At 36.5% G+C, this 1,153,433-nt stretch overlaps 3 protein-coding genes, 6 long non-coding RNA genes and 1 pseudogene across 61 annotated transcripts; 4 read left to right on the top strand and 6 right to left on the bottom strand.

Moving 5' to 3' along the window:
• The first annotated feature begins 254,516 nt into the window (after positions 1-254,516).
• Positions 254,517-709,132, top strand: PPFIA2 (PTPRF interacting protein alpha 2). Of its 50 annotated transcripts, none has more exons than XM_070599410.1 (33): positions 254,517-254,906; positions 255,610-255,715; positions 260,044-260,294; positions 331,527-331,580; positions 520,714-520,815; positions 534,362-534,526; positions 540,923-540,997; positions 570,741-570,857; positions 592,339-592,560; positions 601,743-601,889; positions 602,894-603,028; positions 608,445-608,528; positions 608,799-608,930; positions 610,040-610,102; positions 613,955-614,046; positions 618,522-618,657; positions 620,414-620,634; positions 625,218-625,455; positions 628,797-628,826; positions 632,029-632,159; positions 633,948-634,102; positions 645,210-645,303; positions 669,339-669,420; positions 673,734-673,934; positions 682,135-682,197; positions 683,705-683,734; positions 685,296-685,489; positions 688,995-689,092; positions 699,841-700,016; positions 700,892-700,960; positions 704,281-704,440; positions 705,634-705,725; positions 707,740-709,132. In XM_070599410.1, exons 3-32 carry the CDS (start codon positions 260,046-260,048, stop codon positions 705,690-705,692), a joined length of 3,774 nt encoding a protein of 1,257 aa, XP_070455511.1. In that variant the 5' UTR covers positions 254,517-254,906; positions 255,610-255,715; positions 260,044-260,045; the 3' UTR covers positions 705,693-705,725; positions 707,740-709,132. The 50 variants fall into 50 exon arrangements, with proteins under 50 accessions (XP_070455511.1, XP_070455516.1, XP_070455517.1 ...); XM_070599415.1 differs by having other exon boundaries at positions 254,638-254,906; positions 685,314-685,489; XM_070599416.1 differs by having other exon boundaries at positions 254,638-254,906; positions 685,314-685,489; positions 707,639-709,132.
• Positions 687,393-698,096, bottom strand: LOC139080212 (uncharacterized). Its single transcript, XR_011534522.1, has 2 exons — positions 697,957-698,096; positions 687,393-688,717 (listed from the first exon to the last, which is right to left on the bottom strand). It is a non-coding gene; the product is annotated as an uncharacterized lncRNA (long non-coding RNA).
• Positions 709,133-710,660: 1,528 nt separating the features above from the next.
• Positions 710,661-879,409, bottom strand: ACSS3 (acyl-CoA synthetase short chain family member 3). Its single transcript, XM_008520549.2, has 16 exons — positions 878,528-879,409; positions 839,697-839,841; positions 817,814-818,002; positions 814,084-814,218; positions 810,163-810,303; positions 801,372-801,452; positions 801,197-801,292; positions 779,010-779,161; positions 766,933-767,036; positions 747,452-747,547; positions 744,007-744,070; positions 734,182-734,263; positions 731,927-732,049; positions 713,231-713,330; positions 712,966-713,141; positions 710,661-712,110 (listed from the first exon to the last, which is right to left on the bottom strand). Exons 1-16 carry the CDS (start codon positions 878,833-878,835, stop codon positions 712,042-712,044), a joined length of 2,061 nt encoding a protein of 686 aa, XP_008518771.1. The 5' UTR covers positions 878,836-879,409; the 3' UTR covers positions 710,661-712,041.
• LOC139080210 (V-type proton ATPase subunit G 1 pseudogene) lies at positions 789,545-789,887 on the top strand (annotated as a pseudogene).
• Positions 879,410-880,382: 973 nt separating the features above from the next.
• On the top strand, positions 880,383-906,920 carry LOC139080211 (uncharacterized). The gene is made up of 4 exons (XR_011534521.1): positions 880,383-880,712; positions 895,884-896,035; positions 900,802-901,058; positions 905,824-906,920. It is a non-coding gene; the product is annotated as an uncharacterized lncRNA (long non-coding RNA).
• A 245-nt stretch (positions 906,921-907,165) lies between these two features.
• LOC139080208 (uncharacterized) lies at positions 907,166-914,926 on the bottom strand. The gene is made up of 3 exons (XR_011534519.1): positions 914,813-914,926; positions 908,883-909,038; positions 907,166-908,148 (listed from the first exon to the last, which is right to left on the bottom strand). It is a non-coding gene; the product is annotated as an uncharacterized lncRNA (long non-coding RNA).
• Positions 914,927-921,659: 6,733 nt separating this feature from the next.
• LOC139080367 (uncharacterized) lies at positions 921,660-925,055 on the bottom strand. Its single transcript, XR_011534830.1, has 2 exons — positions 924,926-925,055; positions 921,660-924,616 (listed from the first exon to the last, which is right to left on the bottom strand). It is a non-coding gene; the product is annotated as an uncharacterized lncRNA (long non-coding RNA).
• Positions 925,056-975,238: 50,183 nt separating this feature from the next.
• On the bottom strand, positions 975,239-980,923 carry LOC139080366 (uncharacterized). Its single transcript, XR_011534829.1, has 2 exons — positions 980,778-980,923; positions 975,239-979,772 (listed from the first exon to the last, which is right to left on the bottom strand). It is a non-coding gene; the product is annotated as an uncharacterized lncRNA (long non-coding RNA).
• LIN7A (lin-7 homolog A, crumbs cell polarity complex component) lies at positions 980,442-1,121,433 on the top strand. 4 transcript variants are annotated; one of them, XR_011534827.1, is made up of 8 exons: positions 980,445-981,058; positions 1,019,841-1,019,959; positions 1,041,950-1,042,133; positions 1,066,992-1,067,063; positions 1,069,366-1,069,575; positions 1,109,098-1,109,316; positions 1,116,182-1,116,733; positions 1,119,515-1,121,433. XR_011534827.1 is itself a non-coding variant. In XM_070600617.1 (7 exons), the coding sequence occupies exons 4-6, from the start codon at positions 1,067,004-1,067,006 to the stop codon at positions 1,109,314-1,109,316; spliced, it is 489 nt and encodes a 162-aa protein (XP_070456718.1). In that variant the 5' UTR covers positions 980,445-981,058; positions 1,019,841-1,019,959; positions 1,041,950-1,042,133; positions 1,066,992-1,067,003; the 3' UTR covers positions 1,116,182-1,121,433. The 4 variants fall into 4 exon arrangements, 2 of the variants coding, with proteins under 2 accessions (XP_070456717.1, XP_070456718.1); XR_011534826.1 differs by lacking the exon at positions 1,041,950-1,042,133 and having other exon boundaries at positions 980,442-981,058; XM_070600617.1 differs by having other exon boundaries at positions 1,116,182-1,121,433.
• LOC139080368 (uncharacterized) lies at positions 991,352-1,015,038 on the bottom strand. Its single transcript, XR_011534831.1, has 5 exons — positions 1,014,866-1,015,038; positions 1,008,200-1,008,262; positions 1,001,572-1,001,626; positions 1,000,834-1,001,062; positions 991,352-991,698 (listed from the first exon to the last, which is right to left on the bottom strand). It is a non-coding gene; the product is annotated as an uncharacterized lncRNA (long non-coding RNA).
• Positions 1,121,434-1,153,433: the final 32,000 nt, after the last annotated feature.

Genomic DNA, 1,153,433 nt, shown 5'->3' with positions numbered 1-1,153,433 from the left:
TCATCAAAATTTCCAGCTAGTCAGTGACAGGTCTGTACATAGACCTTGGGAACCATTTAGTCTAAATATCCACCTTTAAAGGTGGGAAAATGGAGACCCTGATGAAAGAAGTGATTCCATTAGGTTCAGCATACATTTTCAGAGACAGGGGCAGCCTAATGTTGTGTCAAATAAGTGACGAGGCCTCCTCAAGTAACTGCATGGAGCTGTCAACCATATATAATTTAAATGAAAGATGTGACAATTTCTATGATTTTAACTATTACAGTGAGAAGAATATGAAAACATTTCAAAGCACTAGTTTCAATGCTTAAGAGATCTAAGAGAAAAGTTTTTAATATTTACATTTTACCAGACAGCACTGATCAATTTCAGATATACACAAAGTTCATAGACAAACAACTGTCATTTTATAGGAAAGCAGAATTTATCTTGGAATAGTGACTTTTAAAATGTTGATAATTTTATTATTTTGATTATTTATTTCTGCTTAAGTCACTGCACGTGCTAAATGAGGTATTCATATTATGGTTCTTATGTTCCCTCCCTAAATTTAAGGGCACTGAGATTAAAAAGTATTAATATTATTCTTATTGAAGCACCTTAATTCTCCCCTCAATTCTTTTCTATTCCATTAAGAGATAAAAATATAATGTTGCATTTAGTTTTTTGAGGTATTGTATTTGTAGTGAACATATACAATGGATAAAATCAATATTGATAGATAATTATATAAATATTCCGATGAGTATTATTTTTATTCTTTTACTGTTAAGATCCCTTAGTGAAATGTGTGTGTATGCTTTATGGTGAGAGAGGCTTTTGTCTTTGGATGTGGTAAGGGCTAAGCAGGAGTTATTCAGAAGATGAATATCCCCAGAGAAGATCATTGCAGCTGTTGCAATTTGCTCACATACATATGTGCATGTGTCCACACAAACGCATTTCAAACTAATTGTAGTCTTTTTGGTCAGTGATGCTTATCAATCACAATTATCACTATTGGTACTTAAGTGTCCAACATTCAGTCATTCATACATTCACTCATTTAACAAATACATACTGAATGTACACTATGCACTTGAGGTGATTAGTGGAGCTTTTGACAGCCATACAGAGATAGGGAGAAAGATGTTAGAGTCCTGGACCCACCTACGTATGTATTAGAACTTGTGAGGGCTGCACTGTAGATGTAAGGATAAAGTAGAAGTAGAGAGGTCCTTGCAGGGAACTGCAGCTTAGCTTTGAATGATCTTAATCTCTGAAATTGGGTTTAGGTGATCCCAGTGTGCCTGTGCCTCTAGGAGACTAGAAGTAGTACACTTTAACCCTCTCTGGAGGAAGATAACATAATTTTAGGATTCAAATTATTTCTACCAACAATTTTTCAAGTATGATGTCTGACACTCAAAACCTGAACAGGAGAAACCAATGTAGAAAAAAATAAAACAGTAAAAATACTTGTAACGGTTAGGCTCTATGGTATTACGGGAATGGTGTTGGGAAAAGGTGTTCTGTTGAGTCTATTGGAACCACAGTTAGGGAATAAAAGAAGGTTTGAGAGTTCTGGAAGAAGCTTATGCCATATGCAATGGTAGTTACATGCATTTGAAAGATAGTTTCTGAAATGCCCTTGAGCCCTTATAAAGACAGAGTGTCTGGCCATGAGACATCAAGTGACCATTCATCCAGAACTGTCCATCATGAGACATATGAAATCTACCAAGTCTCAAGGTCAGGCAAGACCAGCACCAATCTCTCAGAAGCTGGAAGTGCTACATTCAGATTGAACATAAGTAGGACCTGATGGCACAAGCTAGTTGTGTGAGCAGGCAGCCCAAACCCCCACATCATCTACCACTCTTGTCTGATCCCCTTCTTCAGCTCACACCTACAGCCATTTGGTTTCTGAGAAGAAAAATTCCTTAGCTTTACATATGCGTTGGCTTGGTATTTGGAGGAAAGTAAAACATGGATAGCTGCAGAATAGTTCCATTCAGGGGTTGCCTTGAAAGGTGATGGCAAGAGAAAATTCTCTCACTAGGTAGAGCTTTGCACAGTGCACGTGTGTGGCCCAAGATAACATGTGTAGACTCATGGGCAGTGACAAATGGCTTGGCTTGTTGGTCAGGGCCTGAGAGGAGACAGATAGGAAGATCAGGGAAAAAAAGGGCTAGATAGAGGCATATTCATGGATATATGGGAATGAGAAAAAAGTGTGAAGATTTTTGTAGCACATGTTATGCCTGCAAGAGAACATCTACCATGGATGAGGCACTAAACAAGTAGACCAAGTAGACAAAACCTAGCAGACAAAATGACTTGGCCAGTAGGTATGAACCAACCTCTGCTATTGGTTAATTCCAGTGCTATACCATGGGCACATGAATGAAAAGGCCAGTTTGGCAATATTGGAGGCTATTTTTGAGTCCAACAACATGAGTTCTGACTTACCAAAGCTAACTTAGCTAATGGAGTTGCTGAATGTCCAAATTTACAGCATCAGAGACCAAACTTGAGCCTCCAATATGGCACCATTCTACATTAGACCTCTTCTTCCTGGGAAGGCCAGCAATTTATTCTGGTAGGCATTAACACCTTTTTTTGAGTATGATTTGCCTTTCCTACCTGCAGAGCCTCAACAGATACCATTATCTGAGAGTTTATGGAGTATTTGATTTCTTGTATACGATCTTACATAAAATTGCATCAGACCAGGGGACCCACTTTATTGCAAAAGAAGACCATGACCATGGGATCCACTAGTTGTATCACATCCTGCACCATGCAGCACCTTTCAGAGCATTAGAATGGCCTGTTGGAGGCATACCTGAAACACCAGCTTGGACTCGATATCTTATAAGGATAGGACACCATCCTCCAGGGTACAGTGAAAACCATGAATCAAAGTTCTTTATATGGCACTAACCATGCTACTCGAACTCTCAATGGCCCATTTGGGAAATTTGTGAGGCCTGTACCAACAACTATGAGCTCTGCACGTTACGAGTCCTGGTCTCCATGTAGGGAACATTTTCACCAGGAGACATAGGAAGGGAAGCATTGAACTCTAAGCTATGACCGCTACTTGATACTTCAGCATTTTTATGTTTAGGGACCAGTAGTAAAGAAGGGGAGTTACCATCTTGCAGGGATTACTGGCTCTGATTATCAGGAAGAGTTAGGGCTGCTGTCACTCAGCAGAGGTGGGGAGAACGTGTTTGGCACGCAGGTGATCTCATTAGGTGCTTCTTCTTGTTACTCTCTTGTCTATTGTGATGGTAAATGGCCAAGTTCAGATCCCCTACCTGAAAAGAGTTTGGTGACTAGGGGCTCAGCCCTCTCAGCTGAGGTCAGGTCTGGGCTGTGCCACCATGTAAACCAATCAGACCAGCAGAGGTGGTGGAAGAGGATGAGCGGAATCTAGAATGGATGGTGATGGGAAGTAAATATCAGTTGCTGTGTGAAACCAGCTGAAGTACAAGCTGTAGTTCTTCCCTCTAGCATCCTTCTCTATGATCCCCTCAGGAAGAGAGCCCACCTAGAATCCCGGAGGAGGTGCTCCGAAACAGATATAAGTTTATATGAGAAGCACAAGAGTTGCCTGTGATTCAGGTTGCCAGATAAATAATGGAATGCTCAGTTAAATTTGAATTTCAGATAGACAACAAACATTTTTTTAGTGTAAGTACATGTTCTATGCAATATTTATACCAAAAATTATAAGATGTCCTGTTTTTTATTTGCTGAAAATGGCAACGCTGCCTGTGGTGGACGTGGGGTATGCCTAGCTGTGTCTCCCAGATCTCTCTTCAAGGAAGGCCTGGTTGTCTCGGCCGCTGGGAATGCTGTCAGCAGACGCCTTCAGCTGTTGGTCCTTTCAGAGACTGCCTCAGCTGCAGAGCTTCAGTTCATCCAAGGTCACACCCCTCCAGGGATGTCCCATGACTGATTAGAACTGATATAGAAAAGTCTGGTCACTTTGATCCAACAGAGACAACTCTGATAGGCTACTTCAGCATGAGAGCTCCCTATGAGGTCTTCTGATGCTCTTGGGCCTGCATTACATTCAAATGCTTCTGCTGCTCAATCCTGCTTCCTCTTTGACCTTTCCACAGGTGCAGATCCCAAAGGGACTCTCCAATACATTCTGCACACACCAAACTGTCTCAGCATCTGCTTTTGGGAGGAGGCAAGCTGCTATAGTGTGTTTCCTTCGGATCCACTTCTACAAGAGAGAGAGGGAAAAAAATCTGTATTTCCTTAAATAATTTTTTCTTGAGATATGACTTATATGCAGTAAAATTCAGAGATCATAGGTGTACAGTTTGACCAGTTTTGACAAATTCATACACTCATGTAACCCACATCACCATCAAGACACAGAACATTTCCATTGAGCAAGAGAGTTTCCTCTTGCCCCTTCCCAATCATTTCCCTCACCTCTGCCAGAAGCAACCACTGATTTGATTTCAATCACTGTAGGTAATTTTACTGATTCTAAAACTTAATAGTCATGCATTATGTATTCTTTTGTATCCAGCTTCTTTCACTCAGATTAATGCTCTAGAGATACATGTATGCTGTTAGGAGTATCGATATTAGACTTCTTGTTATTGCTGAGTTATTATTCCATTGAACCATAGCTGGTTGACTGCTCTCCTATTATTGGACATTGTTTCCAATTTGGGGCTCTCATGAGTACAATTACTATGGATACTTCTATCTAAAGATATATGTAGACATGTGTTTTCATTCTCATTGGACAAAATGTAGGCATGGAAAGTGCTAGCCCATAGGGTAAATATATTTTTTATTTTTAAAGACATTGTTAGTTTTCCAAAGTGGTTTTATCATTTTGTATTCCCACGAGCAATCTTGGAGGTTCTCGCGGCTGTACATCCTCTCCAACAGTTGGTACTGTCAATGTTTTTATTTTCATTATATTAGTGGAAGTATACTGATATCTTGTTGTGGTTTTGATTTGCATATCTCTGATATCTAATAATGTTAAAACTTTTCATGTACTTATTGGCCATTTATATATGTTCTTTTGTAAAGTGTATGCTGAAATTTTTGCCCATTTTAGAAATGGGTAAGAGATATGTATTCTGTATATATAATAATATTAATAAATAAAAATAGTAATAAATAAATATATACATTTATTATTTATATATATTTACTTATTCTGAATGTAAATCATATTTATTGTGAATATTTTCCCCTAGTCTGTGGTCCACCTGTTTATTTTCTTAATATTGATTTATGATGAGCATAAGTCCTTAAATTTGTTGGTGTCCAATTTATCAGTTTTTTTTGTTTTATGGCTAGTGCTTTCTGGGTCTTTTTAAAAGCCACTTTTATTTTGAGATTTCTTCATAAGCAGCTAAATTTAATCCTAGCAGATATGCTCTTTCATAGTAACAAAATAAAAGACAAAATGTCAATTTTCAGTTTAAAATGAATATATCTATTCCTTAAATGTGAATGTCGTTGGTTTTATTAACCTCTTTTGATCTCAACTGATAACTGGTAGATGCAAATTCAAATTTTAAGCTTATTTCTTAACAACAAAAAACCCCACAGATTTTAAACCTCATAACATTTGTCCAGCATATTTAATTAACTAAACAATGTATTTGCTAGTAATGTAAATATTTGAGAGCTGACTATATAGTCAATGTTTTGGAAATTTTTATGTGTGATCTAGTCTATTATTAGTGTTTATCTATAATATAAATGCTAAATAGATTTTGAACATTATAAATTCTCTGATAATGGTAAGTATGTGTGTGTGTGTATTTGAAGTGGAAACATCCACTGAAGAGGAGCTTTTAAAATAATGAATATAATATTTTTATAAAATGGAAAAAAGAACTCACAGTCTAAAAGTATGCTCTTGAAATAAGAAAAGCAAATGATAAGAAAATTGTGTTTAGTTTCACATTATGCAGAAGAAATCTGTTTACATGCCAAAAATAGAAGCCATGATATTTAGCAGGATAATATTTTCCATTGGTTTAGCATTCAACACTTGTATTTGCACTGAAATGGGAGACACTTACTTATAAAAGCACTAACATGCCTCTAAGTAAAGCCCTGGAGTAGGTTGGTAAAAAGTTAGTAAATTAGATTTCAAAAAGAACACTTAAAATTCTACCCTTTAAAAATTTATCTAACCACCAAGTTTACAGTTTTCTATTAATTTGGAAGGTGACATCTATGGCTGATTTAAAAAATATAAATATCTTTTCTATGTCTCAATTTCTGCAATGTATTTCTTTCAGAGTTATGATATTGATATAATACTCACAAAATTTGTTGTGAAAAATAAATGGAATTATACCTGTAACTATCTTAAAACAGCATCTGGGGCATTTGGTAAGCATTAAATAGATGTTGACCATTGTTACTAGCGTTGCATGTGCATACATGCATGTCTTAGTCTACTCCAGCTGCCATAACAAAATATTACCAACTGGGTGATTTAAAAAATAGAAACTTATTTCTCACAGTTCTGGAGGCTGGAATGTCCAAGATCAAGGTGGCTGCTGATCTGGCTTCTGGTGAGAACTCTCCTTTTGGCTTTTAGATGGCTGCTTCCTCCCTGTGTCCTCACAGGGTAGAGAGAGAAAGTGAGCGCTCCCCACCTCTTCTCTTAAGGCCGCAGTCATATCTAATCAGGACCCCACTCTTATGACTTCATTTAACCTTAATTACCTCCTTACGATCAGGCCTCTAGGTTCAGTCACATTAGGGTTTAGGGCTACAACGTGTAAAATTTAGGGGAACACAATTCAGTTCAACATATTTACAAAATATCTATCAATTATATTTATTTTATGGAAGAATTCACATGAATATAATATATAAACATGTATATATGGATATAAAATGTATAAACATGTCTTATAGGAATAAGTACATATAATATACATTTATATATAGTTTTATGTTTACATTTAATATATAATGTAATATACATAAATATTTCTACAAGGAAAACTAGATTTTTTGCTTCTATCTATCTACAGTGACTGTGATTTTTAGTTAAAGAATGGCACAAGAGATGCTATTGGAATGCCCATAATGTTTATACAGGAGGAGATGACTCACATAGACACAAAATAAAGGTTTCTTCCTCTTATTTTATTTCTCCTTTTTTCCCCACTTTTTAAATCAACATAGATTGCTATAAGAGAGAATACGTTAGTGAAGAATTGCTATTCTATACGCTGGTAATTTTTCCACAAGGAAACACATGCTCATATACTTCTGGCTTCAAGTGTAATCTCAAAGATAGGTGATCATTCTCTTCCTGATGCAAAAGAATGAAGAAGATACCTATGTCTCGGAATAAACATAGGTGACAATAATAGGAGCTCTAAGGTCTAGCGTTTTAGATTTTGCAGCAATCTTATTATTTTTGGACAAAGCAGTTTGTAGGAGGCTGTGAAAAATATATATTTTTATCTGTCTGCCATGTTTATTAAATGGTAGTATTACGGCATGACCTTATAAGGTCAGATTATCTGAACTGTGTCTTGGCTTTGCTCCTCCTTACTCTGTCACTTTCTCAGTCCTTCTGTCCTTTGGTTTCCTCACCTGTAAGAGAGAAATAATAATAGTACTGAGGTATTAGTCTTATTGCATTGTTTAATCCTTGAGACTATATCAAGAAATGTGTACGACACTAAGTAAACAGTAATGTTACATATTATTTTTAGCGTGTTAGCCATGTTTTCTCTGTTCCCACTTCTCTGTTAAATCTGGTAACAAAGGTGGGTCTGTGATGCGGACACTGGACAATCAGAGTATTCTCTCCCTCTTGTTGCAGTAATGGCTTTGTTTGGTTAAAATGGATCAATCAGAGTTTCCTGTGGAATTACTTTATTTCTGGACTTGACTTTACTTAAACTGAGATTCAGGCTTTAAATATAAAGTAGGCATTGCACCACCACTGTCCATCTTCCAAGGAGAGAGAGAGACATAGATAAATACATAGATAAATACACAGATAGCTATGTAGATAGAAATAACAATGGAGGAGAGAAAAAAAGAGAGATACAGAGAGAGAGAAAAAAACATCTGATAATATTTGAACGTCTGAATCCATTTGTGCCTGAAGGGAGCAAGGTCTAATCCTAGACCACTTAGTGGGTCATTAATTTTCTTGTCTCCCATCCTCCGTCCTCCCTCCCTCCCTCCATCTTTTTCTTCTTCCTTTCCTTCCCTCTTTCCTTCTTTCCTTTTTCTTTTTCCTCTTTTCCTTTCTTTTATTTATGCTGTTTAAATTGGCTTTTTGTTACTCGCCATTTGACTAATACATAGATTCTCTCTAATGAAGAAGTTAGAATAATAATAATTTTTATATAGATTTAAAAGATTTGAATGGGGATTAATGCAGAGCAGGCACAGTGCTGGGATCTAAGGTAATTTTTGTTATGTAATACTGAGTTGGTCCTGTGAAACATAGCACATATTGTATATATTTAGTCTTAATGCAAATTATTTATAGGACAAAAATCACTCTAAACATTGCCTGCTTATATAACAAAATTTATCTTGCTTCTGGAAGTTATATCTGCTTATTGTGAAGGAAATCATTATGTGATAAACATTTAGTCAAGGAACTCATTCTTGTGTATAATACACATATTGAAGTTTAATATCGTTAATTGAATTTCAGTAAATTATGGCTTCATGTTTAGATGAGAATCAATCACTGAAGAAAAAAGTCATTGATTTTCCCCCATAAATATCAGATTAATGTTTACAAGGATAAAGAATACCAAGTTTGGGATCTAGTAGGCTTAGACTTAGTGGTTAAAAATACTTGGAATACTTATAGACTCACAACAGCCAAGTGGAGTGAGGTGAGTAACTGATAATAGTTTTCAGAGAAGAAATCTTGGCATTTACCAAGTTTCATGGAAAATCTACTAGGGTGATTATTGCTACCATGGCAGTGAATGCAGAACATGACATTCAAAGAAACTGACAAAGTTCAGTTTCCCTTGTGCACTAGCAAGAAAAAACACTTAGAGGAAGAAGCTTTACAATGGATCAGATTGAGTATCTTCAAAGGTTGTTAGCAAATAATGACATATTGGACTTTATTCAAGGCCTCTTCACTGCCACATTGTCCAATGGAATGTGTTTGTATTTCCATGGATCTGGCACATATTCAACATGCCGTTGTTTAACCATTAAGAAAAATAGCTGTTTGTATCATAGAGACGCAAGGAACTTTACATTTCAAGACTATCACAACCTACAGCCTCTGGATTAATTCATTGACTTTTCTGTATATCTTTTGTCCTTTTTTCATTAAGATGATAGAGTTTCAGAAAATTTTTGCTGATTATACTTAGGGGAATAGAGAGATACTAAAAACGTTTATAACTATTTAAAACTCTAAATCTCATTTATCTTTCAAATCCAAGGTTAAGGCCTACCTATATCCCAAATCTTTGTCTGATTTACAGTAATCTTTCTTTGTTCTGAATTCATGTATTATCTCTACTAATCATTTAGTCTCATTGTTGAGGCCAGTGGGGGTGGCAATAAAAATCATACTTCTACCTTATCCAAATTCTGAAGAAATTAAAAAATAAGACAAATGGGGCAGACGGGGGATAAAAAAAAATCACCTTCACTACTAACAAACTTGATGTAGGTAAACGTGCTACATCTCATGGGCAACTAAGTTTACTAACGATGTTCCCCAGGATATTATAAATCTACTGTGGCAGAGATACACTCTCTTACTGAATCTCTACATGCTCTTCAATATTCCCTAGCCCTCTGTAGTTAAACTGAATATTGTGACTACTTTTAGACAATGGACTATGACATATATTGTATTTCACTTCCAGATTAAAGCATTTAAAATCTGCTGTGCAATCAGTTTTTTCTTCACCTTAGCAACATTACCAGAAATTCACATGCTCAGATGGTACAATGGCAAGATGTAAGCTGACTGGATCTCTGAGTCATTGCTTGGAGGTAAGTAGCCCTGGAAAAATGCTGATCCAAGCCAACTTTGATACAGGAAGTCACTGAGATTTTCTTACCTCAACATTGCCTAGCTCAGCTTAACTAAAACACATTCCCAACTAGTCCTTTGGCAGAGGCAGAATCTCCTCCTGTATACAACTTGTAGAATGGGGCAGCAGAATGGAACACATTCCCTCTGTAGGGAGCTCACATCCAAGGGAGGAAGGACAGCAAATGGCTGGGCTAACCATGCCCAATTTCTTTTCACCAACTCATAGATCATCTGTAGGGGTGGAATGAGTGAAGAGATGCAACAATAGTGGAGCTCCTGCTACATATAAATAAATATCAGAAGTGTGAAGAAGAATTCAACTCCCCTAAATTTGAGCTGTTCTTGTTCTCTTTGTCCACTGCGTTTAACTAATAAACCTGTGGATTACCAGTGTTGTGGCTATTCTCTTTTGGGAAGATGTCATCAGCCTACCAAGACAGTCCTGCTTCAACCTTCATAAGGCCACTTCCTCTGTACAAACCACTGCTCCTTTGAGTATTTTTCTGGTACCACAGATGGGCAGCATAATCTTGTGGCCACAAGTCTCTGAAATTGCACAAAAAAATCCAATATTAAATTAATATTTAGGTCATACTGGTATAAACACTGAAAATTCATTTCCATGCCTATTTCCCTTGCCATATAGTTCTAACATAGCCTATCAATAGTTCATGACAACATCAAATGAAAACATTAAGATACGCAAATAATGAAGTGTTAACATAGAGCTGCCCAAATTTCAACAAGAACCCCTCATATTATCAATCATTGGGGAGAAATTGACATTCAAGGAAATTACATCCTCTCACAGGTTAAACTACCAAACATAAAAATGCAAAGAAATTGAAGTCTAATATCAAATGCTCTTGTTCCTGGCTGTTAAATTTCAAAGAAATTAAAAGCCAAAGTTTATCCTTCTCTCTTTCTCTTTTGCTTCTCAGCTAGAGGGATTTTCTGTGTTTGGGGTGATTTAGGACTTTTTCAATAGCTGCACCCTGGGGGAACTCAGAAGTTAATTAATTGAATGCCAAGCCTCTAAGTGGCTCACTATTTAAAAGTCCAGATACTTTGTAGAACACACATAATAAGTACAGCTCTCCTCCCAAGCCTATTGAATCTAGAAAACTAACCATTCCCCATTCAACAGAAGTGATTCCAGGCAAAATTAGATTGCCAGAAGCCATTAGGAAAGACTCAGTTACATGAGTGAAGAAGAGTAGAATAGGAAAGTTTCTACCACCAAGGTTTAGTCTCACTAGGATGCTAGTTAGTTTATACCAGAGGTATGGAATTCCTGACTGTGAATCTAAGCACAGTAAGTAGAATTCCCACATTAGAAGGTGGATTTTGACATCATATCATTATCATAGCTGGGGGGAATCTGCTCATGTTTCCCATCTATGCATGATGAGTGACATGTCGGGGACAGAATCTGGATAAGTCTGCTGGTATAACAAACTATCCCACAATGTCAGTGGTTTAAAAAGAATTTTTTAATATGTTAGCTACTGGTCACTTTAGAGCACCTGTGGGTCTGTTTAACATTTCTTTTTTATTCCAAGATTCAGGCTGAAGAATCTTTGCTTGTTTGGCACACACTGTTCTCATAGCAGAGGGCAAAGAATAAGAGAGATGGCAAAAAAAGTAATGGCTATTAAATGGTTACGGTGAATGTCACATTTGCTCACATACTATTTGCCAGAGCAAGTGATGTGGCCAAGCTCAACATCAATGTAGCAGATATATACACCCCTCCATTGGAGGCACTGCAGGTCTAATGGCAATGAGGGGATGTATGATTCACTTACAGGAATAGGAAGTGAGAGTAAATATTTGGGCACAATACAAGTGATTATTACTTCCTCCTTGCAAAGTTTAGAATTTTTGTCATCTAATCACCAGGTCTTTCTCATATATTATACTAAATATATCTTCATTTCCATTTCTTCTTTGAGCCCCATACTTCAGTCTCCCCAGTATCCAATGAAATGTGAGATTGGTCTAGTGTAATAGCATCAAAAATCTCTTATGACAAGGTATTTTCACACATTTTCAATCTCTCCTGTATGGACTTCTTTAGGTCCCAAATAAAAAAGTCTGCTAGGAATTTTTGTTATAAATTCTTTAACTCACATAGTTTCGAAAGACTTGTTTTCAATGTTCTAATTGTATCTTTTTGATATTAACTTCTAATTTAATAGCATTGCAGTCAAAAAATGTATGATTATGATAATGATTTTTAAATTTGTTGAAAGTGCTTTTAGAGCTTGGTGTATGGTGGGTTGTGTAAATAAACCATGTGTGCTTGAGAAGAATGTATACCTCTAATAGGTGAGTGCAGAGCTCTGTATGTATCCATTAAGTAAAGACTGTTAGTTGAGCTTTTCAAAATCACTCTATACTTATTAACTTTTTTCCACATGATCTATCAATCATTGAGAAAGGCATGTTGAAATATTTTACTGTAATAGTCAATTTCTCAGATTCATCCTATAATTCTATATTTACAGAGTTATATATATGTTACAGCTATTTTATTATGGTCTTCCAGTTTTATAATTGTTGAATTGAATTAAATGGCACTTGGCCTCCTAGCTAGAAACTTCCTTTCCTAGTCTTTTTTGCAACCAGTTGTAATGAGGTGTTCTAACTAAGTTCTAACTAATGAAGTCGGAGCAAAGTGAAATAACTTCACATCATGTACTTTAGAAGGAAGATAATTGCCCTCTCTCTGATTTTCCCCTTTCTGTTAGCTGAGATATGGACAAGTTGGTGATGTAGTCTTATGCATTTTTTCTTTTTGTAAAAAGAGCAATGCTCCAGGTGGTGGTGGACCAACAAGATTGAAGGACTATGAGTTTCTAAATGACCTTGCAGTCTATTGCTGCTACCTTCCCTGGACTGCCTGATCTCTTTCCTCTGGGCTGTCATGTGATAGAGCAGGAGTGTTTGGAGTCTCACTTGTTACTGCAGCTCAGGCTGTACCCTAAATAAGTTCACTGGCTTAAAGTCAACTTGGTCTGATAGTAAGAGAATCATTCCAGGTTTCTTTTCATTAGTATTTTCCTGATATATCTTTTTCCAGCCTCTTATATCAAACTTTGCATTTTATTATATTTTAGGTATGTCTCTTATAAAGAGCATAGAGGTAGATTTTTATGCCCTTTCAATCTGAGAGTCTCTGACAAGTTTAGTCCATTTAATTCCATTGTGATTGTTGATAATTTTGGAGTTGTTTTCATCATTTTAGTTATTATTTTCTATTTTGCCACATTTTTGTGCTTCTTTTTCTCATCTCCAGTCTTTTCTAGAAGCTTTGTTTTTTCTAATTTTTTTCTCCCTTACTTTTTTCATTAATATTGTAATATAGTTTTGGAGGCTGGCCCTGTGGTGTAGAGGTTAAGTTCGCACATTCCTCTTCAGTGGCCCAGAGTTCGCTGGTTTGGATCCCGGGTGCAGACCCATGCATGCTTTTCAAGCCATGCTGTGACTGGCATCCCACATAGAAAGTAGAGGAAGATGGGCATGGATGTTAGCTTAGGGCCAGTCTTCCTCAGCAAAAAGAGGAGGATTGGTGGCAGATGTTAGCTCAGGGCTAATCTTTCTCAAAATAAAATAAAATAAAATGATATCTTGACCCAGTTTTTGAGTTTTGTGGAAGCTAAATAACACATCTCTGAACAACTAGTAGGTCAAAGAAGAAATCAAACGATTTCTTGAAACAAACAAAAATGAAAATACAACATACCAAAACTTACAGGATGCAATAAAATAGTTCTAAAATGGAAGTTTACTGTGATAAATTAAGGAAAAAGAAATATCTCCAGGAAACAACCTAATTTTACACCTCAAGGAATTAGAAAAACAAGAACAAACTAAGCCCAAAGTTGGAGAAGGGAAGTTACAAAGATCAGATCAAAAACAAATGAAGGAAAGAATAGAAAAAAGTAGAAAGGATCAGTGAAACTAAGAGTTGGTTATTAGAATAGATAAACAAAATTAGCTAAACTAGGAAAAAAAGAGGGAAGATTCAAATAGATAAAATCAGAAGTGGAGAAGTTACAACTGGTAACATGGAAATACAAAGAATCATGAGACTAGTATGAACAATTATTGCCATCAAATTGGATAACCTAGAAGAAATGGACAAATTCCTAGAAACATACAACCTACTATGATGGAATCAGGAAGAAACGGAAAATCTAAACAGACTGATAATGAGTAAGGAAATTCAATCAGTAACCAAATCCCTCCCAACAAAGAAAAGTCTGGGACCAGATGGCTTCACTAGTGAAGCAAACACTTAAAGAATTAACACAATCCCTCTGAAACTCTATCAAAACTTTGAAGAGCAGGGAGCATTTCCAAAACTCATTTTACAAGGCTAACATTACCATATTTCATTTTCTTACCTTTTCTTGCATATTTACTTTTGTTCTTTCGGCAGACTGTATTTTACAAAGATATAAGCCACCACAATATACCCCATCCCACGATGTGATCTTGCCACTTCCTCATCAAGAAGTGAGTCTATCTCTCCACCCCTTAAATTTGAGTGGACACTGTGACTGCTTTGACCAATATTCTATGGTGGAAATGATACTGTTTCAATTCTGAGCAAGACCCTTAAATGTCTTGGAAGACTTCCACTTGCTACTTCTAGGTATTAAGGTTGCCGATCAGTTTTTAGTGTAAGTGTGTCCCAGGCAATATTTAGAATATTTTATAAGGAAGAAAAATTGTTTGTTTACCTGAAATTCAGATTTCAGTGGGTGTCCTGTATTTGTGTTACTGAATGTGACAACCCTACTTGGAAGCCAAGTTTACCAGGAGTGTGATTAACCTAAAACTACAATACTTGAGAAGCCCAAGCTGAGTGGCCAGGCCTTGGAGGATGAGACCCCTATGGAGTGACAGAGAAGCCAAGGAGCATTGAGGCACCAGACAAACGAGGAAAGTATACACTTTGGAAGTAGTCCCTCCAGCCCCAGCAATTTCCATTGATCCCAAGTGAATCAGAGATGAGCCAACCAGCTGACTTTCCCAAATTCCTGATGCACAAAAGTTGTGAACAAAATAAAATGTTTCTTTAAGCCAAAAAATTTTGGGGTGATTTGTTTTTAAAAAATTGATAATCAAAATAAACCGGTATTAAAAAAATAACGATATCACTGTAGGTCTAAATTTGTTGTTATTTCTGCTGAATTCTTCTTCTTGTAGTCACCGTGGTGATGAACTCATATCTGATTGCTTTTGATAGGTGGGAATCTTAAGTACCACAATTAAAGATATTCTCCTTGAGGGAAAGGGAAATTGCATTTTGTTCTGTAGGAACCAAGTCCTAGATTAAATGCAGGTGTCTCAATTTCAACTCCCACATCTCACCAGAGACTCAGAGTTTAGTATTCTGTCTGGGCCACTACATGGGTGAGCCCACCTTTGACCTTCATTTACCTTTAACACTTCCTTTTCAAGTTTTAGCTCATGAGTTGTTGTTTATTCTTATTTTGGACAAAGAGGTGTTGACTTGGAGATTTCTTTCAGTTCCTATAAATTTAGCAATGTATTAAAAAGTATGTTTTATCTAGAAATTCTTGTTTTTTAGTAGAGAGCTTCGCAGATATCCATCTGCCATATTGCATAATTTTCTTCTGTTTTTCTTTGGAGATTTAAAAGCTGTTCTTATAAGAGACAAATTGATGTTCTGGGGTCCTAAAGGAGCTACAAACACTTCCTTGGAAGACCCTCAATCTGTGGCTGTGAAGGAGCCCCAATTTCATGGGAATTTCAAGAACCCTCTCTAAGACCCAGCATGATAAGAAATTTGCAAAGAATTTTATTTCTTTAGGCTTTTTATTCAAAAAAGAACAAGATGGTTCAATTTGAGACTTTAATTCACTTGGATTTTGGTGTCTTCAATTTATACCAGGATTAATCTTTGTATTTTAATTTCTCCCTTGGAATATAAAAATGAGAGAAAACATCTCAGATTTGGGAATCTATGCTGGCTGCTATTATTGGACTATCCTGATTTGACATTTGATCCTTTTTGCGGAATCTTAGATAATTTATGTTGGACAACACGTGTGGATGTAATTTGCGATGGGAAATCGAAGGGATTGCACTGTTTGCTTTAAGTACAAAATGGCCTTGGCATTAACTCCTAGTCTAACAGGAAATGATCAATCCTCCGTGGTCATTAGTTTATACACAAGGAGAAAATCATCGGGTTCAACTTGTGATGGTCCTGTGCCATTGGTTTGGACAGTGCACGGTTTTATACAGTTATATAAACAATTCCAGGTTTTACAATGTTACTCATCACGTGAATTATTGGACTGTTAAATGTATTTTGTACCATACATCATTTCTCTGATTAAATAAAGAAAGAGAGAAATTGCCTGGCTAAGTAGGTCATCAGCTGAAATTCTGCAAGTAGATTCTGTAAGCTTGATTTGCAAGTTTAGCTGGGAAACTTTTAGATAAATCCTCTGAGTTAAGTTTTAAAAGATTTCTGGAGCTAAGAATGAAGATTTTCCTTCCTTGTCATGGAAAGCAGTCTGTAAATAGCCCTGTGCACTTCATAATGATTGCCATTAGCCCTAAATTTTTCATTTTAGAAGGGTTAACCATAGTCTAAAATTTTCCTCAACCAATTTAATTAATTAGTATTTTAAATTATTTCAGAAACTTTGAGAAACAAAATCTACACTGTCCACCAGTTGTCCCAGGAAGGATCTCAAAGAAGCAGAGGGCAGTCAGGGAAGAAGAGGCCTCATGAAAGAAGAAACGAAGCTGTCATGATTCTCTTGTAATCCCCATCAAAGGGCAGATTAACCCATAAACTTAATGTTTAAACTCAATGGGTTAAGAGAACCAAAAGCCAACGAAGATCGTTGGGGGATGCTTCTTCCCTACTCTTGATATTTCCCTCTATCTAGAGGGAGTTCCAATGGTGCAACCCTGCTAGCCTCTCTCCTACTCGCCCTCACTCACTTCTCCCCGCAAATGTGGGGTGAGTTATTTTACTGGAAAGTATGGAAGGGGAAAATGTGCAAACATAGTTGAGCTCCCTTCTCTCTCGCTTTCTTTTTCTCTCTAATGCAAGTGATTTTTAATCCTTACTGTGAGACCAAATTGCCTAAGGATGCCTTTAAAAAATTTCTGGGCCTCCTCTCCAGAGATTTGATTCAGTAGGTGTAGGGTGGGCCCATGACTTCGCATTTTTTAACAAATTCCCAGGTGATGCTGATGCTGCTGGTCCAAGATCCATACTTTGAGAACCACTGCTGTAGTACGGCTCCACCCAAAGAGAGCACACCTTCCACTCTGCTCCTCCACGCTAGTGGTTAGGCAGTGGCAGCTCTGCCTCTGTGCTAGGGCCATCATTAGGGTCATCTTTAACACGGTTGGTAAGTCTGTCCAATTCCGGGTCAATAGGAGGAAGCCTAGTTTGTCAGAAACAGAAATGTTTTCCCTGATTTTCGTCTTCTGTCTTCCTCAGCATCTTGTGAACATTTTAACTTGATCAGAATTTGGGTAGGGAAATGAATGTATATGCTCTCATGTAGTTAATGAACATAAACGTCAATCTAATTGCCTAGATTTTAGGGAATTTAGAGAGAAGGACCATATGTTCTGTATCCTTGTAAAGCCAGTATGCAAGCCAGTGCTGCTCTTTGTGCACTTGAACCTAATTCTGATTAAATAAAGAATCTCTTATATATAAATATTATTGTAACCTCCTAGACAATGAGATATTTCATTGTTAGCTAGAATTTTAAAAGTTATCTCAAACATATGAAATTACATATGAAATTTCAAACATGTGAAGTTCATGGATCTGTTTTAAAGGCCTGATGCTGCTGAAATCATTAGAATGAGACTGTCAAGAATGATGTTCAGTGCTCAGTGAGTAAGCCATCTTGATATATGCTATCCTGGGAAGTTAATTTTTCAAGTTTGATTAATCATCGACTTTATTCCTTCAAGGTTTTCTATCTCATGCTGGGTGGATCACAGTCCAGTGACTACTCCTAGCAGCTAGCCAGCTGGTGATAATTGCTGTTAATTTCCTGGTATTGGGCAACCAGTTGTTCCTTGACAACTGGAAGGAGATAACATAAATTTCAGAAAGGAACTGCAAAAATAATATTTATTGTTTTTGCCAGATTATAAAAAGTGATATATGCTTATTGTTGAAAGTTTAAAAAATATAGAAATATAAAGAAAAAAGTAAAAATTTAAACATAATCCTTTTATTCAGAGAAAATCACTTGCATGATTTTAGTGAAATTTCAAATCGCTCCATTAGCTATGTATCCTTACATATCCTGATATATACATAGATGCCACCACCACCACCACCACCACCACCACCGCCGTCACCATTGCCACCACTTCTACTAACAAAAGTTTGGCATCATTATATTTATCAAGCTCTAAATTCCACTTTTTTATGTTAAAAAATCTATCCTTAGCATTTCCCATCTTCAGTTTTCAGAAGGATTATTTTTCATGGCACTACAGTGTTCTATGATGTGGTTCTCGAGTATATTGGTTTAAAAAATAACCAGGGGCAAAAAAGTCCATCAAATTAGCATTTATCCTGAAATTCATTGTAGAATGCAGGAGAAGTGATTGTCAAAACAGCAAGACAGTGTAATTACACTTGGTAACCCTAGCCTAGTGAGGGTCCAGGAAGCCAAAGAAACAAGTCTAGTGCTGTAGGACGTATGCCATATTTTTACTGTATGTGTTAATCAGTCAAAAACCTAGACATGAGGGGGCCAACTGGGTGGTGCATTAGTTAAGTTCACACGTTCCACTTCAGCAGCCTGGGGTTCGCCAGTTCAGATCCTGGTTGTAGACCTACACACTGCTTATCAAGTCATGCTGTGGCAGGCATCTCACATAAAATAGAGGAAGATGGGCATGGATGTTAGCTCAGGGCCAGTCTTCCTCAGCAAAAAGTGGAGGATTGGTGGCAGATGTTAGCTCAGGGCTAATCTTCCTCAAAAAAAACCTAGACACGAGGAAGTGAACATTTATTTATTTATTTTTTGGTGAGGAAGATTGGCCCTGAGCTAACATCTGTGACAATCTTCCACTATTTTGTATGTGGGACTCCACCACAGCATGGCTTGATAAGCAGTGTGTAGGTCCATGCCTGGGATCCAGACCTGAGAACCCCAGGCCACCCAAGCAGAGTTCGTGAACTTAACCACTATGCAACCAGGCTGGCCCCCATTTCTTTATATTTTAGTAACTAAATCTGAGTATAACCTAGATTTATCTTTCTGGGTTATGGGTAAATTCAGTCATTACTAGAATTCCCCTTTATCCCAGGTGTGCAATGTTTCCATAGTCCAATGCAGCATCAAGATATTTTCTACCTGCAAGTGCTGATAAAGGTATGATGCTTACTGACCTAGCCTATAGGGGCTCTCCTGATGCTTAAAAATTGCTCTTAAAGATTGACACTTGTATTAGTCAGGGTTCTCCAGTGAAGCAGCACAAATAACATCTATAGAGATACATATCTAAGAGAAGATTTATTAGAGGAGTTGGCTCACTTGGTTATGGAAGTTGAGAAGTCCCACAACCTGCCATCTGCAAGCTGATGAACCAGGAAGGCTGGTGGTATAATTCAGCCCAAGTCCAAATGTCTGAGAACTGGGAGTTTCAACGTCCAAAGGCAGGAGATATGGAAAGATGGATGTCCAGCTCAAAAAGAGAGAGAATTTGCCCTTCCTTCACCCTTTTTTTCCATTTAGGCCCTAATGGACTGGATGATGCCACTCACATTGGTGAGGGTGGATCTTCTTTACTCAGTTTATTGAATCAAACGCTAATCTCTTCCAGAAACACTCTCACAGATACACCAAGGAATGTTCTACCAGGTATCTGGGTATCCCTTAGGTCAGTCAAGTTGCCACATAAAATTAACCATCACAGTATCCTTGGTGAGTATTCACTAGGTGCTGATTATTTAGGTGTACAACACAAGCATTTCTTCAGAGTTTTACCAACCTTCCCAGCTACTGTCCTAAAGTACATAGGGACAGAATTCACCCTCTGTCCTACAAATTTGTTTTAATCCATGGGAAATATCTCCTTTTATTTTCATGAGCTTTGAAAACATAATATTTTTAATGAAATACATTATTAACTAAAATAGAAAAGAGCACTATCTTCCAATGGTTTCTGTTTTGGTGAATAAAAATCTCTAACACAAGGAAATATCAAGGACCTGAATATCTACTTGGATTAGAGTGAAAAGGAAACTATATGGAGTTTAACATGCATTTTTGAATACATGAATTGACAAATGAATAAATGAATGAATGAAGCGTTACTAAATTATGAATGCCAAGGATTTCTATATGTGCTATGGTTCAAAAATAAGACATATATTGTCTTATTTTACCTCGCAACAACTTTGAGGTATAGAAATCACTATTCTCATTTTTTAGAGGAGGAATAGATGCTGGAATAGTTTTGACTTGCCCAGGGGCACATTTGTAGAAAATGTCAGGGTGTGTAGTTTTGATCCATGTTCATTTTGCCAAACATGACACCTTTAATATGATGGAGTAACGACTAGAGAAAGAAGAAATAGTACGAGAGTCTAGGGGAATTGAATATATAAAAATCTATATCAAGCATTTGGAAAGTGAAGGCTGGTGACTCAGGAATGAAGAGAACTCTGTTGCTTTCAACTAATACATATGAGACGTTGCATAAGAGTAACACAAGAGAAAACATGCTCTGTGAAACAAGGATGAGTAAATGTTTGGAAATCAAAACAAAGTCATACAGATAGAGAGTTTATAAAAGCAATGTCGGTAGGAGAGTAGAGGAATAAGCTGCTCTACTGGAACTCTAAAATCAATCAGCATGTTCTGTTAAAGGAAATCTAGATTTCTTGGAAAAACAATGTAACACTGTAATAAATCCCCTGAGTTCCAATGATTCCAAGAATCCAATATTGCTCCTGGAAAGCACCAATGATTGGTTGTTGACTTCCTGCTGAGGGTTGTAGACCTCATGTGATCTGGGAGAAGTGCTCGTTGAGTATGGGATGTTAATAGACAGTCTGCCCATAATCAATCTAATCTGTTGATGTTAATTTATAAGGAGGTAAATGCTATTTCCAGAAGATGGCTCCCCCAAACCTTAGAGAACTGTGTAATGTGGTTTTGAACAGAAAACTGAAGTAATTCAAGGAACAGAGCTGTTTTCCGGTGAGTTCAGATATTACAAGTGGTGCTGAAAAGGACATTTGAAGTCTGAATCATCATCAGAAGCCTGAATCCTTGACTAAGAAATTAGCTCACCTCACAGGAACCAAGAAAAATGTGCTTGCTTTTTGCCTGAAGACGACATGACATGTGCAAGAATACACTAAACTGAATATAGAGGAGAGATTCAAATTCTCAGATAAAAGAACAAAATTAAATACTTCATGAATTCTATGGAGAACAGAAATAATGACTATTAATAAACATAATTTATTTAGGACAGGCTAAGAAATAAACTTTATGATGTAAGATGTCTGTCATATACCAATTTTCAGCATATGGGTAATAAATAATCTAAATGTGAGATTATCGCATACGGTGTTAAAGTATGACCTCACTGATGTCATAAAGAGTTGTTGGAATGGATTCACAAAGGAAATAAGCCATTGGAACTAGTAAAAAATCACACACAAGTTAGGAGAGGATGAGTAGTAGTAACCAAAGTCAGGAAGACGTGCTAATATCCACTGGATTCCTGAGTGCATTAGAGCTGGAACCGATAACACAGATGTGAATACACTCTCCTAATGCCAGTATACTTTTTAATATCCATTCATCTTCATGGAGTTAGGAGCCTCTTGGAGTAAACATCAACAAAACAAAAATGAAACAAATCAAAACAAAATAAACCTTGACTTTTTCAGTACTTGGGTGTAGATCTAAGCTAGATAGACATTACTGGTGAATTGAGGCAGCGGGCACAAAGAGCAGCCAAATTGTAGTGGGGTGGGGGAGGGAGTGGACTGCTTGGTATCTGAGAAATAATTCTTTTACAGGAAAGAAAAATTCTGAGCATCAAAGGAGAACAGCGGGTCTGACTATAATCATGGGCTGCAAGAAAAGTGTGTTTGTAACTCAGTTCCTCCCATTTCCCTCAGGCAGGCAATTTTGACTGGACTAGATCTTGTGAATATTCTGGTGGAATTTACTAGCTAGAAGACAAATGAAAGTCTTCCAGGAGCTGCTGTATACAGACCAGGTATCCTTTTAGCAGAGAATTTCTGGTTTGTTAAGACTGTTTGTTATAAATAAACCCGTAATTTATGGATTTATGAGACACAGCTGTACTGGAGAACAGATGTTAGTCACGTAATCTTTGTAGCTACATGACCAGGAAGGTATAAAATCTGAGAAAATCCTGAACCAAGTAGCTCCCTGTAAAGTTTGTAACAAATGTTGTTAGTGCTGGTCACTCTAATCCAAAACACACTCTGGAGTGGAAGTGATTTTAGGAAGGTGAGTCTGGTGGAGTTAGGGCAGCCCAGAGATGTGGCATTGATTGTGGCTCCTTTCTTGCATCCTGTGTGAATTAGTGGTAATGCTTGGTGCTGGGTAAGACTTGTTTTGTGTAACTCTGGTTGAGAATCAAGCCCTTGGGAGAAGGGCTGTACCTATTACTCGAACTAAAGATGGACTGTATTCCTCCATCCAGGCATGGGATTAATGAGCTAGCAAAATCTAAGTCTCTACGACTAAATGTTAAAGTGACTTCAAACTAGGGAGGATTTGTGAGAAGGTAAAAGGAGAGAAGTGCTAAAGTAATATCATTATCATCTCAGAGCCAAGTGCATAAATGCTGCTGCTTTATAATTCTTGCATCTGAAGGTGACAGACTAACAGATGGAGGGAATGGATGACGCGTTTCTGACACAAAGTACAGAACTGGCACAGAGGCAAAATGAGGGACTTTCTGGACATCTGCTGGAAGTCTCAGTCAGCTAAAATCAGAGTATCTGACAAGTTCATGACTTGCCTTACTGATAACTTCATTTCCCAAAAGACAGAGAGAACTAGAACAGAAACTGCTGTTCTAATTTTGACCCTCTCCTCAAAAGAATTGGTGGAATAGAAGATGTAGGAAGCCTTGAGGAAAAGAATCAATGTTACTTTGGAAGTTGGTGTAGCCATGAAGGGAAGACTGGCCTATGCTGACCTATAATCTAGGTATTGTGAAGGCTGACTTCACAAAGGTAAGGGGAAAGATAGACTCACTTCCATGAGATAGGGCTCTATGAGGGAAGAGAGTTGTGAGTGTATTAGTTATGTGTCACTGCTATAAGAAATTACTACTTAATTCATGACTTAAACAACACCAGTTCATTATCTCACAAGTTTGCACCTCAGAAGTATGGGTACAGTGTGGCTAAGCCGGATTCTCTGCTCAAGGCATCACAAGGCCAAAATTAATGTGTTGTCTGGGCTGGTGTCTTATCTGGAGGCTCTGGGGAAAATTCCACTTCTAAGCTCATTCAGGTTGTTGACCAAATTCATTTCCTCGAGGTTATGGGACTAAGATCCCTATTTCTTGGCTGCTGTCAGCTGGGGCTAGTCTTTGCTCTTAGAGGTGACCTGTGTTTCTTTTCATGCTTTTCACGTGGTGCCTTTCAGTAATAGCAGATTGAGTCCCTCTCATATTTTAAATCTCTCTGACTTTTTCTGCTGCATCTCTCTGACTCCATCTGGAGAATATTCCCTACTTTTAAGGGTTCATGTGTTTAGATTGGGTACACATGGATCATCCAGGTACTTGTCCTCTCTTAAGGTCTGTAACTTAATTATATCTCCAAAGTTTCTTTTTTCATATAAAAGGGCAGGGATTGGTGCATGGACTTTGTTGGAGGGCCATTCTGCATACCACAGTGAGCATTTTCTTAATAAGATTTTGAACTATACCGAGGATCAAAGGAAGGTATGAAAAAGGTAGATGAAATTTCCCTTGAGCTCCAATTTTTAAGAATATGTATAAAAAGTTTTTAGATACTTAAATATTAAGAATAGTGTCAGGCAGACTAACACCCTAAATGAGCTAATGCATCCAAAAATGTTTTAAAAAGTACCAAAAGGACCATTACATTTATACTTTCATTAAGAAGATAAAGAGAGTTTTAGGCCTGGGGCTGCCTAAAAGAGTATTATTGAATATCTAAGAGATAGGGAAACTTTTCCCTCAAGATAAATGATCTTCAGGCTAGAACAAAAGTTCTTTGAAGAAATGTAAGAAATATCACTTTAGGTGCTCAAATGAGTTACATTTTGGGCTAATCTAACTGGATTATATGCTAGGGCACTGAGAGGATTTCAGGAGGAAAGCACCAAATATGATCTTTGAAGAATCATGTTGAATGAGAGAGATTCAAGAAATACAAAGTATAAAGGCATGGACTCTGCCTGCTGTTTTATAGTTTAGACAATGACTTACACAGGGATATACAAAGGGTTGCTCAGAAGTATCTTGTTCCTTAATTAGGAAGGACAGTTAATATGCATTAAAACTTCCCAGAGTTCTGATTTGGATGTTTAGTAATGACTACTAACTAGGAATACTCATTCTGATGTTATAAATTGAAATTGATACGAATGGTGGCCAGATAATATTCTTGAAAGGATAAGGGAGAGTTGATAGTACCTGAAGACTCTTTTCTTGTGTGTAGCAAAAATACAAAGAAGATGTATAACAAGTACTGAAATCAATCTCTAGTTTCTCTACATTGAGGAATTGAAAATCTTTAATAGAATGGAAAAATAAATTTTCTCTGGTCTGACTGGTAGTCTTTTTATTCAGAATTTGGTAATTCTTTTTAAATTGTGCCATGTTCCTATTGTTTGGAAGAATTTGTACTTTGATCACTGTTTTTTGTTTCAAATTATAAATGAAAATAATGTATTCATTTTTCTATCAGGTGATTTCTAAATACCTGTTATAGGTCAGAGTTGACTTTGGGCAGAGTTGACTCTTTCTTGCATCCCTACCTGTTTGAGGGATCAATTTTCTTCTTCCTGAAATGGATTCCTAAAGATAGTTTCCTCCAGTGAGGGTCTGTCGAAGATAAATTTCCTTAATTCTTGTCTGAAATGTCTCCATTTTACACTCACTCTTAGGTGATAGTTTAGCTAGGTATAAAATTCTAGGTTAACTGTTATTTTATTCAGATATTGAAAGGTATAATTCTTTTGGCATGCATTTTGTTGCTGTTGCGAGTTCTGTCATCTGCTAATTGTTATTATTTTGTTGGTATTCTGATTTTTCTCTTTGGTTGCTTCTTCTGTCTTTAGCATCCTGCAGTTTCTTTTGATGTGTCAAAGTGTGGATTTGTTTTGGATCCACTTTGTGGATTGTTTTTTTAAAACTTTCCCTGAATTGTTTTTATACTTCTTGATTGCTGATATTTGATACCCTTTATCAACTCTATTAATTTGTTAGCCATTTTTTTCCTTGAAAATTTGCCTCTCTCTCTACTTTTTACAATTTATATCTTTACATTCTGTCTTTTAAAGTCTTAATCTCTTTTTACAAAACTTTTCTCTCTTTATCTCTGCCTGCTACATTCTAGATCATTTTTTCAGTTCTAACTTTCATTTTACTAATTATTTCTTAAGCAATGTCTGGTCTACTGTTTGACCATGCCATTGAGGTTTATTTTTATTTCAGTGACTACATTTTCAATTTGTATAAATTCTTTGTCTTCTTTTCTAAAGTTGCCTATTTTCTGTATATTTCTTTCTCATATTATCAATTTTATCTGTGCAATTATTTTAAATATCAATTTGATAATTTTTAATTAATAATTACATCCTCTGAAATTCTCAGGAGTCTACCATATGTATTGCTTCCACTGAATCTCACTCGCGATGTTTTGTTTTCTCCTATATTATGAAAATTTGTATATTGTTATGCTTATATTCATGAGAGATTTATCTATGGGGTCTCAGTTGAATATATTTGTGTCTGTCAGGCAGCTGTGGGATTCAATATATATTAATTAATTTATTCATTTTATATGTATATTTATATTTTAAAAATATATAGATATAGATCTTTATAATATCTATCTCTATATAGTGGAATTTCACACCATAAACTTATATGATGACAGGACTTTATTTTGGAATTTTTAGGGAGAGAGACTTTTTGTTTTTATTTCTATCAAGATTCTAGACTGGATAACTTTGTAATTTTTAGAAATTTAGTAATGTTTATTTTTAATTTTTATTTTTTTCGGATGTACATCATATTTCAAATTCTGTATATGTTGCATCATGTTCACCACCCGAACACTAATTATAGTGCATCCCCTCACATGTGACCCTAATCACCCCTTTTGCCCTCCCCCCTTCCCCCTTCCCCAATGGTAACCACCTGTCCAATCTTCAATGCTGTGTGTTTTTTTGTTGTTGTTGTTTTTATCTTCTACTTATGAGTGAGATCATATGGTATTTTTCTTTCTCCCTCTGACTTATTTCACTCAGCATAATACCCTCAAGGTCCATCCATGTTGTCACAAATGGCCGGATTTCATCATTTCTTATGGCTGAGTAGTAGTCCATCATGTATATACCACATCTTCTTTATCCATTCGTCCCTTGATGGGCACCTAGGTTGCTTCCAAGTCTTGGTTATTGAGTATAATGCCGCAATGAACATAGGGGTGCAAGTATATTTATGCCTTTGTGTTTTCAAGTTCTTTGGATAAATACCCAGCAGTGTTATAGCTGGATCATATGGTAGATCTATCCTTAACTTTCTGAGGATACTCCAAACTGTTTTCCATAGTGGCTGCACCAGTTTGCACTGCCACCAGCAGTGAGCAAGGGTTCCCTTCTCTCCACATCCTCTCCAACATTTGTTGTTTCCTGTCTTGTTAATTATAGCCATTCTGACTGGAGTGAGGTGATACCTCATTGTAGTTTTGATTTGCATTTCCCTGATAGCTAATGATGTTGAACATCTTTTTATATGCCTGTTGGCCATCCGTATATCTTCTTTGGAGAAATCTCTGTTCAGATCTTTTGCCCATTTTCTAATTGGATTGTTGCTTTTTCTGTTGTTGAGCTGTATTAGTTTTTTGTATATTTTGGATATTAACCCCTTATCTCATATGTCAACAAATGAAACATGTTTGCTTTAAATAACTTATTTCTGCTATTAAATCAGAATCTCCTAATGTTTGTTTCAATCCTTCATCTACTGGGATGAACTTTTGTCCACTATTTGTAGCCTCTTCTCCTGAATTTGTATTCAAGTAAAACTTTAGTTTCTTATGTCCCTCTCTGCCCTGCCACAGCTAAACTTACCTCATGTTCCTAGAATTGTATAAACTCTCAATCAAGAGTGCAGGCTCTAGAGTCAAACTTCCTGATGTGAATCCTGGCTCCACCACTTAATGGCTGTGTCATCTAAGGCAAGTTGTATAATCTCTCTGCATCTGAGTTTTCTCAGCCAAAAAACAGAAGGCAGAATAATAACAGTAAGTACCTCCACATGGCACCTGGTAAGCACCCCAAAGATGTTAACTTCAGCGATATTCTTGATTGGGGGAGGGAGAGTACACATATGCAGGGTGATATACAAAATATTTATATGTTTGGCTTGCATGTAAACCAATTATGACAGATACTAGCCTTAGCACTGGAGCAGAATCCTGGAGGCATTTAGCTTTATATTGCTGTATAGTGGAGAGGTCCCAGGGGTCCTGGAAAGGGACAAAATTAGCTGGGCCATGAGAAGGAACTCAGAGAAATCAGTGCTGGGGCTATTTGTCAGTTAATGCATGAGTATTCTTATACATTAACAAATGGCACAGCCACGGTAGTATGTACTAGTTTGATATAGCCATGGGCATATGCGAAAAAACAAACAAAAAACCCCAAAACTAGCCAGGTTCAAGATTCTACATTGGAACATTGTTCTTCTGATGGGGTGATTGCCTTTAAAATCTGTTCCATTGGGGTAGTTTATGAGAAAAATAATAACCAGTATGAGTAAACATTTCTTAAGTATAAGGCATTGTGTGAAGTGATTTGCATGTAATAATTTAGCTGAACTTCACACAAAAAATTTTGAGATAGACACTATTAAAATCTGCAATTTACAGATAAAATGAGGGGAAGAGAGTGTTAGAATCCATTGAGGAAACCAGAAAACTGGTAGGTATTTTAAGTAGAGTACATTTAATCTGGAGGATAGGATAAAATAATCATGAAAGGTAAATAAAATATTGATAGAAGAGAGAAAGAAAAGGGATGCTGAGTAGATCCAAAGATGAATAATCTTTGGGTGGCAGCTACCATCCTCAGAGCTGGGAAACAAAAGAGAAGAGATGGTATTATCAGATCATGGGAGATTGGAGGAGGCATCCTACAGGGCTGGAGCTTGGACTTCTTTGGGGAAAATCTGCTCGACTGGTGTTAGATCTCTGTGGAGGTGCCATAACCCAGCAGGTACTCAAAGCAGCAAGGATACTTTTGGATACTTGGACAGCCTAAGGAGCATACAGCCAAAGGATAAATAAGGGTGTCATAACTGTTATTCCCAATGCATCAAAGGAGTAGGTCCAGGTTTATATCCAAACCTGAGTGGGTGTGATGAGGCCAATGCTGGAAGTGAAAGAAGGCATAGGCTAGAGCCAACAATTTGCTGCTGTGGGAGCAGAGCTGATGGAAACTGAATACAATGAGATGCAAGGCCCTTCTCCCCTCCACACACTTTCCAATTTCTTTTTATTCCTCCCAATGGCAGAATCTAATAGTAATTCAGCTGATAAAGGAATCTGGGAAATGTAATTTTCATAACCTCTGTGCTAGCATCACAGAAAATTGTATAGAATGGCAAGCGTGAGGTGAGAGCTGTGTAGTTTGCATAGGACAGTGTAAAGTGTAGGTGTGTATAGTTTACAATGCAGAGCTCGGAGCTGTGTAGGTTATTTACCTTCAGAGAGATTAAGTAAAAAGCATCATCTCTGGGAGCCAGGTTTCTCACTATCAGAGTGCGAGTTTACTCTGACATAAGCATGGGGAAGTGGCCAGAATTTTCCAGGTGGCAATGGATTCTGGTTGGCAATATCAATATGAATTCATGTTTAGCTTAACATAGATACATATGGTCACATATAAAAGTATATATATGCACGTGCGTATTCAATATGTATGTATACACACACATGGTTCAGTATACACACACATATTTCCTTGCTTTGTCAGCTAGAGGGTCTAGAAGCAATGGTACCCAGTAGCAAAGAGAGCACATAGCACCCAGATCTTGTTTTCTAATGGCATTTACCAGTGAAGGAAACCAGAGATCCTTGGAAAAATGGCTGATTCTAGGACTGGAGCAAGAATGTATAAGACAAGCCTGTAGCATTTTACTGTTCCAGAGAGTAAGAAAGTGAAAACCCTGTTGAAGGAAGTATATAAAGAGGTTCGAGAACCAACTGAAAATTCTCCCCTTGGGCAAAGCTGGAAAAATTTAAGCAACAAAATAAAGTAGCAATAGTTATACACAAAATATAAAGTAAATATACAAGTCAATACTGATAAAAATAAATGATTGAATAAATAAGTAAATGAGAGAGAAGAGACAAACATCCTATGCAGAAGAATTCAAAATAGTTTATGTCAATATTTATGCTCTTAGGAAATGGAGCATAACTCCCTTCTCCTTAAGTGTGGACTGTATGTAGTGACCTTATTCCCAGGAGTACCGTATGGAAAGGGGTGTGGGAAGAATAACTTTACAGTGGAGAAATCTGACAAATACTACCTTAGCAAGATGATGAAGGTCAATATCAATAGTGATAAGTCATGTTGATAGTATGTACCCTTGGTCTGATGTGACAAAAATGGCGCTTTACTCCTGTGATCTTCTTCCCATAACACCATAACCACAGTCTACTGATGAGAAAAAGATACAGACAAATCCCAGTGGAGGGCCATTCTTAAAAACACCTGACCAGCAATCTTCAGACCTATCAAGGTCATCAAAAATAAGGAAAGTCTGAGAAACTGTCAGGGTCAAGAGGAGCCTAAGGTGACATGATGACTAAAGGGAATGTGGGCAGAAAAAGGGCATTCAGTAATGACTAAAGAAATATAAAGTTTAGACTTCAGTTAATAACAATGATTCAATATTGGTTCATTAATTGTGACAGATGAACCCAGCATACTAAAGTTCACAGTAGGAGAAACTGGGTTTGGGGTATATGGGAACTCTCTGTACTAATTTTTGCAATTTTTCTGTAATATAAAACTGTTGTAAACGTTACCATCTCCTTTGAAAATGTAGATTACAGAATTCATTTTTGTACATATATATGCACATAACCTGGGTTATACTATATTCTATAGATTATACTATATATAAGCCTTGATTGGAGAGAGTTTGTTGATGGAAGGGTACTATTCTATTACCCTGGATTCAAATTCTTAGGAAAAGAAACTGCAATCTATCTTATTATTATACTAGGGTGGATCTTGGAAGCCTGAAAAAAATGGTGGTACATATGAAATGAGGTGGAAATGCCAGATATGCCTTATTGTAGGATTGAGGAAAGCCCAGATGACATGTTTCCTAGGGTGACTCAAAGGACATCTTCTTAATAAAAGATTAAGCAATATGCTAGAGAGGGGGACATTAGTGACACTAAGAAGCTCAGTGGTGGCTGGCCTATGTTGGACAGGGTTCATGATGGGAAATACTATTGAAAAGCAGGTTTTCTAGTGTCCATAAGATGGTAGGCTACCAGAAGAGCAGGAGCCAGGGGCAACACTTAAACATTAGAGATAAGATGGATGATAGCAACATAACGGGCAGTAGACCAAATTGCCCCAAGGAGACATCAACATGCCAGGATCAACCTGGGTGTTCCTAGGGACTAGGTAGAGCAAAAGTGGATAAGCAAGTGGCTAATGTCACCCACTGAAATTGGAGATTATCATTGTTCATTCGATTTCCAGATGTGAGCCATTTCTCAGACCTACAGCCCATCAATTGAAGAATAGGCCGTGTTCTCTTGAAGAAGGATCCCACAACAACCCAAAGGTATACAGTAGTGATTCCCTCAGTCATTCCCCCACACCAAATTCTACTGTCATTTACCAGAGTAAGTGCACACTGGAGAAAGGAAATTTCCAAACCTGTTGAAAGCTTTTGGATACAGGGTTGAAACTTATACTGATATCAGGAGTTCAAAAATGCCATCAAGGAGCCCTGTTAGATTGGGGGCTTATGGAGGCCAGTTGATAGCTCAAGTATCTCCCACTACAACTTTAAGGGGTCCATGGCTTACCTTAGTGATTATTTGCAAATTTCCTGAGTATCTGATAAGGACATACTTAGCATCTAGAAGAACCATTTACAATGTTTCCATGTGAGGAAAAGCCAGATACCCCTAAAACTACTCTACCTTGGCCAAGATAGTAAATCAGAAACTATATTGCAGCTGAGATGCAATAATGGCAGTTTGTCAAAGACCAATGAATATAGAAGTAGTGATCCTCATTATATATCCATATAATTTACTAAGCTGGTCCCTTCAAAGTAAATAGATTGTAGTGAATCACAGTGGAATACTATGAACTTTCCCAAATGGGTGGAATGAGAAGAGAAATCCTATTTGAGCAAAGAATGGCTGTCAGTTGTCCTTGTCCAGCATGGTTAAGACTGATATGGGAAAGTACTACCCCTGTCACCATATCTATGGGAAGCAAAAGAGGGCATTGATCAGAAGGGCCCTTTGGTTTTGTGGAACAACAGCCTCAAAAGCCTTTGGATGAATTAGGTGCAACTACCCCAGAGAACTCCCTCACACATGGCATAGAGCCTCTGGGAGGTTAGTGATGCCCTGGGAACCAGCAGTGGGGGCACACAGAGGGAAATATGCCTGTCACCATCCTCAGATGCTGCAGACATGAGGCAGCAGGGTGGTCAGAAAACGGATGTATGAGATCTGACACCTGATTCTGACATAATATCCAACAGATGAGCTCAAGCCAAAGGGTCAGCAGTGCACTGAACTCACCCTGTGCCCAATGTCAGTGAGCATCCCACGCAATCAGCTTGTCAGGGACATTCTGGAAGTCCAACCTTATGTAATCCTGTGAAAGAAATAATACACAGGCTTGCAGGGAGCAATTCTCTCTCCAGGAAATAAAACCCAGCCCTGGGCCCCTGGGATGACCTCGTAGGCATAGGTCCTGGAGCTTCCTTGGGGCCTCTGGTTGACCCCATGCATAGGATTCAAATTTGGAAAGTGCCTGAAGGGGAGACACGGGAACCAGGGTCCACATGGGTCCTAGTCTGAGCCTGAGACTCTCCACCTGGACATCACTGCTGCCCTTGGCTGGCCCCAGGCACAGGAGGTGAACATTAACAATTTTGAGGAAGACTCTTCAATGTCTAGGGCTCCTTGAAGAGCAGAACTTGGGGCAGGGGCCCCACCTGCCTGGATCCAAGGGAGCTATTGGTCTCCACGTTGAGCTCCAAGAGAGCAGAAATGAGTCTGTTTTCTTCATGGTTTCCCCAGTACCAAACATTGAATAAATTTTTGAAAAATGAATAGGTTGGAACTTGATTGCCACAAACATGAAAGATTTGTTAATCATGACAAAATTTTAACTTAAGGTCCCAGTTCTTTAAACGTAAAGTATATATCATCATACCCTTCTCATAAGATTTTTAAATGATCATTGTGCTAAGTTATGTAAAGTGTTTGGAAGAGTATCTGGCATAGAAAGGTACTTCATACATATTTGTTGGAAAAATGAATGAATAAATTGATTAAAGAACCCATGAATGAAAAGAAAGTTTTTTAGTTTTTCCACTTGTAGAGCTTTAATGGATTATTTAATTCATGATTTCTGACTCTATTATGATTTTAAAAATTAATTTTAGAAATGGTAGTTCTGACCCTGATTTACCCTGGCTAGTCAGCAGGAGAACGTATAGATTTTGTCTCCTTTCCTTTTATCTTTTTCTTTTTCAAAGAATAGAACTTCTGGGATTCCAGGCACCAGTATTTACCTTAGTGTCTATACACATTAGGTGCTTAATAAATATTTGTAGAATTGACTTGATTTTACAGAAATGAAACTAATTGATTATATCCGTGGTGCTCTGGCCTTGGAGTTTGCCCGGATCTGTATAGAAGCGCTTAGGTTTTTCTTATCTACCCCAAGTGTGTAGAGGCCTTGAAGTTTCTGAGAAAAATCTGAGTGAATGTTTAGTTTTAGAGATTTCCTATCAGAAAAGCTAAGAAGTAAATTTAGAAAGGTTAATTTCCTTCTAGTTGTTTTCATTTTTTTATCTACTTAAAAATAGCATTCCCAAAGGCTCAAGGATTTCAGAAAGCATATTTTAAATATTCTGAAGCATAGAAAAAAACTGCTGGTTTTCTTTTTATTTTTAAGTTATGTACATTGTACAACAAGCAGAAAAATGTTGGATATTTAATTCATCACTCTAATTCATATTAATAAAAAATATGCTGAGACATTTACTTCATAGCTTTCCTTGGAAAATCTTTGAAGGCTAAGATTATTCTTTTATACATGCATAAAACCCTCAGTCTCTGGCATATTTGATCTTAGAATAAGAACCACTTTTTGAGAAACATGTATAATTCCTCAGTAGCTAAAAGCTAGAACTATCTCTGCAGGGGTTTGACATATTCTGGAGGAGAATAAAAGAGAGTCTATGCAATCTTATTTGAACTTTGGGTTAAAATAATAAAAAGGTGCGTTCTTTTAAATTTTGTTTTTTTTGTTTTTTGTATTTAAAATGTCACTGGTAGGTAAAGGCACACAATGGGTATCTTCAAACATCAGCCACGTGTTTGTCACCCACATATGACTGCATTAGGATGGCAGCTGTCAGTGTGATCTTCTGACATAGATTCAGGAGTCTGATCATTTCCACTGTAGCCCCAGCTACCCAAGAAGACGGTGTCAGCTTCAATAATAAGTGCAAAACTGTCCCCAGAGATTGTCATGATTCAACCTGAACGTTAACATCAGGCTAATTGACACTGTATGGTTGACATCAGAGAGTTTACCTTATTTCCTACTCTAAGGGAAAAAGGGAAGTAAATGGATGATTTGTACCATGAAGAAGGCATAGCTGGATAACAGCTATAGCTCGCTTAATTGCTGATGACTTATAGGTCCAACAACTCCCCATCTACTAATTGAAAACCAACATTTGAACAACAAAGCTTAAAAAAAATCCCCGAATGCTTTCCTTACTTAAAAATGGCAATAGCCTCTATGATTTTGATTGTTATAATACTTATAATTTTTAGGTTTTCATTAATTAATCCAGAATGGAGAGTACTTTTTAGGAAATGGGATTTGTTTCTGTTGAGTCTCACAACCAGATCTGTGAAAATATCGGTATACCATGACTGAACCTTCTGTAAAGGTGGAATATACTCGAAGGGTGGGAAGGTGTGCTTTAGCTCTTTCTGCCTGCTTTTCTTGTTGGAATTGAATTCTGATAACTGAAAGCCTGCATATTCAAAATCTTCCAACTGCCAGTTGCTCCACACTGCACGCTTTTTATTATTTCTTGTAGTTGTAACTGGTTATAATGCCACTAATTGAATTTAGTTCACTTGTGCTCATTTGAGCTTTGTTGATGTGGTGTGCATGGAATATACATTATGAATGAAGAATGAAAAGCAATGATCTCTCTAACAGATCTTGCTTTCTGAGTTCGGTTGCTATTAATGCGGTAGGTGTATGTGGGGGTCAAGTGGGAAAGAAAATTATTATTGTTAAGGCCATTCTTCTTGAATAATTCCATCAATTCAACCAGATGCATATTGCCCACATCTAGACATATTTAACATTAAAGTTATATAGATATTTATAAAAAATTAATAAAATCTAAGTGGGTAGCAGAAAAACTGGTGTCTATTTAAAGCAGATTAGTAGATGACAAGGAAGTTCTAAGCAGGTATTGGTACCCTACGTGACTTACAGATTTCTGGATCATGTTGTATTTGGGAAAATTTCACCATTATTTTGGGCCATTCATATTCATAGCTGAAACAAACAAGATTATAGACATAATGCAGCCATAATGACTTAGTTTAGGCCTAACATATATTGAGGTTTAATTTGGAAGAATTTTAACATTAAGATTGCTTTTACGCATCTGATATTGGTGTGTGGATCAGAATTAGGTGGCTTTCTACCTTCCTAACTCTTCAGTTATACCTGCACACACCTAGCACTCCCCTCATGACATCCCTGCACCATCTCCAAACTCCAGTCCCCTCCTTCACAGAGGACATTGAAGAAGCTTTAGAGCAGCAGCTTGACATCTAATTTCTTTTGCTCTTAGTCATGTTCCAATCTTTGTCCCAGACCCAGTATCTGAGCTCTTGCCTGGAATCCATCTATTGTGGGGTTCGTGCTGCAGTCTTTGCCCCAATCTCTTTCGTATTGAGTTTAACACAGATCTTATACTATATTTTCTGATCATGTTGTGTTTCCCACCTCTGGGTCTCTGTGTTAGTTTTCTAGTACTGCCATAACAAAGCACCGCAGACTGAGGGGCTAAAGCAACAGAAATTTATTTTCTCATAGTTCCTGAGGCTGGAAATCTAAGATCAAAGTGTCGGCAGGGTTGGTTTCTTCTGAAGCATCTCTCCTTGACTTGCAGGTGGCCTCCTTCTCTCTGTGTCTTCACATGGTCTTCCCTCTGTACATGTCTGTGTTCTGATCATCTCTTCTTAAAAGGACACCAGTCATGTTGGATTAGAGCTCACCCAATCATCCCATTTTAACTCAATTACCTCTTTAAAGACCCTATCTCCAAATACAGTCACATTCTGAGGTGCTGGTAGTGAGGACTTCAAGATATGAACTTGAGGGAGACACAATTCAGCCTATAGAAGTCCCCATCTTTTCTTCTCTCTGTTACAAGAATAACAACAATTATTATTATTTTCATAGCTAACATTCATTGAGTTCTTCTTATATGGCAGACACTATTCTAGCTGCTTCACGTCTACTGTGCCGTAAAGACTCAAGCTCTGAGCCCACACCCTAGATCTCCAATCTTGTGATGTGAGTCCCACTACCTACTGCCAGACTCTCTGCCAGTTAGCTGGTTGATACCTGCCTTTGCAGAGGCAGAGCTGGCTACTGGTTATGAGTATGGGCTCTAACCTGGGTAGCACAGATTTTTATTTAGTTCTGCCATTTATTGGCTGTTTGACTTTGGGAGAGTTACTAACCTCGTTGTACTTCAGTTTCCTCATCTGTGCAAAGGGAGAAATAACACTAGCTAGAGAGTCATTGTTGATAATTAAACGAGTTACCACAAGTAAAGAATTTATTGTCTTGCTGGGTGCACAATCAGCACAGTGAAACACTGAGATAACATACCCTGCAATAATGCAACTCTGTATAAAATGTGATTGACAATCAGCTCTCATCCTTTGCAGCAGCCTTATCCCAGTCATTTCATTAACTTCACATTGTACACGTTATATTTTTTGGATCTCACATATGGTATTATGGTGGAGTTTCACTTTACTTGCTATATTTTAACTCTTGTTACTATTTTGTTTTTCCTGCACCAGGATTCCTGCTTCTGTTTCTATAGTTGCCTTTGATGACATCTCTTATTACCTTTTATGTCGGTATCACCTGCCTGAACTGCCACCTGTTACTATTTGAATACTATGCCAGCCTGACTCTGCTTCCAACTTCTGCATGTAATAGGTTTGTCCTGCTTCATCAAATATTCTAATTCTTCACCTGGTTTGGTCATCCCAGTGCCTACATCTCATACCTGGAATAAGGCATGAGTCCTTAAGATTCATCATCTTCTCAAAGAATTTTGCTATCTGTGAATAGGCCCATAACCAATAGATGGCTATGTTCATTGGAGTGGTCAAATTAGTTTACTCTAGTTACTCAGCAATGTGTGTTTTCAAAGGCTGTACTGCCTCTCACTGTCTCCTCCATTAGTTAATTGTCAATAAAACTCTTCGTTGCCACATGCAAGAAGTTGTGGGTATGGTAGTAGTATATCTGGAAGGTGTTATAGTGCATGAGTTAAGTCTACTGCCTCCGGAGTCATATTGATGGGTTTGAATATCAGCTCCACTGTTTACTAGCCTGATGATTCTGGCCTCAGTTTCCTCATTATAAAATTGGTATGTTTGGACCTGTGGGAAGGATGCAGTGAAATAATTCACTAAACAATCAAATGTGCCAAGTGCTCTATAAATATTAGTTTATTTGATGCCCACAACAACCCTCTATGTTAGGTATTATTATTATTATTTTTATTTTACAGAAATGTTATGGTTCTACTAGAGTAGACCCTGCCATTCTTTCTATATTCTCATGACATTTTCTTGTAAAATATCTTCTATTATTTGGATGTTCAGATCTTATTTACGAGCTTCTTGGACAGGGAGAGCGTGCTATGTTTTGTATCATGCTAAAACCAGCTCTTACTCCTGATAATTACATAATACATACTTTTGAATAAGTAAATTAATAAATTTCCTGAAAGTGATTTTATAATGAACTTTATCACATTGGGACCTGTGATAGCATTTAGAAGTAATTTTATTTTTTTCACTTTTCTAACAGAACAGTCATATTTGAGAAGGTGTAGAAATCCCATGAATAAGAAGGATGATAGCAAAAGACACTGACTGCAGAAGATCATTGTTTTTAATAGGTCATATTTGGATCATCATTCTTTTCTGGAAAAAAGTTGCATAACTTTAAAAAAAGGTCCTTCATGGGTTGGCACATCTAATATTCAATTTTGTCTTCTTTTCAAAAACAACTTAGTAGAAATCCTTTAAGAAAACCAACCATAGTAGAAATGCCACTCATTAGGAAAGGTAGTACTATAATCGGCATCAGAACCACATGATATTTGGGCTAGGAAAGAACTTGAGCAATCTTCCAGCCGAAGTCCCCAAGTTACAGGGGAGGGGACTGAGCTCTGACAAAGTCATGTGCCTTGCTCAAAATTACTCCTATAGGCTGAGGGCATACAATGGGGAAAAGAAAGTCTCTCCAACAAATGGTGCTGGGAAAACTGGACAGCCACATGTAAAAGAATGAAAATTGACCATTCTTTTTCACCATTCACAAAAATAAACTCAAAATGGATCAAAGACATAAAGACAAGACCTGAAACCATAAGGCTTCTAGAAGAAAATATAGGCAGTACACTCTTTGACATCAGTATCAAAAGGATCTTTTCGGACACCATGTCTTCTCAGACAAGGGAAACAATAGAAAGAATAAACAAATGGGACTTCATCAGACTAAAGAGCTTCTACAAGGCAAGGGAAAACAGGATTGAAACAAAAAAACAACCCACCAACTGGGAAAAAATATTTGCAAGTCATATATCTGAGAAAGGGTTAATCTCTATACTACATAAAGAACTCACACAACTCAACAACAAAAAATCAAACAACCCAATCAAAAAATGGGCAGGGGATGTGAACAGACATTTCTCCAAAGAAGATATATGGATGGCCAATAGACACATGAAAAGATGCTCATCATCACTAATCATCAGGGAAATGCAAATCAAAACTACACTAAGATATCACCTCACACCTGCTAGAATGGCAAAAATAACCAAAAAAAAAAGTGACAAATATTGGAGAGGTTGTGGAGAAAAAGGAACCCTCATACACTGCTGGTGGGAATGCAAACTGGTGCAGTCACTGTGGAAAACAGTATGGAGATTTCTCAAGAACTTGAAAATAGAAATACTCTATGACCCAGCCATCCCACTACTGGGCATCTATCCAAAAAACTTGAAATCAGCAATTTCAAAAGTCCCATGCACCCCAATGTTCATTGCAGCATTATTTAAAATAGCCAAGATGTGGAAGCAACTTCAGCCCATCAACTGATGATTGGGTAAAGAAGATATGGTATATATATACAATGGAATATTACTCAGCCATAAAAAATGATAAAATTGTCCCATTCACAACAACATGGATGGACCTTGAGGGTATTATGTTAAGTGAAATAAGTCAGATAGAGAAAGACAATCTCTGTATGACTCCACTCATAAGTGGAAGTTAAACATGTAGACAAAGAGAACAGATTAGTGGTTACCAAGGGAAAGAGGGGGTGAGGGGTGGGCACAAAGGGTGAAGGGGTGCACCTACAACACGACTGACAAACAAAAAATTACACCTATAGTATCCGAGCTAGTATTAGAACCTCTATCCTATGTCCTTAAAAAATATAATATTTATGGATGTTGAGAAAATGGTTGTTAAAACTTTGTATATTTGGTGCAGATTTATTCCAGTGTAACAAAGATGTCAAGCTTGCCTCATGCAAGTCCACTTGTCATTAATGTCATTAAGCTCACCTGCTATTTGTATGTTTGTATCACAGTCACTCTTAGGTCAGGTCTACCCTGGAGCTGCTTCATTGAAACACTCTCATTTGTGCCATGTGCAGCCACTCAGTTTCCTGTGGCTGTATTTCTTGAATACATGAATAAATAATGTTATGTAAACGTAATTTTACTTTGAATTCATTTCAAATAAAATCTAATTCCAAGGGAACTTGCTATGACACATGGAACCTGGAACTCCTGTCTATCTTTCATCTTGAGAAGATGGTGGTACTCTAGCCAAGAATTGGTAGGTGGGACAACTGTAGGGATGAGTATATTTCCTGCTATTGCTCCATTTCTTATTCTCATTAATACCACCATGCAAGGACATTTCAGTGAATCAGACTTTCCTGAAAATGTGGGGTTTAATATTATATCAATGAAAATAGCCTAGAATTGAATATTAAGTACTCTCTCTTCTAAAACATTCCCTTTAGCCACAAGCAAGTTCTCTTGTTGCTATGTTATGTTCTCTTTCTTTCTCTTCTTCCTTCCTGAATCTGCACCACTCCTCTCACTTCGCCATGCCCCCACATTCTCCTCCTCGTCCACTTTCTCCCCCTTCTCTCCCTGTTCCTCCCTTCTCTCCTTTCTTCTCTTCAATCTTTCACCTTGAAATTCTCATCGATTTGTCATGAAATACAGTTTAGCTATGCCTCTTGTCTACTTCACTATTGTATAACCTAGATTCAGCTTCCTCCCTAATAAGGTTACACCCCTCTAGAAAATTTGGAAACAAGGAGTTTTGCCTCACATCTGCTGCCGAATCCGTTCCATACTGCAGCTGCAGTCTTACGGCCTAGCCCTCTTTCTCCAAGCAATATTTCAGGCAGACATTGTTCCACACAAAGATGCTACCCTTTTTACAAGTATCTAGGGTGTACATGTCACAGTATTTTTTAATCTTGATAGACTTTTTAAAAAAGATCTTGCTCTCCTTTTCCTTTGCATGTATCACTACTTACCTTGATGTTTTCTAATCCAGTGTTTGCTCCTTTGTTGACTGAATCAGGATATTTCCAATTCTCATTCTATTTCCATACCATCATAGCAGTTGGTATTTAATATGCATTTATGTTTCTTGTTAGAGGAAAACACAGATGACTTATTATATGCTTCTAGTATCTTCATTTTTCCTCCCAACCTTTGACTTTGGCAAATAGCATCAGGATTTAACAATTATGGAACAAAAACTTATCACAAAAAGCACAAAAAATGGTCCTTTGCTAGTAATTAGTAAATTTTATACCTAGTTTTATGTTTCTACTTCTATTATAGAATTATATATCATCTTTAACATCTTATGAAATGGCAAGACCCTGAGAACTGGAACTGCTTCAAGGTTATGACTTGTAGATGTGTCAAACTCATATCCAGCAACCAACTCATCATTTCCCACCACAAGTTGTTTTTCCTCCTTGGTTCCTATGGTACCCACATACACGTCCCCTTGACCAGTCACAATACATGGGGATCATCCTTGACTTTGTTCTCTTCACTTCTTAAATCCGTATCTTCTCTAATGTCTCTCTATTCTAACTGTTGACTATCTCTTGAATCTTTTGTTGTCAGTTTATCCATACTGATAGCACTTTGCAACAACCTCCTAACTAGTTTCCCTGTTTCTAATCTTGATTCTGTTCACTCTGTTCTTCACATTGCAGAAAGAGTGGTATTTCTAACATGAAAATCTGAGTGGATTCTTCCTTTGCTTAGTTCAGTGGCTCTTAGTTGCTTTTATGATACAATCTAAAGCTACACGGCAAATACAAGCCAGCTGCCCATGCATTCAATTTCTTTTTCCCTTTACCAAGAGCCCTGGTTTCTATTGGATCCCTACGGTTTCAGAGATATTGACTTCATCTAGGCTTCAAGGATTGATCAAGATACCTGGACGAGGCCAGTCAGTCTGTTCCAACACCTAGCTTTCATGTGACCTAAACTGACCCAATCAAAGTGAATCTTAGGACTTCTCTGTAAATAGGACTCACTCTCCCTCTTTTTCTGTGCCAAGTGTGAAGGGGAGGCAAGTAGGTCTAGGAACTGCTTATAGTTACTTTGAGACTATGAAAGCAGGAATGCAGGTGTTGAAGTGCTAAGAATGAAATCAGTGGCAAGGAAGTGGACCTGAGAAAAGGAAAGAATAAACTGGTCCTAGTCTAAATGTTTGCACAGCCAGCTCAGGATTTAGAGGTGATTTTTCTGCTACCTGGTGCTGAGAGCATCTGCTGAAAACTTCTTAACTGATACCTCTCTGCCTTCAATTTAAACTCTACAATAGAATTGTATAGAATTTCTTTTAGGTCATTCTTTCTCTTATCTCTGGGCCATTGCACATGCAGTTCCCTCACATTGAACAGTTTTCTCTGTTTTATGCCCACCTCTCAAAAACTTGGCTAATCTCCAAACTTCTTTTAGGTCTGAGTTTCAATTTCAGAAAGCCTTCCTCCAATCTCAGGGTTGGTAGCACTGCTCTGTTCTCCTCTCTCACAGTATTTCCTGTACTTGTCTACTTACCTGTACCTCAGGAAACTATAAGCTCTGTCACGACAGGGACCATGTCTATATTTGTTACGGCATTTTTGACACCTAGTTCAGCCCATGGGATATGCTAACCATTCGTTCATTCATCCTTTCGTTCATTCACTTAGTAAATATTTACGAAGCACCAAGTATGAACCTGGGACGCTTCTAAGATCTGAGTATAAAATAGTGTGTCCTACACAGAGAATCCTCCTCTCATGGAGTTCATAGTCTAGTTGTTGGATATGGGCAAGCAATACACCAATAAAACAGTAGACATGTCATAGGTCAGGTGGTGATAACTGCTATGAAGATGAATAAATGGGGAAAGCAGAGCAAATGAGTTAATAAACTTCCAGAAACTGACCTTTGGTTTTATGTTTATAATGTTATAAAATTTGAGAAACTTAATTGAGCTGGTCATTTAAACTGTTTCTAACAACTATTTTCTAAAGAAAATGCTTTACTTTTTGAAATAAATGCCCAGCGTTTGGAAGACTGTTGTTTAGCCACCATCTACTAACATTTCTCTGAAACCTCCTTCCACTCTACACTTTTAATGCAATAATATTGCAAAGTAATATTTTTAAGAATCTGTTAACCACATTCTTAGCCTTTTATTCATTATGTTTGAGTAGTTCATATTATTATTAACTTAAATATTATAGCTTAAAATAATAAAGTGTAGAGGAAATTTATGAATATCTAAATTTTTCAATCATATCTTTGAACAAGTTGTCAGTTTAAAATTGCCTTTAAAATGATTTTTCTAAGTCACTTTCTCATTTTCTTTCCAGAATCATGAATTATAAATTATAGTATAGAAGTACCTATAAGACAAAACTGTAAAAAAGATAGTTCATAACATCTTTGAAGTGCTATTAAATTACCCTAATTTCAGCCTTTGAGTCCTGATATAATTTTCATTGAAACTAGATACATCTACTACAATAAAGGAAAAAGTTTTTGTTATTATTTTTATGAATACTAGTCGACCTTTTAAAGAGACACAAAAAACTTTCATTTCTTCAAATTATAGTTATTTGGGAATATGTGTTTCTAGTCTGGCAGCAATATTTTGCTTCTCATGTATGTGCTTCTTGTAGAATTTTGTAGATATTTATGGATTTTTAATTTTCTCTAGAAGGTCTACTTTCCTTTGCAATATTAATAAAAATATCTAACATGTCACAGTATTTTCTTTTGTCATTTTACATAAAGAGTGGTAGAAAAAACTGCATTTATTTAATCAATGAACACTTAGAATGCTTATTATTCTTATTGCCAGTCACTGTGTGCCTATTACTCTCAATTATTTTAACCAGAATATAAGCATAATATTCTTAAAAAGTATCAGAGTTCTATCAAGTTACATGATTGAGATGAAAATTCCATGGGTTGTTTGGAAATCTTTCTGCACAGCTGAGATGAATTCTGTAGCTTAGAGATTTACAGGGCAGGGAGGGAAAAGATGTTTCTTCTAGAGGATAAATATGACTAAACTGGAGAACCCTCAAGAGTATCCAGACTTCAATGGACATGAGACACTATAAGAAGTTTGCTTATATATTTACTTAATTTATAACATGTGAGGGGCATAGTTCTAAACTGACATTTTGTGCTGTTCTGCTCTTTCAATTTTGCAACAGTGATTTCAGATCTCTTTGCTGGTTTTGCATTATAATCTTGGGTTAAAATAAAATCTATGCCTCTAAAATTTCTTGCTTGCTCATCACACCTTGTCTGGGCTGCTGGGACAAGTAGGGCTCATCTCACAAGGTGGATAATGGCAGTACTGTAACCAGGGAACCAAGCAAAGAATGGGTTACTGAGGATCTGATCAGCAACTAACATGGTCTGTCAACTGTTTTTCAAACAAGAGGAGACTATATATTCTGTTTTGCAGAAATTAATGCCCCTGTTTTGCAGATGTTGCTACCTTGCAGAGAAACTGACACGTTTGCGGCAAGACCCTTGTAAAATGTTCCAGCACCAAGCACCCTAAAGTTACCTTAAACTCATTAGCATATTAAATTCTCCTCCTCTGGGAGGATCCAAGCAGCCATTTTCAGATCATGCAATGTATGTAGTGTTCACCTGCTATGCTTGCACACTGAATGAACACAGTTGTTACAAATAAACTTGTTATCCTCTGCTCTCTTGTGTATAAAGTCTCTTCCAGCACTGAGCTCTGGGAGATGCTGCTCTGGAAGCTATCCTTGGTGTTCTCCATCGCTTGTGCAAACGATAAAACTTTTCTTCACATAATTCTGCCTTGGTTGTGCTTTTCGGCTCCACACTCACCAAGAGACAAACCCATTGAGTTCAGTTAAGGTACTTGTTTGAGTCAGCCTCCAAGATGACACCTATTGATTCCCACCTCTTTGTATTCACACCTTTGTGTAGTCCCCTGTCATATTGTACCAGGATTGATTGTGTGATCAACAGCAATTAGCAGAAGTGATGGTAAATCACTTCCAAGATTAGGTGTAAAAGACTGAAGCTTCTCTCTTGGGACCTCTCTCTTTCTTGAGCTGCTTGCTTTACGGAGAATCATGATGTTGTGTGAGTGACTCTATGGAGAGGCCTGTATGGCAAAGAATTGAAGCCTCCATCAGAAGTCACATGACTGAACTTGGAAATGGATTCTCAGACCCTTCAGAGGTCTGCAGCCCTGGCCAACTGGATGCATCCTCACGAGAGACTCTGAGCCAGAACCACCAGCAAGCCCGGCCTGAATTCCTGACCCTCATAAAATGTGTTAAGATAATACACGTTTGTAAACTTAAGCTGCTATTTTGTTACATAGTAATAGATAGCAAAACACCTGTAAATTATTCAATTTTGTCTTTTGATTTTGTAAACTGAGCCAGGGATTCAGCACAATGAATTTTCAAGAATTGAACTCTATTCTTGGAGTGAACTCAGGAAAAGTTATTTAGACTTGTCATTTTTCCATGAATTAGAAAATACTTCTCATCTTATTTTTTCAGCCTTATTTTCTCTTAAGCCCATGGACATGTCTTTGAGGGAGAAAGAGAAGGAGAATGAAAATGAGAGAGGGATTGTGGGGGGTGCACCTTATTGAGTGCTTGCTATTTTTTGAGGCCTTGTGCTGGACAACTCATTTAATCTTGTCAACAATGTCAGCAAACCTTGGCAAACCCCTTTTTACTTAGAGAAGTTGGCTGACATCATGCAGCTAAAATATTTTACAGTCAGAATTCAAACATGGATCTGCTTGACTCCAATGACCCATTTTACATTATACCAAGCTGCTAAATAAAAACATCAAAGGCTTAAGTCCATAATGTGTGGATGCTATTTTTTTCCAGTTCAGTTGGAACTCTGTTAAATGTTGGGGAATCCGTTCTAAAGAGAGAAAAATATCTGTACTGACAGGTTTGTTGTAAGGATAAAATGAGAAAGCAAGTGCAAATAAAGCTTTCACAACTGGAAAGCACCATGCAGTAGGAGACCTGGGATGATTCTTATAGGTCTTGTGGTGGATGCTCAGAACATATTTGTTCATGGATAAAGCTGCTGAAAAGAAGTAGATTTGATCCTTTTGTATGCAAAATGAGTTTTAATACACATTAGCTTAATAATCTGCATGTTTCTACAAGATAGCATGAATTTAAAAAATGTTCTATACATATGTCTGATATACAGTACACTTATTTCTCACATTGAGAATCTATTTTTGAAAGATTTCTATATATATAAAATTTGTGAGAGAAAAATAATCTTCAAGTTATAGTGTGTATAGTATTACCATTGCACATTATCTGAAGTGCAAGAATGTGGATGAAGCAGTTATTTTAAATTGCTGAAAACATACATGTTAATGTCAGTTTCGGTTACTCTATTTCATCTTCTACGCCAATTTGTTTGAGATGTGTGTATCATTTTGTGACTGCTTAATGTTAGCTGAGGCATTACCAATGCGCATTTCTGTGAAAGATTTCTTCAATTAATACCAAAATGGATTTGCAATTGTTCCTTTCAACTGAATGTGTTGTTGGTGGCGTATTGGTACTTTTGTCCTCCTGCTTTACTAATGTCAGCTCTAAAAGCAGCCATATTACTGGCAAAGTTTAGTAACTTATGTTTATAGCTAGTCAAGTAAGTGAACAACCGAATAATTCTACTTGCAATCTATTGCTTTCTCACAGGGAAATGACGAATCAGGTAGAAAACCTGAGAATGGAGGTTTGGCTGGCTCCCTAATGGTCACTTGTGTCATTTTGATGAGCCACACGTTAGATTTCAGTATCCTTATATGTTATAGAAATATTTGCAAAAAAAGAATAAAGAGTTCTTCCTATTATTATTTAAATTATTTTGAGTCCCAGGATATAGAGGACCAGGAGTTACTTTTGCATTACTTTCTACACATAATGACTTAAAACTGGAGCCAAGAGCTCGTTGGTTAAAGCTTCCAACATGGGATCCAGGGCAAGGTTCAGGCTTGTGGCCATTCAAAGAAAGGAAAATTGTGACAAAAAGGAAACTACCCAGATGTAGGATTGTGTCAGCCCCATATTTATTCGATCCTAGATAAATATATAGTGAGTTAACAAATAATCTTTAAATTAATAAATGAATTAATGAAGCTAGAGAGGCAACTATGTTCCAGTCATTCGGGTTATGAACTTTATCCTAAGAGAATTGGGGAAATGCTGAGGGGTTTTAAAGAGGAGAGGAATTGATGAGTTTTGGATTATAATCACAAAATCAGAAAGATCATTGGATGGCAAATGGATTAAACTGGAGGCAATACGACTGATCAGATGACTGATCCAGGTAGGAGATGCTGGTTTGTTAACAATAAGGGTTAGAAGGGGATGCAATTCTGAACAGTTGGCATATTAATCTTGAAGGAGTTTGGCTGAAAGTAGTGAAAGATGACTAGAGTTTATTTTTTTCACAGAGTCCTAGAAGTAGATGGTAGCTGAAGTTATTCAGTAACTCAGTGATGTAAGAACCAGTGTTTTTGTAGTTCTGTGGAAAATTTCATGCTTGTTTCCTCTTGAACACAAAAATGATGTAGGATAATGGATTGTGTTAGGTACATATGTCCCTTTTTATCATAAAGGGAAAAGCTTTCCCAGACTTCTCTTTAAGTCTTTTTTTTCTTTCTTTTCTTTTGAGGAAGATTAGCCCTGAGATAACTGCAGCCAATCCTCCTCTTTTTGCTGAGGAAAATTGGCCCTGAGCTAACATCTACGCCCATCTTCCTCTACTTTATATATGGGATGCCTGCCACAGCATGGCTTGAGAAGTGGTGCATAGGTCCACACCTGGGTCGCAGAAGCGGAACATGTGAACTTAGCCTCTGGGCCACTGGACCGGACCCTGTTTAAGTCGTTTTTGCTGGAGCCAGGTGTCATAGCCATCCCAACTTCAAGGGAGGATGGGAAATAAGGGAAAAATATGGTCATGATTAATTATCATGATCCATCACTAGGGTATCATATTATTTCCCTAAATAAAATCATGATTCTGTTAGCAAAGGAGGGCAGAATGGATAGTGGGGAGAGAATTAGCAGTCTTCCACAGTTAGCCATTTTGATCCAAGTGGCATTTTGTCAGAGGATGCTCTGACTCTCTGTGCTTAGGTATAAATATGCTGCTTAATCAGCTGATTCATTCCATGATTGTTTCTGATAGCCCTCATCAGTGAATGTGTAACCTGAAGGGATATGAAATTAAATTCAGAAATAAAGTTTCTCAAGCAATTTAATTTTCCTTATCTTTTATTTTTGTTTAATGACATCCACAAACACAACCTGCACCAGCCAAAGCATCTCTCCCTTTAGCCAGGCTGCTGTAGAGCTTTTTTGGTCCATGGTAATAAAATGTATGATTTTCACTTCAGTGAGACGGAACTGAAATATAGGCTCCAGAAGCAGAATGTCAAAGGATACCATACCACCAACCTGCATTTAAAATTTGTCCCTATCCAGATATTTTATGACTTTAAACTTTTTTCATGAAGGCAGTTGATTTTTCTTGTAGTGGTAGTTCCTCAATTGGAGTGAAATCGTATGATTATGCAGCCTTGCACAATCTGATTCAGTTCTTTGTCAACAGCTGCCAAAAGGACATTAACTCCAGGGAGCCTTCAGCAGGCTTGAAGAGCTGTGACATCTGGCGTGTTAATCAGGGATTTTTGTAACGTCAGTGAAAACAAAATATCTTCTATTTATTTTTAATTTGTTTATGGAAATTTGAATACCATGGACCTTTAAATGTTACCAATTTAGTAACTGAATAACAATAATCAAGCTCTTTGTCTATTGAGGTGAAGGTGTGTTATTCCCTAAGATGTATAGAAAAGACCTTACTTCCTGCTACTGTGCTGCAAAGAGTGCTTAATTCATCTTTAAGTGGAAATTAAATGTCCTAAGCAGTTTTGTAATGGAGCAATGTTTTTTGGATGGAAACTACAAAGTATACATCTAAAATGTATAATCAAAACAAGAGAAAAGGTAATTATGTTAGTCAATGGAATAAATTTATACCATATTTTCTACTATTATGTTTTCTACTTTCATATTTTATATTTACATATAGCATATTTTACTGTTACAAAATATAAATAAAAACTAAGATGTAAGTAGGTGTGCCCAATCCATAAAGTGCTTATATTTTAAATTATAGGCAAAATATAAATGTCCCACTCATCTGAAAAACAAACAAAACAATCAACAATGTTATTCTTTGAGTCATTAAATTTTAGATTACAGGGGAGGTCTAAGATATCAGCTTCTTAAACCTACTTATATTGCAGACAAGGAAATACAAAGCCCTGGTCATTGAGTTACCTGCTCAAGATCTCACAGCTTGCTAGGCGGAGTCAGTACTGGGATCATAGGCTCTTAATATTCAGTGTTTTTCAACAATCCCAAACTCATTTTCTTAAATATCCAGATATAGTCATTACTCAAACCAGGAAGCCCTTCAAACATAACCTAACATCAGATAGATGAGATTGTTCTATTACACACCAAAAAGCCACTTAGGTAGTTAGTCTTGGAACCACAATGCATAGAAGGATGGAAGATTTTTGCCTGGAAATCATTAGAGTTTTGCTTCATTCTTCATGCAATGTGAATATATATATATATGGAGTATTTGACAAGTGCCATGTGCTGTTTGAGGAGCTTGGCCATAATAGTATACAAGACAGATAAAATTCTCGTTCTCATGACACTTACATTTAGAGAACACAAGGAGAGACTAAGCAGGTAAAGGAATAAACAAGAAATGCATTTACCTGAAAGTGTTCATTCTTAACACCCTGCTACAATGAAATTTTCCAACTCTGAGAGGTCCTACACACTCTTTGAAGTGGATGCAAAATCTGTTATACTTTAGTATTTTTAAAATATTTGTATTGGACGAATGGATAAAGAAGATGTGGTATTTATACAAGATAGACTACTACTCAGCCATAAGAAATGATGAAATCTGGCCATTTGTGACAACATGGATGGAACTTGAGGGTATTATACTGAGTGAAATAAGTCAGAGAAAAAGTCAAATACTATATGATCTCACTCATAAGTAGAAGATAAAAACAACGACAAACAAACACATAGCAACAGAGATTGGATTGGTGGTTACCAGAGAGAGAGGGAGGAGGGCAAAGGGGTGATTAGGCACATGCGTGGTGATGGATGGTAATTAGTCTTTGGGTGATGAACATGATGTAATCTACACAGAATTCGAAATATATTATGATGTACATCCAAAAATAAACAAATAAGTGAAAAAAATAAAAATGTTTGTAGAAATTTCTTCAGTAGGGAAATTATTTAGCTTTATTCCAACAATGCACAGTAGAAAATCATGGGCTTTGAAATAAAACACACCTGGGTTTCAATCTTCATTCAAGCATATATCATATTCGTAACTTAACTTCCATAAACCTGTTTCCACACGTGTAAAATAGACCAAATATTATGCCTAGACATTTTAGATACTCAATAAATGCTATTTTCCTTTACTCCCATCGTTCTTAGGGTTAGAACTACACTGAAGAATATAGATTCAATGTCTGAGATGAGCCTGAATAAATCTCCAATCCAAGAAATCTCTATCCAAAATCTAGTTCTGTTAGAAGTGAGCAGTGAGTAGTTACAAAGAGTTGGTGAGATTGCGGTATCTTGAAATTTTGTCTTCTAGCTGGGCATGTAACTGAGTTTTCACTAGGACTTTCCACCATTTTATGGGGATAAAAAAATCCCATGTCTGATGATTAGAAGTAGTGTTGTGTGGGACAAAACGTTGATGCATTAAGCATTTGGTGAGTCCACAGATGGTGGATCTGATAGAAGCATGATAAATAAGGAAAGAAAATTCAAAATCAGAATGTCTATTTCCATGAAGATGTTTTACTGCATTCTCCATGTTGGAAGAGATCCAATGAGTCAATCTGCCATCTTCTAGCTGGCATATTTCATTGACTCATGATAGTACGCTGAGGAACTAGTGTTAGTCACCACTTCTGAAAAGCTGGGTGACAGATCAGTCTTCATAAAGGCAATTTCATGGGGTTATGCCCAGGCATATTCTATATGAATGCCACCATGGCTGCCCACCTTGTTTATGATCCCACTGAGCAAGCACTAGGTTGCTCGGAAGGAAGCTAACCTCCATCCAGAATGGGTGAACATGTGCATCAGATTGTTAATGGTCTACTTTTCTGTGGAGGTGTTTTGTTGAGTATTTCTTTCCTAATGTTCTTAGTCACAAGTCTTTAATCTTGTTTCTTATAAGTCCCTGATCATTAGCCAAGTATTCATTAGCCACAGCCCAATAATTGGTTCAGCTCCATACCTCAGGCCATCTATCTTTGCAGGCAAAGAGGACAATGAGATATATGGTTAATATTCTGCCTGCTGAAAGGCCTTGACCTTCACAGTCTTTGAGAACGTGGCTAAAATAGTCCACTTTTGGATCTGTATGTGGGCTTTAGACTATTCCATCTATTTGTCCATGTCATATGGTTTTCATTATATTTGCTTTATGGCAAATTTTAATAACTAATAATTTATACTTCCTCTCAGCATTTTTCTTCAAAAATATTATTGCTAATTTTTGCATATTTCTTTTTCTATGTGATATTTTATTTGGGTTTTGAAGGTTCTCCATAATAGTACCTCACTCAAACAACTCGACTTTGCCTCAGTGACCAGTCAGACTCTTCCTTAGAGTTACCCATAGAGCTTTTAAATGAATAGCAGCAATAAAATATTGTAGACTTACTATGTGTTAGTTGCCAAGTAATTAGCAGAGTTAGTTAAAATATGCTCCCTCTCTTCTAGAAATTTGCAACGTACTGGAGGAAATTTGTTATTCACAAATAGCAGTGGAACAAGCTAGTCTGTAATGAATGCTCCATAATAAAGCTGTGAATGAAGCGTAAATTCAGCCTACCCATCCTCCATCTCTATCACTTTCCCAGTGTTTACCCATCTTCAAAGCCCAGATCAAAACCACTTTCCACCTGAAGTCTGCTTTCATGATCACAGTTCTTAGTGGTTTCATCCATTTCACTATCCCATAAAATAAACTACATTAGCAATATTGAATGAATTTCCTCTTTGTAGTATATATTGTATTAATAGCTTTAAAAAATTTATTTCCAAGTCTTGGCCACTGTGTACAATGCTGCAATGAACATAGGGGTGCAAGTATCTTTATGCCTTTGTGTTTTCAAGTTCTTTGGATAAATGCCCAGCAGTGGGATAGCTGGATCGTATGGTAGATCTATCCTTAATTTTCTGAGGATACTCCATACTGCTTTCCATAGTGGTTGCACCAGTTTGCACCGAAGAAACCTAGGTGCCTATCAAGGGACGAATGGATAAAGAAGATGTGGTATTTATACACGATGGACTACTACTCAGCCATAAGAAATGATGAAATCCAGCCATTTGTGACAACATGGATGGACCTTGAGGGTATTATGCTGAGTGAAATAAGTCGGAGGGAGAAAGTCAAATACCATATGATCTCACTCATAAGTAGAAGATAAAAACAATGACAGACAGACACATAGCATTGGAGATTGGATTGGTGGTTACCATAGGGGAAGGGTGGGGGGAGGGCAAAAGGGGTGATTAGGCTCACATGTGAGGGGATGGACTATGATTAGTTTTCAGGTGGTGAACATGATGTAATCCACACAGAATTCGAAATATATTATGGTGTACATCCGAAAATAAACAAATAAAAAAATATATACTTCAAAAAAATTTATTCCTCAAATTTTCCATAGGAGGATGTATTACTCTCATTCTCATTTTATTGATGAGGAAACAGAGGCTCAAAGAATTTTCTTTCTCCAAAGTCATGCACTTAATTACTGGAGGAATAAGAATTTGATTCTAGATTTGTTTGGCTTCAACATTCAAACTTATTCCAACATTTTCCTCTTCACTCAGATTGACAGTAATTTATATACCATATTTTTTTAGCTTCTTTTTGAGCCATGTATATTATTTTATTTCCTCAATGTCCATTTGACACTAAAATTCTGTCAACCTGTTGGCTGCATTTGTTCAGCATCATAAATTCTTTTACATATTTAATACATTTTGTGGTCCATTTCTCCCTTGAAAGAAAATCTCCTTTTACCTCCAGAATTTTTCAGCACATACCTTTTTATTATATCACTAGGTGATATTATAAGTAGTGAGTTTAGAAAATGATTTCATAAATGTCGTGGTTTAAAATGTAATGAAAATCACATTTTGACTGGCTGTACATGACACTTAATCTTGTCTAAAATATTCATTTTCTTCATTGTTTATTTACTCAATGTCTATTTGTTAATCTGCCTATTTCACTGTCTCACTGCTAGCCTGAGGATGTGGTGATAAATAAGTGGGGGTGAGATGAAGGCACACAGGCAGGAAACCCATTCTAGTTTTCAATATTCCTGGAGAGTGTGACATTTGAGCTGAGATCTGATGGGTCAAGACTAGCTAGACAAAATATGGGGAAAGCATTTTAAACAATGGAAAACATATGTGTAGAAACTCAGGGATTTAGGAAAACAGAGAATTACTGAAACATGGAATATATGTGTTGGTATGGGGTGGGACGTAGGAGTGAGTGATAGGAAACGGAGAGAGAAAAGACCTGAGTTGTATGTCTGGGAATTGTTATAAGGCTCTTGAAAAGTGTGGACTCTGACTTGAAGTCAGTGAGTAACCGCTAGGAGACTTCAAAGTGGAGTGTGATACTCAGAATTGGATGGTAGGAAGATCATGTTACTCTAGATGTTCTTTGGAGGATGCATTGGGTTGGGGAAAGTGATAAGGTTAGAAACAAAGAGCCCATTTAAGTGGACAAATAGAAAGACACCAGAGGTGGAACTGACAGGACTTTGAGACTGAACGAATACAGAGATTCAGGAGAGCAGCAGACTAAAAACAGCGGACCCGCCACATGCAATCTGAAGCCACAATTTTTTGAAGAAAATATTAAGGAATATTAAATGCAAAGATGATTATAATTATAGGTGTTATTTCTTAGTAAGTTACATAGTGGAAATGAAATATTTTATAAACAGTATTTAAAAATAATTTCTAGGCAACACATCAAATGTTAAAGTGGCTTTCAGATATAATCAACATGTAAAGGTTGTTTGAGATTTTTGAAGCGCCACAATTTGCTCCATTCCTGGTTTTATTTGCAAACAATATTTACTCAGCCAAAGATTCTCAGGAAAACAGCAGTCCTCTGTAACACACAGTGAGGTTGGCCAGTTCAAATCTAATTAACTGCTTATATTCATATTACCTGACAATGTAGAATGTGATGTGATATTTTTAAACATATGTATTTCATTGCTTTTGTATGTTCTTGCTGCTATAAGATGTTAGTACTACCAGAAATCCCTTTATTGTATTTAATATTCATTTCCTCCTTGCTACCTAACCTTGAATCTTTCCAAATTGTTGCATTCACATTTTTGTGTTTCCCTCAGAACCTTTTGTTATCCTTAGAGACGAAATGTACAGGATGAAAACTCAACTAAAATTAAACATAATCAAAACAAGATTTTACCATAACTCAGTACATATTCTCTAATGAATGGAAATCTTTTGTCTTGTTATACATTAATGTCCTAAGAATGAAAGTAAATTACACAGAAAAATTGCCAATAAAGATAAGGGGAAATGAAGGAACTAATTGCAGTGGGAGGGCAGATAATTAATCTATAAATATTTCCATGTTTTTTAATTGCAGTGCACTCTTGTGATGCCAATATTACTGTTATTTAACCTGAGTTATTGTTATTTGAAGTAATGCTTATTCCAGGGTACAACAGAAGGCAAATACTAGTGGTACAGTAAAATTACTTAGAATTTTTACATTATGTTGATGAGTTAAATTTGTTTTTGATGCTTTATTTATATTCTACCTATGTTTGAGAGTACTTGAATGTTTCACTTTACAAAACACTTTCATATTCTTTATCTTTTTGATCCTTCCAGTAATTCTGCTAGAAAATTATTTTTATCCTCATTTTATACAAGAGAAAATTGAGAGTTGGTAGGGGTAAGTGACTTTTCTGACAACACCAAACTGGTAAATACCAGAGCTAGCATTCAAACTTGGACGTTCTGACTCTACATCCTATTCCTTTCGTTTATCATCATCCAGCCAAAAACAACCATGATGAGTTGTAGCGGCTCCTTTTCAATTCCACTAACATTCATTGAATATTACTTAAGCGCTGAATGCTCATTCTGTGCAGCATTGCTCAAGGAGCTGAGGCTAACAGCAGGATCTCTTCTAAGATACAGATAACTTCAGTACATTATGGAATATGCTATTGCATTTACATTTTTGTTGACAAGTATATTCTTCAGTAAAGAATTTTCTCTTTTTATTAAGTTTGTGAAAGCAAAAGAAATGTCATCCACTGCGTAAAGTGCAAAGAACCAAATTCCAATCATATTGTTTTCATTAGATACCAGTGGGGGGATAGGAGATGACAGTCTATACTGGTAACTAGTCTGTGAACATGTATTGCTTTTTTTTCTTTTGCTATGGTACTAACGAAAAGAGTTCAAGGAGGCTAATAAGCATTAAAAACACATGTACAGCCCTCTGTCATTTGTCTGATTTTGCACAAGATAAACAATATAGAATACCTCGTTGCCACATTTCACATGAACTAGTGGGCTAGTTCAAATTACCTCTCTTTGAGTGAAGAGAGCAGACCTTTTTGAGTGTTTGACAGATGAACTCCAGCTAGCTTTTTACAAGTAGGAGAAACAAATGCATATTTCTAACTGGCTTCTATATGGTTTGGGGAGCAGCTTAATTTTAAACTAGGAATGGGACTTTTTGTCCTCCAAAAATAGTCTTAAAAGAAATAATGATTTTAGAACTACTTTTTGGTTTTTGTTGATCAACATTAAATCTAAATTTTTTGCATTAAAATTTTTTTTCCCATTATACAAGCTTGAGTCTTGGGTAAGTGTAATTAATATTTTCAATTACAGAAAATGATTTATTAGGGATTTATTAGGAATGAAATGATTGCCAATAGAATAAACAATCCTCTCAGCTTGTGGCAAGTTGATTATTAGGTTAATGGACTATAACTAGAAATCCTCAGAGGTAAATGGTCAAATACAAATTATAAGGCTCTGAATGAAATTATTTGAGGAACGTGAACATTTTAATATGTTTGGAATTTTTGTTCATAGCATTTTTTTCCAGTTTACTTCTGTTCATAGCCAGAGAGAGAAGAGAAATGCTTTTTTTCTTAGTTCTTGGTTCTGGCTACTTGCTGCTGAGATTCTGCTAGAACTGATTTAAAGCTTTGGTTTTTTTAATTGAAATAGATCTGACATATGTTGCATAAATTTCAGGTGTATAGCATTGCTGATTCGATACATTTATCTATTGCAATATGACATTGTAGCAATGGTTAGCACCTCTATCACGTCGCATAATTACCATTTCTTTTTTTGTGGTGGGATAATTGAGATTTAGTCTCTTAGTAAATTTGATGATTATAATACAATATTGTTGCCTACATCCACCACACCAAGCATTAGTGCTCCAGGACTTACTTCGCTGCGAGGTGCAAGTTGATACCCTTGAACAACATCTCTCCTTAAACAACACCTGCTTAAAGGATGCTGAAGACCTTTCTTTCTATATGAGCATGAGGTCTTCCAAGTCTAAACAAGCTGTGAGAAACTACCATACAAATTTCAAATTCTTGAATTAAGGCAGGGAACTCCTATTGTATATCCTGAATAGATTCTCTGGACTTTATATGGAATTTTAAAGGAATCTAGTCTTATTAAGAACACTGTGTTTATCCAGACACCTACAGATGCCCTGTATGAGGCTGATAGAAGATTTGGAAGCAATAGTAAGTGAAGAAGAAGTGATCTTGTGCTGCTGATGGCAGCTGAGTAGACTGCCTGAGTTTGGTCACCAAGGGGGCTATGTTTGAGGAGGAATATTGATAGAGGAATCTAATCATCTTTATTACTTTTGTAAAAGAACATCTACAAAAATGGAGTGACTATTGATCTAAAGTTAGTAGTGCAATGTTGTTATGAGTACTATGCAATTGTATAGTTCTATAAAGTTACAGAATTCAGAGGCCTCAGAGGCCTCTGGCCTCATGAAGGGACTCCAGAAAAATGGCCAAAAAGTCTTGTCTATTATATTTATGAGTCACCTAGTGCCTAAGTAAATGTGAGGAAAACTAAAGATTTATGTAGACTAACAAACTTTTTAGTGGAAATATGGTTTAAAACTTACATGAAAGATACATTTAGAAAAAGTTTGTGTTCCACTGTTCCTTGACTCTGATGAGCAAAACTTTGTTATCTTTGCATTTTGAGATAAATAATAGGAAACTCTCATGCTTATTATTGGACCTAAAAATAAATTATCGATATATATTATTTTTATCCTCATGGCATGTAAAGGAATATCATTTGTATTGACTACCTTTTTGTTACAGGCTCTTAACATCAGCCCTGATATCAGTTCCCCCACATTGAACCCAGCGTATATGGGGTTAAAGCTGAAACCCACCACCCCCTTTCCTGCTTCTCTAGCTTCACTCATATGTAAATACCTGTTTCTTTAAACTTGGACTCCTTGAGCTTTACAACTAAATGGGAGTTACAAATTGTTAAAAGCCCAGGTGGCCTGGAGTTGGAGGCACACTAAAGTTTAGCTAATCACGTGTCCTTGAGTTTGCCAGGAAAGCCGCTGTCTCAAGAATATCAAGGAGCGAAGGCTTCCCAGACCTCAACTCCCCACTCCTGGCGCTCGAACCCGCCTCAAACAGGAAGACGAGACAAGAGACAACGGTGAAGGACGCCACCTGCCATCCTCCTATCTCCCCCCCAACCCCCCTGCCTGGCTGCAAGCAGCCTCTCAAGGCCAAAAGCAGGCTGGTGGGAAAACGCCAGCCTGCACAGCTACATGCGACCCCTCCCCTATCCAAAACCCCAAATAAAAATCCCTACCCATTCCTCATCCGGGATCTAGCAGTTTTTGAGGCATGAGCCCTTGCTTTGCTCCCTGTGCCTGGCATAGTAAAAACCTTTCCTCTTCCACTCAAGACTCTGTTCTCGTTATTTGGATTGGCGTCGGGTTCAGAGACTGAACTTTCGGTTACATTTTTACTTTATAACAAATGGTTTTCCAGTGCAACAGTTTTATCAATGATTATTTGAAGCTACAAATTATAGCTACAATAATACAAAAGATATGTTTTCCAAATGAACAAAATTTATGATTGTCAAAAGCTCCAGCATACCTAAAATTGAATTTAAATGGTTTATAGTGAGAAATGCATGGTTTTAGAGTTATAAATCCCTGTTTTTGAATCCTACATTCCTTACTTAAGAGCTTTATTACTTTTTGTAAGTGAGTAACTTCTTTCATATCATCTTCCTTCCATGTAACATTGGGTGATAACAACTCCCAACCAAGAGACATCAGCGGGTGAGAGAAGACAGAGTAACTTCCATTTTCTGAGGATTCTAAGATATCATAAAATGAACAAAGAACCCAAAATTTTGTAAACTCAATTTTATATCCTGAGTAGGATTACAAAAATTGCGGTGTATTTTAAACGTTTATTTTTAAACAAATGATATTGGAAAGCTTTCTGTATAAGCATGAATTCTCTGAAGCATAAACAAACTGCAAGAAACTGCATACAAAAAGCATGATTCCATTTTTAATCTCATATTGAGGTACCATCAAACTTCTAATTTTGAGACCATTTGTCAATGTGAGTTCCTGGCTGAAGAGACCTCCTGGTTCCCGCTGGCTATTTCATTGCCTTCAGTGCCGACGTGATAGTAGAGAAGCTGTGAGGACTAAACACAGTATCCGAAAAGTATCTAGTAAATGCCTATCACATTCTTTCTGTCCTTTTCCTTGTATCTGAGGAAAAGCATTTGCAAATTTTGGACAAAATACAATTATGAGATCATGAAATTCAATATGAATTATCCCCTCCCCTCTATTTTTAAAGACTCAAGTTAATACCTCTTCTGTGATGCTTGAGTAAAAGAGCACATTAGGGGCTTCCAATCTTTTTTTTTATTGCAGTAACATTGGATTATAACATTGTATAATTCTCAGGTGGACATCTTAATAAATTTCAAATTCTGTGTAGATTACATCATGTTCATCACCCAAAGACTAATTACCATCCATCACCACACATGTGCCTAATCACCCCTTTTGCCCTCCTCCCTCCTCGCTTCCTCTCTGGTAACTACCAATCCAATCTCTGTTGCTATGTGCGTGTTTGTCATTGTTTCTATATTCTACTTATGAGTGAGATGATACGGTATCTGACTTTCTCCCTCTGACTTATTTCTCTTAGCATAATACCCTCAAGGTCCATTCATGTTGTCACAAATAGCCAGATTTCATCATTGCTTAGGCTGAGTAGTATTCCATTGAAAGGGTACCACATTTTCTTTATCCATTCTTCCCTTGATGGGCACCTAGGTTGCTTTCAAGTCTTGGCTATTGTGGATAATGCTGCAATGATCTGAGGGATGCATGTATTTTTATGCATTTGTGTTTTCAAGTTCTTTGGAGAAATAGTCAACAGTGGAATAGCTGGACCACATGGTAGATCTACCCTTAATTGTCTGAGGATACTCCATGCTGCTTTCCATAGTGGCTGCACCAGTTTGCACTCGCACAAGCAGTGTACAAGTGTTCCCTTCTCTCCACATCCTCTCCAACACTTGTTTCCTGTCTCGCTAATTATAGCCATTCTGAATGGAGTGAGGTGAGGCCTCATTGTAGTTTTGATTTGCATTTCCCTGATAGCTAATGATGTTGAGCATCTTTTCATGTGCCTGTTGGCCATCCGTATATCTTCTTTGGAGAAATCTATGTTCAGATCTTTTGCCCATTTTTTAATTAGGTTGTTGATTTTTTTTGTTGCTGAGACATATGAGTTCTTTGTATATTTTGGATATTAACCCCTTATCTGATATATGGTTTGCAAAAAACTTCTCCCAGTTGTTAGACTGTCTTTTTGTTTTGTTGATGGTTTCCTTTGCTGTGCAGAAGCTTTTTAGTTTGATGTAGTCCCACTTGTTCATTTTTTCTTTTGTCTCCCTTGCCCAGTCAGACATGGTATTTGAAAAAGTGCTGCTAAGACTGATGTCAAAGAGCGTACTGCCTATGTTTTCCTTTAGAAGTCTCGTGGTTTCGGGTCTTACATTCAAGTCTTTAATCCATTTTGAGTTGATTTTTGTGCATGGTGTAAGGGAATGGTCTACTTTCATTCTTTTGCATGTGGCTGTCCAGTTTTCCCAACACCACTTACTGAAAAGACTCTCTTTTCTCCATTGTATAGTCTTGGTTCCCTTGTCGAAAATTAGCTGTCCATAGATGTGTGGGTTTATTTCTGGTCTCTCAATTCTGTTCCATTGATCTGTTTTTGTGCCAGTACCATGTTGTTTTTGTTACTATTGCTTTGTAGTATATTTTGAAATCAGGGAATGTGGTACCTCCAGTTTCGTTCTTTTTCCTCGAGATTGCTTTGGCTATTGGGGGTCTTTTGTTGTTCCATATAAATTTTAAGATTCTTTGCTCTATTTCTGTGAAAAATGTTGTTGAAACTTTGATAGAGGTGGCATTGAACCTATAGATTGCTTTAGGAAGTGTGAACATTTCAACTATATTAATTCTTCCAATCCAAGAGCACAAAATATCTTTCCATTTCTTTGTGTCTTCTTCAATTTCTTTCAACAGTTTTATAGTTTTCAGTGTACAGATCTTCCACCTCTTTGGTTAAGTTTTTTCCTGGGTATTTTATTCTTTTTGTTGCAATTGTAAGTGGTATAGTATTCTTAATTTCTCTTTCTGCTACTTCACTGTTAGTGTATAGAAATGCAACTGATTTTTGTATGTTGATTTTGTATCATGCTACTTGACTGTATTAATTTCTTATTTATAAAAGTTTTTTAGTGGATTCTTTACATAAAATCATGTCACTTGGAAATAGTGACAGTTTCACTTCTTCTTTTCCAATGTGGATCCCTCTTATTTATTTTTCTTACCTGATTGCTCTGGCTGGGACTTCCAACACTATGTTAAATAAGAGTGGTGACAGTGGGCATCCTTGTCTGGTTCCTGTTCTTAGAGGGATAGCTTTCAGTTTTTCTCCATTGAGAATGATATTTGCTGTGGGTTTGTCATATATGGCCTTTATTATGTTGAGGTATTTTCCATCTATACCTATTTTATTGAAAGTTTTTATCATAAATGGATGCTGTATTTTGTAAAATGCTTTCTCTGCATCTATTGAGATGACCATGTGATTTTTATTCTTCATTTTGTTAATGTGGTGTATCATGTTGATTTATTTGTGGATGTTGAACCATCCCTGCATCCCTGGAATAAAAGCCACCTGATCATGATGTATGATCTTTTCAATGTATTGTTGTATTTGATTTGCCAGTATTTTGTTGAGGATTTTTGAGTCAATGTTCATCAGTGATATTGGCCTGTAATTTTCTTTTTTTGTGTTGTCCTTGTCTGGTTTAGGTATCAGGATAATGTTGGCTTCATAGAATGTGTTAGGAAGGTTCTCTTCCTCTTCAATTTTTTGGAACAGTTTGAGAAGGATAGGCATTAGGTCTTCTTTGAATGTTTCATAGATTTCACCAGAGAAGTAGTCTGGTCCTGGACTTTTATTTTTTGGGAAGTTTTTGATTACTGTTTTGATTTCCTTACTGGTGATTGGTCTATTCAAATTCTCTACTTCTTTTTTTTTTGAGGAAGATTAGCCCTGAGCTAACTGCTGCCAATCCTCCTCTTTTTACTGTGGAAGACTGGCCCTGAGCTAACATCCATGCCCATCTTCCTCTACTTTTTTTTTTAATATTTGGGACACCTACCATAGCATGGCTTGCCAAGCGGTGCCATGGCTGCACCTAGGATCCAAACCAGTGAACCCCAGGCTGCCGAAACAAAATGTGAACACTTAACTGCTGTGTCACTGGGCTGGCCCCTCCACTTTTTCTTGATTCAGTTTTGGAAGGTGGTATGAGTCTAAGAATTAATCCATTTATTCTAGATTGTCCAATTTGTTGGCATATAGCTTTTCCTAGTATTCTCTTATAATCTTTTGTGTTTCTGAGGTGTCCATTGTAATTTCTCCTCTTTAATTTCTGATTTTATTTATTTGAGCCTTCTCTTTTTTTCATGGTGAGTCTAGCTAAAGGTTTGTCAATTTCGTTTATCTTTTCAAAGAACTAGCTCTTGGTTTCATTAATTTTTTTCCATTTTTTGTTGGTCTCTATTTCATTTATTTCTGCTCCAATTTTTATTATTTCCTTCCTTCGGCTGATTTTGGGTTTGTTTGTTCATCTCTTTCCAGTTCCTTTTGGTGCATTGTTAGATTGTTTATTTGGGATTTTTCTTCTTTGTTGAGGTAGGCCTGAATTCCTATAAACTTCCGTCTTAGAACCTCTTTTACTGTATCCCATAGATTTTTGGCATGTCGTATTTTCATTTTAATTTGTCTCCAGGTACTTTTTGATTTCTCCTTTGATTTCTTCATTGACCCATTCATCATTCAGTAGCATTTTGTTCAATCTCCACATTTTTGTGGCTTTTCTCATTTTCTTCCTGTAGTTGATTTCTAGTTTCATAACTTTGTGGTCAGAAAAGGTGCTTGGCATTATTTCGATCTTCTTAACTTTACTGAGACTTGTTTTGTGGCCTAATATGTGATCAATCCTATGGAATGTTCCATGTGCATTTGAAAAGAATGTGTTTTCTGTGGTTTTTGGATGGAATGTTCTGTATATATCTACTAAGTCCATCTGGTCTAATGTGTCCTTTAAGGCCAATGTTTCCTTATTGATCTTCTGTTTGGATGGTCTATCCATTGGTGTAAGTGGAGTGTTAAAGTCCCCTACTATTATTGTGTTACCGTCTATTTCTCCTTTTCTGTCTGTTAATGATTGCTTTATATAATTAGGTGTTCCTATATTGGGTGCATAGATATTTACAAGTGTTATATCCTCTTGTTGGATTGTTCCCTTTATCATTATGGTGTACCCTTCTTTGTTGCTGTTACAGTTTTTGTTTTAAAGTCTATTTTCTCTGATATAAGTAGTGCTACCCCCACTTTCTTTTCTTTGCCATTTGCATGGAATATCTTTTCCCATCCTTTCACTTTCAGTTTATGAGTGTCTTCAGGTCTGAAGTGTGTCTCTTGTATGCAGCATATATATGGGTCTTGCTTTTTAATCCAATTGACTACCTGTACCTTTTGATTGGAGCATTATGTCCATTGACATTTAAAGTAGCTATTGATAAATATGTGTTTATTGCCATTTTGCTACTTTTTTTCTAGGTGTTTTAGTAGTTCTTCTCTGTTCCTTTCTCCTGTCTTCCCTTGTGGCTTGATGGCTTTCTTTAGTAATATGTTTGATTTCTTTCATCTTACTTATTTGTTTATTTGTTATAGGTTTCCGGTTTGTGATTACCGTGATGTTCCTATATAACATTCTACGTATATAGCAATCTATATTGAGTTGATAGTCTCTTTAGCTTGACCTCTCTCTAAAAGTTCTACTTTTTACTTCCCGCATCCCACATTTTATGTTTTTGAAATCATATCTAATCTCTTATTTTGTGTGTGTCTATCCACTACCCTCTTATCATTGAAATAGGTAGTTTTAGTGAATTTGTCTTTTAACCTTCATACTATCTTCATAGGTAGTTGATCTGCCATTTTTACTCTACTTTTACCTTTACCAGTGATTTTATTGTCTGTCTTTTTTTTGGATAATTTTCTTATCCCTATTTGTGGCCTTCTCTTTCCCTTTTAAATAAGTCCCTTCAGCATTTGTTGTGGAACTAGTTTCTTGGTGATAAATTCCTTTAATTTTTGCTTCTCTGGGAAGCTCTTTATCTCTCCTTCCGTTCTGAATGATAACCTTGCCGGATAGAGTATTCTTAGCAGTAGGTGTTTTCCTTTCAGCACTTCAAATAAGTCGGGCCACTCTCCTCTAGCCTGTAGGGTTTCAGCTGTGAAATCCGCTGATAGCCTTATGGGCTTTATTTTGCATGTCACTTGTTGCCTTTCTCTTGCAACTTTTAAGATTCTCTCTTTATCTTTAATCTTGGACATTTTAATTATAATGTGTCTTTCTGTGGGCCTCTTTCATTTTATATGGTTTGGTGCTCTCTGTGCTTCCTGGTCTTGGATGTCTGTCTCCTTCCTTAGGTTAGGAAAGTTTTCAGCTATTATTTCTTCAAATAGATTCTCTGTCCCTTTGTCTCTCTCTTCTTCTGGGATACCTATAATATGAATGTTAGCGTGCTTGATATTGTCCCACAGTTCCCTTAGACTGTTCTCATTCTTTTTAATTCTTTTTCGTTTTGTCTGTTCAGCTTGGATCATTTCCTCTACTGTTTCATCCAACTTGATGATTCATTCTTCTGTATCATCTACTCTGCTATTGAGTCCTTCTAGAAAATTTTTCATTTCCAGTATTGCATTCTTCATTTTTAATTGATTCTTTTTTATATTTTCCAATTCTTTGTTGACATTATCACTGTGTTCATCCAGTCTTCTCCCAATATCAGTGAGCATCCTTAGGAGTTTTTGTTTGACCTCATTGTCAGGTAGATTGCTTATTTATGTTTTATTTAGTTCTTTTTCTGGGGTTTTATCCTGTTCCCTTGCTTGGAATATATTCCTCTTCTTCCTCATTATACCTTTTTCTCTGTGTTTATATCTATGCATTAGGTGAGTCAGCTATGTCTCCTGATCATGGAGAAGTGGCCTTGTGAAAGAGATGCCTTTTGAGGCCTGGCAGTGTGCTTCCCTCCACTGCAGAGGCCCCCACCCCTCCACCAACATTCCCCACAGTTCACCTGGTCCTCACAGAGGCCCTGCCCTACAGAGGTGGACACACTTGCCTGCCTGTAGGGGATCAAGGCACCCAGTCTATGCAGGCCAACAAGTAGCCTGAGGGCATGCTGTTGGGTAGGGCTTGTCCCTAGGGTGGTCTGTCTTCCCTGGCTGAACTGGATTAAATCTTCACTCTAATGAGTGTGGCAGATCTCTGGGATAACAGGCCAGGGGAAGAACTTCAAGCATGTCTGACAGTGTTGGAGTCAGCATACCTGAACTAGGTCACAACAATGGCTGCCAACCAGTGTCTCAGTCTCCAGAGAGGTCTCACCTCTAACCAAGATGCACCCAGAGCCTACCAGGTGTGTCTCTTTTCACCAAAGGACTATACTGCTTTCTTTCTATTGATTTTATGTTGCTCTCTGAGACGGGTGAATTTGTGCATGAGCCCTTAAGATCCAGGGTCTTTTTGGCTTTTGTCCAATAGCTTTTCTGGGGGTACTCCCTGTTGCAGTTAATAGCCAGTGAAGCTAAATAGTAGGACACCTGTCTCAGTTGTGCTGAGTCTAATGAATGCTTCGAGGGCAATGTGCCCCCAATCAGGTCCCCACTCCTCCAGGGAGGGCTGCATACCTTAGGATGGCTCATGCCCAGCTGGCTATGAAGCTCCACTGCTCACCTAGGTGGCTTTTTTTCTTTCCAGAAGCAATTTATGCATTTTCTGCCTTAGTCAGGAATTACCCTTGTTGTGGGGGTTCTTTTTATCCAGTTTTCAGTTCTCTCTCTGGGGTAATTTTTCCAAGAATAGTTGTAACCTCATTGTGTTCATGGGAGGAGGTGAGTTCAGAGTGTGCCTATGCTGACATCTTGATGAGATCTCACAGGGCTTCCAATCTTTTTTGATAGTGATTCACACGGTCAAGTACACACACACACACACTCACACACACACACACAATACAGACCTCTCTCATTACCAGAATCTAACCCATTACTGAAAACACGTTTAATATAAAATTTTTGTTATAACAGGAACCCTAGTGTTTATCATTTAAAAAATTATGATTTCTCAGCTCAGACAAAAATCTCCTCAAGTTTTGCCAAATATTACTAAAACAAATAACTCAAATAAACATATAAAAGTCTATTAGAAGGGGGCTGGCCCCGTGGCCGAGTGGTTAAGTTCGCGCGCTCTGCTGCAGGCGGCCCAGTGTTTCGTCAGTTCGAATCCTGGGCGCGGACATGGCACTGCTCATCAGACCACGCTGAGGCAGCGTCCCACATGCCACAACTAGAAGAACCCACAACGAAGAATACACAACTATGTACTGGGGGGCTTTGGGGAGAAAAAGGAAAAAATAAAATCTTTAAAAAAAAAAAAGAGAGGAATCAGTTTAAAAAAAAAAGTCTATTAGAAGGTTATTTATAATATAAAGCATTTGGAAGTCCAATTAGGTAGTAACTTAACACTTCGTGAACTCATTTGTTGGTATATTCTGGGGGAAAACTCAGTTCTAGGTAGTATTAGGTAAAAATTACATTATTCTCTTTCACTACAAGGGATATATAACATAATGTGACACAAACAAACAATTAACGACATGATATTTTAAAAATTCATAATGAAGCCAAATACATTTAGCAAAATAAAAATTTAAAAATGCTTTTTAAAAATGATACTTACTCATCAATTGCAGAGAGGTAGGATTTGGTGATAAGAGGGTGGTGATAGAGGTGATAGGCACCGTTGCTGTTGAGGGGTGAGCAAGAGGGAGCTAGGGAAGCAAAAAGTAAGAGTCAATGTCCAAGTTCCATTTGTGACTGAATCCAAAGGTCTGGTGGGCTGTCTTTTCTTTTTGGGTCTCAAGATTCTTTAAGAAAGTCCCTATGCATCATCCATCATCTGAAGTCTTAGACAAAGCAATGTGATGGAAGAAAACAGACTTTTTGAGACCCTTTGCCTTCTTGATACAGGTTCTGATAAACTGAGAATATTTTTGGAATTATATTTTTGAAAGTTAGCTTTCAGCTTATGTCATGGTCATTCTTATTACTATTTAAATGACCTTGTCTTTATAGTATTTTCTTTTACCTTTAAGATTTGGTATCCAATATCTTTAGATCTTCTTTAGATCGATAGTGAAAATTAAGTTGACTGACTGCCCCAATAATAAGTATGAAAATTTGCTTTGTAGTGTAATAATTTTAGCAAAGATTTTCTGCAATCCATTGGGTAAAATTGTTCCTACCTTACTATCCATGGAAGACTCTTCATCTATGCTCTTCAAATTTTACAGATTTACACATCTTTTCTTAGGTCATTTGATCCATCCAGTATTTCCCTTGAAACCCAACAATTTCACCAAATCAACTCCCTCCTTCATTTGCTCCTTCCTCAGATTTTTGAATATGTTCAACATATTCTGTTGTATGAACATGATGCTTGATGGCATTCTATGCTAATTGTGGCCATTAATCCATTACACAAGATATTCTCTAGTTATTGTAAGAAGATTACATTGTACTCTGGTAACATGGTAAAGCTTTCTAAAATCAAACACATTTCTATCATCTTTTCCTGTTTTCTTACGTTTATGTCCAGGTTTACAACTTTTTTGTACTTTCTTCTATCAATATGGTTTATAGCTTTCAACTTCCAACACATGAGCCGTTCTAGAGCTCTTAATTCAATTATATTATTCAAAGACTTTTGCCATTTTTGAAGACATTTTTTAAGTTAATAATATGGGGTATATTATAGCCATAATACACAATACATAGATTTAAATAATAGAAACGCAAAGCATGATCTTGTTTGAAGAAAAGCTGAGCTATGATGACAAGCTCATCTTACATTTTTTTACCATACCCACAGACAATTTAAATATTTTTGTTGGCATATGTGTATATATTCATTGTAGTGCTCTTTAAATTTGGATACAGAATTTTGAATACATGTGATTGCACTCCCTTGAAGCTTATATTCAGATAGAGAAACTTCAGCTAGGGCGAATGCGGCCAACTGGATTATTGTTCCAACTCTTCACACTGTCTCCAGTAATAGGATTATACATCCACACCCTTTACCATGTAACTTTGCGGTGTCCTCCTGCTGTGGGAAGACTGTGCTTCCCCATCCCTTGGCTCTAGGTTCAGCAGGTGACTTACTTGGGCCAGATACCAGCAGATATAATGCAAACAGAGGCATGGAAAGTCTATGTGTGATTGTACCTCCTTTCTTGTGTCTCAACAGCTGCCATTGGAAGAACATGCTGGGTCAACTCTCTGGCCCTAGGAGCAGGGTGACAGATACATGGAGTAGAGCCACCCAAGCCAAGTGACTCCAGATCAGCCAGTCCCCACCCTTTCCAGTGAATGAGCCAAGCTGAGACCAGCAGAGGCACTCAGTGAAGGCTAGACTAGAAGAGACAAACTCTGGCCAACCCACCAACTTGTGAACTAAATAAAATTTTATTGTATGCTGCTAAGATTTAGTTATTTCTTTTCTTTTTTTAAAAATGCAGAATTATTGTTGGCATAGTTAGCTGATACAGGGGAATACTTATATAAATATATATGTGTGAAATATGTTTCACAAAACTTTTTTTTGTATGCTAGCTTAACTTGATTAAATGATATAAACTCTGATTTTTCTATATTTGTACTACTCTTTTCATTTTTCGGGTTCTATTTCATTACCTAAGAGAGATGGGTATAATCAACTAGAATGTTTCACTGTTTCACATGACCACTCATTGATCTCTATCCAAAATACCTTTATCATTTTGTTGTTTCAATTCCCTTGGACTTTTTCTTTATGCCTCATGGCATCTCATGTTCTTCCTTTAAACATAATGTACTTGATTTACAGATCCTGTTACTGTCAAGCAAACACACAAGATTGGCAAGGCCAAGTCCAAGGCTTGACTGATTCAGTCAGTGAAGATACAATGAGCCATTTACAGATCTAGACAGTTTGTTACTTACATAGACAATGAAAAGAAAATGAAGCCAAAGGTGCCAGTTCCCTGCTATTCTCGTTCCACACACCACAAAAAAAAAAAAAAGATATTGAAAGAAAAGGGGATGGATAATTGCACTGAGATCTGTTGGACACACCACTGTTGAGAAACCAAATACAGTGGGTTTATATTCTGACACCGTTCTGAAGGGAATGGGGTAGAAAGCCCCACACCTCATCAGAACCCAGAGACCAGGAGAAACTGTTTCATGACAGCCTCCCAGGGGGGATAAAAAGGTGAGTAGGAGATGGCCTCACAGCAGCTCCTTACAGGCCTCCATCCTCTCCGATTCCAAGAGAATCATAAGGCCTCCTGCCAAGACTCAGATAAGCAGTGATTCAAACCTCTGCCCATATAGATTTGTGCAAAGTAACCAGGCCGCCATGGTGGAGTTATTCCATTACTGTTAACTCTTTATCTGTTTTTGTTGCTGCAAATGCTCCAAGTTCACAGGCTTTATAGAAGTGTGACAAGCCTCTAATAGCCTATGCAAAAATAGTAATGGCCTGCTTTACTTGCTATCCCAAAGGGCTGCACAATAAATTTTAGCATCTTTCTTACAAGTGCACTTAGTAACTGATTTTTTCTTTTGACCTAACAATTGTTTTCTCTCCAGTGATTAGCATTATGCAGACTTTGGTGATTAAAGCATTACTTAAACTCTTTTGGAAGGAAGAGTAATTTTCTGCTTGAATTCTGAGTTAAATATAGACTTGGATTACACAGTGCTATGAGGTTTCTTGTGTAACAGCAATAACTTTTGTCCAAAAGCAACTGTTCAGAGACTTTAACATTTAATCATTTCATTTGATGTTATTAATTATTTTATCACTACAATGCTAGAGAAATATACTGATTAAATAAATAATAGTTTGGAATTTGTATTTCAAATAGTGTTGTCAGATATGAGTTATTCATGCATGTGTGTATGTATATATACATACATACTGTATGTATATATAGTGATAGATACCTGTCATTCTACATTTGTCCAGATCTGTGGAATGTACAACACCAAAAGTGCACCCTAAGGCAAACTATGGGCTTTGGGTGATCATGATGTGTCAAAGTAGGTTCATCAGTTGTAGCAAATACACCACTCTGGTGGGGGAGGTTGATAATGGGGAGGCTGTGCATGTGTGGGGGCAAGGGGTATACGGGAAATCTCTCAACCTTCCTCTCAATTTTGCTGTAAACCTAAAACCGCTTTAACAAAATAGAGTCTTTAAAAAAAATGCTATTACAGCTTAACCATTATGTTTTACCTACCTAAAAGTAGTTTGTTTCAAAGTAAATTTCATTTTCTTACAAGTATAAAAAATATGAATTAGACCATTAAATTTTGTGTACAATCAGAAAACAACATCTTTTTCCCCCGCATTGGCATAAGTTTAAAATTACTACAATAATTTCATTAAGGTTTTCATGAATAAACATGGCTTGATTGTTTTGAGAGAGGCCAATGAATTAATTCTGCATGCAATTTCTGCAAAAATGTTTCAGTTAATGAATTTATCAAAATAGCACTTTATATATCTTAAGTTCTTTTTATAGGCCACAGGTAAAAGTGAAAATATCCCTAAATATTAGTGCTAATTCTAATGATTTAAAATGGCTATTCTTGAAGAAACTTTGCATGACAAGTCTAAAATCGGATAGTGGTTGATGCAAAGATGTTAAAAATAAAAGATGGAAAAAAGTGTGTTCCTTTAATATACCTAGTCAACGTTTTCAACACTTTATAAAAAAGCTATTTCACAACTTTCCTAGAAACTGCACTGGAAAAACTGCTACGTTTTGTTTTCTTTCTCCTCGGAATAAGACTGTACTCTTTATTTAAGGATCCCCTGCCTTCTCGAACAACAATCTTCCATCATAATCTTGTGATATGTCACTTGTGTTTGTACCCAACATTCTTTGACTCACTGATGTCAGAGATAAAAATGGTAATGGGATCCCAATATAGTGTCCTGGTTAGCAAGACTACATACTTTAAAATAATAGTGATACATGTCAAATTTATTCAATACAAAAAATAAATAAAATAATCTAGAACAGAGAGTACACTTTTTGGCAAGAAACACTGGTCTTAATCTTGTTTTGGCAAGTCATCAATGAACAGAGTGTTTCCCTGTGACACCCCAGTAGGAAGTGCTGCTAATGCCAGAGTTAAAAGCTCCCTTAATGTTCATGCATCATTCAACATGTGCCTTACAATTTCTGAGGACTGTGCCTATTGTAGCAAAAGAAAAAAAAATCACTGAAACAGAAAATACATGCGATGAGGCAAAATAAACGGATTTGTGTGGGAAAAAGGGATATTTTTATATATTTTTTATTGAAATATTATTGGAAGCACATACTAAAAAATTCCTAATACAAAGGATAATACAATGAAGATTGTCTTTTTCCATTACATACTCACAACATCCCTTTCCTCAGAGGTAATCACCACGAACAGACTTTTGTATCCTTCCTGATAGAACATTCTATATGTTTGAAAATATAATATAAATAAGTATATTAAAATATATTTATATTTTAAAGCAAAATATAGGTATGCCTTGGGAAATATTTTTAAATTAAGATGTTATATAGGTATTATAAGTAGCACCAGTGGACCCATTTCAATGATATTTTAAAATATTTTACTGTGAGTAGTTAGTTTCTTCACAGAGTCAATTTACTAGAAATAATTCATTATTGCCTGTAAATTATTTTAATACTTTACCAGATTCCTATAAGGGGACATATTATTCAAATAAGATACTATTAACTTGAATAATAACAATAATGAATAAAGTTAATTGTGTTCTCAGTGTGTACCAGACCCTCTTCTAAGTGATTTTCACATATTAACTTATTTAATCACTACAACAAACGCCTACTAATTTTATCCCATTTTATAGAGGAAGAAACTGAATTGCAGAAAGACAAGAAAACTATGAAAGTTCACACAGTATATAAATAGCAAAGGCCAAATTTGAACCCGGATAGTCTGGCCCAAGTTCTTATGTATTCTGCTATATTAGCTATGAATATTTAATAAAAATTACTTTTTTGTTCTTAATCTGAAAATGTTGTCTTTAAATATATCATATAACTTTCAAAGAAAATTCATATTATGATGTAATATTCCCTTTATTTTTCCGTTTGTGTATTCCAAACACATATAACAGATATCTTTTTTCTCATATAATATAGTCTTTATGAATTACTCTCCACAATCTATATTGCTGTCATTCCTAACTTTCCAACAGAATTCTCAGAAATATAGTTTCTAGTGGGCTTTATTGACAGCCACGCAGAGAGTGCTGGACTCATCCTATATATCTGAGGTTATGGCATCAAACTTCCAGTCTCATGCAGATCCATCTGGAAATTGACTTCCTGTCTCTGTCAGCATTGTGTGCCTCACTGTGTGACACTTGGATAGCTATTGGGCTCTTCTTCCTGGCTTCTCTCCTACATTCCCTGTCACTCCCATCAAAACAAAGAATCCTTTAGTGATGTGTTAACTCTTGTGGGACCAAAGCTTCCTTTAAAAGAGTAATCATGACTTTACCAAAAAAAGTCTTCAATGTTGTGGAAGTGTTGACCCATATTATCTTCCTTAACAGCGACATTCTGCTAACCGTGTCTCAGTGCAGCTGTGCATGACCAAAATATTTCCATGAACACTTGCCATTTGTCCTTACATAGCAGAAGCTAAACAGTGTTACTGAAAAGAAAAAAAAGTAAGATTTTGAAGGTTCTTTGGGGAAGATCCTCAGCTTCTTTTTGAAATCACATCCAATTCTTAGCATTGTAGTTAGATATTTATTTTAAGATCTATATCTCAAATTATGAAACCATCATTATATCTAATAAGAAATTAAGAGTCATCTGAGATAAAAAGAAAAAAAAGTGGGGGCATTACAGGGTAAGAGAAATGTTCCTAAAATTATTCTAAGGAGAATATTGGCCTAGAAACCTGATTTAGTCCTTTTTACTTGACTGGGAAGACCCTATATACTGCATTTTACATTCAATTTTATACAAGAGGCAGTTTTCTTCCCGTGAGAATGATTGATGAGCCAGAGAGGTAGGCTAACTTGGTGCCAATTTCTAGATTTTTCAGAGAGTACAAGTTATGAGACAGTGTTACAGATTTGTTAGGAACTAGAGATTTTAACCACTTAGTTGAACTAAGTCTTTCCCCTTCTCAAAGATGTATACATGCATATTTGTTTTTGAATTTTTTTTACTTTTTAGCTAGTTTATTTTATTATAATTTTGTTGTGGTCATTAAGGATTTTCATAAATATTCCACTTCTCTGCCTTCATCACTTTGGCTGACAAATTGTGAACAGATGTAACATAGATAACTTCCAGGTGTTAAGCCAGTTGGGATGGAGACTCTATCAGCCTGTGTCCTTGAGTGACCTCCATGAATAGCCTCTCTGCTGACCAGCTTTGGACACGTAGTGTGAGGGAGAAATATACCTTTATTGTCTTAGTCCACTTGAGATTTTGGGATTGTTTGTTACCGCCATATAACCTCCCTGGCCTAGCCAATCCTAACACACATTACTTTTCTCTTTCAAATATATCTCTATGGATCCTGAATGATTTATAACTTGTTAAAATTTTTACTGAGCTATCTTATGGGAGCACATTAGTTTTGTTATCCCAATTATCATATGTTGTTATGTCATTAAATTATATTCCTCCAACTCTCATTACTATTTTTTTTAATCCTAGGGGAAATCATACCTGGTTCTCCACACCAACACTTTTCTCTTTCAGATCACATTCACATCTTCTCTGATTTTATTGTCTTAGTTGCCATACTTTCACATAATCTTAGCAATTAACTGACCATAGACTTGACTCAAAAGGAAAAAGCATCCTTCATATATTGGTGCACCTAATACCTATTCATGCCACTGCTTATAATACAAGGATGTATCAGTCTTTTGAGAAGCTACTCTGATCTCACATACCAGGAGAAGTTTTTCCCTCCCTCCATTGATAACATCGAGGGTCTTTCTGTTCCATTCCAATGGCAACACAGACCCTCTAAATATATTCTTTTGAGGGGGCTGATTCCACAAAGTCATATAGTTTTATTTAACACCATTTAAAAATAAGGTCCAGAAATACTGTAACTATGTCAGCGTTTCATTCAACAACAAGGCATTAAATTAAGATGAATATTGGAGAAGAGAAATTTTACATCATTCATTTTCTTCACTAAAATATATGTTATAAATGACATTCATTTCTCAAGAATTTTATCTCCTCTTTTGCAGTCACCCTTTTGTGACTTTATTGAGCATTTAAAACTATTTAAAAAGATACTCTTTCCACTATCCTACTCTCTCTGGCTTTGAACTCCTCTCCTCCATTGATCTTGTCCTCCATCCTTCGTCAGCCATGCATTTCCATGAGAGTACCGTAAAGACCTTGTTCTTATCATAATTACAACTACTCTAAATTTCAACTTCATGTATTCCATTCTCTAACCACATCCTCTCCCTTCTTTTTCATTCTACCTTGAACACCCAGATTTCAGGTCTCCTTCAATCTAACCAGTACATTCATTCTATTTGTACGACCGTTATTTCACTGTACTTCACCCTCCTCACGTCTTTTTTTCCACTCAGTTTAAAATCATGGTCTCTGACTTTAATTCCTTGTATATATTCTGTACTTCCTTTTCTTTATGCTGCTCTTTATCTTACTCCCTTAGCAAAATGCAAATCTTGTTTAATTAGACTATCCTCCTATACCAGGCTTCTACCAGTGCAATGTAAGGCTGGGAAAAAAATCACCTCTATGCTAACTTGTCTCACTTTAAATTCATGATTATGATTCACAGATGGATCCTTCATTTTGCCCAGCAATCATACTCTGTATCCCTAATCATTTCATATTTCCTTTCTTCTAGAAGATTATTTCTTTTCTTCCCTCCTCAAACTGTCAATATTTCTTCATCCTCACCTTATTAATTACTTCACTGAGAAAACTGTATCAATTGCTAGTGAACTTTTGCAGAAAGCCACTACTACATCTAACTATCTACCAATATCATACGTTAATATTTCAATCTTTCTACTTGTTGCCATATATGAATTCACAGTGTTTCCATTTAAAGACAACACCTCCACTCATGCATTAGACCCCTTCTCCTGTCACCTACTCAATGTCATTGTTCCAGAAATCTTCTCTGCAATTTGATTTATTTTTACTTGCTACTCAATTAGTATACAAATATATTATTATTTCTTCTGTCTGAAAATCTTTCTTTCCCCATTAGCTCCAATGCTGTTTTTCCAAAGAAGATATAAAAACAGTCAATAGGTACATTAAAAGTTGTTCAACATCATTAATCATCAGGGAAATGCTAGTCAAAAACACAATACCACCTTACACCTATTAGAATGGCTATTATTAAAAAGGCAAGACACGACAAATGTGGTGAGGATGTGGAGAAAAGGAAACCCTTGTATACTGTTGGGAATATAAATTAGTACAGCCATTATGGAAAAAAATATGGAGATTCCTCAAAAAATTAAAGATAGAATTACCACATGATCCAGCAATATTACTTCTAGGCATATTATCCAAAGGAAATACCATGACTATCTCCAAGAGATGTCTGCCCTCCCATGTTCATTGGAGCATTATTCACAATGGCCAAGATGTGGAAACAACATCTGTTGTTTGATGATGAATGGATGTTGAAGATGAATGGATAAAGAAAATGTGGTATATTTACATAATGGAATATTAGTTAGCCTTAAAAAAGAAGCAAATCTTGCCACTTGTGAAAACATGGGTGAACTTGTTGGGCATGATGCTAAGTGAAAAAAGCCAGGTACAGAAAAACAAATACCGTATGGTATCACTTGTATGCGGAATCTTGACAACAAAAAGTCAAACATAGAAACAGAGAATAGAATGGTGGTTACCAGGGGCTGGAGGGTAGAGGAAATGGAGAGATGTTGGTCAGAGGGTAACAAACTTTCAGTTACAAGATGAATAATTTCTTAGGATCTAATGTACAGCTTGGTGACCGTAGTTAATAACACTGTATTGACACTTGAAATTTGCTGAGAATAGATCTTAAGTGCTGTCACCACACATGCACAAGAACTATGTAAAGTGAAGATGTGTTAATAAACTTAATTATGGCAATCTTCACAATGAATATGTACATCAAGTCATCATGTTGTAACACTTTAAGTATATACAATTTTACTTGTTGATTATACTTCAATAAAGTTGGCAAAAATGAACTATTTCAAATTAATTTCTTTTATAGTAGAATATTATTTGTCGCAGATTTAGCCATACATTTACATATTTTAGCTTCTAATTATTTTTCTTAAGTTGTATAGATTTCTTATGAAAAACGTATTTTTATACCTCGATCTCATATTGAAAAAACTAATTATTATCCCACTAAGTAATTGGTAAACCTGATGTTGCAAGTTTATCCAATAAAAAATATACTCTTCAAAGAATTTATCTATTAAGACATTGTAAACAGATTTGATTTCAATTTTTATTTCTGTGCTCATATGTCCTTTATAGAAAAAGGACATAATGCTATAATATGTTCCAGATTCAACTGTATATTTGTTCAAGAATTTTGTTAAATATGAGAAGGACTTGATCTTAAGAAATACTATAAATGAGAGGGCTGATGTCAGCAACATTGTGGAGTGAACTGTCCCCTTTGTCTCTCTCCCTTTTGAACTACAACTAAATGGACATTCACTGACAAATGGAGGAAGCCCACACAGCACAACAAGATGCCTGAGAGACACACTCAGCTATACACCTGAGGGTGGATGGATTGGCTCCCTGGGAAGTGGCAGAGATGGGTGAGCATGCCCTACTCTCCCCCATAGCCTTGTGCATGCACATGAATGCTTTCTACCTTGGTGCACAAGTGCCCTGAAAGTGGGAACACTCACCAGGGTGATCACTGGAGGAGCGGTGGTAACCCTTAGCCCGTGTTCGTGATTGCTGTTGCTCTCCCAGCAAGGAGGGGGATCCCACCATGGCCCCTGTGCCACCAAGGAACAGCCATAGGCTGGGTCCCAGTTCGGAAGCCCTGCCCACCAACCACAGAGGCCCCAAGGGCTATAAACAGAGACTGCAGCAGATATACGTGCTTGGGCAAACATTCCCCAGGCCCCAGCAAGCACTCATAGGGCTGCTGAGCCCAGAAAGAGGGAACATGTCCTGGGCGGCTGTGGGAAGAGGCATGGCTTGGGTTCAACTTCCTGGTGGGGAGGTGGAGTCCATAGGGCCCCTGCAGCACCAATGAGCGGCCCTAGTCCGGGTCCCAGTGAGGAAGCTCTGTTGCCAAGTACAGCAGTGCCGCAGACCTCAAGCAGAGACTACAGCAGATCTGCACACTGGGCCAAACACAGCCCAGGCCTGCACGTGCAAGCACTCAGTGTTGCTGAGCCCCTAAAGAGAGAACGTGTCCCAGGTGGCTGTGGGAAGAGGCAGTGGCAGCTTTCAGGCCACTGGTGATCACTTTCCTGGTGGGGAGGGGGAGTTCATCGTGCCTCTGAGGCACCAAAGAGTGGCCCTAGCTCCATCCAGAAGGGAAGCCCCACCGGCCAAGGATGGACCACATTAAATGCCTGAATATATCCCAGGCCCAAGTGCCCATAATACCCCCACAGCCTCCAGCAGACAGGGTTGGGCCAGAAACTCTGCTTCTGTTTCCCCTAGTGGTAACCAGTGGAATTTGTGTACTAAGAATACCACAAATGCCCCAACAAAAGATTAGTTGTCAAGCACCATGAGAAACTGCAGCAACAATGCAGACCAGAAGGAAAATGACGATTCTCCAGAAATCAACCCTGAAGACACAAAACTTCACAGCCTAAATGACAGGGAATTCAAAATAGCCATCACAAGGAAACTCAACAACTTACAAGAAAACATGAAAAGACAATTCAAGGAGCTCAGCAAATAAATGAATCTCTTCACCAAAGAGATTGAAATTCTAAAAAAAAAATCAAGCAGAAATTCTGGATATGAAAAATATAATTAATGAAATAAAAAAATAATCTAGAATCATTAAGAAATAGAATGGATCTTATGGAGGAAACAATTAATCTTCTAGAGGATAAATATGTAGAAATTCTACAGGTGGTGGAGGAGGAGACAGAACTAAGATTTTAAAAAAATAGAGGAATTCTTTGAGAAATATCTGACTCTATTAGGAAAAGCATATATGGATTATAAGTATTCCAGAGGGAAAAGAAGGGAGAAAGGAGCAGAGAGTTTGTTCAAAGAAATAATTGCTGAGAACTTCCCAAACCTAGGGATGGTTCAGGATTTACAAATAAATGAAGCTAATGGAACGCCCAACTTCATCAATGCTAAAAGACCTTCGCCAAGGCACATAATAGTAAAAATGGCAAAAATTAATGATAAAAAAAGAAATATTAGGAGCAGCAAGGCAGAATGAAATAACCTACAAAGAAAACTCTATCAGGCTTTCAGTGATTTCTCAGCAGAAACCCTACAGGCTAGGAGAGAATGGGACAATATATTCAAAATACTGAAAGACAAAAACTTTCAGCCAAGAATACTTTATCCAGTGAAACTTTCCTTCAGTTACAATGGAGGAATAAAAGCTTTCCCAGATAAACAAAAGCTGAGGGAGTTCATCACCACTAGACCTCCCTTATAAGAAATAATTAAAGATGCCCTCACACCGGCAACAAAAAGGCAAAGGTCTACAAAGCTCTGACCAAGGAGACAAAAACAGACATGATCAGAAATCTGCAGCTCTCTACCAGAATAGTGAGACAAGGACTCAACTACAGCTTAAAAGAGGCTTGGAAAGAAAGCATCAACAGTCCAGATAAACACTTGAACTTAGCTGCAAACTCACAAAATTAAAAACAGAACAACTTGTAACAGCAATTACTTAGAAGCAGAGAGGAAAGGGAAGGAACCTGCTTAGGTTAATGGAGATAAGAGTCTTTGAGAAAATGGACTATCTCATCACCAATATCTTTCATACAATCCTCACGGTAACCACAAAACAAAAAAATCAGAGCAGAGCCACAAGTCACAAAAAGAGAGAAAACTGAGAAATCCCCCTGAGAAAACCATCAAAATGAAATGACAGTCAGAAATACAAAGGAAGACAAAAAATGGAAACATAGAACAACCATAAAAAAAGAGATAAAATGAAAGTATTAAGCCCTGATACATCAATAATCACTCTGAATGTAAACGGACTGAATTCTCCAGTCTAAAGACACAGAGTAGCTGGATGGATTAAAAAACAAGACCCAACAATATACTGCCTCAAGGACACATATCTCAGTTCTGAAGACAAACATAGGCTTAGAGTGAAGGGATGGGAGACAATACTCCAAGCTAATGGCCAACCAAAAAAAGCAGATTTTGCCATACTTTTATCAGACAAAGCTGACTTCAAGTTAAAAAAGGCAACAAGAGACAAAAAGGGGCAGTATACAATGATAAAAGTGATATTCCACCAGGAAGACATAGCACTTGTTAATAGATATGCACCTAACACAGGGGCATCAAAGTACATAAAGTAATTATTAACAGACCTAAAGGGAGAAATTAACAGGAAAACAATAATAGTAGGGGACCTCAACACCCCACTCACATCAATGGGGAGATCATCCAGACAAAATGTCAACAAGGGAATAGCAGATTTAAATGAAACACTTGATCAGATGGATTTAACTGACATATATAGAACATTCAATCTGAAAACAGTAGAATATATATTCTTCTCAAGTGCACATTGATCATTCTCAAAGATCAACCATATGGTGGGAAACAAGGTAAGCTTCAATAAATTTAGGAAGATTGAAATTATCCCAACCATCTTTTCTGACCACAATGCTATGAAGCTAAAAATCAACCACAAGAACAAAACTGGGAAAGTCAAAAATATATGGAGACTAAACAACATGCTATTGAAGAACCATTGGATCATTGAATAAATCAAAGGTGAAGTTAAAAAATACCTGGAGACAAACAAAAATGAAATACAACATACCTATTCTTATGGGATGAAGCAAAAGCAGTCATAAGAGGGAAATTCATAGCAACACAGGCCCACCTCAACAAGCAAGAAATTATCGAATAAGTAATCTTAAAATGCACCTAACAGAGCTAAGAAAATCAGAACAAACAAAGCCCAAAGTCAGCAGAAGGAGGGAAATAATAAAAATGAGAGCAGAAATAAATGAAACAGAGACTAAAAAAACAGTAGAAAGGATCAATGAAAGCAAGAACTGGTTCTTTGAGAAGATAAACTAAATTGACAAGAAAAAAAAGAGAGAAGGCTCAAATAAATAAAATTAGAAATGAAAGAGGAGAAAAGACAACAGGTACTGCAGAAATACAAAGAGAATACTATGAAAAACTATATGCCCACAAATTTGATAACCTAGAAGAAATGGATAAATTCCTAGACTCAAACAACCTCCCAAAACTGAATCAAGAAGAAACAGAGAATCTGGACAGACCAATCACAAGAACAGAGATTGAAACCTGCCAAAAAAACAAGAGTCCAGGACCAGAGGGATTCTCTGGAGAATTCTACCATTCAAAGAAGATTTAATATCTATCCTTCTCAAACTATTCTGAAATATTGAAGAAGATGGAACGCTTCCTAACACATTCTATGAGGCCAACATTACCCTGATACCTAAACAGCTAAGGACAACACAAAGAAGGAAAACTACAGGCTAATACCCCTGATGAACTTAGATGCAAAAATCCTCAACAAAATATTGGCAAACCTAATACAGCAATACATTAAAATTATTGTACACCACAATCAAGTGGGATTTATTCCAGGGACACAGGGATGATTCAACATCCACAAATCAATCAATATGATACACTGCATTAACAAAATGAGGAATAAGAATCACGTGATTATCTCAATAGATGCAGAGAAAGCATTTGATAAGATTGAACATCCATTAATTATAGAGATTCTTGATAAAATGGGTATAGAAGGAAAGTACTTCAACATAGTAAAGGCCGTATATGACAAACCCACAGCAAACATCATACTTAATGGTGAAAAACTGAAAGTCAACCCTCTGAGAACAGAAACGAGACAAGGGTGCCCACTCTCACCACTCCTATTCAACATAATACTGGCGGTGCTGGCCAGAGCAATTAGGCAAGAAAAATAAATAAAAGGAAACCAAATTGGAAAGGAAGAAGTGAAACTTTCACTATTTGCAGATGACGTGATTCTATATATAGAAAACCCTAAAGAATCCACCATAAAACTATTAGAAGTACTCAACAACTATAGCAAAGTTTCAGGGTGCAAAATAAGTTTTGAAAAACCATTGCATTCCTACAAACTAACAATGAACTAACAGAAAGAGAAATCAAGAATACAATGCCAGTTACAATCGCAACAAAAACAATAAAATATCTAGGAATAAACTTAACCAAAGAGGTGAAAGACCTGTACACTGAAAAGTATAAGACAATATTGAAAGAAATTGAAGAAGGCATAAAGAAATGGAAACATATTCTATGTTCATGGGTAGAGGAATAAACACAGTTAAAATGTCCACACTACCCAAAGTAATCTGCAGAGTCAGTGCAATCTCAATCAAAATCCCAATGACATTCTTCGCAGAAATAGAACAAACAGTCCAAAAATTTGTATGGAAGAGCAAAAGACCCCGGATAGCCAAAGTAATCCTGAGAAAAAAGAACAAAGCTGGAGGCATCACAATCCCTGACTTCAAAGCATACTGCAAAGTTATAGTAATCCAAACAGCATAGTACTGGCACAAAAACAGAAGAAAAGATCGACGGATCAGAATTGAAAGCCTAGAAATAAAACCACACATCTATGGACAGTTAATCTTTGACAAAGGAGCCAAGTATTCTCTACAACGGAGAAAGGAAAGTCTCTTCAATAAATGGTGCTGGGAAAACTGGACAGCAACATGCAAAGAAAGAAAGTAGACCATTATCTTGCACCATACACAAAAATTAACTCAAAATGGATGAAAGACTTGAATGTAAGACCTGAAACCATAAAACTCCTAGAAGGAAATACAGGCAGTACACTCTTTGACATTGGTCTTAAGAACATCTTTTCAAATACCATGTCTACTCAGGCAAGCGAAACAAAAGAAAAAATTAACAAAGGAGACTGCATCAGACTAAAAAGTTACTGCGAAGCAAAGGAAACCATGAACAAAACAGAAAGACAACCCACCAACCGGAAGAAAATATTTACAAATCATTTATCAGACAAGGCCAAAATATACAAAGAACTCATGCAACTCAACAACAAGAAAACAAACAACCGGGGGTTGGCCTTGTGGCCGACTGGTTAAGTTTGCGAGCTCCACTGTGGCAGCCCAGGGTTTCGTGGGTTCGGATCCTGGATGCAGACATGGCACTGCTCCTCAGGTCACGTTGAGGTGGTGTCCCACATGCCACAACTAGATGGACCTGCAACTAGGATATGCAACAATGTACTGGGGGGATTAGGGGAGATAAAGCAGAAACAAACAAACAAACAAACAACCCGATCAAAAAATGAGCAGAGGATATGAACAGACATTTTTCCAAGGAAGATATACAGATGGCCAATAGACACATGAAACAATGCTCAGCATCACTAATTATTAGGGAAATACAAATCAAAACTACAATGAGATATCACCTTACACCAGTCAGAATCGCTATAACTACCGAGACAAAAAACAACAAATGTTGGGGAGGATGTGGAGAAAAGGGAACACTTATACACTGCTGGTGGGAATGCAAACTGGTACAGCTACTATGGACATGGTATGGAGATTTCTCAGAAAACTAAAAACAGAAATACCATATGATCCAGCTATCCCACCACTGGATATTTATCCAAAGAACATGAAATCAAGGATCCAGAGATTTATGCACTCTTATGTTCATTGCAGCATTATTCATAATAACCAAAATGTGGAAGCAACCCAAGTACTCTTTCATAGATGAATGGATAAAGAAGATGTGGTATGTATATACAATGGAATACTATTCAGTCATAAAAAAGACAAAATTGTCCCATTTGCAATGACATGGATGGACCTTGAGTGTATGATGTTAAGCGAAATAAGTCAGACAGAGAAAGACAAATACTTCATGATTTCACTCATATGTGGAAGATAACAAATATGCGGATAAAGAGAACTGATTAGTGGTTACCAGAGGGGAAGGGGATTGGGGTTGGGTCAAAGGGAAAAAGGGGCACACATGCATGGCGATGGATAAAAATTGGACTACTGTGGGTGAGCACGATGAAGTGTATTCAAGAACTGATAAACAATAAGGTACACTTGAAGTTACAGAATGTTATAAACCATTATAATCCCAATAAAATTACTAGAAAAAAGGAATACTATAAGTGATATACATTATTCTATAGGGCAGAGATATCTAATTTAAGAAATATGTCTGCCTCTTCTATATATAATTCAAAGATATCTTTTGCCAGCTCAAAATAGAGTCCTGCTAATTCACAAAGTAAAAGTGGAAACTGTAAGAAAATAAAAGGATGGACAATTCTTTCTGCATACTATTAATGGCAGATTATTGCAAAGCTTGAGTTTTTTGCCTGATTTCTTTATGGATTATATTCTACATATTTTGGATGTGATTTCTACAATATTTATTTTACAAAAACAGGACACGCTTAAAGTAATCCTTGCTTCTAGTTAAAAGAGGTATATTTATTTACCTGGAAAATACTCTAAGATTCTTGGGTTTTATTGGGTTGTAATTTATAAAATTATAAATTAATTTCCAAATATTTATGTACATGATGGTATTGTATTCTAAATATTTTGAAAACCTTTTTGAAATTGTTTTTAGAATCAAGTTTATGAGCAATAGAAGAACTAGCCTGATGAAATTGAACTGTGATTCGCTTCATTTCATTGGTTTTTACATTTTTATATGTATTAGGAAAATCACGTATAGAATACATCTACATACATACATATGTACCTACATATGTATATATATAGTCAGTCTTCCAGCAAATCCTTATAACTCAACTCTTTATAAGCTTCATCAGACTTCTTAACAATCACATGTGGTTTTATGTGTCATCTTGATTTTTTTTTCCTGAAGAAGTAGACAAAGTAGAAGGTGAAGTCATAAGACTTTTAAAATTGAAATAAAATAGCTATATTAAGTGAGTATTCTCTTCAAAAATAATCACCATTGGTGACTATGTATTTATGTCATATTTAAGATATTTTAGAGCACCTTTTTGAAATTGTTTTTAAGAGTGAAATGTATGAGTGGTCAAATAATTGGCTTATTTTAGACTTCATATATAATAAAAATGTAATTGAAATCATACTTGTATTTTTACAGTCAAAACAGCACTATGAAATATTAGCCTGATAACCTTGGGCTGCTTATCATTTTGAACGAAGAAAACTTCAAACACAAAAAGACAAAGAAAAAAATGTTTCATTTCATATCCTGAATTAAACTTCCCATCAAATTCTACCAATTTATGTTATACATTGCCTTAGGGGAATAACGGGGAAAACAGATCAGGGAACACTGTTACCCATGTGAAAATTACCTGACATTGTAATATAAATGTAGCCTGGATCAGGATCCACTCATCAGTCATACCATTTCACTGGTTCTCTTCAACCCGCTGTTGGTCTTAAAGACATGAATTAGCTACAGGCATCATCTATCGATTTCCATTGTCTAGAAAGAAAGTAAAATATTTCAATTGAGCCAGTGCACCAATACTGAAGTTATTTTTCTGACAACTGGGCAATATTTATCCTGGTTTGTTTAGAAAACCAATTAAAGTAAGATATCAAATCAATTGCTGATCTCTTTAGGTTGTAGTAAAGTCGATACCATGATGTTGCCATTTTAATTTTTTCTCATATTTTTATTTTTTCTCCATGAGAGTAGTCCTATAGGATGTGCTGTTTTTTCTGTATTTTCTTTCCACTCCTAGATTCACAGCATCTGGTAAACAGGAAGTGGGGAGTACCCAACAATTAGTAAAACATATGAGTGCCAAAGAATGAGAGAGAAATTCCATAAAACTTACAAGTTTGCCACATCTGTGTTGATCCTAGGGTTGGAGAAGTCTGCAGCATGTCAGAGTACTCTCTTTAAAGAAAAAGACCAATTCTATACCTTCCTGACTCAGCCATGAGCAGAGTCACGGCGCCTGCAGATGCCTCTGGATGTTGGTGGTAATAAAGGCCAGCTTTCAGTGGCTGTTGTACCCACTCACTGGGTATCCCATAAACTTTTGGTGGAATTCAGGAGGATAGGGCTCTGCAGAAAGTATGTTGTGGTACCCACCATCTGCCCCTTAGGCTTTATGACCCCACAGATCCAATAATAATTGAATACCTGTGGCAGACATTGCCTCATTTAGAAGATATTTTTTATCTTGCAATTGTGTAACTATGTAATTAACTTAATTTTTTAAAAAGGCATAAGCAACAAAAATGTTGGGTGAGTGTAGAATACAAAGAATAAAACTAGAAATGGATTTGCTTTGCTTTCTCTTAAATGAGCTTGTCACAAGGCATATTCATAACATCTATGAATAAAACTGGCAACTTCCAATTAGTTAATTAGCTTATTGAGTCCCTAAACGAATGGTTGAATATTAATCAATTTTAAATAAAAACTTTCTCAGTCATCCATAAGTCATTTCAGCAGTGCACGTTCTCATCCTACTAAATTATTTTTATTGTAGTTTTCATTGTGAGCTAGGAGGTAGTATGATGCAGTAGTTAGACTATATATATTCAAATGTTAACTGTGTCACTTCTAAGTTTTGTGGCCTTTAGTAGGTTAAGTTCTTGAACCTCAATTTTCCCCATGGAAAGTGGGGATAATAATGGTATGGCATCAGGGCTTGATGTGAGGCTTAAATGAGATAGAATATGTAAAGTACTGGCCACAGAGAAAGCCTTCAATAAATATTAAGTATTCCTATTCAGGATACTACAGGTCGGCTTCTTCAACAGTAAAATAACAAGTCTTTAACAGCCTTAAAATGGGAGATTTCTGTTCTTTTAGGTCGTATCTATGTAAAGTGAAGTGGAGATTTAATTAGTTGTTCAGTGAACAGACAAAAGAAGCAATTTATAATCAAGGTTTATGAACAAATTGTAAGGACTGGTGTGTATTAATGACCCACTGAATAATTACTCATTTTTTTAGCTCTAAGAAGTCAATCTCATTAAGCTCCCTTTTAAAAGTGCTTAATTATGCCATAGATCTAGTTATATTGTATGCTAGATTGTCTTAACTCTCAGCTACTTCATCCTTTTCTTCCAAATTATATTTTTTTACGTCTCCCTCACGTTAAAGATTTTGCAATAAGAGCGAATAATGTACACAGTTAGCAACTTAATTTAGGTTGAAATAATGTTTACGTCTTGTGTTTGATGAAAAGACACAACTTTTTCTAAAACATCTTCATTTTCTCCTTATCAATACTGTCAAAGTAAATATTTGTTACAGGTAGTAATGCGAATGGAAATATAGGTCCATTTTCTCTTCCAATAGAACAGCAAGAAAGACCTAAAAAGAAAAAACTTTTTTGACGTTTGCAATTACAGAGCATCTCACAGCAGAGAATGACTGAGTAATTGTTTTGTCAGTTTAGAGATCTCACACAGAATTATAGCATTTGCTTCATTTCACTCCATGTCTTGAATTGATAGGATAAGCTATTTGGGGAAGATTTTGGTTTCAAAATACGTGTGGAATATTTCTCTCAAAATCAATATTTCTGAAAATGTGTGCATGATGAATGAAATTTTATGTCTTTAGGGATGACCTCCACATTTCTCAGCTATTTCCTCCTGTGAGATAGAAGTAGTTATCAGGAAATGAACTTGCATCAGGCTTTCTGTTGTTTTCTTCAAATTATGGACTGATTTCTCATATTTGGATTTCACTGCTTGCCTGAAATTGGCTCATTGATTGTGAATCATCTCTCTATGCTGCTTCTAGTAATTGTTTTCCAGAGAATGTGACTTACAAGTTAAGTCCTAAATAGAAGTTTGTGTGGGATCAGGAGACATCAATAACCCAAGAATAAAACGCATGGTATATAATGAAATATTGATAATCTTCAAGACATATAACATGGTGACTAGCAATTTCCATTGAACTCTTCTAGTTAAAAATGACCATACAGTCACGGACATTTATAAGTCTAATATTGTTCAAAAATTGTTATCCAAACTATGGAAAACATTACTGTGTTTATTAACGATGAAAGAGAGCATCGCAAATATGCTTTTGGAAAATCAGCTTTACCTGAGACTGCAAAGGAAAGACATCTGACCCCTTCTCTCCCACTCTTCTGCTCCTCCTAAATTTAGACCAGATCTCACAAATTGTAATGCCTGAGGGAACTGCACTAACCTTTTTTTCACAGGGTAAAGAAAGAAGATCAAGCAATAAATGTGTTTATGAACCTCATGCATAGCACCTGGCAAATTCCACTGCTGCTTATAACAAACAGGTCACACATTGGTTTAGATGACTTCACAACTTGGTTTAGGCCATATCTTCATTTTGTGTAACCTGTAACATGTACAGTCTCTGTCTTCCATCTCCAATAACTCAAGTACACGCTACACACCACTACCCCAGTCTTCTAAATAACCAAACTGATTACATCATTGTTCTGTTTAAAATGTCCTTCACCCTCCCTTTGTTCTTTGAGGCAAACACTTCACCTTCCAGTACCCTCTTCTTCCTCTCACTTCCCTGCAGCAGCCCATGCTCTGGCCACACTGAAAGCCTCACTGAGCCCTTTCAGACCCTCAAGATTTTTCATGACCCACATCTATCCTTTAATGTCCCTCACTCCTCCAAATTTACATAATCTGTGAATCTTTCCTTTAAAATCATGTTTTTAAAAATGCTTTTTCATCCAGGACCCTGGTTCTTCCTATACCCATACCACTTACATTGTATTGCAATTTTCAGTGTATGTTTATAATTCTGCTACTTGACTTTCAGGGCAAGGAAAAATTCTCGTTTATGTTTCCAGCAAAACCTAATGATATCTAATACTCAAGAGATTTTCAATTAATTTTGGCGTGTGCATGTATGTGTGTGTGTGTAGAAATAAATGAATGAGTAAGCTAGCAGTTTGGTAATATTAAAATTCCCATATGTGCACATCAAAACATGGCAAATGTTTCCTATAGTTTTTCATGTAGTGAAGATTGTTTCCAACAAATGTGAAAATATAGATAAAAACAACAAATGCAGTGAGAATTTTCAAAGGAAATATCGCCTCTGTTTTTATATCAACTGAGATTAGTCTGTACACAATCCATGTATCTACCATTGTTTCCTAGTCTTGACCTGAGGGCCTTCCATATCTGCCGTTCTCTCATGGTTCGTTACTTTTCTGAATAGTTTTCACCTGCTTTTCATTCAAGCAACACAACTGTCCTTGAAATTTGAATGTTTTTAAAGTAACTGGGACTGTTTAGCTGTCTGCTTCTGAGAGAGTCTTTTTTATGATATCTTGCACCTGGGTCTCAATTAGACCTCAAAAGACAAAATGGAAAAAGCACAATAAAGCATGAACGTGTGTGTGTGTGTGTGTGGTGCCTGCGTGTGTTTAAACAATACGGGCTAAAGCTAATGATTTGAAAATTCAGTGTGGTGTTCTGGAACATATACTATTAACTATGCCTCCATAAAATCTTTTTTTCCCTTTACTGGACATAGTATATGGCTATTGCCTGTCTTTGTGATGATTTTTCTCTGTTATTGTAATATCTCTTACTTAAGCTTCAATTAAAAGGGGATTTTAATGACTGACGGAAAAGCATAGTCATTGTCTACTTTTTTTGAATAAAGGCAATGAGATATATCTTGCTGTGTAGCATAAATCTTTCTTTTTTTGAGATTTTGGTATTTTTTCTGATGTCTTTGAAAACACTATCCACATTTTTATTAAATCACACTTTTTAAATAAGAAATGTTTGCATTTCTTATTGCTGAGTTTCTTTAATATTTCTCTGTCTTTTTTCATTTGGGTATATTACAAAGGTCTAAAACTCTTCTTTGTGATTTCTGTGTTCACCAGAGAGTTCAGCTTATAAATTGAAGCTTTAGTGTCAGATCCCATTTGAATGACACCTCTGCCAATTATCTCTATCTTGATTAAGGTACTTAACCCTTCTAAGCTGTAGAGAAAATGGGAATAATACCAGAACCCGTGTCGTAGAGTTGGGAAGATTAAATAAGACAATGCACGCAAAACAGACTGCAAAGTATCTAGCACATAGCAAGCATTCAATAAGTGTCAGTTGTTGGCATGATGATGATGATGTGATGATGATGATGCTGTTATCTCAGTGTCCATTTACACTGTAACACCTTTGCAATCCAGCTTCCACCTATATTGCTTCACACTATAACAATTGCGACCTATAGTAGTAACCATTCATCACATCATTCAGTAAGATCTACAGGGTACCGGGCACTGTTCTACTCGGATGGAGATAAAGCAGTATATTAACAGACAAAAATCCTCGTATTCTTGAAGCTTACATTTGAGTTGAGCAGTGATAAATAATACACAAGTAAAAAGTGAATTATGTTGTATTTTAGGTGAAGATAAGTGCCGTGGAGAAAAATAAAGCAGGAATGGAGTATAGGTAACTGGGAAGTGATGGTGAGGTTTTAAATAGAGTACTCATGGAGCTCCTGCTAAGAAGATGATATTTGAACGAAGACAAAAGAGGTGAGAAAACACTTGTGTCAACTTCCTAGGAAAGAGCATTTCAGGTGCAGGGCAAATGCTTACTGAATGTCAGATCAGAATAAGGTCAGAGGATTACAGGGATCAGGGTGTGGCTAGAGATCAGCTCCACTACGACATAGGCCATTTCCATACTTTCTTTTCTTCAAGTCAGTGGAGAATTTGAGCCCTTGATATTCATACCCTTTTCACTTCAGGATTGCTCGATGTGTCTGTTCAAAGTAACAGTGGAACAAGGAAGCACCAGAAGGCACCCCAGTAGATTACTTGATTTCCACATAGATTCTTCCTTGTCCTCACCGTGTAGAAGCAGCTCTACCTCCTGCTAATCGGAATCAGTTTCCAGGGAGGATGGTGAACTCCTCTTCTTGCCAGTTGGTCCCTTGACACGGGAAGTTGAAAACTCTGACAGCAGCTGTAACTTATATTCAATTGGCCCCTTGTGGTGTCTCCTGACAAGAATGTGCCTCCTTTGGGCACTGAGATCACCAGCACCGACAAGCCCAGAGTGATGGGACCAGGAAGCACAAAATCCTCCAGCGTGTCTTTGGAAGGGGTGATAAGTAGGATAGCTCCTGCTTCCTGGAAGGATCTGTGTATCTTTCCTATTGAGGATAGAGTCTCTAATCATGGTCTCTATTTAATGAATATACTACTTCCTGAAGGAGAGCACATTGTCTTTCCAGAGTGCTTCCTTCAGTTACACCTTTAGAACACTGCTGCAGCATTGTGAGATGAGCTTCTTCTGGATGATGTGGGGGCCAATGTAGCCAATTTGCCACCAATTGGCTGGTTAAACTTCATAGGGAAGAACATCATATTGGGAACTTGACGTTGATGTCTACTGTTGATAAGTTGGACAATCAGAAGCATTATTAGACAAATTTGCCTTGAGAAGTGGGGTCTATATATATACTTCACTTCTGCCACTGTGGCCAGTCTAGCCCAGCTTGGGCTTGATCCCAGGTGTATTATTTCCATCTTGTGATGGACTGCTGCTAGGCATTTTAACTTTATGAATGGCAAGTCTGAAAGGAGGAAACTCATAATGAGTAGTTTTGGACATATATTCACTTGGAGTCCCCTTGGTCAAATATTTCCTTTCTACCAGGTCGCAATAACATACCAAGGCTTACTTCTCAGAAGGCATATGATTATCTCATCTCAATACATAGCATTGCTCCAGAATCCAGTGGCTTGCGTCTGATTCTCCCACCAGAGCTTGCCATAGGCTCCACATGGCATCTGTTCCAATCATTGACACCTCCAACACCATAAGGTCTGCTAGATCACATGATGCAAGTTGCAGAGCTGACTACACAAAGTCTTGGATGTAATAGAGCATCCTTTCATGCTCCAGGCCCTACTCAGTGCTGGTAGCCTTATGTTTCACCCAGTAAAAGGGCCAGAGCAAAATTCCTCTCTGTGGAATGTGTTGGCTCCAGAACCTACAGATGCCTGCAGGCAGTATGCTTCATTCATTCTGCAGAGAATTCAAAATGCAGCAATTTGTATTTTAACTTTTGAGGAAATACAGCATGCCTCTGACCACTGAACCTCTGAAAATCTCAGTGGAGTGTCTGGTCTCTGAAACTTCCTGGGTTTATTTCTCATGCTATGGAACACATGTCTTACCACAGCCTCTAGAATATTAGAGTATTAACCATAGTTTGCTCATCCTGTCTAAGCAGCATGATGTCCATCAATATAATGGGTGAGTGAGATATTCTGTGGGGTTCTAAGTGATACAGATCTCTTCCGACTATATTATGACAGAGGATAGGAAAGTTAACATAGTTCTGAGGCAATTAGGCAAATGAAAATTGTTGTCCATTCCATATGAATGGCAGTGATTTCTTATGCTCTTTTCTAATTGGAATGGTAAAAACACGTTCACCAAATTGATGGCCACCAGTCATATACTTATGGCTTTAATAATCTGCTTTAGCAGTGAAACCATGAAGACAACTGCTGCTGCTATCAGGGCTACTGCTTTGTTAAGTCTCAGATAGTCTACAGCCATTCTCAGCATCCATCCCATTTCTTCAGGGGCCAGACTGTGAATTAAATGAAGATACAACATGGAGCACCACCTTTGCATCTTTAGTCTCTGATGATAGCACTAATCTCTGCTGTAACTCCTGGGACATGATGTTGGTTTTAATTTACTATCTTGGCTGGGAGGGGATGACTGGAGGGTGGACAGTTTCAGAGATTTCCATTTGGTCTTTCCTGATGTGATAGCTCTTATTCTACAGACTAGAGACTCTGACAGCCAAGTACACTAATTCCAAGTATTCCCTAAAGGACTGGGAAAATGACCACTGGGTTGGGTTTCTCGCTTCAATGGGTATATTATGTGTCGGAATTTAGCCAGGACTCCATTTGTTACCTATTTCCTATAGACTCGCACTCTAACAAAAAGACTGTGATAAAATTATGAGTCCTCAGGTATCAAAGTCATCTCAGAACTTTTGTCTAATAGTCATCGAAAAGTTTGGTTATTCTCCTTTAACTAATCTACCTTCCTGGGTAAATGGCCATATAGAGGTCCCTTTGGAGAGCTGTCATGTTATATATGTTCCATGGCGTTGTCAGGTCGTTCTTCTCAGAGATTTAAACACCTCTTCAATTAATGGGCTCCAAATCGGAAAATGGGCTCAGGTCTGGGAACTGAGCAAAGGATTGTAGTTTTTATGTGACTCAGCCTCCTGCTTTTCCATTCTTGTTTGTTTTGCCTTTTTTTTTTCTTCTTTGTTAGCTGCTCAGCTATTTTGCTCCTAGGGATATCATGGTCACAACTTCCTGCAGGTCAAGTACCCTGTCTGCTCCCCTGACCTTACTGGTAATTACAGTAATTGCTGCTTCTTGGCTTGCAGCAATTGCTGCCTCTTGACTTCTGACCTCTAGCATCTACAATTTTCAGGCCCCCATCATCCCATAAATGCTGAACATAGCAGCTCCCTGATCTCCTCTGCTACCATCTTCTCTGGACTCTAGAGGAGATATATCAAGGAACTTCTTAGTGATGATACCGTACCACTCACCACACATTCTGAAGGTAAATAGTGTTCTCTGGACCCTCTCATGGATCATAATCCTCTGATAGGTCTTTTGCCCTTACCTAATATATCTAGTCCAGCATGCCTATTTCTCTCAGCCCCTTATTCCTTTCTCAATCACCTGCCAGGGTAACTCAGGCATTTCTACTTCACTTAGAGTTGGCTATCATTTTTTTTCCAGGTTTCTAAGAACCACTCCAGCTACAACTTTTCTCCATCTGATGGTGTCCTTGGTGGAAAATTAAATCCCACGTCTCAGGAAAATGCCCTACCTCCTCAAGTTGATGAATTCTTGCTTATTCAGTCTTACATTCTGTCACTCTTGATAAAGCACACTTAAAACCTAATCCCAGGAGCACTCTCCTGGCTTCTGCTGGTAAATCCCACCTAATTCTTGCAAAGTCATATTGTTTATAAGTGTCTTTGCTCCCTTATCAGACTGAGCACATCCCTAGCTGGGTTGTGTTGGGATTTAACACTAGTTATCAGCTTGGTGGCCAGGAGAGAAGGTGGAAGGACCTCTGATGCTTCATGAGAGAGGCTCCTGCAGCATATTCTGGCACAAGGAAGTGCTGGCTCTTACTGGAGAAATGTGGGCCACCTCTCTGCTAGACTAGAGAATCCAAGCAGGTCAAAAGTCTCCATCCAGATGTCCCTGAACCATGTTTTAGCATCTCAGGCTTTCTCCACCAGGCCCTGAAATTGTATAACAGTCTTGCCTTGATTTAGCATTCAAATATCTCTGGAGCTTTGTGACTCCAACAATCTTCAACCTGATGCTTGACTATGTTGTCCTTCCACCACGGTTGATGAAGACCTCTATCACAGGAGCTCTGTGGATCTAAAACTGAGTCATGAACTGCTTGCTAACAGTCCTCAATCTCTCATTGTCTTTCTACAGGACACCAATACAATATAGTGGTACCCACCTAACTCCATGGTCTTTGTAGGCATAACTCCCCTTCCCCCCCCAACCCTGCCAAATTTGTCAAATGTCTGCATCTTTTCACCTGCCAAGGCACTCCTCTCTCTTGGGACTGATGTCTTTCTTTCCTTTTATTTTTTTCAAGTCACTCCAGGTAAAATGCCAGCAATTACACTGCCACTTTGTGCCAGGGACTATCCATGTCTCATTTATCAACCAAAATGACATTCTCTTCACCTTTGGAGTGATGGTGAGCCAGTCCCAAATCCACATCTAACTGGCTGCTTTCTCAGATCACTCTACTTCCAATACCACTTCTATTAGTGCAGGTCTAATAAGAAGTAGACATTACAATGGACTCAATTAGGCAAGGATTTTTTTTAGAGGAAATGCCTCTGTGATAAAAAATGGGAAGGAGCTGGAGAAACCTAGAGGAGGCAAATCTGACCCCTAGTAAAGAAAGGTTTGATGGAAGCATCCTAGTTTGCCCTGCAATCTTAGAAGGTTCAGCAAAATCATCAGAGAGTCCTGGAGCATGTTTTAGGATCCTTGCATGCCCAGTCTTTGGCTGGGAGCAGCCAATAAGTATGGCCTTGGTGAAAATGTGGTGGTGGGTTCAGAGAGCAGCAGCTGATGCCTATGGCCAATTAAGCTCCCTAGAGTTGGAGGTCTGTGAGATGCATCCTCATGGCTGTCACGTTAGATGAATAAAATACAACATTAGTTCAGAGAGTAGAGCGGAGTGGGTTACAAACTCAAATAACTATAGGGATGAGGTAAGTAACACAAATGAACAAAGTAGGCAGCCTGGCTTATGAAAAGAAACACTGCTCAAGCTTGAAAATAACTTGGCCTCACTGTTAGAAAAACAGCAAGGTTTGGTGCTAACTGCAAGGGAATGATTGTTGCATGGAAAAATTGGAGTCTAAAATTGCTAGATCTTCTGATTTTTTTTTGAGAAGCCCGAAATGTAGACATTTATATGACATATGAATTTTATATACTGAAAACTAATTTAAAAAACCTATTGTGCTAGCATAATAGAAGGCATCAACAAGTTGATTTTGGCTTAAAGACTTCGCGTTTATACTGCTCCATTTAACTATCTTAATAGAGGATCCATTCCTCTCATCTTCCTCTCTGTTTACATACCACAGGGAGAATACTGATAGCTTATTCTACACTCTCAAATCTAAGATGGGATAACTTCATTGCCTATCCTTTCTTCTCCATGCCTCCTGGTACTTGAATTCTTGGCATTGCTGCATAAAAGCAAAGGCTTAAGATAGACTGTCGAGGCAAATTCTGCCTCCTAGTGGCATGGTCACTGCCAAGGGTGCCTCCAACCCTTCTCTGCTAGCTGCCTTTGATGCACTTTTTGGAGTTTTCCTAGCCATTGCCAATATCCTTCCCAGACCTGTTGTCACCACTGCATATCTGCCACTATTTCAACTTAATCACTTTTGTATTGTTACACTATTTTCTTTAGACAAAATACTTTGCACATGTATGTACCTGTAACTTGTCAGCTCTCTTCTTATTTTGCAAATTGGCAAAACAAGAAAAAAATTCCTGGGAACTTTTTCCCCTTGCTGTTGATAGAACCTTAGCATCAAAATTTTTCTGAAACAAGGGTGGGCTGAGAGCTGAGGCTTGTTACATTAAAATGTGAGTGTTTTTTCACAGTGAGAGGGTACATAGTTTTCATCTGAATCTTAAAAGAGTCTTTGACTCAGAAAAAATATATGAGAAGTTGTGTTCTTTGTTGTTGTTCTTTTTCTGATTCAGAACCTCTTCTATGAGGGAAACGTAGTTAGCCCCAAGCAGTCCTAGGGCATTTTTCTATGCTCTGTTTCAGAGCCATGACTTTCTCATCCACCAATAATAGAAACTTAGGGAAGTAGAGTTTTTCTCCTGCACACCCCTCCTCACCCCGACCATTCCTCCCTGAGAAGTCGTTCCATTCAATAAATACATGATTACACCATTCCACCTTCCTTTGCTTAAGTGTCCGTCGGAGCAAAGAGCATTTAGAGAGACGTTGCCTGTTCATGGACAGTATTTTCAACCTCTTGAAACACAATCTAAACTACTTAATTGCTTATTCTCAATGCTAAAAGCATTTTAAAATAAAAAAAATATTACTGCAGCATATTGTAGATATGGAAGGCTCATTCATCTATTTTCTTATGAAAACAATGCCATGAAGCTTACATTTACCAAAAGAATGTTATTGAAGATGTCGTTCAGTGCATTAAAGAGAGTCTTGTATGAGGGTCCATGGGATAAATTTCACTCTGGCCTCAGAACCCAGAAGAATTATGACTTTCCTTGAGAAACGAGCTGTTTTTAAGACACTGAGAATGTAACTGAATAAATGCCCTTCTCTGGAAAGCTTGAAGCCAATCTGTGAACCCTCCAAAAAGGTTAATGGTATTTATTTTGTGTTAAACTCATGCTGGCACCCTTTTACTTCCCCATCCTTACTTGCCCTTTGCCTCATTTTTCTTCTCTTTTTAGAATTTAATCTTACCTTGCTATATGGTGTATGGCTTTCATTGTATATCCTCTTAAAAGTGTTTTTTGGATAAAAGCAACATACAAATAAATTACATATAAAGTCAACACTCTTCCAACCAACAAGTTCCTCATTACCTTGAAGGGTCACATCTGATACTTAAACATCATGTAAGATTTCATGGGGCCCTTCAGCCTGCCTGATTCAAAGACATTTACTACGAGTGGGTTTAATTTTAAAGCTGTTTCCCAAGTACATGGTGACATTTATTGAAAGCACATTGCAGAATGAATGCATGGAGTGATAGTAGGTTGCATCTACCAGCAGAAAACTTGTGAAGTGTGGCTGCAAATGTTGACACCCTTCAATCCCTGTTTCTTACCGGTGTCAGGATAGTCCCATGAGATGTGACTTCCTGAAGAAGTAACCTAGACTTTTCTAAAGTAAAGAATAATTTGCTGCATTATTTGAAGTGTCCAGATAGGGGTAAAAAGAAGAACATCATGAGCCAGCCATGGTTTTATTAAACTTCTGAGTCTTAGACTCTTTCTTAGATCAATAACTTCTCATAAGAAAACTCAGTTGTCTACCATAATTGATTTGTCTTTATTTATTTTTTTTGCATGTAATACTGTTGTTGATTTCTCCAATTTTTTTCTCCGCAAACTCTGTATTGTTTCATATAAATGTGCGTTATTATTCTTGCTATTTCATGTATTATAATTTAAAATACCATTCATGGAACTTACACTTAGATTGCTAAAGGGTAAAGTGTCATGAGGAATTTTAAAAATGGTAGATATCACATCCCCATTGCCTACAATTCTCCAAAAGTTTCCCACTGAATTTACAATGAATCCAAAGTCTGTATCATGACTTGCAATTATCCCCTAATCTGATGTCTGACTAACTCTGTCCCCTCTCCTACTGTTAGTGCCTATAAACATAGGTTCCTACCTGCCACACAAGAGGGGCCAAATAAAAACTGAAATGCCATGCTTATGGCAAGGAAAGGATTTTTATTTTGGATGATATCAGCCAGGAGAGTGAGCCCTCAAATTCATCTCATTTCATCTCATCTCCCAAAAAGATGGGAGGTGAGGGGTTTTAAAGCTTTGTGAAGAATGTGGCTGCTTATAGAGAGGCGGGGGGGAGTCAGTGGCCTTGTTGGTAGGAGCTTTCCCACCAGCCTGTGTTCAATCTTGGGACACTGCTTGCAGAGAGGAGGAGAAGATGACAAGGAATCCAGGTAGCTATCCTTGGCCGTCTGTCTCCATGGGGGAATAGTGGATTCTGGAGCCAGAAAGCTGGGGAGTAAGCAGAGAATGAATGCTTTGGTTCTAACATCATATATGCTGGGTTTAATGTAGAGGAACTGATATCAGGGCTGGTATCACTACCGCTCACCTTTTCATTTTCTGGGACCAGTAATATAGGTCTTCTTTTCATTCTTCTAATAACCATTATTGGTTTCCTCTCAAGCACTTGTGCTGACTCCTTCCTTTTCATGAAAATTTTCCCTAGAATCTTCAAATGTCTGGCTCTTTCTCTTTATTCAAATTTGGCTTAAGAACACTGTCTGAGAGGCTTTTTATGAACAATAGTCTATAATGTCTATAATAGACTACTCCCTGTGTCTCCACCCAACCAAAGCTATCACAGCATTTTTTTTTGTTTATTTTATACTGATTACACTAATTAGTCTATTTGTTAGTATACTTATTTACTGTTTGGTCTCCGTTAGTTGAATGTAAGCTGCTTGAGGAAGTCAGTCAGTTTGGCATGTTGATTGCCTGATCTCCTGTTTCTGTGACAGAATGTGGTACCGAGTGGGCTTGAAATCAACACTTTTTATTGTTATTTTAATAAATGAAATAAAAATGAAATACACTGGCTTTTACAAACAATGCTGGGTATTAACCTCAGTTGTGCTTTGCCGAGTAGCTGAGCAGATGTCCTGTGAATGTTCTTCCCCTACTCTCTAGCAGCTGGGTTGGGGAGGACTGGGAAGGCTGAAAATTTCTCCTCTCAGGGACAGTGGTTATTTTTCAAATCAAAAATAGGGATCTGTGAATTATCTCCATTAGTTTCAGAAGGCTTAACTCTACGGCCGTAAAGCATTCTGTAAGGTTTCCTTTTCACTTTGGCAAATCCCAGTGGTGACTCTTGAAAACACTGTGCACTTTCTGCTTAAACTTCTTAATCGAAAATTATATATCTTCTGCTTATCTGCATTATTTTAAAGTTAGTCTCAAAACCCTTAAACCCAGAGTTACACAATATGATTATATAAATCAGAAAATCATTAGAATGAAATTATCTTCCAAACTCCATATTACTCAGTCTTTATTCCTATTTTACCACATATTTGATGGTAAAATTATTTCCTGATTTAACCTCATATTTTATTCAAAGTATACAAAAGGTAGTTGTAAAAAGCCATGATGAGAAAATAATATTAATTGGGTTCATATCATGTGCCAGGCACTTTTCTAAGCACATTGATGTATTATCTCATTTAATCCTAAAACAAATGAGACAAAGAGCTCAGAGAGAGTTAGGCTTCAAATCCAGGTAATCTGATACATGGCCATGGTGCCTTTCAGAAGAGAGAAGGAAGAGCATTTTCTTCCCTCTCAGCAGAGGAGCTGGTGGATGCCACTCCACTTGCTGTTTGCCTGCATCACAGTCCAGGCAGATTGTGAAGGCTTTTGCTCTAGGTGTCCCCTAGGATCTTCTGTCGTCTCTACCAGGAATTCTCCTGACTATGCTCTCTTTGGACACTCTGTTCAATCCTTCTCTAAGCATTTCTATTTTGTTCCCTTTTTTGATTACAAAAATATTTGCTTATTCTAGACAATTTTCTAAAGAGTAAAAACGTATTTATAAAAATATAAAAATCCCCTATAATCTCTAAATCATTAATAATTATTCCTTTTCTTCCAGTCTCTTCTCATGTCTTCCATTTATAATTAAACACTTTGTGTCCACATATTCTCATGAGTCGTTTATGGTCTTCTTAGAAGCAGATGCCAAGATTGGACTCAATGTGCAAGAGATTCACGGAGGCAAATGCCAGGACAAAGCGGAAAGAGCCAGAGAGGATTGGGAGAATCTGCAGATCATGATGCAGGTCTGACCCCAGTAAAGGAGAGCAATAAGGAAAAAGGATTCAGTAGGAAGGGTTTCAAGCTGTAGGGCAGTTCTAAAAGTTTCAACGCAGTGGCAGATCAGAGGCATAGCAGCTGGGGCTGTCCATCAATTATGCTCGGTGTGGTTCATTATCAAGGTCACCAAGATCTACCCATTGTGCAGTACATGTCTGTTTCTCCACACCCATTTCAGCAGCAGCTTCTCATGGTTCTTGTGGGTCTCTCAACCATCAGGCAGGAGAAATAGAAAAGAGAGAGGTTAGTAGAATTAACAACAGCCCATGTCCCTGCTGTTGATCTAGAGGCCATATCTGATCTTCTCTCTCCTCCACCATCCATTCTAAAGACTCCTCACCTTCAGCTATCACCTCATCAGGTCTTTGCCTGATTGTGTGACTCAAACCTGCATTTCTGAGGAGACAGAGCCCTTGATGATATACCCTCCTCAGGCTGGAGTTGCTGCGTGTGTTTGCTCACAGTAACACTGGGTCCAGGGAATACCAGAGGCACCAAGTGGATCACCTGGCTCTCATATGTATTCCTCCCTGCCTCAGTCATGTAAAGCTTCCTCCTGAGGATTGCAGCCAATTACCTCTGCCAGAGTAGTGACTTATCTTCTTATCTGCTGGGTCCTAGACACAAGAAATCTAAAATTTCCTGGTAGCAAGCATAACTTGTAGTTCAATGAGACCCTTACTGTGTCTCCTGGCAACAATATGCCCTCTTTGTGGACAAGAATAGCCAACACTGGAGATCCCAGAGCTGATTTAGACAGGAATAAGAATTCTCCTGTATGTCTTCAGGAGCAATGATAAGAGTGATACTAAGACTGGCCAGCCACTCAATGCTTCCATCTCTTGGTTCTCAGACGCAAGTAATCTTCCTACTGGGGGCACAGCATCATAATAGAGTTCTCTGATTTCATACATACACACCATTATGAAGGATGTCACCCTGTCTTCTCTGAATACTGCCTTCAAGCCAGAGCTTCAGCTATGCCTTTAGAAGCGTATTCCATTGTCCTATGAGGCTGGTTATTTTTGGATGATGAGATGCGTGATAGGACTTGTGAATCCCACTGTCATGGGCCCACTCCCATACTTCCTTTCTGTGAAGTGGGTCTGCTGATTGGAGGCCGTATTGTAGGAGTTCAGTGTCTCTAGGTCAGACATTCTGTAAGCCTCAGGATAGTGGTGGTAACTCAGTCTCGGAGGGCAGGAAAGACAAACTCATACCCTAAGTAGGTGTCTATCCCTGTGAGGATGAACCACACCCCATCTCAGCATGGGACGAGCCCCGTGTAGTTGATTTTCCAAATTGACCATTTGGTCTTTGAGGAATAGTGCCACACTCAGGAGTCTGGTGCTTTTATGGACTGAATAGTGTCCCTTCAAAATTTATACATTGAAGTCTTAACCCCCATTGTTTCTATATGGAGATAGGGCCTTTAAGGAGGCAAGTAAGGTTAAATGAGCTCCTAAGGGTGGGGCCCTAATCCAATAGGACTGTTGTCCTTATAAGCAGAAGAAGAGACACGAGAGCTTCATCTCTCCATGCACACACAGAGAAAAAGCCATGTGAAGACACAGCGAGAAGGTGACATCTGCAAGCCAAGGAGAGGGGCCTCACCAGAAACCAACCACACTGGCACCTTGATCTTGGACTTGCAGCCCCCAGAACTGTGACAAAATAAATTTATGTGGTTTAAGCCACTCCATCAGTGGTATTGTGTTATGACGGCCCAGACAGACTAGCATGGTTACTGACAGGATGGAAATTCAGAGGTTCAGCATCTGGTTGTGTGAGTCTGTTACACTCTCCACAGCAGATCTGAGAAAGAGGAACGTTTCCAAGGCTTATACACTGTCTTATTTTATTATTCATCAGGCAGGCAACTCTAGAAGAGTTGGAATTGTTTTAAATATGAGTTAACTATAAAATTCTAATAAAAAGCATTTTCCACTAAAATTCTTATTAAGCACCTGAATATTTAAGTTAACAGTGCTGGGAAGAGATGATTAATACAATATCTCAGCCATTAGAGCTTCTAGTTAACTGTGGAAAATTCAATTAATAGGGTAGTTCTACAAGAATGTATCTCCTGTCTCCAGTTCCAAAAGGCATTTTGTTGAGATTGCCAAAATTAGAAAGTCAAATTGTCTTGAATTTTTTTATGGTTCATTTATTAAACATTCAGTATGAATAAATGTGAATCTGACATTTTAAAATCTCAGATATGTAAGAAAATAATTTTCTACTTCTTTGGAATTGACATCTCCAAACCAGTAAATAAATTCCTAAATGGTTCAGCAAATTTTATTTTGCACCTACTATGTGGTCATTCTAGTAGGTGGTGAGGATGAAATGAGAAAGACAGGGGTTGGTTCCACTCTTCAGGGGATTATAGGCTATTGGGTTCCTTGTCAGAGCTTCACTGAGGGTGTCAAGGTTAAATATTTGTTACATCTTTTGATGTGGCTTTTAGGCCTGTGTATCTGCTTTAACTCCATTACCATCTTCACAGTCAAGAAGAATAGCATAATCAGAGGAAACAGTGCACAGAGTAGCTGTCATTTTATTCAGTTGATACACACTGTGGAGATAAACCTTCCTAATAGGGTAAGCAAGAATGAGCATTGTCATCCCGCATAGAGAAGGCTGGAAGTGTGGACATAGAAGCAAACAAAGGAAACCCAGTTCATGCAACAAATCCACTCAAACCGAATTCACAGCCTATAGATATGGGATCTGGGTAAGTTTTTCAAATTGTTTAATATTATTATTCTCCTAAATTATGTGTTATAGACCATTTTCTATAATGTGTTCTAATGTGGGAAGACATTTTTAAGATAATAAATAATTCCCAGCGATAAAATTCTTTTCTTCATCACTTACCAAAGATATTTTAATCCTTTAAGGTGTCACCGTTAATTTTCCCATTGACAAAAATCTTTTTGTAGAAAACCACTGGTGCAGTGTGTGTGGGTAAGTGTATGTGTCTCTGTGCATGTGTGCCTGTGTGTGCGTGTGTGTGTGTGTACATGTGTCTGTGTCTATGTGTGCGTTGCTGGCTATAACCCTTGTACTTCTCCCTGTATCATCTTGTTCCTTGTTTTACATAGTGTAAAACACCTTCTAGGGCTTCTGCTAAACTACTGTTCTGTAGTAAATTGTTACTCCTCATAAGGAAATGTCTTTTCTTTCCCTAAGTAGATTTACTATGGTCATACAAAGGTTTATTTCCAAGACCTTTAGCTATATCCAATAAATATATCCCAGTAAGAACATGCATTATTTTTCATATCCTCAAACTCAAAGACAATATCACTGGGACAACTTTATAATGTTCTATAAAATTAAATGCATATAACTCTTTTGTTGCAGTTTTACCTAGAAACACATTGTATTTAAAAATGTTTCCAAGAGTCACAGTAAATTGGTAGAAGTAGAATTGAGCCAAGTAGAAGATTTTGCTTTATGAACCCAGTTTATATTCAACTCCTGAAAAACACACTCTGAGATGTGGTGGTAAATTTGCTTCAGTGTTAAACAGGAAAATTCTACCTTGTAATTAGTCATATTTGCTCAAATACTAAAAATTGCCGCATGTCTTCTCATGTGATTTGGTTGCTAGACTACATAGTTAGTGATGTGTAATCCATGAAGGTGGGAGTGTTCCCTTAGTACTCTGACAAGGCGTTTCAGTTAATTAGTCCTCCTTATAATTTATCTTCAATTTTCAATGTGATTCCAGTGGCAAAAGGTTTATGAATGAAAATAATCTTTGCTATATCATTTTGCTTTCTGGGTGAAGAAATATTTGGGTCTGGAAAGAGTAAAAAACACAGGAATCCCCAGTGTTAGGGAATGCATGATGAGGGCAAGCTGTGCTATTCAAAAGAGGTCTGCTGTGGTCTTTTTGAATAACATAAATAAGTGTCTTATTCTCTCTTGCTTATTGATTTTTTTTTGCCATGAAGCTAACCTTATTGTATTATTAGTCACTAAACGCTACTTCAATTGGTTTATATTTCGTATAAAGTACTCTATTAACTAGTACCTAGATTGTTGGTGTAAAAAGCAGTCTGTATGTGACCTTAATGTAATTAGAGAATTATATAATTACATAATTAGAGCTCTGATTGGTTTTATTTGATTTGGACAGGCAGTAATTCACATCTCAACGATTCAGGAAGCATAAAACATTCTTGCAGCAAACATAATACAGTCTGAGTCTTTATATTTAAGGTGATATGTGACAACTTATATTTCTTCTACATAATTTTCTAAAATGGCAGTTGAACAAATTCAGCAGATGAAATAACCCAAAACACCAAACTCACTTATATTATATCAATAAACCTGATACCTTCTGGGTGGAGTCTCCCACTCCTTTGAAACCGCTTAAGATAGGCTCAATCTTCCAAATAAGACCTTTGAAAACCTCAGCCCTTTCTCTAACAATGTGTGAATTTCCTGGAGCTTCTGTGGTTATGATTCCTCTGCCTTTGGGCTTATGCTTTTGTACACAATGTTTCACCCCATACAACTTAGAAGAGCAACTTATCCTCATTTACAACGTTTTGGGGAAAATATCCCACCAAAAATCACTCGTAACCGAGGTAGTTCCATCAAATACTGATTGGGAAGGATATTATGATGGAGTGCTGGAACTGGGAGAGGAGAGGCTGTCCTTTGAAGCAACAGGAATAACTAGAAAGTAGACCATTTCTACTGGATACTTCTCACAATTATTCCTGCCACACACCATCTCTCTGTTTCTTCTGACTCTCTCGCTAGTCTTTTTTTGTCTCGGTACACTTTCCTCTTAAGAGCAAAACGAATTCCTGTCTTTCTGACTCTTACAAAAAAGTTTAGTCACAATCCACTATATCTTGGTTTCTACTGATACTAAAGTCGATAAGACTCCACCTCTGTAGAAAGTAGCTTAGCAGGATAATTACCCAAAGACATTTCCTTTCTAAGGTAAGTTCTTGTTTTTGCCCTGTCCATATGACTTTTGTGAATGAAATGTTATTAAGTGAATGAAGCAGAAACAGTTCTTGTCTAATAGTGAGGATTTGACATTCTCTAGTTAGGACTGCAGGGGGCGTCTTGAGGTAGGTGGTCAACTTAGCACCTCACAGAGTGATGGTTTCCTCATCACCAAGTCCACCCTATTGTAAAACCACCTCTGTGAAAGTAAAGCAGTATTTCCACAGGGAAATAATTCAAGAGCCTCTTCCTCTGGCTTCCAAGGACCACACACCCCTCACGACTTTATACGGAAAGTGGCTCCTCTTTGTTTAAAAAGTGACTAGTATATTCCTGGCCTTTGTAGTATTATCAAAAAACCTACATTTATTAAGTAATAAATTGCTGGATTTATGGTGTTGTACTCTCATAATAAAATTACATTAAATGTATAATGATTTCTAAATTGGAATATACGTTCAAGTCAGGTAATACCTTCTTGTCTTGGTATTTTCCCAGAAATAATAGCTGTAAAATGCCCTATTTCCAGAGCAGACGCCTTGACCCAAAACATCTGAAAGGATGTCTGCTTACAAGTGCTTTACGAGTTACAACAAAGAACCTAAAAGTATTTAGAAAAATTCTATATCTTGGTAGGCTAACAGGGCCCATGCAGAACTGAAAAAATTATTAATTATTAACCCGATTGGGTTGAGATTTTGCTTTCTGTTTCACAATCCATCCACTTTCTCTGAATACACACACCACATACATATAATTTATTTTTGGAAGAGAATATTGAAAATATTTATTTTGAAAATAATATGGACTAAGTATACAAAAACGTCAGACATAATACCATAGGCCTTATATACTCACATTTTAGACATGTCTTTGTATTTAAGTATTGTTTTATGCTATTGCTTAGCAACAGTCTGGACATTTAATTCAAAAGCAATTTCGAAATTACAGAGAAAAAGAAATCAAGTAATCAAATATTTTTTTCATGTATAGGAAAAAGTGCAGAGAAGTTCTATTGTACATAAAGGGACTATAATATTAAATGCTGACAAATAACATTCTGACTAAATTATTTGTTGTGATCTTTATTTTAAGTCTTTTTGTCTAAGACATTAATGACAGTGAAGTCAATTGCTCTTCACTCTTTTCAGTTGGTGCTTAATGTAACATCCAATTTACTTCCAAAAGGTTAAGTATATGGAGAGCCTAATCTTTTTAGAAAAAGCTAAATGAAAATGTGGTCCTTTGTTTTCTGTTTTTGTGTTGCCTGAAGAAGAGATTAAGTAGAGACTTAATATTTAAAACACACATACATGTATTATTTGCATAAAACTTATACATCTATTATAGAAACTTGTTACATTCTGCCTGGTATTAGAGTTTTGTGCATATTTAATCCTCCACACTAGTCCCCGTGCTCGTTAAAATCAGAACCATTTCTTTTCTTTTTTTTTGAGGAGGATTAGCCCTGAGCTAACTACTGCCAATCCTCCTCCTTTTGCTGAGGAAGACTGGCCCTGAGCTAACATCCATGCCCATCTTCCTCTACTTTATACGTGGGACGCCTACCACAGCATGGCGTTTTACCATGTGGTGCCATGTCTGCACCGGGATCCGAACCAGCGAACCCCAGGCCACTGAGAATCGGAATGTGTGAACTTAACCGCTGCGCCACGGCACGGGCCCCAGAACCATTTCTTATTAATCTTTGAGTTTCTATAATATAGGAGTGTCTTGTATATAACAGGCACTCCATAAATATGTGTCAAGTTGAATATTTTAGTGATAATAATAGTGATAACAATGACATTTTTGAGCCTTTATCTATGTGTCATGTACTATATCAAGTACTCTATTTTAATTGTAGAAGCAATTTTGGTTATTTTTTCTGTTTACGTCAAGGACAGAGGATAAGGAAATCTTAAATTCTAGGAACCATAAGGTTTGGGAAACATTGAAATGGATGATCAAGAATTTGAAGACTTCCATATTGTGGCAAAGAAAGTCAATTGAAATATTTATATTTTTAAGTATTGACAGGTTTAACAATTGTTTTTCACAAACTTAGATCTCAAGTCACACCAAGAATAATCAGTTATATCTTAGCATAGTGGGTATCTGTTGATTTAGCTTGTACAACATCTATTGTCTCTTCTGGTAACAACGTCTTGTTTTTTTCTTGGGAAATCTCCTCTCTTTCATTCTCAGTTCATGTGTTTACAGTGGAACAACCTCATCCTGTAACTCCAGGGGTGGAACAATGAATACATGACTCAAAGGACACAATTGGTAACGCTAGGTGTTTTGTTGCATTTGGGGAAAGAGGTATCCTCTTTTTGGGGTTGCTGAGTGGTTGGTCTTAAGTTTAGAGCTACTTGTAGTTACTATTTCTTTAGCAGTGTCACTTTGACACTGAAGCTGATGAAGAAGAAGCAGTGCCCAGGCAAACATCACCGAATAATTGTTCCAGACAATATCCAGCAATGGATGCTAAAATCATTGGATGAAAGTTTGAGGAGAAATAGGATATTAGCATAGTCTCAAAGTATCACCTCCACATCGATTGCAAAGGGAGAAATGTTAATTTTACAATAGAGAAACCTGGCAGAGAAACCTTAACCAAGTGGTCAAGATTAACATCACCAGAGAAAAAGATATATTGGCATTATATTCCCTCAACATTATGCACTTAGGAAAAACTCGTTATTTCTGTGATATTCTTGCCAAAAGTGAGCAGCCTCAATCTAATCATCAGAAAAGGAGAAGAAACATCAGACAAACTCAAACTGAGACACGTCTACAAAACAGGGGACCAGTATTCATCAAAAGTATCAAAGTAATGTAAGGCAAGGAAAGACTATGGAATTCTCAGCAACAGGAAGAGACGGAAGAGACAGAACAACTACACACAACATGGCAGCCTGAAATGGATCTTGGAAAAGAAAAAAAAGACTTTAAGGGAAAAAAAACCTGGTGAAATTCAAATAAGGTCTACAGTTTAATTTAATGGTATTGTATCAATGTTAATTTACATGTTTTAAAAAGTGTATTATGGCTATGTAAATTGTTGACATTAGGAGAAACCGGGTAAAGAATATATGTGAACTCTTCATAATATTCTTCCAAATTTTCTGTGTCTGAAACTATTTCAAAATCAAAAGTTAAAAATAAAGAGATAGAAATTGAGTCAAGAAATTAATAACAACAGGTTCCTAGAAACTTTATATATATCTATCCAGTTATATTTGAACACAGACTTACCCCTAGGCTTTTCAGGTACATGAGTTGAAAAATTCTTTGATCGTTTTACTTGGGTTTCTCTCACTTTCAAGCAAAAGAGATACGGCAAATATATATATTTTTTCTTTGCCAGAGAGTTTACTGTGGCCTGTCTAGAAAATGCCTCATGACCAATGAGGGGTTTCTCACGTTAAAAAGAAAAATTCAGCTGAGTAAATTTGAAGATCTAATTGGTTTTATTAAACGATTCGTCAATCGGGCAGCATCCCACCTGGCAAGTAGAGGGGAGCTCTGTAAAGCTACAGGAAAGGAAAGGTTTTTAAAGGCAAAGAGGGAGAAGAAAAAAGGAAATTATTAGAAGAAAAATACACTCTTCCAGGCAAGGTCGCCCACCTAAGGAAAGCAGAGGGGGTCTATCCATGGATGACCACCTAGTGCTGACCAGGAAATTCCAGGTTGGCCAGGGTCACCTTCCTGGGAGGGCTGAAACTGTACTGAGATTAGGTGGTAAGTTTTGGTGGAGGTTAGCATAAGTGACTCCATTTTGGGCCTGTTGTCTTCTTTTTAACACACATAAGGGACTTTTTTCAGATAACTTCCATATTCGAGGAAATAATTTTTTTCATTTTAATCATTTTGCATGAGGGCATTTCTATAACGTACTCTTATCTTTCTTGTCTGTGTTGCAGAGTGTATTGAAGATGATTTTTCATTCTTTCAATGATTTGAGTCATCATTTTGAACATAAATCATCTCATATCATAGAATGTGTTAGCATCATGGTCAGTTGAGGAGTAGAAACGTATGTTTCTCATTAATTGACCTCTGATTGTTAAGATTTATTTGTTCTGTCTGTTCTTATAATTTTTATGAATCCCTCAGCTTATATGGTTTTACATATATTTTTCTGCTGTTAACTTATAGCAGCTCTGGAACAAGCTCTATCTCCCTTCTTGAACTCATTGCTATATATCTGCTGTTGGAGAGCACAATCTTATCAAAATCAAATCTAAAATGAGAATCATACTGTAAATGAGGGGTGTTCATATAATCAAAGTTCATGGATTTTGTGAAATCTGTTTTGGGCAAGGAGTTTTTATTTATTTTCTTCATATTCATAATTATGGACTATTATCTATATGAGTGAATCTGTTGAATGTGTGAGCTTGGGATATGATAGTGTGACTCAATTAAAAATTAAAATTTGTAGCTTATATTTTTATTAATATTTTTCAGCATTTATTTTCTTAATAAGTCGTCAGTACTCCTGTTCACCATGATACACTTCCCAAAATGGCCTAAGAAAAATGAACATCACATGATGACAAGAACTGAGAGTAACTCCCTTGGGCAGACTGAACGTGTCTCCACATGCCAGGGCCTGTGATTATTTCCTCCTGCTTACAGAGTCATTCATGACATCCCTTTTGTGTCAGGTCCTTTGTCCTAGCTGACGTGAATGTAGTTTTCATTTTTGCCTGAATGTATCAATTCCCTACAGCCACCTTAAATGCTTATGCCCTTTTATCTTGCTCTCCCTCAAAATTTGTCTCCTGCACACGTATTGGGCTTGTAATTAATCTGAGCTGATTGTACTTCTCCTCACTGCCCATATGCATCTATTATTATCCATTCTGTTTTTTTCTTCCTTCAGTTCAGCAGCAGCTATACTGTACTGTCATTTCCTTGGCTTGGAATCAATTCTCTTTTCCTGCCAAGTGCCATATATCCTACAAAGTGCTTCTGTTGCAAGAGTAATTTTGTTACCTAATATAAATGAACCACACAGCTTCAGTCTTTTCTATAAATAGCATGGAGTTTCTCAAAGGTCTCCCACTGATTGTTCACCAGACTGATTTAATCTCTACTAATAGTCTTAATTCATAAATTGACATTTTAGCAGTCTTTTCTGGATTTTTTCCCACCATAGTACCAATTAATTTTTTGTATTGTTTGTAGAGAATTGGCTGTAAATTGTTTGTTGTTTATTTTAGAGCATTTGTGTATAAATAGATCTAATCTTAAAGAAAGAGGAAAAAAGGGAATAAACAGAAAGATTTAGAATTTTTTGCTATTTCTTATTCTTGCAAAGCATTTGTCCCTCAGCCCTCTGAACAGAATGTCTTTGGAGGGACAATTTCTATGCATTTTGTCAATTGTGATCATTAGCTGGTGAGAAAATTTATTGATCACTGACTATGTTCGGTGTATAGTGTTCAGTAAAAGGGAAATGATGTAATGATGTAATGGAGAAAACCCTGGAGCAGGGAGCCAAAACACGTAGGTTTTAGTCCCAATTATGCCAATATATTTCTGTGTGCTATTGTGTAAGTTCAATTCCACCTTCTAAAAATAGTTAGACTTGACTGCATGAACTTAAATTGCTTTCATCTCTAATACTCTATGAGTCTAAAATACTGTATTGTTTGAGGAATATACAATTTCATTGAGAAGTAGAATAAGAAGAATGGCTTTGCCTGCAATTCCTTTAAGAGTTTGGTAGCACAGGGAACAAACTTTCTATGATCCCAAGTCCAAGCATAGCCTGAAACAGAGGTTCTAGTTTTTTCCCACTGATACAAATGACAGATACAAATGGCAGATGATATTCACATTCATAAGACATACTCAAAGGAGTACATGAGATTAACAGCTAGTCCATGTCCAAATGGTAACTTTCACCCTTCTCTTTACTATTGAAACCCAGTGATACTACTGCATCTCTTCTTGTTCATTTATTTAAACATTTTTATATTTATGTAAACATTTTTATACAGATAAAATTGATAAACTGCACGTATTTAAAGTGTACAATTAATGCGTTAGGATATATATACACCTGTAAAATTATCACAATCAATGTAATGAACATATCTATCAATTCCAACAGTTTCCCCATGCTTCTTTGTCATTTCTCCCTTCTGCTCTTCCATCATGTTTTTCCGTCCTCAGGCTTCTACTGATCTGGTTTCTATCACTACAGATTAGTTTGAATTTTCTAAAATTTTAAACAAATGAAATCAGAGAATGAGAAGATGCTATTTTGGGGGGAGGTAGGAGTCTGGCTTTTTGTACTGCATAATTATTTTGATATTCATCCATCTATTGTAGGTATAAATATATCATTACTTTTTATTTATTGGTGGATCACATTTTATTGTGTGAATATACCATAATTTGTTAATCCATTCCCCTGTTGGTGGACGTCTGTTTGTTTCCAGTATTTGACTATTATAAAATACAGCTGATATGAACATTTGTGTATATGATTTGTTTGAACATATGCTTTTGTTTATTTTGGGTAAATATCTAGGAGTGGAATGACTGGATCATATGGTGGGTATATGTTTAACTTTTTAAGAAATTGCTAAACTCTTTGCCAAAGTAGTTATACTATTTACATTCCTACCAGCAGTATTTGAGAGTTCCAGATCTTCCACATCATCAGCACTGTGGCCAATCATTGTTTGTTTTTAGGAAGATTAGCCCTGAGCTAACTACTGCCAGTCCTCCTCTTTTTTTGCTGAGGAAGCCTTGCCCTGAGCTAACATCCGTGCCCATCTTCCTCTACTTTATATGTGGGGCGCCTACCACAGCATGGCGTGCCAAGTGGTGCCATGTCCCCATCCGGGATCCGAACTGGTGAACCCCAGGTCGCTGAGAAGCAGAACGTGTGCATTTAACCGCTGCACCACCAGGCCGGTCCCGTGGCCAATCATTTTAATTTTAGCCATTTTAATAGGTGTGGTGGTATATTGTTGTGGTTAATTTGCATTTTTTTAATGATTAGCAATGCTGAGCACTTTTTGTATGTGTGTGTTAGAGATTTGTGTATCCCTGGTAATGTGCCCATTTTTTTAAAATTTGGGGGTTTTTTTGATTTCTTATTACTAAGTCTTGAGAATTATTTATATATTATGAATATAAATTCTTTATCAAATATATGATTTATAAATATTTTCATTCAGTTTGTGGCTTATATTTTCATTCTCTTTACAGTTTTCATTGAAGAGCCAAAGTTTTGCACTTTGTGCTCTAATTTATTTCCAAGATAGCAAACAACTTGCAGATTCTGGCACTTTATTGATATTAACTAGTAATTTGTTACCCACCTCACAATAAATCATGATACTCAGAAGTGTGTTGATGCTATGGAACAGAACTCTGAGATCACGGAGTCCTCATTGGTGGTGAGGTCATGATTAGCCCAGCCATTTACAGTATTAAATTTCTTCCTTGTTACATAATAATTGCTGCTACCCAGTCACTTCATTGTTTCTTTGTTTTTCTTTAGGAATTTGAGCTTTATTTTTCCCCTTTTACACAAAACAAAGTAGAAGAAATAACAGAGGATTAAAATCTCAAAAGTGGTTAACTGGTAGAACACATATACACAACAAACCTGGATAGGAGACAGGCTTATTTACACTGAGAAAACACATGTAAATTAGGGTAATTTGTAATTTTGATATGAAACATTAAAAAAAATAATCAAACATCTGCTCCATAGGTGCCACTGTTTACAGCAATCTTGAAGGGGAGAAAACAACACTTATCTAGGGACAGATATTTCACAAGGTCCAGGTTACAGCGTCAGTGCAATAAATTCACAAAACTATATTACAGCTCATTAATCAGAGTTTAAGAATTGTTCCCAAATATGTCACATTTTTGGCCCTCAGAGGTTCATTCCTACAGATTTCAACTACTCTAAATTTCTAGCTACTGAGGGAATATGATTCTAGGACACCTTCCAAGAGTTACAAAATCTCGGTGGACCAGAGGCCAGCTATCGTCGCCACAATCTGCTCTCACCAACACCCCTTGCATCCTTCAGAGAAACAGCTAGGCAAAAAGTCAGCCGCCAGCGTAGTCACCACCTCCTATGCCATATCTATGGAGACCAAAGCAGCCAGCATTACCATAAAATGAGAATCCTGAGCTTACCTTGAAAGGCTTATTCTGGTCTTGAACGATTAGTAGGATAAGATTGTTTTCTACTGAAAGGAATCTTGATTAAACACAGGACGCCTTCTGTCCTGTCATTGGCTGGTCTCAGAGTGAAGGTCAGAGACGTGAGTCTTAACCTATTATGTACTTTACTTTCAGGCAGCTGAAAATCTGAAATTAAAAGTATGCTAAAAATCCTAAATATGACCTTTTGGAAGCCTGCTATTAAAAAGCCTTTAAGGATCTCCTACCTTGCAGTCTAAGTGCAAGGGGACCAGAGCTCTAAGCCTGTCACATTCCCCATTCGAGAGAAAGGATCAACATTTCCTACAAATTGCTAAGTTTTGCTAAGTTTTGAAACCAACACAGACGAGGGCACGGAATTGGTCTCGTTTTATTCCATGAGGATTCTTCTCCCACGATATACAAACAGAATGAGGAATGAATGTTAATTGGTCTCTTCATCAGGAGCTGTGGACGTGGTCTCTATTCCCGTGCCAGACAGCTCTCAGCAGACTGGAAGTAGACAGGAGAACCAGCTTCCTGCAGCCTTAGACCACTACCTGCTACCTGGCGAGAGCAACGACCAACTGGGACAGTTACGCAGAGTCACTGTTAAGTGGACTAAGGGTGAAGTTCACCACTACATTATTGTAAAGGAAGCTGCCTAAAAGTAAGAATTCAGTTAACCCTGGGTGAGAAAAGTCAAAACAAGTCCTACTCACAAATGAGTTGTCCACAGAAGGCCAACTGATAAGGGTGCACCCGCTACACTTGACATGAATCCCCATCCTTGCAGCTGCTCTTCCAGACTTGCAGTCTCTGCAGCCAGTAGGTTGGTGCTGCGATTATCTCCCTCCGCCATCGTCCCCGAGGTGCCGCTTCAGCGAGCGTAAGCCACCCTCCAACTCAGCCTTACCCCCTACACCAGCGCAACGACCCCAGCACCAGTCACTTCATTTTTAAGTCATTTTAAAATAGCTTAGGGTTAATGTTGTTGTCAATGTAAGCTACAGGTTGGATAAACTTCATTTGCACATAAGTCAAAGGAATGAGGATATAAATAATTTATGACTCTGTGGATACATGTTGTTGTATTTGCAGTATTAGAATGTTAAGTTTGCATCAATAAAGTGAAACTGTGTTGTTGGAAAAATACTAGTGTTTTCCTAGCAGGCCTAAGCAATTACTTTTTACGTAATGCTTTTTATGGAGCAATTACTGTATTCCTTGCCTTTATCTCTATTACATACAAAAGGTAGATGCTAATCTCCAAGTCAGGATGGTTTATCCCAAAATAACATGTAGTCTCAGACTGCTAATGACAAAGAAATGACAAGAGTCATGACATGTAGATTCTGTCCTTTCACAGAAGTGGCGTCCCTGATCACGTTAATGGGAAGCATGGATTTGGAAAACTGGACTCAATTCCCTTATGGTTGATTTATATCTTCCAATTTACTGCCCCCTTCTCTTTAGTCTTGGAATCTTCAGTATGCTCTGATAAAATCAGGGTAGTTGATATCTTCTTGTTTAAAATAAAATTACCCTGGGAAGTATAGTATGATACAAAATCTCCACGTTTTATAATTGAAGTTAACTTAATCACAGTATTTTCTAATGCCTACATTAGACTTGATCATTTAGGTAATGGTAAGTTAGATTTGGTGTGAAAGAGGAAGGAAAAGTAACTGTGGAATATAACCATTATCTAACCATAGGAGGAGGCAAACACAATAGGTTATTGTTTGTTAAGATATGGGAAAGAACTAAGGGCAGATATTAGAAGTCCAATGATTTCTATTTATTATCTAATTCTTTAATATTAGAGCTTCCAAGTGTTAGTTGAGCATACTGTTATGATATACAGGAGACATTCCCAGCTTTCTCTGCTATTGGTATACCTATGTGACTAAGTTCTGGCCAACAGGGCATAATTGGAAATAAAGAATGCCATTTATAGTCATGCCTATAAAAAGTAATGGACTTGCAATGTACTTTTAATTTGGTGCTCTAATTAATAATGTCAGGATTATTAAGAAAGAGAAGATATCACAAATTTCTAAAGAGGTAGACAAAGATAAGTTTAGATGTTTCGTATATTTTAATTTTTCTGAAGTTTGATAATGTATGGTCATTTTTATGTATAAAAATTGGACTAGTCCCTCAAAATAAACTGTGTACATTTTCACATTACAGGGATATTCAAAGGATTCGTCTGCCAAATGAATTTTTACATGTAACCTAAGTAAAATGAGTTTCTTCAGAGGCTAACTTAAAATCGAATGTATACTCTGCTGGATGGTAAATAACATACCTGATCTCAAACTTAGGAATTATTGCCTAATTATGTATTCAATTGTTACTCCTCTCTCAATGAATTTGCTTACACATGCACTTATGCTTATGTACATGTACACACAAACACACATAGGAAGGTAATGTTTAATGCTGATAACTCAGTCTTTAGGAATTATATAGATCTGGTTTTGATTGTATTGTTAAGCCCAAGATTTGTACATTTCCCAAAGTCTAAGAATCTTCTGATTGGGTCTTGATGGTGGTTTTAAGCCTTGGTTAGCGAGTGGGAGCTGTGGTAGTTTTGACCTGTATGTATTCAGCAGCCTGTGTGTTTCTTGAAGTCAGTGTTTCCTGTTCTGTGGTTGACTTTCTACCAGGCAGCCTGAAGAGGTCCCTTTGAACTTAGCCTTTTATAAGGGCCGGCCGCATGAGTTTATGAACTTGCCAGGTTACCACACTTTATGAAGGCTTTATTCACAGGATTGTGGCAGTTTTTATGTGGATGAGCAACTTTCATGCAGGCATTGGCTATTTTTAAATCAGTAGGATGAGCAGCTTTAGCAAATGCAGGTGGACAGGACTGCCCTTAGCAATCAAGCACAGCAGAGGCAAGGATTCAATCACAGAGGAAAAGAGTGTGTTAGATTGCTGTGGCTGTGTAACACATTTCCACAACCTTAGTAGCATAAGAATACAAATTTACTGTCTCACAGTTTCCATGGTCAGGAGTCTAGGCAAGGATTTTCTGCACAGGTTTCACATGGCTGCAGTCAAAGTGTTAGCTGGGGCTGTGTTCTTATCTGAAGCTTGGGGACCTCTTCCAAACTCATTAAGTTTGTTGGCAGAATTAATTTCTTTGTAGCTGTAGAACTCATAGAAGCTTCCATTTTCTTTTAGGCCAACAGGTGAATGTCTCTCTCACACTTCACTTTATTTTATCTGTCTACCATCTATCTTTACTATCTATCTATCTATCTATCTATCTATCTATGTATCCATCTATCTATCCATCCATCCATCCATCCATCTATCTATCTATCTATCTACCTACCTACCTACCTATCTATCTATCTATTATTGTGGTAAGAACATTAAACATGAGATCTACTCTCTTGACAAATTTTAAAGTGCACAATATAATATTGTTAACAATAGACATAATGTTGTGCAGCAGATCTCTACAACTTACTCATCTTGAACAACTGAAATTTTACACACCCTTTGAATAGCAACTCCCTATCCCTCCCCCAGTCCCTGGCAAATACCATTCTACTCTTTGGTTTTCTGACCTTGACTATTTTAGATACTCATATAAGTGGCACTATGCAGTATCTATCCTTCTGTGACTGCCTTATTTCACTTAGCATAATGTCCTTCAGGTTCATCCACGCTGTTGAATAGAGTTGGGAAAACTGGATGTCCATATGCGAAAGAATGAAATTGAACCCTTATCTTATACCACACACAACATCAACTCAAAATGCATTACAGACTTAAACATAAGACCTGAAACTAGAAAACTAGAAAAAACAGGGGAAAACCTTCATAATATTGGTCTAGGCAATGATTTATTGGATAGGATACCAAAAACAAAAGCAGTAGAAGCAAAAACAGAAAAGTGAGCCTACCTCAAACTAAAAAGTTTCTGCACAGAAAAGGAAACAATCAGCAAAGTGAAAAGATAACCTACAGAATGGGAGACAATATTTTCAAACCATATGTCTGATAAGTGGTTAATTTCCAAAACATACGAGGAACACCTACAACTCAACAGCAAAAAGACAACTCAATTAAAAAGCAGGCAGAGGACTTGAATAGACATTTATCCAAACAAGATATACAATTGGGCAACAGGTATATGAAAAGGTTCCCAATATCACTAATCTTCAGGGAAATGCAAATCAAAACCACAGTGAGATATCACCTCACACCTGTTAGGATGGTTATTATAAAAAAAAAGTAGAAGATAACAAGTGTTGGTAAGTTTGTGGAGAAATTGCAATCCTTCTATGTTATTAGTGCAAATGTAAAATTATGTAGACACTGTAGAAAACATATGGAAGTTCCTCAAAAAATTAAAAATAGCACTGTCATATGATCCAGCAATCCCATTTCTGGATATATGTCCAAAAAAATTGAAATCAGAATCTTGAAGAGATATATGCACTCTTGTGTTCATTGCATCATTATTCACAATAGCCAATACATGGAAAAAATCTAAATGTCCATCAGCAGATGAATGGATAAAGAAAATCTGGTATATACATATAGTGGAATATTATTCAGCCTTAAAAAAGGAAGTCCTATCTCTTCATTTTATTTTAAAGGATTGCCTGATTAGCTCAGATGCATCTAGGATAATCCCCCTAATTTAAAAGCAATTGATTGGGGATTTCAATTACTTCTGCTAAATTCCCTTATTGTAACACTTATATTAGTATTTGAATAACTAGGAGAATATGTGTACCAGAAGCTGGAAATCTTGGGGCAGGAGAAGGGGGCATCTTATTCTTATCAATTGTGCCTACCTCAAAGAATTTTTCCTCAATAGGCCTTTTGGCATTAAGGTGAGAAGTGATTTTTCAGCTGCTTAAATTGTCTTTCTTGGCTAAATCTACAAGCCAAGTCCTAGGTATTTATCCACAAAGAGAGTTGAGTTCCACATGGTGCCATAGAGCCCTAGTGACATTTTAGATTAAAATTGTTCATACCAGGCATACAGTACTAGATAGACTGCCTCAAAGTCAAAAGTAATCTTCCACTCACCTGCTCTGGATTATTCATTACTAAATTCTGAATGTGGCTTTAAATCTCTGAGCCTCAGTGTGTCTTTTCACTCAGAATCAAGGTGTAAATGTTATTAGTAAACAAATAAAAGGGAACAATTTCCTTATTATAAAAAGAATAATCCATCTTTCAGGGCTGTGATAGTGGAAAAAACACAACATTATTCCAAGCCGCAAGGCTAAGACACTGATAGCCCTCATACAAATAAAATGGCAGAGCAGCCAGAAGCTTAGTAAAGAGAATCAGGGAAAGAGACAGTCGATTGAAGCCCTCTGGGATCATAGACAACTCTAGGGTTAGGAAAGCCTCTGCACATACATCACTAGGCTGAGCTCTCTCAGGAACAGTCAGAGCTAGAGGTGAGGTAGACTTGAAAGCATTCCCCCAGCCTCACACAGATCAACAAAGGCTGAAGCTTCACAGCAAAGGGGTTTAAACACAATGTGTGACTGAACAATGACAGAACAATAAGCTCCTCTGACCAGGGATGACTCTTAAGAAGGCAAGTTTTTAAATAATATCACAGTTATCCCTGGCAGTCTCAAAGACTGTGTGCATGCCCAAGGCTGCATTCTCTCAGGAGTCATCAGAGAGAGAAACTCCAAACTACTATTTTTGGCTGAATGTGGGAAAAAAAATTAAATCCCTGAACTGTGATAAGAGTCTCCAAACAACACACACACATTCAGTGATAAAGGATAAAAATCCAACTGGCTCAGGAGGTGTATGTACAATCTTTGGCCAATAAGTGGTTTATGATGACCCGGAGTGGTCAGACCTTAAAAAAGAAAAAACAAGGGGAAAAAATATGAGCAACAATATCAGAGGCTGCACACTGCAGGGAAAATATACTTTATAGAATCATTCAGCCAAGTCACCAAGCAAACTATTGACCAAGCAAGTAGCAATGCCCAGGGGGGATCAATGTTGAGAATTTGTACAACATATTATCAAAAAGCTTCAGTTTTCAACAAAAATAATGGGACATGACAATAAATAGGAAAGCATGACCCTTACACAAGGAAAAAATCGGCCATACAATGTGTGTTTCAAATGGCCCAAATGGTAAATTTAGCAGAGACTTCAAAGCAGCTATTATAAATGTGTTGAAAGAACTAAAAGAAACAATGTTTAAAGAATTAAGGGAAGGTATGATGACAATATCTCATAAAATATTGAATATTAATGATGAGATAGAAATTTTTAAAAAGAACCAAATTAAAAATCTGCAGTTGAAAAGTACAATAACTAAAGTGAAAAATTCATTAGAATGACTCAACAGTAGATTTGAGCTGGCAGAAGAAAAAATCAGAGAACTTGAAGATAGATTAATAGAGATTATGCAATCTGAAACAGAATAAAGAATGAAAAAAAATTAACACAGCCTCAGAGAAATGTGCAACACCATTAAACACACCAACATATATGTAATAGGAATACCAGAAGAAAAAGAGACCAAGGGACAGAATAAATAATCAAGGAAATAAAGGTCAAAAACTTCCCAAATTTGATGAAAAACATTCACATACACAGCCAAGAACCTCAAGAAACTACGAGTAAGATAAGTGCAAAGAGTAAACCCCCAGGGCAATCATAGTCAAAACGTTGAAAACAAAGAGAAAATTTGAAAAGGAGCAAGAGAAAAAGGAATCATAACATCAAAGTGACTGCTCACCAGAAATTATGAGGTCAAAAAGCAGTGTGAGGACATATTCTAAGTGCTAAAAGGAAAAATTGCTAAAGAAAGAATCTTAGATTTTGTTATCTTTCAAAAATGAGGGTGAGATAGACATTCCCAAATAAACAAAAACTGAGGGAATTTGTTGCTAGTGGATCAATCTTAAAAGAAATATAAAAGAAGCACTTCAGACTGAAAGCAAGTGACATAAAGCATAATTCAAAGCCACATGAAAAAACAGAGTGCCAGTAAAGGTAATCATGTAGGTAATTACAAAATTCAGTGTAAGTGGATAATTTTTCTCCTTTCTTCTCCCAACTGATTTAAAAAGCAATTGCATAGCACAATATGTATACAATTGTATTATTGGGCATTTAATATGCAGAAATGTAATATAATTGGCAATAACAGCATGAAGGAAGTGGGTGGGAACAAAGCAATGTTGGAGCAAAAAAAAAGACTCCAGAGAGAAAAAAATAAAGAGAACGAGAAAAAGAGTAAATAAGAAAGTTCAAATAACAAACTCTATACATATACATATGTGCTTTAATCTCTTCAGCTTCTTTAAAAGATATGATTATATAAAGTAATAATTATAACAATGTACTATTTAGTCTCTAAAATATATAGATATAGTATATATGACAGCAATAGCACAAAAATATAGAGAGAAAATGGAGCTATAAAAGAATAAACTTTCTCTATTTTATGGGAAGTAAGTCAAATATAAATATGACATCGACTCTGATAAGTTAAGATGTATATTGTAAATCCTTGAGAAACTACTAATAAACTACTCAAAATGTAATTAAAATTTACTAGAGATTTACAGTGTTTCACTAAACATAATCTGTTTAATATAAAAGAAGTCACTAAAGAAGGAGTAGAGGAACAAAAGACAAGAAACACATGGAAAACAAAAGGCAAAATGGAGATTTAATTCTAATCATATCAATAGTAATATTAAATCTAAATGGATTATATAATCAAGTCAAAAGATAGAGATTGTCAAATTAAATGTAAAAACATGATCCAACTATGTTCAGTCTAGAAGAGACAGACTTGCTATTCAAAGAAACAAGTAGGTTGAAAGGAACAGGATGGAAGAAAATATACCATGAAATCAGTAAACAAAGGAAAGCTGGAGTAGCTGTACTAATATTAGACAAAATAGATTTTGAAACAAAAATTGTTACTGACACAAAGATGGATATTTCACAATGATAAAGGTTCAATCCACCAAAAATATGTAACAATTATACAACTATATATAACTTACAACAGACCCTCAACATACTTAAAGCCAAACTGACAGAATTATAGAGAGAATTAGCCAGCTCAACAATAATGGCTGGAGAATTCAATACCACAGTGACAATATCAGATAGAACAACTAGGCAGAAGATTAACATGGGAATAGACCTGAATAACACTATAAGCTAACTACAATTAACAGACATTTATAGGTAGAACAATCCACCCAAATGCGGCAGAATATACTTCTTTTCAATTCCTCTTAGAAGTTTTTCCAGAGTAGACCGTGTGTTAGGCCATAAAACAAGTCTCAATAAATTTAAAGGATTGAAATCATACAAACAGTGTTTTTCCAACCTCAGTAAGATTAAATTAGAAATTAATTTAAAAAAATGTGGGAAATTTACAAATATGTGAAAATTGACACAATCCTAAATAAGCAATGTGTTAAAGAAGAAGTAAGAAGGAAATTAGTTCTAATGAAAATGCATCATATAAAAACTTACGGGATGCAGCTAAAGCAATAAAGCTTTAAATAAAGCTGCAAATCCCTATATTATAAAAGATCTCAAATCAATAACCTAACCTTCCACCTTAAGAAACTAGAAAAAAGAAAAGCAAGTTAAACCCAAAGCAAGCAGAAGGAAGGACGTAATAAATATCAAAATGAAAATAAATGCAATATTTCACTTTTTTTATGGACTATAATTAGTTTTCAGGTGGTGAACATGATGTAATCTACACAGAATTCGAAATATATTATGATGTACATCTGAACATAAACAAATAAATAAGAAAAAAGAAAAGAAGTGAAATAAAAAAGAAAAACAGTAGAAAAATAAATGAAATCAAAATTTGTTTATTTGAAAATATCAGCAGCATTGAAAAACTTTTAGCAAGACTAAACCAAGAGTGAAAAAGGGAAAACAAATTCATAAAATCAAAAATTAAAAGGGGGACATTACTACCAACTTTACAGAAATAAAAGGGATTATAAGGGAATATTATAAATGACTCTATGCCAACAAGGTAGATTACTTAGATAAAATGATCTAATTCTTAGAAGGATACAAAACTGATTATGACACAGGAAGAGGTAGAAATTCTAAATCGGCCTATAACAAGTAAAAAGGTTGAATTAATAATTTTTAAACTTCCTAAAAGGAAAATCCAGGCCCAGAGTTTTTCACTAGTGAATTCTACCAAAGAAAAATTATTCTAAATTTTTCACAAAATCTTTCCAAAAATAGATGAGTTGGAAAGTATTTCCAACTCATTCTGAGTCCACTATTACACTGATACCAAAACTAGGGAAAATATCACAAGAAAACTACAGACTAATATCCCTTATGAATACATTTACAAAATTGCTTAACAAAACACTAGCAACTCAACTCTAAAAACGTAATAAGAGGATTATACACCATGACAAGTAGGTTTATTCCAAGAATGTAAGGTTGATTTTACATCAAAACATCAATTACTGTAACAAATTATATTAATAGAATAAAAGGCAAAAACCATATAATCATTTGAAAAGCATTAGACAAGATTAAACTCCATTTCATGATAAAATTAAGCTGAGTGAAATAAGTCAGAGGGAGAAAGTCAAATACCATATGTTTTCACTCATAAGTAGAAGATAAAAACGACAAAAGAACAAAAAACCACATAGCATTGGAGATTGGACTGGTGGTTACCATTGGGGAAGGGAGGAGGGCAGAGGGCAAAAGGGGTGGTTAGGGTCACATGTGAGGGGATGCACTATAATTAGTGTTTGGGTGGTGAACATGATGTAATGTATCCAGAATTTGAAATATGATGTACATCAGAAAAAAATAAAAATTAAAAAAAAACCACTCAACAAACTAGGAATAAAAGGGAACTTCCTCCACTTGATAAATGGCATCGTCAAAAAGTTCACAGTTAATGTCAGACTTTACGCTGAAAGAATTAATGTTTTCAACCTAAGATCAGTGAGACAAGGATGTCCAACTTCATCACTTTGGTTTAACGTTGTACTGGAGATTCCAGCCCAGATACTTCAGCCAAAACAGGAAAAAAAGTCATCACAATTGGAAAAAAAAGCAGTAAAACTATCTCTATTTGCAGATTACATGATCCCTATATAGAAGATCCTAGGAAATATGCTAAAAGTCTATTAGAACTAATAAATGAGTTCAGCAAGTTTGCAGGATACAAATCAATTTTCAAAAAAAGTCAAGTATTTCTATATGTTAGAAGTGAACATTATGTAAATGAAATTAAGATAACGTTTTCATTTATAATAGCGTAAAACAGAATAAAATGCTTAATTATAAATTTAACAAGAGGGGTGTAACACTTGCACCATGAAAAATGCAAAACATTGCTGAAAGATATTTAAAGAGGTCTAAATAAGTAAATAGAAAGACACCCCATGTTCACGGATTGGTGGACTTAATATTGTTTGGGTGGCAATACTCCCCAAACTGATGTACATATTCAATGCAATCCTTATCAAAATCCCTGTATACTTTTTGGAAGAAATTTACAAGTTGATAAGATTCACGAGGAAATGTAAGGGGTCCCAAATAAGGAAACAATCTTGAAAAGAAGAACAAAGTTGGAGGGCTCACACTTTCTGATTTCAGCTCTTACTGCAAACTATAGTAAACAAGACAGTTATGCCAGTGGTACTGACATAATTATAAAATATGTTCAATTTATTTTTGAAAAGTATGCCAAGAAAATTAAGCAGTGAAAAAAATAGTAATTTCAACAAATGTTGTTGTGTAAATTGGATGACAAGATGCAAACAAATGAAGTGGGTAACCACAAATCATACGCAAAAAATTACAATACATCACAATACAATACAATGAAAATAACTTAAAATTGATCATAGACCTAAATGTAAGGACTAAAACTATAAATCCCTGGAATAAAACTTAGGAGTAAGTCTTAAAAACCATGGGTTAGGTAATGGTTTCTTAGGTACTACAGCAGAGGTGACAAAAGAAAAATAAATAAATTAGACTACATCATTTAAAACTTTTGTGCTTCAAATGATACCATCAGGAAAATAAAAGTCACAGCATGGGAGAACATATTTGCAAATTTGGTATCTGGTAAAGGACTTGTATTCAGATATTTAAAGAAATCTTACTATTTAATAATAAAAAGACAACACAATTGAAAAATGAGCAAAGAATTTGAATAGACATTTTCTCCAAGAAAGATATATTTATGAACAATGAGCATATGAAAAGGTGTTCAACATCAAATCCATGAAAAGCACAATGAGATAACACTTTAAACTCATTAGGATGGCTATAAAGAAAGACAGGGGCGGGCCCAGTGGCATAAAGTTCACGCGCTCTGCTTCTGCAGTCCAGGGTTCACCTATTTGGATCCTGGGTGCAGATCTACACATTGCTCATCAAGCCATGCTGTGGCGGCATCCCACATACAAAATAGAGGAAGATTGGCACAGGTGTTAGCTTAGGGACAATCTTCCTCACTAAAAAGACAGACAGACAGTAACAAGTTTGGCAAAGATGTGGAGAAATTGGAACTCTAATACACTGCTGGATATATAACAAAGCAGGAGGCAGTCACTTTGAAAGCAGTTTAGCAGTGCCTCGAAAAGTTAAACATAGAGTTACCGCAAGACCTGCAATTCCACTCCTAAGTAGATACCCAAATAAAATGAAAACATATGTCCACACACTTACGTGTGAATGTTCATAACAGCATTTTCGTAATAGCCCAAGAGTGGAAACAACCCAAATATCCATCAAATGAGAAACGGATAAACAAGATTTTGTATATCCATATGATGGAATGTTATTTAGCAATAAAAAGGTATTAATACATGCTATGACATGGATGACTCTTGAAAACATTATGCTAAGTTAAAAAAAACAGTCACAAAAGAACACATGTTGGATGATTCCACTCATATGAAATGGCCAGAATAAGAAAATTTATAGAGACAGAATTTGTAAATAAGTGGTTGCCTAAAACTAGAGTGGAATAGGGGAGCATAGGGATTGACTGTTGGTGGGAACAGGGATTTTTAGGGAAGTCAAAAATTTTCTACAATTAGATTGTCTTGATGGTTGCACAATCCAGGGAATATACCAAAAAATGTTGAATTATACACTTTAAATGGGTGAATTGTATAGTATGTGAAGTATATCTCTATAGAACTGTTTGAAAACAACTACAACAGAAGGAGAAAGGATATGCAAGGCCTGGGACTTTCCAAAGCTGAGTGGGACAATGTACTGAGGATCATGTGACAGAAGTCGTCCATTCTAGACCTCTAGAGTCACAAGCTAAAAAAAACAGAGCAGTTTTCCCTAGGAATGTGCTGAAGGTGATTCTCCAGTTGAAACAAATGAGAGAACTAGGAAAAACCTTTCCTATGCTACAGATTTCTAAGGTTCTAAGATTGAACTAAGGCACAGGACTAAAATGCTTGCTTACAATAAAGTGTGAAAGCACAGAGCCCAAAAGATAAATGGATTAGGAGGAATTAATTTAAAGGCTAGTTGAGGAGGGAGTAAAACAACATATGGTGAATGAGGCTGTTAGAAGAGCAAAATTCTAGATTTGTAAGAAGGCATCAATAGCTCAAATGTCAGCATGAGAAGAAAGTATGAATAGATGGCTTTTCCCCAAAAATGAGAAATGTTTAGTGCAAAATATTAACCCTCAATGAGAACTTTCTCCCCAATTATGTTTCTCACAAGAGTGTTTAAATATACACTGGTACTGAGTGCCTGAAATTCCACCGTGGCTAAAATAAGTGTTTTCTGCATTTCTTCTCCTTCCTTCAAAAACCATTGAGTTTCTCTATGGTCTACATTAGTGATTTTTAACTCTGGCTACACATTAAAATACCCTGGGCCAAGATGTTCTTCAGTAAGTGAATGGATAAAAAAAACTGTGTTTTATCCATACATTTGAATTTTATTTGGCAAAAAAAAAAAAAAGAAAGAAAGAAAGAAAGAAATGAACTCTCAAGCCATGAAAAGACATGAAGAAAGCTTAAATGCATAGTGCTAAGAAGCCAATCTGAAAAGGCTGCATACTGTGATTCCAAATAGGGAATTCATGTGGAAAGGCAAAACTATGGAGACGGTAAAAAAAAATCAGTGATTTCCAGGGGTTCGGGTAGAGGGCAGAAGGGATGAATAGACGGAGCACAGGAGATTTTCAGGGCAATGAAACTATTTTGTATGATGCTGTCATGGTGGGTACATGTCATTATACATTTGTCAAAACCCATAGAAAGTACAACACAAAGAGTGAACGATAATGTAAACTATGGACTTTAGTTAATAATAACGTATCAACATTGGGTAATTGGTGTAACAAATGTTCCACGCTAATGCAAGATGTTAATAATAGAAGAAACTGCGGGGGATAAGGGAGTATATCAGAACTCCTTGTACTTTCTGCTCAATTGTTCTGTAAGCCCAAAACTGCTAAAAAATAATAGCTTACTTTTAAAAAAGAGGAAACAAAAACAAACCTGGGGAGATTTAAATAAATGCATCAGCACAAATTCCTTCTTCAGAGACGCTAATTTAATTGTTTTCGGGAGAAATATTAGAATTTTTTAAAAGTACACCAGGTAATTATTAATATACAGCTGGGATTGAACGCTACTGGTTAATGACAACACAAAGCAAATTCTTGTAACGTAATTTTACCAGAAAATGTCTAGGTGTTGTGGTTTGGCGTGTTTTCTAATTTTGTTGCGAATAGTCCAGTGCTGTGATAATAATAACAGTGTCCTGTTAATGCTCTGATTTTTTTTTTATTGCGACACAGTAGAGACTTTGGCTGAGGTAAGTTTAACTTTATGGGTGCTATGGGATTTATAGCTTTTCCAATAGATAGAAACTAATACTATAGCTGCAAGCATCAAGACCTCTTTTTGCAGAGATTAAATGGAATAAAAAATTGGGGAGAACTTTAAATTCATTAGGCTTTAAATTCTTTCATCTGAATAAGATATTTTTATTAAACGCAAAATTTCTTTGGACTTTTTAAAAATATCTTCCTGTGAAATAATAATGGAAGGGATTTATATTAGAATATGGAGCATATCTTAGCTGTTATTTTATCATTGGCATATCTTAAAGTCACTTAATCTTATTGCAAAAACTTTGATGAACTATAGTGAACATAAACTGACATAATTTGGGTTGGGAAATAGTAAAGGGTATAACTTTGGATTCAGTGACCCTTGGAGTTGATTTGATTGATATGTTAAGATAATTTTTTGATGGGTTATGTGGCTTTCTGTGGGATATACCTTATCCATCAGAGCATGAAAGATAATCCAAAAAGAAGTTGATGGGTTTTTGGTAGGAACCCCTTGAATTTGGAAGCAGGATATTCCTGAGAAAAGCGCTGATATGCTCACCTGAGCTGGACAATCACAACCTAGGTGGTCCATAAGTCAGATGATCAAGTCCAATAGCTAAGATAGCAAAGGCTTGGGAGATAGACCATGGCCACTCCTTTTTCTAGACCATTTTCCCTGGAGAGGAGGTTCTCAAGATGGGTTGCACATTATAATCACCTAGACAGCTTAAAAAGTCTCAGTGCCCTGATAACACCCAGATTAATTAAATAAAAATATCTGGGATGAGACCTAACATCACGGATAGGTAGACATTACTTGTTTGGTGAAATAGGAAGAACACACTAAATATATGTAGATCACCTTTTCCTTTCTGCTCTCATCTGTGCCTCTATGGGGAAGGTTTTTCAGGGACTGGCCCTTGTGGGTGAGACCTATAGTGTTCCTTCTAGGTTTGTGACTAGGTAGGTAAATCTGACCAATTTAGGGTGAGTTATTGGAAGATTGTCCTTCTCCAGCTTAATTTTTTCGTGACTACTTAAAGCTGACAATTTGATCTCTCTTCCAAATTTGTCTCTCAATAGGTTCCAAACTAGGGACCTAATTTATTAGCTTTGTACAATTCTAACAGGATGTCTGTGAAGCACTCAGGAACAAGGGAATCTCAAATAACCCAGTGGAAGGAAATCCAGCTTATTTCATATGTATTGGCAGGTTAACAAGCAGCCTCTGTCCTGTCCTCTTGTCCTCTTTCATTCTTACACTCTGGATCTCTCTTACTGTAGCTATGTTTGACGGGCTGTGAGCTGCACATCAGCTTCATTCTCTTTTTTTTCAAGTAGGCTTGGTTATGAGTCTCTTCATAACTTATGGTGAGTCTAGGTTCCTATGACACTGGTTTAAGCACCAACTGAACGATACCCAAAACTCCAAGAACCAACACCAACAAACTAAGACGCTGGATGGTAAAAAATTAATTTCCAAGAGAGAGAATAAGGTTAGCTTGTCTTGAAATTTAGACCCACTTTTGTTCCCATCAATTGTGCTCACAGGGAAGTCACAGATGCATAAGAGGGCAACCACCTCTTCATCAGAGTCTAGGTGTGAGGATGCTTCTCAGAGAAGTATTGACTGGAAAGGTATCCTACTGTACATGTACAGAACTACTAGCTTTCTTCTGTTTTTATATTTATGCCAGGTCTCCTATGTAAGCTTCAACCAGCCATTGAAACCTTTCATCTCATAAGTGTAAAATTACCCAAGTTCTCCTTGTGAGAGTAAATGACTGATTATATTCACCATTTGCTCAATAAGTCTCCCCGAATTTAGGAAATCTGCATGGCTGGGACCCATTCCCAGTTTTGTTCCTTGGTCTTGTTTACTTCAATGTTTGCTTTGAGTGATAGGCATGTGGGAAAAGAAGGGCTCACAAGACAGAAGCCTAGGCTCTGAACTGGTGTAGTGTCACTCCCATTGTCTTCTATGGGTCAAAGCAAGGTGGAAGACCAAGCCTCGTGGGGAATACGCTCCACTCTTGATGGGAGGAGATGCAAAGTATTGAGGTTACTTTGGAATCTATATATCCTTAATTTCTGATAAAATTGACAAACAATATATACTTTACAGAGTTTTCATGAGCATTGAGTAAAATATAGTGCTTGTTTCAGTGCTTGGCAAAGAGTAGCTACTCAATAGATATCTCTTCACCAGCTGCATAGTTATTGTTAGAAATCTTACCCATGTTTAGGATTAGATAACCAAATCCTGTTACTTCTACTCCTATCTTATATTCCTTCTTCTCTACCTCTGTTGCTATTTCCTGAATTGTATCACTTCTCACCATGATGTTGAAATAACCTCTTGAGTATGAAGCAATTGGCTCCTTCTCTCTATTGAGGAACTGTAAACTTCATGAGAGAAGGGACCTTGACTTTCTGATTTGTAGTTGCATTTTCATTTCCTGATATAGTACATTGCTCACAGTAGATGCTCCACAAATATTTGTTGAATGTTTGAATAGAAGATTAAACTCTGCATACAAAGAAAGTTTTGAAAATCCAAATCCTGTACTCTGCCTCCTTATATTCCTCCAGTGGCTCCCCAAAGTGTTCAAAATAAAATTTAACCTTCTTAGCTTAACCTAAAAGGCTCTCCATGATCTGACCTCTGCCTCTGTAACTTTCTCTCTCATTTTTCTTGCACGTGTAACCTGTTTTCCAACAGTTTTCTGAATCTATAGTGATTTACTGAAAGATGTCATTTTCCCTGGAATGGCCTGATTTCCCTCCTTCACCTGGCCTAAATCCAACATGTGTTTAAGACTTAGGTCAATCACTTCCTCCTTTGTGGTATTCTCCTTGACATTTCAGCATTGACCAAATGTCACTCTTCTTGTCTCCTAGCATGCTATGCACAGCCCTGTCACAACAATTATCAACCTACAGAGCGGGTGCTACATCTTTCATCTCTATATGACCAGCAAGTGCCTGGCATATAGTAGATGCTTCATAATTATTATGTGAATGAATAGAGGCAGGATAACACTTGTGGAGAAAGAGTAGCTTTAAAATTCATTGCCAGGAGTTTAATGGAGTACCTTACTTAAGCCTGGAGATGTGTATTTCTTCCATTATTAAAGTCTCATTAGAGTTTTCTTCCACTAAATGGACTAAATTGCCCTTATTTGTTCTTAAAATAATTCTCATTAGTGAACTTGGTGTTACTCTATCTCCAGAAGACTATTGTCTTAACTCTTCTCTGCACTGAAGCCTGACTTCATTTCTCTTTGATTGCTTTTGTTGATTGAGCAAGTGGCTTCTGTTTTATGTCTGAACAATCTCAAAAGACTTAGACTGGCCCAAGTAAAGCTATGCTTGTACAATGCTAAACTATTCACTTGGTAGAGACTAAATTATTTTGGCATCTTGAGCACACAGCCAGGCTCAGCTTCTTCCATAATAATAATGATATTACGTTAGTATAAGTGCCTTCAGGAGAAAAGAGAAATCTGGCATCAATTTGACAAGACTAATGTTTAAGTGGATCCTGCTGCATTTGCTTTTCAATAGAAAGAGAAAAATGATAGTTATACAAAGCACTATGTGAATCCTGTGTGTGCCATTGGTGCATAAGTTAAAGTAGCCTCAGGGAACTTTTTACTTACTCTTCTTTCTTACAATGGAATACAAATGCATTCTAAACAATTTCAGGTCATCTAGTGCTTTTCCTTATTTCCCAACTATCGCCCAATTCTCTAAATTCTTAACTATTTAGAGGAGAAGTGACAAAAAAGGTACATAATTTAGTGAAGAAAAACACAGAAGAACATCACAAGTAATCTGCCATATTTGAATAACCACGCTTTCCCATTTGTTAAGAGTAAAGTGGGGCTAATTCTTCCATAAAAACATTTGATAATTTCAGAAGATAGATGCGCTTCCTTTTGGAAAAATTTTGTCCTTTAGTTTTCTTTGTAATGTTGCATAAGATTGAATATGTGCTTTTATTAATTCCTCTCTTTAATGCAGTAAGTGATAACTGACATACTGAAAATGCAACTTATGGTGAGTAGGAGTTTGCTTGATGAAAACTGGCATCTTCTTTATTCAGGTGAGAAAACTGAGGTCCAAGGAAAGCAGAGGGCTAGGACAAGCTATGAAATGTGAGAACTAAACCATGTACTTAGACTTCAGTCTCTTCCCTTTCTACTCATTCTACTGCATCACTATAATTTTGTTCTGCTTGTTCTTTTGGTGTTATCCTTCTGAATGCTTATTTATAGACAAATTGTTTTAAAAGTAGCTATCCATTAAAAAAGAAAAGATATCTTTAGCTTAATAGAATTGGTTTTCGGAAGGATTTGTTTAAAGATGCAAGACAATTATTATCCAATCCTGATTTCATAAAGCTCTCTTTTTTCAACAGTATTTTACATGAATAAAAATGAAATTAATATTTGATTAATATTGCTAGGGAGATTGTATGTCTTATTCAGGTTATTTTGGGATATATGCTATAGGCAAGATATACGTTAGAAGTAAAAGTATTATCTATATTTAATTTGTACTGAATTCAATTTTTACTTGATGCCCTAGGAATCCTGGGAGTATTCTAAAGCATCTTATTATGTTGTACTCAATTATTAAGATAAATCCATGTACAGAAACACAGTTATGCTTATGATCGGTCCAAATTTGCATTTATGGCTAGATGAATATTCATGCAATCAGGATACAAATATGTAATAGTGGTTGTAATAATGTAATAATGATTGAGTTCCTTTTTTCTTTAGATTAAATCCTTTGTATACATCAAGGTGCTGTAATGTATATAAATTCCATGTAGTTTGCTATATTTGTAAATATATGAAAAGAAGTTGCAGAATTTTATTTATAAAATTATGGTCTGGATGAATAAGAGTACAAGTCTTGTATATATCAAGATAAAAATGCTATATATGTAAGTATTTATATATGTATTTCTTTTAAATTATCATTCATTTAATATCATCTAATTTCTGCTCACTTTAAAATGTATATTTACCTCTTTTAAGATCTCATTGTTGAAGAGCAGTTTCTCAGTTTTCAAAGCATTTCACAGCTTTTACAAATTAGACTTTAGTAATGATACTAAGGAATAGATATTGTAATTTTTATTAGGGAAGAAATTAAAAGGCAGAAATGTTTTCTTAAAAACGTGTTTTCCCAGCTAGTTTTGTTGTCAAAAATAGGTGGGACTAGATCTCAGGTTTCTTGAGCCCTTGTTTTACTACAGGTCATGCTGAAACTTTACCTCTTCCTGTAGTGAAAACAGAGAACTGTGTTTAAATTAATTTTGATAGCTACACACTCTCAAATTAACTGTTTATTAAGAGCAAAATGATAACTAGCATTTTAAGTTTGTTTCAGTGTGTGTGTGCCTGTATGCGTGTGGAGGTGGGAAAGGAGGATGATGATACAGTCATGCACCGCATACAATGTTTTGGTCAGTGACAAACCATATATATGATGACGGTCCCCTAAGATTATAATGGAGCGGAAAATTTTCTTTCACCTCATGATGCTACAACCGTCATAATGTCCTAACACAATGCATGACTCACATGTTGTTGGTGATGTGGGTATAAACAAACTTTCAGGTCCTCTGGAAGGTGTTTCAGAAGAACACATTGTTATCATAGGAGATGATAGCTCCATGCATATTATTGCCCCTGAAGACCTTTAAATGGCACAAGACGTGGAGGTGAAAGACAGTGACATTGATAATCTGGACCCTGTGTAGGCCTAGGCTAATGTGTGTGTTTGTGTCTTAGTTTTTAAAAGAAAAGTTTAAAAAGTAAAAAAAAATTAAAAATTTTAAAAGTAGATAAAGCTTATAGAATAAGGATATAAAGAAAGAAAATATTTTGTACAGCTGTATAATGTGTTTGTGTTTTAAGCTAAGTGTTATTACAAAAGAGTCAAAAGGTTAAAAAAATTAAAGAGTTTATAAAGTAAAAATAGTTACAGTAAGCTAAGCTTAATTTATTTTTGAAGAAATAAAAATATTTTATTGTCAATTGAATGTAGCCTAAGTGTACAGTGTTTATAAAGTCTACAGTAATGTCCAAGGTCTTCACATTCACTCACCACTCACTCGCTGACTCACCCACAGCAGCTTCCAGTCCCGCAAGCTCCATTCACCGGAAGTGCCCTATACAGGTGCACCGTTTTTTATCTTTGTATCATATTTTTCCTGTTCCTTTTCTATGTTTAGATATGTTAAATACAGAGGTACTTACCATGGTGTTGCAGTTGTCTACAGTATTCAGTACAGTAACATGCCATACAGGTTTGTACCCTAGGAGCAATGGGTTATACCATATAGCCTGCGTGTATAGAAGGCTATACCATCGAGGTTTGTGTAAGTACGTTATGCAATGTTTGTACAGTGATGAAATTGCCTAACAACACATTTCTCAGAGCGTATCCCCTTCATAAGTGATGCATGACTGTTATGGGGAGGATGAGATTGTTTCTAGAAGAGCATGAGAATGTTTTGTGGAGTTGCTACTGGCCTGACCTAAGAAAGGAAAGAGGTGATGAAGAACGAAACTGGGAACAAATGGCAAGAGGAAGCACTGAGGTAGAAACCATCCTGGAAAAAAAAATCCCTGAGTCAATCAAATATGCTTTTTGTTGTAACAGAAACCCAGCTCAATATGGCTTAAGCAAGAAGAATTCTTATTACAGAACATCCTAGAGATAGATCTAGTTTTAGGCCAGGTAAATCCAGGGTTTTGACACTTCTGATGCCATTAAGATTTTTCTCTCTCTGTCTCTCAGCTCTGTTGTCTGTGGTGTTTTACAAGCCTGCCACTTGGAAGTGAGATCTGTAAAAAAGGTATAGATTTAGGCACCATCACCAGATAACTGTGAGTTGTATCTTTGGGAATGGATGAGGTCGCCAGGGGAGGGTCCTAGAGTGAGAAAAGAAGAGGACTTTGAAGAGATTCCTGACAAACACCAGCATTTAAGGTGGAAGAAAAACAGCCCAACAAGGACACAGAGAAGGAATCACCTGAAAATGAAGAACAAAAGAACACAGAGGGCATGGAAAAAGCTGAACGTGTCATAGATGTATATTTGTCTGGCTATCTTATTTACAACAATTTCTCCTTTTTCCAGAAATAGTCTCTATACCCAGGAATGGCCACCAGCATCATGTGGTTTGACTCCTGGCCACAGATGAATGTTTCAGGTGGGTTCAATTAAGCCAAGTTGGACTATTCCTGTTTCTAAGAAACTGAAATTTAGAACTGAGAGACACAGAGACCACATATGGCAGGCTTAGTCGAAGAACAAGTAAAACAAATAAAATAAAAATAAAGCCATCGACAGGTCAGGAAGTAGGGAAATTTAGAGGGTTTCAGCAGCAGAAAGGAAAGAAGTTTCCATTGGGGTGTGTTGAGGAGGGAAAACCATAAGGACTGGGAACATTTTTGCTTTGTTTTGTTTGTTTCTATGTTGATAAAGACTTGAGTATGTTTTAAATGCATTTGCCTCCTCATTCTCATAATTGCTTCCTAAATCAGAGAGAAAATAGAACACAGTAGGTAGAAAATGCCTCAATTCCTTGCCACCAAAGCTGTAAACTATCAGCATCTGTGTTCATTCCTTTGTTCTCTGCACTGCATCACAGTGGAAAATGGTGCCTCTGATAAATTACCCACCACAACATTGTAAGTAGGATCCAAAAATTAAATAACCTAATATATGGGGATCACTTTATTGCGAGATTAATAAAATGAGGTCTGAGCCTGCACAGCTACCCATCCTGAGTTCCAGGGGTCTGTCTGCAAGATTCAAATCCAAATTGTTCTGGCTGACGTTTGGCACTAGCTGATAGCTGCTCTCCACTCTGGTTTAAATATGCATGAAGATGATTCTAGGACCTAAAGCAGGCTGTGACTTCCAGGACAGCACTTGCAATTCCAGAAACATTCCTAGTTATTTTACCCTTGGAAGATTGGGACTGAAAAATACTGATCACACAAAAATCTCTTCCAGTGCCTGCAATTTCCCTAACTCCAACCTTTTCCTCCGAGAAAACAAAAGCTTTGATCTGCTCCAGTTGGGCAATGGGAGCTGGATGGAGAACAGGGGCCTATGCCGGGTTTCACCGTATGTCAAGTTTCTCCCATCTTCTCAAACATGTTCTCCAGGATTACAGTGTCCTCAAAGACTAGTGTGGTCCTCAGTACATGGTAGAATCTCAATATAACTTGGCAGAATATGTCAATGGATGGATAAATGAATGAACAGATGGATAATTTGTGCATGTTGAGAGAGGCCAGGATCCAGAGTATTAAAAAAAAAGGATAAATTTCAGGGAAGAGGAACTCCTTTTTCTATTAAAACGTCTCTGTTCTGCTGGGAAGGGAATAATATGGATTCTGCCTCGCACGCCACAAAGAAAAAAAGAAAATCAGATAATAGGGATTTGATGTTCTTTTAAATCTTCAGAATGATGTCCTGTGTGAATAAAGAATTATAACAATTGGGAATATGCTTAAATGTTTATTTCTAATTTTCATTTCCGAGTGAATTAAGTGAAGCAGTTTGATACAATTTTCTTATTTTGGAAGAACGAGCATTATTAAAGTAAGTTATCATGGACTTAACAGCTGCAAGTTTTAAACTAAGCATGACTATTAAACCAATGTATCTTGTGTTTGAAAGAAAGTGCTTTATTTACATTGCTGCAATTAAAATGTGACTCTGTTTGAGCAACACCTTCGGATTTTTTTCTAGAAAAAATATATATACACATGCTTTTAAAATGTTCGTCATTGGCTTTCTGCACCTTTCTTCTTTAAAATAGGCAGAGAACAATTCCTATTCCTATACTTAATCCCTAAGTCTCATGGAAAATTTACTTAAGCCAGGCAGAAACAACTGCCTAGAACGGGCTTTATTTTTATTGTATGGCTAATAGGTTACTCTCGTCCTGAATTTTTTCATACTGTCTGGTTTTATCTCCTATTATTTCTAAACCACCTGGAACACTGTTTCTGTTTGATAGGTCCCTTCTCATGAAGGAAAAAAAATGAAAATCTCTTTTCAAATTGCAAAGGGTTGGCTATAACTTTAGTATATAAGGAAGTAGGTAAAAAGAAGTGTAACTTTGGTACTTTAATTGCTCTTGACCTCCATGCTTAGAGTCCAAGCCAAAGTTATCGAGGGTAACAGAGTTTCCATAGGGCACCTGTCAGGAACAGTTTCCTGTGATGGTTAATTTTGTGTCAACTTGACTGGGCTAGGGGATGTTTAGATAGCGGGTAAAATTATGTCTTGGTGTGTCTGTGAAGATATTTCCAGAAGAGATTAGCATTTGAATTAGTAGACTCAGTAGGGAAGATCTGCTCACATCCATATGGGTAGGAATCATCCCATCCATTGAGGGTCGGAATAAAAGGAAGAGCAAATTCTGTCTCCTAACTTCTTGAGCTGGGATGTCCATCTTCTGCTCTCAGACGTTAGAGCTCCTGATTCTCCGGCCTTTGGCCTTAGACTAGGAGTTACACTATCAGCTCTGCTGGTTCTCAGCCCTTTTATACTCAGACTGAATTACATCACCAGCTTTCCTTGTTCTCCAGTTTATAGATGGAGGATTGTGGCACTTCTTGGCCTCGGTAACAGCCTGAGCCAATTCTTATAATAGATCTCCCCTTATATGTATCTATATAAATCCTATTGGTTTTGTTTCTCTGGAGAACCCTGACTAATACATTTACCTTGATCTGTCTTAGAGAAAAATGATTCAGTTAAGTAAAGAAGCTTGCAAATAAAAAAATTGATAATATTTAATATGATTTTAAATGGAGCTTTTTGTATTGCCCTAAAATTAGGCTAGGTTACTGTGATTATAATTGGTGCCATCTACCATTAGTCCTGGTTCTCCTTCCAGACACAGAAGAGGATTGCATGATGAGAGAGGAAGCCTTTGAGGACTGACGCATTATTTGCTATGCTCTTTTCTTCCTGTTGTGCAAACTGCAACGTTTCAGGAGGTAGAATCTCCAGCAGCCTACAACCCTAAAAGAGAATGAAGTAGAGTAGAATGCCCTGCAGACCTGAGATAGACAAGTAGCATGAGTGATAAGTAAACTTTTGCTTTAAATCACTCTGATTAGGGAACTTTTAAAATGACTAGCTTACTTTTACTAAAAGAGGAAATGATCATCAGTAGTAGGAATCCTCCATAAAAAGTAATATAGGACATTAGCTTAGCAGCTAGTGGCTGGATAGAAGGCAATCCATGCTATGTGGTGACAATCCATGTTACACTGTGGCAAAATATTTGGCAAATCAGTCTGCCTAAGTAACATGGGAGGAAGATCATGTACACAATCAACTCTTGGCTTTAGGGGATGAAGTCAGAAAACAGAATGCCAGCGAGTGTGTTCGTTGTCGTTGCTTGCATTTGCCCAGGAATTGCAGAAGGAGATGGGCACAAAAGAGAATTTGCTGGGTTTGCAAGCAAGAAATAACAGGACTAAATACTGTAGAAACTCAGGGCCTTAAAATGTTGGTAGAGATGACTATTTTTAGAACCTAAACAGTGAAGACAACATTGAGAAACACTTTGAGCAACAACTACTGATTTGAGCAACAAAGACTCCATCTCACCACTACCCATCTGTCAGAATGGCTAAAACCCAAAACACAGGCAACACCAAATGCTGGTGAGGATATGGAGCAACAGGAACTCTCATTCACTGCTGGTGGGAATATAAAATGATACAGCCACTTTGGAAGATGGTTTTACAGTTTCTTACAAGGCTAAATACAGTCTTACCATATGATTCAGCAATCCTGCTCCTATCTATGTACCCAAAGTTGCTGAAAAGTTATGTCTACACAAAAATCTGCACATGAATGTTTATGGCAATTTTATTGTAATTGCCCCAAAATTGGAAACAACCAAGATGCTCTTCAATAGGTGAATGGATGGACAAACCGTGGTACATTCATACAGTGGGATATTATTCAACGATAACAAGAAATGAGCTATCAAGCCAGGAAAAGACATGGAGAAACTTTAGATGTATTTGCTAATGAAAGAAGCCAGTCTAAAAAGGCTACATACTGTATGATTCCAATTATATGACATTCTAGAGAAGGCAAAACTATGGCAATAGTGAAAAAACAGTGATTGCCAAGGGTTCAGTGAGGCCCTTCCCCTCAAACACACTCCTGAAAGTATGTCAGATGCTGAGATTTTGAACCAGTACAATCGTTTCAGTTTTGACTGGAACTTATTGTTTATATTTGAGTAGACTTAAGAAGGATGAGGTTCAGCAATTGGTTTGTTTCTTATTCCCAGCAAGGCCAAGGAAATACTAGTTGAAAGAAGAACGAGAATCTAACAGTGCTGTAGAAATAATTTGCAGAATTATGAGTACAAACTCCATGTAAACTTTGAGGGTCTTTAGGTAAATATTCCCCTTCTTATTACTCTATTATTTTTTGAGAACAAATAGTTACCTTTTGGATTGTGTATGTGAGTGTGTGTGTGTATTTATGTGTGTTTAACCCAGAGCTGCATAATTGTAAATATAAGAAGTCTACGCAAATCATACTAGCAGAGTCTTGGAAGAGAAGCAGGCTTGGATTACCAGAATGTGAGCAGACATTGTGGTATATTGGGAAGAATCTGGGCTTTGAGGTCAGGCCGACTTGAGTCTAACTCAGGTTTTACTATTATGGGCCCCTGAAGAAGTTTTGTTAACCTCTATGAGTTTTACTTATCTACAAAGTAGGATTAATGATTTATATTTCATAAGATTACTGTGATGATTAAATGAAATGGTACATGAAAAGGGCTTGGCTCATGAAAGAAGCTCAATAAATGTTAGCTAGTTTCATTCTGCTGATATTTAGGAACGATTGAAATTGCTTGAATAAACAGGGGCTCAAGTGAGAAAGTAAATCTAGAGAGACAAGACTTTGGTCAGGGCACCATACAGATCTTGGTCCAAGCTCCATATAGGTTCTTTGGTACAAATGAGTAACCTTTTCTTTATATTCAGTCTTATTTGTTAAATGTTTACTGAGGAATTTTTTAAGTCCCATCCTAGACTAAGTATATACATTTAAGAATATATAATTCTTTTCTTCAAGATCATTGAAAGGAGTTCAGAGAGTGATTATGTATATATCCAATAGGATAAATATAACAAACAGTGTCAAAATGTGAATGTTAATTGGCAAGTGAGGCCAGATTACTGTGATGTGGGAATGTTGGCAAAATTCAAGTGGAAAATAAAGGATTTTATCTTGGTCTTAAAAGAGGAAAATTGTTTAAATAAATGACTATTTGGAATCAGAACATGGGAGGAGTAGGTGACTAATGTTAAATGTCTACTATGTTTCAGGCATTATCTACAAATATCAAAATATATAGATAGGGCCTGATAGTGTTTATATACAAATAGGTGGATGATCAGAGAGACAGAGACAGAGAAATAGAAATAGAAATAGATGGGTAGACATCTTAATTTCAACTCTTAAAAGTAGCTGTTAACTCAGTTTTGCAGATGAAGCAATTGACAATCATTCCATTGAGAAACTTGTCTAAGCTTTTCCAACCAGCAGGAGAGAAGTGGCTTTACCAGCCCAATTCTCACCCACAGTATGTGGTCTTTCTAATATAGCATGATACTTCTTGTGTATTAGTATTTTTGAAGAGAAGTGGTAGAATATAAGGTCAGAGAAGTTAAAGGCCAATTACTCAGATAATTTTTGCTCTCCCAAATTCAAAGATTTCTGTCTAGATTAAGAGTAAGCTTGGGGCCCTCAGATTGGAGGGAGGGAAAGGGGTAAAGAAATGTAAGTCTTATTATGGAATGCTAACCCAATTTTATATTTGGATTTTTACTTTGCAAGTTCAGAAATGAATTCTTGAAATCACTTTTATCTCTTTTCTTTCATAACATTTGTTTTTATAAAATTTTTAACCATTATGAATTCCTCATATCTTCATAGATATTTTCTGTGTAAATGTTGTGTTCAAAATTCATAACTTGACTTCAGTAAGCAGAGTGGTGGAATTATATTGTTTGTATCATCAAAAATAGAATCTGGTAATTTTTCATTTTAACAAATTTAAATGTGTTTAGATTATAAAGATTTTCTTTTTTGTTCTGAATGTCTTATGGGTTGTATAGTATTTATAATACAATTTTATCATTATAAACTATATAATATTGAAATACACCAGTTTGCACAGAATCATTAACAATGAGCATTTCTGTTATGTCTGTAAATCATTTATTGGAATATTAGCAAGGTCAGTAAAAGGAATCATCATTCTTATTCTCACAGTGCTTGAGAACATTAGGTGCAGTTTTAATTTCTATATTCTTTAATGAGACATATTTCAAAAGGTAGGTGAGTACATATAGATTGAGGAAATAGTTACCGACTTTCTACATCACAATTAAGTTATTTCATTAGTTTTATATGCATGGTTTGCTTCTACATAGTTATTTAACACCATCTAACAACACTGTTAGAAAATTCTGTTGGAATCTTCTTTTTGTTTTCTTGAGGGAATGATTTTTTGACAGTCGAATTAATTTTCTACAAGACGCTATGTGACATATTCATTGTTTTTCACATAGGCTTACATAAAGTTTGCTTAGATCATCACTAGATTTTTCGCTAGTCAGCTTCCCACAGCACACTATTTTTATGTAAAGTTATTATTCGGTTGTTAAGTTTGTGGTTAAAAAACATATCTGTTTATTATTAGATTTTCCGAGTAGTTGGCCAACTGTCTCATGTCACATGTATTGAAATTTTGAACTAGACACAGTTTTTACTTTTACTGTCTTTTGGTGTTTTATTTAAAAAATGTAAAACATATTCGCTGCATATGACATGTATAATATAGGGACATGTAAAGAAGAAAATAAGTTTCTCATAATTTTATGACCTAAGGGTAACTACCATTAATCTTTAGCTGCATTTTGAGATAGAGACAAAATGGATATATAAATGCAAAAATTATATTAAGAAGTTTAATTTTCTTGATGAGGTTACATTCAGACACACATCTCTCCAAAGATGTGCAAATGGCCCATAGGTACATGAAAAGGTGCTGGACATCAGCAATCATCAGGGAAATGTAGATCAAAACCACAATGAGATATCACCTCACACCTGTTAGGATGGCTATTATCAAAAAGACAAAAGAAAACAAGTGTTGGTAAGTTTGTGGAGAAATTGGAACACTTGCACATTGTTAGTGGGAATGCAAAATGGTGCAATTGCTATGGAAACCAGTGTGGAGGTTCCTCAAAAAATTAAAAATAGAACTATCATACAGCCACTTCTAAGTGCCCAACAGAGACAAACACTGAGTCTCCAGTGTGGCACCATTCCCCAGGGGGATCAGCCAGCTACCTGGTAGCAGATTGATTACATTGGACCACTTCCATCATGGAAGAGGAAGCGCTTTGTTCTTATTGATGTAGATACATTGGATATGGACTGCCTTCCCTGCACACAAGGCTTCCGTCATAACTATCATCCAAGGATTTATAGAATGCTTTATCCATTGTCATGGTATTTCACACACACACTACTTGTGATCAAGGAACTCACTTCACAACAAATTAAGTGTGGCAGTGGAGGCAGGCCCACAGAATTCACCGGCCTTACCATGTTCTCCATCTCCTGAAGCAACTGGCTTTATAGAAAAGCAGCCTTTTGAAGACTTTTTATAGTATCAGCTAGGTGGCAATATCATGAAGGGCTGGGGCAATACTCTACATTAGGCGATATATGCTCTCAATTAGTCATTCAATATATGGTGCTGTTTTCTCCATAGCCATAATTTATGAGTCCAGGAATCAAGAGGTGATTACCTCTATTATCTCATTCACTGTTACCACTAGTTGCAAAATTTTGGGCTCCTCCTGCCTCTGAATCAACAGGCAACAGTTACTATACTGGCTGAGATGATTGATCCTGATCACCAAGGGGAAATTGTACTAGTACTACTTAATGGAGGGAAGGAAGAGTATGTCTGGAAAACAAGACATCCCTTAAGAATTTCTCTTATTATCACCATTCCCTATGATTAAAGTCAATGGAAAACTACAATAATCCAATTCATAAGAAACTATTAATGTCCTAGACCCTTCAGAAATGAATGTCTGGGTCATCCACCAGGCAAAGAACCATGAGCTAAAATGGAGGTTTCCTGGAAAAGAAGAAATTCTCCTTTAAGACTGAAGCATTAACTATTGCCTGAGTTTCCATCCTGCCCTCAAGATTTCACACTTAAGACTGCAATATCCACTCCTGTCTGAGTTTTCAGCTTGCTGGCCTGCCCTACAGATTTCAGATTTGCCAGCTCCCACAATTGCATGAGGCAATTCCTTAAAATAAACTCTTAATGTATATGTATGTATATATCCTATTGGTTCTATTTCTCTGGATAACCCTAGTGTAGCAAATTTTAAAATTTTTTAAATATTACCTTCTCTCTTACATGGGAATAATAAAATCATGTATATCATAAATTGTATGAGTGAAAAATGAGAGTGTAATCAAATTACTTAGCAAACTATTAGACAAATCTTAAGTACTTGATAACTATTAGCCTCCAGCCTTTTTCCACTACTCTGATTTCCAAAGCAAAAGTATTTCAGGTATATGCTGCTTTTATTTTTTTTTAATCTGTATCTATATCTCAATCTGTTTTAATGTGTAGTAATTTCACTTAGCTTTTCCTCCAGCAGAATCCAAGATAAAGTTAAATTTTCCAGGTATGAAAAGGATCATTGACTAACTCAAATTCCTCAGGTTGGCTGAACACACAATTGAAGTCTCTGAAACCATTGTACAACTGGGTTACTGTTCTGATAATGCCCACAGGAAATCTATGATATAAGAAGAAAATGACAAGGCACCCACATCTTCCCCAACAAACCTTTGATCATTTGGGTCAAAATTTTGGGCTTTTGGTCAAAAATATTTAAGAGCACCTACTGTGTGCCCAGAACTGCTCTGCAGGCTGATTAAATAGCAGTAAGCAAAGCAAACAAAAGTCCTATCTTCATAGAGGCTGTGTTCTAAACAGCCATTGTCAGGCTTTTCATCTAAAGGAAAACAGCCACCACTGAAGGGTTTTGAACACAGGAGAGATGTGTGTGGACACAGAATTAACAGTGTACCCTGCCTCCATAGTGAATAAGTGTGCACATAATGTATCCTTGTCATAAACTTTTTGCTAGGACAAACAAACAAACAACGTTGGGTCACCCTATGTGGTTCTATCCTCCAAATAAATGAAATACTGTGTTTTCCCCATAATTTACAAACTCCTTAGCAAGAATAACTTTGTCCTCGACTTACAGTCCTAATGTCTAAACATATTTGATGATTTCGTTATATAATCACATCGTTTGAAAACCGTTTACTATCTTGAATGGATTAGTATAAACTTGGTAAACTTAGCCATTTTGTATTTTTCACTTAAATCCTTTTTGTTTTTTTTATTTGATTAAAGTTGGATGATGAGGAGAAAGATAAAAATTGCTGGAATAATGTCCTCGAGTGAATGGGAGTATTAGGATGTGTACTGGTAAATATGGACAGCCAGCTCTCTGGGGAAAAGCCCTAATTTGTAGTATTTGTTAATTTTTGTGGTGTAAATATTCCAAATTTTTATTGTTTTGTTCAATTTATTAGTGATTATGGCCAGGAGAGTTAAGCGTATCTACCTAAAAGTTGTCATTCATCCAAAATTCTTTTCTGGCATTCTTTTTAGGAACATGTAAACATGCTGTCATTCCATCAACATTACTGGGACAGTACTTGTGCACCGCCATTTCTAGGATGAAACAATATGCATGCTCTGATCTCTTTTTTTTAAGTTACAGTAATTCTTTTCTTCCTCCATTCAAGTAGGAATAATAGAAATACAATTATAAAGCTATTATATTCATAATAAAGGCACTAAGAGACTTGAATGAAATGATGTCATTAAATTGACAGTCATTTGTACTCCAGCAGACCAGAATTTAAATGGATTGAAACAAAGCATCACAACCTATTTTGGAGAATCTTGATATAGGATATTGGTCATTTCTAACATAGTAAAAATTCATTCAATAGTCTTCCCTCAGTTTAAAATGAACATCATGCTTTATGTTTTGTAAAGCAATAGTACAATTCTGATAAATTTAGATGTTGACCAAAACAATTTCAGATTTTAACTTTATGAATAGAGATTTTTAACTATTGATGGTAACCAACTGTAATGCTTTATGTTCCTTGAATGAGCACATTATATTCCAGATGCTGTATATGTCTTTGAAATAAAGTGGATAAATTATATGGATGTAGTCTCAAGATAAGAATATTCTGGAGAATTATAGTCTTATTTTATAATAAGCTTTAAAAGAAAACATATAAAGTACTGTTCATGTGTGTTTTCGGAAAATAATTAAAGGGAGCATTGGAGAATGTCCGGGTTGAGCTTCCCAACAGGGAGATTCTGAGAAGTGATTCACAGGTGAAGTTTATTGAGGAGTATTTCCACAGCTGAGGAAGGAAGGCAAGAAAGCAGATTGGCCGAGGAATCAATAAAGGCTTCAGCCAACCCCAAAGAAATCCTGAAAGTGGTATGACCCTTCAGAGCTTTCCTGAGTTGGGGCAAATGTACCCGGCTTTCAGAGTCTTGCATTGACCAGTCCTTAAATGCAGGGTACTCTGGGAAAGGCTATGACTTTGGGTGAGGGACTTCTCTTCATCTATGGCAATTCTCAGAAAAGGCCACGTGCTGGTAAGTTTTGTGTATCACCTTGGCTAGGTTATAGTCCCCAGATGTGCATTCAAACACTAAGCGTTTCTGTGAAGGTAATTTGGGTTGATTTAAGTAAGGGAGATTATCCTAGATAATCTAGTTGGCCCGATTCAATAAGCTGAAAAACCTTAAGAAAAGAACTATGTCTTCCTTGGGAAGAAGACATTGTGCCTGTGAACAGCAGCTTCAGCTTGTACCCCTAAGGTCCAGCATGCCCTTCCTGATAGCCTACCTTACAGATTTCAGACTTACCTTGTCAGCCCCTAGGATTATGTAAGCCAATTCCTTGCAATAAATGTCTTCACTTGTATCTCCTACTGGTTCTGTTTCTTTGGTTGAACCCTGACTAATAAAGACTGACAGCTGAGAATTGTCTACTAACAGAGTGCTCAGTAGCTGGTTGATTTACCCTGCCATCCAGAAGGGGTAACTGAGCTAACACACAATGTTCACCATGGGGTCGTTGTATTTTTTCTTATTCTCTACCTTTTATATTCAAATTCGTACTTCCTACCGCTTGCCAGACAGAGGAGGATGGAGGAAGACTGGGAACAGCTATTATGTCATTGTAACACAGATGACACTCATATTCAGGACGCAGAAATTCAATCCAAGCAGCCTTCAACTCTCATAAACTGAAAATCTGGAAGCAACCCTAGCTTCAGGTGCTGCTGAACCCAGGGGTTCAAAAAAAAATGATAAGTTTTTGGATTTCCATCCTTTATCTTTCACTTTTGCTTTTGTGTGGGTTAACAACATTCTTACCACTAGTGGTCTCCTCCACTGCTCAGAACTTCACAAGCCTCACACTAGCAAGTACAATGCACACAAAGAAAAATATCTGCATATCAAGCATTCTGATTTTAGAACTAGATTGAGTCTTATTTTTCATATTTGGCAGATAAGACTAACTCTGAACCAATCACTATGAGCAAGGAAGACAGAATATGCTGATTGGCTAACAAACTCTCGGTCCCAACCTATTACTAGAGAGAGAGGTTTAGATTTCCTGTAAGGGAGGGACCAGGAGCCTTGGTGTGGAGGTGATAGTGAGATACCTGCCAACAGCTGGGAACAGGTAAACTAGAAAAAGCATCCATTCCAAGATCAGAAGATGACAAGAAAGTTTGTCTGTCTCAGCCTAAACTCTGGGAAGAAAAATATTCTTTTGTTATTAAATTGGTATCATTAAATAAGTAAATAAGTACCTACTAAGTAAGTGTTTAAAATAAAGACATAAAATAAAATGTCAAAAGGTTAGAAATGACAATGTCTTATGAAAATAGATGGATTTTAAAAAGAATAAAATAAAACTTGTAGAGTTAAAGTATATGGTTATTGACATTAAAAGCCCCCTAGTCAGGTTAATAGTCATTTAGTCACAATGTAAGATAGAATTAGCAAAGTGAGAAATAGATATAAGGAAATTACCTAAAATGCAGCACTGAGAATTACAGAGAGAAAATCTGAGAAATTAATATAGAAGGAGGATTCAAAATATGTTGAATAGGAATTGCATAAATAGAAATTAAATGGAATGAGAAGCAGCAGTATCTGAAGGGATAAAGGTTTAACATTTCCTAGTATTGATAAAAGACATAAATCCTCATATTCAAGCAGTACAAGAGGTTCCTCAGGAGCATAAACAAAAAAAAATAAAGCCATACCTGGTGAAATGGGGAGCTCCAAAAACAGAGATCTTGAAATCAGCTAGAGGGAAAAGTTGGATCAGGTACAGATGAATGGTTATTTTTGAGCAGTAGACTTTTTTCTTAAAATCAAAACCCAAAAGAAAGTATTAAAATTAGCTTGACTATACAGAGAGAAGAATACTGTCCACCCAAATTCTGTTTTGATGAAAGACTATCTCGGATTCCAGAAGCTCAACATAACTTTAAGCAGGAAAAACAAAAGAAACACATTATCCTGCACATCAGAGTGAAAATTTGGAACACCAAGAACAAAGACAAGATCATAAATGGAGCTGGAAGAACAAAAAGAGGAAAACTAATGTTAATCTCTTTGTCTACTGTCTTCTCTATATCACTAAAAGGAGTCATAAGACATGGAACAATGTCTTGAAAGTGATAGAATTTAGAATAGTATACCAATTACATATTTGTATTTTATCTGACCCTATTTAAGAAATAGCATGTTTTATTTTGAATTAAGAGCTAAGCATTTTATACTTTTTTAAAAAAATAGAAATAAATTATACACAAATATCTTTTCATGTTACACTAAACGTAGGATAGGGTTTGGATTTTATAAATTATGTCCCCCTTTATAAAATATGTTGACTTATTTTCTTGTTTCTATTTTATAATTACATAATAAGAAATCTGACTCAGAAAGTAAAAGCAAATATGATCTCAAGACTTCTGTAAATTATTTATATTTTATTATGGAAGTCATAAAAGTCACCGTGATATAATTATATTTTGAACAGAACGAAGTAAATGAGGTGCAAAAGGAATGATAAAAAACCTACTTCATCTTTTTCATCAAATTCTTAGATCATCTGGAAGTGCAAAAGCAATCTGAGGTTGCTGGCTAGAAAAGATATTTATTACTTCAAAGGAATTTGGCCTATTCAAATTTCTAATTCCTCCTGGAAGTCTCTTAAATCTACAACTTTTGACCAACTCGTCAGTCCGGTAATTGGACTGATTCATCCCATGGAGTAAATTCTGATGGTCACTGTGAACAATCTTGAGTTGTCTTCTCTTACTATGCCATTTCTTTCTTTAGTTCTTTCTTCACTCTTCATGATAAACCACTAAAAAAAAAAGAGAAAGAGATTAATTATGTGCATTTTACAATTGATTTCCACCAATTCATTGGTTAAAATTTTACATAAAAAGAATTCAATGAATATAAAACCATTGTACTGGATTCATATGTCTATTCCCCTTACCCTGAAAAAACCTGGAACATGAATTCGTCAGTGTTTTTCTGACCTTCATTATTTAAACACTTCCAAATTAGTTTTTTGAGAGATGGGTAAGACAAATTTTACCTGTCAAAACTTAGAGCAGGATTTTGGCTTATCCTAGGTTTAGCCTAACATAAAAATTATAATAGTATGTAATTTACTGCTATTTTTAAGGATGATCATAAATTAATTTTTGATTAAACGTACAACATTATTTCTTAAACAGGTTTAGCTAAAATACAAATTATTAGAGGACTTAACAAATGTCATTGGATGTAGAAAAGTAGTGTTAGGATAAGAAAAGTTTCAGAGGCTGTTTTTATATGAGAACTATATGAAAAGAAGTAAATATGTTTAGCCTGGAGAGGAAACTAATAAAAGTATACATAATGATTGTCATCAAGATTTGAAAACTTTTAAACAGAATTCTCTTTTGAAAGAAAAATTAGCATGAATTATGAGAAGACAAATTTTAGGTTACTTTGTAGAAAACCTTTTTAATAACCATTCATCCAACATTGGAATCAAAATTAATAATTTTTGTGATGCTTGATATCTGAAGATATGTCATGAAAACAATTCCTGAATTAGATGAGATCTGAAATTAGAGTATGGTAGGTACATATAGCAAGAATAGCAAATTTTTAGTTTTGTTCTATAGGAAAACATAGAAATGGCACAGAAAGAGAATGTGGCGCAAGAGAAATTTGTTTTCATTTCTTAAGATAGAAGAAAACACAGCATGGTTATATATTAAGAAAGATAATCCCAGAAGAAAGCGACATTTGAGGAGAGAGAGAGAGGGAAATTGTAGGAGCAAAACTCTAGATTGTGTAAAGCAGGTGGGATTCAGGGCACAGTGGCAGATAACTGATAGAAATGCAAGTTGTTCGTTTCTTGGAATGGAAGGTGAGGCAGAGAACATGAGCATAGTGCAGTAGACTCAGGTATATCATGGTGAGAGAATAAAAGGATTCTAATTATATCTGAATATGTCTCTCAATTTCCTATTCCCTGAAAATTTTGATTTTTGAACTTTCTTGTTTCATGAGAGAGAAATGGAAGAAGAACTCAAAGAATACCAACATTTACAGAATATGTACCACATTTCAGGCACTCTTAAGAAAATTTACCCATGTTATCACACTTAATCCTCATAAAACTCCTGAAATAAAGACATTAGTGTGATTATTTTATAGATAAGAAAATTAAGAAATGGGGAGATTAAGACATTTGCCTAAAATGACACACAGCTAAAAGTGACAAATTCAGGATTCAGAACGAATGCCTGGCTGACTTTAGATTCCAGGTTTTTTCCATAATTCATCATTGCCTAAATAATTGAAAACCACATGCAAGAAACCCCATTCAAATTCATTTTAATGAAAAATTAATGCTAATATGTTTTAAAAATCTTTCCTAGGGTGTGAATTTTATCATAATGGTTTGAAGCAATTATTATAAGCTTTCTTTATTTTCATTTTTTGAGGACTTACCACATTGGCATTGTGGTACTAACAGACAATTCCTAAGATAAGTCACTTGGAAACTAATATGTATTTTTTTACAGCTCAAAATTTGTCTTAATTTGCTAACTCTCCCATTTTGTTGTGTAATTCTGATGTCCAATAATTATTTATAATTTTGAATTGACAATACACCATATGTTTAATGTCAAATATTCAGTACCGTCTTCACAAGGTCTTGAATTTCAGGTAAAATATCTTGCATTTTAAAAACAGTGTAGTGTCAGAAAGTAATTGTCCAGATGGTGCTGAATATCAGTAATTTTTTTTATTTGTCTACAATAGGAAAATTAGTTGTGTATTCTGTTATTCTTTTAGTATACATATATCCATTTAAAAATCAACAGCTTACCTTTAACAAAAATCACGGACTATGAAGGATTGATATTTTTCTTTTTTCCTCTTAAGTACATATTATATTAAGCTTCTCTGCCATTTCTTCTGTAATGTTAGCAGATAAATATTTGATACTATCTATATATGGGAGATTCGATATTACTTGAGAAATCTTTATAAATTGGAGAAAAGAAACCTCTATTCTGCTTTGCCTTATTATTAGTATTAACAAATCTCAGTCAGAAAACCAAAAACGTGCACATCATCAAAAGAGACTCTGTTATGTACAAACTTAGCAGAATGCAGAATAATTTCATTGGCAGTCAAAACAAAGAAGATAAAGAATCATAACCAATGTTATATATAACTCCACTCCCCTCATTCTTTTCAATGATGGAAACAAATAACCAAGACAGAACAGGTCTTTCAAAACATTAAAAATGTTAGGGTCCCTCAAAAAGAAAATTTTCAGAAAATGTGCTATACAATATATAAAGATATATGAGACAAGGATGCTGTTTTTAAAAACACAAGTTATAACAGTGAGAAATATTTAGATAAATTATTTTATGATGAAATTATGGATGGCGCATTATAGGGAGTCTGGATTATGTTAACTTATTTTAATCAAGAGAATATTGAGCTTAGTTCTGGCAGGAGGTCAGGTAAATCCTTTTGATCCCATAAAGCTTTCATTCTTTGTTTGGACAGTTTATTTCGGTTTTATTTTTACTCCTAAGATGTGGTTTTATTCTCTGAATGGTCCCTACTCTCAGGATTTGGGCTTTCAGGGGTCCCTGTGTGATGACCTTGCAAGGGAGTTTTCTTCATTTTGGTCAAGCTGGACTATCATGGTGTGACATCTGGTATCATTGTTCAGGCACATAGCACTAGGTCTCTCCTTTTGCATTGGTGGCCCAGCCATTGATCAAAGACTCATAAGGAACCCCCACATATACTTCTGGATTATCAGCAGCAGCCTTGAAATTAGCAGCTACTTCATCAGTCTTAACTCCAATCTGTGACCCTTAGTTCATGGAAACCATAACTCATGTATTTTGTCTAGTTTTATAATTATTTATGGTAGAAGATAGGTCCGGTATCAATTACTCCAAAATAGCTGAAAGTGAAAGTTCCATAGATAAATTATTAACCAAAATAGAGTCAGGGTTTTTTCTCCTAAGAACTCTTTCCTTTCCTAAAGGGTATGTATTGAATCAGTCCTTAAAATCATATGCATTGTATGTGTATTGTAAGAGAAAGTAAATAAATGTTACCTTTTGTAACTTACACTATTTTTTGTAAGATTTCTAGCATAAAGTGAAATGATACAGGTATTAAAGCAAACACAGTAAGTGAGTAATTGCACAATTCATGGGAAATAGCAGTATGACAACTTCAATATATTTTTTTTTAATTTACATATTCCCCAGCTCATTATTTATTTGAAAAGGCCTAAAAGCAATGGCAACATATTGGTATCGAGTTCTTCCAGCTATCAAGTATGGGTCTCTAAACATAATTTCCCACTATAAAGAAGGAAACCTCCTTGAAAACAACTGACTTCAGGTCTGGGTCAGGAAATGTACAAGAGGAGCCTGGGACATCATATTGTGCTAGAAAGTGCATGGTAAAAAACTAATGGAATGATGTCAAAACTTCACAGGAGCTGTCACTGACCAAAAGATGGGACAGTGTGAGTCTCAAAAAAAATGATTGCATTTGACTAAAACATAATGAGTATTAAAGTCATGAGTTTATCATAGTACTTATCAAAAAAAGGAGGAGAGACAAACAAAATTCACTGCACATCACTGGGATAGATAGTGTACGAACTACTCTAATATATGGACTTAAAAAGAAAGAATTCAGCAGTCATTCTACTTTTCCAAGATAAACGGCAATTCATGTTAACAAAAAGACCCTAGTAGATGGAGAAAAGTTCTTTTTTAGAGAGGAATTCCAGGTAATATATGAAGAAGGAATGACATAATTAGAAAAATCACTGTTTTGCTTCCACTAACGGAAGAACTGATTTGGGTAATGGTCAATAAATGATGCTAAAACTACAAGGTGAACCTTGATGGAGAACTTTGCAATGAAAGAATCAGGCTGTGACCACCTGAAACCACGTATCAATAGGTATCTCTGAACTGAGACGACCAGATGATGTGCGCCTCCAGAGAGATGCAGGACAAAGCACAAAGCGTCACCTATACAATCTTCTTGCAAAAAAGAAAAAGAAAATCACCTGAATTGAAAGACGTTTTTAAGAAGTTATAGTCAATCTAACGGAATATATAGTGAAACACCGTAAAAAATCATCACCAAATCCAGACTGTGGATCACCTGTAGGCTAACACCTAATTTCTTCAAAAAAGCAATGACATAGAGTTGGAGGAGGACAGACTTGTCTATATTTAAAATAAATAAATAAAAGAAAGAGAGAGAGAACGATTTAAGAAATACAATAACACAATACAAAGAATGGACTGCTTGAATTGTATTCTAATTCAAACAAAACAAATGTAAAGAGATATTTCTGAGACAATTAAGGGCCTTTTAGTTGATAAGCAATTATTGTTAATTTTGTTAATTATTCATAGTAATGACATTTGTAAGAAAATTATCTTGCCTTTGATGTATACTGAACTAGGGTGAAATGGTATGCTGTCTGGGATTAACTTTCAAATACTTCAGGCCTATCCTCACCCCCTTAACCCCTCCTCTCCCCCCAAAAAGAGCAAGGAAGATAGATTGAAACAAGTACCGCAAAATATTCATGAGTTTGGGGAGGGGGGTGCCTGGTGGTGCAGCGGTTAAGTGCACACATTCTGCCTCGGTGGCCTGGGGTTCGCTGGGTTGGATCCAGGATGTGGACATGGCACCACTTGGCAAGCCATGCTGTGGCAGGCGTCCGGTATATAAAGTGGAGGAAGATGGGCACAGATGTTAGCTCAGGGCCAGCCTCCCTCAGCAAAAAGAGGAGGATTGGCAGCAGATGTTAGCTCAGGGCTAATCTTCCTCAACAACAACAAAAAAGAATAAAAAAATATTCATGAGTTTTGAAACTGGATGATGGGAATCCTGGGAGTTTATTTTACTTTACTATTATGTATGTTTGGAAATTTTATTAATGCAAATTTATAAAGAAGTAATAAAGATATTGTGAAGTTGTATTTTACTGTCATTGAAGAGAAAGGATTAAAACAGATCTTATTTAAAAATGGAATGTTAATTCCCTCAATTGTCTAAGAGAGGAACTTCAAACTCAGTTCATATGTAGCATCAACATGATACATATTATATCAGGCAGGAAATAGCACCCTCAAATAGGTTAACTGAGAAAAATTTAATGATTGAACTATTTATACAGATGAGTTCAGGATGAAGGAAACCTCAATAAAAAGTCATAGAATCTCAATAAGTCAATAGAATCTCAACAAAAAGTCAAACTCATAGAAACAGAGAGTAGAAAGTGCTTGCTAGGGGCTGGAGAGTGGGAGAAATAGACAGAGGTTGGTAAAAGGATGCAAACTTTCACCCACACAATGAATAAGGTCTAAGGATCTAGTGTAAAATATGGTGATTATAGTTGATAATACCATACTGTGTAGTTGAAATTTGCAAAGAGAATTGAGTTTAAATGTTCCCACCAAGATAAATAAATAAATATGTGAGATGATGGATGTGTTAATTACCTAGATGGGAGGGATTCTTTCACAATGTGTATGTATATCGAATCATCACAATGTACCCTTTAAATACCTTACAATTTTAGTTGCCAATTATACCCCAATAAAGGCAAAAAAATAACATTTTTACCTTTGGTTTTTTAACTCTAGTTGTAGTCATTTGAAAGATAAACAACCTGAACTTAAAACGATTATTAATTTTTAATTCAAACGATAATTTGCAGAATTCTAAAATCAAGGTATCCATGAAAAAATGACATCTAATAATTTTTAAAGCTGTATCATGAATGTGGCAAGAATTTAAACACAAGAATTTCGATAAAAGACATGGGTTGGAACCTATATTTGGAAAAACTATATAGACCAAGATCATGCCATTTCTTTTCATTTCAAAACTGTACTGAAATGGCGAGAGACCAATGAATTTGGTCCAGAAGTTTGAGCATTGCAGTCTCGTTGGATTTTGTATATGCACTGCTTAACTGAGTGAAGGAAAGCTACATTACAAGTCAGGACTGAATCTCTGCCAAGTTGACCCAGATATTTGTATAGTTTTCACTAAAAGAGAAATTGTATTGGATCAGTTAGACAGGCAAGGAAGACTTTATTCAAGACTATTGCAATAGAGGAGAGAGGCTGTTGCAGTAGCGGGAGAAGACGGAATTCAATTTCACTGAAGCAAAAGGCGGACAAGTGGAAAAGTGCTGAAGGACACGGAAGGAGGGGGTTCAGACAATGTGGTTAGGCCATCTGTGTTTACTAAGCTGTGCTTATAGAAGTTAGGTGCCTACACTCCCACAGAAACTGGAAGATAGAGGTGCTATCTTCCTTGAAGGTTGCATTTCAAAGGGATGACTCCCAGCTCATCTCTTTGAGAAAGACATTCCTAGACTGTAGCAGATTTAGATCTCAAAGTGGCAGAGAAATAACATACAATTTCAAGTTTTCTAAAGTAAATGTTCTAAAAGGGAGGTCAGGGGCCTGCAGTTGGGAAGAAACTTGTCTAAAGTTTAGTTGAGCTGAGGGGAACATTAAGGACAGGCCATCTTGGTCAACTATATCAATATTCTAATTATTGGACCTGAAATGAAGATTTCATAAAACAATGATGTATTTTGTTATTGATGCCCTCAAGGCATTTAGGGACAAGTAACATACTACCATTTTAAAGTTAATCTTATGTTTAATCTCAAAAGAATTTGGTCCATTGTACATTTTGTTTTACTTCAAAGAGTTATGCTTCCATAAAACTAAGGATTCCATATAAGAGGGCAAAACGATTTGGGGACTCTTTATCCCAGGGTAAATAGGCAGCCAATCTCTTGTCATAGATATTGAGTGGGCAAGAAGCAGACCAACTGCTGAAAAAAGTGATAGACCTGTCGGTTAACTGGAGGAACTCTATATATCAGGGCTCCTTTGTGGGAGGGTTGGCTTAACCCTAAATTTTAAATCAAAGCATAAGCAACCACTGTGACAGGAAATTCTTTCAGGCAATTCAGAGAAGAAAATCCACCAGAAAATTGTCCTTTTCCCTATTTTATGATTGATATGCAACTTATGTTCCAAAAGGCCTCAGCTTCTCTTGGCTTAAAAGTTTAAACCCGCTACTTCTTGAGCTGTCTGATATTTTAAGCTGGGTGAAAGTACACAAGGGAACATGTTGGTAGGATATTTAAAGGAGAATAATTCTGTGAAATCCCATCGAAAGGTAAGCAGAGAAATGAATGATATTTTTGAACAAAGAAAGGACAAAATCTAAGGCAATCTTTTCTTAGATCCAACCAAAATGCTGGAATCAAAGATATTCGGAGTAAATACGCTTTCATAAAACAAAAGAATGACTATTTTGGTACAGAAAGAATATCTGCAAATGTCTGAGAAAAAAAGAGAAGAAAATCAACACAGGATTATGATGAGGAAAAGTTGTAGAAGCAGGGAAAAGAGGCCATTTTCTGAAAATACCAAGGTTCAGTTTACATCTCAAGGAGAAATTGAACATTAATATAAGAACCAGTCTATAAGTCTGTAGTCTTATATGTAGTCTTGTAGCTACGCATGCTTAAGTTAATAAGTAGAACATTACTCATAGCTCATTCTAGTATGAGGTCATAAATACTTAAAATACATTTATTCATATATATATATCTTTTTTTCTTTTTTCTTATCAGGCTCACTCTTTTCTGCTACCAAATTTGAAGCTATGCAAACCGAAGCTTGGTCCCCTCAGTCTATATACCCTCCTGACTCAATTTTGTCTATGCCTGTGGTTTATTTACCACATGAAGGAAGATGGCTAGATGATTCTCAGATTTGTGTATCTGATCCAGGCCTGTTCTCTAAGCCCCACAGCAAATATCGACAGTTCACCTGCCATTCTCTCCTGGGTGTCTGCAAAACGCCTCAACACACTGGAAATTGAACTGAAGCCAAACAGGATCCTTTGCTAATGCTGTCTGTCTTGTGCAAGGCAGCACCCTGCCCGCTTCCCTTCCGCTCATATCCAGTGCTTTCCCATGACCTGTTACTTTCACATCTTAAATATCTTTTGAACCATTTTGCTTCTATCCCTCTGTACTGCCACCACCTCCATCCAAGCTGCCACCACTGACATCTAGGTGACTGCAATAGCCTGGACCACCTACACCTCTCCTCCTGCCCCCTTTCTCACCTCCCCACACCAACACATTCCTGTCACTTCTCCTCACTACAGCTGAAGTGATCTTTCTGGAATGCAGATCTAATAATCACATCAACCCCCTCTTTCATCTTTTCAATGGCTTCCCTTTCTTTTAGGATCAAACAGAATTCTTTTACGTGACTTTCCAGACTCCTACCTATCTTGCTAGCCTCATCCCATCCATGCTCCCCCTTGCTGTTTCTCAGCAACCACATTGGCTTTCTTTTGCTCCTTTGCTGCTTCACTATCACACTATCCTGTCCCCAGAGATTTATGCTCACCAGTCCCTCTGCTGGAAGTGTTTTCTCGCCAGATGGCCTTATAGCCTCTTCTTTCAGGTCTTTGCTCAAATATCACTTCCTGTGAGACCTTCCCTGACCACCCTACTTGAAATTTAGAATCCCTCTCCCCAACTTCTGTATTCCCTGTTCTCCCCTCTATTGTGTGTTTTTTTTTTTTTTTTTGGAGGAAGATTAGCCCTGAGCTAAGGATCGCTGCCAATCCTTCTCTTTTTGCTGAGGAAGACTGGCCGTGAGCTAACATCAGTGCCCGACTTCCTCTACTTTATATGTGGGACGCCTACCACAGCATGGCTTGATGAGTGGTACTTAGGTCCACACCTGGGATCTGAATCGGCAAACCCCAGCCCACCAAATAGGAACGTGTGAACTGAACCGCTGTGCCACTGTGCCAACCCCTCCCCTCTATTCTTTAGCACCTTATTTTTTCCTCTATAGCCCTTATCATCTTGTTACATACCATATATTATACTTATTTTGTTTATTTATGCACCGTCCCATTAGAATGCACACCCCCTGCCTACAGCCATTTTCTCTGTTTACTGGTAACACCACCGCACCTAGAAGAGGACCAGGAACACAGTGCTAGGCATTCTCCATTTGCTGCACCAGGTCTGCTCCAAGCTCTTTTCTTGGCTCTTCTGTTCTATGGGATGCTGGCCTCTACTCACTGCCAATCTGGCCTCCCTTCCCCTCTCACTTTACGCTTTCAGAAGTTTGCCAGTGGGAAATACTTTCAAGGGGTCAGAGGAGAAAGGAAATTAGGTTGGATATTTATTTCCCATGCAGCCCCCCCAGTGTTGGCTATGTTTGTCTGTTTAAGGTCTCAGCTGTCCCATAACATCCTTCCAAAGGTTGTAGGATGCCCAGGTCTGGTAACTGCCACCTGTCCTCGCTCCTTAGGGACAAGCTTCTGTTTTAATTCCTAGGCTCTCATCCTCTTCCTACATCCTTGTAATTTGTCCTTCACCAAAATCTCCTCAGGTACCCATCTGAGTGTGCCATCTACTTCCTGCAGGTAAGTCTGACTGATAAAGTAGGCACTTAATAGTAAGATCAAAAAAAAGCAGTGTTAATAAAACTGTTTCTGTGAAAATCAAGTGTGTAAAACAGCACATTTCAGAGTACATTGTAAGTGCTCAAAAAATAGCACTACTTATTATTATTAGGGCAAGATTTATTCTCAATATTGGCATCTTCATAGAACTGTGTATAGCATTTTGTATCTAGTTTAGCATCTTAGCATATACCATAGCACACATCAAGTGTTTTCCTAAACCCATCTGCTCTTTTCCAGGTTGAAATATGCCATCAATAAGTAGAAAGTAGTATATTAATAACTTTGTTAAGACATGGGTCTTTATGATTAATTTGATGTCATTTTATAAAAATTCAAGTGCATCCTCCAAAACTACTGCAGGAGCAGAAATATATTTACTTCATTTTATGTCAACAGGGTGACTCCTCTGTGTACAGTAGTGCAGTTCAAATACAGCCCAAATTACGATGCAAGAAGAAGAAGATAAATCATAGAACAAGGATTCTAAAAATAGCTGGTGATTACCTGTCTGCTGTCTGAGTCTCAGACTGCTGTAGTGAAGTGACTTGCTTCTCCATAGTTCAGACAATAGCCACAAAACACAAACGACCAAATACAACGCTATTGGGTATTTAACAACGAATTTAAAGTTAGGTTTTAAATTCTGTGTTCTTCTAATCAGTGTTCGTGCATAATTTTTTTAGCAAGGTAAATGTACACGATGCTATTAATGACTTTTATAAAATTCTCTGCTGGTGAAGAAATCAACATCACAGGCTTCTGTCTGGAATTCCTCTTAAGCTTCCACCTGATAGTAATGTAGTCTCTATGACACCGTACGGGATCCCAGAGGTCTTTAGTGAGCTGGGGCAGAATTACTGGGATAAGAATTATGCTGATGTCGACAGAGAGTCTCGCAAGTTCTTTATTGCCAAGAAGGTAAAATTCAAAAGAGGGAGGATCACAGCTTTTGGTCAAGATATAAACTCAAAAAGAAAATTAAGAATTTTTACATCCAAAGCCACATTGTATAGTTTACTTCATACTGTGATTATAATTTTTAACTACATAATTAGTAATTCTAGTTTAGTAATTTTTTCCAGTAATTTACTTAATCAACAGTATAAAATACATGATACCAAATAAATCAGATGTTGTTAAAGGCCAAATGTCGTTTGGAACCTATCAAATAAATCCATGTGGAATCTTTATTTCTGTCATTCATATCCACTATGACTATGAAAGGCAGAAAACTTCATGTTTCCCTACTTTCCATAAATTTCTTTAATTCAAATTCTTTGGTGTCAACTATTTATGACATTCGTCTTCCAAATTTACAGTTAAGCAATTTGTCTAATATCTCTTCACTGCTGGCGCATAGAACCCAATACGCCATTTTCAATTTTTATCCTTCTGGACCTTTTGCTTCAGTGACAATGTCTCACCTCAAAAGATTCATTGACGTCTTGAGATGAGATGATGAATAAGAAATTTCTTTGGAAATTTCAATGTTCTCTATATACAGAAATTGTTGAAAATCATATTCTATTCATCTAATCTTCCAGATTGATTGGCATCTGCAACAGTAGCGTATCTTTTTTATTTCCACTCTGCTTGGAACCTTTCTTCTCTTCCTCCTATGTCATGGGCCTTAATGCCTTAGCACCCATTCCTCCAAAATTGTCACTGATCCCTCAGCTCTGGAGTGTAGAATGTCCTTGACCAATCTCCATCCAACGCCTCATTTCCATCTTATACGCTAACTCTTTGAGGCTGTGGACAAACTCATATCCACATTGCACAATTCTAGGGCCTGCCTAGTGTTCCCCTGAGTTGTGCAGTGCAGGAAGTAGGATTCTCCTGTGGATTGGCAAGAGAAATAAGTTCAAAATCCTACAAAAAAATTTCTAAGTACACCTCTAATGTCATTATAGAATCATATATTTGACTACAACTATGATGAAAGCCAAATGAGTACCTATAATATCACACCACACACACACAAAAATGCTTCTGAGAATGAATGGCTATTAGTTTCTCAGTTTAATGGTAAAAATGGCCAAAAGTACAGTTTATTCACAGATCACTTAGGATGAAAAAAAGTCTCATTATGCTCCAGAGTCCAATGCTGAATATTTCCCACTCTAAAGTAAAATAAAGACTGCTATGCTAACTGCTATGAGTGTTCATCTTAAGTTGTCTGATCTAGCTACATTTCTAAGGACCTAAAAAGTCTAAGTTCAGTGAAAATCTATGGCAGATTTTAAAATGAAGTTAATTTAAATTTGTCGATATTGAAAATAGTGAGCTTAAAATGTCGCCAATAAGAAAGTCTATCTTTTGTTTTGAATTCAATAGCACTTTATTTGATCATTGGAGCTTTCCCCACAGAATTAAGATTCCCTACTTTGACTAGTCCCAGCTGGCAGACTGCAGGCAGTTCAGCAAGGCAGCAGCTATGGCGCATCCCTTCTCTGAACTGCAACGTCTTCCTGTCTCCGCCTGTTTGTGATATAGGGGGAGTGTAGATGGACTGGAAAGAGCAATGAGAAATGCATAGGTGATCTCTATAGAGACTTCTGGCTCGAAAAGTCTGGGGCCTGAGATTATAAACTAAATTACTTGTTCAGTTCCATTTTGCTCAGACAGTACTTTTTACATATATATTCCACAATTACAATAAAATTAAGTTTTCAGATAATTGCTGCAGCAGGCATATTCTCACATTTCATTTCAAGGATTTCTACTAGATTCACAGACTTGCATTCTTCTCTTCAGTGACTACCCTCTCCCTGCCCCCATTTTTGTTTTCTTATAAAAAATATCTATCAAAGTCATATGGACATAAAGTTTAAAAATATGATAATATTGAAAATCACACTCTTCACCCCTAGTCCCCAGTAGAAATCGCTTCTCATTGCTTCATTTCTCTTCTCAGATTTACCTACATATTTCTAGGTAAAGTTTTAATGTCATGAATTCGTGTCTTTGTACAATATATATTGACTTTATTTTATGGGAGATAAAGATTTAGTTTTCTTGTCTTCTTGCTATTCCCTTTCTTCCACTCATTATGGAAATCACAATTTTTAGTTATATCAGAAATCAGTGTTTAGATTATCATGGTTATGTAAATGTTATCCATTGTTGATTATATTGCGATTTATATTTCCTTTCTTGAATATCTTTTCACGAGCTTAATAATTTTTTTCTTCTTCCATAAATTTGCACTGTTGTTGTTGTGTTGAGTTCTTTGGTGAAAGCCTATAATCACAAAGATGATAGGAGAATGTGGAAGAGTAATATTGAAGAAGACACACCAATGGAAAACTTAAAATGCTAAAAAGTCCATTGTATTAGAGTTTTGCAGAGAAACAGAACGAATAGGATGTACATTGATATATAAAGGAATTTAGTACAAGGAATTGGCTCACATAATTATGGAGACTGGCAAGTCCAAATCCACAGTGTGGACCAGCAGGCTCAAGAACCAGGAGAACCAATGGTGCAGTTCCAGTCAGAAGGCCAACAGCTAGAGACCAGGGGAAGCCAATGGTGCAGATGAAGTCCTAAGGCAGTCTGCTGGAGAATTCCCTCCTGCTCAGGGAGGCTGTTCTTTTTGTTCTATTCTGGTCTTCAACTGATTCGGTGTGGCCCACCCACACTATGGAGGGCAACTCGGCTACTTACAGTTTACCAGTTTAAATATTAATCTCATCCAAAAACACTCTCCTTGTTGGTATATAAAATTGACCACCACATCCATGATGTTATAAAGTACAAGTACTATATTTAAGTTACATCCCAACTTTACCAAATTTTCCCCCAATATGCATGTCTTAGAAAAATTTTAGGAAAAAATGGCCTCCTTCCTACTTCATTATTTATTTGAAATAATAATTGACTTTGCTAATATAGACTGCTGTAAGCTAAATATAGCTTTTTTATCAGGGGATGCAAAAGGTCAAATAACAGAGAGAACACAAGCTTTCAGTGGCTAGAAGAGAAGCAACGGGAAAGACATAAACTGTAATTTTTTAGTACTTAAACTACTGCCTTTCCATTCTCTTTTTAAAATTCATCTTCTTACACTTCTTAGACCTGTGCTGTACAATGTGGGAGCCACTAGCCACGTATTGCTCTTTAAATTTAAATTAAAATTAAATACAATTAAAAATTCAATTCCTTGGTCACACTAGCTATACTTCAAGTGTTCAGTAGCCACATGTGGTTACTCCACTGCACAGTGCAGATCCAGAGCACTCATGTCATCATGGAATGTTCTATCGAACAGCACTGCCTTAGACAAACAACATAGAATTATTAATCATGAACAAAGATATTGTTCCTGTCTTATGAGAGGTCTGAAGCATGAACTGGATTTACAAGGGCTGCTTGATTCTCTTTTCCATTAATAAAAGCAGTTTGAAATCCAAAATTAAAAGTTGAAAGAAATCTTACCTTTAAAATACTTTAAAATAGTCTATTAGACTTCTTGGTTTCTGTAACTAAACTTATGATTCAACCGATAATAAAGGCCAAAACATGAGAGAGAGCGTGGCACATTAGGAAGCAGAATAATGTGCCTCATATTTGGGAATATGGCACTCGAAGGGAGTGGGCTAGCCTGTCAGCGAACATGAAGAGCTGGGTTCTGAAGGTCTGTGCAGAACATGTTAAGAAGTTTAGGTTTAGTCCCAAGGACAAAAGGAAAGATATTCAAAGTTTTTAAACATGAAAGCATAAGCAGCTTTATTTTCTTTAGAAGCATCTCAGTTTTATGGAGAAAGAAAGCTAGAAAGAGGATAGGATTTAGAGTCAGTCATATCTGGATTCATATTATCCATCTGTCACAATCTGAATGGTCTTGTACGAGTTCCTTAAGTTCTGTCCATCTCAGTTTCTCCTTTGCAAAATGAAGCTAATAATACTTCACGAGTTGTTAAGACAAATAAATAGAATAAATATGTAAAACACCTATTGAACACTTGGCATTTAACAGGAATTTTGAAATTTGCTAGTCCATACTCCTTCCCTTAGTCACATGTGTTTATATTGAAACTATCAAAGACAAAAAACAAAAATTATGAGGATTAATATTATACTTGATCCCATAGCTCAAGATGATTTGCACTTGGTTTAATTGTTGAGGGGTACAAAAAGTTTGAGATCAGGTAATAGCTTGTCAATTATCCAGTGACAGCTCTGAATGCAGGAACATCGGAATAGAAATGAACACCTATTAATCGAGTGGAAGCAGACAGTACAGACATACTGACCACCAACTTCCCAGCTATTCTGAGACCCATCGATACAGTATTAGGCATGGCCTTAATAGATGGAAGGGAGATAATAGTTTTTATCATATCAAAAATGTTTTTCAGTTAGTGCTGTGGTTCACTGAGGTACCAAAAACGTTCACAGATGTGCTGTCCATCTTTAAGAGATGTGTATAATTTATAGTTTCTACAAGTGAGAATACGTATCAGGAATACACTTGTTTGAGCCACTCATACGGATGGAAAGTTTTCCTCCTTAGTGAGTCACATAGCTTATTTTTTTGCTTCATTCAGGTTTCAGCTCAAATGTCACTCTTCCAAGGAGACCTCCTTGACCATGCCACCTAAAAGAGAAGTTTTCCAAAGTTCTAACTTCTACTCTGAGGATCAAATTTAATCTTCAGCAACAAATACTGTCAGTTGTTTTCTTGAAGTGACAGGCTCACTGTTCATTTCCAAGTAAATGTCTGCCAATTACCCAAGTCTGCATAGCCATAGTTTACCTGCCAGTTGTTCTTTCAAGTAAAAATGTTGTTTCATGAAAAAAGCAGCTTGCTTCAGCCCTCAGCTCAAACAACTGTCCAAATTATTTTCCTTGAGATAACTAAGGTAGGTTAGGCAGGCAGCAAAAGCGCTTCGCGCACACTGCTCAGCTCATCACACAGATGTCAAAAAGATGGTCAAGTTTTAATAAAATTAATAATTTTTACTGTTTAATTGAGAACATTCTTGAGTGAAACTGAGTTTTTTCTGCAAGTCCGTGGCTGTGGAGAATGCAATGATTAGCAGTCCAGTTTGGTGGCACTGCCTTGATTCATGCCAAGGCACTAAGAGTTTTACCTCGCGTTACTTTTGCGCTATCTGAATTGCTCACAACAATTAATTAGCATACAGAATAATGTTAAAAGAAATAATTTTATTTATAATTACTAAGTAGATTATAAAGTGTGGGCTCTAAATGTACTCTGAATGTTAAATGAAGAATATTGCATAAAGAAATATGTGTGTTAAAGAGAGAAAACACAGATCCACAAAATTTAGAATCAGAGGGAAATAATCACATGAAATATTTTTGTTACAGGAGGTTACTATATCCAATAGAATTCATGAATTAGAAATACTTTATGTAAGGAGCAATTTTCTAGAGAAATGTAGTTACCACAATGTGCCCAGTAGAAGACACATATGGAAACCCTAAGGAAGCTGTTAACCATGCAACTTAACACCATTATCCTTAATTTATTCTGGACAAATAAAGGGGTAGGATAAGAAGAAAATATGGGTTAATAATAATAACAATGGTGCATTTCATCTGCCAGATATTAAAATGTACATGAATAAAGGACTTAATGGAACAGAATGGAAAGTGAAGAAATAGATACATCACTTTTATCTTCATCATCGCCACAGTTGACATTTATTAAACACTTACTACGTGGTAGGGACTGCCTTAGCCCTTAACATGCCTTAACTCAAACTCCTTACAACACTACTGTGGAGAGTCCTAAAGACAAAGAATAAAGCCATAGGCACACAGCTTGGACATAGTTTCATGACTGTAGAAGACTATTTTTTATGATAAAGTATTTTAAAACAGTAGGAAATGAATAAACTCATTTGCAATGTGGACGTGAAAACTGGTTATATGTTTTAAAAGCATTTGAATTCCAGTTTGATTGAACAATTAAGTTTAAAATGAAATAAAATTGTTAGAAAAAAGTAAATTGAATTGCAGTGACTAGTTAACAGTTTGCAAAATCGTGAAGTTTTATCTTTACCTCACGATTTCTAAGAAAATTAATCACAGAGACTAAAGATTTAACTGTAAACATAATAAAAACCATACAGTTATAGAAATACAGTCAAATATTTCTGTATTTCTGGGACAGATAAATCCTTTCTGATAATCCTACAAAAACTATAATTAAATGAGAAGTTTGATAAATTTGCATGCACATAGAAGATGTGTATGGTAAGAAAAAAACAAACACATCAATAATAGAAGACAAATTGTAACCTCGGGAAAGTATTTGCAACATATATGATATGCACAGGATGATTAATCTAAATATATAAAGAACTCCTATAAATTAATAAAAAGACAAACAAACAAGCAAAAAGCCTAAGATGGCTCAAGTCTAGGAGAAAAGATTTCCGAGAGGAGAAAGACAATGGCCAGCAGATATCAGGAAAAGTTTTATTGTTATAAAATCAAAGTTGAATACACTAAATCAACGTTAGTATCCTGTTTTTCACATACTATGGAGAAAATGATTGAGTAATGTCAACGTGGAGAAATAAGCCTTCCTAGCACACTGTTGTTGGGGAATTTAAATTCGTAGAATTTTCTGGAGGAAAATTTGTTAGATATCAAAAAGTCTTCAAACTGTACATACAATTCCCAGAAATTCTGTTTATCATAATTTATCCTAAAGAAATAATAAAATACAGTGTATGTACAAGTTTATACATATTGAGGTACTATTTATAGCAGTAAAAAAACCAGAAAATTTCAAAACGTATATGAATTAGGAGCTTGGTTTAAAAATAATGGCACATCTAGATATTATGCCCTTTCAAAAATGTTGTACATCTGTATTTATTGATCTAAAACAATGTCATATACGTACGTGTATATCTACAATCAACCTGGAAGTTTCGATACACAGGGTATTCATTATTACTTTTTAAACTTTATTAATTTCTTTTTTCTATATTTTCTGCAGTGAGGTTTCATTCATCATTATAACAGAAAAAAACAATATTTAAAATTACTGAAAGAGAAAGGTTAATTTGTAAGGAGTATGCTTATTAGTGTTGAGAAACAATGTCACTGGTGATTAGACCGATATGAACTCGTAAGTATATTACATAGCACTGATTAAATTTTTTCTTTTCCAATTATAGTGTAGCCATACAATTTGGGAGAGGTGAACATAACCTACAACAATTTAAGCAGGAGCTGGGACAACTGACAATTCAGTGCAAGCTAAATGTGCCTCACTGATTTTGTTTCTCACCTACTGCTTTCAAATTTCTGTAGCAAAAGCCTCTTTTTCTTGAATTTTTCCATTTAAAACAAATTTTGAACAATCCCAAAAACTTTTTATGGCAAATGCAAACTTCCTATCTCCAGATAGCTATGAATAATCTGATCTGGGGCTAGAGCAGATTCCTAACTTGAATGCTTCACTCACTTTCTGAAGCCCAAAGGCACGTTGGATCAGGAATGAGAGTCTGTATTCCCAGGAGCAGACTGACACAATTTATGCCACAGAGGTTGCAAACTGGATGCGCACTTGTCACTTCCTGGCTGGAGGTATGTTGTCTTTGGTCCACATAAGGTTTCAAAAATACTGAATTATTTAACAACAATTTTAAAATGTTTGATTTCGGAGCAAATGGAAATTTGGGATTCTGGGCTCCACTCTTGCTATGCTGCGTGGTAAAATTCTTCTGGCATAGAGCAGCTTCAGGGCAACATCGGCATTGCTCGTGACTATTATTTGCCTGACTCCTTTACAAAATTTGAATTTATGATCACTTCTTCAGGCTAGGTCCAAAGTCTTGCCTAACAGAAAATGATTTCCCAACACACCTGCTATGCCATCAAATTCTTATAAATAAGCCCTGTTTTTTGTTTATGGAACTCTACAAAATTTCTGGGCAGAAAGCAGAAGTGTATGATGGGAGAGATTAATAATTTCATACTCATGTTAACAAAGATTGGTTTGTTAATGCCCGAGTAGGGAGGCGAGCTCCCAGTGAAGGTGATACACAGGATGTATAAGCGTTCACGGGGGATGCACTTAGAAGCAATAAGTACCAAACTCCCCTGGACGTCTGAGTGATCAGGCTGTGAAAAAGGGGGTGAAAAGGTCCAGTCCATAGAGAGAAACAGAGGTAATTTACTTTCGAAGTGAATGTGTAAAAATTCCCTGACCTGTGACAAACATAAATGCCAGCAGGTTAAAAAATTGCTCACATTGGCTTTTGAACAATTCTGAGTTAGTTGCAGACTTTTGAAATATGCAGCTAAACATACATCTTTTTTCAAGAGACCAACATATAATGTGTTTAATGTTCTATGGTAGTTTGATCTCAGAAGTGCTTTTTAACTCTCATGGTTTTTTTTGCTTTTCCTGAAAAATGATTTTGAAATCTGTTGTTTTCTCTTCGAGACATATGCAATTAGTCTATTTTTGACATTGCCCTGAGAGTAAGCATGATTAAAATTGTAATGAAACTATTCATACAGCCATTAATAAAATGTGAATTAAACCCATATTTAAAACCCCCACAAGATTATTTCTATAAATCTCTTCAAATTTTGAATTTTCTAACAAGTAATTTGGAATTGAGATTTACCACAGTCAGCAGTTGTCAGAATGGTTTACTGCCCTCAGGGATGATATAAACGGAGTCAGAGAATATAGGTCCAATTGGGGAAATAGATTATATGCTCCTTTTACTAATTAAAAAACATTGACCAAAATTGGATTATATGTTACTTACACTGGTCTTTTCTGAGACTATAAAGAGGAGAAGACATGGTTCCGTTTATAAGAAGCCAGCAACTTAGCCAGGTGGAAAGACAGCTAACTAGTACACTGTGATGTCTGTGGTAACATCTGAGGTGACCACACAGGGAGGAGAGGGGAAGGATGGATTAACATTGCTATGAGAATCAGAAAATGTCCCCAAAAAGCAGTAACAGTGAATTGGACTTAGGAAAAAACCTGTGATTTCATCACATAGCAAAGGGATATACGAAAGCACATGGCAGTTCAGGGAGCCGTAAGTAAATTCACATGATTGGAAAATAACTTTGGTGAGAGATAAGACTGCTAAAGGTTATTGGGACCAGATGGCAAAGTGTTTTATATTGAGGCATGTCCAAGGAAAATTGAGGCAATTGGGAAATATATACTAAGAATCTTGGAAGTTATATATACTTAAAATAATGTCATGTCTAGGAATTTATTCTAAGAAAATAACATGGAATAAACAGTATGAGATAGTAGCAAGGATGCTCCTCACAGCATCTTATCTAGAATACAAAAATTTGGAAACATCTGAAATGAGTAATAATAGGGGCCTAAACTAGAGGTAGACCTTTAGAACAGACCTTTAGAATTACCTCCCTTTTGATCTGTAAGGATAGGATTTTATAGTTAAAGCAAACTGAGTTAGACAAAGACCAATTTCCAACACCTCTAATTCTCTCAAGGCTTGCGCTATTTCTCACATCCCCCTCCACAGTCTTCTCATTGACTTTAATGATTTGGGAAGAAACTAGTAGATTCAGGAAGGCCTGGGGAAAACAGCTTGTTGGCAAAATGAGTCTTTCAGAGAGCCAGGTTTCTGCATTTTTATCCATCTCTTCACCCTCATTCCTTGGTATCTACTGTTACATGCTTTGCTTATACTTCTTAAGGCCGAATTTATCACTTCCCTCTAAAAAGAAACATTCTTAATATGTTCAGTATACACTAAGACAACCTCCTATCAAAAGCAATTCATTTATTTACTCTAACTTCTAAATTAAAGAACAGCATATGAAATCAGATTGCTTGAATACAAATTTTGACTCCACCACTTTCTATATGGGTGACGTTTGGCAATCAGCTTAGCTTTTCTCTTCCTCAGTTTACTCATCTGTAAAAAATAGGGATTAAAAATAATACCTACCTGCTATGGTTTGAATTTTTTCACTTAAATATTCATATATTGAAGTCCTAACTCCCAGTAGCTCAGAATATTACCTGATTTGAAATAGGGTTATTGCAGATATAATTAGTTAAATGACGTCGTACTGGAGTAGGGTGAGCCCCTAATCCAACACGACTGGTGTCCTTAGAAATTTGGACACAGACATGCACACAGGAAGATTGCTATGTGAAGACGACGGCAACAAGCTGCAAGCCAGGAAACTCCAGAGATTGCCAACAAACCCCAGAAGCTGAGAGAGTGGCATGGAACAGGCTCTCCCTCGCAGCCATCAGAAGAAACCAAACCTGCCATCATCTTGATTTCAGACTCCAAAACCGCAAGACAATACATTTCTGTTGTCCATACCACCCAGTTTGTGATGGTAAAGCAGCCCTAACAAACCGATACAGGACCTTACAGGACAGTTGAGAGAATCAAATGTAAAGCTTATAGAATGATTCTTCTCACATAAGAAGCTAACATTTTCAGCCATCAACTGAGAGAAATAAAGGTGTGGGTACAGGGTTCTTTGTGGTACTCTTGAATTATGATACCTACCCAGATCTATTCTGCTCTCTGGAAGTCAGGTAAACTCAAACTCAACACTTATGTAACAAACTCACCTATTTTTTTAAATTCCAGTGTGAACTCTCCCCTAGACTGTCCCCTGTCCACGAATGCTGCCATCTTTTTCCACAACCTCAATTTGGTGCAAAAACTTCAACTCATCTTTAGTTTTTCTATTGCCCTTATGATTGATCAGAAAATCTTATTTTTTTCGTGTATGTTCAGACTTTCGTAACATAACATTTAGACTATCTTAATGGGCTCCATATTGCTTTTCCTGTATATTTTACAACTGCTGCTCAACACATCATCCTGAAATGGTCTTTTGAGCCTGTCATCTCCATGCTAGAAAACGTACACTGTTTTCAGAAACTGATTTAAACTCTTTAACTTGGCATTCGAGACTGTACATTATTAGACTAACATTAAATTTCCCAAACACGTGAAGTTGATTTCCATTAGCAGTTATTCTCCGGCAGAGAGCATAGCAAAACAGCCTTCTGTTTTCACTTTTCACCTTGTGCCAAGCAAATACTATAGCTCAATTTTCCTATAAACTGTTCTGTTTGTTTCCAGAATATTTCACTGCTATAATTTTTTATTTTTAATAACTATGTTAGATTTATGAAAAAGTTTATAAAATAATATGATGAATACTCATTACTCATGTACTCATTACCTAGAATAAAATACAAAACATTAAAAAAAACCCTTGGAAGTTCACTATGTGCTTCTCCCCAATCTAATGCCCCCTCTTAAACTTCAAAGAAAACCAGCTTCATAAATGTCTTTACACTTGTACTGTGTTTCCATCTCTAAATAATGTACGGTATTATTATTACATTTAGTATTTTATATTCATGCTGTATGTGTCCTTCTGCAGCTTGTTTTCTACTCAATATTATGCCTTTGGGACTCATCACATTGATTCATGTAGCTCTAGTTCATTTATTTTCCCTTTTGTATGGATTTTTACATAAGATTATATCGAAATGAATCCATTGCTCCATTGGTGGACATTCAGGTGGTATGCGATTTTATTTCCTTCCTTCATTCAGTTAAGAAGTAGTTAACAATCATCAAGGATACAAAAGGAAAATGACTTCATCTTCCTGAAGCTTATGTTCTAGTACAACCTTGTCCTATTTTACAAATGAACAAGAGTTTCTCTAGAGTCAACTCTCAGTGGTGAAACTGCTGGACCATTGGCTCTTCATGCCTTTCACATCAATAGATATTGTCAAATGTTTTTCCACAGACATGCACGAGAACATTAGAATGCTATTTGATCTACATCCTCGCCAATACTGGACACTGTCAAACATAGATTTTACCAGTTGGATGGGTGTGAAATAGTGTCTCCTTATGGTTTTAATATGCAATTCCCTAATTACTAGTGATACACAAATTTTTTTCTGTTCATAGGCCATTTGTGTTTCCTGTTCTTTTGCCCATTTTTCTACTGGAATATTTGATTTTTTTTTTTGACTAACTGATAGGAGTTCCATGTATTTTTTTCATGCTAATCTTAATGCCTTTCAACAAAGTTTTATGATTTTGTCTACAAAAGTCCAAACACTTCTTTTGATACATTAGTCTTACCATATATATTAACTTTTGTAAATGGCATTTACAAATTATATTTTCTAATTCTTGGCGGTTGTGAATGGATTTTTTTTAAAGATTTAAGTCAGAGGTCAGCAAACTTTTTTTATAAAAGGCCTGTTAGTGGGGCTGGCCCCGTGGCCAAGTGGTTAAGTTCACACACTCTGCTGCACGCGGCCCAGTGTTTCATTGGTTCGAATCCTGGGCGCGGACATGGCACTGCTCATCAACCCCTGCTGAGGCAGCATCCCACATGCCACAACTAGAAAGACCCACAACGAAGAATATACAACTATGTACTGGGGGGCTTTAGGGAGAAAAAGAAAAAAAATAAAATCTTTAAAAAAAAAAAAAGGCCTGTTAGTGAATATTTTCACCTTTGACGATGGAGGAAAATCCAATAACTGTTCTCACTGAAAAGAGCTTTTTTTACATTTAAAGTCATTTTTAGCTCATGGGTTTGGTAAAACAGGTGGCAAAATGGATTTGGTCTACAGACTATAATTTGTTGATCCCTGATCTAAATTATAGCACCCTTGCCAAACTGCATTATTAAGTGTAATAATTTGTAGATTTGTGTGTGTTTTCTAATTAGGCAGTCACATCATCAATGATATGGGATAGTTATACTTTCATTTCCTTTATCATCATTATAAAATTACTTCTCCTATTTTATTGTATTTGGCTAGGACTTCCAGAAAAACATTGAGTAAAAGTGTTAGTCGTGATACACTGCTCTTATTTTTTATTTAAAAGGGATCATCTTAATATTTCACCATTTGTTGTGATGTTTGTTATGGGCTTGTATTCAAATATTCATCAGCTTAAGGGATTGTCTTCTCTTCCTAGTTTCCTGAGGGTTTATTATTATTAAGTAATTTATTTATTTGCTATGAATGCACATTTAATCATGCTTAATGCTTTTTCTTCATTTTTAAATTAAGATTATATTTTCCCCTTATGACTAAAGCAAAGCATATGAAGAGATTTTCTGTTAAACTCTTTCGCATTAGTTGTATTAACGTATTGCTAAATAAGATTTGCTTCTATTTTATTGAGAATTTTCCATCTATGATAATAGATGAGATTAATCTGTAAATTCCCTTTCTCATATTTTCCTTTTCTGGTTTTGGCATCCATTCTATACTAGCTTCATAAAGTGAATTGGAGAGTATACTCTACCATTATTTGAAAGGATTTGCATGTAATTGAAATGATCTGTTTCTTGAATATGTAAGCCTTACCTGGAAAAGCACCTGAGACCAGGAGGCTTAGGTGTGCATGTGAATGTGTGTAGATTTTTAATTATTGATTCAGTTTCCTTAATATCTATTGTTATTTCTTAAAAAATGAGAGTTGATAAGATATGCTGTAGGAAATTGCCCCATTTTACCTAAGTCTTCAAGTTCACTGCCATAGATTTATACTACTTTGAGTTTTAAGATATCTCGTTATGGAAATTTTCCAAACATTTATCAAATGGAGTAATAAAATACACTCCCATGTACTCATTTCCCAACTTCAATTATATATAATTATATAAACATTCTACTATTTCATTTCATCTGTCTTCCTGACACATTTTTGGCATAAATATTTTAAAGAAAATTCAGTAAATCATATAATTTACTTGTAAATAATTTACTATGTATTAATTAATAATAATCAGTAAATGTCATCTAACATTCTGTCTGCATTTACTTTTCCTCTTTTTTTTTGGAATACATCCTTTTGAGGAAAAAAAAATTAAGCTTCTAAGCTCAGTCTGGTTTTCTCTGTAGCCTCCCACTTAGAATTAATGAGTTTCAATGTTCATATGACCTTGTTAGTCATTTTGTCTTCATGGCTAAAAATTGTCCTGTAATTACAAGATAACATTGCATCGTAGAAAAAACATTCAACTTGAAATTAGAGAATCTGAATTTTGGTTCCCACTTACTATCTTTATGAAATTTGCCAAATTATTTAGGTCTTTTGCATCTCTATTTTCTTAATTGGATAAACAGAGCAAATTACTTATCTCCTACTGAGGATGCAATAATTTGTGTATCAAATACTTGCAAATTTTTAACTGCTATAGAGAACGTCACATGCAAAAATAATATGGAATGCTGTGATTGATCAGTGCAAATTTCTCTCCACTTCTGAAGGAAGAACCCAACATGCATGATCTACTGATGGCATGTAAGTGGCTGGTCTCTCTATGTTAGCAATCATGTCTTAAGTTTGACCTATAAAATTCAACAGGAGCAGAATTTTGCAGAGGAATATAATTTAATAAAAGTCTTACTAGGGCTCTTGAGGAGATGATATTTTCAACTATTCTTTTAACGATTTTTGTTCCATCCAATGGCAAAAATAAGAATTCTTTACCATCCCAGTATTCATACATTGATAATTACAGCAGGGGTGCTAGGATTGTATGTATCTATACATTTTCCATCTAGCACTTGCCATCCCTTTCATTTGTTCTCATATTCATTTTCTGGACCCGTATATTAAAATTTTATACTGGCGTATACACTTAAGTGACAAGCAATTTTTAGTTGTTAAGATATAAATGAGCAAGAAGTGCAAACAGAAAATGTGTCCCGTTGTCTTTTTCTACATGTTGCGTAATCATGGAAATGGATTCATTTGGGTGACGATGGAGTTAATTTAACCTTTCTTCATAAAGAAGAAAAAAAAACGGAAGAATGAAAGGTAGCTGGTATCCTAATTGAACCTATATTAGGACTTGAGATGCTGCAAGAAGAGAAACTTGTTTCTATTTCTCATCTCCCTCCCAATCAGTTTGCGTAAAGTGATATGCAGAGATAGATTAGTTCTTAAGGACAGATTCAAATTCTTACTGTATGCATATATGTGTATGTGCATATGTACACACACACATACACCTTGGTATTTGCAATTACCCCTTTGTAAAAGGACATAGGGTTTTTAATCCAAAGAAATATGAGGAAATTGTCTTAGAAAAATATAAATGACATGAATGTATTGTTCCTCTACTCTTCTTCTGTCTTTAGGGTGATATTTGAATCTTAAATGTCTACTTCTCACATTTGCTTATAACAGAAATCAATGTGACAATGGCAATAGCCAATGTCAGACTTTTCATACCAACCGATGCCCAGACATTATATAACTTTGTCATCCTCCATGGTTACTAGGAATTGGAAAAGTTATTTTATCACACATTGGACTGACATTGAATAAAAGGCCAGTGGCCTTTTTGAGTGTTAGCCTTTTGTTTCTAGAGAAGATATAAAATTATAAAATTGGCTTCCTCTTCTGCAGATACTATAAAACTGCAACATTTTTTACTAGGACTATAAATCACTTTACCATTAACATATCGAAAACTTCTGAGTTTCCATTTTTGACAGCACACTGGAGGATAGATATTGAACCATCAACAGCGACAAGAAGAAAACCATGCAGGGTAAGACATTGACAACCTGCTCAAGTCACCATAAGTTGAAATCTAACTTTGCTGATGCTTACAGCATTGTTATTGCATGACTCAGCAGTATATACCAGTATGACATACCAGCTGGGTGTTCTGATTATTCAGTCAGTTCTCATGACAAACAAGATCCTAAAAATATTGAACATTATCATTGTTAAAATGAATGTTCTTGTTTTTAAGTGATATATGGTTAGGAACCAGATATTATGTAATGTGGGGAAGAGAGAGAAGATATTGTGAGAAGTGTCCAGAGGCAGTGATAGATTAGATGGGGAGAAGGAAAGCACAGATGGTTTATGCTCAAACTTACCTCCATTTACCAGTTCTGAAATCTGTAGAAAGAGTACCATAATTAAAAAGTGAAGGTAAATGTTTTCAAAGGGATTTTGGAAATCAAGGGAATGTATAGTGCCGTCTCAGGCCTTAGAAGACAAGGTGTGATCTTGAGTGGTCAGTAGTCTTACTTCAATTTCTATGAGGATCATACTGCAGCTCTGACACCATGAGAACCGAATCATCATTAGTAACCAAGAGAGCTTCACATCTAGATGGAAATGAGCAGAATTTGAGAGGCTGTCTTTGAGATTATATAAGATACACATTAGTGACCTCCAGAAATAATTGGAGACTAGGGAATGTGTGGAGTGGGTGCTGTGGTCCTGAAGTCATTGTTTTAAAGCTAGGAGATAGCAAAATTTGGGTAATAATAGTAACCGAATTTGCATAAATCTAAGTTATGTAAATAAGAAGGGATAGTGCCCCATGATTTGATCTTAATAGCAGCTGGTATAGAGAGAGAGAATATTTTTATGTGTTGCATCAGGTTAAAGAATTATCTCATATTCACAATTTATTGAGTACTAAAACAAAAACATTGCACTTCCGGAACTTTGTCTCTTTATAGGGAATTTAACCAAGTTACATTCAGTATAATAAGTAAAATTTTTGTCCCTGTTCAGATCATTTACTTTACATTTGATATGCTTTCTCATTTTCCTATTTTCAACTTTTGCTTTATGTATAAAGTCACCCAAACTTCATCTTTTTAAAGGTAATGTTGCTATATATATATTTCTATGTTGGTAATAATTTTCTCTGTATACTTTGAAAATTTCATCTCACTGCCTTCTGGCTTACATTTTTAATCTTGAGAAAACAGCTTTGATTTTAACCATTATTCCTTTATAAGTTTATTTTCTTGCTTGGGATAAAACGTGTTTCCTTGGATAGGCATATTGTTATTCTTGTATCAGTTCAGGAAATTCACAACCAGCATCTTCAAATTTTTTGATTATATGTGTTGGATATATACGTTGGATTTTTTTACTTTCACTTTTTAAAATTCTCTGCTTCTGAGACTTCAGTCATGTGCTCACTACATCTCTCATTCTGTCCTCCATATTTCCTAATGTTTTTAAAATATATTCATCTCTTTATCTCTATGATGCATTTTAGTCATTTCTTGGGATATCTATTCCAGTTTATTATCTCTTTTTGGCTCTTTCTAATCCACTATTTAACCTATCCAGTGGTTCTTCTCATTTCAAAATTATATATAGTTATTTCTAGAACTTAATTTCTGATTGTTTTGTTGCTCATACATATGATGCAGACTAAGCGTTTAAAAATAATTCACATGTAGCTGCTCTAACATCTGCAGTTCAATATTTTCATATTGGAATGTCTAATTCTTTTCATTCATTGTTTCATCTGACTGACTTATAGCGGCTTGACTTCTTTTGGTGATTTTGGTAGCAATTTGGTGATTGTTAATTGACTTTATTTCTTCATCTTATCCATTGAGAATCTAGCACAACACAAATTAGGACACCTTTCCTCCAAAGAGGACTTACTTCTGCATTTCCTAGATCCTATCAGCCTCTTGATGATAGTAGTCTGTGGGGAAATTGTAGACTCTGCTTCTACCCTTCATCACTTCTAATACTGAAGATCCTCACAGCAATAGTATCTTTGGAAATGTCCTCACAGCAACCCATTTTATTGGGACCATATACTGTACCAGCACCAGATTCCTCCTTTTTTTTTCATTATGAAAAGAATTATTAAATACCTCCTTACATCTTGTGAAACCGACTATGCCTCATGGAAAGTGTTCTATTTAGGATATAGTTGAACTGTACTGAGAATGGTTTCTCAACACAGTCACGTGTAATGTGCGAAGCAGAAGTCCCGTTAATCATACATAGACATTTGTCATCATTATCTACTGAGGCCCTTATTTGTTGGAGTCTACAAAATCTCCTGGAATATTCATGTGCTATGCTATGTCTTTTACCCGACATTACCCTGTGCTCTTTTTGAGAATCTTGGAAGTTACCAGTTGGAAACTTTTCAAACATGGTAAGGCATTTTATTTCTGGGACTTTTTGTTGTTAATTTTAAAGCTCATATTTTTCTTATTGGGAAAAATTTATGCTTGAACTTGTTTGGAAAATATATTTTAAAAAGAGGAAAAATGACAACAGTAATCCCACACCTAGAAAAATACTATTATCATTTTGAATTATTCATTCCCAGCTTTTATATGCATTTTTACTAATGTATTTTTATTTAATACAAATATTTGCTAATATATTTTAATTTAGAGAATAGATGTTAAATAAACTGATATGACTAATCTAGAAGATCATATAAATTTTAAAAATTGAAATAAGAAAGAAAACAATGACATAAAATTTCAACACCCTAATGTAACCACTAGTGATACTTTAAGAGCCCTTTCAAGATCTCTAAGTATACACACACACACGACTTCCATACATAGCATATTATATAATATCATGTTATGCATGCTTTTCTATACCTACCTTTTCCACTTAACATATATTGTTGTGTTGCAATCTTCACAGGAACAACTTTCAAGAAAAATTGCAATAAAGAGAAAGCTCAAGAGAATAGCTTAGTTGAGCCACAGTGCAAGCTTTGATATATAATATTCATTCTCATCTTTTCATGAGATCTTTCAAATATGTGCCCTTATAAACTGTCTTCTGTGATTCGGTTCATTCTCACTCATTCTTGTATACATGTATACAGTAGGCATTCATTCTACTATTGAGAGCCCATTATTTTGAGTGCTAGAGCCTGATGCTGGGAAAGAAATGCAGCCCTGTTCCTGAGACATACCAACTCAGTGAATAGGAAACAATTAAATATGTATAAAACATATTAGTCACCTATATAAAAAGCACCAGGGGTACTCAGAGGAATGGGCAATCCTTGCTAGGGAGGAAAATGGTTAAGAAACCTTAAAGAAGAATATCTGAGTTGAGTCTTGAAGGTGAAAAGATGTTTGTTTACCTTGTGGAGTTGTAAAACTCTGGATGAGGGAGTAGAAATATCAAATAGTACATGGTATTCAAGTTATAGCAATAGACTCAGTCAGTCAAGAATATAAGAGCATTAAATTTATAGTTAGTAGTGGTAGAATTAAGCAAATTAAAGAAAAAGTTAAGCAGCTAGAAACAAACATTTTTTCCAAATTCAATTCGTTTTCAGTGATATGTATTCCCTGTATAATCAGACACAGCTACATTGTACGCCCTCCTGCTATGATGGTGAGATTAGGTATTCATTTCAATAAACACTTGAGTATGTTTTAATTAAAATGCCTTCTGAGAAAATGGAATGTCACATTTTTAAATAGAATTTCAGGTTTCTATAGTAACTAATAAAACGATCACTATTTATTCTAAATAACATGAAAAGCATCTTTAAATGATTAGCTGAATGCTTCATGTGTGGGAAATTGCAGAAAATGTATATAGGAAAGCAGAGAAAATAGAGATACCTTTAAAAAGCTTATGAGTTAGATGAAAACCAATGTTTAATGCACCGTCTACAAAAGAGGAGAAAATTTCTCTTCACTGATCATATCATCTGTTAAATTTAAATCATCCTGTAAAACTATTTCTTTTTGTTGTTCCCATGAGAGTATGCAAGTCACCGAAGCATAAGGGTAGCTAAGTGAGGGAAACAGTGAGTGACATAAAAGAGCAATGCATCCTGGACCTCTGGGCTCTGCGGTCACATCTCTGCAGGACCATCAGTTTCTTTGTTGCAGATCTTCTGACACTGGAAACAACTGCAAAATAGTTTACATATTTCAAAAAAGTTTTTGTACAATATAGTGAACGGAATACAGAATCTCAGAGACTTCCAGATATCATTTGAAACATAATATAGCAAAATTAATACATAATCATGTCCCTATTTACCTGATAAGAGCAGAGACCCCTAGATTATTAAAAGAAGTCAAGTCCTGGAGCTTATGGTCAAGAATCCAAGTTTAAAAGTTAAGAATGCCAGCTAAAGACTTCCAAGACACATTCAAGGCTTGAAAACAAATTCCAAAAATTACAAATGTACATATTACTAATGGACACCATGATGCTTTCTCTTCTTTTTGAGGAAGCAGTATAATTGCTGTAGTGTTCTAGTTGGTCTCTCTCTGGACTGTTTCCTCAGCTACAGACAGGGGAACATAATGCCTGCTGCAAATGAGGGACGGATTTTACAGATTCTGTCATAGTGCCCAATAAACCTTGGTTCCCTTGTATTGCCCACCCTTTTCAAGTTTCATAAGATTTAACAAATCCTACCCTGCCATAGAAACTTACAGGACAGTGTTCTCATTTAGTGTAGAATTCTCAAATAAAGGAAGAGTTAAAGAGTCCTGCTTTTTAATTTTTTTAAGGAGCGGAGCACGCATGGCAAAGCAAAGTAATTGGTTTCATCGATAAAAAGATTCTGAGGTCCTTTGTGTAGTTAGTGCTGACATGACTCATTATGTTCATTTAAGAATTCATATCCCTATTGTTTTCCTTTTATCTCTTTTATATTTCCTAGAACAGTAAGAAAAAGTGTAATTTTCTTCCTTTATGTTTTATTTTAATGTTTAAAGGATTTGAAAACTTTAGCTGAAATCCTCCTTACATCTTAATATCTTTCAGTATTAGTCATTTATCTGTGAGTGTTCCCAGAATTTTTATGGAGTAATGGAACAGACATATGCATTTCTTATTAAGTGTCTCTGTAAAAATATTTTATATGACAATTTGGAATAGACATTTAAGTTTTAAATATAAATTTCTTGAACTAACTCTTGTCCTCATTTGTTTTAGTATTACTTGATGGATGGCATGTGTCTTTGAGATGATAGAGTTAGAAGGTATCATCAGAAGACAAATGATTCAAATGCTATGAAACAGACAAAAGAATTGTTATGCATTTATATGAAAATGATGTTTTTAAACTGAGACAATGCATTTTATTCTTTTAAAAATAGTAAAATGAAATAAAATGATCTCTATTAGACAAAAGTGATCTAAGAAACAGATGACAAATAAAAAAATGTTTTGTATGTCATCAATTAGTCCACGTAGCTCCAGCATTCTAAGGAAAGAAAAACACTTTTCTTGAAAAAATTTTGTTTGCAATGTTGAAGATAATTACCCTGATTTTATGAGGTAGTGAAGTACAGAGCATAGAAATCAGGTGCTAAAATTAGGAAAATTTGAATTTTCATCCCATAATCACAGCATATATATTGGGCATATTACTTAATTTCTATAAACCCAAGGTTTCTCAACTGTAAAATGGAGAAAATAATTAATAATTGTGTGTAATAAATGAGATAATATACATGACACCCTTAGCAAACACTATCTGTTGCTGATGGTAAGCAATCAACATGTGTTATCATTACATTTACCTGTATTTTCTTTTTTTCTCTCTGCATACAGTGTTATACTCGATATAATTAAGTATATAATTTACTCCATCCTTTTACTCTCCACTTGCAAGATTAACTTATTATTGATCAAGGAAAACCAGAGGTGAGGCTTTAGGAAAAATACACAGTTTTTATCTCCATTTCCACATTTTCCTGAAAATTTTAATAACCATCAGAAAAAGATAAAAATTGTATTCATGCTTTTGCGCAAATGTTTTAAAAACTTACGTACTCAAGGAAATCGCAGTCATTTTATTCTGTCCTCTACTTCTCAAAAAATCTCTTAAGTATTATATTAGGACGAAAGTTGTTTATTTGGTATATTGTGCATCCTGAGAGTACACCTATTTAAGGCATAGCGCTGTATATTTGTGCCATAAGTGCCCTGAAGAGCATAACAACGGATGTTTAAGGCTTAAAATGTCAAAAGTAATTTTACCACACTGTAGAGATATTTCTAAATTCCATATAATTTGTAATTAAGTACTGAAACCAAGTAGCATGAGTAATTCTATGCTCCTCCTCTAGATTTATGGAATAACCACTTTCCTTTATGCATTTATATGACTTCAACGTATCAGAGGAAGTGCTTACGAAATGCGGAATATTTTAATTAGTGTTTTATATTGTATTCGGGGAAAAGCTTGGAAAGAAATCTGAGAAAAGCAGTTTAGAAAGGATTTAGCACACATTTAATGCATACGATCCCTCTCAGCACTCATTAATCACAGCAATTTTCTGTTGTTTCTCTATATAGTGATTTATAGTTTAAAAATTTTTATAAGTCTCAGAATGAGTTTCTGAATTATGCTATCAAATTTATAGATTTCCTTTTGCAAACAAGATAACAAATTCCTAAAGGATAGACGTGCCTTTCATCTAACTTTGAATAAACGTTAGTCAGTACCTGGTACTCCTGGTTGCTTGACTGGATTAAACTAAATTGCATGAAAGACTCCTGGAGCCTGATTTTAGGAGACTTAGATTCATATTCGAGCTCTTCTACTAAGAGTCTGTGGGACACTGAACCGGTTCCAAACACTTTAAGTCTCTGACTCCTCAGCTGGGAAGTAGGGATCCTAACACGCTCTGCCCTGCTGACCTCGAAGGACTGTTTAGTGCAATAATATGAATGAGTGCATGTTGGTTACCATAAATGCACTGCCTCCTTTTTAGTCACAAGTCTGCCACCGCAGTCAGGAGCTCTCCTTTACCAGGTGATACTAAATTATAGGGCCCACATTTCACAAAACTCACCTTTGGTGGTAAAATCAAAAGACCTTTCCTCACTATTTTTTCTCATTAAAAAGAAAGCAAACTTGGGGCTGGCCCCGTGGCCGAGTGGTTAAGTTCATGCACTCTGCTGTAGACGGCCCAGTGTTTTGTTGGTTCTAATCCTGGGCGCGGACATGGCACTGCTCATCAAGCCAGGCTGAGACAGCGTCCCACATGCCACAACTAGAAGGACACACAATGAAGAATATATAACTATGTACCGGGGGGTTTTGGGGAGAAAAAGGAAAAAAAAATAAAATCTTTAAAAAAAAAAGCAAACTTATGTTCACAAATATTAACTGATATCTTTTTCTATAGAACAAATTACCCGGTAAAATTAAAAGAGGAGAAAGGTTGCCATAGACAGGAGTATGGCTATGTTCATTAATGTTTTGAACATAATTTATAGATTTGGACAATTTTGTTAATTCTATTATTCATCTTTAATTTGCCTTGTGCTTTATCAACTCTGCTTCATGCGTTTAAATTGGATATTTACGCCTTGTTCTGAATTGGATTTGCGTCTCAATTAGTTTTTTTAAAAATATAAGAAATCCCATAAGCCAATCAAAAACCTTTGTCGGTGTTTTTATGATGCTGTTTCTGGCAATTATTCTGCTGCATTATTTTTTACTATGATACCTAACATGTACTTGACACTTTCATTAAACTCTCCATAATTATGCAGTGGGAGTGTACTATCTGTTTCCTGATGGACCCTGGCTGAAATAGAGTATTTAGGATAGAAGCTTAAAAGAAAGGAAACTACTGGATGTGAAAGATTTTCATTTCACTAAAGGAGTAATGACTTTAACCTATAATCAGGGGGGCAATTGAAAATTTTTAAACAAAAGAGTAGCATTTTCAAATTTCCATGCTTGTCTTAGTGGTAGTAACTCAAGGTCATGGCAATTGGATACATCAAGAGAGTCTGAAATTTCAGAATTGAGCATATTCAGATCCAGTAGTTTAATAAAAAACAAATGAACAAATAGCTTGTCTACATCAGTTTATTGACTATTGTTAAGGTATATTTAGTCTAGATGGCCCAATGTACAGAAAAGAAAGTTTATCAATATTAGTCTTCCCACAAAAACACCCTCAGACTCCTCACACAAACATTCATGAGCTCCATTCTTAGACCACTTCATCACATGGGACATTTTCATCATCCTTTCCTTGTCCTACTATTTCAAAAGTACTAACTGACATGCCCTTAGCATCACTTACCTTGACTCGATTTGCAAATTGTTCTCATTTTTGAGAAGTCTCAGAAACTTTTCCATCCTCTATAACTTGTTATGCAATTTTTCTTACTTCCTTTTGTCAAAGTCAGAGACTTCGACAACTTATTCCTAGAAACAATCTTATCATCTAACTCTTTTCTAGGCTGCTGGCAACTTTCCACAGAACTTAGAGTTTTTCAATCTTTAGCAAGTTGAATGAGCTGGACAAAGATCTCCATTTAAAATAGTATGTCTATGATATATAGAGGGCTGAAGAATCTATAAAAAGTCAGATTTGTTTTAGAAAAAGTATAGTGATTTTGTGGTGGTTGGGTAGAAAAAGGAGGCAAGAAGACTGTGGAGGATAATATAAATTATCCAGTATAATTAATTCAGTATACAGTATAAATAAGAGAAGTTAAATGAGTGAAGCTAAAGTACAGGAAAGAAATTTAAGAATCATTCAGCAAGGAGAACTTGCTGACTGAATGTGGATGATGATATTAATAGATGAGTTGAGTGTGCTTATAACTTGAATGAGGGTTGATAAATGGCATGGCTATTTCTATCATTCCATGCAGGATCTCATCTATTGTTGGTGGGATTATAAACTGATAATTCTTTCTCCCCATTCTCTCTTATACCACTCCAGTTAGGAATTACTTCCACTACTCCAGTGAAAGTGCTCTTCAAGGTTATTGATGATTTGTATGTTGCTAAACTATAATAATCAATTCTGTTCTCATTTTACACAACCTCTTAGCAGCATTTGACAAAATTGATTACTATTTATTCCTTAATATACTTTTATTATTAGTTTTCTGGGCACTACATTAATTTTTTTTCTTCCTTTCTAAGCACTCCTTATTTCTCTTTTTTTTACTAGTTCCCTCATCTTCTTCTTGACCTTTTAATGTTTGAATGTCTTAAGACTCAGTCTTTTGTTGTATTTTCTTCTCTAACTACAATCACTTCCTTATAATCTTACCCAGGATACTCCAACTTTTCCCAAATCCATGTCTCCAGCTAAGACCTTTCTCTCAAACTCCAGATAAGAGTATAAAACTGTGCACTTGACATCTTTACTTGGATGCCAAATGGATATTTTAAACTTCAATGAACACATCTAAAACTATGCTCCTGATCTTTCTTCAACAAATTGTTTTCTTGCTAGACTTGTCATTTTAGGTGATGGCAACTCAAACTTCTGGTTGCTCAGGCCAAAAGTCTTGGAGTTTTCTTTGACTTCTACTTATCTTTACACCCCACACACATTCTTTTGGAATTTCCCTTTGTGTCTAACTTTCAAATGTTCCAAAATCCAATAACTTCTTATGAAACTCAGTGCTACAACCTTGACTCAAACTACCATTAACTCTTACCTGGATGGTTTCAGTAGCCTTCCTACCGACCTCATTGCCTCTATCCTTGCCTCTCTCTGGTATATTCTCAACAAAGCATCAGGAACAGCCCCTTTAAAATATTAGTAAGATCATATCTTTCATTTGCTCAAAACCCCATTTCATTCGGGGTAAAACCTGAAGTCCTTTTGATGACCTATAATTTCCTACATGATCTGTGCGGCCACAGATCTGCTGTCTTTCTTATCTCATCCTCTACCTAGTCACTCCTTCCACTACAAGGGCATTGTTTGACAATACATTTTGCACTGACTGTTCCCTCTACTTTAAATGTTCTTCCACTAGATATATGTAGGGCCAACTCCCTCACCTCCATCAATTCTTGCTTAAATAAATTTTCAACGAATTATATTGCATCTCACCTGTGCTCAACAGTTCTCTCAATTCTCCTAAACTCATACTTTTTATTTTTCCCATAGCGCTTATCATCTTCTAACATACTATGTAATTTACTTATTATACGTATAGTGTGTATTCTCAATCTAAATATAAACTCATGAAGCCAGTGTTCTGTGTTTTCATTCACTGATGTATTTCATGGATACAAAATGATGCTTGGCACAATATTTTTTCAATGAACACTTGCTGAATGAATAAACAACTTCACAAATCAATTTGACATTATATTGTGACATTGAACACTTACATACTCTCCAATAATTCCACTTCCAGGCATATATACCCCAAAGAAACTTTATCAAACTTGTACTAGGAAACATATACAATTCAAAATATATAAGGAACTCCTACAATTCAATAGAAACCCCAAATTTTAAAAATAGGCAAAAGACTTGCAAAGACATTTCTTCAAAGAAGCTATCCAAATGAACAACAGGTACATGAAAAGGGGCTCAAATCACTAATAATCAGGGACATGCAAATCAAAACCACAATGAGATATCACTTCACACCTGTTAGGATGGTTATTACAAAAAGTAATAATAATAAGTGTCAGTGAGATTGTGGAAAAATTAGAGCCTTTGTACACTGTTGGTGGGACTGCAACATGGTGCAGCTGCTATGGAAAACAGTATGGAGGTTCCTCAAAAAATGAAAAATAGAATCATCATAGGATACAGCAATCCCACCTCTGGGTATATTTCCAAAAGAATTGATATCAAGATCTCAAAGAGATACCTGCATTCCATGTTCCTTGCAGCACTATTCACAACAGCCAAGATATGGAAACAACTCAAATGTCCATCAGTGGATGAATAGGTAAAGAAAATGTCATATATACATACAATGGAATATTATTCAGTCCCAAAAAGAAGGAAATCCTGTCATTTGCAAAAACATGGGTAAAGTTTGAGGACACTATGCTAACTGAAATAGACCAGTCACAGAAGGACAAACACTGCATGATTCTACTTATTGAGATATCTAAAGTAGTCAACAAATGGGAATAGTACTTGGAAATATGCCATGAATTTTAGAAACAATATTGAATGAAAAGTACAGATCCAAACAGACTACACATAGTAACGATAAATACAATACTCGGATTGTAGATTGGATTAGGGGAAGAATCCATGGTAAATATACATTAGGGTTAATGTTCTAGTTTTTAGTGAGTGGTAGGTTTGCGGGAAGTTTTGTTTTTATAAAGAAGAAAAACAAGACAGAATGAAGGACTTTTATGAACCAATGTTAATGGTGTATCATGAACTGTCAGCTATTTTATAATAAGCTATTTATCTAATTCTCTGCACCTAAGTTCCAACAAGAAAAAAAGAATAATAATATTTGGAATTTGGGCAGAAATTGGTTCTATTATCCTTGACTGTGGTTTAACAGTCCTTTCACCCTCTTCTCGTTAGAAAGCCTAGAAATGTTCAAGGAAATCATCTGCCACTTCCCTGTCCTGGATGTCTTAGGTCTTACAGAAGAGTGCTCAATAAGCTATTTGAATCAAGTTATGTCTGCGGTATGGAGTTAACAAATCTTCAGGTGTGACCCAGAATACCAAAGTTCAAAACACCACCCTATTTATGTAGTTTCAAAAAACGGAAATTTTCCCTCAGCATGTAGATATCACAGTAGGAGAATCTGGTTCAGCAATTAACTTTCTTTAAAAGTAGTCAGATGCAAAAGTAGCTTAATTTTAATGAAACCCAATTCTCTGTTTTTTTAAATAATTTAGAAAAAGTAGAAATATGAGTAATCAACTACATGGATGCATTGAAAAGAAAATAGCCAGCAAATGATAGAATAAAATGTAAAAATCAATTACTTTGAAATAAAGTCAAGTCTGATTTGGGCTATTTTGACCACTAAGAACTCTCATCTGGCTCTCCAAATGAAAATGTTCATTTTCTTGCTTTTAAAATATTGATGTATATTTTAAAATTCAGCAGTATCTTGGTGTCTGAATGTTATTTTACCTTATAGATATAATAAAGTAAATGTGATGAGGATGAAGATAATATACTGTTTAGCTATGACATTTTCTGAAAATAAGGATTTTTAAAAATAATATTTTCATGAACGTGTGTACTATAAAACGAATGAAAACTGAATTTGGATCAAATAATTGGCATAGTCTAGGAAAGGTCTCGAGTTTTAGTCTTTATTATTACTCATGTTTTTCTTACTGGAAGAGACTCATGAAATATACATCTAACCTTTATAACAGTCCCAGGAGAATGTAGGAGTTCTGCATTTCCAAACACTCTTAGCAATACGTGAATAATATTATGCTGCAAATTGTGTAATAAAAACTATAATTATTTTGTAATCAAAAAGTAGATGATAAATGGGAAAAGCCAAGTTTTTTGCCTATGAAATACTTATTCTTTCCATAATGGGATAGGAAGTTTACTCTATCACTTTCCTGGTTCTTTACTCTGTAAAAGGGCTAGATGAAATAAACATAAAAAATTATCTTTGGTGATAATATAAAGGCCTTCACTAAAGACGTAGCAAAATTTCTAATAAGGATAAGGTTTATGATTTTATTAAGTATGTTAATTCTATGCAAGAATTTCCATCATTATTTCAGACCACTAGTTAAATGCAAGAGGGTTCATATTTTAAATTAAAAAAACAAACAAACAGCGTAAGATTTAGCGTGGAGCTGATGCCAAAGATCAAATGCTTGTTCATTGTTCTTTCATGGAGATGTTAATGAAAATTAGCCTTGATCATTATTATAATACAATTAATTCAGATGACAGAGGTAAGCAAATCAGCATTAAAACAATTTAGCACATCAAAAGAGTATTTTCTCCGGCTTAAATTAAATATATGATACTGAAGTTCTTGTAATATACTGGTTCTTATTCTATCAGCTCAAAACCGTCTTTATTTTCACAGTGCATAATCCATTTAATATTGATAAACAATTTGCTGATTCTTTCTTATATTAAACATAATTCCATTTTGGATCAATAAGAAAGCCATAGCTCACTCAAAAAGGGAGAAGAAAATCAAGTCATAGTGGGTTAACTGATTTGCATGCTCTGAGATGTTACCAGGTGCTGTTTTTAAATAATAAATGAAGTCATCACTTTTAGCAATCTGGAAAATAAACTGAAATAATTATGTTTTCAGTTTTGATTTAACCGAAAAACAGTTAATGGGATGGGAACAAACATTCTCCCAACTGAAAAAAGCTGTAGTCTCTGACAACCAGGTCAAGTGTGTATTTTTTACAATGGCCTAATTTATTGGTATGCGTACCCACTGAAGTGAGGAAGGCCTCAGAGGGCCTTAATGCAGAGATCCATGAACAAAACTCAAAAAGCTCCATATTCACCGTCACCAGATGTTACTTAAAGACATTGTTTTGAGATTACTGGGTAATGTCCAAGTAATTTTGTCACTTTATTATACATTAACAGCTAACATTACTGAACGCTTAATCTCTAAATTGCTTTCCTGTCTCATTAAACACCAAATTTAATCCCCAAAATTTACCTGGGAGAAAGTTGATGCTATTATTATCCCTATTTTAAAAGTAAGGAAAATGAAATGTATTCCCTTGCCCAAGGTCACACAGTTAGTAAGCAACAAATCTTGGATTTCTACAGTCCTTCTGATTCAGAACAGGAGATTTTTTTACCCCTGTGATACTGACTTCCTATGTGCTCATTATCAACCCCACTATTTACACTGAGGAATGAATATGTAGATTGCATACTTGGTTTAAAAAATATTTTCAAGAGAAACAAAGCAATTCTTTACATCTGCACACAGCATAGCAGCCACAATTTAATACCATGAATATTTAAGATCCTAATATTCCAGAAGACATCAGTAAAAGTACTTCATAGATAAGTTAAAATTTTCTTTATCTAATTTTATGTGTTAGTTGTTGGATACTAAACTATAGCAACGCAAGGCTATAGTGCATGATCGTGGTGTTGCAGACGCCCACCTCTAGAGGGCACTGTTCATGTTGCAGACCACATAGCTGAGGTGATGCGCTATTAAATGATAAATATCCAACTCTTTATACGTGCTTCCAATAATTTGTAGTTTTTATTTCAAAGAGCTAACACTGGAACACCTTCCTTTTCTACGTATTTCACTAATCAGAAAATGACCAGGGATTAGCATTTTCCCTCTTTTAATCCAGGGACAGAAATATGATTTAAGCATAATATAACTCTCCATAGTCAAAGCCCTGAATATCTATGTTCAAAGACAGACCAAAGGCAATATGTGAATTTGGAGTCTGACTTTGCTTACTACAAGTTAATTAACTATTTTATACCTCAGTTTCCTATCTATAAAAAGAGGGTAACAATAGCACCTATCTCACAATTAGTTTTGAGAATTTAATGAGCTAGTGTATGTAACTCCCTTGGCACAGTATTTGTGACATAGAATAGTTCAATTAGTGTGCAATAAATGTTAACTAGTTTTCAAACAAAATTGAAAATATGGCAGAGACATTTGCTAGTTCTATAAATAACTTTTACAAATTAATGAGAAAAAATAAAATAAATTATGACTAAAATGGAAATGGGCCAAGAAAAGAGGAAATATAATTAGCTCCTAAATGTATATTTTTAAAAAATCAACTTCAGTCATAATCAAACTAATGCAAAGTAAGGCAAAATAAAAAAGCATTTCCTACTCATCCATTAAGCAAAATATAATAAATAATATTTATACTGGAGAATGTGATATTAAGTAGTTTTATCCTTCATTGATGGTGACATTGTAATTATACAACTGTATTGGAAATATACTAGATAACATGTATCAAGAAAAATCTTTATGTTGATAATCTTTGATCCAGTGATATGAGTACTGTGGGTCTTATCTAGTGAAAGAACCCTGATATAAAAACAAATACACAAATATATTCTAATAAGGGAATTCCTACATAAATAATAGTTTATTTATTTAAGAATATTATGTGCTATTAAAAATAAACATTATAAAGATTTTGTAGCAAAAAGGAGAATCCTTGGAGTTTTAAGTAAAAAAGGTGTAGAAAATGTAAGTATGTAAAAAAAGGGAAAAGAAATCTTAGATTGAGGTACAACATCACATCACAGTAATTCTATTAAATTGTAGCGGTTTGAGTGACTTTTTTTTCTTGCTCTTTCAATATTCTGTAATGTGGTTACAACAGTTTATAATTTAAAAGATTGCTTAAAATATATATGATACAATAAAATTGATATTAAATAAATTTGCAATTATTTACATTGCCTACTTTTTAATGTTATATTGAGAAACCACTGTCGCAGATCAAAAAGGAAATATACCAGATTTATCTGAGAATTAATTTTTAAAGCCTTGAAACAATCACACTTAAAAGCAGTGATGTTTTGGTCCTATATTTAGGTATGAAAATTTAAAAATTGAAAATATTAAGAAGAAATACAGAGTCTCGACATATGCTAAAAGTAGAGGGACCAGATAAGAACAGTAAGACAGATATATTAAACATTTCATATATGACCAATAAATAAGATTTCACTCTTTGGGAACTTAAAAAAATAAATAAAAGCTGCCTTCCTTTAGTGTCTATCACATATCAGGCATTATGTTCCACACAAGGGATACAAATTTAAAAGATTTAAAATGTAGAATATCTTTTCAATCAGTTTTGAGAAGAGAGAGAAAAGTTAGCTCCTTTTAGGAGTTTAGATAATACATTGTGGAGGAGTTGACATCATAGCCAAATCTTGAAGGATGAGGAAAGTTTGATAAATGCAAAATGCTAAGAGGCAGAGAATACAGCAGGAGCAGGGAAATCGAGGAAAGAAATATCATAGTGTATTTATATAGGGAAGAGGTGCTTCAGTATTAATATATGTAAATTACCAGACAGAATGAGTAAGAGATGAAGGCAGAGAGACAGCTCACCTGGTCACAGGAAAGCACATATGCAATATTTAGGAAAATAAACTCAATAGTTTCCTCTCTTGCTTTGGGTCATGGACCTCTGATTATCTGATGGAAATAATTATCTCACTTCCCCTCAAAATTGTACATATATAAATAAATGCACTCAATTATTGTGCATACAATTTTAGAGTTCACTGAGCACATGAAGTCTATTAATTGACTCCCTGAATTTTGTGACAGGTAAAAAACAAAGTAAAACAAAACAGCAAGAACTGATCTCATTAATTAATCAAAAATATGGCAGAAAAAGTGGAGCTGTGATTTCTTTCCTCTACCAGAAAGTCTATCAGTGACGCTTGCTTGTTCTAATTCGAAATACATCACTATTATTCTGGCCTTATGAGAAATGGTAAAGGGTCTTCTTTAAGTGGAAAAGAAAAGGCCATCACTAGAAACAAGAAAATATATGAAAGAAAAACTCACTGGTAAAAGCAAGTTTTTGGGTAAAGGCAATGCATCAGCCACTTAAAAAGCTAATTTGAAGGTTAAAGGATAAAAGTAGTAAAATCAACAGTAACTACAATAAATAGTAAAGAGATACACAAAATAGAAAGATGTAAAATATGATGTCAAAAACATAAAGTGTGGGGGAGGAGTAAAAATGTAGTGCTTTTAGAACATATTTGAACTTCAGTGACAACCATCTTAAAATAGAGTGCTATACTTTTGGTTGATATATGTGAACCTTATGGTAACCACAAACCAAAAACCTATAATAGATACACAAAAAATAAAGAGAAAGGAACCCAAACATAGCACTAAAGAAAATGATCAAACCACAAAGGAAGAGACCAAGAGAAGAAGAAAGGAATAGAGAAGAACCACAAAAACAAATAAAAAACAACCAGAAAACAACTGACAAAAGGGCGAAAAGTACATATTTTTAAGTGCTAGAAAAACAATGGTTAATAATATATAGCATAACTTCTATTTTCTTAAATCCACTATGAAATATGAAATATGGGTAGGACAACCATAGGTTTAGGTTTGCCTGGGATAGTCTTAATGTATGTCTGCTGTCTTATCTTAATTATTCATACCTTCATTCTCAAAAGTGTCCCAAAATGGACAGCAAATTATATGCTAACTGCAACTATGGGCAATATTAACTTTGGTAGCCTTATTTGCCAAATGGTGAGAAAAGATAATAGTATCTACTTTTATAGGTTGCTGTAAGCATTAAACAACTTAATATATGTAGTGTGTTTAGAAAGGTGCCTGGCATATGATGTACATGAAGTAAATGTTAACTATCATTATCTAGTTCTGATGGAAAGTACATACCAGCAAAAGCTGCGCATTTATGTAGAATGACAGCATTTAGTGGATCCAGAAGTTCTGCCCCATCATTGACATATTTTCTTATTTCGTTGTATTTGATTTTCACCTGATGTTTTCAAGTTTCCTGATTCTTCTATGTAGATAGAAGCCAAATAACCACCCCGACCACAAGTAGTCCTTTGGAAAATCGCTTCCCTTGTAGGTGTGTTTCTCTGGCATTCGACTTCACTAGGAACAAGTTATTCTGAACAAGACTTTGAAAAAACATAATGTAACATCCAGGCATTATTTGGTTAAGAATACAAGAATGCAATTTTCTTCTCATGTGGAGAAGGAATTGGATTTTGGATGGTGTAAGAACTGGAAGACTGAGCAATGTTTGATTGGAGGTATTGTTCTTTAACTGACATAACTCTTCTAGGCTTCCGGTTTTAGATTAGACTTTATTTATCTTAGGTAAGTCAGTTTCAGATGTAAGACTCACAATTGAAATGAAAGTATAGGCATTATGTCCCCAACCAACGCCAAAGGGCTATACTATCTGTATATTCAGGAGCATTGTCTTGTGTTTATGCTAAAAAAGGATTGGGGGATTCCTTTCTTTGAGATCTTCAAAATATCAAGCAATATTAAAGAAATACGACTCTTGTTTTTCTTTAAGGGAAACACAATTTTATGTCTTTCAATTTATGCACAGAGATTTCAGTCATGTTAAATTTGAAGCAGTTTACTCATATTTCACAGGAAACATCCCTAAGAGAAGAAACAATAGGTCAGGAGATCTTCACTCTTGAATACGTCTGCGTGAAAGCATTTATTTCAGAATGCTATGTTACCAAGGTATTTATAAGCTTTTCTTCATTTATAAATTACTTACAAAAGGATTTTTGAAAACATTGCTGATTTTTGTCTTTTTATATTTATTTTCCTTAGTTTACACAGCTATTCAGTTCTAAATATATTCTTTTGTAAGTAGATCTTTTTGGGAAATCTACAGGACCATCTTTCTTCCTTTTTTTTTTCCTGAGGAAGATTAGCCCTGAGTTAACATCTGCTGCCAATCCTCCTCTTTTTGCTGAGGAAGGCTGGCCCTGAGCTAACATCCATGCCCATCTTCCTCTACTTTATATGTGGCATGCCTGCCACAGGATGGCTTGACAAGCAGTGCATAGGTCCACACCTGGGATCTGAACCGGTGAACCCCAGGATGCTGAAGCAGAACATGCAAACTTAACCACTGTGCCACCACGCCGGCCCCAGAACCATCTTGATCTGTAATAGAGAACACAGTAAAGTTCCTCTACTCCCAAATTTTGTCTTAGGATAAAGAATTTTCCTAATTTTTAATTTGAGTCCACATTTTCTCAGACAAGTGTCTTCCATGAGTGTAATTGTAGGAAATGTTTTAATTTTTTTTAATTTATAAAAAGTGTCAAAGTGGCAAATATGTTACACTTAAATTGTTCATTACAATGCAAAAATAGAGCCTTAGATTGAATTCACAATCAATTTCACCGGCTTGGATTTATAACACTTCCCATAGAATAAAAGAGAAAGTAGAGATAATTTACCATTTATTGGTTGTGAAATACTCCAAACTAGTGGAAAGATAACCGGTTTGTGAATGACAGAAATCTTGTATGATTATAAGGCACTGGAGGATGATGGTTTGTCATAAAAGGATGCGACTGTGAAAAAACAAGAAACTGATGGCAGATATTCTGAAAGTGACTGAGAAAATGACAGCCAAAGCGAAGAGAACTCCTAAAACATAACATGTCTGATACAGGCTGTCAGACAGTAACTGCTACATGAGATTGGGTTATACATCCAACAAAATTGACAGCTTGTTGATTAGTGAGTGGATTACTGAAGATTTGGTTAGACTCCCATGAAAAGGCAGCTGGAAAAATGCAATATTACCACTTTATCAAGTTAACCACTGGGTTATTTTAGATATTGATTCTCTTCAACATAAATGAAGGCTGGAAAGCAATTGCTGAACCTCTATCCAGTCATTTTTAGTGTAATATCTGAGGCCAATATATAGAGTTGATACAGATGATTTTTAGCGATGATTATCAATTTAGATCATTCATCAAATAATTACAACAGTAAATATAAAAGAAGCAAGAATTCATTGTGGAAAACCCTGGAGGTTCCGTATTGGCAGAATAACTCGTTTTCTTCAGATAATATGGAATATTCATGGATCAAATGACATACTAATAATATGACCTTAAAAAGTTGGGTTTATTGTTTAAATTCTCTCGAGTTAGAGTTGACTGACTTTGTTTTCAGCGGTCTTATAGAAAGAATAGATTGATAAGGCAACTAAGCAAATATCCAGAAGCATTTCACAGTAAAAGCTTTACTGATAACATTTACTAAGCATTTACTATGGGTGAGGCCATGTGTTAGATTGTTCCTCACAACCCCCCTTGGTCAGTTCTGTTAGTTAGAGTAGGGTAAGCTACTTTAACAAGTGGCTCAAACCCAATGGCTCAGTTAAATAGTGAAAGGGGACTATTCCTGGGAGGAGGGCAGCTGTCTCCATGCAGCCACTCATCTGCCTCCAGCTAGTGGAATGAGAAAGAAAGCATGGAGGAGAAACATTCTCTTCTTAATAATCTTAGCTTGAGTTACTTCTGTTCAGATTCCATCAGAACGAACTGGTAACACGGCCACATCTGGCTGCAATGGGAGCTGGGAAATGGAGTCTATAGATGGGCAGCAAAACCTGACTAACACAGAAGGGGAGAGAGTTGAACAGCTAACCTACTTGCCTAATATGTGTTAATGTGATCCACATGTTACTGATGAGGAAACTGAGCGGAAGAATTGTTGAGAAATTTGCTCAAAATTACACAGCAAGTATGTGGTATATTCAGTACTTTCAGTGAGAATGCGCTGCCTTTGCATTTCCCTTCCCTTACTTCTCACTACTATTTTAATTAATTTCTATTGAATTGCAAGTTGCTTTTAAATTCCCTTAAAGTTTTCTCACGTTTATATTTTGTATTTCCCTAACTAGCATTTACACTTACCAGCAGAGACTTTGCCTCTCTCCTGGAGTTGGTAACACTCTAACACTTTTTGTGGCCCTGAGATCACGTCAACTCATAATTAATGCTCAATAAATCTTATCTGAATGTCTGATTACAGGTTAATGTTCGACCTAATTTAGAAACATAAGACATGTTGTAGGAATTGATATAGGAAAGAAATGGAAGTAATGGCTGAGTTCAGGGTCTTGGCAAATTTTCAGAAATAAATTATAACGTAGTAAGTTAAACTATTAGCACAATCTCTGACCTACCCAAGGAAGTGATGCATGTGACATAAAATATAACTGAGCGCTTTTTTTCTTCTGGTATTATCTGGAAAGTTCCTTTATATATAAGCTGTTAATATTGTATGATAGAATGAAGGACTGTTGCTACAGAATGCTTAAGTTTATTTTTTAACGTATCAAGGTCTGAAGCAAATGAATAATAACTATACCTTTATGTCAGTTTTTAAAAAAACAGTGGAAATATTTTTCCAACCCAAAGGAACCAGATTAATTATGAGGTAGTAATAAAAAAACACCATAGTTAAAGTGCTCTGATAACCATGTATTGTTGTTAACTTAATGAATATTCTCTAAAATTGTTTTATATAACATTTCCCCTCCAATTTCTGTGGAATATTTTGAATGTAGATCCAAAGAGGAAAATGTGTTGAATATGTTCTTTTGGAAAGGAAAGGTCAGATAACAGACATGATCAGATCACAATTGTAGAATTCATAGGAAATATTCAAGAAAAATTATATGAACCACTCTAAAATTTTCCAGATTGACTATATGTTGAAAAAATAAAGAGATAAACCCTAGTGGCTGGCCTGGTAAGTTCGTGCACTCCACTTCAGTGACCTGGGGTTCATGGGTTTGGATCCAGGCCACAAACCTAGCACCCCTCATCAAGCTATGCTGTGACAGCATCCCACATAAAATAGAGGAAGAGTGCCACAGATGTTAGCTCAGTGACAGTCTTCTTTAAGCACAAAGAGGAAGATTGGCAACAGCAGGGCCAATCTTCCTCAGAAAAAAAAAAAGAGATAAACCTTGAAATTAAATGAATGTTTCATTTTATACAGGACATCTAGAAAAGTAATGTCTTTATAAAAGACAAATTTAAGTGGTCCTTATTTTGATATGTTAAAAAGCCTGGTCTCTATTTTGGTGAATTGAGAATTTTCTTATAAACTGCTTCCAAATCTGGAACAAATTATTTCCCCAAATTTAGGCACTTACATATGACCTTTGAAATTTTTACCATTTTTCAAATTGCATTAATGTTATTTACTAAATACTTATTTAAATCAACTTTCCTTTTTTCACATAGATTTATTTAAAAATAAACCTTTATATCATACTTTTAAATAAAAAAATCAATTTCCACAAGTAAAATGTAAAACAATAATAATGATAAAACAATGTTTATTTATTTAATAAATAAATAATAAATATATATTTGTGAATAATATGAATAAATATAAATAAATACATTTTCTTGAATTTTTGATTTATTTAACAATTATTAAAATTTGTCCAGTTAAGACTTACTTGAAAAACATATTACCATGTTTAAAGGGCCTTAAAGATAGAAAACAAAATGAGATTTTCTTTCTGAAGTAATTAGAGAGATTGAACAGAACACTTGCATCACTATTTGATTCAATTTTTAACATTGTGTTCACATACATAAAATCATTGTTTACCCCCCGTGCTATGGTCCCATGTATTGGGATGTATTAAGAAAATGTACTGAAGATTTTGTTGGTATGAAAAGCATTAGTGTTTCCAAGGGATTTGAGTACATCTTGAGCTTTTGTTTTAGTGCTACACAGAGCAAGAAAATTGGTTTACTCACTGACATTAAAATAGGTGGTGAAATTTTGCTACAGCGGTTCTCTCTGCCTGAAATACCTTCACTCCCATTTCTGCCTATTAAACACTTCTTCATCTTTTAAATCTCAAATTTAATGCCACTTCTTCTAAGAATTCTTTCATGATCACAATCAACAAAACACCTCTTCTTGGTTTGTGACTGTTGTCCTGGAATCTCATCTGGTTTAGTGTATGTCCCAGAGTTTTCTCTTTTGAATTGTGTACTATTACTAATAGTGCATTAAATTAAGCTGACTTGCAGTTGGTTGACCCCACTCTGCCCCATTTCTGCTGTAATATTTTCTAGAAGTGTCTGAAATACACATGCAGTGAACAGAGTTTTCACTTCAAAATGCAGGTAAAGCTGGAGGACCACCGGCGACAGTCTGTCTCTTTCCCCCGCTCTTTCCAGACGCAAGATGACAAACATCTCTCTTCAGGGACAGCATGAAAAATAATAAGTAAGAACAAGACCTTCTGGGCCCCTGCTGGGCACTGATGTGACCATCAGTTGTGTCGTGGCCCGTTTCACAGCCTGTGAGATATGTGAAACTGTGTGGAAGCAGTTAGCAAAACCAGTGGGAAATTATAGGGTAGGAGTATGAAATGTGAACAAGAAATAGAGGCCAATCCCCTTGTTTTGAGAGTATAGAGATTCTGAATGTTCTTGCTGCAATGGTTTTGCCATTTATTGTTTGATGTAGATACATAGCATTAAAATATGCATTTATTTTACATTTGTTAACATTTTAAAATTTGGCTTACATTTGACATCTGCCATGAGGGCTTATGATGATATCAATGGCCCATGAAAATAAAAAGTCACAAATCTGCTGAAGAGACATCAGCATCTACTTCAAATGTAAGTTTTCATTTTAAGAAGATGCTTCCCCAGAAGATGAATAATTAACTCATGTAGCTGTGGAAGATGTGTTTATGGATCTCTCTCTGAACCACAACTTTTTATTTAGAGCAAATAAGTATTCTTCTGAATTAATTTCACTCATTTTTTATTCCATATTTTCTTTTACATATACAAAAAAGGAAGTAATCACTGTTAATGCGTTGATTCATTGGGGAAGAACTTTGGAAACAAGTGAAGGATAATTGTTTCATATCAATGATGACTTTTTGTCAGTGTTATCAGGTGGTTTGGAGAGAAAATAAGTTCAGTTAATTCACTGTTTTCTTTCATTTCATGGAATCAAAGTAAAGCTTTTGAAAGTCCATTCTGTACAAGGTAAAATATCTTACATTATTACAAATACTGCTGTAAACTCAGTTTAAAATTTAATGTTGGATATAAAATTAGTGGTTTTGTGGTGAAAATTTAAACAAATTTTGATGGAGCACAATGTTGTGGAAAATCTATTTTCTTATCAAATTAACTCTTGGAGCAGTAATGAGATTTGATTTTTACTGTGGTGCACACAAAAATTTGTAATTGTGTAGAAACAAGCTGTGATACTCTGTCAATCAAAATAGAATTGTCAATATTTGCAAGTATTTTTATTATATATTGTTAACCAATTCAATGAAAATATTTTACAATGAAACTGATATTACTACCAAAAAAAATACCTCAGCATAGCAATATGTGCTTTCTTTCTTTGCTCTCTATCACCAGTTGAATTTTTAAAATGTTGAGCCTCTGATGAACTACTTTGCAAATTAATCTAAGTGTCTTACAATAATATTGAGCTTATTTTATCAGTTAGTGTTCCAATTGGTTGCATTTGGCCAAAGTCAGTTAGAAACCTTTAACCAATAAATGATGCACTTACAGCCTTTGGCTTTTGGAGTTTGTAGTAATTTAGAGTTACTGAAAATGACACTTGCAAACAGGAATTCATTTGCTTCATACTAAAGAAAGGGAGGAGGTGAGCAAATTAAATGATGGAAACACAAATGGTATATGAGATGTCGTTTTGAAATAGCATAATTATTATTATATATTGATTTGTCTTAAGACTCTTTTGAAGGAACTCATTTGCTTAATTGAATGAATTTATATTCTCTGCCAAAACTGAATTAACTTGAGAGGGCGTGTGATTTTGCAGCATCTAAATTTTGTGAAATTTTAAAAAGTAAATATAGAATTAATTTGTTTAATTTGCTTGTAAAAGTAAGAAAAATTTCTGAGTGAAGGCAAAAAGATAGATATATTTGAATCTACGTGGGTTGAAATAGTCATCCATTTTAATATAAAAAAATAGAAGTGAGAATATTCTTCATTTACTAGAATCTCCTCTGAGTTTCCTTTACTTCCATGCCTGTAGAGAGATTATTTTCTCAAATAAGATTATGGTCTCCAGAAGAAGTTCAATTAAATATGTCAACCATTTCAAATTTATTAACCACAATTGCAATTTTGAAGATAATTGCAGACAACTTTATAAAAACAAAAATAATGAGAATGGTTATTCTTTAGAAAAATAGAAGACGTGACATTAGAATAAGATACATTTATGAAACTCACTAAAGTTTATGAATAGTTACCACGAATAATTATTTTGCTTATGGAATTTATCAGTGACTTTTAAAAAGTATTAATTGAAGTAGGTGTGTACAAGTGCACAAATAATGTGTTTACAGCTCCATAGAGTTTCACTAATTGAACTCACTAATATAACCAGGAAACAGATCAAAATACAGAACGTTACCAGAACCACATAAGTCCTTCTTATGCAACCCCAACTCACTATTTACCTATAGCTTTATTTTTCCAGTTTTCAAACTTTATCTAAATGGACTCAGACAGCATATAGTCTTCTTTATCTGGTTTCTCATCTCAATATTAAATTTGGAGAGTCACTCATATGTATACTTGTGATTAATTCATTCTCAGTGCTCTGTAGACTTCCTTGTGTGAATAGACTGAAATTTATTCACACACTATAATTTTTATGGACATCTTTGCAGCTTCCAGTTTGGGCTATTGAAAATAGTGCTGTTATGAATATTTTAGTGTATATTTTGCAAATAAATGTATGCATTTTTGTTAAGTATATAAGTAGAAGTGGAATTGCTGAGTTATAAGGTCTTATGATTATAATATTATAATTATAACATATAGATCCATCACAAATAAACAATTTTGTAAGTCAATATATAAATATTTTAAATTATGTGATTCAATTTTTAGGGCCCCCTTACCCTCTCAAAATTGTTCCAGTTTGAGCAACAAAATAAATCACATGCAAATGATAACACGTTACACTTTATCAGTCTGCAAACAAAGAAACGATTTGGTTGAGTGTGCTTTAGTTCCCCCAAATAAAAGAACACAATTATTTGCTATGAATAAAATGTATATACAATTTGTTTTAATGTAATTTAAGTTGAATAGAAGTCAGGATGGAGAATGAGTAGAAAATATAACATTCCTTGCCATTGTTATACTTTTTCAAATATTGACCAAATCCAATTTCAAGTGAGTGATTAGAAGCACAAAAATAATAAAAAGTAATTTAAGAACTAATATGATTTTTTTAAATCAATTTTATTTAATGGGCAAATGACAATATTGAAAAAGAAATAACATAATTCAACATTTTGCACTCTAAAATTTTCTGTATTTGAAACTATAGCTTAAAATATTATTTTGGCAACTCTATTTTAACATTGTTTTATTGTTTTTGCATAGCATTCAAAATGCTTTGTATAAAAGCATTGTAGAATGAAAGACTCCACGGGGGCCAGCCCCGTTGTGTGGTGGTTAAATTTGTGCACTCCACTTCAGCAGCCTGGAGTTCGCAGGTTCTGATCCCAGGCATGGACAAACTCATCAATCATCAAGCCATGCTGTGGTGGCATCCCACATACAAAAGTGGAGGAAGATTGGCACAGATGTTAGTTAGAGGAAGATGGCCAAATCTTCCCCACACACACAAAAAAGACTCCTATTTGAGGATTTTGCTATTCTTACAAACCTTAATAATTAATTTTTTGTATTTTTAAAAGCCCTTTTTCCATTAGTAAATAAACAAAAATCTTTTGACACAATCATTGACACTGCTAAGTATATTGGAAATATCCAAGTTCCAAGCTTCTTCCTAGGAAATAAAGTGCTTTGGGGTTGTATATTTTAAATGTGTGTTTCAAATTTGGGTAGCCAAGGGGTTCGAGAAATGGCAAACAAGACATTCTCCAATTACTTCATAGTTTCCAATGTTGACCGGCGTGGTGGGTTCTTGCTCTGGGGAAATGGTGAACTGTTCAAAGGAGAGTGAATCCATCCCACTTGAGGAGCATCAGGTTCCACACAACAACCTGCTAGGGTTGCTACAGATTCATAACTTTTCCATGAAGGCACATATCTTTTGATGCTGTACCTATTGGCTCTATATCTTTTACTAAAAGATTAGTGAAACTTGAACTAACTGAATTGATGCTATCCTTTAAAGGGCATGTGGCTTTTGATCCTGATTTAGACTGCTTTTATGTATATGACTCTAAAATGTTTTTTCTTTTGTTTATATTTCTGCAAGCCACAAAGTCCTAATGAATCCACTCCTTTATTTAACAAGTATTAATTGAAAACTTGCTTTGTGTCAAGCCCTGCCTAGGCATCGGGACTATGGTAATGAAGTAGACAGCAATTCTAGTGGGAGGAAACAGTTGCAAGAATATATATGTTGTGATGAAAAGAAAATAAGATGTGAAAGAGGATAGACTACATAGTCACTGGTATTGTATGGTGAGAGAAAGGAAATAATGTTTATGATGAGATCTTCCAAGTAGTAGCAGTTGAAGCAAAAGATGCTTTCAATTTCTTAGGTTATTTCAATGTAAAGAGAAAAGATGTTATATGATCATTCTGTTCAGATACTAAATAAATTGTCAGTAGGTAAAACTGCATTTAGTTTTACTTATGAAAATTAGAATACTACACGCAAATTATTATCAACATGCTTCTGCCAGCCCTTTCAAAATTTCATGAAGTAGTTCTCTTTTTTTAAAATAGGTATTTGATTAAATAATTTTGGGAATTGCAGCATACTTTATCTTACTATTATTGAATCTCAGTGCATATTAGATTACTAAATTATCAAAGTCTTGCAGTAAAAAATCTTATTTAATTTTATTTAACCCAGAATTATATTTGATATTTAACTTTTTTTTTTGAGGAAGATTACCTCTGAGCTAACATTCACTGTCAATTCTCCTCTTTTTGCTGAGGAAGATTGGTCTTGAGCTAGCATCTGTGCCCATCTTACTCTATTTTATATGTGGGACACCTGCCACAGCATGGCTTGATGAGTGGTGTGTTGGCTCTGCACCCAGGATCCGAACTGGCAAACCCCTGGCCACCAAAGCAGAGTGTGCGAATTTAACTGCTACACCACTAGGCAGGCCCCTATTTGACCTTTTTTTTTTATGAAACGCCTAAGAAAATCCATAGAAAACTTGTAGTCTATGAAAGACACTTGGGGACATGTTGGAAAATATGTCTGTATCAACAAACACTGAAAAGAGATTTGAAAAATTTTAGCCACAATAGAATAGCTAAAGGTACGTTTTAGGCTATATCTGGAAGGGGAAAAAAAAAACTGCTTATCTTGAATGGATTTTGAAGGAATTGGACTTAAGTCATTGATATTTACTGATAGATGACATGAACAAATATCATTAAGATGTCACTTAGGGGCCTGCCCCGTGGCCTAGTGGTTAAAGTACCATGCACTCCACTTTGGTGGCCCAGGTTCGCAGGTTCAGATCCCAGGTGCAGACATACTCCATTCATCAACCATGCTGTGGCAGCATCCCACATACAATGTAGAGGAGGATTGGCAACAGATTTTAGCTCAGGGTGAATCTTCCTTGTGAAAAAAAAAAAAAATACCCACAAGCTGGCGCTTAGTTCTATGTTTAGCTCTTATGTCCTGAATACTTCCATGACCCCTAGCAAGGAAAATGGCCTGGGAAGCAATTCTTTTTTTATTACATAAATATGTATGCATATACATGTAAGAAATATTATATATTAAATAAATAAGCTAAATAAATACATATATGTTTATATACAGAGCTTTTTTTATTCAAATAAATTATTAGCTCAAAATGGAATATTTTATGACAAAAGGTATCAAAGACCTATTAATTCCTTTATATATATTTTGTTTTAAAATTGATTTTAAATCAATTTATAAGAGGTTTGCTTAGCCATAATACCCTTACTGTGATAAATACCTTTTAATTCCAGAAGCCCAGCAGGATTAGGCATAGTTAAAACTTGCCTGAGAAGAAGGAGAGATTTGGTCCAACAAATATCCCCATTTCAAAGCACTTTGTTTGGTATAGTTCAGAATACCTAAGGCATCTGGTATTTTATTCCAATTAGTTTGATTCACTCGAGTAATCAGTTGTTCAATCTTTATTTCTGAAAAACTGTACAGCCTATAGAACATGAGTTTTGTTAGGAATGGACCAAATAACGTGGGCCATGTTGAGTATTTTGAACTCAATCCTAGGATCTAAGGAAAGGCACTGAAGACTTTTAGATAAAGTGACATGATTGTAGTTGCATTTTAAAATGATTTTTTGAGGGAATAGATTAGATTGAAAGGAAAATAATGAGCTGAAGTTCAGTATAAAGGTTTAGCCTATTATTTTTCCCTCGTTTTGATTAGAGATCTCCATCTCTGCCTGCTCCTCCATTTTAAGCAGAGACTCCTGAATCACTTCTCTGCTTCGTATGAAAGCTACACTGGTCAATACCAGGGTATAGAAGAACAAGAAAGGAGGAAAAAGAAGCAGACTCTCAGCACAGGGAAACAGAAGTTAGCTATAGGCGGGGACCATAGCCAAAGGGAGCAGGGAATATGAATGCGGTAGTGGTAGACAGCGAATGTTTCAAAGCCTAGATTCTTAAAAATCATTGCTCACATCAATTTCACTTAATTTCTATTTCTTGGCAAAATCTTTGACTTAGTAAAAGACAATTATAATAAATGCTAGGAATTAATACTATATTAATATCATATTTTTAACTTTTGACTGGAAGAGGAAATAGATGAAGAGGTAAGGTGACAAATAGGACAAAGAGTAAGAAAAATTATTTTAAAATGATAATACTTAATCCTGAATAATATTTTGATTTTTACATTGGCTCACAAAGCTGAAGATAAATTATATTCCAGTTGATTAATTATTTTTGCTAAACTCAATCAGATTATTTTTGGTATTCAAATGAAATTTATCATTTTTGAAGTAACTTGCAAATTACAAATTTATTACTTACTCTTCTACTCATCTCATGTACATTATGACCAAATAGAACTCATATTTTAAAAGAAAAGAATAATTATCCTTTAAGTTGTATTTATAGTTTTAATAATTTTCCTAAAATTGTTTTATTATGCAAAAGCTATTGCTTTGATTGCCTCAAAGAAAGAGATTTATGAGCAGTATATCTTCTATTAAATAGAAGACATAGATTTTACGTAGATCTAAAAAGTTTAATGCATTTCACTTGATGATTGACATTCATGATGCTAAAAGTTTTTCTTACACAACTGTGTTTAGGAAAATAAGTATAAGCTTAATCAGATTAATAAATTATCTTTATATTTCCATTTTTGCACATAGATTCTCTCTAATTTTGACATCAAGTATTATGTACAATATATTTAATTCATTCACTTACATCATTTAATTAGGAGTCCCTTAGTACTACAAATTAAGTAGGCAACAAAATAAACTAATACAAGCATTTTTCAAGAAATGTCAATAATATGGGAGTAATAGGGGTGGGTAGGCCTCCTGAAATGCATGGGCTACTGAAGAGACAAGCTCTATACTAAATTTCCTTTCGGAAACCACATCCAGGTTAACAACCATGTGCCTCATTATTTGAAGAAAAGGGAAGTAACAGCTTAAGAATATTAGTGTTACGGGATAAAATTATTATTACGAAGAAAGAAACATGTTTTCCTTAAAAATCCTTTCATCTTTAAACGTGATTCATCATGTCAGGATATTAATTTTAAAAGATTCATGATCTTGTCAGTAAGGCCTCGCAAAGCGTGAAGAAAATTGAAGGGAGTCATTATGTATCAGCATAAAAAATTTAACCCAACTGTGTGTTTTTCAGACTTGCTTATGCTCAGTCTCAGGCGTGAAGCACGTGATAGGATGGGATATTTAGCTCCACACCCCTTCAGCTGGACTTAACTAAGTTTCCAAAGTTGAACATAATGGCTTTCTCCTCTACTTTTTTCTAAACATTTGATCATACCATTCTTGTGTGTGTGTATGTATGTATTTGCGTGTGTTTATTTTAAAACTGAAGTACACACCTATACAGCTAATTGCACGAATTTTAAGTATACAGCTGGAAGAATTTTGAAAACTGTGCTATTTAAGGTCCTTTGGATTTCCAGTGAGTTTTGTCTGAAAAGTCTAGTTGAGTTAGACAAAGACCAGTTCACATTTTAATTAGTCTGTGAATCTTTATTATGGTAAGCAAGGCTTTATTACTTTATTAGAATCACACTTTATGACTTTTTCATTAGGAGAAATTTTTCCATAGCAAAACTGGAGAAAGCTCCAGTGAAATGTAAGTTTTATTATGGCAATTATAGATTTTGTAATGTGCCATTGGAAATGCTCAGAATATCTAGAATCATCAAATGATATGCAAGAATAGGAAATTCACAATATATATGACCCTCATATTGAAATAAATGTCATTGAGATAAAATAAAATTCCAAAGAATTATCTAGAAAATTTATAGTTCGGCAGTTGAACTTTTTAGGAAAATACTATGAACTGGGTTGCAATTTTTTTCTTTTAATGCAATTTGAACAGATATTTTATGTAGCTTTGAAGATTCAGGAAAATATTTTTAAAATTTTCAAACTCTTTGTTATCTCCTTTAGCAGAAACAGGAAGGAAATAAGTTGTTAGCTAGATAAGGTTGTATGATTTAGGAAGGTTTTGTGCCTGTTGTTTGTTGAAGTAAAGGCTTGATCATGTTTAAATGCAAACACTTGAAAGGGGAAACATGGATGTAAGGAAAAGAGAAATAAAAACCAATGGTATGAGTTGAGCTTCCTGAGAATTCAGGAGGGTCTAGGACATAAGCATAGACAGAAGGGTTGGGCTTGCCTATGATGAGGGATGGCTCTCTTGAAAGTGGAAGGATAAAGGGGAGAATGAATGTAGATATATGGTTGGCAAACTAGATGGGAGGAAGTTGAATGACTTTCTCTTCCTTCTTGTCTGAGAAATAACAAGAGAGATCATAGGCTGAGAGGGAGGGGAACAGAGGATAGAGTGTAGAGAGTGGAGAAGTTGGCAAATAATTTACAGAACAAGAAAGCAATTTCACCAGAACTTAGCAGGACACCTGTTGGGAGGGGTTGAAGGTTAATGTTAGTTTAGTTTTGTTATCATAAATTTGCTTATTGTAAAATTCTCTCCAGAAGCAAGTGTGTAAATTGTCCTTTTGTAGGTATAACCACAAGCTTTGTATTTTTAAAAATCTTTTCAAAATATGTTATCTCACGGACATTTATTTTAATACAAGTCTAGATAGACTGACTTCATATGGAAACATCCTTTGATGCAGAATATTATTATGCTTAGAAATTTTAGGAAAAGTCTTTATTTTAATTTCCCTAGATTACAATAAATTTGGTTCTGTCTGTGGTGAAGAAGGAAAATGAATATTAACCATTAACCATATGATCAATCATCGGGTACTTAAAAAGTCGTTATAAAGTCAATTCAGGTTTTTCTCACCAAATTAGTGTTAGAATATGTATACACAGACTGCCTCATTATACAACACTTAAGTGAGTTTCCCTGCTGTCTTCTGTTCTTTATATTTCTTTTAATTGTCAAGTTTAGAACTATTAATACCTTACATTTGCATAAAATTTTAGAATTTACCAAATATTTTCTCCTCTCTTACCCAAAGTTATGCAACTGTTATGCTGCATATATAGGCCATAAACGCAATTCTTCTACTTCTAGTGTTTTTTCCGCTATACTACAGAGGGAATAATAATACACTTTTAGTCAGACTGATTTAATTATACTGGGAGTCTTCTATTTATCTCTGCATATGTTGTCCTTTGAACATGAAGGGACAGATACAGTATTTTCTCCTTTTGTGTGTCATAAATATTTTGTATAAACTCAATATTAATTAGTCAGATGATAATTAAATCCTCTGAACAAATGTTTTAAAAGAATCCTGTAATCACTCCTTTCTTACTTTTTTTGGCAAAAGAAAAGAATACTTTATGATGTATATATAATTTTACCCTAATTTATCAGTTTTTAAATGTAAATTCTTTTATTCCACTTTTTTTAGAGTGAGGCATACCTGAAATTACAAGAAGGAAAATTAAACATATAATGTTAATAGCCAAGAAATTGAACATCTGCATTTCAACTCAATGTATATTTTAGGGAACAATTTCAAGCTTTGAAGACATGGTTCATGGTTTAATGTTTTATATAAATCAACTTTGGCTGAGATACAAAAATAAATAGCATGACTAATAAAGAAAAATTATTTCTATTTCCTCATCACCCACATGAAATTTTGTTTGTTTTTGTTACACATATAACAACACCTAAGTGGCATCTGAAATACCCGTTTGAAAATTTCCACAAAATCTGAAGAATCAAGGCAAGATCATATTAAATTTAGATTTGTATAAAAGATTTGAACAGATATTTCTCCAAAGATGATAAGCACATTAAATACATGCTCAATTTCGTTAGTCATTATGCAAGTCAAAACCACAGTGAGATACTATTTTACCCCCACTAGAATTTCTGTGATAAAATAGATAATAACAAGTGTTGGCAAGGATATGGTGATATTTGAACCCTCATACATTGTTGATGGGAATGTAAAACTGTGCAGCCACTTTGGGAAACAGTTTGGCAATTCCTCAAAATGTTACACATGGAGTTACTATATAACCTAGCAATTTCACTCCTAGGTATATATCCAAGGGAAATGAAAATACATATACACAAAAATTTGTATATGAATGATTATAGCAACATTATTCATAATAGTCAAAATGTAGCGACAACCCAAATGTCTATCAAGTGCTGAATGGGTAAACAAAATATGGTATATCCATAAAATGAAATATTATTTAGCAGTACAAAGGAGTAAAGTCCTGATACATGCAATACTACGTATGCAACTTGAAGGTATTATGCCAGGTGAAAGAAATCAGTCACAAAAGAGAATACATTGTATGATTACATTAATATGAAATATGATGAGTGGGCAAATATGTAGAGCCAGAAAAATATATTAGTGGTTGCCTATGTCAAAGGAAAATTGCACCAGACAAGTTAAACAAGGATGAAGGACTTTGTTCAATGCTATTGCAACAGAGGAGAGCAATTGTATTCAACTTCTCTGAAACAAAAAGTGAAAGGATTGTTAAGTGTTGGGATGAGCTCAGGGGTAGGGGTGAAGTACTGGGAGACACTAGAGTGAGCTTGGTCAGTGTGATTAGACCATCTATGTTTGCTAATATAATATTCAGGCTCCAACCCTCCCACAGACATAGTGCCACTATCTCCTTTGATGATTACAATTCAAAGGGATGACTCCCAGGTCCTTGTAAAAGACATTCCTGGGCTGTAAACTAGCAAGAGGCTGGGAGAAGATTTATCTACGTTTCAAACGGGCAGAGAAAGAATTTGCAATTATAAGTTTTCTAAAGTAAATGTTCTAGGTAGATGGAGGTCAAGGGTCATTAGTCAGGAAGAAACCTGTATAAAGTTTAGTCAAGCTGAGAGGAAGGCCATCTTGGTTACCTGGGCTGGGAGTAACGAGACTGACTGCTAATGGGTACGAAGCTTCTTTCTGGAATGAGAAAGCATCTGGAATTGATTGTGGTAACTGTTGCCTACCTCTGTGAATATACTAAAAACCATTGAACTCTACACTTTAAATGGGTACGTTATGTTAATTATATCTCAATAAAGCTGTATAACAAATAAGTCCTTGTATAATTATTTGGGTGTGTAGTTCTACCTATTTTTAGTGTTCCTTTACCAAATTGCTATAAGAGAGAATAAAAAGGCACGCAATAGCAGTTGATTATAAGCAGTTGATTATAATTTTTCTCTCCAAGACATCTGTCTTTGCTTCTTAAGGCATTTTATAGGTTCTCATTACTTGATTCCAGGTGCAATTCAGTATTTGTTGAGCATTTTTCTCTCTTGTTTTATACCACTTGAGTTGCCAGACAGAACATTCTGCTTGTCAACGTTCTTGCTTCATGATCATCTTATCAGATCTGAAGAGCAAGCTAGAACCCATATCTCAAGTGACACGTGTACTCAGACAAATGTTATATCATATACCAAGTCTGGGGTCCAAAATCCTTGCGTGACCTCCAGTTCTAATTCATTCAACAGGTACATATGGGGGCCTTGAAAATTCTCTTGCCTTTGTAACACGTCTTTGACCATTTCAGTTATAAAAGTAGTCAGAAACAGTTTGCACTCAAATGGGATGGACAATATTCATTTACAGTTCTGCTCAGGACTATGTCACCTCTCCCTCCCTGTATCATTCTAAAGTCCAAAGTCCTACAGAACACCATCCGTACTGAACCACTACATTAATGGACATAATGCCAACGTGACACAGTGAGTGAGAAATGACCTGAGTTAAGAATACATATACAGATCCAGATTAGCCTGGTCAACTGGTCAGGGGCCTGGATGGAAAAGGACTGAAAGATCAGAGACAAGAAGGTCTTGGGTAGAGGTATGTGAATGGACATAAAGCAGAGGGTACAAAGCAAAAAGTTTTGCATTTCCTTCATACCAGAAAGTATCCCCCGTGGAAGAGGCACTGAACAACGAAGTAGACAAATGACAGCCAGCTTTCTTCAGTGACCACCCCAGAAATGGGACAATGGACACAATTTTAAAAAGTGGCCAAATGACAGAGATGGAGGCTATTTATGGGCCCAGCTTCACAAAGTCTCTTACTAATACAGATCTAGTTACTGCTGCCTCTGAATGTGCAACTTTGAGAAATAGAAGCCAGTAATGAGCCCCTCATGTGAGGCTACCCACTAAGAACAATCGAGTGATGAGTCTGATCTGTGAAAGGCTATAGGACAGTTTTACACAATGAGAGCAGGGAGTAATGCATGTGGAAACCTGGGACTCCCCAGTCCCTGTTTTAGCTGTGGATAGACATGTGCAGCAAACTGAGAAGACAAGGACTGGCAAGTAAGTGTTCAGATCATACAGAGGAGGTGTTTGGGAAAGGAATTTTTTTTAACTTTTTTTTTTTTAAGGTATACAGTTTTTGGTGAGGAAGATTGGCCCTGAGTTAACATCTGTGGCCAATCTTCCTCTTTTTTTTTTCTCCCCAAAGCCCCAGTACATAGTTGTATACCTTAGTTGCAAGTCATTCTGGTTCCTCTATGTGGGATGCTGCCACAGCATGGCTTAATGAGTGGTGTGTAGGTCTGCACCCAGGATCCAAACTGTGAAACCAGTTCTGAAGTAGAGAGTGCTGGCCCCTTGAAATGAATGTTTTTTTACTTAATATAGCTTCATTAACTCAAAGTTGCTTTGTAATACCTAGGCCAAAAAAAAAAAAAAGACAGCTTTGCCTATTTTTAGACATAAATCAGAATCTTCTGTATAGACTTTCCCTAGAAACTTCTGTATACATCTTCCTATATAAAAGTGATAACGAAGGTTGCCTTGAATTCAAGGCAGCAATAACTCTATCCTACCTTTGCTAGAAATTACGACAGTTTTATCCACTATCACACCATTGTCTCAAGATGTTTTCATCAGTTGCTTCCCATCCTAATGCAGATTGAGATTGACGTGAGAGGATTTTGTTTAGAAATACACCTCAAAGATAGTGGTTAATCCGTAAGTTTTCACTTATTTGCAACAGGCAAATTCTAGAAAAATCTCTCCCTTTTGTTGGTTACCCTTAGATGTTATTGTGTTCATAGCATCTGTTTCCTCCTCTGCTTTTTCCACTCTGCTCTCTGACCCACAAGGCTGACCTGGGATAGACTATATCAATGGGTTTCCTTTCGCTATAGCTTCCAGTTAGGATTAGCAAATTAGGAACTTGGCAGGAGATCAGAAAAAGGTAGGAAAGTGAGGTTGCAAAATTTATTACCCTGAAGTCTTTCTCAGAGGGATACTTTGGACGGGCTGTTTTCCTCAACTAAAGGTCCCAGCTCCTCTCAAATGGATCCTTTAAATATGAATAGTTGCTTCCAAGTTTCTTTAACTGCTCCTTCTCATCTCTGTTGGCATACCGGTGGTACCAGCCCTCACTGATACTAGCCCCAGGGCATTGCACTCTCCTTTGTGGTTTTCTAACACCCTACTCATACCTTTGTAAATAGTCTTTTAAAAGACTTCGTTTGGGACTCTAACTGATACAGTAATTTAGTGTTTCTTGGCTTTATTTTCATTATTTATCCCTTAAGGAATCTTTTTAGACATTATTTTCCTATTTGCCCCGCCCTCCCTTAAACTACATATTATTATAATATCTCAGATTTTTTCACACCCAAAAACCAATTTCTCCCACTTGGGGGCGATATCACCCCTGTTGAGAATGTTTGGAGTAACTGGGAACAGAAGTAGCCTAATGGGATTTAAGGATTTCATGTTCATATAATCAAGGATCTCAATTGCTGGGAGGAAATAGGACACGGTAGGCTTACAGGATGTAATATATGCTTTAAACCAGCAGCTCATATTTGCTTATAATGCATAGATCTGTAAAGCAGGAGATGAGAGTGAAGGTAGTCTCTCTCATTATTACATAAAGTAACACTTTGAGGGATTTTTCTTCTTGTCACTGCAGCCATGAACTTGGTGGATGTTGGGATTCTCCTGCCCGGAGCAGGAATGTTTTGTCAAAAAAATATAGCCATGGTTCCAATGAATTGGAGGCAAATCTATGCCTGGCCATTTGGGGTTCTCTTTCCTCTAAATCAACGAGAACAGAACTTCCTGGGGTTATTGATCCCCTTACCAGGGAAGTATTGGAATAACGGACAAAAAAAGGGACTATCATTTTAATCCAGGGGTTTCTCTGACTTGCCTTTTGTTACTTCTTTGATGTTTGTTAACAGCCCTGATCAGTGGAATACAAATACAGTGGCAAAGTGAAGTGTTAGATTCTATAGGAAAAATGGTTTGGATTACCACGCTAAAGAACCTGTCCAGAAAGTTACTGGCAGAGGGTAAGGAGAATATGGAATGTACCGTGGATTAAGGCAGGCATGATCACCAACTTGGGGCTTTTGCCCAACGAAAGAAGTGGGAACTTAGCAGCCATGTTTTCCATTATTTAACTCTTATTTCTCCTTCTTTCCTATATGAAGGCTGGTTGCTGTTAATATTCTAGGTTTCAGGTAGGAGCATGAGTGGAACGTGCTGTGGAACTTTATGGGTCTCCTGTATTTGGAACACATCTGTCACTAGGCCAAAGACAACAGTGTATGCTGCGAAACAAAAGGATGAACTGTGCCATCTATCTTCTATTCATTGTTTTCGATTCACTCTCCGTTTTCCTCTCCTTCCTGGAAAGTGCACCTGTAGTGACTATCAGCGGGCTCTCTGGTCCTCTGATTTCCAATTGGATTTAGCCGATAAAGAATCTATGGCAGACGATCAGAAGGAAGGAAGATAAACACACTGGATGTTTAGTGCACCGGCCCTTTTCTGTGGAGTTCCTCAAACAACGGTTGTCACATATCAACTTTTCAAATAGCCCCTTTAATAAACTCTCCTCAATTTATCCTAATTGAATATACTATCTGTTTTTTGTTGGGACCTTGACTTACACATTAACTGTGATATAGTTTTGTTTATACGAGCCTAATTCCAAGATTTTGTATATCTATGTTAGTCATATTACCTAGAGCAAGATATTCAATATGAAACTAACTAGAATAATGTTTTTGGCCAAATAAAGTAAGCTGAATCTTGAAAGCTTTGAAATTAATTGATAGCTTGGAAAAAATTGAATACAGTCTGACCTGATAAGGCCAGCTATAATAGAGTGCACGTCATTGCAGGAAAATTAAGATTTTTTTCAGAAGTCTGTGAGATAATTTACATACTGTTATACTGATGGACAAGAAACTTAAATAAATTTTTCTCTATATTTGCATTACTTTCTAATCATATGCCAATAAAAATCATGTATACATCTAATGTGTCTTAACAGTATTTATCTTAGTATGTTATTATTTTTAAAAACGAACACTCTTATTTGTAAATTTTACATCCTTAAATATAAAACTGATCCCAATTAAATATTTTTAAATATAATTAAGCTAATATTCTTTTCTGATTAAATATATCCTCTTCACAGTTTTGTCCCCAGGGCATAGCACAGTGAATGACCTACTTTTCATGAATCACAATAAATTGTCAATATTTATTGAATGAACAAAAACCTGGTTTTAAAAAAAGAAGTACCAAAAATATCACATAAAGAATCCAAGAGTTTGTGTAACAATCTTATGCAAAATATAAGCTGAATTCAAAATAATGGGAAAATGCATTCAGTATGAGATTGTTGACAATTTTCAAATTTCTTTTATGTAAGATTTTAGAGATATAAAACAAAGAAAAAAAGTTACCATTGTTTTTAATGACAAAAATATGAAATATATTCTAGTTAACTATATTAATTAGAATGATGAATGATTCAGATATTAAAATTAATAATCACAATTTTCTGGAGTGTGGTGAACCACTCTGATTTCCCTCAATCTCCCTCAGTCTAATAAACTTGGTTGTGTTAGTCTTTGTACAAAGCAAGTGTCATTGGAATTCATAACTGGGTGAGTTCAGTTCTCCCTGGTGATTAGGAAAGTTTCAAGAGAGAGAGAGATTTCAACAGAGATAAATGAAGGGCAATTTATTCAAAATATAAAAATTATTCACATTAAAGTTGGAATGTAGATAAAAAAATGTAGATCTTTTTTTCTATAAGAAATCTGGTTTTCTTACTGAGTCTGCATCCATTGTTCAGTAGGGAAAATTTTACATGTTAGTTCTATCCTGTTTTAATCTTCTCCTATTAAGATATTTCAGTTAAGAGACTAATACCCTATGGGAAAAAATGCTTGCTTTCTCATATTTTTTAGTCTTCCATTAAGAAGAGTATTTACTGTAAAGTATTTGCAATGTTTTAGCGAGGTAAATTTTTTATAAGAATTTTAAGTAATATATTTAACTGTAATTAGTTAAGACTGCTCTATTTTGCCACTCCAAAAATACTTCCATTGCACTTTTCCTCATCTGGTGTGAAAGGAGAGTGGCTGCCAGTATTTTGGGGTTCCAGTGAAGGAGGAGAATTTGAATTGGGACTGTGATTAGTTTGGGTTAAGTGTGGTATATTTTTTGAATGTGCTCACCCTTCCTCCCACATAGAGCTCAGTTAGTGCTAGCCATCCCACTGTAGAAATGGCTTCTCAGAACTACTTCCACCATCCACTGTGATAACTCACCCTACTCCGCGACATGAGATGCAGGGCAAGAGGATTTAACACAATATGAACATGTTTTATGGCATCAGAGACCAGAAGTATGTGGGTAGTGATAGAGAAAAAAAAAAAAAAAAGGTCTAAAATGTATAAAATGTACAGATCCAGAAGCTAATCTAAGAACATTCTTCCAATTATCAAATATGTAAAACTACATAGTCTCTCTCTCTCTCTCTTTCTCTCTCTCTACATACATGCCTGCCTGTCTCTCTCTCTCTTTCTCTCTCTCTCTATATGTGCCTGCCTCTCTCTCTCTCTTTCTTTTTCTCTCCTTCTCTTTGTCTGTTATTCTGTCTCTCTCTGTCTCTGTCTCTCTCTCTCTCTGTGTCTGCCTTTCTCTCTCTCTCAGTATATATAATGCTGAAAACATAACTGATCAGAATTCCTATTTTGTAGGGCACAAATCAATAGCAATACTACAGAGTTAGTTCTGAAATCGGGAACCAGTAAACTCATCATGTTTCCTTCCAGTTTGGTCAAAGAGAGATGGTGCTCCGTGATAGACTTAGTCTCATCTCAGCCCTTTTCGTGACTCCCCACTTGGATGGTTCATCTGCCTGAGTGACCTCCCTGCCACTCTTGAAAGGCTCAGCAGCCAGTATCCTCACTACCTCATGGGTCCCACCTCAGTTCATGTAAGAACTTTGGGGAGTCATACTCTACCTTTATTACTTCACTGTATCTTACGACCACTTACTCTGACTCCTAAGATAGATGCGGGAGAAGGTAATACCTGGGAGACAGTTTTATTCCATAATCCAAAAAGAAATGGGGCAGGATATTCTCTCTCTCACCTATCTGACTCTTTCTTCCACATCAAAGCCTAGAAAGGAAAAATCAGAAGACAAGTTTCACCAATTTCACTTTATTCTCTCTCCCCTACTTCTACCATCTTGTGGGACAGAGGACTGTCTTATCCCCATCTTCGGTGTCCTGACTTCTGTCTACTAGAAACAAACAGCCTTAGCACCTAGCTGTCACAGCAGGGAGAGGCAGCCTTTCTTTGTCATGACTATGTTCTTTATTATTGCCCTTCAAAGTGTTAAATGGGAGGTGAAACAGTCTGGTAATTTTTTCTCTCTCCATAGAGCCAGTTCTTCAAGTCCAATGTCTTACTAAAGAGAGCAAAGTCCTACTCTTTTCTTCCCAGGAGTTATAAACCTCCTGGCTTCAGAGGTGGGAAGCAAAAAAGTCAAACATGATTTAAAGGGGAAATTAAAATGCATTTGAGTCACCGCTTGCAAAACATTAATCATGATACACAAGCTTGTGTCTTTCGGTAGTTTTTCTTTTTCTCTTGCCGTGTTCACGTGTTTTCAGAATGGAACACAGAAAAGTGATATAAGTAAATTCTGAAGCACCCTGAAAGTATAGAAAATTGCCATTTTTAATTAAAATGAAATGAAAAGTTCCGTCCCACCCATTGCTAGTACCCTTGAAACTATGAATTTTATTTTTCTGGGATAAAAGAACTTTTATGACCCAAATTCAAGAAGTGATATCTGTAAGAGAGCATTGAAACTTTTATGCATATGAATAAAAACAATAGGAAGTCACATTTTTATCAGCACACTGTCATAACTTACAACACAACTCTCAAATTACACATCCGATTCATTTTATTTTAATACATGTTTAACAAAAATAAGCTAAAATTATGTAGGTTATACTACCAAATGGTAACATAGATTCCAAATTTATCTCAGCAAAATTCTGTCATTCTGATGCCTAAAAGTAAAACAATAGCAACATCCTTCAGTTTGTCATAGTTTCTGTGATAAGAAGAAAAGGAAGGATTCTCTATTGCCTTTAAAATACTTTTTCAATGACTGCAACTATTTCTAAGTTTTTCAGTTCTATTAGATATTTGCTCTATTAGGATAATAAGCCAGGTAATTTTCTTCGTGAGCAAAAATCTGGAGATGACATGGTCCAGGTTTAGCAAAGCTACTCAAGGATGTCTGTAGGGAACCAGGCTTCTTCTTCGCCCTTCTCTTCTATCCTAAACATACATCTTTCCCCTCCACACCCCGGCCTTAAGAAAGCTGCTGACCTTTTGATCATTATGGTCACACTCTAGAGAGGAGGAAGGGGCAAGGGGAAGATCAAAGGTAAAAACTTATTTTCAAGAAATTTTGACATGTCGTTCAGGAAGTAAAGCCTGGGGTGTCCTACATTCTACGAGCCAAAACTTTATATCCTGACCAGCCGTGTGAGAAGGTTGTAAAGGAGACTGGAATAATGAATGTTTGGCTTCCCAATCTCTAGACTAGAGGAAGGCAGAGAGGTTTGAGTGAGTTGTGAATGAGCCAACCACCAGCATCTGCCACACTGACAGGAGGCTATCTTTCGGCATGAGTTCAAACTTAAAGGAACTTGGAAAATATCCTTATCCATCCAATTTCATAATTATAAACGACATTCCAATGATGAAGCTTTCTTTATAGTAAAGGTTTATGATTTGGGGTAATAAGTATATTAACTAGTGACTGTACCATTTAATATACTATCTAGCACCCAGTATACTTAAATACTAATTCTGAAGTATTATGATAAAATTTCTTCATGATTCAGACAATAATTCTTAGTCAAAACCATAGTCAGCTGACAATATTTCAATTATAATAAAAGCCATAGTGTACAATATTAATTTTTCCCCAGGGAACAAAAACAATTGATTTTCAATTGAGATTCTACTTGAAACTTGGTGAAAAAATCCTTTGGTCAGCATATTCAAAAGAATACAAAAATAAAAAGGAAAAGGCAAAACTTATGAATGGGGATGAACTTGATTCAGGAGAATATCACATTTAGCTTTTTAATTTTCTTTAGGTGAAGTTCTTTATCATAGCTACAGTTTAAGGTACTATGTCTGATTATGTACTATAACTACGGCAGGATGAGAAGTTTGAGGATAAGGATCAGATGGCATCTTGAGTTTTTGTTAAATGATTTACTGTACAATGATAGACACCTGGTATATGTTCGAGAAATGAGGAAATGAATTCATGTATATGGAGGACATATATATTACTTTTTCCTGGGCATATACCTAGGAGTGGATTTACTAGGTCATATGATAACTCTAGGTTTAGCTTTTTGAGGAACGGCCAGACTGTTATCCAATGCTGCTGTAAGATTTTACATTCTACACGTAGTGTATGAGACTTCGAATTTTCCACAAGGTAAACGTTTAAAGGTAAGCTTCTTAAATTCAAAAGGTAATCTTAGGGATAAAATAGCGCTTTGAGCCCCCTCCTGAAGATTTTTACTTAGTAAGCTCAAACCCTCATTTTATTGTGACCCTCTGAAGTAACCTATGCAGTTTTACCAGCTGTTATAACTACTAAACAGCACACATTTATTTTGCCTCTCATTCTTTTAGGCTGTTATTTCACTATCTGCTACTACTGAAAATAATGACAGTTCTCAGGTGTGGGAGGCTGAATAATGGCCCCCAAAGATAACTAAGTATTAATCCCTGGGACTTTTGTAAACTTATGCAGCAAATGGACTTTGCAGCTGTGATTAAGTTAAGGATCTTGAGATGGAGAAATTGTCCTGGATTGTTCAGGTGGACTCTAAGTGAAATCCAAAATTGGGAGGCAAAGGGAGATCTGACACAGAAGAAAGCAATGTGATCACGGAAGCAAGATGCTACCCAGCTGGCCTTGAAGAAAGAAGAAGGGGCCATGGGCTGAAGAATGTAGGGTTACAGATCTAGAAGTTGGAAAAGTCAAGAAAACGGATTCTTCCCTAGAGCCTCTGGAGGGAGCACTGCGATGCCAACACATTGAATTTAACCCAGTGAAACTGATTTCAGACTTCTTACCTCCAGAACTGTAAGAGAATAAATGGGTGTTTTTTTAAGCTACCAAGTTTGTGGTAATTTTTTACACAGCCATAGGAAATTAATACATCAGGTAATATATTTGCATTTTAGTAGCCTTCTGGGGGGAGCTGAACTGCCTTACTTCAAAGGAATAATTCTAATGGTAATATCATATGGGGATTGGGTAATCGTAGGAGATATTTGGGAGTAAACAAGCTTTTTCTATCTCATCAAATCACATATTCTACATGGCAGATTATTCTTAAACTTCTGTAATTGGGAAAGTACACAAAGATCTTTAACCTTCATGTAAATGACGGTCAGGATTCCAGGAAACAAATCCAAGTTCCACCAATGCGATGTGTAGGTAAGAATACTTATTTATTTTTAATTTTTTTGTTTACCAAAATATTTGTGATCACTACAGGCATGCTTTTGACTTTTCTTGGCTCCTGTGGAAGGAGGTATAGCCAAGAGGTTTGCAAAACTCAGGGTTTGGTATCAGATAGTCATAAATTGTGCTAGAAAATACAATGCACGTGTATCAGAGTTTGTTATGTGAGGGTTGAAGGAGATAAGCTTTATAAAGTATTTAATATGGAACATAATGCATTGTAAACATTCAAAAGTAGCCATTAGTTATTGTTTATTATTACTATTTTTAATGATGTTATCAGTGAGTGACAGCTACATATTGATGAAGAGCTCAGATTCTGAAGCCAGGATCTGAGTCCCAGCTCATGCAGATGTCAGGTATATGACCCCGGATAAGTCATTAATCATCTCTGTGTCTTTGTTTCTTTCTTTGTAAAATAGTTATAATAATAGAATCAACTCACAGGAATGTATTATAGGATGAATTCCTGAATGGAAACGTGAGGAGTCATGCCTAGCACCTAGTGGCTCAGTAAATTTTATATTATTTATTGAAAAATTACTTTAAGTCCCTTACCTCACCCCATCTGAGGGTCTCATCTTTTTGGTTTGTAGAGTTGTATTTGTTTATATGTGCGTAGAGACAACCTAAATAACCTAATGTTGTGCCTCTGTCAGTGTCTTCTAACCTGTCACACCCCTTTTGTCAGAACACTATTCATACCAAACAGTGCTGCCTTGATTCCATAAACCAGTGGGAAAAATCTGCTATTAGGTGGCCCATTTATTCAACCCACTTGCATAGTGCTTGGTGACAAAGAGGCTTCTGCAATTCTGAAACCTCCCCTGGGGGTAACATCCCCCGGCCTGCCACTTGCCAGTAAATTTGTTTCTACTTTTGGGAAAGGAACCTTGTTTGCTATGACAGCTCCAAGGCAAATACCTAATGGGGCTCAGTTTACAGATTCTAGGCTCCAAATTCAGGTCAGGTGCGGGGAAGGAGAAAAGCAGTGCAGTGCCCAGGCATGTCAGAATGGAGGCTGGAGGGGATCAAACAAAATAACACTCTGAATTTTGTAAATGAATTTTCTTCAAAAATGTCCAGACCAAATCATATAATTTGATTGGCAAATACGTTATTTTGATAACTTTTCTCTTTTTTTTGCTGGGAAAAATTCACCCTAAGCTAACATCTGTTGCTAATCTTTCTCTTTTATATTTTTCAACCCCAAAGCCCCAGTATGTAGTTGTATATTCTAGTTGTAACTCCTCCTTGTTCTTCTATGTGAGCCGCCCCCACAGCATGGCTACTGACAGATGAATAGTGTGGTTCCACACCTGGGAACCAAACTCGGACTGCCAAAGTGGTGAAAGTGCTGAACTTTAACCACCAGGCCATCGGGGCTGGCTCTGATAACTTTTCTTAAACACATTTCAGTGTCCCATAAGTGCAGGGCACTTTAAATGTATCATGTTTACTCTTAACAAAAATACTCTGAGATAGATATTATTGACCCCGTTTTGCATTTGAGGAAACAAAGACTAAGACAAGTTAGCTAACTTACAAGCAGACACAGAGAAGGGAGAGAATCAGGATTTAATTATGCCTACCTAGTCTCCCAACAACAGATGGATGTGCCAATATGCTTCCATTCATTTTCCAAATGTTGAGCATGTAGGTTGTTTTCAATATCTTGCTATTAAAAACAATGCCACAATGAATACACATGTACATTAATCTTTGTCAGAATTTTTATTCCCTCTAGATAGAATAGTAGGAAGCAATACAACTGGTCAAAGGATATGTAGTATTTTTAAAGACATTTTTTAATACGTGAGATGAGATTGTTTCCTGGAAAAGTTGTTCTGGATCTCACTCCTAACAGGAGTAAGAGTGCTCAATTTGGGGAACTTCACCCACACTATTATTCTTTAATCTTTGTGAATTTGATAGGTAATGTAGAATATTAATTTCCATAATTCACAATGAAGATGAAGCTACTGTATGTTTATTAGCCATTCATATTTCTTCCATGAATTGTCTACTCATATCTTTTCTTGAAACAAGTGGCGATATTAACGGGATTTTAGAATTGATTTGTGGGAAACATCCTTTTGGCTTTCACATGTCATGGTTTTTCCTCTGGTTAATTTTTGCTTTTAATTTTGTTTATGGCAGTTTTGTTGCTTTTTAGTAGGTAATTATATATAATAACAAGACAGTCAGATCAATCTTTTTCTTTATGATCTATTTCATGATTTTGTGCTTAGAAAACCTTCATCATCTCTCTCTCTAGATTGTACCCACACATGTTCACATATGTTTCTAGCTTCTCCCTTTGCAGTTGTATGCTTCATATATAGTTCTTTAAATTGCTCGGCATTATTATAGTATACAGTGTAAGGCTGGGGTAACTTTATTTTTTCTCAAATAGCTAAAAATTTGTAGCTGTATCACACATTGATTTATTCTTGGAAGTTCTTATTAGAGCTTTTAAGCTTATATTATAGATACTATCCTGTACTTTTCTTTTTGCATTTTTGTACCATCTTCATAAATTTTAGCATCATTTTAGTTTTCCTTTATTATCTATAAGGATGCTTATGATTATATAAAGCCAAAAACAAACTAAAATCACAGAGTTGATAAGCAGTGTGGTGGAGCCTGGATTTGAACGCAAGCTTTCAAGCTCTAAATGCCACGTAGTTATCATCATCCTAGTCTGTCTCCATTTTATTTCTCTTCCTTTTTTTCTTTTCTCTTAGTTCACATAGCATATGTTTTTCTTATATTTTAGTGATAGCACATAATAAGTGCATTCTAACATTTTCTTACATTTCTTGTGGTACTATGTTTCAAGAGTCAACTTTCTGCTACATTTTTAGGCCATGTTCCATTATGTCTAGCATAGTCTTTTCACTAGCCTAAAGCCACTTCCTTCCCTCACCATTTCCTCTAGTTTCCTTATTCTTGAATAATGAGTACTCTATCCTAGTAGTTTGCTGTTCAGCACAGTTAAAATATGCATTTTCCTCTTGGAATCCCTCAGGTCCACCTGGATGCTGCCAGAACACTCCTCTCAGATCTTCAGCTTGAGGACAGTTCAATGTGCAAAGTCTTAGCCAAATTTCCCATCTGGCAGCCTTTAGCCAATGGTTCTGCAAGATTAAGGAATGATTTTGTACTTCTTATTCTGCCTATTCTTCCAACTCCGAAAGATGAGATATTTCTCTCTTGGATCTTTTGAAATAAGTGGTATTTCTTTTGCCAGCCTCAGAATGGCTGTCCTGACATACAGTGCCATTTATATCCCAAGTCTGGCATCCCAGTTTCGAAATTCTCCCACTCAGCCAAGCTACGTTACTAGGTTCTTAGTCTGCAGGGTAAATGGTAAAAGCACAGGGAGGCCTAGGAATGACTTGAAACTGAAGAAAGCAGGTGAAGAGTTTTGGTGCAGATCCTGTCTCTCCAACGGCGTTGTCTGTGTGACTGTACCTGAATCTCACACTCGTGACTTTCCTATATGGTCATGTCTGTTGCACTAGTCAAACAATAGAGAAGCCGAGTATTTGTAGAATCTGGCATATCCATTGTGTAGCAGAGGCAATTCCTCCCAGAACATGGCAAATCAGAATTAGTACTCTCCCTTCTAGGGCCATGCAGACTCAGATACTCACGATTTTATGGGTAGTTTAAGCAGAAAGCTGAAGAGGTGTACCAGTCAGTCGTTGAGAAGAGTTAGTCACCAAAGTAAGACAAAAGCCATAAATTGGTTTAAGAATTCTAATATCACCCAAACTACTATGAAGATTTACAGACTTGTGACACTTCATTTCAACTCATCTCCTTGAGAACTCCTGTTCTCACGGTACATGATTTCAGGTAAGTGAATGAGAAAGTTCTGCCTGCGTCTTCCTCATGCTTGGTACGTTTTCCAATCCTTTCCTCTTAGAACTCAGCGCTGTCACGCAATAATGAGACCACATAATAAAAGGTTGTAAGTTGATTTTGACTGGGTTTTCTTCTCTTGCTATTTTGCTCCATTGTTTCCATCCACCCCTACTTAGTTGCTATGTTTTTCTTCATGAAACTCCAGATAAAAGCTACTGGTTCTGGAAAACTTCTGAATCATTTTCCATTCCTCATTTGCTTATCTTTCCGATGCACACGTAATGAAATTCTGTTCCTGTTCTCTTGGAGCAACAACTTTCAGTTCAAGAGTATCTTCCATTTTGTTTCTTCTTCCTCACTCAGTTATTATTTTGTACTTACTTGAAACAATTTCTCAAAACTTGTAAGGCAAATTGTTAGGGGTAGTTTCAATGGCTTGTCCATATCCATATACCTGATAAATCAGTGGTAGAGCCCAAAGTGCACGTAAGGATGTTAATCTCATGGGTTTGCAGTTTAAAATTCTTTCTAATGTACTCATTAACTAATTGGAGATTATTATTCATGTTATAGATAATAACTGAAAACTAATATAAATATATTTTGATGAACCATGACATAATATGAATCCTTCATAAATCCTTCATAAAGCTAATAAAAATTTGCTAATAAAATGTTGCCTTGATCATATTAAATTTTATACCAATTAATTAAGGAGTCTAAAGAAGACAATAAATAAATAGTAGTTAGTACAGTGTCTGGCTCATAGTAAGTGCTCAATAAGTCTTCACTATCATCACATATTAAGTGGCTAATAGGTGTCAAGTGAGCTGCTATTCACTTTATAGCTAAGGAAGCCTTTAAAGCAAATTAATTAATTATCTGGACTTCCTTTTGGGCTTTGATATTTTCCATGGATTTACTTTATCTACTCATTATCATTTCTAGCATAATTTAAATCTCAGTATATCATTAAGTGTTTCCGAGTTTACATGTCAGAGAGTGGTCCATTTTTTGCATCTATTTAAGTTCCTTTAGTTAAACGCTGCAGTGAACTAGCCAGGTCAACAATTGCGTTCGTTGGAAAGAAACATGCTCTCATAAGTCTGCTTGTGACTATTGGTTATAGTTTCTGGGTGAAAAAACATTTTTTTAAAAACCTTTAATATGTTTTTATGCTCTGATATGTCTTACATAATGAGTATAAAGAATGAAAACCTGTGATCGAAAATGAGCAATTCCAACTTAATAACATCGCTTCAGTTAGTATCAGATACACATTAAGGCCATAGTTGGGTAGGGGTAGCTTCTAAATCTTCTAATGTTTAAAATGAAAGACCATAATGATTCATTTTATGAATACACTAAGGCATTTTTTATACAGGATGCCTAAAAATTTCTCTGTATGAAACACTATTGAACTATATTGTCATTAGCAACTTGGCGTGAAAATAGCCACCACAGCAATGTCCTTAATACTCCATGTTCATAGAAGTCATATTTATGGCCATAATTGGGATTTCAAGACTCAGATCCTTCCCTTTTCATAGTCTTCGAAGACAACCTTTTTAAACACTGTTTCTTGCTCATCGGATGGCAGCAGTAGGTGATCCTTCCGACTGTCCGAAGTTAGCCTTCTGTTCCTTCTGAGTGGTTGTCACATTAATCCCTGTTCTTTCTCTGGTCTGTGTGAATGATCTAGAAACAAGAAGAAATTGAACATATGTATATTGCTTACCATCAGTCAGGACTTTCTGACTATTCATTATCCTCTTCTGCTCCAATATAAAAAAAACCATGTCAGAAGAGGTACCACATCTGCATATGAAGTGAGAGAAATCAGAGCAGCGTAACATGCAGGATGTGACATATCCCTGGAGGGGGAGCAGAGCCCCAGTTTCCTTTGAGAAGGAAAGGCTGAACCTACCAGGAACACACATCCCCCTGCATTGTTTAGCTGCCTGCACTGAGAAATGCAGATGGAGAAGCTCGATTACGTTTGGAAAGATGCACATCTCCCCCAGGTACTGGAGCTTGCCTGTGGAAAATCAGGCTCTTTTCAGTGCTGGATGTTTCCATTCTTTTGCTCCATCCTGTGTCTCACTGTAAAAAGATTCTCTGTTATGCGCAGGTCAATCCCACTGAAGTGTGATCTGATAGTGATTTAAGGGAAAGGTTTTCAGACTGTGTGTATGCGTGTGTGTGTGTGTGTGTGTGTGTGTCATGTGCACCAAGAGATAAAGAGAGAACTTAAAGCCCCAGTATAAACATAGTACATCTAGTTAGGCGTGCAGTAGATTGCACGTTAAAGAAACCTGCCTATACAGTTTAACTAAATAAAGGTATAGGTCTAGTTGTGCTACCCAATATAGTGGCCACTAAGCCACATGTGGCTATTTAAACTTAAAAATGTATTAAATTACAAATTCATTTCTCAGTTCTACTAGCTGCATTTCAAATGCTCTATGACTACCTCTGGCTAGTGGCTACTGCACTGGGCAGCACATACCACTGTAGACAGTCCTATTGGACAGCACTGGGGAGATAGGCAGTCACAGTGCTAGCGACACTCAGGCTTCTCCTAGCTTCTTTCTGGGTTATTCATCATGTATACTCATCCATGAGGCCCCAGCTCAAAGTGACTGTTCCACCCCCAGGCCTCATGTCACTGCTCTACACAGAAAAAAGCAAAGAGCAAGGGTCAAAAAGCTGATTAAAGCTGATTCTCTTGCCACTCCTTTTTTTCAGAAAAAATAAAAAAATAATAGCTTTTCCAGAATCCCCGACTACTAGACTCCTTACAGCACATGGAACTGAGAGTTTCCATAGTTTAGAATATTAACATGTATATTAAAAGAAACATGGATATGTTATACTATGCAGTACAATATAAAAATAACAAAAATATCATGAATTTTTAGAAAAAGCATGATAAATCAAAGAAATTTTGTCCTTTGGCAGGACAACTTTAATTTATACTTCCACATACTTTCAGGGTTCTCCTCCTCCTCCTCCTCCTCTTCCTCCTCCTCCTCCTCCTCCTCCCCCTCCTCCTTCTCCTCCTCCTCTTCCTCCTCCTCCTCCTCCTCCTCCTCCCCCTCCTCCTCCTCCCCCTCCTCCTCCTCCTCCCCCTCCTCGTTCTCCTCCCCTCCCCCTCCTCCTCCCTCCTCCTCCCCCTCCTCTTCCTCTTCCTCCCCCTCCTCTTCCTCCTCCTCCCCCTCCTCCTCCTCCTCCTCCTCTTCCCTTTCTTCTTCCTCCTCTTCTTCCTCTTCTTCTTCTTCTTTAGGGGTATTTTGGTTTAAGTGCTTTATAAAATACATATATAGATATATACATCTATATATGATGTTTCCTTTATTAGTAGAATTTTTATTTTCATAGGAAGCTGTAAAAAATGATAAGTTTTCAATGTATCAAGAAACAATGAGATATCCACCATGGTAAGAGTTGAAAAGATTTGGGTTGTTTGGGGCTGTGTGGGGGCTAAGGTTTTCTGTAGTCCCTCAGATAAGCCTCAATGACAATTGTATACAGCAGTGATACTAATCGTCTCTCTTAAGAGGCTCTTTAAATTTCGTTTAGGATCTTCTTAAAATTAGAAATTGGATTTTGGATTTCTAAATGATATGGTGATGGAGAGAAAGCATAATCTAATTCTTCTGCTATCAAATAATTACTCTCAGGATGTGAACATGTATTTACAAGTGAATTTGCTTTGAAAGTCCTGTGGTATGTCTTTTCCAAGGGAGCATTTGTTTTGGAGGAAAAAGGAAACCTTTTTCCCTTCCTGCAAAATATATGATTTTAGGAATGACTAGTCTTTCTTTATTCCAATCAAGTTAGCTTTTAATACCACAATAATCATCCTAAAGTGTAACTCTGAGATTTTCTCTCCCGTAGTCATTAAATGGCACCCCCACTAATAACGAAAAAGGGACAGTTTCCACAATGAGTATGGTAGATCTTCCAGGATCTGAACCCAATCTACCTCCTCGATCTTAGGACCCTCTATGTCTTTTCCTAAGCCTTCTACTTTGAACAAACCTGATATCTCATACCTCCTCAACAATGACTATGTGTTCTCTCTCAGAGCTTTAATAATGCTTTTCCCTTCTCTAGCATGGACATAGGATTAATGTACTACATGGGTGGCCCGACCAAGGAAAGTCCTAATAGAGAAGAGCTATGATTTTGTAGAATAAGTGACCAATGGAGGATCAATTTTCCATAATTTTCCTGACCCCTCCACTCACATTCCAATATTTTCAATAAAACAAAATGGGATTTTGATACATCTTCACTCCTCGATGCCTCCAAACCGAAAGTTGAATATACTTGTGACTATACAAGTAGTGAAGATAGAAATGTCCTTTCATTTTGTCTCTGTGAGTATATGGTTTTTCATTTCTAATGCAATGATTTAGAATACTTAATACTTAATGTCCCTCAACATGCAGCATTTTATTCTATACACGGGACAAACTCCCACATATTCCTGTTCTTGGCACTCTTCTAAGGAAAGCAAAAGAAGGAAAAAAAAAAGACTCTGCCCTCTACCTTATAATTACTTACAATTCCACATGGATATTAGAGCATAGATAAGCACAGTCAATGGCAACAAGTGAACAAATTGAAGCATCTGTATCTTGAAAACAGGAAAACAGAAGCAGCAGACATTTTGTGTTTGTTATTGTTGGAAAGACAGGAATGGAAAGAAATTCAGAAGGTCTCTGCATCCATTTTATCACATTTTTTAAACCGAAAAATATTATACATACATAAAAGTACATAATTCATAAATCTACTGCTTAATTAAAAAACAAACATCCCTATGTAACCACTATCTAGATCAAAATATAGTAGAGACTCTATACCTTGAGAAGCCTCTCTCACGCCTCCTCCCAGTGTTGCCCTCCACAGATAACCTCTATTCTGACTTGCATCACCATAAACTAGTTTTGTTGCCTTTTTGCATTTTATATAAGTGGAATCATATAGTATGTGCCTGGATTCTTCTGTCCAACATAATGCATTTGAGGGTTACCCATGTCATGTCTAACAGCAATTTTTTTTTATCATTACTGTACGATATTCCATTTTAGGAATGTAACACTGTTTACTTATTCTACTGCTGATGGTTATTTGGGTTGTTTCCAGTTTACGGTTATTATGAAGATGCTGCTATGAATATGTAGCATTGTGCTCATAGTACACATTTCTGTTCACATTTGTAGTGTATATATGCCAGGGAGTGGAACTAAAGAGATGTTTATAGTCAATCTTGTTAGATTGTGTCAAACAGTCTTCCAAGGAGATTGTACCAATTTAAACCCCAACAGCGGTATATGAGAGTGTTACCAGCCACAAACACAGGTTCTTTTACCTGCCACATGAGAGATTCCAGAATAAAAACTGGAATGCCAGGCTGACGGCAAGGAAAGAGTTTTATTGAAAGGCAGCCAGACAAGAAAATGGGAGCTGAAACTCAAATCTACCTCTTTGAATGAAAAAACGTAGGGGCTTTTATTTGAGGTTTTAGGCAGGGGAAGGGGAGCACGTGGCCCTGCAGGTTGGGCTTTCCCACCAGCCTGCACTGGGCCTTGAGAGGCTGCTTGCAGGAAAGGGGATGGTGAGATAAGCAAATAGACAGGAAGATGTCTTTGTTTATTGGCGTGATGGATGGTGGGTCCTGGTGCCAGAAAGCCGGGGAGTTGGGGTCTGGGAAGCTTTAGGTTCTTGATATCCTTTGGATATCAGTTTCCCCATAATAAAACTTCAAAGGACCTCGCCAAAATATTAGCATGCGGCTCTAACAATTTGTAACTTCCATTTGCCTTGTGTGAGAAGGGGATACAAAGATTAAAGAAATCGATATTTGTGTACGAATATGACTAGAGAAGCAGGGAAAGGGGCTGGGTATTTTTGGTTTTAAGCCCATATACGCTCAGTTTAATGCAGGGGAACAGATATCAGGGCTGGTATCAAGAGTTCGAATAGCTCCTTATCCTCACCAACACGTGGCATTGTCAGCTATTTTTAAGGCATTCTTTTGGGAGTAGGATGGAATCTCATTTTGCTTTTCTCTGATGATTAAAGATGTGCAACACCTCTTCATATACTTAAAGGTCATTTGGATTTCCTTTTTTGTGAAGAACTTATTCAAGTCATTTATCTATTTTTTTTAAAAGAGTTATGTGTCTTGTTCTTTTGGATTTCTTGAATTTAAAATATTCTGAATGAAAGATCTCTTTAGATATAAATATTACAAAGATCATCTCTCTGAAGCTTGGCTTTACAAGCAAGCTGTTGCTTTCTAGAATTGTATCTATTTTGGAAGAGGGTGTGCACAATGTTCTTACTCAGGATGGGCACAAATAACTGCTATTTTTTCACTTAACAACAGAAAAATGACTTATAGTCCTACAGTAAAATATTTATTGCAACAAATAAAATTACATCATATTTCCAATCTATTATAGTTCTCCAAATTGTTGACATGTGAGAATTATACTAGAATATATCCGAATTGGGCTTATCTTTGAAAATTAGTCTTCCTTTTCTTTTTGCTACATCATATTCAGATTGTTAATCAAATGTACATTGGTAATATAGATGGTCACTTGCCATCTCATATTTACAAAGTATGTTTTGTCTTATTTGACATACTTCAGCCATCTCCTTGTTTTTTTCTCTCAATTATATGATTTAGGGGGGAATGTGGTTTCATTGTGTCCAGCAAAATGAATACTGGAAAAGTGAATAGTGATATTAATAATTGCCTATCTTTCATATTGACATTTCTTTTTGGAAAAACTGAATGCGCCATCCTCAGGGGGTAATATTATGTTTAAAAACCATATTTGTTATGGTGTACCAGTAATCTTTCCTCTTCCACTTGACTCTCTAATGTTTTCTCTTCTATAGTAGTAGAAATTGATAACATTTACTGAACTACTATCCCCAACAGACAACTCCTGCCTTTCTTCCTACAAAAAAAAAAAAGACTTTCATATAAAATTTCTATCAAAAGAATTTTCAAGACCTCTATAATTTTGTATGCGTGTAAAATTCATGTAACATGTGCATTCACAAAGGCCCTACATGCTGCTGAAATTATTACCGGTGAGAATTGATCTACCAGGAAGGAATGCCAATGCTCCTGCCAGTGGAAAAGGGGTAAGATGATTTTTACAGAGAATCCAAGAGTTGAAACTAGAGTTCTGATGGAATATTTTGTTTAGATTTTCAATAGAAATTTTCAAAGTCATGAGCTTTACATATTGTTAATTCTAACATTTTATAAAATGACAGCTCATTTTGTGTGGTATCCACTGGCAAAAAAGTTAATTTTTGTCTTTGGCTCACTGTCAAGGGCTGATTAGGTAGCATGGAAGCTGAATACTAAGAATTCTTTTTAAAATTGAGGAATTCATATTTACTACCTTCCAGAATGAAAAAGATTTCTACTCTGTCGCCAGTGGGATGAAAGGATTTTTTTTCCTAACGGATTGCACATGAAATCAGGCAAAACATTAAAGAGACATATAGGAAATATTTGTTGAATGCCTCCTTGTATAGTATGGACCTAGGACTTTGGAAAAGTCCTGTATTTCGTAAATACTGCCTTCCACGTGTCTATGAACAAAGATCATCAAAAATTCCCAGCAGCCAATGGCACCTCCTGTTGGAACAGTTACTTGGCGTGAGTTTCAACACTCAAGGAAGGTGACCTAAAGATTCTTTTACTTCTTTCATTAGTCTGGAGAGAATGTTAACGATCAGTGCCAATTCTCTGTGTTTTTTTCCTCCTACAACTGGTGTCTTATAAGGGCAGGCTTATTACTGTTACTACTTCTGTACATTTTACTGAATTGGGAAAAATATGTCACAGGAGAGCAATATGCAGTGTCCCCAGTACTGGTGAATGTTTTTCCTGCCATCTGCTTCATGATTCTTCACTTTGCCTCTTCCACCTGGCTCTAATAATCAAGCAAACAGAGAAGGTAGCAGTAATCTCAATAGTTTTTCTTTCATCCAGCATGTACCCTCTTGTTGATTATTTTGTTTTCTTGAGGCCAAATATCATCAAAAATAAACATAAGTTACTAGGAGGCAGCATCTTGTGGTATGAAGAGAGAGGGCTTTGGAGCCTAGGGTCTTCAGTTTGAATCAAGGCTTTGTCACTTATCTAGGAGGGTGGACTTAGACAATTCACACATCCCTCTGTGACTTAGTTTCCCCAATATAAGATGGTGATAACAATACCTAACACAAGGTTCTGTATAATTAGAGATATGAGATATCTAACGTGCTTAGAACGTAGCAGGCATGATTTAAATGATAGCCAGAAGTTAAAAATACAATCCAAGGTCTCTGTTCTTAAGCATCTTGGAATATAATTGGAGATACATCACACACACACACATACACATAATCAGTATTACAGTACGGTATATGATTTTACCAAATGATTGATCAGGATAATCATTTCTAGAGAATTTTAGAGGATCGTGCAAAAGATTCTGTGACAGTCATAAGCTAGCAACCTTTTTTGAGCCAAAAGCACCATGGTGAAATCTTGTATTAGGCAGGTCCTCTTGACAGCAGTTGCTGCAAGACACCAGAAGTGGCTATGGGAGGTTACAAAGCTATTGCAAAAATTTAACAATGTGTTAAAGGCTGGAATTGTACAGATAGATAATTCTGTTTACATTTGAATTAAAGGCACTCAAGGACTGAGGGGAGCAAGCAGCATAAATAGGTAATTCACTCACCAAATGTTGAACAGAGATAAGCATAATTTTCTTCCACAGATAGATTGGTAGCATCATTGATTTGAAATGAATTAAACTACATTGAGCTACTTATTAATCCAGGGAAAACCAGTTGGGGCTATGAATAAGTATCTTTCCAAATTATTTCCCTAGCAACTTCACACCCGGGTGCTAGTGTTGAATTTAATAAAACAGGGCCAAAGGAGCAGTGGCAACTGAAGCATGAAGCTTAGCTGCAGAGCCAAGGGAGTGCACACAGGGCTTTATCCAGACTGTTTCACAAGGATATGCAACATCCACAGAGAGCACCTCAGGGTTGGCTCCCTTCAAATTTCTAGTCCTCCCTTCACTCCTGACCTCCTATACATAGATATGGAAAAGATAAGAATTCTAGTGTCCAATAGAATTGTAATAATAAACATATTATTGTACCTTTGCTTTGTACTTCAGAGTTGTCAAAGTGCAATCACATATATTTTTGGTAGTTTTTATTGGCTATTTTTCCCAACTTTCTAAATAGATTTTTAAATACATATTTCATTTTTCAAAAGTTGTATACTATTCACACATAATTGGAGGAATTTCTGTGAATTAAATTTTTAAAGAACTTTAAAAACATCCCTATTTTCACATGATGTTAGAGATATCCGATAAATGGAAATACAAGAAGTTTAGTCAGAATAATTATGTCTCCTGGTAGGAAAGGAAATGGAAGTGTGAAGAACCTGCACTTTGTTTAAAGAATCAAAATGAAGTGTTTGAGTTGGGATTATGGGCAACAGAAAAAACAGTAACATTTCCCCTTAAGTCCCAGTCCAGCTTCTTGAATGCATCAGTTTAGCATGAATATGGTTATATAAGTCTTTAGAGAAAGAGATTGGAGTTTTCAGAACTCTAAACTCAGATCCTGAGAATAGCAAGTACTCTCTGAGTATTAAAAGTGACTCTTAAACACAGTGCAGTCAAGGACAATTGCCCATGTTGACAAACATATATTGCTCGTCATCAACTTTAATAAATACAAGCTGGGCAAGTCCAAATCTATCTACCACTATTCCTGACAAGGAAATGAATATTTTTAAGAAGTATGTACCCTGAGTGGGCGATTCAGCTCTTCAACTATAGGAAATCAGTGGTAAAGCATAATAAGCCAAAAACAAGTCGAACATTAGGGGAGCCTTTTACTGTGAGCATACGTGTGCGTGTGTCTGTAAGAGAAAGAAAAGCATTTAGTATAGATAGAAAGTGGAGATTAAAAAAAACCCATTGGAAATGGATTGGGTTTTTTTAAGTAGTGTAAAAGATTGTATATTTCAAAGCAATGACTCTGAGAGTTCAGTTAATAGTACATTTTCTAAGAGTTTAAACATCCTATTTGGGGAGGTCACAGAAATAATAATTAACCAGAGACTAATCATGCTATGTCTATTTTTTTGCTCTACTCAAATATGTTGTGAATGTAAATTTAATCTATAGTCTATATGAGACTATGTACAAGAATATTTTAATGTGATAATATTATAATACTATTAAGTATTTTTAAAATGAGAATTCTGTATATGCCCATCTCTTTTTTTTTTTTTTTTAAGATTTTATTTTTTCCTTTTTCTCCCCAAAGCCCCCCCGGTACATAGTTGTATATTCTTCGTTGTGGGTTCTTCTAGTTGTGGCATGTGGGACGCTGCCTCAGCGTGGTCTGATGAGCAGTGCCATGTCCGCGCCCAGGATTCGAACTAAGGAAACACTGGGCCGCCTGCAGCGGAGCGCGTGAACTTAACCACTCGGCCACGGGGCCAGCCCCTGTATATGCCCATCTCTTTTGCATGCTAGGCAAGATCTTGCAGAAGCTGGAAATTTCGAAGTAGCAGTTTACCAAATACATCTTGCCATATTTAACGAGAGAGTTAATAGTTAAATTTTACTAAAACATGAAAAATGTTGGACAAATATAAAACTGGAGGTGACATCATAAGCACAAGCATAATCCAAGGCTCTCCTGAGCAAACCAAGAACTCCTGTCATCCTGGTTAGGAGTAAAGTCAGGGAATATGGGTTTAGGAAAGAGAACGGCAGAGAGAGTTCTGATAAACAAGGTTGGTCCACATTACCAGCTGTTTCTGGAAGATCAGGTTAGATGAAGCCTGTCAAGTGCCCATTTAGTTGAGTAACATGAAGCTCAAAGCTGACCTTAATTAGAGAATATTGCTGTGAGTTGTGGAATGAGTGACAGCTAATGGAATGGATAGATTCCAGATGAACAGGTCTAGCAGAGGCCAGAAACGGGAAGAGGTCTAGAGAAGTAAATGGTAGAGTAGATGGATCCTAGGATGGATTTGAAAAATGGATGAGACTTGAGTAGGTTTATATGTTTGTAATAATAAAGAGTCAAAAGAAAAAGAGAGGTCGATCATAAAAAAAAGAGAGAAAAGATCAATAGAACAAAACAGAGAGAGATCTCCAGAGCACAGGCATATGTTTGAAGCCAATTTAAAGGACTTTTGCACTCAATAAAAAGTTCATTTGTACTAGTGTGGAGCAAACCTAAAGTTATGTAGAACCAACAGAAATAACAAAAAAAAATTACACTTATTAAAAGGGGATAAAATAAGTTATGAAGACAAGTGTTCAGTAGTTTGAAATGAATTTCATTATAAAATACATTAAACAAATGAGAAAATATTAAGAAGGTTGATCATGGCAGTAATGGGTTTTAAGTTTTATGAAATGCTGTGATAATTAGGTCAGAATTTTCAAGTGGAAATTGACTGATCCTCCTTAGAGATGCAAAATACTCGTGAACGTATAACAAGGATGTTATTAAAGAGTTCAGAGAAATATAATTCTGGCTCAAAATAATAAGCTTTCATTTACCATCCTGAATCTCAATAAAATTTGGCTCCAAATGTTTTTATGGAAAGTAAAATTCTGTATAATAGTTTTTACAGTTTCTGGATGAGAACTTCTAAAACTCTTCTAGAGTTGAAAACCATGTTTTTAGAGTTCAAAACCAGTGAAACTGCTATAAATAGATATCATTAAAGAATTTGTCTGTTTAAAAACTTTAGTTCAATTCAGTCATTACTTGACTTCTCACATAACAATGTAACTAGATAAAGGTTTAGTTATTGCCTACATTTGGCTGTGTCATTCCATCCTTTCATTATTTATGCCACTACTGGAAAGAAATCAATATCTGTTTATATGATATAGCTAATAAACATAAGGATTCTTCATTATTAAGGTACATGATATAGTGACTCTAGAAAAAAACTAAAAATGAGAGACTCTATAGTCTAAGAATGTCACTTTCTCATTATGTAACAATACAAACATCTGTCTATCTCTATATTTCACTGCTGCAAACGAAATTGAAGGTGATAACAATGTTCTACATATTCACAAGAGAACAGATTTCATAGATATAGCCATCCTATCCTCCATAGCATTTTAACAATATGTGACTATTAATGCTATATTCTATTTTATGTTACTATTTATTTCATCCAATGTGCTCAAACATATTTAATGAAACAGTGCACTTGCCATCAGAGTGAGTCAAAATAATTTAACCGATTTTTGTTGGTAGTGGTGAAAAACTTATAATATGGGTCAGAAACCAATATTTTCCTCATGCAGTGAAAGAATATGCATGAAAGACATCATCATATCTGTATACATATTGAGAATAAGAGATGGATTTTGAAATTAATTATGCCCTTTTAATTGAACTAAAATAATTTTTTTTTTCCTAAGGAAGATTGGCCCTGAGCTAACATCTGTGCCAATTTTCCTCCCCTTTATATGTGTCTTGCTGCCACAGCATGATGAGTGGTGTAGGTCTGTGCTCAGGATCCAAATCCATTGACCCAGGCCACAGAAGCAGAGCATACCGAATTTAATCACTATGCCACGGGGCCAGCCCTGACCTAACAAAATTTTAATATGAGACTTTGGTTTAATATTAAAAATAATTTCAAGGAAAGATAGAATGATATAAACTAAAGGAGCATAAGTTTTGCCTAGCTTTAATCTCTCTTTTTTATTGTAGTGATTATCCATGTGAAGGCTCTTTGTAAACTGTAAAGATCTATACAAAAATGTCCTTATTAATATTTTCCTATTCTGGTAATTAGATTGATTCTTTTTACTGAAACTTGTGATATTAGGAGAGTAAATATACAAGTTTGATAATGATACATCTACACTCCCTGCCCCCAAATACTTCTGAACTGAAGTAGCATAGTCTACATATTCATTATTTAACAAAACTGTTAATTAACTAATTTGATATTATTATTATTATTATTATAGACCAGGTGCTATATAAAATACGAATTGTAGCTCACCACTTCTTAAGTCAAAGGCATTCAGTTTGCTTTTGAAAATCTTAATTACAAAGTGATTCTTTCAGTGATTTGGCATAGAATTAAATAAAATTTGTCCTGTAATTCATTGAAGCAGCTTTTCGTAAAGAACCTTTATGTTTATTGCTGTTGACTTCAGCCATTATATGTAATGGTAAAGGAAAAAAAAGTAACTTAAAAGATATGTCAGTATGGCACAAGATGTGGAATAACTGATTCTGCCACATTATGCCATATTCAAGGAGATGTCCTATCTCAGGTGAATCTGGGTGTGAGAAATTCGGGGAAATTAATTGGTGTAGAGAGCGCATATATCCTAAGGTGCGGATGAAGAATGAAGGGTGCTTGTAGACAGGACGTGACTGGTAATGGTTTGGACAAGAAATTTCTAGCCCATAGCAATGCTTCACTGCAGGCAAGTGTCATTTTCTGGGTCCTAAAGGTCATCCACTTCCCTGCAGGACACGAAGAACAGCTGGTGTCAGGGAGCAGGATCACTCTCTGGAGGGGGGAACTGGATGTACTGGGCAGAGTACTTGTCACCAGCCGCATGGACGGCATTTCAGGAGAGAACTTCAGCCCCAGGAAGGGAAATGGAGAGAAACAGGGAACTAGAGTAGCAACTTTCAGACCAGGCAAATGTGACAGGAGTAGGGGGAAAGATGCAGCTCAGAGGGCTCTAAGGTCCTCAGGAATCTCTTCAAAGCAGTAGCTCCAAAACATGTCCTGGTAAGGCTCATTCCAGAATCACACTGCTGACTTCCACACATTTTGCTGGAAAAAGTAAAATATAATGGAGGCATCACTGATTATAGATGAACAAAGAAAAGTTCTCAATAAACATTAAAATACCAGAAATAGTCCAGAGCATATTCTCTGAACAAACTGTGTGTGTATGTATTTAAAAATATATAAAAATATAATCATGTAAAGTGAGATATACAAAAAAATCAAGATAGATAATTGAAATATGTTGGTTCAGAGAGGAAATCAATATCAAAATTGCTGAATCTCTAGAAGATAAGAATAAAAATCAAAAACCTATCTGTGGACGTTTTTGCTTCTGGCCAAGATGAAGTGACAGAGAGTCAATTAACCCCACCACATAAGAAAAACTAAAACATAAACGGACAAAATCTATAAAACAATGGTACTCAAAACATTGGACATCAAGCAGGGAACCACAGTGATCCCTAAGAGATGTGACACCAATGAGGTGAGCCCTTCCCCAGCTTTTTCCTTGAGAGAGCTTTTGCTATGCTGTGCAGCACAGGGAGCAGGGACCTAGGTGGGCACTGGCATGCTCCCTAAGTTACGGTGTTGAAGCTGAGATCTGGGAAAACCAAGGTGGATAAACTCCTGAAGGTCAGAATACCTGAAAAGAGAGAGCTGCACAGAGAGAGATCTGCAGTGGATCCCGCCCAAGTGCTGAATAGAATACTGATCAGTGCAGGACTATGAGAAAACCACCCGAGACGGGCAAAGAACCACCCCAGAGGGTGGGGATGTTGTTTATAAGCATGACATGAAATACGGGAACCCTAAAGTAATAGATTGGTGGATTTGTTTACACACTAACTGAGATTACTCTATGTCAAAAAAAAGATAAAGAACATGTATGCAATACATGAAACAGATGAGAATCAATTTCCTTAATATGTGAAAAAAGATGGTAATTCTTTAAGGAAAAGATGAACAGTTCAACAGAAAATGAAAAACACTGTAAAGGAGCATAGATAAGTGTAAGGGTGATTATTGCAGGGTTGTTTGTAATTAGAAAAATGTTTCGTATGTTCTATAAAGAAAAATGTGGTTGAATATATTTTGGAATACTCACAAAATGAAATACCATTCAGCATATAGAAAGAACAAGGGAAATCTCTGTAACCTAACATGGAGAGAAGAACACAACAAATTAGTTTGGAAATAAAAACATAGATGGGGCTGACCTGGTTACATAGTGGTTAAGTTCGCATGCTCTGCTGCGGTGTCCCAGGGTTCACAGGTTTGGATCCTGGGTGCAGACACAGCACTGCTTGTCAAGCCACACTGTGGCAGCACCCCACATAAAATGGAGGAAGATTGGCACAGATGTTATCTCAGTGACAATCTTCCTAACAACAACAGCAAAATTGCAGAATGTAATGTAGTATGATCTCATACTTGTAAAAATTAAAATAAATTATACATGTATGTAATACAAAAAGAAAATAAAATGGGAAAAGTCTATGAAAAGACATCAATAATAAATACATATAAGAAAATCAAATACCAAAGGCCAATAAATCTATGATTAAATATGTATATGTTAATAAAAACACTGTCAGATTTGTTAAAATGTAAACAGTTGGTAAACATCAGTGTTGACATCTGCTATGTAAAACAGAAACTCAAACAGTTGGTGTTAACGTAACAACATTTTTGTTAATCAATAAGGCAATGAACACTGAAACTACGTTTTTAAACTAGAAATTCCACTTATAGAAATTTATCATACCTCTATAAGTGCAGAAGAATATGTGAATAAAGGTAGTCATTGTTTATAATAGTCAAAACTGAAAACAACTTAATGACCGTTCATAAAGGACTGCTTAAATAAAGGTTTTGAAATACAATGAATATTTTGCAAGGTTTCAAAAGGATGTATTATAGAGACTGTTTTGGATATTGTCAGTATGCCTGTCCGGATCCATTCTCTGCCTCTTTCCACTGAGTTTGTGCTACTTATAAAGTCGTAGACTTGTACAAATTTCACCAGTAGCTTCCTTGACCTCTGGCTTTCAGTTAGGATGGGAGAGGAAGAAGAGTGAGGGTTCTCTGCCATCCCCACTTCCTACTGGGTGACTAAGGTTAGAGTGGGCTGGTGGTTTCCTATAAGGCAATCCTATCCACCTAATCCCCCCGTCTCTGTATTTTGGAAACATTCCAGGCCTGGGGAGACGGGAAGACGCCCTCCTGTTCCTTACTAGTCCTCCACAGGTCCTGGCTTCAAGATACAGTACTTTCCTTGTGGTTTCCCTTCACCTTAGCCATAACTTTATAAAGTCCCTTTATTAATCTCGCCTAAAATTATTCTAGGTAGCTAGCTGGGAGCCTAGCCAATATATATTGTTTGGTGTGACAAAAGCAAGCTGCCAAACTCTAAATTGAGTATGGGAGGCAGTAAATCATAGTGGTTGAACTTACAGATTCGGGAGTCTGGGCTTGAGTCCCAGCTATACCACTGACTAGAGTGGCAGAATTGCTTAACTTCTTTAAGCCTTAATTTTCTCATCTCTAAATAAAGCAGATACTGTCCGCTCTGTTGGGCTATCATGAGGGTTAAATGAGAAGATGAATATCATGTACCAACCAAAAAGATTTGGGTCGGTGTAATGAAAGGCAACATGGACTGACAGCATACCGTGTACCACATCTTCTAGGCACTCTGTATGAACTATTTTAGTCTTTTCAATAGCTCTGTGATTACAGACCATTACATAGCTTAATACGTGTAAATTGCTTATGATAATGTCCAGAACATAGCAAATGCTGTATAGATGTTTATATTATCATCATCATAATCCTAGTTTCCTAATTTTAAAGATGAGGGAGCTGAGAGGTTAAATACTGATGGTTGGTTCATCTAACAAGGAGTTGAGCTTTAATTTGTATTTTGGAAGTGTGGCTTTAGAACACAATCTTTATTTTATGTGTGCTTATCACGTGACTATCACCTATGATTATTTCTATTCGTGTAAATATATATATATATGTATATATATATATATATATACACATACCATATGAATATTTGTATATTCATAGACTATGTCAAGGAAGACTATGCATCAAGCCATTATTTTAAGAATTACAGATGTATGGGGGCTGGCCCCGTGGCCGAGTGGTTAAGTTTGCGCGCTACACTGCAGGTGACCCAGCGTTTTGTTGGTTCGAATCCTGGGCGTGGACATGGCACTGCTCATCAACCCCTGCTGAGGCAGCGTCCCACATGCCACAACTAGAAGGACCCTCAACGAAGAACATACAACTATGTACTGGGGGGCTTTGGGGATAAAAAGGAAAAAAATAAAATCTTTAAAAAAAAAAGAATTACAGATGTATGAATTAAAAAAAACTTATGTAAGTGCATCTATTTATGTGTACATCTGTGTACTGTCTACCTGTATATATGTGGACATAAGTATCTATAAATATATACATATCGCATTAAATGTAATAACCTCTTTATATATGTACAACAAAATTAGCACATGCCTTTAGACTAATTTTTCATTTCCTAACATAAAGAATATAACTTTTTCTTGTAGCTAATGAACAATAAATAAGCAAAAATTTGAAACTTATTTCATCAAATAAAATCATTAAATATACCTTGTGCTTTGAAAATGTATAGTTATGATATTTTAGAGAAAAGTGTTTGCTTATGGATATGAAGGATATCTCCAGCTGTGTGAGAGGTATTTTTGCTTTTGTCCTATCGTCAAACTTATATAATGATGATTTGACCTGCAGAATGTTATTTCCCATGTGTTCAATGAGAGAGCATACTTTGCTCATTTTTGTTTTATTTAGGAGCCTCCATATTGTTTAATATAAGTAGTTGATCTTTTAAAACTTTCTCTCTCATTATGTCTCCTTCATGAATACAGGCTGCTTTACGATACTAAAATATGCCTCAAATGATGGACATAAAACAAATTAATAGAATTTCTGACTAATACAGAACTTCTTCTAATGTAACCATGGTTTCATCATTGAACATTTCTATTGTTAGTTCCCTATTCTAGTGGAGAAAGGCAAAACAGCAGGACTTTTTGATATCAGGATAATTTGAATGTAAAATAACAGAATGCAATCCAAAAGGAGGATAGCTAAGCTTTATGTGAGTATGGATTTAAATATATATCTTCATATCCAAAAGGTAATAAGGACTCCTAAGCCAAAGCAATGCCTCTAATTTAAACTAAAATTTATTGTGGAAAATGCAGTGCATGATGAAACATTAAGGCAAACTGTCAGTGCTTATGCTTAAATGTTGTGATCATAGTTGCTATTTGAGGGCAAAGATCATTTTGCTTGAATTCCTTGCTGGTAAATGTATTGTTCAAATAATATATTCCCTAAAATGTAGTAAAAATGGATAGCTGCAATCAATAGACTTCTGATTTATGTATCTGTTGCAGATATTTTCATTGTCATTTCTGTGTACAAAGAAAACAAGGAGGGCAAACCAGTGGGAAAAATGTTGAAGATGCAAATTAGAGAATGTGTTTCTAAATCGCTCAGTAGCAGTGAAATTTCAAGGCATACACCAGCTTTACATTTTTACCTTTCTTGTAATTGGAAGAGAAAAATGTTCTAAAAAAGATAAAATAACAAGAAACATTAGCTCCTTTGGCAAATAATATTGAACAATATTATGTGATGGTAAAGTTAAATTATATATCATTTATATTGATGAATAGATCTGTAACATAATTGATTAAATTAATAGCTGTAATGTGAAGTTTAAATTTAAAAGCTCCCAGAGCAACACCTTCAAAGATAATAAATCAACCTTCCTTTGACCCGTCAGCCAAACATTGACGGACGCAGAAGATTATACTCTTTTTTCAATAACTTTGCCCTGAGCCTCATCAAATCAAGTTCAAATGAACAAAAACCTCCTACCTCATCCCTTAGAATGCTCTATCAGTGTTACTAGTTAGGTTTTGCCAGATGTTTAAAATCTTGTACGTATTCTTTAAACTGAGATATCATAAAGATGATCTAATGACCTACTCAGATAAATAACTTCTTGAAAGAGAACTCAAAGTGGCAATTTTTAATTTCCATGACTTATTTTGAGCTATTACGCATTTTCCATTTTTTTATTGTCTAGTATTGGAACACTTTTCCTACTAATCAGAGTTGCAAATTACAAGAGTAAATATTTTATTTTAGTTCTAGCCTTGATTTTAAACCACTGTATGAAATGAAAAATGTAATTTAATATTCATGACTTGATTTTCTTATAGGAAAGATTTTATTATTTGTATTAAATTATTAAGAATTCGCTTATTTTTGTAGTTCACAATGGGATCATAGAGTGGTGTTGTATGTCATGTAGGCAAGAATTGGTCTTACTATGGAAATCATACATTATTCTCAAGTTCCTTCCTTGTGAATAAATTATTTGCACATGAAAGAGTTGGAAACTTACAGATGTATTTCCAGTCCCACCCACCATACCTTCTACTTATCATTTTAGCAGATCATACTTGAAATACTTTGAAGAAAGGCAGTATAATTAGTTTTATTGTCTTACACAAATATATATATGTACTATCTAGATAAATATATAGAACAATTTTTTCAATCTATGATACAAAGATAAGCAAATAATTTGTTTTATTCCGTGTGTTTTTGCATTTTTAAGTCAAAGTTTTTTAAAATGACTTTATTCTTTATTTTGAAAGTGTAGTGGCACACTCAGTTTAGAGGTGTTATTTAATATAACTACATTTTAATGCATTTTCCTTTGACAATAATTAAACTGTGAAGTGCATGGCCAGAATGGCTCCTGATGTGAAAAATTTGCACTACAGTGATATCATTTAAGAATTGATTTAGCTTAGAAAACTGACAGTATAATGGATATAACATCGTTAACCTTGAAACCAAGACCTATAATTAGCCAAAGCTGACAAGGAACAAAGGTCACCATGTGAAGATTATCCTCAATATCTTGATCTAATTTCTAAACGACAAACTACTTCATCTAACACCCACTAAGTGATTGCAAAATAACCATTGTAAGTTAGTCTAAACTAAATCACCTTGTCCATTTCTTAGAGTTCTTTTGTCCTACAGCAGGTAAATGACAAAGAAAGGAAATATTGGATTACTCTTGATGATGTCCACATGGTGCCTGACCCATAAACATATGCAGCCAATTAAGCTAGTGGTGTTTTATTCATCTTAGCCAGATTGTCCAATGTGGTTGGTCTTTTCTAAAATGTGCCCTTCCTTCACCAAGTCTAGATTTTTCTAAAGTTTTTCAAGTAGATGACGTCAATGCAACCCTGGAACCAGGAATATTTTCCCACTTGAGTAAGTTAAACACATCTTCAAGTTACAGAAAAGCAATTAATGGGGTCATTTGAAGCACTTTTGGGCAGATACTCAGCTTTCAATTTACACAGCAAGTACATTATTCCAGTAAAAGATAAGAAAATAAATAAGTACAAATATTATTTGGGAAACTTTTTGAGTAATGTAGGTTTGTAAGATAATATGAAGTAAGATTTAAATTTAAATACTTAATATAAATGTACATGTAGGAAATATCTCTTATTCTTAATAAATCATAGAGATAGATAGATAGAAAGGTAGAAAGACATTGTGTTAAAACATCAATTGTTTAAATATGGAGTGACTGGACATAAAACATTTCATGGAGATGGTAATTGATAAATGAAAGACATCACTCTTTAGTTGTTTGCTCATTTTACAATGTTATGATGGCACCTATTTTATTAGCCATATTTTAAATTATTTAACCAGTTTGAATTTATGTACAGCTTGAATTTATATTTAGAGTACATTTGTATGGAATATTATAATTTATTTGTTAAAATTAGAGCTTTTGATAAGTATAATGTAGTGTCTTTTCTAAAATAAACCAAAACATAAATTACACATTTAAATTCTTAAAATGTAACATTTATGGCAACAAATGTAAAAGGATATAATGGTATTCTTAAACACTGACTGACAGGAGTATTGAATTTATTCTGCAGTAAATGGAAAAATTAAATTATATTTTCCCATATTAGAAAAACAAACTCCCAGTGTTAATCCCAATACAATTTTAATACTCAGCTTGTGATAATATGAACCTAAATATTCAAATTATCTTAGAGTACTTAGGCGATTTTCCTGTAATATGCCGTCTGTTTGGAAATTTTGTCACATTTACCATAAAAATAGTGTCTGTGAGGTAATTATTTTCAGTAGCTCACATTTTATTTAAGATTTTGAAAGTGGTTGCTTCTAAAGAAATGCAAAATCCCAATACTTGAAGATGAAAATATTTTCTCATAACTGCTATCCTTGATGATAACAGAAGTTAGCCTGAGACGGTTATACTCCATCAAATGAATGACATCTCGGTGAGGTAGGAGTGATAAACAGATAAATAAAACTGAGTCTGATGTAGAGTAAAGCAGTTATGAAAAGTCATTCAAATGAACAATCTATCTTTGCATATTGCAGTTCAATATAAGAAAATGTCATTTTTTTAAGTCCAGTTTGTCAGCCACTCTACACTATTAGAGTGCTACTTAAGCACATACTACTTCTTGCCTTTTTAAAGTAAAATAATACCTTAGAGCAGTTTAAGTAGATATTGGTTGTTTGATAAGTTGCTCATGTGAATTTAAGAATTATTATGGTAATTGCTCAAAGAGAGTATTTCATATTCTTTGTTGTATCTATTCTGTCTGGCACAATAAATATTTGTTGGATGAATTAATAATTTATTGTTTTAAACACAGGGATATTTTACACAGACCTAAAACATATATAATCCTAAAATAATGATACTAATAGTATTTTACCGTGTGTTATTATTGTTTTTAAAAGAGGTCTTATATAGCCTTGCTGGAGGATCAGTATTATGTGAGGAAATTATTTCTAGTGCTGCCTTCTCATATGTTGTCTTAGTTCACACCATGTGATTTAGGAACACAACCTGAAGTCCACAAAAGGGTCATTCTAATGCATTTTCCCCCAAAATGAACATATAAAGGATTCTCATATTTACTTTAATAATCTAACCTAAATGTATGCTTATATTCGGACAAAAAGGCAATGAAGTTAACTGTACTAGAAAGCATTTTATAAATTCATTAATAAACTTAGTGATACGTTGGTGGCTTAAAAGTAAACGTAAATTCTATATAATTTAGTTATGTATTTTCTAGATGAAATCTCAGAATTGAGAGTGTTCAGGAAGGTATGTTTATCTATCAAGAAGACCATCCCTGACTTTCATCTGCTTATACAAATTTGCTCTACTGTGACCACTAATTTCTATCTCAGCTGCAAATACTAGCTTTTGCCTGGTTTCTCAGGCCTGGAATTACTGATGCTAATAATAGCTGGCATTAATTTAGCTCTGTATATAAATGATCTCCTTTAATCCTATGATGTAGATACTATTTTATCCCTATTTTACACATAATGAAATGGGAAATACAGAAAGTTTAACTAATTTGCCTAAGGTCGGCTAGCATATGACAGGATTTGAAACCAGGCAGTCTGTTTAGATGATGCTTTCAATAGTACATTTTATTCCCTTACTAAGGCAAATGTCCTCTTTGCTCTTGCAACCTCTCATGAGTTGGAATTCTGCTTCTGTCTATATCTGAGTAAACCTCACGTGCTGCCAGGAATTCCACTTGCTCTTACTTGACTGCTGGATTCTTTCTCACCTATTATGTGTGGAAGTGATGATTCAGATGCTCTGCCTACCGAAATGTTGTGTATAATTTATCACTGTGCTCACTGGGACATCCCCCTGCCTGGTTTTTGCCCCAAGACTCTCTTTATATTCTGAATTCCTCCTGCACTTGCTGAATTCCTTCAAGATTACTGAAGAAGTTCAGTTAAATGACTTCCACAATAATGTGCTGTGAGATATGGAGTCACAATGGAAGAGAAAGAGAAAAACTGAGAAATATTTTGTGGTTAAAACTCAACAAATCTTAGTATCCTACTAGATACAAGGTGAAAATATAGAATTAATTAAACGGAGATTCCAAAATTATGAACCTTAGTTACTGGGAGGATGGATATATCTGAAAGAGAAAAGGGACACTGAGAGGAGTTATGGATAAAAGTAAAAGAAATAAATTTTTTTTTGGATATATTAAGTTTGAGAGGCAAAGGAGAAACATACAAAGGAAGATATCTTGATATCACGACGTCCACATGTCTATTTGATCATTATGCATGATATCACGGTTCCTTTTTTACTTTTTAAATACCTCATAGTGAGATACAGCAGAAGCTCAGTAAACTGCATTAAGAGATACATAAAAGGAGTTCAGGTAGCTTGTTGCAAATTTAACTATAATTATCAGACTAAGGCATAGATTGATATCTAATTTTTCCAGTTTCAAGGCTAATTCATTTCAAATTAAATGTTCTACACTCAGTTGTTAATAAATCCGAAAATATATCAAATGTTGTCACTAAAGCAGAATCTTCCTCACAGATATATTCAATTAATCTCAAAAACTTTCAGTATTAAATTTAAAAATATCCTTAACGATTTTTATTTATGTCCTTAGTAACTTTAAGTGAAATTAAAAATCAATCCAAAAGTTTCTGATTAGCAATGCTTCAGTTTTAATTGCAGGTCATTTTTAAGGTGTTTTAATAAGTATCTTATTATAGAAGTCTATTTTAAAAGGAAACGGGTTTTAAGAAGGACATTATAAGATTTATTCCTGATAACTGGCTTAGAAAATTTATATAATTATTTCTTGTAACATTTAAAATATTTACTGGATTAATGCATTTATATTTATAAAGCAAAGAATATTTTTCTCTTTGTTTTCTTTCACTTCTCTTTTTGTCTCTTTTTTTGAGTTGTTTAATTAAAACACTGAAACCCAATTGGACAGAAATAATTTAAAGGAGAATTATATTCTTTGACTTATCTTTAAAATTGATTGTCCTTAGGTTCTAAAGAGTTTTAGAAATCACTAATACAATTTGTGCTTTTTAAATTTCCAAATAATTATTCCAAATTGTGTTCTTGTCAACTTGATTAAAACGTGGAAGCATTTTAATAGTCATAAAAGGCACACATGATAACAAACAAATGCAATGAGGAAATAAAGAATAGTTTTGTAAAGAAGTACATTTTGTATTTAAGCTTCACTATAACTTAATAGGAACAGATATAGAAAGGAAGTGCATTTTAAAAGTAAGATATTTGTGACATGTTTCTAGGGTCAAGTTTCTCTCTCTCTCTCTACACACACACACACACACACACACACACACACACACAGAGTGGCCAAAGTTTGCAAAGCACTGTACAATAACTAATATTTATGATTTGTGTCCCACAGTACTGATGAATTATCTGATGAAAAGAGAGTCTGTAATAAATATTTTGGAATAAATGAACTAATACTAGAATGTAAACTCCATGGGAATGGGTTTGTTTTTGTTGTTTTTTTTAATTCACCATCACATCCTCAGCAACTACAACATTGCCTGGCACATCATAGATGCTTAATAAAGGAGGAAATAAATGAAATTCATAAATAAGAAATTAATCAGAGCAAGGAAGAAATTATCTGAGCAGAAAAATGTATTTCTGGATACTTGGATTAACACTGCCCCTTCAAGCTCTGTTTGCTTAATTCCTAAGCAAGTATCAAGTATCATCCTGGATTTCTAATTTAACTCCTTATTTCTCTCCGCCCTGTTATTTATTTCCATATATAATTAACATAATTTTGGCTTTGGTCTTTACTCCAAATGTTTTTTGGTTTCTCCTTTCACTAATATTTTAGTGTCACTATTTGAGCAAGATACTAATCTCACGTCTGATAATTCAGATGTCTTACTCCTCGGTACCTGGAATGTCTCTCTAGTCAGAAGGTCCTTATCATTTAACCCTCTCCCTGTTTCCCTCATGCCCCAAACTAATTCTCTCTATTTGTTCAAACCACTTATTCATACTTTTGTCTCCTAATGTAACTCATGAAGAATAGTTAAAGCCAAATTCATATTTACCTTCTTTGAGAATTTCACTGGTTTGATTTGCATGAAGTTTCACTGGATTATACCTTTACTTTTTTATGCTGAAGCCCATTGTGGTTTTGTCTTTTTTCTTCCTTATGGCTCCAAACAGTGCAGCCTTGGTTTTCTTTTTGCATGGTTCATATTAGGTAATGCACTGTCATCACTCAATATATACTTGTTCTGTGAAAAAAACAAAATTCTCAATTCAGTACTCCCTTTGCATTGTTTATATAGAATGCAAAGAGGGAAACATCTGAAAATGACAACAATATCCAAAGAATAGTGATATGTGAACGTATTAGGCAAGCTATGGTTTTGAAGAGCCTATTTATGTACTAGTCAGGATGAAGGAATAGCAACTCTCTTGGGTCTGTGGCTGAGGGTAAAGACCCACGGCAAAACTGTGATGACCCTTCCCATTTCTATTAGGTCTTGTCACAGCCAAATCGCCTCATATTCCATGAGCATAGACAAGGAACATGACCAGGCCTATGTCAATACAGAAGGGACACATACTCCTCCCACAACAGGCAGTGGAATGAGCATGGCAACAGGTGGGGACTGATCATCTTCTTCAGGGAATATTGTGAATAATAACAAATAGTAATGAAATATACCACAATGTGTATCATAACAAAGTAATACGATTTGTTTGCTTGTCCTAAACAAAATCAGTCACAATGATATATTGTCATCATAGTGTATAATACAAATAAGTATCTAATATATTAGATACAGCTCTGGTTACTAATATTTTGATCTCTGATTGCCTTAAGAATTTCATACAATACATATTTGTCTCAGAGATATGCACTTATACATATAGACGCAAATTTGCATAAAATTTCAGGGGATTCTGAAACTTTCTAAAGCCCACCTAAGGACCTCTTAGAGCTCTGTTGACTCCCAAGACAAGGACTCTTATTACCTCTTTCACCTTGTTTGCATCTCTTCCACCATTAGCAGCCACATTGCTTGGACATCCACTGTTTTCAACCTGTAATCTTCTTAAGCCGTTGTATATTGTCTTCTGCAAATTACCAATTCAGTGAAACTTCCCCTGCTAAACATTCTAGTAATATTTTTTGTTGCTAAATCTACAGGATGTTCTCCAATTTTTATGTTACTTGATTTTTCAGGTATATCCAACACTGGTCACCACTCTCCTTTCTTAAAATGCTTCTTTTCTTTCCTTGGTATCCATGACATATACCCTCTTAATTTCCCTCTCTTGTCTCTGCGTATTTCTTGTTAGAATCATTTTTTAAACATTAGTGTTCATGGAGGTTCTGTAATTCTGCCCTTATTTTGTCTAATTCTACACTCTCTTCATTGTCAATATTGTTCACTCCCATGGTTTTAAAATTCCATTAATGATTTCCAAACAATTATTACTAGCCCAGATTTCTCATTTGATAAATTAGTGTTTCCAAGTCCTTGTGAATATCTCAGTTGGATGGCTCACAGTGAGATAATAAAATTCAACATGATCAAAACTGAATTCATTTTGTTTTAACCCAAACATACTCCTGCCTCTTTCATATCCCATTGAAGCGTGGCTCAATCTTTATATCTTGCCTGCAGTTTTCTTTCTTTTCTCCCAACTTTTATCCTGCCCCTTTTAAAATATGCTCTGAGACCTTTGCTTGATTTAAAACTTTCCTTGGCTGCCTATTACCCTCAGGATAAATTTTAAGCTCTTCAACAAGATTTTCATGTTCTTTTATGTATGGTCCCTGCTTAGATTTTCATTCTCTTCTTTCAGTCTAAGCCTCCCAGATGTGTCTATACAGTAGCCAAATTGGCATTATCCCCTGTTCCCCATGCAAGCTATGGATTGATTGCCTGCCTCGGGTTACCAGCCCTTGCGGCTACACTTTCACATCATTCATCTACAGGTTTACTTAGTAAACTCTTCTCATCATCAGCTCTGATCTCCCATAAACAGATCAGTTGATTCTTTTCTATGCTCCCACATCACCTCCATTACATCTCCTATCACATTGTGTAACTCCTGACTCCCTACACAACTGGTTCCTAGATGATGCACGGACACCTTGAATTTTGAATAAAAAGCTTATTCACAAATGTAAAGTATTATAAAGTAAGTTTCGATACTTAAAGACTCATTTTATAACCCCAAAACTCTAAAATTGAGAAAGTAAATGAAAAGAAAATAAAACACAGATGTATGCTGTAACAAATATTTACTAACTATGGTAGAATTTTTGCCAAAGTAAATTTAATTACATAATATAAGTGGCATATTTTCAGGATTAATAAAAAGATTGTAATGAGCCTTATTACCAGCTTGTTCAGAGTCCAGATTTTGGTTCCTCTGTACAAATCTAACCTGGAACTAGTTGCGGATTGGCACCATTTGGTGATAGCTGTCTGCCTGCGATGATTTTGGTTCTGTGGCTGAATGGGAGTTCAGAGATTCCAGGGAACATCTAGTTGGCTGGCATATAGCTGGTTAGTATCAGGTTTTTGTTGTTGTTTGTTTGTTTGTGTTTTGGGCTCAATCCAGGGAGATGACATTGGGAAAATATTTGGGATTACAAAGAACCCAAAATTTACCTCTCTACTTCCCAAGATAAAATGTCATATGGAATATCCCCTTGATACAATGGTAGCCTCCAAGTCCATTACCAGCAAGCTATCCTAGATGTCATAGAATAGAAAAGCTCACAGAACAAATTAAAATACTCAAATTACACATTTTATCAACTCTATTAAAACACACAGAATCAAGGGAAAAGAGATAGGATAGATTAACACACATAAGATAAGGTACAGTCTGGAAGGACCATGCTATCTGAATCCTGGGGTACACAGTGTTCAAATGTCCTGTTCCTTTCGCTGCCACACTTCTTGTTCCATACCTTCCACACTGATGGTGTCGTTACAAGGGGCAGAGTTGGGGTTTGAGCTAGGATCAAAAGGCAGAAGGCACTCTGGGTCAATGACACACTTGTTCCACTAGAAAGTTGCTGGGATAAATACACCTGGGCAATACATGTAGCTAATGAACAGCTATGGACTTTAATTGTGTTACTTGGCCAGAGGACATACAGAATCATGACTGAAGTCACCAACAGGAGGCCAAATAAAGACCTCATGAATGACAATTTATCAGGCATATCTAGTGTATCCTGAATACTTATAGGTTGTTTATACTTATTTGTAAATATATTTGCATTTTATAAATATATAGTACCCAGGTGTCTCATGAATATTAGGTATCTCTGATCTTTCCATCCCCTTCAGTCTATGTTTAACACACACATGCTCTGCTTTCTAACTACTTACCTTACAGTTTAAAATTCCCATGAATTCTGCCCATCTTTAACAGTCAGTTTGCTTGCCAGCTACTCATCTATTTTTAAAACATTTTAAAAGACCTTGCCTACATTTTACAAATGACAAACTCATTCATCTAATATAACTGAATATTTTCAATAGCAAATGTGCATTCCACAAAGGCAACCTGCTGTGCCTGATTATATTTGCTAAAAATGGATTCAACAATACTCTTCTTACCATGCAATTTTGATGCTCCTTGCATTGAGAGGTGGGGGGGGGGGGGGTCTATGTTACTTCCCCTTGAAATCAAGTGGGCTTGTGACTATCCAATAATAGAATATGGTAGAAGTGACTCTATGTGACTTTCAAAGCTAGGTCATAAAAAGAGAAACAGCTTCTGCCTTGTTCACTACTTGCTTAGACTCCTGCTGTGATGTCTGACTGCCCTAAGGCTGCCATGCTGTGAGGAAGCCCAAACTATTTTATTTAGCAATATCACCTGCAGAAGTCATATGACTAGAGAGAGAGAGAGAGAACACTCTCCCAGGTCAGCCCCAGCTGCTTTAGCTAACCCCACCTCCACTCTTTCAGGTCTAACCACTGTCACACTGCAGCTACATGAGAAATTCCAAACCAGAACTACCTAGGTGAGCCCTTCCCAAATTCCCGGTCTACTGATACCTTGGTAAACAAAAGATGATTGTTGTTTTAAGTTACTAAGCTTTGGAATGAATTTTTACTCAGTAATAGATACCAGAACACTTGCCATTTCCCCACCTGTCTTCACCTCCCTCCCACATCTCACCCTCCTTATTCATGAGATATGAACTTGAGTCCACCCCATTTAAGACTGAGTATAAGACAAGAGCCTATTGCTAAAAGACATTATACATCACTGTCATTTTGAAATGACTTTTCTACATGAATTCAGTTGTCTAGGATTTATTATTGTTAAATTATTCTCATTAATTTAGTATTGAAGATGCTGTCTTCTATTCACAGTCTTTGTAAAGCATACATTTGCATTCTTGATTTCTCTATGAATCTTTAAATTATATCTAAAGTGAGGATTACCTATATCAGTTATTTCCTCGGTTTAATTTACCATCCATGACTGCTTGCATGTGTTTTTGAATGGTGAAAACTAAAGAAAAGCTCGCTTCTGTGTTGGTGATTTTTTCCCAAAATTTCTCATCCAAAGAACAGCGGTACTCAGTGATCTCGTTTGTGTTGCCAAGTGATTCAAAGAAATGTTGGATTGGTATCATTGATATCAATGATCAAGGGAATTAGGTAATCATATATAAGTCTGAGTCACATTCTGGAAGAATTATATTTGTTAGGAAAATTAAAAAGTAGATACCAAAAGTCAAGCAGTACTCGCCTAGCTTATTCAGGTACTTGAGCTGGAAAACCCAGAATTAATACTCCTGAGTTTTGTTTTACTCACCTGTAAGACTGGAGTTAGATTAGAATGCCCAGCATAAAATTCTATGGTTTTTTAGTTATAAAATGAGACTCCTGAATTGGAACAGAGGCAAAATGAAAACCTTTATTATGAGGCTTTCTGTTAGAACAAATCTCTCTAGGTGAAAAAGAACAGCTGAATATATTTAGAATGTTTCTTTTCTCTTAATATTTTACCTCATAGTGGTCTAAAGAGGAACATAAGAGACTGTTTTCCTACAAAATGTCATTTTTCCTTTGAAAAGGAAAAAAGTTATTTCAGAAGGCATCACTATTTAATTTACTTGTTTTCAATGCCCACATATTGCTCTTAGATTTGATGTCAGATAGCATCAAATGATACAAAATAAAATTCTCTGGAAGTTGTCTTCTTTTATCACACTTTGACTTCAAAAAAAAAGGACACAATTTTTGTTCTTCTAGAAAACTAAGATATCTTTAGTAATGAGTTGAAATCTCAGTGACTGTCGAATTACTACATTTTACAGTATCTGGTATAAATACATAGATAAAGGCTGATTAATGCAGCCTTTTCACAGCAATTTATCGTGTGAGAATTGATGCTTATACATGTGTGTGGAGCCACCAGAGTCAGCAACTATGTGCTTAGTAGAGCTTTCATATTCTGCAGTTTGTTTTCTCTAGACAGGTAAGAAGAAGAATGTGTAGCAAAAACATAACAAGAAACATGAAACCTACATAATAACCAATGATTACTATTTGTGATAGAATTGAGTATTAATTTTATGATCATTGGTTCCAATTAATTACATTTAATTGATTTTTTAAGTGTATGCATAATGGAAAGCTTAAACAACATATTTTCTACATACCTTTTACTCTCATGATCACCATCACAAACAATACGTGGGAGAAGCTGGCTAAGTTTTTACTAAAAGCCTCTTTATTCTTCTTCCAGCCTTAAGACTAGACTCCTTTCCCAGGCCCTTTTATAATTGGCCATGTGACTTGTCCTCACCAGTGGCATATGAGAAAAGAGTGTGTCACTTCTGGACCAAGAGTTTTAGAAGTGGAATTTTAGAAGATTCTTCTCCCATCATCTGGATGCAAAACCCAAGGGGAAGGCCTGGATCAGACAAGAAAAGAGGCTGAATTACTGTGTGGAAGATAGTAGACCGCTGACCAATTCTCATCTTGAATAGTGAGAAGGTGAAAAATTAACTTCAATTGGGTTTGACCCATTATATACTTGGGGTTGTTTTGTTGCCTGCTCTATATAATACAGTGTAATAATACTGGCATAGCCTTATTGCTTAATGGAAATAAAATAAGATTCACATTCCCACAAGACTATAGATAATGTGTAAGATGGGAGTTATTTCTATTATCTATTCAAATCCATCTTAAATTTTAAATTCAAGAGTAAGCATACGTGCAGAAAATATTTAATTGTTTTAATAATGTTAACATAAACTGTTATGGATATAGGCAAAATATTTTCATAAATGGTAACTACATAGTTGAAATGAGGTGATAATGAGATCAGCATATCTGTTATAACTAATATTATTTGCTTTTTTTCTGCATCAAAATTATCCTTGCACTTAAATGACAAATTACTGCCACTTACTAAATCTCTTTTATTATCATGGCTCATGCTTAATTACCCATTTTCTCTGGTTCTTTATCTCAGTACACTTTATCTTGACAAACAAAACCATCCTGGTTTAAATAAAACAAGTGCTTTTTCATTATTATTACTATTATTATATTACTAGTATTTCGTGTGATTTTCAGAATACTGAAAGAGATGGAAGGACTGGCCACCATGGTAAAAACGAGAGTAGTTGTATGACCCCCTCCTCTTAAGAGTATGCAGATAAAAAGACCATATTTGAAATAAAATATGCAGAAGAAGCATTAGTAAGTGTGGTGAGTAATATTGTATGCCTCTATGGATAAATCCCTTCATTGATGTTAGGCACTAAGACTAATGCAAGAGGTGGCTTCCACTACCTCTATCTAAACCTAGTTGACTATTTAGGAGATAAGCACATTTCATCTCAATCATTGATCCTTGGCTATCAAAAACCAGTAGGAGCAGATGACAATCTCAGTATAATAATTGGTTTTATATTTGTCTGAGAGACTGTTTGCTTTGATTATAAACTATCAGCTGTTTTTCTTGTTCTATACTTATTTTGTTCCAAAATATCTTCAGATTTATTCAAGCAGTGGTTCTCAAAGTGGGATTCCTGAACTAGCAGTATTCCAGTACCTGGAAACTTATTAGAAATGCAAATCCTCTTGCCACACCACAGACATGCTGAATCTGTAACTCTGGAGACACATTAACTGTCTTTAAAAACACGAAGGTTTCTCATGTATAAAGGACGTTTTATGTCTTCTGGGGTATTCCAGAGAGTGAAAGTTATAAAAGTACTAATATCTGATTAACATGATAAAGCTATTACTAAATTAAGTCTATCTGAAAATGGACTGGGCTGCCTGGTGAGTTAATGAGTTTCCTGTGATTAAGAGTATTTAAGCCACATCAAATGGTAGGTTAATTGGGTGGTCTAGATCCTTGCTACTCAAAATGTGGTCCTATCTGGGAGTTGCTAGAGGTACAGAATCGCAGGGTCCACCCCAATCCTGGTGAATCAGAATATACAATTTAACAAGATTCATGGGTGATTCATATGCACATTATGTTTGAGAAATAGTGCTCCGTTGACATCTAGTGAATCTTTATATTATTCCTTTCTTTTTTTGGAGGAAGATTAGCTCTGACCTAACATCTGCCACCAATCCTCCTCTTTTTGCTGAGGAAGATTGGCCCTGAGCTAACATCTGTGCTCATCTTCCTCTATTTTATATGTGAGAGATCTGCCACAGCATGGCTTGATAAGCAGTGTGTATGTCTGCCCTGGATCCAGGCCAGTGAACCCAGGGCCAGAAGCACGTGAGAACTTAACTGCTGCGCCACTGGGCAGGCCCCTTTATATTATTCCTATTCTTAATTCTTACAGGATTATGTTGTGATGCAGAATTTGAATAACAGTCTAGAAGAGATGAGGGTAAATACATGAGTTTTACCTCACATTCCACTGTGGGGTCACCAGCTGAATTAAATGTTACCCCCAGGATTAAAGATTCTATTTCTCGAATATCGTACTTAATTTTAGTAAGCTGGTATTTGAATACTGTTTCTCTAGCTAGATTTGGCCTCTTTGGTTTACACAAAAGTGAAACATACCTTTTATACTTCCTGTACTACATCCTAAGGATACTTGCACTAACCCCCAAATTATACCCAATGTTTGACCTTTCTCCCATTTGCCTTCTACATGCCCTTTTCCTTTTCACTAAAACTAGTGTATGCTAATTTCCCTCGCTGAAACATTTCCTTTTTCTTAGAGTAGGTACTAGTTTTGTCTTCTGCTTCCTCCCTGTCCCTGATGGGTCTGTATGAATGGACAGCAGAGGCAGAAAGAAAGGAGCATAGGCAAAGAGATGTGCAGATATAGAGGGAACTGGAATACCATCAAGAGACCAGACTTTGCTCAAAGCTGAAATTTACTTGGGCAGGGAGTACTTAACATACAATCCTCATCGTCAAAGCAATGAATGGAAAAGAGCTGGAGAAGTAATAAGAAACGACAGATGCCGCCACACCCTAGATTGAATCAGACACCTACAACCACGACTACCATGCCCTGGTCCTGGGAGAAAGAAGCTGCTTAAAGTAATGGCAAGCACGGAAGGCCATAGAGCCAGAAGGTGCCCAAACCCATTCCCATCCCCAGCAGCATAGGCCAACACACGCTTTTCTGTAGAGACTATTGTGTGTGAGAAGCCCGAGCAAGAGCAAGGAAGAGCATACTCCCTTCCCAAACGTGCCCATCTCCAGCTTTTCCTTTGCCGGGGGCACTGGGACCAGCGCGAGACCCAGCAGCCCCAGAGCGGCTTTGGGGGAGTCGTGTGTATCCGCGAGCGCGTGTGCGTGAGGAGGAGAGCAAAGACGTGATTACTTCAGAATTTATTTAAGGGCCGGTGGAAACCACTGCAGTAGCATCCAGGGGAAGCCCTTGTTCCAGAAGAAGAGGAGGTGGCGGCTGCCAAGAAGGAGGAGGGGGGAGAAACGGAGGAGGAGGAGCAGCAGCAGCAACAGCAGGAGGCAAGTGAGGAGAGAAGATGCTGTAGCATCCTCACCGGCTCCCAGCAGGTTGGTTCTCCCGACCGACTGATGCAAGCAAAAGGCTTACAAAGAGGCTGGGAGGAGAAACTGGGTGTGGGGGGCTGACTGCTTGCCTTTCTGGAGAAGAAGCACCTCTTAGGTGAAATGAGACACACTAGTGCCGAAATAGGCTGGGAGCCAGAAGGGGACCTGTCCTGCTTCTCGCATTCCTGGTGACTCGCTTCCCTTTAGCCTTCCAACTCCTGGCGTTAGCCATAAACTCTGGAGGGGCGCCAGGTGGGGGACTGGGTGGAGAACTTCCCTTCTAGATACTCCTCACACCTTTTCCCAAAGCTCACGTTTAGGGGAGACACTCTCCAGGTGGCCCGGACGCGGAGGGGGAGCCGCGCCGCTCGGTTAAGTTTCTACAAGTCAAACCCAGTCCCCAGTTCCCGGCTCCTCACCCCGGGTCTCCAGCTGCACGCGGGGAGCTGCGGCTGCTCAAGCAAAGGGGCCGCTGCTGCTTTAAGAGCCGCCTCCCCCTCTCCTCCCTTTGACAATGGTCTGAACCGAGCTCTGCTTCCCAAAGCAAAATTTGTAATATGCCATTTTTCCGATGGACGCTTCTCCTTTTGGCTGCTGACGGAGCCACGGGAAGATGCCGAGCTGCTGCCACGCCACCCGGCCGGGGCACGTTCCAGGAGGGCGCCGGGGCACGCGAGTGTCTAAGCTGCCTTTCTCCCGTTGCTAGGGAAATGGTCCAAGAGTGCCGGCTGTGAGCCTCCCTTCTCCTCAAGCCGAGACTGCGGTTGTCACTGATCAACTGAAGAAGCAGGACCGAACATTACAGACATTAGGTACAGAAACTGTATTTGAGTTACACCGTTTCCCTTCCGCTTTATTTTTTTACCCCCTCCCCCCGGCCCCACCCCGCCCCCAGGGAAGATGAGATGCAAATTCCTCCTTGCCAATTACTGTTCTTACCTTTTGCTTTCCACTCCCACCCTCTCTCTTCTCCTATTTCTCAACCTCCTCCCTACTTGGCTCTCTCTTGCTGGGCAGGATGAAGAATTTTAGTATGGAAATTATGAAGTCAACTTCTTCAGGGTGGTGGGGCTGTGTGGCTGAGAGAGAACTGTCCAGCCCTGTGGGGTGAGCTGGCTCTTCAGCCGTCTGTAAATGCACTGGGGTAAAGAAAGTGCAAAATGCTTCCATTTGAGGTGGTAATGTTTCCTGAGAACAGGAGACTTCAAAGAGTTAAATAGGAGGAGGAATATTCATGTAATGTAATCAGACAATGGCTAGGATTTCTCTCCCTGAATTACTCCTTGTGGGTTAACTGAGGTGGAGCTGGGTTGGTTCTTCAGACTAAATCTTTGTAGAAGAAACTAACTACAGAGAATGATTGCATTTTTGCCTCTAGTAGAGTCTAAACCCTAGTGATCGGTTTGAATAAAGTGATTCATTGACAGAAAAAAAAGCCTTTCGTACCACCGACACATCTGAATAGGCGCTATTTGAATGGTACATTTTGCTAAGAAACACACTGGATCTTGAAAGCCCTTGGTGATGACTCCAGTGGGCATTCAAAACTTTTATTTTGAAATCTGAGATATTTAGAAGACAGTCAAGGTTATCTGCTAAGCATAAAGGAGTAGGTTTTCCTGGTATAAAATTCTTCAAGCTAAATGTCAGCACTGGTATAATTAAAACAACCAGGTTTGTTATTTTTTTACATTCACAACAAAATTTGCAATGTCTCTAACCAGGTCTTGAAACCTTCAGTAATTTAATGAACATGGCATCAACATCTAGAAGAAGATAACACAATTCATATATCCAGTTGACTTTGGGGATGGGGTGACAAAAAGGCAAATCTCAAAGCAAACTGTTAGTATGCCCTTTCTGGTTTTTCAGGAATTATGGGATGCAGTTTTACGCAGTTTTTAATATTGAAAATGATTGTAAAGTTAAAAGTAGTGTATGAGGACAGCATAGACTAGCGATTGAATGCCCACAGCCTCCTGGACTGTGCAAGTTGCTCCAGATGTCATCTATTCTACAAGAGGATGTTTAACTCTTACACTGAATATGAATTTTTAACTGCTTTTAATACTTAAAATGTGCATCTATGAAGTGTTATACGATATTTTCAGGAATATACAAGTATTTTGTAATTTATATTAGACAGAATCTCAGTTCTATTGCAAGGAACTAAGCTAGCTCATGAAAGTGGCCTTATTTTTCTGTATACAAATTTTTTTCTTCTAATTTTGATGAGAAGACTTTAGATTTATTCATTTGGGTTGACTGTGTGTGAAGAAAAAGCAGCCTGTATTCAACTTATTTCCTAAGTAACTTTTGCATACTTTGATTTTCTTTCAATTGGATTTGGAGAGTTCAGAGTACCCATTGGAATTAAACCTTTAGGTATGGAAGCAGAATGAATCATAAAGGTAAAATATTTTTTCTGCAAAGATGAATGTTGGTCACTTTATAATTGAAATACATACTTGAACTTATAATAGCCCTTTATAATTTTACTATGTGTTCTCAGTCAAGCATCCTATTGGTTTATAATTGAAATACATACTTGAACTTATAATAGCCCTTTATAATTTTACTATGTGTTCTCAGTCAAGCATCCTATTGGAATCTTACAAAGGCCTTGCTAAAACAAACAAACAAAAAGCTTGGATTGTTATCCCTACTTTACAGAAGAGAAAACTGAAGTTTTGACGGGTAAAGCGACTTGCCCTGGTTCACCTGCCTCAGGGGTGGAATCAAATCAAGTGCTTTTGAGTGTAGATTTAATAGACTAAGCCGCTTCTCATCATAGAATCTTGTGACTGACTGAATCAAACAACAGCTTTCATACTGATCTGAGGAAGTGAAGTTTGTGAATGTCTAGCGTCCCGCAAAGATGACAAGCATTTGTTAGAATTAAGGTAGTATATCCAGGAGAGAATTGTAGCTGAGGTCATCACTGCAGTTATGTTTCTTCTTGGAACTTAAAGTTGTTATGAGTAATTCAGAGTGGAGATGGGCTAATATCTTTCTTTCAGAAAGAATATGATTTAACATACAGATTTAGGAAAGGTTAAGTAACCCGAAAATTTAAACCCTGCAACTGTTTTGGCGCAAATTGTCACAGTGCTACCATTTCCTCTCTCAGTATTTTGTTTTAACCTTAAATGTCAAAAAGAAACACATCGGCTTCTGGTAATGATTTCTCAGAATGACACAGCTGTTCAGTGTGTAGATTTCATGCATGGCATGTAAACTAATTGTTTTAAATACTCAAATGTGTTGGAACATTTTTTAATTTCCCAATTCCTTTTCAATTAGTGTAAAGAAAATTTGTAGCAGTTAGAGAAGAGTCTCTTTTTTTCCATCTTTATGATAGTGTTGGAATGAAATTCAAATTGAGAAAAATGCAAAAAAAATGTTATATTTTTCACCCATTAAGTGGTTAACTCTAGTAGCAAATGCATGAGTGTGAGTGAATGTGTGTGCATGTGGGGTGCGTGTGCATCTTTTTAAATACGCCCTCTGCATATCTACTCTGCTATTTATTTTAGGGTGAATAAGACATTGATCTAGTCAAGTTCTTGCCTTCAGGTAGCCCAGTGGTTTGAATGATGAGCAATAATTCAAAGCATCATCTTGAATTGTCCTAAAATTCACCACCCCCTTAATTTTTTTACATAAGCTAGCAGTCACAAAATACTTTCCTTTATCTTTCTAAAAGTTTCTCTTAGTTTTCAGTGGACCCTGACCAAATCATTCACAGATAATTGAATTTCTCTCCTCAATAACCCAATTTATGTGAAGAATCACATAAAAAGTAATTAACTATTGAGCTGTTAAGTCTTGACATTTTATTTGAAAATATCACCAGAAATATTTTCCCCAAGGACAGGAATATGTAGGCAGAAAAATGAATTGACCTTGCATTATAAAACCAAAGAATGCTCCAGGATCAACAGCCAAACCAGGCTTTCTCCACATCAGCCTTCTGCAAAACCAAGCCCTCTAATTAATAGCTCCTGGCCTCAGTACAACAACTGAAATTGAGATGGGCTTGATTTTTTTTTAAACATAAGATGGAGGATAAAAGAGAAAATGAGGTAATTTCTAATTTTCAAAATGCCACACAATAGGTCAATGTTACATCTTAATGTGTGTGTTGTCTATTTTAAATCAAATTAATAAATGATTTAAAAAAGTATTCTGAACAGTTCATTTATTCCATGACTGGGAGCTTGTGATTAGCAGCTGAGATGTGAAGTTACTACATTAGCTAATATAATTTATGGCATCTGTTTTGTGGAATATTTGAAAGAGTGTTAGTTTGTATCGTGTGGATGGAAACCAGACAAAGCAGCTCACAGGAAACAAAGGAATATTAAGTGTAATTAGTAGTATAATAACCTAAACAAATTTATGCATCTCAGTCTATTTCATAAAGCTTATGTCTAATTCAGTCAGTATCACTTATCTATTCTGTGTAGATTACTGTAGGAATTCAGGAAAAGAGCATTTAAAGTAATAAAATGGGAGTTGTAAAGTCAAGAAGCTTTAAACTAGTTGGTAGGAAAAATAATCTGTTGATAAAATAAAAAAGTAAAAGCTGATTATTATGTAAAATGAATACTCAATTATTTGTGGATTTTCTAAATGAAAGGATGAACATTAATTCGTTCACTCATTTAAGTCATTCAAAAATCATTTACTTCCTACCCATTAAGTGCCAGACACTGTGCTTGTGTTAACAATATAATAACAAATAAGGGTGAGCTGGAGGTATTAGCTATAAGGGATTTGTAAACTTGCAGGGGAAGAAAGGTGATTAATTATTGTGTAATAACATGTTATTATAAATTGAATTAAGTGGGGTAAATTATTAAAAAAAAACACTTTGAGAAGTAAGTGAAACCAAACTGTATTTTGTAGGTAGGAGATAGATGGATTGCCATGAAAAGAGAAAGCATGTAGGTTGGAGGAAGTCAGTGAATCATATTTCACTGAGGTCAAAATATTTAGCTTGGTTGGAGTTGGGGCAGTGGGTAGGTATAAAAGAGACAATTAGGCGAATGAGCTGCAAAGGGGTTGATGAGTTGAGGGTCAAGTGGCATTACTGGGAATCATTTCTTTACTAAGACTTCTCTCCTCTTTCTTTAAGCAATGATGTGTGAAGTGATGCCCACGATTAATGAGGACACCCCAATGAGCCAAAGGGGGTCCCAAAGCAGTGGCTCAGACTCAGACTCCCATTTTGAGCAGCTGATGGTGAATATGCTAGATGAAAGGGATCGTCTTCTAGACACCCTTCGGGAGACCCAAGAAAGCCTCTCCCTCGCCCAGCAAAGACTGCAGGATGTCATCTATGACAGAGATTCGCTCCAGAGACAGCTCAATTCAGCCCTGCCACAGGTATGTTCCCTGGTAGCATTCCTCTTACAATTGAAAATGTGATAAGACTTAAATAAGTGTTGCTTTATTCCCATTCTTATAATTGCTTTTCCCCTTAGGGTATATGACATGCATATATGCTAAGATATGCGGGTCATATATGCACATATGATGAGAAAAACTTAAGAATAGATAATTAGTTTACATAAAACCTTGCCTCAAACAAAATTGTAGAAGCATAAGTTCCTATTTAGTCTTTCTCTTGAAAAGTTTATCTTTTTTTTTTTGGTGGGGGTAGAAACCACCTGTTGACCAGCTTTTATCACCAGAATGTGGGAATAGTTAGTTTTCTCTTTCTTACTTTTTAAACACTATTATGACACTTGGAAATATGTATTTTACACTTTTAGTTGTGTAGTCTGTATTTGGAAGTGATAGTAGTTTGGAAGTCTACTGTCCAAGATTTTTTATTTGTCTTTCTTTAAAAATTTCTAACACGTGCTCAAAATTTCTTGGACTTAGTGACATATTACCCTCTCTTCTCACAAAACATTTCAACCAGTTTCCTTTGTTAAAAAAATATTTTAGAAATTGAAGAAAAGCCAGAAGTTAAGCTTCATAAGCAAAATTGTTAGTTACTTTTTAATGTATTTTTGTCAAGCATCTTATTTTATAGAAACAAATAGAATATTTTAAGATTTCCAGCTTATTTATATACAAAGCTAATAATGAGAGTCAATTTTCTTATTTGAGAATAGCGTAATTATGTTTATTTTAGGTACAAGAAAAAGCATAGAATATCAATGAGATTTTTAATAATTAGCCCCCAATAAAATATATATTTTTTTAAATGCAAGTTTGATTGGCCCCCTACTTACAAGACAGATTAGTAAATGTTGAAGAGTTGACCTCTCTCCACGAAGTTATGTCTTATAGCAAATATCTTTTCATAAATATTGAAAATTATATAATCAAAGATGATAAAATTCTAAACCCAGCTGTACTATTAAGTTGCAGTGTAATATTGAGACAGTTATGACTATCAGAATGGGATGGATCACCTAGAACCTTCTGTCACATCCCCATTAGTAATCCCATAACCTTATGTGGATAACTCCTATCCCAGTCCTTTTCATTTTCAGTACGTTTGTCTTGTATTGAGATGTAATGTTTCCAGTAACTCTCATCTGTTGGTACACTAGTGTGTTTAATCACACAGAATGTGATTCATTTCAAAAGACAACTATCTTATCTTCACCAAGAATATATTTTTCAAGTTAGACATTTCAGTCTTTGCGGTTGTTCTTCATAAAGTGATTTCTAGGATGATGATCATCATACCTACTCTCCTTAGGATTATTTGAGTTGGTTAATGCTTTTGTTAAAGTGTGGTCCTGGAACCACTCACACTGTTCATTATCTTCTTTGACAAGCATAGAATGGGGCAATCATTTCTTTTTCTGGACAGAGTGTTTCATTAAGAAGCCCAGAATTGTATTATATGTGGGGGCAAGTTCAACATCCTTTAAGTATGTATTGGGACAGCAGTCAACTGAAGTTTATAATTGAGTTGCATAAATGCTGTGTGTTCCTATTTTCCCTACACTCCTCCTAGAAGTTGACTCTTTGGTCCTAAGTGTAAGACTATACATGCATCCTTCCTACAGTTATCTTTTTATATCTTATTCAAGCCTGATGCTATCAATTTGGGATCCTAATACCATCAAACTGATTCTAAGAATAATTTGGGTTTTTAATTTTTTTCTCTAAATGTAAAAAAAAATGGATGACTATTTCATAAAAATGTTGTAAAAATAAGGTACTAGAACCAGATACTGGGGGAAAAAGGAGAAAACTGAAAATGTTTTTATACGTAACTATATTGTGTAGATATATCTCTTCTTAAAGGTACAAGAATGAAAACATTTTAATTCTAGAAATTCAGTTGTATTGAAAATTATTTATATTGCTATATAATTGTAATGCTATCTAAAATTTTAAAGTTTGAATTTTAATTACACTGGTGCACAATCTCCTATTCAAACTCCTTGGGGCCAGTGGTGTTTTAGAGTTCAGAATTTTCCCGATTTTTCTATATGTATACGATGTGTACTATGCAAACACTCCTCTAGCTGGATTCTGGGCAACACTCTATAATTATACACTTCCATATTTCTGAAAAGAATTCTATCAATATTCCTACTTCCTGGAAAAAAATAAAGACTATAAATGGTTTCTTGTTAGTACAGATCTGGTTTTGCGACCAATCAATTTTGCAACATACAGTACAAATAAAATATCACTTTTCTGAGTTTGGGTTTTATAATTATAGATTAGGGACTATGAGCCTGTACATTTAGATGGATATGGTTTCAACCTCTTTTATAAATACTTTGATACATTTTTTCCAATATTTATTTGTATTTTACTATTACAAATATTTGTATCTCTAGCAATCCACAGGTCTTTAAAGATATTTATGGTCCTGTCATTTTTTGAAAGAAAGTATTTAATAACCTAATCTGTAACTTTAGGGCTATAAGTTTTCTGTATGTAATAGAGGAATGTTTTTCTTTAATTAGTATCTTTGACTTATTTTGAATACTTTGTAAGCAATGTACCTGCACTGTTTGGCAGCATCGCGTTTGATATTTAGCTGGAAGAAGAAAATGAGAACCATAAATGTGAGTTTTGAGGCAGAAAAAAAGCACGCAAAATTGAAAACTACAATAAGATGAAAATGAAATTTATTTTAGCAAACACAGGATAGAATTCAAAAGCAGAATCAAACTTTATGACACTGTGTTGTTCTTTCAGGGTGTTGGTGATTTGCTATAGCCACTTTCTATCTTGTCATTCCTTTATGAACAGAGGTAGTGATGGTTTTAACAATCCTAACCATGTACAGTACTCTGTAGTCATAGTGCTGCATTTTTCATTAAGTGATTGTGTGTAACTGTGTTTAAACAGTCCTGATAATTCCACATCTCTAGGCCTGGTGTTTCTAAGCTATACACTTAATTTTCTTCCTTTCCAATACACAGATCCAGTTTCATGTTCCACAGAATATCAAACTCAGTCATCATCTGCCTCCCACTTCCCACCCAAACCTGCTCTAACTCCTCACCCAGACACCCAAGAGTCTTCATGGATGATGCTCTCTCCCTCATCTCTGAATTCAGTCATCATTGGACCATACTGTTTTTCTCTCTTAAATAATTATCAGATCTCTCTCTATTCTTTTCTGTTGTTTGTCACCTAGCCCTGAACAACTTCTTTGCTCTATCTCCTAGCACGTCTACTTTTGTAAACGTGACACTTTGTATGTTTGAATAATACTGGGGGTCCTGAAAGACTTCATGCTATTCCAGTCTTATTTCCTTCATGCGTATTCCTCTCTGCCCTTATGATCTTCCTCAGAACCTTTGTCTGACTCACTTCTAATCCTAGCCAAGACTTTCTCTCTTCTGGGAAGCCTTCTCTGAACTCCCAAGTTACATGTCCTCTGTGTTCTTTACCATTATCATTTATCATATTATCATTAAATTATCTATTTATGTGCCTGTTTCCCAACATAGACTATAAGTTCCTTGAGAACAGGGGCAAATCTTAATCATCCACAACCCTCTAGACCAGCTGAGTACCAGGTTCATAGTAAGGGCTTTTAAAGTAAAAACAGAACTAAAGTTATATGTATTTTGATATACAAAGAACAAAAAACTTGAAATAGGAAGGTCTGGTTTGTATTGTGTCTCTATTATACATTTTCCATGACCATATACATTGGTCAGGACTTCAGATTTCCATGCTACAAAAATTGGTTAACACTAATCCCTCACAGGGTAGTTTGTGATGATTAAAGAAAATAATACAAGTAAAAACTAATTTATAAAGCATTAAATATGGAAATTCTTGCATTTCTTTTATCCAGAATGCTGAAAGATAAACTCATTTCTATATATGTATATCAATGAGCATTAGAGCAATTTGCAAGGAATATTGATAAAATAAATAGCCTTTTAACATTTTGGAAAACAGGGCAAATATTGAGAGTCTTCTGTGTATTATTAAATGGTTACATATGTTTGTAAAGGAGATAGACAAAAAAAGGAAGATAGTTTGGTTCCCAGAGAACTTAGGGAATAGTTAGAGTTCTTTGAAAAAAATATATAAATGGACTCAAATTAATATAGTACCAGAAGATTATAGGAGTACTGAAAGTATTTGAGCTATAATATTGATATGTGATTAACTGCAGAAAGTTTCATGTAAAAAGTGATTTAGAGAGATAATTTTAAGAAAAGGTTGGAAAGGATGAAAGGGCATTCTGTGAGGCGCAGTAGAGTTGTGCAGGTGGGAGCCTGCTCCAGGACATGTGGGGAACTGAAATCCAGCCTATGTTCCGCTTTCCAGGCTAGGCTTGGGGTTTCTAATTTGCATAAAGGAGACAGATGAGCTAGCAGTATCTCTATTTTTTTAAAAAAGAAAAAGAAGTAGGAATTAAATAAGGACAATAACAGATTTGTCTATTGGAAGGTAGGAGTTAAGTTTTGTATAGTGACAGTGGAGGAGTGTGGCCTGTCAATATGTGTGGTGAAAGCTAAGGACAAAAGTTTGTATGCAACATAATTGGTAGAATTTTGAGTGAACTGGCAACATAATAAGGTCATAATGATGGAATATTATTCTGCCTTTTGATTTAGGAAAGATTACATAATACATGGGTATCAGTTATCTGTTGCTAAAATCTAACAAAACAGAAAACCTTGATGTCATGCAAAATAATGAGTTTATGGAATTCAGCTGATCTTGACTTTTATTGGTTGATCTTGGCTGAGCTCATTAATGTAGCTGTTAGCTGAAGTTTTTCTCAGTCAGCTGTCTGTTAACAGGCTATTATCAGATCTAGGATGGCCTTAGCTGGACAAACTGGGACCACTCAGCTGTGTGCATGTGTCTAATCCTGCAATGGGTTAGCCCTGGCAGGTTTTCATAGTCATGGCAGAGGAATAAGAGCAAAGCAGAAACAAGCAAGTGTTTTTTAAGCTTCTGCTTGGGTGTTTTTTTTTTTTTTTTTGGTAATATCCCTTGGCCAAGCCCAAGGCAGAGTGGAAAGTGATACAAAATTACAAGGAAGGATGAAGCATAGGTATCATCAATGCAACTGATCTACCACAAATATATGCTAAAAGAGCCATTTAGTCATTATTATGTTAGGGAAGGCTTATCGTGACGATGTAATAGTTCCGTGAGGTGTGGGAATTTGGGATACGATTGTGAACCTGGAAACTAAGAAAGTCAAAATGTAAAGAATACGGAGGAGAAAGAATGGGCATAGACTGGTAATGAACTGAATGGCCAGGGTTTTGGATTTGAGTCAGATCTGAATTTGAGTAGGAGTTCTTCCACTTATTAGCTGAGAGATCCCTGGTAAGTAACTTGATTTCTCTGAAACTCTCTCTCTCTAATTGAAAGGAGGAGATGATGTCTCTCCTAGGAGAGGCTAAAAGGAAGTATGTATATGTGCTTCAGAAACCCTGAACATTATAAAATATCAGGTGGTATTTTTCATAAATTGGAATGTGCTGGTATGCACTGTGATGAGGAATTAAATTAAAAGAGGCTACTTGTGGAGGAGAGAAATACGTTTACATTCTGACATTTTAAAATGCAAAATATTTAGATGAAACTTATAGAGAGTGACAGAAGTCACTTTTATTCTGGAAGCAGACTACCTGGGTGTCTTTTTGGTTTGCTACTTACTAGCTCAATAACTTTGGTCAAAGTAGTTAATTCAGATGATGATAGAACCTGCCTCATAGAGTTATTATGAGAAATAAATGAGCTGGAACACGTCAAACGATCAATTCAATGCCTCACAGATAGTACATGCTCAATACATGTTAAATGCGGCTATTGATGCTGTTATTATTACCATAGATATTATCATCATTATCCTTAGCCAGCCTTAACTGCACAATTTTACTGGGTAATAATGAATACTAGCACAAATTGAAAGCACTAAAAATCCTTAGTCTCTGCAATCTTTATCAAATTTTGGAGGTCCTTTGATTGATCTTTTTTAAAAAAATATCTCTTAACTACACTCTCTTAAATGGTTTTCCAAAATTCTCCACTTATTTAATGGGCAGTCTCACGTGTCCCTTGATTAAGTCAAACAACATACATTCCTCTTGTGCTCAGAAGATAACATCTAGGTTGAGCTCCTTCCTTTTCAGTGAAATCTGATGCCACCACGCTAAGCGTTTCATCCCTTGCTCCTATCAAAGAGAAAGATGCTGCATCTTTTGTTACCCCTATTGTGATTATTCCATTTTCTTAATGTGCTTTTCTTTCTTCCAGTTAGTTGATTTTCCCCCTGGCGAAATGAAATGGTATTCACCTGCAGCCTTTATTTCTCATTGTTTATATCTCTTTATTTCTCTCTCTTTTCTTTTTTAACCCTTATAATTAGGTTTCTATTATCACCATTCTCCTAAAAACACACTCATGTAGATTTAGGAGCTACTCCTGTATATGCCACCAATGGATACATATTTTATAAATCTAGGGGTCCTCTTTCGTTCTTCATGTACCTTAGCATCTCTGTGCCAAGCAATGCTATTAATTATTTCAGTTTGAAATTCCCATGTCCTTAATTCTCCATAACCATTCCTTTCCTAGGCTACTAGGTATGTTTTCCTTCAATACTTATTCTTTTCCCACATACCCCTATACACTTATTTACATCCATACTTGTCTGTATTTACTTATGTTCTCCAATCTTAAGCATTGCCTTTCCTGCTTAAGATTAATACTTCCCTCTAAATCTTTGAACTCCCCCTTCTCCTCTCCTCCTTTGATTGTTTTTTTCTCTGTCTTGAGTGTCTTCCATTGTTCTCTCTTATTTCAACTTGCTTTTTTGTACCATGTTCAAATCTATTCCTTAAAAGTAAAATGATGACAAATACAATACCAACAAAAAGAGTCCCTTAACACTGTATCTCTGCTTAACTACCAATCAATCTTTTCTTTTCTTTTCTTTTCAGTTTATTTCCCAACGGCTCTCTTCTCACTGTCTCAGTTTCTTCATCTTCTGTTCTCTCTGAGCAACTGCTGTCTAGCTTTCCCTCTAACTCCCTGCTCTGAATGGTGTCACCAGTAACCAACTGATGAACACAGTAGTAAATGAATTTTGTTTTATTAAAATTCACTGCAAAATTTGACATTGTGATTGCTCCCTTCTCAAAAAACAAAACAAACACCTTACTTTCGTAACTTATATGACACCACACTGTCTTGGTTTTTAAATCTTTTTGAGTTTTTCCTCCCAATTTTTTTCTTTGGGCAACTCCTCATCTAGTTATTCCTTAAATGTTAAATAATAAAGACAAGAGGAATAATAGTGATAGCTAACATATCTGAACAGTCCCACTATGCTAGGCAATGTTTTTCTAAGTTTCCAGATACTAAGATGAGAGTCTTTTTGTCTTCCTGTTTGAGGAGAGGCTAAGTGAGGTGCAAGACCTTATTTGCAGGAGGTGCTAAAATATAGTCCAACTAATAAGTCCAACGTTAGCGCAAACTCCATTTTAAGACTCTACAAAAGTTGAGGTGGTAAAGCTAGAAGACAGACAGAATTGTTTTGGAGAGCTATTGGTTTGCTGTGCATAAATCTACTATTCCATGTATGAGGGAAGGAGTGATTCCCATTCAGCTTAGCCAAGTGAGAGGGGCTTCAGGGAAAATGTTGAGTTTGATGTGTTGCCTTCAGAGACGGAGGGATATAGATTCTGAAGTCTAAAAGCTGAAACTGTGGCTGGAGATGCCCTTGCCTCTATGGAATATTAAAGAGTTGCATGACGGCAAGCTACAAGTCCTCCAATGTCAAAACAAAGGTTGGTGATTTTTTGAACAGCAAACGGGGTCCTCAGAAGGGGAGCTTGCTTAGGGTTATCTTTGTGTAAACCCACAGAATAAGTAGATTGTCAGAACCCCAGGTTCCCAGGGAGTAAATAATGAGAGACAAATTTGAGGATTGATTCCAGAGAAGAGACTGAGAGCAAGTCAATTAAAAGTGAGGAGGAACAGACAGAGGGATTCTTTGAGAAAGCCATAAACCCACCCCAGGAGAGGAAGGGTCATTGATGGTATCTTTGCCATTCAGAAAGCCCTGAATATGGATGACAAGCGGGTCAGCCACATATACTGTGATCCTTCTCCCCTATTTCGCCTTCCCAGGCCCTGACTCTGGAGGGGTCAAAAAAACTGTTGCTGTGAGTGGAGGATGTCACAGCAAAGAAAGACCACAAGGCCCCCATCCTCTAATGCAGACTTTAAAGCTTGGGACAAGCCTGAAGTGAGTGCAAAGGGGGAAGATTTAGGTTGGAGAGGAGCTTAGGGCTTTGTACATAACACAGTCCTATATTGAACTAGAATTATGAAACAGACTTTTAAAATCCAAAACAAAAGAGCAGATTGTTTATTTTCTAAGCATGAGCAGGAAAACTAAGATTTCTGCCTGAAATTTCATTTGGGGTTCATTTCTTCACCTGAGGGAATCAGAGGAGATATAATAATGTTGATTTCTGAATCCAGCTCCTTTATTAAACTGATTAGGTGTATCATCTCAATTAATCCTCAGAACATTCCAATGAGGTCATTATTATTATTATTCTCCTTTTAGAGATGATAAAACCAAGGCACAAAGAGGTTAAGTAACTTGTTTAACACCACATAGTTGATAAGTGGCACCAGGATTCCATTGTTTTACTCTGAGCCATCTCCTTCATCTTACTATGTTCATCTAGATTTAAAGAAGTATTAAACTTCTCTAGAAACCTTTATGAGACATGGGCCAGTGAAAGCATTTCTCGTGACTACTTTTAAGTTCTAAGACAAACAAAATTATTTGTCAATCTTATATCAAACTAATTTTCCTGGATTCTGATTACCTCTGATTCCCCCTTTAATGCCCACTTTTAGGGTAATATGCTTCAATTAAAATATATAGATTTTGGCTCAAAATTTGTTATCTATTTTTTGAGAGTTTATAAATGCATTTATGTTTCGGTTGCTTACAGTAGATCATTAATTGACCAAGTTAAAAAAAATATGGTGATTATTAATTTGAAAGTTTTTCATGATAAAAGTCTTGCCTAATGATCTATTTCTAAGATAAAGTAAATAAATCAGTTACAAATAATGGCAAGATTATTTTATCTTTGTTAATTTTGTATATTTGAAACATTATTTAACAATACTTATAAAAATGTTATTTAAAAAATTCTATTAGCCAGTTGCCTGATCTACTTTGCCATCAGAATACCATCCTATAAGCTGTTTTCAATCTGTAAAAAATAATCCATGGCAGTTGACATTACTTGAGTTAGAAGAAACTTAGCTATTAGAATCTTTTTAGTAGGAAAGATTTGACCTCTGAAATCACATTTTTAGTAACATCATTAAGCAAATTTAATTTTTCTTCTAAAAATGTAACTTCGTTTTACAGTTCCAAGTCTAAAGTTCTATGCTGGTATAACAACAAGTTTTAATATTTCCCACTATGATTATAGATTTTCTTTTCTTCTTTTTTGTGAGGAAGATGAGCCCTGAGCTAACTGCTGCCAATCCTCCTCTTTTTGCTGAGGAAGACTGGCCCCGAGCTCACATCCATGCCCATCTTCCTCCACTTTATATGTGGGATGCTTCCACAGCATGGCCTGCCAAGTGGTGCCATGTCTGCACCCAGGATCCGAACCAGTGAACGCCGGGGCCGCTGAAGCGGAATGTGCAACCTTAACCACTGGGCCAGCCCCGATTATAGATTTTCTATTTCTCCTTGCAATTCTACTAATTTTTGCATGTGTTTTGAGGCTGTTACTAGTTGTATTCAACTATATCATTGTTTTATCTTCATGGCCAATTGAACCTTTATCATCATGAACTGTCCATTTTCCTTCCTAGACAGGCATTTTCTCAAAGTCTACTTTGTCTGATTTTAGTAGTATTATAGCAGATTCCTTTTTTGTTAGTCTTTGCACTGTACCCCTTTTACTATCCTTTTACTTTCAACGTCTCTGTGTCTCTGCATGTATTATCCACAAATAGCAAATAGTTTCTGGATTTTATTTTTATGCAGCCTGACAATCTTTCTCTTTTAATTATTTAGTCTCTTTATATTTACTGTAACTACGTGTATATTTGCGCTTAATCTACTGTCTTACTAAGGCTTTCTATTTTCCCTGTCTCTTTTGTGCTCCTTTTATTAAGCTTTTGTGCTTCCTTTTGAGTTGATTGAATATTTTTTTTATCATTCAATTTTCTTCTCTATTACTCTGGCAGGGTTATACTCTTTTGCTATTCTTTTAATAGTTAACATATAAATTGCAATGTATATCATCAGCCTACCAAAGTGTAATGTTAATGTGTACTTTTCCTGCCTTATATTCCCATGTGTGTGATGTGAAAGATATTATTTTGTAATTTTCTACAGGCAATATTCCTTTAGATTTATCCACACATTTACGATTTGTGTGACTATTCATTCTTTCTAGGTCTTTAATCTTCCATTTGAGATCATTTTTCTTTTTCCTGAAGAACAGCCTTCAATATTTCCTTTTGTGTAGGTGTGCATATGAGTAATTTCTTAGCTTTGGACTTTCTGAAAACATCTTTATTTCACCTTTATTCCTGAAGGATGTTTTCACTGGATACAGAAGTTTAAGTTACTTGTTATTTTCCTTTGGCACTCTTAACCTACCTTTTATTCTGACCTTCATTGTTGCTATTGAGAAGGCAGTTATCAATTTAATTGTTGCCCCTTTGAGGGTAAGTTGTCCTTTTTTTGTTTTTCTTTTGTGGTTGCTTTAAAGTATTATTTTTTAGAAGTTTTACTAAGATGTGCTTAAAATATATTTCTTCTTATTTTTCCTGCTTTGTGTCCATAGGGATTATTGACCTTGTCTTTTATCACCTTGAACACTGTGAGTATAGGTATTCTAAGTCTTTCAGATAACTTCAATATCTGAAACTCCTATGCTCTGTTTCTGTGGTTTTCTGTTGGTATTATCATTCATTCTTATTTTCTTGTCACCTCATGTGCGTGGTTACTTTTGACTGTGTGGCAGTCATTTTATTTGTAAAATTGTTAGCGGAAGTCATCTTAATTCTAGGATTATGTTATTTTCCTCCAGAGGGAACATCTGTTGGTTTTTGCCAGGTGGCTTAGAAAATAGCCATCCTCAATTACCTGTATTCAAATACTTCCTGGGAAGATTCATCATCCAGGGGTTATTACTTCTAGACTCTTTCAGAGTCTCAACTCCAAATGAGGAGGATTTGTCAGGCCACTCCATCTTGTCAGGACTTGACTCCAATTACTGTCGCTCTAGCCCCCTGAAGCAGGCAATGTGCTGAGCCAGCCCCTCTAAAACAAGGGGAGAATCAGACCTAAACGTCTGACACCTAACTTTCCCCCTGATCCCAAACTCAATTCTTCACTATCTTTCTTGTTTTATCAGGTGATAAGTGAATCAAAAATAAAAAAAAATTCCAACATTTATAGTTTTCTTTATCAACAAGCTGGTCCAAGCTCTACCCTCTGCCATTACTGGAAGCAGAAGTCCATGACCTTCAATGTACAATAAATGTAATGAATCAAAAAGACAGCTTAAAGAAATTTCCTTAAAATAAACATACCCATTTCAGTTAACAAAATAAGTAATTATTGGGGACAGCCTGGTGGCGTGGTTAAGTGGTTAAGTTTGTGCACTCTACCTTGGTGGCCCAGGGTTTGTGGGTTCAGATCTCAGATGAGGACCTATATACCACTCATCAGGCCATTCTATGGCAGCATCCCACATACAAAGTGGAAGAAGAGTTGTGCGGTTGTTAGCTCAGGGCCAATCTTGCTCAAGCAAAAAGAGGGAGATTGACAACAGATGTTAGCTCAGGGCCATTCTTCCTCACAAAAAAATTAAATAAGTAATTATCTTTCTTAATTCATTTTCTCATGTATTCCTAGTCTTATTATATATTCCTGCTAGGATTCTGGATGTCAGTAACTATTCCAACTGTGTTGAAAAATAATCTTGTTTCCTCCAGCATTTCCTTCTTGAAATAAACCCTCTTCACAGCTGCAAAATTGTCTATTTAAAATGCAAATCTGACTATGCTACTCCCTTTCTTAAAATGCTTCCATGTCCATGAAAAGAAAAACAAAAAAACCCCAAAACTACTAGAACCAGTAAACTAATTCAGCAAGGTCACAGGACATAAGATGATATAGAAAAATTAATTGTGTTTCTATATAGTATCAAAAAGTAATAAAAATGAAATTAAGAAAACAATTCAATCCACAATAGCATCAAAAATAATAAAATAACTAAGAATATATTTAACAAAATACATGTAAGGCTTTTATACTGAAAACTACAAAATATTAATAAGAAAAATCAAGGAAGATCTAAGATGGACAGACAGTCCATGTTATATGTTTTGGAAGACTCAGAATTATTAAGATCACACCTATGCACAAATTAATCTGTAGATTGAGCACAAATCCTATCAAAATGTCAGCAGGGTTTTTCATACGAAGTAGAAGGTGATTCTAAAACTTATATGGAAAGGCAAAAGACCCAGATTAAACAAACAATCTTGAAAAATAATAACAAAGTTGGAGGACTTACATTTACTGATTTCATAACTTGTTCTAAAAATGTAGCCATCAAGATAGCTTAAGGATAAATATAAGGACAGAACAATGGAAAACAATAGATAGTACAAAAAAAACCCCTCAGATTTATGGTCAATTGATTTTTAACAAATATACTAAGACAGTTCAATGTGGAAAAAATAGTCTTTTCAACAAAGGATGGGGTGATTAGATATTCACATGCAAAAAGATTAATTGAGATCCTTACCATACACCAAAATTAACTCATAATGGCTCAGAGACCTAAAAGTAAGAGAAAAACAGTACACGTTTTGGAAGAAAAAATAGAAAATCTTTGAGATCTTGGATTAGGCAAAGATACACGGCACTAAAAACACAATCATAAAATTCGATAAATTAAAATTTATCAAAATTTAAAAGTTTTATACTTCAAAAGGTACCATTAAGAAAAGGAAAAGACAAACATCTAGGAGGAAATATTTCCAAATCCTTTATCTGATAAAGGATTTGGATTCAGAATATATAAAGAATTCTCACAACTCAGTAAGCAGTCAACTCCATTAAAGTGTTGGTAAACAGGAAGTGATGTCAGCATGGCCAAATAATAGTCCCTCACTCTCATCCCCCCATCAACTACAACAATTTGGCATCCATTCATGGACAAAGTGCCTTTGTAGGAGCTGTGGATATGGGTTATGTTGGATATGGGATCCAATACCATATGGTAAGGAACCCGGAAGGAGTCTTACCCACCCATGTGTTGGGTAACAGACATACAGATCTTGACCCCAGCTGTGGACCCTGCAGTGACCCATGAACTGGCTCCAGGCCTCTTGGCTGTGGTCCAGGAGAACACTGTCTTAGACAATCACCCACAATTGAGAGAGGCTTTGTGGAAGTCTAGGTTTTCATGGACAAGTTGCAGCACCGACAAAATTGATACAGCCACTCTGATGAAGAGTATGGAAGTTCCTCAGGAAAGTAAAAGTAGAACTACCATATGATCCAGCAATCCCTTTCTGGGTATCTGTCCAAAGGAAATCAAATCAGGACCTCGAATATATATCTGCACATCCGTATTCATTGAAGCATTATTCACAATAGCCAAGATATGGAAGCAACCTAAGTGTCTGGCAATGGATGAATGGATAAAGAAGATGTGGTATGTATATATACAATGGAATATTATTCATTCATGAGAAAGAAAGAAATTCTGCAATTTGTGACAACATCAAAGGACCTTGAGGGTTAAGTGATATCATGCTAAACGAAATAAGTCAGACAGAGAAAGACAAATACTGTATGCTGTCACTTATATTTGAATCTAAAAAAGTCAAAATCATAGAAACAGACTGTAGAATGGTGATTGCCAGGGTCTAGGGCAGTGGAGAGAATGCGGAAATGTTGCTCAAAGGGTACAAATTTCAAGTTATATGATGAAAGATTTCTGGGGATCTAATGTAGAGCATGGTGACTATAGTCAATAATACTATGTTATATACTTGAAAGTTGCTAAGAGAGAAGATCTAAAATGTTCTCAGCACAAGAAAGAAATGGTAATTATTTGAGGTGATGGAGGTGTTAACTAACCCAACTGTGGTAATCATTTCACAATGTATAAGTGTATAAAATCACAATGTAGTACACCTTAAACCTACAGAATGTTATATGTAAATTATATCTCAATAAAGCTGGCAAAAAAGAGAGAGATTAGAACATTGAAAAAATGGGCAAACAATTTGAATAGACATTTCACCAATGATCGTAACTGGATGTCAATAAGCACATGTAAATACACTCAGCACCTTTAGTCATAAGGAATTCCAAATTAAAACCACAATGAGATTACATTTCACACCCAGAAGAATGTTTATAATCGAAAAGATAGCCAATACCAAGTGTTAATGATGTTGTATGCAGAGAACCTAGAACTTCCACAAACTACTAATTGGCATGTACAATTGTACAACTACCATCAGAAACATTTTGGAGGTTTCCTAAAAAATTCAACATAAGTCCCTCTCTTAGAAATCTACCCAAGAAGAATGAAAGCATATGTCCACATACAGCCTGTTCACAAATGTTCATAGCAGCATTATTCATAATAGTCAAAAATGGAAGCAGCACAAATGTCCTTCAACTGGCAAATGGATAAACAAAATAGTGTATATCCATGCAATGAAATGCTGTTCAGCGATATCAATAGCAAACTACTGATACTACAGCATAAATGAAACTAAAGAGCATCACACTAAGTGAAAGAAGGCGGTTACAAAAGATCACATCTTGTATGATTCCATGTATAGGAAATATCTTGAAAAGGCAAAGCTATAGAGACGGAAAGTGGATAAATGGTTGCCTAGGAACAGAGGCAGGAATATGAAGTGGCTGCAGGTGAGCACTAGGGCTCTTTTTGGGGTAATGGAAACATTCTAACATTGTATTGTGGTGATGATTACACAACTCTATAAATTTATTAAAATCATGCATTGTACACTCAAAGCACATGAACTTCATGTTATTTAAATTATTTCTCAATTAAGGTGTTAAAAAAAATACCTTTCCATGGCTCCCAGTCATCTAGAACAGTTTTCACAAACTTGGCTGAAAATAGGAATCACTCACAGTGCTCATTGACAATATCATCTTCTCTGGTCATTTCTATTTCTTTTCTTTCTTTTTTTTTTTTAGTGAGGAAGATTGGCCATCTGCTGCCAATCCTCCTCTTTTTGCTTGAGGAAGATTGTCCCTGAAGTAACACCCATGCCAATCTTCCTCTATTTTGTATATGGGACGCATCCACAGCGTGGCTTGATGAGCAGTGTATAGGTCCAAACCCAGGATCTGAAACTGTGAACCCCATGCCACTGAAACGCAGAACATGAACTTCACCACTGTACCACTGGGCTGGCCCCTCGATTTCATATTTTCAACAATCAACTCAGATAATTTATATAATTAGATTTGGAAAACACTAATCTGGAAATAAATTATTAAGCTTCTTACTGTATTTCTAAGGTCTGATCTCTAATCTGCCTGACTCTCCCCAGTCATTTTCTTCTACTTTCTGCCTCATAATTTAAAATACAAGTCTAAACTTCTTACTGATGCTGTCTTGCTCAATGTCATTTCATGTACTTTATTCTCTAAATGCAGTGTAATCTCTGAGAATATAGAGACTTTATCTTAGATGTCTGTTATCTCCGAAAACTACTAATGCATTGCTGAGCCTGGTTTTATCTGCGACTCGCAATTAGATGTTTGAAGAGTTTTGCCTGGGGTTAAAGAGAAACTCAAACTGAGCCCCACAGGCACAGGGAGAGTACCTCCCACTTCCATCACAGTCTTCTCACATTGGGGTGCTCTCTGCACCCTCAAATCAGAAACAGTGGTCACAGGAGACCATGATTTTGCCTAGGACAGAGTAGTGGGACTGGGGAAGAGAAGCAGCATCTGTTGATCATGTCTTGTATTTCCAAGTACTACATTAGTTGACTCCTTCAAATATTTTATTTTATTCTCATAAGCTCCTGAAAGAAACCACTTTAATTCTATTTTATGTATGGTAAGATAAAATCTCAGAAAACTATGTTTTCTACTCTCACATTACTGGTAAGTGTCAGAAGCAGGATTTAAATACAGGTTTCTCTGATTATTTTATTTATCATGGTAAGGACACTTAACACGAGATTTGACCTCTTAAAAAAATCTAAGTGCACAATACAGTCTTGTTAACCATGGACACAGTGTTGTACAGCAAGTCTCTAGAACTTACTCATCCTACATAACTGAAACCCTATACCACTGCACCTTTAAAATGGGAACTCTCTTAAAGCGCATAAGATTTTAGAGTCAAAGATAGTGAAGAACCATATTAAACACTTGATGCTTACTAGTTATTTTACATTTCTGGGGGACTTATTTAACCTGAACTTTCCTAAAGAAAAAAAAAAGATTCTTAATAATTATGACTCACTTCAGAACGAGAAATTTATGCATTTCATCATCAAAAACTCAAATATTATGTATATATTCCTACTGTATAGAGAACACAAAGGGATTGTATATTAATTTATGAAATTTCCTTAGTAAGAGGTTTGTCAAAAACACAAGATCAGAGATAATTAAGAATTACTTCTAATGCTCTGAGCTGATTTTCAACACAGCTTATGACACGTTTTGCTGATTTTCCAATTTGAGTCACATACTGACCTTGTTCAAATTTGGTCTGTTCTTGGAAGTTGTTTTCTTGTGTTGCTTTTTTTGTGCTTTGCAGAGAATGTTCAGATACCTACACCTACAATTACTTAAAGTTCAACTTAAGTGGATCTTTATCATCTCTTACACTAGGGGAGAGATGCTTTTCTCAAAATTAGAATCAAACTGTACGTAATTTTAAATGCTGCTTTTTCTCAAATAACATATCATGAGCAATTTTTCATGTCATTCATTTTTGTTTCCTTTTTTTTTCTTCTTTGACATTGCCTTTGCTTTTCTTTGCTTTGGCTTTTGAACTGGGTTTGTTTGCTTTTCTTTCTGCAGTAATGTAGAAATATAAATGATTTGTAATTAAACTAGTAGATTTTGTTTTTCTTTGAGAAAAAATCACTATCTATGTTTCTTTATTTAGCAAAATCAGGAAAAGTAATTGCATCATTTTTTGCACAACCGATAAAGAGGAAGAATTGAACACTTCTCTTTCTTGCTCTTTCACCATACTGAACTTCCACATCTGTGTTAATATAAATTGATATTTATTGTTAGAAACTTTTATGCAATATATTTACTCCAAGATATGTTGTCTCTAGTTGCATTCAGGATTGCAATGAAGTGCTCAGTGACTATTGAAACGCCACTCATGTTTAATGTGTTTGAATGTTTGTATCATTCCTGTATACATCATTTGTCCATTTTTATATTTTTAATTTTGATTTCATCCTTTGGCCAGATGGAATGTAATCCTTAAGTAAATTTTCTAAAAAAGGTAGTTGAGTGGGAATATATTTTCTGAATTCTTACATATATAACAGTCTCTATTGACTTTACATATGGTCAAATTCCATTTTATATTCACTTATATTCCTAATATCATTCTATGAGATAGGTTTTAATAATTGACTTTCATCTTTCCATCATACTTTCTTCCCTCAAACTTTTCAGAACTGCTCTTCACGCACCCTTATACCACTAACTCTTCAGAGCAGTGAGTAGAATCAGTAATAGAAATGATAGCTACTGTCTAAGACCTTGTGTTGCAGACACAGCTCTAAGGACTTTACCATATAATAAACTTAGATCGGAACCACCACAGTATAGCCTGGAGGTACTATTCCTGTTTCCCTTTTACAGGTGGGGAAACAGACATGGAGAAGTATTGACTCACCTTCCCCAGTTGCAAAGGTAGTTTATGGCAGAGTTCCAATTTTAACCAAAGTAGTCTAATTTCTGAACTCTCACATTGACCACCACTCTGCACTGACATATTCATATACTGATATACAACTTTTAATACTACTTCACACTTATATATTGTTAAATTAAGTGAAATGTTCTAAAAGGGAAGGTAAAGATTTTTTTTCAGATAAGATATTAGCAAAATAAAGCCGTTTTCTAGACACTGAGGTCTCTAGACTCTAGAACTTGACGCACAAAGAAAGGCACTGCCTGCAAAATTTGAGGTTTGGATTTCAAGTTATGTCAACCTATGAACATCTCTGTGTCTCAGGGTCTTCATTTTTGAAGAGTAAATGAGGTCCACATCCATAGCTGAGAAAAATCAGGAAAAGAACTGAACCTTCAGATTCAAGTATTTCACATTGTCATGTGGAAAAATGGAAAGACACACTGGAAGGTTAAAGTTCCAGTCTTGATCCTCCCAGACAGATCAGAGAGAGCCTTCTTTTAACTGCTAGGTTCAGTTAAAAAAAGAAGAAAAGGAGATGAAAGAGAAGAAAGTGTTTTTTGAGCAACCAGCACAGGGCCATCAGAGCAGCAGCCAAAGCAGGATTTCTGGAGACGAAGACTGAATTTCAGCTGAGCTTTGTGCTGGTGGTGCCACTGACGTTAGCATAGGAAAATGCTGGTAGTTGCTATCAGAGTGGCAATACCAGATTGGCAGGAGCCACAGAGATATAGTGGTTTAAGTGAAAAATGTTGATTCTTTTTTGCTATCGTTAAAGAGTACCATTTGAGTGCTTAACAATTTCACTGTGCTTTTTAAAAAAAATTTATTTTGCAGCTGACGGTGTCTATTACTTATCTTAATTATTTATAATCCTAGGGAAACAATGACTATTTTACATTAGAAACTTCTTAGAAGCAAAGCCTGTATCTAATTCAACTTTGAGCATTCCCAACACTGTACATAATCTAGCATGTTGTAACTTTCCTGCAAACTTGTGGTAAAGCAGGGTGGGCAAAAGAAAGTTTCAATAAGTTTAAGAGAAAATGAACTGAGCAGAATTAGAGATTTCAAGTGTAGAGAGATGATCAAGGAATCTTGGTATAAATAGGAAGATACAAACGGGTGGTAGCTGATCGGTAAAGCGGAATCAAGAGAAAGAATTTTTTTTCCAACCCAATAGAATCTCACCATGTGATGTTTTATGCTGATGCATGCTGAAGGCAATAATCTCCATAAATTTGTGATGTATCTTTGTAACTTGGCCATCACTTCCCGGAGTTATGTCTTTGAGGAGCTTGAGAGGGAGGTAGTGGGAATGGCTTCAGTAGAATAATACACAGTTTTTTCTATGATAGTAAATGAGATATTACAGTATGTCAGTAGACGTGCTGGTAGGTGAGCAGACCTGATTAGGGAGCCTGTGACAGTTCTCTGCTGGTTGCTTCAATTTTCTCAGTGCAGTAGGGAGCAAGGGCATCAGTTGAGAGTGAATATGGGGGATAAGCTGGATGTTTGAAGATAGAAGAAGATGTGAAACAGTTTTCTAAGAGAGTGAAAGAAAAATGAATTAAGGTGTAGAGTATGATTGCTAGAAAGCATTCAGGATCCTCTGAAGTTTTGTGATAGTACCTATTATTTACCTGTTACCATTTTTCCTTTTGTGTATCTATGCTTTCTCCTCCTCCTTTTATCTTGATTAGAATACTCGAATTGTTACTTTTTTTTTCTTTTTCTGACACTGAATTTTATTTGGCTTACCAGCTCTATAATATTTTTGTTTCCTTATTCATAAATTTATTTTTCTATCATTTTAAAATAATTTATTCTATTTTCTGTAGGTTATCTTATTCTTTTTATAACTTTATGATTTGATTGTTTAATTCACTTATTTTCAGTTTTTCTTCTATGTTAATATGAGTATTAAGGCTATTTTTTTTCTGAGAACTGTTTGATTTCTCTGCAATAGGTTCTGATATATAGTGTTTAAAATACTGTGCAATTTTTAGAAATTAAATTGATTAAATAGTTTTGATTTTTGGTGATGGAATATTTTTGGTTTAGTTTCTAAATGTTATTAGTATTTCTATCTTTAATGCATTGTGATTAGAAAATGTGTTCTCTACTAGTGCAAACTTTCCAATTATTGATTTTTTTGTGTTCTAATATGGTAAAATTTGTATACTTTCTAAGGGAATTTGGGAAAAAACTTTGTTCTATTGTTTTTCAATGTACAGAATTTTATGTATATGTCTTATTATATCATTAAGTTCTTTTATCCTAAAGTCTACTTTGTCTGATATAAGTATGGCAACACCTGCTTTCTTTTGCTTGCCATTTGCTTGGAATATCATCTTCCATTTCTTTTCTCTGAGCCTATGTTGTCTTTGAAGCTGAGATGTGTTTCCTGGAGGCAGCATATTGTTGGGTCTTGTTTTTTAATCCATCCCACTACTCTGTGTCTTTTGATTGGAGAATTCAATTCATTTACGTTTAAAGTGATTATTGATATATGAGAACTTAATGCTGCCATCTTATTACTCGTTTTCCGGTTCTTCTGCATTTCCTTTGTTTTTTGTCCCATGTATTTTGGACTACCAGTTAGGTTAGGTAGTTTTCTATGATGGTTTTCTTAGTTTTCTCCTTACTTGTCATTTGCGTCTCTGTTGTAATTATTTGCTTAGTGATTACCATTAGGTTTGTATAAAAAAATCTCTTGGATGAGATAGTCCATTTTATGATAGCCTCTTATTTTGTTAGACTAAGCCAATTCCATCCATTTTCTCTTCCCCTTGTAAGCTATTATTGCCGTATCTTGTTCTATCTTGTGTTGAGTTTGTGGTTAAAATGACAAGATTATATTTATTTTGATGTTTTCCTTCCCTTTATCTTTAACATTATAATTGTTTACTAACTTGTTCTAATAGACAGCTGCAATTTTCTGATTTTGACTACCTATTTATCTCCTTGATCAGGGCTTTGTAGCCCCTTTCCTATTTTTTTTTTTTTTTAGGTATGATGGCCTGCTTGAGGATTTCTTGTAGGGGGGTCTTGTGGCAATGAACTCCCTTAGCTTTTGTTTATCTGGGAAAGTTTTCATTTCTACATCATATCTGAAAGATATTTTTGTTGGATAAACTATTCTTGGCTGAAAGTTTTTGTCTTTCAGAATTTTGAAAATATCATTCCACTCTCTCCTAGACTGTAAGGTTTCTGTTGAGAAATCCACTGAAAGCCTGATAGGGGTTCCTTTGTAGGTTATTTTCTTCTGTCTTGCTGTCCTTAATATTTTTTCTCTGTCATTGAATTTTGCTGGCTTTACTACTATATGCCTTGGAGAAGGTCTCTTTACATTGATATAGTTAGGGGATTTATTGGCTTCTTTCACTTGTATTTCTGGCTCATTCCCCAGTTTTTGGAAGTTCTCAGCTATTATTTCTTTGAACAAGCTTTCTTCTCCTTTTTCCCTCTTTTCTCCCTCTGGAATACCTATAATCCTTGTTACATTTCCTAATTTAGTCAGATATTTCTCAGAGAATTTATTTATTTCTGTTTAGTCTTAGTTCTCACTCCTTCTCCTTCTGAAGCATTTCTCTGTCTGTCCTCTAAATTGCTAATTTGGTCCTCCATAATGTCAGCTCCCTTGTTTAAGAAGTCCAGATTTTTCCCTATCTCATCCATTGTGTTTTTCATCTCCAACAGTTCTGATTGGTTCTTCTTATTGTTTCAATCTCTTTTGTGAAGAAGTTCCTGATTTCATTGAGCTGTCTCTCTGTATTTTCTTGTAACTCGTTGAAGTTTTTTATGATAGCCATTTTGAATTCTCTATTATTTAGATTACAAATTTCTGTGCCTTCAGAATTGATTTCTGGGGACTTGTCATTTTCCTTCTGGTCTGGAGATTTAATATATTTTTCCATACTGCTTTAAGATGTGGATTTGTGCCTCCACCTAGTGATAGTCTCTGCTTGCAGCTTCCATCTGCCACCACTGGGTGGGGGTCAGGAGCTTATATTCTGAGCCTGGCCCAAGCCTCAGCTCCCTAGCTTCAGCTGCTGAACTACTTTTCTGTCTGTGCAATGCTCTGGCTGACTGCTGAGCTGGTGCACTGGGCAGTGGGGAGGGGCTGTTCCTTTTGCCCATGCAATCCTAGGGGTGTTCTTGCTGGGCCCTAGCTATCTGGTCTCCTGGGGTGCTAGCTTGATGAAGACACTCCCACGATAGCTTAGTTACCTCTTCATGGGGCTTTCCCACAGGCCATGAGGAAACTTGGAGAGCAATGGTGTTCCTGCTGAGGGCTGCCCCTCCCCCCTTTCCTCTCAGAGCTATGTGTAGTCCCGGGGTCACTGCAGTTTGGGAGGAAGAGAAAAATCCCCCTTACCTACTTCCACTTCCTCTGGGGAGTCCAGCACCTCCACCTTCAGGCGTATGGCTGTGTGGGTCTCTCAGACACCTTTTGTGTTGTGTGAATGTCCTCTGTTGGTGTATGAATATACTTTTAATTGTATCTTAGAGAGAAGAGTCCATGGGGAGAGCTCTCTCAGCCATGATGCTGATGTCATTCACTTTGCAACTTTTTTTGCAAATCTGTCTCAGTTGCCTGCCCACCAATCTACACTCTAAGTTCTTTTAAATTGTTATCTAAATTTTGTTCACTTGATCTCACATGAACTGATAAAAAGATGAATTAATTATATAAGAAATTTAATGGCATTTTGTCATTCCTTATAATTACAGAGCTTTCAAGTTATCAGCCAGGCATAACACAATGTCATTTTGAAACTTGGAATAAGTAAAACAATTAACAGTAACTATTAACAATGTCAAATATACTCTTTTAAAGAGGATATTTTACAAATATTTTAATGTTATTTTTAAGATTGTTCAAATTTAGGGATAAACAGTTTAACCAAGTCAAAAGAGGACAGGAAATACTCTGATATGCATCAGTGATATTTTCCATTTTATTTTTCTTAAATTTGCAGATAGCTCCACTACTTAAAATAAGCAAAGTCATAATAGTTTGAAATTCCCTAAAATCTGCTTCAATCTCAGATATTTTAGTTGAGAATTTAGATAAAATTAACAGAAGATATCATTTATAATTTATCTCCTTTACAGTCTTGAAGGAGAAATGCCTCTTAATTTTACCCTCTAATTTGTGCTTTCAGATGTAAAGCACCTTAAGTGGGGGGAATTATCCTATTTTAATATGTATTATTTTCTCAATGAGCTTGCTTTATAGATAGAAATTCAGAGTGTCTTTATCTTTCATAATTTGCATTACAATAGATGCTTTTTCAAGAACTTAATGCACTCAACTGGAAGCTTTTCTCTATGCACAGGGAATTGTATTCTATTAAGTGATGACATGATTTTTTTATGAAGAAGAGTAATTATTTTGTTGGACACCTAAGCAATGTGTTAGAATTGGAATACCAAGGACAGAGTAGGTGACTAATGATAGATAAGATTGTATCTCATTGATTTCCCCAAGGACCTCAATATGGACAGTTTCCTACAGAGTCATACTCTTTGGTAATTGTTTTCATGAAACTAAAACATTTATTAACGTTCTTTTACATTTATATATTTAAAACATATTGTAGATGTGTCATACTTCATTTCATCCTCACCATAAATGATGAGGCAGCTGTGCAGTCTTAGCAGTGTGTTTTCTGTAGACTGACAAAACGTGTCCGCTTCATGTTTTATATTCAGTTGCAAGCTGAAAGTGTGCAGTGAACTGGTCAGTATTTTGAGATGTTAATTATAGGTTTCAAAGGAGTTTCATGGAGTGAGTGGAGCAGTCAAATATGAGGCAGCACAGAGTATTCATAACCTTTATGTTCCTGAACGTGTTGCCTATATGCTTTAACCTGCATACATGTGCAACTAAATTTTTAATTGAGGCTAGGCACAGAAGATAGAAAGTTATAACCTCAGGCCATATTCTCTTGTTTGGTGTTATATATTGCCTATTGATGTGTAATTCACGTATTTCAGAACCTGACAAGTTGAAGAGGTAATTAGTATCCTTTATGCTTGACACAATGCACGTTGTGAACTCGCAGAAGAGAAATCTGAAAATAAATCATATCATGGCAAGGCAGCATGACCAGTTTAGATAAGCATCCATTAGGCAGGTTTTTCAGAACAGGGATCTTCTTTAGGAGGGTTGGATTGAGGGGATCTGGAGAATCAATATAAGCCCTGAATTTTGCATAATAAAAAACTTCCTTTGTAAATACTGGAGCTCATCTGAGGTGGTGTCTTGATTTGCATTTGTGGAGGCAAAAGGAAGAAAATACAAGAACTATTCCTCAAGGGGTTTTGTTGTGAGAGACTGAAGCTTAATATAAGAAGTGAAACGGGTGCTTTTTCTTTCATAGGGTTCTGTGATGTTAGACAATCCCTTGTTGATAAATGAAGAATTATTTTTAAATTCTTTGAAGGAAACTACAGAGGCATTGTTACCCTTGATCTTACAGATATGTTAGAAAGGTCAATTTCAGATCTAGCCAATTTAGTTATGGGAATAAAGTGTGTGTGATACACATTATGAGAATTCTCATAAATACATGCCCTGAGGGACAGTGAATCCTGTTTAGAGAAAAATCTATATCAGAGGCTGGTTGATATACACGTCATCGAGTTATTATCATTGATTGTTGTATTCTGTCTTCTAATATTATTGCAAGGTTCAAGACCTCTTGATTTTTAGTTAAGATTAAACTTGGCTGGAAAGAAGTTGAAGAAGACAGTGAGGAGCATGTCACCCTGGCAGACCTCTGTCTGGGTTATACCTACTCTCTCTATTGCATCATCTATGTGAAGTTTTGCATGAAAAACATATTACTTTAGAGATAAATGCTATAGAAAAGGTTTTCTCTGTAAAACTGATGTGTTTTCCCTTGTGGACAGTAGGAACAACTATAAATCACAGGTCTGAACTAGTGACCTATACCTGTCACTGCAGGTGTATTTGATTTTACAACACATCATTTTAAGTAGAAATAATAGTTAATATTTATTAAGTACTTATAATACAGTAGACACTCTATTTCACTGACATACTCACAAAACCCTCATGAGGTTGATATTATTATTATTATTATTATCATTATTATTATTATTATTTTACAGATGAGGGGTGGAGAGAGTGATTGGCATCTCCCAGGTGAAACAACAGTAAATGATGAAGCCAAGACATAAGCTCAGGCAGTCCGATCTGAGAACATCCCAACTATGAATTAATTTCCAAGTTTCACATTTGGGGAAATTTCACATAAGACCTGTAATCCTAGCTTTTCTTGAAATTAGAGCACGCATGCACACACACACACATGCTTGTTAACTGGAATGAAGTCAACATGTGTTAATGGAATAAAAATTCTGCACAATTCACTCTCCCAGATATAGAAAACATAGTCACCACAAGCCCTGTCCAATTGGAGCTTATAAATCTGTTGAGAAATTCAGTAGAGCTTAGAACACAAGCAAAGTAAATATACGGTCCAAGAGAGCCCAACTGATCAGGGGAATTTTTCTAGGAAAATCTCTGGAATCAACATGAAAGAATCTCTGAACTTGGCCCCATTTATACCTTTTTCCCCATTTCACTAGAGGCCCTACACTCTCCCCCTTTATTGTATTACTAATGTAATTTCTAATAGTTGCAGCTAGGCAATAAAATCTGTCAATTTGTTGTCTTTCTAGGGTGTTACAGTTCATCCATTTCATAATCCCCTGCCTGTCCATTGCACTTTCCAACTTGATATTTATGGCACATTTTATGTGCTAGTTCTAATTATTTGGTATTACTACTACACAGAAACATTTATTTTTCTCTTAACATCTAATATTTTCATTTTTATGAGCTTTCCTTGGCCAGGGATCTTTGCTTGTAAGGAAGAGAAGTTGATTCTGGCTAACTAAAACCAAAAAAAGAATTTATTAGAAGTATATGAGGCAGCTCAGAGTCTCAGAATGGTCCCAATAATTAGGTCTGAGAAAGAACAGGGACCAAGGAAAATCCAGGGATGTGAGAAAGAACTAAGGGACAGTCAATGGGGTGTTTGCGTATGAGTTGGATCACCTCCAACTCTTTTCAACCTTTATGTCACACTGTTCAAAATTCACATTCCCAGGTAAAAGAATAAAGCAGCCCAAGTGGAGTCACAAGCTCATACCATGGCCAGAAGGTGACAATACTTTAATTGATGATCCTAGTGTATGTGATAGAGAGGGCTAGTGTTCCAGAGAAGTTGAGGTCTCATTAACAGAAAGGGGGAATAAATGCTGTGCAGGGAAACTGATAGATGCCACTCCTGCCGGAGTCTTAAATTCTATCCATTTAGTTCCACTTCCAAGTGTGTAGCTCTTGGCCATATAAAAATGAAGTTAGTATATGCATGTGACATGCAGATCCAAATGCATTTAGTACCAGTAATTTCAACCAAGTTTTCCCCTGAAAAAACATATTTTATGATCAGTTAGAGCTTTTTCCAGAATCATTTCTCTTCCTAATTAAAGAACCCTGTTGAGAGCAACTGTCTGCACAGAAGAGAGTAACAATTAGGGATTTGATTCTATTTGAAATTTAAGACATGGGCATATGTAGGCCATGATTCCTCACCAATTATATCACAGGTTATTTCACAAGAATCACACTTGAGCTCTTAAAGTAGAGAATGACAGACTATGTTTTACTTACATTGTTTTCTTGAGATTTGCTAGCTCTAAATACATTTAGAATGGATATAATTTGTTAATAAAACAAACACTGTAATTGTAAGCAAATTAAATAAATGCGCTTTACATCCAAATGTACTATATATTTAAAACAAGAATGTTTAAACAAAGCTCATTATGTCATATGTTATTTATCAGAAATATTCTATTTTAGCAATGGACATACACACAATTTTGAAATGACTTTGTCCCCTAAGATACTAAAATACATATAATTGCAGGAAAGAACTGAATTTTTATTCAATGATTTTATTTTTAAGATCTATGGTTGAACACTGTTTTAAATATCAATTTAATTAAACTAAGATAGATAAAAATGTTCAGTTGAAAACTTCACCTACTCCAAATGCATCAGTTTGAGTTAAATTTCTCTTTGATGTTGTTGGTATCTCAGCATATTTTTAAAAAGGAAGAAGAAGAAATGTGACACAGAGATGAAAATTAGGCTTCTAATTCAAGGACATCTCCTCAGTGCGGGGTAATCACCACACTGAGAAGTTTTTAATGATAAATAATCAGGAAGCACTATTAGGATCAGAAACTTGTACATGAGAGAATTGACATCAGAATAAGATATGGGATATTTAAGGTAAAGACAGAAACTTAAGAAATGGTGTTTCAAGAAAACAAGTATGGCTTTTTGTTGAAGAATATGTAAGTATTTTGATTTAATAGTTACTGTACATTAAATAACAACAACAATAACAGAAGGCTAAAGCCACTAATAAATATTAATAAATATTTCTATGAAGTCCAATACTAGTATGAAATGGAATATGTCTTTCAAACTAAGAGAAGCTAGGATGTCATTAGTGTTATTGAGTATTCATGTGCAGTGTTATTTTCAAATGACTTTATAACTACTTACTGATTATCCTTCAAGGATGGTCTGCTGTTCTCCATTCATCAACTTGAACATAAAATACTTTGCATTGGACCTAGTGGAACTGAGAATTTATGGAGCTATAGTCATCCCAGCAGTAGCTGACTGTTGCATGTAACGAAAATATGCCTCACTTACTTGAAACCATTATCACTATTTCTCTTCCCCAAGGTGATGAAATTACAGATAGAATAAATGCCAAGCTAACACCAGACTATGAGCATGCATTCTCTGTACATCAGCCAGCTAGCTCTCATCCTCTCACAGTTTTGCCATTGACAGGATGACATTAAGAGTCAGGACTTAAACAAATGGAACCTAATACAAAGAAACTGTTCAAACAATTACAGCAGAATTTCCTTCAAATAGATTAAATGAGAAGTTGCTTTCCATACATTTTAGAACTCTATTCTTGTCTTCTAACTTCAATGAAATTTTTCAATTGTAGAAATTCTCTAAAATATAGGAGGTAGACCAGATGGTTTTGAGAGCCATTCTGGTTCTAAAAGTATGTTGCAGATATCTTGTGGAACTTGGTGCTTTTGTTTTCTTAGTCTTAGTGCTCAACACCCTGCAATGATCTACAAGGCTCTATATATTCTGTCCCCACTTCCTTCCCCTCCAGCCTCAGCTCCTACTTCTCTACCCATCCTCAACCATGTCGGCCACATCCACCTTCTCACTCTTCCTAGAACATTCAAGGCTAGTTCTGTCTTCATTTAAAGTCTTTCTTTCCTCAGATAATGGCATGACCATGACCACAAGTCTTAATGTTCTCAGATCTCTTCTCAAATTTCACATTGTCAGAGAGGCTTTTCTTTTTTTTCTTTTTTCTTTCTTTTTTTTTTTTTTCAGGGAAGGATTTGCCTTGAATTAACATCTGTTGTCAATCTTCCTCTTTTTTTTTTTCCTCCCAAAAGCACCAGTACATGGTTGTATATCCTAGCTGTAAGTCCTTCTAGTTCTTCTTTTATGTGAGCTGTTGCTGCAGCATTGCTACTGACAGACGAGTGGTGTGGTTCTGAAACCAGGAAATGAACCTGGGCCACTGAAGCAGTGAGAACGCCAAATTTTAACCACTATACCATCAGGGCTGGCTCCAGAGAGGCCTTTCTTGACCATCCCGTCTAAAAGAGCAATCTCTCTCCCCATGTCATTCTTGTCCTCCTCCACCCACATAGCCATGTCACGACCTGACATAATTAAGCATTTATATGTTTAGTGTTTGTCCCGACTATGTACTGGATAATGTTAGTTCCCTGGCCAGATCCCTCTACTGACCCTTCTATGATTCTCCTGTCTCATCTTGGGAATTGCTCTCAGACCAAACAGGAGCTGCGTCTCCAGAGAGGCCATGCCAACCCAAGACAAGAATACAAAAGTCCAGCCCCCTTCCCTCAAGGGGCAGCCAATTGTGGTGCATTCCTACTTCAAGTTTTTGGGAATTTTGGGTCAATTTGAGGCTAGTCTTCAGCTAAGACTACATTCTTGCTCAGTTTTTACCTCTCCTACCAAATCTTGCTTTGTCCATTTCCTTCTTCCTCAGGCTCTGCCTCTATGGAACTTGACATTGCTCTGGAATGTAAGCTCCCTGAGGTTAGACAATATGCCTCCTTTATTCACTGCCACATTCTCAGTCCCCAGCCTGGCATATGTAAGTGCTCAAGTAATTTTGAGCGACTGTCTTAGTCTTCAAGGCCCTAATTATTTTAGGTAGAGTAACATCCTAGGTGATTTGAGCACTCATTCTGCATTGGGTAAAGACAAGCAAACAAATAAATAACAAAAAAGAAGTCCATCAAGCAGCTTTACCTTCTCCACTTGCAAGCACCTTAAAATTCAATTAAAAAGAGTTTCATTAACATAAATCTTTACTATTATTATCAGCCAACATTGGATCTTTTGAAGTTCTATGATGAGTTAGGTCAAACTATGACTTGTGGGTCACACCCCGCCCTGTTTCACATTGCTCACAAGACAAGAATTTGTTTTTACATTTTTAAATGATTGGAAAACATCAAAAGAAGAATACTGTTTTGTGATACATGGAAATTGTATGAGATTCAAATTTCAGTGTTCATAAAGTTGCATTGGAACACAGCCATGATCATTTATTTATGTGTTGTCTATGCAGCATTCATGCTACAAAGGCAGAGTTTTCCAGTATTACAACAGAAACTATGTGGCCCATAAAGTGTAAAGTTTTACCCTCTGGCCCATTGCAGGAAAAGTTTGCTGATCTTTTTCTTCTTCATACTTAGACTCTCATGTTATCTCACTCTCTCTTGGATTCGTATAAGCAACACTTCAAATCATAAAATGTCTTTAATCCAATAAGGCCTATGTCACCATACTTTGCCATGTCATCATTTTCTGACCTCTTTCATTCAAGACAATCTTGATTCATTCCTAGTAGGAACTGCATTCTTTTCCTGGTTACCAGCTGGTACTTGTCTAGCTGGTAATCTTTCTTAGTTATCGAAAGTCTTCACAACTCTGAGTACATTTGCTGTCTTACTCAGGAAAACATTGCCAGCACAAGTCTTTCCAGCAGAAACAAGAAAAAAAAATAGAATACTTGAAAATAGAACAAAAGACTCCCACGTGTAGCAGTTTCTTCTAAGAAGTCTTTATTACTTATCAGTTGCAAATCCCACAATCCTTCATTCCAGATAAAACTGATTTTATCAGCATCCCCTCTAAATTGCATTTCTTAGATAACAGCTCTTTTTTTTCCTACTAACAGTATAGACAGAAGAGAAAACTTATATCTGTCTGTGTTGGTGCCTTCTAAGAGGTAGTTTATTATCTAGTTGCAAATTGTTAGGTGAGAAATAGAATCTCAAACAATAACTGTGGATTACACTTGATATTAAAAATGAACGTCTCGGCAGCTTTCTGAATTGCTTTATGATTTAACTATCTTAGTTAATAGTTAGGCCATAGTTCTAATGAATCGAAAAGAATGAAATTATTTCCTTTGTAGGCTAATTAGCTTTAAGCTCTTCTTTGGCCACATAAACTTCAATCGAGTGAAAGGTTTTGTTGGTCCAGATCTTTATTGACAAGGAGAATATGGCAATAGAGTGGGTGAAATCAGTAAAATTTAATTATATAGCTTTTATTCACATTCTAGAAGAAACTTTGTTTGACGTGAGCTATTTAGATTACATTTTAACATGTATGAAACTTGTTATTCTAGATGATATATAAACTCAAAGGCAAAAGTGAACAATTAACCATCATTATTAGTTAAGGTCATGACAATCAATACTAACACCAATGTTTTTAGAACTATATCAGTAATCAATGTTATTACTTTATTTACTCAATAAATCTATTAAAGATTTATTAAAGAAAATTTATTAAAGAAATTTACTCTGGTTCTCCTTAAAATTTTTAAGTGAACTATGAATTAAGATTTAAAATTTGTGGTTCCACACAGCTTTCAGCATTGTTTTTTGTTTTTCTATGAAAAATGCTGTTGGAATTTTGATAGAGATATCATTGTATCTGTACATCACTTTAGGTAGTATGAACATTTTAACAATATTAATTCTTCTGGTCCATCGACACAGGATATCTTTCCATTTATTTGTGTCTTCCATTTTTTTCATCAGTATCTTACAGTTTTTAGTATAGAGATCTATCACCTGCCTGGTTAAATTTATTCTTAAGTATTTTATTGTTTTTGATGGTATTGTAAATGTAATTGTTTATTTCATGTTCAGATAGTTTATTGTTAGTATATAGAAACAGTTGATTTCTGTGTGTTTATTTTGTATCCTGCAACTTTCCTGAATTTGTTTATTAGTTCTAACAGTTATTTGATGATCTTTAGGGTTTTCTATATACAAGATCATGTCATCTGCAAACAGAGACAATTTTACTTCTTCCTTTCCTATTTGGATACCTTTTATTTCTTTTTCTTGCCTAATTGCTCTGGCTAGAACTTCCAGTACTATCTTGAATAAGAGTAGTGAGAGTGGGCACTCTTGTCGTGTTCCTGATCTTAGAGGAAAAACTTTTAATCTTTCACCGTTGATTATGATGTTAGCTGTGGGCTCGTCTACATGGATTTTATCATGTTAAGTATGTTCCTTCTATACCCAATTTATTGACAGTATTTATCATGAAAGAATGTTGAATTTTGTCAAATGCTTTTTCTGCATCTATTGAGATGATTATATGATTTTTATCCTTCATTCTATTTATGTGGTGTATCACGTTGATTGATTTGTTTATACTGAACCATCCTTGCATCCTAGGGATAAATCCCATTTGATAACCGTATATGATCCTTTTAATGAGCTGTAGAATTTGGTTTGCTAGAAACTTGTTGAGCATTTTTGCATCTATATTCATCATGGATTTGGGCCCATAGTTTTCTTTTCTTGTTTTGTCCTTATCTTGCTTTGGTATCAGGGTAATTCTGGTCTCATATAATGAGTTCAAGAGTGTTTCTACCACTTCAATTTTTTGGAAGATTTTGACAAAGATTGGCTTTAATTATTTTTAAATGTTTGGTAGAATTCACCAGTGAAGCTAAAAAAAGCCAAACCAATCTTGAGAAAGAAAACAAAGTTGGAGGCATCAGACTTTTTGATTTTGAACTATGTTACAAAGCCAAGGTAATCAAAACAGTATGCTGCTAGCATAAAAACAGACTTGTAGACCAATGGAACAGAATTGAGAGCCTAGAAATAAATCTACACATATACAATCAATAATGTTTGACAAGGGAGTAAAGAATAATCAATGGGGAAAGGATAGTCTCTTCAATAAATGTTGTAAAAACTGGATATTCACATGCAGAAGAAAAAAATTGGACCTTTATCTTACACCACTCACAAAAATCAACTTGAAATGCATTAAAGACAATGGAAAATCTGAAACTATAAAACTCCTAGAAGAAAATTGGAGAAAATCTCCTTGACATTGGTCTTGGCAATGAATTTTTGGATATGACACCAATGTACAAGCAACAAAAAGCAAAAATAAACGAGCAGGACAGCATCAAACTAAAAAGCTTCTGCACAGCAAAGGAAACAATCAACAAAATGAAGACAACCTATGGAGAAAATATTTGTAAACCATATATCTGAGAAGGGGTTAATATTCAAAATATATAAGGAACTCATACAACAATAGCAAAATAAAATAAAAACAAAAACAGAAAGCAAAAGCCATTCTGATTAAAAATGGGCAAAGGAACTGAATAGACATTTTTCCAAAAACGACTTACAAATGGCTAAGTACATGAAAAGGTCCTCAACATCACTAATCACTAGGGAAATGCCTGTAAAAAACAGAGTGAGATATCATCTTACACTTGTTAGAATGGTTATTATCAAAAAGACAAGAGATAACAAGTGTTGGCAAGGATGTAAAGAAAAGAGAACCCTTGTGCACTATTAGTAAATTGATAGCCATTGTGGATAACTATATGGAGGTTCCTCAAAAAATTAAAAATAGGACTACCATATGTTCTAGCAGTCCCACTTCTGGGTATATATCTGAAGGAAATGAAATCACTATCTAAAAGCAAAATCTGCATCTCCATGTCCATTGCAGAATTATTCACAATAGTAAAGATATGCAAACAACCTAACTGTTCATTCATGGGGGAAAGGGTAAACAAAATATGGTTTTATATATAGAATGAAGTATTATTCAGCCACGACAAAAAGGAAATCCTGCCATTTGTGACAATATGGATGAACTTTGGACATTATGTTAAGTGAAATAAGTCAGACAGAGAAAGACAAATACTTTATGATATCACTTATATGTGGAATCTTAAAAAGCCAAACTCATAGAAACAGAGAATAGAACGGTGGTTACTAGGGGCTAAGGGCTAGGGAAAATGGGCAATGTTGGGCAAAGGGTACAAACTTTCAGTTATAAGATGAATAAATTCTGGGATCTAACGTATGCATAGTGACTGCTGTTAAAAATACTGTCTTGTATATTGAAATCTGGTGAGAGTAGATCTTAAATCTTCTTACCAAAAAAAAAAAAGGTAACTGTGTGAGGTGATGGATGTGTTAACTAACCTAAACTTATTGTGGTAATCATTTCAAAATATATATGTATATCAAATTATCACATTGTACGCCTTAAACTTACGCAATGCTGGTTTGTCAATTACATCTCAATGAGTCTGGAAAAAATTAAAAATTTGTCTATATATCAAAGTCAATAATAGGTAGTGAGCTGTAATTGTATTGATAATAATATGCTAAATTTTGTTTTAAATCGTTTTTATATAGATATAATTGATATATAATATTATATTAGTTTCAGGTGTGTGACATAATGATTTGATATTTGTATATACTGCGAAATGATCCCTACAATGTCTAGTTAACATCCATCACCATACATAGTTGCAAATTTTTTTTTCTTGTGATAAGAACCTTTAAGATCTACTCTTTTAGCAAGTTTCAAATATACAATACAGTATTATTAACTATATTCACCAGCTGTACATTACATCTCCATGACATTTATTTTATAACTGGAAGTTTTTACTCTTTAAATTAGTTTTAAAATAGTAAAAAATACAAGGTAAAATGAGATCAAGTGTGTATAAGCCATTAGCTTCTCTTATATTCACGTGAATTATATACTTGTGTCAGTAATTGTTCATTTGTTTTGTATAACTTAGATATCCTTGCCTAGGGTTTGTACATCTAGCTTGCAAAGCAGTCTACTTAAATTACAAATGTGTTTCTCATTATTCACCCTAGCACTGAAGTTTACATTCGTAAAGTCTGAGAGGAAATGTTGCATTCCTTTCATTAATGTTTTGAAAAAAAAGATGAGAAAAGTACATCATCTTTGATCATCTCCTAATCTGTACATACCCAGTAGCTTTTTTTCACCTGAGGCTTGAACATGAAATCATCTGAGAAAATGTAGTCTTATTTATTATCCTCTACTTAAAAAAAATAATGCTTTCTGTATAAAACTTAGGGCACAAGCACGAATTTAAGAACATGTACCAGATTCAGCTATTAGTATGAAGCTATTAACATGTAGTAGATTCAGTCATAATATAATTAAATTCTCATAACGTTAGTAAAAAAGGGAAATAGATGAATGAAGATAAGGAATTCTCAGACATAAATGCATAGAAAGTTTTCCCAGGGTGACAGTCCTATGTAAAAATTTTGTGATTTCTATGGTCTGCTGTGTATATTAGGAAATTATCTGCATATATGTACCAGGGTTCCTGTACCATTTTGTGAGATTAGGGCCCATGAGCACTTTAATTTCTTCAACAATTTGACCTCCTGTTGCCTGCCAGATTAATAATAAGAATGAGTTAGGAAAATTTGTAAACAGACTTTCCTCTTCATTAACATCCGTTGACCATTTACAGATATTTATAGCAAATCTTCCAATATTACGTCTTGGAAATGATTAGTATTGGCATGTGCCCTTGATCCAATTCCATGCCAAGAATTAACATATGTATCCTTATTCAGTGCCTTTGTTCTCATAAAGTAATATCAACTTTATATTCCTCTTGGTTTATAGTTAAAGCCAAAAGATCCTCCCTGTCCAAGTACAATATCTCCATGAACTCTACTGTGTATCTTTTATGAAACACGTAATTGCAAAACAGTATTGTCACAGAATATTGCCTGAAGGATATTCAAACCCTCTCTTCCTTCAGAATCTATATTCTAATTCTTTTTTCTTGATTCAAACAATATAATTCCTTTCCCATCTTCTGAGCTTCTAAATGTCAACATATACCAAGATTGGTCCTTTCTTCTCATTCCACATGGACTCTTGAGGGTGAGCTCATTCGGTCTCATGGCGTTAAATACAATTCATAGTATGACAACTCCCAGATTTCATCTCCAGCTAGTAACTCTTCCTCAAGAAGGACTCACATCTGGTTATTCATAGCTTCATTTTGACATTGAATAGGAATCTCAAATTTGACATTTCTATAACTTGAACATCTGAGTCCTACCCCACCCCCCAAAAAAACTCCTCACCCAACTGCCTTCCAAATCTTTTTAATAGATCCCATTTTTTCCAGTTGCTTGGGCCAAAAATTTGAAGTCATCCTATATTTAATTTTCCTTCTCTCACACGCACACATGCAAACCAGCACTTAATTTTCTTGGCTCTACTTTGAATACATATAAATGTGTGCATGTATGTATATATTTATGTACACGTACACACATTTACATACACATTCCCCATTTCATCTACCCCCTCTACCTATTTGAGCACATAATACTCTCCCCTTTGTTTTCTTTCTCCAATCATACTAGTACCCTGGATATTCTTTAGAACTCTTTCTGGAATGGTCTTCTCCCAGAGATCTACATGGATCACTCCCGTACTTCATTTAGATCTTTGCTCAAATGTCCTTTTATTGTTGAGGCCCACCCCAACCATTTTATAGAAAATGGCTTCTCTCATCTTTGACTTTTTCACCCCCAGCACTTACTGGTAACTGACAGATTATTTATCAGTTATCACTCTTATCTAGAATATAGGCTTCATAAGAGCAAGGATTTTGTTTTATTCTTTCCTATTTTCCCAGTGCCTGGAACAGTAATGGACAAACAGTAAGCATTCAACAGATTCTGAAGAATAAATGAATCAGGCTGACCTGGGAGTCAAATTAGGCAGCAGGAAACTTCACAGCGTGATATGGAAAATAAGCTATAGGATAAAAACATTGGCAAGCCCATGACACACCACTAACACATTAGGATTTCCAGAACTTGTTAGGAGTAAGTGAAGTTGGGTTGCTGTAGAACTATAGAAGTTAGCCTTGCTGAATCAAGAAAATTCTGTCTATATTACTTTCATTATGATCTTGTCATAACTTTGGAAGCTGGAGAAAATGTAAGTTACATGAAGCAAGAGAGTATATACTCTTTGGGAGTGGGCTATAGAAGCAGGCTGCCCGGCTTGGGGTCTTAGCTCTGCTACTCCTAGCTGCGTGACCTTGGGCAAGGATCGTAATTTTCTGGTGTGTCAGTTTTCTTGTGTGTCAAATAAGAATACAAATAGTACTAACCTCATAAGTTTGCTGTGAAGATTAAATGAATTAATACACTTAAAGCTCTTAGCATACAGTCAGTTCTCAAAATAGTTCTGTTAATATTAATTATGATATTTTCTAATAAATGTATATGAAAATATTAAAGGGAATCATAGAAATACTAATCATGGCCATGTATCACACAGGTGAACATTTGACTTATTATTAAGTTCTATTATGCAAAAAGAAAAAAGAGAAGAAAATGAAAAATGTTGGTCATGGTATTTCAGACTTCCAGAACCAAGTTGTAGCCCTTGCCTCAAGGTTAAAGAGCTTAGGATAAAAGAAAACTTCACTTATTCAGTGGGACTCTAGCCACACCATCGCTTCTCTTGGAGATGTGGTTGAAAATATTAGAACATTGAAGGAAGTCTTAGGCACTGACAGGATGGCTGCTCCATTATCCAGGTTAAAGACAGCACAATTGAAAGTATAACTCGGTGTTTATTTGTGGTTGATATGAAAAAAAAAAGAGAGAGAACAATGATGTCCAACTAAAAAAATCCCTTTTTGTTATTGTCAGAGCCAGAGTGAAGGGGCTGAGTCACCCAGTAAGCCACCTGTTAAATCACGATGTTTCAAACTGTATCTACCTTCAGAATATATTGAGAGTGGGCTGTTCATTAGTCATAACTGAAAACATTATGTGGCACTGAAACGTAAGCAAAAGACACATAATCTCTATAACTGATACTTGGTTATTACTAAACTCTTACTCTACTTTTCTAAGTCTACTTGGAAGTTTAGGCAGCCCTGCTTTTAATGAGTATCCTTATAAACAAAAGTTAAAGTCAGTTGGGAAAGACATATTTGCAATGAAAGGATTTTAGCATTTTTGTCCTATAAAGGAACAATACTATTTGGGAAGTTTTCTTTAAGATCCATCAATAGAAAATATTAAGCACTTTGTATCAAACTATTATAAAGGCACATGGATATAAGCCTCAACACATTCAAACTTGCAAAGTGGTTTCTCTGATATTATTTGTAGATTATTGTTAAATATTGAAGATGAAAGTGAGACCAATATATAGCATGTACACATGTGATATGTATTATAATGCATGTGCATTGTGTATATATGTATATATATATGTGTTTGTGTGTAATTATCATGGTCCTGGGATAAAGTGGGACCTTCTAAATCTTGATACTAAAAGTAAAAATCCTAAAGGGAAAAAAGATTTGATTATAAAACAGCTAAAGATAAACACACAAAAAAGATAAAATACATATGAAAAATTGGAAAAAATTTTTTTTGCACCTGAGAGTTATTTGGCTACACATATTAAATATTCTTAATATATGAATAGATCTTAGAAATCAGTGAAAAGATAAACTTTCCAATAGAAAAACTGCCAAAGGCCATAAACAATTCATTCAAAAAAGAATGATGTATGCTCCTCTGTTGAATTGGCGAGTATTCATCATTTCAATTTTGCCAAGACTATGGAGAAATACTTTTATACAATGTTGATATAAGTAGAAACTGGTAAAACATTTTTGGAGGACAGTATGGCAATATGAGTCAAAATTTGAAATGTGTATATTTTTATTTACTTTGCAATTTAACTTAGGACAATTTATCTGGAGAAAATAATCAGGCAAGTGTTCAAATATCTAAGTACAAGGATGTGAGTCAAAATATTGTTTATAATAGTAAAAAGAAAAGGTACTAATCTAAGTATCCCACAGTAGGGGATTTGATTACAAGGTCTATTATATTCAAATAGTGGAACAACCTGTAACCATTAAAAATAGGCTACAGAGATAAGCTTATGGACTTTGAAATCTCTCATAGTAGATTTTTACCAGGAAAAAAGCTAGCTAACAAATTTCAGGAGCAATATGACATTAATTTTGTTAATACGTATTACTATATATATTTATAAACGTGTATGTGAGTCTGTGTATGTGTGAGTATGTTATCTGAGTGTGTACGTACACCATCAGTTTGTTATGGCAGTGGACTAGCCAAATAAAGTTTCTGCTCTCATGGAGTGTATGTTCTATGGAGGAAAGTTCAACAATAAACAACTAAGCACACAAATTAACAAGCCACATTCAAATTTGATGGCTGTTCTGAGGAAAAGAAAAGAATAATTCTTGCATTAGGGGAAATGGCTGGCAGTTAAAAAGGGAACTCTAGAAAGATGGCTTTGAAGTGCTAATGTTTGAACTGAGACCTAAATGAAAAGAAGGAGCTAGCTATGAGACGACTGGGGAACATAGCCTTCTAGAAAGAGGGAACAACAAGGACAAAGATTCTCAGCCAGAATAGGTTGCAGGGCTGGAGCAGAAGGAAAGTCTAGGTGATGGAGAGACCTGAGCAGTGAGAAGAGTGTGAGAGAAAGAGTCTGAGATGCTGGTAGTCCAATGGCCCTGGTGGGTTGTAAGTATTAAAAAAAAGGGGGGGGGGGTGTATTTTAATCTTAGTGCAATATATGAATTAAGCAGGACTTAATTTTATAGTTACAAAAAATAATGAAACAATTTTATATGTAAAATTACCTTGCTTTGAAAAGTAAAAATTCACATTTTAGCGTTTAAAATCTTTAGCATTGTCTTTCCTAACAGTTTAAGTTAACAACGAATCAGGTTCATTGAATCACAGCTAATTGTAAAGCTTTCAAAAGTAGCGGAAATCTTCCATTAAGGGCCCAGTAATTATGTTTATTAGTATTTGTGGCCTGATTTGTTATTAGGTAAAGAATGCTGTTACAGTGTAATCTCATGCATTTTAACAGCTGTGTTATTCCCAATCATTTGAAGAAAGCTGTAAACTGAGTCTCTCATATTAACAGAGATTCCCTAAACACCGTAGATAGTGACAATCCATTTTATTTTAAGGTACTTCACAAAGATTAGTAGAATTATCTAACTAGTTTAATGTTATTGAATGCCACTCTTGCTTCATATTAATTCAGCTAAATAAATATTAGTTGTAATTTTTGTACAAGTAACAATTTTATCAAAATAACTTCAGAAAACTTTTCATACAAGGCTCATTGACTTACAAGTAATGTCTAAATGTATTTTTTTCTTTGCTGAGGAAGATTTGCCCTGAGCTAACATCCATTGCCAATCCTCCTCTTTTTGTTTTTGCTTGAGGAAGATTAGCCCTAAGCTAACATCTATGCAAATCTTTCTCAGTTTTGTATGTGAGTTGTCACCACAGCATGGCTGATGAGTGATGTAGATCTGCACCCAGGAACCAAATCTGTGAACCCAGGCTGCCAAAGTGGAGCATGGTGAACTTAACTACTATGCCATGGGGCCAGCCCCTTCTAAATGTGTTTTTAAAAATTTTACAGCAATTGATGGCTGGATCCTAAAATCTCTAGTTTAGTTTTGACAAATAGATATTGGCCATTTTAAGCCATTTTCAATTTGATTCTAAATTATGTTGTCATGCTCTGTACTTAAATCTTTCTCAAAATTAAAAAAATGAAGATAATCACAATGAATATAATTGCCAGACATTTCTACCTGATGTTTATTTTGATTTTATCTTTAGCTTTAACATATACAAAGTGCTAATTAGAAATCAACAGATTCAAAGAAAGGCTATTATACATGGATCAGAAAATTATTTTTGTAGGTAAATTTTCTAGGGTTGTAGAAATAACAAAAGTAACACAATAAATAGCCTCATTTAAAAAAATAAAGGTGGTTATGAAATTCTTCACTAGAGAGCACAATGCTGTAGAAGCTTTTCAGGTTTAATTAACATTATAAAATATGGCTTCCCAAGTTGGAAGTATGTTCAAAGGAATGCTCAATCCTTCGCCACATGTATAAGAGGATATTTCTGTGTTATATAATGCTAAACTTTTATGGTTCTGATTTAAACCACATATTTTTTAAAGAGGATTTTATGGGCTCAGTGTTGAATAATCTTGAATCTTCTAAATTGGTGTTGCCCGTTCCTGAAGAATGGTCTTAACTTGTTTTATGAATCTTTTAGAATAGCATTGTCCAATAGAAATAGCTGTACGTGTAGTTTTCAATTTTCTAGAAGTCACATTGAAAATCAGAAAAAATAAGTGAAATAATATTGATATTGCATTTTATTTAAACCAATGTATACAAAATATTATCATTTTCAACAAGTAGTAGTAGCCACATTTCCAGTGCTCAGTAGCCACCTGTGGCTGGCAGCTCCCGATGGGACAGTGAAGCTTTAGAACATGCATTGACCTGTGGCTTAAAAGAGTTCCTATAGACTATAGTTTTTCCAAAAGGGAAGCTATTTTTCAGTTAACAAAGATGGTTAATACAGTGGAAAAAAGTTAAATGACTGATTATCAGTTTTGCATCATGACAAAACAACCAACTGTATCACCTTACTTGCTTTGGGTTTCTGCATTGTTACATTTCAGTGGGGTGTCCTGGCTCTTGGTGGACAAAGTCGTGGATGCTCCGAGAACCTATTGTATTAATTCATTGAGACTGCTTTGCTTTCTTGTTCCACAGATCCCTTGTTTTCTCTCAGGCTTTGAACAGGTCATTCTTTCTATGTGGAATAAGCTTCTCTTTTTATGAGCAGTCAAAACTCTACTTATACTTGAGGCCTGGCTCAAATGGTACATCCTCTGTAAATCCATCTTAGAATCCACTAAGCAGGGCCGGCCCCGTGACCGAGTGGTTAAGTTCATGCACTCGGATTCAGCAGCCCAGGGTTTTGCTGGTTTGGATCCTGGGCGTGAACCTTGCACCGCCCATCAGGCCATGCTGAAGCAGTGTCCCACATAGCAGAGTCAGAAGGACCTACAACTAGAATATACAACTATGTACTGGGGGGCTTTGGGGAGAAGTAGAAAAAAAAATTTAAAAGATTGGCAACGGATGTTAGCTCAGGGCCAATCTTTAAAAAAAAAAGAAAAAAAGAATCCACTAAGCAAAATTAGCTGACTCTTCAATAGTGGGGCTTCCATAGCATTGTATTTATGTCTTTCTATACCACCTGTTGAAGTGTATATTGATTTGGCATTTGTATGATTATCTTCTTTCCCTCTCCTTCCAACTGGACTGTGGACACCCTGTGAGTACGTAGTATGTGCTATTCATTTTTGCCAGTCTGACACCAGTTAGAGAATAGACCCGAGGTGAGTTCTTAATAAATGTTTATATAGTATATAATTTAAATTACTACCCCAAAGTATTATGCACTTTGACTTTTTTTAGATAACCACAATTCTGAATTTTTCTTATAAGTTATCTGTGGCTATTAAAAGCTCCCCAGACACATGAACCTTGCATGTGCACACATGTATGACATTTAATTCTGCTGCTTTAGTGGGATCTGCTCTTGTCCTCTACTTTTTGGAGGGTCATGGATGTTTGGGGTCACTCTCATCAAAGAGACCCATTTGTTATTATTGTTATATTATTAAGTAAATATTATTATAGTTATTATTATACTATATATTATGATATATAAATATATATATATTTCACATCATGAAATCATTTTATATATCCTTTCCATGTAGCTTTGTGTATTTAAACATTAGCTCCTCAACCTTGTAACCTTTTCTTAAGAGTAATGACTATAGTTATTTTTACTCAGCCCTCTCCGTAACACCAAGCAGTATTCTGGGCATAGAGTAGGTACTAGGTTCAATAAAAACTTGTTGATGAACCCGCAATATTTCTGCATAAAAATTATGTGTAATATTGAAAGGTTATTAGATAGTGATATACTTAAACGTTTTTATATTAATTTATAATAAACTCTGCTTCATTAAGTGCATGTTGAACGCCTATTTCATACTTGAGTTCATTCTTTCAGCATACTGAATGCTAAAAGTCCAGCAAATACCTAGATATTGAATATGCATTAAGGAATACAAGGGACAAGACCTACTCTTGTGTATTTTACAGTGTAATGAGAAATACAGATAGCAAATAAATAAGCAATAAATACAGATAAAATAATTTTTCTTAATTCAATGAAGAAACAAAATGGTTGAGGAAGAGAGAATAACAAGGGGAATTCACATAGATGAAGTGGCTAGGGCTTCCATAAGGTGGGGACATTTAAACTGGGATTTAAAGGATTAAGAAAGGAACGCTGTGTAAAGAGTGGGAGAAATGGCATTTCTGGGAAAGGGAACAGCATGTGTAAGACAGAGCATGGTGCATGCGGGGATTTAAAAGATGGCCAGTGCAGCTAGGACCCAATGAATCAGGGGGAGTGGCATGAAATGAATGTGGAGGTGTAGGCAAGGTACAGGATTAAGCTGAGCTATGTAGGCCACAATAAGCAATTTGGGGTTTACTTAAAAGATATTGAGTCATGAAGGGCATGATTCATACTTAGATGAATCTGCAGGAGCAATTGGAGGAGGCAAGAAGGCCAATGGAATAAGAATAAGGGGCACATGGTAGGAGTTCCTATAACAGAAGCTGGAGGCTTGGGCCAGAGTTGTAGCAGTGGTGATGAAGAGAAGATGGCATATTTTGGATTAATTTGGGGAAGACTTATAGAGCGATAGTATGTGAGGACTGAGGCAGGGCGAAGAATCAAGTATGGCTTACAGCTTTTCTTCTTTGCAACTTGTGGAGGTTAGAACTTTTTTTAGATGGGCAAGACTAAGAGAGAAACACAATTGGGGGGCTGTAAAAAGCCATTTTTAAACTTATGTTTGAGGTGTCTATGAGATGCCCAATAAAATGTCAGATAAGCATATTGTTTTAAAAATCTGGAGCTCAGGGGAAATTTTGGGGGCCAAAAGCAAAAATTCAGAAATCATTGATGCACGTAGACAGCCTTCACAGTTATGTAACTGGATGAAAACTCCTGGAGAAGAAGTGTCGAGAAAGAAGAGATGAGGTCTCCAGGTGGCACCTTGGGGAACACCTGTGTCTGAGCTCAGGCTGCCATAACTGTCACAGACGGGGAGGCCTCAACAACAGTATTTATTTCTCACAGTTCTGGAGGCTGGGCAGATCAAGGTGCCGGCAGATTCGATTGTTGGTAAGGGCCCTCTTCCTGGCTTGCAGACAGCTGCCTTTTCGTTGTGTCCTCAAATGGAGGAGAAAGTGATAGCTCTGGTTTCATAAGGGCACTAATCCCATCATGGGAGCTTCACACCCCTGACATCGTCTAAATCTAGTTACACCCTAACACCATCATGAAAGGGTTTAATTCTTCAGCATATGAATTTTGGGGAAACACAAACATTCGGTCCATAACAACTGGCCTTTAGAGTTTTGTTGAGGACACACCAGAGGAGTAGGAGTAAAACCCAGAGAGTGTAGAGTCACTGGAACCTTCCTTCCCAAAAACCTTTTTGTGGCTACCTATGGCACTTTGGATAAAACCCCCAAATTCTCAGTGTGATCTATAAATCCTAGCGTTTTGAAAAAGGATGTGAACCACTCCAGGAAATGCTACTGACATGTAGTGAAATGGATTTACATAATTTAGTGATGTCAACAAGATTTGTTTCCCTGGAGTGGTGGTGTTTGAAGCCAGACTGGAGTGGACTGGGCAATACAGTGGAAGGGACTAATGGAGACAATGTGAAAAAATTGGCTGTTAATGGCAAGAGAGAAACCAAGTAGCAGCTGGGAAAGAAAACAGAGCAAGAAAAGATACATTTAGACTGGGACGAGCACAGCTCGTTTGTATATTGAAGGGCTGTGTGTGCGGGACTATATCAGCTTGCAGAGTCTGTGCTAGAGTGTGGCACTAGACAGGAGTAGTCACAGTGCCATTTGTAGTGGGGGTGGGTCTCAGGAAGAAAAGCTACACCCCGGGTGTTTGCCAGCTGCCTTATTTTTCTTATTCCTATCCTGCAGCCAGCTGCTAGGAGCAAGTGATAGGAAATCCCTGCTTGCAACCCACGCTTTCTCCAGTTACCAGTCTGCTCTTCTTTCTCTTTCTCTGTCCTTACTTAGCCAACTCATGTAAATCTAAGCTTCCAGTCACTTTCTTTTGTACTCTTTTTACCTTCCCAGAAAATAAACAGATTACTTTTTTGAGGTTAATTGAAATCAGAAAGAGTTCCATTCAGGGTTTATCTGAAGAGCAGTATTGTGATGAAATGAAGCATGAGCAATAAGCCTCTGTTTAGACAGTTTTAATGCAGAACCACATGACTATTTTTACAACACGCTGAATGAGAGAATGGTAGATACTAGGCAGTGATGGGTATTTATTTACTGAGCGCTGACTATGTTTCATAAACGGTTATAAGTGCTTTATGTGCAATGTGCCATACAAATTTCACAACCACCCATTTAGCTAGCTATTGTTTTTACCCTCATTTTATAGATAAAGAAAGAGGTTAAGTAACTTAGTTAAGATTATGCATTTTGGAAGTCTTGGAGCCAGGATTGGAACCCAAGTAGTCTGACACAGAACCTAGGCATTAGCCCTTAAATTCTATGGCCTGGAGCATAAGAAAATGGTGTGAATGGATGTCCTAACAGAGTTTCAGCATCATGTGGCTCCTTCTAACTCCTGCTAAATGCATGGATCAGTTTGACCCAAACCCTGACAGGAGGGCACTATGTCTACCTAACACTTTAAGCAGTAGTCATAGCAGCAACGACAGCAGCCATACCTAGTGAGAGATGACCTTTGCTGAATGGTGACTAATGCCAACCAGTTTACTCACAGTGGCTGAGTAATTTTCCACCCAGCACATAAATACAGGAGGTGGCAATATTACAGTAGAATCTAAGCTGTCAATCTCAAAATCTTGGACACTTTTACCTGTTCAAAATTCTTGTTGAATTTAGCCATTTCTCCATAGCCTGGCTCTGCTTTATCTTCCAAACCATTTTATCCTAACTTGGCAGCAACTTGTAGGTGACATTTTTAGATTTATAAAGTATATAAAATATAGGAAGTCCATACTTTGAGCATTCTCAGTGAAGTTTATTTCCATTCAAAATTTTCTTATCATTCAATTTTTATATCCAATTAATCTATTTGGATTTCATCTTTTTTCTCTGTTGCCTTTATTGGTAATTGTCCTCTGAAATATTTCTGTGGTAATTTTTAGCCATAACTTTACTTTTTATATCATTCTCAACACGTATGTAGTTGAAATGTAAATTCAAACATAATGCACAATGCCAGAAGTGGAACTAGTAATCTTTTATACAGTGATATAAAATTGTTTTGAAACAAATGTCCCAGAACCATATGCTTTGGAATGTGTCAAAAGAAAAGAAAACAAAACAAAAAAAACTCTCTGGGCAGAGAAGGTTTTCAGGTTCCATGTTTTATTCATTATTTTATTTTATTTTATTTTTTTGCTGAGGACGATTAGCCCTGAGCTAACCTCTGTTGCTAATCTTCCTCTGTTTTTTTGCTTGAGGAAGATTAGCCCTGTTAACATCTGTGCCAATCTTCATCCACTTTGTATGTGGGTCACTGCCACAGCATGAGTGTGTGGGTCCGTGTCCAGGCTCTGAACCTGTGAACCCAGGCCACTGAAGCAGAACACACCAAGCTTAACCATTATGCCATGGGGCTGGCCCCAATGTTTTATTCCTATAAGCTCATCATTTATTCTTTTACAAGCTATGACAAATTTTGTATTTGGCAGAAGAAAACCTCTTTAAAAAGCATAAGAACAGGAATTTTAACTGTTTTAAATATGAAATTGATAGACATACAGTTAATAAATCTTTGTCTTTGTCATTCGGGAGGGGCTGTAATTTTTCAAAACACTTCCATGTACACATCAAGTGTGATCTTTGTTGTTACTCTTACAGTTACATAGGTTTATCTTTGCTTTCCAGTGAGGTAACTGTGTTCCTCAGAGGTTAGCCTCAAACAGCCAAATAGTTATATAGCAAGACCAGAACTAGTATAGGTGACAAAGAAAAAGCACATCCAATTTTTGTGTCATTTTGGCCCTTGTTTACTTATTTGTTAGCAATATTGAACAACCCCTTGGACACAAAAGGTGTCTCCAGAGAGAGTACAAGAGATACTACCCTCGCAAGATCCAGAGCCACTCCAAAGATAACCAAAAGAAAGGAAGACGCAGAGAATTCCCAAGAGCTGCAGCGTCTGTAGGACCCCAGCCGCAAATGGAGGGCAACGCACATGTCTGTCCCACCATATTTGGGGGCTCCCCACCTGACAGTTGCCAAGCCAAGTTCTCCAGACAAGACAAGACAAATAAGAAGGTAGTAGCTGTTCCCAGGGGAAAGGACTGCCAAACAGTGGTACCTGAAAGCAAATTCATGAGTCATAATCCAAAGATCTAATTCTTACAAATGTTTCTGCCTGACAGTCTGAAAGGAAAGGACAGGTGAAGTTTTACCTTCCTCTCTTGATCAGGCACCACACACAGAGATCTAGGAATGCTGACTTTGGTATCCTTTGTCATTTTCTGCCTGTTTTCCCAGGATCCTGTCTGCAGGCTCTGGAGCAGTGGGGTGTCCAAGCGGGTCTCATCCTGGTCACCAGACACAGTAGAGGAAGGAAAATAATTTCCTTCTACCCTCTACCCTTTCTAGTGAGTGCTGGGCCAAGACCCCTTTTCTCTAGGGCACCTCGTAAGTGGATAAACTTACTTGGGTTGAAAATTCTCAGCTGTGGCCACTGTAATTCAAGATTATCTTTGGTAAGGGTAACCTGTTTGTTCTGCGTTAAAGCAAAATTTTATTCATCTGGGCCCTCACACTGGACCCAGTGCAGGTTAAGTCAGACCCAATCCGACCCAGAATCAGTTCGTTTTTTAAGTCAGACCCAGTCTGACCCGGGACCCATTCCAGTTTTTAAGTCGGACCTAGTCTGACTCCGGTCACTTTCAGGACCCAGTCAGGAAAAAGAAATGTTCGAATAATCTCATAATACAAAAGCTACGGAGCTAGGATGCAAGAGGGACTTCCACACAGCCACCTGAGGCAGCGAGAAAACAGCAGTGAGCTCGGGGGCTCCACAGGGACTACGTCTGGTTGCTCGTTTCTCCTGGGGCTCCTGGGGGTCTCCTTCAGTTCCCTCTTCTGACACCAGAACAGTTAAAAGATAAACCGACTGATATCAAAATTTTTAAGAGTTTATTTGAGCAAAAATGATTCAAATTTGCAGCATCCAATCTCGCAGATAGAAAGGAGCTCCAAGGAACTGTGCAAAATGAAAGACTCTTCTAGGCAGAAGGGAGCGCAAACCAGGAAGGTGTCCTTTGCAAAATAGCCAGTGGGTTATTGCAAAGTTACTTCCTTTAGGGGATGACAGGGGTCTACCAGGCAGATTACCTAACTAGTGCTGATCAGGCGATTCCTGACTGGCTGGTTTAAGATTCCATTCCTGGGAGGGCAGAATCTGTAAGTTAAGTTTCGATTTGGTGACGTGTAAGCAGCTCCATGTGGGGCCTATTGTTTTGTTTTTAACAAGGGATGTAATCTTTCCTAATGCAGTATAAAATATAGCAATAAAACTTACAGAAGCAGAAAAAAATATTTTTCTGACTCATACCTCTAAGAAAAGCCTAGATAGGGTGAAAATAATGGCATCTTTAAGTTTGAACACCTCCCCCTATTCCACTACCTTCCAAGCAGAGTGTATTACAAAACGCTATAGAATTGGTTTCACAACATAGGGGATGCCGACATGCCTAGCAACATTATTAGTTCCCTGTTTTCTTCTTTGGTGACTCCTTATCCACAGCCTATATGCAGCCTGTAAACATGCTCAGATCTTGCCCATCCTACAAAAACAAACCTCCTTTGCTCCAAATGCAAATTTTCATTCCCAGGCCGACTGAATCAGTGGGATGCAACTTTTGGATGAAGTGTGTGATCTGTATTTTTATCAGTTTTCCAGGTTACTCTATGTGCATAGAAATTTGAGACTGACTGACTTAAGAGGTAAAATTAACTGGCCTGAGAGATTGATTAGTTGTGGTGAAGAAAGGAATCATCCAGAGGTTCCTTAAAGTCTGATCTGGGTGATGAACGATGGTATTATTAATCGAGACATGAGGGACAGTTGAGAAGAAAAGATGACGACTTCAGTTTGGTTACATTGTATTTGAGATTTCTCAATGACAATGAGCACCAGGACAGAGAAAGATTTAGGAATCATCAGTATCTATTATTGCTGGTAGTTATGCCTCTGTGAAAGGATGAGATCACCCAAGGGAATCCAGAGTAAGAAGACAGATGGATCAAGAACTGAACTCTGAGGAATACCAGTTTCAGGGGAGCTCAGATGAAGAGGCATCCGTGACGGAATCTGAGATGCAGTGGTCATGGCAGTAGGAGTAGAATTAGGAGAAAGTCTAGTATTTTCACGGAAGACAAGTTTCATGAATTAAAATTTCAAAGAGTGAAGATTCAACCATGTTGTAGTAGTATGGACATCAATTGATATCAACACTAGTAGTATTGACCAATAAGAATTTTATTTAGCAATATACTGAGGTCACGTGCCCTTGGCAAGACAGGATTCAGTACAATTGTGGAAGCAGAAACAGATTTGAAATTGAATGACAGATAGAGAAATGGAGAGGGAGAAATGTATCTACTCCTTTTGGAAGATGGAATAAATAGAGGAGGAGAGACAGGGAGATACCTGGAGTATGATTAGGTCAAGGAAATATATATTCAGAGACAGTAATTAATATTGTTTAATGTTATAAGACAGAAAAAGCATGGTGATAAAATCCACCCAAAGCAAACTTGTGTGCTTATAGAATCATCTTAGAATCCAGTAATTTTTTTGTTTTTCCTTTCATTTTGATTACACCTAACTAACCTACACCTAATTCTAATCATCAAGGAAGAAGCTAACTTGTGCTTTAGGATGTATATCATAATTTTCAAGTTTACATAGTCTCCACAAGAGCTTATATTACTACTATGAACAAAGTGATTTTACCACTGCACATTTTTGTTACATAGAATATTCCTGATCAATATTGAAAAAAACCTTTAAATCAAGAAGAAAATATATTTGCAAAATGTCACATTTACACAATCTTAAAATCATTTAAAAATTAAAATAATTTTTATTATATTTAGCTAAAAATTCTTTTATAATGTATACCAGAGTAGGATCTGCTCAACCCTGTCAAATTTTTAAACTGCGGTTGAAACAAATCAAATTCAAGTCAGTAGTCAATTGATCTCATTTTATCTTTTATTAATGTTTGAAGATATGGGTAGATAATTTGCTCATAAAGCAAGGTTTATACTCTATTATACCACCTTTATTAAATTCTTATAATTTCTTGAATCCTATAATGTTTTATTTCTTAAGTCTTTCTGTGGTTTTATAATAGATCTATGGCCTGATTTTGCATATCCATTGATAGTAGGTTATCTGATCTAAAGATTTTTCTGGATGAATTTTCTCATGGAGAGCAAATATCTTAGCTCTACCAATATTTATAAGAAAGTCCCTTGTGCTCAAATGCAGTTTATTACAATATATGGTAATTGTCATGGAACATGCAACAGACAACTTACCTCCAGTCTACTCTAAGCCATTACTTTGAAGGTGAAAAAGAATAAATATTTGTTTCCACTAACTCTGTGCATGTGTGTGTGTGTATATGTGTATGTATAGGTGCATATATACATATATATATGTCTGTGTATGTGTGTCTCTCTCTATATATATATCTCTCTCTCTCTGGATATATATATATATGTATTTATATGGTTGTGTTTATATATAAGGGATTAGGTAGGTTGAAATTAACAACGCCTCTAAACTGCACATTCTACACACCACCTCTCCACAGGCACAGGAAATGATCAAAAGTTATGCCAATTAACTTACAGCAAAGGATTTGCTTCAAATTATGAACAAAACATTTTTTTCCTCAGGATCCTACATCTTCATATTCCTTCTCCTGCCTCTAGCCACAACCATCCTACATCAACACATCTCCTTTTTTAGAACAAATATTTTCAACCCTTGGCCTAGTAAATCAGAAACTCTCAGAGGAAGATGTGAAATCTGTATTTTGTCATCTTCACGTTTGTCTCCTGGAATGGTGATATCCATGGTTACATTCAGGTAGATATGTTTTTTGTGGCTTATTTAAAGATGTCGCTCAACAAAATTATCTGAATAGGATTATTCTTATCACATCGGTTATAGTATTGCGTATTTCAGATTCCAAACGCCATCTACAAATTTGCTTAAAAAATTAATGTCAGATACTTCCTTGATTGATCATTCTAGTCTGATTTGAATTGAAATAGTATATTCATCCAGTTGCTCAATCGTATTTATTGAGTGCCTGTCACATGTGGACATCGATCTGGTGCCTGGAAATTGAGCCATGAACAAAATAAAATCTTGGCCTTGAGGAAACATGCTGAACAGTGAGGGAGAGAGACAATGTGAGAGCATTTGTACATTTTGGAAGTTTTTCTAGTAATTGATTTTCATTTTACTAAAGAGAATGCATGTTCTCTTGCAGTTTCCAGGTTAATATTATTACTGAAAAGTGTAAATTGTTCTCTCCTGAATAATGAAATCTAAATCCAATAGTGTGATATAATTATATATAGATTTTTTCAGCTGAAGTGGCCTATAAAAACTCTTCATAATTATAAATATGACTTATTTAATTTCTCTGCTTTTCCTTTCCTTTCCTTTCCCAAACTAATTGGGTATCTCTCTAGTCTAAGTTGAGAGTTCTTGGAAAGGAAAAGAATTGTAACTTGAATAAATAATTATATTTTGTAGATCAGTGTTTAAATAATTTAGCATAATTTCCTGTAACATTATTTGGTATAACATTTAGTGAATCAGAATAGCCTTAAGGTCTTAAAAATGATTTACTGAGAAATTATCTTGCTTGGAGTGTACACTTTCTGATAAGATCTCCCAATTGACAGAGAGGGGCAAAGAGATCTTCCTTTTTATATTTGATTCACTACACAATTAAAGCATATTCATTAAATGAAATTTAGAAATTCAGGGGGAAATCTACATTTTCTGTGTAAGCCTGCCACTTCTCTCATTAGGTAATGTTTATCTGTGATTCATTTCATCAGCAACAAAATGATTCTAGATTCGTAATAAACCCAGATTTAAGATTAAATCTTTTACGTGCAAAACATGTCTTGCTTCTCAAGAGAAAAAAAGTTAAGGTCAAAATGTAGAACTCAATTTCCTTTTAAATGTATGAGGTTTAAGGATAAAAGAATACCTTTTCAGCTAGTGGAGAAAAATATAGCAGGAGATCAAATAGGTCAGGACTAATTGGATCCCATTTAATAGGTTAACTTTTTTGTTGCCTATTTTCAAAAAAGTGTCCAAAAAACCTTTAAATCCTTTCCTGAGAGAAGAATTCTTGATATGGCTTGAGAAATTGCTCGATCAAAAATGAAGTCTAAAGAAATGAAAATACAGCACTATGTATTATAAACAAAAAGTTTTGCTGAAGCCATTATATGCAAGAAAACTTCAAGAGACCCTGCTTAATTCTAGGTCCCATTAAATCTGTAAAAATATTGTGAGATCTGTTAACCTTGGTTTATGTGTCTGCTTCATAATAGAAGCCTGGTTGTTTTATGGTTTTGTAAGTCAAATATGCAAGGTTTAAATATGCAATAAGTCATCCTTTTTTCTTACTATTTACTCAGTCACAATGTCTCCTGATGAAGTTATGCTATGGCATCCTTTGTGATTGGATTATGAGAAGAGAGCCTGCAGGTCACATACCTGGTACAACCGAAAGGCCAGATCATTTTCCCTATCAGTATATAATTCAAAATTTAAAACAGAACACATCAAAACAATATTGCAGTGACTACTCGTGCTGCTACTATGGCTACTTATGCTGCTACTAGCTAACTCTTAGCTGCATTTGCTACATGCAGTCATTCCCCCTCCCAACTACTGTGTGAGACTGGTGCTATGATTATGTAAGTGTTATCTCTGAGACACTAAAGCACAGAATGTTAAGTAACTAGCCCAAGGTTACATATCTGATCAGCAGCAAAGTCAAGATTTGAACTTTGGTATGCTGGCTCTAAAGCTCATATTTCTAACTAGGCAATACAGCCCCACGTATTAATACTAACACTAAACTACACGGCACAAAACTACAATATGTTGAAATTGAAGTAGCTTCTTTGTTGATTTTATGATTGCAAAATTCTGGATAAATTCTTCTTTCATTTTGGGGGACCCTGGTTGTTCAGACAATTATATAACAGCACTGGGAATTAGGAATGAGGTCAAGGAGTTGCCTAAGGAAGCTAGAGTTAGGGAATATGAAATGCAAAACCAGTTAGAAGAAGCAGAAATCAATTGGTGTGTAGTGATGATCATTTGAGCGGAAAGATAAAGTTTCTAAGGAAAACACATTTTAAATTTTTTGGATGGTGTGTATGCGTGTGTGCACAGTGAAACTAGATCATTCATAAATGCTCATATAAAGGACAATTCTTTATATGGAATTTAAAGAATACTTTATATACTTTATAGTGCCCCCTCAAAAGGATGCTTTTAAACCGCCTGAATATTAAAGCACTAGGTGGAGATGAATTGGATGGATATGTTCGTAATTTTATTATGTGGTCAGATATTGAATGAGGAGTATTTTTAATCTATGTTGTAAATATCTCAGGTTAAAAATAAAGTATGAGTCATCTGCTATGATGGTATATTCAGCAGCTAAAAATCACAGTGCTTTTTAAACATTCTTCTGTGTCAGTTTGACCAAGTCATTCATACATAATTGAAAAGAAGTTGCTTTTTCTTTATAGGATTCCATATCATAACTGATAGTTATAAGGTTTTGAGGTGTCAAAACTCAAACTCATATTAATCACCACAAAAAATGTTTTTCTTAGGAATCTAAAAATCCTTAAATATTCAGAAATGGCCAAGACAATGGAAATGTGTTTAGAAAAAGATATATTTTGAGTTATGCATACTTTTTCATGATTCATGCTGATAATTATCAACAATGCAGGCAATCAATTGATCACTTAGCGTTTTCCCCCCAACATTGCTTTGTTTTTAGAATTATAATTAGAGTTGTACAAATGCATAAAAACCAGAACAAGAAAAATGCTTATTTCTTTTATGGATTCACTGGGATAAAACGTTTAATCCTGTGAAATATTTTTGTCTTATAGTGAGCACTTATATGGGAATATATAAAATTGAATGGTAGATTAGAAATGTATGAAAACTGAATTTATTTACTGTATTAGTAATCTATTCCTGTGTAAACAATCACAAGTTTTGTAAACCTCAAAACTTACTGGCTTAAAACAACAGCATGTATTGTCTTACGTATCTGTGAGCAGGGATTTGGTACATTTTAGCTGGGTCCTCAGACTCAAGATCTCTCACAAAGCTGTAAAGTATTAGTCCAGGGCTGCAGTCATCTCAGGCTCAGATAGGGGAAGCTTCACTTCTGGTTGGTTGTTGGCATGAGGCATTCATTTCTCACCACGTGGACCTCCTCATAGAGATGCTCACAACGTGGCAGCTTCATCTAGAGGGTTCTGAAAGAGAGAGAAAGATAGAGAGGTGTCACAGTTTTTTGTAACTTCATCTCAGAAGTGACGTCCCATCACTTTAGCATATTTTCACTAAGTCCAGCTCACACTCAAGGGGAGAGGATTACACAAGGGCGTGAATTCCAGGAGATGGGGTCATTGAAACCTATTTTAGAGTCTTCCTAACACAGTTTCCAAAGACTTCTTAGACAATATTGTAAAGTAAGTGAAATGTATCTTTTGCTTTTCTTTCCCTCCTTGATAATTTTCCTCTTACGGAACTCTCTCCCTGGGGGTTACCTCTGGTCTGAAATTACTTATCACCTTCCCATGACTGATTAAACTTTGCTTTGAGCTATTATTCATCACTAGGTGCTTGTTGAAGTAATCTTATTTTATGTGCAAGACACTTGACAAATGCAATGTGGACAGTAACAGAATGTGTAACTTAATGTACTTCCTCCCAATGAGTTTGCAGTGGAGGTGCTTAAGATTGGGTAGAATCTGTTGAAACGATTCACTGAGTGTTAGTGACTAATGTCAATAATGCGTTATTTTAAAATTATGCCTTAGGTTTCAATGCTTTCGAATAGAAGAATAATGTATAATGGGAGAATTTCAGCTACCGGCACCTGAAAGGGGATACTTTTTGGCAGAGGCCTTAGGAAGGCCTTGCTTCCACCATATAGGCAACTGCCTGCTTCAAGCATCTTTCCAGTGCTTGAGGTGTTTTGAAGCAACATATTTATTGAGAGCCTACAGAACACAGAGAGATACAGGGAAATCTCTGCTAAGAGAGTTAGAATTTATATGGAAAGAAAACACATAGAATGATGATATGAGGTAATATGTACATGAAAATAAATACAATAGATGTTCAGTAGATGGAGAGGTCACTCCTAGCTGGACTGGTCAAAAAAGTGTTGTTTGTTTTGAGTCTGAGGTGTCCTTATAGTTCCTGTGATTCAGGCCAAGCCTACTTTGGCTTACATTTTTAATATCCCTTTGTGGTAGGCTGAATAACGATCCACCAAAGACGTCCACATGTTAATTTCGAGAACCTGCAAATATGTTACCTTACATGGTAAAAGCAACTTTACACATATGTTTAAGGATCTTGAGATGAGGAGTTGTCCTGAATTACCCAGGTGGGTCCAATGTAATCATAAACATCCTTGTAAGAAGGAGGCAACAGGGTTAGAGTTAGAAAAAGGAGATGTGAAGGAACCAGAGATTGGAGTAATGCTCTTTGAAGATGGGGAGAGAGACCATGAGTAAGGAATACAGGTGGCCTCTAGAAGCTGGAAAAGTCAGGGAAATAGCTTCTCCTCTAAAGTCTCCAGAAAGAAAACAACCCTGCCAATACCTTGATCTTTAGACTTCTGACCTCTGGAACCGTAGGAGAATAAATTTGTGTCACACGTGTGTGTATATATGTGTGTGAGTTTTGGGGTTTGGGAGTGAGAAACAGGGATAGGCTTTGGTGCCCATGTCTGAAGATGCTAAACATCCTGAAAAGCAAAGACACTGTACAATACACAAAGAAGACAACAGACGTTGGTGGGGTTGTAGAGAAATTGTAACTCTTGTACACTGTTGATGGGAATGCAAAATGGTGCAGATGCTATGAAAAACAATATGGAGAGTCCTCAAAAAATTAAAAATAGAAGTAACATATGATCTATTAATCCCACTTCTGACTTTTTATCCATAAGAATTGAAATCAGAATCTTGGAAAGATATTAGCATTCGCATGTTCATTGCAGCACTATTCACAGCAGCCAAGATGTAGAAAAAACCTAAATGGATGAATGAATAAATAAAATGTGGTAGGTATACACACACACAAATATAATATATACGTACACATACACACAATGGAATATTTATTATACAGCCTTAAAAAACGAAGGAAATCCTGCCGAATGCAACAACATGAATAAATCTTGAGGACATTATGCTAAGTGAAATAAGCCAGTCACAGAAGGACAAATTCTGCGTGATTCCACTTATATGAAGTAGACAAAATAGTCAGTCATAGAAGCAGAGAGTAGCAGTTTCCAGCGGGTATGGAGAAGGGAAAATGAAGAGTTGCTAATCAACAAGTATAAACTTTCAGTTATACAAAATGAATAAGTTCTAGAGACCTGCTGTATAACATTGTGCCTATAGTAGTATATTGCGCATGGTGCTCTTAAAAAGTTATTGAGGATAGATCCCATGTTAAATATTCTTATTGTAATAAAATATTTATTTAAAAAACCCTTTTCCTACCCTATATGCCAATAATGCCCTCATTAAGAGAAGACGCTTATCAATTCTGGTAGACTCTTTTTTTACAGTATTTTAGCATGACCTGGTATAGTTCTTTGCTTGAGGATGTGGGGATGCTTGTCACCATAGCATTGTTCTTTGCCTTTGGGCCAAGCTAAAATTGAGAAAGATTCCAATTTTAATATTGGGCTGAATATAGCTAATGCATTATGCGTTCAGGATTCACAACCTAGTTTGGGGGATGCTGGAGGCAAAGGAATAAAGACTGATCTTTGCGTGGTACTGTGTTAACTGCAGCCAGCACATGTCACAACCAGAGGAGCCGTGTCTTTGCTTTACACAGTGACTGACTTACCACAGAGCCATGCAAAGCCAGGGCATGATTCTTATATTCACCAGTTTTGGTTAACACGGTACCGTGCAAAGTGAGGACTGTCTGCATTTTTCTGTCCGGGTGGCTTCAAGCAAGAGAAATATTCACATTTTTTTGAGTATTCACGTATTCGAACTGTACTAATTTCAAGAGATTTAGCATTCTATGCACTTTGGAATTCTTACCTGGCTTTGTGGCTCAGTTGAATGCTGTCAGTTACATTTGGGAGGAATAATACATAATGAAAAATATATTTCAGAAATATTAAGGAAAGGAGAGATCTGAATACAAAATATTCTAAATTAATCTTAGTAAATCAAAGCATATTGTAAAGTTGGAAGCTTGGAGTTTTTTTAGGAACTTGATCTGATGAATAGAAAAAAACGAAATTGTCTGTAGAACATATATTGACCAGAGAACATTCCATCACTGACTCTAAATCTCCAGGTTGGAAGATGCTCGCATTATGCTATAGTCTCGGTTAGTTCAGTAGCATAACATCTGTGCATTTTATGCTCTGATTTTAGTCAGTTTCATTTCCATTCATTTAATAGTATTTTGAAAATGTGGTATTTATATTGCAAACATTGATTCATATCAGAATCCTGGTAGAATCAATTGAATGGATTGAAATGGAAAATCAATTGAAATGGAGCTGCCCAGAAGAAAAATAGAGAAGGCATATGTTCTATTGCTATTTCTGGTTACCATTATAATTATCGTTCATCATTTCAAAAACAGAAGAAAGAGGAAATGAACTTGAAATTTACTTCTCGTGATGTAGAACTTGAATTTTTTTCCCCAAAGAAAACAGCAACGCAAAGGGAATTTGTCTGCATATCCCTTAGATTCAAATTACACTTCTTTCTGAAAATTTTTGCGTATCTGATTATAGATAGTGTTACTAAATGCTGTTTTTCAAGTTCTCATCTCTCCCTCAACCTCTGTCTGATTCCTCCATGGCGAGTATTTTCAAAATTAAGGTATGAGCATGAAATACTGAATATTTAGCTGAAAACCCCATGCTAAACTTTTCTGAAATTGTGAACTTAATGAGTTTGAAAATATTTCATCTGTTTTCAGGGCCAGCCTGGTGGCACAGCAGTTAAGTTTTCACATTCGGTTTGGCGGCCCAGGGTTCACTGGTTCGGATCCGGGGTGTGGACATGGCACCACTTAGCAGGCCATGCTGTGATAGGCGTCCCACATATAAAGCAGAGGAAGATGGGCATGGATGTTAGCTCAGGGCCAGTCTTCCTCAGCAAAAAGAGGAGGATTGGCGGCAGATGTTAGCTCAGGGCTAATCTTCCTAAAAAACAATATTTCATCTGTTTTATTACCAACTTCTCCTGATTACCTTAAACACTATTTATAGTAATTGGCCTAATACCTAACATCTAGCAAGAGAGATACAGTTAGATATCTATTAGACATATCTATTTCATATACATTTTTTTTACTGAGTTCATAATAGTTTACATCATTGCAAAATTTCAGTTGTACATTATTTCTTGTCCGTCACTATTTAAGTGTTCCCTTTCATGCCATGTACCCACCTGCTAGCCCCCTTCCTCTTGTAACCACTGAACTGTTCTCTTTGTCCGTGTGTTTATCTTCCACATATGAGTGAAGTCATGCGGTATTTGTCTTTCTTAGTCTGGCTCATTTCGCTTAACATAATACCCTCCGGGTCCATCTATGTTGTTGCAAATGGGATGGTTCTGCCTTTTTTTTAATGGCTGAGCAGTATTCCATTGTATATGTGTATACCACATCTTCTTTATTCAATCATCAGTTGGTGGGCACTTGGATTGCTTCCGTGCCTTAGCTATTGTGATAGTGCTGCAGTGAACATGGGGGTCACTTTGGTTTGTTGATTTCAAGTTGTTTGGATAGATACCCAGTAGTGGGATAGCTGAGTCATATGGTATTTCTATTTTTAGTTTTTTGAGGACTCTCCATACTGTTTTCCATAGTGGCTGCACCAGTTTGCATTCCCACCAGCAGTGTATGAGGGTTCCCTTTTCTCCACATTCTCTCCAACATTTGTTATTTTTAGTCTTAGTGATTATAGCCATTTTAACAGATGTAACTTGGTATCTTAGTATAGTTTTGATTTGCATTTCCCTGATGATTAGTGATGTTGAAAATCTTTTCATGTGCTTATTGGCCCTGTGGTTTCAGGACTTATCTTCAAGTCTTTGATCCATTTTGAGTTTATTTTTGTGTATGGCCTGAGATAATTGTCTACTTTCAGTCTTTTGCGTGTGGCTGTCCAGATTTCCCAACACCATTTATCGAAGAGACTATCTTTTCTCCATTGTATGTTCTTGGAGCCTTTGTCAAAGATTAGCTATCCGTAGATGTGCAGTTTTCTTTCCGGGCTTTCAGTTCTGTTCCGTTGATCTGTGTGCCTGTTTTTGTACCAGTACCATGCTGTTTTGATTACTATGGCCTTGTAGTACATTAAATCAGGGATTGTGATGCCTCCAGCGTTGTTCTTCTTCCTCAGAGTTACTTTAACAATTTGGGGTCTCTGGTTGCCTCACATGAATTTTAGTATTCTTTGTTCTATTTCTGTGAAGAATACATATATATTTTTAACAAACTATTTCCTCTGTTTTTGTTTTCGGTTGAAATTCTTCCTTGCAGTTATTTATAAGTCAAAATGATAAATGGCTTTAATGTACTTTACTCAGTGGAATTGCAGATAAAAACAGCTGGAAAAGACAGATGTATTTTTGCCTTTAATTTAAAAAAAAAATCACATCAAATAGGATAATCTCCAGGTTTTTTTTTTTAACCCAGTAAGTATTTCAGACTATTATTTACTGAGTTAAAAATAAAATGTGTTTTTTTAAAAGGGTAGGGTATTGTATTTTTTCTTACTTATTTACTTGTGTTTTTCGTCAGGTGAAGATCAAGCATCATATAATTGGAGTTTAACTGTAAATTAAGATCACAGTAATTAAGCCTCTTACTCTCAACCAGCAAAGGCTGATAGGTAAATCTCCCATAAATTGTGTCTATCTAGGATTATAACACTGATATCTCCCTTTAAATATTGAATCTTCTTCTCAGTTGCTAAACACATTTCAAACAGGCTTAAAGCTGCCCACCATGGTACATAGACATGCAATGTCAGATATCACACATTGAAAGAGGAATAAATTGTATATAGGTTGATGGTATGAGTTTTATTCAATAAGTGTTTCCTCCTCTACAGCAAAAACATTGGTTGATTTTTAGTAGGAAGACTAAAAATTATATATTTAAAAATGACTGGTGAAAAATTTATAGAAACCAAAGCTATAGAAACACATGGAAATTATAGGGCTAATTGAGGAGGTGAATGGGAAAGACAGATGAGTAAAATGACAATTATAAAATGGTGAGTAAGACTTGTGATAGAGTTAAGTGCAAGATGCCTTGGAAGTAACAACAGAACTATTACCCTAGCCTGAGGGAGTCAGGAAAGTCTCCTGAGAGGAGGTGATGCCTGGGATGCTTCTCAAAGGATGAGTAAGATTTATCCAGAGAAGGGGGGTGGCTTTCTAGGCAGAAGGATCTGTGGTGCAGAAGCAAGAAAATACTTGCCACTAAACAAGTACAGGGTTCACTGTGATAGGAGTACAAGGTTTCCTTTGAGGAAGTGGTGAAAGGCGAAATGAAAAAAGTAGTCCAGAACTGTGGAATGAAAGACCTCATGCATAAAGATGCTTGATATTTTTTCTTCCTAAGAAGAATGGGAGAATTATTAAGAATTTTGAGCATAGGAGTAACCCATACGTATTTGCATTTGAAACACATCATTCTGGTGCGGAGGTTCTTGAACCTCAGTCTGCATCAAACTTACTTGGAGGGCGTGTTAAACACAGGGTTTCTGATTCAGCAGGACTAGGGGAAGGCTCAAGAAAATGCATTTCCAAGTTCCCAGGTGACACTCATGCTATTGGTCCCCAGGCCACGCTTTGAGAACCGTTTCCTTAGAGAAGAGATCATACTATAGTGAAAGTGGAAAAAATAACTCAAAAAAGATATTTTGGAGAAACCCAGGGATGGGTGAAAAAAAATAAGGCTTTGAACTAAAAAAGTAAATGCAGTGGTAATTAAAAGAAGGGAATAGGTTGAGCTGAGCAGATATTTAGAAGGAAAAATTGACTGGCTTGGTATATGGATACTAAAATGAGAGAAGGCTCCATTAACCCCCAGAAGTCTGGATTGGGTGACTGACTCTTTATTGGAAATGCAAACAGAGATAAGTGCTTGGAGAAGAAATTGGATGGGAGACAATTGGCCATGGTAATGGCAGAGGAGGAGAGGAGATGATGTCTGATTTGGACATATTGAGTTTGAGATAACAAGGATGCATCAATGTGTAAAAGCTGTCAAAGAGGAGCTGACTGAGACTGAGCCAGGATTTAGCAAGAGGTTCTTTTTATCACCTTAGCCATATAGAAGGGAACAGAAAAAAAAAACGCAGCACAAAAAATTCATAAAGAAAAGTGCTTCAAAGAGGGCACTCTATGGGAAAGGAAGAACCTTAAATCTCTTCGGCACTTTCTTCAGACAACCCTATTCCAAGCAACACTGACACAGTTGTGTCTTTGATACGTATTAGATTTCTGGTTTAAGTTTGAGTTGGAGGAGAATGGTTTGAAATATCTAGCAAAAATCTTTAGAATTTTACTTTTTTGCTAAATCCAGTGGCATTAACTCTCATATCTGTAGGTAAAACAGGGATATATTTTTTTCCCATCAGAGAATATGTCTCACCTCAGAAAAATTTGCTTGCAATTCCATTCCTTTCTCCTACAAATATTGAACAAATACGTTTTCTCGTATGTCACTGTGTGGCATGCCAAGAAATCTTCCTTGTTTATTTTCACACCTCAACTTTTCAAGAGAGCATAATTGTTGAAAATCATTGCTTGTGGAGTCAGCCTGTCTAGATCTGAACACCTATTAACTGTATGATAATCAAATGATTATCAAATCATTTGAACTCTTGAAGACTCAGTTTCGTCATCTTGAAAATGGTCAAAATAGTAACAGGTAAAAGAGCTGGGGTGCTATTTAATGAGGCAATGGAGCTCTTAGCATGGTGTATGGTACAGTAAATGCTCAATAAATGTTAACTATTGCGTTACCCACACAAGTTCCTAGGACAGGCTTACCCAGTATACATTCCAAAACGAAATACAATTCCGGCAAAACTCCAACTCTTTTCACCTGGTAAAATTTACCCCTACAACTCCTATGTGTTGTAATTTTAACAGCTTATTTCTCAGAATTTTTTCTCATGTTGTTCTGCCAATTGAAAAACACTTTGAAAGATCCTCGAAGTCAGAGATTGTGTCATAGACCCTGGATTCCACACACCAGATTCAGTGTGGTGCCTTGTGCTTATTATGTGTACTCTGTATGTTTGTTGACTAAATTGTCTTTGTCATTCTGACTCCCCACTAGACGCTGAACTCTTTGAAAGCTGTGACCTTGACTTATTCATCATCATGCTCTCTGCATCCAGCACAGTGCCTCAGTCACGACAGATGCTCAATCATTCTTTTTTGAAGAAATTAATTGTGTGGCTCAAGGAAAATTCAGATTTGGGTTGGACTATGCTCAAAGTAAAAGTGTAGTTATTTTCCATTTTTAAAAAAATTTAAAGAATTACTAAATAAGGCTCCTTCTGGCTTCCATTGGAAAGAAGATTTATAAAATTGGTTGTGTGTGTTTCCTCCTTCTCTGCCTCCCAGGAAATTTACCCTGTAAAGTTGCCAAGGAAACACTAACAGCTTAAGTCTGGTAGAGCAGGAAGATGCCTCATTAACAAACTCAGCTTCATTATTTGGACGCTTGCCTCAAGGAGCTGGTGTTCTGTGATGAAAGATTGTTTCTTTTAAGCATTAAGTGAAAAACTGAATGATTTTTCAAAAGAAATTTCATCTTCTTGCTGTTACTCATTCCCATTGCTGTGGTCCTACACGCTATGAGATGTTACATAAGAGTAAACTATTGACTTTTAGTTTAATGTATTTCAACTGTTTATTAATACTAAGCACATATGTTAGATAGAGTTTTCAAGCTTTGATTTATTCATTGAATGATGATTAAGGTATCAGGTCTTTAAAGTATTGACAGTATTTCACGAGAAGATAAATTTAATGTAATGTTTATTGTCTATTAAATCATTTTGCATATTTTCCTTCTCATGAACTAGAAACCGTGGAATATATAGAAATTTATTGCCTCAAGATGAGATAAATACAGAATTGAGTGCCTTTTCTTTTAGGAGGATGTCTCATTTTGGTGTATAATGAAATAGAAGGTACACTGGGCTTGGGGTTATAACACTTGGAATTTCAACGCTTCTTTCCCCATTTACCACCTGTGTTTAGGCAAGTCATTCAATAGTTTGTTTATTCAGGCATTCTATAAAGATTTGTTGTGTAAACACTATTGCCTTGAGCCATACTTTCAAAGTGATACATTTATACAAAAATGAGACAAACTTCATTTGAGCCTCAGCTTTTTTATATGTAAAAAAGGTATTACATGGTTTATTCATTCAGTCATTCATCATCCATTCCAAAAGTATTTATTGGGCCCCCACTGTGTAGAAAGCTGTTCTAGATGTTGAGAAGTGATCACCTCTTGCTGGACTCTTGACAATATTGTTCTTTTACCTACATCTTTAGGCTTAGGGGTGGTTATGGCTTCCAGCTGTTGCTAGTCCCTGTGCTTCACTCTTCCTCTGGGTCCATTAAATCATCCTTGCCTCCATAAAGTATCCTTTTATTAAATGCTCTTTTGTAATGCTTTTAAGTTTGCCATTTGTTTGCAGGTAGACACATCATTGATGTAGACAGTTAGGGAAAATCTGTCTGAGATTTTGATATTTGAACTGAGATATAAATGAAGTGAGTTAACTGGAAGGGTATCTAGGGAATGAGCATCCTAGGCAGCGGGAAAAGCATGCACAGAGGCCCTGAGATGGGAGCCATATTTGGACTGTTTTTGGAATAGCAATGGGGCCAATGTGACTCGGGTGGCATGAGAGAGAGAGAGAATGGCAAAAGATGGGATAAGAGAAATGACCAAAGGCAGATCACCACAGGGGATTCCAGGACATAGTAATAAGTTTATATTTTTTTCTAAGATTGATGGAAAACCAGGGGAGTAATCTGACATAATTTGCATTTTTTTTAATTGAAGTAAAGTTGATGTACAATATTATGTTAGTTTCAGGTGTATGACATAGTGATTTGACATTACGAATGATCAGCACAATAAGTCTGGTAACCATCTGTCACCATGAAAAGTTATTACAATATTATTGACTACATTCTCTATGCTGTGTATTATATCCCTGTGACATCTATTTTATAACTGAAAGTTTGTACCTCTTAATTCCCTTCACCTGTTTCACCCAACCTTCCACTGCCTTCCCCTCTGGCAACCACAGGTTTGTTCTCTGTATCTAAGAGTCTGTCTGTTTTATTTTGTTTATCATTTTTTAAAAATTTTTTAGATTCCACGTATAAGTGAAATCATACAGTATTTGTCTTTCTCTCTGTGACTTATTTCACTTAGCATAATATCCTCTATGTGCATCCATATTGCTGCAAATGGCACAATGTGGATATTTTGGCTTTTTAATGGCTAAGTAATATTCCATTGTGTTTGTGTGTGTGTGTATGTGTGTATACAATACATCTATATGTAGTACATATGTGTATATATATATATATATATATATATATATATATACACACACACACACTACATCTTCTTTATCTTCTTTATCCATTCATCTATTGATGGACACTTAGGTTGCTTCCTTATCTCAGCTTTTGTAAATAATGCTGCAATGAAGACAGGAGTGTATAAATCTTTTAGAATTAGTGTTTTTGTTTTCTTCAGGTAAATACTCAGAAGCGGAATTGCTGGATCATATGGTACTTCCATTTTTAATTTTTTCAGGAATCTCCATACTGTTTTCCATAGTGGTTGCAACAATTTACATTTCCACCAACAGTGCATGAGGTTTCCCTTTTCTCCACACGCTCATTAACACTTGTTATTTGTTGTCTTCTTATGCACAGCAAGGGAAACCATCATCAACAAAAGTAAAAGGCAACCTACTGAATTGGAGAAGATATTTGAAAATGATATATCCAATAAGGGGTTAATATCCAAAGTATATAAAGAACTCATACAACTCAATATAAAAAAATAAACAATCCAGTGAGAAAATGGGCAGGGGACTTGAATAGACATTTTTCCAAAGAAAACATACAGATGACTCACAGATACATGCAAAGATGCTCAACATCACTAATCACCAGGGAAATGCAAATCAAAACCACAATGAGGTGTCACCTCACGTTGGTCAGAATGGCTATCTAACTTGCATTTTGAATAGATACTTCTGACTGCTGTATGGAGAATGTGGGGGAGGGGGAGAAAAGAATAGATGCAGGGACAACAGTTAGGAACTGTTTCTTTAGTCCAGGGGAGAAATTTTGCTGATGTAGTCCAAGGGATTAGTATGGTAGGGATGTGGGTGGTGAGGAATAATCAGATTCAAGCCATATTTTATTTAATTGAGATATAACTGACATATTAACATTATATTAGTTTTGGGTGCACAACATAACGATTCTATATTTGTCAAGCCATATTTTTAAGATAGGATTGGCGGGATTTGCTGATGAATTTGGACTTGAGCAACTGGGTGAATGGTGATGTCAAGATGGAGAGCACTGGGACAGGAACTTAATTTGGGGGAGGAATTGAGGTAGAAATCAAGGTTGATTTTGTATTATTAAGTTCTAGATGCCTATAACACATCCAAGTGGAGTTTGGAGTTGGCAGTATGGATCTCAGAGGATAAATTGAGGATGAAGATGTAAATTCAGAATTCATCAACATGCATGATATTTAAAGTCACAGTACTCAATAAAATCATATAGAGGGTGAAACTAAATGAAAACCAAGAGAAAAATGTATTTCAAGGAGGATAGAAAGGTCAACTGTGTCAAATGTGCCTTAGAGATCAAGAAAAATGATGAGAGAACACTAAGAATTGGATTTGGTGAACTAGATGTCATGGCAACCTTGGGAAGAGGGGTTGCAGTGATATGGTGGAGACAAAAGTCTGCATCAAGAGAAAACAGGAGATGAGGAATGTGTTGAGGAATTTTTCCATAAAAGGGGTGATATTTTGAATATATGAACTTTTTAAACTTCTCTACAAACTTAAAATACCTCATCAAATGATTTTAAAGACCTTGAAGCAAATTTTAAATATAATCATTAAATAAAAACTGTTGACATTTTACTATTTCATATTGATTTTACTACATTGATACATTTTTCAATAAAGTGTTTAATGCACTAAAATGTATTCTATATTGAAATGTAATCACTTTCCCCAAAGAATTTCTAAAATAGCCCCAAATTATAAATCTAAAATTTTAAAATACCCATAGTTGGTAACAATATCATAATGTTTTAGGTATTTTCATATTATACAAAATGACCTTTTGGAAGAGTAAAACTTGATACTAGCTTTAAATGTAACTATCAGGTTTTAAGATGTTCTGGGTCGTATGGCACGTGCAATGTTAAATTCAACTTACTAGAATTTTTTCTTCATTTTTAATGTATTTAATACCAAAACTATTTTAACATCTTTTCTTTGACCATAATAACTGATCCTACTTTTTAGAGATCAAAATAAGGATCTAGGAACAGCCCTGAGGGAGACCTCAAATCCCAATATCCTTCTTTTTCCCATCTTCACACGGGGGAAGCAGGACTTACAACATCTAACCTTAATGGATTGCCCTGAAAACAACATGATTAATCCCTGGAGCTCCATCATTCAGTGTCTTTAAAGGGAAAAAATATATCAACTCTTGCGGCGGGGGACCATGTAGAGGGGATGCAGTTGGTCAACCAACAGCATCAGTGCAGTACAAATGTGGAGTTTGTTTTAAACCTGCGCTGAGGTGATACACATGCTCCAGGATGCCCTCAAATCTCATGCAACTTAGAGCTCTGACGTGGATGCCTCACCACATCTGTGGTACAACCTTCCCAAGCCTTAACGCTGCTGATTCATGGGCCAGCCTTGGCTTGACTGGTTTCTATTCGAGGAACAGAGGTTTCCTATATTAAAATAGGCTAACTCTATGCAGCTTGTGTCAAGAACGGGCTAATGATCTCTTAGGTACTGGACACCTTGAAGAGAGAAGTGAGACTTTCATTACTTGACATTTTTTTTAAGAGATAAAGTTGATTATACAATTAATAGATCTTTTTAAAATTTTGTTCTGTGTAGATGATGGCAACCCATATAATGAAGGCTATGTAATACTGGCGTTAAGCAGCAAGTAGTCCCTGAACAGCAGCTTTAGGGCAGGTGCCAGGCTGTCTTGCCGCACTTCTAGAGATTTGACTGGGAAAGAGACAATGAGTCCAAATGGATTTAGAGTTCATTACATTCACAGCATAAATAAAAGCAGCATGGTGTTAGCTTTCCCCGTCCCTAGAAAGGGTCAGGACTAGGATGAGACAAGTAAGGTACTTAGAGCACAAAGTTTAAGGAGTCACTTGCCCCCAGGGTTGTGCAAGTGCCAACACTGCTCTTACAGAAATCTAAGAATGAGGTACCTAGGGCACACAATTTAAGGAGACACTTGCTCTCAGTAGCCTGTAAGTTCAGGGTCAGCACTTGCATGACCCTGAGAATGAATGTCTCCCTAAATTTTGCACCATAGACATGTCACTTGCCTCACTCTAGTCCTGGCCCTGATCCCTAGTTCCACAGGACAGCACTGAACTGGATAGACCAGACGACAGACGTTCAAGAGTGCTGTGTTGGGGAAGAAGCCAATTCCATACTACACCTAAGCAGTTTCACAGCCTGCAGATGGATCTGGGGCAGGAAAGAGTGCGATAGAAAGTTCCATGCCTCATTGGTGCCAGGGAGGTGAGCAAGAAGCAGCCATGTGGAAGCTCTTCATGATACTGCCTGCCTTGTCACGTACGTGGGAGGCTCAGAGGATGTTCCACCAAGACATAAGCCAGCCTATCGTTTAGCCTTACCTACGTGGCCTGTGTAGATACATGTGAGGTCCCCAGGATGCCAGGGGGAAGCTGTTCTACAACTGGTATTAAAAATACAGATTTGGAATCATACACACATGTTTTGTAACCCCGCTTCTTAATAACTATGTGATATTGGGTAAGTTATGTAAGCTTTTTAACTTCCTAAGTGGAGAAGAAATAACTACTTTACAAGGCTGTTACAAAGTAATATACCTGGCACATAGTAATATTTGGTAAGTAATAGCTATTTTATTAGCTATTAAATCTGAAATAATATGGTATATAACATAGTTAAATAAATTCCATAACCTAGTAAAAACTCAAAGTTTATTTTCAATATTTTAATCAAACAAATAACATTATTACAATAGAAAGCTAAAAAACTTTCTAGGAAATCAATGTTTTTACTTTTTGATGTCCCCTTTTGTTGCTATCTATATAAAATACATTTAAAAAACAAGATAGGCGGATTTGTGAAGGATTTCAGTTATATTTTGTAGATAAAATATTCAATAACCATTAAAGAGATTGACTCATTTTTAGTTATATTTAGAGTCCCTCAAAGGATTTATTTATTTCACCTATTAATTTTGCCACATAAATGCATTCATGCACACTTAAGTTCATTATTCACACCTGAAAAATTTCTTTTGCATCAAGTGATAGATAAGCCATGTTTAACTTAGGCGTCTGTCCAAGTAGGACACTCTTTTTCAATTTATACTCAAAATAGAACATATTCTCAAAAAAAATTTTTTAAATTAAATGACTAGATGGAATAAGAGTGTACATCTGTATGCTGGTTAGAGCCATGACTTCATAATATGCTTTAATCCAACATGTTAGAAACCGTAAATGTCAATGCCTTTTGCATTCATCTTCTGAACTGTACTTGTGCTTTATTTTTCTCAAGACCATGACCATTATGGAAGACATAAAATTTTAGAAATCTGAGAATTGGCTCAACTTATCTAGAATAGCAAGAAATGCTCATGATAGAACTTTTAAAAATATGACAAGTGCATTAACTAAATTGCTAAAATGCTTTTACTCTGAGTCAGTTTCTCTGTTATCTCTCTGATACCATCAGAAATTTCTCTTATTAATATAATTTATATGGCTTTCTATTAAGAAGGAATGTATTATCTCAAAATGTACTTAACGTCATTTTCTTTCATTTTAAATGTACTTGGGAATAACTTTTCACACGAATAGAACTTTTTTGTCATGGTCACAACAGGAGTATGATCAAACAGTGCAATAGGCTGTGTGTTTATTTTCTGTTAATCTAATAGTTCAGCCATTTTACTATCTAATGTCAGTTCATTTCATAAAATTCTAAAACAATTTTTAAAATTATGTTTTATCTTTGGATTCAAGAGGAATGTTAATTTTGTTTGCTAATTTAAAAATATGTTTCATGCTTTACTTTTATTATGGAAGGACATAAGTTACTTCGATGACTTAACGGGAATGTAAAAGAACATGTAAGATCAAATAATTTAGGTGGATTGATTGCTTACAGTGTGCATGGTGTTAGAATAAAGAATTTCAACAGGATGGGGAGGGAGGGCCTTTTACAAATAGAATCAACAATACACACATGTTAATCAGAATTTTTCAGTTTTCAAGAGCCAGAAACTTATCTTAAATTGGCAGGTGGGAAGAACATCTAGTCTCAAACATTGCTCAAATGATAGCATCAAGACTTAGACCCTACCTTTATATCTTCCGGAATCTATATTGCCTTACTTCTCAGGCAGCCTCCTACAACGTTTGAAGCAATTTTTATAAGCTTTAAAGAGCTTGAATGGTGGAGGAGAAGAAGTCGTTTCTGAAAGGGATACAGGATAGGGAAAATTATTACATATAATATATCCACTTCAGAGAAGACAACTTAATAATTTTCTTGGCATACATTCCTTATATTTGCCTTATCATTTGTGGCCCTTAATAAAATATGCATCTAGAAATTTATCACCCACTGAGTTCCTGTTCAAAGGCAGCATCTTCAGAAGGAAACTGTCATCACACCATCCCTTCCTTCTCCCCTGTCCTGCCTTTAATATTTCCTACACGTGCTCATTTTAGCCCCATATTTGTTGTTAAGATTCCATTTTTGAGATACAGGGAATCATGATGTGATTAAATCCTAAGTGAATGTGTAGCAGACATGTTTGTAATGACGTCAAGGTGTTGGCTGTTCCTCTGATCATAGGTATTTAATTTTCTTTTCCTTCAATCTTGACGCAGTTATCTTTCATCGTTGGTTTTTTCTGCGACTATATTTTCGCAGGTTCTTCATTCCTATCCTTTCAACTAGATACAAACAGATAAGAAGTGACCAGGGTCACAAGAAAGAAACTTTTTACCAAAATGCATCTCTTCAATGTAACCCCAAACTCCTATCCAGCAGCCTTTGAGCAGACAGTTCTTGTTTTTTTCATTTGGGGAGATGATTTAAAAATTAAAACAGTTGCAGAACGTTAGAATCCTGAGAAATTTTACTTAAAAACCTGAAATTCTAGCTTTTTTGGAAAAAATCTTATGATTAGTAACCCCGGAACCAAAGGCCTACAAATGATAATTATGGCTGAGCTGTAGTTGTCCTTGTAGGCAGGGCACATGCTCTCCAGTTTGTCACAGCATCACCCATTTCTCAATTTACGATACCTTTGACAATTATAATCACTACTCAGGTGTGATCTTCTGTGGTTACTGATGTGAGGTTAGAAATCGGGCTTTTTAAAAGAATAGCTAATCTCGCCATATCTGTTTAAATATTTTCATCTTCTATGTGTAGTAATAGAGAGGACTACAGATAAAATTTTTGTAGCTCAAGCATTTTTCATAGGATTAATATTCTTGCAAATAATATGTTAAGTTGCAGTTTCAATAAATTTCCTTTTTTGTGTGTTCTGCCTTCACTTCAGCTCCTTAGAGATCAAAACATCTACTTTCCCACCTACAGCCATTTTCTTTTCATATTTGGAGAATAATTAATCTGTTTATATTTTTTCTTTTTATGATTTCACAGAGTTGGAGAGAATAACTAGATTTTTAGACACAGGCTATGGGTATAGCATTACAGCATGCAAGATTGTCTCAAACAAAACAAGACAAATGTAGCTGAGTGCCCTAAGTTTGTAGCTAAACAAAATATTACACTGTGGGACTGGGAAATTCTCCATGCTGTTGAGTAGCATTTTACAATCAACACCTCTCCCCTTTTCAGGATATCGACTCCCTAACAGGAGGGCTGACTGGTTCTAAGGGGGCTGATCCACCGGTAAGTTAGATTCTTCATTAAATTTAACTATTGGCAAATTGAATTATGTACACACCAGATCATCAGAGAGTTGCTTGTATACAATTTGTCTTGTAGGTAACTTTTTGAAATATATAGCTATTGTTTAGCCAATGCAAAAGTGTAAACTTGCTTTGAGGTGTCATTTGGTGTTTTAAAAAGTTTTAATAACTCATAAAATTCATCTCCATGTATTGACTCTTCAAATAAGAATAAACGTACATCAGAATATGTACATACTAAATGTCATGTTAATGGACTATCCCAAAAGTTAAAACCTTTTGGAACTTGAGAGTTACCATTCTAAATGTGAGTGTATGATTTGGGTTACAATATGTTTTCTAGTTACTGAAAAAAATTATTTTATTAGCCCATTTTATCAACAGTATTGATTCTTGATATTGCTGTTTCTTTCCTACATTACTCAGGAAGCTTCTAGAAAATTAGAGAAAATGTTCTTAAGTTTTAAAAGATTGTCGTTTTTAAACAATAAGAAGAGTTTGATAGTCTAGTATTGAAACATTTTAGTCCTTTCTGTGATGTCTTATTTCAGAAAATGATTAAAATAACATTTCTGTGGTTTGATGTTTGAAGTAGAAACAAGAGCTCATGGCGTATGATATAAAGTAATAAGATTCAATTTATTTCAGCAGAGAGTCAATGCGTAAATTTTTATCACTGTTTGCTTTTCACTTGGCACTGTGAGGTTTAATGTGGAACACACAGAACCCAACGTTATCAATTTTTAGCTACGCTTCACCTAGGCATCTAGGTGAAGTACATAATTACATTAAAACACCAGCGAGGTGTTAAAAAGATAACTGTCAATTGTAGGTCCTTCTCTCCTGTCTCATGATGTTGTCTAATCTTCATCAACTTGCTCCTAAACTAGACTAAACAACATACAATATTTTAATTCCTTCTTTTCCTTTTATTTTTATTGTCTGAATTTATTTGAGGAAAAAGGATTGTCTTCAGATAGTTCCTTATATTTAGTCCCTGGACCTATTACATTGCAGCATAAAACAAAATGAAATGTAAGTCAGCCTAGCAAGTACACAGGGACAGGATTTATGGCCAGCCCTATATGAAAGCAGTGTAGGTGACTGCTCATGTGATGTAATTCCACCCTGCTGCCTTGCATAGTGTTTGTACACAGCATTCAACTTTTATTAGAAGAGTAAATCCATTTTCCTCAAAATACTTCCCTCGCCTGTCCACTGATTCCTGAAAGAATTCTACAATTAGAGATCAGTTGGTTTTAAAAGATTTTTACCATGTTCAAAACAAAACATTTCTCTTCTACAAGTGGCAATAAAACTCTTATCCATTATTTATGTGTTAAAATAAAATAGTTTATCATATCCTTTCAAGAAAGCATGTTTCCAAACATGGAGGAGTAAGTGGACATAAAACCTAGTTGTTGAAAGAAACCCCTTGCAGGGGAAAAAATTCACAGAAAGGAAAGATGGTTTCCTGAAGGCAGACTTAATCAACTTCATTCCCGGTTGCTAAAAGTGAAGTATATACAATATATTATATATATTGCATATATAATTTACATATATACATGTGTATATTACATATATATAATGTACATATATATAATTTATAATATTATGAATATAGAGGTTCTCTCTTGGTCATGCCCTACCATGATAATGGGTATTTTGTACGGCTACCTACGTTTTCTGAAGTTCAGTGCTTGTGCTCATTTTTTAACTTTTCTTAGAGTGAAAAACACCATGCAAATTTCAGCATACATAAGAGTTTAGGCAATCTGGGGGATTAAGAGTACACATAAATATAGTGTTTCTATTGTTAAAGAGCTATTAGAGCATATTACCAGGAGCTATGTAACCAAATCATTTTTTTAGTTCTAAAGCTTAATATACAGTAATCTAAGTATGAAGGTGAAATGGTAATAGTATCTAAAGTTACTTCAGTCAGGGGCTGGCCCCGTGGCCGAGTGGTTAAGTTTGTGCGCTCTGCTGCAGGCGGCCCAGTGTTTCGTTGGTTCGAATCCTGGGCGCGGACATGGCACTGCTCATCAGACCACGCTGAGGCAGCGTCCCACATGCCACAACTAGAAGAACCCACAACGAAGAATATACAACTATGTACTGGGGGGCTTTGGGGAGAAAAAGGAAAAAAATAAAATCTTAAAAGAAAAAAAAAATAAAGTTACTTCAGTAATTTAAGAGTAAGATTTTTCCCCAAGTTAGAAAACTGAAAGTCAGATTAAATTACACTTAACCTAAATACATTGAAATTTTATATTATTTTTCTTTTCTCTAAAACGTGTCTTTGTGGGGCTGGTCCAGTGGCATAGTGGTTAAGTTTGCATGCTCTGCTTCAGCAGCCCAGGGTTTGAAGATTTCGATCCTGGGCATGGACCTATACCCTGCTCATCAAGCCATGCTGTGGCTGCATCCCACATATAAAATAGAGGTATCTTGTCACAGTTACTAGCTTCAGGGACAATCTTCCTGAAGTAAAAAGAGGAAGACTGGCAACAGATGTTAGCTCAGGACCAATCTTCCTTGCCCCATCCCCCAAAAAATCTTTCTAATAGATCATCTAAATACTGTTATCCATTTCTAAAGTCGTGTCTTTTATATAAATGTTTATAATGTATTACTAAACCCATTCTATGATGAAATTTTCATTGGTAAGCAACTCAAGCTCCTATAATTTGTACTCATTGAACAGAATATATGGAGTGCTGAGTGAATGATCTCTCACAAGGATGCATAGTTGTGGAGAAATTTCTTTACTAGTATAAGAGAAATCTCAGATACATCCTTAAATGTAAGTGGTATATTTAAAAACTGCAAATTTTCCTGTGAGTAGAAATAAGTATTATTTCTGAAGCATTAGTAAAAAAGTAAATTTTGCATTTTTTCAAATAGCAAGCTTGTATAAAAAGTATCAAATTTGCAAATGTCAGTATAAATAAATTTGCATATGTGGTAAGAGTAAATTAGAAGAACTCCAGCAATATGGCATGTATTAATATTTTTAACAATAACTGTTAAGTAGGTTCTTTTTGAAAATTCAGGTAGTCTCAGTTTTAACGCTAATGAAAGAGAGAATCATTCATTCATGATTTTCATGGGGCAATTCGAGAAATTTTATACTGGTTTTCTTTTGAAAAGAATCTCAAGAAGCATGTTTTTAAATTGAGAAACTGGAAATTAGTTGCTGTGTGAAATAGAACTTGCAGATTTTTCTAAATAACATGGTTATCTTAGAAATAAACTCTTCTATTATTGAGAAAAATATTATCTGTTAAATGTTAGCTTAAAATTGTCTGAAAAATTATATCAGAGATATCTATATTCAGTATGTGTTTTTCATTTGTAAAAACTGGATCACAGATTAACCTCCAGTTTAAAAACATAGCATTTATTTACATATAAAAATAAAGGCAGAGAAAATAGATAATTAAAATCTAAAGGGTAAAATATCATTGAGTTAAATAGTGCTTTTTTAGATACTATTTTGCCATAGTGTTTTAAATTTTAAATATTAGCAATATTCAAGTGTGAAAAACTTGTGAATGGTGGGGTTGGCCCAGTGGCATAGTACTTAAGTTTGCACACTCAGCTTTGGCGGCCTGGGGTTCGCAGGTTTGGATTCCTGGTGTGGACCAACACACTACTTATCAAGCCATGCTGTGGTGGCATCCTACCTACAAAATAGAGGAAGATCAGCTACAGATCTTAGCTTAGGGCCAATCTTCCTCACCAAAAAAACCAACCCTCCCACCCAAAAAAAGCCACAAAATAACCACAAATCATTGTGAATGGTAAGGTATCAGGGGTGCCCCAGGTGATCAAATTGTCAGCCAACATTTAGGAAGGACTGGGTAAAGTCTAAGCAACTCAGCTTCCCACGGCCAGAAGAATTTTGGATGTTGAAGAACTGGAGAACAAAACATGAACACTCTTATACAGCCGCACCTGTATCTGGAGAGCTGTGGACAGGCAGATTGATGTGGTACCTGTAGTGTGAGGGATTACCGTCCCATCTTGAGCTCATGAGCCAGTGACACAGAGGTGCTGGCCAGCCACTCACCTGGAGCCAGGGTTTGTCCTAGACTGCAGGCTAGGGTGAAGTCTCCGGGTGGATTTAGTAGCTCAATTTGGCCACAGAAGTTAAGTTTGGTGATGTAGACCCAAGTCGACTAACACACACAATGAAGGGAGTTTCCCTTTGTAATTCGGTTTAAGAAATGTTCTGATTATTAACTAGCTATTTACTTTCTTATCATTTCCGATTTTTTTTAAGGATCAATACACACAAAATCTAATAACAAGCAATGTGGGCCAAATCCTAGACTACATGAAATAATTCCTGAACCTATTTCACTGTCACGTGCATTGATCAAATGTGGAAGTCTCATGATATTTCGGTGTGATAATGGGTGTTTGAATTAAGTCCACCTCATCATCTCATCCAGAACCTACAGCAAGAATGCTGCTGGGGCTATTCTGGTCCTTCCTTGTCTTTCTATTTGTTATCGTGGAGTAATAAGATCCATAAATTTAATTCTTCTAGAACTTAGTATGTTTAACCGTTCTGTTTCCTTTATCCAAACGCTAATGGTTCTCTTTATTTCTAAAGTGTGGTGAATAAATGAAGACCCATCTAATCCATATCCTTGGCCTTGATATGCACGTTGTCCTGAACATCCTCCAGCTCTATTAATTTTTTCCCCAGTGAGGAATCAGAATTGTACATTCCATATTTTTGTACTTTCTGTTCTCGTTTTAATGGTCTTCCTGATGGTTCTTAACAATTTAGGTAAACACTCCACAGAATTTAAAACAAGTTCAATTTCCTGTGGGTGCTGTTTGGACTGGGTTATATATTTTTCAAATTGTAAATGGTCTCAAATGTAAAAGTCTCCAAAACTGATTTTAATTTGATTATTTAAAAAATGCCAATGTTCTACTTACTTCCTTCAAAAGATAAGGGAATAAAATATGTGAATCTGAATTGTGATCTAATTTAATTTCTTTCAATCTGAACATTATATTACTATTTTACTTACTTTAATTCTCCCTTTGGATTATTCAGAATTCAGTGTATATTTGAGTGTATATTATGTGCTAGACATTTGCATAGGTTTTGGAGAAACAGTGAAAGACAATACCATTTCTCATTTCAGAATCTTATAATATAGTGGAGTGGCCAGGTTGGTAAAAACCATCTGTAATATAATGTAAGCACAGCATGAGATGAAAGTAAGTAAGAAGATCACATAATCCAATTGGTGGGAATGAAATGGGGCTGGAGAATCAAGGAAAGTAAGTAGAAGGAAATAATACCTAATTTGATAATTGTAGGATGAGTTGAAGTTTGCCAACTGAGGAATGTGGGGCATGCATTTTTACAGAGGAAACAGCATCTGCGTATGTCACAAAATGAGAAAATAACTTAGTGTGGCTGGAGTATGAAATAAGCTGGAGAGTGGGAAGTAGTGGTGAGATAGAAAGCAGCAAGTTAAGCCAGGGCAAGATCATGAGAAATTTCATGGAAGGAATTTATCCTCTATACTAAGTACCATGAGGAACCACTCAAGTCTTTAAACAGGATATCACTTATCAGCTCTCTCCTGTAGAAACATTTTCTTAGCTCTGGTTGGAGAGTGATTTAGAGAAAAGGCTAAAGCAAGGAGACCAGTGAAAAGGATCTTATATTCAATCAAAAGAGAGATAATGAGGGGCCAGCCTGGTGGCACAGCGGTTAAGTTCGCACATTCCTCTTCAGTGGCTCAGGGTTCCCGGGTTTGGATCCTGGGTGCAGACCTGCTCACCACTTGTCAAGCCATGCTGTGGCAGGCATCCCATATACAAAGTAGAGGAAGATGGGCACGGATGTTAGCTCAGGGCCAGTCTTCCTCAGCAAAAATAGGAGGATTGGCAGCAGATATTAGCTCAGGGCTTATCTTCCAAAAAAAAAAAAGTTTCTTAAAAAAGGAGATATGATGAAAATGATAATGGTGACTTTTTGTTTTTTCTTGTCTACCCTATTGTATCATAAAGCTAATTGAGGGCAATATCTCAGGAGAAAGTCAACATCTTATTTTGAGTGAAGCACTAAATGATTAATATGAGCCTATAGAGTGACAGTGAGAATGGGGAAGAATGGGCTGATTCGTGAGATATTAAAGACAGTGAAACACTAGAGTAGGTGGTTGTTTGGAGAGAGGAGAATGAGACTTGTTGAGAAGTCAGGGCTGACTTTTGAACTTTCTGGTTTGGCAATTGAGCGGATGAAGGTACCATACATAAAGACAAAAATCCCCCAAGGTGGAGCATTTGTGGAGCGAAGATGATGAGTTCAGGTTGGAGACGTTAAATTTGACTGACAGAGTTGGGAATACATGTAGGATTTTGGAATTTAAAGGTGAGATCTCATTTATAACCCTTGATTTGAACATGTAGACTAGTTAATTGAAGCTATTGGAGTTAATGAAATCATCCCCCCAAAATGTATTCTGAGTGAGAAGATAAGAGAGTTCAGAATAAAGCCCTGAAGAAGAAACACATTTAAGATCAGAGGAAAGGGAAAGATCTGAGGAAGAATATGCCTAAAAAAGACAAAACAGAAATGGGTACAAGGAAGGAATACCAGGAAGGTGTGGAACCATAAATGCCAAGGTCAAGAGAGCGTGGTGCAAAGGGTTTGTAGCAGTTTCATGATGTTGAGAGTTAAAGAACAGAGTGCTCACTGAAATTTAGCAACGAGATAAAGGGTAATCTAGATAAGAATAATTTTAGTGAAGTAGCTCAGGTAGAATCAAGTTTCAGTGGCCTGAAAGATTAAATGGAAGATAAGAATTGGGTGTAGTGGGTAAACAATTTAAAAGAACTCGATTATGAAGGAAGTGTGAAGGGATAATAGCCAATATAGGATATGAGGTTGTGAGACCATTATTTTAAGAGAGAAAATTTGAGTGTGTTGAAACATATGGAAAGCACATAGAGAGGGAGGAAAATTTACTGAGGAAAGAGAAGTAAATTGATAGAGCACTAGATGAGGCAGAAAAGAATGGACTCCAGGAATGTTATATAGAAAGAGCAATGTGTCTTCAAATATGAAATGAGGATAGAAAGAAAGGATGGAAGCTGACGCAAACGTATTTATAGGTGGAGGTCTTTTGAAATTGACACAGTTTCTATTTAATGGCTTCTATTTTCCCCATGAAGTAAAAAGGAGCTAATTAGCTGACAGTGGCAGAGGAGATGATTGGATAAGATATTTCAGGAATATGGAGAAGAGTTATCTAGCCATTATGGATTGTGGAAGAACTATGTAAACCATAGATGGGTTAGTGGAAAGTGTTAGGGCTCTACTTGTGGTTATAGGCATTGAATTTGTAGTGGTTATAAATGACTGAAAGGTGTATTTTCTTTTTCCTCCAACAGTGCTCTGTAGCTCAAGTGTGGGAGGGGAGAATACCTACAGCCATTTTGATTTCAGGTTATTGTTATGCCACACCATTGATATGGAAGGCCAATGGGGCAAGATAACTGAGAGTATTAGTAAGAATGTCATGAAGTCTAAGTTGAATATGAATTGCAGTGAAGATAGGAAGAGACTGATGAAGCAGAGGATTCAAGGGTGACAATAAATTTTAAAAACAGGTGTAGTGGGTGTAGGAAGAAGGGTAGAAGATTATAGTGAGAGAGTAGGATGCTTGATTTAAGCATTTCAGGATGAAAACATTTCCAGGTGCTAATAAGATCCAGGTGGCAGTGGTGGAAACCAGCAAAGTACAGAGGGAATGATACTCATTGGAACTGATGACGTCAAGGAATTGAGGCCAGTGTTGGATGGATCATTTATGTGGTCCCTGCAATCTTTCTTACCTACCTTCATTCCCTTGATAATCCCAACCTATTTGACACCTTAAGTGCCATCTAGACACTGATAACTGAATAATTTACATCTCTAGACTGGATCACTCCCTGAACTTCAGACTTGTGTATCCAACAAAATATTTGGCATATCGACTTATATATCCACTACAAATTTAAAGTGTAACAAGTTAAAAACTGAGCTTCTGATCTTCTCTGTCACTCTCCACAAATTTTCCCTATATTGGTTAGCAGCTATTTCATGCTACTGTTTCTAAAAGTCAAAACCTTAGAGGCATCCTGTAGGTTCTATCTTCGTAATTGATCCAGAATCCAACCAATTCCTCACTACCCCTCCAAAACTACCACCCTGATCAAAGCCACCATCCTTTCTCACATGGCCATCCTCAGTGAACCTAGTAGGATACATTTATTAAAATGTAAGTCCAATCACACCATATCTTCTCAGACAAGGGAAACAATAGAAAGAATAAACAAATGGGACTTCATCAGACTAAAGAGCTTCTTCACGGCAAAGGAAAACAGGATTGAAACAAAAAAACAACCCACTAACTGGGAAAAAATATTTGCAAGTCATACATCCAACAAAGGGTTAATATCCATAATATATAAAGAACTCACACAACTCACCAACAAAAAATCAAACAAACTGATCAAAAAATGGGCAGGAGACGTGAACAGACATTTCTCCAAAGATATATGGGTGGCCAATAGACACATGAAAAGATGTTCATCATCGCTGATCATCAGGGAAATGCAAATCAAAACTACACTAAGATATCACCTTACACCCATTAGAATGACAAAAATAACCAAAACAAATAGTAACAAACGTTGGAGAAGTTGTGGAGAAAAAGGAACCCTCATACACTGCTGGTGGGAATGCAAACCGGTGCAGCCACTATGGAAAACAGTATGGAGATTCCTCAAAAAATTAAAAATAGAATTACCATATGATCCAACTATCCAACTACTGGGTATCTATCCAAAGAGCTTGAAGTCAGCAATTCCAAAAGTCCCATGCACCCAAATGTTCATTGCAGCATTATTTACAATAACCAAGACGTGGAAGCAACCTAAGTACCCATCAACTGATGATTGGATAAAGAAGATATGGTGTGTGTATATGTATATATATACATATACACACAATGGAATACTACTCAGCTGTAAAAAAGAACAAGATCGTCCCATTTGCAATAACAACGATGGATCTTGAGGGAATTATGTTAAGTGAAATAAGCCAGATAGAGAAGGACAATCTCTGTATGACGCTACTCATATGAGGAATTTAAAAATGTAGACAAAGAGAACAGATTAGTGGCTACCACGGGAAAAGTGGGGTGGGGGGTGGGCACAAAGGGTGAGGGGGTGCACCTACAACACTACTGAAAAACAATAATGTACAACTGAAATTTCACAAGGTGGTTTTATTTAATCAGTTACCACACACAGATTGCTTCAAATAGTGCCTGGTACGTGCATGTTCCCTGTTAATGCCCACCCTTGTAATTGTTATACAAATGAAAGTCTTTGTTAAATAACGTAGGATCATTGCAAAGAACTGGCTTAGATTGTATGTTATATTTTCGCAGGAAAAGGAAGATCAATAGTCTATGTAAATTATTTTTAAATCAGCCCAAACCCAGTCATTCAGTGAACCACAAAGGATGTGTCCTCCTTAGGAGGTGGGTGGATGCCAGTAGATAGGGGATAGGAAAAAAGGAGTCAACTTCATTGTAATTAATTAATTCATTTATAATTAATATTTTCAACCTGTCAGAATAGGTGCTTAAATATTGGTAGCATGAATATGTAACCAAAATAATAAAAGATAGTTCGTGTGCAGGAATTTTATCATGAGAGAAACGTGATGATTAGCATACTTGATACCAAGATTTCCATGTTAGGTAATTTCCACTCATTAAAGCATTACTGATTACAGCTATTTAAGCCTCTATATTTCAGCACAGTCAAAAACCTTAAATTAGAGGGCACACTATAATGTGATTTCCTATATTTAAAAGTTTAAATTATGTTAAATACGAAAGGGAAGAAAGAGAGGAATTATGGGCTAACACCTGAAAGTTGGGTTTGGAGTAACACTTACTGTGGGAGGTGTTGCTGAGATCTTTCAGCACATTGTTGCACTGATGATTAATGTGATAAGAAACATTTTAGAAATGATTTCTCCAGTATAGGTCAAGGTATTTGAGAAGCTCAGAGCGTTGAAACAAATCCTCCTTGGAGAGAGAGTCTTACTTCTTACTTACTGTTAATTTCTAAAAAGGTACTTGAAAAATTTTGGAGGGAAGACCAATATGTTAGTGAAAAAGGACATGATAAGTAAAATAAATTAGGAACTTACATTAGTGCAAAGATACTTTTTTTGGTAATAATAATGATAATAAAACATTGAAATAAATATTAATATATTCTGTTTTCTGATCATATAAAGTTAAATAAGAATTATTTTAATTTACCTATCTTTGCTCCCCAAAATACCTATCATAACTTTGTCCAAAATAGTAATATAATTTCAACCAAAGACATTGTACATATTTGCATTTTTGTCCTTTGGTTCCTACCTTCCTTTCTATTTCTATTTATTTTTATTGTATTTAAATTTGTTTATTTGTAAATATGTATGTGTTTATATGTATAAATATATATAAAACATATAACAGATATATGAGCATATATTTATATGTATTTCCTCCTACAAAAAAATAGGACATATTTTTCAGTCTCTCGACTTCTTGACTAAACAAGAAGCTTGTATCTAGTTAGCTTGTTCTTATCTAACACAATGAAGTAGAACTATTTTTATTCTTCATCAAAGATACTTATAATTGGAGGATGTTTATTTGAAAAGATGGAGAAATACAGCTTTACACATATAATTGCTCATTAAAATGTGAAAAATATAAAGTAAAAATAAAGGTTTATTTAGAAAGTGTATTTGTAATGCCTATTGTGTGCTTGGTACTATTCTAGGCACTTTAGAAAAAATAAAAGATATCAACTGAGTCCTGTTGATTTTTGCACTCTAACTGGTTAGCAATTGTTTCTTTGTAAAACATGATTAACAAGTGTTAAAAAAAGTATATAGATATGGGGCTGGCCCCGTGGCCGAGTGGTTAAGTTCGCGCACTCCGCAGCAGGCGGCCTGGTGTTTCGTTAGTTCGAATCCTGGGCGCGGACATGGCACTGCTCATCGGACCACGCTGAGGCGGCGTCCCACATGCCACAACTAGAAGAACCCACAACGAAGAATACACAACTATGTACCGGGGGGCTTTGGGGAGAAAAAGGAAAAAATAAAATCTTAAAAAAAAAAAAGTATATAGATAAAATAATTACTTTTATGTTGTATGGAGATAATCGTGGTAAGTGTGTTTTGGGGATTTGGTTTTTATTTTTCTGGGTTTTTGAAGTCTTGTTTTGAGAGGTGAATGTTGAACCAGGTCTTGAAGAGCTAACTTGCATTAAATTAAAACCTTTATTCTGGATGGAAGGAAATCAAGGGTCTTTCCCTGGCATCCAAACCGGCTGCTGCAACTTGTTTACTGTCCCTCAGTTTAAATTTAATTGCCTAAGTTATTTAGAATATAAAATTACAACTGGCTTTTAGATATCTTTTTCAAAAGTATGTATGGGTTATGGTTTTCTAGGAAGCCCCAGATTCCCTCCACGTGCCTGTGTAGCTAAACAGCTAAACACCTGTTCAGCCTCAATGAGATTAGGCTACTGGCCAATGCTTGCCTGGCCATTCCTGAAAGCAGTCATGATTGCACCCCACTTGCCTTTTAAGAAGAGAGGTCTGATGGGCAACTACAGCATAGCCTGAGGCCACAGGACTTGCAGAGATTCAGGGCTGCTGCTGTTGCTTTTGCAGGGATCTCAGTGAGGTGATGCTCCATCTCCTTTGGCAAGATGAGAAAGGAGCTAGTTTTCTGACGATTTGCCCCTTTTCCACTATTAGTGTTCATCAAAGCTTGGCTGCGTAAGAAACAGCAAATTTCTTTGGCTTGAGTTCCTCTACTTTCCTTCATTGGGCCTCCAGAGGGGGCAGGGGTCAATACCTAGGCTTGCTCACCCTCGAGTCCAAGCCCAGGAACTTGTGTCTGTGTGAAGGAACACTTATCTGGAAGGAGAACAACTTGCTATAACTAGATAATCTGTTTCAAATGCACACAGAAAGAGAAACATGAATCAGCAAAATGTGAATGCTTGAAATTGCGTGCATATCCTTTTTTTCACCTAACGTTGATTATAATCACAACAGGCACTTTAAAATGGAATCTGATTATATATTCATAATAAGTTAAAGTTGAGATTCAGCAGAATTCTTACTTTTAGTTAAAATCTATGTTGATTCAAGAACACCACATAATAGGAATATGCCTAAAGATTTTATGATAGGCTGTCAAATTATTTTTCAAAAATATATTTGAAGCTACTGAAGTATATTTAATTATCAGTATTCTAGGAAAAGCAGAAACATTAAAATATTAAAAAATTAACTTTGATTAAAAGAGTTCACCAAGGTCCTGTGAAAGTTGCTGAAATATCTTGTGGCTACATAACAAATTCTTCAGATTTTCTCATATTTTTCTCATAGAAACCATTTATATATATATATATATATATTTTTTAAAGATTTTATTTTTTCCTTTTTCTCCCCAAAGCCCCCCAGTACATAGTTGTATACTCTTCGTTGTGGGTCCTTCTAGTTGTGGCATGTGGGACGCTGCCTCAGTGTGGTTTTGATGAGCAGTGTCATGTCCGCGCCCAGGATTCGAACCAACTAAACACTGGGCCGCCTGCAGCGGAGCGCGCGAACTTAACTGCTCGGCCACGGGGCCAGCCCCTATATATATTTTTTTAAGATTTTATTTTTTTTCCTTTTTCTCCCCAAAGCCTCCCAGTACATAGTTGTATATTTCTCGTTGTGGGTCCTTCTAGTTGTGGCATGTGGGACGCTGCCTCAGCGTGGTCTGATGAGCAGTGCCATGTCCACGCCCAGGATTCGAACCAACGAAACACTGGGCCGCCTGCAGCGGAGCGCACGAACTTAACCACTCGGCCACGGGGCCAGCCCCAAAACCATTTATATTTTTATTGAAGTACAGTGGGAAGTTTTGTGGAAAGTTCTAGTTATTTTCTCTACTTTTCCTTTCCTTTATCACAGATTAAAATGGGTAATCCTCATGAATGACTATTCTTCTTCTACAGACATCTCTCTCTGTGAAAAATTTTAAAAAATCTTTCTGGTATGCCTATCCAGAAACACTGAATTTCACTTTGTTTACATCACCATTCTTTAAAATGCCAAGAATTTGACTAAAATTTGACATTACAACCAACATCACTATTCTAACTTTTAAATAAAGGTATATAAATAATTGCATTAAATGTAAGTGGAAAAAAATGGTCAATTCGAGGTAAAGATTGTCTGAATGAATTTTTAAGAACTATGGGTTGTTTACAAAAAGATATTTTAAATATGAGATTAAAGAAAGACTGAAGCTAAAATTATAGAAAAGATATACCATATAATGCTAACTAAAAAAAATGCCTATGCAGCTACAAAATAGCAGTAAGTATAGTTTTTTAGAAAAAAAAATTACTAAATATAAAAAGAGAAATACTTCAATAAGAAAATTGGTATATCAGGAAGATATTAAATTTTTATGCACCTAATAGCATACACTTAAAATATAGAAAACAAAAATTAACAGAAATAAAAGGAGAATTAAAAAAGCGCTAAACCATGGTGGAACATTTTAATAATTCTCTCTGTACCTGACTGAAGAAGAAGATAAAATCTATAAAGATAATGATCAGTTGAACAATGTGAAAAACAAAGCTTGAGCTAGTGATATATAGAGAACCCTGCACTTTATTTCTCAAAATTGACCAAATATGGGTCATACAGGAAGAGTCAACAGATTTCAAAGAATTGAAATCCTGCAAAATGTTTTTCTATAAAAGCAGAATTCAGGTAAAAATTAATACAAAAATGAAATTTAAAAAATGATAAATAGAAAGTACTGAAGTTTTCAAAAAGTATAACATATACTTCTAATTAACTCATTGGTCAGAGAAGAATTCAAAATGAAAATTAAAAACCTTTTAATTCAATGATTTTTTTTTAAAGATTGGCACCTGAGCTAACACCAGTTGCCACTCTTCTTTTTTTTTTCTTCTTCTTCTTCTTCTCCCCAAATCCCCCAAGTACCTAGTTGTATATTCTAGTTGTAGGTCCTTCTGGCTCTGCTATGTGGGACGATGCCTTAGCATGGCTTGGTGAATGGTGCTAGGTCCCACCCAGGATCGGAACCGGTGAAACCCTGGGCCACTGAAACAGAGTGTGTGAACTTAACCACTCGGCCATGGGACTGGCTCCTAATTCAATGATATTGAATACTACATGTTGAAACCTGTAAGGGGCAGTTAAAATTCCACTTAGAGAGAAATTTATAACATTTGTATATATTAGAAAAAATAATGATCTAAGCATTCATCTCAAGAAGCTAGGGAAAAAAAGAGCAAATAAAACCTAAAGTATATAGAAAGAAAGCTAATAGCATAAGTTAGAGTAGAAGTATTTAATACAGACTATAAACAAAACTAAAAGTTAATTTGTTAAAAAAAATTAACACTGATAACTCTCTGATGGGTTGGTAAAATAAGTGAGATGGTGCCAATAAATTAAATATAGTAAGATGATATTTTGAACACAATTTATGCTGATGAATTTTAAGTTGTAGTTGAAATGGAAAAATTACTAGCAAAACACACCTTAGCCAAATTGACACAAGAAATAAAAAATGAAAATAATACTTTACATGAAAGAAATGGAATCTTCATTTAAGAATCTTCTCACAAAGAAAATTCCAGGACCAGACGGCTTCACCAGTGAGGCCTACAATCATTTAAGGAAGGAATTACGCCGACTATTAAAAGCTCTAAAAGACAATTAAAAAGAAGAAGCACCTCCCAAGGTGTTTTACGAGGTGTGTTAGTTTTCAAGTGCTGTGTAACAAATTACCACAACCTTAGAGGCTTAAAGCAACACACATTATCTTAGTTTCTGTAGTCAGGACTTTGGGAAAAGCTGAGCTGGGTCTTCTGCTCAGGGTTTAACTGGCTTTGACCCAGGTGTAGGATAGGCTGTGTTTTGATCTGGAGCTTGGGGTCCACTTCCAAGCTCATGTAATTGTTGGTATATATGCCTCTACACACATACGTGTGTGTGGTATACATATATACACATACATATGTAATGATGAGAATGACATCCCATTACTTTTGCATATTCTATTTAGTTAAAAGTAAATCACAGGTCCTGCCCATGCTCAAAGGATGGCAATTATGAAAGGGATGAACATGGGGCCACCTTAGGGTCTGTCTGCCACAAGAGGCCAGGAAAATCTTGAAACAAAATGTGAAAAATTAACTTAAAATCTTAGCTAATTAAATGAAGCAATACTTACACATATGACATCAGGATTTAGTTGGATTTGTTCCAGAAATACGCCATTATTTTAACTTATACAATTCAGTGAATGTAATTCACCACATTAAATAGTAGGGGAAAAAAATAATACACAAATACCAATAAAATGATGATAAAAAATTTAGCATTTATGTATAAGGATGGTTTTATATCATATGATCTAATATCATTATATATTAATGTTATAATGATTTATTTTTCATGATAAAATTTTAACATTCAAGGAATAGATGTGAACTTCCTTATTAATTACTCTGTCATTATTTTATTCAAATATTTATTCAGCAAATAATATTTGCCAGGAACTCAACTGTTTTCCCTGTCCACGTGCACTCATGAGGATTTCTCCCTTAAAATATTGTCAGTTCTCCATATGCATTCACTATATAGAGATTATACTTATTAACGTACTTACACATCAGAATTACAAAGTACAGTACACTTATCAAAATGTATAACTGAATTTATTTCTATTTAGTAAGTTATTTTCTCCCACTCTTCCTTCTTTATTTTATTCTTTTTTATTTAACTAAACATAGTAGTTCTTTCAAATCTTTGCATATTTAACAGCTGGAGTTGTGTTCAATTTTCAACACAAAAATGAATTCCAAAATTCATTTAGTGTGATTACTCCTTTTGATGACTAGATGACATAAACATTTTTTGGCCAACTATACTAAATTAATGAAGTGAAAATCTTCAAGGAAATGTAACTTTCACCCTAGTTTGATTTTTTAAAATGTGGAAACAAGATAGATTATTATAAGTAAATTGTGTATTATATTATACTTCTCAGATACTTGGGGGTATGAAAATTTTTGTAAATATGAATGTATTTGTACATATTTAAAATTGTTGTGGATGAAAGTACAAAAATGGTGTTACACTCATGTAGACAGATAACCAGCACCAGAATGAAGATTTAAAAAGTAATATTCTTTTTGTTTTGCTTCTCTGTGAAGAATTTTAATTCTATCACTAAATCGCCAAAATACATCCACTATTAGCAATAATTAGGTAGGGGTTTATATTAGTATGCTTTTAAAATATTGATAAATGTCTGGAATTTGTTACTTGCAATTATGTTTTATCTACTTTATGTTTGTTAATATTTGAACTTAGTATCTTTCAGCCTAAAAAAGAATTTCCAGTATAAAATAGCCTTTATCCCTTATTGTTTTTAGAGGACGTAACCAGAATTAAGATACAGTTGGTATCATATGCTAAGACTCCCTTCCTTCCTGCCTTCCTTCCTTCCTTTCTCCTTTAAAGTTCTAGTTGTAGATCAGTTTCCTTGGGGGCATTAATCAACTCTTCAGATTGGATTATATAGCAGTCTTAATTTGCTTATCTAAACTGGATGACATTGGACACCATAAGAAACACAGGAAGAATGCCATCTTCTAGCCCTTAAGAAATGTAATTCTGAAATCATCAAGACATTAACTTAAGTTCACATCTTTTAATGCTATTCAAAGAATTTTAAATATTTATTTGGACATGAAGGTATTTCATTTTCAAGATATTATAGTAAGAAAGATTGCTGCAAATACTCCAAAGGAAATTTCATTTATATTAATGTTTAAGATGTGCCAAGAATTTAAATGTAATTCCAAAGTGTAAGAATGAACATGTAGGTTTTGCTAAAGTGTGTGAAGGTTTCCTCTTGGTATCACATCACTCAGGGTATCCACAGACACACGTCTAACTCTCGTCATCTCCTGTCAAGCTAGGGTTTAATAGGAATGACTGAGAAGGCTACTTTCTTTTCCCTTTTTAAAATGTCATTTCCTTTGGCAAGCTAGTCTTTTTGGAAGCCAAAAAAATAGTTCTTTTTTGGTGACCCTATCAGAGGATCCTGTAATCCTTACACTGAGATTAACATTTCAGATTAACATCCCATTAATAAATTAATGGAAAATTTGTATTTAATTTTTTAGGAACTTAGATTTTTTTCTCAATGGCTCATATAATATCAAGGGTTATTGCTCTGCGTCTTCCCTTTGCCTTTCCATTATTTTCTTATGTTTTATCTTTGATACCTGTTTAGATTTACAGATGTTTCTGCTCATTTTCTTTTCTGCCTATCTTGTACTTTTCATTTTTGAGGTGACTTTGTAATTCTTCTCCATTTTTTAAATACTCTACTTGTTTAGCTGTTTCTTGCCATGACGAACTTAAATTAAGAAGTGTTCTGTGTTCTTAACTGATCACACAATGTGTGTGTGTGCACACACACCGACACATTACTATATTTATATGTTTTCTTTTATATTTATATATGTATAGTTAGTGTATATATATATGTGTCATATGCTGCATATAAGATATGCCACTGAAATTATACATGTTTGGCTAGTGTCATGAAGGAAACAATAGGGGACTATTATAAAGAATGGAAGACAAGGTCAAGGAAGGTCTCTTTGAAGAAGTGACTTTACTTTTTTTGAGGAAGACTGGCCCCGAGCTAACATCTGTGCCCATCTTCCTCCACTTTATATGTGGGACACCTGCCAGCCACAGCATGGCTTGACTATCAGTGCATAGGTCTGCACCTGGGGTCCAAATCAGTGAACCCGGGCCACCAAAGCGGAACGTGCGAACTTAAACTCTGCGCCACTGGGCCGGCCCTATGAAGTGACTCTAAGAAGATGACCCATGGGAAGAGTAGATGACAAATGATCTGGCCAGATGTAATAACATGAGGAGTGTAGTGGGTTAAATAGTGTCCCCCCCAAAATTCATGTCTACCTGGAGCCTTGGAAAGTGATCTTATTTGGAAAACAGTCTTTATAGATGCAATTAGTTTAGGATCTTGAGATGAACTCATCCTGGATTTAAGGTAGGCTCTCAATCCAATGACTTAGTGTCCTTATAAGAAGATAAGAGGACACAGGGAGAGACACAGAAGAGAACATCATGTGAAAATGTAGACAGAAATTGGCATCATGCACCTCGATGCCAAAGAATGGCAAGGATTGCCAACAAACACCAGAAGGCAGGAGAGAGGCATGGAACAGATTCTCCCTCAGAGTTTCCAGAGAAGAACAAATTGCCCGAAAACTTGATTTCAGACTTCTGGCATTCAGAGCTATGAGAGAAAAATCATGTTTGTTTTTGAGGAAGATTAACTCTGAGCTAACATCTGCTGACAATCCTCCTCTTTTTTGCTGAGGAAGACTGGCTCTGAGCTAACATCTGTACCCATCTTCCTCTACTTCATATGTGGGACGCCTGCCACAGCATGGCTTGACAAGCAGTGGGTAGGTCCACACCCGGGATCTGAATGAGCAAACCCTGGGCTGCAGAAGTGGAATGTGCAAACCTAACCACTGCACCAATGGCCAGTCCCAATCCTGTTGTTTTAAGCTACCAAATTTGTGGTAACTTATTACAGGACCCTTAGGAAACTAAAACAAGGAACAAAGGAATTAAACGTGACTAAAGTTTAGTGAGCTAAGGGCAAAGTGGTATTAAGCTTGATTGGAATAAGAGGCAATAGCCAGATAACGTTGGATCTTATAGGAGTTTGAATTTTATTGCAAGTGCTATGAGAAGTTATAGTAGAGTGTTATGTGAGGAGATTACATTATAAGATTTATATGTTAAAAATATTATACTGGATGCTCTTAAAAATTGAGTGGACTGAGACAAGAATAAAGCAAGTAGAACTTGGTAAAAGGGTAGGCTACTTAGGAGTCTGGGTAAGAGAGAGTGGGAGTCTGGTTTAGGTTGGTTGCAACAGAGAAGTGAAGCAGGTTGAGATATATTTTGAGGTCAGAATTGATGACTTGCTGATGGATTGGATGTGCATGTTGAAGAAAAATTAAAAATGACTTCCTAAGTTTTGAGCTGAGCTACTGGATAGATGTTCATGAAATTTACCAAAACAGGAAGCACAAGGAAGAGAAAAATTTAGAGGGAGGGAAGGAGGAGAATGTTTTTTAGTTTGATATGTGTGAGTTCTTTATATGGATTGAGGTTTAAATTTCAGGGATGCCAAAATGTAAATAATATTTAAAGGCATGGGAATAGTTAAGGTCATCTAGGGAGAGAGTGTAGAAAGAGAGAAATCCAAGCCAACAATGACTTGAATTAGAGGAAATATATGCTATTAAATAAAGAGCTTCCTGGATGAAAATTTATGAATGTTATGTTATAGAAGGAAAGAGAGCTAAGTGGGGAATGAAGTTCTATTGCTCCACTGTAGTGGATGTAACAGATTTATTTTTATATAAACAAGGGATTCATGAGTCAAATGATTTAGAGTTCAGAACTTTTCACCTAACATCTTGAGAAAAATTTTCCCCAGCAATAAATTCAGTGTAAGTCTCTGGCATTTCTGTGTCTTTTGTCTTTATGCTGCTTTTTACTATTTAAGATGGAATAGAAATGGAATTCTGAAGCACCTTACCAATGACATTTTTGCAAGGCCACAAATCTAGTTCACATTGCTTTTGATAGATTGTACAAGCAATAAACCTCAATAGCATTCTGTTCTTAATTTCATAGCCAGTTCAAATAGTATAACTTTTAAAAAAGCAACTATGTGTAAAATGCAAGTGGAGAATAAAGGAGGATATGAACCCATAGCCAATCCAAAGTTTGGTTCATTCATATGATAGAATTGGTCTTTCATAGTCAGTCCATTTTTAGGCTTATAGAAATGTAGAACTGGAATAGGTCTTACAAACTATACAGCTGTATACCTGTACTTTACAAATAAAGGAATCAAGAGTCAGAAAGGCAAATAACCTGCCTATGATCACGTCTTGTTATTGGCAGAAATGGAACTAAGATCACTGGTTTTCTTTTGGCTGGTCAAAACTACAGTCATGGAAACTCCTCTTTGGAATTAATCACAAGGGTATGCAATCTTCAGAAGATAATAATAGACTCTAGTTTCATTGAGGGAAAGAACAAGAGAGAGAGTATTTATTAAATACTGTGGTTATATGAGATAGGAATAAAGCCTTAAGAATAACCCTAGGGTTTAATCCCAGTTTTATCACTTTAATAGGTGCTTTGATTTTAGACAAGTTACTTCATTGTCACAGAGCATCAGTTTTCTCATCTGTAAAAGTAAACCTGCATTTCACTGTTATGCGAAGATTTGTGATAATCCTTTAGTAACTGTAATTAGGATTCTGAGGTTCTTGTAGCCTTCAGTCATAACACCACTAAGGTAACACAATTTTGAATCACCTGGGAAGCTGGCCTCGAGAAGAAGAATGATAGAGAGAGGGAGAGAGTAATGAGAAAAGAGAACAACATTTTTAAGTTCTAGTCATGTATGTACCACTTTGATACATTGACCTTCAACTATTTATTCAGCAGGTTTTGAAATAAAATGTTTTAAACTTTGCCTGCAGCAAGAATACCTCCTCTCTACTTTCCACCTTAATAGATTACTTTTTCCCGTCTCTCTTGGTTTTCACCTATATTACTGCTCTCCTTTCTCTCCCAGCTCCTCGGGGACCTTCAACCTTCAGATATTCCTTTTTCCTCCAGCCTCTCTTCCTTTCCATTGACTCCTTTTTCTCTACTTTCAAATAGCCCCTATGTTTAAAACCCATTGACAAGACTATACTATCCTTTCTAGTTTGGGTCTATAGCTCTTCTACAGAAACAGAATTCTTAAACTACGACATTATGCCTCCTGCTACAATTTCTTAGCTCCCATCGTTTCCTTCTTTGTCTGTGAAGTTATTTCTACTCTCCAACTACAATGGAATGTTTGAAAATCATAATTGGAGCTGTGATAACTGAATCCAATGACTTAAGTTTTCTTCATTTCCCTGTCCACTCTGTTGCCTTTGGTACTTCTGTGTCCCTGCCTCAAAATACTTCTCTTATTTCTCCCACTGTATCCAAATGAGCATCTCATAAAATTCAGTCCTTGGCCATATGCTTCCCTCTGTACACACTGACATTTTTACAGTGGTCAAGAACTCCCGTAGCTTCCACTACATGTGGCTAACTCAAAAATCTCTGGCTCCAGACCTAAAGTGCCTTTTGATTTCTAATCTTCCACTTGAAATTAGAGAGAAAAAACTTATTTAAGGAATATTCCAGAGGTTTCTTAACTTGTGCCCCACCCCCCCCTTACCAACCATTCCTGCATACCAAATGTAGCTTTGTCTTCCTAATTGTACATTTAATTTCATTCTCCCATTCAATAATTTTCTATTTACAGTAGGTGCAAGCCTATGCTAAGCAGATTTGCTTCTTAGGTATTGGGAGTTATACTTGAGAGCCAGAAGGCAAAACAAAAAAAAAGAAAAAGAATCAAAATTATTTTTGAAGATCCCTTAGGAAGAAGCCATGTTAAAGACTGATAGTGCACTATGTTCAACTCATCCAATATATTTATTTTTAAAAAATTTTGTTAAGGTGTACTATAGAGAGAGTAAAATTCACATTTTTAAAGTAACACCTTAATTAGTTTTTAATCAGTACCACAGTCAAGATACAGAAGATTCCCATTAGCCCAAAATTTCACTGTGCCCCGTTGCAGTCAACCCCTCCCTGATGTTCACATACTGGCTACCATTGATCTGTTGTTAGGATAGTTTTGACATTTCTGGAATTTTATATAAATGGCATTACACAGTATGGCTTCTCTCACTTAGCATGACTATTTTGAGATTTTTCTATGGTTTTGCACATGTCAGTAGTGGATTCTTTTATATTACTGAGTAGTACTCCATTGTGTAGATATACCACAGCTTTTCTTTATTCACTTGACAGTTGATAGACATTAAGATTATTCAGCTATTAAGAACAAACCTGCTATGAACATTCAAATATATATTCTTTTAAGTAGATGCCTACAAGTGGGATTTTTAGGTTGTCTGATAAGTATATCTTTAATTTTTATAAGAAATTGCCAAGCTATTTGCCAAAGTGGCTTATTTATCATCTTGCGTCATCAACAACAATGTATGAGAATTCCAGTTGCTCCACCTCCTCACCAACACTTGCTATTGTCAATCCTTTTAATTTTAGCCACTCTGATGGATATGTCACAGTATCTTATTGGAGTTGTAGTTTTCATTTCCTGCTAAGTAATGATATTGAGCCTGCTGTGTTGTGTTTACTGGTCATCTGTATGCCCATCAAAAGGGAATTTTTTGTCTTTTTATTATTGAGTCTTTAGAATTCTTTATATAGTGAGGAGACAAGTCTATTATCAGATATGTGTTTTGTAAATATTTTATACCAATCCATTGCTTGTCTATTCATTTACTCTAATAGTGTCTTTCAAAGAGCAGATGATTTTAATTGTGATGACGTCCAATTTATATATTTTTTCCTTTTATGATTTGTGTTTTTGGGTCCAATCTAAGAAAATTCTGCCTAAATATAAGAGATAAGAATTTCTTCCTATGGAAGTTTCAGAGATTTATCTCTGACATTTAGGCCTACAATCAATGAATGGTTAACTTTTGTGCATTATGTGTCAATGCTCAATTTTTTTCATATGGATATGCACTTGTTCCAGTTCCATTTGTTGAAAAGACTCATTTCTCAAGTAAGTTACCATCATACCTTTGCCAAAATCAACTTATCATATATAGTTGGGTCTGTTTTGGACTTTATCTTCTTTTTCAATGATTTATGTCTGTCTTTTCTCCAATACCACAGAGTCTTGATTACTGTAGTTTCATATTAATCCTTAAAAGATTTACATTTTTGTTCTTATTTTTGAAATTGTTCTGTCCATTATAGGCTCTTCACATTTCCATGTAAAGTTTAGAATCAATTCATTAGGTTCTAAAAACAAAACAAAACAACAAACAACAACAACAACAACACACAAGCTGCTGGAGTTTTATTGAGATTGCATTGAATCTATAAATCAATTTTTGGAGAATTGATATTGAAGATTGATATTGAATCTTCCAAGACATGAACATAGAATATCCCTCCATTTATTTAGGTGTTTTAAAAATTCTCTCAGAAATTGTTTTAATATTTTAATTTTCAATTTTTCATTGATAGTATATAGACTGATTTTTCTATATTGACCTTGTATCCTACAATCTTACGGTACACACTTATTAGTTCTAGTGGCTTCCTCTGTATATGATCATATAGGGTGAAAGTAAAAACAGACTTTATCTTGTTCAGACTTTCTAAACAATGTTGAGAAGAAACGGTAAGGCTGGATATCCTTTTCTTGTTCCTGATCTTAGGGGGAGTACTGTCATTATTTTGCTATTAAAAAGGATAATAACTATAGGATTCTCTGTTTTGTTTTGTCTTATTTTAATAACTTTTCCCTTTCAAATGAGGAAATCCTTTCCTATTCCTTTGCTAGGGGCTATTTTCATGAGTTGATTTGAATTTTATTAAATTATTTTTCTGACTTGCTATTGATTGAGAAAATTATGTGATTCTTTTTTTTTTTTAGTGAATTGTATGAATTGATTTCAGTTATTGAATTAACCTTATTCCCCTTCTAGAACATACTAGGTCTTGAGGTATTTTACTGTTTTGTGTAATCTGGGATAAATTTATTTTCATCAATTATAGGATTTCAGATTGAGACTTTTTCTCCTTTCAGTAAATATGTTACTCTTTTGTCTTCTAGCTTGCATAGTTTCTGACAAGAATTCTCCTTTAATTTTTAATCATTGTTCCTCTGTATATAATGTCTTTTTCATCCTGAAGATGCCTTCAAGATTTTCTCCTTATCTTTGGTTTTTAGAAATTTTACTATGATTTGCCTATTTGTGTTTTTTCTTTTATTTCTCTCTTGGAGTTCTCAGAACTTCTCGAATATATAGGTTTTTTCCATTACTTTTGGAAAATTTATCTGTATTTTAGACTGTTGGATACTGTCTTATGGCTTTTGGACGTTCTGTTCATTTTGCCATCCTTTTTTCTCTTCGTGTTTCAGTGTGGATAACTTCTATTAACTATATTCAAGTTCACTGATTCTCTACTGTGTACAGTCAGCTACTAAGCCTGTCAAGGGAATTTTTAATGTCTGATATCGTGATTTTTATTTCCAGCATTTCCATTGGATTCTTTTCTTTATAGTTTCCAATTTTATGCTGGAATTTCCTATTTGTTTACACATGCTCTCCACTTTTTTTTAAACTAAATTCTTCAATATATCAATCATAATTGTTTTAAAGTTTCTGCCTGAAAGTTCCAACATTTGAACAATTTGAATTTCTCTGTGTCTGATTTCATGGGAGTTTATTATTTTCTTTTTGTATATCTTTCAATTATTGATTGAATATCACCATGGTGTGGAACAAAAAGAAAAGAAAAGAAGAAGAAACTGAAGTAAATAATATTTATGTCCAAATAGGGTCACCTCTCTTTATCAGACCTTAATTTGGGGGTTGATTCAGTAGTTGAGCTTGATTTGGGCTTTAGTGACATTTTTAGTGCAACACAGGCTGAAAATTCCTCTCTTTTTGAATTGTTCCTATATTGTATTTTGTGTGAGTTTTGGAATGCTACAGGGTTTGTCTAAGTGTTCCTGTTCCACCCTCGACTTTCCGAAGATTTGGTGTGCCTATGTGACAGAAAGGTGGGGGAAATCTCTCTTTGCACTCCTGTACCTTTCCTAGCAATAGAGTGCTGTTGCTTATACTCATTGCAAGGCTCATGGTAGGAGCCAGGGGAAGGAGAGAATGGCCTTCATGTTTCTACTTCTCTAGCCTCGGTCATAAGCTGGTTCTCTGCACAGGACTGGGTCCTTCTCCACTTTCCTGCCCTTTCCTGAGTGGGTCTAGAGTTTTCTACCCTTCCTCCAAGGCCACTGACCTGTGTCTTGAATGAGTAAGTGTTTCCACAAGCTAGCCTCATGCCTTTCCCCTCAGCAATAGACCTCTTCTTTATATCATTGCAGAGTCCTGGGATTGAACAGGTTTCTTGTTTCTCTCTTAATGGCAAATGCTTTTTTCCTTCTGGCAGTGCTGTTAGAGGAGGTGGATTTCTCTCTACTCCCAGCGGAAGCTGACCTTGGCCTGGGAGCCAGGGGTGGGAGAATTCCCTGTGCCCTCTCTAAGTGGCAGCCAATCTTTGCCTGGGACTTACGGAAAGTTTCCTCCCTCTCTCCTAGACAGATGACTTTCTTGTCAAAGCAGGACCAGGTGTTAGATGCTAGAAGGCTTCTTGCCCTTCCCCAGTTGGTGGATATTTGTTTCTCTTCATGCCTATCCCCAAGTCGCAGCTGAGCCCATCTTGTAGAAGAGCTGGTGTCTGAGCAGGTGCAGACTCCCCGTGGGCACGGAGCTCCCACGAATTCTGATCTCTTACGGTAGTCCACACCAATCTTTTGAAGAATTCATTAAAATGTGAATTTATTACTTCTTACCTACTTTTATGGCCACTTTCACTTGTCTCCCATGTTCTGCCAATAATTAAACAGTTTGTGTGTCCTGTCTTTCCTCAGAGGGTCTTGTCAACCTTGGGAATTTGGTTGATCTTGATGCCTTGCAACCTCAGCTCAGATTGTTAAAGAAAAAATTATGATTTTTTTTTTAGATCACCTGGTTCTTTCTCATTGTCAGCATGGGAGCAATGTTCTCTTAACATTTACTATATCCTAGGTGGAAATAGAAGTCTTATCCGATTTATTTTTTTCCAATATTGGAATATGTTATTCTTCCTTTGATTGGCTACTAGACAAACTCTTTGGCTTGTGCTTAGGAGTGATAGGAAGAAATAATGTAAAATTTTAAACACTAGAATGGTCCTCAGCAAGGTGAGATGCAATGCTCTAAAATGCTTGAGAGAACTGAGGGCACTGAAGAAATAGCAGATTCAAACTTCCCACCTCATGAGACCCTTGAAAGAAATGGTGGGTAAAATCGCTGTTATTATTCACTTTCTTCTTCCTTTTATTTCTTTCCTTCTTTCTCTCTCTTTCTAACCATTTGTCTTTCTTTGTTTTTTACTTTCCTCCCTCCTTCCACAGTAGCTGAATTCAAGTTAATAAAATGTACTTAATCTGTGACTCCTCTGTACTTAGCTTAATGTTAAAGGTCTTTTAGATTGTGTTTTCATGCTATATTTTAGCTTCCCTCTATTTCCAGAGAAGAACTTCTGTGTCAGACAAACTTATGTTCTTACTATCCTTTTCTCCATGTTTTTGCTTATGAACAAAATGCATTTGCCTATTCAGATTTTAACCCTGAATTTTTAAAACTCCTAAATGTTTAATAATTGAATTGCTACCAAAACTTATTTGTATATTTAGCGTTTTTAAACTAAACATCCAACTTTAATCCAATAAGTAAAATGGGATGATCAATAAAAATAAATTTTACGTATTGGATGCATTTTCACTGCTCATTTGATCATTACAATATACTGAAGGCTGTATCGTGTCATTAAGCATCATGCAAATAGAGACAAAACTGCTTTCTGTTGGAATTTTTAAATAAAGAGCACCACCTTGTGGGAATAGACGCTTATATGAAATGGATGAGATAGGAATATTAAAGGAATAATAATCCATGTTTAAAATACTTGTAATTTAGACTATATTAAATTATTAATGTAGAAAGAAAACATCGCACCTTTTCCTGAGAATAGAAAGATAGAAACATAGAATTAGAAAATTTTTAGTGTGCAATCATACGTCAGTTTTTTCATATTTTATAAATCAATAAAAATTCTCTGCAAAACTGTAATTGCTAATGATTCCTTTTATATAAACTTTCTTTTAAAACTAATTTTTAGCATAAAATAATAAGTAGCATTATAAGGAACTATTAAGATGACCTAATGCAAAAAGCCTTACTTTAGAAACAAGGAAGCCAAAACTGAGGGAGTGTATTTAGAGTGTCCACCAACTTAGTATAATCAAGAATGGGCTAGATATGTCCATGGAGACATCGTTCCTGTTTGGCTGACTGGTTTTGGATCAATTGTCAGATGTTCGAATATAGTAAAGCTTCATGACCTATTCTGGGAATAGATTATTTAACAAAAGTAATTTTGTTATCATAGTAAAACAATGCATAACATATAATATACTATTGTCTATGTAAACAAAATAATCATTTTTCTAGAATCTTCCTATGGTGCATTATCCTAATATTTTAACAGCAGATAATTAACGTATCTAGTGTTTCATAAACTTAATTTGAAAAGAAAGTATTATTTTTATGGATAACGTGTTGCTGGTTCTTTTAAAAATTTTACATTTGACTTGTTTCATCCCAACTTACTTTCAAAGGTTGGCCTAAAGTTTGTTGATACTCCTCTTACAATGGGGGAACCCAGAGCTGGAAAGTGGTCCTCCTCTCAAATATAAAAAGAACATGGATTTCATCATCTTGCAAATCAAGTACTGTACTTATGCTTTGGAACTCCGTATTACCTTACTTTTTGATAACAAGTCATATCACTCTTCTGTGTTGAAATTACAGAAGACTAAAATCTGTTCTGGTTTTTGTTTTTTCAATTGCTGATTGTTTAAACATGGAATTTTCTTAAGCCAGCTTTTCCACACTCTGTTCTAATATTTTTGAAATGGGCAATTATTTCTAACAAGGTTAAGCAATCTGGCTTTAATTCTTCCAATTTATTGAAATCTTTATCCATCCTAATTCTGTTCTTTGTTACTTATTTCTCTAACTTTGAGTGACAAATATCATTTGTGATAAATATCATAAAGACCTTTGTGTCTTCATATTCAACAACAGCAAACTATAATGGGTCAGTTATAAAAGTTTGAGCCTTTCTTCTGACAACCTACATTCAGGTGATTCCCAATCCAGTTAGTCGATCTGATAAGAAAGTATCTCGCCATCACATCATCCAGCCTATGTGTCCTTATCTTTTCTCGGCTCAGATAATCATACCCACCAGGATTATTGGGCTGTAGCAATATTACCAAATGTAATTAAAATAAATCTTCTACTTGTAGCTATATTCATTCATAATTTATTGCATCTAATAAATGTATGACTCTGAAGAACTAGAAGGCACAGATTTATTAGACTTTGCATGATTTCCAGAAATCATTATACAGGGTAATTCATAGAAGCTTTAGGACAGGAGTCTGTGAACGTAATTTAGTGGTTGAGGAGTCTGATGTTTATCTTTCAGTTTTTAGATAGATGTTTTCCCTTTGGTAAATTTATTAGAAATCTATCCTTCAGAGAGATGACATGTGGCAATAAATTATTTTGAATAAATTTCAGATCATAATCCCTTTGCATTTTAGCCAATCTGAATAGGGTATTGGATGATAGTCTATTGTATTTTTATAATGATATTTTAAATAATTTGGGTATGTATGTTGCAAAACTCAAATGAATGAATGTATATAATGCCCTTAGTACAGTATCTGGCACACTGAAGGAGCTGAATATGTTTGTAGTTTTTATTAACTTTATCATTGTCAGATCCCCAGGAAAATCTTGTAGCAAATAGAAGGATCAGAGAGCTATAAGTATTGTACAGATGTGAAAACTAAGACCAGAGAAATAATGTAACCTGTATAAATTCTTATATAGCTCTGTATAGAAATTGTTCTATAACTAGAGCTAATCTTCTATTTTTCTTCCTCTTTTGTTGTAGCTCTTTAACTCTCAGTTACATAAGCAATTTTCATCTTAGTCTTTTTGTAACAGGATTTGTGATACATATTGAAAAAATATATATTGAAGTCATCTCCAATATTTGAAATAGCAAGTCTAAGGTAACTGCAAAAATGTCCTGTCAAAAGGTAAAATACGTCAATGAGTTTAATCAATAGGACATCACTACAAGAAAATAATGTCAAAGTGTGAAGTATATTATGCGAGTATAAAAGAAGAGGAATATTAAGTAGGCCAGTTTGACTAGAGCAGAGTTTTCATGTCAACAGGCTACATTTTGATGTATAAGAAGACACCCTGACATTTAGTAGTTTAAAACAGTAACAATGATTTAGCCTATGACTCTATGGGGTGGCAGTTTGAGGTGGGTTCTACAGGGCAGTTTTGTTGATGTGGGCTATGCTCAGGTGAGTTTGGCTGAGCTTATTCATATGACTGTAGTCAGTTGTTAGATTAAGGGAGCTGGCTGGTTTGGTTCAGCTGGGATGGCTTATCTTGTGTGGTCTCTCATCCTTCAGCAGGCTGAGCCAGATGTATTCAATGGGCAGCAGTGGCAAAGGTATCAAAGAAGGAGTGCAGAAGCATGAAAAGTTTTTGGGGGTGTTCATTCAGAACTCACACAATCTCATTTCTGGAGCATTTTGTGGTTCACAGTAACTCACAAACTAGCTCAGATTCAAGGACGGGGTATTCCCCTTGTTAGTGGGTGGATCTGCAAAGAATTGTGGTCACTTCTGTAATCTACCACAACCAGTATTGTAGCCCTGGAAATGGAAATAGTGCTTTTTGTATTCCTGGACTCAATTCCATTGCACACACACTTGGGGGTGGGTGATATTCCTGTTGGCATCCGAGAATTCAACTTAATTCTTATACCATCTACCTAGAGATAGCATCAGATTCCACAGGTTGAGGGCTAAGTCCTGCAAGACTGCCCTATTCCCCACTTCACACACCAGTTGCAAGCCCAGGTTGTTGCTTGTACTTCTCACTGAGTGGCTATAAATCAGAGGCTCCCATGACCCCGCCCTTGATTTCAATTAATTTGCTAGAGTGGCTCACAGAACTCAGGAAACCCTTTTACTCACTAGATTACCAGTTTATTATAAAAGGATATAACTCAGGAACAGCCAGATGCAAGAGATGCATAGGGCAGGGCATGGAGAATGAGTGCAGACCTTCCATGCCCTCCCCAGGTGTGCCACTCTCCCCAATTCTCCACATGTTCACCAACCCAGAAGCTCTCTGAACTCCGTCCTTCTGGGTTTTTGTGGAGGCTTCATTACATACACGTGATTGATTAAATTGTTGGTCATTGGTGACTGAACTCAATCTTTATCCCCTCTTCCCTTCCTGGAGGGCAAGGGGTGGGACTGAAAGTTCCAACCCACTGATTAGATGGTTGGTTCCACTGGTAATCAGCTTCCATTCTTAGGTGCTTTCCAAAAGTCAACTCATTAACATAAAAAAAAGACACCTTTATCATTCTCAGCACTTAGGAAATTCTTAGGGTTTGGGGAGCTGTGAGCCAGGGACCCTGGACAAAGACCAAATATACATGAGAAATATATTTTGGTCATCTGAATGACCAAATACACATTTTTCACAATATTGCAGGTATACAGGGTGAAAAAATAATCACTGAGACTTGGAATCATAGAAATAAATGAGGAAGGGAGAAAAGTCAAGTTAAATTATTTTAGCTAAGTTCAGTGATTTAGTCAATGAGAAGCAGCATAATTTATGTGGTTAAAGAGTTGCAATAAGATTGACCTAGATTAAAAACATCCATTAAATTTTTCCACCAGTTCCCTTTCCTAAAACCTGGCCTGGGACATGTCATTTAGTTTCTTTAACTTCCTATTTGTTTCTTCATTTGCAAAAAAACTGGAAGTGATAATAGTTTCCTCATTAGATGATTGGGGGGACTAAAAGAAATTATGCAAAGTAAACTGTATAACCGTGATATTGTAAAGGCTCAAAAAACGTCATTAGTTTATTATTTGCAGAATTAATATTTTTCTTAGTAGTATTATGAATTGTATCCTGGTAACGACAAAAACACTTCTTTGAAGGAATGCTCATTTGAAAGTAATTCTGTTCTGGACAAGGTTTGATTGCATTGTCAATGGAAATAGTTGCTAGGGCACTGAAAATTTAAAACTAGGCTTCAGATGGAAATCACAGATGGAGATGTCCATATAGAGATGATAGTTGAAATCATGGGAATGAAGGAAATTTGGAGCAAAAATCTGTGCAAGAAAAAGAGCAGGCAGTCCTAACTAAATATTTAGGAATTGAGAAGATTAGATTATGATTAACTTGGCAAGTTTGATCAGCTATATGGGATAAGATGGTATTCTTGTTTTTGTTTGCCTTTCTGGCACTAGATTTTTGCTTATTCAATTTCCAATCATTACCAACTGTTAGAATCCTATTCCTCTATAAAGACTTATTTCATACATACCCTACTTTTCATACTTAATGATCTCAGCCTGAAGTATAGTGTAGGAAAGTAATAACAGCTCAAGAAACATTTTAATTGAATAAAAAGATGCAAGATTCATAAGATTACAAAATTCTATGATAATCCTTCAAATATTATATAAACATTAAATTTACACATAGCTAACTATATTTTTTTGTATATAATCATGCTCACTTTTGAGGATCATCAATCATAGCTAAGCTTCCCTTAAACTCAAATATTTAAAAAGTAACTAATAGCTTTTCCTTATAGTTGAGTGTAGACTTAGCATTACCAAGTACAAATGGTAATAACTAATTGCAATTGTTATAGGAAACCCTGGAATCTGGTTCCTTCAAATGCAACCTTACGTTCGTCTTACTAATGGCTCACCACAGGGGAGAGCATTGTCCACACTGTCAACAATTTTGGCCTCCATTGCATAATTGAGTATTGTAATCTTAGTGCGAACTTTTCAGTGAAAGATTATATTATTTTTCAGTTCTATTCAAAAGACGTTTACTTAGCATATGTTGTGTGAAGGATGTTCTTGTTTATTAATTAAGAAAAGACTTATAACCTTTGTGTGAAACACATGTATTTTAACTTTCTTAGTTTCAATCCCCCAAAATGTTTCAGCATTGGTAGAACTTGTTGGGACTGTACAATATATTATTTGTTCTTGCTGACTTTAGGAAAACTGAATGTCTTGATTGAATAGGCATTCTTTGTGAGTACGGTTAAGGGCAATGTGTGTGTTTGAGTCATGCTGGAGGTGGGATGGAGTGTGGGTGGCTGTATTTTATTTTTCTAGGCCGTAGGCAGTATTTTGATATGTTGGGGATATTTCAAGGCTTGGGAGTGAATGTTCTATTGTAGTTTCTATTTTCCTTTGTCAGAGATGTGCTGAATGTTGTTTTTGTTGCAGGTGGTATTTGGAAATTTGATCCAGAGGAACATGTTTTGAGAAAAAAAAAGTGGGGGAAAATTGATACCAGTCAAACATACTCCTACACTGCTCATCTGGTAGTTGTTATTGCTTTTGTAGTTTTGTTTTGTTTCTTCATAAGACAGATACTGAGTGGTGAACAACATTGTTGGCTTTCATTTTTGACATACTAAGGGCTTGGACATTTCCCTTAGTAAAAAGTGCTTCCCTCCAAGGAGAGAAGAGAAAATCACTGGGAAACTAGAGAAGAAACACGGGAAGGAGGCTCCAAAATATACAGAAATGGGAAAGAAAATTTAAGATAAAACAAGGAAAAACTGGAATTGCTGTTTCCATTTTACCATATTAAATATGGAACTCTAAGAAATCCTTGTATAGAGACTCCAAATTTATAAGACAATTATCATCTAGCATATGTCTTATGTGGATGAAATCAATTAAGAAACGTTGCTCCAAGATCCGTCCTCAGCTCTCTAGTTGTCTCTCTCCGTAAAATCATCCAAACTCATGATGCCAAGTATAGCTATAAAAATCACCTCTCACTGCAAAGATAAATTTCTTTCTTAATGTACAGATATTTCTACTATTTATTATTTATGTTTTTCCTGAGATCCACTTTACAACTTGGAAATCACATAAGTACCTGAAGTACAAATTCAGTATTACATTCATTTTTTCTCCTGTATTTTATTTTTTAGTAAATGTTTCTATTACAAAGTCAGCTTCTCCAGTTCAAAATTTGGATACCATTTTTGAATCTTCGTTTTTTCCGAACCACTCTTCCATCACCAACTTACAACAATTTCATCTCCAACTTCCATCAATTCAAACTTCAAAATACATGACAAACCCAAACATTTCTTTTTCTTTTTCCTGTCAGAACCCTGGTCCCAATCACTGCCATCTCTCAATTGGACCTCTGCAAGAGCCTCCTCATTAGATGCCTTATACCCATCTTCACTCCCTCAAAGTCTTCTCTACATTCTATGCTAAATGACTCTGTGATGTGTAAATCTGATGACAGCATAGCTTCAGTGGAAGACTAGAAGAACGAAGTTGGAGCTCAGGAGATGGTACTCACACAGATTCCTGAAACTGAGCTTTAGAAGATTAAGCTGTCACTGAGGACACCAAGATAAAGATATATTCATGTGCAAAGGTGTCAGAGATGAACTAACAGAACTGAGGAGACTGGAAAGCTGAAAAAAAGATTGTTGAGTGAGTTTCCTGTGATTTTTCAAGACATTAAGCATGATGATAGTAATAGATACAGAACCTGGACTTCTACCCCCAGCTGGAAGTAATAGGCAGCAACCCCCTTTACCACTGGAGTAGTCAGTGGAGGCCTGCGAAAACATAAGATTTAAATAAGATGTAGGATTCATACCATAATTCCCAAAATGTTCAGGTTTCAATAGGAAATGACTAGCATACCAAGAGTGAGGGAGAGCTTCAATAGGAAATGACTAGCATACCAAGAGTGAGGGAGAGCTCAAACTGAGTGAGAAATGACAATCAGCAGACATCAATCCTAAGATGGCACAATTGTTAGAATTATCTGACAAGCAGCCATCATAAAAATGCTTCAATGAGCAACTGTAAACATGCTTGAAAGAAATAAAAAATAAAATCTCAGTAAAGAAGTAGAAACTTTCTGGGGCTGGCCCCGTGGCTGAGTGGTTCAGTTCACGCGCTCCGCTGCTGGCGGGCCAGTGTTTCGTTGGTTCGGATCCTGGGCGAGGACACGGCACTGCTCATCAAACCACACTGAGACAGCATCCCACATACCACAACTAGAAGGGCCCACAACGAAGAATAGACAACTATGTACCAGAGGGCTTTGGGGAGAAAAAGGAAAAAATTAAAATCTTTAAAAAAAAAAAAAAGTAGAAACTTTCAGCAAAGTAATAGAAGATATAAAGGGACGGGAATGGAAATTTTAGAACTGAAAAGTACAATATCAAAAATAAAAACTCAATGGCTCAGCTCAACAGCAGAATGGAGAAGGCAGAGGAAAGAATCGTTGAACTTGGAGACAAAATCAATAGAGATCACCTAATCTGAAAAAGAAAGAGTAAATAAACTGAAAAACAAAACAGAGTCTCACACACATATGGAACTGAAACAGAATCTCTATCATTCATTTCGATGGAGTCCAAGAAGGAAAGGAGAAAGAGGGTGGGCTGGAAAAGTAGTCTAAGAAATAATGGCTGAAAAATTCCCATTTTTGAGCAAAGCCCAAATAGAATAAATTCAACAAATCCACACTAAGACACATCATAGTCAAATTTCTGAAAACAAAGACATAAAGAAAAATCTTGAAAGCAACCAGAGAGAAATGACACATTATCTATGCGAGAAAACCAGTTTGAATAACAGTGGAATTTCATCATAAACCTTAGACGTCAGAAGAAAGTGGTACAATATTTCTTAAGTGCTGTAAGAAAAGAACCGTCAACACAGAATCTTATATCCAGTGAAATTATCCTTTAAAATTGCAAAGAATAATCAAGATGTTCTCAGATAAGAGCAAAATAAGAGAATTTGGTACCCACAGACCTACTCTAAAAGAATGTCTAGAGGACATTCTCTAAACAGAAAGGAAATGAAAAAAGAAGGAAATTTGGAACATTGGGAAGGAAGAAAAAACATGGAAGGAGCAAAAATACAGACTTTCTTTTTCCTCTTGAGTTTTCAAAGCTATGTTTAATGATTGAAACAAAAATTATTACACTGTCTAATGTGTTTCTCTAAACTAATTATGATGACAAAGTCTATGAAAATTATATTATAATGAGCAGCATGTTCCTTCAAGGAAAATACTCTGCTGTTCTCCATAATAGGCAATGCAAAAGCCGCTGGGGGAAGGAACTGATTTTAACAATGTGTAAGACATGAAAATGACTCAATTTCAGGAAGTTATTAACAGCCTTCCCAGCTCTGGGGAACAGCAAGTTACAGTCGGATTGGGCCTCTTCATCAGTTCACCTGAAGGCCAGAAATATGCCTTGTGCTCTAAAAAGTACAAAACGAAAAGTGCTCAACATTTTTTCATTCCACAAAATAAGCTTACAGAAATCATTCTGCTTTTATGAAAAATGGGATTAGCTAATTGCAGCAGGAACATTCAAAGAAAGAGAGGAGACTTCTTGCCTTGTCCACAATTTTAAACCCTTAGCTATAAAATTCATATTGTAAGCTACAAAAAGATGCCAACCTTCAAACCAACAATTCAAGTAGAGCAGCTCGTGATAACAAAAGCCACTATTACAAAGGTTGCAGACAATTCTATATTTGTGACAGGGCACAAAATCTGCTTTACTGACAAAAACAAATGATAATGTTACCGGACCAAACCTGAGTCGTTTCTTGGGAGTTAAACCAAACTGCATCAGAAGTAGTTGGTTCACAAAGTGAAACTTTTATTTGTGACATGTAGCAAGGAAAAATGGAGGCCATAGGGAATAATTTCACAAAGCTATGTCCCCCTGAGCACAGGGAGGTGGTATCTTTATTCAGGGTAGAGGATGACTATTCAAAGGGGAAGTTCCATCATTGCATGTAGAGACGGGCATAAGCTTGCACATGCGTGGTTTAAAACCATGCTTTTACATACATTGCATCACCTAAAAATGCCTGCTTCACCCCTCCCAGAGGAGGGGAATTTACAGTGTTAATGAGGGCAGGTTACTTTAGTATAACTCTCTGACTATCTGAGTAGGTGCCAATCTTGTGGTTGTATCTGGTCTGGTCTGGGCCAGTTCAGCACAACTGGGGTCCATGGTGATTGTTGCTTAGAGCTTTTTCCTGGAACATGGCTGAAAACCTCATAAGCTCAAGACCCCAAGGTGTTAGATAAGGAATACCTGCACCTTGCAAGAAGACAGGAGAATGAGGCCAAACATGAAAGTCAGATTTTTAAGCAGGCAAGAGAAGCAGGTTAGGGTCCGTGTCTAGTGACAGTAACCTTTCACTTACACTCTAAGCCATTCCAAGTGAACACCAGCTTAACACAAAGAGTACTCTTAAACAGATTTTTTGCTTCCAAGCCTTGCCAAGGAGTTGAGCAGAGTTTTAAGTACCTGGTTCTCTCATTTTTGGCATATATTTTCCTGAGCTACTAATAAAAAAATATAAACAATTTCTCTATTACCCTCCCCCTCATACACAATACAAAAATAAAATTACTTTAGATACCATCCTAATGAGGGATTTTGGCTAATGTATACTCTCCTACCTTGTTTAATGGTTTCTATTTAGTCTCATTATCTTCTTATATTTAATTATATAGTTTTCATCTGTATAAATATGTGATTCTTGTTTTTTTTTTTAAAAAAGATTTTATTTTTTCCTTTTTCTCCCCAAAGTACCCCGGTACATAGTTGCATATTCTTAGTTGCAGGTCCTTCCAGTTGTGGCATGTGGGATGCCGCCTCAGCATGGCTTGATGAGCGGTTCCATGTCTGTGCCCAGGATCCAAACTGGTAAAACACTGGGACACCGAAGGGAACCTGCAAACTTAACCACTCAGCCACGGGGCCAGCCCCAATATGCGATTCTTAGTTTATTAAGATTTCTTTTTTTTGCTTATAAAATTCCTCCTGCCTGGAATATTCTATTCCTACATCTACTGTTGCCTTCTCTACTGGCAAAATCCTTTTTAGCTTTCAAGGACCAATGTAAAAGTCACCTTCTCTGGGAAATCTCTGCAAGTTTGGTTTTTTTCTCCGCTGTCCTTCAAAAGAAAGCAAAAAGAAAAACCTAACTGTGATTATAGCGCTAGTTCTGTTACCTGAGTTCCCAGGTAGTCTTCAGAATATCCAAATGTCTTGTATCACATTGTATTAGAGTTGTTTGCATATCTGCTTCTCTACAAGGTTGTCAGAAAGTGAAAGGTGGGGACAATGACAAGTTTATCATCAAATCCCCTGTATGTAACCCAGGACCTAGCACGCGATTCTGGTTTATTAAATGTTTCTTAAGGGAAAATAGACCTTCTTCTGTCTGATCATCCTAAGCCTTTTGAGAGATTATTCTTTTATCTTTTGCATAAAAAAGAGAAATCCCAGATGTATTCTAAGTGTATGAGATTGGAAAGTGTTTTTTTTTTTTTTTCCTGTGCGTCCATTAAGGCAGAAGGGCACTATGATAAAACTAGCAACACTCCAAGATAGGGGAGTCAGGCAAACACCCACCTTCATTACTTATTAGATATGTGATCATGATCAATGTTTTTAACCTCTGCAAGACTCAGTTTCTCATTAATATATTAACTACTTCAAAAGAGTTGCCATGAATATAAAATGTGATAAACCAGGTAAATGAAGTATTAACAGAGCTTTTCACACAGCATAAGTGATCGTTGCATTTCCTCGTCAGACAGAAACTGAGATTCCCGTGGGGTCTCCAATGTGACTGAAAATCAGAGTGGCAAGAACTTTGATAGAGACCTGGCGGTTGTCCAGGGCCCAGGTGGCTGGGACCAGAAAAGAAGAACACAGCAGTTTGGAGCTACCGTGGCCCACTAGGCACTCAGGGCGCAGGAGACACCTCTGTAAAAAGGGGAGCCCTCACACACAAGCCCTCACATCCTGGCTTGCTTCTCTCTGCCTCAAAGAGTATAAGGAAGTGCATTTACAGCTTGCAGATTTCCTTTCTTATCCCTGTGACAGGGAGAGTTTAAACATATGATGCAATTTCTGTTGTCAGTTAAAGAAAACTAAGGATAAAGCCAAGGAATAAGAAACACAGAGAGAGCAGGAATGAGAGAGGAAAGGAATTCGGCCTAATGGAGTGTTTTCCTTTCCATCAAACTGCTATTTTCTTGTATTGCCTTGATCTGTTTGCTTGGTACTTTTGCATTTTTAACAATTTTAGTGTAGTGTGCCCTTCAACACTTCTAGATAGGAGATGATAATATTTTTGTATGTATATATCTATTTATACACATACACACTTACATACATATATATAGTGGGATTCATTATATGTTTTTCAAATGATGGAAGGATGATCTTTAAGAAAAATTAGGTAATTTCATCTGGTACGGTAACAAAATTAGCATTGCCAAATGTTTGTGGAATGATTTTGTGTGATATTTGTGATTACCGTAATGAAAACAAAAAACAGAGAACTGTAGTTTACTAAGTAGTTGATTACTTTCTTTTTATATTGAGAGTATTTCATGGTGTACAAATTACTTGAAATTAGAAAATACAAACTATTTTCTCTCTTCTGTGTTTTCTGTTAATACTTTCGAGAGTTGTATTTTGGTAAGAAATCTATTTTAGCACTATGCACAAACACATGTACAAAAGATGATTCTAAGAATGCTAGTTATATTTGTGAATAAGGACAGTGTTACTTCAGTGAAAAAATGTGTTCACCACACTATGTTGCATGGAATACGTGATATAAAGACGCATATAAAAGATATTTCTAAGAGGAAAAAAGAAATACATTTTAAAAATTTTACTATTTGTACATTTTAATGGTTTGCAACAGCAGAAACATATGGACTAAGTGAACATAGTATGTGTCTCTAAGAATGGACACAAATATTACTCACTCAATACATATTTGACTTGTCCTTGACTTAACATTACTGGTAGTAATAACTGACATGTACTGACTAGTTAACCTGTGCCAGGTATGTGCCCAGTCCTTACGCATTGTGTCATGCCACTAAGCCACATTACTAACTTAGAGGGTAAGTACTACGATTGTTGCCATTTTGTAGGTGAAGAGGGTTGTTTGGAGGTCATAACTAGAATAGGTCAGAGCCAGAACTGGAAATCAAGTCTGTTGAGAATGAAGGCTTTTCTCTTCCTCTTTTATTTTATTTAATTAATTAATTAATTAATTATTGACATATAGTTGACATACAATGTTGCATTAGTTTCTGGTGTACAACATAGTGATGTGACGTTTATGTATACTGCAAAATGTTCACCCTGACAAGACTAGTAACCAACTGTCATCATACAAAGTTGTTACAAGACTGTTGACTATATTCCCTATGCTGTACGTTACATCCCTGTGGCTTATTTATTTTATGACTGGAAGTTTGTAACTTACTCCCTTTCACCTATTTCACCCTTCCCTCCAAACCTCTCCCCTCTGGAAACCACCAGTTTGTTCGCTGTACCTGAGTCTGTTTCTGTTTTGTATTGTTTGTTCATTTGTTTTGTCTTTTTTAGATCCCACATATAAGTAAGATCCAAAAGACAACAAATAGCAAGTGTTGATGAAGATGTGGAGAAAAGGGAACCCTCTTGTGCTGTGGGTGGGAATGTAAATTGGTACAACCATTATGGAAAACAGCATGAAACTTCCTCAAATCATTGAAGGCTTTGCTCTCGAACACAGTTTACACTGCTTAAATGTTTAGGAGCTATTGTAAAGCAATACGGGGATGAAAGTGTTACAGAAGCATAAACACTGACTAGTAGACATTGTGGTAATTATGTCGTAACTTGGTTGAGATGATATCTTCCAAATTTAAGGTTCAACAATTCATGCGTTAGATCTTCTAAACTTATTACCGGAAAAATGTTGAAAAAGAAGGAAAACAATTTTGAATCTTGCCCTTTGCCTCTGTATTTTTATATAACAATTTTATAATTTCATACAACATTGTCCGTTGTTTTCCCTTCATTTTAACACGTCATCGGACCTTTGGGTTAGGTGAGGAAGAGAATTAGCCACATAAATTGGACTCAGAAAGAATAATTTTCACAAGATGAGTCATTCATTCAATAAGAATTTTATTGTAGGGGGCAGCCTGGTGGCGCATTAAGTTTGCACGTTCCATTTTGTCGGCACAGGGTTCGCCAGTTCCGATCCCGGGTGTGGACATGGCTCCGCTTCTCAAGCAATGCTGTAGCAGGCATCCCACATATAAAAAATGAGTAGAAGAAGATGGGCATAGATGTTAGCTCAGGGCCAGTCTTCATCAGCAAAGAGAGGAGGATTGGCAGCGGATGTTAGCACAGGGCTAATCTGCCTAAAAAAAAAAAGAAAGAATTTTATTGTAAATATAGGTCCAAAATTTATACTGACTCTTAAGTCAGCATCTTTTTTCACCAAACACTGACAAATTCAATTGTATAATCCAAATTTTATATTCACCACAATAGCTAGAAATGTGTTAGTGTAAATATTGCTAGTAGCATTGAAATCAATATCTGATCATATAAATCAAGTTAAAAATTCAGCAGCCTTTCCATAGCAATGTTTCTACAAGAATGTGACAGAGCCTAGCAGCATGATTTTTGAAAAAAGAAAACATTGTGCAATTATACAGAAAATATTTTTCTATTTCATGATGTGTCTGAAATAGCTGTTAGTTGAGCTACAGTAGGATATTGCTTTTCTTTCTGATAGCTAAAGTAGAAGTCTTAGTTTTTGAAGTTTTGTGATTTTGCTTTGAGCTGCTGAAGTTAGTGATCCAGAAAACAAGGGAGATAATCCACCAGAAAGTCATCAGGATTAGAACATCAAGCTTTCAAAAGCAATCTGATGATGATGGAGTCTAAAGAATAATAATAATAGTAAACTATGATAATAGGAGATATTTTTCCTTTCTTTGGGTTTCCCAGCACCTGGAACTCTTCACTATGCTTGGGGAATTCCTCACCATAATCTTCTCCCACCACTATCTGAGTTTTAATTGACGTATGGCATTATATAAGTTTAAGATGTACAACAATGTTTTTTTCTTTAAATGTATGCTTTTCTTTTTTTGGTACGGAAGATTGGCTCTGAGCTAACATCTGTTGCCAATCTTCCTTTTTCGTTTCTCCCCAAAGCCCCAGTATATAGTTGCATATCCTAGTTACAGGTCATTCTAGTTCCTCTATGTGAGAGGACGCCACAGCATGGCTTGCTGAGCAGTGTGTAGGTTCACACCCAGGATCCAAACCAGTGAACTCTGGGTGGCCGAAGTGGAGCAAGTGGATTTAACCACTCGGCCATGGGCAGGCCCCCACAACATAATGATTTGATAGATGTATGTATTGTGAAAACATTACCATACTAAGTTTAGTTAACATCCAGCACCTCACATAGTTACAATTTTTTCCTTGTAGTAAGAACTTTTAAGATCTACTCTCTTAACAACTTTCAAATATATGATACGATAGTGTTCACTCTAGTCACCATAAGATAAATTTTATAACTGGAAGTTTGTACCTTTTGACCACTTTCACCCATTTCTCCTGCTTCCCAACCCCCACCTCTGGCAACCACCAATCTGTCTCTGTATCTATGAATTTGGTTTGTTTAGATTCCACACGTAAGTGAGATCAGACAGTATTTGTATTTCTCTGTTTGACTTACTTCACTTAAGATAATGCCCTGAAGTTTCATCCATGTTGTTGAAAATAACAGGATTTTCTTCTTTTTATGGCTGAACGGTATTCCACTGTGTGTGTATATATTCTGTATCCCTTCCTCTGTCGATGGGCACTTAGGCTGTTTCCACGTCTTAGCTATTGTAAATAATGCTGCAGTGACCGTGCAGGTGCAGCTGTCTCTCTGAGATAGTGATTTCATTTCTGTCAGATATATATCCAGAAGTGACATTGCTGGATCATATGATAGTTCTATTTTTAATTTTTTTTGAGGAACTTCCGTACTGTTTTCCATAGTGGTTGTTCCAACTTACATTCTCACCAACAGTGCACAAGGGTTCCTTTTTCTCCACATCCTTGTCAACGCTTGTCACCTCTTGACTTTTTGATAACAGCCATTTTAACAAGTGGGCATTGATATCTCATTGTGATTTTGATTTACATTTCCCCGATGACTAGTGATGTTGAGTATCTTTCCATGTACCTGTTGGCTGTTTGAATATCTTCTTTGGAAAAATGTCTATTCAAGTCCTTTGCCCATTTTTAAATTGTTTGAGGCTTTTTTTTGCTATTGAGTTGTAAGAGTTCCTTATCTATTTTGGATATTAACCCCTTACCAGATATATGGTTTGTAAATATGTTTTCCCATTCCGTGGGTTGCCTTTTCATTTTGTTGGCTGTTTCTTTTGCTGTGCAGAGCTTTTTAGTTTGATGTAGTCCCATGTGTTTATTTTTTCTTTTGTTGCTTGTCTCACCATATCTATCAGGGGGAAGTGGAGCCTGTGTGCCCTCGAGTAGCCACAAAAATACTGACTTTTTAGGCTTTCATGTGGTTGGCCAGTAGCTGCATTTCCTGGATCTGGTGAGTGTGATGTACCTCATGAGGGCTGGAATTGAGAGCCACTGCTCAGAGAGGCCTGGGCAGTGGGGAACTGTGTTTGTTTCCTACTGCTACTGTAACAACTTACCGCAAATTTAGGAGGTTAAAACAACACAAATTTGTTATCTTACTTTCCTAGAAGTCAGCAGTCTGAAATTGGATTAGGGAGCTAAAATCAAGGTGTCAGCCAGGCTGTATTCCTTCTGGAGGCTCTAAGAAAGAACCCGCTTTCTTACCTTTTCCAGCTTCTGCAGTCCGCCTGCACTCCTTGGCTCTGGGCCCCTTCCTCCATCTCCAAGCCAGTAGTGTATCATGTTCAAATCACTCTCTCAAACTTATACTGCCTCCCTCTTTTAAGGACCTTTGTGATTACATTTGGGGCCACTGAATGATCTAAGATAATCTTTCTATCTCAAGATCCTTAAGTTCATCACAGCTGTAAAGCCCTTCTGCCATGTAAGGCAACATGTTCACAGATATCAGAGATTAGGATGTGAACATCTTTGGGGAGCCATTAGTCTGCCTACCATAAGAATCCTTTCTGGTGGCTCACCAGAAGCAGCAATATTTATTTCTTAGGGGCAGCAGTGACCTAGATCCTAGTGGGGACATTTGGAGTCCAGAGGAAGCTGTAAATTCAGTGGCATTCAGTTTTCTGTGACAACAGTGTCTTCATTCGATGGTTTTGGGGTAGATGTTTAGTGATTGGTGTAGTCTCAGTTACTCCCAAGCCTGCGGTCTTTCTTTGTATTTTCCAAGCCAGCTGCCTCAGTTCTTTTGGTGATTCTATGAGCTATTAAGTACCCTTTCCATAAATTCCTTTCCTGCTTAAGTTAATTAGAACTTTGACTGTATGGGAGAAAGGGCAGAGCACAGACCTTGTAGAAGGTATGTATGAGATAGATGATGTTTGAAGATGCAAGGTCCAGGCAAAAAGAAACCCCAAAACAAACAATTAAGAGAGTTTCCAGCTGTTAAAAAGGCTAATCACTGACTTATTGAATAAATATAGTGGAGATTAATTAGTTAATTTTATTCTTAAAGGCTTTTCATCTAAAAAATATTTTAAACTGCTCCTAGATTTTAAGTTGCTAAGTTGTTAAATCATACTATCAAAGCTCATTCAATGTAATCTTATTAAAGTAATTGATATAAAATCAATAAACATGTATATATGTCCTCAGATCTATATTATGTAAACATTTACTAAGTTTGTATAATCTAATTTATGTCCAGTTCTTACTATGATGTGACTATCATAGTTATCACTTTTACCTTTCTTCTTGGCACTTATCCCTTCTGGAAGAGGTAGAAAGGTCACCTAATTTAGTTTACCCAGGGGAGCCTGCTCAGCATCTCTCTGCCTGTGGTCCTTTTCCTCCATTCTCTTGGCTCTGGGCCAATCCTTGCTATTCCAGCACTGAAAACAACAGGAGACTGTAAACATCATGCGTCATTGTGTCCATTTGCTTTAAAAACAACTGCTTCTGAAGCTTGCAAATGTGACCAGGAGGGAGCAGCTTCAAAAAAAAGGGGACTCAATAGATATTTTAACTCACATCCTAGAAATCAGGTGCAGAAAGTGAAAAGCAAGACTGAAACTTTGCTAGTTAGTTCTTGCCAGTGGGAGGGAGGACGCATCTAAAATCGATGTTAATCAAGATCACCTGGCTCAAGCTTCTCATTTTACAAATGAGGAAACTGAGGCCTAGAAAGCTTCAGTAGCTGGCTCAGGATCAATACATTCTTAACAGCTTAATTGCCTCAGGCAATTCATAATAATTGTATTTGTATTATTTCTTAAGCTGTCTTCGAAAATAAGAGTACTTGGTTTATTAAGTATGTTAGGTGACCAAAAAGAAGTCCTTTGCTAATACGAATACTAGTTCTTGTCTAATTCTAATCTTAGATATTATTATTAGATCCTAAAATTTCTCTTTCTCCCAGAAATTATGTTAAAGATAGCACTAGAACTTCATTCTGTGAAATTAAATCATTATAGTAGTTTTAAGGATCAATGAATGTCCATGACTTGAAAGGAATAAATAACCATAACAAATCTCCATTTACTTATTTATCATATTTCTTGAATAACTTTATTGCAGTCATACTGAATTTTCAGAAATCAAGATTTTGCTTACAATTCACAGTGAAGAATATTCATGTAGATTTCATCTTGAAATATTACAAAGTGAATTTTAAGATATTAATAAGCCCTTAAAGTATTTACTAGATTGAAAAAAAAAACAAAATATATGAAGCATTTTCATTTTTTTGTTAGTAGCATCACATATGGCCACAAGAGGGCAATCTATGAAAATAATTGAAATTCCGAGGAAAACTACAGCAGCATTTAATATGTAGATGTTGTTATGTGGTATATTTGATCATGAGCTTAGGTTTAGTGTCAGAATATATGAGTTCCATTTTAACTACATAGATTTAACTTTTTTCCATACAGGAAAATTAAGACAAATTAAGCTCTACATTTTCCTTTAGGTTCTGATGTTGACAGCTATGCAATAGATACATCCCATATGTGACACTGGAATAAGATTACAACCTTGTAGTAATGTGTTATAAAACAGTTATAATGAGCTGTTAATACTGTCTTTGGAGAATAATAGTCTTTCAATAACCAAAATGACTCATTTTTAAAGATTTTCATGGATTTTGATGACCTTTGCCTAATAGCTGATAATGTCATTGCCTGCTTTCAAGCACATCACATAAGATTTAAGGCAAAAAAGGATCCCTTATGGATTAAGATCTCTCTTGATAGGTAAAAATAGATCGATTATTGTGTCTCTATTCCTATGACTCAGGAATTATAGCATACAAATAATTACATTTTATAGGATCAAAAGGAAAAAGTGTTTAGAGGATAAAGAATGATTTGGCATACCAAGCACTTCAAAAATTGCGTACCACCCTAAGCTCCCACCCCGACAATCCCCAAAATAATGCATATCATCTAAAATGTACATTTGTTTTTGTTCCTGAGGAAGTAATGCAATAGAATCTTCCAATTGAATTTCTGGAAGCTGGTGTCCTTTATGATAGCATCACCTTAATTCCTGCCAAGAACATGATGTTCAGCACACAATTCCAGTTTTATTAATTTCATTATTGTTTGCAGTTCTGCCCATTCTACCAGACATACTGCAGGGTGACTCAAACAGCTCAAGAGAGAATTTCTATTTATATTCAATATTGTGTCTATTTGGTTACATGCCTTAATTTTAAAGACTATATCATTTTTAAGTTTAATAAGGATGTAAATATAATACTGGATTAGATATTTTATAGAATCATATTTTGGGTAGTGCCTCAGACCTTGTAATATAGCCTTAAATTTGAGATTTTATAAGTCGAAAGAGGCTACCTTAGTAGAAAACATCCCTTTGATGTGCAAGGGAAAAAGCTTGAAAACAGCTTCTTTTTCAACTCACAGAGAAAAATCCTTTCAGGTAGCTTTAAAATCCTTTTGACCTAAAATAAGTCCTCTCCACTACCTTTAATGTTCCTATAATTAGGTAGGGTGTGAAACTTATGTTTACAAATTTGCTATAAATGATATCAGCATAAAGTGATAATCAAACTTAGAAAAGGAGTAACAAAAACTAGCTTTACATATTGTGCTCTAGAAACTCGACATTTCTATCAACAAAATAAGGCTCTGTGGTTGGGTTTTTAAATAAAATCTGATCATTGCTATTACTACTGAGAATTATTGATCCCTCTTTCTGTGATGTATGTGTTTTTCTTCCTATCACAGACACCAAAGTTACAGCACATAAAAGGATTATGAAGAGCAAAATAGAAGAGAGGGAAGAAATTCAAGAGACAGGAATAATCCTTAGAAAAATGCTAGAGAATAATAGAAATAACATATATATGAAAGCAACAAATCTTTGATTTAATTACCCATAATGCTAATTATTTTCAAATAAGATGTCCAAATACAATCTTCTCAAGAACTCTCTTAGGTATGTGTTATTATAGGTAGTTTACAGCCTTAGAAACCATGATTTTAAAAGTTAAGTTTCTTGCCCAGAGACACGAAATAGCCACTACACAGAGTAGCAGAGCCAGGATTCAACTCACAGCATCTGATTTCAATGGATGATTACTATATGTGTGTATGTGTGTGTGTATTTTGCTCTTGTGAAAGTTCTTAATGGAAATCACTAAGCTACCAGAATGTTTGAGATCAACAGATTTCCTGGATATTAGTAATGCCTAATAGAAAGAAGAGGCAGAGAGAGAAAGGATGTGAAAGGAGGAAAAGTAGAGGAAGAGGAAGAAAGAGGGATATAATTTGCCAGGGTTAGAGGTGGAGAGATTTGGGTTCTGTATCTGGGAGGCATCAGAGTGCAATGGAGAGCGAGCGGCCACTTCCGTACACACATGCTCTCAGTCATCTGCATTCCATGCTAAACCGCTCTCCACAGGTGCGCTCAGCTCTTGTGGTCTGTGCAAAAGCTGCCTCACCCAGTCACCAAATGCAATAAGGCTTCCTCTCAGATGTTACAGCGATGTCGGTCAACTTTGACCAAATTTCTAAAGCTTGTTCACGCCTCTTTTCAGGCTTTTTTTTTTTTTTTTTAACTGATATATTTTTGCTAAGCCTGACCAAGGAACCAAGGAAGATCATAACATGACACCACTCTGTCAAAGACACCACTCTTGAGTTTTGACACATAGCTTTCTATCACACTGAGTTTTCTTGTCTTCTGGGGGCGCCATCTGAAGGGAGTTCAAATTTCAGTGATGAGTCTGAGCACTGTATCTGAAGTCAAGCATGATTTTTGTCACCAAATCTCTTGTTTCAGGACATATTATAGGCTTTGAATTCCACCTTCACAGCTCTGTCCAAGTGCTTAGGACATGTCCATGCAAACTGGCCATATTATAGACAACCTTGAGGTGAGACAGTTACTGAGATTGATAAGCTTAGGCCCGCCAGGACCCTGGTTAAGGTGTGTAAGTCCACAAGTTTAGCCACTAGGCCTTAATCTGAGTCCAGTTCTCTCTACAGGCTATACACGATTAGCATGAGCTGAAGAGATACATTTCTGATCTCCCAGAATCCTCATGCTCTTTAGATAGAGCAGAAGTTTATGTATATAATTATATTATATACTATATATATTCATACAGACTAATGTTGTATATGTATAATATATAGTCCTTTTTCTTAGAAAAATAAAAACAGTTTTATTTATTTTAACGATAGTGACATGTCCCATACAGTCATAAATTTTTATTTAAACAATCATGTTTTTTTTTTTTTAAAGATTTTATTTTTTCCTTTTTCTCCCCAAAGCCCCCCAGTACATAGTTGTGTATTCTTCGTTGTGGGTTCTTCTAGTTGTGGCATGTGGGACGCTGCCTCAGCGTGGTCCGATGAGCAGTGCCACGTCCGCGCCCAGGATTCGAACCAACGAAACACTGGGCCGCCTGCAGCGGAGCGCACGAACTTAACCACTCGGCCACGGGGCCAGCCCCTAAACAATCATGTTTTTGAGCCAAGTCCCCCTGGAATGCCTCAGGACAACACTTTGCAAGACAGTGGTGAGCCTAGGGTAAATTCTAGTACCACTTCAGAGAGTCAAACTGATTAATTTATATGAGCCCCATCATAGCATCATTACCTCTATGCTTTACCAACCTGAGGTAATGTCGTTGTACATGAAATTTGCCTAATTTTTCACATTTCAACAGCCTATTTAAGTTATTCTGAAATGTTTTTTAGTATCACAGTTAATTGCAGGATGGCCCAAGCCTCTTCGCTTTTGCAAATTTATATCATTTAACACATGAAAAGATTTTTTGGTTTGTATAACCTGTAACTTAGAAGTAGTTACTTCTACTATCAAAATTCTGAAAAAGACCAAAACTGGTATGTCATTGTCTTAATTCTGGTTGCTGTCTAAGGTAAAATTTAAGCAAATCTTTAGGCTATTTTGTCATCATCCCTATCATGATTAGTTCTTATATATAAAATTGTGACCTGGGACAAGTGCTAAAACAATATACAGATTATAGGATTGGCCTCACCCTGAACCAAAGAAGTTAATAATTAAGGAGTAGGGTATATGGAAATTAGCAAGGATACATCTGCTCTGTGTTTTCCTGGATTTGCAAGTTCGTATGTGGTTGTCAACCACTCTAAGAAGTGTATTTTGAAGTGAAGTGCTTGTAGATGTGAAGACCCATTTTCCAACCCACTTGTCTCTTCCATCACACCTCTTCCTTCTTATTCACCATTTCACCTGGAATCTTTCCCCTTGGCAAGGGGAAGATAGATTAATTGCAATAACCAATTAGTACAAAATAAAATGACAGATGATTCACTATAAAGGATTTTTGGTGTAATGTTTCGATCAAGAAAATAGTGAAAATTGTTTTTTGTTGTGTTTGTGTGCGTGTTTTCTTTTTGTACAGCTATTTAAATATTGCCAAAATGTAGCTGCCTTGTTTACAGCAAATAAAAGAGTACTAAGTAAAATTTGCCTTTTTTAACCCCAATATCACAGTCTTACTTTCATCACATCCTAAGTAGAAAATGATGTGGTTAACACTTCTCTGTTCAAAATAGACTCCAAACTCATAAACATGATATCTTTAGCTAACACATAATAATTTCCATTTAAAAAATTTCCTGGTGTCCTGATTTATGTAACTTGGAATCTAGTTATTTAAGTATGCTTGCGTAAGTTATTTTAACTAACATGTATCACTACATCACACACTATATATCCTGATGTCTATGGTTCTTCATAACAGTGCAAAAATAGGAATCTTTACAATTAACCATTCAGTAAATATTGGTTTAACTCTTTCTACTCATAGATGATACAGTCATGAGTAAGAGATTTTTACTCTCATGATGCTTACAGTCTCTCTTCATAGCTGAAGAAACAAAAATATAGATGTCTGCTGTATTTTATGATTCAAATATCAATATCTTAGTGCTAAAGGTTAATAAGTCATTATCCCTGCTCTTTAAGAGAACTGATACTGACTTGAGAGAGTATGCAAATAAATCTAATGTAAGAGATACAGTTATAAGGCTTATAATGAAACTATGAACAGAATGATCTGGATGTATACGAGGGGGAGAAATTATACCACTGTGGCTAGAGGATTGAATGTAAGAATGGATAATTACTATAGGAACATTTATATTTTTTATTGAATGGATAATTACAACATGGTAATTACACAAGGATTGATTGCAACTATGATAAACTGAATTATTTAAGATGCAAGATTTTCCTTTTCTCTCTCCTATCTTACACACACTCACACTCAGGCTCACACACACACTCCTTTTTTTTTTTTTTTTTTAAGATTTTTTTTTTTTTCCTTTTTCTCCCCAAAGCCCCCCAGTACATAGTTGTATATTCTTTGTTGTGGGTCCTTCTAGTTGTGGCATGTGGGACGCTGCCTCAGCGTGGTCTAACGAGCAGTGCCATGTCCGCGCCCAGGATTCGAACCAACGAAACACTGGGCCGCCTGCAGCGGAGCGCGCGAACTCAACCACTCGGCCACGGGGCCAGCCCCCACACTCCTTTTAAGAATTCAAAGTTGAATATTCATTTCTCTTTGGGTCACCTGCAAACAGAATTTTCACTACTCAATGGTTCTGTTTGCTTGTAGACTTTTTGTTTTGTTTTGTTTTAACCTGCTTTGACGCACGTTTCCTCTGAGTGAAAAAACCTAATGCTGCCTAACCATGTTTTATGGCTTTCTTCCTTCCCTAATCACCCCTGATGATTATAGGCTTAGGAAAAGTTAGAAAATTCAGTTTCTTAACTTCTATAGTTTGTTTTGATTACCAAATATTATGTTCCTATTTTCACCAAAAAATGTAGTATGTTTTCTATAATTTGAGAGTAACTGTTTTTTCCTGAAAAGTGAATTTTCCTTTTCAGGCCTCCTACCTATGCAAGTCCATAATTCTACTATGCAAGTAGTTTGTTTAAAGAGGAAATTTTACTGACCAGTCCAGGGAATAGTGTTGCCGCTTTGGCTTGTGTGTAGTAACTGGTGTTTGTTCATTCAACCAATATCCACTGAGCTGCTACTTTATGTGAGGCACTGTTCCAAGCACTGAGGCTACAGCAATGAGCCAAACAAAATTCTCTGCCATTATAGAATTTACATAATTCTGGTAAGAGGCAAACATAAGTTAGTTTCATTCTATGTCAGGCTTTTGCATTAGGCTCATACAAGAAAAAGTCCAGAGATGTATCTAGATCATCAGGACATTCATTCTTCTTTTGAGTATCTGGTTTTAGGAACTGTACCCAGAAATTCATAGGATGCAATTGTGCGTATACTGCATAGGCTGTCTGAAAACAGGCTGTAGTGGGAGTCTTGGACTGTAAATGTAAGTCACTCTGACATCTTTGGCAGATCACTTAACTGCTCAAGTTTGTAAACTAGTGATACGTCTTTCAGCCTTAGACAGAAAAATTAATTTCCCAATTCCATATAGTAGATGGATAAAATTAATGATATATCATTTTAGGTCATTATAATTGCCTAAGATACTCATCATTTTAATGAGCCTTTATAAATACTGATTTAGATTTCTCATGACACTTCTTCCTTTTTATCTACTCTTTTAAATTAGTTCCATACATTTTGAGCATCTCTATTTTCACTGTTTGAATACCTTCTGAAAGTCTCACATCTCTAAATAAGCTAAAATATTCCTCTTGAGGGATCCCACAAGATTGCTTTCCTATTCACACTCCCACTTAGCTCTGGCAAGAAAGCTAATCTCCCATCGGATTAAAACAGATTGCTACTGGATACAATCGGAGCTTCATTATCATGCCTGCTTTTCATTGCCTCTTTCTTTCCCAAGGTATTTGGGAAAGAGCATTTTCACTGTCTTCTTTTTCTTTTTTTTTCCCAAAAAACTTTCAAATGTTTCTTTTTACCCCCATACTTTAGAGTTAATGTGTTTCTGAAAAGGATAAACCTCACATTATAGATGTATTCTTATTCACATCAGTTTAATTTTCTTCTAGACTATAAAGTTTTCTCCTTGTTTAAACTATAATTTATTTAAAATTATTGCTAGGTGTCCCTGATCATCCACAATATGCTTCCTGTAGTTTTGGAGGTTTTACAACCGAAATGTACCCCTTGGCACTGACATCTGACACTCCCAGTCTATTTTGAGTGTTGGTGTTGAGCCTGTATCACATTGCAAGCACGTGTCCTTTATTAATTTTGTTCCCATCCCAACCCTCCATTAAAAGTCAGAATAGGAAAATAGTGCTATGGTAATTTGTCACTTCGTTGGTCGTCACAGTGGATTTGGGTGATCTGGTTGGCAGGAAGATACCACCTCCTTTTCCAGTCCACCTGGCTTACTATCCAAGTTATCAGCTTGGACAAGACACTGCCCTCTCCAGATGGGAAAGGCTCTTGCTTCAGGCAGGAGCCTCGGAGTGGACTGCTTCACTGGTGAAACACCCCATTCTATGTAATGCTTACTGGCCTCTCTTTTTAGCTCCTTTTGCTGGCCCTTCCATGTGTCACTGGACTCTTTAATAATGGGGTGCTGGATGACTCAGTCTTTGGACTTCTCCTCTCCTCTCCCTATATTTACTCCTTTAAGTCTATATACTGAAGACTCCAAAATGTATAGTTCTTTCCAGGACTCTCCACTGAAATCCAAGCTCATATGTCCAACTACCTGCTTAACATCTCCATTTGAATGTGTAATAGATATCTGAAACTCATCATGTTGGAAACTGAACTCTGGGTAGTCATCCCCATCTCAGTTTGTGGTAGCTCCATCCTTCCATTTGTGTTGGTAAAATTCTTGGAGTTATGCCTGTCTCTTCTTTCCCTCACCTTCAAATCTACCTTCTAAATATTTTTAGAGTCCAGCTATGTCTCATAACCTTCATCAGCACCACTTTGGTCCAAGCCACCGCTGGCTTCCACCGGCATGGCCTCATAACTTGTTTCCTTTGTTCCACTCTAACCACCCTCCTCATGTTTTATTCTCAACCAGAAGCCAGAGTGATCCTTTAAAAATGTTGGTCAATCATTTAATCATGTTGTTCCTCCTTTCAAAGCCTCCCCACCCTGCTTCACCATCTTACTAAGAATAAAAGTCAGTGCCCAGTTAATGCCCAGTAACAACAAACACAATCTGGTTTCTTGTTCTTTCTCTGACTTCATCATCTACTGCTCCCTGCTCGTGGACCCAGCTAGGATACATTGCCCTCCTTGTTCGTCAGTCACCCTTTAGGTATGCTACCACCTCAAGACCTTTATGTTTCTTCTTTGCTCTGTCTCTTCCTTTGATACCTCTGTGGCTCTCTTCCTCACCTCAAGTCTATTTCTGTTCAAATGTTACTTTCTCATTGAGACCTTCTCTACCTACCTTAAAAATAATTCAGCTCTCCTATTCGTCCCTGCTTTTCTTTTTTTTCCTCCATAGCACTTGTCACCTTCCACCATGCTGCATAAATTCCTTACTTATTCTGCTGAAAGATAAGCTCCATGAGAGGAGTATTTTTCTATTTTGTTCACAGTAGAATCTTCAGCAAGTCAAACAGCTTTAGGAATTAAAAAAAAAATTGTTAAACGAATAAATGGCCTTTCCTTATGTTATTTCCTTTAATATCTAAACAATATATCTCCTTTATCATGGGTATCCCTCACTGCCTTAAAATTTCTGAAGATGTCAAAGGGGATTTTAAATTTCCCCGTCTCATTTTCGTGCTTCCAGTTCATGCTGCAGGCTCAGTTCCAGTGACCTCAGATACTCTCAGCCCCACTCCTACCAGATCCTGTCCTCAACCTGAACCTCATTCACTCATGCGTGGAGGCATCCGGATCACCTTCCTTCCCCAACGTGTCATTAATGCAGGTTTTCATAGGGAATTTTGAGATAACAAAGGATATTACATCACCAAACAAAAACAGTTTAAAATCAATGGTAGACGTAATAGTTCATAAAATTTATTGGGCATTCTCTGCCTCAAATTATGTCTTTCTGGCTGTCTATCACCTTAAGCTTTGGATATTTGTTTATATCTTTATGGTTCCGCATTTTAGTTATAACCTAATTATCAAAATACAAAAGTTGGTGCGTTAAAACTATTTACGCAGTCTTGATCCATTTCAGCACACCCACTTTGGATCCAAAGGAAAAATTTGAGCCATATGAGCCTTTATTGTTTGGAGCTTTTATGAATACATTTTTTCCTTTAAAATGTAAATTATAGGTTGAGTTGTGAGGTATTTTACTTTTGATATGTTTCTTTTTTATCCTCTTTCAATAAGGAAGTTAACGTGCGTGATTAACCATGCTTTATAGATCTGTTTCACTAACCCTTTAAGTGTCACTATAATCAGATCAAAGCTCCTAAGAACGGAAGGAACATTTACCGGTTCAGATGCCCCCAGTCTATTACCAGAGAAAGACATTTTTCTTCATTTCGAGTCCAAAGAGAAGAATATAGTAAGTAGCATATAAGACAAAAAAAAAAAAAAAATCTAGCTTCTATGACCATTATTGAATGGTGATTTAACTCAAAAGAGGCAGTGTGATGATCTATATAAACAATCCTTGTGTTTTAATTTTTTTATTGAGTTAAAAGTGTTATAAAACATTATATAAGTTTCAGTTGTACAACATTATCATTCGACATCTGCATACACTGGTAAGTGATCACCATCAAAAGTCTAGTTACCATCCACCACCATACAATTTTTATAATACTATACATGCAGAGTTTTTAATAATTAAAGGTGCCTTTTAAAAAATAATGATATCCATCTTTCGAATTGTTGTATCCTCACGCATTGTCAAATTACTGTGTGAGTAACATCATTTTAGAGGTTTGGAGAGTCATTATTTTCTACATGAGAAGTGCCATGGGCATCGAAAGCAGAATTGTTAGATATGAAAATATTTCCCAATTACAGAGAAATAATATATGGCTGATTAAGTTTCAGTTTTCTTTCCTCTACCTTTTACATTTGACAACTTTTAACTGAAGCTAATTATTACTTACAGTCATTTATTCAATAAATATTTATTAACAACTTTATGCCAAACATTGTCTTAAGAACTGGGAATACAACAGTTAATAAAACAGAAGAAAAGATCTATCCCCTCATAAAAAAGAATAAATATATTCACTATATATATATCATAATATAATACATATATAACAATATGTTATATATAAATGTTCATTATATATACACATACGCACATACATATGGTGAAAATGCAATGAATAAAATAAAGCTGATTAAGGGAATAGAATATGGGAGTGGGGCATACTTTTTATGCTTTCTTCAGATAAGGACTTTCAGAAGTGTTGACGTTTGCATAGACACTTAAATAACTGATAAAGGAAACCATATAAATATTGGGTGGGCTGGGGAGAGAGAGCCAGGCAAGAGGAACAGCTATTGCAGATACTGAGGGGAGAAGTTGCTTAATATGAGATGTGAAATCACAGCTCAGTAATCCCTTCTTCCCTTGCTGTAGTTCCTGTCCCCCTCGTTGCGCTTATCCCCTTCTAACATACAGTACAATTTACTTATTATGTTGGCAGCTTCTGCACTTCTTCCCGCTACAGTGAAAGCTCTATAAGGAAGGATGTGAGTCTATTGTGTTCACAGATATATCCTAAATGCCTAGAATAGCATCCAACTCAGAGCTGGTGCTCAACAGATCTTCACTGATATTATGTTCCGGGAAATGAACCGAGACTGTGTGGCCAGTGGCCAGTGTGTAAGGGCATGATAGCATGAAGTAAGGACCGAGAAGGCCAGGGCCATATATTGCATGGCTTTCAATTTTTTTCTGAAGTATGATAGTAAGCTATTGGGTGTTGAGAGTAGGGGAATGGAAGGGTCTCATTCACCTATTTACATATGTTACAGGCTGCTGTGTGGAGAACACAATCCACATTCTCCAGCAGCTCCTACTTGAGTAGATAGGCACACCAACATGCTGGTAACTCACCTACTGCAGACCTTAATAAAGACTACAGCTGAAGTACAGACTGATGGTGCAAGAATGAAAAGATTCCTAACTCTGGACTGGTGAGACTTCACAGAAGAGGGAGCGCTGGAGCTGGATCTTGAATATGAGTAAAAAGAGAATTCTGGGCAACAGAAAATGGTTGAGAAAGGGATGAATACAACACAATCTATTGATAAAAAAAGAAATTTGGAAAGTAGAAGGTTTTGATTCTGAGTGACTAAGAGGGTAACAGTTACATTAAGTGCTTTACATACATCAGGTAACAATTTTCACAGCACTCCAATGAGTTAAAACCTATTTTAATCTCCACTTTTCAGAGAAGAAAACTGAGGCTCAGAGAAGCTAAGTCAAAGCTTTATTCTTCAAGAAAGTAGCAGAGGGGGGATTTGAATTTGGATCTGTTTGACACTAGAGCCCATGTACTGAGTTGATGATTTAATAATAATAATAATACAATCAGAATTCAAAGAAATATTCAATTCCTTGCACCTAATCAGTTCAATCAGATTAATATTTGTTTTGCATGACTGAGGCTGCCAATGTAGATAATGCTGTGCAAGGCACCATCATCATGATACTGATTATGTCCCTTTTTGATATTAAAGCAAAGCATTTATAATAAGAATTTCTGCCTTTGTTATTAAATGTTAATATTTCTATTCCTTTCATTTTTTTGTGTGTGGTGAATGTAAAGTACTAAGACAGATAAATTGAAGAAATTAATGTATGCTCATAATTTATCTTGACACAATAAACTCCTAATTCTAAGTCTGCATGGCCTCCTAATGAGCAAGCTGCAAAACTGTGACTTGACCATAATCGTTTAGGTGTCTACATTCCCAGCTAAGAGGTTGTGATCTGGGACATTTTTAATAATTCACTGCTGATATGTTTGAAATGAAGTTTTGCTGAGGTCATTCCCTGTCTAAGTGATGTCTAACCTTTTCATTACTTATCTGGTTATTGGACTGAAGAATGTACTAATAACACAAAATTGGTCACAAGACCTGGACTTAGAAGAGAGGGTCAACAAGGAAAATAGAATTTAATGAAGAAACAGGTGAAAAGATTGACTTCTCAAAGAAGCAGTATTAGCCAGCAAATTTGGAGGATAAGGGAACACCAGATCAGTCTTTCTCAGTCTCATTCACATTATGGCGCAAATAGAAAACCATGATGTTTCTCCATCATGCTCATGCAGACAGGGAAGGAAGCTCTGGCCTGGAATTGAGTGACTCAGGAGCTCTGGAAGCCCCAGGATTGGATGAGTCACCTTGAAGGTGAGAGGCCAGTGCTGAGCACACCTGTAACCTATTTGCAACATCCTGTGAAGCTCTGCCCTAGTTGGTGCAGAAGGATTCATGACAAGACCAAGAAGAGCAGGCCATTTTTCTCTCTCTTATGTTCAGTCTGACTGTAAAATAAAAGAATTGCACTATGTCAGTGGTCCACTTAATCCTGGTTGCACATTGAAAAACACCTGGAAAGCTTTAGAAAAACACTAATTTGCATCCTTAAACTAGTTAAACCAAGATGACTAGAGGTGAGGCCTAAATGTTGGTTTTTTTTTTTAAGCACAGTAGAAGATTCTATGTGAAGAAGATTCTACTGTATTAGAGGACCCCTAGGGTCTATCTCTAACCATCTGGGATTTTAAAGAATGTTAGAAGATAGCACCCAAAGTTTGTAGAGGCCAGTGAATATGTAGATGTTTTAAAAAGAAAATCATGGAAAACCCAGAAGAGAGACTGTCCCGGAAAAGAAGTTGCAAGCCATCACTAATGATGTCCAAGAAGATCCCTGGGTAGACTTTAACTTGCCAGGAAGGTTCTCTTTCTCCCTGTGCCTAAATTCAAGTGGGAATATCAATCTCAGATTTTGAGATGAGAGAAAAAGAGATAAGGATAGGTGCAAATACGTGTAAGCTTGTAAAGAAAGAGATTTCATTATAAAACTGTCAACTGTTAATCTGTGGAGAGTGAGTGAGCAAGCAGTGGAGAGAAGTCTTGAACAGACTGGAGAAAGGTTTATCAAACTACCATGAAAGGAAAAGGGGAGATAATGAGGGGCCAGGCAGCATAGAGGGCAAGCTTGACAGGGCATTCACTGTCTGATGTGCTCCAACAGCACATGTCAACTTAGGTTGTAACAGAGAAGCTGGACAACTGGATTCATACAATTCTTTACTGAATGGGTCAAACGAGAGTATATTAGGAAAATAGGGTGAGGATATTGACAAGAGAATGAAAGACACAATACACCATGGATTCTTGGTTAGGTATGGAGAGAGTGAAGATAGAAATTGCCTGATAAATTGGGAGAGAACTGGGTCAGATGATGTCTACTTTCATGATGTCCAAAAATATATATATAGTTGAAATAAAAGAATGTGAGAATGAGAGAATGGAGAGTCATGACCCTGGGGAACACAATCCCCTTTACTCTGTGTCGCAGGACCCCCAGTGGAGTAATACTCCTGGCCTCACTTGTACTCCTTCAGGAAGAAATAAATTCCTTGACAAGGGAGTTTCAGAGAATGAACTGGGCATGTGTGTCTTATCCTTTTTCTCTCTCTTGTTATCAATCTGGGGAACTGGCTGCCTCCAGAGAACATGCATTCTAAACTGCTTTCTGCCATGCTGTAAGCTTTGCAGCTTCTCCCAACCCAGTCCTCGATAGCCAAAGCCTTTAATTTAATGAGGTAAAGTCAACTGATTTGCTTGCATGCCTGAGCTATGTTCTCTCTTGCTCTCTCTCTCTCTCTCTTTTTTTTTTTTGGTGAGGAAGATTGGCCCTAAGCTAACATCTGTGCCAATCTTCCTCTATTTTGTATGTGGGACACTGCCACGGCATGACTTGATGAGTGGTGTGTAGATCCACACACGGGATCCAAACCTCCAAACCCCGGAGCCACTGAAGCAGAGCATGTGAACTTAACCACTGTGCCACTGGCCCCTGAGCTATGTTCTTTAATGTGGGTATGTTTTATTGTTCTCCCTCTCTCCTTCATGACTGTTTCATGCCATCCCTCACTTCTCAAACATTGAAAATCTCTCCCTCAACCTGACTCTCAGCTGATGTCCTTGCTTCCTAAGTTTCTGAGAACTCGGAAAAAAAACGCCCACCGCTATAGTTACCAGCATGGGAACCCACATGCTCTGCCCTCGTACCTGTTATCACAGATGGTGTTGTCTTCCTCCCCAGAGCCAATCTCTTCTCTTGTGGATTCTGTCTCCTTTCGTCTGCTCAAGGACATCGCTCCAGAATTTCGCCTCTTTCCATCTTACATCATCAATTTTTCACCTTCTATGAGAGCCTTTCCCTCAGCACAATATGTTCTTATTTCTCTTTCCTTTCCTTACCATCCACTGTCTTATTTCTTTGGTTCCTTTTGCAACAATGTGCTTTAAGAGTGTTGCATAAACACACAGTTTCCAATTTCTCTCCTTTCATTTTATCTGAAACTTACTTCAGTCAGGCTTTTCTCCCAACCTTCCACTAAAGCCACCCTCCGTATCGCTGAATCCAGTCACCAGTTGTCAGTCTTCGTCTTAACTGACCTCTCAGCAACTTTTGATCACCTACTTGATTCATTTAACCACTGGACTTTCAGGACACATCTCCTCATGGTCTCCCCCCACTTCACCAATCGCTCCGACTCGTTCTCCTTTGCTCGTCTTCCAGGACTCGTTTTGTTGGAGTGCACCAGGGCTTGGACTTGGGCCTCTTTTCTTCTCTATTTGCGTTCATTTCCTGATGACTTCATTCTAGCCTTTTGGTTTTCGGTCTGTATGCTAATGCAGCCTCCAGATTGGTATATTCAGCTGCCTATGTGACATCTCCATTTTGATGACTAATAGAAAACTTAAACTCATTATTTGCAAAATGGAACAACTGAATTTTTTCCAAGCCTGCTTCTCTCAGAGCCTTCTCTATCTCAGTTGGTGGCAATTTCATTCGTCCACTGCTCAGGCCAAAAACTTGAGCGCTGCTTGGGCCAAAGACCTCGCACTTGTCCTGGATTACTTTCTGCCTTTCACAACCCACATCTGACCCATCAGGAAAATCTGAACACTTCCACAAAATTAAAATAAATAGTCCAACAGATAGCCAGTCACCTGAAAATTCTTTGATGTGTGACATCAATTAATCAATCAGATATTTATTAACCTCTTTTTCATATTCTGTACTGAATTAAAATCAATGGCAGATAAAGGAGCCAAAGTGGAATTTTGAATTACAGTGTGGCTTTGTGTCACGTAGACCTGATTTCAAATGATGTGATTTTCCCACTTACTAGTTGTGTGATCTTAAACATGTTGCATGGTTTCTCTAAGATTCAGTTTCCTTATATATAATTGAGGAATAAATACCTTCTTTGGAGGATTTTGTAAAAGGTAACACTACGTCTGGCATGTAATATCATTTAATAAATGGTAACTATTGTGCCGTTGTTCTTGCTCTTGATAAAAATAAAACAGGATAGTGATTGGCTTTGTCTCCCAAAGAAAATTCTTGGAAAAAGTAAAATTAAGGAAGAAATGATGTACTTGCTACCATGGCAACAGTGGCAGTAGAGATCTCGATGAGTCAGAAAGAAGTCTAGAGATTGCTTTAGTCTACTCCACAGTTTTGCCTAATATTGCCCTTGTTCCTATATTCTTGCAATCTTTCTAATTGTACTTATGGGATTATTAATGGAGTGTCCATCCATATAAATTAATGAGGTAGATGAAGCAATGACATCCTGTCATAGAACTTCAATGTGACTTCTTTAAACCAGGCTGATGACACATATTTCAGAACATGAGATAAACTTAACAAAATATAATGAAATTATTGAGTTGTAGAATTATAGAGTTCTAATAAACTAATATTTTTCTGTTAAAGGAAACAAAACAAAACTCAATCCTGAATTTCATACAATTTAATTTTTGTAATTTAAGCATAAAGAAGTTCATGGACTATCATCACAATTTATTTAAACTTTTGTGAAAAATGTGACTCAAGCAGAGAAACCAAAGTGAAAGACAATTTTAGTTCTGAAAACTCTACCTGTGTATGTATATATGTGTATGTCTTTATATGTACATACATGTGCATACAGACATACACATATATGTATGTGTATAATACACACATATACATATATACACACATGTACATACATGCATATGTATAAAACTTTATGAGATTGTGTTAAAAAATACAACACATTACCATCAAGATGTGTATTAAAGCCAGATTTAATATTTTTGTCTTGCTGTAAATGAATGAAAGCTTGTAAATTTCAATGTACTTGAGTTTTTTTTTTTTTTTTTGGTCTACATGCCTACAAATCTTAAGGATTATAAAGATTGTCTTGATTTATTTGGGACACCCTCAGTGAACGGTTGGTTAGCTAAAGAAATCTCTTGGGCTTGGAAGAAAATCTCTGAGGAATTAGAAGTTTCTTTTTATTAGGATCTCTAATCCGAGTTCTTACTGCTAGAACTGATGACAAACTGTTGGATAGAGCTTCTCATTGGTGTACTACAAAATATAGTCTTTTCCCTCAGTTCACCTGCCCTTGATTTCTGTTCTAACTGTAACAGGTGTCCGGCACATCGTGGATCCTCAATAAGGATTTGTTGAATAAATGGGAGAGTGAATAAGTGAATGAATGAGCCCTACAGTCTTGTGCACAGCCAGCTATGACTGTCAGGAAGTAGGAGACTCAGAAGCAGGATGTAAAAGTAAACTTAGGATTTTGACTGTCTACACGGGGTCATGTTTGCTGCATCTTATAGAACTTGCGCTAAAAGATGAGGATACAGATATAGATAGAGGTGCAAAATAATATATATTTAGATAGATAGATAGATAGATAGATAGATAGCTGGTAATATATACTTAAATAGCTCCCATATGCCATCCATATGGATTCACTATGATGTATTGCCCATCTGGGCTGCAAATTTCACTCCATCTGGCATGACTTCTAACTGAATGCTTGGGTAGAAAATTCCTTGTTATCCTATAGTGCTATGGTGTAAATTGTAGTAATATCTCTCCATTCTCCTCTCCTCCCCCTCTGCCTCCCCTTTTTTCTTTCCCTTTCTCTCTCTCTCTTTCCTAGTCTTCATCTAGTGTGGCACTTTTCCCTTGAGCATTTATCAGAAACCAACAGAAAATAAGAATCCCTTTTCAGTGTATTCCTTTAATTCCCCAAATTATTATCACTCTAGCAAATTTTTGACCTTTTTATCCAGTACCCAAAAATTCATGAAAGGAAAACTATATTTAATAGCTTGTCTTGATACAGAATATATGTAATACTTATTTGTTAAAAAAAATCATGTTGAAGGGATATAAAAAATATTTGAGCTTAATCTTCCTGACAGGATATGAAATAGTGGGTTCTAAAGTATTTTTTTGAACTTCTTATAAAACCAAGTTGATAACATATATTTCAGAAGGCTTAGGAGTAATTATTCCCAGAGGCAGAAAGCTGTATTAGGTGACTTCTGGGAATCTTCTCTGTAAGTCTATTAAAAGCAAGTGTCTGGCTTCAGGACTTTTATTTTACCCATTTTTAAGAAAGTGCAATTTAGTCATCCTTTTACGTTTTCATTTTCAGTTCCTTTCTATAAAATTTCAAGTAGTTGAGAGAGTAGGTATTAAACTTTCTAGAGGTCATATTCTTAATTTATTTCTCTTGGTAAAAGATACATCTTGAGAAATTTTTGGAGGTGGACTGCGTAGCAATTGAAGTGAATATATTATTTATGCTTTGTGCAGTAGATGTTGCCTGGAAACCAATGGCTACTACCACGAACACATTAAATTTTATTTCACATAGTAATATTGTACTATATATTTTTTACTTTTGAGATAATACTTAAAATGGTCTTATCAATCAAAAGCAATCAAACTAAGAATGAAGTTTCTTGACAAGTCAAAATAATCTTCTACAGCTGTCTGGAAAACTAAAGAAAGATGTCAAAATATACTAAACAAAAGCATGAAAATATGACAGTACAATTCATATGTTTATTAAGGACAAGAATGTTCTAATTTGATTTAATTTCATAGAAATAGACGGTCCACCAGATTAAGTCTCTTTACTAATTTAACTTGAGAAAATGTCCGTATATTAAAAAACACATCTGGTACAGTTACCCCTTATTCCCTGAAATGTTTTCAGCCATATTTATCCAGACATTCCATGCCATCTCATATCTTTTCGCTCATTGATCCTTCTCTTCAGAAAGCCTTCAGCCACCTGCTTTTGTCAGGGTCACTCTGATATAACCCTTGAGTTAGGTGCTCAGATGTATTTACTTAATCTCCTTTAGGTTGCCCGTTATTATCACTTACTAAACTGCATTTCAGTTGTCTTGCTAGTTTACTTCTTATTAATTGATATCTCACCCACCGCATTTAAAGTTCCTTGAGGACAGAGACTGTGTCTTTTGTAATTATGACACCAGGGCCTGGAAACAGGACCAGCCCTCTAAAACCACAGTGGCCAAGGCAGGATTCTATATCCTTAGCAGTTTTCAGACCTGTTCACCACCTTCCCTATCGCCACCAGGCAGAGAGGAAAGTTGAGATGTCTCCAAATAGACCTTCAGAACAATGGAATAATGCCATTATCATAAATAGCCTAGGTAGGAAAAAAAATGTTTGGAGAAGAATGTATACTTTGGCAATTTCAACAGCATTTAGAATAGAGCACTGTACTTAAAATAGTTGTATAGAAATACCATTTCTACCTCCTGCATCTTTCAGCATTAATTCATACTACTTTTCTCCCCTCCCCACAAAGGGAATACGAAAAGAAAAAAAGACGTGTATTCTTATTGGTCAAAATGCTTCAGAGTTGCTAGCTAAAATAGTATGATGGTTGATGCAAAGTCAGCAAACATATGAGAATATTCCAGGAATATGTAATATTATACCAGAAATATTTGATTTCTTGGCTCCCCTACAATAATAATAAGAAATATAATGAATTGTCTGGTCTAAAGTATGTCAGAATCAATTTACAGGTAAGCATCAAAGTACGTGGAGGTTATATTTGCACTATAATAATCTATTTGGCAAACAAATTTTTTGTTTAAAACCTGGATTCCCAAGAAGCTTCAGGTTTGTTATTAAGACATTATTTCCACTCACAGCTCTTTGGGGAGCACGAGTTGAGTGTCTCCATTAACCACAGAAGAAGTATGATCCCCAAAGGTATCTCCAAGTGGGAAGAACGAAAAGTTTTTACGCATATCACTGGTTACCACAGCTAGTGAGACTGGATAGTTATTTTATTTGACAATCATATGAATGGGTCTCTTTGGGCTAAGAAATCAGAAAGGAAAAAGATTATTTTGAAAAAGCAAATAGTGTGGTTGCTTAAATAATTATGGAAAAAGAAAACGATTTTTCAAGTTAGTTGCAGTGATAGTTAGATTTATAATTAAAGAGACTGTTTTGGCAAATAACAGGTTATTTATACAGGAGGAAAAACATTTTTTTAAAAAATAATCATTTGTGCTCAAAACACAAAAGGATGGGAGCACGTCAAAGGTAAACAGGAGCCAACCTGAAGAAGCTCCCAGTGACCAAAGCTAGGACAATGTGAGTATCAAAATATATTATACTGGGGGCCTGCCCTGTGGTGCAGCAGTTAAGTTCGCACGTTCTGCTTTGGCGGCCCGGGAGTTAGCCAGTTCTTATCCCGGGTGCAGACATGGCACTGCTTGTCAAGCCATGCTGTGGTAGGCGTCCCACGTATAAAGTAGAGGAAGTTGGGCACGGATGTTAGCTCAGGGCCATTCTTTCTCAGCAAAAAGAGGAGGATTGGCAGCAGATGTTAGCTCAGAACTAATCTTCCTGAAATACGTATATATATATATATATAATATTGTATTATAATGCAAAGTATGAAATAAATATATCTGAGTCCATACTGATTTAAATAAATGATCTAAAAAATAATCAGAGAAGAGACAAATCTTCTGTACAGCAGAATTCCATTTAATATCTAGATACTCCCCTATCTGGGAGTCAAAGCTTAATTTCACCCTATCACCTCTTTGAGGGTGTACTAACTTCCAAAGAAGAGAGTATGGAAAGCGAAAAATAGTAACTTTACAGTAGAGAACCTGGCAAACACGATGTTAACCCAGTGATGACGGTTAATGTCACTAGAGATATGTGGCTCTCATGTGCCCCCAGTGTGATGTGATGAGGTAGCTTCACTAATATGATATGATGAGAAGGACACTTCACCTCGGTGGTATTCTCCCCCAAAACCCACAGGCCTAGTCTTATCATCAGGAAAATATCAGACAGTCTATTATGATCATGGAAAACAAGGACAAGTGGAGAAGGTGTCACAGACCAGTGGTACTGGGGAGACATGGAAACTAAGTAAATGTGGAACCCTGGATTAGAGCCTAGAACAGAAAGGGGACATTAATGGAAATACTGGTGAAATCCAAGTAGAGTCTATAGTTTAGTTAATGATTAGTACCAATATCAGGTCCTCAGTTTTGACAAATGTACCATAGTAATGTAAGATGTTAACATTTTGGGAAACTGGGTAAGGGGTATATGATATTATAAATTTGAATCATAACTGGAGAATCAAAAGTATAATGAATAATAATTTAAGTTTTAAGAGCCTATGACCACTATATTCCTTTTATAGCCTTCAAGTTCAAAGCAGGTGGTTCCTGGGTCTTGATTATGTATGTATAACTATGTCATCTTAGATATATTTACAAAGACAACACTTTGGCTTATTTTCCTCTTTGGCCCCTGAAGTCTCCACCTTTGAACCATGTGTAAATGGAACATTTATTTTGACTTCTAGAAAATGTAAAGTAATCTGAATATGATCTTTTATACAGACTAATTTGTGTTATAAGACATAGAGAAATGAACATGCTTTGCAACACAACCTACATGTTTACAATTAATATTTTGGATCTCGAGTCAAAAATCTTCATATGTGTAAAAGATGTTTCATTAACTGTTTTCTATATTTGAGAGTTTTTTAAAAAAACATATTCATTGTACTTTTTTAGGCATTGATTGTGAAACAATGATTTTTTTAGTTAAGATGGAGAAAGAAGAACAATGATGATGCTCATATCATAATGTTCTTAGGAATTAGGGAAAGGAGAAATATTTGGTATATTTTATTTGGTAATATTCCTAATATTATACAGCCTTACTGAATTGTATGCCTTGTGCCTCAATGTCCTAGCCAGCTATAATAGGCTTTGATCTATAAATTAGAAAAGAACTCTTTACTTTAAAAAACAAGGGCTTTGTAAAAAAATTTAAAATCTTCTTGAAAAGACTGGGAGTAACAAAGAGACTTGGAAACATACAGAAATAGGAGTGCTGGAGCAATAATTTGTTACTACATAGCAGCTTTAAACGGTATATGAACCATGCTTCAGGTTAGTCAGAAGAGGTCCTCTGAATTACACTGTGCACGCTTCCCTGAAATGAAACTGTATGTTATTGGTTAACCAGGATGTTTAGCATAATCACTCTGCTAGACTGTGGTGGAGGGAGGTGATTATCACTGAGAACAGATGGGCAGGTCCACAGCACTGCCAGATTCTGCACAAGCTCCATTTATTGTTGGTTCTTGCTTTTTTCCTTATGTGTTTTAAAATTCTTTTTTAACATTGTACCTTCTAACGAACTGGCTGCACAAAAGGTCGGTGGCTGATGACCTTTCAGCTGAGATTTCAAACGTAGGAGAAAGATTCAAAATGCTGTCACTGTGTATCTAAGGAGGATGGGGCAGGTTGCATTTTCCCCTCTAGCCTCCCTCAGTGCGTGCACGGATTTATCTGTACGCTAAGCTCTCTGCTCTGCATCTGTAGCTCCTTGTGGATTATATTGTCTCTGTGATCAGAAATGATTTTCTCGGATATGAACACCGTTTCTGGCTCCCCCAAAGTGCATCCTCCAAATGGGACCCGGTTTTACACTTTTCAAGTAAGTGTGCTTTAAATGGCTTCAGTACTTAGGAAGTTAATATATGGTCAAACTTTTAATAAAGGGAAATATAAGGAAAGGAAAATCGCAAAGTGTGAAAGTATTAAAGAGGATGTAAGAAATGCATAGTGGGCATGTCAGTTTAATCTATTTTTTAAATATGGAAATAAGACGGCATTAGGAGTCTACGTGAATTCAAGCAAGATAATAGTGAGCACTTACTTTTCACAGGGATTTTAAGATTTACCTCAGTATCATCTTTGAGGGTTTATGACATGTATCTCTTGGTGTTATTTATGGCTATAATATTGTGAACATTATGGAGTTACTTCCATTATATTTCACCCAGAGAGCGTAGAATTAAAAGACATTTTGTGGAACTTTGCAAACTATGTCCTCTGGGCTTAAAAAAATGTTTTGTATTTCATATACATAGCTTAACACAATTCCTTTTATTTAATTTGATTATGTGTGCAGTATACAAGCGATCAATAATACAGGAGGCTTAAGTACCATGTTTAGTATTCTTTTCAATTTGAGGTAAAGTAGAAACTCATTAAGATGGAAGATTTTCTGTGTTATCAAAAAGTCAAAATGATTTATAATATAAATGTAAATGTGAAGTGCAAAGCTGTTACCTGCTAATTGTATTTCAATTGCCTATGAATAAATCAACCATCAATCTAGAAAATGGTTAAGTCTAAACTAAATCAGGGTCTACCTCATTTTTATCCTTAAATTGCATCTTTCAGTACTAAGGTTTACTTTCTAATTCAGTCACATCATCATTACGTGAAAAGGGAAAATGAACCTCTTCTCTCTGTATATTTTACATTATGGGAATATAAACTGCCTGGCATTTAATTATTTTAGCTATATAGTTATAATGTTCTGAAAAAAATAAAGACCTAGAGAATTAATATAGTAGAGGCATTCAGAATTATTTTAAAAAGGGGCTCTGAATAAATGCACATCTGATTTATTAAAGCCTCTTGCCTTTGCAAACTATAAGCAGTAGATATAATTTCTCTCTCTCCCCTTTTTATACTTCTATTTTTAATCCTGCCGCCTCTCTTGCTTTACACTGATGTCTACTGATAGTGCAAGTCTGTGCTGTTACAGAATATATTCGCTTCCCAGTGGCGATCTGCTTTTTGTGGCAGTGACTCAAAATGCAAGTGCCCTGGGGCTGCTCTACAGAATTATTACTTTTTTTTTTCCTCCATGCACTGAGATATAAACTGTCTTTACAATATCCTGTAGCTGGCTCTCTGGGGCCGCTTTTGACATTAGGTATTCTACTTCAGTCTCTTAAAGTTTAAGGGTCAGTAAATCCCATACGCTCGGTCATGACATAGGCTTTTTACAATTCCTTTAGTAAAGATCTTGCTGACACCTTTCTTGGTAGGTGATTTTCTTTGAAAATACATTGGAATGATTTTTAACAGTTCATTTTTTGGTTGATGTTATAACAATTCATTTAAAAACTCTAATATTTCAGGTAAAATGGAAATGGCAAAAATGAACTCTATTCTCCTACATTTTTAATCTCATAAAATGATATTTCATCTTGACATTTATGATAACAATGTGTATTTAACTTTTGGTTGCTATTTTTTGTTTTTGTTTTTGGTGGAAGAGAAGGAAGAAAGAAAGATGGTTTTTAAAGCATGGTCGTAAAGCTTTATAAAAGTTGACTCTGCTTTTATTTTCAAAGGGCAGAATTAAACATAATTATTTTTCTTATTTATGTACATTAACCTATTGTAAGGCAATGTGTTTTCTTGGGTTGAAATACTGTTATGAGAAATGAGATGCTGTAAATGTAACAGACCCTTTCTCAAAAAAATGTGTCTTGTGAAAATGATTAGTTAAATTTTCAAAAGTGGTTCTCATTATAGAATGGCATAAATGCATTTCTGAAATGATTCCACATCAAGGAGTTGAGATTTTAATGCTCACTTTCTTAAAATTATTCTAGCACCAGTTAACATATGCAAAAATATTTAAGATAGCTTAGCATGAATAATACTGAATTTCAGTTCCATCTTCTCATTAAATGTTCAAGCTATCCTGCCATTTTTGCTGAAATTGTACATTATCAAATTTTAAGAGTAAGATTTAGAATGTATGTAACCTGAACAGTTCAAAGGTAAAAAGGGAACAAAAGTGGATGTTCCAATTACAAGACTTTTGTTTTCATTGCATTTTAATTTAGCTAAATAAATTCATACTTCTACACACACAAGCAAATACTGTTTCTGTATAGATTATCTAACACTTATTCTTATGTGTGAGATCTCACTTCTGTGTTACTATGAATATATTTGTATCTGCATTTTTCTATTCAAAGGTGCCTGGACTCTGGAAGATGCCAACACCCAATTTGCACTGTATGTTTAACCAATCACTTGTCACCAAAAATTGAGTTCTTGAGTGTAGTTGCCTAAAATGCCCTTTGACTGACAAAAAATAAGATTAAATGCTACTATAGGAAAAGATTAATTATAATATTTGGATTAGAACGGTGAACATATGAGGCTCAAATATACACAAATAGGAAACCTACTTTAAAACAAAATTAAATGGATATACATGTGAATATATGATATATATATATATATATATATATATATATATATGAATGCAGTAAATTCTCCTTAATTTTATGTCTATAGAAATGATATCCCAACATGATTTTACATTTAACTCTATTTTTGCAAATAAAACCATCTATATGTTTTACTAAGCCTCTAGATTGGCTAATCATAACTTAATGTGTTAATCCTTTCTGAGGTGTTGGTGGCCAAGTTGCTATCCCTCATTTCATAGAGATTAAATAGCTTCACCTAGTGGTTTTCAAACTGTGTCTGCACAGCCCAAAGGTTTCATGGGAGTTTGTCTGTAGTTGCTAGAGACTGTAGAGAAGAGGAACGTGCTCTTGAGGTCTTAATAATTTCTTATTTTGCATTTACCTCTTTCATTCATTGGAGCTCCACGCAAGCTTTCATGAGCAACAACATTAACAAAGGTTGTGCTACTATCAAAAGCAAAACAAAAGGAAGTTGGCAAACCACTTCCTCAAACCAAAGGAATTCATTTCTGACAGAAGAGATTTTCTCCATTGAACCCACAGAGGCATTATTTCTATTTAGAATACATTTCTTTGCTATTTAATCCTGGCATTAATAACATTAGCTACCAGGAATGTGTGTAAAAGTGGCTTGACTCTTGTCCGCTGGTACCCACTGAAAACAAGAGAAAGCTTTCATTACAAAGTGTGGAAACATCATAATCTGCCATTTCCATGTTTAAAATACTTCCTGTAACCCCTGTCCTTAAAGGAGAAAGTTCATCTCCCTAGCTTGTCATAGAAAGCCTTTCGTGGTCTAGAGCTCATGCAACACACTGCTTTACTTGATTTTCCGGAAAGTTATCTGTATGCTTCTGTTGTCTTTGCCTCCTCACTGAAGCTGCCCATTGGAACATTGTTTTTAAAGACTCATCTCAAATGCCACCTCCCCTGGGAAGGCTTCACTCATTTACCTCATTCCTGCATGCTGTATGAAGGGAATTTCTTTGATCCTTTGCCTGCTTATACAACTATAGAAGCACTTACTATGTTTTGTTTTAATCCCTAAGAACATTTTATCAATGTGTGCCCCTAGCACATGAATAATGCTAACATCTCTGTTTCATAAGCTTCATATATTTGAAGGTAAATGATTAAAGTATAAAAACTCAACAGGATAAGCAACAAATTATTCTTTTAACTATATAAGCAGTTGGTGAGGCATAACAATATAGAATTAGAGAAAACATCTAAAAATATATAAGGGTAAATTTGTTTAATACTAAGCCTTTGTGTACCTCTATTAGATTCTTCAAAATAGTTAACAGTTAACCTGAGTGATCTAGGAAAAGGTTTAATTTTGTTGTTGTTAAGATATATTTCTATGTTAGCTAGACAAAACCTTTTTGAGACTTTTTTCTTTATACCTTTTTACTCTTTCTTATTAATTGGGACTTTTTCATATTTTATCAAAAGAACTTTAAAATTTAATTAATACACATTTTCCCATTTAGCAGATATGATTAATACTTGAAATATGTAGAAGACTAGTAGGAAGCTGGAAATCTCAATTGCGTGAAGAATTTCATTCAAAAAATATTACTGATAATTAGTATGGGGCACCATATCTTTGTGATCAAATGAGGTTGCGATAATTCTGGGTTTTCAACTAATAACTCCATTTTTTATATTCTATCATTTTGGTACTGCCAGGAGTTCACCATTATTTTTCTATTATTCGGGGAACATTATAACTTCTCACTGTTGATAATTTTAAAATGTGTTGGAAATATCTATCAGAATGTTTGTCGCATGTTATGTATTAAAAAAGAAAAAATAATGAAGGCAAAGTAGGCCTATGGAGATGATAAGAAAGACAGACCCCTTGGCTACTGGGTTACATGGTAATATAGGCAGATGTTCACAGCTAAAGGAGAAAATTGAGGGTTTTCTCTGTCGCCCAGTTGTATGCAGTCCTGATCATGAGTGGTAGAGATAAGACAACAGGTGTTTCAATCAGGTGGACCAACATGCTCAAAGCTACTTACCCGTGTCTGGGAAAGGCAGAGTTTAACACAACTGGGACATAAGCTGGAGTTAGGAAATGGCTAAAAGTAAAAGTAAAGAATATAAAGATAGGTTTGAATATAAAGTCCAGATCCTCAGGATCTTGAATTTGATATTTAAAGAGTTTCAGTGAGCAGTGACTGGCTCGGATTTGCTGTTTAGTTAAAATATTGGATTATACTTTGGGTGGGTGATGGCACTGGAGCACAGAGAACTATTTAGTAGCTTTCCAAAAATCCAGGTGAATTGTCGTGATTTCCCTCCTTTACGGAGGAAAAAACTGATGCTCGCAAGAGGTGCCCATATAGTTGTTGATAATGCAGAGAGTAATTAATGTAGGTTCTGTCTGAATCCAGGGTTATGGAACCCAAAAGGCCACACTCTTTCCCTTACGTTCTGCTGCCTAAAGTGTTGATGATAAAATACCGAAGCGAAAAGTATTCCAAGCGACATAATCTCTAACCCTGTTGATCAATTAATTCAGAAACTTAGGGAAATTTAACTCAACTACTTCAAAACATTGTACTTCAGCCTCAATGGGTTTTAAACGTAGGGCTTTCATTTAGTTACATCTCCTCATCTAATCCCTGTTGACACAGTTTTCTCCTAGTTGGAAATATGTTTTTATAGTAATCAAATTGCCAACCAATATACATCCCGGAATTGTACTGAAAGACAAAAAGGGAAATCGAGGGGAAATAAGTCTTTCCTAAATACGCACGTTTGTTAATTTAAGAATGTTCTACACCAGTAAGATTAACCATAGAAATCAATGCATAGCCCCTGGGCTTCCACAGAGGAAATCATAACTCTTCCCTTTGCAGAGGTTCCTGCCTAATAGAAATCTGCTAGACCATGCGTTCTGTGAGGACACACACTGTGTCCTTTTCATTGTTAAGTCGCTACCACCAATGGAGTTGTCTGGCACACAGTCAGGATTAGTGAATAGGTGCTGAATTGAATTACAGATTGAAAAGAAGAATGTGTTCTGATTTAGAATGACCACCTATAGGAAGAGGTAAATGTTTCTAAGATTTCCAGGCTGGAGTCTCACTTATACCTAGCTAAAATAGCTCTATATTCCAGGTGTCACCTGGAGAGGGAAATTGGAAGTAGGGACATGAATTAGGAGGCTCTTGAGATAAAGCATTTAATGCACTGAGCTCAGTGCCTGCTCGTTACTAAGAGCTCAATAAGCAGCAGCAGCCCCAGACAAGGTCTGCTAGAGGTGGCAAAGATAGGAGCTAAGAGAAGTTACGGACAAGGGAATAGTTGTTAAGAGAGAGATTCAAAAGAATTTATTAACTTACTGAATATAGGAGACAAGAAAGGAAAAGGCAAGGTTACTTCCAAAGTTTCTAGTGAGGGAGAGAGAAATATGGAGGAGGAGCAGCTTTGGAAAACAATACATTGAGTTCAGTTTTGGACAGATTGAGGAGACAGCTGGAAACACAGGTTTGGCTCTCAGGAGAGAGATCTGTCTGAGTAGTAGATGCAGATATGGGAAGCATTTGCTTACAGGGTAGGGAGAGCCACAGAAGCAGATAGAATGATCTTGGCAAATAATGAGGAAAAGGGGTTAGTGGGGTGGGGCATGAAATCTTTGAACACATTGAGTTACCCAGAATTATCATTCTGAGCATGTGTCCTTGGTTTATTTTGCAAATACATTTTGGAAGCCTTTTCCTTATCACCCCTCCTTGAATATCACCCCTGAACCTAACTCCAGTCAGATGCTCCTGTCTCTTTATGTGGGTGTTTCCTTTGTTTGTAAATCCATTTTGGAAGCTCATACTCTCTTTCATCCTCCTCCTTGAATATCATCCCTGAACCTTAATTCAAGTTAAATCCTCCCATCTTTACACCTCCATAATGTAATTAATGTATGTCTATTGTATTTTTTGTTATACTAGATTTAGTTTTTCACTTATCTCTCTTCACCACTCACTAGTCTGTGAACTCTTGAAAGCATGAAATTTATTTTACTTAACTATTCATATTTGTTTATTGACACTTAGCCTATTGCCTGTCATATAGTTGTGTGCTTTTTGAATAAATGAATGAATTCATGTGTGAATTGGAGAATGCCTAAAATTAATTCTCTTGTATTAATTTGTGAGATCATTCTACACACCTTATCGAGTATACTCATTATACCAGACTGTAACAATGGTGAGCCAAACACCTGATTTCTGTACTCACAAGTCTTACAGTCGCCTTGAGGAAAATTATCATCAAGTCATAACAGCAAGTTATTTGGTTCTCTAGAACAGATAGACAAAAATGCTTTGACTTTAAAGGTACATATAGATATTCTTAAACTTGGGTAATTTCGATTAAATAATTCTATTTCCAAACTCACTTTTAATTATAATTCACACTTAGTTTTTCCAGTTACCCTATTGTTTTTTTCTTTTATGTTTTCAAAACATTTTACAAGTAATAAGGATTATTCTCAAAAAATAAAATTGCATAATAGTTAAGAGCTTGCCCTTTGCAATTAAACACATGATTCAAAATTGTGTTCCACCATTTACTAGAGTTTGGCTATGACCAAGTGAAATTATTTCTCTCTATTCACTTTCCTTGACTATTGGGAAAGAATAAGAGTATGTCATGAAGTTATTATGAATGCTAAATGGGTTATTTAAGAAATCATGTTATAAAGTATTTACTTCCAATAAAAATGGTGCTCAATCAAGATTAGCTATTATTTTAATGATTTATGTACTTTCTAAATAATAGCATAATTTATTCCACAAATGATCTTTTCCTTTTTGGTTATTTTAAATTTAGAAAAATTTAATGCTAAAAGAACATATTCATCACTTTAATTACTTCACTTTAAATACTTCATATGTAAGTTAAGGGAACTTATTAAAAGATATTTAATTAACTTTTCAAGTCCTTAATTTTATATAAAATAATTTTGTGCTGTACAATATAAGCTTTCAGGACATTAAGTATCCTTTTCATGGTGTACTTCTATTCCTCTTATAAATACATTTTTTGTATTTTTAAATTGTCTTTTGTAAATTCATTTTGAAGTTTACCTTGTATCTTCATTATGACTTTTATTATCATCTCAAAGTTTACACATATACAAATGCAAATTTAAAATCACCAGTTTGTGAAATTAGCTAATTCATATATAAATCAAAATATCTACAAATTAAAAGAGAGCAGCTCAGTTTTTATACTGGATGCTCTGTACAATGTGTAAAGATTAAAAGTAGTTTACATTACTGAGAGCCAACAAGACTCAATGCTGTTATTGGCAGCAGAACTGTCAGAGAATTACTGGGCATCTCAAAAACGATTAGACATTGTAACAATGCTAAAGAGTGTGTAACATTTTTAAAGAATATCAGAAAATATATTTGAAGTTCTATTACAAAGCAGAAGTTAGCAAGATGGAAAACTGCACAATGTCATTAGGAAGAAATGAATATAACCTAACTTTTGTAGCTTAAATATTCACAATTTTAATTATGTTGGTGAAAAAATTACAGAAGATTCATAGAAAACATTATACTTAGTTGTTTTCTAGCAAATAAAATCGTTTCAAAAGTAATAGCTCTGAACTGCAATTTCATGTTACGTGACTATACAGTGCACCGTTTCCCTTTATCCTGTATTTTTGTCTTTCTTATTTAGCACATCACAGATCTGCTCTTCATCTTTGAAACTACATTAGGCCCATAGGAACCACAGGTGTGTTTTGATTCATGTTACAAAGAAGGTAAAAAGAGAAGCCTTCTTTGAAATATTAAAAGATGCAAGCTATCATAAATATAATATTATAAATTCACTATATTTGAAGAATTATACTTTATCATTGTCTAACTGTGTTAGGTGTTTTAATACTATTTTGTTTAGATAAAATATTTAATACATAAAGAATCAAATGTTTTTCCTTTCAGTGAGGAACATTGGCCCTGAGCTGACACTCATGCCCATCTTCCTCTATTTTGTATGTGTGAGGCTGCCACAGCGTGGCTTGATGAGTGGTGTGTAAGTCTGTGCCAGGGATACAAATCTGCAAACCCCGGGCTGCCCAAGAGGAGTGCATGAACTTAACCGCTACACCACCAGGCTAGCCCCCAAAATCAAATCTTTAACAATAACATAATACAGTTCAAATATTTGCATACACATTTTTTTCCTTAAGGAAACACTTATTAAGACTTTGCTTTAGATGTGATATATATTTTCAAGGAGCAATTGTTGCAATACATAATAAGTCAAAATAAATATAGTAGAAAATCATGCAAAATACAGTGGTATTGTGCTAAAAAAAATCAGTTAATTCCAAATGCATCAATGAGAAAGACTTCAAGAAAGAACATTACTTTAGAAAAATATAGTAAGGAACTTCAAAATAACTCTGTAACATAAACATAAGTGAAAAAAATTATTTCTTCAACCCAACTATGCCAGCCACATTCTCTGACTGCCCATATGGGGCCGTGACCTGCAGGACCATTCCGGACAGAGCTCCACTCTGTCTTTTCCTGGGCTTAGACGTTCCCTAGAGTTTTAGTTTCTTGTATCTTCTTGCAGCTTCCAAACATACTATGGATCTCAGGCCTCCGTATCTTTAGTTATGCTGTTCCCTGTGCCCATGATGAGTGATGCCCGGGTAGACATGCTCATTCACTACAGCCTTTTGGTGATGCTGATCATGAAGAGGAAATACTTCTCCTTCAGCTAAGAGGCTCGCATGAACAGGCTGGTGCCTGAACCAGCATGGTGTTCTGGAAAGGGCGGTAACTGATTTGTTGTACTAAATCTTAAACGTTCCTTCTTTAAAAAACAATTCTGTTAGATTCTTACCTAACAAGAAAGGAAATGCATATTTCCTTTGGCCCTAAGCATGTTTATTGATAGAGGGCAGAGAAAGCAGGAGAAATCAAGAAGAGTGAGGTGAAGGGAGCGCTGAAACGTTAGCCTTGGAAGGAAGAACGCTTCATCTTCTAACAGAAAAGGTGAAGCAGAGATGAGTGAGAACAGAGTAGGAAACTGGATGAAGAGGAAGAATGCTGAGGTGGTTCACATCCAATGGCTTTGTCCTAATCAGTTTACCTACAGTGGATGGGATAGTTATTCCATGCTGTAGCAGAGTGCGAAAGGTTGGAAATAATGACTGTGTTGAGGATAGTAGATATCAAGTAGCAATGAGTCAATCTGGGATTGGAAGCATAGGTTTGTAGCAGTCTTAATAAGTGAATTTCTGTGTTAATCTCCCTAAATGGAAATTGGAATAGGGGTAAATATCGGCAGACACAGCAAAATATCGAGGAAGCAAGGAAGTCTAAATGCTGTGAGGTTAGTGTTAAACTGACTGAACATGGTTCAGTCTTTAGGTAATGAACATAGGAAGTAGCATTTTTGATTGAAATTATATTTCACTGTTTAAAAAGAAAAAAAAGAGAAACTCACTGGAAAATTATGCTTTGCTTAATGCTTCTATAATACCATGTTATAGACATAAATTCCAAGAAAACGTATTTTATTTAATAGTGATTCCCAGAACATTACATCATACCTGGCACATAGTAAACTCTCCAAAAATATATGTGAAATAAATAGGTGTTCTTTACTAATATTAATCTGAAGATTTTTTTAACCTTATAAAATATTGCAACAGAAATAAAGTTAACATATTTTGCACTATTAGGTCATTCTCAAGTTTATTTTAATCTTTTGCCTATATCTAATAATAAAGATTAAATAACAGTACAAAACATGTATTTAGGGAAATATGAGCAGATCAAACATTGTAGATAATGAAAGGGTGATAGTCAAAACTCTTTATAAGCTAAACAAAAGATAAGAGAGTTTCTGCCTTTGTGGGGACAGGTCAACATACAGTCATACATTTAAAATGCCACAGACTAGATTATGTCTAGAAAATTATCCTGACTTTTCACATTACATTAATTTAATTTCATTTAAGATAGCCAGTTAGGGTACCACATTTTCAAAATAATATAGAGGAATCTTTAATATGGAATGCAGCAAACATAGTTTATTAAATTAAAAATAGATCTTGAGAAGAAAAGATAAAGAAAATTGTGGACATTATGTAGCCCAGAGAAAACAGTATGGGAGAGAAACCCAATCTCTTCCACTCAAAAGAAGGATTCTTTTGATTTGCATACACTATAATTGTTCACCATATGTGGTGAGAAACCTGCAGGAATACATAAGTCTGAATAAAAACAGGGAGGTTTCAGTTGGATATGGAAAATGAGTCTATGACTATTGGAGTGATAAATCACTGCAGTGGGCAGCCACCAAAGATATCTCTATGGCATCTCTGTTTTGGGGATCATCGAGAGGAGGCAGGGTTCAAAATGCAAGGAGCAGGAGAGGTAGATTTGAGTCTCAGATCTGCAACTTGAAACATGTGAGTATGCAAAAATTATTGAATTTTACTGAGATTCAATTTCTTCATTTTTAAGTAAAGAGAATAGTAGATACATTTCTCAGGGTTGCTATGGGAAAATACATTTGGAAGCATTTCATATATTTGAAAATAGTTCAGTGAAGGATCTTCATAAAAAAGAGAGGGGCCGGCCCGGTGGCACAGCAGTTAAGTGCGCACGTTCCACTTCTCGGCGGCCCGGGGTTTGCCAGTTCAGATCCTGGGTGCAGACATGGCACTGCTTGGCACATCATGCTGTGGTAGGCGTCCCACATATAAAGTGGATGAAGATGGGCATGGATGTTAGCTCAGGGCCAGGCTTCCTCAGCGAAAAAAAAAAAAAGAGGAGGACTGGCAGTAGTTAGCTCAGGGCTAATCTTCCTCAAAAAAAAAAAAAAAAAAGAGAGAAACTGATTATAGGTATATTCATCAAAAATAAAAAGTAATAGGTTGTTATGGGAGATACAAACAAAACCAAAAGATTCAGGATTTTATTGACCCATGCAGCCTACTTTGTGCTAGATTCTGTTCTAGGCACTGGATAAATAGCTGTGAGCAAGTGAAACACAAAACTTGTATTCTCGTGCAATGAAACACAGGATAAAATAGATAGGACAATGTGTAATATCCTGGATGGTGATAAGTGCTGAGAGGATCATAGAAAGTGGATAAGGAGTATTGGGGTATACAGTGTAAATGGTGTGGGCGGGGAAGCTGACAAGCAGAAGAGGACATGTGAGTGAAGACCTGGGGACTCAGAGCGGCCTTACATCACAGCGTCATCACCGGAGAGGTTCACTCTAGCTGTGTCCCTCTACTCGGGATTTACACTCAAGAGAAAGAAAGTCTGGTTGGTCCAACCTGGACCTCATTTAATGATAAATGTACGTCATCTGCTTGTCTTTTGCCTGGCTTTTCCAACCTCTGTGCCAACGCTTTTCCACTTGGTATAATGAGGTACATAACAGACAGACTATGGTGCTCAACAAGATTTTAGACTTCCTTTAAGACATAAGAAAGTGTCCATTACATCTCTATATTCCTCACTACTGTAGAACTTCCTTTCTGTGCCATGCTTTTCCACTTTCTACTTCTTTGCCCCAAAATATCACTCATTCTTTAGAGTCCAGTGTAATAGGTATCTTTTGTGAATGTGTCATAGTCCCAGTTACGTTCACTCTCCTCATCGTTGAGATCTTATAAAATGTTGTGCTTACCTCTATTGTAGTAAGTAAAACAAATCTAATTTAAGTATGTATCTCTGATTCCCCATTATACTATGTGTTCCTTAAGGACAATGTATATTTGTTAGGTCAACGAACTGTGAGCTCTCGTTAAGTGTCTGAATAAAGAATACCTGTGATTATCCCAGAGGTCACAAAATGCATATGTACCCAGCTTTATCTTGAGAATATGTTGATTAAGCTTGACATCGTGACTGTAAAATATGAATTATCCGACAGAAGGTAGTTGATCAGCCTCATTATTGCTTGTGCGTGTGTGTGTGATTGTTAATGTTGTTTTCTTTATTTGGTGGAGAGAAGTTATAATTAAGGAAATAATTTAGTTTTGTAAGGATTTTAAAATACAAAAATTAAAAATATTCCTAAATTTTAAATAAATATGTTTATTCAGATTTCATGTCCACTAAGTGGTATCAAGATCTATGCACTTCATGTGAATTCTCTATAAAACTTACATGTTCCATTTCAATCTGTTTGATGCTCTACGTTAAGAGACTGTACAAATCAGCTACAACTTCTTTTTTTTATTAAAGATTGACACCTGGGCTAACAACTGTTGCCAATCTGTTTTTTTTTTTTAAGGATTGGCACCTGGGCTAACAACTGATGCCAATCTTTTTTTTTTTTTTTCTGCTTTATCTCCCCAAACCCCCCCGTACACAGTTGTATATCCTAGTTGCAGGTCCTTCTAGCTGTGGGATGTGGGACGCCACCTCAACGTTGCCTGATGAGCGGTGCCATGTCCGCGCCCAGGATACGAACCCTGGGCCGCTGCAGTGGAGGGCGCGAACTTAACCACTCGGCCACGGAGCCGGCCACCAACTTTCTTTCAATATCTAATATTTTTTCTAAAGTTATCAGTATGGAATACTAAATCCTTATTAGTCTGTAATGACATAGAATAGCAGTTTGAAGTCAGACAAACCTGAGTGTTAATCAGTCTCTGCTACTCACTAGACGGGCGATATAATCTCTCTCACTTCACTTTTTTCATCAGTAAAATGGAGTTGATACTGGTATCAACCTCAAAGCCCTGTTCTCAAGGTCAAGTGAGGTGCTCCTCAGGGGCTCAACAGGCTCAAATGCAGGACAGGTGTATCTACTGCATTATTTTATTCATCCTATTATTGAAGTATCAAATATTTGAATGAAATACTTTGTTTCTCTAGACTACAGTTACTTCCTACTGTCAATGCATGTTGTCTCTGGGAATTGAAATTGGGCTTTCAGATTTTATGTTATTGACTACACTTCATTTTATCCCTCCTCTCTCATGCATCAGAATCAAAGATCCTTAAAATTATTATAGGGATTCTCAAACTTCAGAATAAATAATAATCCAAAAATGTAGGCTACCATGTGCCACCCTTAGAGACAATTCAGAAAATCTTGGAAGAGCCAAGAAATCTTCATTTTTAAAGAAAATTCCAGGTGATGTCTATGCAGAAATATCACAAACTGGGAAACTGTGGACAGAAGACCGAGTGTTTTTAGTGCTATAAAAGGTACTTTCTATTTGAAGACTAACTGGTGAGTAGAAGGTTAAATATCTAGAAGGCCTTCCTGTAGTAATAAATATTCTATTGGAGAGAGACATGATTTTGATTTGTTGTTAGGAAGTCATTTAGTTATTTCTTTTATGAGTCAGTTTTGAACTCCAATTGATGTGTGAATTGTGAGGCTTCCAAACTACCTCTTTGCACCCAAATAAGCTAATTAAATTGAGGACCAGCCCTCAGAGATGATGACCTTTAGCTTATCCTCCTTTAGGGCATATGTTTGTCACGGAACTTCCAAATTCAGACTTAATATATTAGCATGTCAAGAATGATGTTCATCTGTTGTTAATTAATGATTTATCTGTCACCCAGAAACTGGGTAAAACGAAACAAAACCTTTAAATTATCCACTCCAGTAAATGTGACCAGTTTCGTTTTTACAATTCTGATTTCAAATTAGAGCTTGATTAAAATAATAAGTGTTGATTAGAAAAGGAGTGTTATGTGGTTGCTATTCCCGGTCTACACAATTCTCAAATATCAAGAATAATCCCTCTTGTAGGGGCTGGCCCCATAGCTGAGTGGTTAAGTTCGCGCTCTCCACTGCAGGAGGCCCAGTGTTTCCTTGGTTCGAATCCTGGGCGCGGACATGGCACTGCTCATCAAACCACGCTGAGGCAGCGTCCCACATGCCACAACTAGAAGGACCCACAATGAAGAATATACACTATGTACTGGGGGGCTTTGGGGAGAAAAAGGAAAAAAATAAAATCTTAAAAAAAAAAAGAAGAATCCCTCTTGTGTATTTGATCATTATCTTTATGCCTTCAGCTGAATCTCAAGGTAGTGTAGTGTCACTTTGCGTTCATAAAATATCTGTCCTTATGTCAAGACATATTTGAAGTTCAAAAGCATGACAAGTTCATAAGAAAATTGTAATTTAAAACAGTCATGAAGAAAGCACTAGTTTATGATTGGTTGTAAGTTCACTAATAGCTTGTCTCAAGATTTTTTTTAATTTAGCTTTAATGAGAAGAAAATTGGCAATCATTCCAATATTGCAAAATCAGCATCATTATTAAATATATTTCACCTATTATCAAAAAAATACTTTGAAGTATCTGAATTACTAGCATTATTCGTGTCTCCGGCTCCTGCGCTTTGTGCTATATTTAAGAGGCCCAGTAGTCACTCTGCAGCTATTTTTAAGATCTAGCAGGATCAGCCCAGAACAGACAATATTTTTGGAGACATGATGGCATGGTTGAAAGAGTGTAAGGTTAGGAATCAGATCAACATGTATCCTACCACGTACTACCTGTATGACTTTGGACAAGTTAACTACCCTGAATTTTGGTTCTCTCACTATAAAATGAAAATAATAAAACCTATCTCACAGGAATTTTATGAAGATTAGAAATGGGTAAACTACCAAGTCCCTCGTAGGCTTTTCTAATAAAGATGATGATGATAATAATAAAAAAATAATAATATTAATAATAACTGATTTGGTTCTAACCTCCAGAATAACCGCCAGTGATCCTGATCTCCTGAAGTTCACGCCTCTGTGTAGACCCCCCTTTATTAAATTGGAACTGACCCGGTGTGAATAATATATGGCACAAGTGAAAGTGTGTGCCTTCTGAAACAAGGTGATGAAGGCATGGCAGCTTCTACTTCACTCTCTTGCTCCAGGCATCTGCCCTGCTGTGAGGATGCTCCAGCAGCCCTGTGGAGATGCCCACACGGAGTGGAATGAGGCCCCTAGCCAATAGCCAGCACGAACTTGCCAGTCATGTGAGTGAAACACTTTGGAAACGGACCTTCTGGTAGTAGTCAAGCCTTCAGATGGCTGCCATCCAAACTAACCTCTAACTGCAAATTCATGAGAATCCCCCAGTAGAACTGCCTAACTGAGCCACTCCCAAATTCCTGACATACGGACACAAGGAGAGATAATAAATAACCCTTGTTGTTTTAAGCCACTAAATTTTGGTATTTGTTATGCAACTGCCAAGGTTGAAAGGCAACGTTGTCATCTATAAGCAAGTTCATGGTAACCTAGTCTATCCATATACCTCCTTACCCATAATAGAGCCTTCCTAGCCAAACCAACGTGCTCTTTCTCCACCTAATTTATCTTTGCTCCCTGCTTTACTTCAAGGCTTTTACTTCATGAGTACTCTAATCTTAGAGCATCAATATCTTTCACATTAAACTTATTTTATGAGCCTTTCTTCCTGAAAGTCTTTTCTAAGCTGTTTATACAATACACTTAGAAGTTGCTTGTCAACAGGTGCCTTAACTTCTCTTCTTTGGGTTCTTTTGACAGCTCATCTGGTCTAATCTCATTTTATGGTGATTATATGAATATACATGTGCTCTCTGGCATTTGCCAATGGCCTTTTCTTGATAGGAAAAGCACGTGATTGAAGGTGGTGTCTACTGGCTAATACTATGCCTGGGACAGGAGCCTTTCATACAGGGATAACCAGTCCAAAGAGAAAATTTGGAAGAAAAAAATAAAAGAAGAAAAATAAAAGTAGCTTTTAAAAAGTATTTTACTGTAACTTACAGTTTCCTTCTAAGCAGAGGAATGTTAATTTTAGTAAGCTAGTTAAAATAATTATTTTATGACAACATATACTAACGTTTATCTTTCTTGGATAAAATACCATTTTGTATTGAAAGACTTGAACCCCTATTAAGTACACCCACAGATCAGAATAGCCTGATTAGTAATGTATTTTATCATCCTAAGAAATTTCAATATAACATTAATTCTCGTATTTGAAGTACAATAATGTTTATGCAAATTTCTAGTTTCTTCAGCTGTATTTTAAAACTGTTCATGCCAAGTTTAGGTTGTGAAAAAACAAATGACTGGCCCAAAAGCATTTGAAATTGTTTTGGATAAATTGCCAACCCTTTCTCCCCCCATCAAAAAAAAAAACAATGAGCAGGGGAATATTTTCAAAGAATGTATATTGGATAAAAGCATAGCAGTTAAATAGATTTGTTTTAAAATATGTTTTCAGAAAAATAGTCCCTAAAATATAAGGTTTGATTATCTAAAATTTTTCACAATCTTTCGTTTAATTCAGCAATAAATACTTCAAGCCGTTTTCATAAAATATATATATTTTATATATATTGTAATGACATTCATATGATGTTGACAAGAGAGATTTATTTGTGTGTCTGTGATACTATTAAAAGCTTACATAAACTCTTTGTAAAAGTAAACCTATTATTATCAATAAACCAAACAAAAACATTAATCAAGCACGAGGCTCAAGAAAAATAGTAAAATGGAGGAATTAGACTTTATCTGTGGGGTTAGCAAAGGCTGTTAGATAGGATTAGTTAGGATTAAGTTGAACTGCATATTTTAAAAATCACAAAATAGCACTGACTAAAACGAGAGAAGTTCATTTCTCTCTCACATAAAAGACTACTGGAGGTGCTGGTCCTGTGGCCTGGTGGTTAAGTTTGGTGCAGTCCACTTCTGCAACCTAGGTTCGCAGGTTCAGATCCCAGGAATGGACCTACACTACTCATCAGCCATGCTGTGGTGGTGATCGACATACAAAAATGAGGAAGATTGGCACAGATGTTAGCTCAGGGAAACTCTTCCTCAGCAAAAAAGGTAAAAATAAAAATAAAAATAAAAAGACTACTAGATACAAGTGGTCTAAGTCCTGCTTCATGGAAAGCTGGTGTAGCCATGTAGATTGTGCCTCTGCCTGGACTGCTCTTCACTCTTCCTCACCTTCTTCCATCTGGTTAACATCAATTTATTCTTCAAACCTCAGGTCTAGTGCCATTTTCTCAAGCAAGGTATGGTAGATACTGCTACTTGCCTCCAATAGCCATTCTTTTCTTCTTCTTTATTAAAGGAGTGCCAATTCTTAATTAGGCATGTTTCACATGGCTGCCCCATCCTCCCTTACAGCTAGGTTTGGCTATATGACTGAGTTTTCACCCACTAATTTCAGGAGACAGGTTGTATAAAACTTCTAGGAAGCACTTTAAAAGAGTTATAAGGCACCATTCCCCACTTTCCTCCCCTGCTAGTTGGAATGCAAAGGTGATTGCTGGAGCTCAAGCAGCCATCTTTGATGATGAGGTAGAAGCATATGTTCAAATTAGCAGAAACAAAAAAGAAGGAGTCTGAGCCTCTGTCAACTTGGAGATTTCATAAGTAGCCTCGGGCAACATAATCTAGTAGTTTTTTACATGAGAGAGCAATAAATTTCTCTTGTTTCTGTCACTCTCATTTTGTGATTTTTATATGCAAATGAACCTCATCCTAACTGATATAACAGCCTTTGTTGACCTATCTCATAAGATACAGTCAAATTCCTCTGTTTATGTAAGTTTATGGTACCGTATTCTTTTTTTTATTCTAGTTATCACAGTATATAATTTTATATATCTATGTATAGCCTTTTTTTCTTTTTTAATGGAAACTGCGGACAGCAGGGCCCATGTGTGTTTTTGCTCACTTTTATATCACTGGTGCCTATCATGTGTGCTGGTCACAGAGTCATTATTTTATAAATATCTGTTCACTAAGGAATGATCACAAGGTCACTAGGTATGAGCTGAGACTACCAAGCTTAAGTGGGACTTTTCATTTCTCATAAAGTGCTGTGATTATTATCCAGGCCCGTGTTTGCCCTGCTTGTCTGTCTGCAGTGGTAATGGGTTTGTAACTATCTACTTTGTATGAGACTTCATTAGTGAGAGGAGGAGTGTGAGAAATCCTCTGTTTTGGTAGGATGATGAAATTCGCTGTCCAGAGAGTTTCCAGGTATCTAAATTACACTTACCTTTACTTTCAGGAACTCTTTCCATTGTGGAGATGGGCATATTGAAAAGTAATTTTTAAGTATATATTCAAAAATCTACAGCAAGATGGAAATTTAACAATCTTAAGGTGATTTTAAAATCTGCGATTTCATAAATATTGCATTTTTAACTTTAGAGGACATCATTTTCAAATGATTATTTTTCAACGTCCTACATTTGAAAAATAATTTTAAATATATACATACATAGTTATATGTATACATCAATATATATATCTGGTTTTTTGATTCATAATAGAGTATTCTTCCAGTTTTCAAAAGCAAAAGAAACATCAGTTTATTTAGCATTCAAATTAGTTTTAATACAATTCCCTGAAAAGAGGAAAAAATATCAAAATTCTTTTGGTTGCGTGTCATCTAACCTCAGATAACACAAAGCCTCAGCAGAGAAAACTGTTAAACTCGGCACGTGAAAGAGCAGATGAACCACAAAGGATCAATTAAATTAGGACTTTGTTTCTATAAAGGGACATGTGACTCATTGAATGCAAACCCTCTCAGGAAAGTGGAGGGATTTTCCAAGAAAAATGAAAATCCCCTATAGGGATGCGATGGTAACTACAGGTAGAAATGCATTTGCACCTGTTTTGTTAATGGGAACTGGAAATTCCAAGGGCATTCTAGGGATCACATTACTCAAAAGGTGGTTGGTGGATTGTGCAACTTGTTATCACCACATCAACTTAATCTTAATAGAAGGATGCTGCCTTTTATGCCTGGGAAGCTGAACACAGTGGCATAGAAATAAGATCACTTGCTCTAATTCTGACCATATTGTATTTAATGAGATTTCTGTAAGCTTTTTTTTTTTTTTAATACAAGGAATTCCAAAGTTCTGATGGGCCTCCTGAAACATGAAGAGAAGAGTCAATAACGGTTCATGTAGTTTTAGTCTTGGATATATTCTAAATTCTTTAAAAACTGATAATCCATTGCTATTAAATAGAATCTTATATTATCTAGAATTTCCTTAATTCCTTGATTAAAACAAAAATATATTAGCAAGCAATGCATCAACAGATGGTAAGGCATGGCATGCAACCTTCTGGCTGCACAGAAGTAGATGATAAAAGAAGAATGTGAAAGTTATTTTTCCGGGGTGTCTACAGAAAATGGATATGCAGCCCATGATAACTATTTTTGTATTGTGATATTGGAAAATGTAACATTAAATGTGCAATTGAATGCCATCTGTCTAGTTGCAAGCCAAAATCATGATCATAGATCTGCCGTATTAAGTGAAGCTCTAATGAGAGGGTGAAAGTCAGATGTACAACTCCTACTGAGAATGTTTCCAGCCTAAAACAGTGTACAGAGTGGATTATTTTTTAAGTTAACATATTAGAGTGTTTTTTAGTTAGAAAGAAATATTGACCTTTCTAGGACCTTGGGTTAACCAAAGCTTCTTCGATAGCAATAGATATTTCAAAAACAATTTAATATAGTTAAGGACTATAGTTAATTGCTGTTCCAAAGGAATATTTTAAATAACAGTTTAATTACCAGTTTTGAACACTGGCATAAGCGATTGAAACCATGCTGCTCTTTTTCGCTCTTCCTTAAGGGAGTTATGAATTCTTAGCGGGGGAGGTGAAGAAAGACTTGTGATGGGGGTTGTGAGACCCAACACAAGATGAGAATCAGCAGGTGAGAGCACCGAACTCAGAGGCAGAGTGGGGTGCGGGGATGCACGTTTACCAGGGAGAACCTAGAAAGAGGCAAAGTGTTGACTCTGCTGCTTCCCCTCTGAGGATACAGTCTTGCTAATGCCAAATGTGGCTCCAGAATCAGAAGAATGGATGTTTGTAAACGTTTTTTAAGTGGACATGCATAGATTGTTGGCATTCAAGAGTGATGACATAAGCTCTAAGTGTAAAACACTTACATGTTGTTACTAGCAGGGAATTGGCTGTTTTCTCACTACAGCAAAGGATGTGCTGGCAGTTATGAACCACTCTCCCCTTTAGGGTATCGGTGGGTAAGGAAAAGGCAGGCCAAGAAATGCTACTGCTTTGTCTGGTGCCCCTCTTTTATTGAGGTCTGTGACCGTCATCATATAAATTTGGATCTTGTAGCAAGTACACCTGTGCTGTTTCCTTACACTAATCTACAACACAATCTGAAAATCTCAAGTTAGTCATATATGACATGTGGAGCATGACATTTAATTCAACTTATTAATTTAATTAATTAGCTGATTAATTATCGACCATATTATTGCCTTCTTATGATACCAACCAAACTATACTAGTTTCCTTTACGTATTATATAGGTACCTTTAAATTTGGGTTGTGAATTTTATTAATTTCCCTTTGTGTACTTTTTGCATATGATATGTTAATAATTCACTCATTATTTAACAATGAAAAGTAAATTTTTCTAGAAAAAGAACTTTATTAAGTATTCTCCTTTTATACATGGTTGCAATTAGAATCGTAACAAAACACGTTTTATTTTATAAGTTAACATACAGTAAAATTGACTTTTGATGGTATACAGTTTCATGAATTTTAACACGTATATGGATTCATGTAACCACTACCACAATCCAGGTACAGAACAGTTTTATCACCCCAAAATTTCCCTCCTGCTATGACTATGTCATCATGCTCTCCCCCTATCTCTATCCCTTGGCCATCTGGTCTGTTTTCCACCACTAAAGTTTTACTTTTATATTTTCAAGGATGTCATATAAATGGAGTCATACGTAATTCAACCTCTTGAGACTACCTGCTTTCACTCAGCCTAATCCTTTTTGAGAGTCATCCAAGTCGTTCCATGTATTCATAATATGCATGCATATAAAACTTTTACACACTTCTGGTGGTCCATTTTTTCACCCCAAATGTGTTCATCTTTTTCCTGTGTAAATATGCCACAGACCAAACTACAATTTTGATATCTCTTACTGGAAACTGCAAACCTTAAATTACCAAGCAAAAAATTTAATTTTGTCTGTATTCATAATAATAATGTGGAAAGAAGATAAGATTTTATTAAAAAATATTTGCCGGGAGTTTTATCAGAAGAGCATCTTTAAAATGGAATTTTAAAAAATATTCTTCTTTTACTGGTCCTTTCAGCCATTTTTCATCCCCATGTATCCGTGTAGAAACATATACTTTGTGTGTGTTTAATGGGAAAAGGTGGATTTTAACAAATGTAGTTTACATTAATGATCAATTAATTTTTGTTCTCTAAACATCTGAAAAAAAATCAGCAGGAAAGGCAGTGTTTGTGAACCAGAGAAGAGTTTTCTCCCCCAGGGCACTTATGGCAATGTTTATAGAAATGTTTGTTTTCACGGGAGAGAGAGAAAACTCCTAGCATCTAGTGGGTAGGAGCCAGGAATATTGTTAAACCTTCAACAACACACAGGGCTGTCCCTCACAACAAAGAATTTCCCAAAATGTCAGTAGTGCCAAGGCCGAGAAACCTTGAATAAGGTATTGTATTCCACAAATGTTACCAATTAATTTTCCTCATTTTCTAATTCATATGCAAAGGTTATATTATTTATAATTATTATGCCAATTTCACATTATCTAAGTTTTGCCACTAATACTTCAACTTTTCGTTACGAAATATTTCAAAAGTGAAGTTATATTCAAAGACTAGTACTATTAAGACTTGAATCACCACACCTTGATTCTACAGCTGTTAATATTTTGAAATATTTATGTTATCTCTATTTTTTCTTTTTCTGAACAATTTCGAAGTAAGTTACATACATAATTGCACTTCAGCATGAACTCCTAAGAGTAAAACATTCTCTTTTATAACCAAAATCATATCACATATAAGAAAATTAACGATAATTCCCCACTATCTAGTACACAGCCCATATTCAAATTTTCCCAGTTGTTCCATAAATATATTTTATGGCTTTATTTCTCTTTTAAACAAGGATCCAGTCAAGGTTTACACATTTGCATTTGGTTTTTGTCTCTTTAGTCTCTTTTATTCTCAAATAGTTCCCCCAACATTTTTAGCATCCATTGATCATCCTTGGTGATCATAGTTTTCTTTGGAAGTTGCAAAACAGGAATTTTGTAATTCTGTCGTCCCTTCTACTCATCAGCTGGGATACTACAGTAGGGAAGAGCTTTCTTTTGTCAGTTGAGGAGAGCTACAGTTTCACCTAAAGTAATAGCTACTCTGAATTACCGATAGAGTAAGAATTAATGAGAGAAACTCTCAATGTGCAGATGAGTCTCTCTCACTTCTTGTTATGGACTCATGCGTTTTTATCTCTTCAGTATTAAAACCAACACATCAATTTTAGTCATCTCTTTTTAGTACTCAAGTTATCCCAAATTTTGTGAGCGGGAGCCCCTTCAACCTGGACTTTGTGTCCTTTTCACGCCCCTTTAGTCTTTGAGTGCTCATTTATTTTCTGTCACACAAAAAAATCATAGTTCAGGCTCACCTTCCCTTCCCTTCTCCAGATCTGAAATCAACCAGTTCTCCAAAGGATCTTGGTTCCTTTTAATGGTAAAGGGTGTTTGGAATCCAAGATCTGAGCACAAGAAGGGCTCATTGCTAATTTTTAGTGCTCACTGGGCACAACTTTAGATTGTTGTATGATCCATTTACTATGTACTCAGTAAGGCAGATAGCTCAAGTTGCATACAAACAGAGAAAGCAGCTAAATTTATTCTTCTATTCATTAGTTACTTAGGCACATGCTATGTGGTAGTGACTGTTCTTGGCTTTGAGGATACAAATAAAGGGGCCATCATGATGAAGCTTGCAGTCTATGGCAAGGAGATTGAAAAATCATAAATAAGCAAATGTTTAGTGTGTCATGTGATAATAAGTGATATGGAGGAAAAAAAAATAGGACAAGAGGTCACAGTAAAGAGGAGAGGTGGCTATTTTATAAAGGAGTCCACGGGGGACTTGCTGAGAAGGTGACTTTTTTTTTCGTATTGAAAATCCATTTTATTGAGAATTCTTTTTTTTATATTATTAAGATTATGTTAGTTTACAACCTTGTGAAATTTCAGTTGTACATTATTGTTAGTCATGTTGTGGGTACACCACTTCACCCTTTGTGCCCTCCCACCACCCCCTGATCAGATCTCCTTGTCTATATGTTAACTTCCACCTATGAGTGGAGTCATACAGAGTTCGTCTTTCTCTGTCTGGCTTATTTCACTTAACATAACACTCTCAAGGTCCATCCATGTTGATGTGAATGGGATGATTTTGTCCTTTTTTATGGCTGAGTAGTATTCCATTGTATATATATACCATATCTTCTTTATCCAGTTATCAGTTGCTGGGCACTTAGGTTGGTTCCATGACTTGGCTATTGTGAATAATGCTGTGATGAACATAGGGGTGCATGGGACTTTTGGAATTGCTGATTTCAGGTTCTTAGGATAGATACCCAGTAGTGGGATGGCTGGGTCATAAGGTATTTCTATTTTTAACTTTTTGAGAAATCTCCATACTGTTTTCCATAGTGGCTGCACCAGTTTGCATTCCCACCAACCATGCGTGAGGGTTCCTTTTTCTCCACAGCCTTTTCAACATTTGTCATTCTTGGTTTTGGATATTTTTGCCATTCTAACAGGTGTAAGGTGATATCTTAGTGCAGTTTTGATTTGCATTTCCCTGATGATTAGTGATGATGAGCATCTTTTCATGTGTATATTGGCCATCCACATATCTTCTTTGGAGAAATGTCTGTTCATGTCCCCTGCCCATTTTGTAATTGGGTTGTGTGATTTTTTGTTGTTGAGTTGTGTGAGTTCTTTGTATATTATGGAGGTTAACCCTTTGTCGGATACATAACTTGTGAATATTTTTTCCCAATTAGTGGGCTGTTTTTTTGTTTCAATCCTGTTTTCCCTTGACTTGAAGAAGCCCTTTAGTCTGATGAAGTCCCATTTGTTTATTCTTTCTATTGTTTCCCTCATCTGAGGAGTTATGGTGTCCGAAAAGATTCTTTTAATACTGATGTCAAAGAGTGTACTGCCTATAATCTCTTCTAGAAGACTTATTGTTTCAGGCCTAATCTTAGGTCTTTGACCCATTTTGAGTTCATTTTTGTGATGGTGAAAAAGAATGGTCAATTTTCATTCTTTCACATGTGGCTGTCCAGTTTTCCCAGCACCATTTGTTGAAGAGACTTTCTTTTCTCCATTGTAGGCCCTCACCTCCTTTGTCGAAGATTAACTGTCCATAGATGTGTGGTTTTATTTCTGGGCTTTTAATTCTGTTCCATTGATCTGTGCACCTGTTTTTGTACCAGTACCATGCTGTTTTGATTACTGTAGTTTTGTAGTATGCTTTGAAGTCAGGGATTGTGATGCCTCTGGCTTTGTTCTCCTTTCTCAGGATTGCTTTAGCAATTCGGGGTCTTTTCTTGCCCCATATGACTTTTAGGATTCTTTGTTCAATTTCTGTAAAGACTGTCATTGGGATTCTGATTGGGATAGTGTTGAATCTGTAGATTGTTTTAGGTAGTATGGATATTTTAACTATGTTTGTTTTCCAATCCATGTGCATGGAATGTCTTTCCATCTCTTTATGTCATCATCAATTTCTTTCAAGAAAGTCTTGTAGTTTTCGTTGTATAGATTTTTCACTTTCTTGGTTAAATTTGTCCCAAGGTATTTTATTCTTTCGTTGTGATTGTGAATGGGATTGAATTCTTGAGTTCTTTTTCTGTTAGTTCATTGTTAGCGTATAGAAATGCTACTGATTTCTGTATGTTGATTTTATTACCTGCAACTTTGCTGTAGCTGTTGATTGTTTCTAATAGTTTTCCTATGGATTCTTTGGGGTTTTCTATATATAAGATCGTGTCATCTGCAAACAGTGAGAGTTTTACTTCTTCACTGCCTATTTGGATTCCTTTTATTTCTTTTTCCTGCCGAATTGCTCTGGACAACACCTCCAGTACTATGTTGAATAGGAGTAGTGAAAGTGCGCACCCTTGTCTTGTTCCTGTTCTCAGAAAGAACGTCACTTTTGAGCAGAGACCTGAGGGAGATGAGAGTGTGAGCCAAGCAGCTTGTGTGTAGGGTGGCGGGAGGGGCAGGGCTGGGAGGAAGCAGAGTGCTCTAGGTAGAAGGAGAAGCAAACATAAATCTGAAGTGGAAGATTGCTTGATGTGTCCTAAGAAAACAAGGAAGCCAGTGTGGCTAGAGCCAGAGTGTCCAGAGGTGGTCAGACAGAGCTGCCAAACTGGAATGTTCTGAGAGATACCCTAAAACAGCTTCTCTCTTTAGCTTCCCTAGATATCAAGACTCCTAATCCAGTATTGGTTTACCGCTTTGGCTTACATAACAAAATTAGAGAATATTTTACCTGGAATGTCACTTTTATATATGAAAGAAGTAGATGGAACACATTGGACTTCTCTTCTAATAACTTCTTAATACCTATAATGCATCAGCAAATATTTTTTTCTTGTCATCTTGGGCAAAGGTCTTCTAGGCCTAGAAATAAAAAGAAAGGAACAGTTGTAGTAGTCTGTAAATATTTCTGGAATAACTGAATGAATAAATTATTAAATGTATGTAATGATCATAAGGCTATAAAATAGCACAGGAACCAGATTGTTTTATTTTACAAAAACATACAGAGTGCACACTATGTTCTCTGTCCTAAGCAGTTCACTCACATGTTAACTAGTTGGCTTTTATAATAATCAAGTGTAGTAGGTAGTGTTATTATTCCATTTTCAGATGAGTAACTTGCTCAAGGTCATACAACTAGTATGGTCATACACCTAGCAAGTGACAGAGCTGGGATTTCAACCCAAGCAGTCTGCTTCTGAGTCCTTGCACAATATACTAGACTTCTCGTAAGTAAGCTGGGCTACCGTGTTACTAGTAGAAGGTCAAGCAGGGAGAAGGACAGTTGGTAGTATATATGAATATTTTTTCTTCTAATATTCTGCCTTTAAATGTTTTCTAAGTTATTGGAATTTTTCCTTTATTTTTCTCAACCCTTAGTGCCCAGTTTGGTGCTCAGAATATAGCTCAGAAATGTCAATTGCAGTAATAGATCGAATCCAGGGTGATATGGAAGAATATTCTGCAGCTCTCTACCCAAGGAATTTTCAGTCTTGGAATCATCCTTGACATAGACATACTCTAATTAAGTTCTGCAAATGCTAGTATCATGGCTAGTTTGTGTAATCATAGCACAGCAAAGTGTAAAAATAAATTCTCAATATGAAAAAAAAAATTGAGAATTGTTAGTTCTCTATGTTGAATACAAGGAATGTTCTGGAAGAATTTTTTGCTAGAGGCTGTAATTGAAACTTAGCCATGTAAATGAAAATAGTTTGTGAATGTAGATCTGTAGGGTAGTCAAAATCTTAGAAGAATATAAGCAGTAAGGGAGACTTACCTTCAGTAAGTTTCACACTGGCTTACTGTGAAGGGATGAGATCTCCTGGTGGACATTGTGGAGCTATTTTTATAATCTGCATTTCAGTTTACTATGTTGCAATTAATACAGACAGCCCCTGACTCACAATGGCTCAATTTACAATTTTTAAACTTTAAGATGATGTGAAAACGATACATGTTCAGTAGAAACCGTACTTCAAATTTTGAATTTTGATCTTTTCCCAGGCTAGCGATATGCAGTACGACACTCTTGTGATGCTGGGCAGTGGCAGCGAGCCACAGCTTCCAGTCAGCCCCGCGATCACGAGAGTAAACACCTGACATACATATAACTATTCTGTATCCACACAACCCTTCTTTTTTTCACTTTCAGTACAGTGTTCAATAAATTAGATGAGATATTCAACACTTAATAGGCTTTGTGTTAGATGGTTTTGCCCAATTGTAGGCTAATGTAAGTGTCCTGAGCACGTCTAAGGTGGGCCAGGCTACACTGTGACGTTCAGTAGGTTAGGTGTATTAAATGCATTTTCGACTTTGAATGTTTTCAACTTACAACTGGTTTATCAGGATGTAACCCCATCATAAGTGAAGGAAGATCTGTATATAGGTTTGTAAGTTTAAGTCACATTAATAGATACAAACTTTTTCTTTAAATGGGTGGGATAGAAGTTTCTCCCCCTTTTTAACAAAAGTATCTATAATTCATGAATGTTAAAGAATGCATCAATTTTTGAAAAAAGACAGCAGAAAAGATACACAATAGGTGATTTTTAATGAATCATGCATACTGTATTTGTCCTGTCAAAAATAGCAGCCTCTCTTATTGCTCATAATCCAACTCTCATCACACCGCCCAAGCACATTTCACGGTTTGGCAATACCGCAGTTGTCTTTCTCTAAATTTAAGTTGGCAAGAAGTGGAAAAAAAAATCTTTGATATGGACTTTGCAAGGAATCAGTGGGGCCTATGAGTTATGAAAATTGCAATTTAAAATTTTATCAACATTTTGGAAAAACACACAAACCAATATTGAATGCAATTGTGAAGTTAAAAAATAGCAACTCCCAGGGCTGACCCTGTGGCCTAGTGGTTAATTTTGACACGCTCTGCTTCAGCAGCCTGGGTTCAGTTCCTGGGTGCAGACCTACAACACTGGTCAGCAGCCATGCTGTCGCAGCAACCCACATACAAAATAGAGGAAGATTGGCACAGATGTTAGCTCAGGGACAATACACCTCAGGCAAAAAGTGGAAGATTGGCAACAGATGTTAGCTCAAGGCGAATCTTCCTCAGGAAAGAAAAAAATAGCATCTCTCATCCTATTTTTACTGGGTTTAGTCAAAACAGTCTTGTCCTTTGATAGGTTATTTTTGGCTCCTGATGTTAGCCATATAGAAAGTCGTTGTTTATTTGGGAAGTAGGAAGTAGTGATGGGCATAGGTTGGAAAAAATGGGGAAAGGATTCTTTGCTGGTGTGTCTAGATTTGTAGACTTGGAGAAATAGCTGATATACATGGCTTATTCTCTCAGGAATTTATTTACTGGGGCATGCAATTAAACCGCAAGTTTAAACTACATTGCAGGTAGACTTGAGTTCAAACACTTTCACTACCTATTACCAGCTATGTAGCCTTAGGTAATTGACTTAACCACTTTTAACCTGTAACAACATCAATAAAAGGAATGATGTTAGTGTCCACTTCATAGGTTTTGCATATTAAATAAAACAGCATATATAAAGCTTTTTGCATAATTCTTGTATTCCTTAAGGGCCAGTAGTTGGAACCTATTGGTGTTATTCCTCCTTAATTCCACAATAAAATGTTCCAAACATGTTCTCTATTCTAATTTTATGTTTATCTGCTGTTAAATAAAAAATCTACTGCATAGTGCTCCATGTACAGTGTGATTCTGTTGTTATACATGTTTTTGAGTGAATGCATTTTAAAAATTCTAGAAGTATACCCTGAAAGATATTACAACCAGTTGTTTTTTTTTTTCCTGGACAGTAGGATTTTAAGTAATTTTGCATACTGCAAAATATTAAAGGGTTTTTTTTGTGAGAATAGTAAGATTTTAGGTGATTCTATTTTGGTTTTGCTTATTTGCAGATTCAAATTATTCTAGAGTAAATATACATTACTTTTTTGCTAGTGAAGATAAAAGTTACATATAATTCTGATTTTAGAATATTATTTTCATTTTTTACTTGTGCAACAGTAAATGTACAAATGTCTTTCAAATCATGAAAACTGTAATGGTAGGCATTTATCATATTTTTTATTTATTAAAGATAAAAGACTATCACAACTCTATTATTCCCAGTAAATGCCTTTCGTCTAAATAAGATTATTGTGAACTTGCTTATCATTTGGCTCTGACCTGAGAAATTGAAGCATGAAAAATGACGCAATTTATACACATCATGTTGCCATGTAGATAAATTTTCAGCAATATCATTAAAAAAGAAAGCATGATTCAACATGAATGCATATTGATGGCCAAAATAAATACCTAGAATATTGATTTGTCTTCAGCAGTTCTATTTGAATATCATTATGAAGAAAAGCAGAAAAATACCTAATTTATTTTTACCTAAACATTGGCTTTCTATTTTGGCTGTATACACATATTTTATTATTTCAAATACATAATGATAAATCTATAGCCTGGTTTAACAAAGGATAATGTTTTGGAAAAATTAAACTAATTTGTTTTAATTTCCCCATTCAGACTTGGTTCCATTGGTAGCTTCTGACCTATGACACTATAAATGATGTAGAGAATAGGGTAAAGCCTGGCCCTCTCTAGCAAGGGGAGAAATGAGAGGAAGGAGGGACAGGAACTGAGCAGGTTAAAGATACATTAGATAAAAGAGAGGCATAGAAGGCAGAGGGAAGATTCGACCATAATGTATTCCTATTTGGCACTCTGAAATGAGACTTCCTCAACTAAGAGCAGAAGGGAATTTGACTTCGCTAGCATGCCTGTTTCCCCTGTAGGATGGACAGACCCACGAGTTCTCAGATGAAATCTTCCTGAGAGGACACACTTGAGGCAGCTGATTTGAGTATCTTTGGTTGGACTTGCAACTAGGCTAGCCATGGCAAAAAGCAACTTGATCCAGCAGTAAAGGAGGAAGGTGCACCAGCCATCCAGGAAACTCCGTGGAGCTTGGGGCTTAGGTAAGGATAAGCTAATAAGGTGACCAGCTTCCAAAAGAAATCCCAAGTTACATTAATACAGACAATTTGTGAATTTAAGAAGGGAGACCCACCACCAGACGAACAAGAGACCAAGGGTCGGAGGCGGTGGAGGACAGCGTCCTTTGAGGCCCCTGACTCTTGCCCCTTTTTTTGTGAACTTGTATAAGCCCCATCACCCTAAGCTGTCATCTCAGAGTAGCCAGGGCAGGAGATAAGGAAATCCTGAAGAATCAGAGCTTTACCAAAAGGACTGTTTAAATGATCAGATTGGATTAAGTTAATTTCTTATCTACCAACCAGTGGGTGCAGCTTCTTGAGGAAGATTAGATGAATTACATATTAAACAAACAAACAATTCACTCTGTACCTTCAAAGGTAGTGTTAGTCACATTTGTGATGTGGTTACTGTAATGCAATTTTGACTACCCAGAGTTAGCACAGACTTCACAGGTCGAGGGTACAGAATCCTGCACAAGATTCTCCATACTTCAGATATCAATCGCAAGCTCTGGGATGCCCAAGCCACCCACACTTCTGACCAACTAACTATAAATTTGATGGTTCCCACTACCTCCTCAGGTTCAATAATTCACTAGAACAACTCAAAGAACTCAGGAAAGCACCGTGCTTACAATTAAAATTTTATTATAAAGGATACAAACCCACCAAATGCAGAGACATATAAGGTGAGCTGTGGCAGGACTGGGAGGGTCCAAATGCATAGCTTCCATGTTCTCAGGATGCATCACCCTCCAGGCACATTGACATCTATCACCAACTGGAAAGCTCATCAAGTTTCAGCAGTCCAGAGTTTTTATTGGGGTTTTATTATGGAAGTATGATTAATTAAATCATTGGCCAAGTTACTGAACGAAATCTCAAGCCCCTTCCCCTCACTAGAGGTCAGGAGGTCAGGCCAATGTCACTTGACTTAAAACCCCAGTCCTCTAATCACATGGTTGATCTTTCTGGCTCACCCAGACCTTATCCTGAAACTATCTGAGGTCCCACCCTAAGTCACCTCATTAGCATAAACTCTGTGTGATCTGAGGGACCCATCATGAATAATAAAAACACTCCTCTCACTGGGGAAGTTCCTAGGGTTTAGAAGCTCCCTCCTAGGAACCTGGGACACAGACCAGACAAACTCTTCATTATACAATAGTTACATACTTTAGAAATTGTATTACTGTTAGAATTTTATTTTAACAAATTCAATAGTTTCCTAAAACAAACTTTTATACCATCAAAACATTTCATACACTACATATATGTGTATAGTTGAGCATTTTTATACAGATATGTCTCATAAATATGAGAGTCTATGTATTAAGTGGAATAGCATCATTTGCACATGTCTGATATAAATTCAACTACTCATGTACTGCAACAACAACAACAAAGAAGGAGAGACAAACAACCATTTCAAAGTTACAGAAGGTGCCATGCAATGAGCATATCCCCCCCAAATGGATGTGAGATGGGAAACCTGAACAATTTCCGAAGTCCCTCCTGTGCTTCTTACAGTGTGAGCATCTCATAACGCTGAATGTAATTTTAGTTGTTAATGGAACTTATCATACATTAAAAAATGCATATTGTACTTTCAGTCTAGCAAAGCTCTTATGGCAGGGCAGGTCATCCATCTGATGTGCCTCCCCTGGATGAAGGATATGTTCTAACTCGGGAGGGAAGCTGCCTGGAGTGGACTCAGTAAGGCATAGTGTGTTGATCTCTAGTGTGACACCTCCCTGAGAGATTGTCTAGAGTGGTTTTGAATAAATTGAATTTTCCCTCGTGAGCTGGCTTGAAAACCTAATCCTCCCCACAGAGAAGAGGCGATTTTCCTGTAAACATATATGTGTGACAGGTATGAGGACAGCAAATTCAATTCTGCCTTTGGCAACTAATTTTACAAAAGGAAGTAAACAGTTGTAGATTTGTCCTAAAATGAAGAGATCAGATGACAGATCAAGGAAATATTTGTTGCATTATCCATGACATGTTTTGAGGCACGACTTGTAATTTTTTATAAGATATGCAACACGTTTTAGGAGTTTGATTTCTCTTCCTTGTTTCTTAGGACAACACAGTCTCAGCTGTTAAGTAGCATCCATTTGTGGATTGCTGGGAGTTTAACACTGCCTTTAGGAGTTGGTCTACCATTTTACAATCAGAGTAAATGAGGGGGTGTGAAAACACATGTAATACTCATCAAAATATTTTTCTTTAGACTATTGTAAATACTTTCAGAAAGGGGCCTGTGGACGTCACTGTAGAGGCTCACTACCATGCTCAGTTTGCATGTTTGTAGAAAGATCACTTGGAGCAGAGCATCCCAGGTTCTAATTTAGTTAGGCCCCTGTGAATCTGTGTGATTTGGACCAAGTGTCTTCCAGAGAGTCAGTTCCTTCTTTGTAAAGTAATGAGTTCTTTGGAGTAAATGGTCTCTAAGTTTCCTTCAGCTTTAAAAGTCTATAGTTCTGTAAGTTTTCTCAGCTCAAATACAGTTCCTATGAAGTGCCGTTTGAATGATTCATTTCATGAGTTTTCAATGAAGGTGTTTTCGTTTTACAATGTTAACCAGAACTAATAATATCATTCAAAGTAATTGTTTTATACGTAAGCATATTTTACAAAATGAGTGAGTAATGAATTCTGTTATTCACACAGAACTCTTTAGAAGCCATTTTTGTTTGTTTATTTCCATTTAAAGGATGATATTTACTTTGTTTATTTCCATTTAATGGAAGATAATAATTTTTTTAAATTTTATATACTTGCATGAAAAAAGTCATTTTTATTAAAGGTTTTTAAAATGAGCCGTCTTCCATGATGCCATACTGGAATGTAAATATCTCTATTAATGTATTTATCACATTTTATTATAATTATTTGTGTACTTTTTCTCTCACAAGTTTATGGACCATATCTAACTGACTTATACTTTAGCATCTACAATAGAGCCTGCCAAAAGATAATGGTTACTATCTGTTAAGTGAACAAATGAACAGTGACTGAATAGTGTGTTGGATGGAACCAAAGAGTGGAGGGAGTTTTAAAGAAAGGAGTCATAAATTGAGTCAAATATTAGACAAATTAGACGTGGACCAAGAAAAGACCACTGAATTAGATTCATTGGAAATAAAGCCCAATTGCAATGAACAAAGAGTGAATAAATTAAAACCAAATGGAAGGAGTGAAGTTAGACCACTTAAGAAGCATAGTTATGAAAAGGAAATATCTAAGGCAGTAGAATAGAGATTGTAAATGTATTAAAGGCCTTATTTTTAAATCTTTAATAAACCATTGGTTATAACGTTTGAAGGTCATGCTGAAAGATCCAGTGGAAATGCTGGATGGAGGAGGGTACCCAGGAGAGATAGTGGAGCAAAACATTAGAAGAGGTGGGAGAAGATAAAATGATGACACACATAAATTGATGCCTTTGGAAAGGAATAGCTGGCTGAGGTCTTTGGAAAGGATAGTTTAAGAAGAAAATGAATCCATAAATACAAAAGAGGGCAAGATAAAAATATTTACTTCTAAATAAGAAAGGCTAAAAATGGAGGCCATGACTTCTTTGTGTGGACATTGTTCCTTGTCTATTGCCGTTAGTAGTGACTTACAAGAATCTCTCTCCTTGCATAAAACCCAGTAGGGATATTCCTATCATCACACTGGAAATCTCCAGAGCAAGTATTTATAGTATAGTCAACATGAAGTCTCTTACAAAATGGCTACACTCTCTTGAAATATTTCCCAGTGAACCTTATTCAGCTATCACTTTTAGTCCTAACTGCATAATCATTTTCAATGTTTTTTCCCAGTAGTATTTCCCTGTAATTATCTGTATAATAAAAACAAATTATCTATTGGCAATAAAAACAATGGACTAACATTCTCTGAATTATTTTCATTTTATATTTTGGCTTAGTTATTTTTTACTTAAATTGTAATTGTGGCCAAAGACTTATCTATACAATTAACCCTTGGTTCAGATTAGCGTACTTTATTCGTCTTAGCAACTTACGGTTTTAAGCTTCATTCAGTTTTTATATTTCTTTCAATGGGTTTTCATAATTTTCTCTTCACGTCTCCTAAGTTATATTTATTTTTCTACAATGCTTAGCAACAGACAACTGCTGTAAAACTAGGTCTGAAAACATGCAGGCCCATCTTCTTCAGGGATAAGAAAACTTTAGAATTAAAGAACTCCTATCAATATTAACTTATTAAGTGATTTTTATATTTGATGATATTTCTGTTTTCTGTCGCTAATAAAGTATGTCAACATGTAGTATTTGTTACAATTAAAAGAAAGTCCAGTCAGAATTCACTGGGCATAACAGACTGTCACTTGATCTTGGCTATTACTGCCTCCATTTTGGTGGAATGAATTGACTCTGTCCAGGTTGCTGTATATCACGTCTCAGATTATAAACCTCAGGGAAAAGTGTCCAAATGGATTCATAACATGTTTCGTAATAAATGTTTTTTGAAAAGAAAAAGGAGAAGCTTTGGAAAGTGATGGCTTTTACATAGAAAACAATAGTTGGTGGCTTGCATCTGTCACTAATTCCATCAGAATTCTGTTGTAATTGAGAAACCTGCAATACCATCAGCAGTGTCTCAACACACCCATGGTTTTCTCCTAAATCACACTTTACTAAGCCATATGTCTCCTGTGTACAACCTCATATCATAAATAAACTTCCTGTCAAAGTTTTACTGAAGTATGTGCTTAGTTAGTTATGTAGCTGTAAAATTGTCAATTGTCCAATTCTTATTTTCTTATGTAATTAACCTGTTTTCTGTGACAATTCTTATGCTATAGGTTGTCAACTTGGCAACTCTTAGAATGCTCAAAATGCATACCTCATAATTATCAGATATCTACTCAACATCAAAATATTAACAGTAGTACCCTTTGGATTGCTGCGTTTGGGATGATTTTTTTTAAGAACAGTCTTTTCCGCCTTTCACTGCTGTCATTTCTGCATGCAACCTAGTCTGCCTAAAATCAAGCTTTTACAAGCTGCCAGGATCGTCTATCTGCAATGTAAAACTTGCCCTTTCACACTTCTCAGATTAAAACCCCTCAACGGCTTCTAATTTTTTTTTTTTTTTTTAAAGATTTTATTTTTTCCTTTTTCTCCCCAAAGCCCCCCAGTACATAGTTGTATACTTCTCGTTGTGGGTTCTTCTAGTTGTGGTATGTGGGACGCTGCCTCAGCGTGGTTTGATGAGCAGTGCCATGTCCGCGCCCAGGATTCGAACCAACGAAACACTGGGCCGCCTGCAGCAGAGCGCGCGAACTTAACCACTCGGCCACGGGGCCAGCCCCAACGGCTTCTAATTTTGCTAAAAGAAGACTGTCCGTTCTTTCTAACACAGGAAAAGACCATGGAGGGTGACTCTTGGGATGTTTTTGGCATCATTTGCTGCTGCTGTCTACCCGGTACTTTGTGCTCAGTTAGTTCCCCTGCAGGTGAAGCCTGTGTCTTATTCCTGTGTTTTTGCTGAGTCCACTCCACACTCACCAGGATAACTCTACTTAACCTTCAACTCTTCTTCAGAAAGAGTCACCACTTTATTCATTAATCTAACCAGTAATTTTTATTGCGTAGCTACAAATTATATGGTGAGAAAAAGTAGAAACAGTTCAGGTGTCTTAGAGCCTCCAGTCTAATGGAGAAGCAAATATTTATCAGATACTCAAAGAAACGTAAGTATAAAAATTAGTAAAATTTATGAAGGAAAGGAATGAGATTCAGAGATATCTTCCCTGAGGAAGTCAAGAACTAAAAGAAAAGTCAGATTTAGCTAGTTCAAAGGGAGGAGGGGCAATGGCTGAACAAGCCCCAGGATAGGAGATTTTCCAACATATCAACAAATTTGATTAAATGTTTTTCTTCATTCTCCTATATTACTGTATGGAAATCTCAAGCTCAACATTCATCTCATTAATTTATTATTTCTACTTGCTCCACCAGAGATGGGAAGTTTTTTGAAGCGTGAACTATGTCTAATTTATTCTTGCTTATTCAGTCATAGTTGCCTGACACATAGTAGGCATGAAAAACTGTTTTACGAATTATTAGCTATATCCTAATTGAAATGTTATGCCTCAAACTAATAGGATTGAATTAACTGCAGGATCATAAGGGAAAAGTGGGACATAGGAGACAGTATATTCTGTCCATGCATTTTGCTCCCTGCCATCTCATATGATATACACAGTCTGTGTCTGTCTTCCTTCTTGGGTAAGCCGCAGGAGACATATATGCTGTCATCTGAAATGAATCATAGTAATAATTTTGGAATGTAATTACGCTTTTAAATTTATTAGTGAATTAAGTAAATCATTGCATTAAAATAGTTGAGTTATATTTAAATAGAAATAGCAATTAGCTTTTCATTAAGAATCAAAGCTCATTTATAATAATTTGTGCAGAATGTCTTTTGTAAAACGTGGTTTGTTGATGTCTATTCTCCTTGATCTGTAGTCTCAACAGATTAAATGTCAGCTATTTCTGAATAGATATATTTTGTTAAATTTTCTAAATTTAAGCTTCAATGTTTACCAAGAAATCATTTCCATAATAATAGAATCTGAGGCACTATGCTACAGCTGGAATTTAGGTCTCTGTGATTCCAAATATGACTTTCTTTCTCCCATCCCATGCCTTCTCTTGCTTACGAACATAAGGTTATGTGATGTTGATACATAGTAAAGGCAAATTATTGACACATTTAAACTAAATTAAAATATTTAGAGCTACAAATTTAAGATCTGAAAAAGTCTTCTGTGAGAGAGAGCCCAGTTCTCTGCCTGACACATAGTAGGCTCTTAATGGACATTTATGGATATTTATTAAATAAATCAATCCAGTTTCTATTAAGAAAGAAATAAGACATTCTGATGTATCTCCTAGTTCTTTTTAACACATATAATCATCTGCTAATATTTTATAAGAACAATCCAATGGTGAGGTCATGTCAATACTTGTAACTGATATTATATGATTACATATTACATTTCACAAATAATTCTACATCCAATGCTAAAGGATTTTCTTTTTCTCTCTTTTCCTCTCTCTTGCTCTCTCTCTCTCTTTCTCACACACACACACGCACACACACTCTCTTGTTTTTTCAAAAAGAGATGCCTTGGGGCTGGCCCCGTGGCTTAGTGGTTAAGTGCATGCACTCTGCTTCGGCGGCCCAGGATTTTGCTGGTTCAGATCATGGGCGTGGACAAGGCACTGCTCGTCAGGCCACGCTGAGGTGGTGTCCCACATAGCACAGCCAGAAGGACCCACAACTAGAATATACAGCTATGTACTGGGGGACTTTGGGGAGAAGAAGAAGGAAAAGAAGAGGCAGATTGGCAACAGGTGTCAGCTCAAGGCCAATCTTTAAGGAAAAAAAAAAGAGATGCCAGTACTTTTGACAATATTTTAAACATCTTAACCACACTGACTCTAGATGCTGTACCGTTTCAACCATGTTTTCCCTTTCTTGCATTCCAGTCTCTGGTACCTGTATTCCTCAGGATCACAGGCATAGCCCAATAAATGTCAGTTAAAAAGACATCAATAAGAAAGAAGGCTCACAGCATCACAGCCTCTGTTAGGGTGAAGTATAACTTCACAGAGGAGGCCACGTATGTCAGTCCACAAATTAGCACTCAAACATTTTATTCAGGCCAAATGCGTCTACAGAGATAGGATGGTAATTAATTTGAGCAGATGTATGTCAACATCACTCTGGGGGGAAAAAAGAGCCAGAAGACTAAAAGAACTTAGCATCATGGAAAAGCCACGGGATAAGAGAAATAAATGAAATGCAAAATCGTTTAATAAATATCTTTATAACATTAAAGAGGCTTATCACATCCAAGATAAATATGAAGATTTTTATCTTTTGATGTTTTGTGAACTCTTTGCTCAGTAGTACTTGAACTCATTCTTAAGTCTAGAATTACTAGGCCCTAAGAAAAAGAGTCTTTTAATGGCATCTTGGGGATAATTTTTAATATATTTATAAAATTCCCTAAGGTTGAAGTCATAATTTCAATCATGCAAGAGGAAAACACTAATTTAAGTTTGGGATAAAAATTATTTTCCTTCCAAATGAGTAAAATGTTCGAGAACCCATAACATGCAACAACTCCATGAAATTCCAATCTTGCATCGTCTTTTCTTGCCTTCTAATTTCCTTACCACCTAAAAATACATGTGCACACACACAAAGACACACACACACATATTGCTGCCACCACACCCACATTCCTTTTTAAAAAGGGGAACAAGACTCTTTAACACTTACTTGTGAAACATAGTTAGCTGTTATTATCTATATTTTGTACCAGTTACAGAATCCTGAAGGAATTCTTGACTCCCTTAGAGAAGTGAAGGATGGCATTTTCTCTGCATGTGTTAAAATTGGTTCAACTATTGCATGAAGTACGTCATTTTCAAAAAGTTCAAAATATTATAATTTTAAAGACTGTTAACTCTGGGATGAATTTAAGAAAAGAGATCGTTAGCCAAATAGCCCTGTATTATAATTCAAGAACTTATAAAAACAAGTTTTGTGCTTTTTCTAGTGCAGAAAGGACTATATTTTGGCCTTTTAAATACATAAGATATTCATCTAGAAATGGCACTAATGCCATTGTGTGATCCAGAGTGGAATAATGCATATATTCATAATGTGTCACAGTGCGTGCTTCCCCAGGCCACTTTAGCCAGAGTGTAAATTGGCAAATAGTAACCCATTTTTCACTAGCTCTGCTACACTTGCCATTGTGGGACTTTAAATATTTAGCGGAGGGCCAGGCACATCTTCAAGTATTCTACAAGACTCCAGGTCTCAGGATCCTCCTCAAGAAATCTTTTGAGCTACTCTTATCCCTGTTGGCGGTCCTGGCTTCTTTGACTCTCCTGGCCTCTTTGATGGACGTTTGCTACAGCTTGGTGATCACACCAGAATGGGCTTGTCTACACTACCACCAACATGCCAGGGCTAGTCTATGTGCCATGCAGAAGTGTGGGAATGCCCTCTCTGGGTGATGCAAGTATTGGTGATTTGTTGGTATTTTGTTTATCTGGATTTCCTAGTTATTCTTGGTGAGCTTATATTAAATTATAATTTATGTGAAAATATATTTGCATTAGGGTAAAGAAATATTGATTATAGTAACTATGAGTCAATCCGCCATTCATTTAAATACTGGTTTAAGGTCCAAGTTCCACAAATTGAGAAATGTAGAGAACATTTGGAAAACCATGAAAATGATTATACGTTTCAATTTAGTCATGAAACAAATCAGGCATTATACAATAATATTAGATAAATACCAGGCAGAGTGAATCATTTATGTCTCCTTGAGCAATGAGCCACAATGTAGCCATTCCAGAAAGCTATATTTAATAAAACTGGTAGAATCTCATCTTGTTAGGGTGATTTGTGTATAAATGTGATGTATTTAAAATAACAAGATAATGAATCAAAAACGTTTTAAACACTATTATTCCTACTACAATGGCAGATTTCAGAGAGGACTGCTTGGTTCAGGGAGAACCACCTATAGTTGTGCCATCCTGTCACTCTGATTTAAGAAGTTCTTTAGTTTACCAAAATATATACATTTCTTGTCAACAAGAGTGAATTAGCTTCTGCAACATTTTTCTCCATTATATATGTATTTAAAACTTATGCTGTTCTGACATTTTCAAAAATACAGTGTGGATTTTGTATTAAAATACTGTTTATTTGCATGCTATACCAAATAGCATCAATAAAATGGGCAACATAATTTTTATTATAATATTGATATTCTCAAATCTAGATAAACTTAGATGTGTCAGATAACTAAAGATATTTACTTACTCCAGTAGAGATTGTTTATTATTGGAAAAAATCAAAATATTGGGATATTATGCTTCCACATATTAATGCTTTATCAAAATTGAATTATAACTCATTAATATGACAAATTCTTAAATTAAAGGAGAGCTGTGTTAATGAGTGCCATGAAATTTGACAGAGGTACAATTCCATATTCCTAACTTTCAGGTTTTAAAGAACAAAGGCAGAGAATTTTTATGTCACCTTTCGGCCAATAAGAAAGAAAAACAGGATGTACATTATATTTTGTTTCTGTTAGCTATGTAGAATTCTTAAAGACACATGAAACATTTAAACATATATTTTTGAAGAATATCACTAAAATGTTTCATCTCTGATGAAGTAAAAGAATCATATTGCACACCAAACCATATTATATGGACCAAATAAATGATATTAGAAGGAAATTATGATGTAATTTTAAAATTATGATTCAGGGCCACAGATTCCTAAGCACATGACTTGTAAATGGAAACCCACCATCCTTTAAGGAGCTTCTTGATCCCTTTTCCTGTGATAATTCACTTGGCTCTTGAGAAATATAATACACAAATCAAATCTCAGTGTGTATGAGACTTAGTGCATTTATAGGCTATGACTTTCCTATAGACACATTTGTTGAGTCTCAGATGATATTAGAGAAAAAATTTATGGCCAGAGAGTTTGTAAGTACATTTTAGCATAAGCATTAATTCTCTCAGATCATTAATATTTTTACATGAATTGCCCATTTAGTGACCTAAATGCTACTTGATTTGAGAAGGCTCTGTTATGATTGAAAGTATTTCAAATGAAAGTATTTAATTCTGAGTAATGTCCTAGACTTAGTGTATTTTCATGAATTAGCTTAAACAATAGAGGGAATCACTATACCTATTCACTTATGCAAAGATTAAATTTAATGATAGCTGTTGGAAATTTGCTCAAATAATGCTGCTTCCCAGAACAATGGATAGCCTTTATGATAAAATCTTTGAAGAAAGTATTACCACTAACAATTACATAACTTCTTATGGCTGACCAATTTTAAAGATCCGTCTCTACTCTGGAAAGCAGAAAGGAAAATATGCAGGTATTCTAACCAGAATGAGTTTGACATTGCATGCTTTTAGCAGAAAGGATTTTAAATATTCCCTTAAGCTTTGGGGATTGGGAGATTTTGAGAATCTAGTGAAAGAGGCTGTGCTGATCTGGGAATATCATGATGAATGAAACTAGACCTGACCCCTCCACTCGTGGGAATTTCAGTCTCGCTGGCAGACAAATATTAATCAAGTAATCACTGTATGTATAGCTATGGATCAGGAGAAGGTATGCAGTTCATATGGGAATGACTTGCCTTCACCTTGGGGCGGGGATAGAAAAGGCCTCCATAAATGAACATATTATATTCCTCTGGATCTCAAATCTGGCACTTCATAATTCTCTAGCAGTCTCTGTAATCACTATTTAGTGGTAAATTGAGTTGATATTACCAATGGTTCAAATCTAAATGTGAATAGGGATGGGAACTTTACCAATCAGAGTAACCAAGATTGCAAGTATGCTTGGTAAGGTTTACATTGAATTGGTTAGATAATTTTAACTTCAATTTGTGAAAAAGGTGGCTATGTATGTTGTGTATGTGTGTGTGTAAGTTTTGTAATCAAAGAGGCCTGATAAACCACTTCTTATATAGTGCTTTTCCTTCTGACAGTCTCGTTGAAGGGGAAAATAAAAAGACGGGGCCATAAAGATAACTTAGGTCATTTTTACAAATATAAAGAATTATTTTGGGCAGTTTATGAAATGAAGACCTGCTAGTTCAAACTATATTGAACCCCCAAATTAGATAATCTGCCACATTCTTGCTAATAAATAAAAAATGCAAATGAATGCAAGAAGTCCAAGACATACAGTCTGATATGTATCTTACCTTTTAGTTTCTCTTAAATCTATCATGAATTTCAGTAATAAGGACTCTAACAATGGGTAGCCCTCAGGTTTCATGCTATATATGGAATTGCTCTCTTAAATTGGTTGACTGTCGTTGACAAGGTTTTTACCTGATGTCTTACCAGCCACAAAAGTTAGTGGAGGAAGTAGGTAAATTTAACCAAAACAACCTAACAAAGCATTCATCAAAAGCTTCCTCAAATTTCTCCCCTTCTGTCTGATGTCAAACCCCACTTCACTGTCTGCCTAATTTCACTTTCAGCAACCAATTTTCACTTGTAAGATTGCTTACTCAGTCTAATCAACACATTTTTACATTTGTTTTGTGAGAATTCACAATTTTGCATCATTTAATAAGCACGGAAAATTGTAAGAAATATTCTATAGGTGATCATAAAATCAAAATGAATCAAGTTTAACAAGGAACTAGTTTAAAATGATAGAACCTCAATAAGCCCGTCCTATTTTTCATGGTAAAACGTGTTATTCATTGGGTTAATTTTGGAAAATAACCGCCACACATTTATCAATGAATAATTATTGGACTGTCATCACCTCAAAGTATTTGGCTTAGTTAGTGACTTTTCATTATGATGAATAAGTAATGACAACCAGAAAGTGTGAAAATACAATGTGTATCATTTAGAGTGCTTGGAAATAGTCGATGATGACGTAGGAGCACTGCCCAGTCCAGAGATTCCCACGTATCATGGCTAATCAGAGAGCAGTGGTCTCAGAGTGACTTTTGGACATAAGCATATCTCGGTTCTATGCTAACGGCTTCTTATTTAGTTTATTTAGGGTTTAACTCCAAGGGTCTCTATTTTTAAAAACTCTGAATTAGCCTGTTGGGCGGCAAGGAGCAGGAGCCACTGAATTTGACTGTGTACTATTATATTTCATCAGGGCTATATTTAAACGCCCATAAGAAGTCGAAATGTAGTATGTGCATCTCTGAACTTTAAGCTGTTTATTCTGTAACGTGAGTTAGAATTCTGGATATTTTTTTTCTCCTCATTTGCAATTAAAATGCTATTATCTATTTTGAAAAATATTTCAATTCTATCGATTTATTGCTTTACTAATTTGTGTTCTAATCTTATTCTTGTCCCCTATAAAGTTAATTGTAATGTTTTGTATTTTGCCAGCCAAAATATCAGTGAAATGATTAAATAATAGAGACCCATAACTAAAGAACTATTTATTTTCTCCTAATGAACGTCTATTATCATCTGAAAATTATGCCTATTAAGATTTACAGATTATCAATTGAAAGAATCTCAGATTAATGAAATAAATACTTTTTGGGAAAAATAAGAAAAGAATTAATGCCAAAGCTATCCCTTAGTTATAGTTACCACATTTAATGAGATTTCATTTAACTAATACTGTATGTAATAACGATTTTATATACATATTATATATTATAATATACTGTATTATACATAGTATAGTCTAAATTGGAACTATAATTTAAATACTTTCCACTCTGGAATCATGGAAATAGATCTTTAAATCAATGTTATCTTATAAGCATATCCCACAACATGTAGTATGGGATATTAGTAGAAAGGTTATTTGGAAAAAAAAATTGCCAAATACATTAGAAATACTATATCAATCTATATCTATATCTACATCTGTATCAATATTTTTTCAGAGCTTTTAATCTTCTAATCTATATAATAAATGCGTAAGAGGCAGACATAGAATGTTGCACTTCCAGAATTTATGTGATCACAAAACCATGTATTTTTAAAGTATTTAAGAGCAGTACTCTTTGGGAAATGCTATTCTAAATCCAATAAACTTCCTTAAGATTTGCTCTCAAACCATACCTTGTGATCCTATTCCCCAAAAAACTTCTACTTTAAGGAAGGGGAAGAGCCTTAGTTATTAGAATATGCACCCAGCCCTACCACCAAGGGTTTGAAGCGAACTCACATGGCTCTGAACAAGAAAAACCCTGTAATACAGTTCAAAGAACCTTCAGCTGTTGCGCTGAAAAAAATTATATAGCTTTTTAGTTCAGAAAAGATTTCTATTTCAAATACCAAAACTAATAACTTCCACTTGATCTACTGCCCTTTCACTTGGACACAATTGTTTTCTTCTGTAAGGTTATTCAATACACCTCAAACAAAACTCCCCTTTGTCACTTAGGAGAATATGAGCACCAAGGAATCAATTCTTTCTCAAATATGTGCCCAGATGATGTATTGAACATTTTATTTCTGGATCTGAGAAAGGGAAAGTAAGCTTTCTATTGTATTTTGGACTATTAGATGTAAATTTTAGCCAATTTAAGGGCCCTGTTTTCTTCCATTAATGTGAGAAAATTGGAAGAAGCTATTTCACAGAGAAAGAAAATAAAGAAGATTTAGGAAGGATTAGAGAAGAAAGGTGGAAAGAGATCAGGGACATTTGGGTTTCTACTTTCAGTTGTGCCTGAGACCCAGATACATCCCAATCTTTGAGTTCTAGGAGAAACCCCATCATCCTGGAAATATATCTCTCTTTGGTTTAAGAAAATTTAATTTGGGTTGCTATTATTTTTGATTATATGGGTACCCAAAATTTTATCTCCCATCCAACTGATTAAGTCCCGTGAATTTTATCTCCTATATAGATCATGACATCACTCATATCCCACCTTTCTCACTGCTGCCATTTAGTCCAGACTCATTATTTTTGCTTCAATTAGTGAAGCACTCTTGTACCTGGTCCCCTGATTCTAGCGTTAGCCTCTTTCAATATAAGTTGCGATATCTAACATATAAATTGTATCAGACTGACGTGGCTCAGGGCACCACCCCAAGATGTGCCACTCTGGCATGCAGATTATTTCAAACTGAAAACAGTCAAGGCTCAGAAGACTCGGGAAGATCCCTTGACCTTCCCACAAATTGCATAAAGGAATTTATGATAGACAGGCCTGTCCCAGGAAGGAACTATCACCATGATAACTCTAGTGTAATATGCACTAGATGCAGTAGACAGGGAGAAACCTAGCAAGACCCATTTGGTCAGAGTTCTCTCTTGGGTCCCATTGTCTACACATGGCCCAGAAAACATTTGTTTACCAAATATTAACTCTTTTCCTCTTCCGATAAATTGCCTTCTTTCCTTTTGAAGTCTCAGACCTCTATCTCCTTCTCCTTACTCCAGAAAGACATATATACTTCATTTTGCTTGATTGTTTTTGTAATTCTTCATACTTACGTGAATTCCTTATGCACATGTATTAAACTTGGAATTTTTCCTGTTAACCTGCCGTATGTCATTTTAATTATTTGACCAGCCATCAGAAGCAGAAAGGGAAAGGAGAGGGAAATTCTCCCCTCCTCCACAAGATTAATTTCTACAAAAGAACAGTACATCAAATCAGTTAAAATTTTTCTGTTTTACCACGGTCCTTAAGATAAAACCAAACTCTTGAGATGTCACAAAGATCACTCAGACCATTTGTAATCTGGTACCCAGCTACTTATCCAGCTCTATCTCGTACCACCTACCCCCTCCTCACTGCAAAAACTCATCCTCTGTATTTCAGTTAGCCACTATTGCTGAACAAAAACTCCAAAACATAGTGGCTTAAAACAATTTGTCACTATTTCTCATGAACTGAGATTTGACTGTACGCTTCTTGCTTGGAGTCTCTCGTGAAGCTTCAGTTGGAAAGCAGTTAGGGCTGGAGTCCTGTGAAATCTCAGCTGGCCTGGATATCAAATTGGCTTCTTCACTCACCTGTCTTGCGGTTCAGTGCTCGTTCCTCTGTGGCCTTTCTCTCCAGCAGAGTCCAGTGGTGCCTGGACTTCTTGGATGAAGTCCAGGCTCAGCGTTACAAGAAGCAGGAGACAGAAGTCATTAGGTCACTTACAGGCTGTGCTTGGAGCTGGCACACCATCACCTCTGCCACATTCTATGCATCAAGTACTAATAGAACCTGCCAAGATTCAGGAGAGGAGACAAATGGAGTCCAGTCCACTCTTGAGGGGGCAGGGCAAGATAACATTTCAGAAGAGCCTTCAGGGATGGGACACACAATGTAATATGTGAAGCATTTACTTGACCAGAAGGTTTTCTTCTCTGTCCCCAGCAGAGTTCCATGCTGTGTATATGAGATTATTCAGTCTTCAATATATAATTTTTGAGATGCTGATTTATCTTATTAAGTAATTTTGCTGTTTATTCTAAAGTTCAGTGATAATTTTTGTTATATAGCATTATTTATCTTAATAATGATAAAACAGATATTTCAATTCTCTAAAATTAAATTGGCTGTACTGAAACAATTTCTTATAATTTTTGTCCTCAGCATATTCATCCATACCTCACTGTGGTCACATAGAAAAAATCATGTTGAGTAAGAGAAGAGTCAATTTAATGAATCAGGTTGTTTTTATCTGAGTAAAAAGTAAGGGGATGGAGTATGATCATATTCTTTTTGAGAAAGGTTTTGGGGAGATAAAACTGAAACTAACTAAGGATGTTGCACAAAGATACGTGAATATACTTATTTGAAGAGATATTTTTCTGTTTATTTTCAAGAATCGTTTTCAGGCTAAGATGGGTCGAAAGCCTGTGACATACAGTGATGAATCAGTTTGTGGTTGTCTGTTCCGTGCCTTCCTGAGAACGAAAGAGCAGTTTACAGCAATGTAAACAGAAAGAGGGATGGGAGACTCTAGGTTGGGGTAGTGGCTTCTAGCTGCTCTGGATACCTTAAAATGAGAGATCAACAGAGTCACGCCCAGAGGTTATGGGCTCATGGCCAGCACAACATGAAACTCAGGGCCATTATGTGATTCCCTTGAACTGTCTCCAAAGGACCATGAGATAACTGAAGGAAGAAGATCTTGGTACTACGCATCAGGATCCTCTGCTTACTTCTTGAGAGCCAAGCTTTTAAATTACCACCATCCCACCTAAACTTCAGGGCCTCCAAAAAAGTTCAGGGTCCAGGAAGATGAGATAGGAGAAATATAGCCATTACCTGGCCAGGGAACATTTTTGCGGGGTTTTTTTTTTTTTGTTTTTTTGGTGATGAAGATTGGCCCTGAGCTAACATTGAATTGCCAGTCTTCCTCTGTTTTGTATGTGGGATGCTGCCACAGTGTGGCTTGGTGAGCAGTGTCTAGGTCTGCACCCATGATTCAAACCCACAAACCCCAGGCCCCCAAAGTGGAGCATGTGAACTTAACCAGTACACCACTGTGCTGGTCCCTGAGAAGTGAATTTTATAATACAGAAATAAATAATTATAAAAGTCTAACCCTGTAAAAATAGATTACTTTCTTATGACAAAATCTTCCTCTGGATATCATAGTATTTTAATGAAATGAAGTTTTAACTAAATAATGCAGCACCTAATAATAAGGTACATAATCAATATTTCATTTTAGATATAGATAAACCCAAAATTTTATTTGTCATTCATGTCTTTATTCAGTTAGCCCACAAATTTTATGGAGCATCTGCTATATATTAAGTCTTATTGTCTGACCTTGATGTGTTGACATTGCCAACAAGTTCTTATCGTATATTTCTAGTATTTCTAGGCTGATTATTTCTCAGTCACTGTAATCTGCGTTCACCATAGTCATGCCAATTAAATTGTTTTTATCATGTTCTCAGACCTTCTATTTGCTAAATCCAATGAATATTTTCAATGTATTTCTTATTCAATCTCACTGCATCATTTAACACTGTTAATAACTCCCTCCTTCTTGAATTCTCTCGTTAAGATTCCAGGACAGATCGATCATCTGGTTCTTTCAATTTTCTTCTCAGACTTCTTCCTATCTCAGACTCTTCCTCTCCAGTCATTAAATATTGACCTTCCCCCAGGTTCAGTCCTTAGTGCACTGGTCTGCTCGCTTACGTGTTCTTTCTTCATATCTTTGTTCACGTATTTGCCTTCACTCCCTCTCATGTACTAATGACATAGCAAAGGCAACGTGATTGTATTTCTAACTTTTGGGTCTACTAAAGAATTAACCTAGGTGCCCCATATACACAAGCTCAGCTCAACTCAAATGGCAAATTAAAAACCACCATTAACTACTCTAACACTGCTCTGCAGAGCCACCTCAGACAGGATCCTCAGAGTCCATTGAAACCGAATTCTGAATAGGAAATTTGCTCCTGTTCATATCCTCTAAACACTCTTTACTTCCACTCTCTGCCTTACTTAGACCTTCAAAATATATCTCTTTAATCTCCTGCCTTCTGTCTAATTGTATCACATCACCCTGTATATACCCTGTCAAAGATATCCCATTGCTATTTTGCCAAATAAATTAGCTCCACACTTTCACAAATGCTCTTTCCTGGGTCTGGAATGCCTTAACTTGCCAAGTGCCTGGCCAATTCTTATCTATCCTTGAAGACTCAGCTCAGATCAGATGTTTCCTTCTATGTGAATCCTTCCCCAGGCCACCAGCTGTATAATTTCCAGATTTTCCCTGCTTCTTAAACTGTCCACCCAACTCTATTATAGCACTTAATGCATTATCTGTAATTTTTGTCACTTGTCCATCTTCCTGGCTAGACTGTGAATTTTGAAAGGGCAAGGATTTTGTCATTTACTCTCTATCTCCTGCGTCTAGTGCTAATTAATTGGTCTGTTTACTTGAGATTAAAGATAAAAACAATGTTATACTAAATTATTCTTTTTAGCAAGAAGTTTACAAACTCCTCTCCAGAAGAAAACTGTCTTTGCTTTGGAACGTACCTTAATAAGCTTGATTTTTTATTAAGATAAAACCATCTGAGGCTGGTTTGAGAGAGGCAGAGACAAGTAAATTGCTTTACATAATAGGTTAATTGTGATCTGCAGCTGTGGAGAAAAAAGAATAGGGACCTCAGCAGGAAAATGGTCAGTTGGACAGCAACAAATTCACAGTGATGTGGAGAAGTAGAGGCTAAAAACCATTTTAGAATAAGAAAGACTCATACTCAGATTCCTATCATTTATTCTGCCATTACTATGCATTATTCTTATTTATTCTGAGATTACTATTATTTATTATCTATTAAACATGCAAATGCATTATGTGAATGATGTTCTGAGAAAATTTAGGGGAATTCAATGAGACAAGAACTTTAGGGTGAAGAGGCTGTTGAGTATCAACACTCCTATATGTTTAAAAACATCAAGGGGAAATGCATTGGACTTCCCACAGGACATGATATGGGGGTAGCAGTCAATATTATTTAAATCCCAAAATGAAGGAGACCTCAGTTGACATCTAGGTCATATTTTATAGAAGCTAAAATTTCTATCAATTCTGTAGTGTCTCTAATGTGCATCATTAGATATCTTAAAAGTAGATTTTTTTCTTAGAATATAGATTAATTTCCCACTTGTCAATTTAAACACTATTCCCAATTATGAATGGTAGTGACTGGTATCTTTCCAATAAAGCATGTGACTCTTTCTCAACATCATTAAAGGACAGAAGGTTCTAGGAAGATAGAGGCAAGCTAGAACTGTATATAAATGAAAGCAATAATAAATATGTGTGCCAACGCTCTTCCCAGAGAGGCATGTGTTTCTAAAGGATACATTTGGGCTGGGACAGATGGGAGAGTATGATTCACTACTTGTGTGGAGGCAAGCTATGGCTCAAAGACATTGATTTCTACTATTTATTTCTCTTGTGGGAAACTGAGCTTCCTTGTATTTTTACTAATAAAAAGCTTACCAACTAAAGCTTTGGAATGATACAAATACTTTCTTTGCAAATTTAGCATTATAGCTCCATAATAAGCGCCTGCAGTCTCTTTGTATAAAATCATAGTATCTATTGTAACGATACTTTGATGACTGCCCTCATAATTCCTAACTGCAGCTACAGGAGTCATGAATTAAACGTTTTCATTATTTAAAGGAAAGTAAATATTCTAATTCTCTTCTCACTTTTTTAAGGAATAGTCCTTTGCCAGAAAAATGCAGTAGACCTCGAGTTCATTTCCTCATTTCATTTTTCCTAGGTACTTGTTATTGTAGCTATAATTAGAGATCACTTATTATTCATGTTTTTCTGATTAAAATATTAGTCGCATGGAATTTACATAGACTGTCAAAGAACCTTACAGCAAATCATGGTGGAATTGAGCTCAAATCCCCAATTCTCTCTCCTCTTTCTCTAATCCTCTGTGGCTCTTCGATTAAATATATCACTGGTCCATTTAAATGTTAGTCAACAAGGTGACAGCTACCATAACGTGAAGAGTATAGAATTCTTTTTAGACGGGCTCAGAGGTAGACTTTTGGTAGCTGGATTTGGTATCATTCAAAAGTATAATTGATCAATAAGATTTTTTGGGAATAACATAGGAATGCAAATGAAACATATACATTATAACCTAAGTTATTTTAAAGTGAGCATAATTTCATAAAGTGAGCACAATTTCCATAAAAGATAAGCACAGTTTGTCATGGACAAATAATTTTGCTGCCAACACCAAAATCTAGGTGCTGGAAAATATTATTTCCTTTTCCCTTCCAGTACATCCACCCCCAGCATCTGCCACACTTCTCACTGCCAGGCTTAGGGCATGATTAGGAGCTGAGAAGTCAAAACCTGCTGACTTTTTCCATAGTGGAAAAGAAAACTTCAGAGGATTAGAAGCTCCCTGGACCAGTGGTGCTCAAACTTCCCAGGTCCTACAACCCTGACTTAAAATAAATCCAGTGCCTTCCAATGCCATGTTCTTTTCTACTTCCTAAAGTGAAATTCATACAAAATATAATTCATTTAAATATATAATTTTTTAAAGGTCAATATAATATTTTAACTAAGTATAAAATAAGCATAGGAGAAATTTAACACATAATCAATGGCATGTATTTTAATGTGTAAGTGTTCAGCCATATCCAAACACAATGAATTTATTAGATGCTTTTACTTTTTGATAGGATCTCTGTGAATGTAACAGATGAGGTATATCAATATGCGCTACTGGAGACATTGGTAGTGGAACTTTCCAAAATGTTTTCAAATAAAATAATCTGGTCAGTATTCCCTTTGCTACTGGAGTCTCATTACTTCTAGGCCCTCTCATCTGACACAGCAATTAAATATATGTGCATACGAATCCATATATATATATGGATATATATCTGGATATAGGTAGATGAATAGATGGATAGATAAGCAGATAATCTAGATAGCTAGATCTGTATTAGTTTCTTCTGCCACTGTAACAAATTTTCACAAACTGGGTGGCATAAAAGTACGGATGTATTCTCTCATAGTGTGAAAGGTAGAAGTCCAAAAGTGAGGCATTTGGCAGAGCCACACTCCCTCCCAAGGCCCTGGAGGAGAATCCATTTCTTGCCTCTTCCAGCTTTTGGTGGTTCCAGCATTCCGTGGCTTCTGGCTGCATCACTCCAATCTCTACTTATCTAGACACATCGGCTCCTCTGCTTCTGTCTCAGAACTCCCTCTGTCTCTCTCTTATAAGGATGCATGTGATTACACTTTGTGCACTTGAAGCACTTTGTGTGTTTGGGGCCCACCAGGATAAACTAGAATAAGCTCCTCCCAAGATTCTTAACTTAAGCACATCTTTTGTCAAATAAAGTAATATTTACCCTTTTGAGATGTAAGGTAATATTCATAGGTTCCAGGGATTAGGACAGACACATCTTCTTAGGGGTCATTAATCAGCCCACTACACTATTCCTCTATATTAAGCTGAGCGTGAATTCATACTGATGTCTCTAACTCTACTTCAGTACAGTATTGATCATTCTAGCCTTCTCCCCTTGCTTGTGTGTAACCTCTCACTCCAGGGGAGATCCCTGGCTGTTACTATCAGCCATCATTTACTTAATTGTTCCATTCCATTATACAGCTATAGTGGTTTCAAAATTGTTAACTTATAGCCTGGAGGAGGTCAACTCCCAAGCAAGTTAACTCAAGAAAAAGTGTCTTTTTCTCCCAGAAGCCTAATCACAGATATCTTAAATACTCAAGAAACTCTTAGCCTTTTGTTTATTGATCACTTTAAAGACCTAATCTATCTGATTAATCTAAACAAAGGGAATTATTTGTTGAGCAATAGCAATTCTTTTCCCAAGTCGTTTTCCAAATTGTCATAGATACTATAAAGATCACATGGGGAGCCGCCAAAACAGATTTACTTTGCTATTTATTTCTTCTTGGGGTTTATGATTTGCCTTTGGCACTTGATTTCCCACCACAAAAGACAACTCCTCTCAAGGGAACTTCTTACAGAAACATTAATTTTTGCATAAAATTACCTTGCCTTAGTATGGACAGCTGTTGAGGAGGTGCTTGCGAACAGGGTTGTTAGATTTGAGTGTGCCATGGACAATTTTCTACAGCTGAATTCATTTGAATAGCACTCATTAAAAAAAGAAAATGCCTGCCAATGAACTGTCCGTAATGCAAGAAAAAAATGTGAAAATAATCTGATTCTTTGTAAGAGAATAGACTGTTTTGTTCTTATAGTCGAAGACTATTTAGCAATTAAAACAAGTAAACTATAGCTACATGTATCCATAGTGATACATTTCAAAAACTTAATTAAGTAAAAGAAACAAGTTATTTACAGAAATTTTTAAACAAAATAGTACTATATGTTGTTTATGGATACATATATATGTGTATGTGTATAATATGCAAGAATCTGTATGGGAATAATATATTCCAACTTCAGGATAGGGGATATCCCTGGAGAACGAGATAAAGAAAGACTAGATGAGCAGGTGCAGGCTTTAATTGTATCTGTGACATGCATTTTTTTCCTAAAGAGAGACTTGATGATAATGTGGAAATATGAAAGATCTCTAAAATCTTGATAGGTACAGGTTGTGTGTCATATTTCTGTATTTTATATATGTTTCTATATATTGAAATGCACCAAAATACCTTAGAATTCTAAACTTAATAATATATGTGTGGATAATTATTTGAGTATGTAAATTTTTATTTGGAATACTCCCAGTTTTGATCTATAACACAAAGAAATATATAGACATATGCAATCTACCCTTAAAAATATTTTTACAGCCTTAGTTGAAGCGCTATAGTTATTTAAAATTAAACAGTTGATAAATTCTCCCTGTTCTAAATTTCCTTCCTTTAAGGAGAGAGAATTTATTCTATGTATTTTAATAGTAACATAATCTTTGCTTAATTCTTGGTTTGACAAAGCATTTTTACTTATGAGAGATGAATCTCAGCCCTCATGGTGAGTTTGCAGACATAGTTTTCTAGTTTTCTAGTTGTATATATATTTTTTGTTGAACATGAGGAAGTTCTGAGAGATTAAATCACTTTCCCCACATTGGTTGTGGGGCTGGTATCAAGCACAATTCTTTCCCTTCTTAATTGCTAACTCTCTGATAAAGCTTTCTACCTTCCTTAAATATAAAAGAAATTTTCAAAAGGTCTGTCCTGTATTTACTCCCTGATTTGTGTGTTTATTCCCTTCCTATTTGTTATTTTATTTTATTTTTTTATTGTTTTGCTTTGGTAAGGCAGGAGTGGGGGGTGGTGAGAAGTTTGGAACCTGCCTGACATAGGCAGTAAATATAAACACTTACTGGTTCTCTCTCTCTCTCCCCAGTGTGGGAATTCATTTGGGTAAACAAGCTCTTCTTCTGGAATGGTAATTATCCCTGGACGGATAAAACCTTAGTTAAATTTGAGTCGCTTTAATCAGATTTAATGGAAAGAAATTAAAGTTAGTGAAATTGGGAAGATAAAACTTGCTCCGAGTAATCATGCCTAAAAGAAGTGGAAAATGAGAAAATAAGGAATGTAAAAGTAGGTAAAAGCATTAATCTAAGTGTAAGTAGCATCTTGGAGCATGAGAGTATGAGTTTTCTGAGTGACTACTTAGTATTATATCTATTACAGGGTCTGGGTCTTCATAGAGGCTCAGTGACAGTTTCTTAACATTTAAAAGGATAAATGTAAGTTTTTTCATTTTTACCCCAAATCCAACTGTCCCTCTGCAGTAGTGGTTCTTAAACTTTAGCATGCATCAGAATCATCTGGAAGAGTTATTAAAACACAGATTGTTGGGTACCACCCTGAAGCTACTGATTCCATAAGGACTGGGTAATTAGCCAAAGAATTACCTTTCTAACAAGTTCCTTGTGATGCTCTTGAGGCTAGTTGGCTGGAAACCATACTAGATTCTTCTCCTACTTCACTAATTCTTCCTTCTCAATTTCCTTTGCTGATTTTTCTCCTTCTTCAGACCTCCTAATACCGGACTACCACAGAGGCCATCCTTGGTCACTTGGTGATTTCACCAGATGTCCCCCAATCTCGTGGCTTTAAATACTGTTTGTGGGCCAAGGACCCTCAAATGTATACTTCCTGTCCAGATTTCTTGCCTGAACTTCAGACACATACTTTGCCTTCAAACTGCTCCCCTCAGAGACTTCCCCATCTTGGTTGATGGCTAGTCAGTTCTTCTAATGGATTAGCGTAAAAATCTTTCAATCATCCTTGATTTCTCTCTTTTACACAATACACTCCATCTAGAAGTCTGACTGCATCTTACCATTTACATTACTAACACCATGGTCTGAGCAATCATTTCTCACCTGGATTAAGATAATAGTCTCTAAGTTTACACCCTAAACCCTGCTTCTACCCTTGTCCCACTAGAGTCAACAGAGAAGTCAGAGTGATGTTAAAACTGTCAGTTGTTGATATATTTGTGCTCAAAACTTTCCAAAGATTCCCCATCTCACTCCAAATAAAACCCCAAATTCTTACAATGACCCAGAAGACAAAATCTTGCTATGACTTCACCTCATACTATCTTCTCCCTAGTTTGCTCTACTCCCCTGTACTGGCCTCCATCCTGTGCCACAAAAACAGGCAGGACTTTATACCTTAGGACCTTTGCATTTGCTGTTTCCTATACCAGAATGCTTTTATGCCTGAAATCTACACTCTCACCTCCTTAAGTCTTTGTTCAAAGCATCTTCTTAATGAGACCTACTGGGATTTCCCAATTTAAAATAGAAACATCCCTCCCCCTCCCTGATCCTCAACATTTCCAATCTCCCTGTACCTCCTCTATTATTTTTCTCAAAGTACTTATCATCTTCTCTCTTATTGTATAAAATGCATATTTATTGAATTTCTAAATTTATCTCCAGCCCTACCAGAATATAAACCACATATTGTTGTGTATGTGGATATATCCAAACATCCAGAAAAGTGCCTGGTACTTAATAAGAATATGTTTAATGAAGGAATTAATTACTCATTAAGATTCACAACTTCATCTTCTTTGTTTGCCTTTGTTGTTGTCATGATATTATCAACATTTACTGCTTATGTGAACATGCAGTGATTTTTCTATGTTTGTCATAACTTTTTTTTTAATACTCAAAACCAAGTTTTGAGGTAACTATTATTATGCTTATTTTACAAATGAGCAAACAGGCTCCTTGGATACAGTAACTTTCCAACACTAGCACCTAGTGGGGATGACGTTTGATTCGATAAAATATGATCCCAGAGTTGGAACCTTAACCAATATGCTCTGATGCTGCTGTTCGCTCCTTGGAACATGTGCCTATCAGCAGATTGTGAACACAGGTGAGGTGAGTGTAAGACGTGGACCCACTCTCAGTGTGCTGTCCAAATCAAATGTTTAATCCTACAAGATTATGTGAAAGGTACTGATCTAGGGGAAATTCAGCAGGGAAATATCACAGCTGAGATCCCTCACAGCCAGCCAGCTCTCTTCTCCCTCACAGCTCAAGTTTCTTACTCTGATTGAATGACTGAATGTCTCCACAGGCCAAGCACTGTGCCAGACCCTGGAAAACGTTGGTGAAACAAAGAACCCGCTCACAGTCTGGGGAAGAAGTGATTCTTAAAGTACTCTGTGATCTGCACTCTAGTAGAGGTGTGTTGACAGTAGAATAAATGCTCTATCAAGAGCATCTGAGTTTACCAAGAGGTGTAAGGAGGCATCGCAGGGATCTGGGTTAGATGAGTGAACTGTCCACAAAACGCTCGTGGAGAGGGAGAGTGGGAATCTGACCAGAGGGCATTGCAGGGCCGGAGGCCCAGAAGGGAGAAAGAGCTGGTCTAGTCTGCAATGTCTTTGATTCTAGTTCGGGTACTTTTTGCTCTCTCCCTCCCTCACCTCTTTTTCTCCTGTTATTTCTCTCTTTTTTCTTGTATGTTAGGGAGTAAGGGTTTGGGGACAGTGTCTAGCGTGCCAATGAGGAGGATTTGTGAAAAAATGGGAAAAGAAAGTTAAATGTTTAAATGCTAGATTTCATCTACTACATAATTGTCCCAGCAGAGATTTTTTTTTTAACCATATATCACATCAAATAATTATCCTCTCTTGCCTGGTTTCTCTATGACCATTTCAGGTTAATTTTTTGTTTCATCTATGATATACATATGTATTTAACTGCTTTATTGGAAGATATTTTTAATTCTCTCCTTCTGCTTCCCACTTAGGTTTCAGGGCTATATTGTACAAACAGTATGTGCATGATAAATTATTTACTGATATAAAACCGTAAACTTGTCAGGCACTGGAAGGAACCGTTCACAGCTTTTAAAAAATGTTTAACTTTCACATTTAATATATATTATATATTATTAACTGGATAATCTGTAGCAGCCACTTTGTCATTCACATCTTTTTATTATTCCTTAGAAAAATTGAATAATTTTATTCTTTCAAAGTAAATTTTGGAAATTTAAGAGACAGTTTTTACTTTTGATTTTCCATGATGAAGTCATTGCAGGGGAAACAAGTCGTCTTTAGTTGGTATCTAAAAGAAGATTTTGATACTTTTTAGTACAGTGCTTGAGTAGTTTGGAAAATATAATTAAAAGCTTTATTTGTAAAGCACAATAAGAATCTTAGATAAAAATTGCAGTTTATGTGTAATATTAAATATTCATGAGTATGTTAGAGTAAAATTTGGAAATTATGCTGAGCCCGTGAGGATTTCTGTGTCGATAGTTCAGAACATTTGATACATTTATCTTGTTTCATGTTAATCTCCAGTTAATCTGATATGGAAGTAAATAATAGTTGTCAACTTTGTTGTGATTATTGATGAATTTTAAGTGCTTTGATAATTAATTCTTATAGTGTATTCCATGCATGCTAAGATGCTGACTGTATTTATGACACATATTTTCACTGAAGACTTAGCTTTGATGATGTGTGAAAATGAATTTGAGGAACAAATTTGAAAATCTGGCTTTGCTCGTCTTTTGTGACTTGCCTGATTTAGTGAAGTGACTAATAATACAGTTTGCTAATGATTTTTCCTACTTGTTACCTTGCATTTTATTCTGGTTTCACATATGAAAGGTATGTTTGTACTTAGCTATAACAAAGGCAGCATGAATGAAAGAGTTTTTCAAGTTATAAATCTTAGAACTGAAATTTTCCTACAATTCTTAATATGAAAGAAAATGAAAGTCTTGTAAATTTCCTTATTTTCTGCAATGGATACTTCTTGTTCTTGAGCCTTCATTTCCTCATGTGAAGAAATGTGTGATCGTATCACAAAAGAGACCTCAAGCTCTTTTAGTTCAGAATAGTCTACCTTTTACATACTTAATCAGGATTTTTTTTTGATGGGGGAGGGCTTCTATCCATGCTCATGAGCTTTCTTCCTTCCCTCCTTGTCAAGATAGTATCTGGATAGAGAGAAAAATTTATATATTTTTGTGGTATTGAGTTAGATTTTCTTCATCTGGGTGTCTCACCATGATCTCATGATGTCAGCGCTGCTCTCATGTCATTCATCTAAACACTTTCTTCAGCCATTGCCTTGTTGTATCCTGGTGCCCATAAGACCTGCTGACACTGGGCCTTCTCTGAGGGCACTGAGGCTTGCCAGGCCTACACAGGGTGAGCAGCAAACTTCCCCAAGATTATCAGTTTCTCTAATCTACCTGAATTGATTCAATCTACCTAAATCTATTTGTGTGTCAGTTACTTTATCTGCTCTTTATTCTGACTTCATAGTCTGTCATCCTACCTTTGGTTCTTGACAGATATAAACTCTACTTTGGTTGCTTTGAGAAAAGCTTTTACTGTCTCTTGAAAGTCTATCTTGCTATGAATTCTTGAATTACGTTTGAAACTCAAAGTTCAGCAATGAATTCTTAGTCCTTGAGGTCTCCTTATGTCTTTCTCTAAAAGAATTCTATAAGAATGAAAAGTAACAAGAAACAACTTAATTTCCAAGAAGGGAAAATGTATTGGCAATATTTCAAAACAGTGACCTCCTTCATTGTGTCCCTTGTTTTACTTGGTAAAAGTTCAGGGGCAGGCCCAGTGGCACAGTGGTTAAGTGCGATCATTCCAGCCCTGGGTTCGCTGGTTCGGATCCTGGGTGCGGACATGGCACCACTTGACAGGCCATGCTGTGACAGGTGTCCCATGTATAAAGTGGAGGAAGATGGGCACAGATGTTAGCTCAGGGACAGTCTTCCTTAGCAAAAAGAGGAGGATTAGCAGCAGATGTTAGCTCAGGGCTAATCTTCCTCCAAAAAAAACAAACAAAAAAAGTTCAACAAGGGGGTGATGATTGAAAGATAAATATGATACTATTATGCAAGGTCACTAGGATAGGACAATGACCTGAATCAAGGAAATATGAATTTATTATTATAATTAAAGAGAATAAAAGTATCATTATAATTAAAGAGGATCTTTGCCATATGTTGATAAGTTCCAATTGATAGCTCACACATTTATCACTATAGGATTATTTCTAATTCAGAGCAAATTTTTGCAACCAGTTTTATTCCCACCCAAAAACTTTACAAGTTTAAAAGCTCATGACTAGTGGAAAATCATGATGGAAAGTCTGCGCCTGAGTATAATCTACCAGCGCTTCTTTGCTGTAGATTTTGCGGTCTGTGAAGTTGTGCTTTTTTAAATATATATATATATATTTGGGGCCTAAAGAATAAGATAAAAGTAGTATTTAAGACACACACCATTTAAAGAATATATGTATAAATTTGATATATCCTAAAATCGTAAATGATCTTCGAAGAAAATGAGTACCTTTCTAAAGTGTCCTTTGATGTTAAAATGATGCGACATTATTTACAACAGTCCCATACTTGAATACCTGTAAGCATTTTGAACATTTTAACCAGAACCTTTTTCATGGTTAAACGCTGCACTTTATTAAATCCCTTTCTTCAGCCAGGGTGACGGTGATATTGGATATGAAACTGAACCCTACTTTGCTCAGAAGGCTAAGTGCCCCTTCACAGCATTTCCCACCCATGTTATGATACAAAGATGGAATGTCAGCTAAATTTTGGCCAAAACCCAGATACATGAGAAATACACTCTTAATAGAAAACTGTTAAGTGATATTTGATAAATGGAGACATCTTCTTGGTTTAGATAAGGAGGCTTTTGCTCTATCAGTGAGAAGCTACTTCAGTTAATATGATGGCGAGAGGGAGATGCAAATAACAAATTGAAAAACATTTCTCGGCGCTCTGCTAAAGAAAAGGAGGTGATGTAATGGTGGAAGAAAGAACCAATAGGCATAATTCTTGCTTTGATAATAAAATGAGGATAAAGATAGATTTCATCATAATATCAAGAAGTTGCTAGTAAGTAATACCTAAAATTCTGAAAATGGAATAGACTGTATCCAAAAGAGATATGCTTCTGGTAGCTAGACATTCAGAGAAGCTAAATAACTTTCTTTTGTAGAGAGAGTAAAAGAAATTACTAACCTCATAGTATGTTATCTGTTTGTTTGATTATTGACTTATTGCATTTCGCACCCAGTGCTTCTTGCAAGCAACCGACCCATGTGAACTACATCAAGAACAGGAAGCAATAATTATAAAGGTTTGAAGGGCCTCACAAAATCCAAGAATAGGAGCGAAAGGACTACCTGCCTTCAGGACATCTGGCAGGCCTTGGGAAGCTGAGCTGTTCTGACAGTCTCTCAGGGACTGCACGATCCTTATCCCACTTTCCTTTTTTATGTCTGCTCTATCCTCCTTTCTCCACAAATTGGCTTAGTCATCAGTTTGCACAAGCCTGAAAATATCCACCCCAGCATCCAAGAGTACATAATCTCCCAGCTGTAAAGTCTGCAGCTCACTAGTAACAGTCTCTAAATCTCTAATTTGATTGGCTTAGCACATCTGTTAAAGCCAGACCACCCAGGTCATAGGTTTCTGTCCAGCAAATGTCATGGCTGCTTCTATTTCAGAAGACAATTTTTGATCCAATTAACTGTGGCCAAAGGTTGTGGGTGGGGAGATAGAATTTCATTAAAGAAAATGCTGACCTTTTAGGAAACTGAGCAACTCACTTATCAGAAAATGTGCCCATTACATTTATTTTCTTAATTAACATCTACTTAATTAATTCTCAATTATTTTCAGAAGTTATTTCATAAACCTGGGAGTTGACCTCTGAATTTCTTCTAATTTTCGGATTCTGTTGTTCTTATTATTTCTTACCAATACTGTCATTATTATAGTCCTTAAAGTCATCTCCTTGGCTCCAGTCTTACTTCATTTCAGTGTACCCTCCTGTGTCATTCTCTTTCTTGGAAAACCAAAAAAATTCTTCAAAACTTGTCCAATACCTTTAGGAGAAAATCTTCTTTGATTCACGTATCCTACAAGGTTCCTGGGAATGTAGAGCTTCTTCCTTTCTATCTCATATCTTGCCATAAGTTCACATGCAAACATGTCAATCATCTTGATCACTTGCTGGTTGCCAATTATTGCTATCTTCTTCCTCGTCATTAATTTGTTTTGTTTTTCTGCAGTTTGACTAAAACTGATTCATTCATGGCTTAGGGAACTCTTCCTTGTTCAAAATTCCATCCCAACATGAACTCACCCCAAAACTCCTTTCTGATCCATTGATGTCATGTTTTATTTCCACTTTCTGTGATTTCATGGTACACTAGAATTATGCTATCATCGTATTTCTGCTTTAGTGTTGTTATTTAATTATCTGTCTCTTGTACTATACGATGGTTTTCAGAAGGATGGGGCATTATTTTTCATCTCTGCATATGTAGTGCCTGGTTGAATTCCAGGCACATTGCAACTAATTACAAAGTAGGCATTTTTTAATGAATAAATACTGTACTATTTGTACTATTTGCTGGCGTGGCTTCCATTCACTGGATATAAGAAAATTAAAAAATTCCTTTAAGAAAGGTGAAGGATATAGTAAGAAAATAATTCAAGTTATTTCTTTGAAATTATTTTTGTATCTTTGACCAAAGAATTATAACTTTTTGCACCTTAGATGTCTCACTCATCAAATGAAGAACAAGAAATAAATGATCTCTAATTAGTCCTCAACACCAAAACACTAATATTGTAGGAAAATATTGACTTTTTAGTGTTGGTAATATCAATTTTTTGTCACAAATATTCCTATGGTAAATGTAAATTATATGTTAATAATTGCCCTCTAGACTTACCACCTAATTGATATAAGTGAACTCGAAGTATGTTAAAACAAAACAAGGAACCAGATAAACAGGTACAAGACTCAAATGTATTTTTCCTGCCTTGAGATCTTTAAAGTCCTTAATGTATGTATCCAGCCGCCTACTTCAGAGCTCCACTGGGATGTCTAAATAGATACCTCAGACATCCTCCAAACAGAAATCTTCATTTTCTGCTCTCAAAACTTGTTTCTCCCCAGTTTTTTCAATCTCAATAAATAACACCCTCATTTACTCAGATTCTCAACCCAAAATTTTAGGATTCATTCTTGATCTCTCCCTTTTCCATATACGTCCCCATCTCCCAACTCTCAATAGAAATCAGCAAATTCTTTCAGCTTTACCTGATGTCCTAAGTCCAAATATCCTATTTTCCTTCCAGTAGAAGCACTACCAACTCTTAACTGAAATACAGCAATAGCCCTTTAACTGGCCACTTCCATTTTTGTTTCCCCACCATAGCAACTAAAGCAATCATTGAAAAATGCATATTGGATCTCATGTCTTCCATGCTTAAAACGCTCCAAAGCTTTCCAGTGTATTTGGGAAAAAAACTCAAAACCTTCAAATCCTCACTCTGGCCTTCCTAGCCCTCCCCTCCTACACTCACACCTGCCAGAAATGCTCTGATCCCAGATGTTTGAATCAGCCTTAAATGTCACCTTCTTACTGAAAGCCTCCTTGAGCAAGAGTTCAGCTCATATTTCTCTCACCACACTCTCACCCACTTTCCATTAATGTATAGTACTCTGTAAAATTAGTATGTGCATTCATATGTTTACTTGTTTTGGGTTTTTTTTTTGGTCTCCATTCCCACTTTTCGCATATGTCCATGAGGTCTATTTTAACATGTAGAAAATATTTATTAGATGATTAGTTCTAAGGATTAATGTTCAATGGTTTAAAATTATAAGTCCTAAAATTAGTTCTCTCATTTATAAGCTTTAAATTGTAAATCATATTTTTCTGTTCATTATTCCGCTAAATTTTCACATTACAGGGATTTTGTTAAATCTCTACATTGTCATTTACAAACTTAATTAATTCCTTTTTATATTTTGGTCTACATTCATATAGGTAATAAATTTGAATTCCCTTTTAATGGCTTAAATTGTTTGACAGATAACATCATTCCAAATTGCTTAAATTACTCTTAAACTTTAATATATCTAATATATTTAAGTCTAAACTCCCTTAAACATTTAATATGCATACAACTTAGTAAGATTTTAATTTAAAATCATAGTTCTAAATCAACTGAGACAGAAAAAGAAATAGCTTTGCTCACCATTGTACTCTTAGTGCCTAGAATAATCTTGAAACTATCTCTATCTGTATATCTATATCAATAATTGGAATGAAATATAAAGCTTTTATTCTCCCTGAAAGGTTAGTTCTTCATGGTGAATTATTGGATTGGGTTTTATTTCTCGCACTTGACCTTCCCCCATCTTTTTTTCTCCACTTTCCCCCAAACTTTTTTGTTTTTTAATATATTACTCATGATTCTAGAATTGTGCAGTGTAAAACAAAAAGTTAATAAGATTAGTTTGAAAAAGCAGGAAAATATAAATTCAAGAAAATTAAGATATTACTTCATCACTTGATTCTGGAAAGGTAAACGAAATATTAGCAAATAGACTCAGCTGTCCTTTTCGAGCGTCTAGAGAAATTTATGATGACCTCATTTTTATATTTTGTGACTTAAATCTTTATTTAACATAGGAAAGTGTTTGCTGAAATTTCTCTGTTTAATGTGGTCTATTAAAATAAAGCTAATTCTCACTTTGGCTATCAGTTTGATCTTTTCTCCTGCTGACACGTTGACTCTGACAGTCTGTGCCTTTCTTGGTTCCAAATGAGTTCTTGTTAGTGTTGAAGAAAATAATTTCATTAATGAAATATAAATTAAAATGTTTGATTCCCTGCATTTCTTCTTCTACAACTGGAACTCTAGCTGCAATGCTTTAATTTTAGAGAAATAATCTAAAATTAGATTATGATACATTTTACTGGTACTGAAAATATCGCAATTGTCTCTTTTCACAGCTGTTAGTATAAAACACATCTTTTGTATTCATTGGTTTACGTATAATTGCACAGAGCACAATAACTGTTTTATATATAAAATGTAATTTTCTGTTGTTCATGTGGCTGATTCTGTTGTGTGGGTGAGCACTGCTGTCCCATGATTCTCAGAAAAATAAAACTTGGCTTTAGCACATTTCTCTGCTGCTGATTATAGAGATAACTATTCTGACGTTGCTGTGGAAATACTTTTAATGACACTTTTTGTAGATTGTGTTGCTGGTGTAATATTTCTGTTTATTCACTTACTTATTTACAAATTGGTAAACAATTTCCATTTTGTGGGCACAGACAATTATAAAACACTACTGCCTAGGGCTGAACACTTAAGGACTCAGTAATTTGAATGGAATGCAGATTCCCTCCCACTGTCAGGAACTCCTTTTATTTCACCTCTTATCTAGAAGCTGTTTGCCTGCCTCCACTTATAAATCAGCTTTGTTCAAAACAACTTCTGTCTCTAGAGTATGTGAAACACATATGGATATTTTCTTCAGTAGAAAGCTGATGCTCTGCCTAGTTCTATTTTTGAAGGTGGAGTCCTGTGCGTTTTACCTAGACTTTTTGTTGAATCTCTGAATTCTTGTTACCCCTCTCACAGTCTGGGTTCTTGATCCTTTTCAATCAACCTGTCTGCTTCAAGGCTGTACCCTGACATAGTCTGGCTACTGATGGTGGCTGCCTTGATTTTTGCTCACTTGCTCAATGGTGCTGTCTCATTCGTTCAACAAAAATCATTGCATGTCTACCTAGAGCCAGGCACTATTCTAGGAACTGGGATACTGAAGTAAATAAAGTAAATAAAAGACCCTCCCTTGTGGAGCTTGCACTCTAGTGAGAGTGACTCGTGATGATGATAAATATAAAAATAAAATTTATAGTATATCAGAGGATCATTAAGCACTAAGGAGAAAAGTAAAGCAGGAGACACTGGAGGCATTAGGGAAGGCTTATCTGAGAGGTTTACATTTAGACAAGAACTCAGAGGTGGTGAGGAAGAGGCTATGCAGACATTTGCTGGGGGGGTCACTGTGGACCTTGTCAAGACGAGTTTTAGTCAGGAGGGTTTGAGACAGACTAGAAAGAGTAGAAGTAAATACCGTCAGTAGAGACAACTTTTTCAAAGAATTTTATTCTAAAGGGAAGTAGAAAAATGAGATGGTAGCAATTGGAAAAGATTAATAGTGTGTATTTTAGGATAAATGAAATTGTGGCATATTTGTATGCTGATGGGAATGGTCCAGTGGAAAGAGAAAAGTAATGATGCATCAGATGCCCAATTCTGACTTCTTGGTTGGTTTCCACATCTTGTTTATCAGTGTGACACCTACTAAAATGAGGTATTGATTAGCCCAATTCCTATGGGCAAAGAAAACATTGTGGTTCAAAAAAATACAGCAAGGCATAAACATTTTGATCACATAATTGGCATAGATTTTCCAAAATTAATCCTCCTTGTCATCACTATTTTACAGAATCAACTGAATTTCCCACCAGTTTTGCTATTACGCTACAGCCTTCATTCTGATCAAAGGATAATTTAAATTCTATTTGAGAGAAATTCTTCATTTTAACCATTAGGTCATACTTCCATTTGGAAGCATAGGTACAGTTCTTTTATGGGAATTTCAGAATATAGGTAATTGTATCTGTCAAGTAAAACAGATATAAATCATATTTAGACTTAGCCTACTCAGAACCATTGGAGTATGAGAAGCTAGAGATAAATGTCATTAAGAAACCAAATATGTTAGGTATTTTAAAATATCTGATATTTGTTACTTCTATCTTTGTAACTCAATGGTAAGCTAAGAGATGCATTATTTTCTATCAGCATTAACATATGAAGAATGTATTAATAAACTGTCAAAATTATGAATTGAGTTATTTGACATTCTATAAAGAAACAACTAGTTGAATGACTAAATGTTTACTTCATACCAAGTCCTAGTAATGCCCTGAGAATATAGTTTTAGAAACTGTACCAGTTCAGACTTTATGTTACAGCAACAGAATCCCAGCTAAAACTGGTTTTGAACCATGAAGAGATTTACTGGTAACTCAAAGTTCAAAAATAAGACAGCACTCAGCAGTAAGTTCAACTATGTCATCAAGAACACAATTTCTTCTGTTTTAGCAGGCAGAGCTCACAGCCACAAATTAGCAACCAGGGCCACATGTATCCTTACATATAATAAGAGACAGGCCACTTTCCAAGTAGGAGATTCCCTGAGTTTGCACCCCTAGGACAGTGTCTGAGGCCAAGGAAATAAAAAATACTGACTCTCTCAAGTCAAAAAGTTCTCTGAAGTTAGGAGATTAATTAGCTTTTCTCAGACTGTCTGGTATGCATGTAGGAGGAGTAAATAACTGTTCTAAAATCGGGACACTTAGAAGGAGAAAAGGGTCCAGCAATGTCCATGACTGAGACCTAAATTTTTATGAGAATTCCTTGGTTTTCTTATTTTACTTACCGATGACTAGACTTCTTAGACAAGAGTAGTGGAGAAATTTATAGGAATTTTATTGTGGTAAGCATATTACTCAAGTCAACAATAAAATATTTACTGACTTACTGAATTTTATAGATGAAATGTGGTTCGTGCCTTCAGGGAACTCAGAGTCTCATCAGGAAGAAAGACATGGATGAGCCACGGTTATAGCATGTTAAGTGTTGTAGCCAAGTTAGTACACAGTGCTGGGAGAACATATATAAAAGATCTGCATTAGTTTTCTAGTGCTGCATAATAAATTATCACAAATATAGCAACTTAAAACAGCATACAGTTATTATCTCACAGTTGACTTTGTTCAGGAATCTGGGCACAGCTCAGCTGGGTTTTCTGCTGTCTCACAAGCCCATAATGAAGACATCAGTCATGTCTGAGTCCTCATCTGGAGCGGGGAGGGCATGGACAGGGGGTCCTCTCTCAAGCTCACAGAGGAATTGGCAGAATTCAGGCCCTTGTGATTGTATTACTGAAGCCCTCAGATCCTAGAGGACACCTGTTATTCCCTTCAAGGTAAGCAGGAGACTCTCTCTCACCTCAAAGGGGGCCAGTCCTCCTGTTAAGGTTTTTCACCTGTATAAGTCAACCCCATCTGGGATAATACTACTTTTGATTAATTTGAAATCAACTAATTTGAAACTTTAATTACATATGCAAAATCAGGTCACCTTTGCCATGTTCTATTGGTTAAGAGCAAGTCACAGGTCCTCCACATTCAAGGGAGAGGACATAGGGAAAGTGAATAACAAAGGGGAAAAAATCAAGGTCATGACCGTGTCCCTAGAATCCATCCACCATAGGAGCCAAATTAATTCAATTAAAGGGGGCAGAGGATTATTAAGGAAGACTTCAAACAATGGGTAAAATGTGAGCTTGGTAATGGAAAATAAATAAGATGTTTTTAGGCAGATAAGGGAGGGAACGACGTGTAGGTACTGAACTGAAATGAGCAGAAGTATAGAGTTCTAAAAGTGAATAAATGTGGAATAGAGACATAGATATAACATGGGTAAACAAAAAATATTGATGAGAAAAAAATGGCTCTAGCTTTGACCATGTATGACCATTTCATAATATGTCATAAAAAGATTAGGCTTTTTGTCTATAGACAATGGAGAAGGATCACAGGCATTTTCACTTCTGTCCATGAATCCATTCATTCATCTATCAATATTTACAAAATATCGCTATGTACAAGACACCTTAGATGCCAAGGACATGCAGGTAAATGATACCCTTTCCCTGCTGTCAAGGCTTTGCAGGCTAGTGAGTAATGAGTTGAGTTCACTTAGTGAACTAAATGTGTAAATGTGACTATGACACAATTATAAATCTGTAGCTTACCTGGTTCTGTCCCACAGAGACTTTGCCGTACACGAACACAGTCCAGCAACCAAAATGACTTCAAGTTAATTTGATTCCTTTATTTATATTTCTTGAAACTGAGAAGGGAACACAAAGTTTACAACAGTATTTCTTAAACTTTCCCTGTTCTTTTTCAACATCCACTGCTGTCATATACTGCAGCTGCTTCCATCCTTTTCTTTGCAAACTACTTGGAAAAACTCATCAGCCAACCCGAGTCTACATACATTCTCCATGTCCCTACCCCTCATGTCTTTTTCTATATATACAAAAATATAAAGGAACCAAGTCTCACAAGTTGGAAAACTCCTCATGGGACAAGGTAAAGAAAAAAACCTGATGAGACAAAACAAAAATCTCTTTAGATGACAGGAAGAGGAGAAAGAAGAACTAGTCATAGTTTAATATGTTTAGTTCTGTCAAAAGTCTAATAATGAGAGTTATAATTGTAGGAGAAAAAGGAACCATATGTTGTCTGATTAAGACTATTAAAAACATTGCAATGTGCGAACAGCTGAAGATGAGAGTTTTGTGGGGATTAAGATGTTTAAAATTTCAGAGGATAAATTGAGGAAGGTCTGTCAAAGTTCGGTTTGGAAAATTATTCATTTTTCATATTTTTGGAAGGTATATGAAAACTGATGTTGCTTACATCCTGGAACTGGATGTAGAGAGAGCAGTCCTGGAGCCACAGTTTAGCAGCTTTTGGGGGGTCAATTTGGTTTTAGCAAGAGTGTGGCTAGGAAAGTTCAGACTAAGCTCTTGCTCAAGCGAGTGGAAAGTTTTCACTTTTTCAGCATCCTTCACGTTTCGGTGGTAAGCTCTAGGTTCTTTGACAACACAGAGTACAGAGACCACCCCAGAGTGGGAAAGAGAAGGCCAGGAAACATTTCTTTGTAAATAGAGTTTTACTAAAAGAAATAGCATTTTTGAAAGGCATGCAGGCGAGAAAAAGGATGCAGTATGCAAGAATTATGATAATTCAAATGTTCAAATGACAAGAATGTATAAAGCATAAGTGTCGATGGATATGGGTAGCAGAAGAGGAGGAAGGTAGAGAACATTTATAGTGAAAGAAATTTAAAAAACAAAACAAAACTGGAAGATAGGTTTTGGAATGAGTCAACCACATGACATCCAAAACTTCTCGCGTTGAAAGAATACAGAAGGTGATCAATTCTAAGAGAGTGTGATTTCTATAAGGGTCTATAGGAGTAAAGAACTATTTACTAACTAGAAAAATGCCAACAAACCCTGTGCCTTTCATACATGCAGCATGGAAGACTGTGAGAGAGACACTGCTGAGCTATTTAGCAAAACTTTTCCTTTCCTGCAGGGCACCTGGCTACAGTATATGTGCCATCTTCCCTTTCTCTTAGGAGCAGCCATATGACAGATTTATGGCCAATGAAATAGTGGCCACAAGAGCATACACCAATTTCTGGCTTGGCCTATAAAATTTCATGTAATCCTCTGACAGATGGGTATTGATTCCCTAAGCAAACCAGAAGCACCATGTTAGAGACCACAGAACCTCCAGCAGCCTGGGTCCTTGAGTGAGCGTATGAAGCACAGTTCCCCAGCTCAATAATTAGAAAAACTTCTGCTGAGATTTAAGGATTTCTCTGTTACAGAAGCTACCATTACCTTAACTAACACAGAATATCCTCTCTGTGAATAAGGGCACAGGAGAGCAATGCATTCTACATAAAGCTCAGTTTCGGTCTAAGCAGGCAGATAGAAAAGCATTCTGTGAAGTAAATATGAGAGTTATTTATCATGGAAAAGGGCTTCTGTGGAAAAACTTTGGATGGGAAGGAAACAAAGTGGAGTGAGATGAAGTGATGCTACTTTTATAAAGATAAGTCCGCAGCAATACGTAGGGTGGATTGTAGCACCGAAGTAGTGGGAGCCTGGAGCCAGAAAGCTCCTGTGATTGCCTGTTCAGAAATATTGCTGTTTTATACTTAAACAGATGTCGTGATGATTGATTCAATGTTCTGTATCTAAAGCGCTCTGTATGAGAATTTTTAAAACTTTTTTTCAGAGGGTCATCTTCAAAGAGGTATAACACTCTATTTTAATGTATCCTGTCTTTCTGAACATATAAAACATATAGAGTTACATTTAATTTTGCCTATATTGTCTTGTATGTATAGAATCCGCACTAGATGGCCAATGAATATTTCTGAAAAGGAGGTATTTGTGCACATATGAGAGTATTCATTCATTTCTTAGGAAGGTGTAGGCAGTGGAATCAAGAGAAAAATATGGGGTGCAACAAATTATTTTGAGGCAAATAAATAGCTAGGTTTAAATATCTTGAAGAATAAATGTTTGCAGTCTGGTTCACAGTTGTTAAACTTTTTTTTCAAATCTACATATTTAATATTTTCAAAAAGTTATTATGGAACAAATATATGTAAAAAGCCATATTTTAAATATTTTCCTTTATTCATTCTAATTTATTTCACTAGATAAATGTATTCTCTGATTTTGTTTGGTTGGAATAAGAATATTTGCAAAAATCAATCCTTGCTCTTATCTTTATATAACAACCTGCAATGTAAACATTATAATACAAAATCAAGCAATCCTGGATGTAATTTAACTTCATAACATAAAAAAATTGATTCGTGTATAAAAATGTGCAATGATTTTAACAAAAGTCTATTAACATTTCAAAGTCTCTCCACTTGGGTGGCCTATTACTATTTAAAATCGTACTTCAATTAAGAAAATAGTCATATTCAGCACTTTCTTATAGACTGCACTTACTGTCGTGGATCATACATTGCAGGTGCTTGCAATACATTGGCACCTTTCCAAAGAAGTAGTGATTAGTAAAGATCAGGATAAACCTCTATCCACTGACTTAGATGGTTAGCATGTCAAACTACCACTCACCAGAGTTACCGTTTTAAGCAGCGTTTATTAAGGGCTGTTATCTAGGGTATACAGACAGCTCAAAATTCACTTGGATCTTTTGTTAATGATTATTAGACCATACTTTCTTTTGTGTGGCTCATTAAATTTCTAAGAAGTGTCAAAAATACATTATTTTCCATTAACGCTAATCGTTTAGTTATACTCGATTCTTCTGTGATTTTTTTTTAAGATTGGCACCTGAGCTAACAACTGTTGCCAGTCTTCTGTTTTCCCCCCTTCTTTCCCACCAAAGCCCCCCAGTGAAGAGTTCTATATTCTAGTTGTGGGTGCCTCTGGCTCTGCTATGTGGGACGCCACCTCAGCGTGGCCTGATGAGAGGTGCCATGTCCGCACCCAGGATCCCAACCAGCGAAACCCTGGGCCTCCAAATCGGAGCGTGGGAACTTAACCACTCGCCCCAGGCCAGCCCTCTTCTGTGAATATTTAACACCACTCTTTTTTACAAAAGTGATTTTCAGATCTATGTGATTCTCTAACATTATATACAAAATAGGGCAGCATATGAATGAAAAGAAGTTTCTCCTATTATCTCTCACAATACTTTCATAATTTGACGCTCCCCCACCTGCCCCTGGTCCCCAAAATCACTATAATGGCTTCCCATTGCACTGCCGGTAGAATCCAGTCTCCCTGCTTCGTGCTATGCACCCTGCCTACCTGCTCTCTCTCTTCTAACACTGTCACCCATTCTGTTCCCAGCACTCTGGCTCTTAGAACATACTACGTTTTTCCCTCCAGAAGAAAGTTGTCTGGCACTCTCTGGAGAGATAATCACCACCTCCTGACCCCCTCCCTCACAGCTATTTTCTTACCTGGCTGCTTCCTGTCCTTCAGAACTCAGTCACCTTGTCTGTCTTGTTATTTGTTTTTCTGCCAAACCTGTCAAAGTGCCTGTCACATAGTGGGTGACCAAAAAATATTTGTAGAAGAAAGGAAAGAAAGAAGGAAGAGAGGAAAAAGGGAAGGAAACAAAAATTGTCTTTTGCACTGTTTATTGCATATTGTGTGGAGTTATAAATATATACCCAGATAATTCCATTTTAAAATTAATGCATCATAAATATTATGATAAGCTCTAAATAGCCTTTTGTGTGATATGCTTCTACAGCTCAAGGCTGTGCAGGTTTTAGGGGCGTGTTAATTACACAAAGACTTGAAACATTTCTTTAAGTATACTATTTCATGCAATTGGATATACCGTAGATCTCTGGATGGTTCATTATAGTAATGAAAGCAACATCCCTGTAAACAATCAGCGTTACATGCATCTGAGTGTATGGATATAGGCTTTCCTATTGTATGCTTATGTAATGTGGTCTCTCTATAATTAGCTAATCAGTTTAAACAGTTTTTACTAATTTAATTTTCTTCTCCATTTCCTATTAATAGATTGTCATGGTTGATTTACCTGATGTAATTAATAACTGGGGAACTACTTTCTGACTGCTGAAAGGCATCATTAAAATGAATCTTTAAATATTTTCAAGCTATTTAATTTCCTTCCTTAAAGACAGATTGAAGAGAGTAGAATCAGTTTCAAGAGAATAAGAGTTCAGTACAACATTAATATAACCTATAGTTATTTTAAGTGATCAATTTAAGAATTCGTTCAATTAGTTATCTCATATATTTTTAATCTTCAAAAATTATAGTTACTTTAATTGAAATAATTATCCTTAAAAAGGTAGGAAATTTTATAAGGAAACATAAAAAAGAGGAAAAATTGGAAACATATAAATTCAAATTTCACAATATATCACCGAAAGAATAGAATACCTTTGTATTTCTGGTGTATCATTGAATTTATGAAATGGATTTTTCCATTTACCTTTAATGGGTAGACCAAATAGAATTTTAAGGGTCTACATTGCCTTAGAATTGCAATTATATATGATTCATTCATTCAACAAAATATTTGGGTACCTTTTATATTTTAGTCAGTGTTCTAGTTAAACTAAGGGATCATTACATGATAACTATGTTATTCATTTACTCAGTAATTATTTATGGAACTCTTACCACATACCAGACATTATTGTACATTCTGGGGCAAGAGCGGTGAACAAAAGAGTCTTTGGCCTCATGGAAATTATAGTCAAGTAGGAAAAGAGGCAGATAGACAGATAGATAGATAGATAGATAGACAGATGGATAGGTGTTATGGAAAATTGTAAGAAAGGAAAAGTGGTTTAGAGATTCCTGGGGAAGAGGAGATATTTGGAAAGGTGAAATTGTTTGCAAGATTATAGTGATGATTATAAAGATGGGTTGTAGTATCTAAGATGGATAGCTAGGGATGTGAGGACATGAGTAGGAATGAAGAAGTTATTTGCAGTGGATGTAGGTCTTTCTAGCTTTGGAGAATTGCTGAGTTTTGGGTATTTGTGGGATTAGTTAGAAATATAGAAAATGGTGTTCAGAAAATGAGATGTTTACAATTGAGATTAAGGGAATTGGGTGTAGCTATTGCTATTGGTGGGACATAGCATGACTTTGAAAGTGGGTGGCTGAGATATGACTGAGGATCAAATCATTGAAAAAGAGGAGATCGAGATTCTTCTGCATGGATATTGAATCATCAAGAATTCTGACTGGATAAAAGAAAGTGGTGGTGAGTCAGGTGTTAACATCTTTCAGGAAAGAGGGAAAGTAATTAAACTACATCCTTAAATTAATGCAGCAAAGAAAGGTATCAGGCAGTGTAGTCTGAGAGTTTGGACTTTGAAACTGGCAGTTTTCAGGAAGGGAAAAGTCTGGAAGTGACAATGAAGAGTAAGGACTCTTATAGCAGAAATTTCATTGGACACCTAAGGTACTACCATAACAAACCAATGTTACTAGTCTATCTGGTGGGTGTGGTGGATTGTACACAACACCGTCTGCCCACCCTTCTAATGGGCCTTGATAAATGGCAGAATGTGGAAAGCCACAACCTACATTTTCAAGGTTCTCTTGCAGCCTAGGCTCCCAATGTGATTTAGCTTCAGTCAATCTCATGCCCTCTCAGAAAGCTCTCTTTCTGTGGCTTCTGTTCTGTGGGCTGACAAGCACACCAGGGAAATACATGGAGCTTCTGTCACAGTGTTAGCAGAGGTCTCAGCACCTTGTCAGCCAGTCTGTGGATGCCGAGAGGCAAGGCATGTGGCACAGATCTTACTGTTCAGACTATAGCAGATATGCTATGGTCCTGGAGCCACCACTGCTGTTGTTTTCCTGATCATGACAGTGGTGCCAGAAAGCTGGAGACTTCCTAATAGGGGAAGAGAGAAGTTTTTTGTTAAGTTTTATGGGTTCTTATATATTTTGGGTATTAGCTCCTTATCAGATATATGGTTTGTAAATATTTTCTCCCAGTGTGTAGGTCGTCTTTACATTTTGTAGATGGTTTCCCTTGCTGTACAGAATCTTTTTAGTCTGATGTAGTTCCATTTGTTTATTTTCTCTTTTGTTTCTCTTGCCTGCTGAGACATGGTAGTCAAAAGGATACAGCTAAGACCAATGTGGAAGAGTATACTGCCTATGTTTTCTTCTAGGAGTTTTATGGTTTCAGGTCTTACATTCAAATCTTTAATCCATTTTGACTTAGTTTTTGTGTTTGGTGTAAGATAATGCCCTACTTTCATCCTTCTGCGTATGGCTGTCTAGTTTTCCCAACACGATTTACTGAAAAGACTTTCTTCTCTCCACTGTATGTTCTTGGCTCCTGTATTGAAAATTAGCTGACCATAGATGTGTGGGTTTATTTCTGGGCTCTTGATTCTGTTCCATAGATCTGTGTGTCTGTTTTTCTGCCAGTACCATGCTGTTTTGATTATTGTATCTTTGTAGTGTATTTTAAAATCAGGGAATGTGATACCTCCAGCTTTGTGTTTTTTCCCCCAAAAAAACAAACAATCAAATTAAAAAATGGACAAAAGATCTGAACAGACATTTTTCAAAAAAAATGTATACAAATGGCCAAAAAGCACATGAAAAGATGTTCAACATCACTAATTATTAGGGAAATGCAAATAAAAACTACAGTGAGATATCATTTCATTCCCATCAGTATGACTATAATTAGAAAGATAAAACATAACAAGTGTTGGAGAGGACGTGGAGAAACGGTGACCCCCATACACTGCTGATGGGAATGTAAACTGGTGAAGGCACTATGTAAAGCAGTATGGAGATTCCTCAAAAAATTAAAATATGGAACTACCATTCCCTCTTATTTTAATTTATTTTTTATTGAGGTAACATTGGTATATAACATTATATAAATTTCAGGTGTACATCATTATTTTTCAATTTCTGTGTAGACTACATCATGGTTACCACCCAAAGACTAATTACCTTTCGTCACTGTACACATGCACCCTTTTACTCCTTTTACCTTACTCCCTCTTCCCTTCCCCTCTGGTAGCCACTAATCTAATGTCTATATCTACGTTTGTTTGTTGTTGTTGTTATCTTCCACATATGAGTGAAATCATACAGTATTTCACTGTCTCCATCTGACATTTCAATTAGCATAATATCCTACAGGTCCATCCATGTTGTTGCAAATGGGAAGATTCATCTCTTTAATGACTGAGTAGTATTCCATTGCATATATATATATATATATATATATGTGTGTGTGTGTGTGTGTGTGTGTGTGTATATATATGTAGTGCATATATATATACATATATATATATGCCACGTCTTCCTTATCCATTCATTCATTCATGGGCAGTTAGGTTGTTTCCAAGTTTTGGCTATTGTGAATAATGCTGCAATGAATATAGGGGTGCATATATCTTTTCAAATTAGTGTTTTCATGATTTTTGGATAGATTCCCTGAAGTGGAGTAACTGGGTATTTGCCTAATTTGACCACGTTTAAATAAGCATAAAGACAATACTTGAACTCTGAAATCTAAAACTAATCTATTTGAAATAAATCCAATACACTTTTCCACTCTTCTGTACTGTTTTCCCAAAGTAGAAGAGCTACATAAGAATTATAAATCTAGAAAGCATCTTCTCCTGGATTTTCACAATTCTCTTGGAAAAATTTAATATTGTAAGAACTATTTCAACCACGAGCAACAGAAAATTTGGTATATTGGGAATTTAAGGTCCTTCCAGGTTCGTGATGCTGGTTTGGTGGAAACTTCAGAAAGAGATGATGAGGAATGTGGGAAAGGAGAGAAGGAACAAGATCCCAGAAATATACCCAGGCTAGAATTTGCAAGTCCTGATGATTCATTGATTATGTAGTAACGAGAAAAAAGAAGTTAAGAATTGATTCCCAGATTGCTGGTTAGAAAAAAAGAGTCATGAAAATATCCACGTGAATATAGAACCATATTCAAAAAGAGATTTTTTTGAGGTGACTTTGAAACATCCAGACTATGTGCACCAAGGAATTTGAATATGAGAATCTGAGCTTATGGGAGAAGCCAGTGATAGAGTGATAGTCTCAGAGGCCTGGACCGAATATCAGAGTAAGTGTTGAAGAGCAGCCAAACCCAAACATGAGTCAGGAATTAGATGAAGCTGAAATAATTGTGGCACAATATTTAGAATATTTTGCTATTTACATTTTTTAGTAATTTAATTATGTAAGCACAGTATGTTAATCAATATAAAGAATATGCATTTGTATTTGTGTTTTATTTGCACTTATCAGAGTGTCTTTATACATGTTGGTTAATCCTCAAGGTTTCCGAGAAATGACAGGTTTTATCCTATGTGCAGGCTTCCTTTTGATTTACCCTCTGCCAACAATTCCGCACGACGAGCTGGTAGGAAAGAGGGATGTAGCCACATTGTAGATTCCACTACGGTTGAGTTATACTATCTGTTATTTTTCAAGTATTGCTCATTACAAATAAAGTATCATTTTTATTGTCAGTTCAGTTTTTATAGTGATTTAAAAATACTTAAAGGCAGAGAAGTGTTATAAAATTCATGGAGATATCAGTAGTAGGAACACATTATACATTCTTGCTCATTAAATTCCTTTTAGTTTTCACATATATGATCTTACAGATTACAGTTAATAGCAGGAAAGAACACTGAAGGAATGCAAAAAAATGCCTAAGAAGGAAGGAACTAAGAATCCACAGGTGATTCTTCTTTATAGTAAAAACATAAGTGACAGCTTAAATGGTAAAATGTCGTAGAATAACAAAGGAGTTAATTTATTTCTACAATGGATTCTCAGGGAAGGGACAGTGGATTGAACAAAGGAAAAAAGCTAAACCGTGCAGCATAGTTTAGTATATTTACTTTAAGAGATAGAAATCAAATTTATTATAAAAGTAATTCTTTTGAATTTCTAACTGTGTCAAAAATGTATCATTTAGTTGTATCAGAATACTATGGTACCTCCCTAAATTTTTTTTTAATTGCATAGTCTTAATAGGTGTTTATTTACTTGGGAATAAATTATAAGAGAGTGCGTACCTCCAAAGAGGTCCTAACTCTCTGTGGATGAAAATGCTTATTGAAAAAATTGCTTCTAAAAGGGTTAAAATAAAATGTCCTAACTTAAAACTAATTCATTTTCTCAGATGATTGTAAAAGGGCAGTTGCAGGTATTTGTCATATTTAGGAACCCAGTATGTGAATTAATGTCATAGGATGTGAAATTCAAGGTCTTCCTTCTGAGTATTGCTTATCGCTTAAATTAGTCTGCTCCTCTGGTAAAGGAAGGTAAGGTTTTTTAAATGATAGCATCAGTAGGTGTGTACATGCGGGTAGGACCCTCAGGAGAGAAGAAATTTTCTCAGCAACTCTGCTGATTGCACTGACTCTACATAAGCAATTAGAACAAGGTGGGAAAATACAAGGTTAATAGGCAATTGCTTTTCTGTACACGAACAAAGAACAAGTGGAATTTGAAATCAAAAACACAAACCCATTCATATTATCACTCCCCAAAATAAAATACTTAGGTATAACTCTAACAAAATATGTACAAGATCTGTGTGAGGAAAACTATGATACTCTGGTGAATAAAATCAAAGAAAAACTAAATTAGTGGACAGATATTTTATGATCATGGATGGAGCCCTTGTATCAATCTAAAATTATTACATAATAAACAGTAAAACAAGTAAACATTTTTGAAAAAAGCTAAAATTATAAAAAGAAATTCAATAAAAACTAAAACACAATCTATTTCTTTTACTGATTGTATAGTATTCCACTGTGTGAATGTATAATAATGTAATCATACATGAATTAATAGGCATTAAGTGTTTTCTAGTTTTTTGCTGACACAAAAGTGGAAAGGTGAACATACATTTATACACCATTTGAATAATTTTAAAAGTATGTGATAGGCTAAATTTTTAGAAGCAGAAATAAGTCAAAGAATATCTGCATTTTCAATTTTGATAAGTATTACCAAGTTGCTTTCCAAAGAAATGTATGACTTTAAATTTTCCCTAATTGAATGTGTGCCTACTTTGCCAAAGTCACTTTATAAATGACATCTGTGACATTTACGATCTTATATATGACATCGATGACACTATGAGGAAATATTGGCTTCATTTTACAAACAATGAAAGTGTATTTCTAGTCACTTAGAATATTAATTCTGTTTATTGCCCTTTTCTGTTTCTTGGTAAACCCTATTTTTCTGCTCTTTACCCAGTTTTACAAAACAAATTTGGTTTAGCTTTTAAAAATAAAATATGTTCATGTTTTTAAAAATTTCTTTGTAAATTTTCGTTGTTTTGAGTTGAATCTTATCAAGTCCTGTCACTGATACTGTTTTTAAATAACTATACAATGGATTTTATGTATTTATTTAAATATTGATAATACTGATGTTGACAGATCCCAACAAAAAAAGAACCAGGCCATTGACTTTTTGGTTTCTATATTCTATATTTTTTTCCAAGTCTCCACTTTGAAGACATTAAGGAGTAAGGTGCATGTACTTTCAAATATAATTTTCTTTTTTGTTAGAAAAAAAAATCAAGGCCTTCCCATTAGTAACCAGATTATTTTAGGAAAGGAGTCCTAGAGGTATTTGAAATATGATAAATGCCTTTATAAACACAAGATCACACATATGCTAATGATGAAGGAAAAAAGCAGATGATCAAAGCTCATAACAATAAAGGACTGTGTTAGAAAAAGAGGTGTGCCTGTGAGGTGCCCATGAGCATATAGTGGTTCATTTCTAATTTGCAAGGTACCATGGAAAGCCAGGTCCATGTTAAATGTGCTCTTATGCTTAATTGATCTCTTTGGTAAACATTCTCTAAATAATTAAAATGTTCTTTGAAAATTTAAGCCATTTTTTGTTTGTTTTATTTTGTTGTTAAGGTAACTTTGGTTTTTCACAATATATAAATTTCAGGTATACTTCATTATACTTCGACTTCTGTATAGACTATGTCTATACAGACATAGTCTGTGTTGTGTATCTGTTCACCCCCAAAAGTCTACTCTCCGTCCGTCACGATATAAATTTTCCCTTTTACCACTTTCACCCTCTCCTCACTCCCCTTCTCGTCTGATAACCAGCGATCTGTTCTCTGTATCTATATGTGTTTGTGGCATCTAAATAGGTGCAGCCACTATGGAAAAAAGTATGGAGATTCCCCCCAAAATTGAAAATAGACCTACCATGTGATCTAGCTATTCCACTTCTAGGTATTTATCCAAAGAACACGAAAACCACTAATTTGAAAAGGTATGTGTACCCCTATGCTATTTGTAGCATTGTTCACAATAGCCAAGACTTGGAAACAACCTAAGTGTCCATCAGTGGATGAATGGGTAAAGAAACAGAATACTATTCAGCCATAAAAAGATGAAACATTTTTTGGTTCCTAACCTGTGTACTATAGCTTCTAACTAATTCAATGTAGCACATCAATAAAATGATTTCACCAGCTCTACTCCTGTATCTATACTTATCCATCTGAAAACACTATGTTAGACAATTTATTCATCCCGTAATTATGTATTGAGTCTTTACCTTGGGCCAACCTTTGTGCTGGGCACCTGAACAGGTGACTAAAGCACCTAACCTGACCTTGAACAGGTGCCAGTCTGGGGAGAAGCCAGTCAACGAAACCGGCGATGATGACGTCAGAGGCCACTGAGGTGTGTGTGGAGGAGGGAACCCAGATTCAACTGGAAGGGACAGGATAGAGAAAGTTCCCTAAAGAAAGTAACATTTGCGGTGAATTTGTAAGGAAGATTCAAAGTTAGATCAGGAAAGTTGTATTCCAACCTGGGGGTCCAGCATTATAAAGTCTAGAAAGTAGAGAGTTCGGGGAATATAAGTAATTTTGTTTGGCTGAAGGCACATATGAGACACTAGCAGTAGATGAGACAGGAGAGGGAGAGGTGTGCTGGGCCATCAAGTGTCTTTTGTGTAAATATGAAGAATTTAGATTTTGTTATGGAGTCATTGGGGATCCGTTATGGGGTTTTAAGTCAAGGATGATAAGGCAACATCTGCTAAGCATCAGTCACATTGTTAGCTAACCTGCTAACGTTGATGGACACTACAGAAAGAACTAAAATCAGGCAGAAAAAAGTCACACAAATAGTGCGTCTCAATAGGCCCTAAGGGATTCAATTTATGGTAATCTTAGGTCTTATTTATTTAGCGCTGTATGTTTATGTGTTAAATGCTTTTCATGCCTGGCATCACTTAAGCTGCCCAAGAACCCTATGAGGTCGTTACTAGGCTATTTTCTTTTTTTTAGTCAACAAATGAAGACATTCTACTGCCTAATTTTGCAAAACTAAAAAGGGATTCAAACAACCCTTCCTTTGAATAGAGAACGTCTGTTCCCGTAGACGTGCTTGGCCTGTCAGGACACACAATCAGCTCAACAGTCTGACGTGGTGGGTCCTTAAAGGACTCCTTACCAGGCATCCACCTATAAATATTCATTCATGCGTTAATTTTCATTTTTGCATGGAGCATTAATTAGTTTCCTAATGCTGAACTGGGTGCTGGAGACATGAAAGTGAACAACACAGTTTTTCCTTCATAGAATCTCCAGAATAGAGGAAGGCTTGAGGCAGCTTTGAAATTAAATGTATTTTTATATATTTGAAGTTAAATTGTATGTATGTATGCTCTTGCCCAGTGCTTTATAAATCAATATTTTCAGGAATATTTTCCTATGCCATCCAAATTTGCATAGGTGTAAATTGTATTTTAATCAGTTTTAATTACTGATATCATTGTATATAAATCTTGATTTTCATTTCTGATTATTTACTTACAATGATTTTCTGGAGGATCTATTACTTACTTAACAAATAACTTTGTGCAAGGTTGTGCCAGTTAACACTCCCATCAGCAAATTTCCCTATAGCAGTGGTGAGAGGGTTTTTTTAAATGTTTATTTCAAATGTAAATGTTATCTCTTGACATATTATTGGAAAGTATTCAAAGATGGGTCAACAATAGTCACAAGGTTGACCTAGTAATTTTCAGAATCCTCTTTGTATGGCAGGGAGTTTTCAACTTTCATTGTTTTGCTTAAAAATGTTTCAGAAATTTATACTGCTAACAATGACTACTTTCAGGGAATCCTTCATTTATTTTGCAATGAAAAATCTTACAGTAAGTGGCTTTTTCTTTTGCTAGTTAGCTATTGCTGTGGATTTAACAACTGCTCATCTATCCTACTTCCATTTGAAGATTATGGAAAAGATGAAGACGGAAAACAAGGAAAAAGTAAAAGACAGCTAATTAGAATATTTTAATAGGCACATCAACTTGCCTGGATGAAGCTGAGTTAGTTTTGTGTGGGTGGATCTGTCTTTGGACTTGGCCTTCTTTTTATCCTTTCTAGTCATGAATATTTTGTTTGCAATTGCAATTTCTTTGAAGGTTTTTCTTTTGCGATGACTACAAAATTAGTACATCATAACTTTAATTTAAAATAAGAGAAATATTCATGAGTGAAGACTCTGGAGTTATATTCTGCCTTTAAATTCCTGCTCTGCCATGTACATTTTTTACTTTCTGTACCTCCTTGGTTATCACTAAAATTGGTATAATCATGACACTTATTTCGTGGTGTTGTCTTTAGAATTAAAGGCATAAAATCTGTAAAGAGCTTTGAATAGTATCTGGCACCTCATAAGTGATTAATAAATGATACATTATTTTCATTTCTTTTAAAATTCCGTTCAGTAGTCAGTGATTTCATTTTTGCTGTGCTGATAGATTAAAAGTTACATAGGAATCAAGTTCAAATGTAAAAATAAATTTGAATTTACATGTAACAATTGGAAAAACTAACATGTATTCAAGTTTGAGGTTCAAATTACCTCGAGCTCATGAGAAATGTATATGTCTGTGGGAGGTTATTATATATATGACATGTACACATGCACGCACATAAACATCTGCCTTGTGTGTGTATATTTGTATATCAGTTATTAAGGAAATATACGGAAAAGCTATTTGAGAAATATTCAATTTTTGGAGATTCACTTGAGATTTGGAATGTGTATGATGATAACCTTTGGAATCTGCCGTGAAGAAATGAAAGGATAAGGCATAAGCAACCAGGTGATTGAAATAAGTTGCTCTTTTCTGAGGAATGTATGCTTTTCTTTTCCTCTTCTAGTCTCTCTTAACATCTAACAGATAGAAGATAATGCTTCTGAACTTTTTAAAATGTTCACATTACTTCTGTTGAAGAAAGGCAAGGTCGACCTCCCACAGAAAGGATCTCGAGTTCTTTGTTGTCAGAGAAAAGGGAGAGTATTTCCTTTAAAGGTGGTGTCCAACATCCTCTCTTATTCAAGCTGGATTTTCAGAACTCTGACCTGTCCTGGGTCCACAGAAGCCCCATTTGATGGTGGGAGTGAGTGAGAGCTGACCCATAGCTTTGAGCTTGGGGCAGAGAGAAACCAAAGCCTGAATTTCACACGAGAAGACTTTACACAATTTCAAGTTTAAAGAGAAAGTTAGGAATCAAGGGCTGTGAAAGGAAGGGTTCTCAAAAGGGGTTAGGTGGAGTAAGCAGGTTTAGAAAGCAAGGCCTGGAGGTATTCCCTGATGCAAGAGGACATGGAGAAGAAGAAGGAGCTATCGAGGTCCCAGAGATCACCAGGCAGAGAGGATTTTATACAAATCCCTGCAATTAAAACCTGGTTCACAGGGGCCCGCCCTGTAGCCGAGTGGTTAAGTTCACCTGCTCTGCCTCGGTGGCCCAGGATTTCCCCGGTTAGAATCCTTGGCACGGACCTAGAGCCGCTCGTCAGGCCATGCTGAGGTGGCATCGCACATAGCACAACCAGAAGGGCCTACAACTAGAATATACAATTATGTACCAGGGGGCTTTGGGGAGAAGAAAAAAACAAAAGAGGAAGATTAGCTTGTTCCAATCTTATCCACCTTGGCTTTGCACCTGCTATTTGCCCTGATATACGATCTCAGACCAAAGGTTGGAGAAAAGGCGGATGGAACAGACACTCTTTAGTAATATAATTTGAAGATCTTCCCTCATCAACAGGAGAGCTACTGTTGAAAACCTTCTTTCCCTTATAATTGTCTAATTCTTGTGTAATATCTGAAGTTTATGAACCACTGTGGAGGAGTACAACCCACGTTTCCACTGTCGACACATCCAAACACCTCACTGGGGATTCATGGACAAATGGTTCTGCTGTGGTTTGGACCCCAATGAACTGGTCTTGTTTCTATTTTTTTAAATGCCTATAAAATATGCTCTTGTGATTTGTAATTCTTTAAGCTTTAAAAAGTTACTGCCATAAACATTTTCTCATTTGATCCTTGGACATAATACGTGATGGACATAGTTTTTGTATTATAAACTTTATTTCAGGGATGAACAGCAAGGATACACAGATGACAAAGTAAATGCCATATCACAAAGTTTAATAGTATGTGACTAGAATCCAGATCTAATGGACTTAGGACTTATTTATGTCAGTTGTAGGAGTAAAGGCTCTATAGTATTATTTTTTATATCCTTAACACTAAGATAACTATCAGCATATGGGTATAAATTTAGGAACCTCCAGTCAAGTAACAGGGCCTCAAATTAAATGTCAGAAGGGCTCTGCTCTTGTTTCAGCCCTACCGCAGTCTGTGTGAGCTTGGAAAGGTCCCTCCACCCTCTCATAGATTGTTCTCCATCTGAAACTGCTTACACCTTGGGTACAGAGCAAAGGAGAGATGTGCGTGTTATATTTCAAAAGGATCTCTAGCTACTATGCAGAGAGCGGACTGAGAGACAAGGTGGAAGCAGATATCAGGATATCGGTTATGAGGTCGCTGCAATAATGCAGAGAAAAGATAAGGATGACTTGGACCAGCATGGCTGCTGGAAAGGAAATGAGAAGTGGTTATATTCTGGATGTGTTTTGAAAAGTAGGGCCTACAGAATTTCCTAATAGACTGAATGAAATGAAAGACAGAAATCAAGGGTGATTTCAACTTTTTTGGCCTTGGTAATATCTAGAGAACTTGGACGGAATCTTGAATACCAAAAATGTGCTTCAGAGGTACATGTAAAATTTAATTAAAAATATTCCCCAGACATTTAAATAAGAATTTCAGCCTGGGTTTAAGCTGTGTATATTTAGTTTCACGTTCATAAGATATAGATTGATGAAAATACTACTTTACTAGTAATCTATGTAAAAAAAATAAAATGGGAGTTTTTCTTGCCAAAACCTACAAGAAAATACTAACAATGATAAAAATGCAGTTTTCAGTTTAGGTATAATAAAACAACTCAAATGAAAAAGACCTGAGGGGATTTGTTTGGAAAGAAGATCAATATGAATCAATGATACCGTGTGCTAAAAATGTAATGCAGTTTTAGACTTATCCATGAATGGAAGTATAATGTCTGGATAAGCCTTTCTGTCAACCAGGGGTGCTCATCTGAACCACAGGGGGGAAAAAACTATTTGAGTAACTATTCTCACCTCTCCTAAGATGGTACATTACTTCTACCACTCGAGACGCTGAAGAGAGAAGTGAATTCACTATGTAAACAGATGCCTTGAGGGCTAATTGTCTTGTGTAACTATGGTTGAGAAATACTGGTCTGGGTGAGGGTCAGTCACCGCTTTCTGTCAAATTTCATTGGAACACAGCCACACCCATTCATTGACATCCTACCTGTGCTGCTATTGTATTGCAACAATAGACTCAGTGCTGGGAAAGAGACTGTGTGGCCTGCAAACCCTAAATTATATGATATCTGGCTCTTTACAAAAAAAGTGTGCCAACCAATAATCTGGATCCATGAAGATAATATATCTACTCTAGACCTCCCTGGTTATATACTATCTGAATATTGTATCTCATTTTCCACAAAAGACATTGATAAACATTAGTTTTGAAATAAAGATGAATAGTGCGGTGTAGGACTGGAAAATCTATATATGTGTTTAATTCAACTTATCAAAGAATAGTGTCCTTCGTGTATATCAAATACTGTATTTAGTTTGGAGTAAAGAAAGAATGAGCCATAATCCCTGTGCTCAATGAACTTATATTCTAGTAGAGAAAATACACATGAACGGATGTAATGCTATGTGGCAATGTTAGGTGGATATAATCCTGCTGATGGTGGATGGGGAAAGTTTCATGCAGAGTAGGCGTTTGACCTGGGCTTTAAAGAAAACTTGGAAATTTGATAGGCAGACAAGAAAGAAAAAGTATTCTAAGAGAGGGACATATTCAAACAAAGAATAAAAGTTATAGAAAATGAGGGATCTTAGTCCTTTTGGGCTGCTATAACAAACATACCATAGACTGAGTGTCTTATAAACACCAGAAATTTATTTCTCATAGTGCTGGAGGCTGAGAAGTCCAAGATTGAGCACAGACAAATTCAGTGTCTGGTGAGGACCTGCTCCATGGTTCACACATGGCCATCTTCTCTCAGTGTCCTCACATGGTGGAAGGCAGAAGGGAGCTCCCTGGGGTCTCTTTTATAAAGTCACTAATCCAATTCATAAGAGCTCGACCCTCATGACCTAATCACCTCCCAAAGACCCCACCTCCAAACATCATCACATGAAGATGTTTTTGATGTATGAATTTTGGGGCAATACAAACATTCAGTCTATGGCAATATCTCTGTTGGAATTTAAGCACAAGGAATATTTATAAACCCAGGTTAACTCAGAATATAACCTCAAATTTCCTCAACCTGGTTCCTTCCACCAGCATGGCAGCATTCTCTTGATACCAGCAGCTGCTGGATGACTTGTTGGTACTCCATCCTTAATCTACACCAAGAAATTGACGACATCAAGGTAGCTCTGTTCTGTGTTCTGTGCTTTAGTGAGCCCTGCTCTGGTGCTCCTTTGGTCTCATTCTTCCCATTAGAACAGATGTTCTTGAGGCCAAGAGGATATACCCAACTAGATCCCCAAATATCCCTTCTAGATCATCTCTGTGTACCAGGAACCCTGAAATTCCCTGACTCAATAACCTGAGCCTACTTCCAAGGCCGGAATAGACCTCTTCCTTTGTCTACAGACCTCATCTCTGAAATGTGCACCTCTAACACCATCAAGCCAAAGGGAGGAGCTTGGACTTACGGATCAGAATGTACACTTGTACACATGTGTCTGAGTCCCCTTACTGTGTGGAACAGACCTGGCGGTGTTGGGAAAAGAAGGGGGACAACATCAAACCTCCATCTATACTCTCTTCATAGGCCCTGCTGATGTTGTGGGCAAACCCGTAGCCAGATGCTAGAAAACAGATACGAGCTGCTGATCAGACAGATCAGACCCACTTGCATAAGGACCAAGAGCCCAACAAAGAGACCAAATAGAAACTATTAAGGAGAAAAGACTTGGCAAAAGGGAACAGAATGCCAGATCCTGGCCTTTTGATGAATTGCCAAGATTTTCTATCTCTTTACAAAGATGAAGCCTAGCAGCTACTCTATCATTATTCTCAGCACATTCAGGTGCACCTTCTTTTTAGCATTTTAATAGTTTGGCTCTTTCTTCCCTTTCCTTTCCATAACCCGCTGCCCTCTGAGCCTCAAGAATTTATGAGAAAGAGGCTTCAGTGTTGATTAAGACTTTTCAATATTTGAGAAATACCTAATTTATTTATAACTAGTTTATCATTTGTTTATTATGAAACTATATATAAAAGTATCTCACGACAAATAGCAACTTGCCTCCAGGATATCACTACCTTTAATCATCTTACTTTAAAGAGAGTATTATTTCATTCAAATTCCCTTCTTTGTATCCTTTTCATAAACTACAACAATCCAAAGATTTTCTTTTTAATGAGTTTTAAACCAAGCATTACTTAGCAGTATGCCCTAGTTTTCTATACATTGTAGATTCTGCTTAAAATAACTTTTTGTTGTTTATGCATAGGCATTTGCAGGCTATTTAGGCTTTGAGGTCAATTTAAAAAGTATAGGATTTATAAATAGTGAAAATGAACAATCTACTCAACTTACCAGGGACAAGGAAAATTAATTTCTGTACAAAGACTGTAGACTTCATTTCATATTTTGCATATAAGGTTATCAAAAATTGCATAAATGATAAAAACTGTTTACATCTTTCTTGTTTTATTTCTTCATTTAGTAAAGCTTATTCTTTTTATAATACACAAAAGAGTAGCCCTACGTCTCTAGACTTGGCTAGCTAGAATTGCATCAGACAAGTTGATCAGAGTCAGGTTGCAGAAAACTGTGTATATCGTGCTAAACCACTTGATCTTTATCATGTGGACAGTGGGAATTTGTCTGGTGTTTTGTTTTTGGTTTTTTTCTTTTCTTTTTTTGGACAGTGTGATGAGAAGATTTGAGTTTCAGGGATTTTTTTTTGAACTCTGAAGGCTGTCTTGAGAGTGAAGATTCTAAAAGACAAGAAACAAGTTAGAAGGCTGTTACTATAGTCCTTGCCAGAGGAATTGAACTGGACCGGGGCAGTGGCAGTGGGAGGCAGAGAAGGCGAGAAAAGGACAATGAGAGAGAAGTGTTGGTTGTGGGAGGTGGGAATGTTGAGCCTGAAGAACAAAAACCACACACAGAATTTCAAAATAGTTGAGGAACTCTTATCCGGTCTCAAGTGAAATTGAATTTCTTTTAAAATTTCTGTAGGTAGATGACTTTTGATGGAGGCTGTGCTTGCTCCTAGAGGAGACATTCCGAGTAAAAGGAGCAGTACAAGTCATCTTAGATAATAGATGGTGGCCCAGTTTTACTAAATCTTAGGTATCATTTAGGTAATGATGAAAAATAAATTTAGATTAACTTGAATTCACATTCTCCAAGAATGAGGCTAAGAAAGAAAGATTGAAAGGTTTGCTTGTAACGAGAAAAGGTCATTTGATGTATTTTCTTAAATTATAAATCAGATCAATGCATGGTTTCCATGAAAATGTGGTATTCCACTGGAAAACAGAGAGGCGCTCAAAAAATGCACATCCCTTTTTCTGAGAGAAAATGTTCTTTATTGTGTAACTTCCTCTCAATGCCAGGGCTCCAAGCTGGTCCTCTTCAAAGCCACATTAATGTCTCTCGCTCTGTGCATCATTGGCTTTCAGTTTCTTGTTCTTTGATCCAACTCAGCATCAAATGGACAATCGCAGTGTTTGGAGCACCACTTATGCTTAAGAGCCAACCTTCACCTTGGAAATAACACTACCTTTAGCATATTCCTTTAAAATTTTCATTTAAAAAATAAAAATATTAATGATAAACTTCTAACAATAAATGTAAATATTCAGCAAAATAAAACCACATAATATTAGCTTCTATAAACTGGCTAGTATTATTTAGTGATAATGATCCATGCCTCTAACATTTGCAAAAGCCAATAATGGTGTGTCTCTTCTTTTAGTTGTTCAGTCATTTGATAAATATGTTTTGAGAACCTATTAGGTGCCAGGTACTTCTCCAGGCTTCATGATACAGAGAAACGTGCTTGTGTTATGGAGTTTACACAGTTCACAGGGAGTAGACAGTAAACAGAACAATTTAAGCAAATATGTGGTATGTTAGATAGTGACAAATATCTTGGTTGAAAATAAAGCAAAGAAGGAGTGTTGCAAATTTAAGTAAAGTTGTTAGAGAATGCCTTGAGGAGAAGGGTGTGTAGGAATAAAGACTTGACTGAGATGAGGGAGAAACTGTCTGGGAAAAGATAAAGTGAATAGCAACAGCAAAGGCCCTGAGGTGGAAGTATTCCTGGTATGTTTGAGCAAAGAGCACAGTTCCGCTACAAGAGAATGGGTTAGATAAAAATAATCAGTGATGAAATCAGACCAGAGGAATGCAGATAGTGTAAGATATTGTCGGCAGCAGCGTTGACTTCGGCTTTTCCTGTGAGTGAGGTAAGAAACCACTTGAGCGCTGTGAGCGGGGTGGTGGTGCTGGTCTGACTCTGGTGGTGTGAGCAGAATCTCCTGGCTACTGTGCTAAAAATAGACTGAAGTAGGGCAACTACTATTATTGGCAATGGTTTTGACCTCTTCTCTGAAGCAGTTTTATCTGAGTTAATCTGATTATAAGGAGCAGAGTCAGGAGTACAAGAGTCAAGTCCGTGCACAAACGGAAGCAGCAGTTGAGAAATCAGGGACAACTTGACAGATAAAATTCAGAAAAGTGTACAGTTCAATGATATGGGTTATATACAGCAGGTTGGGATGCGAACATCATTAGCGCAAATGAATGACCATTTCACACTCCTAATGATATTTAGTATAACATAATACCCACATAAAACAAAGTCTGATTATGTTAATTTAAATTATATTTTGAAAACAAATAATTTACTATATTTTTTAGATATAGCAATTCAACAGCTTATATTACGTATCAGTGGAAGCACGTTGTTAGATTGACAAGATGTTGGATGCTTTGTGCCAAAAGCAGTGTTGTGTGTGGAGTGTGCTCTTTAATAATGTTGTGTTACAAACTAGATTGATATAGCATATAGATAGATGGTTCAATACAATTGCAAGGAAGAAAGTACTAAAAGTAGCTAAGGGTATCAAGAAAGATGTCACATAGATAGATGAGGAAGCAAATAAGCTGGATTTTGAAGAATGCATTCAAGTTTCGTGCTGAAGGTCATCATTCATTCATTTATTTATTCATTTTCAGTCGTTTAATTAATACACATTTATTGTGTGTATGCTATATCCTGGAACTGACTAGAAACTGAAGATACAAACTTTATAAGAAATAATCTTTGCCCACTCTTTTCCAGTGTGACGGGAAAGAGCCACTTGTAAGAATCAAGTGGTGCACTGTGTGAATATGAACCTAAAGCTGCCTGTTAGTTCTATTTCCTGAGAGTGGAGTGGGAAGAAGGTAAAGGTTGATTCTGTTTGTAGTAATGAGAGAAGGAAAATGAAAAGTAAACCCTGCAAGTATCCATTCTAGGTGCTTTACACACTCACTTGACCCTTACAACAACCCTCTGAATCAATTATGTTTTCCTCATTTGACACAAGAGGAAACTTAGTTTCAGGGATGGTAACCCTCTTGTCCAGGTTGCTTAACTAGCAAAGGGAAGAATCAGGATTTGAACATGGCCACAGCCTACTTCAAAGGGGGAAGGGAAGTGCATATTACTATGTGCCTGAAAGGAAAGGAGACCAGGCATATTTGTGAGTATCTCCAATGACATGCACAGATGGCTCCAGGCTTTGAGGGTCTGGTCAGAGTTGTGGTGGCTGAAGTGAGTGAATGCAGGAAGCTTATGTCCTTTGGTATAAGAGTTCCTGAGAAGGGCTGGAAATAGCAATGCAGAGTATTGGAAGAGTAGAGTTCTGGAGAGATTATCAAGTGGGCACTTAGTCTTGAGGAATGATTAGGGACCCAGACACAGAATCTGATGTGAAATAAAAAGTGCTGGGGGAGCCAGCCCCGTGGCACAGAAGTTAGGTTTGCACATTCCATTTTGGCAGCCCTGGGTTCCCTGGTTCGGATCCCAAGTACGGACCTATGTACTGCTTGTCAAGCCATTCTGTGGCAGGTGTTCCACATATAAAGTAGAGGAAGATGGGCACAGATGTTAGCTCAGGGCCAGTCTTCCTCTGCAAAAAGAGGAGGGTTGGTGGCAGATGTTAGCTCAGGGCTAATCTTCCTCAAAAAAAATAAGTGCCTGGGAAGCGCTGGGCTGCCCATGCCTCCATTAGACCTACGTGGTCAGCTGGACTTCTCGTTTTTAACAGGGATTCCTAAGGCCTTGGGCTTGAAGATACTTGTTCTGTAAGGACAGGATTTTTGCAGACAAATGTTAAAAGCAAGAGTAAAGGTCAGAATCTTTGTGTTTAGTTTCTCATTTTGCCACAATCCTACAAGGATTCCTAGTTATTGTTGAGTGTAACTCAGGGAGCCATCGGAAACAGAGAAAAATATTTTTTGATTGTCCTTTAGGATTACATGATCTATAACTACTCATTTGTGTTCTAGTAGGACTAGCCATGTGAAAGGGGAGGCACTAAGCTCTTTGAGGGAGACAATCACAACCTTCTCGGACCCCTTAACATGCTCCAATCTTTATACAATTGAATAGTATCGAATATGAACTTTGTGAAACCCTTGTATGCTGTGGATGTTATTGTTCACATCATCTCTGCCTTTCAAAGGAGATCAGAGGCACAGAAACAGCCGTTACTGATGATCTCAGGGCAATCATCAGGGCATCTAGCCTCCAGGAGAGTGGGATCAAGACTGGATTTGATTGGCGATATCAGGAAGACATGTGCCTTTTAACCACAGGCTCAGAGGGTGTGCACGATTTATACCTCCAGGTGAGGGAGAGAGAGAACTTTGGGATTTACTTCTTACTACCTGGCTGACTTTGAAGAATTTTTCTAATTTCACTGAACTCCACTCTCCCCGTCAGTAAAATAGGGAGAATAACATTCGCATCCTCGCCTTCTCAGATTTAAACAGGATCTGATGGAAAGTGCTCAGCATGGTACATACAGGGTGACTCGTCTTCTCTTCTCCACTTTCTCCTGTTCCTCAAGAATATAATTATTATTAGCTGAACCTAATATAATTAACTGAGGAAAGAATACAGGCTCCCCTGGGACATTACTTTTGACTGTGCCTCTCTGCTCACATGTAGATTAAAAGAGAGGAGAGAGAGAAAATGAAAGAGAATGAGCTTTAATAGCCCTTTCTGTGAGGTTGTTGACAATTTTCTTAGTTGGAACAAAAGAAAAGAATAACAGTCAGGGACTCCCTCTAGTTGTTATAACTCTTGATAATACAAGATGGAGAGCAGATGTGGAATGGTGCACCCTTCGAAGAGGCATTAGAGAAGTGTGGTAGAGAGACAGGATGTATGTCCTGGCACGGAGAATGCTCCATGAGTTCACTGCAGGGGTGGCAGAGCCCGCAAAGATTAATGTGGCAGAAGTACTGGAGTTCTTGTAGCACCCTAGCTGCTAGCTTATAGTATTGGCTTATGGCCAGCAGGCCAAAAATGCCAACAGAGGAAGAGTATCATAACAATTCTTTCTTCCATTGCTTGATGCACAATGCTTTTCTTTATCTCACTTGATAAACTAAGAGAAAGCATAGAAATATGCATTTTTAAATTCTTATGACTGTACCCCTGAGAGGATGCAATAGGAAGGGCACATCGCCTCTGGGGTATTTTTGCAAAAGCTTTATAACCCCAGTGTAATCATAAGAAAATATCTAACAAATCCAAATTGAGGGTCATCCTACAAAATATGTGCTAAGTTTTTCTCAGAAATGTCAAGATCATGGAAGGCATGGGAAGACTGAGAAACCGTAACAGATCAGAGAAGACTGAGAAGACATAGTGACGAAGAACAACATGGTATCTTGGCATCTTGGATTAGATCCTGGGACAGAGTAAGAATATTAGTGGGAAAATTTAGCAAATCTGAATAGTTTATTTAATAGTTTTTCACCAATGCTAATTCCTTAGCTTTGCTAAATGTTCTGTGGTTGGTAAGATGCTAACAGTAGGTAAAGCTGGGTAAAGGGGATGTGGGAAGTCCCTGTGCTTCTTTGAAAGTCTTCTGTAAATTTAAAATTATTTCAAACTAAGTTTTGAAAAAGTCTTTATGGCACATATCACAGTGTCCTTTCTTCAGCCATGCCAACTTTATGTAAATTTGTGAGAACAGCAACTACTAGAGTTTTTGCTTATTTTATCAGCATTTCGGATACTGTGTCCTCCTCCTCATCTGTCTCTTTCCCAAACTAATTTTATTGAAGAGCCTGGGAAAGGAAAAAGTATGGAAAAGAGGAATTGAACACTGCCCGTGGAAGGTGAAGGAAAACTCTTTAGAACTAGAACTTTAGGTAGTGTTTAAGAGTATCAAAAAAAGATATAACTATGAGACATTAGGACCTGTTTAGATGCAAGACTATCACGACGGAAGAGAGGGGTGCTTTTATAGTTCATCCCTATTATGTTTTCTTATGTAACTCATATGTCAAAAGCTTATAAGGAAACCTGTGTGCTGATAAGAAGAAAATTAATACAAAGAAAATTAATTGCAGATAATCTTGGGAAGAAAAGATATTAAGTCAAGTCTTATCTAGAAATTCAAAGGCATCTCATTTTTTTAATCCTTAATTTTCAGCATTGTTGAGCCAAAAATAATCATGAAATGACCTGAAAATGTGGCCTCAGTGCCATCGCTTCTGTTCTCATTTTTATTAATCACAAAGAACAATCTCTAAGAGGATTATTTCCGTAGTCACAACTGTCATTGGTGAATAAAGCATTTGGTTGTCTCTAGGGAAGTGGGATTGCTGCCAAACAGCTCATATGCATGAGGAGCTAAGCACGAGTTGGGACATATTTTGACCTTTATGATTCAGGACTATTAATTATGACAAATCTTTGTTCCTGATTGTTGAATTAAAAAAAAAAATCTGTAACCCCACTCTCCAGGGAGAGGTGCTCAAGTAGGGCTAAAACCATTTTAAATTCTATTAAGTCAGCTCTATTTGCTCTGAGATACGTCATAGTCAAGAAGAGCAAGCTGTGGTACATACATAGGACACCCACCTTCTCAGATTTATTTTTATGCCTCAAGCTTAGGCATTTTTATAGTACTAAACCATCCTTCTAATTTTACTTGTATAAACATAACGTCCTCAACTCCCATGATGGGCATATACTCAGCAAATCCCTTCTGTTTTATTTCTGAATGTTGAATTATCCCATACTATCCCAAAGGGTTGGATGCTAAAAACATTGGATTCTGATCATGTGTATTAAAGCTGACAAAGTGTACAGAGTCAGAGTTTATTGTTATCAATTTTTTTCCCTTCACCTAGCTTTATGTTTATTTTGTCACATTTGCTTTATCTGTTTCTTTCTCTGACTTTTTATCTGAAACATTTCAAGTAAGTGTCAGATAACATGGTGCCTCACCCCTAAGGACAGCACATCTCTTGTAAGAGTGTCTTTCTGCTGTATAACTACAGGACTGTTATCACACCCAAGAAATTTAGCATGAAACAATAATGTCAAAAAAACAGTCCATATTCAGTATTCTCCAGTTCTCCCTAAAATATTCTTATTCTCTGTAGCTTTTTTATTCAGTCCAGAATTTAATCAAGGATCACACATTGATCCGTGACTGGATCTCCCATGAGCTCCCCTTCTAAAACTGATGTCTGTTGAAGAATCAAGCTGATTCTCCTTTCTCACTTCCCATTTCACAAATGCCTGTCTATACATAAAAGAAAGAAGAATGAAAGGAGGAAGGAAGGAGGGAAGGAATGGAGAGAGGGAGAGGTGAGGAGGGAGGGAGGCGATGCATCACTTTCATCCATCCCAAATTTTTCATGGTACATTGGTCTAAGTTACAAAAACTCCTGAAACACCAAACATTAAGACAAAATATAGCATTGGCAGCTGTGAAGTATTCCTTAATCAAGTTACAATATTGCTCTGTATCTTTTTCATTATGCTATGCATTGCCAATAAAATTTACTTCCTACATTTTATAATGAAACATCAAACTTTGTAATATATGTATATTGTTTTTCTTTGAATAACAATTTGACTAATAATAATTAGTCAATAATTTTGACCAATAATAATTTATAAAAATTCGAGCCAGAAGAAACATTTAAAAATTGAAGCCTTCTGATATTATACCTTTTTAATTCAATTTATTTAAATATATTTATTGCAGACAATTAGGTGATCGGTAGTGACTTTAAGCTTAAAAATACATTCCACATGGTGAGGAATGAAATGGAAATACAATTTAAGTGGAAGAAAAATGAAAAATTTGTGTCTTAGGGACGAATGTGTGTTGTTTGTTGTTTAGTGGATAATGGTGTTACAAAATTGCAAAGCTATTGTAATTCAATGTGATGTGTTTAAAAGAAGGCTGTGACATTTTTATTTTAACATGCTAAAATTTTCAATATGTCAGAAATTGCATACTTTGCTTCTGGTTACTTCAGTCATTTCCATGGCTAACACTCTGATTCAAGTCACTGTTACAGATTCTTGTCCAGATTCTTTCAACAGCCCTCTCATTGGTCTCTCTATTCCCTCTCTTGCCCCACTTTAATCTCTGTCTCAAGAAGCTGCCCAGAGGATTACATTAACACAGAAATCAGATCATGTCACTTCCCTGCTCAGAATCTTCCAGTCGTTTCCCAAGTAAGTGCTCACAGTGGCCTATAGCGTCCCAAGTTACCTCTGGGACCTAGTCTCCTTCTCTTCCTTGCTCTCTCTACTCAAAATACTCTGTCCTTTATGCTTGCCCTTCGATCATATCAGAAACACTCCACCCACTCCTTAGATATCCACAAGTCTTACTCCGTCACCATCTTCAGGCCTTTGCTCAAATGGCACACTCTCTCTGAGTGCTTTCTGTCCTCCCTATGTAAATTGCAACTCCACCCCGCCATATTTGGTTTTACTCCTTAGGACTCATCACTCTTTAATAGTCTCTATATTTACCTGTTTGTCTTCTTTATTGTCCGCCTTCTGAGCACCCACCATCATCCCTGCAAGGATGTAAGCTCCCTAAGGGCAAGAATTTTTGTCTGTTTTGACTGAAATATGGTCTGCAGCTATGTTTCTATTCTCTGACAGAGCACTGGATCCTCTTCTAGGAAGTCTATCAATGTTTTTTGGGTGAATGAATGTGAAGAATTTTTGAAAAAAATGATAATTGAGAGACCTTCTGGCTTTTTTTTTGGTAGATTTTATTATATCAAACATAAGAAGCATAGTACTTACATGATACTTCTTTTCCTAAAACAATTTATGAAGACTATTTTAAATTGTCTTCACAGACAGTCACATGAAACTCTTTCCACTTAGATCTGAGTAATTATAAAGAAAAATGGAATGGTCATTAAAGTCTGGGACAGTTGGAGACGTGTTCATTGCAGTACTAGAACTTGACCTAGGCTTTAAATAAAGAGCATGGGATTTGGAAATGTGGAAGGGTGAATAAGAGAATGATCCAGGCCAGAGAAATGACGTGAAACTAAACACATTGAACAGGGAAGAATGTATCTAAATGTGCTTTTTCCCTGAAACAGAGCATTGCTTTTAAAGGGGTAGTAGAAGTTATGATTTAGGGCTATAGTTAGAAGCTGGTACATGGTGACCTTGAACAAAGGGCTAAGGACTTTTCATTTTATCCTCTAGGCATTTGGTATTTATCAATGTTGGGGTGACATATTTTGGTGGAGGAATGGGGGGATGAAATGCCCAAAAAAAGTGTAAGGATAAGTAGCACGCTAGCTGTAAGAAGAATTAAACATAAGAAAGATCGAAGGTAAAGAAGTCAGTTTGGCAATTACTTCAATAGAGTGAGGATGACGAGAAAAAACAAAAGTAATGCTGAATTCAGGGAAAATATTGAAAGGTAATTTTCCTAAGGAATGGTAGAATCGAGAGAGATGGGAAATGGTAAGAACAGGTTGCCAGGTTGCAGAAACCTAACTACCGTGAGTGAAAAGGGAAGCCTTCTCTCAGAAGATGACATTGAAGAAGGGCAAACATTCCAGGCATAACAAAAAGCAAATTCTAAGTCCATCTGCAGGAGACAGTTCGATGTATTAAGGGATAGGTACAAGCGGCATTATGTTGAAGTGGGGAAATGGCAGGAGATGAGGCCAGAAATGAAGTCAGAGGCCTTGAAGAAATGAAGTCAGACAATGGCTTACAGTTGACAAATTAGGGTTTCATTTTCTTTAATTGAAAGATACTTAGTAGAGGAGTTCTGCTTCAAAGAAAGTTGGATGAACTGAGAATGTTAAACATGCGGAAATCTATGGAACACGTACAAGCCAATGCCTAAGTGCCATCAAGAAACAAAGAAGAGGTGCTAAGACTGAGGGATAACGGCACATTGGAAAAGTAGGGGGTGCTGTAATAGAGAATCTGGTGGTTTGGAAGTCTTAGAAGTCTGAAGAAATTATTTGTTGCTTGAAATTATTTGCCTGCACAGTCAAAAATACTTTTGACAACATTTACTTGTATCTGATGAGTATGAATTTGACACCCAGAATTCCTACAAGATCTAAGTATACAAACTTCAGCAAACCTTTAATTACATTTAGTGCTCTTACTTTTGCATTTTCTCAAAAATAAACATCCAATTTAGAAGAAATAGTATGTTGCTCATTTAGAAACATTAGTGATAGCAAAATGATAGAGACCACCTTGGGAAAGAATGATGCTGACAGCCTGGATGCCTTTCTATTTGGCAATTATGAGCTTCCATTGAGGCAGGTATTTATGTCTATGCTGTGTTTCTAATGTTTGTATTTGCAATTTCCAGTGGGTTGCATTTCTAGAAATATCCTACAAAGCAATATGCCCAGGAAAGAATTAATAAAAAAATAAAAAATTTCCAATGGGTGACTTTATATCTCCTAAAATTCCCTGAATAGACCTATCTGTGAGTTAACAAACATTGTAAGTTTAAGTTCTATATTTGCAAACTACTTAATTCGTTTAATTCAGCATGAATTTGCTGAGCATCTGCCATGTGCTTAACACTGCTAAGGTGTTTATTCATGATACCAAGAAGAATGTAAGGTCTCATAATGGGCAACATTATGGGGAATCTTGACATATATACAAAAGAAAGACTATAATAATAAGTAAGAACAGTAACGGGGGGGATAGGTAGATGAGAGAGAAAGATCGTTTATGTCTAACCAGAGGAATTTCTAATTAGCCTTCTCTATAGTGGAAGAATACAAAATGGATCTTGAAAGATGGGGAGCATACCAATAGGAAGTTATGCTGTAAGAGTTAGGACATTCTTGTCAATCTCCGCTTGTGCAATGTTTTGAATTGTTAAATAAAATGCATAGGCAAATTTCAAAGAATACGGCACTTTTTTCTGTTCTAAATAATTTAAATATTGTAAGTTCTTTAAGTAAGATTATGCTTTACAGAAATTTTATTTCACATGAAAAGCCATGTGGGAAGTAACAACTAACAATTGAATTACTTCAAGTGAAAATTAAATTCATGAACTACCTGAGTAATTAATAATGCTCATTACTATGGATTATCATTTTTGTAACTCTCAATGTTACCAAATTAAGGTTTATTGAGAATATGGTAAACCATATATCTGATCCAAGAAGTTTTGGACATTGGTGATCTAGCCTGATTAATCTGTGAAAATAGGATAGAGATTTCTTTTTGTGACTGACCTCTGCGATCTTAAAATCATTGTGCTATGCTCAGTTGTATACCTCTAGTCCATTATTCATTATTCATTCAAACACACGGAGATCTTGCTCTGCTCAAAAACCTTGTTGTGAAAAAGATACAAAAGTGAAAAGACCACAGTTTCTGCCCTGTAGTGTCATGTGGTCTTGTGTGGGAGCTAGACAACTGCACAAATAATGACAGCACCATGAATAGAGACTCTAGTCTATGGGAAACCTCAGGACAGATCTGCAAATTCTTTTCGCAAGAAATTTCTGATAAAGGGTATGCCATCTAAGTCTCAGAGAACAAGAGGATTTTTCCAAGTAGACAAGGCAAGCAAGAGCAACATGAGCAGAGGAAACAGGTGGTGCAAAATAAGTAAGATCACAGTGCCTTAGGTACACATTGTAAGGCCGTGGGCTTTTGAATGAGTGACAGAACTCACTCAAATCCTATCAGGAGTCAGATTACAGGGAGATTTCAAGTGGAGGAGTTGCAGGATGATAACTGAGATTTCAAAAGATCATTTTGGTGGTTATGTGGAGGCAAAAGGCACTGGGTGCAGGAAGAGTTGATAGGAATCTGGGCAAAAAAGAACCCTGATCTTAACTGAGACAATAGTAGTGAAGGAGATAGTGGATAGATACAAGAGATATCAAAAAAAGCAGAATGACAAAACATGATAATCAATTGGATATTGTAATAGAAAGACAGGGAGAAATCTTTGTGTTATTTGTGTCTGTCTTTCTTAATTTATGTGTTTGTACGTGTGTGTGTTGGTGGTAACTTCAGTGAAATCCCCAGTTATGGTGGAGCAGGGAGGTACAGCACATGATCTTTAAGAACCAATCCTGTGAAAAGACAGATGTGCCTCTGTGTTCATCTCAGCAATGTTTACAATACCCAAGATAGGGAAACAGCCTGTGTCCATCAATGGATGAATGGATAAAGAATATGTGGCATAAATATACAATGGAATACTATGCAGCCATGAAAAGAAGAGAATGTTGCCATTTGTGACAACATGCATGGACCTTCAGGACATTATGCTAAGTGAAATAAGTCAGACAGAGAAAGACAAATACAATAGGATCTCATTTATATGTGGAATCCAAAAAAATAAACTGACAACCTCATGGATACAAAGAACTGATTGGTGGTTGACAGAGACGGGGTGGGAATGGGGGGAAAATAGATGAAGAGGGTCAAAGGTACAAACTTACAGTTATAATATAAATAAGTCATGGGGATGTGATGTACAACGTGGTGACTATATTTAATACTGTTTTGCATGTTTGAAAGTTGTTAAAACTGTAGACGAGACTACACTTATTATGGTAATTATTTCAGAATAGAAACAAATCTTGAATCATGTTGTACACTTGGAACTAATATAATGTTGTATGTCAATTATACTTCAATTAAAAAAAAAAATCCTGAAATGGCAAAATGGCAGATGATGAGAAGTCTAAGTAGTGGTTTGGGAGGAAACAGATGACAAAGTAATGCATTTTACTCATTTGCTAGTAAAAAAGGGAGTGGATTCTGGCTTCATTTTGTTCTTACCTTCTGAATGTGACAAATGTTTCACATTTGTCTGATCCTATTCTCCAAATGCAAATATTTTTTAAAACCTAGAATAATAAAATAACAAGAAAAGGTGATGAAAGGTAGACCATCAAAATTCTCTAATTTATTTTGTGTAGTAATGTTGCATAAGAGCGCTTTTCCTTGGATAAATACTAGAATACTCAGCAATGATTAATGTAGTCATAAAGTCTTTATATTACATGTCTTTTAAATCACCAGTTTAAATGTGAAAACAAATAAAAATTTAAGTGGGTATGCAAATGTTAATCATAAAGTCAGATTATGGGACTCATTACCCTCACATACATTCCAAATTATTTGTGAGTTAATTATTGTATTTTTTATCTTTTGTCTCTTATGGACATTTGTATTAATTACTCTTTCTATCCAATTCTGTCCAGATCCTTTAAATTTCAGGCTGGCCATCAAACAGCTGTCGTTATTATGGTGTTAGACCCAAATGCCACTATTTTTTCTTACCATAACAGAAATAACTGGAATTGACTATGATAGAATTCTGAGGGTGGACCTGAGAGCATGGACAAGAAAGACCAGCCATGAAAGCTGATGACTAATGTGGCAGTGTAGGTACCCATGGATTGATGGGGCTTGAGGACATACAGCTTACTCTTAGGATCACCTGTGACGTGAGCCTCCCTTCCTTAAAGATGTGAGCTGTGAGTTGGTTCCCACAACAATAATAATAATAAGTAATTAATACTTAACAAGTGCTTGCACTTGTCTAAGCAGTTTACGTGAATAACGAGTTAAGTCTCACAACGTAAGGAAACTGCGTGTTTGCTTCTGTGATTTATCCCTGTTTTACACATGAATAAGATGAGACACAAAAGGTAATTTCCCCAGGATTCACAGCTTCTAACGGGTGCAGCTGGGACTCTAACACAAGCAGTTGCCTCCAGAGCTGGAGATTTTAGCCACTTTGCTACTTTACCTTCGCAGAGGTCACCTTTCTCCCTCACATAAATAGGTCAGTGTCAGACTCACCCCAACAGACGTTCTAGAACAGCCCAGTCATGGCCAGTTGAAGTTACAGATGCTTCAAGCTTACCACTGTACCGTGCCTGTCCACATGGTTTTTGTCCCGAAGGTAAGCTCCCTCAGGCAGGGATCACATTATGTTTGGCAAAATACGAATGTCCATGGAATAAAGGAATTAATTAATATATACATTTTTAAAAAGAAATCCTGATCCCAGGGTTTTGTATAATTCAGTATTTGACTATAAAAAGGACATGCAGTTGACTAGCATATGTTTTCAGATTTACTTAAAATAAAAATTAATATTTAGCTAAAAGATGACATATTTCTCTTTTAGTTTCACTTGTATTCCCTCATCAACAAATTGGAGTTGACAGTTATATAAAAATAATATATTTAGATAGACTGAAAAATGTCATCTATTGTTATGATAGTGATTGCTATCAGCCAAGATTAGATATGAGTACCACTTTTCTCAGCTAAAGACGTATAGTTACTTTCCTATTGTTGCTGGCATGAGTTTTTTGAATTAAGCATGGCATACCCATTAGTTTTAAGACGTAATCCCTAATGCATTTAAGGATCCAGCAATCAAGTTTGAAAATATTTGAGTAAATTTATTGAATAGGGTTATCACTTGGAATTGGTGATTTAAAAATTTTGGTATATGTTTATAATAAAGAGAATTTTTCCCAAAGCAGTTTGTGCCTGAAAAATACATTGGAAACACCATTTCTGGAAATAGCATGGATGTTTATCCTTCTCTGAGCTTTTATCCTACCATTCTCCACTTTGTGGAGTAGATGGTGCTGCACTGTTCATGTTATAGTTAGCGAGAGTGGCAGCACAGGGGAGCGCTTAAACACAGAAACTTTGACACCCGATGACTGGGCTCAAGTACTAATTATGCCGCATAAGACATCAAGACATAGGAGACATATAAGGACATTAAGACATTGGGAAAACTACTTCTCTGTGCCTCCGTTTCCCCACATGCAAAGTGAGAGAATCATAGTAGTAACACCCTGTGGTTATTGTGTACATTAAATAAGTCCATGCATATAAAGTGCCTAGAACAGCACTTGAAATGTAGTGAAAATTATGTTATTATTGATCCTATGAGTTGCGTGAGTTGTGTTTAAAAACTAACTTAATTTCTAACCCTAAAAATTTGTGAAAATATAACACAAATTATGTGCAATGAACCAAATGAAATGTGAAGCCAAAAGAGGAAATGTTCTTTCAGAGTGTTCAATTTTATCCAGTAAAAGCTTGGTAGTTAAAGGAAACTATTTTTCTCCACGAACTCTTGATATTGAAAATAACTAATTCACTGGCAATTAAATTGGCATAGTTATAATGGATAAAATTTTAATTAGTTTGATATGTTAACTACTTTCTGAAAACAAAATCCATGGCCATAACTGAACCCTTTGGCAAATGTCTCTCCTCCGTCAATCACTGCAGCAAGTTTTGCCCAAGCGAAGCCAACCTAAACTCAAAAACACCTGTGGCCCATAGAAATAGTGACATTTTAAATTGAATTTTCAATCATTAGGTAATTATTAAAGCTTATTCCCTTAATAAAAAATATTAGCGCTTAAAATTACCCGTGCTATTTGTACTTTAATGGAAGATGTTTAATAGAGAAAAACATTAAACTATGCCAAAATGCAAGCACAAAGTGGCGATTTAAAAGCTAAGAAGATTAAATATGGTCAAATGCTTTTCTTGCTAGAAGAAGGGTCTGGCCTCCTATGAAATGTGTATTCCCAATTCTGATGCCTATTTATTTGCAAAGTACCGTAAGGAATGTTGCTATTATTCCAACTTATCGAAGTATAATTAAATTAGAAAACATGACTTTGAATACCATGGAAGCATGATGGCAAATAAAGCCTGTTAAGTGTCTGCATATGTTGGGCAATATGAAAACATCAATACCTTTGAAAACCTTCCTTGGCTCCAACAGTCACCATTAATCCCATCCCCTCCAGACTGTAGCACTTGCTCACATTTGTATCTCGAGGCCCCGTCTTCTTGTAGATAACTATTCATCTGCTTTGTTTTCCCTCTAGATGGTCAGCATCACCGTGGTTGAAACTACATCTTACTCAAAAGTGCCTAGCAGAGCACCGAGCTCAAAACAGGGTGGACTAATTTCTGGAATTTGTCCATTGTACCTACCTCAAGAACTTTTAACTTTTACCCTGGTGGCATTTTAGAGCTTTTATTTGGGCTATTATAAGGCAGTAAAATGAAACTAAAATTACTGGAATATAATGAAATTATGAATAAGCAATTGACCTTTGCCCAGGCAATACCACATTTATTTTTTTCAGTGTCCTTTAAGAATATAGTACCACAAATGAAAGAGTGGGGCATTTAAAAGTGATTCCTACCCAAGAACTACTTCAGGTTTCTGCACAAGGGCAAGAACTAATTTACTCTTATACATTCACCAAACCAAAACACAAAAAAGAGGAGGGGTGATTCTATTCGAAGTGATTCTATTTATAATGTTATAAATTCCCAAGCCTGCGATGAGGAATTTAATTAAGCTTGAAATCTACATCCTATGGAATTGAAAATATTAGACTTCAGAAATGGAAAAACTGTGTTCTATGAAAGTTCTTTTCCATTTTGATATTTAAATACCTTATATAACTTTCTTTCCCTTATAATTTTCTATAACAGCTTTATTAAGACATAATTTACATACATAAAATTCGCCCTTTTAAAGTGTACACTTCACTTCAGTGTTCTTTAACACATTCACAGAGTGGTGCAATCTTTACCACTGTCTAATTTTAGAACATTTTCCTAGTTCCCCAAAAAAGCTTGTACCCATTAGCAATCGTTCTCCATTCCCCTGTCTAAGTGCTTGGCAATTACTAAAGTACTTCCTTGGTCTATGGATTCGTCTATTCTGGACATTTGATATAATTGAAATCACACAGTATATGGTCTTTTGTGACTGACCTCTTTCGCTTATTATATTTTCAAGATTCACCCATGTTGTAGTATGTATCTTCATTTCTATTTCTAAATAATATTCCATCGTATGGATTTATCATCAAATGGATAAAATTTTGTCTATCCAATCAAAATTTTCCACCAGCTGCACTTTTTGCAATCCTATCAGCAATGATAAATGAAAGTTCTATATAACTTTTTATGGTTAGCAGTTAAACTGCAGAAGAATTCTATCTGCACTTTTATAGAATAAATTTTAATTTTTAATACAATATAATTTATATCACAGTATCTGGAAAATTTCTGTTGCCCTTAAACTATAAACAGAACTTTAACGTAGAACTTATTTTATCCATCTTTTTGATGCCAGCACAACTTTTACATGTGACAGTCGCTTTAAAAATGTTGACTATATAAGTGGTGATGTGGATTTATCATTTAATAAAAAACTTCTTCTGACTTTCTTATCCTTCTCTGTCTGACTATGAAACAGCTCTCTCAATTGAAAGCCTTTCAAATAATTGAAGGTAGCTTCTCTCCCCTCCTTTCCTCTCAGTCCTGAGGATTTGTTTTTCTTCTTCAAACTACCTAACAGAAAGCATTCTCACTGTTGAAATTTGAATTTTTTAGTTGATTGAATTATTTTAAATATAGTTCATATTTTATGTGATACAAACCTAGATTTCTTGTGTTTTTCTTTTATGAGCTCATTAATTTTTTATATCAGTTTTAATTACGTGTCTTACAAACTAGGTAACTGGCAGAGAAAAAAATTCCCAAGGATAATTCTCTGATGGGTTGAATCATGTTTAATGTTAATTCAATATAGAACTCAACATCTATAAATATTTTATTATGTTCAACTTCTACTTTCTGCCAATGCAGCACATGAAAGTCCGAAAGACCTTCCCAGTACAGGATCCCAGATACACTGCAACAAATGGCCGTTGAGAAACCAGCACAGTGTTTTCTGAAGCCTTCAGCATTCTGCAGACATTTTCTGATCCCAGGAGGTAGAAACTTGGGATTCATGTCACTGGGGTATGATGGAAGGGGGGAGACAACAAGGCCTTGAACCTAAGAAGAAAGGAAATTGAAACCAAAACCCCCGTATAAATCCAGAACCACTGAAGGTCTACACTCTCAGAGACAGGATAGCCTAGAAGAAATCTACCGTCAGCAAAAAGATGTCAGGAAGACTATCGATATACACCAAAGTTAAGATTTAGGAAAAACCAATGATCACCACAATGCTGCCCTTGAAAAGGGTTGGAGTTCAAATTTTTATTAATTGTAAGACTTAAAGTAGTCCCTGCTTTGCAGTGCCTAGCAGGAGGAAAAATACGTTCTCTCTGAAGAAAGTGCTTTCAGCCAAACTTACAGAATTCCCACAGATTAAGATAACCAAAGATGAACCTGCAATCACTCTGTTAAATCATAAGAACTAAGTTGCCTTGTGCTAGAATCAGAAAAATCAACAGCAAACTCTATTCTTAAGCATATCAAATATTAGAATTATACTACACATAACATAAGTTTAAAATATTTAAAAAATAACACTTTAAAAAGAATGAAACTGGTATGCCCATGTTTTAAAATTCCTTCCTCAACAGTTTTATCAGGAGAAAGATTTCAGTTCCGTTTTTCCTGAAAAATGCTTATTAGTCTGCATTAAAGTTTTCATTACTAAATGTGAACAGTTTAACATTGTCCTTATTTAACAAATGCAATCTCTATGACAGGCCCAGTGTGAGGAGCAGGCAATATAATGGAGGCAAGAAAGTCTTAGCTCTGGTCCTCACAGAACTGTCCATCTGGATGCAGGGATGTTTGTATAGATTAGAATGAAAGCTTCCAGTCTTCTGTCTGATTGGGCTCTGAAGATTTGCTACCCTAGATTAAGAAAAAGCAAAGGGAGAATGGCATGAATAATTTAAAATGAGAGATAACTCACCTGAAAATCTTTAGAAGATTTAAAACTTACCTAAAATCAATTTTAAAAGACATTTTATTTTTGTATATTATGTACTGTTGTGTTATAAACAATTCACGTTTAAACATCTGTCAAGATTCTTCAACCAATCAGGGTCTCCTTCTGTATTTACCATTGACTTCAACACCCAAATGGTTCTGAGTGATCTATTCTAAGTAATAAAGCGAAATTAGTAAACTTATGGCTAATTAGAAGACTAAACCTTTTAAATACATTGAAAGCAGAGATTTAGAAACGCTAATTTCATTTTTCCTTACTTGTGAAGTATTGATACAGAGTTTTTAAAAAACACAATCAAAAGACTCATTATATTTCAGAGCAATTAAGTTATTACAAAATGGTACTGGATGCTAGTGTATATTTACAGGTGTGGAGTTGTTTAAAAGAAAATGTAAAAACTCAATGTGATGGAAGTGTTGAAAATGTTTTCTTCCCTGAGAGTTATAAGCTCCTTTTACCTTTTCTGTATAAAATTCTTTCTTGTGGAATATGTCTTCCTCTTGAAATGTATCATTAAATAAAATATTTTAACACCAAAAGATAAAATTGGTAAGATAGAATATCTGAATATCTGCTTGGACTCATAGCTATTTTCCATTCTCCCTAACAGCATTAGTTTAAGTAAATAAAAAACAAGTCACTAGCACAATGGACCCTTAGTCAAATAAAGTGGCTTTTCTGTGTTATTTCTCTGCATGATGTGGACAACAGCCAATCATTCTAATATAATTTATGCACGTAAACAAATGATAATCTAAGTCGTGGTTCTGCAGTTGAAGATTTCCTACCTTAGAAGTTTCTAACTTGGACTGTTTGCAATACTTTACTTTTTAAAGAAGGCATAAAAAAATGTAATTCCAGAACAAGATGGCAAATTGGATTCCTCTTGGATGCCAGTTTGGGTTATTAAGTAGTTGCTGCTTAAAGTGCAGCATCGAGGAATTTTATGAGGCTACTTCAGAAAAAAAATGATTATTTCGTGTTGTCTCAAGCAAGAGAGGATAGAGGGTCAACGCACACGTTGTTTGTTTGATGAAGCTGTGGAAAGACAGTGTAAGATAGTAAAAATCAAACTATGTACTTGATTATACATTTCACTCTCTACCTGCAATTTAGGCAAATGTGTGTTTATGCGGCAATTCAGTTTTGATAGGACTCATTTCATATAGGACAGAGGGAAGTCAAGAGTTTTTTCTAACTTTGGCTAAGTTTGTGCAGATTTCTTATGAGCAATTGAAAAGGTTAAAAATATACGTGAGTGATTTTCCATATATTTTCTTCTTGAAAAATTTATCTTACAAAGTGCTTTCCAAGACAGCAGAGTCTTCTGAGATTGTTTCTGCTTCTACTGACCAGAAAGATACTCAGATATCAGAGGAAGTCCCCTCGGAGGGGAAGGGAAAATGACATTTTTCTTCTGTAAAGTGTTGTTTTTAATATCTTCTGTTGCTAGGGAAGGGACATCAAGATGGTCAAAAGAAGAGGCATGGAAAAATTTGCAGTAGCTACAGTAAACTAATGCTGTTGAAGTGGACAGAATTAGGTGACCACAAGAAGACTGAATGGTTATTAAAAGGAATATGCCAAGGTGATATTACCTTGATACATTTAGCAAGGCCCATAATCTGGTCCTTAGGTTGGCAAGTCCAGAAATTTGTGTTTTCAATGTCTTTGAGTGGTTGATAAACTCATAAGTATGAAGATAAAGTTAATATTGTCATTGGTCTGTTTAAATCCCTTCCATGGTTCCCCTTGCCCTTTACTGAAGACCAAAATAATTAACATAGCTTACACTCTACTGCATCCATATTGAACTGCTTTTTTTTTAAACAGCGTTATTGAAACATCATTCACATACCATTTAATTCACCCATTTAAGGTGCAATTCATTGGCTTTTAGTAGATTTTCAGAATTGTGCATCTATCACTATAGTCAATTTTAGAACATTCTCATTACGCCCAAAAGAAATCCTGTACCCCTTAGTTATCACCTCCCCCAGTCTCCCCCTCTCTCCTAGCCCTAGCAACCACTAATTTACTTTCTCTTTCTATATACTTGCCTATTCTGGACATTTTCTATTAATGGAATTATGCAATTTACGGTCCTTTGTGATCAACTTCTTTAACTTAGCATAATATTTTCAAGGTTCATCCATGTTATAGCAAGTATCAAGACTTTGTTTCTTTTATTTCTCCATAATATTCCATTTTATGTATATACTACTTTTTTTCAACCATTCTTCAATTGTTGGACATGTAGATTGTTTCCCCTTTCTAGCTATAATGAATAATGCTGCAATGAACATACATGTACAAGTTTCTGTATGGACATGTTTTCCATTTTCTTGGGTACATTCCTAGTCGTGGAATTGCAGGATCATATGATAACTCTATGTTTTACCCTATGAGACGCTGCCAGACTGTTTATCAAAGCAGTCTTACCATTCTACATTCCAACCAGCAGTGTATGAGCCTTCTCCACATCTTTTACGACAATTATTATCAATCTTTTTGATTATAGACATCCTAGTGGGTGTGAGGTGGGATCTTGTTGTGGTTTTGATTTGCATTTCCCTGATAGTTAATTATGTTGAACATCTTTTCTTTTTCTTATTGGCTATTTCTATATCTTTGGAGAACTGTCTATTCATATTCTCTGCTCATTTTTTAATTGGGTTGTCTTTTCATTATTGAATTATAATAAAATATATGTGCATTTATATGTATATATTTTATATATTAATTTTCTATATTTGCAAGTATTTACATATTTATATATTTTAGAAATAAGCCTTTATTATCAGATACGTGATGTTCAAAAGTTTTCTCTCATTCTATGGGTTGTCTTTTTCTTTCAGGCTGGTTTCATTTGAAGTGCAAAAGTTATTAATTTTTATGGTGTATTACTCAGCTCAGACTGCATAACAAAATGCCATAGACAGGGTACCGTAAACAAATTTATTTTCTCACAGTTCTGGAGCTGGGAATCTGACTTCAGGGTGCCAGCAGGGCCGAGTCCTCTTCTTGGCTTGCACCGAGCTGCTCTCTGGCTGTGTCCCCACACAGCAGGGAGAGAGCCCTGGAGTCTCTTCCTCTTCTAAGGGCAGCAATCCCATCATGAGGGCCCCACCCTCAGGACCTCGTCTAAATTTAGTTATCTTCCAAAGGCCCCATCTCCAAATAGCATCACTTTGGGGATCAGAGCTTAAATATGTGAATTTTGGGGAACACAATTCAGGCCATGGCAGATAGTGTTTGCTTTATCTATTTTTTCTCGTGTTGCTTGAGTTTTTGGTGTCATATTTAAGAAACCGTTGCCTAATTCAATATTTTGATTCACCCCTATGATTTTTTAAAAGTGTTATAGTTTTAGAGGACTTAAGTGTTTTTGGACTTTAGGAAGTTGTTTGTGCTGTTCTCTTGATCCGAAAAAATTTTTACCCTGCATATATTTTGCCTGGCTAATGCTTACTCACTTTTCACATATCATCATAGATGCTCCCTCCACACACATACACCCTACAGGGGTTAGTCAAACTGTGCCTGCACGTGCTGAGTGCCCCGGACAGAGCCCCATTACATCGTTGATCACATTGTGTTGTAATTGCTTCAGCTACCTTTGTTGATTATGTCTTTTTCACCATTGTACAAATGATCCTGTCTGAAAAAATTACATGATCTCCTACATATTAGACATTCAGTATTTTGTGGAGTCAATAAAGGAATGATCAAAATGTCAATTTGATTTATTAATTTACAATGAGAAATAGAATTGTCAAGCAGACCTGGTATCCAAACTAGGCTGACAAGGTCAAGTCTCTTCTCTGCAGGAAACTACCCAGAAAATTCAGTTGTTCTAAGAATATTTCTTACTATCCATGGACTCAGAACATGTTACATTATTTGAACATTTAGTGGCACTATGTCATGTTAGTTTGTCATGACAATTCCAGACCGCAGATATACTTGTTTCTACCCCTATTCCTAGATGACGATAATCCTTGAGCTGTAACTCTCTTCCAGAGAGAGTACTTAGAGAGCCTTGCCCACTCTTCCTTGTCTAAGGCTTGCTTTTTTGGTGCCATACCCTCCCGCTTCTCAATGACAAATTCTGCTTTAGTTATATACTAATACAATGTAATAGGACACAAAGTTATTCTCTGAGCTGCGTTCCTCTTCTAAATGCTGCACATACTAAAATTCTCCAAGGCAAGACAATATGTTTTAATATACTTTATAACTTCTATAGTACCCTAGAGCATTCTAACAGTGAGTGGCAAACAATGTCATAGCCCAAATATTTTCGGTTATATAACTCTGTTGATTGCTACAGAGACATGATTTAGTTTTGATTTGTTTAGAGTTAGAGCTTTGTTGGGCTATGTTAGGAGATTTAAATATTCAGCTTGAATGCTATTTTGTGTGCCTGGAGTGTTCACCACAGCAGGTGTTACCTAACCAGTTGCTAAAGCCTTTTAAATTAATATGCAGCATCTTGTCAAACATGCCTCCTGCTTTACACTGTCAGAGCTGTTGAAAATTGGCTTTTCCTGCCAACAGAGTTTTCAGTTGGCAATGGCTCAGCCCTGACATGCTTTAGCTACAATGCTGCCTGGGCCAGGTAATTTTACCCTTGTATTTAGAATGTTGAGTTTTAATAAATTTCCAAATGCTTCAAGCATCAAATAAGCAAAAATATCTTTTGGACAACAGTAGAGACAAGAGATTCTTTTCTTCTCTTTCCATAAAGATGAGTCAAGATCAAGAATAAGATCATTGTTGGATTAAAGAACTAAAAGGCTTGGTTCCTTCGTTGGGATTTCTCTCTGATGATGTTCCCCTCTCTTTTCTCATATATCTGATACCATAAGATCAGACCTAAGGGCTTTTTCTATTTAGGGAAAAGTACAGAGGGAGCTGGAGCAGATTAAAGGGAAGGGATACTTGGAGTGTATATTTCTGTCTTGATTCTAGGCCATTGAATTTGTCTGTCTTTCTCATTCCAGTGATAATATGCAGAGGGGCAGGATTTGGGAGTTAGAGAAGCTACTCAAATTTAGGATTTGAGAAGCTACTTAGAGCCAGAGCCCAAGGGGGTGGGGTCTTCATTCAACATGGTCCACCCTACTCACCTGGGTCAGGAAATCTATAAAAGGCTTTAGGCTATAACCCTGGATTCTGGTCAGACTTCTTGTAGGCAGATGGACTTCTCTCAAATAACATCTCACAGCAACCAACACAAGGGTTCATGGAAAACTCCTTAATTATGTTTTATCCTGTTATTTCGTTTCAGACTACAGACAACATCTTGAGAGTTTTGGGATCCCCAGGGTAGTAGGAATAGATGCAGAGAGGTGTGGAGGGAATAAGAGCAGAAAGGTCAGAACTGTGTGTTCTAGGGGACTTTTAAGAACAGTTTTATGATGTCAGAGAATTTCTTCGTAGTTTCTATCTTTGTAGACTTTAATATTATGCCTTATTTTTATAAGTGAACAGAGTAATATTTGATGTGTTTTAGGTATTAATAACCCAATTAATTGATAAGCAAGAATTTAGGAAGTGCAAAGGAACAAAGAGCTATAAAAGCCATTTTATCTTATAAAAATGTGCTGAGTATTTTTACTCTATCACATTAATGTCAACCATTTTTACCATGCTGGTCCACTAATGATACAGTGGGACCCTCTCTTCTTTATTGTTACTCTTGAAAGAAATCCTGCTGTCCCTTATTCATTATTAGGAGCAATATTAGGATCTTCCCCCAAAATGGGACAATAATTAGCAATGAGATTTATGTAAGTGATTTATTTAAGACAGTTAGACAATTCTCAAGTTACATTTCAATTAACATTAACTTTAAAAAACTGCATGATTTTTGTATTTCCTGAAGTATCTAATGAAATGTACTGTCCTGATTTGGAAAATTGAGGCTTGGAAGAAAACAAAGTTATATGTGGATAACTACATGTAACTCAAAAATTGCTGAGTATATATCATTTATTGGACATCTACTGTAACCAGGACCTATGCTAGTTGTATTTATACCAATAATCTCTTTTTTTTTACTTTAAGACTTTATTTTTTAGAGTAGTTTTAGATTCACAGAAAAATTAAGAGGGAGATACATACTACATAGATTTGTCATATATCCCCTGCCCCTACACATGCATAGCCTCCCCCGTTATCAACATTCCCCATCAGATGTATCTGTCCTACAGTTGATAAACCTACATTGGCACATCATTAACACCCAAAGTCCATAGTTTATATTGCGGTTCACTTTTGGTATTCTATGTTCTAAGAGTCTGGAAAAATATGTAATGACATGTCATTATATAGAGAGAGCATTTTCACTGCACTAAGGATCTTTGATACTCCGTCTATTCATCCCAACCCCTCCAGCTTCAACCTCTGCCAACTACTGATCGTTTTACTGTCTCCATAATTTTAACTTTTTCACGGTGTCATATGGTTGGAATCATACAGTATGTAGCCTTTTCAGATTGGCTTCGTTCACTTAGCAATATGCATTTCAGGTTCTTCCATATCTTTTCATGGCTTGATGGCTCATTTCTTTTTAGCACTGAATAATATTCCATTGTCTGGATGTACTACAGTTTATCTGTTCACCTACCAAAGGATATCTTGGTTGCTTCCAAGGTTTGGCAATTATGAATGAAGCTACTATAAACATCCATGTGCAGGTTTTATCATGGATATACGTTTTAAGTTCCTTTGGATAAATTTAAGGGAGCGTTGTTGCTGGATCATATGAACAAATGATCTCATTTTTACCCACACCAATCTAATAAGAAGGTATTGCTACCTACATTTTCCAGATTGACAAATGAGGCTTAAAAAGCCCACTGCCAATGGCCCGGATATGAACCTGGCTCTGTTCCTCTCTGAAATCGGTACTGTTTGGACCAAGCCACACATGACTTCCATGAGTGAGCGGAGTATAAGGCCATTAGGCACAGTGGAAGCACTGCTTAGAGCTCACAATACTTTTAGGGGCCCATGAAAATGTTTCAATTACTTTTAAAATTAAAAGAGAAAATGAATATAATCCAATCTGGGTTTTCTTAATCTTTATATCAGCAGAGTCATGAAATATAGATTTTACTATTTTTTATGAATGAAAGTGAGCACAAAGGCAAAAGTATGTAGGGCCACAGAAATCATGATGCGGTGCTGGCAGACTAGTCGATTTTGGGATACTGAAAGCCTAACTTGCTGCAAAATAAGTTCCCAACCAATCTATGGTAACATGACCTGCCCTCCAGGATTCAACAACAAAGCCAAATACCACTAACAGCTGCTGTTAAAGGGCACGTGATACCTGGGGCAGCTCTATACTCATACTGACAAATTAATGTTGGGAAAGCAGAGTGGGGATAAGATATAAGATGGGCACATTTCTGTGAGAGTGTCATCGGTGAGGCCTGGTAGGAGCATGACGGGATGGTCAGACCGCCTGAGGCTGCCTGACAGCACCTGTGTTTGATTCCAACACCCACTTTTTGGATGATGCCAGTTACCTTCATTGGGAGATTTCTGAAAACAAAAGTTACCCAGTACCTGTGTCCACCTCCACCACAGAATGGCTCTTATAGCATGTTTGATTTTAAACAGATTTTAATCTCTCAAGTCACTGTAATGTATTAAAATAATCTTCTATTATGCAGTTTTAAAGAAAAGACAAAATGATTTTCTTCTTGGAACATGGATACATAAAAAACCAAGGAGGCATAAAATGTTATTTGCAGGGAGTTTAACTCTCATTTTCCTTTTAAATTGGGCAGCCTTACTCAACAATTCTGTGAGAACTCTAAGAGTCCAGTTGTGCCTGTCAAATTGTATTAGTAATGCAGGTGATTCTACCTTCGAGCTGTCTAGCCCAGGGCTGACCACGAGACATGGCTGTTTCACACAGTAATTTCAGATGACAGCTTTCCCTGAGCTCATAGGAGGCAGTTATAAGACCAGAGGTCATTAACACTGCATTTGATTACATAACATAATACAGAAAAAAATATATATAGAGAGAGAGAGAGAGTGAGTTATGGGGTACTGATTTCTATGAAATAAATGCTTTTTGGTTCCAAACTAAATTTATAAAGACTCTTGTGAAGTTATAACAACTGATATTCTGAGATATATACAGATATAAAATTTAAGTAATATATTATCTCTTTTTATTGCTTTGCTTTCATCCCTCCAGTGTAATACTCTGTTATTAATATGTTCTAGAAAATCTATCCTATGGTATAGGGAAGCAGATATGTCTTTGATACATGTAAATTTATGTGCAGTTACATCCAAAGAAATACAGATTTAAAATCCAAAGCTTTCCACCAAGTATTACAAATAGCATTTCTAGAAGAATGTTTAATTCTCAAAAGAGGAGACACCAAAATATAGTAAATTTGGGACACAGCCTAAGGAAGTCATTATAAAAACATTTTGAAGTAGTTAATCTTGTCTCTTTAAATGCTAGATGGTCAAGTCAGCATGCTTCCATGCCATATGCTTTCCTCAGAGCTATTTTTGATTTGCACAAATGTTAGATGGTTAGAGAATAAACTTAAAAGATGCTTTTCTGTGGTTGGTGAGGGTGTTGGTGAAGCTGAATTCCAACTCACCCTTTATTTTTCCTCTTCTCTCTCAGACTGATTTGCACTCATGATTCTGAAGTAAGTAACCAGTACTTAGATATGTGGCTGCAGAAGTAAGACCATCATCAGTTCGTTAACTAAGTAGTCCATGAGATTAGAGAATAGAGGTGTAATTGAAAGGCAGGGAGTGTTAAAATTGTAATTATGATGAATGGATTGTCATAGATACTCTGGAGGTGGCTTCCTCATGTAAATGACTTGAAATTAAAAGGCTGATTTCTCCTCTTGTCATGCAGCTTCTCCTGACCTGCTCTTCTGAGGTGAGGACTCACCTATTATTAAATCAAGACCTTTCAAACATTTAGTTAACGAGAAAATATGTCTTTTCTTTTCCCAAATAAACCTCCTTGAGTGAGCACACCATCCTGAAATGAGTCAGGGGAGTTAGCAATTTCATTCAGTCCTTCTATGTTTAATACTAAATATCAGAAAATGAATTTGAGGATGCACATGTATAGAGATAGAATGTTCTGCATCAGTCTGAGGATGGGCAGCCTGATGGGCTGTGATGATTTACTGGATGGAAAGAGGCATGAGGAGAAGAGCAGAGGAAGGAGGGCGAGAGGAAGCTCTGGGTCTATCTACTCTTCCGACCAGGTTACGCCTACAGGATGTAAGTAGGCACAGGAACTGAGGGCCTCTGTCCTTTGCTCTTGTATTTTTCACTTTGAGAATAACACATGCAGGGACCAAAACAAGAGAACCTTCTTTGCATGAAACTGATTGAGAACAACCCACTGACCTAAAGGCTATTATCCAAAATATTGGCAGCTCATTCACCTGAATTACTCAAGTTCACCCTTAGCTCAGAGGCCAGCATACCACCCTGTTAAGATACAAAGGCAGGTCACCTCTGTCCTGGGATCTGACCAGCCTGGGGGATATTGACACCAGCCCCGGCATTGCTGTATACTAGCATGGACCTTGCTAGACTTAGTTAATCTCTTTCACTCAAGTTTTCTCATCTCTGTTCTGGGAATAATAAGGCTGCCATGATGAATAAATGATATAACAGATGTAAAGTTTGTAACAACATTCCTAGCCTATAGTAAGTGATCAAGAAATGGCAGCTCACAAGAGGATGAGGTGGGCAGGGGAGAAAAGAGGTAACACTTGGAATTTAGCTGAAATAGAGGAACTTTAGATTTTATGCAATTTATAGGACTTGTAACTTAGAATTAGGAGTGCACAGAAAGTAGACAACTTGTATTGGTATGCAAGAAATTATACCTTCGAATTTTTTAAGATATTAACAGCAAAAACGTTATTTTATTTTGCTCTATATTTTTAAAAAACTAATGCTCTACATGAGGGTTGAATTAGTATTGAGAAGGATTGATACAGCTAGAAGTGATTCACTCCTGAGTAAAAGCAGTTTAGTGGTAAATGCCTGAATGTGCCTGAACATATTGAGAGCAAGAAGTTTAACCGGCTTCTTTCACTGTCATCAGCCTAGCACTTACAGCAGTGCTCAATACATAGGGAGTACTCACATGAATGTGTGTATGTGTGATGTGAATGAGTACATGCCAGGAAAGAACAGGGTGTTCCCTTCAGTATGAGGGTACTTACATGGGACTGTGAGTCCTGACAACTATGTACTTTAAAATTCCAAGAAAAAAATACAGAGTAGGGAAAGTCATTTTTGTCCTTGGGAAAAGTAAGGATTTTGGCAGACTACGGTTGGGGAACAATATGATTAGTCTGAAAAGTTGTTGAATGTGGTTTGTGGTTTGTAACTGATCTACTACACCTGTCAGTGATTCAGAGCAAACTCAGCTCTTGCTGTAGACTCCTTTCAATTCAGACATGGTGAAGCATGAATGAAGTTTTCTTCTAACATTTATCCTTCACTGCCTTCAGCTTCTGCAAAACTCTGTGTTAAACGTGTGTTCTGTTTCTTACCTTTTTCACTCAAAATTATATTTTTGCAATTTTTCCATGTTGCTATACAAAGATCTAGCCTACTTCCTCTGCCCTTTGCACAATATTCCATCATGTGCCTTTACCATATTTAATTCATCCATTTTCCTATAGATGAAAATTCAGGTTGTTCACAATTCTTGGCCACAAAGAATCTCTTATATTCTGATGCCTACAGTATATTTCCAAGAGGAAAATATATAGCATACATCGTATCCCAAATCCATTCGTCTATTGTTTTTTGGGTGGGGAGGAATCTTGTGGGAATACTGTTCTATAGAATATAGTTTCAGAAATGCTAGACCAGAAAAATAACATATGGGTTAAATATATATTTTCACTTTGAGAATGAATAAGACCAATATAGTATATCCAATGAACAAATGATAAATCTGATGCATAAATTTTGGGGAACAATAGTATCACTTTATATACATGCAATAAGACATAGCAGGCAATAAGGCTGTTGCTGTGTAGAATATAGTATACTATGATATTTTAGATATAGACAAAAACAACTGCTACAAAGTCAAAAGGGTATCAGACACGTTACAGATGCGCCAGCCCTGGTGGTCTAGTGGTGCTCTCACTGCTTCAGCCTGGGTGTGTTTCCTGGTCGGGTAACCACACCAACTGTCTGTCAGTTTGCATACTGTGGTGGCTGCATGTTGCTGTGATGATGAAAGCTATGTCACTGGTATTTGAAATACCCCCAACAGGGTCATCTATGGTGGACAGGTTTCAGGGGAGCTTCCAGTCTAAGACAGACTAGGAAGAAGGACCTGGCCAGTCACTTCCAAAACCTTTGGCCATGAAAACCCTATAAATAGCAGCGGAGTGTAGTTTTATATAGTGTCAGAAGGTAAGAGGATGGCGCAAAAAGACCAGGCAGGCTCCCACTCTGCGGTACACAGGTTGCCTAGGAGTCAGAATCCACTCCAGGGCACTGACAACAACAAATATATTGAGAAAATTCTAATGGTCTCACCCAGTAAAAGAAATAACTCTGATTAATTATGCCTTTCAAAAATTGTTTTAAAGTCAAAAAGTTAAGGAAAGTGAAACATTCATTTATTGTGACAAGGATTTAATGAGTGTTTACAATTTGTCAGGAACTATGCTAAATCCTGAGGATATAAAAATAAACATGATAACAACTTTGAATTAAAGGATCACACTGTTTACTTGGGGGAGACAAACACATAATTCAATTAATTATAAAATTTACAGTAAATGCATTGATAGATTTTGAATAAGGTACTACAGAGCATTAACCAGGCAAGCTGGTGCTTTAAAAATAAATTAGTTTAGGCAGAGATGATGGGGAGGATATTCCAAATAGCAGATAGTATGTGAAGGAAATAGAAAGGAAGAGAGATGAGAATATGAAAAGATGGAAATAGAAACAGGAAGGAGAAACCTGTGGCAGATGCAGAAGACAGACCTTCTAAGAAGAAAGCCTTAGAGAGTCAGAGTCACCTGTAAATCTACAATGTCTCTAAGTGTGTAAACTAATGTTACTCTGTGTGTGGCGCTCTGATGATATGTTTTGAGTGCTTGTTAGTGATGGAAATCCTTGACGTGTCTCAGATGCGAAATTTGAAAGATCTATGTGGTCAAGTGCAACAACTATGTCTAAGTTATCTCTATATCTTCAGCACCTAGCATAGGCTCTGACATATAGCAGGTTCTCAATAAATATTGTATGGATGGATGGATAGTGAGAGGGATGACAAATTTTTATCAATTGGTACTGTCAAGAAATGTTATGATTTTCCATTTTCATCCAGAAGGAGGCAGTGTGGCAGAAATTAAAGAGTTGGAATCAGGGTGGATTATATTTAGCTATGTGACCTTGAGGAAGTTATTCATTCATACTACGCTTCAGTATCCTCATCTGAAAAATAAGGAAGAGATGAAGTAATTTGTGTAAAATGCTCAGCTCATGGCAGAGAGAAGCAGCTCCTGCTCAAAAGGGTAGTTACTACTGTTCAATGAGAAATAAAGCTAATTAATTATGGAAGGCCACATTTTGTATGGTTTGAATTTTAAGAGTTAAAGTCTGTTTAAATTTGACGTGTTTGAAAATGGGGAGCTCTGAAAATTTTTGTGAGCTTGGGAAAGATATAAATTTTACAAAGACTGAAAGAAGGACAAATTAAAAGGGGAAAGCCTGTGGTCAGGAGCGAAAAATCAACCTATTGTCATCATCCGGTATGAAATAGATTGTCTGGGTTCAAAGCCCAACTATACCATTGACGGAGTGTCTAATTTTAGGTGAATTTCTTCATTTCTCTAGGCCTCAGTGAGATTTTCTTTTAAGATTTTATATACTTAGAACAGTTTTAGGTTCACGGCAAAGTTGAGAGGGAGGTACAATGATTTCCTATATACCCTCTGCCCCCACGCATGTACAGCCTCCACTATTATCAACATCTCCTGCTGGAGTGTACATCTATTACAACTGATGAGCCTACATTGATACATCATTATCACCCAAAGCCATAGATTCTCTTACAGTTCACTCTTGGTGTTGTACGTTCTATGGGTTTGGACAAATGTATAACGACATGTATTCAACATTACTCCTTACTGCCCTAAAAATTCTCTGCTCAGCCCATTCGTTCCCTCCCTCTTCCAACACTCCTGGCAACCATTGATCTTTTTACTGTTTCCATAGTTTTGGCTTCTCTAGAATGTCATATAATTGGAATCATACAATATGTAGCCTTTTCGTATTGGCTTATTTCACTTAGTAACATGCATTTCAGGTTCCTCTGTGTATTTTCCTGACTGGGTAGCTCATTTCTTTTTAGCACTGAATAATATTCCGTTGTCTGGATGGACCACAGTTTGTTTACCCATTTACCTACTGAAGGGCATCTTGGTTGCTTCCACGTTTTGGCAATTATGAATAAAGCCGCAATGAACATTTATGCGCAGGTTTTTATGATGACATAGTTTTCAGCTACTTTCGGTAAATACCAAGGAATGAAATTCCTGAATTGTACGGTAACAGTGTTTCATTTTGTTTAGTGAGATTTTAGTATCTCGTTGCAGGGTTTTATTAGGTTTCCTGAGATAATCAATATAAATTGTTTGGCAAGTGTCTGGCATATTGTAAGGGCTCAAGCAATGTTAATCATATTTGCTGTTATTAACTTAGAAAAGGTGACATAAGACTCAGTTCACGTTGATGGTAGGGGCAGAGAAGTAGGCGCAGAAGAGAGAACTGTCAGAGGGAAGTGTGAAAACATTGACGATTCACTGGACATGAGGCATCCTCATCTACTGCACTCCCAGGTATGTGGGACGTGCTTGGCTAGGCCTTGTTGCTCCACACGCAAGGAATACTCTGCCGTGAGCCTCCCAGTTCCTCACACTCCCTTTGGACTAATTAAGAAGGATCATGCAAAGAAATTGTAAGTAATGGTTATCTAATTCTTCAGATCAGGAAAAAGAAGACTGTTAAATACACTCCAAATCTGAATCCTATCAACCCGATGAACAGCTAGAGTCAGGATGGTATAGTGGAAAAGCACTAGACAAGCTGTCTGGAGAGCTACCTTCACAGCCCCACTCATTCTCCACGGGCTGTGAGCTCGGTGCATTTGTGCTTATGTCTTAGTAATTCAGTTTCCTCAGCCGTAAAACGGGACTGAGACTCCTCTGCTGGTTATTTAGAGAGTAAGATGAGATAATGAATGTAAAAGTAGTGCCTGAAATTTGTTAAGAAGTTAATAAATGTAAGTCTAATCTTAATATATGGAGTCACTAAATAGCTTTTTCAGAATCAGTTCAATGATAATAAATAAAAAATGCAAAGTCATCTGTCGCCAATAACATCTTGACTAATTTCTGTCCTCAGTTTTGAATACCTGATTATTTCAGTGCACTTATACATTTATAGTTTCTCTTATTCTCTAAGCATAAAAGGATATTTCTCCATTGTAGAGAGTTATGATGATAGAAATAGGTAGGAGGAAGCCAAAAAACAAAATTCAGTCATAATTTCACCACTTGGAGATATCTAATGTTAAAATTCTGAAATATTTCCCTCTGATCTTTTTTCTTTCTGTAGATAGCAGGCTAAATCTCTAGAAAGATAGACCAGATATATATATATTTTTTAATTGGTATGATGTTAAATGCAAAGATTTGATTTATTTTTTGTCTTACAGTATTCATGAATGTAGGATTACTTTTAAATGCCTATATGTTAATACACGGTGCAGAATCTTTGTCACTTTCTTCTTTTCTCCATCAAAACTATGCAGGTTATATGAAGAAAGTTTCATTTTTTATGGCAGTGTTTATTATTTTCACATTGTTTCTTATTTCCATTCTCTATTTAGATAATATACTCAAAGGGTATCAACAACATTTAAGCAGGCAGCAATCAGGGGAGGAAACATTTATCTGTAATGCAGGCCAAAATGTAACAATGAACTCTTTCATCTTGATTCAAAGCTCTAAGTCTATTCTGAGGTCTTTGAAGTGCCCACTTGGGCTGAAGCCATGCACAGAAACTCAGCAAAATAACTGGTTTGAAGCAAACAAAAATATAAACCCTCAACCTTTCCCAGCTTTGCATAATCATCATCTTCATTTACTTTTTACTACATTTGCCTTTGTGGATGTTAGGTTAACCAAACCTGTCTGGTTGATTTTTGTTTTTCTTTTTAACCTTCTGGCAGTGCCTTCTCAGCTTGGAGCTAAGTTTTTCCAAATACTTAAATATTTAAGTACCAATTTTATTACCGAGAATCACTCTAAATGATTTAATAATAAAATGGATGTTTACTGTTTTCCAAAATTATTCTAAAATAACATTTGTTCATAGGTTGGAGTAGCAGAATAGTTGAATTAGGTTTCCTGATCTTCTTTTTAAGTAATTTTTATTGTGTCTAAACTCTCTGTCTAGTGGTAAAAATTCACATATCATATAATCTCTGATCCCATTTTGGGGAAAGAAGCCATTCAAGATTCCTCCAAAATGTCATTGTCACATGAAGAGAGGATTACTCCAGAACCCCCAGTTATTTTTTAACCACATTTCCCATTTTCATTTAACGAAAAGAAGTGCTAATTGAGCATCCACTATATCTTAGACACTGGGAGTATAGCAGTGAAGTCAGATGAAGTCCCAGTTCATGTGGAGCTTACATTTCAGAGGGAAAGAGTATGTGATGCATAAATAAACAAGAGAATCTTGGATGATGTTATCAAGTCTTAGATACACTTATTATTTTGTAAGAGACAAGTACAGTCTCTTTCTTCATCTTGTTAACAAATAAATAAACTTCTTAATCGCTAATATCATATTTAGCAGGGTTGTTTTTGGTGGTTGTTGGTGGTGCTGGTGGTGTTCTTTGTTTGTTTGTTTTTCTGAGGAAGAGTTGCCCTGAGCTGACATCTGTTGCCAATCTTCCTCTTTTTTTGCTTGATGAAGATTAGCTCTGAGCTAACATCTGTGCCAACCTTTCTCTACTTTATATGTGGGTCGCCACTGCAGCATGACTGATGAGTGGGATAGGTCCATGCTCAGGATCCGAACCCACGATCCTGGGCCACTGAAGCGGAGCGCGCTGTACTCAACCACTATGCCACAGGGCTGGCTCCTGTTTACTTTTTTGGTGACGATGTAGTATATTCACTCTGAACATTGCTGTATAGGAATGAAAGTGTAATATTTTTGGAGTTGTTCACAAAGTTAGCCAAATTTTAATCATCCTATGTTATCAATATGTTTTCATACTAATGTTAAGTTCAGTATAATATATCTGATACATTTTGAAAAATGTTATATGCAGTCATATAAGCAGCATATTCTAATAAAACATGTACTTTAAATATCATAGCTTAGCATTTCCTGAACATTGTAATCAAGATAATTTAATAATAGCAATGTATATACATATTGATCACTTGATCAGGTATTTTTTCCATTCTTTACATTCAAAAGTTTGTATTTTGAATTATTTCTATTCCTGCTGGAATACATTTTTTATATTGGAATGTGTCTTCAAACATTTTTATTCCCCTTTCAGGAATTTGCTGCACTGACAAAAGAATTAAATGCCTGCAGGGAACAACTTCTAGAAAAGGAAGAAGAAATTTCTGAACTTAAAGCTGAAAGAAACAACACAAGAGTAAGTATAAAGCTGCTTCTGCTTGGAATTATTGCATAGTTCGGTGTCTTATCTCCATTATACTCATAAAAACGTAAGCATTTAAAAATTTGAGGAAGACTTTAAGCAGATACCAATTCATAGTCTGTTACTTAAAGTCAAGGAGAATATACTACAAAATTCAAAACAGGAAGACAGGGAACCTAAATTATAGTGTCCACTACTAAATCACTATGTTGCCTTAGAAAATGATCTTATTCCCTCTTGCCTTTTTTTTTTTTTTTTTTTTTTTTTTTGACTTTAAAGAGAAGGGCTGGGTTTCAGCAGTGAGTTTCAAACCTCAAACTGTTGTATTGGGGCAGGAGGGCAACACTGCAGAGGCTGGAGACGGCACGAGGAGAGCTTTGAGGGAGGATGAGCTTTGATTATGGGGCACTAGGAAGGAGTGGCTTGACATTGGTTCTCACTTCACCCCAGCAAAGTATTTATTTAAAAAAAAGAGTTAAAATGTAAAACCATTTCAAGAGAACTCTCACAATTAAAAGAAGTATACCTTTTCTATTTTAGAAGATTGTTGAGGAGACTTCCAGGTCTGATATCCTGATCTCACGAAACTGATGGATTTTACTGTATTCTGCTCTTGGAAACCATGGGTTCTTTCAGTCTCATGCCACGTGATGTTAAAGTTCAGAATTTGATCAAAGATGATATATTTTCTAATGTGGAAGAGAGAGTCACTAAATTTCATAAAACATGTAAATCAGCATACTGCTCATAAAGATTTAGAGCAATTTCTCTACTAAAAGAATGCAGAGGGGCCAGCCCCATGGCCGAGTGGTTAAGTTTGTGTGCTCCGCTTCGGCGAGCCAGGGTTTCGCCGGTTCAGATCCTGGGCGCAGAAATGGCACAGCTCGTCAGGCCATGTTGAGATGATGTCCCACATGGCACAGCCAGAGACACTCACAACTAGAATATACAACTATGTTCTGGGGCACTTTGGGGAGAATAAAAAAAAAAAAAAGATTGGCAACAGATGTTAGCGCAGGTGCCAATCTAAAAAAAAAAGAATGTAGAGAAAAAACACTTTTGTATGGATGTAGTTCAATTCAAAATAAAATAGGTGAAAAATATTTTAAAGTTAGAGCTCTAGCAGATTAATGCTGAAAAATAAGCTATAGTTAATAGTGTATTCATTTTATGCTTGGTCATAGAGAGTAATATAAAAATGACAGCTCCACAACAGTGACGTTGTACCTCTAATGAGACATACCATTCCGTGCATGATGGTTAAATGATCAAACTCAATTTGTTTCCTTATTAATCGTGGTCTTATTTTATGGTAAAGAAAACTCACACAGTATACACACAAAGAATGAGTTTTCCTTGAGACGATGATGAGCCAGTCACATGGACTGCCTCAAATGGGACATAACAAAGGCAGCTTAGATTATACTATCAGGTGTCAGATGAATTTTTTCTGTTTCTTTCTCCCTCTCTGTATTTTTTCCCCACCCTTGATTTTTAACTTACACTGTTTTTCCATGCAAATTTACAGTTTATTTCTGCTGTGAGATTTGTCCTGCCCTATTTCACTATTTCCTATTTTAATGCCTAAGGCTGCATTCCCTGAGGTAGCACAGCACAGCGAAATGTAGGAGTAAAGGCAGGGAGTTGAAAATGGAGGAAAATGCAAACTTCTCCGTCAACTTCCAACTAATCCCCATATTTAAATGCACCAGAAGCTCTTTCGCTAGCTGTGTATGTATTGCTCCTTTACACAGACTTTCTTTCTCCAGCACTATACTCCTTTCTTTAGCTCTATAAGGGAGACGTGGTAGTTAACCCCATTTGATAGACGAGGCAACCGAGCTCAGAAAAGGGCTTGCCAGAGTCACACAGTTAACTTGCCAAAAGTCACAGAGCTAGTAAAAACCAGAGAAGGGATTTGAAAGCTAAGGCAGTCTAACTCAAAGCCTGTGCTCATTGCCTACGAGTAGACGGCTACATCATGGAGTGTGTCATTTCTTCTTGATTGTGACTAATTTCTGAGAACTAGGAGATTTGGCACAGCATCCACACAATTTTCATCCTCTTATATCCCCTGAGGCCTGGAAGTACCTGTGGCTATTGCATCTGCAAGGGAGCCTTGGGCAATCAAGGAAGCAAGGCAAGCTATACTTGAAATACCTGTTCAGGAATCAAAGGAGAAAAATACAAATGTTAAGTTCCATTAGGAAAACAGAAATTGAAGCCATTGATTTCAAACAGAATAATACTTTGAAAACATGAATGAAGCTCGAAAACATTTTTGTACCTTTCTTAAAGCAGTGGAGGATTTTTGTTGTTGATTATGTCAAGGAGAATCAATTTATGAAAACTTCCTTGTGCATAGTATTGATTATATAACAACTCCTAAGTTACATAACCACCTCTCACCCTCCCCCACCACCCAAAAAAATATGCAGTGCCGAAAATCAGACATGTCTTCTCTCTTCCCCCATAGTGCCCTATTAAATGTTGCTAAATATAGAAGTTTTTATAGATTTATATAATAGCTTCTCCTTCTACATGTTATGTTTTTCTTCTTGTTATAAACACCTACTTATGGGTCATGGAGAAAAAGCAATGAGCTAGTATTTCCTTCTCACACCTAAGATTGTGAAAAGTTTAAAGTAGAATTGTGTGCCAATTTGCAGGGCTCTGATCAACTTGTGATTCTCTCTTTCGACACTGAGTAGTTAACATATGCTCATGAACTGAGATAAATAACACACAAAAAAACAGCCCACTAGGAGAACTCATAATTTTGAGTATCATCAAAAATAATAGATCAGAAAGGGCCCTCCTGTATGATATCTAAATGAATCATACCTTCTCCCAAATAGAAAATAGAAGTTTCAGAGGGAGTTGACTGAATGAGGTTTATCTATCAAGTAATAATATAATAGCTAAAATTAATTAAAGGGTGAAATGTTTTTCTGGATGTTTTACATGTTTAACTCACTTTATCCTTACAGCAATCCCATTATCTCCATTTAATTGATGGGAAAATGAACATTATAAATACCCTGCCCCAGGCCACATAGTTTATAAGTGACACACTCAGGGTTTCCACTCCTGGCTTCACCACAGACTATGTATATAGGAAATCATATTCCTATGTAACTCACAAATCATATGTGATACAAGGGATTGTGCTTAGGGAAGATTGTGTTTGTTCAATGTTTTGAAGGTCAGTCCTATCTGTTCAGTAATTTATTTTTCATAAATTGTGTGGAAAGTAATGTACTAGGTATTTATTTTGATGTCAGAGCTGAGAGTTGTGGCTGTTTATCACTCGTTACAACAGAAACATCTGGTCCTTAGCCCCAAAGTATGAATGAATGAAAGAAATCAAAGTAATCACTAGAGTTGCACTTAAAGCCAGCAGCCTCGAGAATTAAATTGAGGAAATCCAAATAATATCATTCTAATGTTATTCATGATTGTACAAAAATAGAAATTTCAAAAATTGTAGTGAGTATTTACAGAAACATTCAAATAAGTTTTATTGTTTAATATTTCCACACTCATTAAAATGAAGGAAAAGTGATCAAACAAAATTTCTTATTCCTAAAACTTTTCTGATCATACTTAGGCAAGTTATATTTATAGGAAATAACTTATTCTTGCTATTATTTCAACATACTCAAATTGACTACTAGAACTTACGATGTTTTGGTAGAATTATCTGAACTAATGGAAAGGTAAAGGAAGACCAGAAATTGTTAATATCATTACTATCTCTTAATATCAGAGTGGAGAATTTTTATTGTTGTTTTGTAACTGTTCCAACTGTTTTTTTGGCTGAAGATCTATGTTATTGACAATATTTTAGAATGTAATCATTGTATGACCTCAAAAAACAAGTTATGGTTTTGAGAGCCAGTCTTAATGTCAGCTATAAATAATAAAGCTGTAATTGCATCACACAGGTCATAAACTAAAAAAATCAATTGTTTTTTATTCAAATTAAAGACAATATGAAATGCTACTTTCCATGCCCTTACTTTTGTTTTGACTTAAAGGGATAATATAAATGTTCAAATACAGTCAGACACCTGCCATTACTAAAGTAAAGCTACCCATTCTTGACAAACTTCGATCTACACAAGTTAATGAAATCCCTCCAAACATATTTCCTCAGTGAGTAGAAAATACGGTCCAATTCAGAAGAAGAAGACTCTAGCAGTTGAAAGCAGTGAAGACACATGGGTGCCCGTGCGTGGGTGCATGTATACATCTCTATGAAAGAGTTGCCGTAGGCTCTGACAAATACAAGACTGGATAAGATAGAACATATGCCCTCCCAACAGCTATTTCAATGTGGGACTCAAACATGTACCTAAGAAATATAGGGGATTCTAGACAATATTTGAGAGGAAAAGATGTTGGGTGGACGGAACATGAAAGCAACCAGTTTGAAGGTTTTCATTCTCAGATGTTAGCGTTATGTGGCCATAGTACAGCAGCTGAATTAGTCTACAGGGCACGGTGCATTTCTACTTGAATGCCATTTGTGATTGAACATAATTGTACAGGAGGTTATGTTGAATTCAGATCTAATAGGAAGATTTGCAGTTTTAGAAATTTAGTCCAAAAATTCCCATTAATGCAGTATGTATGTATGCATATATGATATGATATGTTTTTACATATACATATATAGGCTGTGGTGATTTAGGGTGAATTCCAACATAGCATTAATGACCATTCATATAGTCCCTGCAATCCTTTAAAGAGAGTGCCTTCTGCAAGATTTATTAAATATTAGACTAAAGTGTGGCTCCCAGCAAAGATGTACAATTGGTAGATTATTAGTGGTACCTTAGATAAGTTCCTCTTTATGTTTAATTTATTTTTATTTGTAAGCTTAAAAGCCATAGATGCATGCTAAAGTAGAACATTGTTGGCCATGTTCTCCAGGCTAGGTAATTTACATGTATCATTAATTCACTGAGTAAGCATTAAGTATATATTATATAGAATGTTTTACTAGATATTGAGGAGTATTCAGGATATGTTAAATTGTTAAACCCTTGAGGAATCTGTTTTATATTAATAAAAACACATTAGATTTTATTATTAAGCAGATGAGAGTTCATAATTGCACAAAACAGTACAGCTTAGCTGTTTTAATCAAGAAGATGTTAATTAAGGCATGTAAGAAATCTCTAAACTCAGCTTCCAGGCACAATTTCTAGGACTGCGTTTCTTAGCCTTGTAAGTTTTTCTTTTACCCCCAGTCCCGGAAACATGAAGCCTCTGCCACTACCTATGCCAGTAAAAGGGAGCCCCCCCCCACCCCAGCACGTTTCCTCATTTGGCTTCCCTCAGGATCTGTCCTGTGCCAGTGGTTCTTGTTGGCTGACTCGAGTCACCTAGCTGCCGCCTAGTGGTAAACATGCCTGAGAAATGTTTCTTGGATCCTATATTGGGAGGGTGGGATTCAGAATGTAGGGAAATATTAAATAAGAGGTTATGTTCAAAAGACTTTGGGCAACCACAAATGGTAAGTCTCCACTACAATCCAATTTTTATCATACCCTTTTCCATATTGAAATTCTACACAACAGCAACACTGACATGTATTTACCCAACAATGCAGGTACCTATTAGACAAAAACAAAATCACCTTTTTTCAAAAAATAAGGTCCATCATCGCTAGTTACTGCATCTAGCTACATGTCTACGGTTCTTCAGGGTGTACATTCTTGCTCTCAATAAATCTCAATCCTGTCTTAATATTCTGTAACCAATCGTTGACTTAAAATGTTGATCAGAATCAACATACCCAATATAAAATAGAGTAATAGTTAAAAATATGACAACAAAAAAGAGAAAATAATTTTACATACCTTATGTATATGATACGACAAAAAAGAAAAGCCCTCTTTTCTCCAACTGGTCACAGAGTCCCAACTGGCAAGTATAAACTCCAATTCTAAACCTTATTTCCTGGACCTATGCATATGGACCCTTATGTGTTCTAAGAGAGAAGCTGTATCTTATTTCCATCATAAATTCTGAGTGTATACTAATTCTGTATGATAGCACCCCAACCTAGCAGTGTGTTATCTCCTAGCATAAGTTAAAATAGCCTCTTCCTTGGGTCATTCAGCCATTCCATAGGATCAGCTGCTTCTGAGTGATTTGATAGCATGATAAAACCAGGGCTTGGAACATCAGTCAATTGCATTACTCCTTTCACTGTAAAATGAGTTTTTTGTTCAGAAGTAATGTTGTATATGATAACATAACCATAAGCAAAAATGTAGTAAGATAGTGTTGCTGGTAAAAGCACAGCCATTAGAGAAGGCAAATCCCTATCAAGAAAAAGTGTTTATTACTGTAAGAAAAGAGAGCTTTTCCTTCCTTGGGGGAAGAGATTTAATGTATCTTGCTTGCTCCAAGGTGAGTAGCTGGAACCCAGGTGTATCGTATCGTGTCGGGGGTTCAAAGTTGATAGCTACAGCTAGTAACTTGACCATTCAGCTGTGTTGGTAACTCTATCAACCTCAATGATGAGAAGCCCATTTTGTCAGGTCAATGAATAACGTCTGTCCCTGAAAATGGTCACATTTTTATGCCCATTGAGCAAATGTCGTAGTTGCTGGAGAAATAGGCTAATATCCACAAGGTGGATTATTTCATCCACCAGACTGTTGAAAGCCTCTACAATACTGGGTGCCAAAGAATTAGTCCCAGCTCAGAGCTAATATCCAGGAAACATTGGTATTCTCTTTTCCTCCGTACTGTTACCATACTAAATGCTTGCAGGCTTTTTTTAGGGAAGATTTTCTGATTATCTATTGCTTCATAGCAAACAATCTAAAATCTAATGGCACAAACAATATTTTACTATACTCACAGATTCTGTGGGTCAGGGATTCAGAAAGGGCACAGTGATGATGACCATTCTCTGCTCCATAATGTTTGAGCTCTCAGCTGGGATGACTTGATGGTTAGCGTCAGCAATGTGCTGGTAAGTGATTTCTTTTATCAGAAAAAAAAGCACTGATCTATAGTGTTTTCCCATTTCCACAGTGAAAATATTCCCATGGTAGCTGATTTCAAGCTACCAGCATGATGTCATCGAATGTGGGTTTGGGGAAAGTTGCACAGTAGTGAGCCATTATATAGTATTTCTACCATTCAGATACAATAGAAGTAAAGAACCCAATGAGCATAGATAATAGTAGAATAATTAGGAAGTGATATATTCTGAGTATTTACTGACTTTTAAAATATATTTTATTTAATTATAAGCCTATGTAACTTAAGCTTTAACAATGACTATATTTAACCACCTACTCACAAAATTCCTAAAAATTAACAATCAGCTCTTACAAGCTTGCATGGGACAGTATTAGCACACCATTCGCAGGGGAGTGACTAAAATATCTGGAGGCCGAAAGATCTTCTTATGAGCTGACTTCCTGGAATGGCTGAAAGACAGGCAGGCTCCATTGGGACTTTCATCTAAGAGCCTCCATCTGCCCGCTCTGGCACAGTGGTCTCAGAGTAGTCAGACTTTTCAGAGATCTAAGAATAAGTGTTTCACTGAACTAGATGGAAATTGCACTGCCTTTTAGAACCTAGGCCCAAAGGTCACAAATTGTGCCGCCCACTATACTGTTTTGGTCAAAACAGTCAAAGGTCTACCCAGGATCAAGGAGACGGAACATGGACCTCAACTCTCAATGGCAGGACTGTCAAAGAAATTGGACTATTTCTTAAAAATCAACACAGATAAGTAGAAGAAAGAGTAAGCAGCTACTAACAACTACTTGTGGCAGCTGTTATAATATAACATGATATAATATAATAATATAATAACAGCTACTTGTGGTATTAGCACAGAGTTTTTTCTCAAGAATATTTAACCTCACCTTAATTTAAAGAAATCTCCAACTGTACAGTTACTCAGCTGTGAGATTTGGAGGCCAAGACACTTTATTAAGTGTCTCAAGTCAGGATTTAGTCTTCCAAACATGGAGTTTTTATCGTTATTACTATTATTATTTTATTAAAACAACCTGATCCTTACTGGTCTGTTAAGGATTCTATGATCAATTACCATCACCAAAGACCCCAAAAGTCTCAATGGATCAAACCATTCCGCCTGTTATAGTAACTGCACTTACTTTATCTCAGGTGGTTGTGCACCGTTACTTAGCCTCTGCCACTGAGGAATTCTATCATCCAGAGGGGAAACAAAGAGCACACTTTAGCACCAACATTTCTTGATTTTCATCCCTTATCAATAAAGAACTGCTATTATGGGGATTTTGTAGGTTCTGGGCTCTCTTCCTACTAAAATATTTCTCAATGACTAAGTGAAAATAGTGTCACTTTCATTTCAAAGGAAATAGTTATGGGATAGACAAAATTCTCCATTTTTGACTCCATAAATCTTCAGTTTCCTTCTTCTACCTTATACCCAAGGAAATTTCTGGATTCTCACCTTCATTTATTCTATATATGGCCTTTTTCTAGGCCACCAGTGAGTTTCTATTTTAGTTAGGCAATGGAGCAGACAATTACAACCCTCCCAGCTGCTCGATATCACAATTAAATCCAGCTTCATTGATAAATATAGTCATATTGATTAATTCAACCAGGTCAAAATTTTTGCTCCTCCCTTCCTATTCTAGCACAATTAGCATCTACTTCTACATATATTCCCAGATTTCTGAGATTAAAAATTAGCAAAACCTTACAAGTCTTGATTTGGAAGCCTTCTCTTCCTAGGTTAGACTTTGTCATTTATCCTTTGTGTTCTGGTTAGAAGTCTGGAGACAAGGAGAGATGTTTGGGGGTGGAACATGAAGAGCAGAGGCTTTGTTTTGTAAGATAAGTGCTTTAAGTGAAGTCATTGCATGGTCATCAAGACAACTAGGATGGGGCTCATCAGAGAAGCAAGGAGACTCATTGGGATTTGGTGGATCAGGGTAACACAAACTCATCTGAATCTTTCCAAAGATCATTTTTCCCATTCTTGGGGTGCCTTTTTATCTTCATAGTGGTGTCAAGATTTCCACATGAGACACCTGGTAAAGCTATGAATTCATCATACATTGTAATTCAGTGACTTCTCCTAAATTGGGCTCTTTATCTTCTTTCTGTTCTGTCTTGGGACTTCAGTAAGAAGCTGCTTTGAGTAGCTATAGCACTGCCTGCATTCTCCGAGCCTTGATCCAAAATTTAAAACCTTAAATTTGTCATTTTCTTTCTTTAAACTCTTCAGTGCAGTTCAAAGCATCCAGCTCACCTCATTGTCTTATATTCTTCCTGCCTTTCAAAATGGTCTATGGTAGCTGTGACTCAGGCCATCAAAGCATTACTTTCAGAGGCACCCCACGCCAGGGGAACTCAGATGATCACTTAAGAAACTATCTCACCTTCATGTACCATGGAGGACAACGTTCCTTCTTTTCCTGTCAATCTAATTATTACTTTGTCAAACCTATCCAGTCAGACCCATTATTGCCATTTGTCTGAAGAGTTGTTACTTATAACTGTTACAAACTACTGTTTTAAGCAGGGTTCATTTATTCATTCAACACAAATATATGAGCATCTACTACGTGCCAAACTTCTAGGACTAAAGATACAGCAATGAACAAAATAAAAAGAAAAAATTCTTTCCTCATGGACCTTACATTATTTTTTGGGACACAGAGAGAAATCATGGTAAATATATAAAATAAATAGTAAATTAGATACAGACAAATGTTAAGGAGTAGGAATAAACTGAGAAGGGGATATTTAGTGCAGGAGGTGACCAGAGAAAACCTTCTTGAAAGCTGATATTTGAGTAAAACTATGTAAGAAATGGTAGAGTGTGATGGTCATGCAGATATCTGAAACAGAATATTTTAGGCAGAGAAGACAGCAAGCAAAAAGGCCCTGATGTGTGAGCATGAATGTCTGCTAGATTGCAAAACAAAATAACAGAAAACTGTCAGGAAGCCAATGCAGCTAGACTGGAATGAGCAAGAAGAAGAAGAGGTGAGTTTGGAGAATTTAGATAGATCCCTTTGGTACTTGTAAGGTCTTTGGCTTTTACTTGAGCCAGTGGAGAAGACATTGAGGATCTGAGCAGAGATATGAATGACCAAACTTACATTTTAACGTCAATGGTGTTTTGAGGATAACCTGATGGAAGGATGAAAGCAGGTGGACCAGTTAAGAGGCTAGTATAATAATTTAGGGGGAGAGAATGGGTCCTGGACAGAGGTGGTAGCAGTAGACGTAGAGGCAAGTGGGCAGATTCTGGAAGTTGTAGAAATCTGGAAAGGAGTGATTTTAGAGGCCGAACCATAAAGTTTAAGATGGACAAGGAGAAAGTGATGGCATGAGTATGGTGAGAAGCAGTAACAAATTCCTATGACAAAGAGATTGAGGGTGCAAGTATTTTTAGAGTTTGAATATTTAAATAAGCAAACTAAAATGTAATGATGTGTGAGTTATCTGATAAAAACTGAAATTCTAGAAGAGTTGCACTTATTGATAACAGTAGAATCTATAATGAAACCGTGATTGTGAGTTACTGAAATAGGGTGGACATTGAGACCATTGGAGTAAAAAAGTCTAGAAATTTAAAGGCCAAAATGCTGGAGAAATTGTCTAGATGAGTGATAAAAATCAGAAGAATTATGACTGAGGTAATATGGGAAAAAATGACAGTGATCTAGTTTGATGACATATTTAAGAAACAATGGAGAGTGACCCACGGCATGGCAAATGACTAGTAAAAGGAAAGAGTTGCAGGTATAACCTGATGGCTAGAGTGTCACAGCATTCTTAGTTGCAGATACTAGAATTCACTCTCTAGGTAGTTTAAGCAGACAATGGTTTTAAATGGATATTAAGAAAATCCTAGCAAAAACAATCTGCAGCCTGAGCTTTCAGGACCAAATTTCAGAACCTCATTGCAAAGCTGGTAAGGGGATTGTTTCTCCTTTTCAGTATAGAATCATGATTCCTGTGCCACCTCCTTTTGAGCCAAATGGATGCCTTCCCCAATATTTATATGGCATATAACTTATTCATGTGGCTCACTTCTTGCATGAACGTATAATTAGTAGAACATGTGTAGCACCAAACACAGAATTGTAGTTTTTTGTACTCTGTTAGGAAGCTGGGATTAACAATGTGAGAAACTTCCAAATGTAAAGAGTGTGATCCAAAGATTTAGGTAGTCTCTAATAACAGATGTCCTTATAGCTTCATTATAATACTCACCTTAGGTTTCTTTCCCAGAGGATGAGAGTTATATCTTATACATTTCTGTATCCTACCTATTGCCATGCAATAGTAGATGTTCAAATAGTTATAAAATTACTGTATAAATCAAGACATTTCTAATTTACAGTGAAAGAAATCAGTTTTCATTGTATTATAATGCTTGTTTCTTTATAAGTATATCATCTACCTAAAACATTCATGTATATAATAATGTTGATTAGCTTAAGATTTTAGGAAATAATGCAAATCAACCAGGATGCAGGGTTAGCTTTGATATAGGCCAGAATGCACACTGGAAAATTTATTTCATTTATCATTTTTTCTATTCATTCAACAAATATTTATTGCATACCTACGGATGTCATGAACTAAGCCAACACTCAAATAAGAGAAGATCAAGAAGATCAGGATAGACGTGGTGCCTCATGGAGCTTATATTCCAATGAGGAAATAGAATGGAATTTAGTAAAACTATTTTTTAAGAAATTACACTTCATGATATGATACGAAGAAACAAAGCAAGAGGCTGAAACAGAATTATGGAGGCTAGGAAGACGAGAGACCTACTTTACATAGAGTAGTGAGCAAATGCTTCATTGAGAGGCTGATATTTAAACTGAGTCTAAAAGGATGAGACAGGGCTTGCCAAGTGAATAGTTACAGGAAGTGAACTGCAGGCATATGCAAAGGCTTGGCCTGTTGAGGAGCAAAAAGTATGCTGGGGTGGTTAGAGCATAGTTTGCCAGAGAAAGACTGACGTGAGATAACGTTGAAGAAATAGGCAGATTAAGTTCACGCAGAGCCCTGTAAGCTGTAACAAACAGCTCGGCTTTAACCGATGCCTGCATGTATCTGTAGAATTCAAGACAGTAGAATACCATGAACAGAATCAGAGACTGAGAAATAAAAGGGAAGCTCTTTGAAAATGTTGTGTCATTTTCATACTGACCTGTATTAATATTATTTTAACCCTTAAATGTGACTCCTGCCTACTGATCTATACACATTTAGGATCTCAGATGTTTGCGTTCTTTTGTGCCATTAGAATGACAGAGTTTTCTGACACTTAGAAGTATAACTAGGGAAAATGAATGTAGAGAAATTAACATTAAGTACTAAGAAATGTGATACAAGTATGTGAGACTGAATCTAACAGTGACATTGTGAAAAAAAAATTTTTAATTACAGTGTGAGCTTTAGAAAAAATCTTGAAAAATAATTGTTTTCTTTTTTCTTTTCACCCCAGTATCTTATGTCTGCTTTTTCCTCTTTTGTTTGAGTGACGTCTGCTTAATTTTGCATGGACACCATTTGTTAGCCTACGTTTTTCACTATCCTTTAGAAAATCTCGCCTGTGAAACTTACTGGTCACGTGTTGTTCTTCACTAGCAAAATTTTAATCACTGATAACTCAGCAGTTTTTGATTTTCTTTTCATGTATCTTTGCTTTAGCAGCAAAACTCCCTTTTAAAATGAAAATGAAGGTGAAACCTCAATTCATGAAACATTTAAAAGCAAAATTTCTCTGGGAAGTCAGAGCGTAGAGTCTAGAACAGACTGGAACACTGTTCACTGGCCTTTCTGCTGTCCCCTCAGATGGCCCCAGAGGCTAACTCTGGGAAATGTAGGTTTCAGAGTAGACAGCTTTAAAATTATGTCCTTTAGCCTCTTTTCCCAAGATGATTATTATGAATCTCAGTCACTATATTCTGCGTTGTTGCATATGTTTTCTATTATGTAATCTAAGAATTAACCGTGAATAAAATCATTAGTGATTACCTCTATAATCACTATAGCAACATGTGATTATCACTATAATCATGTTTAAAGCAACATGATTATGCTTATTTCCTTCAATTCAAAATTTTTAAATGACCAAGTGTAAGTGAAATTAATTTTGACTTTTAATACTATTCTCTTAACAAAATCATCATGCATTGTGCAACGTTCATTAATAATTATCCTATTAGATCATACATTTTATGTTGTGTTCTATTTCTACTGAAATTATTAAATTTTCTAAGAGAACGCATAAAATTTGCATTATATTTTTAATTCAGTAACTTGTTATATGATAGAAATGAAATTTACTTTTAAAGTGTTTTATGAACCTTGTGTTAGACTCAGGTTTATGCTTCTTTGATGCTACCTGTGGAATAACCTGAGGTTATCATTAGATACTATGTAAATCTGCAATGTTTTGAGGTAGAAGTCATTAATAAGTATTAGTGACTTTTATCTGTAAGGTAATTACATTTTCTGTTAAATCCAATAGCTGCTACTGGAGCATTTGGAGTGCCTTGTGTCACGACATGAAAGGTCACTAAGAATGACGGTGGTAAAACGACAAGCCCAGTCCCCCTCGGGAGTTTCCAGCGAAGTCGAGGTTCTCAAGGCGCTGAAATCTTTGTTTGAGCACCACAAGGCCTTGGATGAAAAGGTATAGTATTGTGAAAGGATCCCTACAATTTTACGTGTCAATTACACCTCAATAAAGGCGAAGTTAAAAAAATAACAAATTTTATCTACTGTTTTTAAAAAGTATAGTTTTGGCAAAAGATTTCAAGCTTGATGGTGCTTTTGTCATCAGCATCAAGCTCCTTGTCTTCATCCATGGTTTACCTGACTCCTGAAGTAAATCAGTTCAGAGGTTCATGTTTGAATTATATGAAAACCGTTCTTTAAAAATGTAACTGGATTATTGTGTGTATATTGGTAATATTCATAACCATGTTTGGTTTTTTTTTTAATACCACTGAATCTATGGCTTGTCAACTATTATGGCTCATTATGGTCCTAGTCCGGGTGGCCGTTTGAAGTTTAATATCGTCGTTCCGCCTCCCTCTCGCTCGCTCTCTGTCTCTCACTCTTGCCGCCCCACTCCTCTCTGAAATGCATGTCTATAGATGCCAACATAGGAGACCACTAACTGACAGTTAAACATATCTTGAACTGTAATTTGGATGCACTTTAACCTTTAGAGATTTATATTAGAAGCATAAGATATTTTTTTAGGTCTCTAATACCTTAGTTCTGAATATACATTTTTAACAGTCTCTGCATATAACAGCATGAAGTATTAGCAGAAAAACTGGCTTAAGGTCTTTTTTAAAGTAGCTGTAAGCTTCTCTTAGCTGTTACTCAAATAAGTTCTACTGACATAAAGAAGCCAATATGATGATAATATCCTTTGAAGATTAGTAAGGCTTATGACATGATTTCAATTTTGTGAAATTTCAAAGAACAAACTTTTTAAAATTAATAAAGCTTTAGGATTTTGTAGAGTGGGAATTGGGGCGCTTCACTGTAAAGTATCTGACGAGTTCTGAGCGTTAAAATTCAAACCAGGGATTATTACCCAGTTACATCTAGGCTTTGAGCGTGCAGACGCTTCTGCTCTGCTTCATATTTATGTACATAGATATTTTTATCATTGGTCTTTCAGATGTTCTTAAAGCAAGGGATTATATGGCGTGTGCGCATAAAAATAACTATAATTCTGTATTCTAGATTATTAAGAAGAAATTGTGTCTTATTTTTTATTTTAGCCATGAGAGGCAACTAGTTTATGAATAATTTTGAATAAAACAGAAATGGACATTATGTAGAGATCTCTGATAAAAATAATATCAAATAATATCAAATAATCATTTAATATATTTAATGTTTAGTTTCCTATTACATTCCCTTTCTTACTACAAAAGTGCATTGTCAAGAGTTTGCAATACTTTATATTTGTGAAATATCTATTATGTGTCAGACTCCTTGACAGACATTTGGCACACAGTGATAGATAAGACATTGCCCCCACAACTGAAGAGTTCATAGTTAGTGCTGGAGATTCACATGTCAATAAGGAGTCACGATAAGAAAAGATATGTACAATGAAATACTACCAACTTTACAGTAGAGGGTAAAGAGAAAGTTGTGACTAACCCTGCTTGAGAAAGTGATGAGAAATTCAAGGACATCTTCACACAGGGGGAGACATTTGATCTGGGTATTAAAGAATGTGTAAGAGTTTTTCAAGCAGAGAAATAAAGATACTCTAAGCAGCAGGACCAATATGGACCAATAAAATAACCCAAAGCAATAAGAAGAGCATGGCCTGTTCAGAGAAATTTAACAGTTTTGAATGACTTGAGTGAAGGTACTTGAGAATGTGTGATTTTAAATGTTCTCTCTAAGCACTCCGACATCACTTAGTGAGAGATGCTTTTCAGGAAGAATGAACAGTATTTAAGACAACCTGATAGCTGTGAGTACATTTAAGAAGAAAATAGTTGTTGCAGAACTTAGAGTCTGGAAATAATTTACTATATCGAAGTTCAGTGAGCTTAGCAGAACTAAATGAAGCATTTTAAACTGTGGCCCTAGGAGCTACAATAGTATTTATTAACTCACCAGAAGTGCCTGGACATTGGTGAGTTCAGGGGCAAATGAACTGATTGTCAACTAAGTAATGCTGAACAGCCTAAAGGAAAAGCATGTGAGCTTGGGCTCTGGAGTTGGACAGATCTGGACAAGTGGCTTAACTTCTCTAAGCATCTGTTTCCTTTTCTTTTCAGTGAGGAGAATAATGGTACCTACCTCACAGAGTTGTCATGAGGGTTAAATTGTGATCTGACATGTAAAGCTCTTAGCCAGTGCTTAGCATATCGCAAATGCTCAGTGAATGTTAATGAATACTATTATTAACATGCATAAATTTCAGCATTTAACAAAACTTTCAAACTAAGCAAAGAAGTTGGTATCCTTGTTGATCCATATGCTTGTTTTAAATAGTATTTCATTTAGTTGTTGAGAGATTATCATGTACCCAAGCACCTTCAAAGACAATTTCCTTAACTGAGAATAGCTCTCAGCTTCTCATAGGGATAGAAAGGGGTGGGGAGACAGACCTATAAACAAGCAATTATAATATTCTAATTTAAGTGCTATAGGTATTATGTTATAATATATAGAAGATCAGAAGAAGATGCAATTACTAGTCTTGAGGACAGGAAAATACCAACTTTACAGTAGAGGGTAAAGTTACACATGAAGAGCTAAATATAGCATAAAAGACTGAGCATTGCTGTGGACAATTACAGTGACTGGCAGTCTTCATTATTGATGCCCTTTTTTATACATCCACAGAGTTTATAGAGTAGAATTGTTACAATTAGCAAAGACCAACAGTAAACTGAGTTTATAGGGTAGAATTGTTACAATTACCAAAGACCAGCAGTAATTTTAACATCATTCTCCAATATGTTTACCAATTCTGTGGCTGGACGAAATGAGAAATATACATGGGTTTTGCAACACAGATATAATTTACTATTTTTTTAAAAAGGTACATTGGAAATGCATGGGAAATAGAACCAAAAAACAGAGTATATACACACTCCACATATATTTTCACGATCCAATATCACAGTGCCAAAACAAGATTTGAACTTCTGGGCTAAGGAGATTTCCACACAGTGTTTTCTGTTACAGGATTGGTCATTCCAAAATGAAACCCTGTTATATCTTATTTTCAGTTTGGAATGTCTACTTCTTCCACCAAAGTCCCTCTTCATCCTGAAACACATTTGTCATTTTTAGGTACTTATTTTATTTTAAATCCTCAGGTATAAAATTTCTGTTGCCTTGAAACATCTTTTGGGGAAAAAACTTATCTTTAATTATTTTTCATACCATTATGAAGAAAATAGGTATAACAGATGAAATTAGAAATAAAAAATTCTAGATGTATATAAATAATATATTTTGAGAGTTACACTGTAGCTCTACAAATAAGCAGTCAATACATTATAAAGCCTATGCAGACCAAAGATTAATTGATCATGATTAAATAGTAAAAGATCAGAAAAAGTTAAGTGTAGAGCCAAGGCTACCAATTGCATACTTACATTTAGGGAAAAAAATTACAATTTTTTCATGGTATATAAATCATGTCTAGATAACTTCACAAGAACAGCAGATCCAACATGAAAAATAAAAGTAATTATGGCATTCTGCTGGTGCTATGCACAGAGCAGAGCAAAAAGCTAAAATGCTGTCAGAGATCCTATTTTTCCCTACCAGTGGAGTTCCAACTGCAGACAAGGTAAAATGTTAGGATTCTTTATAACCTGGAAAGCTTACACCTTTGGAACCTAGCCTTTTTCTTTTTACTAAATTGAACAGAGATTAGTGTGAAATTAATTGCATATGAAGAGAATAATTCATTCTCATATAAACTTGAATAAAGCATTCATATCATGCTAGCATCAATTTTTACATTTATAACATTAATTAAAAATATATTCAGAAAATTGGTTCTTTTTCTTATAATGACAGCTTTAGATTCATTACTTTGTGGGTAATCTCAAATTGTAAATGCTATTCTAAATTTATTGAGGGGTGATTCTATTTTCATATTGTTTCATAAGCTTGATGACTTTTACTCCTTGAAGTCTCAATGTAATGAGAATACAATTGCTTGACTTATGGAAGATAGAGAACAGTTTGGAACAATTTCTATGATTTTCAGTTTAGCAAAGAAAGTTAGGAAGATATTTTAACATACAAGATAGCCTGGTTTCAGCCATTCCTTATTTGACTTGAGTGACACTTTTAGAAACGTTCTAGTGTATCAGTATGTTTTTTACAATATGGTACCTTAGCCTCTTCACAGAGCTCTAGATGTGATCTGATCAGTGTTTGGACAGTGAAGTCATTGACTTATATTTGGACCATTTCATAATGCTGTTCTCATCAACCAGGATTCCTGGACGTTTTTCAGAACAGCTGTATTTTATGGTTGGTATTTTAGGAAGCAGGCATAAAACCTTTCAATCATCCCTGTTAAATGTTGAGCACGCTTTCGGAGATCTTTGTTGGTACCTGCACTCCTCATGTGAGCAGTCCTCATTGCCATGCTTTCCGGATGTTTGCCTCTTTTGCATCTATCCAAGCCGTTCATAAAAACGTCTTCCCCAAGTCAAATCATCAAAGATTTCCTTCTGAGTAACTCTGGCTCAGTTATTAATCAGCATTAGCTTTATGCGCTTTTTATGAACAACTGGATATTTGTCTAACAGTACTGGTACCTGGCGGTTCAGCTGGCATACCTAAATATCACGAAAGATCCTGTGTAATTGTCTTTAATATCAAATGTCCACTTAGGTATGTATTACTAATTTTCAGAGAATTTCAGCATAACTAAATATGATTGATACGAAGCTCCACTTTGTACTTATTCTTTCTCGTTCAACATATTTCAGGAGTTAGGTGTACCCAGTCGCTCCAACATATATCAATTATCATTATATAACATGAAAATATGATTGAGATTTTTAAAAATTCCTAATTAGATTCTACTCTAATAGGACATTAGTGTGATTTTTTTGTTTGTTTGCTAGTTGGAAAACAATGTCATAACTCTAACTTTAAAATTATGTATGTTTTCATGGGCCGGCCTGGTGGCGCAGTGGTCAAGTTGCACACCTTACGCTTCCGTGGCCGGGGATTCGCCAGTTCGGATCCTGGGTGCGGACATGGCACCGCTTAGCAAGCCATGTTGTGGTAGGCATCCTACATATAAAGTGGAGGAAGATGGGCACGGATGTTAGCTCAGGGCCAGTCTTCCTCAGCAAAAAGAGGAGGATTGGCAGCAGATATTAGCTCAGGGCTAATCTTCCTCAAAAAAATTTAAAAAATAAAATAAAATTATGTATGTTTTCATATATTTAACCTATATTCCAACATAAAATCTTACTAAAGAAAAGAAAAATAACGTTCTTTAAAACATATCAATAAATTAATAGAATTAAAGTTTATAAAAATGTAATGGTATATTAAAATGCATATACACATAACAAATACTGTGACATTTCCATGGAAAATATCTATGTTAATTCATAAATAATCAAAAACTCACCATGAATTGCATCTTAACTTGAAGTTGTAAAGTTTGTTGATTTTTTTCTTATGAAAAATTAAGGCTTTGGAGTCATTCATGTTAATTCAGTCAAATTTCTTTCTCTGAATTTTTTTGTAGATGTAATATTTTTTACATGATAAACATATTTATCTCTTTTGCTAAACGTAATACAGGGCATACCTAGAGATCTGAACATATAATAACCAAAACAATTTTACAAGTTTTAAGAAAGCAAAAATTAAAGAAATACTTCTTTGAGTTTCATTTATGTCTGAAACATTTGTAAATCATAATTATTTTCAAACTAAATATGCAGAGTCTTTGGCTCTACAATATAGGCTGGCTTAACCTTCCGTATCTGGAAGCTAGTTAGGAATTCCCAGAGTAATTAAGTACTTTCCAATTCCTCAATAACAATGTGGACCTCTAATTAATACAAAACATATGAGCAATGGACAACATTTTTCAGATTCTAGGAATCCTTTGCTTTTAGACAAATCATTTTTGAAGTTAGGTAGTAAATGCCACATGAAGACTCAGTTGTTGTTTTAAAGAAGTAGAGAGAAAGTTTCTTGCCTACATCAACAGCTAATTAGTGACTGTTTTTCAGATGAATTCATAATATACTTTTGAACTTTGCCTCCACTTACTGTGACGCATAATTCACAATGAGATGGGTCAATCTCCAACCCCGTTGGAAATTCTATCGTTGAAACACTAGAAGGATTTGCTTACAAGGAAGTGCCTTGATCCAGTGGTACTATGAGGTGACAACGTATTCATAGTATTCATGAGCATTTAGGGCTATAAATACTTTAATAATTTGCCAAATGTGACTGTTTCTGATAATGCTAATGGATTCAGCACAGTTTAATATGTATGGGATGTACATTACTGCACATATTTTGGTTTTTCTTCTAGGTAAGGGAGCGACTGAGGGTTTCTTTAGAAAGAGTCTCTGCACTGGAAGAAGAACTAGCTGCTGCTAATCAGGAGGTAACACACCAACTTTCTCCTCTTTTGAGGTGCAATATTGCTAACATTACAGCCCTTGTGTTTCACAGCACTTTTATTAAAACTGTCACAAAAAATAAATTACATTCTGTATATGCCACTGAACAAGGCCTATTGAAACGAGTTACCAGAGTGGTATTTTCTGATTCCTAGTGCTGCAGATCTGTCACTAGGAGACTAAAGGAAAATTATCAAGAGCTAGTGGCATATGAGCTAGTGAGATGGGATTTAGAGAGACTGCAATCAGAATGCCAGTCTTCCCAGGAAGTAAAACACAGCTCCAAAATTGGAAAACATGGCAAATATCTGTTCAACTTAGAAAATGTTGCAAATGAAGTTAACTCCTTGGAGGGATAAATATATTTCCCCTCAGGTCTTTATTATTCTTGTCTTCTAAAAGCATTGTGCTCATGTTTAGTGGCATTGTTGAATCCACTTCTTTTGTTCTCTTTCGTGACTCTAAGAAAGTATTCTATAATTATGTCTGAGATTTAAAGAGTTGAAGATTTTACTTCTTTTGGTTATTGCTGCACAAATGAGCTTGGGTCATTAGACAAGATATATACATATATATAGTTATATATATATAAAACAAAATCTGCATAGCCCACTAAAATAGCCCCATCTCTCTCTGACGTTTATTTACATCATTACCTTTTTTTCCAGATATTTACTCCCATAATGTAAATATTGGTATGACTAGTAGTGGACATACTAAAACAATTCAGCAAAATCTACTTTTAAATAATTAAAGAAGTGGGAAGCTAATGTCATTAATTTTAAATTTTTATTAGGGATTCTTAACAAAATAATATTTACACACATTATACACACAAACCAATACACATTTTCAAACGATGCTAAAAACCTTGTCCTGTACAATCTCCCTTGTTCTTTCAAATAAACTAGGCCAATTTAATGAGCTTATACGTGCTTTTGTTTGTTCTAGGTTTAACAATTTAAACTTGTGACACAATGGCCTTTTAATTATTGGAAGAATGAGTTCCATGTGAATTAAAGGCTAGCGATGCTAAAAGCATAAATGGTGGCATCACAGTTTACAAAAACAGAGAGAGCTTTTTGGTGACCAGATCAGCTTAGTAAACTGGATGGTTTAAAAAAAAAAAGGAAATAAGAAATTGGCATATCTCAGTCATCATAAAAGAAAAGAATCCCTGAGGTAATGGGTAATGACAAGAAGAACTTAGTCCATTTATGAGAGAGAATAGATAAAGTATCTATAAAGTGAGTGTAATTATTCCTAGAAGGTTCAGGAAGAAAATATTAAGTGTTTATTCATTTTGTATTTTAGCGTTATTAATTTTAATTTTTATATATGTTTAATTATATGTTTATTTTGGGTGCGTCCCTCAAAATATTTTATTGATAACGGTAAACAAAGAGAAGGTTTGGTCACTACTAATATAAAAGGCTTGCTTAATATGTCAGTTTCCACTTCTCTTAAATGAAAGAGTGGTGAGACCACTTGGCCAAAGTACTTACACTAAAATAAAAATGTTCCATAAGTTCAAGTGAGGCTGTGAAAATTTGCCCCAGAAATGATAACTGAATGGTTCAATTATATATAAAATAGGAGAACAATACTTGAGAGAATAAAATTGGAGGAAAGATTTTTGACTGTTGTCTTTAATATGATTTTAGCCCTCAAATATTATTGTAGTCTCTGGTAGGTAGTGTAGTACATTTGATTGCTTGTACATAGATTAAAGAAGTTTTAAATCATTAACACTACTTTCCAGCTACTGCAGCCTGTCTCAATGTTTTTGTTTTGTTTTAAGTCATTTGTATAAGTACAAAGAAAATAATTGTGTGCTCATTATTAACTTCAATAGATTTTGTTTTCGATTGTAATTAATTTCCATGTGGCTTAACCTGAATCCTATTCAGAAAGTCACAGATCCAGCAAAAATATAAAAAATAAAAGTTACTTTAGTTTTCTAGTAATAAGTTGTTTATAAATGATAAGTGAGTTTTTATAGAATACATAGGAAAAGTCAACTTTTACTTCATTGAAATTTCATAATGAATAGTAAAAAAAAAAATCAGAACACACCTACACTGTGAGTTCTCAATTCTTTGTAGTAACAACAATTATTAAAAGAAATCTCTTTAAGTCAGTCATCATGTATTGATGATATCAAGATGCATTTAGAAAGCTGATAAAATAAGTTTAGAAAAATTTATACTATTGGCAGCTTTAGAAAGGGGAACTAGATCAAGTGTGGATCTTAGAGGACATAATTCAAGAAAATATTTCAGAAAATAACAGCAAATATTTAGAGAAGAAACAAAACAAAACAATTTAAGAGCACATTCTTAAGAGCTAAACAAAAATTTGTAAGATAGACAAAAACAATGAAGCATTAGAACAAAAGTCTTACATATGACTAAATGAGGAAGGGGTTGGGGAAAATTTCGCTTGATGCTTCAGATTTTGACTTAAAATTAAAATGTATTTACAAGTGTTTCTTATAGTTCAAATCCATTTGGTTCCTGAGTTCGTATAGTAAGCTTGTTTGATTCCAGAGTTTCTGCTTGTGAGAATGACAGTTCAGATAGCAAGGATTTTATCCAATATTTTTTTGAATTATTTTAGTTCCTAAATTCAGAAAGGCATAATCAGACAGCAGGGGTTCAAACTGCCAGTAATAATACCTTGAGATATTTATGCATATATACACATGAGGAGTCTGAAAAGATGATACAGTAGAGTTTATTCTATCATCATTGTATTATTTTAATAGAATTTATTCTATCATCTATACATCATTATTTTCTTTCTGTCTCTCTGTTTCTGTCTCTTTCTCTCTCTCTTTGTCCCATTCTCACTGATGATTTTGGAGTTATCATCCTTTGACATCTTTTCTTTACATAATCTCTCCCATGGAGGCCTCATTAATTTCTTATCCATCCAAGGCTTCGACCATTCCTTCTGTGGAAAAGAAACCAAAATCCATAGCTCAAAGTTCATGCTCTTTTCTGAGCTCCACAAAAAAGTTTTAAAGTTGGTTTGGCATCTCCACAGGGCTTTGCTAATGGTTGTATAGATTGTTCTCTGCCACAGGTGTCCAGTGGCAGGTGGGTGGGCAAAGAGGGGTAAAATCCAGCTCAGAGTCTGCTAATCAAAATATGCACGAGAGGAACTGTAACCACCTATAGTGGGCAATTTTTCTAATTTACACGAAGGCACCATCTGTGCTGGTGGGCCTGGATATCCACCGGGTTTTTCCGAGTGTCTCCCTAGATTCTCTATGGCAGTTTAATGCGATGAAATAAGTAGTCTATTAAAAAGAAGATGAGATAACTATATATGCTGTTCCGGAAAAAGCTGCAAAACATTCTACTATATGAAAAGGAAGAAGTTGCATAGAATGACCCCAATTTTGTACAAATACAGGTAATAGTAATATATGATTATGGGACTAGAAAAAAAGTTTTAGATATAAATACCAGGCTGTTATTATTAGTTGTCTCTGGTGTTTGCAAGTATATGTACTATATATTTCTTTAGTGTTTGAATTTTTCGTAAATTTTCATGATAAACAAATAAAATAATAAAGATATTTCAGTCAGATAACTATCCATTATAGATAATTCTATTGAACTCTTAATAACAATAACTAATATTTACTGAGTGCTTTAGATCTGTAGGCACTATGCTAAATACATATGTATCAACAGAATACTGGAAGTCAAGTACTACTGTTATTTTACAGATGAGCCCAGACAGGTTGTTTCTCCTAATGTATCACTATTCTCTGCTACTTGAAAATATGGTTATCTTTGAATTTGTCTTAACTCTCTGCATTCAGGTTGTTCTAATCCATATATTTAACTGTGTCCACAATCTACCCCACATCCATTTACCCTCATCTTTTTCCGGATATGTTAAAACCACCATAGTTCAGATCTTCATTAATTCTCACCTAGAATATTATAATAGGTTTTTATCTATTCTTGTCTCCTATCTCTTTCTGCTATATAATTCTTCAAGGATAAACAGGCTAAGCAGAGTTCCAACATATTGATTATTTTTCCTAATATTTTCTCATATGTAATATGTATTTCAATGTAATATATACCATATTAATATATTAATCACATAATACAATATGTATTTCTATATGTTAATAACATAATGATGTATATTACTAGACCTGTAATATACCATCAAGAATTTCTTTAATGGCCCTAACCTAAAAATCCACCTTTAGCTCCCGCTACCCCTACTGCCCTGAATCGTTGTAATGTCTTGTTAAATTAGATTACTCATTGTTTTGAAAGCAGCCAACATTTTGCCTGACTCTAAATCTTACTTATGCTAATGTCTCTCTTGGAATGCCTCCACAACCCCAATTCACCCATTGAAATCATACTTCCTCATTTAAATTCAAGTTCAGACATTATCTTTTTAATGAAATCTTTTATGATTTCTTGCCTACAGTCATTGCTCCTTAGTTTACGTTGCTAGAGCTCATTGCTTCAGCATTTATTATGACTGTTCAACAAGTACGAGAGTTAGTTCTATACCTGTCTAAATCTAAGCTGTTAGCTCCCTGAAAAAGTGGACTGTGTCTTGCTTACTTGTGTTTATTTCACTCAGTACAGTGACATGAGCCTTGCAATCAATATGTATTTGTCAAATTGCATTGTATAGAGTTTGTTCTCACCAGTATGTTCACATTGTTCCTTGATTAGTCCCTTAATAGATAGTTTGAACAGTCTTAGGCATGTTCAAGAAGAGCAATACATTGATCTCAGGCATTAAATGATCAAGATGTTTGTTCTTTCAGAATATGACTATTGAGCAACTGCCATGTGCAGAAAGTTCTATGAGTCTCTGACAGGGAGGAATAGGAAAAATAAAATGATAAAAGAAACATTACTCAAATTTTCATGTAATTTTCCCCTCTAGTAACGGAGACATATATAAACTATAAGTAAGATGTAATTTAGTGCAAAACGAAATAAATGCAAAATAGAGGCCCAAACAAAGTACAAACAAGCAGTGAGGAGAAGAGTATTTATTTTGAACCAAAGGATCAGAGAAGGCTTCACCCTTGAAGGAACACTACGATTTGGCTTCAAAACTGTGGAAAAACATTTTAAGCTGAGCAGACTATGATTAATAAAATCTGAAATTGCCTGTTTCAAGAATAATGGATGATATTATATTGGTAAGAATCAAGGTGTGAAAAGAGTAGAAGAGGAGGGTGGAGAGGTTGATGGGACTCGGATTCTAGAGGACCCTGAATGCCGCGTTCAAAATTTGGAATTCATACTGTATGAAATGAGAAAGCACTGAAGGTATAGTTTTGTTTTGGTTTTGGACTTTGTTTGTTTTTTGTAATTTTTGGGTTTTTTGGCTTTTTTGGTAAAGTACAAACTACTGAAGTATGTTTTTCTTTTCTTTTTGTAAAGTGTGGGGATAGGATGGAGTAGAGCTGGAAGGTTGACAGAATCTGCCAGTGCTGACTGACATAATGATCGATATGTGATTGTGATCATGACACATCAATTCAGCAAACATTTATTGGGCATCTTCTATTTGCCAGGCATTGTGTTACGTACCGGGTATAAATATATAACTAAAACTCAGATATTAGTAAAGCAATGGTTCTTCTCTCAAGTTTATTATGGGAGCGAGCATGGTAAAAAGTAATTGTAGTGAGGAGCTATTATTTAATGGGTGTGGAGTTTCACTTTGGGAAAATGAAAAAATTCTGAAGATGAGTGGTGGTGATGGTTGCATAATAATGTGAATGTACTTACTGCTACTGAACTGTACACTTAAAAATGGTTAAAATGGTAAAATTTATGTTATGTATATTTTATCACAATAAAAAAGTAGATAACACGATATGACTAAAGTGAAAATGAAAGTAAGTACAAGGATTAGTAGTACCACGAAAGAGAGTAGTTAATTCTATGGGCATGAATGAGGAAAAGCAGATGGTATACAAAAATTTTCCTAGAGAAATCTTGCCATTTGCAACAACATGGGTGAAATTTGAGGGCGTTAAGTAAGTGAAATAACTCAGAGAAAGACAAACGCTGTAGGATCTCATTTTTATGTAGAATCTAAAAATGTTGAACTCACAGAAACAGGGTAGATTAGTGGTTGCCAGGGGCTGGGGAAGTGGGGGGAATGGGGAGATATTGGTCAAAGAATACAAACTTTCGGTTATAAAATGAGTAAGATTAGGGAATGTAATGTACAATATGGTAACTATCGTTAACAATATTGTATATTTGAAATTTTCTGAGAGTAGATCTTAAATGTGTCTTCACCAGGCACTCAGAAAAATGGTAACTATGTGAGTTAATGGACGTATTATCTAATTTTATTGTGGTAATCATTTCTCTCTCTGTATATATATCAAATATTCACATTTTGTACCTTATACTTACACAATGTTATTTGTCAATTACATCTAAATAAAGCTGAAAAAATATTTTCAGATCTTCCTAAAGGAAAACAAAGTGTACCTAGAATTTGGAGGGTGACTGCAAAGAGTTTATCAAATAGATTTGGAGGAAGAAAAGGGTAGCAGGCAGGTGCGGAGATAGGCTTGAGGCTGTAGAGGCAGGCAAATCTGAGTTAGGGATGGCTGCAGCTCGGGCTTCATCCTGTAGTCAACAGTGAGCCAACAAGAGACTTTTAGGAGGGAAGGAGATGATCAGATTTTCAATTTTGCAAGCCAGTGGCACCTCCAAAAGTTAAAGGTAAAAAGCGTCTATGATAGTCAAGGGGACCGTGTGTATAGTTGAGATTTGTAAAAATCATTATGAAATTTTGGAAAAAAACAAGGGGCTAATGTCAGAAAATATTGAACTCTGTAGAGTCTCGCCTTTCTTATGGTCTTTTAGTAATGGAAAATATAGATATAAATGAAAGAATCAAAACAACCTTGTAAATAAATATATACACGTGATGAAAATTTGCTGTCATTTTCTGTCTCCTTGAACAGCCCCCCAGAGGCAGATTGTATTGTTAATGCTGAATGCATTTTCCAGGCCATTGTCCTGAAAAAGTGAGTCCTGATTCTTTAGACATGGAAAATATAATAACGTCTTTATTTCTTGCAGAGTATTTTTGTTACCGCCTAAAATTGGAAAACAACAAAAAAAATGTACAATAAAGGGAAGTGCAAAGCGGAATAAATAGATTACACCTTAACAATGTGTTCTCCTTTAGCAGAAGCCCACATACTTTTTTAATTATTTAATTAAACCAGACAAAATGGATTATTCAGAAGCTGGAGTAAAAATTCAATTGACAGACTAATTTTCATTGAACACACAGGTGCGCTTATTTTAAAAGCTTTTCTACATGATTGTGTTATACATAAAAAGAATTGGCATGTTTAGTTGTAGGCTGAACTATATTTTGTATATTGCTTTCATTCTATGTTTGTTTACTCTAACCACTGAATTTACCAACTTTAAATTAGAATTTTCTTAAGGAAATTAGCATTTCCTTTACGTCATCTACAACCAGCCTTATCCCTGAAGTCTAATTTCCTCAGGAAAAATTAAAGAACTTTCAGAGGCAAATCATTTATCTTTCATATTCTTAAGAATATTGGATCATGGTGGTGAGAGGCATGAGAAGCAGGAAATTGACATTTTGGAGGTTTATAAGACCACGGACCTTGGCCATCACTTTAAATGCATTACACTATTTAATCATCACAACAGTCCTTTAAGTTGGGTTAATAACCAGTACTCTGTTGAATTCATGGAAATTAATGGACACCTGGAAAACGTGCATAGATACAGGCAAAGGTGGAATCTACCCAGAAGCAAATAAAAGGCTGAAAAAGAGCAATCAGAGATGTGAGACTCAAATGAGTCAAGAGTATTGAAGCAAAACAGAGATAGAGATAAAGAGAAAGAGAGTTTTAAGTGTAAGGATTGGAGGTGATTGACAGTGTCACATGTTTCTTGAATGCCTGTAGGATTATATCTAATAAGAGGTGATTAGATTTAAAATTAGAAAGTCACTGGAGGGCCGGCCTGGTGGTTCAGTGGTTAAGTTCTCATGTTCCACTTAGCAGACTGCGGTTCGCCAGTTCAGATCCCGGGTGTGCACATGGCACTATTTGGCACGCCATGCTGTGGTAGGCATCCCACATATAAGGTAGAGGAAGATGGGCACAGATGTTAGTTCAGGGCCAGGCTTCCTCAGCAAAAAGAGGAAGACTGGCAGTAGTTAGCTCAGTGCTAATCTTCCTCAAAAAGCAAAAAAAAAGAAAGTCGCTGGAAATGTTTGCAAAGACAGTTTCAATAAATTATAATGGAAGGAGAATAGCTGTAATGACAAGAATTTATGAGTCAATTAGAAGTTTAAAAATGGGAGAGGGTGAGTAATACTCGAGAAATTTGGCAAAAAGGAGAAGGGAGGGTAAAAGCTGAATAAGTAGGCAGTATTCAGAGATAGTTCATTGAAAATGCTAACAGCCAATGGAAAGAAAGAAGGAAGAAACAAAGGAAAAGGGATTATCGATGGACAACACAGTAGAGGATAAGCATGGTTTCAAGGTCAATCACAAGTAGTAGAAGGAGAACAGAGTGTAATGTCGAGATGAATGAAGATTTTTATTTGGAGAAGGAAAAAGACAGAAATTTTATCAGAGAGATTCTTCCCAAGGAAACGGGTCATCTGATAAGGGAGGTGGGAAAGAAGTTACCTTTTATGAGTTTAAGGAGATTGAGAACAAGACAATGTAGAATATGGAAAGGAACCAATAAGGCTAAGCAAGGAAATTTTAGTGTGACGTGGTAGACCCAAAGGAGATTGTCATTAAGTTACCCCAGCAAATTAAATAAGGCCAGTTTCCACAGCACTTCCCAACTGAAACAACATGGATTCTTCCACAGTATTTCCTTGTCTAAATCTATGAAGTTATGTTAGTCATCCTAATTTGAAAGGAAGAGATACAAACATGAAATTAAAGTTGTCTCAGATCACTTTGGCCACTTCAAATAAATCCATAGGTGAAATGTTTCTCCAAAAACTTGACAGGGCCAAAAGTCAGGAAGCTTCTGAAATCATGAGCAACTCAGCTATATTTAAATAATTTGAAACAAATCTCATAGCTGAAAATGATCCAGAAAAACACGTGGAAAGTGGGAGAGTTGTTGAAGTAGTACCTATTAAAGGAATTTTCTCTGGGGAATTAATAGCAATATATATCTGAAGTTACAGGATCACTTATTTGGAGAGTTAATGAAATGACCAACTCATTTTTCTCTTCAAATTAAAACTGCCATTTCAGTGATTGGAAAGCTCCAGATGTACAAAAAGAGACCATTGCAAAAGTACTTGAGTTAAATTATTTCAGAATCCTAAAACTGATAATTATTTATCTTGGTAGACCCTTTGCCAATTACTCATTTCTTGGTTCTTTTCATTCAATTTCCTTTCCAGTTTTATGAGATAAAAGCAGATTTAATTTTTTGTGTCTATCCTTGCCTTTATAAAAACAGTTAATCTTACAACTTTCCAATTTCCTGTATGTTTCTGTATACCACATATTCTAGTTCAGCTAATTAGCTTATTTTCATCATTAGTAAATGTGTGAAACTATTTTCATCATTAGTGAATTCCCTGACCAACTTTGAATTAACACTCTAATAGAAAGTCAAATACAGGTTTTTTGTTCTATTAGCATTTGATGAAAGTCACCGTGGCCAAACTTGCCAGAGAATAGTATTTGTTTAATGACAACAGTGTCTGCATAAGGTAATGACATCCTTGCAGCTCCAAACTTAGATTCCTTGAAGACTATGTAAAACTGTCTCAAGTGATGTTTTCAGCCTGCCTGCGAACTGTTGTGACTTTCCGATAGAGTCACTTACTGGAAACCTATTCTTCCTGTTGGAAGTTTATAATTTTTGGTTAGAAAATTGTATAGTTCCTAATTGATTTTATTTCATGGAAGAGTTTAATGATAGTTGAACAAAGTCCTTTTTTGCCTTATATTGATAAACTCCAAGTTTCAGTGTTGTCAAACTGGTAGCTATTCTTGAAGGCCTACAATTTCTTATTATGTCTCTTGGATATCCTTTATGATGATCCTGCGTTGTAAAGATAAGTGTAGGAACTGTAAATTACCCAAGTTATTATCATTAATAGAAAATATCTTCTTTGCTGTTGGTAATAGCACTGTTCCAATACAAAGACTCTTTCCCAAATAAAAGGAAATCAAGATGTCTTACAAGAGCGTTTGTTAAAACCCAACAAAGGAAAGAGAGCCGAAGAAATTGCCATTTGCTACTTCCACTACTTTTGCTGTTTCCAAGACCTGTATGGAACAATTATTTAAAATATAGTGAAAATTATCTTTTGTTGTATATGAGATATTTGAAGTCTGTTTGCAAATCTTTTCAGACTCTCTTTCCTGTTTTGATTAGAATCTTTTCTTTGATGAAAGCAAAGAATTTGTTTTTCTTGTAATAGAAGAAATGGTTATTTTATCTTTGCAAGTAGAGATTATGAACTGCTTTTTTTCTCTCTCTATTAATAACAAGATCATTATTGATATTAACACTTTGATCATAAGCATTATAAATTGACCCATTTCATTTTACCTGTGTATTACTCGTCTGGTCTTATGAATTTTAAAGCTAACAATTTAAGAAAGATAACTTATCTTCTAAAAAATTTAAGTGGACTACTGAAATTTATTGAGTAAAAAGGTATAAAGTAAAACAAAAAGACATTTTTTTTAAGTCAAAAGATTCCAGTTTGAGTCCTATATATATCATATATCAATTCCGTAATCCCTGGCAATTTATTTAACCTCTCCGAACCTGAATTTTCTCATCTTTGAGATGAAAACTAATAAATTTTGGACTGGCCTATCTTTCAAAGAAGTCATGATATTTGGATGAGATAGTATACATGGAAGCACATTGTAAACTTGTACTAAAGTTGCATTGCTATTACTAGTCTCAAAAGGACAATATCAGCTAGTTATTAGTTGAGTAGAAGAAAAGTCTTTTCTGTTGACAATTTAAACTTGCTGATAAACAAGATAACAGTACCTTATTTTATACACGGGACTACATCTCCTGTTATTGGATAAACAAATACCTTATTTGTTCATAGGATGATTCTGTAGCACTGCATGCATTTCATAAATGATTTTGCCATTCACTTATTTAGGCAGTAGGTAAAAATAATAGCGCCTACAATTTGGGGGGAGATTATTGTGTACCTGGCACTATGCTAAGCGCTATATACCCCCCCCAAATGCACACACATACTTTTCAGTTAATCATCACAATTAACTAGAGAAAAGTGTAACTATTACTACTAGCATTTTGCAAATGAGGAAACTGAGGCCTGGAGGAACTCAGTGAATTGTTTTGCGTGTTATCACTAGTCGGAAGGAATGCAAAGCCAGGATATCGGACTCCAGACATGAGTGTTTGCCAGTGGCCACTAGATCATGTTCACCACCCAAAGTCTAATCATAATCCATCACCAGAAATTGGAATATAATGATGTGCACCTGAAATTTTTATAATGTTATAAACCAATGTTACCTCAATAGAAATAAATAATCTAGAATATACTATAAAAAAGTGAATTGAGTTAACATGATTATTAAATACATGAGAAAATACCATGCTAGTCTCCGACTCACAGTATCTGAATATATATCCAAAATATTGTTAATTTTTATTGTTCTTTAATACCTCAACTTGTCACTCACTGCTCAAAATTATGCTTATTTTATGCTTTGATTATAAATCTTTTGTAGTTGCAGTCCTATATTTAAGAATATGTCACAATAGTTTTGTAGGATTTCATACCCAAGAATATTCCTAAAATTATTCTCAAAAGAAAAAGTAGCCACTAGGCTGTCTGACCTTTCTCTTAACAACAAAATTTCTTTATGTATGAAAACTGTATCTGTAAATCAAGTTTACCTTCTACCAATTACTTAAATTCATCATCACATCTTCACATTTGTTATATTTCTATGGGTTATTTCAAGGTTCATAGCTTCATTATATTGACAGACAGATAAAACAAGTAACTAAATTAATATGGACTCTGATTTACGTTTCATGCATGACTGAGCTGACATCCAACCGTGAGTTGCCTTGCCTTACTGGGTATTTGCGCTAGAATATTAAGCTCCATCTGTCCATCATGACCACCTCATAGCAAAGACTCCAGTCCAACATGGTCCTCAAACCAAGGCGTTCAACTATCTTTGCACACTTCTGACCACAATGGCAGGAAACCCTAATGATTATTGAATTTACTGCTGAGGTCCGTACCCCCTTGAAATTTAAGGTAGCTCATTCACTTAATATCAGAATTACGCTCATCACAAGGAGCCTGCATAATTTTGGACACACTTCCTGTAACAACCAAAGCAATTTTATCTGTGCAAGTACATCAATTCAATATAGTACTTCTAAAATATATAGCTGGCTCCAAATCATAAAATTCCTTTGCATAATTTGCTTTTATCCTTTCTTACTGATAGAGTTTAATCACACTTTTTATTGGCTCAACACATACACACAATGACTTCTATCTTTGGATTGAAGCGCCTGCCACAGTTGTCACCACTTCTAGCCAGCAGGATATGGAAGAGGATCAAGAAGCATATAAGGATAATTTTTAGAATCATGATAAGGAAGTATCATGAATGATTTTTGCTCACATCTCTTTGAACAAAACTTGGTCTCACAGTCACTCTAAACTGTAAAAGAGAGCAGCAAGTGCAATCTCTATTTGGGTGGCCAAATGCAGGAGTTCTATTGCTAAAGAGTGGGAGAATGGATATTAATGTGCAACATATAGCATCTAGAACACATGGAATATAAAGAATGCTTGGAATTCAACAGTGAATTTACTAAAGTCATATAAAAATATATTTACAAATATCACTAGCTTTCCCGCACCAGCAGTAAATTAAATAGAAATGAAAAGTAACAAAATCAAAATAATAAAAATTGAAGACCATGAAAAATGACTAATCAAAAATGTATGCAAGGAGCCGGCCAGGAGGCGCAGCAGTTAAGTTTGCATGTTCTACTTCGGCGGCCCGGGGTTTGCTGGTTTGGATCCCGGGTGTGGACATATCACCGCTTGGCAAGCCATGCTGTGGCAGGCATCCCATGTATAAAGCAGCTCAGGGCCAGTCTTCCTCAGCAAAAAGAGGAGGATTGGCAGCATATGTTAGCTCAGGGCTAATCTTCCTCAAAAAGAAAAACTGTATGCAAGGATAATAATTTAAGACTTTATATTTAGCAGAAACAGCATTCATTCAACAAACATTTATTAAAACAGCTACAATAGTAACTAATACTTATATAGTACCTACAGCACGAGAGGCCCTCTTCTAAGTGTTTTCTACATTTTGACTCATTTTTTCTTCACATTAGTAACCTTTAGGGCTGTTATTACAAACATCATCATTTACAGAAAAGGAAATTGAAGCACAGAGGAGGTAAATAATTTGTTAATGTTCATATCGACAGAAAGTGGTAGAACCGGAAATCTACTTCATAGTTCATGCCCTTAATCGCGCTCTATCCTATCTATTGCACAGGTACCAAGCACAGCTTGGGGCCTTGAAGACACATAACAGTAACCAAGCCAGAAGTAACCCCTGCCCTCAAAGAGTGTATATTGGAAACATATAAATTTAAAAATAATTTTAGGGAGCAGATAAACTCTATGAAATAAATTACACAGAGCTATGGATAGAGAGTATTGCAAATATAACCCATACTTATTTTCTAAATTTTTTGTGTCAAATCAGTTCTTTCTTTTGTAATATTATTAATCGATGTCACCATGTCATGTAAAACATTCCTGCTTAGATGTTACTATACCAAAGAACATATGAAAAAACACATTTATTCCATCAAGTAATCACATTTTCAGGGATCATTGATCCTGTTTCTACTGATTTAAATGACATTAGAAGCAATATGTGAAAGTGAATAAACAGCCTAAGTCTAAAAATCAGGAAATAGAGTTGTGCCGACTTTCACTGGGTTCAGTGGAGCAGTTTTTAAAAAAAGAGATGAACCTGAGCCACCACATCACGGGTCAGCAAACTTTTCTGTAAAGGTCCAGCTAGTAAATATCTCAGGCTGTGACAAGATGGCCTGTGTCACTGCTACTCCGCCATTGGAGAGTGAAAGCGGTCACGGGCAATTATATAAACAAATGAGCTTGACCATGTTCCAATAAAAATGTATTTAGGGTCACCGGAAATTTAATTTCTTTTAACATTCATGTGTCACAAAGTATTATTTTTCTTTAGATTTTTTTTAATGGTTCAGAAATGTATAAGCCATTTTTAGCTTGCAGGCCTGACAGAAACAGCCAGGCTGCAGGCTGGAGTGGCTCCCCCTGCCCAGACGGCCACTGAGGTCACATCCCAGAGGCTCCCTCTGCCACAGGCTGGGCTGCACTGGAAGACTCCATGCACATTGGTCCTCATGGAAGAGTGTGTAATGGTCACTCTGAAGTTTACTAAAATCAAGATTCATTAAAATGGAGTCTGCATTTTTAAGAAACATCATAGGTGATTTTGATGCAAGTGAGTTTGAACTGCCAATAAGAGCCTTGGCCTAAAAATAACATAAATGTAGAACACAGAACTACTATTGCACAAAATTGGGATCTCTTGCCCAATGCACGTAAAAAAAAAAAAAAAAAAAAAAAAAAAACCATTAATTACAGCATCAGCTTTCAGGAAAAGAAAACAGCTTTATTCTTCAAGATCAATCTGCAGGGAGACGGGGGGGTGTGCCCTCAGATCTGTCTCCCCACTTCAGGATTGGGGGCAAAATTTAAGAGGTTAGGGAGCACAGACTGGCATGGGGAAATGCTGGCCAGACAGGTTTTGATTGGTGGGCTTCAAACATTAATGGTAAGGTTCTAAACATTTATGATGAGGTGGGAAGGAATTTTAACACCAGGTCTTCCTGAATGACACATGCCTCACTTCTGATAAGAGTCTGACTTTGAAGTTCCAGTCACGTCCTGGTCCTTTGGTTCCATGGGGAGGAGGATCTTTGGTTCTTCGGTCATTTCAGGTCAAGATTTCTTCTTCTGTGCATGCTCTGGCTGTGTGACTTTGCAAATCTCCTGGAAGACTATTTCTTTCTTTTTTTTTTTTTGGTAAGGTTGGCACCTGAGCTAACAACTGTTGCCAATCTTCTTTTTTTTTTTAATTGCTTTTTCTCCCCAAATCCCCCCAGTACATAGTTGTATATTTTTTAGTTGTGGGTCCTTCTAGCTGTGGCATGTGGGACGCTGCCTCAACATGACTTGATGAGCAGTGCCATGTCCGCGCCAGGATCCGAACCAGCGAAACCCTGGGCCGCTGAAGCGGAACATGCAAACTTAACCACTCGGACCCAGGGCAGCCTCCTGGAAGACTATTTCTTTTTTTTTTTTTTTTTTTAAAGATTTTATTTTTTTCCTTTTTCTCCCCAAAGCCCCTCTGGTACATAGTTGTATATTCTTCGTTGTGGGTCCTTCTAGTTGTGGTATGTGGGACGCTGCCTCAGCGTGGTCTGATGAGCAGTGCCATGTCCGCGCCCAGGATTCGAACCAACGAAACACTGGGCCGCCTGCAGCGGAGTGCGCGAACTTAACCACTCTGCCACGGGGCCAGCCCTGGAAGACTATTTCTTAATTACTCTGTTGATAAGATGGGGTCAGTTGAACTGGATCTGGAGGGCCCATGGCTACAGACTCCAACAACTGAAGATCACAAAACAGTGAGATAAATATGATACCAGAAATAAGAAGGAGAAAAACATACGAAATACTCTATGAAAAGTGGAGAGTAAGGAGTAGGTAGAAGTTAGTGTGGGCAAGTGAGGGGAAAGTGGTGAGTATAAAACCTTCATTCTATATAGAATACTTTTAATTGGGTGCTGTGGATATATCCTGCCCTGGCTAAGAAAAGAAGTCTGAGGACAAGAAAGGAAAGGAGCAAATACCCTGCCGACAGGAGCTGTAATTCCTGCCCAGGGAATTTACTTTCTCCCTAAGTGGTTCTGCATTTGCTGGCTCTGTGACTTTAGGTAATTTCTTTATCCTCTTTGCCTCAATTAGCTCAACTCTAATAATAGAACTTAGAAGGTTGTGAGGTTTGAATGAGTTAATATTGTAAAGAGCTTAAAACGTGCTTGGCACAAACTATCTTTCAGTAGATATTATTGTTATTGATGGTGATGAGGTCATTGTTTTCTTTTTAGCAGTGATATTATCCTTCTTTCAAAGATGATTGGACTGAGATCCAGGAGGTGGAGTGTGGGTCCCACAGTGGGACTGACTAGGTGGCAATTTGTTGGGGACAGGAAGAGGTTTATCATTCATTCTCTGTAAACTGCATTTTCTTCATCCATAAAAATAAAAATATAAAGGCCATATAATTTCTGGTCGCTTCCCATACTGACATTTTGTATTGTGTACACATTTAAAAATCACATTAAAATAAAATTGAAATACGTGCCAATGAATATAACACATGATTATTACCATTAGAACCCAAGCAAATGGATTGCTTTAAAATGAATTGTTAAGAATAATGGGTTTAGTATGCTTCTTTTGTTATTTCTAAGGAAGGAACTAAATGAATAAATCCTTTTTATTTCCCTGGCTTGCTTTTTTACATGCAAGAATGACTAATGGATATTGTTTCTGCTTTTTACATTTTCTCAAGTACTTTTCAAGCACTTTGAAATGTTTTTCTTTCCCTTAAGACTCTTTCCCTCAGCATAACAGAGCTGAAAAGAATTGCTCCAGGACACAGCCTATAATTTTGTCACTTCTGCAGTGATTGGGGAAAAAAAAAAAGAACCCAGAAAACTCAAGTGTATACTTACAGTGTTAGCCATGCCTGGCTGAGGAGGCCAAATTTTATGGTGCTGAAAGGGGAATACAGTCCATCTTCACAGAGATTAATTTTATTGTTTCATATACTTTTTGGCCACTTCTATTTTTGAAGTGTTATTGAGGTATAATTGATACACCAAAAAATGCACATATTTAATGTATACATTTTGATGAGTTTGGACATATGCATATACTCATGATGCCATCACCACAGAATCAAGGTACTAAACATATCACCTCCCAAAATGTGCTGTGTTCCTTCGTTTTTGTTTTTATTTTTACTTTTGTTTTTGTCATAACACTTAACCTGAGATCTATCCTCTCTTAAAAAATGATTAAAGAAAACAATTTAGATGCTACAAACCAACTTTATTTAACACTTCATGAAGGGAAGTCTATCTGGGAACTATGAAATGAGACAGAAGGCAAGAAGTGTTCCTAGGATAAAGAATAAAGAACAAGGAAGAGAAAAATAAAAAACACCTGATCAACTTGGGCCATATAGTCAATCTTGGGGTGAGAAGGCTCAGGCCTGGCTTGGCTTTGGGGCTTGGCTGACTGGAGATACTGCAATTCTGGTCAAGCGGGCGTTCACAAGGACATGAAAGTTAGCAAAGTTCCAGTTGGCACCCGGGCAGGAGTGCTCCACCATAGGCCTAGAAAGTTATTTCAACAGTCCTTAGCACGTATTTTAAAGTGCACAATACCTTATTGTTAACCCTAGGCACCATGTTGAAGAGCAGATCTCTAGAACGTTTTCATCTTGCATACTGAAACTTTGTACTCCTTGAACAACTCCCCAGTCCTCCCTTCCCCTGACCCCCTGAATACACCAGATCTCTTGTCTGATCTCGGAAGCAAAGCAGGGTCCAGGCCTGGTTAATACTTGGATCAGAAAGGTTAATGTGACATTTTAAAAGATTCAAATATTTGTTGCTGGAAATATAGCACGTTTGCCTTATTAAAATACAACATTTCATTCTAAAACATCCAAAAATTTCTGATAGCAGATGAGCCACACTTGAATAAAGGGATGACAGAGAAATTAGTCCTATGTAGATTCACCTTTATTAATTTAATAATCAATATTTGATCAAAGCATTTTAATAGTTCTTAGTATACATAAAGTAACTAAAGTAGAAACTCTTATTCATGTCTTAACACATTTCATAAGAAATAAACATTTATTGAGACTTTTGAAGACAGAGACTCCTCATTCACAGCGCACTTGCTGCTCTGTAAACTGATGTGTAGGGACCCACTGGCTATTCAGTTTGCCGTGACTCTCTTCTCAGCATAACTCTCTCTCTCATTTTTGCTTTTCTTTTTTTTTGGAAGGAAAAAAAGGCGAAAAGGAGGGATAAATACTGCAGTCGTTGTCCTGCCCTTAGCTGAGGGCCAAGTCAAATTAGTGTATTTTGATACTTCTTACTTTAGAGCTAGGAGGCCCAGCGGGAGCGATGGCGGGAGTGAGAATGGGGAAGGAAGCCTCCGGTCTGTGCCAAGAAGTACTTTATGATAATCGATACCTTTATTAAGTCCTATTTGCTACTTTCATTCTGCGACACGTTAAAAGATGAACTGAGGCATATTAAATATTTTAAGAGTTTATTTGAGCAAAACACTATTTGAATCCAGCAGCGCCAAACCGGAAGTGATTAGGAGCTCTCCCGCCGGTAGCAGGGGAAAGACAGAGAAAGAAAGGAAATCATTTGATTGGGTGTAGTTTGAAGCCTGGTTGGCTGTTTGTGGCTGGTTGTCCCTAGCGTTTTGATTTTGTAGCCTTGAGGCATTGATAGGCTTAGAGTTTGCTTTGCTTCTGTAGGTCGCCATGGCATCAGAGCCCCCTCAGTCTGATGACCTCCTCCTTTAGTTAATTTAACAGACACCTCATTTATTTTTTGAATGGGATTCTGCTGTCTTCTCCAGGGAGGGGAGAAGTTGTTAGCAGTGGCATCTTCCTGGGTGATGGAGATTCTAATGTATTTTTTTTTCATGAAATTCAAAACTGTCAACTGAATTACTTCCAACGTTGAGCCCTCAACACTGAATTATTGCAATTATTTTACACTTGGGGTTGTACTTCTCAGTGTCATTTATTTACTTCAGTGAATATTTTCAACTCCTCCTCATTTACTTATCTGCTTATTTGTATTTTAAATAGAGGCTTGTTTTCTTGCAATGGTAAATATAATTTGTTCAGGAAGTATTTTCTTACTACTGAAACTTTTGGGAAACTGTTTAGGACTTGTTTTGCTTTTGTTCTCTGGGTTAATTCTTGTATGTTACCTCCTCAACAGCTTTCTTGGTGATTTTTATTCTTCTTCTTCCATCTTATGTCACTCTTAGCTGCTGACCTACTACAATATCAATCTTGTGCCTTAACAATGCCTACTAACTCCTCTGTCCAATTTAAGTTGTTTTGTATTTTCTGCAGCCATTTGTATACCTCTAATGAAGATGAGAGTATTTGATTTTATTATCACTTTAAATATTAAGGATCTATTTGAATAGTGGAAATAAATTAAAGAGTACTCAGTGTCAAAAAATGTAATGACTGAAATAACGATTAGATGAACAGATTAGTCTGACAGAAAGTTGTAATCTATAAAGGAATTACATATCAATAACTATATTAAAAATATAATGATTGTAGAAATTACTATTCTTGAAAATTAAAATTAATGTGGAAAATAGATATTATAAGTGTCTCCTGCAAAAACTAATCTACTCAAGCAACATTTGAAATATTATGACTAGTGCAACCCTTGTCTTAAACTTAAAACTAAAACTAGCAGTTCTGGGGCCAGCCCCATGGCGGAGTGGTTAAGTTTGTGCTCCTGGCTTTGTCAGCCTGGGTTCACAGAATCCCAGGCATGGACCTAGCACCATGCATCAAGCCATGCTGTGGGAGCATCCCACATAAAACAGAGGAAGATTGGCATAGATATTAGCTCAGCAACAATCTTCCTCATCAAAAAATAAAAAATAAAAATATAAAAATAATAGTTCTGCATGCCAGTTATTGTTTTAAGAATGGTCTTTAAAAATCTTCAATATTATTTTTTGAAAGACTTTTTTTTCACCATTAAAAACCAGGTAAGCTTGAATTCCATGGTCATACAAGGTATCCTTATGTTTTTAGGGATAAGCAAAATCGGTTCAGATGTAAAATTTAGACATAGCCAAAATTTGTGTATTGCATTTTCCATCTACGTATAACCAGAAACTTACTGATGATGTGCATTTAAATTCTGGCACCCAGTCCATTCGTCAAATGGGTATTGGAAAGGCTGGTCGGCCAAAGTGGAAGAGGTTGAAAATAAAGATGTGCAGTGTGTTCACATTCATTTACTAAGTATTTGTTGAGTGACTAGAGATAGTGCACTGGTAAAAATTCTGAACAACCACAAAGTGAACCAATGCCTCCTACCTCCAAGCTATTTGGTCATTCATTAGAATAAATGGATTTGTTCATTAAACCATTGATCAAATAACTATTTTTTTAACTTGAGGCAAATTTTCACAACGCAAAGCTCTGATTGTCATCTCAAAGCAATTCAATCATTCATTGGATCAGTTCAGTTTCACAAATTTTCAGTCTATCTGTGCTCATTGGAAAACACTGAAAATGAATGTGATTTGTGAGGTGATCAAACTGTGTTAGACTACATGCAGTTGCTTATACATTGGTTTTAATATGCTTCCACGATGCTTATCAATCTTATGTCCAAAAGCCAGAATTGGAAAGTGAAATAGCCATTGACTCAGTGTCTTTAATTCTGTTTGAATAAGTGTCTCAATCTTAATGGTTTCCCTGTTAACATATAACAACACAAATCCAAACTAATGTGGCTGGAGAGTTGCTTAAGCGTAAATTATAAATCCCTACTCTTCTAGTTCTTTCTTTGTCTTTTTCATGTTGCAACCTCAGTGTGATCTAAGCATGGAATTCAGCTAAATTAGAACGAATATCTGTGTAGAAGCAAATTATGTGTTGGTGTAGTGAGACTTTTGTAAGTCTCACTCTTGGAATTGTTAATTGAGTTTGGGGTAAAAATAGATGAAAAGAATCTTTGTTAATTAGATATGGGCACTGTCTGGAAGTTGTTGTTAAATACGTACAGGCAAATATGAATGTAAAAACATCAGAACAAAGATCCCTAGAGACAGCATGAGGGATTGACATGATTTATTTTAAAAAGTAGTAGGGAAATTTTCAAGGTGAATTGAAATGCCTGGGCCACATAAGAGTTATAAATGAAAATGATAAATAATATAGACAACATGATTTTTATTCCTAAGAATAACTGAAAACATCTTATAACTGTGTCTAAACTGTTTTGTCAAATCAAGGCAGGTAAATTCCCCTGTTATCAGACCCCAGAACTGCAGTCCTGACTAAGAGAAATATTTGGATTGTGTATGCAGCAAATCATTCCATTAATTTTCAAAAGATACTATAGCATAAAGCTTAAAAAAAAACATAAGTTTTGAGGCTGGCCTAGTGTTGCAGTGGTTAAGTTGCGTACATTCCGCTTTGGTGGCCCAGGGTTCACTGGTTTGGATCCCAGGTGTGGACATGGCACTGCTAGGCAAGCCATGCTGTGGTAGACGTCCCACATAGAAAGTAGAGGAAGATGGGCACGGATGTTAGCTCAGGGCCAGTCTTCCTCAGCAAAAAGAGGAGGATTGGCAGCAGATGCTAGCTCAGGGCTAATCTTCCTCAAAAACGAAAAACAAAAAAACCCCATAAGTTTTGAAGATATCAGACTTGTATTGGAAACTTGCCTCTGTTGCACCTTTTTCTATATGACCTCAAGTATATTACTTATTTCCTCTGTGCTGATTTCCTCATTTGGAAGATAAAAAAATTACCCAATTTATAAGGTTATTGGGAGGATTAAGTGAGATAATATGTGTAAACTGCTTTGGAAATGTCCCATACATTAATATTTCCAAAAAGTTGAAGAAGAGAAAAACCAAGTGGAAATTAAATTAACTTGCATTGCTTTTCTTTGTCCACTTTAAAAATTCTGTTGGCAGAAAGTCCAGATGCTCTTGGAATTCCATTTTTTTGCCTAATGTCAATCCACTCTAAATCTAGAGCATAGAAACACAGCATGTACTTCAGTGCACCTGAATCATTTTTTCTATGCTGCAATATACTTGAAAATATATTTTAATATTTTAAGACAATGAAATTGCCTGTTTATATTTACATAATATCTCTTGTTGACTTTCATTAAGCTGCCCTTCCTCGATCCTATGCCTATCCCCCTTTATAGTTGCCTGTGCCTTCTTCTCTGTCTGCCTCCTCACACAAGACCTGTGGATATCCTACAAGGCTATGTCAGTACTTCTGGTTCTTTTCTTTCTTGCTTGCTCCAATGAGCTCTTCCATGCCCAAAGGTCATTTTTGACCTTGAATCATGAAATATGAATGTTGGGAAATACTTCATATTCATATAGTCTATGTGGATGACTCATTTTCTTCTTTTCCTCCAATTTTTCCAACTCCCTCTAAGTCTTTCCCATTCATGTATTCTGCTGTCATTCAACATTCCATAAATATTTCTAGAGTGCCTCCTACTTGTCAGTGTCCTAAGAACTGGGAATACATAATCAATCAGATATAGTTTCTGGTCTCAAGACACTCAGTATCAAAATGGGCAGTGAGAAAACTAACAGACATTTGTGATAGAGTGTTAAGTTGTTTGACATAAGTTATTGGAGAATACTAAGGAACTATATAACTTAAATTCATGGAAGGAGGATGGTCCCAGAACCCATCCCAACGTGAGTGACATATAAGCCAAGACCTAAAAGATGACTAAGAGGCAGTCAAGACTGAGGAAGGGTGTGTAGGGAAATACTCCAGTCTACTTCCTGTGTTTCTCCTTCACTCTCACACTACTACCACACTCACAACACTTCTGAAACCAGATGTGTGTCAAACAATTCACTGCAAAACCAGTTGGGTGTCCTAAATGTAACTCAGTTCTGACACTATTTACTTGGAGATAGCATCAAAACCCACAGGTTCAGGACTCCACAAGTCTACCTGCCCCCCACTTCAGATGCCAATCTCAAGTCCATGTTGTCACCTGTTTCTGGCTGATTGGCTGCAAATCAGAGATTCCCACAACCACTTCCTTGGGTTCGATTAATTTGCTAGAGCAGCTCACAGAACTCAGGGAAACACTTAGTTAAGTTTACCAGTTTATTAAAGGACACAGTTATAAAGGACAGTTATAAAGCACCAGTTATAAAGGACACAGAAGAACAACCAGATGAAGGGTCCATAGGGTGGGGTCTGGGAGAGTCCCGAGCACAGGAGCTTCTGTCCCCATGGAGTTCAGGTGTGCCACTCTCCTGGTATGTGGATGTGTTCACCAGCCCAGAAACTTCTCGACTCTTGTACTTTTGGGATTTTTATGGAGGCTTCATCACATAGGCATGACCAATCATCAACTCCATTTCTAGCCTCTCTCCTCTCTGGAGAATGAGGGGTGGGGCTGAAAATTCCAAGCTTCTAATCATGGCTTGGTTCTTCTTGTGACAAACCCCCAGCCCAGAGACCACCCAGAGTCACCTCATTAGAACAAAAGAATGCTCCCAGTGCTCTTATTACTTAGGAATTAACAAGGGTTTTGCGAGCTCTGTGCCAGAAAATGAGGACAGAGACCAATATGTATATTTTCTATTACCTCACAAAGGACAATTCAAATGAATATAAAAACTCACAGTCAAGATGGCAGTTTGTGTGTGCGTGATGCAAGGCCTTCAGTAAGCTAAGGCATGAAGTACGAGTAGGAAGATAAAGTTGAATAGGAGAATGGAGGTCTTTATTATTGACATTACATAATGAGTATTTAACATAGATCATATTTGATTAAGTACTTTACAGTACAAACACACTAAAAAGTAGTATTACTGTCCCTCATTTTATAGCAGAGGAATGTAAACTTGAGATTAAGTAACCTGTACAAGTTCATACAACCAGTAACACCTAGAAGGGCCAAGACTCATCTTAGTCCTTTTAAGACTATTTAAGGAATGCTATGCTCCTGAGAATCACCTCCCAAATAAACTACTTGTCCACAGTTACTTGTCTCAGGATTTTCCTTCAAGAAATCTCAAACTTGGAAAGAAAGGATAGTATAGATGTAAAGTTGATGAAAAGAAGCAAATTTGTATAACGTGCTTAGCACAGTTCTGACTCACTGTAAGAGCTCAATAAGTGATTTTTATGTTGTCTTACTGCTTCCTTCTTTTTTTTCTGTTGCTTATTTACTAAAATGTAATCTTCTTGAGAGAAGGATTCTGTCTGCATTTTCCCAGCCGTGTCTAATACTTAGAATACTGATGAAGGAGTATTTGTCGAATAAATGATTAATATACCTTAAACACTTGAGAAGTCCCAAAGTTTCGGAATACAAAGATGTTAGACTTTGTCATTTTCTCACGAATCACATTTCTCTTAAGAATCACCTGTTTCTGTGCATTTTTGGATACCCTAAATTTCCAAGGCATTGACTTTCACTGATATTTTACCTGTCTTTTGAAGAGGACATTTTATATCACCCGAAGAACTCACAGAAACATTTCATGAATCTCAAACTTTTGGTTTCGATAATGATTTACATTTTCCTCACCCTGTGCCTGGAAAATTCTTCTCCCACATATTCACATTGCTTCCTCCCCCTTATCTTCAGGTCTATACTCAGAAATCACCTAATTCCTAATTACACTGCACCTCACAGCACCCCTCCTGTGCTTTAATTTTCCATTTACAATTAAAAATGTACTCTACTTATTTTTGTTTATAATTTCTCTCCCTCGACAAGAATGAAAGCTCCATTAGGGCAAGAATTTCATCCTTTTCTCCCCATTGTATTTCTGTAAAGCCTTGCACATCATCAATGCTCAATGAATATTTGTGAAATGAATGAATCTCTTCAGGCTGTCAAGGAAAACAGTTGTCCAAAGGCAGGGAGACAGGAGAGGGTCTGTTGGAAGACAGGATAGGACCTCACCGATTGTTTGGTAGAAAAAAAGAATGAGGGCAGGGGAATTTTCCAGACTGGAAGACTGGCCACCAAGACCATCAATAGTCCTCTGTGTGGAGTCAGAGCGTGTCAGAGACTAAGAGCCAGAAACAACCTGACACAGAAAAAGGCAAAAACAAAACTGAGGAGATTGACGTGGAAACATAGTGGGTTGGAGAGTGCCTAGAAGCAGTAGGTCAGGCTGTCAGAGGCTTAATGAGAAATAGGAAACACAAATAAGGATCAAGGCAGAGCCATAAGCCTGAGAGAAGCAGCATACAGAGGCCAGAGTTTTAGCTGAAGTACTTTAACTTTGTCTTCCGTCATTCTTCCGACTTCTTTCAGAATCTTTGCCATGGAAATCTTAACCGATAACACTGGAAACACAAAGAACTCGTTCTCTTTTATGCACCTTAAAAGTCTTCTCCATTGTCTCCTTGGTAAATTCTTAGTCATTCTCCAAAATCTCCACTTAGATATTGCGTGCACTGTTCCCTACTGTATTTGCAAGGTCAGAAAACAAATCCAAACAAGTTTGAGCACAAAGGGAAATTTGGGGCTCATATTACTGAAATGCTAGGGGTAGAGATGATTTAAGAATGGCTAGAATCAGGAGTAGAAGTGATTCATCGGGACTCCATCTCTTCTACCTGCTTTCTCCATGAGGCGGACCTGATGGCAAACGGCACCCTGATCATATCTGGCCAGCTTGCCTTCCACAGTAGAAAAAGAGAATCTTCCCCCAGACCTCTGCCAGAAACATCTCAAGGAATATTCTGATTGCCCAAGGTTGGATCACGTGCCCACCCATCAGCCATGAGCTCTGGCCCCCGGATTGACAGTCCCTCTAGGATTAGAGTAGGGAAGGAAAATTACCCAGTGAAATCGTAAGATGTTGTTATGAAAAGGAATATGAAGGGAGGCCGGGCATTTAGAAACAAATGCCAATAAACACTGGACAAATCATGGTTGATCAGTTAAAATGATTGTGGAACTTTCCTCTTGACCACAGTTCCTTGGGCCGTCAGTGGATTGATATGCCGAATATGAATGCAAAACTTTGCCTACATGTGAATCCCTCCAGGAAGGGTTCCCTACCTAATGATGGGCAAAGTATTCCAGGGTGGGAGGGTAGCAATACAGGGAAAGGAAATTCTTTCTCTCCCATACCCACCCATTGTTAACGGCCTCTGATGTAACAAAGCCCACATGCAAAGCTGTGAGGGACAATGTGACAGAGTAGAAAGTATAAAGATAAGGACTTTTATTTGATTCCTATTTAGTTCTTCTCATTAATGTCTCTTTATCTCAGTCTACTCATTTGCTAAATGGAGATTGTAACACCTATTTTGTAGATAAAAGTAGTTTAACACAGTGCTTGGCACATAGATGGTTTCCAGTACTTTCTTGCAGTTATGTAACAGCTGGGTGAGCAACAGAGACTACCCAGAAGTGATTCCTCCTACCCACCATGTCATCCTGTTGGTGGTAAGCCATGCCGTTTAGCAGTGAGGAATCAGGCCTACTTTACTATTCTAGACAGCTCACCCAGGCTCTCCCTTTGACAGCATTCCCTGTCAGTGAGAGCCCAGAGAATGTTTGGAGGACCTCAGCTGCTTTTCATTCTGCATGCTGTTGCAAGCTGGTTTTCAAGTCATCTCTTCCCTTAACATCTCAAGCCAGCTGGGAGAATTTCCTAAAGAGGCCTGTGCTAACTTCGCCCCAGTGATTTCTAGGTGACCTTCTCTGCTCCTTTGAACACATTGAAAGGAGGACCCAACCCCCAAAGCTGCATTCACTGGAGAGAACCTCTCACTTTCCCCAGTGTGAAAGGAAGAATCAAGCTTATTAACACCTCCATTTAAATCAGGTGCTGAAACTTTGCTTTCATAATTACCCAGGATGACTTGTTATTGGGCAAAAATAGAATAAAATCATATTAGAGTAATAAAGAATACAGAATATTATAGATCCTTTCTCCTGTATCAAAAATCTAATTTCAGGGCTTGATTTAAAAAAAAAAAAGAGTTTTCATATTAGTGGTTGAAAATTACATCCTTCCTGGAACTAATTGTGTATATACTTTGTGAAAAACTTGAAGTTTATAATTTTTTTTCTAGCATGGTGGCAGAATCACATTTGCATATGGGGTTTTCCGTGTGAATTTGGTGTTTTGACTTTTTTATTAATGGTATTAATTCATCCTTTTACTGATTCTTTCAGTAAACCTTTACGAATGGCCTGCTTTACTTTAGGCACTAGGACATGTTGAAAGTTAATCTGTAAGCTAAGAGCTAAATTTCATATTTAATTTTTTTTTAAAAAAGGTATCTCTTCACTTCTAAGTAGATTAAATAATGGAAGAAAGTGCAGAGACTTTTTCAATTTATTGTTACGTTTGTCTTAACATTTTTGTTAAATCATGGATGTTATCTTAGTGGAATGTCAGCATACAGTACTTGAATTTTAAAAATTCAGAATAAATTAACAATAATATTTCATTATGTATTGATGGTAATATAATATTATTGTTTTATGCAAGAGACAAGATGTTAAGAATGTAATATAAAAATTATATATCCAGGAGCTATCTCATTCTTGCTGTTCCTTTGATGTAATTCATTTCCATGTTAGCTACATGCGAGGAATGTCTCTGGAGTTTCCCAAATACCCTAAATCTTTATCATTTGTTATTTCCGAATAAATTAGGTTTACATTCTTTCTTTTTTCCTATCCATTAATTATTTAATTCAACACATTTTTTTTGAATACCCTGCACATAGTAATATGATGTGTTGTTTCATAGGAAATTGTTGTTTTCAATAAGATATTCCTTTGAAAATTCTTTTCCCATGAGATATTATTAGGACTTCTGCTAGCTAAATAAACCAGCAAAGTGAGTAAGTAAGTAAAGGAATAGAATATTATATTTTAATGGATGAAATACACACAAAAATAAACAGGGATATATTGTAATAAGTGTTTGATGGCAAGGTCTGTTCTCTCTCAGGAGTGGGATTTCAGCTGAGTTTTGAAAGCTGGGATGTGTCAGCTGTGGTCTGAGCTGGGGAAGAATGTTTCAGACAGGAAGATCATCAAGTCTCTCAGTTCTGGGGGAGAAAGAGCCAGGTATATTTGAGAGACAGAAAGGAGGCCAGGGTGGCTAAAGGGATCATGTAGGATGTCACAGACTTTGTTAAGAAGTTTAAATTTATGCTAAATAAGTTGGGAAAAGATTAAAGTTCTTTAGAAAGCTGAGGAGTGACACAATATAACAAATTTAAAAGATGAATCTGGCTTCTTTGTGGATGATAGATAGTAGATGGGCAAGAATGGGAGTAAGAGAACCAACGATTTAGTGATTGCAGTATACAAGAGAGAAGAGCATTTCCATGATTGCTCTTCATTACATGGTGACATGCCTTTATGAAATGATATGTCATATTTTCAAATGCTGGAGGTCACATGTGAGATCACCTGCTCTCACACACACATGGTGATTCCTCTGGGCATTGAGGCAGCGGCAGGCAGCAGGACAAACGACCAACCTAGTGATGTCTTTTGTTTAGTTAATGATTATTCGTCTGTGTGACATATTGGTGTCATAATTTCACCATATAAGTTTAATATGATTCAGTATTTGCTGTGTACCAAACACTATGGGCATTAATTTCTGCTAGAACCAACACTGGCTCAATATCTGAGCCGATAATATAATAAAATTTGCCAAGAAATAAATAATTTATGGCATAAATGTAATGGAAAATATTTTCAAAATATGTATAAATAGCAAATACATTTTAAAACACCATTCAAAAAATGCTAGAATGCTATTTTCCACTCTGTATATTACTAAGAGCGTTTAAACTACAGCTATCTGAAAATCTTTCTTAATTGAACTTGTCATATCTGTAAAATTGAGCTGAAAATTTATAAGAATTAATTGCCCTCTGAGAATTTTTTTTGTAAATTAACTATATTTGGACTAGTGGTGCTAAAAGACTGACCATCAAAATACTGATGAGACCAATTTAATTCTAAGTGCTCATGATAGAGCCATAAAATTGCTTAAGTCTAGTTTATGTATTTGCTTGTTTTAAAATCACAGGTGCTGGCCCCATGGCCTAGTGGTTAAGATCAGTACACTCTGCTTCAGTGGCCTGGGTTCAGGGTTTCAGATCCTGGGCTTGGACCTACACCACTCATCAGCCATGCTGTGGTGATGACCTACATATAAAATAGAAGAAGACTGGCACAGATGTTAGCTCAGAGCTAATCTTCCTAAGCAAAAAAAAAAAAAAAAAAAAAAAAAAATTGCAGACTGCTACCTCTTTGGGTAAATGATGTACAATTAGACTTCAGTCTTCATTCTTTTCATTTAGTTTCCTTTGTACTTTAAAAATACAGACCAATGCAAATTTTATCACATTTCATAAATTAATTTTAAATGTAATCTCTGAATTAATAAGACATGGATCACACCATTAATTTAGATACATTTCCAACTAGATAGACAAATTTTCCAACGAGAAAATATTTTCTTCAGTAAATTTCACATTCCTATAAAACTTATAAACATTACTCAAAATGCTAACCTAAATTTTAAAAATGTTTGTTGAATAATATGAATTAGATCTAATGTTTACTTTCTGGTTATTTGTATTCATTAGTTTTTAACCATATTTGAGTAAGTTCTATTATGTTTTACTTTACGCTCTATTTTAGATTTTAAAAGCATAGTGCTTTTCTCTTGCAGATTGTTGCCTTGCGCGAACAAAATGTTCATATACAAAGAAAAATGGCATCAAGCGAGGGATCCACAGAGTCAGAGCATCTTGAAGGGATGGAACCTGGCCAGAAAGTCCATGAAAAGGTATGACACACACAACATGCTCCTACATGGACATGTTGATTTGCTGTATCACTTGAGAGGAATATCAAATATGAAATCCATGTAGTAAACATTCTTTACAATTTTTTGATTTGTTGGTCAAAGGTTCATAATGGCTTCCCTTTTCATTTATTGTTCTTTTGTAATTCGATTTTCTTAAAAATAATATATAAGTGCATGTGTTCATGCATATATATATTTGAATTTCTCATTACTTGCTAACTTGATTCTTTTAAAAATAATTCAATTATATGTAATTGAATATATACAATTAAATATATCTATATGGATATGTCAATAATATATATCCAGCACTTTTTAAAGTACAATAATAATAACTTTGAATTTTAAGTGGTATTATGTACAGCTGGTGACTTTTCCTTTGTGTTTGGGAAGGCCCCAGCAGTAGTCCTGTTAATGAGAAATGACATAAAACAATATCTGAAGTCATGGGGCTTTTACCACTTTTTTAGGAGAGTGATTCTCCTTTAGGGGGGCTTTCCCATGCCAAGGAAACCCACAGCCTGTTTGGCCCTTTTCTATGCTGAACCCTTTGTTTCCAGCAGCAGCAGCAGGTCTGTTCCTGGTAGGTCTGGAATCAGGTAGAGATTACGTAGGCATTTGCACATCTTGTGTATGACGCTTAGAAAATCTCCTGGATATTTGCCTTTAACAAATTATGTCTTTGGATGATTGAGTTCCTTAATCATCAAGAACACATGACTCAGGTAGGTAACTTGGTGTCGTTGTGAATGTCAAGAGGTTTTAAAACATAGAGATTAAGAAGCAAGTGACTGGACCACAAGACAAATATCACTAGACTTCTTACCAGAAGGTAAATTGAGCGATTCCTCACTTATCCCACTGAAACAAATGAAGGGGCTTCTTACATTTCCTCCTTCAAGTATAAAAGCAGAGGAAGCCAAGGATACCAGGCTAATTTCCTGAGACTGTCAACAATTCTGGCGGTTGAGAAGCAAACAGCTCTTATTTAAGGCTTCACCATTTTAGACTTTATCCATGTGTTTCCCAGAAATCTTAAGCTAAGTATTAAAAAATAAACTACATTCTGACAGCTAGATTCCATGAGCTGCATTTCAGATCTCAATAAAATTATTTCCCAGGGCCGGCCCCTCGGCATAGTGACTAAGTCCAGCATGCTCTGCTTCAGCGACCCAGGTTCACAGGTTCAGATCCCCGACATGGACCTACACCACTCATCAGCCATGCTATGGTGATGACCCACATACAAAGTAGAGGAAGATTGGCACAGATATTAGCTCAGGGCTAATCTTCCTCTGGAAAAAACAAAACTATTTCTCTTTCGTTCAGATAAATAAACTGACATTAATTCAGTAAATAAATCATCTTTATAATAAGGTATTTTCACACAAAACTCAGTTTAGGAAACTAACGTAATTTTCTATTACTGTTTCATTTTAATTATAGCATTAGTAATATAGTGCCATACCTTTCCTCAGAGGATTGTAGAATCACACTGATTTAGCTAAGAAAATGAACTTTATGGTCATCTAGTCTTTTTCTTAGAAGTCTACAAAATACTGTTTTCCATAACAGTACTGTATTTATGTATAATCCAGACTGGAATTAAAGAAATATGCCTTTCAAAGGCATAAAGAACTTGAGATCTTGTTGATTCTCTGATGCTTAAAGCATTCTTCTGGTTCTTCTGGAGAGGGGACGTTACTCATACATGTATTGTTTTCAAACATTGTTTCTTCAAGATATAACCCCTAAGTATTCAGGGGTCTAAGTGTTGTAGAATATAAGACAATTCATGTCAGATTAAATTTCAGAAACTGGTCACAGAATTAGGATTAGGATCTATGTAACTGATGTATATGTATGTGTGTATGTATAATTGTCTCTATTGGACTCCACAGATAGAAGGTGTATACATGGAGGATACTGAGTAGTTAGTGACCTGAAGTACTTGTCTTTAACTTTCTTTGCCTTCTGGTTCTTGGTGAAAGCATTTAAGCCAGTATAGAAGAGAAATTCTGTGCCATTGCTAACTCACTCGCTCTTCATTATGTATGTAACTAACGATTTTTCAACATTGTAGTTTTTTTTTTTTAATTTCCCAGAATTATAGGAAGAGTGATTTTCACATGCTTTGGAATAATGGTATAGCATTATTGTTTAAAATATCATGCCCATATCCTCCAATGTGAACCTAAAATATATATAAAACATATATCACATATATGTTTATTTTAAATTTAAAAACAAATAAACTGTTTCACTTTATATTATTCCTGAGATTATTCGAGAAAGTACTCCAGAACTTTTATTTATATGACATTTCTTACCTGCCATTTCTCTTTTTTTCTGTGGTCAGAACATTTAAGATCTACTCTGTTAGCACATTTCAAGTATACAACACAGTATTGTTAGCTATAATCACCACGCTGTACATTAGATCCCCAGAACTTACTTATCTTCTAATGGCTGACATTTCTTGATAAAATATGACATAATAGCCTAATTATTATTTTTATCATTCTCATCTAAGTGCTTCTTAATTACACACATGTAACATTATAAAGCATCTTTTCTTTTCAAAATTATCCCCTATACCATGATTATTTAAAGCATATCAATAACATTGAATAACAACGTCATAGGATTGTAACTTAAATCCTAACACTTCACTTTTTTTATTGAGAACTGTTTGAAAGGTATATCCAAACAAAGAAAAAGAGAATATTATTTTTGGGAGGGTCTCTGTAATGAAGGTTATCAGTGTAGGATGACTATAGTATTAGTGTGTAAATTATAAGGTGGTTTTTGGTGGGAAAAACACAAAACTATTGTTAGATACTATGGAACTGTCAGAAAGTGACTTGTAAATCCTAGTCACAAGGATTACCCTTTGTTTAGGGCAGTAAAGTTATTTAAATTATATAGTCAGGGTGGGTTATTAGCCAACAGGAGATGTTTGATGTTAGCGGCTTGAGAACTCTGTTGACAAAGTAGTTGATAAAAATAGTCTCATAAAAACACACTCTGAAATATGCCTTATTACTCATAGAAAAGTTGTGTAATTACTATCAACATTTTAAAAACAAAAAATGAAAAGAAAAAAATAAGCTTAACTGAAACAAGTTTAAATGTTTCTTTATGCCATAAATTTAATCAATTGTTCTAGAAGAATGTAAATATTCACAAGATAATAAAAATTTTCAGGATGGTAAATTTTACCTCCTTAAAGGTTCAGAACTGGGCTCAATAACTTTTTTTCCTCTTGTTTCCTAGAAGAGAGTTAGTTTGTGAAATTTTTTTAATAAACATGCTGCTCTCATAAAGGAGTTAGCAGTCCTCCTGACTCATATATTCTGTACTTCCAATTATTTTTTTCAGCTGCAAATGTTTGCAAAGTGATGTGGATAAGTAGACGGTTAGCCAGTCGTGGAGGCCCAGAAGACATAGTCCCTGTAGTAAATTCGCCAAGAAACTATAGTGAGAAACAAACCTGCCTAAATTAATATTGCACAACAAGATAAATAAAATAGATCAAAAATGATATTAGGGTTTACAGGAGAAATAAATTAACTCTGATTGGGGGATGTCAGAGAGGCAGCATGGAATAGTGATTTCTTTGAAGTCGGTAGACCTGGATTCAAATCAACATTATGCTCTCACATTCCTTTGTGCCAGGAGATTCCTTTAGGTATTATTGTTGATTTTTAGAAGTTCATTCTAGCTCAATCTTATTTTTTCTGATCATTTATTCTTTCATAATTACACATATTCATTTGTTTTCTAGAGTTGATTATTTTATTCTATTCAAGAGTATGCTTTTTTCTTAATTTTTCCCACAACTTCTCCCAGTTACCTTTTACTCTGAGAAGATTCAAAACTGACTGCTGTGAGTCCGGCTCTTATACCTGGGCTAGATGGGCCCATGCCCTGGGCCCACGATATGGTGGGTCCTGATCTGGTCATCTGCGCCCCTCTCTATGGGATGAGGAGTCCATGATACCAAGGGAAATCACACACCCGTGAACCATGACCATCCCTTCTAGATCACCTGCCAGTTACCTGGAAGCCCAGACTTTCTGACCAAGCACACCTTAGCCTGCCTCTAGGGCCTTCATGGGTCTATATAATAACATTATATAATTAAATTAGCTGTATATTTAAATGTTTGGCTTACAAATATACCACATTTCTATTTAAAAATACTCATAAACATCCTTTAACACAAACACCACTCTTTTAAAGACCTCCACCAAGTTCTAGCTGAAAGTCATCATCTATAGGGATGTCTCCAGTATATAGACTGTATTTTGCCCATTTTTATATGCCTTCCTCACTACATGTCATCTACCGCCAACAACTCTTCTTCCAAAAATTCAGTCTTTGTTAACTGTATTTTGCACATAGGTGGTTAAGCCCCAGTTTCTTCTCTATATCAGAGATAATTATCTTTTTGGTTTATTTGTATGTGAATAGCACTAAGAATATTTTCTTCTGTCCATTGATCCCATATATTGTAATCTAATTTCTCATAACAACATGATAATAAAGTGTATACTTCACTTTTATTCTTCAATTAATTTTTGAGCAATGAAACCAAATAGGAGAATGGGGATTATGAATTTGCAATATTGGGGTTGGCATACCTCCTAGGAAAGAGAAGGTCCAAGTATAGCCTTAGATACGTGAGGCTGGAGTGGCCTAGAGGTCTATGACAGGGTAGGAAAGAGCCTGGAAGAGACGAGGTTAGGCTGTTCTATGGTTCATCCATGTGTGCATGAAGTTATCCCATATCGAATTTATAGGAGCTGAGCTGGAAGGGAAGCTTGTGACCACAAGTCAGGTATCTTCTACATACAATCGAAAAAGTAAGAAGTAAAAATTTTCTAATGTTGTGTGGGAACTCATTAAGTTCAAAACAAATCTCTCTGAATGTAGTGACTGGGTTTTCATGCTTTAACTAGGATGTTAGTAGATGGAAGGGAAAGTGGAATCGACTCTTCCATCTTTAGTCATAGATTCAGTATCATTTATATTATTAGCCCAGATTTGAGGAAAACAGAATAAGTATATCATTGCTGAAGTAGGATGTTTTCAAATTTTAGAAGACTAGCAGGTTCACAAGAGTTTGACAGAAAATTTGTTCATGTATCTCTATCCTATTGTCCTAATTTGAGGGTCTATTTTGTGCCAAGGAATCTGCTCCTTTACAGATATAGAGAAGAACAAATACTTTTCCCCTTCTCTGTAATGTTTTGTCTGATCTGTTAAGCCAGACCAGGAGAGTTTTTAAGTCTGTCATTCAGAAGTTCCATGACTGACCTAATTTTATTCTTCACTTTGGTAGAGTTTTTCCATCCTAACGTTTCTCATGAAACACCAGTTCCCCAGAATTTAATGGGTGTTTCACAGAACCCACTCCCCCAAAAAAGAGAATTCCCAGGACAACAAGGTTAGGAAATACTTTACTATCCAGTTTTGAACTGACATCTTTACTGTAGTATTTATTAGAATTTTTATTTTTTAATATTGTCAAGCCGCGAGGGGAAGCACAGTCTGCAGTGTTTCCTAACGCATATGACCCAAACTCCCCTCTATCTGCAGGGGAACTACATATGCCAGGATAAGTATCCTGAAGAATATTCTTTAACACTGGCTCTGGCCTTTTAAAGATAGGCAAACCATTCTTCAAACCCTTCTGGAAACCTCATTAACAAGGAGTCTACAAGGCCAATAAGAACAAGATAAATAACTGGTATAAAGCCCTTTACAGGACAAAAGTGACTTTACATAAGTTGTTTTATTTGATCCCTGTAATAATCCTGTGAGGTTTGTAGAGCAAGGATTACTGGCTCAAAGTCATACAGCTTGTGAACAGATGGAGCAGAGATAAATAGTGTAACAAGTTTCCAAATATTAAAAGTGAACTGTGAGTGAAAAAAAAGCAGCATATACTACCTGATTTCAAGGATTTCAAAATATGAGTATTTACTTTAAGCAAAATCTCAAATGTGTCCATGTGTCTAAGAGCATGAAAGAGTTTATTAGATTGAGTATGAGTCTTAAAAAAAAGTCAAAAACAAACCTTAGACAAAGCACCCATGTTGAAGACTTCAGCAATCATCCAATCAACTATTCTCCAGCAATTCTTACTAGGCTCTCCTTTGTCATCAATGTTTTCATCCATTCCCGTTGCTATAACAAACTTCTTCCAACTTCAAGAAAAATCGTCTTGACTCAGCTTCTACCACTAGCTATTGCTTTATTTTCTGCTCCCCTTTACAGCAAAGCTCTTCAGAAGGGTTGTCTCCTCACTGTCCCCAGTTCCTTTCTTGGCATTCTTTTATAAATCTATTCCAGTAAGATCTTTGACCCACCACCCCATAGAAACCACTCCTGCTACCATCATCACCAAATGTGTATCACTGCATATAATGGCAAGTTCTTAGCCCTTATTGTAGTTGATGTCTCAGCAGCATTTGACGTAGTTGATCTCTCTTTCCTTCCTCCTTGATAAACTCTTTTCACTTGCATTACAGGAAATCATACTCTCTTTGTTTTTCTCTGGACTCACCAGGGGCTCTGTCTCAGTCTCCTTTCTTGGATAACATTCTTCTTAATTTTGGAGTGACCCAGGGCTCTGTCCTTCATATCTTCTCTATCTATATGCTCTCTCAGCGATTTCAATCAATCACATCACTTTAAATACCATCCATGTGCTAATGACTTCTAAATCTTTACCTCTAGTTCAGACACTATAACCAAATGCATACATCCAGCCACCTATTGAACATCTCCACTTGTATATATAGAAGACACTGTGAACTTAAAACGTCAAAAACTTATCTCTTGATAATAGAATTAATGATGATAAAAAACTTGCTTCATCTTCTCCATCTCAGAGGATGGAAACTTCAACTTTCCAGTTGCTCAAGTCAAAGAATTTGGAATCATCTTTGCATCCTCCCTCTTTCTCACACCCAACATCAAACTATAAAGAAATTTAATTTACTGTACCTTCAGAATTTATCCATAATCTGACAACTTCTCACCACCCCCACTAACCACTCTGGTCTGAGTCACTATCATCTCTAACCTGGATTATTGTAATTACCTCCTACCAAGTCTCTCTGCTTCTCCCATGGACCCTCTGCAGTCTATTTTCAACACAGCATGAATCAGAGTGATGTTTTAAAACATAAATCTGAACATATCAATCATCTGCTGGAAACTCTGCAAATGTTTCCCATTTATACAAGGTTCTACATGATTTGGCTTTCCTTATCATCTGACATTATCTCCACCTCCACCGCAGCCACACAGGGCTCCCATTGACTTTTGAATTGCTCTTTCTCCTGACTAGAATGCCCTTCTTCCAGATATCTGCATGGCTATCTCCTGCCTCTCCGTCAAGCCTTTGTTCAAATGTCATAACATATTCTAACATAGTATACAATTTACTTATTTATATTGTCTGTAGTTTACTGTCTGTCACCCCAGCCAGAGAATAAGCTCCAAGAGGAGCTTCTTTGTTTTATTCATGATCAGGCTCAGGTGGCTGGAACAGCTCCTGGTACATGGTAAGCTCTTAATATGTTCAATAAATAAATAAATGAACACCATGCTGTTTTAGCTACTGTTACTTTATGAATCTTGATTCTTAGAGCTTAATTATAATATCAGCTTTTCAGATCTTATTATAAAACCCTATTGAGATTTTGATTGGAATTACTTAAGTATATTAATTTGGGGAGAATAGTCACTTCTCTGATAAAATGTCTTATCAACCGTAACATGGCTCATGTCTCCATTTTGTGTGTGTGTACTGTTTTATGTTCTTCGATAAAATTGTTCAGTTTTTCACATAGACGTCTTTCAAATTATTAGATTTATTTCTAGACACAAATTTTATTTCTATTTTGATTATTATCTCTTTTCTATATATATATTGGTAAGGAAGACTGTCCCTGAGCTAACATCTGTTGCCAATTGGCCTCTTTTTTGCTTGAGGAAGATTGTTGCTGTGCTAACATCTGTGGCAATCTTCCTCTATTTTTTGTTTGTGCGACGCCACCACAGCATGGCCTAATGAGCAGTGCGTAGGTCTGCACCTGAGATCCAAACCCACAAACCCCAGGCTGCTGAGGCAGAGTTTGCAAACTTAAGCACTATGCCACTGGGGTGGCCCCTCATGGTTTTTTCTAATAAATTAATGCTGACATATAAAGATGCTATTGATTTTTCAGTGTTGATATAGCATCCAGCAAACTTGCTCACCTATTAGTTCTAAGAGTTTTTTGTGTTCTTGGACTTTTCTAAGTAGTTAAATAAAAAGTGTTTTATTCTCTCTTCTCTTCCTTCACAATTTTTATTTCTTTATTATATATTACCTAAGATTTCAATCTTCAGTACACTGTTCAAAACTTCAATACAGTGTAGAGTAGCATGCGTCAGGATAGCATACCTGACTTTTTAAAGTCAAGCTTTATAAAACTTTATAAAGATCAAGACTTTAATGATAATCTTACTCAAGTTTTACCATTAATGGTGATGCTGGCCATAGTAACCTTATATCAGATTTGGAATCATCCTTCTATTACAAGTTTTCTAATAATTACTATCAAGAATAAGACATATTTATCTCTTAAAGTGGTGGACTTCATTAATGGATATTCTGATAGTAAACTATTTTTCTATACCTATGGATAAAATAATTGATTTTGTGTCTTAACTATATTCATGCTTCTCTGACAGAAATTCAATTTAAAAAAATAGAAAAAATAAAGCTCTCTTTTGCTTCATATTTATTAGTCTTACATTTATTATTAATTCTTTACATTTATAATAGTTATGGTCTGATTGGGATACAGATAAATTGAGCCGTCTTTTGACTATTTAACTATTTTGACTACAAGAGTACTCGAGTGACCCAATAACCAGCAATTCAGGTAGTACTTTATTGGGTCCATTCTTACTCTGCCTGAGTTATCCAAGAACCCCAAAACTTAATCAGGTCAAAGAGACTAGTTCCTCTTTGAAACATTTTGTGAAAAGAGAACTAGAAAATATGATATGGTAATAAGTGAGCAACCATTCTTTTAAACTACCATTGCTTCTTTTGAGTTTTCAAAGCATCGCTTTTGAAAACAGATTCAAAACCAAATGCCATCCATGTACCGTTGCAATAATCCACTGACGTCTAGGCTAAACGAAACCATTCCATACCATTTACTAGCTTGGTTTTGAAGCAGTAGTGATGTTCCTTAAGAGAGTGGTTCTTCAGGGAGGATTTCCCCTTCTCCAAATTATACTAGTTTGAACTTAGTGTCACACTTAGGTTCCCAAATTCATCGAGAAGACTGAGCCAGGAAGGTCATCCAGACTCTGCCACACACCAAGCTGGAAGCACAGCTGACATTGGGTATGGGACTCAGGTGCCAGCGCACACGCTACTTCCCTCATGGTAGGTTCTTCTAGGGGACTCTCTGAGACCTTTCTGACGCAGTCAATTGTCTTACTCTGTAGGAGAATTCAGAATAACATTGAATTTCACAATTGAAAGGAAAGTAGTCTTGTTTTTCCTCTCTCTCTAGAAGTTTACAGGTATTAATGCAAATTATTCTCCCTCTCCCCTGTCTTATATCAAGACAGAGTAGAAGAGACAATTTGTCAAAATTTTATTAAGTATTCTTCCTCGGGGGGGGGGGGGTGAGGGGGGGCGGTGTCTACTTTCATTATATTTACATATCTAAAAGAAGGGCTGAGTGATTCTTCTAGAAAGAAAGAAGATCCTCTCCGTGTTACTTCTTAATTCTACAGCTGAACAAAGAAGTATTTGAAGATCTTCACTTGAAAACAAAAATAAAAACCAGTAACAAAACCCTCACTATCCACACTTTACCTCCTTATATCTTCTAACTATATAGATCATTTGAGAATTGTATAGATGAGTGTTTTTCCACATTAATCATTCAATATGTTTATTTTGGAATATGGGAAATGGCTGCTTTTTACACTTTTGAGTGTTATTATCATTCATCATGGGAACATTGAATAAAAATTCTTCTAGTTTTATCTGAACTTAAGATCTATAAAATAGCATATATTTCTATCAAGCCACATGCATAGGATATAGTGAATGAATTGTATTCTAGTTTAAACGTTTTGAAAATATCAGAACTTCAAAATAACGTATTCCTCAGATGAAAATATTCTTGCTTTTAAGTTTGGTGGCAATTAAAAATGGCTTATAATTTCTGTGGAAATGACACATTTATTTTATACTTATTAACAAAACACATTGATCACATTAAACTAAAGAACTAACAAATAAAGGTCTATCAGCTGATATTTTAATTAAATAAAATTATTGGGAATTTCTATGTCGTAATGACTTTGCAAACCTCAATGTGGAATGATAAAATTATTAATGAGGAAATAACTATGAGAAATCATCTGGTCTAGAAATTTTTCAGCTTTTCAATAATTGGTTAACTCTATTTTAGAGGTTTATTTCTTCTCATCTTTCAGAAATAAGAGATAAAGTCAAGACTTTCCATTTGAAACATTAAATATATTTTTAAAATAATTAGTTAATACTAAGATAAAGAATACTAATTCCTTGGGTGTATATCTCATTTTTTATTAACATTTATCTCATCAATTATTTTATTATGTTATTACCTTAAACTCTTTACCTTTTTGTGCCACACAGTTTTTCAGGTTTGATGACTAAATTAGATACAGTAATTAGTAAAGCACCTGGATAATATGGATCTGTGATTCTTAACCACAACTAATCATTACAATTACTTAGGGAGATTTAAAAACAATTCTATGCCTGGACCCCACTCTTGGATATGGTCTAGAGTGGGATCCATTCTATATTTTCATTCAACTCTCCCAAAGATTCTAATGTGTTGTCACAGTTGAGGATAACTGATAAGGAGTACAAATATTACTTCTGCTTTTTGCTAGGTTCTAGGTTTATAGGGATTATGATGGATGGTTTATATATAATGAAATAGATTTAGTGAGTCAATGTGGAATTAAAAATAACATCTGTGAATTCTGTGCTGGAGAATCTTAGATCAAAGATAAAATGTGGTTATTCATTGGACAAGATTTGAAATCTGAGATCAGGTCTGATTTTTAAGAACTAAAAAGCAATGTGGTGAATAACAACAACAGTCTACACGCATTCAAAATGCCTCAAATTCATAGCCTTGGAGACTTTGGACTCCTCAGTGCTTGAATGCTTTCTGGTCCTTATGTATTTTGTTAATTGCTTGGTTGCTTAATTTTGTTTATTCTTTTTTCCCATATTGTTAGTCGCACAAGAATTTTCATATTCTGAGCACTCAAGCTAGTGGCATATAATAGAGAATAAGCAGGTAGTAGAGTTTTGGAGATTGAATGAATGAATAAATGAAACAACAAGTAGAGATTGAATTAATGGGTAAATGAAGCATTGAATGAACCAAAAAGAATTAACAGGAAAAGAAAACGAACAAAGTAAGGAAAAAAAAAGAAGAGAGGAAGAAAGAGAAAAGGGAAAGACTCCTAGGAATATGACACTGGAATCAGAATGCCTAGGTTCAAATCTTAGTATTATTACTTTTTAGTAGTGTGACCTTAAGTGAAATACTACACTCAGTGCTTCAAATTCCTTTTCTGTATCCAATAGGTTGTTGTAGGAGTTAAAGAGTTTATGTACATAATGCACTCGTGACAGTGCCTAACGCATAGTTATAACTTAATAAATGTTAGGGAAGTGGAGTAACGGTTAAGAATCCAAAGTTAAAGCAAGGAAACTTACCAGTGTACGTTTTTGGATAAGTAAGTACTCAATAAATGTTAGCTGTTATTCATTGTCATTATTCTAATGAAAGACGCAATGTTATTTGGAGGTTTGGAGGTAAGTCCAAATTTGAGAATTTGAGGTAAAATGAAGAGCATGATCTGTTGGCATGAAAGGAAATATTTGCTAGGGCATCAGATTGGATGAAGTCATCCAAAGTGCCTCTTTAGGTCAATGGCTGGTCTAGGATTTACTCATATAGTTCGCAAGGTAGACTTTATGATCAGCCTATAGGCTCTCTGACTGATTCGGTTATGACATTTCTTTGTCCTTAATACATTGCCGACTTCACGAAATTTACAGTGATCTATCAGCTCTAGTTTTGTGGGGGGTTTTTTTCTTTTTCTTTTTTTTCACTATTTTTACTTCTGTGAATACTTTCCTTGTTTGCATTTGTGGGTTTTTAAAAACTTTTCGTTCTATAGTTCTTTATTACTGCATTTCTCTTCTCACAGAATGAAATATATTTTATGACTTTCCCATTTTATAGATTTTTTTCCCATTCTTCCAAAGGATTATTGGTACTAGATAACTTATGTTAATGATTACAAATCTTAGTGTGACTTCTTGACCAGACAATCAATAATTCATCTCTAGCCAAAAAATTTCCTAGAACTCTTTTCAAAAATGAAATGGAACTGCTCAATGTTTACCCCTTAAATGCTGATAAATTTTAAGTACATCTGTACCTCTAATATCTGAATTTAATTAATAGTAAGACAAATTTCAATTTCTACTCTGTGGCCCCACATTGTTCTATTCTCTCTACACTGATTAATAAACTTTGAGAAGTAAAATGAATAAATGAAAAAAATATATTTGAAATTCGTTGGGAGAGAATAAAAGACATAGTTTAGACATGAAAACATGGGAAGAGAGGTGTCAAAAATGTACAAATCAAGTTTATAAATATGTTCATAATAAAGAATAAATTATCAGCTACCATGGTGATTTCAGTTAACAATACTGCATTGTGTATTTGAAAGTTGCTAAGAGAGCAAATCTTAAATATTCTCACTACAAAAATAAGGTAAGTATGTGAGGTAATAGATGTGTTAACTAACGTTATTGTGGTAATCATTTTACAATATGTATGTATATGAGATCATCACGTTGTACACCTTAAACTTACACAATGTTATACGTCAATTACATCTCAATAAATCTGGGGGAAAATTATCACCTGCCAAGTGTAATAGCTCCTCAGGGGTATAAAAACCTTCAACAAAATATTCATTCTGCGTAGGCAGTGTCCATCTAACTCTAAAAACTTATAATTAACATAGCTCCTAAATCCTATGGAATACCGTCTCAAGAAATATCTATCCAAGAGGGAAATTAATTGTTATATTAATACAGCAGTTTAAATGCTCTCTGTTCTTTACATTCTATAGGCATTATTTTTCCACTTAAAATAAATGTGAAAAATTATTCATTATTGTGCTTAATAAATGCTCTTCTTTGGCAGAGTAGAAGAGCAATGTAGTAGAAGAGCCACTAACATATGCTCAAAAGAAGCAGTAACCATTAAAGCACCATAAAATGCGGAATGAAAATGGTAACATTGGTAATTTAACTGTACTGTTGTTTTTTAAAAACGTGTTATAGTATTTTCTTAGTAAATACTAAGGCTAGAAGTAGGATGAAAAAAATGTTAATGGTGAGCTCATTTTGTTAGATTACCAAATGCAAAAAGAGGTGTATTTCCATTGTTTGCCTGGTAAAAAATGGAAGAATGTGTTTAAATTCCTGGCTTCATCTCATAAGAAGTCAGTATGACTTGACATGATGAGACTTCTGGGGCTTCGTTCATTCCATTTGGTCTTACATGTGGGCTGTATATTTCTACCACATTATTTATTTTAATGAACATTTATAATAACAGTTTTTAGGTTTACTTCAGATTTTTCTACCATAAAGATAATTCATCTATATAGTACTTTTAAAACAAGAGAAAAAAAAGACTGTTCTCTTTCATATCTGCTTTTTATGAAAATATTTTTTCATAAATTTATGAAACGGTGGCTGAATATATTGTCTTTATATTTCATTTCTTTTTGAATCCTACTCTTTTTCTTAAAAGTCATCTCATTCATTAATGAAAACATTTCTCATTTATTCAACAAATATGTATTTGTGGAAGAAGCCGTTCTAGTCACTAGAGACACAGAAGTGATCAAAATATTTATTCAGTCAACAAAAATCTATAGCATAACAATCACGTGCCTGGCATCAATCTAGGTACTTGTGATACACCAAAAAGAAAACTTACAAAAGCTTTTTCCCTCCTGAAGCTTGTAATCTGGCAAGTTGAAGGAGGTTAGCGGACAATAAACAAGAAATGCAAATAAGTAAACCATCAGGTATGTTAGAACATGATAAATGCTATTCAAGAAAAGAAAGAGTAGAGAAACACAGAAGGTTCAGGAGTCCAGGGAAGATGTAGGGGTGGGGACAGTTTGCGCTTTTAAATAAGATGGTCAGGGTTGACCTCATTGACATTGTTGAGGTTTCTAGCCATGCGGATAGGGGAAGATCATTCCAGGCAGAAGGAAGAGCTAAAGCAAAGGCGGTAAAGTAGGAGAGTGACTGACTTATCACAGGAGCAGTGGGTTGCCAGTGTGGCTGAAGCAACAGAACAAATGAGAGGATAGTAAGAGAGAGGTCCAAGACATAAGGGTGTGGGGAAAGGGAAGGGAAGTGGGGAAGGGGAAAATTGGATGGGAAGCCGCGGTTATTGCTTAGTCTAAGATTTTTGCTTTTGTTCTGAGTAGAATGGAAAACTATTGTAGTGTTTTGAGCAGAAGAGTGACTTGATCTGACTACAGTGTAACATGATCACCGTGGGTCACTCTGGCTGTTTTAAGAATGTACATAAGAGGACAAGGTTAGAGCAAAGAGACCAGTTAGGAGGTTCTTACAGTAATTCAAGTGAGAGGAGGTGACCCAGACAAGGGCTGTGTTGAGCAGGGAGATCTAGCCATCAACCCCAGGTGAGGATTTGCGTGGAGGATGACAAAGATCATAGTAATCCAATCACTAGGAGTAGGAGCCCACAGACCTTGGCCTGCTGCATCTTCTAGGGGTTCAGAGTCACCAAAGAGCATTGAACACACAAGGGGCTCCTTGACATACAGGGAAGTCATGAAAATGGGTCCAATTCTGGTATGTTGTAAAGATAAAGCAAGCAAATTTTTCTAATAGACTGTCACTCTTCAACTCAACACCTTCCTATGGTGCCCATCTCACTCAGAATAAAAGTCAACACCCTACAATGATCCTGAGAACCCACATCAGCTGCCCATCTACATCTGCTCACTCCCTCTTGTTTATTTCACTCTAGCTACAATGGTCCCCTTAAAATCCTAAAGCTACTTGTGTCTCCCAATCTTTGATCTTTTTATTCCAATCGGAACAATGCTCTACTCATAGAAAGGAGAAGAGATGCAGCAACATAAGCATATTTATTGTGTGAAGGTCTCCACAGCCAGGAGGTCCCTCCTGACAGCCAGAGTAGGGTGATAGACTGCATGCCCCCCTTTAATGCTGCGAGTGAAGACACATTTCATTCCCAAGAAGAGCAGATATGCTGGAGGGGCTGGCCAGTGCCATATAACACACATGCACTCAAGCAATACAAGGAAGTTCACTGAGTACCTAGGATAGGCGCAAAGGGTTCTCCTAATAAAGAAGCATCTAGACCCTAGTGACAGTGTGGCACCTAGCTTCCATATAGGAGAATGTTCCAGGCCCAGGGCACTGATTGAGCAATCCTAGCGAGGAGTGGCAGGTAGCAAAATGACTGCTTCCCCAACATAGCAGAGGTCATGAAAATGGGGCAGATTCAGATATATTGCAGAGGTAAAGCAAATAAGTTTTCTGATTGACTAGACAAGAGATGAGAGGCAAAGGAGGATTCGAGGATGACTCCAAGGTTTTCTACCTGAGCAAATGGAAGGATGGAGTTTTCACCAATTGAGTTGGAGAAAAACGAAGGTGAAATAGATTTGGGGGAGGGGCACAAGACTTTTATTTTGAACATTTTAAGTTTAGATGGAATATCTATTTTACATTGAAGTAGGAAAATAAGTAATAGTTGAATAGACAAGAATATGCAGGTTAGGATTAAAGCCTGGATAGAGAGAAAATTTTAGGAATATATATTTTGGTGAGTGAGACAGACAGCAATTCCTCTCGTATAATTTCAACCCAAATACTGCATGTGACATCTTATAATTAACAATTTTTTTATTGTTTATCTGAAATTCATATTTAACTTGACCTCCTGCACTTCATCTGGCAGCTCTAGCTGTGGGGAAAGGGGATGGGTGAATGGATGCTGAGCAGTCAAGTAAAAATTGCCTTGTACAGGTAGTTAAGAAAGGCTTTAGACAGATTGCCAGGATCAGCAGGAGAGATGAATATTTTGCCAGCAGATTTTTACATGTTATTTCTCTGTTCAAAAATCTTTCATGACTATCATTCTGTCTGATACACAAAGTTCATTCTATTTCATTTGACAAACTAAGGCCATCTTAATATGTGCTGGCCCTCCCTTTCAAGTCTCACATCCTCCCATTTCCCCACAGCACATCTGCTCTTTACACAGGACAACTTGTAATTCCCCTGCAGAGGATGTCTCCCTGCCTTTGCTCCCGTTGTTTCCCCTTCCTAGAACAACTATCCCCTCTCTTATTTTACTTGAAATGTAGTTAATCATCTTTAAAAATCCAACTCAAAGAGTATCACTAATAGTATCTCCTTTCTGCTCCCATAACGTAAATATGTAAGCAAAACATAACTTTATGATAACCTTGGATTGCAACGCTTAATAGTTGCTTACTTGTGTGTCACTTCTCCGCTTGATGAGAATTTCCTTGATGTCAGAATATATCATCACATTCAAAAAAAAAAATCCTAAAACCTAATACCTTCCACTTGGCATATAGTAAGTTGCTCAGTAAGTATTTGTTGAATGAATCAAAATATATATATTTAAAACCTTAACATCTTAGCCTTTATTGCATTTGAAAATTAATAATTTAAGTATATACTTCTATACTTTAGAAGAAAGAAAACACTGAAAGTCTTCATAACCTTGTATTGGAAATAATTTCTTGATACAACATCAAAAGCAAAACCTTAAAGGAAAAATTTTGATAAATCGTACTATCTTAAAATTGAAAACACTTGCATTTCAAACAGCACCATCAAGAAAATGAGAAAAGAGGCTGGCCCAGTGGGATAGTGGTTAAGTTCACACACACTGCTTCAGTGGCCCAGGGTTCAGAGGTTTGGATCCTGAGCACAGACCTAGCACCACTTGTCAAGCCATGCTGTGGCAGCATACCACATAAAGAGAGGAAGAGTCCCACAGATGTTAGCTCAGCGACAATCTTCCTCAAGCAAAAAGAGGAAGATTGGCAACAGATGTTAGCTCAGGGCAAATCTTCCTCATACATACACACACACACAAAAAGGTGAGAAGATAATCCACAGATTGGGAAGAACTATTTGCAAGTCATATATCTGATAAAGGATTTATATCCAATTTATATGTAAGGAATTCTTAAAACTCAATAATAAAAAAAAATAAACCCAATTAGTAAATGCTCAAAGAATTGGAATAGACATTTCCCCAAAGGAGATATACAAATGGCCAATAGGTACATGAAAAGATGCTCAACATCATTTGTTATTAGGAAACGTAAATCAAAAGCACAAGGAAATACCACTTCATACCCACTAGAATGGCTATAATAAAAAAGACAAACAAGTTTTGGTGAGGATGTGGGAAATTGCAACTCTCATCATTGCTGGTGTGAACGTAAAATGGGGCAACCAGTTTGGGAAACAGTTCTTTAAATGTTAAACATAGGATTACCGTATGATCCAGCAATTCTACTCCTAGGAATCTACCCAAGAGAATTGAAAACATATGTCCACATAAAGACTCATATACAAATGTTCACAGCAAAATTATTCATAGCAGCCAAAGGTGGAAACAACCTAAATGTCTATTACCTGATGAATATATAAATTACATATAGTATATCCACATGATGGAATATTATTCAGCAATAAAAAATGAAATACTGATAACATGCTACAACATGAATGAATCTCAAAAACATTATGTTCAGTGACTAAAGCGAGTCACAAAAGCCTACATATTCTGTGATTCCATTTATGTGAAAGGCATGGAATAGCCAAATCTATAGTGACAGACAATAGATTAGCAGTGGCTAGAGCTGGGGGGAGGGATTGGCTGTAAGTGACTGCTAATGGTTATGAGGTTTCTATTTGGGGTGATGAAAATATTCTCCAGTTAGATTACGTTGATAGTTGCACAACTCTTTAAGTACACGAAACTCCATTAACATTTATCCTTTAAATAGGTGAATTTTATAGTATGTAAGTTATATCTCAATAAAGCTATTTAAAGTAAACACTGGGTTTTCCTTTAATTCAGTCATTTGTCCTTAGGTTAAAGTCCCACAATTTGTTTTAAAGGTAAGTCTAGATAACAATGGTTTGGAACAAAAGTTATATATTCTTTTTCTAAGATACAAACCACAGTTTTATATGACTGAAATTATGAAAACATATTGAGCTTAGTATAAAATATATTTAAGGTGATTTGGATAAATAAAATATTACACATTTTTAAATATTAAAGCTTCATAAGCACTTCAGAAAAAAATTGAATTAGAAACTTTTCCCATAGATAGTCCCAAATTCCAAAGTACTGTAAAGACTGTGCAGTACACATCTGTTGCTTAATCAAATTAAAGAGGTGAACATTTTAAAAGTGCTTTATTTTAGTTGCCTGATTACTGTTTATATTTAGTTAAATTTCTCTTACCTTGAGCCCATTTCAAAATATGCAATTTTTCAACAAGATTTTAATGGACCTCAGGTGCACAGAATTGGAATGATCATTTTTCTAATTAGAAAATTAACATCATTCAGTTGCAATGAACAAATATTTGTCGAATATATATGTATGTGTGTATACATATGTATCTATATTGATACACACACATAGACTCCATTCTTGGTACTTGCCTATCGTGTATAATCTTCTCTTGCTGATTTATATGTTCTGATTAAAGGCAATGTGGTAAAGGGTAAATGAACTGAATTGGGAATTCAATGTTCTGCATTTAATGCAAATCAGCTCTCTGTGATTACCTGAGTCTCAGTTTTTCTAAAGTTCATTAGGGCTCTAGAATTCTAAACGTAATTTTTCAATTATATAAAACATTTTTCAAAGTAAAAACTTTTCTAGTTATTTTTGTAGTTTCTAAAAATTGCCATTTTTTAGTTGACTAGAAAAAGTTCTCAATGTGAGGAGGTGGAAGTTCTGTTAAATCTTCAGCTTGCCTAGTTACTTGTAAGTAGTGTGCAGAGTTCAAAGGTAGTTGCTGTTATGACAAAAACCCTGTGTTATCAGACCTCAGTTATCCCACATTTGGGCATAAGTGACTGGTGATCCACTCTAGCCTCTTCTCTGAACCAGTTCTAAATTGCTGCCCAATGATTATAAACTGGCGTTTCTCAGTTTAAAGCACAGATAGTTGTAGAAAGGTCACTATCAATATTTTTGAAGTTTGTGTCCACGAAAACTGTCTAAACAGTTGGTTTTTCATTAACTTCACAATAATACATTGCATGGGGTATTGCATGCCCCAGGGGAGGGGCATAATTTTGGAAAGGCAGTTCCTTTCCACTAAGAGCAATTCCTAGGGGCATTCTCAGCTCTGATCCCTCAGCAGGCAACAATCACAGCTGTGAAGGGAGTAGAGACTCTGAAGGAGGACCCGGTCAATGGCCTGCAGCATCCTCTCTAACATTCCTACGTGTTCGTAATATCTCTTACCCCTTTTATAAGACAGTTAGAGGTTGGGCAGCTGCAATACAACAGATGAACAATATCTTCCAAGTATTATGTCTGTAGATCCACCACTGGCATCTTTAGACATCATCTTAAGACTGACTCCATCTGTCTCTGCCCTTGTAATTTGGACATGCCCAGCTATTTCTCCATATGTTGGGTTGTGGATTTATAATGCTCCTTGCCATTTGCCTGCTTTCCCTTTCTGTTTTATTGTTCTCACTGGTTTTAGGATGCTTTCTGTTCTCCCCCTTCTATACTACAGTCGGTTCTGCTTTAATGTGATATTTGCATCCCTAAAAATCAGGAGTTATGCAAAATTGCACAGTAGAAAACATAGGACTTATAGAGAAAAAAGGAGTTTTCCGTTCAACACCAAAAACTTTATCAATGACATAAAAAAGACATAGAAAACTAATAAAAATGGTAGCACAGTTTTACATGTCAAATAGTCAAGAATTCCATAAATACTGTGATAAATGTGACTCCTTACCTTGAAAAAGACCTGCAGTTTGCTTATGGAAGTGGATGTCACAAGGGTTATAGCTGTGAGTTATTGTGAAGTGGTGGCAGAAGTATCTGATATCAGACAGAAAGTTGTAACACGGAAGTGGATGGTTTGACTCAGAGCACACAGTGAACTGAGCTCTGTCTTAGACGTTTGAGGAAAGTGCACGCAGGCATTCTGTGCAGCCCTATATGGCTTGGTTCAGCTGGGTGCAGTTTTCTGTGTTCAGCATGTGATTCCCAGTAACAAAATCACACATAAGAGAACACAAAATTAATTGTTTCTTAATATATGTATTATGGTGAAAGAAATTCATGTTTTCCAAACCAGCATTATAGCAGTACTTCCTTTGCTTTTTCTCCATATTTTATTTCAACTTGATTGTGCTTTTTTTCTCTTAGCATTTATTTTTCCCCCATTGTTGCTCTGTCTTCCACAGAAAATCTCTCCAGTTCAGCTAAACTGTAGGGCATGCTTGTGAAGACGTGGGTCACCTTGGTTTCTAGGCAGCTCCTTCAGATGGGGGAAAATCAGTATCAAAGTATTTCATCCCTTTCAGGCTCCTTCTCGTGGGTTTTGTGCGCTCATGACCTATGTTGATAGAAATATAGAAATCAAGACTTATCTATGCCTTTGTTCCAGCTAGGTCAGATACACAGCGGGAATAACCTTCTTTAAAAGAACAATGTTGTGTAAGTTCTTTTTCTGAGTGTCACTGAAAATAAAACTTGCAAATGCACAGAAGATCTTGAATAAAAATAGAAAATATTACATAGATTCTGTGGCTTCGCTTATCATTAATGATAATATGCTGTGTTACATAAATATCATATGGTTTGTTTATAAAAAATTTTATATATCATTGATAAAATAATAGCTGCCACTTACTGAATGTTTCAGATACACCAGTGCTTTGTGCTAAGCTATATATATGTGTGTTAGTCCCAGTCCAAATGCGTCCATCAATCTGCTTGAAAATTACTCATCTATCTTTATCTTTGAATGTCAAATAAGAATTTTCTCAGAAACTTGGTTTTTTTCTAAAACTAGTTCTCATCTAAAACTTTTCTCAAAACTCTCTTGGAGGTTTTATTTCTCAATGTGAAAGCTGCATCAATTTCATTTCTTCAAGTTCATGAATTTTAAATTAAAGATGAAGAAGATCTTAAGTGCCATTTCTTTTCTTTTCCTGCAGCGTTTGTCCAATGGTTCTATAGACTCAACCGATGAAACCAGTCAAATAGTCGAACTTCAAGAATTGCTTGAAAAGCAAAACTACGAAATGGCCCAAATGAAAGAACGTTTAGCAGCCCTCTCTTCCCGAGTGGGAGAGGTGGAACAGGAAGCAGAGACAGCAAGAAAGGATCTCATTAAAACAGAAGAAATGAACACTAAATATCAAAGGGACATTAGGGAGGTAAGTGATTCATAACACTTTCAGTCTTTGCTTTGTGAATGCTGCCTCTGAGATGCCTTTTCCACGGTTTCCCATAATGGCATATACTCTACATCTTCGCAAAAGACTATAATTTGGGATGCATCATATTAGCTATGAAACTTATGGACTAAGGCAAAAATAGTTCACTGCATCAACCCTTTAAATATGTATGGAAAGAAATTTTGGTATCAAATCTCAGATACAATAAAAATTTTTATACAATTTTTAATGAATTTTTAAAATTTTTAAGCTGTTAATTTTAAATAATTCTAGATATGGGTATGGATGGTGAATTGCTACACTCTTAGCCTGTGAGAATACTCAAAGACGTTACTTTAGGTTTTCCCCTCTTGGTTTTGTGTCTATGAATGTGAGTGTGTATGTGTGAATGTGGGAACCTTTCTTTCTGTATATATTCAATTCTTACTAGACTTAACAGCGCTTCATCTATTTAAAAAAAGAGTGCTTGAAAGTTACTACAAAAGATACAAGGAGGTGTTTTATTTGTAACCTTGCCTAATCATCTTACCAGCTAAGGTGAAAAGTTTAGAGTCTTTCACTTTTTCACTCTATTCAATTAAAAAGAAAATTATATATATTTATGGAAATTTTATTTTGTGACTTTTAACCTTTTCCATTTTTATATATTCTTTTAAATAATATATTCTTCTATTTTTTTGTATCTTTTGTGTGTAATTAACCAGTTATTGTTACAGTTAACTCTTTGTATCCAATTATTTTCTTCCCATTCTCTCTTGAGCCCATTTTATCATACTTCTCCTCCATTGTCCCGTTAAACCTGTTCTTATCCAAGTTATTGCTGACCTCCATGTTGTTGAATCCAGGGGTCACTTCTCAGTCCTTTGAAGCACTTGATCCAATTACAACTTCCTGAAGTACTTCTTAACTTGGCTAATAGCACACTATGCTCTCCTGATTTTCCCCCATCTTTACCTGATACCTCCATCTCAAGCCCCTTTATTGACTCTACTTCCCACCAATCTTGGAGTGCTTTCCATTTTCAATTTATCTTCACTCCCCTGCTAAGTTTATGAAGTTTCTTGGCTCCCAAAACCATTCATTGCCTTATGACTCCCAATTTCCATCTTCAGTTTATCCTTGTCTCCCGATTTCCAGATGCCTGTATCTAAATATCTAATGGATATCTCAAAATTAACATGTTCAAGACTGTTTTCCTCTTATTCCCCTAAGAAACCAGACTTTCCTGCAGTCTTACACGTCTCAGCTGATGGTGACGCCATTATTTTGGCTCAGACCAAAAACCTTGGAGCTGTCCTTGGTACCTGTCTTTCACTCCCAAACTTCATTTGATACAGCCCTAAACCCTATTATTTCCAACTTCAAATTATATCCATAATATGACCTCTTTTTACAATCTTCATGGCTCTTCCTTGTTCCATGCAACCATCATCTCTTACTGGATTATTACTATAGTCTCTTGACTGGTCCTCCTAATTCTGCCTTTGGCCTACTTCAGTCTATATGCAACACAGCAGCCCGAGTGATCTGTTACAATGTAAGTCAGCTCAAATTACTTTTCTGCTTCATCAATGGCTGCCTATCCTACTCAAAGTAAAATCAAAGCCATTATACTGGCCTACAAACCATGTATAATCTCTGCTACCACCTTCCTGACCTCTTGGAACTAACCTCCTACTCTTTCATTTTAGCTCGCTCTGTTCAGTTAAGGTGGCCACTTAAACAAGCCAGATCTATTCTGTTACATTTTCTTTTTGCCCTGCCTTTGTTCAAATGTCTTCTCAGTGAAGTGTTCCCAACTGTGCTATTTACACATATACACTCTCCCTCTTTCATTTTTTTAACCTCACAGCACTTACAGCTGTCTAACACAATATATACTTTACTGATTTACCTGTTTGTCATATGCCTCCTCTCCACTGTACATCAAGATTCAGAATGGTTGCAATGTTTTGTTGTCTGATTTTGTTCACAGCTCTATTCTAACCACCTACACAACTATTGAGCATATAATAGGCACTCAAAAAATCTTCGTTAAAGAAGGGATATTTATAGGTGTTTGATGTAAACATCAAAAGGAATGGATGAGATTAGAATATGTACTACAACAATGCCTACTGTCTCAGAAAAAGATGGATGGTCCATGAAGAGGTAGACTACTCTACCACCACACAGATAATGAAACTGTGCTCTCTACACTGTTATATGAATTAATAGTTCATAGATGCGTCCTCATCTTCACTCTTCCCCACAGCCCTAACCCAGAGAATTTATAAAGTAAATGAAGATTTGCCTCTCCCGATATCACTGTTAAGGCATACTAAGATTTCTGGCTAGTAAACCATCAAGACTAGGTCTTAAGCTTTTGCTTATTTTGCATTTACCATCCTCTTAGTCCCAGAGATTTAGCTGTTTTCCTTTCATTTAACACTCACCTCCTCTATCCAGTGTCACAGATAGAGCCCAGTATCTCCAGCTCCCCTTTCTTATTGCCTATGTTAAAAAAGAAGGAAAGAAAGGAAGAAAACCTTGATTCTAATAATCCTTTGGATGTAGGTGACAAAAGGCTAAGTCTGAGGGAAAATATCAATCACCTGTTGCCAGGTGTTCTTTTATTAGGAATCCCTTCTAATAGGTAAGATGTTCTGCTTTCACATGGAATTCTTTTAAAATATAACTATTCTTATCAGCTCTATAATTTCTATGCAGTTGTATTTTAGAAGAGTTTCATGAGAAAGGAATATCTCTCATCATTTACCTTCGAAGGGAAGTTGCAAACACAAATGCTTTCAGACTCGTGCAGGCAGTATAAATGTGTAAAGTGCCAGGTGCCACAGCAGGAAATGATAGAGTTAACAAGACCTAGACAAGGAGCCTATACTCTGCCTTCTTGGCTGGATGCATCATATTTGTGTGTGTGTGTGTGTGTGTGTGTTAAGGACACTGTGAAGGCCAAATAAAATATTTCCAAAAAGACTCAGGTCATAAGCCACGGGTCCCTGGTTTGCTGCTAGGAATTTCTTGAGAACCAACCATGAAAACTATTTTAGGTGCTTTATATTTAATGTCTCTAATTTCTTACAACTGTCCTATAGGGGACATTCTTGTCATTATCCTCATTTTTATCAGGTGAGGTAAAGTGACTTGTCCAGGGCCTTTACACTGCCCTCCCCAACATTCCACTACCCCTAAGCCCCTAACCCAGGAAGACACAGGATCAGCCTGGCTTCAAAACTTGTGCTTCTTGGGGCTGGCCCCGTGACCAAGTGGTTAAGTTCACGTGCTCCGCTGCAGGCGGCCCAGTGTTTCATTGGTTCGTATCCTGGGCGCAGACATGGCACTGCTCATCAAACCATGCTGAGGCAGCATCCCACATGCCACAACTGGAAGGACCCACAACGAAGAATATACAACTATGTACCTGGGGGTTTGGGGGAGAAAAGAAAAAAAAAATTAAAAAAAAAATTTAAAAAAAACCCAAACTTGTGCTTCTTCCACTATGAGCAGCCTCCACAATCAACAGAATACAATTATTTATTCAGTGATAGCAACTATCATAAAAAAATGCATCTGCACTGTAACTGCCCCCTAAAAAATCAATCTTTTGATCTTTCTTTCCAACAAGCAAGAAGATGTGAAAATCCGTACTTTGTAAAGGTATCACTTACACTTGAAACTCCAGGCTCTCCTCTCATTCTCCTGAATAATAATGTACTTTTGGGCTATGATCACACAAAGTCTACTGGATTCCATGTTTTTTAGTAAGAAAAAGAATAAGGTGATTCTTCTTGCTACCCCTATAGCATTGCTAGCACAGTATGATTTATATATTGTATAAGCAATAAATATTTGTTAAATTAATTAAGGAAAAAATCAAGGAATAAGAAAAACTGACTATATAATTAAAAGCTGAAGTATATTTTTCTTTGCATGTGAGGATAGTCTGATAAATCTAAAATGAATTATATAAGTATATTTCATTAGTAGTTTCAGAATATATTTTTGTAATTATTCTTGCCAAGAAATACATCTACTCCAAAATGGGTTTTATTTGAAGATTTGTCTTAGTTGTTCCTTAAAGTGACTGTGACCTATTAGGGTAGGGGGCTGGATTAAAGCTCGGCACAGTACTCACGTTAGAAAATATACATACGGTAGTTCCCCCTTATGAGTAGTTTAGATTTCCGTGGTTTCGTTTTACCTGAGGTCAAATGTGATCCAAGAATGTTACATGGAAAATTCCAAGTATAAACGATTCATAAATTTTAAATTGTGCACCTTTCTGAGTAGGAGATTAAATCTCATGCCATCCTGCTTCATCCAGCCCAGGACGTGAATCATCCCTTTGTCCAGCGTATCCATGATGTACGTGCAATCCTCTTGGTAGTCGCTTAGTAGTCTCCTTGGTTATCAGATGGACTGTGGGTAGTCTTGCAGCTCTTGTGTTCAAGTAACCCTCATTTTACTTAATAATAGTCGCAAAGCGCAAGAGTAGTGATGCTGGCAATTCCGATACACCAAAGAGAAGCAAAGTAAAATGCTTCCTTTAAGTGAAAAGTTGAAAGATCTCAATAAGGAAAGAAAAAAAAAAATCATGCTGAGGTTGAGTAACTTTTATTACAGTATAGTTTTATAATTGTTCTACTTTATTGCTCTTACTGTGCCTCTTTTATAAGTTAAACTTTATCATACGTGTGTATGCATAGGAAAAAACATAGTAAACACGGGGTTTGGCACTATCTCCGGTTTCAGGCATCCGCTGGGGATCTTGGAACGTATCAGAGGGTTGGCTCTTTGCTTTTTAATCAAGAAGGCTATTGATCGGGTATGGGATAATGTCTCATTAAATATATAGATATGCAAAGAATTAGAATTTTCTGTGAAACATTTAAATTATGTTTTGTTTTGTGAATAAAACCAGCTTATCTTCCCAACTTCCTGTTAAGACCTCTTGAAAACTTCTCCAAGTGATTAAATGAATGAATGCATATCAATTTCTTTTATTATCCAAAAGATGGAGTTATATTTTTCACTTTACTAGATCTAAGTTGCTGTAAAGTTATAGTAATTTATTATATTATATATATTATTATATATTACATATATTATATATAATATTATATATTATATATAGTGATATATTATATTATATATATTATACAGTAATTTATATAATAAAATCCAGTTTATACGTCAACTTCAGGTCAAGAGATAATCGAATCTTTACTCAGTTTTTATCCTTTTTTTAGGCAGCAGTTTTCAGGCACTATAATAAGCTTCTTTTTTCAGAATTTCCAAGTCACACACAGGGATAAAATATTTCTCTGACGTATAAATTTAAAATTTATTTTTGGCGACAGTCTACAGTTAAAAATTGAATCTCCCACATGAATCACTGAATCTAAAATGCAATACCAAAGTCACATATAATGACTCCTGCATATAACATATGCCATAAAGTCAGATCAACTAATTATGGGCATGGAAATAATTAATAATAAAAAATCAGCTATTATTTATTGAGTGTGTTTTGTACACAAGACACCGTGAAAGCACTTAAAGTATTGCATCACAACAATGTTATGTGGTAGGTATTAATATCCCAACCAAAAACCAAAAAACAAAGAAAGAAGATGAGGTATAGAGAAGTCAAGCACTGTTTACCCATAATAACAGAGTTAACAAGTATCAAAACTTAGGATTTGAAGCAAGTATGTGCTACTCAAGTGCTCATGTTCTGAAGAAATGTGAGGATGTGTATGCATTTAACTGAATTTATTGCTGTTATAATTTAGTAAGAAGTTTATATATGTAGGCTAGATTCAGAATTTTCTCTTTGGGCTACAAAATTGTTGTGATATTCCCATAGTTCTGTATGAAAATGAAATTGACAGAATATAATGCAGTCATGCATCCTTTAATGGTGACAAATTCTAAGAAGTGCATCATTAGGCTATTTCATCATTGTGCAAACATCATAGAGTGTACTTACACAAACCTGGATGGTATAGCTCAGTACACACCTGATCAGGATTTGGCTCTATGGTACTAATCCTATGGGACCACCATCATATATGCTGTCTGTCATTGACCAAAACCTTGTTATGCGGCACGTGACTGTGTTAACAATTGTAAGCACTCTGAAAGGATCCTCTAAGATTAAAAACTCTACCCTCATTTGGCTAAAAAATGTATATAGGATAGAGAAAGATAGATAGAATTTAAGACGAAACCTTTTTAAACAGTAGCTTTTGTTTGGAGTGTCTAAAATCTAGGGGTGTGCACAAAATGTTGAAAAAAATTATTGTGGATAATTTTTGCCAAGTTGATGGATTAATTGAATTTCATACATTTGAACTTTGATACTAACCTAATTAACCAAGTAATCTTTAATTGGGTCTTGAAGGTCAGCAGAATTGGGGTAGACAAACAAGGAAACAAAAACGCATCCCAGGTAGAAATGAAGTCACAGGGTATGTTAGTTTCCCCGAGTGCCTTAACAAAGTACCACACACTGAGGGGCTTAAAACAACAGTAATGTGTTCTCTCACAGTTCTGGAGCCTAAAAGTCTGAAATCAAAATGTCAGCAGGGCCATATTACCTCTGAAGTCTCTAGTGAAGAATCCTTTTTTGCCTCCTCTAGCTTCTGGTGGTTGCTGGCAACCCTTGGTGTTCTTGGCTGGTGGCAGTATAACTACAGTCTCTGCTTTCTCTCTTCACATTGCCTTTTTTCTGTGTGTCTTTGTGTCCCCAGATATTCCTCTCCTTGTAGGAAAGCCAGTCACTAGATTTAAGGCCTACCCTAATCCTGTAGGACCTCATCATAACTTGATTACATCTGCAAAATCTTATTTGCAAATAAAGTCAATTCACAGGTCTGAGGTGGACACAAATTTTGGGTCGAGACTATTCATCCCAATACATAGAGACATGTTGGATCGTGAAGCTATTTGTTTTCTAGGCTTTGTAGCTCAGATTTTACATTGAAGGTGGAGGAGCATATAAAGGTATTTAAGCCAAGAAATGATATGATCAGATGGGCATTTAAAACTATCTCTTTGTCAGCAGGGTGGAGAATAAATAAGCAGGAAAAAAGACTAATAGCAAGATGACAGGTTAGGTTATTAAGTGGGAGTTAGGGTAAAGGAGTTTTCAAGGATGATCCTAAACTTCTGTGGAGAGTAGTGCCATTCCCTAGTCAAGTAATATGAGAAGAAGAGTTGATTTGTGGGTGAGCAGGGGGACTAACATGATGAGTTTCATGGTAGGTATATTATTTTTTAGTTAATTTTGATTTTTTATATATACATAATTTTTCAGTCAAATAAGCATCAAGATGGTGCAAATCCAAAGACACACATACACACATACAGAGCCTGCACCCACCTCCCATCTCACTTCCCTGAGATTCTTAATTTCAACCTTTCAGTCATTACTTCTGGTATTTTCTCTCTCATTTAAACTTAATCTATGTCTTGCTCTTATATTATATGGGGATTTTAACTTTCTTATTCTCTTCCCTCCTTTCTCTTCCACCCATTTTTCTGCTATAGTTATCTCAAAATCACACTCAGTGTTACTATTTTTATGACTATGTAAATAATTTCCACAACCAATGCAAGTAATGGCTTCCTGTGATAGTATTTACTTTCACTGTACAGCTTTCTGTTTTTCCAGGATTTTATTAATTATCTGATATATTAATTTGCTTACTTATTTTTAAAACTGCAGTAAATCTCCCCACCCAATCCAAAAGTTTGGTAAAATTTCATAATTTCATTTCAATTATGGTCAATTTTCAAGTAGACAATTGATCATTCTTATTTTTATTTTCTTTGAATCATCACTTCTTCCTCTGCCCTCCACCTCTGATGTGTACCAGCTTCTTTATAAGCCTGCTTCATTGTTTCGGCTGTTGTTATGGGATTTACCTCTACTATCACTTTGAAAATCCAGAAGAAAAAGTGATCAAGCTCCCTTAAGAAGAAAATGCATGAAATCCCCAGCATAGATAATAATTAAACTTTGAGAGAAAATGAAACATCTGTTTTAAATGGAAAGCTAGAGGTTAAGGATCTGTGTGTATGTGGTTAAATTTCCTGATGGTGGTGAGGGAAGATCTGGAAGTTGAAGGACTATCCATTTAAGGGCTTCTATTTTTTTTGGAAAAGTGGAGAAATACTTTTCCACTGGATACTGGAGGAGAGGAACAAAAGGACTAATTAGGAATGAGTGATCAAGGGAATCTGGATAATAATACATGGAAACCACCACCATCCCCTCAACTTCAGGCTCCTTATGCAAAGGAGTGTCCTTCAGTATCAGGAAACCACACCAGGCCGATGAGGCTCCCTTCTCAGCTGACTTTTCCCAACATCTTCTCAAAAAAGTCAATCTACCTACCAATAAATTCGCAGTAAGCTGTTAGAAAGATAAAATCGTCTCCATATCATCTATGAGTTAGATGGTTTAACAATTATTTAAAATATTATTAATGCCACAGTTTTACTCTATTTGCACTGATAGTTGATTTTTCCCTAATTATGTGTTTATTGAGCTCTCTAAATTCTTTTTATTGAAATATAAATAGCAAGGGAAATGGTTAAATTCCAAAGTCAATTGGTCAATTTATATGTGAATATAATTCAATTTTACTTTTTATATTTACTTGGCCTCCTCTTTTAACTATTGAGTTACTCTTGCTTATATGTGAAGATATGAAATCAAATTTTTGATTTTTCATGATGATATTTATTATCCTTATTTGAAGATTACTTTGCAATTTGGAACTATAGCCATCATTTTACCAACTTTATGGTTTGCAACTCTCCCCTTAATTGTACTTATCTCTATTATGCAAAAAGCTGATTTCTCTGCCACTTTTTACCTAAGAATGCCAGTTCCACAGTATGCAGTTTCAAACTGTATTCCATTGCATTCTCAGAGAGAGCTTTTGGTTAACCCAAGATATAAGAAGAATTATGACAGATAAGTTGGGAAAACCCACATGAAATCTTGCACCCCTTCCATGAAAATAAAGGAATGAATATTTACTTTAAGAAAGCAGTAGTTTTTATGTCTTACTATTTTATTTAAATAAGAAAATACAGTAAACTATCTGAGAATCTGATTTGAATTTTTTTTATTATTTCAATTTTAGGCCATGGCACAGAAGGAAGATATGGAAGAAAGAATCACAACCCTTGAGAAGCGTTACCTCAGTGCTCAGAGAGAATCTACCTCCATACATGACATGAATGATAAGCTTGAAAATGAGTTAGCAAATAAAGAGGCCATCCTACGGCAGGTTCAGTATCTCCCTCTTGGTTTTGTTTTGGTTCATGTGTATGTTCTCACCATTGTCACAAAACGTAGAGTAAATAAAATAGAGTATTTCTTGGCAATAAATCATTCTCTAAAACTGAGAATGGAGCTAACTCAACAGATGTGATTTTCAATATGTAATTTAGAAATCTGTCTTAATAATAATAAAAATAACAGCTAATGATTACTTTGGATCTAGGCATGAACCAGAAACTGTGGTAAACAGTTTACGTATATTACCTCACTTAAACCTAACCACCACCTCCGAAGTAAGCACAGTTATACCGGGGACACTAAGGTTCAGAGACATGAACATTCTTCCAAGGTCACACATCTGGTAATTGCCACAGTCGATAATGGTAGCCTAAGTCTGTTTGGCTCGAGCAGGAGTGGGCAAAGTATGGCCCATGTGCCAAAACTATGGCTCTATTTTATAAATAAAGTTTTATTGAAACATAGCCATACCCATTCATTTAATCATTGTCTATGATTGTTTTTGTGCTACAATAGCAGAATTGAATAGAGACCAAACAGAGACCAAAGCCTGAAATATTTACTATCTGGCCCTTCACAGAAAAAGTTTGTCGACTCCATCTCCTGAGCCTGGACTCTTAACCATTATCCTCCCTTCACTCTCCCACTCCAGCTAATACTGTGATTTTCAATATTTTGCCATCATAGTACATCTGAAGTCTTAGTACTGATTTGTATTCCATTTGTCCAAGTTTAGACTCAGTAGTAACTTCTTTTCTTTTTGCTGCCATTGGTAAGAGCTTTTTTATTTTTTTAATGTGTTGAATTTTATTAAGGAATATGGATAAGTAATATGTGAAAGCATGAGGGCAATCATCTCTTTGCACCGGAAGTGTAGTAGGAGTAGCTAATTTTGAGTGTAGAATAATGGCTGAAGCCCAAAGCCCCTAGTGACTGATGTTTGCTATCCTAACAGTGACTGTTTAAGCGTCTCTTTTTTCATCCCTATTTCAGATGGAAGAGAAGAACAGACAATTGCAAGAGCGTCTTGAGCTGGCTGAGCAAAAGCTGCAACAGACAATGAGAAAAGCTGAGACCTTACCTGAAGTCGAGGCTGAACTGGCTCAGAGAATTGCAGCCCTGACAAAGGTACTGCAATAAAACAATTGGTCAATCTAGATATCCTTGTAGAAGTGACTAGTAACCCACACAGAATCTGTAAAGAGTTTCTTTAGCCTTTGTGAAAATCGAGTTTATTTAATGTTTATTATATTGGTCTGTTATTTAGATGAATTTTTCATATTACATGTATCTTTTTGTGCTGATATGAATGACTAATACATGAATGGGATGATCCCTTTGCCTATTTTAAACATGAACAAAAGCAAACAAACTTTTCTGTCTGTATAATTAATTTTCCATGGTAATATTGGCACATAAGTGTACTCACCAAATGTAAACACACAATGATGATATTTGATATGTATATACATGAGGCATAACAATTTAATAGGCTTAACATAGGTAGTTTCATATTAGAAATGTAGGAAATATCAGAGGAATTGATTCCTTTCTGACTAGAGTAGGAAAAAAATTGTTACAAGTTGGAAGTTAGATTTGTAGAAGTCTAAAATCTAAAGCCATTAAATAGTCAGAAAGTGGTTTTAATAGCTGCAATTTATTCTGAACCAATTAAAATCAATAATAATGTGAAGAATGTTCAAAATTATTTTCTATGCTATGGCCATTAGATGCTGCAATTATCTGCACATTTTAGAATTTTGCAACGATTATAATGTTAGAAATGATTATTCTTACCTTTCACAGTGAAATGGAAATGGCATTGCTTCAAAGAGTATATGCATGTCACCAGAATAAAAGTCCAGCTTTTGTCACTAAAAACATGTTTGACTTTTAATATCAATTAAAAAATGTACACACATTTTAGATGTTCACACAATCGTCACTATGTGCTAAGTTTTCCACGCCACTGCAGTAAATGAGTGAGACAGATAGATGAAACTGAAGTTACAAATTCTGGCATTAGGGATTGTCCAAAACAATTGATGCAGCAATGTAAAAGTAGGCACACACACTTGCTTTCCTGAAAAAATAAATAATTAAAGAGGAACAATAGAGTGATGCCTATTGGTTAAAATAGGATAGTTAGGTAGTGAAAAGGCAGACATTTGACAAAACAGAGCAAGGTTAGAAAGTATTGGAATAGTTGGTTGTCTATAGAATATTGGAATAACTAGCTGAATAAAACATTAGTCTCGTTAGGGTAGTGTTACAATCTGGGTCCTTCTATTGTTACAGATCGTGCCATAAACCCCTCCGACAATTTCACAAATGTGTGATTTCTAAGATAAAGATAAGTTTATCATTTGCTTTCAGAAATAGTCTTTAAACTATATAAAAATGTGCAAATATAGTAGTAGTACTCTGTTTTTTCTTGTAAACACATTTTAAATTATTATAATATGAATTAAGATATGTATACTTAGGCATTTTATCTGAGGAACATAACGAATTTTAATAAAGAATGATCTTACTGAATTTCACTCTTTTAGATAGAGGTAGGTGAGTGGCTAAATAATAAAAACAAGCTGGGTAAAATTTTAGTGTAAAATAATCATCAGTATTATCCTGAGTGAAATACCACAAAGTCTGGAAGTCTCCCAAAGAAGCACAATTTAAAATTCAGCAAATAATTGTCCCATTTTAACCTCTATTGGACTGAAAACAAAACATAATTTCAAATATAATACTTGACTTATGAGGTTTTAAATTAACAGTCCTAAGAATCTTTAATTTAGAATATAAAAAATAACTTGAAAGAGTTGTCTCATCTTTTTTGTCTTTCATTTTATTCTCTTTGGCTCTTTATTTTATACATATATTTACTTGTGCACCCAAAATAATTTCTTCCATTTAATCTTACGTAATCATGTATTCCTAAAATTGCACTTCTTCTGGACCCTTTTGATTTCCTCAAGCAGATTTTGTAGATTTAGTAGGTGATTTTTCAGTAGAGTTTTATTCCTCTTTAAAAGTGTTAAAAATGCTAGGATTCACTCTGCTTCTTCTTTTTACCTCTTTCTCTTCTGGCTGGCTCTATATCAACAACATTATTTCAGATATTCAGTTTTTATGTTATTGACATATTTAATTTGTTATACACGCTTCTCTAGTACTGAGATTTTATCCTCAACACACTCCCTCTGCTTGTAACATTTTTATAACATTTGAAGATCACTTTTTCACTCATTCTCCCAAGTTTTATGGCGACAATGATCTTGTATTTTTCTTGTCCTCCCTTCTCAAGACCTTTAGGGATGGTCTCTAGAACTTGTTTTACTTATTTATTTTTTCAACTTCAATTCATTTTTAATATCTCATTATGTTTGATCATCAAAATCTTGTTCTACTTCTTAATATTTTTCACTGTTTTAAAATAAAAAGATTTCTGCTTAGCTTAAATCCTAGGCTCCCCTCTCCTAAATTTTGCATGGCATTCATAACAATACCTCAGACATTTTATTTGGCCTATATGTATTTTTTCCCTACTTTCATTATCTGATACCTATTTTTTCTGCCTCTTTGACTCTCCTCCCTTTAAAGTTGATTTCTTCTCCATTTCCAAATATATTCATGCTCTTCTCAACATCATTTCTTCCTGTAATTTCTTTTAAAATCTTAGCTCATTTGAAATTTCCCTATCGCATTAAAGAGTGAAATCAAGATAAATCCTAACAAAGTCCATCAAGGAGTACAAAAAAATAGCAGATTGTTCTCATGTGACTTGTATTTACGACAGTTGCTTAAACTGCAGCCTCCACAAGGCTTAAATGAGCATAAGTCAATAGTGGTTGAAATGCGATCCCAGTGTTTGTTTAGAGATGGTGTCCGAATTTATTCTTTGGCTGCTAAGACTATCTTTTCTTTCCGTGTGTGTGTGTGTGTAGCTATGTAGGTAAAGCTCATTTAAGGCTTTTAGAAAGTCAAAAGTCTTGAATAATAGGTATGGATAAAACTGAAAATTTGCCTTTGGCAAGACATATACATAATTGACTAAGAAAGATTTGGGCCTCCAAATCTTATGATTTATAATGTCTACTTCTTTAATTAAAATGCATATTCTCTCAACAAAGATATAATTCATCTTGAATTCCACAAGGTATTTCATTCAGTTTTAGTACCAATAAAAAGTTTCAGCAACAATATAGTAATTTAAACATGATAGAAGTCTTGTTCAATCTCTGAAGTGAATTTTCACAATGTTCGGTGTGTTTTCAAATAGTTAGGATGTAAACAGGCAGAAGTTTTAAGAACCTTTGAAAGACCTACTGGACTTTATGCGTCTTTATGAAAAGACAGTTTTAGAAATTGAAATGGTAAGGCAGCTTGACTGCCTTGAATCAGTCACTTGAATCACTCACTTTATTAATTTTAATAGCACTAACTACCTGTTATAATGTACTTTTGAAAGATTACAGGTACCCTAATGAATTTAGATCATATAATTTTGACCCATTTACTGTGTTTTTCATTGAATTCTAAGTTTTAAATCATATAAAACCATTCTATAGCATTTTGGGACTATGGTAGCTTTTTGTGTTGCTTCTGCTTGGAAATTTTGGAAGAGAGATTGGTTATTTGTTATTTCTTCGCTATTTTCCCCCATTTATGAAATAAGAATATGAGACGGAAAATCTTACAAAATGTAAATGTAGAGTTATAATTTTCATAAGCAAATCAGATTTGAAATGTTAAATGTTTATTTTGTAGATTAAATTGGAATTTGTTGCGTAAAATAGTACATATGCATATGAACCAATACATGAATAGGTTACTATTTCTTTTCAGGTACTGCATGACATATTTATATGTAGTCCTATATTTGCATAAAGTAAGTTTCACTGTTTTAGAATGAACTTATAAAATGTAATAGTATATGCTCTGGAGTTAAATTTCGTCATATTGACCTAGATCCTTTTGATGTTATAATAACTTAACTTCTAATTATGATTAAAATGTTGATGTAACTTTACATGTAATCTGTGCATAACATACTAATACAATTCAGCTATCAGCAATGTCACATGTGTTGAACCCTCTGCGTCTGTGGTAACTTGACAATCACCTCCAAGACATGTAACTAACCTGCCCTGGCAAACATTAGCTCACAAAGGCACTGGGCTGCCTGTTCACTTTAGGGCATTATTTTGTTTCCGTAGCAACAAATCAGTGCAGAAACAGTTTTGAAGTGGTCCCTAGTGCCATCCAGTAGAGTTCACAATTAAGTTTTCTTGTCCTCATAGCATTATTGTCACCTTGATAATTTGAGGACTTTTAATCATTTTTGTTTAAAATTTCAAATTAAATCTACATCTGTGAAGAGGCGCTGAAGTTCTAGGCCTACAGTCATACTGTGTGTTCAGAAGTCACTTTGTAAGTTTGCCACCGTTGCTGAGGAAACTCAATCCTGCTTGAGTTGAAGAATACTCAATTAACCCCGTGGCTTAGCTTTTTCTCTGATTTCTACAAAGTTGAGTTTGTAATAACTTTTGTTCCAAATTTATTTCACCTGAGTCATTGCCTTAGCATACTCCTCAACATTGAGATACATTGTTTCCATTATTTTTCAATTCTGTGAGAAACAAACAAACCAAATTACAAAACTTTAACAATCTGTCAGAGACATATCCTAGTATTTGGTTTCCCATAATTCCAATTATCACGTGACTCTTTCAGAGTTGCTTTAATTCACTCTGTAGTAGTCTTTCATTGCCAGCCATCACTAACCTTCATACCTTAGGTTGGTAGCTTTTTATTTGGGCATATCATTGTTTTCCATTTATAACCATCAATGGCATCATGTTCACCAGATATCAGTGTAGTTCTTTCCACATAAAATTCTGTCTATTGAAGTATTGAATTTGCCGTCACGCTTTTCTTTTAAGCATTCTGTGCTATGTTCTGTTCAGTGTCAGTGTCTTTAGTTCTGATTTTTCAATTTTGTCCCTCTCCTTTTCCTTGACTTGTTAGTCTGATCCAACCTCTTCTACCTCATCTGATGATTATCAATATGTTATGGAAGCTAAACTACAAGAAATGATCTCCATACGTAGGAAGGTAGTCCTACTGGACTTTACTTTCTATTGCTAACTAGAATCCATCTAAGTTTTTCTTTTCATTTATAAAAATTATGTTACTTTTATTTATTGATAATCAACCATCTGTGCAGTTCAGTGCTTCAGGAGCTTAAGATTGGACAATGGCAGGTTTGTGTTCAAACCATGCACAGTCTGCATGTTACATTTGGCTGATTTCATTGCTCATAAATAACTCCAATGTTTTGCTGATGCTTGGATGTAACAGGCCTTTGTAGCTGACACATTTCAAGCAATGCTGTTCAGCTGCCTGTTTAAAGAAAGTTTATTTTTTGAAAATTACATTTGCGGTTGGTAGTAGCTTGCTTTACATTTTATTTCAATTTATTAAGAGGAAAAGTGTTAACCAAGTGTTGCATTTCAGGTACATTCTTCATCTTTCTTCACAGGCTGAAGAAAGACATGGGAACATTGAAGAACGTATGAGACATCTAGAAGGCCAACTTGAAGAGAAAAATCAAGAACTTCAAAGAGTATGTATATGAAGCACCCCCCCCCCAGTCATCATTTTGTGGAGTTACACTCTACATACAGGAAAGGAATATCTTTCTTGATTATGGGTTATATTTACAGTCTTATGGCTATGTCCTGTGCATTTTAAAGGAAAAAAATTTCTAACAATTTAATCAAGACAGACATAAAATTAAATCCAATTTTAAAACTAAAAATCTTATAAAAACAAACTCAAATGGTCTTATAAATGAATTTTATGTCAAATTCATTCAATTTTTCTTGAATGTAAGGCCAGGCAAAGAGAGAAAATGAATGAGGAGCACAACAAAAGATTATCCGATACTGTGGACAGACTTCTGACTGAATCCAATGAACGCTTGCAGCTCCACTTAAAAGAAAGAATGGCAGCTCTGGAAGAGAAGGTAAATCTCACAAATGTTCAGCAATGTTCTAATGATCATGTTTGTTTTATATCCCGCTGTCATCACTGTATCAGTCAGATGATCCTTTTACTTTCTTTAATTTTAAGAAAAAGCCTGATACATTCTTAGAAGTGAATGAATAGTTTCTGTAAAAATGTGTAAGATCAACTTTTAAGTGAATAACATATGCTGCATGGTGGATAAATCTTGCATATTAGCATAATCGTATCAAAGAAATGTTTTAAAATGTGCTACACTTTTGTGATGAAAATGTTCCATTTATCCTTCTCATGGGATACAAAGTCAAGAGTGATAAGACAAAAAGAAATGTTTTAGGGGTGTGCAGGGATGTTTGCTTTGAATTATTCAAATATTTCAGGTTACTGCATCTATTAGTATGCTAATTACTACACTCGTAGTTTAATTTTACTCTATAAATTTGAAAAGAATGTACTATTTTAAATCACGCTTTGTAGTACTCTAAGAACAGTATAAAGCTTTTACAGCAGTCATACTTTTACGGCAATAATTTTTTAAAGTATCTGAAGCCACTTATTTCCATATGGTATGACATGTAACATTAGTTTTTTAAATAGCTAAAATTTCATTATTTCTCTAATAATTTAGCTATTATTAGAAATTATCAATTCCGTGTTTGAAATAGAAGTCCAGAAATAAAACTTTTAAAAAATATGATCTGATAATTTCTTCTTTCTTCAGATAATAAAAGTGAGTTCATCTGAATTCTTTATAACACTTCTAGTTAATATTTAGCTTGTCACTCACTTTTTCTTGTATGAAGAGTAACCTAATCATTTCCAACTTTAAAAAAGCTGAGAAGATGCAAACAAAAATAGCCTGAAAAATAATGTTTATTCCATTTATCTATCCAAGTGTTACAAAATAACTTTTCCTATGTAAATTATGTATTTCTCAAAATATTAATATGTCATGTTTAAAGATTCTGTTGAAATTTGTTTTCTATGGAAACCAAGAAATAGATGCACAAAGGGAGAAATCAGAGAAGATTCTTGAGTGATAAAAAATTAACCTATATACTTAATTATTTTCTATTTTCTTTATTAATTCTTCTTTTTTCTTTTATGTAGAATGTTTTAATTCAAGAATCAGAAACTTTTAGAAAGAATCTGGAAGAATCTTTACATGACAAGGTATTATGGGAACTTACATTTCGCCTATTTTTCTATTTCATAGGGTGAATGTTTTGTTGTAAAACAGACTTGATAATAAATAATTTCAGGATGTTATCCTTTTAAAACAATTTTAACTTTATATTATACATACAGAAAGCTTGATGAATTTTTACAAACCAAACAAATCAACCCTCTGGAAGCCCCCATCTTGTTCCCATACAATCACTACTCTTATCCTAAAGGATAACCACTGTTTTGACTTCTAACAGAAAAAAATTGGTTGTGACTTGTTTGAGGTTTATATAAATGGAATAAAAATGTACACGCTAATTTGTGTCTTGTTTTGAGATATTATTTTAGCAGAAATGTATTAAGTACCTTTTATGCAGAAGAATTATGCTAAGCTACATATTTGCAAACATGATCCTAGTTCCAAAGTAGCTGAAAAATCTAACTGAGGAGAGAGAACACACCTTTGACAGAGCACTGAGTCTCAGAGTAGCAGATGCCAAGTGTCAAATGTGTGACATAGACAGTAAGAGCTACATCATACATTGCTGCTATAAAGAAGGCTTCAAGGAAGTGGGACTTGACTAAAATTGTAAGAAAAGGAAGGACTGTGTTGCAATCCTTTCAAATACAGAGCATATGGCATGATCACAGATGCTTGGTCGGGGAGGGGGTGAGTAGTGAGTTTGGTATCTTTAATAATAATAGGCATAACAATTTGGCTGGAATCAGTTATTCCTGTTGCAGGATGCTTGGTAGAACAGGCAGATAAGGACTAAATTATGAAGTGTTAAAAACTGTAATTGCTAATACGTCTTTTCCTCTTTCATTAGCCTGTAAAATACTTGTTAGCAATTTTGTCTCATTTCATTTTGTTTAGCATAGGCAAATAAAATAATATAAAATTACTAACTTAAGAAATGGTCTATAAATGTGTGTTGAATAAATGATGGAAGGAATGGAAAGAGAGAAGGGAGAGGGAGTGTTAGAGAGAAGAAAGGAAGGAAGGAGGGGAGGGAGGGAGGGAGGAAGGAAGACCTGGCAAGAGTATGGCATATGGAAGGCATTGGAAAAGATGAAAGAATAAAGATTAAAAAGAACAATTGTACACTTAATCCTATAGAATGCTACATATTATGGTGTTAATTTATAAATAGCTATTTGGTCCTGCAATCAGGTTGTACACAGTCTTCCAAAAGTTAGATCTTCTAGAGCAGTTCAATATGGCACCTAGAAGATAGCATCTAATTCTTTCTGAAGCAGTTCAGAAAGTCTACATGAGGGAGATGACATTTCATCAGGCTCTTGAAGGCACATATGATCTTAACAAAAAGAAAAGAGTAGGGAAGAGGCCAGAGCATATGCATAGTGCAGAGAAAGCACAAATGATTGATATGCTGAATCACCAGAAGTTTGCTGTGACTCATATATGTTTAAAGAACTAGGTTGTGACCAGATTGTGAATTTTGGACTTGATCTCATTGTGCAATGTTATGTCATCCAAAGCTCTGTGTACTCCTGGCAAGATCCCCAGAACCCACTCCCCTGCCACCTACCCCAGCCTTGTAGCTTCAACAATCTGCCTAAGCAACCAACAGTGCTAATCATTCTGTGCTTTGCATCCTGGTTCACGTCAATCGCTAGAGGAAGCAACTGCAGGTCATACATCATTTTTGAATATCATCCCCTACAGCTGAACACATTTTCTAGTCTCACCATATCTCTTATAAATCCTCAAATTTCTACTCAATTATATATAATTAACAATCCATTGTTAGCATAAGCCACTGTGTACTCAATCTCTTCTCTCAATGTTACTCTTCAGCATCTTGATCCCTAAAATTTGAAGTTCCTAAGATTGTCCTTGGATTTCTTCTCTATGTTCAGTCCCTGGTCGTCTCCTCTGATCTTATGGATTTAAATACCATCTATAAGTTGAGCACTTCCAATTTAGATCACCTACTGGATCCTCTCCTCTGAGGGAGTTTGTGTATTCAAGAGCCAACTCAATATCTCCATTTGCACGTGTAGGCATCTCAAACTTAACAAGTCAATCTCCTGCCTGCCCCCAAAACACCACCACCTAACCTAACCACCATTGATAGTAGTCTTCTCAGTAAATCACACCTTCTTTACTTTGACTTAGTTACTCCTGTTAAAAACCTTGGAGTTATCCTTGATCCCTTTCTTTATCTCACACCCCACAACCAGTCCAACAGAAAATTCTATTTCTTCTATCTTCAAAATATAACCAAAATCCAACCATTCTCTCCCAACACCATTGTTGTCCAAGCCATAATTCTCTTGCTGGTTTTTTTTAAAGAACAGTAATAATTTTATTTCTTCCCCACCTCCCAATCCCATTCAACAGTCAGTTTCACAGTCATCAGAATGATCATGTCACCTCTCTGCTCAAAAATCCTCCAGTCATTTCCTATCTCACTCAGAGTAAAAGCCAAAGACTTTTTAAAATGGCTTATAAGACCTTTCAAGGCTGCCCTTCCAAAAACCTGCAACCATACTTTTCTCAGTCTTTTTCCTGTCTTCCTTCTTAACCTCTCCAGTCTAGCCACACTGACCTTCTTGCCCTCTGCTGCACCAAATAGACTCCCACTAAGGAGCATTTGCACCTGCTCTTTCTCCTATCTGCCATACCTTTTCCTAAGACATTCCCATCTGTTTAACTCCCTCCTTCTCTTTAGGTCTTTGCTCAAATATCGCTTTATTGGAGAGCCCTTCCATGAGTGTCCTATTTTCTCCTTCCTACCAACATTCTATGGACCCTATTTATTTATTGTCTTTTCTACTAGATTGTAAATTATATGAGTGCAGAGAACTCTATCTTAGGGCCTAGCACACCAGAGGTGCTCAGTGGATATTTGTGGAAATAACAAATTAATTAATAAATACTATAAGAAATTGGTGAATATTTTTAAGCAAAGAATTCATTTGATCATACATACATTTAAAAAATGATACTTGTAGCAAAAGCATGTGTGTAGAAGAGATGGAAGGAAGCGCCACCTCTGAGGAAGCTGGTAAAATTATTCGGGAGAAAGGTAAAAAGCATGTAGAGTAGGATGGTAGTAGTAAGAATAAAAAGGGCAAATAAGAAAAAAATCCAAAGGCCACACTGAAAAAAACACATGGTGAGCGAAGTAAGTCAAGTAAAATGTGAAGCATTGGCCACTAGGAGGGGGAAAATAGCAATAGAAAATCTAGAAGGACACTGTAGACATTTATAACAATATAAAAGTTATAATCATGAAAATAAAATTAAGTGCTTACGTGAGCACTTAATTAAGGCCTCTAAGACAACTCCTATCTTGATAAATTTACAGATCAAACTGATAGTACCAATCTGAAAAAAATCATCAGATACACAAATACTTGTACCGCTATCAAGCTAATAATTTTAACTCATATTAGGTTGTTTACTTTGTGTCGGTAACATTTTTTCTTGTCATCCTTTTAATCCAGTCTTCTTTCTCCTTCACTTGTATGTCCTTCAACCCTCACAAAATAGTGGAAATCCTTCACTTACTGCATAAATAAGAACTTTTCTTTATTTTTAAATTAGCTATGGTTTCTACTTTGCATTTTAAAGTAATGTATACATAGCTGGCCATGACCTTAATATTCCTATATGTTTGCAAAAATTTAGAATTAGTGAATGTCAGGTAATATAGATAAATTTTTATTGATTTCTGCTGTTCACATTTTCTAATCTTTCATAAAAATATATCCATCAGTTTTCTATTTTTAAAAAGCCATTAAGCTTCATAGCTTGGTTTATCATAATTGAGTGTTGGTATTATTGGCATATGCATATCATCTGAATAACACTTCTTTGATTTTTAGGAAAGGTTAGCAGAAGAAATTGAAAAGCTGAGATCTGAACTTGACCAACTGAAAATGAGAACTGGCTCTTTAATTGAACCAACAATATCAAGGTAACATTAACTTAAAAGCTTATCTATATTTCACTAAAAATCAATATGAACTTCCGTATGGTTTCACATCTCCTCAAATAAAATAAATAAATACCTCCTATTGCTCAGCAGTTATTGCCCTATTTTGATTCCCTACCACCGATTTACAGTTTTTACACTCAAAAATAATTCTCTAATTTAGAAATCCTTTCTGCTGATATGCAATAAAAATTTAAATTATTACCTTTTATATTTTACATTTAATTATATAGACAGAAATACATAAAAGATTCTCAAATGAAGAAATGGAACTGTGCATAAGGAGATTCCATCTCATTCCAGGAAGGGGCATTGTTCCTTTTATCTGTATGCAGAAATGTTTTCAACGCTTAACGCTAGTGAAGAAATATCATTGACTATGGTCACTTAGCATCTGGCTATTTTGTTAAAGTAATTGAAGATAAAGAGGGAGGGAGAAATTACACATGGTAAAAAAAAAAATTCAAATAAATTTAGCCGTACTCATCTACTTTTACTCAATAGCTTATCTTAAAAGAAAGAAGCAATGAGAAGATTGTTTACTCGACAGACAGACAGATTGATCTATCTCAATAAGTCACGTATCATTTTCTTTTGTGCTTAAGGCCTTTTCTTTAAAGTTGATAAGAAACCCTAGATGAATTTACTCATTTGATCATTTATTTAGTAGATAACACAACAATATCAGCTATTTGAAACTTATGACCACCACAGAATTCTATAAGTCAATTTTTCTTGGTCTTATGCTTATCCTAAGAATATTAGCTCCACAACAGCTGGAATTTTTATCTGCTTTGATTACTACACTCAGGACCTAAAGTTAGAAAAAGAAAATAAACCCGGTATGTAGTATGCGCTCAACAGATATTGTTGAATGAATTAATATCTAGTAAAGCATTTTTCAGATACTCAAATGAAAAATCAAAATTAAAAAAAGAAATCCTAAAGGTGCTTATATTCTCTTCAATATAGGTATTAATAAAAGCAAAATTCAGTATTTTGAGTATTTCTACCTTCAGTTTAGTATAATAAACACAGTTCTGTAGGCATAAAAACACCCAAAGAACTTTGAAATATGTAGGTCTTTAATTTGGAAAATTATGTTTATTTTTCTAAATGTTTTATTATGATTTATTTATCTGAGCTGAAATGATTAATTCAGTGATATACTTTCACATGGTGATGATGATGCTGAAGAAGGAGGAGAAAAATAGCTGACAAAATATCAACACAGTAAACAAGCAGAATGAGCATTATCCAATCAACAAAATAAATGCATTTTTACAGGACAAATGGCCACTTCGTTGTCTTTTTGACCCTTGGTCTCAGAAATGCAGAGTCATAGAAGTGTTGTCTAAACGCTCGTCACTGCAGTGAGTCATCACAGGCAGCCTAAGGATGCAAAATTTATCCACAATGGAGGATCCTCAGGGAAGCTTGGGAACCACATACAGAAAAATTGTAGTAGAAACTACATACGGTAGATTGTAGTAGAAACAACGCTAGACCAAGAATAAGAAAACTGATGTTCCTAGGTCTCAGACACACAATTGTTAGTTGTTTGATTTTAGAAAATCCATTTTTCTTTAATAAGTTCAAATTCTATGTATATTTTTACATGAATTATATAAAAAATGATATTTTATGAGTATCGCGCAAGTTTGCTTTGCAAATAAAATGCAGCAACTGAGCAAAGGGGGTTTTGAAAACAGTAAATCACATCTTAAGTATAAAGTATTATAGGAATTATTAAGATCACTAAACCAATGGAATTTGTAATAGGTTACAGAATAACTGAATATTTATCAAACATCAATTATTTATTGAACATCCATGCTTCTGAGCGCACATAATTAAAAAAGAAACAATAAAGAAAACAGAAGGTGCATGAGAACTTCATCTATTAGTTTTTGATCTTACAGGTGGGGAGGTGGGAAAGAGCTAAAGTTAATGAATGTCACTGCTAGTGGTAATAACTAATATGCTCCACTAGTACCTCATCTGAGAAGAAAGTAAAATGAGTTCCAGAGTGGCTGGAGAAGGCCTGATTTGGTTCAACTCTGAAGAAAGGGTAGGATCTGGATAATTGAAAAGGACAATGGAAGACATTCCGAGAAGCAGGGGGATGGGTAACAGGTTTTCTCTAAGAAAATTCACGCTCAATTTATCTATGGAAATTCTTTTGCAAGATTATATTCAAGAGTTACAGGAGAGTCAGGAGGGGAAAGTACATGGTTCCTTGTGTAAAGGAACCTGTGACTGTGTTGTCACTTAAACTTTCAGTGCCTCCCAAAATACTGTACACCAAAAATAATTTAAAAATTGAAATATACGGAAATATTGCCTCTGATTTCTCCTGCTAGAGAATCAGCTCACAGAGTTGAATAAAAGGAAAGAGATGAGCAGTGACTGCTCTAGATGAAGTATAAGCAATGGGCTCTTCTACCATTGGTGTTTGCTTAGGTCTTTTGTTCTTTCAAGATCAATTAAGCACTTTCTACCTGCCAGACATGGCAGGATTGGAGATAGAATGGTGATGGTGACGAATACGTGTTCCAGATGGAAAACACAGGAATACTAGTGTGAGGACTATTTTAATAGAAAGAATACTGGGAGCTAGAATATTACATGACAATGGGACTTTTAAGCTGGGACTTTAAGAGTGCTAACCATACAAATGTGTGAAGAGACTGTTTCCAGCAAAAAGAACAAGTTTAAAGACTCAGAAGTGAAAGAAAGTGTGTCACTGATAGAGTTGAAAGTCAGTGCAGCTGGATGGAGAGAGTAAGGCAAAGAGTAACTAGAAGTAAAGCTGCAGAGGAGATGGAGCCCAGATTGTAGAGGGCCGTGTGAAGACATCCAGGAGTTTTCAGCAGGACATCCATGGGACCAGAGCTGTGTTTTGTTTCATGTTTTTATACGTGACCTGGAGTTAAGAGATAAAGCAACAAGGAAACAGCTTTCCTGGGATGATGAATTGTAATGTTAGAAACTCCGCTTTGATGCCCAGAGAGACATTACCCTAAGCAGCCGCAGATAAAAGGTACCTAGAATGTTCTGAGCTAGATAGTTCAGACTGTATTATAATCAGTTTCATTCATTCATTATCTTGCCACATATTTATCAAGTGCTACTATATGTGAGGCATACCTCCTTGAGTATACAGTGGCGATTAAAATCTGATCTTTGTCTTCATGAAACTTATACCCTCTGACAAATAGATGAAGACTGAAAGTTGTGCCTCTTGTTTATGAGTATGGCCTGGTTGGTTAGTTTTTACATATGACTAATCCACAATAAAGCCAGTTTGCTTAAGTCTCAAGTGCAGTGCTATAACAACAATAGCTGTCATGTATTTGGTGGATGATTCCTTAGTTCTTTTGCTTTAACATCCTATTTGGCAAAACAAGGACTTTCATCAATCAGGTCAGTGTCTTCTGCTGTTGCAAAAACACAGATCTTACCTATCCTTTTGTAAACTTGCCAAATATTTAGAAATGTTTGTTTTCGTTCACAAAGAGAACTAAGGGAGGAAGCATCAGCAGGGGCCCCCAGTACAAGAGAAAATATAGCTTTAAGCGTATTTCCTACTGATGATGGATCATTTTATAGGACAGCATGTCGTCCTTGTTATTATCATTATTGGAACAATAAACTGCATTTGCTGTAAATCTATATAGTATCTAAATGATGTGCCTGGAGAAGCCTTTACTGCACTTTGACTACACTGTGCTTCATTATCATGTTTATTGAAAGCCAGTGTGATGATATTTTCCAATTGGAATTTTCCAACTGTTTCATCTCTAAGCAGATTTCAGAATCAAATGTGCTCATCAAAGATTTTTCTTTATCTTTTTGGAACAATGTCTTATCAAAAGCTGAAAAATTGTTCTGGTGGTATTGCTATTTTATGAAAAAAATGATATTATTAACCTTAGGTTAATCTGATTTTAAGCATTTTGTTGATTTCCTAAATTGAAAAATAGAACGTTGAAAAACAAATAATTCTGGGACCCCAAAGGTTTATCCATTTTTCTCTTAGATTAATAGGAATACTTAAAACAAGTATGGTAATAAATACCAAATATTGGATATCCACTACACAGCTCAAACTAAATAGAATTGCTAGAATTTAAGCCAAAGGATCTCGGTTATCAATCTTAACATGTCTCATTGTATTACCATATTTGAAAATGATGAGTAAAGAACAGAAAGACTTTTTATATACAAAAAACAGAAAATACAATTTGACCTTCAGGAATGGAGCTGAGACTAGAATTTCTGACATGCAACCCTGAAGAGACCTCAAAAGAGTCATGGCAATTCACCAGTTTTCTTCCTTGAGGTTTATTTCCTTGAAAGTTTATGTTTTTTTGTCAATTAAGTTATGGATAGCGATTTGCTGGTAAGCTTAATTTTTGAGATTGGGTATATGTCATGTTCTTCCTTCTTCCCAGAACTCATCTGGACACCTCAGCTGAGTTGCGGTATTCGGTTGGATCCCTAGTGGACAGCCAGTCTGACTACAGAACAACTAAAGTGATAAGAAGACCAAGGAGAGGCCGCATGGGTGTGCGAAGAGATGAGCCAAAGGTTAAACTTTTTATTTGAAGTCTTGATGGTTTTGAGTAAATACACTATTCCATTTTGGATATAATTTTAATACTAAGAGAATTCATAATTCTAGCATTTTCATTAGTTTCAAGTGTGACATATGTCATATTTTTAAAACTATAAAACTAACATAAAGTCCCTACTGTGTGCCAGAAGTTGAACTAAGCATTTCCTATGTATTTATCCACATAACTCTATGAATTTGGTACTGTTTTTATACTAATTTCAGATATAAAAAAAATTGAAGCTAAGAAATTTTAAGTGTTCAGCATTACACAGCCAGCAATGTTATAAGAGTCAAAACTTAAGCCTGTATTTGTGGGATTTCAAATCCCATGCTTTTGTCCATTATGCTATATTGCCAAACGAATGGATTTTTCATTTGCTTGGGCACTTAAGTAATGGCATTCATCTTGTTAATTAAAAGCAATTAAATATTTTAATTATAATTACTACTTTAAAAGCAATTTGAGGAAAATGTACATAGATTATTGAAAGTGTTTGTGGAGACCTGTTCGTGATAAACTGCACTGTCAGCCTTTCATTCAGTCAATAACTTAAAATTTGTAAGCTATGCATGTTGAGTAAGTATATAGCTGCATTTTATGGAGAATTAATATATTTCCTTTGTGCCATAAGTGTAGTTTCTTCTCCCCAACCACTTGTATGTGTCAGAAATACTACATAACTTATTTGTCCTTATTTGTACACAGGCTCTTGACATCCTTTTGTTTTTAAATGACACCTATGTGTCATGTACAAATTAATCCCTCATAGTAGGCATTCAATATCCCTTGAGAGGGTAAATAAATAAACAAATGAAGAATAGATTAAGTCCATCTCAGTTCTTTTCTCATTTTTATGTGACAAATATGTTAGTGCTCCTTGGCACCAAAATAATTTGTAACACAAATGCTAATTCAGGTCCTCAAATCTTAAGTAAATCATCAAGGCAATATCATGTGGTCCCTCCAAAAGTCGTTTTATATTATCATGAAAATGAAAACCAACTTTTTAAAGAGCAGAAAACTCTAGGACGTCTCTCTTACTCCCAACCCTCTCGTACGTTCCGATCACAGATTGAAAAATACTGGTCTATTGGTTACTCAAGACTCATTCACATGGAGGACTTAATCAGTTAAAAAAACATAGCCATGTAAAATAGTATGCCTTGGGCTTAAAAAGTCAATGAGGCATTTAAGTGACCAGAGCACTGGAGATGAAATTAAATTACTTTGCAATATTTTTAATAATAATTTATTAGAGTCTGTGTAAGTGAATGTTGAGAGAATTCCTGTGTAATGTGTTGTGTGGTAATATTTGTAGTCTCAGCCTCTAATAAGAAACTGTAAGTAAGACTAATTAGTATAAGAAATGGGAATGCTTGAATACACGTGAATAGAGATTGTTACATTTGGAAACGGGAAAATATTGCAAACATAAATGCTTTAAAGTGATTGTTACCTTGAATTGAGGTTGAACTAGAAATCATGCAGAAGTTTATGATCTTTATTCCTATTAAAATGTTGATATTTATGCTGACAATTAATACACGCCATTACATAAGATGTCAAGGAAGTATTTTATTGAACCAATAAATTAAAATGTTAATAATCAGTTCTGCTTTTGCCAGGTAAGCTATAAAAGCATGTTGCTTTTTGGTTGCTGTTTCTCAGAATAGTGCTTTGAAAATGAGTAATGTGATAAATACTATAATTGTTCTTTGACAATCCAGGTGAAATCTCTTGGGGATCATGAGTGGAACAGAACTCAACAAATTGGAGTGCTAAGCAGCCACCCTTTTGAAAGTGACACAGAAATGTCTGATATTGATGATGATGACAGGGAAACAATTTTTAGCTCAATGGATCTTCTCTCTCCAAGTGGTCATTCTGATGCCCAGACTCTAGCCATGATGCTTCAGGAACAACTGGATGCCATCAACAAAGAAATCAGGTGAGTTCAATTATTACTGATGGTTTCAAGGGATTAGAAGACTTTTGTTTTTTTTTAGTTATGACCTGGGCTCTCTTTCTCTCTTGTTTTTTGGGGGTATTTTTACTGAGCTAACACCTGTTGCCAGTCTTCCTCTATTTTGTATGTGGTTTGACACCACAGTGTGGCTTGATGAGTGGTGTGGATCCACACCCAGGATCTGAACCCATGAACCTGGGCTGCCAAAGTGGAGCGTGCCAAACTTAACCACTGCACCACCAGGCCAGCCCTGGGATTAGAAGAATTTAATACTAAAATTGCGATCATCAGATCAGAAGTATTAGCATCACCTGGGAGCTTGTTAGAAGTGCCGAATGTCAGACCTGACCCCATATCTCTTGAATTAGAATGTGCATTTTCACAACATTCCTAGGATATTTGTATATGTCCCCTATAAAATTAGGACAGCCTTTGTAAGGGACCTACATGAAACATATACAGACTAATGATGTTATGGTATATAAAAGAATGAGGTATATAAATTAATTTTTACTGAATTATTTCAGCCTGGATATGAAAAAATGTACTATCACCATACAGCCGATGATAGATGATTTCCAAAGAGTAGATAATATCATAAAGTTGAAATTGTACAAGTTAACGTTTCAGACCCCAGTGAAGGACCCAACTGTGTCAGGTGGATTTGTTTTCTTTTGACCATCAGGAAACTAAACTTAACTTGTTTTTTTCAATTAATAAACAGTCTTTTACTATTTTGAACAATGCTTTTATTTGCTCTTTCTGGGTGTAGCTAAATCTGTTGGCCTCCTAATGTGATTCAGATGTACCTAGTTCTCTACCGTCATCCCCCTATCGCACATTGTAATAGTTTCTCATCTGGAAAACGATAGTAGTTTCTGTCTGGTTTCTTTATATTGTTTGGGTTCCTGATCTAATCCAGACTAACACTGCAGCCAGAACAGACTTTTTAAATCCCAAATGTGTGTATGCAATTTCCCATTTTTAAACCCTTCGATTGCTCTTAAGATAAAGATCAAAATCCTTCATATGGTCTGCAATGCCCCACCTGCCTCAGCATCCTCTTGGCATTCACCTGTCCAACCCCATATCCTTTTATACATGACTTTCAGTTCTTTGAATGTCCCCTTGCTCTCTCCTTTATTGATATTCCTTACTTCTGGAACATTCTCCTCAACACAGCATTCTACCTGAACACATCACCAACTTTACTCTTAACTCGTCATGAACAGCTCCACCCTCACTTCTGTTCTTCAGTTCACTGTACTGTCCTTAAGTTCTTTACCTTTCCTAGACTATAAGTTATATAAGAGCAAAAAATATATCTGCTCACTGTTTTATTTCCAGGTCTTAGCACTTTGCTTGATAACTAGAAAGTGCTTCATAAATATTTCATTACCATAAATAGAAAAAAATATAGAGAACATGAATTCAAACTGAATAACATTTTCCGATGTTGTGCAGCTAATGGCTGAACTCACTGAACAGATTTGAAATCAAGTATATATCCTTGTGATATTTGCTTTCACCAAAAGTATATACACACACCCTCAATAACAACCTATGTCTCTCCAGGGACTCTTCGGTTTGTTACATTAGAGTAGAAATTACCAGTAACAATCTCGCTGTAGATGAATTAAGTTGATACCCACATAACATGTTCAAACTACTGTCCTTCAATATGTTTCCTCATTGTCCTCCATAATGTAGGTTAATATAGTTGCTGATTTGTAAGAAATATATAAAATTAAAATACATAGCAATATTCAAAAGAAGTAGGCACCTTGATAAAAACTGTGGTGAGCTGCTAGCACCAACCAGAGTTTATCTCTAGTTAAGACTTTTCTTCTTTCACGAACTAACTTAGCCATTTAAAAATAGCTTTTTCTGGCTTCTTTACAGTTCACTGACTCTCTTAAAGGGAGAGATCAAGCGACTTCAAACCCATTTGCCACTGCAACGTTCATTACTGTTCGTCTACAGTTGCTGTTATTTAGCCCGCTTTACTTCTGTAGTCTTCTTTATTCTTTCTTCCTTCTGTTTGATTCCGATGGGAATCCCTCCCCAACACACTGGGACCTTCTGAAGGGAATCTATTTCATTGCTATTTTCTTTGCTTTCCATATTAACATCAGGATTTGAAAGATCAATGGATTGTGGTGTATTTTTCCAAATAAACTGAACATCTAGGTAGCACTGGTTTTCCTTTTTGATTAAACCTCCACCTACCTCCTACTCAACTTGTCCCTTTAGGTTAGACTCTCCTTTACAATTACTGGAATACCTGGAGGTTATAATTAAAATTTCCTTGTACAGCAGAACCGTATTGCCTCTCACTGGAAGATTTTTCTGAAAGAATAATTTTCTACCAAGCATTTTAATAGTACAAAATTCCTTTTTTTTTTTTTTTTGGAGGAAAGATGCTGTTTTTTCATTGGAATGTGTTTAAAGCATTAATGATGTTGTACTATATTATTTGATTAAGGCTTCCTTTGGGATTCTGGTTTTTGGGTAAAGTTAATATGCACACATGGGGGCCGGCCCTCTGGCCGAGTGGTTAAGTTTGTGCACTCTGCTTCAGGGGCCCAGGGTTTCATGGGTTCGGATCCTGGGTGCAGACCTGGCACTGCTCATCAGGCCATGCTGCGGCGGCATGCTGCATGCAACAATTAGAAGTACCTACAGCTAAAATATACAACTATATACTGGGGGGATTTGGGGAGAAGAAGGAAAAATAAGAAAGAAAGAAATAAAACCTTTAGAAAAATTTTTTTAATTGATAAAAAAATAAAATGCACCCATGAAAATAAACTTCAAAGTAACAGAATTCGTATTCTTTGTGTATGTGAAAAATTATAATTAAGAGTAAATGTGCCTCATTATTTTTATTGACTTTTTCTTTATAGCAGTTTAGAGCAGTTCACAGCAAAATTGAGGGGAAGTTACAGAGAGTTTCTGTATACCCTGGCTGCACACATGCATAGCTTCTCCCTTTAGCAAAGTCTTCCACCACAGTGGTACATTTGTTACAATTGATGAACCTATACTGACGCATCATAATCACCCAAAGTCCATAGTTTACATTAAGGTTTACTCTTGGTGTTATACGTATTATGTGGGCTTGGAAAATTGTATAATGACATGTACCCATCATTATGGTATCATGCAGAATATTTTTTACTGTCCTAAAAATCCACTGTTCTCTGCCTATTCATTGCTCTTCCCCTCCCAACACCTGGCATCTACTGACCTGGTTACTGTCTTTACAGTTTTGCCTTTTCTGGTGTGTCATATAGTCAGAATCTTTTCATATTGGCTTCTTTCATTTAGTCATATGCATTTAATGTTCCTCCATGTCTTTTCATGGCTTGATAGCTCACTTCTTTTTAGTACTGAATAATATTCCATTGTCCAGATATATCACAGTTTATTTATCCATTCGCCTACTGAAGGGCCTCTTGGTTGCTTCCAAGTTTTTGTAATTATGGGTAAAGCTGGTATAAACATCTGTGTGCAGATTTTTGCATGGACATAAGTTTTCAACTCCTTTGGATAAATAACAAGGAGCACGATTACTGTATCATATGATAAGACTGTTAAGTTTTGTAAGAAACCGCCAAAGTCTTCCAAAGTGAATGCATAAAAAGAAAACAGCAGTGATCATAACTTTGAAGTTAAGGCTTATACATCATAGGAGATCACAGTAAGCCATTTGGAGTTAAGAGGGAAATATCCCAGAAGAGGTTTCTGACCCCTTTTTTCAAACAAACTGTGTTAGTACACAGTTTCATTATAACAATATGGAAAATGTGTGTAGATTCAACTTAAACAGAAGCTTCACACAACCAGGCGAAAGTTCTTTATTCTTTGTGTCTTTGTAATAACTAACTTTACATATTCTTGAAGCTTCTCTTTATTTAAAGAAAAAGAGTAATGTCTAGTGTTTTGTCTTCTCAAAAGCATTTATAACAACAATTTTTTAAAAATTTTTTTCGTTATCTGTCTTTCCAGTTAGCTAGCTATCTCCACATTATTAAATTGCCTGGTGCTTGTTTAAAAGCACCTTGGCTGAGTAGATATTAATGTAAAAAAAGACTCAGGGTTTTATTTAGCCAAATGATAATTATAAATGATAATTTATTGAAGAGTCTATCTATTATAACTTTTTCATTGGAAAGGAAGTAGGATTCAATAACATTGTTGGAATCTGAGTTTCTAAATTTCTCACTCATTGACACCTGAGTTCAAATGTAAGATTAGAATTAATGGCAAAATTAATTAGGCAGGCAAGTTTTCAAGAGTTTCATAGAGTTTCAAGAGTGGCATAATATAGAAAGAAGGTCAAAGGTCAAACTAAAGGTAAAGAGGAATTATATATCATTTCAAAAAACGGATATTCTAAATTTCAGCAAGAAAGTCCGGGAATTTATTGAAAATTATATTGCCTAGAAAAAAAAGATGAAAATATTAGATTTGATATAAAATGTTCACAAAGTAGTTTTTTATTGATTCCAGTTACCATTAGAGCATCATATAATGGGTCAAAATTAAACTGTACCTTTCAGGCTAATTCAGGAAGAAAAAGAATCTACAGAGTTACGTGCTGAAGAAATTGAGAATAGAGTGGCTAGTGTGAGCCTGGAAGGCTTGAATTTGGCGAGGGTCCACCCAGGTACCTCCATCACTGCCTCAGTTACGGCTTCTTCACTGGCCAGTTCATCTCCCCCAAGTGGACACTCAACGCCAAAGCTCACCCCGCGAAGTCCTGCCAGGGAAATGGATCGGATGGGAGTCATGACACTGGTATGATGATGTGTCCAGAGAACCCTCACCTCCTTTAGGAGTAATGATGCAATAACTGAAACTTATTTCGTGTTTATTCTAGTCTAAGGACTTCCTGTGTGTTTTATTGTTTCTTTTTCTTTTTCTTTTACAACATCTCTAAGTGATAGGTGTAATTATTAATTCTACTATGAGATGAGGAAATGTAGTCTACATAAGTGTAACTTTCCCACGGTCCCATAATAAGTCAATGGAAGAGCAGGAATTTAAATATCACATCGGAAATCTGAATAACTCAAACTATTAAGTACACTGATGATATCTTGGTGAACTAAATTAGGGCTAGGTGGGTTTTTTTGACACACTAAATTACAAAAATTATTTAATTGTTTCAATACACCAACATAGAATGCTCTAATTTTATAATATAATATAATTTTAATAAGAAGAGCCATTAAAAACAACAGCAGCAATTTCCCAATTTTTAGATTTCCATGTCAATATTCTCACCCTTCTTTATTCTTTATTTATTTATCTTCATATTTAACATTAAAAGTTGGAAACCTAAAGTAGGAAGTACCTTGAACATAAGTCAGAGAAAATAAAAGTATTCTGCTAAAAATAATACAGGAAAACCTCTGGAAAATATGGTTGAAATGAATGCTGAATGCCATGGTGTTTAGTCATTTAATTCTCATTATGACATTTGGAAGTCAAAGGGCATTATCATAATAGAGTAGAGGTAACTGAGCCTTTGAGAGTAGGAGTAAGTGGCCCGTGCTCAACACAGCTAGTAAGTGGAGCTGGGTTTTTCTTCAAATTTGCTAACTCAAAAGCATGTCCTATTCTGTCTTTTTTTCTTGTGATTACCTGGAAATGTGTTGAAATAACAACAATAATGAAGATTTAAATATTCTGTACTGTAAAATTCTATGTTTTTGTAGTGAATATTAAAACTATATTATTAAAACAATAAAGTTCCAATTAAAAATAAAAGTTTGGGAACAGAGATTAATTAAAATTCAAATAGGCCACATAATAGTTTATATACTGTCAAGTCTAGTACATATACAAGAAAAGGAGGAGATATTAATGATACTACAGAAGAACATGAAATATAGAGAGAGTTTCTGGTCAGAAGATTGTGAAGCTACCATAAAAAGTGTTACAATGTCTGTATCTGTGCATGTGTGTGTGTGTGTGTGACATCTGAACAACAAAGTTTAATTTATTTTCTGTGTCATCTTTAAATAAATATGTTGCAAAAATGTGTATTGTGGCTAATAACTTATAACAATTATGTATATTAGAATTAATTATATAAATGCACATATATGTGCATACTCTTACCTCTAGGGGAAAACTACCTTATAAATAATTTTATTTTTATCTTCACAAAACTTGTTATGTATATAGATTTAGGTATCTTTTTCTTTAATTTTGCAGTTGAGAATTGAAACAGGAAACTTTTTACATGGCGAAGCAACATTTCTCATATTCAAACTCTTTACAATTATAAGACTTCTATGCAATAAAGTCTGCATAAAAGAGAAATGGTGAAATTAAAAATATAAAAGAAAGGTTTACCTCCTTAAGCCATTGAGTCCTCTATTCTGTGCTCATTCTAGACTTGATGTTAAAGATATTTTTGAAATAGACAGCACAGATGATGGCCAGTCAAAACAAAGGCCAGCTCATCAGAACTGACCCCACCCAGGCACAGGACAGCTTTTAGCCAACGTGCTCAGATACGCTAGCCCAGTATACTGAGCTACATTATGATCTTGTTTTAGAAATCTAGGAACACACATCTGATTTTATTAACTAAAAATATTATCTCTGGCTTAGTTTCTGCATAAATAATGTATGCTGCGTATATTGATGACCTACTTATTATCAAAGGCTACAGTATGAATCTTGGCCCACAGAGCATAATTTAGTCAGCATTCAGGGCAAACAAACTTTGGTTATTTCTGTACTGCTATTATTTCCTTACATTTTACAACAGAGTATTTTTCCCTTTTAAGTATTTTCATAAACATTGGCATCACAATCCTTGACAGAGTTATTATTTGTTGACAGTGTTATTATTTTTGTAATAATAAAATAACATGTATATAATCATTTAGAAGTGATGTTTGCGTACATGTGAAAAGGATACCACTGCTTTCATGCATTTTCTTGAACAGTTAGTCATGAATAAATCAGTGGTCAATGAATTTTATTACACTATAATTAGAGTACTTAAAAAATATTTAGGAATTTTCCTGAGGGTGAAAAAGTCTTTAGAATGTTTAATATCTGACTCATAAAAACAAGAAATGAAATCCAGGAAGTTCTTATCACCAAATAAAACTTTATCATCAAATTCTTGTACTTGTAGAAGATATTGGAGGAAAAATAATTTTGCCAAATATAATTTATGTTTTAATATTCAGAGAATAATTAGAAATTTTAGGAGCAGAAAAGCTGAGATTGAAAAAGTATTGTATTCATTTGTATTGTATATGTTCATATGTTTTGCCAACATTGTTATTTGTCCTGATAATAAAGAGTACTTGTATTTATTTTACCTTATTACAAATCCATAAGCATGAATAACATGATGGTGATATCTAATTGGAATATTGAATGGAGTAAATCAACCCATTTTCCAATAGCAACAAAAATGTAAAGTAGAATACTTTAAGAAAAATTGTTTTACTTATATAAGGAAAATTAGCAAAGATACTAAGTGAATAAGGTTCGTCTGAAATCATAAAGAATTAACTATTTTTTTTTAATTCTGTAGAAAAGCATTGACAAGAAAACAGTAGTCACAGAAACACATAATACCGAGGCCAGAGCTTTCGGTATTTGAGAATGAGGGGGTTGTTAGGATGCCAGGAAGTTTGAGATCCCTCAGGAACAGCGTACCTGCCCAAAGGAGGCCCAAGGCTCTGCATAGACTGGGCAAAAAGGACTGTAATAAACTCCATATAAGATCCATTGAATCTTCATTTATACACAATCTTCTTCATTCCCATCTATATTTTCTTAGGAGGATATAGTCCAGTATTTATTTCTGGCCTGCTCACTCCAAATGCGCTTTATATTCCCTACGGCCCATGGCTCATATCTCATGCACATACACATGACCCCATCATGAAGGCATGCCCCATCCATACCGTCTAGGAAGTCCCCTCTCTAAAGTAACTCTCAGGAGGAGTGCTTTTATAGTGGTTAAAGACATTTATTTACAGAAGACTGGAATGAAAAAAAAGTATAGCCAAGTTATAGATATTATTTAAACTTGTAACATTATCAAATGGTAATCATTAATTAGACCTATTTTCTGTTGTTTTTGTTATTGCCAATCACAGCCAAGTGATCTAAGGAAACATCGGAGAAAGGTATTGTAAACATCTACATGATTACTAGTTGAATATTGTTTTCTATGAAAGCTGTAAAATTATATTCCCTCTAGTTGAAGCATTTTATTAACAGAAAAAATAAATATTAAAAGTATTTAAGTGTTATTGAATTGTTTAAATATGATCATAAGAGTAAATGCATCAAAATAAAATTGTTTATGCTTTCTAGGGTAATGATTATTTTATAAGGACTAAATATCCTTGTTTTCCACAGAATATTTAGACTACTCTTGATAAAATTAGATAGTTTATTGTCCATACTAGAGCAATGCTGCTTGTTTTAAAAAGTAGGTTTTTCTACTATTCGGGCATGTGAGACCAACAGATCAGGAGACGACTGCCAGTAAAGATAGCTTGTTACTCACGTTTCCCAAGAGAACGGGCATACCATGCTGTGTAGGGCAAGCAGAAGCACCAGGGTGGGTCGGGAGGCAGACAGAATGAGGGGAGAACGTGGGCAGGAGCCCTCACTGTGGTTCTTATGGGAGATGCAAGGCAAGGCAAGGCAGGGTAAGCAGGCTTAGGACTGGCTAGTTTGAATAATTTCGGTGGCCTCTAGGGTTATAGGGGTTATCTCTAGTTGTCTAATCCCTGTCCTGGTATGGTGAAGGCAGAGGAATATTGCCTCCTAGGGTACAAGAGTCAAATAGAAAAGATGGTTTGGGGTACTGGTCTAGATTGGTCAGTTAGCATATGGAAGGTGCCCTCCAGGGAAGTGTTTTACTTTCTCTAAGAATTAGCGAACTCCTGGAGGGCATTCTATCCTGGGTCAGCATGGCCCCAGATGATGGAGCATCAAGAATACAGAAAATGTGAAAATATAGTTAATATACTGCTTTCCTGTTTGGTATGACATCAATAGAATAAATATTGGATATGGGTAACAAAGTGGACTTCAGTTTTGACACAAAATGACATCTTGTTAGATAACTGATAACAGCAGAGGTCAGACTCACAGGATATCACATAGGAAAGATTTCAAAGATTCAACCTACTATCCAGGGCATAAATATTTTTCAGCATCCTCTTGGTGTAGTAGTCAGTCTATGCCTAAACAATTCTGGAACCAGAGAACTTTTTTTAATTAAGGGAATCTATATTATGCTTACATGGCTTAGGTTGAAAGAATTTTCTTTTTCTTTTTCTGGGGAAAGAATTTTCTTTTTCTTTTTCATCTCTCTTCCTATAGCACCTTTTCCTTGATACTACCAGTTAGTTCTCAAGTGTCAAATTAACCATGCATGATGTTCTTATTATTTGTCTTTGACTTTCTCCACCACTTAAAATGACTATACTGGGAATTTAGGAAGAAATCTGAATGGGTAATATAAAACAAATTCAGTAGGTATAAGAAAAAGCAGTCACAAAAGAAGATTCTGTCCAGAAATGCAGCCTCAGGGAATTGAGGGAGTAAAGAGATGATTGGTATAAAGGTAGGTCATGGGAAGAAGACCACAAACTAAAAATTGCTGTATGTCAGAGTAAGAAGTTACACACATGATTTCATTTCCACTTCAGAAAAACACATCAAAATAAGTATTATCACTTCCATTTTATTGATGAGGAAACTTAATCTTAGAGTAGGTAAGTCGTTAGCACATGTCATTCAACAAATAAGAGAAACCAGGATTCAAATCCGTCTCTGATTGTAAAGCCTTTCTCCTCCACTTTGTGTCTGTTGTATGAGCTCTAAGGGTTATTCAGAGAATGGTTTTTGTATGACATTTTCAGAGGCTGATATTTGAGTTGGCATAGTTTGACTGGCAGTGTGGAGAGAGGAGGGTATTTTCTAAGAGGGGGTTTCAGGAAAAAAAATCTGGAAGTAGAAATGGTCAAGCCTAGCAGAAATAGTCATGGAAAACAACCATGGTTAGATCATGGAACTGTGAAGACGTAAATACATATCAGGAAGAGTTTGGAAACACACTTCATGAGTTTAGAGAGATGTGAGTTTAGAAAGGATTTGCCATAATATTGACATTATGCTGAAAGTAGTTCTTGAAAAAGATTCTTCTGGTGGCCGTAGGCTAGTCGAAATGGAGAGAGGAAATCCTATTAAGACGCCTCCCTAAACTGTTAAAAGTAACGCTGGCTTGGATGACAAGAGCCCAGACAGTTTTATTAAGTTTCTCCAATGCATGAGGTCTTTGTCATATATGAACACATTTATGCATAATAGCTTAATGTATAAACAAGCAAGATGTTGCATAGATACAAGATGAGAACACAGCTTTAATATTTTTGCTGTAACCATATTGAGGAACTTTTTTTCCATCAGAACTTCCAGAGCCATATGTCTTTTAGTTTTGCCTTCCACAATCTTTCTCTCTCTGTGTATGTATTTTAATGCACAATGATGGTATTTTAAAAAATGCATCATTGTTGTAAAAAAAACTCTCAACAATTAACTTGACTCTTGAAAAGTCTTATATAGTATCTCTGACAAAATTTATGGTATCCCTGAATTGTTCTAGATTCTGAAATAAATTCTTTAAAGAAATTCCTTTCATCTCATCTTCTTGGGTTGTTCTGTATGCTTTTTTCAATTTTCCCATGAGACGCAGTGAAATGAAACAATTTGCAAGAATTATGTTCTTAACTTTTATTATTCTCACTTTAAAAAGTAAAGTTTTTTTCCTTATAAACTGCAACTTGTTTTTTAAACATCCTGGAACACATTTCATTAGCCTGATCTAAAGCACTTTATCTGATAAAGGTGTATTTTGCCAACATTTCTTCTTAGTTCAAAAATCTCCCTCTTGAATGACGTCCATGTTATGATAACCTGACTATGCATAATCTTTTTTTAGTGAATTAATTCAAATATACGTTGAATAACTTTCTGGAAAGCATTTACTTCTGGATATATTGAAATGGATTCCAGGATAGCTTTTTCATAGTCCCTGGATATTGGTCTATAGTGTTTATTAACTTTAAGTCATATTTTTGTGTAGTGGGTCCATTTTTTTTAACTGGAATGTCTTCACTTTTAAATAGTTATGATAGTCATACTCGTTAATAATGTGAATTTGTACGTGTAAGACCTATATGCCCCAAGTCTCTTTGTATTGTTTTTGTATTAGAATTACTCAAATAGCTTTGCTTTAATGATTCTCCACTTCCATCAGTTTCATTTGCAAATTAGAAGGAGATCATCTGAATGTATTGTTTTTGATTCTAGATTGCAGTGGTGGAAGAAGATGGTCGGGAGGATAAAGCAACAATTAAATGTGAAACTTCTCCTCCCCCTACCCCTAGAGCCATCAGGATGACTCACACGCTCCCTTCTTCGTACCACAATGATGCCCGAAGGTATGACTCTCAGCACACTGCAGGTTCTATGCTCCCCTTCCGAAAATATCCCTCTTCCTTTCAATGTTGTCAAATAGACTGCTTAAAAATTTATACAAAAAATTTGATTAGCGCTAGAATTCTTTGTTGGGGTATTGTCCTGCTCTCTCTCCCCAATATCATTTGTGAAAAAAACCAAAATTTCCATTCTGAGAATATTTTTAGTTTTAAAATTAACTGTATATTTGCAATCTTGTTATTAGCCAGTGTTGATAAGAAGAGCTCTTCTATTTTTGGCCTGTATTTCTTATTAAAATAGAGTCAGGCTAGAGAAAGGATGTACTAAGAAAGTAACAAAAAGCTGAAGGGATCCTAGGACAAGACTATCAATTTGGCTTATAGTGTAAAAGTGATTAAGGTCTGAAAAGTCCATAATTGCGCCTCACATACTTTCAGCAGACAGGTATGTACACGACCGTATGGGTGCTTGTGCTGCCCGCTAGAACAGCTCCTCAGGCAGAAAGTTCTTAGAAACGAAAAAAAGCAAATTTGCCAAAATATTAAAAGAAAAGGTAAGTTTACGTGGGGAGAATATCCCATTTGTCATAGTGACTCTTCATACTGTCCTTTCCATCTGCATAAAAATTTGCAAGCAGAGCTCTATAATAAAGATGTAAATAAATCTAAGCATGCAATTTACATCTTAAGAGTGTGTCCTTCTTATCACTTGCAGTTCTTACCAATTGCAGCATCTCTGGACACATAATCCATACAACAAAATGTGATGACTTAGTGATTAATACTTTAAGTAAGACTCTATCTTCTAAATGGTATATGTATATCTGAAAACAGAGCTTTTTGTGCTGTCAGGCATTTTGTTCTTCATATTTTGTTTACTTTTCACTTCTAATGTGGAAAACACACACAGTTACTCCAGCTTCGAAATACCTACTTCCTCCACTTTCAAAAAAGAGAGTGAATTATATTGTAACATATGAAAAGCTATTGCTTTGGAGTTTAGAGAGTGTGAACCTAGATTAATTAGGATGAATAAGTAAAGTTAAATAGTTCATTATATTATTGTCAAATTAACAGTTGTAGGAAAAAATGATAGAAACATCTATTGAACCTCTCCGATTAATACAGTGTCAAATATTGATCAGGAATAGAGCCGAGACAAACTGCTTGAAAATCCTTTCACCTTATAATGTACCTAAAAGAATACCTGAGAACTAGAAGAAAACATATCCAGTGGTCACTAGGGTATGTGATCTGTTGCTGTTAAATACCACCCAGACCACTTAAGACTAGATGAATTAGACTCTAAAACCGAGAGAGAGAAAGAAGGCTGGAGGAAATTCCAATAAAACCAGGGGCTACAATAGCACCTTAAATTTCGCTATTGGTTATATTTAACTGTCTTATCATAGGTCATGACGTTTAAGATTACAAAAACAAGCTCCAAGAAAGAAATAGGTAAATGGTCAAGTGCTAAACAATAGATCGGTTAACAGGCAGTTAATAAGCCAATCTATGTTTATTGATTAGTTTGAGATTATACAAAAAATAAGGGAAAAAATAATTTGGAACCAAAAGAAATTTTTCTAGAGAAAATTTGGAGGCTAAGGGCCCATTGGCTGAGGAAACCACTCTTCAATATGCTTAAGAATAAACGTGGGAAGAAAGGGAGACATCAACATTCAAAGTCTACTTGTTCCCTCTTGTGTGCCTTCACAAAGGAAACAAGCCTTGTGTACCTTGGGGATGTTGCACCAAAACTAGCAGTTTGTCCTCTTTTGTGTTTTGCAGTAGTTTATCTGCCTCCCTTGAGCCAGAAAGCCTCGGGCTTGGCAGTGCCAACAGCAGCCAAGACTCTCTTCACAAAGCCCCCAAGAAAAAAGGAATCAAGTCTTCAATAGGGCGATTGTTTGGTAAAAAAGAGAAAGCTCGACTTGGACAGCTCCGTAAGTAGGCGTGCACTTGACTTTCCACTGCCGCTCACTTTAGTCACTTCTGAGTGTCTATTGATTTTACATTTCATTTCATTTCTCATCTTTTCATTTCTTCTTTTTCCTACTTGACAAACTTTTTATGTTAATCAGCTTTGTAAATCCAATTTAGCTGAGTAATGCTTGACACAAGTCACAAGGGAAGACTATTTGTAAAACTTTCAGTCCTTGTCATTTCTCTGTAAATAACAATAGCTAGAATATGTTTAATGCTAACTGTGATGGACTCAAGGACCCTCTGAGGCAAGTTTTATTACTGTCATCTTTATTTATTGATGAGTAAACAATGTCTTAGTAATTCGCAGAACTGAGGTATTCATCCTAGTGCCAAAGTTTCAAAACCAGCTTAAAATCACTGAGTATCTTGTATCCATGTGTATAAACGCTTAACTCAGCAAATTTAAAGCTTTTCTGTTGAAAAAAATTGAGACGCTTACAAAAAATCTGAAAGAATTTTTTAAGTCACAATAAAGGATTATGATACATAGAACATAAAATGTAAAAGACAGGGTTACTTTGTTTAAAACTATCACAGCTTTCTGCTACAGCCTCTACAGCATGTAGGTGGGGAATGGAGGAAGGAATAGGGTGCTAGAGATTGTTAATTATTAATGATTAATTGAATAAAATATAGATCAGTACATTTGAAATGACCCTAGGTAAATACATAAACATAGTTTAATGGATGGAGACACGTATCTATATATAAACTTGTCTGAAGCAAAAAGAATATGTAAAATGTGTTCCCTGAAATGATGATATATACACTTGATTTTTTTGTTGTTGCCTTTCTATATATTTATTTTTTATTCTGAAATATCTTTTAATCATCTTGGTTATTCGTGATTGCATCTTTTTTTTCCCTCTTCTTCTATTTACCTGAGAACTAGAGTTAAATTACCGAGAAAGGATTTAGCTCCTACTTCCAATGGTAATTGCTGAACAGAGTGATACCAGAATTTCATAGCACCTCCTTTGGTTTCTCAAATAAAGGAATGACTATTCACAGGTCATGCCCCAACCCCCAGGGTTAGTTTCCTGCCCTGGCACCAAAAGGATTTCTGAGAATAATATTTATGTTTGCAGATTTAGGGCTGTAGTATTATTCAAACATGGCTTTGTCGACTTCCACGGTGTGAAACCCACACAAAGCATCAGAAGCCATGGGAAACTGATGTGTAGCTAGCTGTGTGATTAAGTGCTATTCAGCAGGAGAATTAAATCCTCTTTGCATTTCTGTTTCTCAGGAGAGGAACCCCTTAGGCTATAGAAAATAGTATTGCACAAGAAAAGAAGCAGGAAGATGGTTATTTTTTGGATATAAAATGTATAAACCAAAATGTTGTTTTAAAATTTGTTTTATTTTATTTGACAACTGTTTATATTCTTACCAAATTATTTCTCATTTCCAGTATATTATAGTGTAATTCACAATAGTGTGGATAGTTATTTTAAAATATTTATTTTAATGACATAGTAATCATTTTATTTTTTCCTATTTCAACATACATGTTCATCTTAGGCTCTATAATTTACTTTTCCCTTTTAAAATGTGCTTAATTGTCTTTTCACTTAGATTATCCTACTTTTATTTTATATTTAACTTTGATGAAGAATTACTAAATCATTAGGAATTTCGCTAATAATAGGCCGTCAAAATTGGAGTATCCTAGATACAATTTAAAATCTAGAAAACTATACGCCTTCTAGAAACGTAGCCTTTCCTATCCATTTTCAATGACTGTGTCTCTATGTCAGAACAGATGAGAACAGAATTAATTACAATTATATTCTTATGAACTTCATCCAAGTTAGAACCCAGCAATAGTTATTTGGGATCCTATCATAGACTTGGGAACATTTCAGAACCATGAGCAATTTTGTTTTACTCCACAAAACAACAGAGATAGAGGATAAACAAAGCTGAGTCATCAGCATGGTCAGGACTGCGATGATGATGAGGAAGTCAAAGACAGAAATCTATACCTCTGAAGCTGCATAGAAGCTACATTGAGGTTGAATCAAACCTCCTAGATAATCCAAGAAAAAAAGATGTTTATTGGAAATAAGACTTGAAGAAATATGAAGAAAATATAGACATAAATACATTTCAGGAAACCATATTGGTACCAGAAGAAAATTGTGCATGAGACAACTGGTACTTTAGTTGAAGGATATGGACTCATATGCCTGGACTCATATCCATTTGTCCTGGAAGGTATATCCAGGTTGTGAGGTAAAGATCATGAAAACTTATCAAACCCAGGGGCTGCCACCCCATGCTAATGACACATGCATCAGAAGAAACTAGGATAACATCTCTAGTGATTATGATTTTGATATCTTGATCTGGGAAATTCAGACACAGGAACACTGACAATATTATTTCTTCTACCAGTAAAAATAGAGAGAGGAAATAAGATAGGATGGCATGGAAAGTAAGATGGTACTGAGATGATGGTGTCAAAGAACCAAATTTGAAATTTTGGGCCATGTCCTACTATTTAGAACTCTTAGTTGAAGAGTTTAGCACATAAGGACAGAGAAACATAAGTTAACCTGAGAGTAGCTATGCTAAATGCCTTTAAATGAAATATGGTGTGGAAAAAGAAAATGGTCTAAATAAAACTATGAAAATGTTCGCTTGGTTCCATCAGGAAGGATAAACAACAAGAGAGGAATTCTTAGTGATTCACAGAGGAGAATAGTGGTAAGGGGGTGTTGTTTGCCTTATATGACCATCTGAAAAGCTAGGTAATAAGGTAAACTTCAGATGACAGGTCAGTAGATATGACTACATTCATAACCCCTAACTATGGAGAATCAAACTCAATATACATATTATCTATTTTTACAAATATTTTACTAGCAGAGGCAATATAAATGTGGAAACCCCAGAACTCAAAGGAAACAATATTTGGAAAAGGATTTGCATAAAGCTAACAGAAACCAAACAAAATTATTTTATTCCAGAAATCTATTACAGCATGTTTTCCAAATGGTTGGTGATTATTCAGTCAAGTCACAGTAGTAGCACAGACAAAAGTTGGGTAGTAATAGGAGGTTTCAAGTTTTCAGATTTCTTATAGAAAATTCATTCTACGCTTATCAGAGGGTTTGACAGTTCTTGTTCAAAGTATTATTGCCCATAATGTAGCAGCAGGATTTGCAAACTAAAATATCTACTTGAAGGTACTTCAAGTGATGTGCAGGGTAGAAAATAACAGGAGTGACGTAGACTCGAATGAATCAATGAACATTGTTCTTCCATTAAAAGCATTTAAACTCAATTTTTAACTACTATTCAGGAAAGATAAAACATTTATATGCGCCAAGTCTACTTGAAGGTTGCAGTGAATTTGAGGAGAGTTTCCTGGCAGATGGCCTTCTAGCGGACTTGGGAATCTGACTTTAGTTTCTCGTTCTCTCTCTCTCTTTTTTTCATTTTTTCATTCACTCTCTTTCTATGCTACAAGTCCCAAGATGAAAAGATTCAGAAATAGGTTTGATAATTTCATTGAGGGGCATGGAGACAGCAGGGCTGATAAAGACTTCTGCTGATCTCCTGGAGCATAGATCCAGGATGTAATAGCATCCTTTTAAGACTTAGTAGCCCAGTGACCACAGCCTTTCCCCTGCTGATTCATGCATCCAGATACAATGCATCCCTGATATTTCCATTAATATTTAAACACGCTCATATCTAATCTATATTTTAAAAGTCATCACTTGATCCTGCCATCTTGCCTAGATATTGACTCATCTTTCCCTTAGTCTTAAGATCCAAGCTTAAGTGAGTTTTCCACAACTGCTATTTTTACTTCCTCATCTGTCAATCACTTTACAACCTACCACAGCCTGACTTCCACACAAACTTCTAGAAACAAGTTCAATCTTAACCAACATAGAAGATTGGTTAGGACAAGGAAGGTTAGATATTATCAAAGCAATTCAAGAGGAGGTAACACACTCATAATTTTTACAATGATGTGAACTTAAGAAGCTGTATATCTGAAATAGGAGACATCCTTCTAAAAACAGATTTTAAAAGAGTTTGGTACTGGGGCCGGCCTGGTTGCACAGCAGTTAAGTTCGCACATTCCACTTCGGAAGCCCAGGGTTGGCTGGTTCGGATCTGGGGTGCGGACATGGCACCGCTTGGCAACCCATGCTGTGGCAGGCGTCCCACATATAAAGTAGAGGAAGATGGTCACGAATGTTAGCTCAGGGCCAGTCTTCCTCAACAAAAAGAGGAGGATTGGCAGCAAATGTTAACTCAGTGCTAATCTTCCTCAAAAAAGAAAAAAAACAGGAAGAGTTTGGTGCAAAGTTGTATCTATAACAAATAATAGATATAAGTAAATAGCATAGACACGTAAGAACAGTGTCAGGAAAGCCACTTGTCAAAATAAACTGATAATTGGAAAAACTTCCCCAAAGGGGAATTATGAAATCCTTATTATTACTTTTGTTTAGTAGTTTTAAAATTTAAAGAAAATAAGTAAAGTGAAGGTTTACCTTATGTGAACAGAATATACAGATAGGTGGAACTATTCAAAAACTCTCATTTTTGCCTCTATTTGCTTACTTGAAGAGAAAGATTTCTCCCAAAAAAAAGCATTAACAAGAGGGCATTGAAGCCCAAGAGGGTAGAGATTTTGAGGAAAAAAAACAAAACAGATAATCTAAATTCATGTATTTCTTCACACTTTGAGTGAATAAGCACAGCCACTGTTGAACGCAGAGTACCAATCATGGACTTTAGGAAAATGGCTAAAACGTAGCTGATGGCATTGAGGAACTTCCATTTTTTAAGATGGATAGTCCATAAACATATTCAAACTTTTATTTAAAACAAAACAAAAACTTCAGTGTATTTCTGGCCCAGAAAAATTTTACCTGATACATTGTCTGTCCTATCAGGACAGCTAGGAGACAAGGGCTCTGAACCCCAAGGTCCATGATTATGCATCAATAATTGGAATCTTGACTGGCTTGACTTTTAATTTTGTCTGAAGGCATTAACCTATTTTGAAGCAAACCAAATTAAACTGTGTTAAATATAGGCATGTCAGGCAACACTCGCTTGTTTCTTTGACAAAGTTACTCAGTAACAGAACAGGAAGGGCAGTGGACAAGCTGTGACTCATGACATCCCTGTGGACAAGATGTCAAATGGGGCCTGAGTGATGGAAGACTTGGGTGGGATTTATAACTGGTTGAATAATCCTCTACTAACAGTGCTAATGAGTGGAGTGATGCCACCTTCGATAAAGTTTCCAGTGGCGTGATTCAGACTCATTCTGTCGTTGGTCAATACATCACCCAATCACTTGCACATGAACATTTCAACAGTGCAGATTTATGGATTACTGATATGGAGAGGAATCACAAATGAAAAAATTCGTGTTATTTATAAAAACTATCCCCAAAACTGAGATATGGAGGGTCCAAAATATCCCTCTCTAAACATATAGCTCTTGGGAGCATTTTTTTATACGAAAAATTTAGAAGTTTAATGTGACTCTAAAGTCAATATATTAGTCAATAAAGGTATGCCACGTTAATAGACACCGGTCCTCCCAGGTCTTCAAAGAGCCCTAATGGCTATAAAGAAAAATGAAGAGAACACATGTGACCAGCCCAGATGATGTTAACAACGAATGGTAAGGATGAAAAAAATAGGCCATTGACAGGCAATGCAGCAGAAGGAGCAGAAGTCAAAGAAAAAGAGATTTTCAAGAATGGAGAATTGATCAGATAGAACCAAGTACAGCAAAGCTGTGAAAAAACAGTAAAAAGAGAAAAATATATTAAATTTGAAGAGGCAGAATCCCCAATTATATAAAATTATATATATATATATATATATATATATATCTCCCCAGACATATAAAATGCATATATTATTGAGTAAAAAAAATAAAAGCTACTTTCACAAATTTTCTTTAAGTGCACTTGAGAAGCAATATATTTCACAGAGAATTTTTGCCTGCTAACTTGCAGTTCCCTTTCCTTTATGATCATCAACCAGATTTTATTATAATTGTCTGAACTCATTGACCTACTATAATCAGCATAATGAAGAAAACAATTTCACAGTGACAAAAAACAGCATCAACATTGCACCAGCATTGTTTAGCAAGCACCTTTTCACACATAAAATTTGAGTGGCTGTGCTGGCCTTTACTCAAAAACTTAGATTGTTCCTGGATCTTATGGGACCAACAGATATAAATTCCACAAATTGTCAATTAGAGATGACGCACGCTCTTCATGGTGAAAGGGCCTTTCTTTGAAGAAAGCAGTATTTAGCTTCCCTTGTGAATGCATTTATTTCACACTCTTTGTGAGCCAGGCACTGCACCTGGGGACAGCCTGCAGAGATCTAACAGACTAACAGACATGAAACCACTCAGTAACTGTTTATAAATTGAAGCGTGTTTGCATACGAAATGAGTGGTATGGATTAATACTGAAGGGAGGTCAAATGAAAGAAAGACGAAGCTGCTATCAGCAGCAGATTACAGTCTTGATCTCTCTGGAGTAAGAGCTTCCTTTTTGTACAATGACAGAGCCCTCTGCTGGACAAATGGAGAGGCAGAGACTTTGCAATGTGGGTTTTGGCCAGAAATTCCTACAGACTTGTACGTCAAGGGCCAACATGAAATAAATTATTCTGAATGGAATCTAAACCCCAGGCAAAACAGAGATAATTGCCTTCACAATCTAAATGAACGGATATCTCTACTCAGTACCCCACATAGGTCTGGGCACATGAGGATTCCTTAAGCTCCTCAGCCTGGATCTTAGTAAGCCTCACACTTTGCTGTACTTTCCTTGAAATGCTCTAAGACCTTCCCTCTGGTGCCTTGGGGAAGCTAGGGCTGGCAGTGCCATCTGGGCAGGGCACCCTCAGCCGAGACCTTGACCTGTGTGGGTCCAATTGCTAGAAGCATTGAATTTTCTCTTATTTTTCAGACCCTAGGACCAGCCAGGGAGGGAGTGCTATCTAGGCAGGGTACCTTATCCAACCAAACTGTGTGGACCTGGGTCCCTGTTTCTCCTCTTCAGCATGTTCCCTGACTCTCTATTGCCTTCCCTGGGGTCGACCAGATACCCTGGGGAGCCCAGAAACTCGCACTTATGGAGTTCTGGGCCAGTGGCCTGACCCCAGTTCCAGGAGAGTGCTCTGACAAGTGAATCACTTTCTCCTCCTGTGGGATGAAACCACTAGATTGTTGCCCCGTTGATTTGGGGTTACTCAAAATGTTTGTATAAAAAGGGGATGGGAAAGAAAATGCTTGACTGGGACCCGCAGACCGTAGGAGTGGTCCTGTCTCAACACTTCCAAGTCCTCGATGACCTCACAAAAGTGTGTGTGCCTGAGTGATAAATAGCCCAGAACTTCACTGAGAGCAGGGATTTTAGCACGGGCTTTTGCAAGTGCAACCGCTAGAGGGCCACTGATAAGGGGATAAGCAGTTTCTTACCTGAGCATCCACGGAATCATGGGACTCAAGCCTTCTGTGCCTGAGCACCTTATACCATGAGATGGGTGGAGTTAGTGATGCTCTGTCCACATTCCTAATGGAGCTGCTGGAGAGCTAGTAACCCCCAGCTTTCACAGGCCTGTGTTTCTCATCAGAGGCACTCTTTCAATTTTAAGACGGACAAACTAGGGCCAGCCACGGTGGCCTAGTGGTTAAGTTCAGCACACTCTACTTCGGCAGCCCAGGTTCAGTTCCTGAGTGCAGATCTACAGCACTTGTCGGTCACTGGCCATGCTTTGGCGGTGGCTCACATACAAAAAGAGGAAGATTGGCAGTGGATGTTAACTCAGGGCAAATCTTCTTCAGCAAAAAAAAGTCGGGGGGAACTACAGGGTTCTCTACTCATCAAGGGATGTTTAGAATTCTTGTCCCCTAGTAAATATCAGTTGCACTTCACAGTCATTGTCATCTAAAAATGTGCTCCCCTCCCTCCAGTAAATACACAAATATTTACGTTCCCTCTGGGAATAGGTACTTTCTCCAGTTGAGAACCACTAGTATATAGCACTGCCCCACAAAAATATGATGTGAGTCACATATGTAATTTTTAATTTTCTAGTAGTCACATTAAGAAAAGTAAAAAGAGACAGGTGAGATTAATTTTAATAATTTATTTTATTTAAACTGATCTAAAAACATTATCATGTCAACATGTAATCCATATAAAATTATTAATTAGATATCTTATATTGTTTTTTGTACTAAGATTTCAAAATCCTATGCATATTTTGTGCTTATAACACTTAATTTAGACAGCACATTTCAAGTGCTCAATAGCCACATGTGACTAGAGAATAAAATATTGGTATAGATGAATAAATACTCCTAAAGTCCACACGGACCTAGGAGCCCCCTGATGCCTGGAAAACCATGGGGCATGCTCTCACCAGACTTAGATAACCATCCAGGGTAAAAGAGCTCACAAACGGGTTTGGCTGAGATTACTCTCACCAATTAACTGGTTAACAGGTATGTGGAAAGATGAACCTGGGATTTCTGCGGCAGCTGGATCAATTGTATGAAAGAACGTTCTTCTCATCTAGAAATGTTTTAATTGTTAGAGCTGAAAAAATGCACATAATTGGACTTTTGATCCTGCTTAAGGGTATTTTCCTACATGTGATGCTTAAAAATAATTTTACCTACTATGGCCATAAGTGTTCTTTTCTTTTATTTTTGCTGAGGAAGATTAGCCCTGAGCTAACATCTATGCCTATCTTCCTCCACTTTATATGTAGCTCACCACCACAGCATGGCTGGTGAGTGGCGTATGTCCACGTCCTGGATCTGAACCTGTGAACTTGGGCCTCCAAAGCGAAGCTCACCGAACTTAACCATTATGCCATGAGGCCAGCCCCAGTGTTATTTTCTATTGGTATTTTCAAACAGAATATGGCCACAATTCTTTATTAAATCCTCTATTCAAAGGCTATTTGATTTTGAAGTACTCAAGTATTTCCAAGGTCCTCATGCTTTTTATTTTTATAATTTAACTAATGAGAAGCAAATTGTTTTTTCTGGGTGTAGTTTTGACTCACAAAATTCTTCTAGTGATTTCTTTGTTTCTCTTCCAGAGCTTTCATTTTTGAAAAAACTGTTCTTTTTCTCTAATTAAAATATTGGATTCTTGAAAAAATTTAAATCATAATTTAGATATTCTTCTTTGTTCAGAAGAATAAAAAGCCTGATTCACCCAACCAAGTGGTGGTTGGCAATGTCTCATTCTTTATCCAATGTGTCTACCTCATTAATCTCTCTGTTCTCATCTGGGCTGATCAAGAATTTTGTAACTTTTAAGTGAATCATTCATTTCCATTTACACTTTAACAGAACAATTTTATTGTTAATTTCAGGTTGTGAATAATGATTTATGGATGTACAGGAAGACAAGTATACTGATGAGAAAAATAAAATGAAAATATTCACTCACTGTGCATAACGGAAAATCCCACATTTAAAAATGATCCCCAAGAGTACTTTACTCAGCTAGTGGATAACTTTTATAATGACATGAACAATGACAATCTGTCATAATTAAAAATTTCTTTATGTATTAATTTCACATGTGCATAACTGAATAAAGTAAATTTCAGTCCCCAAACTCTGAATCTCTGAATAAGATCTAGATAGATAGCAATCAACATGTTTTCAACAAAGAGGACTTTCTTATCATTATCCAGTTCAGTAGCAGAGTTTTGAGGCTATGAGTTTAACTTATTTATATCAATGCTCCAGAATTAATAATGTCAAGTATTATAATTTTTTTCCAAAATAAATTATGAAAAACAGTAACAAAATTTGTCTCTTGTGCTTTGATAAGATATTTCGTTCTGATAGAGAAACCATAACCTGGTCAAGACCTGCAAATGTTAAGTAAGGAAATGTCCATTACGATAACAGAAGAGTAAAAATTGTCTGATAGTTCAGTAATATATATTTACTGATATATTGGTGAAATTTCGTGTGTAGTCTCTGTAAGACTTAGTATTAGCTTAAGTCTTTCTACCTATCTTAAGCTTAACTGGAGTTGAAATCCCTTCCATTGAAAAATATCCCTTAACCCTGTTAAAAATAGTGGGTATTTTTCATTAACTTTGACTTCATGTTTTTTACATATAGTAAATGCCAAAGAGAAAACAGATCCCGGGATTAAGTTCTCATTTTTCAACTACAACAGATAATTTATGAATTAATTATATGTTTAGGGATCTTGAATTAGATGATCCCACTATAAAAGGTCTAATTCTTTGTTTGATGCCCAACATACTTTTCTTTCTTCCTCCTTTCATTCCAAGGCGATATACATTGTATATATTCCCAAGCCAATAAAACTGAATAAAAACAATTCTTGCCAGGGTCTTTTCAAGAAAGACTTAGAGTTTTTTCCAGGTATTATTATGAAATTTACAAAACAAATCTGCCAGAATATGCAGAGTTTTGGAAGTAAGGTCTACACTGAAGGATTTCGGAGTCAGTCAGGTGAGCAGAAGAGGGTTCCAGAACCCAGATAGGAAAATGTTTTAGAAGTCAGCAAATGCCTCTCCATTCTCTCAACTTGGAATTGGAGACAAATATCTCCCTGAGTTTCTACTCTTTGGGCTGTTGTTTATCCCATTCTATATGATATATTTCAAATGTTTCATGTTGAAAATAAATCACACACTACATAGATATTTGCTGTTATTTTCCATAAGAAAAATTTAAAAATAGACCTCAAGGCTTGCAGATTTTATATTCAACTACTTGTCACCGCACAGGCCACATGTGTTATGTTGCTGCTAGATGTGATTGAATGGTATATCAATAGGTACCTTTTTTTTCTTTTCATTCTCTCAGTGCCTATGTATGTACCCATGTCTTTTTATGCATGTTGGGTTGGAAATATAAAGACAATTGAAAAAAAGAGAAGAAAATGTGCTACTAAACAGTTGCTCAAATAAGCATTTAAGAACTTAATTTCAGAACTGATACAATGTATCCAACCTAATAGAATAGTTCCTTCTTCACAGGAGGCTTCATGGAGACTGAAGCTGCCGCTCAGGAGTCCCTGGGCTTAGGCAAACTTGGAACTCAAGCTGAGAAGGATAGAAGACTGAAGAAAAAGTAGGTTTGGAGATTTTTTCCTCCTTTTTCTAACTTTTATTTACTCTTTATCATTGTTTGTGGGGAATTAAAAAGAGAGCAGTTGGAAACAAAACAGCAGACTGAGGCAATATTGTCCTGGTGTTCCCGAGAGCATTCTGTGCTCGAGTTTCCTGGTTCTAATGGGCTACAATTGGAAATGACTATATAAATCTTTGGCCTGTAGTAGAAGTAAGAATTTTCTCTAAGAGACCAAAACTCAAGTATATTTAAAATACTTAAATGTAGCCTTACCAATAATGTAGTATTTTCTTTGATGTTAAAGTCCATACTGAATTGGGATGAGAAAATGAGAGTGTACACCATCCAACTTCGTGTTTCCTCTCATGACAGTTAAAGCCTCTCCTCTTAAAATGGAGTATTTAAAAGGAGAACATTTCTCGGACTGATTGAATAGAAACTTATTTTAGACTGCCGGCAGATTGTTTTGCATCTGTCAGGAAACTGATAATGTATCGTTTCATTCACATATAATATGCAGCATTTAAATGACTTGCAAAATTGGCAAATGTTGAGTCTTAGCAGCTGTTAGAAAGCAAGAGGGGCCATAAATAACATATTTTTAAAGTACGTAGTAACGTTTTTAGTGATGAAGTAGCACCTTTAGCATATGTTCTTTAAAGCCAAAGAATTTCTCTTTATTCCAGAATCTACTGGTCAACTACTCCTTTTCCTCCTTCTCAAATATTTATTACAGTATGATTATAATTTTCATGTTTACCTTCTTTCCTATGAAAGAATGGTCACTGCTCTGGTCAGCATTTTGGTAACAGATATTCTCACATGGTTAAAAGTATTCAGTCTAATCAATTTACATCATATTTTGCCTTCTCACCTGCTTTGCAGAAGTTTACTAATAAGGAGGAAATATATACTTACAAGTTATAGAAGAGCTCACTAGCCTAACTATCTCAGGAATTTTCTACTTATTACATTTTGATATATCCAAATTTAGTGGAAATACTGTGCTGAAAAAGGAAGTGGCCTTAGGAGCATTATTTCTTGAATAGAATTAAATGTGGAGTCACGTTCAAGGCTGGTAAATATTTCTTCTTTCGTTATTGATCACTCAAAAATATAATTGAATACTATCATAATCTCTTGGAAATCTCTTAATTTTATATATTCTTATTAAGGAATGTTATATTCAATTGTATGGTTATTTATTGGGAAAAATCTTCTAAAAATTTTCTCTTTGTTAGGTTCTTTAAAACTTATTTCAAATCTAAAGGACTTTTAATTTTATTTATTTAAAATTACTTCAAGTCTAAAAGAATAAGAGCAATCAAACGCAACCTGGTTAATGGAGTTTTTTTATTTCCCTTAAGCCTTAATTCTCATTTTTCCCACAATGAAATGTTTACAACTAATGGCGATCTGACCAGCTGTCACACTGCGTACAAGGTTGATATTGTGGAAGTGCATCACACAATTCATTCGCTGTTTATGGGACCAAGTTAAATGTCCTTTTTAACAGTTACCAAAGTTAAACATTTCAATTATAAAATGATTTTTAAGTAATATATTTAAAGTTAAAGGTTAGCTATTATTAATTTTATACACTATTAGAATGATTTAATATTAATTTTGTGGATTATTTTTCAGATCCTAAGTACACTCACAGTCAAAAACTGATTTTAGTTTTCGACTTAGTGTGAAGATCTTACTAAGCTTGACTTTCGTGTTTTATTTTGCAGTATGTTTCAGCAAAATAATTTTAAGATGTATTAAACAGAATACTTGTCTTTAATATTAAGAATATTCTATAATACAATAAAGGCTAACATTTCTCTGTACAACTTTTTCCTATAGAGTAATAGTGTTTGGGTTAAAATGAATCCAAGAAGGCAAGATAGAGTTAACTAATGGAAGGATGGAAGTATTTCTCTTATTGTTGACTATCCCATAGCAAGAACTCTAGGAGCAAAAATATGCAATTAGTAATCACGAGACTTAGTAAATAAGTACTACCACTTATTCAGGGCTTGCATGATATTGTGTCTTGATTTCTAGGTTGCCAAAAAGTGAAGTGTTTTCATGTAATGAGTTTTATAAGACAGACACGATAAATTACTTTTAAATTACATAGTTTCAGACTTTATTTCTATCAGATCTTATCATTAATTATTATTAAACGTTGACTACTAGTTCTTGAATTTTTTAAAGTATTTAAAATTTTATTTAAACAATTCCAATTTTCTTTTTTTAAAAGACATTATATCCTCTTTAAGTGCTTCAAGGAATCATACTCTTTTATGTGTTCAGATTTCATGGTTACTGGACTTCTTTCAAGATGGAAAAAAAATTCAAGCAGATTTTATTGAAAAAATAAACAAAAACAAAAACGGCGCAACTTCTTTCAGAATGTAGAACACTATAAGTTGCACATGTATAGTTGCAATGACGGTGGTCTCCAGCTAGTTGTTTTCTACATTCTATCCACTGACCGACCAAAATGATGTTTCTAGTACAATGTACTTAACTTAGACCTACGTTCCCTGTCCCAGAATTCATATCAGAGACCGGTTACTCTCTGTGAGAACAAACAGAACTGGAGAAAAATATCGTTTTCAACTTCACTAAGATATCAGGTATCTACAGTTGACAATCTGTGAATTTAAATTTAGCTGGGAGAAACCTTCTCTAAAGAAGTTAGTTACAACATATTTTTTAAAACCATATGGGGAAGATAGTTTCAGAGAGCAGCGTTCGTTCAAGACTTTCCAAATTCTTGTGAAGTTCAGAAATTTATAATGTTGGCAATCTCAAACAAAAGTCTAATTTGAGCTACGCTTACCATCAGCAAATTAAACTACATAGATTAGAACATCTTATTAGATCTGTCTTCCTAATTTATTCCACTTTTGTTTTGCTTTCTGGTGCAGCATTTGTTTTGCTTACATTTCCAGCTATTGTCGTAGGATGAGAAAAAGGAAATCAAGAATCCTGGATCTGCTAGAACATCCACTGTTCCAGAAAATCTTGTCAACCTTTACCTTTCTGCATTGGGTATTTTCACGCAGATGCTATTGTCCATCAGTGCAACTAGGCCTCAAGTCCATCTATTATTGTGCCAACTGCTTCAATTTGCCTTATCTTTCTGTACATTCCTTCAAAGCTTCAATTCCATAAATTTCTCCAGGAGGTTTACATAGACTTGATAACTACAATAATTGTGTCAAACTGAAACTCATCTAGTAATTCTTCGAATACTTCACATTAATTTTTCTGGTCTTCCTCATCAAAATTTGACCAGTTTTTCTGTAGCTTCATGGTATACCTCTCCTAATCTTTAAGGATTGAGGCACTTCCTGTTCTCAATATCTGTCTACATGTTAAAATTGTGATTCTCCGTAGTTTTCTCAGTGTGGGCTCCCTCTGGAGTGTCACTACTCTCTGAGATCTTATCCATCATCCTTTGATTTCATTGGTCTCCAAGCATCTTTTCTGGTTTAACATGAACTAAACATCTTTCCCATTTCTAAAACTCACATTACAAGCAACTAGACCTGAGAAGTTCACCTCTTCTCTTTCATACTTGTCACCCTGATCTTCAAGAACTTATTTCTCTTTTTTAGCTCTCCAGCCAATGTTTTAAGCTAACCTAAAGCTACTTGCTCAGGATGGCCAAGTAAAGCCAACCACATAGCTACAAAAAGTAACTGCATGGCATAATGGAAGCTATTGTAAGGTCAAAAACTTACTTGCTCTGGCCCATCAAAAACCTCTATTTCGGAATGTTCTTTAACTCCCCAAATTTCACTAGAGTCTACATGCAGATATTTTAGGACTCAACAAATAAAAACTCTGTTTTTTGCCTAAGTTTAGAATCTATTTGATGATAGACAAAGGATTCCGACAAATTAGAGATCAAAATGCCAGCTTTGTGGCCAATAGAGCTGTTAGAATATGACTAAGGTATTTGGCCAAAAAGGGGTTTCCTAAAATCTGAACCCCAAAATTAGATAAACTTATTTGACTCAGAAGAAGCTGGATAGTCTCAGGCTTCTGAGGTACACAAATATAAGCTTCACCTCTTCTTAAAAATGGCATCTACAGGGCCTGGGCCCATGGCCTAGTGGTTAAGTTTAGCACACTTTGCTTTGGCAGCCTGGGTTCCTGGGTTCAGATCCCAGGTGTGGACCTACACCACTCATCAACCATGCTGTGGTGGTGACCCACATATAAAGTAGAGGAAGATTGGCAACAGAGTTTAGCTCAGGGCTAATCTTCCTCAGCAAGGAAAAAAAAACCCAGCATCTACAATGTTATGTTTCTATAAACAGGTTACTCTAGAATCAAGGACCTGAACTCATAAGGAAGGAAAAGAAATTTTATGTCATTAGGATCTTTGCCTAAAGAAGAGTTTTCAAAGTATTAATCTAAAATATATTTGCATTACTATCTCATCAGATTTCTTAGCTTTTTTTTCCTGAAATATAATTAACTGCTGATTTCCCAAATCATCGTCTCTGGAAATGTAATGATAGGGTGCATGGCAGCCTTCCAGAGTCCTTGAGCCCTGAGAATACAGTTTACACCTAAAATTAAATGATAATTGCTAAAAGTGTAAAACTGCTGGTTTACAGTAATTTTCCCTCAGAACTTTGAAGATATTGCTCTTCTGGCTTCCAGTTATGTCTAATGTCAATTGATTTTCACTTTTTTAGGGTTTCTTTTTTATTATTTCTCTCTCTCTCTTTCTGAAATTTTTAAGATTTTTCCCTTTCCTATGGGGTTCAGAAATGTCACAAGTATGTTTCTATTCAAATATATTTTGTTTCATTTTTCTATTTATACTTTTAGTCTGCAGACATGTTAGATTGGACTGTCTTACCTGTATTGACCTAAAGGATTTTCAGTTCCAGGCTCAACTTTGATTCCAGAAGCTTATTTTTACAGAGACTTATGTGATAAAAGAAAAAATTGCGTGTTTCAGTAGAAATATACCTGTCTAATTCTCACAACAGTCTTTGATAGTCAGTGAACATTTTAAAATTGACCAAATACCTAGTGAATGGCTACGTATCTCCAGAAATATAAAATCTGAAATCTTTATCTTAAGTTTTTATCTGCTAAATATTTCACTCCTGCATTTTTAACACTGTATAATTTTTTATTAAAATATTATGCATGCTGAAATCTTCTGTATCTTGAGACTTAAATTGAAAGATACCATATGAATATTAATATACTGACTAACGTCACTTTCAATCTTTAGTTACAATACAGGTAATATATTATATGTTAAAATTTGCTATGTTCTCCTGAATGGATATCATTGCTGAGTGAATATGGATTTCATATTTGAAATCAATTTTTCAACATCATTAAAATGAAATTAACATTCCGACTCAGCTATCAGCAGCCTCCCCCAGAGAAGCAGTTCTATCCCTGGAGCCTGGCAGTCACAGTTAATCACTACCAACGGATCTTTATGTTAGAACTTCAAAGACATAAAAGTGAAGCTCCATAGATTTAGTTAATTTATTTCCATTGCAATCCTAAGGGTCTCCTTCAGTGCATAATCTTTAATGTGTTTTGAGACTCCGCATTTTTAATCTTTGGCATTTGGAAGGTTCAGCGTTTGCATATCTCTAAGCAAAATAAATGTCACTAAAAATATTCATAATTAAAGGTATCACAGATATTCTACAACATTCTTCCATTTAATAAATATTTATTAAGTGCCTATGTGCCAAGTTAAACTTATAAATGAGTTGTGTTCCAGAGGTTAATTTGTGAGACATGCGTTAGAAGCTTTGAATATTTCCCATTTAAGTTATGCTATATATATGGAAGCTAAATGTCTTTTCTTCCCCCACAAAAGTCTATTTTGTAAGCGCGCTGTAGGAACTGATTCTGGCTAGATAAAACAAAAAGGGGAGTCACAGTAGAGTATCTCAGAGATTGCAGAAACAACAGAGCCGGGACAACTCCGAAATTTCAACAATAAGAGATTTTGAAGTATTTCTCTAGGGTGTTGTCAAGAACTCGTATTTTCTATTTCACCCCATTCTGAATTTTAAATTCCTGGGTGAAAGCATCTGATTGGCCTAGAGTGGAGCAAATATTTTCACTTGGATCAATTAGTTCTAGTCAAGGGTTCATTTAGTACAGACATGGCTACAGGAAAACACTCTGAGCACCAACTCAAAATGACCTGATGAGGTCAAATATTTCAGAGCCTAAACCCAATGTTCTCAATATTTCTCTGGGAAAATCTGTACTAATTTCCTACTTGGAACTCCAGCAGTATGTCTTCTCTGCCTGCGCTGAGCTGGATATAGCTCATTAGCTCGTCAGCTTGCCTTCTGATTATGGATAGTCCTGCTTAGCTCCAACTGTAGACAATTGTAAGAATTCTTGAAGCTAAAAAATAATAACATCCAAAGACTAAAGGCCAAAATGCATTGAAATTTGTTGGGAAAAATAAAGCCAAGGGACATCCAAGTGCGTTTAGATGTATTTGATCGATTTGGAGGAAGGAAAAGAACGTAGAAGGAACAGGGCCGCTGCTGTGAGCCAAGGGCACAATGTTAGCAGACTACAGAGTAAGTAGAACACAAGCCCTATACAGTCTCTGTATTTCCTGCCCAGGAGACAAATATTTGACATGGAAAAAGTAAAATAAGAAGTAGTAATGGAAAATTAAAACCTAAGACAGTTACACGTACTAGAAGAATGACCTCTTTTTCTAAATAAATCCGTATCATTTGTCCGGATTGAGATAAATGCTAGATTAAGGGAACATGCAAATGATAACTTTTTACTCATTCATTTAATGTCTATTATGTCTCAAGAACTGTGTTAGAAACAACTGACATTCGAATTATACAGTTCCATTCTTCAAAGAGCTTGCAGAAGACAGACATGAAAACAGATTATTGCACTTAAGCATTTCTGGGGCCGTGATCACTTCTTTAAGCCACTGGTCTTTGAACAGAGTGAGAAAAGTGCCACAAGCCTAAAGCCACCTAATGTTCTTACTTAAAAGTTGTTCCAAGCTAAAGACTGGTCAGCTCACTGTTAGTTTCCGAAATAAATGTACAACATTTATTAGATTATTTTTGTGCAATAAAAAGGGGATTATTAATAACCAAGAATAAATAGACTTTTTAAAGAATAAACCCTTAACTTTTTCAAAGATTTTCTAGACATATAGATGAGGAAAAATACTATGGGAATATCATTAAGTTCAGCAAGGTATTTAATTTACTTATTGCTGATACTTCTATACATAATATTGGAATGAGACTAACAGAATGGAGTTATAGCTGATGAGACCACTGTAATCAAAGGGACTGAACAAATGAACTGACAGTGACTGAATGAAACAAAAGGTGGCAGGCTCAACACTTTTACAAGTGATTTAAATGAAACTATCTGATTTGTGGAAGAGTGAAGCCAGAGGCACAATTAAGTTTTTAGATAAATTATTCTGTTTAAGGAAGACCATTACAGAGAGATCTAAATCTAACAAGATGAGTTTAATAGGGGAATTTATATAATTCTGTATCCAACTTCGTGACTATACTTACCGATTCTTGGGTATAAGAGGGTATATATAATTTTAACTGCAACTCCTAAGAAAAATGTTTCTGCAAAAAAGGCAAATTAGCAATGCCTGACAAGGAAATTAGTGGTTTTCGATATCTGTAAAAGCAATTGATAGAGGCAAACTTCTATGCACTGACCAGATCGTTACTGCATATTGAGTTAATTTCTGGGAAATATACTTGAAGCAGATGTATTCAAACCAGCATTGTTCTGAGACACATGACCAGTGTAGCAAGGTGATACCAAACTGTGTCTTCAAGGAGTACTAGAAATAATTAGGAATGTGTGGCGTGTAGAGAACAAAGATCCAGACGCTGACAAAAGAAAGAGCAATTAGACTTGTTCTTTATGGCTTCATGATAAGATCTTGGGCCAAAAGTTAGAGGTCATTACAGGTAAATTTGAGCTGAGTCTGAGTGAGAACTGTTAGCAATCACCAATCTGGGAAGAAAGAATGGACCACCTAGAAAGAGCTGTTCCTCAGGATTCTGCCCAAAATAGACGTGCCAAGCATGGGTATGTGGTAGGATAATTACATGGGGGATTCGAATTTCAGCTGAGAGATCGTATTACGTGCTCTTTAAATTGTCCCTGCCCTGGGATTCTATGATGCTCTATATAATTCAGAGAACTGGACTCAAGAGAACCTCGGCTTTTTAAGCATTGCAGTGTCTGACATATTAAGTACTCAAAATTTATGTCCTGAAAAATTGAATGCTTGAATAGAAGCTGAGGAGGGAAAGAACTCTACGGTGAAGAAGAAAATGGAACAGGAACTGAGGCAGTGACTTCTACCCTGAGGACCAACCAGAAAACTGGGCTTCATCTTTGCCCTCATTCTTCTTTGTCTTTATTCTTCCTCTGTGCACCTCCCTTTACTATCACTATCACCTCCCTATACTATCACTGTGTATATTATCTCTTTAAACTCTCTCAAATGAATTGATTTCCTTCTTTCCTTTCTCAGGCCATCATACTAAAATAATTTCCATACTTCCAGTCTTGTCTTCCTGTAATCCACTCTTCACACTTCAGCTAAAGAGATCGACCTAAATCACATGTCTGAAAGCCCTCAATTATTCTCTCACGTTGCTAGGACAAATTCCAAATGCCTGTATATAGTCCAGAAACCCCTATGATATCTGATCCCTGTTTATCTCACCAGTTTTATCTCTCCTTACTTCCCATCTAGCATGCTGTGGTCTTAGTAGACTTAGTATCTATTTCTTGTTTATAATTATTCCTATCTCCTTTTGCATATATATTCTGTTTCTTTTTCCTCCACGTCTTTTGTATAGTGATGAGAATAATTATTTTATATGAGATCAATAACTAATAATCACACCAGGCATTTACGATATGCTAGGCACTATTCTACACATTTTACACATATTATCTCTTTTAATTTTCACAAAGTCTTTGAGGTAGAAATTGCTATTTCCTTCCACACATGAGAAAACATGGCTTTCCAGGCACCATGGTATATAAAAGCTCAAATCTCCTGAGCCCAGTTTTCCTCTGAATTACATAGGATCTTAGGATGCTAAGGCCATGATGTAAGGAGTGGGTAGTCTAGGCTCTCAGCTGGACCTTGAATACCCTATCTAATTTTAAATGGTCTACATAGGAAGTCAAAAAAAAATCCCTCTCTCTCTTTATACTCTGAAAAGAGTAGCATACTTTTTCCCCTAGAGAATTAGCTTCTTATCCAACTCTATCTGTTCCTTCAAAATAATCAACAAATATATTTAAACCAAACACCTTTTTAAGACGGTGAGGGGGAGGTAGTTTTAAAGCACAAGATGCAGCCATGTTATAAAATTGTTTTTTTTCTGCTATAATGAGCCCTATATAATATTTCAAAGTTAGATGTAAGAATAGTAATGATCATTAATAAATAAGGCATGTAAGAAATTTAAATGTGTACTTGAGTCAATCTAACATCATTCATTCCAGTAAAACTTACAAAGTCAGTGTCAAATAACAAGGATGATTTAGTTCCTTTTTTAAAAGAAAAAAATTCACTAATTAGGGTGCATTTAAATAAATGCTGACATCTTACTCCAGAAAGAATTCTCCACATTTGTTTCCACAAATATAAGTTCTTATATTACCTCTGTATTGTGTTTTTCATAAAGTCTTTGAAGATGTGGTTTCTTCCTATAGTTATTTAAAATTAGCCATTCATGAAACAAGCTTCTCATCCTTGTTTCCACACTTCTGAGACAGGCAGGGATCACTTATATCCTATTGACAGGTTTATGTAAAAGAAAGTCTACACCAAAAGCTTTTCATTCAAAAATACACGTGTATGTGTGTATATGTATATTTTATGCATATGTATATACAAACATACAATTAAATGTCTTTATTTCAGATTTTGCATAATCAAAACTTTAATTTTGGGCTTATCTGGGTTAAATTTGCTAGGCACATGACCAAGAAAATTCTCAGAAGAATAAAGATTTCTTGACCTTTTTTAAAGTTTCAAATACTTTAACTATTGGAAGTCAATATTAACTTTAAAGAAAAGTTATTTCTGAACGAGTGTGCTGATGAATCATATTTAAAACTTCTGAACCATTCAGACACCTCCCATGGTCATATTCTGAATCTTGTCATTACCCCCAAATCATTCTTATCTCAAAATTGCTAATTCAAGCATAGTGTTTCTTCCTAATCACGGTCTTCTCCTTTCAGCTGGCTTTATCAACTTCTTCCACTATCATCTTTTATTAGCTTGGATTCTTTCTCACTGCATGAGCCCCTTTCTGTCCTCTCCCTTCTCCCTATTTAACTTAGATTCCATGTCCATTATTTCAGCACTCTTTACTCCTCTTTCACTTGGTCACATCTGCATATCGTAACTATAGCCACTAGTGAATTTTCTTTTTCCGTGTCTGTACTTGGGCACCTCTTTGCTGCTGGAGAATATTAACACAGGGGAATTTGGACCAGCTTCATTTGGGAATTCAGCACTTCCCAGTAATCCCAATATTTTTCTCTCACCAGTCTTCTTCCTACTCTCTGCATCTTTTGATGGAGACCTCCACTGCCCTCAAACCTGCGTCTTCTGCAGATGAGTTCACATTCCACCTTAGAGGGAGAGAAAAAAGAGAAAGTTCTCTTAATTATTTGCTGCCAAATACACACTAACATTTGCCCCCATCCTGCGTTATTGCAGAAAACCAGGCTTCTCTCTTCTTACTTAAGACCATCCCTTCCCTTCTGAATTATGTTATGCCGATTTCTCTCCATGTTGCTCTTGGAGCTTCAAATTCTGCTCTCTTCTGTGTTGTGACCATCAGCGTTTAAACATTCTCAAGTCTCACCTATTAAAAGAACTTCTTTCTTCATTCCACTTTTCCACTCCAGTTACTACCCATTCACTCTCCAATCTGGTGTTCATAATTGATTTAAAAATATTTCTGAGTCGACAACTTAAACTTTAAGAAGCAGGAGGCAGCTATATTCCCCACACGAAGCCCATGTAGTGAATTATTTCTCATGCGAAGTTTTACATCCAAAATTGACTAGTTTATAAACAAGAGAGGGCCCACTCATTTAGGAAGAGATCGAGAAGGTTAAAGTAAGACAACTGAAAAGTTTAAGGCGCTCATTTTGGAATACAAGACATCTGTTAGCTGATAATGCCCTCTTGATGTGTCTGGATTTTTGCTGTTGTTCCCAAGGAAAATACTATGCCAGTCATTGGATTTGATCTTATTCATTACATGGCAGCTTAGAACCTGTTCTTTTCTACATCAATTAAAAGTTATTATTTGCCTATTAATAACAGTGGCCTTTAACTGAAGAACATTAATTCTTGACAATCTCTCTTGCTATTATCATAACCTTGAAAATCTGGAGTGAAAAGAAAAAAAAATGAGGTTATATGTTATTGTAAATAACTGCATGTAGAAAAGAACATCAATTTTTATATGAAGAAAAATTAAACACTTTATCCAGACCAGAAAAACTGAAAATATATATTACCTCTGACATAAATTTATAATATATTAACACAAAATTTCTCACAGTCATTTATGAGTGTAGCTTTCTGGCTTTTGCAGATTTTTTTTGAAAGTTATGAGCTGAAATGCTTACTATTCTAAAAAGATCGCTGCTCAGTATTGCTCTTAAATTAATTGACTTAGGAGAAGAAAGTTCACAGAAACTATGAGAAATCAGACAACTTACACAAATTGATAAAAAATATATTAGAACTTTAAGCCATACTTTTTGAGTAATATCTTTATATTTGTATTTCCTGTTTATTTTAATAATTTCTCTTACATTTTATATTTAAGGTATTTTTATTGGTACAAATTCATATTTTAAAAAACGATAACTAAAAGTGTGAGAAATATTAATATTCCACTGTGTGCAGATTTAATCAACTTGTTTTATCTGAGAGCCAGTCCTAGATAGCTGGGAGGCTGGGGAAGATCATTTTGTCCCTGGTAATAACTGGCCCCAAATACTTTTGGCAATTTTCATGGAAAGCTCAGAAATTCCCTTTTTTTCAGAGCTCATCAAAGAGTTCACAGGTATGTTGACAGGAAAACCACTTTAACCACCTAGAAGCTATCTCTGTTTGGTCTTAATTTTCTTTCTCCTGCGCGTATGATGTGAAAAATATGCCTTAAATTTCCTAAGACATTCTAATCCCAATTTCTATGGACGTTTATGTTTTTGCTTGTGTGAAAATTCGAAGAGCTTGCCACAGCTGTTCTGGAGCTGGGTCAAAGAATATGCATTCTCCAAAACGTCCATTTCACAAAATAATACACGGTTTCTCTGAATGAATGCATTTAGAGGAGGCACGTGCACGGTGTTCCACTGCACGTCGAGCTTTCTTTATAGTGGTTGTGTAGTAAAAGAAGAAACTATCTAACTTGCTTGATTTCTAAAGTAGAATTTCTGCTTCATATTTTGTTATATTGAATATATTTTGTGAGTTGTAAAGTTTTATTTTTCTAAGAATGAGTCTATTATATGCTTGAATAGAAAATTTAAAATAATATTACCATGGCTTTTTGTTAGATTATTTAAATTCCGTATTTTCCCAGTGCCTCCACTATATCCAGGGAGCAAATGGGCTACTTCAAACATTATATTTAAATCAGCGTTGTTTTTGTGATGATTTCTGGTGATAATGGTGAACCAATCTAGTTCATCTTTCTTTCCTCAGAGCAACGTTTATAACATCTGTCTAAATAAACGTTTCTATTGAAAGAAGCTCAATTGGCACAAACACAACATTTATTTTGCCAGTTCAGATAGAGGAGGAGTAAGTTCTGTGACAAGTGAAGACTGATAGAACTCTCTTATGCTTTTTCGTGTTCTGATTACCGGCACATACACATTCACGAAAATTATTACTATTATTATGACAGGAATGTACAAATTCCTTCTTACCCCTTAATTTGGGGCAACTTAATTTGTTGAGGAAGTTGAAGATCAGAACCTACTAGGAATTTTCAATAAACCACGTACGAGAACTAGAGTCCAGATATTCTGCCCCTCAAACCAGTGCGTTCTTCAAGTTGCTGCCTCCCTAGAAGTCGGCTGTGCTTTTTCTTGAGCTCTGAGCGCAGGCTTATAAGGCTGTGTGAGAACCTGAGCACCACTTAGTAAGTTATTGCTTCTGTTTGTAAAACAACCCAGGAGTGGACTGTGGTAATGTTTTTGGACAAGGTGCCTGATTTCCTCCTGGGGTATAGCAGAGGCTGGGAAAATGTGGTCATGCATGTTTCAGAGTGGCTCATTTTCAAGAGACAGACTTACTGGTCAGCTATTAAACTGCCCTCAGCCTGATGCTTTTGGACGCAGTGAGTATGTGTGTCATGGTGAAATAAAAAAGGACACCAAGTCTTTCTCATATCTGAGCTTTTGCACATCTGAAATGATGCTCTTGTTTTATTCCATGGCTTTCTTTGGATTGAAATGTATCCATTAACATTTGTGTGCTTTTCTTTTCCATCCGTCCTTCTCCATCTCATGAAAAGCACATCAGGGTAAGTTGAATCACAATGGCTGCTGAACATGTTTATTTTCAGCACCATCCTATTTTTCTTTTATCTTTAGTATTTCTCTTTTCAGTTGTAACACAAGCTGCACTGCCTCTGACGTAAAATGAAAATTATGAAGTGTACTCATTTCCACACCATACAAGGAATCATTGGTTCAGAGAAATGTTCACGTTCAAATTAATTATGGTGGCTTTTCAGGCACTTCTATTTCTTTGGTTCTATGAGACACACATCAAAGGACATTCCCAACGTCACTTCCCCTAGTTCTCAAGTCATTCTCTAGGAGTTAGTGTGGCCTTCAATGAGGCTTAAGAAATAGTGTAGGCCTCTTCAGTCCTTGAGACTGTGCCACATGACTGCATCTGCCTGTGGGTTCCCCGGTGATTTGTGGAGCTCAACCAGCATTATAGTCAAGAGACAAACTTGTCATTTACTAGAACTTTCTCTTAGATGAAAAGGGTTAAATGCTGGGTCTTCTCCAGTAGAACTTTTACACCTAGATTCCAAAGTCGTCATTGGTTTTGGACGTTGTTTTCATTGTTTTCTGTACTGCTGGTTAATTTTTAAAGCTTTAAATATCTATACTACTCGGATTATCATTTTAAATTTGAAATCCTACTCTTTGAAATAAAATTAAAATATGTTATCCTTTCCTAAAACAAATTGGGCTCCAAAGTAAAACAAGTATTATGCATATAATATTTATAAATATTTGCTTTAGTGTCAAGTCTTGCATTGGCAACATGGTGAGCTGTTTAAACACCTTGTCTGGGGAGAGGTATTGCTTTTCAATTCAAAGTAAAAAATATTGGGAGGAGAAATAAAATGGCTCCAATGAGATACAATTATCCAAGAAGCTACGGAGCATGTCACCAATTGGTTGTGTGAATATTTTATAAACCAATACAAGGCCATGTGCTTGGAAATACTACTTAGTTCATTAGAATCGTTTATATTTGATATTTTTTTCTGGCTCTAATTTTAAGTTACAGTTACTACTACTAATTATTTAGCAATACAGTATTGATTTCAGCTAGGATAATTTATGATATTAAGGAAAGCTCTAGAAGGTGTTCTTAAAAATGAAAAGTAAGCTGTGATTAGAATACCATTCAACTATGCTGGCCAAATGCAAGTTGTAAGCTCTTATTTTTTAAAAATAATAAATATTCTGACGCTGGATTTTTAAACCATTATTTTAATCTCATCATGTAATATTGGTCTTCCATTTTCTAATGATTTTTAAGTTTCATGAGGAATGTAATCCCAAGAAATGAAACTTTATGTCCCTGTCCCTTTTCAAAATAAATATTGAAAAATAATGAGTGCATAATGCCTTGTCATTTATTGATTAAGAAACTGATATATTTGCTTCAATTCTAAAATTCAATTTCTTGTTGTCTTGTACAGACTTCCAGAACTTAAACATTTCAGGACCCCAAAACCTTTTTCACAGTACAATTGCTAAAAGAAAGCTTAGTAGGATAAAGTGTTAGAAGAAGATAATGCAGTTATAGTGAAGATGTGGGAGGGTTTGAGGTGGAAAGAGCATTGAATTAGGAAGCAGAAGACAAGAGTTTAAGCCCCAGCTATTCCATTTGTTTGCTGCATACTGTTGAGTGATTGACACATTCTCTGTACTTACTAATATGACTGTCAACTTCCTGCTCTTCACAGGAGTATGAGAAAATTTGTATAATCTCAGACGCATGGCAGCTATAAACTTCAAATCTGAGTTAAAGAGGCCTTAAAATTAGATGAAGCACTAAAGCAATCTAGTCTAAATGATGTCAAATAACCTGAAAAATCACCAGCCGTCCTCCAGTGAGTCCCCAGTTTACCATCAGCAGGTGTCTGGGGAGAACAGACCACAGTGTCTTGCAAAAGTGAAACTGTTACATGAAAAGTAATACAGGCCCCTCTAGTCTTCAATAACAGCCTGAGTAATTCTATTGCTCTGTCACATTTGTGCATGTGTGTGTGTTTATACCTTTTTAATGGTTTTAAAAGTGATTAAATTCAAAATAAAGTGAGTAGAGAAATTACAGAAATCCCAACTCAAATTCACAAATAAATTAAATTTCTTTTTTGAGACTATACCCTCCATCTCAGAGCAGCTTGAAGAAGAAAGATTTCAATCGGAATGAACTTTGGTTTTAATATAATCAAATTATTTTAATTCTAAACAACCTTGCTTGTGTTCTTGGAATCTAAATAGAACACCACTTCAATGTGTAATGGATGTTTATGCACAACTTCATGTGAAAATGGGCCATAATAGGACACACAAACACATGTACACTTGTGTTTGCACACACACAAAATCACAGTATGCTGCACATTCAAAATCAAGTCAACCTTGTTAATGTTGAATTTGAAACTTTTAACTGTATGGAGCTAAATATGTATATTCAGGCAATCAATGTTCTAAAGCAGCTGATGGGATTTGTGACATACTCTGTTTAGAATAATTATGTTAATTAAGATATGTATTTCCAGCTTGCAGAGGTTAAAAAAAATTGGATGGCACCAAATTTTGTTCACATCTGGTGACCAGAATTTAAAACAGTTTCTCATATATGTAATTTTGATTTTCATAGAATTTATCAACAAGTATGGATTCCTGAATGATAAGATTATAGCCCCTTGTCTGATTGAAATTTGAGGATGTCATATCCTGTTTACCCTCCTGGCTGTTGAATTTTAATTGAAGAAGATACATTTTACAGTTAATAACGACATGAATTCTATGGAAGTTTACTGCTAGTGTTATGTAAGGAAGATTTATTCTCTGTGCTACACTGTTAAGAAGTAGATTCAACTGTCAAATTATTTTGACTTATGTTTTATTCTTGGTTCTTATTGAGCCACATATTTATTTCTTCTGGTTATATCAATAACTAAGTACTCGTCACGTGCCACAGTAAATGAATAAGTCCTAAGGATAAATTTTTCAGCCAGAGAATTACTTTGTATTACAATTACATAAAATCAATTAAACTAAAACAAATTACAACAAATTCAGCTTTTCCATCCCAATTAGATAAATGAGACTAACCTCCTTCCTCTGGCCAGTATGTATAATCTGATGTTAGCAAAGAATAACCAGAAAAGAAAAGTCAGTTTTTTCTTTCTCTTATAATATTGAAGATTAAAATGTGTGAGAATGAGGGTGGAGAGACAATATATATATTAACCAGGAGGTCAAATAAATATATGCCACTTCTAAATATAAATGAACCACAAGAAAAGATAGAAAAGTGATTGACAATCATTTCATTTAACACTAACAATGAAGTGGATGTTATTGTCCTCCTATCTCAGTTAGGAAAAGTTCAGAGAGGTTGATTACCTAAAGGATGGTATAGGGGTTAAGGGAGCTGACTCTGCGGCCAGGTTGTTAGGGCTCAAATTCTGGCTCTGCCACCTGCTGGTTCTGTGACTCAGGTGGTCTCTGTTCTTCAATGTCTTCACCTGCAAGTGGGTATCAGTATGTATCTTATTGGGTTGTTGTGAAGATTAAATGAGTTAGGATAGCACATCACACATAGTAAGTGATGAAAGCACGTTAACTATTACTATCTGGAATCCCAACCCTAATTTGTCTACACGCAGAAACTTTGCTTTTTCAAACCCCAACATGATATCTCAGAAAAATATGAAACAGTTCATCAGAACAAGAGAGCACATTAGATAAATCTCTATTATGGTACTTACTACATTAAATTGTAGTAAAACTTATTTAATTACATTTAATTTTTAAAAAAATTTTCAATGAAAGGTATAATAAGTACGATAACTGGAGTATATACAAGTTATAGTATTTGTGTAGAAGAGAGAATTCTGCCTGAGAGAGGTCTTGCAATCTTAACAGGAAGGATAAAGCATGAGCTGTGTCTGAAGGATAAGCATGAGTTTGCCACGATTGTGATGCAAAGAAGGATGTTCCAGGAAGGAGGAAAAGGCATATACAAAGTCGTGGAGGGTAAGACAGGATGAAGTATTTGGAGAATGACAAATATTTCGGTACTGATTGAGCAAAAGAAGCTGGGGAGACTGCCAGAAGCAGATCACTAAGGGTCTTTTCAGTCATGCTAAGATATTTGACCTTTATTTTTAGGACAATGAGGAGGTGTTTAAGTAGGCAAGGCTTATAAAATATTTGTGTTTAGAAAAGTCTCACTGGAGGTTGTAAAAAGTGTGTGGAGGGGCAGTTATCGAACAAGAGACAGAGAGACTTGGCAGTCAAGGAAAGTTCTCATTCCTTTTCGAGGTGCAATAAGTAGTTAGATGTTAACAAAAACCTAGACTACTTAAAAAGCTCCCTATAACCAAGGATCCTAGATGACTGCCAATGCTGAGCGTTTTGTGGATTACAATATAGCAATTGTTCAGAAGATATGCTTAGCTAAAGCATGCAAATAAAAATGTGTAGTGCAGTGGAAGAGCAAACTCATCTCCAGGACTTTAGAGTCTTGGGAGGGAGAAGAGGCCCATGCATATGGCGCTAATCACCAAACTCTATGGTGATGCTGACACCCTAAGATTCCAGCTTTTAAATAATGAAAGAGTCATTATGGACTAGGATGATCACAAATAAAAGGAAAGTTCATGATTTAGGCAAACTGTAAGATTTTGCTAGTCGAAGAAGGTGGGGAAGAACTTACCAGCTCTGGAAAATGGTACTTGCAAAGGTGGAATTGGTCATGCACAAGTTATTTGCCCAAGTAAGTTTTCATTTCTGATTAGAAGTAAGGGAAGATGATTAGAAAGGTGAATCAAGACTAAACCAACTTTCATCTTTGTAATCCATGTTGAGGGTGACACTTTAAGCATTTGAGCAACCAGTGAAGAGTTTTCAGAGGACAGTGCCATGATAAATTGCTGTTTCCTTTGTGCAAGTCAGTGTATAATCACAATACGTATATGTTCTCATTTAACTCTCATATCAACCCTCTGAGGTAGGTGTTGTTGTTAACTTCATTTCTCAGATGAAGAAACTGAGGCACAACAAGGTTAAACTGATTTGTCTATGGATGCACAGTTAAAGAGGGGAGGCACCAGGAATTGAGCCCAAGCATTCTGACCTTAGAGGCCACTGTATGATCTGCTCTGCCATCATGGCAGATTTTTTTCATGCCAGTGTATTAGAAGGATACGAACCCTAGAGAGAAGGACCAATTAAAAGGCTGAGAAAAAAACATGGTGGCTGTGAAAATAGAAAGTAAAAGAAGATGAACCAGAAAGTGCGGAGGAAAATTGACAGGCATTAAATGTAAGGTGACTAAAGTGGCCATCCTGAGTGACAGAGAGAATGGTACTGTGTCGAATTTAGATGGTCTTATACCAATTGGCAATCCCAAAATAGCATCCTAGGCTAAGTGGTCTGAGAATACAGTCTCTGTTCACTCACAGAGATGAACCATCACTTGGGAAGAATATTGGGGAGGAGACTTTACCGCCACCAGGGCCTATGACATTTTTGAGTAACTGATGAATTTCATTTCTCAGAGTTGAACACTTTATGGAATTTGTTGACTTAAAACTTGTGCTCACCTATGATAAGGGCATGAGGACAGGGATTTTGTATGCCCTGGGACTAACCAAGTTGTTAGGCAGTCAGTCATCTGATTTTTATGGACCTACCGTGTGCCAGGTTTTGTCTTCAGCAAAGAATAAAACCGACCAAATCTCTGATTCAATAAAATGTTAAAGATATTCTAGGGAAGATTGCTTAGTACTGTGGGGTGTATAAAAGGAAGTAGTAAATATTGCTTCAGGGGTGAGGGGAGGATGGCTTCAGAGAAGAAGTATTTTTGTTGTGTCTTGAGAATCAAGACAAAGTAAGAGGAGAGATAAGACATGGAGGCACATGGACATCATTTAATGTAGCAGAAATGTACTTATAAATGCAGGAGAGAGAGCTTGAGCCCCCTCCCCATACTCCACCAATTAGGTCACAATCACAGTAGTTGAGAAGAGACGTAAAACCCAAAGAGGAGGAGCCAGACATTTCCATTTGGATTGAGTCACTGACACAAAGTCATACGTGTTTAAATTAGTCTGGATTAGAAGTTACACACCTGGCAAATGCTCTTGGTTTATTTACGTTTTTTACACATTCTTAATCCTTTATCTAGAAATCCCGGGGTCTAGTTATTACTAGGGTGCCACACTTTGTTCTTGTCCTCAGATCAGGCGTAATGAGCATGGGCTTCCCACTGCACCGTTATGTATGGATGTGCAAATTACTCACACACCTGACTGTTCATCACATCACATGATGGGCCTTCCTAATGTGTTACTTTCAAGTTACAGTAACTCGACACCATATCAAGAGAGTCTGAGACCATTGGGGGATCCAACAGCGTTCTTCATTGCAGATGAGAATGTGTTTCTTGAAAATACTCAATGACTCAGAAGATTTTCTGGTTCAAAATGACCTTCCCTTATAATTTGTAAGGGAGTTTTTCTTGTTGTTTTTTTTTTGAGTTTTGTCAGAGGCAATGACAATCCTGTGCCTGAGACTCCCTATAAAAGGAAGTTCTGCTGATGTCCTCTAAAATCTAGTTTAAAATTTAAAACAAAAACATGTGCCCATAACCATCTGATGTATAAGGTTATGTTTAAGCTATATGTAAGTGGTCCTTTGGGAAAGGATAATTGAATATTAGATTGCTGGGGGAAAAAAAGAAAGAAAAATAAAAATGTTTCTGTAGGCTTGAATAGAAGGAAAGTAATTTTCAGACTCAGATTTGTACTGGAGAAAGTGACCCCAGTGTCTCTCTGGAAGAACAACTGTCACTTGACCTTTAAAAAGGTTGATTCTGGGGTACATAGAGAATGCATACCTTTCCACATATGGACCAGTTGAACAGAAAAGACCAGTATATCCAAAATGCCATTTGTGCCAAATCACTTTTTTATTTAGAATTTCCTGAACAGTTCAGACCCAAAATATCTGATGAGGACGAGCATGCCCCCATACAATTAACGTTCCCCTTGATAATCTGTTAGGAAATCATCACGTATTCAACTTGGTGATTTCCAGCTATTATAGTATTGCCCATATTGCTTTATTTTTCTAACGTTGCTTCTCTCTTAAGCTGATATGTTCAGATATATGTCTCATAAATTCTGTGTGGTGCAGATTTTTTTTAATAGTTTAGAAGAATTAAATGTAATATTGCTTTGAGAATTTCAATGCATTTCTTTACACAATTGATACTGCCCTGGGTTAAGGAAAAGCCGGTCTGGAGTCCTGGTGTGATCCCCAGGCATCTGCTCCTGCTTTGGCCTATTTCTGCACAGCTTCAAGTGTGTACGCTCCTAGGCCTCTACAGAGATTTGGCCCCGTCAGCTGTGGACCAAAGGGCAGGATCCACTGCATTTGAGCTCCCTTATTCCATTATCTTTGCACACGCGGACTAAAGTTATTATATCGTGAGAGTTTGTGATTTAAACACAACAGACAAAACAAAAACAAAGAAAAATTTTAAAGGACCAGATTATCCCATGATTTCCTAAACAATTGTATGATTAAATTTCTGTTCAGAAAGAGACTACAAGTATTTGAGCATATGGGATTGCATCTTAAGTAGATTCCTGTCAGGGATCCCAAACCAGATCTTGGAAACATCTGGAATTAGTGCTGTTCTGACAACATTGCTCAAAAAATGGACCAAAAGAATATATTATGATACATAATTTACGAAAACACGAAGCACCTAAATGTAAGCACTGGCTGACATGTTCAACATTCTCGACTGCTTACTGAACACATCTTCTGTGTCTGACCTTGTTCTAGACACTTCAGATTCACCTCTGAACAGAATATATGAAAACATTGGTCCTTCAAGAGCTTATTTTCTATCAGGAGATGACAGACTGAAGAGTAAATAACACTCTATGTTAGAAGATAAGTGCCATGGGAAAAATAAAGCAAGAAGTGGGGACAAGGAATGTCTGGTGGGGGTTACAGGAGGGAGAGGAGGAGACATTCAGACAGAAGGTGACATTTAAAGTAGGGAAGGAGTCAGCCAAGTGGAGATGGAGGGGATGAGCATTCCAGACAGAGGCAACAGTAGATGCAAAGGTCCTGAGGCAGAAGAGGCCTGAGCTGTTTCCAGGAAACAAGAAAACCAGTCTTGCTGGGTGCGATGGAAATTGAGTCAGAGAGACAGAGAGGATAGGGTGGATCCTGACGCTGCTTCAGGTTTTATTCTCAGTGAGACAGGGAGTGACTGGAGGGTTATGAGCAAAGAAGTTACATTATCTGACTTAAATTTTGACAAGATCACTCCAGCTTGTGTGGTGCATTTTTATTAGGGAATTAGTCAGAAGTTTCACAGTTAAAATGTTCTTGTTTTTACAAATGGCTTTTGTGCAACTTTTATAATTTACTTGTGAAAATGTTATATGCTTTCTAGGTGTTGAGTGCATATTTGCTTGCTTTTTTACTAAATGTAGCAAAAACCAATTGTAAATGTATACTTGTTTCTTCCCCTTTAATGCCATTCAGCTGTTACATAACTGGAAGTGTTCCTTTCCCTAATGGATATAATGTTAGAGCCCTTAATAATATTCTTCAGCTCTGTGGAGACCTACTCTCAATTTTCTTGCACTTAGTCCACGCTCAGTCCTGCCTCTGCTCCTCCACCCTTTCTGCTTATCCTGCTTGGAGCTCCATCCTCATCTCCTTCCTAATTTCCCTTCAAAGCCAGCCCAGTTGCCACAAAGCCTTCACCAATTGTTTCCATTGCTATTAAATCCTTTCCCCAAATCCTCAGAATCAGAATGTGCATCTATTTGTGTATGTGTTGTACTATGTTTTCAGATAGTTTCATGTGTTTGCTTTTTCTATCTAACCAGGGATCTCCTGGAAAACAGGGTCCGTGTCTCTATTTCCACAGGTGTTCAATAAGTACCTGGTGGTTGGTTGTTTGACCCTTCAACACATTTCTATCAATATATTCATCACAGCAAGACCAGGCCATTTGAGTCTGGTTTGTAATGAAGGAATGTCATTGGCAAGCCTGAGGGTGATGGTGGAGGAAGCCCACCTAGTTTTCACTTTGGATTCAGGGCAACAGTGTCGCTGTTCACTTTCCCAAGTGCTGAATAGCTTACATGCATAACAGTTCAAGACTTCCCTTGCTATCCCCTCCAATGAAACAGCAGTTAATTTATCTGTTGCTTCAACTGCTATAACTTCAATTTTTTATTTTGCCTCCTTGATTCTTTTTTGCACTGCATTTTTGTTGGTAGCATCCATCGCCAATAGGGAAAGCTCTCATGTTGAAAGGCATTTTTGATTACATATTTTAAAATATTACGTAGTCCACCACAATGAGATTAATTGGTTGATCATAGGAAATCATCAAATGCTTCATTTGGGAGTTCATATATGATCTTAATGATAGATTACTAAGCATGAAAGACACACATCCAAAGTAAAAAAATTAACGTATTACGTTTTGATCATTTGTATGTAAGATCAAAGCATACTAAGGAACAGAGAATACATTTTCCAATAGAGTCTTGGCCAGGCATATAGCAATTTGAATTTCAGTGAAAACACATACTTGCCATTTTGATAATGAACAATCTCAAATTGGTTTTTTAAATGGATTTACAAATGATTTTGTAAATGGATCAGTAATGGGGAAAATGATTAAAGATGAATTTGTCAAGGTTGTTTACATTTTCTGTTATCAGAAACAACCATTTGTTGTCATTGAGGTGTTTCACTTTCATTAAAAACAGTAGTGATTATAAATGAAAATAAAGGTACTATTGAATTGCACACTTTACATTCCTTTGTAGTGATGCAAGTTACTTTCTCTTCAACTCAGAAGAAATTTTGCAGTCTAGGCAAAGAATTAACTCCTGTGATAGCCACCTGGACCCAGAGAGCATACTATAATTGAGCATAGCACTTGAATAGGGCTAAAATAACCAAATTTATCTTCTACCTCTCTATATATGCATTTTCTTTACCATTGAAATAGTAAGGGGAAGCAAGCAAGGCAGATGGAAGAAGCCATATTTAGATCCCAAATGTAATCTTAAATATACATATGTGGATCAATTTCTTGTTAAAGGGATACAACATTTGCTGATAATATAATTCAGCTTCTTAGTCCATTAACATTTAATGTTTGAATTTTGGTGAATAAATGTTGGGGAAAATTATTTTTAGATGTCAATGTTTCACTCCTAATAAAATCAGTGGGTGATCTGCATGTATTACTCAACAGAAGAAGTAATTCTGTTACTCTGTATTATCTCCTAAAAACCTAATGAAAGATTATTGGCTTTTTAAAAAATACTGTCATTAAATATAATCACAGCCATCTTTTTCCATATTACCTGACTAATAACCTTTGCTATATTCTTCAGGCATGAACTTCTTGAAGAAGCTCGGAGAAAGGGATTACCTTTTGCGCAATGGGATGGGCCCACTGTGGTTGCATGGCTAGAGGTGAGATTATTAAACCAGAAGCCTGTTAAGTCAATCACTACTGCTTTAATAGGTTTTTCTAGAGAGAAGTAAAGACAACTTCCTGAAGTCATAGCTTTCCAATTGCCTGGAATAGCTTGCAAAGTGCATATTTGCTTTTACTAGGGACCTATGGATATTATGATTTTACTATGATGCTTTCTTGTGATTGTGGCAGAAGGAAGCATCCAGTTGGATAAAAAGAAGTTTCTCTAAATTCCGCTCTCTTCATGTCTAGAATAAGAAAATAAATAATTATTGAACCACATTTCTATTTTTACAAGAAAACATCTGTCCCCATCCATCAGTGCAGGGTCCTTTCTCATCAGCAGGTTACAGAGAGCCATCTCCATAGTTAACACTGTTTTCCAAGATAGTACAGCCACCAAATTGCATAGAGAACCATGCCTTTGCTTGTAGTATAATTCCTGAACCTAATTCTCTAAAGACTACGGCGCAGGTAGGTTTAGACACTTAGAATAAAGCAGGAGAAGACTTATCCCCTTTTGCTCTTCTGTGTCTAAACTGAATGTTTTCATGAAACAAGAACTACATTCAGCATTTCCTACATAACATAGAGGTCTGGAAAAATACAGTAATACCTGCTCAGAATGGAGGGCAGCAGGAACAGAGAGACAGTGAAAGAAGTACATATTTGACCACAAAGGGCCCCTTCATACCTCTTATCAGTAGTGTTCATTGCCCCTTCCATTCTTTTCTCTGATGTGGGCTGATAGCAGCTGCTAGGATATGCTGATGTCAGGGCAAAGAAGAATGTAGGCTTTCTTGCCTGGCAGAAGAAGTTAGAACCCGTTGTTTTAAATGGTTCGGGATTATAAAATCACCCACCTTCATTCTCATATCACATCCAGAGCTAACTAATTAGTCAATAAGGGAAAAGTAAAATCCATTTTATTTTATTTTATTTTTTTCAAACATTGGCCCCTGAGCTAGCAGCTGTTGCCAATCTTCTTTTTCTTCTTTTTTTCTTAAAGTTTGGCACCTGAACTAACAACTGCTGCCAATCTTCTTTTTTTTCCTGCTTTTTCTCCCCAAATCCCTCCAGTACATAGTTGTATATTTTTAGTTGTGGGTCCCTCTTGTTGTGGCATGTAGGACGCCACCTCAGCATGGCCTGATGAGCAGTGCCATGTCTGCGCCCAGGATCCAAACAAGCAAAACCCTGGGCCGCCAAGGTGGAGTGCACGAACTTAACCACTCGGCCACAGGGCTGGTTCCCCCATTTTAGTTTAAAAAATGGTCTTGGGGCCAGCCTCGTGGCCGAGTGGTTAAGTTCCCACGCTCTGCGTTCACCGGTTCGTATCCTAGGTGCGGACTTACACACTGCTCATCAAGCCATGCTGTGGCAGCATCCCACAGAACATCTAGAGTGACTTACAACTAGGATGTACAACTATGTACTGGGGCTTTGGGAAGTAAAAATAAAAAGATAAAAAAAAAAGAAAACTGGCAACAGATGTTAGCTCAAGGTCAACCTTCCTCACCAAAAATAAGCAAAACAAAAGAAGTCTCATATGTATAAATATAAAAACATGCTTTGAGTTTTTTCTTTGACGGAGTGAAAGAAGCCTGTGTCTTTCTTTACTTTTTTCTCTCCTGCCAGGAAATTTTCAGCTTTGTTAGTGATCAGAGCTGCTTCTTCCAAACATGTCTTTAAAATCACTATATTTTAAAAATCAGTTATAAGACAAAATGCTTAAGACAGCGACCCTCGAAACTGATGGAGTTCTTTGTTCAGTTTCCCTCCAATAAAATAAGCCACAGTTGGACAGGGAGTTAGCTGCTATTTTGGCAAGTGATGAAGAAATTCTTCATTTAAAGAAACAGATTTATTGACATTAAGGGGCCGGGAAATGACAGGCTGTGAAGTTTGTGCTAATTAAACCTATCCTGAGCACACAGAAATTGCTCCTAATGTGCTTCTTAAAGTGACTCAAATTATAAGATGGAATAAACAAGACGAATGAGCCGGGTGATCCAACGAATGAGAGCTCTTAACGATGACCTCCTTTAGCACCTCTTTGAGTACACAGCCTGCTACGGTGATGGGTAGAAGTAAGTCTGATGCGTCACACACCGTTTATCCACCTCAAAAACTTTGTAAAAGTCTAATCGGGGATGACATTGGTAACAGCGCATTGGCAACCACTTGAGTAATGTTAACCAGTGTGGAAATCCAAGTATCTTAGAAGAGAGGTGGTGGGAAATCATTGGAGTCCAGTGAAGGTATATTTAGATGTTTAGTTATTTTGAACAATTTAACTTCGTAAAGAAGTCAAGTCCCATCTTCCATCATATCTACTCATGTCTCTCAAGGTGAGGTGAATTACTTGTGCCTAACCTGCTGGCAAACGGTATATACTCTTCAGTCATGCACTGTACTTAGATCCCCGCTCTCTCCTATCTCGGTCCCAGCCCAGGCCACATTGACTGAAAGATTTGGCTGTTTGTTATTTTTTTCCCCTATGGAGGTAAGTATCTTTTTAATATGGCAGAATTTTTAAAATAAAAGGACATCTGTATTAGCTATCTATTACTATGTAATAAATTATACCAAAACTTAGCATTTATTTTCCTTGTGGCTTCTGTGGGTCAGGAACTGGACGTGGCTTAGCTCCAGCCTCTCTTCAAAGTCTCTCCCAATGCTGCAAGCAAGGTGCCAGCCAGGGCGGCAGTCATTTCAAGGCTTGCCCTGGGGAGAATTCACTTCCAAGCTGACTTGTGTTTATCACAGTCATAATGAAGTTCCTTGCTACCTGTTGGCCAGAAACATCTGTTCCTTGCCCTGTGGGCTTCTTCACAGGGCTGCTCAAAACATGGCGGTTGGCTTTCCCCGAAACGAGAGCTGGGCGAGGAGAGAGGGGAGAGGATTAGCAGCAGTGAAGCCGCAGTCTTTTTGTAACCTAACACGTCTTTTTGTACCCTAATCTGGAAGGTGACATCCCATCACTTTTATCATAGTCTATTTGCTAAAGTAAGTCAGTGGGTCCAACCCAAACTTAGAGGAAGAGGATCACACAGGGCAGGAATATAAGAAGGTGGAGATCATTGAGAGCCCTCTTACAGACCTCCTATCTCAATGCCTTAGAAATAATACAGCTGGATTCTCTTCCTTCCACAAATGAGCAAATTAAGCCTGAAGTTTTGAGGAGTTCCATGACTCGCCAATGATGGGGAAGGAATTAGAGTCCAAGCCTTCTGATTCTTGGCATTATATTTTGCTGATTTATAGTTTTTCTTCTTTCTCTTACTCTCTCCTTTTTTCTCACTCTTATGCTCTCTCTCCTTTTTCTCAACCTGTTCATGTCAACAAATAAAATAACCAAAATAGTCAGTATTTGGGACATTTAAAGAGCAAGATTTAAGTTGCTCACTTGCATGTGCCCTTCTCCTCCCTTGCAGCTAATGATGGGGGCAAAGTGAGAGAATATTCCTCTTTGAGTGTATGTAATTCAGGTGCTCCAACACAACGCATGTGCGTTGGCATTCACCCGGTGCTTGAGGTGTGTGCCAGACCCTGTGCTGTGCTCACTGCGCTGCTGATTTATTGCCTTTCCAGAGCCTCACAGCGAAGCTGAAAAGTCGGAATCCCTAATTTCTAATGCATTATTCATTTTGTTATTCTCTTTAGCTCAAGTTTTCCAGACGTTTATAACTTCAGTCTCTTCCATTAGCACATCATTTCATTCCCCCAAAACTGTGTTCATATATAGCATCTAATTAAGTTCACACAACTGTCACATAGTGTAGGTAGGTCGATTGGAAATGTGGCTTAGCTACACTACCACCTTTGATCAAAATCTCAAGGCTGCAGGTGGTAGAGCTGTCTCTTTCTGTGACGATTTCTCTGCACTCGGAATTCCAAAGGAAAATTAGAAATTGAAGTCACTAATTAAACAAATGTTGATTGAGCCTTTACCAAATGCAGCTCGTAGCTCTTCTCCTTGTTCTTAAACCCAAGCCGGAATTTGGTGCTGTGCAGCTATTATTTTTATCCCTAATATTATAAATTAGTTGTTAATTTCAGACTCTGGAGACTTGATTTCAAATCTTTATTTCCATCACCGCTTAGCTGGTATATTTGAATAAATCACTTAGTGTCCTTGTGCCTCTATCTCCTCTGGGGAAATAATAATAGCATTATCTCATAGGATTATGGCAATAAATGAGTTCACACACGTAAAGTACTTAGAATAATGCCTAGCACATAAAAGACGCTAAAATTTTAACTATTATTATAATCTGTGTGTGCATTTTTTCTTCCTATTGAACAGCTCTGGCTGGGGATGCCTGCTTGGTACGTGGCAGCTTGCCGAGCCAATGTGAAGAGTGGAGCCATCATGTCTGCTTTATCAGACACTGAGATTCAGAGAGAAATTGGAATCAGCAATCCTCTGCATCGCTTAAAGCTCCGATTAGCAATCCAGGAAATGGTTTCCCTGACAAGTCCTTCGGCTCCTCCGACATCCAGAACTGTGAGTCAGTTTACGCTCCTTCCTCCTCCCAGTGCTGGGCAAATAGCAGCATCTCTTAAGTCCACAGAGTGAAATTATGACAGCGCACATTTCAGTGTCAGCATGAATTATTCTAAAGAGATTTAGCTTGCTCTTCATTAACCTTGTTGCTGCTTTTAATAGGTTTTCAGTTGAGGAGCTGTGATTTCTCTCAGACTTGAAAGGCTGCAACCAAGATAGACTTTTGAGCTGGCATCTAGACTAAAGCTTTGATTTTTCTTCCAAGCAACAAGACCTCAAGTTTGCTCTTTTTCAGAATGTTCCTTTTTCTTCTTTTTAATGTAATCTACATCTCAGGAGATGAGCTGTAGGCATTAGTGCTTTCTGAAGATGCCATGCTTAACGCACTAGTTCTAAAACAGTTTTCATAATTATGAAAGTACACTGATATTTGATGTTTTATAAATGCCAAGTGAAGTCCTTCCTTCAAAATGTTTTCTCTCTCATTTATAAATCCCTATTCCTTGCATCATTTTATCCCTATTCTAATATTAGAAGGAACAAAATGTCTTTAAAAAGGCATGCCAGATGGCATATTCAAACACTAAGGAAAACTCCCAAATAATATTCATTCTTCCTTTTGTCCACTTACGAATTATATCTTTTGCTGATAAAGATATGATTTCTGATGTTAACTGTATTTCTCTGGTCCCATGTCTTATTCAGAATAATAAAATATGAAAGAATGGGGTAAATTTGAGTAGTGAGTTAAAGATAGAAAAGTGGTATTTATTGTAGTTTTAGGCACGAGATTAACTTGAGTATAACTTTTCATATATGGTCAAACAGTTTTAGAGAATTTACTTCATTTTTATTGTATCTGCCCTAATATTGCTTCCCTGCATACTAGATTCTAATGCCAAAAATACAAGGTGAAATTTAAAAAAATTTATCTTTCTTGTATAATTCCAGTTTGAATTCTTCCTAAATAACATGTAGGAAAAAAAATATATTTTAACAAACTCTTCCGTATACGATTTTAAATGTGTGTAAATGTTGTATACTATAGCTGAAGTATTACTGAAGCTGACAAATAATTCAGAATACGTTTAAAATAAAAACTGAACAGGGCATTAAGACACTTATTGTAAACGGAATTCAGATCTGATGATGAGTTGCCTGAATAATGTCCAGGTGAGAGAGAAGCATCATAACTGGTTCACATCAACACTCTCCTCCCAAGAGAAAATGCAAACAAAAATATTTAAAATTCCTAATCTTGCAAAATTAAGAGCATTTGAAGTCTCAACTTCAAATTGAAAAATAGAATAAACTTCATTATTTCTATTCAGTATCCTAATCCATTTCTTGATACAAAATAGAATAATTAAGAACTATTTTTCTAAAAATGTCTAAACCAATTGAAGGAACTAAATCATGCATTATTAAAGGTAAGAGCATTCTCGGTTGTTTAAAGAACAGATGTGAAGAGAGCCTCCGAGCTTCTCCATGATCTCGTCTCAGTTCCCCTCAAACCTTCATTCTTCGGGTCAGGATTCCAACAACATGGAAGCACTTTCAGTTTCCTAAACTTCTATCCTCTGGGTTGATTTTGAGCTGTTTTCCAGTTCCTCCTCCCTCTGCCTGGAACATCCTTCCACTCCAGGGCCTCCGTCCTTCCACAACTCATCCTTCATCTAACGATTCCTGACTGTCCTTCCTCTACAAAGCCCCAAAGTCTTGGTTTGCTTCCACTCTTGGTTACCAGTCTGTAGACTTATAAAAACCATTTTATAATTTTCTCTTCTTGATTTACCCTACACAAGGTCAAGCAAGGATATTATCAGGTTTTCCATAGTCCCCAGGCCTTAATTCAGCGCCTGGCAAATTATAGATAGTCAGTATTTGTCTTAAAAATGATGATTGTGGGCTGACCTAGTGGCGTAGTGGTTGGGTTCACGCTCTCCACTTCGGTGGTCCAGAGTTCATGGGTTTGGATCCCAGGTGCGGACTTGCAAACCACTCATCAAGCCATGCTGTGGTGGCATCCCACATGCAAAGTGGAGGAAGATTGGCACAGATGTTAGCTCAGGGATGATGTTCCTCACCAAAAAAAAAAAAGAGATGATTGTACAAGTCACTCTACCCACTGTGGTGGAGGATATGAAGTATGGATGCCCTGACTCAGAGAGAGCAGCTATAGTAAGAAAAGTAAGATGTGTTCACCAGTAGGTGTAGTAGGAGATGATATGGTTTAACTCCTAAATGTGAGGTGGAAGCAAAGTGCTGTGGAATTCCAAAGAAGGAGAACTCACTTCTGGTTGAATAAAGCTTCAAAGAAGAATTAATGTTTTGAAAGACAGGTAATATATTCTTAATTATTAAAAATTAATAATTTTTTTATTATTACCCTTTTGATAGAGACCTTTCCAGTCTACTTCCTTTATCTTCTTATAAAGATTATTTCACATAATATATTATTTTGCACTTTTCTTTTAAAATTTATTAATATAGCATGAACAGTTTTCTCATTTTAGTAAATATGCACTTGTAATATCAGTTTTAATTGCTGCATACTTCCTTCATGGAAATTCTATAGTTTATTTAACCAAATCTCTAATATTGGACATTTGCTTACTTAACAATTTTCATTTTATTTACAATACCATAGTGGATATATGTGTAGTTATATTGTTGCATAAACTGTGGTCATTTCCACAGAAATATTTGTGTATAGGGAATTTGTATTCTTATCACTTTTAAATTTTAATTGCCAAATTGTATTGTGTAGCCTTTTCCCCTCCCTGTTATTCACACTGATTATCACATTGCTTAAATTTACATTTTGAAGTTACTAGTAAAGTTAAATTTTTTTCATATGCTTATTGATTTAGTATTCAAATAAATAGCTTAATCATAACATTTTCCATTTTTATATAGCATTATAGGAGTTTTCATCTTTTTACTAATGTATAAAATCTCTTTATTCACAGAGGATATAGGCCTTTTGCCAAATATAGATGCAATTACATAAGAGATAAGCTGTTTATTTGCTTTAAATATGATCGACTGAGTGCTTTTTCTTTTTGACTCCATCTACATGGAAGTATTAACCTATTTCTAATATATTTCAAACATGATTTGATTTGTAAAACAAAAATTACATGTAAATTTCTAGTAATGAATCCACTGCCTAAAATGCAGATTAAAACACCCTTGGGTCATCACCTGAAGTTATATATTAGGATTCACATTTTGAAAATGCAAAAGCAGAGTTTTTTGTTTTATTTTTTAGAGAAATGTTATCATGTCTCCTAGAACACTGCAATTAGTCCTGATGCTGCAAGTTTTTTTGTGTGTTGAGTTTGGGGTTTGGGTTCCTAAGCCAGATGTATCTTGTTCATTCCCTCAAGTACTCAAGAGAAAAAGACAAGGTAATTAGGATTTGTTGTTGTTGTTTCTTTTTTTGAGGAAGATTAGCCCTGAGCTAACTACTGCCAATCCTCCTCTTTTTGCTGAGGAAGACTGGCCTTGAGCTAACATCCATGCCCGTCTTCCTCTACTTAGTATGTGCGATGCCTGCCACAACATGGCTTGCCAACCAGTGCCATGTCCGCACCCGGGATCCAAACCAGCGAACCCCGGGCCACCGAAGGGGATCGTGCATACCTAACTGCTGCACCACCGGGCCAGCTCCTGTTGTTGTTTTTTTCAGTTAACAGAACTTCTATCTGATTCTGCCTCCTTCCCCATGTAGATGAAATGGACTAGACTACCAAAAAGAAAATCTCCTGTTTATATTTATCACTTCCTTGGGCCAGCCCTAATCTTCGAGCTTTTTGTTTCTTCTTCCTAAGCTACTGTTACTATAGAAGGCCTCTTACCTAATAGATAGGGATGGAGGTATCAGTTAATTGAAATACTTGTTTAAAGTTGGATGCCGTAAAGACTAAGTACATTCTTTAAGTAAAAAATTAACATTCTTTATCTTAAGTGAAAATATGTAAATATCCAAGCACTTGCAAATTTAGATGAAACACCTAGGACTTTGAGTACAATTCCAGTGCCTGGAGTTTCACATTATCTTTCTTTGATGACCTCATCCATGAAACTTCTTCAATTTTTCTAGTTTAAGTTTCTCTTTAAAGTGATAATTTGAAGATACTTGAAAAGCTATCTGGGTGCAGAATGCTCCTGGACATTTAAAATTTCTTCCCCAGACTTTGGCAAAGTGGTATCTCATTGATAGTGTGTTTTAAGATTTACCTTTATCTGGTCTTTGCAAATAATTCAACTTAATGTTCATACATGAGCCAAGTTTCTTTTATTTTTTGCTTCATGTAATATTTATTTAAATTGACTAATTAGAAAATAGTGTAGTAGAAATAAATGGTTTGGGAACACATAATTCATCAAATTTGAGCAGAAATGTAGGGCATAAAATAGGTATCAGTCAGCACAATGCACAGGGGAAGCAGAGAGCACTTATTAAAGTGAAGATTTGTTTGGGTAGAGATTGCTTAACAAAATTTCTAATGAAATTGTAGTAATAGCCAAGCTCAGGGTGGTACTTACTAAGTGTCAGGCTCTGTTCTAAGTGCTTTACATGTCATAATTCATTTAAGCCTCACAACAACACTGTGCAATAGGTACTTTTATTGTGTCTGCTGTACGGATGGGAAAAACTGACAGCCAGAGAGGTGAAGTGACTTGTTAAGGTCGCACTCCCGGGTAGTTTTGACCAAGAGTCTGTGCTCCTGACAAGGCCTCTCTCCTGGTCCTGCGCTCTGCCCTTCCTCTCTTTCACAGCATTCTTCCAGCCTGCTTGGTTCCCCTTTTCATTATTATTGACTTTAGAAGCCTCAACCTTCAGTGCAAATAGGGTGAGGTATAATTGTACAAATGCTTGTCTTATTATAATGAGAAGTATTTCTCTTCATATAATGAGAAACATAAATTCAGATAACCGAGAAATGTGGATCTCGGCCATTTTGAATGTGAAAAGTAAATTTCAAGTTAATTTACTTTGTAATTCAATTATAAAGTAAAAACTACTTCAAAATGACCTAAGTAGTAACAGAAGTTACTTCCAGCTACGTATCGTTTAGGATTATTCTGAGGTCTGGCTGCTTTACTTATTTTATATTTCTTACACCAAAAGAATGAATTATCTCCCCCTAATTAATTTTCATGAGTTATTTCTTAAACTCATTTAAATATTTATTTTATGTCATAACTCTCCTCTGAATTATTTAATCGAGAAAGTGCTTTAATCCTTACCATCCTTTAAGAAGTTTCCTCCCAGCTCTCATTTGACAATACTATTTATGTATTCTCCTCCATCTGGACTAAGGCACGCAAGCAACGCACTCCCGGTCAGCTGCCGACCTTGTGCTTGCGCAAACCTGAAAGCGAGTGTGTCCCTACACTGAGCCCCCTTGGCAGCTCACTTGCCTTATCCTAGTCCCAGCCCTGTATCAGAATATATTATATCATCATTTAAACTTTTCAGTGTATTTTCTAGTATGAAGTATGTAGTTTAATCCACTTAGAGGTAGAATCTAAAATTTAGAGAAATTTAGGAAATGTCCTAGGGTAGTGACTGAGAAATGGCACTGCTAGAACTCAAGCCTGTCGATTATAAGTTGGTAAATTTCTGGATAGTTGAAATTTTAGAAATCACCTGTTAGATGGTATTATCCAGAAAAACAGTTTGCATTCTCCAGCTCAGATATCGGGGGTTGCAGCATGGACTGCCAAAGACAGTGGGTAGGTGATTTTCAGTGGCTCTCAGACGACCATGACCAAATCATATGATGCTTGTCCTGTATGCTTTTCCAGTCTACTTTTTGCACTCTCTTTCTCCTCAGACCCAAGGCACCAGTGTCCTCTCCTCCTCTGCTTGCTCAAAGCCTCTCCCTCTCCATTCTCTGAGATATGCTCTTCACTGAACACTCGTGCTCTAAAGCATCCCTATATGACTTACTCATATGAAAGTTCCACCCCTTAAACTGCTGGTGAAAAGAAAGAAGTCTGAATAATTGACTTTACTACACGTGGGCTTGCTTATAAGATAAACTTGTTAAAACCTCAACTGATGTCTAATTGACTGGGTTGTGTAGAAGCTGTTTTATGCGTTACATTACAAGCTTCTAGAACAGGCAGTGCTCCTCACAAGTAAAACTGCAGATTGAAGGTGAGCAACTAACATACAACTTAGGAATGTTTGCCAACCACACTTTAGAAAATTACCCTGGATATGTACTCATTTTGCACACAAAGATACAAATGAAACCATAGCTTCCAGCATTTTGCTTATTCCAGACTGTGGTGATAGACTGGCAAATATAGACTTTAAGATAATCTGTGAAAGAGATTCTACATGTGTGTATTGCAGTCTGAGGTAACACTAGTCAAGTTTCTTATAGAAGGAGGGAAACCTCCATTATGTGGATTCACAATCCGGGTAGACACTACAGAAATCGTAAAACGAGACTGGCTTGAATGAATTTCTTTTCAGGTAACCATTACTGACACTCACTTTGAGCAAACTACAGCCACTCAGGCAAAGCACTGTGATCACTGGGTATCCATGGAATGCGATGGATGAGTGTCAAATTCTTTTTAGCATAGAACATTCCTCACAAGTTCAATAAAAACAATTTCTTCCAAATTATTTAATGATTCATGCATTCATATGTAGCTTTCTGTTTATAACAAACACCATTCCCAGAAGCTGAGAGTAGAGGGGAGAAATTTTAAATGATATGGATGGCTCCTGAATTCTAAATATATTTTACAAGTGTGCACAATTTTATCTTATATAAAAAATTCGGATATACTCTAAATTCCAAAACAGTAGGAGAATGAGAATTCTACTCATATATATGATGCATATCCTTTGGGAATTTTATGCCCATATGATTTACTTATAATTATGAATATTTAACTCTCTTTTGTTACTCAATTATATATATAAGTAATTCTCTTATGTACAAGGTCTCTCTTATATTGAATTATATTCCTCAATTTAGTTTATATGTAGTTACTTCTTAAATTATATTAAATTGTATTATTTATAAGGGAAAATTCAAACATAGCACTATGTAAATGGCAGAAAAGGCCAGAGAGAATTATGGTGGTGGCTTATCTTAGGGTATCAACTTCGCTACTTTCAACCCTTTAAAACTAGACCCCTTCCAAAACAAGTAACAAGCAAGATGTCAGATGTAAATTTCATTGTAACTATAGGATTGATGTACTTGAACAAGCTTGCAATGTTCATAAAGATTTCCCAGCGACATGGTGGAATTTGATGGGAAGTGGTTCCCAATGGCCGTTACCGTCAATGATATGCCTGATCTTTACCAAATGGACTTTGGTTTAGAAGCTGTGCATATTCAGTGTATAGAATAAATATCATGGATTGTTTCATTTAGAAAGCAAATGGGACTTCATAATAGAATTGTACCTGCTAGAGGGAAAATTTCCTTTTTCTTCATGCTCTACTCTATAATTGAATAGGATACTGTTGAAGAATTAGGAAAACTAGGTTTTGTAATTTCTGATAGTATTTAGTGAGCTGGAAAAAATACCTTTTATTAAATAAAAAATAGCATTTCACTTCTTTTTTGTCTATAAGAGTACAGAAAAACAACATATTTGCTGAACTGTAAAAGGAAGAAGTTTGGGAAAAGCTGATATTGGTTTCCAGACATGTTACGATAGTGCTTTCAGCTTTGTATTGACAACCAATTTTCTCTTTTTAAGGATGTTGAAGAATCAAAATTTTGTGAATGAAATATTGGTAATAACAGAACAAAGTACACGTGCCTTTGTTTTCTGAGGAAAAAAAATACATTCTTCTACAGATCAAATTTAATCATTTCTCCATGATTACAAAACATGGATCCAATAGCCACATACCTTGAAAATGCAAATTTTGATTAAGCCTTTTTCCTGATTAAGAACCACAGAAGTATCATTTGAAATCTATCCCACATGAGCTTCACAGCATGCTTCTTTCTATTTAATCTTTTCTAAGTAGAAGAAAAAGGGAGCTTTGAGCAGACCAGCAGTGCTGTCTCTGTGCATGCTGTAGGGCAGGAGCACTGTCGTGTCGCAGTGGTGCTGTTCACTCACAGTGGCGCTGCCTTTCTTCTTTACCACTGCTGCCCTCCGTGGATCCCACCGCTTCCCTCCCTCTGGGCCTTCGCACTAGCCTTCAGGCAACGTTTGGGTGACCCACGAAGAAATGGAAAATCTTGCAGCTCCAGCAAAAACGGTTAGTCTTTATAGCTTTGTTGAACATGAAGAAAAGTTACTTCCCTGCTATTTGCATGAAAAAGCTATTTTGTTTATGATAGAGCTGAGTAATGGTGTATGTTTACATACTTACCTCTTTTATTAACATATTATTGACATAATTTATTATAATTTTATTTTACTGCACTTTGACATTTTTAAACAAAGCAGTGCTAGATTGTCATAATGTGGTTAATATCATAAGAGTTTGTAGGGGCTCCCCATGTTCAAGAGGTTAAGTTCACGTGCTCTGCATCAGTGGCCCAGGGTTTCACAGGTTCGGATCCTGGGCGAAGACATTGCACCGCTCATCAGGCCATGCTGAGGCGGTGTCCCACACAGCACAGCCAGAGGCACTCACAACTAGAATATACAACTACGTACTGGGGGACTTTAGGGAAAAGAACAAAAAAAAAGAGAAAGATTGGCAATAGATGTTAGCTCAGTTGCCAATCTTTAAAAAAAAAGAGTTTGTAATATGCAGACAATAATCAAGAATTTAATAAAGCTTATTAAATTATTATTATTTATCCATTTTGCAACATTGGAAAATTTTGGTAACAAATATCACTTAGTATTGGGGATAGTCACAGGTAATACATGTTACCAAACCAATTAAACTTGTTAATAGAAAGTTTAGGTTGAATACTTATTTTTAATATAATCATTTAACTTCTTGTGCTTTACCATCTCAGGTACAGAACTTGACCAAAACAAAAAAGGTGTACTATTTATTTGATATTTAAAAGCATGTGTTAAAAGAACTTCTGGTGACTCTGATTATAATTGTCAGCTCTTAAAAATATAATATTATATATAGTCATCTTTTCATGTAAAGTAAAAGTGTCGGGCATTTTTTTCCCAGCAATTTCTTTTTAATTTAATGTCCTTTCAGTTTTATTCCTATTTGAAACATTGATTATTTAGAAGTTGATGGATAAAAATGCCAATATGGTAAACTAATTAAATTTCTAGTTTAGTTTGTTGTGTTTGGCTTCTATCTTGTTTAGTTTTGTTATCGGCTGTTGTTGAAATCTTTGTAAGAGGAATATAAGAACTTTTTTCATTAATTTAATTTATTTAAGATTTCTTCATTGTGTGTGTGTATATATATATACATACATGTACACACACATTTGTGTGTTGTATATACATGATCAGAAATTTTTATTATAATTCATCACATTTGGAAAATTACACACCTTTAAGAATTAAAAAAGGTTTGGAATGACCAGATCAAATCTATGATGAAAATCCCATATATCTTATGTGTGTGAATTTAATTAGAATTAATTAGAAACTGTGTAGTTGCCTTTGAACTGCTAAGTTGATCACTGTGGATCTGACTAAGAATCTGTGTATTTATCTGCCTGTCATAATTAACATTTTCAATAGCAATTTTTCTCCTGCTAGAAAAAAATTTGCTGTATTCATTACGATTAATTTGTGTTTATCTGCTTATTAATCATTCCTTGCTGCTAACACAGAAAGAATCTGAGGAAGGAAGCTGGGCGCAGGTAGGAAATTCATATGCTTTAAGATAATTAATGTCGTTTAGCAGACGATGAGGATATACAGTAAGAAGCTATTGTATGTCATAGTATTATAAATCTTCGCAATTTAAGGCAAGGCTAATATGTACATTTAAATTTATTATATTTAATACTGTATATGTCTGTTTAAATCACTGTATTTTTCAAAGAAGATGATTATCATTTTATACCTGGCCTCTTTTGAAAGGGTGATTTCCTTTCTTCTTCAAAAAAATGAATCATACTTAAATTTCTCTTAAATCACCCCTGAATATACTTAGTCAGGAATCATTCAAGCTGTATATAAGGGGAGGGGAGGATTAAAAAAAAACCTCATTTGGAATCACGTTATCTTGAAAGTATAATGGAAAGTGTGTGAAGATTGGGGCTGGAGGGACGTGTGTCAGCATTGGGAGTGTAAGTCTGAAGTCGCTCCTGTTTATTGAGCTGGAATATGAGACAAGCCTCTGTGCTTTGAGCAAAGGTATATGTTTGCAAGGAAGCTGTGCATTGTTTCAGCATTTCTGCATGTTGTATGACTGAAAGAATAAATGCATTAAATTCACTGTGATTCAAACTTTTGACTATATGGAAAATTTGGTAGTTATTACCAGGACTTATACTTAAACATTCAGTAAATTAGGTTTGCATTAGGTTTTGATTTTGGTAAGAATTTATCGTTTTTAAGAACACATAAAAGAAGGGGAGCACCTAGATTTTCATTACAATTGTGAATTTGTCATCTGATAAAGAACTAAGTAGAAAACACTGTAAAATTAATAAAGAGTAATAGTCTTTTCGAAAAATTGGTTTAGAGGTGATGGTTGATTTAGATTTTGATTTTGGCTGTTTAAACAGTGTTTGGTAAGTGCAGTTCATATTGTTAAAATAAAGAATTAGATTGAAGAATTCTTAGTGTTTTGGTCATGCCCTGCTTCCTTAGTCCAGAGCCTCTGTTGATTGATTTCTGAAAATGACTGATTCTTTCCACTGATCCTTAATGGAATACTGTCTGCATGCTATACTAGGTCACAGCAATATCCACGTAGAGCTTCAGCATTCTGTCTCTCTAGCCTCTTGCTCCTTCTCTATTTGTTTACTGAGGTTTCTATTTTCACATCAAGATTTACCATTACATTTCACATCAAGATTTGGCATTGAAAAGGAGGAAATGGTGAAGTATTAGCCGACAGATAAAAATAAATTAAGTTAAACTACCCATACAAAGAAAGAATCTTTAGGCTCAGCATTTTTACTATACGATGAATGCTGATTTCTTTTTAAAATACATATTTGGATAAAATGTAATTTTCTTTTGAGAATACAAAGTGAATGCAATTGTTTTCTGTAGGCAAGTACCTCGATACATATACCCAGAGCTCCATTGCATACCAAAGTAAATCAAATACTTAGAGGCTAAATATTATTTCTGCTTTGTTTCCATATATCATAGTAATTAGATGTCAGTTAAAATAATAGGTAATATTCTCCAATTACCACCTGATTTTATTGGCTAAGAAACTTGACTGCTATAAAACAATTCTAGTGTCCGGTTTTCCTCCAGACGCTGGCGTATGGAGATATGAACCACGAGTGGATTGGAAACGAATGGCTTCCCAGCCTGGGCTTACCTCAGTACAGAAGTTATTTTATGGAATGCTTGGTAGATGCAAGAATGTTAGATCACCTAACAAAAAAAGATCTCCGCGTCCATTTAAAAATGGTGGATAGCTTCCATCGGTAGGTTTCTTCCAAAGGGTAATTAAAGTGAAACAATAAATTATGCGTGTATTACCAGAACAAAAGGAGATGTTTAGGAAATAGAGAATATGTGCTATTGGAAACATTTGTGTTCATCTACTTGGCAAAAAGTTTTCATGCAGCAAATTGGAAGGACAATCTAAAGCAAGGCTGTGTGCATTGTGTGCCCAAAGTTTATGGAACTGTACATGAACAAAATTCTCATACAGTGTAAATCATTTTCCCCATATCTTTAGGAATTTCCCTGTTTGCAATTTGTATCGTGTATGTTTCTATATTAGAAAATTATTTATTAAGAATAAAATTCTGTTTCAAATCTATAAATATATGTGGTTATAAATTATATAATTTAGGGATATACTAGAAAAAAATTCTGAGAAAGAGCTCTCTGAAGAACATTTTCATTTTTTTTTGATTTTTTGTAAATCTTCCAGGGCTTTTGCTTATTTGTACATTAATTTTCAGAAAAAAATACTAAATGGGTTGTAAGATAGCTGTAAGGACACGAATGAATAAAATGAACTTCTTTGTTCAAGTTGTTTACCATCTAGTGGGTAAAACAAGGCTTGTTATAATACCGTGTCATAAATGTTATCTTGTAGCCTGATATCTTTGTAGGTTATGTGAACAATTGTCAGTTGGATTATGATTGTTTCATAAATACTTGACTGTGATGATAAATTATAAATATAAATCTAGACGATTTTGGCTTAGAAAACTCTATTTGGTCATATCCTGCCCAATATTTAATTAGCGACTGAAATGAAAATGGTACAAAAATCAGGTATGTTGATCACATAAAGTTAGGATAAAGGGTTAATAGTTGGGGCTCTTAAATGAAACTCAGAGATATTTTGAGTCTTAATACAGTTGTTGACACTGTTGGATTAAATTTAGTGGAGATAAATATGACAAAGTTTTTAAAAAACTATTAAAATGCTGGATGGGGAATCCATGATTTAAAAGCAATTCAAACGAAAAAGATGTGATTTATAGTGGCCACAAAAATCTCAGGTTTGGTTAATGGCTTGACAGAGCGTATTTAGATTTTATTTATTGGCAGGCACAATAGAAGTCCTACCATATGATGAGGTGACAATAAGAAACTGTATTAACTTATGGACATTACAATGTTATTAATAAAGCAGTAAAAGTCTAGTGGAAAGGTTGAAGAAATTAAAGACATTTAGCTTGAATAAGGGGAGACTTGAGATAAATTTGCTTATGTTTTAATATTATTATGTGATGAGAGAATAAGATTTCCTCTGTTGAACATGTTCTTTTCTAGTTGAAATAGGTGTAGATACTAGGGTGAGTGGTTTAAGTTCAATAGAGAAAGTGGCTTTGTATCACTCTCAATTGCCCTATAGAATACACATTGTGAGGTAGTAAGTTCCCTGTCACTGAACATTTAGGACTTCAAATTTTGTGTGGTTGCATTAAACTTTTGAGTACAAGCATTTTTGGTGACACACTTGTGCTTGTCCTATTCTTCCCTAGATCGAATTTTAATTGCTGTATTATTATAATGCAAATACTATTATAATGATCAAGTTTTTTAAAAAATAAAAATCATTCAATTGATAGAGTTCTTATTTGTTCTGGGACATGCACGAGCTTCATCTTTATGTTATGCTTAGCTCTGACTGCATACTGCATCCCATTGTCTTTACATCCTAGTTTTCCATCCGACAGTGTTGCAATAATATATATCCTCTTTATAGCACAATTTTAAATTACATGTAAAAACTTGACAGACATTAACAAAGAGCCATTGGTTTACCTCAAGCTGCCTAGTTCCTATGATGGTTATTATATCAGTATTATCTACATCCCACTAAATTAATTTGCTGGAGCTACCATAAAAAATACTACAACTAAGTGGCTTAAACAATAGATATTTATTTTCTCACTGTTCTGGAATGTGGAAATCCAAGATCAAGGAGTCAACAGGATTGATTTCTTCTCCTTGGCTTGAGGATGGCCACCTTCTTACTGTGTCATCACATGGTCTTTCCTGTGTGTATGCATTTCCCTGGTTTCTCTGAATCCAAATTTCCTTTTCTTGTAAGCACACCAGTCAAACTGGATTAAGGCCTAGACTAATGGCTTATTTTAACTTAATTATCTCTTTTAACATCCTATCCCCAAATATAGTCACATTCTGAAGTACTAAGGGTTAGGACTTCAACATACTAATTTTGGGAAACACAGTTCAGCCTATAACGTCCGCTTAATGCAGATTTTTTTACATTTTCCTCTGATTCTGAAATATTTGAACTCAACAGTTTCCTTATTAAAATGCAGGGCTTAGAAATGCATCCAACGCTGAGGTGTAAACTGGCCAGTGTTCATGTCTAAATTTGTGTATGTTTCTAAATACTTAAGAAATCACTGAGAACCAAAGCTCTTTGCTCTTGAGCCTAGAGATTCTTTTTTCCTATTATGCTCTTCCACATCCTTTATATCTAATATCACCAAGTCTTCTTTCTTCTCTCTGGTTTCTGGATATTTTTTCATGTTCACGGCAATTGTCCTTATTGTGACCCTTATTTTGGCAGCATTGACCCCCTTAAATGATTTCCTTATCCCCTAGGATTACCTATTTTCCCCCATCTCCTATTTTGCTGCCAGATTATTCTTCCTTAAATCAAAAATTTTTGTTGTCATTTCTTTCTCCTGTGAAAATTGTCCAATAATTCTCTGTCATCTGGATGTACACAATACAAACTTTCCTTAATGTAGCGCCATTCGCCATATGTAATCATATTCCTCCTTGTTTCTCAGCATGGATTTTCAACTCTGCACAGTGTGTCTCACTATCACCACACACTTAAAATTTCATGGGCAATCCTATGTTCATGGTCCTCCATTTTCTTTAATGACCTTTTCTCAGCCACACAATCTTTTAAGGATCAGTCAGTTTTCTTCTCGTCCACAATATTCCTTCCACACAGAAATTCAGTGCCTGCTGACTTGTTCCTTTCACATACTTCTGTATCACTTAGAGTTGGTGTTGATTCATTTTGGTATGTGGTTCTCTTTCTTATTACTTAACTTATTCACGTCTTTATATTATTTTTCTCATCAGTTTAAGAAGAGAGTATCCATTTCTTATAAACTCCTTTCTGTCTTCATAATAGTGACTCTTTAAATTCTTTTCAAATGAGTAAAATGTTCATTTGTCTGCAAGTAATGTTAAAATACCTATTGGAAGACAAAGACATTTGAATAAACAATGTGATCCGTGATTGTTTTCAAGACTATGGTTTTCCCATTTTGAACATAATTTTTTTTAATCTTTAGGAACATTGTGTGCTTAGAATAATTTTATTTCCCTCCAATACCGAAGCATGTGATTACAAATGTAATTTATTAACCTGTTGTCCTAGTAAGCAGTGCATAGTGTTGAATATGCTTAATCAAAGAATATTCTTCATCTGCTGAGTAAATTCAATGTTTTCTTTTTTTAAAAAAATAACAGAACAAGTTTACAGTATGGAATTATGTGCTTAAAACGGTTGAATTATGACAGAAAAGAACTAGAAAGAAGACGAGAAGCAAGCCAACATGAAATAAAAGGTAATATGGCTTTCTTTTATATCAAATGCCTTTTCTCTGAGGTTTTCAGCTTTCACTTTTATGAACCTAAAATGCTGTATGTGTCACAATGGTCACTAAGTAACATAAATATTCAACTAGATAGTGCCATCATTATTTCTTTTTCATTTTAATTAAATAAATAGTTGCCAGTTTTAGAGCTAGTTTCACTTAGGGTAACTTTGGTTGAAAGCAATATCCATGTTAATAACAGAGAGCTGTACATGTGTACAAACACAGAAAAGGATATCATCACATAATAAGGTAAATATCTCATTTGGGGCATATTCTTGATTCTTTAAAATTGAGATTTATACCTCTGGACCTATTAATTATACATTCGGTTTGCCCTAAAGATACCTCCATGTAGATATTTTTGTCAAACTTTTAATAGAACATACTCATTATGACAGAGAAACATGGTATATAATTTATTCTTAGTAGTTTATCTTTGGTTTATACCATTTGAATTTTATTTCAGTCCCCCCAAATTTTATTTTTGTAATATAGTTATAGAAATTAAGGATTTATATAGAAATTATATAGAGATTTTCCTCCTATAACTGAGACTAGCCCATTAATAATTTAGCTATGAATGATTTTAGAAGCATTACTAGTTGCTTCAACCATTTTATGTACAAAAATGTTGATTTGAATAAGAAAAGACACTCCCTACTACAGGTCTATTAAAAAAGCACTCTATTTAACAATTAACCCTCTAAATGTTGAGAAGTACCTTAACATACAAGGGAAAGAATGGTTTAAAAAGAACAATATGTTAGATCCTATACTTGTTAGAGACCACTTAATTTTTATTATTGTTGTTGAAGAAAAATTTAATTGTTGGGTATAAGATATAACTATTTACAGGTTTTCTTTTGGTAAAACTCATCAGTCCATTTATGTATATTTATATTTTTTAAAGGAAAAAAGACTCATTAAGGGAAATATAACCAAACATTTTTGAGGAAAATTTTGGATACAAGCAAAATAAACTACTTATCAGTTATATATACAGTTGCTGTTATCCAAGAGTTGATTTGTGGAAGGTTTTCTTCAGATTCAATGGGTGTTTGTACATTAATTGTTCAAAGTTAGGCATAAATTTCTTTGTCTTCATCTTCACTTCCTTTGGGGCTTACTTTAGATATGAAAATATCACATATTACATATTACCCTCTCCCCATCACATTAAAGTTTAGCACAGTTTTATTCTTTATTTGAGATAATCTTAGACTTCTATAATTTTTGTTTGTGATAAATGATGTCAGAAATTACTTTTATCTTCGGCTGTTCTTGGATAGGACGTTAGTTCTGGTAGAATGGGCTTGAATGCTTGTGAAGGTGATTGGTTAAAAATATTTTTCTATATATGGTTCATTGGAGAGTAGATGGACGCACAATGGATTTCTTGTAACACTTCATTTGACTTATTACATAGGAGCAAGAAAGTGTTTTTCCGTTATCAAAATTGAGTTGTTTGATTTCCCTTTATTCTAGGTCCCCAGGAAATTGCAAGTTTTTAAAAAGCATTGTTGTTCAGTTGAATTGAAGGTTAGGAACTAATTGGCCTAAGATAGAACCCAGACGGAAGTTTGTGCTTGACCTAACAAAAGATGTTTTAGTCCACAAATAGATTTCACCTGTGGGATACCACTTTCTAGTTTTCTTTCTGAAGTGTTTTTTCCAGTTAGCTTTTATGATGCTAGGTCTCACCGCATGGAACGCGTCATCTAGAGATAGATGTAAAGGAGAGGAAGTACCCATTTGGCCTGGCACCAAATATTATATTAGTATTTGGCAGCTGCTGGTTAGAGTGCAGCCCTGAGAAAAAACTGCCATGATTCACTGTGATTATACACAGACAACTGCTTGTGATAAGTAGCCGTGAGTGAGGTCATAAATAGCCCCTGTTTCCTATAACTTATCTGATGACATTTACAGGAATAACTCTTGACTATAACTAGGGGTGTTTGTTATTATCTGAATGTTAATTAACCTTGACCTTAATAAACAGTTTTCTGAAGTGAGAAAACCATGTGAATATCAAGAATGTACTAACATTTAATTTGTTGCTAGGAAACAGTCAACACTGATCTCTAGCCATTTATTGTTTAGGTCAAGAGGATTCCTACAAAGCTTTAAAGTCAGGGCATAAATTTTGCTTGGAAACAGAATTATAGAAAGGGATCTGATTTACAAAATGAAAACAAAGGTATGTTGCTGTTCTGAAGAAGAAAAGTTTGCATTAGTGCTTTCTTTACTTTTCCTATGAATAAGTGGATTATTTTTTATATTTGATAACTCTTAACTGTGGCAATGAAATTTTTGATGGACATATATTTTCAGAAATATGGTGTCTACATATATCTTAGACTATCAAAATATAAACCCAGCGTTAGGAAGGAATAAACACTTCCTAGTCACAAATCTAATGCAAAGAAAACTGGATAGTTTTGTTGTTTTTTGAGGAAACTATTATCCTATTAGTTTTTTAAACTGTTGCATTTAGTGAAAACAATTGGAGAACTGTTACTGTCAGCCACACATCCCTAACTTTTGAAGTGTGAGTGAGGTGTAGCCAGTAGTTGGAACTAATCAGTTGCTGTTAACAGTAGCTGATTAATATCACCAAGATATAATACTAAGCAACTTACATTCTATTTTCTGAGGTCTAACACCTCAATGGAACAAGCTGAGGAAAACATAAACTTTAGGACAAACCCTGGGACACCCAGTGAATATAAATAATGTAAAATTTCCATATATCCTAAAGGTCATTAAGGAAATCCTTTGCTTTGCTGAAGACATGGGGAAAGAAAGAGCCAACACACTGAGGGAGACAATAAACATCCTACTTCCTGAAGAAATTCATTCTGCTGTGGCTGCAGCAGGAAATAGTAATAAGACTGGGAAGTGGGCATTTTGAGTCTTTCCTCACATGTTCCCCATTAACTAAATCCAAAGAGAAACTTAGGGCCTTTCTTTTGAAATAAGATTATTCAAACCACAACAGGAATTAAGTAGAGAGATGTGAGGCAGATATAGCTTCCAGATTCATATACAAATGCTTTATCATCACTGTGGATTGGCAGAGACAAAGAGAGCACAAACTTATGTGAAGAACTTCTGCTTCGGACTACAATGGAGTACACTGAATCAGACCAATCTTCAACGGAGAACAAGTAGAAAGGCTAGATAAAGCAATAAACAGCTGTTGGAAGGCGGCGGAAAGCAACTAAGACGCCTAGGACTTGAGAGCCTGTGATCCTAGAAAAAAGAGAAATGTGTTGAGGCAAGCCTGTCATTCTCTGCTGCTTGCCCTGTCTCACAGAGTAGGGGAAGGAAATTGTAATTTAGAGGTCCCAAAGTTGCCAGGCCTTGAGGGACCAAGATCGTGGAGAAAAAAGGAAATAAATAAGCCTGACATTTTACACAACTTTCCTCTTGAGAGATTTTTCCATTATAAAGTCTGGGATTCAATAAAAAAAAAAAAATACATGAGATGTCAAATAATGGGGCAAAATGAGGAAAAAGCAGAAAAAAGAAACATGTCCACAGGTGACCTGAATCTTTTTCTTTTTATCAGACATGGACTTTAAAACAATTGTGATTAATGCGTTAAGAAAATAAATGACAAAATAGAAAATTTTAATACATAGCTAGAATCAATATGTTAAGAAATGATCAAACGGAAATTTGAAGGAGCAGAAAGTTTAAAACTGAAATTAGGAATTTGACAAGTGGTTTAACAAAAAAATATAAGTTTAGTGAAGTGAAAGATAAATCACTTGAAAATATCTGGCTTGAAACATGAAAAAGAACAAAAGGATGAATGATACAAAACAGATCATTACACATATTGGACACAGTGAAGAGTCTAGTATAGGTCTGTTGGAATCTTAGAACAAGAATGAATGAGAAAGAAGTGATATTTGAAAAGATAATGGGGGAGATTGAAGAAAAAAACAATTAGAAACAAGCTGCAGACTCAAGACTGCATGAATGCCAAGCAAGATTAAAAGAAAAGGGAGGAAACACACATCTAGAAACATTGTGGTGAGGCTGCTGAAAACCGTGACCAAAAGAAGGCAAAACAAAATAAAACAAACAAACAAAAGCTTTAGAATCTGCCAGAGGAAACTTCACATTACTTTCAAAGGAGCAAAATAAGATATCTGACTCCACAACAAATAATGCCAGAGGAAAACGAAATGACATCCTTAAAATGCTGATGGAAACTAACTTCTTACCAAAAGTCTATGATTGTGGGTCCATAAGATTAAAGGCAGAATTCATACATTTTCCGACAAACAAAATCTGAGGGAATACAGCACTAGGAAATCCAAAGGGAAAAGAAATATTAGAATGAGCTATTCAGGCAGGAATGATCATACAGAGAAATTTTAAAATGCAGACAGTGTAAGGACAACTGAAAGAATGTATGGGAAACTTAGCAGTGATGATAAAAACAATAATAACAATGTCCATTGGCTTTAAATTTTGCATAGAATTAAAATATGTAACAACTATAATGTAAAAGGAAGGAAGGGAGTTAATGGAATTAAACTGTTTGAAGCTCTTTGCATTATCCAGGAATGATAACAGCACTAATTTACAGTAGATTATAAATCAAAGATGTATATTATAAGCTCTAAGTGTGACTACTAAAAAAATGATATCAAATGGATAAATAAAAAGCTAATAGAGGGGCAGAATAAAATTATTTTTAAAGGATAATTAATTTTTAAAAAGGTAACAAAGGAGAGAAAAGGAACAAAAGACGTGAGACAAATAGAAACCAAATAGAAAGATGGTAGATTTAAACTCAAATATCTGAGTAATAATACTAAACGGGAGTGGATTAATCCCATTAAAGGACAGATGAGAAAATAAAACAGTTATATACTGTTTACAACCTTAGATACGAGGACATAGAAAAGTTGGAAGTAAAGGAGAGAAACACGTAAATACTAAGGGAAGCTGCTGTAGTTCTTCTGACATCAGATCACAGACGTTGAGGCCAGAAACATGACTAGGAATAAGCACTGATAACACTGATCCAGATAAACTCATAATAAAAAGAAAGGTATGGCAAACGTGTATGCATCTAATATATAGACGTAAATATGAAAAGCAAAAACTGACAGATCTAAAAGGAGAGGTAAATATTTTCACAGTCATAGTGGGAGATGCTAAGAATCTCAGAAATTGGTAAGACAGGTAGATAAAGTAAATTAATAAAGATATAGGAGATTTGAAGGATATGATTAAAAATCTGAATCTGACATTTATAGACTGCTTCGCTGAACATCTGCAGAATACATATTTCTTCCAAGGACACAGATTATTTACCACAACTGACTATATCCTAAGACATAATGGAAATTCCAAAACATACAGATTTATGCCTCAATATGTATATAGTCAAATTAAACTAAAAATCAGGAATAAAAAATTAGAAAATCTCTAAATATTTGTTGGTTAAACAATACACTTCTAAACAGCCCATGAATCAAAGAAGAAATCACAAAGAAGTTGGGAAATATTTTGACTGAATGATAATGAAAATGAGACATCAAAACTTGTGGGCTGCAGTAAAGCTATAATACGCTGACTGCATTTATAACAAAGAAGCTCCACATTATCTATGTACTCATCTCAAGAAGCTATAAAAAACGTAAATTAATTTCAAAGAAAATGGAAGGAAGGAAATAATAAAAGTAACAGTAGAAGTTATTATAATAGAAAATATGATAGTGCAAATGAAACAAAACCAAAGCTAGTTCTTCGAAAAGACTAATATAATTGACAGTCTCCTACCAAAGTTAAGGAGAAAAGAGAAAAGGTGCAAATAACCAATATAAGAAATAAAATGGCAATATAGCTACAAATCCTTTAGATATTAAAGTGATTAGAGGATTTTAGGAAAAACTTTATGGCAAAATAATTTGAAAAATTAGAAAGGGACAAATGCCTAGAAAAGACACAAATTACTTGAGGAAAAGTCTTAATAGTTCTATAACTATTACAAAAATTGAACCCACAATTTAAAGAATCTCATAAAGAAAATGTCTTGTGCAGAAAGCTTCATCATTGAATTCTTCCAAATATTTAAGGAAAAGAATAACACAAATCTTATACATATTCTTTCAGGGATTAGAAAGAGAGCAAAGACTTCCCCCTCATTTTATGAGACCAACATAACCTTGCTAGCAGTCACTAATAAGGACACCAACAAAGGATAATTTCAGACAAACAGAATCCAGAAATAAGTAAAAAGGATAATACGTCATGCCCAAGATGATTTAATTTCAGGAATTTTAGGGTTAACACTTGATAATTTCATCAATGTAACTGACCAAATTAACAGAATATAGGAGAAAAATCAAGATTTTCTCAGCAGATTAAGAAAGCCAAGTTATCAAAATTCAATACCTTGGCAAATTAGAAACAGAAAAGGAATTCCTTAAACTGATAATGAGTATCTACTAAAAATGTATAAAAATCTGACTTGTTAGTAAAATATTGAGTGCTTTACCACCACTTTTATTCAAGGTTAAGCTGGAAGGTTTTTTTGTTTTTTGTTTAAAAACAATTTTTTTTGAGGAAGATTAGCCCTGAGCTAACATTTGCCGCCAATCCTCCTCTTTTTGCTGAGGAAGACTGGCCCTGAGCTAACATCTGTGCCCATCCTCCTCTATCTTATATGTGGGATACCTGCCACAGCATGGCTTGATAAGCGGTGCCATAGCTCCACACCTGGGATCCAGGCCGGTGAACCCCAGGCCATCGCCAAAGCAGACCTCATGAACTTAACTGCTACTCCACCAGGCCAGCTGCTAAACTAGAAATTTTAATCAGTGCAATAAGAAGAGAAAAACAAATTTTAAAAAGAGATGTAAGGATTAGAAAGGATATATAGAAAATCCAAATAATCTAATGATATGCCATTAGAATTATATGTGAATTTAACAAGGTCTGTAGATAAAAATTCAATATGGCTAAAAAGAAATGAGCTATCAAACCATGAAAAGACATGGAGGGACCTTAAATCCATGTTACTAAGTGAACGAAGCCAATCTGAAAAGTCTGGGTACTATATGATTCCAACTATGTGGCATTCTGGAAAAGGGAAAACTATGGAAACAGTAAAAAGATCAATGTTTTCCTGCTGTTAGAGGGGAGGGAGGGATGCATAGATGTAGCACAAGGGATTTTTAGGGCAGTGAAACTACTCTGTATGATATTATAATGGTGGATACATGCCATTACCCATTTGTCAAAACCCATACAAGAGAGAGAGAGCCCTAATGTTAACTATGGACTTTCTGTCAAGGCAGGTTCATCAATTGCAACAAATGTACCATTCTGGTGTGGGATTTTTATAGTTGGGGAGGCTGTGCCTGTATAGGGGCACAGAGTATATTGAAACTCTGTACTTTCTGCTCAATTTTGCTATAAACTTAAAAATACTCAAAAAAATAAAGTCTATTTTGAAATTTCAATAGAAAAATCAACTATATTTCCAGTATGCAAGATATTAACAAGGAATATAGGAGGACAATCAAACATCAAATAAAATTAAAAATCTGTGAGATTCCTATACATAGAACTAAAACAAATTGTTGAGGGAAATTAAATAAAACCTTAAAATGGACCTACAGGTTTAATGCAATCTTAATCAAAATCCAAATTAGGTAGGGGAGGGGAGTTTTAAATTGACTATATCAGATTTTAAAATGTGTAGTGAAATTCAAAAACCAAGAATAGCCAAGAGAATACTGAATATAAAAATAAAGTAAAATGCAAGGACTTAGGCTACTATATATCAAGAATTATTATAAAGCTACAATAAATAAGACAGAATGATCTTGGAATAGATTAATAGAGCCATAGAATAGAATTGCAAGTCTAGAAACAGACTCATACTTATATGAACACTTGATTTATGACATACATGACACTGTAGTGATTTTTTTCAATGTACAGTGCTGAAACAATTGGCCACTGACTTTTTTTTAAAGGAATTTTGATCATACCTCCTGCTGTACAAACAGTAAATCAAAGTGAAATGTAGATTACATATGAAAAGTAAAAAATAAAATAGAATAAAATTAAGCTTCTAAAAATGAACATAGAGAAATATTGTCATATTCTCTTGACATAGGCAAATATTTCTTACACGTGACACAAAAAACCACTACCCCAAAGGAAGACTGATAAACTGAAATTCATTAAAATTAATGGCCACCAAAAGACAAAATTAAGAGAGCAAAGACAGTTTCAGAGTTGGAAAAGCTACTTCTAATACATATCTAACGAAGGACTTATATCTAACTCTTGCAAATGAATAAGAAAAGGATGGACACATTAAAAAAATGGACCTACGATAAATATAGGAACTTCATAAAAGAGGATTTCCAAAAGGCCAATAAATATATACAAAATTGCTTAACAGGTAGATATCAGGCAGTTATAGGTCAAAACTACAATGAGATACTACATGTATCGTTTGCAAGGGCTGCTGTAACAAAGTACCAAAAATGGGAAGCTTAAACAACAGAAATTTATCGTCTCAAAGTTCTGGAGGCTAGATTAAGTTATCAGTGGGGTTGGTTCCTCTTGGGCGCTGTGAAGAAAAATCAGTTCCATGCCTCTCCCCTACCTTCTGGTGGTTTGCTGACAATCTTGTTGTTGTTGGACTTGTAGAAGCATCATCCTGACCTTTGTCTTCATCTTCACGTGGTATTCTCCCTGTGTGCATATCTTATTTCCAAATTTCTCATTTTAAGAAGGAAACCAGTCGTATTGGATTAGGACCCATACCAATAACCTCATTTTACCTTGGTTACTTCCATAAAGACTGTATCTCCAAATAAGAAAACATTCTGAGATATTCCAAGATACTGGGGATTAGAACTTCAACATATGCATCTTGAGGGGAGGCAATTCAACCCATAAGAACACAGATTTACCATAATGTCTAAAAACAAGAAAAAAAACAAAACGTGAAAAAATGCAAAGTATTGGTAAAGATACCGATTTTCATACACTGTTACTAGGGTTTAAATTGTGAGAGTGGAATTTATTTAGCAGTAGATACTAATGTTAAATGTGTGTATGAAACATGACTCACCAATTCCATTCCTTGTTAATTACTCAACAACAATGTGTATATATGCAACAAAATACATATATAAGAATGTTCAAAGCAGCACTATCCTTAGTAATGCATAGTGGAATCCACCCAAAGGTCTGTCCACATAGAATGGATAAATGTTGACATAATCATACATTGGGATACTAAATAGCAATGGAAATAAACCAGCCTCTGCTATTTGCCATAGCATGGATGAATCCCATACTGAGTGAAAGGCACAGACACAAAAGTACATATTGTATGATTTCATTTATAAAAAAGCTAAAAAAAACAGGCAAAACTAATCTTTGGTAAGGATAGTGACTGAGAAAGGACATAAGGTGACCTGTGTGGGGCTAAGGTGTTACTTTATTGCTTTAATGTTATACACAAGAAAACCTAACTTGGTTATAAATGGATGCAGTAGGACAAATTAGTAATGCTTTTGAAAAACGTAAACAATACATAAACACTCTCCCCCCCGACAAACACACACAAAATACTACCCTGATTTTTGCAGATAACTTAAATGGGGGAAAATACAGCTGAAGTTGAAGAACATCCCTCAAAGTATTCTTTATGCTTTTTCTTGAAGAGGTATAAATTTCATACAGAAAGAAAAGAAAATTAACAGGAAAACTTTTACTGTAATAGGTAATTATGGGTTTCATTTCCCTTTCTACAGGATTAGAAAAAAAGGTGTTAATTTTTTTCTCATTTCCCTGTACATTTCTTAAAATTCTTTCTTTTCTATGGAATATTCTTGTCCTTCTAACAATCTTACTGATTTTTATGTAGCATTCTGTCAACTCATAATGGGAAGAAATGAAAGAAAATAATGATATAATATACTTTGATATGTTTTGGTCTAAAAAAAGTCATATATGATGTTTCTCTGTAAAGATTTTAGGTTTAGAAAATAAAATTCAAATTGCTTTGTACTCCAATAAAATATTACTTTTCAACCTAAAAGGAAAAACAACAGTGACTTCATTGAATGTTTGATTTTTGCATTACTGTCTGAAAAATAATGAATTGACAGAATAGTAGGGTAAGTATCAAACTACTGGGCCCCTGTTCTGTTCTCTGATTTATTGCTTCAAATGAAAAAAAACGTCTCTTCTACTCTATATGCGGTATTTAAGTAATGGTTAAAAAACATTCTGATGAAGAACCATATTAAATTCTCATTTTGCTGTCTTTACTGAAGAACTGTGTATAGAGACACAAAGAAGAAATGTCCCCATCTGGTGGTAAAAACATTGAACTTTGGACAGATACCTAGAGCCCGAGAGTGGAAACGAGAAACACTTGGAGACATTGTGTTCCATGTGATGAAAGTGCTCTCGTTTCAGTGATAACAAACACTCTTAAAATGACCACTTTTTTCTAGGCTAAAAGTAGAAAAGGTTAGTTATTAGAACAGTAAATATTAGAACTGCAACCCAAGGGGGCCAAGGGCATTAGGGAGTGAAGAAAGAAATAGCATAAATGCGGACCTGGCCAGCTGCCTGTGGCTCATTTCAGCCAGCAGTTTTGTTTATTATGCAAAATACTGCAGCCTAAAACGATGCGCCTCTTTTCCTAGATGTGTTGGTGTGGAGCAATGATCGAGTTATTCGCTGGATACAAGCAATCGGACTTCGAGAATATGCGAATAATATTCTTGAAAGCGGTGTGCATGGCTCACTTATAGCCCTGGATGAGAACTTTGACTACAGCAGCTTAGCTTTATTACTACAGATTCCAACCCAGAACACCCAGGCAAGCCCCTTTGTTCTGTAGTTGCACTGTCCTAGTTTATATAACAGCAAACTAAACTTTTAGGAAAAGAAAAATTGACTTTGTATTCATGATTCCTTACGAGAATTAGTTCAACCTTTGAAATACGTCACTAGGGCTTTAATTTCAAGCTACTGGATTTCTAGCCAAAACAAAATCATAAAATTAAGCAGGAAGACACTTAGACATTATGTGGTCCACCCTCCCACATGAATGCCAGATTCCCCTAAACAATATCCCTGACAGATGGCCTTCAGTCTCTGCCTCTCTGAGAGGCAGCCATTTCTATTTACATGTCTGAATTATACAGACACTTAGCATTGAGTATGCCATTGATTCCAAAATCTAGACAATTATTTGAATCACCAGGGCTCCTTAAAAATTTAAAATAAAACCTGCAACCTACATCACAGGCCTAAGAAATGAGATATCAAGAAACAAGGTACAGGAATCCTAATTATCTAGTTTCCCCAAATGATGATCATTGGTCAGGTTTAACTACCTGCTTAGAGTGGATAAAAATTTGGCAGTCTAACTTCACTCTTTATTTTGTTTTTATATATCTCAAAGTTTGTATAAAATATTCACTTAGAATAAGGTCATAAAGAGAGGTCAAAGCCCCTTGACCTCAGACATTTATGTGAGGCTTTCTCTCTGCTGTCCACAGACTATAGAAAATTGCCCTACCTTGTCCTTATAGCTAAAATTTACAATGGCTTGTAGACTTGGAGAACTAAAAACTTAAGACCCCATAAATAAAACAGGGTTTGTAATGCTTTCTCAGATAAATATAAGGTCTATGATTTTTAAAATGAAATGTGACTTCAGTGACAGTAACTGTAATTTGATATCAACAGGCAAGACAGATTCTTGAAAGGGAATACAATAACCTCCTGGCTCTAGGGACTGAACGGCGACTGGATGAAGTAAGTCCTTATCTCTCATGCAAAAGGGAGCCTAGCAAATACAAAACAGCTTTCAAGGAATGTGCTCAGAAATAAATCAGATGTTTGTTCTATTGATAGAATCTAGAATTTTCCCCAGTATTGTTCTTAAATATTAAATTCTATTACTCCGATTTCTGAAAGAACTTTATGAATTACTATTATCATATCTGCAGTTAGAAATGATTAGAAGTAATTCAAAAACAGACTTTTTTATGATCCCTGACTACAAAATAATGTTGAGCAACATTTTTTTAAAAAATTATAAGCAATGATAACACTAATCCCGATAAATTCAGTTTTTTAATAAGAAATGTGCTTATTTTTTAAATATCAGTATATCTTCACAGGAAATTTTAGGATATTAAAATGAAGAGAAAACATGCTTTCAATCAATAGGAAGCTTTTCATTATTTTAGATATCATTATTGAGTTTTCCCTAAAAACAGATGAATAACATTTTAACAGTCATAGAATTTGAAAGCTACATTGAAAGTAAGAACCTTTAGACATAATCTATGCATATTTAAATAATTTGGAAAATAATAAACATCAAAGTGGCCTCCTGAGATGAAGGAATACAAGGGATGTTAGCAACCTCTGGGCTTTGATAGACACTGTGGACTCTAATCGTCCTTCTGAGTTTTTACAAGGCCTTTCTGGAAGAAAAGGGAAAGGAACTGAGTATGAAGTAGAAAATACAGAGATGTATAATTCTGTATTGCAAACTGCAGCTGTTTCTTGGCTATAAAGAAAAGCTGATTAAAAGGTTTTGTGAATGAACTCAGCAAATCCTAAAATGAGGCAGTAATTCCACATTCAAATGGGCAGGGCAGATGATCTTCATGTTATAAAATCCTGATGTCCTTTGTGGAGGAGGTTATAGACACATCAACTCTACAGTCTTGACCTCAGCTAACTTCCTATAAATCCATACTCCTGTCCAATCAGGATAATGATTAATATTTTTAAAGCAAGCTAATACTAAACTGATTTGTGTGTGTGTGTGTGAGGAAGCCCAGAGCTAACACCTGTTGCCAGTGTTCCTCTTTTTGCTCGAGGAAGATTGTCACTAACATCTGTGCCAATCTTTCTCTATTTTATGTGGGATGCCACCTCAGTATGGCTTGATGAGTGGTGCCAAGTCTGCACCCAGGATCCAAACCTGCGAACCCCAGTGCGCTGAGGCGGAGCGTGCAAATTTAACCACCATGCCACCAGGCTGGCCCCCTAACTGATTTTAATTTGATAAGTTGTTTGATAATCTTTTTAATCCTTATTCTTAATTGTTCAATAAAAATAATCAATATCAACCCATATACACTTTTAAATACAATTATTCTCTTTGCTTAAAAGTTGCAAAAGGAGTTTTAATAAAAATTATTAAAGACTTGTCATACTGCTACATTCTAAACTGTGGATTGGCCTGAAGGAGCTGTCCGGATAGAGACACAAGCCTCTGTGAGTCCCATGTGACCATCTACCTTCAAAATATGCTGCCTCTTTTCCTTATTATTAACAACACAGCATATGATTTTACCGTTCAAATCCTCTAGTCTCTTTTGTCCTAGTTTTTCGTTTGTTTCTGTGTTTTGTTGAGTATGAACAAAAATAGCTAAGCAACTTGCCCAGAACCAGAGGAGACTTGTTTCTGGCGCTGATCACATTCAGATTCTACTGAAATAATCTGAGAAGTGCTCATGTGCTCCTACAGCCTTTGACTTCAGTTAAGAGGGTATCTTTAGCCTCATCTCATAGAAACTTACTCCAGTGATGTCGCTTCCATTAATTGTCTGCAGTTACACTATGTTGAAAGAGCAGAAGTGAGAAATCATGATTTAAATTCTTGGTCTACTGTCTCATTTTTGAGCTCTTAACTCATACAATATTGGAGTTGTATATTCCTACAGTGTAGTGTAGTGTTCTGTAGAACTGAAGGATGTTTATGTTTATACCACAACCTCTCCAAGATTCAAGGAGTCAGGCCACAAGTGTGAAATTCTGCTTCTTTTCCACATTTATAAATGTTTGCAGGTCTAGGGCAATGTAAACTCCATCAAACATCTCTTAAACCGTAAAATGATTACTAAATATAATCAAAATTTAGATATTGATAATAAGGATTCTAAAAGAACAATGGATATATATAATTTCATAAATGATTTTAGTTTTTCCAGATTGGCTGTGAATGTTACTGAATTAAATTAGCAGTCTATGATGAAGAATACCTTATAATGTTACTCACTTGTAACAGTGATAAGTTGAACTGAGTATTGATCTATTATTCTATATGCCAAATGAAGTCACCTGAGCTGGTAGGGTCAACCACACATACTTGGCTATAACTTCAGAGAATAGACAGTCCTTCCCTAGATGAGAAACTTAGTAATATAAAAAGATAAGATCTATATGGAATGATTAATATTTTCCTTAGAATTAGATACAAAGAATAATATTAGTTAAATGCTAAATTACATACTGCTGCTTACCAATTTAAAGAAAATAATTGTATCTGTGCAGGTGCTTTGTGCATGCACAGAGAGGGGAAAGATTATATCATTACGATATAATGGAATCAGAGACCAGAATTGCATTTGTAAAACACCAACCAGAGTTACACTATGGTTTTAGTAGCATCTAAAGAGCACATGTATTTATTAAAAAGATGGTATCCAGGCTGCACAAGTTTTTCAACAAATTACAAGTTAATTTTATATTAGCTGAAATCTAATAAATGACAAATTTAGAGTTTCTTACACAAAATATAGCTATAGTATCCCATATAGCCAGGCTCTACCAAATAGTGATTTTTCCGTAACATATGTCTCTTGTAAACATAAAATTCATGCAATAGTTATTCACGTGTGTGAGTCAAATGCACTTTTTTTTAACTAAACATTCTTTTTAACTAAGTATATCATCTCATACCATAAAAGCAGTTGGCATAAAGTGCAACAAAGTATATCTAACATTCTTTTCAGAAAAACTTTGGGATTTTACTTTTGGGTTTTCAAAGATGTCTACTCTTATAGATGACAAATCTTAGATTTGAAATCATAGGAAAATTTTTATAAAAAACATTTCTGTATGAAATCTCCTGCATGCTCTTTGTGGAATCAATAGAATTCTCAAAATAAAGCATAATATTCCAGGTTATGGAATATTGTGGATATTATGGAATATTATGGAATACTTTACAGACAATGTAAATAATCAATGTCACATGTTTCTAAGCACACAGTGTTAAGCATAGACTAGTTTACTTGTTTTCATTACATCGAATTATAACTCTGTACTGGCAGAGTGATGACAAGAATTTCAGGCGTGGGTCGACCTGGAGAAGGCAGTTTCCTCCCCGTGAAGTACATGGAATCAGCATGATGCCTGGGTCCTCAGAAACATTACCGGCTGGATTTAGGTTAACCACAACATCTGGGCAGTCAAGGAAAATGGCAACGGATGGTACAGTGGTTTTGCATTTCTGCTTATAAAGTAAAAAGCTTGTTCAGCAAATGCTAATGTCCTTCTCTGACCTTGCATTCCTTTCTGAAATGGATTCTTTTCTTGTGTTTTGCTCTGCTTGAAGTTTACTTTGCTTTCATCAGACCAGACTCTTTTGTACACTGCTAATGCATGAACTCATGGCACTCTATTCACATTTAAAAATAATTTATAATATCCTCAAAAGGACAATTTTGGCTAATGTCCACATCTAGGAAGAACAATAAGCATTTGCATGACTTGTGTTTCTTTACTCTTCCATTCCCGAAGTACATAATTTATTTAGTTAGAGGTTGGATTTGGACTAAAGGTCCTTAGTAAATGGAAATTAACTCCACTGTCACCATACATGTTTGAATATTGCAAGTTTTGTATTTCATCTTAGAAACTCAAATTCATCAGATATTTTTACCTCTGACCAAGGCAGAAGGCCTTAAATAAACAAGCACAACCATGAGAAGAGAATTAAACAAACACAAAACCAATAGTAATTTCCCAATCAGTATTTCCTTCTGTGGACATTAGACTCGTGTTATACTTCACAAAGGAAAACAGCCCTTCTGGAGGGGAGACAACTTTGACATAGTAGTCACAAAGTTATTTCTGTTTGTTAGGCATTAAAAAAATAGTCCCACTCTTTTATTAAGACGATCACCTAGAATCATTATTTCTTTTCAAGGTTATAGCTATCATGACTCTTAAAATTAGTTCCAGTATAAACCATGATCTTTGATCTATGTTTCTCCTAACTTGTTAATATTATGGAACATGTTAGCAAAATTCATGAGGAATTTAACATGATGAAGATTAGTGTAGAAGCTCTTCAATACTTGGAGGGGAAAGAAATGCACCACAGCGAATTCTCTAAGAGCAACCTTTGCTTTCAAAAACAGAAGCACCCTGGGGAGCTGCTCTCATTACAGATTACATCTAAGGAGGAATACACAACAACTGGAAAGCTCAGCTGAATCACAATGGAATAAATTTTCATTAGTAACTTGGTCTAGAGAAAAGGAGCATGAGTGGCTTATATCCGAGAGAAAGAAGGTTCAATATCTTCAGGATCCCTTTTTGCAGGGAAAAGAAATCTTTCTCATCTGAAACTTTGTACTCAATCATCTCAGTCCCTCTAAAGCCCTTTTCTCCATTTGCAGTTGCTTCATCAAGACTGCAGAGGTTAGACAACTCCACTGTTCGCACATACTCATGTTGACAAGCCACTCAAAGGAGGCAGCACTGACTTGCTGTGAGTAGTTTTCCTTGGCTGACAAAAAAGAAACCATCAAAAAAAGGGAAGCTACATAGCCTAGTAAATATACATGATACGCCAGTATGGCCTAGCAGTACAGAAGTGAGATAAACCCTTCGAATTGCTAGAGGGTGGAGAAGGAGTTCTCATCCTGTAAGAGGATCTAAGATGTCCTATCACTGTTTGTCTGCTCTGCTTTAAGGTCTGTCTGTTGGAGGCCTGTCATTATCTTATTACCTACCAATGGGATGCTACCATATGGTCTTCTACTTTTTAGTAGCATTTTATATTGACACACATGGCATTTTATTGATGAGAGTTTGGCACTTACAGAATGACCCACTTTTAAGTGAGTATTTTACATAGGAGAAGCTGAAATAGGCAGAAAGTGATTCTAGTAGGTACACAAATAGTGGCAGAGACAGGAAAAGGATTTGGAGGTGATTTCATATTAAAAACCAAAGTATAAGTAGTGTTTTTAACTCTTGGTATGTTTTCATCAATGTGATTTATATTTGAAAACAAATATGAATTTTAAGTATCTGGGGCTTATAGCGTGTGAACAAAGTGAAATTACTTTATAAGAATGGCAGACAGGACTAACAAGAAACCTTGATATATAATCATAAGATATAAGGCATTTGTATTTAGAGAAATTCTAGTTGATGGAATCTATTTCCAAATCCATATAAAAATGGAGTTTTCTTGAAAAAGTCTTAGAAAACTGTGGTTTCCTAGATTATAAATGTCAAGTGCTCATAAATCTTTTTCTCACCTAAAACCATGCTTTAAAACCAAGATATTCTACCATTTACAATAAATATTTTGGAAAAAAACTTTCTATAGCAATATTTAGAACCAAATGTATGCACAGGCATGGGGAGAGGAAGTAGTTATAGGAAGAGGAACAGCTCATCTTGTGCTGTTTATTCATTGCCTTGAACTAAAAGCTCCACGCAATTTATAGTCGGTCTTTGGGGCCTATTATGGGAGCTGGTATGCTGCCTTATTTGGGTCACTATTTGAAGCTGCTGCTGATAAAACAAAAAGCTTTCAGATAAGAGATTTAATTTCAGAATGTAAAGCTCTAACATTAAAAATTTAATTATGGTATACAATTTGTCATCTAATTAGGCATGATCTAAAGTATATAATAATTTGGCTAAATAAGAGGCTTTCCAAAATACCGTTTGTAATAGCTTCTACACATAACATGATAATTTCCCCAGGAACTGAATACTTCACTAATTTGCAAATGACTATTTAATATGTTGAGTAGTGCTTGCTTCTTAGCTCTTAACTGATGGATAGAATTGCTCTTTAACTATTTGCAATCTATATTTTGTGCATGGCTTTCTAGTTCATATTTCATAGTTTTACCATTAAATGGGAAAAGTTACTTATTTACAATAAATAATCCAAGACAGCCAATTTTTATTTTGATGAAACATTAACACTTTGGTTACTAAAATAATTCAGAACATATTATTTATTATTTTTGTGTCAGGAATAGTCATTGTGAGCTTTTCCTAAATATATTATGACTGGAAGAATATGATGCCACATCACTGACCCAGATTCTTTAAAATGTTATTTTTCATCATTATGTTTTTGTCACAATTTAAAAAGGTATCTTTTTAAGAGCTCTAAAATGTATGAACTAGAATATAAATCTATTCCATGGAATAGGTCAACTCAACCCAATTTCTTAATGAGCAACTGTAAATTTTTCAAAAGGACAGCTGACATTTTCTATGAGTACCTTTGTTTATACTATGGCCATACTTTCCACAAAGTTGAGCAAATCTTATTATTAATTAAATTTGCCTGCACAAAATTAGAGAAGAGCAAATGTTAATCACATCCAGCTATTGGTTAGATCCTAGATGACCCTATTCATTCTCTCTTAGGACAGAAGTAGGAAAGCTGCATGGAAGTGCACCAAGAGTAGCAAAGGAGGATTTTCCAGGCTGGGACCTTTCAGTAACTAACTGTCCATTAAATATTTTAGATGTCGTCTTTTCAGTCTACTCTACCTAAAGTGCACTACCATCTAAGAAGACAAGCAGTGAAAACCTTTGTGAAGACTGAATTCTAAGGAAGTAACCACAAGTCCTGCTTTATTAAGCTGAAAATGTGATTTTGGGGGGAGTCAGATATTAAGTTTGATTAGTTTACTACAATTGTAAGAAACTGCTTAAGTCATTTGAATAATAAGCATCATCCACATCATAAATTCTGTACAAGAGATGCTTTTATGAAATGGAGCCACTTGTTTTTTCATGTTTTATTGTAATATAATAGGCATTTATGTATTACTGTGTATGTATTTCTTTTTAAATGTGTAAGTCTTATGTAAATGGATATAAATATGATTTTTTAAAAAATAAAATATATGGTTCATGAAGTCTTGAGTGCAAACATTTGACAATTCCAAGTACTGTTTGTATTTTACCATTCCACCATTTTTACAGTTTTTGAATTGTAACAGTCAAATCAATATGTTTCCTGGAAGCATGTTCATGCTTCCACGTTTCTCCTTCAAGTCTGTCAATACTTAAAGCTGAAAACCTGCCTCTGATCATGTAAAAAGGAAAGATTTAACCTGGAACTGGAGCCAAAAATAGACCTTTAAAGGCAATCAGGGATGTCCTATATCTTTAGAAATAGCACTGTGATGGCTTGATTTCCTTTTCAGTACAAAACAAAGCCAAACTGTTTACAAGAATCAAAAACAATTATTTAAAAAAATTTATAAAAAAAGATGCATTATCTTCTCTTGTTACTTGTGGACCAAGAAAAAAAAAACAAAAAAACCCACTTCTTTCCTAAGAACCACATGTTCATTCAAGTATCTTGAACCGCCAGCGAGCACTGTTCAGTGAATGTCAACCACTGCAGTCTGAGGCTCATTTCCACTGAAAAGAACACAACCCCAGAAACCCTTCCGTTCTGTCAATGTAACAGGGCATTAGCGGGACTCACGCCTAATGTTATAAGCTTCTAGCCGAGATGGCCTTGTTGTGACTTCCCTGAAGTCAGTCTTATCAGAGGAAATAAATGAAAGACAGAATGATTAATATATATAGTGTATAAAAGTATAGAAAAGTAATCTCTTCCCTGTGGCTTTATTTGGTGGTGTTTATTGTTGTTTATTCTTTGTTTATATGGGAGATTTCAAAGTAAAACCTATTTAATAATACCATTAATCTAACTGCTGATTTTCTGCTGCTTGATCTTATTAAGCGCAAGACCTGTCATTAGTAATTTCTTTTTTGTATTTAATTTGCTATGTTTGCACGTACATTACATTTGTTTTGATGTCTATTTTTGTTAACAGATTCAGTCAAAAGGTAATGGTAACAGCTACCCTTTCCATTGTCAATAAAAAAAAAATACTTCCAGTTCTCTGTTTAAGCTTTGTTTTCTAGTCACATAAAGTTTAACAATTTATTTAAACTATAATGAAGATCGTTCTTTAAGTGACTGTCAATCTAATATCTACCTTCAAAAGTGAGTCTGCCACAAGAGGGAGTACTAAACTTTCTTATGAGAGTGATTTTAAATTTTCTAAAAATGTGGTCTGAGCAGAAATAATGGGAAAGAACTTTCTAAGCTCATCTGAATCTGGGGATCTTGACTTACAGAAATGAAATATAATATAGAAACTATGGTTGTGATAATATAAACTAGATTTATATCAACTCTTATTCACAACTTAATCACATAATCAGTTCCTTCCCTGTAGAGATCAGTAAGAAATATTAATAATTCATAATAGACTTTAATATAGAGAGAGAAACAAGATCCAGCTACTTGCTTCAAAAAAAGCACAAAATATTCTTCAATGTGTAAGATAATTGCTGCCAAATTCTAAAATCCATTTAATGGATTAAGCTCAGAATCTCAATGTTCATCGTTTTGACCATGTATCTACATTATGAATTTTTACATTTTTAATGATCAGAGCCTTTTCAAATATACTTTTATATAAATAAAACTGCCTTTTAAATGTAAAGCAGGTCTCATCTGCATATATTTGGTATATTCTCATGAGCAAAATATCTCAAGTAATTGGAAAACTCTTTTCTATAGATTTTAAAAGACAATCTTTATATTTTAATTTTCCCAGTGTTTTACAGTAAAAAATTCTATGAAAATACCAAAAGAAGATGATGTAGAATTTATTTCAGTAAATTTAAGTATGACTGTATTTTCTGGTAGCATTATATTGTTATTTTTAAAGATATATTTAACCCAGAAGATTTTAGGTACTATCTAGTGAAAGTGCTTTATGGTAAGTATTAAAATAGAAAATTCTTTTTTTTTCTGTTTCCTCTCAAGTTTTAAGCAATCTAATGACTCGAGTGTATCCTTCTTGCCCCACTTTTAGTCACATGAAAGTAACAGTACTTCCTCTGACTCTGCAAGGGAGATACCAAAAAAAGCCACGTCCCCCATCTCATGCACTGTTTTACAGTCCCACTCAACCAGAAAATAACTCAAGCCTGCTTGCTGAAGTGTCCTTTCAGATTTGATTCCCAGGAAGAATGTGCAAGAGGACCAAAGATGTAACCTTTATACAATTCCTGCATCTGCCTGAGTTTGTACCTTGCAAATGAACAATGATATACATTTAGCTAAAGAATTTGCCATTTCAAATTAACTGAATCTTATATGAAAAAATAAGGTAATACATTTTAATGCTAAGACATTAAAAATGGATTATTTGTTAAGATTACAGTTGTGATAATGGATGAAATGTATGCAATAGAAGAAGAGACAATTCAAGGAACCCAAGAGCTTCAAATTATAAATTGAATGTCTATCTAATTGGTTTAATTCAGGCTACTAAAATAATTGAAGAGAATAAGTAGATGAATATATTTTTTCAAGTGTAACAACCAAGAAACCAATTAAAGCAAATAGGAATTTATTTTGAGAAGCCATTTATTTTATAGTGTACAATCTAAAAAAAGCTAAAAGTTTCAAAATGTTTTTATACAGATTGGAAGCAATTTTTATGAAACAATCAAGTAAATAAACTCTTATCTATTATCTCTCACATATGTTTCATATATCCAGACTATTCTGTTAGAAGAGCTACTCTTAATAATAATGTTCCTGATGGACTAAAAGCTTGAGAAATAATTTGGAACCATCAAAGACTCACTGGACATGGTGTATTTTTGTGTTTAAATGTATTCTTTGATAGCTGATGTCATGTAGAACTCTAAGTAAACCAAATATTTAATTATCTTTATCTACTTAGTCTGATTAATCAGTATATTACCATAAGCTTATTAACAAAGACTCAATTTCAATTTTTTTTAAATGCTCAATAGTTTTATAGAAGCTTAAATGGAAAGATGTGTTTGGACATCACAATATACTTTTTAGTGAGTCATTATTTTAAAATTAGAGATTTCACATAAAAATCTGGATCTTTTGTTTCTTCTAAAACTCAGAGGTTCTTGCAGCAGGGGTCCTGTCTCCCCCTGAATCATTTCTGCTGGGCCTGAGTAGGGGCTACCCCATTAGATGGAGCAAGAACTCTGCAGTCGTCACCATTCCCTACTGTCCCTCAGATATTCAGGCTAAGTGGCTCAAATCCACTCCAGAAGTTCATTGACATTATATCACTCGCCTGGTCTGTGAAGGCCTCCCAGCATAATGTAAAAAATTTTACATTTCTTCTTTAGGAGATTTCCTTCCTAGTCTTCCCCATTTCTACATCATATTCTTGTGTCCATAGGAAGCTGGAATCATCGAGTACACAGTCTGAGACATGAGGAGGGGCTCCCAAAGCCCTCGTCTCCCTGATGAAGAGACTGGATTAAATGACCACCAGGCTCTCTGCCAGGCAACAAACGACCTAAAGGCAGAGCTGTGGCCTGATGTCCAGCCTTCTCTCAGGACTAGACAGGCCTTCCCACCTAGAAAAGCATCTGTCGAGATGATTACCTAAAACTTCCCATTTTATCCACTTGATTTAAAATACACTTGCATGTGGCATCTCAAGAATATTTGAAAATATTCAGAATTCCTATAAGAAAAATTGTAATTCTTTTCTGACTTCAACTTGAGTTTTAGGCTTTGGGTCAAAGCTGTAGATCCCTAATTTCAGGAAGTGGCTCCATATTAGTGTTACTTTGAATTAAAATGGTTTTCTGGGGGTACAATTTTTAAAAATCATTCATTAGATATGTTTTTCTTAAAGTGCTGGACAACCTATAAGGAGTCATCATACAGGGTAATAATTCAAAACGCTTGACTCCAATTAGAAAAATTGACTCAAAAGAAGAAAAATAAGTCATGATGCCTTCTTCAGTACTTCTTCTATGTGCCCAAAAAGGCTGGGGTCTTCGATTGTAGGAGTTACCTGGAGAGGAAATTACAGTCAGATGAATGCTCTTCCTTGAACCCCTCCCATTCTCTCTATAATTAAACAATTACATGCAGTGTTGTATTCCCATTATTTTATCATACTCGTGGAAATGTTCAAAAATAGGGAACTTTGAACCCAATATTTTAAAATGTAACTGTTGTCTTCCAGGGTAATAAACTTTGATGAGCAAAACTATTGGTCCTAGATGGTACTTTCTCTTTGGGGCCTCTATAGAAAGATTTCCTTTTTTTTTTTTGCATTTGCTCATACAACTGCTCTTTTCTGTTGCATCGCCTTTTATTACATCTTGATGATTAAAAATATGTATCTATGCATGCATAATGTGAACAGAAATTAAAAGAATACATATGCTTGAATTAGCCCAAAGTTTCCTAAAATAGTCTTCACTCAAAACAGGAGAAATAATTAACAAAAACCAATTAGAACTTTTTAAATATCTATAGTCAGCCTCAATTTTTTGCTTTCTCATTCACTAATAGCCATTAATGACCGCTATGAAGGGAAACATATCTTTAATTTAGTAAGATTGAGTTTCCACAAGTTTGTTTGAATTTAACTCACATTTACCAATAGTAAAATATTTTCACATACTGGTTCTTATAATCAAAGCATATGGTCTTAATTAATCTGTGTTTCTCTCCAAAACCCTCATTCCTACAGAGAGACTGGCTATGCAATTTCCTCTTTAACATTTAAAAAAAAAAGGTACTATCATGTTTTTTAGGGATACAATTCATGCTTGAGAACCATTTTTAAGAGCTTTGTTGATGCCTAAGAAATGGGGAAAAATATTTCAGAGTCCAGCATTAAACATCCTTGATAATTTACCTTATATGGCTTGCCATTGACAAGGGCAGACAGAGTCGAGCGGGGAATTTTCCCAGATCTGGTTTTGGGTAACTGTTTCACGAACACAGCTTTTCGAAAAGCAGCCACGGGGCCAATGCTCTGTCTAACTTGTTTCACAATTTCTTCCAAAACTTGTTCCTCTGTTGTATTTATACCTAGGGAGAAGGTTCAGATGGTAAGCTCTGAATTAATCTTAGTTAATCATTCATGGCCCAAACAGTTAGGGAGGGCAAAGATCTCTCACCTTGTCTCAAGACACAGAGGGCTAAAGGGACATGACCTTTCAAAGGATCTTCCTTGCCAACGACAGCGCAGTCAGCCACAGTGCCATGGGAAAGGATGGACTGTAATGAGGGCAAGCATTCATTTAGAATATATATGATATATTATACATATAATTTTAATTGGGAAAAATGTAGATGTCGGAGAATTCAAAAACCCATATAGCTGCCTGTGTGAAAATTACCGCTAAATCACAATTCGCATCATCACTACTAGGGTGAATGGTTAGGATCCCCGTGGTAGTCACTCACTAAAGGCTGACAGTAATTAAGACAAATTGCTTTGCTTACCTGGAATGTAAGGAAATCGTTTCTTCATCTCAACTGTTTATTAATGAAGTCGGGAAAAGAGCCGGTAAATACCACACGTGAAAAAATTGCAATGGGCCCCCACAAATAGGAGGCCTCACGGTGACCCGGCTTTAGTGCTGGCTACCATAAGCCCTTTGTAGAGGAAGCCAAGGCAGCCCCAGGACCAAAGCGTGATTTCATTTCTGCCTCTCTTGCTGAGCAATGAAGAGCATTTCTTTTCTTGAGTGACCCCTATCCAGAGAAGATTTTCCAAGACTTGGAAGAAGAGGCTGGACATCAGATAATCACCACAGTCCAGCAACCTTTCTCATATCGTTCACACTAAGTTCTAAATGCCCTAAAGAGCGAAGAAGCTGTTTATCTGGAATCACAAGACCCCAGAGATAAGGAACCACAGGAGATCCAGAAGCTTAGGGACGAAAAAATCATTTCTGCTGTGACAAGACTTTTAAAAAGGCATGTTCCAAAAGTCCTTTTCTGAGAGATTAATGCATATTTCACTGACTCCAAACCTCTAAAGACTAGAAAAAACGGTGAGCAAACTTTTAACCAACAGCTTGTGTGGTAGTCTTGATTCGTTCTTCTATTCACTCATTCAACAAATATTTACTACATAGCTCCTATGTTCCAAACACTGCTTTAGCCTCAGTGGTGAGCAAAAATAGTCTGAGTACTGTCTCATGGTGCTTACTGTCTAGTAGGGGAAAGCAATATTAATAAATAATCATGCATATTTAATTATTAGGAATGCCTAAATATGAAAGTGGGAAGTAACAGTTTTTTATAGGAGAGATATAGCAAAGGCAACCAACTTGGCAATAGGATATGCGTCTCAAGGAAGCCCTCCCTTAGGAAATGACAAGGAGGTCAGGCCTAAAGGATGAGTTAACATTGGTTAGACAAGGAGGAGGGGTGAGGCAAAAGCCTTGTGGAAGACTGAGCATGCACCATTCGAACCTGAAAGAGACCAATGTGGCTGGAAAGCAGAGAGTGAGAGTGAGAATGGTGAAAGGGGAAATGAAGCTGCAGAGGTAGACTAAGGACATCCAGTGATCATTTTAGTAGCCTTGGGAAGGTAATAAAGCACTTTCAGGAGGAAAGAAGGAGAGGCAAGATCAGAATGCATACTTTAATAAACTTTATTTTTTAGAGTAGTTTTAGACTCACAGCAAAGTGGAATGGAAAGTACAGAGCTCCCATATACACACAGCCTCCCCACTGTCCAACCCTCACCACAGTGTTATATATGTTACAACTGATGAGCCAACATTGACACATCATTATCACCCTAGTCTATAGTTTACATTAGAGTTCACGCTTAGTGTTGTACGTGCTATGGGTTTTATGATACGTAGCCATGATTATGGTGTTTTAGAGAATAGTTTCACTGCCCTAAAAATTTCCTGTGCTTTGCCTATTCATCCCTCACTTTCCACTCATCCCTGGCAACCATTAGTCTTTCTACTGTCTCCAGAGTCCTTTTCCAGAATGTCCTATAGTTGGAATCATACAGTACATAGCCTTTTCATATTGGCTTCTTTCATTTTAGAGTGCATTTTGAAAGACACAAACTTACCTAGGTTTCATTGTGAAGAATAAACAGAGGATTGTTGGGGGGGTGTCACAGTTTATGCAGGGAAACCACCTGAGAGGCACCTGTAGTAGACTAAAGTCATAGTAGTGCGTGTCAGGATTCTAGAGTTTCCTTAGAGGAAAAATGGACAAAATTTGATGATAAGTTGGATATGCAGCAAGAAGAAGGCAGAGGGGTTAGGATGATTCTGTGGCTTTCGGACTGAGCAGCTGGTTAGATAGTGGTGCCATTTTCTAAGCCAGAAAATGCTAGTGAGGGCCAGGCTTGGGAGGAAAGAATCTGGATTAAGTCTTGAAGATAGTCCATTGCAGTGCCTTCCAGACATCCGAGTGGAGGCAGCTGGATCTGAGGAGAGTCTTAATTTAGAGAAGAGTATTTGAATGTCATTAATATATAGATGGTAATGAAAGTTATGGACATGGATGAGATTATTTAGCAAGAAGGTAGTGAGAAGAAAAGGTGAAAGCCTTAAGGAACTCCAACATCTAATGCCATATGAAAAATGAAAAGCTAACAAACTAAAAAGGCACAGGGAGAAAGAGAGGAGAAAAACCAAGAAAATCTGGGACGTGCCACCTTCAAGTCCAAAACTTTCCATGAAGGATTTCTTTTTTTCTTTGAATGAAGCCAAGTGGAAAATGAGCTTTCCCTTCTCTGTACTCCTAGAAGACCCAAGGAATCACCAGAATGTTTGGTACAAAACCAGTGTACTACCTCACACTGCTCCTAATTAAACATCTAAGTCAACGTTTCTCCTATATCCAATTGTTAGCGTCTGCTTTGAAGTATTCAGTTCTAAGGGTTGACATCCGCATGGTTTTTGACGCCTACAGTGCTGAGGATAGTACACATTAAATAAATGATTTTTGCACTATGTGTTTTATTAGCTTCATTGCTGAGGTAAAGATGTCCATGCCCTTTTTCCACTAGTTGGGCCTGACTAAGAAGCTTCTGCAAAACACGTACTATATAGACCATGAAACACCACCTTCCCCCACTGCTTCAGTTTGAACTCTCAAAATGCTTCCAACTGCTTCCCCATTGTTAAGGTCTTATTTACTTTTTAGGTCCATATGTTGAGAGCAGAGACAAATTTTATTGCCAGAGATTTGTTTTGGTAATTGGTATAGTCAGTCACCAGTCCATGGAGGAGCATATTTTGTCTATAACAGATAGAATATAAACTTGGTAGGCTCAATCCTTTAATTTTGACTTAGTATTCCCTTAATGAGTAGGTAAAAATACTTTTTCCTGGCTACCCAGAGTTTTAATCGTCAAAAAAGCATTTATTAAAGTGTTCACTGGTGCCATAAACCTCTATACCTGAGGTTTTTAAATGCTAAGGTATCTGCTTAAATCACTGTAAAAAAAAAATCAATCATCTAGATATTTTGTCACCTAACCAGTATGACTGTAATTTTAACTAAACTGAATGTCAAAACTTATAGTTTGCCATTCGTTCACCTTGTCGTTTTAATTTCACCATGTTTCCATCCTCAGTCTTAGTGCTTTTAGAAGGAGATGGGAAAATGTTGACTGGTTTTCTGTAAGGGCAGGGAGAATTTTAAAATCAGAAGATGCCTATAATATCAAAGGTTCTCATGTTTGCCAAGTGTGGACAAATTCTTACGAATCTGTGAGAAACATAATCATTTTCCAGAAGTCTGTGACATCTATAAATCAGGTTCATTATTATAGTGGGTAAAATATTATATTCATCTATCAGTGTTAAAAAGATGCCATAAAGGAAGGGAGGCAGGCAGCTTTCTACGTTGGCCCCACAAACAATATTTGCATGCCAAATAATGAGTTCAACAACTGAATCATTGCAAAGGAAAGCATCAGAATGTGTCTTGGCAACATTTGAGGGACAGAAGCCAACCGAATGTCCTGTGGGGCAAAAAAAACCAAAAGCCACATTCACATATTCCCTCTATATAAAATCCACAAAGTATCTGAGCTTAAGTGGCATTTAAGTACCCCAAAGAGTGATACAACTTAAAAGGTAAGTGTCACCAAAAGTGAGAATAAACGTTATAATAATAGGCCTGGTAATTGCCTATCATTCATTTTTGGGGGGTACTCCCATTTTTGTGTAAACTTTAATGGATTTAAAATGTTTCAGTGCTTTAGTGGACTAAATTACACAGGCTTCCCAATTATGATTTTAAGCATTGTAATTTTGGAAAAATTAGTTTAAATCAAGCACCCTCATAAGATGCAAGGAGCCACTCTGTGTGGGAAAGTGTCTTGCAGTGGGAAAAACATGAATGTTTTTTCACTTCCTCTGACATTGGAGTCATCTAGGAAACCAGCAGAAAGATTCCATATCTTCATCAATATTCATATCTGTACTCAGGAAAATACTCAACAATTTTACAACTATTTAAATCCAGTAGTCATTTAACACTGGATAGAATCAAAATTGCCTGGCATCTTTGTTGAATATGCACTTTATGGAAATATATTCAATCTCCAAGAAATCAATCCTAAAGTAGCAGACAAAATAGCCAACTTGGAAAATAAAGAGTGACACTAGGGTCAGAACAACCTTCAAAAGGGCAAATTATATGTGCGTATTGCCCTAGGCTTTAAATGCAATATTTTAACATCAGATTTACAAGTTCCCAAGGATACTAGCAGGATTAACAAACTGAAACCTAAGCTACAAATGAAAAAATAAAATCAGAGAGCCCAATTTTTTCCCTTGAGATGTCTCTGCATGAAAAGCTCTGCCTACAGCAGTGAAAGAGAACTGAGCAAGAAGGAACACATTGGCTCCTAGTAATTTGGGCTCAAATAACTAAACCAGCAGATCTCAGACACAATTTTCTTAAGAATACCTTGAATACCAAAATGTCCCAGGTGTCTAGCTAGATGCCAGACTTTCAAAGAGTAATCAACTGTAGATATGATTGGTACTTAATAGTTACAGAAGGCCCCCACTTGTGTTGGCATCTGCAAGAACAAGGTCCTCTTAAATTTACTAAAAGCTACTCTAGGACTCGATTTTCTTATGACGAGAGCGGAAAAGAATAGAGTTTCCTGAAATGTTTTTCATGCAGTAATTTTAATAGAATTTCTTTTTGATTTAGTGTTATGTAAGGTAAACACTTGTGAAATTTTACTTTGAGAAACTGGAAAGGCACAGATATTTTCACTATATATAAAAACAAAAACCAGTCTCTTTTGAATTTCTACAAATGAGACTTCCCATGGATTAACATCCTCGAGTCCTATTTCAAAGAGTCGAACCTGAACCCAGCCTTCACTATAGAGAATCCTGGAGAAGCATTTAAATGTTAAGGAAGGTTTGGGCACTTTAATAAAAGCTGGTTGTGTCATCAATATAAACATTTCACTTACGTATTCATTAGCAATTTGTGAGGGAGTTTTGCGAGGATATGGGAAAAAGCTAGTAAAGAGCATTAGTTCACAACTCTCCAATAGACTCCAATATAAAGAAGACAAGCCTGATATGAAGTGGGATATTAGCTTCATTATTAGACATAAATATACAATCAAGAGTTAATCTTTTATTTCATATAAAAGCAGACCTTCAGGGCCTGCCTAATGTGCTGGTTAAGTGTGTGCATTCCACTTCAGTGGCCAGGGGTTTGCCAGTTCAGATGACGGGTGCATACCTATACACTGCTCATCAAGCCATGCTGTGGTGGCATCTCACATACAAAATAGAGGAAGATTGGCACAGACGTTAGCTCAGTGACAATCTTCAAGCAAAAAGAGGAAGATTGGCAACAGAGATTAGCTCAGGGCCAATCTTCCTCACCAAAAAAAAAGGAAAAGAAACAAAGAAAGAAAAAGAACAGGATACCCTGTCTTCCAGAAGGCTTGACGGCTGAGAGGTGCCCTGTTACGTGCTGTAAATACTGCGAGACCAGTGATAAAATTCCTGTTAGATGCCACTGATTCTGGCACATTATTTTCAATTTTGCCATTTTAGCTACCTATCTACTGCCAGCCTCACTCTGCTGTTACATATAGTGAAAAGGATGTCAGTAGCAATGTATTAAAGCACAATATGTAGTTAAATAAGTTGATACTTTTCTCTCCACTCTAAAAATAAAAGAGAAAACTAAGAATTTTGACTGATAATAAGAGCTGTGCATATGTAATCTCCATATTTTGATTAGCTGAGGCTGCCAGGAACGCAGATGAATATTGGAGGTAATTACCTACAAGCAAGAAATTAAAAGTTCACACAACCCGAACCACCTTTTGCCAACATACCAAAATACATGAAGCGTAAATTTCAATTTCAGGTTATCACAAAATTCAGAGTTGGTTAAAAACAAGATAATATTATAATGGCACACAAAGGTCATATATTCCAGAATACTATATAAAATTCTTTCCTTTTACTCAAATAATATCGCATTGATTTGTCACTAAAAGAAGCCAACATGACAAGAAGTGATAAGCTATTAAGTTTGGACTGAAGATAAGTACAACCTTTAGAGACAGTGACGATCTTCCAATCAGAGGAAGGGCCATGACACTTTGCACACTCTGATCCCACTACATTATCACTCTTACTACTTTAAACATTTTCTTTCATTTAAACTGCAGGTTGCTCCACTCTGTTTAAAGACTATTCTGGGTTTGATTCTGGAAAAGGTGGAATAAATGCATTCCACCTCATCACTTGCACTAATTGCAGTGAAAAACTCTGGGCTAAAATACAAATCAGAAAACTCCATCACAGCTATCAGAACTTGAGAGACAACCTGATTTTGAGTCCCCTGGTTTTTGTTTGTTTGTTTGGAGGTTTTTGGGGTTTTGTTGCTGTTATAGTTCGTTTGATTGTTTCTTTTGCCTCCTATATATTCTGATCTGGGTGCTAAAGAAGCCCCAAATTGGAACTTCCAATGAATGTAGACAGAAGAAACCCAAAGAAATGCCACCTGGGTCTACTCAGAGGTCCAGGGAAAGGAGCAGAGAGCTGGGAAACAGAATCATTTTGATTTTATCCTCCCTACTCCAGATGAACACCAACAAAGTGGTTGCCCCTCTTCGTCCCTGCAGAGCTGTTAGCGATCCTGTTGTCTCTCCACATCCTACACCAAATGAGTGCCAGCAAAAGAGCTGTGTCCCTTCCCTCCTCCACCGTCACTGGGCAGCAGATCCCGTGGGATGTAGCCCAAGGGACTTCCCCACTCTACATCAAGATTGCCTAGAAAGATTCAGGGCCACTTATCCTCCCCACCAGCAACCATCCAGTCCCTTGAGCATAGATCTCTCTTGACTTGCCCTGCCCTGTACCAGCTGAGCGCTAGCAAAGAGACAGAGTCCCTTCCTCTCCCTGGGGACATTGTGAAAGTAGACCTTGCAGGACTGAAAGCTGGTAAGAGTGTGGGGAGGCTAAAGCCCTGACTTTCTACCCAGAAGGGTTAGTAATGGGGAGCCATGGGAATCAAACAGTGAAGAGGAGATTGTGGAGAGGAACGAGCTGCAGAAAGGGATACTTGAGTCTGGGTGTGAAGTCCTGAGCCTACCCCAAAGTTGTGCATGCATGAATCCAACCAGAGTCAGCAAAGTGAAGATTCTGAACGTTTAACTCGAATTTCAGACTGGGCTCTGGAAAAGATACAAGTGAAATGGACCAGAAGAGCACTGCAAAGGCCTTGAAAACTTGACAGTGGAACCACAGTCCACAGAAAGCGGCAAAGACATCTTAACTGGTGGTTCACTTGCTAAAATAAACGATCATAAGAACACAAATCCAGATATTTAAACAGGATGCAGAATCTCATAAAGTAATATTCAAAATATCCAGGATAAAAATCTAAAATTGCTGGACATAAATTAAAGATAATTTTAAAGCAGAGAAAAGAGTGTAAGAGTGAAGTAAAAATACAACTGGTGCTACTTTATAAGGCCCGGACTACATTCTGAGATTATGCTTCTATGTTGAATATGCTTATTTGGTGTAATGAAGTAAGAACTGAGTGGAGTAAATCCTTCTTGTTCAAAAAAAAAAGTCACTGGACATAAACAGAATCTTAAGAAAAAACACAATCAATAGATGCCAAACTGAAGATGATCCAAATATTAGAATTATCAGACAAGTATTTCAATGCAGCTATTATAACTTTCGGGGAATAAAACTCTCTTGGATATCTCATTGCTCCTGTAAAAAGCTCTAGCCTTCTGAGAATCTTCAAATACCATGAGAATTTGATCTGCAGCTATTTGTCTAGTTAATTGCTCTGATCTGACTGAATAACAGAAGTTTTCTACTTTCTCTGGGAGGGCCAAATGATGACAGACTAGATTAGACACCTAGGTTAAACTCTGGAGGTGCCGGTGAGGTTATAAGAGCTGAGACGTGCAGAGCCATCTGGCTCCTGAAGAGATTTTATTTATGCATCAAAGAGTTAGAGTTTGGATTCAGGCCGTTATATTTCCAAGGGGACCCTTTCTTTCTCTCTCATCTATGGAGTGTCTGGCTACTTATGTAGGAAAATTTCCCATGGGCTCTCATTGGGCAACCCAAAGGTAAGACATGTGGTAAGAGGCCAGTGACACATGATTAAAAGAAATCTATCTTTGACCCAAAAGACTTCATTTTCACATTCAGGATGAAATTAACGAAGATGAATGTTAAAAATGCAACAATAACCGTCGCCCAAAAAATATGGGTGAGCACTCTTAGAATGAATGGGAACACAGAAGTTCTCAGCAGTGAAATAGAAGCTACAAAAAAAGAACCAAATGACTTAAAAGAAGGGAGAAAAGGGATATGGGGGAATCAAAAAGAGAAAAGCCAAAAAGAAAAGTAATTATCAACTGGTAGATATCAATAAAATATATCAATAATTAATTTAAATGTAACTGATCTAAAAACATCAGTTCAAAGAGATTGTCAGATTGGATGAAAAAACAAGACCCAACTATATGCTGTATACAAGAGGTCCGCTGGAAGCATAATAATCCAGATAGACTAAAGATGAAAGGAAGGAGCTAGCCCTGATGGTCCAATGGTTATAGTTTGCTGTTCTCACTGTTTTGGTGGCCCAGGTTCACTTCCTGGTTGCAGAACTATACCACTCGACTGTCAGTAGCCATGCTGTGGCAGCAGCTCACATAGGAGAACTAGAACTACTTACAACTAGAATATACAACCATGCCCTGGGACTTTGGAGAGAAAAAAAAAAACAGGAAGATTAGCAATAAATGTTAGCTCCAGGCAAATCCTCCCCTGCAAAAAAAAAAAAAAAAAAAAAGAAGAAGAAGAAGAAGAAGAAAGCAAAAGGATTGAAGAAGACAAATGATTCAAACATTATTCAAAAAAGATGGAATGGCTATATGATTACCACACAAAGCCAACTTCAGAACAGGGGAAATTACCACAAATTTTTTTAACTTTTCTTCTTTTTTTATTGAGGTCATGATAGTTTATAACATTTCAGTTGCACATTATTATTTGTCAGTCACCATATAAAGGCACCCCTTCACCCCTTGTACCCACCCCCAAACCCCCTCCCCCTGGTAACCACTAATCTGTTCTCTTTGTCCCTGTGTTTGTTTATCTTCCACAAACGAGTGAAATCAGATGGTGTTTGCCTTTCTGTCTGGCTTATTTCACTTAGCATAATGCCCTCAACTTCCATCCATGTTGTTGCACATGGGACAATCTTGTCTTTTTTATGGCTGAGTGGTATTTCACTGTATATATACCACATCTTCTTTATCCAATCGTCAGTTGATGGGCACTTGGGTTGCTTCCACGTCTTGGCTATTGTGAACAATGCTGCAATGGACATAGGGGTGCATAAGTCTCTTTGGATTGTTGATCTCAAGTTCTTTGGATAAACATCCAGTAGTGGGATAGGTGGGTCATGTGGTATTCCTATTTTTAATTTTTTGAGAAATCTCCGTACTATTTTCCATAGTGGTTGCACCAGTTTGCATTCTACCATCAGTGCATGATAGTCCCCTTTTCTCCACGTCCTCGCCAACATTTGTTATTTTTTGTCTTGGTGATTACAGGCATTCTAATGGGTGTAAGGTGATATCTCAGTCTAGTTTTGATTTTCATTTCCCTAATGATTAGTGATGTTGAACATCTTTTCACGTGTCTGTTAGTCATCTATATATCTCCTTTGGAAACGTGTGTTCATATCCTCTGCCCATTTTTTGATCGGGTTGTTTGTTTTTTTTTGTTTTCTGTTGTGCGAGTTCTTTATATATCATGGAGATTAACCCCTGGTCGGATATATGATTTGTAAATATTTTCTCCTAGTTGGTGGGTTGTCTTTTTGTTTTGATCTTGGTTTCCTTCGCCTTGCAGAAGCTCCTTAGTCTTATGAACTCCCACTTGTTAATTTTTCTTTTGTTTCCCTTGTCTGAGTAAACATGGTGTTCAAAAAGATCCTTCTAAGACTGCTGTCAAAGAGTACTGCCTATATTTTCTTCCAGGAGTTTTATGATTTCAGGTCTTACCATCAAGTCTTTGATCCATTGTAGGTGAATTTTTGTGTATGGTGAAAGATAATGGTCTACTTTCATTCTTTTCCATGTGGCTGTCCAGTTTTCGCAGCACCATTTATTGAAGAGACTTTCCTTTCTCCATTGTATGTTCTTAGCTCCTTTGTTGAAGACTAGCTGTCTGTAGATGTGTGGGGGTTTTTTTCTGGGCTTTCGATTCTGTTCCACTGAGCTGTATTGCCTATTTTTGTACCAGTACCATGCTATTTTGATTACAATAGCTTTATAGTATATTTTGAAGTCAGGGATTGTGATGCCTCCAGGTTTATTCTTTTTTCTCAGGACTGCTTTAGCTATTCGGGGTCTTTTGTTGCCCCATAGGAATTTTGGGATTATTTGTTCTATTTCTGTGAAGAATGTCATTGGGATTCTGATTGGGATTACATTGAATCCATAGATTGCTTTAGGTAGTGTGGACATTTCAACTATGTTTATTCTTCTAATCCATGTGCATGGAATAGCTGTCCATTTCTTTATGTCATCATCAATTTCTTTCAATAATGTCTTATAGCTTTCATTTTATAGGTCTTTTACCTCCTTGGTTAAATTTATTCCTAGATATCTTATTCTTTTTGTTGCAATTGTAAATGGGATTGCATTCTTGAGGTATCTTTCTGCTAGTTCATTACTAAATTATAGAAATGCAACTGAATTTTGTAACTTGACTTTGTACCCTGCAACTTTGCTGTAGTTGATTATTTCTAATAGTTTTCTGATGTATTCTTTAGGGTTTTCTATATATAAAGTCATGTCATCTGCAAACAGTGATAGTTTCATTTCTTCATTGCCTATTTTGGTTCCTTTTATTTCTTTTTCCTGCCTAATTACTCTGGCTAAAACCTCCAGCACTATTTAGAATAAGAGTGGTGAGACTGGGCACCCTTATTTTGTTCCTATTCTCAGAGGGATGGCTTTCAGTTTTTCCCCATTGAGTATGATGTTGGCTGTGGGTTTGTCATATATGTCCCTAATTATGTTGAGATACTTTCCTTCTATGGCAATTTTCTTGAGAGTTTGTATCATAAATAGATGTTGGATCTTGTCAAATGCTTTCTCTGTATCTATTGAGATGATCATGTGATCTTTATTCCTCATTTTGTTAATGTGGTATATCACTGATTGATTTGTGGATGTTGAACCAACCCTGTGTCCCTGGTATAAATTCCACTAGATCATGATCTATAATCTTTTTAATGCATTGCTGTATTCAGCTTGCCAATATTATGTTGAGGATTTTTGCATCTACGTTCATCAGTGATATTGGCCTGTAATTTCCCTTCTTTGCATTGTCCTTGTCTGGCTTTGGTATAAGGGTGATGTTGGCCTCCTAGAATGTGTTAGGAAGTGTTCCATCTTCCTCAATTTTTTGGAATACTTTGAGAAGGATAGGTATTAAATCTTCTTTGAATGTTTGGTAGAATTCTCCAGAGCAGTCATCTGGTCCTGGCCTTTTATTTTTTGGGAAGTTTTTGATTACTGTTTCAATGTCTTTAGTTGTGATTATTCTATTCAGATTCTCTATTTCTTCTTTATTCAGTTTTGGGAGGTTGTATGAGTCTAAGAATTTATCCATTTCTCCTAGATTGTCTAATTTGTTGGCATACAGTTTTCATAGTATTCTCTTATAATCCATCATATTTCTGTGCAATCCATTGTAATTTCTCCTCTTTCATTTCTAATTTCATTTATTGGACCTTTTCTCTTTCTTTCTTAGTGAGTCTCGCTAAGGGTTTGCCAATTTTGTTTATCTTCTCAAAGAACCAGCTCTTTGCTTCAGTGATCCTTTCTTTATTGTTGTTTCTTTATTGTCATTCTTTCAATTTCATTTATTTCTGCTCTAATTGTTATTATTTCCATCCTTCTGCTGACTTTTGGCTTTGTTTGTTCTTCTTTTTCTAATTCTGTTAGGTGTAGTTTAAGATTGCTGATTTGAGTTTTCTCTCTTTTGTTAAGGTGGGCCTGTATTGTTATGGATTTCCCTCTTAGGACCACTTTTGCTGCATCCCACATGAGTTGATGTGGTATATTTTCATTTTCATTTTCATTTGTCTCCAGGTATTTTTTTATTTCTCCTTTAACTTCTCCAATGATCCATTGGTTGTTCAGTAGCATGTGGTTTAGTCTCCACATCATTGTCATGTTCCCACTTTTTTCTTGTAGTTGATTTCTAGTTTCATAGCATTGTGGTTAGACAATATGCTTGATATGATTTCAATCATCTTAAATTTGTTGAGGCTTGCTTTGTTTCCCAACATAAGTCTATCGTTGAGAAGGTTCCACACACACTTGAGAAGAATGTGCATTCTGCTTTTTTTGAAGGGATTGTTCTACATATGTTGATTAAGTCCACCTGGACTAGTTTTTTTCATTTAAATTCACTATTTCCTTGTTGAATTTTTGCCTGGATGATATATCCATTGATGTAAGTGGGGTTTTAAGATGCCCTACTATCATTGTGTTGCTATCAATAGCTTCTTTGGGGTTTGTTAATAGTTGCTTTATGTGTTTTGGCGCTTCTGTGTTGGGTTCGTATATATTTATGTGTTATGTCTTCTCTTGGAGTGTCCCTTTTATTACCATATACTGCCCTTCTTTGCCTCTCATTACCTGTTTTATCTTGAAGTCTACTTTGTCTGATATAAGTATAGCAACACCTGCTTTCTTTTGTTTGCCATTAGCTTGGAGTATTGCCTTCCACCCCTGCACTCTGAGCCTGTGTTTGTCTTTTGAGCTGAGATGTGTTTCCTGGGGGCAGCATATTGTTGGGTCTTGTTTTTTAATCCATCCCACCATTCTGTGTCTTTTGATTGGAAAATTCAATCCATTTACAGTTAAGAGTGATTATGGATATATGAGGGCTTAATGATGACATTTTATTGCTCGTTTTCCAGGTCTTCTATATTTCCTTTGCTTATTTTCCCATGTATTTTGGACTACCAATTCAGTTTGGTAGTTTTCTATGATGGTTTTCTTAGTTTTCTCCTTACTTATCATTTGTATCTCTGTTCTGATTATTTATTTAGTGATGACCATGAGGTTAGTATGAAAAATCTTGTAGATGAGATAGTCTACTTTCAGATAGCCTCTTATTTCCCTAGACTGAGACAATTCCATCCCTCGCTGCTTCCCCTTCTAAGTTATTATTGTCACAATTTATTCCATCTTGTGTTGTGAGTTTGTGGTTAAAATGATGAGATTAATTTATTTTTGGTGTTTTCCTTCCCTTTATCTTTAATGTCATAATTAGGTGTTCGCTAACCTGTTCTGATAGAGAGCTGCAATTTTCTGATTTTGTCTACCTATTTATCTCTTTGCTCAAGTCTTTGTAGCCTCTTTCTTTTTTTTCTGGTATGCAGGACTTCTTGAGGAATTCTTGGGGGAGGGGAGTCTTGTGGTGATAAACTCCCTTAGCTTTTGTTTATTTGGGAAAATTTTTATTTCTCTATCATGTCTGAAGGATATTTTCACTGGATAGAGTATTCTTGGCTGAAAGTTTTTGTCCTCAGAATTTTGAAGACATCATTCCACTCTCTCCTAGCCTGTAAGGTATCTGCTGAGAAATCCACTGAAAGCCTGATAGGAGTCCCTTTGTAGTTTATTGTCCTCTGCCTTGCTGCCCTTAATATCTTTTCTTTGTCATTGGCTTTTGCCAGCTTTAATATATGCCTTGGAGAAGGTCTTTTTATATTGATATAGTTCGGAGGTCTGTTGTCTTCTTTCACTTATATTTCCAGTTCCTTCCCCAGGTTTGGGAAGTTCTCAGCTATTATTTCTTTGAACAAGCTTTCTGCTCCGTTCTCCTTCTCTTCTCCCTCTGGAATACCTATAATACTTATGTTGCATTTCCTAATTGAGTAGGCTATTTCTTGGAGAATTTCTTCATTTCTTTTTAGCCTTAGCTCTCTATCCTTCTCCATCTGAAGCATTTCTATATTTCTGTCCTCTAGACTACTCATTCTCTCCTCCATAATATAAGCTCTGTTTTTCAGGGAGTACAGATTTTTCTTTAGCTCATCCATTGTGTTTTTCATCTCTAACATTTCTGATTGGTTTTTCTTTATAGTTGTAATCTCTTTTGTGAAGAAGTTCCTGATTTCATTGAACTGTCTATCTGTACTTTCTTGCAACTCATTGAGTATTTTATGATAGCTATTTTGAATTCTCTGCCATTTAGATTACTAATTTCTATGCCTTCAGGGTTGATTTCTGGGTGCTTGTCATTTTCCTTCTGTTCTGGAGATTTAATATATTTTTTCATACTGTTTGACAGTGTGTATTTGTGCCTCCACAGAGTGATAGTACCTGGTCACAGCTTCCACCTGCTGCCACTGGGTGGGGGTCAGGAGCTGGGAATGCTGAGCCTGTGGAGATCCACAGCCTGCTCACTCACAACTGCTACTTTTCTATCTGTATGCACGCCCTGGCCAACCAGCTCAGCAGGAGCACCAGGTGGGGGAAGGGGCACTTTCTTTCACCTCTGAGGTCCTGGGGAGATTCTTGCTCTCCCTCTGCTATCCACTTTTGTTGGGTTCTGGCTTGATAAAGACAACCCAGCAATAGTTTAGTCACCTCTGTGTGGGACTTTCCCACAGGCTGTGTGGGAACTTAGAGGGCAAAGGAGTTCTCACAGAGGGCTACACCTTCTCCTTTTCCTTTCAGAAGAAATGTCCCATGCCCTAGGTTGCTGCTGTTGGGGAGGGAGAGGAGATCCCCTTACCTCCTTCCACTTCCTCCAGGGGGTCCAGTACCTCCACCTTCAGAAATATGGCTATGTGGGTCTGTCAGACATCTTTTGCACTGTTTGAATGTCTTCTGTTGGTGTATAAATGTCCTTTTCATTGTATCTTAGGGGTATAGTCTAAGGGGACAGCTCACTCTGCCATGATGCTGATGTCAGGCAAAATTACCATGAAAGTTTTAAAAGTCAACATATAAAAGCAATAATACGCTGCTTCTAAGTGAGCTTTATCTTAGCAATACAGGACTGAACAGTTGAAAAATAAATAATGTCTTTTACCATATTAAAAGGCTTAAAAAGAAAGTCACATACTTGTACCAATATAGGCAGAAAAAGTATTTGACAAAATTCAACATTAATTCAAAATAATAATAAAAAAAAAAAACAACTGGGGCCAGCCCAATGGAATATTGGTTAAGTTTGTGTCCTCTGCTTTGGTGGCCCAGGCTTCCCAGGTTTGGAGCCCAGGCATGGATCTAGCACTGTTTGTCAAGCCCCACTGTGACAGCATCCCAGATAAAACAGAGGAAGATTGGTACATATGTTAGCTCACAGCGAATCTTGCTCAAGCAAAAAGATAAAGATTGGGGACAGGTATTAGCTCAGGGCCAATCTTCTTCAGAAAAAACAAAAAAATACCTCACCAAATTAGGAATAGAAGGAAACATCCTCATTTTAAAAAGGCCATCTACAGAAACACCTACAGGTGACATCATTCTTAATGGTAAGATATTGAATGCTTTTACTCCAAGATACAGAACAAGACAAGGGTATTTGCTCTTATGACTCTTATTCAATGCCATACTGGAAGTTCTAGCCAGTTTAAGAAGGCAAGGAAAAGAAATAAAAGATATTTAGATTGGAAAGAAAGCAATAAAACTACCTCTATTCACAGACAACATGATTGTCTACACAGGAAATATCAAGGAATCTACAGAAAAATACATAGTTCATCAAAGACAATACTATTTCTATACACTAGCAATAAAAATTCGAAAACCAAAATTAAAAAAAAATTCTATTTACAATAGCTTAAGAAAAATTAAATACTTAGGGGGCTGGCCCAGTGGTGTAACGGTTAAGTTCACATGCTCTGCTTTGGTGGCCTGGGGTTTACTAGTTCAGATCCTGGACGGGGACCTCCACAGTGCTTATTAAGCCATAGTGTGGCAGACATCCACATATAAAGTAAAGAAAGATGGGCACAGATACTAGCTCAGGGCCAATCTTACTCAGCAAAAAGAGGAGAAGTGGCGGATGTTAGCTCAGGGCTAATCTTCCTCAAAAAAAATAAAGAAATTAAATACTTAGATATAAATCTAACAGGTTTCTTCAGAATCTGTATCTAAAAAGCACAAAGAGTTGCTGAAACATCAAAAAAGACCTATGTAAATGGAGAGACATACAAAGTTCATGGATTGGAAGATTCAGTATAATTCAGATATCCATTTTTTCCAAACAAATCTAAAGATTTAACACACTTCCAATCAAAATCCATGCAGGATTTATCACAACTATAGAGAAGCTCATTCTAAAATATATATGGAAAAGTAAAAGACCTAGAACATCCAGAACAATTTTGATAAATAATAACATATGTGGACACTATGCAGCTTTAAGACATTGTAATAAACTAAAGTGTCAAGACGGAATAGTACTGGTGAAAAGATAAACACATAGATCAATGAAAAAGAAGAGATACTCTAGAAATAGACCCACTCAATTATTGTCAGCTTACTTTTCACAAAGGTGCAAAGCGAATTCAACGGAAAAAGGCAGTCTTCACAACAATTGATTCTTGGAATAAGTGGCATCCATATTAAAAAAATAATAATCCTCAACCTATATCTTGTACCATATACAAAAAAATATTCAAAATGTAAACTTGAGCTGATACAAAATTTAAAACAAAAAACTAAATGTAAAACATAAAAGTATAAAATTCTTAGGTGAAAATAAAGGAGAAACTATTTATGACTTTGCTTTAGGAAAGAGTTCTTAGATACAACACCAAACTCATGATCTGTAAAAGAAAAAAAATGGTGAATTAGACTTCATCACTATGAAAAAGACTTCTACTCTGTGAAAGACACTTTTAAGAGAATAAAAAGATCAGCCACAGACTGGAAGAAAATATTGGCAAATTGCATATCAGACAAAGGATGTGTATGCAAAATATCTAAAGAATCCTCAAAACTGAACAATAAGAAAACAACCCAATTTTTAAAAAATGGGCAGAAGGTTTTAACAGATATTTTACCAAAGAAGGTATATGGATGGCAAATAAGCATTTGAAATGATGCCCAACATCATTAGTCATCACACAAAAAGCGAATCAAAAGCACAATGAGATCCTATTACACATCTATTAGTACAGTTTAAAGAATAATGACAGTTCCAAGTGTTGATGAGGATGGGAGGAAACAGGAAGCCTCAAACACTGCTGATGGGAACGTAAAAGGGCATGGCCACTCTAAAAAACAGTTTGACAGTTTCTTACAAACCTAAGCATATACACTTATCATATAACTCAGCAAATGCACTGTAGGTATTTATGCTTGAGAAATGAAAACTAATTTTTGCACAAAACCTGTACTTGAATATATATAACAGCATTATTTATAATTGCCCAAAGCTAGAAACAATCTAAATATCCTTTGAGGAGTGAATGGATTCATAAACTGGTTAGTATTTCCACACAATGGCATATATAAAAGAACAAATTATTGATACACACAATAACTTACATGGATCTTGAATGTATTTTTCTAAATGAAATAACACAGTCTCAGAGGGTCACATACTGTATTATTCCATTTAAATGACATTCTGGAGAAGGCAAAAACATAGAAATGGAGAAAAATCAGTGGCTATCAGGGGTTAGGGATGCGGAGAGTCAGAATACAAAGGTGATGTCATGAGGGAATTCTTTGGCAGTGTTGATATTTTCTGTATCCATCTGTGGTGATGATTATAAGAACATATACAAGTATTAAAAACTCATAGTATTGTACAACAAAAAATGGATTTTTCTCTCGGTAAATGTAAAAAACTAAACACATTCTAAAAAACTCTTCTGAGGACTTTGTGTAACTCACATTGGAATAAAATTCTCAGGATTTAAGAGTACAATAAAATGTTTAAATCTCACACCACTTAAAGACTATATGCAAACCTGGGTTACCAAACAGGAGAAAATCAAGAAGCTAGAGGCAATCATGTAACGAGTATCAAAAAGAAATATATATAGGCTCTCCCACAAATAACGAATATATGTAAGTACTCAAAATTCCTCAAAACCACCCAGATATGGATGGGGGGAGTGTGGAGAATATGAAGACTTATGCAAGAGGAAGTGAAGTGAGAGAGATATTAGAGTAATCTAGCCTCTGCTTCAAAGGAAGGGTATGGTAATTTTCCAGGTAGAAAGACTTCACCTCAATACTCACTTCCGTTCAGCTCTTTCCCTACTACCTGGAAGAGATGACCAATAGTTCTCAATACCTCTTCAATGGCACCTGCAGAAATCCTGTGACCTGCAACGTTTATCACATCGTCAACTCGAGACATAACATATACATAGCCTTCTTCATCCATGTAACCAGCATCCATGGTGTCATAATATCCCTGAAAATAAGAATAAATAATGTCCAATTAGCATGTATTGCTAGATAATACAGTCATTTTTAAGTTTGGTTTAAATGGGATAGAAATGGATTTACGCATTTGACTTTCATAACTAGACTATGGAATTAAATTACTTTTGGTTTTGATAACTTACTAGAATCTCTTTGCTCCTCTAACAGCCAGGAATAAATTAAAGAGTTCTTATATATGTTCAAGTTAAGTGTTTGAACTTAAGAGTTGTAAAGTTTATGAACCCAATTTTTTTTTTAATGGAGACGTAATAGCTTAGTATTTCTCATATACTTTGGTATTCCAAAGTAATTCTTTGATAGATTTCTTCTTTAATTGTGTTAATTTTTAAAAGCTTTAAAGCTCCCTAAACATAATTATAAAATAGAGCATTAGTTTATTAACATGAATTTGGATTGTACTCGAGCTTCGGTGAAATATAATTGTACTATGAAATTTAATTTTTAATCAACTCAAAGTAGCAGCACATATTCACTGGTCCAGAAGGCACAATAGAATGAAAAATCAGGAAGAAGAAGAAGTAGAAAGAAAGAAATATTACTTCCCCTAATAATTCTGAGTGATCTTGATACCTATGTTTATGAGCATAGGCTTCAGGACAAATCCAGGTGAGTCACTATTTGTGTTTCTTAATCTTTGTGAGACTCAGTATGCCCATCTGTTAAACAGGGTAATGAACTATACCTTATAAGGCTTCAATGAGCGTAAATGGGATGGCGTATATGAAGAGGGCAGACCCTGGCACACCATGAGCCCGCAATAATTGGCAGGTCTTTTTGCAATTACTATTGCAGTTCCTATTAGACGGACAGCCTAGAGTCCAGTTAAAGTGCACAGACTCTGGAGCCAGACTATATGGGTTCAAATGTCAGCTCCATCACTTTCAAGCTATGGGCAAATTACTCAACCCTTCTGTGCATAGATTAGAAATTTGAGGTCAGGGTAACAAGGCAGGATATAGAGCCATTCCATATAGTTCAACCATAAACTGGGCTTTGAAGGAGATTTCAATGCAGGTGATCACATCAAAACTACATGCACATACTATTTGCCACTGTCAGGTGGTAATTAATCCTATCAGTACTCTGATGATTGAAGTGTGGTCCATCAGGCAGACAGATTGGGCTGACTGGAGTCAATACACTGACACATCTTCCTGCCAGCGGCCCTCAGGGCATGTTTAATCTTGGCTACTGAGGTCATTTAACTCTGAGATCTTTTTCTAAAGGAAGCTATTCTAATTCTGGTCATGTATATAGTTGATTAGGTTAGCTGTCCTTTACTCACAAACAAAAAAGATAAAACGCTAAATACTTAGAATCACTTTTTTAAAATAAAATTCTGATCGTTCATTCTTTTTTTACCTCGTGCTTAATGAGGACCAGATATCTCCCTCAGGGAAAGAAACAGAAGTTTCTTTCTGACCTGTATCATCACTAATGTGTTGTTACAAACACAAAACACATGACCGTGGTACAGAGTAACAGGTCAATGACAAAACGGAACAGAGGGAGGCATATGTTCTGTTATCCCGGGCACTGGGGGTTGTGATTTGAGAACACTGTCCTATCATGTATCTACATTTTAAAATGGGATTTTAAAATACAAAGCTCAGGGAACACTCAGGAGAACATGTCAAAAATAAGTAAAGAAATGGAAAAATACAACTTCTGAGACAGCCAAATGAGTTTTGCTCAGGTAACCAGAAGTAGAAGAGATTAAAGGGTCCTAGTGGCAGTATACAATTCTGATCAGGTGCTCTCGGTCTGCAGAGGAATCCAATGGAGGAAATAATATCGAAAGCACAGAAATGTTTTAAGTTAACAAAAAATTCCTGATATCAAGGGAACATGGAATTCCAGTAAAATCTGCTAAGAGAATCTGAGAAATTTCTAGGTCCAGAAACTGAGAAAAATAAATATAAAAATGACTTATTTAGACAATTGTGGTTTAGACATTCTTATCCCTGAGATCTGGAAACTGGTCCAGATAACCCTAAAAAGTTGCTTTGTATCTGTGATTCTAGGAGCAATTTGCTCAACTTAGGCAAGAAAAATAGAGAAGTACTTAAGAAGGTAACAAAAGTATAACAAAGTTCTTACAGGAAATTTTTCAAAGTATAAATGCTTGAATGCTTCCTGATTCTTCCAGAGTCCTGAAAAAGCCCCAGGTGGTAATGGCAACCTTATATAAAAACAGAGCAGTTAGAATTATGATGAAAGTGGTAATAAAGACATATTAATTAGAATTAATAATATTCTAGTGCAATGGATAATTACAATTCAAATCCCACATTGAAATGTAATCCCTAAATCTGCTGGACAGATCATGTCTAACTGAGGCTGAAGTAGTTGACCATGACATTGCACAGTCATTGAGAGATGACTGTAGCTTCTGGAAAGGGCACAAAAGGCACACACATTTGGCATTCAAATAGTTACTAGTAGCAATCATTGTCTCAATAAGAAACATAACATCTGCAAAAAGGAACCAAAATGCATTACTTTTTGAGAATTACTTATTGAGAACTATCATTCCACCATGGGCAAACAAATTCATTTTTTTTAAGTACCAAGTTACCAACTGCCACCCTCGCCTGTCTCTGTGTAATGGAATGCTCCAGTTAAACATCCCATGAGCAATCTTGTCTTCGCAATCAGTGTGCCTCCCACTCTGGGAGTTCCCTCTCACTGCTTCCTCTTCTATTCTTCCTTTTCATGACCATCCGACCTATGTGACTTCTCACTCGTAGGAACACGTGGAGATACTTCAGAACATCGAATATGAGAGAGTCTATATCTCTTCTTTCCAAGAAATTTCCTCTTATATTTCCTTCTTTCCTCCATAGTACGAAACAGGTGTTATACAGATGGCAAGAGCTTAATCTTTATCTATCTCTACCTATCACCTATCTGTCTATCTATCTATCTATCTATCTAATCTATCTCTATATAGATAAATGAATACATTCTCTTATCAGTTCCCTGTAGGAAGTGCCACCTAAAGAAAAGAACCACTCAAATTGTTTTCTGGACACAGAAAGCTTTTAGATGCTTTATAGTTTGGAAACTTAGATACTGTAAAACTTAAGGATTTTCAAAAACCCACTCTCCCGTACTCACACAATAAGAATACTAAGTGAAGCAGTGACTTCACAGTGCTGATGCTGAGAAAACTGAAAATGAAGTAGACCTGGCTACTACTGCCCACATGAGACAACATCAAACACCCTCCACCCCAATATTAGTCTTCAAGGCACTCAATTATACGCTAACATTCCGTCAGGCAGAAAATACTGGTCCAGGTGGGATCAGCAGCCCAGTTGTGATCACCCATTTCCACCATGTCCTGCCTCGTGGGGAGTCCTCTCTCACTAGGTCTTCTTTTTGTAATATTTTTAAATGGAGGAAAAATGCTACCTTAGCATTTCTGGATCTCATATAATTACATAAAATGCATGTGAAAGCATTTTGTAATCTGTGAAAAAACCCACAGAGATGCTTCTATGTTGTCGCTGTCACTATTCTCTTCATCACTGAACCTGGGTGAAGGCAGCAGGCTGAAGCAGATAATCCCTTCGGGTCCTTTTAACTGACGTTTCTATGTTAACCTTCCAAATCACCATACATATAATTTCATTTTATCAGTTTAATTGTTAATATTTTAAAAACTAGTGTAAAAATCTTTATTAATCACTGAAAGAAAATATGAATGTGGCAACCAGTAAAAATCATTCAATTTAGCAGCAATTTCAGGATTTAGAGGATAAAGAGGTGAAGAGAACACTAAGAAGAGATGACCAATCAAAAAAGTCAATATGGGCTAGAATAGATAACACATATCAGTGAAGCTGACTATATGTAAAATAAACAACAATAAACATGCATTCTGCTTGCATATTAAATAAGAAATAATTTTAAGTTGTTCCCAAGAAATATATCATGATATATAGTCCTTTCTATCTTTCATGGTGACAATTTTTAACACATACATGGGTATAAGAAAACATCTCCCTAAAACAAGAAAAATAAAATAATGTGATAATAAACAGCAGCTGACACTCAGGCTGCACTGGGGTCTGAGGCAAATTAGAATGCACATGTCAGGTCTAAGGGGAGCTGCTGTTTCTTAGTCCCACCTGATCGCTGATATATGGAAATGCTGATCCAAACCCTTAAACACACAACATTGTCTGTACCAAGGACTATGCATACAGGAGGACATATTGTCAAACAAGCATCTCTTTCATTTTATTCACCCGAAAACCAAGATTTTGGTCCACCAGCATCCACACACTGCCTCCTCACAGTAAACAGAGATTCTTAAGTGTTTGCAATAATAATCCAACTGAGTTAGTGCTTAGGGTATTGAATGTGAACTGAGTTTTCTGGTGGCCTAGCATAGACCTAATTCAGTGTGTGTACACGGGACCAAGAGTTTAGCATTTTCCAGTAAAAGTGCTACTGGAGAGAAAGGGAGCATCTTATACTTCCCAGAAGTTGGCTAAGTTTGCAATCTATATTCTTAAAGAAGATGCCCTGATGATCTGTGTTTTCTCTTAGTAACAGATAGATTACATTCTTCTAATTAATTAAAGTCTAGAGGACTAAAAAGTATAGGTAGCCATCCTCCAAAAAAAAAAAAAAAAAACTTTATGGACACAGGCTTTCTCAGCTGTTGCACAAAACTTTAAATATCTGCATAAATTTTCTGAAGAACAGGGACAGTATGCATTTTTATACTATCTCTCATTCCTCTGGGAAAGGTCTGCATCAGTTTGTAAATACCTATAGACCTAGAGAATTAAAAATAACAAGGCTATGATCTGGGAAGAGAGCATGGAATAGGAAGGAGATTCCAAGGACAAGCGGCAGTGTTAAAGAGGGATCAAAGAAAGAAGACCCTCGAACAAAAACAAAAAGAAAACCAGAGAAGTATGAGAACATGGGGTGACCGTCTGAGGAGCCACCAGAGCAGGGTTTCAATAATGACTGAGTGTTCAACCAGGTCAAATGAAGTGCGAATTTTGTTTGAAGGTGGATTCAACAGAGCTCATAGAACTTAGTAATTAAAATATTTTGAGTATCCTCAGGAGCGCCATTATTGTAGAGCGGAGCAGGCAATAAGGAGTAAAAAGAAGAAAGTCGGTGGAGGCGGTGAGGTTAGACTATACTTTTTAAAAGTTTATGGATGACTGAAAGAAGAGATTTAAGTTAGCAGTTTAATGCAGAGAGGCAGGCTGATTTAGGAGGGGGGCAATCTGAGTGGAAGTAGCCAGTGGAGAGAGAATGAAGACAAGAAAGTTAGAAAAGGAAACACTAGAGGAATTACTCGATTGTTCTATTTATTTATTCATTCATTTACACATGCATTACCTCATGCACTTATTTTCTTCATTCAATCAATATTCATTGGGTGCTCGGTATTCTTCAGTCACTGTGTTGGACTCTCATGAGACAAAGATATAAACTATGATCTCAGATGCATGGAGATGCCGGCATGTTGTGTATGACAAGAAATATAGTATTTTTTAGGATAAGGATAGGGAGAAAGAGTGTTGTGAATTATGTCTATCTCAATAAGTTAATGAAATAACATCAAAATGTAAACATTTAAGATGTCTGTCAAGGTATTTTATAGCAGGTGGTCAAACCCTGTACTGCCAGGAGCTCTTGGAAGGGAAGTTTTTATCCCCAGTTAAGTATGGACTTGCTGGAAATGTCACATGTGTCTGTCCCAAGTCATTTTTGAGATGCCCCCAGAAAACTACTTCATTAACCCCAAGTCTAAGTGAAGAGCAGGCTGGAACGAAAGATACAAAGTTGCAATCAGTAATTAGGAGGATAAAATAAGGGAACACTCTCTGCTCTTCACTAACAAAGTCTGGTGTCTTTAAAAGTTCAGATCTTCTTATTTGAATATTGAAAAGGGACTCTAAAGAAGGAACCTTGGAAGACGCCATATAACAGTCCTAAAGAAAAGCAGAAAAGAAGAGAAGTTGCAGAATTGGAAGTATTTGTGATAGTAAACATATCAATGATGTAAAACATGTGAGAAGAGAAGCAATAAACTCCAGACACAAGTCAGATGTATATGAGCTGGAGCGGAAATTGTTTTTTGCAGTATTCCAAATTAACACTTTACTTATCGCTATCTTAATGATTATTCTATATTAAATGCAAGTTTTCCTTCTGCAATAGGGGATGCATTGGGCTCTTTTTCTGAAGTTATAAAAAAAATACTTTTTTTCTGAAGTTACAATAACATGAAAATGCACCTGAATGGCAGAAGGATGGGAAATTTATGAAAACACTAAGAAATATGCTGGTTAATGTCTCAGTATTCATTCTTCAAATTCAAGGTCAACTGTTACCACCCTGTGATACCCTCCCCTAATCTTCCAAGCAGAGTGACAAGGGGAGTTTTGTTACAAACCATCCAATTGTGAATCCTCTCAGAGAATGTCCTTTCCAAAGAGATCATTCTTAAGGGGGGAGAGGAATAACTGAGGCAGCAGTGACAGCTGTGTGTGCGTGTGTGTATGTGTGTGTGTGTGTGATGAGAGGGAAGCATCAGAGTGCTGAGAAGTTCTTAAATAGCTAAGGAAAGAAGGGAATGTCCATCACCACAGAAGGTGACACATTCCTGACCAATCTGAAATGTAAAACTCCTAGATGCCTCCAATCTCAGACAAAGCATGGTCTATGCTCACTGCTCCATTAGGAATCCCCAAAGTAACAGAAATAAATTGCAGACAGAATTCCTGTTCCCTAAAGAATTCTGAGATGAGATCCCAACTTTGCACTCCCAGCATTTCTGACTGAATCTTTAGGCTTTACTGGAGATTTTTATATGAAGCTACTTTTTATTTCCCCAGAAGAGATTGATTAGGACACAATTTCTTTCTCTTTGGGAAGACAAAAGACTGAGTAATAAATGTGAGTTCTAGCTGTGAACTACTAATGATATTTAGGTTCCTGTGTCTAAAATGAGGATAGCATCCGTCCCACGGCCTACCTTACAGTGTTGTCGTGAGGCTAAGAAAAGATCATACTAAAATCTGTAAATGAGATTTAGAAAGGAATGGAATTATAATTTGTGACGTCCTTGGTTTTACTCAAAGGGTACTGTTGAAAGCTGGCCTGCCGCTCTCCCAAGACGGCAGCACAGTGACTGGCTCGCTCCTCAGGGCTGTAAAGATGTGAGCAAACATCGTGAGGGGCCAAGAGGTCAACATCTGGAGGCTGAGAAATCAGCAGGCACCAGAGGAAAAGCTCCTCAGACAAGGCCACACAGCTCCCTCGCACCCCATCACTGCCTGCAGGGCACAGGCCAGCGGAATACAGCAGGAGGTGGACAAGCCACACTTTCAACAGCGACAATTGGATTTGGTCAGAGAAAAATGTATGCCCAGGAGAGAGGAAGAGCCAGAGACCTATGACTTTAATAACAGGGAGCCCTGTGGTATCCAGGAAGGCAATTGCCGTTGAGATTTTCTTTCGTCCCTGGTCTGTGTTGCCTGGAAATTATCGACTTGTAGTTTTATTTCTGCACTTTGGAGCTCTGGATGCAATTGCAGGAACACCTTCTAACATTCATGAACATTTTGTATTTATAGCAATTCAGATATCATAACTTTCCCATTAAATTAACTGCCTCGAGTAAGTTTCAAAATCAAAGGAATTTTCTAACACCCATGCAGACGTGTCGTTTTCTCTTCTACTAGAAAGGTAAATCTTATGAATGCAAGGAATCTATGAAAACTGCAGGATTCATGTTTATTACATCTGAGGGTCTACAGTAGTTTAGAAATCACTAAGATGTCTACTCTCTAGTTAAGGGAACCCCAAGAGATCAAAGCAGTGATTCTAGAAAGCCTTAACAGAGGAGTTCGAACAACTGAAGTGGATTGAGTTTTTTTCATAATTGTCACATCTCACTGTTTCTGGTTTGGAGATGAGTCAGCTTAATATGATAAAAAGACTCATTACATTTAGTATCTTGTAAAGTGTGGAAATCCAATTATAGCTTCAGATTTTAAAGAAACTGCCAGAGAAAGATAGTTTCCAAAGTTATTTACACTACTCACAACAGATTTTATAGTGAAACAAGGAGCTATAGCTGTACTTACAAAAAGCAAACAAATTTGGGATTAAAACAATGAGTCATTATTTTTTTTATTGACTGACTTTAATATAGTTTGAGCCCTACACATTTCAAATATTTCCTGTAGATTTTTCCCTCCATTCTCTTTAATCACTACAAGTATAGTTAGTGAACATAAATAGCACTAGGGAATACTGTACTTTCAAAGAATGTTCAGCTTAATTATTATACAAAATAAAAAAAAAAGCATGGGCATGAATAATTGAGAAAAATGGACTTCCTATTTGGCGGGCAGTCACTTCCAGCAGTTGCTTTTGATGCTAGCTCAGTTCTAACGCCCTCATGGACCCTAGTCATTCCTAATACTGATGGCCTCACCCCATATTCATGCAAAGATAACAAAATATAGCAATATAGCATATAAACTAGAAGTTTTTCTGAAAAAGAAAAGGTTATCATTTTGCTTTGGAAATGATTTGGCAAGAAGCCACACATTTAGTTCCCATTGTTTATTTCTCAGCAATCACTATACACATTCAGTAATCATTCAAAGTGAGAACATGTGACCTAAAAATTGTTTGCAAATGAAATGAAAAATTTATGAAGACTAAATTGACAATGAAGTCGTTATGATGTTAAATTTTATAGATATTTAATTAAATATGTATTCATTTTGATTATAAATTTCTCAAATTTTGGGATCAATACTTTTCTGGAAATATTGAATCTCAGATATTTTGTAGACTCTGGACACCATGTGCAATCCCTAATCAAACAGCATTTACAGGGACTGGCCCAGTGGCACAGTGGTTAAGTAGACGTGCTCTACTTCGGCAGCCCGTCATTCACTGGTTCAGATCCCAGGCATGGACCTATGGTCTGCTTATCAAGCCATATTGTGGTAGGCGTCCCACATATAAAGTAGAGGAAGATGGGAACAGCTGTTAGCTCAGGGCTAATCTTCCTCAAAAAAAAAAAATTAAAATTAAAAGTTTTTTAAAAACACCTTTTACAGGCCACCAAGTGTTCTGGGGGCCCATTTAGCTGGTATCTGGAAGGCATCCTGCTTTCAGACCACAAACCTTCTTTAGAATGTGGTCCACATGCAAAGAATGATCATCTCTCAAGTTACACACTATTTTTGTAAAACCACAATAATTTTTATTAAGCCAAGAAGGTGTGCTTCTTCCTTTCCCTTAATTAATTACATGCATATTTATTATGTACTCTTAAAAAGCATCCATTGGCCATTTTCCAATCTGGATGAATGATGTATCCCCTCAAGGCACACAGAACAGCCACGGGCTCACGCAAACAAGTCTTACTGATAGATGTGAAATATGAAAACATCCCACGCATACTGCGGGCGGCCACTGGAGCGCATGAATAATTTTCAGGTCGATGAGTTAGAGCGGAATGGCTGCTGGAGATGCAGGTTTCAATAGGAAACCCTTGCTCTCACAGACAGAACAGAATTCCTAGAATAAGGTTTCGAGACCTGTTCTATTAAAAAAAAGATCATGCTGGTAATTATTTTTCCTGATTATTTCTATCTTACCTTTCAAATACAATTTTTTTCTATATGTCTGTGTATATATATATATATATACACACATATATACATATATATACATACATATACATGCATACACACACACACACAATATTTTCAAATACCTAGTTTCGCTATTAAGGGAGGAATCAAAGTCCATCGAATGCCATAATACAGTGTATCTTCAAATAATTTATAATGAAATCTCTGATTCCCAGATCTGTACAATAAAATCCCCTATTTAGGAATATGGGGGAAGAAAGTCATTCTGAGCTGGTGACAATCTAAACCACAGAATGCATTAAGGCAATAGTTGTATGATTTTCAAGTACTTGGGGTAACAATAATTGCTACCAAGAGAAAATTATAGTTTATGTGGGCTATTGCCATGTTTTATTATTTCTAAACAGATACGAGGCAAAGCCAGCAATAATTAGAGTGACAGGACTCAGGAAGGTTTTTAAACTGTGCTGGGATCAAACGCCTCCTCTGGGATCTCGCAAGAGCTGTTTTATGAAAGAGACGGCTCACTTATAGTTAGGAGGTTATATAAAAATGTATGCTGCAGGAGTGCTTTGAAAAGTTTCAAAAACCATGCGCTTCCCTAAGCAAGCTAAACACCCATCCACAGTCTTGTCCGGATTATTGATTTCTTTAGCAGGCCCTTCCCTAACCCCACCATTTTCCCCGTAACTGGGCAAATTTTAACCAGCTCTATGTTAATATGGATTGTGATCAGAAAAATATGAATACAAATGATATACTCAATATTAAAATTTTCCATCTTGCCAGCAAGATGTCTTAAAATTTCAACAAAAAAATTGATATAGTGCTTACAAGTTTACTCATAACATAAGAATCTGTGAAGAATTGTATCACAGTATTTATCTCCTCTATTAGCTTTTTGTAAGTTAAAGTATCCCTAACTGAAAAAAAATCTATTCTTTTTTTTTTTTGAGGAGGAGGATTACCCCTGAGCTAACTGCTGCCAATCCTCCTCCTTTTGCTGAGGAAGACTGGCCCTGAGCTAACATCTGTGCCCATCTTCCTCTACTTTATATGTGGGACATCTGCCACCACATGGCTTGCCAAGTGGTGCCATGTCTGCACCCGGGATCCGAACCGGCGAACTCTGGGCCGCTGAAGTGGAACATGCACACTTAACTGCTGCGTCACTGGGCCAGCCCCCTATCTTTTTTTAAATTACTGTTTTTCATTTAATTTTCACAGAATTTAAAATGTTTTACTAATCTGAGACAAACTTATACCAATCTGAGAATGCCAAGTAATGAGTTCTTTTAAATAAATAGGAAAACAAAATTTGACACATAATGTTCTTTATTTACAGCAACTCATTCTGATGAATTCTACTACTTAAACTGTATCAGTAAGGATGCTAATATCATGCTAATCAGAGGAGCTAAGGCAACCTGGATTGTTAAAATGTCATACACTGTGTGTCTCCCAAATTAATCAACTTCCATTTCAGCTTCCACCAGAATAGCAATTATAAATTATTGATTTAATCAAAGCAAACTTAAATATTTTTACTTCAAATTTTAGCACTTTTGCTTATCAAATGATCAATGATGAAAAATGTTAGCAGGAAACTGTGGTACTTGTTGAGGTAGAGATTTTACATTATGCTACTATTTGACCTGTAAAAATCTACTCAATACGAGAGTAATTACCAGAAAAGGGAAAGATAACGTAAAAAAGATGTTCAACACAGCATTATTTATAATGACAAATATTCAAAAAAGACTAAGAGGCTCAGACTGGGGATAAAGATGTTTAAGAGGTGGAGTAAAAGTTAAAAGTGTTCATGAAACAGAGATAGGGAAAAACAGGAACACACAAGACGAAGCTGAACTGCTTCAACAACCTAAAATGCCCATCAAAAAGCGTGAAGTCAGATATTACAAAACTGACAGTGTATTGCTGAAGGGCAGCTGTACAGAAACTTTACTTACTTCTTTATATTTTTGGTACTTAAGTTACTTTTATCATTTATGCATTACTTACATAATCAGAAAAAGTTATCAAAAAGATGCAAGATTACTCTTTTTCAAAACTGTATCAAAATTTGTTGTGCTGTTTGGGGCTTCCGTGTTAAATTGTAGGAGCTGGCACCGTGTATTCTCAAACAACACACCCACTCACTTGGCAGCCTTCTCACTAGTAAAAGCACAGCAGCCACCTCATTTTTTCTTAATATTGTATACCAAGTCTTGCTCTTTCAAATAGCAGTATTGCAAATTTTGCTTACTTTACCACAATATTTCCTAAACTCCGAGCCTTCAGTTTTTGCATGTTGTCATCCAAAACCATAACTGCAAGTAAAATATAAATAAATAAATGAATATTTGAAGAAACGCATAACCTCAAACCTTAAATGTTTCAATATTTTTTATATCCAATCCCCAAAACTCTAGCTTAAAAAGGCATCTTTTTTTTTTTAAGATTGGCACCTGAGCTAACATCTGTTGCCAATCTTTGTTTTGTTTTGTTTCTTCTTCTTCTTCTCCCCAAAACTCCCCATTACATAGTTGTATATTCTAGCTGTAGGTCCCTCTGGTTGAGCTTTGTGGGACGCCTACTCAGGGTAGCTTGATGAGCGATGCTGGGTCCATGCCTGGGATCTGACCTGGCGAAACCCTGAGCCACCGAAATGGAGTGCGAGGACTCAACCACTCGGCCACGGGGCTGGCCCCAGCATCTTTTAATTCCAGTGAGACCATGAACATAAAGAAATAAGCTATAACGTCTCACAAAAAAATACAAATAGTACATGCTTTTGATTCCTAACAAGATCATGAATTTTCCTTCAGAATTTCTCTTAAAGACATCATATTTCAAACATGCTGATAATTTCATAATCTATGTTTATATCCCTTTAAACATATCCTTCTATTCTATCAAAAACATTAAGAATATGTTCCACTTTCCAAAAAGTAAAGGAAATGAGCAGTTTCAAAATACACCAAAAATATTTCAAGCAATAAAAACAAAGTATTTAAAAGCCTGGAAATCCCCTTTTTCTGATTTAAGGCTTAATATCCACCTATGAGCCTTAAAGGTCAATTTAACCTTCCCAAATATTATCCCAATGCTTTCTGTGTTGTACTGTTGAAATCCTGAAAGATTTCAGGAGCTCAAAGCTTGTATGCACATTCAGTAACCCTTAGTGCAAACTGGAAATGAGGGTATATCATCATATTTTAAGCTTTAATAGACGCTTTATGTGGATTCATTGATCCACGTTATTCTACTGAAAGAAGCTGTAAGAAAAGAAGAACATTGTCCCCAGGAAAAATTAATCACTCCCTTCTTTGTTTTCCCAGAGCACTTTTTTTTTTTTTTGAGGAAGGTTAGCCCTGAGCTAACATCTGCCGCCAATCCTCCTCTTTTTGCTGAGGGAGACTGGCCCTGAGCTAAGAATCCATGCCGATCTTCCTCTACTTTGCTTTATATGTGGGACGCCTGCCACAGCATGGCTCGACAAGTGGTGCATGGGTCTACACTCGGGATCTGAACCGGTGAGCCCCAGGACACCAAAGCAGAAGGTGGGAACTTAACCGCTGCACCACTGGGCTGGCCCCTGATCCCAGAGTGCTTTGTTTTAAAATTCTATTCTGACAGTTATTAGCGGTGTAGACATCTGTCTCTCACTAGACTGCGAGTTCATTAAGGGTAGAGGCCATGCCTAATTCATCTTTGTTTCCCCAAATCCCAGGACAGTGGGCAACTTACTGTGTGCCCCTGAGCACGCTCTATTACCCCTTCAATCTCTCTGTCTAAAAAGCGGGAGTAATTCCTTTCTCATACTGTTGGTACAAGAATTACTTATGAAAAATAGAAGTGACAAGATTGCATAAGGTACCCAATGCATGTGAAATGGTTACATTACATTGAATGTTTTTCACACAAAAATGGTTTTCTTTCTTTTCCCAAAAGGATAGTGCTTTTTTATTATAATATTGAATGTGACATTATGTTTTTGAAGCTCTGCCTAACCACAAAACATATAAATATCATGAGTAATAAAGCCACTATTTCTTTAGCTATAAACACTTTAGTCCTCGTGTTTAACCTGGCTGTCTGTAAGCCAGCGGCTTTCAGACAATGAGAAACTTCTATACTGAAATTCCATGAGGCATTAAAGCTCGACTTTTTCTTACAACTGGATACAAAAACAGTACTTACTGAATGGGAAATGTGTTTAACATCTCCCACAGTCATCAGCCCCTAAAAATGGCTCAACACAAAAGCAGTTTTTCTGATAAAAGGAGCGATAACTGAAGTGTTCACAGGGAGGAGTGCGCTGAAGCTGGGTGCGCCTTTCCAGGCCTAAAGAAATCTCTGACTTCACAGAATGTCTATTTCTGCCCTTAAAAAAAAGAACCTTAAATGTCTTTTTATAAATATATCTGCGTGGCTAAACCAAGTGATCCATGTTTCCTTAATTAGTTATTGTCCTAGAAGGAAAACACAATATTTTTATGGTATAGAAGCAAAACACTAATCCCTAAATTTTGTAATTTATGTGCAAATAGGAATTATATGTAAGAATCATATTCTGTCCCCAAAGCTGGGTTTTCCTGATATATCTATTAAGCCAAATTGTGTGAAAACATAACTGAAGTCTGTGCCTCATTTTCCTTATCTATAAAATGAAGGTGCAAGTCTAAATCAAATCAGTGCATCTGGCTTCTCTGAAATATTAGTAACACTATTAGCTAAGATGTAGTTCAGTCTTTCTATCGGCAAGTGCTTCTGTTAATGCTTCATTGTGTTACATCACAACACAGCAACCCTATGAAGCATATAAAATTATTATTCCCATTTAGAAACAAAGAAACCAAATGATCGAAAAGTTAAGTGACTTGTATAAGTTATACAACTAGGGAGTGAAGCCCAAGAGAAATTATTAAACTATTATAATCACTACCAACAATTTAAAAATAAATATTGAAAAGATATTGTATCTCATTGTCCCCTACCATCAGCATGAATGAAATGATGTTTTTTTAGAATCCTCACTGTATATTTATTTTTAGCCAACAAAGTTCAAAAGCCTATTATCATTCTTAAATTAAAAGGCAGCATATATAATAAAAAAAATTGCAGCTTCTGTAACAAAAACAAGCAAACAAAATAAAACACACTGGTTTGCATTGTCTTCAGGAGCTGATCATTTGTGTTACCTTACGAAACTTATTTAGTCTTTCTGGGCACCAGTTAACTCATCTCTAAAATGACAACATCTCCGAATTAAGTATGCTTCAGCACAGAATGAAACAATGTATGAAAATAGTCGACACCCAGCGGGTATTCCATACATACTAATTTCACATGCATACCCTTAACCTGCTTTATAAATAACATCATTTTCTTGGTTATGACAGTCATTTAGAACATGTCCTTGGAAGTCTGCGATATAATTTCACATGCATATTCTTAACCTGCTTCATAAATAATATTATTTTCTTGGTTATGACAGTCCTTTAGATCAAGTCCTGGGAGCCTACAATCTTACTTTTGATCAAATAGGCTAATAAAAAAAACTAAATTCATTTTTAATACAAGGTACTTATTCAGTCAAATACTCATTAAACACCTAGTATGTTTCATGCAATATGATTCACACCAGACACAAAAACTACCAAATTTATTAACACGACATATTTTAAACAAGCGGGGTCATTTCTTACCATTGTATCCTGGAACACTTTTTCCTGCTTGCCCTGGAGGAGGTGTTTTGGAATTACCTAATCCAATGCACGAGGCTGTAATTGGAGATCCAGTCTCTGGAGAAAGAAATATTATTTATCATTCAGTGCTTCATGCTGAGAACACAATGTTTCTCCAGGGAGTGCACTGCCTCCCCTCAGTCTGTCACAGAATTTAATCGGAATAGATGAATAATGTGAATGTACTATTTAAAAATGGAAAAACTTGAGTAATTTATACCATAAGGACAATTTTAAAACTTCAGGATATAAATTTAGAATAATTCATATTGTAGTCCTTCTTTTAAAGAAAAGAAAGGTCTCTCCAGTGTTCTCAGTTGTGGATCAGCAGGTATAAAGAATGGAGAATTATGTGGCTGTGAGAGTTTTACAACACATGATAAAAACTTAAGGATCTCTAGAAAAGATGCTTTCTCTTAACTCACCTGAAGTTATGCTATCATTTAAATAACAGCTATGTTCTAAATATTTCAGTTATTTATAGCTTAGTCTCTGGAATAAGCAACCCAAAGATTTTTTAAAATATATGAACAAAATCATATTCCAATTTTTTAAGAACTATACTCGCCTAGAGACCTTGCATCGAAAGTCGAACTTACCAATACCTTATCAAACTGCTCTCAATCTGTTGATCCTGGACCTCTAGCAGGCCCAAAAGATAGAAAGAAAGGTATTTATGCTATGCAGATTGTTTCATCAAGACCATAGACTTACCAAAATTAGACTGCATTGATTAACAAAAATATTAAATTCGTTTTCTCTGTCTCAAGTTGTAACAGTCAGAATAATAGCAGCTATATCATGATAACCATAAGTTCTGAAAGTGATTTTTTTTTTGAGGAAGACTAGCCCTGAGCTAACATCTGCTGCCAGTCCTCCTCTTTTTGCTGAGGAAGACTGGCCCTGAGCTAACATCCACGCCCATCTTCCTCTATTGTATATGTGGGACACCTGCCACAGCATGGCTTGACAAGTGGCGCATAGGTCCGCACTGCACCTGGGATCCGAACCAGTGAACCACAGGCCACCGAAGCGGAACATGCAAACTTCACGGCTGCACCACTGGGCCGGCCCCTGAAAGTGATTATTTTTTATGGAGGAATGTATTTGTTATTATTGGTGAATACAAATTACAAGCTAACAGAATCTTTTAAATATGAGATTTGTATCTGAGGTGAGGCAGGATAAAAGGGTATTGATAGTGAAAAGTTTCAGAACTACTGGCTTCATAATATACACACATTACATACATACGTACACCCAAGGGATTAATTGCCAACCCAATCAGATCCAAAGTAACTCAAAATATTAGAAACATCTATCTTCCTAAGGACTCAGAATGTACTCCTTCCACTATGGTCTCTACCATAATTTATGATATATTTATATCACTTTAGAATGATGATAAGAATTCACTACTGTTCTTTACTTTCCAGAGTAGTTCAGTTTATTATTCACATTTTATGGATAGTGCTCAGCTGGCGTCAGCAACAGAAGACAGACTCTTGAACGTTGAAACACAGTTCCTACGTCACAGTTCAGTGCTTAAGGTGCTAAGCCATATGGTCACTGCTGAGGAGAAGCAGCAAGTAACCAGAGCAGACATTTCTGATGTCTAACACAGAGTTTTCAAATGTTTTCAGGTCATGACAAAAAAATGGGATAGTATTTTATGAGATGGCATTCCGTCAGCGATGCAACACCCCTGTCCATTCTCCCTGCAGTATAATCACAGAATGGGAGGAAATCCACACGTATGGAAGGGTTAACAGCATTTTTCTGTTTGCCTGTTTAAAATGTCTCAGGACTCACCTCAGTTATCCTTCAAAACTGACAGGAGAGACAAGAGCAATGGTGACGACAGGAAGAAACCCTGCAGACTGAGTGCTTAAAGGAAGGTACACACACAGAAGAAGGTGACAGCAGGAACAGAAACTACCAGAAGCTAACAGAAAAGGAGATACCCCTTCAAGATGCTTCTGTTCCCCCTCCCTCCCTGGTGGGAAGCAGCTGCTAAAGTAAATTGGTTATTTTAAAAGTATATCTTATCAAGTTTATTAATAGCAGCATTCCAGGTATCTAGAGTTCAAACTCTACGTTTCTTAAGATCAAAGATTTCAGCAACTTGTCAACAGATAGCTTTAGAACCTATGAACTTACCTACCAATGGCTCTAGCACCTGCCACTAAAAGAAAAACAAACAAAACCCACCAGAACAAAACTCTAACTTCAGCCAGCTTCATCTCATCTCAGTGTGGCTTCTTATGAGGGCACTCTGTTCTACCTATACCACCGGGAGAGAGGGGGTGCGGGAAGAGAAAGTAAGAACAAACCTTGTCTTAAATAAAGACATAAGAAAGGGGTAGCGAAGCACTGTCGATGTTTACTACCTAAGTCAGCTGACATTAAACACACTTCCTGATATTCTTAAGTATCTTTGAATAGCGATGACATATTTATAATCTTTTAACCTTCAGTTGTTTTGTTATAGTTTATGATTGTAAGACAACCATGAAAAGCATATTCTTCTATATGATTATTTTGACTGAATTTGAAGGGCAGTGAAAAGGATTATCCATTCAGTTACTTAGAGGAAATAATATAAGTTTATTCTCTGAACATTAGTAATTTGAGTATCTCATGGACCTTATTTTGACATTCACGTAGGGGATTAGAAAAAGAACTGCTGGTGGGGCTGGCCCCGTGGCCGAGTGGTTAAGTTCGCGCGCTCCGCTGCAGGCGGCCCAGTGTTTCGTTGGTTCGAATCCTGGGCGTGGACATGACACTGCTCATCAAACCACGCTGAGGCGGCGTCCCACATGCCACAACTAGAAGGACCCACAACAAAGAATATACAACTATGTACCGGGGGGCTTTGGGGAGAAAAAGGAAAAAATAAAATCTTAAAAAAAAAAATAAATAAAATCTTTAAAAAAAAAAAAAAAAGAACTGCTGGTGGTGACGTGCAAAGGGTACAATTCGACAAAATGACAGTTCCTAGGGCTCTTAGGCATAATAAGGAGCCACGGTTAGGACCAAAGTGGGATGAGAAAGACCATCATGGTTGTTCTAGAAACCTTGGTTTTCTCTCTTTATACCTCTGAACATCCTGAGACCCAAGGGCTGATCCACTTGCACCATAAGCACACACACGTGTACTTACACACTCACGCAGACTGTATAACCACCCTGGCTCCAAGCTAGTCCGTGTGCACGGTAGGCTTCTGGTTAGAGAAAGGCCCCAGACATGTTCAGTCCTTAACCAAACTCCTAAGACCTCCCAAGGCCCCATTTCAAAGATGTTCTCAAAACATCTGCTTCACACTGCCCAGGCTATAATTAACTGGCTAGCAGCTATCTAGGGAGACAGGAAACTCAGATGTCACTTTACGACTGGGAAATAGCCACATTAAACAAACCAGAACATTTTCTTTGAAGAAGAGAATTGAATGCTTCATTTGGGGAAACCTTTCCAAAGACACCTAATCTTAGAAACAGAGGATGCTCAGCAATTCATCAGCATAATTTCTTTAGATAAGAGACAACCAGGAAGAAGATGGCAGGGAATGGAAGGTTGTGAAGAACAACTTACGCTGCTACATCTCTACTCATACCGCATTAGAAGCTGATATAGACACTTCACTTTTTTTTAGTATTTTTACTGCCTCACTCCACCTTATTGCATTAGTGAGTTGTTACCTAAATGAATTTTCCTTAAAACTTCTAACTCTAAAGGAAGAAAAGGAAAAAGAACTAATACACATAATTTTTTCAAATATGAATGATACTGTGTACCATGCTAAGTGCTTTTCATTTATATTACTGCATTTAATCCAACTACAAGCCGGTAGGAAGAAAATGGAATATTTTTTTTACAGCAAAAATCACTGAGGCCTGACCTAGAAAATTTAAACCCTTTGCCCTAGATCACATAGTTCTTTCAGGGAAGGAGATGAAAGGAATAGTCAAGTGTACAGCTTGTGAGGTCTTCATAAAGAATACGGAGGATTAGAAGGGAACAGAAATCACCCAGACTGAATCAGAGGAACAAAAATCCTTCTGACAGGGAGTGAGCCCAGGCTCTCATATTTGCAAATGGAAGTAACGGGGTACATATCACTTCTTAGCAAGTATTTATTGAGCAGCTATTATGTACTAGGTGCTGTTGAACTGGGGATAGAGCAATAAACAACGGTGATCGAAATCCCTACCATCAGGGAGTTCACAATCTAGTTGGAGAGACAAACAATAAAAAACATGCAAAAGTAAAACATATGGCGTGGTAAAGAGGGATAAGCAGTAAGAAAATAAAGAAAGCACAGACAGGGTATGAGATGCAATGCCGGAGGATTGCATTTTAGACTGGTTGGCCAGGAAAGACCTCCCTAAGAAGGTGACATTTGAGTAAAGACCTGAAAGAAGTGAGGGCACATGTCACGTACATATCTAGGGACAAAGAATCCAGGAAGAAGGAGCCACAAATGCAAAGGTCCTGAGGTAGGCTTATTCCTAGAGTGTCTGAGGAACAGTGAGGTAGCTGGTGTGACCGAAGCCGAATGAGTGAGCAAAGCATTCACAGGAAATAAGCTCAGGCAAGTAGTGAGGAGACAGATCGCGCAAAACTACTTCAAAGCCCTCCTAAGACCTTACGCTTTAGGCTGAATGACGTGGCAAGCTAATGATGGCTTCTGAACATAGAAGTCGATGAATCACAGCAATGCAAATAAAACTTACTTAAATTTTTGCACATCATTTAGGTTCTATGACCAGGTTTATGTTATTTGGGGTTTCAAGACAGATGTACGTGAGGAAACTCATGAACAGACAGAAGCTGTATTAGAACAGTTAGTTAATGGTACAGATTACTGTGGCTTCCTAAACAGCAGGAAACAATTCACATGAGAATTCACCAGACTGACACTGTGGAAATTAATAAAGAGAAACCTCACTAAATTGGATTCAGGAGGCCAAAAGGGGGAGCTCTCACACTCTACATTGATAGCTGAGCCCAACAGGAAGTAGAAAGACTTCCTCTTCTTGACGGCAGGAAGCTGAGCCAATGGGAGACTGCCACAACTCAGCCAATGAAAAGCCACTACACCTGGAACTCTTTGTTTACAACAGCCCTCACAACGTCCTCTTCCCCTTTGCAGAACAGTTTCTCCTCCCTTGCTGCTTGCTGCTCAAGGACCTGCACGTGGCTCGCCATAGTTGCAGACTCCAAATTGCAATTCTTTGCTGATCTCGAATAAACCCATTTCTGTTGGAGAACTAAGTGGCTGTCTCTTTGTGTAAGGTCAGCATTTTGGTGCCTGGATGGGGATCCAGAGAAAATCCCTGAAGACTGCAAGGCTGGCGAGGAAATAGGTGCAATGCCCACACAGAGTCCACTGAGCTCACTGCTTTTCTCATGGATCCTGGAGGGTCAGTCTTTCTCCCGGTTCCGAGCTTCGGCCCTGTTTGCATCTGAGGCTCTCTACGCTTTATTCGAGATCTATTTTAAGGCTCTGTCCCTTTCTGGTTAGGGCATTGTTCGTCTGGGAGTACTTGAGTGCACTTCAGCCAGACTCTTTGAATCAGGCTGTTCCTTTGAACTGCACGAGCCTTCCAGTCTGAGTCCCTTAGGGAGTGGACTGTCCCTACTTGGAGCCGTGTTCGTCTTAGGTCCAACTTTTCAGACTGTTCATTGGAACTGTGCCAGTCCAGCCTTTAGCCTGACTCCCTTGGGAGCGGACTGTCCCTTAGAATTGCATTGATCAACCTTTGGTCTGACTCCCTTGGGAAGTGGACTTGTCACCCAGAGAAATCCCTAAAACATTTTCCACGCCTAATGCTTTAAGTTGTTCTTGCTTATAGCAACCAAGGCAGAACATTGCCAGATGGCCACACCGCAGAACCAGTCCAAACCACAAAGGTCCAAGATGGCAACAGGGTGCCAGGCTTAAAAGGAAACGTGTGCAAAATGTACCGTAAGCAGGAAGGGAAGATCTGCGCATGCCCCAAATGCCCCTGCCCCCTTCACATCCCATAAGAACACTGCTCACCGTCCCTTCGAGGAGAAGATGTTTAGAGGATGAGCTCTGCCTCCTCCATTCACTGATCAATGAATTAAGTTTCTGCTTTGCTATTCTGAACCCAGTCTTGTTCTAATGGTACGAGCGGCTCCAGGCAAAGGACCACTTGTGGGTCACCGGTCCCTTAGGGCTCAGTAACAGACTGTTCTTTAGAACTGCATTGTTCTCTGGAACTGCGTTGACTCAACCTTCAGTCCACCTCAGTGAAACTGAACGGTTCCATCAGCACTGGCTGGTATTAAGAACCCAGGCAGTTTGAGCTGTTCAAACTCTTTTGAGCTTCAAGTTGCTTGAGCTATTTAGGCTGTTTAAGAATAATCCTTTGCTCTAGAGAAAAATGTCTAAGAAATGGGATCCTAGTTATCTAAATATTTGAAGGGTGACTCCCCTCCCAGGGACCCCTGCTGATTTTATGTTTAAAAAACATGGTCAATCCTCGTGCACATTTCTAACTAAATGGACCTATTTAACCAAAAGTAGTTTAGGATATCAATGACCACTATGGGGGAACTTTCAAACTCCCTACACTTACTTTTCTTAAGATCGATTTGGGCAACCATAGTTCTATAATTTCCAAAATTGAATGGGACACCCATTACAATTGGTATTTTGAGGCCTCCAACGTTATCGAGAGTCTAAAATCGCCTCTTTGCAAAATAAAATTTAAAATCAACGAAAGATAAAACGGCTTCCTAAGCTTCCTGTTTCTTTCCTCCAGAGTCATTTTGTTCCTCTTTCCCACCTTCTCTGTTTCAGGCCCAGCCTCTGGCACCATCTTCCTTCTTCCCTTCTACACCCTCCACGCCTCCTCTATAGCCTCAGTTTCCCCACACTAACACTCATGCTGAACTTCCCCTTTTCTCTGATCCTCTCTCCACTACCTCTTCCGCTGAACCTATCAGAACCTGCCCCTTTAAAATGAACAATTCTGAGGATCCAAAGGCTAAACCCTTAATTTCTTATATTCCCTGGACTAAAGCTGAACTGCAAGCCATAGTCAAAGATTCTCATAGATTTGCTGAGGATTTTAATATAGTCATTCAAACTTATCAAGCTGGTTTCTCTTACTTATATCAGCTAATTCATATGCTCATCAGAGAAGGCCACGCCCAGCATTGGATGAAAATCACTAATTGGGAAAGTCCTGAAAGTCTCTAGAATTACAACTAGGAGACCAACCCACTGACCCGTTGTATGATCTGGCTCAGGCGACCACTCAACAACTTCATCAGGCAATTCCTAGGACTTTCCCAAAGCCAGACTGGAACAAAATTCAGGCTGTGCATGAAAACCTGATGAACCTGTTCATGACTATTACAATTGACTTCACATTGTTTTTAAAGAAACGTCTGGTCTTCTTTCAGATGTTGAGTCCACCAGGTAGCTTTTAAGTCTATGTTTATTAATAGGCTGAAGCTGGACCTTCCCTCCCAGGATGGAATGAGAAACTATGTCCACTCTAGATTTAGTTAGTGTGGCAAACCAGCTCTCTCTCCAACTCTAGATGAGTCACGTAAAAGAAAGACCACCAAAATTCTTAATTTTCAACTCTAGCAAGTGAAGGACTCTAAAAGGAACCAAAATTCTCCTAGTGTCTCTATTGCATAGAGCCAGGACAATGGAGGAGAGATTGTGACATACTTAAGCACTTCAAGCGCCTTCAGCCCTTTAACCAGTCTTTCCAATGTCCTCCAAATTCCCAATGATGGGGCTTTGAGGAACTACAGGGGCTGCTCCAAATCCCCCCTCTTAATCAGCTTGGAGAAGCATTTCTCCAGATTGGGATGAATCTCTTTCTGTGCTAATTGACACTGGAGCCACACTCTCGATGCTCATCCCCACTACTGTAAAGCAGCCCCTGCCTTGGAGAACTAAAGCAGTTCAAATAGTGGGGATTTCTAATAAACCTCAACCAGTTCCTATCTCTGAACCTACTCTCCTTGGTTTAGGCCCTTTGAGAGACACTCACCCTTTTCTCCTTAGTTCCTCCACCCCTGTTCATTTATTAGGCTGAGACTTTTTGGAAAAGTATCATGCCAGAATTTCTTTCTCTTGAAAGGGGGAAATTGTTCTGGAATTTGACAGTAGCCATCAAAACAGTCAACCAGGTGCATTAAATGACCCTTTGACATCTTTTATTTGCTAGTCTCTGACAGTACTAGGGCTGATCCTGGAAACACTCATCATTTGTCCCCATTTAATCAGCTACCACCCTCCTTATGGGTAAAATCTCCAATTGATATTGGTAAAATTCACAACGCACCTCCCATCAAGATTCAAGTAGATCCCTCAAAACCTCTACCAAGAATTAGTTAACATCATATAAGTAAAGAAGCCCTTCAGGGTGTAAAGCCCATAATAGAAGAGTATGAGACTCAAGGCCTCATTATCCCTTGTGATAGTCTCTGTAACACTCCTATTTTACCTGTGAGGAAACCCAAGGGCTGAGAGTGGAGTTTGTCCAGGATCTCTGAGCAGTATTGGTTATCCCTCAACACCCTGTTGTTCCTAACCCTTGTACACTGCTAACATCCATTCCCACTGGAAGGAATCCTCTATGGTAATTGACTTATGTAGTGCATTCTTTAGCATTCCAGTGGATGAAGCTAGCCAATACCTTTCTGCCTTCATTTGGGAAGGAGAACAACTCACCTGGACAGTACTGCCTCAGGGTTTTACTGAGAGCCCTTCTTATTTTTCACAAGTCCTGAAGAGTGATCTGGACGATAGAAAGTTCCATAGCAGTTCTACTTTGTTGCAGTAAGTGGATGATTTGCTTCCTTGCTCTCCTACCCGAGTCTCCTCCCAGGAAGACAGCAACCACTTGTTAAAGCTTTTAGCCTTAAAGGGACATAAGCTCACCAAGGAGAAACTGCAGCTTGCCCAAACCCAGGTTCCATATTTGGAACATCTGATATCAGAACAAGGGCTACACTAGATCCAGACGGACTTCACGGTGTCCTAAGGTTCCCCAAACCCAAAACTAAGGGCCAGCTATGCGGTTTTTCTCAGGCTAAGTGGTTAGTGGTGAAACTTGATTTCAGATTTCTCTCTTATGGCCAAATCTCTGTATGTTTTGCTAAAGAACAACAATCCCAACCCAATTTTATGGGAAGAACCTAACGACATAGCCTTTAAAGCCTTAAAGGAGGATTTGATGAACCCATCTGCCCTTGGACATCCCAATTACCAGATTTCCTTTTTTCTTTTTGTATGTGAAAATGAAAGGAATGCCCTTGGAGTACTCACCCAAAAACATGGGGACCATCATCAACCCATGGGTATTATGGCCAGCGACTGGACCCTGTGGCACAAGGATACCCCTTTGCCTTAGAGCCATTACTGCCACTGCCCTTTTGGTTAAGGCACTTGAAAAATTATTTACAGATCCCCTTTAACCACTGTTGTACCTCATGCAGTAGAAGCCCTCCTGAATTCTCACCACACTCGATGTATTTCAGCCAGCCACCTCATCTCCTATGAAATCCTTTTGTTAACTGCTCCTCACATAACTCCTGTACATTGTAACAACCTTAATCCTGCTACTCTCCCCGCTTTGTTACCGACCAAGTCCCTGCAGACTGCTTGACACACAGGTCACCTCCGGACTCCTCGTGATGATGTGCAGGAAACTCCTTTCAGGAACGCTGACTTCTCATGGTTAACTGATGGTTCTGATTTAAAAAGCGACAATGGCAAATACTGTGTGGCATATGCTATTACAACTCCTTTCCATATCGTCAAGGTAGTACCTTTATCTATACTACTTCAGCCCAAGAGGCTGAATTACACACTTTTACATAGGCTTGTACTTTAGATAAGGGCAAAACTGCCAATATTTTTACTGGTAGTAGATATACTTTCAGAGTAGCTTATGATTTTGTAATGTTGTGGAAGGAATGTGGTTTCCTTACTTCCAGCCGAAATAAAATTAAAAATGGGCCCTATGTTCAAGAATTATTGGATGCTATACTTTTACTTGCTGCTTTAGCTATTATTAAGATCCCAGGACATTTAAAACTTGACTCTCTGGAAGCTAAAGGAGGTCACTTTGGTGATATTTCCACAAGGAATGTAGCCCTTAAAGGAACCAAAATAGCCAAACCTCTATCATGGTCCAAAGGAATATTTCCCCAAATGATAACTTAGAAAAACTGGCTAGAGACACTCAACAATTGGCCTCAGAAAAATAAACACAAGATTGGAAATTCAACAATAGTTTGATAAGAAGACAATTTGTTTTGGACCAAATAACAAGCCAGTCCTACCAGAGACTCTGAAATTCCCATTCCTAACCACTGTACATGCATTAGACCATTAAAAGAATTGATGCAATTTTCAAAAAGAATTGTGCATATAATTATATGCAAACACTCTCCTCGCCTGCAGTTGAATCGAGTTCTTCCTGTGTGCTTAAGAATCATTTGTACCAGCAGGATCAAACACAGTCAAGTCCTTCACATTTTGTGCTCAGAAAATGTTTGCTGACTGGTAAATACATACTTCTTACATGATGTTAGGCTCCACTTCCCATTATTAAGATCAGGGGTCTTAAAAAATAAATAGCAAATCACAGAATGCAATCCCAAAATGAACCAGAGAGCAGGAGAAATAGAGGACTCAGGGAAGAGAAATCACTGTATGTTACCATAATAATTCTGTTACAATCTTTTCTTATTCCAAGAATGATATTCAAAGGTCAGTCCTTCAGTAAATATTTATTGAATATATTCTACTCACTGAAAGGCATTTCTTTTAGGGGGAAGGGAGTGTTAAGGGTAGAAATCCATGCCAAACAGAAATAGCAGCATGTTCAAAGGTTGATAAGTTAGACTATCAAGGGACTGACTGTAAGTTATTCAGCAGAGCAAAGCTTAGTGGTGGTAGGTGGACTAAGAGAGATAAGAGACAGTGAGAGAGATGAGCAGAGGCAGATGGTGAAATGCCTCCGGCGCCATGTTAAGGAATTTGGATATTATTCCGGGGACAATGGGAGACTCAGGGGGTTTCAGCAGAGGCAATCTGCTCAGAATTGCATTTTGGAAAAATGTCTTCAGTTGCAAACTGAAGCACTAAACTGAGGATCCCAACCCACAGCAAGAAATCAGTTAGATGTCGATGGCCTGACGCAGGTGAGTGGTAGTGAAAAATGCAACCAAATTTGAGTTATACTCAGAATCGAAAAGTCTTGGTGCTTGTTTGGATATGGGGAAAGAGCAAGAGGGAGAAGTCCAGGACAATCCCCAGGGTTTGGGCTCACAAATGAAAGATAACACAGAACGAAGAATAGACGTGAGTGAGGATTAAGAGGAAGAACACGGGGGCAGGTTCACATGTCCAGCTCTGTAAATAAGGGTTCCTGCTGCACCTGGAAAGGTGCCATTCTGCCCTCACTCTGGAAACACTACATTTAAGCAATATGGATTTAGAAGTTGGTGGCCCATGCAGAGAGCTGAAGTCCTTGAAATAAATCAATTCGGCATCCTAGTAACGCTGAGTCATATTTATCACAGCATCACGATGGGCATAGAAGCAATTTGTAAAGAAAGCATTCTCTCCACCTCTGAATCTATACAGTGAGCTATAAATAAGCTTGAATGGTGGTAGCAGAAAGAAAGCAGAAACAGTGAGATGTATACCGGTGAAAGAAAATCGATTTAATCTTTGTGTCCAAGAGATGGTATTATTACAGTTTAAAATACTTAATTCAAAGCTGCCTAAGTTTTGCACTGGAAGCAGATTACTAATTCGAGCTGTGAGACACTGGTCTTCTACTCTCTTATGCTCATAGCCTCTCACTGTGGAGAAACTCATAAATAACCTGTAGTTGAATTAGATAAGAAATGCTGAATTAATCAAGGTATAAGAAAGACAAATGAAGAGAGGACTCAGGACAACACAGAACAATGAGAGTTCTGGTTCTAATCTTCACTGGCTAGTTGACTCTTGGAAAGTACATGCTCTGTGATGACTTTTTCTCATGTATAAATTGAGCTCTTATGTTCCAAGTTTTCTGGAGTCTGGATTATCTACAGGCCAGGATGCTAAGATGGCCTTTAAATTCATGTACGGTTATTCATGGAAAGGAAAGGAAAAGAGAACTATTTATTGTTATTATAGGCCAGGAACTGCTGCATTGTTTGTACATATTTCACTTCATTTCAAGCTTTCTACAAGCCCATGAGAAAAAGCATGAGCAGAAGATGAAGGACTTACCCGTGGTTACAGAGGAAGTGGTTGAACCAGGATTTAAAGGCCTATTAGGATTCAGCATCACTTTTCACTACCCACATTGCTTTCCCAAGGAGAACAGTCACCTGTTGTTTTCCAAATAAGAACTGATAGCAAAAGAGGAATTGGAAACTATTCTGTGGAGCCTATGGGCCCACAGTGCAGGGGTTTACAAGCAACGGGGGGAAAATCAAATTTCCAGACAGTAAGGTTTGTCATGGGAGGGTTTAGGAACTCCTTCTTGTAAAGATCTACAAAAACACGACATATTTTCACCTTTCTAGAAGAGATTAAATGTGATTCTTGCCAAGGACAGGAGAATTAGAATAGATGGTATTTTCAAAGACCAAACCAACTTCATAGTATTAATTGATTTCCTAGTGTTTAGTCTCTTGTCAGAACATGATCACTAATATACTAAAGGACAAATACAGATTCCAAAAAGCAATTATATATATTTCCAAACTGCTTCATGTATAGTAATCATATTTGAAAAAAACCCAACTTGATGTTCTTTATACATTATAATGCTATAAAGATGAAAATGTCTGATTCAATGACTGCTATTTGACTTGGGGAATTCACTTTCAGATGGATTAGCCATGTGTAAACAGTTATCTACTTTCCAAAAAAAAAATGCCTCATCAAGCCTGCCTTACATTTGACAAAAGATTATTCCTTCCACAAACCAAATTCACATAGCTTACCTCTAAGCTCCTGCTTCTCAAATTATCTGTAAAAATTACCTACTTTAAACTAATGAAGACTGCTCTAAATGAGAAAAAAATGTTGTTGCCAGGCAACAAAGATGACATCAGGACTTTCTTCTCTCTCGCCAGATGGATACTGTCAGCATCACTAGCTGAATGCTGCTGAGATGACACTGTGTCTATATAACTGTTTTTTCCCCAATCTCAACTTGTCATGCTAAACTACATAAAATTTCTTTTCCATGAATGAACAAAAAGAGATGAATTTATTTTTGACCATTACATTGAGAAAAACAAAAATGAAGCTGACAGTTACTGATTTATTTATACCATTATATACTCTGCATTCTACCATTTGAAAGTAGCATCGGGTATATCCTGGGCAACCCAGTTCATGGGGCAAAGGCATTGCTAGTGCAGTCCAACCCAGCCCTCTGAGTTCCGCAGTGTGCATTTCAGAAGTCTAGTTCAATCCATTGTCTTTGAAACTACAGCATGTACTTTAATGAAACCCTACCACCACAGCCCAAATTCAAGGACTCCAAAATTACTAAATAGAACTCAGAATCACAGAATAACAAAGAGTTAAAAAGTAAAACCTAGGAAGACAGGATTTGGTTGTACATAGAAATATTTTCCTCCAAAATCTGCAGGCAAAGGAACATTTGCTCATGGCTCTTGCCACCCAAACCACAGAGAACAGCTTTTAAATAATTAAATATAGAGTTCTCAAAGTAAAGTCACCAGAAGATGCTTCCCTCACTGTCATGTCAGCCATATACAGCCTCTTATGCTTCAGCCCTAGAAAGGCATTTTGCAGTAAAATATACAGGATTTTGCATGGGGCACAAACTAAGTATGTTTAAGTTAGAAGAAAGTCACACATCTAGCACCTAGTTGTAAAATGTTAAAAAAAAAAAAAAAGGCAGAAATAGCAAGAGTTATAAAGCTTCCAATTGTGGAATAAAATGAAATCAAAAAGTCCCCTGAGAATAAGAGCGACTCTGTGAGGTTAACCAGGACTTAAAAAACAAAATGGGGTCAACTCAGACGCATGAAAGTGGAATGCCTGAGAAGGCTAGCACAACAAAAGAAGAAGACGATCTAGAAAAAAAAGGTGGCTGAAACATTGATGCTTGACCTCCGAAACCTTCAAATCCTGGCTAAGCGTTTCACAATTAGTCTACTTAGGAGGAATGAGAAGGTCCTGTGTTTGAGCCTGTACTGTTTCCCGTGGAGACCTCTGCTTAGGGCAATTGTTATTAAACTGTAATTAATTATTCCATTTTGTGGTTTTGATTCTTTTGAATAAAATGTATTGCTGTTTGTAAAAAGTCCCGGGCTAATGGATCTTTTCCAGACAAACCTAAGAACAAGGACTGAATTGGGTTAGCCTAACAAATTTTTGTGGTTAAAACTGTTTTCCCAGTTGTCTGTTCTCAAGAAGTACATCCTACCAGCCTGTGCAAAAATAAAGATTATCATGTCAAGTAGCCTTGACACATTTTAATTATATGGTATTAGGATGTGTGTACTTTTAGGATCAATGATTTTGACTTAAGAACTGTCATGACTGGAGCCTTGGGGTCCACTTTAATAAAATCCAGACTTATCAGATTCCTCCTCAAAGGAGGATGATTTAGGCTATATATAGAATACAATTGCTTCAGCACTGTCCACTGCAATTAAAAGTGCAGCAGTTCAATCAAACAGAGAGAAACACTGTGATTATTCCAAGATATCAGAACTCAGCAAAGATGGCTCAAGGCAGATAAAGTAAGATCAATAACTTCAATCATCACCAATGTCTCTACTCATTAGGTGACAACTGTTTTCTCGTTGAAATCCCTACTTAGGGTTTCTAAAATTCTATAATGAATTTTACTCTTCCATTAAAGTGATGGAAACAAAACCAATAAACAAACAAACAACAAAACATGTAGTGCTGCTCAAGTTGGTGGTCAGCACGTCGTTTCAATTACTTCAACGCTACCTGGCCATAAGGACACTTGAAATGCTTTCAAAGTGAGCCCCATGTCTTCTGACGGGAACCGCACAGACACATTCTGCCAGTAGGTGGAAAGAATCATGAATTCTTTTGATTAAACCCTTGACCAAATTGCCTCCTATAAAAGCCATGGTGGAACTTGAGCATTCTAACTTTGCAGTCATTGTCTTTAGCTGACTGATAGCAAGCGAAAGAATAAAATGTTTCTACGTAGGATTAAATAACGTTAAAAAGGGGGATGCCAAGCTCTTTTGTCACAATCATTTCTAAACCAGTACCACATCTTACAGTAAATAGAAAAGAAGGAAGGAGAGAGAGAGAGAGAGGAGGGAAGGGATGAAGGAATGAAGGAAATCTCACGGAGGAATAAGGCCTACTATGTTTTGGATTTAAGTAATTAGTCTCTGAAATTTAAGGAATCTTTTTTTTTTTGTACTTGGCCATTCACTTATAAGGAAAACAATTCCTTTATAGTCATCTCAAATCAGAAAAAAAAAATTCTTTCAAAGGACACCATGCACTGCACTGACAGTTCTTTCTAAAATTGTGCTTTCTGTCTGATTTCTGGAAAACCTGCTGTTGGTACTAAAAATAACAGTAAAGTGTTTTAACTGGCAATTGTATTCCTGAGGATAATGAAGTCCTGGCTGTTTATTTCTTTGCACTCAAATGATCATATCTTAATGGGACAATTATCTATTCTCTTAATTTTCCCTTTTTAAAGATTTTATTTTTTCCTTTTTCTCCCCAAAGCCCCCCGGTACATAGTTGTGTATTCTTCGTTGTGGGTTCTTCTAGTTGTGGCATGTGGGACGCTGCCTCAGCATGGTCTGATGAGCAGTGCCATGTCCGCGCCCAGGATTCAAACTAACGAAACACTGGGCCGCCTGCAGCGGAGCGCGCGAACTTAACCACTCGGCCACGGGGCCAGCCCCTTAATTTTCCCTTTTTAAACTATGATTGTAGTACCTCTGTTTCTCTGTCTCTATGTAAAAAAGAAAATTAAAAATTCAGTCAATAATCCAGATGTTTTCAATCATCTTATGGATAAGTTATGGTGAAGATAAAACATCTGGATGAATGACAATTCATCTTTTATCCAGATTTATGAATCAAATAGATGCAACCCTTCCACCTAAACTTAGCAAGACCAATTTCCTTCAGGAGAGCATTAAATGTTTACATTATTACAATCTGAAAAAGAGCTTAATGGTTCAGCGGTGCTGAACAGTAGCAATTTTTTATTAGAATGCTCCTATGAGGAGTTGATCTGTTCTTGAGTTTTCCACAGATTAGTTCTCAATTTAGCATCTTAGGTATTATTTAAATCAGACATCAAAGAGCGTTGATATTAATGGGCCAAAAGATGATGTTGGTTACTAGAAATCTGTTGTTGCAGATATAAATTTCATTTATGTAACAAAAACAACAGGGGGATAAAATGGACTGACTGTAGAATGCCTTCTTAGAACCCAAGTCACAGGAACTACTCAATTTTTATTCATACATTTTAGTTGCTTAGCATATCTCCTACTAATTTCAAATTACACAGCAACAGTTTCTAAACAGCTCATTTGTACACATATATTAATGTAATCAGAGAGCAAATTCATAAATTATACATTGTATGGAAGGCTCATAAAAGTGTGTGCTTGTATAGAAAAAAATCAATTTCTAAGTCAGTAACAAGAAAGAGAGACCTTGTAGAAAACATGAAATTTTAATAAAGAAAAGTATTCCTTTGGCCAAAGCTTAACATTCCCTCAAATGTTACCAGATTTTTACTGGCATATCTCTTGGGGAAGTGCATCACCACCTCTTTGATATGTAAAACATTAGGAAACTCACGAATGTGCTAGAAATATTGATTTTTTTTCCCTAGAAGTTAACAATAATCCACAAAATACTTGCCTTTTTCCCCTGGTGATTTAACATTAATTTACTATCACCTTAAGATAAATTTGACATCACCTTAAGAAAGATGAATGGCTGCAAATGTAAAATTTCAGTTATCACTTTCCAATTACTTACCACAATATATAACTTTGAAAATAATGAATTGATTTCTTCTATGCAAATGAATAAAGACTCGAACTAGATTTTGTTAGTAGCTGACATCTGCATCACCTAGGATGAATTTCTTTTATAGAGTACAAAACCATCTAACTAGCTGGCTCCCGCCCTGCTTATCTGTATGTATGTATTTGTGTACTTTAATTGGAGACAATATCAAACACTGTGAAACTGAATGGGGGTGGTGGGAAGAATCAGTCATTATTAGTAGAAATCCACTATGTTTTCCACAGTAATGAGCAGCCATTCAAACCTGATTAAAGTGACAGCACATTGACACAATGTGGCTATTAATTCACTCTGAACAATACATTAAAGAAAAATTGCAAATTCACTTGAAACTCAGTCCCCACCAGGGACCTCCCATGCTTGTTTGTCAGGCTCCAGTGAGCTCTGTTGTAAGCCCAGATGCACTAACCACATTCATCTGCACAGGTACAAAGATACCAATGAGAAAAAGTAAGAGTGATAATTTTATGTATTAATTCGTGGGTTTCCTTCAACAAGCTTTGGTATATTCACCTTTAACAGGGAAAAACACAGCCCTTATGCAGCATTTGTATAAAGTCACTGTGTTAGAAACAACCCCTCCATTTTGACAAGGAAAGGAAAAGCATTTCAAAGGTGATGAGATATTTTCCTCTTCCTACCCAGAAAAATAACTGTTAGAACTTTCCTGGTGAAAAGGGTGCATCGATGCTGTAAATACTCTTCCTTACAGAGGCAATAATTTTTTATTTGTTTTATGTATTTCACACATAGCACTGCTCTTTCTCCAAATTCAGTCTTATCCATTTTTTTCCTGAATAGTTACAAACCTAAATTTAGATAAGAAATTTCTCCCTTAGCAAATCAAACTGGAGAGAATAAAGATTATCTTTCTAATTTTCATCTTATTTAAGGAATGTGTAGTCTCTTCTAATCATTCATTTCATATTTCACATTACAAAGGAAATAGAAAACTTCTCCCAAACAGCAATATCTGAAAAGATAATACAAAAAGTCTAATTTATCGTCATTGAAGAGTTCTAAAATATCAGAAAAACAAACTTCAATGTTAGTCACTCACTTGATCTTCCAGATTCCAATCATTTTTCAAATCAGACCTAATTTTTTCAAACAAACTTTATTAATTTTTTAATCCAAATTTGCTACTCTGTCTCAGTTACTCAGAAGATAGGAATTCCGAGAACAAAAGGATTGATGTAAATGATCGAACTAAGCAGAACTTAACTGAAATGTGTACATACGAAGGCGCTCATAGCTCATAGCTACTTTCAGTGGGTCAAATGGAAAACCCAACAAAACCCCTACATTCAACGAGTAGGAAAACAGATCCAGATAATCTACTCATGCTCACATATGTACACAATCATCCCTGAAAAGAAGCAGCAGAATTATTTTCTATTTGTATGAAAGTTTACATTCTAGCCACTTAATATGACAATTTATTTCCCAAGGATCACTTAGTGGGAAGAAAAGAAAGAATAAACAAAATAAGTAAATAAAGAAATCACATATATAATGATAAGTGCTGTGGAGAAAAATACATTTCTCTATCTTGAATGCTAGATAGAAGAGATTCAATTTGATGAACAGAAGAAGGGAGCCAGAGAACCACAGGAAATTCTATGAGAGAAACAGTGCTTTAAAAAGAAAGTACTCTGAGAGAAGCATGCAGGGTATACAGGAAAGTGGAAAGAACAGAGATGAGCGACGAGGACAATTTAAATCAGGGAAGGTGAGAGTGCGGCTGCCACAGCTCAAAGGCAATGGAGTATTAAAGGTGGGATGAATTCGGGGCTGGCCCCGTGGCCGAGTGGTTAAGTTCCCACGCTCCGCTGCAGGCGGCCCAGTGTTTCGTTGGTTCGAATCCTGGGCACGGACATGGCACTGCTTATCAAACCACGCTGAGGCAGCGTCCCACATGCCACAACTAGAAGGACCCACAACGAAGAATATACAACTATGTACCGGGGGGGATTTGGGGAAAAAAAGGAAAAAAATAAAAATCTTTAAGAAAAAAAAAAGGTGGGATGAATTCAACAGAAACTTCAAAGAAAAACCCGAGATTTAGCGACTTACTGGATATAGGAAACAAAGAAGGGGAGAAGTGACGGGTCTTCGATGCTTTATTCCTGGGACCAAGAGAACAGTGGCATCGAGGTCATTTACAAAGATGTTATTAGCCAGAGTGCAATCAAAGAATTGCTTATTTCTACTGAACACAGAACCATCTGAATGCTGAGCTTGTGCCTGACGGTCATAGTTCAGAATTTCCTCCAATCCTTGTAGCGGTTTTGAGCATTTCTGCAATACTTATGCGCACGTTTGGAAAATGCTCACCAGTTTGCCACCAATGGTCTAAGACGGGTACTCTGAAGATCTGCTTAGACCATTCCAGGGTCTCCACATCACATCGTTCTCCAGCCACAAACAAGGTTTTGAACCTGAAAATAAGAGGGAGAGTAAATTCAAATCATTCCTTGAAAATCGATCTCAGTAATTTCATCTATATTCTTTTACACACTATAGAATCTAACCACATTAATTCTTTCAGGAGAAAACAGTCATATTAGCAGTATATCATATTGTAAAATAGTGAGAGGCATTATTTGCTTTGACCCAAATGTAACCAAATGCACATCACGACATTCACAAGTAGAATTCATAGCTACAGCTTCTCAGTTCTGAGAAGAGCAATTCAGCTGATCTTTGTAATATATCTGTCACATTCATCTAATGATCAAAGATAAAAACCTTTTCCTTCTTGACATTAACTCTGCTAATTTTAGCTCAAAGTTTGATTGCTATATTCTGCTTAAGGCTATACACAAAAATACACTCACAAGTACCAGCTAGGGCAAGAAATCTGATCATAGATATGATGCACTTGTTCTTTCTCTTGAGATCCTTTGGTAAAGATGACTCTGATTTCAAGCATGTATTTCCCCTATTCCAAGGACATATATAGGAAAGACAGGTGATTAAAAAGTAAATATCATTGTGGCCTTCCAGATTTAAAAGGTTCTTATCAAAAGGAATCCAAGATTACCAGAGATGAAGAATTTTTGTCAGGGAGCACCACGCCAGAAAATAGAACGAAAGAAATAGAAAAATAGAACTGGGTTGACACTATTGGTGGCTCATTGAGAGAATGACAATTGCAATTGTCAATTGTATGCAATTGATTAAAACTGATTTAAATTGCAAATGAATTGCAATGCCCCCATGACATGTCTTTCAAAAATAGGAACGTGTGTTATGAAGAATTAATCCATTATCATCAAAGTAAAAAAGTATCAAAGAAAAAAATCCTGCCAACCCATCCTGAACAACGTAATATAGTCATAGAAGAATTTTTACCATTCTCTTAACTTATCATATCATCTCATGAAGATTCACAGGGATTCAAATATTCCCACCTCCATGTTTCAACAACATTCAGTTTCTGTCTTGGCTATAAAAATATCTCTCATTTTCTAATTACTTGTTTCTTGACTATTTCCCACAGTGGACTGTGAACTCCTAGGAGCACTAATCCTGATGACCTCAATACCAATCAAAATACCTGGGATTTTTAGGTACTTATGCTTTTCTAGAAGCTTAGAAAGAATGAAGTACAGAGGTGGTAAGTTGAGAAAATTTATGTGAGCTTGACTCATTCTTCTAAGTAAAAAAGGAGGCATGTTGTTCCGTAAGAGTGTGGAAGTTGACAAACGAACAGTGACTTGAAGAGAGAAAAGTTCTGGCTATTTTAGGAAATTTTAAGCATGTAAAATTGCTTAAAAACTAAAGACCAGCCATTTGGCTTTCATGGACTCAATTACTAATCCAGGAGGCTAAGTAGAGACAGTACAGTATGAGTGAAGTACACAAAAAAGAAGGGGTGACAAATCAATGCTGAAAGGGCTGTCTTGGGCCAGAAAAATGGGGAAGCAAGATAGGAATAACCACGACAGAAGAAAAATACCAGGAAAAATAGTGGGATCAGAGACTGGAAGTCACAGAAGAAATAAAAAATTCAGTGAAAGTACAGGCACCATAGAATCAGAAAAAAAGCAGGCAATCTCAAACTTCAAGATCTTGAAAATGTGTCTGTTCTGAGGGATGACAGTGCTTGTGGGAGCTGAGAGAATCTAACACTAAAAAACACTGGGGAAAATAAGAGTGTGTTGACAGAAGGATTCTTGTCAAGATATTAAAAATCACTCAAGGATGATAGCAGTTGAGAGCAGAGAGGAAGTCCATGACTTGTTGACTAAAGTCGCTGAAGAGAGCCTTGAAGAGGAGGAGAAGGTGTTACAAATAGATGGTGTGAAATTCAACAGAAGGTGGGAAATCAAACTGACAGAATGATCAAATTTTCATAGGATCAACTTTAACATCCCCCTTAACTTTTATAAAGAATCATAACCCCGAAGGTGCAGTTTAGCCGCAATAGTGGAAAAATAATGAGTTTAACTATTCTATGGAAAATCCTGGTTGCAAACAAACTGTTGAAACGTGTTAATTAATTTTTAAGTATAAACGAATCACTGATAAATGATGTGTATACTTGAAGTGCTACCACTTGAAATTATTCGTGATAATTTTCATCTATAGATGAGGCTGTCTATACATGAAGATATCAAAAGAGGTTGTAGTAAATTTGTGTAAAACATTCAATGTAATGTTACTGTTCAACATGTTTTCTAAGGAAAAAAGGGTCACCATCTGCCTCTATAAATATATTCCAGAAATAAAATTACCTTATTGTGATATCTTATTTTTTGGATGATGTAATTAGATCCATGCCAATTACCTAGATCAGTATTGTTCAAATGAAATATCAAGTGAGCTACAAATCCAAGAAATATATGTAGTTTAAAATTTTCTAGTAGCTACGCTCAGAAAAGAAGAGGTTAAATTAATTTAAAAGATATATGTTATTAAACAAAATAAAGAAAAATATCATTTCAACATGTAATAAACATAAATATTACTAGTGAGTGATTTTACAGTCTTTTTTCATACCTAGTCTCAATTTGGACTAACCACATTTCAAGTGCTCAGTAGCCACAAGTGGCTAGTGTATCAAGTGGCAGAGTGCAGAGGCAGAAGATGACCTTCCAAAGAAGCAGCAGAATTCTTAGACTAGCCAGGATGACAAAAAACTTTAATTTAATACTGTAAACACAATTCCTCCAAACCATTATGTCGGTGATTTCTTTCGACTTGAAACTCTGTGCATGTACATGTGTGAGTGTCCAAGTGCCATTAAACGCTGCAAAGAATCTATTACTTAATGCTCCTATAAGAAGACGGTCATCACAACAGCTTTGCAAAATTTGGGGTTTGGTTTAATAATTTGGCATAATTATAGGACTTCAATAAATGACGCAATGCACTGTCAGAACTAATGCTTGAGTAGCTGCCTAGTGACATATTTTCCAACTACATATGGAAAATGATCTAGGAGCTGTCTTTTAACAAGACAAGTACCAAAAGTAAAATTTAATGTCCTGGTAAAGACAGAGAAGCATAACTTCAAATTTCAGATTAGAAAAGAATCTATTATTAGTCTTTGTTAAGAAACCATTTGAATAATGTGGATCAATCACTTTGGTGAGTACCCCCTCAAAGTACATAAGTATGCTAAGGCAATATTTAAATCTTTAAGAAAAAGGAAGGAAGACAGATAAAAAAGATGAGAATGGGAGAGCATAAGGAGGGTTTAACAAGACGCAGAGCCTAGAAAAAGTCAGAAAATTACTACATATATATTTGCAATTCAGGTAATCAAACTTGCTTGAAATTAAAATTTGGATTATCAGTTATGACCTCATCTGACAGAACTGTTAGCAGAATGAAACAAATATTAACACACTAAGTTATTAAAAGTAGGTTAAAGTATAACAAAGATTAGTGTAAAGTTGTTTAAAATGAGGTTGATATACTTATGATTTTAGATGCCATGTTAAAAACATGACAAAATTAAAAATATAAACACCATATTGTTGACAATCGTTTGACTGAAAAATATGAACATATTTTAATTATATCTTATTCAAACAGTTAGATTCCTGATATTCTAGAAAGCCTCAGTGATTATGAATATTATGCATTTAGAGAATAAATGAGGAACAAGTGGTGTCATTTGGAGAGGCAGGTCTGGGCCCTGTCAGGAAGGGGCTTCTGGAGCATTCTAAGGAATCTGGATTTCATCATGAAGTCAGTGAGAAGCTAATTAAAGCCAATTAAAGATTTTAAACAGGAGACTGGCATAGTGAGATTTTTGCTTTAGGAAGATGCCATTGGCGGTAGTGTGGAGGATGGAAGGAAGGTCAGGGGCCCTGGCTTTGGGAGGCTGTTTCCATCACTGGAGAAGAGGTGAGGACAAGCCCAGACCAGCCCCGGGAAAGGAGACAGAGGTGGAGATGGGGATTATTCAGGAGGTCCGAGCAACAGGACTTATTACCACATGACTGTTCACGTTTCCTTGAAAATCCTTTAGAAATACATTGTGTGTCACTGGAGGAAGAAAAACCAACACTATACAAACCAAAACCCAAACTCTCAAATGCCTGATTCTAAACAAAAGCAAAATTTAAGAAAGAATGATTAAAAGGAAAACACTAGTATCCATGACAAATTCTAGAAACAGGAAAGACAAAATGAAAATGTTCCTCATTCTATTCTTTTAGTGGCTGCTTCAAATTGTACTAAACAAACACTTTTGCTGACTGACAATTGATACATGCTTTAGGATGCAGATTGAGTTAAAAATATCATAATTGCTGTTGTATAATACTGTAGGAAACCTGAAGACCAGAAAGAATACGTACACACACACACACGTATATGTATGTATTAGGATTATTATATTTTTGCCCTTTATGACAACAGGGAGTTGCGAACATGGTTTTCTTACTGACCAATAAAGGAGCTGGTCTTTGTATTTCAGTGAAGGTGTAATCATTTTCTAGAGTGTATTCGACCTTTTCTACCTCCTTTCTCCAACAATAGTACATGTACAATAAAATTTATGTCTCAAACTTTTCTTTAACAGCAGAAATAAATTTCCAGTAGTTTGCTGTTTGATAAAAAAGAATATTATGCATTTAGGTCATTTGTATTGAAATATATAAAATGATAGTTTCGGCTGATTTCAACAGTATAGACTAAGAATAACCAGAAGGGAGTTTTGGAGCTATCAGAGGCCACACTTCCAACATCTATCAAGCCACAGCCTACTTCAAAGAGCTGTGGATGGTCCAGATAGTCATGTGTTTAGTTTACATAAGAAACTAAAGATCCAGAATTTCAAAAATATTTATTAATGAATATGATGTAAAATACTGTCAATTACAAAAATGTTAGCACACTACAAAATAATTTTTCGTTAATCAAGGGCAACTGATACCTTGATATTAGCATTTTTGCAAGTTTCAATTAATTTTTAATCTAAGTAAACTGAGAATTAATCTAATTAATTGATTATAATAATAAACCATCATTAGCACTGAGTTCCCATCTGATGGTAAATTTCAACATTACATATCTTAAAATTTAGTATTTATTATTATGATTTTGCATTACAATTCTATTGCTTTTCTTTTTAGATTTTAATTACATTACTATCATTATGGTAGCACTCTTCATGCTGACACTATTAAGAAAAATAGAAAGGTATCATATTCCATAAAGAATGGTAAAGTGAGAGCCAGCCCTGATGGGTTGGGGATTAAAGTTCGGTGCTCTCATCACTTCGGCGGCCTGCGTTTGGTTCCCAGATGCAGAACCACACCACTCATCTGTCAGTAGCCTTGTTGTGGTGGCGGCTCACATGGAAGAACTAAAAGGACCTACAACTAGAATATACAACCACGCACTGGGGCTTTGGGAAGGGAAATTTAAAAAAGAGGAAGATTGGCAACAGATATTAGCTCAGGGTGAATCTTCCCAGCAAAATAAAATAAAAAAAGAATGGTAAAAATGAGGTCTGGCTTCTCTGCAAGTCTGAAAATCCCTTCTACTTCCATTAAAGTCATTTTACTATTTATTAAAAGCAGAGGGAAAATTTTGAGATCACTGGTGATTTAGAAAAATGTCAAAGTAGTATAGATGATTCCTCTTCCTAAATACACTTGAAAATATCAATTTTGTCTTTAAATTCCTGAAACTTCTCAAGAGGTATTATTTTTGTCAATTACAGACTCCAAATCATATAATATTAATGAAAATACATATATTATAAATAAAAATGATAGGAATAAGACATGACTAATGAAGCAATTTAAAATCTTTTAATAAATATTTAATCAAATATTATTTAAATCCTAATTCCTCACAGTAAACAAAACCATGCTACATTATTTTATATTTTTATAACCTAATGATTACTGGGTGAAAAAATCCGAGTATAAATCTTATAATTAAAGATAAATTATAAGATAATCTAAAGATAAGCACATGCCTAAAGGCATAAGCTGTCTTCTTATTTTTTAAAGGACATTTAATAGCTTACAAAAAAAGAAGAGAAGCATTTTTCAACATTTAAATTTCTCATTAATGACCTGGTCATTATTTTATTAATAATGCAGTGAGATAAATGCTTCATATTGAAAAATTCAAAAATATATTTTTTTGTAAAAAATACATTTTGTAAAAGTTAAAATTAGCCATTCATAGAGATTAGGACTCTATGGAAGGTAAATTTACCCATATCAATTACGTATGACCTCTATCTGCACTGTACAATGTGGTAGCTACTAGCCACCTGTGGCTATTTAAAATTTAAATTAGTTAAAATGGAAAAAAATTCAAAATATCAATTTCTCAGTAGTATTAACGCTTTGTCAAGAGTTCAGTAGTGACCTGTGGCTAGGTCCTACCATATCATAGAGCTCAGTTTTATTGGATAGTGCTGCCCTAGATTATTACAGACTAATTAAATATATAGGTGATATTCTGATGACGGTAACACATGGAAAGATAAATCTACTTCCAAATACGTGATACTAAAAAGATGAAACAAAATGATAATATACAATATCCAGAGTAGAAAAAAAAGAGGGGGGTGGGTTAATGAGAATGAGAATTATACACTTTTCCCCAATTTTATATAAAACTGAGAACAATTAAAGACACAAATGAAATTGAAAATTAAGCAAAAATAAAACATAAAACTGGTAATGTTGTCAAATTAATTTTAGTCCAAAACATACAGGAAGCTGCATAAGAAATGGATAAAAACCCAAAGATAAATTCTGGTGAAGAATTTTCAGGTAATAAAGTGGCGGTAGAAGAAAATTAAAATGAGTGTTTCTTTCAAGGTCCATAAGCGATCAAACAAGCAAAAATCATTCTTCACTTGTGCCAACAGAAGTTAAATAAAAATAGATTATTTTGGTGATGCCTCATCGACTTCTAGTTCACATGACAGAGCATCATTATTTTTTGCTATCAATGTCCCTGTGGTTGTCTCGATCTTTCCTTCATTCTATTTTCTTCTACTGCCCCCACCAGAAAATTCAAATTACCTTTTGAAAGTATTCTCCTTCATTTTGTTACTGTTATTTGTCAGATGAATTCTGGCTTCTGTTTAAACACAACATCCCATTATAATTATAGTAATTACATCAACTCTACAATGTATTTCGCCAGTTTTTGCTGCTGCTTGTTCTTTGTATCCCACCCCATTCTCCTTTGTGCATTTTTCCTTTCATGAAAGTCTGGATTTTAAGTTGTCTTAGCTTTGTCCATATGAAGCTTTTTTCTGTTTTGCCAGCAGTCTTCAATAACAAATTTTTGGTTTGACAATTCTCCCTCAGCACCTGGAAGATCTTTCACTAAGGTCACCAACATCTATTGGTATCAGCTTGATTTTCCTCTTTGGTGCTCTGCTGATGCTCTCTGGTAGTTTATTAGATTTTATCTATAGCCTCAATTTATGTTCTGCAATTTCCAAATGATGTGTCCAATGAGAATTTACTTATATTTAACCTGCTTAGTACTTAGATGGCATTTTATGGATCCATCGGTGATCCATTTCTTTCTTCGTTTCTGTAACATTTTCAATTATTGGCCTTCAACTATCACTTCTTTAGCAATTCTTCCATTCTCTTCTTCTGACATTCTTATTAGATGCATTTGTAGTTTCTTATTCTTCCCTCCAAGTCTGTTAACTGTTCTTTCAGATTTTTTGCTTCTTTTCTCCCTGTACTGCATTCTGGGTAATTTCTCCAATACTATTTGTAGTTTTTAATAGAATCTTTGATTGTGCCCATCTATTTATTTAGTTTACACCATCTATTGCATTTTTTAATTTCTTCATGCCCATTACATGTTTAGTAATTTTACATAAAAGTTATTACTCTATGGGGGCTGGCCCCGTGGCCGAGTGGTTAAGTTCGAGGGCTCCGCTGCAGGCGGCCCAGTGTTTCATTGGTTCGAATCCTGGGCGCGGACATGGCACTGCTCATCAGACCACGCTGAGGCAGCATCCCACATGCCACAACTAGAAGGACCCACAACGAAGAATACACAACTATGTACCGGGGGGCTTTGGGGAGAAAAAGGAAAAAATAAAAAAATCTTTAAAAAAAAAAAAAAGTTATTACTCTATGACTTTGATCAGCCTTACCACACTTATTTTCAAATTTTATTTGATTGTATTACAAAATCAATCTCATCTAGAATGAATCCATGTTCTAACTGCTGCTTTGATTAGCATTAGAGTTCTTCATGTGTTTTGAAATTTTTTGAGGCTCTTTTTGAAAAAGAAGTTATTATTTTAATTTTTATCTCTTCCTCTCTCTCATCTTCTCTGTTCAATAGGTTTGTGGGTGACCTAACTATCTCCCAGAGGTTCAATGCCACAATGTTGGTCCAGAACTATCAGTCCACAGTGATGCTCAGGATATCATAGGTCCTATTCCAGGATGACAGGTGGGCAGTTTGGTTCCGTGTCCAGTTGCTGGGCTGTTCTCTGTCTCACTCAGACCCCTAAAGCAAAGTTTCCTATAAGTCACAGTCCCCAAAACAACCAGCAGCCATTACTAAAAGCTTCCTTTCCTGAGTGGGAAGTAACACGCAGCCTATCTTCAAGTACTGAGCCGACTCTGACTCCACGATCAAAGCAGAGAAATACGGAGTCCCTATTACTCTGCCAGTGCCTGCTTGTACAGCTAGCAAGCCTCTTGCTTCAGCCCCCCTTACCACTTTGCAAATCTATTATATTTCCAGCCATCAGCTCATCTCTGATGCTCTACTTTTTCTCTTTTGTAGTCTCTCTCATTGCTATGTAATTCGAAAAGAAAGCTGCATCAAAGTATGAGAAACTGCGATATCGTGAATGGAAATCTCAGCATTGAATTTTTTCTAACTTGATTAATATTGAACTAGAAGATCATGAGAAAATAAACCACTATAATGTGATTAAAAAAGAGTAGTAAATTAAAAAGCAGATCATAATTATAGTTAAGACTTAGTCTATGTTAAGAACTGTTCCAAGTGCTTTGCATGGATTACATATCTTTCATTTTCATTACATTCTTGTACTGTTATTATTCTTATAGCTCACAAAAAAAAAAAAAAAAAAAAAGAACAGACAGGCTATGCAACTTTCCCGAGGTCATACAGCCAGTAAATGGTAGATTTGAACACAGTGAGTCTAACTCACGAGTCAGCATCTTAACTACCATACTGTACTCTAGTCCCAGCTCTGCCCCGGAGTAGCTCTGTAATTCTGAGGACGTTATTTCACCTCTCTGTGACAAAGTGTTCTCGACTGTGAAATGAGGTGATTACACCAGATGATTTCTAATCTATTTTTCCAAACTCCAGTTGTCCAGGATAAGATGGATTTATAGTTCTGGTTAGTTCCCTATTTCAGAGTGCCCTCTTAAATTTGTTTTGGGAGCTGAAATTTTTGGCAAATCTCCAAATTTATTTTAAAACAATCTTTAATGAGATATATATCAGATTTTAAAAAGAAAACTTCAACACTCTAAATGTTCTATAAGAAAAGAAAAGAGAAGCAAACTCTACAAATAAATCATGAGCCTGCAATGATAATATCAAGTGAAGGTCGGTTCAGTAAGTAAGTGTGAAATGTCTTGAACGTAAATATGAAATTAAAGATATAGTTTATGAGAAGACTTAAGTTCTGGTCTTATTCTGTCTCTAACACAAACTAACTTACTTGGACTTCAGTTTCCTTGTTTTTAAAATGAGATAGTTGGATTTTTGAGGTCCATTCTGTTTCTAACATTCTCTATTCAACAAGTGAGAATCTATTAAGGTACCTCAGTGATGGTATTATTTGAATAGACTAAAAATATATGAAAAGTGGGGCAAGCCCAGTGACATAGTAGTTAAGTTCATGGGCTCCGCTTCAGCGGCCCAGGGTTCATGGATTCAGATCCCAGGCACAGACCTACACACCACTCATCAAGCCATGCTGTGGTGGCGTCCCACATGCAAAATAGAGGAGGATTGGTGCAGATGTTAGCTCAAGGACAATCTTCCTCAAGCAAAAAGAGGAAGATTGGCAACAGATGTTAGCTCAGGGCCAATCTTCCTCACCAAAAATTATAAATAAATAAAATTTAAAAAATACATGAAAAGCAAAAGCTGCTTTTATCCCATGAATGACAAAAATCCCTGGATCAAGTTAGTTTCCTAATTTACTGAACATAGGAAGACTATGTCTGTGGTATTTAGTTAAGAGCGTGAGCCCATCAGATTGCAGGAGTTAGTTTCTTTCTACAGAGTTACTGAAACTTTCTGGTCCTAATGTTACTCTTTTGTACAATGAGGATAGTCCCAATTCCTGCTTATTTTGATGACTAAATGAGACAACAAACTCAAACTGCTTAAGCCTGGCCCATAGTAGGTGATCAACGTGTGTGCATTTATTAATAGTAGTGATTAGAATAATTGAGGGTATATGTAGAGTCTTCATTCTTCAATATCTGTCAAAACCATATGTGCACATCATCATGAATAACTTAGGTGCCTAAAGACAGAGGGGCATGATCAAGAGGAACTTACAGCAATCTCTCTTACACTAAAATCTCCGTATCTATATGTATTAGTTTGAAAAGAGTGATGATTTAATAGGCATTCAGTATTGTTTGATGCTTTATACATCAGGCATATTAGAAACGGTCCCTGCCTTCACAGTAAGGATAATATCTAAATCCCATGTACAAATGGGCAAAGACGATGCAGCGAATGAGAGACATTAGCTAGCTGGTCACACACAACTTCATGCCTTGTGATCAGAATGCATTTGTCAGTAAAGAGACTGCAAGGAACTGCATCACTGTTCCCTCAAGACTCCCTGGAATTGGCTTAGGACATGGAGACTCTAAACAGCCTAAGATGTTGACCAAAACCTATTTTTCTATTCCTCTGGCTGACATGGAAGAAATGAAACTGAAATACGGTAAATGAAGGAACAAACAGAGGGTGAATAGAAAAATATTATAATGGAAGATTCACTATATGAACACCCTTTTATTTTAATGAGTGTATTCTTTAGAGAATAGGTAAAATTTTATATAAATTCAGATATTTTTTCATAAAATATAGAAATAAAAGAAAAAGAAGCAAATAAACAAAACCACTGACCCTGCCCACACTAAAAGCTTCCTGCTTACATTTGCACTTAGTGGACGGTATCTATTTCAACTCCTCCTTTGGGCCATACCAACATAAAATTCATAACATCTGCCATTTAACTTAAAAAAATTCAAACGGACTTAATTCAAACCCATTTTTTTGACTCAAAAAAACCATAAAATCTTTCCCTTAGTTTATGATAGCAGTGACCTGTTTCAAAGAGGTTCAGTAAGAATTGATGCTGGAAACTGCCTTGAAGACACAAATTGCTGTAATTAGCTTTGAATATACATATCATTAAACTAAAACGAATGTCAGTAAACCAGCACAAAAATATCTACTCTATTCAAAGCACATTATTACAAAACAACAGATAAATAATTTCCTTCACCCTTTCTACAAAAGTAATTTGGACTTTAATTTTCACATTTATCTGTATACATGAAATCAAATAATATTCTCACTCTATTTAAGCCATTGTTCTGTTTTCAAAAGACAGTTAGACGCTTTTACATATATACTTGAATAAATGCATTTTACTTTAAGGAAAATATAAGCAAGGTAGTTTAAAAGAGAGAAATATTTGGTAAGATTTGAACTGAAATAAACATGATATGGTATTAAAAATATGTACAGTATAGTTAAAATTCTAACTATTTCAAGGTATGTTTACAACAGTCATTCTTAATAACATTCAGAATTTTTTGGCTCTTTTTATAGAGGTATCGCAGAGCCACAAAACAATATAATGCTCATTTATTCATTCTGATTGCAGTTTTTAATGTAATTTGCCCTGTGCATCTCGAGTTCACCTTGTCAGAGAGTACTGCTTCCCCAAGGCTGCCCCAGGGTCCTGTTGACGGATTGCTCTAATTGCGGTTGGCGCTGTAAACAAGGCAGCTACTCCATGCTCCGCGAGCACACGGAAATAAGCGCCAGCATCTGGTGTTCCCACAGGCTTCCCCTACAATGAGATTCATTTAAAATGTCACTGGGTAAAATGTCTCATATTTCATTGACAGTTCAAGACTTACGCATTTAACATAGCAATATTAATAAAATGGCGTCGTCAACATATCTTAGTTTTAAAATATTCCCATGTTCTATCATAAATAAAACAAATGCCTAGGCATCAGACAGGCCGTCTACCTCATTACGGCATACTAGAAGCTTTTCAAATTGCCATTTTCCTCTCTCAAGTTTTGAAAGATAAAGGACAGGAAATATATATCACATTCAAATGAATAACATCCAACAGTCTTCTGTTTGCCAAGAAAGTAAATACGTGGCTTTGTGTGGTAGACTAAACGAGAAATATGGTTGCTATGAATTTCTAACTTTAAATATCTTTTTTTCATGATCACTTTTAGAAGTAACAATAATAATTCTCAAAATATTTGAGAAGAGAGAAAAATCTGGAGTCACAGTGATTTCTGACCAATGATCTTTTCAACTAAATGTCTCATTCCAAGAAAAGCAACTTCAATGAATTAAAAAAAGATCCAATAAGATATCCCAAAGTTTTCCACAGCCTCAAAATGACATTCTACATGTTTAATGGAAAAATCATGCATAAAGTCTAAGAATTTGACAGACTCTATCATGCAAAAGGACACAAAGCATTTTCTGATGTTTCCGCAAAGTGGAAAATGAGCACGACATTTAAATAAATCAGTAATTCTGCAAAAACCTGAAGTGACCCATGAAATCTATCTTGGCTCATCTACATCCTCTCACTCCTCCTCACTGCTACTTCTTCCTGTGTTTCTAAGCAGCGTGCCTGGAATGTTAATATATGTTATGTGAAAATACATAGATATATACATTTCACAGTCAAATCCTTTTGGAAGGGATTGGAATAAACAAAGGAAAACAGGTTTCTTATTCTGGACCATTGAGGACTTACAAGTGTTAAAGCACATCAGGAATTTCTCAGAGATGGGTAACTATATGCAACATTTCCCAAACTTCTCTGTTCGAATCTCCCATCTGACCAACCCATGGATCTTATATTCTGGACAACAATGAACTAAGGTATAAAGAAGAAAGAACTTGCTAGTAGCAAACTTAGAGATCTCCCCAGAGAAAAACAAATAAGTGGATAAGGATATGAGGTAGATCATAACTGTCCAATAATTTAGATTCATGATCCACTTCTAGTTGGATCTTTGATAGGGTACTATTTAGTTTTTACTTTTATTTTTTAATGGTTGCCCCTAATATTCTTCAATATAATTATATTTCCTTTTTTTGAAAAAAAAAACCTGTTTCTTATATTCTATTGCTTCTTCTCTTGCTTTTTTAATACCAAAGAATTTGTTGCAACTAGAAACTCATTTTTATTATCAAAACTACCCCAAAACACTTGATTTCAATTTATTTCATTACCACTTATACACAGGTCAACACACTGACACAGTATAAAAAGCCAGATACAATCTGGCAACTCACGTACGTTATTTGACTCACGAGGTTTGAAGCCTTGAGCACGTTAGTCTAAAATGAATCAGCAACTTTATTATTTCTAACTAAGTGAGGTGAACACTTAGCTTTTACCTCATCAATCTGTCTTAGGCACTGATCAGTCCCTGGTCTACTAGATTGTGACTTGGGAAACTTGATCCCACGCATGTAAAAATGATTTATTAACTGACCTTATGCAATTAATGTGCCCTGTCTAAGCTGCCATCTTCTTGCCTGCTAAATAAGAATAAACCACTTTTCCGATATTTCCTCAGTAAGCTAAAAGCACTAAGATAATATTTTGAAGTAGTTTGACCTCCACTGAAGAAAGCTATTTTATAATCAATTGGAGTTAAATTCCACTACAATGCCAGTGTCATGGGACAATGGTAATATACTCATTGAAGGGTGATATTAGTGCCATAATGAAAATGCTATACCATAATGACTACCTATGTAGAGGGCATAATTTGATGTATTCTACAGTGTCTTCAATTAATTACGTCTAACAATAACAGTAATGACAATTTAAGCGTTAGAAATATCAGTTGAGAACTGTACTATAATTTTTACAAATAATATATTATAACAACATAATATTATATAATTGTATATATAATATTATTTTATATAATATACTATTATATAATTATGTTTATATGTTGTAAAATTTATATATGATATAAATATAAATATATAAAATAAATATAATAAATATAATACAAAAATAATAATATATAATATATAATACAAACATATAATGTAAATATAAATATATAATAGAAAATTATAATATAATTATATAACATATTTTTATTAATAATATATAATCACAAAATATTATGATTATAAACCATTGCAATTCTGACCCTACACCAAACAAATTTCCATCAATGTTATATTTCATGAGCAAACAAGTCACGATAACATAGCATTACTCTTAGAACACGTAAGGAGTGACGCATAAATCCCTCACAATGTTCCCATGTGAGTTAGGTGAACTCAGATAGGTTCAGTTGTTTTGCATTTTATTGTCCGTTCCCACAAGATCATTTGATGCTATGAATGCCACGTTTCACTATTTTAGAATTACTTTAGCATTTATATATTTTACTTTTTTACTTTCTTAAGAACTCATACCTGATCTCAAATCTTAAACATAAGTTATGATATATCAAAGAAATTATTGTCCCCCAAAGTAGCCTGCTGATTAACACAAACATTAGGTTCTGGATGATGTAAACACTTCAAATAATATAACACAGCACAGAACAAGATCTTTCCTCCGAAACCATTGTTCACATACAAACAAGTCATAAGAAATTAGGCACTGCTAATATATTCATTCATTTAATAAATATTTATTGGGCATCTACTAGGGGCTAGATACTGTTCTAAATTCTGGGAATAATTTTTCGAACAAGCCAGGTAAGGTCTTGCTCTAATGGAACCTATATTCTAGTAATTATGGGGGGGTGTGTGTAACAATATTATTATAAATTACATAGCAGATGCTGCAAACTATTTGTGCCTAATAAAGGGAAGGAATACAGTAATAAATATAGGACCCATATGTTCTCAGCACCTAACACCACTAGTAGCTTCAGAAAACTGAAGCAAAACCTCTAAACCAAAGCATTATGAACTTTAAATGAAAGTGACACAATGGCTTATTGATTTCATTGAACACTCGTCTCTCCTGCACTCCTGCATACACACGGGCTCACGGGCACACACAGACACACATGCACATATGGGCAAGGTATCCTTTTGCAATGCTTTTTAAAAGTAATCAGTAACACGCTTAATATGCTGAGCTGCCTGGAAAAAATGACACTGATTCAAGAATTTGCATATTCAGTAAGGAGCAATAGCCCAAACACTATTCAATTTAAAAATAAGAAGATTCTAAGATTGCAGGGATTTTTAACAACATACACATAGTAATGCAGCTAAAAGGTAGCAATAACAAAAATTCCTCAAAACTCAAATTGATGTTATTACCATTTGCTTTTATTCCCTCTCCCCAAACTAAAGGCTGCAGTGTTGGTTGCTGCCCAGGAAACAAAGGCAGAAAGCAATGGAGAGACAGAGGTTACAAGCTTTTGGCTGTTATAAATATGCATTTTTAACATCAGAGATTTATAAAATATCAACTGCAAATATTTATAATGTGGTTAGCAATGGTACAAAACACAGAAAACAAGACAGTTACCAAATATCTTAAAATTAACTTGCACTTACAATTGCTTACACGTGAATTGACAATTGTAACATAAGACTGACTGCTTCCAAGGGAGAGACATTGGACAGTTGGAAACAGCAAACAGTGAGATTTATACCTTTTGTTTGTCTTTTTGTTTTTTTGCTGAGGAAGATTAGCCCTAAGTTAACATCTGTGCCAATCTTCCTCCACTTGATATGTGAGTTGCCACCACAGCATGGCTGATAAGTGGTGTAGGTCTGCGCCTGGGATCTGAACCTGTGAATGCAGGCTGTCGAAGCAGAGCATGCTGAACTTAACCACTATGCCACAGGGCCAGCTCCCAGATTTACACTTTTTCTTGTGAGTTTTGAAATATGAACCAAATGAGTTCATAGACTCTTTTAAAAATGGGCTTTTTCTTCCCTAAAGTCCCTCTCTCAATAAATCACATTATCTTGTCCCAATTTCAAAAAGATTGCTGCTTTAAAGCTAGATGGGATAATTATCCTATGCCTTAGGACTCTCAGACCTAGGACTTTGTGTTAGTATAGCAGATTCCCTTTTAAGGAGTGAAAGCATATATATACAATCTGATGACTAAGAATTTATATCAGACCGACTTCCTTGTTATTTGCTAAAGATCTCCCATCATTCTATTGTCCTCATCTGTGAAGATATGCTGCCATCTTGCCTTCCTTCATCTTATCCATACCAGCATCTAACCCAGCGACTGTCAACCCTAAATGTACATTAGAACTTCTTGGGATGTTTTTGAAAGGTACCAGCGTCTGGTTCCTCACTCCCAGAGATTCTGATCTAATTGGCCTTGGGTTGGGTGTGGGCATTGTTAGGTTTTATGTGTCTCCTAGGTGATTCTAATCCACAGCCAGGGTTGAGAATCAATGCATAGTCCTTACACACAAGGCACTACCTGAGGCGAGCCTATTTTCCAATACCCACCTGCCTCTTGTCCTAGTGGATGAGCCTACAATTTATCACTAGCTTTGACTAGTTTTCTCTATCTGTTACAAATAAATGAGGCAAGTATTAATAAAAGAATATATTGATAACTGAAATCTGATTATAAGTGGCCATACTCTGAGAAAATAATTGGGGAGAAGTGCCTCATTGTTCCAAATTCTTTATACCTTGGCCTACAAAGCAGACTTTGGACTGGACATATACATCATGATTTGTAGGACTGAGCACCTGAGCAGAAGTGCCCTTTCTCCAAAGATGGAAGGATTAGCCCCAGCTCTGCAGCTGTTTCCGCGTTGCCCAGAGACCTATGAAAACGATCATTCCCATCTGGGGTTTTAGTTAGGTTGTATCACTGCTTGAGAGGATTATATCTTAATATTTTAGATGAACGGTTCCTGACCTGAACTTCAGGGGAGTTCATGAATATTCTGAAATTAAAAAAGAAATGTGCACATGTTAATTTTCCTAAGAGAAGTCACAGCTTTTATCAGACTCTGGAAGGGAGTCCATCACCAAAAGGTTTCTGGGTATATGGAAGCCTCCCAAAGCACAGAAACCTCTTCCAAGGTTTTCTGTTCAACTCTCAGAAACAGCGTGGACAAAGCTAGAATGCAGACAGACAGAGAGACACCGTAACAACTGCTCATCTTCCTCATCACAGGATGATGTCTCCTTCGTACCATCCTTTTAACCCACTGCTTTCAAATGGCTACAAATTGTGTCAAAAAACAAAAACTTAGTGGACAATATGAGATCCCCAACCAACCAATCTTCTTTTCCCTCCTATTACTTTGATTATATGAAATTGCCATTTTTGTAAGTCAAAATTAGTCGAATTTCAGCTTCTTCACATGATTCAAATTAATACTTTCTATCAGCTTGCTGTTTTGACATTCCCTCTTCACTGTCTCCTGAGGTGGTACCACGAGTCAGAATTCCTCAGGTTTGAGTCTTTCCTTTCCTTCAGGGAAGGGCATTCTCTGGCTTCCAGGCTAAGAAGTAATATTTCTCCATGGCTCAATCTCTAAGATTCTTTCATAGATATGCATACACATTAAAGATGTGTGTGTTTATCTATAACTCTGTCCAGACCTATCCCTTTTGTACAACCTTTCAACTATAAGTTGAACAAAGTGTGAGGAACCACTGTACGACAGGGTGACTATAGCTGACAAGACCGCATTGTATAAGTGAAATTTGCTAAGAGAGTAGAACTTCAATGTTCTCACAAAAAAAAAATAGATAAATATGTGAGGTGATGGATGTGTCAATGAACTAGAAGGAGGAATCTTTTCACAGTGTATACATCCATCAAATCACCACGATGTACATTTAAATATCCTATGATTTTATTTGTCAATTACACTTCAATTAAGTTAATTTTTTTAATGGAGCTCTATTCCTTTGGGTTTGGTTCTTGCCCTGCCTTCTCCCAGCAATGAAAGTTGACCCTATTGGACCTTGTGATGAGGCCATCCTCAATGAATAAGCCATTGCTTCCACCTAGGTCATAAGAGTCCATCTGTCCCACTAAAATGATGCTTACTTCTGAAAGTATTTGTGCCAAGGAAACGAAGCAGAGCACTGGAACTGGTAATTCTGCAGACCCAGTGCTGAGCTAATTAGGGACTCTGACATATTTACCATCCTCAGTAGTTACAGGGAGCATTTATCACTAGGATGGTTGGTGGCTCATGACTTCTGGCAGGACTGCTTTCACCTCTGAATTCCTCCATGCTGATGTGCAATCATTCTGCTACCCTACACTAGAGGGACAAATTAAGGTTTTTCTAATTCATAGTGAGTAGTAAGACTTTGTTGTAAGCAGAAAAATTAAATGGCTTCCTGCTTTATTATACTATCAGATTTCTGCCCAGGAAGTAAAGTGTTGCTATTCCATATGGATCCTCCAATTCAGGCTGAGGTTCTACAAAGCCTGGCTCCTCCAGACCATCTAATACTCTACCTAAAACAAACTGAAAACACACTCATGTTTCCCCACGTTATAAAAGCAAAACAAACACAACAAACCTTCCTACGAAATTGCTCTCAAATGGTGACTAACGACACTAATCACCAAAGCTCTCTTCAACTGTTGTCCTACTAGATCTCTCTCTGTAGCTCTTGGCATTGCTGATCTTCCAGCTTCTGCAAAACCTCCCTTCCACTGGTCTTCAGAACACTTTGCTTTTCCGACCCTCCTACTGCCTTTCCAGATTTCTCATTCTCAGTGTACACTAGTCTTGGCAGGTTTTCTCTATCTATTATAAATAATTGAGCCAAGTATTAATAAAAGAATATACTGATAACTGAAATCTGATTATAGGGGGCCATATGCTGAGAAAATAATCGGGGAGAAGTGCCTCATGGCTGCAAATTCTTTATGCCTTGACCTATAAACCAGACTCTACACTGGATGTATACATACATCATGATTTGTAGGACTGAGTACAAGTGCCCTTTCTCCAAAGAGGGAAGGATTAGCCCCAGCTGTGCAGTTCTTTCTGCGTTGCCCAGAGACCTATGAAAGTGATCATTCCCATCTGGGGTTTTAGTTTGAGATTTAGTTTGAGAAAGGGTTTCCTTTTCTCAGTCGTCACTTCTCTGAGTGTCTTGATCACTTTAGGGACTTAAATTACTAACTCTTTACAACTTTAATTCTGAATGTCTGTTCTGAGCTTCAAACTTGACTTCCCAATATCATAAAATGTCTGAGTAGCACCTTTAAACTCAACATTACCAAAACCACAAGTACTGTTTCCTCTCCACAACAATTGTTGCTTCTACTGTAGGACTTCAGTTGATAACTGCCATTATATCAGTTGTTAGACGAGAACATCAGAGCTCCTGTAACTTCCTTCTTACCTTATCTCACAATACCCACGTGACACCCTAACATCCTGCCTTCTCCTGCACATTCGGATCACTGATGCTCTGGTGCTGGCCGTGCAGCCTGCATTAGGCAACAGCCTCCCAACGTTCTTCTCTAAATGACAACTAGTGAGCACTGCCTCGGAGCCAGTGAACCTTGTTTCAAATCCCAGCTCCAGCACTCTTGGACCCCTGGTAAATTTATTTAATGTCTCTGATTTTTGGTTTCTACTGCTGTAAATAAGGACTCAAAATATTTACCCCATGAGTTTGCAGATAGAGTTAATTAAGAATTAATTTGCAGTATATAAAGTGCTTAGAAGGGTTCCTATCACCCACCACTCAATCAATAGTAGCTATTATTATTATTTGTACTGTCTCATCTACAAAGCTTCCCCTGTTCACTCCAGTCTTAAACTTCCCTTAAGGGACTAGGGGACAAATTTTTGGGCCAGGGCAGAATCTCTACTCTGCCAGTTACAAGCTATGTGACCTAAGACAACTTATTTCACTTCTGTGATCCTCATTTAGTTCCATCATCAGAAACTTGCATCTGGAACAAATCTGCAACAAATGTAAAACATGTAGAGTATTTATCACAGGCAATGGCTCAATGTAGTTTCCAAAAAACTTTTCACATCTTCCACACAGTGTAAGAAACTTCTTACTTTGGAGGTGTCTTGAGTTGTTTGCTTTCTGTCCTTTACATTACTCTTCATTCTTTGACTATATGGTCAGAGCCTTCAGTGCAGGGGTGTATCTGATACCTATTCTGTTTCCCTATGAATCCCTAGCAAGATGCTGAGTTCACAATAGACACCAGCAAACACTGGTGATGGAGCTATGACAAGAGCTGCACTTGCTCCAGCATAAAACACGGGCACACATAGAGAAAAATAAACTCAAAATTAAACATCTTTGAACAATTAGTCATGTGAGAAATCTAAAGGATGCTGGCATTAGCTTTACAATCTTTTCTAATTGAGAAGATCAAATTATATAGCCTGAATCAGAGTAATAACGAAGTCATCATTTTTCTCATTCTGTACATACATAAAAGCACACTGCTGTTATACTAGATAAAAGAAAGAAAGAAAGAAAGAATTTTCCATTACATGTGAGAGAAAAAAAAAAGACTATGATATTCTCCAAATGAATGCATCAGCTAGCAACACTGTGGTTACTACTCTTAAAAGGAAGTAATACATGCCCGTGCTTGAAAGAAGCAAATCTGCCCTTGAAAAAGGAATGATGAAGTTAGAGAAAACAGGTTAACAGAGGTGAAAATGCAAAATTCTTGAAAGCGAAGATAATTCTACACAAGCAAGTAACAGCTGCATTGTTAAAATGAAGCCCGTGAGGGGCTAAGGATTCAGAAGGTCCCTGAGTGGAAAATACCTCATAGGATGTCTTCATGGAGATTATAGCTCCAGCGCAGTGCAGAGGAAGATGACATGAGCACTGAAGATACACTGGCGATGATTTAACAAGTGTTCAATACAAAAATAATTTGTAAGTAGTCCAAGGTAGTATCCTCAACATTCTCAAACATGAGACTTTCATACTGGGAAATGGCTTAAAGTTTGTATATACAGCGATGTATACATCCATGTGTATAAAGTGACAATTTCTCATCCTCTACACAGAATAGTAAAAATGTATACATACTGTCATATTTTACTATATATACATACATACATATTGTGATATTTCTTTGAAGCTTTGAAACTAATTCCACATACATTATCTTACTTGATTCCTATACAAATAAAGGAGAGCGGAGAGCTCATTTTCACACTAATTATAAGGAAAGAAAAGAAAGGGGGTATCTAACCTCTTCCTTCCTCCTATGAATTCAGGAAAAGAGGATTCAATAAGAGATTATCAAGCTGAAAATTCTGAAGTTTTCAAAGATATTTATTTACGTACACAGTTTAAAAACTGGTAATGATAAAGCCCATCAAAAAATAGATGTGAAAGGTTATAAATGTTTGGATAACGGTGAACCATGAAATGTACTGTATGATTTGCACATGAAAGGCTTCAGGGCCACTCTTATTTCACTCACAAGTTCTACTCTGAAAGGACAGATCCTTTAGGGGAGCGACCACGGGTTATTTTCCACATCTGCTGCTCATTCCTCCAAGTTGGTAGGAGCAGGATCAACACATCCTTGTATGCTGATCCCTTTGCCTGGTGCTTAGAAGAGAATTAATGAGCTCCAAAGGGAGCTGCCTCTAGTGCTCTGATGACTGTGTCAGAGTTGTGAGGACAAACAGACTTTGAAAGAGGAAATGTGGAGTACCTGAAAATTCAAGCATTACAATGGCTGGGCTGCATGAGAATGAATGGTGGGTGTTTACATTGCAGAAGTTTATTCTGAGCAGGAATAAATTCATATTTTTGAATAATAAGAGTAGCTTATAATATCCAGCATTTATTCTACTATTATATTGTGGCAACTTTTCTAAGGGCTTTTCATGGATTAACCAATTTAATGACATATGAGAAAGGTACTGTTAATACTGATATTTATTATGAGAAAACTGAGGCTGAGAGCCGTTAGGTAAAGTGTCTGAAACCAAACAATTAATATGGAGAACTTTCAGGAACCACACCATGGAAGTCTTCACTGCTATGCTTCCTCTTGAACACTGAAATTCTTCACTAATTTAGAATGAAACCATTCTTCATTTGAAATGCATTTGAACACACAGCATCACTCACTATGAAAAGAAACTGGAATGACTTTCAGAGTTAAAAAATTAAAACACAAGCATTGAGCAGATTTAGGCCACTCGCCTCAGGCTCAGAGTCACTGCCGCCATGGCCAGTCAGTCACAGAGCATCCAGTATCTGCTGTAGGTTGAGAAGCAAGCCGCTGAGAAGAGGTCGGACCCCCAAGCGAAAGACCCAGGGCCTGAAGCAGGCCAAAGAAGCAGCTCACGCTGAAACTGAACAGTACAAGGGGAGGGGTTCAGGGCCAAGGAAGCTGCGGCTCTGGGACCCCCTGGCAGTTGCAGACCTAAGTGGAGAAAGAGACCCGGGGAAGATGACCATCCTCCAGACCTGCTTCTGGCAGAACAGGGAGGAAGTTCTGGATAACCTCTTGACCTTTGTCTGTGACATCAAGCCAGAAATTCATGAAAACTACTGCTTCAATGGATAGGGGAATAAAAAGACACACCTGTTTCCTGGATGGGCATTTCAGATGCCTTCATGAGAAATGAAGCTTTAGCAAGGCTTGAGTCACATTCTTGTGAAAAGGCATTAAATTATTTCTGTATATTATGGAGTAGTTCCCTTCACTTTTTGGAGAACAGTCAATCTAGCTTCTTCATATAAATTTAGAGCTTATCCAAAGATTTCATCTTTTCACCTCATTTCTTAGAAATTTAATGGAGATGCACTGTCTGTTTCCCTAGGCCTTTTAGTTCAAGTAACATATATGTCAAATACTGACTTTTTCTTTCCGAGATGTAGGAAAAACAATTTTTTGTTGAAGAAATAAAGGAATTAAATATTTTCTTCCCTAAAGCTTTCTTGAAGATCATGGGCTTTATCTATGAAAAAAGTAGTAAATAGACATTTGTAACATGTGAAGCAGCACCCAGCCTTAAAATAGTCATTTCTGGCTAAGGGTTAGAACAATGAACGCTAGCATAATTGTTTGGGCTGCTTTTAGTGTCTCTAAATCAAAATTGCTAGATGATAGAATTCAAGAACTTGTCACATATTATTACTTGGTGTACCGATAATCATTTAAAAGCAAAGACTCTTTGTTGTACAAAGGAAAAAAATTAAAACATTTTACCAAATAATCTATTTATTCTAGAAAAAGAAAAACAGCTGACATGGAGAAGAGTCACGGAAGCACAGAACTGGGAGAACATGCATCAGTCCTCTAGTTTTAATGATGAACAAATGGATTCCTGAAGAGGTTGAATTAGTTTGCCCAAGGTCATGTAGGTAGATAAAGTCAAAGCAAAATAAATAACACAGATATTCATATTTCCAGTCCAGTGACCATGCTCCCACATCACAGTTCAGAATTTTAAATCCTCTACTTCCTCTAACTAATTTATTGCCTGAGAAGGCAGAATGTAGTACATAGCTTCAAAGTTAATTGTTGAATTATTAACAGACAGCCATCTGCCCTGGTTAAACTAGCAAGCATACCAAAGCATTTATTGAAATGGCTGGCTGTTATGAAGTATACAATTTGTGATATGCAAACAAATGTAAAATGAGAACAAGCTTTCATTCCCTGAGGGCTTTCAAAGAGACTGTTATTATATAAAAATGACAATTGCCATATAAAGATCAAGTATACCAACCAGTTTGCGATTTAATGCCAAGCTAGACTTAAGGTGACCAATAACTAATATTCCATTCCTAGGTCATAACTTAGCCGAGGAACAGTAAGCTGATTTCTTTTTTTTTTTTAATTTAAAGTAAAATCCATTTTGCTTTGTGTTATTTTTATATACAAGCAGTTTTACATGATTTTTCTCCAGCTTTCTTAAGGTATCACTGACAAATAAAAATTGTGTGTATTCAAGGTATACAATTTGAAGTTTTGATCGATGTATACATTGTGAAATAATAATCACAATTAAGCTAATTAATGTACTCATCACCTCAAATAGTTACCATTTTCTTTTCTTTTTGTTTTTTGTGGTGAGAACACTTATGACCTATCCTCTTAGCAAATTTCAAGTATATAATACATTATTGTTAACTATAGTCACATTGCTGTACATTAGATCTCCAGAACTTATTCATCTTGACTAACTGAAACTTTATACCCCTTGACCAAAATCTTTCCACCCAACAGCAGAAAAAGACACATTCTTCTCAAGCTCATACAAAACATTCTCCAGGATAATCACGTTAGGTCATACAACAGTCTTAACAAATTTAAGAAATTACAAATCATTCCAAGTATCTTTTCTGTCCAAAACGGAATGAAATTAGAAATCAATAATAGTGAGAAAACAGGAAAATTCACAAATATATGGAAACTAAACAACATACTCTTGAACAACCATTGGGTTAATCAAGAAATCAAAAGAAAATTTAAAAAGTATTTTGAGACAAACGAAAACACAACATATCAAAACTTAAGGGATGCAACAAAAGCAATACTAAGAGGTAAATTTATAGTGATAAATGCTGACATTAAAAAAAAGAGAAAGAGAGCCAGCCCCAGAGGCCTAGTGGTTAAGTTCAATGTGCTCTGCCTTGACAGCCCAAGTGAGTTCCGGAGCATGCACCTACACCACTCCATTAGCAGCCATGCTGTGCTGGTGGCCCATGTACCAAAAAATAGGGGAAGATTGGCACAGATGCTGGCTCAGGGCGAATCTTCCTCAGCAAAAAAAGAAAGACCTCAAATAAACTAACTTTACACCTCAAGGAACTAAGAAAAGAAGAACAACTAAGCCCAAAGTTTTCAGAAGGAAGGAAATTTAAAGACTAGAGTAGAAATAAATCAAATAGAGAGTAGAAAAAACGAAAAAAATAAAAATAAGAGTTGGTTTTTTGAGAAGAAAAAATAGACACACCCTCAGCTTGACTAGGAAAAAAAGAGGGAAGACTCAAATAAAATCAGCAATGAAAGAGGAGACAATGTAACAGATTTCTCAGAAATAAAAAGGATCGTAAGAGTCTATTATGGGGAGATCTTTGTCAAGTAAGCTGATTTCTTGCTTAGCCACACCACTGCCATTGTGGAAGCCTGGGTTCCACTGTATTATGTAAGTGAAATGCACGGACAAGACACACATTTGTACATTAGTATCCAGCAAAGATAAGGAGAAAGGCAGGGGACAGGAAGATTTGCCTGCCCTTGAGAAGAAGTGTTGGGTTTTGATTCTGCAGATGACAGGCTTGTTAAAAACGGTGGCAAACACAAAATAGAAGAGAGAGATCAGAAAACATATCTGAATATAATCACCATTTCCTGTTTGTTTCTTTCCTCCTCTTTGACAAAACTGCCATACAAATATGTCCTGATCCACATGTTACTGGGGTTAAGTCTGCTGGAATTAGTGCTCCATCAATAAAGTAAATTTCTGAAAAGGTACTGCTCGTTTTCTTTCTCTCAAAAATAATGACTGAATTTTTCAGACTCGGTTTGCATATTCTGACTAGTCAGTTCAGTTTGGCTTCCAGAATTGCATACTTTATGCCCAGTTCAAGGAATAAAAGTAAATCTTTGCTTATTAAAAAAATATAACCTATTACTTAAGTTGTTCATGAAGTTGTCTGGTAAAGAGAAAATTAGAATTACTTTTTCCTCCCTCAGTGAAAAAATCTTTATTTTTCCAAATCAAGTTATTTTTTTTCCTGATATCTTCATTCAGGCATTTATTTAACAAGAATATTTACTGAGAACTGAGTATGTGTCAAGAACAAGGCTAGGAGCTGAGAATCGATGGTAAGCAAATGCGAAGATGATTCCTTCCCTCTCAGAATTTAGAGCAGAGAGGGGCAAATACACAAATCAAAGGAGCCTAGAAACTGCCGTGAAACCGCAACGTGACACAAGTCTCGAAGGAAGCATGCAAGGCGCTCAACAGAGACCCCGAAAGGGAGATCTGAGCTAGTCGGGGAGGTCGAGGAGGCTTCCCCAGGAAGTGACACTTGAGCTGAGATCTAAAGGATAAGAGGTATATATTTCAGGCAACAAATGGGCAAATTCCTGTAGCAAGAATGAGCATAAGAATAACTTCAGGAAAATAGGAGCATGTTGTGCCTTAGAAGGGAAGAGAGTGAGTAAGATGGAGCGAATGATCAACACTTTCAGATGCTGAGAAGCCAAGTATGATGAGAACTGAAAATGTCCACTGGCATTTGGAAAGACAGAGGTCACTAGGGAAATTATGAAAAGCTGTTATTATGGGATGATGGTGACAGAGGCCAATTGGAGAGGACTGCAGACTAAGTTCCAGGTTAGAAAACAGAGATACTGGGTGCAGGTGAGCCTTCAAAGATGAAGACAGTGTTGTAACTGCAAGGGGATATGAATTAAGGACTTTGTGAGGTTTTTTGGTGGTTGTTTGTTTTAATGAGAGAGACTAAACTGTGTTAAAAATTTGGAAATTATCAGGAAGTTAAAGCCAAAGCAGACAACCAGGATTTCCAATACACCTTCACCCTGTAGATGGAGAGCTGTACATCCTCCACGGCAGGAAAGAAAATCTTATTTAAATGTCCATTGTGTGCTTTCATGTTGAAACATAGATTGTATCCAGTGATAACTCTCACGTATCTGGAAGTTAAACTGAATATCCAACTTAGTTATAACCATTTTTTAGTTTCTTTTCAGTTGGTATAGTTATACATTTGTATTAAATTTCAGAATATAAAATTGTTTTATCTTTGTAGAGAAAAAAGGATTCATTCATTATTCACTTATAAAATATGAACCATTCGCATTCAATCAAGGAGATATGTTTTACGATCTGGGCACATAATGAACTGCAAATCCCCACGTACTTCAGAACATCAAGTTTTGTTGAATCAAAATTCATCATTAAGGAAAAATATCATCACTGACACCAATTCACTATCTCCCTTATATTATAGTTTTGAAATGCTATAATTCATTAAGAAAGAAAATGAAACTCTGGTCATACTGAGCTGTATATGATTTTATTTCTCTTTAGAAAAGGAAATCCTATGAAAAGTACGTGAATGATCTCCTAAATTATTCTGTTCACTATATAAAGAATGCATTTTTTACTATTTAATGGGAGATTACAGCTTCCTAATAAAAAACACTAGTAATATTGAAACAAAGTAATACTAAATATTAATTTGATAATCCACCTAAAATTGGGGCAGAAAAGTGGGACAATTATTTTGTCAAGGTTAATAAATATTTTTTCACTTGCTGGCCTAGTGACGTCATAACTTTTTTTTTAGTTTAGTTTTTTAGTTTAGTTCAGTTTAGTTATAATTAATCAAGGAAGCAAGTTTTTTCCCTGCATTTTGCATGCTCAAGTTGTCAATTAATCCTCTTAGAAATGGTTATTTTACACAACAAATTTTCCCTACCTTCTGGAAGGCTGTGCCAGGCACTGGGAGTACAGAAGTGACAACGATCCCCTGCCTTCAAAGAGTTTACAGTACACAGCACTGTATCTGCATGATCAGAGGAATCTAGATGGTACAATGGAAGCATGAAGAACACTTCTATCAGCCTGAGGAAAGCAAAGAAAATACCAGAGAGGAGGTGATATTTAAGTTGATCCCTTAACAAAAAGGACCACTCTGCCACATGATCCGAACAAAAGTGGAATTTTAGTAGAGGGAACAACTTAATCCCTGGCAGTTCTGTTCATGTAAGTGCCAGTATGACAGGATTATTGGATGGGAAGCCGAGTAGACTTCCCAGGAATCAAAGACAAGACTTTAAATGCAGGCGAGGCACAGATGACTGTGGATCACTCGTATCATGCAAATGAGTTCGAGTTATGATTATGTTCTTTAAGAGACAGGAGTTCTTTGAAGGCTTTTATTTTTTTATTTTTCAATTAAACTTTTTATATCAGATCATTGTAGATTCACATGAAATTATAAGAAATAATACAGAGATTATGCCATGTACCCCTCACCCAGTTTTCCCCAGTGGTAATATCTGGCAAAACTATAGTTTAGTATCACATTCAGGATATAGTCAAGACACAGAGAACAGTTCCATCTCCACAGGGATCCCTCATGATGCCCTTTGACAGCCACAGGTGTTCATTACTAGTATATAGAAATGCAGTTATTTGTGTGTTTATCTTGTATCCTGAGACCTGACTGAACTCACTGATTAATGATGGGTTCCTTTAATATGTTCTATAATTTTTTACATAGATAATCATGCCATCTGCAAATAAAGACAATTTTATTTCTTCATTTCTGATTACGTTTTTGTTTTTGTTTCCATAAATTGCCTTATGCAACTTGCTAGAACTTCCAGAACTATGTTGAATAGAGTGGTGAAACTGGACATACTCTCCATGTTTCCAGACATGGGGGAAGGATTAAGTTTTTCATCATTGAGTATTGGCCATTGGCCATTCCTTTAGGCGGAGTCTACTGGCAACAAATTCTCTTACGGTTTTCTTCATCTTGAGAATGTCTTTATTTCTCCTCTATTCCCGAAGTATATTTTGGATGGATATAGGAATCTGGATTGACAGTTCCTTTCTTTCCACACTTGAAAAATGTTGTATCACTTCCCTCTGGACTTATTGGTTTCCAATGAAAAATCCTCTGTCATTTGAATGTTTTTTTCCTGTAGATAAGGTATTCTTTCTCTCTCACTACTTTCAAGATTATTATTTTTTTTGTCCTTAGTTTTCAGAAGCTTAAATAAGATATTTTGTGTGTGTGTGGATTTCTTTAGATTAATCCTGTTTGGGGGTTTGCTCAGTTTCTTGAATATGGCCAAATTTGAGAAGGTCAAAACTTTTCCATTATTTTTTTGAGTACTTTTTCAGCCCCACTCTCTCTCTCCTCTCCTTTCATGACTCTGATGTCACAAATGCTAGACCTTTTGCTATAATTCTACATATCCCTGGGGCTCTCTTAACTTTTCAGTCTATTTTCTTTCTGTTATTTAGACCAGGTAATTTCTATTGTTCCTTCTTCCAAGTCATTGATTCGTTCCTCTGTCCCCTCCATTCTGGTATTGAGCCTATCCACTGAATTTTTATTTTGTTTATTGTAATTTTCAGTTCTAAAATTTTGCTTTTTATAGCTTCTATATCGTTGCTGACACTTTCTATTTCTTTACTGTGACTTTCCATTTTGTTGTTTCAAGAATGTTCATAATCACTCTTGAAGCATTTTTATCATGACTGCTTTAAAATCTTGGTCAGATAATTCTAACATCTCTGTCATCTCAGTGTTAGAGGTAGGGGTAGAAATCCAAGTTCCTCATTTGCCCCCATTGATACCCAGTTTGGAGGATGCCCTTGGTGTGTTCCAGTTCCAACAGTAGGCTTCCACCAATACCTCCCTGGCTAGGTGAGGTAAAAGTACCCCATTACTGCTCCCAACATGGCCTCCACTGACACCACAGGAAGAGACAAGTGGCCTTGTTATTGATGGTGAAAGTCCTGACTCTCTGCTAGGCCTCCACTGACCACAGCCCAGTGGGGAGTGGAAGGGGTAACTCATTACTGATGGGCGGAGGTATAACTTCAGGCTCCTGATATGGTCTCCACTGTCACTGCAGGTTGAGGAGTCCTCATAACCACCTGGCAGGAATGAATATCTAGCTCCCTAGCTGGTCTTCTCTGACACCACCCCCACGGGAAGAGGGAGGGTTCTGGCTTCTTCTTACAGTCTGACAAATGTGGCAGTCTAAGCTGCCCACTCAACCTTTGCCGTTATGGGTGGGGGTGAGAAAATGGATTTCTCTGTGGTATTTGTCTGGAGTAGAGCAATCTAAAAGTTTTACGTCTTGCTGAGGTTGCCTCTCTCTACTCCTTTGGCTTGAAAGATCAGGCTTTTTTTTTTTGTCTGTAGTTGTTGGCATTTTTAACCTGCCAGCTTCCTCAGCAACAAGTCTAGGATATATGAGGGAAAAATAAAACCCAGGGTCTCATCACCATGTTGTTCCTTGGCTCCCAAGGGCCCTAAAGCCAGATTTCCTTCTTCTCTCCACTCTTCAGTCTTCTTACATTTGTTTTAGAGATAATGCCTAAGATTTTAGTTCCACTTAGAGGGAGGAATGGGATAAAGTATGTCATCTCCATCTTCTCGGAAGCATAACGCAAGCCTTTCAAGGATTTTAAGCACAAGCTCTACGTTGGCCTTTGCATTTTAGACAGGTAACTGCAAGTGAGGAAAGCTCAGAAATTAGACATAGGGTACAGATGGTCAAGAAGGGAGTGACAGTAAAGGCAGGAGCATTTGTTAGAAAGTACTTTATACTGATTACCTGATGATAATCTGAAATATGCAACTGGAATGCAGAGGCAAAAATCCGATCAGATGCGCAAACATAGAATAGGCACGAATCAACATGACATAGTTGTGCACACCAGCTGAATATAAGCCTTGAACATACGGCAGGAGGCATGGAAAAGAGAGGACACTTTAGACAGATACTAAAATGTAGACTCACTAGAATGTAACGAGCAACAGAGCGTGATATACTAGACTCACACCTAGATTCTTAGTTTGGATGACTGAGTGGATACAGGTAACATTAAGAAAACTGCAGAGTACATGGAAAGGAATGTGTTCTGCAGGCAAGAGTGAAAACAGTGAGTTCGATTCATGTCATCTTGAGCCTAAGGTGTGTATGGACCACTGAAGATGTCTAACAATGAGTCTGGTACTCAGCAGGAGTGTCAGATCTAGAAGGAGGAAGCAGGAGCCTTGGTTTAATCAGTAATACTCAAATCCTACTGCATGGAGATTACCCAGGAAACATAAGCAGAACGAGAAAAGAGGGCTAAGAACAAGACCCAACTAAACCCCAATGTTTAGGACCAAAGTAACAGAAACCCAGAGAGGAAAAGGAGGCCAAGCTGTCAAAGAGGTGGAAAGAGAACAGAGGAGTAGAGTTCAGTTTAACTTCATAAGCATTTATTGAGTGCTTAGTGTATCTTATGCACAGTGCTGGGAGACTGGCTTTTGAGAATCTTACATTCTACTGCATATAAACAGATCATTTCTGTGCAGTGTGGTCAGCTCAGTGATGGACATATGCTCAGGGGGCAACGGAACCACGGAAAGCGGTACTGAACACAGCCGAAGACTGTGTGAGGAAACTTTCACGAGATGACAACATCTAAGCAGAGTCTTGAAGGATAGTAGCAATTAACCAGGTAAGGAAAGACAGCGGGAAAGTCACGCGAGCCAAAGGAAATGGCCTGAACAATAGCAAAGGGGCATGGAGCTCAAGAGAGGAGAGAGAATCACCTGCAGGAAACAGTCAGCAGGGTTGATGCCTCTGAGAGAGAAAATAAAATCAAACTGAAGAAGGCCCTTTGACTTTGTCACTTATGAAATCACTGTTGACCTCTGCTACAGTAGCGTCTATGAAGTGATGCAGACAGAAATTGGACTGCACTGGGATGAAGAGTAACTGGAAGAATATGAGGTTCAGACAGCGTGAGTAGGGTATTTTTTCAAGGAGTTTAGTGGAGAAGAAAACAAAGGTGGGCTAGCTAGAAGTGGGCAAAGACCTAAAAGGCTTTGTTTTGTGACCAGAGAGAACTGAAGATGTTACAAGTTGTAGGAAAGAAACCAGAGCGCAGAGAAAAGGTTTATAAATGTAGCTTACTTAGTTCACTTTTTCACACAACAAATATTCATAGAGTTCTACACCGTTCTTGAGCACATCACCCCAAGAGAAAGACAAACAACCAAGCCTCTTCCATGGTGTTAAAACTATGTTTTAAATAAACTTGAGAAATAATAAAAGGCCAAAGGTAAATGCACAAAAATTGTATGTACTTCCAAAGTTCTAAGAGCAGCTTAATACTTATAAATATTTATAAATATAATGGCACCTTCAGCTCTGTCACATTTATGTCAGCAATATCACAATTCATTATAAGCATTCAGTGTTGAAGTTTATTTTGATTACTTCAAGGGGGATGATTATTTTAATAAAAACATTTATTCTATTATAAGAACTTTGATATAGAACAGATTTGTCAAGATTTTTTTATGTTTTAATTATTACAAATGCCACAATGCATATTAAGTCTGCAAAGCACAAAAGCAGAGTAAAAGAAAGATGTGGAGTAGTGCGTGATGGTTTAATACCTGTGTCAAAGTCCGCCTTAATATCTCTGAGCATTCAGAGACAGACAACTAGCCGGCTAAAAGTCATGGAACACTAACGTCTTTAAATGGTGACTGGGACCAGCAGGATTGCGTGAAGATAGAAAATAGTCTCTAAAGTTTTCAGAATCATCGGGTTGCAGCATTTTAAGATTGTAAAGAAACTTGACATCATCTAATACTATTTACACATCCCACAAGCAAAATTCCCTTCTTCACATTCCTTGCCTGATGTTGAGAGAGTTTAAGTGAAAGAGAGCTTTTCATTTCAGAAGTTGCCTATTCTCCTACTGGACAGTTGAACTTGTCTCTGATTATTCCCAAAATGTGGGTCTCTGGAACTCTACGCTACCATATTTCTTCCTTCATATGTGGCAACTCTTTAAATATCAAAAGATACTTAATGTATATGCACATTAATATAATATTTTTCAAACTAATCATTCATAATTCTTTCATTCTTTTCTTGTATGACATTGTTTTCATCCTCATTCCTTTCTTCCAGATGCTTTCTAATAAGTTAATGATTTTTCCTCCTCCCCATTAAACTGAACACAAATTTCCAAATGTGAAAGAATAAAGTAAAATTATACCAGTGCACATGGTGAATATGTTTTTTAAAGCAATCCTACCAACCCTTATGTTTGAACCATGGATAATTATATTACACAAGAACTTAACCACATAAACTGCAACCAACTCGTTCTCCCTGCTTCATTTCTGCAACTATTTTTAATACAAAACTGTAAAGATTTCTCTATTTTCCCATCTTGTGCATTTTGTCCCAAAAGTCCAAGATCGTTTTGAACACTGATTTAGTAAACTATCATTTTTCTGTCCCTCTAAAATTTTGATCTACAAATCTGATAGTTAGGTGTTCTAAGTATTTATACAAGGCATGGATAAAATTAAACAGAATAAGCATATGAGCAGAATTTTCTAGTATACACTCAAAAACATTATTCCTGGGTGACACTGATCCATGCAAAATAACATTAAAGCACTTATTTATTCAGCCATGAATCTGGTCAGTCTATGATTCTCTCCCATCTACATATAGCTATTATCAGAAACCACCAAGGGGTCGGCCCGTGGCCAAGTGATTAAGTTCCCAGCTCCGCTTTGGCAGCCCAGGGTTTCACAGGTTCAGATCCTGGGCGCCAACATGGCACCGCTCATCAAGCCATGCTGAGGCGGCATCCCACATGCCAAAACTAAAAATATACAACGGGGAGAAAAAGGAAAAATAAAATCTTTAAAAAAAAATAAATAAACCACCAAAATCAGGACACCATATATTTGTAAATCCATCAATCCTATAAGAACTCAAAAAGGTGAATCTGTCATTTATTTTATGATAACTATTTTTTTCCTAAGATTCTTAAATCAATATCAATTTGATAAGATTTTCTAGAAATCTGTCAGGGATAAACATCAGGTTTGTTAGTGCGCATTTTTCAGAACATAATTTTTATGGCTTTGTTCAACACAATTTAAATAGCTGGCTATTATTTTCTACATATTCCTTTCTCTTTTGAAATCATATTTTTAACTGGAAGAAAATATGAAAATCTAAATTTTGCTCCATCCAAATTTTGCCATTCCTACTTAGAACTACTTCTCAAAAAGTTTCGGTAAAATAAATTTTATATGTGGTATTAATTTTATTACCTCATATAAAACTGTTGGGTTCCCATGTAGAAGAGGCCCATAACAGATGTAGGAATGTCCAACAACCCAGCCCAAGTCAGAAGCCGCCCACCACACCTAAAAAATAAGAAGATAATAAAATGCATATATCTTAATCAGAGGGATGTCACACAATGTGAATTTAAACCATGATTACCTCTCCAGGTTTAAGTCCATATATAGAAGACATGGTCCAGTTTAGCATTACAGCATATCCCCCCGTGGGCCTAACCACACCCTAAAAAAGAGAAAAAATGAAGCTGAAGTCAACAAAAAATATGTTAAAAGATTCTTGTCTACATACTATCGACCTAAAAAAGTTCCTATTTAAAGCATTTTATACTCTATAAGCTACACATTACTCTGCCTTTCATATAATTGTACCTGCATCATTATTTCTTTGGCTTCTCCAATAATAAACACGGAATAATTTGTTCACATCTGTCCATTTGTAGAATCCATTCTCACAGACCATTCCTGACCTTCTAAAGAAAACTTATGATTTCACAGAATCGCATATAATAAAAATCTTTTCCAGTGGCAACATCATCAACATTTTCAAACATATTTCCTGAACAGAAATGGAAACTCTCAATTTAAGTGCACAGAAAGGTCAAAGGTAGCTGTGTGCTTAAAATACAGACTAACATAAGGATGTCTATTCCTTAATATTATTAAATAATAACAGGATGCTTAGAGGAAACAGTCATATTCTAACTAGAGCCTCATTACAATGCTATCCTAGGAACCATACTACCACAGTATTAGAGCTGAGTAATTCTTCAATGACGAGTTCCGAAAGTCTGAGGAATCATTACTGATGAGATGGATCTAAGGCTGACAGATTTGCCTTCTCTTACATTTTAGGCAAACGTAGGGATCATTACATCATAGTACTACAGCTTTCGTGAATCAGTTTCTAGAAGCAATCCTCCACACTGAACATATTCAACTTTTTGTTGGCGTTAGTGCCATGTTTATGCTAACTCCCAGCGACCCTATGTGCAACAGAGCAGAACCCTTTTTGCAGCGTCCTCTCCCTTCCAGCACTATATCAAACAATGCTCTGCTGCTATTCATAGCGTTTTCGTGGCCTTTTCCAGCAGTGGGTGGCCAGGTCTTTCTTCCTAGTCCTTCTTATTCTGGAAGCTCCACTGAAACTTGTCCACCCTGGGTGACCCTATTGGTATGTGAAATCCTGGTGGCATAGCTTTCAGCATCACAGCAACATGCAGCTGCCACAGTATGAGAACCAACAGAGGGGTGGTATGGTTCCCTGACTGGGGCAGAACCCGGACTGTAGCCACAAGAGCACTGAATCTACCACTAGACCACCATTCAACTTTAATACAACATTAATATTTTAAAACTGGGTACGAGAGTCACCATAAATAAGAACTGATGGTAAATTTAATTTTGTTTAGTGCTTTCCTATAAACATTAATCATCATTGGCTCAAAAAGACTTAACAATGTGAATATTTAGAGCGAGAAGGTAAACGCTTGCTAAGAAATATGTTATATTTCACTCACATGTACTTTGAAGCATCTTTAAGTAGAGTAATTATAAGTGCTCTGTGCAGAAAATAATTATTTTACATAAACGGGCAAACATGGTCCTAATTAAAAGTATGCTATTAGGTGTACCTTTTTGGCATTAACTCTGCAACTGTAACACACAGACATGAATCAGGAAAATAAAAAAGAAATCGACTTTCTGTTAGTTCCTAAAATTGCTGCTCTCCTCAGGTACCACTAATAAAACATAGATATCAAGCTGTGGAACACACATCATCTGCCAGCAGCGACACCTGGTCTCTTGGTAAATATCACATGCAGCTTTGTTGGCATTTGACAGCTATTTTCTTAGTTGTATGACATGGTTAGCATGCAGCTGGATCTTTTGATCACCTTGGGAGTATTAGAAATCATAAGCCCCCTGCCAGTAAGTTTCACACATGCATTTTCCCATGTAAACTGAGCAGCTCTTTCCGCAGTATATCCTGTACCATCTTCCGTGCACTTTGCTAATTAGTTTGTTCTATTGAAAAGGCCTTTTCCTATGGTTCAACATCCTGAGGAATTTAATATTAGTCATCTTGCAAACACTCTTTTCTAAAACTTTTTATTCATTTTGTATAGGAGAAAAAATGAAGTTTTTTTCATACACAATATGCTATTCATAAATTATTGTAACGGGGAAAATTTTTAAATTATATGGCACAGAGGGTAAGATGAACCAACTGGAAGTAATAAAAGGAATAAAAAGCTAGAGAATATAAATGAGTATTAATTAATTTGTAAAACTTAGAAGATAATTTAAAAGATTTCTCAAATTTCTATTTACTTCTCAAGTGGACACTTCTTTAAAGGATATTTACCAATGTTGTTTTGTCTGTAAAATGGTGGGTACTTAAATCCATTTGACCCCAAAAAGGTGAGTATAAAAATAAGACTATGCATGAAAATAATTTTAATTATAGAAGCTAAAATTTAATATTTTATTAATGAAAGTATTTCCTTAGTTCTAGCAATTATTCATTTTCTTTTTACCTGTGGTAATACCACCTAAAAGGCAGAAATGTCAAAATAATTAGAGGTTACCATCAAAGATTCTCATTAAAAACAATTAAAATGGAACTAAAGGAGAGAGAAAAGCCACAATGTCTGTTTTTCATTGATCTTTGCTATGTACTTATTTTTACTTTTTTAAAGGATGAGTATAAAAAGTTTCATCAAGCATCATTTTACCATTCATTAATCTAGATTCTAGATCTGAAATTTCATCTTGCCTCCAAAATATTCAGATGACAGTTTCGAATTTTCCGAGTATTTGCTATGGTATGGGAATGAGAACTGCATAATCTCATTCTCCATGTAGATCTTTTATAAGAAGTTTGAAAGTTAAAAAATTGAAAGATTAGATTTAAAAAGAGAGTTCATTATAACATTAATGTGTGACTAAAATTAATGTGATAAAGCATTTCTTTGTTTCTTGCTTGTAGTCATAATTTCCAGGTAGTGACAAAATGGCAAAGATAAACCTTGTTCAGCCTCTGAAAACACATAAATCATGCTCAAGAAAACAAATGATTATATTCTAAGTATGCAAAATTAACCAGAAATTAAAAATGGCATTTTAAAGTACATTTGAAATCTTGAATATCTGGTAAAAACACTTATTCAGTATCAATGCTTACCCCTAAAACACAAGCATGCTGCATTTTACTCTTTTGAATCTGTTATTACTTTCTTTATGCACTTATCAGTAAGGACATTGAATGATCTAATATATTCTCAAGAAAGCCCTGTAACCTGCTCATCTACTGCTCTGGTGTTGGTAGGATCAGCCATAATCCTTGAAGTCTTCTGGAGAACTTGAAAGATATTCAGGCAGGAATAACACTCCGTGCCCCAAATAAAGACAGGAAAGTGAATTCTAACTCAGAAAGGGGAAAGGAGACGACGTAAAGGTGCTCTTTAGAAAAAGCAACAACTCTTTTAACGTATATGGGTATTTCAAACTTCAATCCGTACAAGTAAAATTAAAGGCTGATTATTAATCACCCAGAGATGGGACCACAGTTATCCCAGATGGTTCTTCATGATTTCCAGCTCAATGAGCTGCCTTTGAAGAAAAAGAAAGCCACAAAATGTCATAAATAGAGTCGGTAAACAGAAAACATGTCATGACCAAGTGTGTACAGTTTTGCTTGCTGCAACTTAAGAAAAGTACAGTTGGAATCACATGGGTTGCAGGGGAAGAGGAAGGAAGGCAGATGTGTGGTAAGATTAAGAGCTTGGGATTCTTCATTCTAAAAATGAATACTCAGGTGAATCAAGTTTGAAGAATATGACAAAAACCTCGTACTTTCTACATTGAGGCCCTCTATCATCCTAATCTGTAATATAGGCTTAGACACGACAAATATATATATTTGCATACATAAAATATATATTTATTCACACATACATATGTGTATGTGTCTATATGCATGTGTATATATATGTATATGCTTATGTATGTATGTATATAAATTTATACATATCTTATACACACACACACACATATTTCAATTCAGCCTGACAAGTTGAGAAAAAAACACAAGAAGAAGAAAGAGGAAATAAATATTTTACCTGACGAAAAGAAATCCATCACTGAACGGTAATTGTAGTCAGTGAGTTGAAAAATAAAAGGCATGGTTCTGATTACTTAAGAAAATCCAACATATCAACAATATTCTTGTTCTGATAGTGGCTTTACAGATGATAAGCCTCTTTCTAGAATGAGCCTCCACCACTTTTCTGACCCTGGTTCGCTCCTACTTCATCACACAAGTACTTAAAGACAGTGTAAAAGTGCCATCCCTTCTGGAAGCTGTCCAGGCCCACAGTTTGCGTCACACATCTCCCCATCCCCTTCCACAGCCCCCCGGCCTGCAGCCTCCCTGGAGCACTGACCACCGACCTGGCCCGCATCTCCTCCAGCACTCTGAGCGCCCTGAGGAGAACGCCTCAGTCTCTTCAGCACAGTGCCTGGCACAGAATAGGCATTTAACACATTTGTTGACAGTAAATGAGTGAACAGTTGGGTGAATAAGCACACATATGAAAAATATAATTCTTTTTTAAAATACTCTTCTTTGTTCAGGAAAAACCCTCGAAATTTGCAGAACTTGGTGAATCATGTTAATAGAAATGGAATGGTTCCATTTGGGATATTTCATCAAACATAAAATCTCTTGCTACAGGCTTTTGGATGACTCTGAAGCTGCTTCTGTGGAGGATATTTTAGCAGCAGTATAATTTTTTATTGATCTTAACAACCGTGAGATAAGGGGCAAAGGTGTAGCAAGTCAGCATTTTTATCTGCAAGAATTGTGCCACAGATGAAAAAAAGTTCACTGCTTTTCTATTTGACTTTCTCTTATTTTTTTTCTAGGCTAGGGGATAACATGCAGGAATAAAAGTGCCATAAGTTGTGTAAATGCACATCAGGACAAAGGCCTTATCTGCCGCCTTCCTTTCAATCCTTTGCTTTTGGTTTCTTTTACCCTATTCCTTTGGCATTTGACTTTTTTTATTTTTGTTTTTGGTTATCACTATCCCTCCATGATATCAAGCTAGAAGAAGATAAATATGACCATCACTGAATCTTCCACTCCCAAAAGGACACCCAATCCAGATGAGAGATCCTTCTATTGCGTAGTGCTTTGAAGTATCTTGAATACAGGCACCCAACCAAACAGGACAGAAGTCCACAACAAGACAGCAATGTGTGCAGAGCAGCTCAGCTGTGGCTGCCGGAGTATTTGCAGCAGCTAGCAGATTAACCTGTCACACAGCAACCTGACAAATCCAAGGATGGCAGACGCAGAGATGCAAATATGCCCTAAATATATCTGCAAATTCTAACCAAAGAACGAACTGCTTTATCTCTGTCTTATAAGTACCCTATGAGACAAGAGCATTTTCAAGAGAATATTCTTATAGCCTCACATTATTTTTCCTCATGAAGATCAAACACCAAGAAAACAAACTATAATGATGACATAAAATTTATATTTAAATGCTTCATAAGTGCATGTGTGCTCATCTTTCCTATACTTCTATTCTGAGAATCCCAGTATTAAAATTTCAGATCCCATTATTCTTGATTATACCTACCAAAAATGAAGTGAGAATCTTATGAATAAAGAGGAGTCTGGGAGCTAACCGGAGAAGAGATCATTTAACAAATATTCTGTGGATTTACCATGGCCCAATTTTAAGCTTAGTGACAGTGGCTTCAAAGATGTATAAAATATATTCTAAGGCCCTTAGAGAAAATGCAATTTATGAAGATAAGAAAATAAAAAACTGATATGTATAAGGTAGAATAAATAAGTGGCATAAAGGGTTGTTGGCAATGTATAATTTAAATGCAAGTGAAATTCTAAAGTCCACAAGAGGTATGAGGGAAGTATTTCTGAGGGACCTTGAGAGATGACTATGTTCTTTTGCCATTCTGCATGTCCTGCTTTGCGAAACCTGCTCACTCTCATGATTTAAAGGCCAGACGTCTACAGCGATGACCAAGTATCTATCTCCAAACTCAGATGTACTTCTTAAACCCAGATCTTCACCTTCAAGTACTGACTAAGCAGCTCCATGTTCATCTCCCAAAGACACATCATACTCAATATATTCAAAATCTTTCAGTTTCCCCAGCCCTAAACCATCCTCTTGTTTCAGTAAATATTCAAAGCCATCCTTCTGCGTTCTCAGGTTCTAAGTCTTGTACTTCTCTGCTTGACTCCTATCCTTGAAACAAATCTGATCCCCCCCATTAAGTGTGCTGTCCTAAGTAAAGTCCTAAACTAACTGAACAGCCTGAAAACTGACCTCCTTACTTCCATTGTGTGTACTTGTCTATCTTCCCAACATAATGTTACAAGGGTTACCTTCCTTCATATTCTTCTCTCCTGCTGAAGAATTCATGCTCTCCATCCCTTACATACAGAATATAACCTAAACTTCTCAGCTAAACTTTAAGAGTTTGGCCCCTGCCTATATATCTGGCGATTTCTCTTCTTCACTTGCACCACATGCACTAGCCATCCTGGAACCTTCCTTAACACACTCCTGCCTTTGCTTATTCTGATCGTCTCTGCCTGGAATGCCCTCCTTCCCGAGATGTCATGCTATGAAGAAGTTCTATTCATCCTTCAAATGTCACCTTATCAAGAGCTTTCCTTGACGTTCCCTGATAGAATAGCACTCCCACTCTTCCCATCACTCTGTCCCCTTTACTTTTCTTCATAACACTTATAACATATTACATAGCTCTTTGTTCGTTGAGTGTCTGTGCCCTGGCTATAGAATATAAACTTCTAAAAAGAGAGCAAGAAACACATTTGGATGACCAGTAATATTTGTTGAATTAGTTGAATTTAATCCTTCAGATGCCATTCGATCTCATCTTTTCCTCAGGAGAAAGAGAAATAGCCTTGCCCTTTCAGAGCAAGGATCACTATCCAGCTTTTATTGCCTGTGTTCATATATATCTCAACCCCACTAGACTGAAGGGATTGTGGTTTACTCATATTTTTATCTCTTGTAACACAGAATGAACACTCAATACAGCTATATTGGATTGAGCTGAATCCAATGTCAACAGAGATCTGCAAACAATCAAAGCCTTCCCCAATCTACTGAAATAGAGTATCTTCAGGATGGTACATTAGGAGGAAAATGAGAATGACTGAAACCGCAAATGATCTTCACTTTGGGCATCTAGGAATCCGGAAGAGACCTTCTTGACCCAGAGGAAACCTGGAATGGCTAGGACCCTTCCTTACTTGGAACCACCACTTTTCAAATTTAATGCTCTGCATATTACTTTTATTTTATTTCTCCTACACTGGCTGAGCCAGTTTTGAGTTGCTGACAAGCTCTTCTTTTGTGCCTCCCATACAGATCCCTATCCAGGCCACAGTGAATTTCAGAGGGATTTAAAATCTTGAGGTGGTGCAAATGTTTCTATAACATTCCTTCAGGCTTTGAAGGAGCTAAACTGATTTTTTTTTATTTTGGGGTGTTTTTTTTTTTACTATTATTATTTGGTTAGGTTATACTAAGTTTTCAGGGTCATGGGTTTCCTCTCATGTTGATACTTTTAGATTAAAGGATAACTTGCTGAGTCCCCTTTTAGTTTACAGTCAAACGTTCGGTTGGACTCCTCGTGGCTGCTGCATAATGCAGAACTGCAAAAACTGGAGGCTGAGGACTGAGTCCAGCAGATGATCTGGACGCTTAAACAAGTCCTAGAGTCTTCAGTATGAAGGAGTATTTATTTTTCAGATGACCAGAGTTAAAAAGAAATCATTAGGCTTTGATTCTACAATGACATAAATATCTTTGTGTACACGATTTACCTATTTATGCACTCAATAAAAGCTTATTGAAAACCAACTACATACAAAGCACAATGGTAGAGTACAAAAGGTAATAAAACATGGTCCCTGACCTCAGAGAAAATACATTCCCCTACCAAATGTATTCTTTTCACAAGCAAGGGAGTTTTATATGGAAGGTCTTAGTTTTCCTTTTTAAAATCTAATCTAATAGAACCACTATTTTAAGATTATTAACAGATTATGTTTTCAGCACTCTGATGCTACAGAGATCTAATATTAACAAAGAGTCCACTGTCCTCCAGGATGCAAGAGACTGTGAAAGTTCCTTCCCCCACCAACATTCTTTGATTCAATGACTACTGAACCTCCTAATAAAGATGAATAGGAAGGTGATATTGCCTTTATGAAGTTGTACGAGGAAACAGTATTATTTGGAGGTACCAGGCCAAGGTGACAATTGTTTTTCATCTGACACCTTCATAAATGTTAATGTTTTTAGCTCTGGCTTGTGAAAACACCTTTCATGGTAAGCAGATATAAAAATCCTTGAGTGTCTTCAGTGCTACAAATCAAATAGTTCAATACTCCAGATAAATTGCCTGTTGTTCAAACTGTCTAAGCCAGTTCTCAAACCTGCATTTATAACAAAGAATTGAATTCCCCTATATCAAAAATCAATTCCATACTATATGTAAGTTATACCTCAATTTAAAAAACAAACATAGTTCATTAAAATATATTTTTATAAAATTTTATTATATTCAATCAATCATATTCAATCAAACATCTATTAATTTAATTTTAACAGCTTACTAAAGCAATTCTATATTGCTGATATATGTGAAGACTTTGGAAGAAATTGGGGCAAAGCATTTTACCTTAAATATAATTAATATTTTTCTATATTTAAACATAAGATGTCTTTAAGATATAAAGTATCTCAGTCCAAACCTCAAGCTACAGTCAGCAAACATTTTTAGTCAGTAATCAAATATTCTCAGTGCAAAAGAAATCTGCCGCTATGGATCGTTATCCCTACGAGAGAGAATACCTTCGGCAGCCCCGTTGTTCCAGATGTATAAAGAATATACAGCGGATGTTCTGAGAGAACAGGAACACAATCATGTGACTGTGCTTTCGCCATCTCTTCATCCCAATCAAGGTCACGACCTGGGGCCAAGGGAACTGTCTCCTGCACAGCAAAAATATAGGAACAGGCATTGAACAAAGGAGATTAAGTCAGGAGAAGAGGGACGAGTGGCTAAATCTATATTAGTCTGAGCATCTGCCTGAAAATCTAGGCTGATATAGCACTAAATATCAGATTTATGACTAAATATCTCAGAATCTTGAGTTAAGATAAATGTTCACAAAAAGTCCAACAGTTTGATGCTGGCTTCAACTGAACTGACAAAAGAACGTTTTACTCAAATCTTGGGATATCCTTAAGAAACTCGATGTGATGCAGTCACGTTTTCATCAACTGTCAGAGCTTAACTAACAGAGGTTTGTGTTCTCATAAATGGAAGCACACTATTAACTTTATAAACTAATTTCTACTTTTTGTAACCTATTGTTTTTACATTGGAATGTCTTCACAACGAGATGTCAACCAACGCGTTAAAATTTCTCTTTAAACAAGGGCCATTTAGGAGTAATACTGTGGCCATCTTTCCAAATAAGAGAATATTACATTATTTTCAGGGGTGGGAAAGCAATCTTCTTTTGCTTTTTCAAGAAAAAAATCAGTTTTGAAAATTAATGAGAGTATGTGACATCTAAAACGCTATCCAAGTTTGCCTCCATCTAGGTCATTGATTAATATGGTTGAAATGTGTGGGGGTTTCCTTGTTCCTAGAACCAAGCTCTGTGTTGTAAATCCTATGATAACAGAATCATGAGTTAGACAGAGTCACCGTAAAAGAAGTTAGGTAGACCTCTTTGATAATGGTGCCAATGAAATAAGCCAGATATATGAAGAGTACGGAATCAGCTTATGAAAAAACTACTCTAATGAGGAGTTACAGGTATTCAAGTAGAGTTAAGACCTGGTACATGGCTAGTCATTTTCTCAAATGTTAACTCAAATAGCACATCAGAAAGTTGATAGCTGGTGAAGTTGTTAGTGTGGGCACAAGGCAAGGCTGCACGTTCCTCAGGGAAAGTTAGCAGATCCACCACGTAGAGAGTGTATGTAACCATTTATTTCATCAAGGGGATCCCAGAGCTAAGCCCAGAATCCAGAGATTTAGAAAAGCCAGGCCATTTCCATTTTTCAAGTTCCTTAATATATTAATCAGAGCTGTAAAACATGGTCATCCATTTAAATGGGTACATTTACAAATTAACATTCCAATTTAACATCACAAATACGATGCCTATATGAATAAACACATTGACTGATAACAACTCGAAGTGACCTTCATGAAGGTTAAGTTTTAGGGCCAGCTGGCTTCTCCAGCCTCACCCTGATATGTCTTGGATGTGCCATTTAGATAAATAATAATAGTTAACTACGACCAAATTCTATATTTCCGTTTGTTTTTATGCATCAGATAAATGCGACTAATTTCAAATGATTAAGCCTCTGACATCACAATTACAGACGTTAAAAAAATTATCACCCTGCATAATGAAAAATGTCAATTGAGTGATCACAAAAACAATTACAGATGAAATGAAATGAGGACTTGAATGAATGGTTGTTCTTCAGGCTAAGAAGTTAAAAGGATGTGTAAAGAAGATACGACGAAAGGAAGAGGGAGAAAAAAATCAACATGAGCTTTTACACACATAGATTTACTTGTATAGACATGTCTTTCCTAGTTGTTATCACTCATTTTTTTTTTTTTTTTTTGAGGAAGATTAGCCCTGAGCTAACATCCACGCCCATCTTCCTCTACTTTACATGTGGGACACCAGCCACAGTATAGCTTGCCAAGCGGTGCCATGTCCACCAGGGATCCGAACCAGCGAACCCGGGCCACCCAAGCAGAACTGCAAACTTAACTGCCACGCCACCGGGCCAGCCCCTCCTAGTTGTTACCATTCTTAAAAGGCAATACAGGGAGAGCAGCAGCGGTGACTGAGGTCATTCCTTTGACTCTGTCATTGCTTGCCTGAGGCTTAGGAGTGGTGGCCAGATTTTTACTTCCTCTGACAAAATGCAATCCTGGCTAGTGAGAAGTACCCCCAAGCCTCATAATTTGTGTCTCTCTAAACTCAAAGCAAAGCCAGTCCACTGGGCTTAATCACTGCCTAAACAGCAGGTCTAATATGAAGGACAAGAGCCATCCAAAGCCTTCATCTAAAAAAAAGATAAGTCAAAGCAGAGAGAAGTCTCTCAAGAAAAAGGGAGAGGGAGAGAAAGTGAGCCAGTTACGGGAGGGAGAGGAGGGGCAGTGGATCTCTATCTATTAAGACAAGAGAGAAGAGATTTGCATTAGAAAAATCTGATTAGGAAGCATTGATACCCATATCTAGCGTGTTAATAAAGTAAAAGAAATATCACATATCTTGTTAATTCAAAGTCACGAAGGCGGAGTTCAAATCCTAGCTCCACCACTTATTCGATGTGACTTTGGGCTACGACCTCTCCATGACTCAGTTTCTTCATCTGTTAAAAGGGCCAGTTAATAGCATCTACTTCACTGGTTTGTGAGAATTGAATAAGAGGAAGTATTTGAAAGTACTCAGCATTGGGCCTAGCATAAGTTCTTTGTAAATTCTACACGAATCCATCTATGTGTGAAGAGTACACACATTCTCACATAAACACGTGTGTGTGCGTTCCTGCTCTTGCTCCAATCTTCTCTTACCCAAAACCTTCTTTATTGCTGACTTTGCATTCCCTGATGTAACAGCAACAAGTCTTTTTTTAAAATATGCTTGAGGTCATCTAAAAGAAACTTAAAATTCTTCTTCAGGACAGTAAGAATATTAAAATCATTGAGTGCGAAGCACAGATCACTAAAACTTTGCACAGGAATTTAATGTGGTAAGGGGAATTGCTGGCTGGTAATCAAAATGACAAAGTTTTAATGCTCTCTGTTTTTATATCTTGTCATTTAAGCATTTTCTGCAGATAACCTCTCAAGTGTGCCACAAAATTATACATGAGTCTTTGCACTCTTGTAATTTTTCTTCTGCAAAAAAATTTTAATCTGCTAGAAACCCAAGTGGATCTCATCATAAATAGCTGGACACTTGCTTGGATGTAGAAAAAAGGTGATCATTAGGTCAAGCATACTAGGAAAAGCATTATAAAATACTTTCATTGATGCATTATACGGCTTTTTATTCCTCCATGGATCACAGAATAATTTATTTGTTTATAATATTCATATTTTGTTTTCTTGTACATATTTTTTATTTCTGGACTGAATACCTTTTCTAAAGTTTTTAGAAGACATTTCACATATAAATTAATCACACTTCACCACAAGGCAGGATAGCTGGAGGTTTAAGCATGCAAAGCACATGCATTCAGATCATGACCTTGACCCTTACTAGCCGGGCAAATTACTCACCTCTCTGTTTATTAGATTCCTCTTCTTTAAAATAGGAATAATGCTATCTCCTAGCTCAGAGAGTTATCAGGAAGATTTTAAAAATTATCCGTTAGCAGAATGTCTTAAAAATCATATGGTAAGCAGTATAAGCGTTTGATAGTATTAATACTGTTGTTATAACTTAAATTAATGTATGCCACTACAATAGAATCCATAGAATCCATAGACAATACATAGAATCCAATTCATTAAATGGGTATTTCTGTGTTTCAAGTTTCTTGTTTTAAGTTAGTTTATCATAAAAACAGAAACTATCTTTCGTATCATTTTTGTGCCAAAAATACACATTCAGGAAGTATATTTAATGGTTTATAAATCAAGTTTTTCTTTCAAATGGTCCAAACTAGAATCATCCTTAGCACATCACCATAAGCCAGAACCAAACTCAGTATTCAGATTACCATATTTGGACGATTGTAAATGAGAATTTTATCTGGTTTGTGTTGTCCTATTCTCAGCGCTTCTTCTATAAGTGGTATGTATTCTACCCTCCTTCCAGGTTCAATGCCAAAGGATGCTGTAACAACCAACTTGGGCTACAAGGAAAAAGAAATAATTGAGAAAGCTTAACAATCTTAATTAAGGTGATCACTATATTTCAGGCACAGACTGGCAGTTTAATTTTTCTAAAAACATGTTTGAATGATTCTGTTCTCTATTGAATAAATGACCTGAAAATCAATAAACTCTTTCTAAATGTTGTAACTTAACCACTTCCACATAAATTTCACTTACCTGTTCAAAACTGAACACTGAGTGATGCTTTTGTCTAATAAGTATGAGCTGTTAAAAAGACTTTTCAAAGACTTCATTCAGGCAGGTGGATTTGCCATGAAAGGCAGAGGTGCTCCCTTCCAGAGGCGCCCGTCACAGCTGCTCGTTGCTAAAATTGTAGCGTTTCTTAGGTGGGGAGGGCCAGCCCAGCCATGGCCATCAGGAAGCATTTCTAAGTCTTTTAATGTTAAGCATGTCTGCTTAAACGCCTAAAGAGACCACAGAAGGAAGGGACCCAAATCTCCCAAAATTCTTTTATGATTCGTTTCTCATTCTAAATACATACTCATTTTCCCCAAATATTATATTTGTAATTTTGTCATATTTTCCTTAAAACAGCCCCTAAGTGATTTAAGTTTCGTTATTAAAGCACACTTAGCACTCTTCTTTACCTGCCAAATTGCTAGTCATTCTTCAAGATAAATGCAGATGTCGCCTAAGTGTCCCCTGGGGTTACTCTCCCTTCCTCAGAACATCCTGGCCAGGCCTCAGATGTCTCACAGTAGTCAAAATACTCTTTCATCCGCACCACAGCTCTCCAAGGGCAAATCTGGATCCCATTTATCTCTGTCTCTCCTAAGCCTGGCACAGTGCTTGCCATACCATAAGCTCTCAATAAGTATTTGTGGAACTGAATCAAAATTCTCATTAATTTGCAGGAATAAACATGTTTTCATTCTTTAGGCACACTGTTTCTTCACCAAGAAATCCAAAGAAAAGGAAACAGATAACTAATTATTCAGGAGACAGGTAATCAATCCAAGACAGTGCAACTGCTCCTGAATTCTGATTTCTGGTTACAGTACATTCCGTCCAGGGGAGGTTTCTATTGTGCCAATATATGCATATATAGTACTTTCTGCTTTTCAAATATTATTTAATATTCATGGCGCTAAGGCTCAGTGCAGTTACAAAGCTTGCCCCAGGTTACAAGTGGCAGAATCAGAACATGGACCAGTTCTGTCTGATTACAGAACCTTTCTCTTTCCACTATATCAAGCTGTCTTTTAAAAGGAAAGAAAAGAAAAATAAGTCTTATTTTCCTTTATTACATTTTTAAAGGTCAGACATTTGAATACAGTTCACATTTTAATATCTGTAATACTTACAAAAATAGATAATATTCCTCAAGCTTAGAATTCTGAATATACGAAAGTAAGTTACATATCAAATTAAAAACATATGTAGGATATATCCAAACTTTAATAATTTAATAACGTCAAAATTGGATTCTTCCTCTAGAGAAACAATTCCTTTCAGTTTTCTATTAATAGACTTCTATTGGAGGTTTTATTTGGTCTAGACTGACTTGTTAGAATACATTCTTCCCATCTTCATCTGTTAAAATAAAACTTTTTCTTCAGCCTATTTCTTTGAAAATCATGACATTAAAATCATCCCTGATTCCAACTATTAATTCTATCCAAATATCCCAGATATGTATCTCTGTCTTTAACCTCTCGCCTTTAATTTGACCTGCCCAATGGCCTTGCCCATAAGAACACGCACTGATTGCCTAAACTCCTTAACAGGATGATGTGTGTTATGTGTCTGATTATATGTGTCTGTGATTATATATGTGTGTGTGTGTGTGTCTGTGTGTGTGTGTGTGTGTTAGGAATGAAAACTCCTCCAGTGGCATAGCACAAGTTTTATAAATCTTTATTGTGTTATATATCTCAATTTTCCCACATCGCCACATAATACACCTTACACCTTTATTCAAATAGTGTTTACAATTTCTGTAGCTAAAAGCCTGGAGTCTAGAGCTTTGTGAGAAAAGTTTCCAACTGCCCACTGATTTGCAGGTCAATGACTGATATTTTCCTCCAAAAGCACTAAGTCAACATGTTTTAAAAAGAGAAAAAGAACAAAAAAGAATCCAGCCAGTTAGCCCATAAACCAAAATTCCTAGTTCTAATAACTGATCTGTTACCAGAGGAGGTCAGATATGCCAAACTATCCTTTACGCCTAGCACTCAGGGGACCCTCAATACACACTAGTTCCCTTCCTTGTTAAGAATGTCTCATCTAGGGCTTGTAAAGCTCTAAAGGTCAACCATTTCTTACTCCTGGAGCGACCTTCCTTCCTTAGTCTTCCCACTGCTGTTCCTCTCCTGCACATTGTCCATTGCTACACAAACAGACCACCTACCAAAGGTTCTTATTCCAGCCTCCAGCCTCTCTCCCACTCACATCGTATTGCAAGACTTGCCTCCTCTTAACATTGCATAAAACATGACACTTCTCTGCTCAACGACTTTGACTGGTCAAGGTCTACAGGATCCAGTTCAGACAAAAGCTGCCTCTGCAAGCTCACCTTCTCTCCCTCTTCAGTCACATTGGGCCATTCACTGTCCTCCCACTGAATTTTGCCCTTTCCTGCCTCTAATGCTAGACTCATATTCTTTTTCTCTTCTTTTGGATTCCACAACATCACTGTCTTCAGCTAGCTGAATCTTAGTCAAGACTTAACTCAAATCTCAGCTCTTTCAGAAAGCCTTCGTCAGCCACTCCAACGAAAAGAGATCACTCCTTCCTCTAAATCAGGGGTCTGCAAACTACGGTTGAGAGCCCAAGTCTGCCCACAGTATGTTTCTGTCAAGTTTTACTGGGACACTGCCAAGCCCTTCGTTTATGTAATGTCTAAGGCCACTTTCCTGCTACAACAGCACAGCTGAGCAGTTGCAACAGAAACCATGAGACCTGCAATGCCTAAAATATTTACTGTCTGGTAACTCACAGAAAAACGTTTGCTGATCTCTGACCTAAATTCATAGAAAAATAACAGCTAACCATCTTTTTTTTGAGTACTACCTGCCAGGCACTGTGTTAAGTGTTTTAAATTCAATATCTCAGTGATATTTCACAACAGCCTTATCAAGTTTATTTTAGTACGCCATCTAATTATGTAACTCCACCCCTCCTGGACAACCCTTCTTCACCACTGTTCTACACCACCATTCCAGGAAGTATGTGTCCCATCCATTTGACACGTATCATTTATTGCCCAGTTCCAAGGTTAATGTCAGGCACATAGTAGAAGCTTAATATATGTTGAATGAATAAGTTAGTTACTTTTCTTGTATGTCTTATACATTCAAATATATAGCAAGCCAACTTGAAAGGTATGCACCCTATCTTCTATTTTATATTCCTCACAGCATCCAGCAAGATGTCTTTCATATAGAACTGACTCAATAATAAATCTTTGGTGAATCAATATATGCCAAAGAAAAAGTAAACTTTAAGTATTCCATTTGAAAGGAGGTTCTCATAAGCATAGCTTGCTCTTGGACAATTCATTCACAGATAAATACGGCTGTACTACTTGATTTCTCCAAATAAAGCACTTACCTTTGCATGATCAATGCGACTACTTAGTTCTTTGGATGCAAATCCCCCAAATATGAGACTGTGGATGGCTCCTATCCTTGCACAGGCCAGCATGGTATACATCGCCTGTGGGATCATGGGCATGTAGATAACCACAGTGTCACCTTTCTTGATACCATGTTTGACCAGAACACCAGCCAGTTTAGAGACCTGTAACAAAATCATTAGATCAGCAAAGTGTTTTCTGTGTTATTTCACTAAACTTCTAAGTTAGGCAGTAACACAAGAAGAGGATCACCCTCTTGGCAGTGGATTCAAAAAGCCTGAGTAAAGCATATTTGACGATGATGATAAGAGTTTAGATAGTGACAATAATAACAGACATCTGTATTATAATAATTGACTACAAACCAGCTTACTATTATTTTGCCATATGAACTTCATGGCTTACAACTGCTTAACTGTTGATTCAACAACATATTTACTGAGAAACTGTTACGTGCCAGACGTTGTGCTTAGAGTTGAGGAGACAACAACGCAAAACAAGAACACAAATATGTTCCCATGGAGCTTTTATTTTAAACAGTGTATCTGTCAAGTGAACAGAAAGATAAAATAATTCGAATTTAAATGCACTGGCTTAACTGGTGAAGGAAACAAATACGTGTTAAGAAAGAAAACATCATTATACATTTATAAGGTAAATAAGACAGATTCTGTTATTATTATTATTCCTGCTTAAAAGATAAGGTAATTAAGGCTCAGAGATAACAAATAGCTAACTTGAGGTCAGAGAGCTAGTAAATGGCGTAGCCAGCACACCATCACACGTCTCTTGACCTCATATTCTTTGTCCTCTCTACCGCCTCAAGCCAATTATTTTTCTTTATAGTTTTTTATGCTACTTACATAGTATAATAGGTAATAGTATAATAGATAATTATACTAATTTGCTATACAAAATGACTGACCTCTATATTGAGACCAAACATACAAACTTCTTTTTACTTTTAACATGTGTTTTGGGGACCAAACATCCAAAGAGGAAATATCTCTTTCCTCTTAACATGAGTTTTTGCAGTTTTTAGTAAGAAAGGCAAAATAGATCATAAGCCCATACATGATATAATTTATTACAAGAAACTCTTCCATGGGCAATTATAGCAGGCTGAGGGAAGTATGCCCCCATCTAAGTGAGAAAGAAGTTCAATGTTCTTCCATCTAAAAAATATGCATTGAGTACCTGTACATGCCAGACACTGTTTTCTGATAATATCAGGAAACACAACAAGACAAAGATGTCCATCCTCAGAGTCCTGATGTTTTAGCAGAGGAAAGACTTACAATAAACATAAGTAAATTATGTGCTACGTTAAAAGGTAATCAGTGCTATTGGGGGGGGGGGGGGCACAGAGCAAGGTAGAGGGGCCTGGGGACTGGGAGTGCAGGGGATGTGATTCTCAAAGGGACAATCAAGGTAGACCTCACTAAGGAAGTGACATTTTAGCAAAAGCACACAGAAGGCTGAGAATAAGCAGCTTCTGTGAGTATACTGTTTCAGGGAGAGAGCACACCAGTACAAAGGTGTGAGGGGGCTCACGTGTGATGTGATCAAGGAACAACAAGGAGACCAGGGGAGCTGCAATAGAAAGAACACCTGAGAAAGTGGTCGTAGATCAGGTCAGAGAGAGAAAGAAGGGGCCCGGAGGGATCCCACGGGCAGCTGGAAGGACTACAGCTTGCCTTTGAAAGTGACTGTTCAAAATAAGGAACAGAGGGGGCTGGGAGAAGAAATTAGGCCACACGGCTATTTGTGGTTCCTTTCATTTCACTCTGGCTCTCTTACTTTCGAACAAGTTCAAAGGATTCTGAATCCTGATCATTCTTCCTTTTTCTCCTTATTCACTTCCTCTGTGCAGTTGGGGAAAGATGTGGTCAAGTTTAAGGGCTCTGGTGAAAGACAGAAAGTAACAAACAACTATCTCAGCATTTTATTCTCCCCTGTATAACAGACTATAATTTAGTGCTATTTTTTAAGAACTCAAAGCTGCCCAGCAAAGATAAGTATAATGTAAGATATAATGTAAGATAATGTAAATAATATAAAGATAAGATAATGTATAAGAAAGATACATTGAAGTGATACAAATCATGAACTAAATTCCATATGGAGCCCAAGAATCAAGAAAAACACTGGAAAGTTGTATTCAAACCCTCCACGGGCAGTCCCTGCAGAAAGTGGTCGTGCCCTCTGATTACTGGGCGTCCCATTGAAGGTACAGCACTGGGAGAAACCAACACGAATGGTTTCTCTTATTTACAGCTACAACCTTAGCATCTTGAATAGTGTCTGCTGTTGAATAAAATTAATCTTCAACCAAGACACAATCTAGCAACGATTCAGTTACTTTATATTCCAGTCTCACTTCACAATGTTGCTGGAAGATGCCCAAAACTTTCCTGTCCTCTGAAAGAAATGACATCAATAAATTCAAGACTTCTTTCAAAAGAAAGATCTCAAAATGGACAAATGTGGTCCCACATGTATTTAAGTTTGGGCCATATCACATCTTAAAAAATTGAGCCACCATATTAAAATTAATAACTTTTATATACAAATCAGATTTCCAGTTTCTCTAGAAAAACTGGAAGATGTAGCAACACTGGGCCTGTGTTCTTGAATGACAACAATTGAACCTGATGGTCAACGGCTGGCTTTGCCATAGAACACACAATTCCCTGGGGATATTTATCAGAGCTTGCATTTTTCATTTCATTCTGAGTTTAAAATATATTCTTTTATATTCTGTTTATGTTATGTGCTTACACAGTAGCTCTGTAATGACAGAAGTGTGATATATACCAATAATTGATTTTTGTCCCACCCACTTGTCCCATTTCTGTTATGTGCTCGGCTCCTGCAGGCGTCTGAGTTGTTAACGAGTGAAGACAACTTTCAGTCATATTAGGTTGCACTAGGTCGTTATAACCACTAGATGGCGTGCACATGGCCTTGTTAACCTTGCTTCCTGCAGCTACTCCTCAGTGTTTTGGTAACTGTCCTAACCACACCAGGAAAAGCTGCACACGATCAATAGAGAAAATTTCTTTTTCAGTACTTCCCAGGGTTAAATGTCATTCCAGTAAAATTTTCCTTTGTAATTTTTAAGTTAAAAAAGTAATAATATATATATTTATAGATATATGAAAATATGTTTCTGGTGAGACTTCTAATAAACAGACTTATGAAAAACAAAATATTAGTTCATAGCAGCAAAAAAATAAATGGACATTGACTTAAGATGAAAATATTTGAGAATGTTTCATTAGAAAGTATTCCTTTTCAATATTAAATCTAGAGTTGGTTAATATGGGAGCCCCAGAACAGAATACTTAATAGTCTTGTCTCAGATGCAGATAAATCATTTTGAAGATAAGTGTAGGCAACAGTGAGCAATAAGAGGAAAAATTTAGAAACCTCAATCATCTAAGATCTCATATTCACTCAAATAAAGTGATTTAAACCTTGAAACTTCAACATAAGGGGCAATTTGATTATTGCTATTTCAGGGTTCACCTTGTTTTTCTTGACTTTCAGATGGAAAATTACCAAAGAGAAGGAAAATAAATATTAGTTTAATTCAATGTTATAGTCTTTTCCTACCACAGATGTCTGAGTGTAGATTTATAATTTCTATTTTTATCCAAAGAGAAAATATTTAACATATGTCTCATATAATCTATATTTCTCAACTGAATAACAAATCATACCATTCACCCAATCCATATTCATCTCTGTACCTTCTTAAAATTGTATTGTAATCTATCAACAATTTAACAGTTTTATATCAGGCACACACCAGCAAAACTGGTTTTCACTCTGATGTCAAGGGCTATACACAAGCCACTACAATCATGGTCAGGCCGTGCTTCCTGCTCATGTGGGGATGTGATCTGTGAAGGAAGCCTGAAGAAACACAACACATGTCTACATCCATTTAGATACCACATGGTTTCCTTCGTCCCACTAGAGATTATATGAATTAGCCATTATTTGGCACTAATTTAAAGCCATTTTAATATGTAAGTATCCTGCCGTTGATTCAATTTATATAGACTCTCTCTGCATCCTATATTAAGTCTGCAGATGCAAAACTGAGAAAGACATGGTCCTTACAGCAAAGAAACCAGGAGTCAGAAAAAATAACATACATAAATGTTATATGTTATACATACACTCATACATATAAAATATACACATATTTATATGTATGTATAATATATGTTGTCATATTACCGTAAATTATAAAATAAGAAAATGCAACAACAGATATTTATGTAATGTAAAATGATAAACGTATATTTGGTTTATACACAACACACATATATTTATACCTGGTTTAGTTACAAGTAAAAATACTAAATTTTAGAATCATAAAATGAAAAGATACTAGCATAAATAATGAAAAAGAATTTAATAAAACTTCCATATATTCATTCCGGAAAATTTCATTTAAAAACAGTCTGAGTATAACTTCATGACCAACCACCCATGACACAAACATAAACATTAGCCAAAACTGACCAAAGACTATGTTCTATAGAGTAAATTAGTACTTGCTTCACAAATAGCAAGTGTGTCCATCTAAAGAAAACCATGTTTGCATGACAAAGATAGTGTTGGCATCCAAATTACAGTAAAAAGATAACAATCACAGGAAACCTCAGAGCTACATCAAAGAAAATTATATGAAAAAGAAGAAAAGACAAAACATATTTTCAAGTTGCAATGATCATGTTACACTGAAAACCCTGGTCTAATCAATCACAGAAAACATAACTAATTTAAAAACGAATTATAATATCTGAGAAAACAGTTTACTAAAATTTGGAATAAACGATCTATTCTTGAGAACATATGAAATTCCCCTTAGGAAGAGATGATTACCTAAAATACAATCCACATATTCAGTGAATCATGTGTTCCTGTATGCACACACATCATACACACACACTCTTGGATTTTTTTACTTGTGCACACAAAGAGCTATCAAAAAGATAAAAATTTATCTCTAATGAATAGTTTTGTTTTATTTTTTGAGGAAGATTGGCCCTGAGCTAACATCTGTGTCCATCTTCCTCTACTTTATATGTGGGACGCCTGCCACAGTATGGCTTGATAAACAGTGCATAGGTCTGCACGTGGGATCGGAACTGGCGAACCCTGGGCCACGGAAGCAGAGCGCACGAACTTAACCACGACACCACTGGGCTGGCCCCCTATTTATTTATTTTAGAGTCAAGTCCTCTGTGTTGCTTTTTTTTTTAAGATTGGCCCTGAGCTAACATCTGTTGCTAATCTTCTTTTTTTACTTCTTCTTCTTCTCCCCAAAGCTCCCCAGTACCTAGTTGTATATTCTAGTTGTAGGTCCTTCTGGCTCTGCTATGTGGGATGCTGCCTCAGCGTGGCTTGATGAATGGTGCTAGGTCCACACCCAGGATCCAAATCAGCAAAACCCCAGGCCACTGAAGCAGAGGGTGCGAACTTAACCACTCGGCCACCCGGCTGGCCCCAAATAGTTTATTCTTTTGGCCATGCCCTTACTATGCATCTAGCAAATACCTATGAAAAGAACCAGTGAAACTAAAACTGCTTAAGATCTAAAGTGGTACTAAAACTATCTGTTTTGAAAGTGAATCTTTCAGGAATGTAAATATTTTCATATACTGTAACTTTTTAAGACAGTGACAATTTATTAGATACGGCATTGAGATAATTTTCACTTAAATACCACACTATGCTTTGTTGCTGTTATTAGTGTCCTCAAGTTGATTTTGACTCCTAGGGACCCTGTGTACAACAGAGCAGGACCCTGCCTGGTCTTTTTGTGCCATCGTCTCACATTTCGGTGCGATATCAGACAACGCTGTGCTATTGTTCATAGGGTTTTCATGGCCAATTCTTTCAGAAGTATTGCCAGGTCCTTCTTCCTACTCTGTCTTAGTCCGGAAGCTCCACTGAAACCTGTCCACCATGGGTGACTCTGCAAGTATTTGAAATGCCAGTGGCATAGCTTTCAGCATCACAGCAACACACAGTAGCCACAGTACGATACCCCACAGAACGGTGGTGAGGTTCCCTGACTGGGAAACCAACGTGGGCCACAGCAGTGAGAGTATTGAATCTTAACCACTAGACCACCAGGGCTGGCTTATGATACTAGACTAAGTCAATTTAATTATGAGATAGGCCTTTAACAGCAGCACAGTAGAGGTGATGTTATTAAAAGAAGAAAAATCTTTCCTCAAAAGATAAAAGCGGAGGCTGGCCTGGTGGTGCAGCGGTTAAGTTCACATGCTCTGCTTCAGCGCCCCGGGGTTCATGGGTTCAGATCCCAGGCATGGGCCCACACACCACTCCTCAAGCCGTGCTGTGGCAGCATCCCACACATAAAATAGAGGAAGACTGGCACAAATGTTAAGTCAGGGACAATCTTTCTCAAGCAAAAAAGAAAGGCTGGCAATAGATGTTAGCTCAGGGCCAATCTTCCTCACTAAAAAATAAAAGATAAAAGTGTACCACTTATGTTCAAGACTAAAATTTATTATTGCTATCTAAAACACAGAGGAATATATATTTTGTTTTTAAAAATGGAATTACATTAAGTTGTAGAAGAAAAGCTATAAAATGTTATGTTCAAAACAGTTATTTGACAGTGGACTAGAAAACATTTACTAACACATTTCTTCTCAAAAAATTTTCTCCAAATTACTTTTACTCCAAAAGTAAACAACGTTACTCAGAATAATCATTTTTCTCGTTTCCATTTTCTTCACAAGTGGGTTTCAATCAATATTTGGTCATTTTAAGACTGTGTATTTGCAAGCAAAGTGAAATGGAGAATCCTGTAATCCATTTAGTTCAGGCTTAAAATAACCACAATTTCAATAATCTGTGTGCTTTGAAGACTAATGTGGTTTTCAGACCATTTTTCACAGAAAATTAGTTCAATCCTTTAATTTTCTATGCATATGTGCTCATAGGCTCGATAAGGAATGTGCCATTCCATTTATTTAAGATTCACATGTTGTGATTTACAAATAGATCATCAGAGTTTATCACATCTTTAAAAGGACAGATTATTAATTTTAAAATAGTACTTCTATTTAACAGTCGGGTCACTGTTGACAGAGAAAACAATCCTACATCAAGGAGAAGTCCAAGGTCCAAAAGAATGGAAAATAGAATTGATGCCTACCATTAACACAAGACATGACTACCATGCGTGTAATAAAAGGGAAATAAAGTACATAGAAAAGAATAACTAATGCTTGCCTCCACTTTTTACCACTTGAACGTTTTTCCTCTCTAGGCATTAACGGTTAACGAATAATGACTTCCTCCTGCTTTCACTCATTCGATAGTCTCTGCCGAAGTTACCAATCCTCACGGCATTTGCTATTTGGATGAGGCACTTGCCTGAGAAAGTAAAGGCATTCAGAATGGACAGAGCAAGAATTCAGGGTGAATGTGGCTGTTAGATGGGCTGGAAAGGTGAAAAGAAATTCATCACATATCACTTGGAGCCTTATTGAGCCCTGTTAAGTTGAACTTATCCTAAAAACAATGAGTAATAATTCAAAAGTGTTGTCTTCTTTAGAAATAGGCACTTCCCAAATTCTTACAATGCAATGATTACTGCATGAACTAGGATTATAACGATGGGAATAAAAACAAATGAAAGATTGAGAAACAGTGTAGACTGCACAGGGATTGATGATTGATGGATGCAAGGAAGTAGTGGGAGGAAGGAAAGGTCAAGAACAGGTCCAGATTGTTGGTTTTAGCAACTGGATGGAAAGTGATGCCATTCACAGAGATGGAAAACACAGGAGGAAAAGTTGGTGTCAACATGTTTAAACCTGAGATGCAAGTGGGACAATCAAGTGGAGATATTTACTCAGCAGCCCTATATATGATCTGAATGTGAGGAGAAAGATGTGGACTGGTGATGCAGAATTGGCAATAATCAGTGGTGTCACTGCGAGTAAACATCATCTATATGGCAAGAGAAGCCATTGAAGCAGATGTAATCACCCACAGAGGGTGTGTAAAGTGAAAAGAGAAGCTGGCCAAGAAGAGCTAGACAGTGAAGTGATGGACAGAGAAAGCAGCACCCAATAACGAGAGTCAGAACGAGAGGAGAGTCAAAATGGCCGACAACGTAGAAGAAAATGAAGGCAGGATGGTACGGTGGAAGTGAGTAAAGAGAGAGTGGTCAAGAATGTTAGATGTGATGAAGAGATGAAGTAAAATATTGAATGTCCATTGGAATTAACAATAAGAGCATATTAATTACCTTAGCTCAGGCAATTTCAGAGGCAGTAGCATATTTTTGAGGATTTGGGAAAAGTGCATGGTAAAGAAGTAGGAGAAGGGAAATGTAGACAATTATTTAAAAGTTAACCTGTGAAAGAAAATAGGAAACTAGCCAATAGCAGCAGAAAGATTTAAGTATGGTTTTAAGAGAAAGAGCCAGCAGTGATACAGGTATGACAGAGGACAACAGAGGGAAAACCCTGAAAAGAGTTGAGGAATGACTTCAGGGCGACAAAGAAGGATTGGCCTCCACTGCAAAGTGAGGGAAAGAGAAAACAATGGGTGTGGATACAGGCGAGTCTGTAGGTCAGCACCGGACAGTTTCCATCAGGGTTCCTTGGTTTGAATCGATGTTCCCTGTTAAGCTTGAGGCACGGAGGTGGGAAGGTCGAACGGTTACAATAACTTTTGAGAGAGAAGACAAAACTTATTAAAGAAATGCTAAAGAAGAAAATAAATAAAATGCAGCATTGAAGTCTCAATAGATGCTGGAGACCATGAATCTACAGTAAACCCATTTTTGTAGCTATGTGATTTTCCTCCAACAGGATTCAACACATTAGATACAGGAAGGAAGACAGTAAATAATTGGATTGATCCATGTCTAGAGCTCTGCCACAGAGGTCAGATGGAACAACACTGTGAAGACAGGTAAGGATATTAGCAAGAGAGTTGTGGTGTTAACCTAAAGAATCTAACCAGGCTAGCAGAGAGGTGAAAACAGAAGAGACCCTCAGGTAGTGACCACACAGTCAAAACCATTTGAAACCATGGTATTTAAATGGATATTGTGTCTAAAAATGCAAACTGTCTGAAAATGTGGTTTCCTTACATTGCATAAGAATACCAGAGGTTTAAAATAGATGCTCTGAAAGTGAGGAGCCCCAATTTAAACACGTTCTTTCCCCCTTCCCCACCTTCCATCTACCAAAAAAGCCAAACCCCAGGGCTCCCTCATGCATCTGTTTCCAGCTGATTTTCAGTGTCCTTCGTCCTGGTGAAATTACATCTATGATGTCCCCCTTTCCCTCCACTGTTCACCCCATCGTTCGCTTATCCCACCTTGGGTAGTCTCTTTCTCACAGACCACCTCCACTTGCCTCCTCCACAGCAATGTGTCAGCCGCTACAACCCTTTAAAATACTCAGAAAGACCTCTCAAAACTTCCTCATTGGCCTCTATCTATCTCTATACTTTCCTCTAATTGAACTGCTTTTCTCTAGCATCAATATTTCCAATAATTTTAAATTTGTATTCATTTTATTTCCCTCCCTTAATTATGAATATGGCAAGAATATTGACTTTATTATTTTTCACTGCTAATGTGCTGTATTTCAGCTGTATTATGCGTTAGGCACTTTGGTGGCTAGGTTGGAACCCAAGCAGCACTCAGAAAAGTACCATTCATAGAAATATATGGAGAAACACAGCACAAATTCCAATTACAGAGTTCTCAAATGAATTTTTAAAACACAGCTTAATTCAAAGTTGATTACTTTCTGTATGTTTCCTAGAGTGTTTCTAAAGAAAATATTCCAAGTCCTGAAGCAAGTTTTATTACATTTTTAAAAATATAACCCACCCGGACTAAAATGAAACAGAAAATTCAACTATTAGAGAAGTCATTTTTCACAATTTTGCATTCACATATCTTTCTTTATATAGATATTATAAAAATTCTAGCATAATGTGGTTAACATACATATTTTTCCAAATTTATGTTTAAAATGGTACAGAATCTATTACTCACTATTAATAAAGAACATACAATTCAATACAAACTATATGTCATCTAGATATGGCTATATTCCTCCAATGAACATAAAAGGCTGAGATAGTAATTATTGCCCTACATATTTGTTTATACAGTGATAAACAAGCAAAATGTGAAACAGAGTTATCAGCTTAAAGCAATTACTCTGCGGCTGCTATAAACACTACATTAAATGGCTAATAGAAAATATTATTTTTTAAGTAACATTAACTCATGCTGTCAATTAAAGTCAGACTCCTTTCTCTCGATCTAATAAATTGTGTAATATATGTTTCTCAAACTGGGGTCTGTGAACAGAGTCTCAGAGTCCATGAGTTCTCTGAAAATTTTTAAACTTTGGGTTTTAATTTTGATGACAATTTAAAAAAATTAATAGAGTATATTCTGGATTATTTGAGCACTCATGCAATTTCACTATATTTATTTGTATTTGTTTTTATAATCTGATTTATATTAAGTAAAGGCCAGATGATGACATGGTGCATTGTATAAGAAAAGGCTTTATGGAAGTTCGGGTACTACTATGTGACAAGAGAACTGAGGCATCACAGGGAACATGCTCCCAAACTCAAGGGACCCAGAGCCACAGCACTCAGAACCATAGGCACTTGGCAATCAGTCACTCAGTTCCAGTAAACATCACTCACTATATGAAATTAAGTGTCAATTTGAGCTTGACTGACTTTGTAGACTTGTTTTCATCCTGTTTATAAATCAGATATGGCTTTATATATGTATTAAGCTGTAAAGAGAAGATATTAAGTAACCTAGCTTTAATTGTACATAAAAATAAAAATAATTTAAGTCAATTCAAAAAGTATGTAAGAATGTTCTTTTACAAAGTGTTTGTATGTTTCACAATTTTGAGAGAAAAAAATGGTTTCTTTGATTTTTTTTTTTCTCATAAAGAAAGGCAAATATAAAAGGCACAAGAGAGGTCAACAGAAACCTTGCATCATTTAGATCAATTCTGTAGTGATTATTTAATCAAAGCTTTAATTAAACAAACACCTTGGCATTTTTACAGACAGTACCTAAAACATGACAACTTCTCTGGGTACACCACCCACACTTCCCAGCATCAGGCTATGTTCTTGTTACCTTTTACAGTTTTCTTGGTCAATACATCCTAAAAGTCAATCGCCGTATAGGAAAGGCTCATAGAGAACTTGCTAAATACCCCAGGAATGGTGCAATGACATGAGAGCATTGCAATAGTTGGATCTGCTCCAATAGCATTAACATCACTCAACAAAAGGAGCCATATATAGTTTTACGAAGTGAAAAATTCACAAATGTAATGCATACACTAATAATAAAGAAAGCAAACACAGATCACATATGCCAAGAATTTACTATAAATATACATAAATATATCAAATTTCCCATAAAATCTATATATAATAAAGTTAACATAATTCAGCTTTGTAATGAAAACAATATTAAATCAAGTACGGCATGAGTAATCGAACAATCAATTTTGCCAAGATCTCTAATCTTGACAATAATTCTATTAAAAGCAACTTTCTGTTGATTTATTCAAATTTATTTTACTTAGCTATTACAAATACGAGCATGAAACTGCCAAATGAATTTAAATAATGTTAATAGCATCGTTTCCAGATCTACATATTTATTGACTTCGAAAAGTCTTACATGAAAAATATTTTGTTTCATACACTCAAAATATGATTCTATCCTCTTTATTTGCATCACTGAAGTCACTCAATGTCTTCAATTTATGTTACTTAGCTTTATCCTCTACTTCCTATGAAAATTGCATCAGGTCAAATGATTTCATAGTTTCATACATTAATTACTGAAGGTCAGAAATTGAAAGTTGTTGATGTGTTCAGCTGTCCTAAAATTGCTGACCTACATAACAGGTGCAGGTGCTAGTCAACAGAAGAAAGAAAAATTGTTACCAATTCATCACAGTTCCACCTGTAGGAAATTTTCTTTCTTTTTCTAGTCTGTTCTTCCCTGAAGTTAGCCTCGGCCTGTCTCCCTCCTGTACTCTTTGACTGTCTATTTTGTTTCCCATTTCATTCATCTTGTAGACCCAGCATTTAGGCGGGCGAAGGCATTCAGTTTTGTCTTCTGGGTGCACACCTTCATGGTGAAGGATGGCCGATGCAACTCTTGAATGTATCTGCTGCAGACCTTTGGAGACAGCTGTAGGGAGACCAACTATGTGCAGGGTGCATATTTCTGTCTTTCTTTTATGACCCAGCTAATGCATCACTTCCACAGCAAAGCCTTCTCTGACCTGCTAGGGCCAGGTTGGTCCCTTCTTCCTCTGTGCTACAAATGCACAAAGCTTTATTGTTATTTTATCACACAATTGATTTTGTGTTTTTCTCACCAGGCAAACTATGAACTCCCCGAATGCATGAATCATGTCTTATTCATCTTTCTGACACAACTGCCTAATACAGTAAATGATACACAATAAGCGTTCAATTTACATGTGAGGAGGACATCATTAAAGTTGTCCTCCTTCTCCATCTTTAGTATGCCACCGATAAGGCTATTTTCAGCTATTATTCACTTCCCTGAACTCATTATTTATTGACATTAACAGGTTACAATTATTTATGTATAAGATCTGGTATTCATTCTGTCTATGAAATGAAAGAGTATTGTAGAAACTCCTAATTGCCCATCAAAATCCATCCAGCTACACTACACTTTCCAGCTTTCCTTGCAGCTGATCACCAAATGGAATGTGATGGAATGTTCGAGGAGGTCATATATGACATTTCTGGGTATGGGCCTTAAAACATAGCATGTCTGATCTTCCACATCCTCTTCCACCATCCCAAGAGTTGGGCACATGTGCCTCTGCCTCAGCTTCAACGATGCAGATGAGGCCAATAAACCAGAGGATGAAAGCGCGATAAGATTTAATCTAGGTCTTGCCAAAGCGAACCTCATCATCTTCTGATGAGAAATGCATTTCTTAAAATTTAAGCCACTATATTATTGGATATCTTTGTTTTAGCAGCTTTGTCCTCAACCTAAAATTGAAAAGATTTTTTGAAAAATATTATGTCAAGTATCAGACAAATTTTTAACTATGAAAATCATCCAAATAGTTTTTTCATGCAATATAACTCAAAGAAAGAAAACTAAAACATTTATGACACATAGTCTTCTTAGGATTCTACTTGAAAATTATACAGAAATCCTCCCTTTGGGTGCTACATAAAAACATCTCAAAAGATGCGGAGCAAGCAGGACATTTACAGGTGGCTGCTTTGTAATATAATCAGACTTCTTTCAAATCCAGTAGGTGTAGCCAGAGATCCAAAATGAGACACATATATAGAATAGTTTCCAGAATCCTATGGCACAAACCATATCTGATCTTTTAACTGCCCAAATGCAAGGAATGCTGCTATGTTGAGGGGATTTCAGCTAAGTGGTGCCTATTCATTTCTCTCCTGGACCACTTGTCATCTCCAGATTTCCAATCTTGCCCACTATTCTCTCTTCTTCAGAGAAACCAAAGTGATCCCTTTAACAATATGGAGCTTCCCACCATACTTTGAATAAACTATAATCTCTGCCGTGGTCTGCAAGATCCCACATAACCTGACTGCTGGACAGTCCCCCAACCTCACCTTCTACCACCGTCCTTTCACCACCCGCCTCTTGGCTCTCCCCAGTGGTTTAAGTCTATTCTCAGTTCAGGGCGTCTCCCTCATAGGATTTTCATTCAAATGTTCACATGGCACATGGTGCTCTCCAAGTCTTTATTTGGGTCTATGTCACTGGTCAACTTCTCAGTGACCAGTAGTTTTCCCTGACAAACCTATCTAAAATGGCAGCTCAGGTCACTCTCTGCCTCATATTTTTCTTCACTTATATTGTATTATCTTTTTATTCATAACATATCTCCCCGGTTAGAATGCAATTTTCCTGCAGGCAAACACTGTATCATTCCCTACTGTGACCCATGGTGTCCACAGCAGCGCCAAGTAGATATTAGGTGTCCTAAGTATGTTTTGAATGAATAAATAAATACATTTGGCCCCATCATTCCAGTCCAAGAAAATAAATACAAAGCAGATAGTCTATAGTTTTGTTGAGTTAACCTTCAAAAAGGTCAGCATTTAACCAATTCAAGATAAGAAAATCATCTAATAAGAACCTAACAATGAATGATAAAAATAAATTCATTAAGCAGAATAAAAACCATAGACCAGATCTCCAGGTTTTCAAACTGGCCAAGTAAGGTAAATATTCTAGGCAGAGCTTCAGACAAGGCAGGATGCAAACCATCACAGCCAGGCAACACATTTAAACAAAAAAGATTCGATTCTTATCCTATTAAAAAATAAAGATTCCTCAATGTGAAAAAAATCACAATGTGGAGGAGACAAGTGATATTTTTGGAAATAATTATTTCTCTTAGACAAGAATTTTCTTTACTTTTTAATGAACAAGTTCTTGAATGTTCATGAACTCATTCAGGATATACTCTGGGCCTATGTTACGGGGCCTGTGTTAGGCACCGTGTATGTTATAAAAGTAAATAAAGAAAATATTAGCCCTATCTTCAAGGAGACTTTACTCCGGTCAGGAGGTAGACCAACAAGCAGGTACATTAATAATGTAGTAACTACTCAGTAATAGAAAAACCAAAAATGTACCAGTGATAGAGAAAGGCACGAGTAAAGTGTTCTGGACTTCAAAGCATGGTGGAATAACCTTTGGCATGGAGGGAAGTACAAAGCGAGTTTACGCTTCAAACAGTAATCCTGATTTCAAAAACAATATAATCTCTCTAAAAATCTGGCTGAGAAAATTCAAAGGGGTTGCCTGTACTGTTGCTATTTTGGGTTGATCTAACAATTATCTTTAGACATTTTTAGTTTTGAATACATGGCTCTAAACATGGCAAAAAGGAAGCTAGGAAATACATATTGTTTTCTCATTTAATTTATTGCTATATTATTTATTAAATTGATCTAATACTTATTTTCTTTATATGGAATACTCTCAGAATCTAACTTTAATTTTATTAAGTTTAAATGTTATTTAAAACAAAGTTCCAATTAGAATTTTGATAAAAATGTGAATCAGTAGTTGGCATCTACTCATCTTTAACTTCAAATAAAATACAAGTATTTCTGCTAAAATACACTATATAACTTTGCATTATACAAAATAGCTCACAAAAATAATGAAGCTGCTGAGAAAATGAGCTTGAGCCAGACCACTTAAAATCAATGTAACCAGATCTTTCAACGTTAATAAAAGTACTAATACGGCATCATCTTCAGTAGATCATTTATAGCCTATACACTGGGGCTTACGCTTCCTGCTGTAAGATAGTCTACTGGAGGGTAGTTGCTTCCAAATTTCCTTCCAAAGGATGACTAGTCGAGACTACAGGGTATAGACTTTATCACTAATTATTTTTAAAATATACGAGAATGTCTGCTCAGCTTTTGATTCTTAAAACCACTTAATTTATCAACACTTGCACTAAAGGATCTTCATCACTTTTTTCTTAAGGTTTTGAGATATTGACAAAGTATTCTCTAATTGTCAGAAAGTCTCCCTGCAAGCTTGCTAACACGGTAACAATCCAGTAGAAAAATGAATGGGCAAAAGATTCGAATGGACACTTCAGAAAAGTAGAACAAATGGCCGATAAGCACAGGGAAAGAAGCTCAACTTCACTAATCATCAGGGAAAAGCAAATTAAAACCACAGTGCAATATCATGACACATTCACCAGAGAGGCCAAAATTAAAAAGACCTGAGATTCTCAATACCAAGTGTTGACAACTGGCATTGTCATATACCACAAGTTGGAAACTAAATTGGTACAACCACTCTGGAAAATTGTTTCGTACAAGTACATACCCCATGAACCAGTCATCTCACTCCTAAGCACATCCCCAACACAAATGCATACATATTGTCACCAAAATTTATGCATAAACATATTTATAGTAGCATTATTTATAACAGCCCAAAACTAGTCATAAGTCAAATGACTAAACCATAACCTCTTGCAATGAAATGAAAGAAACTCATAAATAAAACGTTGAGTGAAAAAAGCCAGACACAAAGGAGTACATTCTATTATTCAATTTATACTAAGTTCAAAAGCAGGTAAACCTCATCATGGACGGTGTTTAGATGTCCGGATACAATCAGTAAGGGCTGGGGGAGAAATGACCAAAGGGAAGCATCATAAGGACTTCTAAGGGACTGGGAATGTTCTGTCTCCGGTTGCATGACAGATCTGGTGATATGGGTGTGCTCTATTTGTGAAAATCTAATAAGCTTTACACTTATGATGCACCAATCTGAAAGTATATTACATTTCAATGAAAGTTTTAAAAAATTTCAAGCTAGAAGAAAACATACTCGAGCCACAGTAAATTCAATCTCATGCCATCATCATTCACCTATTTACCAAACATGGAAAAGGTAATTTATCTTACAGAGATACACTTTTTAGCAGAGCTGACTGCAGCATAAACGAAGTTTTTATTGCTTATTTAGGAAGTTTAAGGAAGGAAAACTGATCATAGGCACTGTCGTGTCCTTTCCCCTCAACAAAGCGACCACCAGCAAGGATGAATTTTGGCATCGTTAGGTTTTTCTGTTTTAGGTTTTTGCTTAAGGAAATATGGATGACGTGACAAAGGAATATCATATTATCTTACCCTGACATATTTCTGAGAAGATGAAATTCACATGTTGAAGAGAGCATCCTAAAGGGCAGAGGTTAGAAGGAGGACTTCTCACGGGACATGGCCCTTGATTTCAGAGTAATTTTCTCCTCTAAGTTATTCAGCCTTCATAATGACAACCACTGCCATAATCATATTTCAAAAATTACCTTTGATAGAGATAATAGACACTTCCAGTTTGAATTAAATCAGGAAAATTTAGCACACACTGGGTTTCATCACTTTTCCCTGCAAACACATATTCATGAAAATTTCTCACATGCCCTTTAGTGGTCACATTCTTATTTAGCAAATAAATACATAAAAGTTCACAATTATTTGAACATAAAAAAAGCCACACACAGAAGTAAATTCAAAGTAAAATCAGAGATGGAGAAAATAAATTCAATGTAGGAGTTTCTAAAAATGATCAACACTATATGTAATATATACATATACATACAAACATAAACTCTCACATACATCCCTTTTATTTCACTGAGGTTTGATATAACTACTAACTTGAAAAGAGCTAAGAAGAAGGGGATACAATAAACCCACATATGTCTCCTGGAATGCAGATGTTCTGAGCTGCAAGTGTGGGAAATTCAAGGAGGAAAGTCTCCTGAACTACCAAGCCAAATATAAATAGGCTAAAATTCTTCACAGATAGTAAGAAGTTAGAATTTACTTGGAAAGAAGATAAAGTTCTATTACTGATACAAAGCGAGAGTCACTTAGAAATTTCAAATAGTATTTCATTCCTCATCATTCAACAGGTGTTTACTATGTACCAATCACTGTTCTGTGAACAAAACAAAAATTCCTGCCCTCACGGAACTTCCAATCAAGAAGAGGCGACAACACTAAAGAAGACAGATTAAAATATAGAGAGAGAGACACAATGGTCCTAAGCAATAAATGGCTGAATTAAAAGAAAGAAATGAGGACTTGAAAGTGGTGTGGATGGGAACATTGGTACTTAATATGGCCAGGGAAGATCTCCCTGAGAAAACAGCATCCAGCTGCCATGAACCAGAAGATATCTGAAAGAAAAACTTCCAAGCAGAGGGTAGGCAAGTACAAAGCTCTCAGGTGGGCAGTGGGCCAAGTCAGGAGGGTGGCCCGCAGGAGGCAAGGCTGGGTGTGCAGAGCAGTGCAGTGGTCCGTGGACTAGGCCACAGGAGCCAGATCACACAGAACCACAGGTCACAGGGAGGACCAGCTCTTGTTCTTTTCTTTCCACTGCCCTCAGGATAAAGTACAATCCTAGTGTGGCAAGCAGAGTGCTCCGAGTCTGGCTCCGGAAGCCCTAGCTCCCTACCCACTTGTGCTGTGCTTTATGTGAGCCCACGCAGAGGCACTAGTGCTCTCTTCCCTCCGTATTCTCGCACATACCATTCCCTCCCTCTGCAGGACCCTGCTCCCCACTGCTTTGCCCTTCCCACTTTTGGTCATTTGGGCTAGTTTTAGGCACTGACTCTTCCGGAGAGCCTTCCTATGCCCTATGGCCGAGTTGGGTGCCTTCCCATGTGTTCCCACAGAATATAACACTACCCTCTATTGTAACCTTTACTGTGTTTACATGGTTTCATTAGCTCCTTAAAAATAGAGAATGGGTCCATTCACCTTGTAGCTCTTGTTCCTAACAGGGTTTGGCATACACAATAAATAATTGTTGATTGAGTGATGAATCTTAAACCAGGCTCAAATCTCTCTAGAAAAATCTTACTAAAGAGTTATTTAAGCTATCAGATCCACATAATAGATAACCGTTTTGCAAAAGCCCTACTTCTGAATCATTCTATAAAATCTTCAGATCCCTCATGTCACTGAAACGATTTAACCCAAAATTTGTTGGTTCACTAATTGAATAAGAAATGCTAACTAACTTAATCAAGTTCTACCTAGCCGGAAACTCCCAGCAGAAACAAGACAGGGGAGATTAAAACAAGAACAAAGGCATTTCTTTTTGTTTGTCCTCAATGGCATTATCCATTCAATCTTTCTTTCTCTGTCTTCTCTACCTAATAAAAGAAAGGCCACGGGGAACCAGGAGCAGGTAATCTACGTGGAGCACAATGCCTCACTCTTCCCTAACAGTACTTCCTTTAGTACTTGAGAGAAGAGAAGCCTGGGGAATCAGACGCTGTCAGCAGGTGAGAGAAACAGCCCTTTTAAGTACTTTGATGTCAAGCTAAACTGAAACCAATGAACCAGTACAAACCTCAAAAGGCTCTAAGAGTCTAGGCTCAAGATGAGTTCACAGAAAAGCTTCTGAGCAAAATGGGTGCATATTTATCATATACAATATAATTAACTAAAAACAAAACAACAGAAAATGAGCATAGCAGCAATCCTTATTTAACTCTTCTTATTTTAGATCCCTCTAAAGCTTTTTCTTTGACTCTGATGTTTGCTTATGTATCAAATTCAGTTTGTTGATATAGACAATATTTTTACAATATATAAATAAGCTTCCTAATCTGGCCTTTATGTTAGTGAAATAAGACTGTGGCAATTTGCCCAAAACATATGAACAAGTATTTAATCATAGACTAAAACTCATCTAAAAGCTGAAAATGCAAACCTAAAATAAAACACAGAATAGAACAGGTTATTAGGAAATTTATGTTCTTATAATAAAACATGGCCTCAGATGAATGACAAGGTCATTTGGTGACAGAGTGTCTTCCCTCCTCAGCCCTGATGTAAGTTCTGTCTCTGTACAATTCATTCTTAAAATACCCAGTTCCCACTGACAGCCCAATACCCAACAGTATATTTGCGACATTCTTTGGTTTTTTCTGTCTTGGTCTGCCCAGCATTTGACCTCCTTTCTTATTAGACTGAAATTTCCCTAGCAGGAGTCCTACAGGGAGCCAGGGTCCCAATTCCTTCCTTAAAATCAAAAGAGGACAAGATATTTCCTCCCTACTGCCTGGTACGTTAAGCATTTAACCTAAATTTGGTCAACTAGATGCTCCTACTCCGTCAGTCTAGAAGGAGAATGATGCAAGTGAGCAGGTCCAGTTATCAGACAATGTGCTGGTTCTCCTTGACTTCATCGATGCCCCTTCTCTCTTGGGGTGCACCATTTCTCTGAGCCTGGTTCTTCAGTCCTCTCTTTTCATAAATTCCTCTTGCATTTAAATCAGCAGAAGCTGGGATTTGTTGCTACAACCAGACTGACACCCAGTCTTGGCACAACTAGCTTAAGACTTCTCCCTTGATTGTTTGCAGGAATTTAGGATTGGCGTGTTCACTGATTTATCTCAGCTGCCTTTCTTGAAATCTTTTAGAAAGCTAAACAGGAATATTGCTGATGCAAACAGATATAATTTCAGAGAGTCAGGGAGAGTTGACCAAAGTTTCTAAAAATCTAAAGGAAACCCTAAATAGGTTAAAAAAAAAAAACCAAAAAACAAAAAAAAGAGAATGGGATTCAAACAGCTTTAATTTAAAAGCAAATATTTCCAAACCCTAGTGTGAGAGACTCTGCTCGCCCAGTAGTTCTCAACTAGCAGCGATTTTGCCAAACAGGGGACATTTGGCAATGTGTGGAGAAATTTTCGGTCCCCACAACTAGGGGAGGGGCGCTACTGGCATCTAACGGGTAGAGGCCAGGAATGCTGCTAAATATTCTACAAAGGACATAACAGCAGCCCACAACACAGAATTCTCTGGCTTGAAACGTCAACAGTGTCAAGGTTGAGAAACCCTGCCCCTCACTACTGTCACCCTTTAAATCTTATATAAATAAATGCTCCACGGAGCTAGGATAACTCTCCCACTGCCCACAATACCCAAATACTTTTATAATTACTTCTGAACCCTCATTTATACTGTAATGTTAAAAGAAGAAAATCTCCTGACTCATCTGTCAACATCATCATTCACCTAAGAACCTCACAGTGAGGAAAGAACTAAAAAAGAGAAAATAAGGGAAAGGAACAAGCATGTGCAAAGAGCTGTGAAGGGCCAGGAGTGTCTGAGGGCGTGACAGGACATCCCGGGTAAAAAGGAGGTGTGTCCATGGCCAAGAAGGTCAGGAAATGAAGCTTGGAGGGATGCTGTGATCAGACTCCAAAAGGTCTTATTCATCACAGGAGCCCAGATTTTACTCTCTGAATAATTCTAATTTTTAAAGAAAAGATTAAGTAGTTGTTTCTTAGGAAAAGACTGTTGCCACTTTAGGTGACAATCAAATCTGAACAGAGCCTGGTAATAGGGAAGTCAGGAGGCCACAGTCATGCGCCTCATAATGATGTCTCAGTCAAGGACGGACAGTACCTGCGACGGTGGTCCCATAAGACCAGTACCATATAGCCTAGGGGTGTAGCAGACCATGCCATCTAGGTTTGTGTAAGTACACCCTATGATGTTTGCACAATGACAAAATTGCCTAACAATGCAATTCTCAGGACGTTCCCCCATCATTAAATGACATGGTGACATGTGACCTCGTTAAATGGCTGTACTTTGATAATACAAGAGGTGAAAAGTGGCTAGGCTAAGGTGATGGCAATGAGGACGGAAAGCAAAGGCCAGAAGAGGATTTAAACATATTCTTGGAGATTTGCTAACCTCTCCCTGTAAAAGGAGTATCTTCCAGTACTGTAAAATATAAATTTAAGGGGTAAAAACCCCTTAAATAAGTTAACACACTTCTTTTTTTTTTAAAGATTTTATTTTTCCTTTTTCTCCCAAAGCCCCGTGGTACAAAGTTGTGTATTTTTTAGTTCTGGGTCCTTCTAGTTGTGGCATGTGGGACGCCGCCTCAGCATGGCTGGATGAGCGGTGCCACGTCCGCACCCAGGATTTGAACCGGTGAAACCCTGGGCCGCCAAAGCAGACCGAGAGAACTTAACCACTCAGCCACGGGGCCGCCCTGAGTTAACACGCTTCTATTTACAATGCACACCAAAAGAAAAACACAGTAACACGTCAATCAATTAAGTGAATTAAATGAGCATACAATGAGAATGTATGCTATTTAAGTAATTTCTGTATGATTTTCAAATAGCACATGTGGAAAGTTTCTGCTATTACCTGCTCCAGGGCTTCTGTATAGGTAATCATTGCCTTAGTATTTGTAACAGGACTGTCATAGATGATAGCAATCTTATCTCCTTTACCATTTTCAATGTGACGATCAATGGCATTGTAACAAATGTTCAGCATTCCTTCCACAAACCTGAAAAAAAATTGGAAAGTAAAAGTGAATGTCTTTTCAAAATATATTATTGCTTAACTAGCTTCCTATATCTCTAGTTTGGCAGAACTACCCTTAAAACAGTGTTTCCCCATGTGTGTTATGCCAGGTAATAATGGTCGTAAACTAGATATTTAAGATGGTACAGAGCGACATTTTTATTTTAATAGATGTGTATTTATTTTTATGTACATTAGAAAAAAATACACCTTGCACTTCAAGGCGACAACTTTGTGGATTTTATTGCTTAGGATGAAACTAGAGGATAAAGCATCAAAATAATCTACTTTATATGGATGAAATGAATTGTATGTAAGTGCAGCACAGACGCACTAGGCTGAGAGGGCAAACGGCAGATATAGAGCTGAAGTTTGGGTACCTGCTGTGAAAAGACCAACTTACTGGAAAATCAATTATTCCTTGAAAGAGCCACACATATATATTTGTTTCAATTAAATGTGATGCTTCCAATTTATAAAGAATAGATAAACTCTTTTCTGTATATACGAGATGCTTCATAATTTGAATAAAGAACGGACACACACATACAATTTTAATTTTAAAAAAGCCTTTGTAATTCAGAACTCTTCATCTCCTAATTGATCAATGCTTTCCTTTGCAAATAAAAATATAATGCAGATAGCTGGAGATAATTTTTAAGGAAATAAAGCTGGTTTTTCTGAAAGAAAAAGCTTCACTTTTGACACTTTTTTTTTTTAGGATGAGGGGACTGGAATCAAATATACAGTACAGTAATGGTCCATTCATCCCAACATCAGACTAGCAAATATTATAACAATGCAAAATTACAGGAAATAATATAACAGGAAATAATAACAGGAAAATAATGAAATAAAATAACAGGAAAAAATATTGACGCCACAAGAAAAAGTCCTTTTAAATAGCTGAGTATCACCTTCAAGTCTTCACTCAAAGAGCTGTGTGTGAAACGAAGCGGGAAACGAAGAACAGCTATAGATACAGAGGCAGCATTCAGAAATAGCAGGTACAGAAGGCAGCAAGAGGAGTGATCCTTTAATCAGCATCAAACAAGCCTACACACTTCAATAACACTGAATACGACTACAGCACAGCACAAGGAGTCATTAATCTAATGATTCTGAATTGCCGAGTATGATAGGTTTGATGTTTGTTCAAAAACATCGTTTCTTCCCCAACCTCTACTTCCATCAACCATATTTTGTCTTTTCCCCTCGCCCCCAACTCCATGAGGGCAGAATACGCCCCTGGATTTGGGGCTCAGCCACATGATTTGGCTAATCAGCTGACGTGACGCAAGCAGAGGCTTGAAAGCACTTGCACGATAGGGCTTGCTCGTCTGCACCTCTACCTTCTCCAGGAGACGAGCCTCCAGGCATTCCTCCTCCTCAGCCTGGTACCCAGAACAAATATTCGCAGGGGCGAGCGGAACTCCAAAGAAGTAGGGAGCCCAACCCAGCCAGATATATGTCTTGGAGCAATTTTCCAGTCATGCCTATCCTAGATCAGCTAATCCCATTACGACCTCCAGATACATGGAAATAATCCTAAATATCTCATAATTCAGAGAGTGTTGCAGTCAATTGATTTGCAGCATCATTGGGACCATAATTAACTAACATTAATACGCCAAGAAAAAGGTAAAGTTTGTTCAACATTTTGTGGCAGAAATAAAGATGTTTTAAAGAATTTCTAGATGTCTTATGGAATTTTCCCACAAAATATTTATTTGTATTTTTTGTTTCTGCTTTTGTCTCTGAAAAGCCGACTCATGGAAGATCAACTTGCTGGAACACTTCTTGATGATGTCATTATTCTCTCTCCCTTTATCTACAACTTCTACTCTACCACTCTTTGTGTTCAATATTTAATTATGCTCTCAACACTTCACCAAATTGGGAGCCCTCTCAATTCCGAAAACTCATGGAGAATTCACTTTATCATTTACCTTATTGTTCTCCTACCTCTTTGCTTGCTCCTTCTTAATGTCTGTTGGAGGAAATCATGGAGAGGACATAAGCACCGGCTGACTCATGAGCTGGACCCAGGCAATCAGAAACTCCCCTGCCCTTGGAATGTACATCCCATCTACTATTCCCATACTAGCTGCCTTTTCAAGGACGCAGCCTTCAGAGAGCAAGGCGTCACTGAGACCAACTGGACTGAATACGTGCCTCAACACAGTTAAGGCCTCTATATAAACCTTTAAGATTCTAGTGGGTGGTTGCGGAGACCTACTCCTCTTGTGGCTGCTGAAGACAAGGCTCACACGTAATTTCCCTTTCTTATTAAATCTCCCACCTATCAATCTGGACTGATCTGCCTCTTTCTTCGGTTTCTCCTGGCCTTCTGTGTACCCAGGGCCAGTTTGTGAACCAACATCTTCCAAGAAATTTTCTTCCTTTGCCGAATCTTTAATCGACAGTGGTCCCTAAAACTCTATATCCATCCCTTTGCGCACTCTACATACGTTCCCTGGGTGATCACTACACTCCCATGCTTTCAAGCTCCATCTTTAGCTCCAGGCTTGATCTCCTTTCTGAGCTCCTTACCCTTACAGCCAATAGTCTGCAGGACACCTCTACTTGGAAAGAACAGTATGTCCAAAACTATTATCATTTTCAGCCCACATCTAACCCACAGCCCCATCCCAACTGCAAACTTGCCTTCCTCCTGTTTTCCATATTTCAAGAAACTACCTTGTACCCAGCGCAAGGTTTAGAAACCCAAAAGTTAGATTTTATCCCTCCTCTACAATCAGTTATATGTCACATCCGTCTCTGTAATTGTTTGGTTCTCTCCTTGATAACCTGGGTTACAATTACTGCATCTAATTAATGTCCCTGCCCTAGCCTTACCCCATCCTCTCAAGTCACCTTCCTATGCTACTAGAATGTCTTTCCTCAGTGTAAGTATTATTGTGTCAAATGGTGCTCAGAATCATGTAATACTTTTCCATAAAGTTCAGTATAGAAACTATCTATCTTTAGATGACATGCAAAACTCATTCACCTACACAGGTTCATTTCCCCTCATCCAACTTCCCACCCTCAGTTATATTGAGTTAGAAAATTTGCAATTCCTTGAATCCAGTCAGCAGCTGTTTCCGTGGCTGTCCTTCACCTTTATCACCACCCTCTCCCGAGCAGCTCCAAAGCCTTGCGCACATGTCTCTATCATAGTACTCATCCCATTGCATTAACAACTGGTCTACTTACTTCCATTTCCTTTATTATACTCTCATCTAAGAGCAGTTTGCTGTTAGTGCCATAGACTCAATTCTGACTCCTAGCGCCCCTGTGTACAGTGGAGGGGAACCCTGCCCAGCCTTTATGCGTCATCCTCTCCCCTTCCAGCTGTGTATCAGACAAGGCTCTGCTGCTATTCACAGGGTTTTCGTGGTTAATTTTCCCAGAAGTGAGTGCCCAGGTCCTTCTTCCTAGTGTGTCTTAGTCTGGAAGGTCTGCTGAAACCTGTCCACCATGGGGGACCCTGCTGATATTTGAAGTACCAATGGCGTAGCTTTCAGCATCACAGCAACATACAGTCGCCACAGTATGACAACAGACAAAGAGATGACATGGTTCTTTGATAGGGAAATGAGCGCTGGCAGAGAGCAATGCATCTTAACCACCAGACCACCAGGACTGACTACCTAAGAACAGAGACTATGTCATATCCTTCTTGTAGTCCTAAGATCTACTATAGCCATTCTCATACATTAGGCACTCACTAAATATTTGGTAAATGAATGAATGAAAATATTAGTACATTTTCAAGAAACGTTGAATTTAGAATCCAGGTAGAGTTGCCAGGGTAGTTTTTAATACCTTATTTTTATTTTTATTTTTTTTGAGGAAGATTAGCCCTGAGCTAACTACTGCCAATCTTCCTCTTTTTGCTGGGGAAGACTGGCCCTGAGCTAACATCCATGCCCATCTTCCTCTACTTTATATGTGGGATGCCTACCACAGCATGGCTTTTTGCCAAGTGGTGCCATGTCCGCACCCAGGATCCGAACTGGTGAACCCCAGGCAGATGAAGCAGAGTGTGCGAACTTAACCACTATGCCACTGGGTCAGCCCCTCTACTTCTTCATTGAGACTTTTTAAAAACTTTGCTTCAAGAATGTTCACAGTTGCTAGTTGAAGCATTTTTATGATGGCTGCTTTAAAGTCCTTGTCAGCCCACTAAGCTTCCTGGCTGAGAGAGGGAGGGTACTCATTATTGCTCCCCACGTGACCTCCACTGACAGTGAGAGGTGTAAGAGCCACCTTACCTCCTTACCTTAGCCAGAATTAATGTTCTAACTCCCCATATAACGTTTTCAGACAGCACCAGGAGAGGCGGCGATGTTTGGGGCACCTTGTTACAGCCTAGTAAGAGGAGTAGTCTAGGCTCTCCATCAGGTTTTTACTGGTGAGGATGGGATTGGAACCACAGTTTTTTCTGGGATGTTTGGCTAGATTAGGGTGGTTACTGTCTAAAAATCTTCTGTCTTGCTAGGCTGCCCTTCTTCTGTTTTTTTGTCCAGAGAGAGAAGGTTTTTGTTGGGGCTTTTTTTTCCCTGCACCCAGTAATGTTTCTGGGTTGCCGGCTTCTCCAGCACTCCATTGTAGGATATAGAAGGTGGAGAGAAAACCCCAGGAACTCATCACCATGCCATTCTTCATGTCCCAAAGCTCCTAGCTGGTTTGGTTTCTTCTACCTACCTTTTGGAGCCTTCTTCTTAAGTTGTACTTAACAGGATGAATAGGAGAAGTGCATTTTCTCCCTCTTGTCCTGAAACCAGAAGTCTCTAAATAATATCTATTGATCTCTTACTCTAGGCCAATATTGCACATGCATTTACTCATTTAATCAAAATACAACCTTACCATAGGAGGTAGGTGCTATTATAAACCCCCTTTTACATACAAGGAGACTCATCTGACAGTACTCTGCTCAAGGCAGCCTGATTACAGAACCAAACCTTTAAACACCATGCAACACTACCTCTACAGACAATACTTGAAGAATTTTAGATTTTTTTTGATTGTTTGCAAATTTGAGAGAGTTTAACATTTAAATTACTAACACCTTAAGATTTTCTTTTTTAAGGGTACCCTTAAAGAACTTTAAAGAATTTTAAGAGTATTCTTTGAGGTAGGCAGGAAAAAAATTCAGAGAGAAGGGCCTGCAAATAATGTTAAGAGAGAAATGTTGCAGGAGATAAATTGGCATGGTTCCAGAAGGATTTACAGGTAATGAATATACCAATATAAACTGGCTCAATTTAAAGATTGGTTTACTGTAGAAGACCAGACCAAGTGACCCGCAAGGGGCCTCCCAGCTCAAAGATTTGATTACTGTACTATGACAAGATTCTTATTCCATTTTAAATCAAATCATTTCAGTAAAGTTCAATTGAATGTCTTCTGTGTGCTCTATCTTCACTGGCCCTTTTAAATTGATGGGCAGGTTTTAAATGTTTGTCTCCCCAGATGATTAAAATAACTAATGCTCACTGCAGAAAACAGAGAAAATACAATTTCAAGTATCTTTTTTTCTATATGTAAATATTTTTCTTCTATGTTTAAGATTGCATTATGAATTTTTTCCAAGGGCCTGAAAAACTCTCAAAAAACATGTTTAATGATGGCATAATATTCCCTTCAATGGCTATTCAGTAATAAAGTTAATCCTGCATTGTTGTAAATTGCCTTTCACAATATTGTCATTATTTTAAATGATTCTGGGACGACGTTGTTTGTAGAGAAATATTAGTCACATTGTTTTTTATTACATTTGCAGGCTAGATTCCTACAGTAAAGCAGACACACACATACACTAAAATCAAATAATCAAATTGCTTTCTGGAAATATTGAATCAATTTGTATTACCTTCAGCATTACCTGAAAGCTCATTTCATCACACTCTTCTAAACAGAGATTATTCTCAATCCTCTTCAATTTGAGAAGTGAAAAATAGTTTTAATTTTGGTTTCTTTGATCACTAGTATTAAGTACAATGTCCTACCAATTTTTAAAAGCTCTTTATATAGGACATTGAACTTTAGTCTGACATTGTTACAAGTTATTTTCTCAGTTTATTCACTAATTTTAATTCCTGGTGCTTCTTGAAATAGAAATATTTTCAATTTGTATATAGTCAAATAAACTTTCCCTTTCCTTTGCAAATTTTTCTAAGTATGCTATATGTATAATAATCTTACGTAAGATAGTTCATCCTACTCTCTTCTGGTTTCACTTTCTATATTGATCTCTTAAATGTGGCAATAATTTACTCATATATGTATTTAATATATGTAAAATGTATGTAATATCTGTTATATATTATATATGGCACATATGTATTGTATGATATGTGTGTATATGTATATATATATATATATTATGATGAGGTAGTAAAATTATATTTGTTTAACAACAGTCCATTTTCCAAGCAGCATTTTTGACTAATCCTTACTGTGCTTATTCATTTGTGATGCTTCAATCTTCCCATATATATTAGTATTATATACTAATTATATATGTACTAATTAATTATATATATATATATATATCAGAGTCTTTGTCAGGGCTATATGGTTTCTAGATATAACCACTGGAGTGTTCTGTCAGTAGAGGCTAGTGACTAGTTCTCTCTTTAAACTCAGTCAGCTTTTACTGATGTTGAAGAAAGAACAGAAAAATTTCATACTCTTTTTTCCTACCCATGCCAGCCCCGAATTCCTTCTGCAGAAAACTGCATGCAATTTGAATTTACCCCATAGTTTGCCTGAATAACAGAACACAACATAAAACTAAAATGAAACTGATAGCAATAGTGGAACCACTAGAAATGGTACTACCACCTGATCAGAACCGTGGCATATATAAAACAGACAGGAGCAGAAAGACTGCTAAATCCAGAAGCCAAGAGAAACATGGTAGATCCAAGTGTACTGATAATGAGGATTATTTTGGGCTGGTTACTTTTAAAAACTGCAGACAGGAAAGAAACTCTGAAAAGTAGAATTTGCTTACCCTTTGTTAAGAGACCTTTCCATTTGTAAAGGAAATCTCCATCTGTAAAGGTGTCTCCCTCTCTGTACCAGGAGGAAGGGGGGATGACCTTATCTCTAAAAACTCTTAATGGGGAAGCATAGGACATCCTGACTTAATCCGATCTGATTCTTATCTAAAGTTATAGGACCACCCAATAACCAGACCCCAGCTGCACTGATACCATTTTAACGACTTTTTTTTTACATAATCTTTCCTTTGTGTTATAAAGAGATAACTCATGTACCTATGCCTAAATTTAGCCCTACCCTCAACCCATGTTTGCAGTTCTTTACTGCCCATGGGTCCTGTCCCCATGCTATTCCATACTATTCTCTGAATAAAAGAGCACTACTGCCAGACCTGAGAGTCCAAGAAATCTTTCTTTCGACTCCTTGACTCACCGAGCCTGCATCATTGACACAGAAAAATTTCCATGACATGTTATATACTGTTAGGTGAAAATAAAAGAAAGAAAATAAAGGTGGAGAAAAACATAAACAATCATACCATAGAATGCATTCATGAGAAACCTATAAACCCTAAGCAGATAACACAAAGACACAACAAAAAAACTCTCTCAATAAATCTTTGACATAACTCTAAGATCAGTGGCAGGTAGGAATAAAGAAGGGGCCATTGGTGTTTAGACGGATAATTAAGACATAAGTGCCACACACATACACACACACACACACACACACACACCACACACTTTTAGCAGCCTAGAGTCTAAGTTTCTGAAATAGGGAGAGTTTCTGAATGGATGATCCCCTAGGAGATTTAAGACCTGTAGAACGGGAACAAGGCTCTCTATAACTTCCAGGAGGCCTAGAAACCCTACATACCACTGCCACCTGGAAATCCCCTCTTCTCTCTCAAGCAATCATAGGAAGAAGGGCTGTAGTAATCAAAATGTGGATTCATTGGCAAGCAAACAAGGATCCTTACTTGGATTCTGAAATGTACTCCATTCAGCTACCTGCATTTTGACACTCATATGAGTGTGCGTGTATATGCATGTGTATGCATATATTCTATTTCACATATATGTGAAATAGACAACAACATACGGGGCGAGGCCAGTGGCACAGTGCTTAAGTTGGAACATTCTGCTTTGGCGGCTGGGGTTTGCAGGGTTCAGATCTCAGGTGTGGACCTATGCACTGCTTGTCAAGCCATGCTGTGGCAGGCGTTCCACATAAAATAGAGGAAGTTGGGCATGGATGTTAGCTCAGGGCCAATCTTCCTCAGCAATAAGAGGAGGATTGGTGGCAGACGTTAGCTCAGTGCTAATGTTCCTCAAACAAAACAAGACATAAAGCTGGGGTTTATGTTGTGGGGAGGGCATATTTTCAACATAAATAACAAGAGGAAAGATATATTCTCAACTTCAATAATATTTAAAGTGTACCTAAAAATCAATAAGAAAAAACCAAAAATCCAATAGGCAAAGAAATGCAGTATGCTAGCAATAGAAGGAAAAAAATGATAATGGCCAATAAGCAAAAGCACATGATGCTCAGCTTTACTAACAATTAGGAAAATGAACATTAAAATAATAATGAGATGCCATTTTCCCCCAATGGGTTGATATAAAGATATTATACAGTGTTGGGGACAGTAAAGAGAATGCAGCATTCTCATATAATGTTGGTGAGCAAATAAATTAGCTCAGCAATGTAGGAGGAGATATATGTGTGTGTGTGTATACGTATGTATTATAATCTCCAAAATGTACTTTTAGATTAGCCAAAGCAAATTGTCTGTGTATTTATCTCTGGGTTGTACAAAAGCACAAAAAGGAGTCTAGAAAAATGGACAAGAAAATGTTAATTAGTGGTAAACTCAGGTAAGAGAAAAACTGAGGGGCAGAATGGAGAAGGGATAGTCTATATTTTTATAAAATAAATACTTCTGTTTTTTTATTCTTAAGAACATTTATATGTTAAATGGATGATTTAAATATATTTAAATAAAAATATAAATTTTAACAGTCAAAGTTGCTTGGCTCTTGGTCAACTCCATAATCAGTATAACTACTGTGAATGAAAAAATTTTAATTAAATAAAAACATCTTTCTTTCAATTTTCTTCCAATAAAAAGGAGAATTTCTTATACTTACAACACATGTAAACTCAGTTTTAAGAAACTAAAATTTAGGCAATATGATTTTTGCCTCTTCTTTTTATTTATTTGCCTCACCAGAATCAACCTCAAGCAGCTGAGCAGTCATAACAAATGGTACAGAGAACCTTCCAGTCCCATGGAGAGATCTGCTAGAATCTGTGGTCAACATTCCTGTTGTCCACGGTGATTGTGGTTGCCCTCGTTCCAGGCATTATAAGACTGCACTTTCAAACCTACTTGAAATGAGGCGTGGCCTCGAGGCTTGATGTAGCCCAGGACATGGCCACAGAAATAAGGCAAGAAGTCTTCAAGATCTAATGCATTTGTCATATTTCCTTGTCTCTGCCACAAGGACGAGTGACACTGCAAACGCTAACTGCACTATCAGCCTATATCCTTGAGTGAGGACAGACGACATGGAGCAAATCCCCCCGGTAACCTAAGATGAACTTGGATGAGGGAGCTATACCTGAGCTATTTTAAACCAGGGAGACTTGAGGGCTATTTATTCCTGCAGCATAACTTAGTCTATCCTGATTGATAGAAAAGTCTGAAGATCCACGAATGTTAGCAAGCCCAAACAAATTTTAAAATTGTCATATTTCATAATTTAAGAGGCAGAGGGATACATTCCAGGGCAAATGAAATGGGAGAAATCTCAGCTAGTGTAATTATACAGTCACTAGAGTAAAGTTAGATGTCCTTGAAAAGGAGTCAAGAGGCGCCATCATCAGTGTCTGAGCTCATGGAGGTGGAGCTAAGGGTCTTCAGAAGGGGGTCCATAAAGAAGAAAGTCCTTGAAATTACTTCTAGACTTCTTCTCATACATAATTATGTATTTTCCCTTACCTTTTCCTTATTAACCTCTGCTAGTTTACATCTAGCGTACAAACTTGGACTCAGCTCTTTGAAGGGAATCTTGCTTGAATGCGATTTCTTCTCTTCTTCACCTTAGCCCACCCTGACTCTTTTATCTTTCACAATACCTGACTTGTGCCCATCCTGTATTTCACTTTGGCCTTGTTTATCAAACGAGTTAGACTGGAGAGTTTACTTGACCCACGCATAGGGCTGTCAACAAACGTGAGTGGATATCTGAAGGATCTTTAAGAGGTTGGGAGCCTGACAACGTCCATGGTCTGGATCTCCGGGTGCCAGAAGAAGCTAGTGGACAATGTTCACATGTTTCTTCTGTTCTCATCACTGCAAACCTTCCCTTTGTTCAGAGCTAAAATTCTGTTATTTTGGCATGTATTTATTAAATCAGTTTTCAAACATTATAAAAGGAAATAAAACTCTGACACTCAAAAAAAAAAATCACATCTTTCAGAGGGGGAAATTGATAGTATTTACTCTGAATTTGATTACCCAACTACAGAAAGTTGAATTGGTAAAGTCTAAAATGTTCGTCTCAATTCCACCATTCCCTCCTATTCCAAGAATAACACTTAATGTATTTTCAACAGTGTGGTCTAGGAAATGGTTTCACAACTAGCATATTTCAGTTTGTATGCAATGAGTGTTGAAAGCTTCCTCAGCACAACCATATTAGTAGTCACAATGTTGCAACCCTCTCTGTAATCTCAGCTACTGATTTCTGTACTCTGTATATATTCATTATTAAACAAATGGAAAGTCCAACTTGTAATTTACCTCCTAATACGAGCTTCCTTCTTCAGATCATATTACAATTTCCTTCCCTGATGACCTCTCATTTGGGTCTTCATTACATCACAGTTTCAGGAAAAAACAAAAACAAACCTCAAGCTCTTTTTCAAAAGTTAAATAAAACCAAGGCTACCATATTGAAAACAATTGAAAGATGAAGGACACACTTGGTTATCTACATACTAAAACACTAAATCTATACACTAAAATGGCATTGAATATATAACCTTTATAAGAAATAATTCATTATTTTATAAGCAGACTTCGGCAGATTACAACCCTCAATATTAACTATCAATAATGATTTTCTCTTCAAAATCTTTTCTATTCAACAAATTTAACAATAGTTTGTTGTTGATTAGACCTGAGACTGTGAAAGAAGGGAAAAAAACGTAACTGGGAAGATGTTCTCCACTTTAAAAGGAAGACTGATTTGTAAAAACTATAAGAAAAAGCAAAGTGTAGCAAATTTCTTGAGGTATAAACAAAGTATGATGAAAGCACAGAGCAAAAATGAGATGAATTCCAGATAAGGCAATGTGGTAAGGAGTTAGTGGGTGCTGAAAGGAGTATAGTATATAGTGTAAAGACCTGGGCTTTTAGGTCAAAAGTGCATTGTTCAATCTCAGACATGTCATTTACTAACTGTACGATTGCAGGCCAATTGATATGTCTAAGCCTTTCTTCTCTCATCTATAAAACCAAGAAAGGAAAATAAAAACCAACAACATAGCATTCTGTACCAAGACAACACTATGAGCATTTAACAGAAATTAATTCATTTAGTTCTCATGACAACTCTGTGTGTATACTAATGCCATCCTCACTTTATAGATGAGGAAACTGAGGTACAGAGAGGTCAAGTGGCTTACCGAGGTCCACACTGGTGCACGACCAGCTGCAACTGGATGTCAGGCAGTCAGGCTCCGAGTCACAACCCCTATTCTGCATTGATGAGCTAATGTGAGAGACCTTTACCCTTCCCCAACCACAATTTCAGACACATTTCATTGACTCCTTTCAATAACCCTATCAGGTGATTACTATAATTTACAGATTTACAAATAAGGAAACTGGCTTAGATCAGTTACGAAAGCAAAGTTGTGTGACAATGGGTACAATGGGCTGGAGCAGGATACCAGGAGGGGGTGACTGTTTAGGGGGCTTTTGAAATAACAAAGTGCCGTGGTGATAACAACAGAAAGGCGGGAGAGATTTGAGAAATATGAAAGACTGAAAAAGGAGAGTTTTAGAGAAAAATAGGAAGAGAATGAAAAGAGTGTACATCAAAGAAACCAGGGCTTCAGAGGGATCAGCAAACTATAGCCACATGCCAAACTTGGCCCACCACCTCTTTGCAGAAATAAAGTTTTATTGAAACACAGTCACACTCAATTGTTGATATATACTCTGTGGCTGCTTTTGCTCAACAACAGCAGAACTGAGTGGCTGCAATGAAACCTATCTGGCCTGCAAATCCAAAAATATTTACCATTTGGCCCCTTAAAGAAAAACTTTGCCAATCCTTGCTCTAGAGAAGCCTTGTCCAATAGAAATTTCTGTGAGGATGGAAATGTTCTGTATCTCCACATCTCAATAGGGTAGCCACTAGGCACAGGTGGCTGGCTAAATTTAAATTTTAATTAATTAAAAGTAAATAAAATTTAAAATTTAGTTCCTTGATCACTCTAGCCACTTTTCAAATGCTCTACAGCCACATTCGGCTGATGTGACTATGGAGAGTGCAGTGGTAGCAAATTTCAAGGAGGCAGAGGTGGGCCCCAGGGTCAAACACTAAAGAGAGATCAAATAAAGAAGGGACTTCAAATCTATCCACCGAATTAAGCCACAAATAGATATTGATGATCTTTGGGAAAGCAATTTGGGTAGATGAGGACTGAGGCCACCTTGCAGTGGATTCAGGAAAACAAGAGCAAGGAGGACTCAGGGTACAGACAACATGGCCAAGAAGTTAGGATATAAAGAGAAGAGGGATGTTCTGGCTTCTCTTTAGCTCATGCAAATCTTCCAACTGGCTTTTATTAACAGAGAGGGAAGAACCAGCCCCGGTGGCCTAGTGGTGGAGTTCGGCACACACCGCTTCAGTGGCCTGACTTCAGTTCCCAGGTGCAGACTTATATCACTCATCTGTCAGTGGCCACGCTGTGGTGGTGGCTCACATACAAAAAGAGGAAGATTGGCAGTGGATGTTAGTTCAGGGCAAATCATCCTCAGCAAAAGAAAAAAAAAAGAGAAGGATGAAAAGTGAAGGTAGCTGAAGGGACAGAGATTGAAAATCAATGGAACTACTGTTTTTTTTTAAGGACAATGGCAAGTGAGACAAGTACAAAAATAGCGCAAAGTTCAGGCTCTTTTTTAGACGTGCAAGTGCATTGGTGCTGCTGAACTGAGAGATGTGTGTTTGGGGTGGGAGCATAACATGAGCTAAGGGAAGAAGGATCAGTGCAAGGCCTGTCTTAAAAGTCTTGGATGCCTTGTTAAGGAAGGCGAGGCCGGTAAAAGGCTTTGAGCATGGGGACGCCCTAGTCAAAAATGGATTTCAGGCCAGACTTAAGAGGTAAAGGAGGAAAGGGAATCAGTTAGGTCTACTGACTAGCCTAAGAAGTCATGATAAGTAATGAAAACATGCGTGCGAAGGAGTATCGTAGAAACGAAACAAAGAAAGCAGAACTAGGAGGAAGGGCCATATCAAAAAACCTATGAGGGCCGGCCCCGTGGCTGAGTGGTTAAGTTTGTGTGCTCTGCCGCAGGCGGCCCAGTGTTTCGTCAGTTCAAATCCTGGGTGCGGACATGGCACCGCTCATCAAGCCACGCTGAGGTGGTGCCCACATGCCACAACTAGAAGGACCCACAACTAAGAATATACAACTATGGACCCGGGAGCTTTGGGGAGCAAAGAAAAAACCCTATGGATTTTATCATCTGTGGGTGTCAAGTTGATGTTCTCTGCAAGGTACACCTGGAACAAGAAAGAAAAAGAAACAGTTCTGAAGTAGGAGAGGGAACTAACTAATGTTTTGTTAAATCACCAGTAATGTGCCAGCTTTTGAGTTTGGTAATTTATATACATCAAATCATTGAATCTCCACACTATCTCTTCAGGAAGACAATGTTATTCCCATTTTACACATGAGAAATGAGGCTCAGAGAGGTCAAATAACTTCCTAGAATTTTAAAACGAAGAGTGCAGACTGGAACCCAATGCTTTCTGACTCCAAAGAAAATGTGATGAATTTCTAATTTTACGTGTGTGTGTGATCTGAGTAATTCTTGCGCCCTCACTAGATATTATTTCCTATGGGCAGCTCATTAATGGCACACAGCAAATGCTCAATAATTATTTTTAAACAAACCTCTGCAAGTGTGGATGAATGTGAGTTGCAGAAGTACACTTCTGACACATTGACACAAATAAGGAAAAGAGTCTCATGAGGTAAACACTCACCGAAAACAATGAGTAGCTCAAAAGACTACTATTGCACACAAACAGATTTTTAAGAGGGTGTCATATTGCCTTCTTCGCACAGTGACATCCCATCTAAATTACAGATACTTGGCCTTGAGCAATATCAACTGACTGTTCCAGGAAACCCTCCAAACTGGAGAATTGCTTACTTGGGGCAGCATAATAACCTCAAGTTAATTTAACCACTAGGGATGTTGTTTTTGTAAAAGTACTCGGGAAGCACATCTTTCTATAGGACAATTATTTTAACAGAAAAACCTAACACAAAAAAGAGAGAAATTCTTTACTGATCCTTTATACTTGAGTACGTACACTCAGACCCTGGTCCCATCCCACCAGCTCGACCCACAGATTGCCCCCTCTTGACATGAAAGGAAAGCCCAGACGTCCTCACCCATGCCAGATCATCTCCGATTAAAACTGAGTGAACTGCCAATGGTGAAAATGCAGCCAACAGGAAAAAGAATAGAAAGGCTTTCAAGAAATCTATACCTGTTATCTAAACTGGATCCACTGTCGATGAAGAGAAAAGGCAGGAATGAATGATGTTAAAGAGCCTCGCTGGTGAGTCATGCCTGACAGTTAAATTCAAAGCAGAAGGTAAGAACACCATTCTATCTTGCTTGTTTTATTTTTATTCTAGAGGAAATGCAGGTAGAACAGAGAATTGAAGCAAAAGGAAATAGGATTTGGTTTAATATTTAAAAAGGAAAAGATTAAATTATAATTAAATTAATAGTAAAGGTCAAATGTGAAAAATCAAAATACACGTACATTTCAAGGGATAAATTTATTACAATCTAAATATAATCGTAAATAAGTATCAATTTAAAAGTACCTTTTAAAGGAAAGAAAACAGTATGGGTCAGCCCTTTTCAAGACGGCACTTAGGACATCCTTAGGAACAATGGTCCTCAATCGACAAACTCGAGAACCAGTCATGATGAGCTCAGAAGGAACCAAACTCCAAACCAGAGCAGGTTCCTAGAAAACCAGACCTACAGACCAGGATGCCCACCGGGCCCCAGGCAGATAACCCAGAAACCTCAGACCTATCCGGAGAACCGGGGGTGGGCAGAATAGGAGGGGCGCCTCCCGTGCCAGCCAGCATTTGTTGGGGGGAAGAGAAGATGCCTCTCAGCATTTAATCCTGATGAAGACAGTGATGAAGGGATGAAGGAAAAACAAAAAGGAAAGGAAGAGAGGAAGGAAGGGGAAGAAAGAGCTGCCCTGGCACCATGCTGGGGAGGAGGAAGCCAATTTGTTGGCATGGTGTTCTCTTACTCTGGTTAAGAAGAAATAGGAAGAAGAGAGGGGAGAAATAGGTATTGACACTCATGAGCTATAAACCTGAAAACTTTAGGACTATTTATTTTTTCTATATTCATATTACACCTTCATCTTGCTACCCTTTTCTTTCTCTTTAAGGCTATAACTCATGCAGAATGACACACTGCAACGTTCTGATCAAACTCTCGTCTACAGCTAAGGCTCCCAGAAGGGAGATACCACATTCATTAACTCATTCCGCACAATGCTTAGCTCATGTCCACAGAGAGACGTTTAATACAAGCTCTTATTAAAGAGGAGGAATACTATCAATCATTTTAGAACGTCTAAGAAGAAATGTTTCTTTCTATTAAGCCTTATAAATTATTCTGAGATTATTTCTATAAAGACTATGTAATTGGGGGAGATACACAAGAAACATCCATTTGTTTGTTTTACTGCTTAAAACAAAAAGATCTGAAGCAAATGTGACAAAACATTAAGATTTTACAAAGCCCAGTGCTCAGTGTCCACTAAATTATAACCTTTATTTATTCTCTAATATTTCATTAGGAAAAAGGCTGTGGGATCTTATTCACAATATTTATTAATCCTTCTAAAGAAAAATTCTGACAATATACATCAGAAAGCGTATAATTTATCTTTGACTCAGAAATCTTCTAAGAATTCATCAGCATAAAGTAAGGAAAGAAAAAAAGAAACAGAGAGAGACAGACAGATGGACAGACAGACAGAGACAGAGACAGAAATCTTTGGAATGTCATGTCCAAAGATGCAAATCTATCTGCCTCTTCATAAAAACCCAGAAAGAGAAACCACCTAAATATCTACATGAAGGGATTGTGAAATAAATAACTTTACGTCCACCCAATCATGTAAAAATATTCTGCATACATTAAAAATCATGGAATAGAAGAATAGAAAAATCACAACTTGGTATAAGTGGGAAAATGAGCTATCAAATAGCATGGACAGTATATTCCATTTTTCTGCAAGAACAAAAATAGAGACCTAGAGAGTCAGACGGACAGACAGACATAGAGTACAGATTTTTTAAAGGCATGACACATACACATGCAAAGCATATGAGTGCATGCAAGAACTAGTGAATCCAAGTAAGGTTTGTGGTCCAGTCAACTGTATTGTGCCACTGTCAACTTTGGTTCGGGTAACGTACTATAGTTCTGTAAGATGTTACCATTGGGAGAAGCTAAGTGATGGGTACGAACAACCTCTCTGTAATATTTTTGCAACTTCTTGCGAGTCTATAATTATTCCGAAGTAAAAATTTAAAAAGAAAAAAAAGAAAAGACTCAAGGGAAATATACCAAACATACCAAGATATATACTGAGAATGTATTTAGATATCGAACTACAGTTGATTTTCCACCTATTTTGGCTTTCCTAAGTTTATCTCATTAAAATCTAAAGTAATACTGCTTCTTTGTGGAATAAAAAGCATAAAACTAAATTTCCATCAGAATCCTTTTTGAATAAAAAATGTCAGTGAGAAGTAATTCAAACCTAGATCTCAGAACTATGCCTTGTGATTTTTAAAACCTCTGCTTTTTTAATTGCACCACATACATCTCATCCAACTTCCCACTTCACCTCTCGCCAATACAACCTTACACACAGACGCAAACATAACACAGACATATTCGCAAAGGTAAATCTAACTTAACTAGATACCACTGAGCATAACTTAAAGTGTTAAGCAAAGTAGACAAAAGTTTTATTATGCCCTTTTTCCCAAGCCTTATTCTCAAAATAATCTGAGAACAATGTCACAATCACATCTTTGCTCTATCCTTGCCAATTCCCCCTCTATCTACATATCACATTAATAGATAAAACATTTTCCATTAACATTTCAATAATCTGGAACTTGAATACAGTGCAGCCTCTCAATTATCCAAGACATCATTATCTAGCTGGTGCTAACCAAGCCCATTATTTCCTTTTATTTTCTTTTTTGTTACTTGTCTTTTTCTCACCTTCCTGTGTGTTAGCACCTCTAGCAGAAAATGAGAGGCTGCACAAAGGGATAAAATTAAAATTGTTGATTCCTTTATCTATTAAAGGATTAATTAATTAGAAAATGGCCACTGTTCACCAAAATGTGAGGCTCTATACTCCAGCTACTAACACCTCAGCAGTCAAAGGCAATTCTGAGTACAGTTGATTGTAAAATAATATGAATTGTATTACCCATATTTTCAGAAAATAATAACTAGATAATCCATATCACTCGTGATTACTCTTCTTTTATTAAACAGGAAAATAAAAGTTATCTTATTACAAGCAAAACTAATTTTTCCTTCAATGTATGAAATTGTTCTTCAAAGTTATACTCTATCTGGACTCTCATCGAAGACCTGGAATAATACCTGACCTGTAGAAGGCATTCAATAAATGTTTATTGTATGAACAAGAGAAAGAAGGAAAGAAGGAATGAAGGAAGAAATGAGTTAATGAATGAATAAATTCTAGAGCCCAAAATCTCCAGTTTTGTAAATATAACAGGCCAAGAAACATATATGTGTGTATATACATGTATAAATGCAACTGGCTTGTTTATAAATCTGTAACACTGGTATTACGAAGATAAAATAGGATTGCTTGGAGAAGAAATATGACACAGTGAGAAGCTGATACACTGTAAGGTCTGGATACGTTCTAAAGTCTAAGAGATCTAGTTTTTCATCCCAGATCTGCCACGTGCATGCCAAGTAAGCATGAGCAAGTTACTTAACCTTCCTTAAATTCTTTAAAAACAAATGCTCTTGAGAAGTTAAAGAACAATAGTAAGGAGTATCATTGTTGTTATTATTGCCATAATAATATATTTTGTATCCTGTATCACTTTAACACATACTCACAAACACACACACATATGCACACACACACTCATACAAATAGACACATATAGAGTAAAATCATCTTTTAGGATTTAAGAGATTTTGATTTAAGAGTATTATTATTTCCATCAAATATAGTCTTTGAAATAACTAAATATTTAATAAGAAAAAGAAAATCTTCCTAATTAAAGGGCTTTTTTTTACTAACTGTGAATTTAAAAATTAATCTTTCTATAAATTAATTAAACTAAGATAAGAGAATTTCATCAAATGAGATCAACTAAGCCTGTAATTACAAATCACACTTGAAACGGCTCTTGAAATATCCAGGTGAAATAACGGGATATTTATAGTAGACATGTGTGAGAAATCTTGAGCAGTCAGGACCCAATATTTTAAAACAATAATAAAATCAGTTTTATATTTTTCAAAAATTCAAGATTTTAACAGATCAAAAACAGCTTTTACTCCAAATAACATAAATATTAAGATTTTTATCATCATTTGTGGTAATACCATCAATGTGTCCTAAGGGAAATAGTTTTTTTATGAGTTCTGATTGCTATCACTATTTTTCCTTTTATAATTGTGGTATAATTGACATATAACATTATATTGGTTTCAGGTGTACAACATAATGATTCAATATTTGTATTCATTGCAAAATGATCACCACAGTAAGTCTGGTTAAAAAATTTTTTTCTTTTTCTTGTGATGAGGACTTTTAAGATTTACTCCTCTCAGCAACTTTCAAATATGCGGAACAGTATTATTAACTGTAGTCACCGTGCTGTACATTACATCCCTATGACTTATTGATTTTATAGCTGGAAGTTTGTACCTTTTGACCCCCTTGACCCATTTCACCCACCCTGCACTTCCTCCCCTCTGGCAACCACCAATCTATTATCTGTACCTACAAGCTGGGTTTTTTGTTTTGTTGTGTTTTTTAGATTCCATGTACAAGTGAGATCTTATGGCATTTGTCTTTCTTTTATCACTTTTAACCAATGGTTTTTATTTGATTAATAAAATTTAGTTTCTTTGGTTAACACATTTACTATAAAACGACTAAAATATGACAATTTGGTAACATGATATGGATCCAACTCTTATATCCGAAATTCTTGGAATCCAACTTGTGCCAGAAAGACAAGTTTTCCAGTCCATCCTCATGGGTACCCTGTACTACAACTTAAAGACAAAGGAGCTAAAGAGAAGTGAAGGGGGCCACCTGCCTCACCATGAAACTGAGACCCATGAAGACAAGAGAATTTCAAACCCTTTGATGCCTTGATAGAAAGAAGATTCATGGTTCATTTTGGGTTCTAATGGAATGAATGATTCAGATAATATATACCTGCAGTTTATACAGGAACCCAGATTTACGAGATGGATTAAGAAAGTTAATCTGCATGTGGCAAAGTTTTAAAACCAGTTCATTGATATACACAAGGTTAGGTGCATTCCACTGTGAAGACAACACAGGCATCTGAGACCTGATCCCTGCTCTCTGTTACCTAGTCCTGATTTGCTAAATTACGGTAAGAGAAAAGCATCAGCGCAGTGTGAGCTTATGTAGTGGGTGTAGAGTGACAAAACAGAGATGAGGATTGAGCATTCTTTGCCGCACTAGCTTAAAGGGAAATAAGATTCAAGGTGATAGGCTTTTTAGGAAAGAACCATTTGTCAAGAAGACATGTGCAAATTGACTCTGGGAAAACAGAGAAGATTTACATTCCTCTAAATTGAGAGGAGAGTAGAAGACGCATAGAAACAGATGACAAATGAGGAGAAAGGAAGTTGCATTTCTGATTGAAATTTTTAGAATTCTAACATTGTTCACACTCTTTTGTACCCTCTAGGTCCTGACATCTAAACAGTCACATAACCACCAGACACAAGTTAAAGTGTAGTTCTACCCTGTGAACGACCTTTTGGGACCCCTCTCCCTGGTCTAACAAGTGAATCTAGCAAGCAAGCTGCACAGGCTTAAAGTCAGTACAGAAATGCGCGCTGTGTTGTGAAGCGGCCGTGTAGGCCATTTTAAGCCTGTGTTAGCACAACCTTGCAAGCCCAAGCCTCATGAAGACGCCAGCTGGACAGATCAACAATGGGAAAAGACAAAGGGTACCTCCCTCTCACATTTCCAAGCCTCATTTCTTAAAGATTGAGGGAAAAAGTAATGACCTTTGTCCTTGCCTCCCTCCACACGTAGATAACACCAACATAAAAAGCCTTATTTGATGTATAACCAAAAACTTCTTATTTATGTTATCTTTGAGGTATATGACTATTAGATGTGTAAGCCCTTTTTTTGCTAAAAAAAATAGAAAAGAAAAGTACATAGGGGCCAGCCCAGTGGCTCAGTAGTTAAGTTTGCACGTTTCACTTCAGTGGCCCGGGGTTCACCGGTTCGGATCCCGGGTGTGGACATGGCACCGCTTGGCACACCATGCTGTGGTAGGTGTCCCACATATAAAGTAGAGGAAGATGGGCAATGGATGTTAGCTCAGGGCGAGTCTTCCTCAGCAAAAGAAGGAGGGTGGCAGCAGATGTTAGCTCAGAGCTAATCTTCCTCAAAAAAAAAAAAAAAAAAGTACATAAACGGCGCTCAGATCTGAAGACCTTGGAGCGGTTCCTCACAAGTCTCTGTTGGGCCATTCCTCAGGACTCAAGTTCCTCACTTTGATTATCAAATAAACTGCTTCATTTAACCTTTACCTAGACTCTTTACTTCAGTTGACAAACTCGTTACAGAAATTGGATTCTACAGCATAACTCAACTGGGTTAAAAAATTAAGTCCGCCACTATATGACGAGTCACTTAATCTTTCTGTCCTTTAGTTTACACAGTTATAAAAACGCATTATAACTATATCTAGCTCATAAGGTGTGGGGAGTATTCAAAGAACGAATTCATAGTCTTTGCGTAGGGCCTGACCCAGAGCAAGCGCTCCAGAACTAGAAACGGCCGTTCCATTGCCATGGTTATTATTATTATTATTGGTTATCATTATCATTATTGAGAGACAATGCATGAGCTTTAAAGAAATGAATAGCTGAGTCATGAGCTAAAAAATAATCACAAGTGAGTTTCCTTCTCAATCTATTGCAAACTTTCCAAATATCCCAAGTCTTGTGCCTCACGCCCTAAGCACTCAAAGGAAGCATTCAACATTTTTAGATCATTTGTTCCCTAAAGTCTGGCAACCTCTATGTAATAACACAGGTAAGTGACACAGACCACAACTCACTGTCCTGGTGATGAGGAGTTTTAGGCTGCTTAATTTTAAAATGGCTTATGATGAGGATTTTTAGGCTGGTTAGTTTTAAAACTACAGATGAGATTCAGGCTCCAAGGAGTGGAATTTGTTTGCCCCTTTGTTGGGAAACATTTACATTTCTAAGGGAAACCTCTATCTGTAAAGATGCCTCCCTCTCTGTGCCAGGAAGAAGGGGGGATGGTCTTATCTCTAGAAGCTCTTAATCGATGCCAGAGGCAAGAACTTAAGTTGGTTGCTGTCTGGCAATCTCATGTAACTGGTTTAGGGTGGTGGCGTCTAACCTTTCTAACCTTTACTTAATCCGATTTGATTCTTGTCTAAAAGTCATGGGATCACCCAATGACCAGACCCCACCTGCACTGATACCATTTTAACTTTTTTTCATGTTCTTTCCTTTGTCTTGTAAAGAGATGAATCATATACCTATGCCTTAAATTTAGCTCTAACCCTCAACTGGGGGCAGCAGAAGCTCTGACTGCCCATGGGTCCTGTCCCCATGCTATTCCACACCATTCTCTAAATAAAAGAGCACTACTGCCAGATCTTGAGAGTCTAAGAAATCTTTCTTTCGATTCCTCGGCTCACCGACCCCGCATCACTGGTACTGGATTTCAAAGAATGGAATATTCATAATAGAACGAAGAGAGCTGTACACAGTGTGATTCCTAAGAAACTCATCTCTGCATTTAACATATGCTGTTTATCAACATCTGTCCACCTGCACGAGGATCAAGACGAAAAACAACAAAAGAAAAGCAGGAAAAAATACTATACATAAATGCACAACAAAGTAAATAAGATCACCAACTTCCCTAATTACAAACATACAAGTTCTAGTATTTTCTTTTACCGAGAGGTTGGAGAAAAGAAAAATTTTCAAACATTCATAATTAGATGAATTAATTAGGCTATTTATCACCATGTTCTCATAAAAATAATATTAAAGCATGCTGCAAGCAATGAATAATGTGGTCATTACAGATTTTCCTTAAGCCAAAAAATCAACAGAGCATTTTTTAAGAAAAGAGATTAATGTTGCTTTCTGCTGTCCAGGAAACATTTCTAAAGCAGGTAACGATTAACATAAACCCTTCCTTCCCATACCTTTGGGACTGTTGCACACGTTAAATAATTTTTATATAAAATACAATTTATTTTTTCAAAGAGCATCAATCTATTATTTCATATCTAATATGGATATTTTCCAAATGTTTCTGAGATATAGATCCAACTTTCTAAATTACTTTTAGTGCTTTCAGTGGAGAAAGGATAAAAAAGAAAGAAAAACTAAAATTAACTGAGACTATTATTATAAAAACAATATACCATTGATGAGGATCAAGGCTGCCCCAGGGCGAGAAGCCCAAGGCGTCCTGCCCTACATACCGATCTATATCATCCTCCGGGAAGCACAGGACGTCCTGACCTGATCCGACCTGATTCGTTTTCGAAGTTATAGGACCACCCGATAACCAGACCCCACCTGCACTGATACCATTTTAATGACTTTTGTTACATGATCTTTCCTTTGTCTTGTAAAGAAGTAACTCACATGCCTATGCTTTATAAATTTAGTCCTACCCTCAACCCATTGCAGCTCTTCACTGCCCATGGGTCCTGTCCCCATGCTATTCTCTGAATAAAAGAGCATTACTACCAGACCTGGAGAGTCCAAGAAATCTTTCTTTCCACTCCTCAGCTCGCTGAGCCCACATCGTTTCTTCTGGTGGCCCATACAGGGATCTTGCTTCGCAGACTTGTGAGCTTATGTTCCGGTAAGTGCACTTTTCTTCCTCGTGCCTTCCTCTTTTTCAAGGATGGATCTAAATTCACTTCTCCATTGGGAAGCTTCTCAGACAACTGTATGAATCCAAGTTGACCACCCATAGCTACTCTATGGGGCAAATCACGGCATTCAGCCTGAAGAGAATCAGTACCTTAAGCCTGAGGGTGATGTAGAATGAATTAATCCATTCCTTCCTAATCCTGTGCCTAATATATAAATTTTACATAGGCAGAGGTTGACTACTTAAGTCATTAGGATGGTCGCCAATCTCCAAGACTCCCATGGCAGGTTTCTTTTCCTAAGGCCGGATGGGTATCCCTCTCTATGGCTCCTGACCACATTCCGAACCACGGGAAACTCCAAATCAGGAACTCCGGTTCAAGGAAAGTACCAAACTCTAAACTTTGGCTGAGTATGGGAACTCCTTCTTGGGACAACGGCTCCAGGATGTAATCTGTAGAATGTCCCCCAGACAGCAGAAAATTCTTCACTGTTTTTCTCTATTCTTTTACCTCTGAGACCGTTCACCAGGCACCTATTACTGCCAGGCATAATAGGGAAGATATACAAGGGATGCGATGCAGAGGGACGCCCCCATCACCCATTGCTATAGGAACCCCACAGGAGGAACAATGGGTGGGATGTTGCCCTAGGTTCAGGGGGATTTCAAAGTAATGCACCCTATTCTTTCATCTCTCTTAGAATTACAGTGGCCATTTGGGGCTCCTTTTGAGCTTTGCAACTGAGAAACAAAGAAATCTTTAAAGAGTCAAAGGCTCCACCCCTTGGAGCCCCGCCTCTGGTTTCCAGGCCTGATCACCCCAGCAACCCCAAGTGGGGTGCCCTCTCTTGATAGTTGACTCATTGACTATTTTAGGGACCTACTGAGTTGGTTATGAGGATAGGCGACCTGTGATTTACTCTGTGAACTGTCCTGCTGGGGTGGTGTGCCCCAGCACGGGAACTGTTGTGCAATCCTTGATAAGCGTCACGAAGAAGCCATGAGGGCAAGGCCAGATCTCCTCTTTTCCTTTCTCTGTCTGATTCATTCATCACATCCTCTGTTGTCAACAAGTCAAGGTTAAGTTCAGGCTGGACCCGAGCAGAACCTGGACCTTCTGTAAAATCAAAAACTTGAAATCCTCTTGCCAGGGACTTAACTCTCAACCCTGGCACTGGGAGCCCCAGCCCCCAGCCTCCAGGCCTTTGACTCCTGCTTCCCTGACTCACCTTGTGCTGGCTCAGGGACTAAGTGCCTGGGCTGAGTGGGACTTATAACTATGTTGACACCTGCAATCGGGCTCTGCACCCTTTCTCCAGCTGCTGTCAGTCAGACCCTGGCTTTACAGCCATGGGGAATGCCTCAAGCATCCCTGGAAACTCACCCATCGGGTGAATTTAATTAATTGGAAATGCTTTCAATTGGATGGATTATGCCCCAGAAACGCCATCTTGGAGAAAACTTGAGGGGTTTCTCTGTGCCTTTGTGATGTAGTTAATTCCTAGGACTGAAAAAAGAAAAAGGGAAAAGGTCAAAAGACGGCCATAGGAGAGTCCTGGCCAAAAATCTAGCATCTTGAGTGTCTTCTCCACAAATATTAGTAAAAAGGCTCAAAACAAAATTTGGATTCATAACCGGTGAGCTTTGTATGACTGTACCTGATTTTCTCAGTAATCTTAAAACAATAGCTGTGGAGCCTCTGTGTATGTGTGTCTATATGTATGTTACATATGAGTGATATTTTACCTCCAAATGGTATGGCCAAAATTAAGACCTCTGTTTAAGTGGCTTAAAGTAAGCACTTACATAAGTTCTAAATGTAATAGAAATTAACCCAATGTCTTTCAAGTTAGCATGAGATCAATTAATCGTTGGTAAACAAAAGCTTGTTTAAGATTATTGTCTTGATTGAAATAGGCATGCCGTCATAATTGTCAGTATTTGGAATATGATGCAGACGTGCAGCCTGGGTTTACTAGTCAAATAAATTCATGTTGTCTGTTACAAAGTCATCAGCAAATAATAGCTTTAAGTGATAGCTAATTTTGTCTAATGTCTCATGGAGTTTTCATGGGTAATCTGACTATAATTGTTAGAAACAAATGATTTAAATAGATTAAAATGGGTAAGGGTTTTTGGGTACAATAATTATGTGTGATGGTCTGTATACTTGGAAAAAAACAGCTTCCAAATTCTTTTTGACCACTTAAAACTTTAGAGTTTTGTCAAGTTAAGTGATAAAAATCTGTTAAGTATCTGGGTCATTTTTGGATAGCATGGAACACTGAAACATCATTGCTGAACATGTCTAAGTCATTTAATTTTGGCTTCTTATTACAGAGGCTAAAGGATGTTTGGGTCTACTAGTAAACATGCCTGTGTTTTACTACTATGAAGTAAGATGTTTCTGGAAATTATCAAAAGTGTTTAGAATGCTAATGTAAAAGACAGTTCATAATTGCTTGTGTTTTTAGTCTTCACTAAGGGTAAGAGATGAAAATTCTAATTAATATAAATTAGTAATTAAAGCTACTAAAATTAAAATTAATAAGGAAAACATCTTTTTATACAAGGAAATTAAAATGTATGTTCTCAGTAAAGAAGGTATAAAGAACGGAAATATTTGTTTATTTGGTTAAGGAAGATAAATTTGTCCTAAAGTACTACAAGGGAAGAAAGAAAGCATGGGACAAATTCTGAAGGTAAAACGAAGGTTGCAAAAGGTTTGTGAAGGAGAAATTCTGAAAGAAGTTTTATGCCTGGTCAAGTTGGCTGAGATTAAAGTAAATCAAATTAAGCAAATGAGTTTTAATGTTAAAAATAAGCTGGTGCAAAAATTAAAATTTGGTTTTCTCTCAAAAGGTAATTTTCTTGAACTTTTGGTCTGCTCCTGATAAAGAGGATATAAAAGGTTTTTCTTTGAGTAAAGTCTACCTAAAAGACAGAAAATCTATGTTTTGTTAAAATAATTTTTTATGTTCAGAAGGGCTGAGGTCTCTCTACTAAGATTTGACTGTTATAATTGCTCTTGACAGTTTCTGGTTGTCACTTTGAATAGATAACCTGAGCATCGTTTTGCAGTGAGCATTGTTTCCTATTTGAACAAATGTTTTAAAACCCTTTGAAATTTTTGACAAGCTTCTCCTTCAAAACGAAATATTCAAATCCTGAATAAAGGCTTTCTTTCAACCTAGTAGAAGGAAGAAAATTTCCATGAGGATTTTCAGAGGGCACCTGAGACTTTTCAAAGAAATTTTCTCTCTCTTCCTATTAGGAGGAAAATACCAAACTAATTAGGATTATTTTGTCTGTTAAATTACATGGGAAGCATTGTCAAATAAATGATGATAAACTTTCTCAGGTGGTATTACGTGGGTGGATGCTATTGATATGTTTTGAAATTATACAACATTCCTAAAATTCTGATCTGTCCTGATTGTCAGCCATAATTCTAGCTATTATCTTGATGTCACAAAAGTAACCAAGTTTCTTTGTCAACTGCCCTTTTGAGTCTTTCGTCATTTGCAGATAGTTGCTCTTTTACCCTGATGCTTTTTGCTTTTGCAAATATGTTTCTTCTTCAGAGAAATTCACAGAAAGAATTCTGACACAGGATTCTAGAGTACAGGTTTCTGATAAACTTTCAGATGATAAAACTGAATGGGGTAAGAAATTACAGAACTTTAACAGAGAAACTGATGACCTCATAAATCTGCTAACAGAAGATTAAGATCAAGAATAGATTATACAGAAGTGTGTGAACTGATGAGGATGATTATAATTTTTTATGACTTTTGTTTGAAATATTGTTGATTTTTGGATGTTTTGCTTTGTTTTCTCAGATTTAGGGAAATCCTTTTCTCTTTTCTTTTATGCTAACTATGACATATAGCAATTTGGTAAAATTATACCTTTGTGAGCAAAACTGAAACATTTATCTTTTTCTCCTTACCTGGTCCCTCCAGAATTTGGAAACTTAGTGAGCAGGTGAGTATGGTTATTTACTACAGCAATATAGTAATTTGTATAAGTCCAATAAGAATCTGTTCTCCTTCTAACAGGACACATTTGGAAACATTGCTTATATTACCAAGGCTTTGACTGGAATGTCATATTTGAGAGAAATACATAGGCTCAGATGACAAGACAGCTTCTGAGGAGTAAAGGTTGACTTTCTGGAATAAAGCCACTTGGAAATATTGGCCTGGTACATCATTTCCTAGCAACCTTACGGGTAAGCAAGGAAGGTCACTTACCTGGCAGGTGCAAGGAACCTCGAAATATTTGGGGGTACCTCGAAAAGAGAGGAATCCACCCAAATCTGTAGGTATTGCAGGCAAAATCTGATGGCAAGTCCTTGGCTTGGGTTTTCTGGCCTTGAGAAGCCTTTAAAGTTCAATCTGCCATTCCTCATAAAAAAATTCCAGCAAAGCCGATTTAAAAGAGCCTATATGATCAATTGCTATTCTTGCTGAACTTATGTAAATAATTGGATGATGTTTTATTGAAACCACACTTATTCTGAAAAGCAGTTCAACTTAACTTGGCTATCTTTTGTAAAAACGAGGGTGATTTTAGAGAGAAAAATTATGTTTCAGTAGAAGCTATGGTACACATTCATGGATATTAGATTCTAGCTCTTCTCTTCTACAAGATTCATCTATTACTAATCATAATGTCTCCTTGTGGTTATCCGTCTCTGATACCTGGGAGCTCCCTTGCCACAGTCAGACCTTTTCCTTGAATTCTACTGCACAAATGCTAACTAAATTCGCCTTGTCATAGGTTCATCATAAACAACAAGTTGCAAAGGTAAAGTCCTCAATCTATCAATACACACAGGATGGACTATATCAAATTTGGGATGAATATATTTGGCTTACTCCTACTAGTGGTCAACTCAGTCAAAAGGCCACTCTATGTCAGGAACAAACCAATCGCACGTAATAAGTGGCCTAATAGCACCCAACCTATGTGACAAATTCCCCCTTATATGTGTTCTCATATCATAGTCTTAAAAAATACTGATTCGTTTGGGACTGACTGGGATAGACAGCCCAGCATATGCTGGCTAGCCCCTAAAGGCATTTGGTGGTTATGTGGCTCCAACTTATGGCCCTGGCTGCTGCCTGGATGGATCAGATGATGCACCCTAGGCTTCATCTGGATGCAAGGTAGAATTAAATTTACTGTTTCTCCTCCTGCTAACCTACCCAATCTATAACAATGCTGGACCCATTCTGTCTTCCACTGATATGATCACCTTGCCCCAATTTTCCTTCCCCAATTAGGAATCGAAATTGTCATCTGGCACATGGGAGACCTAAACAAATTTACCATGAAAGCATTAAATGATACACAACATAGCCTTTCACTGCTCAATGTAGAAGTATCTCCAATGTGTAAGCCGGTCCTCCAAAACTGAATGGCGCTGGGTGTCTTGATGGTAGCAGAGGGGCTCACTTGTGCCATTATAAAAACTAAATGTTGTGTCTATATTCCTGACTGCCATCAAAATATGTCTGGCCTCCTATCTGATATGAGTCACCCTACCCTATCCCTAAATGATTGGTTGGACTCCTGGTCAGGTCCAGGTCTCTGGACTACTTATTCATTGGGTTAATCACATTGCTTGTATTTCTTATTATAATTTGTAGTCTATTTCGTTATTTGTCTTCCATATGTTAACAAAGTTTCACCTCCTGGACCACTTCTTGTCAAATTATTCTTTCGTCTCCAGAGGATCTGTATACCTTGTCAGCTTTGGACTCTGCAGGCCCAACCTTCCGGTCCACTGAACTTCCTGTCTGCACCCCGATGGCCCCATTTAGGGACAGCTCTACAACCTTGTACAGCTGGAATTAGTTGCAGAAGATTGACCGTCGTCCATATTCCCAAAAGATTTCAGGGCCAGGTCAGGAGGAATTTTATAATGAGGATCAAGGCTGCCCCAGGGCGAGAAGTCCAAGGCGTCCTGCCCTACATACCGATCTATATCATCCTCCGGGAAGCATAGGACGTCCTGACCTGATTTGACCTGATTCGTATCCAAAGCTATACGACCACCCGATAAACAGACCCCACCTGAACTGATACCATTTGAATGATTTTTTTTACATGATCTTTCCTTTGTCTTGTAAAGAAATAACTCACATACCTATACCTTATAAATTTAGCCCTACCCCCAACTCATTACAGCTCTTCACTGCCTATGGGTCCTGTCCCCATGCTTGCTGCTCTTCCATGCCCATGGCTCCTGTGGCCATACTTGCTGCTCTTCCATGCCCATGGCTCCTGTGCCCATACTTGCAGCTCTTCACTGCCCATGGGTCCGTCTCCATGCTATTCTCTGAATAAAGAAACACTACTACCCAACGTTGAGATTCCAAGAAATCTTTCTTTCAACTCCTCAACTCGCTGAGCCCACATCACCATCATATTTAGATGGAGTACAGATGCTAAATTCAGACCCAAATCCTAGATCTGCTACTTAGTAGTTTTATAAGTTTAAGCAAGTTTCTTAAACTCTCTGTATCTCCATTTCCTCACCCATTAAATGGAAATAAATATTGACCCGACCTCACAGGGTTGTTATAAATATTAAATGAATTAAAGCACTTAGTATGGTACCTGGCTCACAGCATGGAAACAACAAAGCTTAGCTATTTTACTATATACTGGACACTACGTATGTACATTAGCCTACTTAATCATTCCAATAATCCTATAAAGCTATTATTCTTTCCCTCTCAATCAATAAGGATAGGCTAGATTACAACACCTATCACAAACTCTCAGTATCTTGCAAAAATAAATGTTTACTTCTCAGTCATGCAACTTCACTGTGGGTTCAAGGGGACCTCCCCACAGCATTGTCATCTATGCATTTTTGCTCAACAATCCGGACTACTTCTGTCCTACCTGTGCTTCCACAATGGCTGTGACAGACCAGAGAGGCCTAAGGATTGAAGCACTAACAATTAAATGCTTCTCCCTGAGGTGACACACCTTACTTCTCTTCTTGAATGAGCCAAGGCTAATCTCACAACCACGCCTGGGTGGGGAAATCCAATTCTCCTGTGTGCTCTGGAGTAGAGGAGAACAGATACCTCTGAACAATAATAGCCATCAGAGTCCGCATTTTGTAATTTCTCCATTTTATAATTATTTGGGGCAAGATACTGTTCAAAGAGTGGAACCAAAATTTTAACCCAGAAATCAGTTTCTTTTCTCCACTATTAATGATCCTCAACTTTCTTTTCTCCTACCCACCAAAATAGGGTATCTGACAACTTCCCACTGGTAACACTAGCAAACTTCATTCAGGCCAGATTAAGAGAGGAGAGCTGGGAGGAAGCAGCGTCAGGGCATCCGTGGTTTAGAAAAGCACTTAACTCTCAATGGAGAATCAATGAACTCTATGAAAATAATAAAAAGTGTGGAGTGAAAGCAAAGTGAGATTAGTGGGAAAGTAGACTTTTCTAAGTTCCAATGCGTCAGCTCACAGTAACTCAGCAAACAGTCAACAATACTGATTTTACGTCCCTTCAGCTACCAATTTTTTTTTACCATTCTATCATGCTAAATTTTTTTTTACAAATATCTGTATTGGTCATAGCTATAGTAGATACTGAGCATTCTTTCATTTTTCTTAATCTTCCCAAATTTCTTTTACTTAACTGATGTATCCACTTAAGAGAGACATCGTGAAGGGTTATACTTGGGAAATGCTGTTACTCTAACACCGAAACATAAGAAGGTCTTCCTATTATCCAGAGTTCGCTCATAAGTCAGAGACCTACAGACTTTACTTGCTTTTCTCCCACTCAGAGCAATTCATATTTTAAACCAGTAAAATTCACTATTTACCTAAAAGTCATACATTAAAATCTACCCTCCTCTAACTTAGTATTTGAAAGAGCTTCTTTTTTTTGGATATTCTAAGACTTTGAAGTGGATACTTTCAAATTTGAAATTCCTAAACTTCAATTTTCCCAGATATTATCAGAAAAGTACCTCTCCTTCTATGCACTGTCCCTTACCTCATTTGGTCATGACATCAGCAAAAGCAAATATAATCATTATCTTTCATAATAAGTTTTCTATCCACATAGTTTAGATAAAGGATTTGCATTCCACATTCAGATGTGCTTCCTAAATGTAAAGAGCTTATTACACTCAGATATATTATCACGAAGATTGATTATCCTCCCACACACTTCTCCTGCAAATGTCACAGTGCAAAGCAATGATCTCCCTCACAGAGTTGCTGCTTGTTTCTTATGACAGTGGAAATTCTTTTTTTTTTAAGAAAAAAAAAGATGAAGAAGCAGCAAATAACTTCAATCATTAAATTTTTTTCCTCAACTCATAATATATGGCATGAACAAAAGAAAAGTGAGCCAGCTTCCAGGAAGTGCTAAGAGTTTAGATTTTCCCCACACCTGGTAGTTGATCAGTCACAGCTGACTGAATTTCCATTGTTCATTGATTGCACCATTTGCCAAGCAATCCATCCTTGCTTATGTAATTGCAGCATTCCTGCAGTTCACTCTGTTCTGTCCTGAAGGTTCAGCCGCATGACAGCCTGAGAAAATTAGATACAGCACAGCACCAGGCTGCTGACCTTCAGCATATAAAATAAGGCCCATCTCTAGAAATTGGTCTTTCTTGATGAGGTGATTTTGAAGGACTGTATTTCTGTCAGGACATTTTTCATGCCGATCCTGTACCTTCTTAAAATATTTTTTGTATTTATAAAAAATGATAATTTAAATTTTAAACATACCTGTACTGTGCACAATATTATGAATAAATTCATTTCATTTACAGTTTGTCAAAAGGGGGCAAATTTTTCATCTTTAGATAAAACCCTCACCTTCAAACCAGAATTAAATATAATTTTAATAAAATCTGATAAATCTGAAGGAAATTTCAGAAAATCTTAGCACATTTTTTTTTAAGGCTGAATTTCGCAAACAGTTTAATACAGCAGACCAATTGTTTGCCAAAGAACAAAAATTCAGTAAGGGAATTAAATTACTTTCTGTTTGCATAAAATCCACATGATATTTTCCTCAGTTGTTTTCCCTGGAAACAATGCCAGCCCACAGAAAAGTTGCAAGTACGAGATAAAGAACTTTTTTTCCCCCTGAACTACCTACAGACTCGACGCCTGATATCCCCAGGATAATTTACAAATTAACAAATGTTAATTCTTTCAACCCTTTTCAACTGTCTCCTTCCCTCCTCTGTCAAACTCACAATCAAGTGTTTAGATACCCAGCTAAATGGAATCTCTGTGCTATACAAGGAGAGTATACACATCTGCTAAGCAGCTCTTTATTCCACTTTTTAGACTCTTCCATCCTGTTTCTTTCATAAACTTCTAGTGTCTAAAGAAAAAAAGATAAGAAACCACACAAAGTTAAACTTGCAAAAACATGGGGGCCTGTCGATGAGGAACAGCTTTCAAAATAAGCAAAATTCCTTACATTCCTATTTAACAGATTTCTTCACTTCTGCCTCCAAATGTGAGTGTCTCCTAAAGGGGGAGGAGAGGAAAGTTAAGACAGTGAGGAAACTTCACATAACCCAGGTACCTCCAAAGGCTATCAGCCTGTCTCCCCTTCCTGTCACCATCACATACCTCTAGGGGATGTTTTTGCCTACCATCTGTTCTCTCTGTATGGCACTATTCTGGCTGTGGCCTTCATCTCTCCATTGACGACATGTTATTATAAGTCACTGAGGATTTCTGAGCCAAAACTGCTATCTTTCAATCCTCAATAGCCTCAAATATCTCCAGAGCCCTTCACCCCTATTGACTTTCCCCATTTTTATCTCTTCTCTGCCTCATACTCCAACACTAAAATATCCTGCCTTTCCTTCTCTTACTTCTTTGAACAAGTCTCATCCATTCTCACAAGTTTTTACTTTAACTTGTCTCCAAAGTTCAGTTCTTGGTATTTTACTCTTCCTCTTTCTTTCTCTCTCTCTCTCTCCCCACTCAATATTCATCAGGCTTCAACTCGCCCCTCTTTGCAACATATAGTCAAATCTACAATTCTACGTTAAGCCCTCTCCCAGTTTTCAAACTACCATCTTTAATTTCACAATCAATTCCTCCACTTGGATACCTGACTCAAATTCTTGCAGTCACCATAAATTCTTTCCTTCCCTGAACTCCACTGCCAGGCAGTCACTACGTCTAACTTAACCTGGGACGGCAGCTACGCAGTTCCAGCCAACTGTTGCCATGCAAGAATGCTGACTGATACTCTGCTTTACTTCAAGAGAAGCCCAAAAAATGAAATGTTAAAAGGAAATTTATATTTTAAATGAAATTCCAATGTTTAAATACAACAACTACTGAAGAAAACAAACAAACAAACCCCAGCACCTGGGTCAAACAAAACCTATCTGCCAGCTTACAGTCAGATTGTGACTTGTAGCCTAAGGAATGAACGCAAATGCCTTAGCTTGCTATTCCAGCCTTCTAAAACCATCCTGAAATGATCTTCTGAAGTCCAGCCAGTATCACTAACTCAAAATAAACACTGTGAGCCAACTCATCTACTATACCAAGCACACTTGGTTCTTTCTTACCTCTATGCCTGTCACGTGTGATCCCCACACAAAAATGTTTTCTTCCTGTCTAAGTCCTACTTTAAGATCCATTCAAATGCTACCGTTTCTCTGAAAACTTCCTGGACTATATTAGCCTATAGGACTATCTCTTCCATATTCCAAAGACACTAATACCAAGTACTGTGTGTCAGGAACAGTCCTAGACATTTGACAAGCTCCTGTCCCCTCTCCCCACATGTAATCCTAAGAAATTGATACTATCATTATTCTCCCTTTGTAAATGAAGATATTAAGGCTTGCCCAAGGTAAGTGCTAAAGCTGAAGTTGAACTCAAACTTATCTTGTTCCAGTGCAGAAAGACGAGTGGAAAATGCATTTTTGATCATCCATTATGCGACATGTGTTATGTGTCAGGAAAAAATTTTAAAATCCTTAATATGACTCACAAGACCATGCACGATATGGCTCTCTTCTGCCATTTCTTGATCGTTGCCCTGTCATTCCTTAAGCCTCAGCCTCATTAGCCGTCTTTCAGTTTCTAGAATTTACTAAGCTACTTCATATCTCATGGCCTTTGCATATGCTATTTTCTTTGCCTGGAATGCTCCTCCCCACTTCTCAGACGTAATGCCTGCTCATTGTAATCTCAGTTTACACATCATTTTCTGAAGACTCCTTCCATGATCCTCCTAGAGAAGACTATGTTAAATCCCCCATTAACCACTCTATTTCTTAGCATCTGCTGTAACTCTAAATAAATGGTTTTGTAATGATTTATTTAATGAACGCATGTCTCCCCTCCTACCACGTGATAAGTTCCTTCACTATCTCCTTCTCCATTTTCTCTGTACTATACACACAGTCAGTGGATGGTTGATGCCTCTAACTTTTATGAGCCATTTTAAGACTTGGAGGGATTAAACAACTTTTATCTCATAACTAGAAGTAACTGAGATCTTGCACGTTGAAAAACCTACACTATTTCCCTTATAGAAGTGTTAACCAAGCTGAAATCATTTTCTATAATCTGCATTTGGTTGGAGTCTTCCTTTTCAGCTAACAGTCACTGTTAATACATATTAAATTCTAAATCAAATAGTAGGACTCTCAAATCAAATAGATAGACTCTCAATGATAGCCTTATCATGAATGTTGTTTACATGAAAATAAACTAAAACGGAATTGCAATGCTTCCACAGAAAGGGATAAACTGATGACCCAGATGGAAAAGTCAATGGCAATGTGTGACACAAAAGTGAATTGCCTAATCCTTCAGAGAGTGGTGGCTAGATTTCAGTTTCAGGATAGGCAGCAGGATGTCTAATTCAACAGGAAAAAATAACCCAAACATTTCTTCTGTTGTTCCAGGAGTAGAGAAATTACTCCAATTTCTAATTGCTTCACCTCTGATTGCAGTTCTCCACTGGGGCCTGTAACAGAGACTTCATTACCCTTTCAAAAGCCAGGTGTCAACAATGTGAATTAAGCACTAAACTATGAGGAAAGGCGGTTGCCTAAAGCACCCACATGCAACTGGGATTTGTTTTTCAAAGATCTCAGAGATTACAGTGCCAGAAATGTACTTTACAGGGCCATTCCTATAATGGAAAGTCCCTTCAGTAGATCACCCTTAAAGGTTTCTAGTCCATGTTCATATCTCTGCATATGGAATCTACTGTTGGGTAGTTTATGCCATTGTGAAAGCGAATACGCATTACTATTTATATGTTGGGCTTTCTGATAGACCTGTAATTTTGGAGGGGAGTTTTCTTTCATGAAAAACAAACAGACGAGCTTATAATGAAGCAGGAGAATCCCTCTTGCCTCTGGGAAGCCAAAGGGCATCAGAGATCTTGACTACATGTATGTCAGTTCCATCTAGGAGGGAAGATTAGCTGTGGCGACGCCTCCTCATTTTCCTTAAGGACTTGGCTGTCAACAGTTCCCTTCCTCAGATCCCAGCTTCAAAGAAAATAAGCAAAGCTCCCTCACCTCAAATTGTGCCTGTACCCACTAACGACTTCCCAAAGGCATACACAAGCAAAACTCAGCAAACCTACGTATCCTGTTATTTGACTATCATGTTTTAAACTCCTATTATCAGCTCTGTCCTAGACCTAGGGATGTAAACACACACACACAAAAAGATACTGACCCTGCCCTTGAATTTAGCTTTGTAGAAAATTGTTAACCAATGAGGAGTATCCGCAAATAATGTATCCAACACAATAATGGATTAAACCAAAACGAATTATTGAACAAAGTTTAAGATTAGATGTATGGTCTCCCAGCTCTACTTCCTTCCCAGCTCTGCTCTGCTGACCAAACTTCTTAGTAAGATTGGATCACCCTACTGAAATAAATACAGACCCAAAGACTTATCTCTTATTCTCTTTGATCTTTTGGGCTGATAAAACAAGTATGGCCACGCAATTCCAAGAGTTCAAAGATGAAGAATTCAGATACGGTATTACCAAATGTCAATAATCTCCAATGTAATAAATTTTTTTAAATACAAGGACATTTTGGCAAAAATTCTCATATAAAATAACATTTTATGCACACAATTTTAGAAAATGTAGGCAAGCAACTAGAGATTAGAACAAAGAACAAGTTAGAAAATATCCAGGTCTTACATGTCTATTTGATGGACCCTTTGACTCCAACTCTCTGCACTCCGCTGGGCCCTTGCAGATCCCAACCAACCCTCTAAAAATCCGTCCTTTTCCTTCCATTGCCACTGCCACTGCCAATGTCTGGCCCTCATTGGTTTTTACCTGGAATATCCCAGTGACTTCTGAATTGAGTTCTCTGCATACAATTTTACGGGAGAAAGGTCACATAAATAATTTCAGCACGATACTTCGTGAAAGATACATGTACACAGAATTTTGAGAATACACTTTTAGTAGAGGCAGTAACCTCTGTGTTTTGATCTGAGGAACACTACGAGGGTTTCCTGCTCCTAAAACAATTGTTGCGTAAGAGTGCAAAGATAGCTATTCTGCCTCTAACTTTTATAGGGTCTATTTGATTCAGGACATGGTCTTAATCCTTTACTCAGTTAATCCTCATACTGTTTCCACAATTATAAATGAGAAAACTGAATCACAGAGAGATTAAGTAACTTGCCTGAGAACAGACAGCCAATAATTGTGACAGCCAGAATCAAATCCAGTATTTTGGCTCCAGAGACCATGCTCTTAATCATCATGACTCCCAAACAACAGGGGCCACATCGTACTCACTGGTGTATACCTACTTCTTGGGTCCCTCCCAGGAGCATACACGAGGGTCAGTCAAACACTATTGAAAAAATTGAATCAGAAGGGGAAAGGTGCTTACATTCTAAAGGGAAAACCATGTAAACAATTCCAAACAATCAGGAGAGGACAGGCCCTGGTGGGGACACGGAACAGGCTCTGGTCGACTTGCCCTTCTCCATTCCAAGTTCCCTGCTCTCAACCAGGAGACATTTGTCACATACAAACTTGACCATGTCATTCTCCTATCTCACTGCTGGGAACCTGGAAATGGGAATGGGAAATCCCACTGCAGTGTTTCTCAAGTTTTACAGGAAATCTCTCTCCCTAACGTCTGGCAGATGAGAGCAACCACACTCTTAAGGGCTAGGCACACAGCCCAAAGAGCAGCCACAACTCTGAGTTCCCAGACTGAGTGCCTCACTCTTAATATTTTGCCAAGTTTGGCCTTTATTCTACAATGTATCCCTGTTTGTTGTAATATAAAAATGATGTTTATAACTACTTATAATTGCAGCTCTAGGAGAAAAAACGTCATTCCTACCATGATTCCTAGCACCTCCTGTCCTACATGTGCACTCTTTCTGGGTACCCCATGGTGCAGCTTCATATCCACAACAGGGCTATGGATATAACCCAATCTACTTGGCATGGCACCCAACCCAGCCCCTGTCTCGGCAGCCCCCTCCCCCACTTCTCCAGCCAACACAATTTTTCACAACCACACTAACAAATTTCAACCTGTTTTCCACCTCCTGGTTTTTAATAATTAGGTCCTTCTTGACTTTGAGAAGACACCCATCCTTTCAAACTCTACTTAGGTAACATGTTACTGAAGTCTGTCCTCAACCCTCTTCCTCTCCACAGGGTGTGGATACTAAGTAATGCACCTCCCTAGTTTATTACACCTACACCGCTTGCATTTGTTTACGTCGCTGTCTCCCATACTAGACCGTGAGTGCCCTGGCGAAAGGCCTTTGTTTTCAGTGCGCTTAACATCCCCTGTGCCAAGCGGTGCCTGCCTGACTGGTAAATCTCTGGTCTGTAGGAAACTGGGCTCACAAGAGGTAACCGAATCCTTCAAGAGAAGGCAAGAGAGCTGGCTATGGAATTGAAATTAAACACAAATTGAAAGAGTGAGCACATCCCCAGCCTCGATCTCCTTTCCTTACAGAACGCCAGGCTCCCGGTGCCGGGGACGTCGAGCCCTGGTGCCGAAAAGTTAAGAAGGACCTGGGCTGGCGAATGAGTCACTCACCAGCTGGTGAAAGGCGGGTGTCTGTTCTCCAGCGTTTTGGTCCAGGGTTTGTACCAGCTGATCTGCTCGGCGGCTTTACCCCAGAACCTCTCCGGGTCGGTCACCGAGGCCGCGAAGTGGCTCCTGTAGTCGCCGCCGCCGGAGGACAGCGCCCGGCAGCCCCGGCCCCCGAGTGCGCCTCGCGGGCCGGGGGCCATGAAAGCCCTGCGGGCCGGCGCGGGTCCCCGGGCAGGAGAGGAGCCGGGCAGGGGCCCCCCGAGGCCCCCGGCGCCGGTGACTTTGCGACACTGCAGCCACGACGGCTTCATCGCCGCCGCTGGCCCCCCCGCCGCTGCGCTGCCCGCGGGCCCGGGTTCACTTCTTGGGCGACAGCTGGGGCGCTCGCGACTTTCTGCCGCCCGAGGGGAGCAGGCGGGAGGCGTGGGCAAATTCCGAGGTGAACCAGCAGCCCAGGAGTTTGGAAGTCACACTAGAGTCGCCGGGAAAAACCGACCTGGAGCGGCGGGGAAGCAACAGGCTGGAGTTGGGGCCGGGGGCGAATGGGGGTCACAGTGTTCCCGCGGGGTGGCTGCGCCGCTGCCAGAAACCCAACCCTCTGCGCACTGCCCACCGCGAGGCTTTCCTGGGAAAGGCGCCCTCAAACTGCAGAACGTCCTCTCTCCTGCGATGCACAAGCACCCCCAGAATGGGGCCGAGGACCCAACTCGCTCCCCGTTTTCAAACAAGCAAGTGGCGCGCAGCTGGCCCGGGTTCCTCTTTAGAGAGCGAGCTGGAGGAGGCGGCATCGCCTCCGGTGCACGGCGGACACCAGCAACCCTGGGCTTTGGGGCAGGGCCCCTGAAGTGTTCGTTTTGTTTATTTGGTTTTTTAGCTCAGCTCAATGGTTATTAGAAACACAAGCGGCTCCAGGGCAAGGATTGCTCCAGGATTTCCTGACAGCTGAGAGGGTAGGAGGCGTGGAAGGAGGTTGCGCCAGCCAAATTGAGAAGTGCTTCGTGGGGGTGATTGACAGGGCACTGGGGAAGGTATCCCAACTGGGATGGGAGTCACCTGCTGGCTGAACTCTCCGCAGGATCCACAGGCAGAAAGCTGAACTGACGTGGGGTATTTCCTCCCTTCCAATGTGCCTCTTTGGAGTTTCTGTGGCCCTTTTTCTGATGAGCCAAAAACAAAATAAAACAAAACAAAAAAGCAAAAAGGAAGAGCTAAGTAAAGATGAAATGAAGGAAAAGAGAAAAAGACGAAGCTGAGGAAAAGTAAAAGAGAAGGATGGTATAAATTTCTATCTGGGTTTAACATTCTTCAACCTCCTTCACTATTTCACACCAGAGCAGAGCTCAGAAACTCAGAGTGAACCTCTGCCTTATTATTGTGCTAAAATCATTCGGTTTTGGTGTGACCATACTTGCAGTTTTGAATGTAAATACGTGTATTCCCAAGTCCAAGGTGAGAAGTAGTGGAACGCCCTTGACCCTAGGAAGGATAGTAAACAGATTATTCTGCAGGAAAAGAATAATGTGGAGATAAGGTTAAAGACACAGATAAATCTACTGCAAAACAGAAAATTTCTTTAAGTAACCACCTCAGCTATTCCCTTTCAACTGAGAAACAAGACGCTAGACTTTTTCCTGAACCTGCAGCCTACTTTATCAAAAACCTCAAATCAAATGATTTTCAGTCTCAAAAGACACTTGTCACCCCTTGAATCCACAGAAGGTTAAAAGCCATTTAACCTCCTGGCCCCTCCTTTCCTCTGCCTGGTTGCTTAGTGCTCCTCCCTGGTACAGGAGATCGTCTGACCCCAAATGATCCCCTACTGTATTGCAATGATGTCCTCTTCAGTCATTGCTTCAACAAGTGTGAGCACCTACACTGCGAGGTGTGGTTTGTTGGAGGAGACCTGAAGGAAGGAAGCAGAGTTATTGGCACCTACCGTGTGAACACCTTGTTGTGCTCACACTGTCAGATATGTTAGCTCCTGTGACTCTCAAAGGAGTACTAAGAAGTGGGAGCCATAATCCTCACGTTTAAAAAGGGAGCTCAGAGTTAGGCGAACTTGCTCCAGGCCCTGCAGCTACCAAGCAAAACAGTCAAGATTTAACCCTTGTTCATGCTCAGAGCTTGGCAGCCGGTGCACCTTGAAGTACCTGTCTGCTGTGATAGGGATCACAGCCTCTTCAAGGAGGTGAGTTTGCTCAGGGACAGTCCGCCCCAGGGCTGTCACTTCCCCCAGTGCTCTATACAAATGCTATCATTTTCTCTCTGTGCCATGACTTGAATAAGGTGGGGGGTCTGACTCTGAGGTTCATGATTTTCACACCAGACTGATTATCTTCCTGTTTAAAAAAAAGAAATATTTTAGACTTCCAATAAAATTTGACAAATTGAATCCTCACATCCATTCCTCTCCTTCTCGAAACCCTACCAAAAGAGAATCAAAGAGGGGTGGCGGCGATGGTGGTGGTAAAAACCTACAAGGACAAAGAGAACGGGAGAGGGGAAGAAACCAGATGAGAGAATGGAAGGAAGATGGATTCATGGTTTATAATTTAAAGGGGGGGGGGGCGGGGGGACTGAATTTAACTGCTTTTTGAGGAGAAAATGGGTATCCTCATCAGCAACCTGGAATGTCTCAGGATTTGGAGGCCCTGGGTTCCTCTGAAGGTTCAGAATGAAGGTTACAGGCTTAAAAACAAAAAGATTAATTAAAAGATTGTGTGAGGTGAAGTTAGACCCCCACGTGGCCGGGTGAAACCATTTTCTCTGGACCCGACAGTCCGTTGTCTTGTTTTAAATAATTGTACAAAATCGACTGTTAAGCTAAGTTCCGTTTGAGGCCAAGGGAGGAGCACGAGTGAAGACACGGTCCAGCAAAAGCAAGGAATACAGTGTCCCACTAGGGCAGAAATGGGCGGTAGGACTAGAAACTTGTGCTGGAGCCAGATAGGGAGGGGCCAAATCGTGTCAAAGGCAGGCCAGGGCCTGAGGGTAGACCATTGGCCTTCAAATTAAGACAGTAAAAGCCTGTTGACTGGTCACTAAGCATATAAAAAGCTTAATATCATTAACTACCAAGTCTCAGGTTGAATCCTAGTACTGCCACTTATTAGGTGGGAAAACTTGGAAAAGTTTTTCACTTTCCTGCACTGCAAATTTTCGGTATCTGTGTTCTGAGACTGACAGTCCTTACCTCGCAGGCCTGCTGCAGATTGCTTAGCTTCAGGGCAGTAGCAAACGGAGCTACTATAGGACAGCAGCCAAGCCTGTGAACAGTCATTCCAAAAATCAACCCCCAAGCCCTCTAGCGTCATTAACATACTTAAACTTTGACAATCAGAAAACTTTTACAGAAATTATTTTAATTCAAGTGTGCATGTACACTCTGTACTGCTTCAAAATATAAAATTATATTTTTAACTGCTTTGGGAACAGGGTGATCACAACCCTTTCGGTGTTTAAGCCCTCTAAAACTCCAGCTTTTTAATACATTATATTTATTTCATTGTATGTCAATAAATGGTATGTATTAATGATGAGGATTTTAGGCTGGTTACTTTTAAAACTGCAGATGAGAAGTAGGCTCTGAGGACTGGTATTTGCTTGCTCTTGGAGAGATATTTGCATTTGTGAAGGAAGGGGGGATGACCTTGTAGGGACCTGAAATTGGCCACCCCAGGATATGTCTCTTTGGCATCGGGATTGTTTTGGGCTGATTGCTTTCGATAAACTGGGACAGGGAAGGAGGCTCTGGGGAATGGAACTTGCCCTTGTTGGGACACATTTACATTTGTAAGGTAAATCTCTATCTGTAAAAGGTGCCTCCCTCTCTGTACCAGGAAGAAGAAAAGAGATGACCTTGTCCCTAGAAACCCTTAATGGGGAAGGCAAGAACTTGGGTTGGTTGCTGTCTGGCAATTTCATGTAACTGATTTAGGGTGGTGGCTTCTGACCTTTACTTAATCCGATTTGATTCTTGTCTAAAAGTCTTGGGATCACCCAATGACCAGACCCCACCTGCACTGATACCATTTTAACTTTTTTCATGTTCTTTCCTTTGTCTTGTAAAGAGATGACTCACATACCCATGCCTTATAAAATTAGCCCTAACCCTCAACTCGGGGCAGCAGCAGCAGCAGCTCTGACTGCCCGTGGGTCCTGTCCCCACGCAGCAGCTCTGCCTGCCCATGGGTCCTGTCCCCATGCCGGCAGCAGCAGAAGCTCTGACTGCCCATGGGTCCTGTCCCCTTGCTATTCTATTCTCTAAATAAAAGAGCACTACTGCCAGATCTTAAGAGTCTAAGAAATCTTTCTTTTGACTCCTCGGCACACCGACCAGCATCATTAATATACTATTCAAGATGACATTTTAAACACCTTAGGCAAAGATTAATTGATCAGATTAACTGAGAGAAGCTTCTAGTAAGTGAAGAAAGCACAATGATGAAGAGGAGTGCAGAGAAAGAGTACAGAGAATGAGAAAGAGAGAAAGGCTGCTCAAGAAAGAATGAGGGGTTGGGAGGAACCTGGAGTCAGAATATTTAATGACCTAAGGAAAAGATGCTGAAATATAGGAAGAGAGATGAGTGGAATTAGAATTAAAAGAGAAAAAAGATACAGGAATTCTACAACTTAATTTTCTCGACTTTACACTTTTTTTTTTTTTAAAGATTTTATTTTTTACTTTTTCTCCCCAAAGCCCCCCCGGTACATAGTTGTGTATTCTTCGTTGTGGGTTCCTCTAGTTGTGGCATGTGGGACGCTGAGCAGCGTGGTCTGACGAGCAGTGCCATGTCCGCGCCCAGGATTCGAACCGACGAAACACTGGGCCGCCTGCAGCGGAGCGCGCGAACTTAACCACTCGGCCACAGGGCCAGCCCCATCGACTTTACACTTTTTGCCTAGGACTGGTCATCCCTAGTACAGGCTAACCTTTTTTTACCAGAGAGAGTAAAAGTGATTAGAGAGAACACGATTTTAAAATAATTGTAGATTACCCTGGTCATGTATTCTGCTGGCCACACAATTCATATTTTCACACAAATTTGTTGAGTAAGATGTCTAACTTTGGGTAACTATTAGAGATACTAAATTTTTGCTAATGACACAAACAAAAATGTTCCTATACGTCTAATTTCTGTGACATTATGAAAACTTGGCAAGTACGCAAGCGATAGTCTACACAAAGGACTTTATCTCTGCAGAGGTGCGTGCTGAGCTGAAATTTGAGCCTGCAGAAACAGAGCAGATTTATTCTGATTTAGCAAAGGGTCTCTGGAAGATATGCTGATTTTCATGGCTTAGAAAATATTTTTAGGGGCTGGCCTGGTGACATAGTTGTTAAGTTTGCACGCTCTGTTTCGCCAGCCGATGGTTCAAAGTTCGGATCCCAGGCACAGACCTAGCATCACTCGTCAAGCCACGCTTTGGCAGCATCGCACATAAAATAGAGGAAGATTGGCATAGATGTTAGCTCAAGGTCAATCTTCCTCGCACACAAAAAAATATATTTATATATTTTTAAAACTTCTGAGGTGATATAGCGCAAACCTCCTATTTTGAACATTTTTGCCTTTTGCCCACATAGTAATCGCAATAAAAGTAAGGTGAAAAGGATGAAAGAGTTGTTTTAAAACAAATAACTTTCCGATAGATGGGAAGACACTCTACAACTCCAGTTCATTCTAGCAACCAAATAAGACATGAGGATTCATCCAACAGGCTTATTTTTATTTCTGAAAAAAAAAACCCTTAAAAATTATTTCTATTTAATAAAGGTATTCAGTTGCTGCTATTTGGAAAAAACTAGTTGGGAACAGCCTAGGCAAATATTTTCAATCATTTATTTCAAGTTCTTGTTTTGTTTCAGATTTTCTCTGCATAGCAATTTACCATTGAGGAAAAAATACCTTATCAATGCAGTTGTGGTGGAAGATCAAATAAAAATCATTAATATTTTAATCACATCCCCCAAATCCTTGAGAGATCATTTTAATTCTTCTGCCCAGATAACTCCTAAGAAATTATCCTGTTTCTGTTTCATATTCCTAAACTAAAACCACTCTGTAATACTCAAATATTTATAATAATACTTTGAATATATAAGAAATGATCTTACTCTCAGGGAATAAATGATGAAATAGAAAAGAGATATCTTCGGTACTAATCTTTTCATAAAATGTAGTTGATTAGTTAACATTACTTTAGGTTGCCGTTTTTTATGTGTTTGTGGTGGGAGAATACAAAATTAAATTAGGAAATGAAACTTAAAGCCAGTTTGCCAAAACAAGCGCTGCTCTTACGTAACCAGGAAGTGGGCAATAATTTTGGGGTTTCCAAGACAACACAAGGATTTCAACAGAAGTACTGTTTTAAAATTGAAGAAAATATAGGGACAAAGAAAAGACTTTAGGCAGATCGTGAAACCAGATGTCTCATTTATTTATTGGAAGCACTGTAGATAAGAAAACTAAAATGGATGGAATACGTGTTGGGTATTTGAACATGTTTTTCCAACCGTTATTCTGAATGATGAGACACTTAGAAGATTTTTGTGATACCTTTATATTTTACCTGAGGTGGCTTCCTACCTGTTTTCGGAGTTGAACAACTAAATATTTACAGCTTGCTTAGAATATTTGTTTTAAAAGAGATTTTTGTAAATTTTATCAAGAGCTCCAGAGTGTATTCACAATTTCCAGTGAAGATATTTTGTGTATAAAAAGGATTTTAATTGACATCTCTTTGCTATTTGCTTGTACTTGCATTTTTGTTCAATTCAGATACTTCTATACCTTAGTGTGAATATAAAGTTTTTTATATCTATATACTAATAACTCTATGTGAATATAGAGTTTATTTCTCTATAACATTATTTGTGCTTATTCCCATTGAAACTTGTATCAGGCTAGTATAGACCAACTTATCACATTTGAAAGAGCAAGAAAACTGTTATTGGCTATTTAATTTTATTTTTTTGTCATTTTTTGTATTGTTGTTTTATAACTACAAACTTAAGTAATCTTCCTGGGCTCTGCCAGACTATTCTAACTACTGGAGTCTCCCCCTTGCATCTCTACTTAAGAGTTGTGACAACACCAGGAGGTAGTACAAAGGTTTGGGTTTTTTGCCAGATGATTACATCTGCAAAACTAACCATAATTACGTGTGTATATGTGTGTAACATGACTAATTTCCTCTTCTTTAACGTCTCCAAAGTCCATTTCTTCATCACTTCTCCAGTGAGTTAATATAATAGCCTGCTAACCCAACTCCCTCTCTTCAGGTCACCTACCTCTAAGATATCACTCAATTAATCAGCAAGTATTCACTGAATGCTTTTCACCATGCTCAAAAGGATTCCAGGAACACAAAGAATTATTTATAAATGACTAAGAATTTGCCTCTGTTCTCAGGTAACTCCCAGTCTGTTTAGGAGGAAGTCAACAAGTACCATATAGGTTTTTACTCATTTTAGAGGTAGTTGAAAAAGCAATAGTAGAGGACCGAAGAAGAGAAGAGAATGGAAAACTCTGTGTTCAAGGCAAAACTAATCATTCTAAATCATAAATCAACTGTACCACTCTCTTGCCCAAAATCTGTTAATGGCCCCCCAGCCTATAGTGAAAAGTCCAAGCACTTAGCATAGACCTGTGGTTTTACTTGGCGTCTATACTGCTCCGCTAGTGGGCAATTGGAAGTGAGTGGTGTATTCGTATCTCCTGCTGTCTGATAAATTATCCTCTTACTTAGCAGCTTAGAACAACAAATGTTTGTTATCTCATCTGAGCTTCTAAGAATCAGGAATTGGATGGCTTAGCTGGGTGGTTCTGGCTCTAATGAAGTGGCAGTCATGTTGTTGGTCAGAACTACTATCATCTGAATGGACAGGAGAATCTGGCCTATGCTCACTTACATGGCTGTTGGAAGGAGGCTTCAGTTAATGGGGGTGTTCAGAAAGGTGGCTTTCCTCAGAGCAAGATAAGTGATTGAGTGTGTGTGTGTGTGTGTGTGTGTGTGTGAAAGGAGAGAGAGAGACCAAGACGGTCTTCACAAACTTTTATGATCCAATCTCGGAAGGGCAATTTATCACTTCTGCTTTATGCTATTGGTCACACAGACAAACTCTGGTACAATGTGGGAGGAGACTATAAAAGGGTGTGAAGAGCAAGAGTTTGGATGATTGGGGGCCATCCTGGAAGCTGGCTACCAAGAGCAAGGATACTTTGGCTTGTCATATTGACTGGTGATTGCTATCAGCATGGGCAAAGACCAAGGATATTAAAGTCTTGTACAAGAAAGAATTGTCACCCCTCATCAAATTGCCAACAGCGTGGCCAGCCAGCTCTTCTACACTTTGTGTACACCACCTCTGCCCACATGCACACACCTGGCTCTATCTGCACCCGGCTTCTTGCACTTCCCCATAAATCCTCTTCCCTCTGATCGCCACAATTCCTCCTCCTGGCAGCAGTGCCTTCCTCACCTTGGTAACCTTTCACACTCCCTCTTTAGGATTTAGTACACATATCTTCGTCTCCTGGATGCATTTCCTGATCACATTAAGCAGATGAACACTTGCTTTTCTGTGCCCTACTCATGTCTTTGTTACAGCACTTATTACACTGCTGTAATTACCTTTACCAACCCTTCTCCCCCCGGAGACCGTGAGCACCTGCAGGAATGTGTTTTATAATCTTAGTTTAATCTCAGTGTCCCCGTACCTTACACAGTCCCTGCACATAGCAAACACTTCTTAATACAAGTTAGCTGAATGAATGACCAAATTAGTGGTATGCGGTCTGTGCTTGTGTGCCTGTGTGTACAAGGATGGTGCCACTTAAGAGAGAACTGCAGAACGTAAAAGCTTGAGAACAGCTCATCTGCTCTGTTTCAACCCAGACTCTGCTTTGTTCCATTTGTTTCCTACTGAAGTGTAAATTCGCCTTCACATCTTATATTTTTTTAAATAAACGTTTTATAGCTTTGCCAAAGGATAACCAAAAGTTATATTTTCATAGATCATGTCTGTAAATTTTAGGGAGCATTGCCTGATTAATACATTCCTCTTTCAGAAAATGTTCGTGTTAAAGAGTTTAAGAGGCTATATAAGTCAAGAAAGAATAATCCTGCTTTAGTGCATTTAATGATGTTTAGCTGTTGAACTCAAAGAGTTAATGTGAATTCTAAAAATGCTATGTTACAGCCAATAGAATTTATTGAACTGAATCTGCAATAATAGGATAAAAGGTTACTATCCTGTTTGGTGTTTTTATAAGTACCAAATGGGCTAAGTTACGGGCAACAACAATCTGAAGCCATGAAAACTGAAGCTTACTATTCTAATATCCAAATGCATTAACCTAAGGAGGAGCTTATTAACTGAAGCACCCATGCTATTTAGGAATAATTTAGTAGCCTTGTAGGGCTTGGAGTTTTGCTTCTGGTGTTAGATTCCAGATTTGTCTATTTTCCTGAATTTCTATGCATGAAAGATCCAGCCTGCCAGTCATGAACGTACCCTAACTGGCTTCCATCAAAACTTCCAGATGTTGAGTGGCTTCCTGGACCTTCTCCTGCTGCACAACTTTCTGATCCTCTGCTTGGAGATATGACTCATTCAGTGGATACTCATCCATTCAGGTAGCCTTTTTAGCAAAGAGCTATTGAATGTCAACTACATGTCAGGCATATATGGAGACAGAGGTCAAGAAGACAGACACTTTTTGCTAGAACTTATAATGTTTACATTCTAGTGGGCAGATATAAAAAATAATAACTAGTACATTATAACACAATACATAAATATTATTTTAGATAAGGATGTAGGCTATGATGGAAATAAAACATCTAAAGGGTGAATGAGTGAGTGACTTCCCTTATGAGGTGATATTTAACCCAAGACCTGAATTATAGGAAGGAATTGCCCTGTGAATATCTAGGAGAAGAAAACTTTAGGTAGAGGGACAGAGAGACCAACAAGTTCAAGGCTTCTGTGGTTGGAGCAAGTTCGGCATATATGGGAGTTAGGAAATTAACAAGTCAAGTCAGGGCACCTTCAAAGGTTGAGAGATGCGGTATGAGAGATAGGAAGAGTCGATCATGAAGGACCTTATAAACTGTGGAACAGAGTTTAGATTTTACTTGAAATGCAGTTGAGAGCCACTGGATGGGTCTCAAAAACAGAAGTGAGGGCCAACTCCGCTGGCCTGGTGGTTAAGTTTTCCCTGTTCTGCTTTGGCAGCCCAGGTTCAGTTCCTGGGGGCAGACCTATGCCACTCATCAGTGGCCATGCTGTGAAGGTAGCTGACATACAAAAATAGAGGAATATTGGGAACAGATGTTAGCTCAGGGCCAGTCTTCCTCAGCAAAAAGAGGAGGATTGGCAGCAGTTAGCTCAGGGCTAATCTTCCTCAAAAAAAAAAAAAGATATTCCTTACCCCTTAACTCAAAAAACATCCTCTTTGATATTATCAAGATGTGGTTTTTTCCATGTAAGTTCTTTGTAATGGGAAAACATTAAAAACAAACAAAAGAGCCACCTGTATAAACAAGTATAGAAGAGTCAGAAGCTCGGTTAAGTGAATGCCTCCTTTGTACTTCGTCTTCCCCGGATTAGATGCTTTAGAAACTGGGCCAACCTTTACCTCTGTCTTTGAGCAACTGTTTTGAATGACACTTAGATCACAATCAATATTTGAATTCAAAATTTAGCTTAAAAAACCCACAAAATTTTCTTAAACATGAACACTTACTCTTTTCAAGATGAGATAAGCAATAAGAGAAAAGTGACTAACGTTTGCCCCATAGACTTCTTTCTTATCTCCCATATGTGCAGCGCCCATTGACTTTGACAGTGCTGCATGTGGTAGCACTCTATGAGACTCTACAGAAGGAAAGCGAATTTGAGCCTCAACACTCTAAATACATTTGTGGTAATTAAAAAGACTGAACTGCTATAACTAAGTTGTAATTAAAATATATAACAAAATCTTAAATTTCTTTGAAAGCCAAAATAATAACATAGAGCAAAGCAAATTCTTTTACAGTAAAAATGAAAGTAAATCTATCCTAGGGATTTAATTATGTTGTTTATAACTGAATGGTAACCAAATTTTATTTGTGATTGTTGTAATAACCCCAAAATTGACTTGTTTCTCCACAAATATTGTTAGAAAATAACATTTAAATGGCTTATTATAATATACATATAAATTAATTCAAAATAAAGAATCATGTGAATGTTTAACTGGAAAAGCTGCAGTTTTACTTTCGGCATTTGAGCAAGATTTTGTCTCAGATCTAGATCTAAGAGATTTGGGTTTTGTAAGCAACACTCTTCCTCCACTTCTTAAAAATACACTTAATCAGCTTAGGTTAGAAAGATAACAATCAGTAACCTTGCAAAGGAAAGGACACAACCCACTTCAAATTTCTCTTTGGAAATGGAGCATAGGTTAAAAAAATAACGACCATGCCATGCAATCAAATCTGATTTATTAAGAACAAAAGAGCGTAACTATTTTAACTCTAATTTAAACTTACTTGTGACCTCCCCTCTTATTAACAAAAAGAACAAAGTCCCCTTTTAACCATACTGTAGGGGCAAATAAACAAAATATTGAGATGCACACTTTGAAAATACATCTGGTCAAAACATGTGGAAACACTGGTAGTGAACATGTGTATCTAATATTTATCCAAGAGAAGAGAGAAACAGAGAAAGGAAACTTAAGAACATTTAAAAATTGCATGGGTTTTTCCACGCACTATAATAACCTTCCATGTGGGCCACACAAGTTGCAAATCCCAGGTCATCAAAAACAAAGGAGTAAATATAATACAGAGAACCAGGGAGAAAGTATTATAATAGAGAGGTTAGGAGCTGAGGCTGTTGAGTCAGACAGTCCTTGATTTCAGTCCTTGCTCTGTATATTATTAGCTGTGTGATTTGTGGTAAGTCTCTTATTCCAAGCTCAGTTTCCTTGTGTATAAAATGGGAGCAATACTGGGGAGCTTAAGTGAGATAATGCGTATAAACTACTTGGTGCAGTGCTTACTCCATAGTTGGTATTTAACAGATGGTTATGTCCATTCATTCATTCAATATATATTTATTAGGCACCAGGTATATGCCAGGCACTCTGCTGGCTAATAGGAATATAACAGGAGAAAGCTTCTTGTCGTCACGGAACTTATAGTTTAGTAGGAAGGAGAGCAAATTAAACAACAGATTATAAGAAAGTACTGTAGTAGGATGGGAACACATGGTCGCTCTTGAAGACGGTGGGGGAAGGAGGTAAGGCAGAGAAGGCTGCTTGAAGGAGATGACTTTTAAGCTTAGATGCAGGAATAGACAGGGCGGGATTGGGAAAGAAACAAGGTAGAAGAGTGTTCCAGACAGAGGAAACAGCATAGGGAAATGGCTTTAATTGTTTTCAGAGATTCAGACAGGCATATGCTTTTCTCATCTTCATCTCTAGCCTTGTTTATATGCTGCGCTCTCTGTGTGGAACACTCTTCTGCCTCTTTCTACTCTCCCTGCGCCACCCCGCCTCACTCATACACAGCGCTACCTAATGGTCAAGTAAAGACGTGGTCAGGACTGATAAAGTCTTTTTGTGCCTTTTAAGCCACATAATGTGACACGGAATTTACCTTCAGGGCCACAGGAAATCCTTGAAGGTCTTTAAGTGCACGTGTGCGTCTGCGTTTGTGTGTGTGTGAGAGAGACAATGTTGTTTCCTGGGGGCTAATATTCCCCTTTGCATTTTACTTGGACAGCATCAATTTACCGTGAGGAAAGGAGAAATGGGTCTCCCTGGGCTGCTGAGAAAAAGAGAATCACAGATGGAATGGTCCAGAAGCTGCAAGTAATAGCATTAATTTCAGTTGCAGAAAGCCCCATGGTCAGTGGGAAAACAGTATCTGCTGTGATATTAGACTGTTTGATACATTCCACAAGACAAGAAACAGAACCTAGCAGAATATAAATGTACAAATGTGCAGAATGTGCAGTCCAAAAGATACAGTAATGGCAGTAGTGACAATACAAGCTTGACTATACACTGAGAAAACTCACAGAAGTCTTTATGCCAAATTATGACCCAAGAAATGGACCATGTGGGTCAGAGACTGAAGAGAAATTGGAAAAATAATTTGATTTGCTTATTGCACTCCAAATAAACTCCAGATTCCTCGACCTAACTTGCAAGGCACTCTATGATCTATCCTCTCTTTACCTCCCCTCCCTCATCTCTTACCATATCCCCAAGCTGGCCCCTGGACTTTCAGTTTCTTTATGCCTGGTTCTCACGCTCCTCTGCTTATATACGTTGTCTCCTTTTGCTAGACCATTCTTTTCTTACTTGCTTTGATAATTCCTCCTCAGCCTTCAGATTTCTCCTTCCACATTGCTTCTTCTAGGAGGCGTTTTCTGAGTACAGTAGGAGTGTCTGCTTATTTTCTTCCTCTGTCATAGCACTTATCACACTTTACTCTCTGCCCCAATAAACTATAATTTGTGAGGAGAAGAGTCTGGCCCACCTTTGTATCCATGATCTCTGGAATAGTACTGTTACGTAGTAAGTGTTTAAGAAATGTTTGTTGGAAACTGTATCTGATTTTCCAGTTGACTTAATGAGTGAGTGAGTGATGAATAAGATAAAAAAAAAAACCCACAAAAAACCAAAGATCAGAACAACAAACAACCTGACGAGCACACATAAAATAAAGAAGGCAGGGCAGGACGCTGTGCTGATGCTTTACCCAGAGTGTTTATGAAGAGTTTACTGCTCAGTATTATTATCTTATTTGAGTCTCACAAAACCCTGCTAAATTGATAGAATCATCCCTACTTTACAGGCAAAGAATTTAACCTTCAGAAAAATTAATGTCTTGCTGAAGACTAAACTGATAGTATGCAGACAAGCTTGGGTTAGAACCAAATCAGAGATTGTAAGATTTTGAGATAGAGAGTAAAGTGCAAATACAAAAATATTTTTAAAGGGTTGTAGGAGAACATAGATTACTGGATAGAGTCACTTGTATTGATATGTAAAGTGAAACAAATATTGTCACCTTAGACATTAGTATCAACTTTGCTGATGTTCAGCAGTTGTATTGGCATGATATAATAATTCCATTTTTTTTAGTGATTGAAAATATGTGGGTGAAAGTATTGTGGCCTAACTGTATTTGAAGCTTGGATAAAGTATACACTTTTCTGCCTGAGATATGTGGTCATGATTTGTTTCACTGTGGGAAAGCTGAGAGTTGAAAATTCAGCTCCAGATATTCTGGATCTGCTGATACACAAATATCAGCATTGTGACCAGCAGCATTCACTTAATTTCGCTAGGAGCAAAAATATTATTAGGTGGAAATAAAATAATTAAAACCTCAAATGTCTTTAATGCAGCATCAAATAAAATAAATTAGAGGTGACACCTCCCCCTACCCCCAACCTTTAGAATTTTGAGAGGATAAGAAACTTAAAGTTCTTAATATGAGTGTTTTGAAAAAACAAAGCAGTGGACCAGGCTTTAACATCTAGTAAATGACAGAATAGAGGCTGAAGAATATTTACAAGACACTAAGTCACTAATTTGAAGACCCTAAGACATTAGCAAGGTTTAGGTGATGTTTCTTGTAAAATCTTGCCATCATAAGATTTCAATCTTATCACCCATAAATATAGTAATTTTTTTGCAAGATCTCCTATGACATTTTAGTTTTATGATTGTTATTTTCTTTTTCTTCTTCTTCTCCCCAAAGCCCTCCAGTACATAGTTGTATATCCTAATTGTATGTCCTTTTGGCTGTGCCATGTGGGACACCACCTCAGCGTGGCTTGACAAGTGGTGCCATGTCCACGCCCAGGATCCAAACTGGCAAAACCCTGGGCCGCCAAAGTGCAGAGCACGAACTTAACCACTTGGGCATGGGGCTGGCCCCCAGTGATTATTATTTTTATTATTAACTTTGAGATATTGATGCTTGTTTACTTGGGTGGAAAATTGTACTTAATTTTTGAGGATTTTTTTTTGAGAAATTGGATTTAAAAGCATTCAAATTTAACCTGTTGGTGATTACTTAATTGATCTTGCCATAATTAATTCAATTTCTTTATAATAGAATTAAGTCAACATATATATATATAAGATTGCTGAGAGTCTCATGGTGTTAGGAATCAATGAAGTGATGTCAATTATGACTAAATAAAAATAGTGTGTGGAAGTAAGAGAAACATTTGTAAAAATAGTGTCATCACTATATTAGCAAGAGTCTGTGAATTTAAATCAAATATCCTGAATTTCTATAGGGGATTGGCAGAGCCCAGCCAGTTCTTGACCAGTATCTACGTTCTCTTCCTTTTTGGCTCAGTGCTAGACTACATTTCCAGCTCCTTATGAGGTGGGGCCAAGAGTTTAAAGTCTGACCTATTAATGGGGTCCTGAATGATGTGTGCTCTCCCAGCCTGGCCCCTAAACCCTTGAATAAGATACTTCAGATCCTTTTTCCTACCTCTCTGCTAACCGGCTGCAGAAAATCCTGTAGAAGATGCTAGATCTTAGAAGATGATGGAGCTGCGTGACAGGAACCTAGGTCCCTGATAAACCATAAAGAACAGAGTCTACAACTTCCTGGGTTAAATGTGATGTGAGTGAGAACTAAATCTCTATTGTGTTAAGTTACTGAGATTTAGGGAGATTTGTTACAGTAGATAGTCTAATCTGAATAATACAGAGGATATGAGGAAAACCCCAAACTTGTCTCGTGTTTTCCTCTGTTAAGTATCACCCAACACACTCAACCTTGCTATATATTAAATTATCATTAATTGTGTACCAATTGGTTTAAATAAAGGTGGCTTTGAGCTGGATATTGCTAGGAAATCTATTTATCAATTGTTTCCAGCATTTTTACAATAAGAAATGTAAGTCTAAATTGGAAGCATACAGTGCTCACCATAGAGCCAAAATCTTCTCCCTTTTCCACATTCAACACTAAAATGCTTTTGTTAATGCTTAGTAATATTTTCTTCTCCCACATGCTCCGTATTTTCTGCTAAGATATTTCTATTGGACAATTTCCTATTAATAGAAAAAGAACAATTTGAGATTGCAGGGAGGCTGATTTAGTGAAAATCCATATTGGTAGTTAAAACCCATTTTACCAAATCATATCATGAAATACTCATTCCAATTAGAGTTAGTCCTCATCTCATTTCATCTTATAAAATGAATATATTTTCTGCTATTTAAAAAATCAAAATTATGTGCTAGCTACCAGACTGATTAGTTTTGAGCAATATAAAGTTTCTCATTCTTTAAATGCACAGAAAAAGTTCAATCGTGATGGCTAACAAAAGTAGTATGATTATTTCTGAAGTGTTGTACATTGTATTTATTTAATTATATCCAGAACCCAAACATCAGAATAACAAGGCGTCTCTGTTATTCTGAAAAAGTATTTTTGGCTTACTGATTTTATGGGTGAATGAAATGTTTGTCTTAATTAATTCAGCATAAGAGGAAGTGAGCATTTTACATTGCATTACATTTCTCATTTTACAAATGAAAAAACTGAGATTCAGGGAGAGAAGGTAACACAGCTAATAAGTGGGGAGCTGCAATTTGACCCAGATGAGATTGGCTCTGATGGTCTGAACTCTTAATGACAGTCCGTTAAGCAGAATTTCTCAGACCTGAGAACTTGCAGACTGTTGAGAATGTATCTGTGGGTGCCTAAGGGTCTATGGACCCAATACTGTACTACAATTAACTACTAAACAGTCTTATTATGTTATATCTTGGTCTAATAAACCATAAGCGCAAATTTACATAGAAATTACAAGGCAGTTGCATGATGATAGAGGAAACTATCAGATGATCTAAAACATGTATATGTACATGCATATCTATCTATCCATCCAGTATTCATCTGGACCTGGTTGGGTACAAAGAGAGAGTTTTAGTTTTCTCTTAGCACGGCTTTTATAGTCCTCTTTGGAGCAGTCTTTAAACCTGGCTATGCAAACTGCTATAACACCAAGACTTTAAAAGGAATGAGGAGCAAGGATAGTTTCCATATACTCAATTTCCTATGTGTTCTTTCCTAAGACTGATCTAGCTAAGAGTGAATCTGACGAAGAGACTAAAAGGCAGGTGTGCCTTTCATCTCCTGCTCCCTCTCTCTTCCATCCTGCTTCACAGAAGAAAGTCACGCCCCTCAAAAATCTCTCCAGACGTCAAACAAAGTGACTTCAAAATATTGATTTAAGAAAATGAATCAGTGTCAATGGATAACCAAGGAAATACAAACCACCTTAGGACTTGTGTCTTTTGCTGTCTTACAGATATTTCTGTTAAAGGTGAAAAACTGGCATTTAAAATGGATTGGTATTGATAATTGTTGTCTGAAGAGTCCACCACTTCCATCTTCCCACTATTGTCAAAGAATGAATCAATTTTGAAGAAGTTCCACAAGAGCAAAGCAAATAACATATAGGTAAGAAATATTAAATATCGAAAACTGCTTTTTTATGTGTTTAAATATGAGCAGTTCTTTTCAGCTGTTCTCAACACTCATCCTTGGGAGCTGGCATTAGCTGAAAAGAAAAGCTTTGAAGAGTTGAAGCAGTACAGGTTAATGAGGGAGATCTTTTTAATGTAATTGGAATATTTTTTGAGACCACCAAACTTTTCAAGATACACTGGGTAAAACCCATGTGTCAAATTTTTATGATTTCTTTCAGATTTGGTATGTATTATTCAACAAAGTACTTAAAATTTATTTTATCAAGTCATATGAAATATTTATTCTAATTATTTAATCCTCTCCTTATTTCATCTTATAAAATGACTGTATTTTCTACTTTTTACTAACAAAAAATAGAAGTCTGTGCTAGCTCCCAGATTGGTTAGTTTTTGGCAATAGAGAAGCTTCTCTTTGTTTAGATACAAGAAAAGTTTGATCATGATGGCTGGTAAAATTAATAGAGATCTTTCTGATTTTATACATTATTTTAATTTAATTATTCCCAATGACTGAGCATCAGAGTTTGATATACGTATGTACACACATTTAACAGGGAGATATTTCTGGGTAAATAAATGATTTATGATCTGAGCTACCTATTACATCGCATTATTTAAAAAGTGGTTGAGTTTGCACGCTCCTCTTTGGCACCCCAGGGTTTCGCTGGTTTGGCTCCTGGTCATGAATCTGACACCTTTCATCAAACCATGCTGAGGCAGCGTCCCACGCAGCAGAACTTAGAAGGACCTACAACTAGAATGTACGACTACGTACTGGGGGACTTTGGGGAGAAGAAAACACAAAAGATTGGCAACAGGTGTTAGCTTAGGGCCAATCTTTAAAAAACAAAAAGTGATGAGAGATAGCACAATTGATTTAGAATTTTGTTTTATAAATTATAAAATTGTATGAATTAATCTTGTCTTGATTAAGAGGACTCTATCTTACATGTTCTGTACTATATTTCTCAGTGGTTTTTGTAATAATTTTCAAAATGAGTATTAACAGGCTTATTTGAATAGAAAAATAAAGTTAGACTTTCCGTGTCAGAAAGTATTTTTGATAATGGCTTTTTGGTTTGACAATGAGAACTGGCTTTACCAGTTAAATTGCATGGTAATTAAATTTAGCTAAATCTGCAGTTCCAGAGTTTTTCTAAAGCCAATTTAAAGCACCTGAGAAGATAAAAACATATTATTAAAAATATTATATTGACAACTATGTGTTGAAATTGAGAATATTTTTATTTTCCAAGCCTTTCTGAGTACATTGAGGGGCAGGTTTTTTTTTTCTTTTTTTTAGGAAGATTGGCCCTGAGCTAACTACTGGCGATCCTCCTCTTTTCTCTGAGGAAGACTGGCCCTGAGATAACATCCGTGCCCACCTTCCTCTACTTTATACTGGGACGCCTGCCACAGCATGGCTTTTTGCCAAGTGGTGCCATGTCCGCAACCAGGATCCCAACGGCGAACCCCGGGCTCCAAAGTGGAATGTGCACATTTAACCTCTGTGCCACGGGGCCAGCCCCGAGGGGCAGTTTTAATTTCGTAGATAGGAGAACCTGAGCAAGATGATCTGAATTCAAATCCTGCTTCACCACATTATAGCCACGAGTATTAGGCAAGTGACTTAACCTCTTCGTGCTTCAGTTTCCATCTTTAAAATGGCATATCAGCAGGATCTATACATAAAGTTGTGATGAGTATTGAAGGTTAATAGATAGGTTAAACTGTATGAAATTTCTGTGTTCAAGCATTTTTGACCTCTAAAGACAGCAATTTCATATGATTCAACCTAATAGAGAAAGTTCTTAGAACAGAGCCTGGCATGTGGTAAAGACTCTACTGTGTAAGTCTTAGCTATTACTCAGTTAAACTAGATGCCAATAGTGTGGGTTCCAGATCGCAGTTGCTTGATAAGTCTTGGTAAAGCCATTTCAGAATACTTCCCAGAAACAGAGAAAGTGAATGACTCTGACAACTAGGTAACAAATCCTTCTGCAAGTCAGTGGTTTTCAAATTCTTTGCTTTTGACAAAATTGAAGGAGGACATAATTGGAACTATGAGTAAACAGATTACTAAGAATAACTTTTTATGATAGCTTACTACGTTATTTTTTACTTATAACATAGAATTCAAGTAATAGAGTGATATTCATAATAAAAATTACTGTCATTCCTATCAACGTATTTATGAAAGTATATTTTTGGTTTATATAACTATAAAAATGAAAAATAGAAATAGAATTGATCCCAAACTTGTTGCATTCTAACATTAAGCAATATTCATTTCTGCATATATTAACTGATATTTTAAAATAAGTTAATCTCGTTAAGATAGTCAATTATAATAAATTATTTTATATTTGTAATAAAATTTTACTTTTAGTTATTTTGGATAACATTTATAGAACATGCTGTTTTGGTAAATTGCATATCATATTGAAATAACTCAGTCCAGAAAAAATACATATTAAATCTATAATTATAGGAAATGTTTAATCAATCAAATTCAATTTATATCTGTAATAAAATCCTCTTATCTCTGAACAGATAGGCATAAATCCAATTATATGCTGTATAAGAAAACATTCAACTGGGGAATAAGAGTAGTGTTGACGTCTAATTTCTGGGGGTGGTGCTTCTTGAGGCCTTCTCTCTTGGATTTGATAAGCACTATTTCTCCACCCGTAAGGCAAAGAAGTAAAACCTACAGTTTTTCCCTGGGTCAATAATTGACCACTTGGATACATTTTGGCTCTCCCTAGTCCCGGGGATCTGCTTAAATGCACTTGGGGTTGGGACAGAGACTGGGGCAATGACTGGGACTGGCTGAGCAATTTGTTCCCCTTTTGTCAGCCTCCAGGGAGATCACGGCCTCTTAAATATTTTCGGCATGCTTTAGAATGTTAGGGAATTGGTGCCCCTTTATTCTCAGTCTATGGTTTTCAAAGTTTTAAATTTAAGATTATTAATAAGGAAATTGCTACTCAGGATACACACAGGGAATGAAGCATAGATTTAAAAAATTGTACAGTGAAGTTGCTGTAAAAACCGCAAAATACATCCTCGGATCCATGGGATTGCAGACCCCAACTTGAGGTTCTATAAGCAGTATGCTTTCCAGCTTTTAGATAGGCAGCATCCAAATCCAAGCCAGCCTGTGAACTGGAGAGGACATCAATACCACAGAAGAAGTCTATACTACTCTTCAGAAAACAAATTTCACTCACATCCATTTAAAAAATCAAAATAGATATGCCCATTTCTAAATTAGCTGTAATTTTATTTAGAAATTGCAGGAAAAATCATGAAATATAATTACGATTATTATGATCAACATTGTAGGTTAAAATTAAGAACAACTTTTAGTACTTTAGTATCAGCCAATTCCTTAAAACTTTAGTACAGAATAAATGTACCAAAACTAGAAGGGAAGAAAAAGCATATAAAGAAAATATAATAATTGTCCCAATGAAATTATGTTTTTATAGGGAATTTGACAATCTGGATGAAAAGACTATTGTCCCAGATCCACGTATTTTCTAAAAATAATTACCTAACAACATTGATGCTTTTTTTGGCTTGTTTTTAGTCACCACTCTCTAATTTATCACTGACCTAATCAAGTTAACATCACTGGGAACTGGAAATAGCCTCCAGGTGCATGAAAACAAGTAAGTTTTAGAGACACAGCTCAGTCTCCTATAATGTAGGTATAACATTGACAAAGTAGCAATACACTCAGCCCAGAAAATATTAGTAAGAATGAAAATCACAGAGAACAGTTTGGGAATATATAAAGAACCTGGAGCATTCCCAGGGGAATGCTCCCTAAGCTCGTGCTCATACCACATTATCCTCTCAGGGTACTATTATTTAAGATTGATTCTGGCCTCAGATGTGGAAAGACACTAGAGTCTACAGTTTATGTGTGACTTTTCCTCTATATTTAAACCAATGACTAAGCATAAAAACCATTCAAGGCAATACATGTATTTGTTAGCATAATAATATTGCCCAAGAGCACAATATATTATTTTCTACAGATATTTTCTCACGAGAGTAACATCTGATTTATTCAGTGGTCAATCTTTTGGCAACTTCAACATCTGTAAAAAAAATCACAGAACCTGATAGTAAATGGAAAGAGTTCTGACCCATTGAAATACCTGGTATTCTAAAGTTTGTAAGTCTTGTCTTTCGGCTAGACTCTTGATTCAACATTAGATATAATGAATACAGTATAATCCATTTCCAACAATTGGGTGTCTAACTTCTCTGTCCACATCAAATTAGAAAGAGAAGTACTGAAAGCTTTCTTTGAAAATTTATGCATTCATTCCACAAGTATTTTTTTAAAACTTCCCATGTGCTAAGCACTACTCTGAGGAACTAAATTGCTATATAATAACAAAATAGCATAAAGGGAGGAGATAGAAAAACAACCAGACTAAAACCAAGCATAAAATCAATGGTCATGAAAATGACTCTAAATTTTTAAAAGAAGAGCTAATTTATGCTTGATATTTTCTGTTCATGAAATAAGTAGGTAAGTGTGTTTATTTTGGTAGGATTTTTATTTTATTTCCATCTTAGTAGGACTGTAATTTGAAATACATATTATTTAAAATGTTATCTTTGATACTTAACAGAAACAATTTATTATCTGAAATTCCCTTATTGAAGGGGTGTATTTCTTTTCTTTTCTTTTCTTTTTTTTTTTTTTTGAGCAAGATTAGCCTTGAGCTAACTACAGCCAATCCTCGTCTTTTTGCTGAGGAAGACTGGCCCTGAGCTAACATCCATGCCCATCTTCCTCTACTTTATACGTGAGATGCCTACCACAGCATGGCTTCTGCCAAGCGGTGCCATGTCCACAGCTGGGATCCGAACTGGCGAACCCCGGGCAGCCAAGAAGCAGAACGTGCGAACTTAATCACTGCGCCACCGGGCATTTCACAACAGCAGTGGGTACATGGCAACAATAACAGGTAGTGCCTCACTGTTTCTATTTATTCTAAAAATAAATTTTTAGAATTTATTTTCATAAAATTGTCATCTCTAAAGGCCAGTACAGTAATTTAATAAGCTCAAGATTAATTATGTCTCAGAATATAGACACTGTGTAATAAGGTACAGCTAAATTCCCTGGAGAAACCGCAGTGGTTATTTTCAATTGGCTATTTCTATTAGACACAGAAATAGTACTGGGAAGCTTTGAAAATTTAATAGTCTCTGTCCTCCCTGGAGGACTAAATCAGTAGATTGAAATGAAATGTTATGCTGGCTTTCAAAATAGAATATTATGAATTATGTACACAAACTAATATCAGTGGTCACTCAGAAAAACAATCAAATATTGCACGTGTTAAACCAGTCATGTAGAATGGTGCGGGTTCATGAGTTCAAGGGCTTTATAAAATACTGCTGTGGGCCAGTAAACATCTAAATCAAAATTGAAACTACAACCCTCTGGTCTATAGCTTAACGTATTTTCCAGTCTGAGTTACATATGCGTTATCACATTTTGTGATCATACAAAATGCACAAGTTTCGAAAATAAACACAAATGGTCACCTTCAATCACGTTATTAACAACCCAGTGAAATTCAGTTTGGCTAAAACCCAAAATTGGCAGTCTCCTGTCTGATCTCTTGATGTTCTTTCTTCTCTGTACAATTTATCTATTGTTTTAACCTAACAACATACATCAATGCTAATCATTACCAAAAACAGCTATATATGACATCCATATATTTTGAAATGTGAAGCTGACAATTATTTCTGAGAAAATGTTTCATATTTTACTTGCCATTTACTGATTTCCAGGCTTTTCCCAGAAATGGCATTTTTCAATCAATAATCCCACAGTATTATTGTTACGTTTCTATAAAAGCATTCTGTTAATTGCTCTTAGCACTCTATTATATGTAATTAGAGTTGTAAGTGCAAATGAAAAATCAAAATAAAAATTCAACTGGATGTTTGCTTCATCCATTTGTAAAGTAATTTAATAAAATGAAAGCTTGTCATCTGTTCTATGTATTCAAAATCCATGTGTTTGTAACCTGGCCCTTTGTAGCCTTTTGATAGTTATTATGATTTCCAGAGGAAATACATTAAGATAATTTTTGATGGTACTTCTCAAAAAGTTTGGACTGTCAACAAGTTTATAGATTTGTGATTCTTAATATGTATCAGTTTTTGTTTCCATTGCTTAACTTGTGTATTAGAAATCTATGGAGGAGTTTTTTTTTAATTTTTATTTATTTTTTTAGTTTAATTTTTATTGAGTTAATGATAGGTTACAATCTTGTGAAATTTCAGTTGTACATTATTGTTTGTCAGTCGTGTTGTAGGTGCACCCCTTCACCCTTTGTGCCCAGCCCTGACCCCACCTTTCCCCTGGTAGCCACTAATCTGTTCTCTTTGTCTACATTTTTAAATTCTTCATATGAGTGGAGTCATACAGAGATTATCCTTCTCTATCTGGCTTATTTCACTTAACATAATTCCCTCAAGGTCCATCCATTGTTGTTGCAAATGGGACGATTTTGTTCTTTTCTATGGCTGAGTAGTATTCCATTGTGTATATACACCACATCTTCTTTATCCAGTCATCAGTTGATGGGCACTTAGATTGCTTCCATGTCTTGGCTATTGTGAATAATGCTGCAATGAACATTGGGGTGCATGGGACTTTTGGAATTGCTGACTTCAAGCTCTTTGGATAGATATCCACTAGTGGAATGGCTGGATCGTATGGTAGCTCTATTTTTAATTTTTTGAGGAATCTCCATACTGTTTTCCATAGTGGCTGCACCAGTTTGCATTCTATGGAGGAGTTTTAAATGATGAAAATAGCTTATAGCTTATTTTCTTGAATACTGAAAAGAAATTAAAGAAAAATCTGTTTCCCTGAGCACAATCACTGAAATCTCAAAAGAATGAGTCTTTAGACGTACTACAATTGGGAAAAGTAGAGCTTTTTAAATAGCAATATTGTATAAAATCACTAGATGGCATCTCCTAGTCCATGTAGATTTCTGTTCTCTTGATAGACAAGAAATTTGAAGGAACAAAAAAATTACACTGTAACAAAAAGGCGGTGCTTCCAGGTACTAACTGCTTATTTTTATATTGTACTTTTCTCACACAAGTTAGTCTCTTGCTTCCACTTTTACTGATATAAAAAACAAAAACAAATATTTATTGTGCATGTAAACTTGTAAGGTTCCTGGACAGGATAGGTCTAGAAGGAACCAATAAAATTCTCTTCTTGAAACCTCTCTCCCAGGACGTGAAGTCCAGGGCGTACGCCAAGTGTCTGACTGAAGCTCATAATATGATAACAGAACTTCTGAATCAAAACTGAACTTTGCTACAAGAGGACAGCCCGAAAGGCAAAATTAAACGTGCAATGTCTATACTGAGCTTCCTGATCGTTCTTGTTTTCCTCTGAGAACCTCAAGCCGTGGTTCGCAGTTAGTTCTCTTGTGGAATGTGCTCTGAAATAGCAAACTGATTTTAATTTCTCTCTTACCTTGAGGCTTTGTTTACTTTCCTAACTGGAGAAGCAGCAGGATATAAAGAAAGAATTTTGGAAGAGTCTACCATCTAGAATTGCCCTCTTCTGGAGAAAAATATCATTATGTTGTAAAAGTAACTGGTTAAACATAGAGAAACGTTTCTGTTCATCTGCTTGTTTGAGATGACCCAGAGTTGTTCCTATTCTGATGTGTTTGGTGAATCTCTCAAAAGGAATTATGGATAAAAATAGTATAAACAGTTATTTTACTTCAGCATATCTATTTTGTTGATTTCTTTTCAAGATTTGTATTCAAATGAAAATACTTTGGGAAATGTTAACCTGGTAGAAGGTAACATTAATCATCTGTTTTAAAGAATCAATTATAAACATTTTAACATTGTCGTTAATGATGTAATTTTTTTTCAAGTGTGATATTACTGAATGAGCAGATTTGGAATATTTTTCTATTCCAATTTCTATTGGATTATACTGTCTTCCATTTTAGGTGTGATGCATATCATCATGTATTTTCTCAAAGAGAAGTGTCTGTACATTTGAAAATACTTAAGTGACCAAATTTTTCACATTCTATATGAGATGTGTTGATGCAAACTGAGACATGGCAAAATTGGTCAAATAGACATTTAAAAAATTTCCTGCTGAATCATACCAAATTTTCAGGTATGAAGACATTAATAGGACTATATAAATAAATTTACCTCCCTTGTTTTAAGGAAATTCCAGCTCAGAAAGGTAAAGTGATATGTTCAAGTTTGAGTATTAGGGTAAAAAAAGCAAAGGTTAAGAGAAAAATAATAATAAACAAACAGAATCCCTGTGGCATAAATAAGAGACAAGTTTGTTTCTCTCTCCTATTCAGGGAGCTCAAATGTTTCCATCCCAGGCTCGTGTCTTATTGCCGTGCTGTAAAGGGCTTCCATTCCAAAGGCCACCTCATGGCCCCTGATGGCCGCTGGAGTTTCAGCATTTAGGTGCTCATTCTAAGGAGCAAGAAGCAGAGAGAGATGAAAAGGACTCTCTTTAAGAGCATTTTCTGGAAGTTGCACACGTACCCTCCTTATATCCATTAGCTAGAATTTAGACATATGGTCAAACCTAAAGGCAAGGAAGGCACACGCCCAAGTAAAAACTGAGAAGAAAGTGAGAATAGTGATTAGGAGATAATTAGCAGCCTCTGCCACTCAGGAAGCTACTTAAGGCAGAACTGGAGAGTTATTTAGCTCTTTAGAATTCCTGTCCGTTCTTTCTTTACCACCTTTCCATTTATTATGTGACTATGCGAGGTTCTTATTATGAAATTCTTCAAGCCATATTTCAAGTCTCCCCTGCTTCGCAAAGCTTTTCCTAGCCGCCACACCTCAGAAGGATGGTTTCTCTGACTTTTGATGTAGTCAGTCTGTACACAAGGTCTGGTTGTGTTGTATTGCAGCCACTTCTTTTTGTACGCAGCCTTTCTCCAACTGCGTTGCAGGTTTCAGGAAGTCAAGGAGCGTGAGTTTACTACGGGTTTGTGACCTGTCTTAAGTTTTGATTTGCTGGATCCAGTGTCCTTTGAGTCCTCATTCTGGTTTACTGGGTGTAACCTTCTTGACCACTGTTGTTTACAAAAACTCATCCCACCCCAACTCTTTTTATGAGTGCCAACTAATGTGATAGTGTTAGAACACTGTGTAGCCACAATCCATAGAAGAAGGAATCTTGAACTTTGACTCCCCTCAGTGTTCACTTGGTGGATATTTTAATACTGTCAAACTTTGCAGACTGTTGGCCTACAGACTAGATCTAGTTTGTGGAGATATTTTGTTTGGTTCATCTAAGGTCATCAAAAGAGTTATCTACTTGCCAATATTTAAAAATCAGGAGATGTCACATAAAAAAAAACCCCCTGAATTTCTAGATTCTCTTGATAAATGCAAAGATCTGGCAACATTGGGTCAACATTCCCACATGCTATTAATAGACTTGAGCTGAGTAGCTGCCATCCCTTGTAGAAGAGGCAATGCCATGTGTTCCCTAAATTGCATGCCTTTTTTTCCTGAGCGCACAACTAAAATACATTTAGGTATAAATAAAAAATTAAGTATGGCTGTTTGATTGAGTTCAACCCATCAAGCACAGTTAAAAGTGAGGTATGTAGTTTTGAGGAAAGGCTGCTGAAAAAAATTGTCCGCATGGTACTCAAGGCTCACTTTCTTCTCCGGTAGGTCAGACTGAGGCAGAGGACACAGTTGGAAGACTTCAAGACCATAAGAGATGATGGGGGCATTGCCCGGATCCCTGAACTATTGCATGGAGTGAGTTCCCACGCTGATCTTCACTGTAACATAAACAATAAATAAACCTTTATTGTGTTAAACTATTGGGATTTGGGGATTGTCTATCGCTAATCTGACTAGTAGACCTACTGCAGACAGTGGTAGGCAATCTAGTTCACCACCACTTCCAATAAGCCCAATTTATCTTCCTAATTCCCGTAGGAGTTGACTTTTTGACTCAAATTACGCATCTAGAGTAGTCATAAAGTAAATCCTTAGGACCAAATTTAAAAGGAATTTGACAAACTGAAGCATTTGAAAACTAGTTTCCCAAGGCCTAGATTACTTGTCGTAAAAAGAATAGTTGAAGGAATTATAAATGCACAGCTTGGAAATGGGTGATTTAGAAGATATTTTAAACAATCTCCAAATATTTGAAATAGTTTATGCAGTGTGGAATTGAGTCTGCTCTGCCTAGCTCTGGAGGGCATAATTAGGACCAACTGGAGAAAAATGGAAACTGAAAGACCATCCTTCCAAGGTGTTGTAGAGACTATTCTTATAATAGCTTAATAGCATGAACTAGAAGACCCTTGAATTCCAGAAAAATTCCTAGATTTTATTGAGTTGGTGCTATAAAAATTACTCATGTTATATATGAGCGTATATACATATTAATGGCTCTGCTTTCCTTAAAATATTATAACTTTTTCTTTGTTTTGGTTTAGTTTTTATTGTTACAGTGAGCTTACAATGCTTTGTTGTTACGAAGTGAGCTTCAGCTATGTTACAGATTGATTTGCTTATTATGAATGTGAAATGAAATTGCCTTGGTAAGGTAATTAGTTATCAATAGGTCCTAATAATGTTATCATCTTTACTTTTATTGTTCCTAATATTTATGATAAATAATGAGCTTTTACATTTCCTTCTAGGAACCCTCACAAATAGGTCCAATCACTATTCAATTTATAGTCATTTTTAAATTTCATATGATTTTTTTACAGAATTCCAGTTTGTGTTAATATCATTAAAATATACTTAAACTACTTGCCTAAAATAATTCCTTTACCTGAAACATCAAGTATTTTCCATATTTCTGTCTTTCTCTGAACTTTTCCAATCTATATGATCTAATTTTAAATTAAAGTGTGAAAGATACAGTTGAAGCCACCTGGCTTCCCCTTCTCCAATTTTATTCCCTTTTTCTCTTTCTAGAAATAACCATTAGCCTAAATTTGGAATTCATCATTCTCAGGCATGTTTTTAAATTATTATTACACACGCAAGTGTCAACAAGTTATATTTTATTGATTTACCTGCTATAAAAAACATATATATGCACCAAACAGAATGCAATTTTCTTTTTCTTATTCAACATTATGTTTTATTTTCAAAAAAGTAAATGCATTTCTGTTCAATATTTTACTTATTTTTCCCTTTAAACATTAAAACAATTAATTAATTTGTGGAATAGCTAGCCCATTCACATGGTTCGAAAGTCAATGAGCGTAAAACGCTATAGAGTTAAAAGTTTCCCTCCCACCTCTGTACTTTAGCCACTCAGCTTCCACCCACCTCAGTCCCCCAAAATAGGTACCCATGGTTACTAGTTTCTTGTATATCCTTCCAGTAGTGTTTTAAATGCATAAGTAAACGTTAGCATGCTATGTGCTATTCTGTACATTGCTTTTTTCACTTCATAATATATTGATTATTTTTTCATATCAGTGCATAAAGAACATCCTTATCCTGTCTTAGTGCAGCATCGTTTCATTTTATGAATGAACCTTCACATGTTTAATTACTATTTTATTAACTTACATTTAGATTGTCTCTATTTTTTAGCAATTACAAACAATGCAGCAATATATGACACACATAATTTTACACGTCACACTACTTATCTATTACAGCATAACAAATTAGCAGCTTAAATTGACAAATATTTATTATCTCACACTTTCTGTGGGCCAAGAATCCCGGCACAGTTTAGTTAGCTTCTTCTGCCTCAGTAAGTCACACAGGCTGTAATCAGCGATTGGCCAGGTCTGTGTCTTCATCTGAAAGCTTGACTGGGGGGAGATCTGCTTTCAAACTCACTCACATGGCTGTTGTCAAGACTCAGTTGCTTAGAGACTTTTAGACTGAGGGCCTCAGTTCCTCAAGGACTGTTGGCTGGAAGCTGTACTTCCTTCCTGGCCAGATGGGCCTCTCCAGGTTTTGAGAGGGCAGTTCACAACATGATAGCTTGCTTCTTCCAGAGCAAGGGCTCTATGAGAGAGATGATACCATATAAATAGAGAGCTACAGAGAATAAGAAATAAAATAACAGAAGCACATGAATCTGTGGGTTTGTGTGTGGGGAGGGAGAGGTCTCCAGGGGAGGAGGAAAGAGGAGGAAGTAGAAGTATGCAATGGGGCCGCAAATGGACTGGAGAAGAGAGCACTCCAACAGCCAAGAGACGCTCACTGGAAAGCACTGTGAGACAACACCACCAGAACTGGCAGTGGGGGCAGTTTTGGTTTGTTCCAAATGTAGAAAAAGGGCTTGCTTTAAGGAAGGCTAAACAAATAGGGACAATCTAGCCCTAAAAAGGCTTGAAATTGACCTGCCAAGGTCAACTTCCAGGGCATGGCCCTAGGGAGTAACTGTTAGAGTAGAATCCAAATTTAGCATGGCATAGGCAACAGAGAGGAAGGAAAGCGGGTGTCCAGGCAAAGGTGGGGAAGAGAGCAGAGCCAGGAATATCAGGAAGCAAGCTACTACCAGAAGCAAAAGGACAGGGAGCTCTGAAAGCAGAGAACATGTCTGAATCAAGGCTCCCTTTAAAAATTCAGGAAAACTAATTTCACACAAAAATGAGCAAGAGAAAAATATTAAAGTGAAATCCCAAATTAAAAAGAGAACAAAGAACAAAAGAGCATCTACACAATAGGAGGACCTCAGAAAAGACATGTTCTAGCTAGATGAAAGATAGATAGACAAAGAAATAGTATAACCATACCTCCTATTTCAAAATGAGCCAGGGTCCGGCCCGGTGGCGCAGCGGTTAAGTTCGCACGTTCCGCTTCTCGGCGGCCCGGGGTTCGCTGGTTCGGATCCCGGGTGCGGACACAGCACTGCTTGGCAGCCATGCTGTGGTAGGCGTCCCACGTATAAACTAGAGGAAGATGGGCACGGATGTTAGCTCAGGGCCAGTCTTCCTCAGCAAAAAGAGGAGGACTGGCAGTAGTTAGCTGAGGGCTAATCTTCCTCCAAAAACAAAAACAAAAAACAAAAAAAAAAAAACAAAAAAAATGAGCTAACGTTATCGAGAAAATTATCTAAGAAATAAATACTTAAAAATACCACATAAAATCAGACTTACAAAAGCTCATAAATGAGACGGCAGAACACAAAAAATAGACAGATTTTAGTTTTTAATTGCTCTTATTGATATTCTGTACCTGTAACTTGGAACACACGAGCTAGAGTTCTCTGAGGTATATGCCTAGATGTGGAATTGCATCATCAAAGTGTGTGCACATCTCCAAATTCATTAAATATTGCCAAATTGCTATCTGAACAGTTGTGCTAGCTTACACTCACACCAATATTTTAGGAGAATCAACAATTCTACATTTATTTAACCACCCTTTTATCGTCGGACTATTTTGATTTTGCCAATCTATTGGGTGTGAAATGGTATCAAAGTGTTTTTTAAATTTTGACCTCTGTGATTACTAATGAAGTTTAGCATTTTTAATATGATTTTTATCATATTTTCTCTGAATTCTGAATTACCTGCTCACATCTTTTATTTTCTTCTGAGTTTTTTTTTTTCTTATTGATTCATGATAATTACTTTATTCTGAGAAACGGTACTCTGTTATATTCATCTTAAGCATGTTTTTTTAAGTTTAAGATATGTCTTTTTAGTTTTCAGTATCTCTTTTTGAGGTAAAACTCGTTATTTTAATGTAATATATATTTCAACAAGTTTTTATATACGGCTTGTGGTGTTATCTTTGTGCATTTTTTTCCTCTACCGTCCCAGTAAGAAAAATAAATGTCCTATACATTCTTGAACATTTTATAAAGTTTTGCTTTTACATTTGAGCCTTTAATTCATATGGAATTGATTTTAGGGATGATGTAAGGCATGGTTCTGATAATTTACTTTTGCAATATAAGTAACCATGTTGAAACCAGTTGTTTACAAATGCAAACAGTGCTGCAACTGACATCCTATGCACATGAGCACTTGTTTCTCTATGGTAGCACCTAAAATTGGAGGTACTGGGGGAACAGTATGTTCATTTTCATACTCACTAGCTACTGACAAATTATTCTCTTAAAGGAATGTTCAAATTGACACTATCACCATAACGTATGATTCTACGAGTGTCACCAAACATTAATTAGCACCAATCTGATGAGTGTTAATTGTTCTATCAGTAGCCATTTTATAGTCATTGTTTTCTTTCAGTTTGTTTACTTGAGATATATTACACAACTACTTGTTCAAAGTGGAAGGTCTATTTTCTGAGTTTGCATGATTTGGAAATCCCACTTACTTTCAGAGTGATAAGTAAATATCCCCAAAGAATGTACCAACTAATGATTCCTCCCCTCAATTGTTACTTTGTGTGTAAGACACTTATCTTAAATGTGATCAAGACAAAGGAGTTTACAATTATTTATTTGAATTTTCTCATCTCTGTGCTTTAAATATTCATAATACTATCTTCTGTTTGTATGAGCAGTTGACAATTTTAATTTTAAAGAATTCTAACATGAATTTCGACAAGCATTTAAAACTCAGATTAGAATTTCTCAAAAGTAAACATAATAAAAGTAGTAAAATGTTCTTTTTGTGCCAATGAGTCACTTTCAGTTTTTTAGTTACCTATTAACGTTTCATCAAAAATGTTTGCATATTTATTTCAACTTTCTGTTTACCCCTTTGATTATTCATGCCTGAGTGGAGTGTCAGCTGCAGAAATAGGAGGTTTAATGAGTTTCATGGGGATACCTCATTCCAAGAACAAAAACTGGAAATGCAACAGAACACACGTGCCTGCATGTTAATACGACCCCTCATTAGACCGGCTCTCAGGAGCCCAGGATGACAGATAGTTCTGCACGATATGCATCTCCTGTAGAGGGGCCGTTACTTCCAATTTGGTTTTCTTTGTATGAGTTAACCTCTTACAGACACTGTGCTCATGCTAAACATATAAATGACAAATACCCAAAGGGGGAGCTCAGCTTCCCTCTATGCTGGATCCCGCGTTACCCGGCATCTGCTCAGGGTTTATTGCACGCTATTGCTTTGTTCTGCTGCTCTTTTTCCTTCTTTTCTTTTTAAAGAACTATTGTTGTTTGTAATAGAAATGGATGCCATGAAAATAAACATTTAACTTATTAACATTCTACACAGACATCCTTTTTCTCTGAAAGAGAGCCTTAATTTACTTTGGTGAAGGTAATGCATTATAAAGCACCATTTTTACATATTTAATATATGCCATGTAGTGCTAGTCTATTGGGACAGCAAGCAAAGTTAATTTAGAAGAGTGAAATATAAAGTTGATCTATGAAGCGCATGAAAAATAGAGAACTAAGGCAATTATTCATGCTTTTCAGATTAAAAATTCCAGTATATATATATATATATATATATATAAGTAAAAAGATTTTGGATCTGTATAATTTAGGTACATTATTTTGTGTATAGTTTCTGTGTGTGTGTATGGGTATGCAGCAAAACAATGGGATTAAAATCTTGACAGTCTAATGTTTATGAAAAATTTGGTCTTACATTTTACAGTAAAAATTAAACAAAAGACTTCCACAGGACGCTACATTTGTTAAGCCAGGTGACGTTTTCGAAGCAGTATTTTCCAACGGTAGTTAGCAGGATTTCATTCATGAGTCTGAAACATAGGGGAAAATATTGTTTGATATAGTTTTAAACCTCGCTTTGAACTATATTCAGCACTTTCAGATGAATAGTCTCTAATTTTCCCAATTTCCTCAGATTTCAAAGAGAATAAATTTTAGTCATTAAAGCGGAAAGTGCTGATTCCTCACACGTAAAAGAATGCTCTGATGTGGTGCTCAGGTGACAGTGAGGAAGGAGATAGGCAAGAGGGACAAATGTGAATGAATATTAATGACTAATTTACGTAAGACATGCACATATATTACTTATATTATTATTGTGGTTGATGTTCTCTCTTGTAATCTACTCATTCATTTTATTAAAAAAAAGTCTTCTTTTTTGGCAAATGACCTGAGAGAAGCTAGCAATTTGCTCACTTTGCATGGTTACTAAGTGTCAGAGTCGGGATTTGAACACTGTAGTCTGTAGGACCGTATTCAATATCTTATCCAACAAACCATGAAACAAGGAGAAGTAAACAGGGAATTTCGACTCAGAGTGATAGGATGTCAAATATGTCCAATAAACCATAAGTTTGCTTTCAGTGCTCTTCTATGTTTTAAAGAAGGAATGACTATGTTGCAAACACCATTTACCTACGGAACTCAATTTCTTGGAGAATTTAAAATATTAGATACTACTACTAACAGTCTCTATAGTGATATAGAATTTACAAAAATATTTCATACGATTTAGATATCATTTATTGAAAGCTTATTTCATGCCAGTCATGGTTCTATTATCACATTTCATCTGTTCAACAAGCCAGTGAGGGAAGTATTAATAACCAATTTTTATAGACCGTGCTGAGGTTTAAAGACTGATAAATATTATCACAGAGACAACCAGGGATTTATTAGAATTTAATCAAAGGTCTCAAAACTGCTAATCCCCTAAATTTATACTTTTGCCACTACTCCAAGTGGACTGTTCAATACATCAAAGATGGTGGAAACTCAAGAGCCCAACAATGCTTCCAAGTTAGAGAAATGGAACAACTGTGTGACTGTTCATACTCTCAAAATTCTTCCTTTATACAGAGTAATGCAAGTATTTGGATTCCAAAACATATAAATAATTATCTCAATCCTTTCTTTCACTTTGCCCAAAGAAATTAAATGAAAAAAAAATAAACCTCATCATCAAAAATTTTTTAATTAGATAAAGAAATAATAAACACTTCTTTAAATGTCCTTAAATGTGATGATAGTAATTGCTGCACTGTTTCCAAGCATCATTTAGGAAGGCCATCTGTCTGAATGATTGAACACCGTGGCTCTGGAGTGCTGACTTTCAGAATCCAAATCCTAGGCCTAGAGCTTATTTCCTTAGGCAATGACATAGCCTTTCTGACTCTAATCTTCCTCATATGTGGAATGGGGCTAATAATACACCTATAAGTCATTTAGGATTCTTGGTTATAAGTTTCACAAAACTACTCAAAACAAACTTAAATAGCCAAATGCATTAGCTCATGTAAATTAAGAGTTCAAGGGTTTTGAGATGCTTTGATCATAGCTCTGGCTCTGGAAAAACCATTTGTCTAAGTTTTTGTGCCAGTGTTGCCTTACTTCAGGTTATCCAAATGGCTGCAATAGTTGTCCTTGTCTTGCATTTCACACTGTTTCCTCCAGAGTAAGAGAGCTCTGTTCTTCTCAAAACCGTTAAATACAGGCCCTTCAAGTTTCTTCTGGATTTAATTATTTAGACACCCATGACTATCCTTTAAGATTGTTTCTATAGCAAGAAGAACAGGAAGAAATACTCTTATTTGAATTCTACATCAAGAAGAACAGGAAGAAATACTCTTACTGGTTTAGGTCAACGTGTTGATATGAGATCTTAAACAGACCACATAGCGACTTTACAGTAAGAAAAGAGGCAGGAGTGGTGGCCAGGGATGCCAAAATCAATGTCTCCTGCAGTCTGCCTTACAGGGTGGTTGTAGAATGAATGATATAATCTATGGCGTGCACCCAGCAAAGCTTCTGACACACAGTAAAAGATACATAAATGCTAGATCATATTCTTATTCTAATGCTTTTACTTTATTTTCATTTCTTTTGATAATTTTATTAGCAGACAATCTAAAACATAGAAGGCAAGATTATATAAAGTATCTTAGAAATAATTTTTGCAGGATACAATTCTACATAACTGAATTAGACTGTTGTTGTTTTATGTGCTGAATTTTGGTTGTACAGACAGCCAAATCATATATCTTGATTCGAACAGTTGTTTGCTCTCATCTTCCTTCATTTTTTCCATGAAAAGTATTTATAAATTAAATTAATCATTCAGCAATGGTTGATTTGGCAACAAAAACTACAGTTGGGTAATTTCATTAACGAGTCTGTTGATTCTCAATCTGTACGTGTTCATGATACACTTTCCAATGCACCAATTTGGGCTGAATACTTAAAGGGATTAAAAGAAAATGGGGGATTTTTCAAAAGCACATTCAGAAAATTGAAGGGAAGAAAACTCATTTCGCAGTTATTTCAACTCTCCTCTTCAGAACTGAGCCACTGTGTAGTTTCATTTTCCACTCTGACCACACTCTTGTGAACTTGCAAGACAAAGTTTTCCCAGGTTGTGATAAACATGGAATTTCTCTTTTCTTCACCATCCCTTTCCCCTCACCTCTTTTTTCTATTGTAAGAGATTCACCAAAGCTATCTTTCCATAATGATGATAACACCTAAAGTTCATTGAGTGCCCATTATTTCCCAGACTTTTAAGTTTTTTATATGCATTAATTCTTTCAATCCTCAAAATGGTGACTTTTTGTGAAGGATTGTTTCGGTCCTTTCTAAAGTAGCACACATTATTGTGAACCCTTGAGTATGTCTATCTTTTATAGCAATCTATGCTGCAAGGAGTTATTTTTATAGTTTGAATAAACCACTATAAGAAAGAATGCCTATATTGTCATCGCCTAACACATACACACACACACACGCACACACACACATCCCTGCTATGTGACAAATCTAGAGCTCTTTTACCTGCATGAGTTTCCATGCACAGGAGCCCGACAGTTTCTGAGTTCACAGCTTCCGATTCACGGACACACAAAGACTGCCTATCTGTCTCTGAATCACAGTTTCAAGTTCCTGGAAAAGAGAGTCTGATTGGTCCAGCTAGAGTTAAATGTCCATCAATGATTCATTTGGCTGTATCCAGGAGGAAGAATCTTACAGTTAAGAAGCAGAAGGAGGAGGAGGAGGAGAATGAAGAGAAGGAGAAGGGAGAGGAGAGGAGGAGGATAAAATATATCATAGACTGATCCGTTTGCTGTTAGGAATAAGGTCCCTAACAAAAGCAAGTGACATTACGTCAGCACTTAGTGGGATTGGTGGGAAATGGGACATAAAGAGATCAGCAGGGGCTGGACAAGGGAGAAGGGAAGATACTTTACATAGACGGTTCCTTGGCTGTACGTCTAAGGGTTTGAGCAAGTGCTTTACAGATGAGCATGGGAAATTTATGAGTTATTTATAGTTGCTTCATTGTGTTTAACTGTATAGCATATTTGCTTTGAGTGTAGTGTGAATTGAGTCATTCTCATTCAATTCCTCATAATTTGTCAACGAAACCTTCCTAATATTATTATAAAATTATATCAGAAAAGAGACGTTCATCAGAAATTATAGTTAAGATTCTTAGAGACGGTAAAGCGCGGAAGTAGCAAGCCTTACAGAACAGCGCGCTAAGAAGACGCTGCTGTCTGGCAGTATTCTGCCGTCACACTCATTCTTTTAAAAAATGTTCTTTCTACAAGCTAAGAAGTGAAAGAATATAAAGACCAAACCAAACAACAAATGACTAAGGCCTCATACCCGGAAGTGCAATAACCAGGTCCTCGGACACGATGTCTGTGGAAGCCGCCTCCCATCCCTTCACAGAGAGCAGCATGCACAGAGCCGTTTTCTGGTCGGAAGCTGTCCATGAGCTTCCTTCCCTCTCGGCATGGCTGACCTTTCTCGCCACTGTACTGAAGGATACCATGGTTTTCTTTGTTAATATGAAGAACCACACATTTCTTTCAAGAAACTAATTAATGTTTGTAATGCCCATTCTAAATATTAACACGCAGAAAGAATTTTTTGTTGTTAGCTCTGTGGAGTGGAGCCCGACTCCCAGCGCCTCTGTGTGCTGCAGAGGGAATCCTGCCCGGTCTTTTGCGCCATCCTCTCCCCTTCTGGCGCTGTATCAGACAAGGCTCCACCCCTATTCATAGGGTTTTCATGGCCAAGATTTTCAGAAGTGGTGGCCAGGTCCTTCTTCCTGAAATGAAAGAATAGGACCCCATAGCATCAATTCAAATTTAATCTCAAATCAAGGATCTGAATTGTACCTCATATCCAGGTTCTTTTAAAGGAGAAAGTTGTAAAAAGACAACATTTGGTATTATCAGTCTTTTCATTTTAACAGTTCCAGTTTCTGTGCAATCATACCTCATCACAGTTTCCATTTGCATTTCCCTGATGACTAACGATGCTGAACATGTCTTCATATTTTTTGGCCACTGAATCTCCTCTCTTTTTTCCTTCCCCTATTTATAAAATTGAAATCTGTGTTTTTCTTATTGATTGATTTTCTTAATCTTAACCTTATTGATCAATTAGCTATTGAATAGGATATAGACAAGTTCTCTCAAGGATCTAGGTGAGACAAGAATCTTGTTCCAGTCAGTGGCTTATATTTTCACTATCATAATAGTGTTCTTTGTGGAACAGATATTCTTAACTTCATAAAAACCAATTTATCAATCTTTTCTTTTATGGTTTGCTTTTGTGAATTGTTTCAGGGATCTTTGCATATCTCAAGCACATGAAGACCATCTCCGGTATTTTATTCTGGAAGCTTTATTATTTTACCTTTTATATTTATGTCTATGATCCATCTCAAATTAATTTTTATGGGTCAAGGTTAATGTTATTACTTATTATTATCCAACTGACCCAGAACCATGTATTAAAAAGACTATATTTGTACAACAAACTTCAGTGTTGTTCTTATCACAAAACTGGTGAACACATATGTGTGAATCCATCTCTGAACTCTCCATTGTGTTTCATTGATCTATATGTCTATCTTTGTGCCAATACCACACAGTCGCAATTACTGTAGCTTTATAATAAATCTTGATATCTAGTAATATAAGTAATCCAGCTTCATCTTTCTTTAAGATTTCCTTGACTCATATAAATCCTTTGCATTTCCTTATACATTTTAGAATTAGCTTGTTCATTTTCATTTTAATAAAAGCTGCTGGGATTTTATTTAATCTATAGATTAATCTGGGTGAGATTTAAAATCATTAGTGTTTTAGTTTACTATAGCTGCATAGCAAATTACCACAAATTTAGAGAATTAAAATAACACCCATCCATTACCTCATTTTCCATAGTCAGAACTCTGCGGCTTGTTTTATCTGAGTTCTCTGCCCAAGGCCAGGGCTCACAAGGCTGCAGCCAACCTTCGTCAGGGTCTGGGGTCTGGGGTCTGACCTGAGGCTCAGGGTCCTCTCCAAATATTTGCTCCTTTTTCTTTTTTTTGGCTTCATGGATCACTTTATCTGACCAATGGTTGTGACAATTAAGGTAGCATCACAGTTTGACTAAGTCCTGCTCCAGATGTAAAATAAATGGATGGGTAGGGGAAGGGATGTGGGGCGGGAGAGGAGACATGAAGAGACAGCTGAATAATCCAAGAAAGGAGGAAAAAAGAGGGAAAGGAAATTACAACAAGATGAAATGTGTAAGCCCTGGAGAAGGCAGCCTGGCAAGTGTGCCCTAAATTAAACACTTCTAGCAGGTAACACCTGGTTGAGATTTTTCAAATCTGCCTTTGTTAAGTCAAGCCTGGAAGGTGAATAACCATCATAGGACAGACAAACCAGAGACCTTCTAAGATTGCTGGGACAAGAAGACAGGAAAAGCCTGTCAGTTGAGGGATGGAGATGTGGGGAGAAAGGGAGAACCAGATTCCTGCTGGCCCCCCGTTACCCCCGGCCTCATTCTTGGGAGTGAGCAAGGCAGTGGGCATTGTATTACAATGTGGTTCTGGCCAAACGTTTTATCAACGTTGGCTTTCCCCCTTGGGTTAGTCCTGGCCCAAGGTCAGGTCCCCTAAAGCAGCTGGCTCCTCAACCTCGCAGTTCATGGGGGTGAGAAACTGGCCCAGGTCTGTGTCAGTAGTCTGAGTCAGCTCAAAGACAAATTTCACCCGAGTCTCCTAGGCTGGGACTGAGATCTTTTCCTTGAGTCCTTGGATGCTCCTGAAGCTCTGAGGCTGTGCGTTGAATCGGTGGATGCCAGTGGTAAGCTCCAAATGTATAAGTGTCAGCTCTCTGTTTGCCAATACAAGTACCTGGGGGACAATGTTGACTACTGACAAGACGAACTGCATGATCTGGTGGAGCAGCCGGTAGCCCAAGGCCTGCTTGTCAGAGGGCCTGGAGGGGCACTGGGGGGGGGGGGGACGGTGGGGGGAGTGGGGGTGGTCAAAAGCACTCAACAGGTGAAACTGGGTGCAGTTCTCAACTACAGTGTTCTTGAAGAGCTCTAGGATCTCCTGGACTGTCTGTGCAGGGTGAATCTGGAAGGTGATGGTGGCCTGGATCATTGGGAGATGACATTCATCTTGACCTCTGCATTGAATACAGTGAGTGCCATGGTGATCCTTACCAGCTCATTGGTTACATGATTTCTCTCCATTAACCTGAGGCCTGGGTCTCCGCCTGTTTTAGATCTGCCTCAGAAACCCTCAGAAGTGAGGAATCGGTATTTGTTCTTTGACTATGTAGAACTCATGGCCATTTGCCTCTTCAAGACTAGGAAGAGAGAGACTCTGACTTCTTCCTACTTTGCTGTCTAAACCTTCTTTAAAGGGCTCATATGGTTAGTCAGGCCCACCTAGGATAATCGGCCTTTTTCTCAACTCTAACTAATTAGGGACTTTAATTATTTCTGCAAAATCCCTTCAGCGTTGCCACGTTCTATGAGTTAGAAGCCAGTTAAAGGTCCTGCCCATGGTCCAGAGGGGAGATAATGCAAGGGTGTGAATCATTAGGGCTCATTTTAAAATTCTGCATTGCACAAAGTCATGAGTCTTCCAAGCCAGAAACGTGATATTCGCTCTATTTATGCCACTTTAAACTTCTCTCAGCTTTATTTTATAGTTCGCATTGTGGAAGTTTAGCACATCTATTGCAAAACTTATTCTTAGGAATTAGATTTTTTGTGCTGTTATAAATGATATTTTAGTGTTATTTTCTAATTCCTGTTTTCAGCATATGCAAATAAAATTTACTTTTGTATGTTAACTGAATCTAGCAACCTTGCTAAACACACAGTAATTTCTACTGGTTTATCTGTAAATACTACCAGATTTTATGTATACAAAATCATGTTATCTGTTTCCTTTTTTCTCCAATCTTTATACTTTTCTCATGCTTTTTGCACTGGACAGAGCCTATAGTACAAAGTTTAATAGAAGAGGTAATAATGGTATTGTTGTCTTGTTCCCAGACTAAGGGTAAAATGTTAATATTTTGCCATTAAGTGTGATGTTAACTATGGGTTTTTTGTAAATATCCTTTACCCAACTCAGGAAGCTTCCTTCCACTGAGTTTGTGAAAGTTTTTGTTTTTTATCCTTAATGAATGTTAAACATCGTCAAATAACTTTTCTCCACCTATTGATATGATATTATTTTTATTCTTTATTCTGTTAATGTAGTTAATTATATTGATAACTTTTCTAATATTAAACTAACCCTGCTTTCCTGAAATAAATCCCTCTTTATTGTGCTAATATATCATGTATTTTATATGTTACTTTATTTGACTTGTTAATTTTTATTTAAGGGTTTTGCTTACATGTCATGAAAGATACTGGCCTGTAAGTTTTTTTCTTATATTTTCCTTGCCAGGTTTTAGTATCAGATTTATTCTGGCCTCGTAAAATGCATTGGGAAGTATTTCGTCTTTTTATATGCCAAGGAAGTTTTTTGCTTTTGTTTCTTGATTAATATTTTTTTCTTATATGTTTAAAAGAACTCACCAGTAAAGGCTGGAATTTTATTTTTTTATGAAGACTTTAAGTAACAGATTCAATTTCTTCATCAGATATAGAACTGCTCAGACAACTTTTTATGATGTCGCTTTTGGTAAACTGTCTTTCTTAAGGAGTGCTTTTCGTCATTTATCCTGTCTTCCTTCTGTGTTAGTTGTATAGTATCCTGAGTCCAGGCTTCCGGAATTCCCATTCCTACTCAACTACCAATGACAGAGTAAGTTAATTATTGACATAAATTCTTTTGAAGAAGTTAGGTAAATTTACTAACTATAAATGATTGATATATTTGACAAGCGTCCATACATTTCTCATAACCAGCAATCCAGTAAAAAGTTTTCTGTTTGTATTTTGTATCTTTTAAATAAATTTTTTCCAAAAGTTTTTTTCTATACGTTTTCCTAGTGAAGTCTCAGTAACTGAAGTAGGAAAGCTAGTAAAAAGGTTGAAAGGATTGAAAACTCTTTTTCACATGTTACTCTATCCACTGCAATATAGCCACTAATTGGTCATGTAAACATCCCCTCCATAAGTCATCAATGTAGCATAATGTGGGTATGCTTCATAACAAAAATTAAAATGAGTTTTTCCGTGTCTTCATAATGTCAAAATACCCTGATATAATGTAAAAAATCCAATCTTAATTTTGTTAATTTGCACCTGAAATATATGATTTTTGACTATTGTGTCCTTTATATGGATATATATTTTTAAGTAATTATATAGTATAATATTGAGATTTCATCACTTATGTATTCACTCCTTTGGGTCCTCAGTATTAAAATCCATGTATTTCTCACTGGATAGGATCATACCTTAAACTGCTGAGCGCTTGCCCTATTGAGAAGAATCGGGTGCAAACCCGTCTCAGCATTAGTGGGGAAAAAGAACAACTGCCAAGGTTAGAAAAGATCAGACGATAATGGAAGGAGGAGCCCAGCATGAAGAATAAATGTTTGGGATGCAGGAAGATGTCTTCCTATAGATTCTTCACAGATTTGCCTCTGGTTGATTTTGTAAAAATATGCTTATTTTGCAAGTGGGATCAACTGTGGAACAGATAATTTGATCAAAGTTAAAGACTGTATTTTCTTGAGGCCGGCCCAGTGGCGCAGCAGTTAAGTGTGCACGTTCTGCTTCAGCGGCCCGGGGTTCACTGGTTTGGATCCTGTGTGTGGACATGGCACCGCACGGCAAGCCATGCTGTGGTAGGCGTCCCACATATAAAGTGGAGGAAGATGGGCACGGATGTTAGCTCAGGGCCAGTCTTCCTCAGCAAAAAGAGGAGGATCGGCAGCAGATGCTAACTCAGGACTAATCTTCCTCAAAAAAAAAATGAGACTATTTTCAATCCTTCCACTGGGTTAATGCTGATTGAATGGGTTTTCAGTTAAATATCTCTTCTATGTGTATAAAAAAAATGTTTTTCTAAACACAAAAGATGTGTACAGACTGAGATTAAACTACGGGGAAAAAAGGACAAAACATATAGCTTATTTTCTGGCAGACCATTTGCATTTTCCATTAAGGTGTTATCCTAGTTTCAGAATTCTTTGTGGATCTAATATTAGTATCCTGGAAGTTTGGAGATGATAAAGGCTATCTAATTTAGATCTCTCATTTCCCAGGTGATGAGCAGAGATCTCCTAAATCTCAGTTCAGAGGCAATTCCACAGCATGAAAATGCTATTGCCTCTTTATATATTCATTTGTATTTATAATTGTTTAAGGAATGCAACTGATATTTGTAACAGAATAATGACCAGGTTAGTTAGCATATTGAAGTAATTTTTTAATAAGTCCTTTAGACAAAACACATTGCTTTAGTAGTAATATGAGATTTTGTTCAAAAACTGAGTAGTTATTTTGCTTATTTTCATCTTGTGTGAAGATACTGAAATAACATTATCAGTACTGAAGGCATACAAATTAATACCAAATCTAGTCAACATTCTCCCTCGGCTAAGTGCAGTTATCATAAATAACACACACATCATTTGAAATTTCCACTTTAAAAAAGCATAAACCCAAGCTTGCAAGTGAGAAATATCAACAACAGTCTATCTTTAATTAGAGTCAAATTACTTCACTTTAAAGCATGCAACTTTACTGAAAATCCTTCTTTTAAATTCACACGGTGTTTTTAATTTTATGCAGAGCTTTAAGTAGTGAGTGTCTGGCATCCTTCTCTTCATTAAATGAATTATTTTGAACAAAGAACTGACTCCTTGAAACGCACATCATTGTGTTTCACTAAATGAATGTCTAAGTAGATTAAGAAAAAAATGAAAATTTTTGTAACTTGGAGAATATTTAAGTGCTACACAATAGATAACTGAAAACTAGCTTAGTCATTTGGAATTTTAGAAGCTATATCAAGTAAAAACTACCCAGGGGAAATATCATACAGTACATAGACTTAGATGTTTAAAATTATTAGATCTATAAAGTTATTAGATGTGTAAAATTTAACTAATTGTAAGAATGTTTACTTCATTAGACATACCCTATCTCGAGTGATTTTTCTCTTCCCTTTCCAGCTTCAGAAAGTGGGATACCATGAGAAAAAAAGTAAATGTAAAGAAATAACTATTAAAAAAATACCTGAGCAGTGTCCTTTCAGGTTAGCTGTATTTCAGTCATCATTTCCTATGCTCATCGAAAATTGTGGGACCACATTTTGAGAATCACTGCTTTGAATCACTTGACCCTGCGCTAGCTTTTCTTCAAATCTCTTCCAATTGCCTCCTTTTCTGTAGTTTTATTTGGTCAGCCTGGTTGAAAGATTTCCCCTCTTCTGAAGGACATATTATTCTGATACATGGAATGTATATTTTATTATCTGCTATTATTTTGAACCACAGAACATTGTCATTTGAATAATAAAACCATTAAAATGTTGGAAATTCCATATAATTCAAAGTAACATATGCCAAGCAGTTTGGACATGCTTTCAAATGTGTGGTTCATTTGACTCCCTCAACGTAATCATTGCATGCTGCATTTTCTTGTATGTTATTAACATATATCACTTTCCCATCTAGCTTGTAAACTGCTGAGGAAAAGGGCTGTCACATATTTTGTTTTTAATAAAGAAGAACACACGAATGTTTTGCCGAAGGAATGAATGAGCCAACGAAGAAGCAGTAGGGAAGGAGCAAATACATTATTGGATTAGCAAATTATTGCGTTAAGAAATCCACTTGTAACATTTTTAGCCGGAACTTCTTATACGAAACATAGCTAGAAAAGAGAGAAGCAATATAAAATTTCTTCAATATATGATACATATTTTTCAATCCAGAAGCAGAAATATTCATTCATTCATTTAATCCTTCATTCAATAGTATGTGGTCTGTGCCTACTACGTGTTGGACATCATACTATAGGTCTAAGAGACAAAAATAATAATATCGTATTTGTTGAGTTCTTATATGCCAGGCACCATTCTAAATGTTTTATACATTTTAACTTATTTACTGCTCACAAGAAACCTATGAAATATTATCTACAATTAACAAATGGTGAAAATGAGACACAGAGAAATTAAGTAACTTGTTTAAGGACACACAGCTCACAAATGGTAGAGGTGGGCTTCAAACAATGCCCAGTAGTCCAAAGTTCATTCCCTTAACCACTGTCCAGTACTGCTTCTCAAGATAAAATCTGGATACAATACCCACTACACTCTGAGGCTAGAAGTCATCTGTATTGTCTTCATCAGTACATCCTGGGCACCCAGGCCAATGCCTGGTACGTTTTATGTACAGAGTAGTTGTTGTTGAATAAATGAATAAATGTTTAAGAAGAATTCCTGTAGAAAAGTGATATGGTAAAATAAAATCTGTAATAGAGACGTGAAAAAAAAGTATTGTGGAAGGTCTCAGGATGCAGGACCTAGCCTTGTCTGATAGAATTAGAACAAGTTTTGTGAGTAGCATGTGAGCAGTGTTTAGAAGATATTAACCATAAGAGTGTTCTTGGTGTAGCAAACAGCATTTGCAGAAGCTCTGAGTCTCTAACTGAGTTGGATCCTACTGCTGCGTGTTAGTAGAATATAGCAGAGATGAGAAAACTGGATATTTCCTCTGGGATGGGACTCTAAAGGGTGATGAATCTCAATTTCAAGAGATTGCATTCAGTCCTATGCGCAACGGGAAGACAGCAGGCTTGTCTTCGTTCTTCTTTTCTCTCTTTCTGTTTGAATGTACTTTGTAAAACTGTTTCAACTCATTTGTGGGTTTTTTGTTGTTGTTATAGTTGCTCTCAACTGTATCTCAGCTAGATTTAGTGAAATATCAGTCTTTAAAACAGTACATTTCATATTTTAAAACAATGTAGCAAAGCATTAAACCAGGTCTACTCAAGGTCAAAGAGAATGACCAGTAATTTAACTGTCTGTTAGAACAAAAATAAACACTTTTGGAGGAAGATACCAGAATGCACAGTTTCTACCACTTTCTCCCCACAATGCCTAATGTGGAATAAAAAGTCCTAAACTTCAAAGAAGCAGGAAAATGTAATTCACTGTTAAGAAATTTTTTTAAAAGTACTCAACAGAAAACCCCTGAGATGGCCAAGATATTGGAAACAGCAGACAAGGTCTTCAAAGGAGCTATTATAAATATGTCGAATGGGCTTAACAGCAGATTGGAGACAACAGAAGAAAGTGTCAGTGAACTTGAATGTAGATCCATTGAAATTATCCCATCTGAAGATAGAGGAAAACTGTAAAAAAAAAAAAAGAAAAAAGAACAGACTCTTAGTGAACTGTGGTAAATACTAAGTGGTCTGACATACGTGTAAATGGAATTCTAGAAGAGAAGAGACAGAGAATAGGGCAGAAAATATTTGGAGAAATTTTTCACAAATTTGGTGAATAACAGGAAGTTCAGATAACCCCTCACAGGATAAATACAAAGACAGTCCACAAAGGGACACACAATCAAAGCACAAATGAATATTAAAGACAAAGAGAGTGTCTTAAGTAGCAAGAGGGGGAAAAAGATATATTACCTTTAGGGGAATGATACTTACGAATTAAGTAGACTGGTTTCTCCTTAGAAAAACATGAAGAAAATGGAATGACATCTTTAAGGTGCTAAAAGAAATCAGAATTTTATGTGCAGCAAGAATATCCCTTAGAAGGACAAAATAAAGACGTTTTGCAGATAAGCCGAAACTGAGATAATTCCTCCCAGAGATCTGCACTACTAGAAATGCTGATGACTTGAGATTATAAAATGCAGTTGAACAAACTGTTCTTGCCCCTTTATATATTCCTCCCATTGCATGTCATAGTACCTTACAGAAGGTATGTTCTCAATAAATAATATTTTCAAAATCCATGTTTGTAATTAAATAACAAATAAAAAGTTGTTTTGGACCTATTACCTGAACGCTCAATACTTCCTTCTCCAACTTTACTTTTGCAATTTTTGCTTCCCTAGTCCAGTTCTGTTTTTCCTGTTGCTTGAAGATTTTGACTTACTTGTACTCTCCAGATATTTTACTAAAATTAGTTCACAATTTAGAGAGGGAATGAGACTTATATCCAAACAGAAATTCTGAATAACTCACGTTTTCTGTGAAAGATTTACAGTTTCATTTTATTACTACCTGAAGCACCCAAGCAACTGCCTTTTGTTTAGAGACATTACACATTAATTATTATGATATAACATATTTAAATATCCCTACCTTTATTTTCTATACACAATGCAATTTAAAAAGTATTAGTGTGCATTGTGCTGGTATATGCTTTAAGCTATGGCCTGCAAGAAAGAATTATGGGAAATAGTCTGCAGCAGTGTGTTTTTTGCCGGGACAAAAATTTATTATAGCCCTAAACCTATTCTGTATTTTAATTATCTTAATTTCCAAAACTAGAATACAGACTCCTCATAAATAGAATAGAATTCGGTTTTTCTTGCAACCCTTTCGTACAATGCTTTCTACCTAGTAGCTGCTCCACTACTGGTCAACGAAAGAAAGATTAATGAATTTTATAAATAAAAGAATCACTATTTGGGTGTACAGTTTTCTGACTTCTAGTTGTTCTAAAGTTGGTATTATGGAAATTGGTTTGCCACAAAATCTAATTATTTATGTGGTGTTGACTTCACAGCTGGACACCACAAGATCACCTATACTTCCTCTGTGTTCTTTCTCTCGTCTCCCTTTCGCTTCCCCCATTCCATGGAAACCCCATCTATCAAGGTCACAATGATGTCCATCTTACTGAAGGCAGTGACTTTCTATCTTTATCATATTCCAACTCTCAGTACCAGCAACACCCAACCCGATATTGACGTTTTTTTCTCTAAGTTTCTCTGATGCCACATTTGCCTCATTTTCCTCCTAGTTCATCAGCTATACCTTTTTTGGTTATTTGTTGAAATGGTTGTACTTTTTTTCCATAACACATTGATGATATGATATCAACATATTTCCTAATATTAATGTATCCTTCAATTTCTGTGAATAACTGTGTGGTTGTAGATGGTTGTTAATTTATTGTGATTTTTTAAGCAATTCCAAAAGTTGTTTTTTCATTCTACATATTCATAAGCAGGTTTGCATAAAATGAGAGAGATCTTTAATATGTTTTATCTCACAAATATTTTAACTTTGAAAATGATAGAAAAAAACTTTCCACTTTTCTATCTTGTGGTAGTTTCTATAGCATTAGTTGCACCTGTAATAAAACCATTAAGAGAACAATTCTTCTTTTTCATCCTAAACATTTTTTTCTTTTTTTAAATGAGGTCACCTTGGTTTATAACATATAAATCTCAGGTGTACGTCATTGTACTTCAATTTCTGTATAGACTGCATCATGTTCACCATCAAAATCTAGCTCCCATCTGTCATGGTACACATGTGCCCTTTACCCCTTTTGCCCTTCCCCCTCCCCCATTCCCCTCTGGTAACCATTAATCTGTTCTCCTTATCTATGTGTGTGTTTGTTTATCTTTCACATATGAGTGAAATGATGCAGTATTTGTCTTTCTCTGTCTGACATATTTCCCTTAGCATAATACCCTTAAGGTCCATCCATGTTGTCACACATGACAAGATTTCATCGTTTTAGGGCTGAGTAGTATTCCATTGTATATATATATATACAACATCTTCTTTATCCATTCATCCATTGATGGGCACTTAGGTTGCTTCCAAGTCTTGGCTACTGTGAGTAATGCTGTGATGAACGTAGGAGTGCAAATATCTTTTTGAATTAGTGTTTCTGTGTTCTTCAGAAAAATACTCAGAAGTGGAATAGCTGGATCATATGGTAGTTCTATTTTTAATTTTTTGAGGAATCACCATACTGTTGGGAAGAATTCTTTAATGAATTTAATAAATTCTTTAATAAATTTAACAATATATTTTCATTTTATTCATAGTAATTAGTGTGTTTAGAATTTACTTTTTTACTTCTTGAGTCAATATTGGTAATTTTTCAACAACTTACCTATTTCGATAATATTTTCAAATTTATTAGTAGGCCTATGGAAAGTAGTCTCTTAAAACTAATTAATATTTCTTATTTTATATCCTATTTTATGTCTAAAATTATTTTTTCCTTTATTACGTTTGTCAGGGAGTTTATATTCTATTTTACCATACCTCCTCCCCTATCCCCACCCTCCACACACATGCAGAAAACAATTTAAAAAAGCTCCAAAAGTCGCAGTTTTTGGACTTACTTATGAATTAATGTTTCTCTCCTAACGGTTTATAAATTACCAGTTTTTTGCTTTGATCCCATTTACTTCCATTCTCTTACTGTGTGTAAACTATTTTTGTCCCTTCTCTAGTCTTTGACTATTCATTCCTTATTCTTCTTTGTTTTTAAGAAAATGCCCTCTTTGAAGCACGTGGCTGTACCTCTGAGCATATGTTTGGCTGTGTCGCACAAGTTCTCATTTTCATTTTCTTTATATCTAAATACAGACTTTATTTTCTACTGAACCGTTACTTTGGGAATTTTTTTAATTAAGGTTTTAAATTCTTACTCCGTGTAGGGCTCTCCCCTTCTGAGATGGTTTCCTATCAATGTCCGATACTCGCCAGTCAGAACTCCCCATCTGTGCCTGACTGCCTCTGCCCAGCAGCTGGTCCTGCAGATTCCATAGGTCTCATACGCTTTTGTCATATGTACATGCAGTTTCTAGAATTTCTGCGTTTCCTGGTTTTACAGAACATATAGCGTGTGAATTCCCCCTTCCTCCCCTCCATTCTCCTTGATACTTTACGTGGTTTCTCGGAGAGCATCGGGAAGATAAGTAACTAAGTCATTGCTACTTCTTTTTGGAGACTGAATTTGTAAAATATTTATAGTGACAATAAATCTGCTGTGGCAGAAAGGATCTTTTCTCTCTACTAAAGATTCTGCTCATTGAATATATGAATATACTTTTTATAGCATCTCATCACTAATAAAGTTAACGTTAAATTAAACTTTTTCATCAACTAATCTAACTTTAAGTTAATTAATGTTCAGGCATCCTGTGTCTATTCAAAGAATGTGTGATTAACATTTTCAAAGCTAAATTGAGTTTATGCCTAGGGAATTGTACCAACGGTGGTAGCTGGATTACAAGGTATTTTGTAGGATAATGATAAAAATAAAATGAATCCAAAGAAAAACACATTGAGCTATCTTTTGAATATCTTCAATATTTAGAAAACTAAATAAATCACTAGAATAGTCTATTTTTTTATCATAGACATTAATTATTCATAGGACCTAGTGAACTACTCTGTGACTTCTTTTATGAGTTTGATACATTAATTTGTATGTATGATAGGATCAAATCAAAATTTGTGTCTTGGACACATTTAGCTTTTAAATATAAAATGAAAGCCTGTCCAAATTTTTAAAAAAATGAGGAAAGGAATTAATATCTATTAATGTAAGTTTTAAATTATCTCAATAAAAAGAAGCATTATCAAGTCCCTGATTTTCATGTTTTTGGTATTAGGCTCTAAATAACGATCAATACACAAGATTCACTCTTATCCAAGCTACGTGTCAGCCTTCTACCTGTAAGCTTATTATTCATTGCAGGTGCCTAGTCTCTTCTCCAGCTAAGAAAATTGTCTCTAAGAATTCTAGTGGTAGATTTATATTAATGAGGACTAACCTGTCTCATAACATTACATTGCACGTATATTTCAAACTATCATATAACATTACCTTTAAAAGTTGCTACCTTCTGCTTGGTTAACTTCCAACACTATATTTTGGTTACAGTTTTGAACACAGCATATTGTACATTCTTTTACACTCTTATTTCACAGTTTTAATTCAAACTTTCCATTGTTATTTGATTGATAGTTTACAGGCACTGTATGGAAGCTGCTTCTAAGAGTAAACTGGAATACTTCTGTCAAAAGCACTACAACAGCATTGCGGTTATTATATCAATTTCTATGAGACCCACACGAATGCATTTTATGTAGTTCACCTCTAGCCACACAACCCCCTATCCTTATTAATAACTTAATTATGACGTCCACAAAGTTTGATCTTTCTTTTCTTTCAGGTCTTAACTCAAATGTTATCTTCTTGGCAAGGCTTTGTCTAACCATCCTATTTAAAAATATACCTTCAATATCCCTTACCCCCTAACTTGATTTATTTTGCTCCATAGAATTTGTCATCTCTGATATTTTACATTTTTCTTATTTGTTCATTTATGTTCTGCCTCCCTGCTCTGGAATTTAAGCTTTGTGATGCTGGGGATGTTACGTGCCCTTGTTCATGCTCTAGTCACTGCTACTGGAATAGTTCCTGGAATATAGTAAATTATCAATAAATATTTGGTGAATAAACAAAAAACAAAACCCAGAATGATATAGACACTATAGAAGAAGATATACAGAAAGTATCAGGGGTGTTACAGGGAGCAATGAGGAATGTTTTTGAGTAGAATGTTTTTGATTGTATTATGCAATATAGCATTTAATATTCTTGGTAAGATTTGCTTTAAAAAGTCAGTTTATATGAATTTCTGAACTCCCTCATAATATGTATACAGTTGTATAGAGCCATAAGATTTGGCCGAACCTTGAGATAGAAAATAGAAGTGAAGTTTTCAGTACTCTGGGTTCGTGTTTACAATGAAGGTATTAAATTGGGAGCTGAGCATGTGCTATGAGAGGTGGGAATATGGTAGAAGCTAGAAAGCTGAATCAGATATGCTAGCGATAGGTTGCTTTTCCATTTCCCCTTAGACGCTGTTACTCATTCAGCCATCCTCATTGTGACTTCTCACTGCCGAGGACGTTCTGCTTGAAAAATGTGAGGCAGGTCCATCTCTGTTGATTTTTTCCTAACTCCTGGCATGCACAGTACTCTGGGAAATAAAGCCCCTCGATAGAGTTGGTTCCTCTGCTATTTAAGCTGCTCCTCAGTGTCTAATGGAGCAAAGTGTTCTAGAAGTGACTAGGTAGGGGCATCAGTACCAAAGCACCTGGAACCACAGCTCATTTCGGCGCTAGTGCCTGATGCGGGATGAAGACAGCAGCAATATGCAGGTGGAGATAAGTCACTTAGCTGGCTGATTACACCAAATTGCTTCCAATATAATCAGCTGGGACACATTTACAGAATTGGTATTTCAAATCATTATAAGGAAGTTGAATTAATTACCTAGTTATATGGCTTAATATTATGTGTTCAATAGGTGCTCATAGTAGGCACTTAATAAAAATGCTAATTATGGAGGGAAAAAATAGAACAAATAAAATCACAGCTGATTTTTTTTGTAATGTTGGACTTATCTTTATATTATGCCTGTGGAATATTGTCCTAATCATAAACTCTGTTAGTTATCAACAAATGTTTTTGATTAGCCCAAAATCTGTACTGCAGCATCAACTGGAAAATTAAGAAAAAGACCGCAAATCTACAGTATTCAGCACCTGAATTTCCTTGTGTCATTCTCCATTTAGAATCAATCAAAATTAGATTACAGCTCATTTTTAAATTTCCCTATTTCCGTTGCTATGTGTCTGCCAACCTCTGGATCACAATTCAGCTGTTCTGCATCCTGCATACATTCCTGTTGATTAAGAAGTATTATTGGTTGGCTGTGATGAGGTTTCACACAGTCCCTTGATCCCACAGAGTTCACTGTCTTGCCGTTTTCACATTTCATTACATAGAGAAAATGAAACGTGGGAAAGATTGGCGCATAGTATATATCATTTTTCTAACCTTTGAAACTGATGACGTGACAAATAGAAAGAAAAACGCATTTTAAGTCCTAGTATAGCGACATTGAAATTAATGTGAATGGTGAGTTCTGTGACTGTCTTCCTCTTCTATTAAAAACAAATGATGAATACTACTCCCTTGATACTGTAACAAAGATTTTTCATGCTTATTTTAAAGCTGTTCTCACAACCAAATGATTCCTTTTCTTATGGACTTTAAGACTCTGACAACATCAAAATTAAAAGTAGAAAGAGTTGATGGAGGCTTTGCTTTATCACTTCAAAATAATTCAGTCAGAGAAACATCTAAAATTTCACTCCTGGCATAAAAAAATCCCCTTCAAACTATTAACACTGGTTATCTTGGGAAGGACTATGACATTTTTTTATTTGACTTATTAAAACCATAAATACTATTTTTTGAAATTTAAAATATTTATCAACATAAATTTTATCACAAAATATAATAAACTCTCACTTTGAAGAAGTTAGGGAGCCCTTAGTTTTTATTGAGCACACCTATGACAGTCCATAAATTTATTTGCCATAAATAAGAAAATGCACTGATTCCGCTGTATTTATTTCTTGGATGTTTTCATGTGGACAATTGACTTCTTCATCCTACTGCTGATTATTCTGCCATCTATTATCCTACCACTCATTTTATTTGGGAAGAATTCCCTTGTTTCAAGCGAAGAGAGAGTTCTGTCTACTCCTACAGAAGCTCTAGGATCCAGATATCACCATTCTTTGATCCCCTAGCACACCAGCTCGTGATGTTGGACCACAGAAAGTCTTCAGCTCCGACCTCAAATCTGCGAAGATGCAGGTACAGTTGAAGAGTTTAGCGTGCCACTATGAATCTTGCAGAGGCAGCAAGAGTGGTATCCTTGGCATGAATTTGACTCTATTGCCTTATTCCTAACCTTTTAGTGTCTGCTTATCTGAGACTGATTCTTCAGCTTTCCTATACATTCTCGAACTAATCATTACTCATTCAGGAAGATCATTTCTTCTTAAGTTCTCCAGAGTGGTGATGTTGCTTATGATAAAATCTCTGGTAAAGAAATTGGTATTTGGGAATAGACTGTACACGGCAGATGCTTAGAGAAATGAGGATTTTTGGATTAGTTATGGCCTAAAGAGTGCTGAAGGGGAATGAAAATCTGTTACTATCGACAGGTGGAAATCTGGCAATGAAGGGATGCAAGGCGTGAAGAATGCAAGACTGTAGGGTGGGGTGGGTACTTATAGTTATACTGGAAAGAATAATGAAAGAGGAAGAGAATAAAACTTGTGCTGTCCATTATGATAGCCACTAGCTCCATATGGCCAAGCAAAGCCTGGATATTAAAGACTTAGTGCTTAAAAAAACAAGAACGTAAAATATCTCATTATTAATTTTTATACTACCTGTTGAAATGATAATATTTTGGGTATATTGGGTTAAATAAAACTTAAAAATTAATTTCATCTGTTTATTTTTACTTTTTAAAATGTGGCTTCTAGAAAATTTTAAATTACATAAGGTTCATTTCTGGCTCACAAATTATGGCATTTGTTGAGAAAGAGTGAAGACACAATAGGGATGATTATATGGGTGAAATTCTGGAGGACTTAAAATACGCTCAGTTCCCCAGTCCCACTCAACTTCTCTTGCCATACGAAGAAACCCCTTCCCATTTGCTTTAAACACTGGAACTGCCTTGCATGAGAGTGTTACATAGACACTTAAGCCAATTTCTTTCATATCCAACGATCCGTCCTGAAGGTCTCTAGGCTTCCCATTAGAACCATCTATCAACATGGTTCCTACAGCTCAAAGAATTTCAAAACTTTGATATTTATGTCTGTAAATGTGTGGGAATATGTATGAAAATACATCTAAGAGTGCTCAAGAAAAGAGGGAATAATATAATTTGAAATTGGGATGAAGACATCGATATGAGCACACTTCCCAGAGATTCCTATTCAGGGTGCTAGCTCAGTCAGTTGAATGGGTCTAACTATTTGCTTCCCTCAAGTGTCTTGTGACTAGTTACCTACATAACTTGCCCAGACCTTCAGGGAATGGTACATGGAGTCCAGTTAATCCCCAGTGTCCCATATTGCCACTGCAGTCAGCCAGTAAGAAGGAGAGTTTATTGCAGTCAGAAAGTCAGTGGAATTCTGACCAAGGGCTACCTCTTGGTGGACCCAATTGAAACCTAATTCATAGTGATTTCATTTTACAATTGCTGAAATTATTCTGTAAGTTTCATTTCTACTGAAATTAACCAGAGTCCATTTCTATTGCTTAGAACAGAGGGCACTCACTGGCTGATATAGATTTATGGAACTTAGTAATGTCTTCCATTTATTGGAAAGGGTACTGATGTCGATAAGAATACACCTATTGGACCAGCCCGGTGGCACAGCAGTTAAGTGTGCACGTTCCACTCTGGTGGCCTGGGGTTCACCGCTTCAGATCTTGGGTGTGGACATGGCACTGCTTGGCACCCCATGCTGGGGTAGGCGTCCCGCATATAAAGTAGAGGAGGGTGGGCACGGATGTTAGCTCAGGGCCAGTCTTCGTCAGCAAAAAGAAGAGGATTGGTGGCAGATGTTAGCTCAGGGCTAATCTTCCTCAAAAAAAAAAATTTAAAAAAAGAATACACCTACCTTTAATTTCAGTTTTGAGACTAAATAACTGTGTGACTTTGAGCACCCACCTTCTTCACTTGTAAAATTAGGATATTTGACTATGATTTGCGTTGCTCCCACACCTAAAATTCTTTTTTTTTTTAAGATTGGCACCTGAGCTAACAGCTGTTGCTAATCTCTTTTTTTCTTTCTGCTTTTTCTCTCCAACACCCGCCCCCCCCACATACACCATACATAGTTGTATATTTTAGTTGTGGGTCCTTCCAGTTGTGGCATGTGGGACACTGCCTCAACGTGGCCTGACAAGTGGTGCCATGTCCGCGCCCAGGATCTGAACCAGCGAAACCCTGAATCGCTGAAGCGGAGCATGCTAACTTAACCACTCCGCCACAGGGCCGGCCCCTAAAATTCTTGATTCTTTACATAATAACTGAATCTACATGTTGTAAATGTCTCCAAACTAAGTTTATATTTAACCAAATGGTTTGACAGCTCCCACCCCAAATATTCGTGTAACAGAATTAGAATTATTGACAAGTCTGCTCTAAATCTGAGGTTTTTTATTTTCCTGCTCTGTGGTATAGCCACCAAAGTTCTAAAACATAAAACTACATTCACCAATTTATCTCCTAAAAAAGTGCTCCTCCATATTATTTTAATCATGTGGCTATAGCCTTTGATTGTTAATTGACAACAATTACAACTAAGCCAACTTCTTTAGTCTACAATATAATGTAATCTCCAGGCCAAAGAGGAAGGCAAATATAAAAAGAATAATTTTACAAATATATTACAGTCGTGGTAAGTGCCATGAAGTTTAATAGGGTGCTATGAGAACATATAACGAGGCACCTGGCAGATGACTGCCTCTGAGAGAAGCAATATAATTTTCAGAGGTATTCTAAAGGTGGAATCTGGATCACATTAAGACTGGCAGCTGTTGGATACAAGGCTGTTCTCCAGCTGATGTGTTTAACGCAGATCAAACTGAAGCACAGGGTGACGTGTGGTGTGTCAGCCTGCTGACACCAGTATGCTTTATTAATCCTCTTTTCCTCTTGGAGTTCTGGAGCCTGAAACCTCAAAGGGCTTGGATCCAGGTTCCCTCCTCTCACCAGCCCAAAATAGGTGTTCACGTCACTTGAGAAAGATAGTCATGAAAAGGCAAATAAATGCCTTCTGGTTGCTTCAAATGTCAAAGTATCTGCAAAACTCTGCCTTACATGTATGCAGGCTTTCCTTCTCCTGGTTGGTTCCATTTTCTTTTAAACTAAGAGAATAAAAGATTCCACCTGCAGGAAATAAATCCAGATTTCTCCTTGAGAAGCAGAGCCCCATAAAAATCCACTATCCACAAAGCAGAAAGTAGATTTTCTTTCAGGCTAATGTCCTCATTTTCTTTGCCACTTTAGTTTAATTTAGGTCCTGGGCATGAGTTTATTTTCACAGAGGTATTTATAGAGAGAAGAAAACGAGAGAGATAAGTTTAAATTTGAATTTCTCCAATGCCTTCAAGATGTCAAGTCTCTCTCTAAGGAACACGAATGCATTTCCTTCATAGTGACAGCTTCCTAAACATGACAGGAAGCTGGTGGCTAAGTGCCAGGCTTTGGAGCGAGTAGGCTAGGTTATTATTTATACTGTCACCTACATGGGAAAATCACTTAATTCCCTAGGCCTCAACTTTCCAGTCTGTAAAATGTGGGCAATAATAAGATTCTGGGGAGGATTGGATGAAATACATTTTTGAAGTGTTTGGTACAGTGCCTGGCCAAGATCTGCTCAATAATGTTAGCTATTAACATAGCCATCATGAGTATTTTTCACAAACAGCCAGTACCAGAATAGCAGTGAAGTTGGGGGCCACCGAAAGATATACAGGGAAAGGAGCATATTCATGTCACACAGGCGGCCTCTGAAAACACTGTAATTTATATAAAAACCTATGCCCATCTACATCATTTATTTTAACCACTTTTATTGACTACGCATTTTGAATTAACCTTTATTTATTACGTTACAAAGCTTATGAGTAAGGTCTCTGGAGTCAGAATGCCTGGATCCAAGCGCAGTCTGCCATTTTCAAGCTATTCATGCCAGGCAAGTTACCTCTTTGAGCCTCTGTTTTTACATCTTTAAAAGAGTGGTCATAATCATGCCTGCCTCACGGAGTCGTTGTGGGGATTAAACGAGATAAGATATGAGCCTAGCTCAAGGTAAGCCTTCACCAATGTTAGCTCAATATATTTACGTTATAGAGTATCATAGATTTTTGATGTCCTTCCTCTAAATCAACAGTGTTCTCTCATTTCTTATCCTGTAAAGCCTGTTTAAGGCTTTTTCCCAGTGTGGTAAGAGGTGATCAATTTTTCATTAAAAAAGCTTAGGTCAAAACAAGCAAGGTTGCCAAATCTCAAATTTTCAGGATTGCTTTAGCAATTTCATGGTATCAGTCAGGGTTCAATAAAAAAAGTAAAGAAACTGCTGTGGTATTTCAAGCAGGAAGAAATTTAATGCAGTGAACTAGTGACAAAAATACATAGGAAGATCTGGAGGGGCAGTGATCGTGGACGGCACTGGCTGTTCCTCGGCTTTATCACCAGCCGTGAGAGGATGAGGAAGTCTCAGGAATCACAGGAAGCTTCCATTTACGATCTCAGCTCACCACTGCACCAGCCGAACAATTTCCAGAGGATGTGAAGGGGTTGTAAAGCATCACATTTGTTGAAGCCCATGAGGTCTCCTTACTGAATGAAGAATGATGGTTTCTGCTTCTTTCAAACTTTGTGGCCTCTGCTTGATGGCCTCTAAACCAGAAACCTGCTGGCAAGGGATTCTGGGAAATATATTTCCTAGACTTCCAGTCACTGTGATATGAAGACAGCAATAAAAAGGAATAAAGGTGCATGCTGGTTACTCTCAAAAAATTATATGCGGGTCGGCCCCGTGGCCAAGTGGTTAAGCTCACCAGCTCTGCTTCGGCCACCCAGGGCTTTGCCGATTCGGATCCTGGGTGCACACATGGCACCGCTCATCAGGCGATGGTGAGGAGCACTCCACTTTGGCAGCCCAGGGTTCACCAGTTCGGATCCTGGGCACGGACATGGCACTGCTCATCAGGCCACGCTGAGGCAGCGTCCCACATGCCACAACTAGAAGGACCCACAACTAGAATATACAGCTATGTGCTGGGGGGCTTTGGGGAGAAGAAGAAGAAAGAATAAGAAAGATTGGCAACAGATGTTAGCTCAGGTGCCAATCTTATATGCAACACAGTCACTCCCTTGACCATTCAGCATCCACATAGACCCTTCTACCTGTATTTACATTTAAAAACAACAATAAAAATAACAATATTCTTAAATCTAACATATAGCAATTATTTCTTATTTAAATACAAGTGTGCTCTCCCTATTAAGCAAAGATCCCAAATTCCATCAGTTACTTTATCCAAACCAGGGTGTTGTTCCTTATCTTTCTAGTTTGGTCACAACGCTTTTTTTGATAAACTTTAACCTAAACAATAAATTATAAAGTTATCCACCACCAAATATTTTATATAAAATAGTAGGAGAAAGGAATATAGGTTAATACACACAAATATATGCATAGCAAATCAAACAAGAAAGTATGCCTGGGCACTATAGGGATTTCTGCACCTGGATTGGAGCCAATAATTAATATTAATAACTTCCTTTTTCTAGTAACTCTTCTATGTCACCTTTGTTCTCAGTTGGCACTGTAGCTGCTTGTAGTTCTTTACCTGGTGGGATGCCCTACTCTTAGTGGTCCCACTGGCATTTGGTTGCTGTAGTCCTCTGTTAATGTCTCCAACATAGATGGAAGCACTAAGAGTTTCCCAGAGAATCCGTCCTACTTCTGTGACCCTACTGTGTAGCAGTGACCTTATTTTTCCTTAATAACCAAGACCATTTACTCCCAATTGTTCAGTAAACCCTTTCTTTGCCTGTTGGCTCACTGGCAATCTCAACTTCCAGTTTTACAGAAACTTCATTTTGTCCAATGGTAGAAGCATTCCTCCCTGAAGAACAAGGAAGCCAAAGTTGGTAGGACAGGAATTGGGACATTAGTAATGAGACAAGCCGGACCTACTTATTCCCTTAGTTCCAGACCCATGTGTTCTCATTATACTTCTAGGTGATCAGATAACCGGTAAGACTAGTGAATCCCATGGGTATTAGTTTATTCCCTCACTTTATAGCACAGTAAATGAGTTCCTTGGTCAGAAACAATGTTTGGGATCCTATGACGGGAAGTTCAAAGCCAAAGAAAACTTTTGCTGCTGGCAAAAGTTTATGTGACTGGGAAGCAAAATTCATATCCACAGTGACTGTTCCACAGAGCTCAAATTGCCACTCTTAGTAAGATATAGAAATTCAATGTATCGATATGCCACCAAGTGACTGGGTGGTCCTAGGGAATGGTGCCAGACTGGACACTCAGCTTTTGCCTGAGCCCTTGACAGACTGGGTACTCAGCAGTAGTGTTCACTGGCCAGATTAGCCTTGGACAGCGTACACCCATATGATTCAACTTTTGTGTAACTTCCATCTGAACTGTCTTGAATTCATTGAGTAAACACTGGAGCGGCTGTTGAAAGAGATTATTAACACCTACAGGTCCGGTCATCTTGACTACTTGATTATTTTGAGTCTCCTCTGCAGTGTGTGCCCTTTGGTGAGGCAGTGTATATAGGGGATACAAATATCCTCACACTAAGTAATGACCTGGGAGGTCCTCTTCTGCTGATTTTTCATTTACCTCCTTCTCTGAATTCCTTGTCGCTAATGCTCCTGTCATGTTCTTCCATGTTCATCACTACTCGGTAAATCCATTGAGATTATCTATTAATCGGTATACATCCATATATCTGGTCATCTCCATTACCAGTAAAGTGAAACACTAAATGTACTGCTCAAGATTCTGCCCACCAGGAAGGTTTCTCTTTTCTTCTGTCTTCCAGGACCCCAATTGAGTGTCGTTATACTATCGTTGTGTAGTTCTGACTGGTCGCAAATCTCTTTTTATGTGTAAACCAGCCTTGAAATTTTCCTTTCTCATACAATTGGTTATAAGAAACTCCCCATGGGGTCAACAGGTATAGGCTGAGGGAGGGGTGGCAATGTTGTTGCCTGCAGAATCTAAAGGGGCCTTTTTCTCAATGGCGGGAGGGTGCAAGGTGTAGCAACTTATCTTTCACTTTGGAGGGAATATGTTAACACGACATAGGCTGCTGGCACTTTAAGAACACTGAGGTAGCAGGCCCCGGGGACTTTGGGGAGATTACTTCCCAACCTCTGACACATTGGTTGTCATACCAAGGCACTTAGGATATTCGTTAATTCTCAACAACCAGATCCAAAGAGGATGTCATCAGTGTAGTAAATCCCAAACCCTACGGGCTGGAGAGATGATTAAGATTCCTGTGGAGAGCCGTAGAGGAAAAATTAAAATAACACTGGTAGGTGAAAGAAATCTGCTTCTAGCAACCTTTTTTAACGGGTCTAACTTCAGACTGGCCATAGGTTTTTCATTTGCGTAAATTAGTGCTTTAAAAAAACTTAAAGTTGGGTGAGAAGAAAAGCATCGTCATGTCTAACAAGCAGATTTATAAAACAAAGCAAATGACTAAAAGTGATATCTAAGAGTATGAGTGTTATGTAAAAAGAACAAGAATCATGTAAAATGGCAAGAGGTGGCCAGATGGGATCATAGGATACAAGAAGTAAGAACTTAAAAATGAATTTCAGAGAGAGAATGAAAATGAGGCATGAGTACAGATAATGCAAAGAAAAAAAGTAGTGATTGTATAGAATGCTAGGGTGATCCATTCACAAATTATTCTATCTACTGTAATGAATATTCTTTTTAAATTAACATCTATGAAAGGGAAAATATCGCCAGTAATGAAGGCATTTATGACTGGCATATGAGAAAAATAACATTTTGCTAGAGGGCCAACGCCAGGAAAATCATAGATTTTATTTGAAATTTAAATGTGCCCAATGTTTATCTTTATGTAGATATCTAAAACCCAAATATGCTGATTCATTATTTTTGTTTTCTTAGTTGCTATTGTTGTGAAGAAAAATTAAGTATTTCTCTTGAATAATTCAATGTTATTCTCTCCTGGTAAAATTAGTTACCTTTATGCTACTGTTGCAGATTAGAATGATATAACTGGTTCTAGAAATAATTTTCTTTGCTTCAACTGAAACATAATATATACAAAAACATATTTTCCCCAAATTTCTTGTAATTTAACAATATTTAATAATTCTTTTAGCATTTTAAATTGCACATTTTATTACCTTTATTTTATGGTGATGTACATATAACAGACTTTTAAAGATCAGAGTATATGTCCAGATTCTTTAATTTCTCTGAGTCCAAAGTATTAGCATTACCCATTCACAATTTACAATATCACGGTACTGGCAGGAAATTGAGAAAGAAGCATCATTAGAAGCATGTATTGGGCACCCATCATGTACTAGGACTGACACATGTTCACCATAATACAAAACAAACGCTCATTGCCATCTAGTAATTTATAATCTAATTTATAAACCACTCCAAATCCCTCTCTTTTTATACACCTGTGAATAAAAAAAAATCTCATTTCATTGTTTTATAGTTCTTTTTGTATTTTATAACTTAGTATACTTCTAAGTATTTGTCAACATAAGGGGCTCAAAGGATAGCACTCTATTTTCAGGTTTTTGCTTTTGTTTGTTTTTTTTTCAGATTTCAGCTCTACTGCTTATCAAATAACAGTTTTTTTGAGATATAATTCACATAGCATAAAATTAAAGTGTACAATTCAGTAGTCTTTAGCATATTCACCACTATCTAATTTTAGAAGATTTGATCACCCCAAAAGAAACGCCACAGCAATCATTACGCATTCCTCCTTTAACTCAGTCCTTATAAATAATCATCTGCTTTCTGTCTTTATGGATTTGCCTGTTCTCTACATTTCATATAAATGGAATCATACAATATGTGACCTTTTTCATCTAGTTTCATTCACTTACAATGATATTTTCAAGATTCATCCATGTTGTAGCATGTAATACCTAGTCTATTTATGGATGAATAGGACTCTATGGATAGATCATATTTGTTTATCCATTCATCAGTTGATTGAATTTAGTTTATTTTCACAGTTTGGCTATTATGAATAATGCTGCCATAAACATTTTGTATGGACATATGTTTTCGATTGTCTTGGGTATATATCTAGGAGTGGAGTTGCTGTGTCACATGATAACTCTATGTTCAACTTTTTGAGAAAATGTCCAACTGTTTTCCAAAGTGGTTGCACAATTTTACAACCCCATAAGCAATATATCAGGGTTCCTATTTCTCCATGTCCTAACCAACACTTTGTATTATCTATTTTGTTTAACCATCCTAATGGGTGTGAGGTGATATTTCATTGTGGTTTTGATTTATATTTCCCTGATGACTAATGATATTGAGCCTCTTTTCATGTATATATCTTTTAATTTGTTTATCTTCTTTGAAGATAATGTTTGTTCAAATCTTTTGCCCATTTTTAAATTAGGTCATTTACTTTTTTATTGTTGAGTTGTAAGAGTTCTTTGTATATTCTGGAAAAAAGTTCCTTATCAGATATAAGATTTACAAATATTTTCTTCCATACTTTGAGTGGTCGTTTTACTTTATCGGTGCCGCCTTTTGAAATCAAAAGTTTTTGATTTGATGAAGGTGAATTTATCTAATTTTGCTTTTGTTGCTTGTGCTTTTGACGTCATATTTAAGAGATCATTATTGCCTAATCCAAAATCATGGAGATTTACTCTTTTGTGTCCTTTTGAGAGTTTTATAGGTTAGTTATTACATTTAGGTCTATGATCTATTTTGAGTTAATGTTTGTATATGGTGTGAGGTAGGGGTTCAATTTCATTCTTTTGCATTGGAAATCCTGTTTTCCCAGCACTATTTGTTGAAAAGACTAACCTAATTTTGATGACTGGAACTAGGATTTCTATTTGCTTATTACTCACATATATTTCACATATAAATATATATTTAAATAACAGTTTAAATAAATATTCTGAAAATACACGTGTGAGTATAAATAAATTCTATTCTTCTTTGACAAAATAGAAAAGAAACAGGCTAAAACTTTTATAAATGTCTTTGTTTCAGTTAGCATGCCCTTACCTGGATTAGTATAAAAGTTATTTCCCATTATTAACTCTGATTGCTGGTAATTTAGCACCATTCCTGAATCACAGTATTCTCTGTTTCTCTTGCGAACAGGATTATGGCCTAGATTTACCAATGAAAAGCACTCATGTGAGAAACGGAAAGCCTTGCTCCTAGATCAACATTGAGATATATGTGAGCTTCAGCAGATGTGAAGCCTTGCAATAGCCTCTGAAAATTCCCCTGAAAATTATCTTCCTTGGAGCTACAGGCAGCTAAAAACATTTATAGAGGATCCTTACATTTCTTGAAATTGTCTGAGTCTCAGAAAACTGGCAGTGAACCTGAGCATTATGGTGGCTTTTCCAGAACTTTACTCTTCCAACAAACTCAATGGTTTTCCATTTCTAATACATTGTATTAGATCTCTTCCTTCTTGGATTACTTGAGTAGTTTGTGTTTTTCTTGTTCAAACTTAACTGATATATTTATGTTGGAGGATATGCCACACACATATTTTGAAGTATTGTGGAATCACAATTGTATCCATACATTTGAGAGCTTTTTTTTTTAAACATTAGCTATTATAAAAGGCTTTCTCATGTTGCCATCTCCTTTGCCTTGGTATTGCTGTAGCTTCATCTGGGATATCTACAAAAGAGAGACAGTTTCTGACTCGTGCTCCTTGCTGAGGTCACTGTCTTAGTGCCTGTAGTATGATAGGCTCCACTTTCTATCTCTGGAAAAACCATGGCCCACAAAATTGTCTTCCTGCTTTCACCAGATGTCTCCTCATGGACAATATGTGAGACCTTTTCTGATTTCACATGGGTGGGCTGAGTCTTTGTGGGAGTGCATGGAGAGAAGAAAGTCATAGTTTCTATTTTTCACCTTAGAAAAAGAGTTGCCAGAGTGTTATTTTCTGATCATTTTGTTTTCAGCCAATTGCCCACTTCCTCCTTTTATAACATATTCTAGCACTACAACAGAGGCACGTGGATAAATAGGTGGATAAAGATGCTGATATCTATAAATATACATGTAAAGACTACTACTTTCTGAGAACCAACTATGTGCCAGAGACTCTATGATGTATTTTCTTTTTTTTTTAAAGATTGCCACCTGACCTAACAACTGTTGCCAATCTTCTTCTTTTTCTTTTCTGCTTTTTCTCCCCACCCCCCCACCCCCAGTGCATAGTTGTATATTTTTTAGTTGTGGGTCCTTCTAGTTGCGGCATGTGGGACACCGCCTCAGTGTGTTCAGAATCTGAACCAGTGAAACCCTGGGCCACTGAAGTGGAGCACATGAACTTAACCACTCGGCCATGGGGGCCGGCCAACTATGATACATTTTCCATAATAGTAAGAGGTAATATTTTTTTGTGCATACTATGTTCAAGGCACTATGCTAAGGAGCTTATAGTCATTATCTTATTAAATTATTAAATAATTCTATGACATAGTTACTGTTAGCATTTCCATTTTACTGTGAAAAAAAAAAAACAGACTCAAAAAGGGTTAAATCATATTCCCACAGTCACAAAGTTACTAGGTAGTAGAGCTAAGTGTCAAACCCAGGTGTCTGTGGCCCTGAAGCCCATATTTTTTTATACCAGTCCATTCTGTGACCTATATTTGTGATTATATTAAAGTTTATAGCTTCCTTCTGTGTTATTCCAATTCATCCTCTATTACAACAGGGTGTTTTTTTTCCATAAGCAAATAATACAGTCACTGCTTGCTCATAATTCTTCAATTGTTCCCTATCACACACATTATGCAATCACACTTTTTACTGTGGCTCAAAAGGCACTTTGTAGGGGCCAGCCCTCTGGCTTAGTGGTTAAGTTCAGCATGCTCTGCTTTGGCAGCCCAGGTTTGGTTCCCAGGCATGGAACTACACTACTCATCGGCAGCCATGCTGTGGTGGCAACACAAACAAAATAGAGGAAGACTGGCACAGATGTTAGCTCAAGGTGAATCTTTCTCAAACAAAAGAAAAAGAAAAAGGCACTTTGTGATTTGACCCCTTGAACCTGTTGAGTCTTAATTCTCTCTACTTCCTCCAAACTTGATCTTTTTCTAATATGGTTTTCCCTCTGCCTGGGATGCTTATATGACTTGGCAAACTCCTAATCATTCAAGTCTTACCTGCAAACATCACCAGCAGTGAGGTTCTATTGATTTGATTTCTTCAGGAAGTCATAGACAGAACCTCACCTCTCCTCTCATTGCCTCCTGCATATCTATGTTAGCAAAGTGTGCCTCTGTCATAGGCGTGCTGTGAAAATTAAACACTGTCCTTGTAAAAGACTCAACAGAATACCTAGCTCAAGGGAAATGCTCAACAAAATGTTATTTACTTTTTCATATTTATTACTAAGCATCATCCAAACATATAGAATTGGCACATTTTATTTATTTTTATCATAGCTTTCCAGTTTTGATTGTCTAACCTTTTATATTGTAAATTCTTTTATACAGGGTTTGTGCTTACGACTGGAGAAAATCCTGGGAATACTCTAGGCAAGGCTTTTTGGCTAATATTTGTCTGCTGCTGAGACTGTCTAGTTGGTCACCAAACCAAATTTGAAAAAGTGTTCAGGCCCCAAAATGACAATAATTTGTTATAACGATATACATGTTGGTTTGTATTTAAATAAGTGTGATTGACTTGGAAGAATGGGAGTGAACCAGCCGAGCACCTCTGGTGATGACAGAGAAGAATCATGGTTTCAACCACTCAGCTACTTAAAAGGTGGTGGTGCTAGACCTCCTTTTGGGGGACAACTTGATGGAGCCACACAAACTCTTTGCCTGCCGTGATGTGCTGATGAAAATGTCATTTTGGTGAGGAAGATTGGCCCTGAGCTAACATCTGTTGCCAATCTTCCTCTTTTTTCTTGAGGAAGATCTTTGCTGAGCTAACATCTGCACCAACCTTCCTCTATCTTGTATGTGGGACACTGCCACAGCATGGCTTGATGAGCGGTGTGTAGGTCCATGTCTGGGATCTGAACTCATGAACGCTGGGGCCACCAAAACAGAGAGCACATGAACTTAACCACTATGCCACAGGGCCAGCCCAAGATATTTCTTCACTGATAGGAAGAAGACCATACAATGGGGACTCACAGACTATTAAGATATACTTCTAATTCTGGGGCTGGCCCTGTGGATGAGTGGTTAAGTTCGAGCCCTCTGCTTTGGTGGTCCAGGGTTTTGCCGGTACGAATCCTGGATGTGGACACAGCACCGCTCATCAGGCCACGCTGAGGTGGCATCCCATGTACCACAACTAGAAGGACCCACAACTAAAATATATACAACTGTGTACTCAGGGTCTTCGGGGAGAACAAAGGAAAAATAAAATCTTAAAAAAGAAAAAGATATACTTCTAATTCCTGTTCCTTCTGTTAGGGGAGCTCATGCAATGCGCCCTCAGTGACAGCCAACAAGAAAGTGGTCTCATTCTTAAACTGAAAGTGAGTACATGTGAATATGTAGTGTCCTCATCCTAAAATGTGAAAGAACCTGAGACAGACATGAAGTCAGGTCTATGACCTGAGTAACATCCGGGGGCATTACTAATACACTATCCTTTTATCTTTATAACCACAAATTCTTAGCAATATTCTGGTCCCACACCAGACATTGGGAGGGTCAAAGGTGACACTGCTTCCTTTTACTGGCTACTCCATATCCATTTTTCATTTTCCTGCTGCCTATACCTCTGCATTGTTTTCTGCTGAAAAGTTTTTTTCTCCACACCTTTTTGCATTGTGCGACCCTGCTAGAGCCAGATTCTCTTGTAACCCTTCTTTTATACTCAGAGCTGTGATGACAGACGTAACTGAAGCTTTCCTGGAGGGACAAGAAGAAGATATATCCTTTTAAAGTTAGGCACGCCCATTTCACTTGTGCAGGTCCATTAAATGTGAGCAGCAGCGATGAGTGTCTCTTTGTCTCTTTGGGATAGAAGCACTTCAGTGTGGAGAGCAAATCTTCATGCTCTCCCTCCCTGCCAAGACAAACGTGGAAGCATCCTGTTGAAATAGAGACTTTACTTGTAAGCTAGGAGAACACCTTTCAGTTTGGATCCTTATGGTGTGACAATATGCACAGCTCTCAGGCTAACTGTGTTCACGTATAACATAAGTAAGTAGTAAACACTATTTTAAGTGACTAGGATTTTAGCATTGTTTACTTCTGCACACAACTTTGCATATTCTGAATAACACAAATAGACATTTCTTTTTACACATGGGCCAGAAACAGACATCAGTCCTCTCAGTCCAATAAAAGATTCCATTATATCTACTTGACCACAGAGAAAGGAACTTCCTAGACATATATTTCTTTCTCATAAGGTTGATCACTTGAGCTATACAATCATTGGCTACAATGAGTTTCAGTCTGACCTCACAGCATTATCGGTCAGTCTCTCAGTAACTTGGCAGAAATTCTTCATCAACATTTAAACTTGTGAATGAAAAGAGAGAGCTTCCAGGCTGAAGCTGGAAAGAGCTCACCAGGCTGCCCCAGGTGAAGCAATAACCTAGAAAAATCTCTGGCTTACAATGGATAGCTACTACAAGTAGAATAGCCAGAATTTCTGTCTATTTTAACTTTTATCCTGATAAAAGATGGATCCTAATGACTCAAATAATTCTTTCCTAGTCTAGAACCCTTCTCACAAATAAGTTCTACCTCATCAAAATAATTGCTATTAATCAAATTTTGTTTGGTTCATTGTATTCCTAAGTTGAGTCAGTTCCAGCCTAACTCCTAAAATCTGATACAGTCCAGAGTTCCTTCGGTTTTTGTTTCATAGTACTAAAGATTAGCTGGAATTCCTCAGGGATTTTAGGAAACGTAGGAGGCTAGATTGTTCTGGTCTCCCCTTTTCTTGTTTCAGGGGAGTCAGCGGTGTGAAAGGAGCAGGACTGTTTCATTATTTCCCAGAGATGTGTCTGTAGTTCTAAACCAAATTAAACACAACAGCCTGACAATAATAATTACTTTCCTGAAGAAGAAACTGTTACAAATCTTAGCACTCTTCATTTATTTATTCATTGAACAAATACTTACTTTATGATGATAGTGGTTCAGGCAGTTCCTACGTGCCTAGGGCCCTGCCCTCATGCAGATACGAGTTAATAAGCAGAAACCAAATGAACTAGAAAACATCAGACAGAGAGATGGCTACACTTAAAATTAAATAGGGTGATGTGCTATGCAGTGTACATGGAAGTAGGTCACTTTAGGTTGGGCGGTGAGGGGAGACACCTTACCCTTATGAATGTGATTTGGTTCTCTAGTGTGCTCTTCTGGGTGAGCTCACACTGCACAGGGTGCTGTGCAAAACAAAAACAAAAGTAGCAGAAGACAGAAAATTTCCCTCAAAGATATGAGTGAATTTGGGAAGCAAGATGACCAAGTTGACTCCAGAGAACCTGGTCAATTCTCTCTGTTTTGCTGCTTACACCATCCCACCTTCCAGTATTCAGACCTGCTCCAAATGCAGTCAAAACAGTTTGCATCAGAACAAGATGAGTTTATGAATGTGGTGAATCACACTGCCATCTGACTCTCTGCATTTGGCTCTGAGCGATGCTCCAGGCGTGGAGACATGTAAAGCCAATTCACTTCATATTTGAAAATACCGTCAGTGTTATATTCACTAAACACCCTCATTTTTATCATAGTGCTTTTATTGACAGATATGAAAAGGAGAATTATTCGTATCAAAACCAAATTTTAAAAAGTCAATGAGAAGAATTCAAGTGCCTTGTAGCACCAAAGATATTTCGTTCTGTGTTGACAGCAAATGAAACAGTCATTTAGAAAAATGAACAGTGCATGGTTTAAGTGGTCAATAAGACAATGCTCAGTGGATTTGAGTCTTTCATTGGCATCGAGGAGGGCAATTATTGAGCCTCACTGCACAGAAAACTAAAAATTCTCCTCTGAGCTTTCCACAGATGCTAATACAGAGGATGACACTCCATAAGCTAGACAATGGCTTAGCTGGCACCTACAATCTGAAGGAGCAAAGGAAAAAGTAACCAAGTTTTATTTAGTGCTTTTGATGACTACTCAGACAATGTGCTAGATATTTGACATGAATTTCCTCACTCCAGGCGCCCTTCCATTTTTCATTGGAATACTTCATCAGGGCATCAATCTCTGCCCCTATATACCCTCTCCAGTTACGCTTCAGTCATTCTGCAGCATTTAGTGGGAAATAGACATGGATGCTCCACGGCCGCAGTCACAGTCTGTCAGTACAGGAGAGCAGTGCGCATAGCCCCACAAGAGAAGTAAATACAAGCTCATACAAGGCTAAACATTCATATTTACAAAATCTCCTTCTGGAAACTATATGCAGGAGATGGAGAATCCTCCGTTGTAACCATATTTGAATTATATCTACATAAGCTCTTTCATTAAAAAAAAGAATAGAAAAGAAAGAACAAAGAAAGAAAGTAAACAAAGTATTCTATCATCTTGCCTCTGAATTTTTTTTAAAGCTTTTATACTGTAAGATTAGTAAAGAAAAGATAATGTCAATACTGGAAAGAGATGAAGGGAAGAGCCAAATCCTGGAGCACAGATTGAGAGCCTCTGTGGTGTACCCTCTCAGGCTAGGACATAAATTAAACCATTCCCCGAGGGCTGCCTCACAGGGCAGACTGTCTATTAGGGCAAGGTTTACAGACTGTCTTATTTATTGTCTGGGGTTTTGCTGTTTCTTTTTGTAACTAAAGCATATTGGACTTTCGCCTCCATATTTTCATTTGAACCAAGGTTATACACGTGATCTGAATTGCATATTAGCCATTTTACATCCTCATGAAATCTCTCAATATGACACATTTGAAAGTGAATGATTATGCGAGGTATGTTTGGAATAGTAAAGCCGTACCGGGAAATGTGAATTGCATTTTTGACATTTATCCATAAATTAATTACTCAAGTATTCATGCATAAGTAGAAACTGTTGAATTTTCTTCGTATGCTAGTTATTGATCAAAATTGTATTAATACTTAGATGCATCATTCAGGCATTATTTTCTTATGTGGAGTATATCTCCAGAAATAAAATATGAGCCTCTAGGGTAATTGAAAAAACAGCACATTTTACAATAATCAGATAAAGTCTAAGGTGATAAATATTGCCTTTCAAACACCAGGGAAATCATAATTTCTAAAAATAAATTGTAAACTAAGCATGATTTTATTTTGCAGGACTTTCAAGCTATAATCAGTTTATGCGTGTTTCTAGTCATTTAACCAATAGGTTAACAATAGTTCCCTCTCTTCTCTATCTCCAAGGAAGCGATAATAATAATGCCCCTGTATCTCATAGGGGCTTATGAGGATAAATGGGATAATATATGTTATATGCGAGCATGCTTTGGGCTACTTGAACGAGTGTATTTATATATATATATATATAAAAATATAAAACTTTTAAAATTAAAATGTAGCTAACATTAATTGTTGTTGAGGAACTGTAGAATGAACATTTAATAAGATTTTTATACTTAATTCAAATAACATTTCATAAATATGTTCACTATATTTTCATTAAAGGAATCAGTGATTTACCACATCTTCTGATTCAGATGATTCAGAATAAATGCTATTGATGTTTTTTCCTCTTGACTTCATTATTTTCGATCACCCTAGTAAGTCCTCACTGGCCGGCACTCACTGGAATATTTTCTGGTCTGTTGAGCCTAAACTCAGAAACACATCTATATCTTCCGACCGATGTTACAACTATAAACAGTTAAGTCAGTGGCTATCTAGAGTTAACAAATTATATTCTTCACATTAATTTCTATAAGCCATTGCGTTATCATCAATCTTAATTGTACTTTTTCAATCCATCATTTTACCCATAAATAGAGAAGAGTAATGAGGCAAGTTATCAAAAACAACAGATAATCAATCCATTGATCCTTCCCACAGAATAAGCAGTTGTGTGCAATGGGGACAGTCATGGAGACTGTAAAAATGTGGCCATAACAGGGTTGAATTTATTCTTTCTATGGCTTCAGTATATTATTGGAAGGGAGTCCCAGCTGGGCTCTCCAACCCCCCAGTTAAATTGCAGCTATTCATGGTTTCAAGGTCATCAACAGTCAGAAAACTAATGTAGACTAATATAGGGAATTGAATTTAATTCTCATTACTCTGGAGAAATAGCACTGGGAATGGATGCTATCCCTGATTGTCTAAGGACCCTTCTTCTGTGCTCCCAAGACAACTTGCCTGCAGAAATATTTTCACTTGAACAAATAAATAAGACAGACAATGGCATGTAGCCTTTAGTAGACCAGAAAGCATGAATTGTGCACTTATACTCCCAACAACTAGAATACAGGCTGGAATGGAACAGAGGTAGTGTAAAATTTGCTTACATGAATGAATGAATGACTTGAAAAAATACTCACTAACTATTTTAGATCTCAATTTGGAAAAATGTTACTCTTGTATTCTGAGGTCAGATAAAATTAGAAAAAGAAGCTTGGAAAGGAACTTGGGAGAAAATGCTGGAAATTGAATAGGCCTTCAAAGCATAGATTTCCCTGTTGGGGAACCCTTATTAGGCTATTCAGTTACACATAAACAAAGCTACTGCTCTGCCTCCTGCTCTCCATTCTTGAGGGAAACTGGGGCAATTATTTAGACCTAATTAATCACAGCTGTATTTCTGAATGCTTGTTCTTTCCATTGTCTGAAATGTCCCTGATTCTCTCTTGCTCTCTCTCTTTTTTTAAATATGGTTACAGTTCAACGCCCTGCAATGGCAAAGTATTTGCTTTCATAAAGACTGCGTATTCTTCTGCGGGAAGTTACTCGCAAAACAAAAAAGCTGAGTCTCAGACACTCAAGATCATGAGTATCTGACCTTTAACCAGGAATTAAATTGTGGGCCCAGCACTTTAGAGAGATCCACAACTCACAAACACTGGTCAGGGCCCGGGAAAGCCTCCTTCACATCTCTTGCCCTGTATCTTTGAGGCAGAGGCAACTGCTGCTAGTAGGTGTGGAGGTTTATGTGTCGTGCTGCTGCTGAAGTTTGAGACTGACCTCACTTCCAAAGACAGGGATGAGGAGTGGCAAAGGAAAGAGAAAAGACAGATTAACTGACTTGTCAAATTCCTTCTCTTAGGTGTGCAACTGTCTTGCCAAACAAAGCACGATTTCCCTGTTGTACAGGGTGTCCATTTTCTTGTTTCCTGCTCTAATTCACCATTTCAGAAGCACTTTCAAATTGTGCAATATTTGTGACAGTCACTGATGGAGGCTGAAAAACATTTTACAATATAAAACAATTCATATTTCTCTTAAACTTGAGTTTAGGTTGGTCTATACCTACACTGTCCAATATGGTAGCCACTAGCCAATGTGGCCACCGAACACTTGAAATGAGGTGATTCCAAAGCTCTATAGGTGTAAAGTAAATACAGGATTTCAAAGACTTAGTACGAAACAAAATAATGTAATATGTCTTCATAATGTTTTATATTGACTATATATTGATTATATGTTGCAATGACTGTTTTTGGAGATGGGTAAAATTAAATGCATTATTAAAATTAATTTCACTTTTTATTTTTAATTTCTTAATTGTGGCAAGTAGGAAATTTGTAATGATATACTTGGCTCATGTTACATTTTTATTGGGTGCCGGGCTAGACCTAAGATGCGTGAAGTATAATAGCAAACATTCATGGAGGCTCCTAGAAGGTCCTCAAACACTAGAAAGCAGAATACTAGTATTTGCTACAACTAGTAATGTAAAATGATTTTTAGTAATGTTTAATTGAAATTTCAAAAAATGGTTAAAATTTTCTATTTTATTTAAATTAGCTAAAAGACTGTCAAAGGTGAGCTCGTGAAAGAGTGGTAAATGCATTGCTAAAGAAGAAATGTGTGCATTAAAGAATCAGGGGCAAAGACCTGGAATCATTCTTTGTGCTATGGATGGGTCCACTTTGTTTAAACTGCTGCAAAAAAAAGTGATTTCAACTACGCCAATAGCGGAAACATGCTGTGAAATATTTGGTGGTGTAAATACCAGATCCCACCTGATAAGCACTCTCAGACTCACTGTGGAAATGTCTACTGCATGCTGTTAAACCAGGCACACCTGAGGAGTAAGGGAAACAACAAGATTCTAAAGGATGAACACATACCCTAAACTCAGAGTGCTGAAAAAAGGGATGCTTAAAGGTCTCATTCTGTCTGGGGAAAGATTTGTGGAATTTCCGTATTTCATATGATATCCATCTGCTATACCAAAACATTTATCTTGTTAAATGAAGTTAATTAGTCCATGCATTGCCCCAGCAAGATAAAATTATTAAGATTGTGTCTTGAGCACAGAATTCTTCTATCTGCTTTGACCAATTCTATCAGAGGTCTGAGAATCTCATGGGGTGTGTATAAGTATGGAATTATATCTTTGAAATATAGTGCTGTCATGAGAATTTGAGGTTTCAATGTTTATCAATATTTTTAGAATCTGTCTATAATTTTATACAGGTGATGCTCAAAATTGTTGTGTATGTGCTGCAAAAAATTAATTGTAGAAAATGTTTATCATGTATTAAAAAATTTCCCTGGGCTTAATGTAAATAATTGGATAGGGTATTAAAATATTAAACAATCTTTTAAATACTAACAACCAAAGAAGAGTGAAGTTAGATCTTTGACAGAAAATAAAATCAATTTTGAATTTGTGCCATCTACAGTTGTTTGCTATGAATTTTTGCTTCCCATTGATAATGTTAGCAAACACTTAAAAAAGTAAGCAAATCTAAGGTTGAATACTTTAGTCTTAAACTGGTTAAAATACACTATTTCAAACTTTAGAGAAAATGATTTTTCTAAATTGAAAAAAACTACATGTAACATACGCAACAAAATTTAATGTCTAATAAAATATGCAAAAATTAAGGAAATGAAAATATTTGCGTAACTATGAAGGACAAGATTCACATACAAATAATGCTGAAACTAATTTCTATGGATACTGTTTTCTGGCTATCATAAATTCAATGTATGGTCTTGAAGGAATAGAGAGTTGAGCAAATTGAGTGAGGCATATATTACTACTTCAAATGTTTTTAATAATATCCTAACATTGAAAGAATCCAAGAAACATATATGTTGTATTATGGAATGCTGAAAATATTGATATAAACAATACAAAATTATATAATTAAATATTTTTGTAATAGTTTCTGTGAAGTGCTAACTTTTCAAACATTACTCTCATTACAACATTTGAGCACATAAATTTATAGAATAATTCCAAGTATTGTATTTTAAATTTATAAGCACTTCCAGACAAATTCTTCCAAATTGAAGTTATTAAAGCAAATGAATCCTATTTAAGCACTACGATGTTTCAGCAAAGGTCTAACTTGTCATTACTGTCAATAGAATACAAATCGAAAATCTTCATTAAAGTAACATAACAAGTAATTTTGCTGACATGAAGTTTAGGAAAATAAATTACATGAAATAAATATATAATAATTTATAATTTATATATGTTTTGCTTTATCACACATCCAAATACTTTCCTCTTTTCAATAGAATAGCCAAGCATGTGTGTGTACAATATTTAAGCTTGTTAATTTTTCTATTTTGCTGACTTCGGTAACAAAAATTACCAAAGCTTAATGCATATTTTTCAATGTATTCATTATGAAGGATCACTCATCAAGGTAGAGAAAAGAATATATTTCATATAATAGGCTGTACTCCCAATTTATAACTTTTAAATATTTGATCTCATTGTATTTGGACCTATGTTTGTAATTTTTCCAGGTCCCACAAATATTAGGTATAAACCTGGTGGTGAAACTCATTCTGAAGGAAGTGAATGCTTCTATTTTTATTAATCTTCTGAAGAAGCCAAACAGAGTGTCAAAGTACAATTTTCCAAAAGGTGAAAATATAACTCATAAAAACATAAGGTGAGCTCAAGTCAAAAGCAGTAATGAGAGATTAAGCGAGAGGTTAAACTGGTTCAATTGAGTATAGGAAAGACCAAAGTATGTACAGTCACAGAAAGAAAAAATGCTGAAACGACATTGCTAAATTAAATACAAAACTCTTTAATCTCCTCTAGGACCATAAACCATAACCTTTGGGACTCTTTTCCATCAGACAGAAATCATTTGTGTCTCAACTAGGCAAAAATCATTTGCAATTTAACAATCTTCTAAAGGTTAACATCTGACTGCACAGACGCTGGAACTTTATCAATAGTAAATAATAAATCAAACAAAACTGAATCATCTTAGAGAATTAGGTGGGTCTGGAGGAGATCTGTTAGTGCTCTGGTACGCCATGGAGAGAACAGGTAGTCACCCTTTTGCATCCCAAGTTTTGGATATTTTATCTTAGCAAGGGAAAGGAAATAAAATATGGGAAATTGAGGCTTAAATTGGGGAGACAGAGGGACTCCTTCTCTAACAGAGCTTGGGGAGTGGGCCAGGACTCTGAGGAATATAGACTCAAAACCATGCCATGTATAAGAGTCACCTGGCCCCAGTCCTATACAGGCAGATCAGAAACCAGTCCAGGAGCTGCCCCGGGACTGGGACACTTCAAGGATTGGCCTGGACTGGCACACTCCAAAAACAGCCTTGTTTTCTTGTAATTGTAATTTATTCTGTGTTTCAATAACTTTTCTTTATCTGCAGGCTTCAGTAAAATTCTGCCAAGTGATAGCCTCATCTTTAGCTGTGTTGTGGGAACTTAAAGAGAGGGTCTGGTCCACGTTTGAATGAAGCATTCATGTTAGGAATGGAAAGAAAGGAGCGGGGCAGTGTTTTTCCTCCAGCTGGGGCCACTTTGGCGGTAGAGTAGCAGCTCAAGGGAAGGTGACCAGGCAAGAGAACCCATATGAAATTACTTATCATTGAAATTATTGGTTATACTATAGAGGAGGAGCTATACAGATCGAACTTGGCCAACACCAGTGGCAAGGGAAGATCAGGTCATGTGAAATACCTGGGCAGGTGTATATCAGAAATACTTGGAAAGGGGTCCTAGAAAAGACTAGCTTTTTCCTTTGGACAATGAATGAGGGTCCAGAGCAGCTGTGCTTGTTGAATGGCAGTACAAGGATTGCAGATGTGAATTCTCAAGTCACATTGCCTGGGTTCAGATCCTAATTCTACTTCTTAATAGCTGTATAAATTTGATATGACCTAGTTTCTTTATTCCTCAGTTTTCTCATTGGCGAAACAGGTATAAAGCATACCTACCAGAGAGGGTTATGAGAACTGAATGAATATTTATCTATCTTAAAATATTTAAAATAGTGCCTATCATATTGTATGCATTTTGGTAACTTTTCTCTTGGCATAAGCTCTATTCTTGCCTTTCTACACTTACTTTTGAATTATAGGAGTGGTAGCCTACAAACTATATTTCCCTTGTTAGTTGAGTTCAGAATTTTGGAAAGCAAGAGGAAGAGAGAGACCGTTTCCTCACTTTTAGAGCGGCCTTCAGCGAAAGCAGTAGCAGCAGCGTCGTTTAGGCTCTTCAGTGGGAGCGTGGCTCCCAGGTTCCCACTCAGCTGCAATAACATGAGAAACACAGCTTGGATCAGAGTAGGAGCAAGGCAGGGCTTCCGCCCAGGAGTGGTACCAGCTCTCGATCAATGGTTCCACTGTACCATTTGGTTCACTCAGCCTTTCCAACAACTTTGTAACTAACTCTCTGCATTAAATCCCTTTGTACTTGAAATATCTAGAGTGGTTTTTATTTTCCTGATAGACACAGTTATTATTATTTTATTATATTATTTCTACTAATATATATTATAATATTAATATTATTATTAATATCATCTGAAACATTGTCTAGGAGCCAAAAAGTCTAACAATGTAACCTTCTTACCCAAGTTTTCTAATCCGTTACTCAAGTCCTTTTCCCCATAGACTTCGTCCTTGACCCAGAAGCATATATAACGAATGATCAATAGTTATATGAACTGGTGTCTCATTTAAATTCCCACTACAGGTTTATATCTATTACCAATCAATGGCCTAATGGGTAAAGAGATTTATTTCATTTGACATTAGTCTAAGAAAGATCACTGGTATTTGGGAGAACATATTTTGAACAATTAAAAAAATGTATAATCAATAATAGAAGAGTTCTTATGTCCTTTATAAGGCAAACACGTCTAGAAATATTGTGATTTACCTGTAATAAGTGATCTTTCTCCAGCTCTCTATTGATTACTCCTGACTTATAAAATAACGGTTTGAAGGAGGAAATATATATACCACACCAATAACCTTGTTTTACTCCTGAAGCAAAAGCAGTTTATTTCCAATAGCTGGACTGCCTTGTAAGAGAAACTTTGATCAATAAATTTAGCATCCAGAATTATACATTTGTAGAATGGTTTATAAACGTGAGGGCTTAAAACTGGGGAAGAATTTGAAAAATGGTCTGGAAAAGACAGAACTTGTATAGAGAGAAAGTGTCTGGCTCAGCAATGAACTTAAACGTTCTAAGAGATCAGTCTGACTCGCATTAGAGTCTCTTTATTTTTCTTTGATTCTCATTCTTCCTTTTTTTTTAAGGGTTTAGTTATATCTTAAAATAATCATATCTGTCTTTGGAGAATCTCTGGAGAAGTCTGTTGTTGAATTTTTTATCTTTGTATGCTGGTTTTTGCTGGCAAATAAGTCTCCTCATGACATAGTTACACAGATACCACTGGCCATGAACAACGTTAGCTGGAAAATGTCTTTACTTTGAATGATTCTTTCCAATAGCCTATTTCAGCAAATAGCTTCCTTGGCTAGATTGATCTCTCTATTAATAACCTAGAGTTTATAACTATATAACATGTGACTAAAAGTAAATAAGATCAATGTCCAGGTACAACACATAGAACCAGGATTGTTGTCACAGTTATACCACTTGTGACATCTGATTAGTCTATACATGAGACAGTCTACTACTTTCTGGGAAAAGAAAATACAAAAAACTACTGGAATATAATTTGAAGAATCATCGATGAGAAGACAGTAGACAAAATAAAAATAACACTGGCTTTGTCATCAGACCACTTGAGCTCAATCCATGACTCTTACTCTAAGGATGAATTCCTATCTTAATCCATCTCTCTCTCTCCCCTCTCAATCTTTCCTCTCCCTCTCTCTATCTCCCTCTCTCTCTCTCTCTCTCACACACACACACACATACACACCATATAAGCCACACAAGCAGCTTATATCAGAGGCCAGTCAACTGAGACCTGTGGGCCAAATTCAGCCTATCACCTATTTTTGTAAATAAAGTTTTATCGGAAAACAGCCACACCCATTTGTTCACATATTGTCTATGGCTGTTTTTTCATATCAAAGGCAGTTTAGTATTTGTGACAGAGATCATATGGTTGCAAAACTGAAAATCTTTACTCTGGCCCTTTACAGAAAATATTCACTGATCTCCAGCTTAGATAACAGTAGAAGCTCAGGAAATTTTAGTCCCATCCCTTTAGTTGGAAAAAAATATGACAGAACTAGTGCCCAGATCTTGCTTTCTAACACTATTCTCCAATAAAAGGAACCAGGGCTCCTTGGAAAAATCACTGATTTTAGGGCTGAGACAAGAAATATGCACAATGAGCCTGGAGCATCTTGGAGTGCCAGAAAGGAAAGAAATGTTAAAAATGACAAAGTGAACAAACAACAATAGCTATATGTCAACGGGACACAGGAGACAAATGATGGTGCTTCCAATTTGAACAATTTGAATAGATTAATAAATAAGTAAACAAATAAAACATTGCATTGGATTATAACTCAAAGTCTAAAATAAATCTCCATGAGTCCATACTGATACAAACAATTGATTGAATAAATAAATAACAAGGGGAGAATAGAAAATCTCCAGTATGAAGAATTTCAAATAATTTATGTTGATACTCTACCTTCAAGGAGATGGAACATAAGCATCCACTCCTTAAGTTGATCTTCACATAGTAACTTCCTTCAAGGGTACAGTAAGGAAAAAGGGAAAAAGAGCAACTTTACAGCAAAGAAACCTCACAAACACTACCTCAGCCAGCTGATCAAGGTCAACATCAACAGTCATAAGTCAGGTTGATAGTACATACCCTTGATAGTATCTGATGAGAATGCTACCTCGTCTCTGTGGTTTTCCTCCACAAAATCAATAACCCAGTTCTAATCATGAGGAAAACATCAAACAAATCCAAACCAAGGGACATTCTACAAAATATCTGACCAGTACTGCTCAAAACTGTCAAGGTTATCAAAAACAAGGAAAATCTGACAAATTGTCACAGCCAAAGAAGACATAACTATTACATGTAATGTGGTTTCCTGGATGGAATTCTGGAACAGAGAAAGGAGATTAGGTAAAAACCAAGGAAATCTAAATAAACCATGAACTTTAGTTAATGATAAAATATCAATCACGTTGCCACACTAATTGTAATAAATATATTATACTAATAGAAGATATTAATAATAAGGGAAACTAGGTTTGGGGCATACATGAATGCTCTGTTCGATTTTTGTAATTTTTCTATAAATCTAAAACTATTCTAAAATGAAAAGTTTATTTAAAAATTTGGCAGAAAATACTTGAAAAGTTATTGTATTTGGATGGCCATATCTTACACACTTGGATGTACACATTATTTCACCATATGAATCTAGCAGCAGAATAAAATGAACAAAAGAGTTCTAGGTACATGTATTCTCCTATAATAATATATTGTACTCAAATGTTTTACTTGAAACTTTTTGCATCTTTTGCATTTATAACTAATGAGCTCCAATTCTAAAAATGCTAGAGAAATAAGAAACTCTATTTCAAGTACAAAAGACAAAAATAGCAGGAAATAGTCATACTCTGAAATATGATAAAGTCATTCAGAAGTTCTACATAACAGCAGCACAAAAAAGAGAGAAGGATACAGTTAAAGGGTAAAGTCTACTGGGAATGTATTTAATTCAAGTATTGTATTTTGGAAACTACCCAAAAGCAGTAAGAGATTTAGCACAATGTCTGAGAAATTAGAGTGAGCAATACAACAGAAGGGCAGTTCGTCTGTATATTTGGAGAGAAAAATCAGCATAATAAGAAAGAAAACAAGTTTTTCCTGCATTTACAGGAAAAAAAATACTCTAAACCATAAACATATTTCCAAAAGAAACGACTATCACCAGGTAGAAAATGTGCAGCTTATAATGTGCAGCTACTAATGCAAGGGCAATTCTATGCCAAGAATAAATCTAAAATTGACACGCAGTTCATTCCAGACATCGCTACAGTTCGAATGCTTTAAAAACTTAAGAAATCCAAAGCTGTCATCTGAAGCATTTTATATCTGTGACAACATGCTTAGTTACACAATGATGGTTCTAAGCCAAATTAAGCCGTGCTGGCAATCTTTCTGAAAGAGAAACTGATATTTCATAAGGCAGTGTCAGGTCATGTTGGAATAAGTTGTCCTTGATACCCTGAGGCCTCTGATGCTAAAAGTCAAGCGAAAGACCCTGATTCAATCCTCAGGAAATAGCTTTTTCAATCTATTCAACTACAAGGAAGCAGTGCAATCATTTGGAAGACTGATGATATTCCTTTCAAAAGACATATTATTGTGAATGTAGTTAACCACGAATCAATGATTTCAATGGCTTCCCTTGATATAATTAAAAAAGCCACTTAGAATCATCCCATTTTTGCCTAGAATATAATTTTTTAAAACACAGATAGTGCTCAAACAACTTAGGATAATAAAGCAATTTAACTTATCTATTCCATGAGGCTAGATTAGAGAACATTTATTGAATATAAAAATATTTATCAGCTTATAGGTATTCTATGTTAATATTTAAATATAGAAAATCAATACAATGTGCTGCTTTTAGGAACTTAATTGTCAAAATCTGATTATACTAACTACAAATTGAGTATATCAATTCTACATGTTTGCTTAGGCCTGACGTCTATTGTTTGAATATTTTTTTAAAAAGCAACTAATATTTCTTTCAATGAAGAGTAAAACAGTAAAGGCGAGACAGACAGACAGATTTCTTTAACTGCTTGACAGTTATCTTGTTTATCTTTTTGGCTAAAGAGCAAGGAATTAATTTTGGTTTTCTCATTATAGCTTTAGCATAGATCATTTATCGAGATTCATTTACTTAACAAATGTTTATTGATCACAAAATTTGCATCTGGCATTATGAAGAAATTCTGGGGATACAACCGTAAGCAAAATCAGAAAGGGTCTCTGTCCTCATGGAGCTTATAGTCGAATAGATGAGACAGATTTAATTAAATTATCACATAAATAAATGTGAAACTGCTGTTTAATAATTGGTAGGACGGGCAAATGCATGGTGCTATGTGATTTAGGGAGCTGGAAAAAGCTTCTCTGAGAGTCACACTTGAGACCAGACATAAAGAGTAAGTAAAAGTTCACCAGACAAGGAGAAGAAGGAAAATTCCCAGGTACAGAAGGAAGAATGTATTGCTATTACTTTCTAGTGGAAGATAGTTTGGGCCATGAGTGAGCTTAGAAGATCACAGTAAGAAAGTTTGCCTTTATCCAAGAGAATAAGAAAGCATTTAAGAGTTTTAACCCAAAGCAACATTTAACAATGTCTTATAGTCTATTATGTGGATAAATGATGAGATGGGGCTGGCCTGGCTACAGGTAGATTAGTTAAAGTGTTACTGTAGTATCCAGGAGTCAGTTTTTGAGAACTTGAGCCATGATGATTTTCCTGGAGATGCTAAAAAGTGGATAGATTTGAGAGCCATTTATGAAAAATATGCACTGGACATGGTGATGGGTTAAATATGGGGTAGGAGAAAAATGATAGAAAGAGGAACAAGTGTGGAGATTAGCCTCTAGATTTCTGGCTAGTACAGCCTAATGGGTACTGGGGCTATTCAATGAGACAGACTAAAAAGGAGATTATTAAAATGTGGGGGAAGATGATGTGGAATAGAATGAGTCCATTTGGGGATGTTGACTTTAAGATACCACTGAGACACACAGGAAGGAATGACCCAAGAAGCACTTCCAGAATGGCAGAGTTAGGATCTCTGAAAATTGGCTCCCCATAAAAACGATGAGAACACTGGCAATAATTGTCAAAATCAACTTTTTTTTAAAACTGTGGAAATTAACCAAAGGCTTGCAACAATTATAGAAGCTCTTATGCAAGAGAAATGGCTGAATCTCAGTAAGAACAACAAGCTCTGTAGTATTTTAACTTGCCTTATTCCCATCAACCTCCTCCCAGCTCCATAGTAGCATTGAAAACACACACGCCCACACTATGCAGCTGTAACAGCCAGCAGCCTAGCAGCCAATGGAGGGGCAGAGAGGGTCTGGAGTTTCCTAAAGCCCCATCTCCAGAGAAATGTTTTTATTTGATCTTTGTATCAGTTCCTAGGTAAAGCTCCATTCTTAGGGCTTGCCTTTATTTGACCTGACTCAGAACTCCCTCTGTGTGAGTCTTATCTCTAGGGTATTTTGGGGAAACAGTTAGTCGTAATTGTTTAACATGGCAGCTTCCTGAGGCAGTGATGCCAGCTGTAGGTAAGAAGAGGCTAAACAAAAATCTTAAAAAAAGGAAATGGGGGAATGTGATGTCTATTGGGAGATTTGAAGAGGTACAACATATTCCTGAAAATCTAGAAGAGCATGTTCATATTCAGGGCTGTGCATATGCTCAGGAATAACCTGAGAAGGCCCTACTTTCTCCCCTTTAGTGACTTTGATGCTCTGCCCAAGATGGAAGTACAGACTAAGGCGGAGTGCACTGGAACATGGAGGGCATATCCTAACATACAAGCAGAGCCCCTCAGCAAAGACTGGGAGACTTATTGGTTCAGGGTCTTTAGGGAAATCTCTGTCTAATCATTAATTGATCGCTAAGTTAACTGACTAGAGTCTTCAATGGCTCCACAAAACAAAGAATATAAACTGAATTAGTTCTAGAAAGTCATTCAACAAACAAGTTTGCTGGTAAGGTTCTAAAGTGGTGTAGCCACTTTGGAAAATAGTTTGGCCATTGCTAAAATTGTTAAACATAAATTTACCATAAGATGCAGCAATTCCACTTCTAGGTGTGTCCCCAAGAGAAATGAAAACCTATGTCCATGCAAAAACTCATGTATGAATGCTCATAGTAGAATTATTTATAATAGTAAAAAACTAGAAACAACTCAAACATCTATCAACTGAAGAATGGATAGAAAATATGGTCTATCTATTCAAGGGAGTATTGTTTGTCCACAACAACGAATGGAGTACTGATATATGCTACAACGTAAATGAACCTTGACACGTCACGGTAAGTGAAGAAAACTAGACATGAAAAATCACATATTGTATGATTCCATTTATATTCAATGTCCAAAATAGGTCATCCAGAGAGACAGATTAGTGATCACCAGGGGCTGGGGTAAGTGGCTGCTACAAGGTATAGTGTTCCCTTTTGGGGTGACAACAGTATTCTAAAGTTACATAGCAGTGATTCCTGTACAACTTTGTGAATATATTTAATTGTATACTTTAAATGGGTCAATTTTTTGGCATATGAATTATATCTCAATAAAGTTGTTACAAAAAATAAAAAGAATGAAATTATAAATTTGAATGTTGTTTATAAGGATGACACCTTTGTATGGAAGTTAGAAATTTTCTGTCAATTTTTTTAATATGTTGATCCATGGAAAATTTTATAACTGTTCCAGTTTGTTCAGGCTGCTTTAACAGAATCCCACAGACTGGGTGATTTATGAAAAACAGAAATATATTTCTCACAGCTCTGGAGTCTGGGAAGTCCAAGATCAAGGGACCGGCAGATTCTATGTCTGGTGAGGGCCAGCTTCCTGGTTCTCACTGTGTCCCGACATGGCAGAAGGGGCAAGGGAGTTCTCTAGGATTTCTTTTGTAAGGGCACTAATCTCATTCATGAGCGCTCCATCCTGATGACCTAATTACCTCTCAGGGGCCCACATCCAGGTAACATCATATTGGGAGATAGGATTTCAACATATGAATTTTGGGGGGACACATTGAGTCCATAGCAATAATGAAGTTACAGAGTACAATTTTTAAGAAGAATATAAGAAAAAATTAGGGGAGAGATGGAGTCCAAGGATTCTATGAAAAAAATGGTTGCAGAAATCATCTTGGAGAAATTACATATATGTCCCTGGTTTACACTGGCTTAAAACAATCTTGTTAGAGAACACAAATATGCCAAAAGTTACTTTGAAACTAGGCAAGAAATACTATTAAGATAAAAAGAGCCAGCTAAGGAGATTAAAGCATATGGTCCTTTGCTGTTTCCCAAATTCCTAAATCTTTCAAAGGCATCTGGATAACAGAACAAAGCATAAAGACAGAGCAGAACCTAAAGGGAGCTATTCACAGTAATTGAAATAGCCAAAGGGAAAATGCAAATAGTTTTTAAGGCATTGGTTTCCTGCTTTGAGAATGCCTCAAGGTTTTTCAAGAGAAGCTAGAGATGAGCATAGTTCATATGGATAAAGACAAGAGATTTAAATGAAAAAGAAACAACATTTCTCTCCATGTAAGTGGTACATTCAAACCACTATTCAATTCTTAGGGCCAATTATATACATCTGTAAAAAAAGCTAAAGAAAACATTTTGAGTGTGTTAGTTTTTTACAAGAAATACATTGTAGCATCAAATAAATCAATCTGCTCATTGAGTCTCATTGTCTTATATAATTATTGTGTCTCTATCTGCTTTGTCCACATTAATGTCTTATTTAAAGTAATAGTCATATCAATTAGAATCCTCTTGGCCAGTTAACCTACTGGCATTTAAACAACTGCCAACCTTGAATACTAATATAACAATTATCAACAAGGAACAGACTGGGATGGTGATAAATGAGTTTGCTTTTGAACAGTGAATGAAAAGCTGATATGGTCCACCATGGTCTTTAAATGTGGTTTTTCGAGAGGTGGGAGTTGGAGAGAGCAAAAGAAGGATGTGCTTTGAAATCTGGTTCCTGAGGGAGAGTGGTTCTATTCCTTAGCCTTTCTGTGTATTGATTTTTGTATTTGTAAATAGAGAATAATAATGTCTTCTTCAGAGAGACTCAGGAAAGATTAAAATATTAGTAAATACCCTACGTACTTGGCACATAATAGGCCCCCAATCACTGTAGCTGTCATTGTATCTGTTATTATGGAATCTTACTTTACATTATAACAATGAAAAGCATCAGAAAAAAGCAACATTGTTGTGACACTATACTATGTCCAGATATTTATAAGGCATTAACATAAGGTTTGGCCAACACAGTTTCATGTCTTAGGAACTTGGCTCCTGCTTGCATGAGGGAAGGTGATGAAAAGAAGCATAATCTCTTCTTAAATATGGCACAGAGGAACAGTGTCCATGACACAGGGTTTTCCTCATTTTCCAAATAAAATAAAAAGGAAAGATTCATCTCAAATGAGATCATGTAACAACTGGTAGAATGAGAAAAATGAATGAAAACTGTCAAACTCTTTTGGATCTTCTTTCACAGATGAAAAGTAGAACAGGGAAAAATGGTTATTTTTCAAATGACTACACTTGCCACTCAAATACGAATAGCACATATACCTGAATGCTCACAAGTATTTCATATTTATGTAGGATGTATTCTGGTCTTGCTATCCTACAAAGGAAGGTTAGCTACAGAATGCATTGGTGGCATATATTACTGCCAATGTTCATTAATATAATTTTCATTCTTCCCTGCCATCTCAGAGGTGTCATGAGATTAGTGTATCTTCTTCATCTATTAGCATCCTCAGGGCAGTACACAATCTCCGCTATGCTACAATACCGAACAAATATTGGTGGAATGAATGAGATATTTAGACTAGGTGTGCTAGGAACATATCCGCCACCATGTTTCAGTAGGAAAGGATACAGTTTGCCCTTATGCAAGCAGGGGCGGGGACTCCCCCATATCTGATGGCCCTAACAGATAAAAGCTCAGTGGAGGTGATGGTGACAAAGGGGTAGAAATTTAAGTAACTTGAGTTACAGAACGTGTGTGCGCGCGGACGTGTGTGTGTATGCACATGTGCGTGCCTTAGGCAGGGATGTGCAGGGTAGATAACGGACCCAGTAGCTTTAAGGCGGAGCACCTAGAGAAAATATTCCTTTGAGGATTCTAGCTGGGGTTAGATATGCAATTGAAACTTGATCAGGTATAATGGTAGCGAAAGCTTTTTGGCCAAGTAGCCAAAAATTTTTTATGCTGGAGGAGTGAACTGTGCAATGGAGTTACACTATCAGTACATTTACCTTTTAAGCTAGGTTTAGAACCTAACCCTCATGTAATTCACATTTAATGCCTAAGAGCATGAGACTGATTCATAGAAAGATAGATGCAGGCAGTCAATGTCATCTCTGTATCTTTTCCAAGAATAGTGTGTGTGTCCATCTGCTGATGCAAGATTTAGATTAAAACCCAATAAGCATTACCTACTGTGTGCCATGACATTTTATCTTTTTACCTCCTCCCAGGAAAAAATTTATTTATATTCATTAAATTTACAGAGGCTGATTTATTAAAACAGAATGGAGTAAATCCTTCAGGCAAACAGAGACATTTTATAATTCTCATCCATCATTTGTTCTCTATTAGGAATTTTATAGTTATCATAAAGTCAGGAGGAATAGCAAACACATTTACTGCATGCCAGACACTGCTTAAAACAGTTTACACAGATTATCTCATTTGATTTTCACAACAACCTATTCCTTAGGTATAGTTATAATCCAGTTTTACAGATGTGAAAACAGAGCAAAAGATATTAAGTCATTCGGCCAAGGTCACACAGGTACCAAGCAATGGCTCTAGGATTCAAAGCCAGCAGGCTGATTACAAAGCAGGGACTCAAGTGTCAAGCCACGCTGTCACGGAGCACCGGGTTACTCATTACTGAGGGTTTCTGCTTTGTTTTGTCTTAAGTTTAGCACAGTAGTCCTCAAATTTTAAGGCATTTATGAAGTACATCAACCCAAATCAAGTTTTAGGATTTCCAGGGCAATTTTTACTTACTGACTTTAGAACTTAGCCCTGGTAAGAAGCAATGTCACTGTAATTTGCAAAATCACAGCCAGCCTGTAGAGCAAGTACAATGGAAGCAGAAGCCGGCCCTCCCTAACACAGTGCTGGGATATGCCAATTACAGATAACTTATCTGTTCATTAGAGCTCAGACATTTTTAGGTAAAATTAGTCTGCCTGCTGTATTGCAGCTAGGACATGAAATTTAAGCATACAAAAAATACTTGGAAATATATTTTATTAGTATTGTTGCCTTTGCAGATAAGCCTTAAGCACTCTTCATTCATTTATTCATTTGTCCCTTTCCTCTTTCCCTTTCTTCTTTCCATCCAAACATTATTCATTCACTACCATGTGTTAGGTGTGTGGACAAAACAAAAAATAAAACAAAACCCAAACATGGTCTTTTTATGTTTATCTTTTGTCCTTTAAATGAGTTAGGATCTTCCACATTTCTCAGTGTTGGTTTAATTCTTAGAAACGTACCCAATATTGATCAATGGAATTAGGTCTTTTGCCTAAAACCACAGAAAAATTTAAGGTGCATAGGATTGTGTCTTGATATTTATATCTTAGAACCCTAATGGAGAAAATTCTGGTACAAGATGAGGATTATAAAAATCTCATTTGAATTTGGTAAATGCATTTGTCATTGTGATACTTTCTTTTACTGCTAGATAATAGACATAATGTGTTTAACTCTAAAAGTGTCCATCTGTTATGAAGCTGGGGAACCAATTGCAGTTATCTATATTCTACTTTTATATTTCCACATTTAAAATCTTCTTTAAAAGAATTTCTGGATTTTAACTTCTAAATGTTCCAATGATACAAATAGAATTAGACAATAGTTGGATGTCCAAATGCTATTGTGTCCAAATGAAAACTTCTAAGTCATGAGTATCACCAGAATATTATTAAACGAATCTTGTAGAAAGTAGAGATTCCAGGCCAAGAAGATGAGGAAGCAATCTACATCTCATTCTGAAGGAAATGCATTTATATTGCTTCCATGCACTAGGGTAATGCCCATCTAAGAAGAGCTCCTCTGAGGGAGACAAGGATGTTGCCGAGTTTTAGAAAGATATCTTAATATATTTTAATTAGCTCAAATTTTATAAAGCACTTGCATTTTGTATATCCTGGAAAACGAATGTATGACTCATGGATTCCAGACAGATAAAAGAAAAATCAAAATCACTGATGAGTCTATGAACAAATGCAATTATATAAGCCTTACTACCATAGAACGCACTCAGGTTTATAAAAATTTTGAGTGATTTTTCTTTTATTAAAATTGGCTTTTTTCTGTTAAAAAAGTTAAATCGTGAGGTAAGCAAGGTAATGACAATTTCAAACATACATGTGATGAGAAAAGCTTACAAATTTAATTTTGAGTGTTTCTTTCATCCAATTATCCAATAAAATTTGTAACCTAATGGAAAGTTGTTTTCCAGGGCTCTCTTCGAAAGGTGAAGACAAAAGAAAAGTTATTTCCTCCTCTTTAAAAAGGATTTCTGCATTTAATCAGCATGACCATTTACAGTCCACGAAAGGTTGTTTCAGACTTCTTTTTGCCACCTTTAGTTCCCTCAGGATTTGTGTAAATGCTTTACAAATTTAGTAATGGAATGTCTCAAAAATTAAAATTTGGGAAGGCAACATTAATACTGATAAAAAGGATGAAAATAAAACTAAAGATACAAGTGGAAAATTTGAAGAGTGAGAGGAAGAAAAGAATACATAAGTAGATGAGAAGCAAAATACAAGCATTCTTTACATAAATATTAACTTGCTGAACTAACAGAGTAGTGAAAAAACGTTGATAGTATCTGAAGCTTCAAATTTAAAGACAATTTCAGCTTGGAGTTGATGATGGTTAGGGGCGTCCCTGACACATTATTATACCACAATCCAGATCTAAATCGCATCGCAAAGATGAGGACACAGAGAATATAAACTAAATTATTGAAGCTGCATATTTGAAGTCAGAGTTTCTTTCCTTACATGGAAGAAAATTCTATAGTCATTGAGAAGGTGAGTCTCAGAGGACTAGAAAACTACTAAAAAAGAAAAATGACCTGTCAGATGATAATTAAAATTACCTGCAGGCTTAGCATCCATGGTGTACCGCAATCCCTAGCATGCCGTGGAGACAGCTAGTAAAATACTTCTTTCCTCACAAGATCTATTTTTCAGTCAGGTTTCTTGGTAATATTTTCCATGGAACTATATTTCCAATTCTACATTGAAAATGAATAGATGAATGGCATTTTCTTTATTTTTAAAATGCCTTGAAAGTCAACTTTATGGAATACATCTCTTTAATAACCCAAGGAGTCAGGTGAGGGGAGAAAACAGACATGGGATATAAATAATAACAAGTGAAGAGGATATAACAAATTATAGAGATGAAGGAAAATTGAAGGGAAGAATTATAAATGCTGCAATTTTATCTCCAGTTTTTCTCCTGAATGATGTTGAATTCAACGATTAACCTGGCACTAACCTCCACCCACACTTCCCATTGACTCAGTGGGAGCTCTTCACGGAGCTGCAATTATGAGCTGCACATAACACAAATTGTTAACTTGCTCATTTATCATCTTTCCTATTCCCTAAATATTTTATCTCATGCACAAATGTGTGAGTTCCACTGACATCAAATGAAGATACTTTATATCTTAAAAGCAATAACATTTATATATATCCCATATGAAAATAAAATTTAAATCTCTTGCCTATGCTTATATACACATATGAATCTTTGTCTTATATATCCACTAGTCTGAATAAAAATATCAATCATTATGTACTAACACATTATGATGCTTAAAATCTTTGGTGGGAATATCGTCCACATAAAGACTTGAGGTGACGGGAGGAAGATCCCTCCCACCTGATAATATAATTTCTACATGCTCAATCACACATTCAATTTTTTTCCCAGTCTTTTTCTCCCATTTTAAGATTGGTGTTAATAGTATTTATAACAGAGCTGACATAAATGACTCAGTGTATGCACCACTATTTAAATCTCTATAGCCACTCTTTCTCCTCATCTAGCTCATTTTCTTCAAAACATTTCTACTGAATGAACATATCATCATTATTTCAAAACTCAGCCTGGAATGAAGAGGTTTCCTCAGTAATTCCCTAAAGCCTCCCCTAACAAACACCTTATCCTTGGTGTAATACCAGTATTTTGTTTATATCCTGTTCACATCAAAATCTCTCATCTTATGGAGAACAGATTGGTGGTTACCAGAGGGGAAGGGATCAGGGGGATGGTGAAAGGGGTAAAGGGGCTTATATGTAAGGTGACTATGGAAACTAGACTTTTGGTGGTGAACAGGATGCAGTCTACACAGAAGCCCAAATATAATGATGTACACCTGAAATTTGCATAGTGTTATTAACCACTGTCTCCTCAACGAGAAAAACCTCTCATCTTTTTTTCCCATTACTTCATTGTTGTTCTTTTTATAGTACTTGGAGATAAGATAAGCCACTACAATTAGCAGGAGTTCACAAAAGAGCAGAGTCATTTGGGGGTATATCCAGTGACATTTTGGGAAAGATACAGGGTATTAAGAAATCTTCAGTCCTCGATTTCAAACCTAGGTCACTGCATACTTTTCTTTTGTATACTAACAATTCTTCTACAGCCAAAGTCAAAAGCCCTCAAGAAAGTAATGTATTTTTCACGTCTACCATGAGGAACATTGAAGAAAATGGCATTGAGTGCCATCCAACCAATAAACCAAGCCATAGTTGGTGTGAAGGCCTGTTTCTATGCCCTCAGATTGGATCTGTTCTCTTCAGATGTGACTAGAACATCATCAGTTGATATGGATAATTTTGACCTTCTGTTAATATATCTATTTAGAACTTGTAATCATTTTTCTATAATAAATTTTAATATACTATTTCAAGAAGAACCTTATATCACCTTCCTGCTCAGAAAGCTTAAAAAACCTTCTGACTAAATCCTAAACTCTTTAGAGTGATTCCCCAAATCTCCTATGGCACCTGCCATTCTCCTTCCCTACCCGCTTCTTTCTTGTCTTAATATTTTGTTACTTCATTCATGTCTTCCATGTTCCAGTCAAGTGGACTCTTTCAAAGGTAAAACACATGCCATCGTTTCCTGACTCTGTACATTTACATATTCTGGTCAGTTCAACTGAAATGTCTTTCAATCCTACCTCCACCGAAAACATCCTCTTGATTTAAAGACTCAGCATCAATGCCATCTTTTTCATGAAGCCCTCCATGTTCCATCTAACACTTAGTTTGCAAGTCTTGTATATTGCGGCACTTACCATGCCCTACCCTGTTTTGCAGATAATTATAACAGCTATAAGTTCCTGTAGGGCAGGATTCACATTTCGTTTATCCTTTTCTTGTAAATCTCAATAGAATATGGTAGAGAAAATATCTTGTACAAAGTAAGGAATCAATAAATATAGTTGAACTAATTTACCATTGTAAAATGTATTTAAAATAAAGACTATCTTCTAAGAAGTATGGTTCTTCTACTTATTATTTTATTTACTAATGTTTACTGAATATCAGTTATATGCCAAGCAAGGAGTAGAGTGGAAAGCCAAACATTGTCCTCTGCTCATGAAATTTACAATCTAGTATTATAAAATAGTGTAATATGAAAGGCACAGGACTGATTATCACCTAGGTTGGGGTCTGAGCCCTGTTCCTCACTAGCTAGGAAAAACTGGACAGTTGATGTAATGTCTCAGGATCTCATTTTCCACTGTTGGTTAGATTTGATGTTCTTTACCATCCTTCATGGCTCAAAAATATTATATTTTGACTCTGGAGAAAAACATTTGAGTGCACTCAGCTTGTTCAATAATCTATATATCTATATCATTGCTTTCCTTTTTTTTTTTTTAATTAAACTGCTTTCCTTCTGTGCAGACCAAATACAGAAAGAGCACATGTGGATATTTACTGAGTAATATCAAATAGTCACAAAGAAATAGAAATAAGCTTCAAACAAATATTTTAGTAGGGCTAGCATAATTTACTAAAAGGTTATAATAAAAAATATAGGAATGGTATGCATTGTTTTAAATAAATGATGGCCGTACTGGAAAATCCTGGCCAGGAAGTTCCCAGAGTTGTGAGTATTCCCTCCATCCATGTTTACTCAGTCAGGCAGCCATGATGGAGAAGATGACTCCCCAAATCAGTTCAGTGCTCTAGGAAGGAACTGAGGACACTAAATGATGGCTAACCTATAGAGTGTCATGATTTACTTTAAGGACTATTAAAGAGAGTAATTCACAAAGCTACTCACAGAGTCCACAATTTGGCATTTAAGGGATTTGAGAGCAGAAGAACTTACATGACTGAAACATTATCAGTCAATTCAGGAGGAGAAAATCTGTCAAAGACCGGCTAAACCTGGACCTTGATCCACTTTCATCAACTCTATGCAATAGTTATTTCAAACACTCTCTACTATTCTCAGCCCCACTTTGATTCCAGCACCTGGTCTTGCTTTCTATATCACCAAAATCATAGAGGCATCCTCCTCTTATCAAAGCCTACCTTGCCACCTATTCTCCGGATTCCCTCCTGCCTTCTTGGTAACCGTACAACATCTAGTGTTGCTTCTCCTTATCTTCAACCCTCCATCTCTGCTGGCTATTTCTCCCCAATATTTAAACATGCTCGAGTCTCTCCTTAAACACACCATAAATGTTCCATCTTTGGAGGTCTTTTCTCAACCCCCAGATTGGTTTATTTTATATTGGTTTAGGTTATAGACTCTCATTGTACCAGGTACTTTCTTTAATAATATTTTTAACTACTCTAATTGGGCAATAATTCCACAACTACCAATAATTCCAGTAGGGTACTGGTGGTCTTGAATACTGGTTTATCTTCAGTGCTTAGCACTGTGCTTGGTGCATAGTAGCCACTGGACATGAAGCCATAGAATGAATGAATGAATGTATTCTTCGTCTCTCTGTGTCTCTGTCTCTCTCCTTCACATACACACACACACACACGCAAGCTCTTCTGAAGCAAATGCCTTTCATAACTACTGGTAATAAAATTTCTTCCTAAGTTTTAAAAGAAGCACCAGTATGCTGATTTTTTGAGTATTTACGGAGTGGTGCAGGAAGGAGTGGCAGAGAGACAGAAGAAAGGGAAGAGCCCCTGGTAGCGGTCACTGTCTCCTATGAATTGTTGAATATACACAGTCACCCATTCTCCTGGGAGGCCTTCACCTGTCTTCTCCAGGAACCAGGAAAAGCAAGCACCTTAGATGCTGCCGCTGCTTATTAACTGAACTGAAAACCATTATGCCTTACATTAAAGCTCAGCATCTATCTTTTTGTACTATCCCTTTATTACGGAATTATTTGTGATACTGTATGGCACAATTCATTTGCAGAGTTCAAAATTGACTGCAGTATAGAAAAGCAAGCATAAATATTTGTATGCACATGCATACATACACACACATTTAATGTAGAACTCGAATAGAAATTAAAATAAAAATACGAGCAGACTTTTGAGATAAGAACAATTTTCGTGACCCTATGTCAAATACAAATTTGAGACCGACTGTAGTTGCAATAAAGATGAGACCAGCAGAGAGCACTACAAGCATTAACTTTTTAACCGTTCTTCCAAACACTAGCTAGTAACAACACTTAGTGAAAAAATATTATTTGTCATTTTAAATTTTACTTAGACTTTTCCTCCAATTAATGCATCAATGTGTTATTTTTATTTGAAAAACAGGACAATTAAACATCTCCTTGTGTTTTCATTATGTTCCTATCTCATTTAATTTGGTGGAAATAAAATATTCATTAAAACAAATATCCCAAAGTGAATTTTTTGGGCTTTTAATTTTTAACTTGCTTTTAAACATATATACTGTTAGCTTTTTAGTTGAAAAACATGGTTATCATTGTTGACTTACTGGGTTACTGGATGGTGTATCATACCACATATTTTAAACAGAAAAATAGTCACCAGGTTATGGGAGCTTGTTTTTTTTGAAATCACTTTGGCATTTTAGGTTTTAGACACTCAATTAAACATGGCGTTTCTATAGATAAGAGGTATCAATTGGCAAGTGATAGAATGCACACAATGAAGTGGGAATAGAATGGTCACAGTATTATAATCTGGAAGCATATCATTGCAAATGGCTGTTCAGCACCAGATTATACAAAAGAACAGGCTGTAACTGAGCGGAATTCAGGCTCACAAAGATGATATAAACAGGAAAGGTTTTCATTCGCAGCACTGTGTGAGTTAGCAAAAACCTAGGAGAAACAACCTGAAAGTCCCTCTATAAGAAACCATTTCGATGGAATTTTATGAAGTAGTTGAGAAGGATCACATAAATTATATGTATGGACATGAAAATATCTCTAGGTAAAATAATCGAGGTGTAAAACATGGTGTATAATATAATTTTATGTAAGGTTTAAAGGGATATGTGCACGCGCGCACACACACACACACAGACACATATATAATTTCTGGAAGAATACACCAAAAAAATTCCTGTTAACATTGGTTACTTGTGGTGAGCGAGTGGGCTTTTGTGATATCCTTTGAGAATGGTTTTCCATGTTCATTGCCTTACACTTAAAATTTCAAAACAAAAATCTTTGTTAAAAAGAGAATATGTAAACCATATAAAAGATTTAATAGAATCATTTACTTGCTTGTTCTAGATGCAAATGGCAAAGATTTGCTTATTCTCTCCATTTATTTGAGATTGCTTTGACTTGGGGTCTAGACAAAAATATTTGTTTGGCTTGGTTTGCCTCTACTGATCTATGCAAAATTCCAGGTGACAGGAACCTAAAGCTATTCAGAGCTAAAGCAATCTTCATTTGTCTCTTTTTTTTCTCATTCTAGTTAAATCCTCAGAGGCCAAAGTAAAGTTTTAGTTGGATTTATTATGTGAATAAATGCTTTGAGCAAGAAGTCAAATAAATCTTTGAAAGAGGAAAGTTCTCAGAGACACTGTATTTCAGAAAACAGATCTACCTTGCATAACTGTGGACTTGAGGAATGGCGTAATAACATTATAAGCATCAGAAATGCCCACCTACCTGGCAAGGGATTAAGAGTTCATCCAGGAGCAGAAAGGCAGGGAAGGCAGAGAAGCTGAGAGTGAGGAGCATAGTTTATCAGAGCTAATTTGATCCCACTGATAAGTTTTAAGACAAAGATACTTTATGCTTCAGGTTGGGCCCAGAAACATCATATTAAAATGCAAACCAATTTAAATTGTGCAATTTTTGCTTTAAATTAGAGCATCGGAGGATAAAAACGAGAGTTTAGAACTCTCTTCCGAATGTGCGATCCATGCTAATGTTGCCTTTTGCTCCTAAACTTACTAATTACTGACATGTATGTCCCTCAGCACACCTAGAGTAAATTCTGTTCTGAGTCTCAATTACTGTACTGTGTCACGATCTTGGAAGAATTCAAAGATGGCCTTTTCATCTGTTTCTCTCTAATATCCTTAATTAATTCCATAGTACCAGAACTAGAGAGAAACAAATAAGTTGAGCTGGATTTTAAAAAATAAAAGACAGGAATTGAGATGCTTTTCAAGAAAAAGCCATTTAAACCATATTTTAAATGAAGCTAAAGTCCCAAACAAACCAGTCTTGACTGTGGTTATTGTCCCCTTCAAGGATCAAGGTAACAAAACTCTCTCTTCACCATAGTAAAATTCTCTACCAATACACAAGTGAATTACCATAATGACCATGTCCCTCCTTTTTCTTTAGCTTCTCATGAAATCCTTTAGAAGATCGTGGTCCACTTGGTTAGCAATCTTTTGATTCAAAATTGTGAGGAGTAGTTTTCTGCTCAAAGGTATAACATTTTATTATCTACATGCCAAGAAAATATCTCCATGTTACTTCTGAAAGTGAATGGCCACTACCCACAAGAAGCCTTCGCAGAATCCAGACTTACCTTTTTTCTGTATGTCTTTAATGTATACAAATTTATAATATCACTTATTTTCGTTAATACATCATTTAGTAATTACTTCTATGCCTTTTTCATTGATGCTTCTATTTTCTTTCCAAATATTTTGTAAACTCCTCAAAAATAACATGAATGTCTCCTACTTCTAACTGCATCCCACGTCCAGCATCCTAGTCAGTACTCCATCAAGAACAGTGTAGATTTGTCGTTAAAAAAATTTTTCTATCAAGTACAGTGGGACTCGTTTTCTGACTTTTCTAAAGCAGCCTCTTCCCCTGCCGCATATTTCATCACAACTTCCTATTTTATTTTCTACATGGACTTTGTGGTGTGCTGGTAAATGTTTAACAAGTGGCTTTCCAGAGGAAAAAAGAAAACTTCAGTACTGTATACATATCGTATTTGCCCATACCCATGGTGTCCAGTCCCACCATAGCCAATCTAAAGATACAACGTGATGTCACTAAAAGTGATGTTGGGACAAGATGCACATAATTGGGTTTCAAATCACAGTGTGAACAGGCTGCAGCATATCCCTGTTTGTGATCCTTACCACTAACTAAAATTTTCTGGTTATCATTTACTTGAATTTTATCTATCTTCCTTTATAAAAACTCAACTCTGTAAGGAAAGGCACTTCTTCCACCTTTACCACTGAAGCTCTCCCGATTCAGTGCCTGGCGTATTACAGGTACATAATAAACATTTGTTGAATAAAAGCATAATTTTTGACTCAAAATTGAATATATTAAATTTTTAAAGATGCAATAGTAATAAAAATATTTTTTAAAACCATTGAAGGTTGTAGGCTCTAAAAGTTTGGAAATACCTCCTGAGCACATGCGAGAAAGAGATGAGTCCAATATCACTTTTAAAAATCATCTTATCTCCCTTCTCTTGTATCTCTTAGGCTTTCCCAGTGGTGTAAACGTAAGGTTGGGACACATAAAGAAAAAGAAAGAAAACTGTAAGCCTTGAATTTAAATTTCATTATAAAAAGATCAATCATAACTTCCAACTGTGAAAATAGAAAAATGTTCATTTCAAAATGAAACAAAAACATCATGTTATATTCTACAAGTTAAATAGACATAAATAAAACCCCTGGTTTTGAAAGAAAGCCTTGGCACTTATTATACGTGCTATTGCCAATGCCAGAATCAGAGTAAGAGTTAATTATTATATTTAAGATCTGCATGATAAGTGGTAATATAAAATAAAGCAAATAAAACCCTACAACTTAGGAATAATTATTCAGATTTCAGATTTCCCTCTCTCAAAGTTAGAATTGAATTTTTATATTTTCATTTCTTTCTTTTCCTTTTTTTTTTTTTTTGAGAAAGATAAGCCCTAAGCTAACATCTGCCACCAGTCCTTCTCTTTTTGCTGAGGAAGACTGGCCCTGAGCTAACATCCGTGCCCATCTTTCTCCACTTTATATGTGGAACTCCTGCCACAGCATGGCTTGCCAAGCGGTGCCATGTCCACACCCCGGATCCGAACCAGCGGACTCTGGATCACTGAAGCAGAACGTGCGCACTTAACCGCTGTACCACCGGGCCGGCCCCTCATTTCCTCTTTAATTTTCAAACATCCAACTCTGAATTAGTAATTCTTCATTTCACTCCCCTGTTGGTAATTTTTAATGAAGATGCTACCAATTTTTTCTTAGCCAATATTGTATTAGTACATTTTATTGTATCATGGGCACTAAGTAATTCATGAAAAAGCTCGTGACATTTCTGTTAGTTGTGTTGTCTTTCACAACCTGACTCTCAATGGCCCTCTTTGAGCTTGTTTTTCTTGAACTCCAAATTCAAATTGCTTATTTGACCCAAACACACGCCAAATCTGCTCTCCCATCCCTGGCTTTGCTCTCCTGCTCCTCTGAATGCCCTTCTCCCTATCTTCGTAAGTTTTTCTCCCTGTCTTTCGTAAGTCTGACAGTATTCTAGACACAATTCAATTGTCATATTATTCATTGTTTGCACAGTACTTAGTCACGAACTGATCTCTTTCTTGTCTGTTTATTACTTTCTCTACTGTCTCTCTCCCTTGCAGAATATAAGATAAGTGAGAACAGGGCCTTTTCTTGTTCCTTGCAATATCTCAATGCCTAGAACAACATTGCCTGGAATATGTTAAGTACATTATTTCTTGAATGAACAGGCAAATAAGTAGTTATCAAAACAAATCTAAGGAAAAATATTGTAACATTCTCTATTTATGATGATTTTTTTAAAAAGCCCACAAACAGTTATATTATTCCCAAGTATAGGTTGTCACTTCATCTTAATCCAGCGCTATTTTGACAAAGCTGCAAGAATTAAGGAAGATAATGTGATAGCTTGAATCAGTCAAAAATAATTTCCAACACCCAAGGCTGAAAGAATTCCAGTTTGAAGGTGCTATTTTCCTCATATGAAACTATGCTTATTCTACTCCATTTATAATCTAACTAAACACATTTTCTTAGTATGCTAATGCTTTACTCAAACCTTCTCTTAATTTTTTCATATAATTCAAAAAGATTCTCTTAAGTGAAACAGACCTTACCGTAGCTTTGAATGTATTTTTTTAACAAGAGCAGATTTTGTATTTCAAAGTGAGTGCCATTTTAATATCAACCTATATGTACATAGAATGGAACCAATATCATAGTTCCTTTCTCCTTTGACCTAAATTTCCTCCTTGCATTCCTCTCTTTGAGTGTATATCTCAAGCGTAACAAAAAAACCCAGCTAGGACGTATATAAATATATCTATAACTCTGAAATAGAGGGCTGAAATCACTACATCTTCAAGGATACAATATGAAGTGTGTTTCTTAGTGGGAAGCACATGGGCTCTTGAATGCAGGTGTGACTATTCTTAAGCAAGTTGCTTAAGCTCTCTGAGTCTCAGTTTACTTATCTATAAAATGGGATAGCAGTACCCACTTTTCTGGCCTGAAAAGAGAAGGAAAGAGAAAGCAACCTAGCACCAAGCCTGGCACATACAAAGTGCTCAATAAGTATTTACTGAATTAATGAATCCCATTGAAAATATAGGTGCCAGTGAACTAAACTACTATATGACACAATAAAAAATTGTAGTGCTTGTGTAACCAAAGAGCTAACATAAAAGTATAATCACGGGTGTTTTAACAATTCCCTGATTAATACACAATCAACAAAGCAACACACATATGAATAGATGAAGTATATTGACCTTGATAAAACACTATCGTTGTCCAGGCAATTATTCAAGAGACCTAAGTATGGTCACATCTACCGAAGCAAAAGAAGAGATTAAGGAAATTTCCTTACATCTATGCATATTTCAAAGAGAAATTCACAGATGTTCCTGGACAGTAGTTAGTTATTCATAAAAAACAAATTCTAACAGATAATGGTCTATTATTCATTTTCTACACCTGCGTAGACATAAACTAAAGGCATTGAACTTGTCACTACTAGAAATAATAACTGATGAATATATGGTGATTTGTGCTTCCTCTTACTTTCTCTTTCAATCCTTACAAAAACTCTACAGAGTCAAAACAGAGAGAATGATAGAGCAAATTTTCAATTAGGGAGCTCAAAGCATAAGTCTAGAAACATGCTATCAAATGTCTGGTGCTGGGGATACATCAGAAAACAAAAAGACAAAGAGCCTACCTTCATAGACCTCACAATCTGGGATTTGTATTGAAATAGGTACAGTTATGGTTTTTAGACTTATGAATTAAGCCGCTCAAATGCATATTCATAATAAAGTATGTTGTTAAAAGAACTCCATTAGTGGCCAGGGGATTTGTACGTCCTTTTCATCCTCAATTATTGAATGAGGTTTGACATTTTGTGCAAAACCTTGGAACATACTCTGCTGATACTGTGCACAATTCAACTTCTTTCTGTTGTTTGATTTAGGGGATGTGAATAACGTCAATCAATCAGAACTGTTGCTTCTTCCTCTTGCCCACAGCACATCCTTTCTACGGAGCTTTCTTAGACCACTTACTGCATGGAATTCTCATAGCTTCTCATTATTTGTCTCCCAACATCGACTGAGCACTGTTGGGGGAGAGGGCTCCATCCTGTTAATCTTTGCATGGCCAACTCCTAGCACAGTGCTTGCCCTGCGGTTCAGGAGGGACTTAACATTCGTTGTTTGCATAAATTTGTAAATATGTTACCCTTTTCAAAGGACATTCATGCACATTATCTCAACAGGCCCTCAGTGGGATTGCTGGGAGGTTGCAGGGTAGAATGAGTGCCCTCATTTTACAGAATCTCAGTGAGATTGAAGGTTATTAAGTTCCTCATTTGACAAATGAGGAAATCAGGGATCAGTCAGAGAATATATGATTTCTGAAGAGCAGATAAGTAAGACTTGTATTTCAAGATCAGAGTTTTTTCCAAAACACTAAATGAAAATATAGGCACATTTACCTGGTATTTTAGGTATATCTTTCTCATATGTTAGGTGTATGGCTAGTTATCTTTGGCTTCCTCAATCATTGGTGAAACCTTGCTCTTTTCTTTTCTTTTCTTTTTTTTTTTTCCAAATGTAGACCATGGAATGCAAAAGATCTTCAGAAACCATCCGTATTATAATCAGAGGAAATGACATGTGAAGGTAGTCAAAAGGTACAAACTTTCAAAAAAAAAACATGACATAGATTATATGTAAATATTTTTCTGCAAAACAGTGCGTGACTTTAAGAATTTATTGCTAGCCTAAACAATTCTGCTCTGTCACAAGGAAGGGGATGGAGGTAGCTTTGTCTTTTCTGATCCTGAACCTACAGTCATCACTATTGTACTTACACAAGATTTCTCTAGGCTTTGTAATCTCTTAATCAGGAAATAAGATAGTGAAAGCAGTCTGTTGGGGTGAAGAGGTCACAGCCAGTATTTGAAATTTCTAGCACTTGAATCCTCATCAACTGACTCTGAAGTCACCCTTTTAATCACATCCTCTCCCCCTAGATTATAGGCTACAGGAAGGCAGGGACTGCATTGAACCCCCAAGTCAGGCCATGGCACAAGGCACGGGACACTCCTAGCTCAATTCCTGTCATGAATTAATCATTAAGTGGCAACTCTGAGTTACCTCTGGTTATAGATCAACCTGAAAATGTGCTAGGTACATGTTTTCCAAACTTAGTGATAGAAATTTCTCTTCCTGTTTTTTACTTAACACCATTTTTCAGAAGTTTACTTTTAATATAAGTGATTTTCTAGGCAATATACTCAGCGCCTTAATGGACAACTAGTGATGGAACCCTGGCCTTGTCAGTTATCTGGTAAACTGTTATAAGTCAACATTCTAAAAATCTTTAACAGACATTAACAGCAACTATACCAAATCCCAACATTTCTGACACTAGAAGCTTTTCTCTCCAAAAGGGATGGGATTACTGGGTTGACAATATCCCTCAATCTGAAAAAATTTGTCTCTATCTTACTCCCCTATGTCCCCTTTCGACCTTCTCCCTTTCCCCAGACACACATCTACTCTGACCGTTTTGTTTGAGAGGAAAGTTGAAAGCAAGCCACACGTCAGCTACACCCTCCCAGTGCTGCTTGGGGTGGAACAGCAAAGTTCCAGGGTACAGCCTTCGTGCCTAGAGCTGGCGATGCAGACGCTCTCAGATACCTGCTCAGCTTCACGCCGCGTCTGAAGGTCCGCCCGCCGCGGAACAGTTGCGTCTCCATCTGGCTGCCAACCCACCCAAGCTTTCTTCTCCTCCGCCACCACCACCTTCCCTCCTTCCCCCTCCTCCCCCTCCTTTCCATCTTTCCTCTCTACCCCGCCCCCAATCTCCTCCTCTTTTTCTCACTACAAGCGGTTGCTGATGCTGAAGCCGAGCGTCACTTCGGCTCCCACGGCAGACATGGCGACATTGACAGTGGTCCAGCCGCTCACTCTGGACAGAGGTAAGGGAACGGCTCGCCCGCCAGGCCACTGCGACCCCCTGCCTCCCTCTCTGCCCCTGCCGACTCCCACCGGGACAGCCGGACGCGCTCGGGCAGGGGGACCAGGGCAGCGAGGGCAAGCGAAGAAGGCTTTCGCGCCGAGAGCAGGATACTTTCTTCCCCTTTCTCTGCCCGCCACGTCCCCACTGCCCCTTCCCGCTGCACTCGCCCGGCCCACGGGTGCCATCGCCGGGCTCTGGCGCCCCCACTGCCGCTCGCAGCCCCTCGCCGGGTTGCCTCCTGGCCGCCGGCTTTGTTGGAGCGGATGCGCGGGGACCGCTAGGCGCCCGGGGCTGGGGTTGGAGCGGGGCAGGAGGAAGCTCGCCGTGCCGGGCGAGGGCGCCTGCAGCCGCAGACCGGGAAGCTGGCGAGGGAGCCGCCTGCCAGCCAGCGCGGCCGCGGGGCCCAGGAGGAAGGAAGTTTGTCCCGGCGCCGGGGGGCGGTGGGCGGTCCGGCAGCGGGTGCCGGGGCAGCCTTTCCGCGGCGGGAAGGCGCACCCGCGGTGGCCTGTGCCGGGGCGCAAGGCTGCTGGGCGGCCGAGGCGGAGAGCTGCCCTCGGCCGAAAGGGCACGCGGAGCGCCGACAGCCGTGCCCGGGCCCGGGCGCAGCGTCGCGGCAGCCGAGCCGGCTCTCCCCGGCCTGGCGCCCAGAAGCGCGGGGGTCGCCCCTACCCCCGCCGCCGGCAGCCCTCTGGCAGCAGCAACTCGGCTTTCCCTGCCCGAGCCAGCCTCGTTCTCTGCCAGCCCGCTGCCACCGCCCGCCCGGGCTGCGGAAGGCGCTGGGACGCAGCGCAGGCTGGGTTGAAATTCAACTTCTGACCCGCGACCCTGGGCGTGCTGCTCTGCGCCTTGAATGGGGAAGCAGCCTTTGCTTCCTCCCCAGGACGTCCCCAAGCCTAAGGATGGAATCCTCCAGTGTGATCGGGGCCTCTCTGGGGCACTGGTGCGACGTCGTACCTGTCCCTGTGTGTCCGGGTTTCCTCCCTGGCTTCCGACGTCCAGTTACGAAGGCGCTGGAGTCCCGCGACTCTGCCGCGGAGGACACCTGCGCGTCCCGGTGCGCAGGGGCCGGATTTAGGACCCTGGGCGGCCATTCGGCAATGGTGTGGTCAGACGAAAATGATTTAGTCCGATGTGTCTCTAAAAATATTCTTTCTACCTAATCAAACTGAACTGTGGGGCGAGGCAAAATAGCATCCTGCTGCGAGAACAGTGGAAAAGCCAGTGAACTCGGTGAGGTTTGTAATTTGGAGAGATTGTGGGTGACTTGAATGCAATCTGTTGGCGCCAGGACAGATGTTGTGTGGTGCCCGTAGCAACCTTACTTGGGGCAAGAGTTGAAAAATAAAAAATAATTGATTTTGTGCTGGGAAATGTTGATTTGCAAGCTAGTAAATTAATAACAGTAGTTAGAGAGCTCAGTAAGTCCCTTGTATAATCCGTGATTTCACCCCAATATCATCATCTGCACTAAGCAGGATAAATCCATTGCCAGTAAGAGCCAAACAGATGGCAAGCTATTAGAAATTATGGATTTCCCACGTATTTCTGCTTTAATGTAATGCGCTCTTATATTGTCCCATTACTGAATCAGTCTTTAAACATCTCAAGTAAAACGACTACTTGAGGAGGGAAAAAAAAACGAACTCGAAGAAAACTGCATACCTGAGCAATTTTATGTACCATTACGAAAAATATTTCACTTTGGGCGTTTTACCTTAGCCCTTAGATGCCTGGCTCACTTGTGGAGGGGAAGTGCAATCAGACCTAGATCTATTCTTAAAGTTTGTTCCTGTTCACAGCCGGTCTGCACCTGTCCTTCCCTGTGCGACTGGGTCCATGCAGGACGCTGCCTAGGGGAGCCTGTGGACGTGTCCGAATCAATTCACCGGCAGCTCGCTGCAGAGTCGGTAGTTTGCGGATCATGGGTTATTGGCATCATTGCTGTGCATGAAGTCAATATATATAAATATATTTTCTCTGTCCTATTAAAATGTGATTAATTAACTGATTAATTGCATCATTAAGCCAATGAAGGAAGGGGTTCTGGAAAATTTCCTACAAAAAATGTATTTTAAAAGAGGCAGCCTGATGATACTTCTCTGGGTCTTAGTTGTAACTCTGATACTCGCTTTGGAGGGGTTGATAGCCTCTTTGGGCATCAGTTTTCCTTTGTGCCACATAAGGAATTCGGATTAGATGATTCTGATGCTGTGAAGCTTTAAATGTCTATAATTCAATTCATTAAAATTAGGACTCAGTTTCTGGATGCCTACTGGAAGATTTTCCAGAACCCTCCCTCTCCCAGGTTGTTTTGGTGCCATTTGATGTGCTCTGAGGTTACCCAGGGCTTTGGCCCCATCCAAGCATTTCTCATACTCTGTTGCATCTGTCTCCTCATTGAATGGAGCTCCTTGAGGGAACAGAGCATTTCTAAATTCACCTTTGTCTTCTCACTGCCTCCCGTGGTCCCTGACTCACAGTAGAAGATGAAAAATTAATAAAAGTTAGTTTCAGTTAACTAAGGACTACAGTAACTTAAGCACTGTTAAAATACAGGGATAGAGTAGTGAACAGAGGTACAGTTCATGGATTCACCACATTTTGATCCTGGGAAGGAGGGCAGGGAGAACGTAGCCAGTGGGTCTTAACCTTTCTTTTCCCCTGTATGCTTGGTGAATTCCCATCAGTAACCATAGCTCACCAAGGCTGTGATTATTAACCAAGGGGGATTGTGGCCAGTGGGCCAAGGGGAGGAAGGAAAGAAGATGCTCTACAAAGGCTCCCGAGGGCATCTCAGTGAACCTGAGTACATAATCCACGATTTGAGAGCTGCTGGTTCTTTTCTAGCATCTTCACTTTTCAAATGAAAAATGTGAAAGAAGCGATGATAAGAGATATTTCAAGGTTACCCTACTAGTTGGTAGGAGATTTTATTCCAAAATCTGATTTTTCTTGTTTGATGCCCTTTGGCACCATAAACTGATTCGTCTTGAATCTTCAGGATAAAGGTTTCACGCAAACAAGTCAAAGCTATGGATTGAAATGAAGAGATACTCTTCCCAGAGTTCAAAAGATATTATCTGAAAGTAAGAAGCTCCGAAGCCTGCACTAGCTTCTCGGATCTTGTCTGGGAAGCAAGCTTTTTCCAGGACCAGGCTGAGCCCTACAAGGATGAACTTAGTGACTTAAGGTTTTCTCTGCTCTGTGTTCATCCTAAATTCTTTTCTACCTGCCATTAAGATCTCAGATTAACCCTGTTGAGGTCTCTGGGTGGCTATGTTCAGAGTAGGTTCATGTTTGCCCTGGTCCCAGTCCTCGAGTGCCTACTGTAAGCCAGACTACTGTGGGATTGGTATACAGTGGTGAACTAAACAAGCATAATTCTGGTCTTCATGGTAATTAGAACCTTCTGGGAGAGAGAGATTAAACACACACACATGCAAACAATTCATTCATTCAATAAATATTCATTTATCAAATACACACTATATGTGGATATACACATTCATGTATACAAGATACTATAGGAATACCAGAAGCAAAGTTTCTACTTTTATGATCCTTGAAATTCTAGAGGGGAAACAGATAATAAGAGATTAATTAATTGGCTCAACAAATAAGGATTGAGTGCCAGCCTTATGGAAAGCACTGTTTTCAGCAATGTCGTACTGCTAATGAACAAAATAGATAAAGTCTAGTGGAGTTTACATGCTAATGAGAGAGTCACACACTGAACACATCTGCATACAACTATCAGTGCTGGTAAGAAAAAGTAACACTGGCTCAAGGAGGGTGCTGGGGGCTGCTGTTTCGATATGATGATCAAGGAAGGTCTTCCCTCCTGAACTGATAATGTTAGAGAAGAGACCTGGAGAAACTAAGGAAGCAAACTTTGTAGATACCTGGGGGAATGTGCTCAGGAGAGGGACCTCACATGTGCATCCTGGGACCATCAAGGAAGTCAGCGTGAAAATGTGAGCACAGTGGAGACTGGTGGAAAATGGAGTGTGTGAAGTTGGTAGCCAGGGGCAGATGATGTAAATTATAATTAGGATTTTAGATTAGTTGAAGGTGTGAAGTGCTCTGAAGACAATAAACAGGACATGAGGATAGGGAATAATGGAGAAGGACCAATTTAGATAGTGGGGTCAAAGAAGGCTCAATGAGAAAGCAAAATTTAAACTGAGTTCTGATGTATTAATAAGATCCTTAGGAAAAGCATTCTGGATAAAGGGAAGAATGCAAAGAAAAGCAGTTCCACATGTTCAACTTGGCTACTATTCTGTCAATACATCTTTAACCAAGCAAATGATTAAAAAGAAAAATTACCAAGAAATAGTAACATTCCAAGTATGCATTTTGGGGTAGAAATTTGGTTATAAGTATACCAAGAAAATCTGTAGATCAGCTTTTTGCTTCTTATTGCTAGGCTAAAACATCATATAATTAGATCTTCAAAGATATACTGAACACTGCAATTTACATGTCACTGTGCATAAATCTACATGTTGAACTCAAGTGGTCATAATATGACATATATTCATTTTCAGTCTAATATTTTATATTAGACACTGATGTAAAAAGTAGTACCTGTAATTTACCCTGTGGCAAAGAGAAGATGCAGATAAAGAGATTAGTGTAGAATCTTCTCTTCCAGAATTTAAAATATTCACAGCAATTCTTCACTACACTAGAGCTTAGTTTGCCCAGATTTTAATCTCTAAAGCCAGGAGTGACCTTCAGCTAAACACAAGAGAACAAAGCAGGGTGCAGTCCATGACACTTAACACCTTCATCACAAAGAACCAGGAACACTTTCCTGTAGTAAGGACTTCCTGGACTGAGGCACTTTCCCAGGTAAAGTAGCGCCAACACTCCTTCACTTTCTATCTCAAGGTCAGAAAAGATTATACAACAGAACTCTTCAAAATTTCACTTCTGCTTACTCTTCCCCCTAATTTTATGCAGACTGGCTTTTTGAAAACTCATGGCTAATAAAGAAATAATACAAAATCAACTCTTGAATAAAAATGGATAATTAAAATAATTTCTAGGAGTAATTAAAACTGTGATTTTAAATATTTGAGATGTTTAATATTTTAAATATTTAAATATTCGCTTCTGACATGATCAATAGCTTACAAGCTTCGTTTAGGTGCCTATGTAAAATAAAATGTTGGTATCACAGTGATCTAACTTTTCTGTGAGTTAAATTCAACATGGGCAAGCTGCAAAAATGTAAATGGAAATCTTGATTTCTTCGCTTCTAAAATAAGCCATAATTTAAAATATTTATTAAACAAATCTTGATATTTTTTCCCTTTCAAAAACAAATTTTTTGTCCTTTAAAAATTCAAATATAAGGGGCTGGCCCCGTGGCCGAGTGATTAAGTTTGCGCGCTCTGCTGCAGGTGGCCCAGTGTTTCGTTGGTTCGAATCCTGGGCGCGGACGTGGCACTGCTCATCAAACCACACTGAGGCGGCGTCTCACATGCCACAACTAGAAGGACCCACAACGAAGAATATACAACTATGTACTGGGGGACTTTGGGGAGAAAAAGGAAAAAAATAAAATCTTTAAAAAAAAATTCGAATATAAAACCAAGAGCCTTTATTTTTGCGGATTTCAACCTTGTGGGGAAAAAAACCACGAGAGCAAAAACTGAATGCAAATGAAAATCCCACGGGTACCACACTTTTCATAGAATTTATGATACATTAACATTTTCTCTCTTCTCTTTTCACTTTTCAAGGCATGAAGAGCTCATCTCGCAATTCAAGCCTTGGGCATCCTATAGCTTTTCTAATCAGCTGTATTCACCAGTTTTTATAAAATCTGTATTTTCCTGAGAATTGCTTTTGCTCACAGACCAAAGGGCTTGCGCCTTATCTCTCTCCTTATTATTTATTTTTAACATGAGGAGAGATTAAGGAAGAAGGAAAATAAAAATTAATCTAGTTCTTATATTGTTTCAAAGATGTATGCCCTGGTGGTTGTGATGGGGCAGGAAAGAGAGAGGGGCTGGCTATATCTTAGTCTCTTGTCCTAAAGCAGCCAGATAAGTTTTAGTCTATAAACATTAAGTGCTGGCTTGCTGTCTCCTATTTTCTGTAGGCTTCACTAAACATCAAAAGAAAATTTTATGGAATTTTTTTTGTGAATCAGTATTTGAGTGTTTCTTTTTGCACTATATAGTTAGACAACATTTTCTGGGAGTCAGAACTGTGCCACATCCACCTTTTTTTCCTTTGATAATAAAATGTTACAAAGAGAAGGACTCAAATTTCTGAAGAGTTTTGATTAAAAAAATGATATTTTGCATTTAATAAGAATCTTAAACACAGTTTTGAAATTGAAAAGGAATTGAGAAATTAATGATAGAGCTTCCAGAAAAAGCAAAATGTATTTGGTGAACGTCTTCTAGTTTGGTGTGTCAGCTGTGCAAGCCCTGAGGTGTGTTTGGTGTACCCTGGTCGTTTATGAAATGAGTGCCTTTGCTTTCGGAGTGCTTTTTCAGGAATCACAATTAGGGCTTAGCTGTTTAGTGGGGAAAAGGAAACATTTAGAGAGTAGTAGCAAATTGAAAGATGAATCCTGGGTATTAGGGATGCTATTATAGGCACAAAGCCAATACCTCCCGGAGAGAGTACTTTTCTTAGTCTTGACATCTGTCTATTAGGATATAGTCTTCATCAGGTCAGAGACTGTTAATGTTTATGCAGAGCCCAACAGATTTTATGACACATGGTACACTCAATATTTGTTGATTGATCAGTGGAATGAATAAACGAATGAGTGAATGAATGAAATTGACTTAGCTGGACTAGCTATCTTGGAGTCATTCTTAATGCTAAAAAAATAAAATAAAAAAGGCTTCCAACCCATACTCATGTAAAAGTGGTGGCTACCTTACTTTATCACTTTGCTTCTGTGTGTCTATGTAGCAGACTCCTAAAAGTGGAACACTCTCCAGGGCCAAGAAAGGATGTGAGGTGCTGGTGCTGATATTCACAGCGCTGCTGCCATGGCTGGCATCCACCTGTTCTCCTCACTTGTTAACTGAACCAGGCAATATAATGCCAGAATACAACTGAAAAGGTGAAAAAACAGTAGGGAGAAGAGGCCCTAGCAGAATTTCCTGCATACACACACACATACACACACACACACACACACCCACATAAGCCACATTGCCTCATCTTTTTTTTTTTAACCACAAACTGATGAATGGTAGAGCTATGTCCTGATAAGCAAGTTAAAATGGATTTAAGTTGAAATCACTCTGTGTTGGCAAATGTGAACATAACCTTAAAAAGTCATGTTGATTACATCAGTGCTTTACTTCCGGTCTAGGAGATAGAGAAGATTTTTATGATTGAGTTTTACTAATTAACGTGCTGGCTGAATTGGAAAACTTACCTAATAAAAGTAAATATGCCCAAAGACTACTTGAAGAAGATTTTGTTGAATTGAAACTTACACTGAAGTTATACTCAGGTAGTTATCTGTCTTGGACAGAAAACTAGGGTTTCTAATTTAAACTGGTGGTAATTTCCCCTAGAAATACTGTAGCTATTTCAAGTCCAATTGGTTCTGCCGCTTTTGTTTACCTGTCCAGTGTGGTGTTAGTTATGATATTTCAGTACGAAATCTGTTTTTTTAATATCAAAATATTATCTGTAACCAAAAAATGGATAGAATAATGAGAATCAAAGAAGGCAATAAGATTTAAACCCCAAGTTAAATGTGGGGTTGTGGGGGGAGCCCAAAACATCAAGTCCCAGCTGAGTCTATTTAACAGTAACGAGATAATTGGGGAAAATAGCTTAGAGACTGCTGAAGGTGACTTTTGAGGAAAATTGGAGAAGAGTAGTAATTGCTGATGGACAAATAGCCTGGCTTCCAAAAAGGTGAGTGAGGTCTTTTAGAAAACTATAGTTCAATCTACTTGTTCTTGCCTCCCAGCGGAAAAATCTAAGGCATATTAAAAGAAGAATGAGATATGTGCACTTAGAGAAGGAAGTGGTGATCCCACATTGCCTACATGGGGTCACTAAAAGTAGATCTTGACAAGTTTCAGGTGGGTGCCATAGCCGCTCTGTGCTCAGGATGTCACAGCGCTCATGGAAGCCTTATGGGAAATGTGGAGGTGTGGGAAGCAGACGATGGCGCTCCAGGATTTCTGGTGTTGAAACACTGCTCCGGGGCAGTTTGGTTCTCTGTCCTATTCAACTTTGTTACTAGTATTTTGGATGAGGGTCATAGAAAGTTTTTACAGGTCACATAGAACTGGGAGGAATAGCAAATGTTTTGGCCAGGCATATCAATATTCTAAAATTATGCCTAGCTTGAATGGCAAGTTGCAGTAAAAGAGATCAAATTTAATGGAAATAAATATAGTCTTCATTCATTCATCCACCAGGAACAGGGAGCCAGCCCTGGTCATTCACTGCCCTTGGTTGTACTGTCCAGTGAACTCGCTCCACTGGACTCCACCCCACCATCTTGAATCTCTCAGGCAGGCCCTGTACCTTGATCAAGCCATTGTGATTCAGTTGTGGGCTGGGGCCAGGGCAGTTTAGCATGGCACTTAAAACATGCCCTCCAAAGCCAGCCGACTCTGGTTTGAATCCCTGCTTTTCCGCTTACTAGGTCTGCAACTTCTAGTGTTTCTAGACTGTTTTGAATCTCAGTCTTATCTGTGAAATGGCAAGTGATAAAAATAGCACTGACTTCATAGAATGTTGGCTTTAAATGAGTTATTATATGTAAAGTACTTAGAACAGTCCTGATAGATAGTAACCACTCAACAATGAAAATTATTTCTTCCCTGATCCTAGAAGTCATATACTCCTGCCCTACTGCCAGAGGGCAGGGAGAGACCATGTTTGTTGCCTTCGGACTATACTAAGAAGCAGGGACCCTGTTTATTTCAGTATTATCTAGAAGCAGGAAGCATTTGGAGATTCCTGGAGGTCAAAAGAATAGTTTCCTGTATACACACCTAATTTGCAACTCACTCTTTCCTCAAATCACTTTTCTTGATGCTTCAATAACCCTTTTTTTATAATTCTAGCAGAACACTTACCACTCAAGGTTGAAGTTATTCATTTACACTGTTGCCACCCCAACAACATGAGTTATTTGCGTTCACTTTTGTGTACCCGTTGCCTGTCACAGTGCCTGAAAGACAAGTGCTCCAGTGTATGCTGAATAGATTCATGGTTTGTCTTCAAATATCGCATAGTTTCAGGGAGTTAAACTAGGTAAGTTAGCAGAGGACACAGACGACAGATTTTTGTTCAAGAAAAAATTCCCTACATTTATCCAGTTCAAAATCGGAATGGAATTCTAGGATTAGGGACCATCATATTAGTGGATTACTGGAAATGTAGACAAAAGTTGAATGATAAATTGGAAAAGTTGTTAAAGATGGTCTTTAAGATTCAGTAATTGTTTAGGACAAGGATTGGAGTTTATGTAGATGTTCAGTGTTTTTATTTTATTCTGTTTATATGAAGACTCAAAAGAGTACTACATAGTTGACTGGGGAAAATATAACCAAGAATGACTTTTTGACTGTCTTTTAGTGCTGTTTAGTTGTGAAGCATCACATGATGCTGAGACAGGCATACATGTGCCAGTCAGGGGTGTGAGCTCTGGATCCAGACGACTGGGTTCAAATCCTACCTATTCCTGTTTCTTCCCAGCTGTGGAAGCTTGGCCTGTTACTATCTTCTCTGCACTTTAGCCTTCATCTGTAAAATTAAAATAATACTAGTCTTTACCTCTTAAGGGTGCTGTAAAAATTAACTGAGAAAACCCAAGCAAGTGCTTAGAACACTGCCAGGTTCACAGTCGTGCTCAATACCCATCGATTATTTCCTACCTCTTCTCCCTGGGATGTGCGTTTTTCCCAGTGCAAGAAATGAAAAGTGCGCAGGCTTCAGATTTAGACAGATACGGACTTGAATTACAATTCTGCCGCTTACTATCTGTGGAGGCTTCGAATATTGCTTACTCTCTCCACATTTTATTTCTCTCATTCTTAGTACAGGAATAAGGACACCCACTTCACATGGTGATACGTCCCTTTGACTCCTCCTTCACTTGGCCATTCAAGGAAAGGTGAATGAGAGTCTACCGCGAGCCAGGTACCAAGTCAAGGGCTAGGGGTAGAGCTTGCAGTCTAGGGAGGATAGATGTTAGGTAGATAATTTGTGATCACATAGTTAGTATTTTAACAACAACTCACACATATTGAGTATTTATTTTCTACATGCAAGGCATTGGACTTAGCACTTTTCATGTTTCATTTCAATTAGTTCTCACAACAAACCTTTGAGGCAGATGCTATTAGTATTTTGGAGATGTGGGAGTTGAGGCATAAAGAGGCTAAATAAAGTGATTGGAGCTCAGGCTGGTTGATTCTTGAGGCATTGGGCTTAATCACCGGCTACACTGTGGAGAGCAAGTGCATCAGTCTGTAACGAGCCTTGAGGAACTTGAACTTGTACTGGACAGCAGACGCAGAGGTGCTGGCAAAGGCTTCAGAGAACAGGGAGGCAGGTAGGAGGCACACCAGGGGAGCGTGTCGCCTAGGACAAAAGGGAAAGAACCTGTCCAATGCTTATAAAAGGAACGTATACCAACGTTGACAAAGATTAATTTAAGAGATGTATTTTAAAAGTCTAGCACAATTATTGGAAAATAGCAGGTGTTTAATAAACGCTTGTGCTTATTATTAGTGGTGGTTATTAATTTCTTAGTACTAAAGATCAAAATGCCCATGAATAGAATTATGAGAAAGTACTATCAATATTCTGTTCGTTCTTCCCATGCTGTGCCAGTGACCCAAGAGATAATGACTGTGACATTCAGATTACCCTCCAGTGGTCTGCAATGCACAGCCAAAATTTCATAGACCTGGAATTTTGACAAGTGCTTGTAAGGGTGTGAAAAAGTGATAATAGAGCCCCAAATCCTCTTTCCCAGAGTCTTTGCCTCCAAGTGGGATAAGTGAGAGGGATTTGGGGGTGTAGCAGAACCTGAATTTCAGGCAGAGAGAAAATTCTGCCTTCTTTTTTTCCATCAAGATTAGCTCTAAATGTCCCGAAGGGCAGAAACACTCTCTGCTTACCCACGATCATTAAAATGCATGTCTTCAGGTTTTGCTATGAATTTCAGTGGCCCAAGTAATGCCCTGTTTGTGTAGCTTAAACGTTCCATCTAAACAAAACTTACAGATAAGTGAAGCGCACTCCTTTAGGCCCCAGATTATTAATGTTTAATTTAAAAATATAGAGTTCATTTCCTTTTCTTGAAGCGCACTCCTTTAGGCCCCAGATTATTAATGTTTAATTTAAAAATATAGAGTTCATTTCCTTTTCTTTTTCAGTACAGCATGTACTCTCTAGAAAATGGGGTTTTTATAAAGGAATAGTGGAAGATAAAATAAGCTAGTAAAAATTGATGCACTTTACTGAAGGAATGCTGAAATAATTATTTTGATGGATCAAAGCGAAATTCTGCATCACTCCAGCCTCTGAGACCTATTTTAGTTACTTGAAGTTGACAGATACTGCTTCTGAATAATGGGGTATTCTGTGATCATGCAGACACTCATTTCTTCTGAGTTCACACATTTTCTAAGTATTGCCAGTTTGGCATCCAAATGATAAATGCAAATAGCAAAGTGTTAAGATTGAGTGCATGTTTGGACTGAATGTTTGTGTCCCCCCCCCAAAAGTCCTATGTTGAAGCTCTAACTCCTAATGTGACGGTATTAGGAGGTGGGGGCTTTGGGGAGTAATTAGGTTTATAGGAATTCCTGAGGGTGAGGCCCCCATGATGGAATTAGTGTCCTTATAAGAGGAAGAGACCAGAGCTCGCTCTCTCTCCACCATGTGAGGATGCGTCCAGAAGGCAGATGTCTGCAAGCCAGGGAGAGGGCTCCCACCAGGAAAAAAAAACTTCCTGGCATCTTGATCTTGGACTTCCCAGCCTCCAGAAATGTGAGAAATAAATATCTGTTTTTGTTTTTTGTTTTCTGAGAAAGATTAGCCCTGAGCTGACATCCATGCCCATCCTACTCCACTTTACATGTGGGTCGCCGCCACAGCGTGGCTGATGATGTAGGTCTGTGCCGGGATCTGAACCCTTGAATCCCAGCTGCCAGAGTGGAGCGCACGGAGCTTAACCACCATGCCCCGGGCTGGTGCCAAGTGTCTGTTTTTAAAGCACCTAGACTATGATATTTTGTTACGGCAATCTGAGCTGACTAGGACAGTGTAGCAATCATCACATGATCTTGGCCCCAGAAATCCTCTATCCTAAGTAGTTGCAGAAAGAAGCCATAGGCGAGATTAGTTGTGCATCAGTACACATTAAGGTATGCTGAATTTCCTGTTTTTTTAAAAAAATTAATTATTATTATTTTTTTTTTGGTGAAAAAGACTTACCCCAAACCAGCATCCATGCCAATCTTCCTCCACTTTGCATGTGGGATGCCTCCACAGCATGGCTGAGGAGTGGAGCAGGTCCCTGCCAGGATCCCAACCTGCAAATCCAGGCTGCCTGAGGAGCGCACAGAACTTTACCCACTAGGCCATGCAGAGGCCCTAATTTCTCGTTTTCTTTCATGTTTTTCCCTCTAGGTTTACAAACCTCTGTATTACCGTACTGTACTAACAAGTTTTTAAAGTTTCTCCTCTTGGATTGCTCTCCATTATTTTCAGAGCTTAAAAGAAAATAAATTTAATTATTTTTTTCCTGAAAGTTTCTCCTGAATAATTTTCAAGATGAGATTTATTATTTGTAAATTACAGTTTTTCCAAATTAAAGGCGCTCTAACTAATCAACTGCTTTATGTTCAAATAATACGTTACTGACCTGATACTGATGGAGGCCTTTGCTCGTCTTGCTGTCAGTCTTTCTTTTATGGTTTACAGTGGTGGCCCTAGGGTTGACTGCACACATCTTTAATTTATCACAGTCTTCTTTCAAATAGTATTATTTATATGCGGTATACTTACAATTGCTCCCTCCTGTCTTTCCTGCTATTGTTGTACCTATGCTAAAACCCATAATTCGTTGCTACTTACTTTGCTTTAAACCCGAGGTTACAAGCTATAGCCACCAGACCAAATCCAGCCTGTAAGAATGTTTTTTTTACATTTTTAAATGGTTGAAAATCTAAAAAGAATAATGTTTATAACACATGAGAATTATATTAAATTCAAATTTCGGTGTCCATCATGAAGTTTTATTAGAACACAGCCATGCTCATTCATTTGCATATTGTCTGTGGCTGCTTTGGGGCTACAATGGCGGAGTTGGGTACGACAGGGACCATTTGGCCTGTAAAGCTGAAACTATTTACTCTCTGACTCTTTACAGAAAATGTTTGCTGACCTCTGCTTTTAGAGCATTAAAAAAATAAGGAAGAGAAAATGTCTTTTATATTTATCTTCAATTTAACCATTTGAGGAGCTCCACCCTCACCTCTCAGTCTTCCTTGTGCAGCGTGTCCCAGATGGTTCTCTCTCTGCTCTCTACCTTCCCCCAGGGGTAGACTGCTGTTGCTTGTTACTTGATACCTACTGGCCTGTTGCAGGGGCAAAGGGTCTTCTCTGTTGTCCTGGCCCAGCCTCAGTCTTAGGAAGGATGGGGCATTTTCAGTGGTCCTGCCTCTCTTTGGTCTACCAGCCTGAACTGCTTTTGTCGTTGGAGGATCTTGTGTGGAAGACTTCTCTGCCCTTTCCCCAGTGGTAGGGCACCTCTAACCCTATTGTTATAGGATCCTGGAAATGGGACTGTTTCCTGCCTCTCTCTCCCTGCTTCTTGGGGTAGAGGGCTTTTTCTTTTACCTTCTCCCAGTTGTAATGGGTCTTCACCTCTATTCTTCACCCTGGTCCATTCTTTCTCATGAGTTTCCAGCAAAAGTTTGTGGAAAAAAGCCTGGAATATTTTCCATCCCCAGAGGTTCTATACTTTCATGCTCGCTTACATTTGGACTTTCATCAATTTGTTAGAAATTTTAGCTGAAGTCTTCTTACCCACTTGTATGGCTCCTGGTGCCTCTTCTGCCCATGATCTGCCACTGGCGAGTGAGCCTGGGCTCCCTTCTCTCTGCTTGGAGGGGCTTTTACACCCTTTACTACTCTCTGTTTCGCAAAGTTAACTCATCCAATGTGAGATAAAATTCACATTAACGTAGTGGAGTAAGAAACCATCTTCCCAGTCGGGAAGACAGACTTTGAAGGCGTTTTTGCAGCCTGGCTAATTTTTGGTTCTTGTTTGCACATCTGAGCAACTGTTTGGTTATGCAGACTGTCTTTATGTTGTTGCTCATATTTCAAGTTAAAATCCAATTCAGAGATTAATTTGAGTGGATCTGTATTATGGCACACTGAGCTAACACAGAACCTCTCCTATTACAAACATCAAGATGTACCAGATAAAATGGAGCAATTAAAAACTGTCTTTAGCTTAGATTGTAAGCGAGAAAGCATGATCCTCAGGTGCCGCAAATGAAAGGGGAAGGGATGGCTGGAATGGTGATGGTATTGAGCTGACATCTTGGCAGAAGCGGAGAGGGGGAGACGAAAATACGTCAAGAGGTCTCAGACTCAGAAATAAGCCCCACAGCTGGAGGCAAAGCAGGAGCCGGGGCTGAGTCCTTAGATCTACGCTGTACCCACCCCCTACACTTCAGAACTTAGCTCGGAGTCTGAATGCATGCCCCAGACTTGGTTCAGGAAACTCTCCCTCAAGAACTTTACATAACATGAGTCCTAGGCTAGAACAGACTAGAGGAAGTAAAATGAAAGCATTCTGAAGAAACATCTAGCTACATCGGTTTCTCACAGAATAAACAATGCCTGTCTCACAAAGGTGCACTCACAGTTAAATATGTGAAACGTATGAGAAGGACGTAGAACACTGGAGTGAGTCAGTGCTGCGTGAATGAGCCCTGCGTTTCTGGCAGAGGGAACAGAAATTTGGAGAGAACAAGGTATGTCTGCAAAACTAAAAGAACTTGATATAGAAGAAATCAGAAAGAGACTGTAAAATAAGCATGTTTATAATTATTTTAAAAATATATTTTAAAAGAATAGAGGAGATAAGTAAAGAACATGAGATGGAAATTTTAAAAAGATTATTGAAAAATATGAGAAAAAAATGCTGAAAGAATAGTTTTTAAAAAAAGTAAAATGTCAAATTATATTAAAGTTTTGAAAAGTTTGAAAATTTCTATTTATAAGACCATTTTTGTGTATTCACATACAGGGAAAAATCACTTAAATAGCACCATTTTCACTTTATCTGATGCAATAGGCATATATTAGAAATGACTGTTGAACTTGAAAAGAAGCAACTGTGGGTTAAGTATTAAAACAGGCAGGTACTGGAGATAAGGCTTGTGTCTGGTTTTGATTTTCTGAAATATAAATCTGATCATGTCATCCCTTGCATAAACTCTTCAGTGCCTTCCCATTGTCCAACATTCTTAGTATATCTTAATATGTTCCTAATTTTATTAACTGACCATATACCAAATATTTATTTGTATATAGCCTTTCCCCTTTACTCTTTATGTCCCACATGCCTAGAACATAGCCTGGGACGTTGTAGATATTTAATCAATATTTGTTGAATAACTAAATAAACTCAGAGTCTTGGCAATGTTGTTCTCTTTGTGGGAAAACTCTCGTTTCCTCTTCCCTTTTCAGTACAAACTCCCACTTATCTTCTTAGCATTCAGGTTTCAGATTCCTCAAGAAATCTTTTCTTGCTCCCTCAGCCTAGGTTAGATCCTTCCTTTTTATGCTTTCCTAGCACCTTACAGTGCCTTTTTGTAAATTCACTCAATCATTCACTCAACAAATATTTTTCGAGTGCCTCCTATGTCCCAACCCCTCTTCCAGGCCCTGGGGATGCAGTAGTGAACACAACAGATGCCTTCTCAACCCTTGTGAGGCTTATATTCTAGTGGGTGAGAGTGGAGGGTAGACAGAAGACAGTAAACAAGCGCAGAGTTCTTCCTAGCTTTGCGAGCAGGTGAGGAGACATGAGGCAGTGTTAGGGGATGAGTGAGCTGAGGAAGTGGGGGTGGCTCTTTTATACAAAAGACCATGGAAGTCCTCACGCATTTGGTGTTTCAGAAGAGAATCTGTAAGTAAATGAAGAGTTGGCCCTGAGGATAACTGGGGACAAGTGGCCCAGTCAGAGGAAACAGCAAGCGTAAACGCCTTGAGACAATAATGTTCTACAAGTGTAGGAACAGCAATGAGCCCATTGTGGCTGGAGCAGAGTGAACAAAGGAAAGGGTGTTAAGAGATGAAGTCAGAGAGAGATTTATTTTTTATTTTTGACATGTGATGTTTTAGTCGTTACAGTTGCCATTGGGATGGGCAGGGCACAGCAGGAACGGGCTGGCTGCGGGTTCTGGCTGGATGCTGCTAGGAACGCCAGGTCCCGAAGGTGCAGCCCCAGGAGCAGTGGCGAGGTGGCGCGAGGCTGCACAGGCTGCTCTACGGTGCGCGGTCCAGGGCCGGGAGCGGGGACTCAGAGAATCCAGAGGACTTCAGGACTAGCCCTCCACGGGCCTGGTGGAACTCCCGCCCCACTTCCTCAAGCCTCAGAGGGGTTTCACCTCGGTCCAGGGATCCCAGCCCCGGGTCCAGGGCCTGGCCTCTGTGGTGCCCATCTTTTGGAGGTGCAGTTGGGAGGTCACAGCCTGGGGACTGGGTCCAGCCCAGCCAGCTCAGCAACAGGTCAGCGCTCAGCTCCCTCCAGTGCTGCTGGGGCAGCTAGGGCAGGGAGGGCCCAAGCAGTCAGGTCTCAGCAAAAGCCCTGAGCAACCCGCCGCCAGACGTGGCACCTACGGCTGCTGATGGCCCCCTCGGCGGCCTCCTGGAAAACGGGTGGACGTTTCGTGGAGCTGAGCCCAGCACATGCGAGGCCGCTGTGCCCACCGACTGTGTGAGGCGGAGGCTTGCTATTTTAAAGACTTGGCTTTTACTCTAAGGTATTAAAACCACAGGAGTGGTTTCTGTTTGAACAGGTTTCCTCTGCTATGTTGACCCGAGCAGGTAAAGAAAGGGCAGACAGGGAGATTAGTTAGAAAGTAATGAAAAGAATCCGGATCAGAGATGATGGTGGTTGGGATCCGATTGCAGCCGGAAAAGTAGTGGTAAGTGGTAAATTCTGGTTACATATGGAAGACTTAGCCAGCAGGATTTGATGAAAGGTCGAAAATAGGGTGTGAAAGAAACAAAGCAGTCAGTGATGAAACAGGGGTCTGGCTTGAGTATCTGAAAAGGTGAACTCCCCCTTACTCAGATTGGGAAGAATATAGAAGAACATAGTGGGAAGAATTTTGTCCAGGAGGAATATGGATTTTGGATATGTGGGGATATCTATTAGACTCTCAAAGAAAGAGTCTGAGTTGGCAGCTATATGTAAATTCTGGAACTCAAGGGAAAAGTCCAGGATGGAGATATAAATAGGGGAATTATCAACATATAGATGGTATTTAAAGCAATCTGGAGGATGAAAAGACATGAAATTTGATGACTCACCTCTGGGTAAGTCCAACATTTAAAGGTTGAGAAGATGAGGAGGCACAAGGCAGAGAAGAAAACTCAAAAAGAGTGGTGATGAGAGGCCAAGTAAATGAAGCCTTTTAATAAGATGGGAAGGACTGTCTGTGTTAAACGTTAATAGGAGAGGTAAGATGTCATCTGGGAATTGACCATTGTGTCTAGCGGTGTGGAGGTCATTGTTGGTCCTGACACTTTGTTGAAATAGGAGGTAAAAGCTTCATTGGAGTGGGTTCAACAGAGAATGGGAGCAGATAATTTAGGGAAAATGCGAACAACTTTTGCGGAGAACTTTTGCTTTCAAAGGAGCAAAGACATAGTATAGTAGCTGGAGGGAACTACAATACTCAACCTACTGGACACTCCTAAGTCTAAAAATGGTAAGAACTATACACTGTGGCAACAACTGTGTCCATCTTGTTAACTTCTTTTTGCCGAGTACAATGCTTGACCCAAAGCAGATGCACAATTCAATATTTCTTAAACAAATAAGTACCGTTTCAGTTAAAATTATAACCTAAAATTTGTTGATGGTTTAGAAATATTTTCAATAGGTGTTACTTTTTCTTTGAAATTGGACAAGAATATGTATTGTGACGTTGGTTAAAAACTGAAGTGATCACAGATAATATGATCCTTCCACGTCTACTCATCAGTTCCCCAGCTGACTCAATTATGCCAAGCACCACATGCCACTTTTATTTCAGAAAAAAAAGTACAATATGACAAATTAGTTTACCAAAAATATTCAGTGCAGGTAGCTTTAATTATCTACAGCAGAGTTTTTCAAATCATGGGGAAAAGAATGTAAACATACTTTTCTTCCGCAAAGAAGACTTTGATTTAAGTTTAGAGAACATCAGGAAACCATTAAGTCTTTAAAGAGATGTTTCTGGTACCGTAGTTGTGTGTAAAATGTTGATTCATTGCTAAGTGATGGTTCACATTTACTTGGTGAAACATATTTGTGTGATGTGGGGATGAGCAATTGTAGTACAATAGATCCTAAGCTTGACATCTGGTGAACCACAGAGATGAATGAAGTCATGACAACTGGGATGAAACATGTAGGTTGCAGACAGATAGAGGTGCTTAGCTTTGTTTAATGGGTAATTGAGAGTGTGTGAAAATTTTGAGCAGGGAAGTGGAATGACCTGAGCTGTATATTTATTAACTAACATGAAAATTCGTTGCAGGATTGAATGTGTGGTAAAGACAAGTGTTTTACACACTTTACCCTGGGAGATTTTTTGGGAAGCTCCTTGAAAACGTTTCCATGGTAAAATGATTTAGGAAGCATTGGGTTTCCCAAACACTAGGTTAAACAAACTTAAAGATGTTTCTTTATGTGGCCTGTGATATACTTTGTGAATCCCCAAGTTGTATGGAATATGCAGATCATGGAACTCTGTTCAAGGAACCCTATTATTCTTTGGAACAGTTTGACAGTTTGGGGTTGTATCATCATTGTAATCTGGATGTCCTACCTTGAACTTGAGGAGGAGTCATGGAAATGGAAAGGAAGGAAGAGATAAAAACGAGCATGCCTTACTGAATAATAGGTAGTGAAAATAGGGAAAGGAAAAAGTCAAAGTGGAAACATGTTGGTCCACACAGTTGATGAGTTTAGCTTAGCACTTAATGAGCTTAAAGATGCTAGGGCACAACCAAGTATAAATTGGGACTTTGACTTGGCAAAGTGTTCAAGGCTGGAAACAAATTTCAGAAGCACATATTCCATATAGTATATAGTGCAGAAGAATAATCTTGAAATAATTAGAGCATGAATTAGGAATATTGAAGAATAGCGACAGATTTCTTTTTCAGAAAAAAATGCGAGATAGAGCAAAAGCCTAGTTTTAGAAAAGATATGGCAACAAGTACTTAACAGTAAGTACCTTTTTGTTAGTATGACAAGCATCATTTTCAGTATTCAGACTGAGATATAAAAAGAAAACCAATGTAACAAGTGTTTTTCTGCTCCGCATATTAGTTCCCCGTGTCAGTAGAGTGTGATGCCTCCTTCGGCAATCCCGACATGCTCAGGGGACTTGGGCAATCAGTGTTTTGTGACAAGCCAGGCGTTCCTCACTGTTTTAGCCTTGCCATTCCTCCTGTGAGCCTTACCTCATGATGATCCGTTGTGTCTACATCAGGATTACAATCCTAGGTTCGCATCTCCTCTCCTTGACATTCTCAGAGGTCTACCTTCTGGGCCTGCTTGTGAACCATCATTCTCAAAGAAGCACTTATTTCTTAAAACTGTGCTTGTCAGCACTGCAGGTGTATCATGGAAAATGTAGGAGCTTATATAATGACTCAAAGGCTGAAAAAGCGTCACCACCAGAAACAAAACCTTTTAAAAGATCAGAAAACTGAGATTAAATAAAATACAGCACAATATGTCTTTTGTTGTATTAATATCCTTTGCATAATTATGTCTACCTGCATTTGTATTTAGAAGGAAATGCATGTAGCAAAACATGTAGTTGCATTTTCAAGGTCACAATGTGGCGTTTGGAAGAAAAATATGGAGCAGACGGTAAGCTCATAGGAAAATTAAGTCAGCCAGCTCTCCCCAGATGGTCACCTTTGTACTGTTTTTTGTAGCTTATGAATTAGGCACCTGTGTTTTCTTCAACTTACTCCTTGCCATGTGAATTCTTGCATTTGACATTTTAATTGCAAATAAAAACAATAAATCCTGATTTTTTCCACCAAAAATCCCCCATGTTTTTTATTCTTATTTTTTCTTGAAATGTAAAACATTTACTCATATCTTGGAATTCCTAAAATGCTTATTTGTATTTTACAACATACTGCCTGGTATGATAATAGAAAAGCAAGTATAGTGGTTCAACTCACAGAAAGGATTTCTTTTTCCACTTTTCAGGAGACTGGCTTGAGTCACTTTTAAGACCTGTTCAATTTTAAAATATGTATATTACATTTTTTCTATAGAATGCATTTTTTAAAGGACATCTATGATTGATGGTGAGAATAGCCATATTGATTTCACATCAATTCAGTTTAAAGTATTCCTTGAGTGTAATAGTCACGTGTTAAGTCCATCATATACCCCCATACCTGAGAAGAACATAATGCCTTTGAATAAACAGTGATTTTCAGGTTAGTAATGTGCTTTTCTCAGTCACTGCTTTTGAACTTCTATGACGTTAGAACTGGCCTTGTATTACTGAAAACATGAATTCATACTCAGACTTAAGTCCTGGGATCTTATTTATCTTGTTCAAAAGACAAAACAAAGCTAAGCTTATTTTATTTAATCTTCTCTTAAATGGAACAGAAACAAGCTATTTACTATAAATTCAAGACCTTGTTAAACAAGTCATTTAAAGTTTATTTCATTTGCCTGTTTATTTTGAGTCAATTATATCCTAATGACTCACAAACTAGAAAAGGTACAAGTATAATTTTAAGGACTACTAGTGGTCTATGGGATTAAAATTTTTTCATCTGACAAGAAAATATTAAATTATTTTTAATCTAATATGAGGTTGCAGCATCTGTTTTTACCCAATTAAATGTTTTATTTGTGAATTTTAAAATTAAGTCCTCATTCTTAGAGTCTACAACCCAACTTACAAACTCCATACCCCAGAACTTCCTTAAAATTACATTCAAAAAAAGTTTCTGATAATTTTCATGTTTATAGAGATTGAATTATGACTATAGAGTCAGTGAACAGTCTTGAGCAGTGTGTGTTGAATAGCATCAAGCAAGTCAAGCCTACCCCAAAATATTTCCTCCATCTTCTGGACAACTATTTTCTTTTGGCTCATTTATTTGTTCAATAAATATTTAATGAGTACTTGCCATGTTACAGTCTTCAGCTGGGCATGGACATCAAAAGACAACAGAAACCAATCATGGCTCTTGTTCTTATGAAGCTTACAATATACGGGAGACAGTAGTCCAATAATTACAGAGATAAATGTAAAATTACAATAATGATGAGTACTAGGAAGCAAAGATAGATGGTGCTATGAAAGAACCAGGGTGCATAGTAGACATTTAATAGTAGGTACTTAGTATTTGTTGAATTAATGAAAAGTAACTGAATGAAAGGGATAACATGGAGAATTGTCCTAGAGAAAGCTTCCCTGAAGAAGTTATGTTTGACCTGAAATCTGAGGCATGAATAAGCATTCAGTTGGTAAAGAGTGTAGGAAAAAAGGTTTTAAGTTTTTGTGGCAAGATAGCATATGACAGATAAAAAGGAGTGAGCCTGTAATAAGAATTCAAAATAGAACGTGGTGACAGAAAAAGCTGGAGTGGTTGGTCTTCATTCACAGACAAAATGATTATCTATATAGAAAATCCTACAAAATCTATCAAAAAGCTGCTAAAACTAATAAGTGACTTTACTAAGGTGAAAAGATATAAGGCTAACATAAAAATATCAATTGTATTTCTATATAATAGCAATGAACAATAGGAAACTAAAATTTAAAAACAGTAATATTTGCAATAGCATCACAATCTTGAAACATTTAACATTGAAGATTTTTGCAAATTTAACAAAATATGTGCAAGAATTGTATACTAAAAACTACAACATTGCTGAGAAAAACTAAAAGTATAATAAATGGAATGATATACTATGTTCATGGTATTGCATGATTCAATATTTTAAAGATGTGAGTTTTCCCCAAATTGTTATACAGATTCAACAAAATCCCAGTTAAAATGTGAAGTCTTTTTTTTTAAATTGTCAAGTTAATTGTAAAATTTATATGAAAATACAGAGAATATGGAATAGCAATATGGAAAAACAAGAACAAAATTGGTGGGTTTATATTACTACTTCATTTCAAAATTTACTATAAAGATACAATAATCAAGAAAGTGTGACAGTGTAAGTATTGATATGCAGATCAATGAAATAGAATAAAGTTCAGAAATAGGCTCACGAATATATAGCCAATTGATATTCAACAGTTGTGCTGAGGAAACTCAATGGAGAAAGGCTACCTAAAAGGTATCTAAAGTACCTAAGTGGTACCATAAAAATTGGATACCTATATGCAAAATATCCAGCCTCAACCCTTCATACCTTACTCAAAAGTCAACTCAAAATGGGCCATCGATATAAATTTAAGACTTAAAACTATATTCTTTCAAAAGAAAGTATAGAAGAAAATCTTTGGAACCTTGGGTTAATCCAAGATTTCTTAGATTGAATGTAAAAAGCATGAACCATAATACGAAATGATGATAAATTTAAAATTATTGGTCTTTAGAAGGTATCGAGGAAATTAGGAGACAAGCCAAGGACTAGGAAAAAATATTTGCAAAACATATCTGATAGAGAATTTGTATCCAGACTATATAAAGACCTCTTAAAACTCAACAATCAAAATAAATGACCTATTTAAAAAAATAAACAAAAGATTTGAGTAGACATTCCACCAAAGAAGATGTACAGATGGCAAGTAAGCATATGAACAAATATTTAGTATCATTAGTATCTAGAGAAAGCAAATTAAAACTACACTGAGATACTCCAATTAGAATGGTTTGGTTTTTTTTTTTAAAGTTCTCATTTCTGTGTGTGATTTTAAAAAGGCAAACTTTGCTCTGCATTGTCATTATCTCGAGTACACAACAGTATAGAAATGGCTCTTCTCTCATACAAGATCTCTTACCTAGTCTCATGGCTTCAGTCTTTTCTCTCCAGTAATTATCTTTCATTTGATGATAAACTCTCATCTTCCCAAAATCATCCCTGTGATCAAAACCTCAGGCAAATGATAGTGTCCTTTGACCTCAGTTTTTTTGTATGTAGAAAGTAGAGATTGGAACATAAAGTCCCTTCCAACTCTGTGATACTAGTTCACACTCCTAAAATGGATAACTTTTTGATAAAAATCAGGCAAAATTAGTGTATTTCACTTACGTTTGACTTACCTATGGTATCAATAGGTGTATACAGACACCTAGTTCCGGTAAGAGATACTCTGCATACAATTGTGCATATTAAAACGACAGCATTTATTTTGATTATTTTCATTATTCTTTCCCCTGGATCAAATTTTCATTTTAACTTTTGTTACTGATATATCTCAATTTCATAAAACATGAACACTGATGTAGTAGATATGTGAATATTGATTTAGAAAATGTTGGAATCATTCTTGATTGTACGCGTTTGTGTATACAGCAAGCTATTTTTAATTAGGATCAAAGGACAAAAACAAGTCTGAACAATTTCAGTTAAATATTGAGCGGTGTGGTGGGAAAAGATCTGGCCTGGGATTCAGAGTATCTTAGTTCTAGTTCTGCCTTCATCATTGTTGTATCAGACTATTAAGAAGTGCTGAAGGCTGGGAGTGACTGAATCATGACACCAGTGACAAACTATCTCTTTATTCCTCCTTGCTGAAGTGGCCATTCCTTGGCCACCTGCATACCTAGTCTTAGAAGCAGGCTCTTATTAGGCTCTGTATTCACCTGTGATTGGGAATACCTATCTGATTATGGAAGCATACAGTCTAATATAAATCCTTAAGTATAAATATTAAACAAAAACAAAAAAATCAGGGGCCAGCCCGGTGGCGTAGTGGTTAAGTTCAAGTGCTCTGCTTTGGCGGCCTGGGGTTTACAGGTTTGGATCCCTGGCGTGGACCTAGGACTGCTTGTCAAGCCACTCTCTTGCAGCATCCCACATAAAATAGAGGAAGACTGGCACAGATGTTAGCTCAGGGCCAATCTTCCTCACACACACAAACCAAAACAAACAAAACAGAAAAATCACCAACTCTTTGAGAATAATGGAATTTATAAAGGTACCTATTTCAAAAAAAACAAAAGTTACCCCAGAGAAAATAGAATGAATAGAGGAAACAGAATACATGCTTTAAAAAATAAATATGAGAGAAAATCAAGAAAATGATAAGCTGATATGAGAAACAATCATAAAGAGAGAGTTTGAAAATAAAGAGATGAAAGATGAAATACCAGGGAAAAGTTAGTACAAAAACATGTCAGAATAATTTAAAAATATCAGGCAAAATAAAATTTAAGCCAAAATTAAGTGTGACAAAGGTTGATGTTTACTGTAGAGAAAAATTACTGAGACTATTAGAATCCTAAACCTTTAGGTCCCTAGCATCATAGTTTAGAAATGTATGTGTATGAGGCAAAACCTGTTCATGGGAAATATTAGCAATTCACAAAACTTTCTTAGAGACTGACAGCTCAAATAGATAATAAAAAGTAAGACTACTTGAAATTTCAGTAAATTACTTAACAATCTTGAGCATACATATTATGTTTGTATCTGTATTATCTATTATTTTCAAACATCTGGAATATTTGCAAAAATGCTGTTCAAATCCAAAAATGAGAAATCACACAAGTAATTTTCTCTGATTGGTATGGAATGAAATCAAAAAGTAAAGAATAAAAGTACAATCCTCTTAAAACCATTCCCTTGGAAAAAATTTATTTTGCTCTAAATAACGTTTACTTTAAGAAATCAAAATTAAATGGTTGGCTAGAAAGAGTGATCTACTTGTCAAAAGAAGAAGATATAGCTACGGTGGAATTCTGAGAAAAATGTAGGGTCGTTAAAACACACATACACACGTAAATCTAAGCTAATGATGAAGGAAGCAATAAGGGTAAAAGCAGATATTAGTAAATAAATGATGATGAAACAATGTATTTCATAAAATCAAATGCTAGATCTTTGAAAAGACCAATAAAATGGATGAAATTTTTTCATGTTTGATCAAGGAAAATGAGCACTGGTACAAATAACTAACTTTGAAGTGAGAACTAGGACATAACTATAGATATTGGAGAGGTTTTTAAAAAGTCTAACGTACTGTATACAACTGTAGAGCAAAAAAAAGAAAATTGGATGAAATGTACATTGTTGGACCATAGAAATTCTTACAATTGACTATGAAGTGGTAGAAAATCGGAATAGCACAATAACAGAAGAAATTGAAAAGAAAAGCTAAAACTTATCCCTAAGAAAGGCCCCAGGTCCAGATGAATTTACAAAGATCTGTTCTTCAAACAACAGATACTTCTAAAATATTTCAACTACTCCAGAGCATATGTTAAAATTGATAGAGAAATATTTGGTGACTCAGTAAATAAAATACTAGTTAGAATTCAATTAAATCTAATATAAAGAATGATCTGAACACAAAGAAAATGATTACCCTAAGGCAAAAATTTTAAAGAAATGCAATCATCACATGCCTATGATTAAAATTCTTAGTAAAATAATGAATTTTGGAATTTGGAGAAAATTAAATAAGATAGCTACTGCAATTTTAAACTAAAATGATTTATTTAGTTAAATTATTTTGAACCATCTTTGAAAGTTTTAATTTTAGAAAAAAGATTAGGGATACTTAATAATATAGACAAAAATTTTAAAATATTTTTTAAACAAAGAAAAAATATCTAAAGCATAGGACTGGGATTCATACTTACTCTATAAACCCCCAAGATGTGAATTTATTTTATAGTTGGGAAAAAAAGCACTCAAGTTTGTTTTTTGTAATCTTTAAATTTATTCAATACATCATATAATTGTATTTATGACCAAATAACACTTCATTAGTTACTATTAGTTTGCTATGCAAATGCAATAACTTACTAAACAATTATTTTTCCTCCTCCTCTATTCCCAAGATTTGGTTTATAAATGAAATATCAACAGAAAGTCTGAGAAAGCAGCCCCAGGGAATCTAACATAATGAGGAGAAACTCATTACTTCACAATTTTCACTTGGAATTTTAAATCATCTATTATGCAGCTCATAGTAATCATGTTCTCACATATATGTGTATATATAAATATATAAACTATTCACCATAACAATGTCTGCAAACACCAAGCTTCACTTTATCCTCTAATCATCTTTTAAAGACTTAGATAGCAGCACACTAACCTCACCATACAATTCTCAAAGTAACTAAGAAACTGGATGACAGATGATACAGCGGTGATAGGGTAAAAGAGAAAACATATTATTAAGTAACTTGATAGCAGAATAATATATCAGTGTCAGCTTAGATAAAAACATTCATCCGTTTTCTAGTATAGGAGCTATTCAAGGGCATGAAAAGTTAAATTTGTAAGGTTTCTTTATAGCAAGCTTTCTGAAAACATGCAACTTGATTGGGTGTCTCTCCAGCAATTTCATGATGAAAGCTTTCCCCTTCAATTTCCTGAGCACTATGAAGAGGGGAATTGGGATTTCCTGATAATAATTATAATGAAAAACTCCCAATTTTATGATAAGCACAGATGGGATCACTACCAATATAAAAGCTTGGTCGTTTTTCATGTACTAAGCTAGGGAAGAATTACAACTCACAGAGCCTAAGGGTACACATCTTTTTGTGTCTGGTATTTTAAGATGCTGGACAATACTTGTTTAACTGACTTTTGTTGAGAAAACATTAGATAGGAAAAGAGTTATGGAAGGAAGGGTAAAATACATACACTTCAGTTTAATGTTGAACTTCAAGCTCTTGAAAGGTGTTCTGTTCTTTCATCCAGCTGCATCTGAAATTGAATGAGGTCATAGATGAAGTGTAAATAAGCAATAGTGTGGATGGACAGGCTGGGTAGCTGGTGAGGCACTGCTGAAGTATCATATTGTTAATCTTATGTGGTAGTTGTATTCCTACGGCTGTATTTCCAGTATTTAATTGGTGAATGAATAAGTGCTTATCATATTTATTTTTTAAGAAACTTCTGAAACAATTTGTCTGCATATAGAATGTTGTAGATTGGACAATACACTTTAATGACCTCTCCGGAGAGCTTAGAATAAGACTTCCCTAAAAATTTCCACAAGTGCTAAAATAGACTCTAATCCACTGTCAAGTCATACCCATTGGTTCTTATTCTTCCCACTTGCAGAAGATTAAATCTGATCTTTATAGAAAGGTGGAGTCCAGTCCCTTAAATCCTCATTTTCTCAGAATTCACATTTTGTAAGAAACCTAAATGTTGTCAAAAAGGGCTTGACCCAAGTGTCATTGTTAACTAGTGAATACAAATACTTATATAAATATAAGGAGGAAATTTAATTCCATACAATTTCCAAGTGGCTACAATTGGCATGATTCTGTTTAGGATACAATGGCATATACAAAATTTAATAGGACGCAGAAAGAGGGCAGTAGATTGTTCAACTTCTTCCAGACACACAAAAACAGATTATATTTTGGCCAGGTCTAATTCCTCATAGATTCCCAAAACACAATCAAGTTAGGTGTTCATTTGCATGGAGGCCATGAAGGCTGGAAACAAGAACAAATGAAATGGACTAGTTGCACTCTCATTAGGAATAAGGTTATAGTCGGCTGTCATGATGTGTAGACATGGATGCAGGATTAAATAGAAAAGCGAGGTGAAAATATAGAAGTAAAGGAAAGACATCAAATATAACAGAGACAAAAGAAAGCTCAAGCAAAAAGGAACGTGGAACTTTTGATTTCTTGAGGTCTCCGGTAATGATGGGCAAAGCAAGCTTCAATTTTAGCTACTTGGGAAAATTAGATGAATTTTTTTTTTTAAAAAAAAAAGGAAGGAAGAAGAGGAAAAGAAAAAGAACACAAGACTAAACATAATTCCTAGAAAAACTGGGAACACATTACTCATTCCTGCCACATGACAGGGATTGTTGAACAGAGACAGCTGTATCTTAAGCTTTGTATACCTGCAGACTCCTTTATTGGGTAAGTAATTACTTTCAAAGGAAATAGGTATCTTCCATTTCAGAGAATCTCTTAGCAAGTACAGGTTTTCATTTTGTAACATAAATTGTTCCCCTGATGGCAGTGGGTTTGGCAAACACTTTGAGCAGAGTCTGGGCCAGGATTTTGTCATTCTATAAGTTCATGATTTAAAAATGCTAGTAGTATCAAACATTTTTTGTGATACACTTCAGTGTCATCCCAAATCCCATAAAGAAAAGTCAGCTTTTGATAATAAGTATAAAGTGGGCTATTTTTAACAGCATAATGAGAAAGTTTTAAAGTTTGAGCACATTTAAATTGAGCTGTTCTTCCTAGAGTTTACTGGTTACCTTGCATTTAGGGAATATGGCAAGTTGTTGGTGGATCAAAGCAGAGATGACTGTCACATGAGAAGGACACACTGATTGTCATGTCTCATTAGTAACTTGTAAATTGACAGTTTCCTGTCACATCACAGCAATGGAAGCACAAAGCATTATTGACCACTTATTTATTTTGTTGGTGCTTATGCTGTGTTGTACAGCATTAGATTTTTAAACTGAATATTCTTTGGCCCAGTTTTTAGATATGCCAAAAAGCTAGTTATAAGTCAATATTTCATGTGCACTATTTAAAATGTCATCTGAATAATGACTTCTACAATACCGTACATGAAATACTGACTTCGGGATGGATTTAGTTGTTTATAGCTGTTAAACTGTGGTTGCTCAAATATAAGAGTATGTCTTTAAAAAGAGGACATCTAGTCACCTTGTCAAGGGAAATTTGAGTAGAAAATTCTCTTCCTATAATTTTACATTTCCTCTTCAAGCATTGCCACTAATAGAACAGGAAGTAAGAATTCACAGGAAGAACGGATTTGGAGAAAAGATGATATGGATCTCATACACAGATCATACGCCAGGCACTCTATATGAAAATCTCGTTATAATTATATCTCATCTGGACCTCGCAGTAACTGTATAAAATCAGTAATACCACAGTTTATATTTCCCATGTCTCTGACTTTGAGGTCTATATCCATATTCTCTACCTGCTTGGTGCGGTGCTAAAACATTATACATAGTCCCTTATTGACCCTGAATCGAGGGATCTTTAATGGACAGGAAGAGAGTAACAGGAGAAAGTGCCACCCTCTTTTTATTTCCTTTTAAAATAATTTTGTCTTCAGGGTGGTGATACTTTTCTTCTCCCTTGTTATTCTTGTTACTTATTAAATTTGTAATACGTAACAGGTGTAATAAGACACGATTTGCTTATAAGTAAAGCAACAGCCACAATTATTGATGAAACACTGCTAAGGCATGTGACTGTATTCACTAATAAATCCTTTTCTGCTCAAGAGGCATTCTGTTGAGACCTCACCATACACCTCTGCACCCCCTCAGGGTACAGATTCTTCTTCTATCCACCTGTGCTGTCCGTGTCTTGCCATCCCTGCTACCACCATTCTAGTCGAACCTTCCACCACCAAGCCCACTGTAATAGCCTTCTTCCTAACTGGTTTTCTATATACACCCTTGGTCCACAATAATTAATATTCCAAACAACCATCATGGTGGTATTTATAAAATGCGAATTAGATCACATCGTTCTTCTGCCCAAAACTCTCCAATGGCTTTCTTTAGCAATTACACTAAAATCTAACCTTCTTATGTGATCTTCGCACGAAAGTCTGGCTCCCATTTACTTCTTAAACTTTGTCTCTCATATAGCAGTGTGCTGGGATTGGTACTTTCTGCCTTGTGAGAGCTGATGGTTAAGTAGTTAAGAATTTTGCAGGCCAGTGGTATTGTGTTGGTAGTTTGAAACTGGCCATGCTAGGAGTATTTACACCACAGAAATCAGCAAATGCTACACATTAGGTCTTTTTTAAAATTTGTCTGTTCGTTTTGGAGAGCTGGTTGTTAATCATTCACGAGCACACCACTGTTACTATTGCTTTCTGCCTCATTCACCATGTTCTACTGACCCTGATTGTGTCTATTCCTCTAACATATAGGCTTGGTCGCTTGCTCACCTCACTTTGGGGTCTTAGTCCTTGCTATTCTCTTTGTCTGGATGCCCCTCCTTTGGGTATTCATAGTGCTAGCTCCTTCTCAACATTTGGGTCTCAGTCCAAATGTCACCTTCTCAGAGAGGCTTTCCCGACTATCTTAAGCAAAGGACACCATATGTGACTCCAGTTTCTCAATAACATCGGCCTCATCCCTGCACTTAGAATAGTGCCTTTGACGTCATGTGCTCTTTTATCAGTTAGCTTGTATTTATTTGCAAGCCACAGAAAACCAAATAGTAAAGCACATATTTGTCTCATAGGCAAGAATCATGGGGTTGCACAGCTCAAGGCGGGTACAACAGTTCAGTGATGATGTCGAAGGCTAGGCCCCTTCCTTCTTCCTGCTCCACCTTCCTTAGCATGTGACAGTCATTTTCGTGATCACAAAACAGCTGTTTCACCTCTAGGTGCTTTAAAGCATTATAGCTGGCAAGAGAATGGGGAAAGAGGAAGGGTGCAAAGACCAAAATGCTGAAGGCGTATGCTAGCAGTTTGTCCATTTAAAAAGCCTTCCTGGAAGCCACACCCGGTGACTTTACACTTACGACAACTTGGCCAAATGACAAAAATGTCTGGAAAGAGAAGTATGTTCGCTTTCCAGCTTTTGAAGAAGAAGGCAACAGATAAAAGGGTTTTAGATAGTTTTGAGGTAGATAATTCATATTGTTTGCCATAGTAACCAATAAATTTTTATGAAATTAATGGACAATATGCTTTAAATGATCCAGCTCTATCTTCATCCAGGTTCCAGATTTAGATGAATCATGGGTCAAATTCTGCAGTATAAATTTCAGTCAAATTAATCAGAATCCATCATTAAGGAAAGAGAAGATGATAATTGAACTATTCTAGATCACTGGAAGCTCATCCCACTTAAGTTCCAATATTTTGTTATTGTTTCTGTTTATAACTTTCCACCTATTTTAAAGGAAATCTTTCCAAGATGTCAGCTTACATTCATCAGGCAATTGATGATGATTTGATCATTTTTCAATTATCAAAATATGTTATCAATATGAACATATTGATTATACCATAATGTATTGGAGGGTTACCTCCTGGGTCTTTGGGCAGTGGTACGACTTTGCCTCAGTTTACAATGGTCTATGATGCTATATTCAAAAATTAAGCAAAAAGTTTGCTGTACATTTATTGTTTTATTTCTAATCTCTTTTCTGTGACAGAAAGGAGAAATTTTGAGTCAAACATATCTGGGTTTGAATCCTTGCCCCACCATTTACTACTTGTACAGCCTTGGGCCAGAGAATTCATCTTTCTGAGCCTTAGTCATTTTTTCTTTTACTTTTCCTTAACTGTATAGTGGAAAAAATAGTAATACTTTTATATACATACCTGTGAGAATTTTATGAGATGATCTAAATAAGGCAAGTAAGCACTGAATAAATGATGGCTGTTAACTCACTTTGTTCTGGATCACATGTTAAATTATCAGTAGCCTGTAAAGTGCATTTGTGAACCACTTCCTGCATCAGAACCATCTGAGATGACTACTAAAATAGCAGATTTCAAGGCTCCACACTCAGCTTCTTTTTTTTTAAATCTCGATTTTTACTAAGTGATCCAGGATTAAATTTTTTTTAATTTTTAATTTTTTTAATTGCAGTAACATTGGGTTATAACAATATATAGCTTTCAGATGTACATCGTAATATATTTTGAACTCTGTGTAGATTACATCATGTTCCCCACCTAAAAACTAATTATAGTCCATCCCCTCACATGTGACCCTAATCACCCCTTTTGCCCTCCCCACTCCTTCCCCTATGGTAACCACCAATCCAAACATTTTTATGTTGACTAAAATTTGAGAACCGTGTCTTTCAGCCTGCAAACAAGGATTTGTTGATCAGATCAGCTTAATCTCTCTTAACTTTGCAGAAGAGGAGGGGGAAATGATTTTAAAAATATAGATCCTTGAGCCACATCTCAAATGTAGCCTAGATTCTAGAGCTGTAAATCTGAGATGCAAATTCTAACTCTAAAACTTATTACGTCTTTCCCTGGAGAAGTAATTTTAACTCTTTTGGTCTCAGTGTCCTTTTCTATAAAATGAAGATAAAAATAGTGCCTACCTCATAGTGCTGTTAAGGGAAATAAAATGTTTAGATCAGTGCCATACAAGACACTATATGTGACAGCAATTAGTATTATAAGTAACATTGTTATTAGGATACCCAGGGTGTACCTTGAGACTCTATATTAATGATTCTCCCATGGCCACACATTATAACCACTGGGGAGCTCTGAAGATCCTGATGCCCAGGCCATACCCCAGAACAATGAAATCAGGAATATATATGGGTAGGATCTAGGTATGTGGGTTTTTTTCCGGTGTCCCCAGGTGATTCCAGTGGGTAGCCAAGGCTGAGAATCACTCCTCTCTATTATTTAAATGTTCTCTACATGATTCTGATCAATGAATATTACCTGAGAGAGGTATACTGGTAAATGGAATAGGGGTTAATCTTTATTGAGGGAAGAAAGGTTAAGAGCTCAGCCTCTGACCAAGAAGCCTGCAGAGCACAGAGCACTTATAAAAGGGCTGGATGTTGAAGGAAAAAACTGCTAAAAGAAAAGCTGTGATTGGAATAAATTAAAAGGCACTGAGTTTTGAACCACTTAGATCTGGACTCCAAAACTGGATCTCTTATTCATTAATGCGATACTTAGACTCTCAATAAACCTTAATTTTCTCATTGCAAAATCTGGATATTTACTACCACATAGGGTTGATATAGGGATAAAATGGGTTAAAAGATGTAGAGCTCTTAGCATACAATGACTCCTACTTCATAGACATTCAATAAAAGTTTGTTATTGTTGCTTTTAGAAGTGAGGATTAGTGGAATGTGGGGTGTGAGAGTGAGGGAGCAAGGGTAATAACCAAGTACTTTGCTTGGATAACGGGACGGATGGTAGAGATATGAACCTGAGAGTTGGCCGACAGGAGTCAGTTTCAGGAAGAACTTTGGAGATCTTCTTGCTTTCATTGTGCTTGCCTAGCAGGCTCTGCAGTCCTTATCTGTAATATTCCTCCTAGTCTGAGCTATACTAATAAACCCAAACTGCTATATTGGTACCAAATTCGGTAGAACAGTTTCATAAGTATAAGGAGGTTCTGAATAAGAACCTTAAGGGGACTTATAAATAACTTACACACAGTTTATTGCAATAGTTTTAAGAACAGGTATTTTGCTGACTCAAAGTCTTCTTTTGCTTCCTTCCAGACCCTGGCCTTGCAGGTTTCTGGTACTTTTACAGAGCTAAAAGAAATCAGAATTCCATTTAAAACTCCAGTCTCATATCCAATTTATTACTCACCATGTTTTTGTTTGGAGCACCAGCCAGGCCTGGACTGGAGGGACCTGATTTCCTCCTCTTTTGGTTTTTAGACTCCTCTGGGCTTTTACCAACTGCTGTATACCCCATGACGGCATACTGCTAGATCCCCTTGGTTGGGTACCAGCAAGATGGTTCAGGTTCTACTGGGCACTTCTTTCCACTTCTCTCCCTCTGATCAGATAGTCACCGAGGGCAGGCAGATCACCAAGTCTGTTGCCTGTGTAACCAGGAAAGAGATTCTAGTCTCCCTTTGCAGGCACTCCCAATGGCTACAATTGATTCTATTGGAACTCTCCTTACTTAGTTAATGGAAGGGAAACAAAAGACTTAGAATTCTGTCCGAAGTTAATGACTTAACAATGCTCCATGAATTTTCTTTTATCTCACAATAACCTCTTAATAAGGAACGGAAGAGGCTATGGTGTAATGTAAGAGGGCTAGCCAAGCATTTAAGAAGTCTTAATGGAAGGATGTCTGGTTTCCTTGCTGGCCCTTTTTTGAACAATATTTCTCAAACTTGGATGGTCAGTCAGAGAAATCATCTGGAAGCCTAAAAAACAAAAAAGAAAAAGAGTGGATTCTACTCTTAGAGATTTTGATTTAATTGGTCTGGGGAAGCAGGCTAGTTTAAAAACTCCACAGGTGATTCTAATGAGCAGCCTTTGCTATGGAACACTGTTTCAGAATGGGGCTGGTACTTAACACTAATTACTTTCATTCCTGGAATTTTAATAGTAATTCCGAGACTCCTGGAAGAATCCCATTCAGTATCCTGTTACACAGGGTATCAAAGAATAATAGAAAAAAATCAACAGTTTTTATTTTTTTTATTGAAGTATAATGACATACAATATTATATTAGTTTCAGATGTACAACAGTGATTCAACATTTGTATACATTACAAAATGATCACCACCGTAAATCTAGTAACCATCTGTCACTATACGAAGTTATTACCATATTATTGACTACATTCCCTATACTGTATATTACATCCCTGTGACTTATTTGCTTTATAACTGGAAGGTGGTGTCCTTAATCACCTTCACCTATTTTGCCCACTCTCCTCCCCGCTAACATAATGGGAAAAACACCCATAATTCCATCACCCTTATTGTATTAATTAATAAGCTTTTTAGTATGAAGTTTTACCTGGCAATTTTATATTCTTTTTTCAATTAAAATTGCATTGCAAACAGTTTCCTAAGTCATAAAGAATTATTTTGTAGATGTGTTAATAACTGAATAAAATCCCGTTGATGATTAAAAGAAGAAAAGAAGAAGAAAAATAGAAAATGCAAGAGTTCCAGGAATGCTGGGGCTGAAAGACTCCTGAAAGGTCATTTTGTTTATGTTCTCCTGAAATGGGGTCTGTGAACCAACAACTTCAGAATCACTTGAAGCATTCCTTTAAGAGGAAAATTCCTGGGCCTCATCCTCACATCTCCTGAATCAACGTCTCTCAAGTTGGGGTGCGGGCAGGGTCAGGAACCTGCATTTTGATACGTTCCCCCAGCTGATTCTTAGGCACATTCATGTTTTAGAACCATCAATTTCTCAACCCTGGCTGAACATTCAAATAACATAAGGCTGGAAAAATACTCATGCCGGCTCGACCAGTGATTCTCAACCTTGGCTGTGCCTCAGCATCACCTGGAGGGCTTTAAAAAGCCCCATGCCCAGGCCCCTCCCTGTGCCAATCACATCAGAATCTCTGCAGTGGGACCCAGGTGTCTGTAGTTTTTAAAGCTCCCCACGTGATTCCAGTCTACAGCCAAGGTTGAGAACCACTGTTGTGGATATTCTGGTTTCATTCATTTGGGATGAGTCTCAGGTGTTAATAATTTATTGTGGTAAACTTTTGGCTATATACCTTAAACTAATATAATGTTATATGTCAATTACATCTCAAGAAAACTGGTGGAGGGGAAGTAAATAAATAACTTTTAATTGTACCCCAGGTAATTTTAAAGTGCAGCCCAGGTTGAGAACTCTTGAATAGTCAGTCACTTTCAGCTTTTCTGAACTTCTTTCAGTGTAGTCACTAAATACCCTTTAGCCTACTCAGTCGGGCTTGCCTCCTGCCCCAACACCAGACCCAAGCAAGTCTTGACCAAGGCTGATAGTGATCTGGAAGTCTAGTCTCATGAGAAGTTATATGTCCACCTAGACATAACCCCTGCCTTTCTAGCCAGTCCCGTTAATTAATCTATCATTCATTCAACAAATATATATTAAACACCTAATATTTGTCAAGTGCTTTGTATTGAACTATGGATACAACGGCAAATAACATACTGTTTCTGACACCTCAAGAAGCTTCTAGATTTCCGAGGGTGAAGGAGGGAGATCTACATGCAAACAGAGGTATAGCAAAGAGTAGTAATTATTACAATGGATGCATGAACAAAGAACTGTGGGAACACAGATACATTAGCAACTAAATCTGCCTTACATGTCTAAGGAGACGCTATTTAAGCCAAGTCTTCCTTCCATGACCTAAGACACCCTCCATGATATGATTTCTCTCTACTGCAGCTCTTGCTACTTTTGCCTGGGTTTCAACTTCAGCCATACTGAACTCCTTTCAGTTCTTTGAATGCCCCCCACTCTCTTGACAAGACTTCAATGTGCATTTATTTGCATGGAACATTCTTCCTCTTTTCCCCTCCTGTACCTCCTACCTGGGACTCTGCTTAGTTGTTACTTCCACAAAGAGGTTCTTCCTGACCTCCTGAATGGTGTTAAATGTCTTTATTATACATCTGTGTGCTAGCCTATAGTGCTTCTTTAATAGCACGTGCCCACTTTGTTGCACAGCACAGTGCCTGGCACTACTGGATGAATGAATTAATTGCATCCCAGGAACAGGGGATGATACGTGCAAAGCCATAGAAGCATGCAATTTTGTGCCATGTCCTAGAATAGCAAACATTTTGGATGGCCAAAGATAAGATGGGCAGGAGGAGGTTTCTAAAGATGAATCACGAAAGGTCGGTTGTTAAAAGCTTTGTAAGTAACCCTATGGGGTCTGAACTTCACCCTGTAGGCAGTAGGAAGCCAGATAAGGTTTTACGTGGGGAAGTATAATAATGAGGTTTATCATTCAGGACCTTCTCTCTGGGAGCAGTGTGGAGGATGGACTGAAAAAGAAAAGATTGGTTCAAAGACAGTTAGGAGATGTTCCAGTACTACAGGTGAAAAATAATAAAGTCTTCCCTGAAATAATGAAGCAAAGGGCTCCATTCAAAAGGCATTTCTGAGATAAAATCTGAGCACTTGCTGACTAATTGCATGTGGGGGTGAATGTGAAAGATGATACTATGCTCTAGCTTGGAAGACAGGCTGGGTGGGGATGCTATTAATGGAAATAAGGAATACAGAACCACAAGAGCTAGTTTCAGGGAAAAAAAAATAATGAGCTCATTTTTAAACACGTGGAGATTTCCATGTACCAGTGGATACACAGATAGAGTCTTTCATGCAGTTATAAATGCATAAAATTCTTAGTTTGGTACCTTACTGACTGCTGATGTGGCTGGTATTGTTCACTTGACTATGTTGACTTCTGGTTTCCGTACAAAAGGACAGTCTTTTGAAACTGACAGTGTCATATTGATTTCACGACTTATGTTTCTTTGGGCCACAATTCGCTATCAGTTGGCAATAGTTCAAGGGAGAGTCTCCATTAAAATCACTTACTGGTTGTGTTCTTTGGTTAGATACATACACCTATGCCAACTCCACTCGAATTCTGAGATGGAAACAATTTTATTACAGGTAGCTATGCTGTTATATTCCTTTCTCATTTTATTGTGAGTTCCGTGAGTTCCGAAAGGAAGCATCTTATTCTTTTTATTACGCTTAGTGCTGGGTCTAACAGAACACAGATTAGTGAGTGAATGGATGGATGGATGAATGAATTTATAATCTGATGGCAGGGATAGAGGATACTTTCTGGAGCTAATCACTTAGGAATTAAAAATCTCTATCCTATACATAAATGCCTAAGTAACTTATCATTGAGTTATTGACTACAGTGACAGAGGTAGAAGAGATCACTATGAGTATTTTTAAAATGACCTTTCATCATATTACTTTCTCTTGAAAATGCAAAACCATCCTGGGAATTTTAAAGCTGTGGTAATAACAGACTATGTTTCTTGATACATTAACCTTTGATATTGTCAAGTGAAAGAGAAGCATTTAAATTAATTGCTATCGAAAACTCTTTTGTTTGGTACTGTCCTCGAAGCTGGCAGATGGGTACATGATCAGATTTTATTTTAGGAAGATAACTTTGCTTAGGATTATATGAAGAGGCAAGGGGACATTTTGACAGAGGAGAGATGATGATGAGGGCCTGGAATAATGCAATGGCAGTGAAATGGAGAGATCTTATTAAGTAATTAATTAATTCATCAAATATTTATTCACTGTATTATTCTGGACTCTGGGGATGGAGTACTGACCACACTAGAGAAGTTCCTACCCTCAAGGAGTTTACAGACAAATGGAGGAGATGTATATTAATCAAATCATCATATCAATAAATGTAAAGTTGCAGATGTGATACATGTGGTCTGGGAAAGTCAAGTTGAAAAAGGCATCTCAGAGGTGAAATTGACAGGACTCATTTGGTTATTGGGGTATCAGAATAAATAAAAGACATGTTCCCTGGTCTCCTTTCCTGAAAGAATACTCAACCTGATTTGTGTGACAGAAATAACATACATGAAATGCCTTCAAAGATGTATTAAGTGACATATCGTGTGGAACAGATTAAAATGCCCTTTTGCCAAAAGATGAGATCAATAAGCTATGAATTGTAAATTCTGATTTTGCAATTAATTGCACCTCCTTTTAATTGTCACCATTCTACTGGAATGATGTTACTGTGCTGATGAGATACAGTTGACTCTAGATCTCTCCGTTTTGATTTTTTTCATTCAGATGTTGCCAGAGCAATTGAATTACTGGAAAAACTTCAGGAATCTGGAGAAGTACCAGTGCACAAGCTACAATCCCTCAAAAAAGTTCTTCAGAGTGAGTTTTGTACTGCTATTCGAGAGGTATGACACCAAGATTTTAATAACTATATTCGGCCGTATGTCTTCTGAGTAGAAAACACGTCTTTTCCACACAAACAGTTGAAATGATTAAGTTTGGAGCTACATCTTAGCTTTCTGTTTTTAGCTCCTTGGACAGATGATAAAATATAATTTAGCTTGCTAAATTCTTAAATTAGATCCAGTCAGGATTGACACTTTCATATAAAACCAAATGTTGATCTTATGGTACCAAGGAAGTGACCGCCTCAGCAGGTGACTGTTACATGTAGTCTAAACTATTTAGTGGTTACATGAAGTCATCTGGAAATTCAGTTAGACATAGTCATAATTAGTGAGGGCTGAGCATTTCTTGAAAGAACACTCAGCTAAATCTTTCACAGCTAAATCTGAAAGAGTAACCTCCTACTGACCAAAGTTGTAGTTCTCCAAACACTACTATCTAGTGCAATAATGGGAACCCTCCGAACAGGCTGATATACCCTTCTAACAAATCTTTGTAATGCTTTCCTGGCTAATGGTTTCAAGAACCTTAGGGTGAAACACGTGTATAAATGACTACTTGAATTTTCTTTTGAATTGTAGGGGAATTGACTAGTCAACTAATGAATTTAATTGGTTATAAGAGAGTTCACTTGAGATACATACACTATATTATTTTTGAATAAAACAATATTCAGTAAGCCCATCACCTCTTCCCTACAAGATATGAAGTAATAATTCAGTAATTAGAATCTAAAGTCCATAAATTCAGCATATCTGCCTTGCTAGAAGTCCCCAGTAATGAATTACCCACTGTCATCTCTTCCAAAGCCGGTTGAATCCAATCATTACCTGTAGCCTCTATTCTCTCTGTGTCCGTCTCTTCTCAGATGGGATAATTCTGGAGCATGTGATTTGTACCCTTTGCTAGGGTTCTTGTAGGATTAAGCTCTAGTCATTCTCTGTGAGGCTGGCTCAAAGGACATACATCTCTCAAGAAATGCTTGCATCAACCTCTTTTCCTCTTTCAACTCCACTTGTGGCTAATGAACGTTCTTTTGCCTCAATAATGCTAGTTTATGAGTGGTCACTAAGTAGTCTAGTTAGTCACTAGGTAGTCGCCAGATGACTAAAGTAGAGATGTAAAAAACTTCTCTCTCTACAGATTTAAACTATAGCCTACCCAATGCAGTTACAATTTGGATTTTGCTGGGATTTGATTTAGACGGTGTTTGTGCTAAATCTTTATCAGGTGTAGTAATTTATGATTTAATTTTTGTTTGCAATGAACACAGCTTAAGTAAATAAGCATAATTGTATCTCCAAGTTTTAACCTATGAATTTGATCAAAGGCTGAAAGGAAATTTCTCAAAGTGTATGAATTCTTGGCCACTGGCTGCTCGGTGGAAAAGGTGTAAGATATATGAAAACCCCATGGATCTCCCAGCAGTTAAACTCCAGTGGTCACTCTGTAGACCATTGCTAAATCGCCTATACACTCTTTTCTTCCTTCACAGAGTGCTGCTTCCCTGAGATTTTGTGACTGACTTTTCATTTTTAGATATTTTATCATCTCTTCTACCCTCCACAGAACTAACGAACGAATAGAACACAACAAATATATATCTCTGCTCACTGGGAATTTGGCCTGTGATCAATGCAAAGTCTCAACTTTCACGGAACTCACATTTCAGTGAGAAAATTTATGATAAATATTCAAAAAAATATCAGAGAGCGAAAAAACTATGGAGATAAATAAAGCAGGATTAAGTAGGAGTAAATCTCTATTAACTTAGGGTGCTAGGAAAATAACCTGATTAAAGTAATGGAATAAAACATAAATATAAGGGGGGCATAGTGTTCTTATAGGCAGAGGAAACCACAGGTACAAAAACCCAGAAGCAAGAATGATCTTAGTCCATGGAAGGAACATCCCAAAAGCCAGCATGTCTGCAGTGAAATAAGCAAGGTAGGCTTCCTAGAGGCAGCTGGAGAGCAGATCATGTGAGGCCTTGCAGGCCATGGCCAGAACATTGGATTTCATTCTAAGAGTGATAGGAAGCCCTTGGAGAGATTGATCTGACGTGATTAGATTTTGGAAAAGGTCTCCCTGACTGCTGTGAGAATACAAGTGTGTGTACAATAGTAGAAACAAGAGAGTCCAGTAAAAAAGTAATGGGTAGTCAAGTGAGAGGTGAGGTGACGGCAGCCAGGATGAAGGTGGCAAAAGTGCAAGTTATGGGAAGTTGTCAGATTCAGTATGTATTGTTTGTGAGTAAAGTCTACAGGAATTGTTGATATATTGAACGTAAGGGTGAGAGAGAGAAGTCTCAATTGATTTTTAGATTGGGCTGAATGGTGATATAACGAGATAGGAATCTTTGAGGATGGACCAGGTTTGGAGAAGGCTATCCAGAGCTCCGTTGTGGACATAGCAAATGGATGATGCTTTTCAGACATCCAAGTAGGGATGTCTAGCAGGCACCTAAGTCTGAAGCTTGGGGTCTAGAGATGTAAGTGTAGTATAAATATCTGTTCAAATAAACGCACAAGTCTTTTTCTTTAAAGAGTTTGCTAAGGAAAAAGAGAATGGGAGTAAAAAAGAAGATAAATATGGAGACATTGTATAGGAATTATAAATATATTTTATAAACCCTGTCTGTGGTAGAGTGTGATATGTGTATCATTAGTGGTTCATGGAAATCTATAACTGAACTATAGGCAATTGAACAATTTCAAAGGGAAAAAGATTATATAATTTATCTACCTTAATTTTACAAATTTGGATGGATAAGATTAATTTTATGTTCGTAGTAATGTCCTTGTAATAATTTTGTTCTTAAAGGCAATGCGTGTTATACAGAAATTATTTTGGTCACTTCATCTTGGCTAACATTTCACACCAGTTGTATGGAATTGCTTGTATTTGTTAAATCTGGAATTTTCTTCATTATTCTTATTGCTTCACTTTACATTAACTGAGCAAAGTAATGATAAAAATAGCAATACGTATACAACAATTCTGAATCATACAATAATATTATGAATCCATCTAGTGAAAAGTTCTTCAATGAAAATGTAAAATGTGAATACATGTTGCCAGACAGGTGAATCCACGAGCCAGTAAAGGTCAACTAGGAAGTACGAGGATGTAAGACAACGAGTACCTTAAATTAAATTTTATTGAGCCAAGAACCCTTTCCCTCCTGGTCTCTTGGATATTGACCGTTATGCTAGCACAAAGCTTTTGAAATTTTGGTTTCTTAATTAGATAATGCTCAGAATCTCCATGCTTCAATATTTTTCAGAAAGATTTGATCGTTAACACTTACCAGTGTGAAAATTATGAATTTTGTCATGACAGGTAATGGAAAGAACAAGAACTACAGTCGCATCATTCTTAGTTGTGTTTGCCAGACCAAAACCAGCTACAGGTCACACCATTGCCAACAAGACTGTAAAACCCAAATTATGCTCATAAAGAAAGCTGGACAAGCTACTGCCACTTTTTTCCCCATACACAAGTGTAACAGTGGTTATCGTTACATGTTGAGGCAATCCCAGATTTTGCTTTACGTTTGGAGAAAGCCACTGAATGGGCTCTTGGCATATGTGCTGCACTTATTTAGGGAGAATAGTTTCATGAAATTTTATTTTGTTTTTCACTTAAAATGGATGATTAAAAGAAATTAAAAGTTTTCTCTACTTAACTTTTTGTCTGTAATAAAGACTGAAAAAGTTTTGTTGAGATCAGTACTGAAGGAAGATCATCTATGTATACAATTGAGAAAGGCATTACTCTATCAACAAAATAAGTTGCATTTGAATGCCCACCCACGCACAGCTTTATTCACAGAATACAGATAGTGGTTGGCAATACTTTTCTTGATTGTTTTATTGCTGAAGGATCTCAAAAGGGCCTGATCAGTCATTAAATTGCACCTACTGTGTGCAGGGCATTTAGGAGTACATGGCAGAGAAACGAGCTGACACAGGATGCCTCTTTTCCACAATGAGGGGTACTGGCTGACAAGAGGAAGTTCACCCAAGCTGTTTAATGAGAGATGAAATAAAAATTTTTATGGTACTGATATTCCCAGTAAAGACTATCTCTATGATTTTAAGTGGCTTCCTCAAGTTTTAGTTCAGCACTCTATTAATTAGCTTGAATGGCCTAAATTTAGAAATTTAGGATTGAAATATAAGGATTATAAAATGTTGATTTTGGATAAGAGAATTTCCTAAGAAAACTGAATTGCAGTTCAAATAGCTCACTTACCCAGAGATAGACTTTTTCCCCAACACATCATTTTCTTCGTGCCTCCGAGAAAAAAATCAATAGTATATGACTGGTCATATTTTAAGAGGACATCCAATTTCTGCAACAGAATACAGAGAAATTCTTTCTGCAACTAAAATAATCAAAAACAGAATTAGCAACCTATTTGCTATCATCATCTTCCAAGTTTAAAACATTCAAGCTTCCTGCTTTCTCGGGTGATGTACTTGTTGCCTTGCTGTGTGACATGCTGCTGAGAGCGGACTATTGTGGACTTATTCCCACATTGATGACTGTCTTATGCACGTTTGAATAAAAAATGCAGAACAAAATGACAGTCACCAAAAACTGCCTTCCTTGGCCAATCACCAGATGTTATATGGTAGTATTTTCTAATGTTGTAGAATAAGAAAATAAACCAACTCCATATGGAATCTATCATTCTGCGATAGTCAGTAGGATTGTTGGAAAATATTCCAGTTCTCCTCTCCTTCTTAGCACATGTTACACCTAGATTTCCCCAGCCTCCTTCAAGTTAGATGTGGCTATGACAACTTCTGTGGCTAGGGACATGTGAATGGAAGTGATGCAGGCCACTTCCTCGTGGATGCCTTTGAGTCAGTGCATGATTTGCTATGTTCCCTTCCCTTTGCCATGTGACTAGTGATGTTTTATATGATAAATGATAAATCGGCCTTGGTTGCAGAGTGAGAAAATGAGAAATATAGGCTTTAGCCAACCTTTTATGAATATGTAGCCTGAGCAAGAAATAAACCTTTGTTGCTCTAAGCCCCCAAGATATTAGCGTTATCATACCACAGCAGAACCCAAGCTATCCTGACCGATAATACACAATCCTCAAGCAAATTTACCTTGGAAAAAGGTTATAAGATGTATCAACCATTTAACTGCCATAAAACAAAATTAATTTTTAAACACTATGTTGTATTTTAGTAAGCTGTGATCAATCTTTTTTAAACTGTAGGAACTTGGTAACCAATAAAAGTACCCATGCCCATAAGGTGGTTCATAAATTTTTAAATTTTGAGACACTTGGATCATAGATTCTTTGCTTCTAGATTATCTCCCATTTGCTCCTATTCTCATTTTTTTCTTCCTGAGGACTGAGCTCATTAACCCTCCAGCACTACCTCCCACCCCAGCTAAGTCTCACACCATTTCCTTATAGAAGGATTTCTTTATTTTATTGACTTAAATTCATAGTCAACAGAGAAGAAATAGCTGGAATGCAACCATCTGCTCTTTAAGTGCTCTTAGTCTCCAATGAGGTTATTTTTTTCCTGGAGGTATTTGTAGATTGGGAATTATCACCACAATGCCTCCCACCAGTGACTTGTGGGAAATGTTCCCGTGAGGCATTCTGTCAGGTTAGAGGGAACACCAAAGACATTAGAGCACTGTTGTAGTCAAGTTGACCAGTGTTTGAATCCCAATTTAGCTACTTATTTTTGGCCTCTCTGAAATCTTATTTGTCAGCTTTTAATAATGGAATAACACCATCAGCCTTGAGGTGGTTCTGACAATTAGAGATCATATATGTAAAGCCGGCTAGTACAGAGTCTGGCAGCCAATAATTACACAATCAGTGGTTGCTATTATGACTAAAGAGTAGAGTTCCAAATTATCACTAGGTATAGTATTTCAGTAAGTCAGGAAATGGATAGCAGTTGGAAAGAAAAATGGTAGTTTCTGTAGGCTAGATCTAAAAAATCTCTTAAGATTCATAGACTTATATTCATTGCTCCACCATCAATCATTAAAATAAAGTAAATTGAGCCATTGCACCCTAATTGTAAATCATATGGGACATCGCATTGTGACAGAGGTGTTTGTTCTTGAGGCTGTTCTGTACAACATCTTAATGTACTGTGTGAATGAAAACATGGCAGACAATCAGCTTTATGAGAAAGCTAATATCGGTTGTCTGATAGAATATAGATTTGTAATTACCTTAAGAAAACACATACTTGGATTAATAGTGACAAGATAAGATGAAACAGGGATACATGGAAGGAGAGAGAAGAGCTGGAGGAAGGGAGAGTGAGAGGGAGGAAAGGAAGAAAAAAGGAAAGAAAGAAGGAAGAGAAAGAAAGAGAAAGAAAGAAAGAGAAAGACAGGAAGAAAGGAAGGTAGGAAGGGAGGGGAGGGAGGGAGCAAGAGAGGGAAGAAAGAGAGGGAGGGAGGGAGGTTGATGCTGAACCATGGCATAATGTACTGTAATAGAAAGAGAAAGAACATTACATGGGGTCAGAAAAGTACTGACAGTCGATTTGGACGACATGAATTTAAATCCTTGCTAGGCCACTTAATTATGTGATCTTATGCAAGTTACTTAACTTCTATGATCTTGGTTTTATCCTTTTTTAAAATATAAAAGAAGACAATAATAACTTCATGGGATTGTTGGGAAGATTAAATCAAGTGAGATAAAAAGTCAAAAGTACCTTGAGTAATACAGTGCCTAGTTAAAAGAGTAAGTAGTTAAAAAATGGTAGCTATTCTGATAGAAACTTGGTGATTTTAGTGACAGTAAGCTAAACTTTTAATATGTTCTAATAGAAACATTAGTTACTAATATGGAGAATAATAGTCTTGTAGTTATCAATTATCCACACAAATGAAGAATTTCTTCAATAGGAGGCTCCACATTTTAAGAAAGAGGTTGACAACCTGGATTTTTGGAATAAGCAAGTATAGTGAGGACTCTGGAATCTTTGTCATATGACAATAAGTTAAGGATTTGGTGATACCTAGCCAGAAAAAGAGAAAAATAATATGTAATGTGATATTTGTCATCTAATTGGTAGGATAAAGGTAACTATACTCGACCAATGGATGACAGATAGATGAATACAGATAACTAATGATAACTACCCATACCCAGCAATGGGCTCACTTGTGCTGTGGGAAGTTTCCTATAACAACAGCAGAGGTTAGATGGACATATTTCAGCTCACTCTAGAACAGGAGTTTTTAACTTAGGGTCACATATACGCTTCATGTTTTAGGTGAGGTAAAAGCAAATTTATATATACATATGTATATGTATTTCCTTTATTTTTGTTTCCTTCCCTTTATGTGCAAAACATTTTTATGGCAAATATGTTCTATAATGTTTTACTTTAAACATGCATAGAGTGGCATGGATTCATTGTGTAAAATTATCATCCTTGTTACATAATGGCATCTAGAATAGCACTGCATTCATGGAATTAACAAAAATTTATCTGACGTTATGCTAATGCGTATCTCTTTCTGTTCATATTAAACTTAGCTTAAGTTGGCAGATGACAGAGAAAAGAAAGCTTGATGGCTCTTACATTTCCTTTGATTTTATTTGCATTGCTAAATTTGATGGAACACAAAAGCCAGACTGTTTCTTGTGTGATGAGTGTCCTGCCAACAAGAGCGTGAAGTCAAGAAAGCTTATTTCTGAGCATCCTGAAAATACATCACACAATATAGAATTTTTATTTTCTGGAGAAAAAGTTCAATTTTTAAGTGTTTTTTTTTTTTTTTTCCTGAGGAAGATTCGGCCTGAGCTAACATCTGTTGCCAATCCTCCTCTTTTTGCTTGAGGAAGATTTGCCCTCAGCTAACATCTGTGCCAGTCTTCCTCTATTTTGTACGTGGGTCACTGCCACAGCATGGCTGCAGATGAGTGGTGTGGGTCTGTGCCCGGGAACTGAACCCAGGCTGCCAAAGCGGAGTGCACCAAACTCTACCACCAGGCCATGGGGCTGGCCCAAAGGTTCAATTTTTAAAAAGTGGAAATTTACCAACTTATATTTGCCCCAATGTGTCTTGACAGGTTTCCAAGTAAAAGGAACTATAAATAATTAGAGAAGGCTTGATAAAATCATGTACTCCGGAAATGTTTGAACTGGTGGGTTGCTCAGAACCAAAAAGATTACAAGTGTCTCTGTTCACTTGATATAACCTACTTCTGAACTCTGACATTTTGCCAATATTTAAAGCCAGTTATAGTGAAAATAACAGCTGTGCCATTCCCACTTGGCATGCAATTGGGTGAAAACTCTAATTGTTTCAGCAAAGCTCTGCTTTTTATCTGTCATGTAAATGCTGATGTCCTATTGTGTGCATGTGTGTGTGTGAGTGAGATAATCCATGGATACTTAAAAGATCAAGTTGTTCCACAGTAAAAAATTTCTTTGTCAAGCAAAACTCCTAATGGAAGAAAAATCTTGATAATGTGTGTGCATGTGGAGCACATGTGGGTCCAGCATCCACCTTGATTGCTCTGGTAAAGAAGACAGAGGTTGTACTTTTTTACAGAGGTTTTAGAGGTTTCTACTATAGAGATTTAGTACTTTGAACATCAGCATGCATTAGTGTCAAAGACTCTGACAATTATCCTAAGAGATGCCATTCCTGCTCCGTGAAAAGTGGTCCAGTAATTTCACAGCCACAGGCTGGAACCTATATTTTCAAGTTTTCATTTAGAAATGGAGCAAAATGTGTTCTTTTTACTGTCAAAATTTCCTTGGCTTTCCAGAGGATAAGTATTAATGCACTTGGTTGAACTTGGGTCAGACATTTCACTTTTTTTTTTTAAGTAAAGGATTGCTGTATCTTAGAACAATTGGACAAGGGACGTTCATTCAAGGCTAGACTTGGTTGTAATTGTTAGGCCATGAGAAGGATTCACTGGTCTGGTATGGTTGCTGCTGGAAACACCTGCCATCTTGGAGGGAGAGATTAGAGCCAAAAACTTGTGACCTTTCCAGTGCTGAGAAGGGGGTCTCGGTGAGGGAAAAGGAGTTGAAGATGAGGAAGCCTTGTCAGTTTGTCCATGGGGAAGACCTACAACAACGGGAAAGACTTCAAAACTCTTAAAGTTACTTCTGCTTACGTGATTTAAAATTGAAAAATGGACTCAAGGTCTTTCTGTGCTGACAGAGGCTGCACTGTTGATGCCAGCCTTTCCAAAAATAACTTTGACTTGAGGACAAAGGATTTGGTAGAACCTGGATTCTACTTGAAGTGTCTTAGAGAAGGCTCAGGTGCCTTGACACAGGTCTACTCTGCTCTGATAGGAAATTTAATTCTGTTTGCTATTGAAAGCAATGTGAGCTGAAACTCTGAGCACTTGCTGCTACTAAAACAGACTCAAAATAGATTGAATCCTAAAAAATGACATAAATATTTCCATGCAAAAGATCATTTCAAATGCTAACTTCTTCCAAACCAAATAAAACAGCTTTCTCATTGAAATATATTTTAAGCAGACACAAAGTTTTCTTGTTTTTATATGATTTGGTTAATTTGGAATTATGTTTTCCAGGAAGCAGCCATGAATTTTTACAAAAAAAAATAAGCATCACGTAATCCTTTGTAATATGTGAAATAACTCAATGTCAAAAGCAAAAAAAAAAAAAAAAGGCATGAGTATTTATGCACAAGTCTATTTTTCTTGGGATAAGACCATAACTTCATCAGATTCTCAAAAGGGTCCATGATATCTCCTCCTACCCGCCCCCCCGACCACCACCAAAATGAAGACTACTCCCTAATAAAGGATTCTTGTATCAATTGAAAAATGCTACTTGACTAGCTAGTCTCTATCTCTAAGGTTCCTCCAATTCTATGAGTCTATAGTTAAATAGCAAGTAATTGATGTTTTTCTTCACGTAGATTACACGGTGTTACGCAAGGGTGAGCACGAATGGATGGCGGAAATATGTGCCAATATGAGAATCTGTATGAATGGGGTATGGGAGAGAGATACTATGAAGATTTTTAAACTGATTGAAATAATAACAAAAAATAAATATACTCATTGAGTTTTTTGGAGACTATAAACTATAATTTTATCACAGGAAATTGCAAAAACAGAATGACTACGTCACTCGCTGGAAACAGAATTTTTAAACTATAGTTATAATTCTATTCCTGCAGCTTTCTCAAAGGAAAGATACATCTCTAACAATGTGAGGAGTGTTTGTAATGTCAATGTGTCACTTTCTGGTAGCAAGAACAGGGTCTGTGTGGCAGGAACCATCTTAGACTATAATTGCACTAATGGGTCATTGATCTTAAAGATATGTAAATAGACTCTTACAAATAGTCTGTAATGACTCTGAGGGCTGTTAGCATCACTGTTGGGTAAATACTCAGCTCAAGCCTTTCTATTTGATTTTACAAATAATAAATAAATAGTACATATTTCCAGAAGCTTGTAATTACACATGCTTACACAGTTGTTCAAAATAATAGAGTCCTCGGAGAAGTTGTATTTAACATCAGTCAGATAAAGTGAACATTCTGTCTTCGGTTGAGATCATAGGACTGGAAATCAGAACTTCTATTTTTGGCACCATGGATGACAACAGTTTGTTTTTGTTTCCAGTGAACAAGTCATTTAACCTTTTCTTGCTTTAGTATTGCCAACATAGGCAGAGACAAGCCCACTTGTACAAGCCATCTCAAAGTGAATGTTAAGTCAAAAATTGGCATTTTTAACCAGCTTGCTGTTATTCCTGAGTGTGAATTCCATATAGAAAAGGAAATGAAATTAGTATCACTTATAATTCAAATATATGCAATTATTAACTTCCTCCCTCCCTCCTTTCCTTCTTTTCCTCCTTCCTTTTTTCTTTTATTCGAGATTTAGGGCTGAAAACTGACCAGTACATCTTATGTTCATCATTTCACTGCTTTTTATATAGTCTGAATGCTTGTGTATTTTCCTCACATATATTAATTTTAATTTTATTTGTTTAAAATATTATAAAAAGTTATGCTGATGAAATCTTTGGGGATGTTCTTTTTTTCTTTTGATATCAGACTGCTAAGATTCAATCACGTTTTTTGTGTTGCTGTAGTTCATTTGTTTTGACTATTGTGTGAAATTTCATGGTGTAAATATACTGTAGTTTATTAATTCACTCTCCCATTGATGAGCATTTGACTTGTTGCCAGGTGTTCACTGTGATCATTAGTGCTGCTGTTAACATACATGCCTTTCTTGTTAGGTGACCAAGACTTCTCTTGGGTATATATCTAGATGTGGAATTTCTGGATCATAAGGTGTGAAAATGTTCAACTTTAAGAGATAATGCCAAACAGTTTTCAAACTTGGCTGCTCCAATTTATACCCCAAGAAGCAATATGGAAGTTGTGTATCCATATCACCTCCAACACTTGGCGTATGAGACATTTATGCTTTTACAAACTGAATATACTAAATGGCATCTCATTGCAGTCATCATTTCCATCCAATTATCACTAAATTGTTGAATATCCCTTCTTGTATTATTGGCCATATATTTTTCTTGTCCTGTGAAACGTCTGTTTATGTATTTTTCTACTGGTTTATGCTTTTATGTATATTTTTATTACTAATACTTTACTGGTGGTATATATAGTGAATACAGTCTCATAGTTTGTAACTTGTCTCTAAGATGTCTTCCATGAATACAATTCTTAATTTTAAATATTCACATTGACCATTTTTTAATAATCAATGCTTTTTTGGTATCTCACTTAAATGTTTTCCTACTCCAATGTTGAAAATATATTCACTTATATTTTCTACTAAAGGTAAAAATTTTATTTTTGAAATTTATGTCCTTGATCTATCTAGAGTTGATTTTTATATATAGTGTGAGGTAGGGATCTAATTTTGCCTCTTATCTATAAGGGTAACTTTTTTATTTTTAGCTCTATTTATTGACTCATCCATAATTTCCTCCCTGATCTGTCATATTAATATATACTAAAGACTATACACATGGATCTGTTTCTGGCTTTTCCAATTAATTGGTCATTTTATCTACCCCTTCATTAGTGCCCCATTTATCTTATTTGGGATAGCCAAGGCAAAGAGTATGAAGGGGGCATAGTTTTAATCCTAGCCTAGTTGTATTCCTAGCTTTTGTTTCATTAGGAGGTTTATGAGTGCTTATTTTGTATACGTGTGTGTGTGTGTGTGTGTGTGTGTGTGTGTGTGTGTGTGTGTGTTATAAAAGTAAATTAATAAAACCAAGACATTCATGGATCAATGGAAAAGGATGAGTATTGTGCCATAAACTAAAGATTATAATAACCCCAGTTCTGTTCTTTATAGCTGAGGTCCAGTGAGGGAAGAAATAAAAAGAATATAGTCTAATATTCTCAAACAGAGAATAGTTTCACATTCATGATTTGTGGGTCTCTTTCAATTTCTTTTACCAAGGTTAATTAAGGTTTTAAGTAAAGTCATCAATCTTACTCGAGTGAAGGCAGAGAATGTTTTAATTATCACAGCAAAATATGAACCTAGCATAGTGTCCTCCAAATAATGAGCATTTAATAAATATTTGTGGGATGCTTGAAGAAATTCATTAAGATGGTTCATTTTCATTATAAGACAAACTTATATTTGTTTCTCATGAGTCTTGAATTTCAAATGGGACTCTGAGCTCATATAAATCCCAGACAAAATATGATACCTCTAGTTCAGAACAAGATCTTACTTACATTGAAATAGCTTCCAACCTTAAAAGGTGATTTGTTATTATAACCAAAATTTTATTTACATTTAAAAATTGTTTCCAACCTTGAAAACTGACATGTAATTAGAATCAAATTTTCAAGGTTTTTATGTATTTGCGTAAATATATGCGCTAGTATGAATGTGTACGTATGTAACACATGGGTTTTCATGTAGTAAATGTATGAATATTGTATTTGACACAAAATTTAGTAATGTGTATAGGGAGAGAAAGGAACCATAGAAAGCACCTAGTCCTGTGGTGCTTAGCCTTTGGAGAGTCATAAATTTCTTTGTGAATCTGGTGATTGTGAATCTGGTGTAATTATGGATCATTCTCCAGGAATATGTTCATGTGCAAATATTTCTTTTTCAAATTCAAGGAGTTGATAAATCCTTTGAAACTGATCCATTTGGCATCTTGATCTATTATAACATCTTAATTTTACAGGTGTGAAAACAAGATCTGGCAAATGTAAGTGGCCTTTCAAGCTAGCTAGTGCCTGAATTAGTACCAGAACAAAGTCTCCTGAATCCTGGTCTAGTTTCAGTTCCATTCGCTATGGACAGTGGCAAAAAGAGAACATTCTGAAATGTGGAAACAATGAACTACATAAGAGTACCTTTCACTACACATCAGCAGTGAGCAAAAATAATTGGAAAATTATATCATGATTCCTATTTCTATAATTCCTATTCGTATCAGTGTTCCATGTGTACCAACAGCATTATTTAAAATGTTTGCCTTCTAGCTATTTCTTTGCCTCATTTAACACAAGACAAGGTATTGTATTTTAGTAATATAGTCTCTCATATATTTATTATCCAAATTTCCAGGAGGCAATGTGAAAAATTTAGTTACTAATCATTGTATAATTGGCATTATATTATAAAACAATTGTGACACTTCCAGAAAATTTCAGCCTCTTCTGGAATAATTTCGCATCTTTAAGACCAAATTGAGCAAATGTGTTTCAGGATCTATCACAAATATGTGTGTCTATTCAAATGTGCCCATAGCCCTTTACTTAGGAAGTTAGCGCTGGAGCCAGGGGAACCATTTTCAACCAGCAGCCACAACATTAGGGAGAAGGCCTGCTCTCCTAGATAAAGAGAAAAGAAATCTGTTACAGGGATTCTTGTCTTCCAAAACTACCTTGTCTTTCCCATGTCTACCTGTTGACTGTATGAGAGACCCTAAATATTTATTAAGCCTGATATGTGGAAGCTTTTTGAACTGTGTTTTCTCCACACTGCTGTGTTTCCCATAGCTCAGCAGTGATGCATCCCAGACTTGTCCTACTGCCTAAGTCCAGCCCAAAACTACTTTGCTATCTATTCCCCGTTTGCTAGCACGTGGAGGTGCCATCGTAGCACCCAGCCCTACCAGTTGATAGGCAAGAAACAGAAGTTCTTTTAAAAGATATCTTTCCAAAATTCTCAAAGGCTATGCAAAGAAATAAACAAATGTAAAAATCAAATAAACCAAGAACCAACAAAGCAACAACAAAATACCATAAGCCATTTACCATAGAGTGACCAATTGAGAGATTAGGGGCCAAGAGTGACACATCCTCTTCCTCTCCTCAGTCTTACTTCTGGAAAGATGCAGCCAGTTACCAGGGACACCAGGGACAGGGAAATCTTGGAGGTCTGGATAGCACCATGACAATGGACAGATCTGTATTTTCCATGTTAAATGCAATAATGCTCCTCCTCCTTTACAGTCAAGAAAGGAGAGGGAAATTAGTCTTTCTGGAACACTCGTAGAATAGATAAGTTCTCTTTCACTGACTTCCTTGACATTGCTTTCTTCACACACCTTCCTAAACAATTTTCAGGTCCTACCCACTTTGGGATCTCAACAAGCATGCAACTATACAAGGATAACAATGCCACACACATCTTTCTAAAGAATGCTCAGGGCTAATTATTGTGAGGAATATAAACCCATGTGGCAAAGGTTACTTGGCAGTGTAGCAAAATTAAAAAATCCTACTTCCAGGAGTTTCTAATTGAAAGAATATTCCATTACATTTCCTGTATGACCACCTGCTTGACTGCCAGATGTTTTTGACTCCTTATTTCAAAAAGTGCATTGTAAGAGAATTCTATTAAAATTTCTTTGAAAATCATTCAATTTCCTCACAGATAGGATGGTAATTACTTTGTCCAGGATACATTGAGAGAACTGGGATGGCTAGACGTTAGCTAATAAGTAAATTAGACTTTCCCAAACAGGCTATAAAATATGTCTTTCCTCCAGGTATGGCAAAGATTTGTGTCAATTATATTTTAATAAAAATTAAAATAGCCAAATAATAAAATTGGAAGAAATTGAAGGTCTTAGAAAATTAGGAAGACACCATAATAGTTCAATAGAACTTCTCAATAATGAATACTTTAAATCTTGGAAAATAGTCCCATGAGAGGACAGTAATTTATTAATGACTATAGTTGAAGAGTTTGTAATTGTGAGTGTGATTCAAATCACATTGTTGATATTTCATGCGAAATACCTTGTCAACCCTAGGCAATTACTCAAACAGTAGTTAAGAGGAAGAGATTCACTTAGAATGTTCATTTGCCTTAATTAATGTTGGCACATTATTACAAGCTTAGGGAGGAATTTTCAAGATCTCCATGACTTACAGACCGAAAGTAATAGAATCACTGAATCGTACTTGATACTCAGATTTTCATCGTAGAAAGGGTAAAATTGGGTAAGAGAGAGTCCATTAAAATTGATTTAATCATCAGGGTATAAAATGAAAACAAATGAAATTGACTATTATTATAATTATGACTTTATAATATTTGCATTGCCCAGTGCAAAGACAGATTGCAGTATGCACATATTTGAACATGTGACTATACAAATGAATTTTCTATGTAATGAAAATTGGGCTCTGTCATGCCATAGCTTAAAAAAAATCTCAGAACATTTATTCTATCTTTAGTTTAGTTAGCTAAATAGCTATAATGATCTAATGGTGAAAAAAATATTGACTAATGTGATTATATTTCATAAAATGTTTTCATTCGGTAGAAGATAAAATGATATTTTCCTCTGGAATTCCCAGTGATAAAAAAGTTTACATTTGTTCATTTATTATATAATTTCAGAAAGTTTTTGACCATCAATACTTATATTTAGTTTTGAAAGATGTTTTACAATGGATGCTTAAGTAAACATGAGTTTGCAAGCAAAATATTCATAAGTTAATCATCTATCTGCCTATTTTGTTTATTTAATGCTAAATGTTAAGATATTTACAAATATTGCTTTCCTTATAGGAAAGCAATATTTATAATTGTTAGAAAAACATATACTTATGTAACTATATTTCAGTGTATTTGGTATTGATGTACATATTGGCAGCTAAAAAGAAGTAAAAGGATAGTTTTTCTCAATATGATGGCTAATTTGAATAGATAAAACTATTTAATTAGATTTAAAAGCAGTTGCATTGTAATTAAGCTTGTTGACTTGGCTTGCTAATAGAGAAATAACCTTTTAGAGATGTCATTTCAGACACTGCAATTCAATATACATAATTTTATTTTAAAGTAGCAAGTTACTTAGGAAATAAATTAATTATATGTTGTGTACTAACTCTGAGGGACACTTCCTGCTTCCCACTCTTCTCCATTACCTTCCCTTTCACTTGGCCTCTAAAAACCAAGCAACCACTGATAGATTCTCTTTACCTTCTCTCATCCCACTGCCTTGATCCTCTAATGTGTCTAGAAGAAGGAAAGAAGCTGAATGAGATGGATGCATTCCTCCCCGACTGTTTCAGCCTAAGATACCTTAATTCTGTATGTGATATTGGTTCTTTTAAAAATGTAGCAGTTATAGTTTTATGACCTTGGGGCTTAGATCATTTCTATGTGAATGCTTTTTCACTCTGTAGAAGAATTTTCCATTGACCTTTCCAAGGGTATACAAATAATTCCTTAGAATCCATGTTTGCTGCTAAAAATAATATGAACATTTACAGTTTTCATGCACAATGGCAAATTAGGCCCAAAATTAGTGAATCTGAGTGTACCTATGATAATGCAACAAAAATACTTTTCCCTAAAAAGTACTGATTTTCAATATGCACCCAGCACCTGGAAGAGCTCTTGGTGAAATGGCTATATAGTCTGGCCATGGTCTCGGCTCAGCAAGTTTTCTCCTGCTCATGTCTAGTTACAAGAGGCTCTGTCTTCCTTTCTAAGTCATAGATGATGGTGCCAAACACTTAATAGGGGATTGTGATGATAGCTATAATTTCATGCATCTTTGGAACATTTCTTTAGTCCTCTATGCTCACAGCACTGCGCAGTTCTGTTCATTCTACAGCAGCTGCTTGTCGTCCACCCTCTGCCTAGGACTTGTCCAATATTTGTATGTAGCATCAGTTCTGATCACCTGGACTGGCAGGATTCACCGTTCGTCGTATTGAAGAGGAGAGTGTGCTTACTTTAGCAATTCCCCTGGAACTTCCCAAGGGTGCCACGTAAGATTGTGCACGGCACGCTTTAGGGACACCATTCATTTTTGTAGTCATCCTGGATTTGAATATTTATTATTGTAATGTCCTGGCAGATGGCTCTGTCTTGAGGAAAGGCCAGCTTTTCCTAACATGCACAGAGGCACCAACTGTGCTAAGTACAGGACTGGATTTCCCGTAACATATTCTTTGTCATTTTGTACATTTACAAAAGAGGGGCAATACTACATGCTTGGAGATTCTGAGATCCCAAAGCTATTAAGAGTTAGCAGGAGTTCCTGGAACCTTGCAACCAGCAGGTTTCCTCTCCCTAATTTAAACGTTTACACATCCTTTAACTTTCCTTATATGGCATAGTTTCCCGTCTCTTCAATCATCTGGTTACCTTCCTCTCCACAAACGCCAAAGTTCATGAGAAATGCTTAGTGGAAAGATTTGATTCTATAATTTTATGTTTTGTATGATCAGTTTACATGCAACAGTGTTAAGTAATCCCTGTCCACTTAATTTTGGTATCTCATGGGCCAGATTTGAGAGCATTCAAGTGTGGCCTTCTCTTGGATTGAAAAGAAGATAGTTTGCAAAATATATACATATATATATATTTCGCCTTAGGCATTATCCAGTTGAGTTATGCTCTTAGTAGCTATATATATTAGTCATTTAAATTTCTAACAATACAGGGCTGGCCCTGTGGAAGAGTGGTTAAGTTCACGTGCTCCACTTTGGCGGACCAGGATTTTGCTACTTTGGATCCTGGGCGCGGACATGGTACTGCTCATCAGGCCATGCTGAGGCAGCGTCCCACATGCCACAACTAAAATATACAACTATGAACTGGGGGGATTTAGGGAGAAAAAGCAGAAAAAAAGGATTGGCAACAGTTGTTAGCTCAGGTGCCAATCTTTAAATTTCTAACACTACATATACTATTGTATGTCCATTTACTTCTAAGAATCTTAAAAAAATACACATTATTCAGTGAAATGATTCCTAACAGTTTTACAATTAAGGATATATCTATTCTAAGGACACCTGAGATGTGATTAAAAAAAAAAATCAGAGAGGGCCAGCAGACATGGTTTTCAGCCCAAATCTCTGGGGATCTTTGCCAAGCTTATCCCAAGGTGCTCCGAGGGAGTGTAATGCCCTCTGCCTGAAGATGACCCACACCCAGCCAACTAAACATTCCACCCGAGCAGTTTGAAAAGAGTGGAAGGGACAGACATGTCCAGGTGTCCCCAAAACTCCCCTCATGGAAAGATCCTCTATTTCAGATTGAAATGCTCTCTTTATGTGTGACCAGAAAACATGCATGTTAAATACCAAAGTGAGTTGCCTTGAAGCCTTCACTTGAACTTTGTAGGTTTCTGCTTATTTGTCTCATGAACTATATGACAGTTTTTGGTAAAGATAACTTGGTTTAAATTGCTAAATGCCAATGCCTTTTCTCCATCTAAGCCAACACTCAGGCCACCTTCACTTCACCCTGCGCTTTGCCTTGCAGCTTCTTAGTGGCAATTGTGTCATTGTTTAGACTGGATATCACCTCATTCTCTCTCTTCATTAAGTGTCAAGTGCAGAGCAGTTGAGATGCTGGAGAACAGTCTCTGCTCTAGGATTTCCTCAAGGGTGAGTCTCTCCTGCCACCTGATAGTGATTATGGCTGATAGGAGCCCCTTGTGAAACCAGCTCAGAGGCAAGGACTGGCCGCCACTGATCTTATCCCGTAGGTTGTATATGCTCACTTGGTTAATGATAGCTGAGCAACACATCTGCTGAGCAGCTGGGTGGGTAGCATTTCTGATCTGTCTTGCCAGGGGACAGTTAAATGAGATAATAGCCACTTCTTGGTTTCTGAGTTAATTAGTGCCTGGGAACTCTGACCTAAATTATGCCAAAAGACAACATCGCTGTGAAGAAAGGTATCCCTCCTGTCACTTTCTTTCCTCTCTTACCAGCAGGGCTGATGTCTCTTTATTCTCAATTTGCAAACACGGACATGCTGGCAGAAGTCTGTGAATGATTCCCTCGGTACTAGGCAGATGGCCTCCCATAATTACTATTACTCTCTCATGGGAGGCAACTTCAGCATTATCAGAGAGAAGAAAAGTGACCAAGGTGCAGGCAAGTTGCTAATCATCTATTATTTCACTACAGGAGGCTTAAAATAGCTGTTTCTAGCTTTCCCTTTGCTCTGCAATCAGTGTAGTAACACTTCCGGGATAAGTATTTTCATATGGACTGTAAATCTGAAGTGTACTTAGATGAAAATTGAAATAGTGCTAATATGTTAAATTGGCAATATAAAACACATGCAGCAGAACATTTTTTTACACATTTCTGGTTCTGAAGGGGATGAGTTGCAAATCCTAGCAAAACATAACTTGGAAAGAATTGAAATTTACTATAAGACCTACCACCAAGGAAGCATGCTTTGAGAATGGGTTTGTTTCCAGTTGATATTCCTCTGAGCCCTGACATCTTCGTGATTTCTCACCTTTATAGAGTGTAACGCTCATGTAAAGAGAGGAGAGTAAGAAAAAACACACAGAAGTCTTGCATAAGAGGAAACCTACCCAGGTGGATGACAGGCTATGGAGTAGAATATGAAAAAAGGCATTGAGCAGATACTCTAGGTTTTCTGCCAAACAACTTCCCTCATTTCTCTCTAACTGGCAAAAATGTGATTGTCTTAAGGTGCCTTCCCCACTACCCCTTCACTCCGGCCCCAGCATGGCTTAGGGAAGGGTAACCCCAGCCTCAGCTAGGAGGGTAAATCTGATTGGTTTAATGTAAGGCAGGTGTCGTGGAGTCCTTCCCTTGTGGGAATTAGATTAGCAGCGCAGGGAGAAGTGACCCTGATCTAGCCAGTGTGGCTTGAGTAGAAGTCCAATAACGAGTTTCTGAGAATGATACCATTTGATTAAAAAGAGTTATAGAGAGTGATAATTCCTTCTTTTCTACTGGATGTTGTCCTGTCTGGATGTGATTTTTGGAACTCTGACAGCCTTTTGAGGACTACAAGGAGAACAAGCCCCCATAGACAAGGCTGACATCCTGAGCATTCAAGAGGAGTAAAAACCTGGGTCCTGGGTGACAAGATGACACCGCTGAAGTCATTCTCTAGATTCACTTTACCTTGAACTTCCTTTTAGCTGTTCTCAGTGCTTGAGCCAGTGGTTCTCAAACTTTGCTGTGCATGAGAATCTCTGGAGAGCTTTTAAAACTCCTGATGCCCAGCTTTCACCCCATTGCAGTTTGATCAGAATATTGGGTAGGAGCCAGGAATCAGTTTATTTTAAGGATTTCCAGGTGACGCCATTATGTGGCAACATTTGGGACCCATCTGGTTTGAGCCACTTTGAATTATATCTTTTGTTATTTCCATCTGAGTGCTTCCTAAGTGAACAACAGAATTCAGATTTAAAAAAAATTGAAACTAAAGACATTATTTGTATGAGCAGCTACACCGGATAAAAAAATAGAAACAATATTAAGAAGAGTATAATGAAGAGTCAGAAAAATGGTTTAATGCTTCTCAAAAGGAACTCTGTCAGTTACTTAGCAATCTAGTTGAACCATATTCAAATGTAATCAAGTACCTACTACTCTTGATAGTCATCTTACTGATTATTTCCTTTTATAAAGCTTTGTATCTATTTAATAACCTGAAGTTTAATTTATGTAAAATAATCCAAAGTGAGAGAATCCTTCCTTCTTTATTAAATTTGGTCTTTGAAGAATATGTCTACATAATAGAAACAAATATTGGTTTCTAGTATATATAATTTCAAGAAAAGTAGATTCATTATCCTTGTCAGCTGTTACAAACCCCCCTCTCCAGACACACTTTTTTTTTAACCACTGGTGAATCCTGGATTAAGGCCCTCTGATATCTTACCTCCTTGCCTGGTCCATGATTATTATGTTATCGAATTTAGGAAACCATCTAAGAAATCAAGATGGGAAAACAGGCAGCAAACCTGAGAGCCCACTGTGAATCCTGGCAATAATTCTATGACTCTACCAATTTACAGCAGAAACCTTGTCTACTCTCCAGAAGAGAAGTACTCTGTACTCCCTCTTGTTTTGAGAAGGGGAACTTCTCATCGTCTACCTCTCCAGGGTAGAGATTGCAGAGCAATAACTCTTCAGTCTGTCCCGTTATCTAAGAGCCAGAAGGCAGGGGCCTGCCTCTTCTCACACCATCACAAATGCAGTGGACTCAGGATCTTGCTGAGAATCTCAGCATCACCTTGCAGTCCAAGAGTGGATATATTTGCTGCCCTTAAATCCTGACTGTGTTTGTAACTGCACTACATCTTGATCTAATGTGACAGCTGCCAGAGGAAACTTCCAGTTTCTTCAGAGATGTTCTGAATAGTGCATAGTTGTCATTGATCCCATTCCTCTTCTCCACTGCTGAGTCATTGGACGAGGGTCTTGACTTCTTACTTTGTCTTCAAAATAATAAAAACTTGGTAGATACTATGTAAGTAGGCATCCCTAGTCTCATTAGACAGCAGGATAGGCCATTCCGTTTAAAAAAACAACCTGGTAAATTGACAGAGGAATGGAGTTTTCATCTCATTGGTTGTATCAATGTAAAATTTCTTTAATTTTACAGTAGAGATAATTTGCTTAACAGATGAGAAAAGTGACTACCCAATCTTATTCTTTAAATAGAATACTTTTAAAATATGCATTTACAGAGGCAGTAAGAACATAAAGAGGACACTATAGACTGAAAGAGACATGGAATCAGAAGATCATTTTCCTTTAATGCTGAATTGACAATTATCTCTAATAGAAATCAATGGGCAATGTGACGGAATAATCAGCAGCTGAGAGAAATTCTTTCATCAGTCTGAATTGATAGCGTTTACCTGATTGACGGTAGGTAGTGGTGAAGCACTTCAATCTAACTAAAACTTTCTGAGCCTTTTCCTTGTCCTTTCAAAACTTAGATTTTTATAGGATTTAATTCGAAAGATATAGAAATACAAAGGCATATTTTTGTCATGCCTGAGGACAGGTTAATAATACATTCAGATTCAAATCATCTTCCACGTTGATAAAACTGACCTACTTTTCCTTTCAGAGAGGAAATGTCTTATGAAATATTTTCACATAAAAAAAGTGTTGCATTTTGCTGTCTTTCTTCTTACATTCTATAATTAAACCTGGCGTATCACTTCCAAAAGTTAAATGAAATTTAGTTCATTTTCAGGTCTGGGCTTTTTAATGAGCTAGCATCTCTGCAGCCTGAGACAAGTGGCATTCACTGCTTTGCATGCTAGGGAATTTTCCTGACAGCAGTGATAATGATGCAGATGTTTTTCGTTGTGGAAATCTTCCAACAATATCCCTAATGAAAACACATGCCTACTTCCTGGAAAATAAAATCATAATTTTTTCACGCAAAAAATATTCAAATGCCTTCATCCTAAGATGGCAAATATAAACAATTCATTATTTTCCACATCATTTTTGCTGTGTTTTGTTGCTTCAATAAAGAGATTCTTCTCTTTAAAAAAAAAATGTTTTTTGGTTTTGATATGGAACCAAGTTTTACAAAATCTTCTGCAGATTTCAAGTGAAGTGGGGTTATAATTAGAGCAATGGGGTTATATTTAGAGCAGAGGGTCAAGCACTGCGATTGACTCTTGAAATTGATTTGCCGTGTATCTTGAACCTTATGTCTAGGTCAGCTGGTTTGGTTTCAACAAAGAAATAAATACAGTTGCTATAAGTAGTATGCCCTTAAACTTATGAATGTAACTTTGTCTTTTGAGATTTACGTAGATGGACATAATGAAAGACCTGTGTAAATAACGTTAGCTAAATCTTTTCATTAAAAAAAATGTGAATTTTTGCAAAAATGCAGCTGAGATTTTTTTAAAACTAAACTCTAGATCTATTTTGGGGTTTGTGTGAATATTTGCTGCTGCACTTTCCTCAAAGGGACATTTTAATGTGTTCCAAGAACAAGGCTTTCATCAGTTAGCTTTTAAAAAAGAATTTCCAGTTGATATGCACAAGAGATGCCCTTACTCTATTCTTCTTTAAAAATTGTATTTTATTGTAGTGAGAACACTTAACATGAGATATCGCCTCTTAACAAAATTTAAGTGTATAATAGAGTATTGTTGACTACACATACAATGTCGTAGAGCAGAACCAGAGCTTATTCATCTTGCTTAATCAAAACTTTACGCCCATTGTTTAATAAGTCTCCATTTGCCCATTCTCCCAGTCCCTAGCAGCCACCATTCCACCCTTTGATTCTAGTAATTTGATTATTTTAGATGCCTCATGTGAGTGAAATCATGCAGTATTTTGTCTTTCTGTGACAAGCTTATTTCACTTAGCATAAATAATTGACAAGTGTTGATGAGGATGTGGAGAAATTGGAACCCTTACACACTGTTGGTGGGAATGCAAAATGGTGCAGCTGCTGTGGAAATCAGTGTGGAGGTTCCTCAAAAAATTAGAAATAGAACAAATTAGAAGTAGAACTACCATGTGATCCAGCAGTCCCACTTCTGGGTATTTATCCAAAAGAATTGAAATCAGGATCTTGAAGAGATATTAGCATGTACCCTATTCTTTAAGCATCATGCATGCCCTGAAAGTCACGAAGCCTTATTCCTGAGCCTCACCACAAACCTAACCCACACCACCAGATGGGATACAGGATGGGGTGAGGACCAGAGACATCTGTTGTTCCCATTACTTGGTTGTAAAAAGTACTGTTTTAAATTTACTTGCCTCTGTTAGGAGGAGTATGTCAAAATACCGCATCAGATGGACCACATCAAAATATCCTCATTTTGAAAACTTATTTACCACCAGAAAGCCTCCTCTCTCTCCTTGGGTGATGGAGCCACCATAGTCATTAGGACATACAAGCAACAACTCATTAGAATAGAAGGGGAGGGGACCTGAGCAATCTCAATAATTCAAGCCACGTAAAATCTATCATCAGTGGCAGCTTGGTTAAGTTTGTGTGCACTTATGGGTAGGTTACTTTGTTCTCTCTCTTATCTGTGAGGGGACACATTGACTGCCTTTTTAGGACCAACGTTAGAACTTTTTAGGCTCTACCTTCATAAGCAAAATATGTTTAATTATGTTTGTTTCCTTGCTGTACTTCAATTACATTTTAAATCTACAAGAAAATGAAGAACAAAGTCATTCTTTCTGATTGCCTATTTAACCCTTGAATGAATGAGCTTAAACTACAACGCTAACAGAAGTCTGCCTTAAGCCTCACTTTTAAAACCCCTTTTATTTTCTCCCTCTTTCTTTTGATCAACCTGCACGTGTTTGAGAGCTTGGGACCATCTTTGATTACCAATTAGAACTTAGTGATTGTTTTATAGTCATAACATGCACTTTGTGAGATTAATTATACAGAGCCAAGCCTGGTGCCTTGAACATAGGCGAATTTAACAGAACACGTGAGAAAAGATGAAATGAAAAACTCTCCATGAAGAGTGTCATCTGGTGTTTCGGTAATGATGAGCCAGGACAGTGTCAGGAAAGGCAAGCCCATTCTGATATTCTTCATTCTGCAGCTTCTTAAACGAATTATCCGTATACAGTCAATCCTCGTTATTCATGGATTCTGTATTTGTGAATTCATCTACTTGACAAAATTTATTTTGTGGTCATTCTCCAATATGTGCAGAGTTGTGAAAACTTTGAGTTGCCCAACGAGCAGCCTCACGTTCCCAGTTGAGATAAACAAGGGAACACTCTGCCTTCTTGTTTCAGCTCTCGTACTGTAAACAAATGTCCTTTTCAGGGTCTACTTAATGTCATCTTAGTTGCATTTTTGTGCTTTTTTTGGGTGATTTTGCTGTTTATATTGGCCCCCAAGCATAGTGCTGAAGTGCTGTCCAGTGTTCGTAAGTGCAAGAAGGCTGTGATGTACCTTACAGAGAGAGTGCTTTTGCTAAATTAACTTCATTAAGGCCTAAGTTATAGTGCTGTTGGCCTCCAGTTCAATGTTAACGATCAACAATAAGTATTGAATAAGGTGTCTTTAAACAAAAACACACATAAAACAAGTTAATAAATTGATCAGTTAATGGACATGTTGCGACCAGAGGGTCGCAGACACCCAACTCTGGCTTCCCATGGGAGCAATTGTTCAGTATTTGCTATTTCAGCATTTGCAGGGACTTCATGGACCATAAAACCTGCAAATAATAAGAATCAATTATGGTGCTTGTTTTCAATATTATCAATTCCAGATGAGAGACTAGGCCTAGGAATGAAGTTGTATAATATAAAGAGGATCATAATTCATCATTTTCCAGGATTATGAAATTATGAAATTTGATGAAACTACTTTTACAGGTTTCACAGAAATTACCAAAGTGTGCCTCACAGTAGGGTTAACATAAGCTGAAGGGCTTGGTTGTAGCTGAGACACTTATAACATCTGCCATCTGATAACTTGTTTGGAACAGGATCAAATCTTCTACCTCTCTATTTTGAAGATCTATTTTGAAGACTGCACAACTACTATCTAAAAAGTCTTCAAATGGTGGGTTAGCACATATTTTAAGAATATGTTTTCTAACTAGTAGTAGGAGCCATGGAACATTTGGAAAGTTGAAGCGATGATGCAATAATTTGGTTTTAAAACCCAGACCACACCAGGATTAACTAGAAGTGCAGTGTGCTATCCATTGTGCCACAGAGCTCATCAACAGATGAATGGATACAGATGTGATTTTATACACACACACATGCGCGCACGCACACACACAGTGGAATACTACTTAGCAATAAAAAGACAAAATTGTGCCGTTTGTGACAACATGGATGGCCCTAGAAGGCATTATGCTAAGAGAAATGTCAGACAGAGAAAGACAAATACCCCACGACTTCACTCATGGGGAAGATAAACAAACACATGGACAAAGAGAACAGATTAGTGGTTACCAGAGGAGGTAGGCAGAGGGCAAAAGGGGTAAAGAGGCATATATGTATGGTGACGGATCAAAACACTACTGGTGATGAATACTAGGCAGCCTATTAGAGAAACTGAAATACAATAATGTACAGCTGAAATTTGCACAATGTTATAAGCTAATATGACCTCAATAAAATTTTTAAAAGTACCTAATAAATAAATAAAACCCAGACCAGAACTCAGGATTCTTTTTTTACTCATTTTCAGCATGCGTTTGTAACTTCTTCTGCTTTGAAACTTCATTAAATAATCTTTCTTGGTAATCACCTAATTTCAGAAATATCTGTTTTAGTAATTTTCATATTTAATTATTACGGAAAATTTTATCTGTAGTAAGAATTGCTTCCTGTAGTAGGTATAAGAACACTTTGTTTCTATATACCACATAAATTGTCAGGAGATTCAGATAGGGAATTACTAGAACTATAATTTGTTAATATCTTCTCTTTTTAATGAACTGTCAATAACCCAGTTTTAACTTCATTTAACTTTCAAGTAATAAAAATAGAAAGAAAAGCAAAACCAAACAAAAATAATTAGTAGATTATAAAAATGTCATACATTCTGATTCTTATGTTTTTGCGTTAGGAATGAAATTCTGTGGTTTAAAAAAGTCATATGTCTAGGGACCGGCTGTGGCACAGCGGTTAAGTGCGCACGTTCTGCTTCGGCGGCACGGGGTTCGCCGGTTCGGATCCTGGGTGCAGACATGGCACCACTTGGCACACCACGCTGTGGTAGGCGTCCCACATATAAAGTAGAGGAAGATGGGCACGGATGTTAGCTCAGGGCCAGTCTTCCTTAGCAAAAAGAGGGGGATTGGCAGCAGTCAGCTCAGGGCTAATCTTCTTCAATAAAAAATAATTAATTAATTTAAAAAAATCGTATGTCTATTTCCAGTAGGATTTTTTCTAATTCATCTTTTCTTGTGAGGATCAGGGCCCACTACTTAACATTGCTGTGCCACTAGGATTCTGATGAGTAAGGATTATAAAAGGAATGTGTTTGTGTGTCTTAATGATCCGGCCGTGATCTAATTGGTAAAATACTGAGTTAAATTATATACTGTATATTTTTTTTTTTTTTTTTTTTTTTTATAATTGAGAACCATGTCTTTTACACTCAGTCAGTAGCTTCTATTTATATTTTTTTTTTTTTTTTTTTTTTTTATTTCTGGAATTTTTTTTTTTTTTTTTTTTTTTTATTAATGTTATGATAGATTACAACCTTGTGAGATTTCAGTTGTACATTTTTGTTAGTCATGTTGTGGGTACACCACTTCCCCCTCCGTACCCTCCCCCCACCCCCCCTTTTCCCTGGTAACCACCGATCAGATCTCCTTATCAATATGCTAATTTCCACCTATGAGTGGAGTCATATAGAGTTCGTCTTTCTCTGACTGACTTATTTCGCTTAACATAATGCCCTCGAGGTCCATCCACATTGTTGTGAATGGGCCAATTTCGTCTTTTTTTATGGCTGAGTAGTATTCCATTGTGTATATATACCACATCTTCTTTATCCAATCATCAGTTTCTGGGCATGTAGGCTGGTTCCACGTCTTGGCTATTGTAAATAATGCTGCGATGAACATAGGGGTGCAACGGACTCTTGAGATATCTGATATCAGGTTCTTAGGATAGATACCCAGTAATGGGATGGCTGGGTCATAGGGTATTTCTATTTTTAACTTTTTGAGAAATCTCCATACTGTTTTCCATAGTGGCTGTACCAGTTTGCATTCCCACCAACAGTGTATGAGGGTTCCTCTTTCTCCACAACCTCTCCAACATTTGTCGTTCTTGGTTTTGGATGTTTTTGCCAATCTAACGGGGGTAAGGTGATATCTTAGTGTAGTTTTGATTTGCATTTCCCTGATGATTAGCGATGATGAACATCTTTTCATGTGTCTATTGGCCATATTCATATCTTCTTTTGAGAAATGTCTGTTCATGTCCTCTGCCCATTTTTTGATCGGGTTGTTTGTTTTTTTGTTGTTAAGCAGTGTGAGTTCTTTGTATATTATGGAGATTAACCCTTTGTCGGATAAGTGGCTTGTAAATATTTTCTCCCAATTAGTGAGCTGTTTTTTTGTTTCAATCCTGTTTTCCCTTGCCTTGAAGAAGCTCTTTAGTCTGATGAAGTCCCATTTGTTTATTCTTTCTATTGTTTCCCTCAACTGAGGAGTTACAGTGTCCGAAAAGATTCTTTTGAAACTGATGTCAAAGAGTGTACTGCCTATATTCTCTTCCAAAAGACTTATTGTCTCAGGCCTAATCTTTAGGTCTTTGATCCATTTTGAGTTTATTTTGGTGTGTGGTGAAAAAGAATGGTCAATTTTCAATCTTTTGCATGTGGCTGTCCAGTTTTCCCAGCACCATTTGTTGAAGAGACTTTCTTTTCTCCATTGTAGGCCCTCTGCTCCTTTGTCGAAGATTAGCTGTCCATAGATGTGTGGTTTTATCTCTGGGCTTTCAATTCTGTTCCATTGATCTGTGGACCTGTTTTTGTACCAGTACCATGCTGTTTTGATCACTGTAGCTTTGTAGTATGTTTTGAAATTGGGGATTGTGATTCCGCCGGCTTTGTTTTTCTTGCTCAGGATTGCTTTAGCAATTCGCGGTCTTTTGTTGCCCCATATGAATTTTAGGATTGTTTGTTCAATTTCTGTGAAGAATGTTCTTGGGATTCTGATTGGGATAGCATTGAACCTGTATATTGCTTTAGGTAGTATGGACATTTTAACTATGTTTATTCTTCCAATCCATGTGCAAGGAATGTTTTTCCATCTCTTTATGTCATCGCCTATTTCTTTCAAGAAAGTCTTGTAGTTTTCATTGTATAGATCCTTCACTTCCTTGGTTAAGTTTATCCCAAGGTATTTTATTCTTTTCGTTGCGATTGTGAATGGGATAGAGTTCTTGAGTTCTTTTTCTGTTAGTTTATTGTTAGTGTATAGAAATGCTACTGATTTATGCACGTTAATTTTATACCCTGCTACTTTGCTGTAGTTGTTGATTATTTCTAATAGTTTTTCTGTGGATTCTTTGGGGTTTTCTATGTATAAGATCATGTCGTCTGCAAACAACGAGAGTTTTACTTCTTCGTTACCTATTTGGATTCCTTTTATTTCTTTTTCCTGCCGAATTGCTCTGGCCAGCACCTCCAGAACTATGTTGAATAGGAGTGGTGAAAGTGGGCACCCTTGTCTTGTTCCTGTCCTCAGAGGGATGGCTTTCAGCTTTTGTCCATTGAGTATGATGTTGGCTGTGGGTCTATCATATATGGCCTTTATTATGTTGAGGTACTTTCCTTCTATACCCATTTTACTGAGGGTTTTTATCATAAATGGGTGTTGGATCTTGTCGAATGCTTTCTCTGCATCTATTGATATGATCATGTGGTTTTTGGTTTTCATTTTGTTGATGTAGTGTATCACGTTGATTGACTTGCGGATGTTGAACCATCCCTGTGTCCCTGGTATAAATCCCACTTGATCATGGTGTATAATCTTTTTGATGTATTGCTGTAATCGGTTAGCCAAAATTTTGTTGAGGATTTTTGCATCTATGTTCATCAGTGATATCGGCCTGTAGTTCTCCTTCTTTGTGTTGTCCTTGTCAGGTTTGGGGATCAGAGTGATGTTGGCTTCATAGAATGTGTTAGGGAGTTCTCCATCTTTCTCAATTTTCTGGAACAGTTTGAGGAGAATAGGTATTAAGTCTTCTTTGAATGTTTGGTAGAATTCTCCAGAGAAGCCGTCTGGTCCTGGACTCTTATTTTTGGGGAGGTTTTTGATTACCGTTTCTATTTCCTTACTTGTGATTGGTCTATTCAGATTCTCCATTTCTTCCTGATTCAGTTTGGGGAGATTGTAGGAGTCTAGGAATTTGTCCATTTCTTCCAGGTTGTTCAATTTGTTGGCATATAGTTTTTCATAGTATTCTCTTATGATCTCTTGTATTTCATTGGTATCTGTTGTGATTTCTCCTCTGTCATTCCTGATTTTATTAATTTGCGATTTCTCTCTTCTTTTCTTGGTGAGTCTGGCTAGGGGTTTGTCAATTTTGTTAATTCTTTCGAAGAACCAACTCTTTGTTTCATTGATCCTTTCTATTGTCTTTTTTGTTTCAATATCGTTTATTTCTGCTCTTATTTTTATTATTTCCCTCCTTCTACTGACTCTGGGCCTTGTTTGTTCTTCTTTTTCTAGTTCTGTTAGGTGTCGTTTGAGGTTGCTTACGTGAGCTTTTTCTTGTTTAGTGAGGTGAGCCTGTATTGCGATGAATTTCCCTCTTAGGACTGCTTTTGCTGCATCCCAAATGATTTGGTATGTCGTGTTCTCATTTTCATTTGTCTCCAGATAATATTTGATTTCTTCTTTAATTTCTTCAATGATCCATTGTTTGTTGAGAAGCGTGTTGTTTAGTCTCCACATTTTTGCACCTTTCTCTGCTTTTTTCTTGTAGTTGATTTCTAGTTTAATAGCGTTATGATCAGAAAAGATGCTTGATATTATTTCAACTCTCTTGTATTTATTGATGTTTGCTTTGGTTCCCAAAATATGGTCAATCCTTGAGAATGTTCCATGTGCACTTGAGAAGAATGTGTAACCTGCTGTTTTTGGATGAAGTGTTCTATATATATCTATTAAGTCCATCTGGTCTAATTTTTCATTTAATTCTATTATTTCCTTGTTGATTTTCTGTCTGGATGTTCTGTCCATTGGTGTTAATGGTGTGTTGAGGTCCCCTACTATTATTGTATTGTTGTTGATGTCTTCTTTTAGTTCTATTAAGAGTTGCTTTACAAATTTTGGTGCTCCTGTGTTGGGTGCGTATATATTTATAAGTGTTATGTCTTCTTGGTGGAGAGTCCCTTTTATCATTATATACTGTCCCTCTTTGTCTTTCTTTATCTGTTTTGCTTTGAAATCTACCTTGTCTGATATTAGTATAGCGACACCTGCTTTCTTTTGTTCATTATTAGCTTGGAGTATTGTTCTCCATCCCTTCACTCTGAGTCTGTGTTTGTCTTTGGGGCTGAGGTGTGTTTCCTGGAGGCAGCATATTGTTGGATCTTGTTCTTTGATCCATCCTGCCACTCTGTGTCTTTTGATTGGGGAGTTCAATCCATTTACATTTAGAGTGATTATTGAGACGTGGGGACCTACCACTACCATTTTGTGTCTTGTTTTCCGGTTTTCTTCAGTTTCCTTTGTTTCTCGTCCCATGGTTTAATCTGTTCTGATGTAGAGCTGCTACTCTCTGTTGTTGTCCTTCTACTTATCTCCTCTGCTCTCGGTTTTGTAGCCCCTTTCCTTTTTTGGATTTTTCAGGAATGAGGGTTTTCCTGAGGATTTCCTGAAGAGGAGGTTTTGTGGCAATGAACTCCCTTAATTTTTGTTTATCTGGGAAAGTTTTTATTTCTCCATCGTATTTGAAGGATATTTTCGCTGGGTAGAGAATTCTCGGCTGTAGGTTTTTGTCCTTCAGATTTTTGAATATATCATTCCACTCTCTTCTAGCCTGTAAAGTTTCTGCTGAGAAATCTGCTGATAGCCTGATGGGGGTTCCTTTGTAGGTTAGTTTCTTTTGCCTGGCTGTCCTTAATATTTTCTCCTTGTCGTTGACTTTTGCTAGCTTCACTACTATATGCCGTGGAGTTGGTCTTCTTGCATTGATAAAGTTTGGAGATCTATTGGCTTCTGTCACCTGAAGATCCATCTCCCTCACCAGATTTGGGAAGTTCTCAGCCATTATTTCTTTGAATAGGTTTTCTGCCCCTTTCTCCTTCTCTTCTCCCTCTGGTATACCTATAATCCTTACGTTGCATCTCCTAATTGTGTCTGATAATTCTCGGAGAGTTTCTTCATTTCTTTTAAGTCTTGCTTCTCTCTCCTCCTCTGCCTGCAACAATTCTATATTGCCATCTTCCAAATTGCTAATTCTTTCCTCCATATTATCGGCCCTACTGTTCAGAGCATCTAGATTTTTCTTAATCTCCTCTATTGTGTTCTTCATTTCCAATATTTCTGTTTGGTTCTTCTTTATCGTATCAAACTCTTTTGTGACATAGCTCCTGAACTCGTTGAGTTGTCGGTCAGAATTCTCTCTTAACTCAGTGAGTATTTTAATGATGGCTGTTTTGAAGTCATCATCATTTAGGTTATATATCTCATTTTCTTTGGGATTGTTTTCTGTGTATTTGTTACTTTCTTTCTGTTCTGGAGATTTAATGTATTTTTTCATATTGCTTGATGATGTTGATTTGTGCCTCCGCATGGAGATAGAGTTTAGTTGCTCCTTTCACTTGTTTCAGCTGCTGCGGTGGGGGGAGCAGCTGTTTATACTTCACCAACCAGGAACCCTGTCCGTAGTTGCTAACTGGGCCTGGGCCCCTCTTCGTAGCCACAGTGGCCCTTTGGATTCCCTCCTCTGCCGTGGGGGCCGTCACGGGGGGCTTCAGGCTGCAGGGGCCTACTGTTGTTGCCCACCTAGATGCGCTCTCTCCTTGGGGTCTGCAACGGTGTTATGGGCTTTTCCAGCGGCCAGGGGTGGGATCACTTATATTTGTCGCTCCGTTGCTGTCGGCACCCACCAAATCTCACTTGTCCTCTATGGGTCGCAGGAGAGCTATTGGCATCTTCTACAGTCTGTGGTTAGTACACCTAGCTATGCTGCTTTTGCCCTGGGGTCTTCCAGCCTTGTGGCTGGCGGCTGGGTGCCTTCTACTGGTGCTGTGCAGAGGCTTTCCCTAAGGCTTCTGTGAGCCTGTAGGGTTTCCCCCTAGGCTACTAAGCTGGGTCTCTGGAACTCTCTCCAGCCCCAGTCCTCTCCGAGATCTCCGGCAATCCCTAGCCTCACCGGGTGGGCAACGGCAGCTGGGGGTCGCCCCGTCCTCTGGGCTTCTCTCCGGGCCTCTGCCGGGAGCTCTGAATGCTCAGCGTGGCCCCTCTGCTACCGGCAGACAGAGAGTTTTGTCTGCTGCCTGGCGGAGCTCCGGCGCTTCCCCTCCGGGTCGCCGGACCCGCCTTTGAAAGTTCCCCCGCCCCGGTCCTCTCCGAGATCTCCGGCAATCCCTAGTCCCGCGGGGCGGGCAACGGCAGCTGGGGGTCGCCCCGCCCTCTGGGCTTCTCTCCGGGCCTCTGCCGGGAGCCCTGAGTGCTCAGCGTGGCCCCTCTGCTACCGGCAGACAGAGAGTTTTGTCTATATACTGTATATTTTTATGCATAGGACATAAAGAAAATCAAGACAAGTTTAACGGAAATTTGGCAGCGAACATCCTGAAGTTGATCAGGAGGGAATTATAAATAGTCTATTTTTCTTTTCTATCAACCCCATACCATTTCTTTCATTTTTAACAGACTTCTAGTTATGAGTAAATGGGCCAGTATTTTCTTGAGTCTCTCTGAACAGAAGTGAGAAGAGGTAGGAATAGTTAAGTATCAAGTATACAAGCTACAATGAAAGGATAATTGATAAATTCTTTTACGTGGACAGGTGATAAGATCTATACGTAGATCTGTACGTAGAGTGCCTTTCATTTTTCAGTTACCTTTTCACAAACACATTATGGCACATTTATAAGAGTAAATATAATGGTATCATTAAAACAATGTGGAAGAGTATTTAATACACAGGGAAAATATTCCCAATATTTAAAGTGAAAATCAGGCTATACAAAGTATATAATGACTGACTTGATATTGATTTTTAAAAATCAATAACTAAAACAGACTCGAAATAAATCCCCAAAATGTTAACAGTTGTTGTATCTTGGTAGGGAATTTTTAATTATTTTAATTTTTTGCTTCTACAGTTCTATATTGTACAAATTTTCTGCAGTGTATATGAATCACTTTTACTGTAAAATCACTTTTTAAAAATTTATTTCTTTGTAATCCCTTTCTCCTGAGTATATTTCATTTGAAACAGAGTATATGTGAGTTATTTAAATTAGAAAAAGATTCCTTAGTCCCATAGGTTTAGTATAAAACTAAGGGTTGGCTTATAATTACATAAATAGATGTTGGAGCCCCTCAAACGCTCTCATCTTCCTGCTCTAAATTTCTCCCAGAGAGTAACATATACACAAAGGGCTTCTTTTGCCAACTAAATAGATAACTCACAAATTACATCTTACAGCCTATATTATTCCTCTGATTTTCAGACCTACATATCTAGCAGTCTACTGAACATATATCTTAGAGATCACAAGACAACACAAACAGCATCATCCAAAGTCAAACTCTTTATCCTGCATCCCTGGCCACACCACCAAACTGGACCACTTCCCATCTTTTCTCACCTGGAGCCTACCCTCACCAAGCTCTGTTCAGTTTACTCTTTAGTCATATTGACCGTTCTGCTCTGAATTGTATCCAACTTCTCTTGCCTGCCAAACTATAATAGTCTCCTTTTCAACCATAATCTATTTATGATGTCCCAAATATTGTGTGGGACATACTTAAACTAAAAAGTTATTCATTATTTATCTGAACTTCCAATTTAACTGGGCACCTTATAATTTTACTGCTACCTCTGTCAACTTTATTATTAGCTATAATAATTTTAATTCACTAGACTGAATAATCAGGTTGGTTCTTAATAACTGAATTAAATTTTTTCTTTAGCGTTTGATTAGCTGATAGGACTTCTATGACAATATAGACTAATTAATCCAAAGTTATTAATTAATTCATTTTCCTGACAAAAACCTACTTTAAGGACTAAAAACTGATTACAACTCTTGAAATCTTTCAAGTACATTGGTAAATTTCAACCCTTCTCAACCAATGCCCTTGTACTTTGGGATCCTTCGTGAGATTTTATATCATCTTAATCCAGTTAGTGCAAAGAGACAGATTTTAAGCCCCAAACCTTGTTTGAATTTTACCCAAAATAAGCAAATAGAGATAATCCAGTCCCTTTGAATGGTGCTATACTAATTGGAAATGACATCTTCCTAAAATTTTGCTCAGGCATTTCCTGTCACAGGGGACTCTGGCTGTGTAACAAGGACAGGACGGGCACAGATGTCTTAGGGGAATTCTTTTTTAGACAACCGTAAGGAAAGAGATTTCTCCCTGGTGGCTTGGCCACCTGCCCTGAGAACCCTGTGGAAATGCTCTGTTATTTGTGATTTATTTTTTTCTCACGGTTATTACATGATTTGTACAAAGTATTTAATTTGTACTACCTTATGAAAGTTATATGTGTTAAGAACCCACTAGGTATTATAAACCAAATATAAAAATAAGTAGAGAAATTAATGGTCAATGGCACAGTTTTTAAAATTATAGTCATTCTTCAGTTTTATACTTCCACGACTAATTATTCTGCTTTTATATAACAGAATAATTAGTTGTAAAACGTTAAAACTGAGCAAAGTATTTTCTGTTTCTTTTGGAAAATTAAGTATATGGCATAGTCGTTGTAATTCACTTAAAACAAGTGATAAAAATAACTTCTGGAAATTTCAGAATTGATAGAGATTCTGAGGATTGTGTTATGTAACATACCAGTAGTCCTGATGCTTCCCTACTGAGTTCCTACAGAACCAAAAACAAAAGAAAGGATGTGCCATTGTGCCGTTTATTGTCCGGCATGAGCGGGCGTTTAATCTTCACTGCTAAGTGATCCCAGAATACTCTCCTTGAGGGTCCTCTCATCCTTCCCACATCACTTAGGAGGACAGTGCCGGAGAACTTTCTTAATGTGCCCTTCTCATTAGAATTAACCTAGAAACAGCATTTCAGAAAAAGTCCCAGTTTCTTTGTAACTTGTCTAGACAAGTGAGTAGCTATTTAAAGGCATTACTTTGTCCAAAATGTTCCTCATTTTCACCTAAATCTAAGCATTGGAGATCACTTGCCATTTGAGAGTGTATTTTCCTTCAGTCTACTAATACTATTTTCACATAAATTCATTTTAAGACAAGAGATTGGTCACAAATTATAGACCATTTCACTTCAGCTCTTCTACTGCTGTAGTCTACTGAATGTCCTTTAAAGCAAAGGATAAATGACATGTATCCCATCACAGCAGAAAGTCTGATCGTGGAGTCAAGCTTGGAAATACACGTGTGGGCTGTGAGAAGTAGACTTGAGGTTAGTGTTATTAAGATGGCATTATAGCCAGGGATCCAGGAGTGCTCACATCTCTTCTGCACTCCATCTTTCTTCTCAGGGAGTTACCAACCAAAGCAAGCTAGGTGCAAGGACCATAACCAAATAGGAAACAAATGACCACTTTGTTATTGGCATGGGAAGCACCCAAATCCTGGCTAGTGCAACTCTCTCTGATAAAATGTGATTGGAGCATGAATTTTGGGCCTAGATGCTTAAGTGAACTCCTCGCTTTTCCTCCTGTCTGATACGTCTCATTTGGCCTAAGAAGGTGAACTGTAACAGCAGAGGAGCAATTACAGCTCCTCCAAACAGGCTGCCCCGACCTGAGTTCTTGTGATATGGATGCAGAAAGGGAAGGTGTGCCTCATGGCTGCTGACCTTTTAGGGACACTATCAGCACGACTAGTAGAACCGTGGCCTAATACAGTTCCTGGGTGAGCAGGTAGGCCTTCCTTCCCTGGGGGTATTGGGGCAATGAGGAAGCAGGCGGGCAGAGGCTAACATGAGGGAGGGAGGGCCAGAAGGTTTTAGTCCCCAAATGTAACATTTATTTTCAATTTTAAAATTCAGTAGTTTTTTGCTTTTGTATTTAAGTAATGCCATCCTATTGATGTCAGATGTATCTTGTCAGGATACAATCGAAGTAGGAAGCTCTCTAGTAAGGCCCATTTTGTTTCTTGAAGGCAACAGTTGTATCGACGAGAGTTAACTGTTTTGTCTTCAGTGCTGAAAGGAAGTGCTGTCTGGGCAAAGGCATTTACAGGAACACTGCATCAGGATGGTTGAAAAAATAGCAATGAAGTAATGAAACGAACTGCATAAAAGAAGGTCTTTTGTGTCTTTTGTGACTAAAAGCTGCAGAGTCCATTTGTCTTCCCCTTCCTAGTTTGAGGACAGAAAGAGTACTTCACGTGGCAGTGTTGTCATTGAACCAAGGAGGAATACTTCCTCTTCAAGTCCATGCCCCATTTCTGGGAGGAATGTCAGTCACCATTTTGTTAGTACCAGTAATACCATCAAATGTCAGTGTTAATGACTGAACCCTCTTGGGAAAATCCTTTCAACCCAATGGAGATGTGTTGTCCTTTGCCTCTTTATATCTGTCAGTATTTTTCTTCTCCAATGGGTGGCATGTTGGCATCAAAGTTGATGGCAATGAGAGATGTAGAAAAACACATTACTATGGAAATTTTATCTTTCATGGATTTTCACAGAACTGATTTCGGCCTTGATGGTCTTACTGTAGCAGACATGACTTGTAACCAGTGTGTGCCACTTAATTTTTCTTTTTTTTCCAAAAAAATGGTTGGTTCTAGACGTTGAATTTCATATCGTAAATTCCTTAGTTTATGGAATTCTGACACTGCAGTTTTAAACAGAATGTTTGAGAAATGCAAATCAAGACCACAATGAGATATCACCTCATATCTGTTAGAATGGCTATTATCAAAAGATAAGAAATGAAAAGTATTGGCCAGGATGTGGAGAAAAAGGAAGACTTGTGCACTATTGGTAGAATGTAAATTGGTGCAGCCACTATGGAAAATGGTATGGAGCTTCCTCAGAAAATTAAAAATAGAACTATAATATGATCTAGCAATTTCCCTTCTGGATATTTATCTGAAGAAAATTAAAAAAAGCCTAATTTGAAAAAGATGTTTGCATCCTCATGTTCATTGTAGCATTATTTCCAATAAACAAGATATGGAAACAACCTAAGTATCCATCAATGGATGCATGGATAAAGAAGATATATATACATACAATGGAATACTATTCAGCTGTAAAAAGGAATAAAATCTTGCCATTTGCAACAACGTGAATGGACCTTGAGGGCATTATGCTAAGAGAAATAAGTCAGACAGAGAAAGACAAATACTGTATGACCTCACTTATTTGTAGAATCTAAAACAAACAAACAAACAAAAAAACCAAGCTCATAGATACAGAGAACAGATTGGTGGTTTCCAGAGGTAGGAGTTGGGGGTGAGTGAAATGGGCAAAGGGGGTCAAAAGGTACAAAGCTCCAGTTATGAAATAAATAAGTCATGGGGATGCAATGTACAGCATGGTGACTATAGTTAATACTGTATTGCATATTTGAAAGATGCTAAGAGAGTACGTCTTAAAAGTCCTCATCACAATTAAAAAAATACTATGTATGGTGATGGATGTTACCTAGACTTACTGTGGTGATCATTTCACAACATACACTAATATCAAATCATTGTGTTGTACGCCTGAAACTAATATAGTGTTATATGTCAATTATACCTCAATTAAAAAAATATAAACAGAATGTTTCCACAGTTACAAAAGTATATGGAAACTATATATGATAGATACATAGATAACTATAGCTTTAAATATATAAAATTTATTTATGGCTGCCATTTTTCCAAAATGGAAGAAAAAAACTCAAGGCAAAAATTATGTATTTTTGCAATACCTCTTCCTTACTAGATGAACCAATTTTCAATTGGTCTGGAATTATTTCTACAACACCTCCTAAAATAAGTGGACCAAGTTTGCAGTGACTTAAGCTTTATTTCTATTTTATTCTAGTCATATCAATTACAAGGCACTTGGTTCTTGCATGTATGGTCTCCACTCCACTAAATGCAATTAAATTTAGAACAAATTCATTTTAGATACCTTCCTTGGCCTAAAATCTACTTTCAGAAAACCTGCTGAGATTTTATTATATTTTCATAAATACGTTGTGGCTTAATATTGTGAATGTTGTCTAATTACCCAGGTGGCCTGTAATTATAAAAGGATATGAGGGGGCTCAATGTTTATTTTCAATGTTATGAAAATATTTAAATATTTTAAAGTCAGATAACACATCAAGTAACTTTTCTTTATTTAGCTCTTATGTGAGTTTCTAAATCTGAAAAATCAAGAAATCCATTTAAAAAACTATAGATCAATATAGATATAAATGTCAGTCTTAATGCTTACATTGTTTTTTTTCTTATTAAAAAAGTACATTCTTGCTTGCTTTTTAATAAAGGCCATACATTTAAGAAGTCTTAATGAACACTGTAATGTGGTAGGATTGAGACCATATCATTTTTCCATTTGGACTTTGTTTCTCATTTATTTACTCTAATAATTCTGGTCATATTTCTTTCCACTTTTTTCTCTCTTGAGGTAACTTAGACCTATGCCATTTTCATTTTTCACGATGTTGCTGAAAGGTTTATTTCTTTTTTCTGGCCACCGATGTAGAGGGTTTTATTTAATCCTAATAGTAATTCTATTGACATTTCAGTAGCAGGTCTGTCCATAATAAGGCACTACAGAATCTCTGGAGAAATGTTGGAAAGAGATGTTACCATCCATTAAAGTATATCTCTTGCTTTCTACCTTTATAAACTTGGAGTAATGGGGGCTAATGTCATCTTTTTATTATATTAAACACTTTCTTAAATATATGTAGGTCTTTGTGTTTCAAAGCTCTTATTTTTTGTTTCCAAAATCATAATTATGTATCTGAATATTTTCATCTCTTAAAAAGTGTTTTCTGCTATTTTTTAAAGTCGGTTTTATTGAAGTATAGTTTGCATAGAGTAATATTTCTCCTTGTCAGTGTATGGTTCCAAGAGTTTCAATCATCACATACAATCACATAACTCTCACCATTATCAAGATATGGAACAGTTCCAACACCCCAAAAAAGTCCCCCATGCCTGGTAGTCAACTCATCCCCACCCTAACTTCTGACGACCTTTCATCTGTTTTCTGTCCCTATTATTTTACCTTTTCCAGAGTGTCCTATAAATGAAACCATCATAGAGTCTGGCTTCTTTCACTTAGCAACATGCATTTGAGATTCATCCACGCTGTACGTTTGAGCAGTTTGTTCCTTTCTATTGCCTAGCAGTGTTCCATTGTGTGGATGTACTGCCGTTTGATCATTCGTTCACAGTTGAAGGCTATTTGAGTTGTTTTCAGTTTGTGGTGATTATCAATAAAGCTGCTGTAAGTGTTTGGATCCCACTTTTGGGCAAATAGCTGTTTTTATTTATCTTGGATAAATAGCTAGAAGTAGATAAGTGAATCATACAGTAAGTGTAGGTCTAACTTTATAGAAAATTCTTATCTTTTTTTCTTAAGTGGCTGTGCCATTTTCCGTTCCCACCAGCAATGTACGAGAGTTCTAGTTGTTCAACGTTTTTGCCCATACTAGGTATTGTAATAAGTGTGTAGATGTATCTAATTATAATTTAGTTTGAATTTCCATAGTGATTAACAATGTTGAGTATCTTTTCACATTTGCCACTCATGTATCTTCCTTGATGACATACCTGTTCAAATACTTTACCCAACTTTCAGTTGGGTTGTTTTCCTATCATTGACTTATCTATTTATTTTTTTTTGCTGAGGAAGATTGTCCCTGAGCTAACATCTGTGCCAATCTTCTTCTATGCTGTATGTGGGTTGCTGCCACAGCATGGCTTGACAAGTGGTATGTGTCTGCACCCAGGATCTGAACCCGTGAACCCCAGGCCTCTGAAGTAGAGTGCCCTGAACTTAACCGCTACACTACCAGGCCGGCCCCTCTTATCATTGACTTTTGAGAGTTCTTTATATATTCTGATTATGAGACATGTTTTGCAAACATTTTCTCCCAGTCAACTTGTCTTTTCATTTTCTTAACAGTGTTTTTCATAGACTTAGTTTCTGCCCTTTTTAAAAAAATCACTATTTTTGTCTACCTTCTTGTGGTTTCTAAGCCTTCATGTTCACAAATTTGCACTAATTTCTAATGAACAAATTATAACATAACTTTTGGAATTTGATGAGGCTAAAAGAAAACAGACTTTGAAGATAACATAGTTCTGTGTAACATTTACTTGAACAATATAACAATCAGGAATTTTCTTGGCTGAAAATAGCAAAAGATCCAACTTCAGTGGCTTAAAAAATAGGACTATTTTTTTTTTTTTTGAGGATGATTAGCCCTGACCTAAACATCCGCCGCCAATCCTGCTCGTTTTGCTGAGGAAGATTGGCCCTGAGCTAATATCTGTGACCATCTTCCTCCCTTTTATATGTGGGACACCCGCCACAGCATGGCTTGATAAGCAGTGCATGGGTCTGCACCCAGGATCCAAACCAGCGAACCCCGGGCTGCAGAAGCGGAGCATGCAAACTCAACCACTATGCCAATGAGTCAGCCCCCATAGGACTATTTTTTTTGTTACAACAAGTTGAGAGAAAGGCAGCTGCTTGCAAGGATTCGGGAGTTCCATATAATCAGAGCTGATGTCTATGCATTTCCTTGGCCTTTCTCTAGTTGTTGAAGGTTGCTACTACAGCTGATTATATCCACACTGAGGACAAGTAGAGGTGGGGGAAAGAACGGCACTTGTGCCAAGAGAACAAGACTTTCCTAGAAGCCTCTCACCTACTTCCTGTTGAATTCTCCCTGGACAGAACTCGGTCAGACGGCCAGGCAATGCTGGGAGCGGGAGGTTGGGTGAGAATAGCCTACCTAGTGTCTGCCTCACACAGCAAATTTTAAATAACACCAAACTACAAAAGACAATAACACTATAAGAGCAGAAGAGAGAACAATCAAAATCTCATTTTGAGCTCATGGTTTTGTCCACACTTGCTGGCCAAGCAGCTAAATTATAAAGGCATCATGTTCCGATTGCATCTTAGGCATGCATATAATGGTAATAATAGAAATATAACCACTATTATAATAAGAATAATGGGTTATGGTTTATGAAGCCACATACTTTATCTTCTTTGACTGCCTCGTGAAGATAGGGTTTTACATAGTAGAAAATGACAATGCATTGATAGTAGGTCACTTAAAGCCACATAGAATAGTGACTCAGGAAGAAAAATAACTGACATAGAATTGTCACCTCTTACCTACCTCTCTGTACCTGTTAGGGTTTTCAAGATCAAGAAGAATGATTTGATGTAAAGCTTATATTGTGATATTGTATACATAGCCAGTGTATAAATGAAAGCTCCAAAGAAAAATCCTCTTAAACCAGAATTTTAGCTGTTTGGCTTATATCCTATCTAAATGGGAATTCTGTTGTAAACTTGATAAATAAACTGAAGTTAAAGGGTAGGTTTTACTTCATTTGTATTTGTTAGTCTCTCAGTGGAAAGTTTTCCATCCAGAAAAAGTGGTCTATTTGCTTTCTAAGATAAGGAAAAGTAAAATTTTTAAATGATTAATTAAAAAGATTTTAAAACAGCCCTTCTATAATGAATGTTAATGTTAATTCAAAGTTTTAGAAACAGCTCTTAATTTTTTTTCTTTCATATTTTGGCCCAAGTGCCTAGTATACTGACTAGAACAGCTCCTAAATGGAAGTTGGCTGAATAAATGAGGCTTCTGAACCAACTCACCACAATTCTATTGCCTTTACTGAGTTGATCTATATTTGTAAATTTTCAATAGCTTGAAATGAGTTCTGAATATGCAAAATGCTGTTGAATCTGTGAGAATTATTCAAGGTTAAGAAATTACTGATGCTAGAATGTAAGGTAAAACTCTGTACAAGAGTTTCTATCAACTATTTGATTTTCACTAGTAATTAAACCCATCTTACCCAGTGGGATGTGCTTAGAAATGGTGTAGCTGATGTCTGCTAGAAATTTGGGGACCCAAAGGATTCAGGAGACTATAAGCCCCACTGTACCTTATTGGAACTCACACAGCCATTTTCTGTTTTCCCTTCAAGAACTCACTCAAGGTGCCTGGCAAAATACTTTAGCTTTCCATGCCAACTTTCTTCAAAATTTTACAAATACATTTACAGTTGTCCTTGAAAAGTAAGATAGGCAAGGATGCACTTGTCCATTAGGAAACGAAAGGCTAAGAAATTTTCATAAGGTGACAGAGCTACTGGAAATAGAATTAGTATCTCCAAGCTTTGACTTGAGTCTATAACCAGACCATGCCCCCTTCAGCCCACTTTTGAAAACTAACTAATCAATCTGTTGTTTTATTGAAAAAAAAAAAAAAGACTGGCAATAATATGGGATTTATTTCATTTAATCTTAGTATATTGTAATGATAAAGGAGGATTAAAATGCTATTTCACTTTTTTCTTTTTAAAGATTGGCACCTGACCTAACAACTGTTGCCAATCTTTTTTTTTTCTTCTTTCTCTCCCCAATTCCCCCCAGTACATAGTTGTATATCTTAGTTGTGGGTCCTTCTAGTTGTGGCATGTGAGATGCCCCCCTCAGCATGGCTTGGTGAGTGGTGCCATGTCTGCGCCCAGGATCTGAACGGGCAAAACCCTGGGCCACCGAAGCAGAGGGCGCGAGCTTAACCACTCCTCCACGGGGCCCGCCCCGCTACTTCCCTTTCATTTCGAGGGATGAATTTGTAGGTTTCAGAATTGTCGTAGTGTACATTTACAGCCACCACTTGTATAATGCTAGGCACCATGTAAAACCTAGATACCTTTATTCAAAATATAAATAAATACTTGTAACATCTGTTTTCGTTACCACATGCTGCCAAAATAGTAGTGATCTGATGCTGTCTTAAGATAAGAAAGCCTGCTGTGGTTGAAAGACGGAAGATTTTGGAGGCAGTTAGATATGAATCTATGTACCAAGTCTGCCGCTAGCTAGCTGTGTGATTATAGGCATGTCACCATCTCTGTGGCTGTTTCCTTGTGTGTGAGTGCCTGACTCATAATAAGTTGTGAGAATTGAATAAGCTCACAGATATAAAATGCTCAGCATAACACTTGGCCTACAGTAAGTGCTCATTAACTGCACACTGGAATCATGGTAATTTACTCCAAAAATTAATTCTTAGACATTTACAAGATCCTTTACTTAGTGCTATACAAGTGTGTTTTTATAGCTTAGTAATTATTACATATAAGAAGAAAAGATGTGGCTTGACTCCTTAGTTCAAAGTTTCTCAATCTCGACACTATTGACATTTTGGCAGATAATTCTTTATTGTGGGGGTGCTACGCTGAGCGTCGTAGGATGGTTAGCAAGATCCCTGGCCTCTACGTACTAGATGCCAGTAGCACTGTTCTCCTCATTGTGACAACCCCAAATGTCTACAGACCTTGCCAAATGTCGCCTGGGGTGCAAAATCACCTGCAGTTGAGAACTACAGTCTCCAATCAATTCTTTGTAAAAACGTGTTCAGGTATTTCTAGTCCTAGGAGATTCTTCCCAAAGATCCTGGAGTCTTTAAGTTGGGAAGCATTATATAATAATAATAATAATAATAATAATAGTAATAATGGCTAATTTTTTATAAACTTACTGCAGGTTGCAAACTGCTATAATCTCATTTAATCCTCATAACAGAGCTAGAAGTTAGTTATAACTCTAAGGCATATTTTTCAAATGAGAAAAGTGAGCCCCAGATAAATCAAGTAACTGACCAAGATCATACAATTAATAAGGGTTACAGCCAGGATTTATTTCTAAGCCATCTCCAGGGCCTCTGCAATTATCCATACGTAGTACTGCCTCTTGCATACCCTACTTATTAATTCACGGTTCAAATTGGGGTGTTAAGGCTGTACTTCTTAATTATTCTTAATTTGTATTCACTTTACTTTTAGGCACTTACAAAATTAGTTTTTGCTTTAATCAATTGATGACAAGCTCCCAATTATTTTCTAATGATTGTCCTCATAAACATTCTTGGTTGCAAGCAAAGATCACTTTCCCTGGAATATATATAAAAAAACTGACCCCAGACAAAGTCAGATGGTCCAAAACCAAGGAGAGGGAGATGTTCTCTGCTTGAGGGAGGCAGGAAACATTTAACAGCGAAAATGGTGTTTGAACTGGGCCTTTAATCTTCGTGTTAAACTGGGACAAGTAAGAGTCTGTGAGGTGGAAGGGCATTCCAAGCAGAGCAAACAGCACATGCAAAGACCTGGACAGCTGGGAAGGTATGATATCTTTGGGGAATAGTGTGGGTGGAGGAAAGTAGGAAACTAAGACTACAGAGATGGCTGCGCTCTGCCTTATCACTGCTGGCTTGTCTACTGCAGGCATTTGACTATGCAGCCTTTACTCTAAGGGCAGCACACAGCCAAGAGCACAGTCTTGTCTTCCCACCTAGGAAAGCCGGGTCAGCATTAGCAGAGATTCAATGAACTGTACTTGAGAAATGATGAGCCAGGTAAAAAATGTGGGAAAGAGATTGGTTCCAGACACTCAATGAATGGTTGTTGAGTGGATGAATTAATCAGATTTTGAATTCACTTTAATAACTTTTTTTGTTCTACATTGTTTTTATTTCAGTTTTTTTTTTAATTTGAGTTCATAATAGTTTACATCATTGTGAAATTTCAGTTGTACATTATTTCTTGTCTGTCACCACATAGGTGTGCATGTAAAATAAGATTAATAGAAAGGGAACAAAACCTCTTTGATTACAGTTTTCCTATTTCATCTTTTACTAGAATAGCTAATGGTCACTCCCAGAAAATACTCCAGCATAATACCAAGTGGACTTTTACCTCTATGGATTATGCAATACATATTTACAACTTTGTTATTTAAATCTTCAAAATGAGCATATAGTCCAACATTTTTAACCTTGTTATTTTTTCAAACCATCTTCTTCAAACTATTCTTTAGGACTCTTTCTCTGTACTTCAGTTTATTTAAAATGAAGCAATTTGTTTTACCACTGATTTCATAATCCCATCGCTGGCGGTTTAGAAGGAAAAGATTTTTACTATTACGTTTCAACAATTTCTATAATTGTGTCTAAAATCATAATTAATAAGAGTATCTGCTGTCTAAGGAGTACCTGTTAGGGGCTGAGTGACTTGAAAGGATTATTTCAAATAAAAACAACTACTATACTAAATAAATATTCTTTACCCATTTTTCAGATGGGCAAAAAGAGATCGAAGTGGTAAAGCGGTTTAATCAAGACCTCACAGTTCTTCAACTGTATTGTAAAGCTCAAACTTAGGTCCGTAGCTCAGCAAAACCCGTATGCTTTCTACAACATCATTCTGGGTCCAGATTTTACCCCCATTCTTACTATTTCATCTAAATCTTAACATGAACCGTGGTTGATATGTTGCCGGTGTTACTATTTCTAAGAATATCTTACTTTACTTTTCTTTGCCCCTGAATATTGTTTATCTCTATACTTATGAATTACCAATGTGTGTCATGAGGAGTAAAATACCTTCCAACATGCGAGGAAAAGATATTGTTATCCAAGCTTTGTGGAATATTAATTTAGAAAGTTCTTTCTAAAGTGTTACCTAGATTCAGGAAGTAACTATCTACATCCTTTTTATCACATGTTTGAGAGTTAGAGCTATATATAATGGTAAAAATATTTACCAATAAAGTAGTTTTTATAAACCAAATATAAAATAGCTTTTATATTTGATAAATACAGATAGCCAAATTAAAAACTTCTTAATAAAAGTGATTGCTTTCTCTGCCCCATTCCCCACCCCAAAACAGGAGGGATTTTTGGTTCAAACTATCAGGATAATTGATTCAGAACTATTTTACTTTGTAATAGGGAACTTCTGTCTTAAAATGAAAATGCATTGTCCTATCTGCAATGAAAGGATTGATATTCTTCATCTTCTTACACATTCTTTTTTTTCTGTGAACATTTTAGGTGTATCAATATATGCATGAAACAATAACTGTTAACGGCTGTCCCGAATTCCGTGCCAGGGCCACAGCAAAGGTAAGGCTTGAGTAACTTTAAAAATATACTTAACCCCAGTGACCTAGTAATTGACTGTGCGCGTGTGTGTTTCAGGTATTCTCGTGTGTACACTGTAAGAGAATTTAGACATCAGTGGCAGCCCAGAGTCTAGAACCAGTACTACTTCCCAGGTAAAAATCCTAATGGAAAATTGAACGTTTCTGCTGCTTCTGTAGCTTAAGAAAGGAGAATGATTTCATTAAACTCACTAAATGTCCATTTGGCACAAGCAAATCTACTGGTTCACTGTATGAAGCACTACTTGGTTTTCTGACCCGTTCCTCTGATCCAAAAGAACCCGTTCCCTATTCAGTGCATGAAGACTCATTTGCACAAGTCTAAAGATTTGAGTGAAGTCAGACATGAAGACAACTCCCCTGACACCACCGACGTGGTGTTCTTCCAAGTATTCAGCTAAGCAGTGGCAGCTTGCTGAAAGAATGTGACGTTGACCTAAAGGGAAGGCCTGTCGCCTGTTGTGGTAGTGATGACATTTGCTCTTTAAAAACTCAAAGCCAGAGATTGCAGAGACCCGACTAATGGAAATGTTACAGCAATAGGATCATGAAATTATCTGGAAAATAAACCATTAGGAAATAATAGTTTTAATCTAAAATCACTGATGCAATTATTTACAAATACAGAAATCTTATAATAGAGACACTTGCTTTTGAAAAGATTTTCTCCTTCTAATAATGTATAAGAAGTAAGAACTGGTGAAAATAATCACAATCTTCCATTTAATTCTTTTGTGTTACATCACCTCTTGTTTGGTTTCTCTCCTGATTTTTTAGTTTTCGTTCTGTAACTGAACACTGTAGATTTGTAAGTTATTTTTTTAGCCCAGGCAAAAAGAGAGTATTGTTATCATTACATCATGCTTTGCTTGTACTGAAGTGGAACTCACACAGAAAAATGATCCCTACATGGTTTAATTAAGGGGAAAGTGAATTGTGTAGCGTTTTACCATTCTCATTTCTTATTCATGTAGAACAGCAGGATAGCAGCATAATGTTGCAATAGCACAATATTTTCTGGTTGTTTCTGGGCTGTCTGCATTGCATCCATGTCAGCCATTAAAATCTATGCATGACAAGGTTTGCATGAGCAAAATGCATGTAGCTAAAAACAAGCCATTATTTCCATATCATTCACTATCTTTCACTAAATGCAGACAGTAGCATAATGCTAAATTGATGTGATAATGCTGTGTGTGGAAAAGAATGTGCAGTCGTTGGGAATCAATCTTTTCACAGTGTTGAGTAAATCATTTTATAGTAGGCATCTAATCAACTGTGGTTAAGGCAGATTAATGGAGATGGAAAATAAGAAGCAGGCAAAGAATCTTTTCTTGGTAGAAACTACTTAAAGCTGTTTTATTTCCATGAGGGGTGGGAACTAATGGTAAGTTGTTTCCTTTAACTTATTTTTAAAAATTAATATATGAATTTTAAAATAAAATTATGTCCATGTTAAATGATGTTTTGTACATCTAGGTGTTATATAGTGTTATATAGACTGCTCATTTTTCCTGCATTGCTATAGCAGCTGAAATATTAATGTAAAATGTAGGGAAAAGAACTTGTGCCAGATGAGAGGAACTTTCATAATAATATGGAATATTGATGTAAAATAATAATAATCTGTTTCACTCTATTATTTTACTTTGGCTTTTCTTTTCTTTTGGACATCCTCCATTCAAAAACAAAAAACACTAAATTTTCTAAGCCAGTGGTCTGGCAATAGTAAAATTATAGGTGTCTGCACCATGTGTATACGTGTAAGTGCTCCTCAGTGTATTGAATAAATACTTATGAACATTTATATGCAAGCACTGGGTTAGACTGTCATAAAAAGAGGTATAAGCCACAATCTCTGCCCTTCAGGTGCGCATAGTCAACATAGATGCATAATAATTATAGTATATGTACCATGTGTAGGTGTTATATGGACCAAACCTATTTGGAGTCCAAGAATAGGAGGAATTGCATCTACTGGGGTAATTGGGAAAGATCCTTATGACGAAGGGAAATTCTTACCATAATGAATAATATGAATAGTGAATGCCGGTCTAGAAAGCTGGAAATAGTTGGGCTGGGCTTTACCAAAGAAAGGAACCATAGGTGCCTTCCAAATGAAGAAAGCCCCCTCGCTTGTGCGTTCTTTCTTTCACAGGAGAATGCTACAAAAACAGGAGGAGCTGTCTGATCTCCCCACTGCGAAGCACATGGTTAGCCTTATTTCCCTTGTTTTATTACCAAATGACCATCTTTTCTTTCAGGCGACAGTTGCAGCTTTTGCAGCTAGTGAAGGCCACTCCCACCCTCGGGTAGTCGAACTGCCAAAGACTGATGAAGGCCTTGGTTTTAACGTGATGGGAGGAAAGGAGCAAAATTCCCCTATTTATATCTCTCGCATCATTCCTGGAGGGGTAGCCGAAAGACACGGAGGCCTCAAAAGAGGAGACCAGCTGCTGTCAGTGAACGGAGTGGTATGTTCATAAAATTACCAGAGGTTTTCTCCCTACACACAGTTTTTCCTTGCTGCTACTGAGGTCAAGGTTGAAATCCTAGAATAAATCATAATTTTATGACCAAACAGCTTCCTAAGCATTGATGGATATTAAACCTACGAAAGCAGTACTTTTGTAGTTTTTATGTCTCATTTCATCTTGTTCACGTGTAATAAGTATGAACTAGTTGGAAAATCATCTCAAGAAATTATCCCAACTAGTAGAACTTCCTCCAAACAATACTCTAATTGAATTAAAGTTTAGAAGAACATCATAATTTCAAGGCACTTTTTATTCAGTTACTATAAGCAAATACACAACTTTAAAAAATAAACTCCTCACCCTATATTTTTTCATTTTAATTAAAGAGGAAGGATAATTTTAATAATATGATAATGATATCCATGGAAAAGGCAAATGCACAGTAGTTCTTTATCCCTGGTGTACAGCTGTAGCATGATAAAAATATATTAGCCTCTCCCCAAAAATGTTTGATTATGTTATCTATCCATCATATATAGTTTAGTTTCCACATGAAGTTAAAGTAAATTAAAATATGTAACATTTTGAAGTAAAACTATGAGCATACATTTTTTTCACCTCCTATTCTTTAGATGCTATTAACCTCCACATGTAATAATGAGTTGCCAAAGAAATAGCTTCTTGTGAAATGAATAATTTTCTCCCCACAACTTCTACTTATATTAAAAATAAATAACCTAAAGGCATAAATTTCAGAAGTATGAATAAGAACGTATCAATGCTTACCTTTCTATTAACCTAAGATCTTTTTCCTAAAAATCAAATATTTTAATAAATAAACTCTTTTTGGGTTATCGTGGCAATATTGATTTCTGCTTAGAACACATTATTCAAAATAAAATGCATTTGGAATGTATTATTTTATTGGTAATTGTTGAGTAAATTCTTCTGTAATTATATCTTGCATTTTGTTTATTTCTTTTTTTATTTTTCTCCTGACTAGTAGTTTTGTAGAGCCCAGATCTATTCATTCAACTCTGCTGTACATCAAAATCATCAATCCATGAATATTTTATATCACTTCAGCATTCTAATTCTAAAATTCTCATTACATTTACTTTTTTCTGTGTAACAATGCTGTGAGATGACCTTGTTATTGACCTTTAGATAAAGATGACGTTTCCAAAGCATGTTTCAAGTGATCATTTCAGAGTCGAACTTTCTAGTAGAGGGCTCTAGAGCTAGGTCATGCAATTATGTCGAAAAGTAATCTGTGCCTCAGAGTATGAATTTATGATTTCTCTGAATATATTAGGTAGATTGAAAGAAACTGTAGATTTTAAAACCTGAAAAGTACAAAAAGAGAACCAAAAATATGTTAATAGTAATTATAATTATATAAAGCAACAATTAATACATATGAAATCCAATTTAATAGGTGATTGACTTTTAACTCTCTGTTAAGGGGGCTAAAGGGCCTTTGTTTAACCCAAACATTTGCAGGGCACACAGCTGTAGGCATTTCATAATCACTCATCCCTTCCTTGCAATGACCATGTGACTTTATCTAGGAGGCTGCAGGTATTGGAATAATGGAATCAGACACATCAGGCTCCGCCACTCAATATCCATAGGATAGTGGATTAATATCCCCTAAACCTGAATTTCCTAATCTGAATAAGTGGAGTAGGAACTCATTTGAAAGGCTCTGAGGAAGAATAAAAGGAGGCAGAATGTCTTGTTGAGAACTGTCCTATCGTAATCTGGTCACACGCATCTTCGATAGGTAAGTGTAGTTACTGAAGAAGTTTGGAGGTGGGTAGCAACCCCCCTGTCATATTGCTAATGCTGGTTATGTTAAAAGTAAGTCTTAAAGCAAATTCTGCTACACATAGAGGCATATTTTAGCAAAGATTTGTTAGCAACAAGGTGTTAATAGATTCACAACCTCTTCCATAAATTTGATGAAACCCTAGTTCTCTGTCAATTCAGATGTTCTAATCATTACCTTGGAAAAAAGGTTCACTTGAGGCAGATGAAACCACATTTCTGAGCCAGAATTTTCTTACCCTTATAGTCAGCATCAGACAACCAGAAATACTGTTATCCTGACAGTTGGAAATAGAACACTTTAGTGATCAAATTTAGGCCAGTAATCCTATGGTACAGGCTATGGACCTCCTTAGGATTTTCGTACCCTGTTCACACAAAGGTGGAGAATGTCTCCAAAAGACTTTAATATTCCACATATATTTAAAACCTTTAGTTTTACAAATTAAGTTCCTTTTATCATATTGGATAATGAGTTGCTCATTTTGCCACTGAAAATCCATTTCTGACACTTTTTTTTTTTTTTGCTAATAAACAAGGCATTATTCATTTGTTGAAATAGGTATAACAAATGCTTTTATGGTGGCCAGGCTCTAGAGTGTTGCCTTCCTGCCATGATACTTGCCGACCCCTGTGGACTGGTCTAAGCTCCTAAAGTTGGAGTTTGAAATACTGCATATCTGTATTATCAAACTATGTATTACAAACTGCCTGTTTTAAAGTATTTAAAAGTCTGTTATATATATTTTTACAGTGCATGATGTTCATCAGATGTTCATCAGAAGGTAGTTTTCCTTCTGTAAATGAGAAACTTTATGACCCAGTGGGTTTCCCACAGTCACACAAAGTACTTAATTCAAAGTAAGAACCTGGGCTAACACCAAATCCAGAAGTCTTTTCAGTATAAATAATTCCAGGCACATAGCAGTATTTAATGAAAAGCATTATTGTGAAATGGAAGGGCCAAAAAAGAGACAAGATTAGTGAATGGTCAAATTTACACTTAAAAACAAAGTGTGCACTTGTGGGGAAATTAATGTGGAAGATTTTCAGGACATACCACTCTAAACTAAGAACAAATTTTGGAAGGAAGTGATTTGGTGGCTGAAGCAAACCTTAACTACTTCAGCACAAGTACCCTGTGGAAAATTTCCTAGTGTCCTACTTAAAGAGTAAAACATTATGCCATGGACCTTTAAACACCTTTGAAAAGACGTCTGACAAGATGTCTCAATTATGTGTTTGTTTGTTTTACCCTGCCTGCTTTTAGAAAATACATGTCATCATATCTGGTAAAAAAAAAATAGATGTTAATACAGAACTGTTAGCATGGCATGTTAGGCAATAAAGTGAGTGGAATAGGGGAAATCAATAAATAGAAGTAAAGAAAAGACACAGCAATTGAGCAAGTGATTTTTTTCTTTCAGCATCTTAGAAGTGAAAACAGAAGGAAACTCCTACCAGCCCAGCTATCATTGGGAGAGAATTTTTTTTTTTCTATCCATGAGCTCCAAGAGAAATTTCCCATGGGACTTTTACAAAGGAGACATTGAATCACTTAATACAATTTTATAGAAAATACAGAGGCCTTTTGTGTGTGGCTACTTCTTATGTCAACCCTCAGTAAAAACTTACAGCTGAATGTTCAATTAAAATTTGACATTAACAGGAGGTCAAAATGTTACAGTTAGAATTTATAGGTTTCTAATGATCTCCTTTACACCTTTTTATGACTAGTGTATCATCAGCAATTTTGAGAAAGGACTAAAGGATGTTTATAAAGGTTGCAGTCAATGTGGAGCCAGCAGGGACAGTAAACACATTTTGTGATAGAGTCCTGATATAAAAATTCACAATAGAATGGTACAATAGGCCTAATCTAATAATAATCTACTTGAGTCCTGCTCCTATGTCGAGAAAACTAGCTACCTGTGTGCAAAATCAGGGAGGAACGGCTCAACATCAAAACTTGAAAAAAAAAGCCTGCATATTTCAGTTGATTTCAAGAGGAATATGAGGCAAGTTGGGGAGAAAAATATGTTAATGTGATTATAGGGCCCGTTAAAACAAATAGCACGTACAGACTTAGAAGGAGAAGGAGATTGGTCCAGCCCTTGAATGTGCTGTTTAGCTCATACCCCGTTGTGCTTCCATCTTGGCTCCATCCTTGTGAAGAATAAGCTCATCCAGAGATGAGCAGTCTTGTATACAACGAACATGTTAAGGAAGTACTTGAGTTGTATAGGACAGAGAAGAGAACAATTAGGGGGATGATGGCGTCTTCAGTTGTCCTCCATTGTGTGAGGTGCCAAATGGCAGAACAAAGACCAGTGGGTAAAAGTCACTGGGAAGGTACATTTCAGCTTATTATACTAAAGGGCTTTTTAAACACTTAGAGCTCTATAAATAGGGAAAGACTGAATCATAAGACAGTATAGGCCCATCATTTGAAGTTTTTTATCAGAGATCAGAAGACCACCTGACAAGAGTATGTCAGGTATAAGCATACCTCAGCGATATTGTGGCTTTCGTTCTAGAGCACCACAGTAAAGCGAATATCACAATAAAGCAAGTCACACAAATTTTTTGGTTTCCCAGTCTATATAAAAGTTATGTTTACACTATACTGTAGTCTAAGTGTGCAATAGCATAATGTCTGAAAAAATGTACATACCTGAATTAAAAAATATTTCATTGCTAACAAATGCTAACCATCACCTGAGCCTTCAGCAAGTCGTAATCTTTTTGCTGGTGGAGAGTCTTGCCTCCATGTTGCTGGCTGCTGGCTGATCAGAGTGGTGGTTGCTGAAGGTTGGAGTGGCTGTAGCAATTTCTTAAAATAAGACAACAATGAAGTTTGCTGAATCAGTTGACTCTTCATTTCATAAACGATTTCTCTGTAGTATATGATGCTGTTTGATAGCATTTTACCCACAGGAGAACTTCTTTCAAAATTGGAGTCAGTCTTCTCAAATCCCGCCACTGCTTTATCAACTAAGTTTATATAATATTCTAATCCTTTGTTGTCATTTCAACAATCTTTATAGAGTCTTCACTAAGAGTAGATTCCACCTCGAGAAACCACTTTCTTTGGAGCTGGCCTGGTGGCACAGCAGTTAAGTTCGCACGTTCTGCTTAGGTGGCCCCGGGTTCACCAGTTTGGATCTCAGGTGTGGACATCGCTTGGCAAGCCATGCTGTAGTAGGCGTCCCACATATAAAGTGGAGAGAGATGGGCACGGATGTTAGCTCGAAGCCAGTCTTCCTCCTCAAAAAGATGAGGTTTGGCAGCAGATGTTAGCTCAGGGCTCTAGTTTTCTTGCTACTTCCATCACATTTGCAGTTATTTCTTCCACTGAAATCTTGAACTCCTTAAAATTATCCATGAAGGTTGGAATCAACTTCTTCCAAAATCCTGTTAATGATGACATTTTGACCTCTTTCCATGAATCACAGATGTTCTTAATGGCATCTAGAATGGTGAATCTTTTCCAGAAGGTTTTCAATTTACTTTACCCGGATCCATCAGAGGAATCACTATCTATGACAGCTATAACCTTACAAAATGTATTTCTTAAATAATAAGACTTGAAAGTCTAAATTACTCCTTGAATCATGGGCTGCAGAATAGATGCTGTGTTAGCAGGCATGAAAACAACATTCATCTCACTGTACATCTCCATCAGAGCTCTTGGGTGAAAAGGTGCCTTGTTGATGAGCAGTAATATTTTGAAGGAAATCTTTTCTGAGCAGTAGGTCTCCAACAGTGGGCTTAAAATATAAAGTAAACTATGTAGCAAACAAATGTGCTGTCAACCAGGCTTTGTTGTTCCATTTATAGAGCACAGGCAGAGTAGATTTAGCATAATTCTTAAGGGCCCTAGGGTTTTCAGAATGGTAAATGAGCATTGGCTTCAACTGAAAGTCACAGACTGCATTAGCCCTAACAAGAGAATCAGCCTGTCATTTGACGCCTGGCGTTGGACTTTTCCTCTCCAGCTATGAAAGTCCAGGATGGCATCTTCTTCCAATATAAAGTTGTTTCATCTTTCTCCATATCAGTAATAAGGCTGTTTCATTTCTTATCATTTGTGTGTTCACCGGAGTAGCACTTTTCATTTCCCTCAAGAAATTTTCCTTTGCATTTGTCTTGGCTAACTGTTTGGCACAAGAGTCCTCACTTTCAGCCTATCTCAGCTGTCGACATGGCTTCCTCTCCAAGCTTAATCATTTCTAGCTTTTGATTTAAAGTGAGAGATGTGCGACTCTTCCTTTCGATCGAACACTTGGAGGCCATTGTAGGGTTATTAATTGGCCTAATTTTAATATTATTGTGTCTCAGGGAATAGGGAGGCGAAGGAGAGGGAGAGAGACAGGGGAAGGGCCAATTGATCAAGCAGTCAGAATACATATGGCATTTATTAAGTTGGCCGTTTTATATGGGTGCAGTTCGTGGCACCCCAATTACATTAGTAAAATCAAAGATCACTGATCATAGATCCCTATAACAAATGTAGTAATGAAAAATTTTGAAATATTGCAAGAATTAGCAAAATACGACACAGAGACATGAAGTGAACAAGTGCTATTGGAAAAATGACACACAGACTTGCTCGACAAAAGGTTGCTACAAACCTTCAATTTGTAAAAGACGCACTATCTTCGAAGTGCAATAAAACAGGGTATGCCCATATGTGTATTGTGTAGAGGGCTGGAATAGTTGGCCCCAAGGTCTCTTCTAACTCCATGATTCCGTGTCTTTGGATGGGATTTTGCTGAGACTACTATATATCCCCATGCACACACACATGCACACACATCCCTCCTTTTACACGTAAGTAGGTCCCACTGACCTACTGCACGTCTCTGTGTACACTACTAATGAGACCTTCTTCTTGAACGAAAAGATTAGAAATCTGCTACAATACTTTTTATTTATTTAGTACTTTACATTTTGTGAACAGTATTTACATGAGATTCTCCCATTTTTCCTTAAAAAAACTCATGAAATGGGGAGGGCCAGAGTTTGTTCTCTCTCTCTCCCTCTCATGCACACACACACATACACACAGCTGCACACGCAAACCCACACCCAAATATACATACATGAGGTGAACTTCAACCTTTGTTGTGATCATAACTGATGCTTACCAACTGTAATAATTGGTTATTTAAAAGGTCAATCCCAGTGAAATCTGAGTAAGCTCTGTGGATTGTGCCAATTTTTCCTTGTTTTAATATAATACAATAGTTTTACAAGATATTCATATAGGAGGAAGCTGAATATAGGGTCATGAGACCTCCCTGTCCATTTCTTTACTTCTTCTTGTGAATCGATAATTATTCCCTAATAAATTTTTTCCAAAAAGGAAAGTCCAAAAGAATTAACCAGAAATATAATATCCTACTGGTGCTGAAAGGAGAGAGGGCAGGTGGGGAACAGGAAGGCAGAGGACAGAAAGATAAAATAAACTTTAGGAGAACTTTAAAAATATGTCACAGTGAAAAGAGGCCTCACTAGCTTCTGAAAGCCAACCATCGTTTTCGAGCAGGGTTGGTGGGAAAATTGCAGTTAAATTCCCCCAGCTCTGTGGTTAATCTTAAATAAAGCTGTCCATACTGTGTATGCACAGTGCTAATTGATTTTTAAGCATCACAGATAACTGAGTAAAAGTTTAGGGATGGAAAAGAATAATTCATTATCCTGGAATCTGACGTTCTTCCTGCTTCATAAATACCTATGCCAGATTAAGGGTGAGTACTCACAGCCCAAATTATTTATGCAGAAAGGCTGTCAGACGTGGAATGAGGATGAAACAAAAATTAGAACTCTTTAGATTTGAGCTCTACAGAACTACAACATCCCAGAGGAAAAATCTGTATTAAAATCTTGTTTATCTGTTATCTGAACAAAGAGAAAACACAAATAAGATTTTTTAAATTACTATGAAATACATGATAAGATTTCTATGAAAATTTAAGCTCCACATTAAATGTGTGCCCTGTTGACAGCAGTAATTTTTGTTGATGGCCTTATCTTCAGTCTTAGAACAGCAACTGTACGCAGCCGAAGCTCCGTGTATATTTGTTGAACTCTAGGCGTCATGATGAGCACTTTACCTAAGGAACTGCTTGTTTCCTCATAATGCTCTATCCTGGTGGACACTGTTATAGCACTCTCATTTTACAAATGAGGAAACTGAGGAAGAGAGCGATCAAGTGACTTGCCCAAGGTCATACAGCTCAGTAGCTGACAGACCTGGAAGTTGTAACTCAGGCAGTCTGGCCTTACTCATCATAGTTTAAGGGTAGATAAGTATCTGAGCCATGAAAAAATTAGGATTTTCATGTATGCTGTAGAAAAGATCAAGCTGCCTCAACCTTCATGGGTTTGCATAAGTGCATTTGGTGGGGGCACTGTCTATCAGTTTCTCATAAAGTGCTTTGACACCTAAAGAGAATAATGTTTTGAAAAAGGATGAGTTTACTCGAATTCAAATTGCTCGGAATACTGAGGGGTGTGACAACTTTGCTCTGAATGCATTTGGTTCCCTGCCTGCCTAACCCATCACTCCACTTTATGCTGGGTGCAGACACTACAGAGGACAGAGTGTGGCCTGAGCAGAATGTGGCCACACTCACTCTTGAGGTCTACCTGGCTGTTAGAGGGGAGCTGATGTAGACATAAGAGAGGGAAGGCCTGGTGGCATAGGGGTTAAGTTTGCACACTCCGCTTTGGCAGCGCAGGGTTCACTGGTTCAGATTCCAAGTGTGGACACAGCACTGCTCATCAAGCCATGCTATGGTGGCGTCCCATATGTAAAAACATAGAGGAAGATTGGCACAAATGTTAGCTCGGGGACAATCTTCCTTATGGGAATAAAAAAAAAAGAGAGAGGGAAGTCAGAGCCTCAGTCTTCATTTCCCCTAGAGGCCTGGTGTCAGGATCTCCAGCTCAGTTCTGGGCTCAGAGACCTCGAGTAGAGTCATTCCCCTCACATCCTCTCTCTGCCTAGGAGTTCTTTACCTTTCTTTACCTTTCTTGGCAGCTGAGTGGGAGACTGTTTGGGTTATAATTAAATAAAAGTGCAAGCTGCAATTTCAGTTAAGTGCTGAAAATTTTTGTTCTCTGAATAACATCATGTGACACTCCACTCATTATTGCGAAGAAGCCAAGAGAAATACGATCGTGTTGTTTTATCCCAGTCACCTTCAGAATGGCGTAGACAAGGCAAGCACAATCCAGCATATTTTGTGACACTGAACAGGTGGCATTCTAGTCCCCTTCATTCTGAGTTGACGCATCATTAAGAGATCTTTTCATTTAGAAAGCGGAACAGGGGAAAACTGTGTTATCCCAATAGCTCACAAGCCAAAACTGCTTCATTCCCACCCTGCGACTTCAGCCTGCAGGAGTGGGTGCCAGGTATATTAGCTCTCACACATTAAAAGACCTACTTGAGCTTTGAGCATACGCTGAGATTGCGCTGAGAAAATTGACTGAAAATGGATCAATGCAAGAACACACCTACATTTGGTCAGTGTTAAAGTACAAGTTTCTAAATGCTAGAAAGCATTCCTATGCATGGGGTCAGATGGACCTAAATCTCTATTTAGATTCTGGTAATGGATATTCAACTATTCAATTTAGTTGCTGGCGCAGTCTTTTTCATAGTTATTTTTTCTATTTGTTGTGGTATTTTTCCCATTTTATGCTATTATTATTTTAGTACTGTTTTTCATTCATCGACAGTTATTTGTAGAGCAATTATTGTTTGACAGCTGCTGATCTAAGCCCTGGGTATAGATGGTGAACAAAACAGAAAAGGTTATAACCCTCATGGAACTTTCTGCCTGGTCAAGAGTAAGAAAATGATGATAATAATAGTTAGATACATATAAATGTATATATAGCTGGTGATATAACCACCACTTATCCCAGCCTAAAGGAAGTTCCCCCAAAGGCTCAGTTCAATCCCACATTGGTCAGAATAATGAGGTTTTCACTCCATGTGTGTATGAGTTTCCTATGGCTTCTGTAACAAATGACCACACACTTGGTAGATAGACAAACAATAGAAGTGTATTCTCTCACAGTTCAGGAGGCCAGAAGTCTGAAACAAGTTTGAATGACCAAAACCTAGGTGTGAGCAGGGCTATGCACCCTCCAGAGGCTCTAGGGGAGAATGCCTTTCTTGCTTCTTATGGTTTCTGGTGGCTGCCAGCATGCCTTGCTTGTGGCCACCTCACTCAAACCTCTGTCTCCATGGTAACATTACCTCCTTCTCTTCTGTGTCAGATCTTCCACTACTTCCCTCTTATAAGGAAACTTCTGGTTGCATTTAGGGGATTTAGATAATGCAGGATAATCTCTTCATCTCAAGACCCTTAACTTAATCACGTTGGCAAAGACCCTTTTTCCATATAAGGCAACATTTCTGGGTTCCAGGGAATAAGACCTGATGTCTTTGAGGGCCATTTTCCAGCCTTCTACAATGTTAATATTATAAATGCAGAGGGCTTGCAAGTCTCCAGGACGGTGGAATGGGACCAGCTGTCCACAGGCCATGGGCACATTGGTTTTCTACTCTCAGGACAGCCTGTGCTGAGGATTTTCCACTCTACTGCTGGTTCTGACAATGCACATTCCTTCCTCCTCCATTCTGGATACTTTTCTCCTTTTCTTTCTGCCTACATGTCAGCGAAGCCCCTCGGCCGCCACGTCCTCCTTCCCCCAGCCCCAGTCCCATCTAGTTTTGGGATGATGGGAAAAAGCAAATGCAGCTATCTCTTTCTGCCTTCTACCAGGCAGAAAGGTTTTTAGCTAATTTTGAGTCATGTTTTTGCCCCCCTAGGTGTGGGCTGTAGGAAGCAGAGAGGGAGGAGAAATATACCAAGAACAGCAATTTATACTTCAGGATATCACACTGCCTCATAATTAAACACTATGACAAGTGTTGCAGGGAGGAAAGAAGAAGACAAGGAGCCATGTGAAAGAACAAGAAGAGCTGCTTTTGGGGCCACGCTGGTGGTGCAGCGGTTAAGTTTGCACACTCCACTTCAGTGGTCTGGGGTTCGCAGGTTCAGATCCCAAATGTGGACTGATGCACTGCTCGTCAAGCCATGCTGTGGTAGGCGTCCCACATATAAAGTAGAGGAAGATGGGCATGGATGTTAGCTCAGGGCCAGTCTTCCTCAGTAAAAAGAGGAGGATTGGCAGCAGATGTTAGCTCAGGGCAAATCTTCCTCAAAAAAAAAAAAAGAAAAAAAGAAAAGAGGAGCTACTTTTAATAGTCTTAGGGATGGCCTCTTTGAGGGGGGACATTTAAACTGAGATTAAGGACAGGGAAGAGTCAGTCATCATCAGAAGAAAGAGCTATGTGAAGGTACCCAGGTAGAAAGTCCATGATTTACCAGGCAGGAGTGGTTGAGAGGACAGCAGAGTGACTGGGCCACGGAGGGTTGGATAAGATGGGCTCAAGAGTCAGTTGGGAGCCAGATGGGGCAAATTCTTATAGGTGCTGCCAAAATGGTTTGATTTTAAGTGTAATAAGAATCTCAGTGTTGTCCGTCACTTCTGAAATCTGGCGACGTGCTAAGGATCTCTGATGACTTCTATGGCTATTCACTAAGAAATGAAATGTACTTTTTCCCTATTTTAGTGTAGTGCTATTATTTTTCCCATATTGAAATTTTCTTTCTATATCCCTCAACCACTTGACTAAGATCTGGCACCTGCTAACAACTTTAGAAGCCGTATTCTGTCTTTCTATTGCTACTTTTAATGGAAATTAGAAAACCTTTTCTTTATTGTCGATTGAGATTTTCAGCATTTTAAATAAGACATTAAATTTCAAGTTCTTGTAGTTTCTGAGGAATTTAAGGATATTCTAGCCATAATATGATCATATACTCTTTAAGACTCTATTTCATCACTTGTAAAACAGAAACGACAAAACCTTTCTCACAGGGCTGATCTGAAGATTAACTAAAAGAAAGCACTTGAAAGTGTCTGCCACTATGGTGGATACTTTTTAAAAACCTAATAACTGCTAATTATTTTGAACTATTAATTATTATTAACTGTTAATGTAAATTCCTTTCCTTTAAAGCAGGTAATAGTCTCCTTCCTGTCTTAGAATTTTGCCAGCATGTAGATTTAAACTCTCAGCTCAGACTAAGTCATTTCCTCTGTTCGCTGTTTATCTTCAAGCAATGGTAAAAGTCTTGCATGGAATATTCCAATTCCAGAGGCAGTTGGCTCTCACTCATTGGCTGGTATTGACAAGTCATTGGATTTTTTGGTGTCCTTACATGTGCAAAACTGCTGTAATGATACCTGTCCTATTTACCTTTCCTAATAGTAATGAGGGTAAAAGAGAGAATTAATAAATATAGCATTGACAAAAAGAAGACCTTATCTTTCCACAAAAACACAGCCTTATTGCTGTATTTTATTATTAAACATTGTTTTCATCAAACTCCCAGATGGGTCTCTCCATATTTCCTATTCCAACAAAGTCTTAATTTACAAAAGCAGAAAACATAAGTAGAATAATCATCCTTCCTTGTTGGCTGAGAAATAGGTGGTTCATCTCAAAGGGATACAATGTTTGTCTTCAAATTAGGTGCTAGGTCAAGTTCTGGTATCATTTGTGCTTTGTGGGACTCACCAAACCCAATTACCAGTTATTGTTTTAACCATCAGTGGAGAAGCCGATTTCTATTTCCTAAGATCTATGCTTTATGATTCAATTTAAGCTCTACTTGCTTGAGAAGGAACATTCTTTTAACTTATTAAATGTTGGTCTGTAGACTGCTGGCACCAGCCTAAAGAAAAGTTAGAATGTTGTTAATACACCACAGCTCCATGGCTATAGCTAATGAAATGCAAACCAAGTTAAGTCTCTGAGTTTATACAGTTTTCTTTAATGAATTTTGATCTCGTCTTGTTCTTGATTATATTCTCAAAGAAAGATGACACTGATACAGATGGGAATCAAATAACATATCATAAGCTAAGTGTGATTACTGGGATGTTCACGTGAGATGTCCAAACTCTTAACTCATATGTTAGTTGCTAAGTCTCAGATATGGGAAATGCAGTGAGAGAGTCTTGGCAGTTGTGGTGCCAGAACCTCACCTTTCTAGGTTCAACCGTGGGGTGTGGCCCATTTTAATGAAGTTGCAAAGTGTGTTATGTTGAACCAAGACCTTCCCTCCCTGGTTTGCTCTCTGTTGTCTCATAGATACAGAATCATTAGTTCGTAATTTTATCACTGCGAAACTTACTCAGAAACATAAACTAAATTACAGCCTTTCATTGACACCTAGACCCTTCTCAGGAGAAGTCATGTTTCTGTTGATGGGTATGCCTATTATCCCCAACAACTAGGCAAATATAGCATAGCTTAAGACTTAGGAATGTAACTTTGAATACGAACCAAGGTATAAGACTTTACATCTTAGAGTTAAAGTCTGCATATGTTGTAACTATGTTTTAGATGGAGCCTGAATTCAAATCGCTGCAAGGCTGGTGTGCACAAGATTTGATCTCCAAGCATCAGCCTGCACCTAGCTTATCATTCAACACCCGCATCTCAACTCAGCTTTCTCATTCTGAACTCATCACCACATATGCAGTAGTCATTACATATTCAGAAACCTAGTAAAATGTGATATTAGAAAAGTTGAGAATTCTAGACAGTCTCTGATCTTCTACTTCTGAAAGCCACGGGAACATGATGCTGTATTAGATTTTGTTTTGCAAAGGGATCTCCTTGAAGTAGAAGTGATGAATTTGACTATAATGGGGTCCAAGAGGAGATCATATAAATGAGCAGAGATGACAAGTGGGAGCTGTGGCAATCTAGAGAGGAAACACTCCGTCACAGCTCCAGTCAGTTTTTGCCATTGGGGAATGTGGACAGTGTTGGCAGATAATTCAGAATTGAAAACAAACAACAATACCTTCTGACTTTGCAGAGGAGATGATATATAAGTAGTATCTTAAAGGATAAACAGTAGTTATCTGCAGAAATGTCAGAGTGAGTGGTTGATGGAGGGTTACTCCAAGCAGAGGGGACTACATATGCACAGACATACAAGAAACTGCATGATGTTCACAGCTAAAGGGTAAGGTCAAGTGTGGGTTGGAGGGATGGGCAGGGGCCGTGTCAGAGTGGGCCCTGTAAGCCACAATAAAAGCCTAGACTTACTGTTTGAAAGTGGTAGGAAATGAAAGTGGGAGTATGTGAAAGAGGGAGGAAAAACGGGAGGTGGGGAGATCAATTAGGAAACTCTTAGGAGTTCTGGAGAGACATGACAAAGGTCTTAATTGCAAGAAGAGTATTAGGATGGAGAGAAAGGAAGAGATTTGAAAGCTGTTTTGGAGGTAATGGTACTATAAGCAAGACCTGCTGATTGATTTGATGTGAGAAATAAAGGAGAGGGAATTACCAAGGAAGTCCCCAGTTTCTGGCATGGATCCTGCCTCCTGTTGATACAGAAGGAAAGATGGTTCAGTTGAGAAAATGAGCTCACTCCTCAGCAATGTGCGATGTTTGTGAGTCATCCATGTGAAAGTATACAAACTAGAACAATCTCATCCAGTTTTGCAGAAGGGCATAAGTTTTAATTTAGTTTTACCTTTGAAGGATGGTAATGTAAAATGAGTTAACTGAGTTCTAGCAAACTGACAGAATTTCAAAGTAGAAAACTTTATTTTTTAAAAATTGTACTATGTAAACTTTTCACTAAATTACTTTTGTTTAACCAAAGTTTCTCAACATTGGAATAGTTCATATATGGAACTGGATAATTCTTTGTTGGGGAGGCTGCTCTCTGCATTGTAGGCTATTCAGGAGAATCCCTGGCAATGGTGACCATCAAAAATATCTCCAGACGTTGCCAACTGTGCTCTGAGGGAGTGAAACCATGCCTGGTTGAGAACCATTATCTTCAACTGAAGTGGTCCAATTTCACAGGGAATGATACAAACCAAATAGTAGCTGCACGATTAAAATCTAAATGCATGCCTTTTACACTGTATGGTGTATGTGAATAGAGTGGACTTCCACCAAAACTCAGCATGCAGGGAATTCCACAAATGAGGACCATTCTGGAAAAGAGACTTCATCCAAGGCTTGTGTCTGAGTTGAAGGATTTGTGAGGAGGAGCCTGCAGTTGACTTTAATTACCATGGATGATGAAGGCAGAGAGATGGACAGCTCACCATTATTGACTCTGTCTCTACAGGGAAACGGTATTTTAAGAATATCATTTTAAAGGCTTCAATCAGACTGTCAAAAAAGAATTATTAACCATGTGCCCTGTGCCTGGAACTGGGAAAGGGACCATTGAAACAAAACATAGATCATGTTCTAAAGGAGCTTACTTTTATCTAATTCTCCTAGAAACATCAAGTTGTTTTTCATAAACAGAAACGGCTGCATTACTCATAATTGGCTTTAGCTTTAGCTTTGAGTGATTTGTAGAAATATTGTGCCAATATGTCATAAATAGAAATACGCTACAGCCTCACCACTTTTCTCTTCTGCCTACGTCTAGAAGGCACAGTATCCATTTGACCACCCAGTAAAATCTGTAACTGAAGTCTACAGGGAACCTAAGAGTTAGTGATTTTTACAGTGGGTCTGAAATGAGGCTGCCCACCAGGCTAGGAGGGGGACAACTGTTAATCTTGGAATTCTTTTTATTTTTGTGTCCATTATCTGTTTAAATTTCTTCAGGTTTTTTTAAATGATCATTATTATGTTGCTTTTCATTCTTAAGCAATGTAAGGAGCAACTTTAAATATCGCCGCCCAAGCTATAGCAATTTAGACAGAGCTCATTACCGAGGGAACCCACTGCACACATCATTCCACATGGGTCCTATTTCGTTAGATGAAGTTGGCAGGAGGGACGATGCAAAGCTGTATGATGCCAGTTATCAGATCACACATCATTTTATGGCCTCTACATTTATAGATGTTAAAAATACGCTTTCCTCCAGTTTTATTAAATGTAATTTTGCACATATTTAGAATGTTCCACAAAGAAGCCCAATCACTTTTAACCTGCTTGGCCTCTAATAGATTTATTTACTTTTTCAGAAAATGACCAAGAATTTAATTCTGTGCAACTTTTAGCAGGCATATTTGATTATTCTGTGAATAAAACAAATCAAATATATTTATTAAAATTACCTCTGATGCACTTTTAATTATTGATAGGAATGTGCAGACCTGAGTCAAACTTTTAACGTTAACTATCTTTGTTGTGTTACTCTATCTGACCTAACCATGGTCATCTACTTTCTCTAATAGATTAGCTGTTCAGTTATTCCACCAAGCTCTTAGTTTGAAAGATATTAAATAGAGCAATAAGTTGACAAAATATACATAAATGCCCTGTGAATCTAGAGCACATATGTGGCCAAACAGGGTTGTATAACATTGCCTGGGTCTAGTCTTAATATTCATTCTTTCATTCATTCAAAAAGTATTGATTGAGCATCTATAGTGCATCAGACACTATTCAAGCCAGTCAGGATTCTTCGGTGACAAAAAAATGAAAAATCCTTACCTTCATGAAGTTTACATTCCAGTAGGGCGGATAAGCAATACACAAAATGAATAAGTAAATATATGTAATGTTAGATGGTGTCAAGTACTAAGGGGAAAAAAAAAAGAAATCAGTATAGTGTGAAAGGAGGATGGGGAGGGAAAGCGTGGTACTGGGCGGTCAGGTAGCCTCAGTGAGAAGGTGCTATTTGAGGAGAGGGTTAAAGGAGATGGGGGTGAGCCATCCAAGTGTCTGCTGAAGAGCATTCCATCCAGAGGAAAGAGTCAGTGCAAAGTCCCTAAGATGGGAGAGCACTGGCATGTTGGAGAAGCAACAAGGAAGCTAGAGATGAGTTCAGTGATAGCAGCTCACATATTTATTTTTATTATTTTTAAAGTTTTTGCTAATTAAAAAAATGCAACTTTTTAAAAATGTATCTTCTACTCTCTACCTATGCCACTACATTAAAATGGTAATTTAAAAATTCCCAGATATTTGGTTTAGAAATAAAGCAGACACCCCCTGGTGTAGTAACGAAACTGGTAACAAAAATAACAGAGAGAGTCTTCCTTTGAGAGCTTACAGGCCAGGCACCTGCTAAACACTCTAACTGCTCTGAGCCGTTTAATTCTCATTAAATCCCTCTAAGGCATAAATAAATCAATGTAATTTATGGAGTTTGAGAGGTAGTTTGGTAACTTCTCTGAACCTTAGTTTCCTCCTTGCTAAGAGAGGATAATAATAGTGACTACTATTAGTGGTTTCTAAATGGCATAACAAAGTTCCTGACACACAGTAAGTGCTAAACAAATGTTAGTTGTTATCATTGTTACTAGTTCAAAATTAAGGCAGCAGCCATTGTTTTAAATAAGAAATCGTTATTTTTTTCTTAGAGAAAAGACTCCCTAGTTTTAAGTTACAAATTTGATGATGAACATTAACCAATCCATAAAACTTAGATATTTATTCATTCATTCCTTTGGCAACATGTTATTGGGCCTGGTGAAATAAAAAAAATCACTGGTGAAATAAAAAAATAAAGAAAATCCCCCTGACTTCATGCTTGTAGGCGTGGAGAAGAAATAGGTGGGGAAGAAGGTCATCCTTGCAACTTAGGTTATTTTATAAATAATGCTAAGTGTGGGGTTCCATGGGAGAACTTGGAAGGGGCATCTAACCCACGCATTGGAGAGCCAGAGATGGTGCCTCCTGTGGAGGAAACTCAGAGACACGTAGGTACTGGGTAGATGAAGGGAGGCAGCGAGGAGGGTGAGAGAGCCACCTCAGAGGAAACCACACATGGAAGAGTCCAGACACTCGAGAAAATTCAAGTTCTTTTGGGAACCTTGAGAGTTGGCAGATGAGGCTGAAAATATAAGCAGAAGCCAGACCATCATGAAACACACTGGGCTGAAGACTCTGGGCTGTTTCTGAGCAATATGGGGACTCGGAAGATTCTAAGCAATCTGACATGATCAGATTTGCATTTTAGAATGATTTCTGTGAAATGAAAATAATTATTTAGGAGGGGAAGAGCAAAGGGTCTAAATCAGTATTGGCCAAGTAAGTAAGAGACCACCAGAGAATAGACTATATTATACACGAGATTCTAAATACAAACTTGAGGGTAGACACTAAAATAAAATACAGAACAGATTGCAAATCATAAATAAGGAAAAATCTAAGAAACCCAGCATAAGAAATTGCAGTATTAAATGGGTAGGCTAAAGCACACAGGAAAAGAAACACAGGAAAACAAGATAATGAGCAACAGATTGACAGCATTAAGTCCACATGCATCAATAATCACTCTCAATGTAAATGGATTGAACTCTCCAATAAAAAGACACAGAGTGGCAAATGGATTAAAGAACAAGACCCAACAATTTGTTGCCTCCAAGAAACACACCTCAGCCCCAAGGACAAACACAGGCTCAGGGTGAAGGGGTGGAGGACAATACTTCAAGCTAATAGCAAGAAAAAAAAGGCAGGTGTTGCAATTCTTATATCAGAGAAAGTGGATTTCAAAATAAGACAGGTAAAGAGAGACACAGAGGGACAATATATAATGATCAAAGGGACACTTCATCAAGAAGAAATAACGCTTATAAATATCTATGCACCCAACACAGGAGCACCAAGATTCATAAAGCAACTATTAACAGACCTAAAGGAAGATGTTAAAAACAACACAATAATAGTAGGGGACCTCAACACCCCACTCACATCAATGGACAGATCATCCAGACAGAAAATCAACAAGGAAATAGTGGAGCTAAATGAAAAACTAAAACAATTGGACTTAATAGACATATATAGATCACTTCGCCCTGAAAGAACTGAATACACATTCTTCTCAAGTGCACATGGAACATTCTCAAGGATAGACCATATGTTGGGAAACAAGGCAAGCCTCTACAAATTTAATAAAATTGAAATAATAATAAGCATCTTCTCCGATCATAAGGCTATAAGGCTAGAAATTAATTACAAGAAAAAAGCTGAGAAAGGCACAAAGATGTGGAGACTAAACAACACACTACTGAACAAGCAATGCATCATTGAAGAAATTAAAGAAGAAATCCTAAAATACCTGGAAACAAATGAAAATGATATCATGCCATGCCAACTCATATGGGATACAGCAAAAGCTGTATTAAGAGGAAAATTCATCACAATACAGGCATATCTTAACAAACAAGAAAAATCCCAAATAAGCAACCTTAAAGCACACCTAACTGAACTAGAGAAAAAAGAACAAATAAAGCCCAAAGTCAGCAGGAGAGAAACAATAAAAATCAGAGCAGAAATAAATACTATTGAAATGAAAAAGGCAGTAGAAAGGATCAATGAAACAAAGAGCTGGTTTTTTGAGAAGATCAATAAAATTGACAAACCCCTAGACAGACTTACAAAGAAAAAAAGGGAGAAAGCTCAAATAAACAAAATCAGAAATGAAAGAGGAGAAATAACAACAGACTCTGCAGAAATACAATGGATTATAAGAGAATACTACGAAAAACTATATGCCAACAGAATGGATAACCTAGAGGAAATGGATAAATTCTTGGACTCCTACAATCTCCCAAAGCTCATTCAAGAAGAGGCAGACAATTTGAACAGACCAATCACAAGGAAAGAGATTGAAACAGCAATCAAAAACATCCCAAAGAATAAAACCCCAGGACCAGATGGCTTTCCTGGGGAATTCTACCAAACTTTCAGAGAGGATTTAATACCTATCCTTTTCAAGCTATTCCAAAAACTTAGGGAAGATGGAACACTTCCTAACACATTCTATGAGGCCAACATCACGCTGATACCAAAACCTGACAAGGACACCATGAAAAAAGAGAACTACAGGCCAATATCACTGATGAACATAGATGCAAAAATTCTAAACAAAATTTTGGCAACCAGAATTCAGCAATTCATCAAAAGGATCATATATCATGATCAGGTGGGATCCATACCAGGGACACAGGGATGGTTCAAGATCTGCAAATCAATCAATGTGATACACCACATCAACAAACTGAGGAATAAAAACCACATGATCATCTCAATAGATGCAGAGAAGGCATTTGACAAGATCCAACAGCCATTTATGATAAAAACTCTGAACAAAATGGGCATAGGAGGAAACTACCTCAACATAATAAAGGCCATATATGACAAACCCATAGCCAACATCATACTCAATGGGCAAAAACTGAATGCCATTCTCCTGAAAACAGGAACAAGACAAGGATGCCCTCTTTCACCACTCTTATTCAACATAGTACTGGAGGTCCTGGCCAGAGCAATCAGGCAAGAAAAAGGAATAAAAGGAATCCAAATAGGGAGGGAAGAAGTGAAACTCTTGCTGTTTGCAGACGACATGATCTTATATAGAGAAAACCCCAAAGAATCCATTGGAAGACTCTTAAAAGTAATCAACAACTACAACAAAGTTGCAGGGTACAAAATCAATTTGCATAAATGAGTAGCATTTCTATACTCCAATAATGAACTAACAGAAAAAGAACTCAAGAACACAATACCATTCACAATTGCAACAAAAGGAATAAAATACCTTGGGGTAAATTTAGCTAAGGAAGTGAAGGACCTATATAATGAAAATTACAAGGCCTTTCTGAGAGAATTGGATGACGACATAAGGAGATGGAAAGACATTCCATGTACATGGATTGGAAGAATAAACATAGTTAAAATATCCATTCTACCTAAAGCAATCTACAGATTCAATGCCATCCCAATCAGAATCCCAATGACATTCTTTACAGAATTAGAACAAAGAATCCTAAAATTCATATGGGGCAACAAAAGACCCCGAATTGCTAAAGCAATCCTGAGGAAAAAGAACAAAATGGGAGGCATCACAATCCCTGACTTCAAAACATACTACAAAGCTACAGTAATCAAAACAGCATGGTACTGGTACAAAAACAGGTGCACAGATCAATGGAACAGAATTGAAAGCCCAGAAATAAAACCACACATCTATGGACAGCTCATCTTCGACAAAGGAGCTGAGGGCATACAATGGAGAAAAGAAAGTCTTTTCAACAAATGGTGCTGGGAAAACTGGAAAGCCACATGTAAAAGAATGAAAATTGACCATTCTTTTTCACCATTCACCAAAATAAACTCAAAATGGATCAAAGACCTAAAGGTGAGACCTCAAACCATAAGGCTTCTAGAAGAAAACGCAGGCAGTACACTCTTTGACATCAGTATTAAAAGGATCTTTTTGGACACCATGCCCTCTCAGAGAAGGGAAGCAATAGAAAGAATAAACAAACGGGACTTCATCAGACTAAAGAGCTTCTTCAAGGCAAATGAAAACAGGATTGAAACAAAAAAACAACCCACTAACTGGGAAACAATCTTTGCAAGTCATATATCTGACAAAGGCTTAATATCCATAATATATAAAGAACTCTCACAACTCAACAACAAAAAATCAAACAACCCAATCAAAAAGTGGACTGAAGACATGAACAGACATTTCTCCAAAGAAGATATACAAATGGCCAATAGGCACATGAAAAGATGCTCATCATCGCTGATCATCAGGGAAATGCAAATCAAAACTACACTAAGATATCACCTTACACCCATTAGAATGACAGAAATATCTAAAACTAATAGTAACAAATGTTGGAGAGGTTGTGGAGAAAAAGGAACCCTCATACACTCCTGGTGGGAATGCAAACTGATGCAGTCACTGTGGAAAACAGCATGGAGATTCCTCAAAAAATTAAAAATAGAACTACCATACAATCCAGCCATCCCACTACTGGGTATTTATCCAAAGAGCTTGAAGTCAGCAATTCCAAAAGTCCTGTCCACCCCAATGTTCATTGCAGCATTATTTACAATAGCCAAGACATGGAAGCAACCTAAGTGCCCATCAACAGATGATTGGATAAAGAAGATGTGGTACATATATACAATGGAATACTATTCAGCTGCAAAACAGAACAAAATCATTCCATTTGCAATAACATGGATGGACCTTGAGGGAATTATGTTAAGTGAAACAAGCCAGTTAGAGAAGGATCATCTGTGTATGACTCCACTCATATGAGGAATTTAAAAATGTGGACTAAGAACAGTTTAGTGGATACCAGGGGAAAGGTGGGGTGGGGGGTGGGCACAAAGGGTGAGGTGGTGCACCTACAACACGAATGACAAACATTAATGTACAACTGAAATTTCACAAGATTGTAACCTATCATTAACTCAATAAAAAAAAAAAAGAATGATTTCTGTGACTACAATATTGAGTCATTTAGAGGGACCAGAATAAGAGGCAGGGTGACCAGGCGTAGGTAGGACTTAACATTTAGTGAGAGAAGAAACAGATCTCACTACGAATCTGTTATGTAGGAAAGAGCTGTGTTTCTTTGTTACAACACATTGTTATTTGGGGGAAAGAAGGGGGCGATTGTTAATAATTGTACCAAAGAAGAAATATACAACCAACTCTTTTCATTTTCAAAAAAATTCCTAGGTCGACTGATTTGTAACTCTCTCTGGGAGCTTACATCTATCAAGCTCCAAAACACTGCAGCTTTTCATCTCAGGAGCCATTGGATGAAAAGCAAACATTTAAACCTACTGTAGTCCATGATTCTTCCTCACCATTTCTCAGTCAAACATTATTCCCTGAAAACCTGGATTTAAGGCCTTCCTGCTTAAACATGAATGTTCTCCAAGGCCCTACAACTGAAATGTTAGCACAGACGAATAAACAACTGAGTGGAAATGAAGGAAAGAAAAACTCAGGTTTCAGCAAATTAACGGTATGAGGAGAAAAAGCACTCAGTCGTGACTGTTCACATGGAATGTCCTGGCATTCCCTTACAAATGGGGTTTTGAAGCTCCCACGGACCACACTTCAACATCCGTAATTTCTGAGGTAATGCAGCTAAAATCTCTTCATTTCACCTAAATTACCCAGGCAATTACAGTCATAATTTATTTTTTCTCATATTACTTCAAAAGCTGTGCCTCAGAGCGCATTTTAAACAAAATTACCTTTTGTCGTATGTTATTCAGTTTGTTCTAGAATGACTTTCCCTCTCATTTTCCTCATGATGATACTGGGCTATTGTATTAAAACAAATTATACAGGAAATATGTGAATGCGTCCTTAGAAAATGTCCAAATAATTCAGTGTGAAAAGACTGAAATCAGACTTAAAAAGAAGTCCTTCTAACCACTTCCCTCTCCCACACTCCTTTCCAGTTTCTTCCTCTCCTTCCATGAAGAAACGCTTTGATAGTGGGTATTTACTTGAACGTTTCTCCTTGCATTCAACTACACACACATACACATTTATTCAACTACTTTTTAAATTTATTTTTAGATATAAACATATGAGACCATACAGAGCAGTGATTAAGAGGCCAGACTTGGAGACAGATTCATTGCCCTTAAGGGTGTGCCCATTACTGTGCCTCAGTTTCCCTGTATATTAAATTGGGATGATAATATTATACACATCACCAGGTTGTTAGGAAGAGAAACTATTTTGATAAAGTTAAAGCACCTAGAACAATATCTGAGAGGAAACAGTCAATGAAAGTTAGTTATTATTATCATTACTAGTATAAGTAAGTTTTAAAACTACACTGATATTTTCGTATGTACTTATTAGTCATGACCTGTCTTCTCAGTTAGAAGGACGTCGTAGATATCTTGCCTTGTCAGTACATCCTTATGTTTTTCAATCTGCTGTATAGTCCTCCATGTTATGTGGTACCTCAGTTGATTTAACCATTTCCCTATTGATGGACATTTAGCTTGTTACCAATTTGGTTTTTCGTTTGTTTTGTTTTGTTATTGTGAACCCTGCTTCAATGAAAATTTTTATGTATATGAATGACTGTTTTTCTAGGGTGAGTACTGATATGTGCAAGCCGGGTTAGGGACATGGGCATGCTTTATTTTAATAGACACTGCCAAATTGACCTCCAGTTTATACTTCCACGTTGTATGAGAATATAAATTTCACCACATCCTTGGAATACATTACAATTTTTTCAAGTAAGTGAATAATTGTTATCCCATTCTGGATTAAATCTGCATCTTAACAGTAAAGTTGAGCATCTTTTACCTGAGAACTTTATGAGAGGTAGCTAGTCCTACAAAATTCTGGCAGGAGTGAATTAAGCATGTACAACACGAAAAAATCCAGTGGGATTTGGGGTATGAATGGTGGGGGGCGTCTTAGAAGGTGAAGTTGGAGAGGCCAGCTGAGAGTGGACAGTGAAGGTCCATATAGGCAACTGTAAGGTGTTTCTACTTTATTTTGAGCAAGAAAATGACGAGGTAGAGAAGAAGTGCTGTTTGGATGGTGGATGGAGTTTTCCTAGGACAGGAGAATGGAGGAAGGAGATTCCAGGCTGAGAGAATAAACTGAGAGATTATGGGAACATGAAACGTGGTAAAACCAAAGGTGTGCTGTTGCTCACATACTGAAGATCAATATCACAAAGTAGAGTTGGACTGTCTGCTTGAGGGAAGAGCTTTGCGTGCTATGGAACATTTTTACTTTCACTTCTAGAAAATGGGGAAATACCCATGGGGTAAGCAAACCCACATTTATTGGGTGCATTCCATGGGCCAGGTCTAGTATTGGCACTTCACATGAGTTGTTCATTAAATCTTAAATGACATCTTTGAAGGAAATGCCATTCACCCTGTTTTGCATGTGTGGGAACTGACATAGGGAATGAAATCACTTGCCCTAAACCATACAGCTGGTAGTCTTTGGGCCTAAGCTTCAAAGCCAGCTCTCCCCAGATTAGTTAAGGAAGCGGTGGGGAGTACTGTGCACTGTGCTGGGTCCTGGAGAGAAACAAGCAATGTAGTACAGTCTCTGCCCTCAAGGACAGGGTCTCCCAGAGCTGTGCTTCTGTCTGCTCATCACTAGAGTCTAAGCAAGGACGTAGGAAGACCAAGGGACTCAGGCTAGAATCTGGAGAATCTGGAGAAGAGTTTAGGCAAGAGAGAAGCTAGAGGATATTTTAAAATCCAGTCAAGAAATCCTGAGAAATAAGAGGAGAAGAGTATGAGATGAGATGGTAAATGGGGGGAATACATATCAACCAGTATCACTGGTTAATTGCATGGGGGTTGAGGGGGGCAGTTAAAGATGTCCCAGGGGTCTGGTTTGGGTGGCTGCACGGCTAGTGGGAGCAGGAACCAGAGAGGAGGGGTGAAAGAATCATTAGAGGTTAGAGCCGGTTAGAGCATTTAAAATAAGTACAATCTATTTTGTGGACCTGTCTGAAAAATCTTAATATAAGACTCTGGTGACAAATCCAAAGAATATTCTGTGGGTGTACATTTAATTGGGAAGGACGTTTATAAACAGAGACAGAGAGACACTGGGCAGTAAACCTGAAATATCCTTTAAATTTTCACTGCTTCTCCTACAAGAAGGCATCTGTAATGTTGAGTCTCTGCAATTAAATAAATGTTACAGCTATTATTAATGTTTTATTATTCATGGTACACAGCAACATAAATGTCCCCGCTGCTTTACACTTCACGGGAAAAACATTTGACAGCTCCAGACTCAGACAACTTCTGCCTAGATTTGTTGTGTTTCTCCCCTATGCTTTATATTAATTGCCTGGGTGTCTAGGATTCTAAACCAGGTTAAATAATAAAGTGTATTCTTTGAAGGGTTTGGTTGAATAATTTCAGGAACCTGTTGTTGTCTCTCTGACACTCCTTAGAAACCATGGTCTCTGTGAGATCACTAGAGTAAGATACTGAAGGGAAAAAAGAACTATTCTGGTTGACAGAATCTGGGTGTTATTGCAGCATAATCCATGCTGTCCTGTAGGAAGAAGAGATGGGAGAATGTATGCCACGCTTAGCAAAAGAAGATTTCCCCAAAGCCTCCTCTAGAGCTAAATCTTCTTCCAAGTTGCAAAATCTTTCATAGAACCTTCCGTTGTAGCCCTGTCCCCATCAGGAAAACAACCTACCAGCCGTCAAAGTCAATGGGGACTCAAGGCTGGGCTTTGGTATTTGGCCTCGGGGATCCCAGCCAGTGTCCAGGGAAGCTGCACTGGTTCATCAGCACTTAAAGCCCTCACCTAAATCTGGGCACTGCTTCTAAACTAGCTCTGCCATTTTAAGCCGGGCTCCACCATCTTTGGGATTCCATCCACAGTGGCAAAAGGATAATGCTCCACGGTCCTGGGGCTGCCTTTAGGGTGTTGGCAGAACTGCAGAGTGAGCAAAAATGATGCAGGTGCCCTCCAACCACTCCTTCAAACCTTTCCCGTAACTCAGATCTCTTCTTCCCTTCCACTTCCTCACGCTGCCCTTTGGTGTTCAAGGGACCCATCCTTCTTTGAGAAAATGGATTCCCATCATGGGCACTGAAAATTCAAACTCCATAAGGGCTGCAGATTTAAAAAAAAAAACCAAAAATGAATATTTATTGAAGAGATATCATTTACCAGGCACTACTATGCACGCTTTAACCTTTGCAACAGCTTTCTGCTTCTTAATGGATGACCGACTGTCTGGGTTTGCCCAGGACTGAGGGATCTCCTGGGACTTTCCGTGCTAAAACCGGAAATGTCTCTATCTGAGAACTGAGGCACAAAGAGGAGAGGCCGTTTTCTAAAAGTCACACTCTTAATCAGTGATTTGGCTACTATTCACACCCCCATCCTCCTGACCCAATCCCTGGCCTGTCCGCCTGTCACCAGGGCTGTACTGAAGGTTGGTTTGATGATTTGGTTAAAGAGTCCCACTAAATTATAGAGACTGAGAGATATTTGCTTGTTGCAGTGGGGCTGTAAGAGTAGTGAGTATGGGGGAGGTAGTTCTTGGTGGGTATGTGAGGGTTGGTGGTTATCACACCACCACACCCCTCCCTTATGCCAGACCAGACCTGGAAGCAAATATTGGGAATGGCAATTTTGACATTCCTGCTTCTGAACATTTGCAAGAGGCTCTGCTCCTCGGGGGTTTAGTGTCATAGAATGTCATGGCTTTGGAGAGTGCAGGCAGGCACAGCATGCATTTTAGAAGCACAAACCAGTGTGAATCACGGTTGGGAAGGGTTCCCTGTAATCTCGACTTCTTGGGTGAAACTTACCGCTTAAAATTAACAGACTGATTTAAAGATCTCATTTTCCAGGAATATTTTCCCACACAGCGTTGTCCTGTTTTCAAATCTCTAGTGCTCACATTTGTGCTCCTGAAGATGGTCATGTATGTATGTGTATGTGTGTAAATGTGTATATGCGTATATGTGTATATGCGTGTGTATGTGTATGTGTTTATTGGGTGTATAAGTGTGTAGTGTGTATATGCATTTATTGTGTGTTTGTATGCATTTGTGTGTGTATGTGTGTGTGTTTAATCTTCATCCCAACTACCCTTAGGAAATTTTTTCCTCCTTTTGGTGCCAGAACATTGAGGGTTGAACGGAGTTACTATAAAGCAGCTGAGATGTACTACCTGCATTTGTTTCCAGTTTTAGTCTCCAGATATGAAAGGTGGGCTAAGATCAATAAAATGTTAGATTTGTGATTTCTGGCACTGATTTTTTTCCAAAGTTTTTGCTCCCTTTAGGTTTTCTGCCCCTTTGGGCCTGCTGCTAATGCTCTGCACTCTCCACTTTCATGGTTTGAAAATGTTTATATTTATAACTACTCTCACAGGATAAAAATATGTGTACTTATATACACTTTTTTTTTTCCTGTTAACCTCATTGCACTTCTGTAGTGTTTGGTCATTTGCTGATTTCCCCTGTCAAGTTCACTCACATTACCCATGCTCCTATCAAGTGAATCTGCACATGCTCTTCCTTTCCTTAACAAAGTGTGACACTACAGAGGGACTGAGAGAAACAGTTTTTCATGAATAAATAATGACCGCCTGTAATTAGAATATCAATTGTGTATATGGAAATAATGCTTACAAATTGCTTGAGGGTGATTAGAAGGAGTTGATTTACCTAAGTAGCTTTAAAGGTTCTTCAACAAACTCTGTACACTATTAATTTATTTAGCAAACTTTTGCTTCTCGGATAATAGAAAGGAAACTTTTACCTACTCAAAGACAAATTGTGCTCTGTTGTAGCTGTTGTCCTTAAGCATCTGAAGTCCTACAGCAAGATCACCACAGAGGAAATAGTTCCACAAAGAGCTAATATTTGTTGATCCCTTTTTAAGTGTCGGACGCTCTTCCAAGTACTTTGTCTATGTTAAATTTAATGCCCATAATGATCCTATAAAGTAGACACTCTATGATACCCATTTTACAGAGAGGGAAATTGAGGCTTGGAGATACTAAGTTGCTTGTCTGAGCTCACAAAGCTGATAAGTGAAGAAGCTCAAATTCAAACCCAGGAAGTACTGGGCCTCCTTAGCCTAATAGAAAAAATAGAGAGAGAGAGAGATGGTTTCTTCATTGACAAGTATTTATTCAGCACACAATAGATGCTGGGCACAGAGATAAATAAGGCTCATCCTGCCCTTGGACAGTCTGGTGACAGCAGAATGATTGTAAACTGATAAATTACAGTGCGCTGAAATAGATATTAGCATTTAGGCAGGAACAGAGTACTATGGGAGAGTATTAGCATATTTTTTCCCAAGGGATAAACGTGATACTTTTTATACACTTGCCACTTTTCTTCAGCAAAAGATAATACATTTAGAACAGGAATTAACATATTTGAGAAAAGGAAGGGATCAAACAGTCACCAAGGATTTTTGCTGAATAAATGCTGTAGCTTGTGTAAAGATATTCCATTATTAATTAAACACCCAATAAATAGAGGGAATTTTTTAATGATCAAAAATGCTGACTATACTGCTACATCAAGGCAAAATTATAAGATTTTCTCACCCACCCAGCCCTCTTTCCTGGAGTATCATCGTAGGGAAATCCATAAGATAGCATTGTTATAGTCCACAGCAATGTCCAGACTCTAATCTGCACATCAGGGACTGGCTGGCTGTATCAGAGTTTTATAAAGTCACATATTTCCATGTCATATCATTGCGGGTCTTGATATGGCAATTCTGGGATACAGCCTAGGTCTCTATATTTAAAGGTGGCTCAGTTGATTCCTATGTACATCCAAGTTTAAGAACAGCTGGTCTAGAAGACCATGAACAGGGAAAGCCACTCATGTGATATTTGCTTTCTCTTTATTATCTTGGCTAAGGCTATGGGATTGGTAGGGAAGTGCCTAGTCTCTGGAAATACATAGATCTCAGTTCAGTTCCTTCTGTTCCATGGACGACCTGGGGACCTAGGATAAATTTCTCAGGCTCTCCATTACCTTTCTTACAAAGTTGTTAAGAGGATTAGATATAATGCACACAAAGCAGCTAGCAGTGCCTTGCAATTAATAAATGCTCAATAGATCTTAGAGTGCACACACATACAGAGTTATATGTATAGACATGAACACTCTTAAAATAAAATATCAAAATACGTTAATGGACTAAAAGCAAAACTATCATAAGAACAAAATGATCAATCACTGTTACCTTTGTGGAAAAGGAGTAAGTGTGCCTTTGACTTTACTGGGCCACTTCTAAGTGGAGAATCATAACCCACTAATAATAAGCCCTTTATGTAGCCTCATGCTTCTCCTTCTCTAGCCACTCATACCGTAAAGAGCTAGGAGTTGACAGATCTTATCCTTGTCATTAGTTCCTGTCCTTTCACATCACGCAAAAACCAATCTTTGGACGAAAGGTACAAATCTCCAGTTATAAAATAAATAAGTCATGGGGATGTAACGTACAGCTTGGTGACTGTAGTTAATAATACTGTATTGCATATTTGAAAGGTGCTAAGAGAGTAGATCTTAGAAGTCCTCATCACATAAAAAAATATTGTAACTATGTATAGTGATAGATGTTAATAAGACTAAAAAAAAAAACCAGGAAAAAAAGCAGAAGAAGATAAAGGACATTGTCTCTAAGGGTCGTTACAGCTACAGGTTCTGAGTTTCTAAACTACTTAATTGCGCTAAAATATCATAACCCAATACCCTTGATATCGCTTACTCTCTGATAACATCACTTGGCCCTTAATCCAAAGGAATGACTGATGTCCTTTAAGAGCCTATGCATAAACCTGGTTGTAGATGTGCCTGGAATAACTGAGAGGTATAGCCAACTCTCAATTATCCGACAAAGTGTTTAAGTAATTTATCTATCAGTAAACTGGGTCAGGATTATCTCCATGAAATCCACACAGAGAAAGACCAGCATAAAGACCCAGGCATGGGCCTTTTGGCAACTGATTATGCACAGATAACAAGATTCCTTCCCAGGGCAGGCATGTCTTCCATCTAAGGTCTAGCCAGGGTCAAAATTTAACAACCAGTGTCTCTATCACATTGGGGAGAGAGCACAAGTCGTGAGCAAATTCATATATGCAGTGCAATCCAAAATTCTCTCTTATTAGAGAAGATTCTGAATCAACTAGCAAATTGAGCATACTGAGAAATAGCAGCCATTTTGATATCCCACAATGTGTGGAGATAGAGAAACTATTGAAAGATAAAAATGCAGCCATGTTTTAAAAGTGGTTCATTTATCAGTGACAGCTTTGTAAATTTCCATCAAATTAACCAAGTTTAAAGCTTTCTAGACTTTACTACTGCATGAAAGTGCGGTGAAAGTATTCCTCCAGTTTTTTTACTGAGCTATTTTTCCCTTGTCTCCTGAATGAAAACATACTCCTTCATATATTAACATTATAGGAGATCCAGTTCTCACAGTTTTACATCAGTTTAGTATTTTATTACCTTGTATTTATGCATTTGGAAATGGTAATAGAACTATTTGAACTCTCCTGCCTGTATTGATTTGTGTGTGTATTTTCTAAAGATTTAGCAGGAGAAAGATAGAAGTATTTTCAGGATGGGAATGTCTACTCTTCCTAGCGCATTTTAACTCATTTCAGTGAATGCTCATGGACAGACTAGGCACAACTGTGGAGTAGGCAATTTTTCTCTTTAGGGGCTTTTGTTTTTCAGGACCACACTTCTCTTCGGTCTAAATATGTCCTGGGTACCTAGAATACCCCCATGCCTTCTTCATCGCCGCTCACCTTCTTTGTAAAATCCAACTTTTACCAGATGTCTATTGGAAAGCCTTGTTAAATTAATCCATGCTAATGACTTCCTAAAATTGCAATAGGTACAACAAAACTCTTAAAGCCAGAGGATGAAATCTAAAAATATAGCATTTCAGGTTTTAAATGCAGGAGGGGATTTCAGTTTAAAGTTGGAAACCTTCCTAGGTCTCCTGAAGTCACATCAGGGCCATGTTTTCATCCTATGTGAGAAGCTGGCACTGTAAAATTTTTAGTGACTGATCAAACTGAATTAATTGTTATAAAGGACTAAATTCCTAAACTGAGAGGGCTTTTATATATGCAGCTTTAATGGAAAAAACTTAATTGTTTACAAATAATCTATTAATTTTCAAAACATATTTTAAATATTTAGCTTGAAATAAGGCATACTTTCCTTAAGAGTGAGAAATAGACCACGGCGAAAGTAGGAATAGATGATAAACTTTCAGGGCTCCAGGAATACCTATGAACAAGTGTTTGCACATGAACATGTATACCCCAACTGAGCACATAGTTTGGCCTCTTTTTATGCATGGAACAAGACTTCCTTGGAAAGGTGGTCTGCTTTTTGTTCTTGCCTTCAAACGGAAAGAAAGAAGTAGAGAAACTGCTTATTAAAAAGTTATTCTTGTTAAAAAGTTATACCAAGGGACTAAAAGCACTCCCAAGATAAATAACAGGCTAAGGAAACAAACATATGCTCTTGACAGTATTCATAGAGTAAGCAAAGCCAGTGGAAAAAGAGAGCCACTCAGAACAATCCTTAAGGCAAGAGTTAAGATATTTTTCTGAAAACAATTAAAAACAAGGTTAAGGAGTGTTTGAAATAATACAATCTACAAACATGTTTTTTCAAATCTCTGAGTTACCTCTTAGTTTCTATTATACTATTCAATCATGTAATTTGTGTTATTTTAACAAGGCATTTTTGCAAGTAGAAGAGAAATATGACACTCTGCCCAGATCTCCTGAGATGGTTCTGTGCCCTGGTGGGGAAGGCAGAGCGAGAGGTACAGTCAAACGGGGAAAACTGATGACTCTGGTGAGCCTGAAAGAATCCAGCATTGTCCAAAATTCTGGATTCAAAGACCACTGAGTCTGCTTTTTATACATTGCTAACTCTATGGGTGAGAGCAGAGCTGGGGTGGGAGAGGGTCACCCCGATTGTGCTGCGGGGCTGGGTATGGCACACTAGCCACATCCCTGAGCTCTTCACTATGGTGAGAGCCTGATGGCCCCATGTATTAGTACCACAGACCTCCTGTGGCAATTCTAAATTGCAGGCATAGTGCCTAAACTGGGATAACGGGCCTCGAAAGGTCTGGCCTAGAATTTCCAACCCTACTAAATGAAATCAAATAGAACGAAAGCCAAAAAGAAGTCTGGAGACTAATCATCTGTCCTAGAAAACGGGCAAACCATTGTTATTGAACCGTATAAGAGCCTAAGTTTTAATATTAAAAAAGAAATTAGAGAAAGGTATGAACAACCAAATCACCACATTTTCCTTTTAAAGGAGAATTCCATACATTAACAATTCATCGGGGGCAATTTACAAAGAAATTACAAGCATACTGAAAATAGGGTTTATATTGCACAAAGTTGTCAGTTTCCCCCTGTCCTTCCTGTTCTTCCAAAGAACTTAATAGAACATTACTAGTAGAATAAATGCTTAATAAACATCTATTGAGTGACCAAGTCAATGATTGAATGAATAGTTAAAAGATTGAACTAATCAGTGAACAAGCCTGTTTTCCTAGACTTCAGCCACAGATAAAAATTCATTCTGCCCAACAGCTATTTATAGCCCCTGCTCTCTCTCTAGTCCAGACCTGGTGAAGGAGCGGTTATGTAAGTTACCTCCAGGGCTCACCACGGTCATTTCTTAAACCCTCAGTATCTGCCTGGTACTCTGACAAATGACTGAAGTCATGCTCTAACAGGCCACCCAGGACTGCCTCCTTGCTAAGTTCAAGGCTTTTATTTCTCAGTCCACAACCACCTTCCTGCAGCAACTGAGAGAATGGAACAGTCTCTTAAGTCTCCAAATCTATATGATAGTAGCAGTTATGAATCTCAAGATATGATTGAAGTGTGCTTGAAATGCAGCTTTGTTTTTTGTAACTCAATTTCATATTCATTTTCAGTCCCTTTCTTTTGTGAAAATGAAATCTCAACCAATTTGGGTTGGTCTTCTCTGCCACGTTGGTGCCACTCTTAGGTGTTGTGGCAGGTCTCTGGTAGGTCTCTGTATCAGTCCCTATCTGTCACATAACATATATGTTTCTTCTCTGAGCTTTACCCAGGAAGCAAGTCCTATAAAATAGGATCCTACAAAATAGGAGTGATGTCATCTGCCCTGGGGATCAGCTGGGAGGGAAGGAGACTCTCCCCTTCATCAGGGTCGTATCACGTCTGATCACAACCTTCTTCTGCTTTGCTTCTCCCTAATCCCAACGTGGAGAATCTTTAGACAGTTGAGAGAAGCCTCTTTGTGTTTAGTTAGAGTAAACATAGTTTCCCCATCTATGTACAGTCTATACCGTGATGTTCAAAAGACTATTTTAAGACTCAAAAGCTAAGAAATGATTTTTTTGCTTTCTGTTATATCATACGTACCTTATAGTGTGCATATCTATCTTATATGTGTGCATATCTGGTTACGTCCTTAGTAAATTTCTCTGAAAGTAAAATTATTCACTATGGGGGCTTTATTCAATATACACAGTAGCACCCTACAGAAAAATTGTACCAGTTTTTGTTACATTATTAGCAGTATGTATGAGTTCTTTATATATTTTGGAGATTAACCTCTTGTCAGATATATGATTTGCAAATATTTTCTCCCAGTTGGTGGGTTGTCTTTTCATTTTGTTCATGGTTTCCTTTGCCTTGCAGAAGTTTTTTAGTCTAATGTACTCCTATTTGCTAGTTTTTTCTTTTGTTCTCCTTGCCTTAGTAGACATGGTATTCTAAAAGATGCTGCTAAGACCGATGTCCAAGAGCATACTGCCTGTATTTTCTTCTAGGAGTTTTGTGGTTTCAGGTGTTACATTCAAGTCTTTAATCCATTTTTGAGTTAATTTTTGTGTATGGCATAAGATAGTGGTCTACTTTCACTTTTTTGCACGCGGCTGTCTAGTTTTTCCAACACTGTTTTTTGAAGAGACTTTCCTTTCTCCATTGTATGTTCTTGCCTCCTTTGTCGAAGATTAACTTACCGTAGATGTGTGGTTTTATTTCTGGGCTTTCAATTCTGTTACATTGATCTGTGTGTCTGTTTTTGCACCAGTATCATGCTGTTTTGGTTACTATAGCTTTGTAGTATACTTTTAAGTCCAGGATTGCGATGCCTCCAGCTTTGTTCTTTTTTCTCAGGATTTCTTGGGCTATTTGAGGTTTTTTGTTGTTCCATATAAAATTTAGGATTCTTTTCTGTTAAGAATGTCTTTGGGATTCTGACTGGGATTGCATTGAATCTGTAGATTGCTTTAGGTAATCTGGACATTTTAACTATGTTTATTCTTCCAGTTCGTGAGCATGAATGTCTTTTGATTTCTTTATGTCTTCTTCGACTTCTTTCAAAAATGTCTTATAGTTTTCAGTGTATAGGTCTTCCACCTCTTTGGTTAAATTTATTCCTAGATATTTTATTCTTTTTGTTTGTTTGTAAATGTGATTGTATTCTTGACTTGTCTTTCTGCTACTTTGTTGTTAGTGTACAGAAATGCAATTGATTTTTTGAAGTTGATTTTGCACCCTGCAACTTTGCTGTAGTTGTTGATTATTTCTAATAGTTTTCTAGTGGATTCTTTAGGGTTTTCTATGTATAGAATCATGTCATCTGCAAACAGAAAAAGTTTCGTTTCTTGCTTTACAGTTTGGATCCTTTTTTGTTGCTTTTTCTTGCCTAATTGCTCTGGCAAAAATCTCTAGTTCTATGTTGAATAGGAGTGGCTTTTAGTTTTTTCCCATTAAATATGATATTGCCTGTTGGTTTGTCATATATGGCCTTTAATATGCTGAGGTACTTTCATTCTATACCCATTTTATTGAGAGTTTTTATCACAAATGGATGTTGGATCTTGTGAGATCCTTTCTCTGCATCCATTGAGATGATCGTATGATTTTCATTCCTCATTTTATTAAGGTGGTGTATCACATTGATTGATTTGTGGATGTTGAACCATCCCTGCATGCGTAGTGTAAATCCCACTTGGTCATGGTAGATGATCCTTTTAACGCATTGCTGTAGTCAATTTGACAATATTTTTTTGAGGAATTTTGCATCTATGTTCATTAGCAATTTGGGCCTGTAATTTTCCTTCTTTGTGCTGTCCTTGCCCGGTTTTGGTATCAGAGCCTCACAGAATGGGTTAGGAAGCATTGAGTCTTCTTCAATTTTTTGGAATAGTTTAAGAAGGATAGGTATTAAATCTTTGAATGTTTGGTAGAATTCTCTAGAGAAGCCGTCTGCTCCTGGACTTTTGTTTTTGGGGGAGGTTTTTGATTACTGTTTCAATCTCTTTACTTGTGATTGGTGTATTCAGATTCTCTACTTCTTCTTGATTCAGTTTTGGATGGTTGTATGAGTCTGAGAATTTATTTATTTCTTCTAGGTTATCCAATTTGTGGGCATATAATTTTTCATAGTATTCTCTTATAATCCTTTGTATTTTCTGTGGTATCCATTGTAATTTTTCCTCTTTCATTTCTAATTTTATGTATTTGAGCCTTCTCTCTTTTTTCTTGGTAACTCCAGGTAAAGGTTTGTCAATTTTATTTATCTTCTCAAAGAACCAGCTCTTAGTTTCATGATCCTTTCTACTGATTTTTTAGTCTCTTTCATTTATTTCTGCTATAATTTTTATTATTTCCTTCTTTCTACTGACTTTGGGCTTCATTTGTTCTTTTTCTAGTTCTGTGAGGTATAGTTTAAGAATACGTATTTGATATTTTTCTTGTTTATTGAGGTGGGCCTGTATTGCTATGAATTTCCCTCTTATAACCACTTTTGCTGCATCCCATAAGAGTTGGTATGTTGTATTTTGATTTTCATTTGTCCCCAGGTATTTTTCCATTCATCCTTTGATTTCTTCATTGATCCAATGGTCCTTCAGTAGCACGCTGTTTAGTCTCCACATATTTGTGACTTTCCCAGCATTTTTCTTGTAGTTGATTTCTAGTTTCATAGCATTCTGGTTGGAAAAGATGCTTTATATGATTTCAGTCTTCTTAAATTTATTGAGACTTGCCTTATTTCCCAACATATGGTCTATCTTTGAGAATGTTCCATGTGCACTTGAGAAGAATGTATATTCTGCTGTTTTTGGATGGAATGCTCTCTTTTTATCTATGAAGTCTGTCTAATCAAATGTTTCATTTAAATCCACTATTTCATTATTGACTTTCTGTTGGGATGATCTATCCATTGATGGAAGTGAGGTATTGAGGTCCCCTGCTATTATTGTGTTTCTGTTAATTTCTCCCTTTAGGTCTGTTAATAGTTGCTTTATATGCTTTGGTGCTCCTGTGTTTGGGTACATATATATTTATAAGTGTTATGTCCTCTTGGTGAAATGTCCCTCTTATCATTAGATACTGCCCCTCCTTGTCTCTTATTGTCTTTTTTATCTTGAAGGCTGCATTGTCTGATATAAGTGTGGCAATGCCTACTTTCTTTTGTTTGCTGTTTGCTTGGAGTATCATCTTCCATCCCTTTACTCTGAGCCTATGTTTGTCTTTAGAGCTGAGATATGTTTTCTGGAGTTTTCAGTTTTCTCTTTTTTAATGAATTGTGACTCTGCTCTGATTGTTTGCTTAGTGGTTACTGTAAGGTTTGTATAAAAGATCTCATGTATTAGATACTCCATTTTCTGATAGCCTCTTATCACCATTAACACAAGCAGGTTCCATCCCTTTCCTCTTCTCCTTCTGAGTTATTATTGTCACAAATTATTCCATTTTGTTTTGTGAGTTTGTGACGTCGAAGTGTTTATAGTTACTTTTGATGCTTTCCTTCCCTTTATCTTTTAAGTTATAATTAAGTATTTGCTACCCTGTTCTGAAAGAGAGCTGCAGTTTTCTTATTTTGTGTGTCTATGTATCTACTTGCTCAAAGCTTTGTAGACCTTTGTGGTGTTTTTTCAGGTGTGAGAGCATCCTTAATCATTTCTTGCAGGGGAGGTCTAATGGTGATGAACTCCCTCAGCTTTTGTTTATCTATGAAAGCTTTTATTTCTGATTTAGATTGTAAATTTCAGTGACTTCAAGGTTGGTTTCTGGAGATTCATCACTCTCCTCCTGCTCTGAATTGTTGCTGTAGTTTCTCATGGTGTTTGATGAACTAATCTTTTGCCAGGGCATTTGTGGTAGTATCAGGTCACAGACGCAACCTGCAACCACTGGGGAGAAGCAGGAGCTGTGTTTCTGATACCACCCCATCTGCTGGAAGTTGTGCAGATATGGTGGAGGGTTCCACTGGCCAGGAAAGCATTCATATGCAGGCTCAGGTCTTCCTCTGGGCCCAGGTGCGTTCCCACTTGTGGGACCACAGTGGTACTGTGGGTGCTTGTGCCAGTTGGGAAAGCTTTTGCGTGCATGTCTATCTGCCACCGCCTCTTCTTATGGTCATGCCAGCTGCTGTCTTTGTTGGGCCAGGCTTCTTTGCAGGGTCCAAGCCTGGGCCACTTGTTGGGACCACAGCAGCAGGGTGGGCTCTCCCACCAACCAGGATAGTGTTTGCTTGCAGGCTCTGGGCTGCTGCCACCCCTTCCCACAGTCACGCCACACTACAATCCCACTTTCAAGGCAGCAACAGTACTATGGGCACTTGTGCTGGCTGGGAAGTTATTTGGGCATGTGCATAGGGATGCGGAGGAAGTGTAGGGGAGTGCTCGCCTATCTCTGCCACTTTCTAGGAAGCGAGTCCATCCACCTTCAGATGTATAGCTGCATGGGTCTCTCAGGTGTCCCTTTGTGCTATGTGGGTAAGCTCCTTTGGTCAATGAATGTCCATTTAGTTGTAGTTCAAAGGGAGAGAGATAAAGGGAACAGCTCACTCTGTCATGTCACTGATGTCACTCCCTATACTGTAGTCTACTAAGTGGACAATAGCATTATGTCTAAGAAAACAATGTACACACCTTAATTTAAAAAATGTTTTATTGCTAAGAAGTGCTAACCATCATCTGAGCCCTCAGAGAGTCATAATCTCTTTGCTGGTATAATAATAATGAGAAAGTTTGAAATATTGCAAGAACTACTAAAATGTGACACAGAGATGCAAAGTGATTAAATGCTGTTGGAAAAATGGTGCTGGTAGACATGCTGGATGCAGGGCTGCCATAAACCTTCAATTTGTAAAAAATACAATATGTATCTGTGAAATGCACTAAGGCAAAGCCAATAAAACAAAGTATGCTTGTTTTTAAAAATACATCTCTACCATTTTTAAAATAAAAATGAAATGCTTTGTGTTCACCTGTATTTCTTTGATTACTATGGAGCTCGAACATCCTTTCACAGGTTTATTGAACATTTGTGGAGTTTTTAAAATTATTTGTCCATGTGTTCAGTTGTCCATTTTGCTTAGATCCTTATTGACTCATACGAGCTCTTCATTTGAAGAATATTAATGAATTGACGGTCATATATTGAAAATATTTTTTTCTGGTTTGTTACTTGACCTTTTTATGGTGGTTGAGACATAGAAACTTATAATTTTTAAATCTGATTTTGTGATTTCTTTTCCTTGGTATTTTACTTAAGAATTCCTCTTGCATTGCAAGATGGTGAATGTTCAGCCATGTTTTCTTTTAGTTGTTTTATGGTTTTACTTTTACATTTATATTTTTAATCAATCTGTTATATATGGCATAGACTAAGATTGGGGTCTACATTATTTTGTATCATTTAATTATTATCTGTTCCAGCATCATTATTTGACAATATTTTTCCCCTTTGATCTAAATTCCATTTTTATCATATAATAAAGTTTTACATATGATGGATCTGCTTCTGAACTCACTGTTCTATCTACTGTCTCTTACTACATCAATAAGACAGTTTTACTTATTGTAGATTTTTAATAATTCTGATATCTGAATGGAAAGTCCCCCTTCATCACTACTTTTTAATTTTTTCAAAATTCTCCTGACTAGTGCATTTACTCTTCCAGGTGAAATTTAGAAACCCCATTCTAGATGTTAGCGTTACCTTCTAGGTCTTCATTGTTTCTCACCCTCCTAACTTGAATCCCATTCAACCCATTCTTTACCCTATTGCAGCCTAACCTGCTTATAGTCCAACTGCAAATGCAATAAATAGTAATGCTGATGTCAGTAAATCCCATTTGCCATGCCTTCTTCAAATTTCAAACTGGGATTTAATATGATACTCATTTCAGATTTGTCTCTCAGGGAAAAGAACATAGAAGCTCTCCCCTTCAAGAAATGTCACTGTCTTTTCAGAGTGTGGAGGGAGAACACCATGAGAAAGCTGTGGAACTACTCAAGGCCGCTAAGGACACTGTCAAGCTGGTGGTCAGATACACCCCAAAAGTCCTGGAAGAAATGGAGGCTCGCTTTGAAAAGCTACGGACAGCCCGGCGTCGGCAGCAGCAGCAATTGCTAATTCAGCAGCAGCAACAGCAGCAGCAGCAACAAACACAGCAAAACCACATGTCATAGGTGAGAAGCGCCTTCTTCCATACAAGGAAAGTCCCTTCCACATACAAGTTTGGGTTTTTTTTAATAGTTTCTTAGACAGCTGGAACAAAGTCATTAGATTTAATAATCGAAAAAAAAAATCAAACAAAAAACAATGATCTCAGAAAATGCAAACAAAATGATTGCTTACTTTACATGTCATTCAGCTATATTCCCTGCAAATGTAAGCTATTTTGAAAAATAATACACTTTGAGAGGGCCAGGTACAGACTATAGATGCCTTTATACAAATTAGGAAAATGCAGGCTCTGTGCAAACCCAGCTCCTTAGACACATAGCAAGATGGCAAGACTGTGGGCTGGATTCCAGTCACAACTCTCCGCCTTGGCTGGCTGCTGTTGCACAGTATACAACCTAAACAACCACATAGTGCTGATCCTGGGAAGATCCACTTTAGAATACTAAAGAACAGTTTATTAGAAAAATGCTCAACTGAAAAGAATGAAGTGGAGACCTGCCGGTGTCCATGATCTGAGAGATTCTGAAATTCTCTTTGGGTACTCACTTAAAATGTGTCTAAAATGCAACTGCCTTTTTCTAAATTCCACTTTGTGACAAAGAATGCTAAGTCAGGTTTTGCTATATATTTTTTCAAAATTCAAGAAAAAAAATGTGAAGAGTAAGAATCACCATCTTTGAAGTGCCTGCTATGTGCTGCACCCTTCTCACATGTTATCCCTAATCCTCAGAAAAACCTTTCAAGGTAAGTATCATTAAAAGCTCCTTTTTTAGATGAATGATATGAAGCTGCAGTAGCTTCAGTGGAGTCCCCACAACCACACTTACGAGTAGCATAGGATTATTTTCCTTCTTACTCTACCAGGTATTTCATCTGCCAACATCAGATATTCTGGAGTTATAAAAATTTTCCTTACTATCCTTTGGAAGAGACAGCTCATATCATCAGATACTTCCACACCATGATGTCTACAAATGTGTATTTGAAATAAGGTTCCAATGTTCTTGGAAGGATGACAGTGGGTCTTGGTGGTTTTAACTCATTTAATATTATATTACTATTTGCACTATCATTAGAAACATTCAATATGATATGAGACTTTAATTTTTTTGTGACACAGAAAGGAGAAACTACATGGGGAAGTAAAAAGAGTACGGGCTTTGTCCTCAGACAATCCTGGGAATCCAACTAGGTATCTTTCTTTTACAGTCTGCTAGTTTTATTATATATACCACAGTTTGGTGTCTTTATCTAAAATTACCTTCCATTGTAAAAACTACAATATTCAACCATAAATATTTATTTGGCACTGCTGTGGACCAGGCACTGCCCAATGGGCTGTAGAAACAGGTTAAGCAAAGCAAAGCCCTTGCTGTCACTATACTTACATTCAGGCTGGAGGAGATAGTTGATAAACAAGTAAATAAAAATGTCCTATTGGGACCTGTACTTTGCAGAGTTGAAATAGGGTACTTTGATAAAGACTGGCTAGGTGGTGACTTTAGATTAGGTGATCAGGGAAGACCTCTCAAAGGAGGTGACATTTAAACTGAGATTGAATGACTAGGAGAAGCCAGGAAGCGAGCATAAGTAGAGGAGGAAATAGCCAATGCAGTTGCTCTAAGGCAGACATGAGCCATTTGACATTTGATAAACAGAAAGAAAGCCGGGGTAGTTAGGGAATAAAAAGTGAGAAGGACAGTGAGATAGGTGGGGACCAGGTCACGGAAAGCTTTTAAACCACTGAGAGAAGTTAAATCTGATTGCAATGGAAGCCACTGATGGTTTTTAAGCAAGAGTATGACACAATCTGATTTATGTATTGAAAAAGATCACTCTGGCTGCTGTGGGGAGAACAGATTTTGGAGGGTAGGGGTGAAAGCAGAGACTACTTAGGAGGCTATTGCATAGTAGTCCAAACAAGAGATATGGTGGCTTGGACTAGGATGATATCCTTGAGATGGAGTGATATGGACACATATGAAGAAGTCATTTTGTCCATACCTTTCTCCTCTCTATCCACTCCAAATGTAAAGTTACTTTCCATTTGTACCGTCAGATCCCAAAGATCTTTTTGCAAATAACAGTCCACTATTCTTTAGTCAAACATTGACTCTCTCTCCACTCTTTTTTTCTCCCATCCTCAGTAATACAGACTTGCAACAATTCTCCTAACTGGTTTACCACACTGGCCCAGAGTAAAATTGTTCTGAAGTGTTTTGAAAGAAATATGTTGTCATTCAGACTTCTGAGGTCTTCCTAAAAGCTTCCATAAGCTTGGAAGCTTACTAAAGCTTACTAAAAGCTTCCAAGCTTACATAAAGCTTGAATGACCATAATATTTTCTGGTCATTCAGGCATCTTTGGAAGTAGACAACTTGGCCATAAATATTTGCTGGGCCATGTACTCAATTCCACTTCCATCAGTCTTGATTAAATTGCTTCAGAATTTCCTATTGTCTCATCATGAAAGATGAACATTTTTATTAAAAGGCATTTTCAAAGTATGTTTTTTCCTGCACAGGATATGGTAAAGCTCTATTTAAGTAAACGTGAAATTTATAGTTATGCTTGCCAACACAGCACTTGCAATCCACATGATCGTGGCCCCTTGAGATGAAGCTGTAGTGGCCATTTGAAGTACACGCGAAATACAACCAAGTCATGTCATCCATGGATTTTATGGTGAATTCAGTCAAAGAGACCTACATTACCTCTTGTTCAAATTTTAATTAATTAGATTTTTAAGGATTAAATGGATTTGTTACACTTGCTAACTCATGCTATGGTTGCTTTTACAAAGAGATTTGAAGCTAGCTTGACCTATTTACTTTGAGCAGAACTCTGATTTTTTTTTTCAAGTTTGATAATTCATGCAAAGACCAGGTAGAGCGAAATACTTGTCGGATGTTGTCTTATTGTTTATCACATGAAATGCAATTTCTATTCTCTAAATGAGAAGTAGTAATTTTTTTTATCTGAGATGGTATAAGCTATGAAGTTACCAGTAATAGTAAGTGCTGGATACAAATGGAAAATAGGTTGAATGCAAGTAGTGTGTGGAGAATATCTCTCATGCCTACTTTTAATTTTAAACTGTCCTGAAGCAAAACTCAATTGTCTTTTCCCGTAAGTTCCATGTTTGATAATTGGGAAGAATAGATTATGTTTTTTAAGATGTAAAAGATATGATCGTTATACAATTATAATATAGAAATCTGGACAGAGAATATGGTTATGTTTTTTTATGCAATATCCACTATTTTTGGGAAAGCATAACATTGATAAGTATCTTATTTTAAAAGTGTGACTGCATGTACACCCATATTTCACCCAGTTACCAAAGAGTAAAAGTAGGAAGGAAGAGGAATACTCCTTGAGATGTCACCATTCTGAGGAATTCAAGACCAAAAGCTTATTTAACTTCTCTGACCTTCTATTGCTGGATCTGGGGTAGAGAATTCATTTTGTTCAAAACCAGGCTGGATCTTAACAGCTATACAGAGTACAGCTGGTCTTTGCCAGCGGCCTCACCAATTTCTTTTTCCTCCTGTTCTTCAGGCCCCTATTTATCTAACTTTGTCCACCACTGACTGTTCTATACCTTCTACTACCACTGCCACAGCCATGGTCCTGGTGATCTGACCTAGGGAACTGCTACCCAACTGAGAGGACCTGGTACCAAAGGATGACTCTGATAAAATTGAAACCAAGGAACCCAGAGTTACCAAGCAGAAAACTGGGCCAGAAATAATCATCATAAGGCTGGATAACATTTATTAAGCAATTACAGTGTGCCCAGAACTTTTCCAAGTGCTTCATATATTTAATAATTACTTAATCTTCACAATAATCTATAAGTATTAGTTGCTATTTTTAATCTCATTTTAAAGAAGGAAACTGAAGCATGTAGGATTTTTAAAGATCTATACCACATTTCACAGCTAGTAAGTGTAAGGCATGAAGAATTATTCCTCTACCCTCTAGGTACTTCTGACTGGTCTGAGAATTAAATTGACATAAGACAGAATAACAGGAGAAAACCAAGCAAAGTTTAATAACATGTATACACGGAAGACATCCAGGAAAACTAAGTAACTCGCCAAAATGGCCAAAGCCTCCACCTTAAATATCGTCTTCAGCTAAAGACAAAAGAGGATGTTGGGGGTAGTAGTTTGGGACTTCAGAAGGGAGGAAGGCAAATTACATGGAGATGGAGAAGCAAATGTTTGGTAAACAAATGTTTCTGGGCCATCTATAACCAAATGAGAGAGAACTTTGATAAAAATGGGCCTTATTGGGTGCCTCCCTGTCTATCACACCTACTTTATATTACAGTATAGTTATCTCTGGTGATAGCTCTTTCCTGGGACAGGCCTTCTGTCTTAAATTCTTTTAGGCAGTCAGGGGGAGGGTCAAAGTTTCTTCATACCAGAGATGCACATTTTGGGGTGGCAAATTCTGATCCCTCACATAAGTGATAGGGCCATGATTCAAACTCAGAAACATGGGCTTCCAAGCCTCTGTCTCCTGAACACTGTGCTTTTCTGCCTCTGTCTTCACTGGCACCTGCCCTCGCATTCCCCTATCCACCCTTGGAGTCACATTCGCAGGAGCTTTCCAGGGACTCATTCCCATGCTGCTTAGAGTTGGAGTTATTCAATGCACCCCACCACTTACCTCCAAACGAGTACCCCATACTTCAAAGTATTTCATCCTCACAGCTGGATTAGTTTCCTATTGCAGTGCTACAAATTTATCACAAATTTAATGGCTTAAAATAATGCAAATTTATTATCTAGTAATTCTGTAGGAGAGAAGTCCAATGCAGTCTCACTGGGCTTTAGGAGGCTCTAGGGGAAAATTCATTTCCTTTCCTTTTCCAGCTTCTAGAGGCTGCCTGCATTCCTTGCCTCATGGTCCCATTCTTCATCTTCAAAACCAGCAATGGTGGTCGAGTTCTCTCATTGCATTGCTCTGACCTCTGCTTCCATTGTCAGATCTGCTTCCCCAGCTCTCTCTCCTCTCTCCTTTTCCACTGTCAATTACATTGGGCCCACCTGGGTAATCCGGGATAATTTCCCTATCTTAACATCAGCTGTTTAGCAATGTTAATTCCATTTACAACCTTCATTTCCCTTTATCATGGAATCTAACATATTCACAGGTTCTGGGGATTAGGAGGTGGACATATCTGGGGAGCCATTATTCTGCCTGCCACAGTGGCTCATTTAAAAGTTAGCAAAGCAATTTGATTAAAAAATTTCACGCTAATATGGGAAAGAGGACTTTATTTCAAAAAAATCATTAATCTGTTGAATTATAAATCATGGGAATGAGGGAAATAGTGAGAACATTTGATGCAGAAGGTTCCTCCTAGTATGCATTTCAGTGTCCCGCATTTTGGATGCCCAGTGCTCTCTCAGTTGCTGGCATGTCTCTCAGGCCTGCTCCTCTCTGGATAGATGAAGAGATCTAAGACTCTCAAATTCACCTGTCCTAAGTCCCATTCCCTTGGGACATGTAACTCTATGATAAATTTGTTCATTAAAAACTCAGTCTCTAGATCTCTGTCACCTGGTAGCTAAGGGACTTGTAGGAAGCTATTCAATATAAGACTCAGTAAAATGGTCTGTTGTGGAGATTAAATAAGAAAAAATATGTAAAACTCTTAAAGTATGTGGCAATTAGCAAGCTCTGAATAAATTGTAGCTGGTAATAGGAGTAGTTGTCGTGTTGCCGTGGTTACAGTGTTAATGGCAGATCATGCTTTCATGTCCTATCTTGTTGGGTAGCTCAGGAAGAAGCCCAGTGGCCTCAAGCATGGCTTTCAGTTCCACTCTGTTGGCCCAGGGGCTTTGAGGCCCATCTCTAGAAGGCGTGGCAGCTGGCGAGTGCTGATGCAGAAGAGGCAGATTGCAAGGCGCCCCCAACTTTCATGTCAACCAGAGCAGTTTGTTAAAATCTGTTTTGTATATGGCGCTCTGCATTCATTGAAATAAAAATATCTACAGCTTTAAAAATACAGATTAAAGGGCCGGCCCCGTGGCCGAGTGGTTAAGTTCGCATGCTCCGCTGCAGGCGGCCCAGTGTTTCGTCAGTTCGAATCCTGGGCGCGGACATGGCACCACTCATCAAGCCACGCTGAGGCGGAGTCCCACATGCCACGACTGGAAGGACCCACAGCTGAGAATATACAACTATGTACCAGGGGGCTTTGGGGAGAAAAAGGAAAAAAATAAAATCTTTAAAGAGAAAAAAAACATACAGATTAAAAACGACTGCTCTCTCTGAAAAAAATGACTCCCTAATGGTGGAAGAGTGACAGGTGTGGGGGAAGTGTTTGGGGGTGCTGCTCTCCCAAATCTGACCATATGGGCAGCTGCCTACTCCGTTTTACTCAGTGTTAGGCTGAACTTGTGGGAGAAGAAACAAGCCTATCTGCTTCAGAGAAGGGATATTGGTGCTTGCAGCCTATCAGAGAGAGGTTGTGCTGGCCTGCACCTCAACAGGAGTACCACTAATCTCCCTAAGAGTCGCGATATAAAGGTTAACTGTCCTATGCCTGCGTGAAGAAAAATAGTGTCATCTGGAGTTGGGAGTAAGAAATGTTTTACATGTTTCCAAACTGGTGTTCTTTATTTCATTTTAGGGAATAACTGTGTCTTTTCCATCCTCATTTGATAATTACTTCCTTTGAAAACATGAAACAATTTTTTTTCAAATGTGGAAGACTGAACATGAATGATAGCGCCCAAAATACTCCTTGCTGTTCTCACATAGCACATGCTCTTTTGATATTTTTAGCACATTTTAGTTGACAAATGAATACTAACCACGGATTTCTTTTCACTCTTTCCCCCTCAGGTCCTTGAAGAAAAACTACTTGATCAAACATCTGATAGTCACAAATTTGAAACCGTGCTTCAGAATCCTAGCACATAGTCAAAGGAAAAGACAATACTGATAATTATACCTATCAAGAAGCTGTGAACACGTGTTGTATAAATTCTTTACCAAGGCAACTCGACACCTTCTTTCTCTAGGGCTGAACCCCTGCTGCTCACGTGCACTTTACACACACAGACCTTCCATTCAGTGTGATGGGAATTCTCAGTGTGTAAAGGGAGAGTTTTCCAGTCTGCAGTCTGAAAGAGTATAAGAAGAATGAAGTCCATGACTTTCAGAGAAATCACCAGGGCCAGAATTAACTTATTCTTGGGTCTATAGCTTTTCCAGAGACTAACAAATCCCTCATTAGCCTGTGGTTCAAACTGCATCAGTTCAAAGTTGTCACCACTTAAAAGAAACCTACACATTGCCTCTCACCCTGACCTGTTCCACAATCGCATTGCTGAGTCGTCTGAGTTAGAATTCCAGTTAATAGCGAATTCAACCTCTATCCCCCTCTTGAAAATGGCAAGTATTACATTATATTTGTACTCCATTCAGGTTCTAGAAGCAATTGGCTTTTTATTTTTGGTTTCCATAAATTTTATTATGCACTAATGTAGTGGGGAAATTTTAGCTCAACTTTTAGTTTGCTAGAAGCAAGAATAGAGAACTCTACTACTGTAGTTTTTGTTTAATTTAAGTATTGCTTATATCTATTATTATTAATTCTAACAGAATATAATGTATATTTATTCCACAGTATATATATTATCAGAGTGTATTTGTTACAAACTTAGGTCTTTTCTTACCAAGTGTTACGAATCTGGTAAGAGAATACTAGCAAAGGACCTAGCTTCATGAACTGATCCTCATGATATTTATATCGAACCCTGCTCTCAATATTTTTTGTTAAGTTTTGTATTTTTGATTGATAAACTCTGGAGAAATCTAAACTCTTTTTACCTACACTGACGTGCTGTCATAAAAGTCTATTTGAGATTTTAAAGCTTAGGGCTTTACAAAACTAAATTATAGTATATATGCATGTATATACACATATATATGTCATACAAAGTTTAGATCAGTATTCCCAAATAGAAATTGGATATTTTTGGCAATCTAAGATCAAAGGTATTATTCCTGTTGAAATTAGGAATATGTAAACCAGTGATATTGATTTTGTGAATGAAAAGATGCTGCTGCATCTAGAGGGAAAAGATACCTACTTCATTACACATATTCATGTAGGTAAATAGACAATGAGATATCATCTTTCAGAAAGTACCATTTACTGGAAAATGATCTATTAGAGCCAGCTATACAGATCATAACTTTCAGCTTACAATAAATCTAGGTACATAAGTCTGATTTGACTCTATGGAATGAATAGGAAGCAATAATTATTTGGGCATTTAAATATGTTAAGCACACAAATGTACCTGAAAAAAGAATAAATCTCTAGCTGAAACACTCTAGATAGATCATTAAAACTAAGCAAATATTTAAATATACCCTTTTCTCAAAGGCAGAAATTGATTCCCCAAGATACAATAAATTTCGCGTTTCAGATAGTCCCCCAGATTAGAAATTTATGAAGCTCAGTTTAGGAACTGTTTTCATGAAAATAAAACCAATCAGAACTGCCCAGCACATTTTATTTTGCCCTGTCAGGTTGTATTATTGTCAGTCCCAAGTTCTGGCTACTCTTCATAGTCTGTCACCCAACAGAGGACAAACAGCAAGGAAAGGAGGAGGTATGCCAATTTCAACAGTGTCCTGCTGTGGCAACAGGTTCCCATCCTTGAAGACATATCATTTTTTACTAGAGAACTGGTGGGGAGGGCAAGGGTCAGGACCCTGAATGTTATGTAAAATAGTTTTACAAAAGAGACAAGCATGACTAAAGGGAATGAATGGAGATGACGTGAGTATTATTCAGTTTGAAAGAGGTAGTTCTCATTTTTATAAGAAAACTTTAATAAAACATATATTTTAGTTATCATTTAACAAAGAATGTGAAAGCTCTTCAGGCAATGCCACAGATTCTCATAAAGGGAAATCAATGCACCCTTGTAATGAGAAAATGGTCATTTCAACACATTTCAATACATTGTATACATTTGGAGCTTAAGGTGAGTATGTTTTCATTTAGCTGTAAGTGGTTAATATTAATTGATCATGTTTTCACGTCAATATAAATATTGTCATAGTGTTACAGAAGCAAGTATCAAATAAGCAGATATGTTACATTTGTGTTTTCTAAAAGTCTGTGTATTTTATGCTTCATTTGCGTAATGTTAAGTGCTAATAAATGTACGCCAAGCCTTTTGTCAAAGTGAGGGGCAATCCATCACACTGAAGGCATCTAGGGACAGATTACATGTCACAGTGGCCCTACATACAAAGGACCAGTCAAATGGCCAGTTTGCTTCACTAAAATCTAGTCGTTGAAATGTAAGCGTTCCCCTAAAGTTTAATCAAAAGTAGCCATCCCTAAGACTCAGAGAGGGCCCATGTGGTTCCCTAAGGTTCACTGATGCAAGAGGGAAATGGAAGAAAATCACCACAACTTGTCCTAAAGCTCTTTATTCTTAATGATTATATTAGTGCTACTGACATGTTCAAAACCATATCAAAATAAAGGCCTATTGGGTTGCCCTTACATGAAGCTCAATCTTTAATATCCTAAACTAGATATTAAAAGTTAGCGGAAAAATCTGTTATGACTATTCATCAGTGATCCTGATGAAATTTTGGTTCTTTCCCTTGGTCGGGTTGGTGGCCAGATTTTTCTAAACTCTTTTCTGCTATGATTTTGAAGGCAAATAACAGAGCACAGTTGAGTTAAAGAATACTTGAGCCTTTTCTTTGGGGCATTTACATTTTGATTCTGTTGCCATTTGAAATAGAACATCTGCAGGGAGATAATGAGCTTAAATTACAATTGACTTTGGAAAGAATAACAGACTTTTGTGCTTCCTCAATCATGTAATCAACAGGGGATTCTCCAGTTATATGAACTATGGCTATCTTTTAAGACAATGCTAAGATCTAAATGCAGAATCTAGCATTCAGGGGCTTTTTAAGAATTCAATGCTGTCTCTGAAGAACCTGACTAGAGATGGATTACACTAATTTACAAATGCAGTTTTCTACCGTGACAAATCAAAATGATCTGAGCTCAGTTCATTTTACTTAGTTGTGCCTATAGGACTCCAAGACGTTGAAATATTTTGTCTATATTATTTCAAACATTTATAGATATTTGTGGATGTGTGAATAATGCCTGAATCTCTCATCTTTCAGCTAGTGTGTGTTTATCATACAAACAAATGCTGTTAGTAAGACAGCTTTAAACAGCATCATGCAGTAGAAAGCGATGTTCTGAAGTTCCGGGTAGGCCGACATGGAGCAAGAGCTCCCAAAACATGTTGTCACGCCATCTCGTCCCTCTAAATCATAGACTCCATGAGAGAAATGGCTACGACTGCCTTGTGGACTGCTGTATTCCTGGCATCTGGGATAATGCCTGGCACAATGTAGGCACCCAATTAATATTTGTTACATGAAAGAATGATTGAGTAGGTGGATAGACAAATAAATGAATTTGCCTTCTGATAATTTGAAAAATCTCACTGATTTATACTATACTGATTGGTACTATAATTTCTGAATTTCATAGTTAGAAATTGACTCTTCATAAATATTTTTTAAATAGACGAATTTGAAATCAATTACTTCAAAGGTTCAAGAGTTTGAAGACATTTAGATAAGGAATAATACTTGGGAAATCAGAGTTTTTACAATGAATAAAACTCAACCTTTCTAGTTCTTTATGAAAGTTCCTTGAGTTAGTTGGCAAGGATGATCCAAATATGTAACTCCATTTATAAATTTTATAAAATACTATGTTTTCATCTTTTAAAAAGAAAAGTCACATCATTAAGCATATTGTTAACATACCTTTCAATATTTATTAATAACTTTTCTCTAAGGAGTTCATAGTAATTGGAGACAACATCTCTAAGTCTTCTCCTGCTTTCAAAAGATCACTTCTTTTATATTTGATTCCTAGAATGTACCTTAGCTAAAGATTAACCAGTTGCATAGCTATTAAGACTTTTCCATGTCTTTACTCATTTAACAGATATTTATTGTGCACCAAGTATGTGCTAGGTTCTGGAAATACAATGCAAACAAGACAGACCTAGCACCTTCATGGAGTCTACTGTGAGGAACTCCTCAACACTTACTCCAGCAATAACTAGAGTTTACTGTTCATTGGGTCCCTCTTCACAGCTGATGGAAGAAATAAAATTCCTAACCCCCTGTAAATCATGAAAGACTCCCTGCACATATCTGTGTGAGCCTGCTTTTCTAAATACACCACTCAAAAATGCTGCTCAGTTTATCCATACACCATGGTTGAGCCCCAGTGAGATACGTAAGTAAAAATTTATTCATAACTAGCATATATTTAGCTCTTCCTAGGCTCTACTGTGCTCAATACTTTCATAGACTATCTCATTGAATCCTTTTAACAATTTTAGTAGGTTCCATTTTATAACCAAGAAAGCTGAAGCATAGATATGTGACTTGTCCAAGGTCACACAGCTAGCAGATGAAACTAGGATTGGAACCCATGCAGTGTAACACAGGAGCTCCTGTGTTTAACCATTATCTGTGGCTTGGCGGACACCATCACATTAAAGTAAATGAGTCACTGTATATAAAAGTACTTTGAAATTGTAAAGTAGTATATGAAAAGATATTAGTAGAGTATTATAGTCAACAAACCACATCAGTTGCAGAAATAGAGTAAGAACTCAATCTTATGGTATACATTACTCTCATGAAGAATACTTCAGCCAGAGGTGTGGATAAAAGTAAAGATCCAGAAAACTTAAGACATGTGATAAATATTTCAATGACTTTTCAGAATTATTTATGGTTAGCCACTGTGTCTATTTGGTGCTACAAAAACCCGAAAGAAACAAAATCCCTTCTGTAAGGGCTTATAATAAATACACAGTGTGGAGATGAACTAAGGACATTTCACATTTACAGGGAAAGATTGGGCAATAGTACTATTTTCTCACCATTGCATGTGATTGTGTCTTTCCAATTGTTTTCATTATTTTTCTGAAAGAGCTGCAAAATTGTGCAGTGGTTCAACCTGACCAAAGTGGTATTATGCTGCTGGGAAGTAAATGTATTAGACACCAGACTGGAAGTATTGTCTTCATTATCAAATGACTTTAAGTTCTTTTAAAGCATATAGAGGGATTTTTCGATGCTGCTGGCACCTGAGTATTTGAACTCCAAGTTCCCTTGGCTTTCCCCATTCCAAACCACACAGTGGGGTCATACCATTGAGGGGTTAGTTCTAAAGGCAGTACAAAAGGCAAAAATTGGGATTGGTCAAATATTGTAAGCACTGATCTCCACAGGGAGATCAGTGTCCACAATTCCAGAGGCTAATGGAACTGACCCCTTCCATGAAAACAGCAAACTCACGGCTCCCATCTCATTTACTCAAAGAGGAATCATACACTTTATTTAAATTGTTCTCTCTCTGCCCCTCCCAGTGAAATGGGCATATTATGCAACTTAAATGCTCGTTCATATTAGTGGAAATGAGGAGTCCTTTTAAGAAAACTTCTTATTATCTCATTATTATTTCCAACTACAATTTAATTAGCCTCTTCTAAATAATTTACCTTTTGGAAAGTTTAGCTTTACGCATAACATACCAGAGGGAAAACTGAAATGCCTTATGTCCAAAATCATACTTGTTAAGTTCTCTCTAGCTCTCTTTTGACGCCTTTATTTCTACTGATGATATTACTATTCTCTGTACAAATGTCATCATCTTTCTCACTTGCCATTCATATCAATTCTTAGATTCTTTAGATTTTACCTTGACAAAGTCTCTTGAAACTATCTTCTCTTATCGATTCTCACTATTCCTACCTATGCATAGAACCGTAGTACTTTTTATTAGGACTTTTGTGAGCTTTTAACTGTTTTCCCAGTTACCACATCTCCCCAATTTTTCCTACATATGGATGATAGACAAATCCCCATGAAGCTATTCCTTTGTTCAAAATCCTCCAAGAGGTCCCCTATGACAAAATAATAATAATAATAAATAAATTCAAATTCCTAGTCAGTACTCTCTGAACCAAAACACCAGTGCGGTGGTGGGGAAGGAGGACATTATAGTGCCCTCCCACCCACAAGTGCAAAATATAGACCATGAATTGTGATGATATTGAAATCTGTACATAGACTGTGAAATAGAAGTCACAGGTTTTTATGTTGCTGAAAAATGTCGAAGAGAGACTAGCAGTGATTTATGGTGAAGATACCTAGCAGGACTACATCAGATTATGACCTACCAGTTCCAAAGTACTGGCTTAGGATGTGTCATGTGTGTATGTGTGTCATTGTGCAGGGATAGGCTAACATGCTAACATTAGGAATAAATATGGTTTCAGACGTGTATTTCCCTACTATATAACTCTACTTTTTTAGCCTTCTTGTTCTATCTTGCAGAAGGTGACTACCTTTTCTTCCTGGAAATAGTCCAAACTTTCCTTCCCCTGAGCTTTCGATTGTTTCTGAAGTGTTTCTTTTCTTCCCCTAGCTATGCATGAAAAAATTCCTCAACCTCTAAGGTCCATTTCAAATGGTTCCTCTTCCAAGAAGCTTTTTCTAATTTTTCCAGGCTGATATTATCTGCTCTGTCATCAAATCCAATTGGGATATTTGTACCCCTCTTTAACTCTTTTCTTAGCTTCTTTTATACTATACCCATTTGTGTCTTTATCATCTTAATTTCCCCTGCAGTTAGTAATTACATACGGAGTGGGTGCTTAACATTTCTTAAAAGGAATTACCTTTCACTTGCCAACTTCACAGAATGGCTTCTGGATTATTTTGGGGCCTATCTCAGTTCTCTGTAGCTCACCCACAAAGCGCATCTGAATTGAGATCTCAACACTGGACACTTTCAAAAGAGAAAAGATCCTTAATTATTGAGTATTTTGATTTAAAAGGAAAGAAAAAGAACATAAAGATAAAAGTGGTAATCCTTATCACTCATTTCCTAGGTTTTTCTGATCTGATTTTTGTTCTCAGAATGAATGTGGAGGTTAATGTAAATGTTTTAGATGACCACCACCATCACCTGCTCTATACACACACACACGCATTGACTTTACTGCTGATTTATGCCCGCATGTTTGGTTGCTTATTCCACGGAAGAAAAGGTAAAGGGTAAAATTGGGTTGTGGGTCAGCAACTGAACAAGCAAGATGAGCACCATAATAATAAGACTTCCAACTGGACTCCAGTCCTGTATTAATGGTCCTGCCGATTGCTGCTGTCCATCAGAACACTGACCTACCTACTCTTCATTAGTCTTCCCCTACCCTCAAAGCTGCCAAGCCATTACATCAGGAATGGGAGATTGGAAGACTAATTACTATTGTCTCAACTGCTTTAGCTTATACAGGAACATAAAAGTTAATAGAAATCAGAACATTTCTCTAGCTTTAGTCGCATGTTGTGCTCTTTTGTGTTGCCAACAAAAAATTTTATCTGAGTATGACATTTATATACCAAACATATTCAACATCTAATCCCCCAAGGATAGAAAACACAATATCCTAAAAGAACATTCCCACACATAGATTAAGACCTGCACTTTTATTTTCATTCCTTAAGTTAGAATGACTACAAACAGAACTTTAAGAAATACCCTACATGAACACAACATAGTTTCAGAGTTTAATTGCTACCTGTTCAATAAATCTTGCTTCCTGTGGGCTTTTGTGCACTAACTGCATTGTTGTACCCAAAAGGGCTGAGAGAGGAGAGGTCGACCAGCTGCCACAGAAGGAAACCCATAGAAGATCTATACTTGGATTTTTTGTAAGATAACTTTCCAGCATCTGGTTTTAAGCTTTGCAGATCCGGGCTCACTTGTTTTCTCTAGGAAACTCTGGGACAGTCTCAGTTACCATCTATTTTCTCAGAATAATTACTAATAGCACCCTTTTAACTCTCAGCAGTGCCCAATTTAGACATCTTATGTTGTCAACCAATCTAGGAGTGATGGAACACCAAGATGATAGCTTGTATTAACCTTCCTCAATTCACAAGATTATTGGAAGGATTCTTTTTTGTTGCAAGAAACCAAAACAAGACTCAATAGAGCTTGAGTGAAAAAGAGAGTTCACCACCACCAAAGTAGGCCAGACTCAGGGGCTCAATGTTAATAGAACACTCACCTCTGCTTACCTCTCTCTGTTCCTCAGGTCTCTCCTCTTTTTGTTTGTGACCCTTGTTCTCCCTGCTATGGTCAGTTTCTCTCCTTGTCTGTTCCTCTCCTAGTCCCTTCCAGCACCAGGCCTATATTCTTGGAGATTTTAATCTGAAAGGTAAACTACACTCTTTTCCTCAGAGGCTGTATCATACAGGCAGATTCTGATTAGCCCTGCCTGGTGCTGGTGCTCCTGTCTTAAGGGAAACCACTGTAGGAAAAGGAGGCATGATTGGCTGGGCCTGGGTCACATCCTCATGCCTACTGAGTGTCCACTTATTAGCTGTAGAGAAACCAGGATGAGCAGCACTCTAACAGTTCTACAACATGGCAAGCTAAGAGAAGAACTATAAAAGGGACACAGATATCAAAATGAAGGTTCAATTACAGGTGAGATAACAAACTGCTCAAAGGAATTAGAAAAATCTTCTCAGAAGAGATACCAGTTGAAATGTTTGTTAAAAGTTGAGTGGGATTTGATAAGTGTAGAATGAATGACATAGTACTGAGATAGACATTGACTGGAGGAGGGGCACTACCCCAATCTTGGCTTAAAACATTTTTTCAGCTCTTAATTCTGAAGCTTACCAGTCCAGGCTGGGCTCAGACAGGCAGTTCTGGATTTGGTTGGTTGGGGTTCCCCATGTGTCCATCATCAGTTGCACATCATCTCAGTAGCTCAGCTTCTGGGATTGGCTGACTTCCAACTGAGGTGCCTCAGCTATCCTCCACATGGTCTCGTGGGCTCCAGCAGGCTAGTGTGAGCTTGTTCTCTGGGCAAAGGAAGGAATTCAAGAGAGAGTAGAAGTCCACAAAGCCATTTGAGAATTTGGCTCAGACTGACACAAAGTCAATTCCAATACATTCTATTGACCAAAGCAAGCCACAAAGCCAACCCAGATTCAAGGATTGGGGAAAGAGTCTCTATCTCTTGATGGGAGAAGTTCACTGCAAATGGCATGGATTCATGGAGGGATAGAAAATTGGGCCATTTTTTCCCAACCTACAGCAATGGCACAGTCAAGCTACAATAGCAGTTTTACTAAAATAAGATGATTGGTGAAGCATCCTGGGTAGACAAAGCTATAGTTAACAGCTAACATTTATTAAGTGCCTACTGTGCCAAGCACTGTTCTAAGAGCTTCACATATCTTAACACATTTTAATTCTTGCTACATCCTTCATTTCAGAGAAATAGATTACCTGCATATGGAGGTCTAGATGTGGCTTATTATTAGGAAAAGAAACATCTGAGTTAGAGGTTGGGAATTCCCTGAACTCTGAGCTGTTGTCCCTCATCAGAAGTCAGATTACTCTGCATAGTTGCTATATGAGTTCCCGCTGTCCATGTAGGATGAGATAGCTAATAGGGTGATGTATTGGTCAGATGTAAAAGTAGACTGCAATCTACTGAGGCAGATATAACAGGTTGAGAGGAATTTTTTTCTGTTGGCCCAGAATTATTGCTAAGACTCAAAGCCGAAATCAGAATTTATCATATAGTCCCATAATCTAAATAAAATCTTACACATCCCACAACTGCAAGGACCTGCAACTAAGATATACAACTGTGTACAGGGCAGGTTGGGGAGATAAAGCAGAAAAAGAAAAAAAAGATTGGCAAAAAAAAAGAAGATTGGCAACAGTTGTTAGCCTAGGTGCCAATCTTTAAAAAAAAAAAGAAAGAAAGAAAATCTTAGACTTTCTAAAAAGTAGTGGAATTTGCCCCACTCACTTCAACTCCCTCCCCTATTATTACCGAACCAAAGTGGGTCCACTTCTTGGTGAGTTGAAATCAAAGCCTTCACCAGAAGTAGTTGTCACATGAAGTAAAATTTATTTGCGCAAATAAATAGATCACAGAGAATCACTTCCAAAGCTGTGGCCCCTGATCAAGGGAAAACAAGTATCTTTTATTTTGGATGGGGAATGAATATTCAAAAGAGAAGTTTCATCATCACATGTGGAGGTGGGTATTTGCTCACGCAGGTACAGTTTGAGAACATGCTTCCACATACATCACCTGTGATGGTAATAAGGCCTAAGCTCTTCCTGGGATGGAGATTTTAAGATTAAAATGAAGCAAGGTGACTCTTGGGTATTTCTAGGCCCGTCTGTGCAGGCCTCACTCTTGTGGAGGGCTTTGGACTGGTTCAGGGCTGTTGGTAATTGCATCTCTTAACACAACTAAAAGAGAAAGAGTTAAGTGCTTCCAGAACCTCCTTTGAGCTACTTGGGGCAGTTAGCTGGTGACACCACCAGCAAACATCACACCAGCAGAGAGTTGTGTAGAGAATACAATTTTTTGGACAGAAAATTTTCCATCTCCACCTACCCTCCCATCTAACTCAAGCCATGTCAGAGAGAGGGCTTCAAGACAATTTCTCATAAAGATGTAGGAGAGACTATTTAAAAAAATCACTAGAAATTCACTCCCCAGCTGAATGATTGCTGAGCTGCAGAAATCTATCCGTCCTCACTGGTGCCATTTCTTCTGTAGCTGAATGCAACGAGAGGGTTCTTAGGAGAGCTTTGAAATGTGTCCCTTGAGGTATGGGGCAGACATGTACTAAAAGAGAGAAGACAGCGGAGCCTCTTTCAAAGCCTGTGCTAGCAAGGCTTGAAGGGAATGTGGTGCCTGGGAAGAACATGGGGATGAATCTCTGCTTCATTCCAATTCCCTGTGGCCCTCAGGGGATGGAAGAGGAGGGCCTCAATGGTACTGTTGTGTCCATGTGATGAAGTCTAGAACTTAGAGAAGAGGCTTGGATGGGCTTGGATCTGACATCAATATCAAGTACTATACAAGCTTCTAAATCCTTGTTCTCACTTATTGTGCCTCTGACCAGCATCAAACCATTCATGGACCAGAAAGAGTCTATGGACAAACTTTGAACAGCACAGCTTATGTACACTCTGGAGAAGAACTTTGGATAAAATATAAAGATTGTAGTTTTAAATAGAACTGGATTTAGTTTCAATAAACATAAGCAACCAGAAATTTGTGGACTCTATCCATGATATTGTCAAAAAGGATTGCAAGGGGGGAATTCAATAAAACATTGCTGAAAAAAAAAATGATTGAAGAAAATCAAAAGACATTGTTTATACCATGAAGTATAAAGGTTCTTCAATTAACCCATTACATATAATAATTGTTACATTCTAATCTTAAACTTATTTTATCCTTTCATGAGTCCTTAGATTGAAATAAAATCCAATCATAGCAATGGATTTGCTTTAAAATTTAGCCAATCAGGATAAGATCCCTGTTTGATGCTGTGATTTATAATAAGAAATTTTTGGTCTTTGATCCAGTTCCTGGTACAAAGCTCCTAAAGCATTTGGAATTTCCTGAGATGACAGCAATAAAGGTATCTTTCGTTATGTTAATGAAGTGACTTTTGGAAAACCCTTTTGTCGCATAAGGATGGGGGATGGTTGCCAGTGGAGCAAATCATGTGATTAGACGGTTGGAACTTTCGGTCTCCCCCCTAGACCTCCCAGGAGGGGAGAGGGGCTGGAGTTTGAGTTCAATCACCAATGGCCAATGAGTTAATCAATCATGCCTATGTAGTAAAGCCTCTTTAAAAACCTATAAGGACAGAGTTCAGAGAACTTCTGGGTTGATGAACACATGGAGATTTGGGGAGAGTGGCACACTCAGTATGGAAGCGTCACACCCTTTCCCCAAACCTTGCCCTAGTCATCCTTTCCTTCTGGTTGTTCCTGAGTTATATCCTTTTATAATAAACCAGTGATCTAGTGAGTAAAGTATTTCTCTGACTTCTGTGAGTTGCTCTAGTAAACTATTCAAACCCAAGGAGGAGGTCATCGGAACCTCCAATCTATAGCCAGTTGGTCAGAATCACAACAGCAAGGCATCTAGCAGATTGAAGTTCATGCAGTCATTCCTGGGTTTTGTTAAAAATCAAAATTCAACTGAGTAAATTTGAAGATCTAATTGGCTTTACTCGATGATTCGTGAATCAGGCAATATCTCATCTAGCAAATAGAAAGGAGCTCCAAGGAGCTATATAAAGGAAGGCTTTTATAGGCAGAAGGAGGAAGAAAAAAGTAAATTTCTAGCAAAGAGTGGATTATTTCAAGCAAGGTCCCCTTTCTATGGGGCAGGGTGGAGGGTCTCTCAGGCATATTATCTTACTAGTGCTAACAAGGTAGTTCTAGATTGACTGTTAAAGGTCACATTCCCGGGAGAGGCTGAAAGTGTAATTAAGTCTTGGTTTGCTGACATGGAGCTTAGCACAAGTGACTCCATTTTGGGCCTTTTTTTTTTTAACAGTCTAAAACGAAGTCTCCTCTTAGTACTCTTCCTTACCTCCTGTACCATTTAAATAAATGCCTGGTTCTGGTCAGAGAGAAGCATACAAACCTTGAAGAGAAAAGTATGCTTTTACCAGCCTACTAAGGAAACTGCTTAGGCTAATAGATAGATGATTGTTTCAGTTGTATCTTCAGAAATTTGCAGAAATTTATGTGTTCAGGAAAAAAACAGAAATTTGCCTGTTGTGTTTAAGTAAGCATTAGGATTTACAATTTTCATTTCAAATATATGCTTAGAGATGGATCACACTCAACGTAGCATTAAGAAATTTGCATTTCTTATTTAATATTGGACAGAAATACACCATAGTATAAAGATGTCCTTATCATACAATACCTCACTGGAAATTGTTGAACAAAGAAAGCGGAACAGATGCTGCTTTTCCCACAAAACTACAAACCTGCTACGTGGAGACCAGGGAGCACCGGCTTATCTTTCTCTGGCTAGTGCTTATAGTACTAGTAACACCTGGAATTTTTTTTTTTTTTTTTTTAGCAAATAGTACATCCTGGGAAGCACAGTAAATTCAACAAGAATTGTCATTAGTTTCAAAATACTGGGGAAGAGATCCTAAACGATATTGAAGTTCTAAGGTCCTTTGGATTTTGTTTTGTCTGTTCCCATGATGGTGATGGTAAAGACTGGAAGGGCAGCACATTTAAAAGGTGCAAGCAGGTCTCTTTCCCATTAGAGATAATCACATCAGCTCAGCCTGAGGGTGGAATGTTAAGAAGGTTGCCTTTTAGTTAAATATAAAGCTGTTATTCAGTTTCTTTGAGAAAACTGAATCACTATTAATTGTGTGTGTGTGTGTGTGTGTGAGATTTTGCTTTATAAGAATTGAGAGGGGGACCCACAACTGGTAACAGTTACAGTGAACGTGTGTATAGGGGTAGACACTGGTTTTGAGAGACCCAAATCTTATACTTTAGGTATAAGTACAAGGGGAGGTGGAAAATTAGGCTTTTTAAGAAAAATTACAAATAAAAAATAGGTGTAAAAGTGAATATTTAGGGGCTGGCCCTGTGGCCGAGTGGTTAAGTTCGCGCGCTCTGCTGCAGGCGTCCCAGTGTTTCGTTGGTTCGAACCCTCGGCGCGGACATGGCACTGCTCATCAAACCACGCTGAGGCAGCGTCCCACATACCACAACTAGAAGGACCCACAACGAAGAATACACAACTATGTACCGGGGGGCTTTGGGGAGAAAAAGGAAAAAATAAAATCTTTAAAAAAAAAATTTTATTTAGACTAGAAAATTACAAGAAATTATAAATTTCATAAGTTGACAAATACCACAAAATTCAGATGTTACATAATTTTATTTATTAATAACCTGAAAATGTCCATAATAATTTTTCCTTTTTTTAAATTTTTCTTTCTTTCTGTCTTTTTTTTTCACTGTATACTCTTTAAATTGCCTCCTGATACAACATTGATTTTATAATATTTTCCATGGAGAGAATAGAAAAATAATTCAGCAGTTTTCTCTAAACTCCTCAATCAAAATTTGTTTTTTATTTTTGGTAGTTTAGAAGGATTTCTTATAACTTGATACTTGGAATATCAAATTAAATTTTTTAGGATTCTGGTTAAATTTGGAAAACCTTCCATCATCTATAAGCCATAAATTCTCTGGGCAGTTTTTGCTCAGCGATTTATCTTAATATTAATTCTCTTTGAATTCATGATTCTCTTTAAACCCTTTGTTACTGATATCCTCATGGTAGTGGTTGTGCATTGTAAGTTTTTTAAAATTTCTTCTTTTGTCAGTGTTTCTTGTCAAATCTGCAAGAAATTCACATCTTTTCAAATTTTGTTCATGAGAAACATTTCCTTTTCATTGGATTACCTATCATACCAAGAGCCTACTCATTACTTCCATTCAAGCTTCTCTTTTTCTCTCTCTCTTTTTTTTTTTTTTTTTTTTGCTGAGGAAGATTAGCCCTGTGCTTATATCTATTGTCAATCTTCCTCTTTTCTTGCTTGAGGAAGATTAGCCCTTAGCTAACATCTCTGCCCATCTTTCTCCATTTTGTGTGGGTCACTGCCACAGCATGGCTAATGAGTGATATAGGTCCATGCCTGGGATCCAAACCCATGAACCTGGGCCACCAAAGGAAAGCACGCTGAATTCAACCACTATGCCAGGAGGCCAGACTCTCTCTTTTCTTCTTAATGAAGTACTCTTTTTGAAATGATCTGATTTTTGTTTAATTGAGGTTATAACAGTTTATAACATTGTGCAATTTCAGTGGTACATTATTATTTGTCTGTCACCATATGTATGTGCCCCTTTACCCCTTATCCCCATTCCTCAACCCCTTTCCCCTCTGATAACCACTAATCTGTTCTCTTTGTCCAGGTGTTTGTTTATCTTCCATATGAGTGAAATCATATGGTATTTGTTTTTCTTTGTCAGACTTATTTCACTTAACACAATACTCTCAAGATCCATCCATGTTGTTGTAAGTGGGGTGATTTTGTCTTTTTTTTATGGCTGGGTGGTATTCCATTGTATATATATATATACACCGCATCTTCTTTTCCAGTCATCAGTCGATGGGCACGTGGGTTACTTCCATGTCTTGGCTATTGTGAATAATGCTGCTATGAACATAGGGATGCATAAGTCTCTTTGAATTGTTGATTTCAAGTTCTTTGGATAAATATCTAGAAGTGGAATAGCTGGGTTGTATGGTATTTCTATTTTTAATTTTTTGAGGAATCTCCATACTGTTTTCCACAGTGGCTGCACCAGTTTGCATTCCGACCAGCAGCGTATGAGGGTTCACTTTTCTCCACATCCTCCCCAACATTTGTTATATCCTGTCTTGGTAATTATAGCCATTCTAACTGGTGTAAGGTGATATCTCATTGTAATTTTGATTTGCACTTCCCTAATAATTAGTGATGTTGGACATCTTTTCATGTGCCTGTTGGCCACCTGTATATCTTCTTTGGAAAAATGTCTGTTGACATCCTCTGCCCATTTTTTGATTGGATATGATCTGATTTTTGTTGTTATTCACTTCCCAATATTGATTAAATTCTATTGATTTTATCTGTCATTCTTGTGACCTTTTCTTTGCATATTTCACTCATAGGAATTTGAATGTTCTCTCAGCTCACTGGTGAATACATTCAAAATGGCAAAAGAATACCCATATATACTTATACCAAGAGTTTATAACTTCTCACTTCTTTTATGGAAATATTCCAAACTGTCTTTCTAAATTAAAATTAAAAGGGAGTATCTGCAACCCAATGTGCCTTTGTCCCAAACTCAAAATGCCCAAGGCCACTGTGGGGAAAGTATGAAGGAGGGCAGGTCACAGGGAAAAAGAGTCTTGACAGATTACATTAAAGTGCAAATATGATGATGTGAAAACTCTTGCTAAGGCCTCTTCCAGATGCTTTGGAAGGGGCTGCTGCAAGTGAGGGGCCCAAGGCGTAAGCCCCCTTAGTTTCATAGTCATCTTGCTTCCGGTTGTGGATTTCAGAGTTACTCACAGGTGGGTAAGGTAAACCTGGGTCTGGTTGGATGTGCATAGGTTTTAAGGGATTTGGTGACTTAACGTGCGGCAGAGGAAAACTAGAGAGAGGAAACTGATGCAGTTGATGCTAGGCTGAACAGTAGTCATACTGCTTGGGACCTGAGCACCAAAATGGAAACTTATGAGTGAGTAATTACTGCCAAGGGAAGCCTATCCTTTTCTTGTGTGTGAGTGTGTGTGTGTGTGTGTTTGTGTGTAAAGAGAAAAGAAGAGGAACCAGAGGAAAGCCTTGGGTTTACTTGCCACTCCAGCATTGAGAAGCATCTTGTGAAACACCATCTTCCTCCTAGTTTAAGGAATGACTCTTAATCTTGCTTTGCTCCTTTTCTTTCCATAACATCTGACCTCCCAGCTATGTACACTAGAAATTAAGCAAATAGAAAATTCTCTGGATACATGTTAGGATGTTCACGTTATAATAGAATGGATATTTGAAGCCACAATGAAATTAAGAAAACAATGATTTGACCTCATGCAGAAGCCATCTTATTGAATTGATAAAAATGAGAGACAATGGACTTCTGAATGACAATTTGAAATGTTATCACTATTTTTTAATGTGGCCCAGAAATACATATATTGTTTTCCCGTGCTTGAAAGTGCAATTTTCTCTCTGACCACCAGGTAGCAGACAAATGCCTTGCAAGAAATGTTCTTCAATCACTTGGCATGAAAACATCAAAAACTTACCACAAAAGGAACGGAAATAAAACCAAAGAAATAAAGTGAATTGATAAACACAGTGCTTCTTTTGTATTAAAAATAAAGGATGCCCAAAGCCATATGCTGAAATACAACATCTCGGCCGTTTTTCATCTCCATATATTTAAAGGTTTAACAGCCATCAGCTCCTTCCTTTGGATTGAGGAGGCAGTGTCTCCTCGCTCTGAAGGTGAGCAGGCAGTAACAAAAGATGTACCTGTGGGCCCTGCCTCTTTCCTGGAACTACTTGACATGTCCAAAGAAAGTGAACTCTGTGAGACACAGCCATAGTTAATGCACCCACACAGACTTCCCTAGAAGATGTGTTTAGTCACAGCCAAGCTAGCTGAAAAACCCAAGTGACTTCTCAACCCAACTTAGTACGTAAGTGCCAGTAGTTTAGTTTCATCATTGGCACTTTTAAAATTAAACTCCAGCCCACTAACTATAAAATCAATAAAGTCACAGTATAAAATTTTTGTTCGTAGGCAAGTTTAAACAAATTATTCTTTAATACACAAGATCAACTTGACACGTACCTCTAATTTAATTTAAAGTAATAGCTTAATGCTATAAAAGTCTCCACTGGGTTTTCTTTAAACAGGTCATCTCCCAAGGATGTTCAGTCTTTGGTAGAATTAAGTTCGAAAAGTTGTCTTTGAAATCTGGGGGTTCTAATCTTCCACCTCCCAGTTTTTTGAGTCTTACACTCTGTAAGCCCACCCCCATCTTCCCCAAGTGCAGCGTATGCACCTGGGGCACCTCCCTCCCTCTCTCAACACCTGTTATCACACCTCAATCGCTATAAAAGACATGGTGACTGCTTTCAAAGATTCCCTCCCCGGCAGGGACTGCACTTCCGTGGGGCTTGAATCCTTAAGCCGAAGAGAGAAGGGAAAAGGGACAGAACTTTAGACTCAGAATTCAGAATGCTGGCTTTAAATCTCAGCTCTGCCCCTGGCTGGCGGATTGCTTAACCTCTGTGGGATTTCTTCTCTTTTGCAAAATGGGAGAAATAGTTATCAGACCTAGCTGACAGGGCTGCTGTGAGCCTTAAGTAGATCGTGGGACAGTGTGGCTGGCACGATGCAAACCCTTAATGAGTGTTAGTTGTATGTCTTCATTACAAGAGAGGTTTTTTATAAACCCCTTCTCGGGTGACTGGAATCATTACCCCTGGTGGGTTTTCCCTTAAATAGGCCAGAGGATTCTGAGCTTGGCTATGATTTAATGCCTAGACTGCAGTTTAAGAGAACAACTGTTCATGACAACAATTGTCGTGCTGTGTAGCCCTGTGCAAGCCATTCAATCCTTTCCACAAATGAACCTCTTAAATTTATAAACAGTCTTATTGGCTTGACATACAAACATTGTATTTATTGCAGTCTCAATGCTCTTTCTTGACTCTCAGATGACTAAAAGACATTGCAAACCCAGCACTTCCAAAACTGAACTCCTGACTACCCCACTCCCGCATCAGCACTCTCTCATCTTAATTTATGGCAGCTCCACCTTGCCAGTTGTTTAAGCCATGTACATTCGAGTGACCCCAGCTTCATTATTCTCTCACATCCCACATCCAGTCTGTTAGGATATTTTGTTGTCTGGACCTTCAAAATATATCCAGAAACTGACTGCTTTTCACTAATTTCTTTGCCATCATCCTGGTCCCAGCTGTCATCTCTCGCTTGAATTATTAGAATAACTTACCAACTTATCTCCCTGATTCCATACTCCCACTCCCAGTCTACTCTCAACAAAGCGGCCAGATTCTTTAAAAGTATGTCAGATTGTGTCACTCCTCTACTTAGAACTCGGTAATGATTCTTCACCTAGAGTAAAACCCAATGTCCTTCAAGGCTTTCTGTGGCCCAGCTCTCACTTCCCTGCCTCATGTCCTACCGGGCTCCATTAATTTACTCCCCTCCAGTCACACTGGCCTCTGTGCTGTTCCTCAAAAATGGCAGGTGTGTCCACCTCTAAGCTTTTGAGCTACCTCTTCTCTCTGTCCAGATTACTCTCCCCGAGGCAACTGTTTGACTAATGCCGGCAGATCCTTCAAAGCTTTCTTCAGGTCTTGTTTTCACAATGTGGTCTACCTTAAGCACTCTATTGAACATTACAATCTGCCTGTGGACACCCTCATGCTCTCAACTCATATTGCCCTGTTCTGCTTAATCTTTTGTCCCTTAGTACTCATCATCTTCCAACAACCTGTGTATCTTTGTCTATGTTCTCTCTGTTCTCTTTCTCTCTCTCTCTCGTTCTTCCTCTCTCTCCCCCTTTTACGCTGCTTATTTTGTTTTGTCTGTTTCCCTCTACTGGAATATAGGCCCCCCAAGGGAAGCGATTTTGGTTTGTTTTATTCATTGATGTGTCCCAACTACCTAAAATACTCAATAAATGTTTGCTCAATGACTGAATTGGAGTGGAGGGAAAAAAGTAGTGTGTGGAGAGGAATTAAGATACATTGAAGATTTACGAATCATTGTGCTAAGCACAAGTAACAAATTTATTTGTTTTCCTCTTTTATAGGACATAGGCAAAATTCAATTCTTTATTAACACAGACTTGTATTATCATTTTTTGCCTGGGAACTGCTTCTTAGATACCACGAGGAGATGCTGAAACACAATCCTCATCTTACCACCTCTTTGTATATAATTGGGTCAGAAAATAACAATAAGGCGAATAGGGTGAAAAAATCAAAAAGAAAAGAATATGATGAATTCTTTGAATGGATTTTCAGGAAGTATGTAAGTATAGCCCTTGACCATGCTTCAAGGTCTGGCAGTCAAGTTCAGTAAATATAAGCTCATGCTTATAAGTCATTTTCTTAGGAAAACTGATTTGGATACAGACTATTAAAAAAAGTGCCTCAGCAAAGTTTAAAATTGATAATTTAAAAGATAACTAAATTTAACAAACATATATTGATTGATGATTATGCACTAAGCAATGTGGCTGTGAGTCAAGTAAAGAAAATGAGACATTGTCTTGGCCCAGTAAGAGGTTATAATTGGTTAGGAGACACAAGACATGTAACACCGATAATTATAATTCACTGCCGGATGAGATAAGTGCTATCGTAAGGGTACAGAGCACAACAGAAAGAAAGGAATAGGAATGATTAATTCCAATACTTCAAGATATTCACTTTTAAATTTCATTTTAAATTTGTGTGGGTGTTTATCTCTCACAAGATGCTTCAACTAAATTGACCTCAGCCAACTGCAAATAATTGTGATGTGTTTCATTTTATGTTATCAGACTCTACGCTCTTCATTTGTCATACCTCAATTTGTTTAAGTCATGTTTTGCAAAGTACAAAGACCTGAATCTTGAAGCTTTAAAGATTATTTTTCTAATCTAGTAACTTCCCATAGTCTAAAGTGCTAACTGGACTCAATTTAATTCATCTTATTATCTGGAGTTGAACTGAATCAGAAAATATGGAGTATGAATTCCATAAAACATAATGGAAGCTCTATGAAAAGAAAAATACTGTGGTGCTAGTTTCATGAACACTACTACCTGAATGTATTTTATTTAGATGATCAAAATCATGAATATACGACCAAACCAAAAATGATGAGGAAGTTCCTATACTAATACTCCCTTTTTTAGTAAATGACATCAAAACTAGAAGCCTAAGAATTATCTTTGAAACTTCCTTATCTTTCCTCTCATCCAATAGCTAATCCAGCATCAAATCCTATAGATTGTCATCTCCTCAGTATCTTTCAGATGCATCCACTTCTCTCCACCTCCACTGTTTTTCTAGCTCAATCTACCAACATATCTAACCTTGACGATTGCAATGAATTAATATCTGGTCATCAAACCTTGACTCTTGTCCTCTACGAGTCCTTCTCCACACTACAGCAAGAGTGCTTCCTATTTGTGTATGTGGCTCTTTAGGTGTCCTAGGTGTCAAACAAGGGTTGCTCATATTTCTCAGCTCATGGCACACTATCATCATCAGTCCGTGCAGTGTTATTCTGTTTTATATTTTCTTATTTTTCCCCTGAACTCCCTATCACCATTCTTTTCTCCTCTCATTCCACTTGTTCATATGGGTAGATATACTGGTAAGAAATGTGATGTTATTTCAGCATAATAGACTTAAAACTGTAAAATGTTACATGCAAAAGATTCTACTCTGTATCTTATATTTTTCTTCACCCAAAACTGTGCTCTTTAGATTTATCTATGGTGCTGTTTGTTCATCTAATGAAGCACTTCTACCTGCTGCCTAGTACTTTATTGAATGCATTCCCTCGACTTTTACTCATCATGCTGTGAACATGAATTCTTTCATTCAACATGTATTTACCGAGCAGAAACTAAGGGCCAGGCAATTTTCTAGGCCATGGAGAAAATAAGAGCAAATAAAATAGACAAAAAAGCTTGGCCTCAGGAGCTTATATTCTAGTGGTAGAAGCAAATAATAAACAAGATAAATAAGTAACATATAGATTATGTTGGTTGGCAACAATTACAGGAGAAAAATAAAGCAGGAGAGGATGTATAAGAAATGTGCGAGGGTTGGGATGGTCAAGGAACATCTCTATGTTTAGAGAGGGTGACGTTTAAGTTAAGACCTAAAGGAAGGAGGATGTGAGCCACATGCGTATTTGGAGGAAGAGCATTCCAGGTACAGAAAGGGTAAGTTCAAATCCTGAGGTAGGGTGAATGAATGTGTTCAAGAAACTGCAAGGAGGCCAATGTGGCTAGAAGAGAGTGAACCAGGGAAAGAATAGAACAGCTGAGATTGGAGAAGTAATATGGAAACACCTCTTCTAAGGCTCTGAAGATCACTTTAAGGAATTTAGCTTTTGTGTTGAATTAGATGAGAAACTGTTGAGGTATTTGAGCAGAGGAATAACATGATCAGATGTATGTTTCATCAGGATCTTTTTGATAGTTGTATTGAGAATAGACCAAATGGGGCAAGGCAGAAGCAGAGAGACTAGTTAAGTGAGTCTTGCAATGATCAAGCAGGAAAATGCTTGTTTAAGCCAACATGGTAGCAGTGGAGGTGATAGGAAGTTATTTGGTTTTTGATGTATTTAGAATGTGGATCCAACAGATTTTTTTTTGATAAATCATAATAGCACATAAAACAAAAGGAGTCAAAGATGACTCAAAGGTTTTTGGCATGAGCAAATGAAATGGTGAATTGTCATATATTGAGGGTAGAAGATAAAAAAATTCAGTGTTGTCCCGTGTGCAGTTTGGGATGCCTATTAAACATCTAAGTAGAATGATTGATCCGGCAGTTGGATTTATGAGTTTATAGTTCAGAGGGAAAAATCTAGGCTAAAGATATAAATTTTGGAGTCTTCAACATTTGATATTTAAAGCCATGAGATTGAATGAGTTCACTAAGGGAATAAGTATAGTAAGATAAGAGAAGATACGCAAGAACTGATGCCTCAATCACACTAACGTTTGTAAATCACGCAGATGAGGAAAAACTAGCCGAAAAAAAAAAAAGAAAGAAAAAGCTAAAAGGTGTCCAGAGAGGCAATTCTCCATCTAATCTAAAAGAGACTTTCAAAAGGCATGACTTTTTTAGTCTACGGAAATACATTTCGGTCAAAACGCTGACCTAGGTTTGGAGTTTTATGACTTGAGAATAAGAATAGAAATTGTACATAAACACCACTTAGCTTAAACACCTTTCACTTTTTTACTCCCTCTGGAAGCTAAAGGAACATCTGCAAGCAAGCAAAATGGGACGAGGTGAAGGGCATATGCTACAGGTCCGGTGGTTGACAGTCTTTCTCACTAGCTCGGCCATTGCTCACTGCCGGCAGGTGTGTCTCATGGGCTCACTGGCAGATGTTTTTGCTAAGGGTAGCAGTTATGCAATGGTCTGCAAGTGGCAAGTGGCAGCCGACTCTGCACTCTCCAGGATGCAGGGAGTCAATGTGTCTCACAGTCTGGCCAGCAGGCCTACATGCTAATTGGAGAACCTTGTGCTCTGGATGTACCTCATGTTCAATTGGTTTGCAGTCATATCACCTCATTCTGATTGGTTAGACCTAAAGTTACATAAGCCATTGGATCATTGATTATAAAATGTTTTTGCAAGTTATGTCACTCCTTATGAATATATTCTAGAACTGTCTTTACTTTTCAAAATATATTTACATTGTTGATGCACAGCAGGTGTTTATCTCCTTTGAGTGAGGTGCTGTATGCTTATCCAAAAGGGAGTAAATATGTTTATAACTTTAACAACTATTGGGAAAAACATGTTTACAAGCAAAGGAGCACTTTCAGTGGGAAAGCTTGTTTACCACGTTTAAGCACAGCAAAACAAGATTGTATTTATTTTTATTAAAATGTAGGATAAGGCATATTTAATAAAAATATATTTCAAACATGACACATGCCTGAACATACCATCATTCTTCTGCTTCAAATTCTTCAAGGGCTTCCTGTTGTTCTTAAAATAAAGACAAAAATACCTAAAGTGGCCAAATGGATCCCACAAGATCTGGCCTCAACCTACCTCTCCACTTTCATCTGAGAACAATGCTCTTCCTCCTCACTGGCCATTTTGATCAAACCTCTGTTCACTGCAGGGCCTTTGTATGTGGTTCCCTCTACTTGAAACTCTTCCCTGACCCCTCTCCCAGCTATCCTCCATTCACCCACTCAACTCCCCTGAATCTCACAGCATTCATTTCTTCCCTTGGGGAGCCTGTCCTGACTCTCCAGACTATATCAGGGTCCCCATCACTTGCTCTTAAAACACCATACGTCTTTCCTTTGTAACCATTGTGTCATTTGTAATTTAGCTTTTAACTGAATAATTATTTCATATAATATCTTTCTAATTAGAAAGTATATTTCGTTGCATCTCAGCAATTAGCACAAAGTTATGTTACATGGTAAGATTTTGTTAATATTTGTTGAGTGAATCAATAAATAGAAAGTACTTGACATTGAGTTCTAGTGGAACAGGGCAGTTTTCTTAAAGTGTTTATTCATTCACTTTAAAAAATCCAAATTGGAAGCAGCAAGTCATATTGAGAAGACTTGCATGTAATATAGGCATCTTAAATTTGCCATGAAACTGGATTTTTTGACTTAGAGATGCAGAAGCTAGAATAATGGATATTATAATTCATGCTCAGTGATGTTTCAAACAACAAATATGACTTGTTAGTCTGAGTATCTAAAACCTATGCATTACTATTGGAAAAGCACAGCTTACTAAGCAATAAATGTGAGTGAAACTTGACTCATTAAGCATCTGTAGTTTGAATAATGAATTTTGGGATTTTTATAGAACATAACCACAATGCCTATGGGTATGAGTCATGAAATCCCTGAACTGAATATGCTCACATTCAGTCAAAGAGAATTTTGACAGCTCTGTTGACACTTTAACGCTTCCAGCAGATATTTTTAAATTGTAATGTGTATTCTGGGTTGACCAGCATCTATTTTCCCTGATTATTACTTAAATAGGTTTGCAGAATTTTGGACTGTCACTCAACTCATGGTAGCCACAGATTTATTTATTATGTATCCCTGTGCAAAACCCAAAGACAGGGCAGTTTCACAGTGTTGTCTTTCCCATGTGGGGGAAAGCATCTTTGCCTGCTGACCGCCCACTCCCGCAGCCCATTCTTCCACTCTTGGCCCAGGTAAAACAAATCACTTTCTTTATTTCCTTGATTCTTCTCAGCCCCAAAGGGGTACAGGTTGTTTTCTAAGAGATTTGGAGTTTGATTTTCAGCTTAAATAAGCAGAAGGAAAGGGTATTGTTGAGTGTGTAATAGAAAAAGTCAGGAAGTTGGGAGTGGAGTGACGAAGGAGCTGCAAAGGGCTGAAGATCTTGCCCACCTAGGAAAACCGTGCCTTCCAGAAGGCAGCTGTGACACTCACAAGAGCAGGAAGCTGGGAAATTGAACAGAATAGGTTAAAAAAAATTATAAAGTGTTTTGGAGTAAGTGAGTATCTGGAAATGTTATACTTATTTTTGCCCTTATTCACACCCATCCGTATAACACTGTTTTACTTTCATCATAGCAATCCCTACCTAAAGTGCTGTCTTTCTTTCTTTTTCTTTCTTTCTTTATTTCTCTGTTTCTCTCTTTCTTTTTATAATCTGTCTTGCCCTATTCTGTAAACTCTGAGAGTGAAGACAGTTTTGTTCTAGCCTGTATTCCTAACTAGAAAAGAATATGGATCTGAGTAGACCCCCAAGAAATCTTTACTAAATGAATTAAGGAATGTTTAAAGTCCCAACAAATATTTCTATCTTCTCTGTAAAGTCCTTCCTGATTCCTTGAGGCAAAGTAAGTCGTTCCATCTATACTCTATTCTGGAGCATGTTTCATTCATCCATCCATGTGTCTATTCCTTTGCTTGTTCATTCGTTCATTCACTCATTATTCATTCATGTGACAAACATTCATTGAGTGTGTGCAGTATACTAAGCATTATGAGAGACATTGAGATTATGAGGTTAAGTAAAACTCTATCTTCTCTCCTTTACAGTCTAGAGGAGACACAGGATGTCTAGGGCTGTGATAGAGATGTCCACAAGGTTTGAGGAGAGTGCAGAGGGAAGAGCTCTTCATCCAGCCTCACGGGGGCAGGAAAGACTTCCAAGAGAAGAGATCCTTTAAGCTGAGATCTGAAGAATGGTAGAAGAGAACTGCGTTTCAGAAAGAAGAAACAACATTTCCAAGGCTGAGAGGTTAAAATAAAGCGTGGCATATGTCAAGAACTACATCGTTCATCTTACAAATCCCAGCAAGGAGACAATGCCCTGCACCCACTCAATAAATGTTTATCTCAGTGGCTGTGTGGTTTCTCCATCGCCAAACAGAATAATTATGGAAACTAGAAAATCACGCAAAATGAATTACTCTGTACTTTCCTTACCTTGATTGAGGAGCAATACAATTTCTCTCTCCTCTTACACTGAGACACAGCTGAAATAGCATTCATTCTTATGTTGTATTTTTAAGTCCCTTGAAGGACAGCATCTATGTCTTCTATGCAATGCCATTACTGCACAACACTTCACGTTTTAGTGGCGCAGGAGCTCCTGTTGTGGTGGTACAAGTACCTGAGTACCAACCATTTCTTCAACCTGCACCCTCACCACTCCATCTCTGAGAGGAAATCATCATCCACTTCTATCTTAGGAGAAGGAAAGCAGGTGCCTAAAATCTATCAAAAAGCTTTCACTACTCTGGCAAAAACACTGAACTCCATTATTGTTTCAGTATTCTGGGTTTTCCAGCATATTCCATGCTAGTTAATACAGGATAACATTGGAGGATTTCTTGGCAATCGTAATTCATGGCTGGCTTCTCTCTGTTCTTTATGATTTCTAGCCAACTCCCATCTGTTTTGTAGTTTCAATATGAACTTGTCACAAAAGAGATTCACTGCTCACGGAGGGTTCAAAGGGTTAGTACAAAGCTGCAGAGATGTTTCACATCTCAGTCTGTAAGAAAAATGCAAATGGTACCCAGGGTGCATATGAAGCCTGTTATAGTCAGAAAATGTACCAGTTGTTACGGAGATAATGAAAAGACACACAAAATAGATCGTTCAATAATTACCTCATTCTAAAACAAAATCAAGAAAATCAGTAGGGAACATAACAGGATCCCAAAGAGAAAAGTTCCTGGGACAAGGTCAGTTGCAAACTTGCATAATATTCACCCATCTACCTTGAAGGCTTTTTCATTCCCTAAACATTTCATCATCTTTCCAGTCTATCCCTTCTCTCTCTTCTCCTTATTATTATTCTCTTTCCCCACAATGCACATAAAAAATTAGGAACTATAAAACAATTTTATTTAGTTAGCACCATTTAAAAATATGACCATTTTGGGCTGGTCTGATGGTGTAGTGGTTAAGTTTGCGTGCTCTGCTTCGGTGGCCCAGAGTTTGCAGGTTCAGATCTCTGGCACAGACCTACACACCGCTCACAGGGCCATACATGCAGTATCCCACATGCAAAATAGAGGAAGAATGGCACAGATGTTAGCTCAGCAACCATCTTTCTCAAGCAAAAAGAGGAAGATTGGCAATGGATGTTAGCTCAGGGTCAATCTTCCTCATCAAAAAAAAAGCAGAAAAAGAAAAAGGTGACCATGTTACATGAAAATTCAGAGTCTTAGCTTCTCTTGGAAAAAAATGAGCCTGCGTTCCTTCTTGGTGATAATTAGCCAGAGCTGAGAGTGTAAACTCTCTGGATTCTCTGTTTGCCCCAATCCTCACTAATCCCTTTAATCACACACAGCCTCTTTCGCTTGTTTACATGACCTGTCTAGTTTCTATAGGAGTTTGAGTTTCATTTCTCTGGTTCTCTCTTTTAGTGCTTGTATCTCTTTTAGGGCATGTATCATGCAATGTCTGTTCTTAGTTCTTATAATTATCAACATACAAGCCCTTCCTCTTACTCAACTGTTAGCTCTGTAAGAGTTCTGTGTTTCAGTGTTGGATTACCGAAGGGCCTAGAATGGATATTCAATGAATATTTGATGGAAGGATAATGTAATAGATGAGAAGGTGTCACACAGCAGAGAAAGGACCAGTACAGGAGTTAGGACTATGTGATCTTCAGCAAGATATATATACCTCCATTTGGGAGTCTCAGTTTCATGTTCCTAAAAATAAGGAAGTTAATTTGGATGATCACAACTTTCTTTTCATTCTAGAATTTTATGATTCTAGAGTTCTTTGAACTGAACTTTCTCAATTTCTATAAATTTGCCAGCTGGGTCACGAAATCCTTACCCTCTTCCACATTGAATATGAGTGGGAAATTATTCTGATTATAGTTTTGCAAAGGCAGGCAAGAGAGCATGTCAAGGAAAGTAATACTTGGCACGTTGTGAATGAGATTTTAAACCAAATATTTTTAGATTGCAATTTTTTCTTTGAAGTGCCATTATCTAAATCCTCCTTGCAGGGCTCCCATTTCAGATGTGATTTAGAGTTAATGATAGGGTAAGAGTCACGCAACTGTCTCTTCCCTGTTATTCAACACAAGGGGAGAATACAGGCGCCAGGGAACTCACAATGAAGAATTTGCCGAGTCATATGCTCCTTTATATTCTGCAGAGCAGTAAGCATTCTGTTGCCACTTGAAAGATAAATAATAATAATTGTAATGAGCTCTTCTTTATTCCCAGCAGGACTGTCAGAATCTGCACAGTACATTTCTGCAATGTTGCAACTGTGGGACTCAGGCTCCCTAGTGTCTTTGAGAAGCTCACAATCACATCACAGGATATATTTATTCTCTTTCCTCCAACTTGGTCTCAGACTGGCCATCTCAAATAAAGGAAGTGACTTCCTCCTTAAAATGTACCACCATAGAAATATTAACTAACCTTTGCAGAAAAATCAAAATGTAAATAAAAAAGGAAACATTAGAATGAAAATCACCTAAAACACTGCCAAGTAGACAGTTACTCAACAATTTCAAATACATGCACACATACGTATACACATAATTTTGAAAAGAATGTTGGTCATTTTATCCTCTAGTATCTTCCCCTTCCTACCAGCACTCCGCCATCCTATGGAGTATCATGTCTACCTCTCTTGTGCGTACTTCTGGTGACATGGCGAATCTAGGTGTTAGGAAGAAATATTATTTCCTGACTTTTTTATATTTCCCTATGGAACAGTCTTTCTCAGCCATATATTACTCACATTTTGAGCCTGATAATTTTGGTTGTGGGGGTTGTTCTGTGTGTTGTAGGATGTTTAGCAGCATCCCTGGCTTTTGCCCACTAGATGCCAGTAACACCTCTCCAATTATGACAACCAAAAACTCCTCCAGACATTGCCACTGGGGCAAAGTTGTCTCCAGCTGACAGCTAGTGGTATAGTGCGACTGCTCTACAAGAAAATTCTGGGCTTTCTGTGAAGAGGAGTGACTCGGCTGTTTGGAGACTCCGGGGGAAAGAGCTAAGCATGCATGGCTCGACACCTTCTGGATTCCCTTTGGGATCTATTTGCCTCCAGAGAATATAGTGAGGTCTGCTCTTAGGCTCCAGGTACTACATTAAGTAGAGCTTGAAGTTTTGATGGCAATTTACTTAAGCAAGTGTTCACTATTTTTAAACCTAGACGACAATCAAGATTGTACTACATGGCATGTTTTTAAGGGTGTATAGTTGACTTTAAACAGGCATGATTTAGGTGAGTGGCTTTAGGACTTGGAGTTATATAAGTGCAAGCTCTGTGGTTATTTTGACCTTGACTGGTCATCACAGTTTAGGGTGGCTTTATCCTCAGGCAACTGACTGTATCTCAGCAAAAATGGGCCATAATGGCCTTGGCAGAAGTTGGCTGCTTGGGTTTTAGAATGCAAGCTGCTATAGCTTGACTGTAAACTGTATCCCGACTTGGCACTGCAAAGGAGACAGAAAAATGGATTCATTCTCTTTGAACATTGATAGGGAGAGAAATATTTGCTGTTTATGCTGTGTTTTTCAGCCAGGCTTTCAGATTTGGACTTTGAACAGCACAGGCTGTTGATTTCCAAGTGGACTCCACTGATGAATTTCAAACCAGAAAATTATTAGTGCCAGGCCTAAACAGACAGTGCTAGATCAGCTGCCTGAAATTCTGTCCTTCTTTTTATTGTCTCAGACTGCATTGTTGGTAAAGTAAGAGCTAACGTCTTTGACTCGTGGGCCTTGTCCACACGTTCATACTTGTACTCACTCCACTGCTAACACCACATGGTCCCACAATGGCTATGGCTTCATTCATTACACAAGTTCTGACCACAACTTTAAATATCAGAGGCCAAACTATGATTTTATTCATTTTAGAGTGGTCAATTTTAGTAATTAATCTTATGTAGTCCCTTACCATAAAAAGGATATTCCTTCTTCTTGGTGGGAAGCAGAGAAACAACTCAAAGAAAGTTTTGCAAATCTGAAGGCTATGAAACTAATTAAAAAGGTATATACCTGGAACAATGTTTCTTGGAATCACAATTCCCAAGAAATGAAGAAATGGTTTGAAAAAATAGGTTCAGCCACACACTCAAAAAGGAGCAAGAGAAGAATAAAAAATAAGAAAGGTAGATAATTAAACTCGAGGCAGAGAAAGCATTCTTTAATTTTAAGATCACAGAAGATAGTCTAGACAGAGATGAAGGGAAATAAATGACACTACATCTTCAAGCGCACAATAAACGAGTATAAAAAAACGAAAGAAAATGCTTCCAGATCTCACTTCTTTTGAAGAGAATATGTGAAATAAAGGAATTATTTCAGTTATTCACAAAGAGTAATGAGGGTCCAACAACTTCTAACAGAGGAAGAGAAGCAGGTTAAAATGCTCCACAAAGAGCAGGATTCAGGAAATTACTGACCTTGAACCACGCCATTAGTTCAAGTACAGCTGCATGGTCAGAGTGAGCACGCTGGGGAAAGCCTCTTGTATAGGACAGTTTTAGGACAGCTATATCAGACAACTCTAATATAGAAAATTTGGACCTACTGAGAAAGAAAAACTAGGAAGATGGATAAAGAAACTCAGGAATTACTTGGTGAACATTCAAGGTGACAGTTATTATCAACAGGCTTGCATACATTGCCTATGCCTTGAAGGAGTGTGCTCCAGGAAGTTTTGACATTATAGATCCTAGGGAACGCACAGACAAGCTGAGACCCAGCAGAAGAAGCTGGGAAGAGCACTGATAGAGTCCATGCCTGATCTGAATGCTTGTCCAATGGAAGAAAATCTCTTGGGTGGGACTATCTGACTTGGGGGAAATAAAGGTGCACACAGTTTGTTTGAACAGTGGAAGTTTCTAGCAGCGCAATGAACCTTACATTTCTGTCTATGGCAAACATTAATAAGACAAACTCTAGAGGAATATGAAAGAAAAATAAAGTCTGAGCCAGAAAATAAAGAAGGGAAAGGAAAGAATAAGTCATTCAAATGCAGCAAAGAGCGTTAATATTATCTGTCTAAACTATAAAAGGGAGCAATTTAAGAATCGGGTAAACTATTAAAGCTCAACTGAACTTTTCTAAAAGGAGTAGGGGAATATCAAGGGGACATAAAAAGAGAATATAACAGCTCTGTAAAGAATATGCACAAGAAAGATCTGGAACGTTCAAAAGCTTCAGGAAGACAATGTCTTGGGGAGCACATGTGGAGGTATTGGTCTTTACTGGACCCTGGGACACAAGCTTCAAAATGTCAACAGCAGCATCAATTCAGGAATCTGCTGGAGGGGATTCTGCACTGAACAAATGTGGAGACCAGGTGAGACCCTGCGCGAGCATGCTGGCTTCACATGCCTAAAAGATGATACAACAAAAGCAGCGAGAGCAGTTACAAAGCCTGCATCCAGGAGAAAATGGAGGCTTTGTCAATTAGTGCAGAAGCACAGCATCAGCCCAGATTCTAGTGGGAGATGAGAATAAAGAAGTTTTGAATATGCTGAGTAAAAACAAATAAGATCTGGTCACTAGAGATCCCTCATTGCAAATTTTAAGCTTTGCAAAGAAATAATAGTATTACAATGTGTCTATGTAAGCATTTGCCCTACTGATTAGGAAGGAAGATTATTCCAAAGAGAGGAAGCCTTGTCTTCAAGTCTAAGCGGCATGAGATAAATGTCACAATTAGAGGATTGCAATTAGGTCACAAACGATGGGATGGAACAATGGTCCTAAATGCAGCGAGAGGCCAGATCTTATTGAAAAGAAAAGCCTGACCTATAGTAGGTACTAAGTATATGTTAGAAGGGGATATGAAACCAAACTAGTTTTTAAAACAAATTCTAACTATGGAAATACCTAGTGTCTTAAGAAAAGCAGCAGCTGGTTATACTAGCAGTAATATTGATAAACTTGGGCTGGGAAGGGAAGAGGTGCTGCTGGAAGCAGGAATAAAGAGCTAGGTAGTGTATCAATTATCAAATGCTGCATAGCAATGAGCCCCAAATTTATTAGCTTAAAACATAGCAGTTTAGGGGCTGGCCCAGTGGCGCAGCAGTTAAGTTCATGCGCTCTGCTTCAGTGGCCCAGGGTTCATGGGCTCAGATCCCAGGCGTAGACCTACACACCACTTGTCAAGCCATTCTCTGGAGGAATCCCATATACGAAACAGAGGAAGATTGGCACAGATGTTAGCTCAGGGACAATATTCCTCACCAAAAAATAAATAAATAATAACAGTTTATTTCTTTTCATGATTCTGTGGGTTGGCTGGGTGGTTGTCCTGCTCTTCTCACTTGAGATCTCTCATGTGGCTGAATTCAGTTGGTATGTCAGTTGAGGATTGTGCTGAGCTGGGGCTACTGGAAAGGCAGGGACTTTCTCTGTGTGTGCTCTTTTGTCCTCAAGATGATTTGCTTGATTTCCTTCACAGCATGTTGGTGTCAGGGTTCCAAGTAGGTGAAGGTGGCATCTATAAGTCTTCTTGAGTCCTAGGCTCAAGAACTCATATAATATCACTTACACCACATTTTACGTCTCAAAGCAAGCTACAAGGTTAGCCCATGATTGATAGGCAGCAAAATATTGTGGCCATATTTTTTCAGTCCACCCAATCAACTGATAAACCTTTGAGATTTTGTGATCAATATCAGCGGAGAACTGACCTCAAGCATCTAAAAAATCCACCAACCAGTCTCTAATGTCATCCCTGCTTCAGATTACTCCCCGTCTTAGGTCTTAGAGTTCTGTAAATGCTACTCACAGAGGGGCCAGATAGCATATGGGCTGTTCTTGCCTTCCTACACAATTTTTCGTTTTTCATAGATTAATTTTGCTTTGTTTTCTGTTTGTTGTGTGAGTTTTTGTACACTTACGTTAATTCATCGCCTAACTTTCTCTCATGTTTTGATAATCTATTCTTGATGCATTTAAACATAGAAGGTGTTCTTCAGTTTTCTCTTCCTGGAGATGTTTCTGTGGAGAATTCTCTCTTGCTCCAATCTGATTGGCCAGCTGAACAGCTGCCCCTTGAAATTTCCCTTTTGCCCATTCCCATGTTTGCTTTCCTGTTTCCTGGATCTTATGTCTCACTTGTTCTTCGTAAACCCTGTCTTGCTAGTGAAAAACATCCTCCGGTAACTTTCTCAAAGAAAGTAAATTTTTTGAAACCATGCATGTCAGTAAAAAATGTCCTTATTCTACCTTCGTACCTAATTGAAAAAAGCTTAGATGGAAAATATTTTTTCCTCAGAATTGTGAAGGCATTGTTTTGCTGTCTTCTATCTTTCTGTATGGGTCTTGAGATGCTTATTGCCTTTCGGATCTTGATCATGTGTGTAAAATCTGTGTTCTTCTCTCTGGAAAGTTTTGGAATCTTCTCTTTGTCCTCCAATCTTCTGAAACTGCCTACTTATGTTATTTGGCTCTGGTCACTTTTCATCCCTGGTGTGGGGCATTCAATGGACTCATTAAGTCTGACAATCCTGTTCTTTACTTCTGGGGAATTTTTTGAATTTTTCCTTTCCACTGCTTTCTTTGTTATCCTTATTCAGAACACCTGTTACTTGGATGTTAAACCACTTGGTCTGGTAAAATAAAATGTCTAATCTTTTATCTGCTATTTTCTCTCTCTTTTCTATTTTCTAGGAGGTATTGTGAACTTTATTGTTCAATGCTTCTCTTGAATATTTAGTTTATATATTTTTAATTTCCATGAGCTCTTTTTTGCTCTTCAAATATTCCTTTTTTTGTAGAATTATTTCTTATTTCACTATACAATAATTTCTAAGCATCACAGGGACTGACTTTTTGTCTGTTCTACTTAGTATTCAATCCCTAGTGGCTGGCACATAGTAGGCCTTCAGATATTTGTTGAATGAATCTTTCTGGGGATATTCTTATAAAGTTTTGAAGGTTTTTTCCTCTCCACATAGTCTCTGTTTCCTCTAAAATTTTGTTTTCTATTTATTTCAGCTTCTTTTACTGTACATCTGTTGATTCTTCATTGTCTGCTCAAACTTAAAAGCTCAGCTCTGAAAGGCTGATCAGAAGCTCTCTGGACACCAGCGGAACTTGTTGACAGTGGATTTCTCTTATAGGGTCAGTCAGATAGAATTTAAAATATTCAGTCCCAGTTTTTAACACATATTTAGTTAGATTTAACTAAAGTGTTCTAAATCATGTGGAGTATATTTCAGCATCCCGTTTTAACATATTCTATCATTTTCCTTATCTTCCTGAATCTCACTTAATCTTTACAATAGTGGTCTGCATAGAGTAGGGACACATCAAATGCTTTATCTTTTAAATTTACCTTCCAAATATATTCTTATAAATATCCAAAGATCCATATAGAAGGATATTCATTACAGTGTTGTTTGTAAACAGCTTCTATGTTTATCAGTACGAGAAGTGCAAAATAGATGATGGTATTGTCATATAATGGAATGCTATATTGATTTTTAAAAGCATGAAGGAGATCTCCATGTGCTTATATGGAAAGCTGTCTGAACTTTGTTTTAATCAAGGTGGAAAAAATAAAGAAAAATATGCATAAAAAATGAACAGGCACAGAATTAACTATCCCTCTCCCACTAATAGAGCCTGGGACGTTGGAGGAGAGAAGCATAGTTTCTACCTTCTTTGGTAACTTATTCCAGGGATCAATAAAAATCCATGACAGTAAAACTATTATAATGTCTTACTTGTGTAACTTCAACACAAATTTTAAATTATTTATTTATATATTACTATATTTCACATACTCTTTTATGTACAGTATACTTCAGGCATTTAACATATATTAACTTTACTTCTCACAACTAAACATAAAATAAATACTGTTATTGTCCCCATTTTTTAGATCAGAATGCTGAAGCACAGAGAAATTAGATAATTTATTTAAGTTTTTACCACCTAAGACTTGACTCTACAAAATCTGTGTCCAGAACTGATTCTTTAACCACTATGCCATTTTATTTATTTAACCATTATAGGTTGAGTTTTCTGTTCTCTTAGCCCAAAGCATTTCTCCCTGACATATGATCGGAAGGGCCAACTTTTATCATTTTAAAATTATAATTGGTCATTCCAAAGAAAATGAGTTTCTAAACCTTTCAATCAAACTGCTGTTTAATATGCACTTTACTCACCTCTTCCTCTTTATTGAATAATAAAACTTCTGTTGGTATTTCATTTTCATATCTGTATCCTTATAAAGCCTTAAGTTCCATACTCGTATTTTCTCTCATCTGGTCCTGACAGCAGCCAAGAAACATTTGTATACTTGAAATGTACTAAGATGTAGATTCCCACCACTCACACACAAAAAAAAAAGAAAAGAAAGAAAGAAAAGAAAATGGTAACTATGCGAGGTGACGTATTGATGGATATGTTAAATACCTCCTCAATAACCTGAAACCACCCCGCATTTTTACGTACCTACACACTTTTCCTAGACATCTCCTAGTAGCTAGAGATATAGTCAGCATGCTGGCAGGATTATCACAGCATGGGCTCAGGCTCGACTCCAGAAATATGTTTTCCCCATATCCTCCCCTCGCCCTCTGAATTATGTCAAATAGTACCTTCTTAAAGCTTATAAAGTATGTTTTAATTAAACAATATTTCTACAATATGATTGGCATGTCAAAGCTACTTCATTCCTCAAGAAGTAAGGAAAATTAAGAAAACAGGAATAATATATCCCAAAACACTTTAGCTCCACTTCCAGTTCTTATATTTTTCAAAATTATTTTATGGTAGGATTGATTTTATTTTTAAATTCCTAGGGCCCCTGAAAACCTTCCTGTTTATGGCCCCCTTTACCCTTCTTAAAGACACTAACTGGCTCTTTCCACAGCTTTGTCTCCTACTAAGAGAAAACTATTTGAAAGGGTTTGGACACCATCGTTGGTTAGCCCAGGTCCCCTCAGATCCCTTTGATCTTCTCTGTGTGCCCATCCCCAGGTTCTGTGTGCCTTGTTTTTACACAAAATGCTGACTTTGGCTACAACCACTTTGCCTGCAAGTGCAGAGAGCAGGAATTTCCTGGAAGGTCACCAGCAGGTCCCTTAGCCAATGACCGACTTGATACTCAAATGTTACAGCTCAGTTCCTTTGCCTGCAGGAAGAACAAATTCTGAGACAGAGTTTACACTCCAGAGATTCCTGTGGGATCAGGTTGATGCTGGAGCTTTGTCTGAAATCACATTCTTTCTTGGCTTCTTCCCATACCCTGTTCTGATTTGTTCATCTCTTACCAGATTTTTCTGGGCACACTTCTTATAAACTACTTGCACATAAATCCGCATCTTGGACCCTGTTTCTAGAGACGTCAACTTCCTAAGACATGACGGGATAGGTCTTTAGCAGTTGTTTATAGCGTAAGAGTTTCCCCAGACTTAGCCTGCCCCACCCCTGACATCTCCATGCTTTTGTACAGGCGGGATCTGATTGCTTTAGCTGGTTTTCTCTCCCCATCGACCTAAGCCATATCACTATGGGATTTTCCTGTGTTGTTCTCTTGGAATTTATTTCCAGAGCTCAGCTTTCCTCTGGTTACTGAGTGTGGTCTCCACTCAACAACCTCCTAAAAACTGTATTCTTTGCTGCTAATTCTCAAGAGTTCAGGTCTGATTCCCTCTTATGTGTTTTGAGATCTTAAATAATTTTATACAAACATACATGTACAATTACATATACACATTAAAACGCCTGTTTGGTGAGCCAAAGTCTTACATCTTCTCTCTTTCACTCTTACTGCTCCTAGGTCATTATTTCTGCGTGTGTCAGTTGCCACATCACAATCACCTTGGTCAGTGTGATTTTTGCTGCTGGTCTCATAAGAAATGTTTTCACATCGTGATTCAGTATATACACATACCCCCGTATATAACAGAAATAACATTTTTAAGAAATGATACTTTGACTACAGATAATATAGTCTACTATTTTGCACTCCACTTCATATTTTGATTCCACTTAAAATACATTAAGTTTAAATATATCCCTTTTTCTCCCAAACACTTATTTCCAAACTTTTTGTAATATAATCTTTATAACTCATTGACTTTTATTGATCTCAATATTACAATTTCCTACAAGAAAAGTAAATATAAAATTTAAATTTAAAAAATGAAACTTCTTCTGACAATAAAATCCTAAGTGTTAAAAAATTTCTTTGAGGGGCCTGCCCCGTGGCCAAGTGGTTAAGTTCATGGGCTCTGCTTTGGCGACCAGGGTTTCGCCGGTTCAGATCCTGGGCACAGACATGGCACTGCTGGTCAACCCACGTTGAGGTGGCATCCCACATGCCAAACTAGAAGG

Source organism: Equus przewalskii, chromosome 29 (assembly GCF_037783145.1).
Source record: "Equus przewalskii isolate Varuska chromosome 29, EquPr2, whole genome shotgun sequence".
NCBI lineage: Eukaryota > Metazoa > Chordata > Mammalia > Perissodactyla > Equidae > Equus > Equus przewalskii.
Note: the sequence above shows the minus strand (reverse complement) of the source record. Positions and strands in the feature narration are given on the sequence as shown.

Excerpts from the sequence above, each read along its gene's own strand:
- PPFIA2 (XM_070599393.1), top strand. The coding sequence starts at position 260,046 with ATGATGTGTGAAGTGATGCCCACGATTAATGAGGACACCCCAATGAGC. Across the intron at positions 260,295-331,526 it reads TCAATTCAGCCCTGCCACAG|GATATCGACTCCCTAACAGG; the intron begins GTATGTTCCCTG and ends TCCCCTTTTCAG. Across the intron at positions 608,529-608,798 it reads AAAATCAAGAACTTCAAAGA|GCCAGGCAAAGAGAGAAAAT; the intron begins GTATGTATATGA and ends CTTGAATGTAAG.
- ACSS3 (XM_008520549.2), bottom strand. The coding sequence starts at position 878,835 with ATGAAGCCGTCGTGGCTGCAGTGTCGCAAAGTCACCGGCGCCGGGGGC. Across the intron at positions 839,842-878,527 it reads CACCCGCCTTTCACCAGCTG|GTTTGTGGAAGGAATGCTGA; the intron begins GTGAGTGACTCA and ends ATTTTTTTTCAG. Across the intron at positions 732,050-734,181 it reads TATACTTTGAAAAATTTCCT|GGATATTATGACACCATGGA; the intron begins GTAAGAACTTTG and ends TCTTATTTTCAG.
- LIN7A (XM_070600616.1), top strand. The coding sequence starts at position 980,977 with ATGCTGAAGCCGAGCGTCACTTCGGCTCCCACGGCAGACATGGCGACA. Across the intron at positions 981,059-1,019,840 it reads GCCGCTCACTCTGGACAGAG|ATGTTGCCAGAGCAATTGAA; the intron begins GTAAGGGAACGG and ends TTTTTCATTCAG. Across the intron at positions 1,019,960-1,066,991 it reads TTTGTACTGCTATTCGAGAG|GTGTATCAATATATGCATGA; the intron begins GTATGACACCAA and ends TGAACATTTTAG.